At 42.4% G+C, this 949665-nt stretch overlaps 2 protein-coding genes and 2 non-coding genes across 15 annotated transcripts; 1 reads left to right on the top strand and 3 right to left on the bottom strand.

Moving 5' to 3' along the window:
- Positions 1–55012: 55012 nt before the first annotated feature.
- LOC126335548 (uncharacterized) lies at positions 55013–59849 on the bottom strand. The gene is made up of 5 exons (XM_049998936.1): positions 59757–59849; positions 58883–59014; positions 56118–56258; positions 55456–55581; positions 55013–55224 (listed from the first exon to the last, which is right to left on the bottom strand). The coding sequence occupies exons 2-5, from the start codon at positions 59000–59002 to the stop codon at positions 55111–55113; spliced, it is 501 nt and encodes a 166-aa protein (XP_049854893.1). The 5' UTR covers positions 59003–59014; positions 59757–59849; the 3' UTR covers positions 55013–55110.
- A 171683-nt stretch (positions 59850–231532) lies between these two features.
- LOC126335549 (ankyrin repeat and fibronectin type-III domain-containing protein 1) lies at positions 231533–875108 on the top strand. 12 transcript variants are annotated; one of them, XM_049998941.1, is made up of 19 exons: positions 231533–231913; positions 324885–324929; positions 478840–478933; positions 697228–697335; positions 715467–715545; positions 735965–736068; positions 781179–781487; positions 784987–785100; positions 793447–793635; positions 798254–798479; positions 798831–798963; positions 806343–806456; positions 816710–816922; positions 817175–817341; positions 818376–818594; positions 825500–825755; positions 829061–829628; positions 868087–868418; positions 874371–875108. In XM_049998941.1, exons 4-19 carry the CDS (start codon positions 697245–697247, stop codon positions 874704–874706), a joined length of 3450 nt encoding a protein of 1149 aa, XP_049854898.1. In that variant the 5' UTR covers positions 231533–231913; positions 324885–324929; positions 478840–478933; positions 697228–697244; the 3' UTR covers positions 874707–875108. The 12 variants fall into 12 exon arrangements, with proteins under 12 accessions (XP_049854898.1, XP_049854901.1, XP_049854897.1 ...); XM_049998944.1 differs by lacking the exon at positions 478840–478933; XM_049998940.1 differs by lacking the exon at positions 324885–324929.
- Positions 294215–294333, bottom strand: LOC126337495 (U5 spliceosomal RNA). The gene has a single exon (XR_007565072.1). It is a non-coding gene; the product is annotated as a U5 spliceosomal RNA (small nuclear RNA).
- Trnat-ugu (transfer RNA threonine (anticodon UGU)) lies at positions 447084–447157 on the bottom strand. Its single transcript has one exon. It is a non-coding gene; the product is annotated as a tRNA-Thr (tRNA).
- Positions 875109–949665: the final 74557 nt, after the last annotated feature.

The following is a 949665-nucleotide window of genomic DNA, read 5'->3' on the forward strand; positions in this document are numbered from 1 at the left end:
CACAGCTCTGTGTGACAGGACGGCACGTCGGAGATCGGACGAATTTGCGCGACATTGTTGCGATGATAGACGCCTCGCCCAAAGACTCGACGTGCTTTTGTTCACTGTCATGTCTCCGTAGATATTCGACAAGCGTCTTTGAATATCTACTATGCTGTGCTCTTCCACCAAAATAAACTCCAGGACACCTCTCTGCTTGGAAGGCTCCTTCGTTACGGACACCTTTTTAAAGGCTACGTATAGCGCTGCTTCGCTCTATCGGCAGTTCGTGAAACTTCAGGATATAAAGAGAGAATATTCCACGATACCCCACAACAGATTCCGCATTATTTAAACAGAAATTGGACGAGAAAGAAATGTACTCACTTATTTCTTGAACGAGTTCACAAATTATACAGGGTCGTCCATTGATCGTGACCGGGCAAAATATCTCACGAAATAAGCATCAAACGAAAAGCTACAAACGACGAAACTCGTCTAGTTTGAAGGGGGAAACCAGATGGCGCTATAGTTCGCCCGCTAGATGGCAATGCCATAGGTCAAACGGATATCAACTGCGTTTTTTTTTAAATAGGAACGCCCATTTTGTAATTACATATTCGTGTAGTACGTAAAGAAATATGAATGTTTTAGTTGGACCACATTTTTCTTCATTTGATGCTTATTTCGTGAGGTATTTGGCCCGGCCACGTGGAACGTAAGACTTCCTCGTGAAACGGTGTATCTATTAACGAAAGCCGTATCAAAATCCCTGGAAATGTTGACACTAGCTATCATAAAGCGACAGAAAAATCGGGGTTGGACTTCAATTCATCATAGTTCAGCCAATTTACACCTTCCTTGCTTACAGCCAGAAAATGCTTTCTGAGCCAAAAGGAAGCAGAAACCCCGTGTAAAAAGTCGAAACGAGCACCGGGATACTAAGAAGTCTCAAACGAAAAGAAGAAGACACTTTAAAACACGTGTCGACCGGTTGACGACAACACGTTTTCTATGAATTATAACAGTGAATTGTTCATGAACGCGTAGCTTTGGCCCACATGGACCAAAAGTACCTGAGGAACTGAATTAAACTCTTAAAACAAAAATGCAAGTGGATTTTGCATCCGATGTTCGTAGAAAAATAGAATCAGTGATATTGTTATGTGTAGGTGATATTATCAAACACCAAATCCAAGTGTTAATTGAGGTTCGAAGATGATACGTAATACACAGTATCGTAGCCGTTAATGCCCAGTACCTAGAAGAGAAAAAAGACGATCATATAGTTCAGCTAATATAATGGGTTGGCTGGATCATCCGAAAATTTTCTGCTTTCTGTAGACTTCCCCGCCTTTAATGGCCCAGCTAATTGTCGCTCCCCAGCTACCTGCTGGGCTTTTGCTGCCGGCAGGAAGGTATAAAAATTCCGGCACCCCTAATTAACCAACTTTTGCATCTCAAAGTTTTCTTAACTCGCCTTGAGTTGGGCAACCTTTGAATACATGAATACGAAAACAAGATTTTTTTCTGAAGGAACCGCAAAAATATGGTAACTAACTACAAATTTTTTCTGTTACACTGCATTCTGAATTAGTAACTGACGTACGAAAACGGAGTGAAAGTTGACAACCAGCACGGAATCCTACAACTGGAATGGTTTTCAAGCATCAATTTTAATATTTTTGGCTTTGCAACCATCATATTCAGTTACAAGACGCTCCTATTAGAGCATTTGAGAAGGCAACAGTGGAAGATGACGTAATGTGGTGTGAGGTACCGGAGACAGATGATTTATTTTAAGTGTATCGTCAGAATGCCCGCCTAAATTGTAGTCATTCGCCGCGACTGGCTGCTGTGTTCAGAAGTAGCCGACCAAAATGATAAATTTCTGTATATAATATCAAAAAAGATAAGCAGTGGATTTACTTACATTTCATATAAATTTAATAAAATTGTAGCCAAATAGGCATATACAGTTACTTTGCTTAACATTTTACATTTACATTTTACATTTTTCCATATTCATTTATCGATTTCACTCTTTTACTGCCCAGTTCTATGTGATATCGTTCACAGGCTTCGTTACACAGTTCACATACACATGTTGCGGTTGGGGTGCTGTCCATGAGCTGTTCGTCATTGCTTCGTTGCCATAAAACTCCGGCTATATTTTTTCTCGTTTGTCCTCCATGACCTTCAGTTGCTTTCTGGAAGCCCTGGTGTGTGGCATCATATATACACACCTGGAAATTGAAATAAGAACATCGTGAATTCATTGTCCCAGGAAGGGGAAACTTTATTGACACATTCCTGGGGTCAGATACATCACACGATCACACTGACAGAACCACAGGCACATAGACACAGGCAACAGAGCATGCACAATGCCGGCACTAGTACAGTGTATATCCACCTTTCGCAGCAATGCAGGCTGCTATTCTCCCATGGAGACGATCGTAGAGATGCTGGATGTAGTCCTGTGGAACGGTTTGCCATGCCATTTCCACCTGGCGCCTCAGTTGGACCAGCGTTCGTGCTGGACGTGCAGACCGCGTGAGACGACGCTTCATCCAGTCCCAAACATGCTCAATGGGGGACAGATCCGGAGATCTTGCTGGCCAGGGTAGTTGACTTACACCTTCTAGAGCACGTTGGGTGGCACGGGATACATGCGGACGTGCATTGTCCTGTTGGAACAGCAAGTTCCCTTGCCGGTCTAGGAATGGTAGAACGATGGGTTCGATGACGGTTTGGATGTACCGTGCACTATTCAGTGTCCCCTCGACGATCACCAGAGGTGTACGGCCAGTGTAGGAGATCGCTCCCCACACCGTGATGCCGGGTGTTGGCCCTGTGTGCCTCGGTCGTATGCAGTCCTGATTGTGGCGCTCACCTGCACGGCGCCAAACACGCATACGACCATCATTGGCACCAAGGCAGAAGCGACTCTCATCGCTGAAGACGACACGTCTCCATTCGTCCCTCCATTCACGCCTGTCGCGACACCACTGGAGGCGGGCTGCACGATGTTGGGGCGTGAGCGGAAGACGGCCTACGGTGTGCGGGACCGTAGCCCAGCTTCATGGAGACGGTTGCGAATGGTCCTCGCCGATACCCCAGGAGCAACAGTGTCCCTAATTTGCTGGGAAGTGGCGGTGTGGTCCCCTACGGCACTGCGTAGGATCCTACGGTCTTGGCGTGCATCCGTGCGTCGCTGCGGTCCGGTCCCAGGTCGACGGGCACGTGTACCTTCCGCCGACCACTGGCGACAACATCGATGTACTGTGGAGACCTCACGCCCTACGTGTTGAGCAATTCGGCGGTACGTCCACCCGGCCTCCCGCATGCCCACTATACGCCCTCGCTCAAAGTCCGTCACCTGCATATACGGTTCACGTCCACGCTGTGGCGGCATGTTACCAGTGTTAAAGACTGCGATGGAGCTCCGTATGCCACGGCAAACTGGCTGACACTGACGGCGGCGGTGCACAAATGCTGCGCAGCTAGCGCCATTCGACGGCCAACACCGCGGTTGCTGGTGTGTCCGCTGTGCCGTGCGTGTGATCATTACTTGTACAGCCCTCTCGCAGTGTCCGGAGCAAGTATGGTGGGTCTGACACACCGGTGTCAATGTGTTCTTTTTTCCATTTCCAGGAGTGTAGAAGAATGATGTCCTTAATTAGGAATGTCTCTCTCGCTAGCAGGTACACTAGTCTAGATCTTGTTGACTTTGATAGGCCTAGTGCTCTTTTTAGATAGGTCGATTTTACCTTTTCTAGCGTTTCTAGATTGTTTCTGTCAGGTGGACCCATATAACCTCCATCCCATAAGCCAGGATTGGCTAGATTTTTGTGTTGAATAATTTCACTGCCGTTTCTAGACTGAGTAGGCGGATGTTTTTGATGTCCTGTATTGCTATTATTGCTTGGGCTGCACGTTCTGTTGTATGTTTTGTGAAGCATTTGGCTATTGGTTGCAATGTCACTCCTAGGTATTTAAAGTCTGATGAGATTTTTATTTTTTGTCCTCTGATACTGATTTACGCATTCTTGGGCGTTTTGCCTCCTTTTCTGAAAATTACCATTTCTGTCTTTGTTATGTTTATGTGTAATTTGTGTTCACTGCACCATCTGTCTATTTTCTCAATGATTCTCTGGAGCTTCTGTGTATCTGTTGAACCTACGGCTATGTCGTCACCGTATGCATATACATACACATCTTCTTCATTTTCTCCAATTCGGAGTACTTCTTCAGTGGCAAGAATGTACAGCAAAGGGCTCATTGGGTCACCCTGTAAGACTCCGTTCGACTGCAGAATGGGGTTCGAAAAAGCATCCCCCAATCGCAGACTATCATTCCATTATTTCAAAAGTGTTGATTACCAGCAAAACACCAAACATGTGCTAAAGTTAAAGGCGGACGAAGTGCTTTGCCGATCTGCGGGCCGCGCCTCTCCTGGATGGAGGGCAAAGTGGTTCGGCTGTGAGATCAAAGCCCGATAGCCAGTCTCCGAGAACAGACGTCTTGTATTACGCGGTTCAGACTTAGTTAGCAGTCTCTGGTTTTTGGACGTGTAGTTGAGAACTAGTCTGATAGTAGATGGACAGACATACAGTTCATTATTTTGTTAATTCTCTGTAAAAGCGTGAAGAATGAAAATTATTCGTGATTCATAAAGTGGATTATAATTGTGCAGATTCTCATATTCTGCTAATAAGAAGCGAGTGGCAGCGCTTTTAAACAAACCAATTCAAAATTTAATTATTTATACAACACCAGTTCCTCGGTAACAGTTCATTGCAGCCTCAAGATAATGCATTCACGGCCTACGCGCTGTTTTCTGCAAAGGGGACAACAACTACCGTGTGTTCGAAAATTCCAATTACAGACTTCTCGGAGTTGTAGAGGGGAGCAAGTACCTAAGATTTTGAAAAGGAACTCATGGTCGGAGACGTACCTTTTACGCTCTGTGACGGTTTCAGTTCAGATGCTCACGTAATCCACTTCGGATGGAGGAATGGAATTATGTCTGACGCAGTACATTTATTAGGTAACAGTTCGAAAGGAAACATAACGAAACATCCAGTTATCACTTATGCACATTTGTTTCAACAACAAAAAAATGTTCAAATGTGTGTGAAATCTTATGGGACTTAACTGCTAAGGTCATCAGTCCCTAAGCTTACACACTACTTAACCTAAATTATCCTAAGGACAAACACACACACACACACCCATGCGCGAGAGAGGACTCGAACATCCGCCGGGACCGCACATTTGTTTCTATTATCGCTTAAACATTACGTGTTTACATTAATCCAAAACAAAAAAGAATCCAGATTAAACCGAGAAGCCGTGAAACGAAAAATTCCGCACGAAAACTGGGCTCCTGAGGCAACCAAGGAAGCCCTGAATCGAAAAATTCCGCACGAGAAACGGGTTCCTGAGGCAACCAATTAGGCCAAAATAGCACAGAAGAGCAAGAAAAGGAAGATAGAAGATGAGGAACACGCAAACCAAGAATAATATGCAACTGGAGGGCCTTAAGAACAACAGACGAAGTCCTAAATTATCCTAAGGACAAACACACACACCCATGCCCGAGAGAGGACTCGAACCTCCGCCGGGACCGCACATTTGTTTCTATTATCGCTTAAACATTAAGTGTTTACATTAATCCAAAACAAAAAAGAATCCAGCATACTCTACGTACAGAACAGTATTAATGCATTGCAACAGCGACTCGATCTGCCGACCACCAATGTTGTTACATACACTGGACACGACATCTTGTCTATGCTATAGCAAACCACGACAAGCAACTCTGAGATTTTTCTCTTTCCAAGTGGAGACGTGAACGCGCTACACATCCGAATTCAAACCGTCGTATATTCACCCCCTCTACGAGTCCTAGAAGTTCGTAACGGACATTTCCGAACACCCACTCTAGCAGTCTCCAGCTTGGTGAACGTTATTCAGAACTTTTGCATTCTGTTCAGGGGGTGGAAGTAACTAAGCAACTTGCGAGTACTGCAATCTTCGTACAAATCAGATCAGTAACGCCTCATCAGTGATAACACAGAGGACTCATGAAAAAAGGAAATTTTCGAGGGAAGGGATTTCTCAAACACACATAAATCCCTCTGGATATCTCTCTCTTACACTTGCCATACGCTTCGTGCAATAAACATTGCGGAAAAAAGAAAGCAGTTATCTTTATTACCACAGTTCGAAAAGAAGGTAAGCTGTTTCATGTAGCTCTAGAAGAAGCAAGCTATAGTTTTGGGTGCAGATTTATCGATGACTTTTTCAACAAAGAAGTACAGCAAATAAAAGTAGAGGTCCAGAGATCCCAAGGAGTTGGATCCGCCAAGTAGTTCGAAAATGTAGCTTTCTTCACTGTTAAGGCGCATCTTTCCATTTCGAAGTAAGGTATGAGGGTGAGTGCACAATAGTTTCATGAAACCGTTGTTTATGAAGATCAAAGAGAGCCTCGCTTCCCCTATTACAAGGTATACATTTGGAGCTGTAATTTTCTTCCACCGCAATAAACAGGTACCTCAGCTCCGGTGGCGATGGTTCACCCTGGGTTTGGGAACCTTGATGAAGAACTGCTATGCAAAGTAAATCACCTAGGACTACCAACAGAATGAGATAATCTTTAGTTTTGGTTCATTTCTAACATCAGATTTCACTTGAGTTTTCAAAATAAGAGATTAAATAGAAGTAAGAATAAGTATTCACTTAGTACAATTATTATCATGTGCGTTATGTAACAGATTCACGTCCATATTAGCAACGACGATATACAACCATGTCAGCATTCTATACAATACATTGGCAACTCTCTCTTAAACAGAATACTGTACGTCAAAATATATATTATTTTTGATCGTAAGAACTAGAGGTAAATCCGACTTTACAGCATCGAATATCATTTTAAAATTGGTGGCCAATCAACTAGTCAAATCTGATTATTCGCAGAAAATTGCTTTAAACAGCAGTAGAATTTGAAAACGCTTGTACAGCAAAAATTCTATCGTAACAACTCTATGACTCTTCGTCCACAGCTCGTGGTCTTGCAGTAACGTTCTCGCTTCCAGCGCACGGGGTGCCAGGTTCAATTCCCGGCTGGGTCAGGGATTTTCTCTGCCTCGAGATGACTGGGTGTTGTGTGTCTTTCATCATCATTTCATCATCATTGGCTCGCAAGAAGGACTTGCAATACGGCGGCCGAACAACCGCACATGGGGTCTCCCGGACAACAATGCCATACGGTCATTTCATTTATAACTCATCAGTTGATACCTTGTACATAGAAACAATAATAGATTGTGCTCCAACTGTCTGGTGAAAATGTTTAACATGAACGCACTAACTTCCCTAACACGTAATCACTACCTACAGTGTAAGGTGAAATCTGAACCACGTCTTCGTTTCTGGCGAATGTTCACATCGTTTACAAGTGATGCTTAACTTGTTTGATGCGGCCGGTCACGGCTTGGTCTCCGATGCCAGCCTCTTCATCTCAGAGTAGAACTTCCACCCAACATAATTATTTGCTTTTACACTCAACTTTTCCTGTACTATGGAAGTAATTCCCTCATCTCTTAACAGATGTGCTGAAACGTCCCCTTTGAACAATTTATACAAGACTGTGCTTAAACTGACACAATATTTTTAGCGCAACGCAATCTGACTTTCAAAAATTCCTACGAAAGAATGGCCCTGACTAACAATAACCTATACGTTTCACAAATCACTTACCTCACAAAAATCTTCGTTACTCAAGCTACTGCAATACAGCGAGCGCCACTACTGCCAGCTAAATAAAAGATTCAAACTTAATAGTCATAATATATATATCAGTTCATGACATCCATTCTTACAAATTTCAAAACTCCGCCATCTCTCTCCCCAAGTCCACCACTGCTGGCGGCTCACCTCCAACTGCGCGACGCTACGCGCTGTTAGCATCCAGCTGCCGCTGCCCAACACTACAATGGCAGACAACAATGCAAACTAAACACAGACTGCGCACGGCACAGCCAGTGATTTTTATACAGAGCGCTACGTGACGGCGGCGTTACCAATAAAAAAACCTAAACAGCTTATCATAGCGTGTAGGCTTTCACGGCCGGCATCGTCTGTAGTTAAAACTTCCGGGCTGAGAGGCCGTGGTCGAACAGTAGAACTTCTTCTCCCTGACGTTTCGTTGCCAGCTGCGGACAACATCTTCCGAGGCGAGTCTACGACTGGCTACCAAGCCGCGGAGGTCCTGTATATATAGAGCGGGTAGAGGGCACCACCACTCGTCACGTGATGTCAACAGTAAAACTATCTCTGACTGGCGTCATTACTCTCGATCGAAGGTAATCGATTGTCACATCTTTGATGCAAGGTTGATCGCCATATTTTATCTAACTTCAAACCTTCTTCTTTCTTGTTAAAATTATTGTGGTGTTTAAAAATCTCTATCGCCTCTCTATACATACGTGCATGATAATGCGATGTCTTAGCTAGCACGCTTGTCTCGCTAAATTTTATCTCATGGTCTCCGTCTTCGAAAACATGTTCTGCTACAGCTGACCTTTTCCGTGTGTCCCAATCGGCAGTTCCTCTTGTGTTCAGTCAGGCGAGTATTGATACTTCTTTTAGTTGTTCCAATGTAAACTTTCCCACAACTGCACGGAATTTTGTAAACACCCGGAGTAGCTAAAGGGTGTCGTGCATCCTTCGCCGATCTTAAACATTCACTAATCTTCTTAGTTGGTCTGTAGATTGTTTCAATTCTAAACTTGGCTAGCACTTTTCCGATACGGTCCGTAATATTATGGATGTAAGGAAGAAAAACTTTCCCTGCTGAAGGTTGTTGTTTTCGGGCATTTTCTTTCTCGGGTGGAGTGCACGATCTATCTCCTTATCAGTATATCCATTTTTCCGAAAAACTGTCCGCAAATGATTTAGTTCCTCTTGTAAATACGTTGGCTCACAAATTCTATTGGCCCTGTCCACCAGTGTTTTGATGACACCTCTCCTCTGCCTGGGATGATGATTTGAACTCTTATGAAGATAACGGTCGGAATGCGTATCTTTTCTGTATACTTTGTGACCAAGAGTTCAAATCATCATCCCAGGCAGAAGAGAGGTGTCATCAAAACACTGGTGGACAGGGCCAATAGAATTTGTGAGCCAACGTATTTACAAGAGGAACTAAATCATTTGCGGACAGTTTTTCGGAAAAATGGATATACTGATAAGGAGATAGATCGTGCACTCCACCCGAGAAAGAAAATGCCCGAAAACAACAACCTTCAGCAGGGAAAGTTTTTCTTCCTTACATCCATAATATTACGGACCGTATCGGAAAAGTGCTAGCCAAGTTTAGAATTGAAACAATCTACAGACCAACTAAGAAGATTAGTGAATGTTTAAGATCGGCGAAGGATGCACGACACCCTTTAGCTACTCCGGGTGTTTACAAAATTCCGTGCAGTTGTGGGAAAGTTTACATTGGAACAACTAAAAGAAGTATCAATACTCGCCTGACTGAACACAAGAGGAACTGCCGATTGGGACACACGGATAAGTCAGCTGTAGCAGAACATGTTTTCGAAGACGGAGACCATGAGATAAAATTTAGCGAGACAAGCGTGCTAGCTAAGACATCGCATTATCATGCACGTATGTATAGAGAGGCGATAGAGATTTTTAAACACCACAATAATTTTAACAAGAAAGAAGAAGGTTTGAAGTTAGATAAAATATGGCGATCAACCTTGCATCAAAGATGTGACAATCGATTACCTTCGATCGAGAGTAATGACGCCAGTCAGAGATAGTTTTACTGTTGACATCACGTGACGAGTGGTGGTGCGCTCTATATATACAGGACCTCCGCGGCTTGGTAGCCAGTCGTAGACTCGCCTCGGAAGATGTTGTCCGCAGCTGGCAACGAAACGTCAGGGAGAAGAAGTTCTACTGTTCGACCACGGCCTCTCAGCCCGGAAGTTTTAACTACTGACGATGCCGGCCGTGAAAGCCTACACGCTATGATTCGACGCCTCTACGGGGAGGACATGTCGGTTATGGTACGACGATTGGAGAGTCTACGTAAGAAGAAGGCTCAGCAGCTGTGTTCGCTCACTTTCTTGCTACGTTGCCGTGACACCGGTACAGTTCCGAAGTTTCTGAAGGTGAGAAGATTGTTCCACTCAGCGCAAGCTACCCGTATTTATGCACGCATGGAACTGGCATTTCTACGAGAACGGATCCATCAAACACGTCGGGGACTAGCGGTAACCAGCAGTCAATTATTAAATCTACATCTATTTATTAGTAATACGATGCAAGTTTTTGACTGGAATAAGGTGGATGGGCTAACATTTAGATCTATGGAACGTACTGCAGAAGTTTCCTCTAATAGGCAGAAGAAAAAGTTTGATAATCTACAGAGGAATAGACAGGAACCGCTGGTAATAGACAACTCCCGAACGGTTGTAAATTTGTCCGGAAAAGAATTATCGAGGGATGACATTTCTGTTCTCTCGAAAGGGGGAAACTTTGCAATTACTCCAATGAAGGTTCCAACGGAAGATATTGTAGCTAATATAGAGGCGGGGATTCGGTTATTACCATCACACACTGCGGATGAAGTTAGGATGGAGACAGCAAGGATATTACGTAAAGCTAAGCCACCTAGCAGTAATTTGTCCCAAGGAGAAAAGAAGGCATTACGGGAGATTAATGAGGACAGGAGTATTATTGTACTTTCCGCTGAGAAGGGAAACGCTACAGTGTTGATGAAGCGTGAGGATTACCACAGGAAGATCGACGATCTTTTGGATCCTACCATTTACAGGAAGCTGAACAAAGATTCTACAACAAAAGTGTTGACAGCTACTAACCAACTAATAAAAAAGTCTTCTATTCCTGCAGCAGATAAAAAAGATCTTTGTAAAACGGAAGCATTCCCTCCTAGATTATATGGGTTATCTAAGGTACATAAACCAAATGTCCCTCTTAGGCCGATTTTGAGTGCTATAGGATCCCCTACTCAAGAGTTGGCTAGATATCTTGCCTCATTGCTACAACCGCTTATCGGAAAGACTGATCATCATATTAAGAACTCCATGCACTTCATCGAAAAACTGAAGGGGATTACTATAAGCCCCAGTGACATCCTTGTTAGCTTTGATGTTGTATCTTTGTTTACTATGGTTCCGGTGAACGAAACTCTGGCTTACATATCTAACATATTTCCTACTGATATAGTAGCCTTGTTCCGGCACTGCCTATCTACGACTTATTCCCAGTATAATAATGAGTTCTATGAACAAATTGATGGAGTGGCTATGGGTAGCCCCCTAAGTCCAGTCGCTGCTAATATTTTTATGGAATTTTTTGAGCAACAGGCACTTCAGTCAGCCAGAAAAAGTCCTTTGAAGTGGTATCGGTATGTGGACGATACTTTTGTGATATGGAATCACGGAGAAGAGCAACTGAACGAATTTCTGAAGCATTTGAACAGCATTAATTCAAAAATTCAATTTACCATGGAGACAGAGAGTAATGGACAGATTAATTTTCTGGACGTTTCAGTAATTAGACGAGCAGATGGTACTCTTGGTCACAAAGTATACAGAAAAGATACGCATACCGACCGTTATCTTCATAAGAGTTCAAATCATCATCCCAGGCAGAAGAGAGGTGTCATCAAAACACTGGTGGACAGGGCCAATAGAATTTGTGAGCCAACGTATTTACAAGAGGAACTAAATCATTTGCGGACAGTTTTTCGGAAAAATGGATATACTGATAAGGAGATAGATCGTGCACTCCACCCGAGAAAGAAAATGCCCGAAAACATGCAAAAACAACAACCTTCAGCAGGGAAAGTTTTTCTTCCTTACATCCATAATATTACGGACCGTATCGGAAAAGTGCTAGCCAAGTTTAGAATTGAAACAATCTACAGACCAACTAAGAAGATTAGTGAATGTTTAAGATCGGCGAAGGATGCACGACACCCTTTAGCTACTCCGGGTGTTTACAAAATTCCGTGCAGTTGTGGGAAAGTTTACATTGGAACAACTAAAAGAAGTATCAATACTCGCCTGACTGAACACAAGAGGAACTGCCGATTGGGACACACGGATAAGTCAGCTGTAGCAGAACATGTTTTCGAAGACGGAGACCATGAGATAAAATTTAGCGAGACAAGCGTGCTAGCTAAGACATCGCATTATCATGCACGTATGTATAGAGAGGCGATAGAGATTTTTAAACACCACAATAATTTTAACAAGAAAGAAGAAGGTTTGAAGTTAGATAAAATATGGCGATCAACCTTGCATCAAAGATGTGACAATCGATTACCTTCGATCGAGAGTAATGACGCCAGTCAGAGATAGTTTTACTGTTGACATCACGTGACGAGTGGTGGTGCCCTCTACCCGCTCTATATATACAGGACCTCCGCGGCTTGGTAGCCAGTCGTAGACTCGCCTCGGAAGATGTTGTCCGCAGCTGGCAACGAAACGTCAGGGAGAAGAAGTTCTACTGTTCGACCACGGCCTCTCAGCCCGGAAGTTTTAACTTCTAAACAGCTTACTTACATAGCCCCCATGCTCCCCACAAAAAATTTACAAATTGTTTTGGGCAGTGGCCAATACAGATTTGAAAAATTTTTTCGTAATTACAATGACAAAGAAATGAAATGCACACACTTATCGATACAATGTTGGTCAAAAGCTAAAATTTTCTCACAGTCCATAAAGACAGTCCTGATCATTCATCAAAGTAAAATTGCAGTGTTTTTCTCAAAGTCTGAGTAGTACAGGCAGTGCTGACTCTTGACATGCAGACAGTTAATGGGCCACAACAGAGCAAACCCACTGTAGTCCTGGTAGAAATAATGGTATTGGTGGGTCATCAAAGGTGCAGACCCACTGTAGTCCTTGTAGAGACGGCCAGCAGCCATCTGTTGCAACTGTGCAGGTGCACAATCACCATTGAAGAGGCTTGCAGAGAATACAGCAAGTCCATAAACCACCACTTGTCCACTCACAAAAATTGTTTTTGAAATGTCCTTAGAACCAGCAATGCTGTTATCCAGTCGCTTACTGAATTATTAACACACGTGCAAACACTATTAGTCCCTACTTCTCACATATTGTCCATATACTATGACCAACAGAAATGTGTGCAGTGAAATGTAATTTACAAGTTACTTAATTTGATGAACTGGTGTCAATTACAATTTTATAACATGAGAATACAATAACAAAGGTACAAAAAAATATCATTAAAGAACATAATAGTACAGATAACATTTGCTGTAATACAGGCTTTACAAAAGAATCGAAATAACATATACATCAGTGTTAGAGGAATTGTGACATGAGTACATACATCAAAGATCAGAATAACTTTTGAAACATCAACTTCATACATGAGCATTAAAACGAAACACTATAAATAATGTCTGAACATATTTACAAAGAAAATGACATAGTATTTGAAAAATTCTACAACATAAATCTTATTAGCTAAACACATAAAGACAGGAAAAAGTCAAATACACAAGGGTACATAAACACATAGAGGGATAATACGAAAGGAAAGGACAGCGTTTGTTTTACTGCAGTATTTTGCTTAGAGATCTCCCTTAGTTCATCATTATTCCCAAAAAGTCCTATCTAAACCTGCTTTCTGTATTCTGTTCACATCCTCTTTCAAAAATAGTTTTTCTCCACTGTACACTACTTTTTTGGCCAAACCATTTCCTTATAGCTTCTCAATGCTTTTCTTCCAATTAATCATAGTTAGTTTCTTATATAGTCTACCACCTCTTAAGCTAACTTAAATCTACTGAGCTCAGATACTAAACTAAGGGACGAGGCAATGCAGTAGCACAAAACAATTTACACAAACAGCAATGATTAAAAAAATGGAAATTGGCAAAAAAAAGGTAGCAACATTACAACTAATATAAGGCAATGCGCAGCAAACAAGAAAAATAAATCAGTAATAAAATTGGCTTAACCTAGTAATACAAAGTGACATTCAGTAGCACTATGAATGGCAAACAGCCGCAGCAAATGCTATAACTTATACCTAAACATGACAAAGCTCAAGCAGAAAAAATGTTACACTAAAGACAACAATGCAGATAAGGACAATGTCTATTCACATCTTAATGTCTATGCAATTAAAGTGGTGCACCACAAAAATTAATGCTACAACAAATTACCAAGTACTTGAAAAGAAAATTATATTTACAGTTACTGTTATTAGTCGCTTCTTATTGCTCTTTCCATTCCAAGAGCTCCTTTTTCGCACAATGTGGATCATAAAATAATTATTTAATAGATCTGTCGACAGAAAGTGTTCACATTAGCAAATGGATTTAATTTTATAAAACCAATGCTGCAACACAGCTGGAAAACAGATATCAAATGAAATAAGCAACTATGGACAAAGCATAAAAATAAATTCAATAGTCATGTGACATTTCATAAGTTAGTAGAATTCTCTCAACTCTCGTAGAAAGACGTTTGTTATAATCAGGTGTCAGATGTAAGTATCTTTCTCAGTAATGAGCGTGTCGTATTTGCGGTGCTTTCTACAAAGGAATGTCAATAGAGAGGATAATGGCCCTTTTTTTTCTCCACCTGTGCCTCTGAAAGGCACACACTAATGGCTCTCTTTTGTCAGTTGGTTATCGCGCAGCTGGGTGCCCACGACGTATTACGTGCAGGTGGTCACTTAATTGTCTTACCGAAATATTTACGACACCAGTTTCAGCTACAGTGGCAGTCTCATATAAAAATATTTTCACAGGTTGAGAGTTTGCGTTGCAGATGTGTAGAAAATAAAATCCTATAATTATAATAGTGTCCAAAAAATTTTCGCCACCATAGTGATACATTCACGCATATACACACATTTCATAACTCTTAAAGTACGATTCTTGGTTTCCAGCATCCTTTTTCACAAACCAGAGTCCCTAACCACTACTCATTATTCCTTACCTTATTACACATATACATATTCGTCGACACTACTTCAAAATTTCATAACGGATATGTAGCATAACCAAATAACTCATATAGCATCAGCTTAAACATACCTCAGCAGCATAATTCAGATCGTCGTCGTAATAATAACATCATAACACCACAGTCAAATTCTCAAAATCTCCGTAGCTTCCTCCAATAATTTCAAAACCTAAAAAAAAATTCTCTGCTCATGTCAAAAGCTTCATCAACCTCAAACGTACTTTAAAAAGCATGATCCCATACCAAATATGTCATTCAAAGCTCTCATAGTATCACAATGGTTCCGAAAAAATATGAACAGTTCACAAAGTACAGACAAAATACAACTTCGTAAGTGTGAAGTTATCCAATGGTGTAATTACGTAAACATCTGTCACTGATGTAGTAAAGTAAATGTTTGTCTCTCTCAGTTAAATGATCAGATAGCTGTGTAATTTATGTGTTAGAGAAATATGGTACCGATGTGTAAAGTTGTATAAACAAATACCATATTAGCTAGGGCTCCTTGTGCTTGCCGAACACATGGTACACAAAGTAAGTGTGTACCCCCCTGAGGAATAATGCAATTGTATCCTCAGGTGTTGCAGATTACAGCAATGGAATGAAATGTATAACAAAAAACTTTCTTTTTAACTCAACAATATTGATAAATAAATGGTTTAAGTACCAAATTAATCACTCAAATGCGTGCCCTGTAGTGCTAAATGTGCATTTTGCTGTAAGATAATTCTGTGGAACTGTCGTAGTTATCGTCCTCTGTAAGCGAAGTTCTGCTGAAGCCAATGTACTTACCTCATCATAAACGAAGGTGAAATGCTTTCCGTATAGATATGGTAGTTATTACGTACCTTACCGTGATCTAGAAAGTACTATAATGTAACGTATTGTTGTGTTACGATAAAGGCTGTCTCATTGCAGCTATACCACAAAAGTTACTACTAAAACATGTTTTACTTTCCAGAATAATACAGAAAAACTGTGCAGATATAAAACAGATACACCGCAAAAGCAACAATGTAAATCGTGTCACATATTAGTAGCGTCGTGATATAATCGTGTAGCTGTTAGAGAAACCAAATGCTAAGTCATCTTTAATCTGACCGAATGAACTTCAAATAAAGAATGTGTTTTCAAGTAAACCAAAATGTTGCATTAAAATCTCATTAGCAATACTGGTAAATGTTCTAAGTATGTGAGCCTTATAGTCGTTACGTAATCGTGCAACTAACAAGCAAGAATGTACACACGAAATAACACAGTGATGTCTGTTCACTATAACAATGCACTCGCAAATATGTTCCGTAGGTTCTAGACTGAATAGTGAACTTCAAAACATTGTTACATGTTAACAGTTTCTAAGTGTGACAAAGCATACTAGAAATGTGAAGTGAAATGTTTTATGGCAAAGACAAAGTTAAAAAGCAGATTATATTTCATTAAACGGTTTTACACGTGAAATGTGGTGTAAACCTGTACTCTTCCTAGTTTGCAGAGTTTTAACTTCAAAGCAATTATCATGTTGTGTACGTCGGTAAGGAATGCTAAAATTTTTCTCAAGGTTAGCGTCTTATGTTATTTTTCTCTGAGCCAGCCGGCGCACGTGGCTGCCAGCAGTGCGAGTCATTGTCTGTTACCTCTTTGTTGGCGCGCGTCGTTACTGGGATTAGGAGACCTAACTTCTACAAATTCACCTTGCCGAGAGGGCCCTGTCCTGTAGGAATCCCGCCAGTTATGATGCAATTCAAGTCTGTCATTTTGTCGGTAGATTCCATAGTTTCTTTCTTGTCGGCCACGTGATGGAGAATTACTTCCTGAATCGTAATTGCGCGCTGGACCGTTGCGTCTGAAGTTATTCTGTCTCCCGTGATAATAATAATAGTTCTGGCTGTCATATTGTCTGTTTCTATGATTGTCTCTGTCATGTTCATTACTACGCAAATACGATCTTTCTCTGTAACTATTATTCTGCCAGTGGTTGTCATACGGGTGGTGTCTGTTTTGGTCACGATTTGTGTTGTGAGAATAGCCTTGTCGTGTCCAGTTATTATTTCTTTCATCGCGGAATTACGACGGTTGTGACCTGTAATTGTTGTGTTCCTGTTTTCGCGTTCCGCGATTGTCAGTGTCAATTTCTAATTCTTGTAAGAGCCCCTGAAAAGCTTCAATGTTGTCTTTGCAACGTCCTGCCAAAATAATATGTCGTAAATGTTCAGGCAATTTCATTAAGCAAATGTGGATGAGTTCTGTGGGGCTGTATGGGTTTGAAAGATACTGATTCTTATGTAACATGTCTTCAAAATATTTGACAAGACTGGAAAATTCAGATTGTTCGAAATGTTTCATCATTATGATGCTATGTTTTACTCGGTCTTGTGTAGCTTGAGACCAATATGCTGAGAGGAAGGCATGATAAAATTCTCCTTCACTGTGGCAATCGTGAATGACCGATCGCATTCTTATAGCTGGTTCATTCTCTAAATAGCCGCACATAAATTCTAATCTGTGCTCTAGTGACCAGTTGGGAGGAAAACAATGAGAGAATTGATGGAGCCACGCTTGTGGATGAATGTCGTTGCCAGAATTCTTAAATGTTTTGAATTTACGTGTAGTAGTGAACAGCTTATAGTCAAAATCATCGTGTCGGCGGGTCGCATATCGGTCATTGTTACGTCGTTTCGGCGGTTCCATCTCAAAATTCGGTGTACTTTGCCAATTTCTTTCACAATCTCCAAAGTGCCCTGTGTTGTTATTTTGTGGCAGTTCCGTATTTTTATGTCCCTCTTCCCGTATTGGAGTGCGAGTGTCCTCTGAAATACGTAATTCTTGTATTACCTGTGTCAGCTGATCTTGTACTTCCCGGATTTCTCTTTGGTGTTGCGTATTAATTTGATTCTGATTCTGTTTGAATTTCCTAATTTGTTCATACTCTTCAGTGTCAGTGAAGGCTACAGGTTTTGTGTCATTCAGATCATCATCTACCTTCGTAGATAAGTTAGTGAACTGATCTGAAAGTTCGGCTACTTTATCCGACAGTGAAATTATTTCCTCTGTGTGTCTTTCTGAACCAATTTTCAGAGTATCTACTGCGTCCTTTAAGTTCGCTTGAGTTTTAGCAAGTTGCGTAACTGAATCGGTAGATGCAACTGAGTCAATTTTAGCTTGCAAGGTCTCATGATTTTCATGAACAATAGTTTGCAGTTCTTTTATGGCTGCTTCGTGATTCTGTAATGCATTTTCATGCCGCGAAAAAATAGGTTGGAAATGCTCACAAATTTGTGTTTTTACGTCATTACAGACTTTTTGACATTTCGATTCGATGTTATGTAACTCATTAGTTAAATCTTTTGTTCAAGAGTGGTGCCTAACTTTTGAAGCTTTTGCTGTGTTTGTCTCTGATTTTGTTCCATTGCGCCTAACTTTTGAAGATTATGTTCCATTGTGTCTAACTTTTGAACATTCTGTCCCATTTGTTTCTGATTTTGTTCAAGCGTTGCGTCTAACTTTTGAAGATTTTGTTCCATTGTGTCTAACTTTTGAAGCTTTTGTCCCATTTGTTGCATTAATTGTAATAACAATGCACTGGTGTCTGAAATATGTTCCTTAATCCTATTCGGCAATGCATTTGCACCGGCAATATTCGCAGTTTGAAAAACAGAAAATGCGTCTTGACTTATTTGAGAAAACGGTGAGGACGCAAAACCTGAGTGTACAGTATTTGCAATATTGTGTCCTGTCATTTCGGAATCCTGAGGCGAACTGTTGCCGACCGATCGATCGATAACACTTTCCTGTTCACTAATTGTTTCACTGCCTACACCATTATTTGCAAGCCGCTCCATTTCCCTATGCACAATTACCAAATTACTACTTTGGACATTAGTTAATTCATTACATGGTGGCGCTAACACACTGCTTTCGTCTTCACTGTCATTTCTCAGTTTACTTTGGAGCCTAGTATTACGTTTTTCACACGCCATTATTGTAACAATATTTCACACGACAACACAAAAAAAGCACAATTTCAAAAGCAAAAATAAGAGAACACATTAACATATCACTGAAAATAATATCTAGTTAATTGGAAGCGCAGCTGCGAAATACTTTGTGCAAAACTACATGCATGCCACAACTGTTTTACTGTACAACAATGAAAGACTGCAACTACAAAGGAAATTCTATGATTATGCGCTAGCAATAAACAAAAGCTACACTAATTACACAAACTACAAGAAAAAAAATCAGAAGATTCCAGTGAGGTATCCTGGCAGGGTCGCCATATGAAACGTCCCCTTTGAACAATTTATACAAGACTGTGCTTAAACTGACACACAATATTTTTAGCGCAACACAATACGACTTTCAAAAATTCCTACGAAAGAATGGCCCTGACTAACAATAACCTATACGTTTCACAAATCACTTACCTCACAAAAATCTTCGTTACTCAAGCTACTGCAATACAGCGAGCGCCACTACTGCCAGCTAAATAAAAGATTCAAACTTAATAGTCATAATATATATATCAGTTCATGACATCTATTCTTACAAATTTCAAAACTCCGCCATCTCTCTCCCCACGTCCACCACTGCTGGCGGCTCACCTCCAACTGCGTGACGCTACGCGCTGTAGCATCCAGCTGCCGCTGCCCAACACTACAATGGCAGACAACAATGCAAACTAAACACAGACTGCGCACGGCACAGCCAGTGATTTTTATACAGAGCGCTACGTGGCGGCGGCGTTACCAATAAAAAAACCTAAACAGCTTACTTACAGTGCTACCATCATATTCCTTCTTCTTGTTAATCTTTTTCACATATTTGTTTCCTCGACAGATGCCCTCCTCATTTCTTATCAGTCTGAACAATATTTAACATCCTTCCACACACCGCATCTCAGACTCTTCGATGCTCTGCTCTTCCGGTTTTCCCACAGTCTCAAGCAACGTTGTGCTCCAAACGTACATTCTCAGAAATTTCTTGCTCATATTCAGGCAGATGCTTGACTCTAAATAGATTGTTTTTGTCAGTAGTGACCTATTTTCATCTGTTTCTCTGCTTCTCTGTTATATGCTAGTTTCGCGTTTCTCAAACTCTTTTCCTTTGGGGCACAACGAACGTTTCAAACTTTCACGACATCCCTCAATGTGATTTTTTTCCCTAGATACAGCAAACATATAAGGTACAAACGATGTATTGTTTTATTTGAACGCTGCGTTATTTTGCTTCCGAGATAAGGAAATTCCTCCACATCGTCTTCCTCGTTACCTCAAACTTGATGTTAAATTTCTGATTGAACTCATTTCTGATGTTCGTTTCGTCATTATTCGGTTTATTCTCAATCCATATTCTGTACTCAGTAGACTGTTTATTCCATTATTTTGTGCAATACTTACTCAGTTTCACTGAGGACGTCAGCGTCATCAGTGAATCTTATCTTTAAACTGAATTTTAGTCCCACTCCTGAATCCATCTTTTATTTCCTTGTCTTTCAGCCCCTTTTCATTCTAGCACTTAGTCTTTGGTCTTTGTTCTTACTTTTCCTTCTTTGTTCTTACCCATATTATATATTACCCGTCTTTCCCCATAACTTACACGTATTTTTATGATAATTATGTATCATTTTACATCGTCAAACTGTTTTTCCAGGTCGAAAAATCCTATGAATGTGTCGCGATTTGTTAAGACTTGGTTCCATTACCAAGAGCAGCATGTGAACTGCCAGTCTGGTTCTTTTATCTTTCCTGGTCCCTAACTGATAATCTAACACAGGGGTAGTCAAACATTTTTTACCCACCGCCCTCTCTTGTATCTGTGTAAGTAGTAAAATTTTTTAACCGCTACCTATTCCTGAGTAACGGTGTTTTATAAATTACAGAAGTCACTTTACTTTACAAAATTTATATATAAGTTTATAGCATGTGAAAACAGATAACAGTAATTACTTATCAAATATTTTATGTCAAAATTTTATCAGAAGCTAATGAAAATGCTTCTAAAACTCCTACCGCCTACTGCCCACCTCGTAAGATGCAACGCCCAAAAGTGGGCTGTATGGGCCCGGCTCACTGTCGGCCATTGATCTAACAGATCCTCAGTCTTCTTCTGTATATAATTGTTGTCGGCAGCTGGGATACTTCTGCTGTTACGCTAATTGTGCGATAGTTCTCGCACTTATCTGCCTTTGCTACCTTCGGGATCGTGTGGATGGTATTTTTCCGAAAGTTTGATATGTCTCCAGACTTACAGATTCTATACATCAACTGCAAAATTCACTTGGTTGTCAATTTCCACAGTGATTTTAAAAATTCCTTTGCAGTGCTGTATGTAACTTTCCTATGTTTTCGAAATTGACTTCAATTCCTTCTAAAACATCAGGAAAGTGTTTCTCCCCCTCGTAGAGGCCATCAATGTATTCTTATCACATATTAGCTCTCTCCTCTACGTTTAACAACGGAAATCATCCTGCACTCTTAATGTTCACACCTTAGTTTTAATTTCGTCTAAGGTTGTTTTGACTTTTTATACGCTGTTTCATGTTACCGAAGGTTTCTTACCAATTACTTTCGTATTTCTCTATTGAATTTGTATGATTGTCCTTTCCTGTTCAACTGAATTTCCGACTGTGGTATTTACTATCGCAATGTCTATAGCGACAGAAAACTTCAAACGCACATCATCATTCTTTTGGTAAGCAGATCGTGGTCTAGAGGCTAGCGTTGCTACCTTTGCACCAACGGGCCCCGGATTCGATTCCCAGCTGGGTTGGTGATTTTCTCTGCCCGGGAACTGGATGTTTGTGTCATCCTCATCATTCCATCATCATTTCTGAAAGTGGCTAGATTGGACTGTGTACAGATTGGGAATTTGTAGAGGCGCTGATGACCGTGCAGTTGAGCAACAAACTAAACATCTTCATCATCATCATCATCATCATCATTATCTTTCGTCAGTAATTTCATATCCCCCTTTTTTCCTCGATGATTCCTTCTGACGATCTCTTGAACTCCAATGTACTCTACATCATTATTACATTGCGTCATGGTTACGCAAAAATATAATAACAAGCTGTACATGTGGTTGAAGATTCCAAACGATTTTGAAATAATGAACTGAAAGCCAAAAATGAATATTTAGTTTTATATTGACATACTTTGTAGCTACAATACAATTTCATAGCAAGTGTTCAAAGGGACAACCCCCTACCACAATGCATGCATTGTAATTCTGCAGAATATTTTGCCGCGGTCTAGCAAATAGCCTTGTGGTCTGTTATACGAGACGATAAGCAGCTAAGACTCTACCAACCAGTACCTCTTCTGGTTCTTAAGAGCTCCTACAATAAACGTAATCGCTTAGAAATAAATTCCGCAGGAGTTAGATCTGGCGATATGGTGGCCATGCAATAGGAACTCCGCTTCCACTACCATGAAGAGGGTATCTACTGCTAAGGTGCTCAAGGCCATTAATACCGGAACCGGAGTGGAATGGTGCATCGTCGTGTTGAAACTACATCCTCTGGCGGACAACCAAAGGTTACACAACTATTACAGGACATTAGAAATGAAAACAATGTAACTTACTCCAATCAAACTGAACGGCAGCAACTTTACAGGCTGATAGAACCACTGCTAATGCATCGAGACGAGTTTGCCGCATGGATTTTCGTCACTTCAGGCACATTTGCGGCAGTTGAAAACATAATCGTGGTTGAAAGAAAAATGATCCGAAAACAAGAGAAACTGTAAAAAGTATTACTGCGCTGGATAGTCGAATAACATTCATGAACAAAGGATTTGAAATAATTTGTTGTAGGAATATAATTTCTACTCCATCAGTCATTTCCTTATTGTATTGTTTAAAGTGTGTGTTTAACGGTCAATTCGATGGGAGTCCTTTGTGCCATTCATTAATCATGTGCCCGAGGGTGTGCAGTCGAGTTTCCTCCATTTTGTGCACAATATTTCCTCGATCGCCCCTGCCCTCTTCTTCAGATGCTGCGAGTTTTGCCGTTACGTGTACTCACTGCCTGGACTCTGAAACATTCTGCAACGCCACAACTCTGTGGATGATTATACATTTTCTAAGTGTTTTGCGAAGTTTGCTTTATTAATTATGCTGAATATTATTCTTGTAAATATGTTGTCAAGTCACAAATGATATTTGTTATTTAAGAAAGAGAATACGCATGGAATGTCAACATTTTGCATGTAGATTCGCTAGCCCAGTCAGGGAAAAGCTATTGTCAAAGAGTGTAATAAATTGTAAATGCATTATCGCTGGCCGTGCGAACGCGCTAAAAAAGATAGCAGTTGGGTGTCGCGAGGAGACGATTTGTGTCTTTGGTTGTGTGTATGAGCCGGCGTGGGTATGGAAAAGTGTGTAGACAAAAAGTCTGTTTCCGATGTGCGGAGCAGTGAAAATTGAAATGGTTGTGTTGGCGGATGTTTAGTATGAGCAGGCTACTGCATTTATTGGGCACAGTACAAATGCAGCAAGAGTAACTCACATAACATCAAGAGTACTGTGAGCCCTTGTTATTGGCTATGGTATGGCAAGAAGATTAACCTGTGCTCTATTTACCGCTAAATGAAGCCACTCGACAAACCAACGGCATCATGAAGTGAAGTAAGATGTAGACTTCTTATGAAGTGTAATAGACTGATCAGCGCAACTGGAATTTTATTGCTTGAATAACATTGTTTTCGCGCATATTGTCACGTAAATAATTTTTCTAAGTCGTTATCCAAGTAGTATTCATCATATCCCTTTGTATGAACCGAGATAATCAGAAAATGAACTGAAAATTAAGTGAACATTAATTTATTAGATTATCAAAACATAATTTTTCCAACTTTTCGACAATTTCGTAATAATGAAATCTTTGGTTGTATGAATAATGCAAAGGCCAGTAATAATTCATTTGCTAAAAATAGAGTAACTCTTATAATAAAAAATTGGTAGTAAAACCTTACGTAACTTGGACACTGAAATTCATAACTTGGACACTGAAATTCATAGTCAAAGGACAGTTGTGGCATAATTTGTAACTTTAATTACAAAGAAATATCAACGTAACAGCTAAATTCTAACAATCTTTCTGCTTGCTACAATCACGACAGTCAGCATTACGGTGAGTATCGTAACAAAACGTTTCTGTAAACAGCCAGAAAACAATCTTACTTTAATTGATCTTTGAAAATTAATATGATATGTTGTAACTGTTTGCTATTCGATTATTATTTGACAACTGTGACATGTGTGGTGTGAAGAACTTGAAAGTGTGCGTTAGGTACCGTTCCATCGTCATGACGCAAATAACTATTCCTACGTAAGATTGCTAAGGAGTATAAAGTTCAGTTTCAATTTAATTATTCTTGTTCCGGTGAGAAACTGGCGACCGCTGGTTATTTCATTAATGACATGCTTTGAAAACCTTTCGTCCTAATTTTCCACTCACTACAATTAATTAAAAAACTAGTTTACGTAATTAAAAATATATAAAGTCAACAAAACTTTGTTGCTAAGCGTCACTGAACAGTGGCGATTCGGTTATAACTTCATCTGCTTCTCTCGGTTTTGCATTATGCTTCGGAGTAGACGCCTTTTCCCCCTGGATTAGGGACTTTAGGTACACAGTCATGTGGAAAAGCCTAATTAGCCGGAGAGGTAGGAGGGATGTAACTCCCTATTAAACCCACCATTGTTGACTAGTGGATTATAGCCTAACAGTGCAATTAATAAAGGCTGATCGGCTAATATTTGCACGGGAGTTGTTTCATATCAAATCTAACAAAGCTAATTAGGATGTCACACAGCAATAATCGGTACATACTTTCTTGTTAATGTTCATTTATCTTTTGTCTAAACAGTACCAATGAGGCAGCCACTCGCTTCGTCTGACAAAGTAATAACGGTTAACTCATCTCAGATCACCTATTAGTGTCGTCACACGCCAATGTTCTTTATGTGGCACTGAATGCGTAATCCTCACTGCAGTCCAAATCGTGGGTGTTCGGCGCGGTTGTCATGTAATCACGGTGCACTAACGAACACTTAAACACATCAAACAAATCACTCAATGAGCGCCATTTACGTATTTGCTGGTGGTCAGGTGCACGGCTTTGGGTGGCACACACAGCAGTCAAACAACTGTAAAAGCGGTCGGCCGCCGTGCCGAAATCCGCCCTGCCCGCATAGCAGCCAGCAACATACTTGCTCGGAGTCTCGACACTGACTCCTCTCTGGCGCACTCAGCGCACGACTATCGATAGTACCTACCGCGACCTGCGTCACGCGAAGATATATTGTTCTCAATACGTAAGGGGCGATTGACCCCTTACACCTCCAACCAGACTGTGAACCATTTCTCGTCTCGCACCGCTATAGCTGAGTTCGATTCTCGGCGCGTAACACACTCTTTGACGCTCTTTTGTTTTTCAGCCCCCTGGTCTGCTTTCCAGTGATCATTCTCTCTTGTGCATCCTTTATTATGCATTCTCTTTCATCCATTGGCATAGCCGATTTATTTTCCTCGCCTTATTCTAATACTTGTGTTTCACATTAATAATTTGTAACACAACCTCATTCCTTATTTTACCTGACCATTTTATTATCTTCCATTGTTTTCCACATTCACGTCTCAAACGCTCTTATCCATTTCTCTTCTCAATCCATTTCACATCCCACCACTGCAGTAATTTTGGCACCGTACAGAGCAATAACACGTACAAAACAAAGATCTACATCCACATCTATGTACATATTGCACAAGCTATCATACAGTGTACTGCAGAGGGTACCTTGCCCACAGTTAGTCTTCCCGTCCTCTGTTGCAAATGGAGTGAAGAAGAAACTGTCGTAAACAGCTTCTCTGAACTTTCTCAATAGTGTTTCGCGAAAAAAATTCCTTCTCCCAAGGATTCCCATTTACGTTCCCGTAGTAACTCGTGTATCGCGTGTTGATCGCACCTACCAGCAACAAATATAACAACACGTGTCTGAGTTTTTACATGTCTTTCTATGATCGGATCTGGTGGGGTACGACACACTCACGTATTACTCAATAAAGGGTTGCACACGTATTATGTACGCTGTCTCCATTACAGATGCGCTACACTGTTCTAGAGTTGACCAGCACATCACAGTCAAGACACGTCTTCCCTAAAACCGACCTTAGCGCTCGTTCCATTTTTATGTCGCTTTGCAACGGTACGTCTACATATTTAATCGACATGACTTTGTCAAGCAGCAAATTACGCATACTGTTTTCTAACATTACTGGAGTATTTTTTCTACTCGTCTGCAGTAACTTACATACGAGGACTGCAACTTTGATAGTGGCAACTATTTATTTACAGCTCGTACAAAATAGATACGTGTTTAAACGTTTTACGGACCTTCAAAGTAGTCACCAGCATTGTGTACACCCGTTGTCAGCGATGTGGAAGTGTTACGATACTCTTAGCAGTGCCAGTTGTGTTGACAGTTCGAGCGGCGCGGTCTATTGACCGACGAATTTGTAGCAGTTGTAAAGCGAATGCCGTGAAGTGTTTCCTTCAGTTTAGAAATCGAGTTGGACTCGCGAGGGCTTAAGTCAGGGGAGTGCAGTAGGTGGTATAGCACTTAGCAGCCCCATCAGTCAAACAAATCAGTAACAGCTTGCACTGCACGTGCTCGAGCATTGTCCTGCAAAATGATGGTCAGCCCCTGCAGAAAGTGTCATCAATTCGGTCTCTACGCTGCTCATTTTTGGAACACAACCTACCACCAGCTTAGAAGTGATGACACTTTCTGCAGGTCCTGACCATCATTTTTCAGGACAATGCTCAAGCACGTACAGTGCAAGGTGTTACTGATTTGTTTGCCTGATGGGGCTGCTAAGTGCCATACCACCTACTGCACTCCACTGACTTAGGCCCTCTCAAGTTCAACTAGATTTCTACACTGTAGGAAACACTTCACGGCATTCGCTTCAGAACTGCTACAAATTCGTCGGGCAATAGACCGCGCCGCTCGAACTGTCAACACAACTGGCACTGCTAAGTCAAGAGCATCCTACGACTTCCACAACGCTGGCAAAGAGTTATATACAATGCTGGTGACTACGTATCTACGTATCTATTTTGTACGAGCTGTAAATAAATAGTTACCACTATTAAAGTTCCAACCCTTGTACTTTTCTGGGGCGAGTTGGCAAGTAATTATCCATAATGGTTCTCTGTTAATCGAGTGCGTGTTAATTTGCCTAGTGTTTCGTGAATATTTAAGTCACTAGATCTTTTGAATTTCATCCACCCATGTGTTATCGCTTGCTATCATCGGAAATTTGGGGCAGGGGGGGGGGGGGGGAGCGCGATATTGGCGAGTAGTGGCAGCCTTAGAGTTGGTGTGGATTTAACAGTTCCTGTCTAAGAACTGAACGCAGAAATCAGTGAACGAACATTCACAGTCGTAAGAAGATAGACAATAAAGCTGCGACCATCCAACAGCCCGGTGTGAACCCCGATGTGAACCAACACAGAAAAATATGGAGCTTCCTCAACCACATCAGGACTAGCCACGCAGTGACCAAAACAGAGGTACATAAGTGAGGAATTAGCGATGATGACCACTGCGAATGCGGAAGATGAGAACAAACACTGGAGTACATTTTGCATGAGTGCCCAAAAGCGGAATTCATGGGTGCAGCAATAAACTGTTTGGAGTCTTTTGGATATGCAGCTATGACGAAAAATGGATCTAATTTCTTGTTTCTACGGTCGTTTCTCCAGTTTTCTTTATTGCTTAAGGTACATTCATATAGATGGTTGGTTGGTTGGTTGGTTGGTTGGTTTGGGGGAAGAGACCAAACAAGGAGGTCATCGGTCTCATCGGATTAGGAAAGGATGGAGAAGGAAGTCGGCCGTGCCCTTTCAAAGGAACCATCCCGGCATTTGCCTGGAGTGATTTAGGGAAATGACGGAAAACCTAAATCAGGATGGCCGGACTTAGGATTGAACCGTCGTCCTCCCGAATAGGTTCATTGGACAAATATATTATACTGAAACTGACATGTGATTATATTTTCACGCAATTTGGGTGCATTGATACTGACAAATGAGTACCCAGAATAACCACCTCTGGCCGTAATAACGGCCTTGATACGCCTCGGCATTAAGTCAAACAGAGCTTGAATGGCGTGTATAGGTACAGTTGCCCATGCACATTGAACACGATACCACAGCTCATCAGGAGTAGTGACTGGCGTATTGTGATCTGGAGAATGTGCTGGCCAGGGCAGCAGTCGAACATTTTCTGTATCCAGAAAGGCGAGTACAGGACCTGCAACATGCGGTCGTGCATTATCCTGCTGAAATGTAGGTTTGCGCACGAATCGAATGAAGGGTAGAGCAACAGGTCGTAACACATCTGAAATGTAACGTCCACTGTTCAAAGTGCCGTCAATGCTAACAAGAGGTGACCGAGACGTGTAACCAATGGCACCCTATACCATCATGCCGGGTGTAACGTCAGTACGGCGATGACGAATACACGCTTCCAATGAGCGTTCACCGCAATGTCGCCAAACACGGATGCTACCATCATGATGCTGTAAACAGAACACGGATTCATCCGAAAGAATGACGTTTTGCCATTCGTACACCCGGGTTCGTCGTTGAGTACACCATCGCAGGAGCTCCTGTCTGCGGTGTAGCGTCAAGGGTAACCGCAGCCATGGTTTCCGAGCTGATAGTCCATGCTGCTGCAAACGTCGTCCAACTGTTCGTGCAGATGGTTGTTGTCTTGCAAACATCCCCATCCGTTGACTCAGGGATAGAGACGTGGCTGCACTATCTGGCTGCACTATCCGTTACAGCCATGCGGATAAGATGCCTGTCATCTCGACTGCTAGTGATACCAGGGCGTTGCGCTCCAGCACGACGTTCCGTATTACCCTCCTGAACCCACCGATTCCATATTCTGCTAAGAGTCACTGGATCTCGACCAACGCGAGCAGCAATGTCGAGATACAATAAACAGCTATCGCGATATGCTACAATGCGACGTTTATCAAAGTCGGAAACGTGATGGTACGCATTTCTCCTCCTCACACGAGGCATCACAACAACGTTTGTAACACCTCCGTGTTTATCCTGACCTGATCTGATCGAATAGCAGCCCAATATTTATTATTAACATGACCGTGAACCTAATGGGGCTGGTAATGGGAATTGTCTGCTACGGAAGTTGTTACTTTCCAGTTCGTCCTATTCAATACTATAATACTGAATGTATGGTAATAAGGAACACCAACACAGTTTTACTAATTACGAACTTATATTCTTCTCGAAACACAAAAAGGAAACAGCCACTGCCTTCGTCATACATATCTAATTAGGCTAATCTCAGCACATACTTTCTTCATTTGCATTATCTTCACACGCTAATCCATCACTGCATCCAACACTGCAATCCAAGGTTAGGCAGGCGTGGTAGAGGAGAAACTAAATATCGGCACTAGTAACGTCACTGATCACTTTTATAAAGATACTTCATCACTTTCCCGGTATTTATTTATTATTTAGGGGTCTAACCAAGGCGATGGTGACACCCTTCTCGGTTACAAACCCTGTATTCCAATAATGGCCTCCACACACACACACCATTCCCGCCAACCACTCTGGCGTATCTCGACACTCTCTCCACACGTCACAATCAATTGTTCGCCCTATCGACATGTGCTGAGTGCAATGTTATAGTAAGGGCCTGAGGACCACTTACACGTTTCACCAGGCAACGCCGGTCAACTGCTGTTTGTGTATGAGAAATCGGTTGGAAACTTTCCGCATGTCAGGCACGTTGTAGGTGTCGTCACCGGCGCCAACCTTGTGTAAGTGCTCTGAAAAGCTAATCATTTGCACATCAAAGCATCTTCTTCCTGTCGGTTAAATTTCGCGTCTGCATCACGTCATCTTCGTGGTGTAGCAATTTTAATTCAGTGTGACGTTCACTGAATGTACACTATGTAGTCATAGATGCACATGAATACAAACCGAAGTTTCGATCGTCTTTGTAGCTTAGCGTTTTGTCGTCCGAAAGAGGTCTGCAGCAACTACAGTCGTAGGGTGGGTCTTTATAGCTGTTTCTAATTCCAAAATTACATAGTCTAATGCCATAAAATATTTGATTCAAAATAACCCGTCGTGGCGAGCAACAGGACAACACGAAGCTGTCGATACCGAGCGGGCTCTGGGGCGTGTCGCGACAGCTGTCCGCCAGGGCGTTGATATGCAGAGGGACTGCTGATTGGCTGTCCCCACATTGCCGTTGACGTGCGCTTGAGGGGTGGGTCACGGGTCGGAGAACGCCTCGTCGGCGGACACAGGACTGCGGCCGGCTGCGCCCCATCACTGCGGCTTTGAACAGAGGCAATCCAGCGTCCCTGCCCTGCTGCGGACCAACAACCCTCACCCCGGTAGGTGCGCGACCACGAGCACCTGCTGCCCTGTCGACATCTGAAGCGGGCTTCATCAAAGCCTTCTAGATATGCAAGGCCTGCGCACAGCGGCCATATTGGCACGTGACGTCACAAACTGTTGGCCGTCTTATCTTCAGTCGGCAGTCCTGTTGACTTGTTTGTTGAGCTGAAAGTGTGTGCCACGTGAAACTGATATAGATTTCATACAGTACTCGCCTACAGTTCTTCGAAGTATGGGATACAAGTGTTGCGTTCCCTTTTGCCAGGGAAATTATAAATCTCAAAAATTATCATCTTGTGGTGCAGTTCTTCTTGTTGTCCCCGTACTTGCTAAGAAACTGGGATGAGAAGTTCCTCCTTATGCAAGACACCTTTTTTCTTTTCTTTCACACATACATGTTTCAGCACTTTTGTGCTATCGTCAGTGGGTTCTATTTTTATTTTTAACTGTAAATTTATTGTTAACATATTAACATTTGCCTCATTTACAACATTATGTAAAGTGGGTGTAATCATAAGTAACATACCTTACATGATGTTACAGTCCACTTGTTTTGGTAGCTGTTATGCGACACAATATACAACTTGTCATCTGCAAGCAGCAAAACGTAATTTATTTTCTGTTTGTTATGCGTTTACGAACGGAAATAAGACTGTATCACGTTTTCTTTCCGTAACTTACAGTTATTAAAGTTGTGGTATGTTTTCCTGTGTTGTTGGCGAAGTAAATAGGCTTACTTCTTTGCCTGTGTTGGCGTGGCAATGCACTTTTTCCATTACCCAAAACAAAGGCGCAGTTTTCGCTGCCATTACGTGTTGTTGTGGCTGTGTGGCGTTCATTTGCTTCATAGCGTGTTCTGCTGGGTGAGGCGCGCGAGTTTGAATTGTATTTGGTGTTAGTGGTGTGTCGTTTGCGTGGGTTTGCGTGGATTTGATGAGTACTGGGGCAAAGAGAGAGAGAGAGAGAGAGAGAGAGAGAGAGAGAGAGAGAGAGAGAGAGACTGAAAAGAAAGAAAGAAAGAAAAGAGAGAGACAGAGAGAGAGAGGACTTGTGTGCCTTTGTGTGTGTGTGTGTGTGTGTGTGTGTGTGTGTGTGTTACTTGTATAGTTCTTCTCTTTTGGCGAAGAGGGTTTTGTTGCACAGTGATGTGTATTCATTGAGTACTTTCCTTCCTTGGGCTATTGATTTTTGGATGTGGTAGTTTTCTTCTACAGTTAATTTTTGGTATAGGCTGCTGCTAGTTTTTAGGATGTGAAGGTCAGTTTCAATGTTTGTTGGGTGGTGGTTATGTGTTGCCAGGTGGTTATTAAGTTATAAATGCAACTTTTACCTAATGTTGTAAATGAGGCAAATGTTAATATGTTAACAACAAATTTACAGTTAAAAATAAAAATAGAACCCACTGACGATAGCACAAAAGTGCTGAAACATGTACGAGTGAAACAAAAGAAAAAAGGTTTCTTGCATAAGGCGCAATCCCATAATCTCAAAAAGGCATGAAAGTGCACACGTTTCGATTTCCCAAATGTGTGAAGTTGAGAAATCGCTAGATTGCAGCTATTCCCAGACAGGAATTTGTGTCTACGCATCATTCAAGGGTAAGTAAATGACAAAAAAAATTATAACGTGTTATTCGTTTCCATTGCACCACATTTGCCAATTGTTTTTAAAATCAGTTACGTATCATGTACCAGTATTACTTGTTGCTTAACTCTGTACAATTGCTGGCTGTGAAATGTCTCTCATATTTGCAACTATTGTCACAGAGAATAGTTATACACTCCTGGAAATTGAAATAAGAACATCGTGAATTCATTGTCCCAGGAAGGGGAAACTTTATTGACACATTCCTGGGGTCAGATACATCACATGATCACACTGACAGAACCACAGGCACATAGACACAGGCAACAGAGCATGCACAATGTCGGCACTAGTACAGTGTATATCCACCTTTCGCAGCAATGCAGGCTGCTATTCTCCCATGGAGACGATCGTAGAGATGCTGGATGTAGTCCTGTGGAACGGCTTGCCATGCCACTTCCACCTGGCGCCTCAGTTGGACCAGCGTTCGTGCTGGACGTGCAGACCGCGTGAGACGACGCTTCATCCAGTCCCAAACATGCTCAATGGGGGACAGATGCGGAGATCTTGCTGGCCAGGGTAGTTGACTTACACCTTCTAGAGCACGTTGGGTGGCACGGGATACATGCGGACGTGCATTGTCCTTTTGGAACAGCAAGTTCCCTTGCCGGTCTAGGAATGGTAGAACGATGGGTTCGATGACGGTTTGGATGTACCGTGCACTATTCAGTGTCCCCTCGACGATCACCAGAGGTGTACGGCCAGTGTAGGAGATCGCTCCCCACACCATGATGCCGGGCGTTGGCCCTGTGTGCCTCGGTCGTATGCAGTCCTGATTGTGGCGCTCACCTGCACGGCGCCAAACACGCATACGACCATCATTGGCACCAAGGCAGAAGTGACTCTCATCGCTGAGGACGACACGTCTCCATTCGTCCCTCCATTCACGCCTGTCGCGTCACCACTGGAGGCGGGCTGCACGATGTTGGGGCGTGAGCGGAAGACGGCCTAACGGTGTGCGGGACCGTAGCCCAGCTTCATGGAGACGGTTGCGAATGGTCCTCGCCGATACCCCAGGGGCAACAGCGTCCCTAATTTGCTGGGAAGTGGCGGTGCGGTCCCCTACGGAACTGCGTAGGATCCTACGGTCTTGGCGTGCATCCGTGCGTCGCTGCGGTCCGGTCCCAGGTCGACGGGCACGTGCACCTTCCGCCGACCACTGGCGACAACATCGATGTACTGTGGAGACCTCACGCCCCACGTGTTGAGCAATTCGGCGGTGCGTCCACCCAGCCTCCCGCATACCCACTATACGCCCTCGCTCAAAGTACGTCAACTGCACATACGGTTCGCGTTCACGCTGTCGCGGCATGCTACCAGTGTTAAAGACTGCGATGGAGCTCCGTATGCCACGGCAAACTGGCGGACACTGACGGCGGCGGTGCACAAATGCTTCGCAGCTAGCGCCATTCGACGGCCAACACCGCGGTTCGTGGTGTGTCCGCTGTGCCGTGCGTGTGATCATTGCTTGTACAGCCCTCTCGCAGTGTCCGGAGCAAGTAGGGTGGGTCTGACACACCGGTGTCAATGTGTTCTTTTTTCCATTTCCAAGAGTGTATTAATTAGTGTGGCTCGAAAATGTTTAGTATTCCTTATCATTCCTACCAGATTACTGAGTTTCCAGTACTTTTATTTGGAAGAGCTACAGAATGATTTTGTTCAGTTTTAGATATAGAGCTATTGGAAATAATTTCGATTTGAGTAAACCAACTCTTAAAATTGTTTTAATTAATTTAGTGTTCGACAGATTAAGCAGTATATAAAGCAGAATTTTGAGGCAAGTGCATTGTTATTAAATTAACAGCACTCTGTAACACGAATTTCAGTCAAGAATATAGGAGAAACAATCTTTCAAGTTTAAGGTTCTAAAGTTCTGGAGAAACAGGAAAATAAAATATTTTTTCAGGTTTTTTGGTTTATTAAACATTATGTCAGGAGGTGCACCGTTTCGTCGAATGATCTGAGTTTCATGTGACGTCAGCAAATTTTGAAGTGGAGAAGAAAATTTACGAAAATAACCGGGAAAACAAATTCTTAAATTCTGTAGGAACTTCATCTGCTTTATTTAAAACCGAAAACGTCTGCTTGTTGTTGCATATTGCCGATTTTTTACTGCAAAAAAACGTAGCTTCTGAGGTAAAAGACAGAATTTAAAATTACAGTTTGTATTCAAGTCTAGAAACGCGTATTTAAGGCAAATCGTCAAAATAATTTTACATCTTGAAATAACATAGGGCAGTTTTGTTCAGTTACTTTACGCAGTGATAAAAATTTCCATACTTTCATTACAAGGCCACGTAGAAGAGGAAAGCACGAGAATCCCTATGCGGTCTCGGCTCTAAAACTCGCAAAGTTCGTGTAGCTGCAGACTGCTTAACAGGAGCGTTCCGATACAGACCTGGCCATCACTATGTGACGTCACAAGTGTGCTCGCAGACCTGTAGTCTAGGTGGTGTTGGCTTTATACAAGGAGCGGCCAGGTTCGGAACAAATATCAACAAACCGGAACAACCATGAGGGTCATTCTGAAACGAATGGCTCTTTTGTGTTAGTTTGACGGTCAGCTCTACTTCGTGTGATACTATTTTTTCAGTCTTCCCGCTGGCTTCGTTGGTCCACGAGAGACTGCAGCAACAGAGGACCGTTCCAAAACGGCGTTTGACGTAGCAGTATGTATAAAATACAGAGGTTGTAATATTCCTCCTTATGTTGTGTGTGTTATTTACTGTCCTGATATGTAGAAACAGATGTAATACCTGCGTGTATTCTGTATTCTACATCTACATCTACATACATACTCCGTAATCCACCATACGGTGCGTGGCGGAGGGTACCTCGTACCACAACTAGCATCTTCTCTCCCTGTTCCACTCCCAAACAGAACGAGGGAAAAATGACTGCCTATATGCCTCTGTACGAGCCCTAATCTCTCTTATCTTATCTTGGGGGTTTTTCCGCGAAATATAAGTTGGCGGGAGTAAAATTGTACTGCAGTCAGCCTCAAATGCTGATTCTCTAAATTTCTTCAGTAGCGATTCATGATAAGAATGCCTCCTTTTCTCCAGAGACTCCCACCCGAGTTCCTGAAGCATTTTCGTAACACTCGCGTGATGATCAAACCTTAACAAATCTAGCAGCCCGCTTCTGAATTGCTTCTATGTCTTCCCTCAATCCGACCTGATAGGGATCCCAAACGCTCCAGCAGTACTCAAGAATAAGTCGCACCACCGTTCTATAAGCGGTCTCCTTTACAGATGAATCACATCTTCCCAAAATTCTACCAATGAACCGAAGACGACTATCCGCCTTCCACACAACTGCCATTACGTGCTTGTCCAACTTCATATCGCTCTGCAAAGTTACGCCCAAATATTTAATCGACGTGACTGTGTCAAGCGCTAAACTACTAATGGAGTATTCAAACATTACAGGACTTTTTTCCCTATTCATCTGCATTAATTTACATTTATCTATATTTAGAGCTAGGTGCCATTCTTTACACCAATCACAAATCCTGTCCAAGTTATCTTGTATCCTCCTACAGTCACTCAACGGCGACACCTTCCCGTACACCACAGCATCATCAGCAAACAGCCGCACATTAGTATCCACCCTATTCAAAAGATCATTTATGTAGATATAAAACAACAGCAGACCTACCACACTTCCCATGGCACTCCAGATGATATCCTCACCTCCGATGAACACTCACCATCGAGGACAACGTACTGGGTTCTATTACTTAAGAAGTCTTTGAGCCACTCACATACTTGGGAACCAATCCCATATGCTCGTACCTTAGTTAGAAGTCTGCAGTGGGGCACCGAGTCAAACGCTTTCCAGAAGTCAAGGAATATGGCATCCATCTGATACCCTTCATCCGTGGTTCTCAAGATATCTGAATTGGTTTACAAAACATACTGTCATGCAAAGCCAACTGTAATATTCTTATACTATACTGTTAATAATAAGCAATGTAACAGACAGAAATACAGTTACCTATCTGGACAGCAAAACCACAAAGACAAGTGTAATAACCGTGTGTGTTAACCTAAGGAATAAACATCAGACTTTAACTCGTTTCTTCAAATAAGTCATTAGTGCAGAGGTATGGCAAATAACAGTAGCTAGAGTGCTATTCTGCATCGATAACAATACATGTGGTTGGTGATACACTATTATTCGCCAGTCTAATTAGGCACACGTCATGAAGCTGAGTAGGATAGCAGAAAAGACTTCACTTTAGATTTAGCTAAAAGATGGTTCAGCAATACAAGACAAGTTTAGTCGCTCGAAACAAAACTACAGCACTCAATTGCTTAAGCAAACAGACTGATTGCAAGAAAGCAAAAGTAAATTTGGACGGGGGTTTCTACATCAACATATTCGTTAATCAACATTTCATTGATTCACTATAAACTGTTTAACGTTACTATTTATCACCATTAATCACCAACTTAGTATTTCCTTTCATTAAGACGTAATGTGAAAGCAGCAAACAATTTATCCTATGTGGTCTCTGAATCTGGCATAACCTTATGTAATCATTTTAACACAGAAAATAATACCAATGTTAATTATGAAATTCTGAGTTATTCTTTCCATCAATTATTTCACTGATTAATCACTGATTTGCCAACAATATATCAAAGATTTCACAGTCTTGGCTGAATACAGGTCACTCGGAATTTTCATTTACCAGGTTAGAACACTGCTTGGTTATGAGCTGGATAAATTACCAGGTGGACACAATTGTTAATTTGGATGATGGTATTATCCTTAAAGCACATTTCAACTTCCTGGCACACACTATAATACATAGCTAAAATGCCGTACCTTGTCAGCGACGCTGGCGTTGGTGGCAACAACTGCATTAATATCAGAACGCCCAAGAGCGGACTTATTTCCTCTTAATAGCAATGATCTATCTTATAATCAACAGCCCGTTTTTCTCCCCATACCAGGCCGTGATAAACTGCAGTTTCCAGCCGAGGCAAGATGCAACAACACGGCGCACTCCACACTATGCTGGCGCTGTACGTGCTGCCTCGAAGATCACTGGCCACCGACTAACTTCGTTAGCGCTCGCCAAAGCGCGCCAGACGTTTCAGCTCCTACCTTTTCCTGCGCTTACACAGCTTTCCGTTCCTGACGGAACTACTCCATCTTTTATACTACACACATCTCATACAACCCTAAGTGAGCGCCAGTAACTATTACATACACAATTACATTACAGCACCTTTTCACATTTTATAATTAAAACAAATAGATATCTTTACAATATTTAATACTACACTACTAGCCATTAAAATTTCCTACACCAGGAAGAATTGCAGATGATAGACGGGTATTCATTGGACAAATATATTATACTAGAACTGACATGTGATTACATTTTCACGCATTTTGGGTGCATAGATCCTGAGAAATCAGTACCCAGAGCAACCACCTCTGACCGTAATAACGGCCGTGAGACGCCTGGGCATTGAGTCAACCAGAGCTTGGATGGAGTGTACAGGTGCAGCTGCCCATGCAGCTTCAACACGATACCACAGTTTATCACCAGTAGTGACTAGCGTATTGTGACGAGCCACTTGCTCGGCCACCATTGACCAGACGTTTTCAATTGGTGATAGATCTGGAGAATGTGCTGGCGACGGTTGCAGTCGAACATTTTCTGTATCCCGACATGCTAGTACAGGACCTGCAACATGCGGTCGTGCATTGTCCTGCTGAAATGTAGGGTTTCGCAGGGATCAAATTAAGGGTAGAGACACGGGTCGTAACACATCTGAAATGTAATGTACACTGTTCAAAGTGCCGTCAATGCGAACAAGAGGTGACCGAGACGTGTAATCAATGGCATCCCATACCATCGCGCCGGGTGATACGTCATTATGAAGACAAATACACGCTTCCAATGTGCGTTCACTGCGACGTCGCCAAACACGGATGCGACCATCATGATGTTGTAAACAGAACCTGGATTCCTCCGAAAAAAAGACGTTTTGCCATTCGTGCGCCCAGGTTCGTCGTTGAGTATACCACCCCAGGCGCTCCCGCGTGTGATGCAGCGTCAAGGGTAACTGCAGCCACGGTCCCCGAGCTGATAGTCCATGCTGCTGCAAACGTCGTCGAACTGTTGGTGCAGATGGTTGTTGTCTTGCAAACGTCCCCATCTGTTGACTCAGGGATCGAGACGTGGCTGCACGATGCGTTACAGCCATGCGGATAAGATGCCTGTCATCTCGACTGCTAGTGATACGAGGCCGTTGGGATTCAGCACTGCGTTCCGTATTACTCTCCTGAAACCACAGCCATTTTATCACGACCAACGCGAGCAGCAATGTCGCGATATGATAAACCTGCGATCGCGATAGGCTACAATCCGGCCTTTATCAAAGTCGGAAACGTGATGGTACGCATTTCTCCGCCTTACACGAGGCATCACAACAACGTTTCACCAGCCAACGCCAGTCAACTGCTGTTTGTGTATGAGAAATCGGTTGGAAACCTTCCTCATGTCAGCACGTTGTAGGTGTCGCCACCGGCGCCAAACTTGTGTGAATGCTCTGAAAAGCTAATCATTTGCATATCACAGCATCTTCTTCCAATCAGTTAAGTTCCGCGTCTGTCGCACGTGATCGTCGTGGTGTAGCAATTTTAATGGCCAGTAGTGTAAATATTACACCCTTTTTCTTAATAGGTACATTCATTTTAATCTTATCACAGAGTTTCAGTATCGATTTCGCAGTGCGCATGTTGCCGAACCTCAGATCTTTCCAAAATGCGTTGTTTTTGCTGGGTTTCGTTCCCTAATTTGACAGGAAGTTCTACACCGTTGTATACGTTGTACAAAACCTTTACCATTCAAAGAAATGTTAAGTTTTACACCTCCGAAGGAAAGTATGTTGTCTCTTGAAATGAAAAAAATGTACTTTCACCCGGTGTATAGTGTATTTTCATCGCGGAAAAAAAAAGTTTAAATGTGTGTGAATTCCTAAGGGACCAAACTGCTGAGGTCACTGCTTCCTAGACTTATAGACTACTTAAACTAAAGTAAACGAACTTATGCTAAGAACAACCAACACACACACCCATGCCTGAGGGAGGACTCGAACCTCCGTCGGGAGGGGCCGCGCAATCTGAGACATGGTCGCCGTGGACGAAGTGCGTTTTTAATCGAGAAATTCGGGAACAATTCGGGATTTTTTTCCTTGTCCGCGTATACACCCTGAACTAGCATCTCCGTCAACTGGTCCCTGATGTTCAGAGGATTATCACCAAGGAATTGCATGCACAGCTGAATGTCGACTGTGACGCATTAGATTAGCTGATACGCAACCTTGGCCATCGCAAAGTGTGTGGGGATTGTTGCAGTGTATTGTTACACAAGCCCAAAAAGAAATCATGGAATGGAAATCGGTCACAACATGCTAAAGAAATACATTGACTGTAACAATTTCCTCAGCTCCATCATTACCAGAGATGAGACTTTGTATCGCCGTTATGAGCCGGAATCCACGCTATCTGCGTGACTGCTACGGTCGCAGGTTCGAATCCTGCCTCGGGCATGGATGTGTGTGATGTCCTTAGGTTAGTTAGGTTTAAGTAGTTCTAAGTTCTAGGGGACTGATGACCTCAGATGTTTAGTCCAATAGTGCTCAGAGCCATTTGAACCATCCACGCTATGCACACTACATTCGCTCTCTAAGACGACATCAGGACCATAGCGAGAATGTTCGTTTTCCGTTTTGTGTAGCGCAAGTTCCTATTTGCTATCTCAACAATTGGTTAAGAATCCCTCAGTAATGAATGAGACGTTGAGCTCAGAGAAAGGATAAGGTTTTAGTTTTACACACTATACAGCTTTGAGTCAGGTATTCCAGAAGAAAAATAAAAAATAAAAAGAAAGTAAGAAACAGTGTGAAAGTGGTATGTAAAATTATAGATTTATTATTATGATTGCAAATTCACTACAAATATGCTATCTGTTTTCTGGTGTCCTTCACTGTATAGAACATATTGCTTAGCATTTACTTCTTAACTCCATCTTTAAATAACATTGCCTTAGTAATCTCTTTGCGCAATTTATTGCCCAGGTTTATTCCTTGGTACAAAATGCTGTTTTGAGAATTTATTTCTTTTTCCTTGGTGTATGTATGTTCAGTCTACATCTTGCTCCATAGCCATGGACTGACCTGTTTGTGCAGTAATTATCAATGTTCTTTTTGAAGTGCAAAATTGACTGGTAAATATACTCTCATGATGTAATTAAAATACCCAGTTATTTGAACAATCTTTATAATGACCTCGATTATGATTTTTTGTTCTTATTTTTATTGCTCTTTTCTGTAGTTTAAAAGACGTTCATATGGTGGGAGGAAGTGTCTTGAACAATGTACTAAAGATCTTAAGGGGTGAGGTGCTAACATGGGTGAGGGGGACATTTAAAAGCCACGGCTTCTGGCGAAATGTTTACCAGTACGAAAACTAAATTAAATTTCCTACGGAAATTGTGGTATTCATTTTTTCTATACGGCTAATAATTCCCACGTTACAGGGGACGTAAAAATCGTAGTTTATTAACGATCGAGTTTATTGTTAAATGAAATGGGTCGAGAACAAATATTATATGTGTGGTACCACATGTAAGTGCAATAGAACCGCATTAAGGGGTGAACTGTTAACTGTGTTCTTGCAAAGTAACAGGATGGAAATGTGGCGGGGAAGGGGGGAGGGGGTTGAGATTAGATTAAAAAAATGGCTCTGAGCACTTTGAACCGAAGTCTGTAGATAAGGTAGAATTTTCAAAATTTTTAGGTGTGTCCATCGATGAGAGATTAAACTGGAAGCAACACATTGATGGTCTGCTGAAACGTTTGAGTTCACCTACGTATGCTATTAGGGTTATTGCAAATTTTGGTGATAAGAATCTCAGTACTATGCTTACTTTCATTCACTGCTTTCGTATGGCATCATATTCTGGGGTAATTCATCGTTGAGTAGAAAAGTATTCATTGCCCAAAAACGTGTAATCAGAATAATTGATGGAGCCCACCCATGGTCATTCTGCAGACATCTATTTAAGGATCTAGGGATCCTCACAGTAACCTCACAGTATATATATTCACTTATGAAATTTGTTGTTAATAACCCAACCCAGTTCAAAAGTAATAGCAGTATGCATAGCTATAACACTAGGTGAAAGGATGATCTTCACTATGCAGGGTTAAATCTGACTTTGGCACAGAAAGGGGTAAATTATGCTGCCACAAAAGTCTTTGGTCACCTACCAAACAGAATCAAAAGCCTGACAGACAGCCAACCAACATTTAAAAATAAATTAAGAGAATTTCTAGATGACAACTCCTTCTACTCATTGGCTGAATTTTTAGATATAAATTAAGGGAGGGGAAGGAAAGTAAATAAATAAAAAACTTAAACATTAGTGTCATGCAATATTCTGTGTAATGTAATATCTTGTACAGACATCTTTTATTAACCTGACACGTTCCACATCATTACGAAGTGTCGTATTCATGACCTATGGAAGAAGTATTAATCTAATCTAATCTAATCTAATCTAAAAGAAAAACCTCATTTCCTGAGACTCGTGAAAAAAAGTTCTAACCTTTCACGTCATAAAAAGAAACCATGCAATGTCAAAATAAATAAAAGAAGTTGCCTTTAATAATCGGAATTTCCCCGATATTATAGCACTTTTGCTAGTTATGGGAAATTATACAGCAGTTCAAGCAGTATCCAGGTTTGTCTGGGCAGGTTGTACACTCGTATGGTGTATCAGTGCGATTGCCTTGTTCCGCGCACTTCTTACACCTCTTCCTCATAACTTGCTTCTTCCTTGCAGTAGCTTCCCGCTTTTGCACAACGTGTGTGTGTTTATGATATTTCTTGCTCATATTTCGTGGAACGTCGTTTGGTGGAAGGAAGACTTTTATAATGTTCATTCCGTAATCGTACAACGTCATTTTCTTTGCTGAGTATTGTTGTACAGATATAGAGAATTGAATACTAGCATGTCAATGACATGAAAGAATAGTTTTTTCGACCAGCGGATAGTCTTTCATTCACATAAATAATACGATAACATGTGATCTTGTTTATCAGTCCCAGACATACACGCATTGTACCTAATAATAGGCAGAGGTTTCGTGACTATTTGCTGGCGCGCCTTCGTCACTTGCTCCATAACATTTAGATGTTCTGTGGAAATGTGGGAAACCTCTCGTCGATCCATTTTCCAATCATAACTACATTATAATACCGTGCAATTGTCTCTCCTCTCCCAAGTTTCGCCGGTACAACGTCTTCGGGGGTATATTTCCTATTTAGTTTCAGGGTACCTGTAGAATGTGTTTTTAGTTTCATCTGAGTTGTAGCTAAATGAAAACTGTCATAATAACTGTCGAAGTAAATGTGGTGACGAAACTGCAGCTTTTCAGCCATCAAATGCAAAACGACCTATTCCAGCGTTACGTTTTCCCCCATGTCTCCACTACTTCTCGTGTACACAGCGCACTTATTTATTAAACCACCTGGATTTTTGAGCATGTACATATTAATGCTATATTTATCACGTTTGCTTTTCATGGATTGTCTAAATGACAATCTTCCCCTCCAAAGAATCATTGACTCATCTATTGATAAATCTCTTCCCGGGTAATACACTTGAGACATTCTCGTGTTAAAATAATCCAATATATGTCGTATCTTATACAAACGATCGTCCGGCTTCGGGTTTCCTGAAAGTGTTTTTTTTTTTTCAAAAATGCAGAGAGCGTAATATGACCAAATACCGGTCTCTGCTTATACTCTACGCTATTCCTCTATTCTGATACAGCGGATCTTTCTTCCAGTAGTCTTGTAATCGCGGATGTTTAACGTTACCCATATGTAACGAAACACCCAGGAAAACTAGTAATTCGCCCATACTTAGAGGTTTCCATTTACAGATCCTAGATCCCTCCTCTATATTTTAGCTCAGCAATATGTTGACTGCGTTATCGTTCGTTTCGTCAACTACATGTTGCAATATTTCGTCTGTTATCAACAATCTGAAGAAATCCGTGGGAGAATTGCTACCAGGATGAATGTGCAAAAATTCTTCCTTCGTAAATGGGTGATACTTCATATTATTTGGTTCTTTATGAGAAGGACTCCCAGGATTGTCTCCGTGTGACAGGTCGATATCTTATTCGTCGTCGATTTCCACACAATCGTCGTGATCCGTATCGTCAGACTCGGAACTGTCACGAAACAGATTCGAAAGCTGTGCTCCCACGCTATCATCACACCGCAATTCTTCTGCAGCCTCTAAAGGACAATCGCCGTGGTATGCCTCTTCCTCACTGCACAGAAAATCACTGTCGTGTAGTACACTGAGTATCTTTTCCTCTGTTAATTGAACACTTTTCCTGCCCCTTTTCACATTGGAAGGTCCAGGTGTCTGTTCATTAGCCGCCATTACGAACAATATACGTTCGATAATTGACCACACAAAAGTTCACACTCTTTGATGCTAGCTTAGACGCTGCAACTAGACTGAGTAATCCGACAGTGAGCGCGGACGCTTATAAGCGTAAACCGCAGGGAAAGTGTTAAGAAAGGGACACAGATGAAAATTAATCTTGATGGCAAGACTTAACAGAAGTTCTCCCACATAAAAACGTACATTGCACAATAAGAACTCCGTTAATGGGCGATATAAGCACTCCATCTGCCACTCATTCAGTTACGTGAGGCGATCTTCTTGTAAGGGCTACAGCACAATCGTTCTGTCCATAAGCTGTTTATTTTTGAACCAGACATGCGACCAGATTGGACAAAGATGCGTTGCCCCTTACTGCAGGCTCCGCCCATCACTTTGCAGGACAATGCTCGGCCGCAGGTATGCAACTGCTGACTTACCTGTTCTATCGATGGGGCCGAGGAGTTGCGTTTATGACACTTTTACCGAGTGACATTCGTACGGACCCCGGAACACCGTAGGTAATCGACAGGGTATTCCAGAAGCAGTCTACACCGGTCTGTCCGCCGCTATCCGCGAAGTATTGTGCGGAAGGCCAGAGTCCATTTCCTACACAAACGTTCTATCCCTGCACCTGTGCGTAGTGTGCGGTTCTTTCTCCCAGAGTTTAGCTGTGCAGTTGGTCTCTGAGTGGCAAGTAGTGTTCCCTGTTTTAATGCCGAGATAATGTAGGTCACCGAGACTACCAAAGCGAAGCCTTTAGTGATTTACAACGGGCGTCCGTATTTAGTGGACTACACAAACTAACAAAGAAGTGACTTACAGGCGTTGTGGAAACTTTAGAAAGAATAAATGCAAGGGAAGGCTATCCGCTATCCACAAGAAAGTAACAGTTTTAGGGGAAGGAAGCCATGTTTTTATTCCCGATGAGGCGGCAAAAGAAGTACGAAAACCATTTTGCCAGAGCAAAGAAAAGAAAAAAAGCAAAAAAAAGACGCTACAGTTTCATCTGTTTGCGTTGACTAAATAGGCCAGCACTTCGATCAAGGTTACGACTTAGTCACGTCGTTACTATCCCATGTAAGTGAGAAACAATCGTTACGTTGCATTAGGAGAAAATATATGGGAACCACACAAGATCCAAAGAAAATAATTTACTGATTAATGATGGCAGCTATTTTTTGTTTACTTGCAGGTAACAAGAGTCCGAGTGACAATACTGTTGTTTGCCAGTGAAACGAGAAAAAGCCTGTTTAATAAACTGCGAATCATTCTTTCTGAGTGGTACGTTCAAGAGTTCGAACAAATAGTTTCTACTGTTTTTTATACCCTACGCCGACCTTGATAGCTTTTTGGAGGAAACGAACATCAGTCCAGTTGTTTACGGCCTGCTGCGAAATAAGAAACGAAAAACACGTGAACGTCTTTATTTTTTAAAGCTGTTAAATCTAACGTGTCTGGATGTAAACGTGCATTTCTGCCCCAAAAATTTAAGTTTTTTTTTCTACTTTCCGAATACCAACGAAATTTTCAAATCATATCTACTATGCACAGGTGTAGCAATATCCAAGTTTTGAAGTCCGTAACTCCATTGGTTCTGGAGTTTTTAATTTTTGTATGCTTTTAATGGTATTCTTGAAAATCTACTTTCGATACTCCACAATTTTCACATTCCAGAATCTGTAGGTACATTCGCAAGAAAAAGTTCAACAGTTCTGTGCATTCATTTTATGAGACAAACTGCTTTCAGCGTTTATTTCAAATTTCAGACTCAAATTTTCTTTAATTACCGGTACGTTAATGCATGGAAGTATATAAACATCAAGACTACTTGCAAAAATTTCGGAAATTTGGAAATGTGTTGTAAATTCCTATGCCACCAAACTGCTGAGGTCATCTGTCCCTAGACTTACACACTACTTACTCTAGCTTAACTTAGCTAAGGACACACACACACACACACACACACACACACACACACACACACACTGACATGGGCAGCCACACAAACCGTGGCAAGACGCCTTAGACCACGTGGCTACTCCGAGCGCTGCAAAAATTTATATCATATTGGTTAATACTCATGATAAAGTTGGCACTGAGCTTAGAAACACTTAGGGTCAAATTGATTTTACTACAAGACAAAAATAACCATTAAAATTCATAATAAAGTTTTCCCCTCCTGCATATATGAGGCTGCTTCTCGTAATTTGAAGATCGGGCTAGCTCTTTTAATTGAATAGAAATCTACTCAGTATTCTACAGGCCGTGCAGTAGTAGAAATGTTTGTTTGTAAACGAATGCTTATTACTCTGTAGATTGTTGATTCTGTTGAACAGGACTTCAGTGTGTTCCCTAAATTTATATTTTCTCAGTCAACAGACGCAATAATTGACTTCCAACGACAGGCTACCAATTGTTTCCTGGAAATTTTCTGACTTGTTTTTCCCAGTTCCGACTAAAGATAGTTCTTTTTATAGTGATAGAAATCAAAAATTATCTTTTGAAGCTATCGGTGCCGCAACACCTTACATAGTCCGAGTTTCAAACACTTCTTAGACGTACATGTAATTCGAATACTGTCAACTCATTTTGGAATATAACAGTAAACACTAAAAATACGTTAAATAGCCATCTATATTTTTAATGAAATTAAAGTTTTAGGGTGGAGTGGCCCCTTAAAATAGAAAGAAGCTGTTTTTAAGAGATGAAAAGCAGCATGATGTGGTTAGGAACTTCAATGCGGTCACACACATTAACTACACGTGCAGGCTGCCTCCTCTATACTTTTATTATATGCGATGGTGTCTTGATACGCTTAGTGTTCTATTAATGTTTTTAAAACTTTAAACACAAACGGACATTTCAATTTACACCATTACAGTAAGTTCCGTACAAAAGATTATGGACACTTGGAAAGCGAAGAGCGAGAAGCTAATATGCAAAAATCAAAAAAAAGAAAAAATTCCTTTAAATTATATGACAAGAATACCCTTCATATGCTAGTGGAGAATTAAACGTCTCAATACCTTTCCCAACATTTTCACTATGAAACAGTGAACGGATGACCGTATAGTAAGATCAATTTACCATATTGTTTTTCAACTTCCAAAGGGTTGCGCAGTTCCGCTGATTTTTCAGGTTATGTCGACACTGTGGAAACGGCTACAGCTAGAACTTTTACACTTGCATTGTAACGTTTGAGGGATTAGTTTCATAGGGAAATCAGTTTTTTAAGCTTATGTTTCTTGAATGCAACTCTTCGCGGCTTTACAAGTCCACAACTTCTATTGTGTATGTTTTGACTTACATGTACACGCTGCTTCCTCACGCAATAAAGGGAATGAACTCTACGCACAGAAGCTTGTAACATTCCCTAGGCCGATGTACTACTTATTAACATCCCCTCTGCGGAATGGATCAAAAATGGTTCAACTGGCTCTGAGCACTATGGGACTTAACATCTAAGGTCATCAGTCCCCTAGAACTTAGGACTACTTAAGCCTAACTAACCTAAGGACATCACACACATTCGTGCCCGGGGCAGGAATCGAACCTGCGACCGTAGCGGTCGCGCGGTTCCAGACTAAAGCGCCTAGAACCGCTCGGCCACAGCAGCCGGCGAAGCGATATTGTCGAGCAATGGCAGCCTTAGTGTGGTGTGGTGTGGTGTGGTTTTTAGAATTCTAAGAGTTGTTGTTGTTGTTGTTGTTGTCGTCTTCAGTCCTGAGACTGGTTTGATGCAGCTCTCCATGCTCCTCTATCCTGTGCAAGCTGCTTCATCTCCCAGTACCTACTGCAACCTACATCCTTCTGAATCTGCTTAGTGTACTGATCTCTCGGTCTCCCTCTACGATTTTTACCCTCCACACTGCCCTCCAATGCTAAATTTGTGATCACTTGATGACTCAAAACATGTCCTACCAACCGATCCCTTCTTCTAGTCAAGTTGTGCCACAAACTTCTCTTCTCCCCAATCCTATTCAATACCTCCTCATTAGTTACGTGATCTATCCACCTTATCTTCAGTATTCTTCTGTAGCACCACATTTCGAAAGCTTCTATTCTCTTCTTGTCCAAACTATTTATCGTCCATGTTTCACTTCCATACATGGCTACACTCCAAACAAATACTTTCAGAAACGACTTCCTGATACATAAATCTATATTCGATGTTAACAAATTTCTCTTCTTCAGAAACGCTTTCCTTGCCATTGCCAGTCTACATTTTATATCCTCTCTACTTCGACCATCATCAGTTATTTTGCTTCCCAAATAGCAAAACTCCTTTACTAATTTAAGTGTCTCATTTCCTAATCTAATTCCCTCAGCATCATCCGATTTAATTTGACTACATTCCATTATCCTCGTTTTGCTTTTGTTAATGTTCATCTTATATCCTCCTTTCAAGACACTGTCCATTCCGTTCAACTGCTCTTCCAAGTCCTTTGCCGTCTCTGACAGAATTACAATGTCATCGGCGAACCTCAAAGTTTTTACTTCGTCTCCATGAATTTTAATACCTACTCGAAATTTTTCTTTTGTTTCCTTTACTGCTTGCTCAATATACAGATTGAATAACATCGGGGAGAGGCTACAACCCTGTCTCACTCCTTTCCCAACCACTGCTTCCCTTTCATGCCCCTCGACTCTTATGACTGCCATCTGGTTTCTATACAAATTGTAAATAGCCTTTCGCTCCCTGTATTTTACCCCTGCCACTTTCAGAATTTGAAAGAGAGTGTTCCAGTCAACACTGTCAAAAGCTTTCTCTAAGTCTACAAATGCTAGAAACGTAGGTTTGCCTTTTCTTAATCTTTCTTCTAAGATAAGTCGTAAGGTCAGTATTGCCTCACGTGTTCCAACATTTTGACGGAATCCAAACTGATCCTCCCCGAGGTCCGCATCTACCAGTTTTTCCATTCGTCTGTAAAGAATTCGCGTTAGTATTTTGCAGCCGTGGCTTATTAAACTGATAGTTCGGTAATTTTCACATCTGTCAGCACCTGCTTTCTTTGGGATTGGAATTATTATATTCTTCTTGAAGTCTGAGGGTATTTCGCCTGTCTCATACATCTTGCTCACCAGCTGGTAGAGTTTTGTCATGACTGGCTCTCCCAAGGCCGTCAGTAGTTCTAATGGAATGTTGTCTACTCCGGGGGCCTTGTTTCGACTCAGGTCTTTCAGTGCTCTGTCAAACTCTTCACGCAGTATCGTATCTCCCATGTCGTCTTCATCTACATCCTCTTCCATTTCCATAATATTGTCCTCAACTACATCGCCCTTGTATAAATCTTCTATATACTCCTTCCACCTTTCTGCCTTCCCTTCTTTGCTTAGAACTGGGTTGCCATCTGAGCTCTTGATATCCATACACGTGGTTCTCTTCACTCCAAAGGTCTCTTTAATTTTCCTGTAGGCAGTATCTATCTTACCCCTAGTGAGATAATCTTCTACATCCTTACATTTGTCCTCTAGCCATCCCTGTTTAGCCTTTTTGCACTTCCTGTCGATCTCATTTTTGAGACGTTTATATTCCTTTTTGCCTGCTTCATTTACTGCATTTTTATATTTTCTCCTTTCATCAATTAAATTCAATATTTCTTCTGTTACCCAAGGATTTCTAGCAGCCCTCGTCTTTGTACCTACTTTATCCTCTGCTGCCTTCACTACTTCATCCCTCAGAGCTACCCATAATTCTTCTACTGTATTTCTTTCCCTATTCCTGTCAATTGTTCCCTATGCTCTCCCTGAAACTCTGTACAACCTCTGGTTCTTTCAGTTTATCCAGGTCCCATCTCCTTAATTTCCCACATTTCCCAATTCTAAGAGATGAACGGAAAAATCAGTGGACGGCCGGCCTCTGCGGAATGTCAAACCGTAACTTACAACGTACTGGACCCCCTTGTACTGTCTGGTACGGTAAGCGGTAGATTTACAGCGGTGCATGGTAGGTGCTCTTTGTGACTTTCCTGCGCGGTGGCAGTGTAGTGAGCCCTCGTACTTTCTTGACCAGTAATCTCACCTGGCCTCACCTGCAGTTCAGCCGCTCGTACATTATTCGACACCCTGTGGATTCTGGACTCAATACATACGTCGTACTAAGTGTTGAGAGGAATTTCGGTGCTACTAAATAATGAAACGCGCCTCTGATAAAAGCAACTATATTAGCCTGAAAATCCTCTGACAATTTATTACAAACAAGTTGAAAAATCGTAGTCTGCACGCCAAGATCCAGCCAGATAGCGGACAGACGGATATGACCCTCCAAGTGGGTTTCAGATGACTGTCCGATACCGATTGCATTTTGTTGTCTCAATAAAGCTAATCCCAATTGCGATCGTATTACTATAAAGCACGCAGCTTCCACACGGGTATTTTAGTATACAAGGCCAGGATCTCGTTTTACCGGACGCCACGGAACTAAAGTCTTTACTTACACTTGATTCCCCGCATAAAAATAAGCATGATCATAACCAGTTGGCCATAATGATCATGATCAGGAAACAAAAACAGAATTTGCAACAGCAGGAGCGAGAACAGCAGCAGACTCACCGAGTGCAATGACTGTCGTGTTGTGGCATGCACAAAGCTTTGTTCAGTTAACTGTTGGCGTCTATACCTCGGTAACTGTCACATACTAAGCTAAACATTTATTCACCATCAACTTAAGTTCACCACCTACGCTAACGTTACTATGTCACGTTCTTATGCAGATTAAGCCAGCCGGCCGCGGTGGTCTCGCGGTTCTAGGCGCGCAGTCCGGAACCGTGCGACTGCTACGGTCGCAGGTTCGAATCCTGCCTCGGGCATGGATGTGTGTGATGTCCTTAGGTTAGTTAGGTTTAAGTAGTTCTAAGTTCTAGGGGACTTATGACCACAGCAGTTGAGTCCCATAGTGCTCAGAGCCATTTGAACCAAGATTAAGCCACAAACCAAAGCTTAGTTGGTAATCTTGCGGGAATGCAGCCGCTGTTCATCAGTACTGCCCCTCCCCGGTCAATCCGCTAGTACTCAACAGTGGCGAACTGTGCTCTCCTTCTCCCCCACTAAACCGCTTGTGACGTTCGCCACCATCTCTGCCCTTAAAACACACATTATACTTTCCCTGTTGACTTCTGCGCAAATAAACTTTTGATCTTCACTCTTCTGAAAATTTTACTCTGGCCCTCTGCTCTAATTTAAAGTTCTTACCAACGAACTGCTATTTTTACCCTTCAGCAACCTGTGGTAGGACAAGTGCACCTTCTCCATACTGAAGGGCTGCCCGCCCGTGGATTCTGCGTCGTATTCCTAATCTATCCCCGGCTTTTCTGTGTCCTTTCGCCTTCACGTTCTTGAAAGTCACCGTTCTGGCCTACCGCGCCCGACTCGGCTCGGCTCTGCTCTTATCTCTTCGGCTCACTACCTCAGCAAGTCCCATAAGATTTCACACACATTTGAACATTTTTGAACAGTTATAAGAAATGTCATATTCCTTACTTAGCTCGCTCCCGTTCTTCCCATTAAGAAAATATTGAAATATATTGAATTTCATTGTCAGTTTTCATTAAAACAACAGTCTTAAAAATATATTTGCCACGAAACGCCTTAATGAAACAATCTTAAGTGCTACATGGTTGATCCTGTCGCAGTGAGTGTGCAGGCCAGCTCACACGAGCTGGTGGTTGAACTGTTAGACGTCTTGATGTGCCTATACCTATGGAAAGTCAGTAACCCAAGCACTTCATGGTATTAGCTTTCGAACTCATCGGGTTATACACAGTGCTGGTGTGTGAAACATTTATTTTTTGTGTGTATGTTGTGAATAAACAGTTGCCACTTAACCGTTGCAACTCTCGCAATTGCAGTGGACGCAGAGGAGTGGAGATTCATCCCGTGCGTCACATGTGAATGGAATGTATAGAAGCCTTAACTTGTGTAATATAAAAACCCTTTTCCACGTACTTAACAGTGGATTGTAGATTACCCACGTAGACATTCGAGGGAAGAATAAATGTAACTTAACAGTTTATGCTCTGGCTTAGACCACGGGAGGAAGAAAAGCAGAGTTTCTGCAGTTAAGAACTATGAAAAACCAACAATTACAGTTATTCCTTTTTGTATCTGAAATCTAGCATCATTTTGAAAGACTTATTTGGCCAGGCGAAATGTTAAAGGTAAAATTGCACTTAACAGTGTCAGTAGCTCTCGTTATGCGTGCCAATGTTAGTAACAACCCCCGTGTTCAAAGATGAGAAAATAAGACTTGAGTAACTAACCAATTAAAATAGTCTTATTTCCCTCCACATTTATGTTTCCGTCTCCTAAACCAGGGGATCGATTTCAACCAGACCTCGTACGCAACCATCACTTTCCAGGAATAGTTGCTGTGCGAAAAAGAACCACCTACCCGTCAAAAGGCAGGTGGCGGGAAAGACGAGTAGCCCACTACGCGCTAATAGCCATACTTTAATCATGCACTGCTTTTAAAAATTACTTTGTGGCTTTGAACTACCTTCACACACTTTTAATCCTTTACGTAAGTTTTTCTCTTTGACAACCCCCCCACAAAACGCTGTCCGTGCAGTATAACTGCCACATGTATGATTAAGTCTGGTTTACTACTAATGACTCAACACACTTGACAGACAGCCACATACAGCGGTGTATGTACCTGCAAAATTACGTCTTTGTACAGCGCATACAGTTCAGGAGATATGGCTTCATGAACATCAGGCTGCGTTAAGATCAAAATGCAGGGTGAAATTCACCAGAGATAAATGTGAAATGTATACGAGGACGTATTAAAATTATGCGAAATACATTCACAAATTTAGCCAACGTTGTCTTGTGAGTACAGTCATATGTTGCCATGTTTATAATCAAGGGTCGAAATCGCAATACTATTTGTGTATTTAACTGTTTCGGCTTATGTTAAAGCCATCTTCAAGATTTTTCGCCTCCCTATGTCTGGTACTGGCGGCTCCTCAGTTTTCTCGTGATACCACGACGGGGAAAGGGGGGGGGGGGGGTAAAGTTCGGAAGATAGCTTTGAAGTAAGCCGAAACCGGCAAATCAAATATTGCCGTCTCGACTGTGTATTTTTTTCTGAAACTTCTTAAATGCATTTGGCATGTTTGTGCGGTAGCAAAGCCACGTGTTGAAAGCTCATTTCAAGCCCCTGGAACGAGTTCCACCAAATTTGGTGCACATAAGTTACGAATCGGAAAGAAATACTGTGGGGTTATTTCAAGAGTCCTATTATTGTGAGCATCAGAACGAGAGGGAGGGAGGGAGGGAGGGAGGGAAGAGAGAGACAGGACTAGAAGAAACATATCTTGAGAACAACCTGTACTCAGCTTATTTGGAGTCTTCGACAAATTCAGAAATAAGACAGTATCCCAATTACTAACCTATATTTCACGCTACGCTGCGTATCAGGTTAGTATGGCATTCTTACTTCAGTTGTTAGATCCCTTGGCTTCGCGAACGTTTCTAACAGACCACGATCTATGCGACAGCTCAATACCACATCTTTCATCTTTCACGAAATACGAAATACCTGTAACGCACATTCCATAATTATATGTCAGCAGAGGTTACTCTGGCGCTGTCTATAACGGAAAGAAATAATCCATTCGCATCTCCGTCAAAAGAAACCACTTCCAACTATTTTATTGGTTACCCATTACTTCCACCCAATTGGCTACGACGGTGTCAACTATTTGCTGACAAGAACAACACAAGCGCCGACGACATCGTAACTACAATTAGCCATTGAGAACAGCATAGAACAGTGTATATAGTATTTTTTTTTACAAATTTCAGACTAAAGTACTCAGAGTTTTTGCGTTCGACATCCGTTTGTTTTTCCTGCCTCCACAACAGTGAAACGAAATATGCATACTTAAAACATACTGGGTGTTGGGGAACAAGTCTTATTGAATTATTCGAAAACGCAACCAGAGAGGCGGAAAAAAATGTTCAGTTGGCGACCTGCCTTGGGTTAATGCCCTTTTTATTGTACCGAACAAGGCTTGTTCGTTCACGAACTTCAGTGCGTCTTCATTTGACCAGACATTTGTGTGCGCGCACTATTTGTTAATTTCGACACATTTAACTCTGCAAGTCTCGGTTCGTTCGCCACTGGGTGTTAGCCCGAAACCTGCCTACTGAATTAAGATACTTTATTTTCAACTACGGCTGTCTTTCTGCATCATGAGACGAAAAGTCAGCAAGCAACGCTCAGTTGTGATAGTTCCTTAATACGTTAATTTTGTAAGAAGTCAATTTCTAACCGAAATACTTAACACGGACTGCGAGTTTGTTCTGAATATTGCTTACGAAAGTACATACAATCCGAACCTAAGTATGCATTAACCTTTTCCACCCTGAGAGAAAATTCTTAGAAATTTATCTGATAGTTCCTGTACTTTATGGACTCTGGAATTAGGCAAAAATACTGAAAATTCTTATGGTGATAGTTTGTTCACGAAGTCACTAGCACGATCATGTTACTGAAAACACAATAATACCCAAATGGCACTTCATGAACGTGTTTGGCTACCTTACATGAGTTACATGAAATAGTCTACGATAATGCAGGAATTGCCTTAAACTAAGGAAATATAAGAAAACGTATTTAGCTCAATGACACATGGCTTTTCATTCTTGTTAAAGTTTGAAACGATCTGTTACTCGCTGGTGGTTACAATACTGAACAAAAGAACAGCCAAACAGAAGCTGTGAACTTGTAGAATTGTTGCAGTCTGGAGTTACACGGAAAAGCTATGAAGCTGAGCCACTACAAACAAAATAGAATCGGCACAATAATGCAGGCCAGGGTGGAAGGTCTTAAACTCATATCGAGTTCCATATTAAGTTTGTCGTTTCAGAGTCGATCATTCTGTCCCTGTCAACTTTTTGGAATACCGGTATTAGGCTCTTCAAATATGGTTGCTCTTATCGTCATTTGGCTTCAAATTTTTCTTTTTTTTTTTTTTTAGCGGAAGGGTGGAAAGGAAGCATAAACTACTTTGGGTACTCCTAGGAACACGAGGAAGAGAACGAAGTTTAATTTCAATCAATTTCCACAGATATATTTATTATATGTAATGACGGCCATACAGTTCTTAACATTACTCCGTATTTATTGGCAATTCACATATGTTTGGCACGTACATCACTCTTTAGTTTCAGCTTTTGTATGGACTAACGTTCGGAGAAAAATTAAACGTTTGCAGTTTGTTTTTATTTTAGAAAAACCTAGGGAAGAAAATTGTCCATGTTGTCTGCTTCTCTAAAAACTGGTTTCTACGTGTCATGAGAGGGTATACCATTTCATGGAAGATTAAAGGCTGTTAATATCAGTACCTTTATTTGGAGATTATATTTAGAACCGTTATTGAGTAGTTTACAATGCTGGAGAGTAGACTTAATAAGACAACTGACTGGCGAGCGACGTGGTGAGACGTGACAGCGTGCGCTAGATTTGAGGGGGAGGGTGGCACGGCGGCTGCATCGGCGACATCATGCTTCCAGACCGACAGCCTCCCAAGTTCCGGCTCAGCCGCACGCAGTGGCCCCGGTAGGTGTACATCTGCAACACGAAAACCAGCCGCTGCATTGTCGTAAGCTGTCTCGCATTTAAGCCTGCCTCAGGCTCGAGTCTGTACATGGAGATGCGAGGAAATTTATGGGCAGTAAGAAGCGAAGCGCTTAAGCTCTCAGCATATATAAGCCGGAAGTCTAGTTGACATTGGATCAGGCACAGGGGACAGATCTGCAGTCGGTGTTTTATACACTAATGCGACCGTGCAGTTGCACTCACCGTTTGAACTGGAATGGAGCACGTCAGCGGAGGTCTCGTTGACCATAGTGAGCTAGTCGTGGAAGTTTTTGCGGTTGCCTTTGCTTCCAGAGTTTTCGGCACATCCTGGTGTTTGTCCCTTCGAGGCTGCATAAATAACGTAGTTGTCAACATGGAAGTTGTTACGTAATAAAAATTTGGAAATTGTAAGGCCTATGGGACGACACACACACACACACACACACACACACACACACACACACACACACACACACACACACACACACACACACACACACACACATTTAATTGTGTCTAGGTGATGTCTGAAGCTTTCCTCGAATATTGATTGTTTATGGAACAAACACTGGAGAATTGCCGGATATTAACGTCCTGCCACGATATTTCGGCGCAAAGTCTTCTGGTCATCTTCAGGCTAGGGCCACTGTAGTAGTACTGTAGTGGCACTTATCTGAAGATGACCGGAAGACTGCGCCGAAATATCGTGGCAGGACGTTACTGATATACGGCAGTTCTCCAGCGTTTTCATAGTGACTGTAGGTGTTGATAGAGTGGCCATTTAGACCCCTTACTGGAAAGAAGTTTCGTGCATAAGCCTATAAACTTAACACCACTGTGTACCAACAGTTTGGCGTCAGCAGTGGAACAACGTTCGCCCTTACCACTTCGTCTGAAGAGCTCTCGTCATCGCACTTCACCCTTTTCATGCAGATACCTTCTGTAGGGCCTACACGTGAGGTTTCTGAAGCGAACTCTTCCACGGAGATGGGCTGAAGCAAGATCCTTCGCTGCTCTGAGAAGACCTGATAAAACGAAAGATTAGTTAAAACATAGATCTTACGTGCCGAATTGGGGCTCATGTGCAGGTAAGTGAAGTTCCGAGAAGGCAAATGTACGACGTATAACATAAATTAATCAGAGTCTTTCCATGCAACCGGGAGTAGAGTTTTGTTCTCGCGTCAAAACTGTCTCCAGGGCATGAGCTGGATACTACGCGTACAATTTCGTTATGCATACTCCCCATGAATCTGAAGACACCAGATTTATTCCAATATTTCGTGTCTGCAGTGGGATCTATACAGTAAAAAAAAAACTCACTTCAGTATCTGAAATACATCGAGATAAAACTTTTCCCTGGAACGGGAGATGTTCGTGGAGTTACGTAGCTAAGCTAGACTAATGAATTCATAATATCAAACTACAAAAAGATCAAGTTCACAGAATTTTTTTTTGTAGACTGCTTTCATAACAATACCTGCAGACGTAATAGGCAAGTACTTACGATAAATAGAAAGGAGTTAACGAAATTTCTTGCTAGTGGGCACTGATTTACGTTAAGGGGAAATAAATTTGTACTGGGCTGGGATTCTAACCTGGGTCTCTTGCTCATTAGGCAGATTCGCTGACCACCGTACCATAAGGACACTGTAGGTTGTCAAAAATTTGAAGCGATTTCTTTTACTTAAACTCGACATGGGGGTGTTTGGTTAAGATCTCTTAACATGGGTGAGATTTTTTTTTGCAGGAAGACCACTGACCGCATTAACTTGCAAACAACTATACGTCAGTGACCAGGGAATGTAAAATCATTCGGGGCGCGGCGGATTGGGAACTTCATGTACAGAAATACTATTAAATTCTGTCATAGTTTAGACAGTAAATACTAAATTGACACCCGCCTACAAGTTGTTTTGAAGGCAGGAAGGCCTTATTACTCGAAATTTAAACTCTTACAATTACTTTTTAGAAGTTTCATAGTCTACCTCCAAGCTAGAGTCATGCGACCGTTGTTTGGCAGGCATTTGACCTTTCTTTACTGCTGCTTTTCATCGACTGAGTGCCCACCAAAACAGAGTGGAAGGAACTGACGGCAAGAAGATGATTGAGGTAGCTTAACTGAATGACAGAAGTTACAACCTGACCCGCTGCATTTGTTTTAAGATAGACATGCTAATTGTAAACCTACACACTTAAGTATGTAAATCCTTTGTCCAATACGCAAATTATACAGGTACGCACATGTATATGATTCATTGCTAAATCCAAGCGAACCACATTAGAAAATTCTTAATTTAAGCTCGCCTGTTTTCATCGTTGTCCGCAGTTCAGACATCTGTATTGCTAGTACGGACTTTAATTTGACTGTTCTACAAATTTTAAGGATGATGAAAGTAGATACATTGGTCTAAAATGTATGCAGTTTGAACGAAAGGTTCATCACTACTAGGACAGCGTTTTTGAACATTGAAGAGTGTCGATCCATAATTCTGCCTAGCATGAAGTTGAAGCGCTGGTATATTATTAGTGCTGTCCGGGCAGATTTAATTAAGACAGTAGCTTTCGCAATGAAGCTACGGAAGAATTTGAATTAATGTCGAGCGGGACAGGGGGTGGTGGGGATGGAGAAAGGGCGCTGGTGTTTTCGGCATATAAAAAAAAAATCTCTATATACTGTCAGAAAGGGCAAGTCTGAAGGTAAGTGGTGATATCTGCAACATACCTTTCGGAGCTAACAGTATTACAGTAACATCCTACGTTAGAACTTTCAATAATTAATTATATCAACTGGCTCGCAGCAATGTATCATTTTTAATTCATTTTCCAGTGATTGAATCCCCAGACAACTGTCCGCTAGCAATTATTTTTCCAAAAGCTTTAACGCTTTTGTAACAATAGTGCTACGAGGGAACTGCTCTCGCTGTGTCAGATCAAACTGGATTTCGTCATTGCTAATGTTTAACAGTTAATTAATATTACTGAAGTTAAGACAGTTACCTCGAAATAAATCATGGATAAATGTTATGTTCTACCTGCTTCTTTGCGTTGGGAGACTGTTGGTTTGGTAACACTTCGATTATGCGCTACCATACGTGGATTTATGTTTGTAGAAGTTAAACTTCTAAATTTACATTCTCATTACCACGTGAGATCATTGTTTCTATGCAATGTACGTCGTGTTACATTCAATCTCATACGATCAGTCGTTAGCAAGTTTCTCCACTCCCAATGACGACTGCACATGACACCAAAAAGCAACCTGAAGTTGCAGCAAGTAATTGAGCCGTTTTCGGGAAAGTAGCAGCTGACATTAAAAGTTTTTAATGTGCTCCTGTCGTGACTGACTTCCGAGTAATTAGTTTTCTAAAGATTTACGCTCAACTTTTGGACACTTTATGGGATAGAAGTAAGTATACATGACTCTAGCATATATGAAATTCACAAATTCGCGTTAGACTAGAAGCTTTACTGTTTTAAAACGCACGAATTAATGTTTCACAAACGCTCTGCTTTTACTACCAACGATGATTAAAGTTTTAATTGGGTAAATTAACAATGAAGTTGTCAATCTTAACTTCTCTAAGCAGGCGAGGTCGCCCAGTGTGCTTCGCCGTAACGAACCCATGAAAGTCAGCTCTCTCTACCTTACCTCGCGTTCCTGGATGGTGGGTTCCGTGGGAGGTGGCATCGCGTTACTGGATCCGTCGGCGCACTCCAGCTCAGGGAATGCTCCCGATGCGAGCAGCAACCAAAACACCAAAGGACCCATTTTCTTGAATTCCTGCGTGAAGTACAAAACAGTTTATAAGTCTTTCAGCAGGTAAAAGTTCACTGTTACGATATTTGATCGCGTAAAAAATTATCTGAACTTAATCCGCTATGGAACGTCCTCTTTACTTTCTACACATTAATAGCGCCTGTGATTGGTAAGTTTTTAACTATTACAAATAGAAAATTTACAAAATGCGTATTATCTTCACGTATTTCAAATTAACACAAATTCCACCGTGAAAATGGTTAAAGACAATTACAGCGTCAATTTTAACATATTTTCTAAATTAAGACTAGAATTATTAATTTATCGAGAGTCGCCAAGACACAAAACAGGGAGAGAAACCCGCGGAAAAAAAAAAAAAAAAGATACTTCTATAATTTCAATGCGGTTGTGAACATGTAAAACAAAAAGAACCTACTGTGTAGAATCTTATTACTACGAGGATTCTTATACCTGTTTAGGATGAAAGATGTTGAAATAAGCAATGAGTCGAACTTTGAGTTGGAATAGTGTTTGAGGAGATACACTACGGATCTTACCGTTAATTAACTAAACCAACACTGACCCTAAGCATATTTCTTTCATCAATCCCGTGCGCTAATTAACCTTGTATGAGAAGCGTATGAAATTAATACCAACAACAGAGTCTTAGGATTCTGTTTCCTACTTTACACAGACGAGAGCTGGGGTGTTACCAACCATCGCAGAAACCTCTAAAAGCAAGCATAAACACCGACACCACACTTACTGTACACGTCCCTTCCGGTACTGAAGCACAGCAGGAGCGTAACACAGCATGGCCTGGCCACACTTCTTATACCCCACTTCCCTGAGTTAGAAGTTCAGAAGGTGTCGCTACTCATGCAGAGGCGAGAGGCGCCGCCGGACGGCCATCCAAAGAACTAGATCTGATCTAGCCGCAGCAAACTGGCAGTTAGCGGAACACTGCGTTCGTCTCTCGTCCTGAAACGGTATTTGAATACACAATGTTAAATATGCCTACATATTTTATTTATTTTGGTAACTATAATTTATTTTACGCTGTTATAATGCAAATTTTCAACGAAAAATTGTTCTGTTCGTACATATCGTGAATTTGTAACTCCCTGTAATACCCCTTTCTCTTCCGTATGTTTAGATTCATGCTACCTTTTGCGAACTTCCGGACACAACTGATTAGAAGAGTTACTCACATTTATTTTTAAACATATTACTCTATGAATCTAAAGTTCATGGCGTAGTTTTTTATTGTACCATGTATTTACACTCCTTCCCAAATGATTCAAGGTGTGTGTGCGTGTGTGTGAGTGTGGCGCGCGCGCGCGCGCCACTTTGCATGCTGATCTTTGACTAATTTTATCTGAACTGTCCATAGAAACGGTAGGCTTAAAGCTAAAATAAAATCCTAGTTCTGTTCTTGAGATTTTCAACGCGGTTTTTGCGGGATACTCTTCTGCCATCAGGCAAGGAAGCGCTTGTCCTGTAACAACGATGTTTATTGAACCGACCATCATGGACCCCGTACACTTGATTAGTATTGAACGTAGTTTAAGTAATCTTTCGTAGATGACTATAGTTTATCACACTAGCAAAAACTTAAATACAGTGGTCGCTTTTGACTGTAAAATTATTTATGAAAAGCAAGACTGCAGCTGCGGCTGTTAGCAAGTGAAGTACTGCAAAATTGTTTCAGCACGTTGAAACTTATAAAAATTCGTGATATGTCTGTATATTGTCACATCCGTATGCTGTGTATTTAATCTCATCTTTAACATAAAAGATAACGTTAAATACCCAGCATACGGATGTGATAATTGCACACCTCCAATATTTTTTTAACATGCAGTAGTCCATTTAGTAACAGCCTCACAGCTGAAAGTGCGACAGTTAATTCTAAAAATTAATTTGTCAGACCACGGTGTGTTTAAAAGAAAATTACAGAACTTTTAACCCCAGCTACGAGAAGTTAATCAATAAACAGAAGACTGTCATTCGCTTTGCCGGCAACTGTGTGTGTCGTAATTGCACTTCACATTGCTAAATATTTAGGATTAAATGTTTGTGTAACATAACTGACATTTTATTCCGTCGTTTTGTCAACGATTACTTCGGATTTCACCGTATGCCGAAAGACGGCAATAAATGGTACCTAACTCCTCGGACATTAATCTAAATAGGTATGTCGATAATGAGGCACAGACGATACTATTAATTTGCAGATAACTATCCAGAAAATTTCTTACGTTGTATCTCTCAAGGCGGCTTCAATCCGATTGCGAGTCTGACATGAAATGTCATTCGAACGTACCCAGAATGAAACATTCACTTTGCAACGATGTGTACACTGTTCAGACAATTACCTTTAAATAAATGGGATTCACAGTCATGTGAAATTTCTTGTAAGACATGTTTACGCTAGTAACAGTTAAACTTTCTATTTCCACTATTGCAATTTCGGCCTTAGGCTACTATCAAGTGCAGATGTTCGGCTTGTATAAAGTAGACATGGCTTAAAGCCAAAACATCTGTACTTGACAATGGCCTAATGCAGAAATTGCAACCGTGGAAATAAAAAGTTTGTCACTGGCGTAAACATGGTCTTTCAACACTGTTCAGACACATCGAAGTTCTGCCTGATCGCTGTTGCTGTCCATAGACAATGACCTAACCAAGATTGTAAATAGGAAAATAAATCCTAGATCTCATAATAATGGTGGGTTAAACTTGAATTTAGTTCCATAGAGACACTACCCACAACCCGTCCCCGCAGCTCCCAAAAGTATTAATTGGAATAAGGAAGCTGAGGTGCTGGTTTTGGTGGCACAGCTCAGTTGGTAAAAACGTTGGTCGTGAAAAGCAGTCCGGTTCGGCACAGCGCACAACTTTGCTTGGAAGTATGAACACGTGCTTCAATATTCTCTAGTGTGTTTTGTCTTACGCACGTCTAGAAACACCGAATCCCCTGGAGTGTTTAGATTTCCTTGTGATGCCTAACGTATACGTATTTGGAATATCAGTGTTTTTAGAACCTATGCTGATTGTCGAAGTATTCTATACCGTATTCTGAGGCAATGGCACCTCGTCGTCCAAATATTAAAACACATGAGGGGTCATATGCACCAGTCGTCGCAGTTTGAGACCTGAGTGCGAACTGAAAATAGGTATTGCTGCAGCCATCATGTACGACGAACAAAATATAACAAACGCATTGTGCTGTGTTAATAGTAGCAAATACAGTGCTGTGGCAGACACCGTTTCCGAACATAAGCAGCGACTTGTGTACATAAGTCTCGTGATATTCAGACGACATGTCATTCAGACATATCAGATGTTTAATGACTGTTTCACATTTGTCGCTGATAATAGGTATAAACTCGAAAGCGCGATAGTGAGAAATAAGTGAATATTAAAAAACTTAAATGGTGGCAATTTCTTTGAAAGATTCATTACGAGGGAAAAATCTGGTTCAGTTGGGCTTTGTCTTCTGCGTGGGCGCAACTTGTATTGTCTGCGTCTTTATTCCGAAAGCTACATTATGGTGTGGGGAGGAAGGTTCTTAGTGCACAATTACCATTTTACCCCACACCCCTACCCTACGCCTTTCTTGCTTCATCCATGAATGGTGCAGAAGGTGGGCTGTTGTAGTTCTGCTTGTGGCCATAAGTAATGTTGCTGCACTCTTACCACTGTTCTGCTTAAGGGATCTAAAGTCAACTAGTCTTGCGAATGTTACAAAACGTAACTGGATTTGCCAAAGTTGAAATGTTGTGCGAAAAATGAAAAAACCTGAACACATGGTTGCTGGTTCTGATTTTTTGTTATTCAGTACCTAAGTATAAAAAAATCGTGGATTAATAATAATTGTTTTGACCTACATTATTAGAAGCGCAGTAATATCAGCTTTCACGTAACTAAAAATTCCTCAGACCATGAAAACTAATTTAACATATTTTTCTCTTGAGTTACAAAGTTACTTCGTGAGGCCTTGCTATCGTTGAACCAGACTGAGAACGAACTGGCTGAAATTGTGGTCAGTCTTATTTTGGGTCTTACGAGATTAGCATTAGTCGCTCCAACGGAGTATCGGTATGACCGTTCCAGTAAAGCTGTGAAATTCCTTCAGTTATTCTCCAGTGACGTCATTGTGGACAGAACACTGCCCCCTTTGGGTTAAGCATGCTCGTGAGGCATTTTCATGCCAAAGACTTGACTGCATCTTACGGTAAAAGTGCACTTACGGTATCTGCGTCTTACTGTTGGTAACGATTCGTATGATAAATGATTGTAAGTGAACTCGAATTATGAGTCGCTTATGGGTGATCAATCTCTTTGCATTTTCGTAATTTCTTATTCTCCGTAAATGAAGTTAGCTATGTTGAATATTCCGTCCTAAGTGAACTACATCCTTGGAAATAGCAAATGCAGAAGGAAGACACACATATGTGACAGAAATGACGAACGCAGACCTCAAGCTACGCTACAGATTGATCTGTCAGCAGAGTCGTGTTATTGTGTCCACTCTCGTATTAGCCAACTCTCAATCAAAATAAGACGTTCTAACCTAACCTAACCTAGACCTTGGGCTACGCTACAGGACATTCTCTCACCATACCCAAGGTTCCGATGGGAGAAAAGGGGCTAGGGTGCACCATTAAATTCTAGTCTATAAACATGATTTTAAATTTGATTGCTACTCGTTTCGTTCACAGCAATTTAAGCGTTGCAATTAGGTCCTGTCACAGCCACAACGTCGGAAACGGCGAAACATTCGGAAAATAAACCTCTCTCAGTGTGAATAAATACCAAAGTCAGTAACCTACTTTTCAATTGCTCGTGAGGCATTACTAATAGCAATGTAATAGTTTCCAGCTTTCCGTTAGGTTATGTGTTTGTTTCGCACTGTAGTCAGACAAATGTAGCATAATTTGTGAATGTTCATTTAGCCTAGACTAAACATACAACTGCAGTCTATAAGAAGGTATCAGCGTAACTTCATTCACTACAGAAATGTAAAGAATAATTTCGTCTCCGGCTTACAAAGAAAAGCTTAGAATTCCTAATACTACCCCCACATGATTATGGTGATCCTTATCTTAGAGGAGGGCTTACAGTATGAAAACTAACGTTGGATACTCGTGTGCGACAAATCCGTCACGTTCGCTACTTCGACAGTATCACTTCTGCCTGCAAACTATTATCATGGCTAGGTACCGGTAATTGCAGAGGCTATCATATCAAGCATTTTCTCCATCTTGTACTCAGTCGTTACACTCCCGGTTGTTTATCTTCAACTCTTACAGTACTATCTAAACAGCACAACAGAAATAATTGTTCTCAACAAAGTAAAATCCTGTCTATACCATTACAAAATCAAATCATTTTGTGTATCAGAAACCCGACTTTGAAATGATCTACGTCAAAATACCAGAGAAGTTAAATTCCTTTCATATTCAAAAGACAGCTAAGGGTACACTTATCACAACTTCTCTCTCTCTCTCTCTCTCTCTCTCTCTCTCTCTCTCTCTCTCTCTCTCTCTCTCTCTCTCGTCCACACACCCTGCGCTCCACTTTGCCCTTCCCCATCCCCCCGTGCCCCCCCCCCCTCTCTCTCTCTCTCTCTCTCTCTCTCTCTCTCTCTCTCTCTCTCTCTCTCTCTCTCTCTCTCTCTCTCTCTCTCGTCCACACACCCTGCGCTCAACTTTGCCCTTCCCCATCCCCCCCCCCCCGTGCCTCACCTCTTAGCCCACTATTGAAAGACTACTTTAATAGCTACTGTCACTGTTTTCAGTCATTTCCTCCTTCATTATTCCTTTTACTTCTAGTCACAGTTTCAAATGTGCTAAGTTAACACTATTATTACCATCTCTATTATTATTTCTTTTGCTATTAATGCCAATTATTACGGCATATCAAATCGTCTGACTGTCGGCAATACTACGAGGCAATATGAAATGGAGCTAACTCGTGAAATAGGTAGTGGGAAAGAGCAATAAGAGGATTCTGAAAAAATTATTCATGTAAGACAGGACTTGCACACTGAGGGTTCCCCACAAACTTAACTATGTATACAGACTTTTCATCCATTCCGGGAATCGAGAATCTAAACCATTTTTGCCATTGTCGATACTGATACAGGGAAGATATCAGTCGCATGGATTGCAAGATTTTCGAAAGTGTTTTAATTTCAATAACGCAAAGAACATGCAGGACGGAGGCGACCATTGTTATAACAGCTAGCAGTTCTCCATTCAGGCTGGCTAGATCGCAGTGATAAAAGTGCAAAAATCAGGCAAGAAATGACTTCATTGCTCATTTGGAGTGTTTCGGAATTTAGCCATCATCAGATATCCAGGAGCGATTACTGCACTTAGATACGGCGTTTCACATCCAACTTGTTTCCGAGTTTTTTCCTCTACTTCTACAATGAAACCTTGCTTCTTGCCACATTTCACGATTCTAGCCCACTGGGAAGTATCCTGTAGGGCTTGATGAGTGAGTTTGAGAGTTTAAAAATATGTGACCTAAATAACCTTAGCTACTTGTTGCATCGACTTGAAAGCTTCCATTTATTACACTTCCAAGTCCTGTGGATGTTAGTGTATGTATAAATTTCAGCTCGATAAATCTACTCGTTCCTGAGAAAAAGGGTTTTCGACGGACGGACAGACAGAACATACGAACAACAAAGGAAACCTATAAGGGTTCCGTTTTTTTATCTTTTGAGGCACGGAACCCTAAAACGTGCACTGAACCCGTTAAAGAAACCCTATAAAAGACTGGTGCGACCTGTTCCCTATAACTGTTCCAGTATCTCGGGCATTAATCCAGTCGAACTAGCAAAGTGTATCCTGGGTGTTCTTAAACTCTGCTAGGGCCAGCATTAAAACTCGTGATTAACATCACTGTAGAATATTGTCAGTTACATATATAAAACTAGTTATATAGCCAATTATGACATCGCCGATTATAAGATATAAGGGAAATATATGTACTGGAAGTAAAAGAAAAGGAGTCTCGTTAACTGATAGTTCACCATAACTAATTACCTTAAGGGTTGAGGCGACACAGCGAAATTAAACAGAAGCTACTGAATTGCAATCACGGGTAGTCATTTCGGAGAGTCATCAAACAGTAACTGAAAATACACAAGTCTGCACGTACACTGAACATGAAAGTAGGTCAGAGCAGTGGCTCTCGCCTGAAAACCGTTTGTGGGGTTTGTCACATTCCACGTCCGGCATATTTTCTGAGGTTATACACCACTAACGGCTACAAAGTGGTTCGAAGATGTGAACCAATCTATTGAAACAAGGAAGAAGTGACCTAAAAATCGTTATTTGGAAATTTTTTTGAGTGTTGTTCATGAGCCTGGGACTTTTATCACGCTGTATTAACAGAAGGGAAAAAGATCGGACGAAGATTTTCGTGTTTCGTCACAGGTTCGAGTAGTTGGCACGAGAGTGCTGTGGATATCTTCGGCAACTCCAATGGCAGACGCTACAAAAGAGGCGTTGTGCATCACGGCGAGGTCTACTCTTGAAACTGAGACAATGTATGTTCTTCCTCACATTAGGTTAGCGTCTACGCCCTTCTTCTGCCATGTGGCACGTTATTCCACGGGTTTATACCGTGTCGAAATATTCATACCACCTAACTGCGAGGAATGAAACTTACAGTTTCAGCGTTAATTAACAGGAATGGTGGAGCCAATTATAGAGATTGTTTTCACTGTGGATGCAGTCATCTATTCTCCGGCCTAAGTAGCAAGAAAACCGTTCTTGATTACGATATTGCAGTGTCTGTGTAGCTGAGAAGTACGATGCAATGTTCTTTTGGACTCGCAATGTTCCTTCGAACATGTATCCTTGTGCGAACGAACAGGCACTGCGGCGACTACAGCCGCCATCACATACATGAAATGAAATGTAGTCGCGGTTGCAAATGCGGACAATCATCATCTGTACAATTGACAATGAAAATTTGTACTTCACCGGGACGCGAACCCGGAATTCCCGCTTTACGCAATCGCTCGCCTTGAACGCTTTCCCTATCCGTGCTCGTCGCACGGCCAGGTCAAATCTTCCTTACTGCGAGAAAATAAAACGTCCACAGACGTCTTTGCGATTTCATTTTGTTGCAGCCACTTTAGGTGCTTCACTGCGTCATCTTCAGGCTGTAGTTGATGCTGAAGGGGTTGACGCGTCAGTGGCTAGCATTACTGGATACGCAGATAATCTGAAAACTTAGATGCCAGCACTATAACCATTAACTGCACCAACTCAGTTGGCAGTTAATGGTTAGAATGCTGACAGATTGAGTATCCAGCTATGATGGCCACTGATGCGATACATGTAGGGTTCGTATCAACCTCTTCCGCAGCAACTAACAGCCTGAAGATGCGCGTTGAATAGCCGAATCTGGTTGCAACAAAATAAAATCGTAAGGACGGCTTTAGGCGTTTTATTTCCTCGCAATAGTAAACGGCCGTCGTCCCCATGACCAGCTAAAAGGATGGACGTACAAAATCTTCCTTACGTAGCCGTTCATGTGTGACAACTTGCGCTCGTAAACATTACAGAATTCCCGTACAGGTGAAGACATTTTAATTGAAAGCCGCTGCTTGGTATCGGCAAATAAATACGATATTGCATTGTCTGTGTTGTTAAGAAGTACGATGCAATGTTTTTTTTTTTTCTTACGTGCAGTGGGTATTGTATTTATTACAATGTCCTCTCATTGTACGGGAATGACAATGCGTACGAGTGCAAGTCGTGACACATGGACGACATGAGAAAGTTTGAGTAGAGACGAGAGTCGCGTAAGGATAGCTAAAGAGGTTGTGACAGCTCGCGTAAGGCGGGACATTCGGGTTCGAGCCCCGGTCCAGCACAAATTTTCGTTGACAATCCATTACACGGCTGATGGTTGTCCGTATTCACAACTTCGAATACGTTCCATGTACGTTCTCGATTAACTAAAACTCAAGAAAAATTGTTTTTCATAATTATTGAGCAACTCAATTAATTTCATTCAAAATATATCGTTTACTTTGACTTCTCAGTTGCACGTTTACTTTGTCGTATGAATAGTTTCGATCAAAGTTGGTCATCCTCGGATGTATGCTGTTCCCGGAGCAACCCTTTGCGTCCAAATGGAACTACACTTCAAAATACTGCTTATTAGTCGAAACAAGGCCCCGGGAGTAGACAACATTCCATTAGAAATACTGACGGCCTTGGGAGAGCTAGTCCTGACAAAACTCTACCATCTGGCGAGCGAGATGTATTAGGCAGGTCAAATACCCTCAGACTTCAAGAAGAATATAATAATTCCAATCCCAAAGAAAGCAGGTGTTGACAGATGTGCGAATTACCGAACTATCAGTTTAATAAGTCACAGCTGCAAAATACTCACGCGGATTCTTTACAGACGAATGGAAAAACTGGTAGAATCCGACCTCGGGGAAGATCAGTTTGGATTCCGTAGAAATATTGGAACACGTGAGGCAATACTGACCTTACGACTTATCTTAGAAGAAAGATTAAGGAAAGGCAAACCTACGTTTCTAGCATTTATAGACTTAGAGAAAGCTTTTGACAATGTTGACTGGAATACTCTCTTTCAAATTCTAAAGTGTCAGGGTTAAAATACAGGGAGCGAAAGGCTATTAACAATTTGTACAGAAACCAGATGTCAGTTATAAGAGTCGAGGGACATGAAAGGGAAGCACCAGTTGGGAAGGGAGTGAGACAGGTTTGTAGCCTCTCCCCGATGCTATTCAATCTGTATATTGAGCAAGCACTAAAGGAAACAAAAGAAAAATTTGGAGTAGGTATTAAAATCCATGGAGAAGAAATAAAAACTTGGAGGTTCGCCGATGACATTGTGATTCTGTCAGAGACAGCAAAGCACTTGGAAGAGCAGTTTAACGGAATGGACAGTGTCTTGAAAGGAGGATATAAGATGAACATCAACAAACGCAAAACAATGATAATGGAATATAGTCGAATTTAATCGGGTGATGCTGAGGGAATTAGATTAGGAAATGAGACACTTAAAGTGGTAACGAAGTTTTGCTATTCGGGGAGCAAAATAACTGATGATGGTCGAAGTAGAGAGGATATAAAATGGAGACAGGCAATGGCAAGGAAAGCGTTTCTGAAGAAGAGAAATTTGTTAACATCGAGTATAGATTTAAGTGTCAGGAAGTCGTTTCTGAAAGTATTTGTATGGAGTGTAGCCATGTATGGAAGTGAAACATGGACCATAAGTAGTTTGGACAAGAAGAGAATCGAAGCTTTCGAAATGTGGTGCTACAGAATAATGCTGAAGATTAGATGGGTTGATCACATAACGAATGTGGAGGTACTGAATAGAATTGAGGAGAAGAGTTTGTGGCACAACGTGACTAGAAGAAGGGATCGGTTGGTAGGACATGTTCTGAGGCATCAAGGGATCACCAATTTAGAACTGGAAGGCAGAGTGGAGGGTAAAAATCATAGAGGGAGACCAAGAGATGAATACACTAAGCATATTCAGAAGGATGTAGGTTGCAGTAGGTTCTGGTAGGTGGAGCTTGCACAGGATATATTAGCATGGAGAGCTGCATCAAACCAGTCTCAGGACTGAAGACCACAATAATATAATCGTGAGATGCATGTGGATGCGCAAGCAGCCCGTCGTATTCTTAAGAAACTACACTCCCGAATACAGTATTCTGATGTAGTTCTACAAGGACACTGCGGGTTGCTTAAGCAACTACATCTGAGGGTGGTCGGTTTTTATCGAAACTAGTCATACCACAAAATTACTGTGCAACCGAGACGGCAAAATAAGTACCAATTTTTAGATACCAATACGACTGCTAACTCTCTCGCTGCAAGTATGTAGCCAGCAGTGATGATTTTATTAAGTCCCACCTGGCAGCCGACAGCGTTAAAGTGTTTCCTCCCGAGACACGTGGGCGTGCGACTGCCAGAATCGAATCCCTCCGAGGAATTAACGACGATGGCCGCTGTGCCAGCCAGCCTTCATGTTTTTTTAGACGCTTCCGCTCATCCGACTAGATGAGTAAAAAGGGCTGGAACTTGGCTAGCTCTCGCCTCAGTTACACGATTTACAAACATTTAGTAAACATTCTCACACTTACACATGAGAGAGCTGGATGCTAGTAGATGGAGTATACTAATTCCAACACGGTGGGAAGGAAAGGGCACCCGACCATTCACCACCATTAACAAAGCGAAATCTGAAATAACATGACGACCCGGTGGAGAAATGGGAAAAGGATAGTAAGAAATACTGTTGTTTTATTCTCTTTCTCTTATACTGCAGTACGACAACGCGGGAAGTACTTCTTCGCAGGACTGGCAGCAATGCTGACTGTGTTCGTGTCCTGAGCATGAAATTTTCAGTTGGATATTTCGCTGGTTGCCCGAGATACAGGCGACATACTCCAAAAGTGTTTGCTGCTGCAGATACGCACACTTTGTTGACCCTCCACTGCAGACCGCGAGGTCTCGAGGTCGTTATTTCAGCCTCGTCATCTGGAACACAAACCACGATCGCCTGGGCGCCCACGTCTGCGATGCGACCTTTGCAAGTCGCGGAGTAGAGACCCACCCCTACCAACGCACCTGCCTCTTCACTCTGCCTTGCTCTTCACGCACACAATACATGCGCATCGTAAGGAGAGCCAAGGATACTGAGAAAGAAACTAGGGTTCTAGATTTTACTTTTGGAGATTTTTAGGTAGTCTGCAACTCGCCGGAATGCAAGGGCCTCGAACAAGAAACAATTCCGCGTCGTGTCTATGTTCTAGCTATATCACATATTTAGCTGGCTTTAACATCTACATGGATACTCTGCAAATCACATTCAAGTACCTGGCAGAGGGTTCATCGAACCACCTTCACAATTCTCTATTATTGCAACCTCGTATAGCGCGCGGAAAGAATGAACACCTATATCTTTCGGTATGAGCTCTGATTTCCCTTACGGAGGAGAAAGTTGCTGATTGGAATTTTGTGAGAAGATTCCGTCGCAACGAAAAATGCCTTTCTTTTCTGTGACACTCTCTCCCATATTTGGTGATAATACAAAATGTGCTGCCTTTCTTTGAACTTTTTCGATGTACTCCGTCAGTCCTATCTGGTAAGGATCCCACACCGCACAGAAGTATTCTAAAAGAGGACGGACAAACGTAGTGTTGGCAGTCTCCTTAGTAGGTCTGTTACATTTTCTAAGTGTCCTGCCAAAAAAACGCAGTCTTTGGTTAGCCTTCCCCGCAACATTTTCTGTGTGTTCCTTCCAATTTAAGTTGTTCGTAATTGTAACACCTAGGTATTTAGTTGAATTTACGGCTTTTAGATTAGACTGATTTATCGTGTAACCGAAGTTTATCGAGTTCCTTTTAGTACTCATGAGGATGACCTCACACTTTTCGTTTTTAGGGTCAACTGCCAATTTTCGCACCATTCAGATATCTTTAATAGATCGTTTTGCAGGTTGTTTTGATCTTCCGATGACTTTATTAGTCGATAAACGACAGTGTCATCTCCAAACAGTCGAAGACGGCTGCTCAGATTGTCTCCAAATTCGTTTATATAGATAAGGAACAGCAAAGGGTCTATAACACCACCTTGGGGAACGCCAGACATCACTTCTGTTTTACTCGATGACGTTCCGTCAGTTACTACGAACTGTGACCTCTGTGACAGTAAATCACGAATCCAGCCACATAACTGAGACGCTATTCCATAAGCATACATGTGTGGTACAGTGTCAAAAGCCTTAACGTTGTATTGTTGTTTCTATATCTCTGATCTTCTGTCAGTTGTCGTTCTTCGCTAGTCCTGTCCGTGATGTGTTTTTTGCCTTGAAATATTTGTTGGGATTATTTGCTCCGATAATATCGTATCTTGCAACATATTTGTGGAATAGCTACTTACTTTCAATGTTTGACTAATGTGTAGTGATTAGTTTCCTACTCCAACATCTGATACGTTCATTGTATCGTATCTTTAGCTACTGATTGTCATTTCTAGTTAGAAACATTGTTTTTCTCATTGAAGTAAGGACACGCGTGTTATGTGGAATTTCTCTCTCTAGATGTGAATGTACATGGAAAACTGGAGAGCGTTTGACATTTTGCCCCTCTGTATACTGTTAGGAAAGGTACGAGCACGCGGAACAGATTCCGAGATATGTGGCTGCTCGAAGGCTTCGTAAGTAACAGAACCCAGTAGGTTGTCCTCGACGGCAAGTGTTCATCAGAGATAGGGGTACTGGTATCGTCGAAGCGTTCTCTACACACACACGGACAGGGTGAGCAGCAATCTGAGACTGTTCACCGATTACTTTCTTGTATACGGCACAGTATCGTAGTTCGGTGACTGTAGAACGATACAGGATGGCATAGAATTTAGAGCAGCTTGCTCTAAACGCAGAAGAATATAAATTGCAATTGATAAGCAGGAAAAACAATTCTGTAATGTTGTAACTCAGTAGAAGTTGTGCGCAGTTTGACACAGTCATGTCGGTTAAACGTCTAACAGTAAATTTGCAAATGGAACGAAACACTAACGACGGTAGCAGCGAAGGTGCACCATCGACTTCGATTTAGTGGGAGAATTTTAGCAAAGTTTATTTTAACTCCAAAGAGCACTCTTATAGAACGCAAGTGCAGCCCGTTCTTGAGTATTGCTCAGATATTTGGGATCCTCAGCAGGTCAGAATAAAGGAAGGCATCGAAACAATTCAGAGACGTGCGGATAATTTAGTAGCCGGTAATTTCAATCATCAAGAGAATGTTACGTAATTGCTTCAAGAAAAATGGGACTTCTTGGAGAGAGGACGACATTTTTTTTCGTGAAACACTATTGACGATGTTTAGAAAACAGGCATTTGCAGCTGACGACCGAATAATTCCACCACCACCACCACCACACTTAACGTGAAGAGCGCGAATACAAGAAAAGAGAAATGAAGGCTCCTACGGAGGCAGACAGACAACCGTTTTTCCCCTCATTCTATCTGCAAGCGGAACAGGGAAGGAAATGACTAGCGGTGGTACAAGCTGCTATACATCATCCGGTGACTTGCGTGGTGTGGCTGTAGATGTAAATTCCACTTCATATCAAATTATTATAGACAGATATTTATATAAGTTGACTTATTCTACTTATGACTAACAGATATTGTACTTACAGGATACCATATTTTAAATTTTTGTTAAGTGTACAGTATCATATCTCTGGACATTTAAAGTAATTTCTAATCGCTGCACGACATAGAAACTTTCTCAAGATCTGAGTGAATATTCTGCGCAGCTTTTTCAGATGCTACTTTATTACAATTAACAGCGCCATCTGCAAAAAGTCTGTGGCTACTATTGATATGTTCTGCCAAGTTAATTAATATACACCATGAACAGCGTGACTGATGTTACTTCATCTTTCAATGACTCCTTCAAAAGAAAGCCTCATACTGTCATAAATTTCCCTTTATGTGTCCCCTAGGGTCCGGCCGCTTTGGCCAAGCGGTTCTAGGCGCTTCAGTCCCGAACCACGCGGCTGCTACGGTCGCAGGTTCGAATCCTGCCTTGGGCATGGATGTGTGTGCTGTCCTTAGGTTAGTTAGGTTTAAGTAGTTCTAAGTCTAGCGGACTGATGACCTCAGATGTTAAGCCCCATAGTGCTTAGAGCCATTTGAAACCTTTTTGTCCCCTAGGATCACACTTCCGTTAGTCAGCGGTGATGCGTTTCTGAGTCAAATGCTGTTCGAAAGTACAGAAATACTGCTTTTACATAGCCTTGACGCAGGGCTTTCGAATTGTCGCTGGCAAATGTACGACTTGGGCACTGCATAACCATTGCTGGGATGGAGGCGCTGTTACTTACGAGGGGCGTTCAATAACTAACATAACACACTTTTTTCTCGGCCAGTTTCGGCTGAAAAAATGCAGAATTTGTGTGGTCGATGGTGGAATATTCTCGCTTCATGAAGTTCTCTTAGGTGGTGGCGCTATACGTGACCTTCAAACTGGCGTACGTAACAGAGATGCATCCCAGACAGGGTGTTGTCACTGAGTTTGGCGGAAAACCACAGCGTTGCAGATATTCACAGGCGCTTGCAGAATGTCCACAGAGACCTGGCAGTGAACAAAAGTACGGTGACTCGTTTGGCGAGGCGTCTGTCATCAACGGGAAAAGGTCGCGCAAACTTCTCGTATCTCCCGCGTGCCAAACGGCTGCACATAGCTGTGAATTCTGCAATGTTGGACTTCAGCGTGTTCTTCGCCACAAAAATACAAACGAACTCATCTTCCTAGACGACAACGCAAGACCTTACAAGAGTCTGCGCATCCGAGAGGAGCTCACAAAACTTCATTTGACACTTTTTTCCTCATCCACCATACAGCCGGGATCTCGCATCTTGCGAATCCATCTGCTTGCTCCGATGAAGGCTGCACTCTGCGGGAGGCAGAATGTGAATGATGGGGAGGTGACTGGTGCAACTAGATGTTGCCACTTACGTCGACCAGTGGAGTGGTACCATGGGAGCACACAGGATCTCCCTGTGAGGTGGCGTAAGTCCGTCGCATCGAACGGAGATTATGCTGAAAAGTAGGGTTTTGTAGCCCAAAGAGTACTAAATAAAATGGTGTACTGCATACCTGATTGCTGTAATGGTAATAAGATAAACCTGCTCTCAGGAAGAAAAGTGCTGCATTATTTACGGAACGCCCCTCCTACATCATTATGTTTTAATTCAGAATATGTCCTAAGATTTTACGAAAGGTCGCTGATGGTGGGTCTACGGAAATTACGACTAAAAGAGGATTTAACTCAACCGCAAATTCATAGAAACTGAGAGGGTTTCCATCAGGCTCGGGTGCCTAGTCTTATCTATATCAGCGGTTTCTCATCGTCGCTGAAATTAGTGGTAGTATCACTCAATTTCGCAGTGGTGAGAATTAAACGGGTACACTATTCCAGAAGCCTTCTTTCTCAATTATCATTTGTAAACGGAGGTTAGCGTTTCTTACTCAGTTTCGGTTCCTACGTCATTCTTCCATCCTATGATTGGTACCATTTACAGCCCTTACATACGACCACAATTTCTTGGGATTTTGTAAGAGATCTTTCGATTCTCCTACGATCATCGCCGAGGAATTCACGCATTACCCTCTTTGCATTTAGCATATGTGTATCAGTAACGCCGTGCTTTGTTATACCCATGTTGTGCAATAGCCTCCGTTACGTTGTTTCATTACACAGTTCAGCCTGAAGGGTCCCTCCCGCCATTAAACATTCTATCTTTTACACATCACTCGATCGTTTAGTTAACTAATCCTCTAACTTGTACCGCAGTTCGTTTACATGCTCTTGCTTGGTGCCGAAAGTGTCAAGTCCCCCATTGATATATGGTAGTTCTGCCTCTCCATCTAGTTTACACGAAAAAAGCATGCCAAACTTAAACGAACGTAAAATCTCCCAGACTGTCGATCTTTTACAGAAACTCAAAATTTAGCGCGGAGTTCAATGCGACATGCTTATAAAAGTTTCCACAACGAAACTGTCTCGAAAGCTGGCAGAAAGTCCGAAGAGATTCTGGTCGTATGTAACGTATGCTTACAGCAAGACACGATCAGTGCATTCTCTGCGTGATAGCAATGGAAATACTATCGATGACGGTGATGTTAAAGCAGAATTACTAAACTCAGCGTTTCGAAATTCCTTCATCATAGAAGACGAAGTAAATATTCCAGAATTAGAATCAAGATCAGCTGCCAATATGAATAACTTACAAGAAGATATTCTCGGAGTAGTACAGCAACTTAAATCACTTAATACAAGTAAGTATTCCCACCCAGACTGTATACCAATTGGTTTCCTTTCAGAGTATACTGATGCAATAGCACCATACTTAACAATCATATACAATCTTACGCACGACGAAAGATCCGTACCCAAAGACTGGAAAGTTGCACAGATAACACAATATTCACGAAAGGCAGTACGAGTAATCCACCAAATTACAGACCCATATCATTAACGTTGATTTTGGAAAATATTTTCTGTTCGAACATGATGAATTACCTCGAAGAGAACAGTGTATTAACACACACTCAACAAGTATTTGTAAGGCATCGTTCTTGTGAAACACAATTAGCTCTTTACTCACACGAAGTGTTGAATGCTATTGACAAAGGATTTCAAACTGATTCCGTAAGTCCATATTTCCCGAAAAATTTTGACACTGTACCGCACAAGGAGCTTGTAGTGAAATTGCGAGCTTATGGAATATCGTCTCAGTTAAGTTATTAGATTCGTGATTTCCTGTCAGGCGTCACACCCGCAGTACTTGACGGGAAGTCATCAAGTAAAACAGAAGTGATTTCCGGTGTTCCCAAATTGAAAACGATTTAGAAAAGATATCTGTATGGTGCGAAAAGAGGCAGTTGACCCTAAATAATGAAAAGTGTGAGGTCATCCACATGAGTGCTAAAATGAATCCGTTAAATTTCGATTACACGGTAAATAGCCAAATCTGAAGGCTGGAAATTCAACTAAATCCCATTATAATAATAATTACGAACAACTTAAATTGGAAAGAACACACAGAAAATATAGTAGGAAGGCGAACGAAAGACTGCGTTTTATTGTCAGAACACTTAAAGGATGGTGCCGATATACTAAAGAGACTGCCAAAAATTTGCTTGTCCGTCCTCTTTTAGAGTGCTGCTGCAGGGTCTGGGATCCTTAACAGATAGAATCAACGGCGTACGTCGAGAAATTTCGAAGAAGCGCAACATGTTTTGTGTTGTCGAGGAATGTGGGGGGGGGGGGGGGGGGGTGGTGTCACTGACATGATACATGATTTGGGGTGGACATCATTAAAACAAAGACGTCTTTCATTGCGGCGGAATCTTCTCACGAAATTTCAATCAGAACTATTTTGTTGACGCCGTCCTACATAGAGAGAAATGATCATCATAATAAAATAAGGAAAATCAGAGGACGCACGGAAAGATACAGGATGTTACAAAAAGGTACGGCCAAACTTTCAGGAAACATTCCTTATACACAAAGAAAGAAAATATGTTATGTGGACATGCGTCCGGAAACGCTTACGTTCCATGTTAGAGTTCATTTTTATTACTTCTCTTCAGATCACATTAATCATGAAATGGAAACACACTGCAACAGAACGTACCAGCGTGACTTCAAACACTTTGTTACAGGAAATGTTCAAAATGTCCTCCGTTAGTGAAGATACAAGCATCCACCCTCCGTCGCATGGAATCCCTGATGCGCTCATGCAGCCCTGGAGAATGGCGTATTGTATCACAGCCGTCCACAATACGAGCACGAAGAGTCGTTACATTTGGTACCGGGGTTGCGTAGACAAGAGCTTTCAAATGCCCCCATAAATGAAAGTCAAGAGGGTTGAGGTCAGGAGAGCGTGGAGGCCACGGAATTTTTCCGCCTTTACCAATTCATCAGTTACCGAATCTGTTGTTTAGAAGCGTACGAACACTTCGACTGAAATGTACAGGAGCTCCATCGTGCATGAACCACATGTTGTGTCGTACTTGTAAAGGCACATGTTCTCTCAGCACAGCTAGAGTATCCCGTGCGAAATCATGATAACGTGCTCTATTGAGAGTAGTTGGAAGAACGTCGGGCCCAATCAAGACATTACCAAGAATGCCTGCCCAAACGTTCACAGAAAATCTGTGTTGATGACGTGGTTGCACAATTGCGTTCGGATTCTCGTCAGCCCAGACATGTTGATTGTGAAAATTTACAATTTGATCACGTTGGAATAAAGCCTCATCCGTAAAGAGAACATTTGCGCTGAAATGAGGATTGACACACTGTTGGATGAACCATTCGCAGAAGTGTACCCGTGGAGGCCAATCAGCTGCTGATAGTGCCTGCACACGCTCTACATGGTACGGAAACAACTGGTTCACCCGTAGCACTCTCCATACAGTGGCGTGGTCAACGTTACCTTGTACAGCAGCAACTTTTCTGACGCTGACAAAAGGGTTATCGTCAACTGCAAGAAGAATTGCCTCGTCCATTGCAGGTGTCCTCGTCGTTCTAGGTCTTCCCCAGTCGCGAGTCATAGGCTGGAATGTTCCGTGCTCCCTAAGACGCCGATCAATTGCTTCGAACGTCTCCCTGTCGGGACACCTTCGTTCTGGAAATCTGTCTCGATACAAACGTACCGCGCCACGGCTATTGCCCCGTGCTAATCCATACATCAAATGGGTATCTGCCAACCCCGCATTTGTAAACATTGCACTGACTGCAAAACCACGTTCGTGATGAACACCAACCTGTTGATGCTACGTACTGATGTGCTTGATGCTAGTACTGTAGAGCAGAGTGTCGCATGTCAACACAAGCACCGAAGTCAACATTACCTTCCTTCAATTGGGCCAACTGGCGGTGAATCGAGGGAGTACAGTACATACTGATGAAACTAAAATGAGCTCTAACATGGAAATTAAGCGTTTCCGGACACATGTCCACATAACATCTTTTTTTATTTGTGTGTGAGGAATGTTTCCTGAAAGTTTGGCCGTACCTTTTTCTAACACCCTGTATATGTGTTCGTTTTTTCCGCTTGCTGTTAGAGATTGGAATAACAGAGAATTATTTTGAAGGTATCCAGAATGATATTTTCACTCTGCAGCGGAGTGTGCGCTGATACGAAACTTCCTGGCAGATTAAAACTGTGTGCCCGACCGAGACTCGAACTCGGGACCTTTGCCTTTCGCGGGCAAGTGCTCTACCATCTGAGCTACCGAAGCACGACTCACGCCCGGTACTCACAGCTTTACTTCTGCCAGTATCCGTCTCCTACCTTCCAAACTTTTACAGAAGCTCTCCTGCGAACCTTGCAGAACTAGCACTCCTGAAAGAAAGGATATTGCGGAGACATGGCTTAGCCACAGCCTGGGGGATGTTTCCAGAATGAGATTTTCACTCTGCAGCGGAGAGCAAGAGAGCTTCTGTAAAAGTTTGGAAGGTAGGAGACGGATACTGGCAAAAGTAAAGCTGTGAGTACCGGGCGTGAGTCGTGCTTCGGTAGCTCAGATGGTAGAGCACTTGCCCGCGAAAGGCAAAGGTCCCGAGTTCGAGTCTCGGTCGGGCACACAGTTTTAATCTATTTTGAAGGTGTTTCGATGAACCCTCTGTCAGTCGCTTCAGTGGATTTGCGGAGTATCCATGTGGATGTAGATGTCGATACACTAAATGTAGTTCTGTTTTGTACTCCGGCAATCATTCTTAGTACAACTTCCCGTTCATCAGTTTCAATGTGGGCATTATGCTGGCATTAGATAATACGTTTCTGTCGTGATTGGGCTTCCGAACTATTCTCTTTGCTGGCGCGTTATTTGAATGTGTTTAAACAGTGACTGATTTATAATATCCAACATAAGAATCTTGTTCCATTAACGTGTTCACAGCAGCAAAGAATGTCCCATTTATCCTCACGAAGCCAAATAATTTGTATCCAGAAAGAAAAAAAATGTATCGAGCAAATAATGTTTAGCTACCAGAAGGACATTAACCACACTATTGCCTTTGTTGCTATTTTCGTTATGAAGATATGAACACCAGTACTTGTTTGTCAAATGACACCCCATATTTTTTGCTTGGTAATCCGCTTCTTCCACCTCGAGACCAGCTCAGAAAGTTATCAATGAAGCATTAACGTAGATATGGAGATAATAGAAGCATAACGGCAAATTTACTTTGACTCCATGTAGTAGGACTCAGTGCATATTTCTGAGGCAACGTTCACTCGCCCACTTGCTGGAGTTGAGATACCAAACAAATGGAAACACAACGAAAATGCACACCGGTCATTAAGTCAATCGTCTTCGGAGGGTGGAGTGTACACCAGCAGAACATTTCCACCTCGTATTAACTGGTGTAGATTGATGTTACACAAACGTTCACGGAAGAGGGTTGACTGAATGATGGGTATGCAATTTCCTTGTTTCCTCTTTTTTTTAATTTTTTTTTTACCGTCAACTTCACTAAGTGAATGAGTCACGTTACCCAGGTACCTGCACTGTATACTAATACAGAGGGGTCAGCCATTTTCGTGTTAACTTTTTAATAGTCTTGGTTAAGTGAATGGTAAACTGAGATACGTTTCTGGACACATCTTGAGGATAGGAAGTGGATTACCAGATAAGAATGTAGGGTGCTTTTAAGACAAAAATGCTGAGTACTGCTGTTTATCTACACGCAACGAAGACAGTTGTAAGAAAGGCAGGCATTCTGGTTAGTGTCAGCCTGGTAGCTGAACATTTGTTTGGGATATTTTTTTATCTGATGAAACCGACATTCCTGGTTGCGGAACTGATGGTGTAGCAGTCCGGTGAACGAAGAACGGTGCCTCTAGCGCATTTACTACGTGACGGATTGTGTACAGGCCAGATCCTGCTTTGTATCGACTGGTCTATGATACACACACATGCAAGGTTATCGAACTGCTAAGCTTTTAGCTTCTGACATGAGCACACATTTGTTTCAATCTATTTTACTACACAGGATTTCCCTTCTAAGAATCATCAGGCGCATTTTCTCTTGTGTTTCAACAGATATTTGCAATTTGGTTTTTTGCGCTGTGTAGATGGAGTCAGCCCAGATACGTAATGCTCACCACGTCTTTCAAACGACTTTCTGTGGTGCATACTGTTACAGACAAACTGATGTGTAAAGCGGAATTTTACGTGCCACTTCGATAGAACTGCCCTAGAATAGCCTACGGCGAATCCGTTTTATCGATGTGTATTTGAGCGACAGTAAAACACAAACACGGCTTCCAGCAGTGACGGCACTGCGCTGGCCCCCGCTTACTTCTACCGCCACGCGTGCAGCACTACTGAGTCGCTGCTGGATAGTTGTTTGTCATGTTTTCACTGTCCCTGTTAATACGTATCGATAAAACGGACATCGGTCTACATTACTTTGGGTGCGCTCTGTCGAACCAAATGAGCACGTCAAATTCCTGTTTAAAAACAATTCTCCTCGTAATGGGAAACCAATCGAAGCTTTCTGTTGACACTTGGCGTCGTATGAAAAATGTGATGAGCACTGTTTGTTTGGGCTGATTCCAGTTACTCAAAGCAGATACGAAATTGCAAATATGTGCCAAAACAACAGAGGAAATGCGCCTCATCTCTCTTACGAGAGGCACCCGATATATCACGAGGGCAATTTATTTTTGCCGGTACCCTATTCGTGACGTCAAAACCATATAACACTATACTGGTCAATCTGAAAATGCTTTGTAGTAGGCGAAAGGCACGTTTTGAATAGAAAAAGCAATGAAACTAAGACTGTTGTTTTCACCAAATGTTTCATTCTGGTTTTTGTACCAACACGCCATGAAATGGAAATCATTTTTTTTATTTTGTTATTTTGCCTCTGGACAAAACGTTATTTGGGGTGACCAAGATCAACGGAACACTTTTTAAATGTTAGTAGGTGTGTCACTCATTGTCTCCTTTGCCCTTCTCGTTTGTTTAGTGTTGTCGATGTGTGTGTTGTCGCTGACTAGAGGTTGCGCGCCTGTGAATTTCCCTACGCTGTGACTTTCACAGGTGCAATAGATATCCCTCAGCAACCCCCCCCCCCCCCCCCCCACACACACACACACGCGTAAATACATATTTACACACAACAGATGGATCCTGTTATCGGTCCCCTCTTCTTATGAACATCCGTTTATTAACGGATATTCGTGTAAAGTCTTCACTAATCGCGAACAATACGTGTATGAGGAAGTGAATTTATTTCAGTGGCAGCCTCACATCATTACTTGCTGGATGGTGTCCATTCGTAGAAAGTGCGAGTAGCCAGCTGTCACCACCTTGTCAATATCGCTGGTGGAGCATTCCATCAAACACCTGCGAAATTTCTAATGGCGGCATATAACTCACAAATAGCTTGAAATATATTCTGATTAAAACTCCAAAAGGAAGAGGACGATAAAGTTTTTTGTTAGGTTTTGGTACATTCTAATTTTGTCCGCCAACGACAGGCTTAAAAAATAACCAAAATTAGCAATATCGCAGTGTGACTATATCCACGTGAGTAGAAGTTGTGTGAGGCTTCGTGTACAAAAGTCGTCTCCGTAATGTCCTTGAAACCGGAAACGCTGTCCTGTCTAAGGTGTTCAGAAGCCACTGCCTCTCACATATACCTCCGTTCACCGTGCGTTAATGGGTACTGACGTTAGCGTGGGACCACTATTGGACGCTCCAAGAATGGAAAGATCGTGCAAGGACTGATGGGCAGTCCTTCAAGCCGATATAAGCCGAAGACTGTAAGATCACATCAGAAACAAACAAAATTGATCGACCACACACAAACAGCTCGCGGGTTTTTGAGGTATTCTCCTGTGGGACGAAATGAAGGTTCTGGTTCGTCTGCCAACGCCTCTCACATTTTTGCAGATCGTCGTAACTGTACGATCCGATCCTTGACGAATGGAAATACGTTATAACCACATGGAAACAGTTCGGATGTAAGCATACTTACACGAAGGCGTGCTGAAAAAAGTCTTCGAATTTTTATATGAAAACTCAAGCTTTTTAACTAAAGCGTTATTAATAGAATATATCTGTATTCTCCATGTCTACGTATTTGTTTACCAACATAGTCATCCTGGCGACGGACACATTTTCCCCAACGATACGGAGCAACCACCTCAGGTCTACTTGCACCGCTTCATAACCATCAAATTGAGGTCCTTGAAGGTGTGCTTTACTTTAAGGAAACAGATGATAGTGCGATGGGGGCAAGTCGGAACTGTCCGGAGAATAATCGATGACAATGAATTCATGGCATCGGACTGTTGAAAATGTCGCAGAGCCGTGTGTGCTATGATGAATGAGAGGGTGCTTCATGTGTGGACGAAGTCTTCGAAATCGAACATCGATTACACACGCTGTTCCTCAAGCACCTACATAGTTAAGCTACACATCGCCACGTTAGGCACTGCAATTCGGAGGTCTCTTGCGGTATAGGACTGCAAGTGTGCAGATATTAAGTATAAAGATGTAGAACATTTATAACGTTTTATTTAAAAAGCTTCGAATTTTCGTTTAACTTCCGATGCATTAAATATGCCCAAGTGGGAAGGTTCCCTTGAGGAATATTGCTGTTATTTACAGGAGATTTGTTCATCTTCATTTGTATAGGTTTCAACAGGTAATTCTTGGGATTGTCTGAGTGCTCCATGTTCGATCGGTCATACAGAGGAGAATTAGAGCGAGCAAGACTGGCAGGGTACTCTGCAAGCATCTTTTTTCCTTCTGCAGATTTCTTTTCGCTCCTTAATGGTTTTTTTCCTCTCACCTCACCTCGGTACGTCATGTTTTGCAGATTGAATACTTCCCAGAATAATTTAAAAAAGAGGACAGCTTGTTGAAATTCTTTAAACAAAGCAGATTTTTTTTTTCTTGCTGCTTTTAGTTGTACGGGAATTAAGCCACGACACATTTCTGTGCCTATCGTTTCCTCTCCAGATGGTGTAGAATGCTGCAGAAGCTGTAAGCACCTCCTTGTTCAGCATGTGGATGCAGGTCCGCAACTTTAGCATTGATTCTGAATAATACATCAGCACTAGATGCTCTTTCTGTTTTAATAGCCACGACCAGAGAAGACAGAACGACTCCAGACTTTTCTCTCGGCACAGGCGATATACCACTGGATGATATCCTTGGGGGACGAAATCGGTGGTAGTTTTTAAAATCAAAAGTTAAATTGCTGGTGGCATTTTATTCAGTATAAATACTTCGTCAGTTGCTTTTCGAACAAGTTCAACGTGCCGAATTGTTGGTAAGCGCCCGCGAGTCTTACGGCTCACCGACCGCTGCCACAGATCGCGGAGTCGCTCCAGCGTGTGTTACGGAGCTTGTACAGCAGTCGCTCGCCCGGAATGAGGACATTGTTCAGTCATCGCCTTAGTCGAGGTGGGGTGGGGAGGAGAGGGTCGCGTCGCCGCTGCTTCTGCCCGCACTTTGTCGTTCCGGAGGATGGGCGCGGTGCGGCCACCCGTCCAGCCACGAGGCGAGCTTCATTTGTTAGGCGGCAGCCGGGACAAAGTGTCTGCAGCGGCGAGGCCGCGCCATTAATCCAGCCCAGCCGCTGGCAGAATAATAGCCGCCGCAAGGCGTCGCATCGCATCATTTTGTCATCGGCCGCGCCGGCGGCCACGAAGTTAAGCCCCTTTCGCCAGGAAGGGACAGTGCATCTAGGCAAGTTTTTTTTAGCATTGCTATCTCGCCGTTGCATTTTTGTCACAAACAGCGTCTTGGAAACAAATTAACAAGAAAGAACTTACAGTGACAATTCTTGTCCTTTACAGAAAGTCACGAAAGTTTGTTCACAACGTTTCAGAATAGCTGGAGTAGGAAAACAATTAGACACATGACAACAGACACTTCTACATCTACATCCATACTCCGCAAGCCACCTGACGGTGTGTGGCGGAGGGTACCCTGAGTACCTCTATCGGTTCTCCCTTCTATTCCAGTCGCGTATTGTTCCCGGAAAGGAGGATTGTCAGTATACTTCTGTGTGGACTCTAATCTCTCTGATTTTATCCTCATGGTCTCTTTGCGAGATATACGTAGGAGGGAGCAATATACTGCTTGACTCTTCGGTGAAGGTATGTTCTTGAAACTTTAACAAAAGCCCGTGTCGAGCTACTGAGCGTTTCTCCTGCAGAGTCTTCCACTGGAGTTTATCTATCATCTCCGTAACGCTTTCGCGATTAATAAATGATGCTGTAACGAAGCCCGCTGCTTTCCGTTGGATCTTCTCTATCTCTTCTACCAACCCTATGTGGTACGGATCCCACACTGCTGAGCAATATTCAAGCAGTGGGCGAACAAGCGTACTGTAACCTACTTCCTTTGTTTTCGGATTGCATTTCCTTAGGATTCTGTCTGGCATCTGCTTTACCGATGATCAACTTTATATGATGATTCCATTTTAAATCACTCCTAATGCGTCCTCCCAGATAATTTATGGAATTAACTGCTTCCAGTTCCTGACCTGCTATTTTGTAGCTAAATGATAAGGGAACTATTTTTCTATGTATTCGCAGCACATTACACTTGTCTACATTGAGATTCAATTGCCATTCCCTGCTCCATGCGTCAATTCGCTGTAGATACTCTCCTGCATTTCAGTACAATTTTCCATTGTTACAACCTCTCGATACACCACAGCATCATCCGCAAAAAGCCTCAGTGAACTTCCGATGTCATCCACAAGGTCATTTATGTATATTGTGAATAGCAACGGTCCTATGACACTCCCCTGTGGCACATCTGAAGTCACTCTTACGTTGGAAGACTTCTCGCCATTGAGAATGACAAGCTGCGTTCTGTTATCTAGGAACTCTTCAATCCAACCACACAATTGGTCTGATAGTCCATATGCTCTTACGTTGTTCATTAAAAGACTGTGGGGAACTGTATCGAACGCCTTGCGGAAGTCAAGAAACACGGCATCTACCTGCGAACCCGTGTCTATGGCCCTCTGAGTCTCATGGACGAGTAGCGCGAGCTGGGTTTCACACGACCGTCTTTTCCGAAACCCATGCTGATTCCTACAGAGTAGATTTCTAGCCTCCAGAAATGTCCTCTATGGAAGTCCTTGAAAGCAGTTGCCCTGCAAACTGCTACACATTTTAGAGTTTCATCTATTTCCTTGACAGAAATAACACTGTGTAATAAGGCATGGGACAGAAATATGCACATCTACAGATGCCAGTAGTGTCGCGTACACAAAGTATAAAAGGGCAGTGCTCAGGGGGAGCTCTGATTTGTTCTCAGGTTGTGCATGTGAAAAAAAGTTTCCGACGTCCTGGCCGGACCACAGGAATTAAGACACTTTCAACGCTCAATAGTTGTTGGAGGTAGATGCATGGGACATTGATTTCGGAACTCCTTAGGAAAATCAATATTAGAGATGCACACGAACTCTCGAATTAATATTCGAGAGGTGACGAGAATACCAAATTTGAAGCATTATCTCTCACCACGGACATCGCAGTGGCCGGCGGCCTGCAGCTAACGACACGTCAGCGGCGTTTGTGTAAAGTAGTCAAAGATAACAAGCAACACTGAGAGAAACAACTGCATAAATCAAGATGAGACGTACGACGAACGTATCCGTTAAGACAGTGCGGCGTAATTTGGCGTTAATGCGCCACATCAGCAGAAGACCGACGCGAGTGTCTTTGCCAACAGCACGACATCGTCCGTAGCGCCCCTCCTGGGCTCGTCACCACATAGTTTCGACTGTAGACGACTGGAAACCTGGATTTCACTTGGGGAGAGCTGATGGTAGGGTCAGATGAGGCGTAGACCCCACGAAGCCATGGACCCAAGTTCTCAACAAGGCACTGTGCATGATGGCGATGGCTCCATAACAGTATAGACTGTGTGTACGTGAAATGGACTAGGTCCTCTCGTCCAACTGAACCAGTCATAGCCTGGAAACAGTTATGTTCGGGTACTTGGAGATCATTTACAGCCATTCTGTGACTTCGTTCCCAAACAACGATGGAAGTTTCACGGATGACAACGTGCCATGTCACTAGCCACAGTTGCCCGCCAAAGGTTTGAAGAACATTCTGAACAATTCGAGAAAATGATTCGGTCATCCAGGTCACCTAATGTAAGTCCCATCGAACATTAATACGCCATAATCGAGAGGTCAGTTCGTGCACCGGTAATACTTTCGCAGTTATGGACGGCTACAAAGGCAGTGTTTTTTAATGGGACTTCCAACGACTTCTTGAGTCCACGCTGCCGCGCGGGATTAGCCGAGCGGTCTGGCGCTGCAGTGATGTACTGTGCGGCTGATCCCGGCGGAGGTTAGAGTCCTCCCTCGGGCATGGGTGTCTGTATTTGTTCTTAGGATAATTTAGGTTAAGTAGTGTGTAAGCTTAGGGACTGATGACCTTAGCAGTTAAGTCCCAGAAGATTTCACACACACATTTGAACATTTTTTGAGTCCACGCTACGTCGTGCAAGAGGAAGTCCGACACATCAGAAAATACCGCATTACTTTTGTCATCTCAGTATGACCAGTATTGCACACTCGATATTATCAAAAACAAATTGTGCTTTACAAAAAAATATCAAAAATCATTATTACAAGTTTAGAGATAAATTTACAGATCTAACGCGCAAATACATCTTACGGTCTATGGTCACGCATGCAGAATGAACGACTTCACGTGGACAAAATGCACCATCTTCTTGAGTCGAAATAATAAATGAAAATATCTCGGCAGGTGAACACGAGCGAACATGAAGAAAGCTCTAAGAAAATGGGTATGTGAGCAAAAGCAGCACAAATTCAAAACTTCACTGTAGCGTGTTGCCATAACACAATAAGAACCTTAATACAACTCATGTTCCAATTTTCACCGTGAAAGTTGCCGGTTCAGTTGCACATTCATTTCCCCCCCCCCCCCGCAATATTTCCGCTTATCTTAAATCACGAGTTTTTTTCATAACACTTCCTGTGTGTCTGTTTAGCCCTGCTTCGGTTGGTAGAAACAACCTCTTTGATCTATCTCTTTGAATGTCCATTGGAGCTTGTATCTTCGCTGGGCTGTTAAGGCCACCAGCCAATGGTAAACGCTTTTCGAACGTGGAACCATAAGCCATTATAGTTTTCGCCAATCTATTCCTTGTTTTCGTGTGTTGGATGCAGTCTGGGCTGCTTCTTCTTAGCTTATTGTGTGTCGATGTGAGCTGGTTCTGAATTTCTACAATGGTGAAGATTATGGGTGAAATATTTTCAATTAATTCTCGTGGTATCTAATAGGTGACTTAGGGATTATTTCAGTTGTGCATCTTACGCATATGCACAGTCGTTTTGCAGTGATATCCTTGAGCTCGGTGAAACTAAGGTTCTCAGTTCTCAATTCTCGTGAAATTGAAGCTAATTATAGGATTAATTTGTTGCCAGTCTTGTTGTAGATAAAAACTTATTATCCTCTCCTGGCTTATAAATGGTTTGTATTGTTAGAAGTCCTGTATTGAGAATAAGTAATTTCGTTACTCTTCTAGAAAAAATTACTTTGTGCTAACTACAATAAGAGCTCACGTGGGTTTCGTGAATAATTTGCACTGTTTTGAGAACGATATCTATATCTGTATCATTTCATTCAAAGTAGGTCAATTCATTTATAACCTTAAGTATCATAGTTAAATGCTGCTGTGCCACTATCTCGTTCATACGTGTTGCTGCAGGCTTCGTCATAACTTGGCTCAGATAAGGCAAAAACAGTTAATTGAATTATTCGTAGTATTGCGAACCATTAGTAGTATATTAAGGTTACAGGTGGAGAAAGGTAAGTCGCCGATTGATGATGTGGAAGACATGATCTCTGCATTCAATGTGCTGTCGGGACTCGTAGCCTTCCAGCCTAACAGCCCTGCAACACGAGTGGTCTATATCAGAAGTCGCAGGGGCTTCAACGGCGACAACCATCACTGCAGTTCCGAGTGCACGTCTCGCCGGAGAGGGGGGGGGGGGGGCGGAGGGGGAGGCGCATCGTGATTGTTTTGAGAGAGAGTACTCAGCGTGAACCTACTTCGTTCACATTCTCGAAAAAAGGTCCCACCGTATCTTTGCGCTTGAGCAGCTTCTAGGCCGGCGTGTGGCTACAGCTAGTCAGTCCTTCAAAGACGAGCTCTGTCGGCTTTACACCGACCGCTGCCACGGTTTCTCAATCTGAAGTCGACCCTACCCTTCGCCCGCAGTAGTCGACCTCGAGTTACGCCGAGACTTGGCCAACAGTACTAACCTCAGAGACTTCGGTATTTTGGTGCGATGCTAAGTCCGTGTAATTAGATAATCAATCCCACTTGAGGGGGCTAGGACGTCAAACGGGCCGACTTGGAGAAGGAGAGCCACCACAGGACATTATATTTTCTACTGTCTATACTTTTACAAATAAATTCATAAAACTTTGTCAGCATGACTAGGAAGGATGCAGGATTCACACTCATAGTAGTGGAAGTGCAAAAACGTAACAAAATAATTTTTTTTAGATATGAAATTTCACCATTTTTTTTCACTTACTGTTGGCTGCATGTGTTGCTATAGGTACATTTTTCTTTACAAGTAAGAGAGATTCTTTGATGAATTTTGCACAGCATACAAACCATACTTAAAGGTGTATGAAATTCTAGAATTTTCCAAATCTATTAAAAACTGTGGTAACAATTGAGATAAATAACTACAAAATTTGATTTTTTCTAAGCATAAAGTTTAAAACGTAACAGCTCGTTCATTTCTTTCATAAATTAGATTCTAGAGTTTCAGACACCTGTAAGCATGGTTTGTATGCTGTGCAAAATTCATCGAACAGTCTCTCTTACTTACGAAGAAAAGTGTACCTATAGCAACAAATGCAGCCAATAGTAAGTGAAGAAAATGATGAAATTTCACATGTAAATAAAATTATTTTGGTATGTTTTTGAACTTCTGCTGCTACGAGTGTGAATCCTGAATCCTTCCTGCTCATGCTGACAAAGTTTTATGAATTTACTTTTACAAATATAGACAGTGGAAATTAAAATGTCCTGTGGTGCCTCTCCTGCTCCAAGTCGGCCCGTTTGACGTCCTACCCCCCTTAAGCCAGAACTTTGACTCCAGCAATTGTGAATGATTTTGCACAACCGACAGTCCACTGAACTTCAAAGACAGAGACTTCATTATGTAGTAGTTCTAGTGTCGTGTAGTTACACCGTGAAAAGAACTGAAGGTTTATTAATTTCAATAAACCTACATTTCATTGTTTCCCCAGGCTTTAGCTTCTCTTCGTCTAACCGGGCTTTGTTCTGGAATGTTGGTGATAGGTTCCGTGGACAATACAATAGCGAGAGGTTCCCTGTTAGCAATAGTATGTAGAGGTGTGATTCTTAAACCATATCCTGATCTATTTGGCTCAATGAATATTCAGATAAATATTTTCAACCCTAATTCAGTGATTAGAGGAATCATAGCACGTCTCTGGCTACAAGCTCAAAGCACACATATTATATAATTTTTGGATTACCCACTGTCTGATCATTGCTGGACGCAGCCTTTCACAGGGTCTGCAACTCTGTTTGTTTCAATAACATACTCTTGTCTTAGTTGCTAGACTCTTTTTATTATTCTCTTTATTAAATGTTTCGCTTTAACAGCTTTGGTCTGTGGTACATCGGTCTAACACTAGAATCGATGAACAAACTTTTATAAAATAATAACGTTTAGGGTAATTGCAGTGACGCATAAGTTAAACTGCATGTTTTGGCTATATAGTATCTCGTCAGAATTAACACCTAAAGGTCATCAGACACCAAATTGGCTTCCGCTGTGGAGCGCACTACTGTAAGTAGGCTGTTTAGGTTTTCTTATTGGTAACGCCACGTAGCGCTCTGTATGAAAATCGCTGGCTGTGCTGTGTGCAGTCTGTGGCTGGTTGGCATTGTTGTCTGCCATTGTAATGTTGGGCAGCGGCAGCTGGATGCTAACAGCGCGTAGCGTTGCGCAGTTGGAGGTGAGCCGCCAGCAGTGATGGACGTGGGGAGAGAGATGGCGAAGTTTTTAAATTTGTAAGAATTGGTGTCATGAACTGCTATATATATTATGACTAGTGAGGTAAATACATTGTTTGTTCTCTATTAAAATCTTTCATTTGCTAACTATGCTTATCAGTAGTTAGTGCCTTCAGTAGTTTGAATCTTTTATTTAGCTGGCAGCAGTGGCGCTCGCTGTATTGCAGTAGCTTGAGCAACGAAGATTTTTGTGAGGTAAGTGATTTGTGAAACGTATAGGTTAATGATAGTCAGGGCCATTCTTTCGTAGGGATTTTTGGAAGTCAGATTGCGTTGCGCTAAAGATATTGTGTGTCAGTTTAAGCACATTCGTGTATAATTGTTCAAAGAGGACGTTTCAAATAGACCAGTCGTGTACAATTTTTCTAAGGGGACGTTTCACTACAAAGTAAATGTGTTCGGTCACCAGATGGCTGAAGTGCACGGCGTACATTGACTATGATTCCCGCCGCCGCGAGTATTATAATTCGTGTCTACACGATATTACTGTACAATATACGTTATTTTGCGTGAAAAATGTTTGTCCTGACTCGCATTAAACTGCATTTAAAGTACATTTAAAAAAAGCCAAAATTGCAATTAATACATTTGCAGTAGAAACGTACTTTTTTGATATTAACAGCATGCACCATAACTAACGGTATTACATATATAGAGGAGAAGGTTACTTCGAGGTCGGGAGAGGAAAGAAATCCTTTACATGACAACCTTAGTAGTGCGTCGTATAAAAACAGTAATGACAGTAACAACAGAATTACATTGAACACTATTCAATCGATAATATGCATGTGAGAGCTGTAGGTCTAACATTATTTTGAAATTTATGTGCAATAACCTAGTAACTAATACTGTACATAAACACTATATGTAATACTCGCATATGATAGCTTCGGGAAAATATTCGACGAAAACGAAAAAAACATCAATGGTATATGTTACGCAACATGCGAGATGCGTAATGGTGAGAATGGCAGCCCACAAGAAATTCTGCGTGACTTGTACGTTCATTACATATACCGCACTTAAAAATGAAGTAAACACCGAAGAAAGAATTACTGTATAAGAAAATACCAGTATATCATCGATAGTTTAGTCAGTTTTCACATTATGCATGGCTCAGTGTGAAAATTACACAAGAGCAAGAAATCAATACCGCAAGGAGGCTGTACCAATATGCAGAATGAAATTTTCACGCTGCATCGAAGTGTGTGGTGATACGAAACATGCTGGCAGATTTAAACTGTGCGCCGGACCGAGACTCGAACTCGGGGCCTTTGTCTTTCGCAGGAAATTGCCCTACCAACTAAGCTATCCAAGCACGACTCAAGTCTCGTTCTCACAGCATTAGTTCATACAGTATCTCACCTTCTACCTTCCAAACTTCACAGCAGACAATATCTTCAGTTAAAAACCAAATGAAAGATCAAATTGAATTAATGAATAACTCCTAGTATCTATCTCAGGTCATTTTACAGTGTCAGGCAAGGTTGACTGTGTTTTTTAGGGTTAGACATTGTTTTGAAGCCGACCGAGGTGGCCGAGCGGTTCTAGGCGCTACAGTCTGGAACCGCGCGACCGCTACGGTCGCATGTTCGAATCCTGCCTCGGCCATTGATGTGTGTGATGTCCTTAGGTTAGTTAGGTTTAAGTTCTAGGGGACTAATGACCTCAGAAGTTGAGTCCCACAGTGTTCAGACGTATTGTTTTGAAGAGTGCAGCCAAGAGCTCTTCACAATTTAAAAAAATGACATGCACACACATACGATGGTAACCAATCATTCGTAGAACGAAATTTGGATGTATTTGTGGAAACATTGCAATGAGTGTAAAAGAGAAATGAAATGAAATGAAATGAAATGAAGTGCGCGTGTGGGTATGCGCCACCCGCCAAGTACGTCGGTTGCCTACTGCAAGTCTTTCTAGTTGACGCACTCCGGCAACTTGCGTGTCGATGAGTATAAAATAATGAAAACAATACGACAGCGAGTCCCCTAGTGGAGGAAGTCTCCGACCTGGCTGGGAATCGAACCCGGTCCCTTCACATGGCATTCTGCCGCGCTGACCACTCAGCTGTTGATCCGTGCTGATAAAGAGAAATACCATTAATTTTTTCCTTAATGTCATTAACAGGTAAAGGCAGCAAAGAAAACTATCTCAAGAAATGAAACACAAAATATGTTAAAATAAAATTCGCAAGTATTAGTGTCAAATTACATATTGAAACGCCCCTGCTCTCTCAGTAACAGCAGGTAGCTTTTCATGTTATTATTTAGTATCCGTGTGTGTTTTAATTTAAGTCGCATGCCACTCTGGCATGCGGGAGCAGAGAGATACTAACCATGTACCGTAAATGTTTATTTCTCACGCATATTCGGGCTTTCGTGTAGTCAGAAATGCCACGTAATCTTTAACTCACTCAAATGACTGTCGAGTTGAACACAATCTCCGACCACTGTCAAGTTGGGTACCTTAGGCTTACTAACGGACATCTCGGGAACGAGTGAACCAAGAGCCGTCGGTACAGACTCATGGGGACACTCGTGCTTGGGACGCTGCCTATTATAAACATCACCGTCACCACTGCTGCTGATATTAGAGAGCTTTGTGTATAAGATGCTTGCGCAAGGAGAGATAACACATCTCATTTTTGCCGTTACATATCTGCTCCCGGTTTAATTATTCAATTAGACAAATTCATAAAATTTCTATACTCCTCTGCAAAACTTAAGAACAAGACAGATTCCGTGGAAATCAAAGGCCGGTGACACTCAGCCAGATGCCTCTGTAGCGCACAAAAGCTCAACGTCACATGGTGTGAGTGCAGCATGGCCATAGCGCCAAAGGGGATTGGACCCACAACACGAGATAGTTGAAGGAGCAGGAAAACGCAGTGTGTGTCACTTACCGAGCATTTATATTGCACCGTTGTGGTGCTCTACATCTACATGGTTACTGTGCAATTCACAGTGAAGTGGCTGGCAGAGGTTTCATCGAACCATTTTCATACTACTTCTCTACCACTCCACTCATGAGTGGCGCGTGGAAAAAAGGAACACCTGAATCTTTCCGTTCGAGCTCTGATTTCTCTTTTTTTGTTATGATCATTTCTCGCTACGTAGGTTGGTGTCAACAAAATATTTTCGCATTCGGAAGAGAAAGTTGGCGATTGAAATTTCGTAAATAGATCTTGCCGCAAAGAAAACAGCCGTTGTTTCAGTGACTGCCATCCCAACTCGCTTATCATATCAGTGACTCTCACCCCTATTGCACGATAACACGAAACGAGCTGCCTTTCTTTGCATTTTTTCGATGTCCTCCGTCAATCCTACCTGGTAAGGATCCCATACAGCGCAGCAATATTCAGCAGAGGACGGACAAGTGTAATGTTGGCTGTCTCTTAACTGGGTTTGTCGCATTTTCTGAGTGTTCTACGAACGAATCGCAGTCTTTATTTCGGCTTCCCCACAATATTATCTATGTGGTCTTTCTAATTCAAGTTGCTCGTAATTGTAATTCCTAGGTATTTAGTCGAACTGACAGCCCATAGACTTGTGCAATTTATCGTATACCCAAAATTTATCGGATTTCTTTTAGTACCCAGTGCACTTTTCTTTGTTTAGTGCCAATTGCCACTTTTCACACCGTACAGATATTCTCTCTAGATGATTTTGTAATTGGAATTGATCGTCTGATGATTTTACTAGACTGTAAACTACAGCGTCATCTGCAAAGAATCTAAGGGAACTGCTCAGATTACCACCTTGACCATTTATGTAAATCAGAAACAGCAGAGGACCTACTACACTACCTTGCGGAACGCCAGATATCACTTTTGTTCTACTCGATGATTTACTGTCTGTCACTACGAACTGTGACTTCTGTGAGAGGAAATAACGAATCCAGTCACACAGAGACGATACTGCAAGTGCACGCAATTTGATTAACAGTGTCTTGTGAGAAACGGTATCAAAAGCCATCTGGAAATCTAGGAATATGAAATCGATCTGAGATCCCATGTCGACATCACGCATTACTTCATGGGAATAAAGAGATAGCTGTGTTGCACAAGAATGATATTTTCTGTATCCGTGTTGGTTATGTATCAATAAGGCATTTACTTCAAGGTGATTCACAAACTTCGAGTACAGTATATGCTCCAAAATCCTACTGCAAACTGATGTCAGTGATACGGGTCTGTAATTGAATGAGTTATTCCTATTTCCTTTCTTGAATATTGGTGTGACCTGTGCTACTTTCCAGTCTTTAGGAACAGATCTTTCGTCAAGTGAGCGGTTGTATATGATTGCTAAGAAAGGCGCTATTGCGTCTGTGTGCTCTGAAAGGAACCCGATTGGTTCATTACAGTATGGCCCAGACAGACTTTCATGACTTCACATGGTGAATAATCATCGTGAGGACTGTAGGGGAGGCGAAGTCTGACGATGTAGCCCAGGAGTTTTTTTATTGCTCAAGCACTTTTTCACATAGATGGGCAGCGTTCCGAAGGAGAAGATGGTAGACTTCGGTCAACTACAGCAGCACACAGCTACACTGCACAGTAGCCAAGGAAGAACTCCCGTCAAACAGCGAGTGCAATCGCAGCCGCACGTAACACGACTGCAAAGTACGCAGTGACACTCCCCACAGTGCCATCGGGGTCGCCTTGCCGCCCGATTAACAATACGTCGTGTTCCGTTGACAGCCGCACATCGGCGGAGCGCCTTTTCCTAAGGTGCCGAGAGCACAGGGACTCGACAGACGAGGGATGAGGAGTACGATGAGGGCAGGAGTAGTGATTCTGGACGTACCCTCATATGGCGTGGGGTGGGAATACTTAATGCGCCAAGAAATGAAATATGGTCGAACATGATTTTTTTGGTGGACCAGCTATTGCGTCCCTCGGACATCATTCCCACCGATCATGGGCGCGATGCTTTGTAGACGCTAACCGCAGGATGCCCACGTCCACATGCACAAACTGCCATCCACCAATTGTCAACAGCGTGTGTGGAGGAATGGAAAGTCCTACCACGAGAACTCTCCAATCTTGTGGACGGCATAGCAGCAAGTTACAGAAGATGCATTGACTTCGGTGGTTATCTCACAGCCTCTCATGCCTCGCCTTTTGTATTGCCCAGCGGACCAATAACAATCACGGTGACTTAAGTGAATTATTGTCTTTGAGTAAAACTGTCATTTCTTTGTTACTTTCCGCATTATGTCCTTTTTATCTATGGTCCAAGTTCATCGGGATATCTTAATTGGCTGTGACAGAGCACTCGAAAGTTACTTTTCGTCCACAAGTTTTCCATACCAGTTTGGTGGAAATATCTTGAGTTCGGTTTCTTCAAAGCCCACACTGCCTTCAGGTAACTAGTAGTATTAATATTACCTTGCTCTTTTAATATGTGAATACTGGCCTCGTAACGTTTCCTTATGTCGTCTTTCCGTACGTGTAATGCTTTCAAATTAACGTACCAATTTTCTCGCCATGTTCTTTCGTATGAGTTCATAAGCCTATATTGTGGTTGCTTCTTGCCTGCGTATTTCTTATCTATTTGGGAATTTTTTACGCTGAAATTACTGGTGAACCCTTAACGACTTGGAGGGTAAATTCATCGGAAACTCGAGATTTTCCGCACCAGGTAGTGGCTACTGACAGAGTCCTTTCTATTGTCAGACAGTGATTAATGGAGCCAGAACCTGAGCGGGATTTACGAGGTAAGAATTCTCTCTCATTTTCTATCTGAAGTTACGGTTATTGAGTCAATTTCGAAATGATTTATGCTGTAAACTGCGGAAAGTCGAGGCCACCATGGCGAGTGTGTGTAGAAAGCAGTAGAGTTTGATGGGTCATTTACTAGGATTATCTGTACATTAAGTATCGTGTAACTCCTGTTGTTAATTCGATTTTTAAGACCCGACAGCCTAAGTGAAAAGAGACGACGTGAGTTTTGGTTAGGGATTTCCCTTCCTCTGTATTGCTTTGTCCTTGGGCAACAAAGGTGCAATATGAGTTGAACATGGTTGCCTTTCGTTCAGTAACGTACGGTATAAATTCTGCAGCGTGCAAATGATGCACATTTCTCGAGTTGCTTTGCTCTCGTTCATTCTGTGCCGGCAATTTGAATTCCTTTTTACTAAAAGAGAGCCTGTATCTGAACATTAAGCTGTTACGTTCAGAGACGTACCACAAGGTAATCTGCACTAGAAGATAAGACAGGTTTGGTTACCAGATGATCAGGACTAAGTCGGTCAGTTGGACGATGACTACTTACAAGACCTACAACTGCACCGCTCTGTTCCAGCTTTCTGTTACACTGTGAAGTGCACTGCGATCCATATCCCAGTAAGTGCCGACTGTCCGCTATCTTCACAGGGCTGCCAGAATATTCAAAGGTTGCTTAGGTACAGAGCAATATAAAGCAGATAGTACGTTGCTCTTATGCAGTCAGAGGTGTTAACCACGTGCGCATTTTTCTTTAATTAACCGTAAATTCCGTTTAGATATTCGCTACAGTCAGAAACAGTCTTTCATTGTACAGTTCGTTTTGTGTGTGTGTGTGTGTGTGTGTGTGTGTGTGTGTGTGTGTGTGTGTGTGTGTGTGTGTGTGTGTGTGTGTATTCAGTACTAATCAGATCTGCTTAAATAACCAAAGTTAGTCAAATGGACTTTTGTAGACAGTATCAAACGTACTGGTATATTCAACATGAGTCAGGTCTGAGTAAAAATAGCAATGTTAATCAGAGTTAAAATTGTAATTTCTCATACTTACAGTGTCTAATATTTAGTGCCGTTGTGGGCTTGAATAATGAAGTACACACTAATGTGAGGAACAGAAATGGCAGCTAAGTCGCATAACATATTCAGCTCTGACGTTCATTATACGTGATACAGTGAAGTTGTGAATAGTTACTGTCCTCATAGATACTCTGATCAGAAGTATACGGACACACACAAGTAATGTACAATTTAACACTGGAAGCCACGAGATGCGGATTCAACAGTGTAAATGGAGGTGGGGATGATCGTGTTGCAATAGAGAAGCAGTAATGCGAGACAACACTTAGCAGACTACATAAACGAGCATTTTTCAAGTCTTGCATAGAAGTTACAGGAAAAATTCCCCAAAATAAATATAACACCTCTAAATAATGTTGCACTAAATACAATGAAGTTACAAGGGTGGTTTGAAAATTTCTCAGAATCACCACGAGAGTTCAGCGCTAGCGTAACGAGATATTCACGTGATATTCATTGGACGGTTGCCTGTAAACAGGTGCCACGTCAGTGGTATTGGAAGAGAGCTGTGGCGGTGACGTGGCTCTGTTGTTGTTGTTCCCGCGTAGTGATTTGCGAAGAAGGAAAAAAAATCGAGATTCGAGCAGTGATTAAGTACTTCGAAAATAAAGGTATGATAGTGAAGGGTATGATAGCAAAGGACATTCATGTCGATTTCCAGAATACACTGGGGGACTCTGCTCCTTCATATTCGACTGTTACCAAGTGGAGGAATGAATTTAAATTTGGTCGGGAGAGCTTGGATGATGATCAGCGCAGTGGTCGGCCAAGATGTGTGTGTACTCTAGAAATCATTGCAAAAGTGCACAAAGTGGTCATGGAGGACCGCCGATTCAAAGTGCGCGAAGCTGCTCACGCTTGTTAGACGCCGTCTGTAAGGGTATATCGCGACTCTTGACGCGTACCCGCACACATGTACCGTCGCCAAGGGAAAATTACACGAAGTAAGGAATGAATCGTTGCCAAACCTGCCTTATTCACATGATATGGCTCCGTCAAACTTCCATCTCTTTCCAAAACTGAAAATTTGGTGGACGAAGATTCACTTCAAACTAAGAACTGATAGGTGGAGTTGACAACTATTTGGCAGGCCTGGAAGAAACTGTTTCGAGATGGGATCAAAGTACTGGAACACCGTTGGACCAAGTACATTAACCTACAAGAAGACTACATAAAAAAATAAAAAGTTTCAGTGACGTAAGTACTTTTTTTCTATTCCGTTCCGAGAACTTTTCAAACCACCCTCGTACTTTCAACCACAGAGAATGAAGTCAATAAAACTGTTCAAAAACTAAAAAGTAAAATGTCAGTAGGCTTAGATGAAGTACCAATGTGTGTAATGAAACAATGCATAGAGATTATACAAGGCCCCTTAAAAAATACAATAAATGAATCCTTCACATCAGGGACATTTCCAGAGCAGTTAACCCTTTCGGTTACGAATTATTTTTTCGTGAAAAAAAATCTTGGCTTTGTTATCCAGTTCTACGAAATAAATAATGATTTTTCAGATGCATAAAATATTCCGAGGTGCCCCCATACGAGGACATTGTGTTCGAGTGGGTGCAGTATGAGTCGAAAAATTATTTTATTTCACCACCATACATAAATTACACGAAGTTTACTTAATGATTATATACATAAACTATGGTTTTACATTTGTAAAGAATGATAATCAGAGGAACAATTTTTTTCTGTACAGATATAAGTGAAAGTTATATTTTACATAATAAAATTTGGTTTTGCCTTTGCAACCCGGTTTCTTGCACCTGTAAAATGTTTTTTCTCACTGACCACTGGAAGATGCCCAACGTTGTCCAAAGAAACTTCAGTTTCTGGGCGAACTGCAGCATTAGCTCGTTTTGAAGTACTTGGACTTTTCCTGGCAGTTGGCTTATCTGTTTTTGTCATACTTTGACCACACTTGCTCTAAAGTGAATCAAATCAAGGGTCTTATTTTTAGGAGCACCTAATCCTGATGCATTTTTCTTGTTCTTAATCCATGCGCTTACGCATGAGATATCAGTTTCATGAGCAAACATGCGTCAACTTTCAGGTTGAAAAACCGTCGAATGTGACTGCCGAATGTGACTGCCGAATGTGACTGCCGAATGTGACTGCCGAATGTGACTGCCGAATGTGACTGCCGAATGTGACTGCCGAATGTGACTGCCGAAAATCGTGTTCAGTTTCTAAAGCACCTAACTGTATATTGGCTTCGGATGCAAATCCTGCTAATTGCCCAGTAGGCGTAGCTGCCATGTCCGGATACAAAGCACGTGAACAGACACCATACTTACCAATCTGGACATTTAAAGCTACCTTTCAGTCTGTGATGATTAGAATGGATATATATTTTTCTTATCCAGCTTTCGGATGGCTGCGCTGTAATAAATTCTTACACAACAACGACGTTCTTGCTGCCAATGCATTGTCTTTTGGACGGGACGAGTGTTTCATAATTCTCAGTGTCCATTATCATGCAGTTAGCGGGCTTTGCGTCTTGGCTACTCAGATTACAATGTACTGTATGATATGAACCGTCTAACATTACCTTCATCATTGTCCTCTTCAAAATTAACGCCAGGATCATCGGATAAATTGTCAATTTCAGATGAATTAAGGAGCTCTGTAGCTTCTTCTGTAAGTGGCCTTCGTCTATCTTGGACACGGGGCATTGTGAAATCCCCGTAAGATGACTGAATAGACAGCGAAATAATGTCCTAAACTTCTATTCTATTACAACCTTTCAATCACAATATCCTCATTTGGCGACATTAATAAAGTTAAAAATATGTCACTTATCTTTTATTCCGAAAGACGCCTTAAGTTTCACCTTCAAGAGTGCGCCGTTCTACGCACAAATAATCTTTTTAAATCTAAACTCAGATGATGTTTACCGGTCGATGGGAGGTACAAAGACTATTGGCAAGCGACCATGTGGCTATACACATTGTTTTATTTTGTGGTACCAAAGATTTACAGGACAAGTCGACACTGTTCTCAAATAAACTCTCTGCTTGTGACAATATGAGGAAAACAATTACAAACGGTAAAATTTAACGAATTTTAATATACGAAGTATTTATTTAGTATGTTCCTATATGAGGAGGCCATGACCGAAAGGGTTAAAACAGACAACAGTTGTACCTTTGCTTAAGAAACATAATGCAGAAGACATAGAAAATTACCTCCCCATTTCCCTGCTGTCACCATTCTAAAAAATAATAGAAGTAATTATGAAAGAAAGATTAATGAATTACCTGAATAAATACAATCTTTTTTACGAATCACAGTTTGGTTTCTGAAGTGACAAAAATACAGAGTCATCCATAGAAGAATTCACAGAAGTTGTACTTGACGCTCTTGACAAAGAGGCGTGTTTCACAGGCATATTTTTAGATCTTTCTAAGGCCTCTGATACAGTCGACCACAAGATTCTATTAAATAAATTAGAAGCATTACGAATAAGAGGGGTAGCTAATGATGGGTTTCGATCATACGCAGTGGACAGGGTACAAAGAAAAGAGATAACACATACTTCAAATAAATCTAAACATTTAGTACCAAAATACATTAATACGAGGTGCATTCAAGTTCTAAGACCTCCGATTTTTTTTCTAATTAACTACTCACCCGAAATCGATGAAACTGGCGCTACCTCTCGACGTAATCGCCCTGCATACGTACACATTTTTCACAACGCTGACGCCATGATTCCATGGTAGCCGCGAAGGCTTCTTTAGGAGTTTGTTTTGACCACTGGAAAACCGCTGAGGCAATAGCAGCACGGCTGGTGAATGTGCGGCCACGGAGAGTGTCTTTCATTGTTGGAAAAAGCCAAAAGTCACTAGGAGCCAGGTCAGGTGAGTAGGGAGCATGAGAAATCACTTCAAAGTTGTTATCACGAAGAAACTGTTGAGTAACGTTAGCTCGATGTGCGGGTGCGTTGTCTTGGTGAAACAGCACACGCGCAGCCCTTCCCGGACGTTTTTGTTGCAATGCAGGAAGGAATTTGTTCTTCAAAACATTTTCGTAGGATGCACCTGTTACCGTAGTGCCCTTTGGAACGCAATGGGTAAGGATTACGCCCTCGCTGTCCCAGAACATGGACACCATCATTTTTTCAGCACTGGCGGTTACCCGAAATTTTTTGGTGGCGGTGAATCTGCATACTTCCATTGAGCTGACTGGCGCTTTGTTTCTGGATTGAAAAATGGCATCCACGTCTCATCCATTGTCACAACCGACGAAAAGAAAGTCCCATGCTGTCGTTGCGCGTGAACACTGCTTGGCTACATGCCACGGGGGCAGCCATGTGGTCGTCTGTCAGCATTCGTGGCACCCACCTGGATGACACTTTTCGCATTTTCAGGTCGTCATGCAGGATTGTGTGCACAGAACCCAGAGAAATGCCAACTCTGGAGGCGATCTGTTCAACAAACATTCGGCGATACCCCAAAATAATTCTCTCCAGTTTCTCGATCATGTCGTCAGACCGGCTTGTGCGAGCCCGAGGTTGTTTCGGTTTGTTGCCACACGATGTTCTGCCTTCATCAAACTGTCGCACCCACGAACGCACTTTCCACACATCCATAACTCCATCATCACATGTCTCCTTCAACTGTCTATGAATTTCAATTGGTTTCACACCACGCAACTTCAGAAAACGAATGATTGCTCGCTGTTCAAGTAAGGAAAACGTCGCCATTTTAAGTATTTAAAACAGTTCTCATTCTCGCCCCTGGCGGTAAAATTCCATCTGCCGTACGGTGCTGTCATCTCTGGGACGTATTGACAATAACTGCGGACTCATTTTAAAACAATTCGCATGTTTCTATCTCTTTCCAGTCCGGAGAAAAAAAAATCGGAGGCCTTAGAACTTGAATGCACCTCGTATAAGGGTTCCTCCAGGTAGCAACCAATACTATTCCTGATATACATCAATGACTTTCCCAGTAGTGTTACTCATGGAGAAAAAATTCTCTTCGCTGATGACAGCAACGTTACAGTCACTGAGAAAACGAGAGAGCTCCTAGCAGAGAAAGCAAATGAAACTCTCAAGGAAGTGTACGATTGGTCAATAAGCAATAAAGTGATATTGAACATAAAGAAAACTGTCATGAATTTCTGTTTGAAGAGGGAAATTGACAATGTTAAATTAAATGTAGATGGAGTCTCTATAGACGGTGTAACAAATGCAAAATTTCTAGGAATGAATATTGATTCTCAGTTGAAGTGGTGTGAGAACACAAAGGTACCTGCAGACAGAATGCCATCAGCATGTTATGCCCTTAGAATCCTATCAGTAGCGTGTAACATGCAATGTCTTTTTTAGTTACATATTGTTCGTAAGTACACTCACTTCTTAGCTACGGCATTCTTTTTTGGGAACAAATGCACAAAATATGAACACAATTTTCAAACTCCAGAAAAGAGCCATAAGAATAATAACCAAAAATACTAGTCGAGCTCATTGTAAAGATCTGTTCAGAACACTGTGGATTTTAACTGCTCTGTGTGAATACATTTACCGGTCAGTTGTACACATGAAAAATATTAGTAATTACTGCACAAACACCTTTGTCCTTTGGAACAAGAGCTAGACTCAACATACATTTACCAAGAAAAAATAAACATAATAGCTTTTTCTACCAATAAATAAAACTGTACAATAAACTGCCAAACGAGATTAAAGAAATTTCAAAAATACACTTATTTAAGAAGGCAGCTAAAAAGTACCTGTTATATAATACAGTTCATACATTGAAGGATTATTAGTTAAAACAGAGTAGGGTTTTGGGAAAAAGAAAAGTTATACAAATAAATGATGATGATTATAAAACATCCAACATTCCACATTGTAACATTATGTGATAGCCTTATCATTTTAAATCATTCACTAATCGAGCAGTCACTCGGCAACAGCTACAGTTAGCAAATAACGTTGCGAGAATGTAAAAGGTGAACGACGTGTGACGTAACTTGTTTATTGTCGGAGCGCCATCAGAGATTCAGTGAGTTACTGACTTTGAAAACCGCGGCACGAAGAACACTTTCACACATTTATTTTTTTATGTACGAGATATTCTCGATGAACAGTTACTCAGTCTTCTCTTGTAAATTGTGTCGGACGCGCATGTCTTGCCGCCGTATAATTATCGTTAAAATAATAATATTTCAGTGTAAAGTAAAAGTGCAATACTAAAAGTGCAATACTGCATAGCAGTATATTTATTGTGCGACGTTTATGTGAAAACTTCAAAGGAATTAGTGTCATTACGAGAAGAGAAGTGCCAGTCAAAACGGCATCCATGTTCAAATTCTTCATTGTAGTGTAAGTTCTTCTATTAATTGCCATAAATTCAGATTTAAATGGAAATGGTGTATGGACTATTTATTTAGTGTAGAATCTATGTCTCACTCCTTCATGAAGTTATTTAATTTTCTTTATGTTTCTGCCAAATATAGAGTTAAGTCACGAATTCTTTCGTCGAAATCGGACGGAAGTTGTATGTGGCGAAATATTTTTTCCGCGCCTCATTCTACTAGTAAATGCATGATAAACTACGGTCCCTTAGGAAATTCATGTTGAGCTATCCAAAAGTAATTATATTTTGAATAGGCATTTGCTCTCCTCTGCAATGCAACTTCCGACTGATCAGACGATCCAACAAGAGACAGCCGCACACGGTCGGCGTTCGTAAATATATTTCCACCGCTGATTATAGCTATATGTTGCAGCATAAAACAAACATATTGTTAAAATTAGCGACTACGAACGGGGACGTTCATAACGTATATTTATGTATACACATTACGTAACATATCGTTATAACATAACACCTTCACACTATGTTTACATTATTAAATAAGTTATTGTAAAGAAAGTATTGTATACCAGGAGTAAATCTAATGATTGTCTCTAAGTAGAAGTCTGTAAATGTGTGTGTATACGAATTAGCTTATTTTAAATTGTTCTAAACTTGTAAATATGTGCTATATCCTTGTAAAAAGAGATCTACGGATGAATCAAGCTGCTACTACTACTACTACTTCTTAATGCGGAAAGAGATAGTCGAGCACTGAGGAAGGTGATCACAAAAATCGAATGAAATCAGCGGAAGTGATACCATTAGCGCAGTCACCTCAGTAACTGAGTTTAGGGAGTGAAAAAGAATGGGGCACCAGAAACTGCGACATGCTGCTGATTTTGTGTTTATATTTTGGCGATGCCACTATGTCTCCATTACAGTGGGACATGTTTTTAAAACAGATCTGAAGATGGGCACTGCTGGCCGAAACAGGTTGTCTGAGGACCTAGCAAGTTCGTGACCATTCTATTCTAGAACGGGGAACGCTGGTCGAGCAGCTCTACGTAAGCCACACATTCATGCAGTCAGTGCGAAGCGACGTTTGAGGTGGGTGTAATAAGCGACGACACTGGACAGTGGATGGCTGGAAACGAATGTTCTGGAGAGGTGAATCACACATCACACTGCTGCAATACAATGGAAGAGTTTGAATTTGGTGAATGCCTGGAAACGTTACCTACTGTTATGTTTAGTTCCAGCAGTGAAATATGGAAGAAGTGGTGTTTCGCTTTAGGGTGGGGGCGGCAGGAGAGGTTCGTGATTTGTGGTTAGGCTGTGTCCCGTGTTGCGCAAAGAAAATGATAATTGAGGATTGATATGAAGACGTTTTATAGCATTGTATACTGCGTTCAGTAATGACAGTTCGTAGACGATGACGGTGCATCCTCTCGTAAAGCAGCATCTGTGAGGCAATGCATTGTGGAGAATAACATTCCTGAATTGGACTAGCCTGCCAAGAGTCCCGAACTGAAATCATTGGAACACCTTTGGGGTGATGGAGCGCCGACTTAAGTTCAGACTCCAGCGTGAAACATCACTGCCTTCTCTGGTTTCGGTTCTTGAGGAAGACCTAGCAGCCTTTCCTCCACAGACATTGAGACATCTCATTGTGAAGGTGTCCCCCTAGGTGAGTTCAACCAACCATAACGGCGAAGCGATGGACAGTTCTTTGTGACTGGACAATTTCGATGGGACGGTATAAGTCACAAAAGACTGCAAAACCTAGGTAAAACATTCGTCTAATGATGTCTAACACGGCACAGTTTGAGTGCAAGGTCGCAAGTTCCTTGTTCAATAAGGCTTACTTGAAAGTTGTTAATAGCTCGAACAGGAATAGTATTAACTGCTAATGATTCACCCTTTACATTAGGAGGACAACAGAAAGATGAGTGTCTGGGAGTTGCAGAGGTCTATCTCCTATGGACTGTATGTCTTACACTTCACAGATAGGGCATCGTCGATATTCAAGAAAGGTTCAAAACAGGCCATTAACTCGTGTCATGAATACTGAATGAAAAATGGCACTCCACAGTGATCACAAAGATTCGCACCACCAAGATCGAAGGGGAGGGAACTTCTTGGGAGTTTCAAACTGGGCAGGACGTTTAGTTGGGTATCCAACTGATAGGTGATGGTATGCAGCTATCGCAAACTGGCTATCCTTTCAGGCGCACGGAAAAATCAAACATCCAGAATTTGTCCAGTGATTCCAGGTGGCATAAACTGCAGTGTCGCACACTTTTCAGGAGGGGAAATTTGCTCCGAGTGTGATTTGTACACGCAGACCAGGAATCAAGCAAAAGCAAGATATTTTGACGACATGTTTGTGGAGAAACAGCGATTGCTATACATTAACTCAGTATTAAGGAAACAGTCTTAACCGCTTTTTCATTTATGTAGTGCCGACCGGTTTCAGCCCATCGCAGGGGCCATCTTCAGGGCGAACATACCACTGGTCGACTGCTGGTGGTGTCACGTCTACCGAGGTGTGGCACGAGACGGCCCCTGGGATGGGCTGAAACCGATAAATAAAAAACGTGGTTAAGACTGTTTCCTTAATACTAAGCTAAAAGCAAGATATTTTGATCAGCTTTTGGCTAAAAGCAGTACTCATTACATTATTGTAGTTCTCTTACACCCATTTTCCCCACTCTTGCTTACAGTGACGCAAATATTCCCTATTGCCCTTGCAAGGTCACCCACATGTGAAAGAATCGTAGCGGACAGAGCACCTCTAACTTCTCGCAGTAAAATAAATAACTTCTCTGCCAATTTACCATCCAGATTAACAGTCGGCATAAGTTCCACAGTTCTTTTCGCATACACTTCCTCTTCAAATTCCAGTTGGTCGGAGATTAAAAAAATTCCTTACTGAGTCATGGGATAAGACTGCTTATACCGTCTACAAATTTTCGTGCCGATTCCGCAGTTTGTTGTGCATCATCAAATTGACACTTTTTTTTTAATTTCCTTAAGTTTCGGCTTCCAATTCTGCACCAGTGTTTCAAGTTACGCAACCATCCACTGCTTCCCACGAAATAACTGTAATCTACGTCGCGCGCAATTTGATACGCATGTCGTAGGACATCACAATTGTATCGAGTATCCTTGAAAGACCAGTTCTCGTGACAAGTGCGGCTTGTCCACACCTCAACATCAGTAGTTCTTCTTATGCACTATACTGTCATATTGCAGCTGATTTATTCGAATATTTTTCTTACAATGCTGAGGATAATCTTCCATCTACATAATTTAGTACCCGCTCCTTGGACAACGGTTGTTCTTAATTACGTTTCACTGGAGACGAGGCTTCTTTGGCTCGCTATCGGACAAGGACGACAAGCTGCATGGCTCGACACTTGTCCCTGTACCACCTGCACTTGTTAAGCACGTATTGTCATCACTGTTCTCCTCATATGCATTGTCCGCACAGTCCAGCATATACGTCACACTTGGCATTGACTCACCTTGCAGAAACGCTAATATTTCATGTGCCACTTCTTTCTCACTGTGAGATTCCTTGGGTTCGTTTCTGACCAAACGTCAACTTGATGCTGTGTTTATCCTTGCCATTGCCCTGCTTTGTATCAACACAACTAGCTCTATTGAGAGTTAGTCGTCGGCCAAATAGTTCCACTACACTCCACAACCCCTCTCAACGCTCAGCGTTGGATAACTTCAATCGCGCCCCTCTGTTGTCATTATCAGCCCATATTGTGGTTGCAAGATAGATAATACGTGTGGCGTCGAATTGCGTGAACATCATTGGTGTTTTGCGACCTCCTAATCACGGAGTTCCCTGTATGCTTACAAAAGTCACATTATCAAATGGTCAATAATAATAAAAGGATACCACATATTGCTATACACAAAAAATTTGATGATGGCTACTTAACGAAGGCGGGTGTGATAATAAATGATGGATCTGATGAAATGCTTGAGTTTCCTTTGAGACTCAGACCGAGATAGTAAAAGGTGATCTTCGTATCGCAGCGAAAGTTCAACAACAAAAATGTTCGTGAAACTGAGATGGAGAAATTAAAGAATGATGTTTCGGGTTTTTAGTTTTGCCACGTTACACTGGACACTGTTGTTGTGGTCTTCAGTCCTGAGACTGGTTTGATGCAGCTCTACATGCTACTCCATCCTGTGCAAGTCTCTTCATCTCGCAGTACCTACTGCAGCCTACATCCTTCTGAATCTGCTTAGTGTATTCATCTATTGGTCTTCCTCTACGACGTTTACCCTCCATGCTGCCCTATTTATCGTCCGTCTTTCACTTCCATACATGGCTACACTCCATACAAAGACTTTCAGAAACGACTTCCTGACACTCAAATCTATACTCAATTTTAACAAATTTCTCTTCTTCACAAACGCTTTCCTTTCCATTGCCAGGCTACATTTTATATCCTCTCTACTTCGACCATCATCAGTTATTTTGCTTCCCAAATAGCAAAACTCCTTTACTAATTTAAGTGTCCCATTTCCTAATCTAATTCCCGCAGGATCACCCGACTTAATTCGACTACATTCCATTATCCTTGTTTTGCTTTTGTTGATGTTCATCTTATACCCTCCTTTCAAGACACTGTCCATTCCGTTCAACTGCTCTTCGAAGTCCTTTGCTGTCTCTGACAGAATTACAATGCCATCGGCGAACCTCAATATTTTTATTTCTTCTCCATGGATTTCAATACCTACTCCGAATTTTTCTTTTGTTTCCTTTACTGCTTGCTCAATATACAGATTGAATAACATCGGGGAGAGGCTACAGCCATGTCTCAGTCCCTCCCCAACCACTGCTTCTCTTTCATGTCTCTCGACTCTGCTTTCTGTACAAATTGTAAATAGCCTTTCGCTCCCTATGTTGTACCCCTGCCACCTTCAGAATTTGAAAGAGAGTATTCCAGTCAGCATTGTCAAAAGCTTTCTCTAAGTCTACAAATGCTAGAAACGTAGGTTTGTCTATCCTTAATCTTTCTTCTTAGATAAGTCTTAGGGTCAGTTCTGTCTCACGTGTTCCAACATTTCTATGGAATCCAAACTGATCTTCCCCGAGGTCGGCTTCTACCAGTTTTTCTATTCGTCTGTAAAGAATTCGCGTTAGTATTTTGCTGCTGTTACTTACTAAACCGATAGTTCGGTAATTTTCCCATCTGTCAACACCTGCTTCCTGTGGGATTGGAATTATTATATTCTTCTTGAAGTCTGAGGGAATTTCGCCTGTCTCATACATCTTGCTCACCACTGAGAGATGCGTAACTGAGACAGTTTGTGTTTACTTGCGTCACTATCGACATATCAACGCGTGCTACCATCTGACACGTCAAACGCGTGGGCTACTTCGCTGTAGGGGTTTCGCCACCGAAGAAGTAGGACAAGCGTGGCGTTACTCCGTAAACATGTTGGGCGCGCGTTAGGGGTGAGACTGGAGTTAGTGTTCCGCGTTGACCGGCCTCACGTTACAGAACGCCGTCGCCGTGGCACGCAGCACCCCATGCCCCCGCCGTCCAGTTGACGGATGGCGGCCGACGCGAAACCCGACCCCGTCGCTGTCCCCCTCCCCTCCCCTCCCCTCCCCTCTCGACCCTCACCCCCACCCCACCACCAGTCTGCCTGGCTGCCGTCTGGACCGTTGCCATGGCTGCAATCTCCGTCACATTTGGTTCACCCTTAGGCACTGGATAGGAAGCACATGTTGGCTAGCAGCAAGTGTTCACGGAGCAATTTGTCTTGAATTTCGACGGTATTCTCTGCGCAACTGAAAATAACAGGTCTTCTCGTGTAATAGGGAAACCTCGACGTACCAATATCGCCAATAAGGATTTTAGTGGAAGCACTGGACCCCAAGGTTTCTCATCGTCATTCATGATTTATTGCACACAAAATGATTCATTTATAAAACTTTGAGAACTGAACAATGAGCTTTACATGAAAATATGAATTTAAAATATCAATTCGACAGTATAAATCTTTCACACTGAAAAACAATTATTTAATTTGAAGGAGCTTTAAACTTTGTTTAAATGACTTTAACAGCTACCCCTTGGTGGGCAAGAGATCAATAACTAACACTTCATTACTTCAGTTCACATGGCAAGATAATAACAATTTTAACAAACAATAAAAAACGAACGAATAGTGACTTCCCTTTTTAACAACAGATAACAAGCCCCGAAGGGGCTGCAACCATACTGATGATAATGTGCCCCTAGAAAAAAAAAAAAAAAAAAAAAAAAAAAAAAACAAGACGATGGCAAGAAAAGGCAAGAACTCGATCCAGCTAAATCACAACCCTTGCTTATTAAAATAATTCTGAACAATAATCGAAATTAACGGGGACAAGAGACTTCCTTACTCTCAGTGTATACCACGAGCGAAATTTTCCTTTTAGAAATATAAAAATACAGTAACAGTAGACAAATGTGCTAGTCTTGAAAGCTTCCCGTCTCCTCTATACCTCTTTTGTTAATGAGAACCTTCCGTTTTACAATATACTATCACTTGCTTAATAGTAACAAATGAAATCTTCCCTTTGCAATTTATTCTCTTTCTCGATCTTGGCATACAAATTTAATTGCTGCTTGTTAAAAGTGATTTTCTGATTTTTTCGACGAAACATAGAATGTGTCGTCGTCGTGGCCCTCAGTCGTTATCTGCAATAACCCAAAACTGTTCCTTACCTTTTTTACTGTTACTGGATCGCCGTCTGACTGCTACATCGAACTGCGACATGAATATACTTCCTTACTCTGGTTTACTATACTCTATTAACTGCTGCTGGGCTTTCATAATAAGTGGCTGTATTTATTACCAAAGCTGACGTTATTCTTTAATTAATTTGATTGAAATTACGTAATTCATAGTTACACTTTTTCTTAACAACAAAATTTTTGCAAAGTTTTATGTTGATGGTTTTTGGGATGGATTATATTCAGAAAACGCTTCAAACATTTACTGTTGGTAATGAAATGATTTTACAAACGTTCAAATGGGACTTACGTTTTACAATAATCTTACAACTAGCATTGCGCAAACATACCTTCAGTAGTCGTGAGTTTCGCAAAGAAAATAATTCAATAACATTAGTTCCTCTTACGATAATAGTTAGCTGATGTCTCTGTACATCCGTTTATAATCTCTTGTAAATCATAGCTGGTGGCTGGCAGGCACACCACTTCTCTCAACCTCTCGCTTCAGACCTGCTACTGACTTCCTACGAACGCTAAAGTGCCGTCTCTCCTGCCAACAATTCTTTCTGGTGCAGACAATCCCTGCTACGATTACAAAATGTATCAATGCGCGTTCTTTCCCGCTCTTTTCTTAAAATGTATTCATACGCGGTCTCTCCCGCCCTTTAAAAAATTATCAATTTGCGCTCTCTCTTGTTAACAGACATTCCCTGCTACCACAATTATTTCCAACATGACTAATATTAATTATTCCTACTTAATCCTATTAATAAAATATAAACATCTTTCATAAGTTGTGGTTTCACAATAGACTTGTACACGACTTACAGTGTCAATACACAATCAGAAGGTATGGTAATACACAAAACGCTTTTCTTTAACAGAGAATTTAGTAATGCTTGGAGAACATAAGCTATTAAAGTAAACACTCCAAAATTGTGTTAAACACTTCAATAGGAGAACAAAACGAGTAAAACTTACCTTTCGTATGAATACTGACCACGGAATGAGCTCCGATAACACCGCCGCACTTAACGGTAGACAGAGCTAATATTTCGCTAGTGTAACCGCTCGACAGCTGCCGGATCGGCAGACAGAATACAGCTAGACTACGGGGGTGCGAAGCAAGCACAGGCCATCAAACTTAGTGTAGATCCTTGCGGATCAGAGCAAGCATCAGTAAATATTAAATAACGGACACCCCAGACGCTCGTGTCAGAACCACACCAAAACTGCCACAAAACTAGTTCACCAAATATCCAACTATGGCATTGATCAACACAGAGAGCAAGGGTCGTTATCCAAAGGGCCGCCATGGCTCATCTTCGTTCAAAAAGCTTCCTCCAGCGCTATACACAAATTCGTGATTACCTTTCTCGTGTTACCAGCCAATCTCAAAAATTACTACAGCGTAAAATTGTAACATCAAGACGAATAGCTAATAATGAAATTTTATATAGTCCATATATAGTGTATTAGAAAAGTACAAAATTTACTTTTTCAGTGCTTTGGGTGTATACAGGACGCGAAACTTTCGATCAGAGCTGCCAGTTCTGACAGCAACAACGATGTTAAACGGCAGGGAATAGTCAAACTGAGCATGGATGACAGATACAGGTAATGAAGTGGTAGGAATCTTTGATCTGACAGTAACGAGGGACTGAGCCAAAATTTTTTTTAAAAAAAGAAAGAAAAACCTTGTACTCAGCCAATGGTCTTGTCACAGTGGTAGCACCGATCCCCGTATGATAACAGAAATTAAGCTCAGTCGGACTCCACTAGCACTTGCATTTGTTATCATCAGGGCCAGGAGAACGCTGTTGGCAAGCGGGATGCGTTCAGCCCTTGTGAGGCAAATTGAGGAGCTACTTGATTCAGAAGTAGCGGCTCTGGTCACGACAAACTGACAGTCAATGGAAGAGCGATGTGCTGGCCACATGCCCCTTCAGGTCTGCATCTAGTCATCCATGGGCTGAGGATAACACGATGGTCGGTCGGTACCGTTCCGCCCTTAAGTCCTGTTCAGACGGAGTTACGTTTTGTTAATAACAATTATGTCCCAACGGCATTTTAACACTGAGGAAATAAAGAAGTCAAAAGGGGAGCTATAACAGCCGTAATTGATTACAATGACGACGACGTTTGCCAAAACCTTCAATGGTTGTACACGTGACTCTCAGATAAAATAAATAGTAGCAGAATCAATGTTAACCAGCTTACCGGTTTCCAATCAGTAACTCACGAAAGAACTAAACATTTGCTGCATTAACACATGGCTACCAGCTTGAGCTTCCTCAGACATCGCTCCGTCACTTCAAAGCTGAAACAGACACAAAGTAACATTAAAACCAAGTAACCACAAACTGCACCAGTAGATCTTGAATCCTTAAAAGTTTAACTACGCAATTAAAACTTGCATACCTCGGCACACTAACCCTAAATCAAAGAAATTACTGTAGCAATTTGAAGCAGAACAATGCAAAACGGTTGGCGGTATTAATTTTTTTGGGGCCCTTAAAGGAAAGCACATAATTCAAAAATAATATTTTTTTTTTATAAATAGATGAGTACAGGAAGGAGACTTCCACAAAACAAAGTGCTGTTCCTTATCTGTATAAACGATTTAGCAGACAATCTGAGCAGCCATCTCAGGTTATTTGCAGATGATGCTGTTCTTTATCGTCTAGTAAAGTAATCAGGAAATCAAAACACATTGATAAAGATTTAGATAAGATGTCTGTATGGTGCAAAAATTGGAAGTTGACCCAACATAATGAAAAATGACAGTTCGTCCACACGAATGCTAACAGAAATCCATTAAACTTCGGTTATACGATAAATCTAAAGGCTGCAAATTCAACTAAATACCTAGGAATTACAATTACGAACAGCCTGAAATGGAAAGTACACACAGAAAATTTTGTGGGGAAGGCGAACCAAAGACTGCGTTTATTGCCAGAACACGTAGATGATGCGACAGCTCTACTAAACAGACTGCCCACGCTATGCTTGTCCGTCCTCTTCTGGACTGCTGCTGTGCGGTGGAGACCCTTCTGGATAGGATTGACGGGGTACATCCAGAAATTTCTAAGAAGAGCAACAAGTTTTGTATTATTAAGGAATAGGGGGAGAGAATGTCACAGGATACGGGATTTGGGGTGAATATCATTAAAACAGATGCGTTTCTCGTTGCTGCAGGATTTTGTCACGAAATTTCAATCACCAGTTTTGTCCTCCAAATGCGAAAATATTTTGTTGACGCCAACCTGCATTAGGGGAAAAGGTCATGAAAATAAGGGTAATCACATGTCGCACAGGAAGATATAGGTGTTCGTTTTCTTCCGCGCGCTGTTCGACATTGATGTAATGGAGAATTATTGTGAAGGTGCTTCGATCAACCCTCTGGCAGGCACTAAGTGTGATTTGCAGAGGATCCATTTAGACGTAGATGAAAATTAAAATTCTGTTTGGCCTTAACTAGTAGGCTCAAAACAGCTAGGGCTTAAGCTGTTGATTTTTATGCTGATCCACATAAAAACCTAAGGTAAACTTAACCGTGACTGAAGACGCGAGAATGTAAACTGAATTTAGCTTAACGAATGTGCCATTTCGCTAATTCCAACGTCCTTATAGGCCCGTTACCTACACGTAACAGAGTTGTGCCTGTGTTTGGCCGTAAATTACTCGTGACAGCAAGCATACACAACCACCATGGCGGAAGAAACAGGAAACCGTCGACTCCACGTTCATACTAGCCGGCGAAAGCAGTAACTAAACTGCCGTACCCACCCTGTTTTCACAGCCATGGATAACGTGACGAATAGGTGAGAGACGGTAGTTACTTCAACGAACAGCAGACCTCCACAGAGACCTGAAGGAGGGTGCATTCGGTTAAGTGAACTCTGCGAGCGACTTCCCGCCCTCTCGCGAGACGCCTATCGTCCCGTCACTTGGAAACGAACAGAGGAGTTCCATGAGCGGCACCAATCGCTTGTAACACCCGCACGGCTCAGGTAAGACATTCCATGCAGATTCAAATATGTGCCAGCGAGAGTTGCGCTCTAGCAAAACGTTTTGGTGCAGTACATAAACAGTTGGATTACCGGTAGAACTAGTAACACTGGTACGAAATGGAATGTGTGAGAGAGAAAGTGAGAGCCACCGACCTGTGTAAGTTCATTATGCGTTTTACGTCCATACAAACTATAAATTGCATCTTGGAAGTAATAAAAATTAGTTGATAGAAAACTTGTGCGGTTTTATGTAATCATAACAATTGCTTTTGGTGCAGACGTACTTAACATGCACAAACGTAAAAGAAAGTCCACATAATTTTTGTTAATATTTTGTACTCTACAGAACGACCTTATCATGATCAAAGGCTAGAGTGCTTGCTGTTATTATTGTTAAGTGTGAAAGTTGTTGGTGAATAATAGAGGCCGGCCGCGGTGGCCGAGCGGTTCTAGGCGCTTCAGTCCGGAACCACGCGGCTACTACGGTCGCAGGTTCGAATCCTGCCTCGGGGCATGGATGTGTGTGATGTCCTTAGGTTAGTTAGGTTTAAGTAGTTCTAAGTTTGGGGGACTGATTACCTCAGATGTTAAGTCCCATAGTACTTAGAGCCATTTAAACTGTTTTCGAATAATAGAAACATATTTTACATCAGCTCGACGAGTTCTTGAGCCGATGTTTATTTTTTTATTTACGACGGTTGTCCTATCGGTCGCGAAATAGAAACCACAGTAAATACCAGAAATGTTTTATTTGCAACAGTTAGGTACACCTCCCTCCTACTTCTTTACATAGTCACCGCTCCAACTTCGAGTGTTGTAGTGTTGAATCAACTTTCCAATATCCTCGTTGTAGAAAGCAGCCGCCTGTGCTTTCGGCCAGTTATCTGCACTGGTCTGCAGCTCGTTGTCTGTGGAAAATTTTTGCCTTCATAGCCAGCGGTTCTTGTGAGCAGAGATGAGACTCGGGGGGAGCCAATTACGGACTGTATTGTGGGTGATCAAACACTTCTCATCGGAAACGCTGCAGGAGCGTCTTCATTGCCCCTGCAGTGTGCGGACGAGAATTGGCATGAAGAAGGAACTGCTCTACAGTTGTTATGTGGGCTGCATGACACAGGCGAAATCTCTAACCAGGCCCTTATACTTGGCGGGAGACACTATTCCTTATGCATCTTTACGTGCTCACTGTTCACTCAAAAACTGAAAACAGCAACGCGACACATCGATGGGCATGCTACAGACACTACCCAACCCATCTCTGCAAAGCTTTACCGGATTTTCCCAGTGGTTTCCATTTCGCGACCGATCGGAACACTTTCTGGACAACCCTCGTATTTATTGTTTTGCGAGGTTTATTTAAATTTCACCTCTTTGTTTCAGGAAATTGCGCTTTTCCACCGCTTCATGAAAAATACGTTTTTTTTTAGTACTACAACATCGGTATCCATTTGCTGTTGGCAGCTGGCAAAGGCAGTGGACGTGGACGTCCCAACCTCGGCGAGCTGAGAACAGCCGCGCAAATGTTGTCTGCTCTGCATTCGTCTTGATACATTCTGTGCCGTGGATGGCGCTCCCTCCGCGGTACAGCCATCTCAGAGCCTGAGTAATTCGCCTCGTAGGCGGTGGTGGATTAGCGTGTCCTTTCGTGACCATTCATCCGACTCGGTGCGCTAGCCCCCCTAACTTCCGCACCGACCGACTTGGCAAGTTCAGCGGCGTGGCGCTGCTAGTTCGTGAACTCTGTATCCCGTACGCAAAGTACGCCATAAATCGGCCGGCAGTGTCGTTAACCCCCGAACCCTCCGCCTAGCCGCTAGTAATCTGCTTTGCTGCAGCAAGTGCTGGGGAATATGTTTGCAGCAGCCACCGGCACTCGCCGTTAGCGAGCCAAGTTTGCCCAGTAGGAATGAACTACGGAGCCACGAAAACAATAATGAGGGGGCAGATGCGCTGCGCTCTCAGCCCGCTTCGTCCGGAATCTGGATGCTAATGAGAGAGAGAGAGAGAGAGAGAGAGAGAGAGAGACTGCTTACACTTCGCCTAACTGCGGTAATTCCATTTTGTAGCGCAAAGTAAGCACCGACTATGGCAAGGGGAGGCCACGACGTTCGGATCATGGATTACTTCGATCACTGTACACTTTTAGTAGTCCATTAGTACAACCTAGGCCGTTTCGAGATAATCGCAAGAGAAGTTTTACGCGTCGGCGGTGTACAAGTGTGTTGTGACTCTGAGCACGAGCTGGTGGCAGTCATGTGGTTACCGTTCAAGCTCCTTAATCGATGGTTCGCTTCTTCGAGTACCGCTTATGTTTTTTAATTCATATCCATTTCAACGTTAGCCATAATATTTCACAAGTACTACATGTGATGTCGGCCTCTATGACCGAGTGGTTCTAGGCACTTCAGTCCGGAACCGCGCTACTGCTGCAGTCGCAGGTTCGAATCCTACCCTGGGTATCGATGTGTTCGATGTCCTTAGGTTTAAGTAGTTCTAAGTCGAGGGGACTGATGACCACAGATGGTAAGTCCCATAGTGCTTAGAGCCGTAGGTAACATGATGAAAAGACAACTGTATTTGCTTGAACTTTTAATGAATTTTCAATTTTATTTAGTAGCTTGCTGATTTTTACTACCGCAACAAATACTGTAACTATCGACAAGTAAATGACTAAACGCACAAAGTTTTCATGATGATATATACCTGTCGTGATTTCCAAAATCCCTTATACATGCAAGGTACCGAGAACTGCGTTGTACCAGGACGCTTCGGTATGCAGACACTGGTTTCAAGGACGAGGGACAGCCGTCGAAAGTCAAACGTCATAAACAGACGTGTAAATAGCTTTATTCAGTAATACAATGAGTAACCTCACGCCAAAATATGAAGGTAATATAAATTGCAATTGTTTCAAAGAAAATGCCTTTTTTGCATGCTGCACATCGAAATTTTTATTTTTATTTATGCACCCAGACGCGTTTCACCTTTCTCACAAAGCATCTTCTGTGGATGTCAGGGAACTTCTAATTCATTGCGTCTAAGCAAACTGGGTTTTCTCATCTGGCAACCAGGTGAACATCTTACAGTTCACTTTCAGCTCACTGTTTACGTTACACATCAGTGTAACTGCCGTCTTATTAAAAAGATGGCAGTTATAGTGATGTGTAACGTAAACAGTGAACTGTAAGATGTCCACCCGGTTGCCAGTTGAGAAAAAGCAGTTTGCTTAGATGCAATGAATTAGAAGTTACCTGACACCCACTGAAGACGCCTTGTGAAAAAGGCGAAACGCGTCTGGGTGCATAAATAAAAATAAAAATTCGATGTGCAGCAAATAAAAATAAAAATTTTGATGTGCGTTTTCTTTAAACAACTGCAATTTATATACAGCTGCTGCGTAAATGGCCACTACGAGAAACGTTTAATGAAGGTAATGTATGATTCCACAATGAGATTTTCATCTGCAGCGGAGTGTGCGCTGATATGAAACTTCCTGGCAGATTAAATCTGTTTGCCCGACCGAGACTCGAACTCGGGACCTTTGCCTTTCGCGCACTTGCCCGCGAAAGGCAAAGGTCCCGAGTTCGAGTCTCGGTCGGGCACACAGTTTTAATCTGACAGGAAGTTTAATGTACGATTAATAGTTGGATTTGCTTTCGACATTACAAGTTCCAGGACGATTTCTCTCATTTAGACACGGAAACCGTAAATTAAAACGGGAAGTGGTACATTGAATGAACACAATTTTCCGGCATGCACAAGGAATCTTCAGGGTTTCTAAGGAAAAACAAAGCTCGTGAACATTTTGCAAAATTTCTCTATCTTCGATAACTTGACTGCAAACCATGCATAATGCAAGATTTTCCGTAAATATCGGTGCCGAAAACTGGTGATGTACGATTGAATGGATTTTAGTAGTATTTCACTGTAAACAATTCCTCGTTCGTTGCCAATCAACTGTGAAAACGTTTGAAGGCGCTTGCTAAAGTTTTTAACTGGCCTCTAGTAATAAAAGTAACATAATATTTATTGTAATAATAAAGAATATTAAACAGCGAAATAACAGTGGAAATTCAATAAAAGTTCATCCAAATATACGTCTCTTTTTCACTCGTATTACGTTTCAAATGTAATACGTACGAAAGACTGACTAGTGTTGAAAATGCTACAAATTAAAAGAAAAAGATGATGAACCGGACTCGACCCAGCGATCCTCCGATTAAGGAGCTTGAACGCCAATCGCATCAGCATGTGGTCAGGACCGCAATGCACCTGTACTTCTCTGATGCGATTTTCTCGAATTCGCCTAAGCAGTAAGCCTTACTACTTTCACATTGTTTTGTCCTAATGGACTACTAAAAGTGTGCAAAGTTTGAAGGACATTCCTGATACGGACGTCGCCGCCTCCCCTTGTAAGAAGAAAAATAAGTAATGTCCAGAGGCACTGGTCTTCAAATACTGCTGCAGGAATTCATGCCAAATTTTAATCTGATAATTAAACGACACTCAACAGATTTGATCCCGGACAAACTTCTGCTACAAATCATCAAGTCTCCAACTTGCACTGTTCATACAGTATTTCAGTCAACATTTTTACCAGTCCAGAACATAAGGCTTTAAATATCATTAAATTTAACTCTTCGGACTCTTACGTCAATAAAAGAATCATTCAAAACAATACTGCGTGTGCCGTGACAACAAAATTTATTCCTATTCAAGCGAAAAGTTAGGAATCGTAGAATTTGCCTTCACGGTTCCATTGCTTCCTGTAAGTGCCTGTTTTAACTGATAATGGAGGGGTCCAGTGCGACATGTCGAAATTCTCCCAGAAATTATTTATGTAGGGACAATACGACAAAAGAAACACACTTTCAAAATTTTAGCTGCTAAGACGCACTGCATTTTTTGCCATCGTTGCAGTTACTCGTTTTTGTAGCACGAAGAACTGCTAATGACAGCGTTTCGACAGCCCTTCCTATCTAGTTAGTAATTGACTCTGACGAGAGAGCATAGCGCCGTATAGTTCTACTATCCCCAGAGACATAAGCGCATTATTATTATTTTAAATATATAATAAAGTGCAGTTTTTTCGCAGTTCTTTTACCACACGAGCAGACTCAAATTTCCATATTTCGTCAACTCTGTGCCTACCGCCTGTACTCGTACTTCCATTATGTATATTCCCATAAAGACGTTTCACTTGAAAGTAGGTAAATACGATATTGCACTGCTGGCACAATTCTGAATTACTATGAAATGAAATGTTCCTTTGGATCGCATGGCGATTCAGAACACATGCGCAGTCCGCTACAGCTCCGGTAGAGGTGCACAATTCTCCAGCTCCCTGGCGAGCTATGAATTTGGCCGTTTCACCATTTTTTTTAAATATGCTTGTAGTCTGTCTTAGCAGGTAACACTGACAGGGCCTTTATTTAGCTGTATAAAAAATTTCAGGGCGTATATCGAATTGTCAGGTTGGACAATTCCCTTGTGTCAAGGTAGGTACATTTTAGTAACAATATTAGTTACTGACGTCATTAACGATATTAGACTGTCAATCCCTGGTTGCTGGTTACATTGGATCAGTGATTTTCAGGTTACAACTGTCTACATGTAAATGAATAAACGCATTTTCATGTTTTGTCTTCAGCGACTTTAAATAAATACACACTTCCACATAAAAGCTGAACTTTTAATTTACGTACTCGACCGAATACATATTAGTGTAGTGAGTCTGTGTTCATAATTTAATGGTTAAATACATGCAAAAAAAAACCTCATTTCCACACTTACCAAAAGAGACGAAACAGCCTACGAACTGGTCTTCGGTAAAATCAATGACAGTAAATTATGATAGTAGTTTACACAAAGAACATTTCTTTTCTTTTCAGATAATACAGGTAACACGGACATCACAATAAACATCAGTAAATGAATTTTTGAAACAGCACATATTTTGCTTTAGTTCTTTCCATATCATTCTTTTGTATTTTGTTGTGCGGGTATGTACAGATCTGGGAGTGCTTAAAGTGTCTTCTCTGGGCAGTCTCTAATGAAATTATTTGTGCCTCTCGAAGGGTGTCATTTTGATGTCTTCAAATCATTACTTAAATACAAATGGGAAACATCCTTTTGCGCGCTCTCGCGCGCGCGCGCGCGCGCGCCCGCACGCACACACACACACACACACACACACACACCGCGCAAGAACCCTGAAGCAAATCAACGCAATCAATGAAGGCTTATGCTGTCGCCCGTTTTCTATGATGGTCAATAGTTCCCGCTTGGTTACAGAACTTTGGAACAGTAAGAATTTAAGATCAACGGGTCAGTTTCAGCTACTATACATAGTGTTTGTCACGAAGGTACGAAATAAGCACTTTAATCTCTGTGTACAGTAACTCATGAACGATGAGCACATCCTCGGAGCTTGCTCTACAACTGTTTTGATCTGGAGACGATCCGCAATTGAAACCGGTTATCCTTGGGGAAAAAAATTTGACTGTCGAATGCAAAGAGAGGAATTTACCTTTATGGGATCAATGACATTTACTTTGCAGGATACTTCTGAGTCACTGATTGTTACAAACATTGTTCCCTGAACCATTCTGTTAAACGTCATTATACAAGCATATTCTGATTGTTGAACCTACTGCCCAGTAATTACATAGATGCTATATGGATCGCACAGTGGACCAGTATGATTTTATATAAGTCAAAAGTGTACCTCATACTACATCGGAACTAACTTTTATTATGTGTTAATTTATATTAGAATACAAACAGCTTCTAGGTTGATGTAATCCATAAGGTACCTGTCTTACGCTTGAAATCTTTTTTTTTATTTACTGTATATAGAAACCCGTGGGCTCACGAAAATGCCATAGGAAAACGACAACTGAAAATTTTCGTTAGAAAATAATTTTTCAACTTCTAAAAAATGGTTCAAATGGCTCCAAGCACTACGGGACTGAGGTCATGAGTCCCCTAGACTTACAACTACTTCAGCCTAACCAACCTAAGGACATCACACACAACCATGCCCGAGGCACGATTCGAACCTGAGACCGTAGCAGCAGCGCGGTTCCGGAATGAAGCGCCTAGAACCGCTCGGCCACAACGTCCAACTTCCAACAGAGAAAAAATATGCATCCAAGCATAGCACTCTTACAAGTAATAGTTTATAAATTTGAATCCGCTAATGTTTATTGCCTCCCAGTTCACAAGATACGTAAGTGGTCAACAAGATACATTAGTCTGACAGCACCATTACCATAGAAACAAGGAAATTTTAACAAATGAAATTCATTCGTGTGTTCTGTCTAAAATTTTTCTACATTCTATGGGAAACAGCTAACTTTATGCTTGGAGAGATTCTGAGTGAGATGCACGTTTCCCATCTTCATCTGGTGGGTACTGTGGTTCCTCACTAGGGCTTGTAACTTGTGAACTTTCTAGATATCACTCTGTTAGTACTTCTCAGTTACCTTCGCAGGAACCTGGCCCGCTGATCTTTCCGGCAGACCCCTATTGATCAAATCTGTTTGGACGAGGGCTCGGCACTGGGGTACTCTGTTCAATAAAAGAGCTCTTCCAGAAGTTGGCCGTCGAGTATCGCCTTCGCAAAGCTCTTATTTAAACAGACAGAATTCATAGACGCTCTCGGCGATCCCCAGGGGAGGATGTTCCGATAAATTACTCCTGTTTCTTATAATCAGCAAACTTACATTCACAGTGTAATCGCAGCAATACTTCTGATATTTCGTAAGTTTCTTCGTTATACTAAAAGTAAAACCAGTCTTCACAAATATTTGTATCGTTCCCGAGTCTTTTTGAACTATACGGCAGGCAATATCAGATGCAGTTCTGTTCTGCCTAACCATTTTCAAAGTCAGATGAGTATCTTTTCCATCACGGTTGATGTCCTAGTTGTCTATTGCAGAGAAATAATTAAATAAAGCAACAACGGCACCTGCAACAATTACTGCCACTACAAGTATTTCGGATGTCCTTTTTTTTCTTAACACATTGATTTAATCACTGGAAGCAGCTACTTCCATAAAATATTTAGGGGTATGCGTACGGAGCGAGTTAAAGTAGAATGACCATTTAAAAATATTAGCAGGAAAGGCAGACGCTAGACTGAGACTCATTTGGTAAATCCTCACGAAATGTAGTCAACCAATACTTGAATATTTCTCGTAGCATGCGGTCCGTAATAGGTAGGATTGATACAGGAAATACAGAAGACCTAAAGAAGCGCAGCATGTTTCGGTACAGGTTCATTTAGAACGAGACAATATGATACAGATATTCAGTCAACTCCAGTGGCACACGCTGCAGCAGAGGCGTTCTGCATCGCCACCATGTGGAAACATGTGACGAATACGGTCAGTGATTCCCGAAAAGGTTAGTGATTTATAGAAATAATGCCGAGAAAACGCGAAAGAACACCAACAGTCGTAAGTGCATAATGGGTGCAACTAGCTGGATGTAAAAATTAGATCTGAAAAATGTAGCCCTGATGCATATTAACTGACTTTGTACTCGCTTCATCTTGTTGGTTGCAATGATGGCGCATGTTTACCGTTCTTAAGCGGTGCGAGGGTAGAAAGATGTCTGCAATAGTGACCGAAAATTTTAAGATTAGCTCAGCCTATGTACTCTGCTCTAAGATGGAGACCCCCCATCTCTCTCTCTCTTCTCTCTTCTCTCTTCTCTCTCTCTCTCTCTCTCTCTCTCTCTCTCTCTCTCTCTCTCTCTCTCTCTCTCTCTCTCTCTCTCTCTCTCTGCAACAACTTAGGGCAAGTACGTTCTACTGCTGCCTAAAGGGGAGGTGTCCTCGAACCCCTTGATACAAGGGTGCTGCGACCTAAGTTTTAACCAGTCTTGCGAGCGCCGAAATCTTGCCGGCCAGTTTCAGAAGACCATTGGAAAATTAATAAACAAGTTTAACAATTTCCTGTTCTTGCAGATTTTATCGTGTTAACCAATAAGGTCTATTTCTCCCACGGCACAATGAAGAAGGCAAAGCCTCTCTCGTACTGCATGACAAAGTTTCAGTAAAGCCAACAAACATTCCAATAGTCTTCTGAATGTTTTGGTGTAGCCCGCCACCAATTCCTCTTCTGCCGCAACCTCTTCACTTTGTAGTAGCGCTTGCACCCTACGTCCTCAGTTATTTGCTGGATGTATTCTAATCTCTGTCTTCCTCTACAGTTTTTACCCTACAGCTCCATATAGGATTCGTAGAAGTTAATCACTGATGCCATAACACATGTCCTATCATCCTGTCCCTTCTTCTTGTCCGTTTTTTACCTATGGACTTTTCTTCACCAGTTGTGCAGACAACTGCCTCATTCATTGTTAATCTCCAGGTTTTGGCGGCGCAAAGACTGTTCCATTAAGTTTCGGGTTGCAGCCGCAAGATTTCTCCTTCTTCTAATATTTAGGCTGTATAACGTTCAACCATCTTGAGAGTGAGCCGCAAGACTGCCGCTCCAGTTTTTTAAATTATTATTATTATTATTATTATTATTATTATTATTATTATTATTATTATTATTATTATTATTATTGCTAATTTCACACCTGATACAGGTGGGCCAGCAGCGGCATATTACGCCGCTCTAAACTAAAAATACAAAAGAAGACAATCGTAGAACAGACAGGGTGGGTATACAGACATAGACATACAAAAGTAAAACACAAAGTCGTTCACGGGCACAGAGGCCAAGATAAGGACGTGCAGGCACGTGGACACGCACAGAGATGATAGACGACACGCGCGAACGTTGGAGCACAAACGAATAAACACTGGAACACTTGAGCACGAACACGACGCCACACACACACTATTTATTTATTTATTTATTTATTTATTTATTTATTTATTTATTTATTTATTTATTTATTTATTGCCCCGTGGGACCAAATTAAGGAGAAGTCTGCATGGTCATGGAACGAGTCAATACATAAAATTATAACCCGATATTAGAAACAAATAAAATGAAATATAAAAAAACATATTCAGGTGACAAGTCGTAAGTTTAAATAAAGAAAATCAACAATGTAACACTGAAATTTGCTTAATTTTTTAGCTCTTCCAGGAGCTCCTCGACAGAATAGATCTAGGCGATGATCTACGGCGCGCGAATGTCCATGTAATGTGCGCGAGTCCGGGGACCTACCAAGAGGAAAAGAAGGGTGTGTGGGGGAGGGGGAGAGGAGAGCAAAGATGCCAATGGCAGCGGAGATGGTAGGAGAAATGGAGGTAGAGGGGAGGGGAAGCCCAGGGGAGGAGTGGGGAGAAAGGGAGGAGGGAGGGAAGGAGGAGAGAAGGGAGAGAGGGTGCCCTAAGGAAACAAACACAGGAGGAGGGAGGGAGGATCAAAGTTGGTAGGAGGGGTAGATGGAGGGGAGGAGGGCATCATCAGGGATGGGGAGCTGGCGGAAGCCACCTTGGGAGAGGGTATGGAGAGTGGAGAGATGGAGAGCAGGTGGGATGTGGAAATGCAGGCGAGGCAGCGGACAGAGGCGGGAGAGCAAGGGAGAGACCAGTGGGTGAGAAGGATATAATTTATGGGAGGTGAAGAGGATCTGTATCTGTTTCAGGAAAAGGAGGTGGTGGGGGAACGGAATAAGATCGTACGGGATCCACGTAGGGGAGGGGAGACGGATGCGATAGGTGAGGCGAAGAGCATGGTGTTCTAGAATCTAAAGGGATTTGTAAAAGGTAGGGGGAGCAGAGATCCAGGCAGGGTGGGTGTAGCAAGGGATAGGGCGAATTAGGGATTTATAGGTATGGAGGATGGTGGAGGGGTCCAGACCCCATGTATAGCCAGAAAGGAGCTTGAGGAGACAGTCGGGAGTGTGCCTTGGCTTGGATTGTCTGGAGGTGTGGGGTCCAGGAGAGGCGATGGTCGAGGGTGACGGCAAGGTACCTAAGGGTGGAGGTGAGGGTGATACGACAGCCATAGATGCTGATACATAAATCGAGGAGACGGAATGAATGGGTGGTTTTGCCTACAATGATCGCCTGGGTTTTGGAAGGATTGACCTTAAGCAACCACTGGTTGCACCAAGTGGTGAACCGGTCGAGATGGGACTGGAGAAGATGTTGGGAGCTCTGCAGGGTGGGGCCGAGGGCAAGGAAGGCGGAGTCATCGGCGTACTGGAGAAGGTGGACGGGGGTGAAGGCGGCGGCATGTCCGCCGTGTGCAAAACGTACAGAAGAGGGGAAAGGACGGAACCTTGTGGCACACCGGCAGAGGGGGGAAAAGGTGTAGGAATCCGTGTTAAGGATGGTGACGTAAGGAGGACTTTGGGAAAGAAAGGAGCCGATCAGACGGACGTAGTTAATATGAAGGGCGAAGGTTTGGAGCTTGAAGAGGAGACCGGAATGCCACACAGGGTCATAGGCTCGTTCAAGGTCAAGGGAGAGGAAGATAGCGGAGCGACGGGAATTAAGCTGTTGGGAGAGGAGATGAGTGAGATGAAGGAGAAGGTCATCGGAAGAGGAGGACGGCCGAAAGCCACACTGGGTAACGAGGAGGAGGCGGTGCTGGCGGAGATGCTGGTGAATGCGTCGGGTTAGAATGGATTCCAGTGCCGCTCCAGTTCTCGCTTCGTCTCTTTATACTCGTGTACCGGCGGCAGAGACGTGCACAATGCGCAAGTTACATCTATGACTCTGCAGTCGATCTGCGTTGGCTTGTCGATATATCGTTGTGAGCTGCACTGTGACGACGTCTTTGTGAGGTTATCACACAAGTGCCGGATTCCATGATTTATCAAGGTTAAAACCAGGATCTCCATTGATAAATCATGGAATCCGGCACTTGGTGTAATAATCTCACAAAGACGTCGTCACAGTGCAGCTCACAATGACATATCGACTTGCCAACAAGGATCGACTGTGGAGTCATAGATGTAACTCGCGCATTGTGCACGTCTCTGGCGCATTTGCGTCTGTGGCCGCATGCGCAGTTGGCGAGTATGAACGGACGAAGTGAGCACTGAGACGGAAGTCTTGCGGGTCACTCTCAAGATGGCTGAACGTGATACGGCCGAAATATTAGAAGAAGACTTCTTGCGGCTGCACACCCGAAACTTAAGGGAACACCTCATTCATTATCTAATTAGTCCCCCCAATTTGGACATTCTTCTGGAGCACCAGATATAAAATGCTTGCATTCTATTCTGTCCCGGTTTTCCCACACTCCAAGTTAAGTACCATAAGGTTTAGCTCTCCGAACGTATATCATTACAAAATTCTTCTTGAAATTATGGACTATGTTTGATAATAGCAGACATCTTTTGGCCAGGAATCCCTCTTTGCTTGTGCTAGTCTGCTTTTCAAGTCATTGCTTCGTCCATCATAGGTAATTTTACTCCTAAGGTAGCAGAATTCCATAACTTTGTCTACTTCGTGATCACCAAAAAAAATAAAGGTTCAAGAGTAGGATTGAAATTCAAGCCGAAAGAACATCAATAATAAGATTCTCTAATAACGTTGCTATCTTGACTGAAAGTAAAGAAGAATTGCAGGGTCTGTTAAGAGAATTGAAGCATTTGAGATGTGATGCTACAGAAGAATGCTGAAAATCAGGTGGATTGACAAGGTAGGGAATGAGCTGGTCATCTCCAGAATTGGTGAAGAAAGGAACGCACGGATAATACAGACAAGAAGAAGGACCAGGATGATAGGACACGTGTTAAGGCATTGGGAACTAACCTTCATGATACGAGAGGAAGCTTTAGAGTGTCAAAAGTGAAGGGGAAGGCAAAGAATGGAATATATACAACAAATAAGTGAGGACGCAGGTTGCAAGAGGCACTCTGAGGCGCAGAGGTTGGCACACTAGAGGAGTTCGTGGCCGGACTGTATGCAACCGGTCGGAAGGCTGATGGATGAAAAACAAAAAAATGAGCCTTGGAAATATTACGCTCGTTTGTATCCAGTCTCAGTGATACTTTAGCCACTACTGTGGCCACGTCGTTGAAAATATCAGTCGTATTTACCCCTAGGGATCGATCTCTGATAGTTGCAACAACTTGATAATGAAGGTGATAGGCACCCCCTTCTCGTTGTTCAGTAGGTGCCCCTAGAATTTAGTTTTATCGTGTAATTACATAATTCAATTATGAAACTCCCCTGCGTTCTTTTGGAATAGTAGTGAGGCGAGCACGTATGTGATCCATTTGCTTCCCTTCTTCGCTACGTTTTTTATACTGTACATGAAAAAGGGCCTACGTTATCCATCTCTAAACTTCGATTTCATAGCCGGAATCGCTCCTCTGGTGCGTCATAACGACTTGACACACACTCTCCAGCCCCCAGTCAGTGGCGCACCTTTAGCTGCGTCGACGAGACGTCCTGGCACTCTGCAAATGCGAGGACACACGTCACGCCGGCCGTCGCTTCTCGCATTCGAGAGGATGACGGTTCAAAAATCCGCGTCCGACCATGCAGATTTAGGTTATCCGTGATTTCCCTAAATCTCTCCAGGCAAATACTGGGATGGTTCCTTTGAAAGGCTACGGCTGATTTCCTCCCCCATCCTTAACAAATCAATCCTAACTTGTACTCTCTCTGATCACTTCGTTGTCGACGGGACGTTAAGCCTTAATTTTCTTTCCTTCCTTATATTCCAAAACAATTTTAGTCCTCCCTAGAGTCACCTAGATATAACACCATTTTAAACATTTAAAATAAGTATATATTTGCACTCTTCTGGCCGCAGCCATAACTGGGAAGACAAGACGCGCATATCTACATCTACATGACTACTCTGCAATTCACATTTAAGTGCTTGGCAGAGGGTTCATCGAACCACAATCATACTATCTCTCTACTATTCCACTCCCGAACAGCGAGCGGGAAAAACGAACACCTAAACCTTTCTGTTCGAGCTCTGATTTCTCTTATTTTATTTTGATGATCATTCCTACCCATGTAGGTTGGGCTTAACAAAATATTTTCGCATTCGAAAGAGAAAGTTGGTGACTGAAATTTCGTAAAAAGGTCTCGCCGCGACGAAAAACGTCTATGCTGTAATGACTTCCATCCTAACTCGTGTATCATATCTGCCACACTCTCTCCCCTATAACGTGATAACACAAAACGAGCTGCCCTTTTTTGCACCCTTTCGATGTCCTCCGTCAATCCCACCTGGTAAGGATCCTACACCGCGCAGCAATATTCTGACAGAGGACGAACGAGTGTAGTGTAAGCTGTCTCTTTAGTGGACTTGTTGCATCTTCCAAGTGTCCTGCCAATGAAACGCAACCTTTGGCTCGCCTTCCCGACAATATTATCTATGTGGTCCTTCCAACTGAAGTTGTTCGTAATTTTAACACCCAGGTACTTAGTTGAATTGACAGCCTTGAGAATTGTACTATTTATCGAGTAATCGAATTCCAACGGATTTCTTTTGGAACTCATAGTTGCTGTTGAAGCGGCACTTCCTTTATCTCTATAGCTTAGCACACGGTGAGAAATGAGAAGTGTTTGCTGGTAACTGCAGGCTGTTATTAGGATGTAGGTGGATGTCCTGGTAGACTGAAATTTCGAGCCAGCGTGTGAAGTATAACTGCGGGAGGAAAGTATATACCATGCTCCAAGTGGTAACTCATATAAAACGTACGAAATAATGTGCATACACGAATATTTCCTGTTTATTTTTATTTTTGTTTATTTAACTCAATTTTTATCTTTTAAAAGAAAAATCTAATCTTGAAACACCAAAAAATAATTTTCTTCTATAACTGCAGAATACAGAAGAAACATGAATTTCTAGGCAAAAACGTTCTTGATGTATATGTTCACGGTATTTCCTCGGACTATAATACGTCGGATGTAATGCTTTTCCTTGTACGTATCAAATACACAAGGTTTTTATTTCTTCTCACAGGCTCTCAATTCCTTTAGAAATTTCTCTTCGTTTTTCTTTACTGTTTGCTCTATGTGTAGATTGAATAGCGTAAGATACTGCTATATAAGATCTTGTCTGAATGCGTTCTCAATATCTGCCACCTTCTCATTGTCTTCGACTGTCAAAATTGTAGTTTTGTTTCTCTTCTCTATAATCTTTCGCTCCCTGTGTTTTACTCTTGAAATTTCATAATTTTTAAGAGAATATTCCCGTCAACACTGTCAAATGTTTTTCCTAAATCTCCGAATGTCGTATACGTAGATTAATGTTTCTACAGTGGGTCTTCCAACAAAAGTCATAGTGTCAATATAGCTTCACGTGTTCACAGTATTTCCCAGAACTCGAAATGATCTTCCCTACAAGATCAGCTTCTGTCAGTCGTTTCGTATTTCTGTAAATTCATATCGATACTTTGCAACCATGACTTGTCAAGTTATCCAGGAATTTCTGTCAGACTGGTGTTTTACCTCGTTACTTCTTTCCTGCCTTCACTATTTAATGTCTTGTAGCTACCCAATGATCTTTCTCTGTGTTTCTTTCGCTCCCTTCGAAAATCTCAACTAATCTCAACTACTTCTGTTTGGTTCAGTGTGATTCAGAAGCATAATAAAACTTGTCTTTAACATTTGATCAGTCGCTTTGATGCTTCATCAAAATTATCAAAGTCCTTTGGTGTTTCTCCACTAGACTAAAGATTGCCGTCAACGAACAGAAAGTGTGAACGGGGAAGAAATTACAAGCTCAAATTCTAAATATTTTTGCCTACATTAAAGAATAACTGAGTTCCATTACCATATAACTACCTATACACATTTACGTTTGCGGTAGTGTGTTGAATATAAGTGAATAACATTGGGAAATCCATAACACTGTTCGTGAATAACGCTGCTGTATGTATGAGGGAGCTTTACAAGTCTGTGATGAAGCCTGCGATGCTGTATACTACAGAAATTTGGCCTATTGCAAAAGGCCAAGAGTAGAGGCGCATGGGCTCACCACCCCGCTCTCTCGGTTCACGAGGCTTAGTGTGACAAGGTTTACTGACAAGCATTTTTTTCTTGTCCACTTCATTTGATGTCTCTTCACTCACAGAACTATGCGTAGGACTGACGTTTCTAATCACGTAAGACACGCCACTGCTGATCCCACACGAACGCCATCTCTTTAATCTGTCGATCACTTATTGCTGATAATCTGTTGCACAGATCTTCAGAATCTGTATTAGTTCGGGAGATTATTAGTGGGTGTAGTTATTTTCACAAACGCTATTACTGTGTATCGTACAGTGAATAAGCTTCTCATTAAGGCGCGATCAGAAAAATACATGTGTGTCAGCAGAAACAGGTATATTCTTCCGCAGGAAGTGTATGCTGACGTTGATCTTCCTGGTAGATGACCAATGTGCATTGATGCAGAACTTATATCCAAATCTGAAAAAGTAAGGAAAAGGTACTGCTAGATTAAACTTTCAGAACTGTCTGTGAAGCGTGTTCAGTTCGCTCAGATGTTACATTTCTCGTGAAGGCAAAGGCACAGTCTTTTCCTGGAAGAAGTTGGGGGTACGGACTTTCTTGGAGGAAATTCTGCACTATCTGCTTCGGACCCGTCAGCAATATGAACATTTTCGACTATCGGAAAATTTGCAGACATACGTGGAGAATATACCTCTACCAAGCAGGGCTGGAATGAACAGCGTAGAGACGAGTTTCTCAAGGATGGTACATTACGCCACCGAAACTTTTTCTACAGTTATATCTTGGCTGACAAGGTAATTCGTACTTTTCAGTTCAACTGTGGTGGCTAAAGTGTGGAGTCAGGAGTATGTAGACAGGAGAATATGGATTTCTTAAACATAAGATGTAAAGAATAATTGCCAATGATAAACAACTAACAATCCGTTAATTTACAATATGCTACTTCCCAGTTTCAACCAACAATATCTATGAAACCATGAGGGATAGAGCACGCTTTGATATGATTCGTGCTTTAAGCGCGTGAACGATGCCTGTTACAAAAAAGTGACGGTGCACGAACTGTGTCATGCACGATACGACACAACCTTGTAAATAAACGATTACAAATTACTGAATTCAGTTTAATTCAGCTGTGTAAGTACAATCTGTTACGACACTCTACAGAAGTAACCAGAAGGCAGATTTACTCTAAGATGTCAGCAATTGCAGGTAAACCGTTTGATTTCTATTACAGCGACCTTATCTTCCTGCGAAATAACATCAAGAAAATATATGGCTCATTCTGTCATAGGAACAAGCATGCAACTTCTACCCAAATTTTAATGATACGAGACAGATACTGGTGTACTTCATATTGTCTGTAAATACTGGAAACAGTTCGGTGTCGGTTATGCATTCCCTGTTTACGTGAAACTCCTGGAAGAGGCTAATACTAAGCTATACGTATCAGAAGGCATATCAGTATCACTATGTCCGCCCCCGGTAGTTGAGCGGCCAGTGCGACAGTATGTCAATCCTAAGGGCCCGGGTTCGATTCCCGGGTCGGAGATTTTCTCCGCTCAGGCACTGAGTGTTCTCCTAATCATCATTACTTCATCCCCATCGACACGCAGGTCGCCGAAGTGGCGTCAAATCGGAAGACCTGCACCAGGCGCCAGGCGAACGGTCTACCCGACGGGAGGCAGTGGTTGGTTCAAATGGTTCTGAGCACTATGGCACTTAACTTCTGAGGTCATCAGTCCCCTAGAACTTAGAACTACTTAAACCTAACTAACCTAAGGACATCACACACATCCATGCCCGAGGCAGGATTCGAACCTGCGACCGTAGCGATCTACATCTACATCCATACTCCGCAAGCCAGCTGACGGTGTGTGGCGGAGGGTGCCCTGAGTACCTCTATCGGTTCTCCCTTCTATTCCAGTCTCGTATTGTTCGTGGAAAGGAGGATTGTCGGTATGCTTCTGTGTGGGCTCTAATCTCTCTTATTTTATCCTCATGGTCTCTTCGCGAGATATACGTAGGAGGGAGCAATATACTGCTTGACTCCTCGGTGAAGGTATGTTCTCGAAACTTCAACAAAAGCCCGAACCGAGCTACTGAGCGTCTCTCCTGCAGAGTCTTCCACTGGAGTTTATCATCTCCGTAGCGCTTTCGCGATTACTAAACGATCCTGTAACGAAGCGCGCTGCTCTCCGTTGGATCTTCTCTATCTCTTCTGTCAACCCTATCTGGTACGGATCGCACACTGTTGAGCAGTATTCAAGCAGTGGGCGAACAAGCGTACTGTAACCTACTTCCTTTGTTTTCGGATTGCATTTCCTTAGGATTCTTCCAATGAATCTCAGTCTGGCATCTATTTTACCGACGATCAACTTTATATGATCATTCCATTTTAAATCACTCCTAATGCGTACTCCCAGATAATTTATGGAATTAACTGCTTCCAGTTGCTGACCAATTTTGTAGCTAAATGATAAGGGATCTATCTTTCTATGTATTCGCAGCACATTACACATGCCTACATTGAGATTCAATTGCCATTCCCTGCACCATGCGTCAATTCGCTGCAGATCCTCCTGCATTTCAGTACAATTTTTCATTGTTGCAACCTCTCGATAGACCACAGCATCATCTGCAAAAAACCTCAGTGAACTTCCGATGTCATCCACCAGGTCATTTATGTATATTGTGAATCGCGGGGTTCCAGACTGCAGCTCCTAGAACCGCTCGGCTACACTGGCCGGCGAGGCCGTAGTCACACGACATTTATTTATTTAGTAACACTATGATCGCCAGGGTCCGCTCTGAAGACAGTTGTGTGTTGCGCGAGTGGGAAGTGCATGTTGTTCACTGTTCGCTTTTGGAAATCTGTTTTGCTTTAATTAAGCAATTAAATCGTACAGCAACCCCGTGAATATAATTTTAGAAAGTTTCGTTGAAAAATTAAACAGCGTATTTTTTTGTAGTTCTAGCATACTGGGCCTCGTTAATTAGCCGTCATTAAAACACCGCGATTTTTTTCTCTTGCTCCCGCCAGTTCATCTATTGGAAAAATCATATAACATTGTGGCGAATGCTATATCACACGTGTAAAATGCGTTTTTGTTATTCAGTGTTCATATGCGCACATCTGTATGCGAGTGGAATAATATGAAACAACAACAGAAGACAACATAGTTTCCTTCTTTTGTGTAATCCGTTCCTGGTAAATGCATAGGATTCAAGAGAACTCCATCGACAGACTTTCAGAGGTTGTTCTGGGGTGGCTCCTGAGTATTTTGCTATAAGAGACCGACCGTCTCCGGCTGCTCGTTACAAAGTTGCTGCATTTCGTTTAGACGGCAGTGAGTTGGCCACAGTCTTCCTGTTCCTTAGCCAGGTCGGTCCCCACACAACGTCACTACGCTACTTCTGCTGGAATATGAAGAGTTTAGTTTACGAGACTCCGGTCGATACTCGCAAGGACCTTTTTGCTAGGAATATCACAGCCGAGGAAGTAGTACGCCAAATTCCTGGAGTTCTTAGAGCGTGTAAGGAAGCCGCTGGAGCGTCGCTGCGCACTGTGCCGTAAGCGTAGTGGTCCAAATTTTGAACAATACCTGTAAGGGAACAGTTCTGTATTTGTTAAGTTCTTTTCTGTTCACTGGCAGAACAGATGGAACGCAAAGTGAAAAAAGTGTAAAGGTTTTGTCTGAGGTTTTTGCATTACTCTGTGTTGTGTGTTTTAGCTGTGGTACATAACAGGGTTCTCGCTATTGTGAAGGTATTTTCACAAAAAGCTGGTGTGACTGCGGTAACAAACCAAATAAATCATGATTACGAGCCGCCGGAGACTCTGAAAGTATCCCTGAACAATCTTTGAAAGTTTGGTGGTGGAATTCTGGTTCTCCTGCATATCTTAAATACATCTATCAGTCGGTGTAGCAAAAAGGTGGGATAACTTCCGACACGTAATACAAATGCAGGTGTTGTCATGTTTGTACAATTAAGGAAATAAGGAATGTCGACGAGTAACTGACATAAATGTTGCATATGTGATTCATAACATTGTTTCAGGAATTTATAAAATGAAGAACGATGGAGACAGAGAGAGAGAGAGAGAGAGAGAGAGAGAGCGAAACGTGGACAGAAGTGACCTGAAAGTTGCGAATATGAACACTTCACTGTTACCGAATTATGTGAGAAGTTGGTTCAAATGGCTCTAAGCACTATGGGACTTGACTTCGGAGGTCATCAGTCCCCTAGACTTGGAACTACTTAAACCTAACACACATCCATGTCCGAGGCAGGATTCGAACCTGCGACCGTAGCAGCAGCGCGGTTCCGGACTGAAGCGCCTAGAACCGCTCGGCCACATGTGAGAGGACCACAACTGATATGTTCAGTTAACTGTCTTGATGAAGGCAAGTTGGGTGACGTGTGCGTGTACGTGGTAGAACACAGTTCATGTTGCGTATGCAATGAGAAATTCAGTATTGAAGTTGACTGCTGAAGGAGAAAACTTGCTAGTGGCTTCATTCTTCTACAACTATCAAAAGTTCCAACATACAATCTCTCTCAAACCTATTGTGAAAATGTTCTAGGCTTACTGTCTGGAAAAATGAAGGGGTATAGAATTTATAAAGGCTGCTGCATAGGACGTGATAACATTTATGATGGCAATGTTGGAATGATAAAAACGTCAGCCGGTAAAAGAGGGAGGAAGGAAACGAAATGAAAAGGAAGGGAAACTAATTTAGTCACACGCTTTGCTTTACATACAATGGGAATCCTAAACTGGAATCTGTTCCAGCCTCTGAATGGTCACCCTAATTTGAGTTCTCCCTAATTTTATTAGCTGACTATATTGAAGTACCAGTGCGGCCCTATGAGGAAGAGCAACTGAACCAGTTTCCTTCACAACGGGAGAGTAAAAATAAGAGAATATCCTTAGAAACATAACACACAAGTGATTTTCAGTGTAACTGCTAAATGTGTTAATGGAAATAAAGTGTTTGCACGGAAATCTGACACTGGTTCTAGAATGATAATCTGATTAATATAATTCAATAGTGAGTTTCTAAACCAGTGAAAAACTAAATTCCACCTTGACACGATATTCCAGATTTCCAAAGTTTTATTGCTTGATTGTTGTTTTGTTTTAATTGAGCAGCCTGCCACATATAAGTGAATATGTTTCCTCGTAGAACAGAACTGTCTCCCGACATTTAGCTTGATGGGTATATTTCTTTCACTGAATTTTTATTACTAAGTACGAGAATTTACGTTGTATTAAATCCTACAGTCTATCCTGAATCGTGAACCTTCCAAGCTCACGCTACCTGGAAGATTTCCCGGCGAATTTATTCAGGAAACTAGCCTATTTCTACAAAACACAGTTAGTATTGGTATTTTTACTTGAATCTGGTTTACACTTCTTTGTTACCATCAATAGGTATTGTTTATGGCTAATTTCAAAATAATCGCCACTGAAAGCAGAACTATCTTCCGAAATAAATCTAAAAAGCAAATGTTTTTGCAAATGCAGGAAACAACTCCATTACCTCGTATTTCACAGACGACACGCAGAGTGTCAGCTGTTGCTAATGCTGAACCGTGTCGTGCGCTGACAGCGTAAAATGAACCATTGTGAGAGGAGCTGTTCCAATTTCTCTCGCTTATTGGAAAACGCACAGTCCAAATAGTTCGGGAAGTGCTCAGGAAATCGTAACAATGAGAATGTTGTTTGAAAGCAGGAAGCCACAACAGCATAGATTGTTACGGGTCCACAGCCAAGATGAAGTGCTTTGTTACCACTGTCAAAAAATGTTTTACGAATTTCCATGGGTTTTCCAGAAAAACTTGGTTTCTTCGAGCATTCCTTAATAGGCTACTGTGTTCGTTGTGTTTTCAATAACTCAAAGACTGTTTTAACTAAGAATCCGTGACATTTTCATTTAGATATGAATTACGTAAAAATGGTGATAGGTCTGTGTAATCAGGATAGAATTGATCATGTTCTGTGTAAGATGTGTGAGCTAAGCAGTCACCAGTATAAATCCATTTTTGTATTCTTAATGAGTGAATCGTGGCAACAATAGACGTACACTTTAAATGCATGAGGCTTACACAGACGAGACAAGGAGTGAAACAGTGGTTCCTTAGCGGGGGAGAGTCTTTGGTAGATGAAATCTTCGAGACAGAGACAGTCATATGATACTGGAGAGGTGGTTAAAATGTTTATGGGTCTTTTAAAACACAGGTGGGGTGTTGCGCGCCGCTACTTAGGTATTTGTGACGACGATGAAGAAAAAGAAACTGTCGCCAAGAACTTAATTGCTACAAGGACCGAAAACAAAAGTTATATATCACACTGTGCAACAGCAGACGAGATTTTTACATACTCGCCGGATGGCGTGCACAGTTGTGTAAGGGGAATAAATGACACTGTATTTCTATTTCGTGGTGCTGTTCTATTTACGTTGCGTTTGGACGCCTTGGAACGTCCCCTTAGAACAATTTATACAACACTGTGCTTAAACTGACACACAATATCTTTAGCGCAACGCAATCTGACTTCCAAAAATCCCTACGAAAGAATGGCCCTGACTAGCATTAACCTATACGTTTCACAAATCACTTACCTCACAAAAATCTTCGTTACTCAAGCTACTGCAATACAGCGAGCGCCACTACTGCCAGCTAAATAAAAGATTCAAACTACTGAAGGCACTAACTACTGATAGGTATAGTTAGTAAATGAAAGATTTTAATAGAGAACAATGTATTTACCTCACTAGTCATAACATATATATCAGTTCATGACACCAATTCTTACAAATTTCAAAACTCCATCTCTCTCCCCATGTCCACCACTGCTGGCGGCTCACCTCCAACTGCGCAACGCTACGCGCTGTTAGCATCCAGCTGCCGCTGCCCGACACTACAATGGCAGACAACAATCCAAACTAAACACAGACTGCGCACAGCACAGCCAGTGATTTTTCATACCGAGCGCTAAGCGGCGTTACCAATAAGAAAACCTAAACAGCCTACTTACAGCCTATAAAACAGTAAATAGCGTGTCTTTGGGCATTGCCTATCACAGCATTCCCAGTCTGATTTAATTTTACTAGTACCTCAGTAATTTGGTATCCCTGGCATTCGAATGTATAAGTACGTCGTATTGATTCAGATAGTAGCTGCCTTATGATGCTTCGTCGAAGGAGTAAATATTCGAGCCTGACGCAAATCCGGCGTAAAAAATTTCAAGATCTCGGTACTGCTGAAATCTGGGAGTCGTACTTTGACGAGTTACTAACTCAGATCATCTGATGAGGACAAGGTAAGAACTCAAAACCTGCTATACTACGATTTTCGCTATCCGAGACTGAAAAATACAATAAAAGAATTGTGTTTATAAGGCGGTATCTGAAAATGACTCACGCTGTTTCACTCTAACCAGTGAACTTCTTGTCCACACTGTTTCCTTTCGAACTGTTGTCACACGTTTCTATCAGATGTCACTACACACTTTCGACAAAAAAAAAAGTTGAAGTGTATGTGAAATCTTATGGGACTTAACTGCTAAGGTCATCAGTCCCTAAGTTTACACACTACGTAACGTAAATTACTCTGAGAACAAATACACACAGCCGGCTGGAGTGGCCGTGCGGTTCTGGCTCTTCAGTCTCGAACCGCGAGGTCGCAGGTTCGAATCCTGCCTCGGGCATGAATGTCTGTGCTGTCCTTAGGTTAGTTAGGTTTAAGTAGTTCTAAGTTCTAGGGGACTGATGACCTCAGCAGTTGAGTCCCACAGTGCTCAGAGCCATTTCACACACACACACACACACACACACACACACACACACACACACACACACACACACACACACACACACACACACACACACACACACACACACACACACGCCCGACGGAGGACTCAAACCTCCGGCGGGACCAGCCGCACAGTCCATGACTGCAGCGCCATAGACCGCTCGGCTAATCACGCGTGGCGACTTTCGACAAGAATGTAACTAAGTCCAAATGGCTCTGAGCACTATGGGACTTAACAGCTGTGGTCATCAGTCCCCTAGACTTAGAACTACTTAAACCTAACTAACCTAAGGACATCACACACATCCATGCCCGAGGCAGGATTCGAACCTGCCACCTTAGCAGTCGCGCGGTTTGTAACTAAGTCCCTTACTGTGAGTAAGATTAACATCTCTTTAAATTCGATATATCCATTGCTATACAATATCATTATTATTATTATAAAGTCTTTCTCCTAGTCCGTGTCTGCGTGAAAGAGAACTGACACAGTACACAGAACAGAAGTAAAATACGCACACGCTCGATCACTCCCCTATCACACACAGAAATGAGGAACAGAAGTCTTCAGTACTCCCGCTACAGCTTTCAAAACCTTCCCGCGATGGGCGATACATCTCGCGACATCCACGAAAAGCAAGATGGCGTAATGTTTCACTTTATTGCCGAGTTAATACGTTTTTTTCCTGTGATTTAGAGCAATCAGAATCCCACCAACTGACGACCATTATATAAGATTACGTCAAAATCTAATGCCCGCCCAAATTGTACTCACAGAACTACCGCAATTCTCAGTAGTGCGTCACTGATGTATGTAAGTTCACAATTTCATATTTTTTAATAGTAGTTGCTCATACCGCTGTATGCTGTATGTCGACGAAAACGGCAACAGACCCAGAAATTATTCAGTGCCTCAAATGCAGAAAGGTATTATGACTATTCACACAGTACAACACCCGGAACCAAACAGTACATATGTAATAACGTTTTTTTTTTTTTTTTTTGTAAAGTTTTGTAAGGAAGCTAATTTTGCATGTTTTAGAATAAAGGAACCCATTGTGATGGCGATATTTCACTGAAACTACATGAAGAAATAAAACGAAAGTGTTTTGCAACAAGGCGGAGTTACAGTCCCATATTATAATTATCATAATTATCATAATTATTATTACTACTATTATTACTATTACATATTTTTGCCCCCAGGACAGTGATTAACTTGAATGTTATATGATTATTCATTTTTCTTCTTCTTTTTCTGTTCTTGAAACCTCTTCATTCTTTAGCTGGGTTCTTGTTTTGCTTACTTTCTTTTTCTTCAAATTTCGAGTTCATAATTTTATCCCTGAATTTCTCTCTCTTTATCATTTCCCTACTGATCCCTGCTCGTTTTAGGTCTTCTATTTTTTGAAACCAACTGGCTTTTTGATTGAACTGTTAACTACATCAAAAACCCTCGAGTGTCTGTTGTTCATTCTATGTATGTGTCCATAGAATGATAGTCGCCGTCTTGTTATCATGTATGTATGTATGTCTGTCTGTCTGTCTGTCTGTCTGTCTGTCTGTCTGTCTGTCTGTGCGTTCATATAATTCTTTGGCTGGGATCTTCATCCATGAACGTTCTATTTTTTTCTGTCTCTGTGATACCTGCTGCTCCAGTCGTCGTTTCTGAAGCGTAGAGTTCTTCTGGTAGTACATCTCTATTGTAGTTCCTGAGTCTGGCCTGTCTTGAAATGTTTCTTTTAGTGTTTTGTTTCCATGTCGGTTTGAATGATTCCTGAAATTGTTTTGTTCGTTCTTTGTTAGGTGTCTTGTTTGATCCTCTTCTTTGTATATTTTTCCCAATATGTTTAAACTATTCCAGACTGTTAACCTTTCCGTATTCTGAGTACATGGCTTGGTTGTTGTTGTTGGTATTTCTTTCTTACTTTCCATGTTTTCTCATATGACATCTGTAGATGTATTTTGGCAGAGACTTCATGTAAGTATCCTAGTGCTTCTTTACTACCGTTGCAGAGTATTCCTACAAATACGTATTGATCTCAACAATCAAATCTTTAACATTTGTAATCTCTAACAGAGGTTACCACAACCACTTTCAGCTTGAAAAAGGTTGTTGTTGTTGTTACTATTATATGTTTATGTACAAAACAGATTGTAATCATCCACTCTAAGTATATTGTCAGTGATATCAATTCGTGATTTAAGAAGGCTGTATGCCTAGCCTATGTAAATAAAACGCCTCACTGAATTCGAGTATGCTGCATCCGCAACTTCTGCGTGTGACGGGTGATCTATTCGGAAGGGGCCTTGGCAAGACGGAGAGCGCCATTCCGCTGTAGCAATCGCAACTGCGACGCAATTCGGGTCGGAGTAATTGCTTTATCAGCCCGGAGAGAGGCCACAGAGGAGCGACGTGTTACAACGCATTATTACCCGGACAATCTGTATTCATGAACTGTCTGTCACGCTGCGAGTCATCAACTATTAATTTGACCTCCACGACCCAGAATCATTTAACAAAAAGTTTTTGCGTTAATGGCAATGCTTTAGAAATACCTTACACTGGAAACTGTACAGAATTTACATCAGACTTGCAAGCTTTCAAAATAAAATTAATCGTGGCCCTCAACTACGTACCGTCACACTCAGAGTTGAAATATTAAAAGTTTTGGCTGGTTTCGTTGTCTAGAGGTTGACCTACAAAGTTGCCGCATTACATGCCAAATACTGCTCAGTCTACATTATACAATATGAATACACATATGAATCGAATGGTCGAATGTTCCTACCACTTGGCAATTGCGAATTTTGAATGTAACGTAGAAATTTACAAATGAAAGATTGCAATTAAATAAAATCTGCAGGTGCTATTTTTAACTACTTTAAATTATGAGTACGGTGGCAGAAGTACCTTTAAGAATCCGTTTACTATCGCAAAACTCTTACTGGTGTTGATGGTCCAGCAATTAAATATGACTTGAATAACAGGGAAACAATAGATTCCGACTACATAATTAGTTATGAACAACAACATAGCTCGAGAGATATTCACTTCTAAATGCATACTATGTCTTCATTGCAGAAGCCACGGAAATCTCACAAGTGCACAAGTTGTCCCGCGACCACCCGCAAACTGCTCAACACTGTGAAAGTATTTCCCCGCGACAGTATGTCTCGCCTTACCGTCCAGCACTCCACTGTCCTGTGCGACACGATGCTCCTCCCCCACTTCCATGCAGTCCCTCCATTGACTTCGATAGTCGCCTACCGTAGTAACGAGCGTATTAATTGGGTAGAGCGCTCTCGCCATGTCTCCAAGCCAACACACACTCACAAACATACTCAAACACATTTAAATGTAAATCCAGTATTTCGTATAACTTGAGATTAAATAAATATTCCTAGGGCTGGACCATAAACAGGCTCTAACACACATTATTAAATACATAAACAAGTCAAATAAACATATAACAAAGGGATAAAAAAATGTAGGCCAGTAGCCTAATGTCTCTGTGCTTTCTAAAACACAGTAAATGATTGACCAATTTCTTCATGAAAAGTATATATCGGATATAAACAAAGACATAGACGAATAAATATATTTATAAGAATGCTGCTACCGTGTTTCCGTGTAACTGTGGAGTACTTATGGCCAGACACGATCAATAGTAATCGGCCACTTTGACCTCCAGTAACTCGTGTACTATTCAAGTTACATGCCTGTAATTCATACCAATGTATGTTTATCTTTCTAAAGACACGTCGATCGACAAAATCGGATGCACCGTTTAGGTTTTGGAAATTCGTTGCTGAGTGTTACTTGTATAATTTAGTCAGATACTAAACTTTAAACTAATAAAGGTATTGAAAATCTGATTACACCATCAGAATCGTCGTGCAAATAATGGTAATGTACATGTTTCTTTTTAAGGTACCATGATTCTTCTCGCTATTATAAATTTCTACATGAGCTATGAAATGTCTGCCATTAAGGGTTCACAAAGTCCGCCACCTTTGGCACTCCCAGCATACAAATCTCCTTCATCGACACAAAGCACTGTCCTCGACGCAGCACCACATGGAATTGCCAGCCACGCGGTCGGCCTGGACCACACGCTGGGGCCGCCCCCTTTTACTCCGGCTAATGTTCGGCACCACGCGGTTGCTGCCGATCCCCGGCTTGCCGAGCGGCCCGTGCAGCCACGCCAACTCCGAACTTAGGATATTTTCAGGGCGCAGCAACTCGCCCTTTACCTTACAGACTGTTGACGAGACAAAATGGTGCATATGCAACAGTAAATCGCTAAGGATTAATCGTTGGTTATAAGTGATCAGCCCATCTAAATATAAACTGCACTACTACCACTTACACTACTTCCGTGAAATGAGAGATAAACACTGCGAAACCCTAACGTGGCGCACTTAAACCGTTAAAGTGAATATTCGAAACGGTACAAAAAAAAAAACGGTTGAAATGGCTCTGAGCACTATGGGACTTAACATCTGAGGTCATCAGTCCCCTAGAACTTAGAACTTCTTAAACCTAATTAACCTAAGGACAGCACGCACATTCATGCCCGACGCAGGATTCGAACCTGCGACCGTAGCGGAAACAGTACACTCATCTACAAATCGGGAATCACTAAATATTTTGGAAGCAGCCGTCGCAGTTGTTAAGCTTTTACAATAACAAAGAGAAAAGAAAAACTTGATGACAGAGGAAACAAACTAAATTTGCTTGGACGAGACAGAAACAACGCCTTCGAAAAGTGTCTGCTTTAAGTCAAGGGAACACAGATTAAAAAAAAAAAAAAAAAAACAGATTTTTCTAGATACTCTTGTCACTTTTCGTACCCATCAGATTTTTTACATAATCTTCATCCCTGTGTAATCTTCATAATAAGATCAACGCCAATCTGTACCACATTTTCCAGTCTCTGTTGCTCCTTAAAATTAAAAAGCAAATTTTGGAGGAATCGTTAGCTCACTTCCTTTTTCAGAAGTGGCTTCAAATACTTTTGCTCATAGTGGGTAGCTATAATGAATGTGCAGCTACTCACAGAGTTACATTGTGGGCTGTAATCATCGTATGGCAGCGAAACTTGGTGGACATACTTATGCGTTAATGTGAAATCCATTCACGTTGAAAAAACATTAGTTTTAATTTTGGCCACCAGATGCAAAATTTTCGGTGCAAGCTGTTTGTATAACGGTGTGACAGCCATGCTGGCATCTGATAAGCCGTGAAGTGTGTGAACAGAATGGTTAGGTAGAGGAGCGCCAGTGCGCTGTTACAGCAACTGTTCAGTGTAAACAGCAACAGTTACTGTGGTTCGTTGAAACAGTATCGCTGACTGAAAGGTCTCTAGAGGAGCACATTGTCATTGAATGGTTTAAAGAAGTTGCCAGTGAAATTCGACAACACAAATGACATTACCATGGCACCTGGAACAGCATGGAAAGATATGCTGCCTACTTTATAGTGGTGCCTGAACAAGGTCCAGACAGTGCAGCAACTAAAACCTCATGATCCACAACAACGTTCTCAATTTGCTCTTCGATTTCTTACATTGATCGAAGTTGATGACAGGTGGCCGGGAAATGTTTCATGGAGTGAAGAGGCACATTTTACACCAAAGGCTGCAGTGAACACACAGAAAAGCGTAATTTGGTATACTGATAAACGGAGTGTTGTGCACGATGAGCCATTATACTCGCCGAATGTGACTCTGTGGTATGGATTGACAAGCACCTTTCTTCCCGGTGCATCCTTCTTTGAAGAGAACACACTCAAAGGGCCTGTCACCCGTACCGTGAGGTCCGAACATTATCCAGACTTCCTTATTCAGCTTGTGATTCCTGATTCAGAAGAGCGCAACTGTGTGGAAACCACTGCTTTGATACACGATGGGGCAGCAACTCGTGCAGCTCGCCCAGTGAAACATCTGCATAATACAAACTTCCACGAATATGTTACATCCAGAGGTTTTCCAGATGCATGGCCCGGAATTTCACCTTAGCTCCTGGCTCTGGGGATATCTGAAAGAGTTCACCTGGGACATGTTTGGACTCTTCCTGGTCTGAAAGCCACTTTAGAGGAACAGGTTGCTCAGATTCCACCGGAATGCTGAGAGCAACTGTTGATCACGACGCGTTACGGATGAAAAATCTCGTCGAGGTCTCTGGTGCTCATATTGGACAAACTGTGTAAGCGACGGTTAATAATAAAGTCAATACTATGCCTTTTTCACATGTTTCACCTTTCCTGTCTACGTCCCGTTTCTAAGCCATTACATCTGGAAACATTACTATACGTCTTTCTTGCATTCACAGCACCAGATTTGGGCTTGATGGCCGAAATTGGAACTTTTTTCAGTGTAAGTCGGTTCTGCATTAACAAATTAGAATATATATCAAGTTGCGCTGCCGCACGATAATAAAAGCCCACAACAGTCCTCTGTGAGTACGTGCGCTATCATTATAACCACTCGGTATATACACTCATGCTCATAAATTAAGGATAATGCTGATACATGGTGAAACATCGCTCTGGTGGACGGTTTGCGTGTGTTTAAATCACCTCGGGGTATGACCATGCGGTGCATTTGAACTGCGGTCGTCGCACGGTGGCGCTGGCAGCAGTCCACATACGCAGAGCTGTCTTGGTGCCTGTCAGAGTACGGTGCAGCGAGTAAGTGTGCACACGCTTTCAGAAGTGCCAATGGTGGCTGTGTGTTGAAAATGGCTTAAACAACACATATTGATGACGTTACGGGGGGCAGAATACCAGGGTGACTGGAGGCTGGTCAATCACGGCAGGTCGTAGCACGGGCCCTCCGTGTGTCACAAAGTGTGATTTCAAGAATATGGCAACGATTATAGCAAACTGGAAACGGGTCCAGGCGCTACAGTACGGGACGTCCACAGTGTACAACACAACAAGAGGACCGATATCTCACCATCAGTGCCTGTCGACAGGTACGGATTACTGCAGGTAGCCTTGCTCGAGACCTTACCGCAGCCACTGCAACAGTTTTCTCCAGACTGAACAGACACGGTTTATTCGTCCGGAGACCTGCAAGGTGCATTCCACTGACCCCTGATCACAGGAGAGCCCGTAAAGCCTGGTGTCAAGACCACAGTACATGGTCATTGGAACAGTGGTCCCAGGTTATATTCACGAACGAGTCCAGGTATAGTGAGAACAGTGATTCTCGCTGGTTTTTCATCTGGCCTGAACCAGGAACCAAATACCCTTAATGTCTTTGACAGAGACCTATATGATGGTCGCGATTTCATGGTGTGGGACTATGGTTGGTGCACGTACACCCCTGCATGTCTATGACAGATGAACTGTAACAGGTCAGGAGTATCGGTACTTCATTTTGCACCAGTATGTCCGACTTTTCAGGGGTGCTGTGGGTCCCACCTTCCTCCTGATGGAAGGCAACGCACCGAGCTGCCATCGTTGAGGAGTACCTTGAAACAGAAGATATCAGCCGAATAGGGTGGCCTGCCGGTTCTCGAGATCTAAGCCCATCGAGCACGTCTGGGATGCTCTCACTCGACGTATCGCTGCACGTCTTCAAACCCCCATGACACTTCAGGAGCTCCGACAGGCACTGGTGCAAGAATGGGAGGCTATACCCCAGCAGCTGCTCGAACACCTGATCCAGAGTATGGCAACCCGTTGTGCAGCCTGTGTACGTGTGTATGGTGACCATATCCCATATTGATGTCGGGGTACATGCGCAGGAATTGTGGCGTTTTATAGCACGTGTGTTTTGGGACAGTTTTCTCAACTTATCACTAATACCGTGGATTTACAGATCTGGGTCGTGTGTGTTCCCTATGTGCCTATGCTATTAGCGCCAGTTTTGTGTAGTGCCACGTTATGTGGCACCACATCCTGCAATTATCCTTAATTTATGAGCATGAGTGTATTTCATAGTGTATTGGGTAACAATAAGAACTTTCTCAAGCTTAAAATTGTTCCCTACATTTCATCGATTTCATATAGCATAATAAATTACTCAGCGATCTCCATTTGTCTAGTATATTACTTCATTGTAATTCTAAAGTATTGTTGTGGAAGAAAATACAACGTCCGTGTAACGGAGATCATCTTCGAAACAGCACAACGTTTTAAGTCTGCTAACTCACGATACAACCGAGTAATATAGTCGAATATTAATAATTTGATACTATAATACTAATATTGCACTGCTTCTGATTTTATGCTTACGTTTCGCTAGATTCAGCCGTCCTGCAGATGAGCTTGCTGTACTTCAGTAACGTCATTCTTCTGTCTCTGACAAACGTATAAGTGTATACGTCCCTGGAATTGTGTGAGCAGGGCATATCTTCCAGTCTGTAAATAGTAATTCAGAGTATGTCTTTGGAATAAAGGGAATATTGGATAGGCGCAGCATATTGTAGCAAACTGTTTTGCGAATTACTTAATGTGCTATTAATATGATATTGTGGTCATGACATCTACATCCATACTCCGCAAGCCACCTGGCGGTGTGTGGTGGAGGGTACCTTGAGTACCTCTATCGGTTCTCCTTTCTATTCCAGTCTCGTATTGTTCATGGAAAGGAAGATTGTAGGTATGCCTCTGTGTGAGCTCTAATCTCTCTGATTTTATCCTCATGGTCTCTTCGCGAGATAAACGTACGAGGGAGCAATATACTGCTTGACTCCTCGGTGAAGGTATATTCTCAAAACCTCAACAAAAGCCTATACCAAGCTACTGAGCGTCCTCTTGCAGAGTCTTCCACTGAAGTTTATCGATCATCTCCGTAACGCTTTCGCGATTACTAAATGATCCTGTAACGAAGCGCGCTGCTCTCTGTTGGATCTGCTCTCTCTCTCTCTCTCTCTCTCTCTCTCTCTCTCTCTCTCTCTCTCTCTCTCTCTCTCTCTCTCCCCCTCTCCCTCTTTTCTATCAACCCTTCCTGGAATGGATCCGACACCGGTCACCGGTGAGCAGTATTCAAGCAGTGGGCGACCAGTGTGCTGTAACCTACTTCCTTTGTTTTCAGACCACATTCCTAGGGATTCTTCCAATGAATCTGTCTGGCATATGCTTTACCGATGATTAATTTTTTATGGTCATTCCATTTTAAATCACTCCTAATGCCTACTCCCAGATAATTTATGGGATTAACTACTTCCAGTTGCTGACCTGCTATATTGTAGCTAAATGATAAAGGATCTTTCTTTCTATGTATTCGCAGAACGTTACACATGTCTACATTGAGATTCAATTGCCATTCCCTGCACCATGCGTCAATTCGTTGCAGATCCTTCTGCATTTCAGTACAATTTTCCATTGTTACAACCTCTCGATATACTACAGCATCATCCGCAAAAAGCCTCAATGAACTTCCGATGTTATCCACAAGGTCATTTGTATGTATTGTGAATAGCAACGGTCCTACGACGCTCCCCTGCGGCACACCTGAAATCACTCTTACTTCGGAAGACTTCTGTCCATTGAGAATGACATGCTGCGTTCTGTTACCTAGGAACTCTTCAATCCAATCACACAATTGGTCTGATAGTCCATATGTTCTTGCTTTGTACATTAAACGACTGTGGGGAACTGTATCAAACGCCTTGCGGAGGTCAAGAAACACGGCATCTACCTGTGAACCCGTGTCTAAGGCCCTCTGAGTCTCGTGGACGAATAGCGCGAGCTGGGTTTCACACGACCGTCTTTTTCGAAACCCATGCTGATTCCTACAGGGTAGATGTCTCCAGAAAAGTCATTATACTCGAACATAATACGTGTTCCAAAATTCTACAACTGATCGACCTTAGAGATATAGGTCTATAGTTCTGCACATCTGTTCGACGTCCCTTCTTGAAAACTGGTATGACCTGTGCCCTTTTTGTAATCTTTTGGAAAGCTACGCTCTTCTAGAGACCTACGGTACACCGGTGCAAGAAGGGGCGCAAGTTTGCAATACGACAAACGTAATAGACCGTTGTGATGTGTACGCTGTCGTGTTCTTGGCAACGTGACTCCCGAGGGGGATGTTATCAGGAACATTTGGCTGATAGCGGACGATAATGAAGAATACTGCCGAAGTTGACTTGTCTACTCTTGTTATACACTGACAATACGGTGTCACCAACATAAAATTTGTAACTCAGCGGCCGTACTCCTAATTAATAATGCGTTAATGATTAATATTGAAAACATGTCACATGAAGTGTCGGCGTGTCAGCAACTGTTACAATTGGAGCTGTATTAAACAATGCTGCATAGCTGATACACGTATATATCTCTCGAACTTGCTTTTGGTTAAGCCTATTGATGTCAACTGACTGCTTTCAGACATCACGTGTCTAAAATCTACAAAGAGAGAATCAAGGAATATGCTCCACTCACAATGAACATAGACTATCAAAGCCTGCGGAGATTTCTCTATAAAAATTCAGCGCTTGTTGTAGTGTATGGATTTTAGTAATAATACTACACAAACTTGAAAAATATATATGAAAATAAATAGGTAACAGAGACTTTTCGACTCTCACCAGTGGAAGTTTTAGTACCCACCAGGAAGAATGGTAAATTCGATCACGGCGACTTGGTCTTACTCCTGCAGTGGCAAAGTCAGTGCCCATGAGACAACTAGGCGTCATCTCGAAATAATTAAGATTGTGACAAAACGAATCGTTCTGAAGAAGCTAATCACCTTTATCGTTGTTGACGGAATCACTTGAAAACACTGCCACGTTACGCGTCTTTTCAGTTCTAATGGTGGCATTGTCGCTAGAATCATACTCGGAACCATAAAAAACATTCGTTCAAAAAGTTATCCGGATCTCCATTCTCACTAGGAATATGTCAAAGATCATCGTCAGAAACTTCCGAAAGGATTTCAGATTAATCATAGAATTACAGAGCCAACGTCAGATATTCTCATCTGAGCACACGTGGGAAAGGCTAGTAAGTTTTATTTTATTTTTGAATTGAACGTAGTTGCTCCAATTTGCTTTTTATCAATGTAATTTTACGATTTAACAACATTTCATTCTGATGAAGACACTCCTAGTAGGTGTCGAAAGCCAGGTCACTGTACTTGCAGCCGTTGGCTATTTATCCTGTGTCGAAATTACTGTACGGTTGCTGAGTAACGGCCATGCTTAAAACTGTACTTCAGATTCGTTCATTTCCTTCTGTCTCCTGTGTTGGACCAACTCCAAAAGCAGGAGAAACTTGAGAATGAAAATAGTTGCTACCTGTAATATCAAAATACGACCAAAATGCCAAATAAGCAGAAAAGTATACGGAAGCAATCAGATTTGGTACATTGACTATTGGTATAAATATCTATACAAACGAAATAATTACAATATATCACAGCGGTATGCATCTACAGACAGCGTATAGAAAACACAAGTAAACTCTTTAGTCTGTCCGCAGAGTGTTAGCTACAACACAGTGCTAACGACCTGAAACTTAAACCAGAATTTTGACCAGCTACGAAGATAATACTTTCAATCTCATGTTCAAGGTAATACTCTCTCCACTTTTATGTACATTCGAGAAGTATGTTCGAAAAAATGTAGCAGCTCTTGACGCACTTGCGTCAACTCATTACTAGCAGAAGACAGTATTTATCTCCAACATATCATGGCCTCTCAGATACAATTCATCCATTACACTCCTCCAAGTAAGTGATCTATCAGGTTTTCAGTTACTGAAAGTTCAAACAATATGCGATGTGGCGTAGAACGATTGGGCACATTTTAATTTTTTTCTGTTTTGTCTTGCTAACTTAATGTGCATTTTTCGTCCACTTGAGTATTCGCTTGTAATTTGTCACTCCAAGTCACGAAACAAGAGACCCAGGATCACATAAATAACTGAGACTTCGCGACTCTCACGAGTGGAAGTTCAAGTACCCACCAGGAAGAATGGTAAGTGTCGTTATGCATTGTCGATCGTTCACTGGGTGAGACTGCAGATTGAGCACACCATAACAAAGACCTCACGACACTAAATCTAATATCCTGAAGAACAGAGTGCAGGATCAGAGACGCAATAGCAATCGACTACTGAAGGAAAGGCTCAGAAATGCCTGAGAAGACATCATCTGCGTGCTGCTTCGCACGAAGTGTTCTCATTTTCCCATCTAGAGATAGAGCAGCCTGCTATAGACTCATTTTTCAGGCTTTGAGTCGGATTCCTACATTGATTCCGATGTCCGTTACCGATTTGCAACATTCTCATTTCCTATTCCGTCTCATATTTACTACTTCCTTATGGTCCGATGCTTGAGACTAAGTATCCAACTGTGTATCCCTCGTCTGACCTCAACGTTTAACTGTTACGTTGACACTGTCTCTGCGAGATAACTAGATAACTCCGCTGACAACAATCACCGTGCAGGAGTACAACGCCGGCAGCGCATGTGTAGATGGTTGGGTACAGCTGTCAACCAGCGAAAGAACTGAGGGGTCAACCTGGCATAGTTTGTCGCCTCAGAGCCGTGGGACGCGGGGCATGAAGGCTGCCGATTGCCAATCACAAGCACAATCACAGTTATAGAACACGAATTAATCACATCGCATCAGCCGCCCGCATCTGGAAGAGAAGAGAAGAGATGAGATGAAGTACATACCCCCCCCCCCCCCCTTACTTTCCCAATTACTAAGTCGTGTCAGCGTTCAGCCAAATCGCCCCTGAAATCTTATTTGTAATGTTGATTTGTAAATGATGATAATTAAAGTGAATGTTTCCATGTATCATTTTTTAAAATCTAATTTACGATGCTTTTGCCCCCCCCTCTCCCTCCCCATTTGCATATCAATCCGTCAATTTGTAATTCGTTACATTTCTGGCGTCCAGCATAGGACAACCTCATTAGCATTTCAATTACTGGATTTAATTTACCACAATAGGCTAACATTATGGGTCACTATCGTTATTTTTTGAATGCGATTGTCATCCAATACCCCACAAAAATTCGCAGTATGGCCCAATATGCTCCGCAAGTGACGACTACAGCTTTTCAAACTTAAATTCTGGATAGTGTTTCTACTACCGACGTGGATGCGTGGCTTCGTTTTCTATTCTGATTGACAACGTCTCAGCTTCTGTTAAGATAAAATTAATCACATCAGCAGCTCTGTATGCTGACAGAATTTGACACAATTCTTTTCGATAACTACACAGCACTGCGGTACGTAGTACTGCAAATGCGGACATCTTTATCACTGCCTGTTGCTTTCCTATTCTTTCAACAACTGGATAGTCCCCCCCCAGCCTCCCCCTCCTCCCGGTAGCTAAGTGGTCAGCGAGACAGTATGTCAATTATAAGGGCCCGGGTTCGATTCCCCGCTCGGTCGGAGATTTTCTCCGCTCAGGGAATGGGTGTTGTGTTGTCCTAATCATCATCATCATTGCTTCCCCATCGACGCGCAAGTCCCCGAAGTGGCGTCAAATCGAAAGACTTGCACCCGGCGAACGGTCTACCCGACGTGAGGCCCTAGCTACCACCGATAGCCAGCCGAACTACATGGTAATAATAACATGTAGAAGCATTGTGGTCATGGGTACACTGCTCTTCGAATTAGTTACAGTACATTACAAAAATATGTAATAACACAGAAAAACATTTTTGTGGATACATAGCTCTTTTAAATCACTGATGTCATGAAGGTCATTGATCCAGACGTATTGTGGGAACGATGAATCGAATATTTTACTATCCCATCTGAATAATATGAAGACTTCTCCAACGCTTCCTCCCTGCGGTACGCTCTTGAACATACTGACAACCTGTGACACTCGAATTGCAGCTGGGGCTATTTGTCGTGAAATAGCGAAATATTTTGCCGTTCCTTACTGTTCTGACTGCAATCAACGAGCCACTGTTCTGCCTGCAATCAAAGAACCAGATGGCTCTGGGTCCTAAAATCTTCCGGTACCGTTGTACCCTCAATTTGTGATATTTTCTCTTGTGTTGTCAGAAAATTTCAAAAACTACTATACAGAAAGTATTTGTATGTATCGGAGCACTTGTCGTCTTACAGCAAAATACGTGCAAATCTCATACTAGACATATTGTCTCAGTACATTACAGGTAGCAGGTACCTGTTGTAAAGAAGTATTAATATGTTGGGTGATTACTGAACGTGGTTTTGAGCTTTATTTTGTTAGTTCTTTTGCTTCCTCCCCTCCCCCCCTACCCCCTCCTTTCCCCTACCAGGAAACTTATCAGTTCCAGTCCACCTCTGATTCTGGTTAAGTCATTGGTGCTCTGCTATGCATAAACAAAAGTCCTCTTCTTGCATCACTTCTGTGCTACTTTTAGACTCATTTGACATTGGCCTGAACACCACGGTTAAACTTTTAAATAATTATTAGCCTTGTGTAACAACGTGGCTAGTAATTGCTACAGAGCCTCTTCAGTCCATGGCACAAGTTCTCCACAGCGGAGTAAAAGGGGATGCAGGAACCACAGCTGCCGACGCTCCAACCTCGGTGGGTGGACATCTCCACCTGCCTCTTTGCTGCCTAATGCGCAGGCGCTGTACGAGCTGACGGCCGAAAGCCATAAACAACGATGAGCGCTGACGGCTCCACGAGTCGAAACTTTCTGTGGCAGCCCGTCTGAAGATCGCGAGCTGGTGAAACTTGCTCGCTGCCAGACGCTGGAAGAAACGAAAGTATTCGGTCTGATGGGAAATGTCCCAGAACCTCACAACAAGTGCAAACACTATAGCTGAAGTCGAGGCTGTTACTTTATACTGTCTGCCGCGCACCATAGCGCATCTCAGGGGTTAATTCGGCTGCATTCATCACTGCTGAGGACGTTTCTTATGCGCAGAAATAAGTATGACACACAGATTGAACAACGATCAAATATGTCAACTGCACATACATGTGGAATAAGTTGTACGAAAGAGAAAGTAACAACGAACATCATCGAAAGAAGGCAGGATTGTAAAATATATAATGTTGTACAATTATCTGTCCAAATTTTAAAAAGATAACATAAATTACGTATGGAATGACGACTGTAGCGCAAGTGTCGGTACACGCATGTAGAATAGTGAAGCATGTGAAGAGGGAGTGCTTCAGTAGTGAAGGAGCTGGTCACAGAGATGGCCTGTAACGGATAGGGAAATTGTACATGGGGAACAAAATATTAATGACCTAAGTGCGATCCTTTAAAAGTAAAACAAAACACACAAATATATCGCATTTAAAACAGAGACACGTAATAAATATCGTGAAAATAAGGAACACTGAAAAAGTGAAGACAACAGATGACGTTCAGAGAACCTCGACAAAACAAGTGTCTAGACTGGGAAGTGAGCGATGACAAACGAGCAGAAAGAGTAAATGTATCTCTGTTCACAAAATCTGAATTAATAACGGGTTCCTTTTACCGACCTCTCGACTTAGATGATACAGTTGTCGAACACTTGGAAGAAAACTGGAATCTTGTTTCCATCAAAAGGAACGCACTCATGCAACTCTACTTCGCGGTGACTTCAAACTGCCCTCTTTGTTGGCGAAAGCACGTGTTTAAAATCGGAGATAAGCATAAACCATTGTCCGAAATCGTACTAAATGCTTTCTCCGAAAGTTATTTTGAACAATTAGCTCGGGAGCCCTCTAGAAGCGTAAAATGATGTAAAAACATGGTCGACCTCTTAGCAGCAAATAATCCTGAGCAAATACGGAGCGCTGTGATGGAAACAGGCACTAGTGACCATTCGATCGTTGTAGCGAAAATAAATACCCAAACTCAAAAAAATAAAGCCAAAATACTTACAAAAAAGATAAGATTCGTTTGACGCCTTTCTAAAAGAACACTCCATTCCATCCGAACTAAGTACACACAGACGAGGTGTGGCTTAAAAATAGAAACAAATAGTTTCGACACCAATTGAGACATTTATACCAAATAAACTAATAAAAGACGGAACTTACCTTCCACCGTACTAAAAACAGGTCAGTACACTGTTAAGGGAACAGCGAAAAAAGCGTGTCGAATTTAAAAGCACAAAAGCCTCCATACTGGCGATGTTTCACAGAAGCTCGAAATTTCGTGCAGATTTCAGTCGTTTTCACAATGGAACTCATCTCGAAACATCGCAGAAAATCCAAAGATATTCTGGTTGCAAGTAAAGTACACCATCGGCAAGACACAATCAATACCTTCACTACACGATTGCGATGGTAATGTTATCGATGACAGAGCCTCTAAAGAGGGTTTACTAAATACAGTTTTAAGAAATTCTTTCACTACGTAATACGGAGTAAATGTTCCAAGATTCAGAACTGTTGCTAACATGAGAAGTAGATATCTTCGGTGTAGCAAACAATTTAAGAAAGACAAGTCGTCTGCTCCAGATAGTATACCAAATATATTCCTTTCAGAGTATGCTACTATAATACCTCCGTACTAAACAATCATATACAACAGCCCGCTCTACGAAAGATCCGTACTTAAACACTGGAAACTTTCAGATCACATCAATTCGCAAAAAAGGAAATAGGAGTACTCCGCTGAATTATAGATCAATATCACTGACATCGATTTCCAGTAGGAGTTTGGAACATACTGTTTTCGAACATTACGAGTATGAATTACCCCCAATAAAACACAGAGTCAACATTGATTCAGAAAATACCGTTCTTCTGACACACAAATAGCGCTTTATTCTCACGCAGTAATGAATACTATCGAAAAGGATCTCAAATTAATTTCGTATTTCTAAATTTTGTAAAAGTATTTTTATGCCGTTCCTCAGAACAGCTTCCAATCCAATTACGTGCCTCTGGATTATCGTCTCATTTGCGCAAATGGATTGGTGATTTACTGTCATCAAGATTTGTTGTAATTGACGGAAAGTTATCGAGTAAGACAAAAGTGGTATATTTTGTTCCTCAAAGAACAGTTATAGGGCCTTTGCTATTTCTAATCTGTGCAAATGGTCTAATACACAATCTGACAGCCATATGCGATTGTTTTCTGACGCTATCATGTACCGTCTAGTAAACTCGTCAGAAGATCAAAGTCAATGACAACATGTTTTAGACAGTATATCCTTATGGTGCGGAAATCGGGAATTGACCCTAAATAATAATAAGTGTGAGGTCATCCAGGTGAGTAGATTTCCAGAAGGCTTTTCATACCGTTCCTCACAAGCGTCTATTAATCAAATTGCGTGCATATGGAGTATCGTCTCAGTTGTGTTGTAACGTGCGCGTGGGGTACACAATACTCCTTAATGGCTGTACTATGGTAAGTGAACGGGCTTCACCTTATGAGAAAGGATTTTCGTATAGATATCAACAGCGTGTACCGGAATGGTGGCAAATCAGACTTACACCCACTCTGTAAATACAATGATCCGTCAAGTAAGAACAAAATGCAATTACACGTCAAGATGGACCAAAAGTAACACTTAAGATGCTACCAATTTGATAATAATACGGTCGCCAGCCTAATTAGGCATTAACTGAGTTTCTTCCCTGTACAAGTTGGTGTATATTCATGCAAAACAACACGTAGTAACACTGCGTGATATAGTCTAATTTTAGAACCAGAAAATCTATGGAACTGATACTTTCACGTTCTGTAGTGATATGGAAATACCATGAATACATAACACTACACTATAATGTATACTATATAGATTACCCTAGAAATAGCATTTTCGAGCCACACACAAAATGTCAATTTTGATAAAGATAAAACACTGATAAATTTTGACTTATATATTGACTTTAACTTTTGTTGGTCACACCAATGTGGAACACTTCAGAATTCAAATGAATAAAGGGGGGGGGGGTGAGACCCTGAAACTGTTATGATCACTATATTAAAAAAATTGATTACTGAAGTTATCATGCGTTCAAGAGTTCCAGTATATGAGTTACTACCCCATCTATCTTATTTACTTCTCATTTAAATACCTTTAAACATCTGTCTCGAAATAATGAAACTTCATTACTACATAAATTTTAAAGTTATCTTTAATTCTTCTTAGCGTCGCAATACTTTTCCATTTAGTGCCTATGGAATTTTGCCAGGATGGGTGGGCGTTGGAACAGCATACCCGAGGCTCAGTGAAGCTACGTCTTCCAGGAGAGCCTCCGCGCTCCAGAAGGTGTTGCTCAGTCCAGTGCCAGACTCCAACTACTACTGCGAGCCCGTTGTGCCGTGGAGTGCCCGTGTGCATTTTCCCCGCGCTCGCCTGCCATCCACCTTTTACCGCTCCCTTACAGGCCGGGTATGCACCCGAGGTTTTGCATTCTACATATCTTAACACATTGCCTACGTATGGACCAGACTCACAGTTACAATTTTAAACATCTTACAACAGTCCCAAAATTTGTTACATTTCAATTCTATCACAATATTACTTGATACTTGACATAAACATTAATCTTAACATTGAAACATGTTTACAGTTTTCTAAACACAATGGCAAGAAACAAAAAAAAATGTAATTAGAATATCAATTACACTAGTTTATCGAAAAATCAGATGGAAAAAAAATTACTTACGTGTACAATAGTGCAGCGTAGTTGTTGTTACAGTGTGACTGGATTCGTGATTTCCTCTCAGAGGGGTCACGTTTCGTAGTGATAGACGGTAAATCATCGAGTAGAACAGAAGTGATATCTGGCGTTCCGCAAGGTAGTGTCATAGGCCCTCTGCTGTTCCAGATTTACATAAATGATCTAGGTCATAATCTGAGCAGCACCCTTAGATTGTTTGCAGATGACACTGTAATTTACCATCTAGTAAAATCATCAGACGATCATTTCGAATTACAAAATGATCTAGAGAGAATTTCTGTATGGTGCGAAAAGTGGCAGTTAGCACTAAACAAAGAAAAGTGCGAGGTCACCCAGACGGGTACTAAAAGAAATCGGATAAATTTTGGGTATACGATAAATCATACAAATCTAGGGGCTCTCAATTCGACTAAATACCTAGAAATTACAATTGCGAGCAACTTAAAGGTGTGGGGAAGGTGACACAAAGACTGCGCTATGTTGGCAGAACACTTAGAAGATACGACAAACCCACTAAAGAGACGGCCTACATTACACTTGTCCGTGCAAAGAAGGGCAGCTCGTTTCGTGTTATCGCGCAATAGGGGTGAGAGTGTCACTGATATGATATGCGAGTTGAGTGCCAGTCAATTAAAACAACGGTGGTTTTCTCTCCGGCGAGATCTATTTACGAAATTTCAATCACCAACTTCCTCTTCCAAATGCGAAAATATTTTGTTGACACCCACCTACGAAGGTAGAAATGATCATCGTAATAAAATAAGAGAAATCGGAGCTCGAACGGAATGATTTAGGTGTCCCTTTTTCCCATGCACCATTCGAGAGTGGAATGGTAGAGAAGTAGTATGAAAATGATTCGATGAAGACTGGCAGAAACTTAAGTGTGAATTGCAGAGTAACCATGTAAATGTAGATGTTGTATTAAAGGGAACCTGTCAAATTTCGTTTACATGACAAAATATAAAAATTTAAAGGCTGTCAATACGTAGGAATAGCAATTACGAACAACTTTATTTGTAACGATCACGTAGGTAACACGGTGGGGTAATCCAATCAATGATTGCGTTTCATTAGTAGAACTTACAAGACGCAAGAGGTCTACTAATAAGACGGCGTACACAACGCTTGTCCTCTGCTGGAGTATTGCAGTGCGGTATGTGATCCTTACCAGATAGGGCTGATGAAATCGCTGCAGCTTAGCCTTCGTCCGGTTGGCAGACTGGGTGCGTGTGTTATCATGCAACAGGGTGATTCCGTCCGTCAAAGTTCCTGGGCGTTCTGACTATATCGCGCGTCGCAGTTTCTACAAAATATCTTAATACCACTCACTGTGCATCGATTGTGGCTGGAAGTATACGACAAGCTGAGTGGCCCCGTAGTCGAAGAAGATGGTCATCAAAACCTTACCGGAACTTGGGTCAACAGCCTTGGTGGGGGAAATATGGGATGTTCTCACTGTTGGCTTTCCCGTTTGTCTTCCGACTGTCAGAATGCTGTCAGATTGCACACATCTCCTCCCCTACTGCCTTTCTGATGAAGACTACGCTTCAGCGATTTCGTTTCAACATCTTCCGTACAGCTAAGATATTTCACTGTGTGATTTTCACATCTTTGGTGAGCAAAATCAAGGAATACGTGGACGTAGGAAGTAGAAGAGTAGGCGTGGTCGTGGTTCTGTCGGCGGCGGACTACGTTCTACGAAACAGGAATTGATCTCAGAATGAGATATTCACTCTGCAGCGGAGTGTGCGCTGATATGAAATTTCCTGGCAGATCAAAACGGTGTGCCGGACCGAGACTCGAACTCGGGACATTTGCCTTTCGCGGGCAAGTGCTCTGCCAACTGAGCTACCCAAGCACGACTCACGACCCGCTCTCACAGCTTCAATTCTACCAGTACTTCGTATCCTACCTTCCAAACTTCACAGAAGCTCTCCTGCAAACCTCGCAGAAATGGTGCAAATGGCTCTGAGCACTATCGGACTTAACTTCTGAGGTCATCAGTCCCCTAGAACTTAGAACTACTTAAACCTAACTAACCCAAGGACATCACACACATCCATGCCCGAGGCAAGATTCGAACGTGCGACCGTAGCGGTAACGTTTTCGCTTCCCACGCCCGGGTTCCCGGGTCCGATTCCTGGCAGGGTCAGGGATTTTATCTGCCTCGTGATGACTGGGTTTTGTGTGCTGTCCTTAGGTTAGTTAGGTTTAGGTAGTTCTAAGTTCTAGGGGATTGATGACCATAGATGTTAAGTCCCATAGTGCTCAGAGCCATTTGAACCATTTTGACCCAGACTGTAGAGCCTAGAACCGCTCGGCCACACGAGACGGCAACCTTGCAGAACTAGCACTCCTGGAGGAAAGGATATTGCGGAGACATGGCTTAGCCACCCCGCTGCAGAGTGAATATCTCATTCTGGAAACATCCCCCCCAGGATGTGGCTAAACCATGTCTCCGGAATATCCTTTCTTCCAGGAGTGCTGGTTCTGCAAGGTTCGCAGAAGAGCTGCTGTGAAGTTTGGAAGGTAGGAGACGAGGTACTGGTAGAGCTGACGCTGTGAGGGTAGGTCATGAGTGATGCTTGGGTAGCTTAGCGGGTAGAGCACTTGTCCGCCAAAGGAAAAGGTCACGAATTCGAGTCTCGGTCCGGCACACAGCTTTGAACTGCCAGGAAGTTTCAGGAATTAGTCTGATGATGGGTTAAATGTCTCAACGCATGTGGTGATTACTTTCTAACAGAAACAGTCCATGGTCTGTTGTGGCAAGTTTTCTGTTTTTATTTGATTCCAATATCGCCATATAGGATCTCGTCACACAGGTCTGGAAAGAAAAGTGTATCAAAAGCTTCTTTCAAATTATGACAGCCAGACAGCTGCGTGCTGTTAAGAGAGCACCAGGAGACCGCTCTATGCCCAGGGGCTGTTCCGTCACGTGACGCTCTCGGCGGCGCTACGGTAGCATCACGTCGCCAGACACGGCCGCAAGTGTTGACCTGCGGCGTGTTGTTAGCCATAATTGGGGATCGGCTGATAGCCTCGTTAGCCCACCCTACCCCCCCGAAATCCCACGTCCCGCTATCGAGTTCACGGCAACTCCCCCGACGCGCCTCCGTGCTCGCAGAAGAAGCTCAATGCCGCACCGTGTCGCGGAGTCCTGTAGAGCCGCTTACGGTAAGAGCCAATCAGATCACGCCAGATCTCTTTCTAGGTAATTATGAAGACGACCGAGAATCTCTCTCTCTCCCTCTCTCTCTGTGGAGGGGCGCAAAACGCTTATAAATACGTAGATAAATATTCATAAGCTCTTAACAGGAGCGGTAGCACTCTCTGGAGAAATCAAGGCTTTGCCTTTATACTCGAGTACTGCGGCAGAACTTTTTTAAAATGGAAATCTCGAAGAATGACAGAAGAAAAATCGGAGGCAACTGAATCTAGACACGATTTGTGCTTAATTTAAATCTCTTTGAAACTTTATTACGGCTTAAGTAGTCTCTGCAAGTACTTCCACACTGCGTCAGTTATTCCAAAAAATACCCTTTCTAAAATTATTTGCAAATCTCTCTCACTAAATCTGATTCAGTTTCTTTACGCTCCCAGTTTATTATATTTCTAAGGTGCTGTTGGTTTCTGATATTATTAATTCTTAATTTTTTTTTATTTATTCGGCAATAAACTGTTTGCAGTATTTTTCACACGTGATTTCGTTGTACCTGTGGCAGGAGGCTAGCCTTCATTTTCTTTCTTATTTTTACATTTCACTACTTATGTACAAAAGTACTCTCGGGGCTTTTACACAAACACTTTCTCGGTGACTCGGAGAATTCGATTTCTCTTAATTCCGTCCTCAATTTTGAGTGTTCCACTTATCCGTTTGCTGACCTTCCAAAATTTTTCTTTAGAATTTCAACCTACTGTTTTACAGTAATAAGTTATAACGTGTATTTATTCCTTATCTATATGTTCGTTGAAATCCAGCACCTCCTTTCTGTGTCTTTGTCTAAACTTTATCGACTCTACATGATACCTTCAGACATGTTTCCAGGATTTTGAACTGCATCTACTTTTCCTAGGAATTCATAAGAGTTCAAAGTTATTCTACAACTTTAGAAACCTCTCTCCCTCTCGTGCCCTACCTCCGGTTTGTAATCCCTATAAACCATTCCTTTCACTCTCCTGCTGCAGCATTCATCATCCATCACGCTGCTTACCCTTAAATATACCTTTAAATGTCTCAACTTAATCAATTTCGTCATTATCAATTTCCGTCGAGGTCATTTAAACCTCTTCGGTGCTGATTGGCGTAAGCTTCGTTTCTGTTCTGAAGAATTTGGTTCAACCACTCGGTTCCTCGTAGTAGGCACCCCAGTATGTAACAGTGTCAGTACATTTCACACGGTGCACTCATTTACCCTACAGTCAATCAGAGTAAATTGGCACTCAGTTTCAATTAGATGAACCGATTTATCAATTTCCCCCTTCTGGTTTACTTCATCCCATCATCATCACGAAGAATCCCTCTGATGCACGGAACGGTACCTTTGTTCATATTCCTCTCTAAATTCTCAAAAAGATTGTCAGAAGGGGGTATGGATTTGTTAAAGAGAATTACCATCTTAAGATCATTTCAGAACAGCCAGTGCCCTATGGATACACCCTTGAGAATTTAAAACGTTGGTTTTCGTTGTGTGCTACCAAAATACACCTGTAATCGTTACAAACGTGCAATACTTGATGGGTAGTTCCCATTTGTAAAGAAGAAGGGAGCTCTGAACTTCTCGGAGACACTGATCTCTTTTGAAACTGCCGAGAGTAACGATTTTTAAGTTTTCAGTTTTTCGACTGGTTCGATGCTAATCTCTGTAATTTCCCATCTTGTGGTAATCTTTCCATACACGTCAGGTGAAATGTTGATAAATATAATTGTTGGACTAGTATGTAGTCTATCATGCGTTTCATTAAACTTACATATTGACAACCCAGTTACATACAGTCATGAATTAAAATAGGATGTAACATACCATTGAACGCTCTCCTATATGCCGATGACAGATAATTATACAGGAAACAAAAGATAATTTACAAACACCAGTATATCGACTGGGTCAAAACGCAATATACTAAACTTAACTATCACTACGAATAAGACGAAGAAAATGGCTTTAAAAGCGAAGAATGTAGTTAGATCTAAAATAATAATAAATGAGAAAATAAAAAACAAGTCTCCCACTTCAGTTATCTAGTATGTGATATCAGTTTTAAGCGTGACAAAGGCACTGAAAATAAGTTTCATAAGTATCAGGGCATATGCAGAAGAAGTGGAAGAAAAGCAAAGATGGAAACAGAAACGAAATTTTACAAAGTTATGACTGTTTGTACTGGAGACTAGAGAAGCTGTACGGTCATCAATTGTATCTGTTATTTCGAGAACAGTTACTATCTTTATTTATATATATATATATATATATATATATATATATATATATATATATATATATATATATATATATATATACACTCCTGGAAACTGAAATAAGAACACCGTGAATTCATTGTCCCAGGAAGGGGAAACTTTATTGACACATTCCTGGGGTCAGATACATCACATGATCACACTGACAGAACCACAGGCACATAGACACAGGCAACAGAGCATGCACAATGTCGGCACTAGTACAGTGTATATCCACCTTTCGCAGCAATGCAGGCTGCTATTCTCCCATGGAGACAATCGTAGAGATGCTGGATGTAGTCCTATGGAACGGCTTGCCATGCCATTTCCACCTGGCGCCTCAGTTGGACCAGCGTTCGTGCTGGACGTGCAGACCGCGTGAGACGACGCTTCATCCAGTCCCAAACATGCTCAATGGGGGACAGATCCGGAGATCTTGCTGGCCAGGGTAGTTGACTTACACCTTGTAGAGCACGTTGGGTGGTACGGGATACATGCGGACGTGCATTGTCCTGTTGGAACAGCAAGTTCCCTTGCCGGTGTAGGAATGGTAGAACGATGGGTTCTATGACGGTTTAGATGTACCGTGCACTATTCAGTGTCCCCTCGACGATCACCAGAAGTGTACTGCCAGTGTAGGAGATGGCTCCCCACACCATGATGCCGGGTGTTGGCCCTGTGTGCCTCGGTCGTGTGCAGTCCTGATTGTGGCGCTCACCTGCACGGCGCCAAACACGCATACGACCATCATTGGCACCAAGGCAGAAGCGACTCTCATCGCTGAAGACGACACGTCTCCATTCGTCCCTCCATTCACGCCTGTCGCGACACGAATGGAGGCGGGCTGCACGATGTTGGGGCGTGAGCGGAAGACGGCCTAACGATGTGCGGGACCGTAGCCCAGCTTCATGGAGACGGTTGCGAATGGTCCTCGCCGATACCCCAGGAGCAACAGTGTCCCTAATTTGCTGGGAAGTGGCGGTGCGGTCCCCTACGGCACTGCGTAGGATCCTATGGTCTTGGCGTGTATCCGTGTGTCGCTGCAGTCCGGTCCCAGGTCGACGGGCACGTGCACCTTCCGTCGACCACTGGCGACAACATCGATGTACTGTGGAGACCTCACGCCCCACGTGTTGAGCAATTCGGCGGTACGTCCACCCGGCCTCCCGCATGCCCACTATACGCCCTCGCTCAAAGTCCGTCATCTGCACATACGGTTCACGTCCACGCTGTCGCGGCATGCTACCAGTGTTAAAGACTGCGATGGAGCTCCGTATGCCACGGCAAACTGGCTGACACTGACGGCGGCGGTGCACAAATGCTGCGCAGCTAGCGCCATTCGACGGCCAACACCCCGGTTCCTGGTGTGTCCGCTGTGCCGTGCTTGTGATCATTGCTTGTACAGCCCTCTCGCAGTGTCCGGAGCAAGTATGGTGGGTCTGACACACCGGTGTCAATGTGTTCTTTTTTCCATTTCCAGGAGTGTATATACTCCTGGAAATTGAAATAAGAACACCGTGAATTCATTATCCCAGGAAGGGGAAACTTTATTGACACATTCCTGGGGTCAGATACATCACATGATCACACTGACAGAACCACAGGCACATAGACACAGGCAACAGAGCATGCACAATGTCGGCACTAGTACAGTGTATATCCACCTTTCGCAGCAATACAGGCTGCTATTCTCCCATGGAGACGATCGTAGAGATGCTGGATGTAGTCCTGTGGAACGGCTTGCCAAGCCATTTCCACCTGGCGCCTCAGTTGGACCAGCGTTCGTGCTGGACGTGCAGACCGCGTGAGACGACGCTTCATCCAGTCCCAAACATGCTCAATGGGAGACAGATCCGGAGATCTTGCTGGCCAGGGTAGTTGACTTACACCTTCTAGAGCACGTTGGGTGGCACGGGATACATGCGGACGTGCATTGTCCTGTTGGAACAGCAAGTTCCCTTGCCGTTCTAGGAATGGTAGAACGATGGGTTCGATGACGGTTTGGATGTACCGTGCACTATTCAGTGTCCCCTCGAAGATCACCAGAGGTGTACGGCCAGTGTAGGAGATCGCTCCCCACACCATGATGCCGGGTGTTGGCCCTGTCTGCCTCGGTCGTATGCAGTCCTGATTGTGGCGCTCACCTGCAAGGCGCCAAACACGCATACGACCATAATTGGCACCAAGGCAGAAGCGACTCTCATCGCTGAAGACGACACGTCTACATTCGTCCCTCCATTCACGCCTGTCGCGACACCACTGGAGGCGGGCTGCACGATGTTGGGGCGTAAGCGGAAGACGGCCTAACGGTGTGCGGGACCGTAGCCCAGCTTCATGGAGACGGTTGCGAAAGGTCCTCGCCGATACCCCAGGAGCAACAGTGTCCCTAATTTGCTGGGAAGTAGCGGTGCGGTCCCCTACGGCACTGCGTAGGATCCTACGGTCTTGGCGTGCATCCGTGCGTCGCTGCGGTCCGGTCCCAGGTCGACGGGCACGTGCACCTTCCGCCGACCACTGGCGACAACATCGATGTACTGTGGAGACCTCACGCCCCACGTGTTGAGCAATTCGGCGGTACGTCCACCCGGCCTCCCGCATGCCCACTATACGCCCTCGCTCAAAGTCCGTCAACTGCACATACGGTTCACGTCCACGCTGTCGAGGCATGCTACCAGTGTTAAAGACTGCGATGGAGCTCCGTATGCCACGGCAAACTGGCTGACACTGACGGCGGCGGTGCACAAATTCTGCGCAGCTAGCGCCATTCGACGGCCAACACCACGGTTCCTGGTGTGTCCGCTGCGCCGTGCGTGTGATCATTGCTTGTACAGCCCTCTCGCAGTGTCCGGAGCAAGTATGGTGGGTCTGACACACCGGTGTCAATGTGTTCTTTTTTCCATTTCCAGGAGTGATATAGTTATAGCCTACCCAGCCATTGACCTTCGTCTGTGCAAATGAGCAAAGGTTGCCCGAAATCTTACGGGAATCGTCACCTTAGTGTGCGCGAGAAATGAGTAGATGGGCAAATATCTATTAGGAACATTGCGTATGAAGATTGCGGACAGTTGGGAATGTGGGTCTCACGGGAGGCGTGCAAGGGAAAAGTCCCTGCAGTTGCGCTATTCATCTGCGTCCTCAGTGGCTCAGATGGATCGCCGGCACGGTAGCTCAGCGTGTTCGTTCAGAGAGATGGTTGGCCTCTGTAATAAAAAACTGAGTAGAAGGATCAACAAATCGAACTTGAACGAATGTCATGTGACGTCCGCAAGGACCAACCACAACGATCAACAACGAACAAAATTTAAAAAAAGATGGGTAAGCGTCTTCCATGTCAGCGGGAGATCCCGGGTTCGAGTCCCGGTCGGGGCACACATTTTCAGCTGTCCCCATCGAGGTATATCAACAATACCTGTCGGCAGCTGAGGGTTTCAATTAATTATCATTTATTCTAGAGAAGCTGCACTGCCATCAAAGGTATCTGTTCTTTCGAGAACAGTTACTATCTTCATATGTATTAACTTAGATTTCGTGAGCTGCCGAAATGAGCTGAACTAGTTACGCTCTCTTCATATAGTCCTCCACCCTACCTGACACCTCCCCTCAGTGTTTTTATTCATTTTGTAATTTGATTTCAATTTTAGAGACTTTGTTCTCTAATAAATTTTACTGTGATTTTGTCAGTCATTAGAGAAAATGCCGTTCTTGATTTAGATTCTAAGATCCTTTACATTGTTCAACAACTTTTCCATGGTTAAGCGACCCACTAATAATAAATATAACTTGGTGCACACTTAAGCGTATTGCTCTACTGTGACGGCGTTATCGTTGTGCACAGTGCCAAATCCATCACCTATATTAAGAATTTAGACAAAAGAACGCGCATTGCACTCAGTCGTCTTGTTTGGTCAAAGTTTTGTTGTACAACAAGCATTGCACTTATACTACTCGACTCTTATCCAGAACTAGGAAACAATTTGCAGTTGTTGGGGGTTCGCTTTATGTGGCAGCAGAGAGAGGTTTGCCAATGTAAGACCGCCTGCCGCTTGTGCTGTCTTGACTTGTCTCGATACGTAAGTTGTTCGATTGTCTCCAGATATCTCACTGCGCGCGCCACCGACCACCAACTATCACAACTGAAGTTGGGTACTTTGACATCGAAAACCAAACGTTAGTACGCAGTACACATGCCAACAGGACAGGGTTCGGCAACAAACACATGGGGGAACAATCAAGATGAATTTTTTTTAATTGTTACAATATTGTTACCAGCTAATTTACAAGGTTTAGAGGTCAGCTACAGTATGGTTACAATGGGCAATTTGTTCACTATTGATATTACTATACTTATTCTAATGGTGTACTTAGTGACTAAGCTGTACAGCCGGCCGGGGTGGCCGTGCGGTTCTAGGCGCTACAGTCTGGTACCGCAGGACCGCTATGGTCGCAGATTCGAGTCCTGCCTCGGGCATGGATGTGTGTGGTGTCCTTAGGTTGGTTAGGTTTAAGTAGTTCTAAGTTCTAGGGGGCTGATGACCTCAGAAGTTAAGTCCCATAGTACTCAGAGACATTTGAACCGTTTAACCTGCACACTGCCTGCAGCGTCAGAGGTGTGTCAGTAAAGTGCATAAACCTACCGCGTGGCCTCGCCCACCGAGTTCCTGTTTTTTGTTTCCTAGTTCTGAGTCCTACTTACTAAGAATCTAACCCACGTCAATTCCGGTGCTTGTCTTGATTCGGTATTGTTGCCCCCCCCCCCCCGCCCCCCTAGCCCTGCCCGTGGCAGATTCCAACTGTAAAGGTGGTCGACCTATCCACGCACAGGCAGTACGGTATTGGGGTACTGGGACACAATTGATTATTTGTCACTGCTCACGATTCTCTCTCAGATATTCCGATAGAACCTTTCGTGATACCTGATTTGCTAGGTTGTTTAGTGTTCGAAATGTATCCTCTCATCTCAATAATGTATACATGTCGTTGTTTGGTGGTTGAAGTCTTAGCACGGCTGCTACATAATTGTAAAGGGGGTGCACTCGTAAACCACATGTGAGGTCGCCACGTGAGTCCAGTGGGACGCGGCGTATAGCAAGGGGTAGTGACTTCGCGATCGACACGAGAGCAACAGGAGTCAACCCACGACATCAGTCTGGCCGGTGCGAGCTGCGATGCCGTGAGACGGGAGATCGGCGCGCCTTCCTGCGTCCGTTGAAGCGGCTGGCAGCGGACGGTTCGTGATAGCGATTTGAGAGGTGCTGTGCCAGGTCTTCTCAAGAAATCGCAGTTTATTAGAAGTTAAGTGATTAGTGATGTGTGATTTAGTCTTGTTAAATTCTACTTGTTTTCTTGGTGAGTCTCTCATTCCCAGCTTGCTCGTCTGTCACTAGTCCGCGTTTATTAGGCAGTTAGTGTCTGTCTGTCGTTCGGATCTGCCTCTGTCATGTTTGTCGGATTTGGCGTGTTAAAGAATTTATTGCTTGGAGTGAAACAGCCTAATTCCTGAAACATGTTTTTATCTTGCCTATCATCTTGAGAGGCGGTGTGCTGTATAGCATCTTAACTTGTTTGGCCAACCCTGTGGAATTTCATATAAGATTGCATTTCATGGGCTTTTATTTAAATGATCATTTTAGTATATATAGTGTCCACCCTTTCACCGTAAGACTTTCTTAGAAGTTAAAATCAAGTTACCTTCGGTGGCAAAGTTAATATTTCAAATTTTAGTGTTTGGTACCATTTCCATCCCTCATACGGTGTTATAGTTTGTGTGCTTGAGTAAATTGTTAAAACTTCCAGAAATTAATCTGGTGTGTTGCAGATTTGCACCAGTGTAGTCTTTCAGAGGCTGTTGTGAGCGGTCGTAACTGCTGCCGTGTCAAAAGGGAGCAGCAAGGTTCTCTGCCCGAAAGCTCATACAGTCAAAACGTGTTTCTTTCTGTCTCTGAATAAATTGTAACTTGATATTTGAAGGGTGCTTTCTGATTATAATTTTAAATCTGTTTCTTTTAAAAAATGCGTTTAGGCGCTAGTAAAGTGAATAAAATTCCCATTTGTTAAAAGCAATTTGTTTATGATTTCATCAGTTACTCCTTGGCAACTACTTCCACGCTTACATAGTGTGATTAAATGTGTTAAAGTTCTTGATGAATCGCTGGTAAATAAAATAAATTCTTACGAATATTTTTTAAAAATAAATCATGGTTCACCCGTGTTGGCTCAAAGTATCTCATACCTAACCTTTCTTTCACGTCTGGTAGAAGTTGTAATGTTCTGTCACTGGCTTCCCATGACTCCTGCCACAACTCTTCACCTCTTCTCCTAATCGCCCTCTTATCCCCAGCCCGAACGCCCAGAATGTCCACTCTACTCCCGATTTCCCCCTGTTAACTTGATTACAATCTCGTAAGGCACATCTGGGTCGCCAGCGAAGCCAGCTACAACATATCTCCGTGAGCTCTGTATGACGGTTGAGCGGTCATGAATCAGGATGCCTGCCACTTTAAACGCTTCTTGGAGTCCATGGCAGCAAGACGTCAGACTGTGCGTGGCGGAGGGCACTTCTGATACCACTAACTGAGCCAACCTTCCCTGTTCCACAAGCTAATGGCGTGTGGGATCAATGATTACGTCAAATTTCTCTGATTTTCTCGTTGTTGTTATTTCGCGAGACGTGTATGGGAGGAAGTAATCTGTTGGCCGACTCTTCCCGGAAAGTACCCTCTCGAAATTTCAGTAGTAGACCTCTGGTAGCCTCTGCCGCTGGAGTTTGTTGAGCATCTCTGTGACGCTCACGTGAAGTTAAAGCGTTCTGTGGCAAAACGCGCCGCTCTTCGTTGGTTTTTCTCTGTATTTCCATCAGGCTACCTGATAAGAGTCCCAGGTTGATAAACAGTACTCAAGAATCGATCGAACAAGGGTCTTGTAAGCCACTTCCTTCGTGGACGAGATATATTTCATTAAGATTCTTCTGATGAACCTATCTCGCATCTGCTTTTCCTACCAGTTCTTATATGTAGCCATTCCACTGAAATTAGCTTTGAGTATAATCAGTGCTATTCATCATCAATAGTGTCGTTGTACGATTGTCGATTTCGTTTTTGTCTCTATGCGCAACATGTTACATTTATATACTTTCAGGGTCAACTGCTAGAACCGGCACCCTTCATCAATCCTCTTCTGGTCATTCGGCAAATCAATACTGTCTTTTGGAGTTTCTACTACTTTTTATACAACTTAATCATTTGCGAACACTCTCAAAAGAGCATCATGTGTATACATTGTAAACAATAATTGTCCTGTCACAATTCCTTGGGGACTCCGCTGATTACCATTATATATTTCGAATTTGTTCCTTTAAGAGCGACGTGTTGAGTTCTATCTGCTAGGAAGTCCTGAATTCATTCGAAAGTCTAGTTCCGACAATCAGTAACTTTGTATTTTTTTTTTCCACGGGCAGGCACTGCGGGACGGCGTCAAACACCCTCATGAAGTGAAGGAACACGCCAACAATCTGATCACTGTCGTCTGCAGCGCTATGGATCTCATGGAGGAACAGGGCGAACTGGGTTTCGCAAGATCTTTGTTTGCGCAATCGATGTTGATTTTTATAAAGGAGGTTTTCGGTTTCCAGAACCGTAATAAAACATGAGCATGAAACGTCGCGTCTTCCACAACTCTACAGTAGACTGACATCAACTATACAGGCCTGTTATTATGTGCATTGTCCTAAGATCCTTCTTCAAAACGGGAATGACTTGGCCTTTTATCCAGTCGCTAGGTACCCTTCGATAAACCGCTGCTAGAAAGGGAGGAAGTTCTTTCGCATAATCCTTGTAGAATCTTACACGTATCTCATCTGGTCCCAAGGGCCTTTCCACTACAAAGAAATTCTGATTGTTTTTCTGTTCTGCTATTAGTTAGTGTATCTCAGTATCGCTGTTTTGGAGTTCGTAACAGGATTGAAATGAAGGTCAGTGTTGCCATCTTCGGCGGTGAGACGGTTTCAGAACACCGAGTTAAGCATTTTGGCCTTCCTTCTGTATTCAGGGGAAACGATTATGCTACAAAATACAAGGCACATTCTTTCTGAATCAGTTCACTACGATTGTAGTACGTGTCAGTACAATTTGCCTTAGAAGGATCTTTAACATTATTCTGTACTTATACCTGCTGGTTTATGCTGTATAGCTCACATCTCGAATCTACAGTGCCTTTCTATTAGTAAATGTTATGGAATCTACTCCAGCTGTACCGTTCATGAGTGAGTCGTGGGAAGAAAGATTACTTACATTATCCAAGTATGAAGCATCATAAGCCTAATCTTAATCATCTTGTGGTGCAGTTCTTCTTAGTGTCTCCGTGCTTGCTACGAAAATGGGATGAGAAGTTCCGCTTTATGCAAGACACCTTTTTCTGTTTTGTTTCACCCATACATGTTTCAGCACTTTTGTGCTAGCGTCAGTGGGTTCAATTTTTATTTTTAACTGTAAAATTGTTGTTACATATTAACATTTGTGTTGTATACAACATTATGTAAAAGTTCCATTATAGCTTAATTGGAGAAAAGTGGATGTAAACATTAGTTAACACACCTTACACAATGTTATTGTGCTTTTATTTTGGTAGCTATTCTGCTACACAATATACAACTTGTCATCTGCAAACAACAAAACTTAATTTAGTTCCTGTTTGTTATGCATTTGCGAACGGAAATGAGTCTGTATCACGTTTTTTGTGTGTGACTTACAGTTTTGAAGTTGTGGTGCGTTCTCCTGTGTTGTTGGAGAAGGAAATAAGCTTACTTCTTAACCTACGGGCTCTGGGCGCTGCACTGTATTCGATTTCTCAAAACATAGGCGGAGTTTTCGCTGCCATTACGTGTTGTTGTGGCTGTGCGGTGTTCATTTGTTTTGTAGAGTGTTTTGCTTTCACGATCTTTGCCGGTGAGACAGGCAGAGGCTAAAGAATATTCGTAGATCCAGCCGTGTAAATCTCTCCTTGAAAATTTCTCACTACGCTTCCTTGAAATATTCTTCCTACGGGTGTCTGACATTTCAAGACTGCAGAGCGCCAGTATTCAGCTATGGGTCATATATCTGCTTTACAACCAACATCTTTCGTCGTGAAACTGCAGTTTCCCAGTATCCTAGTACTGCAACTTATCGGTATGATTCAGCCATATATCACCACAAAATTTTAATCTCAGAAATCTGTATGATATGATAGACTACAGTTGTAATTACATGAGCGCGGAACCAAAGGTACTAAGTTTTTACTTTTTGCTACGTGCATTTCATTGAACCAATGTGCACTTAAAATATTTTGTGCGAGGTTGATATAATTCCAACTTATATTTACATGTTAGTATTATTTCGTCATCTACAGGAACACGAACAATAGCAGTTCCACGTAACTGTTGTGTGCTTAAAATTATTTCATAAATCTTGGAATGAGAGGTAACGAAGAAGCGGGAAATAAATCTGGGATCTCAGCATATGTTTTAAATTATTCACCTATAACAGACAAGAGTTTATTAGATCTTATTGAGGTTCTGTAACTGGGAAAAGATTGCCTGTCCAGTGATATATACTGAAGAAGAAGTGATGCTTATAGGCCTGTCCCACGTAGTGAGCTATGGTAGCTAGAGTGGTTGTCGCCAGTTTTGTACATCCACTTCTAGTATTTAAGCGTCAGGCCAGCAGTGCGCACAACAACATTAAAATTTCATCATTTTTGCTGCCGACTTGGCTGGAGCGCTTCCCCCGTTACGCTTTGATCATAATTCGTATGCCCGGAGGTAGCGACACGGGGTACACCACAAGGATTGAAGGCTTCGCCAGGTAAACTGTCCGGCGAATTTCTACCGGAGAATGACGACGGCGCTCGTGTGTCGAAAGAGGCAGCTCCTGCGGTGTCAAAAGAAGTGATGCGGCACAGATGAACAAGCTTTCGCACTACAGTATTCGCGGATTATACACTACTGGCCATTAAAATTGCTACACCAAGAAGAAATGCAGATGATAAACGTGTATTTATTGGACAAATATATTATACTAGAAATGACATGTGATTACATTTTCACGCAATTTGGGTGCATAGAGCCTGAGAAATCAGTACACAGAACAACCACCTCTGGCCGTAATAACGGACTTGATACGCCTCGGCATTGAGTCAAACAGAGCTTGGATGGCGTGTACAGGTACATCTGCCCATGCAGCTTCAACACGATACCACAGTTCATCGAGAGTAGTGACTGGCGTATTGTGACGAGCCACTTGCACGGCCACCATTGACCAGACGTTTTCAGTTGGTGAGAGATGTGGAGAATGTACTCACCAGGGCAGTAGTCGAACATTTTCTGTATCCAGAAAGGCCCGTACAGGACCTGCAACATGCGGTCGTGCATTATCCTGCTGAAATGTGGGGTTTCGCAGGGATCGAATGAAGGATAGAGCCACGGGTCGTAACAAATCTGAAATGTAACGTCCACTGTTCAAAGTTCCGTCAATGCGAACAAGAGGTGACCCAGATGTGTAACCAATGGCACCCCATACCATCACGCCGGGTGATACACCAGTATGGCGATGGCGAACACACGCTTCCAATGTGCGTTCACCACGATGTCGCCAAACACGGATGCGACCATCATGATGCTGTAAACAAACCTGGATTCATCCGAAAAAATGACGTTTTGCCATTCGTGCAACCAGGTTCGTCGTTGACTACACCACCGCAGGCGCTCATGTCTGTGATGCAGCGTCAAGGGTAACTGCAGCCATGGTCTCCGAGCTGATAGTCCATGCTGCTGCAAGCCTCGTCGAACTGTTCGTGCAGATGGTTGTTGTCTTGCAAACGTCCCCATCTATTGACTCAGGGATCGAGACGTGGCTGCACGATCCGTTACTGCCATGCGGATAAGATGCCTTTCATCTCGACTGACAGTGATACGAGGCCGTTGGGATCCAGCACGGCATTCCGTATTACCCTCCTGAACACACCGATTCCATATTCTGCTAACAGTCATTGGATCTCGACCAACGCGAGCAGCAATGTCGCGATACGATAAACCGCAATCGCGATAGGCTACAATCCGACCTTTATCAAAGTGGGAAACCTGGTGGTACTCATTTCTCCTCCTTACACGAGGCAGCACAACAATTTCACCAGGCAACGCCGGTCAACTGCTATTTGTGTATGAGAAATCGGTTGGAAACTTTCCTAATGTCAGCATGTTGTACGTGTCGCCACCGGCGCCAACCTTGTGTGAATTCTCTCAAAGGCTAATCGTTTGCATATCATAGCATCTTCTTCCTGTCGGTTAAATTTCGCGTCTGTAGAACGTCATCTTCGTGGTGTAGCAATTTTAATGGCCGGTAGTGTACTTCCGCATGAAGCGGCTGTTCTAATTTATATGGCAGTTGTAACGCCACAGATTTAAACTGGAATGTTCGACTCGAAGGGAATTAAAGGCAAACCCTTAGGGTCAAAATAATCGACATCTGCATCGTCCACGACCCATCTTTCAGTGTGTGGCGGAGAGTAATGCCACGAATTCCTTCCTGTGCTAACCTCTTTATCTCAGAGTAGCACTTGCAACCTACGTCCTCAGTTATTCGTTCGATTTATTCCAATCTCCGTTTCCCTCTACAGTATTAACCTTCTACAGCTCCTTCAAGTACCATTGAAGTTATTCCGTGCTGTGTTCATACGTACTCTACCATCCTGTCCCTTCTTCTTGTCAATGTTTTCCATATCTTCTTTTCCTCATCGATTCTCCGGAGATTCTCCTCATTACTTACCTTACCAGTCTACCTTACTTTCAGTATTCTTCTGTAGCACCACATCTCAAAAGCTTCGATTCTCTTCTTTCCGGTTTTCCCGCAGTACATGTTTCGCTACCATACAATGGTGTGCGCCAAACGTACATTCTCAGAAATTTCTTCCTCAAAATAAGGCCTAGGTTTGCAACTAGTAGACTTCCTTTGGCCAGGAATGACATTTTTGCCATTGATAATCTGCTTCTTATGACCTCCATGCCCCGTCCGTCATGGGTTATTTGGTTGCCTATGTAGCAGATTTCCTTAACTTCATCTACTTCCTGATCACCAATCCTGATGGTAATTTTCTCGCTGTTCTCATTTCTGCTTTTTCTCGTTACTTTCACCTTTTTTCGATTTAATCTCCGTGCAAAGTGTTGTATTCATTAGTCTGTTCATTCCATTCAGCAGGTCCTGTAATTCTTCTTCACTTTCACTGAGGATAGCAATGTCATCAACGAATCTTACCATTGATATCCTTCCATCCTGAATTTTAATTCTACTTTTGAACCTTTCTTTTAGTTGCGTTATTGCTTCTTCGATATACAGATAAAACAATAGGGCTGAAAGGCTACATCTCAGTCTTACAACAGTTTCAATCTGAGCACTTCGCTGTTGGCCTTCCACTCTTCTTGTTTGCTCTTAGCTCTCGTACATATTCTATATTACCCGTCTTTTCCTACAGCTTACCACCAATTTCCAGAGAATTTCAAACATCTTGTACCATTTGTGATTGTCGAGGGCTCTTTCCAGGTCGCCAAACCCTATGAACGTGTGTTGATTTTACTTTAGTCATGTTTCTGGTACCGGCTTTCTTTGTTTCCCTCTATCTCCTGTAAAGTTCGCAAACGCAGCGTGGGAACAGTCGAAGAAACCGGTGCAATTTTGTTTCATTTAAGTGATACATAATATTTTTCGATATTTGTTTGTAGGCTTAAAATTATCTGTTCTGCTCATTTTTTTTTTGGAGGTATACACCCGGCTTATTGTGTACCCTTAGAAATTCGCGAACTTAGTCTAGCCTGCAATGAATAACAAGTGAGCTGTAGTAATTCCTTCGAACTGGTCAGACTTTAATACAAAGGGATTTCATAAACTAAATGCCATTTTTATGGCAGACTCCAAACCCAAAGAAAGCAGGTGTTGACAGATCTGAAAATTACCGAAATATCAGTTTAATATGTCACAGCTGCAAAATACTATTGCGAATTCTTTACAGATGAATGGAAAAACTGGTAGAAGCCGACCTCGGGGAAGATCAGTTTGGATTCCGTAGAAATATTGGAACACGTGAGGCAATACTGACCCTACGACTTATCTTAGAAGCTAGATTAAGGAAGGACAAACCTACATTTCTAGCATTTGTATACTTAGAGAAAGCTTTTGACAATGTTGACCGGAATACGCTCTTTCGAACTCTAAAGGAGGCAGGGGTAAAACACAGGGAGCCAAAGGCTATTTACAATTTGCACAGAAATCAGATGGCAGTTATAAGAGTCGAGGGACATGAAAGGGAAGCAGTGGTTGGGAAGGGAGTGAGACAGAGTTGTAGCCTATACCCAATGTTATTCAATCTGTATATTGAGCAAACAGTAAAGGAAACGCAAGAAAAATTCGGAGTAGGTATTAAAATCCATGAAGGAGAAATAAAAACTTTGAGGTTCGCCGATGACATCGTAATTCTGTCAGAGACAGCAAAGGACTTGGAAGAGCAGTTGAATGGAATGGACAGTGTCTTGAAAGGAAGATATAAGATGAACATCATCAAAAGCAAAACGAGGATAATGGAATGTAGTCGAATTAAGTCGGGTGATGTTGAGGTTATTAGATTAGGAAATGAGACACTTAAAGTGGTAAAGGAGTTTTGCTATTTGGGGAGCAAAATAACTGATGATGGTTGAAGTAGAGAGGATATAAAATGTAGACTGGCAATGGCAAGGAAAGCGTTTCTGAAGAAGAGAAATTTGTTAAAATCGAGTATAGATTTAAGTGTCAGGAAGTCATTTCTAAAATTATTTGTATGGAGTGTAGCTATATTAGAAATGAAACATGGACGATAAATAGTTTGGACAAGAAGAGAATAGTAGCTTTCGAAATGTGGTGCTACAGAAGAATGCTGAAGATTAGATGGGTAGATCAGATAACTAATGAGGAGGTATTGAATATAATCGTGGAGAAGAGGAGTTTGTGCCACAATTTGACTAGAAGGGATCGTTTGGTAGGACATGTTCTGAGGCATCAAAGGAGCACCAATTTAGTACTGGAGGCTATCGTGGAGGGTAAAAATCGTAGAGGGAGACCAAGAGATGAATACACTAAGCAGATTCAGAAGGATGTAGGCTGCAATAGGTACTGGGAGATGAAGAAGCTTGCACAGGACAGAGCAGCATGGAGAGTTGCATGAAACCAGTCTCAGGACTGAAGACCACAACAACAACAACATGTAATGCATATTATTGTTACTTTATTTAGAACCTGAATGTGTGCAAGCTTCCATTATTTAAGTATTGTTAAAATGTAAAATAACGTAGAATAAGCTGTAGCCAATCAGATGGACAGCTTAAGGAAACGGAACCGCACTAGACACTTGGGCGAGGATGTTGGGCGCGCAGGTAATGCCGCCGGGGAGGGGCTGAAGGACAGTGCTGGTGGAGACGCGAAAGCGGACAGTCGGTCTTCAGGCAGCCAGGAAGTGAAACGACTTAGAAAACTTCGCTTTGTGTGGTATCGCGGGACTTGGTCTCTGAGCAGTGAGCAGCCGCGAGCCTGGTGTGAACTCTTTAACTTTGCGTGTAGTTAACGAGGAGAAGTATTGGACTGGTAATACGCAATGAGATTGTGAATGATCGAACTGTGTCAGATGATACGCGATCGCGTGTAGTAGTAATTCTAAATGCGACCACTTACGCTATTAGTTTGCTTTCTGAATGAACATCATTCTAATCAAATCGCAACTGTGTGGCCTGAGGCATTTATGGATCGTTAATTTAGCTCCCGATATTATAATTAGTGTTGTTTTTTGTTATGTTAACGTTGTATGTTTCATACAATTTCACAAACTTGCCATCAGCCAGACAATTTAAACAATGGGTCACAAGTGTCTAATTAGGGCGTATAATGCGACACGTGCACTTCAACCCCTAGACGAGTTTGAGCCAAGACATTTCGATGAAGAGGAAACGCATGTGACCCCGAACTTCTTTGGGATGTTAGCTCGCACTGTGAGTTTCAGCATTCTCGGTAAATAGATGTTGTACTCAGATGTACATTTTCACAATGAGTATTCTGTAGACATTGCGTTCTTCCAAGAACTATGAAACGTCCCCTTAGAAAAATAATACACGACTGTGCTTAAACTGACACACAATAGTTTTTAGCGCAACGCAATCTGACTTTCAATAATCCCTACAAGAGAATGGCCCTGACTAACATTAACCTATATGTTTCAAAAATCACTTACCTCACAAAAATCTTCGTTACTCGAACTACTGCAATACAGCGAGCGCCACTACTGCCAGCTAACTAAAAGATTCAAACTACGGAAGTCACTAAATACTGATAGGCACAGTTAGCAAATGAAAGATTTTAATAGAGAACAAACAATGTATTTACCTTTATAGTCATAATATATATATCAGTTCATGACACCAATTCTTACAAATTTCAAAACTCCGCCATCTCTCTCCCCACGTCCACCATCGCTGGCGGCTCACCTCCAACTGCGCAACGCTACGCGCCGCTAACAGCCAACTGCCGCTGCCCAACACTACAATGGCAGACAACAATGCAAACCAGCCACAGACTGCACACAGCACAACCATTGATTTTCAGAGTGCTACGTGGCGTTACCAGTAAAAAAACCTAAACAGCCTACTTACATAGCCCCCATGCTCCCCACAAAAAAATTTACAAATTGTTTTGGGCAGTGGCCAATACAAATTGGAATTTTTTTTTATAATTACAATAACAAAGATATCAAATGCACACACTTATTGATACAATGTTGGTCAAAAGCTAAAATTTTCTCACAGTCCATATAGACAGTCCTCATCATTCATCACAGTAAAATAGTAGTGTTTTTCTCAAAGACTGAGCAATAAAAGAAAATTGCACTTGGAAGTAGTGGATTTCTAAGCAGTCTTGAAGAAGTAGTGTTGTCCTTCCAACGGAAAGACAGTGCTGACTCTTGACATGCAGACAGGTAATGGTCCACAACAGTGCAAACCCACAGCAGAGTCAGTCGAAGTTTTGAAGAATATTGGTAGGTAGGTCATCACAGAGCAGACTCTTTGTAGTCCTGGTAGAGATTGTGGTATTGGTGGGCCACCAGAGGTGCAAACGCACTGCAGTCCTTGTAGAAATAATGGTATTGGTGGGCCATCAAAGACGAAGGCCCACTGTAGTCCATTTAGAGATGGCCAGCAGCCATCTGTTGCGACTATGCCGGTGCACAATCACCATCTAAGAGTCTTGCAGACAATACTGCAAGTCCTTGAACCACCACTTGTGCACTCACAAAGTTTTTTTTTTTTCTAATTGTCCTTAGAACCAGCAATGCTGTTATCCAGTCCCTTGCTGAATTATTAACACACGTGCAAACACTATCAGTCCCTACTTCTCACATATTGTCCATATACTATGACCAACAGAAATGTGTGCAGTTAAATGTAATTTACAAGTTACTTAATTTGATGAACTGGTGTCAATTATAATTTTATAACATGAGAATACAGTAACAAAGGTACAAAATATATCATTAAAGAACATAATAGTACAGATAACATTTGCAGTAATACAGGCTTTCCAAAAGAATCGAAATAACAAATACATCAGTGTTACAAAAATTATGACATAAGTACATACATAAAAGATCAGAATAACTTTTGAAACATCAACTTCACACATGAGCATTAGAACAAAACAGAATAAATAATGTGTAAACATCTTTACGAAGTAAATAACATGTTATTAATGCAAATTATATATGAGGATAACAGTATTCCTCATCATAGTGAATGTAGCTTAGTATTAGATGAAAAAAAGTTCTATGAAACAGTACACAGAGACAGGAAGAAAACAAATACACAAGGGTACACAAACACAAAGTGGGAAAGGACAGGGTTTGTTTTCAGTGTAACATTTGGTACTGCAGTCCAACCCAAAACTTCATTCCATAGATCTTTCGTCTTATTTCAACATTTGTTTCCGCCAAAAAAATCCTATCCAAGCATGCTTTCTGTATTCTGTTCACATCCTCTTTCGAAAATAGTTTTTCTCCACTGTACACTACTTTTTTTGGCCAAACCATTTTCTTATAGCTTCTCAATGCTTTTCTTCCAATTCATCATAGTTGGTTTCTTATATAGTCTACCCCCTCTTAAGCTAACTTAAACCTACTGAGCTCAGATGCTTAACTAAGGAACGAGGCAATGCAGCAGCACAAAACAATTAATACAAGCAGCAATGACCAAAAAATGCAAGTAAGCAAAGCAAGCAGCTATAAATGTTATAACTTATACCTAAACATGACAAAGCTCAAGCAGAAAAATATTACAGTAAAGACAACAATGCAGATAAGGGAAATATTTATTCACATCTTAATGTCTATATAATTAAAGTGGTGCACCACAAAAACTGATGCTACAACAAATTACCAAGTACTTGAAAAGAAAATTATATATACAGTTACTGTTATTAGTCGCTTCTTATTGCTCTTTCCATTCCAAGAGCTCCTTTTTCGAAGAATGTGGATCATAAAATAATTATTTAATAGATCTGTTGACAGAAAGTGTCCACATTAGCAAATGCATTTAATTTTATTTTATAAAACCAATGCTGCAACACAGATATCAAATGATATAAGCAACTATGTACAAATCATAAAAATATCATTCGATAGTCATGCGACATTTCATAAGTTAGTAGAATTCTCTCAACTGTCGTAGAAAGACACTTGTCATCAGGTGTGCAGATGTAAGAATGTTTCCAAGTAATGAGCGTGTCGTATTTGCGGTGCTTTCCACAAATGAATGTCAATAGCGAGGATAATGCCCTCTTTTTTTTCTCCACCTGTGCCTCTGATAGCTAATAGCCTCTAATAGCTTTTTTCAAGGCGTCTGTCGCCCAGCTGGGTGCCCACAACGCATTTCTTACTGAAATATTTATGACACCAGTTTCAGCTACAATGGCAGTCTCATATAAAAAATTTCACAGGTCAAGAATTTGTGTTATTCATCTGTAGAAACAAAATCCTATTGATATAACAGTGTCCAAAAAATGTTAGTCGGCATTGTAATACATTCACGCATTTAAATACATTTCATAACTCTTAAAGTACGATTCTTGGTTTCCAACAACCTTTTTCACAAACCAGAGTCCCTAACCACTACTCATTATTCCTTACCTTATTCGTCGACACTTCTTCAATATTTCATCATAACAGATGCATAGCACACTCAAATAACTCATATAGCATCAGCTTATTGATCATAAACATACCGCAACACCGTAATACACATCGTCATCATAACATCACAAAACCTCAGCCTAATCTCAAAATCGTCGTAGCTTCCTCCAATAATTTCAAAACCTAAAAAAAATTCCCTGCTCGTGTCAAAAGTGTCATCTACCTCAAATGTACTTTAAAAATCATGATCCCATACCAAATACATCATTCAAAGCTCTCATAGTATCACAATGGTTCCGAAAAATATGAACAGTTCACAAAGTACAGAGAGAATACAATTTCGTAAGTGAGAAGTAATCCAACTGTGTAATTGCGTAAACATGTGTCAACGAAGTAGAAAAAAAAATTTGTTTCTTAGTTAAATAATCAGATATCTGTGTAATTCTGTGTTAGAGAAATATGGTACCGATGTGTAAAATTGTATAAGCAAATACCATATTAGCTAGGGCTCCTTGTGCTTGCCAAACTCATGGTACACAAAGCAAGCGTGTACCCCCCTGAGGATTAATGTAATTATATCCTCCGGTGTTACAGACTACAGCAATGGAATGAAATGTATCACGGAAAACCTTTGTATCATTGTAATCCAAAAATCTTTAAAAATAAATGTTTTAAGTACAAAATTAATCACTCAAATACGTGTACTGTAGCGCTAAACTGTGCGTCTTGTTGTAAGATAATCTCTGTGGAAGTGTCGTAGTTATCGTCCTCCGAAAGCTAAGTTCTGCAGCAGGAGTCAATGTACTTACCTCATGATAAACAAAAGTGAAATGCTTTGCGTATAGATATTGTAGTTACTACGCTTATTGCCGTGATGAAGTAAGTACTGTACTGTAACCTATTGTTGTGCTACAGAAAAGGCTGTCTCATTGTAGCTATACCACAAAGTTACTACTAAAACATGTTTTCCTTTCCAGAAGAATTCAGAAAAACTGTGCAGATATAAAACAGATACACGGCGAAAGCAGCATTGTAAATTGTCACTCATTAGTAACGTCGTGATATAATCGTGTAGCTGTCACTTATACTAACCACTGTGTCATCTGGTATCTCACAGAAAGTACTTTAAATCCAGAATGTATTTTCAAGTAAACCAAAATGTTGCATTAAAATTTCATTAGCAGTACTGGTAAATGTTCTACATATGTGAGCCTTATAGTCGTTAGTAACCGTGCAACTATCAAGCAAGAATGTACACACACAGTAACACTGTGTCCTCTGTTCACTATCACAATGCAGTGGTAATCACTGTATGTTCCGTAGGTTCTAGACTGGATAGTTAACTTCAACACACTGTTGCATGATAACAGTTTCAAAGTGTGACAACGCATACTAGTAACATGAAGTGAAAAGTTTTATGGCAAAGACAAAGTTAAAAAGCAGATTATCTTCAATAAACGGTTTTAAATGTGAAATGTGGTGTAAACTTTTACTCTTCCTAGTACGCAGAGTTTCAACTTCAACGCAATTATCATGTGATATACGTCGGAAAAGAATACTGGGATTTTTCTCAAGGTTAGCGTCTATGTTATTTTTCTCTGAGCCAGCCGGCGCACGTGGCTGCCTGCGGTGCGAGTCTGTCTGTCTCTTTGTTGGCGCGCGCCGTTATTGGGATTAGGAGACCCAACATCTACAAATTCACCTTGACGAGAAGGCCCTGCCCTGTTTGAAGCTCACCAGTTCTGATGGAATTCAGGTCTGTCGTTATGATCATATCGTCTGTCGTCATGTCGGTAATTTCTGTAATTAATTTCTTGTCGGTCACGCGGTGGAGAATTTCTCCCTGAATCGTAACTGCGCACTGGACCGTTGCGTCTGAAGTTATTCCGTCTCCCTTGATAGTAATTATTTTGGTTCCCATATTGTTTGTTTCTCTGATTGTCTCTGTGATAGTCACTACCGCGGAGAGGTGATCTTTCCCTGTAATTATTACTACTCTGGCAACGGTTGTCGTACGGGTGGTGTCTGTTTTAGTCACGATTTGTATTGTGAGAATAGCCTTGTCGTGTCCAGTTATTATTTCTTTCATCGCGGAATTGCGACGGATGTGACCTGTAATTATTGTGTTCCTGTTTTCGCGTTCCGCGATTGTCAGTGTCAATTTCTAATTCTTGTAAGAGCCCCTGAAAAGCTTCAATGTCGTCTTTGCAACGTCCTGCCAAAATAATATGCCGTAAATGTTCCGGTAATTTGATTAAGCAAATGCGGATGAGTTCTGTGGGGCTGTATGGGTTTGACAGGTACTGATTCTTGTGCAACATGTTTTCAAAATTTTTTACAAGACTGGAAAATTCAGATTGTTCGAAATGTTTCATCATTATGATGCCATGTTTTACTCGGTCTTGTGTAGCTTGAGACCAATATGCTGAGAGGAAGGCATGATAAAATTCTCCTTCACTGTGGCAATCGTGAATGACCGATCACATTCTTACAGCTGGTTCATCCTCCAAGTAGCAACACATAAATTCTAATCTGTGTTCTAATGACCAGTTGGGAGGAAAAAAATGAGAAAATTGATGAAGCCACGCTTGTGGATGAATGTTGTTGCCAGAATTCTTAAATGTTTTGAATTTACGTGTAGTAATGAATAGCTTATAGTCAAAATCATCATGTCGGCGAGTCGTATGTCGGTCATTGTTACATCGTTTTGGCGGTTCCATCTCAAAATTCAGTGTACCTTGCCAATTTCTTTCATGATTTCCGAAATGCCCTGTGTTATTATTTTGTGGTTGTTCTGTATTGCTATGTCCCTCTTCCCGTACTGGGGCGCGAATGTCCTCTGAAACATGTAATTCTTGTATTACTTGAGCCAACTGATCTTGTACTTCCCGCATTTCTCTTTTGTACTGTGTGTTGATTTGATTTTGATTGTTTGAATTTTCTAATTTGTTCATACTCTTCAGTGTCAGTGAAGGCTACAGGTTTTGTGTCATTCAGATCATCATCTACCTTTGTAGATAAGTTAGTGAACTGATCTGAAAGTTCGGCTACTTTATCCGATAGTGAAATTATTTCCTCTGTGTGTCTTTCTGAACCAATTTTCAGAGTATCTACTGTGTCCTTTAAGTTCGCTTGAGTTTTTGCAAGTTGCGTAACCGAATCGGTAGATGCAACTGAGTCAATTTTAGCTTGCAAGGTCTCATGATTTTCATGAACAATAATTTGCAGTTCTTTTATGGCTGCTTCGTGATTCTGTAATGCATTTTCATGCCGCGAAAAAATAGGTTGGAAATGCTCACAAATTTGTATTTTTACGTCATTACAGACTTTTTGACATTTCGATTCGAAGTTATGTAACTTATTAGTTAAATCTTCACGTGTTTGTTCAAGTGTGGTGTCTAACTTTTGAAGATTTTGTTCCATTTGGTGTAACTGTTGCTGTGTTTGTCTCTGATTTTGTTTTATTTGCTGTATTAATTGCAATAATAATGTATTAGTGTCTGGAATCTGTTCCTCTATGCTTTTCGGCAGTGCATTTGCACCGGCAACATTCACATTTTGACAAGCAGAAAATGTGTCTTGACGTATTTGAGAAAACGGTGAGGACGCAAAACTTTAATGTACAGATTTCCTAGATTGTGTCCTGTCGTTTCGGATTCCTGACGCGAGCTGTTGCGGACCGATCGATCGATAATGCTTCCCTGTTCACTAATTGTTTCACTGTCTACACCATTATTTGCAGCCCGCTCCATTTCCCTATGCACTATTACCAAATTACTACTTTGAACATTAGTTAATTCATTACATGGTGGCGCCAACATACTGCTTTCGTCTTCACTGTCATTTCTCAGTTTACTTTGGAGCCTAGTATTACGTTTTTCACATGCCATTATTGTCACAATATTTAACACAACAACACAGAAAAACACAATTTGAGAGCAAAAATAAGAGAACACATTAACATAGCACTGAAAATAATATCTACTTAATTGCAAGCGCAGCTGCGAAATACTTGGTGCAAATCTACATGCATGCCACAGCTGTTTTACTGTACAACAATGAAAGACTACAACTACAAAGGAGATTCTCTCTACAATTACGCACTAGCAATAACAAAGTCTACACTTATTACACAAACTACAAGAAAAAAAATCAGAAGATCCCAGTGAGGTATCCTCGGCTAAGGGTCGACATATGAAACGTCCCCTTTGAACAATTTATACACGACTGTGCCTAAACTGACACACAATAGTTTTTAGCGCAACGCAATCTGACTTTCAATAATCCCTACGAAAGAATGGCCCTGACTAGCATTAACCTATACGTTTCACAAATCACTTACCTCACAAAAATCTTCGTTACTCAAGCTACTGCAATACAGCGAGCGCCACCACTGCCAGCTAAATAAAAGATTCAAACTACAGAAGTCACTACCTACTGATAGGCACAGCTAGCAAATGAAAGATTTTAATAGAGAACAAACAATGTATTTACCTTTATAGTCATAATATATATATATCAGTTCATGACACCAATTCTTACAAATTTCAAAACTCCGCCATCTCTCTCCCCACGTCCACCACCGATGGCGGCTCACCTCCAACTGCGCAACGCTACGCGCCGCTAACAGCCAACTGTCGCTGCCCAACACTACAATGGCAGACAACAATGCAAACCAGCCACAGACTGCACACAGCACAACCATTGATTTCAGAGCGCTACGTGGCGTTACCAGTAAAAAAACCTAAACAGCCTACTTACAATCTTTGTTTCTGGCGTAGTGCCTCAGGTGCCCCATATTACCTCGATTGGAGCACTCCCATATGTCCGTCCAGTTTTAGGTTTCCCGTGATCTCCCTAAATTGCTCCAGGCAAAGGACACGTCCGATATCCTTCCATAGTAGGAACCAGGGCTCCTTGCTAATGACCGCCTTGTGGACGGCACGTTAAGTTCTAATGTTCCTTCCTCCTTCGACTAGACCGTTTAATTCCACAGAAACTCGGTGATGATATCTGGAACAGCGGGTTAAATGTAGTAGACAACACTCCGGAAAGTTGGTGGGTTTGCGAGATTTCGGTAGCAATTTGTAGCTTTAGATCACCTAAAGTTCTCTGAGGTTATAGATACAGCGATAACGAATAACTCAGCAGGCAATTCAGTTGAAACGGAATGGACATCTCTAAAATTTGCAGTCATAAAAGTTGGAAGTAAACGTAGGTAAAAAGGAGGTAACTGAGAAGAAACCATGGGCGACTGAAGAAATACTTCGTTTGATTTACGAATGAAGGAACTATAAAAACGTTCCATTACATTAGCAATACAGAAATAGGAGTCACTTACGAATGAAATAGCAATGCAGGGAATTAAGTCACAGTAATTTTAATCTACCATCCTCCATAAATTTTCATGCTGATCCCAATAAAATTTGAATGTTGATCATATCCATATTACTTTAGGATTTACTGTCAAAGAGAAATTAACAAGCTTTGTAACAAAGACCTGAATGCTAAAATCTGAACACTTTGGTCGATCTTAAAGGTCCACATTTCATACAGAAACGCATCACTAAAATGACATCTGTTGTAAATATCAACTGTCTAACCTCATTTGTTTAAAACATACAGTAAATTTAAACTATCAGTATTTTCAGTTAAGCATTAGATCATCATTTCCTCCACACAAAACATTCTTTTGTAGGGATTATTGAAAGTTAGATTGCATTGCGCTGAAAATATTGTTCAGAATAGGTAACGAGCGAAATGTCTGAGCACGTTCAGTTCTGCTCAGCTGTTTGAAAGTCAAATAATGTAAGAGGTTTATCAGCACAGTAATTCACTAATTTATCTAAGGGGATATTTCAAATCATCTGGACTGTTGCCCCTGCAACTACTGAAAAGGCTGCTGCCCCTCTTCAGGAACCACACGTTTGTCTGGCCTCTCAACAGATACCCCTCCGTTGTGGTTGCACCTACGGTACGGCCACATGTATCGCTGAGGCACGCAAGCCTCCCCACCAACGGCAAGGTCCGTGGTTCATGCTGCAGTGGTAAACGTAAATAATTTCACTCCATCCAGTGACGAAGTTTTTTTTTTATCAGACTTCATTATTCGTCTTATAAGAAGTCAATAAAATACATTTCACGCAATCATACGTCCTTCTCGTTTAAGTTATGCTCTCTCCTTGGGAAACTGTAACACACAAGGCAGCTATTTCGAGAGTTGCCAGAAAACATCCGGTTGTTTAAAGAATCGTACGTATAAAACAGCTTCAAAGGTCTGATTACTTGACAAATGAGTTAATGTTGTAAATGTAAGGGGCGAACAAAAAGTATCCGTTCGAAAGCCTTAAAGTTCAGAATCTGCATGCTTATCAGGCAAAACCGCCGTGTGCTCTAAGGCAGTCACCCAGCCGAGCATCAGGTTGAAGATATCCCTCCGATAAAACGCCGTAGCGTGCTGTGTGAAGAAGTCCTTAACAGCCTGCTACACAGGAATCGTTGGCAATTGGGAAAGGCCTTTGTTAAGGAACGGAACGCGTGTGGAGATGGGAATTATAGTGCGGGCGTAACTTCCACGATATGGGTACGCAGCACCCCTTACAGCACAACGGTGGTTTTCGACAGACACGCTGACCTCGCTGGTGGATGTCTACCCGTGTTTGTCCTTCCGCTACCAAGAAAATAATAATAGCTTGTTGTTTCTGTTTGGACGCATTTGGTAGTAACGTCACCGTGGCGTGTGTCTCGTTACTTCCCGAACGCCTTTCCTATCTGTCGGTGCTCATACACCCGCATCGGAGTTGTGCTACGTTCTTATACGCTGCAACAATGCCGTCAAACGGAAAATCTGTGAGGCCACTTGTACAGAGTGAGTCACTAACTACTGCCATCTGGAAAAGCTCCGAAAGTATGATAGTAGCTGAAAAGTTTGTGGGACAAATGTTGCATGGGACAACGGGGGCCATAATATGATGTTGCTTTTTGTTGATAGGTGGGGTCACATCAGAGATATAAAAGTCAACTTTGATTTTTTAAATGGGATGCTATAGTTTCGTACTTATTTTCTGATAGCGGCTATCGAGACGAATCCAATGATGTGTAACAACAGCAAGGTCTTTGAAGGTCAACAAAGGTCAAAACGGTGGCATGAACGTCCATTTACAGATGGTGTTCGAAGTGACGAGCATTGGTATCAATGCTGTGGTGCAATCTTCTTATCATGGATTGGGTGGTATTCCCAATGACTTCGGTACTTATCAAAGCACATGCTATTACAATTCTCTCTCATATATTGTACAAATACTACACATTGGCCGAATACGGAGTATCCAACTAACGTGCCATTGACATGTAAACACTGTTCGGCGGTTTCGCAATACAGCACTAATAGGAACGCTAAGACTAGTATTGCCGAATCAGGCGAGAGTGACTGATGTATTTCTTCGAAGAACAAGTCGTTATGCTTCTCATTTACGCAGAACGCCAACGAAATTCAATGAGAGCTAGAGACTTATACGCTGAAAGATATCCTCAAGGTACTCACCTTACACATCGTACATTCAAATATGTGTATGATAAATTGAGAAGAACTGGATTTTTAGCGCGTCAAAAATATATCCGGCAAAAGAAGGTTACTCTCGAGGAAGCGGAAATCGATACTCTTGCCACTGTGGTTCGAGATCCTTGTCTTAGTTCGTGTCAAATCGCAAGGAAATCTGGCATCAGCCAGAGTAGTGTTGTTAGTGTTCTGCATCGCCATAAATACACTCCTGGAAATTGAAATAAGAACACCGTGAATTCATTGTCCCAGGAAGGGGAAACTTTATTGACACATTCCTGGGGTCAGATACATCACATGATCACACTGACAGAACCACAGGCACATAGACACAGGCAACAGAGCATGCACAATGTCGTCACTAGTATAGTGTATATCCACCTTTCGCAGCAATGCAGGCTGCTATTCTCCCATGGAGACGATCGTAGAGATGCTGGATGTAGTCCTGTGGAACGGCTTGCCATGCCATTTCCACCTGGCGCCTCAGTTGGACCAGCGTTCGTGCTGGACGTGCAGACCGCGTGAGACGACGCTTCATCCAGTCCCAAGCATGCTCAATGGGGGACAGATCCGGAGATCTTGCTGGCCAGGGTAGTTGACTTACACCTTCTAGAGCACGTTGGGTGGCACGGGATACATGCGGAGGTGCATTGTCCTGTTGGAACAGCAAGTTCCCTTGCCGGTCTAGGAATGGTAGAACGATGGGTTCGATGACGGTTTGGATGTACCGTGCACTATTCAGTGTCCCCTCGACGATCACCAGAGGTGTACGGCCAGTGTAGGAGATCGCTCCCCACACCATGATGCCGGGTGTTGACCCTGTGTGCCTCGGTCGTATGCAGTCCTGATTGTGGCGCTCACCTGCACGGCGCCAAACACGCATACGACCATCATTGGCACCAAGGCAGAAGCGACTCTCATCGCTGAAGACGACACGTCTCCATTCGTCCCTCCATTCACGCCTGTCGCGACACCACTGGAGGCGGGCTGCACGATGTTGGGGCGTGAGCGGAAGACGGCCTAACGGTGTGCGGAACCGTAGCCCAGCTTCATGGAGACGGTTGCGAATGGTCCTCGCCGATACCCCAGGAGCAACAGCGTCCCTAATTTGCTGGGAAGTGGCGGTGCGGTCCCTTACGGCACTGCATAGGATCCTACGGTCTTGGCGTGCATCCGTGCGTCGCTGCGGTCCGGTCCCAGGTCGACGGGCACGTGCACCTTCTTCCGACCACTGGCGACAACATCGATGTACTGTGGAGACCTCACGCCCCACGTGTTGAGCAATTCGACGGTACGTCCACCCGGCCTCCCGCATGCCCACTATACGCCCTCGCTCAAAGTCCGACAACTGCACATACGGTTCACGTCCACGCTGTCGCGGCATGCTACCAGTGTTAAAGACTGCTATGGAGCTCCGTATGCCACGGCAAACTGGCTGACACTGACGGCGGCGGTGCACAAATGCTGCAGAGCTAGCGCCATTCGACGGCCAACACCGCGGTTCCTGGTGTGTCCGCTGTGCCGTGGGTGTGATCATTGCTTGTACAGCCCTCTCGCAGTGTCCGGAGCAAGTATGGTGGGTCTGACACACCGGTGTCAATGTGTTCTTTTTTCCCTTTCCAGGAGTGTAGTTCTAAGTTCTAGGGGACTGATGACCTAAGATGTTAAGTCCCATAGTGCACAGAGCCATTTTTGAACCGCACGAGCAGCGAAAACGTTGTAAGTGAAAAAGTTTTTTTTTCCTTTCATCATTTTGTGGGGAGAATCAACGAGAAAAATAACGAAAATGTTTGAAATTATGTGTAAGTTTGTCTGAAAATACTAAGTCCTCTTATTCTCAATTTCTGGATGAACAGAGTCCAGGTACTTGCGCACCGTCAGTTGCACTGTCTCAAGATAAACAGTTTCGAACTATACTCGTTGTTTCATTGCGTTAAACTTTTAACGTAACATCACATTACACGTTTTGAATAGATTAAATTCGACCGACAATTATGTGAAATATCGAAAATCAATTTTTGAGCCACATGGAATCCGGCACATAGGCTGACTGCAACTGTTACTGTATTCAGGGACAGCGGTTTCGTGATATAGATTCTGTCTCGCAAGTACTGAGCGGAGTAACTAAATAGTTGTAAGGGCAGCAGACGGGAACCGGAGGAAGTGCAGCGATGAGGGCAGGATGCCGGTCACTCTTAGGTGGCCTAGGTAGTAGAACATCAGCACGCGCGAGAGGCCAAGGTCGCTAGTCCTAATACCGGTACGGTACACAGTTTTAATCTGCCAGAACGTTACGGCCTTCTTGCAGCATTTACAGCCTCTCACAAACACGTGATTTTGACTCAAAAAGAAGTACTTCACTTTGTAATACGGTTGTCAACCGAAATCTTTTAAAAGTCACAGGACACCACGACCAATGTATTGACAAGTCAGCGCAAAAAAATGTATTACTGTATTTGAACTTTACTATTTTCTCTTCCAGAAGGTTACCTTAACCTAAAGATTCTATGGCCAAACGGATGATGCCTTAATGTCACGTAAGTGTCATGCACCTAAACACAATATCTTAGCATCAGGCGCCATCTACGGGGCCAATGGAAAAATATGAGGAGTATCTGTATGTATATGGCTCACTAGACTCGCACATAAAAGCCGACTGAGCAGTGTGGCTTAAGCTCCGGCATAGTTTTTATTCAAGCCTGCAAGTCACTTAACTGCCCGTATACTGTAATATATTGATTGTTCCTTGCTACTGTAGTGTTATCTTGAAGCTGTCAGAAAGGAGGACAGGGGCTCCAAGGCGCGGAAGCAGAGGCGATGCTGAGGACAGACGAAACTAGGAGAGATGTTGTTACATGAAGTTAGCCGTAAGGGGAGAGCCTTGCGAAAATGCAGACGCCCCCTGACGCGGTCCCAGGGCGTTAGTTACTCTTCAAGGAATTAACATGTAACTTCGTGTGTCGCCTAGGCGCTGTGGTAGGTTGCCAGCGTAGAACTTTGTAACCAACAGGCACGTAATAGCTATAAAGCCAGCTTGATACCAGCCCTGAGAACAGCAACGTCAGTAGGCTCACAAGGGTTAGAAAGAGAGCAAAAACGCCAAAAAACTGTTGACCTAGCAGTCCCTACTCCGGGTAGCCCGAGAGGCACGGCTAAATAAATAACATAACGTTGCAAGCCTTATTTGGCAGAGCAGTTACGTTTAGCTTACAGCTGAACAATGTTGATACCAAATACGGACTTAGTGCAACTGCATTAACATCCCCGCCTTAAGAGCAGTAGACGGGACCTAACGAAACCACGATTGGCAGGCACCTGCGAGAGACCTACGGGATTGGCTGGGTGGCCTTAAGTGGGAAAAAAAGTGCCCCCACTCGACTCTTTAAAACACCTATATCCCGCATTTTAGCGGAGTTCTCAGTTCGGCATCTGGGCGCCGAATCCGCGGCCGTCGACTCCAGCCTCGGTCCAGCTCCGCGTAAGTCTGTTCTCTCACTTGCAGTGCCTCAGTGAACAGTGTGTCACATTCATTATGTTTTGTTTTGCAACTCGCCTTTAGATGCTGCTAGTGTTCGCTACTGTGGTTAGCATCCACTCCTGGGACTTCTGCATTGGCTTCTGTTGTAACAGTGTTATTCATGCTTTTTCTAACCCTAGAACTAGCCTCCAGTGTATTAGTTAGTCCTGTCTGGAGTAAACAACTATTTCAAAACCCTGTTTGCCCAAGAGTCTCCACAATGAGTTCCCTACCAAGTCTCACCAACTGAATTTCTAGTAAAGGCCTGTACCAGTGTTGGCTCACATAGAAAAAAAACAATCAAATGCCTTCACTGTGAATTGTCCTTCTGCCTTCTGCTGTGTACCGCTCGGAAGTGCAGACTGACCAATAACCCCCTTTTCTCCCTCTCCCACCTATGTCAGGACACGACAATACTTTTAAGTATAGAAAATGTATAAAGTGTAGAAAATTGTCTGTTTCTATAGTTATAATCTATGGGAAGTGTCACGCCTATAGTAATGTTATTGGCTTCGTGATTTTGCATACTGGCCAGAACACACAATGTCAGCAACAGCAACAAAATCTGACAGTCCGATATCGACCGTTCTGTATTCATCAACTTCCAATATTGTCAGGTTGTTATGTCGTAATGTGGATGTTAAGGATTAGATACATGAAGTCTCGGAGTGGAGTTCCTGTGGATGGAAGAAGGAGGCGCCTGTAAAGCAGTCGTGCGTGTCGTTAAGAAGTTGCCCTGGGTTCCTGTGAAACACTAAGTGCGTCCTAAGCGGCTTTGTGGACTCTTCAGCCTAAGTACATGTTGCTCCGCCTCTTGGGACTGTAATCCTGTAAACACTTTACCCTATGGCCCCGCTTGGGTGGTCAGAAGAAGTGTCTTGGTAACGCCCCAACACTCCGCCTATAAAAGATTTGTCGAGAAAGACGTGGATTTCAGTAATTACTGCAACGTAAATAAAGAAAACGTGCCGGCCGCTGTGGTCTAGCGGTTCTAGGCGCGCAGTCCGGAACCGCGCGACTGCTACGGTCGCGGGTTCGAATCCTGCCTCGGGCATGGATGTGTGTGATGTCCTTAGGTTAGTTAGGTTTAAGTAGTTCTAAGTTCTAGGGGACTGATGACCACAGATGTTAAGTCCCATAGTGCTTAGAGCCATTTTTGAAGAAAACGTGAGGAAATTCGTGACGAATTTTATTTTAATTAGTAATTTATTATTTAATTAGTAACTTCCATGTGAAGTTATGTCACCAGAAGAGTTGCTTGGTTGGCTGTTTCGGGGAAGGAGACCAGACAGCGAGGTCATTGGTCTTATCGGATTAGGGAAGGACGGGGAAGGAAATCAGCCGTTCGTCTTCAAAGGAACCATCCCGGCATTTGCCAGGAGTGATTTAAGGGAAATCAGGGAAAACCTAAATCACGATGGCCGGACGCGGTATTGAACCGTCGTCCTCCCGAATGCGAGTCCAGTGTCTAACCACTGCGCACTAGAAGAGTAAACTGCTTTGAGCACATAGTTCATTTCCCACTGTCAGGGGATCTACCTGCCCTCTCGATGAGGAATGTGTAATGTATAACGAAGATGAGTGCTTTTGTAGTATAAAACTGCGTTTTTGTTGCTAAGGTTAAGCGTAGAATGAACGAAAATGTGAATGTGAAATTTGGCCCACAGGGCTATAGAATAATAGCAATGGGGTCTCCGAAGTCTCCGAGCATATCGTCCTCGTCGGAACGATTCATCATCCGAATGTGTCGTAAACCCTCATTGGCATACTGCAAAGAGATTTGAAATATGACTCAGTACGATGGTATAGCGTTGTGGACGAGGACTGTACATTAGGCATGAAGATTATCGGTTACTCTGCTCGAGTTCTAAGCTGTGGTTAACTTCTTAACGCAGCTATTGAGATCAATAGGGCTCTCCACAGTGAAAGTAAACAGCAACAGGAATCGGTTTCTCCCATGCAGACTTTCCGAAGAAACTCCATTTTTTAACACAAATTAGGTGATGCTGAGTTGCAGTGGTTTATTTACCGAACTTCTGAATAATGGCAAAGTGCAAGTGGGACTCCCCGCATTCAGGGTTCCGTACAAACTTAATGATGTATACAGACAGTTCACTAACTCCGAAAATCGACCATCTTGACTGTTTTATTCCTGTTATCGACATTGATACTGGCAAAATATCGGTCCCAGGGATTCAGAGATTTTCGAGAATGCTTTAAGTTCAACAATATGAATGTGACAAAGTTTTGCAGGAGCCAGGTAGCCATTATTATAATAGTCAGCAGGCAGACTGGGTCCCTGTGATAAAAGTTAAACACCAGACAAGGAATGATTTTATTGCTAACATGACCTGAGTCGAAACAAGGCCCCGGAGTAGACAACATTCTATTGGAGCTACTGACGGCCTCGGGAGAGCCAGCCCCGACAAAACTCTACCATCTGGTGAGCGAGATGTATGAGACAGGTGAAATACCCTCAGACTTCAAGAAGAATATAATAATTCCAATCCCAAAGAAAGCAGGTGTTGACAGATGTGAAAATTACCGAACTATCAGTTTAATAAGTCACAGCTACAAAATACTAACGCGAATTCTTTACAGACGAATGGAAAAACTAGTAGTAGCCGACCTCGGGGAAGATCAGTTTGGATTCCGTAGAAATGTTGGAACACGTGAAGCAATACTGACCCTACGACTTACCTTAGAAGCTAGATTAAGGAAGGGCAAACCTACGTTTGTAGCATTTGTAGACTTAGAGAAAGCTTTTGACAATGTAGACTGGAATACTCTCTTTCAAATTCTGAAGGTGGTAGGGGTAAAATACAGGGAGCGAAAGGCTATTTACAATTTGTACAGATACCAGACGGCAGTTATAAGAGTCGACGGACATGAAAGGGAGGTAGCGGTTGGAAAGCGAGTGAGAGAGGGTTGTAGCCTCTCCCCGATGTTATTCAATCTGTATATTGAGCAAGCAGTGAAGGAAACAAAAGAAAAATTCGGAGTAGGTATTAAAATCCATGGAGGAGAAATAAAAACTTTGAGGTTCGCCGATGACATTGTAATTCTGTCAGAGACAGCAAAGCACTTGGAAGAGCAGTTGAATGGAATGGATAGTGTCTTGAAAGGACGGTATAAGATGAACATCAACAAAAGCAAAACGAGAATAATGGAATGTAGTCGAATTAAGTCGGGTGATGTTGAGGTTATTAGATTAGGAAATGAGACACTTAAAGTAGTACAGGAGTTTTACTATTTGGGGAGCAAAATAACTGATGATGGTCGAAGTAGAGAGGATATAAAATGTAGACTGGCAATGGCAAGGAAAGCGTTTCTGAAGAAGAGAAATTTGTTAACATCGAGTATAGATTTAAGTGTCAGGAAGACATTTCTGAAAGTATTTGTGTGGAGTGTAGCCATGTATGGAAGTGAAACATGGACGATAAATAGTTTGGACAAGAAGAGAATAGAAGCTTTCGAAATGTGGTGCTACAGAAGAATGCTGAAGATTAGATGGGTAGACCACATAACTAATGAGGAGGTATTGAATAGAATTGGGAAGAAGAAGAGCTTGTGGCACAATTTGACTAGAAGAAGGGATCGGTTAGTAGGACATGTTCTGAGACATCAAGGGATCACCAATTTAGTATTGGAGGGCAGCGTGGAGTGTAAAAATCGTAGAGGGAGACCAAGAGATGACTTCACTACGGAGATTCAGAAGGATTTAGGTTGCAGTAGGTACTTGGAGATGAAGAGGCTTGCACAAGATAGAGTAGCATGGAGAGCTGCATCAAACCAGTCTCAGGACTGAAGACACAACAACAACAACAACATGACGCGTTTCGGAATATATCCATTATCATATATGCAGGATAGGTTACTGCACGTAGATATCACGTTTCAGGTTGTACGTGAAACGAACATTCGCAGAGTAGTTTGTAAACCAAATTCGACACATTTTTCAAAAAAAGGCATCCTCCTGGAGGGCCCTTTCCCCATGACGGGCAGAACTATTCTGTTCTGCAGAAACAGATCACTACCGCTTATTCCTTATCTCGTGCTTCCACCAGCCACCATGAGGTACAGTAGAAAACAGACTGGACTTTTACTCTGGCCCGAGCGAAGTTACATAGTGGCTAGGACATTGGACTCATTTCAGAAGAATGGTTCAATTCCCTATCCGGTCACCAAGATTTAGATTTTCCATGATTTCCCTAAATTCCTGCAGACAAATGCCGGAAACGGTTCTTTTGAAGGAGTAAGGCTGATGTCCTTCCCCATCCTGCCGTACCCCGTGCTTGTGCTCCCTCTCCAATGACCTCGTGGTCGACGAGACGGTCAAAACTAATCTTCCTTTCATTTTCTTTTTTTTAATCGGGAGATGAATGTGTTCCGTGAGTTCTCCGGATGAATTACGGCGGATCGGAGATGGTATCACTGAAGGACACTGATTTCGCTCTCCGTGTTTATCCTATACTGTGTCCGCCCCGATAGCTGAGTGGTCACCGACAGGGTAACTCAGCGTGTTCCTGCCCTCTGTAATAAAAAAAACTGAGTTAATTGATCGACGACGAACTGAAACGGCGACGTTCGCCCCGAGCAGATACAGCGAACAAAAACGAACAAAATGAGATTAATAATAAAAAAAGTGGTCAGCGTAACAGATTGCCGTCCTACGGGCCTGGGTTCGATTCCCGGCTCGGTCGAGGATTTCCTCCGCTCAGTGACTGGGTGTTGTGTTGCCTTCATCATCATTTCATCCCCATCCGGCGCGCAGGTCCTCCAATGTGGCGTCGAATGTAATAAGACCTGCATCAAGACGGCCGGACCTGCCAATGACGCCAATCGCTCATTTTCATTTTTTTTTTCCTATACTGTCTTACGTCCAACCTCTAACGACCTTCTCGTCGACGGAACATAAAAACACACTCGTCCAGCCTCGTTCTCGCGATTGCTATGGGTGCCACTAATTTCAAAAAGTGCATCTTCAAAATAGACGTTCCCCGGGCGGTTCTCACCTCGACTGATGACCTAAAATATAATGACCACTGCCGAGCATGATACTCAATGCCGCCCCTTCCCCACCCACATCGAACACCGCATCTCCTATGCTATCCGCACACTATATTCCAATAATCCCATTGTCTTGCCTCTGATCACCAACCTTGATATGCTGCCGCGCCTTCACAAGCACATCTCTCCATCCTTACACCTACACAATCTCCATGAGATCCGCCCCCATGCCGGCCTTTGTGGCCGAGCGGTTCTAGGCGCTACAGTCTGGAACCGCGCGTCCGCTACGGTCGCAGGTTAGAATCCTACCTCGGGCATGGATGTGTGTGATGTCCTTAGGTTAGTTAGGTTTAAGTAGTTCTAAGTTCTAGGGGACTGATGAACACTGCTGTTAAGTCCCATAGTGCTCAGCGCCATTATTTCTGTCATTCTCCAGATAATCTTTACCGATTCTGCGAACAGGCTCTTCATTCTTTATGTTGTTCGTCCTACTATAGCCCCACATCTCAAACGCATTGATTATCTTCCCCTCCGGTTTTCCCACTGTCAGTAATTCACTTCCACACAATGCTGTACTCCAAACATACATTTACTTCCATACAATGCTGTACTCCAAATGTACATTTTCAGAAATTTCTTCCTTATATTAAGGCCAACATTTGATAGCAGGAGACTCTTTGGGCCAGGAAAGTTGCTTTATATGTCCTCCTTGCTTCGTCAGTCATGTACTACTTGGTTTCCAAGGTAGCACAATTGCCTCACTTAATCTATATAATTCTTGGTCACCAATTTTGATATTGACTTCTTTGCCAATCTCATTTCAGACACTCCTCATTATTTTCGTTTTCCTTCGGTTTACTCTCAATCGATATTCTGTACTCATCAGGCTGCTCATTCCATGCAGCAGATCCAGTAATTCTTCTTCGTTTTCACTGAGGGTAGCAATGTTATCATCGAATCTTATCATTGATATCCTTTCACCTTAAATTTTAACGCCACTCCTGAACATTTCTTTTATTTCCATCATTACTTTTTCAGTCTGCAGATCCAACAGTAGCGGCGAAAGACTACATTCCTGTATTACATCTTTCTTAAAACACACGTTCAAATTTATGTCGCTTACAAGGTCTATGGTCCCTTGCCGTTGTAAAAATGTTAAGCTTCTAAGTCAATGCAGTCAAAACATACAATCATTTATGTCAAACGAAAGGTGTTCAGAAATTCCCGCTACAAACATCTAGGACTTGTACAGGGTGTTTCAAAAATGACCGGTATATTTGAAACGGTAATAAAAACTAAACGAGCAGCGATAGAAATACACCTTTTGTTGCAATATGCTTGGGACAACAGTACATTTTCAGGCGGACAAACTTTCGAAATTACAGTAAATACAATTTTCCACAACAGATGGCGCTGCTGGTGATGTGAAAGATATAGAAGACAACGCAGTCTGTGGGTGCGCCATTCTGTACGTCGTCTTTCTGCTGTAAGCGTGTGCTGTTCACAACGTGCAAGTGTGCTGTGGACAACATGGTTTATTCCTTAGAACAGTGGATTTTTCTGGTGTTTGAATTCCACCGCCTAGAACACAGTGTTGTTGCAACAAGACGAAGTTTTCAACGGAGGTTTAATGTAACCAAAGGACCGAAAAGCGATACAATAAAGGATGTGTTTGAAAAATTTCAACGGACTGGGAACGTGACGGATGAACGTGCTGGAAAGGTAGGGCGACCGCGTACAGCAACCACAGAGGGCAACGCGCAGCTAGTGCAGCAGGTGATCCAACAGCGGCCTCGGGTTTCCGTTCGCCGTGTTGCAGCTGCGATCCAAATGACGCCAACGTCCACGTATCGTCTCATGCGCCAGAGTTTACACCTCTATCCATACAAAATTCAAACGCGGCAACCCCTCAGCGCCGTTACCATTGCTGCACGAGAGACATTCGCTAACGATATAGTTCACAGGATTAATGACGGCGATATGCATGTGGGCAGCATTTGGTTTACTGACGAAGCTTATTTTTACCTGGACGGCTTCGTCAATAAACAGAACTGGCGCATATGGGGAATCGAAAAGCCCCATGTTGCAGTTCCATCGTCCCTGCATCCTCAAAAAGTAGTGGTCTGGACCGCCAATTCTTCCAAAGGAATCATTGGCCCATTTTTCAGATCCGAAACGATTACTGCATCACGCTATCTGGACATTCTTCGTGAATTTGTGGCTTTACAAACTGCCTTAGACGACACTGCGAACACCTCGTGGTCTATGCAAGATGGTGCCTGGCCACATCGCACGGCCGACGTCTTTAATTTCCTGAATGAATATTTCGATGATCGTGTGATTGCTTTGGGCTATCCGAAACATACAGGAGGCGGCTTGGATTGGCCTCCCTATTCGCCAGACATGAACCCCTGTGACTTCTTTCTGTGGGGACACTTGAAAGACCAGGTGTACCGCCATAACCAAGAAACAATTGAACAGCTGAAGCAGTACATCACATCTGCATGTGAAGCCATTCCGCCAGACACGTTGTCAAAGGTTTCGGGTAATTTCATTCAGAGACTACGCCATATTATTGCTACGCATGGTCAATATGTGGAAAATATCGTACTATAGAGTTTCCCAGACCGCAGCGCCATCTGTTGTTGACAATTGTAGCTACTGTAATTTCGAAAGTTTGTCTGCCTGAAAATGTACTGTTGTCCCAAGCATATTGCAACAAACGGTGTATTTCTATCGCTGCTCGTTTAGTTTGTAATGCCGTTTCAAATATACCGGTCATTTTTTAAACACCCTGTAGAAGGGAATGAGTAGATAATGTTTTGAATAAGAACCCATGTCCGGAAACGTACCGTTTCCTTCCTACCACTGTTTCAGTCCAGATGGGTAACGCGCCCACATCTGCTGAGGCAAAGAGAAAAATCTCGATGTTGCTTGTCCTGGTATACAGTAGGGTAGACAAGATAACGTGTAGCACGTCAGACAGTCACATGATGCCACTTACCGTCTGCCTTGATGCGAGACCTATTCAATGCCTGTGCGTCTCCGATGCAGTAAGATCGGTACACGTTTTCGAAATATACAGATATACAGATATGCTCCTTAGTCGGCTGTAACATGAACGTTTTCCGCAACGCAGCATGCCATCACACAATCTTTTCTCCTCATTTACGCACCGGCTCCGCGAAACAGGTACCTTCAACGTGAGGAGGCAGGACTTTGATGCTCCACGGTAACGCCGAACGTCCAAATTTGAAGACGAAGCACTGCATCGCGCGCCTGGCAACGAGTACTCGAACATTACAGCGTGCAATGGGTGTTAATCATAGTATGTGTGATGTTCTGCGTGAGCAACAATTACATCCGTATCGGTCTCAAAGGGTGCACGGTATATGTCCAGCCGACTCTGCACAACGCATTGCCTACGCACGTGATTTCTGCATCGCCGCATCGACACACGTCTACATCCACATGGATACTCTACAAATGACATTTAAGTGCTTGGCAGAGGGTTCATCGAACTACCTTCACAGTTCTGTATTATTGCAATCTCATATAGCGCGCGGAAAGAATGAACACCTATATCCTTCCGTACGAGCTCTGATTTCTCTTATTTTATCGTGGTGATCGTTCCTCCCTATGTAGGCCAGTGACAGCAAAATATTGTCGCATTCGGAGGAGAAAGTTCGTGATTGGAATTTCGAGAGAAGATTCCGTCGCAACGAAAAACGCCTTCCTTTTAATGATCTCAAGGCCAAATCCTGTATCATTTCTGTGACACTCTCTCCCATATTTCGAGATAATACAAAACGTGCTGCATTTCTTTGAACTTTTTCGATGTACTCCGTCAGTCCTATCTGGTGAGGATCCCACACCGCACAGCAGTATTCTAAAACAGGACGAACATGCGTAGTGTAGGCAGTCTCCTTAGTAGGTCTGTTACTTTTTCTAAGTGTCCTGCCAATAAAAGGCAGTCTTTTGTTAGTCTTCCCCACAATATTTTCTATGTGTTCCTTCCAATTTAAGTTGTTCATTGTTGTAATACCTAGGTATTTAGTTGAATTTACGGCTTTTAGATTAGAGTGATTTATCGTGTAACAGAAGTTTAACGAGTTCCTTTTAGCACTCATCTGGATGACCTCACACTTGTTATTTAGGGTCAACTGCCACTTTTCGCTCCATTCAGATATCTTTTCTAAATCGTTTGCAGTTTGTTTTGATCTTCTGATGACTTTATTAGTTGATAAACAACAGCGTCATCTGCAAACAACCAAAGACGGCTGCTCAGATTGTCTCCCAAATCGTTTATGTAGATAAGGAACAGTGAAGAGCCCGTAGCACTATCTTGGGGAACGCCAGAAGTCACTTCTCTTTTACTCGATGACTGTCCGTCGATTACTACGAGCTGTGACCTCTCTGACAGGAAATCACAAATCCAGTCACATAACTGAGACGGTATTCCATAAGCATGCAATTTCACTAGGAGCCGCTTGTGTGGTACCGTGTCAAAAGCCTTCCGGAAATTCATAAATACGGAATCGATCTGAAATTCCTCGCCAATAGCACTCAACATTTCTTGTGAATGAAGAGCTAGTTGTATTTCACAGGAACCATGTTTTCTAAACGCATGTTGACTGTCTGTAGATAGTCCGATTTCTTCGAGGTAATGCATAATGTTCGAACACATTATATGTGCCACGTCGATTTCTGTTCACAGATGAATGTAAGTTCACTAGGGACTCCGCGCTGAATTCGCGAAACAGCCATATCTGGGCAGACGAAAGTCCGCCTGCCGCACATGTTCAAGGATTTCAGTACTGGTTTGGTATTGACTCGTGGGCAGGTATTCCGGGCGGTCATCTGACTGGGCCATACCTGCTACCTAACTGGTCCTGCATGTTTAACCTTCCTACAAAACGTATTGTACCCGTTTTTGGATGCTGTGACACTGGATGTCCCCCAGGAAATGTGGTTTCAGCATGGTAGTGCACCATCGCACTTCTCGCATGCGGTCCGGAGACATCTCAACACACGAAATGGCGAAGTACGAACAGGCTAGGGTGGTCCAAGCGCGTGGCCGCCGCAGTCATTGGATTTAACTCCTATTGTCTGCTTCATGAAGGATCGTACGCAAAGTTTAATTTGCGAGACTCCTGTAGAGATAGACGAAGATCGTGCGTACCGGAACATTTTTCGTACGTACAGTGTGTGTTAAATGTTGCTGGCGACAACATGGAGCCGCTGTTGTAATGCACCAGTACTGTTCTGTACGTACGTTATGCTAGGTTCTTTTTTGTTTTGGAATAATAAACACGAAATGTTTAAGTGATAACAGAAACTAATGTTCTTGAGTGATACATGGATGGTTCGTTATATTGCCCTTCGTATTGTTACACAATAATTGTGCTGTGTTACCCCTAATCGTCATGCCTAATTGAATTCCTGCAGAAGTGGATGAGTTAAACATCTGAACTGAAAGCGTCGTAGAATGGAAACGGTAAATTTCCGAACTTGGGTTACTATTCAGAATACTATGTATCACTATCCTCTTCAAATCCTAGTAGTTTCTAATGGGAATTTCTGAACACCCTGTATTTTGATACTTGCAAAGTCACCCATCATAACCTATGGGGTACTTCTAGTTGATGTAGAAACATGGAGTTTGGCAGCAAGTAAGGTTTCACAGTACAAGAAAAGGATCATCATCATCATTTAAGACTGATTATGCCTTTCAGCGTTCAGTCTGGAGCATAGCCCCCATTATAAAATTCCTCCATGATCCCCTATTCAGTGCTAACATTGGTGCCTCTTCTGATGTTAAACCTATTACTTCAAAATCATTCTTAACCGAATCCAGGTACCTTCTCCTTGGTCTGCCCAGACTCCTCCTACCCTCTACTGCTGAACCCATGAGTCTCTTGGGTAACCTTGCTTCTCCCATGCGTGCAACATGACCCCACCATCTAAGCCTGTTCGCCCTGACTGCTAAGTCTATAGAGTTCATTCCCAGTTTTTCTCTGATTTCCTCATTGTGGACATCCTCCTGCCATTGTTCCCATCTACTAGTACCTGCAATCATCCTAGCTACTTTCATATCCGTAACCTCAACCTTGTTGATAAGGTAACCTGAATCCACCCAGCTTTCGCTCCCATACAACAAAGTTGGTCGAAAGATTGAACGGTGCAGAGATAACTTAGTCTTGGTACTGACTTCCTTCTTGCAGAAAAGTATAGATCGTAGCTGAGCGCTCACTGCATTAGCTTTGCTACACCTCGCTTCCAGTTCTTTCACTATGTTGCCAACCTGTGAGAATATGCATCCTAAGTACTTGAAACCGTCCACCTGTTCTAATTTTGTTCCTCCTATTTGGCACTCAATCCGTTTATATTTCTTTCCCACTGACATTACATTCGTTTTGGAGATGCTAATCTTCATACTTCATACAAGTAAAGGAAAAAGCCGAAAATTGTTAGTTGTAATTATATCATACAAAAAATATTTTTTATCATTTGCTATCCGTCTGTCTATCAGTCATTATGTTAAGACCCCATTTTTCCCAGGAACGAAAAGACCTATCGTTTTCAAATTTGTCACATAGTATGGTCTATAGCCCCTTGGCGATGTAAAAATTTTATGCTTTTGAGTCAATGTAATCAAAAAATACGGCTATTTATGTCATATTTTGACACTCGCAAAGTGCAGTTGACCTAGAATCATGAAATTTGGAAGAAGCAGTACAAGTAAGGGGAAAAAATCCGAAAACTGTTAATCTGTAATTTTATCACATGAAAAAAAGTTTTTCTCATTTATTATCCGACTGTCTGTCTGTCTGTCCGTCTCTTGCGACCTCCTTTTTACCAGGAACAGATAGATTTACATCACATACTTACGTCTATGGTCTCTTGGCGGTGCAATTAACAAATTTCGTAATTCTTCCTTTACTTGTACTGTAAAACTTCCTTGTTGCCAAATTTCATGTTTCTAGACCACCGGGAAGTGCGCTACAGGTTTTAATGAGTTAAGTTTCAAAGAATCAAAATATGACACATAAATGCAGTTGCCAGTCAGAACACCCTGTTAATATAATTAAAAATTAATAAAATAAAACATTACTATAGCAAATGCGAAATTACACAAAATACGCACTTAAAGCATAAAATTAAAACGTTCTCGAAAGGCCTGAAATTGCCGGGACCATATCTTGACAGTGTCGGTATCGATAACAGGCAAATATCGGCAAGATTCTTGATTCCCGGGACGAATGACTTTCTGTACACCATCGCGGTACACGGGTATTTTTGATTTTTTTACTTATCGCGGTACTTAATAAAAAATAAATATCTATTAAATACTGCAATATCATTTCCTTTTTTAAATATTGTGAGTTAGCATGAGACTTTGAAATAACCCAAGACGACGATAACATACGTACGACCCTCGGCTATTCCTAAGTACGTACGGAATAATATTTTAAACACAATGCGCCACTCACCGCCTTCTAATATATAGTTCGCGAGGGCGCAGCTATTTTCAAAAGAAAGTATGCGATCCTTTACGCAACCTGTAAAACTTAATTTGGCTCTCAGGGAGCTACTGGCCATTATGCACCAAACTCCATAAAGGAGCTGAGGTAACGTTATGCTCGTTGAATGGAATATTTTTTATTGTTTATTATCCGTTAATTGCAAGGCAAAACTAGAGAGAATCTCACTTGCCGATAAGCGGCCAAACTTAAAGCATACTGAACTCATTCAGTATTGTAAATATTAATAAATGAAATCTATTTTACTCTGTTACCTCTGAAACTATTCGAGGATCAAAATAAAGAAATTTCTCACATTTACCTTCAATATTAGGACATGAATTTCTAATTATAAAATATCGTCAGCTTAATGGCCGACCAGATGCTGCTAGGGGAGATGAGCTCCCTGCAACACGAAGTTCTGAAAATAAATTTGTTAATTATAGTTAATCATTACTATCATGAGAGGTGCCCACTAAATCACTAATACACACTTTCTCATAACAATTATATTTCGCTAAATTACAGCCAAACTTACTACCAGTAAATACCAATCTGCTATACAATGGCGGCCTTCGGCTAGACGAAACAAAATAGGAAAGTTCAATGAAACAAAAGTCTCTGGTCATGTTCATTTTCATTACACAGTGATTATAGACAAAAATGTTCTTTGCTAATCACATTGCTGTTTGTGAGCTTTAGTGGTAATATTTAAACTTTTTAATATTTATTATACATCGCGCACACGTACGCAGTCTTGAAATAATTTATAGTTCACACATCACACAAGCAAAAACCTTTTTCCTTTTTAAAATGCCAGTTAATGTCACGTACCATCACAACACATAGCTAAGTTTGTACGGAATACATGGTGCGCGTGTCCTACTCACCTACTCACACATATCTTTTCTTTTTACTTTTTTTTTTTCGTTGTTGGACACTTTTCTACGCCAACAGATCCTACAAAGGTCTCTCGATTTTTCTCCAGCCTTGCTCCCATCATTATCAAACGCAACGTCAGGACAGCCTCTCTGGTGGTTTAACCTTTCTTTAGCCCAAACTGGAGATCATCTATGAAGTCTCAATTTCTTTTTCATTCTTCTGTATATTATTCTTGTCGACAACTTGAATGCATGAGCTGTCAAGCTGATTGTGCGATGGTGCCCCCACTAATCAATCTGGACACCTTCGGAATGATGACGACGACATTTTTTCGAAAATCTAATGATGTTTTCTCAGTCTCATAAATTCCACAAATCTGCATGGATAGTCGTTTGATTGACATTTCCCCCAATGATCTCAGAAATTTTGAAGGAGTGTTATCTATGCCTTAAGCCGTATTTTACTGCAAGTCTTCCAAAGCTCTGTTAAATTCTGACCCTAATACTGGATCCACAATGTCTTCCACACAGACTCCTATTTATTCTTCTATTATGCCATCAGACATTTCTTCGCCCCCGTAGAGGCCTTCTATGTAGTCCCTCCATCTATCCGCTCCCTCCTCTAGAGGTGGAATTGCTGTTGCACACTTCGTGCTGATACCTTTGCTTTTAGTTTCATCGAAGTTTATTTTGACATTTGTACATCGTGAATCTATCCAAAGGGTAACCATTTCTTTTTCGATTTCCTCACATTTTTCCTACATCCATTTCTCCTTAGCTTCTTTGCACTTACAATTTTTTTTCGTGCCTAAGCGACTTACTTTATTCCTGTCTTACCCCACACATTTTTATAATTCCATCGTTCGTCTGTCAATTGAAGTATTAATCTTGTTACCCGAACCTTCTTCGCATCTTCCATCTTTGAAACTGTATTTGTCTGTCCACTTTTTAGATATGTCTATTCCTCTTCAGTTGATCTTACTACTGTGCTATTCATTATCGCAGTACCTACCGCCTTAAAGACCTTTAAATGCACCTCATCATTCTTCAGTAGATCTTTTCATATTGATTCTCCTGGACGATTCTGTTAAACTTCAGTCTGTTGTTAATGGTTACTGTATTGTAGTGCGAATCTATATCTGCTCCTAAGCACCCCTCACAATCCACTATCTTATTTCGGAGTTTCTGTCTGGTCATGATTTACTCCGTCTGGAATCTCTTCATGTCGCCAGGCCGTTTCCAAGCATATCACCTACACTTCAGATTTTTTAACCGAGTATTCGTTATTACTAGCTGAAAGTTATTGCAGGACTCAGTCTTGTTCCTATTCTCCTGCAACTCTTTCTTCTACTTCCTTTACAGCGCCCCAATCCTCATGATTATTAGATTTTCGCATCTCTTTACATACTGTGTTACTAGTTCAGTGTTCTCATAAAACTGTCTACCTCTTTCAACTTTTGCTTGTGCCTTCAGCTTGCATACCTGAACTATTTTTGTTGGGGTTGAATTGCTGTAAGTTCCAATGAGAAGAATTCTCCATTCTACCTTACCTTCTTATTCATAACGAATCGTACTCCCGTTACAACATTTTCTGTTGCTGTCAGTACGAACCTCTACCCGTTTGTCCAGAAATCCCTATCTTCATTTTACTTCACGGACCCCCTACTACATATAGGTTGATCCTTTGCATTAGCCTTCTGATCTTCTAGCTATCTACCGTACCACATTTAGAATTCTTACATTCTACGCTGCGACTCTTAGAATATTACGTTGGTCATTCAATCTTTTTCTCATGGCCCTCTCCTGAGGATCCAATGGGGGATTAATCCAGGATAGCATTACTGTCTGCAAACTCTACGCATGACTGATCTATTATTTACTTCAGATACTAGTAGTAACAATAATAAAGTCTTTGAGTGTACACAAGCTTGGAAAAGAATGAAAATACAGCTGAGAAGCATGCAAAGCGTAAAGACGTCCTTATTCCCAAAGCGAGAGGGAACAGCCTGCTATTACACAAGCTTTTAGCCTGTATCTTGTGTCATAGAGATAGACTGGGGTGGGAGGGTTATAACGAGCTCTTCTTCCTCAACTGCCACTCAGACAGAAAGCTCATAACATACCGGCAGGAGAAACTAAATTGCCTACTGAAGAGACCGTAGCGTCACATTCCTTTCCAAAGAGTAAATGTGACATAATGACATATAGACAGACGAGATATCTGTAACGTTATCAGCGAAAACTCTTATTTATCAGTCAGTCATTTCGTATATGTTGTATTTTATCAGTGTAATTCCAACGTTTTCTTCTAAATTACTTGAATGTTTCCAGTTCTTGCTAAGACTTGACGGAAGACATCCGCCACCGTATTTGAGGGCGGTGATTCTCGACTGAGAGATAGCGTGTTTGAAATCTCGTCGCTAGAAATTTCCATGATCAGCATTTGCCCGACAAAGGGAGGAGGGGTGACGGTTTACAGGTTCTCAACATCAGACTTGCAACAACGTCCGGGGTGAAATTCCTAATTTATCCGCAGCGCCACGTCCACACTGTGACACTGTGATACATCCGTCCGTAGGCGATTATTCTAAAAGAGCAAGCTATGTGGAGAGACCCGGTTTTGCCCTCTTCCCTCCCTCGAATAATCATAAAAAAGACATTCATTTACACTCAACATCTCCACTGACTACGCAACTCCCAAAAAAAAAGCGAAAAAAATTGTGTCATCGTGAGCGAAGAAGAAAACCTAACTGTAGGGAGTCTCGCAGCCAACACTACCTTACGATTTTAGTTTTAACAAATTTGAAACAGATTTAGAAATGTTATACGAAGAATCTAATTGGTCGATATAACCCAAACGCCAATTTCATGAAGATGATCAAGGAACTTAAATGGGAATTCACCGCTGGTGCCTTTTACGGAGCCCAAGATAATTCTGATCCTACTTAATATCACTAAGCGAGTCAAAGGTTTCTATCCACCGACTCGTCGAGCAGTCTGGTACAGCAATAAAAGAGAGCAAAGCGAAAGCTGAAGTTTCCAGTTTCACGTTTAGGAAATCGTTCACGTAGCAGTACTGTACTGGCGTATCGTCGTTTGACCACCTCACGGACTCCCGTATGGAGTCAGGCATCCCTGGCGTCGGAAGCAAACGAAAGAGTCGAAAACGAATGACACCAGATGCGGACGGAATCTGAATTCGGTTTTACAGCCCCCTTAAACTTATACTGAAGCTCCAAAGAAACTGGAATAGGCGTACGTATTCTAATAGAGAGATAGCCGGCCGTGGTGGCCATGCGGTTCTTGGCGCTTCAGTCCGGAACCGCGCGACTGCTACGGTCGCAGGTTCGAATCCTGCCTCGGGCATGGATGTGTGTGATGTCCTTAGGTTACTTAGGTTTAAGTAATTCTAAGTTCTAGGGGACTGATGACCTCAGAAGTTAAGTCCCATAGAGCTCAGAGCCATTTGAACCATTTTTAATAGAGAGATATGTAAACAGGCAGAGTACGCCTATGTAAGACAACAAGGTCTGACGCAGTTGTTAGATTGTTTACTGCTGTTACAATGGCAGGTTGTCAAGATTTAAGTGAGTTTGAACGCGGTGTTATAGTCTGCGCTCGAGGGATGGGCACATCTCCGAGGTAGCGGGGAAGTGCGGATGTTCCCGTACGACCATTTCACGAGTGTACCGTGAATATCAGGAATCCGGTAAAACATCGAATCTCTGACATCGCTGCAGCCAGGAGAAGACCTTGCAAGAATGGGATCAACGATGACTGAAGAGAATCGTTCAACGAGACAGAAGTACAATCCTTCCGCAAATTGCTGAACATTTCAATGCTGGGCCATCAACAAGTGTCAGCGTGTGAACCATTAATAAAACATCATCGATGTGGGCTTCGGTAGCCGAAGGCCAACTCGTATAGTCTTGATGACTACACGACACAAAGTTTTACGCCTCGCTTGGACCCGTCAACACCGACATTGGGCTATTGATGATTGGAAATATGTTGCCTGGTCGGACAAGTCTCGTTTCTAATTGTATCGAGCGCATGGACGTGTACAGGTATGAAAACAATCTCGTGAATCCATTGACCCTGCATATCAGCTGGAACTGTCCGAGCTGGTGGAGGCTCGTTAATGTGTGGTGCGTGTGCAGTTGGAGTGATGTGGGACCCCTGATGCACCTAGATACGACAGGGGACACGTACGTAAGCATCGTATCTGATCAGCTCCATCTATTCATGTCCATTGTGCATTCCGACGGACGTGGGCAGAGCCAGCAGGACAATGCGATACCCCTTACGTCCAGAATTGCTACAGAGTGACTCCAAGAACACTCTTCTGAGTTTGAACACTTCCTCTTGTCAAGAAACTCCCCAGATATGAACATTATTGAGCATGTCTGGGATCTCTTGCAACGTGTTGTTCAGAAATCTCCACCCTCTCTTACTCTACAGATTTATGTACAGCCCTGCAGGATTCATGGTGTCAATTCCCTCCAGCACTACTTCAGGCATTAATCGAGTCCATGCCACGCCGCCCTGCGGCACTTCCGCGTGCTCGCGGGGGCCCTACACGATATTAGACTTGTGTACCAGTTTCTTTGGCTCTTCAGTGCAGTTTGCATTTACTGCGAATCTCTCACCTAGCACGAAGTCCTAAGTAACTGGAAAAAGCGCAGGTGACTGATATGTGTAAGAAAGGAAAAAAAACGGACCCTAAAATTACACACCCGTATCCTTAACATCGGAATTTTGCAGACTTCTTGAACGTATTCTAAGTTCGAATAGAACAAATTTCCCATCGGCAGAAAGTTTTCTGTCCGCAAATCAGCACGGGCTTTAGAAAGCATCGCTCCTGCGAAGCTCAGCTTACCCTTTTCTCGCAAGACATCTTGCGAACCATGGGTCAAGGGGAACACGCAGATTTCATATTCCTAGACTTCCGGAAAGCCATTTCACACGGTGTCCCACTGCAGATCACGAAGGTCCGACCACACTGTACAGGTTCTCAAACTCCGAAAAATTCTGAAGTAATAGAGCCCAGCACGTTGCCGTTGGCGACGGTTGTTATTCACAGGCAACAGTATCGTCAGGAAAGCCCCAGGATAGTGTGATAGGACGGCTCCTACTCTCCACATACATAAATGGTCTGAATGATGGGTGAGCAGTAATATGAGACTGTTTGCTGATGATACGGAAAGTATCATCGTTGACTGACTGTAGAAGGATGCGGGACGACTCACACAGAATTTCTATATGTTGAAAACTGTAAGTAGGAAAGACAGTCCTGCAATTTTCGCATACAATATTAGTGGCGTCCTGTTCCACGTAATCACGTCGATTAAATGTCTGTGAGTAAAGTTAAAACGCAATATGAAATGGAAGGAGCGCATAAGGACGGTAGTAGAGGAGACGAATCGTCGACTGTGATTCATTGGGAGAGTTTTAGGAAAGTGTAGATCATCTGCGAAGAAGGCCGCGTATAGAACACTTGTACGACCGATTCTTGAGTACTGCTGGAGTGTTTCATATCCCTACCATATCGGATTAAAGGAAGACATCCAAGCAGTTCAGAAGGGAGCTGCTAGATTTGTTGCGGTAGATTCGATCAGCAGTTGAGTGTTACGGAGATTCTGCTTGCACTCAAATGGGAATCGCTGGAGAGAAGACTAGGTTCTTTACGCGAAATGCTGTTGAGAAAGTGAGATCCGGCATTAGCAGATTACTGCTGAACGATTCTATTGCCGCCAACGCACATTTCATGTAAAGACGACGAAGACAAGATGAGAGAGGCACATAGACATCTGCTCTTCCCTCGCTCCATTTGCGAGTGGAATAGGAAAGGAAATGATTAGTACATCTACATCTACATGATTACTCTGCAATTCTACATCTACATCCATACTCCGCAAGCCACCTGACGGTGTGTGGCGGAGGGTACCCTGAGTACCTCTATCGGTTCTCCCTTCTATTCCAGTCTCGTATTGTACGTGGAAAGAAGGATTGTCGGTATGCTTCTGTGTGGGCTCTAATCTCTCTGATTTTATCCTCATGGTCTCTTCGCGAGATATACGTAGGAGGGAGCAATATACTGCTTGACTCTTCGGTGAAGGTATGTTCTCGAAACTTTAACAAAAGCTCGTACCGAGCTACTGAGCGTCTCTCCTGCAGAGTCTTCCACTGGAGTTTATCTATCATCTCCGTAACGCTTTCGCAATTACTAAATGATCCTGTAACGAAGCGCGCTGCTCTCCGTTGGATCTTCTCTATCTCTTCTATCAACTCTACCTGGTGCGGATCCCACACTGCTGAGCAGTATTCAAGCATTGGGTGAACAAGCGTACTGTAAACTACTTCCTTTGTTGTCGGATTGCATTTCCTTAGGATTCTTACAATGAATCTCAGTCTGGCATCTGCTTTACCGACGATCAACTTTATATGATCATTCCATTTTAAATCACTCCTAATGAGTACTCCCAGATAATTTATGGAATTAACTGCTTCCAGTTGCTGACCTGCTATTTTGTAGCTAAATGATAAGGGACCTATCTTTCTACGTATTCGCATCACATTACACTTGTCTACATTGAGATTCCGTGCACCATGCGTCAATTCGCTGCAGATCCTCCTGCATTTCAGTACAATTTTCCATTGTTGCAACCTCTCGATACACCACAGCATCATCTGCAAAAATCCTCAGTGAACTTCCGATGTCATCCACCAGATCATTTATGTATATTGTGAATAGCAACGGTCCTATGACACTCCCCTGCGGCCACCTGAAATCACTCTTACTTCGGAAGACTTCTCTCCATTGAGAATGACATGCTGCGTTCTGTTATCTAGGAACTCCTCAATCCAATCACACAATTGATCTGATAGTCCGTATGCTCTTACTTTGTTCATTAAACGACTGTGGGGAACTGTGTCAAACGCCTTGCGGAAGTCAAGAAACACGGCATCTACCTGTGAACCCGTGTCTAAGGCCCTCTGAGTCTCGTGGACGAATAGCGCGAGCTGGGTTTCACACGACCGTCTTTTTCGAAACTCATGCTGATTCCTACAGAGTAGATTTCTAGTACTCCAGAAAAGACATTATACTCGAACATAATACGTGTTCCAAAATTCTACAACTGATCGACGTTAGCGATATAGGTCTATAGTTCTGCACATCTGTTCGACGTCCCTTCTTGAAAACGGGGATGACCTGTGCCCTTTTCCAATCCTTTGGAACGCTTCGCTCTTCTAGAGACCTACGGTACACCGCTGCAAGAAGGGGGGCAAGTTCCTTCGCGTACTCTGTGTAAAATCGAACTGGTATCCCATCAGGACCAGCGGCCTTTCCTCTTTTGAGCGATTTTAATTGTTTCTCTATCCCTCTGTCGTCTACTTCGATATCTACCATTTTGTCAACTGTGCGACAATCTAGAGAAGGAAGCACAGTGCAGCCTTCCTCTGTGAAACAGCTTTGGAAGAAGGCATTTAGTAATTCGGTCTTTATTCTGTCATCCTCTGTTTCAGTACCATTTTGGTCACAGAGTGTCTGGACATTTTGTTTTGATCCACCTACCGCTTTGACATAGGATCAAAATTTCTTAGGATTTTCTGCCAAGTCAGTACATAGAACTTTACTTTCGAATTCATTGAAAGCCTCTCGCATAGCCCTCCTCACACTGCATTTCGCTTCGCGTAATTTTTGTTTGTCTGCAAGGCTTTGGCTATGTTTATGTTTGCTGTGAAGTTCCCTTTGCTTCCGCAGCAGTTTTCTAACTCGGTTGTTGTACCACGGTGGCTCTTTCCCATCTCTTACGATCTTGCTTGGCACATACTCATCTAACGCATATTGTACCATGGTTTTGAACTTTGTCCACTGATCCTCAACACTATCTGCACTTGAGACAAAACTTTTGTGTTGAGCCGTCAGGTACTCTGTAATCTGCTTTTTGTCACTTTTGCTAAACAGAAAAATCTTCCTACCTTTTTTAATATTTCTATTTACGGCTGAAATCATCGATGCAGTAACCGCTTTATGATCGCTGATTCCCTGTTCTGCATTAACTGATTCAAATAGTTCGGGTCTGTTTGTCACCAGAAGGTCTAATATGTTATCGCCACGAGTCGGTTTTCTGTTTAACTGCTCAAGGTAGTTTTCAGATAAAGCAAAAATATTTCACTGGATTCTTTTTCCCTGCCACCCGTTATGAACGTTTGAGTCTCCCAGTCTATATCCGGCAAATTAAAATCTCCACCCAGAACTATAACATGGTGGGGAAATCTACTCGAAATATTTTCCAAATTATTCTTCAGGTGCTGAGCCACAACAGCTGCTGAGCCCGGGGGCCTATAGAGACATCCAATTACCATGTCTGAGCCTGCTTTAACCGTGACCTTCACCCAAATCATTTCACAATTCGAATCTCCGTCAATTTCCTTCGATACTATTGCACTTCTTATCTCTATAAACACGCCTCCCCCTTCACTGTCCAGCCTATCTCTGCGGTATACATTCCAATCCGAGTTTAGGATTTCATTACTGTTTACGTCTGGTTTCAGCCAACTTTCTGTTCCTAGTGGGCGTTGTGACCGTTTATTAATGAGAGCAGTTCTGGGACCTTTCTATAGACGCTCCTGCAGTTTACTATTAGCACATTAATATTGTTATTCCTTGTTGCATTTTGCCTACTTCTGCCTTGCCGCGTCTCAGGAGGCGTTTTGTCGGGCCTAGGGAGGGAATTCTCTAACCTAAAAAAACCCCATGTGCACTCCACACGTACTCCGCTACCCTCGTAGCCGCTTCCGGCGTGTAGTGCACGCCTGACCTATTCAGGGGGACCCTACATTTCTCCACCCGATAGCGGAGGTCGAGAAATTTGCACCCCAGCTCTCCGCAGAATCGTCTGAGCCTCTGGTTTAAGCCTTCCACTCGGCTCCAAACCAGAGGACCGCGATCGGTTCTGGGAACGATACTACAAATAGTTAGCTCTGATTCCACCCCGCGAGCGAGGCTTTCCGCCTTCACCAACTCCGCCAACCGCCTGTACGAACTGAGGATGACCTCTGAACCCAGACGGCAGGAGTCATTGGTGCCGACATGAGCAACAATTTGCAGTCGGGTGCACCCAGTGCTCTCTATCGCCGCCGGTAGGGCCTCCTCCACATCTCGGATGAGACCCCCCCGGCAAGCAGACAGAGTGAACACTGGCCTTCTTCCCCGACCTTTCCGCTATTTGCCTAAGGGGCTCCATCACCCGCCTAACGTTGGAGCTCCCAATAACTAATAAACCCCTCCCCCCGTGTGCCTGCTCGGACCTTGCTGAAGGAGCAGCCACATGTCCACTCTCAGGCAGAGCGGGCGATGCCACACGGCCAGCCTCCACATTGACCCTCCGCCTCGTGCGCCGCGAACGCCGCTGAACCTGCCACTCCCCTTGGGGAGAGGGTGGCCCAACCGCGCCCGGTACCCGCGAAGATGTCTCGACAGCAGGGACAGTGGGTGAAGCATGTAACACCTGGGGTGTACCTTGCGACGCACCAGACTCCCCACTGCCGCTACACTCCGAGGCAGCAGCCTGAAGACGGCTGACCGCGGCCATCAACACGCTCAGCTGTTCGCGAAGAGTGGCCAGCTCCTCCTGCGTCCGTACACAGCAGCCACACATCCTATCCATCCTAAGAAATCAATTTACTATAGAGTGTTAATCAACTTTTAACTAGACTGCTAATTCACTAAAGGCGGTTGATTATTGACTAAACTGTGATTGCTAACCACTTCTTGTAGAAAACAAGGAAAAAAGGACTACCTGTCTCTGGACTGTATTCAAAACAAACACTAGCACTGCTAGCACTATGGCTGACTAAAGGGACTCTCTGACTGTATTCAAAACAAACACGAGATCTATGGAACACTTAATAGCACTCGACTATTAAAGCTTCCTAAAAGCAAAAACACGCAGAAGAAGAAGTGACAAGTAAGAAAAATACAGTTAATACTTAAATTAAGGTAGCTCGCTGCACAGCAGACGTGAAGCAGACGGCGGTTAGGGCGACAATTCACATTTAAGTGCTTGGCAGAGGGTTCATCGAACCACAATGATACTATCTCTCTACCATTCCACTCCCGAACAGCGCGCGGGAAAAACGGACACCTAAACCTTTCTGTTCGAGCTCTGATTTCTCTTATTTTATTTTGATGATCATTCCTACCTGTGTAGGTTGGGCTCAAAAAATATTTTCGCATTCGGTAGAGAAAGTTGGTCACTGAAATTTCATAAATAGATCTCGCCGCGACGAAACACATCTTTGCTTTAATGACTTCCATCCCAACTCGCGTATCATATCGACCACACTCTCTCCCCTATTACGTGATAACACAAAACGAGCTGCCCTTTTTTGCACGCTTTCGATGTCCTCCGTCAATCCCACCTGGTAAGGATCCCCCACCGCGCAGCAATATTCTAACAGAGGACGAACGAGTGTAGCGTAAGCTGTCTCTTTAGTGGACTTGTTGCATCTTCTAAGTGTCCTGCCAATGAAACGCAACCTTTGGCTCGCCTTCCCGACAATATTATCTATGTGGTCCTTCCAACTGAAGTTGTTCGTAATTTTAACACCCAGGTACTTAGTTGAATTGACAGCCTTGAGAATTGTACTATTTACGGAGTAATCGAATTCCAACGGATTTCTTTTGGAACTCATGTGGATCACCTCACATTTACGTTATTTAGCGTCACCTGCCACACCATACAGCAATCTTTTCTAAATCGCTTTGCAACTGATACTGGTCTTCGGATGACCTTACTTGACGGTAAATTACAGCATCATCTGCGAACAACGTAAGAGAACTGCTCAGATTGTCACCCAGGTCATTTATATAGATAAGGAACAGCAGAGGTCCCAGGACGCTTCCCTGGGGAACACCTGATATCATTTCAATTTTACTCGATAATTTGCCGTCTATTACTACGAACTGCGACCTTCCTGACAGGAAATCACGAATACAGTCGCACAACAGAGACGATACCCCATAGGCCCGCAGCTTGATTAGAAGTCGCTTGTGAGGAACGGTGTCGAAAGCTTTCCGGAATCTAGAAATACGGAATCAACTTGAGACCCCTGTCGATAGCGGCCATTACTTCGTGCGATTAAAGAGCTAGCTGCGTTGCACAAGAACGATGTTTTCTGAAACCGTGCTGATTACGTATCAATAGATGGTTCCCTTCGAGGTGATTCATAATGTTTGAATACATTATATGCTCCAAAACCCTACTGCAAACCGACGTCAATGATATAGGTCTGTAGTTAAATGGATTACTCCTACTACCCTTCTTGAACACTGGTGCGACCTGCGCAATTTTCCAATCTGTAGGTACAGATCTATCGGTGAGCGAGCGGTTGTATATGATTGCTAAGTCATCTGAAAGGAACCTAATCGGTATACAATCTGGACCTAAAGACTTGCCCGTATCAAGCGATTTGAGTTGCTTCGCAACCCCTAATGTATCTACTTCTAACAAACTCATGCTAGCAGCTGTTCGTGTTTCAAATTCTGGAATATTCCATTCGTCTTCCCTGGTGAAGGAATTTCGGAAAACTGCGTTCAATAAATCCTCTTTAGCGGCTCAGTCGTCGGTAACAGTACCATCGGCACTGCGCAGCGAAGGTATTGACTGCGTCTTGCCGCTTGTGTACTTTACATACGACCAGAATTTCTTCGGATTTTGTACCAATTTCGAGACAATGTTTCGTTGTGGAACCTATTAAAGGCATCTCGCATTGAGGTCCGTGCCAAATTTCGCGCGCCTGTATATTTTAGCCAATCTTCGGGATTTCGCGTTCTTCTGAACTTCGCATGCTTTTGCGGTTGCCTCTGCAACAGCGTTCGGACCTGTTTTGTGTACCATGGGGGATCAGTTCCATCTCTTACCAATTTATGGGGTATGAATCTCTCAATTGCTGTTGCTACTATATCTTTGAATCTGAGTCACATCTCGTCTACATTTGCATTGTCAGTTCGGAAGGAATGGAGATTGTCTCTTAGGAAGGCTTCTAGTGACACTTTATCCGCTTTTTTAAATAAAATTATTTTGCGTTTGTTTCTGGTGGATCTGGAAGAAACGGTATTGAGCCTAGCTACAACGACCTTGTGATCACTAATCTCTGTATCAGTCGTGACGCTATCTATTAGCTCTGAATTGTTTGTGGCTAAGAGGTCAAGTGTGTTTTCGCAACCATTTACAATTCGCGTGGGTTCGTGGACTAACTGCTCGAAATAATTTTCGGAGAAAGCATTTAGGACAATCTCGGAAGATGTGACACACGGTATCCTCTGTCGTGCGTACCCTCCGTCATGCGCCATACGCTGGTCGGTGAATTATACAAGTATTTGTAGATTCGAGGAAGAGAAACATTACCCTGTTTCGTCTGTATATCGCTAAGATAAGAGACAGAAAGCCAGTACGGTGGCATACAAGCACTGCTGGTTCTTTCGGTCCATAAGCGAACGAGTGAAGTAGTACAAAAAATACTAATATTGGCAGTAACTACCCTACATAGCGCCGAGTATAGCAATTTACGAACATTTCCTGTTACAACTGAGTGGCCGTTACTCACAAACTTGTTTTGAACAGTAGTTCTGTTCGTAAGATGACTATTGTATATGCTGTTATTTATATATATTTGACAATGCTGGTGCTAATTTTGTGTTTAACTTTTCATGATGCCACTACGGCTGCATTACATTAGGACATGCTTTTATAGAACAGATATGAAGATGAAACTTCCTGACAGATTAAAACTGTGTGCCCGACCGAGACTCGAACTCAAGACCTTTGCCTTTCGCGGGCAAGTGCTCTACCATCTGAGCTACCGAAGCACGACTCACGCCCGGTACTCACGGCTTTACTTCTGCCAGTATCCGTCTCCTACCTTCCAAACTTTACAGAAGCTCTCCTGCGAACCTTTCAGAACTAGCACTCCTGAAAGAAAGGATATTACGGAGACATGGCTTAGCCACAGCCTGGGGGATGTTTCCGGAATGAGGAGTGCTAGTTCTGCAAGATTCGCAGGAGAGCTTCTGTAAAGTTTGGAAGGTAGGAGACGGATACTGGCAGAAGTAAAGCTGTGAGTACCGGGCTTGAGTCGTGCTTCGGTAGCTCAGATGGTAGAGCACTTGCCCGCGAAAGGCAAAGGTCCCGAGGTTCGAGTCTCGGTCGGGCACACAGTTTTAATCTGCCAGGAAGTTTCATATCAGCGCATACTCCGCTGCAGAGTGAAAATCTCATTCTGGATCTGAAGATGGTCATTATAGACCGAAACCGGTAGTCTGATGACAAAAAATGTGACGTAAAGTAGAGGAAACATATGTTATTTATTATGTTAATTTGGTTGCCAGTGTCGATTGCGAAACGTAAATCTTTTCGAAGTGGATTTTGGTCCTCGTGTAGTTGCATCTGTGTGTGCGTATGTCTGTCGAAGAGAGGAGGAAAATATTGAGAATTTGTTTGTCAGCTCTTATTGTGTTAGCTGTATGTGTGGCTAGTTTCGTATAATCATTCAGACTGGTGTCATTCCTCAGGTTGCTTTACCTGGTACGATAGAGATTTTGGTAAAAAGTTCATAGTTTGCTACTAGTGAAGAACAGATTCAATCGATACATGCACCAAGCGCGGAGACAAAGCTCTGGTATAGAGGTAGCAGACGTGACTCACAGAGTCCGCTCAAGTAAAGGCAGGCCCCAAGGTCAGTCTAAGCGTGAGTCGTCACGAAGTAATTCAGAGCGCTCTTACGTACACTGACAAAACATTGTGTACTTCAGTCGCTCCACTCATGAATGGCAATTAATTATCCGGAGCATTCGTTACGACTGGAACAGTTGCTACTGTTTGTTCTATTGAAACTTAATTTTCACGTAAACGGGTCATATAATTCTCATTCAGTGCAATAACTGCCGAGGCTTACTAATTTCTACTAAATAATATGATACAACACTATCTTCGTAAACAGGAAGATGAACGTCTGGCCTCTAATAAATTCGTCGGTTTTCCATACTTTGACTTTCCCAACAACGGCGGTATCGTTTTTCAAGTAAGCACCTAGCCTATTTGTGAGCTTCAGTCTTAATTTTTGTACAAACGTTCTGAATACAATCTCGCTACCGCTGCAACTGTTACATTGCCTTATAACTGAAAACTGTCACGCAATAGACGCTGGAAATTCAGCAGTCGGGTATCTGTCACATTTGGATAGTCACAGTACGGAACAGTGTTTTAACCCGGAAAGACATGTCATTACATCATGTTGCACCTTTTCCAGTAGGCGAGTTTCAGTCCAGATATCTTCCCATGAAGAGCAACGATTCTCTGTTGTTGTTGTGGTCTTCAGTCCTGAGACTGGTTTGACGCAGCTCTCCATGCTACTCTATCCTGTGCAAGCTTCTTCATCTCCCAGTACCTACTGCAACCTACATCCTTCTGAATCTGCTTTGTGTATTCATCTCTTGGTCTCCCTCTACGATTTTTACCCTCCACGCTGCCCTCCAATGCAAAATTGGTGATGCCTTGATGCCTCAGAACATGTCCTACCAACCGATCCCTTCTTCTGGTCAAGTTGTGCCACAAACTTATCTTCTCCCCAATCCTATTCAATACTTCCTCATTAGTTATGTGATCCACCCATCTAATCTTCAGCATTCTTCTGTAGCACCACATCTCGAAAGCTTCTATTCTCTTTTTGTCCAAACTATTTATCGTCCATGTTTCACTACCATACATGGCTACACTCCATACAAATGCTTTCAGAAACGACTTCCTGACACTTAAATCTATGCTCGATGTTAACAAATTTCTTTTCTTCAGAAACGCTTTCCTTGCCATTGCCAGTCTACATTTTATATCCTCTCTACTTCGACCATCATCAGTTATTTTGCTCCCCAAATAGTAAAACTCATTTACCACTTTAAGTGTCCCATTTCGTAATCTAATTCCCTCAGCATCGCCTGACATAATTCGACTACATTCCATTATCCTCGTTTTGCTTTTGTTGATGTTCATCTTATATCCTCCTTTCAACACACTGTCCATTCCATTCAACTGCTCTTCCAAGTCGTTGGCTGTATCTGACAGAATTACGATGTCATCGGAGAACCTCAAAGTTATTATTTCATCTCCATGGATTTTAATACCTACTTCGAATTTTTATTTTGTTTCCTTTACTGCTTGCTCAATATACAGATTGAATAACATCGGGGAGAGGTTACAACCCTGTCTCACTTCATTCCCAACCACTGCTTCCCTTTCATGTCCCTTGACTCTTATAACTGCCATCTGGATTCTGTACAAATTGTAAATAGCCTTTCGCTCCCTGTATTTTACCCCTGCCACCTTCAGAATTTGAAAGAGAGCATTCCAGTCAACATTGTCAAAAGCTTTCTCTAAGTCTACAAATGCTAGAAACGTAGGTTTGCCTTAATCTTTATTCTAAGATAAGTCATAGGGTCAGTATTGCCTTACGTGTTCCAACATTTCTACGGAATCCAAACCGATCTTCCCCGAGGTCGGCTTCTATCAGTTTTTCCATTCGTCTGTAAATAATTCGCGTTAGTAATTTGCAGCTGTGACTTATTAAACTGATAGTTCGGTAATTTTCACATCTGTCAACACCTGCTTTCTTTGAGATTGGAATTATTATATTCTTCTTGAAGTCTGAGGGTATTTCACCTGTCTCATACATCTTGCTCACCAGATGGTAGAGTTTTGTCAGGACTGGCTCTCCCAAGGCCGTCAGTAGTTCCAATGGAATGTTGTCTACTCCGGGGGCCTTGTTTCGACTCAGGTCTTCCAGTGCTCTGTCAAACTCTTCACGCAGTATCGTATCTCCCATTTCATCTTCATCTACATCCTCTTCAATTTCCATAATATTGTACTCAAGTACATCGCCCTTGTATAGACCCTCTATATTCTCCTTCCACCTTTCTGCTTTCCCTTCTTTGCTTAGAACTGGGTTTCATCTCAGCTCTTGATGTTCATACAAGTGGTTTTCTTATCTCCAAAAGTCTCTTTAATTTTCCTGTAGGCAGTATCTATCTTACCCCTAGTGAGATAAGCCTCTACATCCTTACATTTGTCATCTAGCCATCCCTGCGTAGACATTTTGCACTTCCTGTCGATTTCATTTTTGAGACGTTTGTATTCCTTTTTGTCTGCTTCATTTGCTGCATTTTTATATTTTCTCCTTTCGTCAATTAAATTCAATATTTCTTTTGTTACCCAAGGATTTCTACTAGCCCTCGTCTTTTTACCTACTTGATCCTCTGCTGCTTTCACTACTACATCCCTCAAAGCTACCCATTCTTCTTCTACTGTATTTCTTTCCCCCATTCCTGTCAATTGCTCCCTTATGCTCTCCCTGAAACTCTGTACAACCTCAGGTTCTTTTAGTTTATCCATGTCCCATCTCCTTAAATTCCCACCTTTTTGCAGTTTCTTCAGTTTTAATCTACAGTTCATAACCAATAGATTGTCGTCAGAGTCCACATCTGTCCCTGGAAATGTCTTACAATTTAAAACCTGGCTCATAAATCTCTGTCTTACCATTATATATTCTATCTGAAACCTGTCAGTATCTCCAGGCTCCTTCCATGTATACAGCCTTCTTTTATGATTCTTCAACCAAGTGTTACCTATGATTAAGTTGTGCTCCGTGCTTAATTCTACCAGGCGGCTTCCTCTTTAATTTCTTTGCCCCAGTCCATATTCACCTACTATGTTTCCTTCTCTCCCTTTTCCTAATACCGAATTCCAGTCACCCATGACTATTAAATTTTCATCTCCCTTCACTATCTGAATAATTTCTTTTATTTGATCATACATTTCTTCACTTTCTTCGTAATCTGCAGAGCTAGTTGGCATATAAACTTGTACTACTGTAGTAAGTGTGGGCTTCGTATCTATCTTGGCCACAAAATGCGTTCACTATGCTGTTTGTAGTAGCTTACCCGCATTCCTATTTTCCTACTCATTATTAAACCTACTCCTGCATTACCTCTATTTGATTTTGTGTTTATAACCCTGTAGTCACCTGAGCACCGAACTTCACTAATTCCCACTATATCTAACTTTAACCTATCCATTTCCCTTTTTAAATTTTCTAACCTACCTGCCCGATTAAGGGATCTGACATTCCACGCTCCGATCCGTAGAACGCCAGTTTTCTTTGTCCTGATAACGACATCCTCCTGAGTAGTCCCCGCCCGGAGATCCGAATGGGGGACTATTTTACCTCCGGAATATTTTACCCAAGAGGACGCCATCATCATTTAATCATCCAGTAAAGCTGCATGTCCTCGGGAAAAATTACGGCCGTAGTTTCCCCTTGCTTTGAGCCGTTCGCAGTACTAGCACGGCAAGGCCGTTTTGGTTATTGTTACAAGGCCAGATCAGTCAATCATCCAGACTGTCGCCCCTGCAGCTACTGAAAAGGCTGCTGCCCCTCTTCAGGAACCACACGTTTGTCTGGCCTCTCAACAGACACCCCTCCGTTGTGGTTGAACCTACCGTACGGCTATCTGTATCGCCGAGGCACGCAAGCCTCCCCACCAACGGCACGGTCCATGGTTCATGGAGGATATATATATATCAGTCCATGATATATAGTACTACAAATTTTCTCTTTCTGGTGGACACATGTCCAGATCGTCCGCTCTCAAAATTTTGCCATCTCTTTCCCCAAATCCACCACTGCTGACGGTTCACCTCCAACTGCGCAACGCTATGCGCTGTTAACATCCAACTGCCCAACACAACGCGCTGTTAACATCCAACTGCCCAACACTACAATAGCAAATATTCCAACAATGCCAACCAGCCACAGACTGCACACAGCACAGCCAGTGATTTTCATACAGAGTGCTACGTGGCGTTACCAACATAAAAACCTAAACAGCCTACTTACACCAGAAACCCTACCGCACGTGATGTTTACCGCCTAATTATGACAAATCATACTAGGAATGTTGTGGAAAGCCGACATCCAACTATCGCATGGCCTGTTGTTTGACGTTCTGTGCACCATAACCTTCTCGACACGAGCGCTCGTGCGACCTGGCTTCTGGTCTTTAATCAAAAATACATGACTTCGTCTACATGCCATAAAAATGACATTTTCGCCGCTGTGTCGTCGTTGTCACAAGCCTGATACGGACGAACGTCGACTGATGTGTGGATCTTCTGCACATGTGTGGAAGCTGATTCAGAAGATGCTTGCCTTTCTTCTATGTACGGCTCCCCAAGCCATTACACCGCAATATTTTCTGTTCCCTGATGAGACATACTTACCACCTACGAAGACCAATGCTGTGATCTGGATAAAAGGACTGTCGACCTATTACTTGTTCCATGAAGGTGATAAGAGTGTTCTTGATTTTTGGACGTTCCTGCAAGATCGCTTTACCTTTCTCGTGCACCACCCGCGACACCGTGCCTTCTTCGATCCCCCCTGCAGCTGGGGTGTCCCAGGTATGAGAAGGTGATTTCAGTGAGATTGTGTAACACCAGGACTCGATCCAATATATCGTCAAATGCAATATTCTTAGTGAAGACGTACCTGGAACATGCCTGACTGCCTTGGAACACAGTGTGCGTCTACCCACAAGTTGGCGCGACGCGGATGCCATTTTGTCTGTTCTGCCAGTTGGGCGAGTTATCTTTAAATTCTATAAATCTCTTTTTATTTTGTTTGTTATTGATGGTAATCCCACATAATTGTTTTTCGCCTGGAGGGCGCCCTACGTGATCTCAACAAATATATAAAAATAAATGAATAAATAAATTAGTACAACAAAAAAAGTTGCACAAAACAGCAACGAGACGACAGTCTTCGAACAAGTCGCAGCGAGACTCTAGTGGGGAGCATCCTTATGTCGTAATGGGACGACTTTCTATTATTCTGGTTATGTAGCCGATGAGGAACGGCTTTCCTTTATCCTTTTGTATAAAAAAATTATAATTAAAAAAAGAAAAAACAAACCTTCCAAACCTTTTTTTCTTTTTTTCATTTTTGTAAAAAAAAAAGTGGTGGCACAGCGACTATCGTGGCCAGTCCACACTTTTTCGCCCCGTGTTCGAAACCCAATTATTAGTTTTATTTTGGTTTTTCATTTATCTACCCTGTCCGTACGGAATTACTAGACAAAAAAAACGAAGAAAAGAAAAACCAATAAAAAAAGAAAAAAAAGTGGTGAGGTGGTCACGGTGTTGGACTGCGATGGGGCACATACGGGTTCACTCATTCGGTCCATTTTTTTTTTCTCCGCAAAATTACGACCTTTTCGGCCGGTCATTGACCTGTCTGTTCTCTGTATTCAAATTTGTGTATGTGTCACGGCGTAATATCAGTCTGCAACAGCGACGTGTAACCAAGGGACCTCCAGACGTACGTAAAATAAATAAATAAAATTATGATAAACCACTTGCCCGCGAAAGGCAAAGGTCCCGAGTTCCAATCTCGGTCCGGCACACAGTTTTAATCTACCAGGAAGTTTCAAGACGTCACTAGTTTAAAAAGCCGCATGACAAAAACTATTGAGTGGAACAAGTTGACACACGACTTACATTATGGTACAACTTTGTAAAACAAGTAAAGTTTCATTCATATGAATTCCATCCCTGTTTCAGGCTGAATACTTTCAACCATATCATTTTATATTAAAAAAGAGGGGTTTACTGAACTGCCGTGACATCTACAGCGTATCCAGATCGATGCCATTTACCTCAAGGAAATGGTTCATGGAATGGTTGAAAACCCGCCCTCTCGCCCACTTCATATTGAGCAGGGTTTACTTAGTTTCGCAGATACTGCAGATAACCTTGGACGTTAAGATCAAAACATTGTAGGTTTCCATACGGCAATCTGCCACTTTGAATCAAAGACAGCTTACGAATAGTACCTTCTGAGTGCTTTGGGTCAACATCATAAAAAATAACTACGCGTACTCCGTATTCATTTCGTGTGACACACAGAACGTGATAGCGTGTAATACCAGTTTTTAGGTAGGCTTTGGTCATGAATAGGACCTGAGAGCTTAAAAATAATAATGATGCACAGCAACTTTTCCTATCGAATGTGGGGAAGCCAAAATTATATATCGGCATTAAAATTTCTCAATATTTACAGGTGAAATAGCGTTTTCGTTGATTTTTATACATAATGTCACATAGGTGCTATGTAACGGCTGTGAGTGTTTGAAATGCTGTCATATTTGCAAAATCCGATTACACATTACAGGAAGGCACCACTGAATTCTAGTACCCTTTGTGCGTTATAAAAAGAGACTAAAAAATATGATGTTCATTAAGCTTTAAGGTAGCTCAGTACTTGGCACGATCTAACTCAGTGCTTCTCATAACCGATGCATGGATTCTTTCTCTGGCGAAAGGAAACGTCATTTGTACTGGTGGCTTTATTGTATATGAGGCACATTTTAGATACATTCGCCCAGCTTACACGTAAGAGAACAGCCTCTGGGTATAATTGAGCTGAGAGAATGAGCAGTTATAAACTTATTGCAAGGAATTGGAAAATTTGTGCCACAATGAAATGCAAAAGAAAGGAAGGTTAGGTTCTAGCGTCACATTACCGACTAGATCATTGCATACAGAGCACAACCTTGGACTGGAGAAAGAACTCAGCCGTGCCCTTTCAAAGGAACCACCCCAGCGTTATCCTACAACTATTCAGGAAAACCACGGAAAACTTAAATCCGGGTGCCTAGAGGGGTATTTGACCGCCACCAAGCTCACTGTGCCAGCCCGCTGGCTCTGAGATTCGAACCCGCCTGAGCTTTGTGGGCCATCCGAACTCGCCTCCAATATCGGCCGCAACTTCCAATGTGCTTGTGTTGTCTTGCTGTTCTTTCGGACATCTGAAGATCTCGAGAGGAGGAAGCACCAACCGACAATTTTGTAAATATTAATCTCATCACGCTGACTGTTGTGTTTTCGGATCTACTACGTAATGGTAATGTACCTCAAGAAACCGCTGTCTGCTATATAAATTGTTTTCCGTTACAGTGTTCATGTTCTTGTCATTGAATTTAACCAAATTTATAATATGAGGTAACTAAAAATACGCTCTTATGTACTAGCACTTGCTATTTCTTCGAAAACCGACATTTTGAGACCGTGAACAAAATACAGGTTGTTTCTGACAAAGAAGAAAACAACGAGCATCCACTTTTGATAATGCTATTTGTTTAGATGAAAGGTGGCTACACTGAGTCACAGCACCAGAGATTGCGCCAAAGATTATTATTCCGCCTCCTCCACTGGGCAGTCGTTGTTCTGTTGGGCGAGAGAGTAGACGATCTGAGTGTTGACTGAAATATTGTACCGTTCGGTTGGTGTAATGTATAGATGGAAGAAGATGCAATAGTCAGAATATATTTGAGAAAGGAGATGGGCTTTTGATTTATGATGCTGGTGTAATGGAATATTTTCGTCAATATATAATGAGGTAAAAAGGTGTTACAGTTTTCTTTAATAACAATCCCTCTTGCTCACAGGTACAGTCAACAAAGCATCTTGCTTATGTTCATTTATTACACTTGTAATTCTGGTTTCTATGTGCAATTATAGTATTTCTGATTTTTCAATTAGTTCATTGTAAATGGTGTACAAAATATTTTGTCGTATTGAGAAAGAACCGACCAGATACATGTACGTTGAGTCTCACTACCACACAGAGAATAGTTACACTTGTTGTTTTGTAGCTTTTATAGTTGCAGGGGACTTAATCAATTTTGTTAATGGAAATTCCTTGTCATTCTTTATTTTTATTTTATGCAGTCAGATTGCGTGCTAATACTAGTCAGGGCCAATCGGTTACGAGACTACGTAACCGGTCACACAGCTAGTAAAATTATTGCATTTATTCATTAATATTAGTCTTTTCTTTTTATTTAACCCCCTTGCATAGACAAACAGCGCCGTTACCGCTTTAGAACGCGTAGGTTCATCTTCAAAGGTCTGTTCAATCTGAGCAGCAGTTGCTATCACTGTGACACAACGATCTCTTATAAATCGGTTATTTCAAGGACACTCCGAGCCGAACACCCTGTCACAGGCATTCCACTGACTCCACACCGCCGCTGTTTGCGACTTCTGTGGTGTCAAGCGAGAGCTCGTTAGAGAGCCGGGTGCAGGTCTGTTGTACTGGTTCTGCCTCGGTGCCAGTAATGGCCACCTGTCTGTGCATTAGACACACGGCAAATACACCTGGAATTATGGTCTGTGGTGCGATTTCTTATGACAGCAGAAGCACTCTCATGGTTATTCCACGCACCCTGGGTGCAAATTTATATGTCAGTCTGGTTATTCAACCTATTGTGCAGCCATTCATGAAAGGCATTCCAGGGGGAGTTTTCCAACAGAATAACGCACGCACACATACCACTGTTATAACCCGATATGATCTACAGAGTGTCGACGCGGTATATTTGAAAACATTATTGGAGACATCAGCCATGAAAATATAATTAAATACACTACTGGCCATTAAAACTGCGACAGCAAGAATAAACGCAGATGATAAACGGGTATTCATAGGAGAAATATATTATACTAGAACTGACAAGAGATTCACGCAATTTGGGTGCATAGATTCTGAGAAATCAGTACCCAGAACAACCACCTCTAGCCGTAGTAACGGCCTTGATACGCCTGGGAATTGAGTCAAACAGAGCTTGGATGACGTGTACAGGTACAGCTGCCCGTGCAGCTTCAACACGATACCACAGTTCATCAAGAGTATTGTGACGAGCCAGTTGCTCGGCCACCATTGACCAGACGTTTTCAATTGGTGAGAGAACTGGAGAATGTGGTTGCCAGGGCAGCATTCGAACACTTTCTATATCCAGAACGGCCGTACAGGACCTGCAACATGCGGTCGTGCATTATCCTGCTGAAATGTAGGGTTTCTCAGGGATAGAAGGAAGGGTAGACCCATGGATCATAACACATCTGAAATGTAACGTCCACTGTTCAAGGTGCCGTCAATAAGAACAAGAGGTGAGCGAGATGTGTAACCAATGGCACCCCATACCATCACGCTAGGTGATACGCTAATATGGTGATGACGAATACACGCTTCCAATGTGCGTTCACCGAGATATCGCCGAACACGGATGCGACCATCATGATGCTGTAAACAGAACCTCGATTCATCCGAAAAATGACGTTTTGCCAGTCGTGCATCCAGGTTCGTCGTTGAGTACACCACCGCAGGCGCTCATGTCTGTGATGCAGCGTCAAGGGTAATCGCAGCCATGATCTCCAAGCTGATAGTCCATGTTGCTGCAAACGTCGTCAGACTGTTCGTGCAGATGGTTGCTGTCTTGCAAATGACCCCATCTGTTGACTCAGGGATCGAGACGTGGCTGCACGATCCGTTACAGTCATGCGGATAAGATGCCTCTCATCTCGACTGCTAGCGATACGAGGAAGTTGGGATCCAGCACGGCGTTCCGTATTACCCTCCTGAACACACCGATTCCATATTCTGCTAAGAGTCATTTTATCTCGACCAACGCGAGCAGCAATGTCGTGATACGACTAATCGCAATCGCGATAGGCTACAATCCGACCTTTATGATAGTCGGAAACGTGATGGTACGCATTTTTCCTCCTTACACGAGGCATCACAACAACGTTTCACCAGGTAACGCCGGTCAACTGCTGTTCGTGTATGACAAATCGGTTGTAAAATTTCCTCATGTCAGCACGTTGTAGGTGTCGCCACCAGCGCCAACCTTGTGTGAATGCTCTGAAAAGGGAATCATCTGCACATCACAGCATCTTCTTGTCGGTTACATTTCGCATCTGTAGCACATCATCTTCGTGGTGTAGCAATTTTAATGACCAGTAGCTTATAATTTCTGAAAATAATTACAGCAGTCTAGATCATAAGGCACATTTACTGCAAGGTGACCGGTTTCGATTATCACATGACCATCTTCAGAGCTACAGCCAAACTGACCGACAATGGCTGTGCATGGAGCAGAATGTACTAAATGACGTCTTGTTGCCTTGGCCTGCTCGATCACCAGACCTGCCTGCGATCGAGCACACATGGGACAGCTGTAGCATCGTCCCACAAACAGGTTTAACCATTTTGCATTGACCGACCAAGTAGAACAGACATGGGACTCCATCTGTACAACGCATTGCGTGCGCGTTTCCATGCTTGCATTCAACTTTCCAGCGGTTACAACGGTTATTAATGTACCAACATCCACATTTGCAATAACTTATCTCTCTCTCACATTAACCTGTGATCTTGCAATGTTAATTAAATGGCAGGATGTGGGTGTGGTGAATGTCCGATGAATGTCATCTGCCAGCGTGTGTAGTGCCAACAGTAAAATTCTGAGGCGTTGGAGTGATGGTGTAGTAGTGTTTCTCATTGATGTTATAAGCACCTTCTTGCTTCTCACTGTTGAAGAGCAATTCGGGATTGGCGATTGCAACTTTCAACACGATCGAGCACCTGTTCATAATACACGGCCTGAGGCGGACTTGTTACATGACAATAACATCCCTGTAATGGGCTGGCCTTCACAGAGTCCTGACTTGAATCCTATAGGAGACCTTTGGGATGTTTTGGAACGCCGACTTCGTACCAGGCCTCACCGATCGCCATCGATACCTCTCCTCAGTGCAGCACTCCGTGAGAAATGGGCTGCCATTCCCCATGAAACCTTCCAGCACCTGATTGAACGTAAGCCTGTGAGAGAGGAGGGCGCCACGAACGCCAAGTCATTTTCAGCCGGATACTTTTGATCACATAGTGCAGATAAGATTGCATGATTGCATGATTCCAGTCGATGTGTCTGGCTACAGTCTGAATTATCTGACAAATCATCTCACGCGTGTATCACCTTTTTAATCACCAAAACTTTTGGACTAGTTAGTCCCATAAATAATTTGAATGATTTTATTTATCTAAATGATGTGGAACGAGACAGTCTACAGGACATTTACACATGATTATTTATAACATTAATGAAACAATATACCAGTTTTAAATCAGAATTAGTCTATGTAACAGAAGTTGTCCAGAGTAAACGATTTTAGGTTAGTTTAAAACTTGCTTTGCTGTCAGACATGTTTATGCCACGGAAAAAAATGAATAAATAATTTAATTGATTGATATTACAATCTCTTTTGAGCCACTGACAGGTTTAATAACGGGTAATGAGGATCTCATTTTTTCCGTCGTGTGTTGTGTGGATGGAAATTTGTATTCTTCCCAGATTGTAATTATTATTTATGACGAATTTCACTACCTTTAGTTTAAGTGGAAATATGCAAAACATTATAGGAGTCTGATTGGTTTGTTTGCAGGACTAGCAGTTGCAAGAATTACAAAGTTAGTTGAACTTAATTATATGAGCAGTTGAGTAATATGCGGCCTCCAGTTCGAGTTTTGAATAGTCCGTACACCTAATAAATTGGAGCATTCAGTCCTCTTTATTGATTTATGTTAATGACTACCTTAATAGTTGATATGACCAGTCGATATACACAACCGAATATCTGTATTTTCACAAGTAACTGCAAAAAGAACGAAATCTCCTCGATGAACGTTAAGTGTAAGTTCAACGTTTCTCGAAGGCCATACATTTAATAAGCAGTTATCATATGCAAGCATATACACACAGTCTAGCAGGTTGTCGAGTTGTGTGGTCCTATTCCGGTTACTGACCTCCATCGTGCCTCATTCCGTGACAACGACTTTCGTGAACTGTTACATATTCTGTCTCCAGCTGCCGAAAGGTCTTTAAACTTTGAGGAACCTTGGGCGTTCCTCACGTGGACGTCGGGACACAAGCTGAACCCGGCTCGAGGCTACATTCTTCACAGATAGGCGCTGGCGGCTGCAGCCTCTGCCACCCAAACCGGTATTAGCTCCCTCTCTCTCTCTCTCTCCTTCTCTCTCTTTCTTTCTCCTCGGTCACTCTTCTCACGGGCCAGTCGGGTGGCCGTCTTGTCCGTAAAAATTGTGGCAGATGTTGCTCGCCTCGGCTCCTCGACCTTGCTCAGTTGACGTCGACAGCGATAAGACTTCGACCCAGGAAGTGACTGGTCCACCGTGTGGTGCTTCGGGTTCGAGGTGAAGCACAAGTGTAGTTCACTGTCAAGGTCGGTCGGTCGCGTCGTCTTATAGCGCAGGTAACGGTCTGTATTTTTGCACCGGTATCATACCTGATCCAGACAAAACAGTCTCGCTAAGATCCCATCTACCTGCCAGGTCTGTAATTGGAAGGGTCGGCGGGACCCGTCTGCAGACAGACGAAACAAGCCGCAGAGGCCCCGGCTGACGGTGTAGTGGGGAGACCGGATTCCTCACCAAGGTGGTGGGGGCAGGGGGGGGTGAGGGAGGGGGGGACGCGAGCGCGGGAGGGAGGGAGGGGACAATGAAGGCGAACCGACGCGCGCCAGCCAGTTGACCGCCTCCGGTGGCCACCTCCGTCGAGTTGTATATTGCCTGTGTCTGTGTTTGTGTGTTGTGTGTGTGTACGGGACGGCTCAATTTTTATCCCGACAGTCGCGCGGTCACACAGCTTCGGAGCCCGTTTGACAGCGTCGATCTGCCGAAGACAAACGAGTGATACCGAGCAGTGCAAACATGTGTAACTGCAAAGTGTTCAATGAAATACAAACACAAGTGCGTGTTGATCGTAACCAATGTTGAAGATAGTGTGGTAATTCCACGCATGACTTCCTCCCATCTATACTTCTAGAGTGTTCCCATACAAAGTGCACTGTCAAAAATGTGATTGCATACTGCACGCTGTAAAGAGGCTTCTCTGTGGAACTTCTGCTTCAAGGTAAGTTCACCCATTTGAAGTATTGTGTATGGCTGACAGCGCTCGTCGCGTACCAGATTATCATTTTATTTTAGAAGTTTTAATTCACATACGATCAGTTGTCTTGGCGAAAAGCTAGGACGTTGCATGTTCACCGCTGCAGGCGCAGGTAGTCTATTGTGTGAGCTGTTTTGATGCTGAATATGTGAGTTGGCAGCTCGTATTTGTTTCGCTGGCCTTGTATGTTGTGCTTGTGGACATGTAGAGCTGAGCAGATTTGAAAAGCGGAGTGGAAAACACTGGAGCTGCAGCGCACAGGTGTGACAAACAAAAGTTAAACTGCCGCGCAGGGTTGCCAACACTCGCCGCCAGTATCGCCCCACCGCTCGGTGTCAGTCGGATGCACAGGTGGGAAGCAGCTGGAAAAGGGAGGGAAGCTTAAAGGAAACGGGGCTCCCACTGTGTGGGACCTGCTGACTGCCCAGAAGGGGATACCGGCAAGACAGGTGGTTCCTGCACAGAGGAAAGCAGTGGAGAATGCAGAGTCTTTTGCTTCCAGTATGTTGCAGCGCTCGCTCTCCTTTGTATCAAGATTAAGGGGATCCGCGTCTCAACAACTTTGAAATTACGCGGCATATTCCGATACTACCCACAGGCCAAAATCGTTCTCGTTTCGAATGCGATAACCGCTGGATAATATACTTATGTTTATAAACAATTCGTAATGTAGAAACTGGTTAATGAGAGCAAATGCACAAAGAATAGAAAGGAGTCGTCATTTTTCTGGGCTATAAGCAAGAGCAAATGAGATTAAATATAAAATATTCTTTCCCCAGGAGAAGCAATACCCTCAGCAGATTGGACATACTAAACTATGTATATTTCAACCTGTACCAGTCTCCTCAAAATTATACACACAAAACACAAGCTTCAAATAAAACAACCATCGATGCTCACCTGATCAACAGCCGGATTATTTTGTATCGTTAGTCTTGCATTCACAGCATGCGTATTCGATTATTCCATATTTTTCCAGTCAGACATGAGCTACAGATACTATGTGACGCCTGTGTGCGTCTTGGAAATACGATACTCGCTGTAGATTGTCGTTATTGTAGCCAAAGTGCAGTGACGGATGTACTTTGGTGCGCGGCAGCAACATACATAGTGTACTGTTAACAGCGTCTGTTATTCGCACGTGTCAAATCTCTCATCTCTTCTTGACGTAGGTGACTTCCGGAAAGGCGTCCTACACCCCCCTCAGTAATACAAAAAAAAGTGTGGAAACAACACAAGTGAAAGGGCCTACCCAAAGAGAGGTAGCGTAGGGCAACTGTCACTTCCCCCACCCCTCTCAGAAACGAAAATTGTGATCACAGCGAACCGAACTCACATTCTGCATCGCCACACATGTTTGAGGGATGGATATCGGGTAGTAGTAAGCGTGCCCACAGCTATTTACATGAAATCTCAAAACTATTCTGTCGTTAGCTGCTGCTCTCGTAGCAGCTGAAAATGTCAGATGGCTCTAGGTTTTAAATTATACCTCCCGTTCATAATATGTTCCTTTTTCCTCGTGCCTGACAGCCAGTGAATAAAGGAAGTATTCGCACATGTCTGGATGCTACATACCTAAGTGCAAAATAATATGTACAAGTCTCATACGAAGTACACTATGTCTGTGACGTGCATTATATTAGTAGATACCGATTACAAGGTGATGTAGCAGTAGCATGTTTGGTGGTTGATAACTTATTGTGTTAGAAATTGTACTTTGTTTTCCCTACCTACAAACATATAAATCTTCAACGAAACTACTATTAGTCAACTTCTTCCTCCACTCACCCACCCACATACCCCGTGCACGTTTTTGCATGATAATGATCGAGTGGCAATCGAAAATATTTGTCCACCAGTTATAAATGTAATTGTTGCAGGATATAATTTTATTTGTACATGGTTAATTACATCGAGACTTACACAGTTGTTCATTTTGCGTAAAATAATATTTAGTATGCAAAACAGCTTGATTCATGGACCCCACTATGAAGAGGAGTTACCAGGGAAGTAGACAGACTCTGTAATACATGAAGAATGTCACTGGCAATATCTAACGCACTCGTTATTCAACAGCATTTACATTTTAACAGGCGTTTCGAGCTATTGCATACAGCCAGCACAACATACAGCTAGATAAGATATACAGCGATATGAAGGGCTTATGTCAATAGTGGTAAAAATCCACTTTTGTTCATTCTGAGATGCAGAGTCCTAACGTTAAATGAGCGCTGAAGAATCTCCAGTTGAGATACCATAAATATTCAAGCATATGGCTTCTTGCTAAAGATGAACCTTTCTTTCTGTTTGTTTGGACCATTAATGTCAGAAGCATTATAGACAGAAAAGTGGAGGTAATGGAATTCTACCACCATTGAAATAAGACCTCCATATGTTTTACGTGATTCACGTTTGAAATCACCGCATTATACAATGTGATGCCCTGTTTGACACACACAGAACGTCCGTCATTGACAGCTTTTAAGTAAAGCGATAGTTTTAAGGAGTAACGTTAAACAAGAAGCAGCTCCGTCAGTGTTGACGTTAGCATCACCAGTTTGCTCTATTAAAACACTAACACAAGAGTTCACCACACTACCTCATTTTTTAATACAGTATCCAAGCTAACGTTAATGGTGTGGAAACCTGTCTTGTGTCTGTGGTATATGTAGTCTGTTGAAATAAGCAGCTGACATTTGCCGATGACGCAGTCACATGTGTTCGTGTTATCTGATCGTTTGGCTCTCATATAGAGGTCGTGATTACTGCCATGTCCCTTGATTCAGTTTCGCAAACAGCACTCGCTAGCTTCCCTAGCAATATTTACCCCCGTTTATTAATGTTAAATACCTGTAATCATTTTAGGAATTTGCACACTGTACTGTATTTTTCTGGTCCAAAATAGGGATGAAGTAAATTGACCCTTTACGTGATTCAGTTCCGTGTTATCATTTACGAACTTCTATTTTGTATAAACTAACCAGATAGCCTAATTTTCAGTGTATCGTAATTAATGGTTATACGGCCCTTATTGTTTACAGTATATATAAATGTACCAGTGGTTAACGTCCGAAGCTCAGTGAGGCTTTTCGCAGACTATCTGTTGTCGATAGGAAGACTGGCGAACCCGAAGAATACCAGTACAGGATCGAACATTGGAACAGGAAGTTGAGCCCGAACGTGAATAAATATAACCTATCATAAACAAATAAGCAAAGAGATCGATTACTGTGACATTATGCTATTGGCAATAATTCACTCTCAGCGGTAGCTAATGTAAATTATTTGTGAATTACCTTCTCGAGTGCCCTAAAGAGTAGTTAACCTGCTAGGTTAAGATTTTTCAGGAAATTGAATTCATCGACGAAATAAATGGCTTACACATACCCGTTAGATCTATTCGTGACTCCTGCTTAGTAGTGAGACCACGCCAGATTAATACACTACTGGCCATTAAAATTGCTACACCAAGAAGAAATGGAGATGATAAACGGGTATTCATTGGACAAATATATTGTACTAGAACTGGCATGTGATTACATTTTGACGCAGTTAGATGCATAGATCATGAGAAATCAGCACCCAGAACCATCACCCCAGACCGTAATAACGGCCTTGATACGCCTGGGCATTGAGTCAAACAGATCTTGGATGACGTGTACAGGTACAGCTGCCCATGCAGCTTCAACACGATACCGCAGTTCATCAAGAGTAGTGACTGGTCTATTGTGACGAGCCAGTTGCTCGGCCACCATTGACCAGACGTTTTCAATTGGTGAGAGATCTGGAGAATGTGCTGGCCAGGACAGCAGTCGAACATTTTCTGTTTCCAGAAAGGCCCGTACAGTACCTGCAACATGCGGTCGTGCATTATCCTGTTGAAATGTAGGGTTTCGCAGGGATCGAATGAAGGGTAGCGCCACGAGTTGTATGACATCTGAAATGTAACGTCCACTGCTCAAAGTGCCGTCAATCCGAACAAGACGTGACCGAGACGTGTAACCAATGGCACCCTATACCATCACTCCTGGTGATACGCCAGTATGGCGATGACGAATATACGCTTCCAATGTGCGTTCAACGCGATGTCGCCAAACACGGATGCGAACCTGGATTCATCCGAAAAAAAATGACGTTTTGCCATTCGTACACCCACGTTCGTCGTTGAGTAAACCATCGCAGGCGCTCCTGTCTGTGATGTAGGGTCAAGGGTAACCGCAGCCACGGTCTCCGAGCTGATAGTCCATGCTGCTGCAAACGTCGTCGTACTGTTCGTGCAAATGGTTGTTGTCTTGGAAACGTTCTCATCTGTTGACTCAGGAATCGATACGTGGCTGCTCCATCCGTTACTGCCATGCAGATAAGATGCCTGTCATCTCGACTGCTAGTGATACGAGACCATTGGGATCCAGCAAGGCGTTCCGTATTACCCTCATGAAGCCACCGACTCCATATTCTGCTAACAGTCATTGGATCTCGACCAACGCGAGCAGCAATGTCGCGATACGATAAACCGCAATCGCGATAGGCTACAATCCAACCTTTGTCAAAGTCGGAAACATGATGGTACGCATTTCTCCTGCCTACACGAGGCATCACAACAACGTTTCACCAGGCAACGCCGGTCAACTGCTGTTTGTGTATGAGAAATCGGTTGTAAACTTTCCTCATGTCAGCACGTTGTAGGTGTCGCTACCGGCGCCGACCTTGTGTGAATGCTCTGAAAAGTTTATCGTTTGCATATCACAGCATCTTCTTCCTGTCGGTTAAATTTCGCGTCTGTAGCACGTCATCTTCGTGGTGTAGCAATTTTAATGACCAGTAGTGTAGAAAAGATAGAGAACGTCCAACGAAAAGCGGCACATATCGTCACGAATTCATGTTGTCGACACGAGAGCATTACGGAGAAACTCCGTAATTCCATTGGCGGACGTTACATGAGTCGTGCTGTGGGCCACGGAGAATTATACTACTGAAATTCCGAGAGAAAATCAAAAAATTAAAGTGGCTTACGGACAGTCTTTCTTCCATAAATCTTTCGCGAGTGACACAGGAAAGGGAGGGAATCAAAGTGGTACCGAATGATCTTCCGCGAAGTGGCTTGACAGAGTATAGCTGTAGATGTAGATAACATCAGTACCCCGGCGTCAGTTGAACTGTGATGTGTTTGACGTTTTCAGAGTCTGATCTTAAACTAAGGTTTCAAATCAGGTAGGATGTATACACATTTACCAAAATAAAACGTAAAATCAAAAACACCTCCATCTGCCTATATTTCGAATGTTTCGTCGTTTCACTACGCCATCTTCAGGCCTCCTGACCGACGTTTAGGAAGAATTCAAAGTCATATGGAATCGAAATTGGAGTCAGTCTTCTATAACTGTTGTCCGTAGACCTCTCTTTCAACATGATCCCTTCGTTCATCAACTGTGGTTGGATTCTTCCTACACGTCTGTCAGGGAGAGTGAAGTTAGCTTAGTGAAGCGCGGAAACAAGTCGTAAAACACATTACATTCGAAATTTTTACGCTGAACAGCCTAACTCTCTCACTCATTCTTCACAAAGATGGGTTTACACAGAGTAAATATTTACCTTTCTGCTGCTGAACTGTCTTTTGTTTCGTCACAGTCTTGTTTAAATCGTTTTTGATTGTACGGGGAATACTTTTCCAAACTGGCCATCCCCGGGTGCTTCTTTCGCGAGTTAGCCCACAGTTTCAGCTTGCACTATGAAAGCGTGACCATCTAATCATAGAAGGTGGAAATCTATGTCGTGTTCGTTGTGACTTCGAAATCTGAAAATATTTCCAGCACATAGTGTTCCATTACCCAGTCCCATACTGTTGTTGTTGTTGTTGTCTTCAGTCCAGACACTGGTTTGATGCAGCCCTCCAACTACTCTATCCTGTGCAAGCCTCTTCATATCCGAATAACTACTGCAACCTACATCCTTCTGAATCTGCTTAGTGTATTCATCTCTTGGCCTCCCTCTACGATTTTACTCTCCATGCTGCCTCCAGTACTAAATTCGTGATCCCTTGATGCCTCAGAACATGTCCTACCAGCCTATTCCTTCTTCTAGTCAAGTTGTGCCGCAAATTTCTCTTCTCCCAAATTCTATTCAGTACCTCCTCATTACTTACGTCATCGACCCAACTAATCTTCGGCATTCTTCTGTAGCACCACATTTCGAGAGCTTCTGTTCTCTTCTTCTCTAAACTATTTATAGACCCTGTTTCACTTCCATACATGGCTACAAGTCATACAAATACCTTCAGAAAAGATTTGCTGACACTTAAATCTATACTCGATGTTAACAAATTTCTCTTCGTCAGAAACGCTTTCCTTGCCATACTAAGTTTTCTAATTTCCGCACAGTGATACCTACCCTCAGACTGCCAAAACAATGCTTTAAGCTCGTGAGCTTCGCTTAGTACACTGTCTACCGAGCGAGGTGGCGCAGTGGTTAGACACTGGACTCGCATTCGGGAGGACGACGGTTCAATCCTGCGTCCGGCCATCCTTATTTAGGTTTTCCGTGATTTCCCTAAATCACTCCAGGCAAACGCCGGGATGGTTCCTCTGAAAGGGCACGGCCGACTTGCTTCCCCATCCTTCCCTAATCCGATGAGACCGATGACCACGCTGTCTGGTCTCCTTCCCCAAACAACCAACCAACCTAGTACACTGTCTAGGCTGGGACGCAATAAGCGTAACCAGTACCAGAAAAAGTCATGTTCTTCTCCTTCTCTGTATTTACGCTTGCAGTAAACAGGAGGTCCGCTACTGTCAAGAAATCGATTGATACTTTATTCGTCCCTGAACAAGCTGCTTAACAACTAACATGAGCCAGCCGCGGTGGTCTCGCGGTTAAGGCGCTCAGTCGGGAGCCGCGCGACTGCTACGGTCGCAGGTTCGAATCCTGCCTCGGGCATGGATGTGTGTGATGTCCTTAGGTTAGTTAGGTTTAAGTAGTTCTAAGTTGTAGGGGACTGATGACCACAGATGTTAAGTCCCATAGTGCTCAGAGCCATTTGAACTAACATGATATGCTGAATACGATATTGCAGTGCCTCGTTTGTTCAGAGATAAGACGCCAAGTTCCTTTAAGCATGCATGAATGTCGGAAGAAATAGGAACTGCGACGACTACAGCCATTATGAAATATATGATATGTGTACGCAGCTACGAATATGGACAACCATCACCTGTATAATGGAATGACGACAATGAAAATTTGTTTTTCTTGATGCAATAATTTACCAACAGCCGTATGTATTGTAGAAATTTATTTTATTAACTTCTTATGCTCTACCAGTTTCGGCATTACATTGATGCCATCTTCAGGCCCCACACGTCATATTCGTGAAATCGCTATATACGGAAGGAGCCATATAACTGGATCCGTGAATCAAATCGTCCTGTATCAGCTCTTGGTGGCCAAGAGACACGGATCCAGTTATATGGCTCCTTCCGTATATAGCGATTTCACGACTATGACGTGTGGGGCCTGAAGATGGCATCAATGTAATGCCGAAACTGGTAGCACACAAGAAGTTTATAAAATAAATGTCTACAATACATATAGCTGTTGGTAAATTATTGCATCAAGAAATACATGCCAGTCGTTGTCCCATGGTCCATAATGGATCAACGAAGATGAAAATTTGTCCTGGACCAGTACTCGAACCTGGATTTCTCGCTACTTTATTGCGAGCGGGACCCTACCAATAGGCTATTCGAGCAGACTCACGGCCAGACCCAAACTTCCATATGTCAACAATGAATACAGCATAATGGAAAGACGACAATGGAAACTGGCAGGCCGCGAGTAACCTACTGGTATGGCCCCTGCTCGCGATAAGCGGGGGATCCGGGTTCGAGGTCCGGTCTGGCACAAATTTTGATTTTCGTCATTCCACTATACAGCTGACAGTCGTCCATATTCGCAACTGCGAACATTTCACGTATCTGATGAATAAAGATGCAGGTTGTGACACCTCCGTTTTTATCCCGACCTGATCTGATCGAATAGCAGCCCAATATTTATTATTAACATGACCGTGAACCTAAGCGGGCTGGTAATCGGAATTGATTGCTACGGAAGTTGTTACTTTCCAGTTCGTCCTGTCAATAGTACAATAGTGAGTGTATGGTAATAAGGAACACCAACATATTTTTACTAATTACGAGCTTATATTGTTCTCAAAACACAAAAAGGAGACAGCCACTGCCTTCGTCATACATATCTAATTACGGCTAATCTCAGCACAGGCTTTCTTCATTTGCCATTATCGTCAGACGCTAATCCATCACTTCATCCAACACTGCAATCCAAGGTTAGGCCGGCGCGGTAGACGCGAAACCAAATATCGGCACTACTAACGTCACTGATCACTTTTATAAAGATACTTCATCACTTTCTCGGTACTTATTTATTATTTAGGGGTCTAACCACCCTGTATTCCAATAATGCCCCCCCCCCCCCCCACACACACACACACCATTCCCGCCAACCTCTCTGGCGCATCTCGACACTCGCTCTCGCAACAAGTCATAATCGATTGTTCGCCCTATCGACCTGTGCCGAGTGCAAAGTTATTGTAAGGACCTACGGTAACGGTGCTCGCAAAAAGAAAATTGTATAAGAAATAGAATCTGATTCCATTGCAAAAGTAAAGTGATACGTTATTTTTTAGTGAAAGACCATGCCCATCACTGGTAATTCAGCCGCCTATTTCCCGCGATGCGAACGATGACATTTTTCTTTGTGGGATGTGACTGCTGTATCATATGTTTGTCTGTCCTTTGTAAGTTACTGTAACGCGTGCATGCATAGTTTGATGTCACCTATACATTGTTTGAGAGAGAAGAAACAGGATGAAAGCTAGTGCGAGCAGCACCCCTCTTGGATAGCGCCGTGGGTAGCCAAGTTTGTCTCCACACGGCGCATGAGTCACCATTAACAGCATCACACAATCTCACTCCGTGTGACACTACGGATAAACCGGGTATTTGAACCAGGTCATTTGCACAAAGGTTCCCAGGAAATGCAAGCTACCACATTCTGACCCCTTTCCGACCATATACTGTCAATGAAAGTTCCTTTATTATGAAATAGAGTGTAAGGTTGCTCAAAATTATTCACTGTTTTTTTGTGAATATCTATATTGTTTGTTATAATGACGCGTTTCGGAACTATCCCATCCTCTAATGGCACGAAAAATAAACAAAACTTTTTAAATATTGTAGATATTGCAACTGTCTTATGATGGACATTGTAACCTCCCCCTCACTTATCGACCTTAATGACAGTGAAAAATTTAACCGCGTGCACCTAATGGAAATTTGGGAAAAGCAATCGTCACCGAAGTTAATTTGTCGGTAAAGAGGGAGGAAAGGGTTACATCTAAATTAAAGGAAAAATGCAAATGAAATTGGTGGAAATTAATTTTGAGAAAAGGGTAAAATTAATAAAGAAAGTAAATGTGCGGTCGTTACGTTAACAATTAATTGGCGTTAATTAGATATTTGAGATTTGGGGAAAACTACGGTCTCCAGTCCTTTGGACAACTACTATAATAACTGAAAAATAAAGGTTATTGCACATATAATTAGCACTAAACGCATGGCAACTGAAGGTTGACACGTGTTGTGTGAAAACTGAATGTTTGTCAGAAGTAATAAATTTCGCTACACTCAGACTTAATTTAGCAAAAGAGTTAATAAAACCGGATAATTGAAAGTTAAATTAGTGACTGAAATTAATAGTGAGCTTTGTTTCTGAAGCATTAAGAAATTCAGTAAAATAAAGCTGAGGTCTGTTCTAAAACTATATGTGCTTCCAGTCTTCCATGTTGGTTGATTAAAGGTTTGCAGTCGTCGATCGGGGAGGTGGCGAAGTCACTCATTGTCGGCCGTCGCTGTTGCAGAAGCTGAATGTTGCCGCGCCTTCTTCTCGACACGGTCACCAGGCGAAACGGGCTCTTGATGTGCGCCAGCTAATGCTTCCCGTCCACGACACCGTGTCAGAAACTATCATAGCAAGTCGAGTGCAATTACATGCTGCCAAACCCCAAAAGCGCGGCAACTCGCGGGAGCGTCACACAACACACCTGCTCCACCGCCCTACTCCAGCCAGACTCCCCTCTGCCCGCGCTCCACGCGACAGAGTTAACACTACCAAAGATCCTAAACACTTTGGTTCTCCACACGACCTATCGATGTATTCGTTCGATAGCATAGTTTTCCCTAGGCAAGACCCAGCCTAAAGATACAAATAACATTTACAAAACAAACCAATTATACATCGACATGAATGCATATATATAGTAAACCAGTTACAATATATAAAGACACAGAAATGTCATATCTTCAGGTGACAAAATAAGGAAAAAAATTATAGTACAATAGATGGAAATAGGAGGATATGCATTTCCGGCGTTACAACATTAAATAAAACAATAGCCAAGAGTAATAAAAGGTGAACCTCCAATACAAACCGTTGAGTACATAGGTACAACATGACTTTAACGAACCAGTCGCGTGTCCTCAGTTTAAGCTTAAGCTTCATCAGTTAAGAGCTTAATGTAAACAAGAAACCCGATAGGCATAAGGCTCGAACTGCAGTGCCAAGCCGAACTGTCTGCGCTGCGGAAGACATGGCACCCGCTGGATGGCGTTGGAGCACCGACAAGTGTTCCAAGGGCCACGATAGTGCGTGGCTTACGTGCAAGGCACTAGTCAAGTCAACAACTTAGCTTTTACATACGTAAAATCCCGAAATTACGCAATGCTTCATAACCTGGATTCGAAGTGGCTACCTCCTAGTCGAGCAACGTCGTACAACGGTGCGTTGGCGAGCTCGGCTACGGAAACTGCTATTTATTCCGTTGTATAATAGTGTAAGTCATCCGTTATATTCAACTCCAAATTTCCGAAATTCTTCAGATACTTGTATACATCACAAGCAATGCATCGTCCATGGGGCAGGGTACTTATTACTATTAGCAGTTTGGCCCGATTCTTTGATAAACTGTACAGAATGACGATATTCCGTGGCCTTCTGTAGTCTCTCGTTTTGGTCAATGCTCGAAATGTACCATGGGCACCGTGTAATTGTTTCCAGTCCTTCGTAAAATACTGGAGCTAAAATGAACCGTATTGTGGGGCTAAGAATTTTGTTCAGCGGCTTATTTTAAATCAACATGTTGTTGCAGTTTCCTGCCGTATTTGTATTTCTGTTCTAGTGTTGTACTCGTGGCTAGGGATGGTGGGGTGGTTAGCACAATGGGTACGCATTCGGAATGACCGTGGTTCAAATCCGTCTTTCGCCATCTAGATTTTGTTTACCGTGATTTCGCCTATCTCTCCAGGTAAATGCTGGGGTGGTTCCTTTGAAAGGGCGAGGTCGATTACCTTCGCCGTCCTTAGGCCGTATTACACTACTTAATTTTCTTTGACGAAGTTTGTTTGTCAAATAAAATTTGATAGCGAAATAAGAAATTTGTCAAAGTTAGGCTTTGGACAAATTTTCTTTGATCAAATCAAGCGCCTCGCCTTACATTTGATCAAGGAAAGCGTTCGTCTTCAGTTTAATGGTTCAAATGGCTCTGAGCACTATGAGACGTAACATCTTAGGTCATCAATCCCCTAGAACTTAGAACTACTTAAACCTAACTAACCTAAAGACATCACACACATCCATGCCCCAGGCAGGATTCGAACCTGCGACCGTAGCAGTCCCGCGGTTCCGGACAGCAGCGCCTAGAACCGCACGGCCACCGCGGCCGGCTTTTAGTTTAATGCATGGAGAAATATAAACGCTTGGAGCGCTATCATTACTGATGCTGCCTGACATTTAATGTTTATCGCCTTGGCTTCGAAATTTACATGGTGCTTCTCTTCTCCGACGAAACTGATAGAATTGTACGATGCAGATGAAGCACTGTGTAACTCGCGAGGTTACAGAAATAGAATAAGAAGAAGCGAAAGCTATAAAAAAAATGTAGACGCCATTAGCCATAAAGTACTGCCAGGATGTACCCCAGAGGATATAAAGGAGAAAGTCTACAGCTTTCACAGAAATAAAAGTATTTCTTAATGGCTGCAGCATGTACTAAAGAGTTATTTGCTTCACATATTCCGCCTTCAGTGCTTTATAAATATCTTCACACGTCTCTGGTATTATTTTCATTAATGTGCTCTGCCTTATTCAGGTGGTATACTATAGACTAGAGTAGCTTTCTGCTCTTGCAAGAAATCTCAGTATTGCGGTAAAGCTGTCTTTTGCGGATTTAGCATTTCTGAGGCTTCGTAATAAGAAGAGCCACTTTCGAGAACACATATTGAAATGTAATCTCGTCCATTCGCAAATAACTTTCCATACGACTTTCCGTCCACCTGTTGCAGCTACCGTAACATATTTTGTGGGATGCTTGTAACATCTCGCCGTGAAAAACCGAGAGCTTCACGGAAATATGTTTCCTTTTTCTTTTCCTTTGCTCCTCTTCCAAATGTAAATGTGGTGCAACTCTGCTACATGCAACTTCAGAGCACAGTAATAAGTTTCCGGCGGCCACTCCGAAAAAACCGTGACGTCAAAGATCTTTATCAAAGGAAATTTGATGACAGTATAATATCCCAATTTGTGCCACGTCAAATATCTTTGTGAAAGAAACTATGATGAATATTTGATGAAATTTCTTTGTATAAGAAAATCTGATAGTGTAGTTCCAGCCTTAACAAAACAGTCCGATATTGTGCTCTGTCTCTAATTACCTCGTTATCGACGGTATGTTAAACGGTAATCTTCCTTCCATCTTTATTAATATTGTACTAGTTGCTACACTTTAGACACCAATTTAATTTCCAAAAATACATTTTTTTCTATATTTTGCACCACGGCTGAATATTTCTTGAATTAATCTGCTTCTTTAACTATAGAAAAATGTGCTGTTATTTTCACGAGAGAGGACCGCACGTTTTCGCCGGTTCGGGAAAGTTGCTTCCAACGAACTCTGTGAAATATGAAGTTAATTACAGTGGAGTGCCTCACACAGCCACCATCTGCATCTTCCCCATGAGCGCAACGAGTGTGTGTTGTGAGTGCTTACTGTATTTGCTGAGCAACACAACCTCTCAGGCGCTTGTTATATTCAGGCTGCGTAAGGACGCTAAATTAGCGGCATTATTTTTCCATCTCCACTGTCAAATGGCAACAGCGATTCAGGCCATTATACATTTGTTCCCAAAGTTAATTAAATCCCTAAACAAGAAGGCTATTTGTTACCCAACTAATGGCGCCACCTGTAAAGCACGTTTTAATGCGGCGCATTAATTCAGATTCTCTCTCTCTCAACCCTCTCTTGTTTATGAATTTACCAGGTAAAAAACACAAAACAGAAAAGCGAGGAATTAAAAATACTTTCAGGTGAATTCGACTAACGTTGGGCAACTTGGCTGCCTCATCTATTACCTGAAATATTAACACATCACTACTGCTAATTATTTTGAGACAGTATTTATGCATTCTGTTCGAAAGATTACTGATCTTGAACGTGGTTTCTCCCCCCTTCCCCCACATCTTTCCCCCCTCAAAAAAAGATGGCGAAACGGAATTAAGGATTGAAAAGTATGTCCTGCAAATCAGTGCAAAATACTTTGCGTAGAACACTGATGTTTCCTTTCACTTTGTTCAGAAATGTGTCATGGGGGAATGATTGCTAGTATTCAGTGATTGCTTGTATTCCTTTACGAAAGTCTAGGGTCAGCTCTGCCTTCACAACGGAAAATGTGTAGCTAGTTATGAAAATCCGTTGTTGGACTATATCAAGCAGATGTTCGCTATATGCCTGATATATTCATTAGTGTTCTACATTTCAGGTTTCACAGTATAAAATTTTGCTCTTTGGCTGCCTTGCTTAGGAAAATGGCAGTTATACAACAAAAAATTGCGGGTAAACTCTTTCATCTGTATGCTTATGGAGTAAAATGATGTACAGAGTGAACCATAACTCCACCGACAAAATTTCGGACGTCGTTCACAGCCATTTTCCTTGTGTTTTAGTACAAGGGACCGAGATCTCCGTTGGCTCGTTTCAGACTACTTGCACTTCGTTTGATTTGTGAACCCCATTCATGTTCGTTTCTGCATTCCACTGAAAATAGCCGCGGAAGAGTGTTAATGCCAATAGTATGCACTGTGTGTCTTATTTGTTTCCGAACTTGCTGGTAACTATAATACTCACTCTACTCATCCCTCTCAAGTGCGCTTGCAGTACTCATCAGTTCTGTCTAGGCTTTGTCTTTCCAGTGTTGATGGTTGCATGTTAAGACCGAAACACAGACATGGATATGTTTGCTAACAGGAGTTTGCGAGATGTGCACCTCGCGTACGGGTTCACTGGAGGCAATGAAATAGCGAAACGTCGACGCTGTGATGAGCTGTTTTCGCAGCGAAGCGCCGCGTCACAGTACTTTCAGATCTATCTGAGGCTTAATGCATTACTCTGTGATTTGTGTCGTGCATTTTAGCGATTGCGAATTACAGGCTTTTCACTGTGAAACAAAGGTAACTGCAGATAACAAACAGAAAAAATCATAATTACATTATTACTCTGTATCGAGCCACCAAAGATCAGCCGTCCTTTATACCAAGATACTCCGAAAGTATCCCCAAATAACGTCCGAAATTTTGTCTGCGAATTTCTGGTTCACCCAGTAGATGTTCTGAGCGTGAAGGTGGTACGCCACAGCTCGTAATTTTTATAAATTCAATTCTATTTAACAACATGACCTGGCGATAACAAACCTTTAAGTAGTACTACTTTCAGTCTATCTGATAATCAATCAACACAAAATTCTTTATTTAAGCTTATAACGAATTATTGCTGTGGCGCCAGTAATAAAAATGATTGTATACGAAGCCACCATGAACCAAAAGGGTAAAATACGTTTAGAAGTCACACATGTATAAGAAGCCACCATGAACCAAAATGGTAAAATACGTTTAGAGGTCACACAGTCTTATTGAAATACAAAACGAGATTCAAACCGGTGATATTAGGTCCAAACCGTTTATACTGAGAGTGTAAATCAATTGTTGAAAGTGCATATTTATTCTTTTATTGACATACACAGAGTACACCGCTGAGATGCCCTGCTAAACCCGCAGGACAGGACAGGTAGTTTAAATTGTGGAAAGGGGCCAAAATAAGCGGTTGTCAGTTACATACGAACATACAACATTATTATTTGACCGAACATTACAACAGCCAAGAAAATAAAAAAAAACATACAGCATTAATTTTTGGAACTTAATAAACGGCTGAATACGGGGTACAATCCCATGCCTTAAGGCCAAGACCACTTTAATTTAAAATTGGCTAAAAGCCAATAACTTAAGACTCAAATCAAAATCAGAAATTTAAATGGCAGAAGGCCTTATCTTAAATCAGTTCTTTCAATTAGGCTGAATGCCCAAACGATCTCACACCTTACGAGCAAAAATCGGCTGAAGGCCCATCACTTAAGACTCAACAAAATTAAATTTTTGAAAAGGCCAAAGGCGTTAGTTAAAACAGTTCTTTAAATTAGGCTGAAGGCTCAAACAATCTTACGCCTTAAGGGCAAAACAAGCTTAATTTAAAAATCGGCTACGTGAGCCACGGACCTCGTAGCAATCGGAACACCACCACACACCCCGACCCCGCCTAGACGCCGCCAGCAGCCTCCTGGCCGGAGGTTTCCTCGCTGCTCCACGCCAACCGACCGACTCCTCGTACACAGCACAGCCGGAAACTATAAGCGCCAGACCAAAGTTAGTACAAGAAGCGAATATCGATGCACACCGCTGCTGCCACTCGCGGAGAGAGAGGATAACAGCATAATCGCGAGACTAAACACAGAATAGCAAACAAGGTTTAATCAAACGCGTAACATGAGCCAGCCACGGCTCAACCGCCTAACAACAACGTAGCTCAAAGTAATTGTTCAAACTGACGAACCACAGTCTCAGTGCATGCGTGGCAACAGGTAATGAAGTTCTGCCGCACTCTCTCAAAGATCTCTTGTGTCTGTTGTACCGGGAGAAAGGCAGCTTGGACCCTAGCAAGCGTATTCATCTGTTCGGTCATCGCTCTGAACAATTACTATGAGCTACGTTATTGTTTTACTATGAGCTACGTTATTGTTACGCTGTGTTCGTCGATAACGCAGCAAATATGGATTTTCGACCACTGGTTGGACCTCCGATCACTTTTTCTGTTTGACCCAAAAGGTGTGCGACAACCTGTATTCGCTGCTGTCCTGCGAAGTACGACAACTGCTACGTAACTTCAGAATTATGTCATCCTGCTGTGCATACAGCGGACGACATAATTCTGAAGTTCGGAAAAGTTGTTAGGGACGGTATTCCTACTGGAGAAGCTGAACTTCGCCTTGGCTGTTAAGGGAATAGTGCCGGTATTAGTCTGAAGTACTTTATGTTCAACTAAATTTTGATGATAAGGCTGGGATCTGAACCTCTCTCGTCTGAAATGCGAGTCCGGTAACTCAATAGTCTATACAGCATAAGCCACTTCACGGTATGTATCAGAGTGTACTTCTTCCGCCCTTCTCTGTTTTATTCGGGAAATGTATATGAGGAGAACGATTGTCGGTAAACCTTCGTATGAGCTCCAATTTCCTAGATTTTCTCACTGTGATCATTTTGATCATTTTACGTGAGGTATGTGGCCGGGGGTACGTAGGCTCTAGAAATTTCAGCAGTGAACCTGTTCGTGATTCACAACGGTTCTAACGGTTCTCTTCCAGCATCTGCCGCTGGAGTTTGTGAGCGTCTCCGTCACGCTCCCGCGCTTGCTAAACGATCCCGAGACATGACGTAACACTCTTTGTTGAATTTTCTCTCTCCTTTCTATTAACCTGGCCTGGTAAGGGCTGACGAGCATCACTCAAAAATCGATCGTGCGAGTATTTTTTAAGTCCCTCGTTTCGCGAATGAATTACATTTTCTAGTAAGTCTCCCAGTGAATCTTTGTATGGGATCTGCTTAAGATACAGTTTGTTTTTTGAGGTCATTCGACTTCAGGTAGCTCCTACGTATTTTACGACAGTTACTGCTTCCATTCATTTGTAGTGAACAGTGTAACCGATAAGTTGCGCAATACATTACTTTTATTTACGTTCAGAGACAACTACCAGTCTTCACTGCCTGCCTTATGATTTCAGTCTTAAAAGAGTGAAAATATTATTAGAGATATTTTACTGAATTTGCAGCCTTTCCAGTTTAACATAATTTTTGGCAGGAACTTTAAGTTCTTTTCAGACATGTTGAGACCCTTTTTAGCCCGCTTTTTTGTCACTGTATTAGCACTTCGAGCATATTTGTAAAGTCGTAAAGCGCCCATTATACAGTGACAGGGGGTCAGAGGTTCTGTTGGTGACAAAATGCTTACTGAAAACTTAGTTTGGCTATCTCAGAACCCTTATTATAAGGGTGCATCTACAGGACTCTTGCCATGTGTTAACTACATCAGTTAAAAATACATTTACGTCTCATACCGGATATTGCGCCCATATTTTACGAACACAAGTACGGTAAATTTGAGCCTCTGGATTTCGGTAACGGATAACGATATCGAAAAAAGTCTCGAAGTTCTCCGAAAAGATCATCATAAGAAAATATCATAAAAATTTCGACAATCTGCGATGAAGAGAAATTATAGAAGAGAGCGTCCCCCCCCCCCCCCCCCCCACAGTTGTTACGTTTCGTACCGAAAAATCATGGTTTTTGAGAATTTCTTAGGAACTGCTCATGAACAAATGGTGCTCTATAAGCCGCCTTATGTCCACCCTAATTACACGTATTGCAAAAGAACCAACCGATTTCCTCATTCGGCCTGGGCTGTAGAAAGCGTGTAATGTTTAATGTTTTTTGAATCTCTACTGTACGATCCGTTCTTCCGATAGGTATACAAATCTTCGCTAGTCCAAGGACTATCAAAGATATTTGATCGCTCATCTCTGTGATCAATGGAACCCTAGTATGAACCCCTGAAAAATAGCATTTTTGCGCGTTGCTTTTTGGAACATACTGGCACCGTGGAGGCGCTGGTAATGTTGACTGTGAGGCAGTTCGGTCAGCATTACTAGTGTGATGCGGTGCCACTCAATGTACTTAGAAGAGTCGTAAAACTACTTCCGGTGCTAAAGCTGCCTGCACAGGCAACCTCTTACGAGCCGTCGAGTCCTGCCAAAGCCGCGTGGGTGGTCCTCCAGCTCGCAAGGTCTAGTTACTGCGACATTTGGCGTACTTCGAACTCAACTGCCACGTCAGGCACAGGGACAACAAGCAGAAATTTATAACAACTTGTAACCTCGGAAAATGTCTGTAGCAGAGTTGTTAGAAGCCGTTGGCATGCTCAAAGGACGTAACAGAGAAATGGTTTGGCAACAACCTAGTGGACTGTTTACGCGAATGAATATCCCACTTTCTGGCACAGGTTCCTCTACAAACTTCCTGACTGATTGCCTTTGATATATTGGTCTCACCGTTTGGACTATGCAGACACGATCAACGACCCATCCTCACATTCTGGCAGAACACTCCTATTTTCCAGACAACACAGCTCTCTTGCATACCTTGCGGGGCCAACAGTCCTACACTAAAGGTTATTGAGGAAAATTACTTACAGCGTGGGGTTTGATTCCGGAATTATTCACCCTTCATTGCAGGGTACGTTGTTTTAAAATCTCCTGATGGATGAAAACTGATTGCCCTCCGTCGTCAGTGTTCCTACCGACTGAGGCAGGTAAGTGGCAGTCGCCGACCCGTCCTCACACGTCCATCTCCACCCGTGCTCATCCCGCAAACTATGTAGAAAGACTGTGAAAACTGGAAAGTTGGAAAGCGTTGCTGATAGAATTCAAACTGCGAGGGCGCGTCGTTCAGTCGATAAGAGCATTGCCCACGAAAACCAAGGTTCGTGTTTCGAGTCTCAGATCGACACGCAGATCTTAGCAACATTCTGCACAGATACCCTACTAGCACTGCCCATCACCGGAAGCAAAGGTAATCTGTGGGCTCAGTTACATCTTCAAATTCGCGAGTACATTACCATTAAATTTTTTTTGAAAACCAAGTATTGCAACCTCAAGAAAACAGACAACTTTAAATATAAGAGTGAAAATACAAACTTGAAAAGTGAAAAAGAGTAATTAAAATTAGAACTGAAAAAATTAAAATATGGTAAATGAAAGTGAGAAATATGTACAGTAAAAACTGTTTTTCTAAAAAAAGTCGTTGTAATACGTACAGTTGTAAAACCAGACTTTCTCTACAGGTTGGAAACCTTACTTTCATCCTGACACAAAATTATATTAGAAGATTTAGGAAAGGAACAATCATTTCGCGAAGAATATTGGGTCCAATAAAGTGCAAAGATGTCAATTGTGTTTTGAGGCGAAATGTGGAAATTACTCATTCTGCCCTGAACCAACAGATAGTTTAGAAAAGAGGTGTTGCACTTTATGGCCATCTAGAGAGAATGAATATGGACAGATTAACAACGAAAAGACACGCAGTATTCCAAAACAGGAAAACAGACTAAGAAAATGGGGGAGAAGACAAGAAAGGGCTAAGCAGAAATGCAGATTGCACAGGAGACCTTGCTCGACACAGACAAAATTCAGACTAGAAGTCAAGAAAATCAAAAGTTTTCAGGAAGATAAAAACAATCAGAAAATCAACTGGAATCAAATTGCCAGATGAGACGAAAAGAGCTCCTTCTTAGGAACTGAAAGAATTTTGGACAAGGGCGAAGGAAAAGAGAAATAACTACGAGTAGTTAGCTTGACGTGGCTCTTAGTTGCCCTTAAACGATTTTTTAAAGTGAAATTGGAGAACAAGGAAGGAAGCAGGTAGAAAATTATTCCACTTAGTTTTTTTAGACAGTAAGTAAATATAAAGAAGAAGAAATTAGGACCGCTTCAACCGGCAAAACTAGGTTGCCACGTGGACGTCGAATGTGGGCTGTTGTGGGCAATTGCAGCCTGGAATTAACAATTTCTCGACAGCGTCTGCGTAACGTTCCATTACACCAGTGATTCCCAACCTTTCTGAAACCATTGCACCTGAGTTTTGCCAGATATTAGCGATTCGGCCTCTTCTTTTCCCGTCCTCCCAACATTATCAACATTAGCGATAGCTAAACTTTAGAATGAAAAAGAATTTTCTTTGAACACTTCCATTTTCAAAATAACTAAAGATGATTGAGATTTAGTTTTTAGACATTCTATGAAACCACGAAGAAAAGATACAGTGAGATAATTGGTAACGCTTGTTTCTAAAACTCTTTTTTTTATAGAGTGACGAAGTAATTTTCAGTGCATCGCGGGACCTACCTATAACTCCCTCTCAGAAAGCAAATCGATGTTAACTGTTCAAATTGAGGGTAGGCAGTGGTTTTCAGACGTGTTTCCGTTGCACCGTTCATCTCCCTAGCGGCAGCTGCTTCACCTACACCCTGCTCCCTTATTTAAAATCAACAACTTTAAAATGTGTTCACTATACTTGTGCCTGCTGTGTGTAAATCACTTACCTGCTGGATCTTTACTTCTGAACTACGAGAAAGTACCACTGGCATTAATAATTACGTTGACAGTAACAATGGTAATAATAATAATATTGTGTAGGCGATTTCAAGTTGTAAAGTGAAGAGAGTAGGAAATCTAGGGTGATCCTTGAATTCCCCATATACGACCAGGTTGGACTCTTCAAGCTTTCCCGGCGGATATGTTGTAAATAGTCTTAAGGGGTTTGCCGCCAGATGACGTTGTGCAAATTCCACAGTAGTTGCTCGGAGCAACTGTCCCACATCTTCAGGTGGTTGAACCTTGCTAGTGGCTAGGTACGACTGACGACAATCAGTGGAATTTCCGCACCGTCATCCGGTCGCAAACCCATGAAGACAATTCATAAGATCAAGTTGTTAGCCTGGAATTTTACTAATTCAGCCACCACTAACATGTGGAACCGTCATGCCCTCTGTCCACTTTAGCCTTGGACAAGAGCTCCACCGTACGGAAGTCCATCTCTTCCGTCTACACTGCCGTTGAGGTCTTCACCGTAACCCTGGCCAGGGGGAAGGGGGGGGGGGGGGAGGGGGCAGCTTGTGTCGTACTATCAGCCCGACCAGGTGAACCACGGTTTTTATGTGGTGTTACTCCTCATCACTCCTCTTTTATCCTGGCTTGTGACAGGCAACCTTGGGACCTTCAGGATCAGGGCGGCAGATCTCTACATCCACATCTACATGGATACACAGCGAATCACATTTAAGTGCCTGGCAGAGGGTTCATCGAACCACCTTCACAATTCTCTATTATTCCAATCTCGTATAGCGCTCGGAAAGAGCGAACACCCATATCTTTCCGTACTAGCTCTGATTTCCCTTATTTTATCATGGTGATCGTTTCTCCCTAAGTAAGTCGGTGGCAACAAAATATTTTCATATTCGGAGGAGAAAGTTGTTGATTGGAAATTCGTGAGAAGATTCCGCCGCAGCAGCGAAAAACGCCTTTGTTTTAATGATGTCCACCCCAAATCCTGCATCATTTCAGTGACTCTGTCTCCCCTGTTTCGCCATAATACAAAATGTGCTGCCCTTCTTTGAACTTTTTCGATGTAATACGTCAATCCTATCTGGTGAGGATCCAATACGGCGCATCAGAATTCTAAAAGAGGACGGACAAGCGTAGTGTAGGCAGTCTCCTTGGTAGATCTGTTACATTTTCTAAGTGTCCTGCCAATAAAACGCAGTCTTTGGTTAACCCTCCTCACAACATTTTATATGTGTTACTTCCAATTTAAGTTGTTCGTAATTATACTTCCTAGGTATTTACTTGAGTTTCGGCCCTGAGATTTGACTGATTAATTGGGTAACCGGTGTTTGACGGTGTCCTTTTAGCACTCATGTCGATGCCCTCACACTTTTCGTAATTTAGGTCACTCACCAATTTTCGCATCATACACGTATCTTTTCTAAATCGTTTTGCAATTTGTTTTGATCTTCTGATGAGTTCATTAGTCGATAAACGTCAGAGTCATCTGCAAACAACCGAAGACGGCTCAGATTGTCTCCCAAATCGTTTATACAGATAAGGAACAGCAAAGAGCCTAAACACTACCTTGGGGAACGCCAGAAATCACTTCTGTTTTACTCGATGACTTTCCGTCAATTACCACGAACTGTGACATCTTTGACAGGAAAACTCGTATCCAGTCACGTAACTGAAACGATTTTCCATAAGAACGCAAGTTCACTTTAACCGCTTGTGTGGTACGGTGCCAAAAGCCTTCCGGAAATCCAGAAATACGGAATCAGTCTGAAATCCGTTGTCAGTAGCACCCAACACTTCATGCGAGTAAAGAGCTAGTCGTGTTTCACATGAACGATGTTTTCTAAATCCATGTTGACTATGTGTCGATAAACCGTTTAGCTGGCCGCGGTGGTCTCGCGGTTAAGGCGCTCAGTCCGGAACCGCGCGAGTGCTACGGTCGAAGGTTCGAATCCTGCCTCGGGCATGGATGTGTGTGATGTCCTTAGGTTAGTTAGGTTTAAGTAGTTCTAAGTTATAGGGGACTGATGACCATAGATGTTAAGTCCCATAGTGCTCAGAGCCATTTGCCATTTGATAGACTGTTTTCTTCGAGTTAATTCATAATGTTCGAACACAATATATGTTCCAAAATCCTGCTGTACATCGACGTTAATAGTATGGGCCAGTAATGTATTGGATTACTAGAAGGAAACAATATTAGACAGAAATAATTTCAAGAATAAAATATTAACGTTAGAAGGCTTTCAATGCAGAAAAAATAATAAATCGGGAACAACGTGGACATAAGAAAGGAAAAGACAGCATGAGGAGAAGATGAAGGACTGCGGAAAAAATAGAAAATGAAAGAAGAAGAGGAATTGAGGTTGTTACGTGATCCTAGTTAATCAATACGAAAATTAAAAGAAAAGCGTAGGCCTTACAGCAGTGTAGTAGTCATCACATTGTTATTGTTGTACTGTCGTTTACCGGTGCAAAGTGAATAACGAAGTAGTTGTGGGACCTACAACTCGGAGAAGGCATTTTCATGACATACACTCCTGGAAATGGAAAAAAGAACACATTAACACCGGTATGTCAGACCCACCATACTTGCTCCGGACACTGCGAGAGGGCTGTACAAGCAATGATCACACGCACGGCACAGCGGACACACCAGGAACCGCGGTGTTGGCCGTCGAATGGCGCTAGCTGCGCAGCATTTGTGCACCGCCGCCGTCAGTGTCAGCCAGTTTGCCGTGGCATACGGAGCTCCATCGCAGTCTTTAACACTGGTAGCATGCCGCGACAGCGTGGACGTGAACCGTATGTGCAGTTAACGGACTTTGAGCGAGGGCTATAGTGGGCATGCGGGAGGCCGGGTGGACGTACCGCCGAATTGCTCAACACGTGGGGCGTGAGGTCTCCACAGTACATCGATGTTGTCGCCAGTGGTCGGCGGAAGGTGCACGTGCCCGTCGACCTGGGACCGGACCGCAGCGACGCACGGATGCACGCCAAGACCGTAGGATCCTACGCAGTGCCGTAGGGGACCGCACCGCCACTTCCCAGCAAATTAGGGACACTGTTGCTCCTAGGGTATCGGCGAGGACCATTCGCAACCGTCTCCATGAAGCTGGGCTACGGTCCCGCACACCGTTAGGCCGTCTTCTGCTCACGCCCCAACATCATGCAGCCCGCCTCCAGTGGTGTCGCGACAGGCGTGAATGGAGGGACGAATGGAGACGTGTCGTCTTCAGCGATGAGAGTCGCTACTGCCTTGGTGCCAATGATGGTCGTATGCGTGTTTGGCGCCGTGCAGGTGAGCGCCACAATCAGGACTGCATACGACCGAGGCACACAGGGCCAACACCCGGCATCATGGTGTGGGGAGCGATCTCCTACACTGGCCGTACACCTCTGGTGATCGTCGAGGGGATACTGAATAGTGCACGGTACATCCAAATCGTCATCGAACCCATCGTTCTACCATTCCTAGACCGGCAAGGGAACTTGCTGTTCCAACAGGACAATGCACGTCCGCATGTATCCCGTGCCACGCAACGTGCTCTAGAAGGTGTAAGTCAACTACCCTTTCCAGCAAGATCTCCAGATCTGTCCCCCATTGAGCATGTTTGGGACTGGATGAAGCGTCGTCTGACGCGGTCTGCACGTCCAGCACGAACGCTGGTCCAACTGAGGCGCCAGGTGGAAATGGCATGGCAAGCCGTTCCACAGGACTACATCCAGCATCTCTAGGATCGTCTCCATGGGAGAATAGCAGCCTGCATTGCTGCGAAAGGTGGATATACACTGTACTAGTGCCGACATTGGGCATGCTCTGTTGCCTGTGTCTATGTGCCTGTGGTTCTGTCAGTGTCATCATGTGATGTATCTGACCCCAGGAATGAGTCAATAAAGTTTCCCCTTCCTGGGACAATGAATTCACGGTGTTCTTATTTCAGTTTCCAGGAGTGTATTTAAACATTTGTGATGTATGTGTCTCGCTTTTACTGTCATAGATGCATGGCGTCAAGTGCAAACAATGTGTGTCGTGGGTTGACCACGTGAGAAGGATGTTCATACATTTGTTTTACGAGCTCAGCAACATTCTGTCACGTAGTGGAAAAAATGTTGTTATTGGTAAGTTATGTAGTCAGTATTTCAGTCTTACGAAATAGTGGTAATAGTAAAGATCTTTTAAAAATTTATATTCTTGATCCAAACACAATCAAAAACTTTTGTCTTTCCCCTCAGAAAAATTTATGTTACCCCTCAGGGGGTAATTACGCCCATGTTAGGAAACACTGCACTGTAGACTATATAAAACTTCCTGAGAGATTAATTCGTTTGGTGTCCGGGGAGTCGAGCCCGGTACCTCGCCTTCGTGTGCGGTACTCTCACAGAGCGAACTGCACAGGCAGTAGACGGCCCGCCGTCACAGCTTCTGAAGTTTGCCCTTTTGACTTCACATAAACTCTGCTGCTCTCCTCCTTGGGCAGCATTCCTGCAAGGAAAGATATCGCAGAGAAATGTGTCGAAAACTGCACTTCATCTTGACCTGTTTCTTTAACATTAGTGGCGTCCACAGTACATTAAGACTCTGTGCAATGGAAGAGGCTTACGAAACAGACTAAGATCGCGAAGAATACTTCGGCGTCTAACAATTATGGTTTTCTGAAGTAAACATAAGAGAAGCAATCAACTATACTTATGGCTTCCTGCTGTGTGTTCTCGATAAACAGCGCAGTGTTGGTTGCTTTCGAGCGCTTAACGTAATGTTTGGAATTCATCGGTACTTTTCACAACCTCGGATGCTAACAGTTCGTTAGTCGCACAGCTGCAATTACAATTTTGTGTTGTGAACTGTGATGCTGTGCACGACTGACAAGGGTTTATTAACTGCTATTCCCGTAACAGATATGTAGTTCAAATATTGTTTCTGACGATCAGTTCACGTAAAAACAGAGAATCCATGTTTCACTTGTCAATGCTCATAGATTACGAGCTATGAATTACCTTGTCAATATAATCCCTGTTGAACATGCCCACAAATGATTTGCGCCGTCTGCACGTAAATAATGTTTCGGCAAAACGTTTCATTTACGTCTGTTCAGAGAGAGAGAGCGAAATCATGTTGGAAATTCAGTTATTCGCTAAACATTGTTTATTAGATTCTCGTTTTAATAGATTCAAAATGTAAGTTAGGGACAGTACAAAAAACAGCACTCGCTTCCCTTTTGATATGGGGAAAAGTTGCTCGTGTTGCAATTTTAGAAACATGTTTTTAGATTTATGAATACGCGCAGATTTTTTTCAACCTGAACGAACGCACGATTTGTTAAGCGAAACCGTTTGTAGAAGACAGCTGCCCGTCTGCATATTAGCGGATGAATAACAGACCTTTCTCTTCATAGTTCAATCTTGTAGTGATTTTCCAAACATATTAAAATACAGAAGTTACAGCAATTTCATAGCAAAAACATTGTTCCAGGCTTCACAAGAATTCCAGTGAGCTCATAGTTAAGCAAGAGCGCTCTCTTCCCCATTTAATTCCACAGGCTTTTAATTGGACCGGAGTATATCAGTCGAAGGTTCTGAATCGCATACTAAGCGTCTCTCGGCTTTACTTGTTTTCCAGTACACTTTTTTTCTGTACAGTCCATTAAAAAAGAAGGATTTTATTATTGCATGCTTCGAGGCGCCAACTCGAATAAAAAAGAGTAAGACTGGTGGCGTTTATTTAACATTGAAGGTGGCTGGGGTAAAATACAGGGAGCGATAGGCTATTCAAAATTTGTACAGAAAGCAGATGGCAGTTATAAGAGTCGAGGAGTATGAAAGGGAAGCAGTGGTTGGGAAGGGAGTGAGACAGGGTTGTAGCCTCTCCCCGATGTTATTCAATCTGTATATTGAGCAAGCAGTGAAGGAAACAAAATAAAAATTCGGAGTAGGTATTAAAATCCATGGAGAAGAAATAAAAACTTTGAGGTTCGCTGATGACATTGTAATTCTGTCAGAGACAGCAAAGGATTTGGAAGAGCAGCTGAACGGAATGGATAGTGTCTTGAAAGGAGGATACAAGATGAACAGCAACAAAAGCAAAACGAGGATAATGGAATGTAGTCGAATTAAGTCGGTTGATGCTGAGGGAATTAGATTAGGAAATGAGACACATGAAGTAGTAAAGGAGTTTTGTTATTTGGGGAGCAAAATAACTGATGATGGTCGAAATAGAGAGGATATAAAATGTAGACTGGCAATGGCAAGGAAAGCGTTTCTGAGGAAGAAAAATTTGTTAACATCGAGTACAGATTTAAATCTCAGGAAGTCGTTTCTGAAAGTATTTGTATGGAGTGTGGCCATGTATGGATGGGGAACGTGGACGATAAATAGTTTGGACAAAAAGAAGCTTTCGAAATGTGGTGCTACAGACGAATGCTGAAGATTAGATGGGTAGATCACATAACTAATGAGGAAGTATTGAATAGGATTGGGGAGAAGAGAGGTTTGTGGCACAACTTGACCAGAAGAAGGGATCGGTTGGTAGGACATGTTCTGAGACATCGAGGGATCACCAATTTAGTATTGGAGGGCAGCGTGGAGGGTAAAAATCGTAGAGGGAGACCAAGAGATGAATACGCTAAGCAGATTCAGAAGGATGTAGGCTGCAGTAGGTACTGGGAGATGAAGAAGCTTGCTCAGGATAGAGTAGCATAGAGAGCTGCATCAAACCAGTCTCAGGGCTGAAGACCACCACAACAACAACAACAACAACAACAACGAAGACGACGACGACATGGTCATTACAGGTGGGACACAAATGTGCTCGGGGCAAGAATGGGGCAGGGAACCGGGTTCACCTTTCAACCGGAACAATTCTGGCATTTATGTCAAGTCATTTAGAAAAACAAGTGCACAAACTAAGAGGCCAGTTATGAATTTTGAACCTTGCTCTTCCCAAAAATGAGTCCACTTGACTTAAACATCGCCTCACCTCACTCGGTCCCCGGCCTAAGATTGCGCAAGGATTTAGCCGTGTGCGAAGCCACAGTGACGGTTAAGTTATGTAGGAGAAGAAAGGGGGTGAGTCGTATAAAAATTCTTTTAAACTTCGTTCAGGAATGAATTACCTTGACATACTGTTTGCGAACAGTCTAGCAAAGATTAGAAACAATCGTGTCATTGCGATTTGTCCAAACACTTTCCCTGATCCGGCAAGAAAGACTTAGTTGAAACGCTACATTCGTATTCGGTTGGGAGAGCCATCTTCTGCTAACTAGGTTTCCCTAAATCACTCCCATCGACGATGGGAGGGATGTTTCATCATGGCACACTCTAGCTTAGCCGAGTTGCTGCCTGAAATGATAGCGGTATTAGATTAAACTCCCCTTCCATGTAAACACTTTCCCAATGTTTTTTTATGAACAATTTGTGCTGATCAGGACTCGAAAGTACGTTTACTCTTCTAGACAAGGTTTCAGCACTTATTCAGAGATGACTACCATGTTTCCATTCCTTCAAATGATTCAAATAGCTCTGAGCACTATGGGACTTAGCATCTGAGGTCATCAGTCCCCAAGAACTTAGAACTACTTAAAACTACCTAACCTAAGGACAGCACACACATCCATGTCCAAGGCAGCATTCGAACCTGCGACCGTAGCAGCAGCGCGGTTCCGGACTGAAGCGCCTAGAACCGCTCTGCCACAACGGCCGGCGCTTCATAGAATGAGGAGACGCTGAGTTCGTGCTGAGCGAGTCAATGAGGCGCATTCGAGAAGACCAGCTATCAAAATACTTCTCATGAAAGGAAGCGATACGGGTTCGTATGTAACTTTAGCACAAATACCTATAATTTCACAAAGACGTTTGCGCAAATAACTGCTGAATAGCGCAGGATTTCTTTCGGCCCTTTACACAGGGTGAAGTCCCCCTGCGCAATATATTTGTTCTTAGTGATGGCTGTCTTTCATTCGCGTTAGGAGAGAGTGAAATTCTGGAAAGCAATAGGTTCAGCACAAGGGCGAAACTTTGGACCCGCCAGTGAGTAACTGTCATCAAGGTCAAAGATACCGATTCCATTCGGTAAGCATAGTCTGAAACAAAAAGAGTCATTTTGAAACAATCTATGCGAGAACAGAAGTTCTTAGCGGCAATTTTCGGTGTTCTCCAAAAGGCCGTTGCGAGAGTGACGACGACTCTGTACCACCGCGAATCCGATGTACTCGTATGCTTGCTGCGGAGCGTGCTGCCTTGGGACGCGTCGTCTCTCCGCTGTCTCTGATACTCTTGAGAAGCGATACACTTTTTGTTCTGACACTCAGATGTTTTTCATGGCGACGCCACTTCGACGCCCTGACGTAATGCCAACGTAACGCGAGACGTGAGGTCCCCCGAATAATAGAGAGGAGCGTCGTGAATGCCAAGTCTCTACTGAGAGAAAGGAGCAGCTATGAAAAAATATTCAGCAAGAGGCACCGTGTGTTTGAAAATTCTCGAAACGAATAACAATAGGTGCCATGAGAAGAATGCACATCACGGTGTGCATCTGAAGGAGGCACGTGTGCTCTGTTGTAGGCGTGGCGACTTATTCCAGTATCCGGCGTTTTCTGGGTATATACTCGTATTTATTCCAAACTTCTTCTAGTCTACGTCCTCCTGCCTATTTCCTCCTCACTCCTCTCTATCATTCTCTTCCCCTTCTTCCCTTCGTCCATCCCCTTTTTCGTTTCTGTGCCCAGCCCCTGCTCTCTCGCTAACACCTCCTGTTCCTCCTATCTGTGACCATCTCCTCTTCCGCCCTCTCTGTCTGTCCATCTACTTCTCCCCCCGTGTCTGACCAGGTTACCACTTCTATCCCAACATACGGTTGCTGGTTCTTCCCCCACAGTATGTTTCCAAATAGTACGTCATACGTGTACGAAGCTTGGTTGAAATAGATTCAGATGTTTAGGACAAGCATTTTACCAGTTGGTTTGCAAGCATAGACATATGCCACTTACATTATTACAATTCAACACATTTTTTTACAATTTAACACATTTCACACCCATTTGTACACATAGTTCCCCTGAATATCAAGCGAATGTCTCCGAGCAGTTTGGTTTTCACGCATCTCAATTTTTATAATGTCGTATCTCCTGAACTATGAGTAGTACAATGGTATAATTTGTAAGTACATTTAGCGGCATAAGGATACCGTCTGCGAAATGTGTTGCGAATGTACTTTGTAGAAATGAAGTAACAAACGAAACATCCTGGCAGATTAAAATTTTGTGGCGGACCGAGACTCGACCTCGAACCTTTACCTTTCGCCGGCAAGTGCTCTATAGGGTCTGCAGGAGAGCTTCTGTGAAGTTTGGAAGATGGCAGATGGGATACTGGTGGAATTAAAGCTGTGAGGACGGGTCGTGAGTCGTGCTTGGGTAACTCAGTTGGCAGACCACTTGCCCGCGGAAGGCAAAGGCCCCGAGTTCGAGTCTCGGTCCGGCACACAGTTTTAATCTGCTAGGAAGTTTCATAACAGCGCACACTCCGCTGCAGGGTGAAAATTTCATTCTGGAAACATCTCCCAGGCTGTGGCTAAGCCATGTCTCCGCAATATCCTTTCTTTCAGGAGTGCTAGTTCTGCAAGGTCTGCAGGAGAAGTCTGGAAGGTAGGAGACGAGGGTTCGAGTCTCGGTCCGGCACACAGTTTTAATCTGCCAGGAAGTTTCATACCAGTGCACGCTCCGCCGCAGAGTGAAAATTTCATTCTGACAATGAAGTAACAAATTTAAATATCTTGCACGATGCGGCATTTTTTCACCAATCTCATTGTTTACGAAGTGTCTGCCGTGCAATGATATAATTTTGCAGGTACATTTTGTGGTATATATGAATACTGTCTGCAGAATGTGTCACGAATACGGTCGCAAAGAAATAACAAATTAAAACGCCATGTCTGATGCGGCAGTTTAACTGAATGAACAGCGAAAAATGTAGTAACCGCTAAACTTTTTTCCTGTCACCCTTTCGTGGGGGTTGTCAGTGAGGGAAAGTTTCGTTAATGTTTGATGGTTCAAATGGCTTTAAGCACTTTGGGACTTATATCTGAGGTCATCCGTCGCCTAGACTTAGAACTACTTAAACATAACTAACCTAAGGACATCACACACATCCATGCCTGAGGCAGGAGTCGAACCTGCGACCGTAGCAGCAGCGCGGTTCCGGACTGAAGCGCCTAGAACCACTCGGCCACATCGACCGGCGTAAATGTTTGAAATTATGTACTAAATCTCGAAGTGTTCTCACTCTCAAAAACTGGCTGAATGAAATCTGGTTATTCGATGTCGAGGGCTACATTTCTTTTTCACCCCCACCTTCACCCCTTTGATGGCTCTTAGCACGACAGCGATTCTTGGCAGACAGTCTCAAGTTCGGTTCAAATCGATCTAGTGCTTTAGGAGGAGATGTGGAACATACACACATACCTACATACATACTTAGGCATACGTACATCCACTCTTATAGTATGTATGAATTTTATCAACGGTGGCTGAAGGAATTGCATGAGTATTGTGATGACAGTAAAATATTCATTTTTACTAATTACTTGTCTACGTTTTTATAACCACAGGTATAAGAATGTAGGTTGCTTGCTGCGAAAGGAATTTATGTTCTATCTTCAGACAGTGGATTTCCCTGGCACAGACAGTGCATACAATATTCAGAATGTTTGTCACAAAATATCTTGCTGTATTGGTAATTAAATTAATGCAAAAATCGTCAAAAGTCTCAATCTTAGTTCAGAGATGCCACGTACGAATTTCTGAACAATTGAGTGGTATCTGCTGTGTTTCATTCTAACGGTGCGTCTTGAAAGTTGATAATATTTTATTGAGTCAGGCAGTCGCGAACGTTTCCGAGCAAACGGTAGGGCGGTTTCAGAGTTGTGGTTCCAGTTGTGGTTTCAAGGATAGCAGTTGAGTTTTCAATTGTTTGTTGTTGTGGTCTTCACTCCCGAGACTGGTCTGATGCAGCTCTCCATACTACTCTATCCTGTGCCAGCTTCTTCATCTCCCAGTACCTACTTCAACCTACATCCTTCTGAATCTGCTTACTGTATTCATCTCTTGGTGTTCCTCTACGATTTTTACCCTCCACGCTGCCCTCCAATACTAAATTGGTGATCCCTTGATGCCTCAGAACATGTCCTACCAACCGATTCCTCCTTCTAGTCAAGTTGTGCCACAAACTCCTCCCAATTCTATTCAATACCTACTCATTAGTTATGTGATCTACCCATCTACGACATTATTCCGTAGCACCACATTTCGAAAGGTAGTTTTCAATTAATAGTTTCATAAGTTGCGGCGTATGCCATGACATCTTCAGTTCCAAATTTGGCGACATCTTGTGTCTTGAGCTGTGGCCCAAATACGAGCAGTCTTCCTTTTTACCTGGCCTTATCGCGTGTCTTAATAGGGTCGGCGTGTTATTCTAGTTTTGACTATGTTGGTGGTAGAGGGTGACCGGAAGCCCGTCCTGTCAACACCTCTCTGCTCCCGTCCTTACCCCCTTCTCACCCATCTCCCCCCTCCCCCCCCTCCCCCCCAGGTGGATTTCTGTACCACAACTGCCTGCGTCTGCAATTATCCCATGCGACACAGGGATAACGCTTTCGAAATGCTTGCGAATCACGTAACTGAGGAGAATGTAGCTACCAGCCCGGTATTCATGTATCTGGATGAGGAAAACCGCCTAATACCTACATCCTGGCTGGCTGGCACATTAACCCTCGTCATTTGGATGCCTGGTGGCGAGTTAATGCGCGCGGCAGTTTGGATCACATTTATGGGTCACTGTTTAAAACTGTAGACTTTAGGCATTCACATTTTAAAAGTTCTGCCGGATGGTGCCCTCATGGTTGAAGCTAGTGGGAGAATAATACAAACAAAAACTTCTTAGCAGCTCGTGGTAGTTATTTACAACAAAATATCTTTTATGATAGCGCTGAAACATAATTTTAAGAAGGTTCTTCTACGGCAACCACTATTGAATTCGAAAAAAAAAAGCTCAGAAGAGGGACATACGTGTTTTACATCTCCGCGAGTCACCGTATGGATGCGTGACGGAGGGTACCATTCTAGTCATTTCCTTTCCTGTTCCACTCGCGCAAATAGAGCGAAGGAAAAAACTGCTGTCTTTATAGCTCGGTGTGAGCCCTACATTCTCGTGTCTTATCTTCGTGGTCCTTACGCGCAATGTATGTTGGCGGCAGTAGAATCGTTCGGCAGTCAGCTTGATCTGCCGGTTCTCTAATTTTTCTCAATAGTGTTTCTCGAAAAGAATGTCGTCTTCCCTCCAGGAATTACCATTTGAGTTTCCGAAACATCCCCGTAACATTTACGTGGTGTTCAACCCTACCGTAATAAACCTAGCAGACCGCCTATGAATTGCTTCGATGTCTTCCTTCAATCCGACTTGGCACGGATCCCAAACACTCGAGCAATACTCAAGAATAGATCGCACCAGCGTCCTATATGCGGTCTCCTTTACAGGTGAACCGCTCTTTCCTAAAATTCCCCCAATAAACCGAAGTCGACCATTCACCTTCCCTCACACAGTTCTCGGATGTTCGTTTCATTTCGTATCACTTCGCAACGTTAAACCCAGAAATTTAAACAAATTTACTATTTCAATCGGGACAGTAGTAAGACTGTATACGAACATTACAGATTTGTTCTTCCCACTCATCCGCATTAACTTACTTTACCACATTTAGAGCTACCTGCCTTTCATCACACCAACAGGAAATTTTGTCTAGCTTATCTTGTGCCTTCATACACTCACTCAACTCCGACACCTTAGCGTGCACCACAACTCATCAGCAAACAAGCGCACATTGCTGCCCATCCTGTTCGACAACTTATTTATGTATATAGAAAACAACAGCGGTCCTATCAGACTGCTCTGGCGTACCCCTGACGAAATCTTTGTCTCTGATGATCGCTCGCCGTTGAGGACAACGTACTGGGGTCTATTACTGAAGAAGTCTTCGAGTCACTCACCTATCTGTGAAATTATTACGTATGTTCGTACCTTCGTTAACAGACTGCCGTGGGGCGCTTTGCTGTTATGGTTTGAGAATATTACAACGAGTGAGCTTCAGTTCCTGTTGAGAAGATTGAAAAATCTGTAAAGAAGAAACTGTCTTAAGGACCCGGAGATGATTTTCGCATTGGCCCTCAGATTGAGAAAACGGAGGAGTCACTGTTCGGAAGAGTTTTTAGCTGAGCAGAATACCAACGCGAACTGCAAACGTGAGCCATTCGTAGCAGATGTGTCCCCAGTTGACGGGAATTAGGTTATAATACGGTATTATATCAAATTAATTAATTTATTATATACTTCTTGCAGTAAAGGGAAACAACTACCCAACTGTACTCGTCCTGTATATGGGCTGCAGGTCTCTGTAGCTGAATGCGGCAAGCGAACAGGCCTGTGTACATACCCCACAGAACTTGGTGCCTTAACATAGCAGCCGTATCTACTCCGATGCGTACCAATTACCTGTCAAAACAGAATTTGTGTTGCTAATCGCACCGATAATCGATTTTCTGCACTATGCGGTAATTAGGCGGACAATACGGTCGGGATGACTTACGGCATGACAAGGGCGCGTTCGGAATTAAACTGACCCCATTTCCTTGTCCGATTACATTATTTGCATGAGCAGCGTGCCTCTCAGATAACCAGCTACTGGTGCCCTGTAATGACTGCAGAGCTCGTAACAAGAAGCGGCGGACGGCCACATACAGCCGACTCCGCGTTCAGATGCCTAATGCGTTGCGCCCTCTAAAACAAGCTTTGTACTTTCGAGCCTTCAGTGCCGTATTTTGCTTTGATCGGCTGAAGCTACGGTACGAATTTATAACAATGGCTGCTTCAGCAGTTGTGTTCTTGTTCAGCAGATAGAGCCGTAGTATGCCACGTGCGGCAACTGAACAGGATAATGACACGAATCAATACCGCGTGAATCGAAGTGAGACTGTCTTAACCAAGATATCGAGATGAAATTTTTGAATGTGTTACTCATGAATGAATCAATATCATGAAAATAAAACACTTGCAAGAAAAAAATCGCACCAGGCTATTTTAACGCACCTATTTCTCAGATTCTGTTGTTGCAAGACGCTCTCTACATATTTTTTCTTCCGACTCTTCCATAACGTTTTTGACCGCGTGGCGTGTTACCACTTCACTCCCTTAACTATGATTTTATTTTTTCTATCTATTTTGTTATTATCACAGTCCTGTTCGTTCTCTTGGCTGAAACAGAATTCAGGTCTGGTTCGTTGTACCAGAGCGATTAAGCCACTCTCTTCTGTATGAAGCCGGCCGTTGTGGCCGAGCGGTTCTAGGCGCTAGAGTCTGGAACCGAGCAACCGCTACGGTCGCAGGTTCGAATCCTGCCTCGGGCATGGATGTGTGTGATGTCCTTAGGTATGTTAGGTTTAAGTAGTTCTAAGTTCTAGGGGACTGCTGACCTCAGATGTTAAGTCCCATAGTGCTCTGAGCCATTTGAATAATTTTCTTGAACCCTGACAGCAACGCCATCATGTTGAAATACACTTTTCGTTCAGCCACAGGACGTCGTGTTACGACTCGAACTCTGCGCCATAGGCTGCATGATGTGCAACTTCACTGCCGACGTCCATAGCGAAATCCATCTTTGCAACCATGACACCATGCAGCGCGGAACAGATGGGCCCAACAACATGCCGAATGGATCCCTCGGGATTGACATAACGTTCTCTTCGCCGATGATTGTCGCATATGCCTTCAACCAGACAATTGTCGGAGACGTGTTTGGAGGCAACCCGGTCAGGCTGAACGCCTTAGACACACTGTCCAGCGAGTGCAGAGTGCAGCAAGGTGGAGGTTCCCTGCTGTTATTTGGGTGGCATTATGTGGCGCCGGCGTAAGCCGCTTGTGGTCACGAAACGCGCCGTAACGTCTGTACGATACGTGAATGCCATCCTCCGACCGATAGTGCAACCATATCGGCAGCACATTGAGAAGGCATACGTCTTCATGGACGACAATTCGCGCCCCCCTCGCGCACATCTTGTAAATGACTTCCTTCAGGACAACGACATCGCTCGACTACAGTGGCGAGCATGTTCCCCAGACATGAACACTATCCCCTATGCCTGGGATAGATTGAAAAGGGCTGTTTATGGACGACGTGACCCACCATCCACTCTGAGCAATCTACGCTGAATCGCAGTTGAGGAGTGGGACAATCTGGATCAACAGTGCCTTGATGAACTTGTGGATAGTATGCCACGACGAATACAGGCATGCATCAATGCAAGAGGACGTGATACTGGGTATTAGAGATAGCCGTGTGTACAGCAGTCTGGACCACCACCACTGAAGGTCTCGCTGTATGGTGGTACAACACGCAATGTGTGGTTTTCATGTGGAATACAAATGGCGGAAAAGATGTTTTTCTTGATCTCTATTGCAATGTTCTGTACAGGTTCCGGAACTCTCGGAATCGAGGTGATGCAAAACGTTTTTCGATGTGTGTATAAGGCACAGTACTGAAGTGAAAAACAATTGTACTCATTCTAAGAATGAATCCAAACAGCAAAACTGAGCTAAAGATGTGGGACAGTACAAGAAATAACAGCAATATCAGCTTTCATCTTCTGCAGAACTTGACTAATACATTTGTAACTGTAGGATGGAGCTAGTTTCATTGCTCCAAGAACAGAGGATTTTAATTTTAAATAGAATTTTTGCGAAAACTTTGTAATGATTTATAGCTTAAGAGGCGAGCTATGGACAAAAATAATATCGCATTTGCTAAAGGATGAGGTCTCTTAGTAAGTGTTTGTGTCTGTCATGGATGGCTTGAAGTACTGGCGTCACGAAGTATCACATTACATCTTCTCCAGACGTGAATAAAAAGCGGAGTCTTCTTCATGGTAGCTGTTGGCAGCAGCCGCCGACGTCAATTAACAGACGTAATGGCACTCACTACTCGGTCTCAAAATAGAGGACAGCGAAATCATGAAAAATCATTAACTTATGCGATGTTTTCGTCTCCGTCATGCTGGACATGAATAATGTATTAAAAGTCTTAAATGCTGCTAAGTATCCCAGCGAGTAACATCCCAGAGCTAATCATGGCGTTTAGCATACAGTTTCCTTTTGTTAAAAGTGTATAAAACGAAAGGCCGGAAAACGAAAATCAGTATTCACGCTTCGTGACGAATTAAAACGTTTTGTCATACCGAGATACGAACCCAGACATTTCTCTTTCACTGGACACACCCATGCTTAAAAATGCAGGGAAGTTTTTAAGAAACTTGTAGAACAAGAGAGAGGCAGTGGTAGACTGAAGCTTTATGTCGAAGGATAATCAGATACTCAATTTATATGAGTGTCGTCATCGGAATACGAAAGTCTGGCTTCGTCTCCTTCAACGACGCATATATCAGTATGTTGTGTAGCAGCATTAATCATCCAGACTGAAAGATGCATTACGAAAACGGATCATCGAGTTACGGGCTCGAAATAAGGAACAGTGGAGAACCATTGCCTTAATGCTAGAGGAAGAAGACAATGTGAGAATTCAGCCACTGGCTGTAGGTGGACACTGTGCAGATATTGGCGAGTGTAAAGAGTTGGTTCAAATGGTTCTGAGCACTATGCGACTTAACTTCTGAGGTCATCAGTCGCCTAGAACTTAGAACTAATTAAACCTAACTAAGGACATCACACACATCCATGCCCGAGGCAGGATTCGAACCTGCGACCGTAGCGGTCGCCCGGTTCCAGACTGTAGCGCCTAGAATCGTGTAAAGGGTAATGGCATACGTGTCATATTTGGAATTCTCGTTTCCTTGTCAGAACTCAAATAAAAAGTCGATTGATCCGCGTAAGGTTCACACTGCAATCTATCGTTATCAACACGTCGCAGAAATGGTTGTCTGGATGACGCACGAAATCTTATGACAGGCTGTCTGACTTTTAACGAAGACACGATATATGCGGGTGATGTATTCACGGAGGCGTCGAAGTTATTTTTCCCGTGCTGTATCTCGATATTCTGTCTTTCGCATGATTCCCTATGCATCTGGAAGCATCATCCCCTGTACTTCTCATGAATTATTCATCTCCGACATACTGCCGTTTGTTGGATCCGAAGTGTCCCACCTCAGATGTCCACCAATCAGGCTTAACGTCTGTGACTCTTTTCTTAATCGGTAACATTCTTTATACGGAATGAAAATAAGTTTTTAGAAATCGGTTTCAAAAGTGTGCTGCGCGTCAGAAAAGCAAAGAAGAAAGAAAGATTAAAGCATAACGTCCCGTTGCTAGTAAGGTCGTTAGAGATGGAACCCAAGTTCTGATTTAGGAAAGACAGTGAAGTAATTTTGCTATAATAGGACATTGTCGTGGCACCGGTCTTCATATGGAATATAACAACGTGGGAATTTGACATGCATTTACAGTTACTGGGATTGTGTTATTAAGGACACAATTGAAATTAAATTAGAGTTTAACCTTCTAAATAGAGTTGAAGGCTCTTACTTAAATTTTGTGTTGTCTGCTGCTCTCTCCCGTATCAAAAAACGGAGGGAGAGGGTTAATGCCAACTCTCCTGTCGATTAGTAAATTTCACTATCGATAACTTCTGACGTCGGTCATCTTTGGTTGTGTGAAGGCCCTAGTGTCTACTGTGTGAGTGTGTGTGTGTGTGTGTGTGTGTGTGTGTGTGTGTGTGTGTGTGTGTGTTATCTTTCCAGAATTGCTCTGCAAAACGTTGTTTGCATAACGCTTACTTGCTGCAGTTTTGCATCGAAAATGACAGTGTGTGTCCCTGTCGAAACATCGGCGCTTGTTGACGATGTCACCCGGCTGCATTTCCTTCAGTTACCTGAAAGTTGGATAGCCAGGAAAGACTCAGATTCCAGCAACATCTGTTGTCAATGTAGAATACACAGGACGAGGCATATGTTATTGCTTACCTTGTTTCCATGTTTTCGTATATGCCAGAGAAAAAAATGGCTCTGAGCACTATGGGACTTAACATCTGTGGTCATCAGTACCCTAGAACTTAGAACTACTTAAACCTAAGTAACCTAAGGACATCACACAACACCCAGCCATCACGAGGCATAGAAAATCCCTTACCCCACCGGGAATCGAATCCGGGAACCCGGGCGTGGGAAGCGAGAATGGTACCGCACGACCACGAGATGTGGGTATATATGCCAGAGACTAAGTGTTCTTAGTTAATTGGAGATCTGAAAAAATTTTCTTTGCGATTGTTTCACATCTGTTGTGATGCCTTCAAAGTCACAAGCAGGTCATTACTAAAACATGACGATTACATAGGTACAGGAAAAAAATCTCAACAGGTAATGTCGTTACACAGTTGGGACCCATCGCACACTTGTCACATTGCTGTGATCAATTAAAATCGTTATACTTTTGATATGAAGATGTAACCACTGAATGTTTTGAGATAGCCGGCCGGAGTGGCCGTGCGGTTCTAGGCGCTACAGCCTGCAACCGCGCGATCGCTACGGTCGCAGGTTCGAATCCTGCCTCGGGCATGGATGTGTCTGATCTCCTTAGGTTAGTTAGGTTCAAGTAGTTCTAAGTTCTAGGGGACTGATGACCTCCGATATTAAGTCCCATAGTGCTCAGAGCCATTTGACACATTTTTTGAATAATAAAGTACAACCTGAGGTAGTGTATAACCTTTCGTATAACTGAATGTTAGGTATTGAAACAAGCTCTCGAAGCACGCTTCACGTAATCGGGAGTGGACGCGACTGCCGTAGGGCTACCAGGCGTAGCATTTTGCTACCAACACCCTTTCCGGGGAGCGTACGAGTGCCTCGAATCCAGCCCTATTCAAACGGTGGGGCTGGGAAATGCGCCCTGAAACACGCGGCGCGAGAACCACTAAAAGCAAACAGCGGCGCCCGGCGATCCGTTCGGAATTCCTGCAAATGAGGCCCGACGGTTGGCTGAAAGCGAGCCACGCTGGCGCCCTGTCGTCCCCTCCTCCCCCCTCCCTCCTCCCCCATGGAACCCTGCCCCCCCCCCTTCCCACCCCACCGGCCAGGACCCACCATAATGGCAGACCTGTACACGCGTGGCGGACCCCTTTTTAATTTCTGCATGCCGCGCCGCGCTGTGCCACGCTCCCACTGGCGAGAATAAAAACAGAAAGGCCCACACAGCGGATGAGGGCGCTAGCTAGGTTATTGCGCTTTATAAAGCGCCATCACCGGCGGCCGTGGGGCAATTGCGAGGGTCGCCCCATGCAGACTCCATTCAGCGACCGGTCTGCGCTGTCTGAAACGGATCTTTTGTTTCTGCACGTTCTGATGTCACCCTGTACAGCATGTTGTTGCATGGTGGCGACATCGAAATTTTATGACGACCTGCTGTTTGTTTATATTTTCACCTTATGGTACGAGTTACGATTTAGGCGATTGACCTGCAGATTTTTGAATCTAAAACTTTCTAATGCAACTGGGTAACCGCTTTTGATGCTAGTCAATTGTCAGGACGAGCATTACTGCAAAGGGCATTTGATTCTAAAGCATTATGTCAGGGTGAAAAACACTAAATAAATTACTTTTTCTCTCATAACAACATGTGGGCAGGGTGGGTTCTTCCTTGGCTCGGGTATGAGGTAGAATGAAACAGCATTTTTGCATAACATAACTTTTATTGAAAGAGTTGTACAATGGTTTCCTTACTGGATTGTTCTGGCTGGGAGAGCGGCAGCTGTGTCGTTTGCGAAGCCTTCTGCTGCGTGAGCGCCGACGTCTGATTACGCCTGGCGGTGTAAATCTCGCCTCGCTGTTTCGCCCAGTTGACTGGAGACGTACATCGTGAGGTGGCCCGTTTAATTATTGAGAACTAAGTCGTGAATCGGATGGTGATACCTTGGATGTGACGTCCCAGTGTTTCTCTTATCTATGCGGCCGCGTGTGTCAGTGTTATGCGTCGGCCAGCGGAGCGGCGCGGCGGGGAAGGCCAGTGTCCCGGACTCGAACAACGGACTCCAGGTTGCCAGTCTTCGGCTGTCAGATCTTCATCACCAGCTCACAGGTGACGGCTGATGTGAGGCCTTCTCCTTCCTGTCCTCACGAGTCACGCTGGTACGTAAAAATCAGTCTTCAAATACCTTCTAACTTCTGTCTGCCGCTTGCTATTCCATTACAGCAGCGGACTCGGTGCTCCTGTGTACGATGTAGTCTCTTCCTGCATGACGGTCTTCAGCACCGACTGTAGTGGAACTGAACTGAAAAATACTGTTGGGCCCACTGCGTCTCGCGTATTTATTCGCTTCAGTTCACTGGAGGTGAACGACTTTGTGGTCATTGCCTCTTCTGTCAAGTTGAAAAGCTTCTCGAAGAATCTTCTTAACGTCGGTCATTGGCTCTTGGAATGTAGGCGAGGGTCTTTGATCACATATGACAATTTAGAAACACGTGAGCCGGTCGGGCGATGCCCTGACGGCTGAATCGACAGCTTCCGCTTATGTGGGGAGGGCGATGGCGTCTCCTGAACGTGCTGACTTGCAAGCGCCGGTCGTTGGCACTGCTGCTCTGCCCGCTGTTTGGCAGTGTGTAACTCTTGTAAACTAGACTAAGTTTTTCGTTTATTTTCTAATTTCTGCTTCACTTCACATTGATTTCACTAATTTATTTACCAATCTTAAGTACCACTCAACACTAAACATTCTGATAAGGAGAGCCTCGGTCTGAGAGGGAAATATAATGCGACTCTATTTGAAATATCACTTAATTTTATTAATCTTTCCCCCACGTATTTCGGAGAATTGCACCTCCAAATAGATGTAGTTAAATTATCAGAATGTATGTTAGGAGTGAATGTTTTACCTAGAGGCTAGTGTACCTAGGAGCACAGGTCTCTACTTCAGTCTACTCCAGTGATTTTACATTGTCGAGTCACATTAACGTGAACACCCGTCAAAAGCCCGAATAACCATTTTTTGCAACGCTGGCCGCTGCGACACGTGCAGGAACAGAATCAGTCAGGTTCTGGAAGGCGCCTACGGGGATCTGGAGCCACTCCGACTCCAGTGCTGTGTCTAGCTGCGCTAGGTTTATCGGTTGAGGATCCACGGTGCTAGCAGCCCGAGCTAGGTGACCCCACAGCTTTCCGACTGTGCTTACATTCGGGAAGTTTGGTGGCCGGGAGAGTACGGTAAACCCATCATGGTGCTCTTCGAACCACGCACGTACATCGCAAGCTGTATAACGCGTTGCATTGTTCTGGCGGTAGACGCTATCGTGCTGAGGAAAAATATACAACATGTAAGAGTGGACCTGGTCTCCAAGGGTAGATGCATAATTGTATTGTTCCAATGTGCTTGCCGGAATGACGGTTCAAATGGCTCTGAGCACTATGGGACTTAACATCTGAGGTCATCAGTCCCCTAGAACTTAGAACTACTTGAACCTAACTAACCTAAGGACATCACACACATCCATGCCCGAGGCAGGATTCGACCTGTGACCGTAGCGGTAGCGCGGATCGAGACTGAACGGAATGACGAGATCACCCAGTGAATGCCATGCAAACATTCCCCAGGCCATAACGCTCCCTCCCCCGACCTGAACGCTTCCGACGATTCAACGGCGATCCGTTCGATGGAGCACAAACGCGATTCAACTGAAAAGGTCACCTGCCGCCATTCACTGGAGATCCGGTTGCGGCCTTGCCGTGCAGATTCCAGCTTTCGTCGCCGGCGCCGATGGACAGCAGTCAGTAGGGGTGAATGAGCCAGGCGCCTGCTGCGGAGGCTCGCAGCCAGGAACGTTCCCTGAACGATCTGTGACGTCACTGTTGTTATCCCCTTTGTTCATCTGGGTGATGAACTGCTCAACACTTGCGCAGCCATCGTTCATCCCTGTCATCTATGGTGCGTGGTTAACAGCAGTTGCCTCGACGCTGGTTTTGGGTAGCGCTGTTTTCCTGCAATGTGTACTTTAACCTCTGCGGCACGCGAGTAGTTTACAAAGATAGCCGCTCCGGAAATGCTTGCACCCTTGGCCTGAAAACCAATTATCTGATTTCACGTAGATTAGATTAGATTAATTATTCATTCCATAGACCCATAAAAGAGGCAATCCTCCTGAGTGTGGAACATCTCAGATAAACACATTACAAAAATGTAATTAGAAAAACTTGAGTTTCATTAATTTTAATGATCCTCAGTCAATAAACAGTAACATCATGTACATGAATTAAATTTAAACTTCTAGTATTTACAGGTTTAATACTCATATCTGCTTTCATTAAATCTATCATTCAGACATTTGCTAGTTTCTTGGCTATTACAACCAAGTGTTGTCAAAAATTAAAGGATAATAAATTTTCATTAACATGGTCTACTGCACTTGTTGAGAAGCTCATGGATGGAATAGAAGGAGTTGGCCACCAAAAATTCTTTTAAATTATGTTTAAATTGTGCCTTGTCTGAAACTAAACTCTTAATGTTTGCTGGTAACTTATTGAAAATATGCTTTCGAACGGTCCTAGGCGCTTCAGTCTGGAGCCGCGCGACCGCTACGGTCGCAGGTTCCAATACTGCCTCGGTCATGGATGTGTGTGATGTCCTTTGGTTAGTTAGGTTTAAGTAGTTCTAGGGGACTGATGACCTCAGATGTTAAGTCCCATAGTGCCCAGAGCCATTTGAACCATTTTGTTTTGAAAATATGCGTTGCTGAATAATGGACTCCTTTCTAGGCAAGAGTAAGTGATTTTAAATCTTTATGTATATTGTTCTTATTCCTGGTATTGATACTGTGTACTAAGCAGTTAGTTGGAAAAAGAGATTTAGTATTTACAACAAACTAAATTAAGGAATTAATATACTGAGAAGCTGTGGTTAATATGCCCAATTCTTTGTATAAGTTTCGACATGATGTTCTTGGATTTACGCTACTCATTACTCTTATTATACGCTTCTGTATTCTAAACCTTTTTTCTCTTTTTGTGGAGTTACCCAAAAATATGATACCATATGACTGATTGCCTGCAGTAGAGCAACAATGTAACAGATAGACTTTTAAATACAGTACTGACAAGATTTTCGCGATTGAAACGCTTTTAAATTTCAATCGAATATTTGTTCTTAGATTCATGACCTTGTTGTACCCTGGAAGATGTGAAAACATCGCGTAATTCCCGTAACATTTGAAAAAGACTACAGAAAGTAAAAATTCAATTTCATTATTTTAAAATGGAATAATGAAATATATTAAAACTGCATTTTCAACTTCTCGCGGCGTAATGAATAGTCCATTAAATTTCGGGCATGCAGCAGCGCAAATAAATTTTATTTGCGCGGCTGCATGCCCGAAATTTAGTGGACTATATTAAACAGGGCGAAAATCTGAAAAGTGTACCAACGTACTAAACTCTCCCCTTTGTACCGTTTTCTGGGCAATCTTTGGCTAGGAACATTCCAATACCAGATTTGGTACGATATTTTTCATCGATATCAATGCCTCATTATTAATTACGACAACGTACTGCAATGTGTTATGTACTGATAAAACCCACAAAACGGTTGCAACTTTATTTTCATTTTGAATATGGAGTTCACGTTTGTGAAGTGTCATTCTTTGCTGTGGATGTGAGAAACTCGTATTAGACGCCACATTATGTATGTTTTTTTCTCCAAACACTGCTGCATGGATCACGACATGCTATGACCATAACAATTTTTATTATGTTAACTTGATAATGCACAAGGGAAGAAATTATCTAATTGCTAAATAATTTAATAAAATATATATTTAAAAATAGAAGAACATCTTACGATAGAAAATTACCTCCGTTAAGATACTTCATAATTTTGGCAAAAAAGTATTGATACCGACAGTATTGCGTGATAAGCAATCCTTTCTTCCATATCAACAAGCTTTTGTTTAATGTACAAGTGCTTAGTTATAATACAATGCCAAAAAGAAAAACTTTGCCATGTTCCCAGGAACCATGGCGAGTCTAAAAGCAAACGTCAACGTATGCAGTAGAGGTCAAATATTTCAAGAAAATCGCTTTGGCGTAACTTTCTTGTAACACCCACACAGCAGTATTACAAGCAACAATTAGTGTCTATCACTCTTTTATGGTTGGTTTCCTACAAAACAGTTCCGTTCTACATCTACATCCATACTCCGCAAGTCACCCGACGGTGCGTGACGGAGGGCACTTTGAGTACCTCTATCGGTTCTCCCCTCTACTCCAGTCTCGTATTCTTCGTGAAAAGAAAGATTGTTGGTATGCCTATGTGTGGGATCTAATCTCTCTGATTTTATCCTCATGGTATCTTCGCGAGATATACGTAGGAGGGAGCAATATACTGCTTGACTCCTCGGTGAAGGTATGTTCTCGAAACTTCAACAAAAGCCTGTACCGAGCTACTGAGCGTCTCTCTCGCAGAGTCTTCCACTGAAGTTATCTATTATCTCCGTAATGCTTTCGCCATTACTAAATGATCCTGTAACGAAGCGCGCTGCTCTTCGTTGGATCTTCTCTATCTCTTCTATCAACCCTATCTGGTACGGATCCCACACTGGTGAGCAGTATTCAAGCAGTGGGCGAAAATGCGGGCTGTAACCTACTTCCTTTGTTTCCGGACTGCATTTCCTTACGATTCTTCCAGTGACTCTCAGTATGACATCTGCTTCTGTTTCCCGACAAGGCGAATTCTCTGGTGTGCGGCTGCAGCTTTGAAGAAAAAAACCTGCAAAGGGCACAGAAGGTGAGATGTTGAGAAACTGGATTCTGGTTTGTCAATGTAACTGGATACACACTTACCCAGTCTGTCACAGTTCCGCTAGGGCTGCTATCGTGAAATACCAAACTGAAATGCTATCACTTGGCGAGTTGTGGCTTTACGATCCTCGAAGTTTCAACAACAGCCATCTAGAAGGTCAAAGTATATGTAACAGTATATGTCTGACGCTTGTCGGAAAATGGCGGTGGAGCAGCGGGGCAACATGAAGATTTTTGAGTCCCCCATCGTTCTGAATTTATTGGATTCGACCCGTGAGTGAGGATTGTGTGTGCCTCTTTAGGTCAGCAAATGGATCATCCGCCATATTCTCCGGATTTGTCCCCAAAATTGAAGTTGGCAATGAATGGACAAAATTACGATGCAGTTCAGGACATCCAAAAGGCTGTACTACAGTACTAAATTCAATTCCAAAAAGGACTATAGTGTCTGTTTCGAAACACTTTCAAAACTCTTTTAGTTGTGTGTTGATTCAGGGTGAGACTATTTCGAATCAATGCAGTGATTTTGTGAACATAAGCCACGACTTTTATTCTCGCAGCTACAGTTCCAACGGAACTGGGAGACGCTGTGTACATTATACACAGCCCTTGGCACGTAGTTTTTCCTACCATACTTGTGTTTCCTGTAGACTACAGAGAATGTCTCACATTTTCATTCTCTTTGCACTTGTAATGAAGGGTTCAGACGGTTCAAATGGCTCTGAGTACTATGGGACTTAACATCTGAGGTCATCAGTCTCCTAGAACTTAGAACTACTTAAACCTAACTAACCTAAGGACATCACACAAATCCATGCCCGAGGGAGGATTCGAACCTGCCACCGTAGCGGACCCGCGGTTTCAGACTGTAGCGCCTAGAACTGCTTGGCCACAACGGCCGGCGATAGAAGGGTTATATTTTCTTTCAGTTCATACATTACTTGTCACTTTTGACGTTTGTTTTGTAATGCCGAGAAATTATCGAATACTTGGTCTACATACCTGTACCACAGGCATCTAAAAGAATTATCTATACTTACTCGTACTAGTAATATTCGATCAACCCTACCTGTGGCACTCTCTTTCACTGGGTACAGCGTTACTACCCTACAGTCTTTTACACTGAAAAAAGCATATCTTGCGTATACAGTCACCTTCATCAGTGCGAAAATCTACCGGATGCTACAAACCACAAGTTATCTCTGTATCGCCGCGCGAGATTAGCCGAGCGGTCTGGGGCGCTGCAGTCATGGACTAAGCGGCTGGTCCCTGCGGAGGTTCGAGTCCTCCCTCGGGCATGGGTGTGTGTGTGTTTGTCTTAGGATAATTTAGGTTAAGTTGTGTGTAAGCTTAGGGACTGATGACATTAGCAGTTAAGTCCCATAAGATTTCACACACGTTTGAACATTTTTTATCTCTCTATCAGTCACTCGCTAGAATAATATTGCTACAGCGCCATCCCGGAACCCAGTACTAGTTGCAGGTTGCCTATCTAACAGCATCCGAAGGCAACCAAAACCCCTTCGCGTGATTGTTGACTCAATTTAAAAACTTGAAATGCTGTCATAGTCTGATCGTTAAGAGGTAAAATCTTATGTTAAAACTTAAACACAGGAAGAGAAGTATTACAGTTAGAAAGTGTGAGTGAAACTTCTGGCAGATTTAACTGTGTGCCGAAACGAAACTCGAATTCGGCACCTTTGCCTCTCGCGGGCAAGTGCTCTACCAACTGAGCTACCCAAGCACGACTCACGACCCCTCCACACTGCTTCACCTCCGCCAATGCCCTGTCTCATACCGACCAGATGGTAGAGCACTTGCCCGTGAATGGCAAAAATCCCGAGTTCGAGTCTCGGCCCGACACACAGTTTTAATCTGCCAGGAAGTTTCATATCAGCTTACACTCCGCTGCAGAGTGAAAATTTCATACTGGAAACATCCGCCCAGAGTGGCTAACCCATTTCTCCGTCATATTCTTTCTTCTTGGAGTGCTAGTTCTGCAAGGTTCGCGGGAGAGCTTTTGTGAAGTTCGGAAAGTTAGGAAACGAAGTACTAGCGGAATTAAAGCTGTGGGGACGGGTCGTGATTCGCGCTTGGGTGGCTCAGTCGGTAGAGAACTTACCTGCGAAAGGCTAAGGTCCCGAAATCGAGTCTCGGTCTGGCACGTACACTACTGGCAATTAAATTGCTACACCATGAAGATGACGTGCTACAGACGTGAAATTTAACCGACAGGAAGAAGATGCTGTGATATGCAAATGATTAGCTTTTTAGAGCATTCACACAAGGTTGGCGCCGGTGGCGACACCTACAACGTGCTGACATGACGAAAGTTTCCAACCGATTACTCATACGCAAACAGCAGTTGACCGGCGTTGCCTGATGAACCGTTGTTGTGATGCCTCGTGTAAGGAGGAGAAATGTGTACCATCACGTTTCCAACTATAATAAAGGTCGGATTGTAGCATATCACGATTGCGGTTTATCGTATCGCGACATTGCTGCTCACGTTGGCCGAAATCCAATGACTGTTAGTAGAATATGGAATCGGTGGGTTCAGGAGGGTAATAGGGACCGCCGTGCTGCAGCGCAACCACCTCGTATCACTAGCAGTCGAGATGACAGGCATCTTATCCGCATGGCTGTAACGGATCGTGAAGCCACGTCTCGATCCCTGAGTCAACAGTTGGGATCGTTTGCAAGACAACAACCATCTGCACGAACAGTCAGACGACGTTTTCAGCAGCACGGACTATCAGCTCGGACACCACGGCTGAGGCTACCCATGACGCTGCATCACAAACAGGAGCGCGTGCGATGGTGTACTCAACGATGAACGTGGGTGCATGAATGGCAAAACGTCATTTTTTTCGGATGAATCCAGGTTCTGTGTGCAGCATCACGATGGTCGCATCCGTGTTTGGCGACATCGCGGTGAACGCACATTGGAAGCGTGTATTCGTCATCGCCACAATGGCGTATCACTGGGCGTGATGGTATGGGGTGCCATTGGTTACACGTCTCGGTCACCTCTTGTTCGCACTGATGGCACTTTGAACAGAGGACGTTACATTTCAGATGTGTTACGACCCGTGGCTCTACCCTTCATTCGATCCCTGCGAAACCCTAAATTTCAGCAGGATAATGCACGACCGCATGTTGCAGGTACTGTACGGGCCTTTCTGGATACAGAAAATGTTCGACTGCTGCCCTGGCCAGCTCATTCTCCAGGTCTCTCACCAAATGAAAACGTCTGGTCAATGGTGGCCGAGCAACTGCTTCGTCACAATACGCCAGTCACTACTCTTGATGAACTCAATGCCCAGGCGTATCAAGGCCGTTATTACGGCCAGAGGAGGGTGTTCTGGGTACTGATTTCTCAGGATTTATGCAACCAAATTGCGTGAAAATGTAATGACATGTCAGGACTAGTATAATATATCTGTCCAATGAATACCCGTTTATCATCTGCATTTCTTCTTGGTGTAGCAATTTTAATGGCCAGTAGTGTAGTTTTAATCTGCCAGGAAGTTTCGTATCAGCTCACACTCCGCTGCAGAGTAAGAATCTCATTTTAGAAACTGTGTGTGTTTGTCCTGAGGCAACGTAGCTGATGGGGCGCGAATAGTCGAACTATATATTCTTCAAGTATTTGACAATGAGAGCACTCAGTGACTAAAATAAAATAATTACGAATCTCTCTGCGCTCATACACCCCACAAAATAATGAACGGAGAAAAGCTTATCGCTTACTACATTGTCACTGTTGATGCCGTAAAATTACAGAGTCAGTCATGACGTTCTTTACTGTTGACCGTACACAGTTAGGTGGTATCCACATGCGCCACCCGACGTAGCTGCAAAATTATGTGCTTGTGCAACAGATAGTTCAGGAGATATGACGTATTAACATTTGGAAGCGTGTAACAATAGATTTTGCTTAAAGTGTAACGCAAATTATCCAGACTGTTTTCATCTAATGTTTCAGTATGAAAGCAGTTAGCGACTTTCAACGAACTTTAAACATGATTTCAAATCTTTCCCAGATTTTGTTTTTCGCTTACATGCCTAAATTCACATACTTAGTACAATAATGCTTTTGTAAAATAATCAGACTTTTTAATTTGGGAATTCGATTTCTTAAGGGACCGGAGGTGTACTGGTATACTGCTGTATACCACTGTAATTAGCTGGTGACACGAAGATTTGTACAAATAGTAAAGAAAAAAATGTAAATATAACTAAATCCCTCTTATGGTATAATACACCGAAATGCATAGTACAAAAGTTAATAAAAGTGACTGGTATTGCACAAATTAAAATCTGAAACCGAGCAAGGATGGAAACCCGGTAATTTGTACTGTCAGTTTTTGCTGAGCTCACCAAGCCACAAAACTATCTTTTGCATATTAAAAGTCTTTATGTATTTAAATCTTCTAATCACGTAGTTAATTTCGTGATAACTTTGTTTGTTTAGGCTCTTCCTTTCTCTTCATATCTTTTTGCACACTGAATTATCAGTCTAGGCTGAATTAAACCACTTTCATTTTTACTCCGAAGGAAAAGAAAACATATAAGATTCAATCCCAGATTTTGCAACACGTGTGTCAACATTTAATCGTAGGTTGCAATATCCGCATACATAAATGGTCTGACGGATAGATTGAGTTCCATCTGCGATTTTTTGTTGTAGTGTAATGTATGAAAGATGTCTTCGTTGAGTGGCTGTAACAGGATCCAGGATAATTTATTGGACAGAACTGCTATTTGGTTTTATGAATGGCCGCTTGCTCTAAATGTTTAGAAATATAAGTTAATGCAGTGAGAACGGAAAGCATCCCTGTAATGTTCGAATACGATATGGTGACGTGCTGCTTGACACACCTACGACGATTAAATATTCAAGCGTAGCATTACAAAGCGATGTGAAATTAAATGAGCACGTAATGTCGATGGTAGGCAATTGGGAAAATCTTAGGAAAACTCCACTCGGTCAAATTAAAGCTCGACATTGAAACTACTCAGAGATGGGGGGGGGGGGGGGGGGGGGATGGGGGTCGTTCTATCAACACTCTAGTATTACAGAGATGTTCTGTAAACTCAGGTGGAGATCCCCTAAGGAAAGACGACGTTCGTTTTGTGAAACTATTGAGAAAATTTAGAGAACTGTCATTTGCGGCTGACTGCGGAAGATTCTGCCGACGTACAAATATGAATACAAGAGAAGTGAGGACTCGTGCGCAGGCATGTAGATAGTCGTTTTCTTTCACTCCATTTGCGAGTGGAGCATGAAAGGGAATAACTAGTAGTGATACGAGGTAACCGCCGCTATGCACGATGTTCGCGCAGTCTTATCGTATTCTTATGGTCTCTACGGTCTCTACGTGAGATACACGACAGTAGCAGTACAGTCTTTCTTCGAATGCAATCGTGGCAGCCTCTTATAGTGGTAGCCCAGTGAGATATACGATAGTGGTAACACAAATGGCTCTGAGCACTATGGGACTCAACTGCTGTGGTCATTAGTCCCCTAGAACTTAGAACTACTTAAACCTAACTAACCTAAGGACATCACACACATCCATGCCCGAGGCAGGATTCGAACCTGCGACCGTAGCAGTCGCACGGTTCCGGACTGCGCGCCTAGAACCGCGAGACCACCGCGGCCGGCAGTGGTAACACAGTCTTTCTTCGAATACAATCGTAGCAGCTTCGTGTACACTATTTCCCTTACATGTGCTATGTACTTTTTCAAAATCTTTCCAGTAAATCTAAGTCTCCCACTCGCATTTTTTTTCGCGCTTGTCCCATTCCATATCGCTTCTTGGCATTGCTTCGAGATACGGTGCGTTCAGGACGTCATTTCCTGATCTGCTAATCGATTATTACCGGCCTCTTCCTCTTTCTTATGGGCTTTATCTGCTAGATTTCCACCTAGTGGAATTTTGTTCAAATCGTTGTGTCGTTTTAGTATCGTCCAAAAACAATACTTTCTTACAAGCACATAATGTAGCTACACACGTATCATTGTTAACTGTTGACAAATAATCGCTGGGCTTTGGCCAATATTTTACGGGTTGCTGTCGAAACGAAGCGTGACGAAGTGCTAAGGTGGTAGGTATCATCGGGCGCCGGCCGACCTTGAATGATTGTAAGCGTCTCCCTTCCAGCCACCCGACGTGCCCACAATTCGTGCTAAGCACTTTCTGCATTTGACTTCCATTGCTCCTGCCGCAGTGTATGTCAGTTCATGAGAAATAACTGTGACTGATTGACTGTTGGACTTTCCAATTATGCCTCTCTAGAACGTCGGTGTAGTTGCCTTCTCCTTGAACGAAGCATGAAAACAAAAGCCGGAAGAAGTCGTTGTCAAAGGAAGTACGCGTCCGTGCGCTTTATTTTAACAGCGCCCCAGTGACTCGAAGCCGACCAAGCGTAGCCCAGTGTTCTTGTCTGCGTTTTCTCACGGCACCCTTCCCAACTTCAGCATGGCGGTAACGCCCAACTGCCGTCACTAGCTGTAGTACCGCGGCGGTGCTCGTTCAGTGTGTGGTCGGTTCGAATCCCGCCAGTATAAGAAACGCCTTAATTCTGCATTTCTAACTTCTCGCGGCGTTTTGAGTACTATATTTGCACAGTAAATTTAACGCTAGAATGGATTATTCAGTTAAATGACGATTTTTTTGAGAAAATTGACGTAGTTGCTATGGATTCTGCCTCGCTGCCAGCGACGGCCCTTTGTTGGTTAGAAGGAGCCATCTGAGGGGCTGAACCAGCCTGTCTGTGTAGTAGACACACTGGACCTACACTTGGGAGTTATGATCTGCGGTGCGATTTCTCATACCAGTATGAGCACTCCTGCGGTTATCCAGCGCACCTAGACCGCAAATTTGTACGTCAGTCTGATGATCCGACCTGTTGTGCTAGCATTCATCAACAGCATTCCAAGTGGTGCTTCCCAACAGAATAACGCTCGCCCACCTACTGCTGTCGTAACCCACCGTGCCCCGCGGAGTGTTGACATGTTTCCTTGGCGCGCTCCATCACCAGATCTGTCTCCAGTCGGGCACATATGGGACATCACCAGAAGACAACTTCAGCGTCACCAACAAACAGAGTTAACCGTCTCTGTACTGACCTACCATTTGCAGTAGGCACACAAATTGACATCCGGCACCTGTACAACACAATGCATGCAGATTTGCATGGTTGTATTCAAAATTCTGTCGGCTACACCGGTTATTAAGGTACAGCACTTCACATTTGCAATGGCTTATCTCAAACTTACATTAACGTGTGCTCTTCCAATCATTTAAATATGCTACCTAGACAAATGTACACTATGTGATCAAAAGTATCCGGACACCCACCAAAATATACGTTTTTTCATATTAGGTGCATTGTGCTGCCACCTACTCTATATCAGCGACTTCAGACATGGCGAGAGAGCAGAATCGGGCACTCTGCGGAACTCACGGACTTCGAAAAAGGTCAAGTGATTGGGTGTCACTTGTGTCATTAGTCTGTACGCGAGATATTCACACTCCTAAACCTCCCTAGGCCCACTGTTTCCGATGTGATAGTGAAGTGGAAATGTGAAAGGACACGTACAGAACAAAAGCGTACAAGCCCACCTCGTCTGTTGACTGACAGAGACCGCCGACATTCAAGAGTGTCGTAATGTGTAATAGGCAGACATCTATCCAGGCCATCACACAGTAATTCCAAACTGCATGAGGATCCACTGCTAGTATCATGACAGTCAGGCGGGAAATAAGTAAACTTGGATTTCATGGTCGAGCGGCTGCTCATAAGCCATACGTTACACCGGTAAATGCCAAACGATGCCTCGCTTGGTGTGAGGAGAGTAAACATTGGACGATTGAACAGTGGAAAAACGTTGTGTTGAGTGACGAATCACGATAGACAATGTGGCGATCCGATGGCAGGGTGTGAGTATGGCGAATGCCCGGTGAACATCATCTGCCAGCGTGTGTAGTGCCAACAGTAAAATACGGAGGCGGTGGTGTTGTCGTGTGGTCGTGTTTGTCATGGAGGGGGCCTTGTGCGCCATGTGGTTTTGTATGGCACGATCACAGCGCAGGACTACATTGATGTTTTAAGCACCTTTTTGCTTCCCACTGTTGAAGAGCAAGTCAGGGATGGCGATTGCATCTTTCAACACGATCGAGCACCTGTTCATAATGCACGGCCTGTGGCAGAGTTGTCACACGAGGATAACATCCCTGTAATGGACTGGCCTGCACAGAGTCCTGAATGTTCAAATGTGTGTGAATTCCTATGGGACCAAACTGCTGACGTCATCTGTCCCTAGACTTACACACTACTTAAACTAACTTACGCTAAGAACAACACACGCACACACCCATGCCAGAGGGAGGGTTCGAACGTCCGGCGGGAGGGGCCGCGCCTCTAACCGGGCGGCTGCAGAGTCCTGACCTGAGTCCTATAGAACACGTACGGGATGTTTTGGAACGCCGACTTCGTGCCAGGCCTCACTGACCGACGTCGATATCTCTCCTCAGTGCAGCACTCCGTGAAGAATGGGCTGCCATTCCCAAACAAACCTTCCAGCACCTGATTGAATGTATGCGTGCGAAAGTGGAAGCTCTCATCAAGGTTAACGGTGGGTCTAGACCATATTAAATTGCATCATTGCCGATGGAGGGCGCCAGGAACGTGTAAGTCATTTTCAGCCAGGTGTCCGGACACTTTTGATCATATGGTGTACTTCCAAAATTTCATTATTGTACATTAATTTTTGTGGGTCTGAGATTCTTTCCCGACAGTGTAGTTGACTATATAGCCTCAAAACCGAAAACCATTCAGACAATTTCGATATTGCAAAGATTTATGGGTAAGCAAAGGATAGAGCAAAGGAAGTAACAGAGTGGAAGAAGAAATTAGGAAGTAGGTTTGTGGGTGGACTATCAATTAATATATTAATTCTAGGCATTCGTTCGGATTCTCTTGTAATATTGTCAGCGCTTGAATAAGGGGAAGCCATCAGTCCCGAATGGTATTCACCTGCTGCCTGGACTTGCATTCCTCTGTAAGTTGTGTACGTTGCATGAACTCCAGTCTTGGTAGCACACCAAGCCAGAACCGCTGGTACTCATTAGTTACACAGGAGTCGAGTGTGCTGGTATCTTCTGAGAACTCCACGATCACAGGGGAAAAAAAATGTATGTGATATCTTATGGGACTTAACTGCTAAGGTCATCAGACCGTAAGCTTACACACTACTTTACCCAAATTACCCTAAGGACAAACTCACACACCCATGCCCGAGGGAGGACTCGAACCTCCGCCGGGACCAGCCGAACAGACCATGACTACAGCGCCTCAGCCGGCCGCGGTGGCCGTGCGGTTCTGGCGCTGCAGTCCGGAACCGCGGGGCTGCTACAGTCTTAGGTTCGAATCCTCCCTCGGGCATGGGTGTGTGTGATGTCCTTAGGTTAGTTAGGTTTAAAGAGTTTTCAGTTCTAGGGGACTTATGATCTAAGATATTGAGTCCCATAGTGTTCAGAACCATTTGATTTTTACAGCGCCTTAGACCGCTCGGCTAATCCCGCGCGGCACACGAACACAGAGCCAAGTGCTGACCTCAGCTGGCTAGAGACAGAGCATCCGCTGTACGCAGGCTGAACCAGAACTCCATCGAGAAATTATCAGAGGTTTCTCAGGAATACGTTCTGAGTATTTTCGTATCAGGGTTCATAGCCTTTGTCGGCTGTTTACGGAGTAATAATGTAGTTCTTATTTATTCGTTTTGTTTTCCCGTTTCCGTGAGAAGGCCTACGCAACAGTGAAGAAGCCTGTATTACGCAGTTACGAAAACGAACAAAACACAACAGACAACGCACATTGATGCAACAGCCCTCACATGGAAGACGTACTGTTGGAACCGCAGAAAAGCCAAGTCTAAATGCAGTTGTTCTCAGACGATACACCAGAAATCATACGGGGAGATAGAGTTAACAGGGGACGCCAGGCGTGTCCGAGGGGTCACAAAAGATAACGACGCAGCCAGATAGCCGAGGCGGCGGTCCAAGCGGCCAGGCAGCTGCGCGTGATAAGCAAGGAAGCAGACTCAGCTATTAAGATAAACAGGGCGCTCTGGGCAGGTCCCTTAATAAACAATAACTTGCAGTATCAACACTCTTGGCTAGAGGGAGAAGTCTGGGAGCGGAGAGAGAAAGAAAGAGGGCCCTAGGTGGGGACCGCACTACGTCATGAGGAGCCAATGAAGGGCTCAGGACGCAGTGCGTGACCATATAGGGAGAGGCCCCTCTACCCCTCCACCCAGCTTCTGAAGAAAAGTACTGAAGTTAATACTAAAACAATCCCTAATAAGGAAAAGTTGCACTCGACGCTACGTCACGCCAAGCGCTGGCGGGGTCGAAGGGGAAGAGCTAACAAAACTCGGAGGCACGCCGCTCCGGAGAGATCTCTCTCTCTCGGGTTTAGGCAGCGACGGTAGTCAGCGTGAGTAGCAGCCGACTTGGGCTGAGGGCGGGCTGCAGGCAGACAGTTGGAGATAGTCGCCGATGAGCGTTTAGGCAGCGACCCCGGGACTCTGACGTAGGGTGCTAGTGTGGGCAGCAAAGTGCTGGAAAGTTCTATCAGGCAGTCAGAACGGTGGAAGTCAGTCACCGTCTCTGTAATGGGCTTGGCTATTCTGTAGGTACAATCACTACGCAGTTAGGGTGATCTCTATTCTTTATGAATAAATTAGAACTTTTATAACGTCCATACGAGTTTACTTCTACGAACATCCTAGCCTTGTACCTTCACACCAGGGAATTTAACATCTTAGCCAGATCAAAAGTCTCCCTCTCAATTAGGTCAACCGGCTAATTCCCGTTTACGAACCGTGTCGCTCAATCCCTCGCAAAACCCACGCTTGGGACGCGACAGTACCCTTCTATCGCATTGTGTTCTGCCTGTGTGCAATACAGCACAAGACAAATGCGGAAAATTGTTGCCGCCCTGATTAAGGCAGAGTGTATTAGACGATCCATCGATTGTCTCACAAGCTAAAGAATTCTAGCAGTTTGACATGCTACTTCAGCGGCTGCGGTAATACTAGCAAGCAGGTCCATGTGAATATCGGTTTGAGTCTCGTAAGTAAGCGAATGGAACAAGTTTGCTCCCAAACAAGACACTCTGCACGGACCATCGACATTTGCACTGTTGTATATTTTCAGTGCAATACAGATACAGAGCGGGTAAGAAACCAAATGAAATGCAATAACTGTAACGAGCTGCTGGAGATCGTTGGTCCCTTATACCAAAATACTCAGAAGGTACCCGTCAGCAATCACTGATAGTTTTTCGGTGGAGTGCTGGTTCGCCCCGTATACTTGCACTTCCTCCCCTGTTACTGGATCTTTCTTGCAGCGCTGTTTTTGACCGTTGTCCTGCACAGGGATTCAGATATTCTTTTACATCTTTTCTGCAATACTCTATGCTAACCTATTTAGGACAGCATCTGCTTTTTTCGTCAGGTTTTATTTAGTACAAGGAAGACTGCACTGCGTAACGGATTGATCGTGTTGATGTTAACTACATGGTTACACCAGTTGCACCAGGATATCAGCTGTCACAGAAGTAAGAAATGAATGCAGCTTAAGGAAATGAGGATTATGGTAACAGGGGTAGTCACAAGATTGACTTACAATGTCGCAGTTAGGGTGCGTGGGATAAAAAACGAGAGTGCTGCTGCTGTTATACGAAGTCGCACCCCAGACCGTAATTCCAGGTGTCTAGCACGCTGACAGATTGGTTATAGGTTCTCAGCTGGGCTCCTTCTAATCGACACACGGCCATCGCTGGCACCTAGGCAGAAGCAGCGCTGTGTTGTGATGAAATCCGATAACACGGGCGAACTTGGTGTGGTACCTGGAAGAGAAGGCATTCGCTCCCGGTGGAAGTTAGTGACGAGGTTGCTGCTACTGCAACTCATCACGCAGCACGTTCTCCAGAAAATGCTAGTGCTCGTTCTGTGTCACGGGAATTGTCCAGCCCATGGTCGATGGTACCGAAATTTTGGCACTCTATTTAACTCCAGTACTAGTACAATATTCAGACGGTGCAGGAATGTTGTGAATTTGCAAAGGGGTTCAAATGGCTGTGAGCAGTATAGGACTTAACATCTGAGGTCATCAGCCCCCTAGACTCAGAACTACTTAAACCTAACTAAGGTAAGGACATCACAGACATCCATGCGCGAGGCAGGATTCAAACCTGCGACCGTAGCAGCCGGACGGGATTAGCCGTGCGGTAGGGCGCTGGTCATGGACTGTGCGGCTGGTCCCGGTGGAGGTTCGGGTCCTCCCTCGGGCATGTGTGTGTGTGTGTTTGTCCTTAGGATACTTAAGGCTAAGTAGTGTGCAAGCTTAGGGACTGATGACCCTAGCAGTTAAGTCCCATAAGATTTCATACACTTTTTTTTTTTTTTTTTTGCGACCGTAGCAGCCGCGTGGTTCCGGACTGAAGCGCCTAGAGCCGCTACCACAGCGGCCGGCTGTGAATTTCGTCTTTGGCTTCTGGTACGGATCGAAGTTGGTGACATGTAGCCGGACAATATTCTATGGAGTGACAAGGCATAGAGTAGAGGGTGCCGTTAATACACAGGACTGCCACATTTGGAGTACTTTTAAACGGCTTGTCGTGCACGAAGGGCCACTGCTCTCGCCATATGTGACTTTGTTGTGTGGGATCGCAAGTACCGTTATTCTTGGCCCGTCGGTCTTTGAAAACATTACACCCAGAAGGCCTGTCAGATGTTTCGTGACTTGCGGAAGTTACCGAGACCTCCTTGTACAGCATGTGAATCCTGCTTTGGAAGAGCGCAGCTGTTTTCATACGAGATGGGGTAAAGCCTCACGTCGCTTGGCCAGTGACTGAGCTGTTTAATACAGCATCACACGAACGTGTTACCTCCAGACGTGTCCCGAATGCATGGCCTGGAAGATCATGTGATCTGAATCCATGTAATTTTTAACTCTGGGCCGGCCGCAGTGGCCGAGCGGTTCTAGGCGCTACAGTCTGGAACCGCGTGACAGCTACGGTCGCAGGTTCGAATCCTGCCTCGGGCATGGGTGTGTGTGATGTCCCTAGGTTGGTTAGGTTTGAGTAGTTCTAAGTTCTAGGGGACTGATGTCCTCACCACTTAAGTACCATTGTGCTCAGAGCCCTTTTTTTATATGTTTACCAGGGATATGTTCGGTCTCTCTCTAATCTAAAGGCCAGTATACAGGAACTCGCAGCTGTTCGACCTTTTCTGGCCACGTCCTGTTTCTAATCGACTTATATGGAAACATTTCCATACGTATTTCTTGGATTCACAGCCAATTGCCAAAATTGGAACTAAATTTTTTACATCACAAATCGGTTATCGTATTAACGCATTAGAATTCTGCCTAATTTCGCTGCCATAGGGTAGTTACAGTCTACACTGGACCCCTGTCAGCAGGTACACTTTAATCGTAACCAGCCAGTACTGTTTAGTGTGAACAATACAACCTTCAGAAAAAGTTGTAATGTGAAAAAAGCTAGCGTTTTTTTTAAATTTTTTTATTCATATCATTACATTATACATATTAACCCACTACCTGAGTACGTTAGTGGGCCCTAATTTCATACACAGTATTGCAGCTATTTTTCATCACTACAGGTAAATCTTATATTTTGATCTTACCACTACAGGGTTCCTATTTCTACTTAATCTACAAAATTTATGCTACCTGCAGCGTTACAGGTGTGCCATTGATCTATAAACCTGATGGATGTTGGCCTGGCCCACTGAGCAAATCCCAGTGGGCGTGCCCCTGGCACTGGGGTGGCCGGTAGCTTGGTATCGCTGCAGTCTGTCCTAGAAAACCTTATCCTATCTTTCTTCATACTAACCTATTTTAAGTCTAGTGTCACAACTGATGCCTGTCCTATCCGGTTATTGTACACCCTACCCCCCCCCCCCCCCCCCGCCCCCCCTAGTCCAGAGCGGCTGGCCAAGTCCAGGCCGCGGCTGAACAGGAAAGGTGCACGGAGCCAGAGTTCGTGTGATTTTTACTGGTCGTACCTTAGAAATGTCTTAAGGACTTTTTTTCGAAATCTCGTCTGTCAATTTGTTTAAGGCATTGAAGGTGTTGTCTCGCCTTAGCAGGTGGTACGTGTCGTTATTCGGAAGTTGTTTTCTAAGTTCGTCTGCTACATCATCAAAGATATGCCACTCATACACCACATGTTCTGGCGTGCCTTGCACAGCGCCACAGGCACACGCGGGTGTAGCCTGCTTCCCAAACCGACATAGATGTATCGGGTAGGGTCCATGTCCAGTAAGAAAGTGCAGCATTCCTCTCGTACTCATGAAGTAGGTTAGCTTTACTCGTTCCTCTACGTCACGTAACAGCTCATAAGTTCTGCGCCCCGTATACTCGTTGTTCCACTATTCCTGCCATAGTCCTATCCCTCTCTTTTTAATTGCAGTTTTATCTGCAGAATAAACACCCAGTATCTCCATTGTCCCTTTTCTCCTTCTTCACTCAGTACCAGGCGGCCTGCTCACGGATTTTAATGTCCAGTGGACAGATCCCCATTAGCACAAGAAGCGCCCCTCCAAGTGTTGTCCTGTATGTCCCTGCTGCACGTAGGAGCATGTTACGCTGCTCGAACCTCCGCCGGGACCAGCAGCAGAGTCCATGTCTGTAGCGCCCCAGATCGCTCGGCTAATCCCGCGCTCCCCTGAGGACATCCTTTGGTTACTGTCTCACTGACTTTGCCTCTAAGCGCCGATAGCCAGATCTTTCTGTCTTCACAATACAGTGTGTAAACTTTTATATGGCAGACCTCTCCCTAGTCCTGAATCGGTGGAAGTCGGTAAACGTCGGGAAACTTCGGTAGGCACGCAGTTTCGACTGCTGCCAACATTACGTAGGTGACTGTGTTGTTTGCGAAACGTGTTGCGAAGAAATAATAGAACAAAACGTGATGCCTAACGCGGCACTTTTTCACGCATCTCAATGTTTACCAAGTCATATCTCCTGAATTATATGTCGTAAAGGGACATAAATTTGCCGGCGCATTTACTGATATATGTGGATACTGTATGCGAAATATGTTGCGATTAGAGTTAATAGTAACGAAATAATACGTTGAAACGTCACGCCTACTGCGGCAGCTTTACGGTGTGTACAGAGAAAATGTAGTAAGCGACAACCTTTTTTCCTTTCATTATTTTGTGGTGGGTGTCAGCGAGAAAAATTTTCGTAAATGTTTGAAATTGTATGTAACGTTTGTTGCTAGTCGCTAAGTGCTCTCATTGTCAAATGGTGGATGCATAAATCTGGGTATTTTCCCGCGGTGGCATCTCATTGTTTATGTTGTTTAATGGTTTGTGAGCGCATGGTAGCCAAACATACATACATTCATTTTTATATGTATAGATTTTAATGTACATGACGATTTCAGTTTCGGTTACGAGCAACATTTAAAGCGAGTTTTACTTGCAAGCCTTTCGTCGGCTTCCGTGTAAGCATGACGCGCAATTTGTAGTGCCAGCACTGCAACTGGTAGGCGTACCTTGTCGCCTCCCCCCACCCTCCCCCCCTCCCCCCACCGGCTCCTCACCCCTCGCCAGCCAATCAAGATCCCCTATAAATTTTACTTAAAAGACAAGCAGCATCAACAACTCACAGGAGGCTATGAACATTTTTACCATTATCTGGACCACCTTCCACTGATTTATTGAAGAAGAAACTGCAAAGTCTGGCCAATTTTGTACACCAGTATTCTTGAAAACATTGGAGTGAACAGCAGATACATAGTTTCCAAGACCGTAGCTAGGAACAACCCTTCAATTTCAAGATTTATACCTCACTGAGACACGTCATACCTAAACTACACCTAGCAGACAATTGCTACTCTATTCATTTCTAGCTATCTATGTCATGTTCAACAACTGTCTCTCTGCCACCTAAATCTTCTACAAAACTGAGTACACTGTCATGAACAAACAACCAGTGCTACCTTATGGCGACAAGCCAGTGCCACTATTATCCACTCTCTTGAAAACAACTGAAATACTCATCCTGCCCAACTAACCACCATCTTCAACACAAACCTCACTCACGTCATACCTTCAAATCACGAACTTGTGCAGTAAAAATAATTTTTGGTTCCAAACTCAATCTACTGATCACATACCAGTATTACTTACAACGCCTATCATTCACTTCCAAATATCAGTTTATATGCTCTTGTGCAACTGCAGTGCAAGTAAACACTCAAATCATCTAGCACTGAGGTACGGAAAGCGTTCACCAAGAGTTTCCAGAATTATGCCACTTGTGCCTTACACACACACACACACACACACACACACACACACATGTAACAACTTTTCACAATACAAAACATTCATTTTCACCTCTGCACAATATTGCTTGCCATACATTATCACAGGCACCATTCACATTACAATTCCTTTATGCTATTTCCAGATTAGTCTCCTGCCATTTATACAACTCAGACAATAAATAGCTCTCTCTCTCTCTCTCTCTCTCTCTCTCTCTCTCTCTCTCTCTTTACACCATCGTCTAACACACTGCACTCCATTTCAGGGCAAATGTACTTGTTTCATTATACTACGACATGGACTGTTACAATTTCAAATCAAACAAAAACATCTACCTGATCCAACGTGCTCCGCTACTCCACGCCCTTCATTCTCACAACACAGTCTACCTCTTGCTATTTACACACATTATTGCTTACATTACGTTTTACTTGTGTTTGTGGCTCAGCAATAGCCGAGCACTACGAAAAATACATTACAGACTCATTTAATGTTCCCCTCCACGGAAATCTTTAGTAAAAGGCGTAAGATTTATTCGATTTGAAGGGAAAGCAGAGTGCCGATCAACGCCCTCACTTCGATACTTACGGCTGCTTCTCTAGTACTTCTCCGCGAGAACGCGGAAAATTCGTCCCTCTCCCCGCGCTCCCGTCACACCACTGCCGTCTTACAGTTTACACACTGTAGCTCCTTAGACAGCCGTATACTAGTCCTGGACAGTCCTTCTCCCGCAAGCAGGAGAAGAGTGGGGGCCACCACAGGTTTTCTAGGGCGCCACTGGTTTCCACCATAATGTCTACAATATACTTGTGCGGGGCTGAGTCGCAGACCTCGACGGCCACGACGATTGCGTCAGACGCAGACCGCGCCGACCGAAAGCCGAATTGTCTGTCACTCCAAAAAGCCTGCCTGTCCGAAGCTGCGCTACCTCCCCGTCTGCGCGGTTCTGCCGACGTAGAGGAAGCGCGCGGCCGAGCGCCGTGCCCGTGCAGCACCGCGGAGACGCAAGGGGGCGTGGGGGGGGGGGCGAGGGGGGGGGGGGGGGGCGCCGCAGCCGCAGGTATTGCAATGCCGTGGAGGCCGGCGCGGCTGCGCCAGCGCAGCGGCCGCTGCATGCAGATGAGGAGGTGGGGGCGGCTTCCTGGCCAGCGGCGCGTGCCGCGTGCCGCAACAGCCCGGTACCTCCGGACCACTGCGACGAATAAACAGACTTGTTTCAGAATTGTCGACGTTTCCGTTGCCACTCGTCGAAGTAATTCCCGCGCCCCGGACAGATCCTATCGCCAGTTCAAGAATATATACTGACTTCATATACAAGGGCACCAGTTGTTGTATTAACAGGTACCCTGAATTGGAGCAATGACTTCTTTACAGCAATTCACAGGAACAACACACGTAATGTGATATTTAAATTCCTGAAGATGTTAGGAGCCGACACAATGTGAAACTACTGTCAAGCGTGCAACTGCATCAGCAGCTGTGTCAGTTTGTTATGTTTAACCTCTCGCATTTCTTAACAGTCACCAACATATTCACCTTGACAACTTTATTGCATTAACTCACTGCAATAATAAATAAAGTTATCAGTTTTAAATGAACGCATCATATTTAATGCCATGTTAGAATGCAATCTATTGCAATTTATTCTACATCCATCTTTTCCTCCGTCTGCTCATTCTGGGAATTTGTTTTCGAACTATCACCCTGAGCATCTTTGGTTTCACCCTCTTTATTCAGTTGCGGCGGCGGCTCCACTTTGGGTTTTGGTTTGTTCAGTACCGGACTTACAGCACTGTCAAAAGCCTGCGACTTCACGCAATTGGGACGTTGGCTACAGTGTAACCTGAGTTTCCTTTACGGAGTGAGAGGGACAAAATGTCGTAGGCTGCTTAGCACAGAGGATTACGCAACGCCGCCCGGTGTGGCCGAGCGGTTCCAGGCGCTTCAATCTGGAACCGCGCCACTGCTACGATCGCAGGTTCGAATCCTGCCTCGGGCATGCATTTGTGTGATGCCCTTCGGTTAGTTAGGTTTAAGTAGTTCTTAGTTCTAGGGGACTGATGACCTTAGTCCCACAGTGCTCAGAGCCATCTGAACTTCGGAGAGGAAAAGTTGTTCGCTTCGTAGGAAGTGAATAATGGTGCAAACACTTAAGGATTCAATTTAAGAACAATTTATTCAATTTATTTCCCAATAGTTCAACCTTATTTTGTGTCTTACAGTAGTTCTCCTACACGCTACACTCTGACACTCTACTATACAAGATCTTTCAAACCTTCTGCACTAAATAGCAACAGGTTACAGTGGGTCCACGCAACAATCCAGACTGCTGAGATGCGGAACCAACTGAGGAATGATGTTACGAAGAAATACGCATACAGCTGGTAAAATTTAAGCTGCTAAAGTTTATTAAAACTCGGTTTTGCATTAAAACTCATCAGATGAACCTACGTGCCAAAAAGCAAAGAACAGTGTCACCACGTTTTGCGGATATTAAAATTAGTAAAGGAATGTCTAAAAATACTCATAAAGTTAAAAGATCATACGCATACCCATCGCTCCTAGTCAAAATTTACTACTCAATACTATGGCGAGGGAGAGGTAATGTACAAGTCGCCCATTTTTTAAAATTTGCCTGAATCTAAAAAGAAAAAAGGAAATTTTTTATTGAGCTGTCGATTTTTCTTTATTTTATTTTTTAAATTTTCAATAGAGGCCGGATTGGCGATAAAATATAGTCACTGCTAACATGATTAGTACTATGTGGAAAGTATCAGATGGCAGCGTCTTACCAGTATGACAGCAGAGTAGCTCAGTGCAGGGCAAGGCGAAAGCGGCCCGAACGAACGACAAAGAGAGACTAGCTGGCTGGTGGAACGGAAGCTATCCATGTGTATGTTGTGACGTCATGTACTTACAACTTGGAGCGCTGGGTTGCTACCTTTACAAGCGAGAATAGTACAGAATTTTATTACATACTAGCGTCCAATCATATAAACAATCAAAAGTAGTCAGATTACTATGGTGCTTCAATTCCAACCGGGTATTCAACGTGAACTGTGCGTTTTCTTTTTATGTCTAAAGACTTCCACTTTCTCTAATATGTTCAGAATATGTTTTTTTTCTTTTTTGTGTAGTAGTTATAAACTTTCTGAAGGCTGTGTCTCTGGTCACGTTAAGTGCGCTGTTAATGCAGATCGGGGATTATTTAAGCTAAGCTGTTCCTGAAATCTTATTCTAAATGACCCACCGGTTTGTCCTACATGCTTCTTAGGGCAATCACTGCATGAATGCTGTATACGCTCGATTCGTTACATTTATTCACCACAGCTTTTTCCTAGTGCCTGAGTTTCCTGCCTAGATCTGAAAACGTAAAATAATGTTTTTGGATGTCATGCGGCTGCCAATTTTTTTTGGGTATTGTTCCCATATATGGTATTCTACAAAAATTCCGAAGACTGCAAGAGCCGAAATGTGCGAGAATTATCGTATAGTAAGATTAACAGTTCATGGATCAAAGTTGCCGACAAAGACAATATACAGAAGAATGGAAAACAAAAATGAGGATCTGTTAGATGATCAGTTCGGCTTTACGAAAGGTAAAGGCACCAGAGAGGCAATTCTGACTTTGCGGTTGATAATAGAAGCGAGACTAAAGAAAAATCGACATACGTTCGTAGGATTTGTCATCCTTTAAGAAGCATTCGACAATGTCAAATGGTGCAAGAAGTTCGAAATTGTGAGAAAAATTGGCAACAGCTTTGCGGAAAAACGGATAATATACAATATTTACACTAACCAAGAGAGAACAATAAGACCAAGACCAAGAACGATGTCTTTCGCCCCAACTATTCAGTCAGTACGTCGAAGAAGCAGTGACGGAAATAAAAGAATTATTCCACATTGGAATTAAAATTCAAAGTGAAAGAATATGAACGATATTAGCTTCGCTAATGACTTTGCTATCCTCAGTGAAAGTGAAGGAGAATTATAGGATTTGCTTAATGGAATGGACAGCCTAATAATTACAGAATATGGACTGGGAATGACTCGAAGAAAGACAAAAGTAATGAGAAGGAGCAGAAATGAGAACAGCGAGGAACTTAACATCAGGTTTGATAACCACGAAGTAGTTAAAGTTAGGAAATTATGCTAGCTAGGCGGCCAAATAACCCATGACGATGGGAGCAAGACGGACGAAAATAGCAAAAAGAAGATTCTTGGTCAATAGAAATCAACTAGAATCAGACATAGGCCGTAATTTGAGAAAGAAATTTCTGCGAAAGTACGTTTGGAGCTCAGAACTGCATGGTTGTGAAACATGAAAAGTGGGAAATCGGGCAACGAAGAGAATCGAAGCATTTGAGATGTGGCGCCACAGAAGAATGTTAAAAATTAGGTGGAAGGATAAGGTAACGAATGAGGAGCTTTTCGGCAGAACCGCAGAGGAAAAATTGTTCAAATGGGTCTGAGCACTATGAGACTCAACATCTGAGGTCGCGCGGTTCCAGACTGAAGCGCATAGAGCTGCTCGGCACACCGCCCGGCTGAGAGGAAAGGAATGTACGGAAAACACTAAGAAGGAAGATACGTCTGTTATGAACCAGGGAAAAACTTCCGTAGTACTGAAGGGAGATGTAGAAGGTAAAAGCTGAAGAGGAAAACATAAATTGGAGAACATCTGGAAGTAACTGACAACGTGGGTTGCAAGTACTACACTGAGACGAAGAGGTGGGCGCTTGAGAGGAATTCATGCCGGACCGCATCGAACCAATCAGAAGACTGATCACCCAAACAGAAAGGTTGAATCAGGTTATGATATAGCGAACTGCCGCATACTGCTGCGAGTGATATTGTTCTATATCCGTTTTGTAAACGGTTCAGGTGGGCTAGCCGAACCAAGCACTGATCTCAAGTAGCGCTGCATTACTTCTCGCGGTTTTGTCATAAAACCGGGTAATATACAACAACATGTGTCTTTCAGTTATATTTAGTATAGACTCAGCACGTGATGGTAGATGGGCTCTTCACAAATGGCGTAGCTTGATGTGCCAACGTTAATTGTTGTGTAATTTCTTTCCAGACTGGTGCGTATGGTGGATGCATTTACGCCAAGCTTGTTTCTATACGACCTCAGCGATACGATAGGAATGCACATGAGGAAAAAAATGACGAGATATGTAACTTATCCTAGAAGCAGGAGGCGAATATTACATTGGGGCGTACACTCTAGCAGTCTAGGGAGAAATATCTGAATGGAACCTTTCTTCCTCCTGGAAGCTGCCAGATGTAAGAGGAGGTAGATGTAGTGCGCTCAGGTTGCTGGTGGTGAGAGGAAGGGCATAACTTGCGCTGCTCAACTCTCCGCCGGGAGGCACCGCAGCGTCGCATTTCCTGGCCTGCTCTGCACGGGACTGGGTAATCTAACGCTGCTTACGCCGGCACGAAGTTCTGCAGAGGGTGGTGTCAGGCAGACCATAGAGAAATGAACTATAGCCGCGCGAGTAACTCCACACTGCAGTTCCCACGTTAGTAACGGCCCCGACCATGTCTCGGTTTAGCATTTGGGAACCTCCATAATATATAGTAACTGTCCCACGAGTTGTGTTTCAATTTATTAAATATTATTTTTCAGTTTCCTCATTTTGAGAAGCAAGAGGCGATCTGTGATAATACATAAGGAAGATAAATTTATTTTCCAATTCGCTAATAAAAACCTTTATTATCCACAACCGGTTTTGTAATTTTTAAAGCCGATGTTAGGCAGCCTATTCTCTATAACTTTGCAATAAGTGTGCCAAATATAAATTCAACTTTTACTCAGTTGAGTCTGCCTTAATTGTTAAATGGCAATAATTGTGTAAATATGTTTTTAGACTTAACGCCTAGTGGTAGTTTCAGTGTCCTCAAAGAGCACATAAGAATTCACACACTTCATACCAGCACTTGTATCTCTGTCATTGTATAAAGTAAGTTTGTAGTGCCATAATTCAGAAAATCCCACGTATTTATCGTTTCTGTCTGCATTTCATGCCCTATATTTAATGTGAAACACTATTTCAATCTAAAATAACAGTAATTTACGTTTCTTCCACCCTCCCCCCCCTCCCCCCGCCCCGTGTCATTGTATTGTAGTATCTTTGGCAATCACGTGTCTTGCAAACTGTGTATTTGTTTTCGTGTGATATAAACCAAAGCATATGGCGCACATAGAAAATTTGTTTTGTGACCGAACGAAAGTGGTCTACAATACAGTGCAACGTTTGTGACCATGAGAATACAAACATCCTTGAGAATGTGTTTCATTGCAAGGAAACTGCTAATACAAATGCGCCACATGGACATTTCAAGAAAGTTGCATTTCAACACAAATATGTAGCGCAGCCATTTTGTTACACGTTTGTAAATTTGCAAATTATTGTTGGTACTAGGGCAAATCACAGGATTATCTGTATTGACAAAAGGGTGAAAAACTCGTCCGATGATGAATTGCAAAAAATTCGAAGCCGGTAAGGGTACTTTCTGAATAAAGTAACCTGAAACCAATTTGAGGCTGGTTACTGTACAATATCAACAATTAACTTATACAACAGCCACTGTCTCCAACCATATACATAACAAAATTGCATTAATATAACACGAATGTTTAAAAATCCTTACTGTCTTAACTGATAGACACTCATGGAAATAAACTCCACATTTCACGAGAACATGCGTAAAAAAGTTCAAGGACCGTCTTACAAAGCAAAAAAATTACCCTCCTCCCTCCCACCACCAATACCATCACCACCACCAACTGACAGCTCTCACAAACACATAGAAGCATTCCTGCCATGGTTCCACGCTGATTCGAACAGAGAGAACACTTAATCTATGGTTCCTTTTACAAAAAATCCTTTAGATACGGAGGAATATCATCCAGTAATTATAAGAGGCGGTCAAATGAAAACGGGGCAGACGAAAAAATGTAAGTAAACTGCTTATTATTTCGAAAGTAACTGCCGTAACTTTTAATTCCCTCTGTGAGACAACACGGACACTGCCTTCACAGAAGAATGAGGTTGCTTGCGGAACCATAACTGCAGCCAAGCCACGAATGTCTTTCTTCACGGCTCTAAAAGTATGTAAATTGCATGGGGAGGGATCGGGAATTTAAGGAGGATGTGTAAGGGCTCCACAATGAAAGTGGCAACATATGGGTGATAGTTGTGTCTTTCAAACTTCCTGGCAGATTAAAACTGTGTGCCCGACTGAGACTCCAACTCGAGACCTTTGCCTTTCGCGGGCAAGTGCTCTACCATCTGAGCTACCGAAGCACGACTCACGCCCGGTACTCACAGCTTTACTTCTGCCAGTATCTCGTCTCCTTGTGTCTTTGGGTCAGCTCTAGTGAATACTTACTATACTGAAGATCCTCATGCATAATTAGTATTTTACACAGCCCAGACACATTAATGCGACCACCGCCTACGTCCGACGTCAAAGTGCGACAACCACTCAAACCCGCATTTGGCAACCCTAGCAGTGTAGGTTATACAAACCTTAGCGGTTCCATTGCCTTCGGCATCCTGATGCCTGGCTTTTAGGGGGAGGTTCCCACCCCAAGGGCAAAAGAATGCCCTGAACCTCTATCCGTTCCATCGTCCTCTTTGACAAAGCAATTGACAGAGCCGGAGGTTGTTGACCGCCGTTTCTGATGGTTTTTATTCAAAATCTAAGCAGTGGCGGTGTCCGAACACGAGATTACTAGTCAAAGACGCTACATCTAGACAACGGGTCTAAACAAGTACATAATGACTGCTGGATGTGTAAAGTGTTCGTCTGTTTCCAAGAGGCCGGCTTACCAATGCAGCCTCCTACAGGTGTTTGATCGGATACAAATGTGGCCCACCAAGTGCGACACTTGTCAAACGAAGAGTCAACGAACCCAGACGTATCACGCATACTAGCTCTGTCTTGCACGGCCAGCAACAGCAATAGGCTTGGGCGTCGCCTTCTACGGCGACCATTGAATTCCAATGTTGCTGGCTGCGGTACCTCACGTCTCTCGCATCGGACGGGGATCCGCCTCTGAATTCACCCACATTATTGGTACTCTTTCTTACGCCCTAGTAACCTAAAATCCTTAAACCGAAATCTTACGAAATAGGGCCACCTTTTCTATTAAATTTAATTAGTTAATTGGTATTGAGTGCGATATCAGAGGTACAAATATCCTCTGTCTCAGTTATTCTGATACCTCTGTGCCGTGTATCGTGTGGGAATATACTGCTGAACTTATGGAGGGCATAGAGGTGAGCGAAAGTTTTTCTGTAACTTGTAATTGTAATTGTGTGTGAAATGTTATGGGACTTAACTGCTAAGGTCATCAGTCCCTAAGCTTACGCACTTCTTAACCTAAATCATCCTAAGGACAAACACACACACACACACACACACACACACACACACACACACACAAACACACATGCCCGAGGGAGTACTCGAACCTCCGCTGGGATCAGCCGCACAGTCCATGACTGCAGCGCCTTAGACCGCTCGTTCATCGGAAAAAAGTAATCCAACATTACGTTCATGGAGACACAAATATAAACAAAGAGCCAAATGAAATGTGAAACTTCCTGGCAGATTAAAACTGTGTGCCGGGCCGAGACTCGAACACGGGACCTTTGCCTTTCGCGGGCAAGGACGGGGCGTGAGTCGTGCTTGGGTAGCTCAGTTGGCAAAGCACTTCCCCGCGAAAGGCAAAGGTCCCGAGTTCGAGTCTCGGTCCGGCACACAGTTTTAATCTGCCAGGAAGTTTCATATCAGCGCACACTCCGCTGCAGAGTGAAAATCTCATTCTGCAAATGAAATGTAATCACGCCAAGGCAGCGCTAGCATCAACGCTGCAAGTTGCAAAAGTGTTCTATTCCCAAATGAAGTGCTCATCCAGAGTTCCAGACACGTTCTTCGTCATTTTGTGTTTCACTATTAGGGGACGACCTGTGTGGCCGAGTGGTTCTACGCGCTTCAGTCTGGAACCGCGCGACCGGTACGGTCGCAGGTTCGAATCCTGCCGCGCGCATGGATGTGTGTGATGTTCTTAGGTTAGTTAGCTTTAAGTAGTTCGAAGCGTAGGGGACTGATGACCTCAGATGTTAAGTCCCATAGTGTTCAGAGCCATCTGAGCCACTGTTAAGATATCGCAGAGAAGAAAGGGGGCAATTCACATCTAAATATATGCTGATGGGATACGAAAATAGCTTGGGGCTCGGTCGCTAATTTAAGTAGCAAATTTTTCTCCTGCCTGGAAGAAGATTACAATTAAAAATTAATCTGTACGACAGAAATACTGATACATCCAGGTATGCCAGGTAGTTAAAGCTGTACATCATTGGTATAAAAATTACGTGGTTAATCCCAAAAGTAAGGTATCCTGTTTTTACAAGTACATAGACCTGTTTATTTCTACAATGGTTTACATCAGTTTACAGCTTGAACATTTAGCTATTTTTCGCCATAATCGCAATTTCTGTCGATGCATTTTTGTGGACGCTGTGACAGTTTTCGTACGCCCATGTCATACCAGCTCGTCGCCATGCTGTTCAGAAAGTTATTAACCTCTTCTTTCACCTCGTCATCGGAGATGAATCGCTTTCGGGCCAAATGTTCTTTTAACCTAGGGAACAGGTGATAGTCACTGGGCGCCAAGTCAGGACTATAGGGTGGGTGGGTGGGTGGGTGATTATGTTCCACTGAAACTATTGCAGGGGAGCAACGGTTTTGCCGGGCGATGTGTGGGCGAGCATTGTCATAGAGAACGTGTGCGCCCTTGCTCAACATTCCTCTTCTCCGGTTCCGAATTGTCCGTTTGGGGTTTTTCAGAGTCTCACAGCACATGTCAGCGTTAACTCTGGTGCCAGCGATACAGCTCCGACAACGAGGAGAAAGAAGAGGTTCATAACTTTCTGAACAGCATGGCGGCGAGCTGGTACGACATGGGCGTATGAAAACTGCCACAGCGTCTACAAAAATGCGTCGCCGGAAATGGTGATTATGTCGAAAAATAGCTAAATGTTCAAGCTGTAAACTGGTTTAAACCATTGTAGAAATAAACAGGTCTTTGTACTTATAAAAAAATAGGAGACCTTACTTTTGGGATTACTCTCGTATATTTAGATGACGATGAAACCGATGAAATGCCTTAGAATTGCAAAGAGAACAAAAGTGGGCCCTGGACTGGCCCCTGTGCAACTTCTGAGAGAAATCCATGACGAATTTGCATTCCAAACCTTCTACGCTCTACGCGCTAACTGCTTATTGGTCTGTTGGTATGCACTGCATTATTATTATATCATTATTATTATTATTATTATTATTATTATACTCGTCCGAACAGGCCTCGGAAGGTCCAACGACAGACTGACCACCGCCTCATTCTCACCGGTCGTCACTTCCAATCCGGCAGCTCCAAACTGGCCTCACAAGGGCTGAGTGAACCCCGCTTACCAACAGCTTTCGGCAGACTCGGACCGTTACGCACCTTAGTGGTAGCCAAGCCCGACAGCGGCTAACTTCACTGATCTGACAGCAATCGGTCTTACCGCTGCGGTATGGCCGTTGGTTATTATTTCATCCCCTTACCGTTCCCTTACCGTTCGAAGACGTGGTACAAGACCGATTTTTCGCCATATTTTTTTTTCTCTGTGGTACAGAAGTATTTGACCAAAATCTTCCTGTGGCTGTTTGTTATCACAGTCAGATCTTAAACACTGTAGCACAGTTTTCCTATGCCGCAAAGATGTGCGACATATGCTAAATCTATTCTTAAGGTCTTGCTTTATCTTAGACACACATTACTGGCCATTAAAATTGCTACACCAAGAAGATGACGCGCTACACACGCGAAATTTAACCGACAGGAAGAAGATGCTCTGATGTGCAAATGATTAGCTTTTCATAGATTCACACAAGGCTGGCACCGGTGGCGACACCTACAACGTCCTAACATGAGCAAAGTTTCCAACCGATTTCTCATACACAAACAGCAGTTGACCGGCGTTGCCTGGTGAAACATTGTTGTGATGCCTCGTGTAAGGAGGAGAAACGCGTACCATCACGTTTCCGACTTTGATAAAGGTCGGATTGTAGCCTATCGCGATTGCGGTTTATCGTATCGCGACATTGCTGCTCGCGTTGGTAGAGATCCAATGACTGTTAGCAGAATATGGAATCGGTGGATTCAGGAGGGTAATACGAAACGCTGTGCTCGATCTCAACGGCCTCGTATCACTAGCAGTCGAGATGACAACGCATCTTATCCGCATGGCTGTAACGGATCGTACAGCCATGTCTCGATCACTGAGCCAACAGATGGGGACGTTTGCAAGACAACAAACATCTGCACGAACAGTTCAACGACGTTTGCAGCAGCACTGACTATCAGCTCGGAGACCACGGCTGCGGTTACCCTTGACGCTGCATCACAGACAGGAGAGCTTGCGATGGTGTACTGAACGACGAACCTGGTTGTACGAATGACAAAACCTCATTTTTTCGAATGAATCCAGGTTCTGTTTACAGCATAATGATGGTCGCACCTGTGTTTGGCGACATCACGGTGAACGCACATTGGAAGCGTGTATTCGTGATCGCCATACTGGCGTATCACCTAGCGTGATGGTATGGGGTGCCATTGGTTACACGTCTTGGTCACCTCTTGTTTGCATTGACGGCACTTTGAACAGTGGATGTTACATTTCAGATGTGTTATGACCCGTGGCTGTACCCTTTATTCGATCCCTGCGAAACCCTACATTTCAGCAGGATAATCCACGACCGCTATTGCAGGTCCTGTACGGGCCTTTCTGGATACAGAAAATGTTCGACTGCTGCCCTGGCCAGCAGCACGTTCTCCAGATCTCTCACCAACTGAAAACGTCTGGTCAATGATGGCCGAGCAACTGGCTCGTCACAATACGCCAGTCAGTACTCTTGATGAACTGTGGTATCGTGTTGAAGCTGCATGGGCAGCTGTACCTGCACTTGCCGTCCAAGCTCTGTCTGACTCAATGACCAGGAGTATCAAGGCCGTTATTACGGCCAGAGGTGGTGATTCTGATTACTGATTTCTCAGGATCTATGAACCCAAAGTGCGTGAAAATGTAATCAAATGTCAGTTCTAGTGTAATATATTTGTCCATTGAATACCCGTGTATCATCTGCATTTCTTCTTGGTGTAGCAATGTTAATGGCCAGTAGTGTACTTCCTTGTGCGTTGACTGTCAGCGTAAATTCACAACGGAGAACCGCGAACCACGTCGTGGATGAATGGGCTGAGCCTCGTTCCGTTACGCGATAACAACGGGCAGGGCTGAGAGAGTTCTCGCGGTGAGAAACAAACAGCGCCGGCCGTGCGAAGCGGGCGCGGCCGGAAGTTACGCTCGCGTGGGCGTGCTTCCGGTCTGCAGAGGGCTCCACCTGCAGCACGCGCTGGGCCACGAGGCCAGCGTCGTGTCCATACAGGCACGCACGGACGCATTAGTCTCGTAAACGCTTACAGCAGCATCCTAAATGCAGTTCAGTGCGTAAATACACTACTGGCAGATGATAAATGGGTACCATTGGACAAATATATTATACTAGACCTGACTTGTGATTACATTTTCACGCAGTTTGGGTGCATAGATCCTGAGCAATGAGTACCCAGAACAACCACCTCTGGCCGTAATAACGGCCTTGATACGCCTGGGCATTGAGTCAGAGCTTGGATAACGTGTACAGGTACAGCTGCCCATGCAGCTTCAACACGATACCACGGTTCATCAAGAGTAGTGACTGGCGTATTGTGACGAGCCAGTTGCTCCGCCACCATTGACCATCCGTTTTCAGTTGGTGAGAGATCTGGAGAAAGTGCTGGCCAGGGCAGCAGTCGAACTCTTTCTGTATCCTGAAAGGCTCGTCCAGGACCTGCAACCTGCGGTCGTCCATTATCCTGCTGAAATGTAGGGTTTCGCAGGGATCGAATGAAGGGTAGAGCCACGGGTTGTAACACATCTGAAATGTAACGTCCACTGTTAAAGTGTCGTCAACGCGAAGAAGAGTTGACCGAGACGTGTAACCAATGGCACCCCATACCAACACGCTGGGTGATACGCCAGTATGAGCGTTCACCGCGATATTGCCAAACACGGATGCGACCGTCATGATGCCGTAAACAGAACCTGGATTCATCCGAAAAAATGACTTTTTGCCATTCGTGCACCCAGGTTCGTCGTTGAGTACAGCATCGCAGGCGTTCCCGTCTGTAATACAGCGTCAAGGGTAACTGCAGCCGTGGTCTCCGAGCTGATAGTCAGTGCTGCTGCAAACGTCGTCGAACTGTTCGTGCAGATGGCTGTTGTCTTGCAAACGTCCCCATCTGTTGACTCAGGGATCGAGACGTGGCTGCACGATCAGTTACAGCCATGCGGATAAGATGCCTGTCATCTCGACTGCTAATGATACGAGGCCGTTGGGATACAGCACGGCGTTCCGTATTACCCCCCCTGAACCCACCGATTCCATATTGTGCTAACAGTCATTGGATCTCGACCAATGCGAGCTGCAATGTCGCGACACGATATACCGCAATCGCGATAGGCTACAATCCGACCTTTATCAAAGTCGGAAACGTGATGGTACGCGTTTCTCCTCCTTACACGAGGCATCACAACAACGTTTCACCAGGCAACGCCGGTCGTCTGCTGTTTGTGTATGAGAAATCGGCCTGGAAACTTTCCTCATGTTAGGACGTTGTAGGTGTTGCCATCGGAGCCAGCCTTGTGTGAATACTATAAAAAGCTAATCATTTGCACATCAGAGCATCTTCTTCCTGTCGGTTAAATTTCACGTCTGAAGCACGTCATCTTCTTGGTGTAGCAATTTTAATGGCCACTAGTGTATACACTGATAACCACAATTAAAGGGTCGCTTTTACGAAACCCGGTAACTGTCTGCCATTGCGCCGTAGAACTTCGAAATTTGGGTCAAATCACCTACAACCTTCCTCTGCAGCCGTGCAAAAGCGTGGCGTCTTGTCCGGTCACACAATGTCAATCGCCAAAGTGTCTGCTATAAGGTAGGTTAATAACGTCACATTAGTACCAAATTTCACCATAATTGTGCCCCATGCCACTGTGGACCTGTCACCAAATGGAAAGATTGTCACGCGCCCTCTTATTCACATTTCACCGCTTCTTTTGACGCCTCTGCAACGGGGGTGAGAACCGCGACGGTTTTGTTACGGCCGGCCGAGGAAGACATCTCACATAAATCGCTGCTCAGAATCGACACGAAAAGGACTCACGCGGTGGCGTAAACGGCGTCAATGGAACCAACCCCTTCCATGGGGCGTTGATTTTGCCGCCCATTCCGCGGTCGAGAACGACAGTCTTTGACACCGTTGGCACCCAGTTGAAGATTCGACTCGACTCTAAAGATATCGTTGGCCAGCAACCGCACTGAAGGTGACCGCACCTCTTTGGATCGCAATTTCTGCTCTGTTGTACTGGGTGGTGTCACTAGCGTTCGTTCAAAAAAAATTCAAAGAAATCAGAACGTGATCCGCAGCAGCAGAGGATGCTCGTGCTTGTCCAACCCTCTTGTGACGTAATCACGGGAGGGGGGAGGTTAAGTGTTGGGGAGGGGGGCGGGTGCGTCACTGACACACGAGTGAATAAAACGGCTAGGTCTTCTAAGACTATCCAATTCGACAACACCCTCGGTGCCTTACACTCGACTTTGTTGAGCACTTGAAATAACAAACTGTGACGGAGTTGCCGGCCGCGATGGTCTCGCAGTTCTACGCGCGCAGTCCGGAACCGTGCGACTGTTACGGTCGCAGGTTCGAATCCTGCCTCGGGCATGGATGTATGTGATGTCCTTAGGTTAGTTATGTTTAAGTAGTTCTAAGTTCTAGGGGACTAATGACCACAGCAGTTGAGTCCCATAGTGCTCAGAGCCATTTGAACCTTTTTTTTTTTTTTGTGACGGAGTTGTAGGTGCCTGCAGGCAGGCTACGCGGGAGAAATTTGGAAAGGGAAGTAAAGGTCCGGGAGAAAAATAAAGATTTCGCCGTTTGCAGATGACACCGTAATTCTGTCAGAGACAGCCAAGGACTTGCAAGAACAGTTGAACGGAATTAATAGTGTGATGAGAAGATGTGATATATTCGACATTACATGCTCCGTGACAGTTGATAGCAAACAGTGAATCGGACAATGACACGTTATTCAGATGCTGTTTGTGTGGTCTGTTTAACATATGACAGCGATCCTGTCTAGATGTCTACATCTACATCTACATGGATACTCTGCAAATCACATTTAAGTGCCTGGCAGAGGGTTCATTGAACCACCTTCACAATTCTCTATTATCCCAATCTCGTATAGCGCGCGGAAAGAATGAACACCTATATCTTTCTGTACGAGCTCGTATTTCCCTTATTTTATCGTGGTGCTCGTTCCTCCCTATGTAGGTCAGTGTCAACAAAATATTTTCGCATTCGGAGGAGAAATTTGGTGAGAAGATTCCGTCGCAATGAAAAACGCTTTTCTTTCAATGCTGTCCAGCCCAACGCCTGTATCATTTCTGTGACACTCTCCCTCGTATTTCGCGATAATGCAGATGACGTCACTGGTCTGAAGACGAAGATCGATTCAAAACTAAACTATCACCGATATTATCCGGAAGCTTTGCGTACATAATTTCCTCTGCATGGTTTCACTTTCGTAAATTGCTCTCTTGCTAAGAGCTCAAATATATTTTCGTGCACATATTTGCACGTTTTTAATGCGGCAGTGCTACACGGTAAAAAGGAGTCCCTCATTATTGAAATCATTTCATAAAACATTACTTCCAGAAAAAAAAGTCATTGGGTTTTTCTCCAGAATTCTCAGGGAGCTATTCGGAACTACGGTCATAATTTTTTTTGCCAATTCGCGAATAACTTTTTTCCTGAGATTAAAGTTTCCCTGTCTAATAATTTTTTTTCCCCGCATTATGCTGCAGAACTGTTCACATTTTGTACAATGGATTCTAGAAGTAAAATATACGTATCAAGAACTCTGAAAAAAATGTATATTTCTCGAAAGTAGGGTGCCCACTTCACCGGACTTGGAACATTCTTCAACAACGGTAGAGGCCAAGATCGGTCCACATAGTTGTGATTCACGGATATGCACGAATGGAAGTTGCTCCGTTGCAGATTAGTCAGTTCTCTGAAGATACGCAGGAAACAAGAAGTAAGGATAACCGGAATGTTGGTTTACAATAGCGGTATGTGGGCGAGAGTTATTCTGTTGCCAAACACTCCCTGGAATGCTATGGCAGCACAACAAGTCTGAGCAACAGACTGACGTACAGATTTGCTATCAGGGTGCTTCCACTGTCATACGAAACCGAACCCCAGACATAACTCCAGGCGTAGTCCGAACGTGTCTAGCATGCATTCAGGTTGGTTGTAGGCGGTCACCTGGCATTCTAACCAATACACGGTTATCATTGGCGCCGAGGCAGAACCAGTTTTCATCAGCAAACACAACAGACCTCCACCCTGCCTCCAATGATCGCTTGCTTGACACCACTCACGTCTCAAATGGCAGTGGTTTAGCGCCAGTGGAATGCACGCTACAGTGAGTCTGTCTCGGAGCTGTCCTTGGAGTGACTGATTTGTAACAGTTCGTTACAAGCGCCTACTGCTGGTCAGATTGCTGCTGCAGATGCAGTACGATGTGCCAGAGCCACACGCCGAACACGACGGCCTTCCCCCCCGGCATTTCCAAGCACCCGTCCGGAGCCTGGTGATCTTGCGACCGTTCATTCTCGTGACCACCACTGCCAGCAGTGTTGCACTGTGACTACATTCCTGTCAGGCCTTCCTGCAGTATCGCAGGAGGAACATCCAGCTTCTCGCAGCCCTATTGCATGACCTCGCTCAACTTCAGTAAGGTGTTGATAATGGCGTCTTTATCGCCTCAGAGCCGTTCTTGGCCAACATCTACTCACCACGTCCATTCTCAAAGGCACCTGATGCTCACGACGGTTATGCATCTGTTTACAGCAAACCTGATTTGCGTCCTCGTCGTGGCGCGACTACCACGAATGTTGTGCGTCTCGAGTGAAACATGAATAAACGTTATCTTTCAGATGTAGAAGCACGCCTAATAACTTTCGTTTATTTTTTCACTCTGCCGTCCACCGAGCCACCTCCATACCACTTTCAACAGAAAAGTTTAACGAGGAGATTAATTTACTTAAAACCATAGCAGTCCATAACGAATATACGCCTAACATAGTGGACGATATCCTAAAAGAGAAAACTGCAAGAACTACCACGCCCAACACCTCATGCACTGAAATTAACCCCAAAAAACGTTTTTCTATTTCTTTCATAGGACCCATTTCCTATCAGATTCAGCGCATGCTTCGCAACAGATACAACTGCAATGTTGCCTTCTCTACTAATAATAATCTAAAGAGAAACTTCATTCATAATTTGAAATCCATTCGCTGCCCTATAGAAAGTTCTGGCATTTATAAGATCATCTGCGATACCTGCTCCTCCTATTATATAGTGCAAACCGGACGTGCTTTCACCATCAGATACAAAGAACATCTTTTGAAAAAGAACGGCAGCAGTCCCCTAAATTCATCCTTTGCCGATCATCTTTTAATTACTGGACACGTGCCTAAAGCCATAGGCGACAACAATATTCTGCATACCGAAAAGCAGGGGCGTAGGTTAGATGTCTTTGAGGAATTGGAGATTTTCAAACATCTCACTCGTCATGATGGCCTCATTCTCAACGAACAGCTGCAGCTTCGAAATAAAAACTTTTTTGACTGTATAAAGCCATTGCTTGATCTTTTATTCAGAATTCCTCATGCAGTTTACCGAAATGTTGTTTTCCTGTCACATCTTTGCTGTTTTCTTGTATGTCATAACTAACGTTTTTTACGTTGCAAAATGTATCTCTACTTAAAGCAGATAAATATTTAACTTCATCCTGTTATTATTAATGCTTACGTTATGCCTGAATCAGCTGCATCACAATTTCATGTGTCTAATTTTGAATGTACAGTAGCCTAGTTGTTTCTGCGGCTACTAGATGGCGCTCGTAGCAACACCATGTTTACTTGCCCACACTTTCTAAAGTGGGCACCTCAGTCTTGTTGCAACCCTTGTTCACAGTACGAGCAGCCCTTAGCGGCTAGCCATCTCACAACTGTTCATGACGTCGCCTTTCCGGCTTAGATCTTTTGTTAATATGTGACTTGTAAGTATTGCATCTTTTCGAGTCAGTACAAACTTTAATATTATTAATGTTCTATATACCTAATATGTTTTAGTACAGTTAGTCTAATTCTGAAGACGACGCTCATAGTAGCGTCGAAACCTGGTCAATTTTTACTTAATGTTTGTGACCGACGGCGTATTTGTTCCAATATAACTTTCGTTTGTGTTGCATAACTCCTTCTTGGGTGTTGCGATTTTCTTCTTCTTTCGCGCCAGTGTCCAACTGTGCGTAATCTATACTCTGTAAATCACCGTGAAGTCCATGGCAGAGGGTAACTACATTGGCTCGGCACCCTCTCGAGCTGGCAGTAGACTGAGTTTGCTCACACACACACACACACACACACACACACACACACACCGCGCGCGCGCACACACGCCTGGGTAGTTAGAGCTCACTGGTGGCGCGGTAATAATCGGCGCCGTGCGACGTCACTCGGTAAGGGGATGCTAGCGGCAGGTAGGCGGTAACTACAGTTTCCCGTCCTCAGTAACGCCGTGATGAGATTACCTGCCCCGGGGGTCTTAACGGCCTCCTGCCTCCTCACGCGATACCCGGAGCACCGCGCCACGCTGCCTCAGATCCCACTAGGCTGAGCGGCTAACAACCCGACGCCTAAGAGGCTCCGTCACCATCAAAGAAGGCTGCCAAATTAGGCCATTTAGGTGATCAACTACAGATTTCACGGCTAACGTTAAAGCTGAAGGTTTGTCTCAACTTTCTCTCCGCTTCAACATACGAGGGTGGGGGGGGGGGGGTTCAATAAATAATGCAGCACATTTTTCTAGGCCAGTTTCCATTGGAAAAATTCGGAATTTGCTATGGGACATTGTGGAATAACCCCTATTCAGTTGCTGTAGTTCCATGAAATTCCAACAGGTGGCGGCTCTGTACGTAACCTTCAAAATGGCGTCTGGAGGTGGCGTCAGAGACAGACAGCTGCCATTGAGTTTCTTTTGGCGGAAAACTAAATATCGCGGATACGAGGGTAATCCCAAAAGTAAGGTCTCCTATTTTTAAATAAGTACATACACCTGTTATTTATGCAATGGTTTACATCAGGTTACAGCTTGAACATTTAGCTATTTTTCGACATAATCACCGTTTCTGTAGATCCTTTGCTGTAGACCCTGTGGCAGTATTTGTATGCCCATGTCATACCTGCTCGCCGCCATGTTGTTGGGTAAGTTATGAACCTGTTCTTTCACGGCGTCGTCGGAGCTGAATCGCTTGCCGGCCAAACGTTCTTTTAACCTAGGGAACTGGGCGCCAAGTCAGGACTATAGGGTACGTGGGTGATGACGTTCCACTGAAACTGTTGCAGGAGAGCAACGGTTTGCCGAGCCATGTGTGGGCGAGCGATGTCATGAAGAATGTGTGCGTCCTTGGTCAACATTCCTCTTCTCCAGCTCTGAATTCCCCTTTTGAGTTTTTTCAGTGTCTCATAGTACCTGTCAGCGTTAACTGTGGTCCCAATGGGCATAAAGTCGACCAACAATTCCCCTTTCCGATTCCAGAAACGGTTGTGTTGACTTTACCAGCAGCCTGTGTTTGTTTGAATTTACGCGGCTTTGGCGAAGAAGGATTTTTGACACCCATGCACGACTCACCATACACTACCGTCAATTGGCGATGGCTTTCAATCCGCCCTTTCGTTCAAAAACCGAATAATCGCGCGCAATTCGCACTTGGCGGTAACATCCAACGGGAGCTCCATTCTCAACGGCTGCCAAGCCAAGACTGAGCGCCTCAGTTGTACCGTAGCATTGCAAGATATGATTGTCCTGTTACGGTTTCTTCCTCAAAGAAGTAGGGTCCATAAACACTGCTTTGCGAAACAGCACGCTCCAGGTAAGCGCTCGTAGCGACATCTAGCAGATTTTTTTCTGAAATTCTAGACCATGCCGATTACATCTAGCACTGTTTCAGTTACCTAGTGACATTTGTCTCAATATTATTACAAGTTAAAATCGGGTCATTCTTTCTGGGACACCCTGTATAACCAAGACAGAATGGAGCTGTACTGAATGCAAGCTTGAGGGCAGAGAGTAAAGTTTGCAACACTGTTGGTTAGCAATACTGTTGTCAAAAGCAAGTCCCATGAGACAATGGAACAAGTCTATTTCAAAACAAAACTCACAGCACGGTTGAGTAGGTATATTTGATGCTCTGAAGATTCAGAGACAAATGGAAGTAAGAAATGAATCCAAATGCAGTTAATGTTAAGAATTACATTATGCAATGCGAAGCTGTATCTGTATGCCTTATTACAGACAATTGATTTCGGTCTAGGGTCAGACTACCATCGGGTCCAAAAGCGTCTCAGTTATCCATTTTTGTATTTGGAATAACAGTTATCAGATGTACACTGGACTCGATGACGATCTGATGATCCTACAACGAAATCGATCGCCTGTAATAAAAGATACCGAAACAGCTGAGCACTGCATAATACAGTTCGTAACATTCATTAGCTGCACAACACAACGTCTATTAAATGTTTTTAAATTCAATTACTCTGTAACGAACAACTTTAGACGGTGGATCGATTCACCAAAATACTCCGACAATATACCTAAACAACCTTCTCAGTTGCCGGCCGCTGTGGTCGAGCGGTTCTTGGCGCTTCAGTCTGGAACCGCGCGACCGCTACAGTCGCAGGTTCGAATCCTGCCTCGGGCATGGATGTGTGTGTTGTCCTTAGGTTAGTTAGGTTTAAGTAGTTCTAAGTTATAGAGCACTGATGACCTCAGATATTCAGTCACATAGTGCTCAGAGCCGTTTGTACCGTTTTTTTTTTTTTTTTTTTTTTTTTTTTTTTTTTTTTTTTTAACCTTCTCGGTTCTGTCGGTAAAGTTCGAGTTCATCTCGTAACAGCTCACAATTTATTTACAAATCTTAGTCAAGCCAAAACAAGCGTAATGAGAGCAATCTTAAAGATGTTCGGTGAACTCCAAAGTAAAATTTTGTCTACCGATGCTACGAAAAATTCGAGTTGCTGCGATGAGTTTTATAGATCTGATAATGGCCTATACTCGCTGAAACCGTGCATCTAAAGTAAATAAAGTTGTAATCTAGACTGTGTTATTCAGACATTTAGAGACAAACACGTTTTTAACAGCGAAAGCTATACGTAGTTATTTTTCACACTATCGGATGACATTAGGAGCTGCTTGAGGCAGTCTGTGAATAATGGCGTTGCGTATACGACAGTCGCAAATCGAGAAAACTATAGCTAAAGGCAACAGCACCTGGAGGAGATTGAAGCTTGGCGCAGGGACTGGTAGGTAATCGCGGTAGTTAATCGCAACTTACGCAGGTGTGCGTTTCTGTTTCATTACTCGATCGGCGGACAATGACTGCAAACACTGACAATTGTAGGGAGTGAATTGCAGATCAGAGGCCAGATAGAACTGGTTGTAGGAAAATCAAATGCCACATCAATGGAAGAATCCCAAGAAAATGGAATTCAACCGCTATGGAGCTTTCAAAAAGTTGTAGGCAAGTCACTGGCACAGTAACAAATGTAAAATATCTGGGAGTAACCATCTACAAAAAGCTACCTAAAGTGAAATGAGCACACAAAATGGATTTTAGTGTGATGAGCTGAGATTCACTGGGAGATTCTGAAGGAAATGTAGTTCTTCCACGGAAGAAGAGACTAAAAAGCCCTTTTTCGAGCGATTCTTGAGTGTTGCTCGTAGTCCATAAGTCCCACCAGGTCGGATTAACAGATAAGATGGCATTCAAAGAAGAGCAACACGTTTCGCCACGTTTCCGTTTGCTCAATGTGCAGGCGTCGCGGAGATGCCGATCAAACTGCTTTTAAAATTCGGGATCATCCCTTCCTAAAAGAGACGAACTGTGACGTAAATAAATCTCTGCACCAAGAAGGAGTTGTGCTACACACCAAAGTTAGTAGGCGTGTTCCTCCATCTGAGAGATGATAGCTGTTCAAATTTCGCGCTAGTCTCATAGCTGGCGCTCGTAGCTTTAAATATACGCTCTAACGGTCGTGAGTGTTAGGCACCTTTGTAGTGGACGTGGTGAGTTGGTGTTGGTCAAGAACGCCTTTAAGGGGGGTAGGCCGTCAAACGGGCGGACTTGGAGCAGGAGAGGCACCACAGGACATTTTAATTTCCACTGTCTTTACTTTTACAAGTAAATTCATAAAACTTTGTCAGCATGACCAGGAAGGATCCAGAATTCACTCATAGCAGTGGAAGTTCGAAAACATAACGAAGTAATTTTTCTTTGGTAAAATTTCATCATTTTTTTCACTTACTGATGGCAGCATTTGTTGCTATATGTACACTTTTCTTCATAAGTAAGAGAGATGGTTCGATGAATTCTGCACAGGATACAAACCATACTTAAAGGTGTATGAAACTCTAGAATTTTCCAAATCTATTAAAAACTGTGGTAAAAATTGAGGTAATTAAATACAAAATTTGTGTTTTTTCTAAACGTGAAGTTTAAAATACAAGAGATCATTTGTTTTTTCATGTTGTTGTTGTTGGTGTCTTCAGTCCTGAGACTGGTTTGATGGAGCTTTCCATGCTGCTCTATCCATACAGTAAAGCTGCATGCCCTCGGGAAAAATAACGGCTGTAGTTTCCCTTGCTTTCATCCGTTCGCAGTACCAGCACAGCAAGGCCGTTTTGGTTAGTGTTACAAGGCCAGATCAGTCAATCATCCAGACTGTTGCCCCTGCAACTACTGAAAAGGCTGCTGCCACTCTTCAGGAACCACACGTTTGTCTGGCCTCTCAACAGATACCCCTCCGTTGTGGTTGCACCTACAGTACGGCCATCTGTATCGCTGAGGCACGCAAGCCTCCCCACCAACGGCAAGGTCCATGGTTCATGGGGAAGGCGTTTTTTCATAAATTAAATAAATTCTAGAGTTTCATACACCTGTAAGTATGGTATGTATGCTGTGCAAAATTCATCGAAGAATCTCAGTAACTTATGAAGAAAAGTATACCTATAGCAACAAATGCAGCCATTAGTAAATGTAAAAATGATGAAATTTCACACGTAAAAAAAATTTATTTTGCTATGTTTTCGAACTTCCACTGCAATGAGTGTGAATCATGAATTCTTCCTGGTGATGCTGAAAAAGTTTAATGAATTTATTTGCAATGGTATAGACACTGGAAATTAAAATGTCCTGTGATGCCTCTCCTGCTCCAAGTCGGTCCCTTTGACGTCCTACCCCCCTTAAGGCGACAAAGACGCCATTATCAATACCTCACTGAATTTACATTCCGCCCCTGGTAGCTGAGTGGTCAGCGCGACGGAATGTCATACCTAACGGCCCGGGTTCGATTTCCGGCTGGATCGGAGTTTTCCTCCGCTCAGGTACTGGGTGTTGTGTTGTCCTTATCATCCTGATTTCATCCCCATCCACATGCAAGTCGCCGAAGTGGCGTCAACTTCAAAGACTTTGCACCGGGCGAGCGGTCTACCCGACGGGAGGCCTTAGCCACATGGCATTTCCAGTCAATTTACATGAGGTCGCGTAATAGGGCTACGAGACGCAGTATGTTCCTTCTGCGATATTGCAGAAAGATTTGCCAGGGGTGCAGACACTGTATACGATTGCTGGCAGCGTTGGCCCCTACAATGTACGGTTGGAAAAAGATAGGGCCCCGGTCGGCCACGTGGTATTACCGAGAGGGAAGATCTATCGTGTTGGGCTCTTGGCTTTGCTGCATGTACTTCATCTGCAGCTGCAAAATGAGCAGCGGCTGACACAGCGGTGACACAACGAATTGTTACTTCAAGGACATCTCCGAATCAGGCTCTGTGGCGGCCGTTCCACTGATGCAAAACACCGCCATTTGCGACTTCAGTGGTGCCAAGCAAAAGCTCATCTGAGGGCAGGGGGCCGGGTCTGTTGCGTTCCCTGGTGAAAACGGGTTCTGCCTCTCTGTGTTGATTAGAAGGAGGACACTCGACGGCCTGCAACCAACCCGTCTAAGTAGTGGACACACTGGAGTCACAACTGGAGTTACGGTCTGGGGTGAGACTGCGTGTGACAGCAGGAGCACTGTCGTGGCTATCCCCCGCCCCCTGACTCCAAATATGTAGGTCAGTTTCGTGATTCCACCTGTTTTGCCGCCATTCCAGGCTTTTTTAACTGAATAGCGCTCGGCAAAATACCGCCGTTGTAAATCAACATTCTCTACAGAGGATCGACGTTTTCTCTTGGTCTGATCGTTCACCAATTGAGCACATATGGTCTCCAATTGAGCACACGTGGGACATCATCGGACGACAACTCCAGCGCCATCCTCAACCAGCATTAACCGTCCCTTTATTGACCGACGAAGTGCAACAGGTGTAGAACTCCATCCCACACACTGACATCTGACACCTGTACAACACAATGCATGCACATTTGTATGCTTGCATTCGACATTCTGGCGGCTACACCTGTTATTGATGTCCCAGCAATTCGCATTTGCAATGACCTGTACCCCGCTTACATTAACCTATGATCTTGCAATGTTCCTCTAGCTTAAATACGTTATCTAGACAAATGTTTTTCCGCGAATTTGATTGTTCTACATTATTTTAATGTGGACTGTGCTACTCAGACATTTAGAACCAAACACGTTCTTAACAACAGGAGCACCCTCGTCGTTATCCCACGCTCGCTGACTGCGTATTTGTACGTCAATTTGGTGATTCGACCTCTCGTGCTGCCATTCATGAGCAGCACATATACATAGTGTAAATTTTAAGTTGACAGACCAGAATAACTCGAAAAATAAGCTTCTCACGAAAAAATGTGTAGAACCCCCTGGGGGTGGGACGGGAGGCAACTTTAAAATTTCAAATCGGAACACCCATTTTTTATTGCAGAATCAGATTCTACATAAAAACTACATACATTTTCTCTTATAAGTTTGTTTGGATTCTTGGTAGTTGTCGCTGTAATTCAAGAAAATCCATGTTATCATTTTTGCTGTGGAAAATGGTTACGGATAAATAAAAAATACTTATGTACTACGTAAATTGTAATTCGCTAAAACTATAACTCTCCCTCTCTCCTCATAGGGTAGGATCTGAGAGAGAGAGTTTTACAAATGATAAGTTTTGTTAGTTAATGAGTTCACTCGTTAGTAAGTAGGATGTTTGGTTAGTTAGTTAGCTAGTCAGATGATTCGTTTGATAATTAAAAGTTGTGTGGCCTTATGACCACGAAACAAACAAAACTTATCCGAATCTGCGGAAAAAAATAGTTCAGTATTTGGGTCAACATTCGTAAAGCTCTAATTCCTCTCTCTCAAACCCAACCCTATGGGAGAGAGGGAGAGTTTTAGTTTTAGCGAATCACAATTTACGAAGTAAATAAGTATTTTTTATTTATTCGTAACCATTTTGCACGAAAAAATGATAACATGGATTTTCTTGAATTACAGCAACTACCAAGAATCAAAAGAAACGTTTAAGACAAAATGTATGTAGTTTTCTATGTATAATCTATTCTGCAATAAAAAATGGGGATTCCCATTAGAAATTTTAAAGTTGCCTCCCGCCCCACCCCCAGGGGGCTGGGGTGGAGTGCTAATTTTAGCACCAGCAGATGTCACCCTCGAAAATAATCAACTTTGGATTCTACACATTTTTTCCTGAGAAGCTTATTTTTCGAGTTATTCTGGTTTGTCAACTTAAAATTTACACCCTGTTTATATACAGTGAACATTAATGTAGCAGACAAACAGTAGGGATGAATTACTGCCTGGAATTGGAGGAAAAAGATCCGTATGGACATGTCACAGGAAATGTATCGTTGCCAAGGAAGCTGGCGCTGGCGAAAGAAACTTCCTCTGACCACGTGCCTTGTGTTCCTTGAGTGTTTGCAGGCTGTGTGATTGACGCAGCGTGCTGTAAGCAGCAGAATGGTCCGGTATTCACATCGGGAATAATACGAGATGGTGTCTGTATACGACCAAGCACTTGGAAACGGTCGAGAAGCAGTACGGCTACACCAAAACAAGTACCTTCACAGATACCACCCACAACATCATCACGCAACAGTGCAAGCCCGTTTTGGGCGTTTGTGTGATCGATGGTCCTTCCATACATACGAACGAGCAGGGAGACGGCGGACTGTGTATGCACCAGATTTGGAGGACAGGGTTCTACAGGATACTGAGACGGACCCTAGTGGCAGCTCCAGGCAAGTGGCCCGCCTACGTGGCGCAAGCCAGAGTGCGCTTTGTGGATCCTACGTCTAACCGCTGCTGTCACTTCACCTGAAGTCCCAAGGAGGCCACTCTGAACATCCGTTGTGGCGTGGGTGTGATGCAGCTCTGTAATGTGTTCCCGGGGGACTTGTCGTTGCACCCACACCGCTCATTTCACAGGATCTCTTTTCCTCCACTTCCAGTCAAGAATCTGTTCCTGCAGTTTGTCGGTTTTATTTATGTCCACTCTATACATATAGGATGTAAAGGATGTAAGTGCAAATATTTTTAAATGTGGTACCTTGATATGTACACACACCGGTGTGTTGATTGTTTTTTCTCTGCGTCTAATAATCTTCCCACAAACACGTCACAAACTCCATGACTTGATGTTTTCTGCATGGTCGTACTTCACCACTAACTAGACTACGCCTGTCAGTATAGACTAACCGTCTTGTGTGCACACGTCCACATTTTAACACGTGACCTGCTGCTCAGGGGAAAATAAGCATTAATGGCTTGATACAGGTACATGGAGATACTAACCTAAAATCATTATGTTTGTAATGACTATAATTTTTGCTTTGCAGGCGACGTAAGGGTGAATACTGTGTAACGTTGTTCAGTACACCGTCTTCAATCACCAACAGAAATACGTACGCTTGTACCTGTTACACCCTATATATATGATGCTAAAATCGAGAAAATCGACCGGTACTCGTTCCACCTATGCACCATTCAAGAATGACACCACATACTTCAGTGGCGCTTGCACAGTATAGTTGTAGATGTAAGAGCGAGGCGAGACGGTCTGATGTATTAGAATACTCTTTAACACAGAACTGAAAGGGAAAAGTACTGATGGCGCAAAGATTAGAATAGGAAATTCGTAACGCTGTCTGTTAGCTACAGCCAGGCTTTGCGTTGTCTTCTTTGGCAGTATGTCGCCGTAAATAAAGTCGAGGACTGAGCTCGACCGCAAAAAAGCCCGATTCTCATATAGGCATTGCCCTTTTTTTTAAATTTCGTTTCATCGCAACACGGTCTCATGCTTGCTTCCAAACAGTGTCTTAAAATAGATGTTTGTATAGTGCACGTTATGGAGCGGCAATATTGCATACGTATTTCCAAAATGTCGAAATAAGACGTTTGTATGGTATTGGTTACGGATATCGCTGGATTAGAACGAGAATATTAGGACTATAGTTAAGAAACTTGGTATACGAATTTGCAATAGGTAGGTCGTTCACAGATGTATGCAAGGCATTGTAATAAAAGTGCGGCACATTTCAGCGTGTTTAATTGCCACGTTTTACCACTCCGTTGTGATTAAAAGAAATTGGAAACGAGTATGGGTGCAAGAGTCGAATGTCCAATGGAATATTTCTACAATGCACAGCACCTTCTATGGTCTGCGTGTGTGTGCGTAAGCGCTTTTACGTTGCATTGTACGTGTGGTGATCTGCCCCTCTCCTTTCGATTAATTAAATTAGTTGCGGTCGAAACAGCAGACAGCAGTGTAAATGTGCAACGTAGTTGGAATTTTCCCTCCAACGGATGTCTAAGATGTGGTTACATATGGCTCCATGTATCACTCTTTGGTCAACGTGGTTGTATACATTACCTCCCGAAATGAATGTGGCTTATTTCGAAACCGTTATCTGTCACGTAATTAATGTGATCGTAGAATGTATCAATCAATATATAGGACCAGATATTAATGACATTTACTGTAGTTTATATTATTCTTATAACGTAACTGAAACGTGTCCAAGTATCTGACATTTTCATAGACACGCACCAAGAAATGAGATTCCCTGTGAACGTTACGTCAGAAAGAAGTCTCCGAAAAATGTCATTGTAGCTTATATAACGTATTGTGTGAAGCTATGTCAAAGCTATTTGTCGGCTACCGTACAGTTTCATATCTTGCATTTTCTCTCGTGCACGGCACCTGAGTTAGATGGACATAGCGCTACATGACTGTACAACGGATATTGTTTCTGATGTCTTTGTTCTTCTTGTCTTTTCAGTACGGTAGAAGACAAGAGTTTTCTCCATCAAACAGTGTACCTACACACTATTCATTTACGTTTTAGGGAAACACATCGGAAATTTCGATCAGGCTTTCTGGCCCCATAGGTCTCTTCGCATAACAACCACTTACGCTTGAACAAACAGTTGCCGACAGAGCCAATGTGATCAAAGCAAATAGACCTCGGGCGCCACTAGCGCGCTCGTGTAACGTCAGGGTAACCATGCAGCGGAATTTGTGTTCGTTTACTCTGCGAAACAGTGCTGACTCATTGTACAGAGTAAAACATATCAGGGCCCTTAAACTGTAGGCCAGGAGGCGCACAAACAGGTAGGGCAAGAGCTTACAGTCCTTTATGTCGTTGATGGGTTAGAATGGCGAATTTTCAGTAATCGGTGCTTTAACCTTCTTCGTAAATAAAAAAATAAAGAACCAGTACTCAATCCGAAGGTTAATTTGAACATCAGAGTGCCTCTTCCCTTCCTCTGACCTTTGAACTGACATAACCAGTGAATCATAGAGGGACCTACATTAAATCTGGATTGCGAACGAAGGTGCACCTTGGCATCACGGGGCATGCTCAGAAAGTAAGTGTACTAGATTTTTTACATTATTTTTAGAAAAATTGTATAAAAAAATTACGGGGTATTTTTGATACACTTGTTAGTCAAGTATCTACATAAGCGCCATCCCGTTCAGTTCATATGGTGAGTTACGCCATAAGCTTCTTTATGGCCTCCTCGAAGAACTCTGCTACAAATTCCTTCCCCACTTCACGAACTCTTTCTGCAACAGCTAGTCGGTTGAAAATTTAATCCTACTCATGTGCATCTCCAAGGTGGTGAAAAGATGATAATCGGAAGGCCTCAAGTAAGGGGCGTAGGGGAGAGGGGTGATTCAAAACGACCCAACCAAATAGTCCAAGAGCGCCTTGGTGGGTAGGGATGTTAGAGGACGTGCTCGTATCTTCATTAACAGCCTGCAGCGGAGCACCGTGTCAAATCTAGAAATATGCTCTTTATCCATAATTCGCATTATACTATGTGAGAAAATGGCAAGCTGAGTTGTGCACGAACGATGCTTTCTAAAACCACGCTGACTTGTGGACATAAGCTTCTCATACTCAAGAAAGATTATTATATTTGAAATGAGAATATGTTAAACGCTTCTGCAGCAAATCGAAGTTTTTGTGGGTCGGTTCTTTTATCCCTTTTTATACTGGAGTCGCCTGTGCTTTTTTGCAGTCGCTTGGGACTTTGTGCTGGGCGAAAGATTCACGTTAAATGCAAGCTAGGTAAGGGGCCAGTGCCATAGAGTACTCTTTCAAAAATCAAATTGGGATTCCACCGGGACCTGGTGACTTATTTGCTTTAAAATCCTTCAGTTGTTTCTCCATGCCAGAAATACTAATTACATGTCGACCATACGGGAAGCTGTCCGATGGCCAAAAGACGGTATGTTTGTACTATTCTCCTATGTGAACGAAGCAAGAAATTTAAAACTTGGGCTTCGTTTTGCTATCTTCAACTGTCGCACTAGACTGATCAACGAGGAACTGAATGTAAGCCTTAGACCCGCTTAGTGATTTCACGTAGGACCGGAATTTTCTCTAATTGGCTGCTAGATCTCTTACTAAGCTGTGACGGTGGTAGTTTTGTATGCTTCTCGCACAGATATTTTCATAGACGCATGGATCATTACGAGCCTCTGAATGTCTTCATTTGTGCATTCTCTTCTGAATTGAGAGTGCAACAGTCTGTTTTCTCAGCATCTTCCGAATTTCGTTATCAAACCGTGGTGAGCCTTTTCCATCCTCTATCCACTTACTATATACATAACTCTCCAGGCCACGATTTATGATCGGCTTAAATTTTGCCCGTAATTCCTCTACGTCCATCTTACTGAAACAAAGTGCTGTCAGCTCACTGTCTAAGTAAGATACTGACGACTGCTGATTTCCTTTATCTGGCAGGAACACTCTCCGAGCCTTCTTGACTGGTTTATTAACCTTCGTACCCATTGTTGCTATAATGACAACATGGGTGCTAATCCCTGTTGTTATACTGACATTGTCGATAAGGTCCGACCTGTTTGCAGCTACAAGATCTAAGATATTTGCATTGAGTGTGGCTGCCGAGGTAGCTGCCCCGCGACTGTTTTAAGAAAACATGTTCAAAAGTATTTCGTATGACTGTCTGCAATGAATCCATAGACACGCCAGTCTAAATTCGGTAGGTTAAGGTCGCCTCCAAGTAGTATTTCATGAGCTGGGTATTTCCACACTACTGACCGTAAACTTTTTGAATGGCTTTAGAATTGTCACAGCGGGAAAAAAACACCCACAAATAACTTGGTTTCACCCACTCCTGTTATACGTGACCTAGTTGATGAGAATATAATTTATATAATGCAAATGTCAATGAAAAAAATTGTAATACAATGAGTGTGGTGAAAATAATTTGTTGTATGTAGAGGGAAGTGATATGCTGTATTTGGATGTGTAATATAGTCTAAGTAGCATGTTTGTTGATAATGGTCTATTTCTACCTATTTCAGATGAGAAGGTCCAGGTACAATCTCGAGCTATTCTCATCTGAAATGGTTTGTGCTAATGTATTTTCACACAGATTATACAGATTAAATACTGATTGATCACTTCATATGTGGAATACATGAATTTTAGCTTATGTTCTTTATATTATTTAAAAAAGCATTAACAACTGTATACCAATAAGATGTGTTTGCTGTTAGATTCAGAAGCATCCGACCCGCCTTATATTTCAAGGCGGTGGTTTATTATGTACTGTTAATGAAATAATTAAATATACGTTATACGTGACCAGATGACTTCACTGCCACGCTCCACTTCGACCTCAACAGAGAGAATATTTTTGTCAAGTGCAATGAACACTCCCCCTCCTATGACCTATAATCTGTCTTTCCGGTACATGTTTCACGGCTCGCTAAATTTCTCATAGCTTTCCACTTCGGATTCCAGCCAGCTCTCGGTCCCAAAAATGATTGGTGCGTGAGGAATTTCCTTGAGGGCAGCAAATTCGGAAACTTTATGATGAATACTTTGACAGTTTGCTGATAAAATTCTGACAGTCGAAGACAGAACGCAAGAACCGGTTAAATCAGTCCAGTTCGGCTACTCCAGGGTTCCCTCTCATATTCCTCGCTCGATCGTCCTGCCATTTCTGCCCCACGTGTCCAGCTGGCCTCGCATGTACACACACACACACACACACACACACACACACACACACACACACACGTGTCAGCACTCGCGTCACTGTACCTCTCGCTGACAGCGAATGCGAAAGTATTTTGTTGAGGCCAACCTACATAGGAAGGAATGATTATCAAATTAAAATGAGAGAAATCAGAGCTCGAACAGAAAGGTTTAGGTGTTGGTTTTTCCCGAGCGCTGTTCGGTAGTGGAATGGTAGGGAGATAGTATGATTGTGCTTCGATGAACCCTCTGCCAAGAACTGAAATGTGAATTGCAGAGTAATCATGTAGACGTAGATGTGTTTTTGGAAGGTTACTGTCAACAGCCGTTAAGCAATGTATAAAATGCACATTTGAACCATCAGCTGTTTTTATTTTACACCCAAACACCTACCGATTTCGGTCTTGAACCATCTTCACGAATGACGGGTTAAAACGGTTTAAGCCGCCATATTGCATTGGTCATTACTTAAAATGTGTGGCGCCATGCCATGAATGTAAATATGTGACAGGGGACTTGAAAAGCAAACATACGAATACTAGATGAATACAGAGCGGTGAAGATGGTCCAAGACCGATAGCGGTAGATGTCTGGGTGTAAAATAAAAACAGCTGACGGTTCAAACATGCATTTTATACGGAAGTGCCTTTAGTCTGAACGCACTGTCACATCTGTCGGATTTCTCGGTGACTCCTTTTTGATGTAACGCTAGCGGGAAATTGCAGGTCTTGTGGCAACTCTATTATAAACGCGACGCTGGGCCGTGACGTCACTCAGCCCGCAGCAGTGTAGAAAGCCGCGCGAACAGAGTTGCGGCCGCAGCAGCACGACTGCATGAGGGCGCTGTCAGCGAGAGGTGCAGTGGCGCGAGTGCTGACACGTGTGTATGTGTGTGTGTGCGTGTGTGTGCGTGCGAGGCCAGCCGGACACATCGGGCCGAACTGGCAGGAGGAGCGAGCGAGGAACATGAGAGGGAACCCTGGAGTACCACCGAACAGCCCAACTGGGACTGACGTAACCGGCCCTCGCCTTCTGCCGTGACTGAATTCCTCGTTATTGAGCCACTTGTTGTATTTTAACGCATTGCTGCCATAACTTTTTAACACTCTGTTTGTAATACAAAATCTCTACCGCACTGTTAAATAAAAGTTTTAAAATTATGGTCACTCACCGAGCACCCAGCCCTGTCACTCCCCTGTAAGTCATAAACATAAAATATAAAAAGAAAATCTTCTTAATGGCTGTAACAATATTTATAAGTTGACTACTTGGTCTTCGGCTTCTTACCCAATAAAGACATTAGCTTCGAGCCGGGCTGTTTCTCACGTCATCGCGAGTCTGAAGCGAACACAGTGAGCAAAACGCGTTTCTTGTCTTAATGTGACGACGATCTCCATATCTACACCTGAATCTACATCCATCCTCAGCAAGCCACCTTGCGGTATGTGGCGTAGGGTGCTTTCTATTCCACTGTCACTTGGTCCCTTTCCTGTTCCAGTGGCGAATGGAAGCAATAAATTTGTTCCAACCGCAAAGAATTCTTCCGGATTGTATGGCCGTGGTCCATGGAACTCTTCTATCCTTGACGTTTCGTCCAAAGCTACGTTGGACATCTTCGGAGGTGCTCCTGGTTGTGCTGAGTCTTGCCGTCTGAGTCGTACGTCGAAGAGCGGCCTGAACACCGTGGAAAGTGGGCGGGGTTTGGATTTCACTTCATAGCAGAGATAAATATAACTATCGATCATAGTACGTCAAAGATAAAAGCTTCTCATCGATTCTATAGAGTCACTGTCCATATATCGCTGAGTTTCGTGACTTCTCCTTTTCTGTCAAAATTATCCCCATGTTTATATAGTTCGATGGCTTCTCTATGTAGCCGTGGATAATAGTTCGTCATAGTACATGAAACTTCAGTTTCCGAAAATTTCAGTACGTGATCACCTGACTGGAGAGCACATTCCGCCACGGCTGACTTGTCTGCTTTCCCTAGTCGGCAAACACTTTTATGTTCCTTCACCCGTGTATTCACACGTCTCTTTGTAGTTCCAATGTAGACCTTGTCATACGTATATGTAATCTTGCGTACACCACTTGCAGACAGAACGGGACGTTTAACCTTAACGGACCGAAGTGCTTGGCCTATTTTCTTAGTAGGTATGAAAATCGGTCGAACGTTATGTTTCCTTAGAATCTTGCCGATTTGATCCGTTACTTTTTTTATGAAGGATCCTATCGTTGTTCTTAGGCCTCCTGTTATTCGGTCGCAAAACTCTATTTATGTCCTTACTAGAGCTCCCATTCTTCGCAGAAGCCTGCTTTAGATGTTTTAACTCGGCGTCCAGGTATTCCGCCGCACAAATCCTTTTAGTTCTGTCCACTAGACTTTTATTTACCACCCTTTTCTGGTATGGATGATGATTGGAATGCAAGTATCTGTCGGTATGTGCAACCTTCCGAAAGACATTGTGTTTCAAGCTGCCATCAGTCTGTCTCATAACAAAGACGTCCAAGAAGGATATTGCATGGTCTTTCTCCATTTGCATGGTAAATTGGATTTTGGTATTTATATTATTTAAATAACAAAAGAATTCCTCTAAAGCATTTTTGCCAAGTGACCGAACCATAAATGTATCATCCACATATCGATACCATCGACATGATTTCTTTTTCGCTTTTTCCAGATCTAATTGTTCGAATTTTTCCATGTAAAAATTGGCGATCGTAGGACTCAATGGGTTACCCATGGCCACACCATCAACCTGCTGATAAAACTCCTCTTCCCACTGGAACTGACTTGAGGTAAGACAGTGTCTGAAAAGAGCAGTCAAATCTGCTGGGAAAACATCCGCTATGTAAACCATAGAAGAGTTCCATAACCCACGGCCACACATCCGGTCGTGAAAGCTTTCATTGTATGAATAAATTGGGAGGCTCTTCTAGGAACTTACGCTCTCGTAACTTCAACAGCAAACCGCACAATGGTGCGGAACGTCTCTCAAAGCGTCTTTCACTGGAGTTGACTGACCATATCCATGAGGCCTTCGTGCGTGTTAAATGAACCTGTAACGAGACGCACTGCTCATCTTTGGATCTTCTGTATTCGCTCTATCGATCCTATCTGGTAAAGTTCCCATACTGACGAGTAATATTCAAATACTGGTCGAAATGAGGCTTTTGAAAACTACCTCCTTTGATGACGGACTACATATGCTTTCTTCCAACGAATCTGTCTGGCGTTTGCCTTTCCTGGGATTAGATTTATGTGGTCGCTCCATTTTAAAGCACTCCGTACCACTTATATCACTACCAGCAATGCGTTCATATCCATGTCGCCAACCACACGGCGAGACAGTCACTTAACAATGGCAGACGATTGCCAGTTTGAACCACTTCACTTTATCTTTTTTTTAAATTTGATTTACCAAGTTGCGTGCAACTTTGCGAGCGAAAGCTTACTCACCATGGAACGACGCGCTACATAATTCACAGATAGCTCATAAACAAACACCGTCGCAACAAGCCTTGAAGGTCCAACGGTGACGACCGGCCGCCGTGTCATCCTCAGCCCTTAGGCGTCACCGGATGCGGATACGGAGGGCATGTGGTCATCACACCGCTCTCCGGCTGTTGTCAGTTTTCGTGACCGGATCCGCTAATCCCCAGCCAAGTAGCTCCTCAGTTGGCCTCATAAGGGCTGAGTGCACTCCGCTTGTCAACACCACACGTCATACATGGACGGTGACCCATCCAAGTGCTAGCCAAGCCCGACAGTGCTTCATTTCGTCGATCTGATGGGAACCAGGCAAGGCCGTTAACATAGACGGCTTGTAAGCACACTGAAAATCAAAAAAAGAATGAAAAATATAAAAATCAAATATTTTTAACAGTACATACAATAAATAATACCGCCCCAGCGCAAGGAGTAAGTCGTAAAGGTGTTTTTCAACTTAGAATTCATAATCTGGCGATTACCACTAAGATATTTCAGTTTTGCTGGAAGCCTGTCCAATTAAACTGCGCACCTTAACCCCAGTTGATTAATTGAGTCCACATTATTCATCACAAATTCCCTGAGGGGATCGCACTCAGAATTCTGTGGTGTTTGAATGACGTTCTGCATGAGGTTCGTCAACTGATACCGCGTACCTTTCTGACTATAATTTTTTCGGCTAAGAATATTATCTGTGAACGCACATAATTGCCACAAATTCTGACGCTGTTAAACAAGACAGAGTGAAAGCGTTCAAAGTAAAGAAGCTATCGCTTTTCACGTTAGAGACATTTGAAATTATTCTTATAGTAAACGTAACAGCAGTTTGCTTCTATGCAATATCCTGAATGTAATACTTCCAAGATGACTCCTAATCCGTCTTAAATTCTAAGAATTTTAAACTGTCGGCCTCACTTTCTTGTTCACGTTGTTTCGATAAAACTTATATTTTGCAACAGTTCTCTATTGGGTACTCTATCCACTGGATTTTGTAGAAGCTAAGTGATCTGCTAAATAATTTATATTTCATTTAACGTCTTTCACATTTATACAATATCGCTTTTCTCAATAGAATCTTTTTCGTCCTCTGTCATGTCAGATGCAGAATCTTGATGAACAGCCGCGCGGAGTGGCCGTGCGGTCAGAGGCGCCATGTCACGGATTGCGCGGGCCTTCCCGCCGGAGGTTCGAGTCCTCGCTCGGGCATGGCTGTGTGTGTTGTTCTTAGCTTAAGTTAGTTTAAGTAGTGTGTAAGTCTAGGGACCGATGACCTCAGCAGTTTCGTCCGTTAGGAATTCACACACATTTGAACATTGTTGGTGAACAGAATGAGATAAAGGGGTACCGACAACTGTCGAGGGTTTGTAGAGAGTGGCTTTAGTATAGCAACACACGTCCGGAAACGCGATCAAAGGAAGCTACGGACCTGCTATGTTGTATGGTTGCTGAGAGGACCAGATTTTCTGACGGACGATGGATGGCTAGCCCAAATCCTCGTAATGGCCCTGACGTGGCGTTAGATGGCGTCGCAGCAACACTATAGTCTTATGTCGATGTGACCGGCATTGACTTCTGTAACTTGGATGCTATCTAGCCTCCTCATACAACATTTCAGACATACTCTTAGATTCGTATTCTCAGTCTGTTTCTCAAGAAACCATCGACATCTACTTGAAGTTTCTATGTTTAATTTACTGGACGTCATATATTATGAAAAACAATGGACTTCGAATAATAGCCTGTGGTATACCGTATTTTCCACTCTATATCAGACCTATTCCCCCGTGGATGGAGTCTGTTAAAACTTTACTGAATATTTAGGTCACGGGACTGGTCTTTAATCAAGTAAGCTCCCACGTAATAATTTCTCCATTTTATTTGGACTGTTGAGCTCCGTGGCCGTGGAAATGATATTTTACTATAAAAATAGAGCGACCAGCCACTTTTTTATGCGTTTTATTTATGTCAATATGTATTTCGGGTTTGCACCCATCTTCAGCTGGCAAATTACATGTATCTTCAGTTTCTACAGTGCAACACTGTCGACAGCAGTTTGGATGCTGCAGCTGGCCTGTGCAAAAGCAACGATCCCAATCATTTACTTCAATTTCTCGAGTTTTGAGTTGCGCACTATCAGTTGTTTATTTTACTTACATTCTCCTCTCCTTGTTTTTTTTCTTGGCGTTTCTTCTTTACGAAGAAGAAGGAAAAAAGTGGCTGGTCGCTGTATTTTACAGTAAAAAAAAAAAAAGCTCCCACGTATTCTTCATTTCTAGGACGAACTACACAACTAAAAACTTATCTTTATACCATGAAATTTAAAACAATGAAAGCCTGAGTGATAAAACGTGCGGGTCAGAGTTTGCATTGTCGAGACGCATTATTCTTGGAAGAGAAGAATAATGTGTATGGCTGATACTTTTAACTAAATTAGTTTTTTCACGTGTGAGTCCGCATGCTCGACACAATTTCTGACTATGTTAAATATCAACTATAGGCTGTCAAATTCTGAATACAAAATGACCTTCAACATTTTACGTGTTGTCTTACATTACTGGCCAATTTCAGCCTGCGGCCATTTTCAAATGACACGCTTATCATTAACGCAACGTCATTTGAAAATGGCCACAAGCCGCGACTGGGTAGTAATGTAAAAAATACGTGTCGGAATAAGGGACATCTTATATCAACAATTTTACAGTCTATAATGGAGATTTAAAATGGTTTTGTCATTCAGAAGTTATAATTAAAGTTTTTATGTCGTATGTTCCATAAAAACACGGGAGAACTGCCGGATGTCAGAAACGTCCTGCCACGATATTTCGGCGCAGAGTCTTCTAGCCGTAGTACAGTGGTAGTCTCCTGAAGATGGGCAGAAGACTCTGCGCCGAAATATCGTGGCAGGACATCCGGCTGTTCTCCCATGTTTTAATGGAACAATCAGTACGCTGGGAAAGCTTTAAACATCGATGTGGTCCGTTTAACCACCGAAAATTCACAGTCGAGCCGGCCGGAGTGGCCGAGCGGTTCTAGCCGCTACAGTCTGGAACCGCGCGACCGCTACGGTCGCAGGTTCGAATCCTGCCTCGGGCATGGACGTGTGTGATGTCCTTAGGTTACTTAGGTTTAAGTAGTTCTAAGTTCTAGGGGACTAAACACCTCAGAAGTTAAGTCCCGTAGTGCACAGAGCCATTTTTCACATTCGATGACATGCATAACATTAAAATGTCACGAATCTTTGCATTCGTACCAATTTGTGTACTGTCAGAGAAGGGAATCGGGAGTGGATTCCGCTATCATTTCGGCAGCAGCGTTGCACTGCTTTGAGATCGGTAAAAAAAAAAAAACTGGAAACGGAAGTGCCTGATCATTGACATCCACTGCGTGAAGACCGAGTGCGTTGAAGGGAGGCAGGGCCAGGCGGAGGTGTCCGCTGCGAGCATGTCGCAGACGCCGATGGAGAACAATGAACCCGGCCGGCTGACCTGCGAGTCTGGCCGCCTCTTGTCCTTTGTTTTTGCAGCCCGCGACCGGCCCGGCGGCCTCTGGACGCTGAGCCGAGCCGTGGCCGGCTGGAGGGCAACGCCACCCTGCTGCCCAACTGTGGGGCAGGCGAGAGGCGCGCGGACCGCCTCATGTGGCCACAGGCTGCCGTGTGCGCGCACTCACGGGGGGCACCGCGCCTGCTCCCAGTCGCGCCATTCCGTCCAGATTTACGGTATATGAAGGGCCTGGCCACAAATGACAGAGAAAGAAGAGAGAACTTCAGGCGGCCAAGCAACTAGAAAAAATGGCCAGGTGCAAGTAGGACTCGTCCTCGAAGGGTTCCGTCCAAACTACATTATGTACACTGGTGAGCCAAAATACACTACTGGCCCTTAATATTGCTACACCACGAAGATGACGCGCTACAGACGCGAAATTTAACCGACAGGAAGAAGATGCTGTGATATGCAAATGATTAGCTTTTCAGAGCATCCACACAGGGCCGGTGGCGACACCTACAATGTGCTGATACGAGGAAAGTTTCCAACCGATTTCTCATACACAAACAGCAGGTGACCGGCGTTGCATGGTGAAACGTTCTTGTGATGCCTCGTGTAAGGAGGAGAAGTGCGTACCATCACGTTTCCGACTTTCATAAAGGACGGACTGTAGCCTATGGCGATTGCGGTTTATCGTATCGCGACATTGCTGCTCGCGTTGTTCGAGATCCAATGACTGTTACCAGGAAATGGAATCGGTGGTTTCAGGAGGGTAATACGGAACGCCGTGCTGGATTCCAACGGCCTCGTATCACTAGCAGTCGAGATGACAGGCATCTTATCCGCATGGCTGTCACGGATCGTGCAGCCACGTCTCGATCCCTGAGTCAACAGATGGAGACGTTTGCGAGGCAACAACCATCTGCACGAACATTTCGACGACGTTTGCAGCAGCATGAACTATCAGCTCGGAGACCGCAGTTGCGGTTACCCTTGACGCTGCATCACAGACAGGAGCGCTTGCCATGGTGTACTCAACCATGAACCTTGGCGCACGAATGGCAAAACGTCATTTCTTCGGATGATTCCAGGTTCTGTTTACGGCATCATGATGGTCGCATCCGTATTCGGCGACATCGCGGTGAACGCACATTGGAAGCGTGTATTCGTCATCGCCATTCTAGCGTATCACCCGGCGTGATGGTATGGGGTGCCACTGGTTACACGTCTCGGTCACCTCTTGTTCGCGGTGCGGCGCTTTGAACAGTGGACGTTACATTTCACATATGTTACGATCCGTGGCTCTACCCTTCATTCGATCCCTACGATACCCTACATTTCAGCAGGATAATGCACGACCGCATATTGCAGGTCCTGTACGGGCCTTTCTGGATACAGAAAATGTTCGACTGCTACAATGACCAGCACATTCTCCAGATCTCTCACCAATTGAAAACGTCTGGTCAATGGTGGCCGAGCAACTGGCTCGTCACAATACGCCAGTCGCTACACTTGATGAACTGTGGTATCGTGTTGAAGTTGCATGGGCAGCTGTACCTCTACACGCCATCCAAGCTCTGTTTGACTCAATACCCAAGCGTACCAAGGCTGTTATTACGGCCAGAGGTGGTTGTTCTGGGTACTGATTTCTCAGGATCTATGCACCCAAATTGCGTGAAAATGTAATCACGTGTCAGTTCTAGTGTAATATATTTGCCCATTGAATACCCGTTTATCGTCTCCATTCCTTCTTGGTGTAGCAATTTTAATGGCCAGCAGTGTATTATGACCACGTGCTCGACAGCTTGTTACCCTCCTTTGGAACTAAATACTGCGTATCACACATCTTGATAGGTTTGTTGGAGGTATGTGGCATTAGTTTTCTACGCACAGATCATGTAATTCACGTAAATAACGGGCCACTGATTCTCGTTGTGGTTATAGCGCCCGATATCGGCCCATATGGGTTCGATAGGATTTACGCCTGGCGAATTCGGTCGCAGAGACATCAAAGTGAGTTCACTGTAATACTCCTCAGATCACTGTAGCATGGTTCTGGCTCCGAGACACGAACAGTTATGTTGCTGAAAGACATCATCGCCGTCGGGGAAGGAGGGATGAGGTGGTCCGCAGCAGTTAACTTGCCTTCGATTACTACCGTGGGTCCCAAGCAAGCGCAGCAGAATGCCTCCCGTAGCTGAATCCTCCTCCCGCAAGCCTGCGTCCTTGTCGCGCTGCGCGTTTCGATCCGCCGTTCACCTCGACAACGGCGTTTGTGGAGACGACCAGAGAACTAACGTATAACCGACACGTTTTCATTGACCGACGGTTGAATCCCGATGGTCACGTGCCCTCTGCAATCGTAATTTACGATGTCGTTGGGTCAACATGTGAACGGGTTGGTTTGTTGCGGCACTCCGTGTCCAACAATGTACGATGAACAGTGTGCTCCTAAGCACTTGTGCGTGTGCCCGCATTGTGCTCTTTTGGAAGAGATGCCACAGCTCACCATCTATCCCACTTTATGGAGCAAACAAGTCTCCAAACGCCACATTTTGTAAAGAGGTTTGGATGTCCAACCATTTAGCGGTTGGTGATAGTTTTACTGCTCTTCTACCTCTTTCCGTAGAGGTCATGACAGTAGCACGTGTGCATTCGACCAGGTTTGCCATTTTCGAGATACTCGTTCAAGGTACTGCACAATAATAATCTGCCCTTTGTCAGAGGCGATTATCTCACTGTGTTTCCCCATTTGTAGCCCATATCTTCGCTAAGGTAATCGCCCGTCCGTGTTTGTTCCGTTTACATATTTTTGTGACTGTGTCACGTGCCCGCAAAGCCACCACGCGGCATCCAACGTCACAGTGGGCGGTGGTCATAATGTTTTGGCTTATCAGTGTATATAGATAGTTTATCCATCCTGAGAATCGAGAATCTCGACAATTAACAGACGTTCACACAGGCAGAAAAGATAAAAAAAATGACAAAAATTAACACTTTTCAGAGTTTTTCCTGTACATTTACTGTAAAACCTTGATTCTTCCCAAATTTCATGATTCTGGAACAACGGGAAGTACCATATAGGTTTGTGATGCGTCAGTTTGTGAATATCAAAATATCTTTCCATAAAATGGCCGTTTTTTCTGAGTGCATTAATTTGGAAGCTTAAATTGTTACACCGTCAAGGGAGCGTAAACCTTAGTATGTAACAATGCATCAACCCATTCCGGAGAAAAGGAGGTCTCAGCAGTCGGCCAGACGGACAGAACAACAAAGTAAGGTTCCGCTTCTGCCAATTGAAGTATGAAACCCTAAAAATAGCCATTAGGGCGAGGGTCGGGCTTGCCATGAGCCATAATGTTAGACTCGTTTCCACGCTGCGGTCGACACAGCGATAGGAGCACAGAACGATTATTTGAAGGTCGTGGGGTTGAGTAGTTGTGCGAAAACGGTCTTTTCTTTATTTTTAATTTTTGTGTTACATTACAGATAAACCGAAATTATGCTCATTATATGGTATTTATTAATATTTTCATAAAAATCATGAAGAGAAAAGGCAAAGGAAAATTTTGGTATTGCAAAAAATTTGAAAGACAACTTACTTACAATTCAAAATTTTCCTTTCGGTTCCCTTGTCGTGCCTTTAAAAAAAAATAATATTCGCCTTGTACTGAGCATTATTTCGGTTTAATTGCAATTTAAGTAACGTAAAAATTGAAAACAAAAAGAAACAAAGTGTTTACACGTAATGACCGGACCCCAAGACCCTCTGTTTACCACTCTGAGCTCTTTCCTCTGCACCAACCACTCACTGGAATCTGCGCTAACGCAAATGGCTCATGTCTTGCCCGACCGCACCAAAACCGCCATTTTTTCTAACCGCGTGGCCATCTGGAGCTCCCAGTCCTGTCACTTTGACTTCTGGTCAAGTCCTGTACACACGATAAGCTTGGAGGAAATGGGCGGTGATGAGTAGGCGCAATTGGTAGTTCCACTTCTTAAATAGTTTATCCGCGATTTAGAGCGATACGTCACGTCTTTAAGGTTAGACTGGACAATTTAACAAGATAAGTGCATATTTGTGTTAAGTTTCGAAGTAAGACAAAACTCAAACAGGGTTTGTCCACCAAACTTAATACTTGAGTAAAAGTCTGGTATGGTTCATGTTCTGCACCTGGTGAGTATTTGTAGAAAGACATCTTGCTGTACACTATGAGGAGTATGTAGAAATATTTTGTCGCAGAACTGTATTCCAGCCATCGTAAGAGGTATATGTTGGGCACGTCCATATCAAATGATGGGCTGGTCAGTTATAAAATCTGTATGATGTCAAAATTGATGTTAATCTATGCAGTACGCAGGTCAAACGGCATTTCCTTGCGAAATTGGACACTGTTGTCAAGGAATGAAAACATGGAATACCTGTCAGTCAGTTAAATATTTTATGTGCATTTCATAGTGTGCAGCAAGTCCTCTAACTACTGCCGAGGAGTAACATTATTTTTTTTTAAGGAACGATCACATGATCACATACATGCCATTACAGGTATAGCTGGTGATACGCTTCGGTCAACAAAAGAGATTGCATAAAAAAAGACTCTTGTGACCGGTGCTATAACTTTGCTCAAGTATGTCGAACCAGCGCCTAATGAAACTAGCAGGTGAGTGATGTATGCGAAGAAGGACGGCACAAAAGGTCTCAGGCTTATGTGCCTCATTAGTCTAGTGAACGAAAGAAAGTGTGGGGAAACATCGTATAATCGCACATTTTTGTGCAGTAGTAGCGGCGAGTATCAAGAACAACATACAAGAAACCTCACCGATGGGGTATCCGCCCTTGGTAGCTGAGTGGTCGGCAGCACGGTGGCTCAGCGTGTTCGGTCAGAGGGTTAGCAGCCCTCGGTAATTAAAAAACTGAGTTAATTGATCAACAACGAACTTAAACGGATGTCGTACGACGTCCGCCCCGAGCAGATGCAACGAACGAAAGCGAACAAAATGAGGTTAAAAAAAGTGGTCAGCGCGACGGAATGTCATACCTAACGGCCCGGATTCAATTCCCGGCTGGGTCGGAGATTTTCTCCCCTCAGGGACTGGGTGTTGTGTTGTCCTTATCATCATAGTTTCATTTCCATCGACACGCAAGTCGTCGAAGTGGCGTCAACTGGAAAGACTTGCACCAGGCGAACGGTCTACCCGACGGGAGACCCTAGCCATAAGGCATTCCCATTTACCGATGGGGTGTGATCGTGGCGGTGGAGCGGTGCTTAAAGGTCATATTTTAACATTTTTCTTGTATAACTCGAAAACAGCGGTTTCTGGCAGAAATGTTTCGCGGTCTTATTCTTTTTTTTTTTTTCTGCAGGGCTAATAGTTTCCGCGTTGCAGGCAATGGAAAAAATAGCATGTTATTAAAAACGATTTTTAATGATATTAAATTATTCTTTACTGTTACATGAAGTGGGTTAAGAATAAGTATTAAACAGGTGTACCACGTGTGCAGTAAAGCCGTATTAAGCGATAAACTGCGTTCTGGTGTAAAACGGACGAGGCGGTGCGGGTAAAGGGGAGAGGCATGAGAGAAGGTAGGTCAGCAGAGTCCAAAGGAACGGCTCACCAAGATGAACGGAACGAACGAGGAGCGAATTGTAAGGAACAGTCTTTCATAGTTCACTTCGCTAGCGGCTTTCTACGGTCGGTCTCGTTCCCGAACGGCACGTCGGCCGGTCTCGTTCCAGCCTCGGTCCTGTTCCCGTGTCTCGGTCTCGTTCGGCCGGATTCGTCCTCCTTCCCGTGGCCTCTCGTCGCAGTTCACCCGACGACTGCTCATTGTTCAGTACCGAACTGTTGTTCGTCTCTTTCGCTTCGTAATCCTATTCTAGATCTGTTTCAAATCTTTTTTGAACTTTGAACTTCTGGTTCTTTTCGTATTCCATTCAGCGTCCACGACCGATAATTAAAATGTATTTTACAATTACGTAAATGACATAAAAATTACGTGGTATGTAAAACAAATATATTTTCAGGTAACAAAACGGCTTATCAGCCTACTTCGCTATTTCGATAAGCAGCAGAAGAAATACTTGCAAAAAGGCAAAGGACGTCGGCAAGGCACACACGAGTAGCCATTTTCCGTCTTTTTTTTTATCCAAGATAAAAGAGCATATTCATTGTTATGGAAGCAGACCGACTTACATCCAAATGAAGCTCGTGCTTCGTAATCGAGTCTATGGTGTCACATTTTGTATACGATAACTTATACAATATTATTTCACTGGTACAGGGTAGCGCACGAAAACTCGGCCCCGAGTACCAGACTGCTCATTGGCGCTTATCAATCATCATCTATTGTTTCGAAGTTGTTTGCATTTGCTTATTTGTTATTTCTTCACTGCCTAATTATCACATCTTTATCTATTCTGCTCGTAGCGGTCAACAAATCGCGCATAACTGGCCAGCAGCCTGTACTCGCGGCCAATTTTTCGTGCGCTACCTTATATTATTTCTCTGCGATCAGCCACTTAGCGCTACAGTTGGCTAAGCGAGATGTTTTGCTGAATCGCGAAAATTAGAAGTGTGTAAGAATTCTCTTATGAATACATCCCTTGTACTTCAGGGGGAGGCAAGCGTCCCCTCTAGGCGCCTTCCATCTTCAGTCACCTATGCTACTAATTTTCAGTTTTTCATAAGAACCATATACCAGGCACAATGAACGGTGAACGAGTAAAAATCAATGGTTCCCAAGAAAGGGCGATCACCGGTGAGCTAGTTCCCAAGGATGAACGACTTCGGCCATCTGTAATCAGCAGATTGTGGTCATGCACTCCCCTCCTTCATTACCGATTCTGTATACTCCATCCACGAGAAGCAACTACAGGCTGATACACAAATTTATACCGATCATTCCGCAGCGTGCCTTATGAATTACTGCCGATGCCCTGTGCTGACATCCTTGGGGGTGTTTATTCTCCACAACGTGCCTTAACACTACATGGAGTACAGGTATGAGTTACTACACTCCTGGAAATGGAAAAAAGAACACATTGACACCGGTGTGTCAGACCCACCATACTTGTTCCGGACACTGCGAGAGGGCTGTACAAGCAATGATCACACGCACGGCACAGCGGACACACCAGGAACCGCGGTGTTGGCCGTCGAATGGCGCTAGCTGCGCAGCATTTGTGCACCGCCGCCGTCAGTGTCAGCCAGTTTGCCGTGGCATACGGAGCTCCATCGCAGTCTTTAGAACTGGTAGCATGCCGCGACAGCGTGGACGTGAACCGTATGTGTAGTTAACGGACTTTGAGCGAGGGCGTATAGTGGGCATGCGGGAGGCCGGGTGGACGTACCGCCGAATTGCTCAACACGTGGGGCGTGAAGTCTCCACAGTACATCGATGCTGTCGCCAGTGGTCGGCGGAAGGTGCACGTGCCCGTCAACCTGGGACCGGACCGCAGCGACGCACGGATGCACGCCAAGACCGTAGGATCCTACGCAGCGCCGTAGGGGACCGCACCGCCACTTCCCAGCAAATTAGGGACACTGTTGCTCCTGGGGTATCGGCGAGGACCATTCGCAACCGTCTCCATGAAGCTGGGCTACGGTCCCACACACCGTTAGGCCGTCTTCCGCTCTCGCCCCAACATCGTGCAGCCCGCCTCCAGTGGTGTCGCGACAGGCGTGAATGGAGGGACGAATGGAGACGTGTCGTCTTCAGCGATGAGAGTCGCTTCTGCCTTGGTGCCAATGATGGTCGTATGCGTGTTTGGCGCCGTGCAGGTGAGCGCCACAATCAGGACTGCATACGACCGAGGCACACAGGGCCAACACCCGGCATCTTGGTGTGGGGAGCGATCTCCTACACTGGCCGTACACCTCTGGTGATCGTCGAGGGGACACTGAATAGTGCACGGTACATCCAAACCGTCATCGAACCCATCGTTCTACCATTCCTAGACCGGCAAGGGAACTTGCTGTTCCATCAGGACAATGCACGTCCGCATGTATCCCGTGCCACCCAACGTGCTCTATATGGTGTAAGTCAACTACCCTGGCCAGCAAGATCTCCGGATCTGTCCCCCATTGAGCATGTTTGGGACTGGATGAAGCGTCGTCTCACGCGGTCTGCACGTCCAGCACGAAAGCTGGTCCAACTGAGGCGCCAGGTGGAAATGGCATGGCAAGCCGTTCCACAGGACTACATCCAGCATCTCTACGATCGTCTCCATGGGAGAATAGCAGCCTGCATTGTTGCGAAAGGTGGATATACACTGTACTAGTGCCGACATTGTGCATGCTCTGTTGCCTGTGTCTATGTGCCTGTGGTTCTGTCAGTGTGATCATGTGATGCAACTGACCCCAGGAATGTGTCAATAAAGTTTCCCCTTCCTGGGACATTGAATTCACGGTGTTCTTATTTCAATTTCCAGGAGTGTAATAATACTAACACGAGAGGCGCATATGGACTGAATCATCGCAAATCTCTGAACACTGTTCAACACCGCTAGAAAGGAAAGTGATTTTTAGTCATCCTATACGGCAGCTGTGGCGTTCTTGCTTTTCATTTTTCAGGCAGAGTATAACTCCCCAGAATTTCTCGTCTTGTCTCTTACTTTACCAGACTAAATAACTTCACTGAGCTCGTGTTTGTGTATTGGAGTTATTTTCAGTGTGTTACGTGAGGATTTGTTTGCATTCCTTAAATGAGCTGTAATGTAAAAGCACTCAACATATGGAGCTGTTTACTGTCTACCAAATACGGATATTGACTAAAGCGTTCATTAGAATACAATTTAGGTTGGTCACAGAGTTGTATGGCCCTTAAATAACCGAAATAATGAACACAAATATGGGAAGAGTGACACATCCTTGACAACCGAAGCATTATCATAAGATACAAGAAGTTAGATTTGTCGCCGACTAAAAAAGTTTTTATAAAAAGACAGAGCAAAGTGTACAGTGCGCACTTCACTGGCACCAGCACTTTCCTCGGTTTCACAGGTGAGCACGGTGTCAGCGATGTACTGTAGTTTATTAACGACTTTCATCGCACCACAGCAGCCTCCCGGCACGCCGCAGGACATAGGCGGCAACGCGGAATGGACGAGCAGCGGCTGGTCTGACATTCAGGACGGCTAATAAAAAATTCCGCGAACGTGCGGCAGCGGGAAAAATTTAGCAGCCTGTCTCGCCGGTGCTTTATGCGTGTACATTTATTTCATGGAGCCACGAATACGAGGAAATCTCTCACATATGTTTTTGTCATCTACAGTATCATTACAGCAGGTCTGTTACCTAAGGTCTCTCCGTTTGCGTACATATACATACATACTACGCGAGCTATCTTGTAGTTTGTACCACTGTCATTTATTGCTGTCCTCTATCTCGATATATTCGCTAATGATGCAACTGTCGGGAAGTCTACGCATGAGCTCGATTTTCTCCGCTTTTGCCGTTGTGACCATTACGAGAGATGTGTGTTCAGAGTGAAAAAAGGTTATGCAAGAATGAATAGAAGGGGATTGTTGATTAAAATTTCCTGTTCGGATTCAAGGCTAGGCTACTCTGTGTGGGGTTTCTCTCTCCCCCCCCCCCCCCCACCCCCCACCGGTTAGCGATTGGAGGGAACTTCAGATTTACATTCTCTTGCACATCTAGACAATTTTTTAAACATTGTAAATTTTAAAACATGGTGTGGCTACTGAGTAAAATGATGGACAATAGACGGCTTTATAAACAAGTGCCGGCCGGAGTGGCCGTGAGGTTCTGGGCGCTACAGTCTGGAATCGAGCGACCGCTACGGTCGCAGGTTCGAATCCTGCCTCGGGCATGTATGTGTGTGTGTGTTTGTCCTTAGGATAATTTAATTTCAGTATTGTGTAAGCTTAGAGACTGATGACCTTAATATAAGATTTCACACACTTTTGAACATTTTGTTTTTTTTTTGGTTGTTGTTTTTTTATTTTTTATTTTTTTATTACCCCCTAACCTAGGCGAAACGTAGTTCAATGGCTAATAAACCTTTGTTTGTAACTGGTTGGCTGATTTTTCAACCTCTTCAAATTTACACAATTGCTGTTTCGCAGCCATGTTATTTTAAAAAAGAGATGACCCTGTTCTACGGTTACGTATACAGAGTGGACAACAATCATTTCAGTAAGAGGATATGGAACGTACGTAATACCTCCGAAAGAAAGCACAGCGCAGATAGTGTCAATAATCTACGAAGGAATCTGCGAAAAGCTGCTGTGGCAGAAAACAGGTGAGTTGGGCACAGGGGTGAACTTACGGTGTACAACTACCAGGGATTCAGGGTGGCAGAACTATTTTGGAATGCGGAGCAGATTCTGTAGGAGAGAAAAAAAAAAGAGGTTTATTCCGACAGGCTTAAGAGGTGATGGTATTACGTCAAAACAGACTGGGAAACTAAACCAGAATAAGGAAAACAATTTTGATTCTTAATACATGGTCCGTAGAGGTTTAATTCGAATGTCTAAAATTAAAGAAAAAAGTGTAATTAGATATTTGTGAACTGAAGAAAAGCAACTCTTTGACGAAACATAAAACCGAATGATTTTATCTAAATAACTGTGTAACTAATTCTTATTTCAAAGCCAAAACGTTTCATTCTAGAACGGAACTTCCAGTTTTCAAGGGAGAATAATTTTCTGATAGCTATCATATGAAACAACAAGCTTACGTTGTCAGTCACAATTTATTTTTTCCCGCGGTCTATTTAAGAAGTTTGCACCTCCATCAACAGCTGAATTTATATACATTAGGATGACATGTGTGTGTTGTGTTACGTCTTTGAGGTAACCTGTGGCGCTGTCTGCAGTGGTCACAGGCTCATTTATCTGTTGTGTTACGTCACACACACCATCGCTCTTTGTGCCCTAAGTGAAATTTGATATCTAGATAGACGAAACGGTCAAAGATCTCAAACGCCGCCAGTGGAATTAGATAGCTGTGCGTTGTGCTTCGAAATACAGTTTCAAGGTTGAGGCGCTGACAGATGCAATGTCGGAGATAGAGCTGCAAAGTGTAATAAAGTTTTTGCATTTAAATGAAACGCCCCCGGCTGCAGTTCATCTTGAAATAGTTCATCTTTACGGAGCGAGTGTAATGTTACGTGAACAAGTGCGTTTCGATTCCAGGAATTTAATAAAAGCGGAATAGATGAGCGAGACGAGTCACTTTCACCTCAGATAACAATGTGTGCCGCGTCGTCGAGATGATTCATTCTGAGCGCGAGATTTGTCTTAAGTAGACTGCACACCATCTCCATCGCCAAAGTAATTAGTAACGTGCAAAACATGGAAGACCTGTTTTGAGTACTGCGGGAACCTTTTAAGACGAGAATAAAGTCCAGCAAATGTGAGCATGTCTCCGGCACTTAAGGCGGTGTTAGTCGCAGGGTGGTCCTTGCCTGCACCGTAACGTTACACGGGACGAACCGTTGGCGCTTCATGTGACACTCGAGACGAAGGAAGTGCCAAAGTGGTGGAGACACACGTCGTCTTCCACCCATAAGAAGTTCAGAATATCGGTTTCCGCGAAGACAGCTATAACCGCAGTCCTTTGGGACACACATGGTGCGCTACTGGTAGATTTCCTAACCTGTGGAGGGACTGCTGTTAGTGTAGCACGTTAGATCGGTTTACGAAGGCGATTCGGAGAAAACGACCAGAATTTCTCTCGTAAGGTGTTGTGTTGTTGACGTTCAGAAGACTGTTATTGAGCGGCTCCTTGACGTGGAAACTGATTTCTTTTATACGGATTTCGACAGATTAATTCATCGGTGAAACAAAACCAACCTTGGTGAGTACGGGGAAAAGTAGCAACCTTCTTGGCTGAATTCTTTCTCTCATAGGACTTGTCACTTATTTTTTGAACCATCCTCATACGAAATCTACATACTCTCTCCTGTGTACTATGCTAGGTAGCAAATCTGAGAAAAGGATGTGGCAAAGTGGTTTATCTCAACAGTGGTTCCACAATCAAACTTCAGTTCTGCAGGGAAGATATTCGGACTATATTGTTGCTACTGACTTGCGTACATATAGCAACTGCGGGGTAGGAGACTGTACTTATTTGTTGCATAGGACAGCGTACACAAAATATGGGCTTTGGAAGATACATTATACACGTTGTGTCGTATTTTTCTACACTATAAGTCATAGTTTAGAGATTGAAAGCTGACATACACACATCAAAAAAAGTTTTGCATCACCTCCTTTCCGAGAGTTCCGGACGTTGTACAGAAAATTGGAATAGAGATCAACATAAACCTCATTTCCGCCCTTTTTATTGCCCATGAAAACCACACATTGCATGCTGTACCACCAAACAGCGAGACCTTAAGAGGTTGTGGGCCAGATTGCTGTACACGCCAGTATCTCTAATAACCAGTAGCACCTCCTCTTGCATTGATGCATGCCTGCATTCGTCGTAGCATAATGTCCACAAGTTAATCAAGGCACTGTTGGTCCAGATTGTCCCACTCCTAAACAGCGATTCGGCGTAGATCCCTCAGAGTGGTTGGGTGGTCACGTTGTCGATACACAGCTCTTATCAATCTGTCCCAGGATTGTTCGATAGGGTTCATGTCTGGAGAACATTATGGCCACTCCAGTAGAGCGATGTCGTTACGCTGAAGGAAGTCATTCACAAGATGTGCACGACGGGGACGCGAATTTTCGTCCATGAAGACGAATGCCTCGCCAATATGCTGCCGGTATGGTTCAATTATCGGTCGGAGGATGGCATTCACGTATCGTACAACCGTTACGGTGCCTCTATTGACCGCCACCAGTGGCATACGTCGGCCGCATATAATGCCACCGCAAAACAGCAGGAAACCTCCACCTTGCTGCACTGGCTGGACAGTTTGTCTAAGGCGTTCAGTCTGATCGGGTTGCCTCCAGTCTCCGACGATTGTCTGGTTGAGGGCATATGCGACACTCATCGGTGAAGAGAAAGTGATGCCAATCCTAAACGGTCCATTCGGTATGTTGTTAGGCCCATCTGTACCGCGCTGCAAGGTATCGTGGTCGCAAAGATGGACCTCGCCACGGACGTCGGGAGAGAAGGTGAGCATCATGCAGCCTATTGCACACAGTTTGAGTCGTAACACGACGTTCTGTGGCTGCACGAAAAGCATTATTCAACATGGTAGCTTTGCTGTCAGGATTCCTTCGAGCCATAATCCGTAGGTAGCGGTCATCCACTGCAGTAGTAGCCTTTGGGAGGCCTGAGCGAGGCATGTCATCGACAGTTCCTGTCTCTCTGTATCTCCTCCATGTCCGAACAACGTCGTTTTGGTTTATTCCGAGACGCCTGGACATTTCCTTCGTTGAGAGCCCTTCCTGGCACAAAGTAACAATGCGGACGCGATCGAACCGCGGTATGGACCTTCTAGGCATGGTTGAACGACGTACAACACGAGCCGTGTACATCGTAGAATGACTGGAACTGATCGGCTGTCGGACGCCCTCCGTCTTATAGACGCTGCTTATGCATGGTTGTCTACGTCTTTGGGCGGATTTAGTGGCATCTCTGAACAGTCAAAGGGACTTTGTCTGTGATACAATATCCACAGTCCACGTCTGTCTTCAGGAGCTCTGGGAACCGGAGTGATGCAAAACTTTTTTTATGTGTGTATGTAAGGCTACCAAAGAAATTGACTTTGGGTCTATGTAAAGTACAACCACAAACGCCATGCGAACACGAAGGTGTAAGTCTTCGTGACGTGCAACGCAACAGCATTATTACTGAAATGTACTGATAGCTGTTTTATAGTGATACATAATTTAATTTATCTGCAGTTGTAGGACGTCAGTGCATGAATGCAATACATCAATAATGAAATAAAATCATCATTCGATGAGTCCCTTTCCCGCAGTGACTAGAGCGACATGCTTTTGTCATATACACTTTCTGACTTTTTTTTTCCTATCGTTAGGTCAATGAATGGTTGCTCTCCCTGCGCAGGAACCTTTTTCGCGAGTACGTGGGAAATGACAGGCATTCTTTTCGAAACATCGCTGACAACCTGCAAAGTAGGCAGTTAGGACTCGAGAAGGTTTTATAGTGTCGCGAAAACCTTATTTTCTATGTGTGGTTAATTAATTTCGTCAGTTTATTTGGAGTGGATTCCGTTAAGACGACGAAATATGTGTAGAACTGAATTTCTGAACTCTTCTCAATATCATTTACGTCTTGATAGCTGTCTTTGGTAAATAAAGAGTCAACTTATTGCGATTCCACGTTCTTAGATCAATGGCTGGTCATTCAGTTCTTCATAGATTGATACCGACACAACAGCTTTGCATTCAAGGAAAACTTTCTTGATGAAGAAAGAATTTATATCTTACAGCAGCTGTAGAATGTCAGTTTCGCAACCTCTTGTGGCCTATCTTTGTAAAAAGAATAATGACAGCCTTCAGTGTCTTTTTCCCACACAGTCACAGCCATCCATTGTTTATGTTCACCAGCCGCAACTTACCAGCGAGTTCCCAAAGATCGTTGTGTAACCACTGCTGCCGAGGAATCGAGAGTACGGTGTAAGGTTCACTTCTCTGTTGCACACAGTGCCTGCCAGATGAGCAGATGAGTGAATATGTGGGGTGGCAGACCACGAATCCTCTGTTCCCGTAGCGGTAGATACATCAGTAGCCCTTCGCATGTGTTCTGCACGTGCTCTTGTTCTGGGTTCAGTGAAGCCATTGTGGAGCCTTCCCCTTCCACAGGCAGCCGTTCTCACATTGAGTCTCCAAGGGCCGAGCAGAGATCAGCGCAGTATTGACGTGCTCTCTTGTAACAGAACGATTTTGCTCCTAGACGGACTTCGCTTAAGGAAGGACTCTATCTTTTTTTTTCTTTTTTTTTTTTTTGTAGTCGGACAGAGACTACCACTTGAGAGGTTCATGCATTTTGGACGCGACCAAGAGGATTCCCACAAAAATCTGTTGCAAAACTGTGAGTCAGAAGGCGTGGAGGAGGGGGAGGAGGGTGGTGACTGGAGAAGAAACCGATAGGAGCAGGAGTTTAACGCCACTCAGAAAACTAAAATTAACTTTACGTCTAAGCAGCGCAACGACTTCATAAAGAACATCCTCGCAGGAAAAATGTTGGGAAGAATTCAAGAGACCCTGAACAACCATATCCCTAAGTGTGAATAGAAGAAGCATGAGCAATAGTTAGAAACGAATGGTTGAGATGAAGAGACGGAAAGGGAGACAAAGATGAATGACAGCATCAACAAGGCATTACCTTCAAAGAGTGATTATGGATACAAGGCATTACCTGTAGTGAGTTATTATGAATAAACTACACCTCCAGCAATGCCCCTGTAATAAGTAATGGCCCTATTGTGTCGTTCAAGGGAGTCCGTGGAAATTTAGCATAAGTGCCCCCTTGCTCTTGATGGTTACTCCTAGACGTTTTACCCACTATACACTGTTTCCATCAATTTGTCATCAAAAGTATAGTTTTTGCCTATGTATGCGCAGTGTGTTACATTTATTTATGTTCAGGGCCAACTTCCAGAGTCTGCAACATTCTTCACTCCTCTGCGGGTCATTCTGTACATTAATATAGTCTTTTGGCGTCACTCCTTGTTAGAGACAACCGTATCTTCCGCGAACAGTGTTAAAGCGCTTTCGAGGCTTTCTAGTAGTTCATTTATGTACAGTGTAAAGAGTAACTGAAACTTCCTGCTAAGTTAAAACTGTGTGCCGGACCGAGAATCGAACGCGCTACGTTTGCCTTTCGCGGGAAAGCGCTTCACAGAAGAGCTACTGTAAAATTTGGAAGGTAGGAATCCAGGTACTGGCAGAATGAAGTTGTGAGGACGGGTCGTGAGGTGTGCTTGGGTAGCTCAGATGGTGGAGTATCGAGTCTCGGTCAGGCACACAGTTTTAATCTGCCAGGAAGTTTCATATCAGCGTACACTCCTCTGAAGAGCGAAAATTTCATTCTGTAAACAGTAACTGAGCTTTTACACTTTCTTGGGGTACTCAGGAAATTGCCTTTACATCTGTCGATTTTGTTCCATTAAGACAGTTGACGTTAGCGATCGGCAGACGCGCTGTGTTTAGCATTTGAGAACTAAATTCTGCAATTGATTCAGCATCTAGTGTAACAGTAAGAGATTTAAAGTGCTGCAAAGGTTCCGCGTTTTTAAATGGAATTGCGAATACCCCATGCGTCCGCAACAGCTTTTCATCGAGGAGTGTTAGTCGCGCAAGTTATGCAGAAGAACTAAAAAAGGAGCGGGATGAGGTAGTGGCGGATGTACAAGTATGAGGCCGAGAATTGAGGCGTACGTAGTTGGCTCAGTCGGTGGAGCACTTCCCTAATAAAGGCGAAGGACCCAGGTTCGATTCCGTCAGGCGCTTAAATTTCATCTACTAGGAAGTTTCAGTTCTTCACATGTTTTCTCTATGTTCCCCTTCTGCCCGTTTTTAAGCAGAATCGCCACACTGTTTATCAGTCCACCTTATTTCCAACATCCTTCAGTAGCATTCCGGTTTTCTCAGAGTTAATGAATGGTTCAAAAATGGCTCTGAGCAGTGTGAGTCTTGACATCTTAGGTCATCAGTCCCCTAGAACATAACACTACTTAAACCTAACTAACGTAAGGACATCACACACATCCCTGCCCGAGGCAGGATTCGAACCAGCGACCGTAGCGGTCGCGTGGTTCCAGACTGTAGCGCCTAGAACCGCTTGGCCACACCGGCCGGGCAGTTAATGAATGATTCACTACCGTACTCTGTTGTGCTCCAAACGCACACGCTCAGAAGTTGCTTCCTCGAATTTAGGCTGATGTTTGATATTAGTAGACAACTTTTGACGAGGAATCCCCCCTTTCTCTGAGCTAGTCTGTTTTTTAAGTCCTCTTAGCTTCGTGCGTTATGTGCGATTTTGTTTTCAAGATAGCAGAATTCCTTCACTTTGTTTACTTTGTGATTCCCAGTTTTGATAAATTTCATTATATTCATCTTTCTTTAGTTATCTCATGGAACAGACACCTGAACACTGTATAACTAAATACCTAGTACGAACAGTTAACGGAATGATAGGATATGTCTGTCAGATGGCGGTCAAATTGCTTCTACGAGAGATAAAGGCACCAGAGAGACAGTTATAAAGTTGTACTTTATAATGGAAGCAAGACTTAAGAATAATCAATAGGCTTTCCTGGAATTTGTCGACCTAGAGAAAGCGTTGCACATTGTAAAATTGTGCAAGATATTCGAAAATCTCAGAAAAGTAAGCTACAGGGAAAGACGGGTAATGTACATACAAGAACCAATTTGAGGAAGAAACTTCTAAGAATGTACGTTTGGAGAACAGCGTTGTAGTGACTTGCATCATGGACAGAGGGGAAAATCGGTTCAAAAATGGCTCTGAGCACTATGGGACTTAACTTCTGAGGTCATCAGTCCCCTAGAACTTAGAAGTACTTAAACCTAACTAACCTAAGGACATCACACACATCCATGCCCGAGGCAGGATTCGAACCTGCGACCGTAGCGGTCGCGCGGTTCCAGACTGTAGCGCCTAGAACCGTTCGCAGAACCGCTCGGCCACTCCGGTCGGCTTGGGAAAATCGGAAGGCAGTAGAATCGTCGGAGATGTAGTGCTACAGAATGATGTAGGAAATTAGGCGGACTGGTGAGAAACAAGGATGTTATCTGCAGAATCGACGAGGAAAGAAACCTGTGAAAACCACTGACAAGAACAGGGGACAGGATGACACAAAATTTGTTAAGGCACAGGAAATAGCTCCCATTGTAATAGAGAGAGCTTTAGAAAGTAAAAATTGTAGTTGAAGACACAAAATGGAATATATCCAACAAATAACTTAGAATTTTGGTTGTATGTGATACTCTGAGATAAAGAGAGGGTGTCGTGGCGGGTCGCATCAAACCAGACACAGGGCTGATGATATAATACAAAATAAAGACTTTATAAAGGGCGGTGCAAAGGCCCTTTCGTAACTTCCATGAACTTACAGCACTGATAGCACTGTGGCAATAATCACGTGTTTTATATCTTATTATGCAGTCTTCCGTGTGTCTCATTTTTCTGTAGTTTTGCCGTACTTTAACTAAAATACTATACTAACTCTTTCACGTGAGAAGTGATTTTTAAAAAATCTTCTACTGCACGTGGTTGTTAGAACAGGAGCGACTCCACTGCGTGGCAGCAGCAGACTCTAGCGGACGGTGCGTTGGCGCAGCGCCCGGCTGCGGTGTCTGCAATCGCGTGAGCGCTGATGGCATAATGAAACAATTGCCGCCCACCTAAAGAGCTGGCGAGGCCGCCGCGGTGACCGCGCTGCAGACACGGGTGGCCGCCGAGCAAACACTGGCCAGTAGCACAGACGGTTCGGTCGAAAGTCGCTGGCGACGTCTCTGAGTGCCGTAATGAAAATGTGTGACAGCGTGGCGAGAATGACCAACATTCCTCGATAATCTCTCCGGACTGGTACACACTGGATATCCTAGAATTTCAGGATACAAGCCCTGATACGAGTGACTTCTCTCTGGGAAACGTCAGTATTTCTTCCACGAGCAACATTGAAATACACAATGGAAGGAGCGAATTTCTGAAAATTCTCTTCATCTACATCTACATCTACATACATACTCCGCAATCCACCATACGGTGTATGGTGGAGGGTACCTCGTACCACAACTAGCATCTTCTCTCCCTGTTCCACTCCCAAACAGAACGAGGGAAAAATGACTACCTATATGCCTCTGTACAAGCCCTAATCTCTCTTATCTTATCTTCGTGGTCTTTCAGCGAAATGTTAGTTGGCGGCCGTAAAATTCTACCGCAGTCAGCCTCAAATGCTGGTTCTCTAAATTTCCTCAGTAGCGATTCACGAAAATAACGCCTCATTTCCTCCAGAGACTCCCACCCGAGTTCCTGAAGCATTTCCGTAACACTCGCGTGATGATCAAACCTACCAGTAACAAATCTAGTAGCCCGCCTCTGAATTGCTTCTATGTCCTCCCTCAATCCGACCTGATAGGGATCCCAAACCCTCGAGCAGTACTCAAGAATAGGTCGTATTAGTGTTTTATAAGCGGTCTCCTTTACAGATGAACCACATCTTCCCAAAATTCTACCAATCGACCGAAGACGACTATCCGCCATTCTTTACACCAATCACAAATCCTGTGCAAGTCATCTTGTATCCTCCTACAGTCACTCAACGACGACACCTTCCTGTACACCACAGCATCATCAGCAAACAGCCGCACATTGCTATCCACCCTACCCAAAAGATCATTTATGTAGATAGAAAACAACAGCAGACCTACCACACTTCCCAGGGGCACTCCAGATGATACCCTCACCTCCGATGAACACTTACCATCGAGGACAACGTAATGGGTTCTATTACTTAAGAAGTCTTCGAGCCACTCACATACTTGGGAACCAACCCCTTTTGCTCGTACCTTAGTTAGGAGTCTGCAGTGGGGTACCGAGTCAAACGCTTTCCGGAAGTCAACGAATATGGCATCCTTCTGATACCCTTCATCCATGGTTCGTAAGATATCATGTGACTGCCTGTAATGTGGTGTAACGATCCTGGCAGCGTGCCTCTGAATCCATTCTGTATCCGGCGTCACGTCCATGTTAAGGACGCCAAACGTTGGAACAGTACTGTAGCATTGGTCACGTTGCGTCTTTTATGCCGTTTTCTTTACAAATGCAGTGCACTTCCCAGATCGCGTACAACAAATATACGAGGTTTTCCTTTCGCCTTCCCTATGATGCAATATACATATGTATATCAAAAACTTGTGGGAGGCTCCAAACCTTAATCAATTAATCCTTTCTCTTTGTAATGAGCGCCCTCTTGCATTTAAAAAACTAAACTCCTCCCGAACAGGCCATGAAGGCCGAAAGGTACCGACCGGCCGCCGTGTCATCCTCAACCCACAGGCGTCACTGGATGCGGATATGGAAGGACATGTGGTCAGCACTCTGCTATCCCGGCTGTATGTCAGTTTCCGAGACCGGAGCCGCTACTTCTCAATCAACTAGCTCCTCAATTTGCCTCAGAAGGGCTGAGTGCACCCCACTTGCCAACAGCTCTCGGCAGAGCGGATGGTTACCCATCCAAGTGCTAGCCCAGCCCGACAGCGATTAACTTCGGTGATCTGACGGGAACCGGTGTTACCACTGCGGCAAGCCGTTGGTTCCTCTAGCATTCGCCGACATTTAAAGGAAGTTACCACACACTACGTAGAGTATTTACTTATAAATATAATGACGATACTTTACTATAAACATCAGCATCATCTGTGATCAGTCTTACACTGCTCTTGACCCTCTCTCTGAACATTAGCTGTCCTATTACAGTTTCCTCTGGCGCATTCCATGTTACTTCCCCTTCAGGTAAACATTCGCCGTCCAGTATTGTACAAGGTGCATTACCGTGAGGAATAAATATTCTCTGACACGTCAACACAAGAACAAAACCACAATGACAATGAAGACAATTTTTTTTATTTATTGGTGATACTGGTTTCGAGTTTCCAGTCATTAGCAATAGCCCTATAAGATAAGAAACTGGAAGGGAACACACCCGCCGACATTACACTAACAAACTAAACAGATGTCTTAACTACACTAAATCTAACTAAACCATGTAAATATAAAATTGATATCACAGTTTTTCTTGGCAAATGGTTCCATCATAGTATGGTAAGAATGAACATGCCTTAAGATTCCTACTGAGTGGACCTAGCCAGTGAAAGTCCTGTGGACCAAAACACAACCTGATTTGTATACGATATTGTAAGTAGGCTGTTTAGGTTTTTTTATTGGTAACGCCGCCGCCACGTAGCGCTCTGTATGAAAATCACTGGCTGTGCCGTGTGCAGTCTGTGGCTGGTTTGCATTGTTGTCTGCCATTGTAGTGTTGGGCAGCGGCAGCTGGATGCTTACAGCGCGTAGCGTTGCGCAGTTGGAGGTGAGCCGCCAGCAGTGGTGGACGTGGGGAGAGAGATGGCGGAGTTTTGAGATTTGTAAGAATTGGTGTCATGAACTGATATATATATTATGACTATAAAGGTAAATACATTGTTCTCTTTTAAAATCTTTCATTTGCTAACTGTGCCTATCTGTAGTTAGTGACTTCCGTAGTTTGAATCTTTTAGTTAGCTGGCAGTTGTGGCGCTCGCTGTATTGCAGTAGTTCGAGTAACGAAGATTTTTGTGAGGTAAGTGATTTGTGAAAGGTATAGGTTAATGTTAGTCAGGGCCATTCTTTCGTAGGGATTTTTGGAAGTCAGATTGCGTTGCGCTAAAAATATTGTGTGTCAGTTTAAGCACAGTCGTGTATAATTTTTCTAAGGGGACGTTTCAATATAAATTAAGCTGCAAAATAATACACAAGTGCACTTTACACTAGTAAAAGGCTATCAAGAATTATTTTAAAAAGTGTTGAAATTATTAAATAAATAAGTAGCATCGCTCCGTGTATGGCGATCTGCAGTCAGTGGGTAGTAATCTTTGAGATTAATCTACAAGGGTAATGGTATTAGCTTCCGCAGGCGCATCTACCTGTCTTCATCTACATCTACATAACTGCTCTGCATCCACATTCAAGTGGTTGGCAGAACATTTATAGAACCTCTTTCGTACTATGTCTCGACAGTTCCAATGTCTAATAGCATGGGCGATAAATAAACCCCAAACCTCCAAATTTGTGAAATTCAACGTACTTTTTTTAGTCTCGTATGGAAGGCCTCCCACTTTTCATTTTTACCGTCTTCCACTGGCTAGACCCAATCAGGTAGGAACCTCGAGGATTACTCCCACCGGACTCTGATCCAACAATTGGCCAAGAAACATTTTGGTATAACTTTTAATTTATGTAATGCAGTTTCGTGTTTACTTATTTTTGTAATGCAATGTTGACATGTGTGTTTTTGGGCCCTGTTTCAAATTTTATTCGGCTGTTGATAGCAACTGAGAAGTTTTAACCACTATAGTCAATAAATAAAAAAACCGTGTGAGCGTTGAGCGATATAAACTTTAAGGTCGAAACTAATGAGCTCAGAGGCGCTTTTCGTCAACAAAACGGCAAATATAAGAATTCGCAAACGTCGCGTTTATTATCATGGCTTAATAACAGCACATGGATGGCTTCAGGTTGGAAAGAGGTGTTTAGGCTAAAGACACAATCATTCTTTCCTTCAGAACGACTCCCGTATTTATAAATTATAAGAAAGCTTCTTGAAGTCCAGGCAGTCACAACAGTTATTTCCAGAGGCAAGTAGCTTAACATCCAGCACAATGTATAACATAAAACTGTCCTCGAGTTTGCTCTTTTGACAATTTTATTACCTTAAGAATGTTAAAAATTAAGTGGACAGGCAATAAAGAGGTACGATAGAGATTATACAATAGAAAAAGACAGCGGTAGTTCTTACTGACAGGGAGGAACACAAGGACATACCTGAATATTAAACTGATATTGGAGCATGCGTTAAGAAGGAAAAATTTTAGAGTCGTATTTCTTACAATATTTCGTTAACGGAGATTCATGGTTAAAAATTTTAGCAAAAAATTGGGTACTTCCTTTCCCTCGCGGTTGTAAGACGAATAAAATTTTGGTCAACTCTATAAATGTCACGATATTTATTCTTGGAGAAACAATGTGATTTAAAAAGACGAGTTTCCGATGAAAACCTTTCTCAAACCAACAATCATGAGGTTGCTTCAGTATAAGTGAGCATATGTGTGACTTTTTTTCTATTTCTTGGAAGCAGTAGCCACGTGCAGAAGCAGTTAAAATTCTCTGCTTCACCTCCCAGCCTCAAATTGGCAAAGATTCCACTCCCTCGAAGAGTGATGAATAATGGAACGCACATGAACCTTGTAAGTGATCCACTTCGGACATAATTCTTCCACAGAAGTAGCGTTTGGCACACGCTTTTCTTCCGCAGGCAACATGGACTACATAATTCAAGCGTACAGGTACATTTGGACTTAGATCAAGGAACTCGACTTTGTCATTTAACGCGCAAAAGACGAGAATTTTGTCTCCCTTCCCAGAACTGAATAATAATGAGTTCAGTGCAATGGGAATTTGTGAATTATGAGGAAATAATCCAAAATGTGTAATCTTTTCATTTGATGTTTCTATCCAATATGTAGAAAAAGTGGATCTTCAACTCCTCGCAAAGACAGCTTCTATTGCCATTCCTCATTACTGCACATCAACATTCCGTTGAAGAAAATGTTAGAAGAATTTTACCCATTTAACTATTTTGTAAATTTTTTATGAACGGAAAATTTTTAAAAATGGCATGTTTTGTAAAGTAGACTACAAATCTAGGCAAGAAATAATTGTTAACTTGTGAATTTACTTTATTTTTCACACTGGTGAAATATTTGTCAAACAAGAAAAAAAGGTTAGGAAGAAAAGGCAAATAGCAGTGTACTTCTTCAAACGGATGGGGCAAGATGGTTAAAAGGTTAAAGAACATTCGGAAGCAACGGGTCTAAAATCCCGCAGCCTATTTTCTTTTCCGTTCCTTGCCCAAGATAATTAATGTTCCGTGTTTACTGACTTCATCATTAGCAGAACGACAGATTCGAATCCACGCGCCAAAGAATGAGCAGCAGCGGTCACACCAACGTATTGGAGTCCGGCAGGGGCGAATTTTCTGATCCTCGTCCCCCTCCTTCCGGCCAGTCAAATTCGTCGTTTCTGTAGTTTCCCGAAATCGCAAATTTCCTCCTCTATCCAATACGAGCTAATGATCTCTCCGTAGACGGGTCATTAGAGGCTAATCTTTCTTCCTTCGGAAAAGGGCCTGATCCGCTGGACGATTAACGCACCTGTTGTACGAATGTAAAGGAACAAGAGGTACAAAGTCACCAACTAAATGGCATTCAAGTAACCTCACCCGACAAACTATTAGTCAACCTCTTGAAAGATAGCAGGGATCGCTTTGCAGCAGTATAGATACTGTAGACCTCGTACCGGACGGTCATGTAAGCCTCTCTCTCGCTGATGTAACTCTTGCCAGTGAAGTAATGTGCCAGTCTGTTGCATGGTGTCGCCGCAGAAAGATGTGTCGACGAGGAGACCTGACAGAATAGCAGAAAGGAGCTACAGTGCCCATGAACATTCCGTGAAAGAAGTGTCCGTAGTTGCTAGTGTATCAACGCAGGCTGTCCAATAACAGTACAATGAACGATGTACCACTTGGAGCCATGTCACACGGATTAAGAACAGTGGTCGTGATAAAGACCACACTCGACAGGGATCAATGACAAGTATTACAGATTGTCAATGGACAATCGGTTTCCAACCTAACGGAGATAGTGCTTCTTCAACTGCTCCTGGCATAATTCATAACGAAGTAGTTCATGGGTGAACGCCTGAATGTCAGTGTCCACTGGACGTGATGTCAGATAACCCAGTTCCATCTCGATCAGCTCCCCGAGCGACCATTACCAAGGTGTCTGCAACGAACGGACATTTCGGGTCAAGTAAAAAAAGAACAACAAGAAAAGGAAAGAAAGTGCCACGTAAAGTTCAGTGAGCCAAACAACACATATGTTGATGAGTAGCTGACTGGGTGTGTATAGTGTGGTCCGGCGAGTTGCAAATGATGGAATGCCTCGAGTTCACCATCCAACCAATCAGGCGTTTAATTTGTAGTGTGTGGAGGATGTAGTTAGTTTGCCATACGTTATGTGGATCATTTGAATGATTCTTTTGTCGAAACGATGTGGAACGATTCAGTTTACAAAATATATTTGCATGATTAGTTTTAACATTAATGAACACGTTATATTTAGTCCTACTCATGCAACTACACTTAATTTTTTCTAAATTGGTTAACAGTTTTTAAGCAGAAATTCGCCAGTAAAATAGTAGGAGCTGTCAGAGAAACGACTTAAAATTATATTTAAAATTTGCTTCGCTATGTTAGAAAAACGATCAAAAATTTTTGTTGCTGCTCGTTTAACTCCTTTCTGGGCCAATCAAAGTTTTAACAGTAGGCAATAAAGGTAATTTCTCCATCTAGTCTTGGAGGTATGGACACCACTGTTCTTCCCAAATTGTGGTGGATTATTTATGACGAATTTCCTTAACGAAAATATGCATTGTGATGGTCCAGTTGAAGTGTCTAGCTTCTTGAATACGTACCTAAATGACGTCTGTGGGTGAACACCATATATTATTCTTACTGCTTGGTTTTGTGCAATCATTGCTTTTTTTCTAAAAGATGAGCTACTCCATCAAATTATTCCATAAGGCATTATTGAGTGGTAATATGTAAAATATGCCATGAGGTTGAGTTGTTTGTTTTAAAGATTAGCAGTTGTACAAGGAGCGAAAGTAGCTTAACTTAATTGTTTGAGACGCTCAGTACTATACTGCTGTCATTGGAAGTTTTCGTCAATATATACACAAAGTTTTCGTCAATGTATACACAAAGCTTTCGTCAGTGTATACACAAGTAAAAATATGGAGCGACTTACCTCGTTTACTGACTCCTGCTCAAGTGCTACAGCAATTTCTGGTATGACTATTTGTTGTACAGAAATGAATGTAGTGTTTTTTCCCAAAATTTGTGGCCAGTCTATTTTCAGAGAACCACTAAATAACTTTGTGAAATATCGTTTACCAGCTCTTCTGTTCTTTTCTCTCTAATGGGATTAGTTATAACACTAGTATCATCTGCAAACAATACCAGTTTTGCATGTTGAATGTTGCGTGGAACGTCTTTCACATATATAAGGAACAGCAGTGAACCCAAAGTTGAGCCCTGTGGGACTCCCCTCCATTTGTAATTTTTTTTTTTTAGTCACTAAAATTTTCGATTTTTCCAACGTCGTCTAAATTATTCAACACAACCTTTTGCATTCTGTTTGATAAATATGAATCAAAACAGCTGTGCATAAAGTCATCAATTCCATAAAACTTAAGTTTTTCTAAGAGAGTAACATGACAGCTTGGTAAAAATACCATATGGCGACATAATATTATTTAAGGCTTGTTTCATTTGACGAGTGAATGTATAAATAGCGTTCTCAGTCGAGCAACCCTGCTGGAATCCAACCTGTAAGATGATGAGTAAATTGTTTCCGCAAAAGTATGCGACTTTTGAATATTTTGGAAAAAGATCTCAGTAAGCGAACTGGACGATAAATGCTTAAGTCTGTCTTGTCATCTTTCGTCTTTCAAGTTGTATAACAATTGCATATTTTAACCTGTCTGGGAAAATTCCCTGTGGCAGTGATGCATTTCAGGTAGCACTAAGGACATAGTTTATTAAGTTGTAACAGATTTTCAGAATTCTGTTTATAATTCTATTGACCCCCTTCTCCACCCCCTCCCCCTCCCTCCGAGGTTTTGTTTTCTAGAATTGTATTAATTTCAGTGAAGGATGTTGGTGCTACTTCTATTTGCTTCAAGTTTTGTGGGATGACATCTATAATATAGTCTCTCGCTTCTTCAAGTGAACCATCTAATCCTATATTTGCTGCTACATACTACAGGCTGTAGGTGATGATTGAACAACAATATCGGTGATCATGAACTGTCCAATCTTCTACGTCCTCACGATGAGCACGCTGTGGACATTCCAGTCTTCCAAGAGGACAACAGTTGTGTCCACAGGGCTGAACCCACACGTTCCTGCTTTGGCGAACACTGGAGCACCCTATTGCATATCGACTGGCCTTCTGAATCATCCGATGTCAACCCCTTAGAAAACGTCTGCGACTATTGGGAACAGCGGGTGGAACGTACCATATTCCTCGAAAGTTAGTAGCTCTACATCTAATCACATATGAATAGCTTCCTCTGGATATGGCATACCTGAAGAAGCACTTGGACTCCCCTCTTCACCGAACAAAGGTCATTATCACCTATCTCCTGGGAGAGGAATAATTTTTGGTTTAATGTTTTTACCTATAAACGTTATCGTCCTTAATAAATCAAGACATTTACTAGAAGAGATCGATAGACAGGAAATCCTAAAGCAAACACATTACTAACAAGGCAAAACGCCGCAACGGAAGAATGTTCTGGTGACCCAGAAGGGCTGCACATGCCGTCACGAATTCAGCTGTGACGCACAAGTGACGCTTCTACTTCGTTGCACTTCCGCTGTGCCAATGGAAAGCGACCTGCCTGCAAACCCGGTGCCGCTAAGGCCGTTCCAATACGGGACACGAATGCAAACTTGAACGTTAAACACGACGAGCTTCATGACGTCAACAACGTTTCGAATCATTTTGTGAATTTCAGAATCAGGTACGTCAAATTTTGCAAACATGCCGCGAAAACTGAACCATCGCGATGGAAGAAAGTGTTCTCCGTAACAGACCGAATTGAGCATACGCCACATTGAATTATAATCTTTGCGAAACTGAATTGTGTTACTTGGTGGTTATTGTGTTACAACTTACGTCCTATGGAAATAACTGTCTCGTTTTTAATAGAGTTAGTTGTTAAGATACAGTCCTTGCCTTCTCTGCGCGATAGCAATGTAAATACGATCGACGACTGTGCTGCGAAAGCAGTGTTATTAAATACAGCTCTTAGAAATTCGTTCACTAAAGAAGACGAAGTAAATATTTCAGAATTCGAATCAAGAACAACTGCCAACATGAGTAACTTAGAAGCAGATATCCTCGGAGTAGTGAAGCAACTCAAATCACTTGATACAAGCAAGTCTTGTGGTCCAGACCGTATACCAGATAAGTTGCTTTCAGAGAACGAAGATGCAATAGCTCCATACTTAACAATCATGTACAATCCCTCGTTCGACGAAAGATCCGTACCCAAAGACTGGAAAGGTACACAGATCACACCAATATTCAAGAAATATAGCAGTAATCCACTAAATTACAGGCCCATATCATGAACATCGATACCCAGCAGGGTTTTGGAACATATATTCTGTTCGAACGTTATCAATTACCTCGAAGAAAACAGACTAATAACACACAGTCAACATGGATCTAGGGATCTAGAAAGCATCGTTCTTGTGAAACACAACTAGCTCTTTATACATACGAAGTGTTGAATGCTATTGATAAAGGATTGCAAATTAAATTTCCTTTAATTTACGTCTATGGTCACAATCTTTTTGTTAACAGATTACTGGTTTCGGTCTTTAATGACCATCATCAGATCCGTTACATAAAAACAAATTGATTTTTTGTGGATTTCTGGAAGGCTTTTAACACTGTACCACACAAGCGGCTTAACGTAAAAGTGCGTCTTTATATAGTTCGTAGTAACTGACGGAAAGCCATCGAGCAAAACAAAGTGATTTCTGGCGTTTCCCAAGGTAGTTTTATAAGCCCTCTTCCGTTCCTTATCTATACGGCTTCCCCCGTCGGAGGTTCGACTCCTCCCTCGGGCATGGGTGTGTGTGTCCTCCTTAGCGTATGTTAGTCTAAGTTAGATTATGTAGTGTGTAATCTTTGGGACCGTTGACCTTAGCAGATTGGTCGCATAAGATCTTACCAAAAAATTTCTTTATATGTATAAACAATTTAGGAGACAATCTGAGCGTCCGCTCAGGCCGTTTGCAGATGATGCTGTCATTTATCGCCTGCTAACTCACCAGAAGATCACAACAAATTGCAAAACGATTTAGAAACGATATCTGAAAGGTGCAAAAATTGACAATTGACCCTAAATAATAAAAAGTGTGAAGTCATCTACATGTGTGCTAAAAGGAATCCGTTAAACCTGGTTACACTATAAAACAGTCTAATCAAAAGATGGTAAATTCAACTAAATACATAGGAATTACAGTTACGAACAACTTAAATTGGAAGGAACACATAGAAAATTATAGTTATGAACAAATTAAATTAGGAAAAACACGTAGAAAATGTTGTGGGGAAGGCAAACCAAAGACTGCATTTTATTTGCAGAACACTTCCAAAATGTAACGTATCTATTAAGGAGACTGCGTACACTACGCTTGTCCGTCCTGTTTTGCAGTACTGCTGCGCAGTCTGGGATTCTTACTAAATAGGATTAACGGAGTACGCCGAGAAAGATCAACAAAGAGCACCACGTTTTGTATTATCGCGAAATACGGGAGAGTGTCACGGATGCAGGATTTTGGTTGGACACCATTAAAACAATAGCGTTTTTCGTTAAGGCGGAATCTTCTCACGAAATTTCAATCACCATCTTTCTCCTTCGAATGCGAGAATATTTTGTTGACGCCGACCTACATAGGGAGAAACGATCATCGTAACAAAAAAAATGAAGGAAATCAGATCTCACACCGAAAAATATAGTTGTTCGTTTTTTTCCGGGCGCTGTTAGAGAGTGGAATAATAAAGAATTATTGTGAAGGCACTTAATATGATTTGCCGGGTATGCATGTAGATATAGATGTACAAAGAGTCTGTATAATTCCATTAGCATAGTACCGCAGCGATCCACTATTTTGGGCCATCCCGGTGCCATTGGGATTAGCTCGGCGGGCACGGCCAACAAAGTAGGTTTGTAAAACCCTGGCACACCTGTAACGCTGCAGGTAGAGTAGATTAGCATAAGTAGTAGATAAGTAAAACACCGGTAATCCAAAGACATAGCAAGTAATGCCTATAGTGGAAACAGGCACAACACCACATTCCTAGAACATAGATAAGCTACAGTGATTGTAATTGTAATGTAAGTATAAATTAGGACCCCCTAATGCATTAGGTGGCGGCTTATTATGTATCATATATTTGAAGAATAAAGATTTCTTTAAGTGTCTGTATCATGTCGGTGGTTTAAATTGCTACTATGGCTTGAAATCAGTTCAGGGAGATGATGTTGATTATGTGTTCAAGGAGAGCAGACAGCGAAGGTCATCATTATTCTATTCATCACGTCCCCCCCCCCCCCTCCCTGCCAACCCCGCGCCCCGCCATTATTACGCCAAGACAGAGCAGTGTACCCAGTCTGCCTGCATAGAGAGTAAATTCTCTGTGCATGTGTGAGAAAATGTTCTAAGGGTTTGCGTATTATTTATCTGAGGCGAAACACGGGAACCAGCCCGATCTTCACCTAGCAGGACATGAGAAACCGCCTAAAGACCAGATCCATGCTGGACTGCATATCGACCTCTCGTCGCCCATCCGCTGGGCGAATTCTGTCCGGTGCTGCCACGCCCCCCCCCCCCTTCCCCCTCCCCCCGGAAGCGGTCGGGATAACACTCGCAGCTGTGTGGGCGAGTCAGGGCGAAGAAGTAAAAAATCTGAGTTTTGCCAATGATATTGTAATTCTGGCCAAGATGCCAAAGGCCTTGAAAGGTCATCTGAACGGAATGGATACTGTCTTTGAAAAAAAAAAAAAAAGAAATAAACTGAATATCAACGTAAGCAAAACAAAGGTTGTGAAATATAATCGAATGAAATCGGATGATACTGGCTGAATAAGATTAGGAACTCAGACACGGCAAATAGCGCCGACTTTGGGTTTGACCATCTCCATCTCTATTACGCCATTGTTTCCGTCTACTAAAAAATGCGTTTTATACACGTACGGGCCGAGTAAAACTGTGAGGGACGGGAAAAACCCAGCGTGGTTCAACAACAAAGTTAGGAAACTACTGCAAAAGCAAAGAGAGCTTCACTCCAAGTTTTCAGACAGTCGTTCTTCCCGCGAACCTTACGCGACTGGAACAGAAAAGGGAGGTAATGACAGTGGCACGTAAAGTGCCCTCCGCCACACACCGTTGGGTGGCTTGCCGAGTATAAATGTAGATGTAGATGTACTAAATGGGTCTGAAATGTGATGCTAAGCTCGTCGCTCTACTCTGTTGTTTCTTAACAATCTGTTCAGTTAGATATGAAATGGAAACTGGGGAAAGACAGGGAAGGGAGGGATGGGAATTTGTGACTCCTAGGCGCACATGACGTGGTGGTAACGCAATGGAAAAGCTGAAAATTTGTAAAAAAAAATGGTTGAAATGGCTCTGAGCACTGTGGGACTCAGCTTCTGAGGTCATCTGTCCCCTAGAACTTAGAACTACCTAAACCTAACGAACCTAAGGACATCACACACATACATGCCCGAGGCAGGATTCGAACCTGCGACCGTAGCTGTCACGCGGTTCCAGACTGTAGCGACTAGAACCGCTCGGTCACGACGGCCGGCGAAAATTTGTACCTGACAGGGACTCGAACACCTATTTACCCAGCGTCTATCTATGAAAACGTGACTCAGTTCTTTTTTATTTTTATTTTTTATTATTATTATTTTTTTTATTATTACAGAGGGTGCCAGCCTCCTGACGGAACGTACTGAGCCACTTTGCCGGCACTTCGGCCATCCGGATGCGGTCCCTGACAGACTCTAAATTCCGACTTATGGCACGCTGCATTGCAGCGTCCGCATTAAAACAAACGTCAAGAAGCCGTCATGCTCTTTCAGAAATATATATTTCAGTGGTGTCAGACACCACTCAAATACATATAATTTCCTTGGTCTATTCTCAGACTAGATTCTGTGTTTAGTAGACAGTTCATCATGCTTAACAGTACTGTAATTACCCATTACTTTCGCAGAGGACTGTCATCAGTGGATATTATGGTTGGTTTTCTTTACCGTGAATTTTAATCCTACTTCTGAACCCTTCTCTTATTTCCTTGCTTCTTCGATGTACAAATTTAGCAGCAATGGGAAAAAGACAGCACCCTTCTCTTACGCCCCTTCTAATCCGAGCACTTCGCTCTTGGTCTAACAGTGGTATTGCCCCCACTTTCTTCTTGTAGCTGTTGCATATTACTCGTCTTTCTCTATGGCGTCCATGTATTTTTCTGAACAGTTATTGAACCTGCTCGAGGAAATGGAGATTTACGTACACACAGAAAACGGCAACCGTGATTAACGCTGAATGAAATGAATGTTTTACCTGAATGCTCATTTTGATGTATTCAGAAAACCACTGGTTTGAGCAGCGTCGAGCGTCGGTGCAGCCTGGCGTGCGGTCGTCTGCCCGCTTCCACCCTTGGCGCGAAAGCCAACGATCATGCCTTTTTGGACGTCAGATAAATCGCTCCATTTCTGCATTACGACAACGACAGCGCTGTTTTCCACCCCACCCCACCCCTCCACCATACCCCCTCTTCGAAACTCTTTATATACAGGGTGACACAGAATAACGGGAATGTTTGAAATGAGCAGTGACAGCCATGGGCAGGTGGGAGCTCTGCGGTTTCGTGACAGTTTGCGAGTAAACAGGCCGCCTTTTCAATAATCATGGATGAGTGTAACGGACAACAGCGTGTGTTAGCCATAAAAATGTTTTATGAAAACAACGATGGTTTGGTAGCGGCCGTTTTTATAATTTAGGACGTCGTGACGCCGTTCCGTCGAAACACGCGATAAAATGTTGGATTAATAACTCTGAAGAGTCTGGATCTGCCCTCAAGAAGAAACCAACTGGACGATCAAGAATTGCGCGTTCTCCAGCGAACATTGATGATGTTCGCGAGTCTTTCTTACGGAGCCCACGTCGCTCAGTTCCTAAGCAAGCAGCAGTGGTTGGAATGACCCGGGAGAGTGTTCGCATAATTCATGTTGATTTAAAATTTCATCCGTACTACTACAGATGGTGCAACTGTTGAAGAACAACGATTGCCGGGTACGATTCGGATTCTGTCAACAATTGATGTCAAAAATAAACAATGACGATGAATTTCTAAACAAGTTGTGGATGGCAGATGAGGCTCATTTTCATCTCACAGGTTATGTGAATAAACAGAACTACCGTTACTGGGCAAATACAAGTCTTAGTGAGGTTCATGAGCACGCTTTAGACGCCAGTAAAGTGACAGTATAGTCTGGTGTTCCATAACATAGGATTATCGGACTAACTGTCAATGCCGATCGTTACGTGGAGATGTTACGAACATTCGTTACAACTGCACTGAACAACTTTCCAAACGTTCCAGAAGCCTAATCTCAACAGGATGGAGCGACATCACACACTGCACGGCAGTCAATGGCATGTGTGCGAGAATTGTTTGGCAACCGTGTGAGCTCACGATTCGGTAACATTTCCTGGCCCTAGATCATCAGATTTATACATTTGTTATGCGTATCCATTACGAATATTTTTATAACCGTGACTGAATATTGAATGTAAATACGTTATACAGAACTGCAACCAGTAACTTTTTTTTGCTGTTTTGTATAACTTATTTACATTATACGTTTGTGATTTTTTCTTGTGGAGCTACCTCAAGAGCAAAGTCTGCACGACTCGACCAACAACCCTGGATGAGTTAAAACAGAGAATTCGGGATTCAGCTGCAAGTATCCCAGCTGAGATGTTGCAGCGGTCAACGAGGAATCTCAGCAGCAGATTTCTCGAACGTATTCGTACAGGAGGACGCCATATAAAGGACGTAATTTAAAAAAAAAAATGATAAATGCCATCAATGTTTGGCAAGTGGCAAAGTTGTAAGGTTTCAATAACTATGAATGCAATTTATTTCCTTCATCACTTCTAGTTTTATTGGATTGTGGAAATGTTCCTGTTTTCCTGTATCACTCTGTACCTTATAATGCTAGTCCTGCCAGCCGCCGTCTGTGAGTGCCTATTGAACGTTGACGTCGAACATGGTCGGCGGTCACATTAATGTGACTGCACCATGTATCTACATTCTGTCGCGCAACTGTCGTTCTGCATAGTGTCTGCAAAATTTTTCCTTAGATAAATGAGGAATAGCATCTCCAAAGAAATGGCTCATACCATATCAGAGAAGAAAATTCACGACAGTGTAGAAACATAGGCGCCTCACTATTCTTTACAAAAAGCTTGTGCGACACAGATTCCATTGTGTCACGCGCGACACATCCGCAATCTCTCTAATAGATGTATTGTTGCACTTTAAAATTCTTCATATGAAACACCTAAGGCAAATAAACCTCTCGATTTTTTTGCTCATCGAAAATAGAATCTTATACTGATTATTAGTGGATTTCATCTTACTTTTAGCTGCAAGAGTAGTGTCACGAACGACACATCTGAAATGGGCTGAAAGCAAAAAGAAATCTTTCAACAAATTTGCTGTGGACCCATACTACAAGAAAATTAAGTATACATACGATATTGCAGTGCATGTGTTATTCTGATTACGATGCGAAGTTTCTGTAGACGCGCATACTTGTACAAAGGAAGAGGCACTGCGGCCACCACAGCCGTTACGAAACACATCAAATTAATTCGTAATTGTGAATAAGGACTACAATCAGCTGTAGAATGGAATGAAGTAATACATGCACTGCAATATCGTATTTATGTGCCGATACCGAGCAAGCGACTTTCAAGTACAACGCCTGACCTGTGCAGCGATATGCATAATGGATGTACGAGTATAGGTCGTAGAAGCATGGCTGACGACGTATGGAAGTTTGGGTCCGCCCGTGAGTCGTGTTCGGATAGCCAAATGGTAAGGCAACTGCTCGACATAAGCAGGAAATGCGGGTTCGCGTCCAGGTCTGGCACAAATTTTCATTGTCAACGTTACATTCTACAGCTGGTGGTAGCCCTTATTCGCAATTGCAAATTCATTTGATGTGATTAAATGTATTGTCGTGGCTGAGGAAAACAGTATGCCAGTGACAGAAGAGAGTACCAAGCACTAACCGTTACAAATTGTTAATACAAATAACCTTAAGCCTGCTACAATGTGGTCAGATTGTAAAATAAAATGCACGTTCTGTTCTGAGATTACACGCCTGTCAATATGAGTTCAATCGAATTAATTGATATCGTACCTAATTAAACAAAATATTTATTAAAAGACATCTTATTACTACAATGATCTGAATGGAAAATATTTACCAGATCGATATTCGCCCATAGAGTCCATCTTCATTGGCATATATTTTGCATCTCTGCATCAGATGACGTGTGCGGCAATTACAGATTCTCTGTGACGTCAAAATCAATGTATATCTCAAAGCGCACATGTCGTTAGTAGTAATTACAGCTATCAAATGTGCAGTGGCATGTCCCGGTCACACTGAACAATCCTACGGTGAAATGTGATCAGGAAATGTCATCGTTTCATATTTTACAGGTGTAACACGTACGCACGAGTACCTGTGTACTGAGAGATCAACACTGGTTTTGACATCATAGAGAATGTATAATTGAGATGCAGGTCATTTGACGTAGAGATACATAATATACGCCACTGAGATGGCCTCTGTGGCCGAATGCCATTCTGGCAATGAAATATTTTACATACAGCTCGTAGAGTTAACAAGATATCTTTTAACAAATACAAGGTGCTAAGCACCTATCACATAAGATCTAAAACAAAATGTATTAACAAGAAACATGTACAAATCTTTCGTTAAAAACATTGGAGCGACCGACACAAAGTTTCATGACAGAAGTAAACGTAGAAGGCTGTGTTTAAAGTAAGCACAAACATTCAAGACATTTAAAAGAAATAGTCTTACCGACTTGATCGGAAGGAGGTCCTGACATCGTGTCAACAGAATCTACGCCACAGTTGCTGAAATCGCAATTTTAAGATGAGATTTGTTGCAGTATTTACAACTGCATACAGTACTCCATTAGAAGACTATTCGTAAATAGTGTATTCATTCATACGACTCCCCAACATTAGATGTTACTCTAATATTTCCCTTGACTCAGTGATGCTCTAAACAGTAGTATACATACACATCCTTCCCCCTCCCGCCCCCTCTTCCCGACACGACAGCAGGGAGAGCGAGATGACAATGTCAGGAGATTTACTATCAAAAACAGTCTTGATCACAAATTATTTATTCCGGTGACCGCTTTCGACCGCAACTGTGGCTGTCTTCAGACAAATGAGCAAGAACCTCCTGGTTGTGGTCGAAACCGGTCACCGGAATAAATAATTTGTGATCAAGACTGTTTTTGATAGTAAATATTAGTAATAACATTGATCACTGCTTGCTCCCACAATGTATTCAAAAATAATTTATACCAGGATACAATAGCGACTTATCTCTCCAACAGCATAGTGAATTTACTCAACGTAAACACTCGCAACAGTTGCCTTCTGGCTTCTTGAGCTAGCCGACATTAGAGTTCAACTTACTTCTTTCAAAATACATAATCATTATGGGACAAACTGCTACCAAATGAATTGAATTAAACATTCTGAAATGAAAAGTGGAACCGGTGGATAAGCCACAATTCTGTGTCCTTCCCGGTTCTATGATAGCGGTGTTTGATAATGGAGAACACATCCAATCGTTTGTTCAGAAAAATAAGAAATAGTCTTAAGTGACATTCCTTTGTATGAGTCGGATTTGGAGACGTTTTCGGATGTCTTAGTTGGTTAAGACGACTGCTAGCCCATAGCTATCGGATTTATTCCTATGCTTTTCTGTCACCAACCAAAAACCATTATTTCCTTAAGTTCTTGGCTTTTTAAGATTTACAGCAGTGTCATCAGTTATGATCCAGTCGTCTCTGAATAGATTCAGCGTAAATTAGTTCCTTGATAATTTCCAGAACGGATGTTCCATTCGGCCAGAAATTCATTGCAACTGAAACAGCGTGCATGATCGAGAGTCGAATCCAACACCTTACCTCTCACTCTCAGAGCAGGAGTTTTGCATGGAACGCTTGTAAGTAGGCTGTTTAGGTTTTTATGTTGGTAACGCCACGTAGCGCTCTGTACGAAAATCACTGACTGTGCTGTGTGCAGTCTGTAGCTGGTTTGAATTGTTGGAATATTCGCTATTGTAGTGTCGGGCAGTTGGATGTGAACCGAGCGTGGCGTTGCGCATTTGTAGGTGAGCCGCCAGCAGTGGCGGATGTGGGAGAGAGAAGTCAGATTTTTGAGATGTTAATATGATAGGACGAGCTGGACGTGTGTTCGTCAGAAAAAGGAAATTTGCCAAACTGGATGTCACAAATTATGGTGTATATATTATGTCTTTTGAACACTATTAAGGTAAATACATTGTTCTCTGTCAAAATCTTTCATTTGCTAACTATATGGCTATCAGTAGTTAGTGACTTCAGTAGTTGGAATCTTTTATTTAGCTGGCAGTAGTGGCGCTCGCTGTATTGCAGTAGTTCGAGTAACGAAAATTTTTGTGATGTAAGTGATTCATGAAGGGTATAGGTTAATGTTAGGCAGGGCCATTCTTTTGTAGGGATTGTTGAAAGTCAGATTGCGTTGCGATAAAAATATTGTGTGTCAGTTTAGTGTTGATCAGATTAAGTAAAGAGAGAAATTTCTGAATACGTTCAGTTTTGCTCAGGCGATTGAAAATCAAATGACGTAGAGGTTTTCCAGCACTGTCATTCACAAATTTTTCTAAGGGGACGTTTCAAGCTCTGTACGAGCCCTGCTCGCGAGAAGCAAGCTGCTGGATTCGAATTGAGTTCCGGTACACCGTTTTAATATGCCAGGAAATTTCACTCCAGCGCTCATTCCGTTCCGTGTGAAAGCTTCACTGTGGAGACTATCTAGGCTGTGGTTAAGCCAGCCAGCTCTGTGCAATATCCTTTCCTCCAGGAGTGCTACTTCTGAAAGGTATGCAGGGTTCTGCGAGTTCGGATTTAGAGAGAGAGAGAGAGATGCCACCGGAAATAAAGCTTTGATGCTGCGGTTCGCAACTGATGCAGAGAAATCCTGATGGAAGCCGACCAGACTGTTTTCAACAGTGTTTGCAAAGTGCTGCTGCAAGATGGAGACGCCTTTACATGTTCAGCGATAGTCTTCGACGCGATCGGCATCCGCTCGAGGTCGCTTTCGATTAGTGGAGCTGCGAAACGGTATCCCTCCAGTTGTCCTAGAGTATTTCGCCTGTGATTGGCAAACGCGCAGTAGAAGCGACGATCGCTTGCCTGAGGGTTGCGTCAAATGCAGACGTGTTGATTGGATCGCTAGAAGAGGGAAGTACGACACGTCAAGCCTTCAACGCGTCGCTTGGTAGCCAGATGGATTTGTGTGTGCGTGTGAGTGTGCGGGAGAGAGGGGGGAGGGAGGGAGGGACTATGTGATGGCAGCACGGTCGATACGCTGGCACGGATCGCTTGAAATCTGCGTAAATACGCATCGCCCGCCAACAGCCGCAGTCTTTGACAGCGGACAGGCGATCGCTGTCAGCCGCAGACCAGCGCGGCAGAGGGCTCGGAGCTCATCTGCCGCGGGGCTGTGCCGGCCTATTCTGCCTCGCCACTGCCTGCTCTCCGCGTACGTCTCCTGTGCACACGATGGAACCGCCGGGATGTGTCACCGACAAGAGTAATTAAAGCCTTCCACCAAACAAAATTTCTCTACCCTTTAAGCCAAAAGCCTTTCGATTCTATGGCTGCTGGCTGCCATTATGTCTTCTGTCTTTTGCCCCCAGGGCAGAGGAGTGCTGGTTCCGCTGCCTGCCCCTCATCTCTCCCCTCCAGTCTTCCACAAGCAAAAGAAATTAGTGTTCGGACTCAAACCCTCCCCCGCCACACAGACAGTAGTATTGTGGTGTGCGTACTGTAAGACCTTCCGTACACACACCATCAGATTATTTGACTTGTCTCTCTAGCGAAGAAGGCGAGTGTCAGCAATATGTCTCGTGGTCTTATCGTGGCGTGTTTATCTTCTGCCGTTAGGCCAGACGATAGAAATGCCACTTGCACGCTTAGAGTAGCAGATTGACGGTGACAAACTTTAAACAGAACTTGATTAATTTTCACACACATTTATTAAAATAATAAAAATCATAGATATTATGTAACTTGATTCTGGATGCTGTTTACAATTGACAATCTGAAGTTCCTTTGGTCTTGGTTCGTTAATCTTATTATCACATATCTCTGATACTTGACAAAGTGTCTATACATTTATCTTCATGGCTATGTACAGGAATATGATAATCTTATTAGGCGCAGACTGAAACTTGGTTATAGACTGGTACAGACAAATGCAGACTGACTAATCGGATGTCTGTACACTCATAACACGTCGCGCGTTCAGGTGTTATTGCGCGAGTGTGATCCGCGAGGAGAAAAGGTTCTACGTTAGCAGCAACGTCATTGGCTGCGTTACATATTAATGCGCGGATCGGCGGAAGCAGAATTTGGTCCGCCGTCTCGTAGTGTGGAGTCGGACGAGCGCTGCGCCTGCGCTGTTGTGCTTAGCGGGGCGCGCTCTAGTGGGAAAGTTGTGTAAGCGCTAGCTACGCGGATCTACACAAGAACTATCAATTCAGTTCGAAGAAAGCGAGAGCGTATAACGGATATTGGAGCACCCAGCGTTATTTCTCGTAGAATTCCAAAACTACGAGCGTCACTCCAAAAGAAATGCACAGTAGTTTTTATAAAATCCATCTTTTATTCTACGTATTTGACAATTTTACAGTGTTTAGCTACATCCCTTAGGAACAATATTTTCATTACTCCACATAACTTCCATCCCTCTCAACTGCCTTACGCCATCTCGGAACCATCGCCTGGTTTTTTTTCTTTCTTTCTCTCCCTCTTTTTTTTTTTTTTAATTAGTCTACTGACTGGTTTGCTTGACGTATTCCAATCTCTGTCTTCCTCTACAGTTTTTGCCCTCTACAGCTCCCTCTAGTACCATGGAAGTCATTCCCTCATGTCTTAGCAGATGTCCTATCATCCTGTCCCTTCTCCTTATCAGTGTTTTCCACATATTCCTTTCCTCTCCGATTCTGCGTAGAACCTCCTCATTCCTTACCTTATCAGTCCATCTAATTTTCAACATTCTTCTATAGCACCACATCATCGCAAATGCTTCGATTCTCTTCTGTTCCGGTTTTCCCACAGTCCATGTTTCACTACCATATAATGCTGTACTCCAGATGTACATCCTCAGAAATTTCTTCCTCAAATTAAGGCCGGTATTTGATATTAGTAGACTTCTCTTGGCCAGAAGTACCTTTTTTGCCATAGCGAGTCTGCTTTTGATGTCCTCCTTGCTCCGTCCGTCATTGGTTATTTTACTGCCTAGGTAGCAGAATTCCTTAACTTCGTTGACTTCGTGACCATCAATCCTCTTGTTAAGTTTCTCGCTGTTCTCATTTCTACTACTTCTCATTACCTTCGTCTTTCTCCGATTTACTCTCAAACCATACTGTGTACTCATTAGACTGTTCATTCCGTTCAGCAGATCATTTAAATCTTCTTCACTTTCACTCAGGATAGCAATGTCATCAGCGAATCGTATCATTGATATCCTTTCACCTTGTATTTTAATTCCACTCCTGAACCTTTCTTTTATTTCCATCATTGCTTCCTTGATGTACAGATTGAAGAGGAGGAGCGAAAGGCTACAGCCTTGTCTTACACCCTTCTTAATAAGACCACTTCGTTCTTGATCGTCCACTCTTATTATTCCCTCTTGGTTGTTGTACATATTGTATATGACCCGTCTCTCCCTATAGCTTACCCCCACTTTTTTCAGAATCTTGAACAGCTTGCACCATTTTATATTGTCGAAAGCTTTTTCCAGGTCGACAAATCCTATGAACGTGTCTTGATTTTTCTTTAGCCTTGCTTCCATTATTAGCCGTAACGTCACAATTGCCTCTCTCGTGCCTTTACTTTTCCTAAAGCCAAACTGATCGTCACCTAGCGCATTCTCAATTTTCTTTTCCATTCTTCTGTATATTATTCTTGTAAGCAGCTTCGATGCATGACCTGTTAGGCTGATAATTCTCGCATTTGTCAGCTCTTGCCGTCTTCGGAATTGTGTGGATGATGCTTTTCCGAAAGTCTGATGGTATGTCGCCAGACTCATATATTCTACACACCAACGTGAATAGTCGTTTTGTTGCCACTTCCGCTAATGATTTTAGAAATTCTGATGGAATGTTATCTATCCCGTCTGCCTTATTTGACCGTAAGTCCTCCAAAGCTCTTTTAAATTCCGATTCTAATACTGGATCTCATATCTCTTCTAAATCGACTCCTTTTTCTTCTTCTATGACATCTGACAAATCTTCACCCTCATAGAGACTTTCAGTGTATTCTTTCCACCTATCTGCTCTCTCCTCTGCATTTAACAGTGGAATTCCCGTTGCACTCTTAATGTTACCACCGTTGCTTTTAATGTCACCAAAGGTTGTTTTGACTTTCCTGTATGCTGAGTCTGTCCTTCCAACAATCATATCTTTTTCGATGTCTTCACATTTTTCCTGCAGCCATTTCGTCTTAGCTTCCCTGCACTTCCTATTTATTTCATTCCTCAGCGACTTGTATTTCTGTATTCCTGATTTTCCCGGAACATGTTTGTACTTCCTCCTTTCATCAATCAACTGAAGTATTTCTTCTGTTACCCATGGTTTCTGCGCAGCTACCTTCTTTGTATCTATGTTTTCCGTCCCAACTTCTGTATTGGCACTTTTTAGAGACGTCCATTCCTCTTCAATTGGGTTGCCTACTGCGCTATTCCTTATTGCTGTATCTATAGCCTTAGAGAACTTCAAACGTATCTCGTCATTCCTTAGAACTTCCGTATCCCACTTATTAGCGTATTGATTCTTCCTGACTAATGTCTTGAACTTCAGCCTACTCTTCATCACTACTATATTGTGATCTGAGTCTATATCTGCTCCTGGGTACGCCTTACAATCCAGTATCTGATTTCGGTATCGCCTGTATACCCGCACGGTAAAATTCTGGACCAACCTGTTGGAGCCACTGTTTGGCAGCGTGCAAAAGGGAGTCGTCATTTTCAAACCTTGCTCCACGAAGAGTGTCTTTCAGTTTCGCAAAGAGATTATAGTCACATGGAGCCAGGTCAGGACTGTAAGGCGGGTGTTTCAGTGTTGTCCATCCGAGTTTTGTGATCGCTCCCATGGTTTTTTCACTGACACGTAGCCGTGCATTGTCGTGCAACAGCAAAACATCCTGCTTTTGCCGATGTGGTCGAACACAACTCAGTCGAGCTTGAAGTTTCTTCAGTGTCGTCACATATGGATCAGAATTTATGGTGGTTCCACTTGGCATGATGTCCACAAGCAAGAGTCCTTCGGAATCGAAAAACACAGTAGCCGTAACTTTACCAGCAGAAGGCATGCTTTTGAATTTTTTTCTCTTGAGTGAATTTGCACGATGCCACTCCATTGATTGCCTCTTCGTCTCTGGTGAAAAACGATGGAGCCATGTTTCATCACCTGTCACTATTCTTCCAAGAAATTCATCTCCACCATTTTCGTACTGCTCCAAAAGTTCGTTGCATAGCGTTTTTCTTGTTTCTTTGTGAGCCACTGTCAACATCCTGGGAACCCACCTGGCACAAACCTTTTTTTAACGCCAACGCTTTCAGTATTCTGCAAACACTTCCTTCCCGTATCCCAACGCAGCGTGACAATTCATTCACTGAGATGCGTCTGTCAGCAGTCACCAATTCATTAACTCTGTGCACGTTGTCTGGAGTGTGTGCAGTACGAGGCCTGCCGCTGCGAGGACAATCCTAAATGTTGCCGTGCCCGCTTTCATCACGTAAGCTGCTTGCCCACCGACTAACTGTACTGCAATCGACAGCAGCATCTCCATACACCCTTTCCAACCTCTTGTGAATGTTTCCCACTGTCTCGTTTTCACAGCACAGGAATTCTGTGAGAGCAAGTTGCTTCTGACGAACTTCAACTGTAGCAACCATCTTGAAGACATGCTGTGACGGAGCCACTCACGGGAACTGGTTGAAAACGAGCGGGAAGGATGTATCTTCTGACTGTAAAACTTTCACACATGCAGAATGAAAACTTTATTTTTACAAAAATAGTGTGCATTTCATTTGGAGTGACCCTCGTATTCCACCTTTCGCTGTTATTCTTGTTGCAAATCAGAACGCCAGATAGGTCTGGATTTTAAAAGATTCCAGTAGCTTTATACCTCCAAATCGCAATTATGTTTCTAGAGCTACCAGCCCATGCCAGAAACCACCAAAAGCGTGCACATACACTATCTCATCAAAAGTGTGCTGACACCTGTTAGTGGACATTAAAGATGGCTTGAACTGTGCTGGGGGCAATTTCAGTAAGGGGTGTGAATCTGTTCGGAGGAGCGACAGGCCATTCTGCCTCCATAGTCGGAACAAAGGAAATGATGTTGGGCGTTGAGGACTGAGCCGAGTCGACGTTCTAGCTCATTGCGAAGATGTTCCGATGCGTTCAGGTCAGACTCTGACCAGGCCACTCCATTTCAGGGGTACCCATAGCTTCACAGATGCTCCCGTACGACAAAGCGATTGTCATGCTACCTCAGTCAGCGTCTTTGACTGTCCCTCTACTGCACGCAGTTCACAATGTTGTAAAATATGTTCATTTCCTCCCTCATTTAGTGTTTTCTTAAGCACAATATGGCGAGCACGTCGTAACCACGAAAAATACTCCCATACCGTAACAGCACCTCGTCGGTATTTCACTGCTGGCACTATACACGATGGCAGGCAATGTTCTCCAGTCATTTGTCAAACGCAAACCGTTCAATCAGATTATCACAGCTGTAGTGTAATTAATAACTCCGTATTATTCGTTCCCATTCACCCATTGTTCATTGTCACCGCCCTTAACGACACCTCAAACATAGCTTAGTAGTGACCATAGAAGTGAAACACAACTAGCTCTTTATTCACATGAAGTGCTGAGTGCTATTGACAAGGGATTTCAGATCGATTCCGTATTCCTGGACTCCCGGAAGGCTTTTGACACTGTACCACACAAGCGGCTCGTAGTGAAATTGTGTGCTTATGGAATATCGTCTCAGTTGTGTGACTTGATTTGCGATTTCATGTCAGAGAGGTCACAGTTCGTAGTAATTGACGGAAAGTCATGGAGTAAAACAGAAGTGATTTCAGGCGGTCCCCAAGGTAGTGTAATAGGCCTTTTGCTGTTCCTTATCTATATAAACGATTTGGGAGACAATCTGAGCAGCCGTCTTCGGTTGTTTGCAGATGACGCTATCGTTTATCGACTAATAAAGTCATCAGAAGATCAAAACAAAATGCAAAACGATTTAGAAAAAATATCTGAATTGTGCGAAAAGTGGCAGTTGACTGTAAATAACGAAAAGTGTGAGGTCATCCACGTGAGTGCTAAAAGGAACTCGTTAAACTTCGGTTAAACGATAAATCCGTCTGATCTACAATACCTAGGTATTACAATTACGTACAACTTAAACTGGAAGGAACACCTACTAAATATTGTGGGGAAGGCTAACCAAAGACTGAGACTTAGAAAATGTAACAGACCTACTGAGGAGACTGCCTACACTTACGCTTGTCCGTCCACTTTTAGAATACTGCTGCGCGGTGTGGCATAGGACTGACGGACTACATAGAAAAAGTTCAAAGAAACGCAGCACGTTTTGTAATATCGCGAAATATGGGAGAGAGTGTCACAGAAATGGAAGAGGATTTGGACTGGAAATCGTTAAAAGAAAGGCGTTTTTCGTTGCGTCGGTATCTTCTCACGAAATTCCAATCACCAGCTTTCTCCTCCGAATGCGACAATATTTTGTTGACACCGGCCTACATAGGGAGGAACGATCACCAAGATAAAATAAGGGAAATCAGAGCTCGTACGGAAAGATATAGGTGTTCATCCTTTCCGCATGCTATGCGAGATTGGAATAATAGAGAACTGTGAAGGTGGTTCGATGAACCCTCTGCCAGGCACTTAAATGTGATTTGCAGAGTATCTATGTAGATGTCGATGTAGATGAAGTGCGTGGCTTGTGAGCGGCTGCTCGCCTATGATACCCCAACCTTTTTACCTTCCTACGCACAGTCTTTGCAGTACCTGGACTGCTGCTAGCGCTCTGGAGCTCAAGAGTGATTCCTTCCGCTAATTTCATTCGATTTTTTACTGCCAACTTCCGCAAAAATCGACGGTTTGTGCCCGTCACTAGACGAGGAATGCCTGGTCTTGGTTCAGCTGTCGTTGCTCCTTCGAATTTCCACTTCACAGTCGCATCACCGATTGTCGTCGATTCGGATGGCTGTAGAAGCGTCCAGATCTCCCTGATGGACTTGGTACTAAAGTCACTACAGGAACTGGTCCACATTCGCTGACTCTGAGCTGTCCATTCTGCTTCTTCACCGACAACACAATACTCCGCGCCTCCTTTTATACTGGCGAGTCAGTGCCGTATTACATACGGATGCTTTTGATCAGACAGCGTAGGAGATATTCGTATGTATCTGAAAGGTACCTGCCTGACAGCGAAGTGATTTGTACAAGTATTCTACGAACTTTGCAAACAATCATAGATAGAGCTACATACTAGAAAGTATTAATATTATGTCCACCTCCATAGCGCAGCGGTAGCGTTACCGCCTACCACGCACGGAGGCCGGGGTTCGATTCCCGGCAGGGGACTGGGAGTTGTGTGTCCCTCATCATCAGTGACCCGCAAGTCGCCGAAGTGGCGTCAACATTTAGACTTTCAATACCGATCATTTCAGCAACATTATTTTGGTGACTAATAGATACAATTGCACAGTTTTATTTTGTAAAAAATTGTTCTTAGTGTCCTTCATCCATTTTTCATTTTTCTCCACCCTCCCATGAAACAATGAGACGGATAGTTATCAAAGAACGACAAAGTCACGATTGCAAGCGGCGGCACAAGTTAATAGCTATAGCCGGATAAGACCAACACACACAGCGCAAGAGGCATGAGAACTTTTATTCTTGACTCATGGAACACAAACATATCATTTGACGATAGCACTGTTGTTTAAAATTTTAAAGTTGTTATGTGATTTCATGTAACTTTCACCATTCTGATGAAGATAGTCTTAGAACTATCGAAACCTGGTTAATGTGTTTTTTTTTTCATTTAAATTTGTATTTATTTATAACATTTAACACTAATAGAGCACTTTGGATTAAGAAGGCTTGAAAGCTGTGCAAGTCTGTTTTTAATGTCTGTCTTAGCTCTGCTTGTAAAATTTAATGTATGTATCCTGTGGAAAAGAGCGTATTATCATTATGTTCATTATTATTATCAATTTGTATAGAAACACTCTTTAATAATGAGTGCCAACAGTGCCACATTTTGCGCTCTGAATCTTCCATCTCCTCTTAAGCATCAAGTTCATCTTTCCTCTTAGTGGCTCTCCATTACAACATTCAGAGTCCTTGACCTGCTCGGGTGTCCTTGTATTTTTATTCATGCACTGCGAAACCCGGGTGGTCGTTGAGCAACGGTTACGTAAGCAGCGTTACATGACGGCGTTTTGCCTGCGCTGGCAACCAGGCGATGCCTGTCGTGACGTCACAAACATACCACCTAACGGCGGTGTTCGCTCACCACCTACGACGGCTCACAGCCGCATTCACGTAAGCGAAGTTGCTCTCCTGACCCTTTGTGGTTGACAGTTACAGGTCTCAAACTGCTCGTTCATTGCAAGGAGAGTTTTTTGTATTCATGTGTTAAGAACCTTGAGGAAGTCGTAGCCGACCGTGTCAACCCAGAAGAAAGACTGATTCCCCCCCTCCCGCAACCCTACCCCCAAGCAAGAAAAGATCCTGGTGAACTTACATACAGCGTAAAAATGACTTAATATGATGGTTTAATGTAAGATGTTTGCCACGTAGTGAATAATACGGGTCATATTCATCAATGTTCCACACTGTATACTCCTATTACTTAAGAGATGTTTACACCTCAAGCAAAGAAGTAAACAGAATTTCTTATAAAGTAAATCATTAGCATTAATTTAAAATTAATAATGAAGGAAAAGAATAAGTAGCAATGACATGCTGCATAGAAGAGTAAATTTGCCAAGATTCAACGTGCCAGTAGCGAAAATTATCAATGTACGTGATACACAAATATGTCCAGTCTAGGTAAAATTTGAAAATTTGAAGGTACGTCTGTCTTAAGCTGTCGCTTCATAGCACTGTATTTGTTAACTCCGGAATGTTGATCCCTCTTTCTGTGACGTTTTGGTTTTAATTCAAGAAAATCATAATGTATTCAGAATACCGCGTAATTTTCCTATACTGTGATTTTAATTTCCTATCTTTGGCACTGCAAATGGTTTAGATTAAATCAAATGTAGTTTTAATTTGAATTAATCAAAATAGTGGATGTTATCCATTTGAAGTATAGTAAAACTAAAACACAGCAGTTACGGCACTGCTTAGAGCAAGTCATAAAAGAAACAAATGTTGGCAGTTATCCACGAAGTCGGGAGCCTGCCGGCAACGCAGTGTCCGACGCGATAGGTGAGAATAAAAGGGAAAATGATACAGGTAGCGTAATTTATAGGAAGAGCATGTTTTAAAAGGAAAGAAATTTCTTAAAAATAAGCACAGAATATTCGCCAAAATGAAGATTTTTTCCTTCTTTTTACAGACTCACTTAATAATGGTCATAGAGGCCAAAATCAACAATGTCAGAAGTTAATATTTTGGTCCAATAATTACACAAATAAAGGAAAAATGGCGTCTTATATGTTTTTACAAAACAATATTTTTCTCAACTTTTCAACATAATCCCCTTGAACATTTATGCACTTGTTCCAACGGGCTAGAAGCTTTTTTTACTCCGGCTGAAAAGACCTTTTTATGTTGATGTTTGAACCAATTTCCCACAAACTTTCTCACGTCCTGGCTATCCTGGAACCTTTGCCACGGAATGCCCCCTTCAGTGCACCAAACAAATGTAAATCACTATGTGGTAAATCTTGACTGTAAGGGGGATGTGGCGTTACTTCCCGGCCCTTTTTGTCGATGGTTTCACGGGTTAGTTCAGCAATACGAGGATGTGCGTTGTCTTGCTGGAGAATCACACTTCTCCTCTGAGATTTGCGACCTCTTTCTCAAGGCTGACTTCACCTTGTTCAAAAGCAAATCCTAGTTGTATTGGCTATTCATTGTACGCTGCTCTTTGAGATAACCACAAAAAACTGGAGCTTCAGCATTCCAAAACACCGTCAACATGACTTTTCCTGCTGACGCTTCGGTTTTGAATTTTTTCTTGACAGGTGAGTTGGTGTGCTTCCACTCCATGCTTTGTCTATTTCATTCTGGCTCATAAATAGCGAACCCAAGTTTCATCACAAGTTAAAATTTTGTTAAGGAAGTGCTCACCTGTTTCATAACGTTCCTTTAGCTCTATGCACACTCTCAACCTTGTTTCCTTATGTAGCCGCGTGAACTCCTTTGGGACCCATCTTGCACATGCATTGCGATACTTCAGCTTGTTACAGATAATGTTATGAACTGTACCAGTACTAACTTGAACCTTATCAACTATCGTTTCCACAGTCACTCGGTGGTCGGCACGCATAATGTCATAAATTCGGCTTTCAAGTGAGGGAGTTGAAACTGCAACTGGTCGGCCAGAACGGTGTTCGTCAGTCAGAGTCGAGAACGGTGTTCGTCAGTCACTGAGTCGAGACCATTTTTGAACTGCTCCACCCACTTTTAAAAATTTGCACAGTTCATATAAATTTCACCTTCAACTTCTGACATTCTACGACATATATTCACTGGTTTCTCACCTTCTACAAGTAAAAAACGAATGTTGTTGTTGTGATCTTCAGTTCTGAGACTGGTTTGATGCAGCTCTCCATACTACTCTATCCTGTACAAGCTTCTTTTATCTTTCTGAATCTGCTTAGTGTATTCATCTCTTGGTCTCCCTCTACGATTTTACCCTCCACGATGCCCTCCAATACTAACTTCGTGATCCCTCGATGTCTCAGAACATGTCCTACCAACCGATTCCTTCTTCTAGTCAAGTTGTGCCACAAGCTCCTCTTTTCCCCAATTCTGTTCAGTACCTTCTCATTAGTTATGTGATCTACCCATCTAATCTTCAGCATTCTTCTGTAGCACCACATTTCGAAAGCTTCTATTCTCTTCTTGTCTAAACTATTTATCGTCCACGTTCCCCATCCATACATGGTCACACTCCATACAAATACTTTCAGAAACGACTTCCTGAGATTTAAATCTATACTCGATGTTACCAAATTTTTCTTCTTCAGAAACGCTTTCCTTGCCATTGCCAGTCTACATTTGATATCCTCTCTGTTTCGACCATCATCAGTTATTTTGCTCCCCAAATAGCAAAACTCCTTTACTACTTTAAGTGTCTCATTTCCTAATCTAATTCCCTCAGCATCACCCGACTTAATTCGACTACATTCCATTATCATCGTTTTGCTTTTGTTGATGTTCATCTTATACCCTCCTTTCAAGACACTACTGTCCACTCGATTCAACTAACGTGGAGCAGACTCGCCATCTTGAAATTTATTTTTGAGGTTATAAACAAAACCATCTGGATACATCAACTGGTCAGGGCTCATCCCAGTGATGCCAACTTAAAGCCATGAAAGTACCAAACTTGCCCTACTAACAGTTCTTCCCCACACCAATTTGTCCCTTTAATTATTGAATGACCCTCGTATAAATATTTTAATTGTGGCAAACCTTTTTTAATGTGTTGATTTTTGTCCACACGACTGTTTGGAGTAAGGTTCAACGTAAAATGAACAGAGTTCACAACAAGATTTTTAAGACCTGAATATGACAGCAAAGTCTGTCGAAACTGCCTCAAATAAAGAAATATTTTATGTGATCTAGGCTGCTGAGTGTTTTTTTATTACCTCGGACGCAGTATATGATAGCAGGAAGCAGCCAAAAGCCGTGCCTCCAGCTCAGGTGCGTCGCTTCGGTGGTGAACCGTGGGGTGACCATGGGAGTAGGGCGTGGGTGCGCGGAATGGAATTACGGCAGCGCGCGTGGCCCGGCCTTGTATCACTTCGGCGGTCCCCCGGTAATTAACAGTTCGTAAACACTCGCGACACCGCGTGCGCTGTTCCGCAGGAGTGAACAATTTGTAATAAACATGCGTCGTCGGGAATTAATACCTGTTTGCCTAACCTGCCAGTGGGGCGCCGCGCGGGAAAGCAGATCCAGTTATATAAACGTCATCGACGCAACCGCCACACGAGAGTCCCACAGCCAATGGCTGCCGTTTCTGCTAGGTTTGTAGTATTCAGTTCTACTTTTACATCGAAAGCTACATAGGTACTACGCAAGCCACCGTAAGGTGCGTGGCGGACCGTACCCTGTACCACCATTTATAATTTCTTTTCTGTAGCACTCGCAGTTAGAGTGAGGGAAAAACTAACGTGTATATGCCTCCGTATGAGCCCTAATTTCTCGTATCTTATCTTCATAGTCCTTAGGCGCAATGTATGTTGGCGGCAATAGAATCGTTCGGCAGTGAATTCTCTTCTTCTTCTTGCGTTACGGCCTCTGTAGTACCACGGGTAACCCCTTCGTGGACTGAATTTTCCTCTTCTTCTCCCAGAACCTCTTCATTCTTTCTCTTCTTCTCTCCCGCTCTTCTTCCGAGATCTTCAGTTTCCGTTTCCCCTGTCGGCTCCACTGGTGACATTCTGATCTTTGCCTGTATTCTTCTCTGTCATTGATCTCCGGCATATTGGTCGGTGTATATTTTCCTTTCCTTTGACCTGGATCCCCAATTCCAACCAGTCCTTCCGAAGTTCAACAACCCACTTGGTTCCTGTGTTTCCCCTTGTCCTCCCTGTTGTTTCCCACACTCTCTTTGTCATTCTGACCATACTCGTCCTAACTACATGCCCAGCAAACCTTGCCCTTTTGAGTCTGATTTCCCCGGATATTGTTCTCATGTTCCGGTACAATTCTTCCCTAGGTCTTCGCATCCACCTCTCTCCACCTCTTCTGGGACCTAGTATTTTTCTTAGTATTTTCCTCTCTTATTTCTCTAGTTGCTCTGCCCCATTTCTTCCTAGTGTCATCGTCTCAGCAGCATATAATACTACATTCATGTTGCCTTGTAGCGGCTTATCTTTGCCTCTATGGATATATTCTTTTTATTGTATACCTCTCTTGTCATGCAGAAGGCTGACCTCATCTCCTTTATCCTCTCTGTTATTCCCTCCTTGCTCCTGTTCCTTCCCGTTATAAATTCTCCCAGGTATTTAAATTTGTCCACCATTTGCACAGTGCCTTCCGGTGTTTCCCAGTCTGCAGTGGTATTTAATGTCTTTCTCTTGTTATAGGCGATCTTCAGTCCCACCTTTCTGGCTACCTTACTTAAGTTTTTGAGTTGTGTCTTTGCGTCTTCTTCCGTCTCACTTACTATTGCTATGTCATCTGCAAAGGCTAGACAGTCCACTTGAGCCCTGTTGTCTTTTTTGTCCCCCACATGGGTCTTTGGTATTCCCATTTTCTCGTTTATTGCTCTTTACTGCCTGATCACTTCGTCCATTGCTATATTGAACGACAATGGTGACAATCCATCTCCCTGTTTAACACCAGTCGTGTTCTGACAGTGCTCCTGTGAATCTCACTCTTGCTTTTGTGTCTGTCAGAATTTCTTTTATGGGTTCTTGTGTAGTTCCATCAAGTCCTCTGTTCTTCAGCATCCTAACAAGAATCTGTCTGTCGATGGAGTCATATGCCTTTGTGAAGTCTTTTTGTTTTTTAAGGCCCTATGTTCTCTCAGTTGCTTCAGGATAAATATCTATTCTACACAACCTCTTCCCTTCCTGAATCCCGGTTGGTAGTCGCCAACTGTACTTCCTACCTATCCTTCTACTCTCTTGACTCACTTTTGACAGCACCTTGTATCCGACCTCTAGTAGCGATATGCCTCTGTAGTTGTTTGCATCTCTCTTGTCCCTCTTCTTGTGTATTGGTACTACAATTGCATTCCTCCATCCTTCTGGCAACTTCTTTGTTCTCCAGATCTGGCGAATTATGTTGGTCATGTTGTCTATTGCTTTGTTGCCTCCCCACTTTATCGTCTCGGCTGTTATACCATCTTCTGCAGTTGCCTTATTATTCTTCAGACCGCTTATGTCATGTGCGACTTCATGCCTGGTCGGAGGGCGTGGCTCTCTGTCTTCTGTGTCAGTCCCCAGTTCCAGCTCTTCTTGATGTGGTTCACAGTTCAGCAGGTCGTGAAAGTGCTCTGCAAAAATCCGACAGATCTCCTTCGCACTGACAGCCAGTTCCCCTTTCTTATCTCTTAAAACAGTTCTCTACCCTTGTATTCAATCAGACTCTTTTTGAATTTCCCGAAAAAAGTGTTGCTGTTGTTTTTCCTGAAGTTGGTCTCAATCTCGTCCAGTTCCTGCTTCATCTTCTGTCTTCTGGTCCATCAGCTGCTCTAAATTTTCTCAATAGTGTTTCTCGAAAAGAACGCCACCTTCCCTCCAGGGATTGGCGTTGGAATTCCCGAAGCATCTTCGTAATTCGTGCTGTTCGAACCTAGCGGCAAGAAATCTAACAGCCCACCTCTGAATTGCTTCGATGTCTTCCTTCAATCCGACCTAGTACGGATCCCGAACACTCGAGCAATACTGAAGAATAGGTCGCACCAGCGTCCTATATGCGGTCTCCTTTACAGGTGATTCACTCTTTCCTAAAATTCTCCCAATAAACAAAAGTCGACCATTCATCTTCCCTACCACAGTTCTTACATGCTCGTTCCCCACCTCATATCGCTTTGCAACGTTACGTCCAGGTATTTAAACGACTTGCTGTGTCAGGTAGTAATAATGTAACCGAGCGTTACAGGTTTGATCTTCCTACTCATCTGCATTAACTTACTTTTTTTCACATTTCGGGCTAGCTGCTATTCATTACACCAACTCGAAATTTTGTCTACGTCGTCATGTACCTTCCTACAGGCATTCAACTTCGACACCTTACCGTACACCACGGCATCACCAGCAACCAACCGCAGATTGTTGCCCACCCTATCCGCCAAACTATTTATGTATGTAGAGAACAATAGCGGTCCTATCACATTTCCCTGGGGCACCCTCTTGCGAAACCCTTGTCGCCGATGAATACTCGCTATCGATGGCAGTGTACTGTGTTCTGTTACTTAAGAAGTCTTTGAGCCACTCACGTATTTGTGAACTTATTCCATATGCTCGTACCTGCGTTAACAGCCTACAATGGCGTCTCCTTGTTGCTGTTCATCAACAGTTCGCATTACATCATGTGAGAAAAGAGCAAGCTGAGTTTCACACGGGCGGTGATTCTTAAAACCATGCTGATTCGTGGACATAAGCCTTCCAGGCGCAAGAAAGTTTATGGTATTCGAACTGAGAACATGTTCAAGGCTTCTTCAGTATTGCAGAATTCTTTTAATTTTGCGGGTCCATTCTTCTACCCTTCTTATATACTGGAGGGACCTACGCTTTTTCCCCAGTCGCTTGGGACTTTGTGCCGGGCCAGAGATGCCTGATAAATGCGAACTAGGTAAGGGGCCAAATCTGTATAGTACTCTTTGTAAAATAGAATTGAGATTCCAACCGGACTTGGTGATTTATTTGCTTTCAAATGTTTTACTTGTTTCTCTATCCCAGGAATGCTTTTTAAATTACGGAATCCGTCGTCTATTGGAATGTCAGTTCCCTTGCCTGGCTAGAAGCGATCGATATCGGGATACAAAAAATGTTCATGGGGACATCTCATTACAACAGGAAGCATTTGCTATCAAACAGCACACATTCTGGGGTAGAATTCCAGTTCAGCACCCCCTTTAAATATGTCATTAAGTATCAAATGAGCGCACACTCCACCGCAGAGTGTAAATAGATTCTAAAATTACTACACAGTTTTATTCGTTTCGCCGGCTTCCGTTCGGGTTACAGATCCACTATCAGTTGACAAACGGTTGTCACAGCCAAGCATTACGTTTTGAATAGGAACTGAATCACCTATATGAGAGCGTAGTTTGCTAACTATGTGGCAGAAGAAGTACTTTTAGTCATCCAGTTGGTATTCGCGAGAGGCGTGTTATGCTTTCAGTAACACTTTCTGCTCCGTATTAAACAAATATTACATCTTCAGAAATATTGCACGGAAGGTACCTCACGCCAGTACTAACGAAAAACATATAGCTACTAGCGAACCCGGCAACGTCTCGCAACTGCTAAATATGTATGGAAATTGAGTATATATACTAATCTCTTTCCACCTCCTCTCTCTGAAGATGGTGGGTCGCGTAATTTAGGTTCGGGTGGATTGCATAGACTGCCGTATCGTCCGCAAACAGTGCAATATGGGTGTTGGGACTTTTCGGTATGTCATTTGTGTACAGGCTGTATAGGAATGGGCCTAACACAGATCCTTGGGGGACGCCTGCTTCTATGTCCTTAAGGCTACTTTTATTATTCTCTAACATAACAAAAAATTTTCTACTTTCTAAGAAGGAAGCCAGGATTTTTACTAAGTGTATAGGAAAGTCGCATTGGTGGAGCTTGTAAATTAAGCCGTCGTGCCATACTCGGTCAAAAGCCTTTTCCACATCTAAGAAGACCGCGCCTGTGCTGTACCCTTCGGCCCTTGCCTTACATATCTGCTCGATTACTCGGGTGGCTTGGGAAATGGTGCCATGCCCAGCACGAAAGCCAAACTGTTCTGGGATGGTGATATTATTTTCAGTGAGGAAGGATTTAAGTGCCGCTAGGATCAGGCGTTCTAGGATTTTTCCGAGGGAGCTGAGGAGCGATATAGGGCGGTAATTCCGGGGGAGTAAGGGATTTTTGTTGGATTTTGGAAGGGTAATTACTTTAGCTATTTTCCATGAGGATGGGAAATACATCTTCTGGAGGCAGGAGTTATAGATTGCTGTAAGGTAGAGGAGTGCTGTGGGTGGTAGATTTTTGAGCTGTAGATTGCGTATGCCGTCTGGACCAGGGGACTTGGAGTTGCCAAGCCCTTTAATAATCGAACAGACAGTTTGGCATATGACGGGCACGAAGGAAGTTGGTGACGCGCGTCGCAAGGATTCTGGGAACCTCTCTCTCCACTCGTCCTCTTGGGCGTCTGCTTCTTCATCTTCGATGTTGTGGATCTTGAACTGAAGTTCCAGAGAGTTGGCCATGGCCTCCGCTTTTCCAGGGGGGGGGGGGGGGGGGGTCGTAGACGAGGCCATTCTCTCCATGTAGTGGCTGGATGCTTCGGGGCTTCTCTTTTCGACTTTTGACTATTCTCCAGAATTTCTGGGGATTATTCTCCGTTTCTTGTAGGGTGTCTTCCCAGCGAGCACTCCTGTATTCAGCCAGTCGGACTCTAAGTTCTTGGGCGAGACTGTTCATTATCCGCCTATCGACTGGGTCCCGATAGGTCTGCCAGCGCTTTCGGATCCTCCGCTTAGTACTGAGAAGTACTTGGAGTTCATCTGGCAGGTCCTGTCGGCCCCTCTCGTGACGGGTTTTCGTGGTTGAAAGCCGATGGCATTCTTTCACTATGTTGGTAAATTGTTCGATTGCATTATCAATGCGGCTTCTGCTGGTCATGGGAGGTATCTTATCTGTGTGCAGGCCTACCAAGTTGGTGTATTGTTCCCAGTCGGTCTCGTATGTGTAGTACACGTTGCTGCTTGAGACATGTCCGGCACCGGCCAGCTCTAATGTAACAGGATTATGATCGGAGTCGAGCTGGTTTAGGGCCGTGGGATTTTGCGCCCAGGGGAAATTTTTTATCAAGAAGATGTCAAGTATATCCGGGCGATTCATCTCCCACCTTGGAAAGTGCGTTCGCTCTTCAGGTGCTATTAGAGTTACGTTGTTCTTTCCTTCAAGATAGTTTTTAAGTGCAGTTCCACTGGCATTGTTCGCCCTACAGCCCCACGATCTGCTTTTTGAGTTCAAGTCTCCACCAATGACAACTCTTTGGCTTAACCCTAAAATTAACACCATAAAAAAAATTCAGGTTCTCCAGAACAAGGCACTAAGAATCATTACAGACGCGCCCTGGTTCGTCTCAAATAACACAATCCACAACGATACCAACATGCCAACCATCACTACACTCATCCAACAGAAAACACAATCATTCTACACATCTTCTGAAAACTCGCCGCATCATCTCATCTCCTCACTCGGATCTGATCCATTTCACATCAATTGCAAACACCCGAAAAACACAATAACTTGACACTACAGAGTATAACACATTCACAACACAATACATGCACAAACACAAATAACTCATGCAATTAAACCAACATGTCAAAACCCCCTAGCTCATGACAGAAGGCAAAATGGCGAAGTCCACTGGCCCTTCAAACGCTAACGGGCAAGTCCAACTGGCCCGACATGATACTCCGGCGGCCGCTCCTCTCTCAGTCCATCTCCTCCTACCCACCTCTCTCTATCCAGTTCCTCCTTCCCCCTCCCTATGTCGACGCCACCACCACCCCTACCCATCCATCCGTCCACGTTCACCCCCCCCCCCCCCTGTCCATCACCTTGAACCTTGTTTATTGTTGTTGCAAATTCAGATTCCGTAGTAGTATTTAAATCGTAAGCCGAAATGCTATAAATACAATTTTAGTGTTTCCTATCAAAAACTGACTGCGAGGAAGAAAACAAAACAGCACACTCCAGTGTATACAATTTCTACTTAAACATATATGTAGTGAGAAAGAATATCCATGGGAGAAAAAGTTTGTCTAGTGACTGCCCTGATACGGTGGTTAAACGAATTGTGAGAAAAAATAACGGAACCACTGATTTTCACAATAGAGAAGAGCACAGCATTCTCCTTCTCGCAGTCGCACAGCATTCTCTTTTTCGCAGGCGGCTTCGACAGAAAACCTGTGTTATTGTTTAAAAACCCTATGGCTTTGTCCGTTGCAGTATTTTTCTGGGTATCGAGCAGAAACTTGTTGTAAGTCGATCAGTTTTTCGAGGATTTGACATTTGCTAACAACGTCTTAGAGTCCCGTCTGAATGTTCGTTAAAGTACCGTGTAATAATTTGAAGTAAATGGTCAAGCACTTCTCTTGGTAACAACGTTAAATAACGACTTGTCTTTATTCAGTAGTATAGATAATTATCTAGAAAGCCTATTATTGTTATTACAGGTATTATTATCCGAGAATTCTAGGTAATCAAGATATATATCAGTTACGTGGCTTGATTTACAGACGTCTCGACAATAATATTAATACAGAGAGATGACAGAAGAAGCAGTGGATGGTAGTGATGTGCCTGCTGGGTGCGTGGTCGCTTTAGTGTATTTCGATAGGAACGGGTTACTACGATCTGTGTTCTAATTCAGACCATCCTATGTTTTCATTTCCATGCTCCTAAATATCAACGGTCACCGGCGCCATGAAGTAACACATTTATCGATAAAGACAATAAGTTCTTTAAAACATAACTCATGCTCGACTGGTATGAAATTCAACTTAGTAATAAAAGCAGTCAGTATTAATTATTGGATATAGCATGATATATTTTCACTTACTACTACGTTTCGGCTATTGCTGTCATCAGATGACCTTGAGAAACAAAGTTCAGTGTCATATGCACTAAAAACTATCACTTGCGTCACGCTATAAACAGATCGAAAACGCCCAGTGAAAATTATGTCCACTAGGACGCTCCCGAGGTGACAGGTGGGGGGGGGGGGGGGGGGTATTGCTGGGAACGAATAGTATTTGTTGGATGATTCGAGGGTGCTTTTAATTTTTTATGAGTTACAAACTGCTTTCAAGTTCCATGACTTGATTCGTTCCAGATTTTTCACTCTGTGTTTTCAGTAACTGAATGGACCAAGTCGATGCATTTTCGATGGATAGAGGTGGACGAGTTTGATTTCGACGCAGCTGTCCGTTTGTCGATTGACGTACTTGTGTCTGCTAACTTTCTCATCAAATGCAGCAACAGACCTAGGTACAGTTTGGCGACAACATTTACGATCTCCGGCAAATTCTTTTCAGATCTGTGTACGCTGATGGATCGTCTTTGGAACGCATCCTCGAAGTCTCGAACCAGCGAGCAATACTCAAAATTAATGATAGCAACGTAATGTAAAAGAAAAGTAACAATTTAAACAACCGCATTGATAATGAGAAAGACCGCGCGCACGCAAACGTGCGCGCTTCTAGAGAGGAAGTGCGCCGCTGTTACGAGGACATACTTAGGACCACCTTCTGATTTCGGGTCGCGTGAGTCGCATGGACAATGAGGATGGCGTCACACGCGTTGCGTAACGCATCACTGCTCCTGCCACATCTGTTACGCGCGCCTGTCCCACAGTGCTTCAGCGGCCAACCGATTCATGAGCTTAACATTCCAGGCTGAAGGTGAAGTCGAAATGAGCATGGAGGACATATATGTGTACTACACTCCATGCTGTTTCAAGTCTGACACAAGCCATCAACCATAGTGGCGTACCAGTCTCTCAACTCTCCATGACAGAGGTTTTCATTGGATGAGATATGTGGAGAAAGTGCTGGTCTGGGCAGCAACTTACCCCCTCTGTATAGGACAGCACGACCAGCATGCGATCATGAGTTACCCTACTAAAATGAAATGATCGTGGTATTAGTGATCCGGAGAGACGGTGTCTTGAGGATGTTTGGCTTTCCAAACTTTCTGCCACATCAAGACTGTATGGCAGTCTGGGACTCGAACCCGAACCTCTGCCTTTCGCTGGCACTGCTCTACCGTTATGACCTATGTAGGTCCGAGCTCACGACCGGCCACCACAGCTTTCAGGCTGACGCAACTTAGGCGAGTTGCGCATCGATGAAGAGGAGATGAAGTGATTAGAGCAACACAAACAACCAGTCCCCGAGCGTAGAAAATCTCTGACCCTGCCGAGAACTGAAGCCGGAACCCCGCGATCAATAGCATAAGTCTTATCCTCGACAGCTTTTTTCCCATTATTAGGTGTAATCTTTCGATCATTTTCGTGAGTGCTTACAACTATACGGCATTATACAAATTCTGGTGGAGGTTGTCCAACAACCAGGTTTTCTCAATGGTTGGAGTGAACTGCTGCATCCGCCTTATGATCTGAAGATGGCCAGTGACTGCCGAAACCGTTTTATCGTATGGAAACTGTTTGTAATTGTGCCGGAAAATTTTTGAAAACTATCATTTGAAACGTGCTGCTGCCTTCATTACGTCAGAAATGTCGATATTAATAGAGAGAGAGAGAGAGAGAGAGACGGAACAGAAGTGCACATGGTAGACTCTTGGCACAACAGCCTGTGAAAAACCCAGAGACATTGTGAAACTGAGCTATGGTGTACGTCTGGTCCCAATAATTAGGTCTTCACTTCGAATCCAGTGACTAGCCGTCCATTGCTTGGAATTCAGTTAGCCAGACGATGTGTCTATCTTTATTCACTCTGAAAGTTCGACCGTAGCACGAACGACGGAATTGAGGTAATGGATAGTGTCGTACCGAAGTCATTCTGATGCGTCTCTGGGACCAACGTCTTGATCCGAACAGACAGATTTCACTTGTAGGACAAAAAGACACGTGACACAGTGCCATAAAGAAAGTAAGAATACAACAATTTTTAAATATAATATATAAATACGTGTGACGAGGGCCTCCCGTCGGGGTAGACCGTTAAAATTTACATATGTCATTGTGGCCGAGCGGTTCTAGGCACTTCAGTCTGGGACCGCGCTGCTGTTGCGGTAGCAGGTTCGAATCCTGCCTCGGGATTGGATGTGTGTGATATCCTTAGGTTAGTTAGGTTTAAGTAGTTCTAAGTTCTAGGGGACTGATGACCTCAGATGTCGAGTCCCATAGTGCTTAGAGCCATTTGAACTATTTTTACAACAACAAAAAAGGCTCTAAGCACTATGGGACTTGACATCTGAGGTCATCAGTCCCCTAGACTTAGAACTACTCAAGCCCATCTAACCTAAGGGCATCACACACATCCATCCCTGAGGCAGGATTCGAACCTGCGATCGTAGCAGCAGCGCTATTCCGGACTGAGGCGCCTAGAACCGCTAGGCCACAGCTGGAACCATTTTTACATATGTGCCAAAACATGTCATTATTTTTCCCATAATAGTCATAGAGATCAGTGGTCTTGTGATTCCTGGACATCAGCCTTTGTATACCCTCATGGTGCACCGTCTGTTTCACCTCCTCAAGCCACTTCGTCACAGTCTCCATGATCTCCTCATCTCTCAAAAAGCGCTGTCCACCCAAAAATTCCTTCAGTTTAGTGGAAAGGTAGTAATCCAATATTCCCAGGCCATAGGAATACGGCTGGGGTGATGAGTCGCAATGTCCCGTCCGAAGAACACGATTAGGTCATGAGGAGCCAGGTGGTATGGAGTCGGCGTTGTCATGAAGGAGTGACACATCGGGATTCAGCATTACCCTACTTTTGTCTTTGATTTTTTTCTGTAGGTTCTCACAGTATATAGCAGCCCTGACGGTGGCGCCTTTGGGCATGAAATGAACCAACAAGAGCCCTTTCCGGTCCCAAAACACGGACACAACTATTTTCCTCTCTGAAGATTGAACTTTGAACTTTTTGGAGGAAACGGGTATGACGCCATTGCAGAGACTGTCTTTCTGACTCAGGAGTGTAGTGACACACCCAAGTTATGTCCCCAGTCTCAAAGGACTAGAGGAAAGATTCCGCCTCAGTTTGAAAACGTATACGAAATTCGCGTACAGCCTACACAGAATATTCGCAGTGTTCCGGAGTCAACATTTTTGTCACCCACCTTGCACACTTCCTAAACTGAAGTCTCAAACGGTCTCACACTTCTACTTTCGTTGTGGGAGTCGATCCGTAGGTCTGCACGAACTGGCGATGGATACTAGCCACCGATTGGTTACTTCGTTACGCAAAGCGAGGAAAAGGATGCTAAACGAGTCGCACACCTGCTTTAGGTGGAGTAAACGGAGGACACACTGCGAAGATGTTTCGTAACGGACTGAGGCGTTCGATGTCTTAATTCGACCGTTACGGAGCACTCTGCACGTCAAATGGAAACAACCGAATTCCAGTGGCTTCTTTCGGTTGGCGAAGAGTTAAATTAGTAGAGATAGAGGCTTAAGCTTGTATAAATCATGGGCTCTCGCACTTTCTGCAATAAACTTAAGAAGACGTCGCCACAGTACAGTTCGCAATGGCACATCTATATCCCAGCGTGGATCGACTGCACAGCCACAGATCTAGTACATGCATATGTCGTACCTCTTCGCCACCGATCGATGTCACTGGCGCCTGAGTGTCTGTGGCCGCATGATCAGTGGCGCGGTAGGTAAGTTAAAAAAGACGGAGCGAGTGCTGGAGCGTCAATGAGTCAGCTCACTCTGAAGATGGCTGAACGATGTACAGCCGAAATATCAGAAGAAGTGGAATTCATACAAAGGTCTTGTTCGGGCGATAATTGACTACTGCTCGATTATCTGAGACCCATGCCAGAACGGATTGGTGCATTAAATAAGGAAGGTTCGTTTTGTAAGTGCCAAGGGGCCACGGCGATGCTCGCCCACCTTCATTCGTTGTGCGCCACTAGAGAGACTACAAGAGAGACGTTGTGCATGATTTGTGGCGCAGTGCAAAAGTGAATGTTCGCTCGCAGAAAAGTCAACTATCATATTGCATCCCCCTGCGGATACCTCACAAGACCGTGGAGATTTAAATAATGAAACACTGCCCAAGTTCTGTAACTGGTGCTGTCATTTCTTATTTGATTCGTCAATGACACAGTTGCACGCTTTCTAAAGACGTCGATTGCGCTGAATGAAATTAAGGTTTGAGATATTAGAGCTCACACCGAGGCCAACCAAAAATCGTTCTTCTCGCGCACCATTCGCGACTGGAAGAAGTAGAGGGAACTGACAGTGGTACACGAAGTACCATCTGCCACACACCACGAGTTGCGGAGTGTGGATGCTGATGCAGCTGCATAGATGTTGTTGGCACTGCAACACAATAGCGATGAACAGGTATTCTTCCTCTGTGAGACTACTAGAATACCACTGGGCTGCATCAGCTTCAACCATATCGCCGACCATGCAGCTGTATCTTCGCCTTTTCTTTCGCGACTGAGAGCCGCTGCAGAACTGACAGATTACCCGCTTCCCCTTAAGCAGCATGCTGCGTTCGAGCTATTTTCTGTTCCTCGTGTATTTGCAGAACGAGGCACAAAGGCTTTTAATATCTGCAGCAGACAAAAGCAGGTTATCTGTGCTGCACGGGGCAGCGACCTGTAATTCGTGAATGACGCCGTTCCACCGCTGTGGGTCGGGTGAAAGAGCAGCAAGGGGCAACACCCAGGGACGGCTATGCAGTATCCGCTACCGCAGAGCCTCTGGTGTTTACGTACGGAACTACAGCTCATTCCCACTGGTGCTTCTGCTCAGCACTGGAGGTAAGAAACTTCCATGGTGGAGTGCACCAACCTCCGTCAAAAACCAAGATAACCAAGGTCCCGTGACCCTGGTTAAAAGTAAAACGCATTTAAAATCCCTATGAGGGGCACCAACGTTGTTCGCGAGTCAACAAATCGTCGTCAGTCAACCGCGCATTCGACCGCGGTTGACGCCGTGCATTGCAATAGAAGGCGACCTGCAGATGCAAAGCTGTTAATGGAGATATAAAGTTGGATACAACCGCCTATATCCATAAGTTTTCTAGGCAACCGCTGATGAATAACGTCATTGTCACATGTTCCCACAAACGATGTTATTCTAACCTCCTTGGTTCCCACTTTCGTCAACAAGCAGACGTGTGTTTACACCTCTCTGTTAGTTACAGGTCGTTAATACTTGGCGAAATGGAAAACCATCTATGGAGAAAAACAAATCGCATCCCAAGGAGACTGCATCAGAATACATCCCAATGTACAGCAATAGCTATCCTCGCCAGTATTTGGCGAACGACGCGTTACACGTGGTTTTCTGTCAAACTGTGTAATGAGAGACAACGAATTGTGAACGCAAATAAAGTTTGTTTTTCTATACAAACTTTAAAACAACAGTGTAGTTGCAAAAATGGGGCGTTTATAAACTATGCAAATGCCGAGAAAATTACTGCTTTCCACGTTTTTACGATAAATACTACCCCAGCACGTGTAATAATTAACCGTAAAATTATTGTGACCACGTGAAACTACAGTAGTCTGGCCACAACTGTGGGTTCCTAGACTGCCCTGGAAGAAGGCATATCAAACAAGAACACCCAATATTGGCTCACTTTATTACAAAAATGAATAAAAGATTTACTTAACTTCGACACAGTCCGTAGTCACAGGATTATGTGATAATTTACAATTGTCATTGACCATGAAAGCATCGCTTGATGTGCAAATTAACAAACTGTTCTCTTGCAACACAAAATGAACATTTATGATTTATGAAAGTTCATTTAATCAGAAACTTTAACTGTCACTGTCCTATACGATGACGTTGAACGCTGTAGCTGAGGTCTCGAACTGGCAAAGAGCGCTTTGCATGCTCGACACGTTGTTGACGTCAGTGTCAGGGCGCTGCAGCGCTGGAGAAGAGGCGTGGTCATCAGGAGCGCCTCCCATACGCCGTTGTGGACTGCAGACTAATGCCTGTGGTATCAATCCGCTTTAGCTGTTTTAGTTTGGCACCGCGATCTTTGCACAATACCACAGAAATGATAAAAGTATCTGAGTTTTTACCCAAGGTTTTCGGGTATGCCTTGCAATCCTCTCCTTGAAATTAATTTCGAGTCCGAAATTTTCCTTTCCATTTTATTTTCATAGCTTTAACGAGATTATTAATAAGTATAATACAGGTGAGCATTAATTCTGTTTGCAATGTAAGTATGAATGAATGCAACTGATCAGATAGGATGTTTACGTACGTGTCACCTGTCAGGGTCGTATCTAGACCTAACAAGTGTCCCGTATCACGACAACAGCACACGTCTCATACCATTACAGAGCCTCCACCAGCTTCAACAATGCCCTGCTGACATGCAGGGTCCATGGATTCATGAGGTTGTCTCCATACCCGCACACGTCCATCCGCTCGATACAATTTGAAACTAGACTCGCCCGACCAGGGAACATTTTTCCAGTCATCAACAGTCCAATGTTGATGCAGGCGAGGCGTAAAGCTTTGTGTCGTGCAGTCATCAAGGGTACACGAGTGGGGCTTCAGCTCTGAAAGCCCACATCAATGATGTTTGTTGAATAATTCGCTCGCTGTATTTTGTTAATAGCCCAGCAGTGAAATCTGCAGGAATATACGAGGGGTTGCACTTCTGTCACATTGAATGATTCTCTTCAGTTGTCGTTGGCCCCGTTCTTGCATGATCTTTTTCGGCCGCTGTGATGTCGGAGATAAGGTGTTTTAGCGGATTCCTGATACTCACGGTACACTGGCGAAATGTCGTACGGGAAAATCTCCATTTCATTGCTTCGCGCTCGGTGATGCTTTGTCCCATCGCATTTGCACCGACTATAACACCACATTCAAAATCACTTTCAATCTTGATCAACTGCCACTGTAGCAGCAGTAACCAATCTAACAACTGCGCCAGACTCTTGTTGTCTTATATAGGCGTTGCCGACGGCAGCGCCGTTTCAATACGCATGCCTTTAACAGTCTCTTTGGCGCCTCAGTGTAAATGCTCATGTCTCGCCCGATCCGTGCCGAAACTCTGACTTTATTCTGCACGCTGAACTTCCCCTTCTGTCACATTCATTTTAATCTCAACGTCTCCGGCTACACAACAGCGATGTTTTTAGACGTGTAGAAGACATACGATCGCGTCTGGAAAGACAAACTACTGGCCAAACTAAAGGACATGCGCCCCGGTTTACTGTATCAAACTCCTAGCTAGCTTCCTTCAGAACAGCGAACTGGTGGTGAACGATCTGTCACTAAACAACTCACAGATGGTATCCCGCAGGGGTCGGTGATGTCTCCTACACTGTTCGTCATTTACGTCAATAACTTAATAGTTCTGCTGTTATCCTCGCCCAATTTGCGTATGACACTGCTCTCTTAACTAGCAACTGGCGAGTGACTGCTGTTGTCGAGCTCCTTCAACACCAACTTACGATAATGGAACAATGAGAGAAGGCTAATGCTATCACTCTCAACGCAGACGAAACTCGAGCAATTTTACTTGTCATAGACTGGAGTTGCCAGGTCAACCAAGACTAAACGACGTGGCTATTGCATAGAGCGACCACATCAAACATCTAAGGTCATCTTGAACAACGAATAGTTGTTTAAACATGGCAGTCAGGAAAAGAGGGTGAAGATCCCTCCCCTCATTCACCAGCTGTATCCTCTACTGGCCAGCTCCGACATGCATGTACGTACAAAACCCTTTGCACAGAGCAGCAGTCCTCCCACCGGGTCGACATGGTTGCTATATGCAAAGGACAACCTGTGTATCAAACTTGAGACCTACCGAGACATTGCAAAACAGGAGCCTACGTCCCACCCTCGGTGCCTCAGGTGGGCAAGAATTCTGGATTTACAGCAGGAACCAAGTCAACCAACAATCAAGGAGCCCATCATCCACACCAGGCAGAAGCTCTTGGGCAAAATCGATGCCCTGAGGCCTACATCTAAACATTTCGCGTACACAGGATCATGAACACCCCAACACGTCACAGGGACAAGGTGCCAAGGGCCTTCAGGAGTGAAAAACCAATACAACATAAGGGAAAAGTGACCCAGAGCCCACATTTCTTATTAACTTGTCACATAGGAATTCCAATAGCCAAGTTGGTAGCAATTCAGTACAACTTAAAAAAAAAAAAAACAACCGCCTGCTTGTAGAGATGTTCGACGGTCTGCGATCGTACACCAACAAATTTGGCTAATTCATTCACATTGTGATTATCGGCAGGTCCAGACATTGTAACTCCTGTCTGTCACATTTCCTCGTCCATCCATCTTACTGCACTGCTTCCATACAGTCGACAGGCACATAAACAACACTTCAAAGCCATAATTTCCGTCAGCGCTGGTCTAAACCATCTACACTACTGACAATTAAAACTGCTACACCACGAAGATGACGTGCTACAGACGCGAAATTTAACCGACAGGAAGAAGATGCTGTGATATGCAAATGATAAGCTTTTCAGAGCATTCACACAAGGTTGCCGCCGGTGGCGACACCTACAGCATGCTGACATGAGGAAAGTTTGCAACCGATTTCTCATACACAAACAGCAGTTGGCCGGCGTTGCCTGGTGAAACGTTGTTGTGATGCCTCGTGTAAGAAGGACAAATGCTTACCATCACGGTGCCGACTTTGGTAAAGGTTGGACTGTAGCCTATCGCGATTGCGGTTTATCGTATCGCCGACGTTGCTGCTCGCGTTGGTCGAGATCCAATGACTGTTAACAAAACATGGAATCGGTGCGTTCAGGAGGGTAATACGGAACGCCGTACTGGATCGCAACGGCCTCGTATCACTAGCAGTCGAGATGACAGCCAACTCAACCGAATGGCTGTAATGGATCGTGCAGCTACGTCTCGATCCCTGAGTGAACAGATGCGGACGTCTGCAACACGACAACCATCTGCACGAACAGTTGGACGACGTTTGCAGCAGTACGGACTATCAGCTCGGAGAACATGGCTGCGGTTACCCTTGACACTGCATCATAGACAGCAGCATCTGCGGTGGTGTACTCAACGACGAACCTGGATTCACGAATGGCAAAAGGTCATTTTTTCGGATGAATCCAGGTTCTGTTTACAACATCATGATGGTCACATCCGTGTTTGGCGACATCACGGTGAACGCACATTGGAAGCGTGTATTCGTCATCGCCATACTGGCGTATCACCCGCGTAATGGTATGGGGTGCCATTGCACCTCTTGTTCGCATTGACGGCACTTTGAACAGTGCACGTTACATTTCAGATGTGTTACGACCCGTGGCTCTACCCTTCATTCGAGCCCTGCGAATTCCTACATTTCAGCAGGATAATGCACGACTGCATGTTGCAGGACCTGTACGAGCCTTTCTGGACACAGAAAATGTTCGACTGCTGCCCTGGCCAGCACGTTCTCCAGATTTCTCCCCAATTGAAAACGGCTGGTCAATGGTGGCCGAGCAACTGGCTCGCACAATACCCCAGTCCCTACTCTTGATGAACTGTGGTATCGTGTTGAAGCTGCATAGCCAGCTGTACCTGTACACGCCATCCAAGCTCTATTTGACTCAATGCCCAGGCGTATCAGGGCCGTTATTACGGGCAGAGGTGGTTGTTCTGGGTACTGATTCCTCAGGATCTATGCACCCAAATTGCGTGAAAATGTAATCACATGTCAGTTCTAGTATAATATACTTGTCCAATGAATACTCGTTTATCATCTGCATTTCTTCTTGGTGTAGCAATTTTAATGGCCAGTAGTGTACATCGCGTGTTGTTTGAAGGGAGTGATTAATATGTTGACTGTGAAGTTATTTAGCAGCTGCGATTTTAATGTGAAATTATTCTACCATAGTGTGACGGATGAGTTCATTGGCGTAATTATTGCATTACCCGGTGACAATGTCAGTTACATCTGCAAACTGAGTCACTCTCGTGGGAGCGCGTGTGCCAGCTGCTCCGCGATTCTGCCTGCAGGAGATTACGGGCGGCTTAACTGTAACGACCGTGGCATGCTGTGCGCTCGTATTTCACGCCGGCTACTCCGAATGGGCGGAAGCGTACTTCACGCAGGGCGCTGGCCCGGGTCCTTCCCCTGGCGAGTAAGCGCCCGTACTGCGGTTGCGCAGTGTGCGGCAGGAAACCCTCAGTCAGCGGCATGGACCAAAACACAGCGCTGAGGAACGGCTGTTTATTTGTGCCACAAAGAAAATTGAGTCTGTAACAACGTGACACCACGCTCAAAATTCTGCAGCGTGTGGTTGCCGTATGATATCATCATTGAACATTTTAACAATATATACGTTTCTAGAATGAGTATCCTTTCTTCCGGGAGTGCTGGGTCTGCAAGGTTCGCAGGAGAGCTTATGTGAAGTTTGGAAGATTAGGTTTAACATTCTTTCAATGACGACATTGGAGACACAGCACAAGGTTAGAACTGTGAACGTTGCTCAAGTGAACTATTTGTTAGCCCATGTTGAACAGTAAAATTGTGCACTGGTGCATTTTACTCTGGTATTCTGCTTCGGAAGCTTATGTATGTAATCGCACTTTTTAATTATAAATAGTGCACTTGAGAGCATAAAACTGTACATACAATTGAAGTAATGCAATAAGAGCTTCATTTGTTATCACTAGATTACATAGAAAAATAAGTAAACACCAAGTTATAGAATAGCATCTATCCACTCTTGTAAGTATACCATTTCCGTTTCAATTCAACAGACTCCCCATATGTTCTTACAGGTGTATAGGCAGAAGGACACTGAGGCAGTTGTTTACAGCTAGTACAACAGCCTTAGTTTACGTCATGTAGTACAAGCAAACGTCCTCTTTGTTACGAATTAAGTAACAAAGTTTTGTTTCAACACAGTAGTTTTAAAAGCCCTTATATATAATATCAAAAGTCAAAAAACGTATTTGCATATCACTTTAAAACATTCGAGAAATGCCGAATTACAACGTACTTTCTCATACAAAGGAATAGAAAAGCAAACTGGAATCCCTCAACAGAGTCAAGTCCACTGGACCTGACGGGATACCAATTCGATTCTACACAGAGTACGCGAAAGAACTTGCCCCCCTTCTAATAGCCGTGTACCGCAAGTCTCTAGAGGAACGGTAGTTTCCAAATGATTGGAAAAGAGCACAGGTAGTCCCAGTCTTCAAGTAGGGTCGTCGAGCAGACGAGCAAAACCATAGACCTATATCTCTGACGTCGATCTGTTGTAGAATTTTAGAACATGTTTTTTGCTCGCGTATCACGTCGTTTTTGGAAACCGAGAACCCACTCTGTAGGAATCAACATGGATTCCGGAAACAGCGATCGTGTGACACCCAACTAGCTTTATTTGTTCATGAGACCCAGAAAATATTAGATACAGGCTCCCAGGCAGACGCTATTTTCCTTGACTTCCGGAAGGTGTTAGATACAGTTCCGCACTGTCGCCTGATAAACGAAGTAAGAGCCTACGGAATATCAGACCAATTGTGTGGCTGGATTGAAGAGTTTTTAGCAAACAGAACACAGCATGTTGTTCTCAATGGAGAGACATCTACAGGCGTTAAAGTAACCTCTGGCGTGCCACAGGGGAGTATTATGGGACCATTGCTTTTCACAATATATATAAATGACCTAGTAGATAGTGTCGGAAGTTCCATGCGGCTTTTCGCGGATGATGCTGTAGTATACAGAGAAGTTGCAGCATTAGAAAATTGTAGCGAAATGCAGGAAGATCTGCAGCGGATAGGCACTTGGTGCAGGGAGTGGAAACTGACCCATAACATAGACAATTGTAATGTATTGCGAATACATAGCAATAAGGATCCTTTATTGTATGATTATATGATAGCGGAACAGACACTGGTAGCAGTTACTTCTGTAAAATATCTGGGAGTATGCGTGCGGAACGATTTGAAGTGTAATGATCATATAAAATTAATTGTTGGTAAGGCGGATACCAGGTTGAGATTCATTGGGAGAGTCCTTAGAAAATGTAGCCCTAGCCCATCAACAAAGGAGGTGGCTTACAAAACACTCGTTCGACCTATACTTGAGTATTGCTCATCAGTGTGGGATCAGTACCAGGTCGGGTTGACAGAGAAGACTGAGAAGATCCAAAGAAGAGCGGCGCGTTTCGTCACAGGTTTATTTGGTAACCGTGATAGCGTTACGGAGATGTTTAGCAAACTCAAGTGGCAGACTTTGCAAGAGAGGCGCTCTGCATCGCAGTGTTGCTTGCTCGTCAGGTTTCGAGAGGGTGCGTTTCTGGATGAGGTATCGAATATACTGCTTCCCCCTACTTATACCTCCCGAGGAGATCACGAATGTAAAATTAGAGAGATTCGAGCGCGCACGGAGGCTTTCAGACAGTCGTTTTTCCCGCGAACCATACACGACTGGAACAGAAAAGGGAGGTAATGACAGTGGCACGTAAAGTGCCCTCCGCCACACTCCGTTGGGTGGCTTGCGGAGTATAACTGTAGATGTAAATGTAGATTTTAATGGTGGAGCGATCCAAGAACCTATGCAAAAGGTTATTAATCGGTTCACATAACTATCTTATACAAAATTATTACATCGCTTTGGAAACAAAAATTAACAAGTTAAAAGATTTGTTGACAGTTCTCGTAATAAAATAAAATTATATAGAAACTGAAATTCGTCAGAAGCTAAAAGCTAGCGTAGTTACTCATGTCGTAGTGGTTATGTGATCCACTAAATATTTAATATAAAAGAAATAAAGTCCCTACAAACAATTTTTATGAAGATCTGTGAACATTATAATAAAATAATGAAGATAGAAATGACAAGGTTGATTTAACCAGGCGCAATTAATAAAACATACAGAGGCCCTCTTTTGGCGTATAAGTTCATACATAAAAGTATTCTGTAGTTGCAAGTGCCTTATGCTGTTTGCAGAAAGAAGATGAAACAAATTCCCAATGTACCTATCTTTTCGGCTACAATTGAGTATGAATTTACTTGTTTGGTGGTGTTACGTGGGACAGACACGTAGAAGAATTGGGATCCGGTTTGGTGAGCACGTAGCTTTGGATAGGCGGGATGTAGTTGAGAGATCAAACTTCGCTGCCCACCGGGTTGAGAGTGGACACATCCTACCATCCCTGAAATCGGCTGTCAAGGTGAGAAAGGCAGATTCATGGTCCTCCTAGAGGAGATGGACATACACTACCATCTGAGATCATCTGAGCTCCGCCTGCTTAATGAGCAGCCGATTTTGGAACCTCTTTAATGGTCTCCTGCTTCGTGGCAAGCGACGTCATGATCCAGGAGGGAGCTGATATGGAAATTTCGGCCTATCTTCCAAAAGACACCACTTGGCATGACAGTATGTGAGAATATAATTTGTTAGTATTAGGGGATCATATTGTTCTTCCATTTTGTTGCTGCTAACCAAGCGATATCTATTTTACCACCAAACAAGTAAATTACTATTCAGTTTTAGCCTATCGATAGGTATAATGGCTGTTTGTTTTATCGTCTTACTGCAAACAGTGTAAGGCAGTTGCAACTACGCAATACGTTTCTGTATCAACTTTTACGTCAGTAGAGGGCGTTCGTGTGTTTTATTAAATGTGCCCGGTCAAAACTGCCTTGTCTTTTTTATCTTCATTATTTTACTATGAAGTTAACAGATCTTCATAAAAGCTGTTTATAATGACTTTATTTCTTTTATGTTAAATGTCTAGTGGAGTGACTACGCTATGTTTTAGCTTCTGACGAATTTCCGTTTGTATGCAATTGTATTTTATTAAGACACTGTCAACAAATCTTTTTAATTTTTACTTCTACAGTGATGTAACAGTTTTGTTTTGGATAGTTACGTGAACCGATTGAAGATCCTTTGCATGGGTTTTAATGGATCGCTCCACTCCTAATGCATGAGAAAGTACGTTGTAATTTGTCATTTCATGAATATTTCAAAGTGATACGCAAATATGCATTTTGATTTTAGGTATTATATAAAAAGACTTTTACTACATGACATAAACCAGGGCTGTTGTACTTTGCGCTCAGTCCGGAGCCGCGCGACTGCTACGGTCGCAGGTTCGAATTCTGCCTCGGGCATGGATGTGTGTGATGTCCTCAGGTTAGTTAGGTTTAAGTAGTTCTAAGTTCTAGGGGACTGATGACCATAGATGTTAAGTCCCATAGTGCTCAGAGCAATTTTTTTTGTTGTACTTCGTGTAAACAACTGCCTCAATGTCCTTTTGCCTCTATACCTGTAAGAGCAAATGGTGACATAAAGTGCCGGGAGTCTCCTGAACTGTAACGAAAATAGTATGTTGACAGGAGTGGATGGATACTATTGAATAGCATGTTTGTTTACTTATTGTTCTATGTAAAGTAAATTAATTTTGATCCTGTAATTTTTCTTGTACTTTAGCACTGAAGATGGCTCTTTATAGCCAAAATCTAGATTTTAAAAGATAATGAAAGCTAATGGGACTGCGACTCTTTGCTGTGTGCCTCTCCTTCCTTAGGTTCAAATGGCGTGCTTTCGGAGCAGTCAAAGATGGTTCAAAAAAATTTTCTAATGGCTCTAAGCACTACGGGACTTAACATGTGAGGTCATCAGTCCCCTAGACTTAGAACTACTTAAACCTAACTAACCTAAGGACATCACATACATCCATGCCCGAGGCAGGATTCCAATCTGCGACCGTAACAGTCGCGCGGTTCCGTACTGTACCGCCTAGAACCGCTCGGCCACCGCGGCCGGCAGTCAAAGATGTCTAACCCGAAAAAGTGGACGATGATATTCAGTTTGCTGCTTGTCTGTTCTTTGTTTGTAGCCTTCTCCCAGCTCTTTAGAGCGTCATTCATTTTGGCAACAGAAACACCTGTAGTAGGGTACAATTCCGACATCTTCATGGTCGACAGACAGATCTGTGTGATGTTTCTTTTATCTACCTATTGGGAAGTCGTATCAGTATTCACTCATCCTCTCATACCAGTAATTGTGATACCTCGTTATTTAGTTGAATCTGTGATCTTAAAATTTGTTTTATTTATCGTGAAACAAATTTAACGGATTTCTTTAGTACTCTAATAAAAAACTCACATTTTTTTATTGTGCAGGTTCGCTTGCCACTTTTTCCACCATGCAGATAACATCTTGTCATCACACACTTAGATTTAAAGCAGTATGTCTATTCTGTCTTCAGAATCACTTTCCTCAGTGTTGTTTAGGACTATCAGGCAGATGTAACATTGGCAGTCAGACTTTCCTGAGTTGCGTTTCGTACTGTACACTGAGGGGGCAGTGTGTTTTTGACAAATGAGTCATGGTTTGCACACTTTGCGCCTGCCACAGCACCATATGGGGGGTGCTGTGTGTTTTCATATTACTGCAACTGGGGCCAGCAAGACCGGATGTCTTTCAACAGTGATTCTAAGTGATCACCATTACTTAAATTCCTGATCCAATTCTCGAGCGCCCTTGCAGCAGATGATTCAGTTTCTTATACAAATAGAGTGGTAGTGTTTCCTAGAGCAAGAGCAAGTGATAATCTCCTATCTGCCTTGATGTTCTGCAATATTCCGCCCTATGTGTATTTTCTCATTGTTTTCCGTGAGGAAAAGGTGAAAAAGGAGCCAAGTAGTTGCAGTAATATAAGTGTTATTGAAAACATCAAGAGTTGCATAATGTGCAGTCTACAGTGAAGATCGATATTTAATCTCTTTATTCATTTTCCTGTTATTATTGACTCCCGCAACGACATTTTGGTACATAAAAAATTATTTTATAAAGTTGTGTTAAGTTCCAATGGGACCAAACTGCTGAGATAATCGGTCCCTAGGTTTACACATTACTTAATCTAACTTAAACTAACTTACGCTAAAGACAACACACTCACCCATGCCCGAGGGAGGATTCGAACCTCCGACGGGGGGAGACGCGCGAACCGTGTCAAAACGCCTCAAACAGTGCGCCTATCTCGCGCGCCAAATTTTATACTTTTACCTTTCTTTTGTATGAGATTTATTTCGGCCTTCTCTCTAGACCGCACATTTTATAACTTCTAATGTTTATGGATACATTTTATTGTATTTTATAATAACTTTGGCACATGTTCTGTTAATTTTTTTTTTTTCCTTTTTGATGAAGACGATTACTCTGTAGGCAAATAAATTCTCTGCCTTTCCCTCCCACCGTAATTTCCATCGTTTCCCGTCAAGTCTCCCTTCACCCCTTTCTATTGTACTATAAGTTGTTTTACATTTGACTTAATAACAACTGTCTGGTCGATGTCCAAATAAAACGCCGTATGTTTGTCTTTTATACTGCCAAAATTCCGTCTTTTCTACGCCATTTTAGCGATTTTGTAGCTATTTCAGTGCTATTCTTGCGGGCCGGTGTGGCCTAGCGGTTCTAGGCGCTTCAGTGTGGAACCGGGCGACCGCTACGTTCGCAGGTTCGAATCCTGTCTCGGGCATTGATGTGTGTGATGTCCTTAGGTTAGTTAGGTTTAAGCAGCTCTAAGTTCTAGGGGACTGATAACCTGAGATGTTAAGTCCCATAGTGCTCAGACCATTTTTTAGTGCTATTCTTCCCCGCACCGCTGCGCATTTATTTTCGCGCATATATCTACTGCCGGGATTTTGTCCGCTCGGCGACTGGGTATTTGTGTTGTCCTCATCATTTCATCATCATTCGGGAAAGTGGCGAGACTGGACCGTGTACGGGCGCGGATAATCACACAGTTTTGCGCCCCACAAATCGAATATAATCATCATCATCATCATCATGTGTCGACAACAACAACATCTACTGTCTTCTCGCGCGTTAAAATTTTCTTCAGCTCAAAAGACATCGGCACAACATAAAATGTTTAATTGCTTTTGTGAAGCACTTTTTAAAGAAAATTAGCACGATATTTTGTGGTTTTATTATTATGGAGTTGAAGCTGACCTTCACATGTGCCTTATGTCTACATATTTAATGTACCGTCACAACATCGAGTAAGCAGTAAATGTAATATTCTTTGTAAGTCAGTGATTTGTTTTTAGTTTTGTCTTATACCTATATTTTAACGTGCGTGTAATGTTAATCAGTGTAGGCGTTCATAATGTATCCTTCTGCCTCATTCACTTGCACCGCGACGAAGCCGGGTTCGTTACCAACGCAGAAACATAAAATGAAATGGGGAGCTGTAAGGCCGGGCACAAAGCAGCTACACTGGCGGATGGACTGCAGCGTGACTGCAGTCTGCATGGCATGCTCCACGCCCGTATGTCACGCTGTCGGAGTCCACCAGGTAACTACAGTCGCTTACTGGGAGCAGCAACGGCAGGGAGCAATTTGCGGACCTCGGCTCCCTCAGACTAATGGCAGCCCTCTGTGATGTGAAGGTCAGTGTTCACGCCTCACCTCGGGCATGACTGCACTGCAGCTGAATACATTGCACCGTGACGAAGACAGTCCAGATACTGGCGACATCGAAAGCACTCATCCTGAAGTAGCACCAGTATACTTCAAGAAGATGATGTATTAAACGCCTGCGATTTAATTTCAGATACTGGTTCACCTTAGATGAATGTGAGATATTTTGGCTGATGTAAGTGTGAAGTCCGGATTACCCGTAAATGTTTTCTAAATTTTCATGTACATCTACACCCATACTCCGCAAATCACCTGACGGTGTGTGGCGGATGGTACCTTAAGTAACTCTATCATTTCCCCCGTTCGTGGAAAGAAGGATTGTCGGTATGCCTCTGTGTGAGCTCTAATCTCTCTGATTTTATCCTCATGGTCTCTTCGCGAGATATACTTAGGAGGGAGCAATGTACTACTTGAGTCCTCGGTGAAGGTATGTTCTCGAAACTTCAACAAAAGCCTTTACCGAGCTACTGAGCGTCTCTCCTGCAGAGTCTTCCACTGGAGTTTATCTATCATCTCCGTAACGCTTTCGCGATTACTAAATGATCCTGTAACGAAGTCAATATACTGAACTGAAATCAGTTCAAAACATTATTCGTCACTTTTATTTGTTGCAATGTGGCGAATGAATGATGTTCAAAGGCGGAACGTAAAAGGAATAAAATAAAAATTACAAAAAAACAAGAAGACGTAAGATTTTCTGGAGTAATTCGTTCCAGCGTGTTGTCTTCCAGGACTGCTGGTCTTGCATGTTTCGCAGGAGAATTTCTGTGTAATTCGGAAGGTAGGAAACGAGATACTGGAGGAAGTGAAACTGTGAGAGTGAGTCGTGAGTCGTGCTTGGGTAGCTCAATCGGTAGAGCACTTGCCCGCTAAAGGCAAAGGTCCCGAGTTTGAGTCTCGGACTGGCACACGGTTTTAACCTGACAGGAAGTCTCAAGATCAGTACTGCAGAATGGGGGCTTGATCCCTGTTCCTTCGACATACAAGTCCATTGTTACTCCTGAGCTTCAATGTTGGCGAAAGCGCACTCTTTAGAGGGCGTCGAAATACAAGGGTATATAACAGGCTTGGTCCGATAAATAAGAGTTCCTGTTTGTTCGAACCGATCACAGATTCCAGTTGTAGCGCAAAAAAGTAACAAAAATAGTAACCAACTGCCCCTCGCGACTAAATTTTTCTATAGCTATCAATCACAAAAACATTGTTGATATTGCTGTCTCCCTAACTGCTAGTCTCACTTACATATTAATAACATGATTAATATCTGACAGTATATCCTATTACCGAAATTGGCCGTGTCGTGCAAGCATGTTTTAAAAATTTAAAATGTTGTTATTTGTCTTTTTGTACGTCTTTACGTATTATAAAGTATTCGTTTTAATATTGCTTGCCTCAAATTTTGCGTGCAAAAGTGCTGTGATGAATACTTAGTTACACGTGCATCCTTATTCGCGAGGCACCTTATGGTGTGTGGCAGAGGGTGCTTTCGTACTACTACAGATAACTTACACCACTCATGAATGGTGCATGAAAAGACTGATGTAAGACTGGTGGTTGGTAAGCCTCAGTACGAGCTCTAATTTCTGTGGTTTCCTCCTCGTTGTCCTTCGGTAATACGTACACGGGTCGACAAAAATATGGGAACAGACAGTTTGGGAAATCCATTGGCATTCAGAACTCATTGGCATTCCTGGAACGGGGTAATACAGGTCCTGTGTTGTTTTCAAGGGAATCTTGGACCATTCTTCCTGCAAAATAGTGGAAATTCAGTAAACGATGAAGGAGATAGATAGCGATCACGCACTCTTCCCTCGAAAGCGGAACACAAAGGCAGAATAATATTGAGATCTGAGGACTATGGTGGCCAGGGAGAATGCGACAATTCACTCTCGTGCTCGAAAGGCAGACCTGGACGATGCGATCTGTGTGAACAGGGGCACTGTTCTCTTGAAACACAACATCAGCATCGGAGAACAAACATTGGACCCTGGGACAGTCCTGGTTAGCCAGAATGCTCACATAATCCTTAGCAGTGATGCGATTTTGAGGAGTAAAAATGGGGCCCATGGAATACCACGATATAACTCCCCAAATCAAACGAAAACTCGGCCGGAACTCGGAAACAGTATGAAGGAAGATTCATCAGACCAAAAGCCTTTCTTCCATTGCTTCATAGCGGAGGGTTTATGGCTTTAGCACTATGTTTTCATGTTACCGCAATTTGCTTCACTGATGAGTATTTAACGTCTCCTTAGAAAACTTAATGAATTACTGCGCGGATAAACCTCTTACATTATTTGATTTTCAAACAGCTGAGCAGAACTGAACGTACTCAGACATCTCGCTCTTTACTTATTCTGATCAACACTAAACTGACACACAATATTTGTAGCGTAACGCAATCTGACTTTCAACCATCCCTACAAAAGAATGGCCCTGCGTAACATTAACCTATACATTTCACAAATCACTTACCTCACAAAAATCTTCGTTACTCGAACTACTGCAATACCGCGAGCGCCACTACTGCCAGCTAAATAAAAGATTCAAACTACTGAAGGCAGTAACTACTGATAAGCATAGTTAGAAAATGAAAGATTTTGATAGAGAACAAACAATGTTTTTACCTTAATAATGTTCAAAAGTCATCATATATATGTATCAGTTCATGATATCCAATAATACAAATTTACTCTTTCTAATGGACACACGTGCAGATCATCCGCTCTCAAAACTCGGCCATCTCTCTCCCCACATCCACCACTGCTGGCGGCTCACCTCCAACTACGCGCTATTAACAGCCAACTGCCCAACACTACAATAGCAATATTGCAACAATACAGACCAGCCACAGAATTCACACGGCACATCCAGTGATTTCCATACAGAGCGTTACGTGGCGTTACCAATATAAAAACCTAAACAGCCTACTTACAAGTGGTTTTCGAATTCCGGCTCGCCAAGCAATTCCTTGTTTACGCAGCTCCCTTGTTTATTGTGTATTAAACCGGGGACGTAGAAAAGACTGAGAGGCTTCGTTTCACCGTAGCCCTCACAATCCCACAACAGGGCATAGCAGTCCACCCACCACACCGCCGCCCCACACCGTGTTATTGTGCGCGGTTTGGCCCACAGTGGACCGGACCCCCCCCCCCCCCCCCTTTACCCTCGGGATCGTCTCATACCAGACGAGTGTAACCCCAAATGTTTGCCTGGTAGAGTAATTACGGTGTACGCGTACGTGGAAACAGTGTTTGCGCAACAATCGCCGACATACTGTGACTAAGGTGAAATAAGGGGAACCAGCCCGCATTCGCCGCCGAGGTAGATGGAATACCGCCTTAAAATCCATCCACAGGCTGGCTGACACACCGGAGCTCCGCCAGGCGGATTCGTGCCCGGGACCGACCCTCCTTCCCGCTCGGGAAGCAGCGCGTTAGACCGTGCGGCTATCCGGGCGGGCATGGAGCTCCCTTAGTCGTCTTTCGGTGCGAGTCCGATATTTGGTTCGGCAGTGACTTTGCAGCTGTCCTCTCCTTATTTTTCGTCACAATCCTCTTCAATGACCGTCCGGCGTGATCACTCAGCACACAGTTTCGTGGGCGTTATCTTTTAGCGAATGACGTTTCTCCGTTTTCCCTGTATGCGGTATAAATCTTTGATAAGGCGCCTCCTGAAGCACCGACCACTTGGACTACCTTGATTGCGGCAGCATCCACGAGCACTAGCACTTCGCCAACGTTAGAACTCTCTTAGCTGCGACACATTGCGCTCACAATGTTACGTAGAGCGTTGCTCTCTCCGCGACTGCCACTTTTAACGTATCGAGGACATAGCACAGGTGCCGTTCGTTGTTAAATACAACAGCGCAACCTGCCTGCTCGGCTAGCATCTGCATTTATGTTCAAGCACGTATTTCTCGCGGTGTTTTCGTATTTTTGTCCAGCGCCAGTACAAAGTGCATATGGAAAGAACCAAACTGTGTCCAGCTCTTTTTGGAACGTACGCTCTTGGAATATTACCAGTAAACCCACTCTTGTTGTGGCAATAGTCTTCATGCCATAATTTCTTCAGCAATAAGAAATGCCCAAACAAATGGAAGTGCGTACCGATTAAGTAATGGTTGCTCACGATTTCTCTATGTGACTAGCCGAATTTGAAATGCGGCTAACTCCACATTTTTCGAAGTTAATGTTTTGGTTTGTGGCATAAACGATGCGGTATCTAAAATATGAAATAATTTCTTTCTTTACGCAAACAGCTATAAAAGTGTTAGTTCAGCACTGTAAAATCTGTCTCAGTTACAGAAACCCCCAACCCCAAAACGCCATGATAAGAAAATCAACCAACTCCAAAAGCAACCAATGCTTTGATACAACCATGTTATTAACGCAAGTGGTAGTGGAAGCAAATAGTAAATAGCTGTTGTTGTACTGCGAGAGCTCATTCTGTGCAATATTCGCAATAGTTACCTATATTCCTTTTAAAATACTAAGCTAATTACATTGCCTGGTTGTAGTAAACTTTCTCAAACGTACTGATGTTTTTAATGGGGATTTTGAAACTAGTGGAAGACACATGAAGGAAATGGAAACTGTGAGACATCACAAATGAAAAGTTTGCACTTATGAGGCAGCCTAATATCATCGATGTTAGAGGAGAAAACACAAAGTCTTACATCAGAGGGATATTGTCCAAATAAAGGAAGATAAACGTACAACTCACAATAAGCCCTATTGCACCGGCAAATGACATCAGAGTAAATCCTTTAAAAATCAGGATCAAAGAAATTACTTGAGAAATTTTTTGGAGATAATTGAGTTAAAACTGAAAAAAAGCCGTATACACACAAACTATACGACACCATGTGGATGCCAATAATTGTGATTGTATTCATGGAAACCCTATAACGGACTGAAACTGCTGAAAAGAATCAATAGGTCATTAAATTAAAACTTCTTACATTAAATGTTTATCTAATAAACATAGCTTTATTGACGAATTGTTTCTCGAATGAAACCGAGAATTTACCTTTACTGAGTGCACCTGTTACCAGTAAAATGTGACACACTCCATTAAGCGTTTTGCAGCCTCGGTTACTAACATGACCAACTCCATAATGGAATTTTCTACGATGTTGTTGAAAGTATCAGAATTTTCCTGCACAAGCATGATTTTGAAGATGCTATTCATCCGTAGAAAAAAATTCAACTCTTTAACTGCGTGGAATATGCATGGTTATTATAATTAAAGTTAAACTTTCAAAACGTTGTAGAAATAACACCACCGGTCCGAATGACGTCAAATTGCAATGGAATATTGTCGGAAAAGGGGGAAAACGTACGACAGAAGAAAAAAAATAGCGTGAAAATTGATCAATAGATGGCGCTGTATCTGTCAGAATACGTAAATTAAAACACCTGTCATGCGCACGACCCACTGAAGTTGGTATAAAACGCTGGCTACACGGCTTGTCCTCCTGTCGCATCTGCGACGTTCGCCATGAATGTCTCGAAGCAGGACCGCGCTCGGCTTGTAAAGCTGCATTACAGGAATGGTGACCGTGCACAAGTCGCTGTGCAAATGTTCCGGACACTGAATGGTATGAAAAAAGGCGTTGGTCCAAAGACTGCCGTGGAAAAATGATTCGGAAATTCGAAAAGACGGGTTCTTTTGGTGTGCAATCTAGTAGAGGGAGGAAATGAATTGATTCGACGTCAGTGAAAGCAGTGGCCACGGTGGACAATGATTGGCCGTGGAGGATTTTGTGGACAGGCGAAGCCCAGTTCCATCTGACAAAATGGTTCAAATGGCTCTGAGAACTATGGGACTTAACATCTGCGGTCATCAGTCTCCTAGGCCTTAGAATTACTTAAACCTAACTAACCTAAGGACATCACACACATCCATGCCCGAGGCAGGAGTCGAACATGCGACCGTAGGGGTCCCGCGGTTCCAGACTGAAGCGCCTAGAACCGCTCGGCCACTCCCGCTGGTTCCATCCTACAAGAAATGTCAATACACATAATTGTCGAATATTGGGAACAGAAAATCCACACCCAAATCAACCAGTACAATTTCATCCTGAAAAGGTCACTGTGTGGTGCGGGTTTACGGCATCATTTATCATAGGGCCGTAGTTTTTCGAAGAGACAGGTGCTTCCGGTCCTGATACCTGTACCGTCACTGGTAAGCGCTGTGAGTGTCTTTTGCGCAACCAAATGATTCCGGCTCTCCAGTAGTGTGGATGCTATCATTTTTTACAGCCTGGCCGTCCCAATCACCTGATCTACAAAGCCGTGTGACGTATGTTTTTGGGGCTATCGAAAGATGTGTTCAGTGTTTCAATTGCAGACTAAGCTGCATTGAAGGTACTCATTGCTCAACACATTATCAACGTGACCTCGGAAACACTTCGATCAGTTGTGGAACATGCTGTTTCTCGATCTCAACTTGTTGCAGAAAACGGTGGACAGCATATTGAACGTCTTTTGCGTCAGTCACACGGAAATTAATAATCCTATTTGATTTTGATTGATGCTTTTTATGCAGTTTTGGCCTCAGGATAATATGTCATTCATGCTCTTTACGCGGTTCTTGGCCTCAGGACAGTTAAAAACCGATTTTTCCCATCCGATGTGGTAGGACTTTCCGTGGTGGATGGGCTTACCTAACTAACAGTATCACACCTGTACACCCATGCACACTGAGTAGTACAGTTTGTTTAACGTCAAACCTACACCTTAGGCATTGTTGTAAGATTAATTTGCCATTTTTAGTCGATCACTATTAAATTATGATGCTTCCAGCACCATCTATTGCTACATTTCGCAACTATTTCTTTTTGTTCTGCCATACGTTTTCCCCCTTCCCCGGTAATATTCCATTACAATTTGACGTCATTCTGACCAGTGGTGTTATTCTACAGCGGTTTGAAAGTTTAACTTTAATTATAATCATCCTGTATCTAAGGAAGATTTTCCCCTCTCCTGAACAGCTCTGGAAAACAGAATTGGCTATGTTTGTAAGTAGGCTACACGTATGTTTTCCAGGGAGCTTAGTGTGGAATTCACCCCAAAACACCACAAAAATTTTTATGAGAAGCGATATACAGAAACGGAATAAAGTCGCTCGTACGCTTCCGTCGTGTACCGTATTTTGTTGTTGGCTGCCGTGCTCGCAGACACCACCAGCTGTTGAGTTCCCGGTGGCAGAAGAGCAGAGCGGCGCTAACAGAGGGAACACGGTGTCCTTGATGCTCGTTCAGAATATGGAGTCTTAAAACCGAGACGATGGGAACTCTGATCCCGTTTCATGGTGGCGACCCCTCCAAGTCCTAGAAACCTTTGTACTGGTGACGGAGGCATCAGGCTGGGAATAAGAGACGACAGCAAAGGGGAGGAGAAAATCAGTCCTGTCACACGAGAACTGAAGTGATGAAAAAACGAAACAGTGCTGTGAACAGTTCCAGCAGTTCACTGCAGGAAGTGTTACACATGCCACACTTAACCATGAGACGTGATGTGGTGTGATCATATCTTCGGAAACGTCGAGGTCACTTCAGATTTCATTAATTGCTGAATAATTAAAAGCATGGTCTGGGTAAAGAAATATGCCCTGAATTCAATCCCATTTGCATGGAGAAGTTTGCCATTAGGAAAGGAAGTTATTTAAAAGTATAAAACGAGAAAACACTGTCCGAATAGGCTTGAAGGCCCAACCGTACCGACCGGCCGCCGTGTCATCCTCAGACCTTCGAAAGTAAAGTTCTATGTACTGACTTGGCAGAAAATCCTAAGAAATTTTGGTCTTATGTCAAAGCGGTAGGTGGATCAAAAGAAAATGTCCAGACACTCCTTGACCAAAATGGTACTGAAACAGAGGATGACAGACTAAAGGCCGAAATACTAAATGTCTTTTTCCAAAGGTGTTTCACAGAGGAAGACAGCACTGTAGTTCCTTCTCTAGATTGTCGCACAGATGACAAAATGGTAGATATCGAAATAGATGACAGAGGGCTAGAGAAACAATTAAAATCGCTCAAAAGAGGAGAGGCCGCTGGACCTGATGGGATACTAGTTCGATTTTACACAGAGTACTCGAAGGAACTTGCCCCCCCCCCCCCCCCCTTCTAGCAGCGGTGTACCGTAGGTCTCTAGAAGAGCGTAGCGTTCCAAAGGATTGGTAAAGGGCACAGGTCATCCCTGTTTTCAAGAAGGGACGTCGAACAGATGTGCGGAAGTATAGACCTATATCTCTAACGTCGATCAGTTGTAGAATTTTGGAACACGTATTAAGTTCGAGTGTAATGATTTTTCTGCAGACTATAAATCTGCTCTGTAGGAATCAGCATGGGTTTCGAAAAAGACGGTCGTGTGAAACCCAGCTCGCGCTATTCGTCCACGAGACTCAGTGGGCCATAGACACGGGTTCACAGGTAGCTGCCGTGTTTCTTGACTTCGCAAGGCGTTCGATACAGTCGTTTAATGAATAAAGTAAGAGTATATGGACTATCAGACCAATTGTGTGATTGAATTGAAGAGTTCCTAGATAACAGAACGCAGCATGTCATTCTTAATGGAGAGAAGTCTTCCGAAGTAAGAGTGATTTCTGGTGTGCCGCAGGGGAGTGTCGTTGGACCATTGCTATTCACAATATACATAAATGACCTTGTGGATGAGATCGGAAGTTCACTGAAGCTTTTTGCGGATGATGCTGTGGTACATTGAGAGGTTGTAACAATGGAAAATTGTAGTGAAATGCAGGAGGATCTGCAGCGAATTGAGGCATGGTGCACGGAATGGCAATTGATTCTCAATGTAGGAAAGTGTAATGTGCTGCGAATACATAGAAAGATAGATCCCTTATTATTAAGCTACAAAATACCAAGTCATCAATTGGAAGCAGTTAATTCCATAAATTATCTGGGAGTAGGCATTAGGAGTGATTTAAACTGGATTGATCATATAAAGTTGATCGTCGGTAAAGCAGATGCCAGACTGAGATTCGTTGGGAGAATCCTAAGGAAATGCAGTCCGAAAACAAAGGAAGTAGGTTACAGTACGCTTGTTCGCCCACTGCTTGAATACTGCTCAGCAGTGTAGGATCCGTACCAGATAGGGTTCATAGAAGAGATAGAGAAGATCCAACGGAGACCAACGCGCTTCATTACAGGATCATTTAGTAATCGCGAAAGCGTTACGGAGATGATAGATAAACTCCAGTGGAAGACTCTGCAGGAGAGACGCTCAGTAGCTTGGTACGGGCTTTTGTTAAAGATTCGAGAAGATACCGTCACCGAAGAGTCAAGCAGTATATTGCTCCCTCCTACGTATATCTCGCGAAGAGACCATGAGGATAAAATCAGAGAGATTAGAGCCCACACAGAAGCATACCGACAATCCTTCTTTCCACTAACAATAGGAGACTGGAATAGAAGGGAGAACCGATAGAGGTACTCAGGGTACTCTCCGCCACACACCGTCAGATGGCTTGCGGAGTATGGATGTAGATGTAGATACCGGATGCGCATATGGAATATGGAGAGGCATGTGGTCAGTATACTGTTCTCTTGGCCGTTGCCAGTTTTCGTGACCTGAGCCGCTACGTCTCCATCACGTAGCTCCTCAATTGTCCTCACAAGGGCTGAGTGCGCCCCGCTTACCAACAGCACCCATCCAAGCGCTAGACAAGCCCAGTAGCGCCTAATTTTCCTCTGACGAAACCTCTCACCTCGAGCAGATCCTTCAGATTTTAGGTGAAACTGTCGTGCTTCAGTGTTTTCATTATCAGAACAACTTCAAATTCCTGCGATGTTAAAAGGTATATATTTTCGTTGTTTTAACTGACAGTTCTTGAATTTTTAATTTAAAATAGCAGAACAGCCCTTATTATGTTTCCGATTCTCACTACATTTTTTTTTAATTCGCTTGGCTGAAGAGCCGAATATTATACCGCTGACAACCCATTTCCAATAAAGGAAAAAAACTGAAATATTTGAACGGAGCCGCGCGAATATTATCGGTCGCGTACTGCAGTGGTGACGACAGCAACTACTACCACCTGAAGATGTCGAACAGCTGTGAAACGTCCCCTTAGGAAACTTATGAATTACTGCGCGGATAAACCTCATACATTATTTGATTTTCAAACAGCTGAGCAGAACCGAACGTACTCAGACATTTCGCTCTTTACCTATTCTGATCAACACTAAACTGGCACACAATATTTTTAGCGCAACGCAGTCTGACTTTCAATAATCCGTACAAATATTGGCCCTGACTAACATTAACCTATACCTTTCACAAATCACTTACCTCACAAAAATCTTCGTTACTCGAACTACTGCAATACAGCGAGAGCCAATACTGCCATCTAAATAAAAGATTCTAACTACTGAAGCCACTAACTACTACTGATACATTTTGATAGCGAACAAACAATGTATTTAGCAACGCTACGCGCTGTTAACAGCCAACTGCCCATCTCTACAATGGCGAATATTACTCCAACAATGCAAACCAACTACAGCACAGTCAGTGATTTTCATATAGAGCGCTACATGGCGTTACCAACAAAAAAACCTAAACAGCCTACTTACAGTTGTATCGAGGAGATATTGAGGGAATGCAAGCAGATCGGTCGGGAGAGCTTGAAAAGTCATATCCAGTACTGAGATACTTAATAGTTTTAAGAAGAAAACTGAGGATACGAGACAGGACTTGGAAATGCACAAGTTTTCTTTATACGAAGTGCTTATCAGAAGCATCGAATGTGATGCAATCCATGGTAAGAGTGTAACGATAGCGGTTATTGCCAAAAACAACAAATAGAAAATAATGAGTGACAAAAGAAAAAGTTATTGGTCTACTATTTCGCCGAATCACTTATACAAAATAACTTCCAGAAAAAGATCGAGGCACTCAGGCTGAGCTCACCATCACCTTAACCCTTTAGTGCGCCGCTTTGCACATCGCCAAAGCAGAGTTTGTTTTCAGGAATTTCTCTGCTGCCAAAGTGTAACAGTGCCGATTGCGTTGCTTATTTGGATAGTAGTGACGCTGGTTTGGACATCACATGACATCACGTGTCCTTTTGCAAACCTTCGCTGTTCTGGTTCATTAGGCAATTATTTTATGGTAGTACTTAAAATATTAAACTGAAAATTTTAAACGTTGTTGTTTCTAAGCAACGACATACAAGTTTTAACAAAGGAATTCTACAGCTCACCGGTTGCAAATAACAGTTCGGTACATTGACATAAGGTTCGACACCTCTAAGGATGTCTTCATCAGGATGGAATTTTAGAAATCATAAAATTACATTGCGAGAAAGCAATGGTCAGAGTTAAGGGTGGATACGCTCAAGTCAACACGAAAACACGTTCCAAAGGCTAGAACGTGTCTTACTTGCTTCTTGAGTATATCTGCCCTTAACTCTGGCCATTGCTTTCTCCCTTAACTCAGACCATTGCTTTCTCGCGATGTAATTTTACGATTTCTCAAATTCCATTTTGATGAAGACATCCTTGGAGGTGTTGTAACCTAGGCCCATTTACCGAACAATTACTTGTAACACATGGGCTCTATAATCGTATGTTAAAGAATATGTAATAAACTGAGTTCGTATTCTACTATATTTTGTGAATGCAACCTCGTACTTAGCATATACTTTTTCTGACAAATGAGTGCGTACTGGCTAGTTTGGAACACGAAGAGGACAACATGTCAACTTCTGAGCTGCAAAGTGTATAGAAACGTGACGTATGAAGAATGCAAAGTGAACTTGTGCCTGACTAAAGATAAAAACTTCTTCTGTTCATTCCACGTCCGACTAAAGTACACTCATTTTTACTGTGGGAACATATTGTTGTAAGCTTCTGGCATTTTATTTCTTACACTTCTTTTTGTTTGCTTTCTTGGTAAGTTTTTGTGCTCTATTACAAGGTTTCTATTTGTTGACATTTTTGTTGATTATTGGTAAATGAGACTAAATACACGCAGTTTTACAACATATGCGAAGTAACCAAAAAAATTACTTTTTGAAAAAATTTACTGCAATATTTTTAAAAAAGATTCTTATATTCCATGATCAGTCCTACACATAAAAATAATTATTAATGATCATTTATAAAAAAAAAGTACAAAATGGGTTGTTAAGGGCCACACAGAACAGATATTGCTCACGTGTGTCGCAGTACTTGTTCAAGATAAATACTTGGGAATTTCAGTGATCGAAATTAACAGTTTGAAGGCAACAGATTATTTCAATAACATTTTTCTTGCAGTCAGGTAACGTCATAAGACAAGACTTGAAACTCCATTGGACAAATAAACACTAAAGAATTAACAGTTAAAAGTGGATAAACAGTTCAGCAAAGTAAGTCCTAATTTAACTGCCTTGACAGGCTGGAATTGGAAGACAGAAAAAGTAAACACTACAAAAAAGTTGATTTATACTTGGCTCCAGTTGCCAGATTAAGAAGAATGTTACTTCATAATGGTTTTAGATAGAATTTCGAACTGTATTATGATGGCCACATCTTAGTACCCAGACTAACCAACAATCACAGCATACGTAACTAAAAACCAATTGGAAGAGAGTCTGTAAACTGCGACGTTTCTATATTCATAATAACGTTTGTCCTGTGGTTCGAGCGTCCCCAGTTTTACGTTTTCTCAACGTTACTAAGTTGGCATACCCGAATTTTATAAATATTTGCCTGCCCAGTTTATAAATACTCGATAATTGTCATCTGAATATATTTCCGTGTTTGGAAGTACTTCTCAATGTGAGTAACTGCTTTCAGTCACAAAACCTGATAAAATGCCCGTCAGATCCAAAATTTCAGACGTCCCTCTTGGATCAATTTTAAAATCAAATAATGCGACTAAGTTTTCTCCAAAAAACGGGCAAGACACTGACAGAAAAGAGATGCTAAGTAATAAGAAAATTATCGTTGTTCTTATTCGTTATATCACATTTCTTCAAATAAATTTACGTTTCTCTGAAAACTGAATTCGAAACTTTATTGTTATTATTATTATTATAAATCGTTCTTTTCTCGCGCCATTCGCAAACTGGACAATAAAGCAGAGAGATGGTAGTACCTTCCACAATATTTCGTATGCTTCTTTGCACGGTATAAATTAAAATGTAAATGTGTAAGGGACGATCAAAATGTTACTGTCTGACGGCGTTGCTGCAGCGTGTGTTCAACCCAGCGCGATTCCGACGATAGTATATAAGCATTGACATGTAGGCTGGGGGATAATGTGACTTTCGAAAGTAAACTTTAGATCACCCTTGAAAATAAGAATGTGTTCAGTTCCCGTCGTCTGTCTTCTCGGTCGCCTCCTGTTCCATTATATTATAAAATAAAGAAATTTAGCAGCTGCACTAAATTTCAGTAAATACCACTTCTTCGTTAAACTCACAACGCAAACTAAGGAATAACTCGATAAATTAAAACCAGTCTACTATAGGATTCCAACTTACATGTCCTGTCCGACAATCAGCAATCACACGTCTCATCCTTCTAGCACCAACCAAAGAGATAAGACGCCCAAAATCGTAGGCGAAAGGAACTAGATCGAATCCTAGCCCGTGCAACCCGGCGTTCCCCTTGTAACGTATTTTAATAAATAATGAGAAAACTTTGCGATTAAGTAGAATGAATATCTAAATTGTGGAATGGGTGCTAAACTCGAATTATCGTGTAGTGTGTTGTAACTGCAAGTGGCATACTTGCTCTGTGTAATTGTTGGCAAAACTTAATACGAATTGATTGGGCACTGCAACTCCCAATACCAATAAAGAAATAGTCACTGCAAAATACATTCAGCCTCCTTAGGCACTGAATCATCTGGCCCTGTTCAAAACTGATACCTTTGATCCCTGTGCACATAGCAAATAAATTAAATTGTCTTACCTCTAAAGCAGCAACGGAGTAAAGCTATATATTCTGGTCTCTCATAAGAAAAATATAAATGTGCTGGCTACAGGCTCAGCAGTGTGCAATGCTGGCCATAATACTTGAAATGCACATGAAATTCATTTGCCCGATAAACGAGAACATTTAAGAAAATCCAACTTCTTTAAAAAATATGACCCGGACAGGGTGGCGGTACTGAGTATGGTGAATTACTAACAATCAGTTTTTTTTAGCAAAACTGTATTGCAAGTTAAGTTTCTCTTTTCAAAAAAATCTGACAATTGAAGTTACATTACTCACAACTGATTCACAAACAATGAGATTTAAACAGCACGTATTATCTAACTTCATTAATCCAACATCAATACAGATCATCAAATTAAAAATAGCTCTGTTAACTAATTACATTACAAAGTGAATATCTAACTACCCTTTTTATCAAAACGGCTTACGTACATCCTGGGGTTACTCAACAATTACAAATTATCAGCTAACTCATATACACTAATGCGCTGGCAAAAAAAAAAAAAAAAAAAAAAAAAAAAAAAAATAAATTATTTAACATCTTTACCTTGGTTGCATGAAGACTTCCGCTTCAATGTTCAACAATATTGACATACCTAAACTAATGTAACACTTTGTGGCTTCTCACAGCACATCCCAAAGACTGCCTGTTCCACCGACTTTCCCTCACAGACAGCTAACTACAACTGTGCACCCAGCTCTCTCTTACTCCAACGCTTTAATAATCTAAGAAGAGAGATCTTTGGCTCTGCCGTCGCGCACAATCAGCGATCCGAATTATCGAGCCTCTCAGAGACATTAATCGTTTATAGTATTCTATTTTCATTTTAATTTATTAATATTCTCAATCTGGTGGCACATACAACTGCGCCCCAGCATACTCCTTTCACCATCTACGGACTTCAATGTTGGTTGGATGCTAGCTGTTCTAAATGCCAATCGCCTCAGCTGTCGAGTCGCCCGCTTCCCGGAGCTGCCAAGCAGCGGACAGTACGCGCTTGTAACAGAGACAGCGATGGCCAGGAGCCAACTGGATTGGCGACAGTTCAGCAGCGGAGTAACGCCGCCTGACGTTCCGCAATTTAGAGTCCTCGCTTCTACGAAGACGCTAACGGCTCGTACAGGAGTCGTAGCTACACAAGCGTATGTCACTCAACCCCGCCGCTGTCGCATTGTTTGTAAGACGTGTCCCGCTTCTAAAAACAAACTGTTAAACGGCTGCATCCGGACTGCATGTGTGTATATCACCAGTTACCTCCTACGTAACAAGTCAAGTACAATCACTGCTGGACATATCTCCACAGAGTGCAAAAAAGTTGATGCACATTTCACAACCATAGGATGTTTCACTTTTGTCTGATGTGTTGGTTCGAACAACACGCTAGCATTGCGATGATGCTTCATGAACTCAAATGGGAGTCCTTGGCGGGAACCCGACGGTCTTTTCGAGGAATACTTTGTGAGAAAATTGGCGTTTTGAAGCTGACTGCAGAACGATTCTACTGCCGCCAGTAAACATTTCGCGCAAGGACTACGAAGTTACGAGAAATTAGGGTTCACACCGAGGCATATAGACAGTCGGTTTTCCCTCGGACTATTTTCGAGTGGAACAGGAAATTAAATGACTAGTAGTTGTACAGCGTACCCTCCGCCGCGCACCGTACGGTGGTTTGCAGAATATGTATGCACCGTAGATGTGCAAACATTTGATCGATGTACAACGAAATTGAGGGGCTCGGCGGAAAACAATGGCAAGGGACAGTCTGCGAGAAACAGAGATATTAATTGTAATATGTCAGAGATGGCATGTTTCATTCATATTAGTAAAAAGTTCCATGAAAAACCGATAGATGGCACCACTTTGTCAACTTTAAGATTTTCGCTGTAGGCGCTTTTTCGATTTGTATGCAAGGTAAACAATGGTATGTGCCTGAAACATGGCGACAAGTGAGAGTGAAGAGTCCAATGTTCGTGTGAAAAACAAGCTTTTCAGTAAGTTTTTAAACGAGTGTTGAGATGACCTGCAAACTTATGACGCTGATAAATACCCGGAATACATTCCTGGAGGTGAAGCACCTCCAGAGTCGTTGATGATCAGGTAAATATGAATGTTTATTTCTGGAAGTAATCAGTGTTAAGTTACGTCCCTTAACATTATTTACATGAATTTACTTTGCAATAATGTTAAGGATTATCCTTAACATTAGTTACCCCACCCCAACATTAATGTTTAGTGATATATACAGTGATTGCCTAGAATCTGTTGCCTTATCAAAATGTGGAAGACCCGCAAGAAATTCTTTTATGACAGAGACCGAAATATTCTGGGCCTCTTCCTAAGAAAGAAGACAAGTTAAGAGACATTCTCTCAAGCTTAAAATGGATACCTCCTGTGCACCATGACTGGTACAACACACTCCGAGCAGGAGGTACTGTACTGCAGCAAGAAGAAGGCAAAGAAGAAAGATAGACAACAATGTGCTGAGACAATGTTTTAAGTAAAATAATAATGTTAAATAAATCCATTGAGAGTAAAATGTTTTCATGTAAAAAATGTTAAGTAAGTGTGTGGAGACTACAATGTTTCGAGTAAATAATGTTCAGCACGTGTTTCTGAAAAGTTGAAAAAAAATTTTCGAGGTGACGTTACATACTAAAATTATGTAACTACTGATGCTATGTAATAAAGCAATGTTGCACCCGAAAAAATATGATTTTGTATATATTTCAGATATCTGATTATGGGATTTTATTAAAATATTTTTGTTGCGTTTTCTCTGAACTACTCATTTGTCCCTTACCATTTTTTACTGCCTAGTCTTTCAATTGATACAGACGTAAGTTGTTGAACAGTAGTCACCATTAATTCCCACAGTTACTACACTTGCCTTAAACTACCTCCACACTACCAGATTGTTCTGTTTATGGGAAAATACTGCTTGAGCAATGTTTTTCAATACTTCCACGGGGAAGACTGCATATATAGTCTGTCACTTCATGTTACATACACAGCTGGTAATGCTGTTATCCTTGCGCTGCCTTTGCACTTGGGTTTCTGAAGATAGAAACGGGTCATCCATACTAAATGATCAATAGAGTTGTACTTCAACTGACTTTTTATGCGACCTAGCCAACGTAACTACAGATCTATGCCTACTTACCGAATATGCCGTTCAGTTTTGTATTCAGACACCAACCGTATTGTGAGTTTCCGAGTTGTGGTAATGTTGTCCTGAATCCGAAATCTGGTTTGTAAACCACAATCCTTTATTACGCATCTTCCTATTTAGATGGTAAGAATTTGTCTTCCCCAGCCTTTGAACAGCCTTACCTAGCCAGTTATCTGAGATCCTACAGTTTTAACGTAGCACCCCACACTATGGTTCAAGTTGACATTTTGGACATTTATCAGTGAATGCCGAAAATGCAAGACCCAGTACATGTCATCATTTAAGCTGATAAAAGACAAAACCAAGTACCAGGACGTACGTCAACTGAAAGGATAGTAAGAGGTAACGTAATATTTCTGTTGTTCGTTTCCGCGGCCAGCGTATTTGCCATGCAGGGATCGTAGGTTCGATTCCGAGTACTGTCATGGAGTTTTTCTGAGAAGCTGCTTTAATGAGATGCAGCGGCATGAAGGTAGAGACCTCACAACGGTGGCAGTAATGCCCGTTGTTTCTGGGTGCTGCTTGTACTTTGTCGTCATGTCAGGTCGATTAAAAGGTTTCCGTCTGAGGGCGTCGCTGCGGCGTACATGTAACGTAGCGCCGACTACGATGTGGGTATATAAGTACCGACATGTAGACTTTCGTTTCTCTCCGAAGTGCGTGCGGTAAATGCGGAAACGTGAACCATAGCCATGGTATTACATAACGCTTTCAAACAGGATCAATGTGCTCTCATTTTTCCTTGGCTGCCGGAGGACAAACAACAGTGGACATTCATCGGAGAATGAAGAATATGTATGGGGCAGCATGTCTGTCGAAAACCGCCGTCGTGGGTTGGTGCGCCAAGATCCGGTTGCCGCTGCTGCATCGTAACGCACGTTCCCATATAGCAAGTGTAACGCACAAGTTACGCCAACACCTGCGGGAGATATTCGTGCACGCTCTCTATGGTCGTAATCCCTCCGCATGCCATTAACGCACCTTCGGCCTTTTAAAGCAGGCTTTGAACGGTAGACAGTTTGTATCGGACGAGAATGTGCAGCAAGTAGTTACGGACTTCTTCGCGCAGTGCCTTACCAAATGGGTATCTTCACCTTGGTGCGTCTGTGACATGATTCCCTTAATGACAACGGCGACTAATCCTGATTAGTATACCGATTCTGACTGTCCTGCCTTAGGACTAAAACTTTTTGATCACCCCTTCTATATTGCTTCGTTTTAACGAAGTTAGAAAATTTCACACTTTTTTCAGATTCACAGCTACAGAACAGTTTTTATTTCCCGGTCGATTTCATTGTGTCTGTTGCGTTACACTTCTTTTCGTTAAAAAATGTTCAAATGTGTGTCAAATCTTATGGGACTTAACTGCTGAGGTCATCAGTCCCTAAGCTTACACACTACTTAACCTAAATTATCCTAAGGAAAAGCACACACACCCATGCCCGAGGGAGGACTCGAACCTCCGCCGGGACCAGGCTCACAGTTCATGACTGCAGCGCCTCAGACCGCTCGGCTAATTCTGCGCGGCTCTTTTCGTAAAACTCAGGTGTATTTCTATCTGGTTTCAATTATTACGGCTGTAAATTTTTAGCTCCACTCATAACACTTCCGTCTGCTACAACTATAGCATAACCTCTAAGCTGGATGCAGTTTCTTATAGTGAAATTATTTTTATTAAAGCAATTACAGTATAAAGGAACAGAGCAATGTTAGCCTCTGTGAGGAATTTTGTTATGTTGACCGTGTTGTACCTAACGGAGGTGGCTCATCGGAACTGAAAGTCAGGATTACGTAAATATTTAAACAGTAATAAACAATATTTTACCTAGCTACACTGTTCAAAGAATAAAGAAAACGGGTCGCCAGCCTAATAAGGCATAAGAATAAGTAACATTCTTCTTCAAGAAAATAGATGTGAATAATTTAAATGGACAAACACTGCGTATACTTTTGCCACTCGAGAGTGCAATGAACTCTGACACCTGCATATGTTTGACACCTGCATATGTTCACGGTATGGTAGTAGCTGACAAAGCAGAACTAACTATTTGCATAAATATAACAGATAACAATATACACTATTACTTTCAGGGCTTATTCAACTGAATGGTCTTCGTAACATTACTATTAAAATTCACTGTAGAATCATAAATTGGACATAGGTTCAGTATTACTTTTCAAAAATCTTCCTATTTGACAAAAAATTGTAAATGTTGTTCACTGCAAAATTATGAACTGGTCATAGGTTAAGTCTCTCTCGGCTAAATACTTTTCTATTTAGAATGAAAGTTGAATGGAATTCACTAACGGTTTACTTCTCACTGTCTTTTGAATAAAGAAATTATTGTTTTCATAAATAGTGGTCTTTCTAGTAATCGTTACGTAGCATGAGCACAATAGACAAACTGTTGGTCCTGTTACGCCATTAATATGCACTTTTAATACACAATAGGAACCCAATATTGTACAGAATTTCACTTAAATAGCAAGAGTAATTAATACTTTCTATAATTAAGTAACTTTGTGAATTTGAACTACTTTCAATGAAAGGGGGCCCTTAATATTCACCACTGTAGCAAAGCAAACTAAACACACTTTCAACACACTAGAGAAACAAGTACTTAGGAAGCATGAACATATAAGTCTCAACAGGTGCAGTTCTGAACTTTTACTGCAGTGAAACACAAATTTGAGATATTTGTAAGATCCTTTCAACAAACAATATTAATTTTAGCACACTCTAATGCCATATTAATTTTAATATGCCTTCAATAAAGAACACTCGGTAAACACTTTAGCGTGGGAGGGACCCTAAGAGGATAAGTGACTGAGGATAAATCACGGTAGGTACAAGAATTCAGTCAAATTTTACCTCATATATGAGCACACTAAAACATCCAATGAGCTGATCGTTCAGTGTACATTACTATAGTGTTCCATTACAATGATAGTGCAATGTGGTGGCGATGGCATGGTGGTAGGTGGATTTGCGAGTAGAATTGCTGCATTCTGTCATTTCGTGGTGGCGATGTTGTTGTTGTGGTCTTCAGTCCTGAGACTGGTTTGACGCAGCTCTCCGTGCTACCCTATCCTGTGCAAGCTTCTTCATCTCCCAGTACTTACTGCAACACACATCCTTCTGAATATGCTTAGTGTAGTCATCTCTTGGTCTCCCTCTACGATTTTTACCCTCCACGCTGCCCTCCAATACTAAATTGGTGATCCCTTGATGCCTCAGAACATGTCCTACCAACCGATCCCTTCTTCTAGTCAAGTTGTGCCACATACTTCTCTTTCCCCAATTCTGTTCAATACTTCGTCATTAGTTATGTGATCTACCCATCTAATCTTCAGCATTCTTCTGTAGCACCACATTTCGAAAGCTTCTATTCCCTTCTTGTCCAAACTATTTACCGTCCATGTTTCACTTCCATACATGGTTACACTCCCTACAAATACTTTCAGAAACGACTTTCTAACACTTAAATCTATACTCGATGTTAACAAATTTCTCTTCTTCAGAAACGATTTCCTTGCCATTGCCAGTCTACATTTTATATCTTCTCTACTTCGACCATCATCAGTTATTTTGCTCCCCAAAGAGCAAAATCCCTTTACTACTTTAAGTGTCTCATTTCCTAATCTAATTCCCTCAGCATCACCCGACTTAATTCGACCACATTCCATTATCCTCGTTTTGCTTTTGTTGATGTTCATGCGATGATAAATACCAATTCCAGCTCTTTATCCATCCATCCGAGGCATTTGAAAGCGTCAGGAAAAGCCTCTCTCGGAACCAGTACAATATAAAACATTTACATGGGCAGTTCAGAGTTTGGTAGCTCGTCCCCGACTGACTCAATTCCACCTTTCCTATCTAGGACTACCGCAATTTGCGCGCTCTGCATGCTTCCGTTCCCGACCGGAACCACAACACCTTTCACATACAAAATGACTAAGAACCCTAAGTGAGGATCAGCAGTTTCTTAACAACAGCCAAACACATGAATTAAAACAGAACATTTGCACATATTGATACTTCTGCAAAAAAAGTATTTAAACAAAATTATTTAGTCTCAAAGATAACCAAAGACATTAAGTGAGAAAGACAAATATATCATTTGCTCATATCGTGCATATTACATAGGTCAAACTTCCCACATTCTAAAAGACATCAAAGTTTATAACAGGGAAAAGAATAAACACTCTCATGATTATGGATTCAATGCAACAACATTTACAGAAACTCAACGATATAACATTAAATAAAATAAATCAGTAGAACAGTAGAGTTATGGTGTTACACACTTTTTAATGCCGCTATGAGTCTTTACCTTTACGTCTCTTGGTTGCTTCTTATCCTGAACTAATCGACTAAATACTTTGGTTTCAAGTTTTTTAAAATACTGTTTCCTCTCGTTTTCCAAAGTTTTTGGCTATTTGCTTCCATGTGTTTCTGTGAAGCATATCCTGTGTTTATTATTGTTATCATCATTATTGCAGTTATTATTCCGTACAGTCTTACTGTGTCAAACGCTAGCGTACAGCTGCATACAAAGAAAATTCGTTAGCGTCATGTTTCATTCATATAAGCTAACGTTTCGCTGATGGTAATTTCTGTGTCGGAACCAATGAAGCTGTAATCAACGATCTTTTGTGGAGCTTCATGCATTATGCGATCCCGCTGCCCAAACAACGGTTTGTACAACACTCATCGTCCCGTGAGCCGCGGGCGCGTGCGTTTTGCAGTGTTTGTGTTCCCCGTCCGTCGCTCCCGCCTCTTTTGGTCCCGTTCGTTAGTCTACACATGTGCCTCTTGCTGCACCAAGTATCATCAGCCGGCATTGACGTGTTTAATTAGTAACTTGGAAAGCAAACACGCCCCACAAATCTAGTTGGCTATTGCCGTCCGACAGTGGTTCGTACGCTACAAATGATGCTCACATGGCAAATTAGCGATGCTGGTCTAATATGCGTGCTATTCATTAAGCGTGCAGGCGTTCGTAGACAACAAGAAGCTTCAGTGTTCTCACTGCATGTAGAGTAACAACAGTCCTGCGTACTAACTACGTCATCAACTAACTACTGCACTCATAATCGTGCTTTGGCGTATATATGGAAGCGTTCGAAATCTACGAAATCTACTGCCTTAGAATATATGGACGCAGAGTAAGAAATGAAGGCCTGTAAGAACGGGTAATGAAAATTCATCAGTCTTAAGTATGAAAACTCTCGCAGTCATTTCGAAATCATTTATCATATTTGTACAGACTTTTGTTGGTTACAGCATTACATGTGTATCTGGAGCAACGTCTTCGTCGTGAACTACGCTCCCTATCCCCCTGTTCCAACCAACGATTTTGGTAGGCTTTTCTTGGTTGTGTGGGGGTATGACAGAACTGATGACATTTACATCCATTTGGAATGCCCCAATTGCACCACTATTAATTTGCCTCATATAGAACCACAACTTTCCAATGGGTCGGATGTCGAACAGCTCGCACCATTCCTAGGAGGAAAAAACAAACAATACTCCGTTCAGTAGCACATACACACTCATACAACGTATACACTAGAGATGGGCAAAGTGAAACACGTAACTGTTTCGAAACAATTGAAACAGTACAATGTAATGTTTCGATACGCTGTTTCGAAACAGTGAAACAGTTTGCGTTTTGTAATCTAATATTCCTACACATTTTATCATCTTGAATGTCTACTGTATAAGTATGTCCATATAAACACAAATGAGGTGCGAGAGCGCTAATCATATCGCACAAAAGTATGAAACCATCACTTAGATGTCTTGGCAGTGTGACTTTCATACTTCTCAATTGGCTGAGGACAGCCGTAGCTGAAGACAGAAGAACCACCACGAACGGAACTGGATGTGGGAGTAAACTGCAGAAACAACGGATATGCTACTGGGATTCCCAAATTCTGTTAGTATGGGTAATATACCCCATCCTGCTAATTTCCATGCACACAAAGGGAATCATTATGGATAATAGGCACAGTGACTAAAGACTCACAAATAACGCCAAATAATTCGAATAAATAACAAGATATAACAGAAAAAATTTTGTCTTTCAAGGTGTTTCGAACCGTTACTATAAATTCACCATGCTTCCCAGCCCTTCCCGTTCACCATTACACTATCAGTGATATGTCAAACGGATTGCTTGCAATTATACCTACATCAAATTTATGTATGTGTCTAATAACTGTCACTCTACGCCTTTTTTTTTATTCAAAATGTTGTAGGCTTACTTGCGTTTCTTAATATGATTATTGCACTTGAACAGAGAAGCGTATGTTGTAAAAAAAGTGTAATTTAACTAAATGATTTTCACATATTTATAATTTTGAATGTGAATAGTATGCGTTTCACTGAAAAAATACGGCAACCAGCCACTTTTTAATGCGTTTTTTTATTTACGCCAATATGCATTTCGGGTTTGCACCAATCTTCAGCTAGCAAATTACATGGATCTTCAGTTACTACAGTAGTACAATCTCGACAGCAGTTTGGATGCTGCAGCAGGCCTGTGCAAAAGCAACGACTCCAATCATTTACTTCAATTTCGCGAGTTTAAAGTCACACACTATCAGCTGTTCACTTTACTTACATTCTCCTCTCCTTGTTATTTCCTGGCTTTTCTTCTTTTTTGCAACAACACAAACACTTTTTATCACGTATTTTGCACAGGCGCACTGCGTTGTCCGCCATGTTGTCGACTGACAGTTTTTGTTTACATACAAATGGTTTATCTATGGACAGAGTTATATTTTTACGAAAGTTTTGAGGTTCTAAGATAAGCTATTGTTTTCTAAATATTGACTTGGCTGATAGAAGTATTCTAACATAACACATTTATACAAAGCAGTAATTCATACATTTACAATATAACAAAGATAGAATTAAGATATTAGAATTAAGATTTTTATGTTTTATATCATTACATGCAATTGCTGGGTTTATAATAGATTATGTTATTTTTTGATTGTGCTTAGTAAGTGGTTTGATAAGTAGAGTGTGGAAGTTTTTTAGAAATATTCGGTTTGGCAGCTCTGTTTGGTCGTTAAGTATGTCAGAAGGGCATGAATGTTTATGTGAATAAATTTCGATTTCTTCTAGGAGGTTCATTCTTTTTCCTTTGTTGGCTAAGTGGAGAACTTGTAGGTTATGGGATATGTCTGTTACTTGATGTTCTTTAAACGAAGAGCATCCATGTGTTCTCGAAACCGTATGCTGAAGTTTCTCCCTGTTTGGCCTATGTATGTTTTTGGACATTAGTTGCAGTTAAGTTTGTATATTCCTGATTGTTTGTACGTTTTGGTATTATTTTTAATGTTATGGATAGCTTTGTCCTTTATTTTGTTATTTGTATAGTAGCTTATTTTGATATCTGTTCCTCGGAACAAGTTTGCTATTTTATATGACAGCTTTCCTACAAATGGCAAGCTTACATATTTTTCATTTGGCTGTGCTGTGGTATTCTTTAACGTAGTTTTGTTATTGTGTTTGTTGATGTAGGGATTTATCTTAGAGTTTAGTTCATCTATTAATTTTGGATTGTAACCATTATTGTAAGCAATTGCTTTGATGGTGTTTAGTTCTTCTATTTGGTCAGCTGGTTCTAGTGGTATTTTGTGCATTCTGTTTAGCATTGCTCTGTATGAAGCCGTCTTATGTTTATCCGGGTGACAGGATGACTTATTAATTGTATTATCTGTGTATGTTGGTTTCCTGTATACTTGAAATTTGTGTTTGCTGTTGGGGCTACTTATGCAGAGATCCAGAAAATTTAAACCTACTTCTGTTTGGTGTTCTACAGTGAAGATGATGTTCTGATGCATTTTATTCATTTCTTTTGCAAGGTTATCAATTTCTTCTGCTGTGCCATCAAATAAGACTATTATATCATCAACATACCTTTTGTAATAAAGTATCTTGTTTACCATCTGGGGGTTTTCTTTAAAAAATTTACATTCTAAGTTATTGATGAAAATATCTACAAGCAAACTGGCAAGGCAGCTACCTATAGCCAGGCCCTCTTTCTACTGGTGCATTTTGTTATTAAAAGAAAAATAGTTGTGTGATAGTACTAGTGTTAACAGATCAATGAATTCATATATTTCTGGTAATGCCAAATTTTTTCTCGGAGCAGCCCAACTTATAAAATCAGCAAGAAACTGAATGAGGTCCTTAGCAACACATTCAAATTTGAAGAGACATACTCAGTAAAGAACAGAAATATATGAATTCACTGATCTATTAACACTAGTACTATCACACAAACTGTCAGTCGACAACATGGCGGATAACGCAGTGCGCCTGTGCAAAATACGTGATAAAAAGTGTTTGTGTTGTTGCAAAAAAGAAGAAAAGCCAGGAAAAAACAAGGAGAGGATAATGTAAGTAAAATGAACAGCTGATAGTGTGTGACTTTAAACTCGCGATATTGAAGTAAATGATTGGAGTCGTTGCTTTTGCACAGGCCTGCTGCAGCATCCAAACTGCTGTCGAGATTGTACTACTGTAGTAACTGAAGATCCATGTAATTTGCCAGCTGAAGATGGGTGCAAACCCGAAATGCATATTGGCGTAAATAAAAAAACGCATTAAAAAGTGGCTGGTTGCCGTATTTTTCCAGTGCAATATCATTATCCACGGCCACGGAGCTCAACAGTCCAAATAAAATGGACAAATTGTTATAGTATGCGTTGTTTTATTGTTTTGTTAGTGTTTCTAAAGTAGATGTTACACCATTTCGGATATCTTAAGCTTCATGCTATTTCTTGTCAAAAAGATTTCGACACTCTTGAAAGTGTTTCATGAAGTGGTATGTTGTGTTTCACTACCTGTGCCGAGCTCGAAACTCGTCCAACACAGAGCGGAATGAATCATCCCTGTTTCGATACAATTAGTCCGTGGACTGAAACAGCCTTATTTTGAAACAACGATACAGTTTCTGTGTCTGGCTCGAGATCGAATCTGATCTGGTTATCCGAGACAGGGGCGGGATGAAACATCACTGTTTCGAAACAGTGAACCACAGCCGTTCCGGATCACTGAAACAATTCCACGTATCGATACACTGTATCGAAACATAGAAACAGTGGCCAAGTCTAGTATACACATAACATTTTAAGTTTTGTCGGAGACAACGTTCTAATCGAACGACTCTGCTCCAGAAAGAAATTAGTTTGTCCCATTCCCCCGTTTCCGTCAAAGCTTTCCGATAGGCTTCCCTTGGTTGCAATATGTGTGCCGGAACTGGTAAGCCCCTCCAATCTATTCCTAGTTCGAATTTCCCATTTGCACCACTATCATCTCGTACGATAATTGCCTCAGTAGAGCCGCATGTCGAAAACTCGCTTTCAATCACTGCTGACAGTAACTGATGAGCCGTACCTTGGTTCGGTGTTCTTGTTAAATTGCAGGTCCTCCTCTAAGTGACTTGATGCGTCATTTGAGAGGTTGCCAGGAGGCAATGACATAGCATCTCCATGAGAATTATGTCTACTAAACCGCTGCATTCGTGTGATCAACTTTTCAGCAACCAGTGAAGTGGCACAGGCACAGTCACAAGCTATGAAAAGACGCATCCAGCAGCGCGAGTAGCGTGATCAAAAGTATCCGGACACCCCCAAAAACATACGTTTTTCGTATTAGGTGCGTTATGCTGCCACCTACTGCCAGGTACTCCATGTCAGCGACTCAGTAGTCATTAGAGCAGAATGGTGCGTTCCGCGAAACTGACGGATTTCGAACGTAGTTAGGTGATTGGGTGTCACTTGTGCCACACGTCTGTATGCGAGAGTTCCACACTCTTAAACATACCTAGGTCCACTATTTACGATGTAAAAGTGATGTGGAAACGTGAAGGGCCACGTACAGCACAAAAGCGTACAGGCCGATCTTCTCTGTCGACTGACAGAGATCGCCAACAGTTGAAGAGCGTCGTAAAGTGTAATAGGCAGACATCTATCCAGATTGTCACACAGGAATTCCAAACTGCATCAGGATCCACTGCAAGTACTATGACAGTTAGGCGGGAGGAGAGAAAACATGGATTTCATGGTCGAGCGGCTGCTCATAAGCCACACATCACGCCGGTAAATGCCAAACGACGCCTCACTTATTGTAAGAAGCGTAAACATTGGACGATTAAACAGTGGAAAGCGTTGTGTGGAGTGACGAATCACGGTACACAATGTGGCGATCCGATGGCAGGGTGTGGGTATGGTGAATGTCCGGTGAACGTCTGCTACCAGCGTATGTGGTGCCAACAGTAAAATTCAGAGGCGATGGTGTTATGGTGTGGTCGTGTTTTTCGCGAAGAGGGTATGCACCCCTTGTTTTTTAGCGTGGCACTATCACAGCACAGGCCTACATTGATGTTTTAAGCATCTTCTTGCTTCCCACTGTTGAAGAGCAATTCGGAGATGGCGATTGTATCTTTCAAAACGATCGAGCACTTGCTCATTATGCACGGCCTGTGGCGGAGTGGTTATACAACAATAACATGTCTGTAATGGGCTGGCCTGCACAGAGTCCTGACTGAATCCTATAGAACATCTTAGGGATGTTTTGGAACGCCGTCTTCGTGCTAGGCCTCACCGACCGACATCGATACCTCTCCTCAGTGTATCACTCCGTGAAGAATGGGCTGCCTTTCCCCAAGAAACCTTCCAGCGTCTGATTCAACCTATGCCTGCGAGAGTGGAAGCTGTCATCAAGGCTAAGGGTGCGCCAACACCATATTGAATTCCAGCATTACCGATGGAGGGCGCCACGATTTTGTAAGCCATTTTCCGCCAGGTGCCTGTATACTTTTGATCACATAGAGTGTTTATTCTCTGATCATCACAGTGAAGAAAAATATCTCGACAGTGTTGCGTAGGAACTATCAGCCGCGCGGCATTAGCCTTGCGTTCTCAGGAGCTGCAGTCATGGACTGTGCGGCTGATCCCGGCGGAGGTTCGACTCCTCCCTCAGGAATGGGTGTGTGTGTTTGTCCTTAGGATAATTTAGGTTAAGTAGTGTGTAAGCTTAGGGACTGATGACCTTAGCAATTAAGTCCCATAAGATTTTCACACACATTTGAACAAGGAACTATCATGAACGTGTTCCAGAACTTGAGGTGCATATTGTGAACCATATATTCGGGAACTATGTGTAGCAACCCTTCCCTAAGTGCGACGTTGGAAAGAACAATAATGTTCAGGTAACAATCATTTCATCGTCGTGATATACAGCGTACTGTACGAAGTTCTATCAAAGTAGCTTGTGCACTAGGAGCAGATTTTAAAGTTTCTGAGCTTCTTTTGCAAGGATAAATCGGCGGGAATTCCCTCCTCCTTTTAAACATGTAACAAAATAATTGTGTATAACTCATTTTCAGTACGTTCTTACCAACATACCCAGGATGTGGTGAGGTGTTGAAACAAATATCATTCGCTTTGTCCACAAAATCGACACGAAAGCAGGCACCGAAAATATACTTTTGACTATACTACAAAACAGCTATGCACGCTGATAAAAAATACTTTGTATCAAATTACGATAAAAATCTTATGTACCGTTCCCAAGCTGTTTCCCGACTATTTGGAACATAAGTTTTTGATAAAAACCCCTTCAACTTTTGGAGTACATCTTTCTTTAGTTAAGTTACACATACCTCTAGCCGGCAATCCCTGGACCATACAGCAATCCTTCCAGATACAAAAGGATGCCCCACTCCATCTTCTTTGCGACAAGCCTCTTGGCAATTCAGCCGGCGGCGGTGACCGAGCGGTTCTAGGCGCTTCAGTCTGGAACCGTGTGACCGCTACGGTCGCTGGTTCGAATCCTGCCTCGGGCATGGATGTGTGTGATGTCCTTAGGTCAGTTAGGTTTAAGTAATTCTCAGTCTAGGGGACCGATGACCTCAGATGGTAAGTCCCATAGTGCTTAGAGCCATTTTTTGAACTCCTGTCATCCGCCTTTCCTCTCCTCTGTCGGAGTTCTGGCGGAGAGGTTGTAACAGAATAGTCTGATCTCAATTTGGAGCACGTTTATGATTTCCCTTATGCCTGTTAGGATCGTCGCTTACGTTTCATGTAGACTATTTTGTTTCCACTGTGAATGGTTTTCGGAGACACTTTTTCACATATCTCCCTGCAATTTGATAACGGAGTTTCCGGCGAAGATGAAATGAACACTGCAATAAAATAGACATCCTAGATCGCATTTTAAGCTGAAAAAAAAACAAAGATTGGCTTTTCAAAATATTCGATGAGGACTGTCACTTAAGGATCGATTTTCCTCATTCAGCCTATATTACGTAAATGCGAATTTTACGATTTTTTGTAAATTAATGAAGGAATCAACGAAAATTTTTTGCAGATTGTCTATTGATTCTTGTACAGAAATTTCTGATTTGGTCGTCATTAAGTTCCCTGTCGGAGGAATTAAAGTTTCCGCGCAGAATGAGAGGCGTGTCCATGAGGAAGTCCTGCAGCCTGAAAATCTTACCTGGAATCAAAAAAAGAAACATTTCTCTTTTAAACTATAAGATACTGCGCATGGAGCAATAGCCGGTTTTTTTAAAAAAATTGAGGAAATGTTAAACTGACGGACGTTTTAAACAAAAATGTAGTTCAGTCGTATGTTTTGGTCAGGTAATTTACAAGATTTAATGAATAAGCTAAAATAAAAGACACCCTATTACTCCTTGCGGACAGGCCTATGAGTAATTAAGTCAAATTTCAGAAAGATATCTTTAATACTTTGGCCGTAATCCATTCTGTCAGCTTGAAATACATTTATCTTGGTTGTTATTTCAGATATGATTTTCAGTATGCAGGACTTCCGTTACGTACACTCGTCGTTTTGGACACAGCAACTCTAACTTCTTGGATGGCGGGGAGAGGGGAGGGGGGAGATAATTAATGACAGGTGAATTACTTCTTTAAAAATCAGAAAATGTTGTCCAGGAATCAGTAGATAATGTGCAGATTTAGATTTACATTGATTGCTTCATTACCAGAAAAATTGAAGAAAAAATCGCGTATTTTATACGCTGACTGAGATGAACGGACCTTTAGTAAAGCGAGCATTCACGTTTCTGTATGTCGTGGTATCTTAATTATCACCTCGAAAAAGTAAAGGTGCATAATTTTTATTTTGTGTGTGTTTGGAAGTTCGTGTCTGCAACCTTGCTTTACATTGAAATTCCCACCCTACAATACCGTAGCACGCTCCTAGAAAAGTCAGAACCATATTGCGTTAGCCGGCCGGTGAGGCCGTGCGGTTCTAGGCGCTTCAGTGTGGAACCGCGTGACCACTACGGTCGCAGGTTCGAATCCTGCCTCGGGCATGGATGTGTGTGGTGTCCTTAGGTTAGTTAGGTTTAAGTAGTTCTAAGTTCTAGGGGACTGATGACCACAGATGTCAAGTCCCATAGTGCTCAGAGCCATTTGAACCATTTTGCACCATATTGCGTAGCCCATTGATAAAGCTGAGTATTCTTTTCTGTATTTGAGGGAGAAGGACGTTACAAAAATTCACGCAAATTTTGTGGAAGGTTACTGTAACAATGCGCCATCATCTGGGGCAGTGATCAAGTGGCGCAAATGTTGCCAATGAGGTGAAACTTGCCTGAATGGCGAAGGATTGTGTTTGCAGACTGTCTCTGCGGAGAACCGGGAATTGGAAGAGAATACCAGGGCTGCCGTAATCTACTGACTGTGACACAAAAGGAAATCAGTCATGGATCAGTTTTGAACATCTTGCGCGACATATTGGACGTGGCAAATGTCGCCATCCTCTGGGATATGTGACTCTTGAAGTGGATCCACCAGCTCTTGGGGCTGTCTTGGTATGATGCAGACAGATTGCGCTCGTAAAGAGTAAACTGTCACAGGAGCATCCTTCCAAACTCTCCTGACAAGGTTGCGTGAGACGACCCGTCGTGGGCAGCTATTCGAGGGCATGTTATTGCACCCCGACAACACCGCAGTTCGTTCTGCATGGATGACACTCGTGCTGCTTGACTGGGCATTTAAATTTCGTTCTTCCTCTTAACTGTCTTTCCTCAGATGAAGACGCCATTGCCTGACATTTCTGAAGTAATTTTCCAGGTGGAACCTTTCGTCAACAGCCAGCAACGTATGTCTCGGAAAAGTCATCGATCGTTGGGAAAAACATGAATGTATAGGGAAGATCAGGCACTGTCGCCGAGCCCTATGATCGGACCATGAGTTTTTTTTCATATAATAATTAATACTTCATCATTATCCCTGGAAGGAAGGGAGATTAGGGTCTAACGTAATGTCAACATCGAGGTCGTTAGAGACGGCGCACACGCTCCGAATGGTAAAAGAAAATCGGCTGTCCTCTTTCAAGGGAACCATCCTGGTATTTGTCTGAAACGATTTATGGGCGATTGTGGAAAATATAAATGATCTGGCGGGAAAGGTGGGAAGCAATCTGCGGATGATTGTTGATGATGTTGTGGTGTGCGGCAAGGTAAAAGTGATTTGAAATGGATCGAGCATGTGAGGATTGTGGGGGGAAGGGCGAAAGGCCGATTTTGGTTTACTGCCAGAATTTTAGGAAAATGTGGTTCATCCGTAAAGAAAGCCGTATGTTCGACGCTAGTGCGACGTATTATTGAGTACTGCTCAAGTGTTTTGGATCTGAACGACGTCGCATTAAAGGAAGACATCTACATCTACATCCATACTCCGCAAGCCACCTGACGGTGTGTGGCGGAGGGTACCCTGAGTACCTCTATCGGTTCTCCCTTCTATTCCAGTCTCGTATTGTACGTGGAAAGAAGGATTGTCGGTATGCTTCTGTGTGGGCTCTAATCTCTCTGATTTTATCCTCATGGTCTCTTCGCGAGATATACGTAGGACGGAGCAATATACTGCTTGACTCTTCGGTGAAGGTATGTTCTCGAAACTTTAAGACAAGCCCGTACCGAGCTACTGAGCGTCTCTCCTGCAGAGTCTTCCACTGGAATTTATCTATCATCTCCGTAACGCTTTCGCGATTACTAAATGATCCTGTAACGAAGCGCGCTGCTCTCCGTTGGATCTTCTCTATCTCTTCTATCAACCCTATCTGGTGCGGATCGCACACCGCTGAGCAGTATTCAAGCAGTGGGCGAACAAGCGTACTGTAACCTACTTCCTTTGTTGTCGGATTGCATTTCCTTAGGATTCTTCCAATGAATCTCAGTCTGGCATCTGCTTTCCGACGATCAACTTTATATGATCATCGAAGCAGTTCAGAGGCGCGCTTCTAGATTAGTTACCGGTAGGTTTGAATGAAGAACACGAAAGTATTACGGAGATGCTTCGGGAATGCAAATGGGAATCACTATAGGGAAGGCGACGTTCTTTACGAGAATACTACGGAGAAAAATTTCTACTTCCACCAATATACAGGGTGGTCAAAAAGTCAGTATAGATTTGAAAACTTAATAAACCACGGAATAATGTAGATAGAGATGTAAAAATTGACACACATGCTTGGAATGGCATGGGGTTTTATTAGAGCCAAAAAATACAAAGTTCACAAAATGTCCGACAGATGGCGCTGGACAGCAAAACTGCTACCGTGACGGGTGAGAGGTACGCCGATATGTTACAGAATCTAATCATCCCCAGCCTGGCTGATAAACACCTGTTGGAACGTACGATGTTTGTGCAGGCTGGCGCTCCACCCCATATCGGTAGACGCGTGAAAGATCTCGTGCGCGCGTCGTTTGGTGATGATCGTGTGCTCAGCCGCCACTTTCGTCATGCTTGGCCTCCCAGGTGCCCAGACCTCAGTCCGTGCGATTATTGGGTATGGGGTTACCTGAAGTCGCAAGTGTATCGTGATCGACCGACATCTCTAGGGATGCTGAAAGACAACATCCGACGCGAATGGCTCACCATAACTCCGGACATGCTTTACAGTGCTGTTCACAACATTATTCCTCGACAACAGCTATTGTTGAGGAATGATGGTGGACATATTGAGCATTTCCTGTAAAGAACATCATCTTTGCTTTGTCTTACTCTCTTTTGCTAATTATTGCCATTCTCATCAGATGAAGCGCCATCTGTCGGACATTTTTTGAACGTTTGTATTTTTTTGGTTCTAATAAAACCCCATATCATTCCAGGCATGTGTGTCAATTTGTACCTCTCTATCTACATTATTCCTTGATTTATTCAGTTTTCAAATTTATACTGACTTTTTGATCACCCAGTACGTTACATATAAGGACCAGGAAGGTAAGATACGAGAAATTAGGTATCATATGGAGGCATATAGATAGTCGTTTTTCCCTCGTCAGTGGAAGAGGAAAGGAAATGACTAATAGTAGTACAGAGTACCCTCCGTTACGCACCAAGTGGTGCCTTGCGGCGTTTGTATGTAGATGTAGACAACCTAAATCTGGGTTTGAACCGTTGTCCTCGCGCTTGCGAGACCAGCGTGCTGACCACTGTGCAACCTCGCTTGCTGACTACCCCTGCTCTGTGCAATTGCAGCCGTATTTCAAATTCCAAACATCACCGAATACAAAATGGACACCAGATATGAAGAGGAAAGGACGTCAGAGCAGTCGAAATACTGACGGGTATTGAAAGAAATTGTTATTCGCTGAATACAGATGCAGATTTCTGTCCCCTGTGGGTGAGGGGGAATGTGTACGGCTTCGCCGGAGGCCTTTAGCGGCTGCTGGCGCCACGCGTCGGCGCCCGCTGCAGCCGCCGCCACTGGCGCCAGTGCCCGGCGCGCTGGCCGGATTTATTGCCCGGGGCCAGGGCGCGGCGTGCAGATTGTATCTGGGACCCGGGCCGCAATCAGTGGCGCCAGCGGTCACCGGCAACCCATCCCTCACGCGGGGGCCCGCCGTGCTGCGCTACGCCACGTCATTAATTGCGTCTGCATCCCATCGATCCCCTCACCGTTACGCGCCACAAGGATTCCTATTTTTTTTTTTATGACCAGCCGTCTGTCCCAGATCCGCTAGCGGTATAAAAATTTTATGTCTGCCTTCTCGTAGCCCGAAGGACCGTGAGGGAAAAGGTTCAGCTGTTTGCCGTCGGGCGACAGAGATTGCTCGGAGCCAGTTTTCCCTCTTGTGGCAGTCGCTGGAGTAATAAAATCACTCGAGCTCCATTCTCAAAAGACTGGTCCACAAAATTTGTGTTGTCGCCTCCTGGCACAGATTCCCTATAACTTTATTTATTTATTTATTTTGCTTCGGTGTTATTTGCGTGGCGCAGCCAGGACGTTAGTTATAGTTTGTATTTAAGTAGCTTCTTTGTCAAGTTTGATCCATTATAAATGATTTTTGAAAGCCTGCGACTGTAGAAACAATAGGTTTGTTTATAAATAAATAAATCTTCTGCAACCAACTCACGATTTTTCTTTATTTTACTATTCGCACGACGCGTTTCGAGAAATAATTCCCATTTTCAAGTGAGGTTTTTTTGTGTGTATTAAGCCATTTCTTTTGATGTTGTCAATGTGTGTGAGTCTGCTTCATTATGTTGACTTTTGCTGTAATGCATAAGAAACACGCGATTTTTTAGTTGGGTATCAGTTCTTTTTGTGAGGTTAGTGGCTACATTTACTCTGACCACAATCTATTGGTTATGACCTGCAGATTAAAACTGAAGAAACTGCAAAAAGGTGGGAATTTAAGGAGGTAGGACATAAATAAACTAAAAGAACCAGAGGTTGTACAGAGTTTCAGGGAGAGCATAAGGGAGCAATTGACAGAAATGGGGGAAAGAAATACAGTAGAAGAAGAATGGGTAGCTCTGAGGGATGAAGTAGTGAAGGCAGCAGAGGATCAAGTAGGTAAACAGACGAGGGCTAGTAGAAGTCCTTGGGTAACAGAAGAAATATTGAATTTAATTGATGAAAGGAGAAAATAGAAAAATGCAGTAAATGAAGCAGGCAAAAAGGACTACACCTCTGGTAAGCTCTGTCCACTTTCTGTGTTATTTCGCCCATGGAAGTAATCCTGCATTGTATACCACTGTAATCCAAGCATTCTGCCATAGCCTAACGTTAAATTTGCAAAAAACTTTCAGCGGGAAAAAAATGTAAGCTCTGTTTTACTCAATGCCCAGGCGTATCAAGGCCGTTATTATGGCCAGAGGTGGTTGTTCTGGGTACTGATTTCTGAGGATCTATGCCCCCAAATTGCGTGAAAATGTCATTTCAGTTCTAGTGTAATATATTTGTCCAATGAATACCCGTTTATCATCTGAATTTTTTCTTGGTGTAGCAATTTTAATCGCCAGTAGCGTAAATCACATTTATCGATTTCCATCCCGTTCGGATAAGTCCTTTGTGGTAGTTTTTTTGTCATTGTGTCTATATTTCTTCATTCTACGCACGCCTCACGAAAAGACCATGAAGGTAAAATTAAGAGCTATTCGAGCACACTCGGAAGTTTCCCAACGATCGTTCTTCCCGCGAGCCATTTGTGACCAGAATAGGAGAAAAGTTAAAACGGTAATGAAAGAACCCTCTGCGATACACCATGATGTGGCTTGCGGGGTGTGGACTTAATTTCCTTCATTTCAGCCATGCCAGAATTACTAGTATCATCCTTATCTTTAGAGATGCTGTAGTACTTCTTTTCTTCACTCATCAGTGACATTGTTCCCTCTGCAATTTCTGATTTAATTCAGTCGCTCCGGTTTTCCGGCTTTAATACTGCTGTAATCCACTTGGTAACGGAGCTCCTGTACTACGACATATCCGGCATTGCATCTCTGTACTAGGGTGCTCGTAAAAGCCGTTTTACGACCGGACGGTCAGATAGAAGTATTTTCTGCGTCTGAGTGGTATAGATCGTCTTGAACGGTAGGTAACGGCAGAAATTCTCTTTACATTCTAATACCAATTTGCATAAAACCTATACGGGAGTACATTTAGTCAACCAATGTAAGTTGATAACGCATTTGAACTAGAGCAGAACAAAATGCTATGTCAAAAAAATAAAACCTACTTACTGTTCGATTGTCGTTTGTGACTTCATTTCTACGTACGGTGTTTTAACTTGTGGTTATTTTCTGCCTGGAGTATCCTTTTTGCCTTAATTTTTCTTTCATTATGACAACAATAAATTCAAGAGCGCGCAGTTTAATTCGCACCACGCCAGATGCAAGTGGCCTTACACACGAGATATCCCACACAATTTGGCTGCGTCTGCGGAGAAGCCAGGTCGTAATAAATTGCCATTTTAATGAAGAGCTTATTAAAGGGACTTTTCCACATTTTATTTTAGCCGAGTTGACCTTTCGCTCCGCGGAATAATGTGCGTTACTAACGACTGCGCTCGAGAGAAGTGAATGTTTGGACACAGCTTGCAGAAAGTGCACACTTCCTGTCGCACTTCCTCTTTTGATTTAAAGTTTGTAAGGCAAGAGCGTCTCTTGCTGTTTAGATATGTATACATACGAGAAGATGAAATGAAGTGTATCATTTTGTAGCATTTTTTAACTTTAAATGACTGCCGTCGTAGAGTCTCTAAATGCCTACTCTGTCCTGCAAGCGGCAGATGCTTAATGCAGAAAAACATGGCACCAGTATTTGATTTACTTCGTACCTCCTTGAGTCATGCAAGTCGATTTCATTTTCATGTAAGTATTGACTTTTAAGGAATATTTATTGGACCTCATTTACGACGGCGACGGTGTCGCTCCAAAAGAAATAACAAAAGAAACTGGGTTCTTTCGTTTTCTCCACATAAACCCCTAACTAATCCGTCTGTCTGCGATCTACGACAATCTGAAACATACTTTTAATTCTTCATTTATCATTCATTCCATTTGTGTGACACCGCACACTATTTCTTACTGTCTTGTTTTAATGTTTTCACTTCATTACATATAACACCGACGAAAAAAAAATAGTTCACGTGGAAAGACAACGTCGATTCGGATGCGATGACACCATATGCCACATGGGGTATACTGGGAGTATTGATAATGGGTGCGACTTCGTCCGCCAACCAATAGCTAGCGACAGAGCTGCCAGAGTTAATTTAAAAGGGAATGCTCACAGAAAGAAAAGGCTCACTGTGGTAGAAACGTGTGAGGCAAGCAGACAACCATGCCACAGAGACGCAATCGCGCTGCCTCCACTACTAGCCATTAAAATTGCTACACCAATAAGAAATGCAGATGATAAACGAGTATTCATTGGACAAATATGTTACACTAGAACTGACATGTTATTAAATTTTCACGCAATTTGGGGGCATGGATCCTGAGAAATCAGTACCCAGAACAACCAACTCTGGCCGTAGTAACGGCCTTGATACGCCTGGGCATTGAGTCAAACAGAGCTTGGATGGCGTGTACAGGTACAGCTGCCCGTGCAGCTTTAACACGATACCACAGTTCATCAAGAGTAGCCATCATTGACCAGACGTTTTCAGTTGGTGAGAGATCTGGAGAACGTGCTGACCAGGGCAGCAGTCGAACACTTTCTGTATCCAGAAATGCCCGTACAGGATCTGCAACCCGGGGTCGTCCATTATCCCGCTGAAATTTAGGGTTTCCCAGGGATCGAATGAAGGGTAGAGCCACGGGTCGTAACACATCTGAAATGTAACGTCCACTGCTCAAAGTGCCGTCAATGCAAACAAGAGGTGACCGAGACGTGTAACCGATGGCACCCCATACCATCACGACGGGTGATACGCCAGTATGGCGATCACGAATACTCGCTTACAATGTGCGTTCACCGCGATGTCGCCAAACACGGGTGCGACCATCATGATGCTGTAAACAGAACCTGGATTCATCAGAAAACATGACTTTTGCCACTCGTGAACCCAGGTTCGTCGTTGACTACACCATCGCAAGCACTCCTTTCTGTGATGCAGCGTCAAGGGTAACCGCAGCCATGGTCTCCGAGCTGATAGTCCATGCTGCTGCAAATGTCGTCGAACTGTTCGTGTAGACGGTTGTAGTCTTGCAAACGTCCCCATCTGTTGACTCAAGGATCGAGACGTGGCTGCACGATCCGTTACAGCCATGTGTCATCTCGACTGCTAGTGATACGAGGCCGTTGGGATCCAGCACGGCGTTCCGTATTGCCGTCCTAAACCCACCGATTCCATATTCTGCTAACAGTCATTGGATCTCGACCAATGTGAGCTGTAATGTCGCGATACGATAAACCGCAATCGCGATAGGCTGCAATGCGACCTCTATCAAAGTCGGAAAGGTGATGGTACGTATTTCTCCTCCTTACACGAGGCATCACAACAACGTTTCACCAGGCAAAGTCGGTCAACTGCTGTTTGTGTATGAGAAATAGTTTGGAAACTTTCCTCATGTCAGCACGTTGTCGCCACCGGCGTCAAGCTTGTGTGAATGCTCTGAAAAGCTAATCATTTGCATATCACAGCATCTTATTCCTGTGAGCTATATTGCGCGTCTGTAGCACGTAATTTTCGTGGTGTAGCAATTTTAATGGCCAGTAGTGTACAACCAACTGAGCGGGTGGAAACGGTCAAATTGTGGCCTTCCGAGTGGCGGGATGGTCCTTTGTGAGAGCTGCCACCCAAGTTGCATGTGTTGCGTCACTGAACACTCTCACACCCATAGACGAGGTTCTGAACGTCCAAGCAGCACGGGCGCCCGCCAGGCTGGTCGTATTGTCAGGACAGCAGAGACAGGTCGCACAGCAACCACAAAGCAGCTAAGAGGGCTTGAGAACCACGACGTGTCAGCCAAATGGTTGCGAACGGGTTATTGTCTGTGGGAGCACGCGCACGCACACCTCTAACGCGACCTCCACTCACGCCACAGCATCGACGTGCACGGCTCGACAGGGGCCCCCAGAGGATCAGTTGGAGTGGTGCGCCGAGGGTCTCAGCAGTCAAAGCAGGTTCTGCCTGCACGCCGTTGGTGGCCGTTTGCACGTCTGATGTACACCTGGTGAGCGCTGTATCACAGGGGGCAATCCTCCAACACGCACCGGCTCCAACCCAGGCCTTGTTGTCTAGAGTGCGATAAGCCACAACTGTTGTCCACCTTCAGTGTTTCTGGAGGGTCGATAACCAGTGAAAAAGACCAATAAAAAGGTGTTAGCATGTGGACCTAATGTGCTGTTCCAGTCTCTTCTGTACCTAGGGTCCATCACCGTTCCCTTTGGATCCCTACGTAATTCGGTGCTCTCTGATACACACGATCGAACAGCGGAGGAGTGGTACTCAAGCGCCAACTTTAGGTTACAATATCTCCGGATGTAATTAACATTTCGCAATGCAACAAACGGCACTGATTACGAATTTGTTTATACATTCAGATGTGCTAACAAAACTAACGGGGTTCCATTTAAAAAAAACGTAGGTTTGTGTTAAAAAACATACTTCCGTGCATATTTTTATGGTTTGTATTAACCAATTACACTAGCCCCTCTCTTCACGTTCGGTCTGTGGAATCGGTTCGTCAGTATTTTATGGGGTTTACGAAATATATCCAACGGTAATGTTAGGTGACTGACCCAGTATATCTACGGGGACAGGTGATAATGTGTGCCCCGACCGGGACTCGAACCCGGGTCCTCCTGCTTACATGGCAGAAGCTCTATCCATCTGAGCCACCAAGGAAACAGAGGATAGTGCGGCTGCAGGGACTATCTTGCGCACGCCTCCCGCGAGACCCACAGTCTCACCTCATATATCCACACACAACATTCGCAGTGTCCCTACTCAACACACTCATTACTCGCGGAAGACATTCTTACTAAGTCCCGTAAGATTTCGGGTAAAATGTGTGCATCCGCACGGAAGAGGGAGGCCATGGCCGGTATTGCCCGAGCGGTTCTAGGCGCTACAGTCTGGAACCGCGCGACCACTACGGTCTACATCTACATCTGCATCTACATGACTACTCTGCAATTCACATTTAAGTGCTTGGCAGAGGGTTCATCGAACCACAATCATACTATCTCTCTACTATTCCACTCCCGAACAGCGAGCGGGAAAAACGAACACTTAAACCTTTCTGTTCGAGCTCTGATTTCTCTTACTTTATTTTGATGATCATTCCTACCTATGTAGGTTGGACTCAACAAAATATTTTCGCATTCGGAAGAGAAAGTTGGTGACTGAAACTTCGTAAAAAGGACTCGCCGCGACGAAAAACGTCTATGCTGTAATGACTTCCATCCCAACTCGTGTATCATATCTGCCACACTCTCTCCCCTATAACGCGATAATACAAAACGAGCTGCCCTTGTTTGCACCCTTTCGATGTCCTCCGTCAATCCCACCTGGTAAGGATCCCACACCGCGCAGCAATATTCTAACAGAGGACGAACGAGTGTAGTGTAAGCTGTCTCTTTAGTGGACTTGTTGCATCTTCTAAGTGTCCTGCTAATGAAACGCAACCTTTGGCTCGCCTTCCCCACAATATTATCTACGTGGTCCTTCCAACTGAAGTTGTTCGTAATTTTAACACCCAGGTACTTAGTTGAATTGACAGCCATGAGAATTGTACTATTTATCGAGTAATGGAATTCCAACGGATTTCTTTTGGAACTCATGTGGATCATCTCACGCTTTTCGTTATTTAGCGTCAACTGCCACATGACACACCATACAGCAATCTTCTCTAAATCGCTTTGCAACTGATACTGGTCTTCGGATGACCTTACTAGACGGTAAATTACAGCATCATCTGCGAACAATCTAAGAGAACTGCTCAGATTGTCACCCCGTTCCTGAACGGCAGAGGTCCCAGGACGCTTCCCTGGGGAACACCTGATATCACTTCAGTTTTACTCGATGATTTGCCATCTATTACTACGAACTGCGACCTTCCTGACAGGAAGGTTCAAATCCTGCATGGATGTGTGTGATGTCCTTAGGTTAGTTAGGTTTAAGTAGTTCTAAGTTCTAGGTGACTGATGACCTCAGGAGTTAAGTCCCATAGTGCTCAGAGCCATTTGAACCGGTATGGCCAGAACTGCATACATATGTGGATGTTTCAGCATGGATCGATAACTGGTACTTCAGAAGCGCTTCGGCTGTTGACCTGTAAATGTAATAATTTCATGTACTCCATACGCATGATGCAACAATAAATTTGGAGTGAATTAGAAACCTCTAAAATGCTGTACTAACTTTTTTCCGTCTGTGTATTTCCAGTACCTTTGATAATCTATTCCGTGTATTCTAACCGCGTACGAATATCTTTTCTTTCCGGCTTCTGTCTTCAAGAAGTATACACCTTGGGACAACCGGGAAAATCGGGAAAAACCGGGAACTTTTTCATACAGGAGAAATCTGTGAAACACTCAGGAACTTTTTAGAATTCCGGGAATATTTCATTCTTTTAGTTATCAGTTAAAATTTTGTAGTTTTGACTGATACTGTAGCAAAGAATACTACTTTCGCCCTCTACTGCAGTACTATACTGCAGCAATAAAACATAAACGAGACAATAACAGCGTAATAAAATTACAAAGAATGTAGCAATCAGTCGCGGAAACATAATTTATTTATCTTGTTGCAAATCGATTTCGACTGGTATCAGTCATCATCGGCGCTAAATCAAATAGAAAAGACAGGGCATAAGGAAAAACTACTTTAACAAACGAAAAAATGAAAGTGAAACACAGTCACGTCAATTACAACATATACAGATGTATGAAATTAAAATTCAAAGTCATAATATACCATTTATCTAACCAGGTATCATCATACATGGTATGTTAAGACTTTGAATTTTAATTTCATACATCTCTAAATGTTGTAATTGATGTAACTATGTTTCATTGTCATTTTTTCGTTTGTTAAAGTAGTTTTTCCTTATGACCTGTCTCTTGTATTTGATTTAGCACCGATGATGACATATCAGTCGAAATCGATTTGCAACAAGATAAGTAAATTATGTTTTCGCGACAGGTTACTACATTCTTTATAATTTTATATTCCACGGTCGCTGCACAGGAAGGGAACGTTATAGAGCCCAACATTCAACCGAAATAAAACTTCAGTTGCAAAGAAAATGAGACATTTACAACACCAATACACAGTGCATACACAAGCGTCTGCCGACAGCAAAATGTGTCAGAGACTACGCAACGCTTCAAACTGCTCTCGAGGCATCTTTCTCCTGGGCCTATTTCTTTTAAGGAAGATGAATTATGTTACGTGAGAGAACGTGCAATGAATTTCTTAAATAATGGAGCTTCAGACTCTCATTCAAAACTTAACACTGAGGGCCAGGCATTTAGAAACATTTCGGGCCCAAAAGACCAGCCATTTATGCCATTACTTAAAATTTTACAGGCACATTTGCGTTTGACCAAGCTTGAAGGTTAGTCTGACACGTTTCTTTTAAGTCTTTCATAGATTACAAATTATGCAGTAACGTTGGGGAAAACGTTAAAAAAGTGTGAAATGAGTTCTGGAGCAACTTCACACGTAACTGGCTTTTTATGCAAAAGTAGTGCTTGTCGGAAGATGTATTCAGGCAGGTAACCTACAAAATGTTCGGCGCACTGCAGTGTAATTTAGAACTATACTCGCCAGAAACATTCAGCTGCTGCAATTCAATCTCTGCCCTTAGGATCCTGTCTAACCACGGTCTTGAAGACGAAGAAAAACTTTTTGACTACAAATATTATATGTGAAAGCTTAAGAGTTACCTGTAGCTATATGTATACATATTAATTTGTGCCATTAAATTTTCTTATTTGTGTGGTCGCTCTACTGAACAATGATGTTGCTATTGGCTGATTACATTACATGTCCTATCGCTCTGAACCACTACTGTCATTGACTGGCGAGATCGCTGTAATTGGCTGACAGAAGCGCGTCGCAATCTAGAGTTCAGTGCTCCAAAAGCCATTGTGCTGTATGTGGTGGAATTTGTGTTTATACTTTCGTAATACGAAAATATGCACAGTACATGTTGCCGCGTATCAAAGTAAAAACGTATTGTTTTATGCTTCATTTCGTTTACTAATATGTCGAGAAGTTCTAGGCCGGTGTATAAAACCTTCACTATTCAAACAACTGATACGTTTTACAGCTCCGAAGGATAGTATATTGCCACTTAACGTGGAAAAAAACTACTTTCACCTGGGAAAAAATGAATCTCCGCCCAGGAAAAAATGTATTTTTAACCGTGAAATCCTGAGAAATCCGAGAATTTCTTTTCCTGTCCGCGTTTACAGCCTTTTTAATGAGAGAGCAATACTTGTCTTATTACTATGCATATTCTATTAGTAATATAATACTCCGTTTTTCCCCGAGAAGAAAAGAAACTGAACAGCAAGAAGAAGTCTGCGCAAAGGGGCGTATCGACTAAGGCAGCGGTCTGTTGATGATGCTCTGAATGTGCGCTAATTGTCACTTGATCCCAGCTGCTCCCATCTGACTCATTAAAACTTGCAAGCAAGCATGCGTCACTGGAGAAGCGAAGGCAGGCGGCGATGAAGTATGTTGGTTAGCAGCTTCGTCTTCCGATGGCAACCGGGCTGCAGTTTTAGACTATCCCATCGTATAATGACCGAATAATTTTGTATTCCAATCACAATTTATGAAGGTTTTCGGTGAAGTGCGTTTTAATATGTTTGTACATCTTCGTCCTTCTCTCGTGCGCACCAGTACACACAGCTGACTGTATTACTACTATGCAGTACATTGAGAGAAGCTCGCAGTACTTACACATTCCATAGACTGTCTATGAGCCTCGACCCAGAATATGATCACTGGAAAGAGGGAAACTCGTAAAACATCCAGCAGTTTGCGATCGGAACGTCTTAAAATGGAACGACCTCGTGAATCTTGTTATAGGAAGGACATCTGCCATACAGAGATTCAGTGAAAGAATCTGAAGGGTATATATTATACCCACGATAGCGGCACCATAAAGAATCTTCATGCGACTGAGTCTCTAACATTTCTCACTTGGTACTGTAGGATTAACGGAGAGAAACAGGGACTATCTAAAGAAGAGAAACACATTTCAACATGGGACTGTTTAGTAAGCGCGTGACCGACAGATGGTACAAGAGAGCTGTTGTGTGTCATTGGTTTATTGTTGAAATTCCAAAATGCATGGTCCAAGGAGATTCAGGTAACATACTGCCCATAGATATCTTGAAAAATGGACATGGCTGTAAAATCACAGAGAAACGAAGGCCGACCGACAGTCCTTGTTACTACACACCATTCGCGTATCGTGCAAATAGTGGCAAGTGAGTATGGTACCGGGAGTAGCAGCCACCACTCACCGTGCACTGTGCATTATAGTGTGGATGTAGCTGAAGCTATTAAACGAATAATTTTAACAAGAGTAAAAAATAAATGCCAGTGATAATAGATAAAATAACGTCAATTCACACATCACAAATCACTTGAAGTCCAATTCTGCTTAATGATTAGTGTACTTGCTAGATTCGAACTACTTAACTGTGATTAGTTACTTAATTATATTACAGATACAACAAATTTGTTATCTAGTGGAGCCATTCGTGATATACATGTTCCTCTCTGTTTTATGCTTCCATGTTCTTTTGTCGTATTTTCTATGTTTTATACAGGGTAAAAAGTATTTAAACTGACAAACTCTGGGAAGTTGTAGGGGACATCAAAACAAATATTTTCCCTAATCTCATTTTTTCCTAGGAGGATTATTTGAACCGGTGGAGGACGTATTACGCTCTTCAGTTGTCAGAGATCGTATTACGATCTTCAGTTGTTCGAGGGCGTATCGCGCTCTTCAGTTGTAGGCAAATGCTGTCCACCAGTGTAGTAGTGCATCGTCTCTCTTTACTAATGGAGCGATACACTTGGAGTGCGTGCACTGATATGGTTGGTGCGTACTACGTAGCGCACCACAACAGACGAGCTGCACAGCGGGTTTATCAAAAATATCCTAATCACCGTATCCCGCATCATACGACCTTTGCTGCTGTGTACCAACGTCTGCGTGAGACCCGGACAGGGACGCCGTCGCACGGTAAGAACGTTGCAATTTGAGGAAGCTGTCTTGCAGCATGTGGAGCGGGGTCCTTCAATGAGCTCTCGTGCAATTGCACGTAACATGGGGGACGAATCAGACGAATGCAAGAACAGTCCTTTGAGAGCAATTGTTACCTCAATTTCACTTACGGCGTGTCCACAACCTGTAACCAGTTGATCATCCACCCAGAGCACAATTTTCGCAGTGGTACCTGGAACAGTGTGAAATGCATCCTACATTTCCATCCTCTGTGTTGTTTACCGATGAAGCAACGTTCGGGCGTGATGGAGTCTTCAACATGCACAATTCGCATGTTTGGAGTGAGGATAGCCCCATGCCACAGTTACTAGCACTCATCAAGTGCATGTTCTTCGTTAATGTGTGGGTCGGTGTTGTTGAGGACTGTTTAATTGGGCCGTATCTGCCACCTAGGCCATTAAATGGCAGCCACTATTACAATTTTCTCGCCAGAGCATTGCCAGAATTACTGGAAGACGACCCGCTCCCTACAAGACAACGTACGTGGTTCCAACATGACGGGGCGCCGGCACATTTCAGTCATCGTGTGCGTCAATTTCTGAACCGACGTTACCCAGAAACGTGGATTGGCAGAGATGGTCCTGTACCATGGACTGCTCGATACCCAGATATGTCCTCTCTGGACTTTTTGTGTGGGGAGAGGTGCGCAACCTTGTTTACGCAACTCCTGTTGCATCAGAAGTGGATCTGTTTGCCCGGATAGTAGCAGCAGCAGCAATAATTCAGGATAGCCCTGCGGGTTTTGCCCGTGTCAGACAGAACATGATCCGACGGTGTAATCTTTGTTTACGTGTCAATGGAGGCAGTTTTGAAAATCTACTATAATTAAAATTGTTTGTGTTAATGTGTTGTCTCTTGGTCAAAAAAAAAATGGAAAAGTGTTTGTTGGTTTAACTAATTTGTCACCACAGAAATCTTCCTCTACCGGTGTAAATACTGCTCATAGGAAAAAATGACATTAGGGAAAAATATTTGTTTTGATGTCCCCTATAACCTCCCAGAGTTTGTCGGTTTAAATACTTTTCACCCTGTATACTTTGGAACAAAATTAAAGGGTTACCTTTTTGTTAGGCAACCCTTTCCACACCAGCCGCATGCGATATCTGAGCGGTGTTAAAATGGTTGCCTGTGCTGCCAGTGCCTAGGAATCAAGAAAGGAAGAAAGATTACAGTCTAACGTCTCCTCCATAGTGCAGTCAGTAGGAGCGCACCACAATCCCGTATTATGAAAGAATGGAGAAGAAAACTGGCCATGCCATTTTCAGAGGAGCTATCCTGCCATTTGCCTGGAGCGATTTAGGCAAATCACAGAAAACCTAAATGTGGACAGGCGGATGGGGATTTGAACCGTTGTCTTCCTGAAAGTGAGGTCAGTGTGCTAACCACGGTGGTACCTCACTCTGTGCGTTATCAGTGGGAGGGTGCCTCTGTACAGGACATTTTTAATGCGCCCAATAAAGCTCAAAATCGCTGAATAACGGCGTTGTGACAAGAAGATAGATAAAAATGCTTTAATCTTTCGCCATGAGTAATAGATATACGGCGAAATGTATAAGGCGGAATGTATCTAAAATCGAGTTGGGTTACGTATACGACAGTGTGGGCGGCAGCATATTTGGTATGAATCTGACAGCTTTCACTGTGATTTCCAAATGGCCACAGATAACCCACTTTACATGATGAATGTTAATGTACACCGATTGTCCCGATTAAGCTGGAAACATTAATATTTATATTTTGGGGGGGGGGAAATATTAATATTTATATTTTTTAACTGTTAGTCGTGCCGATACATTACAGTCCTTTTATCTGTCAAATGTGCCGTAGCCAGAGTCGCGCTAAGGATATAAACATGTAACTCCTATGTTCCCATCTGAAGATGAGAACGAAAAGGTTCGAAAAATAATTTATGGAAATAAATGAATGCAGCACCTCAATAAATTACTGGTTGCAGTTTTCTGTATTCTTGCACTGTGTGGTTATAATTAAAGTGCAGGCACTCAAGGAGGTTCAGTGTGAGCTTTAACTATCGTATAGCAGTAAAAGTTGATGATACGCAAATGCGCTAATGTGGAACCGATTTATGCCGGAAAAAAAGTTCCGATTGTGGCCTAGCAGATGCAAATCTGGTGCTGTGAGTGCAAAAAAAAAAAAAAAAAAAAAAAAAAAAAAAAAATGTATCTAAGAGTAGTGGAGCAAAGCCACCATCAGTGCATCATGTCATTAACCTATTGCTCTTCTTTGATTGATATGTCTATGAAAGATGAACAATAGGTTTGCACCTGAGTGCAAATCCGGCCCTGATGTAGGCAACCCACACTAACGAAATGCAGTGATGGCGGCTTTGGTCCACTACTTATTACTATTTCCAATAATGTCGTGAATTAGGAATGGGGCGTGGGTAGAAAAGGTCAAACAAGTGAGAAAGGCATAATGTTAATTATATTATTATCACTCAATTGCACTGTTTGGTGACTATGAGATGTCGACGAGATACTGCATCCATAAAACGATGTGATCAACAGCTGTTCACAGTGCCGATTGAATTTGAGATACATGTTGCTGTATAATAGACTGCAGATCACCTACACTCCGAACGTGTCTCTGGTAAATGTTTTCTTTCACGTACCTGTAGAGCGAAAAGTCACATGGATTCAGATCAGATGATCTTGCAGGCCATGCATCAGGAAAACAACTCGAGATAACACATTCATGGAAGGTTGCATTAAGGAGATCTTTCACAGGGTGAGAGACATGAGCTGTTGCCCCATCTTGCATCAAAGCTGTGGTTTCCACACAGTTACATTCTCCCACAGGAGAATTCGCATGTTCTACAAGGAGGTCTCTATAGTGTGCAGACGTCATGATACACCTGACAGGACCTCTTGGTGTTGTCTCTTCAATGGAGAACGGACTGAGGATAAAGGTATTTGTGTAACCACACCACACAGTCATGTAAGGCGAGTGCAGTGGCTCTCCACCCACAACACGCTGTTTAACAGTACCACAAATTCGGCAGTTCTTCTGTTGAACTGCGCCCTGTACTGTAAAATATGCCTCGTCACTCCATAGAATATTGCCCAGTCACATGCCTTCAACTTCGATCCGCGCCAGAAACCGAAGCGCAAATTAAGAGCGTTGCTGCGCATTGTAAAGTTTCAGTTGCTATGCTGCGTGGATTTGTACGGGTTCCAGTGTAAAATAGCCCACAAAACATTCCGTAATGTTGACCGTGCGATCCTCCATTCTTGTGACTGCATGACCACTAGGATTATCTGGGGGACGTACTGCGTATTCAGTTACATCAACAGCAACCTTGTAAATAACTTCCACCAGGATAGGACACCTACCTCCTCCAGGTGCCAGACCAAGTTTCATTCGTGTTTCCGAATTTCATTATCATCTTCTTTAAACCTTTTGTTGGCGTCACGCCGCTCCTTAGATTTTTCTGTCACCTATTAATAACGGCCGATCACGTAAAATACACTATTGGCTATTAAAATTGCCATACCAAGAAGAAATGCAGATGATTTAAACGGGTATTCATTGGAAAAATATATTATACTAGAACTGACATGTGATTACATTTTCACGCAATTTGGGTGCATAGATTTTGAGAAATCAGAACAACGACCTCTGGCCGTAATAACGGCCTTGATACGCCTGGGCATTGAGCCAAACAGAGTTTGGATGGCTTGTACAGGTACAGCTGCCCATGCAGCTTCAACACGATACCACAGTTCATCAGGAGTAGTGACTGGTGTATTGTGACGAGGCAGTTACTCGGGCACCATTGACCAGACGTTTTCAGTTGGTGAGAGATCTGGAGAAGGTGGTGGACAGAGCACGTCGAACTTTTTCTGTATCCAGAAAGGCCCGCACAGGAGCTGCAACATGCGTTCGTGCATTATCCTGCTGAAATGTAGAGTTTCGCAGGGATGGAATGAAGGGTAGAGCCATGGGTCGTAACACATCTGAAATGTAACGTCCACTTGTTCAAAGTGCCGTCAATGCGAACAAGAGGTGACTGAGACGTGTAGCCAATGGCAACCCATATCATCACGTCAGGTGATACGCTAGTATGGCGATGACGAATACACGCTTCCAATGTGCATTCACCGCGATGTCGCCAAACACGGATGCGACCATCATGATGCTGTAAACAGAACCTAGATTCATCCGAAAAAATGACGTTTTGCCATTCGTACACCCAGGTTTGTCGTTGAGTACACCATCGCAGCCGCTCCTGCCTGTGATACAGCGTCAAGGGTAACCGCAGCCATGGTCTCCGAGCTATAGACCATGCTGCTGCATACGTCGCCGAACTTTTCGTGCAAATGGTTGTTGTCTTGCGAACGTCCCCATCTGTTGACTCAGGGATCGAGACGTGGCTGCACGATCCGTTACAGCCACGCGGATAAGATGCCTGTCATCTCGACTGCTAGTGATACGAGGCCGTTGGGATTCAGCACGGCGTTCCGTATTACCCTCCTGAACCCACCGATTCCATATTCTGCTAACAGTCATTGGATCTCTACCAACGCGAGCAGCAATGTCGCGATATGATAAACCGCAATCGCGATAGGCAACAATCCAACCTTTATCTAAGTCGGAAACGTTATGCTAAGCATTTCTTCTCCTTACACGAGGCATTATAACAACATTTCACCAGGCAACGCCGATCAACTGCTGTTTATGTATGAGAAATTGATTGGAAACCTTCTTCATATCAGCACGTTGTAGGTGTCGCCACCGGCGCCAACCTTATCTGAATGCTCTGAAAAGCTAATCACTTGCATATCACAGCATTTTCTTGTTGTCGGTTAAATTTCGCGTCTGTAGCACGTCATCTTCTTGGTGTAGCAACTTTAATGGTCAGTAGTGTAATTTCCACTGGTATATGACGCCCTCCTCTTTTAGTTGCCACACCAAGCTCTTCGTCTTTTCAGATTTTATTATCATCTTCTTTAAACCTTTTGTTAGCGTAGGCCCTCTCCTCAGACTTTTTCGTCGGCTGTAATTACTGCCGTTGACATGAAACAGTTTCAGTAACAACGCTCGGTCCCTCTTCTTGATAGCCATACAGTTCACTCACGTTCTGGCTCATCAAATGACAGCGTGAATGTCATACCGTCATGCAAACAATGTACAGCGCTAGATTTGTACCTGGTGGTCATAATTGGAATTAATTTTTTTGCCAGTGAAAATCGGCTGTGCTGTAACCCTTTAGCGTATTTACCAAGTATCCTTGTCCATGCTGGATCTCCGTGAACAGCTGCACTTTAATTATAATCACGCGGTACTTCTGTTCCCAATAGGCACCTTAAGTAATAGTTGAGTCGAAAACGTTTGCGTGAATGAAACTACAACGTAATTGGCAACTGGAGTGATACTTTTCAGTTAACATTCAATCAACAGTTCCAGAAGAGCACCACCGCTACAAGAAGTGTCAACTGAACTCATCAGCATACGATGTTAAAAAAGATCTTTTCGCAACACAAAAGATCTACAGGGTGGCGCACGAAATGTGTTACCGTTTTGTTTTTTAATATAAACTTTATTGCCTATACAATCTGAAAGGAATATATACTACAATGAAGAGCACTCCATGGAGATTTGTTCTAACGCAGCACTTGCGCAATATTTCCACCATTTCGTTTCATAACGTCCTTCAAACGAACACTGAAGTTAGTGATTACCCTACTTCACATGTCTTCCGTGATTTCACTGCAAGCTTGAAGAATAAGTCTTCTGAGCTCCATTAAATCACGTGGACGTTTCGGGAAATTTTTTTCCTTTAGGTACCCCCAAAGAAAAAATCAAATGGATTGTGGTCTGAACTATTGCGGGGCCAATTTTGCCCGTCATTGAAGCGACCTGGAAACCTGAGTGAAATGATCCGCATGTCGAAATGCTCCTTTAAAAACTCCAACACAGTGTTTGCAGTATGTGGCCTTGCTCCATCTTGCATGAACCACTGCGTTTTGAAGGGCAAGACAGTAGCAAAAAGCTGTGGAATGAAGCTATTGCGAAGCATGCTCAAATAACGCTCGCTGTTCACAGTTTCTTCAAAGAAAAAGGGTCCAATAAGTCCGTCACTGGAAATAGCTCCCCACACCGTAATCCTTGGAGCATAATGTTGTCGTTCATGAAGCACTTGTGGGTTTTCAGTGGCCCAAAAGCTTACATTTTGTTTGTTAACCACACCGCCTAAATGAAAATGCGTCTCGTCTGAAAACCAAACGTTGTTGAGAGTTTCTTCCCTATCCTCCGCCCACTGAGCAAAGAGTAGTCTCTGCTGCACAGTGAGTTTCTGTGCACAGGTCATCTTGTATGGGTACATATGGAGGTCACTTTTAAGAATGCGTTGAACGGAGCGTCTGGATATTCCCAGTTGCACTGCTGCCTTTCTACACGATTTCCCGGGAAACAGGCTAAGAAGACCGAGGTTGCTTCGATTGCAATACTGTTCCTTCCTGTCCAAATTTATCGTACAGCTTGTGGATGGTCTTCTCGCAAGGGACCCATCGTGTGTTAAACTGTTGTCGAAAACGCCTCTGAGTCACAACAAGGCTTTTCGTTACATGAAAAAGTAACACAATTGCCGATCGTTGCTGTGTCATCAGTCTTCCATTGTCAGCCATTACTGCTTACTAGAGTTGTGCCGATTCGTGAATGAGTCGTTCATTTGAACGACTCTAAATAAAGAATGGTAAGAATCGAATCGTGATACGGACGAATCGTCGTTCAAAAGAATCGTAAGAACGATTGCGTGTTTCCGAGTCGTGACGATTCCAAGTTCCAACGATTCATCGATTCTTAGTACGCTATGCTTCGAAGGCAGCTTCCGAATCATGCCGAGTCGTGCCTAATGATTATGACCGCCAGATGGCAGTCAAGTAGAGGATGCGTGTGAACAAAGGAAGCTCGGAACGAACAAACGAAGTCCGTGGGCCGTAATATTACTCGTGAGAACCAAGCTGACACCTGGCGGTGGCTGACGGGAATGAGCGTAAAGGCATTTCCCATTGACCATCGCTTCCATCAGCCACCGCGCCGACGTCAACTTAGTTTGCGCGAGTAATACACGAACTGGTGATGACAGAAACGATATACAGCGAGTACACAGCTCCCAATACAGACGATTAAAATCAAGAAATCCAAGTATGATGAATAAATACGTACCTCTTATTTGTTGCAGATGCAATGCAAAACACACACTTCTTCTATACACACGATTATGTATTATATTTCGCGTATCTCGAAAACGGCCCTAGCGATTTGGATGAAATGTTGTGTTTACACTGGTTTTTGCTTTTTGAGTTCACCTACATAGCTCCATTCGTAAAAACGCAATTTTATATTATAAAAACACTATTTCACATGTTTTTATAACGCCATGTCATAAAACTTTGTTAGTACGTATTGAATGTAGTTAAGGTTTTGGTTTTTATGTTTATCTGTCTTTATGTGACAGCAAGCGATTTTACACACAAGAGTTTTTTTTTAAATAAAATCGCGAATTTCGTGTTTCTTGGGAACGGCTTTAACAGTTTGGATAAAATTTTATATTTAGATACGGATTTTGATTTTTAAGTTTATCTTTAAACAAAAGCTTTTTAATTAGTAATTTCAAGTTCGAGTTTTCGAATGTCACCGAGTTCAGAGTCATATTAAATTTTAGTGAAATAATGTCGCTGTATACGATTGAATCCTACTGTTTAGAAGTATATCGTCTTCTCACGTAAACAGTAGTGATAGCGGCAAGTTCTCAGACAAATTAAAAGCAAAATACCTATGCTTTGTATTTAGAAGAAATGAAAGTTAAGCTAAATTTGCTGTGTGGGAGGGCTGTCAGCTGCGTTGTGAATTAAAAGGGTGATGTGGACTTGGAAAGACATCTTAGCACAGAAAAACATAGGATGATATGAGCCAAACCACGTCTGCCTCTCTGCTAGATTTTGTTACTATAAAACAGACGTCTGTAGTTAGATACGTTCAAACCACACAACCAAAGTGGCATACCACGTAATTTTGCACCACCTCTCGCACAAATCGACTCCTATTTTCTGGCGTACTGAAATAAAACAATAGATGCGATCAAACCAAACGTGACCTTTCATCAATTAAGGCATTACACGTATAACTCGAGAATCACACTTGTAACGTCATATGCATGTTTACTCATAAATAAACTACTTCTGGCATATCTTATCATGACACAGTTCGATTCTAACTCCATTGACAATTTCAGACACGTCCTGCCATCTATGAGTAAGATGTAGAACTTTTTGCATTCCGTAAGAACCGTGCCATCGCAGACTAGAACGAATCGTGAACGAATCGTAGGAATCGATTCGCAATGTGAGACTGAATCGAGGAATCGAATCGGGAAAAGAATCGCGTTGCCTAACTGTACTGCTTAATAGTCTCCTAGCGGTAGTATCGTGAATTACACGACATGTCGTAACTCATTTGTTTTTCCAAGCTCTGCTGGTACTGCTGTAGAGATCCGAGCGGGAGATCTAATGTGCGGCGTAAATTGTGAAATAAACAATTGGTAACACATTTCGTGCGCCACCCTGTATTCGCAACTCAGTAGGACAAAGATAGGTGTAGTAGTAGTTACAGCAATGCGGGTAGGAGTGCTGCTTTCCAGAGTGCTCTGGTTACAAGTGTTAGAATATGGAGTCATGAACTGCGGCGTTTTGTCCCGATGACGGGGAGCCGCCCAGTGCTTTAGTCGGCGGTCTCGTCGGGTCCCGTTAGCGACCGGCCGTGTCTCACAGCGACTTCTTATCTGCGGGCGCACGGTCGTACCCCGGGCCGACTAATTGCTGCTGCGGCGGTATCTGCAGCGACGCCTGGCGGCGGCCCAGTTTCTGCCTTCCCCCCTCCTCCTCTCTCCCCCCCTCCTCTCTCCCACCCGCCCCCACACCGTCTCTCCACCCCCGCATCAAGAGCCGGGCGGGCCGCTTTCTCGTCTCGCGATTTACGGCCGGTGTCTCGCCGCGCACGTGAGCTGCCGGGGGGAATCCCCCATCTCCAACCTGCACAGCGTGGCGCTCCGGTATAACAGATAAATCAAACCTACCTTTCCTCCCGACAGAGCCACCTGTCGTCTTCCATATATCAAACTAACGAAGAAAATGATTTATTCTCCAGCAGGGTTACTGAATTTTGTCGGATTGCTGTCGTTCCGTAGAAATGATTAAATACTCGTATATAATCTGGCGTGTGGATCAATATCTTCTGCTCTGAGGCGTAGTGTACAACGAGTGCAAATGTACATGGTTTGCGCGTAAAAAGCGATATGAATTTTTGTTTGCAGACACCCTGCTGTCGATTAGGTTACTTTTATGCTGCATGACCTTTCTGTAATCCGCAAGCCAGCTATTAGCTCGAGGTGCAGGGTTGTAGTGTATCAGAGTCACACCATCTGCCGGCCGGAGTGACCGTGCGGTACTAGGAGCTACAATCTGGAACCGAGCGATCGCTACGGTCGCTAGTTCGAATCCTGCCTCAGGCCTGAATGTCTGTGATGTCCTTAGGTTAGTTAGGTATAAGTAGTTCTAAGTTCTAGGGGACTGATGACCTTAGAAGTTAAGTCCCATAGTGCTCAGAGGCATCACACCATCTCCCTATGAGGCTCCACTGGAGGAAATAATGTTTCTTGCTTTGTGTCGTAATATAGGCTGACATGTTTGACGTACCGTATCATAAACCACACGACTGCTGCTTCAAACGTAGTTTTAGACACATCGCGTGAACAGTACAATGAATGCTGGTTCAGAGAGTAGGAAAATTACTGTAATCTACTGGACTCTGTTACTTGGACATCAGTCACGAGAAACAGAGGCGCCTAAAATGTTTAGCGGGCTACTCACTGCTTGGCTACAGCAGAAGACAGGATAAAGGTCTGTTTATACCTGTCCAGTTTCCCGTCCTCAATTGGTGCATGTGGCCGTTGCACGGAGAGGCAAGGGTGCGCATGTAACGGTGTAAAGTCACGCATATCTCTGAATTACTGTGCACAGACGCAGAAGTCTCCCCATCCCAGACATGGAGACACGTGCAATAGTCATGAGCCTACCCACGATTCTGTTCGTTCGCTGATTTGTTTTTTTATCTCTCACTCTTCAAATATTCAATGAGATGAAATGATGGATGAAATGAAATGAGGCTGTTTCTGCCGCCTAGAGCAAGTCTTTATATTTGACGCCTCTTCGGTGACTTATGGATCTATATGGTGAAGACGATATGAAATGATTAGGAGAACACCCAGTCTCTGAGAGAAAAAAAATCTCCGACCCGGGCGGGAATCGAATGCGGACCCCGCGATCTAGAGACACCGACTCTAAACACTAGACCACGAGGTAGGGACTAAGATTTAAACGGTAAACTTGATCCAGTTTTTCGCACCCATGCAAGTTTATCTTTGCATTAGCCCTTTGGCCGAGTTGTCTAAAGAGAAACATATGGTGTTGGACGTGTATTATCGTGTATTTCCTTGTTTTTGAGGCTTTGAATTGCTAAGAGGCACGTATGGATTGTCGTATTCATTCTGCAAACATTTCACAAAGCAAGTGTTGTCATTTTGACGTTCGCTATTAAAATCAGGCACTGACAGTGCAGCCTCAGTAGTACACGCTTCAAAATGAAGCTGTAAGGTTTGAAACTAGTCGCCTAACGTACGTACTGCAGCCTTTGACACAATCGTTAATAAATTTAACACAAGTGCTGGTCCCCTGTGAACAAAATGTTGAAAGTTCAATGGTTCTGAGCACTGTGGGACTTAACACCTGAGGTCATCAGTCCCCTAGAACTTAGAACTAATTAAACCAAACTAACCTAAGGACATCACACACATCCATGCCCGAGGCAGGACTCGAACCCGCGACCGTAGCAGCAGCGCGGTTCCAGACTGAAGCGTCTAGAATCGCTTGGCCACAACGGCCGGCAAATGTTGAAAGTGAAAAGCTTTTGAATACACTCGGTTTCAGCAATATTTCGCATGTCACGATACAGAACTGGTCATTTCACTCTAAAACCTTAAAAGCAATCAGAATGCGACGCGAATAATCAAACTGAAATCAAATTTGCAAGTATGTCCGAAGAATGCCGGCAAGCACATGACCTGAACTTCACTGCTTGTCTAATACCGCAGTCACTGCGTTTAACACAAACGCTGACGCTAAGCGAAAACAAAATCTACGACTGAATGTCACCAAGAAGGCAAATATGTCGACGTGCGAGGATATAGGATCCTCACAGCATACGATCAGTCTTAGAGAGCTAAAAACGTTTATGTATCTCGTATACAACATCAGGTCTGTCACCCTTCTTTGTCGCACGCACGGCGCTGCTTCCGCTTCTGATGTTCCCTCCACAAGAATGAGGACTGGTTTCTGTTAGCACAGTTGTCTTCAGTCCAATCGTACGACGATTATGGTTTTCAATAAGCGCACTTTTTTTTACAAGGTAAAATATCTAAAGCTGGGTACGATATCGAAACCTGAATACTGCCATCTAGACTTCTGGGTTATGTGAACGAATCTATCACGTAATCGGTGCTTCAGATGCAAATTGAGTTCTTTAGAGGAATTGTTCGATATCGGAAAACATTCGTAACATGCACGCACACGCACGCGCGCACACACACACACACACACACACACACACACACAGTATGTTTCATCTCCCAAAGGCCCGCGCGCTACTGCAGGTCTATTTCTATCCGTCGCTGCCATCCACCACCCGTCCAAACATGTCGCTGACTGCTGCAGCTCTCCAAGGAGGCCACCCATCCACCTCTTCCGTGGTCTTGAAGGCGTCTCCTGCCTGTGGCGATGAAATCCAGCAGCTTCTGTGGCCACATGTCGTTTTCCATCGTAGCCAGATGTCCAGCCCGCCGTGTAGTCGCTTGCCTCTTTAAGACTGCTGCTATACTGGCATCTCGGTACAGATGATGCCGAAGGAATGGGATTGTAAACGAGACACTGAAAGTACTAAAAGAGATTTGCCATCTAGACAGCAAACTAGCTGATAATGGATGAATAGGGTGTATACGACCCGGGACAACCGGGAGATCCGGGAAAAATACGGGAATTTTTTTTAATTCCGGGAATTTTTCATTGTTTCAGTTTTCAGTTAAATTTTTGTGATTTTGACTGGTAAGAACCAATACTCTAACAAAAAATATTACCGTATCCCGCTTCTGCAGAGTAATACTGGAGCAACGGAACATGAACGAGAGAAAAAAAAACGAAAATAAAACTTAAGTCGCAAAGGAAATGCGCCATATACAACAAAACACAGTGCTCACACAAGCGTCTGCCGACAGCAAAGTGTGTCAAAGGCTTTAGAAAGACTGTGCAATGCTTCTTGACAACAAATTGCCTCCAATGAGCGTGACGTGACAGCTTTTTACATTAGATTCGTTTTAATGCAAGATCTTTTAATGTTTCACACGTACGAACATGCGGGCTTCCTGCGTCATCCTAGCTGCCCATGTGCAGTGACGCCTGTTATCTGGCGATCTCTGGCAACTGCTGAAACGAACCTGCTTCTAATAGGTCACGGAAAAATATTGCGAATATTGCTTTGAAAAGCGTTACTTTCAAAGTAAACTATGTGAGAGGATGTACGACGAATTTCTTAAATCACAGAGCGTTTGGATCTCATTTAAAAATCAGCTCTTGGGGGACGACCACCTGAAGAATTTCCAGACATTTATGTCGTTATTAAAAATTTTACTGGCACACTTATGTGATGTATGACGCGCAAAAAGATCAACATTATATGTGGAAGTTTAGCTTCTCTTGCAGCTTATTAATCTTCAGTATTATATGTGTAAGCTTTGCTTTTCTTGCAGCAACAATATGCATATTAATTTAAGCTATTAACTTTTCTTATTTGTGTGTCGCGCTACTTAAGAGTGATCTTGCTATTGGCGGACTACATCATGTGTCAAATGCTGTCATCAGCTCTGGCGAGATCACGTAACATGAGCTGTGACAGGCTTTCAAAATCTCGTCGCAATCTCGATTTTAATGCTTCGGAAAGTAACATGCGGTATTTCGTGGAATTCGAATTTATACCTTCGTAACACGAAAATAAGCAGCGAACATCTTGCTGCACATCAAAGATCTTTCCAAAACGTGTTTTTCCCCCCTGAGTTTCATTTTCTAAAGTGCCGGGAAATTCTAAGTCGTTGTATAAAACCATAAACCATCAAAGGATTGATTAGTTTTACAGTGCCGAGGGAAAGTACACTGTCACTTAACACGGAAAAGTGTATTTTCACCTGGGAGAAAGTGTATTTCCCACCGGGAAAAATCCGGGAGGTTTTTTTTTTCTTGTCCGTGTATACACCCTGATGAAGTAGAGAGGATATAAAATGCAGAATAGTTGTAGCACAGAAAGCATTGCCGAAGAGGAGGAATTTCTTTGCATCTAATACAAACTTAGGTGTTAGGAAGTCTCGTCTGAAAGTATTTATCTGGAGTGTAGCTTTGTACGGCAGTGAAACGTGGCGATATTCACATCAGACAAGAAGAGGACAGAAATTTTTCTAATGTTGTGCTGCGGAACAGCACTGAAGGTAAGTTGTGCAGATCGGGTAATGGGGAGGTACCGAATACAGCTGCGGAAAATGGCACCCACTAAAGGTAACTTTACCATGAGCTTTCGTGAGCTCGAATGTATTTTAACGCACAGTCAAGAATGATTAAACTCGTCTGAAATAGTTACTCACTCCCGGCGGAAACGGCTGCAGGCACTCGGAAAGCCTAGTTTACACGACACTAGGTTGAAAGCAACTGCGCTACTGGCCATTGCGCATGCGCGCCGCGCGTTTGCTCAACTCGTCGGTGAAACTAAACACTTTCGACGTGTTCCAACTTTGGCGACACTAGTTGCGTGAGTTTTGGAGGTTGTGTGTGTGCGTAAAGTGTATACAAACTGAAATATGAAGTATGGAACGGAGAATAATGTTCGCGTTTTGGACATCTATGCTTTGAATAGGTGTTTGTGGGGTTTCAGTGATGCTGATTACAAAAATAAGCAACTTATTGCTGCTCGCGAGACCGTCACGTGCATTCAGAACATAGATAGTTTGACAGTATCTGAGCTACAGGGCAAAATTTATTGAATTAGGAGCACATACACAACTGAATTAGGAAAAATACAAGCAAATGTAAGTCTAGCTGTGGAAATACTCTCGTCTATAAGAGTAAAGTCCCGTCTTTCCAATAGAAACGTCCCCTTAGAAAAAATTATTAATTACTGTACTGGTTAACCTCTTACGTTATTTGATTTTCAAACAGCTGAGCAAAACTAAACGTACTCAGACATTTCTCTCTTTACTTATTCTGATCATCACTAAACTGACACACATGTTTTTTTTTTAGCGCAACGCAATCTGACTTTCAATAATCCCTACAAAAGAATGGCCCTGACTAAAAATAACCTATACCTTTCACAAATCACTTACCTCACAAAAATCTTCGTTAGTCAAACTACTGCAATACAGCGAGCGCCAATACTGCCAACTAAATAAAAGATTCTAACTACTGAAGGCACTAACTACTGATAGGCATAGTTAGCAAATGAAAGATTTTGATAGAAAACAAACAATGTATTTACCTTAATAATGTTCAAGTTATCATATATATAAGTTCATGATATCCAATATTACAAATTTATTTTTTCTGATGGACACACGTCCAGATCGTCCGCTCCCAAAATTATGCCATCTCTCTCCCCACATCCACCACTGCTGGCGGCTCACCTCCAACAGCGCAACGCTACGCGCTGTTCACATCCAACTGCCCAACATTACAATAGCGAATATTCCAACAATGCCAACAGGTCACAGACTGCACACTGTCAGTGATTTTCATAAAGAGCGCTTCGTGGCGTTACCAACATAAAAACCTAAACAGCCTACTTACACGCTATTTTTTTAAGGAATATTGTTGACAGGAAAGACCGATACACAAATGAAGAAGCTGCATTCTTTACTCAATATTTATTTACTTAAAACGTCTCATTCCCATACGTTTGAATTTTGAAATATTGCCACTATACAGATCTATCTTGAAGAGAGTAGTTTGCAAACCATTCTCTTCTTAATGCGGCCTGCTTCGAATAATTACTGCTGCTAGTGTTAATAATTATTGTCGTTAATGAAAAAGCGTCATCACCTACTAAAATCGCATCTTATAGCATGCCGAGTGTTCTCGATTGTAATGCACGGAATATGATATGTAATTTCAGCTCTGGCGACAGTGCTTCACGCAATACGGTATCTTTATTCCATATCGCATTATTAACTCTATTTAGAAGAAACGTGGACAGTTCTGGTGACAATCTAAGATAATTAAAAGAACTTCTTTGGGCTTCCATTATAAATTATTTCAGCAAGGATGCTGAGCAGCCGAGCTGACGTCTTTTCTTTATCCAGTCACGAATCTAAATACGTTTCTTATTTTTTTTTTCTTATGCAGCCATTCCATGAACAAGCTTTAACTCTATCACAAGTCCTGCGACGTGCAGCTGCCAAAACTTTCATTTCAGACACGACCCAGGAACCCACAAAACTACGAAACTGAAGTGTATACTGGTTTAGCCGTGTCTACAGTCAAATATGAAATCATTTGCGTGCAACTCATTCCAGGCAACAAGTGGCGCAACCCAATGTCGTCGTGTAAACTAGGCTTAAGACCTACACTCTATACCGAGCGAGGTGGCGCAGTGGTTAGCACACTGGACTCTTATTCGGGAGGACGACGGTTCAATCCCGTCTCCAGCCATCCTGATTTAGGTTTTCCGTGATTTCCCTAAATCGTTTCAGGCAAATGCCGGGATGGTTCCTTTGAAAGGGCACGGCCGATTTCCTTCCCAATCCTTCCCTAACCTGAGCTTGCGCTCCGTCTCTAATGACCTCGTTGTCGACGGGACGTTAAACACTGACCACCACCACCTACACTCTACAGTATCACGTGCTGTGACGTACGCGCCACGGGCTGTCTACCTCGTTGGCCCCGCACCCTCCAGCTGACGTCACCGGCGATAGAAGTTAGAATTCCAAGCGACGGCGCCTGACCAATGACAAACTCGAACGTCACTGTGAAGGATGTAGACTTCCCCTCCCGGCACAGTCGTCTCCTGACAAAGAAGATTGGAAAATCTTCGAAAGCTCGAGTTGTAACTCCGATCTGGCGCGGTCTCGCCACCGAGAAGATTTTGTAAAACGATACCGCCGCGGGAAACTTCGATGCAAAGTTAGTTCAAATGTTGGAGGAAGAGGACATACCACCTTCAATAGGACCATACCTAGTAAAGCAGTGTGGCGTTCAGACCTTCAGATTTACGACAGCCTATGTTTGTGCTATATTAAGAAGCGATATGAAATGGAACGAACGCTCCACAAGCGAATCAGCTTGCAATATCTCAAAGGGTACTCATTTAACTATGCTGCTAATTAAAAGTGAGAAGCACATACAGCAGGCCGGTGTAGCCGAGCGGTTCTAGGCGCTTCAGTCTGGAACCGCGTGACCGCTACGGTCGCAGGTTAGAATCCTGCCTCGGGAATGGATGTATATGATGTCCTTAGGTTACTTGAGTATAAGTAGTTCTAAGTTCTAGGGGATTGATGACCTCAGATGTTAAGTCCCATAGTGCTCAGAGCCATTTGACCCATTTTTGAAGCACATACATATGTGGCATGCTATAGTGCCGCTTTGAAGGTCACCTGACCGTCGCTCCATTACTGTGTCACCCATCTGCTCAAATGGTGCAAACGGCTCTGAGCACTATAGGACTTAACATCTGAGGTCATCAGTCCCCTAGAACTTAGATCTGCTTATACCTAACTAACCTAAGGACATCACACACATCCTTACCCGAGGCAGGATTCGAACCTGCGACCGCAGCGGTCGCGTGGTTCCAGACTGAAACGCCTAGAACCGCTCGGCCACAGCGGCCGGCCCCCACCTGCTCCACTAACAGTGAACGGTTGCCCCATGAGATAGCTTCATTTTAGCATAATACAGTCAAAAGAATTCCACGGAGCAGGCAACGGGTGGCGGTGTCTTGCCCCCTACAATTAATGTAATGCTATATGCAAGAAACGTATTTCACTTTTTCTCACTACAATTGTGTTGTCGTACTCTGCAGGATTTCTCGGTCTGTATTTATTGTTGTGTGATATTATGCAAAACACAAGAGCAAGGAAGCGTCACAGGCAAAACCCCAGAGGGTTGTTCAATCCACATTTTGTTCTCAGTGTGTCTCGGCAGAATTATCGTTCTGCGCAAGACCATTCTGGATCCTGCTATGTCATGGACTTACGTCATCTGAAACCGCCTTGCATTGCGCCTTGTTACAAGAAACGTTGCGTCATTGTTCAGCGGTACTTGTAATGATAAAACGAACAAACAGACTGTAAAAGGACTGACTGGTACACTCCCCTCTCTTTCGTAATAACTGAATTTAACGTTCGCTAAATTTATGAACGTAGGCTAGAGGTGATGGCTTATACTATCGTTATTTGCAAAGGAGCGCTGCACCTTACATAACCACGTTAAAAGCTGGCAGGAAAGGCGAATTTAACATTTTGTGTGTGGGAAATTGGGGTGCATCAGTAAAGAAAGAGCAGCTGCTGCGACCGATCCTAGAGTACTGCTGCAACGTTTGGGCCATCTATCACTTAGGGGTGCTAGCAGGAACTAAGAGTTGCGCTGCCAGGATCGTAACGTATCGCTACAGTGGTAATGAAAGGATACTCAAATCCCCGCTTTAAGGGGAATCTTCGGCAGGAAAGCATCGTCCTTTCGCTAAACACTGAGAGAAATGATGTTCGAGGAACACTGTAACAGTTCTGGTGCCACAGTCGCATACAGTGCATCGCGTAGCACTCATCAGTATAAGAGAAATTAATGGTGCATACTGAGGCATATACATCGTATGCCCTTGCTCCATAAGCGAATGGAATAGTGCAGAAAGTCGCTAATATCAGTACGAAGTACCATTCTGCATGCACTGTACAATGGCTTGACAAATGTGAATGCATATATATATATATATATATATATATATATATATATATATATATATATATATATATATATATATATATATATATTTTCCTTTTTAATAATTCAGGAACCACGCAGGGCTATACCGACCCTACGATTTCTTTTCAAACAATTGGTTAAGGAAGGGCAAACCTACGTTGATACCGTTTGTTGACTTAGAGGAAGCTTATGACAAGTCTGACTGAAATACACTTTTTGAAATACTGAAAGTAGCAGGTGTAAAGTACAGGGCATGAAAGGCTTTTTACATCTGGTACAAAAACTAAATGGCGGTTTTACGAGTCGAGGGACATGAAAGGGAAGAGTAGTTGAAAAAGGATTGAGACAGGGTTGTACCTTATCACCAGTCTTATTTAGTCTGTACATTTAGCAAGCAGTAAAGGAAACCAAAGAAAAATTTGAAATAGAATAATAGTTCACGGAAAAGAAATAAAAGCTCTGCGATTTGTCTGTGACATGGTATTTCTGCCAGAGACAGCAAAGAACTTGAAAGAGAAGATGAAAGGAATGGACAGCGCCTTGAGGATATAATACACTCCTGGAAATGGAAAAAAGAACACATTGACACCGGTGTGTCAGACCCACCATACTTGCTCTGGACACTGCGAGAGGGCTGTACAAGCAATGATCACACGCACGGCACAGCGGACACACCAGGAACCGCGGTGTTGGCCGTCGAATGGCGCTAGCTGCGCAGCATTTGTGCACCGCCGCCGTCAGTGTCAGCCAGTTTGCCGTGGCATACAGAGCTCCATCGCAGTCTTTAACACTGGTAGCATGCCGCGACAGCGTGGACGTGAACCGTATGTGCAGCTGACGGACTTTGAGCGAGGGTGTATAGTGGGCATGCGGGAGACCGGGTGGACGTACCGCCGAATTGCTCAACACGTGGGGCGTGAGGTCTCCACAGTACATCGATGTTGTCGCCAGTGGTCGGCGGAAGGTGCACGTGCCCGTCGACCTGGGACCGGACCGCAGCGACGCACGGATGCACGCCAAGACCGTAGGATCCTACGCAGTTCCGTAGAGGACCGCACCGCCACTTCCCAGCAAATTAGGGACACTGTTGCTCCTGGGGTATCGGCGAGGACCATTCGCAACCGTCTCCATGAAGCTGGGCTACGGTCCCGCACACCGGTAGGCCGTCTTCTGCTCACGCCCCAACATCGTGCAGCCCGCCTCCAGTGGTGTCGCGACAGGCGTGAATGGAGGGACGAATGGAGACGTGTCGTCTTCAGCGATGAGAGTCGCTTCTGCCTTGGTGCCAATGATGGTCGTATACGTGTTTGGGTGCAGGTGAGCTCCACAATCAGGACTGCATACGACCGAGGCACACAGGGCCAACACCCGGCATCATGGTGTGGGGAGCGATCTTCTACACTGGCCGTACTCCTCTGATGATCGTCGAGGGGACACTGAATAGTGCACGGTACAGCCAAACCGTCATCGAACCCATCGTTCTACCATTCCTAGACCGGCAAGGGAACTTGCTGTTCCAACAGGACAATGCACGTCCGCATGTATCCCGTGCCACCCAACGTGCTCTAGAAGGTGTAAGTCAACTACCCTGGCCAGCAAGATCTCCGGATCTGTCCCCCATTGAGCATGTTTGGGACTGGATGAAGCGTCGTCTCACGCGGTCTGCACGTCCAGCACGAACGCTGGTCCAACTGAGGCGCCAGGTGGAAATGGCATGGCAAGCCGTTCCACAGGACTACATCCAGCATCTCTACGATCGTCTCCATGGGAGAATAGCAGCCTGCATTGCTGCGAAAGGTGGATATACACTGTACTAGTGCCGACATTGTGCATGCTCTGTTGCCTGTGTCTATGTGCGTGTGGTTCTGTCAGTGTGATCATGTGATGTATCTGACCCCAGGAATGTGTCAATAAAGTTTTCCCTTCCTGGGACAATGAATTCACGGTGTTCTTATTTCAATTTCCAGGAGTGTATTAACATAAAAAAAAAGGATAATGGAATGTAGTAGAATTAAATCAGGCGATGCTGAGGGGATCACATTAGAAAACTAGACATAAAAAGTAGTAGATGAGTTTTGGTAATTGGCCAGTAAAGTAACTGATGCTGGCTAAAGTAGAGAAGATATAAAATGTATACTGGTAATGGCAAGAAAAGCATTTCTGATTAAGAGAAGTTTGTTAACATCGAATATAGATTTAAGTGTTAGAAAATCTTTTCTGAAGGCACTTGTCTGGAGTCTAGCTTTGTAAGAAAGTCAAACGTGCGTGCCCGCATCTCGTGGTCGTGAGGTAGCGTTCTCGCTTCCCACGCCCGGGTTCCCGGGTTCGATTCCCGGCGGGGTCAGGGATTTTCTCTGCCTCGTGATGGCTGGGTGTTGTGTGATGTCCTTAGGTTAGTTAGGTTTAAGTAGTTCTAAGTTCTAGGGTACTGATGACCATAGATGTTACGTCCCATAGTGCTCAGAGCCATTTGAACCATTTTTTGAAACGTGCATGATAAACAGTTCAGACAAGAAGAGAACAGATGTTTTTGAAATGTAGTAGTGCTACAGAAGGAAGCTGAAGATTGTATGGGTAGATCATGTAACTAATGAGGGCGTATTGAATAGAAGAGGGAAGAAATGAAATTAGTGGCAGAACTTGGCAAAAAGAAGGGATCGGTTGATAAGACACGTTCTGAGACATCAAGGGATCACCAATTTAGAACTGGCGGAAAGTGTGTCGGGCAAAAATTGTCAAGCCAGACTAGGAGATGAATGTAGTAAGCAGATTCAGAAGGATGTAGGTTGCAGTAGTTCTTCGGAAATGAAGAGGCTTCCACAGGATAACATCGAGAGCTCCGTCAAACCAATCTTTGGACTGGAATGATGACCACAACAACAACATGTTTTCTTTTTGTGATTTCCCTCGCAGATGGATGCAAAATCTTTTAGAAACTATATTTTCTTGTTCTATATTTTTGTTTTTAAATCAGTATTGTAATATATTTCACAATATTTTGCGAATGTAGCAGACAAATAATTCAACCAAGCGTTGGCGTCATATGGAGCTGTGGATTTGTTCCTCTATTACCACGCACCGCTAGAGAGGGAAACGCGCTGGTCCCAGGCCGACAGCTGCTCTAAAGATTATCTCTTGATTTACCGTTCACGTATTTGGTTTAAGACCACGTGCAAACTGTTCAGACCGATAATTTCAGCACTTCGCACATACGAAAATTCTTGTGGACTTGGCAAGCGAGCCAGCCGTGCTTTCAGATTATAACGTCAACCGGTCCATAACATCTGTACGTTAATCATCGAGAACATTTCACTATCGTAATTATGTGAAGCTGACTATAAGAGGTGGTTCAAAAATAGTAATCTCATGGTTCTTTAGACGATCGGCGTCTGGACATGTAGTGGCTGAGCACTTGGGAGAAAAGCTGAAGAATGTCGACGGCAAGTTTCCGGATCAGGCTAATGAAATAGGGAGAGACTTCTATTTGCCATCTGCAGAATGGGAGAGTCAAGAAATTGAAGGTCTCATTAGACACAGGGCATCGTACGAGACTGTTGTCTCTGTTCTGAAAATTATTTCGAGCGGGTAGAGAAACTGATTCGTGAGGGAAACTCCTTAAAGCTTCGACAGCTAAACAGACACCAACATTTAAGACCGGCTAACTTACAGGATGGCACCAGTGATCATTAAACTGTGTGACAGCCATGGCTGCGTCTGTTACAAGGAAACTTAAGAAATGTAGGAAGATATTTTTGCTTCGCCAGACTGACAGGATACAAGACGTACAGTACGTCAGTAGCCGACATCAAGTATTCAGTGTTGAGGACGAAGGTGTAGAGCACAAATCGATAAAATTCAAAAGTATTGTACAATACGCTTTATACCAGTATGTGCGGAGTAAGGTTATGAGAGACGAGAAAGAGCTATCGTGGATGTATAGTCATGTCAGGAAGTTGCTCGAAAGCAAGGAAAGATTCGTCACAGGTTTATGCAAAGTCAAAAGCGCGTAAGTGCAATGAGCGTTCAAGGAATTGTAAACAAAAATTTTGACAACCGTTCTCATAAAAATTGCCAATTTTTTTTGAGCAAATTCGGTAAGCAGATTACATTTTGCGACTCTCGTACACTATGACTTAGAAAAAAAAGACTCTGAGCACTATGGGACTTAAATTCTAAGGTCATCAGTCCTCTAGAACTTAGAACTACTTAAATCTAACCAACCTAAAGACATCACACACATCCATGCCCGAGGCAGGATTCGAACCTGCAACCGTAGCGGTCGCGCGGTTCCAGACTGAAGCGCCTAGAACCGCTCGGCCACTTCGGCCGGCTGACTTAGAAAACAAAAGTACAAAAATAATAGTATTCAACTTCCACTTCTCTGAGTAATTTTATTTTACTTCATCGTTTTCTTCTGCATTGCAACCCAGTAAGTTAAAGGGTGTCAGTTTGGCAAGGCAGCCCAATTATTAACATGTTGAATTTCTTGACGGGTAAATGTGTATCGAAGTTTTTCACTAGTGCAGAAGATGATCTTCTGACAGTAACCACAACCATCCTGTACGTATTCGGTAATTTTCTTTGACAAGCTTTTCTTGTAAAACTAACAACTGTGGTCTTCATTCATTGCTAAGTGATAAAATGAAATATGTGGAACATCCAAAAATGTTAATCGTTGAAAACAACGTTCTACCTCCGAAAAACGTGGGACTCGAACAGGAAAATATGTTATTCTGACTAAAGATGTGGTTTGAACAGTAAAGACATCTGTGACTTATAAGCTACAGTCATGCACAGTCCTGGACAAAATTTCCATTCAAAACATAATTCTAAAGATAAATTGAAAACCGGCTTCTCATCTTCGTCAACAGGAAGTCATTTTTCTCGACTTATTTGGTTTCGTAGATAATGAGGACTGTTTGTCTCTGCGCTTTATTTTCACAAGCTGCGACATAGCTGCGAACAGAACAGTGATGCAGAAAGTGTATAATAAAATCTTTTATTTCCGTCTATGATCACAAAGTTAGTTGGTCCTTAGACTAGCTGTTATATAATGTGATCACATACGCAAATAAAAGGATTTTATTCTGAACTTTATCTTTATTCTTCTACAGCGTTTAGAATTATTTTGCACCATACATTAGTGACTGTTTGCTGGAGTCGTTTATTGTTATTCTTTCCTTATTTTATAAGTGTAATTATTTATGTACTAATTCTTTACCTGTAACTCTTTACCTCATTTTACTTTCCTGTACGTTATGTTAATTAGTAGCATACACGCGTAAAATGGACTTACTGTTTTCTGGATATGAATGTAAATGTTGTAACCAAACCCTGTCAATCAGGGTTTTCATTGTCACAAACCATCTACGCAACTGGTAAGCGCGCTGTCCAAATTTCGTTAACAAGTAGGGGCTGTTCGTGGTATTCTTGAAGCATATTGTCGCGCTGTCATCACCTGTTCGTCCACATACATGTATATGCTGTCAAAGAGCATTTTAGAAAGCAGCACTGCGAAAACTGAGCAGCTTCCAAGGTAAGCTGGGCTTCCACGGCCACCGGCATGGCTTGTAGGTAAGAGCGCTGGTACAAAACAAAATTGTCAGCCTCCAGCTGATAATTCGTTACTTCCTGCTGTTTTCTTGTCGGTAATTACAACTCTCACGCCTCTCGGCTTCCTTTCCTCTCGTTTTTCCGACGCATTACAAGCAAGGACATTGCTGTACCTGAAAAACAAGAAAAAAGACGGATAAATGTTTATCACTGCAACAAATCACGAAATGGCTCTTGTACAGTACATCCGAAATATTGCAATAACGATCTAAGTCCTATGGTTTAGAAATTAGCGAATCAATTCCTACCGATACTCGTTATCAGTTTAATTATAAACTATTTTTTTAATTACGTGCATTGATTCTGACACCGCAGTCTTCACTGAAGTTTTCTAGTTGTGTGGTGGTTTAAAACAGGCAATAAAATAGTTGTTCCAGACTTGGAAGGCCGCATCGAGTAATTGGCAAAAATGGCGACAGGACGGGCAATCGGCCACCTCTTAAACTAACAGTACAGAATCAGGAAATAACATTGTCGGCCCTGCGCCGATGCAGAAAAAAAGGAACAAGTAAAGCAAAAAAGGAACAATTTACAAGTGGTGTTTTTTATTCACTTATACTTCTTAATGAACATACTCTCATGAGCAAACTGAATTTGAGACACTCTTCTAGCAACACGTAATAACTCCTTTCTCCCAGGTGGCGTTGTAGTATGGGCTCCACGAGACAACGATCCACTGCACATAACTCTCTGATATTTGTGAAACTGCTCATATCTGTCACGTTGGCACTCCAGGCCAATCGTGAAGCCGGTGTTACAATGAACGTTGTCTTCGTCTGACCCGTGTAGACATCATCTGAGATCCCTGTCAGTGTCTAAGGCCTCCTCTCTCCCTTACTCGGCTGACTTCTGCACTCAATATGAACCAGCCGGTTTTACTCCCGCCGCCCATCCTATCTTACCATCCATAACGCCGATTCCCGCACCTTCTACCCCTCTGCAGGTGTGCCCCAGGGATCTGTCTTCCCCCCTCTCCTCTACCTCCTGTACACGGCACAAGTGCCCCAACTTCTCCTCCAGTACACCACCTGCTGTATACCGATGACACCGCCTTCCTTGCCCTCGCTCCTACCCTTCAACAGTCCTAGCGCCTTCTCCAGAATCACAACCTTTTTGCCGCATGGTGTAACCAGTGGCTCCTGAAAATCAATCCTTCGAAGACCCAGGCAATCTTCGTAGGTCGTACCATTTGCTCCTTCCGGCTTCTTGATTTCTCCCCTAACTGTCTGCGCACGTCCTGTCTGCCTCTCCCCCACCCTCACCTACCGTCGCCTCACCTGGGTCCCTCATCTATGCTCTATCCAGTCCAAAGCCCACAACCACCTCAAACTCCTCTCTGGCTGGACATGGGGGTTGAAACCATCTACCATCCTCCACACCTACTCCTTAATCCATCCCATCCACTGTTATGCCAGTCCCACCTGGATATCTCCCCCCCCCCAAATTCTATAAGTCCCTGCAGATCCTCGAACACGATGAACTCCACCTCACCTACGTATATGCCTCCCATCCCCTACGCAGATCCTCTATGACCTCATTCCTTTCCCCCATCTATTCCTTTCCCTCGAACATATCCGTATACTCTACACCTCCTGCCACCTTGATCCCCCTCATCCCCTGTCGCTCCTCTCCTCTCCAGCCCCTGCCCTCTGCCACGCCTTCACCGTCGTGTCCCCCCTACCCTCCACCACTACACCCTTCATCTCCTTTCCCAAGGTGGCTTTCGTCGAGTCCCCCTCCTGGATGATGCCCTCTCTCCCTCCATTTATCCCTCCTATCCACCCTGATGCTCATTTCCCCCTCCCTCCCTCTGTCCTTTCTCCGGGCTCCCTCTTCCCCCCTCTTCCATCCTGTTTTTTCCCCACCTACCCTCTTGCTGTCTCCCTTCTCTCCCCCAAATTCATTTTGCTCTCCCCTCCCCTGCCTTTCCCATACCTTCTCGCATCCACCCAGCTCCCCTTTACTATGTCCCCTCCCTCCATTGGCTCCCTTTTATTTTCTTTTCTGTCCTGCCCCCTTTTTTCTCCCTCTGAGGTCCAGGTACCCTCCCCCCCCCCATCTGCCGCCATGTCACCTGTATAGTGCTTCTGTAAGTGAGTGTTCAGTGTTGGGTGTCCCTAGTCGGTGTTGCGAACAGCTGCCATACTGTCACTAGTTGTGTTTTTTGGTTCATGGGAACAGAAACCAGACTGTCGCTGTGGTTTTTAATTGTGCCTATCTTGTGTATCTTCATCCGTTTCGTCACCACAGTATTTCCGCCATTTTACAGTTTTTTACAATGTCACCGTTTTATCGCCTGTTCTTGTTTGTTTATATTCTCAATACGTTTTTTAACTTTTCTGTAGGCTGTAGAGCAGCATATTTCGCTGCTGCCAGCCCGCCCCCCCTTCCAATAAAGAAAAAAAAACCAGTTTGATGTTGTTACCCAAGCTTTTTTTATTGTGATTTGCTATTCTGAATATCCATGTTCTAACAGATAACAGCTGCATTTTTTAGATCTGTATCGAAATATTTTTATTGTTTCAATTTTAATTTTTTTTGTTATGTTGAGTTTTATTTATTGTGATGCCTCTTCTTAGGTCCAGCGGGTTCAGTGTGATGGAGACTTACCTTCTCTTCATGTATCTGACGTTAAGGAACTTTCCTTTTGAGCAATCATTATGTTGATATTATGTGAGTACTCATTTCATATTTTTTTAACTGGTGTAACAACTATATGAAAAATGCTTTGATGTTCTTTTCTGTCATGTCTGATCAGTAAAAAATATTATATATGTAGCAGCTTTATATTACACTGCCTGCCACAAACAGTGAAGCACCCAGAAGGCATCATCGAAACCCATTCCAACTCCTTACACGTACACACTGTCGGTGTGTGTGTAAATGACTATAGAGCAGCAAAGCTCTGTGAAAGGTAGCACGGCCACTGGAGTGAATGGATACTGTTCGTGTTAAGTGTTGTTACCGTATCTGGCAGGGTATATGAATGTTGTGAACAAGTCAGATGTTGAGTGATTGCAGTGAAGGACACGGAGATGCCACACACTCCTCCGAGGCAACGTTGCCAGCAACTAACAACAGTCTGAAGCGGGCCGTACTGTGGCTCTCATTTGGCCAGCTGGTTGAATTGTGCACGTATGTAGATTTCTGGGCAGTTCGGAAATGACAGTGGCCCGATGTTGAACTTCATGGGAACGTGAGTACAGGCATATTCGTCCCAAGGTTGCGGTCGACCACATCTGACAACAACAAGGCACATCCCTCCTCCTCCGCAAACCAACAACAAGTGTCACAGCACACCATTGTTCAAAGACTAGCAACAGCCATACTAGGGAATTACTATCCTACAAACAACACAAGCCGCTGCGTGTTTAGTGGAGCCGCGACCGGGAGGCAAGAACTGTTGATGAATAGCGTCGTACTGTGTTCAGTAACGAATCGTAGTTCTGCACTGCCCTGGACGACTATTGTCGGCGAGTATGACGGCGACCTCAGGTCTCTTCTTCCGATGCTCTGGAGACGCACAGAGATAACTACAATTGTGAGTTGAATTTTTCATCAAGTATTGTTTATAGGTAAACATGTAAATAATGGATATTATTGTATTACTCCTGGCGCCTTGGTGAAGTTTTAAATTTCACGTTCCACAAACCGTTCGCACAGGAGAAACGTACAAACATACCGTAATGCGACCATCAGACAGATTACTGTATGGACGAGATGGCAAAAAGCATCCCTGGCGTAGAGAAACTGAAAGATTTGAAAGCAAATAGATCACTCGGTTCGGATGGAATCCCAAATCGGTTTTGTAAAGACTACTCTGCGGCACTGGCCCCTTACCTAGCTTGCATTTATCACAAATCGGTCGCCCAGCACAAAGTGCCAATCGACTGAAAAAAAAGCGCAGGTGACTCCATTATTTAAGAAGGGTAAAAGAACGGACCCGCAAAATTACAGACCAGCATCCCTAACTTCGGTTCGCTCACAAGTCCTTGAACTTATTCTCAGCTCGAAGGTTTCGAACTTTCTCGAGACTGAGAGGGTTACGTTCACGAATCAGCATGGTTTTAGAAAGCAACGCTCGTGCAAAATTCAGCTTGCCCTTTTCTCACGTGGTATACTGCGAACTATGGATGAAGGACAATAAGTAGAAGCCATATTTCTAGATTTCCGAAAGCCATTTGACATGGTGCCCCAGTTGAGGCTGTTAATGAAGTTACGAGCAAGTGGAAAAAGTTCAGAGATATGTGAGTGGCTCTAAAACTTCTTAAGTAATAGAACCCAGTATGTTGTCCTCCACGGCAAAGACTCATCAGAAACAAGGGTATCGTCAGGAATGCCCCAGTGAAGTGTGATAGGATTGCTGTTGTTCTCTATATACATAAATGATTTGGTGAACGGGGTGGGCAGCAATCTGCGGTTGTTTCCTGATAATGCTGTGGTGCATGTTGTTGTGTGACTATAGGTACATACAAAACAACTTAGGCAAAATTTCTATTTGGTGTGATGGATGGCAGTTAGCTCTAAATGTGTAAGAATGTAAGTTAATGTGGATGAGTAGAAACAAACCTGTAATGTTCAGTTACAGTATTACTAGTGCCTTTCTGACGTAGTCACGTCGTTTAAATATCTGGGCGTAACGTTGTAAAGCGATATGAAATGGAACGAGCATGTAAGAACTGTTATTGGCTTCTGTTTATTGGGAGGACGTTTAGGAAAGAGTGGCTCACCTGTAAAAGAGATCGTGTACAGGCCACTGGTGCGACCTGTCCTTGAGTGCTGCTCAAGTGTTTGGGATCCGTACCATGTCGGATTGAAGGAAGACATCGAAGCAGTTCAGAAACGCACCGCTAGATTCGTTACCAGTAGGTCCGGACAAGTTGAGTGCTACGGTGATGCTTCGGGAACTCAAATGGAATCCATGAAGGGATGTTTTCGAGAAACGTTTTTGAGAAAATTTAGGGAACATGCATTTGAAGCTGGCTGCCGAACGATTCTGTTGCCGCCAACACACATTGCGCTTGAGGGCCACGAAGATACGATTCGAGAAATTAGGGCTCATATGGAGGCATGTAGACAGTCGTTTTTCCTTCGCTCTACTTGCGAGTGGAACAGGAAAGGAAGAGACTAGTAGTGAAGTATACCCTCCGACAAGCCCAGTACGTCGGCTTGCGGCGTCTCTGTGTACATGGTGTGCGGTAAGCCATCGGATGTGACTTCAGATCACGGCTGGTGCAAGCGCCGGAAGTCTGACGGTAGAATGATTCATCACGGACATCCCGCGTCCTCATGTGGTACCTCACAAGTGGCAGCATCGTAGTGCTATTTTTCAACAGGTCAATGCTTGTCTACAAATGTAACATATCTCTGTGAGCTGTCTGCGTGATATAAATGACCTAGTAAATAGTGTCGGAAGTTCCATGCGGCTTGTCGCGGATGATGCTGTAGTATACAGAGAAGTTGCAGCATTAGAAAATTGTAACGAAATGCAGGAAGATCTGCAGCGGATAGGCACTTGGTGTAGGGAGTGGCAACTGGCGCTTAACATAAACAAATGTAATGTATTGCGAATACATAGAAAGAAGGATCCTTTATTGTATGATTATATGATAGCGGAACAAACACTGGTTGCAGTTACTTCTGTTAAATATCTGGGAGTATGCGTGCGGAACGATTTGAAATGGAATGATCATATATAATTAATTGTTGGTAAGGCGGGTACCAGGTTGAGATTCATTGGGAGAGTCCTTAGAAAATGTAGTCCATCAACAAGGGAGGTGGCTTACAAAACACTCGTTCGATCTATACTTGAATATTGCTCATCAGTGTGGGACCCGTACCAGATCGGGTTGACGGAGGAGATAGAGATGATCCAAAGAAGAGCGGCGCGTTTTGTCACAGGGTTATTTGCTAACCGTGATAGCGTTACGGAGATGTTTAGCAAACTCAAGTGACAGACTCTGCATCGCGGTGTAGCTTGCTCGCCAGGTTTCGAGAGGGTGCGTTTCTGGATGAGGTATCGAATATACTGCTTCCCCCTACTTATACCTCCCGTGGAGATCACGAATGTAAAATTAGAGAGATTCGAGCGCGCACGGAGGCTTTCAGACAGTCGTTCTTCCCGCGAACCATACGCGACTGGAACAGAAAAGGGAGGTAATGACAGTGGCACGTAAAGTGCCCTCCGCCACACACCGTTGGGTGGCTTGCGGAGTATGACTGTAGATGTAGATCTAGATGTCGAGTAACTTCCGTGGCCAGCAAAAGCCTCAGTAGAGTAGGTATGAGACCAGCTCAGATACCAACTCCGTTCCAGGACCAATATCCAGGCTATCAAGGACCAATTAATCAATACTTGTCAATATTAATGAAATTCTCCAACAGCCGTGTAACTAAGATGTTATTTGATTTTATTTTGACGACATAGAGCTGCGGAATTCCACTATGCCATCGTCAGGCCCCATATGCATCCCTCAAACTAAACGACAATGACATACAGTGTCTCTTATCCCCGGATTTCGTGAATTCAAACCGTTTCACTAGTGCTTCACTCGAAGTCTTGATACCAACTCAAAGGGATAAATGGCACTGTATGGAATTATCGCTTATTTTGAGGGATGCATAGTGGGCTTGAAAATGGCGTAGTCTAATGCCGAAACTGGTTGTCTTAGTTACAAGGCTGTTGGAAAATTGCATTCATGTTGACAATTACCTTACCAGCTGATGTCCCCGACCAAGATGGATCAACAGAGACTGAGCTACAACAGAGGTGGGCCAGTTTGCCTAGATGGTGATACAATGATGTTATGACACCCTAACCAAGCGAATCTTACTGCTAAGTGGGGTTATACTGTCAAGTTCTTTGTAAAACTGACTCGGCCGGTCGCTGTGGCCGAGCGGTTCTAGGCGTTTCAGTCCGGAACCACGCGGCTGCTACGGTCTCAGGTTCGAATCCTGCCTCGTGCATGGATGTGTGTGATGCCCTTAGGTGGTGGTGGTGGTTGTTGGGATGTTTAAGGGGGACTAAACAGCTAAGGTCATCAGTCCCCCATGTCCTTAGGTGTAAGTAGTTCTAAATCTAGGGGACTGATGACCTCAGATGCTAAGTCCCACAGTGTCTAGAGCCAATGAACCATTTGAAAGCTGACTCGATTTTTTAATCACTGAAATAACATTGCATACCCTCTCAACTCGTGAAGTTTCGTTTCCGCCTCTCCTTTTGGTTCCTGTATTCACCTCGTCATTGTGTGGGAATCTATATGCACAAAATCTCTGCATGTCCATCTTTTTACAGATTGTTGCGGGACCTCGGCTGTAAAATAAAAAAAAAACCTTGCAATCGTCTAAATCTCCAAATCGTTATTTTTCTGACCAACCGTATTCAGGCCCCCTGAACGACGTATAGGAAGATTCTCACCTCTGGTCCACTCATAATAAGGGACCAGCATTCAATGACGGGTATCCGTAGATTTTTGAGACAGCGATCACTTTAAACATCACCTGCCAGCGGTGGCGAACATCCCCTATGAATTCGCAACTCTGCAGCGCCGTTAGTGACGTTTCCAGTTTTTGTTTCGTATGGCAATGTATTACGTAAGACATTCTGTACAATCCTACGTGGTTTGCCTGTATCGTTTTGTTACATCCTGTATAATGAAAGTAAAATTCTCCATTTACATCTTAATACTTGCACTTGCACAATCAAAGCGAAAGCAGGTACATAAATACGAGCCGTGCTGCATATGGGAGTTATCTATAGGGCTGTACGGTTTCTGTGTTGGTTTGGCTCTGAGTACTATGAGACTTAACTTCTGAGGTCGTCAGTCCCCTAGAACTTAGAACTACCTCAATCTAACTAACCTAAGGACATCACACACATCCATGCCCGAGGCAGGATTCGAACCTGCGACCGTAGCGGTCGCGCGGTTCCAGAATGTAGCGCCTAGAACCGCTCGGCCACTCCGGCCGGCTCTGTGTTGGTTTATTTTGGGGGAGGGGACCAAACAGCGAGGTCATCGGACCCATCGAATTAGGGAAAGATGGGGAAGGAAGTCGGTCGTGCTCTTTCAAAGGAACCATCCCGGCATTTGCCTAAAGCGATTTAGGGAAACCACGGAGAACTTAAATCAAGATGATTGGACAAGGGTTTGAACATTCGTCCTCCTAAATGCGAGTCCAGCGTGCTAATCACTGCGCTACCACGCTTGGTGTTTCCGTGCTAATTAGTTTCAAACACTAATTAACACTACACGAATTGACATCACTTATGCTTAAGATTCGCTACCTCCAAATTTACTTGATACTTGTGCCTCTCCGAAGATTCTAAGTCAATCGACGTATATTGGAGGCTAGAAGATACGAAGCGTTTCCAACTTTGCCATTAAGCGTACTTAATGGTAGAAATGGAACGACATAGTTTGCCTCTACAGAAACTTAATTTAGGCGTATCATTACGCATCACATGAAGACCGTATTCAGTTAGTCTCTTCACTTTTATCACCATCCCTGTGAGCTCTCTCACAGATGGCGCTCTGCTATTCTCTTGCACAATCTCGGCTTAAACTTCTGCAAACATTTGCCAACGTCTCCATTAACACGGCCGAACGCTCGGGACTACAGGCATCAGGTAGGTTTCACGGGGCGGATGGAGCGAGGAAGCGGACAGAGGGAGCTGGCAACAGTTCTTGCCCCTCCACTGGCGCAGTATCATTACTGGCGCCATCTGGCGCGCCTGCGCTCACCTTGGCGGCGCCGCGCGCTGTGAAATGGGACGGGAAACCTCGAGTTACATCATAGGCGGGCGCAGATACTTCCCGAAGCACTCGGGTTACCGCCAGTTCGGCGGCGCGCTGGCGCCAGTCTGCAGAGGATTTCTGGCGGCAGCGGCGGCTGGCGACAATGGAAACCCGAACCGGCGCGCCGCCTCCGGCGGACACACTCAAGCGCCCACCCACTCCCTCCCCCGCCGCCTTTCGACCCGCACCCCCTACCAGCGTTCGGTTTCGCGTTATCGCTGCAAGCACGACAGCCAAACTCAGCAACCGTTGCGCCTTGTTAAACATAACCACCGGGATACGACTTAGAGCTGTATAGCACACGACCACCTGTCGAGAGACGTATAAAAAGTTCGCATAGAAACAAATGAAACACATGGTAAACTGAGCTTGAATAAAACCGTAAGCGGATGTTAACTGATGATTTATTCATTAATAAACAGTCGTTTGCGACTTTATTGTAGTTCATTTTACCATGAACTTGAATGTCTGTGGCTGCTCATTTTATAAAATTGTATGTGCAAATTAAACACAGCCTTTGCGACAAGCGCGGATCCAGAGTTCGGAGCTAAGGGGGGTAACACTTTGTTAACGTCTCTCCCCCCCCCCCCTCCCTCTTTCACGGCGCCGCCGATGCGTACGATCGTAATAATAATGGCATTAAAATATATAACATACGTTAAAGTAGTAGTAAAATATATAACATACGTTAAAGTAGTAGTAAATTTGGATACAAAATGTACACCTTCCAATCACAAGCATCCGGGCACTTCTGTGTACTTCGGAATTGGCCACTAGATGTCACGAGAGCCGGAAATCGCTATAGAGAGACTATGCACACACACACACACACACACACACACACACACACACACAGAGAGAGAGAGAGAGAGAGAGAGAGAGAGAGAGAGAGAGAGACGGGGGGAGGGGGCATTACTGGCCATTATCGCGGAGCGGTTCTAGGCGCCTCAGTGTGGAACCACGCCGCTGCTACGGTCGCAGGTTCGAATCCTGCCTCGGGCATGGATGTGTTTGATGTCCTTACGTTAGTTAGCTTTAAGTAGTTCTAATTCTAGGAGAGTGATGATCTCAAATATTAAGTCCCATAGTGCACAGAGCCATTTGAACCATTTTAGAGAGGCCAGTGCTTGAAATTGCATGTGACTGACTCACCAGCTGCCTCTACAGAAACCTAAGTTACATGTATCACATGAAAACCGTATTCAGCCAGTTTTGTTGTTGTTGTTGTTGTTACCATGGGTCTCTTTCGATTCGTGTGCTCGTGGTGCTTTCTGTAGCTGGACTACTGTTTTGAAACGTTTTCGAAAAGTGTTTCAGTCTACAGCATCAGACGTTTATAGACTTCTTCTCATGGGAAGAAAAAAAATCGATTTCAAAAATCTTTGGGCGCTGTGCTCTATAAAATATTTCCGCTGTCTCTTGTACTGCCACGTGCAGTTCAATAAATCGTATATAAGATTATAAACCGTGCTGTTAGTAATTCGATTCCCGCTGTCACCAAATTAAATTTTTACTTTTATTTGAATTGTACTTGTCGAACTGAAATGTCGGTTAACAAGTCATGGCTCATAATCTTTTCACCTTAATTACTAATCGCGTAAACTACGAGTTTTCTTAACGATAGGAATATCGATTTCAAGAATCAGTTTTGGTACTGGCAAATCTTTCCGTTCGAGCTCAGACTCCCTTATTCAATCGTGGTGACCGTTCCTCCCTGTGTAGGTCGGTGTCAACAAAATATTTTCGCATTCCGAGGAGGAAGTTGGTGATTGGAATTTTTATTGAGAAGATTCCGTCGCAACGAAAAACACCTTTCTTTTAATGATGTCCAACCCAAATCCTTTATCATATCTGTGACACTCTCTCCCATACTAGGCGACAATACAAGACGTGCTGCCTTTCTTTGAACTTTTTTGATGTACTCCGTCAGTCCTATCTGGTAAGGATCCCACACCGCGCAGCAGCATTCCAAAAGAGGACGGACAAGCGTAGTGTTGGCAGTCTTCTTAGTAGATCTGTTACATTTTCTAAGTGCCCTGCCAATAAAACGCATCCTTTGATTAGCCTTCCCCACAACATTTTGTATGTGTTCCTTCCAATTTAAATTGTTTGTAATTGTAATACCTAGGTATTTAGTTGAATTTACGGCTTTTAGATTTGACTGAAGTTTAACGAGTTCCTTTTAGCACTCATGTGGATGACCCTAAACTTCTCGTTATTTAGGGTCAACTGCCACTTTTCGCATCATTCAGATATCTTTTCTAAATCGTTTTGAAATTTGCTTTGATCTTCTGATGACTTTATTAGTGGATAAACGACAGGGTCATCTGCAAACAACCAAAGACGGCTGCTCAGATTGACTCCCAAATCGTTTACATATATAAGGAACAGCAAAGGGCCTGTAACACTACCTTGGGAAACGCCAGAAATCACTTCTGTTTTACTCGATGACTTTCCGTCAGTTACTACGAACTGAGACCTCTTTGATAGGATATTACAAATCCAGTCACATAACTGAGACGATATTCCATAAACACGCAATTTCACTACGAGCCGCTTGTGTGGTACAGTGTCAAAAGCCTTCCGGAAGTCCAGAAATACGGAATCTATCTGAAATCCTTTGTCAATAGCATTCAACATTTCATGTTAATAAACAGCTAGTTGTGTTTCAGAGGAACGATGTTTTCTAAACCCATGTTAACTGTGTGTCAATAGACCGTTTTCTTCGAAGTAATTCATAATGTTCGAACACAATATCTTGCTGCATATCGACGTTAACGATATGGGCCTGTAATTTAGTGGATTACACCTACTACCTTTCTTGAATATTGGTGTGACCTGTGCAACTTTCCAGTCGTTGGGAATGGATCTTTCGCCGAGCGAACGGTTGTATATGATTGTTAAGTATGGAGCAAATGCATCGGCGTACTCCGATGGGAAACTAATTGTGTACGGTCTTGACCGGAAGACTCGATTTTATTGAGTGATTTAAGTTGCTTCACTACACCGAGGATATTTACTTCTACGTTACTCATGTTGGCAGCTGCTCTCGATTCGAATTCTGTAATATTTACTTCGTCTTCTTTTTCTCCACAGTCATTCAGACACCTCACTGAACGTGTCCTCAATAGAATTCAAGCCTCCATAAGGGGGGTCACACCCCATATTAATGCCACACACAGGCGTCCAGATACATTTGATCAAATGTGTATACAAATTGATTTTTATAATAATTTTTAAAAATCGGTTTTTAGTGCATTACATTAGCATAATGTTAAAAAAACTGCAACTCAGAGAAATGTATCATCTCTAATGCAAAAGTTTGAAAAACTGAGAAATCTCATGCATTTATGGATTTGTTATACTTATGAAATAACTTTTCTGCTACCAGTCACAATTCACTTTTTATGTATGTTTTGTACGACATGTTTCGGGAAATGATTCCCATGTTCAATTGCATTTTACTTGTGCTTTACCCTTTATTCGTGGTGTGTACGATGTGTGAGATGCTCTACTGTTTTGTTTTGTTTTGTTTCTGTAATATACCAAAACACAAGAAATTTGTAAAAAATTATCGATTCATATATAGAGTTAGTGGCGAAAGTTGGAAAGATCTTTTGTTTATGGTATCCTTGTGGCCCACTTGTGAAGAATTTTCAAATATTAAACATTATACACAGTTTCTAGTGCACGGTATTCAATGAAAATATCAAACGTACATCAACAAGCAGTTAGAAAGATGTTTTTACATGTACTCAAAAAAGATATGCTATGAGTCGTCTACAGAATTTCTTTAGCTTACATACAGTTTCATAATGGTACATACTTCTCTGTGTCACAATTTATGTTTAAGTATACTATATGTCATATATTTTTGTAACGTGAATGTATCTCCAATCCTTCCAACAAATCCATTTTATGACCTTTATTTAAACGATCGAGAGCTTTGAAATTTTGCTCTACTTCTCCAGACAGTTATCACGTGTTGCGTTTGAGGGACTAAGTCCAGTATCCATGCCACTTGATGACATGAAAAGCAGTATATAGCTCAGAGCTGCATGGGGCAATTAAAATACCTATGGACCAAAGAAACATGCAACAGGAGATAAACATAAACACATTGTAGTTTCCAAGTACTACACTGTTTCTATGGTTGACTCAGTACCAGAAATGTATAGGAAGATCCAGACACAAATTACACAACAGAAGACACTGATTAACAACAAATTTGTTTGGCATTTCCATACATTGCAAATATATCACAAAAGATTACAAATATTTTCAAAAATCAAAAAGTAAAAATTTGGTTGTCCTTATATAACACACTACAACAAAAACAAAAACATAACAGAAAATGTAATTATCACTCATATTCAGACTTTAGAACAGAGAATGTAACATGTTACGAATGGTTCATGTTCTATAGGACAAATAGGCCTGAATCTCAACACCGGATACGCAGAACACATAAAAGCTTTCACACAGAACAGGCACACATCATTAATAGCCCCCCCCCCCCCACACACACACACACACAATGCAAAACACCGACTGGAAAAAAAATAGAGAAAAAGGTCTAAGTAGTAAACATACGTCATAAAAATGGTCTGATGGAAGAAGTGGATTCACGTTACAAAAAATATGAAGACAAAATATTAAATGAAAAATGGAAAAGTGAATCAACGAATTTCTTCATATGCTTCGACAGTATACTTAAATAAATTTAGTGACACACAGAAATAAGTGCCATTGTAAAAATATATAAAACTAATGATGATGAAGAATATTAAGATAAATACCCTATGTAATCTCTCTTGACTACATGTCATTATTCTAACTGTTGTTAAGATACGTTTGATAGTTGTATGATTTCACCAACCATTTATGATGGATCCACTCAAATCCAGGCAACTACGATTCCAATTTCCTAGTAATTCTTACCCGCCGTTAGTACTTCCTACCCACCAACTTTTACACATTATTATGATAGAAATTCTTCTGCGGAATAGACGGAGTTATCAAGGAGAAAATTTTTCAGTTTGTTTTCAAATTTTACTTTTCTGTCTCACATCGTATATCACTGGGCAAGTGACCAAAAATTTTGGTTGCAGCATAGTGCATACCATTTTGTGGTAAAGACAACCTTGATGTGGAGTAATAAATGTCATTCTTTTCTTCTGGCAGTGTACTTATGTACATAATTGTTCCTTTTGAACTGCAGTGGATTATTTATAACAAACTTCAAAAGGGAATTAGTATACTCTGTAGCAGTAGTCAAAATGCCTAAACCATAACCAGATGTCTACAAAATGAACGTGGGTGAGCACCACGTATGTTTACAACATATTTTTTAGCGATGAAGAGTTTCTTTCTTAAGCATGCGTTACACCAGAACATTATCCCATGTGAAGTCATCGGATGAAAATACGCAAAATTTGTCAGCTCACTGTGTCGTCCCTCTCCAAGATCTGCAATGATTCTAAGCACAAATGTGGCTGTAGTTCCAAAATGTGCTTTCCGAGTTTACATCTTCATTGATGTGGACATTTAAAATCTTTGAACTTATTTATTTTTTTCCCGTGTGTTACACGTATCATTGTTGTAGTACCTCTAGATGTGCAGGACTTAATACCTTGTATCTTGATAGCATTCGAAGAAAACCTGTCAACGATATGTTCAGGAACGTTGTTTATCACTTCTTCTGTTGCTGTAGGTATGCTCAGATTGATTACAGTACTGGTGCCATTCTAAAAAAGAGCTAATTCTGCTTGTTTTCTGTTAGACGGAAGAACGTTTACATTATGAGGAACAATAGATTTCGGGAACCCCATACGTGATTGCTCCCCAGTCAGAAAAGTCTCCACTGATTACGTTGGTTGAATTACTAAGTACAAATTTTTGTATTCCTTTAGCTAGACATAACGTTATCCATTAGTTAGCTATATCATCAATTCTACACAACCTCATTTTTATTGATATTATTTGTTAAATAAAGGAAATGTTTATGAAATAAATTCTGTGAACTTTTCTCTCGTGCCCTCATGTAGTCACAGTGACGTGTTTGCGGCAAGCACTATTAGTAAGTCCGTACAACAATGCTCTAAAAGAATATTCAGAGTGACACCACAGTCTACAAAAAACTGTCACGAAACTCTACATGGGGCAACACAGGCAACCTTTTGATAGCTGAAGGGATACTAATCCTCCAAGCCGCTAGCGTGTAGTAACAGAAGAATGGTATGATATAACGGAGAACTTACTATGTTTAATGTTGTTACATCCGTATGTCCCACTCATTAAACGTGGCGGTGACTTTTCCAATATTAATATGAAAATGTACCCCGTATCCTGTTAAAGAAACATATACTAATAAAATCTTAGTGCAATGTGATTTATACGGTTCACAGTAGCAGAGTCGTAGCCGTATCACGGAAAATCATTTAAGAAGAGAGATGAAGTGGAACCGAATGTGTTTAACTTCAAAAGGAATCGATTATGAGTATAGCCACCTACTGGGAACGCACTTGCGCCGATTATAGTCCGTATTACAAGTTTTTTAGGGGCTTTCAGAGTCATTTTAATATGCTCAAAACATTCTCGGAGATTAGATTCTACTTCTTACAAACGCATCTTTGGCCTTTTTCGTAGTATGCCTTCCGCCTACCTACCATTTTTATTTGTTCTGTTTCCCAGGTACCAAATTGATAATAGGCCAGTGTTTTTTAAATTCACGTACCCACTTGTAACATTTAGTCCTCCAGCGTGTCCAACTGTGACGCTTCTCTTTTATTTATGTGCATACCTAACTACAGCGAACACAAGTTCCGTGACATTCAGCACAAAACGCAGTTCTTGTTCACTTTCGGCTACCACCACTGCGCTATCAGTTAATCGCATTGCGCTGATTTTCTATTCTCAATAATCAAAAAAAGTCTTTTATCTCCCTGATTTCTTTTTCAAAATACAAGACAACCATAAGTGGTGACGAACATTCTCGTCTTACAGCTTACCTGGTTTGATTTGGCTTCTTATACAAATTTGACAGTACGGACCACTCAAACTCACTTTGCAGAGAGAGAGAGAGAGAGAGAAAGAGAAAGAGAAAGAGAATGGGTTATCCCTCTCTCATTGTTATCGATACCATGTTGTTGCTGTCTTCCGTCCTGAGACTGGTTTGATGCAGCTCTCCATGCTACTCTATCCTGTGCAAGCTTCTTCATCTGCAACCTACATCCTTCTGAATCTGCTTAGTGTAGTCATCTCTTGGTCTCCCTCTACGATTTTTACCCTCCACGCTGCCCCCCAATACTAAATTGGTGATCCCTTGATGCCTCAGAACATGCCCTACCAACCGATCCCTTCTTCTGGTCAAGTTGTGCCACAAAATCCTCTTCTCCCCAATTCTATTCAATACCTCCTCATTAGTTATGTGATCTACTCATCTAATCTTCAGCATTCTTCTGTAGCACCACATTTCGAAAGCTTCTATTCTCTTCTTGTCCAAACTATTTATCGTCCATGTTTCACTTCCATACATGGGAACACTCCATACAAATACTTTCAGAAACGACTTCCTGACACTTAAATCTATACTCTATGTTAACAAATCTCTCTTCTTCAGAAACGCTTTCCTTGTCATTGCTAGTCTACATTTTATATCCTCTCTACTTCAACCATCATCAGTTATTTTGCTCCCCAAATAGCAAAACTCCTTTACTACTTTAAGTGTCTCATTTCCTAGGCTAATTCCCTTAGCATCACCCGACTTACTTCGAGTACATTCCATTATCCTCCTTTTGCTTTTGTTAATGTTCATGTTATACGCTCCTTTAAAGACCTTGTCCATTCCGTTCAACTGCTCTTCCAAGTCCTTTACTGTCACTGACAGAATTACATCTACATCTACATCTACATCCATACTCCGCAAGCCACCTGACGGTGTGTGGCGGAGGGTACCTCTATCGGTTTTCCCTTCTATTCCAGTCTCGTATTGTTCGTGGAAAGAAGGATTGTCGGTATGCTTCTGTGTGGGCTCTAATCTCTCTGATTTTATCCTCATGGTCTCTTTGCGAGATATACGTAGGAGGGACCAATATACTGCTTGACTCTTCGGTGAAGGAATGTTCTCGAAACTTTAACAAAAGCCCGTACCGAGCTACCGAGCGTCTCTTCTGCAGAGTCTTCCACTGGAGTTTATCTATCATCTCCGTAACGCTTTCGCGATTACTAAATGATTCTGTAACGAAGCGCGCTGCTCTCCGTTGGATCTTCTCTATCTCTTCTATCAACCCTACCTGGTGCGGATCCCACACTGTTGAGCAGTATTCAAGCAGTCGGCGAACAAGCGTACTGTAACCTACTTCCTTTGTTGTCGGATTGCATTTCCTTAGGATTCTTCCAATGAATCTCAGTCTGCATCTGCTTTACCGACAATCAACTTTATATGATCATTCCATTTTAAATCACTCCTAATGCGTACTCCCAGATAATTTATCGAATTAACTGCTTCCAGTTGCTGACCTGCTATTTTGTAGCTAAATGATAAGGGATCTATCTTTCTATGTATTTGCAGCACATTACACTTCTCTACATTGAGATTGAATTGCCATTCCGTGCACCATGCGTCAATTCGCTGCAGATCCTCCTGCATTTCAGTACAATTTTTCATTGTTGCAACCTCTTGATATACCACAGCATCATCTGCAAAAAGCCTCAGTGAACTTCCGATGTCATCCACAAGGTCATTGCAATGTCATCGGCGAACCTCAACGTTTCTATTTCTTCTCCGTGGACTTTAATACCTAATCCAAATTTTTCTTTTGTTTCCTTTATTGCTTGCTCAATATACAGATTGAATAACATCGTGGAGAGGCTACAACCCTGTCTCACTCGCTTCCCAACCGCTGCTTCCCTTTCATGCGCCTCGAGTCTTATAGCTGCCATCTGGTTTCTGTACAAATTGTAAATAGCCAAACGCTCCATGTATTTTACCCCTGCCACCTTTAGAATATGAAAGAGAGTATTCCAGTCAACATTGTCAAAAGCTTTCTCTAAGTCTACAAATGCTAGAAATGTAGGGTTGCCTTTCCTTAATCTATTTTCTAAGATAAGTCGTAGGGTCAGTATTGCCTCACGTGTTCCAACATATCTGTGGAATCCAAACTGATCTTCGCCGAGGTCGGCTTCTACCAGTTTTTCCACCCGTCTGTAAAGAATTCGCTTTAGTATTTTGCAGCTCTGACTTATTAAACTGATAACTCGGTAATCTTCACATCTGTCAACGCCTGCTTTTCTTTGGGATTGGAATTATTATATTCTTCTTGAAGTCTGAGGGTATTTCGCCTGTCTTATACATCTTGCTCACCAGATGGTAGAGTTTTGTCAGGACTGGTTCTCCCAAGGTCGTCAGTAGTTCCAATGGAATGTTGTCTACTCCGGTGGCCTTGTTTCGACTCAGGTCTTTCAGTGCTGTGTCAAACTCTTCTGCCTAAAAAAGGAAAGATATTTTATTTAAACCTACATTGTAAACTGCCTTCTTAGTTATAAAAATAATGCACATCGTTTTTGTGTATAATTTGGCATTGTGTCAAAACTTTTTCTGAAGTGCGCACCACTCTACCCCCCTCCCCTCCCTCTCTGCCTTCGTCGATGCTGCTTCCAGCGACTTTCTTTTCTTATGGTTGCGTTGCGAGGTACCAATCTTGCTTTGGCAGCTCGCTCTTCGGATGACACCATACGAACACCTTTATTTTATCATCAAATCGAAGCCACATTCTCCCTTAGTAAGTGTACTAATTTGGCTCAAAACGAGATGTAAAGCTGTTTTCGTAAAATACTGACAGACTATGGTCTTAAGTTTCTCCATGTCTGTAGCCGCTTGTTTTTCATTCAAATGTCTGCTCACAGTTGTTGTGTGGTGCATAAACTTTTTAAACTGCATGTATTTTTTACGTAAACTAGCGATCACTTTATATTTCAGTTGCTTCTGCATGTTGTCAGCTGTTTCATTTAATTTAGTTATTGAACTGAGTGTCACATTTTGTTGGAGACTATCTGCTGGAAAACTATTCTGGAGTGTGATTAGCAGTCTTCGAAAAGGAGGTAAGAAGGAAATGACAAGTATTTTGGACAGGTCAGGAAAACTGCTGATGAATCCTGTGGATGCCTTGGGCAGATGGAGGGAATGTTTTGAAGAGTTGCTCAATGTAGGTGAAAATACAATCAGTAATGTTTCAGATTTCAAGGTAGAATGGGATAGGAATGATGACGGAAATAGGATCACATTTGAGGAAGTGGAGAAAATGGTCAATAGATTGCAGTGCAATAAAGCAGTTGGGGTGAATGAAATTAAGTCGGAACATATCAAATACAGTGGAATGTCAGGTATTAAATGGCTACACAGTATAATTGAAATGACCTGGGAGTCGGGACAGGTTCCATCAGACTGGAAAAAAGCAGTAATCACACCAGTCTTTAAACATGGAAACAGAAAAGATTGTAACAACTACAGAGGTATCTCTTTAATCAGCGTTGTGGGTAAAATCTTCTCAGGTATTGTTGAAAGGAAAGTGCGAGTATTAGTTGAGGACCAATTGGATGGAAATCAGTGTGGGTTTAGGCCTCCTAGAGGTTGTCAGGGCCAGATCTTTAGCTTACGGCAAGGAATGGAGAAGTGTTATGAGTGGAACAGGGAATTGTATCTATACTTTATAGATCTAGAAAAGACATATGACCGGCTTCCTAGGAAGAAGTTATTGTCTGTTCTACGAGATTATGGAATAGGAGGCAAACTTTTGCAAGCAATTAAAGGTCTTTACATGGGTAGTCAGGCAGCATTTAGAGTTGACGGTAAACTGAGTTCATGGTTCAGAGTAGTTTCAGGGGTAAGACAAGGCTGCAACCTGTCTCCACTGTTGTTCATATTATTTATGGATCATATGTTGAAAACAATAGACTGACTGGGTGAGATTAAGATATGTGAACACAAAATAAGCAGTCTTGCATTTGCGGATGACTTAGTTGTGATGGCAGATTCGATTGAAACTTTGCAAAGTAATATTTCAGAGCTAATTCAGAAATGTAAGGACTATGGTATGAAGATTAGCATCTCCAAAACGAAAGTAATGTCAGTGGGAAAGAAATATATACGGACTGAGTGCCAAATAGGAGGAACAAAGATAGAACAGGTGGACGGTTTCAAGTACTTAGGATGCATATTCTCACAGGATGGCAACATAGTGAAAGAACTGGAAGCCAGGTGTAGCAAAGCTAACGCAGTGAGCGCTCAGCTGCGATCTACTCTCTTCTGCAAGAAGGAAGTCAGTACCAAGACTAAGTTATGTGTGCACCGTTCAATCTTTCGACCAACTTTGTTGTATGGGAGCGAAAGCTGGGTGGATTCAGGTTACCTTATCAACATGGTTGAGGTTACGGATATGAAAGTAGCTAGGATGATTGCAGGTACTAGTAGATGGGAACAATGGCAGGAGGGTGTCCATAATGAGGAAATCAAAGAAAAACTGGGAATGAACTCTATAGATGTAGCAGTCAGGGCGAACAGGCTTAGATGGTGGGGTCATGTTACACGCACGGGAGAAGCAAGGTTACCCAAGAGACTCATGGGTTCAGCAGTAGAGGGTAGGAGGAGTCGGGGCAGACCAAGGAGAAGGTACCTGGATTCGGTTAAGAATGATTTTGAAGTAAAAGGTTTAACATCAGAAGAGGCACCAATGTTAGCAGTGAATAGGGGATCATGGAGGAATTTTATAAGGGGGGCTATGCTCCAGACTGAACGCTGAAAGGCATAATCAGTCTTAAATGATGATGATGACTGAGTGTCACGTATGAATCAATTAGTACAGCCTCTGTGCTAGAGTCTGCAAGCTAGACACTAACTCATGCACTCAGCTATTTAGCGCCATCCACAGAGCACAATGCCGGTTGCTTCCTCTGTACTGACACAATGCATCTGCTGTGCAATTTGCATTGAGTGAATCAACGGGCGTTGGTTTGGAATGTCAAACGATGTTCGCACTGTACTTCATACTAATTTCTTCTTGTCCGCATTCATGAACTGACTTGCTTCAAAATAGAGAACACATGTCATCATACTCTTGTACAGTTGCTGCGTATCCTACTTCATAAGCTCAGACATTCTCGCCTTTAAGGGGCACTTCTCGAGCCTGGGAAGCGAAAATAAAAGCTTGTGAAAAAGGGGCAGAACGCAAGCATATTGTACCACAAAATGTTAGTAAATAATCCATTAAATATTATAATTGTCTGTCCGTTTATGTCTGCATAATCTAGCCCACGGGTGGCTAAGAATTCGGTTTGCGAGGTGTGCCCTAGCACGAATGCCAGAGCGCTCAACCCGGCTAGCACACTTGTGCCACTGCCATGCCGCCCTGTCAGAGCCTGAGGTGGGGGAAGAGGGGAAACTGCGAACGCGACGCATTTTAATGGGAATGCAATCTCCGTGCGTACAAATTAGTTTTATATTTCACATTTCTCGACAACACGGATCGCAAACAAAATAAATTTTCAGTATTGTTTAATTGTTTTTGTCGTGCTGAAGACGTAATATTTTTTGTTGAATCTGAGTATGCCTGGTTAGGTGTAAGAGAGGGCCTGAAGGTCCTAATCTTACCAAGTAAAATAAATGCATAAATAAAATCAATAAATAATATTTTTATCTGGTACGCACTGCTGGCGTACGGACATACATAGACAGTTTAACAGGTTTTTGCACTAAGGTTGGCCGGCCGCGGTGGTCTCGCGGTTCTAGGCGCGCAGTCCGGAATCTTGCGACTGCTACGGTCGCAGGTTCGAATCCTGTCTCGGCCATGGATGTGTGTGATGTCCTTAGGTTAGTTAGGTTTAAGTAGTTCTAAGTTCTAGGGGACTAATGATCACAGCAGTTGGGTCCCATAGTGCTCAGAGCCATTTGAACCTTTTTTTTTTTTTTTTGCACTAAGGTTGCCATGTAATCGTGACTTAATTAGTTCCATGATAAAAAAAAAAGGTTTTCCAGAGAAGCGTGACGATAGAAATATTGCACCGCTTTTGCAACTTCGTTATGGAGGCGAGGAAATTCGTCCTGCGACAAACAATGCAGGCGTCCTGGCCAGTTTTAATGGAAAAGGATTTGTCTACAAAACGGAAATTACGCTGCCGATGAATGAGTTATATCTCCGAATGCACAGGAGGGCTTTCAACTGAAAGACAAGCGGTCTCAGGCGGCCAGAGTGGCCGAGCGGTTCTAGGCGCTACAGTCTGGAACCGTGCGACCGCAACGGTCGCAGGTTCGAATCCTGCCTCGGTCATGGATGTGTGTGATGTCCTTAGGTTAATTAGGTTTAAGTAGTTCTAAGTTCTAGGGTACTGATGACCTCAGAAGTTAAGACCCATAATGCTCAGAGCCATTTGAACCATTTAAGCCAAGCGGTCTCGAAAATAACTCGAGAACATATGTAAGACTGACAGTTCAGCAAAACTATCCTTGCAGTTCTTTCAGATCCACAATGAATTATTCAAATAACGCGTTTTCTTTAACGCCAATGAGCTTAGGGAACTGAACTGTGTTTTACAGAATTTATCCCTTCTACAATCCAATTTTTATTGAATGCAACCCCATCAAACCAGAAACAAGCTGTTTCTCACTTTGCAAAGTTCTACTGTGGACACTGTGCAGTCACGTCCATTCCGGATGTAGTAATTATATATATATATATATATATATATATATATATATATATATATATATATATATATATATATATATATTTTGCCCTGATTATAAAAATTTATAACAGAACAACCGTTTGACATAATAATTTGCATACTAGTTTTTTTAAGACCACTTACGCCAGTAAACCTTCGGTGTGCTCCTTTGGTAGCTCGGAGAATGTCGAGGCGGTACTGCAGTTCCCGCCAGGTGTTTCGTAACAAGTGTTCTGTCACACACAGTACCCACATCAACTTGTATCCCAGCCTTCAGTTCATCGATGTCAACAACTGGTGTGACGAAGACTCTGTTCTTGATATAGCCCCAGAAAAAAAAGTCAAAGGGCGTAATGTCTGGAGAGCGGGTTGGCCAAGGTGTTGGATCGTTCCTTCCAATACACCGATACGGATATTACTCCGCTCTCGAGACATTACGTCCCTTGACTTTTTTTTCTGGGGCTATATCAAGGACAGAGTCTTCGTCACACCAGTTGCTGACGTCGACGGACTGAAGGCTAGGATAAAAGCTGCTGTGAGTACTGTGACAGAAAACGTGTTACGAAACACCTGGTGGGAATTGGAATACCGCCTCGATTTTCTCCGAGCCACCAAGGGAGCACACCAAAGGTTTACTAACGTAAGTGGCCTTAAAAAAACTAGTAACACTAACCTATGTAACGGCATTAAATGTATATTATTATGTCAAACTGTTATTCTGTAATAGATTGTTATAATTAGGACAAGACTTTGTCCTCATCCTGTATATAAAGTGTTCATACTCTTCTGTGAGTTTCATCGAAAACTGTTCCAACTGGCAGTGGAATAATGTGTGCGCCTAAAGAAATTTTACTATTTATGCGCCGTCCGTGGTGGCCGAACGGTTCTAGCCCCTTCAGTCCGGAACCGCGCGACTGCTCCTGTCGCAGGTTTGAATCCTGCCTCGGGCATGGATGTGTGTGATGTCCTTAGTTAGGTTTAAGTAGTTCTAAGTCTAGGGGACTGATGACCTCAGATGTTAAGTTCCATTGTGCTTACAGCCATGTGAACCATTTCACTATTTATGCCACTAATTTCTTCACGTGCTCCATGCCTACAAATTTAGCACCACAAAGTGCTTCTTAACGTACGGAACAATGAAGCACGTTTGTCGATAGTTGTAACTTTTTTGCTCCTAGGTCGCCAACTGAAAGTTTAAATTGTTTCTATATTGTATTGTAATGTCGTTTCATAGCAAATTTGCAGTCGTCATCGATTATGCGACTCTCTTCTGTCATTCCCATTCAGTTTTAAAGGCTTATGCCGATAGATCGCTACATGGTCTCTTTTTGCCCAAGTAGCCTTTGGACCTGTGAATGTCTTTCATACTAAAAGCAAATAGCGAAGGGTGAACAGGCATGACACTACGATTTTGCCGAGCTAAAGAGAGTTGTACCGAACAAAATACGCCACACCGCAATACTGGATGAAATGTGGCGCCGTACACCGGGTACTTCCAATAAGGACAGAAAAAAGCCGAGACAGACCGAGCCTCGGCCTGCACGCGTTTCGCACGTCCCATTTGCTTTCATAAACCATAAAAGGAGCTACGTATTTCCTTACCCAGTCTAGTTGGTAGCAACTAACATATACTTGTGTTTACACTTTTATGTGAAATACGAAACCAGTTACTTAAAAGGTTGTCGACTGATATGCTTACCTGTTATCAGAAAACGTTCAGACAGTTACACAGTAGCGTCACGAAAAGCTGAGAATGCTGTCGACTGATATGCTTACCTGCAATCGGGAAACGTTCAGATAGTTATACAGTAGTAGAACCACGAAAAGCTCGATAAGATTTCGCGTGTCTCTGTAACAACAGCGTTCTGAAGACATTTTGAGTGTATGGAAACGTTCCACTTTTTTTTCTCATGCATGAAAATGTAACAAACCATCCTAAATTAGTTATTTGCAACGTTTTTTAGTTACCTCTCAGCATCCTTTAGAATTCGAAAAAATGATAATTCCGGATAATATTTTTGATTGCTCTACAATTTATAGCGCCACAAAAACTCCGAAACAGGACCACATTTGCATTTTAACGTGCTTCTGCAGTCTATATATACTATACAGTATCATTTCACTTTATGTTTGTACTTTCCAGCCGCTTGTCAGCGCTGCAGTAGCGAAGTTAAAAAAAAACTGTGGGCGTTTTGCATCTCATTACCTCGGAATCTGTCCACACTATTAAAAACATTAGACAGGTCACGTAAAATACCACCCGGTGGTATTTTGTTACTTAATGCTTGTGAAATTTGGCGAGCGAACGTTTAAATGGCAGTCTCGGTAGAGCAACAGTTCTGAAATGCAAACTATGTTTGACTTAGGATATCCTTGTTGCTCAGGTGGGATACTATTCTAGAATACATTTTGGGAAACGATGTCGGTAGTGAAATAGGCCGTTTTCCTACCACCTTTCTTACAGAGGGGCTTAATAATCACATATCTGAATCTCCCTGGAGAAATATCCTGACTTAGTGGTGAGTTACGTATTTCAGATAAGACAGGACAGTTGCGGATAAATGTTTCTCGGATATCTTGCCGAGTCAGATTTGTTTGCCAACACAAGCTTGCATCACTTCCCCTGCCCGTCATCTTCAGGAGTTAACTGACTCCATGACGTAATTCGCCCAACTACATACGGATGTACAACACGGCCTGCTACAACGACGGTTGACTCCTGTCCATAACGACACAGGAAGTTCTTGGAAACAAGAGTTTACCAACAAAAATGACGCTGCATAAAACCAGAAACACATTTATCCAAGAACATTGCCACGATAAATTTACGTTCGCATAAGGATGATTTTTGTTCGAAGGTGCACACTTCCAGGCAGTCTGGAGAAATCACTGCCTGTTCTTGGGTCACTTTTAAAACGAAGTCATCCAGAAGTACAACGAAATCAGTTTTATCCATTTCTTATAAAAGCCTGAACTCTTGTTCTCGCGATCGCCATAAGCATGTAAACGCGCAACCGTCAATATTCGCAGTATTTTGTCCTTGCTCACACCACCTCCGTGTCACGCTGAGAAATATCTGAACGCCACTGTTCTTAAACGCAAATTCACATAAACCGCAAAATTCCTCTTCCGAGCCAAGTGTGTGCCTGGCACAACAACGGTGTTTCTCGAGCGAAGTATTGCAACAGCAAACCCTTTTGCCAGTAGAGTCTGTTGCATCGAATAGCTGGTATAACAGACGAACTAAGTTGTGCCTTTCTGGCTATACAAGTCGTAGACATCCAGGGCAATTCGCTCTCACTGCACGAAAACGCTAAATTTTTTCAAAGACCTCTGCATATAGCTACCAAAGTTGCTGCAGTAGATTAGATTAGATTAATACTTGTTCCATAGATCATGAATACGACACTTCGTAATGATGTGGAACGTGTCAGGTTAATGAAAGATGTCTGTACAAGATATTACATTACACAAAATATTGAATGACACTAATGCTTAAGTTAGTTTTTTTCCCCTCTCTTAATTTATATCTAAAAATTCAGCCAATGAGTAGAAGGAGTTGTCATCTAGAAATTCTTTTAATTTATTTTTAAATGTTGGTTGACTATCTGTCAGGCTTTTGATGCTGTTTGGTAGGTGACCAAAGACTTTTGTGGCAGCATAATTTACCCCCTTCTGTGCCAAAGTCAGATTTAACCCTGCATAGTGAAGATCATCCTTTCTCCTGGTGTTATAGCTATGCACACTGCTATTACTTTTGAACTGGGCTGGATTATTAACAACAAATTTCATAAGTGAATATATATACTGTGAGGTTACTGTGAGGGTCCCTAGATCCTTAAATAGATGTCTGCAAGATGACCGTGGGTGGGCTCCAGCAATTATTCTGATTACACGTTTTTGAGCAATGAATTCTTTTCTACTCAACGATGAATTACCCCAGAATATGATACCGTGCGAAAGCAGTGAATGAAAGTAGGCATAGTAACCTAATTTACTGAGATTCTTATCACCAAAATTTGCAATAACCCTAATAGCATACGTTGCTCAACTCAGACGTTTCAGCAGACCATCAATGTGTTGCTTCCAGTTTCACCTCTCATCAATGGACACACCTAAAAATTTTGAAAATTCTACCTTAGCTACAGACTTCTGTTCAAAGTCTATATTTATTACTGGAGTTGTGCCATTTACTGTACGGGACTGTATATACTGTGTTTTGTCAAAATTTAAAGAGAGTCCGTTTGCTGAGAACCACTTAATAATTTTGTGAAAAACATCATTTACAATTACATCACTTAGTTCTTGGTTTTTGGATGTTATTACTATACTTGTATCATAAGCAAATGAGTGCTCTGGACTAGATTTCACAATAAGATGCGAGAGTTCAGAAAGTGCGCGACGTTTGCTACTAAACGAAAGTTAGTTACCCCTAACAAAGTGTTTACAATTTAGGCACAGTGTTTAGAGGAACTGACAATTGTGTTGGAAGTATTGCAGTGGAAACCGCCTATATCACTGTTTCTCATGTACGCATAACTGGTTTCCACAGGTGTTAGTCATCATAAAACGTCTTGCGGAACATCATTCTATGCACCGGAGCACTTTGTACCTTCTGTTGCAGTAATATTAGTTGTTAGCACGTGAGCGAGTCTTCGATAACGACAGGTGCTAAGTGCTACAGTAATAGCACGAACAGCGGACATTCTGGACCGGGCTGTATAAGAAACAGTAATGTGGACTGCATACGAATACAGTATTTTAAAATATGTAAAGACACCACAGGCATGTTCATTATGAGGTCTAAAAAACTGTTCTAACAGAAGGGTTTGATTATAGATGACGTGTAGATGACGCAGGATGTCAGTCCGCTACGACGGAATGGTTTACGCGTCTGACATTTGAAGAGATGTTATTGCTTCTATAGGAAAAAATTATTTCTTCATCTTATGAAGCATTTCAACGGCATTTTTGTTCCGCACAGGTTTTTAATCTTTCTGTACAAACAAGACTAACACTGATTGTGAAAGGTTTCAGTTAATACTCCATTTTCCATTCGCTCTGAGTAACCCATTAAGTTGCCCTCTTTCTGACTCCGCAGCAAAACATGGCTCAGCTGTGTCCCCGTCGCGAGACATACGTCGCTTGGACGAGCTGAATACAACCGTGTTTTGTTTCGGCTTCTGTTGTTGTGACGTCCGCTGCCGCGCTGGAGAACATGTCTGTTTGTCGCTGCATCTCACTGGCGCTCGCTCTGCGCCTCGGGTGTGCATAAAACTGTCGCAGTGAGTAAACATCCGGGCAGACATTGTCCAGCACGGTTTATGACTTTCGAAATACTTACAGCTGTAGCCAATAAGAAACAAAAAGAGATGGCCCTCTTATTTACATTACTGGCCATTCAAACTGCTACACTGAGAAGAAATGCAGATGATAAACGGGTATTCATTGGACAAATATATTATACTACAACTGACATGTGATTAATTTTCACGCAATTTGGGTGCATAGATCCTAAGAAAACAGCACCCAGAACAACCACCTCTGGCCGCAATAACGGCCTTGATACACCTGGGCATTGAGTCAAACAGAGCTTGGATGGCGTGTACAGGTGCAGCTGCCCATGCAGCTTCAGCTCGATAACACAGTTCACCAAGAGTAGTTCAAAATGGTTCAAATGGCTCTGAACACTATGGGACTTATCTTCTGATGTCATCAGTCCCCTACAACTAAGAACTACTTAAACCTAACTAACTTAAGGACATCTCACACATCCAAGCCCGAGGCAGGATTCGAACCTGCGACCGTAGAGGTCGCGCGGTTCCAGACTGTAGCGCCTAGAACCGCTCGGCCACTTATGCCGGCATCAAGAGTAGTGCCTGGCGTATTGTGAAGAGCCAGTTGCTCGGCCACCATTGACCAGACGTTTTCAATTGGTGAGAGATCAGGTAAATTTGCTAACCAGGGCAGCAGTCGAACATTTTCTGTATCAAGAAAGGCCCGTACAGGAGCTGCTACATGCGCTCGTACATTATCCTGCAGAAATGTAGGGTTTCGCAGGGATCGAATGAAGGGTAGTGCCACTGGTCGTAACACATCTGAAATGTAACGTCCACTGTTCAAAGAGCCGTCATTGCGAACAAGAGGTGACCGAGACGTATAACCAATGGCACCCCATACCATCACGCCGGGTGATACGACAGTATGGCGATGACGAATACACGCTCCCAATGTGCGTTCACCGCGATCTCACCAATCACGGATGCGACCATCATGATGCTGTAAACAGAACCTCGATTCATCCGAAAAAATGACGTTTTGCCATTCGTGCGCCCAGGTTCGTCGTTGAGTACATCATCGCAGGCGCTCCTGTCTGTGATGCAGCATCAAGGGTAACCGCAGCCATGATCTCCGAGCTGATAGTCCATGCTGCTGCAGACGTCGTCGAACTGTTGGTGCAGATGGTTGTTGTCTTGCAAACGTCCCCATCTGTTGACTCAGGGATCGAGACGTGGCTGCACGATCCGTTACAACCATGCGGATAAGATGCCTGTCATCTCGACTGCTAGTGATACGAGGCCGTTGGGATCCAGCACGGCGTTCCGTATAACCCTCCTGAACCCACCGACTCAATATTCTGCTAACAGTCATTGGATCTCGACCAACGCGAGCGGCAATTTCGCGATACGATAAACCGCAATCTCGATAGGCTACAATCCGACCTTTATCAAAGTCGAAAACGTGATGGTACGCATTTCTCCTCCTTACACGAGGCATCACAACAACGTTTCACCAGGCAACGCCGGTCAACTGCTGGTTGTGTATGAGAAATCGGTTGGAAACTTTCCTCATGTCAGCACGTTGTAGGTGTCGCCACCGGCGCCAATCTAATGTGCTCAGAAAAGGTAATCATTTGCGTATCACAGCATATTTTTCCTGTCGGTTAAATTTAGCGTCTATAGCACGTCATCTTCCTGGTGTATCAATTTTAATGGCCACTAGTGTATATTTATGACCGTTACGATCTTACAGTGAAGAACAATTGTGACAAAAAACATTATCCGGAAAAAACTGAAATTGTTATTTTTAACATGGATACTATTCACATATATTGCTAAAGCAAAGGATGATTTATACTTGTAAGTACCACGCACCCTCAAAGCCTTCGCTGCTATACATCTTTTGCTGCCTAACAGTGCACGTAAGCTATGTCTCCGGCACTATTGCCCTATTTCAAAGATTTGACCCTTAAATGAAGTAGCCATGCGAACTTAATACAGTTAACGAAATATGCGTTAGTGAGAGAACATTCATAGCGCAACGCGTGTTAAAGTAAGACAAAATTGTAACCAACTTTTTCAACCGTCCTAATACAACCTATTAGGGTGAATGCGCCTTTTCCCATAGAAAATACCGGTGTAATGCAGATGGGGCGACCTTTAATGTGACCTAATGCCTGATAACAAAGTCATGAATTGCTGAAAAGTAATGTCTAGAATTCTTCATAACTGCAACACGTTTGTCGAAGTTCTCTGCGACTGGCGACTTACCTCATTGGGCTCAAAAGCGCTTAGAAAACCAGTAAATATTTCCTCTGCTGAAGGCGGGTTATAGTGGCATGGATTCTGCTGAAGGTAATTCGTTTATAGTAAGTTGTGCTCACACCTGCTACTTCTCGGAATTAAGGCTAAGTGACACGTGTGCCACCGACTCCATGGTTTCGTAAACTGAAAGAATTATATCAGGAGAAAGGAATGCATTAGAACTTTCAAAGCAGTTTCAATTATTGTACAAAATAAACTCGGAAATTCCTGCATCTTATGTGCAGATGTCCACAATCGGACCACATGTTTGTACAAAGATAACACATTCACAAAAGCGCAAAACAACCCAAGACGTTTTCCTGCCCCATAATACTGTCAGCAGAGTGGGAAAGTAACGTGAAATTCGGCCTATATCCGCGACTGACTCAATGAACGGCCGGTATTGATCCTTCCACAAATGAACAAATTCTCCACCGGAAAAAAGTAAGCCAACATTACGTTCGTGGAGACACAAGTACACATATAAAACCAAACGAAATGTAATCACGGCAAGGCAGCGCAATCATTAACATTCTCAACAAAAATTCATGGTAAATGTTGTTGAACAATGCCCGTCTCAAATACTTCACAAGACTAGAGTTGTTGTTGTTGTTGTCTTCAGTCCTGAGACTGGTTTGATGCAGCTCTCCATGCTACTCTATCCTGTGCAAGCTGCTTCATCTCCCAGTACCTACTGCAACCTACATCCTTCTGTGAATTTTTATTAAGTCGCTGGCTTACAGCGAGATGTAAATAGCGTCCACAGGAACTATACCCATTAAAGACACGCTTGTTTACTTAGTAGGCATTGCGAAGTAAACACCTTTCATTCCAGTTTCAAGTATTGCGAGGAAGGAAGAAAGAGTAAGTGTGCTCTATCCGCATATACGGGGGACAAGCGAACTGACCACCTAGTACCCCGATTGGTTGACTTCAAATGGCTCTGAGCACAATGAGACTTAACTTCTTTGCTCATCAGTCCCCTAGAACTTAGAACTACTTAAACCTAACTAACCTAAGGACATCACACACATCCACGCCCGACGCAGGATTCGAACCTTCGACCGCAGCGGTCGCGCGGTTCCCGACTTTGGCGCCTAGAACCACTCGGCCACTCCTCCTAGAACCGCTCGGCCACTCCGGCCGGTGACAAGGCTCTGCCTCCAAAGTATCGTTTGCAGATAACGCTGCACAAGCCCCTACCACGCCTTATCAGAGAAATGAGGCAAGTGTTCCCGAATTGAAAACCGCCAATCGCAGGGACAAATTTGAAAGGATATGAGAGACAAGGAAAGGAAACCGAAGGACCAAATAAAAGGTGTTTTCTTCGCAATTGCTACTGAATAATCAAGTGTGTATTTAATGAATATAGTTTCCTAAATTTCTGTAATATGTCGCTATCAAAAGACGGGAAGTAATAGATAGTTGCTCAAGAAAGTAGGGTTCGTATGGCAAGCAGAAGCGAAATTGTGTCAAGTTAACGATTCAAGATACTTGCATGAAACTCGTGAAGTAGCAAATATTGAGAGTATCTTATCATTCACTAAGTTTTTTTCTGTTTCGGTTCCGGTTTAATATTCCTTGCACCTATCTTTTGCTCTTACGTTTCAGCATGTAATTTATTTATTTTAATTTGTCATAATTTTTCTCCCTTCCTTTCCACAATTTTATCGTATTTTTCCTTCAAGTATCTTGGACATGAATGATTGTAATTTCCAATCGAACTTGAACCAGCCACTTTATTATCACGCTTTTATCTAACAACAGGCCTACAGAGTCCTTACGAACTATATATCTGCATCGGTTATTTCATTGTATATGCAATATTTTACCCGATATTTGGCATCATTTACTAAGTCCATACACAGCGTTGCGCTGCAAATGGCGGTTTCAATAAGGGGACGCTACATTGGCGCCACTGAGCGGTCTAGTTATTTTTACTTATTCTGTGGCGCTGCATAACCAAAGATGAGACTGTGTTAGCAGACGGAACATAGACAATGTAGTCTTTGTATTGTACAAGACGGCTTTCAGCTCCAGTTCATGGAGCAATAAACGAATGTTGGCAATCGACAGGGTTCTCTTTGAGTACAATAAAATGGAATGTTTAAATGAACACCGAGCCTTTTGACTATATTGTTGTTTATTTAACTACGACGCAGGTTTCGGCCGTTTATGCCATTTTCAAGCGATTGGGTTTATGTCATTAACATATATTGCAGGACATCAAGCTCAAAATTGGCCAAAACAAAACGAAAGTCCAGACGTAAAATCATCATGTTACCAAAAAGGTCAAAAAATAATAGTTGGAGCACGTCGTATTTAATAAAAACACGTTTACTTTGAAATATGAGAGATGTCCAAGACATGTGTTCAAAATGGTTCAAATGGCTCTGAGCACTATGGGACTCAACTGCTGTGGTCATTAGTCCCCTAGAACTTAGAACTACTTAAACCTAACTAACCTAAGGACATCACACACATCCACGCCCGAGGCAGGATTCGAACCTGCGACCGTAGCAGTCGCACGGCTCCGGACTGGGCGCCTAGAACCGCGAGACCACCGCGGCCGGCAAGACATGTGTTCGTCTTTTATGTCCAAGACTTATGTTCTTCTGCGTTAGTCATTATCGTACATACGTTCATCTTTTATATACCTAAGTAAACCTGTTTTTATTAAATATGACGTGCTCCCACTATTATTAACTGATATTTTTACAAGATGATGATTTTACATCTGGCATTTCATAGGGAGCGACTGTTTTTGTTCATTTACGGCCAATTTTGAGCTTGATGTCCTGCAACATATGTTAACGACGTAAACTCAACCACTTGAAAATGACATAAAAAGCCGAATCGTGGGTCGTAATTAAATAAACAACTATACGGCAAATGGCGGTGTGTTCGTTTAAAGATTATTGTATGACTGTTGCTCAGAAACTTAAAAAAAAAAAAACAGTTCGTCAACGGCTACAGAGTGAGAGAGCTGTGCATTGCTAAGACAATGGGCTCGTAATTGGAAGGCGGCAGTTCAACTCTCTGTCCGACAAAACTGATTGAGGTCTCAATATACAGCATGAGACTATTACTGGCTAATTCGGAAAAGGAACTATCGATTTCCGTTCCTATAATTCCCCAAATACCTCATTCCGAGCCGACTCAAGGGCGACCTTACCCGAGGTAAGGGGGCACATCACTCCGTCGCTCCCCATCCTCACCTTCAGCTCAGGCGAGGGAAAAGTTTTGTGTAGTCGGGAGCTTTTCTCTCAAGAAAAAAATTTGAAGGTCCGTATTACGCAGGCCTTAACTGGGTCGTAACTAGAACTTCTTTATGGCTACTTAAAGTCTCCATTCGTCTTTGAAAATATTAAAAATACTCCGTGCTTCCAGGTCTAATCACCATCCCCCCCCCCCCCCCCCCCTCGTCTTTTGGCCGTCATTTTAATGTAGCTCGTCTCTAGCGATTTCACCGTCGATGGGACAGTAAACCCTAATCTTCTAATCTTGGTTTTCTTCTGACCACCCATAGGTGTTCTTTCCGATGAACTTAGCCACCTACTGGGGATAACCTTAAAGTAATGAGTATCACCTCGAAAAAGCAGCGTATTGTGGTTGATTTTGTGCATAGCTTTAGTTCATAACGATAAAAAGTCAGTCGGTTTTTGCCTGTTTCGACAGCTCATCTTCAGAAGTGAAACTGGCTCAAATCATTGGCAACCCACCGTCAGAATAAGAATCGGATGGTGGTGCTAAAAAATCAGTAAAATAGAGTGACATTGCTAAGAATATGCGATGTCTGAGATGACTAGCGAACAATTAACCGTCAAATGGCAAACAATTAACGGTTAAACCACACATCATACATAGTGTGTCCGGCGACAGTCAACCAACATACATAGTTAACTAGCTGACCTGGCGAACTCTGTTCCGCCTTAAAGCCAATAAGTAATCAGATTTTGGATGTTAAGTTCAATTATCATTAGGAAATACAAATAAAAAGTTAAGTATTTTAATGATTCTTTATTGTTTATGTTTTTTGGTGCATAGCTTCCATTCTTCAATTACGTACCTTGTGATACACGGCATTTTTTGTTTTATTATCAGGCGCAAGAACAACTTAACCATAGACGTTTAGCTGTCATTTGCGTTTTGTTATTCCATGTCAGATGCCTTTTTGTTATACCCCGTTTTATAGTGACTTTTAGCTGACATTTGTATTTTGCTATTCCATGCCAGATGCGTGTTTGTTATACCACGTTTTATAGCGGTCGAACGGGATAAAAAGTATCGTATGTCCGTCTCCTGGTTCTAAGCTACCTCTCCACCAATTTTCAGCCAAATCGGTCCAGCTGTTCTTGAGTTATAAGTAGTGTAACTAACACGACTTTCTTTTATATTTAATGTGGTTGCAAGTAAATACGTACAGTCCTGCTACACATTTAAATCCCCACGTCACAGTAGCGTAGCACCCACTAGAAGAGCAGAAGCAAAACAAAATGGCGCTGCCCATTGGTAAGTAGGAGACTGGCTGCGCTATTCTGTGCCATACAAGAAAACAGAGGCAAAAGTACTGAGGTGCGGTTACCGTTGCCGCTCTTCCACGGCATTCAGTGTCGTGCTCGGTGCTCTAGTGGTAGGGTGTGGGCGTGGAGTGATTTGGTGCGGCAGCGATGGTGGTTATTGCAAAAACCGGTTGTCGCTTATATCGGTTTCTTTCCACGCCAGTTTAATCGGACTGTTAAAACTGTTCAAAATAACAGATTTCTGAAATAACCGATTGTCGGTTTTTTTATTCCGATCATTTACCGTATTAAATGTAGAACTGGAACGAAGACTGAAAAATGTTGACACTTAGTTTCAAGATACAAGAGTCAAAATATTAAATCAAATAGGCAAACAAAAGAAAACTTTGTCCGGTCACCGTTCGCTGCTTTTCTCGAAAAGTGATAAGTGGTTGAATAGTACTAAAAATCACCATTATTCTTCTATTGATTCTAATTTTTTGAAATTCTGCTCAAAAATAGTGTTGTAGTCGGGTATCATACCACTACCGGGATATTACCATGGTCAGTGCTGAGGGGTGAATGAAATTGTAGAATTCTGTTTTTCGTGTTAAAGTGCCTAGTTTCAAGTGCTACAAGCGGATAAAGGCATATTATGCAGGCACATCTAGCATATCAACTACTTTCATTTTTGCTATATACTATGAATTAACTGTTGTTAAGTTTTTAATTTCTTAGTGTTGCCATAAATTCCTTCCTCTTTTATTATTTATTAAAAATGGCAGACAAATTTTTTTATCTTTTAGAGCAAACGGAGCGTTGTACTTCATTGCTACGTCACTTCGTAGAAAACATTTCCAGACCGGGGTTGGTACCATTCCGCAATTCATCGATCTCTGGCGACCAGCGAGAAACTATCCTATAGACCAGGTAGGGGGCAATTTCTACACTACACGTACTCATTAACGCCTATCTTAAGCGTTGTTCGGTACAACTCTCTTTAGCTCGGCAAAATCGTAGTGTCATGCCTGTTCACCCTTCGCTATTTGCTTTTAGTATGAAAGACATTCACAGGTCCAAAGGCTACTTGGGCAAAAAGAGACCATCTAGCGATCTATCGGCATAAGCCTTTAAAACTGAATGGGAATGACAGAAGAGAGTCGCATAATCGATGACGACTGCAAATTTGCTATCAAACAACATTACAATACAATATAGAAACAATTTAAACTTTCAGTTGGCGATCTAGGAGCAAAAAAGTTACAACTATCGACAAACGTGGTTCATTGTTCCGTACGTTAAGAAGCACTTTGTGGTGGTAAATTTGTAGACATGGAGCACGTGAAGAAATTAGTGGCATAAATAGTGAAATGGTTCACATGGCTGTAAGCACTATGGAACTTAACATCTGACGTCATCAGTCCCCTAGAACTTAGAACTACTTAAACCTAACTAACCTAAGGACATCACACACATCCATGCCCGAGGCAGGATTCGAACCTGCGACCGTACCAGTCGCGCGGCTCCAGACTGAAGCGCCTAGAACCGCTCGGCCACCGTGGCCGGCTCCCAGCAGTGTTGTACCAATTCTTGTGCTCTGTGTTTTTCGCTATTTGTTGCTCCTTTCTTTCTGCATTATCATTAAAATAACACTGATGCCTTTCCCCACTTCCTATAATAACGCAATATTTCAAATCAATACAAATTTTACAAATTAAAATTACTCTTCTATTGAAAAACGTTTATTAAAAACGAAAAGTTTTAACATTGCTGCTATGGCTAACTGACATTTCGGTTTTCTTACTCGGTTATTATTGTTGTGGTCCTCAGACCGAAGACTGGTTTGATGCAGCTCTCCATGCTACTCTATCCTGTGCAGGCTTCTTCACCTCCGGATCGCTACTGCAAAATTCACCGTTTTGATTCTGCTTACTGTATTCGCCTCCTGGTCTCCCTCTACGATTTTTACCCCCCTCCCTCCCCCTCCCACACACTTCCTCCAGTACTAAATTGGTGATCCCTTGATGTCTCAGAATGTGTGCCATCAATCGATCCCTTCTTCTAGTCACGTTGTGCCACAAATTTCTTTTCTTCTTAATTCTATTCAGCACTTCTTCATTAGTTACGTGATCTACCCATCTTATCTTCAGTATTCTTTTGTATCACCACATATCAAAAACATGTGTTTTGTTCTTGTCTAAACTGTTTATCATCCATGTCTCACTTCCATACATGGCTACACTCCATACGGAAACTTTCAGAAAAGACTTCCTAACACTTAGAACTATATTCGATGTTAACAAATTTCTTTACTTCAGAAAGTTGCCATTGACAGCCTACACTTTATGTCCTCTCACCTTCGACCATCATCAGTTATTTTGTTACTCAAATAGCAAAATTCATCTAATTCTTTAAGCGTCTCGTTTCCTGAACTAATTCCTTCAGCATCACCGGATTTAATTCAATTACATTCCACTATCCTCGTTTTGTTCTTTTTATGTCTATCTTATACCCCCATTATCCATTCCATTCAACTGATCTTCCACGTCATTTGCTGTCCCTGACAGTTCTCCTTGAACTCTAATTCCTACTGGAAATCTGTTTTTGATTTCCTTGACTGTTTGTTCATTGCACAGATGTAATAACATCGGGGACAGACTGCAACGCCGTCGCAACTTCCTTCTTTCATGCCACTCGACTCGTATAACTGCCGTCAGGTTTCTGTAAAAGTTGTAAATAGCCTTTCGCCCCTGTATTTTACCCCTTTCAGAATTTCAAAGAGACTTTTCCAGTCAACACTGTCAAAAGCGTCTACACGTCTACAAATGCTATAAACGCAGGCTTGCCTTTCCTTAACCTGTTTTCTAGGATAAGTCGTAGGATCAATATTGCTTCGCGAGTGCACACGTTTCTCTGGAATCCAAACTGATCTTCCTCCAGGTCTGCTTCTACTAGTTTTTCCATTCTTCTGTAAAGCATTCGTATTAGTATTTTGCAACCACAACTTATAATAAGTGATAGTTTGATAATATTCACATCTGTCAGCATCTGTTTTCTTTGGAATCGGAATTACTGCATTCTCCATGAAGTCTGATTGTATTTCGCCTGTCTTATATATATTACAGAACAGATGGAAGAGTTTTGTCGTGGCTGGCTCTTCCAAGTTTATTAGGAGGTCAGTGAGAATGTCATGTACTCCTCGGGCCTTGTTTCGACTAAGGTCTTTCAGTGCTCCATCAAATTCTTCTCACAGTAGCATGTCTCCCATCTTCTCTTCATCTCCGACCTCTTCCGTTTCTGTAATATTGCCTGCAATTTCATGTTCCTTGTATATATTTTCTACATACTCCTTCCATCTTTCACCCTTTCCCTTGTTTTTTGCTTAATACTAGTTTTCCATCTGAGATCTTGATATCCATACAAGTGATTCTCGTTTCTCCAAACGCTCCTTTAATTTTCCTGCAGTCACTATCTGTTTCTCCCCTCATGATATATGCTTCTGTATCCTTCTCTTCTAGCCATTCCTACTTAGTGGTTTTGCACTTCCTGTCAATCTCACCTTTCAGACGTTTGTACTCCCTTTAGACTGCTTCATTTTGCTGCAGTTTTATATTTTTTCCTTAAATTCAATATCTCTTGTGTTATCCAAGGATTTATACTAGGCCTTGTTTTTACCAGCAGATCCTCTGCTGCCTTCACAATTTTATCACTTAAAGTTACCCATTCGTTTTCTACTCTATGTGTTTCCCATGCTCTAGTCATTCGTTGCCAAATGCTGCCTCTGAAACTCTCGACAACCTCTCGTTGTTTTAACTTATCCAGGTCCCATCTCCTTAATTCCCCATCTTTTTTGCATCTTTTTAGTTTTAATCTACAGTTCATAACCAATAAATTGTGGCCAGAGTCCACATCTGCCCCTGGAAATGTCTTACAATTTAAAATTATTATTTTAAAACATTATTATTGCAAAATATATCTTTAAAAAACAAGGAATACCTGTTATAACCGACACCAAATAAATACCGAAAAATATCTGTTATTCGGTACTAAAAGACCGGTATTAGTTTTAACGGGTCTGTTTTTCCCATCTCTACGTTGGACGGGCGTTTCATATGACGTGGAGGACGCATAAACTGGCCAGCCCGTTCTCCTGATCTTACACCTCTGGCCTTCTTTCTGTGGGGCACGTTAAAGGATAATGTGTACCATGATGTGCCTACAACCCCAGAGGATATGAAACAACGTATTGTGGCAGCCTGCGACGACATTACACCAGATATACTGCGGCGTGTACGACATTCATTACGCCAGAGATTGCAATTGTGTGCAGCAAATGATGGCCACCACATTGAACATCTATTGGCCTGACATGTCGGGACACACTCTATTCCACTCCGTATTTGAAAACAGAAACCACGTTTATACGTGTACTTCACCCCTCATGGTAATGTACATGTGCGTCAGTGAAAAAGACCAATAAAAAGGTTTTAGCATGTGGACGTAATGCGCTGTTCCAGCCTCTTCTGTACCTAAGGTCCATCACCGTTCCCTTTGGATCCCTACGTAATTCGGTGCTCTCCGATACACACGGTCGAACAGCGGAGGAGTGGTACTCAAGCGTCAACTTTAGGTTACAATATCTCAGGATGTAATTAACATTTTACAATGCAACAAACGGCACTGATTACGTATTTGTTTATATGTTCAGATGTGCTAACGAAACTAACGGGGTTCCATTTAAAAAAAACGTAGGTTTGTGTTAAAAAACATACTTCCGTGCATTTTTTGATGGTTTGTATTAACCAATTACACTAGCCCCTCTCCTCACGTTCGGTCTGTGGAATTGATTCGTCAGTATTTGATGTGGTTTACGAAATATATCCAGCGGTAACGTTAGATGACTCATCCTGTATACTTAGTCACAGTTTCGTATGGAAATGAAGGAAGGAGGAGAATGAAATCTGATGCTCAAGAACAGCTGTCAACACACGACCGCTGAGGTTAATTTACCCACTATACAAATGGATTACTATCGGCAGTGCCTCATACATGCCCTCGTTAGAGTGTTTGAATGTAACTCCAGAGACGGACGCGTTGTTGCCTGATGGTCAGGAGCTTTCCGCGACCAACTGTCCTCCGTTTCTTCCGCACAGGCCCAGGCGAAGAAAATAACTCCATCACGTAGAAGTCAATCTGCCCAACACTGCCGCACTAGCATGCGATTAAAACCTCCACAGCCGATGTGAATGTTGCCTCTCTTAGTCCTTGGTAATATACTGTATGAACTCTGTTCTATCAGAAGGAAAGCATTAAGCATCAAGTCACACAGTGCATAAGATTTTACGCGGAAACTTCATGACACATTCCCAAGGTCGTTGGTCGCACCATTTTCTAAATATTAGGTTTTAGAGTTTATGAAGGGCTCATACAAATCAATCAGACATTTTCAACAGAAACTAATGCGCAAAAAAAAAAAAAAAAATAGGGAATAGGCAGCACTGGCAGAGAGTGAAATCACCATCAGATCAGGGACAAAGCGGACTGAAGGAAGAAAAAGAATGCGTGGGATAAATGAGTACTGCTTCGAAACTCCATAGTTTGAAACATAATACCTTTGCGTAATATGCTACGGTTCAGTCGCTCTTAATAACAATAATAATATGTTAACAGAATCTTCTGCCGGTTCTCGGTAGAACAACATTGTAATAAATGAAAACCACCAGTTTGCGTTTGTTCTACAATATTACTTTTATTGTATTGACTGTTTTTCGGCTTACAAGGCCATCTTCGGACATTGTCGCCAAAGAAGTTTCAATGTTCGCAAACAACATTGGAAGAGAAGTAACACGTATAGACGGAAGCAGAAACGTACTGTAAGTAACATCTTTGACAGTGTAGTGGAAATGCAATGAAGAAGTAAAAAAATTGAACAGTAAATAAATAACAATGGAGTAGGCAGGAAAAACTTTAACACAAAATAGTAACAGCTTGCCTACATAACAATTTCTATTAATAAACAAAAATAATAAAATATAATAAAATTAGTACTCGACAATGCTACATGAGGAGGTATAAAACATGAAGAGTGATACACAAACCAATTAAAAGAAGAAACAGTTATCAATGTAAATACAGAATACATAAGGAACTTAAGCAATATCAATAAGATAAACAGAAATAAATAAATGCAGGAAAATAGATGCGTTTGAGGCAACATACAGTAAATACAATCTTTGAAAGTGTGGTGGTTCAGCATTTTAACATTATATGAAATACATAGACAACTTCGATAAAACAAAAGAACTTAACGAATACAGGAAAATGGAAATATGTAGGAACAGACAGTGTGGGAAGTAGTGAACAACAGAGATGATTATTTAAAGTTTAGGAGAGGGGAAGTGTTGAGCTGTGTCTGGTCATTTAGGATTAGATTTGGACTGAGAGCAAGATGTTAATTTTCAGGGCTTCCAGCAGGTTGACCTTATAGCCTTTGTTTGCTAAGTGAAGTGCATGGGACACTGGCTGGTGGTTGTGACCCTCGTTCAGTGCATGCCCAGCAACTGTCTACCTACTGGGCCTTCTTACCATAAGTTTGAGGAATGTGCGGTAGGGAGTTTCCCTTGAAGTGCCTTCGGCCTGTCTTCTCCAGCGTAGCGGTAATAAATTGTGCACAAAATCTTCGTTGTGAATCAGGCTGTCTATTAAAGTAAGTCGTATCAACACACGTGCAGTAGTTCTTGAGACTGGCCGTCACATGCAGACAGAAAAAGGCGGCAGGGGACTACAATTTATAATATTTGTAGCCATGTTGGGATGTGTATAGATTCTGATCAAACTTTGCTGCTCTCTGGAGCTGCTGTGCTGTATACTTTCCTGCTTTTCCCACCAGATACCGCCTCCGTTGTAGCTGACCAGCTCGTAGTTCCCATCACTGCCACGAGATGTCATTCCAAACGCCAATTAAAAGTGGAATGAATAACAATACAAATATTGTAAACTCTTAATTACTTTGCAGTTATAGTAGCTCAATTAGATTATCCTACATATACGGACCGAAAAATGATGCGAGGAACTTCAATTTATAATATGATTAGATTACTGTTGAATTTTTACTGTTTTACCACTTTTAACGCCACAAGCCTCATAAATGGTTTTAGTACAGGCTCTAACAACCTGGCAGTAAAACATCATAACCACCCCCACCAATCCTATCCTTGCGAGATTATTAGACGAAGAGAGTTTGATCTCTTATGAAAGGAATGGCAAAATAAATCATCAGTGACCACATTGAAGAAACGAAGAATATTAGGACTTCATTCCTTGACGACGACGCGCAGTCCGGAACCGTGCGACAGCTACGGTCGCAGGTTCGAATCCTGCCACGGGCATGGATGTGTGTGATGTTCTTAGGTTAGTTAGGTTTAAGTAGTTCTAAGTTCTAGGGGACTGATGACCACAGCTGTTAAGTCCCATAGTGCTCAGAGCCATTTGAACCATTATAAAAAAAAAAACCCTTGACGACGACGCCCGTTGAAGGAAGAAATTCATCATCCCACTAATTTTCGTAAAATGCTCTCTCTCTCTCTCTCTCTCTCTCTCTCTCTCTCTCTCTCTCTGTGTGTGTGTGTGTGTGTATGTGTGTGTGTGTATGTATGTGTGTGTGTGTCTGTTCCTAAAAAGAGAGAAGCTAGTCACCACTGCGAATGAAACTAGCTCAGAAAATGACGTTACTATGTACAGATATCTATACCATGTTTGTGAACACAACGGCCCATAATACAGGCTCTTTCCTTTCGGTATCACAATATTCGTGCTCAAATTTTTGCGAATAACTTGCAAAATACTCACGTTCAGCGTGTCGCTCAGCATGAATGCCATCAAGTGCTTTCCCGACCCGAGTACTTGATTTTCTCAATATAATTGTTGGTTCTAGCGTTCGGAGTAACATACGTCTCGGTTCGGCAAAGTTTTCACTGGAGAGAGGGACAAAAATCGTGCTTTGATTTCGTGAGTTTGTACTACAAACGAAATTTGATTCCTACAGCTACAAAAAGTGTAAGAAAAACACGTGGAAACACCTTTGAGAGCGGTCATCTGTGTGAGAATATCTTTGGCGGCCTCTCCATGCGTAACTTCAGTGCTGGTCGTGTTTGGTTCCACATTCTACGCCCGAATTCGCTGTGTGGAAACCGCAGCACTGCCTCGCGACTCCATACACCCGGCGAGAGCGAAAGTCTGCGAGTAAATAGAGCGGAAAGCAGCGACACACACCGTCGAATCGGTATCTCACGGAGTGTGAATTTGCCTCTCCCAGAACGAAACTCTGAGGCATTTTTTATCCTTTTTTCCGTTCCACTGCCTTGTATTTTCCCCACTCCGCGGTATTTTTTGTACAAATCGAATACAGCATTAGAAGAGCAAGCAACGACAGTGCGACATCCACACACACCGTTTTTATAACTCAAACATAAAGCTACGTGTTGGATGCGATGAAATTTAACGAAGCATACAAGAATTTACATGACATAAATATAATATGACAAAACATTTCTACATGCGGGAGAAATCGACCAGCATACTCATACGTTGTTGCAATTAAGTTTAGTACTAATTACGACTACGAAGAGGAGCTGTATATCGTAAATGTGAAAGATAATTAATCAGTTTCATTTTGCTTGATAAATTGTAATGCTGTGGAACGAGTCATCTTGCATTCACATCGGTAAATTGGTAAATATGAATTATTGAGTACATCTTTCTGCATTCTTTCGGTTAGATATGCAGTTGATGATGGCATCTGTGAGCCATAAAGCAGATAACGTTATTTTTCTTGCAAAAATTCCTGTAAGAGCTGTGAACCTCTGAGTAGGCGGCCAAATAGTACACCTAATGTTGTATGGCGTCATATTCTGGGGCAACTAGTCATTGAGGAAGCAAGTATTCTTTGCCAGAAGAGTGTAATGTGGATAATATTAAATAGTGTGCGCTGCAGAAGCTCTTAGAGAGAAATTTTCAAGCAATTGGGAATACCTACAACAACTTAACTGTATACTTCCTCTTTCATGAAATATGCAGTCAACAATCGCAATTCAAAAATAACAGTAACGTAAATGAATGGACTGCAACACTAGGAGGAAACTGCCCTTCATTTGGCCATAGTGCAAAACTGAAAAATAGTTACTGTGATACATAAAAAGCATAAGTGATGATCAACTCTGTCTAATTCCTAGACGAATTTCTGAGTGTGTAAGATAGATAGATAGATAGATAGATAGATAGATAGATAGAGAGAGAGAGAGAGAGAGAGAGAGAGAGAGAGAGAGAGAGAGAGAGAGAGAGAGAGGGAGAAAGGGAGAAAGAGGCATTGAATTTAGTTAAAAATAAATCATTGTAAGCCATTCATATAAACTGTCATTATGTTGTCTTTCTTTTCACGGAGAAAGTATACTATAATTCTAAAACAGTCATGGTCTACATCAGAGCGAGACATACCAATTATAGTCCACGTAACATACAAATTAGTAAATCAAACTAAACAAACCCACCTAGAGCATACCAGCATGCAGTAATATATTCAGGTCTGAAATACTGCTGGCCATACCATGCGCTGATTTCTTGCTTCCTTTTTTTACATTTTTTTCCAGTATTCGTCCACAATGAGCGCCTTGCGGGGTCAAGCACAGTAATACTAGAATATGAAAACGTAAATAAATATCTACTGGGCCGACTAAAAGATGTGATTAAATATCTAGCATTTCATATCTGTAAACATGCTCAGCAACAACTTAATATGGAAATAAATGGCTGTCTGGATGTCGATATGAGAGTACACCATGTTTCACACAAACTTGCTTTGTGCTCCAGTACACTGGAAACGTGGCTTCACTCCGTTCCGTACCACCCTACTTTTCCGAGCTGTTTGGGCCTTATACGTTATTGGTTCAAATGGCTCTGAGCATTATGGGACTTAACATCTGTGGTCATCAGTCCCCTAGAACTTGGAACTACTTAAACCTAACTAACCTAAGGACATCACACACATTCATGCCTGAGGCAAGATTCGAACCTGCGACCGTAGCAGTCGCGCGGTTCCGAACTGAGCGCCTGAACCGCTAGACCACCGTGGCCGGCTATACGTTATTCTACGGAGAGAAATGAAACAGGAGTATCTAAGTAGGAAAGAGCGACGAAGGCAGTCTACACCCCAAGAAGTACAGAGTGAGATGTCGCTGTTGTTAGTACACCGGGCTCCTATTCGAAAGAACGGGGCTTCAAATCCCAGTTGTGCCACCGTGATAAACTGCTTATGGTAAAATCCGTGATGGTTCCATTCAAAAGACCACGTTCGACTTCTTTCCCTTTATATCCCCCCTCCGAGTTTATGCGTCGTCTCTAGTGACCTCGTCCTTCACAAAATGCTAAACCATATTCTTCCTACCTTTCTTATTTCCTGGAAAAAATGACGTTAGTTCGTGCAAAGTTGATATATGAAGAATAAACTGGCCGCTGTTGTTGCTTTTATGCCTGAAATCACTCACCCCAGGACGGGATTTCATTGAAATACACACCTGGAAATGGAAAAAAAGAACACATTGACACCGGTGTGTCAGACCCACCATACTTGCTCCGGACACTGCGAGAGGGCTGTACAAGCAATGATCACACGCACGGCACAGCGGACACACCAGGAACCGCGGTGTTGGCCGTCGAATGGCGCTAGCTGCGCAGCATTTGTGCACCGCCGCCGTCAGTGTCAGCCAGTTTGCCGTGGCATACGGAGCTCCATCGCAGTCTTTAACACTGGTAGCATGCCGCGACAGCGTGGACGTGAACCGTATGTGCAGTTGACGGACTTTGAGCGAGGGCGTATAGTGGGCATGCGGGAGGCTGGGTGGACGTACCGCCGAATTGCTCAACACGTGGGGCGTGAGGTCTCCACAGTACATCGATGTTGTCGCCAGTGATCGGCGGAAGGTGCACGTGCCCGTCGACCTGGGACCGGACCGCAGCGACGCACGGATGCACGCCAAGACCGTAGGATCCTACGCAGTGCCGTAGGGGACCGCACCGCCACTTCCCAGCAGATTAGGGACACTGTTGCTCCTGGGGTATCGGCGAGGACCATTCGCAACCGTCTGGGCTACGGTCCCGCACACCGTTAGGCCGTCTTCCGCTCACACCCCAACATCGTGCAGCCCGCCTCCAGTGGTGTCGCGACAGGCGTGAATGGAGGGACGAATGGAGACGTGTCGTCTTCAGCGATGAGAGTCGCTTCTGCCTTGGTGCCAATGATGGTCGTATGCGTGTTTGGCGCCGTGCAGGTGAGCGCCACAATCAGGACTGCATTCGACCGAGGCACACAGGGCCAACACCCGGCATCATGGTGTGGGGAGCGATCTCCTACACTGGCCGTATACCTCTGGTGATCTTCGAGGGGACACTGAATAGTGCACGGTACATCCAAACCGTCATCGAACCCATCGTTCTACCATTCCTAGACCGGCAAGGGAACTAGCTGTTCCAACAGGACAATGCACGTCCGCATGTATCCCGTGCCACCCAACGTGCTCTAGAAGGAGTAAGTCAACTACCCTGGCCAGCAAGATCTCCGGATCTGTCCCCCATTGAGCATGTTTGGGACTGGATGAAGCGTCGTCTCACGCGGTCTGCACGTCCAGCACGAACGCTGGTCCAACTGAGGCGCCAGGTGGAAATGGCATGGCAAGCTGTTCCACAGGACTACATCCAGCATCTCTACGATCGTGTCCATGGGAGAATAGCAGCCTGCATTGCTGCGAAAGGTGGATATACACTGTACTAGTGCCGACATTGTGCATGCTCTGTTGCCTGTGTCTATGTGCCTGTGGTTCTGTCAGTGTGATCATGTGATGTATCTGACCCCAGGAATGTGTCAATAAAGTTTCCCCTTCCTGGGACAATGAATTCACGGTGTTCTTATTTCAATTTCCAGGAGTGTATAATGAACAATTTCAAAGGCTCATAACAAAAAAGGTTTTCACAACGAGAATGTTTTTTGCAAGAAAACAATTTACATATTACATCACAATGACGAGGATAATTTAAATCCGATAGGTATCGTAACACGGTTCCAGTGTTATGTAGACAGCGAACGTATCTTTCCGGGACGTGAATTCACGCCAAGGATATTTATGCGCCTTTCAGTATTATCTAGTGTGCCTTTTATGACATCCTATGATTATGGTAGCATTTGATGAAAAACGTTTAACAGCAATTTTCAAAATAATTTGAAAGGTCTGACATTTATATGGTCTTTCAGTCAGTTTTGTTACTCCCATGCACAGGGTGGTTGAAAGCTTTCCGTTGTCTTTCGAGATCACGTCAGCAGGAACATCTTTTGTTAAGAGACAAAACGTTCTCTGACGTTTCCCGCGACGCTAGGTGTCTGTTTAGTATTAGTTATGCCCCTGAGAGGAGGCAGGACTTAGGCAGTCGACGACCTGCGTATGCAAAGTGTGTTATCTAAAACCCACTCATCTGCTCCGTACGAAAAGGAGTAGGCCCAGCAGAATTGAAGTTTCTGATCCGCTTGTAAAATAACTTCCTCCACTTAGGGACTTTCATTTTTAATATTTTCTTTTGAAAATCGCTCTATCGATTTACTGGGGCCGGTAGTGTGCAGCACACCAGGTTTATAGACCTTGCCAGTTCTGTGCAATCTCGTCTTCCGAGGGCCAGCGAATACTACAGAATAGCCAGAAATGCCGGGAAGCGTCAGTAAAAATTTTGTCTCCAACAAAAGGAGTTTCTCACGACTTGACCTATCTTCTGTAGATGATTAATACAAAGCTTTTAAACACATCCCGTACATCGAAAAATGGTGCTGGTGCGAGCAGGACTCACACACTGTGGGTTTCGTACAAACGTAAAAGTGAACATATAAAGTTCATCCAGCGTCGAAATCGAGAATCTCAATGACTTTTGCCTGTTATCGACGCTGACATTGGCAGGATAATGGTCCTGGGAATTAAAAGACTGTATCAAAATTTCTACAGTACTTCCTCGGAGTACACCAGGCATACAAAAAGAAGCGAGCAGCCTACTTCAGTTTACATATGTAGAGAGAGAACATTTAATAAAAGGTTTTTTTTATTTACTTACCGATACATGGCTACTACTAACATTTTACGTTTCCATGCAGTAATGTTCGTCTATTGAGATTTTGACAGGTGATGAATGCAATGTATGTTCAAACGTCAAACACATATTTTGTATGTGATGTAATTACAATTTAACAAGTTCCATATTGTTTACTTTACTTGTACTGCTAAACATTCCTTCCTACCGAATTCCACGATTCTAGGTCAACGGGAAATATTCTATAGATTTTCATGGATGGGTTTTCGAGTAACAAAATATGTGACGCACTTGGGCGTATCTAGACTTGGAAGTTTCAAATTTTAAACCGACAAGGGAAAATAGACCTTAATATGTAACATAAATTTGAACTTGGTACGCCTACACGTTCCTGAGAAAAAGAGTCGGACCGACGCACAACAAAGAGATCCCAGAAAGATTCATTATTACAGATTGATGGTAGAGCCACGAGGCGTAACACATCTGAAATGTAACGTCATTGCGAACAAGAGGTGACCGAGACGTGTAACCAATGGCACCGAGTACCATCACGCCGTGTGATACGCCAGTATGGCGATGACGAACACACGCTTCCAATGTGCGTTCACCTCGATGTCGCCATCATCGCGGATGCTGTAAACAGCACCTGGATTCATCCGAAAAAATGACGCTTTGCCATTCGTGCAGCCAGGTTCGTCGTTGAGTACACCATCGCAGGCATTCGTGTCTGTGATGCAGCGTCAAGGGTAACCGCAGCCATGGTCTCTGAGCTGATAGTCCATGCTGCTGCAAACGTCGTCGAACTGTTCGTGCAGATGGTTGTTGTCTTGCAAACGTCCCCATCTGTTGACTCAGGGATCGAGGCGTGGCTGCACGATCCGTTACAGACATGCGGGTAAGACGCCTGTCATCTCGACTGCTAGTGATACGAGGCCGTTGGGATCCAGCACGGCGTTGCGTATTACCCTCCTGAACCCACCGATTCCATATTCTGCTAACAGTCATTAGATCTCGACCAACGCGAGCAACAATGTCGCGATACGATAAACCGCAATCGTGGTAGGTGACAATCCGACCTTTATCAAAGTCGCATTTGTCCTCCTTACACGAGGCATCACAACAACGTTTCACCAGGAAACGCCTGTCAACTGCTGTTTGTGTATGAGAAATGCTCTGAAAAGCTGATCATTAGCATATCACAGCATCTTCTTCCTGTCGGTTAAATGTCGCGTCTGTAGGACGTCATCTTCGTGGTGTAGCAATTTTAATGATGAGCAGTGCATTAATAGAGAAGCTACCGACCGAATTACACTGAGCGTTTCCCAAGCAGCATTCCGCTGTGCTATAAAAGCGGTCCGTCGGGCCTGGTGATCCAGTGGTAAAGGTCGTGCCTGGAAATGGATGGAATCCTCACCAGTTTGCTTTCATGCTAGCATTCATCTCTCAATGATGGTGAAGATTCTTCTGAAACGACACGTGGTTTCCCGTCCACGTTAAGCTGTAGGTCCCCTCCCCCCCCCCCCCCAGTGGGATCACAGGGGTGGTTTAGAGACACTCAGGTCGCTGAAGTGGGGTCCAACTGAAACATCTGTAAAAGGACATTGAGTCACACGAATTTATTTTCACTTAAGGCGATGTTCCAGTGTGTAATTTTCTCTGCAAATCTCTAAATGGTTGGCTTGCATAAGCTAGCATGTTTCGCTTCATTACTTTGTACCTGGCGACTTTCATGTCTGAAAATAGTGAGCAGAAGTGTTGTGCCACTGCGCCCGCCATTGGTATGCAGTAAGCCTGGTTCCCATTTTATTTTTCGGTGATCTTCCTCTAAAGGATTCGTGTAATTTCTTTGATGTTCTGCAGTTGTATAATGCAATTGTAGGTATTCCCCTGTACGTAAGTTTTCGACATAATTGAAACGTTGGCAAAAAGAAGTCGCAAAGGGCGACACAACACATTTTTCGTACATAGCAACCAATTTTAGGCAAATATCAGAGTCTAATGAAGAAAGACCCCAAAAACGTGCTAGCAGACGGCATTTCCTGATCTAGTCGACAAACCAAGCATAAATCACCATAAGCAAAAACCAAGAAACTTTTAACGAATGGTTTCTGATCTTAAAAAGAAATTATGTTGTAAATACCATTAATTACAGGCGAAAGATGATGCTTTACCACAGTAAAGCGAAACACGTATGACGTAGTTGTAACGATGGAACGAAAATACACTGAGTAATTTAGTGAATGAGTTGTGAGTAGATGTTTTTCCCAAGTGTTTTCTCTTGCGATAACACGGAGAGGAGCATAACAAGAAGTAGCATTTTTCTATTCAACTTCTTTCACATTTGTTAATTGTACGCTTTCAGCGAGAAATACATCCCATTGTTTTTCAGCTGGTGGCACTATCCTAGCGACAGAAGAGAATGAAACTGCTTGCGTAAGAACAGGAAGAGTGGGAACATTTTTAGGGTGGAAAGTTCGCTGTAGGACGCGGAGGAAAGTCGCTATTAATCTCTTCAGCCATAAGAAAGGAGAGAACTCTCTTTTATTACCACAGAGAATCTCACGTGAGCGCTTAATGGATGCGAAAATTTACAGTTTGGGTGTACAACACGTTACGGGCACTGTTCAAAAGACGCGAAGCTAGAAGTGATGCCTTTCGTTATGGAGACGAAGTAACTCTGAGTTCCTAAAACGGTTAGCTCCATCGTAATTCATCAGTAACATTCTGTTGTACTGATCAGTAAAATCCTATCTTTCCTAAGAGGCAAAAAAATAAAAAAATTACAATTTCCTTGAACGTTATTTGAATTTACTTTTTATCTTTAGCTGCTGCAATGAATCGTATTTTGAAATAGAAACAAGTGGTTTTACTCTTGCAAGAGGAGGTGCAGTATTTACATTCATACTTAAAGTATTCTACCAGCTACGCAGCAGTTGGCAGAATAGCATGTTATTCTGATTTTCTTCTCTCTTACATTCTTGTTTTCATTGAAGTGATATTTCATAGAGCACAAACGCAGAGCACCCCCTGCAAAAATCCCAATTTCTCCAATTTTTTTCTAATCGCAGTTATGGGAGACGTAAGTTTGAAGAAGTAAAACGTTAGTAGCTCTTAACAAAACGTCGAATCTCGAAATTTTGGGGTTAGTTACCGAGGCTTTCTTGAACCGTCTGCTGTTCAAGCCTGTTGAACTCTGTGATGCTGTTCCACTGACTACTGAAACCCGTGAAGAAGAGCGCAGAACTCCCATCTCTTGCGTTATTTCGATATAGTAAGCGTTTCAAACGAACTGTACTCAAGAACTGGTCGAAAAAAGGTTTTGTAAGCGAACTGCTTCTCGTAAGTGTATAAACGATAAGATTTGCGGAAGTTTTGTTTGATAATGTGTGGAAGAATTAAAGGACCTGTTACGTGGGGTGAACAATCCACTGAATACGGAAAATGGACTGAGAGTCAATCAAAGAACGGCGTCTGTACTAAGGAGCTTCTGAAATGGGATCAACGATGAACATAACATCAAAAGTGGCTAACATGTGTTGTATATTGTAAGGCTTCGTCCCGCCATAGCCCTCAGTGGTTCACAACCCCACAATAGGCCACAGCAGTCCACCCACCCCACCGCCTCCCCCACACCGTACCCAGGGTTACCATGCGGTGGGAACGTCTCATACCAGACGAGTGTAGCCCCGAAAGTTTGCGTGGTATAGAGTAATTATGGCGTACGCGTACGTGGAGACAGTGTAACTGAGGCGGAATGAGAGGAACCAGCCCGCATTCGCCGAGGCAGATGGAAAACCGCCTTAAAAACCATCCATAGGCTGGCCGGCACATCGGACCTCGACATTAATCCGCCGGGCGGATTCCTCGGGAAGCAGCGCGTTAGACGGCGCGGCTAACCGAGCGGGCTAACATGTAGCAGATGAGGTCAAGGAATTCCTTTCAGGCATCTATTATTCTTTCTCAGCAAAGGGATGCCGTGGTTACTAGCAGCAGTACACAAGAGTAATTAAGAAAATTTTTGGGTCATCTAACTTCAGTTATCTAGTTTTGTTCGCTAAGAAATACTCTTCTCTATATTACACCTTTTAGAGAAAATCAGTGATTGTCGCATGAAAGTAAACAACGGAAGATAAGTGAGTCATTTTGTATTCTACGTTGTATCGTAAGCAGTATATCTTTTCACTGAGGACTAAATCCGGCAATGAAAATAAATCGTCCCGGCAATTAAGTAGATCGAGTCACGAATGGTGAACCGGCCTCGTGTGGCGGTTTTACCTTAGTGGTTAGGCATCTTTCGTGACGGGAGAGCTGTGCGTGCTGCATACTTGTATGGAAGTAGGGGCTGGCAGCAAGTAATGTGTGTCTCTAGCTGTAGAGTATACGGGGTCTCACATACATTAAGATAACAACACTGTTAGCATCAGTAATGATATTTCCGTTGCTGCAATTTAGTTCAGTTACATCAGCAGGCTAAAGGCGGAAACTGAACGTTTCTGTATCCGACGTCTGGGTCGTATTTCACTGGCTCTAGCCCTTACTGTTCAAAGTTAATAGCTCCATAGAATCATACATCTGAGAGTAATTGAGAATCTTCCTTAAGAATGATGTAGAAGCGATAAAGCATCTTCTACCATTTAGAAAGAAGAAAGCAGCTTTTGCACGCAGCGTTATTTATTAACACCTCACTCTGTAGATAGTGGCCGATTCCATTACTCTGTATAGTTAGCTACACTCAACGAAAGACAAATAGCATCATGACGGTGAGAAGTAGCACCACGAGAAATCCCGTCACATTCGCGAATGTACCGAGTCTCTCTCTCTGTGCTTTCGCTTCTGACATTTGTCTGAGAATTTCGAAAATGGCAGCATGCCTTAACTGCTGGCGAGCAACGTTTCTCGCGTCTTTTGGCAGTTATCCAAATTAACTGGGTACAAGAGCAATCGTCGCATCGATAGTATGAGAACTATGTCCTTTAGACTAGCAAACGTTTTTTATTTGAACGTTTTATAGCCGCTCGAACTTCAGTCACAGTTGCTACAACCGAAATCTGTTACAGCGTAACTGCACATTATTTTATCTCATTCATAATTTAGTCTACAGGCGATTAGATTTAAAGGGAAGCGATATGTTTCTTTTTATTCCTCTGTAGCGTGATGGGTTGCGAAGGCGAAAAAAAACGCTTTTTCAATAAGGAATGTATCCAGTTTTGGCACAATTTCCAGGAAAAATTTTCTGTAGCTGCAATTCTGGAGCAAGGTATATTACGGAAGTGAAAGATAGTGGCAGAAGCATGAACTGGAAACATATGAAGTATGATACAACAGAAGAACATTCAAAATTTTCAGAAATGCTATGAGAAATGAAGATGTACTGGGAAGCTCAAATAAATACACTGGTATTAAAGTTTTAAACATGACTTCGTGGTCAGCGACTGTTTACAAAGTAAAATTAAAGCAATTTTAAATACAGTGTTCTACAAAATAGACTTCTGAAAAGTGTTACATGAGCTACTTTATTCAGGGAGTAATCTTGGGGCTCTAAGAAGATGTAGATAGATATAATTGTATCTTAAATAATTTAGCCAGAAATTTGTAAAGAATGAAGTGAAGCCGAATTAAAAAGGAATACCCTCCTACCCCCCCCCCCCCCCCAAATCTTAGCATAAAGTTTTCTTTCTGTTACAGGAAGCACGTGGGATTATCCACAAAATTCGAGGTATAGACATTTTACAAATGCAAACTCATTAACGCCATTTGTACGAAAACGTGCGGATGTTTACTCTCTAAATGAGCAGCGAAACGTACTCAGTCCATAATGGTTTTCTCAGACTTGACAAGAAACGGTGAAAATTTGTGTATTGAGGAAGACGGTCGTTATTTGAAGTATTGATAATTGCAGACATGATCCTCTTGTGCTCAATGGGCGCTTGTTTGGCGAATCGTTACACAGTTACCGAAATAACAAGTGTCTCACTGTAACTGAAAGTATGTGTTACATTTAATGAAGAGAATGTCTATTAGTAAAGATGAGTTAGGAAATACCCTACATTAATAGCGATATGCAGAAAACTTCACTGTTGCCACGGCAAGTGAAGAACAGGCGGTTACTGTCCTGCCCCTTCTGCAAGGTAAGTAGGGAGGTCAACAAACTACGACAAGAGTGTAAAAAGCACACACAAGTATTCAAATATAAAACACTATAGTTCTTGTACTTCATAATATGCACGATCGAAGATCGATCGATGCTGCCTCACAGCTTCAGCATCAAGTAGACCTATTGATGATGGTGTGAGTTTTAAGTTAGTAGTGTGTATAATTTTACTGCTATAGCTGCTTTTGCTGGTTTGAAGCTGTTAGTTTTGAAACTGTTCTTGTAGCGTGTTCTCTCATGAACACATTTCATACAACATATGGGGACAGCTGATCTACCTCTGCTGTTTCACTAAGGGTGTGTCGCTGATGTGCACTGCACCTCTCTTCGTGATTGTTTATCGTGCTTATGACATGCACTGCCACTATTTATTGAACCCAGGTAGTCTTGAACATTGCGGTGCAGCCCTTTCATCTTTTTTAGTTGGAGTGAAGAGTACCGGCTCCTGCTTCTTCGCATAGATCTATAATTTTTTGTGGGAACTTAAGCACCATAGCACAGACCATCAAACAGAATGGCCCTTTGAATCTTCCTAAGAAGAAAAGTGTCACATTGGGATTCGAAGCAGGAACCTTGCCGTTGACGGACAGTGCTTTAAAAAGGCTGTGGCTAAGCCATTGCTCCACGATATATAATTAATACGTTCAAAAAATGTTTTTCTAAAGTAATCAGTCAGTTGTACAAAAATAGTAGATTATGTGTGCCTTTTTTATTAACATATCAGAATTTAGCGCATGAATATGCTACTTTCTTTTTTATTAAAACGGTTTTTGCATCGCTGTCCAATGCCTACTGGTTGCTACTCCAGACAATAATGAAGAGGACAAAAGAGGAATTGAGCAAACTGAGATGACAATCCAAAGTGACGGCAATACCACAACAAAACCATTATAGGTGCTGTTACTGTAAAATTTCAACTCCAACACAAAACGGGATAAAGAAACCACCATCAATTGCCGCTTGACTGTTGCCGAGAAGTTTTCAATCGATCGTGCGGCTTTCGACCAAAGTCAGTGAAAATTTAAACACTTGTGACCCGCAGCTCAAGAAGGTGTAACTAAATAGAGAGACAGTCTCCATCTGTTATCAGCAAGTGTATTTCATCCTGAAAGTTCCACACTAATCTAAAGAACAAAGTTCAGTTTTCTTCTGCACAGTCCATTCTCTGACTCGGTGGTGTTATCACGACCAGTACAAAGTACCTCCCATACCAGTTCATCCATTAAGCTCGAAGCTCCTCAAGAAAACACATTAATTAATTCATGAGCGTAGAAGGGTATTACGGCGCTTGTGACGCTCGGAACTTCCCAGTGGTTTTACGACTCTGCGGCTTAACTTGGGAAGATGGGCAGAGGGTGGAAAACGTTTCAACGTATCCTTAACGAAGGGCGTGTGTAGAATGCGGTATTGATACACGACTTCGCATCACATCTCCAGCCAAGAAACTAAAAAAGTTCTCCAGCACCCCAACAGAGAAATCTACGGCACCAAAATATATGCGTCAAATGGTCACTAAGTACTGAATCCTTTTAAGCGACGTGACGCTTCTCTGCGTGCTGTATGTTACGTCAAAAAACAGTCGGTATTACACCGTAATCACGAAGGAATCCGCTGACGTTTCTTGTAATACGGATAGTGGCACAGTGAATTTATGCGGCGATGCTGGGGAGCATAAAATTTAAGCGGTTACGGAATTATCAGTAGAGATCAGGTTATATGCAACAGAAAAAGCTAAAAATATGCATGCAAATATGCACGATAAAAGCTTAAAATGTGCATGGAAAGTATCGAAGCTTGAAGCTCAAATATTAAAAAACGTAGTAGTTACTGTGTACGATATATCTCGAATTTGGACTTGTGCATATCGACTCCGAGGAAGAACGCCGGCCGCATGAAAAATGGGGACATTTAGAATGATGATCTCGTTATCTGTATACTAAGTGGTTGAGGTCAGGCAGCGTACGTGTTGTTATTAGTTTTCAAAAAAAAAAATCAAAGAGAAGACGCAAGCCGTGTTTCAAATATTGTGCCTTCTTTGCTGTTGTTGTCAGCAACAAGCGAATGCCATGCGAGATAGTCGCCGGGAGACAATCGATAAACACAGGTTCAATTTTGAAATATGTCGCACGCAGAAGGGGACGCACAAGAACTCCCTAATATTTTATTTTTTAAAAAAAACATACAATCAGAAATTTTTTGAATGACCCAGCGTTTAATATTATCGAACTAAAGCATCGTTTACAAATTATTTTACATTTTGCTACTATTGTAAACATAAACTATCAGGTATTGTTCCAAATGTATGTGTAGTAATATTTTTACAAGCAGAGAAGGACAGTTCTACATCAACTGAGGTGACTGGGCAGTATCCGAATTTGGGTGCTTTCCTGATATAGTTTCTGGAAGATGTTCAAACGTCTCATTAATTTGGGACAAAGATTCTCAAAGCCTGGATAATTGTTCAAAATATTTTCGTACTTTTCTTTAAGTTTTCTTGGGAATATCTCCGGCAATGAGGAGTTCATTAGATTAATTTCATTCATAAAGAATAAATTCATTCAACGCCAAACCTCGAGTTTCAAGATTTTCAATACCCACAGGTATATAGGAAAATGATTGCTAATCTTAGCAGCGTTGTTTTTAACAATGAAATCATTAAATTGTCAAGGTGTCTCCACTAACAAAGTCGTTTACTACGTCTGTGATAATCTCGAAATGCTCGCTGTAAAGCAGCACAGCTTCGACCCACGTGCCCCAACGAGTTACTAGTGGTTGGGGTGGTAAAGGCACATGCAGTAGTTTTTCTTTGTAGGTCTTGATGCAAGCAGGTGCCTAAAGAAACTCTTTATTTACTTTCTCAAACGTGGAGTGTGCTTATTCAGCCAGGCGATCCACTCCGTGAGAAAAGCACGTCACATGAATCAAACTGGGATAAAATACTCGGGAGAACTTGTTCTGCTTTGATCATATAGGAAGCAGCATCTGAGAGTAACACGAGCACTATTTCATCTGCAGAAGGGTCTGGAAATATTTTTCTAATACCCTCATTCACCAATCTGGCGATCTCAGAATCATTTTTCTTTTCAAGTTATTTGCAGACCACTAAATGGGAAGAAGAAGGCCGTTGTTTTGACGAACCAACAATTAAATTTGCAACGTAACGGCCACAAGTGTCGGCAGTTTTCGTCAACTGAAATCCATATAACGTCGTCCTTGAGTTCTTTGTGTATTTCTTCCAGAACATGTAGCCAAATTGTCGGGATAAAGTTTTTACGCATTGTTGATTCAACTGTTTTTTTTATTTAACCAATATTTGCGCATGAAACCTTTGACGATATGGTCTGTAAGTTCGGGAAGGGGAATATTCCTTGCAATAAATGCTCCTTATTGACCCATATAAAAGCGATTTTTTCGGTTCCCTTTGGAGGTTAAATACCTGTTACAGCTACTTGCTGCTGTCAAAAGTTGTTGTCTTCGACCTTTCTTTTCCATTCCTACAATATGAAGACTAGTTGGTCTATTTGAAACATTTTTTTAAACGAAATGTTTTTCTCGCAAACTCGACAATATAAAATATTTCCGTCATATGAAAATGTTCCGAGATGGTCAACAATCCACGAAAAGACATTTCATTTTTCGGGCGGTATGGCGCACAACACGTTACATTTAAACACGTTAAACTACGTACAGATAAAAAGGAAACTACACGGAAACAATGAACGAGCGACTAACAACTTGTGTAATTTAATTGTTGCCGACGCGTGCGGTATTACGGGGGGAGGGGATTAAGTAGGGCCGATACACGATATTGGTGACCACGACGTGATTAATAAGAAACGGAACGCATATGTGGTTAGTGAAGTGTAAAAATGATCGGCGACAGCAACGACGCAAATCCAACGCCCGCTTCAGTAAGGAATGAAGCGGATATTGTTCGTGTTTCAGTGAAGATCCTCCCGTATGGAAAAAACATAAAGGTATGGTTCCTCCACGTTGAAGCACAGTTTACTACGTTGGGTATCACTAACGAAATCACGAAATTCAATCATGTTGTTGCGTCACAGGAGCGGCTGTTCCAGAATTAATTTCCGACTTTTTCACTCGACCATTATGTAGCACTCCGTTCACAGAGCTTAAAACAAGACTAATTCCGGAATTTGAAGAGTCCGAAAATAGAAAAGTAAAGAAATTATTAACAGAAGTGGAATTAGGTGATAAGAAGCCAACTCAGCTCTTACGTGAGATGCGAACTTTAGCTGGTACGCAAGTCAAGGACGATTTTTTTAAAAGCATATTTATTCATCTGCTTCCTGACACCGCACATTCTATAGTAGCTGCAACTAAAGTAATGTTTTGAGTGTTCATTAAACGTGTAAATACATCATTTCCCGTCCTTTATGGTCCTTCTACCAAAAACCATAAACCATAACATGAAATATGCAATAACAGGTGAAAGGGAGCCAAATAGGCAAATACGTAAGCAAACGCATATAATCCGGTCTCTATCAGGGCGCACCAACCAAGGCTTGGCCGGCAAAAATGTTGCAGTTGACCATAGCGGGTATTCTGCAAGTCTTCGATGTATGCCTGAAAACGAGATAGACGATACCATACTACTGCGGAAGCAGTGCTGCTACTGTGGAATATGAAGTTTTCGATGACATTCTAGATGTGTTTGACAATGACGGTATGTGTAAATTTTGGGAGGGGGAAGGCATATAGCAACTGGAATTCCACATATCGCTCGTCAGACCACTGAATGAAAGAAGGAAGGCGGAAGAGAAGAAAGAAAGAGCCGTACGGCATTGCCTGCTCGGAGACCTCTGGCTTCCTTCCTTCCCTCTACAGTTCCGCGAATATGAAGAGTCTTAGAACGGTGGTGCCGCGGTTGGTTTCTATTCGCCGACGAAAACACGTGGGAGTGTATCGCTAGCCGTGATTCAGAACTGAGCGCGATCATGCTCTTGTCGAGTGGCACTGATAGGGCGAATATGACAGATTCTCGGTATCAGATGAACACAACAAAGCTGTGTATTGTGAGACTGTGGAGGGTGGACAACAAAAATTAAGCCATGCGGTGTATACCAGAACAAGAGTGATGGTTGGAAAAATTTCGATGCTGTAGTCAACAGGCAAAACCTTCAAAGTCCGCCCTATGTAATAAAAATGGTTGCGTTCTTGTTTGTTCCACCTCCAACATTAGAATACATTTGCGCTCCATCAAACGAAAACAGTGCACAGAGCAACGCTACTTATATGTCCCTGCGATCAAAAAGTGCACGATTTGTGCAGTTTTTGACCATGGCAAATTTCGTTTATGGGCTAATAGCGAGTTGTGTTGCTTTTCATTTTTGTAACTTTTTCGAAGACTGCTGTATATTTATTTTAATAATTGATCACCATTTACAGCATACATTCATCTTAGTGTCCAGTTTTCTTGCAATGCCGTCACAGACTCGGTAACCTGTCAAGAATGTGTATATGTGAACGTAATCGTTACACGTCCCCTGGATAGTGATTAAGTATTAAAATAAATTAACAGTAGCCATCAAAAGGGTTTTACACATAGGAGTATATATAGGGTGGACCATTTTAATGCATAATGGGAAATAACTCGGGACACCGAATATATACAGCAAAATATTTCAGAGAGAATTTGTAGGTGGCAAAAAGGGTCACGCATTGCTACTAATGGCCGTGACGTTGAACGTGGTTTTTAAGGTAATTTGGAGATTAAAGTGATTATTTTAAAATGGGAACCTTAGTATTTCATTTAAGATTTTAAAAGAACGGCACATCTAACGTATAAAATGATGCTTTCTGAACAAAGAAAACAAGTTCTTGTACATCATGCTCAGTTAGAGAAAATGGACGAGGTTTATATTGTAACACAGTTTATGTACATAAACTAAATTTGAATAACATGAAGTAACTATTACTTACCACTACGTGGTCGTATTGAGTATTCCGTCCTGCAGTTTTGTTTTCTCGCAGCTCGATGTTTATGATCTCATGTACCCTGAATGGTCTGTCGTACAATGAATTACACTCCTGGAAATTGAAATAAGAACACCGTGAATTCATTGTCCCAGGAAGGGGAAACTTTATTGACACATTCCTGGGGTCAGATACATCACATGATCACACTGACAGAACCACAGGCACATAGACACAGGCAACAGAGCATGCACAATGTCGGCACTAGTACAGTGTATATCCACCTTTCGCAGCAATGCAGGCTGCTATTCTCCCATGGAGACGATCGTAGAGATGCTGGATGTAGTCCTGTGGAACGGCTTGCCATGCCATTTCCACCTGGCGCCTCAGTTGGACCAGCGTTCGTGCTGGACGTGCAGACCGCGTGAGACGACGCTTCATCCAGTCCCAAACATGCTCAATGGGGGACAGATCCGGAGATCTTGCTGGCCAGGGTAGTTGACTTACACCTTCTAGAGCACGTTGGGTGGCACGGGATACCTTCGGACGTGCATTGTCCTGTTGGAACAGCAAGTTCCCTTGCCGGTCTAGGAATGGTAGAACGATGGGTTCGATGACCGTTTGGATGTACCGTGCACTATTCAGTGTCCCCTCGACGATCACCAGAGATGTACGGCCAGTGTAGGAGATCGCTCCCCACACCATGATGCCGGGTGTTGGCCCTGTGTGCCTCGGTCGTATGCAGTCCTGATTGTGGCGCTCACCTGCACGGCGCCAAACACGCATACGACCATCATTGGCACCAAGGCAGAAGCGACTCTCATCGCTGAAGACGACACGTCTCCATTCGTCCCTCCATTCACGCCTGTCGCGACACCACTGGAGGCGTGCTGCACGATGTTGGGGCGTGAGCGGAAGACGGCCTAACGGTGTGCGGGACCGTAGCCCAGCTTCATGGAGACGGTTGCGAATGGTCCTCGCCGATACCCCAGGAGCAACAGTGTCCCTAATTTGCTGGGAAGTGGCGGTGCGGTCCCCTACGGCACTGCGCAGGATCCTACGGTCTTGGCGTGCATCCGTGCGTCGCTGCGGTCCGGTCCCAGGTCGACGGGCACGTGCACCTTCCGCCGACCACTGGCGACAACATCGATGTACTGTGGAGACCTCACGCCCCACGTGTTGAGCAATTCGGCGGTACGTCCACCCGGCCTCCCGCATGCCCACTATACGCCCTGGCTCAAAGTCCGTCAACTGCACATACGGTTCACGTCCACGCTGTCGCGGCATGCTACCAGTGTTAAAAACTGCGATGGAGCTCCGTATGCCACGGCAAACTGGCTGACACTGACGGCGGCGGTGCACAAATGCTGCGCAGCTAGCGCCATTCGACGGCCAACACCGCGGTTCCTGGTGTGTCCGCTGTGCCGTGCGTGTGATCATTGCTTGTACAGCCCTCTCGCAGTGTCCGGAGCAAGTATGGTGGGTCTGAGACACCGGTGTCAATGTGTTCTTTTTTCCATTTCCAGGAGTGTATTTTTGTAGATACATTGAATGGTATATGGGAGTACTGTCTGCAAAATGTATTTTAAATTGACTTTCTAGTAAAGAAGTGATAAATTAAAACGACATGCATGATGCGGTAGCTTTACTGCATGAACAGCGAAAATGCAACAAGAGTTTTTTTTTTTAATTTTATTAAATCATTTTGTTGGGGTTTTCATCAAGCAAAGGTCTCATAAATGTTTGAAATTACGTATGAGATATTATTTTTTGTTTTGGAATCATTCACTTTTTTATGATACAGTCATAACTAGTTTCGGCCTTCAAAGGCCATCTTCAAACACTATGCGTGGCAATTGATGAACAAGTGTTCAGAAACGCGTGAACACTTGTTCATAAAATGCCGACCACGGGATGTGAAAATGGCCTTTGAAGGCTGAAACCATAAGAAAGTGAATGAGTCAAAAATTAAAAAAAAAATGATACCATAAATATATCCACTTTCATAATATGTATGGACTACTCAGCAAACTGAAAATTTGGTATTACTCTTAGTATACAGGGAGGTGTTTTTCCTTTGTAGCTTGGAAAATAATAAGTGAAAAGAATAGTGACTCAGGTAGGTAAAAGTAAGAACGTTATTATTTCTCCGGAGTTACAAACATGCTAGTGGTTTATCCAGTCATTTTCCAGAGAGTTACAGCAGCGATTTATAATCTTTTTATTTTTTCTGTCCTGTAGCTCATGTATTTTAAACCAGCTGTGTATAAATCAGTTTAAATCAAGCTTCTATCAATTTCAGACAGGGAGATAGAAATATTCAAAGTGTTAGGGCTGGATGCACCATGCTGTACATAATCGGCTGTGTGCAGATGAATCTTGCGGTGGCGGAATGTTCATTTAAATGAGTGCCCGTTATCCTGAATGCACGACGGATGGAGCCCTTCGTCCAGGATATCTCAGGGTACAAGCTATGGCCGCTTCACTGTCATCGTGTCGGCTTGCCAATGTACTCTCTGGATATGTATGAGTATGGCACATTTATTCCACATTCATGAGTATGCCACGTTTATTTCACGTCCATGAGTATGCCACATTTATTCCACGTCCACGAGTATGCCGCATTTATTCCACGTCCATGTCCATGGCAGAGTGAACCTCTTCTGTTTGTGCATTCTTACCTGCCCTGTATATGGCTGCGTAATCTAAAGACACAGTCCAGCTGGCCATGAGTTCAAACAGCACATCAAGGAAGCTTGTCGCTCCGTGACACTAACTACTTTACATCTTGTCCGTAAAACGTTTAGAAGTCGAACTCAGTTGTGCATTCAGGAAAATGGGAACCTGTTTGAAAACCTCACTTAAATGAACGTTCCGTTATAAAACATCGATCTGAACACAGCCAATTATGTACAGTATGTTGTATCTATACTATGAGATCAAAAGTTCCGAACACCCCCAACAACATACGTTTTTCATATTAGTACATTGTGCTGCCACCTACTACCAGGTACTCCATATTAGCGACCTTAGTAGTCATTAGACATCTTGAGACAGCAGAATGGGGCGCTCTGCGAAACTCACGGGCTTCGAACGTGATCAGGTGATTGGGTGTCACTTGTGACATACGTCTGTACGCGAGATTTCTACACTCATAAACATCCCTAGGTGCACTGTTTCCGATGTGATAGTGAAGTGGAAACGCGAAGGGACACGTATAGCACAAAAGCGTACAGGCCGATCTCGTCTGTTGACTGACAGAGACCCCCGACACTTGAAGGGGGTCGTAATGTGTAACAGGTAGACATCTATCCAGATCATCACACAGGAATTCCAAACTGCATCGGGATCCACTGTAGCTACTATGAAAAGCGGGAGGTGAGAAAAGTTCGATGTCATGGTCAAGCGGCTGCTCATAAACCACAAATCACACCGGTAAATGCCAAACAACACCTCTCTTGGTGTAAGAAGCGTAAACATTGTACAAATGAACAGTGGAAAAACGTTGTGTGGAGTGACGAATCACGGTACACAACGAGGCGAACCGATGGCGGGGTGTGGGTATGGCGAATGGCCGATGAACGCCATCTGCCAGCGTGTGTAGCGCCAATAGTAAAATTCGGAGGTGGTAGTGTTATGGTGTCGTCGTGTTTTTTTCATGGGGGAGGGGGGCTTGCACTCCTTGCAGTTTTGGGTGTCACTACCACAGTGCGGGCCTGCACTTATATTTGAAGCACCTTCTTGCTTCCCACTGTTGAAGAGCAATTCGAGGATGGCGATCGCATCTTTCAACACGCTCGAGCACCTGTTCATAATGTACGGCATGTCGCGGAGCGGTTACAAGACAGTAACGTCCCTGTAATGGACTCGCCTGCACAGAGTCCTGACCTGAATCCTATACAACACCTTTGGGATGTTTTCGAACGCCAACTTCGTGCTAGGCCTCACCGACCCACATCGATACCTCTCCTCAGAACAGCACTCCTTGAACAATGGTCTGCCATCCCCCAAGAAACCTCCCAGCACCTGAGTGAACGTATGCCTGCGAGAGAGGAAGATGTCATCAAGGCTAAGGGTGGGCCAACACCATACTGGACTCCAGCATTACCGATGAAGGGCGCCACGAACTTTAAACTAATTTTCAGCCAGGTGTTCGAATACTATTGATGGCATTGTCTATCTGTAAAACATTGAACGTTTCTAGCTCCTTAACTTAAAGTGACATAAATTTGATTTAAATTGATTTGTACGCTGTTGTTGTTGTGGTCTTCAGTCCTGAGACTGGTTTGATGCAGCTCTCCATGCTACTCTATCCTGTGCAAGTTGCTTCATCTCCCAGTACCTACTGCAACCTACATCCTTCTGAATCTGCTTAGTGTATTCATCTCTTGGTCTCCCTCTACGATTTTTACCCTCCACGCTGCCCTCCAATATTAAATTGGTGATCCCATGATGCCTCAGAACATGTCGTACCAACCGATCCCTTCTTCTTGTCAAGTTGTGCCACAAACTTCTCTTCTCCCCAATCCTATTCAATACTTCCTCATTAGTTACTTGATCTACCCCTCTAATCTTCAGCGTTCTTCTGTAGCACCACATTTCGAAAGCTTCTATTCTCTTCTTGTCCAAACTATTTATCGTCCAGGTTTCACTTCCTTACATGGCTACACTCCATACAAATACTTTCAGAAAAGACTTCCTGACATTTAAATCTATATTCGATATTAACAAATTTCTCTTCTTCAGAAACGCTTTCCTTGCCATTGCCAGTCTACATTTTATATCCTCTCTACTTCGACCATCATCAGTTATTTCACTCCCCAAATAGCAAAACTCCTTTACTACTTTAAGTGTCTCATCTCCTAATCTAATTCCCTCAGCATCACTCGACTTAATTCGACTACATTCCATTATCCTCGTTTTGCTTTTGTTGATGTTCATCTTATATACTCCTCTCAAGACATTGTCCATTCCATTCAACTGTTCTTCCAAGTCCCTTGCTGTCTCTGGCAGAATGACAATGTCATCGGCGAACCTCAAAGTTTTTATTTCTTCTCCAGGGATTTTAATACCTACTCCGAAATTTTCTTTTGTTTCCTTTATTGCTTGCTCAATATACAGATTGAATAACATCGGGGAGAGGCTACAACCCTGTCTTCCTCCCTTCCCAACCACTGCTTCCCTTTCATGCCCCTCGACTCTTATAACTGCCATCTGGTTTCTGTAAAAATTGTAAATAGACTTTCGCTCCCTGTATTTTACCCCTGCCACCTTTAGAATTTGAAAAAGAGTATTCCAGTCAACATTGTCAAAAGCTTTCTCTAAGTCTACAAATGCTAGAAACGTAGGTTTGCCTTTCCATAATCTTTCTTCTAAGATAAGTCGTAAGCTCAGTATTGCCTCACGTGTTCCAGTATTTCTACGAAATCCAAACTGATCTTCCCCGACGTCGGCTTCTACTAGTTTTTCCATTCGTCTGTAAAGAATTCGCGTTAGTATTTTGCAGCTATGGCTTATTAAACTGATAGTTCGGTAATTTTCCCATCTGTCAACACCTGCTTTCTTTGAGATTGGAAGTATTATATTCTTCTTGAAGTCTGACGGTATGTCGCCTGTTTCATACATCTTGCTCACCAGATGGTAGAGTTTATGTCAGGACTGGCTATCCCAAGGTCGTCAGTAGTTCCAATGGAATGTTGTCTACTCCGGGGGCCTTGTTTCGACTCAGGTGTTTCAGTGCTCTGTCAAACTCTTCACGCAGTATCGTATCTCCCATTTCATCTTCATCTACATCCTCTTCCATTTCCATAATATTGTCCTCAAGTACATCGCCCTTGTATAGACCCTCTATATACTCCTTCCACCTTTCTGCTTTCCCTTCTTTGCTTAGAACTGGGTTTCCATCTGAGCTCTTGATGTTCATACATGTGGTTCTCTTATCTCCAAAGGTCTCTTACCCTTAGTGAGATAAGCTTCTACATCCTTACATTTGTCCTCTAGCCATCCCTGTTTAGCCATTTTGCACTTCCTGTCGATCTCATTTTTGAGACGTTTGTATTCCTTTTTGCCTGCTTCATTTACTGCATTTTTATATTTCCTCCTTTCATCAATTAAATTCAGTATTTCTTCTGTTACCCAAGGATTTCTACTAGCCCTCGTCTTTTTACCTACTTGATCCTCTGCTGCCTTCAGTACCTCATCCCTCAAAGCTACCCATTCTTCTTCTACTGTATTTATTTCCCCCATTCCTAACAATTATTCCCTTATGCTCTCCCTGAAACTCTGGTTCTTTCAGTTTATCCCGGTCCACCTCCTTAAATTCCCACCTTTTCTGCAGTTTCTTCAGTTTTAGTCTACAGGTCATAACCAATAGATTGTGGTCAGAGTCCACATCTGCCCCTGGAAATGTCTTAAAATTTAATATCTGGTTCCTAAATCTCTGCCTTACCATTATATAATCTATCTGACACCTCTTAGTATCTCCAGGGTTCTTCCATGTATACAACCATCTTTCGTGGTTTGTACGCAGTTGGTTTAAATACGTCAGTTTCATAATGGAAAAACAGTGCACTGCCTTAAAGACTATGACTCGTTGATGTAACTCTTTGGAAAATAGCTAAATAAACTGCGTTCATAATTGCACAGAAGGAGTAACGTTTCGAACGTTTACGCATTTAATAGAGCAGTCCTTTCACTTAATGAAACATATTATTTGAAACACCCTGAATAAGTGTAACGAACCTACAACAGCGCTTAGCAGCTCGAGAAAAATGTCGAATGCGATCTCTGATTCCAGACGGCGTATCTGTCATGACCTTGCGCTCTGCCTTAGGGGCAAATAGCAGTACCTGTCAGCGTCGGCGCTTTCATCTGCCTCCACGTGACTCGTGCCTCTTCGACGACGGGCGTCTTGGCGTAGCCAGCAGAGGCAGGCGAAATAGGATTCGCTTGCACGGCATGCGGAGAGGCAGATAGGGCGCTTGCAGGGGATTTGCAGAGCCACGAGTGCGGCAGCTGTCGTCAAAACTCGGGGTCCCGCTATCCACATCTTGCTCCCGGGAGGGCTGCGTCACCGCGAACCGCCGGCGGACTCGTAGAATGTACACCTCCACCGACAACACCACCACGCTATCACCTGCCCATTGCTTCCAGCACAGGATACGCACGTTGCCTCCTCAGTTTCGTACGCAAACACAGAACGCGAAAACATGCGTTTCACAGGTGCGAGGGAACATCATTAATAAATTTCCAGAGATTGTGTTTTTTACAATCAGCACACTCTCTGTAGTTCCTCGCAATCGAGTATTATTGCTATTATTATACAATATTATAGAATATATAGATATACATACACAATGGATGGACAACGGACAAAGAATTGGTCTCCTACTGCATACATGACGTTAATACCTGTAACACACCTGTAGCCTAGGTAATGTTGTCAACTCGGCAGTGACGACAGTACACTAGGTTCCTTAGGTATGATACAATCAGTCATTCACAGTTGTAAATTACTATGCACTCCTGTGGGAATGGATGTATCAAGTTACGTAAATCTTTCTATTCATTCACGCAATAAAGTAAACTAATATTTAATATGTTGTAGCTCCAGTGAGCCATCTCCCAGAAGAATAAAAGAACCAATAGTTATGGCCGGACACTTTTCTGTTAGTTACAATAGGGCTAAGGGCAATGTATGGGTGCTGGCAATGCATGGAAACTACACGCTTGTACCAAGAAAGACACCCTGCCCAAAGCCATCCGGAGAGGCGAACGTATACAAGGAACCATGAACAACTCCGAGAAACTGGGAGCTTTGTCCATACTGCAGGAGCGGGCATGCTTGCACACATCATACCTGTGCTTAAAGATATAGTGCTGGAAAGAGTGTTGCACTATCCAGAAATCTCGACCAAAAGACTTGCCAAACAAATCTCTGGAATAAACCACAGTAGTGCTTGGAGGATAATGAATCGCAGTGCAACCCGACGAGTTCAGTATCTTAGTGAGGCTGACCTAGACTACCCTTCAATCAGTGGATGTAACAACAAGCTCTGGGGAACTCTACCTTTGGCAATGCCATTTTATTTACGGATGAAGTAAGGCTCACTTGTGATTGTGTGCTTAATTATCACAATTCTCACATTTGGAGTCATCTAGGGTCCAACGGACATGCTTTGCATGAGACTTCACATCTTTGGCGTTTCTCTACGAATGTGTGGCTAGAGTTACTAGGTGATCGTCTTACTGGCCGGAATTACATTCAGTTCTGCGACGTCACCTTGCAGGTTTGCTTGAGGACGTTCCCTTAGAGCAATACCAGGTCGTGGTATATGCATGATGGAGCACCGAAACATTTTGCTGCTATCATGGGACGACTTCCAACCCACCGATGTCAGCGAAGATGGGTTGGATGAGTATGACCTGTAGAATAGCCTCCAAAATAACCTGAACCGAACCCCATAGATTTCTGTCACATTTTTCAGCACATATGAAACTATACTTTTTGAAACTGTTTAAGACGAGAACGATCGTAAATTTCTATAATCAACTTGTATAGTTTTCTGGTTAACTAGTTCCTTTACATAACGATGCTTAGTTTCGCAACTGTTTTCTTTTGCATGTTGGTATTCCGGTTCCTATGGGTTTATTTCTCTATTGGCATAATTCGTTTGTAGTTCACGATTGCTATTTGAGTTACATATTGTCATTTTGAGATAGTGAGTGGAGCTGTGGGCGTTAGAAAATCGAGTGCTAACTGGAAAAATCCCGACTTTCCTGACTGTTTGAGTTCAAAGAGGGATGACAGCAGCGGTGGTATCCAGAAAAAGTTGCGTCCTGTATGAGGGTAAGTGGGCAGAGGTGGGCAAGAAAATGGTTACCTCGATTTAATGAGATTCCTTACGACATTAGTGACTCTCCACATTCAGGAAGACTTTCGGTATTTGATGAAGATCGTCTAAGCGCTCTGATCCACAATGATTCACATTAGTCTACTCGAGAACTGGCAAATGTGAAGAACTGTGATTATTCCACCGTCGTGCGACATTCTCATGCAACGAGGAAGGTTCAGTAATCGGGTGTATGGGTACCGCATGCTCTAAGCCAAGATCACACAAAACAGCTGGTAGCGGTATGTGCATCTCTGCTTGCTCGTAACCAGTTGGCTCTTAAACAACACCGAGCATTCGTATCCTGTAATATTACTGGTGACGAGAAATGGTATATTTATGATAACATAAGAAAAAGAAAGGAACGGTTGAGCGCAAACAAAGCAGAATTCCCCGCACAAAGGCCTACACGCATCCACGAAAGATAATGTTATGCATCTGGTGGAACAGTGGCGATGTGGTGTTCTACGAATTACTTCCCCGAGGTGTAACCATCACTGCTGACATTTATTGTCAACAACTGAGACGTCTTGCAGACGCAGTCCAAGTGCAACGACCAGGAAGACCGCGTGAGAAGTGATGCTACTCCACGATAACGAGCGCCCACATTCAGCTAGACTGACAAAAAACGCTATACAGGGAAGCCATCTCACATTCACCTGATTGTGCCCTCAGATTTTCACCTTCTTCGCTCTCTATCGAACAACCTTCAATGAACTTCCTTTCCGGATTGTACTCGTAACCTCCCCCTCACTTATCGACCTTAATGACAGTGAAAAATTAAACCGCGTGCAACTAATGGAAACTTGGGAAAAAGCAATCATCACCGAAGTTAATTTGTCGGTAAAGAGGGAGGAAAGGGTTACATCCAAATGAAAGGAAAAATGCAAACGAAATTGGTGGAAATTAATTTTGAAAAAGGGCAAAATTAATAAAGAAAGTAAATGTGCGGTCGTTACCTTAACAATTAATTGGCGTTAATTAGACATTTGAGATTTGGGGAAAATTACGGTCTCCAGTCCTTTGGACAACTACTATAATAACTGAAAATGAAAGATTAATGCTCATATAATTAGCACTAAAAGCGTGGCAACTGAAGGTTAACACGTGTTGTGTGAAAACTGAATGTTTGTCAGAAGTAATAAATTTCGCTACACTCTGACTTAATTTAGCGAAAGAATTAATAAAACCGGAAAACTGAAAGATAATTTAGTGACTGAAATTAATAGTGAACTTTGTTTCTGAAGCACTACGAAATTCAATAAAATAAGGTTAGTCTTGGGCTACCTCGACAATCATTTCAAAAGCTACTTGAATCTGTGCGATTTAGAAATAAGAGATTTAACTTTGAACTTGAATTAAATGATTCTGAACAATTAACAATAGTAACATTTAGTACGTACCAAGCTGAGCTGCAGTCACAGGGAAGCTAAAATATGGTAACACAACTCGCACTCTTAATTTGTGCTTGTGTAATCTAAATATTGTAGCCATCTATTAATGCTTTAACTGAATTTTGAAATTAAAGCAGTGAAATGGAATGATATTACTTTAATGCTGGCGTTTGAATTTCAACGACATTCCGGTTCATTCCGGAAAAGGAAGGGACCCTGCTTGGTAACGCAATTGGGACAATGAGCAAGAAAGGTTCATGCTAAGATGCTGTAATTTGCTAATGGAATAGTGTGAAAAAGCTGAGGTCTGCCATACAGTTCTAAAACTTTACGTTCTTTTAGTCTTCCTTGTTGGTTGATTGAAGGTTTGCAGTCGTCGATCGGGGAGGCCGTCGCTGTTGAAGAAGGTGGATGTTGGCGCGCCTTCTTCTCGACACTGTCACCAGGCGAAACAGGCTCTTGATGTGATCCAGCTAATGCTTCCCGTCCGCGACACCGTGTCAGAAACTATCATAGAAAGTTGAGCGCAATTACATGCTGCCAAACCCCGAAAACGCGGCAACTCGCCGGATCGTCACACAACACACCTGCTCCACTGCCCTACTCCAGCCAGACTCCCTCTGCTCTGCCCATCGCTCCAGGTGGCAGACTTTTGTACTGAACGCAACTTAAAAACTAAATCTTTACATGATTCATATCACTTTACAGAATGAGATGTTCACTCTGCAGCGGAGTGTGCGCTGATATGAAACTTCCTGGCAGATTAAAGCTATGTTGTAGACCGAGACTCGAACTCGGGACCTTTGCCTTCACGGGCAAGTGCTCTACCATTAGAGCAAACGTCGAACTATTCTACACACTTTTACTTGCTGAAAAATACGTGGCGAATCCAGTTACTGCTCTGTAAGTCTTTCTTCTGTCTTTCGTTAGTGAGGATAAGAGTACCATACTCTCAAATAAACCTGTGGACGATACTTTGTAAGGAACTTGCTGAGCAGATAAATTAGACAGGCTTCGTATTCTTCCAGTGAATCTCAACCTCGGATTTCCGTATACCACAACCACATTTAATAGATCAGTCCACGATAAATCGCTCGAGTTTGATCCACTTACATATTTTACTATTGTGACTTGTCCCGCCGGCCGCGGTGGCCGAGCGGTTCTAGGCGCTTCAGTTCGTAACCGCGCGACTGCTACGGCCGCAGTTTCGAATTCTGCATGGGGCATGGATGTGTGTGATGTCCTTAGGTTCGTTAGGTTTAAGTAGTTCTAAGTTCCAGGGGACTGATGACCTCAGATGTTAAGTCCCATAGTGCTCAGAGCCATTTGAACTCTCTCTCTCTCTCTCTCTCTCTCTCTCTTTTTTTTTTTTTGGCTTGTCGCACTGATTGATCACCGCTGATATAGTCAATAACTGAGGGCATTTTTCGCCGTTTATCCGTGTTGCATATGTTTCCTTATATTAAGAATCAGCTGCAGTCTTTACACCAAGAGCGTTGAGCATGTGTTCATCTTGTTGTAATTCAGAGTTTGAATGTTTTTGATTAAAATAACAGAAGTGCAACTATCAAGGTATCTTTAGCATGAAATAAACTATAAACAGGTCTCACAAATCGTTACACTGCATTTCCATATGCTTTCGAAGTGCGAAAACCGTTAGTGGATGGCATTGGAAGATAAATGTGACTGTTGATTATCATTAATTTTTCAGTTTCTGACACAGACCACCAATCTTGTGTTTATTAGTTTTGTGAATACCAGCAGCCCACGTTGCTTCGAATTCCACACGTTTGCGCCGGGCTCATGAAGAGAGGTGGGGAATGGAGGTGGACGGAGGTCGCTGTAATTATTTCACAGCTGCAGTCACATTCCAGCAGATAAGCCACAACAAAAGGGCCTCATATGATTTGCGCAGCGGCCGGTGAATGCGTCAAATCTGTACGTCAGCGGCGTACAGTGGCACACACGTCAATAGCGCGATCTATCAGGGCGTCAGCTTGCTCGCTGATTGAAACGTCCGTGGCAGGCTGGCGGCCGCAGCTCGCCTCGTTTAAATTGTGACTGCAGATAACAGGCTGGACTGCAGCAGGCGGCCAGGGGCGGCGACTCGCCCGTTGCCGCCACGTGCCTCCAGCTGAAGTGTTTTATTCGATTTCAGTGCAGTCATCAATCTGTGCACTGATTCGAAGGTTCCTGATGAAGGAAAATATGGAAGGCTGCATGACAGTTGGCAAAAAATGAACAAAAAACGCCCCATAATACGAGTCTTACTCGGAGACAATGATTTACTTAGTAGCGTTCAAAAATGTTCAAATGTGTGTGAAATCCTATGGGACTTAACTGCTAAGGTCATCAGTCCCTAAGCTTAGACACTACTTAACCTAAATTATCCTAAGGAAGGGGAGGACTCGAATCCTGCGCCGGGACCAGCCGCACAGTCCATGACTGCAGCGCCTCGGACCGCTCGGCTAATCCCGCGCGGCAGTTAGTAGCGTACTTAAAAGTATAATCACATAGGAATTAATGACAAAATGGAAAAGCTTCTCCAATATACACTCCTGGAAATGGAAAAAAGAACACATTGACACCGGTGTGTCAGACCCACCATACTTGCTGCGGACATTGCCAGAGGGCTGTACAAGCAATGATCACACGCACGGCACAGCGGACACACCAGCAACCGCGGTGTTGGCCGTCGAATGGCGCTAGCTGCGCAGCATTTGTGCACCGCCGCCGTCAGTGTCAGCCAGTTTGCCGTGGCATACGGAGCTCCATCGCAGTCTTTAACACTGGTAGCATGCCGCAGCAGCGTGGACGCGAACCGTATGTCCAGTTGACGGACTTTGAGCGAGGGCGTATAGTGGGCATGCGGGAGGCCGGGTGGACGTACCGCCGAATTGCTCAACACGTGGGGCGTGAGGTCTCCACAGTACATCGATGTTGTCGCCAGTGGTCGGCGGAAGGTGCACGTGCCCGTCGACCTGGGACCGGACCGCAGAGACGCACGGATGCACGCCAAGACCGTAGCATCCTACGCAGTGCCGTAGGGGACCGCACCGCCACTTCCCAGCAAATTAGGGACACTGTTGTTCCTGGGGTATCGGCGAGGACCATTTGCAACCGTCTCCATGAAGCTGGGCTACGGTTCCGCACACCGTTAGGCCGTCTTCCGCTCACGCCTCAACATCGTGCAGCCCGCCTCCAGTGGTGTCGCGACAGGCGTGAATGGAGGGACGAATGGAGACGTGTCGTCTTCAGCGATGAGAGTCGCTTCTGCCTTGGTGCCAATGATGGTCGTATGCGTGTTTGGCGCCGTGCAGGTGAGCGCCACAATCAGGACTGCATACGACCGAGGCACACAGGGCCAACACCCGGCATCATGGTGTGGCGAGCGACCTTCTACACTGGCCGTACACCTCTGGTGATCGTCGAGGGGACACTGAATAATGCACGGTACATCCAAACCGTCATCGAACCCATCGTTCTACCATTGCTAGACCGGCAAGGGAACTTGCTGTTCCAACAGGACAATGCACGTCCGCATGTATCCCGTGCCACCCAACGTGCTCTAGAAGGTGTAAGTCAACTACCCTGGCCAGCAAGATCTCCGGATCTGTCCCCCATTGAGCATGTTTGGGACTGGATGAAGCGTCGTCTCACGTGGTCTGCACGTCCAGCACGAACGCTGGTCCAACTGAGGCGCCAGGTGGAAATGGCATGGCAAGCCGTTCCACAGGACTACATCCAGCATCTCTACGATCGTCTCCATGGGAGAATAGCAGCCTGCATTGCCGCGAAAGGTGAATATACACTGTACTAGTGCCGACATTGTGCATGCTCTGTTGCCTGTGTCTATGTGTGTGTGGTTCTGTCAGTGTGATCATGTGATGTATCTGACCCCAGGAATGTGTCAATAAAGTTTCCCCTTCCTGGGACAATGAATTCACGGTGTTCTTATTTCAATTTCCAGGAGTGTACACTACTGGCCATTAAAATTGCTACACCAAGAAGAAATGCAGATGATACACGGGTATTCATTGGACAAATATATTATACTAGAACTGACATGTGATTACAGTTTCACTCAATTTGTGTGCATAGATCCTCAGAAATCGGTACCTCTGGCCGTAATACGCCTGGGCATTGAGTCAAACAGAGCCTGGATGGCGTGTACAGGTACAGCTGCCCATGCAAGCAACATTACATTGATATCAATGCCATTCCAGTGCCAGATCGAGGCGTTTTCATCAGGTATGCATCCTCTTGATTTGAAATTGTATCGGGTGAGTAGACAGTATATTTTTCACTCTTTAAAGTAGTATGTTCAGTGAACACAATATTAGTTTCCGAGGCAGCTTTCTGAATCTCGGTCTACGACTGGCTTGTCTTCCAGACGAGCAACGCAGTATTTATTTTATTCCCTACAGCGAGATTAAGAGATACGCGCAAAGAGCTGACGGCAACGGACAATGCGGTAGAAATCACACGCGCCAAGTTCCTCCCGCCTACCCCGTTCGGGCTTCCCAGGAAGCCAGGCTCAGGATTCTCCAGTAGCCGTTCCTTATCGGGTGGGCAGGAAGGAGCGCCTGCCACGCTGAGTTTCCTGTCCACTTTCTTTCCTTATACCGTTCGCGGAATATTGACGGCGTCACTGCCGTAACAAAAGCGGGCTCAAGCTTTCCAAACATACATCCGTCCCCTAACCGGTGGCAAATGATTTTGGCCGTCCTGTTGACAAGGCTGCGAATCAGTATTCTGTGGAGTCTGCTGGGACTACCGTGAAAGCCGTACGGGCAATCGACAAAGAATAACATAACATCACCTAGATGACTGTGTATGGATAGACGCTGGTGATTGACACAGGAATCAATCACAGAAGCAATGCAGAAAAGTATTTTCACATTTCGCCACATTTTTACACGGCCCAGTCACATTGGTGTTCTATGTCAGTGTGCAATAAAAATTCACGGACGACAGGTGGCAGCACTAGCAATGGAGAATATGTAAAGCGCGTCGGAGGGACGCGGAAAGCAGTGCAGTAGATGTCGTAATGTGGAAACGGAGCGATTTACCTGTCGTCCAAAATGGCATGAGCATTGGTTTTCCGACCAGGGTGCAGACGTTTCCTAAATGGCTTAGTTGTAGTCTCCTTTGATATTCATCAACACCTGTAGGCAGCTAAAGGTCTGGATTTCATTACAGTTGTAAACTGTTCGTGTTCCGCCATGGTTAAAGTATACAGTGGATGGCAAAATGGCGCTATCCAAACCCGACTCTGGAGAAACTGCGGTGCACCAGGGCCATAGATGATAGTGGTGGACGACGGCTGCGGGGATTTGTACACTTTAAATCATTAGGTGACTAATAAAAACACACTGGCAGTAGCACTATTCACTCCTTACCGATAGTCTTTTCAGTGCTCAGCAGTGAAGATAAGTTTTTTTTTTCTTAGGGTCAGTTTTAACGGAGGTTAGCCGGCCGTGGTGGCCGTGCGGGTCTAGGCGCTGCAGTCCGGAACCGCGGGACTGCTACGGTCGCAGGTTCGAATCCTGCCTCCGGCATGGATGTGAGTGATGTCCTTAGGTTAGTTAGGTTTAAGTAGTTCTAATTTCTAGGGGACTGATGACCTAAGATGTTAAGTCCCATAGTCCTCAGATCCATTTGAACCATTTTTTCAACAGAGGTTATTTGACCAACCGTTCCTTTTAAAATTTTAATCCTCTACCTCATGAATTCTTTTCTCTAACTTATAAATTCTTTTAAACTGCAATTGCTCGTAGCAATAAATTTTAAAACAAAATGTGAAGCAGTAATGAAAATAGAAAGTTTCTCAACATTTCTCTAGAAGACAGTCATGAAAAGACATCGCAAGTTGCGCTTAAATTTTCTTTCACAGAGATCAGTTACCTCACAATATAATTTCATAGGCCATTACTGTACGAAAAGTTTTGGTCTCCGATAATAGTAATGACACGAATTCAAAAGTAACCAGTGCTAAAGAAAGGTGGAGTACTGGTTTCCTTATGCAGCTCTAATTATTGAAGACTCAACCTGAGTCATTACATAGTAGCTACGAACTTCAATTAGCATTCTTAGCTCTGCACAACTCAGCGTACACAAATTTTGTGTTATTATCATAACGTAAGACAGACACCCTTTCCAGAAAAGCAGTTAATAACTCTTTTATAGGTCTGCTGCTGTGTTTCAATTACGATTCGTTGCAGAACCTGTGGTCTTGAGTTATTTTCAAAAATTATTTAATTAATTAATCTGTCTCTTATACACTAACGTAAAAAATCGCAACACCAAGGAGAAGTCGTGCGACATAATCGAAAGTTCAAGGCGTGTTTCTACATCTGAAAGACGATGTCTACTCGAATTTCGCGCCAGTCGCTAGTAGCGCCTCTCTGAGGAAGTAAATCATGTTTGCTGTAAATACTCGCTTTACGGTTTTGACAGTCAGTTGCCTTTGAGATTGAACGTGATGAGCCGATGTTAGTCAAGAATGCCAATAACGTGACAAAGACGCTAATATCACCACCTCAAGGTCGTGTAACAGAGCTAAGAGAAACTAGATGTTCCTTCACCGATACTGTAAAAGGACGTGGTAGGAATGTATCCACTGTACATTATTACTGGCAGCCGTGGTCACGAGAAATAGGGCTGCAAGTAGACCAGGTCCTGGACAGCCACTTGGCCGATAAGGGACTGTTCCAGCTGGTAATGGTGTGGGTCGTGTGCAGTTGGAGTGATATGGGACTCCTGAGACTTCTAGATACGACTCTGGCTGGTGACACGTACTAAGCATCCTGTTTGATTACCAGCACCCATTCATGTTCATTGTGCATTCGACGGACATGGGCAATTCCAGCAGGACAATGCAACACCCCATACGTGCAGAATTGCTGCAGAGTGGCTCGAGGAACACTCTTCTGAGTTTAAACACTTCCGCTGGCCACCAGACTCCCCAGATATGAACATTACTGAGCATATCTGTGATGCCTTGCAACGTGCTGTTGAGAAGAGATCTCCGCCCCCTCGTACTCTTACGGATTTATGGACACCCCGGCAGGATTCATGGTGTCAGTTCCCTCCAGCACTACTTCACACATTAGTCGAGTCCATGCCACGTCGTGTTGCGGCACTTCTGCGTGCTCGTTGGGGGCCCTAGACGATATTAGGCAAGTGTACCAGTTTCTTTGGCTCTTCAGTGTACAAGAGGAAATAATTGAGAGACAGCTTCGAAAAGATTAGAGCTGAATTTTTGTGCTGGCGCAAAACAGATGCAGAAATATTTGACCAGTCTGCTGTGAACGTAGATATGATAACATAGATATCATCCGGCACGTCACGCCACCGACGGTAAATTAATAAAAGCACTGACTGGAAGTCGATGGTTCTGCATCGGCGAAGGCGAGTTTTATTTCATTTACGACAAAAGTTACACGTCAGCGTTTTCTACATCTGCGTACGTACTCCGTAGGAGCCATGTAGCTCATGGCGGGATTCCTCTTGGTGATTACCTTGTCTAACTTGAAAAAAATAGCTAGCGAATCCTGCATGAAAAAATAGGCGAGGAGAAGCCAATATTCAAAAAAAGAAAGTGTGATAATGCGTTTCCCCAAACAGCGGATTTTGCAGCTCGAAAATTTGATGTGCTGGTTGTTGGACTGTCCATCCACATTCACAAGATTTAGCAACCTATGTCTTCCAACTACCCCATATTTAAACAAATTCGCTGCTAGAATTTTTTTTCACAGTTCCACTGAAGAGGTCTATAGGAGCAGTAGATAGGTGTTTTAGGGGTTCCCAATCTCGTTTCAGGGATCAAAGCTGCACAGAAGAAACAGTTCAGACAAAGCGGAACAGTTCTAGAGGTGTCTGCGTTGAAACGTAAATGCATTTTGATCCCAACAACCTAAGTTTTTCTGTCGATAAAATTTGATATTGCGCTCGTATAGTACAAAGCGAAAACATACCAAGACGATGTGAGAAAAAAAAATTTGCTGAAAATCTTAAGTAGAAGAAGGGACAGATTATGATTATATAAGGTATCTGGACACAATTAAGCTGGCTATAGAAGTGAATAGTAAATTATACTAACAGACTTTGCATATTAGAGCAGATAAAAAAAAATAACGATGGCGTTGGGTATTGTGTTTATGCAATTTTAGGACAATATAGATGAAATTTGAGCTCAATTAGACAGCGATTAATTTGAAAAGCTTATATTTCTAATACTTTTGTACTAATTAGGATAAAGCTGAAGATAGTGGTGGTTCGTAAGCGCACTGTGGCATTTTTCTCGCAACCGATTCATTTACCACAACACTTTTGCTTCTGTTATTGTACATTTTCACGAGTCAGTCACTACCAATAATTCTGTATGTGGCGAAGGCTAAACATGATAATTTAGTTGGGAACATATTTATTAAAAGTCAAAAATCACAGTATAACTTTCTCATTAACTATATCTTTAATATGACAGTGCTTGCCAAATCCTTAAACCGCTGGCGTTCTTCTGTAACTGTTGATAATTTTATCGAATTAAAACTCTCCAGCTGCCAGTGTTGTAGCTTTTTTTATACACCTGGTTTCCACTCAATTGTTAACCGTTTCCAAGAATACATGTAAAGTGTTTACTCCATGGACAGCAAGGTCACATAATAAAATGTATAATTCCGGATGGTCCGCGTGGTTGTAAGCCAAAGTAAAAAGTGACCAGGTTCAGGAGTACAGTTAACAATTTTCATTTGTTTCAGCAAGATCATACAATTTTTTGGGTCTCCAGCCTCAATCTGTAGAAACGGAACCCTTATAGGATCAGTTTTTTTGTCCGTCTATCTGATTGTCCGTCTGTTATGAGCCCTTTTCTCAGGAGCTGCTGGACGTGTCAAGTTCAAATTGATTTCACATATTAAGGTCTATCTTCCCTTGGCAAAGTAAAATATTTAAGCTTCTGAGTGACTGCAATTCAAAAGATCCAGCCATTTATGTCACATATTTTGAAACTCGAAAACTCACTCATCAAAAGCTGTGGAGCAATTCCTGGTTGACCTAGTATTATGAAATTTAGCAAGAAACAAATTTTCACACTACAAATACAGGGAAAAATTCCAAAAATTGTGAATATGTTATTATATCACACGAATATATATATACACTCCTGGAAATTGAAATAAGAACACAGTGAATTCATTGTCCCAGGAAGGGGAAACTTTATTGACACATTTCTGGAGTCAGATACATCACATGATCACACTGACAGAACCACAGGCACATAGACACAGGCAACAGAGCATGCACAATGTCGGCACTAGTACAGTGTATATCCACCTTTCGCAGCAATGCAGGCTGCTATTCTCCCATGGAGACGATCGTAGAGATGCTGGATGTAGTCCTGTGAAACGGCTTGCCATGCCATTTCCACTTGGCGCCTCAGTTGGACCAGCGTTCGTGCTGGACGTGCAGACCGCGTGAGACGACGCTTCATCCAGTCCCAAACATGCTCAATGGGGGACAGATCAGGAGATCTTGCTGGCCAGGGTAGTTGACTTACACCTTCTAGAGCACGTTGGGTGGCACGGGATACATGCGGACGTGCATTGTCCTGTTGGAATAGCAAGTTCCCTTGCCGGTCTAGGAATGGTAGAACGATGGGTTCGATGACGGTTTGGATGTACCGTGCACTATTCAGTGTCCCCTCGACGATCACCAGAGGTGTACGGTCAGTGTAGGAGATCGCTCCCCACGCCATGATGCCGGGTGTTGGCCCTGTGTGCCTCAGTCGTATGCAGTCCTGCTTGTGGCGCTCACCTGCACGGCGCCAAACACGCATACTACCATCATTGGCACCAAGGCAGAAGCGACTCTCATCGCTGAAGACGACACGTCTCCATTCGTCCCTCCATTCTCGCCTGTCGCGACACCACTGGAGGCGGGCTGCACGATGTTGGGGCGTGAGCGGAAGACGGCCTAACGGTGTGCGAGACCGTAGCCCAGCTTCATGGAGAAGGTTGCGAATGGTCCTCGCCGATACCCCAGGAGCAACAGTGTCCCTAATTTGCTGGGAAGTGGCGGTGCGGTCCCCTACGGCACTGCGTAGGATCCTACGGTCTCTGCGTGCATCCGTGTCGCTGCGGTCCGGTCCCAGGTCGACGGGCACGTGCACCTTCCGCCGACCACTAGCAACAACATCGATAACATCGATGTACTGTGGAGACCTCACGCCCCACGTGTTGAGCAATTCGGCGGTACGTCCACCCGGCCTCCCGCATGCCCACTATACGCCCTCGCTCAAAGTCCGTCAACTGCACATACTGTTCACGTCCACGCTGTCGCGGCATGCTACCAGTGTTAAAGACTGCGATGGAGCTCCGTATGCCACGGCAAACTGGCTGACACTGACGGCGGCGGTGCACAAATGCTGCGCAGCTAGCGCCAATCGACGGCCAACACCGCGGTTCCTGGTGTGTCCGCTGTGCCGTGAGTGTGATCATTGCTTGTACAGCCCTCTCGCAGTGTCCGGAGCAAGTATGGTGGGTCTGACACACCGGTGTCAATGTGTTCTATTTCCAGGAGTGTATTACAATTACATCTGTGTACCAGACCAGGACTCGAATCCGGAACATTGCCTTTCGCTGTCAAAGCTATCCACACACGATCCGCCCTCACGACTCTGCTTTTGCTCCCCCTAGGCTGTGGCGAAGCCATTTCTCTGCACTATCCTTTGTTACAATAGTGACAGTCCCGAAAGGTATGCAGGAGAACACATTAAGTTTTCAAAGTGGGCAGGAGGTACTGTTAGAAGTTGTAATGGTTCTCTATTTACGTGACCATTACGGCACTCCAACCCCAGTTCTCGATACTAGTAATATCGTACTACTTTTCTGCGAAGTAACAGACATATATTTGTGACAATATTCACATTTGGTTTTATTAATGTATAATTACTCCGATGTATCGATCTATTACAAAAAAATCTAATGGCTCTGAGCACTATGGGACTTAACATCTGTGGTCATCAGTCCCCTAGAACTTAGAACTACTTAAACCTAACTAACCTAAGAACATGACACACATCCATGCCCGAGGCAGGATTCGAACCTGCGACCATATCAGTTACGCGGTTCCAGACTGAAGCGCCTAGAACCGCACGGCCACACCGGCCGGCTATATATTACAGTGATATGGTTCTTGTGTGTATTCATTTCTGTGAGACTGTCATAATCTTTGACTTACTTGTAACAGTTTTGGCGCGAATGCGCACAGGGCAGTCTTTGTTTCACTTTGACAGAAGTTAAGTTGTTATTTCGCTTTGTGAAAGAACAGTGAAGTCTTGTGTTTGGTTAAAGTGGAAATTAAATATATGAAGATTGATACAAAACTGTTTTCTTGATAATGTGACAATGAAGAAGAAGTATATGTGAATTTAAAAGAAGTTTAATAAAAATGTGGATCGTGAACACCAAGTCAAAAATTGCTTCTACCATACCATTGTTGGCCGGCCGGCGTGGCCGAGCGGTTCTAGGCGCTTCAGTCTGGAACCGCGCGACCGCTACGGTCGCTGGTTTGAATCCTACCTCGGGCATGGCTGTGTGTGATGTTCTTAGATAGGTTTAAGTAGTTATAAGTTCTAGGGGACTGATGACGTCAGAAGTTAAGTCCCATAGTGCTCAGAATCATTTGAACCAAACCACTGTTCTGATCTGGAATTGTTTGATCATTAAGAATTTCCTGAGAAACGCATTTGTTAGGTCTTCAGATATTGCTAAAATACAGATCTGGACCTTCTAGCAGATAAGCCATAACAACTTCGACGAAGTCTACGTGGGAATCCATTCAAGATAAGTGCCAAATTAATGACTTTTTTACAGTGACGTCTTTATTTCCATTCTGACGATACCATCCACAGTGAAAAACTTTGTAGTTGCCCGATAAAGCTAACATATGCTGCGTGAGCAACATTATTAATCTGATTTTTAACCTACTTTGCAAGTGGTGGTATTGTTAGAAAGTGGAACTGTAGGGTATGTGGTGGATAGCTGTGTCAGTATTGAAATAGAGTTTCCGCTTTGAGCCCCGGTTAGATACACAATTTCAAGTTGACAGAAAATTTCAAATCAGCGCACCCGTCCGCAGCGGAGTGATAGATTCATTGTGGTAATCTTTGAAGATGTTAACTTACAAGGGAACCTCCCCATCGCACCCCCCTCAGATTTAGTTATAAGTTGGCACAGTGGATAGGCCTTGAAAAACTGAAGACAGAGCAATCGAGAACACAGAAGATGTGTGGAACTATGAAAAAAATAAGCAAAATACACAAACTGAGTACCTTATGTGCAAGACAGGCAACATCAGGGAGAGTGTGGTCTAAGGAGGGCCGAGGTCCTGTGGTTAGCGTAAGCAGATGCGGAACGAGTGGTTCTTGGTTCAAGTCTTCCCTCGAGTGAAAAGTTTAATTTTTTTGTTTTCAGACAATTATTATCTGTCCGTCCATCCGTCCGATGCGAGGTAAATGCGCCGTAGTATGGGGACGCTACACCTAAACAAACATCGAAACACACGACGCACATACCGTCACCAGTGTCGTATAGAATATATCAGACGTGTTTTCCTGTGGAGGAATCGGTTGACCTATGACCTGGCGATCAAATGCTTTCGGTTCCCATTGGAGAGGCACGTCCTTTCGCCTACTAATCGCACGGTTTTGCGGTGCGGTCGCAAAACACAGACACTAAACTTATTACAGTGAACAGAGACCTCAATGAACGAACGGACTGATCATAACTTTGCGAAAATAAAGAAAGTAAACTTTTCATTCGAGGGAAGACTTGAACCAAGGACCTCTCGTTCCGCTGCTGCTCACGCTAACCACGGGACCACGGCGCTCCTGAGCCCATATTCTCCTTGGTGTTTCGTATCTTGCGCATGGCCTACTCATTATATTTTGCTTATTTTTTTCATAGTTCCACACAACTTCTTCCTGTTGTCTCGGTTTACCTGTGTTCTGTTTTTCAGGGCCTATCCACTGTGCCAACTTATAACTAAATCTGAGGGGGTGCGATGGGGAGGTTCTCTTGTAAGTATGAAATCACATAGTTGTCTTCTGATCAGAGGGAAGCTGCGCACGTATTGACTTGGGAGAAGTAATTGTCGCAACAAAACGACGGTTCACGACAGTTATCTTTATACGTGTCTGAGTGAAAGGACCTCTGAGGGAGTGCTGTGAGTAACGAACGGTGCACTGCACACGGCAGGAGACGCGAATGTTCACAACGCGGCACACAAGCTGTGGAGATTCCTCCTCATTTTGTGTAGCCTGGAGCGCCCTCTGCGAGCTGCGACGCTCGTGCTTGCGCAGTCAGCTGAGTGCCGCCGGAGTGGGGAGGGGAGAGGAGGGGAAGACTCCAGCGCTGATAACCTCGGACCTCCCCCCCCCCCCCCCCAGGCGCCTCACAGCCTGCATCGCGGCGCACCAGCAAAGTGGCTGTGCGATGCCCTGGGGAGCAACCGCGCTGGAACTGGAGGACGGAGCTCCCTGCTATCAGCAGCACGCCGCGCTTACGGCGCTCAGCTCGTCTGCCCTGCTACGCTGGCCGAGGTCTGCACTGTGCGAGGGAAGCCATACGAGCGGGAGGAGACACTCAGACCCCTCAAACCACTTATGAAGAAAATTTTAGAATCATACAATTTCGTTACCATATGCGAGCACGGAGGAAGGAGCTCAACGACTAGAACGCGAATGTTTTCGGTTGCCAAGAGAGCAATGCGAGAGGTCTTCAGTGATTACCTTACATGGGAACCTCCCCATCGCACCCCTCTCAGATTTAGTGATAAGTTGGCACAGTGGATAGGCCTTGAAAAACTGAACACAGATCAATCGAGAAAACAGGAAGAAGTTGTGTGGAACTATGAAAAAAATTAGCAAAATATACAAACTGAGTAGTCCATGTGCAAGATAGGCAACATTAAGGATAGTGTGAGCTCAGGAGCGCCGTGGTCCCGTGGTTAGCGTGAGCAGCTGCGGAATGAGAGATCCTTGGTTGAAGTCTTCCCTCGAGTGAAAAGTTTACTTTCTTTATTTTCGCAAAGTTATGACCTGTCCGTCCGTTCATTGACGTCTCTGTTCTCTGTAATAAGTTTAGTGTCTGTGTTTTGCGACCGCACCGCAAAACCGTGCGATTAGTAGACGAAATGACGTGCCTCTCCAATGGGAACCGAAAACATTTGGTCGCAAGGTCATAGGTCAACCGATTCCTCCACAAGAAAACACGTCTGAAATATTCTATACGACACTGGTGACGGCATGTACGTCACATGACAGGAATATGTTGTCGACCCATCTAACTTGTACACTTGGCGAATGGGTAAAAAGATTCTTCTACCTTGCCCGATTTAGGTTTTCTTGTGGATGTGATAATCACTCCCAAAAAAGTGATGAAAAAATAAGAGTTTGTCACATAAACTGCAACAAATGAATGCAACAGTTTCACAGTCGCACAGTTTTCCCTGTGCTCTGTCAAAACATATGTTTTTAACGTTTTCAAGCTTTTCCGTGTGTAGACCGTCAAATCCTGTGTATGTCCAAGCAAATCTGAACATGTCCTGGAATTTTGGAGAGCGAAGTTGATTATGTGTGAGTGCTTGAACTTTGATAATTGTCTAAAATAAAAAAAATAAACTTTTCACTTTTTTTTGGTTTTGTTCGTTGCATCTGGTCGGGGCGGACGTCGTAAGACATCCGTTTAAGCTCCTTGTTGATCGAATAGCTCTGTTCTTTTATTACAGAGGGCTGCCAACCCCCTGACCGAACACGCTGAGCTACCGTGCCGGCATCTTGAAGGAAGATTTTAACCAAGGACCTCTCGTTGCGCAGCTTCTCACTATAACCAAGGGACCACGGCGCTCCTGAGCTAACACTATCCTTGATGTTGCCTATCTTGCGCATGGACTACTCAGTTTGTATATTTTGCTTATTTTTTTCGTAGTTCCATACAACTTCTTCCTGTTTTCTCGATTGATCTGTGTTCAGATTTTCAAGGCCTATTCACTGTGCCAACTTATAACTAAATCTGAGGGGGGTGCGATGGGGAGGTTCCCTTGTTAGCAGAATACCAGGGGTACCGGTATGAAATGAGCGTTTTATTTGTGAAAATGAAACACTAATTTTGAACTGAAAAGTGAAAACATTTTATTCAAAGTACTGACCATTGCTTTCTATACATTTTGACCACCCTTGCTTTCTCTACATTTTGACCACCTTTCTGGCAATTTGTGGACACCACGCCAATAGAAATGCTCGTCTTTTGAAGCAAACCAATCAGACACCCAATTTTCGACTTCTTCGTAGGAATCGAAGTGTTCCTCAGCCAATGCGTGTCCCATTCGTGAAAACAAATGGTAGTCGGAAGGGGCCAAGTCTGGTGAATACGGCGGGTGGGGTAGCAGCTCCCAGCCAAGTGGTTTGATTGTATCCTCAACCAGGTTTTCTTTGTGTGCAGGTGCATTGTCGCGTATAAAAATTACTTTGCCATGTCTTCTGGCCCATTCTGGTCTTTTTCCGCTCAATGCGTAGTTCAAATCGATCATTTGTTGTCTGTAGCGATTAGTATTCACTGTTTCACCGGGTTTTAGCTCATGATACACCGCACCTTTCTGATCCCACCAAACACAGAGCATTGTCTTCTTGACGAATTGATCTATTTTCGCAGTCGATGTTGATGGTTGTCCCGGATTAACCCATAATTTTTTCCGTTTAGGATTCCTAAAATAAATCCATTTTCATCGCCAGTAACAATTCGATGCAAAATTGATTTTCTTTCATGTCTTTGAAGCAAAATTTGACAAATGGTTTTTCGGTTTTCCATCTGTCTTTCATTCAATTCATATGGCACTCATTTTCCATACTTTTGGACCTATCCCGTAGCTTTCAAACGGTCAGAAACTGTTTGTTGTGCAACATTTAGCATTGCTGCCATTTGCTTCTAACTCAAAGTATCATCTTCATCCAATATTGCTTGTTTTCGAACTTTTTTGGTGGTCTTCCACGTTCTTCATTTCTTACATCAAAATCATTGTTTCTGAACCGTTGAAACCATCTTTTGCATGTTGCTTCTGATAGAGCATGATCACCATATGCTTCGACAAGCATACGATGCGACACTGCAGCACTTTTTTTGTCAAATGAAAACAAAAAATTAATGCTTTCTGCAAATCATCACTTTCTGGTACAAAATTCGACATTGTTAACATGACGAAAACATATGATGTTGTTTGTTCCATGACTTGATGTATACTAAATATCTTTGACATATGTCATACCAACCAAACAAAAGAAATTAAGGCTCGTTCACAACAAATGTTCCCTATCGACAAATTTGTATCTTAACGCTCATTTCATGCCGGTACACCTCGTATTGTCAAACGATCTTGCACAAAACCAAAAGAAATTCTACATCTATCTAGATCTACATGATTACTCTTCAGTTTTCAGTTAAGTTATACACTATGTGTTCGCTTAGCAGGATATTGTCAAACGATCTTTCACAAAACCAAAAGAAAGTCAGCATCTATCTACATCTACACCTGCATTACTACTCTGCAGCTTACAGTTAAGTTATACAATATGTGTTCGGAAGTATCCGAGCTCCTGGTTGAAAATGACTTACAAGTTCGTGGCGCCCTCCATCGGTAATACTGGAATTCAGTATGGTGTCGGCCCACCCTTACGCTTGATGACAGCTTCCTCTCTCGCAGGCATACGTTCACTCAGGTGCTGGGAGGTTTCTTGGGGAATGGCAGACGATTCTTCAAGGGCTGTTGCACTGAGGAGAGGTATCGATGTGGGTCGGTGAGGCCGGGCACGAAGTCGGCGTTCCAAATTATACCAAAGGTGTTCTGTAGGATTCAGGTCAGGACTCTGTGCAGGCCAGTCCATTACATGGCTGTTATTGTGATTACGCAGGCTTTCCCGGCGTAATAAGTCTCGAAAGTCTCATCTGGTTTGCTGCCGGATCCTGAAATCAACTTGACTCGGTATTTCGGCGATCCAGCTCGTCGCCATCTTCAGGAAATGCTGCTCCTGCTGATGAGTCCCGCTGAGTTCTCAGCGAGTCAAGTTGGCTTTAGGATCCGGCAGCTAACCTGAAGAGACTTTCATGGCCGTTATTGTCGTGCAACCACTCCGCCACAGGCAGTGCGTTATGAAGAGGTGTCGATCGTCTTCAAAGATGTAATCGCCGTTCCCGAAGTGCTCTTCAACAGTGGGAAGCAAGAAGGTGCTTAATACATCAATGTGGGCCTGTGCTGTGATAGTGCCACGCAAAACAACAAGGGGTGCAAGCCCCCTCCATGAAAAACACGACCACATCATAATAGCGCCGCCTCCGAATTTTACTGTTGGCACTACACACGCTGGCATATGACGTTCGCTGGGCATTCGCTTTACCCACACCCTGCATCGGAACGTTTGTGTACCGTGGATCGTTACTCCACGCAACGTTTTTCCACTGTTCAATCGTCCAATGTTTACGCTCCTTAAACCAAGCGAGGCGTCGTTTGGTGTTTACTGGCGTGATGCGTGGCTTATGGGCAGCCACTCGACAGTGAAATTCCAAGTTTTCTCACCTCCCACCTAATTGTCACAGTAATTGCAGTGGATCCTGGTGCAGTTTGGAATTTCTGTGTGATGGTCTGGTAGATGTCTGTATCACACATTACGACCCTCTTCAACTGTCAGCAGTCTCTGTCAGTCAACAGAGGAGGCCGGCCTATACGCTTTTGTGCTGTACGTGTGCCTTCACGTTTCCAGTTCTCTATCACATCGGAAACAGTGGACCTATGGATGTTTAGGTGTGTGGAAATCTCGCGTACAGACGTATGACAGAAATGACACCCTATCACCTGACCACGTTCGAAGTTCGTGAGTTTCGCGGAGCGCTCCATTCTGTTCTCTCACTATGTCTAATGACTACTGAGGTCGCTGATATGGAGTATCTGGCATTAGGTGGCAGCACAATGCACCTAATATAAATGGACATGTCCGAAAGAGCAGACAACCTGCATTCATATTATCATTGTTGCGTGACGGGCAGAACGTTCATCGAACCACCTTTAAGCTACTTTTCTACCGGTTCACTCTCGAACAGGGTGCGGGAAAATCGAACGCTCAAATCTTTTCGTGCAGGCTCTGAACTCTCTTATTTATTATGATAATCATTTCTTCCTGTACGACAAAATATTTTTCACACCCTGAGAAGTACATTGGTGATTGAAATTTCACCAGTAGGTTCTGAGCAGCAAATAATGTCTTTGTTTTATTGACTGCAACGCTAATTCGTGTATCATGTTCGTGGCATTCTGTCTCCTATTCCGAGATAATGCAAAACGAGCTGCCCTTCTTTGAAATTTCTCGATTTCCTTCGTCAGTCCTATCTGATAAGGATTGCATACCGCACAGCAATAATCAAGAAGAGGGTGGACAAGTGTGGCGTAAGCAGTCTCCTTAGTAAACTGGTCACATTTTCTCCGTGTTCTGGCAATAAATCGCAACCTTTGCCTTGATTTTTCCGCAACATCAATTACGTGACCACTCGATTTATGTTATTCGTAATTGCAATCCCTAAGTATTTAGTTGAGCTTACAGCCGTTAGATTTGTGTGGTGTGTGGTGTAACTGAAATTTAGCAGATTTTTCTTAGTGTTCATGTAGAAGACTTTCCACGATTTAGAGGCAATTGTCACTTTTTACACCATACAGATATCTTGTCTAAATCATTTGGGATTTCGTTTTGATCATTTGATCACTTTACATAACGGCAAATGATAGCATCATCTGCAAACAATGTCGGAGGACTACTCAGATTGTCTCCTAAATCGTTCATCTAGCTTAGAAGCAACAAAGTGCCTATGACACTTCCTTATAGAACACCAGATATCACTTCAGTTTTACTCGATCACTTACCGTCAGTTAAGAACTCCAACCTTTCTGATTATACGTAAAGGCTGTTAATGGCACCAAAGTTAGCGTCCTCTCCCCAGCGCATGAGACAAGTTCTGAAACTGATTGTAGCAAAGCAAAAGCTGAAAAACTTAACTCTGTTTTCAAATGTTTCTTTACAAACAAAAATCCAGAACTGCCCCAATTTAACCATCGTGCCGCTGAAAAGATGTGTTAAATAAGTATTAGTGTCAGTGGTCTTGAGGAACAGCTGAAATTGAACAAAGCTCCAGAGCCAGATGGAATACCTGTCATATTCTATACTCAATTTGCGGCTGAATTAGTCCCTCTTCTAACTAAAAACTATCGTAGATCCCTCGAACATAAAACATATACATCTACATATATACTCCGCTAGCCACCAAGCGGTGTGTGACGGAGGGCATTATTCGTGCCAGTCATATCCCCCCCTCTGTTCCACTCGCGGATCGCGCGAGGGTTAAACGACTGTCTGAACGCCTCAGTACAAGCTCTAATTTCCCTTATCTTTGAATGCTGATCATTGCTCGATATTAAAGTTGGTGATAATAATATATGATCTACGTCCTCGGCGAAGATCGGATTTCGGAATTTAGTGAGCAGCCTCTTCCTGTTAGCTCGTCGTCTATCTGCAAGTGTGTCCCACTTCAAACTTTCTATGAGATTTGTAACGCTGTCGCGATGGCTAAATGTACCAATCACAAACCTTGCCGTTCTTCTTTGGACCTTCTCAATCTCTTGAGTCAGACCCAACTGGTAAGTGACCCATACAGACGAATAATACTTTAAGACTGGATGAACTAAAGTATTGTAAGCAATTTCCTTTGTTGAGGGACTGCATCGCTTCAGGATTCTACCGATAAACCGCAATCTAGAGTTTACCTTACCTGTAACTTCTGTAATCTGATCGCTCCATTTGAGATCATTTCGAATAGTCGCACCCACATACTTGACGGATGTTACCGCTTCCAAAGACTGTGCATTTATTTTGTACTGGTACGTTTTCGCTATGTTATACGCAGATGTTACATTTACTAATATTGAGAGATAACTGCCAGTCATTACACCACGCAATTATTTTCTGCAAATCACATTGATTTGTTCACAACTTTCGTGTGATACTATTTTCCTGTAGACTACACTCTCATCGGAAAGCAATGTAATGCCGCTGTCAATACCATCAACCAGATCGTTAATGTAAATCGTAAAAAGCAGCGGACCTATTACGCTCCCCTGGGGCACAGCTGACGTTACGCGTGTTTCTATTGAAGTCTCCCCATTCAGGACGACATAGTGCTCTCTGTCTGTTAGAAAACTTTCTATCCAATCGCGTGTGTCGACGGATAGACGGTAAGCTCGCACTTTTTGGAGCAAGCGACAGTGCGGAACTGAGTCGAACGCCTTTCGAATGTTGGGGAATATCGCATCAACCTGGGAGCCGGTATCTAGAGCCTGTTGTATATCATGCGCAAAGAGGGCCAGTTGTGTCTCGCATGACCGCTGTTTCCTAAAACCGTGCTGGTTTTCGCAGATGAGCTTCTCAGAGTCTAGAAAGGACATTATGTCTGAACACAAAATATCTTCCATGATTCTACAACAAATCGATGTCAGTCCCGTGGAGCTTTCCGCTGTCCTAGTGATCTCTGACGTGATGGATAAGAATGGTGCTATATTTGTAGCAGAGTCAAAATAAACGTTACGGGGATAACGTCTGGGCCAAATGCCTTCCTGGCGTCGAAGGATCTTGACTGTTTTGTAATCCCAGATACACTAAACACTATGTCAGCCATTCTTGCGTTTGTTCGATAATTGAAAGGGGGAATGGTGCTGCAGTCCTGTACCGTAAACGAGTTTTTGAAAGCTAGGTTTAGAATTTCGGCCTTCTGTTTATCAGATATTTGTGGAACAATTTGACCAAAATAAGGGATCAGTTTATAAGATACGTTGTGAGGCTTCAAGCAGTTACCAATCTGATAACGGAAGGAAGAGTGCAGGGTGAACACTAGAGAGTTGGTGAAATGGGTACAGATTACAGCTGTTACGCAGAGGCGAAGAGGCTTGCACAGAGTCCTGTGCAGAGCTGCATCGAAGCAGTTTCAAGGCTGAAAACCACAACAGCAACAAATATGGAACTGAGCGAATGTTTTGGTCTCAAGGACGTCCCCCCCCCCCCCCAAAAAAAAATCATGATTTGTTATGAAAGGTAAAGACACTCTGCTCGTGTACAACATTCCCAACACGAAAAGAGCAGCATTAAAGTGTGGCAAGAGCCGTTTGCTGCTCTTGGCACACATTGCGGTCATGTCTGTTATAGACCAGCGGCGATTGTCGTCGTTATGATCTTCAGTCCTGAGACTGGTCTAGAGCAGCTCTCCATGCTACTGTATTCTGTGCAAGCTTCTTCATCTCCCAGTACCCACCGCAACCCACATCCTTCTGAATATGCTTAGTGTATTCGTCTCTTGGTCTCCCACTCCGATTTTTACCCTACACATTTCCCTCCAATACTAAATTGGTGATCCCTTGATGCCTCAGAACGTGTCCTACCAACCGATACCTCCTTCTAGTCAAGTTTTGCCACAAATTCCTCTTCTCCCCAATTCTATTCAGTACCCCCACATTAATTACATGATCTACTGATCTAATGTTCGGAATTCTTCAGTAGCATAACGCTTAGAAAGCTTCTATTGTCTTCTTGTCTAAACTATTTATCGTCCATGTTCCACGCCATACATAGGTACACTCCATACATACTTTCAGAAAGGACTTCGTGACACTTAAATCTACACTCGATGTTAACAAATTTCTCTTATGTAGAAACGCTTTCGTTGCCGTAGCCAATCTACGTTTTATATCGTCTCTAGTTCGACCATCATCAGTTATCTTGCTTCCCATATAGCAAAACTCCTACATTAAGTGTGACATTTCTTAACTTAATTCCCTCAGGATCACCTGATTTAATTCGGCTACATTCCATTACCCTCGTTTTGCTTTTGTTGATGCTTTCTTTATATCTTCGTTTCAAGACCCTGTCCATTCCGTTCAACTGCTCTTCCAGGTCCATTGCTGTCTCTGACAAGAGTTACAGTGACGACGGCCAAACCTCAAAGTTTTTATTTCTTCTCCTTGGATTCTGATTCCACCTCCAAATTTTTCTTTTGTTTCATTTACTGTTTCCTCAATATACATATTGAGTAACATCTGGGACAGGCTACAACCCTGTCTCACACCCTTCTAAATCACTGCTTCCCTTTCGTGCCATTCGACTCTTATAACTGCCATTTTGTTCCTGTACAAATTTTACCCCTGCCGCATTCAGTATTTGGAAGAGAGTATTCCAGTCAATATTGTCAAAAGCTTTGTCTAAGTCTAAAAATGCTATAAACGTAGGTTTGCCTTTCCTTAAGTTCTCTTCTAAGATGAGTCGTAGGGTCAGTATTGCCTCGCAAGTTCCAACATGTCTACGGAATCCAAACTTATGTTCCCCGAGGTCGGCTTCTACCAGTTTTCAATTCGGCTTTAAGGTATTCGTATTAGTATTTTGCAACCGTGACTTATTAAACTGATAGTTCTGTGATTTCGAAATGGTGATTACTATATAAAAATGACCAGAAAGAATTCTGCTGAAATCCGACAGAACATCATGTTCCTTTTAGGTGAAATACTGATATATTTTTTCTTTTTTTATTCCTTGCTGCGAGGCGACACCACCGTATTTGAGTTCTCCTCCCCACGACTGCACTGATTGGATTAGCCGCGATGTTCAGAGGTGCGGCGGGTATGGAATTCTAGCGCCCGGTCGCCTCGGGGCTACGCGAGGGCGGAATATCCGCTACTGCGGCGGTTTCCAGGCGCTCCCTGCTCGCGGAATTGTATTACGCGCAGCGGCGAACGAACGGCGGAACCGAACGAGCGCAGTTGCGGAGCCACCGTACGACCCGAGAGTACCTCGTTGCAGGCGCTCGCGAGCGCCGGCGCTTTCCCAGAAGTTCTGCGATGGAACTTCGGGCTCGAAATTTCCAACGATTAAATGAACCCGGATCTTATCCGCAGCGGAGGCCCTACGATACTGGCCTCTCTTAATGTTCATGTCTTCCTCCGTGTCTTCATACATCGATTTTGGATTTTTATCTTGCGTCAGGTGGACGGCACACATAACATTTGTGAAAGGTAATCGAAAACTTTGGCCCCAGACGTAATTGTGAAATTACTGCAACGTGTATGCGCACGTAAAACATATATCTATGTAAAATCGTGTGGTTCCCTTGAAAATAAAAGCTTTCTGGTACCTGGTGTAAGTAGTAAGCTACCTCAGGTAGCGTTCTCGCTTCCCGCGTACGGGGTCCCGGGTTGGATTCCCGGCGGGGTCAGGGATTTTCTCTGCCTTGAGATGACTGGGTGTTGTGTGTCCTTCATCATCGGTAACACTAACAAAAACGGCCTTGCTGTGCTGGTACTGCGAACGGCTGAAAGCAAGGGGAATCTATAGCCGTAATTTTTCCCGAGGGAATGCAGCTTTACTGTATGGTTAAATGATGATGGCGTCCTCTTGGGTGAAATATTCCGGAGGTAAAATAGTCCCCCATTCGGATCTCCGGGCGGGGACTACTCAAGAGGACGTCGTTATCAGGAGAAAGAAAACGCGTTCTACGGATCGTAGCGTGGAATGTCAGATCCGTTAATCGGGCAGGTAGGTTCGAAAATTTAAAAAGGGAAATGGATAGGTTAAAGTTAGATATAGTGGGAATTAGTGAAGTTCGGTGGCAAGACAAACAAGACTTTTGGTCAGGTAAATACAGGGCTATAATTACAAAATAAAATAGGGGTAATGCAGGAGTAGGTTTAATAATGAAAGCCGAAACAAGGTCCCAGGAGATAACATTCCATTAGAATTACTGATAGCCTTGGGAGAGCCATCCCTGACAAAACTCTTCCATCTGGTGAGTAAGATGTATAAGACAAGCAAAATACCCTCAGACTTCAAGAAGAATGTAATAATTCCAATCCCTAAGAAAGCAGATGTTGACAGATGTGAAAATTACCGAACTATCAGTATAATAAGCAACGGCTGCAAAATATTAACACCAATTCCTTACAGACGAATGGAAAAACTGGTAGATGCAGACCTCGGGGAAGATCAGTTTGGATTCCGTAGAAATGTAGGAACACGTGAGGCAATACTGACCCTACGACTTATCTTAGAAAATAGACTAAGGAAAGGCAAAATTACGTTTCTAGCATTTGTACTTAGAGAGACTGGAATAATCTCTTTCAAATTCTGAAGGTGGCACGGGTAAAATACAGGGAGCGAGAGGCTATTTACAATTTGCACAGAAACCAGATGGCAGTTATAAGAGTCGAGGAGCATGAAAGGGAAGCAGTGGTTGGGAAGGGAGTAAGACAGGGTTGTAGCCTGTCCCCGATGTTATTCAATATGTATACTGAGCGATCAGCAAAGTAAACAAAAGAAAAATTTGGAGTAGGAATTAAAATTGATGGAGAAGAAATAAAAACTTTGAGGTTCGCCGATGAGATTGTAATTCTGTTAGAGATAGCAAAGGACCTGGAAGGGCAGCTGAACGGAATGGACAGTGTCTTGAAAGGAAGATAAAATGAACATCAACACATGCATAACGAAGATAATGGAATGTAGTCGAAATAAATCGGGTGATGCTGCGGGAATTAGATTAGGAAATGAGACGCTTAAATTACTAATGGAGTTTTGCATTTTGGGGAGCAAAATAACTGATGATGGTCGAAGCAGAGAGGATATAAAATGTAGACTGGCAATGGCAAGGAAATAGTTTCTGAAGAAGAGAAATTTGTTTACATCGAGCGTAGATTTAAGTGTCAGGAAGTCGTTTCTGAAAGTATTTGAATGGAGTGTAGCCATGTATGGAAGTGAAACATGGACGATAAATAGTTTAGACAAGAAGAGAATAGAAGCTTTCGAAATGTGGTGCTACAGAATAATGCTGAAGATTAGATGGGTAGATCACATAACTAATGAGGAGGTACTGAATAGAGTTGGAAAGAAGAGAAATTTGTGGCACAACGTGACTAGAAGAAGGAATCGGTTGGTAGGGCATATTCTGAGGCATAAAGGGATCACCGATTTAGTACTGGAGGGCAGCGTGGAGGGTGAAAATCGTAGAGGAAGAGCAAGAGATGAATACACTAAACATATTCAGAAGGATGTAGGTTGCAGTAGACACCGGGAGATGAAGAAGCTTTGCACTGCATAGAGTACCATGGAGAGCCGCATCAAACCAGTCTCTGAAGACCACAACAACAGCATAGGGTCTGAAGCCAAAATATTCCAGGATGAGCCAAAGCAAATTCTGCATTTTTCCAAGTAAGACTGGCAGAGAGAAAGATGTCCTACATTACTTACTGAACGCTGCTCGTAGTTGCACCGCGTATGTTAAAATTTATCCTAATTTTCTAATTTCATTCGTGCAGAAACATGGTATTGTGAAATCGAATTAATCTTTTTGAAACACGCTGTACTTCAGCAGTCCACACCACGTTACATACTCTACGAGCCACGCGCTGTAAACTTCACTCCTGTTTGGTGGTTATAAAACAGTTGCCTGTGTTTCAACGGACTGGGCTCTCCCGTTGCAGGGCCGGCGCTGCGGTCTGGAAACTGCCAGTCGCATCTCGTCCTTAAGAGGCGGCCAGTGAGCAGCCGCTGGGGCGGAAATCGCTCGTGAAGTGTCGCAGCCGCAAAGTGGCCGTTTGCAGTAATGGCGGCGGTCAGCGGACGCGTGCCGGGCAGGTCGAGAAGCCGGCGAGGTCAGACGCCCGCACGGCCCGCGCTCGGCTGATAACAGAGCATGCGGGCCCGCGCCAGCACCTGGCTTCTCCATCGAGGAGATGGCGCACAACCTAAAGAGCCTCCACTCTCACCCCTCCGTCTTTTCCCGAACAATAAACATTCACTCTGGTCTTACCAGCAGTCCGAAAAGAACACTAGCGTCCTTATACACTGTCGCCATATTATTGTTATCACCAATGAAGAGTCGAGATGGTCCTATAGAATATGCTGGCCAGGGGAGTACAGTAAATTCATCCTGGTGCTCTTCGAGCCACACACGTACACTGCGAATTGCGTGTCACGTTGCATTGTTCTGCTGGCAGATGCGATCGTGCTGAGGAAAAACAAACTTGCATGTATTGTGAGAAAATGAAACGCCTACACCTGTCGTTACGATTTTATTTCTTTTGTAGCTACCAGGGTCGGCACTTCAGTGCGCCCTCTTCAGGCTGTAGTTGATGCTGCAGTATACTGGGTAGTCCATTGATCGTGACCGGGCCAAATATCTCACGAAATAAGCGTCAAACGAAAAAACTACAAAGAACGAAACTTGTCTAGCTTGAAGGGGGAAACCAGATGGCGCTATGATTGGCCCGCTAGATGGCGCTGCCATAGGTCAAACGGATATCAACTGCGTTCTTTTGTTTAATAGAAACCTCAATTTTTATCACATATTCGTGTAGCACGTAAAGAAATATTAAAGTTTTAGTTGAACCATTTTTTCGCTTGTGTCTATATATGATACAGGATGAAACAAAGCAGCACTGTTACAAAGACTTTCAAATACTGGCACAACTATGAGTAAGGTTAATCTAATTTATTAATCTACTCTAATTTTAATCTAATCTACTGTGCAGCGGTTACAGTTGTGCCAGTTGATACATAAACCTACGGTTGGGGCCTGCTCACCGAACTTATCCCAGTGGGCGTGCCACTGGCACTGTGCTGGCCAACTTGGTTTGAGTCGCTGCAGCCCCTACTGGGTTAGTGTTCTAATTCTGCCTGATACTACTACTAATACCTAGTACTTAAAATGAGAGTGCAAATTGTTTGTTGTCTGTGAGATGATGCGCCCGCTGGCCTAATCCAGTAAGAAGAGCGACGGATTCCAGTCGTAGGACAGACTGCCCAGTTCCGCACCCGGCGGCTACATCTCAGTATTTATCGGTTTTGGTGTTAACCATTTTGGTTACTAATGAAATCCCTCAAGATCTTTTGTGATACCTCGTTAGCCAGAATGTTGAGGACGTTGAAGCTGTCGGCTCGTCGTATTAGGGCGTGTCATTGTTCGGTAACTGAGTTCTTAAATCATGCGCCACATCATCATATAACAAGCAGTCGTAGATGATGTGCTCAGGTATACCGTCTTGAGCACCACGGTTTTCCAAATCGACACAGGTATGTCAGGTATGGCCCATGTCCTGTGGGAATACTTGGCTCGAAATAACTCATCCCAAGTCTTTCCTTAATGTCGGACAGCAGTTGCAAGACAATTCTACCTGTATTTTCATGTTCCCAGGATTGTTGCCATAACTCCTCCCCCCCCCCCCCCTTCTTTTAAGAGAAAACTTGCCCCCTACCTGCACCCCCGAGGTGTCTCTAGTCCTGTTTCCTTTAGTAACCCAAAACCATGCTGCCTGCTCTCGTATCTTTAGTGGACATAACCCTACGAATTTGCACGCCAGTACCGCAGCTGGACGTCCATTGTGTGCCGAGTGGTGACGTTATCATATGAATCATGTTTTATGCCACATCGGACTGGCAGCCGTTGGTTTATACGTCGTGAAACGTCTGAAAGCAAACACCCTGCGACAATCGAGAGAGCGTTACGGTCTGGGGAATGTTCTGGTGGCATTCCTTGCGTCATCTCGTCATTCTGGAAGGCTAACGGATGCACTCTCTGTGGAGACCACGTGCGCCCCCGTATCCAGTTTGTTTCCTCCTCGGCACGATGGTATCTATCAGCAGGACAATGCATCCTGCCACACAGTTCGCAGTGTAGGTGTGTGGTTCGAAGAGTGACAGGGTGAGCAGTCCGCTAACCACCAGGCTTCCGGGATTTCAGCCCAGTCGAGAATCTGTTGTACAACCTCTGGCCACACGGCACTGCAGTCTGCACGATTCCACATCGCTGTCGGTGCCTTCCAAACTCTCAGTGACTCTCTTCCTGCAGATCTCGTAGCGGTCCGCCCTGCAAAAGGCAGGCAGTTATTCGGGCTTGTGACTGGACAACCTGATGGCCCTCGATCTTCCACTATGATCGAGTCAATCAACATGAGGTGGCAAATATGAGGTAGCCAAGGAGGTGGAAACGTGGGTTCTACAATGCCAAGACTGCTTCGTAGCTACAACAGGAAAACACAATTAATTAGCAAGCGTACAAAATAACAAAATATTTATTACTTAACTTTGCTGTAGTCCATGATCAGTTGGTTGACAATTATAGAAGACGCGACTAGACTAAGCGTCTGTAGAATGACATAATTTATAAGTCACAAATCTTGCAGTGACGAATTAATCTCTCGTAATCTTGAATGTAGAATTCGGTGAATTTGAATACTAACTTGGAACGGAGCTACAAAGACTTGGTGGCATCAATGACTGAGCCGCAGCCGATGTCTAACATCGGCGCTGGTTGACCACTGAGTTCAACTACGAACTGTAGACTGACGCAACTGCACTACTCTCCTGCTGCACATGAAGTGGCCTAGCGGCGCCTCGCGGAGAGCTAAGTACCGCGACTGGCTGTGTACTCTTTGGCTAACACAGCTGTTCTTCTGAACCGTTTATCGAGAGAATCGCATCCGATGGATCGATCCCTCAGGCGGCGCTGTGGTCGTATGACACAACATCACACAACCAAGAATTAAATGAATTAGAAATCCGCTGCGTAATATACAGAACGCCGCTGACGTTACTCCTATATGCTGTGTGCGTTTGTGCTGAAACGTTGGTCTCTCGCATACCCGAGCGTGTAGTAGGCTACAATACATGCCGATTTGAAGGCTTTTTATATGGTGTTTTTACAGTGCTGCAATTTTAATCGAAAGTAGTGTATGGCCTGACTGTGTGACCTCACTCACTGTGGATAAATATGAACAACATGAATTAATTAAAAAACTGCTTTTATTTGAAGTTATGATGATGTATCACGTCGAACTGTTAGTGTAGCTTCAGGTACAAAATCTCTATACAAGATTATTATAAATCATTGCAGATATTTCATAAATTCATAGTAGCTACATTAACTGATACACTGTGACAAACTCAACCGTTATATCAAAAAATTCAAAGAGTTTTGCATTGTTGCAGTCGCGCTTCAGATTTCTGCCACTGGACTGCAGCAGCGAGCAGTTAGGCAAGATGGTAACAGACACTGACAAAGGGTATATTGTGCTTAAAATGCATTCACATCAATCTGTTGCAACAGTACAAAGATTTTTTTTTCGTTGGAGTTATGTGGAAGATTCAGTGCTTACAATTCCTCTATCGACAAACCCACCAGACCTGCGAGCTCCAGTTAACAGATTGATAGGGACACGCTGCATCTAACACGGGAAGAATTTGATTATCGGCTTGATATCTGCAGAAATAGCAGGCGAGGCACACGCTTAGCACTCATGTAAAAAAAAAAGAGTTTTTTCTACATGTGTGGGCACCATTGGCAGTGTGTCAAATGATTTAGCTACACCAAATCTGTGAAATCGCTTCAGTCATTTGTAATAACCTTGTATTTCTCAACGAAAACTAACAGTTATTAATTCTGCCTGTTCATAACAATGGAATGCACACCTGACAGTTCTCAACCACCCAAAAGGACGATAACTGCAAACCGCTTCTACCATATCGTGTATCAGCACAACAATGCGAGAGTCTTGATGTCTTCCCAAACTGCACTGCCTAAATGTTGATTTCTGAATGAAATAATTAAACGATCCATTGCGGCGCCGCTATTGTGACACAGCAATTAAAATTCTCAAATATTTGAACTCTAACAAGGCCTGAGTTATGCAAGAGGATTTTTGCAGCCGGAGATATGTTACGCATAATTCTTGTGGATTTGAGATAGCGTCACATTCTCTGATAATGAGCTAACACTTTGGCCAGTATAGTAAACGAGCTGCAACAGGATACGTAATACAGTATTATATAGCATAATAAAGGTAGCCGAAACTTTGCTTCAAGGTTCTATAATATGAAGTCGGTCTATAACCCAGAAGCATTTTATCGAAAAGCTTGAAGTGTTAGTAAGACATTATTGAATAACATAGGAACTAAAAGATTATTCGAGTTTCATTAACAGGGCACCGTTACCGGTAAAAAAGCACGAGAAGATAATGTTGTTGTCTTCAGTCCTTCCACTGGTTTGATGCAGCACTCCACGCTCTCCCAGTACTTACTGCAACCTACATCCTTCTGAATCTGCTTAGTGAATTCATCTCTTGGTCTCCCTCTACTATTTTTACCCTCCACGCTGTCCTCCAATGCTAAATTTGTGATCCCTTGATGCCTCAGAACATGTCCTACCAACCGGTCCCACCTTCTTGTCAAGTTGTGCCACAAACTCCTCTTCTCCCCAATTCTGTTCAATACCTCCTCATTAGTTATGTGATCTATCCATCTAATCTTCAGCATTCTTCTGTAGCACCACATATCAAAAGCTTCTATTCTCTTCCTGTCCAAACTATTTATCGATGTTAACAAATTTCTCTTCTTCAGAAACGCTTTCCTTGCCATTGCCAGTCTGCGTTTTATATCATCTGTACTTCGACCATCATCACTTATTTTGCCCCCCAAATAGCAAAACTCCTTTACTACTTTAAGTGTCTCATTTCCTAATCTAATTTCCTCAGCATCAACCGACTTAATTCGACTACATTCCATTATCCTCGTTTTGCTTTTGTTGATATTCATCTTGCATCCTCCTTTGAAGACACTGTCCGTTCCGTTCAACTGCTCTTCCAAGTCCTTTGCTGTCTCTGACAGAATTACAATGTCATTGGCGAAGCTCAAAGTTTTTACTTCTTCTCCATGGACTTTTATACCTACTCTCAATTATTTTTTTTTTTTTTTGTTTCCTTCACTGCTTGGTCAATATACAGATTGAATAACATCGGGGACAGGTTACAACTCTGTCTCACTCCCTTCCCAACCACTGTGTCCCTTTCATGACCCTCGACCCTTATAACTGCCATCTGATTTCTGTACAAATTGTAAATAGCCTTTCGCTCCCTGTATTTTATCCCTGCCACCTTTAGAAATTGAAAGAGAGTATTCCAGTCAACACTGTCAAAAGATTTCTCGAAGTCTACAAATTCTAGAAATGTACGTTTGACTTTCCTTAATCTATTTTCTAAGATAAGTCGTAGGGCCAGTATTGCCTTGCCCCTAGTGAGATAAGCCTCTACATCCTTACATTTGTCCTCTAGCCATCCCCGCTTAGCCATTTTGCACTTCCTGTCGATATCATTTTCGAGACGTTTGTGTTCCCTATTGCCTGCTTCATTTAGTGCGTTTTTATATTTTCTCCATTCGTCAATTAAATTCAATATTTCTTCTGTTACCCAAGGATTTCTACTAGCCCTCGTCTTTTTACGTATTTGATCCTCTGCTGCCTTCACTACTTCATCCCTCAGAGCTGCCCATTCTTCTTCTATTGTATTTCTTTCCCCCATCCCTGTCAATTGTTCCCTTATGCTCTCCCTGAAACTCTCTACAACCTCTGGTTTAGTCAGTTTATCCAGGTCCCATCTCCTAAAATTTCCACCTTCTTGCAGTTTCTTCAGTTTTAATTTACAGTTCATAACCAACAGATTGTGGTCAGAGTCCATATCTGCCCCTGGAAATGTCTTACAATTTAAAACCAGGTTCCTAAATCTCTGTCTTACCACTATATAATCTCTCTGATACCTTCTAGTATCTCCAGGATTCTTTCATGTGTACAACCATCTTTTATGATTCTTGAACCAAGTGTTAGCTATGATTAAGTTATGCTCTGTGCAAAATTCTACCAGACGGCTTCCTCTTTCATTTCTCTCCCCCAATCCATATTCAACCACTATGTTCCTTCTCCCCCTTTTCCTGCTCTCGAATTCCAGTCACCGATGGCGATTAAATTTTCGTCTCCCTTCACTACCTGAATAATTTCTTTTATCTCATTATACATTTCATCAATTTCTTCAACATGTGCAGAGCCAGTTGGCATATAAACTTTTACTACTGTACTAGGCATGGGCTTCGTGTCTATCTTGGCAACAATAATGCGTTCACTATGCTGGTGGTAGTAGCTTACCCGCACTCCTATTTTTTTATTCATTATTAAACCTACCCCTGCATTACCCCTATTTTTGTATTTATAACCTTGTATTCACCTGACCAAAAGTCTTGTTCCTCCTGCCACCGACCTTCACTAATTCCCACTATATCTAACGTCAACCTATCCATTTCCCTTTTTAAATTTTCTAACCTACCTGCCCGATTAAGGGATCTGACATTCCACCCTACGATCCGTAGAACGCCAGTTTTCTTTCTCCTGATAACGACGTCCTCCTGAGTAGTCCCCGCCCGGAGATCCGAATGGGGGGCTATTTTAGCTCCGGAATATTTTATCCAAGAGGACGCCATCATCATTTTACCATACAGTAAAGGAAAAGTATAGCTGTTGTTGTTGTTGTCTTCAGTCCTGAGACTGGTTTGATGCAGCTCTCCATGCTACTCTATCCTGTGCAAGCTGCTTCATCTCCCAGTACCTACTGCAACCAACATCCTTCTGAATCTGCTTAGTGTACTCATCTCTCGGTCTCCCTCTACGATTTTGCTAATGCAATGCAAAATTTGTGATCCCTTGATGCCTCAAAACATGTCCTACCAACCGATCCCTTCTTCTAGTCAAGTTGTGCCACAAACTACTCTTCTCCCCAATCCTATTCAATACCTCCTCATTAGTTACGTGATCTATCCACCTTACCTTCAGTATTCTTCTGTAGCACCACATTTCGAAAGCTTCTATTCTCTTCTTGTCCAAACTAGTTATCGTCCATGTTTCACTTCCATACATGGCTACACTCCAAACAAATACTTTCAGAAACGACTTCCTGATACATAAATCTATATTCGATGTTAACAAATTTCTCTTCTTCAGAAACGCTTTCCTTGCCATTGCCAGTCTACATTTTATATCCTCTCTACTTCGACCATCATCAGTTATTTTACTTCCTAAATAGCAAAACTCCTTTACTACTTTAAGTGTCTCATTTCCTAATCTAATTCCCTCAGCATCACCCGATTTAATTTGACTACATTCCATTATCCTCGTTTCATTTCTAAGCTGCAATAATATACAGAAAAACAACAAAGGAATTGGGCGGATATCATTTCAGCTGCAGAAAGATCAGATTACTGAAAAAGTAAATATGATTTTATTCAGGTTTACGTATGAAAGAATTAACTAAATCAAGCATATATTAGTGGATTAAAAAAAACTGTCTGGCACACAATTTTAGCCTTTCAGTGAGCTTCAAAAAAGCGCACATTCCACTGCAGAGGAAAAGATTCATTCTGGATGTTAATGATGCTTGTAGACTAGAAAAATCCGTCCAAAATGTGAATCTGATAGCTGAAAAACGGTGATGAAGTGAGAGTAACGAAAATGGAAAACGGCACAAAAACTTCCTGTTGGACGCAGAGATGCACGTTCTGTTGGATTTATGCAGTATAAAAAAATAAAAATAAAGTTCCTAAAACTAACAGGAAGTGAGAGCCCGCGCGGTTGGCTGAGCGATCTAACGCACGGCTTTCCGGGGCGGGAAGGAGCGCGTGGCACGAATCCGCCCGGCGGATTTGTGTCGAGGTCCGGTGAACCGGCCAATCTGTAGATGGTTTTTATGCGGTTTTCCATCTGCCTCGGCAAATGCGGGCTGGTTTCCCTTATTCCGCCTCAGTTACACTATGTCGGCGATTGCTGCGCAAACAAGTTCTCCACATACGCGTGCACCACCATTACTCTGCCACGCAAACATAGGGGTTAAACTCGTCTGGTGTGAGACGTTCCCTGGGGGGGAGGGGAGGGGGGCGTCCACTGGAGGCCGAACCGCACAATAACCCTGGGTTCGGTGTGGGGCGGCGGAGGGGTGAAGTGGACTGCGGTTGTCGTGGGGTTGTGGACCACAGCGGCTGCGGCGGGGACGGAGCCTCTCCGTCGTTTTCAGGTCCCCGGTTAACATACGATACAATACAATACAACAGGAAGTGAGTCAGATGCATAGGTTTTACAGCTGTAGATGGTTTCGAAGTTCGAGTGGAAAAGTAATAAAACACCAGGACTGAAAAAAATCCAACAACAGACATGAAAGAATCCTTGTGTCATTGAAGTGAGGTGACAAAAAGAATGGAGCAGGCCAAGAAGGATCCGTCATCATAAGGAATCAATGGGTCTCGGACATTAATCCAGATAGTTGTAACCAATTGTTCAAAATGACAGTCACAATCGCATTATTTATGTTGCCGCCAACCGGTTTCAACCCGCAATGGGGTCATCTTCAGGGTTATTTACACCATTTGGTCGCTCGTTAGATTCGTCACCCTGCCTGTGCACAGTTGGTAACTATGAAAGTAACTTGATAGTTACCAACGGTGCACAGGCAGGGTGACGACTCCAGCGACCGACCAAATAGTGTAAATTGCCCTGAAGATGACCCCATCGCGGGTTGAAACCAGTTGGCGGCAACATAAATAATGCGATTGTGACTGTCATTTTGAATAATTGATTATAAGTAAATTAATCGCTGTTTTTCTCCATACAACTATGTTGTCTAAAAGCAGATGGTTATATTCGTTGGGTTTAACAATGTGGTTCAGTCTAGAGGCTCAACTAAGCTGATATTCGTGGCGCACTTCATTCAAGGTTTGTGGAGCTCAATCTTTAATTTTCGTCGAGTGCCTGTCGGAAGGAATTCCGAAGCCCTGGCGTTCTTGTATCCGTTCCACCACTGTGACGTTCCGATACCAGACACTGAGTCGGAGCGTCGTCTGAGTGAAGTAGGGAGCCAGGATTGTGCAACGGCGCGACTGCAACAGCTCTCGGTTGCCCAGCAGCCGTTGTTATCAGGATGACCCCGCGACACTGCAGGCCGACCTAAATGCCGAGTGGAGAGAGAGTCTGTGCAGTCGAACCTTCGTCCGCCCAGACTTCTGGGAGCCGCCTGATGCTCAGCAGTATGAAGGTCGCAACCATATCGTTAGCTGACAACATACGTGCTTGACATTGTCAAGTTATGGGAGTGTTTAGATTCAGAAACATAAGTACAGCTTCAAATAGCCGAGATCGATGTTGTACAGAATTTATTGTGATGACAGGTTTCAGCAAACTACGTTGCAGAAGATCTGATAATGGCCACGTAGTTTGTTGAAACTGTCATAACAATAAATTGTGTACAGCTGCGATCTTGGCTGTTAGAAGTTGTGCTTCTGTTTCTGCACTTGCTTACACCATTTATTGTATCTCAGTGTCATCAAATTCGCAAGGCGCAACAACTGTCAGATTATGTGGAGACACCGAAAAGCATTTACGTCAGGTACAACGGCGATTAGTCGCTCATTCTACTCCAAACAGTTTTGTGCCACTCTTTGCGCAGTACAATTTCAAATTGTGTCAGCGATGAGGATGAAAGAAAAATTCCACGTGATTCTCTGCCGCTGGCCGTTGTGACCGAGCGGTTCTAGGCCCTTCAGTACGGAACCGCGCTGCTGATACGGTCGCAGGTTCGAATCCTGCCTCGGGCATGGATGTGTGTGATGTCCTTAGGTTAGTTAGGTTTAAGTAGTTCTAAGTAAAGTGAACTGATGACCTCAGATGTTAAGTCGCACAGTGCTTAGAGCCATATGAATTTGAATCCAGGTTCTTGGATAAATAAATACACGGCGCGCTAATGTCACAGACATATTAACAGTAATGTATTTTACTACAAAGGACATTCGTTTCTTGACAGACAAATGTACGATATTTATATACGTATTTAAATATGTGACACAATTCATGATTTCAAATTTTAATTAACGCTGTGACACTGAGTCCGAAACAAACACGGAAGTTGGCAAAGGCACACTCGATGGTAAGGGAGTTGACACGGCAGCCGAGGGCCACGTGACGTCATTGCTCGTGCAGCTGTAATATTAACACGCCACAGAAAGGAAGGAACAAAAAATTAATACAGGTTAATTCCAGTCTGTCCACATGAGCGAGTGTCCCGTGTCTGACCTCCCTTGCGTATTTCTTTTTTACTTTCACATGAGACTTCCTTAAGTATTCTACAGAAACTTGTGCACTATTCAGCAGGTTTAATTTTCAGTACGCTTCAGACAGAACTGAAAAAAAATCTTCAATGATGTGTCGAAGGGCAGACTCCTGTTCTGTACAGGACTTTGTTGCAGTATATGAGAACCCTTCTATGTAATTTGTTTTTATTCGCATACTCTCTCATAATGTTTTTCGTATTTCATTAATTCTTCAGTTTCTTTTGTTTGTGAACTTCCTAATCAGCTTTCTGTAAACTATCTACTGACTTATTGCATGATACGTAGCGCCTCTAAACTCCGTGATAAAATATATCATCGCAAATCAGTATTGATTTGTAAAAAAAAAAAAAAAAAAAGCTTTTCAGAGCATTTTAAGAGTATGAGTACTAAATTTGTTTTGTATTGCTTCAACTTCCGCAAAAGCTCTATCGTACCACATCTCAGAATCTACGGTTTTGATATTTTTTATTTATTTATTTATTTATTTTTTTACTTATCGGTACGACGACCGTCACAGATGGGCCAAGTTCAGTGTCTACCACTTCTACAGGAATAGCTGTAGTAAGCAATTAATAAGAAACTTTTATAATAGATCTTTTACTTATCTTGCAGTGGCGTAAGCGTACAAAGTACTTGTTTCAAGGATAACGTTAACAAAAATTTATCATAGTCCAGCGTTGTTTCTCAGATGAGACTAAAGTGTAACGCTTTATTTTTGGCATATCCACTTTTTTGTTTCCATATCGTCGAATCCAGTAACCACAACACTAACATTTTTTATATGGAATAAAATCATATATTTCGTGATAAAAACTTACTGTGTAATAATTCTTTGTTATACCACACCTAAATCAAAGAGTCTTGACTGACTTTGGTGCCAATTTACTCTATATCTCAAAGCGATAATGTCCTCGAAGCTTCCTGTACTGACTGTGATGCAAAATAAAACTCATTTCTGCCATTGAAGGTTAAGTATTCAAAAATGGTTCTGATGGCTCTGAGCACTATGGGACTTAACTTCTGAGGTCATCAGTCTCCTAGAACTTAGAACAACTTAAACCTAATTAACCTAAGGACATCACACACATCCATGCCCGAGGCAGGATTCGAACCTGCGACCGTAGCGTTCGCGCGGTTCCAGACTGTAGCGCCTAGAACCGCTCGGCGAAGGTTAAGTATAAATCCATGTTATTTATCGTGTTTCACACATTAAAGTATTTTAAAATTATTGTGGAGGTAAAAGATATCTACGAAATTGACAAGATAAATTAGTTGTTTTTGAAAAATACAGATGTTTACGTCATAAAATCACCACAATATACGTAGGTAAATTAACCAACAATTAACAGTTTTCATAAATCACGGTACTCAGACTTTATGAAATACAATTGAAAACAAAGGTGTATTTTAGATTTTGTTATGGCATTTATAAGAAACGTAATTTTCGTAATATAACCTGGTGAAGTATTTAAATATCGATAAATAAACTCATCTATCTTTATAAGTACGAAAGATATTGTGTAAATATCCAAAACATGAATAACATAGATAGCAGAAAACAAGCACATCCATGGCCGAAAATAAAGAGATGTAGTGACTTAATGGAATCTAAAAAAGTTACATAAGATCATGCATTATTATAATGACGAAGTAGGTTTAATCGCATAGCCCCCGCGCCCGCAAAGTAGGTTTGGACCGCATAGCCCCCTCCCCCCCCCCCCCCCCCCAGAATCTCGTAATACAATAGTAAATAAGAGGTTGATAATGAATGATGGCAATTATATTGGTGTTTAACGTCAAATGACGACTGCTTGTAAATGAGAGGTTGGTAAGGAGAATGTTAGCATGTAACGTTACACGACGACTGCGTCCTGGGAAGGATGGACAAGGGAACCAGCCGAGTCATTTTCAAAGCAACCACCCTGTGACTTCTGTGATTTGTCTAAAGAAATTTTAGGAAAATCTACGTTGTCGCACCAAGATTTGAACCTCTGTCTTCGGGAAGTGCCTTTCCACAGCTTCACCTCGCTCTGTGACAAGTTGGAAGTTTGCTTCTGACGTATTCTCTCAATTAAGGGATGAGTCCGTGTAGATACTCTGGTCATATATTGCTTCGAGAGTGCTCAGTTTGTCTAGCTATTGATCTAAAATAAAAGAACATAACTGCACTTTACGCGGAGAGTGACATTTTAATTTTAGTTTGCCGGCCGAAGAGGCCGAACGGTTCTAGGCGGTACAGTCTGGAACCGCGCGATCGCTTCGGTCGCAGGTTCGAATCCTGCTTCGGGCATGGATGTGTGTGATGTCCTTATGTTAGGTTTAAGTACTTCTAAGTTCTAGTGGACTGAAGACCACTGCAGTCATGTCCCATAGTGCTCAGAGCAACTTGAACCATTTAATTTCAGTTTCCGATGGTGACTCCGATTCCCCGCCTAGCCCGAGTATCCGTAGGAAGAACATGTTAGAAGTTCACCGGCTCCACATTACAGCCGCCGGTTGCGCCCGTCAGATGCTCAGCAGTCGCAGCAAGCACGTCAGTTGGCGCCTCCCACTGCCGACTGTTAACCGGGAAATATCGCTGTCCGGTTCCTGTTAGCCAGTCTGTCTCTACTCTCTGAATCGCCATTGAATAGTAGAGTCTTGAACTTGCCTGATCTACGTTTGTCATTTGCTTCCTGGATTACTGTACAAGCTTAGGACGACTACAGTCACGCTCTGGACTTGTTGCCTTCGTGATCTCCGCTGTGATTCAACCCCGGAACCACTCTGTTTCGTTCTGCCAGTCTCTACGTTACCAGCAGTGCAAGTTATTACGCACACAGACTAGAACAGAAAATTAATTATTTCTGCTGAGACACAATTATGTGTTCTAATGAAAAAATAGTCGGAGAAGAAAGTTTCTCCCGGCGTATAAAATGTTGAAATAAGTTATGGGAATGCAACCGGTTGTCCTTCTCTAGAACCGCCGACATTTCGACAAGAGTACACCCTTCCACTTTCAAGGCATAACTCCAACAAGTAAGCGCTGTGCCAGGGAATTAAAACCTCCGTTCACAGAGAAACTCCGGAAAGATAACACACACACACACACACACACACACACATTGTAAACAACAGCACCATCACAAACCAGTACTACGAGCAGACAGGTGGAGCTGTGATGTCAAGCGTGTGGTCACCTGTTATTGCTTGTGGAAGACCTCGACGGTCGTGCCTTGGCGGCTCTCAAACCTGCGTTTCGTTTCAGATATGTAGACGATACGTTTGTCCTTTGGCCTCGTGGCAGTGAGAATTTGAACGATTTTCTACAAGACCTGAATTCAATCCACTCGAGTATTTGTTTCATGGGAAAGGAATTGCTGTCTTCCCTTCCTTGATGTGTCTGTTAGGAGAAAGGCCGACGGAAAGTTGGAACATGCCGTTTCAAGAAGCCTACTCACACTGACTTGTATCAACAGTCTGATAGTTGTCAACACATTCGTCAGTCTGAAGGGATACTTCGTACCCTGATTCTCAGGGCCCACGTCATGTCGGATCCTGAAAGTTTGTCAGCCGAGTGAAGTGGTTCAAATGGCTCTGAGCACTATGGGACTTAACATCTGAGGTCATCACTACTCCAGAAGTTAGAACTACTGAAACCTAACTAACCTAAGCACCTCACACACATCCATGCCCGGGGCAGGATTCCAACCTGCGACCGTAGCGGTCGCGCGGTTTCAGACTGAAGCGCCTAGAACCGCTCGGTCACAGTGGCCAGCTCAGCTGAGTCAGCCCGTTTCGAGATCACCTTTCGTCAGAGTAGTTATATCGAAAGACAGATCATACGTTCTATCGACCAACTGTACGCTGGGTGAGTGATGATAATGCCGAGGTGGCACGGAAGTCTACGGCCTTACGCAGGGAGGAACAGGATTGGTTGTGTTTGGCGGAAATACGATGTGAAATGTGTTGTTCGACCACCATCTAATATCAGTGTCCTTTTAGCTTCCGTAAACGATGACCTTGGTTTGCGCAAGGCGCGGTCCTGCTCCATTCCCTGTCAAAAAAACAGAGGACCCGAGTTAATACTACCTCATCCGTTAATTGTTAATTTCACAAACGATAACTTCTGACGTTAGTCATCTTTGGTTGGTGATGGCGCCATTGTTTACAGTGTTATATATATATATATATAGAGAGAGAGAGAGAGAGAGAGAGAGACAGAGAGAGAGAGGGGGGGGGTGTTTCTGCGCCCGCATGTCGTGGTCGTGCGGTAGCGTTCTCGCTGCCCGCGCCCTTGTTCCCGGGTTCGATTCCCGGCGTGGTCAGGGATTTTCTTTGCCTCGTGATGGCTGGGCGTTGTGTGATGTCCTTAGGTTAGTTAGGTTTAAGCAGTTCTAAGTTCTCGGGGACTGCTGACCATAGATGTTAAGTCCCATAGTGCTCAGAGCCATTTGAACATCTTTCCGCAGTTTCTCTGCAAACAGAGGTTTTAAATTCCCGTGCGCAGCACTTACTTGTTGAAGTAATTCCTTGAAAATGACAGGGTGTGCTCCTGTGGAAATATGGGTGGTTGTCAACGACGTCCCCAGGCTGCATTCCCTGAAGTTATTTGAAGAACAGGTTACTGCTGTCATTTCACTCCATATTTTTCAAATAAAATTGCTTGTCTAAGGAGCAGAAAAGATACCAAGGAACACAACAGACTAACAAAAGATAGTCTAAATTGGATTTCGCTCTCCAGACTCGGGCGGGTCACGTCCCCGGCTCCCGTAATCTGGCAGCCGCCGGCGTTGTGGCGTATTCCGCACAGCACAGTCCGGACGCGGCCTGACGAATCGAGAACGCGCGGGGTTGGGCGCGCGACGTGCTCCGAAAGGATTAGTAATTGAATCTCGGCGGCCGTCGTCCATCTGGCCGGCCCTGTCGCCGCCCTCTGGATACGAGGCGGCTACTCCACGGCCGCCACAAGTAGTTCCGCTGGAGCACAAGCAAAGAAAACACTTTTGCAGTGAAGGCTGTTCAACCTTCAGCTGTGCGTTGCAGTTTTATTTTTCGACTGGTTTCACTTATTACAAGTAACATGACTGGAGGAAAATCTGCTCAGTGAAAAATCAAAACGACATTTAACATCAGATAGGGACTGAGCAAGCAGTAAAGGAAACCAAAGAAAAATTCGGAGTAGGTATTAAAATCCATGGAGAAGAAACAAAAACTTTCAGGTTCGCCGCTGACATTGTAATTCTCTCAGAGACAACAAAGGACTTGAAGAGCAGTTGAACGGAATTGGCAATGTCTTGAAAAGAGGATATAAGATGAACATCAACAAAAGCAAAACGAGGATACTGGAATGAAGCCGAATAAGTTGGGTGATGCTGAGAGAATTAGATTAGGAAACGAGACACTTAAAGTACTAAAGGAGTTTTGCTATTTGGGGACAAAAATAACTGGTGATGGTCGAAGTAGAGAAGATATAAAATGTAGACTGGCAATGGCAAGAAAAGCGTTTCTGAAGAAGAGAAATTTGTTAATATCGAGTATAGATTTAAGTGTCAGGAAGTCGTTTCTGGAAGTATTTGTATGGGTTGTAGCCATGTATGGAAGTGAAACATGGACGATAAAGAGTTTGGACATGAAGAGAATAGAAGGGTTCGAAATGTAGTGCTACAGAAGAATGCTGAAGATTAGATGGGTAGATCACGTAACTAATGAGGAGGTATTGAGTAGAATAGGGGAGAAGAGGAGTTTGTGGCACAACTTGACAAGAAGAAGGGATCGGTTCGTAGGGCATGTTCTGAGGCATCAAGGGATCACAAATTTAGCCTTGGAGGGCAGCGTGGAGGGTAAAAATCGTAGAGGGAGACCAAGAGATGAATACACTCAGCAGATTCAGAAGGATGTAGGTTGCAGTAAGTATTGGGAGATGAAGAAGCTTGCACAGGATAGGGTAGCATGGAGAGCTCCATCAAACCAGTCTCACGACTGAAGACCACAACAACAACAACAGGGAGTGATCATGGGTTCTGCCTACATAAATGTCATGATGAAGAGCATGAAAATTAATTCTGTTGTTTATATGCCCTTCATCACGACATTTACTTATATACAAGGAACGCTTCATAAGTAAAAATGGTTCTGAGCACTATAGGACTTAACATCTGACGTCATCAGTCCCCTAGAACTGAGAACTATTTAAACCTAACTAACTGAAGGACATCACACACATCCATGCCCGAGGCAGGATTCGAACCTGCGACCTTAGCGCCTAGAACCGCTCGGTTACAGCGGCCGGCTCCATAAGTAAAGTAACTATTTTTTTTCTCGGCCAATTTGGGTTAAAAAAATGCGGAATTTGCGGTGGGACATTGTGGAACATTCCCGCTCCAGCAACTATAGTCTCATGAAGTTCCGATAGGTGGTGGCTGTGTACGTAGCCTTTAAAATGGCGTCTGTAACGGATATGTGTTCCAAGTGTTAAACCAGAGCATCGCCGGTATTCATAAGTGCTTGCAGAATGTCTACGGAGACGTAGCAGTGAACAAAATCACGGCGAGTCGTAGAACGAGGCGTCTGTCATGATCGCAACCTAGTCGCCAATCCTATCCGATCTCCTATGTGCCGGTCGGCCGCACACACCCACAGGAAATTGAAGAACAGACTTGTGCGTGTTCGTCGTTACAAAAATGCAAACGAATTTGTTCTACTCCACGACAACGCAAGGCCCCACTCCACACAAGTCTGCGCACCCTAGAGGAGCTCACAAAACCTCATTGTCTGCTCTTCCTCATGCACCCTACAGTCCCGATCTCGCACCTTCCGACTTCCATCTGTCTGGTCCAAAGATGGCTGCACTTCGCGGGAAGCAGTACTTGGGGGATGTTATCGATGCAGCAAGACGTTGGATCCGACGCGGATCAGTAGAATGGTACCATGCGGGCATAAGAGCCTTCCCAGTAACGTGGTACAATTACGTCTCATTAAGCGCAGATTATGTTGGAAAATACGGTTTTGTAGCCAAAAAAAATGGGGAATAAGATGATGTTTTGGAATTCTGAACAAAACCAACCTGCTTTCAGAAAAAAATTACAGCATTACTTATTGAGCGTCCCTCGTAGACCATATATGCTCACGTACTACGAGTATTTGGTGTTAACGTCGTTACGATTTTTCACTGTACAACTTTCCCTCCAGTGCTAACGCTTGTAGCATGTGAAATCGGTTGAGAAATAAAGTTGCACATGTATAGCTGAAGGCTCAAGACGCTTTACTTCAAATATCTGAGGCTGTAAGCAGTTACGTTTATAAAGTTCTTATAGCAAATACTGGCAGCAAGCGGGAGGACGTGGTGACCCTGTATTGTCTGACCTAGACCTTCCAATCCGACAATTCCGGAAAACGGTCTGTAAGTATGTTCTAACATGAACGGTAGAGTGTGGTGGGAGCCCATCAAACTGGAATCATAACCATTACCTGATTGCTAATGGGACATCCCCCAACATTTCCGGCAGTAATTCACAAAGAAAGAGAAGGTAATTTTCTCCACCGAGCGTGTTAGGCAGAAGATATGGCTCAGTCAGGTAGGTGGTCGTAACAATATCAGTTCACACATTTATGGGAAATCTCTGTTGATGATGGAACACACCAGCTGCGTAAGGATTTTTCTACTTCCAGACAAACCTCTATTCATCACATGGCACTTCACAACGTTTGTGAACATCACTAGCGTCAAACCCTTCACACATCGAGCAGAAAAACAATGGACTTCCTACATTTTTGACACAATAAAGGTGCTTCTTTGATAAGGACAGAAGCTGAAGCATTAATTAAAAAATGTACCACACCTGTAACTTGAAGCCAGATCTCCCGCTTATTAAGCAGACATGCTAAGGTCTACACCGTTGTAGCTCTGTGAGCATCATGACTACATGGACTACGCTAGTCCAACGCTCTCCCTAACACCAACTTCACACCTTAAGCCCATTTTCCTCATGTTAAATTGTCAGTATTTTCGAGGCTCTCCTACATTGGAATAGCGCCACAACTTTATACATAATGGAGAAATCCTGATCTATTATCTGATGGAATTACATTTTCCTGGAGACTTACGAGTCTCAGCTTTATCTTATGTAAGCATATAAGCCGAAAGAATGAATTAAAATTTGTGCTACCACTTGGCCTTGAACCCAGATCTCCTGATTGCTAGGGAGGTGTTCTAACCACCACGCCACCACAGTACTGCGAGCAGCAGAGCCTAACAAGCAGGAGATGCGGGTTCAAGTGCCACGTGTGACACAAATTTTAATTCATTTCTTCAGCTTCTGTCCTTATCGAAGATACAGTTCAGACTCATACATCTCCAGGAAAATGTAATTCTATTAGTTCAAAAGTGCTTCTTTTTATTTTTATTAAACACTTCTTAGCACTATAACTGTGCATCCCCCCCCATTTCGTTTTTTCCTCTCCTTCCACCCCTTTCCTTTGCCGTCGTCTGTCCAGTTCCCCCCCCCCCCCCCCCCCACATCTGCCTTCGGCTGTGGTATATCATATTTGTGAAAATATTTTAGTGCAGTGTTCAAGTGAATGTTCAATGTTGTTCGTCTTTCCAAAGTGTTGCGAACAGAAACCATGCTGTCGCTGGGTGTAAATTTTATATCTCTTGCGAACAGAAACGAGACTGTCGCCGTGTTTTTTTAATTGTGCGTCTATTTTTTTGCCTTTCTGCTTCTTATGTATTTTATTAACATCATCAACCCTTTGTTTTATGTTTTAAGTTCCACGTTTTTCCGCCATTTTACCATTCAAGTCGCCGATCTTATCGCCTGTTTTTATTATTTATTATCTTCATCTTTCTAAAACAAATTCTGTACGCTGAAGAGCAACGTACTAAGCTGCTGTCAGCCCGCCCCCTTCGGGGGAATCGAAACTCAATAAAGTAAAAAAAAAAAAAAAAAAAAAAAAATTAACTGTGCATTTGGGCATCTGTCTATCGCTATTTTCCATATGCTACTGTTACAATCCAGATGCCATCATAGTGTTTTATTGTATATAAGTCAAGTTTTACTTGGGTAAGAGCCTTATGTCAATGGGGTACTACACTTGGCATTTAAACTTCACACCTGAAATTGTATGTTGCTACAGTATTAAGCTATGGCTTTGTTCTTAAGAAAAAGATTTCATATGAAGAAGAGCCTCTTGGCTTTATTCATTGTACTTTGTCAGCATGTGATGTAATTCATGAATACACTTATCTTACTATTTCTTATATGCAGTTGTTACTTTTTACATTTTTAAGAATATTTTTGTAACCATTAATGTAATTTTTAGGGACCACTACACCTTCCCAAGAAGTAGCTTTCGTAATTATGGAAACCTGAGTCGAATATTCTAATAAACTTTTACCTGCAACTGGTTGGCTTATTTTTTAACCTCTCCAAGTCTACTTCATAATTTTGTAAAGTAGTTTTTTACACCCTTTATTTAGTGCGATTTCAACTGAACTTGGTAAACACATGACTTAATTTCTGGAAAAAAAGTACTGTGAGATTGGGATACCTGTCTAAATATAAGCCCCAGACAACTAAATAGCCGGTGAACGATGTGACCTCAGCTGGAAATATTTGCTCGGCAAAAGACAAAGAGATGTTTGCACAGTAACTGGCATTTGCATGGGCACAAGTTATTCCTGTGTTACGAAAATGCTAGACCAGATCTAATTACAAACTACCAAAACAATAGTGTTAAATCGCAGCATGTTGCATTTACTCCACACGGTGAAAGGTCAGCAGGAGATGCTCCACCGAAAAAGTAGCAAGAAAACACTGTTAGGACGACGTTGACGACGACTTCTTTGCAGACGTAGTAAAATCTCGGATAGGATACAGATGTGGAAGGAAGCGGGACGTGTCCCTTTCAAAGGAACCATCCCTGCATTTATCTTAATAGGTTGGAAATCCACCCAAAACGATGCACATTGTAGTAACCTCTTTTCTTCCAGAAGCAAGTCCATTGTTCAACGTCATTCTACAGCTTATATTGTTCTATGCAAAGCATTTAATCGTCAACAAGTGGTCACATCCAATTGTACAGCACGTCAAAAAAAAAAATTCTTAATTTTCAAGGTAAAGGAGATGGTTCGAATGGCTCTGAACACTATGGGACTTAACATCTGAGGTCATCAGTCCCCTAGAACTTAGAACTACTTAAACCTAACTAACCTAAGGACATCACACACATCCATGTCTGATGCAGGATTCGAACCTGCGACCGTAGCGGTCGAATTTTGCCTTTGACCTTGTGGATTTTGAAACTGCACATTACATCAGATATAGGGCAAAATATGCAGCATCGTCTATATAAGCAGGAGGCGTATTTTGAGCAGTATGCTGCCGACTGCCAGACCGAGTGCAGTACATGGCCCGACGACGTCATGTGTCACGTGCCTTTAGCAGTGCTGTCCAATGCAACCCATATCGATAATTGAAACTAATCACGGTCTATATACACTCCTGGAAATGGAAAAAAGAACACATTGACACCGGTGTGTCAGACCCACCATACTTGCTCCGGACACTGCGAGAGGGCTGTACAAGCAATGATCACACGCACGGCACAGCGGACACACCAGGAACCGCGGTGTTGGCCGTCGAATGGCGCTAGCTGCGCAGCATTTGTGCACCGCCGCCGTCAGTGTCAGCCAGTTTGCCGTGGCATACGGAGCTCCACCGCAGTCTTTAACACTGGTAGCATGCCGCGACAGCGTGGACGTGAACCGTATGTGCAGTTGACGGACTTTGAGCGAGGGCGTATAGTGGGCATGCGGGAGGCCGGGTGGACATACCGCCGAATTGCTCAACACGTGGGGCGTGAGGTCTCCACAGTACATCGATGTTGTCGCCAGTGGTCGGCGGAAAGTGCACGTGCCCGTCGACCTGGGACCGGACCACAGCGACGCACGGATGCACGCCAAGACCGTAGGATCCTACGCAGTGCCGTAGGGGACCGCACCGCCACTTCCCAGCAAATTAGGGACACTGTTACTCCTAGGGTATCGGCGAGGACCATTCGCAACCGTCTCCATGAAGCTGGGCTACGGTCCCGCACACCGTTAGGCCGTCTTCCGCTCACGCCCCAACATCGTGCAGCCCGCCTCCAGTGGTGTCGCGACAGGCGTGAATGGAGGGACGAATGGAGACGTGTCGTCTTCAGCGATGAGAGTCGCTTCTGCCTTGGTGCCAATGATGGTCGTATGCGTGTTTGGCGCCGTGCAGGTGAGCGCCACAATCAGGACTGCATACGACCGAGGCACACAGGGCCAACACCCGGCATCATGGTGTGGCGAGCGATCTTCTACACTGGCCGTACACCTCTGGTGATCGTCGAGGGGACACTGAATAATGCACGGTACATCCAAACCGTCATCGAACCCATCGTTCTACCATTGCTAGATCGGCAAGGGAACTTGCTGTTCCAACAGGACAATGCACGTCCGCATGTATCCCGTGCCACCCAACGTGCTCTAGAAGGTGTAAGTCAACTACCCTGGCCAGCAAGATCTCCGGATCTGTCCCCCATTGAGCATGTTTGGGACTGGATGAAGCGTCGTCTCACGCGGTCTGCACGTCCAGCACGAACGCTGGTCCAACTGAGGCGCCAGGTGGAAATGGCATGGCAAGCCGTTCCACAGGACTACATCCAGCATCTCTACGATCGTCTCCATGGGAGAATAGCAGCCTGCATTGCTGCGAAAGTTGGATATACACTGTACTAGTGCCGACATTGTGCATGCTCTGTTGCCTGTGTCTATGTGCCTGTGGTTCTGTCAGTGTGATCATGTGATGTATCTGACCCCAGGAATGTGTCAATAAAGTTTCCCCTTCCTGGGACAATGAATTCACGGTGTTCTTATTTCAATTTCCAGGAGTGTATTTTAATCCCAACGCGCACTGACTCTCACAATTCATTCCACGTATTAACAAGACCATAATGCCACGTGTAGAAGAGGCGCTAGTACTGAGCCTACCGATGCCAACCGCCTGATTTAAATCCACGACGTTATCAAAATGGTGGACGTAAACCGCTAATCGAGATGCAATATGAGTACAATTTGCGCTATAACAATAATTAGAGTGAGGTTGATTAAATCACATTAGTTGTTTTCGCCTACTCAGAACGTGTCATCTTTCAACGTAATCTAGACAACCGACCACCGTACTGATCTGTTTGTCACAATAATTAAGAATTCATATTCACGTTCGTCGGCTTCTGCAACCCACAACAAAACTGTCAACTTGCAATCTAAGTTAGGCCTCGAAGTGCGTTGCAGATCAGTCTGTCACCACGACTTACATTTCAAAAATAATATGGAAGCAAAATAAATGTTGTCACTGTGCTCTTCTGTACCTGTTTACCCGTGCATGACGGCCCAGGCCTTACCAACCTGGTCACCGGTCAAAGAAGCCTGGTATCGGAAGGTTCAAACTGACCGAGGAGGCTTTTATTAGCGGGAGGTACAAAATGATGGATGGTAGTGATGAACAGCAATTATCGAAGCTTGATCTCTATGATTCCATCGTTATAAAGAGACAGACTTCTTACCCAGAACTGCAATATGACTCCTCGAACGACAATACTTTTACTGTCTGGCCTGGATCCTTAATAATCATCCGTCTAAAGAATCCCTGTAAGTTATGCCCGCGAGAGTGTCTTGGCGCACATCCAGTGTCACCAGACACCGACTGCTACGCCGCCGCTGCTTTAATTCGGCAGCCCCTCGGCGACAACCTTTGCTCAAGGACCCCGTCGTTACTGGCGCGGCACGGTGCCGACGGTCCGCTCATTATCCCCTACCGGAAGGAAGTGGGTCTGCCCACCTAGACGGGGGGATCCACAAAGACGGAACAGGTTCCCTTGTTTGTTGCCATTCCCTTGCAGGCGCACTGCTGCATAATAAGATTGAGAGGCTACAGTTCTTCTGCACTCGTGTGGATTTTCGATATTGATTTCCTTGCAGATATCAGATTTTTCGGAAGAACGAAAGAAACTTTCACTGCTGTGAATTAAAACCACGTCTTGCTCAACGACATAACTGTTCCGCTCAAAAATTTCCACGAATTATTTCAATTCGTCTGTCTCAATATACTCAATATAAAAAAATGCCTTTCTAAATACCCATAATCGTCAACAGTTTCAGTTTTTTCACCGACGGAGACTTATTTCTTGGTTACTTTTAAATGTTTGTTTGTTTCTTTTTAGTTTTATTCTTTATTCTTCTTAGCTAGTGCCAAAATATCCGTCATATCCAACAGATCTAAATCTTCCGTACTATTAAACCGAAAAACAACGTCGACGGTGTACATTCGCAATGTTATTTGTCCTCCTTGCAGTTTCACTCCAGTCCTGAAATATCTTTCACTTTCTTTATTGCAGTTCCGTCATAAGGGTAAAGGTACATTAGCGACAAGCTGGAGGCCTGCCATACACCATTCTCATCATAAACTTGTCCCTCTTACTGTATCTTCCTGCCGGCCGCGATGGTCTCGCGGTTCTAGGCCCGCAGTCCGGAACCGTGCGACTGCTACGGTCGCAGGTTCGACTCCTGCCTCGGGCATGGATGTGTGTGATGTCCTTAGGTTACTTAGGTTTAAGTAGTTCTAAGTTCTAGGGGACTGATGACCACAGCAGTTGAGTCCCATAGTGCTCAGAGCCATTTGAACCATTTTCTATCTTCCTCTGCTACAGTTACTTTTACAAATTACTCGTCTACCTCTGTAGTTTATCCTCTTTCATTTAAAAACTTAGAATACATCATACACCTCAGATTGCCAAAATCTTGCTCTAGGTCCACAAACACTATTCTTCACCCAGTTACTTCAGCAATATCACAATCGCTTTTCTAGTATTTTTCACGTGTTCTGAAACCAAATCGGTCTACTACTGCTTTTTCAGTTTACACTCTAAACTAAGTGCTGCAGTCGGCTGAACGGACATGGGCCAAATGATAAGTGACTGAAATCCAGAAGGAATTTCCCCAGTTCCATGCTGCCTCTACGAACAGCCGTAAGACGCAGCGTGAGGTACAAGTTGTGTTGACATCGGTGAGCCAAAACGTTATGGTCACCAGTTTAATAGCGTTTTGTTCCACTTTCCAAACTCAGTACAACAGAGATTCTGCTTGGCATGGATTCTACATGTCCTTGACAGGATTCCAGAAGTATGTGGCATCAGATGTCTACGCAGAAGTCAAGCAATTCCGACAAATTACGGGATGGCGGTGTACGGCACGCAGCTGGAGCCCGATATGTATTCCAATGTCTACAGATCAGGCTCATTTGCTGGCCGAGACATTAACGGAAGTCCACTCAAACGGCTGCAGCAGCACGACTCTTAACTTGCAACACGGACAGTTATCTTGCTGGAAGATGTGATGGCCATAGGGCGAGACTTCAAGCATGAAGCGATGCAGGCGGTCCGCAGTAATGTTGACATAGTTCCTGCTGCCGTAATGCCTTCACTTACCATCACAGATCCCATGGAGGCCCAACGCAATGCACCGCACACCATAATTCTGCCCTACCCGCCTGCATACATGGCGCGGTGCATGTATCTTGCAGCCCTTCGCCAAGATGATCGGGTGTAAGGACCCAACCATCGACCTGGCATAACCAGAAATGCGTTCATTCCACAGGCGACAATTCTCTGTTGATCTACGGTGATGCTGTGCTGCAATGATAGCCGACGTTGTTGGTTGGTGAACACAGGGACACGTAGAGTTGGTGTGAGGTGGAGCTCCACGTTCGACGGTGGACCTCGAACGGTGTGCTGCGAAATACCTGCACCAGGACCAGCATTGTACTGTCGTCAGACCTGCCACTGATCGCTTCCTGCCCTGGGTTACACAGAGGGGGATCCTCTGACCTCTGTGTTTTGTGGTGACGCGTGGACGTCCAATATCATTCGGCCAACTCGTTAGTCCACTGTTCTTCAACCACTTTCCATTGGTGATCACAACGGTAGTGCGTCAACCGGCGACCAGTTTCGCCGTTTCAGAGATTCTCGTTTCCAGCCCCAGCGCCACAAAAATGTGCCCTTCGTTACTTATAATCCGTCTTGATTGCAAAAAGGTTTATTCACAAATAAACATTTTTGCAATCAACACGGATTATAAGTAACATTGTATAACAAGTGACTGCGGTATCCCATCAGACCTTTTGCCTGTTTTTGCTTGTGCCCTTTGTCAATGCGGCCGGTATCTCCTCTACATTGACTACCCATTCGACTCTCTTCCGCTTACATTCCTTCCTTGCCGTGTCACGTACCCTCAACACCACAAGGAGTGATTCAATCTTGCGGTGGGCGGTGGTCGTAGTGTTTTGGCTCATCGGTGTATTTCTCCAACGCAAGTTCTACCCCCTGATTCTCCCAAGAGAAGACTGAGGAATTGTACACTGGTTCAATAAGAAGGTGTTTTCCTGTGATTCCTTGGTGATGAGAAAACACTGCCACATTGCTTCCTCTCACCTGCTGCCTTCATTCATAGACAAACATCTACATGCAACACAGGTTATAACACAACGGTATTACAATTTTTCACTTAGTTAATTCTTTGATTTTACAGTAATTTCCTGTATTATGTCTCTATTTTATTAATTTTGTCAGTAATCACTATCTAAAAATTGTAATATAATTATGAAAAAGACATTGTAAAACGTTATTGCAAAAACTTTGTAGTAATAGAAACGTTGGCAAAGTCAGAGAAGTTCGTATTGTATCGTATCTAAAGAATCTGTCTCAGAGGTGGCAATAATATCATTGAGCGCGAGCCCACGGAGTAGAAGTACAGGGGCCCGAGTCTTCCGTGGTGAAGTATGGAAGCGAAGTGGCGGTCATCAGGCGCGTTATGGAGACCGTTCTAGAAATGGTTTTCTAGGCATGGCATGGCAATGTGAATGAGTGAGCGACCATAAACACTGAGGTGGCAGGACTCATGGGACAGCGATATGCTCGAATACAGATGGCGACAGTGTCGCGTACACAAGCTGTAAATGGGCACTGGATTGGCGGAGCTGTCGTTTGTAGTCAAGTGATACAAGTATAAAAGCTTCCGACGTATTTACGGCTGCACGGTGGAAATTAACAGACTCTGAACGCGGAATGGGAGTGGGAGCTACTAGCATGGGACATTCTAAATCGGAAATCGTGATCCATGGTGTCAAGAGTGTGTCGAGAATACCTAATTTATACCTAATTTCAAGCGTTATCACGGACAACGCAATGGCCGACGTCCTTCACTTAACGACCGAGAGAGCGGCGTTTGCGTAGAGTTGTCAGTGCCAACAGACAGGCAACTCTGCTTGAAATAACCGCAGATATCTATGTGGGACATACGGCGAACGTGTCCGCTAAGATAGGGCGCTGAAATTTGGCGTTAATGGACTATGACAGCAGACGACAAATGCGAGTGCCTCTGATAACAGCACGACATCGCCTGCAGCGCCATTCTTGGGCTCGTGACCGTATCCGTTGGACCCTAGAGGAATGGAAAACCGTGGCCTGGGCAGATGAGACACGATTTCAGTTGGTAAGAACTCATGGTACGGTTCAACTGTGGCGCAAAACCCACGAAGCCATCAATTCAAGTTGTCAAGAAGGCCCTGTGCAAGCTGGTGGTGGTTCCATAATGCTGTGGGCTGTTTTTGCGTGACGTGGACTTGGTCCTCTGGTCCAACTGAACCGATAATTGACTAGAGATGGTTACGTTCGACTACTTAGACCATTTGCAGCCATTCATGGACCTCATGTTGCCAAATAACGATGGAACTTTTATGAATTACCGTGCCACAATTGTTGGCGATTGGTTTGAAGAACATTCTGGACATTTCGAGTCAATAAGTTGGCGACCCAAATCGCCTGACATGAATCCCATCGAATAATATTCGGACGTAATCATGTTCGTGCACTAAAGCCTGCACCGGCAACACTTTAGCAAATCTAGACGGCTATAGAGGCATCAGGGCTCAGTATCTCTCCAGGGGACTTCCAACGACTTGTTCAGCCCATGCCACGTGGAGTTGCTGCACTACGCCGAGCAGTAGGAGATACGACACGATGTTAGGAGATATCCACGGCTTTTGTCATCTCATTGTATAGGGTGTTTATAAATGAATATAATATTTATTACATTAAACTTACAGTTATAAATGATATTTCAAATGAGAGAGCAACTCATACAGTTGTACCAAGAACTTTATAAATGTTCGATGTGAGCACCATTTGTCGCACGGCACACATCAAGTCTTTGGCCGAGTTCTTCCTAAACGTTGATAAGTGTGTCTTCAGTGATTGTAGCAACAGCTGCTTCAATCCGGTTTCTTAATTCAGGGAGGTCTGCTGGTAGCGGAGGCACGTACACACGTTCCTTGATGAAGCCCCAAAGGAAAAAATCGGATGGTGTGAGGTCGGGTAAACGTGGAGGCCATGCAAAGCAAGCCCTGTCATTGGGCCCCTTGTGGCCTGTCCAGCGCTTGGGTTATAGACTTAATGTGTGTCGTGTGACAAATAGTGCTCACAATGAACATTTGTAAGGTTCTTGGTACAACTGTTTGAGTTGATTTTTCATTTTACATATCATTTATAACTGTAAGTTTAATGTAATAAATTTTATAAAGCATTAAAACCCCGATATTCATTTATAAACATCCTGTATTTGGACACAGTGTAGAGCATATAAGAACTGGTAACTGAAGAAGAGTACTGGGCGGCCAAAATTATTAAAAGTTTCTCGTTGTGAAAGAACGGTCTATTACCAATAATGACCGCTACAAATGTCACACCATCTGCAATTCTCCACAAAGTAACATCAAGCCATTTAACGTTTTAGTTATGTGCACAGCTCGCAAGTGTTGTAGTTTCAGCACTTTGAATGTTAAAGTGTTTTTTAGTTAAAATATAAATATTGTGTGTGCTGCTGATTATCCCAATCCAGTAACCATCATCAGGATGCTATCCTTTCATCATTACTGCCGAGACAATAATAAGCGAAAAAGATGAGGTTTATTCAGTAAAGAGGCAATTAACTACTTTTGTAGTTAAATTAGGTAGTTCACGAAACTAGATGCAGCAGTAATTAAAGTTCTTTATGCATTGTGGTGCTTCTATTCCAACCAATCAATAAGTAAGTAAAGACAGTACAAAGTAAAAGCAATTTGAAAAAATTGACGTAGTAAAGTGCATATGCTATTTTCACTAAAGTGCCTTTTCTAATTTTTGTTGTGTATCTGCAAATACTTCACATGTTTTTTGACTTTCGTAACATTGGCATTGCAAAAGGGGTGTTGTTAGTTAATGAAGTCAAATTGTTCAAATGGCTCTAAGCACTATGGGACTTAACACCTGAGGTCATCAGTCCCCTACTCTTAGAACTATTTAAACCTAACTAACCTAAGTACATCACACAGATCCATGCCCGAGGCAGGATTCGAAACTGCGACCGTAGCAGCAGCACGGTTCCGGACGGAAGCGCCTAGAAAAAAAAGTTCAAATGTGTGTGAAATCTTATGGGATTTAACTGCTAAGGTCATCAGTCCCTACGCTTACACACTACTTAACCTAAATTATCCTAAGGACAAACACACACACCAATGCCCGAGGGAGGTCTCGAACCTCCGCCGGGACCAGTCGCACAGTCCATTACTGCAGCGCCTTAAACCGCTCGGCTAATCCCGTGCGGCGAAGCGCCTAGAACACCTCGGCCACAGCGGCCGGCTAATGAAGTCATTAAGAGCTTTTCTCAGATAACATTCATTACGAAACAGTGATTACTCTTGGGTATTTACAACAGTTACAAGCATTCAAGCCATTTTGGGTTTACATTTCAGCAAGATAATGCCCGGTCGTACACGGTGAGAGTTCCTAATGCTTTTCTTCGCGCTTGCAGAACCCTAACTTGGCGAGCAAGGCCTGCAGATCTCTCCTCATCTGAGAACGTTTGAGGTGTTATGGACAGAGCCTTCCATCCATCTCGCGCACCAACTGGATAGTATTTGGCATAATATCCCACAGGGAGACATCCATCAGCTCTATCAATCAACGCAAAGCCCAATAACTGCTTGCATAAGGGCTTGAAGTGGATCAACAGGTTATTCACTTACTCAATTCGTGAATCTCCTTCTCTTCAATAAATCGTCAAATTTTTCCGAAATTGTGATCTTTTGTTATTCTGTGTATCTACATCTACATCTACACCAATACTCCGCAAGCCACCTGACGTGGTGTGGCGGAGAGTACCTTGAGTACCTCAATCGGTTCTCCCTTCTATTCCAGTCTCGTATTGTTCGTGGAAAGAAGGATTGTCAGCATGCCTCTGTGTGGGCTCTAATCTCTCTGATTTTATCATCGTGGTGTCTTCGCGACATATACGTAGGAGGGAGCAATATACTGCTTGATTGCTAGGTGAAGGTATGTTCTCGAAACTTCAACAAAAGCCCGTACCGAGCTACTGAGCGTCTCTCCTGCAGAGTCTTCCACTGGAGTTTATCTATCATCTCAGTAACGCTTTCGGAATACTAAATGATCCTGTAAGGAAGCGCGCTGCTCCGTTGGATCTTCTCTATCTCTTCTATCAACCCTATCTGGTACAGATCCCACACTGCTGAGCAGTATTCAAGCAGTGGGCGAACAAGCGTACTGTAACCTAATTCCTTTGTTTCCGGATTGCATTTTCTTAGGATTCTTCGAATGAATCTCAGTCTGGCATCTGCTTTACCGACGATCAACTTTATACGATAATTCCATTTTAAATCACTCCTAATCTCTACTCCCAGATAATTTATGGAATTAATTGCTTCCAGTTGCTGACCTACTATATTGTAGCTAAATGATAAGGGATCCAACTTTCTGTGTATTCGCAGCACATTACACTTGTCTACATTGAGATTCAATTGCCATTCCCTGCACCATGAGTCAATTCGCTGCAGATCCTCCTGCATTTCAGTACAATTTTCCATTGTTACAACCTTTCCATATACCACAGCATCATCCGCAAAAAGCTTCACTGAACTTCCGATGTCATCCACAAGGTCATTTATGTATACTATGAATAGCAACGGTCCTATGACACTCCCCTGCGGCACACCTGAAATCACTCTTACTTCGGAAGACTTCTCTCCATTGAGAATGACATGCTGCGTTCTGTTATCTAGGAACTCTTCAATCTAATCACACAATTGGTCTGATAGTCCATATGCTCTTACTTTGTTCATTAAACGACTGTGGGGAACTGCATCGAACGCCTTGCGGAAGTCAAGAAACATGGCATCTACCTGGGAACCCGAGTGTATGGTCCTCTGAGTCTCGTGGACGAATAGCGTTTTTTCCAAACTCATGCTGATTCCTACAGAGTAGATTTTTAGTCTCCAGAGAAGTCTATACTCGAACATAATACGTGTTCCAAAATTCTACATCACACCGACCGATTTTCGTCCCATTCGTGTAATTTCTTCGTGGAGCGACCCTTTTTTTTGTCTTATAGTGTATTTGCCAACCTCGAGCTTAACCTAGGATCTTGGCAGCACCTGTAGCACAACACCTCCTTGGATTGCGATGCGCACAGCAGAGCCCTGCAGCTCGCTACCCGAAGGCTGTCCTCTGCTCCCCCCAGTAATTACAGGGAGGAAGCGGCCCGTGAGGCAGCCAGGCGGGACCAGGTGTTCCGGTGCGCGCCGAGCGGGTTCCAGCAGCTGCCCGCGCTCTAATGTGGTGTGGTGTGCCCCCCCCCCCCCCCTTCCTGGGGGCCACTGCCTTGCCCCTGCTTCTGTCGTTGCATTACCCCACTCCGCTTACCGCTCTCTCCTACCGTAAGCGCACGGCCATTCGTACGGCAGCGGCAAGCGTCAGCATGCGATGCTAGAGGCGAGCAGCTGATGACCCCCCACCGTCAGTATCTCGGTAGCTCGCTACCGCACAGCGGGCTCGGCACGTGCGGGCGTCGTGGTGTTTTCTGTGCGTGCAGGCGTGTTGGTGGAGTGCGTCGGGGACTCGGCAGCTGTAATCTGGGCGACGCGAAGCTCTCCCTCACCCCGTGTTCATCAGCTGCCGGTTGGACGCGTCTCGGGAATGGAACCCAGGACGCTTTATCGTGCGTCGCTGACAGCGTGTGCTCTGGATGCACCGTTGTCGTCCATTCATTCACTGTTTACGTTTTGGGACTACAGTGAAAAAATCCACTCTCACCAAGTGTCGCAGTAGTGGTTCAATACTTATTTTCATAATGATCAAAATATTAAACTCGCCGTTCAAGTATGTGTGTTTACGGATGACGTGAAGATGTGTGTCTTCCTCCTTGACGTATGTATACTTCTTTTTTGTTAGGATGTTATCTGGTCGAATGGTTCATGCGCACCTACCTCACAGGAACAATCTAAGTTTAATGACGGTTCTCTATACAAGGCCGAAGATCACGTTTTGAAATATCCCGTCTGTATTTATTAGCCTTAGTTCGTTTGCCCTCCTTTCTTTTGAACATAGGTGGTTATATTGTTTTCTGCATCATATTATTCAATATCGGTATCGTCACTTACTACACCAATCTATTTGATGGCGTGAATCCGTGGGTAAAAGTGTTACACTATGAATCTAAAGTTCCTAGAATTTTTAGGGTTTGGGTATCGCATTTGATAAGAACGGAATACTTACAGGATCATTTATTGTCTGTCCGACTGTTAAGAACGTTTTTGATGGGGAATGGGTAGACGCATCAATTTGGACTTAGTATACTACGATTTGTGGTCCTTCTCCGGTGTAAAAAATATGTTTCTACGTCAATGCAATCAAAAGATACGTTTACGTCACATGTTTTGATGCTCGCAAGCTCACGCATTAAAATCTGTGGGGTACTTCCCGTTGTCCTAGAATAATTAAGTTTGGCAAGAAGCAACATTTCACACTAGAAATAAGGAAAAAAGCGAAAAAATTAAGTTGTAGTTATATCACACGAAGACAAAATTGTATTTTTTGTCATGTTATCTGACTGTCTGTCTGTCTGTTATGACCCCTTTTTCTCAGAAACGAGCTGTCATATCAAGCTGAAATTTATGTCACGTATTAAAGTCCACGGTCCCTGTGTAAAAAATTCAAGCTTCTACGTCGATGATATCAATAGAATCGGCCACTTACGTCACATATCTATACATATATAATTAAGTTTGTATGAAATTCTCGGACTTAGTCGCTTTTACCAAGATATTTTATGAATGTTAACGCTTCTTTATCTCTGGTAATTTTATGATAATGTGAAAAATACTTTATGCTGAGAAGCTTTGATGAAGGCTGAGTTTTTGTTAATAATACACAGCTGTAGTGGTTTATTTTTATTAAAGATATTCGATTTCGTTCATGAACAGGACAATCTTCGGGTCCCCCATATGTTATTCAGTTATGCAGTGCGTTACTGCAATGCCCAATGATACTGTTAAAATGCTGCGTTGTTACTACAGCTGCCTTTGTCTAACAATTATGTCGTGTAAACACCAGAGCCGGCTGTACCAACACTCTTTTACTCTGAACTTAAATTGGTTTGATGTCTACAGCACATGATCGTTAAACACAGGCAGCTGTGTTAAGAAAGCAGTTTCATTAGGTATTGTAATGGCGCAGTGCATAGCTGAATAACTTTATGGGATACAAGGATGGTCATTATTCATGGTAGAATTCGATCGTCTTTAATAATAATAAACTGGTGTAGTTGTTTATTATGAATGAAATTTTAACGTGCAAAATGTTGTGATGCACTGTGCTTCGGAGACCATGGTTAAAATGTATGTCCTCCTATATATGGCTACGTAAATTAGTTCTAAGGGCATACTACCTCTAATAGGACCAAGTCCAGTAAACAATCCTTCAAATTAAAGGACAGATTTACCTTCTTAAATGGACATACTTGTATAATACTGCGCCAGAGGCAAATTTGCAGACTGTGCAGGGTATTTCACAATACGTCTCACGCACTTCTAGAGATAGCATGGCGAATCAAGTTTTATTCAGAAACCCATGTCCGGAAACGTCATCCAACGGCCTACAGAACATCGAAGTTATAGGCACCGGCGCCTGTAAATATATGTATATAGAGGGTGATTCCGTGATGATGATACAAACTTTCTAGCCAGAAGCTATGATCATCTGTTCAGTAGAGGAGATGTTTCACAGTAGCGAAGATGAACAAGTGCTCATAGCCCCTCAGGCATGCATTTTAGTGACCTTGTTTACTGGACATTTTTTCCTTGCTTGGTCCATACTACCATCTCTAAAAGTTGCCTACCCTACAATCTTAGCAACAACAGTACCGGTGTCTGTACTCCACTATCAGAACGGTTTTCGCTTATAACTTTAGACTCGTTCGTTTCCGGCACAGGGATCCTTATCTAAAATTAATAAATTTATTCGTCTCCATCGTCCTAGAAAGTTTGTAACCTTATCACGCTCTCACTTTGTATGTTGTTGTTGTGGTCTTCAGTCGTGATACTGGTTTGATGCAGTTCTCCATGCTACTCTATCCTGTGCAAGCTTCTTCATCTCCCAGTACTTACTGCAACCTACATTCTTCTGAATCTGCTGAGTGTATTCATCTCTTGGTCTCCCTCTACGATTTTTACCCTCCACGCTGCCCTCCAATGCTAAATTTGTGATCCCTTGATGCCTCAGAACATGGCCTACGAACCGATCCCTTATTCTTGTCAAGTTGTGCCACAAACTCCTCTTCTCCCCTATTCTATTCAATACCTCTTCATTAGTTACGTGATCCACCCATCTAATCTTCAGCATTTTTCTGTAGCACTACATTTCGAAAGCTTCTATTCTCTTCTTGTCCAAACTATTTATCGTCCATGATTCACTTCCATACATGACTACACTCCATACAAATACTTCCAGAAACGACTTCCTGACACTTAAATCTGTACTCGATGTTAACAAAATTTTTCTTCTTCAGAAACGATTTCCTTGCCATTGCCAGTCTACATTTTATATCCTCTCTACTTCGACCATCATCAGTTATTTCACTCCCTAAATAGCTAAACTCCTTTACTACTTTAAGTGTCTCATTTCCTAATCTAATTCCCTCAGCATCACCCGATTTAATTTGACTACATTCCATTATCCTCGTTTTGATTTTGTTGATGTTCATCTTATATCCTCCTCTCAAGACACTGTCCATTCCGTTCAACTGCTCTTCCAAGTCCTTTGCTGTCTCTGACAGCATTACAATGTCATCGGCGAACCTCAAAGTTTGTATTTCTTCTCCATGGACTTAAATACCTACTCCGAATTTTTCTTTTGTTTCCTTTACTGCGTGATCAGTATACAGACTGAATAACATCGGGGAGAGGATACATATAATTATAGGCGCTGGCGCCTGTAACTTTGACGCTCTGAAGCGTCGTTGGATGACATTTCCGGATATGAGTTCCAATGTAAAGCTTGATCTACTAAGTCGTCTTTACGATCTCCAGAAGAGTGTAACATGAATTGTGAAACACTCTGTACGTTATGAAAGCAGTATGTAGGATAAGAATAATGCTTTTCCCAGTGCAGTTCATTGAGGCCAAGTTTTCAAGTGTGTGTAAGATGGCAGAATAGAAACTTTACATGAACTCTTTCGGTAAGTTACAAAGTTTAGAGCCTGATTATCGTTTACTATCTGGTAAATCAGTCAATAACAGACCCACGTAAAATATTTCGGTTTCGATCCCTATTGAACTTCGAGCTACTCTGCTTCGAATTGCGCGCTAAAATGCTATTTCCTACAAGAGTATGGGCGAGGGAAGAAAGGGCATAGCACTTTGAATAGGACCATTCCTGGTGAAGTACTGTACTGTTCAATCCAACCTTCGGGTGAGTTACTGATTTAGTTACATCAAGCACACATTAGTTACGCGCGGAATTTCGTTGTAAAGAGACGCATCTCTCCCACTGAATTAACCACAATGTTAGACTCGTATGGCCGATCTTAAATATTACTGCTCTGAGATACGACAGTATTGCTTGCATACTGTCATAATTTTTCTTTAAATGGCCGCGCGGGATTAACCGAGCGGTCTACGGCGCTGCAGTCATGGGCTGTGCGGCTGGTCCCGGCGGAGGTTCGAGTCCTCCCTCGGGCATGGGTGTGTATGTGTTTGTCCTTAGGGTAATTTATGTTAAGTAGTGTGTAAGCTTAGGGACTGATGACCTTAGCAGTTAAGTCCCGTAAGATTTCACACACATTTGAACATTTTTTCTTTAAATTTACCATCACATTGAAAATGAACTTGTAGACCAACAGGTTTTTACTAATGCAGCGAAACCCCAATGGCGAAATTTTAATATTCGTTCGCCGCCCATGAAATTGACCGTGTGGCGTCTGGATGATAACCTTCATTCGAGCAAGTAACACAGATCGTCATTGTTTACATGCCATGTATCCGACGTCGAAAGCCAGTCAGTCCACAGTTAAATTACTTGGAGGGTAACATCAAACTGTAGAGTTATAAGGACAGGCTGGCGAAAAATGTTTGTTGACTCTTGATTCTGTTACGGAATCATATTTCGGATTCTCGTATTATATCCGATATAACTACAGAATAAAAGCAAATCCGATATATTATAGCGTTTTGCAGCATTTTTGCAAAACTTCCCCTTAATTACCAACAGAAATTATATTTCCGCGGGTAGTTTATTTGTTTCACTTTTTAAACTGTAAATAATAAACATTCTTTTCCTCGTATAGCACACTCACACCGACATACATGCGCACACACGCAACACGCACTCATCACACATTTTCATCACAGTCTAAGTTGAACAATCGTGAAGCTCTACAGGGCAACAAAATGAAACGTTTTGACAGCTGCAGCGATTTCAGCGCTCCAAGCGACTGGCTTGCATTAACAACAGAATGGCTCGATATCAAATGAGAAATTGCTATTTTTAATGCTGTTACTTCTGTATTTCGCAGTCACTGAACAGGGCGATGATTTTTCCAATACGAATAGGGAAACTGAAGTAAACCAATATCCCACCTCCTGCTAATTTTCACAGTAGCCGAGACATAACCGTACCCTCGAGAACCCTTTATCACAAGAAATGAATTGTGACCTTGTGCGTTTAACTTCAAAAGGAACTGATTATGCGTATATCCGCGTAGTTGCCGTACTTTATGATGTTTTGTGACGTTTGTACTTCGTTTCGCTAGTTTCTCTATGAATTTCAGATTCACTTCAGTACATTCAAAACTAGGCACGACATTAGCCAAAATATATTCTTATAAAAGATGTTTTGGTCTTGTCCTTACTTCTGCCCTTTTCCTGTACCTGTCATGTTTATCTGTTCTGATACCCAGGTATCAAAATGTACTTATATCCCTTTCAAATTCTCTTCCGCTACTGTAATATTCAGTCCTTCAGCGTGTCCATCTGTGACGCTTTCTTCTTATTTATGTGCATATGTTAATCTAAAACTAGCACATGTTCCATTACTTTTAGCACAAAACCCACATCCTGTTCATTTTAGGCTACGACGCTCCATCATCAATGAATCGTACTGTGATAATTTTCAGTCCTTGACAAAGAACATCAGCCCTTTAATTTCCTCATCTCCTTTTCATTGAACAAATAAACATCAGTAGTGACAATGAACGTGCCTTACACTTTTCCTGCATGTGGCTTCTTATACAGACGTGTCATAACAGACTATTATAATTCGCTTTGAAGAAAAAGATACAACACTACCTAGAAAGGAAAAGTATTTTATTTCGCCCACATTAAAAAAAGCCTTTTGATATTTACATCGCCGCACTAAGCTTCGAAATACGACCTCAGCTGCACTCTGAACGTGGTTTTCCATTCCATATATGCTATACACAATTGTTTCGCAGTGTGTTTACACGTGTTAGAAAACCAATAACGATGCAGCGACAAAGATGCGGAAAAACAGTACGAGCTTCGTGACGCATTGTCTTCGTGTCTTCGTAACTCTGCTTACAATAATTTTTTTTTAAATTTTGTTCTGAGACAGTTGAGAACATTGTTGCAGAAAGAAAATAGTCCCCATCTCTCGGTCCTTGAACATAGTTTTCCAGAGGTTTCACTTCATTATCAGTCGGGTGACGAAACTGTACTCATCTTCCAGGTATTGCAAATTCGGTTTGCCTCAGTCTCACTCACAATCTGCTGCAATATTCGGCTAAATGCGCGACTCAAGGACCCCGAATCTCAGACAGGTCCGTTCTGCTTCTTGAACAATGAGAGTGAAAAGTTAAAAAAAAAGTGACTCCCAGTAATTGGTGTAACAAGTCATTACCAAACACGCAAATGTGACATTAACAGCTTAAAAGTTTCGATCGAAGATTGACGATTCTGTGGTTAAGAAGAATAACGATTCTTTACGCGACTGTCAGGGAGAAGCGAAGTGAAGCTATCCCGAGTGTCCGTTTGAGAGGTATCCAAAATGAAAATTTGATAACACGCAAATTAGTTTATACTTATAAACCTTATGACAAAGTTGTACACATGATCTTCGCATTAGAAATACTAGAACGGATTGATAGGTCACATGACTACCTCCAACATGGGTGATTCTCTGAAGAGGAGACGTTTCATGTTCGTGGAGCTGTAGACAGACTCAGAATATGGGGCAATGAAAATCTACATGACACCCCGAAAGTGAATGTGAGGGCCGGCCTAATGCATAACATGGTGATCGGACCGTTCTTCTTCTAAGAATCGACAATGGCTGGATTTCCGTACCTGTATGTGCTGGAACAGAACGCCTCCCACAACTACCACATGAAACAATCTTGCAGTAAAATGACGCTCCGCCAAATTTCCGCCTCATCATCGGGGAATTCCTGAATAAGGAAATTCCCGGGAGGTGGATTGCTAGAGATGGGCCAATTGCTATATTTCTAGACTTAATCTCATTGGATTTTTGTGATGGGGAAACGTGAGAAACATAGACTACCAGATTAATGCTATGCCATGGTAACAGTAACAAAACACATGCTCCAAGCTACACGGAACAAGTTGGAATATTGGTTCAAATGGTTCAAATGGCTCTGAGCACTATGGGAATCAACTGCTGTGGTCATTAGTCCCCTAGAACTTAGAACTACTTAAACCTAACTAACCTAAGGACTTCACACACATCCATGCCCGAGGCAGGATTCGAACCTGCGACCGTAGCAGTCGCACGGTTCTGGAATATTGGCTGGATATCTGTTGTGTTACCAGGGTGTCTGTTACTGGAATCTACTGAGGACATGACATTCAGGAGAAAAAGTTTGGAAGTGTATCTTGTAAGCTATACGTGTATAGAATAAATAGTTGGCGAGTTATTATGTAATTTATTTTCGATACTTTCCATCCAGACACCAAACATGTGCTTAGCTGTGCATCTACAGGGTGAGTAAGGAGGAAAGGTACGTACTTTGAAGGCTGATGATATTAGGGATTCCGAATCAAAAAACTTCACATGAGTATATTCCCTATTCCGAATGGTTTCCGAGATAAAACACGTTTAATATCTCTTTTGTAGTCTATTTTTCTAGAACAACTCGGAAACCCACCTTTCATTAAAACGTGTCGCAGTACAAAATTAAACTACATTATATTTTGGTTTTTTTTCTGTTCGACAAGAGCGCGAGAGTATTGAAAATCTCGCACGACGCTCATGCACTGTAACTTATGGTCTATGAAGTCGGGAAGGTACATCAAATGGGACTACAAAAACTAAGTGTCCAGTAGCAAACTGTTAGTCTCGATTTTCTCTACAGTACTGTGGGTTCATTGTAAACAATGACAATGTTTTAAAAACACAGAAAATAAATAACAATGTATCGTACATTACATGCGTTCTTTCTCGGAAACCATTTGGAATAGATGTACGTCGATATGAAGTTTTTTCGTTCAAAATCACCCCTCAAAGCATGTACCTCTCTCCTGACTTACCACGTGTATAAACTAGAACGTCACGTTTATAGTGAATGAGTACAATGACTCAAACTTCGAAAGAAGGCAGCTGTGAACTGTATCCATGATAGCTTTATCTAGATGATTGTGATGGGTTGCGTAGATGGCTGGATTCGATTGCGGTCTGTGTATCCTAGTTGGTTGGGATGGATTGCGCGGTCGGCAACCAAGTATAAAGTGTTACGCATCTTTAAGGCGGAACTGCGTTCTCACAGGCGACCTCATCTCCATGTGTTTGCTATTGCTTACATCAAGGATAGGCCATCGTAAACTGTTCTGCTCGTCGGCCATACAGAAATACTAGCACACTCTCACAGGGCACTGAAAGACGTATGATCAAGTCTCCTATTAGCGTTTTCTCTTGCACTGAATAATTGTGATGTTCAGTTTTCCGCCGAAAGAGAATATAATGCTGATAAAAAGAGACACTTCCGTTCCTATTTTGCCCAAAGTTTTCATTTATTTGACGTGGACATATCTTTCCATACCAAGTTGGTACTTCTTACAAATAGAGTAGATGCATTGTTGGTCTGCTGATTCGTATTTATTAGTCACCTCTCACCTTCGCATCAGAAACAGTATGAGTCTTGCAAAAGTTACTCTCCTATTTTATTAACTATACAATGGAATCTCCACTAATTTAGCAGTCGCTGGCCGTCCTGTATGTGTATATTCCACAGAGGTGTCCATAAACATATAGCGAGACCTACAGGTAGAAATAAATAAACCGTTTTACACCATTTCACTTGAATCGAGCAACTGATTTATGCAACATGGAATTAACCGTGGGAGAATCTTAAACCACGCTTCTACTGGGGTTGTTTCAAACTTTCCGCATTGCGTAACTCACAGAAGTTTTCTGGGTTAAAATTCAACGTGAATTAGGTCAGCGCACTCGAATTGCCGTAGTCAATACACAATTCAGTCCTTTCGAAGAACACAAGGGGGCTAGTAAAGTTAAGGCCGCTATTACACGCCGAAACACATTCGATTGTGTTATGTGCCCCACACCATGACACACTGCCAGTTGTAGCTAGATCAATCAGTCGCGATTGTAGCTGTGAATAAAGTTCCTATTCAAAGCTGCAGAGCAACATTTGCCCCAAGGCAATGGCGCACATGCTGATGATCATATTATCTCTTCACCTCTTGCTGCTGAAATTCTGGTGGTGATTTTTGTTTCCCACTAGTTGGATCGAACCAGCTTATTCTCCGTGTCCAACGCCACAACACAGAGCAGGAAACTCGTCAAACATGGAGGTGAAGGCTTATTTGAGTAATTCCTCTTCTAAAATAGCCTCAGTGCTATTAGGTTTGTGGGATATTCTCCTCTCAGGAAACTAGAAAAAACCTTAGGACGACTACTTCTCATCCTATGGCAATTGCTGGAACTTTCTTAAATTCAAAAATTTAAAACAAGTAGTTATGTAGCGAAGTAACATGTCCTGCTTCTTTAATATCTATAGAAAAGATATGATAAGATTCTGCACTGGCGCTTTACCATGGAACCATTTGGATGCAACATTTCAGTCACGTTTTTGTACTCCATATGCGAACTGGTATCAGTTTATGTAACAGACGAGGTGTTAACAGGTTTATTGACGAATTACTCGAGCAGAATTTCGCGTCTTTTCAGCTAGGATAGTCGTCATCCTGTAATACAGTATCCTATTTTGTTACAGAAGAAAAACAAATGTCTCAAGATTTGTAACCAATATGGTGGGCACAAGGAGCAGGCAGGGAGATCTCACTCGGAGGTGGAGACTGTTTCACAGGTGAATTTCATTGTATAGTGAGAATTAATTTGTGCAGTATTTTCTCCAACATTATATACGCCTGTAATGCGGAAGAAGAAGCAAAAAAAGTAAATGTCTAATTATATACACTAATGCCTAACGATGGCAAACTGATTTTTATGTCGTCGGAGACGGAAAACAAGGTCCGATGGGACAAGGATCGGGCCGGCCGGAGTGGCCATGCGGTTCTAGGCGCTTCAGTCCGGAATCGCGGGCCTGCTACGGTCGCAGGTTCGAATCCTGCCTCGGGCATGGATGTGTGTGCTGTCCTTAGGTTAGATAGGTTTAAGTAGTTGTAAGTTCTAGGGGACTGATGACCACAGCAGTTAAGTCCTATAGTGCTCAGAACCATTTGACAAGGATCGGGAGGGAAATCGACCATGGCATTTTCATAGGAAACCATCTCGACATTTGCGCTAAGGAATAAAAAAAAAAAAAGCCCACAGGAAACATATCTGGATGATCGAGGTGGGTTTCTGACCTCCGAACCTCCCGAATGTGAGGTCGGAGACTGAAACCACTTCACCAACTCGGTCGGGGTGTTAGATGAAAAAAATAAATTCATGTTGTTTTTACTATTCTTTTTCACAATCACGTCAACTACACAATGATTGTTCCATAATCTTTCGAGTGTGCATACGAGACAGCATTATTTTTCTTCTACCGATATTTCGGATGGTAACTGCCATCTTCAAAGACAATCTTTGGCAGAAATGAATGCTGTGGAGTAACTGCGCAGAGAGGAAGAATATGAAATAATTCATAGGAACGATCCCGACGTTCCTCTTAATCAGTTTACTCCTCAGCATTGTGTCAAGAGTACTTTTTTTCTGTCACCCATTAACCTTCAAGATGGCTATAAGGTTGGCACTCGAAATTTAGAGAACAACAATGATACTATCGCGGGTGCACGGGTCAAAGGCGATGCAACATTCTAGCCCCTGTGAAAACTTCAGTAAATACACAGTGATTATTCCTGTTTGTTTCCATCAGGAACAGCGTCCTCCACGACAGTGTTGAGGTCCCTGGTAAGAGGAAGGGCAACAAATTAAAAATTTGTCCTCCTATCGTGGATAATAGTGATTATTTTTCCACTAATGATATAAAATGTGAAAATAAATAGTACAAGTTTCCAGAGTATTTTTGTTGTGGTATTGTGCTGTCATCCATCCTAAGGTTGGTATGATCACTACTCTCCTTTTTTATTACGCGTGGAGGTGCTATGTCTTTGCCTTGGTGTGGCCTTGTCTTCTTCAAACCTTGAACATGGACTCCAAACTACGGCGTAGTTCGATATTTTTCCAAATACACATTTCGTTAACAGACGCAGGATAAGCGATGTGTGACAGGAACAAATCCTAAGACCGATTGATGACTGAGCGCTGCATTTTTTTTGTATGTGGTAATGACACAATTCAACCGAGCCACACAAGTGCATTAAGGAATTGTAAAGTAAAAAGGATAATTTGAGTGCATTTCCGTTTCAGATAGTAAATGGTTTAATTTTAGACACACACAGTCGTTCTTCAAGCGCCAGTTCGTTACCAGATGTGAAACGTCCTTTCGTCCTTGTCTCGAAGCCTCCGTTGCGTCGCGAGGAGTCACACTCGCAGCCGGTGACTGAATATACGCAATTTAGTCCTTGGCTGAGCGCACATGATGTACTCCTGGCAATGTGCAGCGCGCGAAGGGCTCCAGATTCGTACGGCTCCGCGGATTTAATCGGAAACGTTTTTTAGAGGGTCCGGATCGATTATTTGCAATGCGACACACGTAAAAGCAGTTTAAATAAGGATCGACAGGCTTTCTGTGACACGGAAGACAGTGTTAAACTCATCAGTAGTCCAAAATCATTAATTAACGCTCTATTAACAGAAATATGTCGAGATCCGACCTCCGGACTGCAAATGTATGTCGCTGGCGGTTCCATACATCGCCTCCAACTGGCTACTGCCGATAATCTCCACGAGAGCACAAAAGGAATAAAGTGTAATATCGTGTGGAATGAGTGATCCAACACCACACTCAGATTTACTAAGCAACCAAACTTAAATTATCGGATACGATCAAAACTTAGCCCAGTCACGAAACACCAGCGTCCAGCTAGCTGGTTGCGTCCCCAACCTAGTATGAGGTTTCAGCCTACAGGGCACCCTCACACTCGCTAAACGGCGACAGTCTTCCAGAAAATACGGTTGATCGCGAAGAACCAGCTTCTTCCGACTTCTAGAACACACCAACTACGTGTCAGAGAGCGCACAACTTGTACACTCCACGAGGACTGCGGATCGAGAGGTCATTTTTGCCGTCTCCAGATCGCTTCACGAAATTATTTAATACTACTACCCGGCTTTAACTGGGTATGTAATTATTCCAGCCTTCTACTAATCCATCTCCTCCTCTCCTATCTCTGTCCATCTCCTCCGCCCCTCCCACCCTCTATCTCTCTGCCCATGTCCTCTACACTCTGTCCATTTCCCTCTCTCCCACTCTCTGTCCATCTCCTCCCCTTTGTCTGTGTCGCTGCCCCATTCTCTCTCCACGTTATAACGCTCACCCCAATAGCTCTGACGTTACTTACCCGCCTGCACCCCCCTTCCTCTCTAAGTACTTCTTTCAGGATCGTAACAAATATGTGTACCAAATTGCACCCCCCCTTCCTCTCTAAGTACTTCTTTCAGGATCGTAACAAATATGAGTACCAAATTTGGCTGAAATCGTTCCAGAAGTTTAGAATAAACTTTTTCACCCGTGGCTTTGCCCGTGTAAGCACATGCCAGATATTTGTAACGTATCTCACAAGTATTTGTACATACACATATTTCACCTGTATCTCTAGCAAATTTTGCCCTGTAGTTTCATTTTCACATAGCTCAGTGCTTACGACGTCATATGTCCTGAACTATGTTCCATACAGTGATATAATTTGGCTCGCGCATCCAGTGGTATATGTGGACAATGTCTGCGAAATGCGTTATAAATAGACTTCGTAGTAAAGAAGTAATATAATAAAACGTCGTGCAGGATGCGCCAGTTTCTCACGAATTTCATTGTTGTGACGTGCATTGATATAAATTTGCTGGTACATTCAGTGGTGTATGTAATGTCGTCTGCAAAACGTGTCGCGAAAACGGTTAGTACTAAAGAAGTAATAAATTAAAACGCCACGATTCAGGCAGCTGTTTTATTTTATAAACAGTGAAAATGTAGCAAGCGATAAACCTTTTCCCTTTCATCATTTTGTAAGTGTCAGTGAGAAAAAGTTTCTGTGTGCTCTCATTCTGCATGACTGAAGTATGCGTTTTCTTCCGTCGTGACTACATTGCTTTTCAACCTATCCTCACCCCTTTGATAGACAGACGTTACTTACCCTCACAGCGATACTTTCCAAACAATAAGTGATATGTCCACCAAGTCTGGTTGAAATGGGTCCAGTGGTTTAGGAGGAAATGTGGAACATGCATATATATACGTCCATTCATTTTTATGATTTTATGGACCTAGGCCTGCAAGCCAGAGTAAAGAGCAGACTACAGGCATTTTCATTGCCCATTTCGTCCTCGCGCTTATAGCGCTTTTGTAAGGTGTCACTTCCTGTCAGGAATCCTAGTAGTTTCTCTGAAAAGTGTTTTGGAAGACGCAAACCGTCAATTGGTAATCACTAGACTTTGAGCTGATCTTTATGCCCTGACCAAAAATGGTTCAAATGGCTCTGAACACTACGGGACTTAACATCTGAGGTCATCAGTACCCTAAAACTTAGAACTACTTAAACCTAGCTAACCTAAGGACATCACACACATCCATGCCCGAGGCAGGATTCGAACCTGCGAACTTAGCGGTCGCGCGGTTCCAGACTAAAGCGCCTAGAACCGCTGGCCACACCGGCCGCCTTATGCCCAGACGGCTGGCCATTTGAGGAAAGACCGACTGATCAAGAAGAAAGACTTCTTCTCCCCTGAAGCCGACCCTTTCGTAGACAATAATCACAGGGGCAATACACAAGTGTAGCCCGGGAATGACAAGGTTGAGACTTTGGCGGTCAACGTGGGAGTTTAGCCTTCGACCATTACCTTACGGAATAGGTCATTCGCTGAAGCCTGAAATCTGAAAAATGGAATTCTTTTCCTCCTAATTTCACACAAGCCGGAAGTTTTGCCTTAAAATACTATCTGTATCTCTCATGCTGCTTCAACACCTGGCCGACAAATCCTAGTATCCTTTTGTTGATAGTATTTTATAGTTTCTAACACTTTAAAAAGGACCGCACTTTTTATAATTGGGAAATTCCTCGGTCTAAGAGATTCAGGGAGCGTGACCGTAGGTCTGCACTTCAGAGGCACTGAGTTTTCCCGTTGCGGCCATGTCCAGTGTCCATGCTTCCGCAGCCGGCCGCGGTGGTCTCGCGGTTCTAGGCGCGCAGTCCGGAATGGTGCGACTGCTACGGTCGCAGGTTCGAATCCTGCCTCGGGCAGGTTGGTTAGGTTTAAGTAGTTCTAAGTTGTAGGGGACTGATGACCACAGCAGTTGAGTCCCATAGTGCTCAGAGCCATGCTTCCACTGTGTGCAGAGGACATTCCTCACACTACAGCTTTTGTCCAGCCATAGCTTTTTTCTCACAAGTCAGCAGGTATCCTTTCTTAACAAGAACATGGTTTTCAGCAGACTTTTATTCGCAATGTGTACTCTGCTGAGCTCTACTTCCTACTTTCGAGCGTGTGCTGATTATCGGGTGCACAATAGATGTGTACTCATCATCTTCGTAAGCAGTATAAAGCAGCAGTTAATGCCACGCACGGCTAGGCATTGTCCGCAGTCCTAGAAGAGATATCCACGAAGCACCGCCTCCCCTTCCCCCTAAACACACACACACACACACACACATACACACGTCTATTGTGCACGTAAGAGTGAGCACGCGCTTAAAACTGACTGTTGTTGTTGTTGTCTTCAGTCCCGAGACTGGTTTGATGCAGCTCTCCATGCTACTCTATCCTGTGCAAGCTGCTTCATCTCCCAGTACCTACTGCAACCTACATCCTTCTGAATCTGCTTAGTGTACTCATCTCTCGGTCTCCCTCTACGATTTTTACCCTCCACGCTGCCCTCCAATGCTAAATTTGTGATCCCTTGATGCCTCAAAACATGTCCTACCAACCGATCCCTTCTTCTAGTCAAGTTGTGCCACAAACTTCTCTTCTCCCCAATCCTATTCAATACCTCCTCATTAGTTCCGTGATCTATCCACCTTATCTTCAGTATTCTTCTGTAGCACCACATTTCGGAAGATTCTATTCTCTTCTCGTCCAAACTAGTTATCGTCCATGTTTCACTTCCATACATGGCTACACTCCAAACAAATACTTTCAGAAACGACTTCCTGATACATAAATCTATATTCGATGTTAACAAATTTCTCTTCTTCAGAAACGCTTTCCTTGCCATTGCCAGTCTACATTTTATATCCTCTCTACTTCGACCATCATCAGTTATTTTACTTCCTAAATAGCAAAACTCCTTTACTACTTTAAGTGTCTCATTTCCTAATCTAATTCCCGATTTAATTTGACTACATTCCATAATCCTCGTTTTGCTTTTGTTGATGTTCATCTTATATCCTCCATTCAAGACACTGTCCATTCCGTTCAACTGCTCTTCCAAGTCCTTTGCCGTCTCTGACAGAATTACAATGTCATCGGCGAACCTCAATGTTTTTACTTCTTCTCCATGAATTTTAATACCTACTCCAAATTTTTCTTTTGTTTCCTTTACAGCTTGCTCAATATACAGATTGAATAACATCGGGGAGAGGCTACAACCCTGTCTCACTCCTTTCCCAACCACTGCTTCCCTTTCATGCCCCTCGATTCTTATGACTGCCATCTGGTTTCTGTACAAATTGTAAATAGTCTTTCGCTCCCTGTATTTTACCCCTGCCACCTTTAGAATCTGAAAAAGAGTATTCCAGTCAACATTGTCAAAAGCTTTCTCTAAGTTTACAAATGCTAGAAACGTAGGTTTGCCTTTTCTTAATCTTTCTTCTAAGATAAGTCGTAAGGTCAGTATTGCCTCACGTGTTCCAACATTTCTACGAAATCCAAACTGATCCTCCCCAAGGTCCGCATCTACCAGTTTTTCCATTCGTCTGTAAAGAATTCGCGTTAGTATTTTGCAGCCGTGGCTTATTAAACTGATAGTTCGGTAATTTTCACATCTCTCAGCACCTGCTTTCTTTGGGATTGGAATTATTATATTCTTCTTGAAGTCTGAGGGTATTTCGCCTGTCTCATACATCTTGCTCACCAGCTGGTAGAGTTTTGTCATGACTGGCTCTCCCAAGGCCGTCAGTAGTTCTAATGCAATGTTGTCTACTCCGGGGGCCTTGTTTCGACTCAGGTCTTTCAGTGCTCTGTCAAACTCTTCACGCAGTATCGTATCTCCCATTTCGTCTTTATCTACATCCTCTTCCATTTCCATAATATTGTCCTCAAGTACATCGCCCTTGTATAAACCTTCTATATACTCCTTCCACCTTTTTGCCTTCTCTTCTTTGCTTAGAACTGGGTTGCCATCTGAGCTCTTGATATTCATACACGTGGTTCTCTTCTCTCCAAAGGTCTCTTTAATTTTCCTGTAGGCAGTATCTATCTTACCCCTAGTGAGATAAGCTTCTACATCCTTACATTTGTCCTCGAGCCATCCCTGCCTAGCCATTTTGCACTTCCTGTCGATCTCATTTTTGAGACGTTTGTATTCCTTTTTGCCTGCTTCATTTACTGCATTTTTATATTTTCTCCTTTCATCAATTAAATTCAATACTTCTTCTGTTACCCAAGATTTTCTAGCAGCCCTCGTCTTTTTACCTACTTTATCCTCTGCTGCCTTCACTACTTCATCCCTCAGAGCTACCCATTCTTCTTCCACTGTATTTCTTTCCCCCATTCCTGTCAATTGTTCCCTCATGCTCTCCTTGAAACTCTGTACAATCTCTGGTTCTTTCAGTTTATCCAGGTCCCATCTCCTTAATTTCCCTGACTAGCAACCCTAAATAAATTTTTAAATTAAAGTAAGAGCCTGGCGCAAAATATTCTACTTTTCGAGGATGTGGTGCCCTCCGAGATGATTACAGAAGAGTTTAATTTCGGGGATGCCTGCTGTCGGTGAAACAGTTCCTAACAAAATTTTATCAATTGGCGACTCCATTGAGTGTTGTGTGAGCAACGAGCGTATACGCGACATTAGAAGGAAGGTCAGCGTTGGCAGTGACATTTATGGTTTATTGACAGCAAAATCGATTTTCAATCACATAGTGATCCTCTTCAGTGCTGTAGTGTACAAATTAAATTAAATCATCAGTAACCAAAGCTATGAAACGATAACAGTAACTTAAAAACAGTTTAGTTATTGTGATCGTTTCATAGCTTTGGTTACTGATAGTAACATGACACTTGGAAGGACCACATAGATAATATTGTCGGGAAGGCGAGCCAAAGGTTGCGTGTCATTGGCAGGACACTTAGAAGATGCAACAAGTCCACTAAAGAGACAGCTTACACCACACTCGTTCGTCCTCTGTTAGAATATTGCTGCGCGGTGTGCGATCCTTACCAGGTGGGATTGACGGAGGACATCGAAAGGGTGCAAAAAAGGGCAGCTCGTTTTGTATTATCACGTTACAGGGAAGTGAGTGTGGCACATATGATACACGAGTTGGGATGGAAGTCATTACAGCAAAGACGTTTTTCGTCGCGGCGAGACCTTTTTACGAAATCTCAGTTACCAACTTTCTCTTCCGAATGCGAAAATATTTTGTTGAGCCCAACCTACATAGGTAGGAATGATCATCAAAATAAAATAAGAGAAATCAGAGCTCGAACAGAAAGGTTTAGGTGTTCGTTTTTCCCGCTCGCTGTTCTGGAGTGGAATAGTGGAGAGATAGTATGATTGTGGTTCGATGAACCCTCTGCCAAGCACTTAAATGTGAATTGCAGAGTAGTCATGTAGATGTAGATGTAGATGTAGACACCAGTGCCTATGAGTTTAATTTGTACAGTACAGCACTGAAGATGATCACTATGTGATTGAAAATCGATTTTGCTGTCAAGAAACCATCAATATTACGGCCAACGCTGACCTTCCTTCTGAAATTTTATCATATTTTACATTCGGTTAGCGTGTGATTTACGAGCACATGTAATTAATACATCTTCAGTTTTCAGTCTGAAGTTCGTAGCAAATCGAAGAGCATAACGCCCGAAAATGCGGATTTTATATTATTTACTGAGAAAGTAAGCCTACGTTTCATCGAAACAGACGACCTGCGGACTTGACAGCAAATCCAAGACAAACACGGTCTTTAAGTCGTGTTGACAGAAAGCCCTTCGTCCGAGAAAACACTCTTTCTTTTGGGATTAAAGCGACGATACGTCACCCAACTGCTACAAAAAGGATGCACCTTTCCGCAGCGGCTGAGCCCGCGCGGCTGATTGGCGATTTTATCGCAATAGATTCCATTGTCACCGCATTAGCTCGACCGTCACTATCGGCCCGCCGGTTCTGATAGCCGTGGGATTAATTGGATCCTGGGCGGCTCCCTTTTGTCGCTCGCGTAATGCGGACTGACCGCAATCGATTATCGGGGCCAACGCGCGTTTGCCGTTCCGATTGGCAGGTCGAGAGATCGCTTCTTCCGGCACGTAGCAGGTGCATCCTGGTCGATGACGAGCAATGGCCTGTTCCCTATACTAACTGGGACTACAGGCACACAACACTGTCAGCCTCGGTGTGTCCAATGTGATGTCTTTATTTATTTGCTCGTTTGACGTCACACTTTGTGACACACTTCATTGAAAAAAATCGCGACGAACTACTCTATTCCATAGCCTTTTTCTTGAATCAAGCCGTTTACATGGGGGAACGGTACAAGCCGGTTACATCACTATCCAGTCAGGCATTTGGCAAAGAAGAAGGAAATGTAAAAGGAGCTTCGGTCACGTAGCAGTAAACACCGGTCGCAATATCAGGTGGTGATTTTCTCGCTGACCACGAAAGAAATGATTTTCGTATAGAAACCCATCCTTAACTATACTTACGCCCTGCACATTTCATCATTGGTCCAAAATGTACGTTAAGTTTCTTATAGTATTTAATACCTACCACCTAGTGATCTCTCATATTTTATTGGCGTAACGTCTGAAAGCATACTATTAATCTTCCAGTTTGACGGCAGAATCCGTTTTGGAAGTTTCTCAAATGAAACTGAGTTAAAAACTAGAAGAGGGCCTTGGTGCGTTTTGGTCGTGGCCTTATTGACTGACACGTGAATTGTGAATTCGTATCATTGTGCAGACTGCGTTCTACACTTTTCACTTGTAGGTTGCCGATGAACATACTTTTTTATGTCATGACTATAGCACAACTAGGCAACCTGAAGAATTTCAGCGAACGAAACCGATAGTAATGCGATACGTGGCCGGTCGGAGTGGCCGTGCGGTTCTTGGCGCTACAGCCTGGAGCCGAGCGACCGCTACGGTCGCAGGTTCGAATCCTGCCTCGGGCATGGATGTGGGTGATGTTAGGTTTAATTAGTTCCAAGTTCTAGGCGACTGATGACCTCAGCAGTTAAGTCGCATAGTGCTCAGAGCCATTCGAACCATTTTGCGATACGTGTGTACAACAACACAACTGAGTTATATGTTAATCATTATCAGGATCATTAACTCGAGTCCACGAACTCCACTCTACAAGCTAGTGGCGCCAGTCCGACAACACAGAGATGTATAGTCAAAACAAACACACACACACACACACACACACACACACACACACACACACACGTACACACGCGAAGGGAGAAGAATATATCCAGTGTGAGTGTTGTGTGTGTGTGTGTGTGTGTGTGTGTGTGTGTGTGTGTGTGTGTGTGTGTGTGACAGAGAGAGAGAGAGAGAGAGAGAGAGAGAGAGAGAGAGAGAGAACAAATGGTTGTGATATACGTAGAAAAGTAATCAAACAAAAATTGCCACGAATTACACAACACACAAAGGAAGTTATCGAAACAACTAGACAAAATAATTTTCAGTAAAAGAATTAACTAATAATAAATTGCTGTTGGAAAAGGGAAGGTGGAACTGAAAGTGATACCCGAAGAAACATCCGCAACACTTCACATTGTCGATTGCATAGTTCATGTGGATATGGAAATACAGTACCATTATCTTAGCACGAAGCACTGAGTCAGTTGATCACCTTTCAGACATCGACACATAATCATAAAGTATTAACTTACCAGCAGTATTAAATTTCCTGACTGATTAAAACTGTAAATCTAACTGAGAGTCGAACTCAGAGACCGTTGCCTTTTAGAAGCAATAAACAACTTACGATTTGCTTTGAAAGTGTCAGTTATGTGAAGTATACAGCTTCATTAATATTCATAACTGATGGGGTTCAATGCTATCAAAAAGGATTCTCCTGTTATCTAAATTACCTGTATACCAGGAATGGAAAGTAAAGTTCGTGGCCCAGGTCCCAGTCCGTTGCACACTTTTAAGCTGTAGAGAAGTTTGACAAGACTCCACACTCCGCTTCAGAGTAAGAAATACTGTGTTGTAACTTCATATATCTTTTGCCATCACGTCAATGTAGGCGCGACAGGACTGTTGCCCATGTTGGCTTGTGCGTTGAACTGACTTTTCTCCCTATTGTTATAAACGAAAGCAAACGTAATATGACACCACCGTCTCTTTGTCCTTTCAACCCCTTTTCTTTCAATTTTCAGCATGTGCTTTCCGTAGTACTGGTTCTTTCCAGTCTTGTACCCGTTATTTCCATTTGTTCCCATCTTTTGCAGCTGTCATACATAACTCACTAACCGCTATAGTTCTGTTTTCCCATGTTTGCAGAGTAGTTAACTAATAATTAATGCATGACAATATTCTTAGAAGGCAAACACAAACAAACAAAAACACCGTCCAGCAGCAAGGCGAGAGCTCTTCATTTATTATTTATTTGTTTTTCTGCTTTTAGCTGTTTCTGTTGTCTTCGTTTTAGACGATGAGCAACCAACCACTCCTGTGAAGAACGCTGTCATCTCTGCATTGGTTAGTGTCTAAGAAAAATTCCGCTGTAAATCCGACAAAAGCAGCGATTTATTTTCGCCTGCCTTTTTAACCATCTGTAACATTCAGAGAAGCCTCTTGCGTTGCGAATTTTGAGTGAGACCTACATTTATCTTCTTGCCATGTTAACATTTGGTTCTTTTGGCGAAACACAACGGAGTTTATGCAATGTCACCTCACAAACATGTTGTAGAAACGCAACTGCGAGAGAAATCTACAGAGATTTATTAAGTTTGTAAAGTGAACAACTGAGAAAAAATAAGGTCACTAGCTTATGAAAAAGAACATCCTCGGTACAGAAATAAGCGTGTAATGTCTTCACTTATGTTGTCCCAAAAGCTACAGCATTTCTCTTTTCACTAGCTACCGATGGCCCTTAAAAACTACATTCTTTCATCGAAAATAACTGTAGTTAGTGGAATCTTTGCATAACATCATTTCCCAAAATCTCATTTCGATATCTCAAACAGTTTATGAAATGTGAGGAATGTTGAGGCCATTTCATTCTGGCTCTATCGCTGGCGCGGCGCGATCACAAATGAGTGTACTACAGCAAATCAATTTTCTCGAGTTTGATGGCAGATAGAGACCTTCGCCCAAGTCTAAAGAAAACTTCAGTATGTTAGCTAAATTTCATACGCAACAACATATTATATAACATGCACAAAACGCAATAAGAATGAAAAATAAAAATGATATCCACTCTGACTTTTTTATTTCATGAGCTTTCATCTGCACTATATCAAAGAATCTGATATTTGTTAACTGCAGTGAGTGCAAATTTCCGTCACCTCGCGTAGTGTAAGAAATTCTGTTGGGAAGTATTAATTGTTGTATCTCCAAGGATGCTGTCCATTATCTCGATTGTGTAAAGTCAATGTTGTTTATAAACAAGGCAAAGTCGATGTCTTGGTTTGTTTCTGATTACCTCATTAAGACTAAAGAATATGAGTGGGATAATGTAGAAATGCGTAATGCAAGCAGTCAGATATTTATACAGTGACATTCTTCATTAATATTTGCCTGTGTAATGGGTGAATTTTTACTTGTGAACTCTTATGACTGCTTGCTTATAGCAGACACGAGATTACTTGGAGTTCTTCTTCAGTGTTTGAGAGCTTTAGAGCTGCCTATTGTTAAACATATGTACATAATGTCGTCAGTGTCATTCCAACACATCTTATCGTACTTTAATGTCTGTTAGATATCAGTTTTGACAGTAGTTGGCCACAACAGTCAATATTAGGTACGTTGTGTATGATAACTTTATTGAGAGTGCATATCTATGTTTCATTTTGACAGTATTACACAAACTGCTAAGAAGTACTAAGAGCGCAACACTGCTAGTATGAGCAACCGCGGTGAAACAAAAAACGACGAACAAAAACACGACAAAGACGAGGACTACCAAAGATCATATTGATGCTCTTGGTTGGTGTGGCGGGGGTAGGTGTGGAGGGGGTAAATGGGCGGGGCTTGTGCAAATGTCCGGGGCTGTCGCCAACATTTCCTTCTGTGTTCAGTTTAATCCGTCAACTACTTCTATGTAGTTCCCTAGCGCCGTGAACAAGGCGACAGTTCTCGACTGTGGCACAAGCGCTCCTCCGGCCGAAATCTCTCGAGCAACGTGCTAAATGAGGCGAATTTGTACAGCTTCCGTGCCACCACTGACCAATTACTGGAGGTCGTCTGCAGTCTGTCCCAGACACTCTCCTCCGTTCCAAACACTTGCGAGTCTTCGTTCTGCAATTAGTCGGCTGCGAAACCCGAGCTTCGACCGCTGTCCGCAAAAGCCTGTGCTGATGGGAAAATTCCGGCACGTCGGTGCTGGCCACGTGTGACACCGGAACGGAATCCTGGCGCACCAAATGGAACGTTCCCTCTCAAGTGTCACCGGGCCATCGTGTGATTAACAACGCTACCGGCGGCGCATATAAACTACGGTGAATTCAGGTCGCGTTCATACTTGTTTCATTTAATTAGAGCGGCACGTCAGCTGAATTCGTGTCAATAGCAGGCCCAATTTCGCACGTCATGTAGGTGGCAATGTTTCGGATGACGCCTAGTATTTCATCATATTCTTGCTTACGGTCGCGTTAATTGGTATTCCGACACCAAGCCTGCCTATAAAGCGCGTAAACTTGCATATAACAGAGGTCAGACTCCGTAGGCAAGCCAATGAAATAAAAATGTGTAAAGGGAATAGAATACTGGCTTTGCATTTACTTTCTGTTGGTGGGTTCACTTTCGTCATATGAGGCTTCTAAATAATTCCTATATTTTAAGGTTCTTTTGTACCTTGTCAGGGCCAAAATTGCTGTATCTAACTTGGGTCTAAAATATTGTAAATATTGACATTGTAATAAAATAAACTCATTTCTATGCAAGCTTTTATTAAATGGAACGCTTTCAACTGTTTTGAGGCTGCTGCTATGGAAAGAGACAAGAAACATTTTGTAATATTTGAAATTGCCGCGCAATGGCGGCTGATTGTTGCACACCGGCGATGTTCTGTTTCCTGGCGGCGCGGCAGCTATAAATTGCAAGACACTGTTTAAATGTTCAAATCGTTGACACGAGGGATCGGCAGGTTATTTTAAATAATGACAAGGCTAACATTTCATAAATGTTCAATTATAACAAACAAACCTCATCAATGTAAATGACGCTTTCTTCATGAACAGTAAAAACAAAAGTCAGACAGAAGACGTAGCGTCTATCACGACCGCTTTTTTATAGAACAAGAAAAGATATTATTTTATATAATTGCAGTTGTCAGGGATGATAGCTACATTGTTCAAACTATGTCTCTGATGAAAAATAATTATTGTACACTTCAGACATTTTAGTAATAAGATACAAAAACCGCACAGTTTTAATGTCCAAATTTGGGGACGTTATATTAGGAAGAAGTAAAATGCCGCAGATACGTCACTGATCATCAAAATTGCAGCCCCATGAAGGCGGTTTGCACCAAACATCGAACTAGAATAAGGTTTACAACATGCTTGGATATACAAATGATAAACATTTCACCACGACAAAAAGTACGCAGGATTAATGCCCTCTACTTTCTGTACACAGGGTGTCCCAGCATGAATGGTCAGTATTGAGAGGTATGATGGGAACGATCAAAACGGAGCAAAAGTCTGGTAAACAAGGGCTCTAAAATTCACACCTTAGGAGGTGTGAACCCTACTTCAAGTTCGATACTGTTCAAAAAATGGCTCTGAGCGCTACGGGACTTAACTTCTGAGGTCATCAGTCCCCTAGAACTTAGAAGTACATAAACCTAACTAACCTAAGGACGTCAGACGCATCCATGCCCGAGGCAGGATTCGATACTGTGAAACAGATGTCTTCTAAATGAAATGCAGAAGTAAAAACTTCAAAAGCCAAAATCGCTAATTATAATTTTATTTATGACGACCGTTTTCGGTAGATGTAAGTTGCCATAATCGGATTTTATGAAAATACACATAAATAAATCTTCATCGTATGCACAGTATACAGTGTCAAGTCGTAACACGTCTTCTTTCATCTGCCATCTGACGTTTTGCAACCGCCTTCCTCTTAACTTTCGGCACAATCCTCTTCAATAACCGCATGTCAGCAGATGATGTTTTTCCGATTTCTATGTATGCAGTATAAATCTTCGACACGGTGCCTCATGAAACACCAAACACTTCGGTCACTTTGGTTAAGGAAGTAGCCACCAAACGAGTATTAACAATTTGCCCACGTCCGAATTTAAGTAGCTTCGACATAATGCACTCACAACTACACAGAATGTTGTTTTCACCACGACTGCACTTGCAGCGTATTGAGGCCACTGCGCAGGTGCCGTTCGTGGTCAAATACTGCAGCGCAACCTGCAGGCTTGGCTACCATCTTCATTTATGTTCAAAAACGCCGTGTTTCCATATACTTGTCACACTCCTGCATGTAGATGCGCAGAAATAAATAGTGCGGACAAGATACGGAAATTGCATCTTTCAAACATGTCAAGGACTATTGTCAAAAATAAACTTACTTCTGTAGGATTTTCTCTTCGTCTAACAATATTGTGTCTGACGTCCTGTATACGCTTGCAGCTCACATAATACCGGGGAGCGAGGTCGCAAGACATTGAACCGTTTTATGTTTGTTTTTCTCGTCTTGGGAACGAGATAACAGCAAGAGGCGCCAGTATGGCTACCATATTTGTCGGTGGTACAGGATGACGCTGAAGTCCGCTTCGACTTTTCTGTGCCCAGTTCTCCAAGAACTATCACCAACGAGTATGAAGCAGACAGGCGCTCTACAGCACTACATGAAATGCGTGTACTATGTTGCTAGTAGTCATTAGTGATTTAATTAACAATTCCTAATGTTCACGAAATCAACTGACAGGGGACTTTCGCAAAATTAATCTTCCACTCTGCAACGGACTATACGCTGTTTCCAAACTTTCTGACACATTAAAACCGAGATTCGAAACCGAAACCTTGCCTTCCGTGCCACGAGTGTTAATACATACTCACAGCTTCGGGTTGAAGATAGCTTCATATTATTTCATTTTAGAACGTTACCTTACCTAACATCTAACAGGCTTCATTACACTTAACATTAGCTCAAGATAGATACTCCCTACAAGAAAATTAAAGAGACCTTTGGAGACAATAGAACCACTTGTATGAACATCAAGAGCTCTTTTGGAAACCCAGTTCTCACCAAAGAAGGGAAAGCAGAAAGATGGAAGGAGTATATAGACGGCGATGTACTTGAGGACAATATTATGGAAATGGAACAGGATGTAGATGAAGATGAAACAGGAGATATGATACTGCGTGAAGAGTTTGACAGAGCACTGAAAGACCTGAGTGGAAACAAGGCCCCGGGATTAGACAACATTCCATTAGAAGTACTGACGGCCTTGGGAGAGCAAGTCCTGACAAAAATCTTCCATCTGGTGAGCAAGATGTATGAGACAAGCGAAATACCCTCAGACTCCGAGTAGAATATAATATTCCAATCCCGAAGAAAGCAGGTGTTGACAGATGTGAAAATTACCGAACTATCAGTTTCATGAGTCACAGCCGCAAAATACCAACGCGAATTCCTTGCAGAGGAATGGAAAAACTAGTAGAAGCCGACCTCGGGGGAGATCAATTTGGAAGATGAAGGAAATGAAGACCTACGTTCCTAGCATTTGTAGACTTAGGGAAAGCTTTTGACAATGTTGACTGGAATACTCTCTTTCAAATTCTGAAGGTGGCAGGGGTAAATTACAGGAAGCGAAAGGCTATTTACAATTTGTACAAAAACCAGATGGCAGTTATAATTGTCGAGGGGCATGAAAGGGAAGCAGTGGTTGGGAATGGAGTGAGACAAGGTTGTAGCCTCTTCTCGATGTTATTCAATCTGTATATTGAGCAAGCAGTAAAGGAAACAAATGAAAAATTCGGAGTAGGTATTAAAATCCCTGCAGAAGAAATAAAAACTTTGAGGTTCGCCGATGACACCATAATTCTGTCAGAGACAGCAAAGAACTTGGAAGAGGAGCTAGCGGAATGGACAGTGTTTTGAAAGGAGGATATAAGATGAACATCAACAAAAGCATAACGAGGATAATGGAATGTTGTCAAATTAAGTCGGGGGATGCTGAGGGAATTAGATTAGGAAATGAGACACTTAAAATAGTGAAGGACTTTTGCTATTTGGGGAGCAAAATAACTGATGACGGTCGAATTAGAGAGGATATAAAATGTAGACTGGCAATGGCAAGGAAAGCGTTTCTGAAGAAGAGAAATTTGTTAACATCGAGTATAGATTTAAGTGTCAGATTTAAGTGTCAGAAAGTCGTTTCTGAAAGTATTTGTATGGAATGTAGCCATGTATGGAAGTGAAACATGGACAATAAATAGTTTGGGCAAGAAGAGAATAGAAGCTTTCGAAATGTGGTGCTACGGAAGAAGACCGAAAATTAGATGGGTAGATCAGATAACTATTGAGGAGGTATTGAATAGAATTGGGGAGAAGAGGAGTTTGTGGCACAACTTGACTAGAAGAGGGGATCGGGTGGTAGTACATGTTCTGAGGCATCAAGGCATCACCAATTTAGTATTGGAGGGCAGCGTGGAGGGTAAAAATCGTAGAGGGAGACCAAGAGATGAATACACTAAGCAGATTCAGAAGGATGTAGGTCGTAGTAATTACTGGGAGATGAAGAAGGTTGCACAGGATAGAGTAGCATGGAGAGCTGCATCAAACCAGTGTCAGGACTGAAGACCACAACAACAACAACAGTGGGCCAGAAATCCTACGCACTCGTAGCAACGACAGATTATGGTTCAGGCTGCAAATCTCTTAACTCTTTCGATATCGATAACCTAACGCGTACTTGATAAAATGTGTGTCGTAGGTTCTGCCGTTTGTGTGGGCAATTTAGAATAAAGAAAATAAAGTCTTTTACTTCTGCGTTTTCGGAAAATTATATTTTCGGCTTTAAAACGCTACCTTGGAACTGTGGTCCGCACACTGGTATGTTTGGTCTCCGCTTCTGGATGTTGCAACTCTTCTGTCTGAGAGCAGGACATCCTGAAGTGTACAGGACGCGCGGAGCAGCACTTCCTGCGGTTAGCCGCACGCTTCGTCACGAGTGGCTGCTTTCTTCGTGTGTGCTCTCCGTGTCGAAACGTGTTAGGACACAGCTGCGCAGCTGTGATTCGAGTCGTTAGGGGCCAGGAGTTCTGGGGCAAAGCGAATGTTTACTCTGGCGCAAAGTTGCTTCACCAGCCGGCCGAGATGTTTGGACTGTTCGCTCTGCACGCCGTATAAGGCAGGGCGATGCCAGTGAATCGCTCGGCTGCCGAAATTATCAATATTTTCTTCCTCTCCTGTGGCACTGACCCCTATTTTACGACATGTGCGATGATTATCAGTTACTTATCCTGTATTTGGTCGCCGGCCGGAGTGGCCGAGCGGTTCTAGACGCTACAGTTTTGAACCGCGCAGGTTCCACACTGTAGCAGGTTCGAATCGTGCCTCGGGCAGTGATGTGTGTGATGTCCTTAGGTTAGTTAGGTTTAAGTAGTTCTAAGTTCTAGGGGACTGATGACCTCAGCAGTTAAGTCCCATAGTGCTCAGAGCCATTTGAACCATTCTTTTGTATTTGGTCGTCTTTCATTTCAGTACCTTCCCTCTCTTCCTGATGCAGTTCAGTCTTTTGGGGAATGGGGAGGGGTACAGGGAGGAGGGAGTTAGAGGGCAGCTACGTGATTACTGTACACATCAGTCTAGGAACTGTGTGACATCTATTCTCTTTTTGCTCCTTAGGAAGCAGCCCTTATTGCATACACACCAGGAACGTCTTCGATACTGGCCAAAGCACTGGGCTTCCGACGGTCGTCAATCTCTCCCGCGGGCTCACTCGAGTAGTTACTCCTCACTACCTCTTGCTCGTCAGCGTTCTACAGCGAACTTCCGTAGGAACAGGTCCTCAAATACCACGTCAAACACTAACAGGCCCCATGCTGGCATAGGCAGAGTGATGGGCTTTCAGAGTCCATTGTGAAATTCAGTATATTGTTGACATATTGTCTTATGGGGAAAACAGAACGTGGGTCCGCTATAATAGAAACGTGATGTGGCCCACCATCACTTCTTCTCCTGTGCCAACCTCTTCATCTTAGAGTAGCGCTTTCAAGATACGTCCTCAATTATTAACTGGCTGTATTCCAGTCTGTGTTTTCCTCTATAGTTTTTACCCTCTACAGCTCCATCCAGTACCATGCAAGCCACTCGCTGATGTGTTAACAGATGTCCCATCATACTGTCCCTTCTTCTTCCATATACACTCCTGGAAATTGAAATAAGAACACCGTGAATTCATTGTCCCAGGAAGGGGAAACTTTATTGACACATTCCTGGGGTCAGATACATCACATGATCACACTGACAGAACCACAGGCACATAGACACAGGCAACAGAGCATGCACAATGTCGGCACTAGTACAGTGTATATCCACCTTTCGCAGCAATGCAGGCTGCTATTCTCCCATGGAGACGATCGTAGAGATGCTGGATGTAGTCCTGTGGGACGGCTTGCCATGCCATTTCCACCTGGCGCCTCAGTTGGACCAGCGTTCGTGCTGGACGTGCAGACCGCGTGAGACGACGCTTCATCCAGTCCCAAACATTCTCAATGGGGGACAGATCCGGAGATCTTGCTGGCCAGGGTAGTTGACTTACACCTTCTAGAGCACGTTGGGTGGCACGGGATACATGCGGACGTGCATTGTCCTGTTGGAACAGCAAGTTCCCTTGCCGGTCTAGGAATGGTAGAACGATGGGTTCGATGACGGTTTGGATGTACCGTGCACTATTCAGTGTCCCCTCGACGATCACCAGAGGTGTGTGTTGGCCCTGTGTGCCTCGGTCGTATGCAGTCCTGATTGTGGCGCTCACCTGCACAGCGCCAAACACGCATACGACCATCATTGGCACCAAGGCAGAAGCGACTCTCATCGCTGAAGACGACACGTCTCCATTCGTCCCTCCATTCACGCCTGTCGCGACACCACTGGAGGCGGGCTGCACGATGCTGGGGCGTGAGCGGAAGACGGCCTAACGGTGTGCGGGACCGTAGCCCAGCTTCATGGAGACGGTTGCGAATGGTCCTCGCCGATACCCCAGGAGCAACAGTGTCCCTAATTTGCTGGGAAGTGGCGGTGCGGTCCCCTACGGCACTGCGTAGGATCCTACGGTCTTGGCGTGCATCCGTGCGTCGCTGCGGTCCGGTCCAAGGTCGACGGGCACGTGCACCTTCCGCCGACCACTGGCGACAACATCGATGTACTGTGGAGACCTCATGCCCCACGTGTTGAGAATTCGGCGGTACGTCCACTCGGCCTCCCGCATGCTCACTATACGCCCTCCCTCAAAGTCCGTCGACTGCACATACGGTTCACGTCCACGCTGTCGCGGCATGCTACCAGTGTTAAAGACTGCGATGAAGCTCCGTATGCCACGGCAAACTGGCTGACACTGACGGCGGCGGTGCACAAATGCTGCGTAGCTAGCGCCATTCGACGGCCAACACCGCGGTTCCTGGTGTGTCCGCTGTGCCGTGCGTGTGATCATTGCTTGTACAGCCCTCTCGCAGTGTCCGGAGCAAGTATGGTGGGTCTGACACACCGGTGTCAATGTGTTCTTTTTTCCATTTCCAGGAGTGTACTTTGCTCTCCGCTTCTGTGCAGAATCTCCTCATTACTTACCTTATCAGTTCACCTAATTTTCAATATTCGTCTTTAGCACCACATCTCAAATGCTTCTATTCTATTCTGTTCCGGTTTTTCCCACATCCCGTGTTTCATCGCCACACAATGCCCTTCTCTAGAAGTACATTCTCAGAAATTTCTTCCTCAAATTAAGACCTTCGTTTGATGGTAGTAGACTTCTCTTGGACAGAAATGCACATTTTGCCAGTGCTAGTCTGCTTTTTATGTCCATCAAGCCCTATTTTGCTGCCTAGGTAGCAAAATTCCGTAACTCCGTCTTCTTCGTGATCATCAGTCTTGATGTTTCGCTGTTCCCATTTCTGCTACTTCTCGTTACATCCGTCTGTACCATTAGACTCTTCATTCCACTCAGTAGATCCTTTAAATCGGAAGATAACAGTGTTATCAGCGTATCTTATCACTAATATTCGTTCACCTTGAATTTTAATTCCACTCGTGAATCTTTCTTTTATTTCCTTCATTGCTTCTTCGGTGTACAGTCTTACACTCTTTTTAATCCGAGCACCTCGTTCTTGGTCTACCACTCTTATTAATTCCTTCTTGGCTCTTGTAGATGTTGTATGTTATCAGTTTCTCCCTATAGCTTACACCTACTTTCCTCAGAATTTCGAACAGCTTGTCATTGTCGAACGCTTTTCCAGGTCGACAAATCCTATGAACTTGTTATGCAATTTCTTTAGCCTTCCTTTCATTACCAACCGTAACTTCAGAACTGACTCTGTGGTGCCTTTACCTTCCCTCAAGCCAACTGATCCTCATCTAAGAGAATGGAAAAGAAAACTGAGCATGTGCAAGATGTGTTAGAACATTTTCTTGTCGGCCTATAAATCGCGCGTTTTGCATTCATGTATCGATTAGGAGAAGTGCTTAACTGTTATGTGTGCAATCTGATTACAATAATTTTCATATGTTTATCCGCTCACGGTCACACGATGATGTGTGCATAGTACTGGGCTGTAGTAAATGAATAAACATTTGCAAACAAGGAAATCTGATCTAAGAGATAAACCTAAACTAGTTCTTAATTTAATATGTAGCCGAAATGCCATCTTTTTACAAGGCCATGACGTAGACTCCGCGCCAGTGTGTAATGAACTGTAAAGGATGTATCCCTGAAGATTGCTCCTATAACTTCGCGGACACCTTGGAAAGATTGTGACTGAGAATAAAACGGTTAGATTACCTAATACATTCTAACCTACATAACACACGTAGCGGAATCCTACACAGTTATTGTACGAGAAATATTTTCAGAATATAGATACTTATTCATCTGGAGCAGTTGTTCCCAAACTGGGTGTAGTTATCCCCTGAGCCGTAAAATGAAATTTTCTGAGGCGTAAATACAAAAAGCTTCATTATGTTTCAGTCACTAAACTAATGTTTTCAAAATACGAGTATCTTTAATATTATCACTACTTAATAAGATCGAAATACTGATGATGTAACTACCAATAATTACATTTTTGTCAAACACGAGGGCGTGCCAAGAACTAATGCCTCCGATTTTTTATGTGAAAATTCTCAAAGGTTTTTTTTTAGTATAACAAACTTTATTAACAATCTACATTTATATGCTTCATGCCTACATATTTGCAGCCCAACGCTGTAGAGGGCTCCGATTGTAGCGTGTGACATAACGGTGTGTGAGAAACAGCGCGCTGTAGTCGAGAATCAGATTCGGAGAGTTCACCCACACATGGATAGCCCTCTCCTTCGCCATAACAGTGCCGGACCACACATAAGTGCTGTGACTTCTGCTCAGTCCGGAACCGCGAAACTGCTACGGTCGCAGGTTCGAATCCTGCCTTGGGCATGGATGTGTGTTATGTCCTTAGGTTAGTTAGGTTTAAGTAGTTCTAAGTTCTAGGGGACTGATGACCACAGATGTTAAGTTGCATAGTGCTCAGAGCCATTTGGCCTGTGACTTCTGCAACAATGCGACGCCTTGGCTTCACTCTCGTCGATCATCCTGCGTCCAGTTCCGACTTGATCCACCCGATTTTCATCTGTTTCCAAAACCTAAAGAACTTTGACAGAGATGAAGCACTGTAAGTAGATATGAGGTTGCGACTCCGTCAACAAAGTCAAACATCCTACGGGACGGTATCATCAAACTGGTCTCCTGTCGGAGGAAATGTGTTCGTCGCGAGATTGCCTGTGCTGACAAATAAATATGCAGAAACGACGAATAAATACGTAGTACATTCTTCTTCTTTTTTCGTGTACGCTAGATCAATCATTTCTTTGTGCGTTGTTGCCACGCGGGATTAATCGAGCGGTTTAGGGCGCTGCAGTCGTGGACTGTGCGGCTGGTCCCGGCGGAGGTTCGAGTCCTTCCTCGGGCATGGGGTGTGTGTTTGTCTTAGGATAATTTAGATTAAGTAGTGTGTAAGCTTAGGGACTGATGACTTTAGCATGTAAGTCCCTTAAGATTTCACACACATTTGCACATTTTTTGTGGGTTGTTCTTTTCTTAGGGCCCAGTATTTCTTCATTCTTTCCGATCTTCTTTTCCTCTCTTCTTCCGAGATGAAGGGTTTGCATTTTTGTGTAGATTTGTCTGGGAACCTTATGTTTTCTTCTCTAGTAATTACTTTAGCTGTTCGATCGATAAGTGAATTTTCTGAAATCTTTAATTCTATTAGGACTTTCTCAGTTTCTTTAAACCAGTTGGGTTTCGTTTTGCAGTTAAGGGAAAAATCAAAGATTTTTGAGAAAATGACCATAAAAATTTATCCTCTTTTTCGCAAGGTATCTGAAAGTTTTTCAGTTTGCTTGTAGAGAGTTTCATTTTCGATGTATATAATCTTATTGTCTTGAAACTTTGGTCCTATGATTTTTCTTAAAATTTTTCTTTCGTTTTCCTCAGGTCTCTCCATTTGGCCTTTGAAATTCATGTTTAGTGCTTCTGCTGCAAACAGTGCTTCTGGCTTAATCACTGTCGTGTAGTTTGTAATTTTTTACCTCCATGAAAGGTATTTATTATTGTATGTATTTTTTGTTACTTGGAAGGCCAATTCAAGTTTATTTTTTCCAGATTCCATTTCTTTGCTTTTCCCTGCATTCCAACTAAACCATTCTCCGAGATATCTGAATTCCTTTACTATTTCCGTCTTTTGTTCTTGAACTTTGAGGTATTTACATGAGTGCTTGATGTTTGTCAGTATCTTAGTTTTTTCAAAGGAGATGTAAAGATCTATTTTAGCTGCTTGTTTCTTTAGCTCAAGAATTTGCTCCCGTGCTTCTTCCATTGTTTCAGTGAACAGAGCCATATCATTTGCAAAAGCAATGTAGTATATTAATAATGTTTGTTTTATTTTAAAAGCTTCAAGAGCTTTTGGATAAAAATTCGGGGACATTATCTTTACCACGCCCGTCGTATATTACTCAGTAACGAAACCTGATATAAGAGATACATAATTTAGTTGTGTAATGTGAAACGTAGGCGAAAAAGCAAGGTCATGACGTAGACTCTACGTCTGTCTGTAAAGAACTGTAAAAGATATATCCCTGAAGAAGGCTCCTATAACTTCGCCGAAACGTTGGTCAGATTATCACTTATAATGTAACGGTTGGATTGTCTAAAACATGTTAACCTAGGGATTACATAAGTAGCGGAGTCCCATACACTTAATATATGGGAAATATTTTCAAAATATATATTCGTATTCATTTGGGCCAACGCTGCATTTTGCGCAGTATTCACCAACAGTCATCGATATTACGTTAGAATGTGTAGCGTGTATACCGCTTCATGATGTGTGTGTGAAAAAGGCAGCTCGCAAACACTACCGGTACTGTATGGAACATTCCTTAGGCAGTGTTGGTTTGTGTGAAGTTAACGAAGAACTTACGATCAAAATGATATTAGAAATAACCTTATAGGTCGGGCAACAACGGCTAAAAGAGTTGTACATAATGTGAGGTACAATCAAACAATTTAAAATCAGACATGGTAAAATAGTCTATATTAAAAAGAAGTAAAAGTCCAATCCCGCAATAGCTGTTTATCGAGTTTTCACCGTTGATGACTGGTTTCATACCCTGCAGGTATATCTTAAGGTGGCGAAAAGATAATTCTTAATTTTGCCACGAATAACAAGGAACGAGTGTGTCCAAAAAAAAAAAAAAAAAAAAAAAAACTCAGTCCTCGGTAAAACCTTGGACGAAACGGCAGGTAGGCATCCTCTCCAAACTCCAAACCATGCATGATCACTAATACATCTCCAAAACATAGTCAAAAGAGGAGCCTGAACAGCATATTACAGTCCACGTATGATAGGATAAAACCATCGTCAAAATCCGCGGGAGAAACAATTAAAAGGCAGACAGTGCTTGACGACTCCCAAGGATTATATGCCTCTTAATTATTTGTTTCTCCCGCGGATTTTGACAATGGTTTTATCGGATCGCAAGTGGACTGTCATGTGCTGTTCGGGCACGTCCTTCGGGAATGTTTTGGGAAGTGCTAGTAGATTAGATTAGGGATTAGATCAGATTAGTACTTGTTCCATAGATCATGAATACGACACTTCGTAATGATGTGGAACGTTTCAGGTTAACAAAACGTGTCTATACAAGATATAACATTAGACAAAATATTACATGACACTCAATAATTTTAATTAATTTTTTTGTGGGGGGTTCGGATATTACCCACTTACTATATCCAAAAAATTATCTAATGAGCAGCAGAAGTTGCCATTAAGAAAGTCTTTTAATTTCCTTTTAAATGCTATATGGCTATCTGTCAGACTTTTGATGCTATTAGGTAAGTGACCGAAGACTTTTGTGGCAGCATGATTTTCCCCCTTCTGAGCCAAAGTTAGATTTAACCTTGAGTAGTGAAGATCATCCTTTCTCCTAGCGTTGTAGCCATCTACACTGCTATTACTTTTGAATTCGTTCGGATTGTTAATAACAAATTTCATAAGTGAATATATATATATATATATATATATATATATATATATATATATATATATATATATATATATTGTGAGGCTACAGTGAAGATTTCTAGCTCTCTATATAAGTGTTTGCAGGATGATCTTGGATGAGCTCCAGCAATTATTCTGATTACACGTTTTTGTGCAATGAACACTCTTTCGCTCAATGGTGAGTTACCCCAGAATATGATGTCATACGAAAGCAGAGAATGAAAATAGGCGTGGTAAGCTAATTTACAGTGATCATGCATGGTTGAGACGGGTGCCTATCCGCCGTTTCATCCAAGGTTTTATCGAGGAGTGACACATTTTGCCCCGTTTGTACATTCTTATTCGTGGCACATGAAGATTTAGTTTTTTATGGTCTGAAGATATACCTCCTGAGTATGAAACCGGTCGTCATACAGTGAAAACCCAAGAAACAGTTAAAGCGGAATTGGACTTTCACTCAGTTTTAATACAAACTGTTTTAGATCTCTGATTTTAATTTGTTTTATTGTCCTTCACATTATGTACGTTAAAAATTATTCATAAAATAAACGAGGGGATCACGACATAGGAAACATTTTATTCAGTCGCAACCTTCATCACAAGCAGTAATGATCCTAATTTACACTAAGTAACATGCTATGCTTGCTGCAGGTCTCAGCAGAACCACTAATGGTTTGCACACAAGGAAATAATCAGCTTTGGTGGCGTATCGGATCGCATTTATTAACCATCTAAGTCTACACAATTTCATTACTCAATCTTTGGAATGTCTCCTCACAGTAGAACAGGAGGAGGATTAGGGTTCAGCAATCCGTCGACGCAGAGGCAGTTAAAAGACGGAACACTAGACCGGATCACTCCATGTCAGCGTCTAAATGTAAAGGTATGTCGACACGATGCGTTTTTTCTGTTCAACGTTGCGCATGCTCCGACATTTCCAACAGCGCATCCACGCATGCGCAAATGTGACATTCCCGAATGTGTTGAGTCCGTGGGGCTTAATTGATATATAACGAAATATCTATATATATAATAAAATCGAAATGACGTACTGAAAGCCAAGCACATTCACATAACGTCTAAGATCCTCCGTTATGTATTTCTCAGTTTCAGGAATAATCACTGCAATGCTTTGTTTTGAAATGCGAAATGAATTGTTCAGACTGGTATATAAGTCGTCCGTTACCATCTGAGATCGAGATGTGGCTGCACAGCGATGCAGATAAGATGCCTGTCATCTCGACTGCTAGTGATACGAGGCCTTTGGGATCCAGCACGGCGTTCCGTATTACCCTCCTGAACCCACCGATTCCATATTTTGCTAAAAGACATTTGATGTAGAGCAACGCGAGCAGCTATGTCGCGATACGATAAACCGCAATCGCGGTAGGCTACAATCCGACCTTTATCAAAGTCGGAAACGTGATGGTACGCATTTCTCCCCCTTACACGAGGCATCACAACAACGTTTCACCAGGCAACGCCGGTCAACTGCTTTTCGTGTATGAGAGAAATTGGTTGGAAACTTTCCTCATGTGAGCACGTTGTAGTTGTCGCCACGGGTGCCAATATTGCGTGAATGCTCTGAAAAGCTCATCATTTGCATATCACAACATTTTCTTCCTGTCGGTTAAATTTCGGGTCTGTAGCACGTCATTTTCGTGGTGTAGCAATTTTAATGACCAGTAGTGTAATTCTCCAGGGCCTGCAGGAACCATTGGCGAACTGTAGTAAAAGGCACGAATTTCTTGGAGCAGTCTTATACACAGCTGTTGTTACCATGCAACATTCGAGAATGGAACAGAGAGGGTTCACACACACTCTAAGGTGATGTCTGGCGTATAGGTATAGATGTAGAAGACGACGCTGTGACACGGCTGATTATGCGACAAGAATCCCTCAGTGCAGTTCGCGGAGAAAGCCTTCATTCTTATAAAGAAACCGACCGGCTCGATTCAGATCTACATCTACATCTACACTTATACTCCGCAAGCCACCCAACGGTGTGTGGCGGAGGGCACTTTACGTGCCACTGTTATTACCTCCTTTTCCTGTTCCAGTCGCGTATGGTTCGCGGGAAGAACGACTGCCGGAAAGCCTCCGTGCGCGCTCGAATCTCTCTAATTTTACATTCCTGATCTCCTCGGGAGGTATAAGCAGGGGGAAGCAATATATTCGATACCTCATCCAGAAACGCACCCTCTCGAAACCTGGACAGCAAGCTACACCGCGATGCAGAGCGCCTCTCTTGCAGAGTCTGCCACTTGAGTTTGCTAAACATCTCCGTAACGCTATCACGCTTACCAAATAACCTTGTGACGAAACGCGCCGCTCTTCTTTGGATCTTCTCAGTCTTCTCTGTCAACCCGACCTGGTGCGGATCCCACACTGATGAACAATACTCAGGTATAGGACGAACGAGTGTTTTGTAACCCGCCTCCTTTGTTGATGGACTACATTTTGTAAGAACTGTCCCAATGAATCTCAACCTGGCACCCTCCTTACCAACAATTAATTTTATATAAACATTCCACTTCAAATCATTCCGTACGCATACTCCCATATATTTTACGGAAGTAACTGCTACCAGTGTTTCTTCCGCTATCATATAATCATACGATAAAAGATCCTTCTTTCCATGTATTCGCAATACATTACATTTGTCTATGTTAAAGGTCGGTTGCCACTTCTGCACCAAGTGCCTATCCGCTGCAGATCTTCCTACATTTCGCTGCAATTTTCTAATGCTGCAACTTGTCTGAATCCGCGAAAAGCCGCATGGAACTTCTCGACACTATCTACTAGGTTATTTACCTATATTGTGAAAAGCAGTGGTCCCATAACACTCCCCTGTGGCACACCAGAGCTTACTTTAACGTCTGCAGACGTCTCTCGATTGAGAACGACATGCTGTGTTCTGTTTGCTAAAAACTCTTAAATCCAGCCACACCGCTGGTCTGATATTCAGTAGGCTCTTGCTTTGTTTATCAGGCGACAGTGCGGAACTGTATCGAACGCCTTCCGGATGTCGAGGAAAAGGCATCTACCTTGTATCTAATATTTTCTGGGTCTCATGAACAAATAAAGCGAGTTGGGTCTCACACGATCGCTGTTTCCGGAATCCATGTTGATTCCTACAGAGTAGATTCTGGGTTTCCAGAAATGACATGATACGCGAGCAAAAAACATGTTCTAAAATTCTGCAAAAGATCGATGTCAGAGATATAGGCCTATAGTTTCGCGCATCCCTTCTTGAAGACTGGCACTACCTGTGCTCTTTTCCATTTGGAACCTACCGTTCCTCTAGATACTTGCGGTACACGGCTGTTAGAAGGGGGGCAAGTTCTTCTGCGTAGTTTGTGTAGACTCGAATTGGTATCCCTTCAGGTGAAGTGGACTTTCCTCTGTTGAGTGATTTCAGTTGCTTTTCTATTCCTTGGACAATTATTTCGATGTTAGCCATTTTTCGTTCGTCCGAGGATTTATAGAAGGCGGTCTTCCTCTGTGAAGCAGCTTTGGAAAAAGGTGTTTAGTATTTCAGCTTTACGCGTGTCATCCTCTGTTTCAATGCCATCATCATCCCAGAGTGTCTGGATATGCTGTTTCGAGCCACTTAACTGATTTAACGTAAGACCAGAACTTCCTAGGATTTTCTGTCAAGTCGGTACATAGATTGTTACTTTCGATCGCGAGCGATGGCCTGGACCCTGGAGCTGGACGGCAGTTAACAGATGCTGAGGATGGCGGAAGGCAATCTGCTGCCGGAGGATGGCGGATGTTTGCGTGAGCGGCCGATTTGCGACTCGCAGATAGGCGGACCGCCGGCCGCCGCTCAGGAAGTCCGCTTCGGCGGCTGCACTGTGGGCGCGCACAGTGTTCGCCGCAATGCAGCCCGCGCCGCCGGGTCCGCGCCGCCCACGCCGCCGGAACACGGTCGGCGTAGCCTGGGCCACGCTCGGCCGCCGCCCCAGAGGTACTCACCGCGCTTACTGCCGCTGTTGACGTGCCGCCCTGTAACTGCCGCTGCTAACGGTGGTTCCTGGTCAAAAAGATTTCGGGTTTGCAGCCGGTTGTCGTAAACTTCGTTGCGCGATATTTCGGCTGGACAACTGCCAGTATTCTTCAGGTGAGCCGAACGAGGACTGACGAAGACGTTCTCAGCTCCGGCTTATATAGTACTGGCGCGCACGCGTTGCAATTGCCCTCGCTGTGGAGCTGCAGAAATCAGCTGCCGTCGGTATTGTCGCTGGCCGCAGCTATCGAAGTCTTCTGGCGTCTTCGCAAATTTCGGAGATGATGGGATTCCATGCGTTATTCAATTGGTAACCACTGTCACAATTCATTAGATTTCCCGCAATTCGTATTTCAACTTATTCTTTGATAATGGAGTCCCAAAACGTTTTTGCAGTGGCCAAAATCGAAGTTTTGTCGTACTCCATTGAATGTCCTTTAAAAATACAATGTCCTGCAACTGCAGACTTTCTGGGTTGCAGCAGGCGAATGCAACTTCGATGTTCTGTACAACGCTCTTCCGCTGTACGCGTTGTCTGTCCTGTATAGGCCATACCACACTGACACGGTATTTTGTAAATTCCCGCCTTCCGCAGTAATAAATCATCCTACACCGATCCTAGCAAATCCGAAATCTTAGAAGGCGGACGAAAAACCACTTTCACATTAAAACGATTAAGAATCCTTGCTATCTTGAAGGAGATATTTCCGACAAAGGGAAGAAAAGCTAGGGACTTGGCTGGCGCATCGTCCTCTTTATCCACTTTCAGGTTCCTGGCTCTAGTTGAGAAGGCCCTGAAGATGGCTGGCAGTTGTCCAGCCGAAATATCGTGCTATGAAGTTTACGACAACCGGCTGCAAACCCGAAATCTTTTTGACCTGTTGATTCGCCGGGAAAATTTAAAATTTTGCAATGGTGGTTCTGTTGGTCGGCTTATCCGAGAGAGAGTGAAATGGAAACCACACGCGCATCCCAAGGTGGCATAAATTCACGCCATATGCTCCTTAGCTCTTACAAAGGCCCTGAATTTAGGCAGAAACTAAATCTGAAGTTAAAATCTTCTGGGTTATTAGGCCACGTCATATTTCACCTAAAATGATCGACGTTTCGACCCTTCTATTGGAATCTTCCTCAAGATCTTATGGTGTCTTTTGTGTTAGCAGAAGAGCCAACACCGATTTACGAGTGGGTGCCGAAATGCACGCGTTTTAGCTCAACCAGGCTAGCGTGAGGAGGGGAGAACTATACTGACGTGAGGTCTGGAACACGATAAGGAATGAGAATTCAGAAAGCGGACGTAATTAGTTTGATACTTAACTTTAATCCATTAATAATGAACGTCGCTCTTGACGGTACATGATTCACAATAATATCTGTTCAGAATACATTCTTGAAGATAGTTCTTACAGTAACTGAATATGGCACCTTGCTAGGTCGTAGCAAATGACGTAGCTGAAGGCTATGCTAAACTGTCGTCTCTGCAAATGAGAGCGTCTGTAGACAGTGAACCATCGCTATCGAAGTCGGCTGTACAACTGGGGCGAGTGCTAGGAAGTCTCTCAAGACTTGCCGTGTGGCGGCGCTCGGTCTGCAATCACTGATAGTGGCGATACGCGGGTCCGACGTATACTACCGGACCGCGGCCGATTTAAAGGCTACCACCTAGCAAGTCTGGCGGCGACACCACAGTGTCCACCACTGCTAGAGTGTTCTAACAGTAGTGGACACCATAAGATCCTGAGGAAGATTCCAGCAGAGGGGTCGAAACGTCGATGATTTTAGTAGAAATATGACGCGGTCTAATAACGCGGAAGATTTTAACTTCAGTGACAACGGCCACGAAAGCCCGCAGAATTACAAAAGAAATTAATTCGTTTGAGAGTATTCGCTACCACTCGCGCACTACGTGAAACACCTATTCAGCACCGTACTTTGTGCCATGCATGCGAGGAAAACTCTTTGGACGATGCTTGATGCTTTTTATGGTGATTAACCATTTGATTGATCTGCAGCAACACCGATTATTAATATTTTAACAATACTGCTCTCAAGAAAAACGGATTACCTCCATCCATCGCATGAGATGAGTCGTAGTGGTAGTGCTGCTGTCACTCATCCATTAGGAACGCAGCTGGAATCACCTTCCATTGAAGCACGAGAGCTTTCTTTCATCTTTCTATTTTTCAAGCACGAAACTTGTTAACTACTTTTAATTGCGGGCCGGCCGGTGTGGCCAAGCGGTTCTAGGCGCTACAGTCTGGAACCGTGAGACCGCTACGGTCGCAGGTTCGAATCCTGCCTCGGGCATGGATGTGTGTGACGTTAGTTAGGTTTAAGTAGTTCTAAGTTCTAGGCGACTGATGACCTAGTTAAGTCCCATAGTGCTCAGAGCCATTTGAACCATTTTTTTGTTTCTGCCGGTAAGACAATGATTATTCATGTGCGAAAATACCCTTCCCATAGTAGCATTAATGTCAGGAAGGGAAGGCAGAAGAGTGACTCCACAAACTTAACAAAATTTGAGAATGGAACTTGATTCTCCCTGTCAAGAGAAAGCGTTTCAGCCCATCTTTCAGTTGGGAAAATATTGTTAGCATCCCATTCATTGACTCTCTTACTGGTTACAAAGTGCTTGACACAGAGATACTCATTTCTTTTTCTGCAAACTGCAAACATGACACATTTTTTATAACTAGAAAAGTTCTTTTAGTGTCCTCCTCTGATTTTGGATAAACCAGAGGAGAATCTCTTTTTTTCAAACAGTTTCACTAATTGGAAAAAAACCTAATGATAAAATATACCAATATCATAATTGCCAAGTTTGAGACAAATCGGTGTCGGTTTTTACCTTTGGAAAAAATTCGGCACAGAGCTGCAAAAATCGTGACTGTTCCAAAAAAAGGGGTAACGGGGCAGGTTGTCGCCTTACCTTTTGTTGCTGCGTTGTCGGCATCTCGATGCACACTGGCTAATGAACGAGTGAGCTATCTGCAGCAGGGAGCATATAATATTCAATGACCAAAACGTACGACACGCGATGTACAACAACCACTGTCCGCGGAAACGCTGTGATGTAATTGCCGTCGCTGCTGGCACTCCTCAGCACAACATTGTTCCACTGCATTCGGAAAATCCGTACACGAGGTGTACATCGACCAACTCTTTCTCCATCAGTAAAGCTTTCCACAGTACGGCTGTGAATGCTGTAAATTGGGTTGCGTAACTTAAGGTGTATGAAATACATACAGGAACACTGAAAATAGCGCTTCAAGAGGGGAGCATCGGATCGAAACGAAATATATTAGACATAATGATACAGATGAGAGAGATTCACTTGATCGCAGAATCAGACAACTAGACACAGTGTGTACAAGTAGCCACATACAGTGCAACATCAATAACGCGTTGGTCCACCTTTTGCTGCTATACATTTCGCAACACGGTGCGGCATCGACTTGATTAGACTTTTAATGCTGTCTGAAGGCAGAATGGCACACAAATCTTGAACAACCACCTCCAAATCATGTAGAGCCATACGCCGGCCTCTGGCGTTTCATTTGATCCCGAAAATGCTTTATTGAAGAACAAGTCCTGGGAATAGGACGGGCATGAAGAGTCGGAATATGTCGTAGGAAGTTTTGAGCAACTTGAGCTGTACGTGACGAGCATTATCTTGCTGGAAAAATGCCCTGGTAGAGCATGTAAGAAAGGTCCCACACAGGATCGACGGATGTCGCCAACATAACGCTGGCCCTTTAACGTTCCACGTACCACAATTAGAGGGCACCGGCTACTGTAAGCTATGGCGCCCCGTAGCGTTACACCATGTATGTTGGTAGATTGGCGCTTGACAGCGTGGGTGGAACTTCACCATTCACCACACAGCCTCCACACGCGTATGTTAGTTATCATTCGTCCCCAAAATCGGGAGTCACCACTAAAGACCACGTTTTGCGAAACTGTGGGAGTCCACGTCGTTCTAGCTTGCCAACGCTGCAAACGGAGCCGGCGATGTTTCGGTGTTAACGGAAGCACATGACCAGGACGCCTGGATTGCAAATCCACAACCGCAGGGCATCTGGAAATGATTGGTGGGACAACAGGCACCCTTACATTTACTTGCATCGCGGAGCGATTCACTGTAGAATCCCTGACAGGAGCCGGCCGCTGTGACCGAGCGGTTCTAGGCGCTTCAGTCAGGAACCGCGCTGCTGCTACGGTCGCAGGTTCGAATCCCGCCTCGGGCGTGGATGTGTGTGATATCCTTAGGTTTAAGTAGTTCTAAGTCTAGGTCAGGAGTCTCCAAACTGTTTAGTCCGTGAGCCACATTGACACCTCCACGAAGTCACAAGGGCCAAGATCTACCTAGTGGGATTAAAGCACCGTATTACTCCATGATCACCGTAATGTAAGGCTAAAGGAAATATGAAATCGCAAAAATCTATGGTTGTGGGAATAGCTAACTACGCTTCTTATTTACTTACATAATTTTGATTGGTGGACGTACCTGACCGAAATTCTGGCGTATTTTATTCTGGCGACAAAAAAGTATGTCACTCCACATTCTTCACGAAAGCGTCCTGCAAAGTTAACGAAATCAATCATTGTTAGCAACGCTATTACTGCAAGACGAAGAGGTAGGGAATGTCAGTGCATTTTTATTTCATGCGCCGCAACAATAAGTTTAGTTATGTAGTCTTGTAGCGAGTAGCAGAGCCAGAGCATATATTTGATATTCTGTTGCGTGATTGTGTCACGGCGGTGTATTTGTCGCGATAGGCCTCGAAGCTCAACTGTTGGCAGTATAGGTACCACCTCAAATGTTTGGCGGGCCGGATACCGGGAATGGCCGGCCAGCTAACTCGGGCCAGTTTGCCAGCCCTCGCCGGCCGGTTTTGGCCCGCGGGCCGTAGTTTGGAGACCCGTGGTCTAGGGGAATAATGACCTCAGATGTTAAGTCCCATAGTGCTCGGAGCCATCCCTGACCGCTTGCCGCACGACACTTCCATCTTCTCGCCTTGTCTTCCTGGTCGCTCCAGACCGGGTACGTCGCACGTGGGTGCCATCCCGTGTCCACTGCTCCCAACATCGTTTGACGAAACACACAGAACGACCTGCTGATCCAGAAGGCGTTTAGACCAGCCTGTGGTGATTAGGCCCCTCTCAGCTGGCTTAACTGTGGAAACGGTGTGTGTGTGTGTGTGCGCGCGCGCGCGAGCACAGACTTGCGGGCGGGTATTATCTTGCTGAAATGTAAGGCCAGGATAGCTTATCATGCATGGCAATAAAACGGGGTGTAGAATGTCGTTGACGTACGTTCTGCTGTAAGGATACTGCGGATAGCAATCAAATGGGGCTCGCTATGGAAACAGATCCCACCCCAGACCATCACTCATGGTTGTAGGGCCATCTGATGGGCGACAGTCGGGTGGACGCTCCACCCCTGTTCGGGCGTCTCCAGCCACGTCTTTGTTGGTCGTCGGGGCTGAGTTCGAAGTGGAACTCATACCTCAAGACAATTCTACTCCAGTCAATGAGATTCCTGGCCGCACAAGGCGAGAGATTCTATTGCTTGTCTTCGTACTTGCCAAACCTCCCCATTTTGGCCAGCAAGACCACTGGATCTCACCCAAATTGAGAGCGAATTCTTTACAGACGAATGGAAAAACTGGTAGATGCAGACCTCGGGGAGGATCAGTTTGGATTCCGTCGAAATGTTGGAACACGTGAGGCAATACTGACCTTACGACTTATTTTAGAAGAAAGATTAAGAAAAGGCAAACCTACGTTTCTAGCATTTGTAGACTTAGAGAAAGCTTTTGACAATGTTGACTGGAATACTCTTTTTCAAATTCTAAAGGTGGCAGGGGTAAAATACAGGGAGCGAAAGGCTATTTATAATTTGTACAGAAACCAGATGGCAGTAATAAGAGTCGAGGGGCATGAAAGGGAAGCAGTGGTTGGGAAAGGAGTGAGACAGGGTTGTAGCCTCTCCCCGATGTTATTCAATCTGTATATTGAGCAAGAAGTAAAGGAAACAAAAGAAAAATTTGGAGTAGGTATTAAAATTCATGGAGACGAAGTAAAAACTTTGAGGTTCGCCGATGACATTGTAATTCTGTCAGAGACGGCAAAGGACTTGGAAGAGCAGTTGAACGGAATGGACAGTGTCTTGAAAGGAGGATATAAGATGAACATTAACAAAAGCAAAACGAGGATAATGGAATGTAGTCAAATGAAATCGGGTGATGCTGAGGGAATTAGATTAGGAAATGAGACACTTAAAGTAGTAAAGGAGTTTTGCTATTTAGGAAGTAAAATAACTGATGATGGTCGAAGTAGAGAGGATATAAAATGTAGACTGGCAATGGCAAGGAAAGCGTTTCTGAAGAAGAGAAATTTGTTAACATCGAATATAGATCTATGTATCAGGAAGTCGTTTCTGAACGTATTTGTTTGGAGTGTAGCCATGTATGGAAGTGAAACATGGACGATAACTAGTTTGGACAAGAAGAGAATAGAAGCTTTCGAAATGTGGTGCTACAGAAGAATACTGAAGATAAGGTGGATAGATCACGTAACTAATGAGGAGGTATTGAATAGGATTGGGGAGAAGAGACGTTTGTGGCACAACTTGACTAGAAGAAGGGATCGGTTGGTAGGACATGTTTTGAGGCATCAAGGGATCACAAATTTAGCATTGGAGGGCAGCGTGGAGGGTAAAAATCGTAGAGGGAGACCGAGAGATGAGTACACTAAGCAGATTCAGAAGGATGTAGGTTGCAGTAGGTACTGGGAGATGAAGCAGCTTGCACAGGATAGAGTAGCATGGAGAGCTGCATCAAACCAGTCTCAGGACTGAAGACAACAACAACAACAACATGAGCAGGACCCTCCTTCCAGCTCGGGATTTTGACGATCTAAAGAGCCAACTGGTCATAAATGTCTCTAAGGACTATGGTACTTAACATATCAGGTCATCAGTCCCCTAGAACTTTGAACTACTTAAACATCATGAACGGTTTATAAGTGGACAAACTTTGTATCGTTGACCATTCAGTAATAAGTTATTCAATACACCTTAAAACCATTTTCCGCTGTGGGTCACCAGAGTAGTGAGAGCTTTACCTACCGGAAAAGGAAGATAGCAGAGGAGAGTGGAGAAAGAGAAATGGAGTGGGATAAAAACTGAAGCTTAGTAAGATAGTTACAGAAAACATCAAAAATGGTTCAAATGGCTCTAAGCACCATAGGACTTAACGTTTGAATTCATTATTCCCCTAGACCTAGAACTACTTAAACCCAACTAACCTAAGGACATCACACACATCCATGCCCGAGGCAGGATTCGAACCTGCGACCGTAGCAGCAGGGCGGTTCCAAACTGAAGCGCCTAGAACCGCTCGGTCACAGCGGCCGGCCAACTGGTCATACGTTGGCACGATATCCCTCAGCAGGTTGTCCATCAAATCTCTCAGTCAATGCCAGGACGAGCAAATGCTTGCATAAGAGACAGAGATGGACCAAAGCGTTATTGATTTGCTCTGTGCTGATGGCGAAATGCGGAGACGCCTGCTGCTCGGTAGACAGGCGATGTCAAACCTTGACAAGGTTATAAGGTCCAGAGATATAACAGTAGTAACAAAGATCCGTATTGTGAGGGCTACGGTCTTTCCAGTTGTGATGTATGGATCTGAGAACCGGACCACTAGAAAGGTTCAACTGCGAAGAATTGACTCCTTCGAATTGTGGTGTTGCAGGAAACTTCTTAGAGTTCCGTGGGCTGCAAAGAGAACCAACAGATCAATATTGGAGGAAATAAAACCATATTTCTCCCTAGAAGGTCTAATGTTAAAACAAAAGCTGACCTACTTTGGACACACAATGCGAAGGCATGCCTCGCTAGAAAAAACATTAATGCTGGGGAAGATTGAAGGAACTAGAAGAAGAGGACGTCAGAGGGTGAGATGGATTGGCATCACAGTAGCAATGTGTTCCAACCTGGAAGATCTGCGGGAGAAAGTGCAAGAGAAGAAAAAGTGGCGTGATTTGGTTCATGAGGCCACGAAGAGTCGGAACCGACTAAACGAATAGAGAGAGAGAGAGAGAGAGATTTGTGGAAATCTTTCTCTTGAATGAATCGTCCAATATTTCTAAAATTGCAATCGTTAGTTTGTCTGTACATGGACATCACATCTACCAATTTTCGTGACAATCTGATAATTCCTTCGTGATGATGTTATTTTTTTCAGTGCCTTTCATGGGCCTTAAGACGGGCAATCCAATTTACATTATCTAGACATGGGGAGATGACATAAGTTGGTGTATCTATCTTGAGGTGAAAGAAATATTTTCGATGAGAGTCTTATTTTGCCCACCCTTCAAAGTGAGGTGTTTCACCTTTTATCTTTTATTTGGTTGTAATTATTAGAGAAAAGTTTATGCGTGTCAGTTAGCAGATCTCGGCCTGTACAGGATTTTCAAGTGTTGATTACTTACAGTTTACGAGAAACCAAATGCAGGCAGAGTCCAGTTTCCATTTTCGCCTGTACACAAACGTAGCAGGACTCTTCATACGGTACCAGACCGAGCAGACGGCTTTGCTGCAATCGTACATTTTCAGAACCAAAAATTGTCATTTTTTTTATACACGTACTGCAGGTCAGCTTCAGTCAACTGCAAGTCATCTCCAAGAGTGTGTAGCCAACTTTGACGATATTGGTTCCACTTTCACTCAGTAATTACAACGCATTAGCTCTAATAATTTCAACAGTTGTTTTCATTGGCGTCATGAGCTTATAGCACGCGACATGCACACTGTCGATAATGATTATCTTCCGCAATCTGCGGAACGCGTGACCTGCAATGTTCCCGGAGCATGCAACTTCCGCCGAATCCGGCGGGAAGCTAATTACGCTTGATCGCCGCGAATTGCCACAATTAACAAATTGCCGATATAAATGAAGTGGTCTCGGAAAGAAGCGGCGTGCGGTTAATGAGAGGCGGCGCGGCACTCGTTCAGCGGGGAACCGACGCGCCGCGGTAGAGCGCGCTCTGCTCGGGCCGGGTAGACCAGTCTACGGAACTCTGGCGCCCAGCCAGCCGCCGGCTGCCAATTAAAACTTGCCGCTCTCGCCGGCGCTGTAGCGCCGTAATGAGTACAGGCCCGGCGAGGGCCACTCGCAAAGTGCTCCGCAAGGAACTGCCCAGAATAGCCTCTGTTCTGTTTATACCGCGGCCTTGCCCGTTTTCTGCGAGATCTCCGCGCGGGATTAGAATGCTCCCCGGTGTCGGCTCTGCGTGAATGGATGCGGGGGTGGGGGTACGCGCGCTGACAATCCTTTCTCCTCCTCCCTCTCCTCTAGAGAATGGGGGCCCCTCCCCGTATGCAACGTTTATCTCCCCCCCTCGACCGGCTCTCTTTGTTTACCCTACTTTGTGTTCCTCATTCCTTTCTCCGTGAAACATCGGAAGTCGACGAGTGCGCTGTGTAGGTAGTGCCATCTCCTGAAGCTGTTGTTGTAATGAATTTCTGATGTCTTTTGATGAGCCTCTTTTCACAACGTAGACCACTTGACAATTGTTACAGAGCAATGAGATTTTTTTGCAGCGATGTATCTGCGTTACGTTAGAGGAAGAGGATACCGGTAATGGATCTGTTTTCAGCGGTTCATGCAACAGCGCTACTGGAGTTGCGCTTATCATTCAAAACGAACTGCAGCCATTCTCGGAGTCTACGACTGCGGAAGACTGGCGAAGACGGAAGCAATCGCTCGAAGTGGGATAAGGCAGCGCACAGCCAACACTCTTATCATATGTCATCTAGTGAAAGCAATAGGTCATCTTGAGGCGAGGGAGAATGGTAAGGGCCCAAAACGCCACCATCGATTAAGACAACCCAGCACGTTTGTGCACAATCTGGTGTTAAGGAAATGCACACTGTAAGGTTTCCAGCACTAGCGCTCTAAACTGTGGGAAAATAAATAAATAGAAATAGGGCATGGCAATAAAGCTTCGGGTAAGGCCTCTCCGATCGCTTAACAGCTCTGTTCCTACGTTCACGAAGGTGAAAACAGTATAGCCTCTGTATAACGGACTCTCGCATTAGGAGCGTAGCAGACGAGAAAAGCCAGCGCTTTAACTGGGAACGTTTGGTGAGCAAGGGGAAGACCTCAGAAGAGGCCTACTGATTCTGCTCATATTGTATACAGCTTAAAATGAAAAGTTTTGAAGGTTCAAATGCCTCTGAGCACTATGGGACTTAACATCCGAGGTCATCAGTCCCCTAGAACTTAGAACCACTTAAACCTAACTAACCTAAGGACATCACACACATCCATACCCGAGACAGGATTCGAGCCTGCGATCGTAGCAGCAGCGCTGTTCCGGACTGAAGCGCCTAGAACCGAAATGTAACAGACCTACTAAGGAGACTGCCTACACTACGCTTGTCCGTCCTCTTTTAGAATTCTTACCACATAGGAGTGAAGGAGTACATCGAAAAAGTTCAAAGAAAGGCAGCACGTTTTGTATTATCGCGAAATATGGGATAGAGTGTCACAGATATGATACAGGATTTGGGCTGGACATCATTAAAAGAAAGGCGTTTTTTGTTGCGACGGGATCTTCTCACGAAATTCCAATCACCAACTATCTCCTCCTAATGCGAAAATATTTTGTAGACAGCGACTTACATAGGGCGGAACGATGACCACGATAAAATAAGGGAAATCACAGCTCGTACGGAAAGATATAGGTGTTCATTCTTTCCGCCCGCTATACGAGATTGGAATAATAGAGAATTGTGAAGGTGGTTCGATGAACCCTCTGCCAGGCACTTGAATGTGATTTGCAGACAATCCATACAGTTGTAGATGTAGATGGCAATGTGCAAGCTGGTGAGGGCTCCATAATGATGTGGGCTGCGTTTACGTGGACTGCACTGGCTCTTTTGGTCAAACAGAACCGATCATCGACTGGCAATAGTTATGTTCGGTTACTTGGAGACCATTTTCATCCATTCATGGACTTAATGTTGCCAAACAACGATGCAATTTTTATGGATGACAATGCGCCAGTTGTTCGCGACTGTTTTGAAGAACCATCTGGACAATCCGAGTGAATGATCTGGCCTCTCAGATCACCCGACATGATTTCCATCGAACACAAAATCCTGCACAGGCAACACATTCGCAGCTATTGACGGCTACTGAGGCAGCGTGACTCAATATTTATGCGGGGGGCTTCCAACAACTTGTTGAGCCCATGTGACGTCGAGTTGCAGCATGAAGACGGGCAAAAGGAGGACCGACACCATGTTAGGAGGAACCCCTCGACTTCTTTCACCTTAGTGTACTTGTACCTCAAGTCAGTTTCCCACCGAATCTTCGGAAACAACATTGTAGTGGCACGAAGCCTGTTTTCATTAGATGTCGTTGGTAACACGAGTAAATTTGCTTCGTATGTCTGTACGACAAGTACGATCTATCCGGTTTTTCGAAGGAAGATGAGGATACGTAACAGAGTGAACAAAAGAGCCACTGTAAAGCGACCAGTATATATTTTTTAGCCCTTATGCCAGTTGCGCTTCCGTTAAACAGTGTTTGTGTTACGGGGGCGTAAGCGGCAGCTATAAAACCTTCTATCCTCGATTTATAGGAAAATATTCATTTGCGGAACCCATATGCGATGATGAAAAATACTCATTTTTCAACTATCTATCGACCCGTCAATTTTTAAATGAGCACAGCGCCATTTGACTGTATCGTTGTTTATTTAATTACGACCCAGGTTTCGACCTTTTTGGCATTTTCAAGTGGTTGAGTTTATGTGATTAACATACACAACTGGCCATTAAAATTGCTACAAGAAGAAGAAATGCAGATGATAAACGGGTATTCATTCGGCAAATATATTACACTAGAACTGACATGTGATTACATTTTCACGCAATTTGGATGCATAGATCCTGAGAAATCAGTACCCAGAACAACCACCTCTGTCCGTAATAACGGCCTTGATACGCCAGGGCATTTAGTCAAACAGAGCTTGGATGGCGTGTGCAGGTACAGCTGCCCATGCAGCTACAACACGATACCACAGTTCATCAAGAGTAGTGACTGGCGTATTGTGACGAGCCAATTGCTCGTCCACCATTGACCAGACGTTTTCAATTGGTAAGAGATCTGGAGAATGTGCTGGCCAGGGCAGCAGTCGAACATTTTTTCTATCCAGAAAGGCCCGTACAGGACCTGCAACATGCGATCGTGCATTATCCTGTTGAAATGTAGGGTTTCGCACGGATCGAATGAAGGGTAGAGCCACGGGTCGTAACACATCTGAAATGTAACGTCCACAGTTCAAAGCGCCGTCAATGCGAACAAGAGGTGACCGAGACGTGTAACCAATGGCACCCAATGCCATCACGCAGGGTGATACGCCAGTATGGCGAAGACGACTGTGCTTCCCCGCGATGTCCCCAAACACGGATGCGACCGTCATGATGCTGTAAACAGAACCTGGATTCGTCCGAAAAAGTAACGTTTTGCCATTCGTGCGACCAAGTTCGTCGTTGAGTACACCATCGCAGGCGCTCCTGTCTGTGATGCAGCATCAAGGGTAACCGCAGCCATGGTCTCCGAGCTGATAGTCCATGCTGCTGCAAACGTCGTCGAACTGTTCGTGCAGACGGTTGTAGTAGTAGTAGTAGTAGTAGTAGTAGTAGTAGGTAGTTTTATTCATCCGTAGATCTCTTTTTACAAGGATATAGGACATGTCAAAGTATTTACAAGCTTAGATCACTTTACAATAAGCTAATTCGTATACACATATATTTACAGACTTCTAGTTAGAGACAATCATTAGATTTTACTCCTGGTATACAATAATTTATTTACAGATAACTCATTAAATAATGTAATGCCACACTATTCACTCATATTTCACTATCAGTCACTGCACACACTATACACACATTGCTTCATAACACTTCACTCACTACATACACACACACACACACACACACACACACACACACACACACACACACACACACACACACAGGTGATCCTTGGGCCATTTTCTGTACTGCAAGTTCCCATTTGCTCTCCTGAAAAACTGAGTCAGCATCCCTTCATAATGAGTGAGATGTTGAGCTCAGAAAGAGGAAGAGGTGTTAGTATTGTGCTATGCATAGCTTGAGGGGAGAGCGTCTCTAGAAAGGAAAAAAGAAGAAAAATAATAAAGTGAAGGTGTTATGTGGAATATTGGATGTTTTATAATCATCATTATTATTATTATTTGTTTGTATAACATTTTTTTATCAAACCCCTACTCTGCTTTATCTAAGTAATCCTTCAATGTATAAAATGTATTGCATAACAGGTACTTTTTAGCTGCCTTCTTAAATAAGTGTATTTTTGAAATTTCTTTAATCTCTTTTGGTAATTTATTGTACAGTTTTATTCCTTGGTAGAAAATGCTGTTTTGAGTTTTATGTTTATTTTTTCTTGGTAAATGTAAGTTGAGTCTATCTCTTGTTGCATGGTCATGGACAGAGCTGTTTGTGCAGTAATTGCCAATGTTACTTTTGATGTGTACAACTGAGCAGTTAAAATTCCCAGTGTTTTGAACAGATCTTTACAATGAGCTCGACTACTATTTCTGGTTATTATTCTTATGGCTCTTTTCTGGAGTTTGAAAATTGTGTTCATATTTTGTGGATTTGTTCCCCAAAAAAGAATGCCATAGCTAAGAATTGAGTGTACATATGAATAATATGTAACTAAAAGACACTGCATGTTACACACAGATGATAGAATTCTAAGGGCATAACATGCTGATGACATTCTGTTTGCAAGTACCTTTGTGTGTTCGCACCACTTCAGCTGAGAGTCAATATTCATTCCTAGAAATTTTGCATTTGTTACACAGTCTATAGAGGTGCCATCTACATTTAATGTAACATTGTCATTTTTCCTCTTCAAACTGAAGTTCATGGCATTAGTTTTCTTGATGTTTAATGTCAATTTGTTGCTTATTGACCAATCGTAAACTTCCTTGAGAGTTTCATTTGCTTTCTCGGTAAGGAGTTCTCTTGTTCTCTCAGTGACTATAATATTGCTGTCATCAGCGAAGAGAATTTTCTCACCATGAGTAACACTACTGGGAAAGTCATTGATGTATATCAGGAATAGTATTGGTCCTAATATGCTACCTTGTGGAACCCCTATATTAATATGTTTTGGTTCTGATAAGTATTTTACTAAATGTTTAGATCTATTTGAAGTATGTGTTATCTCTACTCTTTGTACCCTATCTGTTAGGTATGATCGAAACCAGTCATTAGCTACCCCTCTTATTCCTAATGCTTCTAATTTATTTAATAGAATCTTGTGGTCAACTGTATCAAAAGCCTTAGAAAGATCCAAAAATATGCCTGTGACACACTCATCTTTATCAAGAGCATTAAGTACAACTTTTGTGAATTCTACTATGGCTGACTCCGTATTTTTGCCACTTCGAAAACCAAACTGTGATTTGCTTAAAAGATTGTATTTATTCAGATAATTCATTAATCTGTCTTTCATAATTGCTTCTATTATTTTTGAGAATGCTGACAGCAGGGAAATGGGCCGGTAATTTTCTATGTCTTCTGCATTACCTTTCTTAAGCAAAGGTACAACTCTTGCCTGTTTTAGCTGCTCTGGAAATGTCCCTGATGTGAAGGATTCATTTATTATATTTGTTAATGGGCCTTGTATAATCCCTATGCATTGTTTCAGTACACACATTGGTACATCATCTAAGCCTTCTGACTTTTTATTTTTTAGCTTTTGAACAGTTTTATTGACTTCATTCTCTGTGGTTGGAAGTAACATCATTGTATCTAGTGCAACAATTTTTGCAGGTGTTATATTTGTTTTGGGGAATTTTTGCTGTAACTTCTCTGCAATACTTGAAAAATGCTCGTTTACATAGTTTGCTAAGTGTTGTGGATCATTTATTACCTTATCCCCCTCCCTTAGCAGTATGTTATTCTGCGTTTGTTTGCCTCTCCCCGTTTCCTTTTTTATAACATCCCAGACTGCTTTGCTTTTATTGTCTGCATTATATGAGGGTCAGTCAAAAAGTAATGCCTCCTACTTTTTTTCTACGTTTAATTGTCAGGAAATTTAAATGCAATTACATAGGTTGAAAACCACAACATTGAGGATCATTTTGTCATTTTTCAATGTAATCTCCGCCCATCTCTACAGTTTTGGTCCATCTTTGAACAAGGGCATGTATCCCAGCACGGTAAAAATCACAGCTCTGCTTCCTAAGCCATTGACGCACGGATGTTTTGACGGCCTCCTCATCTTCAAAATGAATCCCACGATGAGCTTCTTTTAGTGGCCCGAACAGATGGAAGTCTGATGGTGCCAAGTCAGGGCTGTATTGGGGATGAGGCAAAACTTCCCATCCAATTTTGACAATCTCGTCAGAGGTGTGACGACTGGTGTGTGGTCTTGCATTGTCATGCAAAAGAAGAACATCTGCCATTGATTTTGTTGGGCGAACTCGCTGAAGACGTGCTTTAAGTTTTTTGAGGGTTGTGACGTATTGAACAGAATTTATTGTGCATCCCTGCTCCAAAAAATCAACCAGAATCACACCCTCTGTATCCCAGAAAACTGTTGAAATAACTTTCCCTGCCGATCGCACAGTTTTGAATTTTTTCTTCCTCGGCGAGCTTGTGTGACGCCACTCCATTGACTGCCTCTTTGATTCGGGTTCAAAAAAGTGCACCAATGTTTCGTCCCCGGTCACAATTTTTTTCAGAAACTCATCTCCCTCCAAACGGAAGCGCTGCAAGTGTTGGGAGGCTATTGTTTTCCTTGCCTCTTTATTCTGATCGGTTAACATTCTTGGAACCCACCGTGCACAAACTTTTGAGTACCTCAATTGTTTAATAATCGTGATCACACTGCCTTCACTAAGAGAAATAATGCGACACACTTCATCTGCAGTCACCCGACGGTCACCACGAATGATGTCATCAACTTGCTGAATGTTGTGTGGAGTCACTGCACTCACCGGCCTGTCGCTCCGCTTTTCGTCAGTCAACGGTGCTTGCCCTTCAGCTTCCTTACAACGACGAACCCATCGTCTAACAGTGCTGACATCCACTGTCACAACACCATACACATTCTTCAGTCTTTCATGAATGCGTATGGGCGTTTCACCTTCTGCATTCAAGAATTCAATCACACAACGCTGTCTCAAACGAACATCGATGTCGGCCATCTTACAAACTTCTGCTGTGCTGCCACCTGTTGACACAGAAAGTTACTACTACAGTGGATTGCAGAAGATAGTTTGAGGAATGGTGCCAAATTCAAATTTTTCACTTAACTTAATTTTTTTAAGTAGAAAAAAAATGGGAGGCATTACTTTTTGACCGACCCTCGTATATTATTTTGTCATTAAATGACTTTTTTGCAGCAATCAGCACCTTCCTATAAATCTTTTTGTATCTATGATAGAAATTTAAGAATTCTGGATCATTGTGAATCTTTTTCATGGAACTGAGGTGTTTAAGTGTTTGGGAGGACTTCTTAATACCTGCTGTTATCCATCTGTTTTTGTGAGATGTTGATACAGTCATGCATACTTTTGGAAATGCTGTTTCAAAGTTCAATTTAAACAATGTGGAGAATTTGGAGAATTTCATATTCACATTGGTTTCCTTATACACTTCATCCCAGCTTTGTTTTTCTAGTTCTTTTGAAAAATCTTTTATTTTGATTTCTGATAGATGTCGTTTATAGGCTTGTAGTTTAGGGAATGATTCGATGCCTGATTTTACTGTTGTTATTTGACAGAGATGGTCTGATAGTCCGAGATCTTTTACAGCTACATCACATTTTTCCCTGTCTATATTTGTGGCCACATGGTCAATTACTGATGCAGTCATTGTAGTAACCTTTGTTGCACTATTGACCAATAGGGACATGCCAAAACTTTGAAGGATATTTATGAAGGTGCTGCTGGATTCATTTATGATATTAGTGTTGATGTTTATGTCCCCACACAGAATTATGTTGACCTTTGTACTTGAGACTTTATCTAGAACTTCTGTTAATTTATTGTCTTGCAAACGTCCCCATCTGTTGCTTCAGGGATCGAGACGTGGCTGCACGATCCCTTACAGCCATGCGGATAAGATGCCTGTCATCTCGGCTGCTAGTGATACGAGGCCGTTGGGATCCAGCAAGGCGTTCCGTATTACCCCCCTGAACCCACCGATTCCATATTCTGCTAACAGTCATTGGATCTCGACCAACGCGAGCAGCAATGTCGCGATACGATAAACTGCAATCGCGATAGGCTACAATCCGACCTTTATCGAAGTCAGAAACGTGATGGTACGCCTTTCTCCTCCTTACATGAGGCATCACAAAAACATTTCACCAGGCAACGCCGGTCAACTGCTGTTTGTGTATGAGAATGCGGTTGGAAACTTTCCTCATGTCAGCGCGTTGTAGGTGTCGCCACCGGCGCCAATCTTGTGTGAATGCTTTGAAAAGCTAATCATTTGTATATCACAGCATCTTCTTCCTGTCGGTTAAATTTCACGTCTGTAGCATCTTCATGGTGTAGCAATTTCAATGGCCAGTAGTGTATATTGCCAGACATCAAGATCAAAATAGGCCAATTTTGAGTTTGATGTCCTGCAGTATATGTTAATCATATGAACTCAGTCATTTGAAATTGGCATAAAAGCCGAAGCCTGGGTCGTAATTAAATAAGCAACAATACAGTAAAATGGCGGTGGGTCCGTTTAAAAATAACTTGTATGACTGCTGTGCAGCAACATCAAAAACCATGAATTTTTAGTTGATTGATCGTCATGAATTTTCGGGGGATTTTCTTAATAACGGGAGAGTATTGAACCAAAATATCTTAGCGTCTTACATTTTATGCTGTACGTAAGCGACCTGCCAAAAATGATACGGATCCGTTGGCCATGTTTGAGGCCTTCTCCTGCAAAGAAGCAAAACACAACAGAAAGATCAGGAGATTTTAAGGTGGAAGCCCTATCACCAGACTACCCTAGCAAGCGGTTGGTATCCTCTAATTTTTCTGTCAGTTTGTTGAAGAGTTCAAGGTCACCTACACTAATATTTTCAGTTCTTCATTGCCGACGCCCTCTGTTGCTTGGACTAGAACAGGTGCGACAGTAAGAGTACAATGAAGAAAGAGGTAGTAGGAAGACCGCAGGAAGCAGCTGGGAGTCTTAGTGCGAAGAGATCGCGGAATGATGATTGTGCTGGATTGGAGACAAAGATCTGGTGCGGAGCCTCATGAGTGAGTAGCTGGTAGCACAGCTTACCTGACCACTCCGAATTAAATACGAGTATTTGTTCCCCTCGAAGAGACATCGCGCTAATATCTTGCGACATTGCCTCCGGTCTTGGTGACAGTCTCATTTCGGCGAAAAAGAGCGTCTACAGGTACACCATATCCAGCTGAAACGACTGATTGAGGATTCCATAGAACTATCAGATTGCGCAGATGTCGGCTGCCATTTTTCATCTGGAGTTACAAATACCCAAGCATTTCCTGAAGGACTGAGTTCGGGTGATTTAGTAGGCCAGTCGATGAGCGGTAGTGTGCACCAATGTCAAAACAGGGACATATGACTGTGAATATGTCTGTTGTCATTTTCGAATACAGGGCACAACATAGCCAATTCACCAAGAAGATGTAGCGGGAAGTGCAGCACTGGATCACCGAGAATGTTGAAGTAAACATACTAGTTGACGTTCACTGTAACTTGAATGAGAAGGCCCAAGTTAAGGTAAAAACAAAAGACGTAACAGAACCATGGCAGGCTTGAATCACACCCTCACCGCACTCCAGCTTAAATGCCTCATTGGACTTTCGGTGCACTCGACACCGTGTCAAAATCGCAACTCGGCGGACCACACTACAGTCAGCAACTGTCCTGTTTCTGACTTGTTTGGCCCAGTGAAGACTTTGTGTCGCTGCAAGCAGTGGCTGTTTTAGGTACTCAGCTCAAAATGTCCGGTGCATGCAATTCCTTTCTCAACGTTTACTCGGGAACTGTTTGAGGTGGAACTGCAACTTGATTTGTATTTGAAACCGGTAGTCGTTAACAAGGTGTGACACTTGTCTCTCGTCCCCGTCGGTTTTAACGACTGCTCTTAGGCCCTTTTACGTGTCTGATAGTAGTACACCATTCATTGTAATCAGATTGGACAGTCTGCTTTGATACACCAACAAATCAGATACCTTCATCGATGGAGTGAGCTACTCCCTGGATTTGGTCACGTCTCCATGTTACCCGTTTTACCGTGTGGATTCCATACAACCGACTGGCACATACACAACATTTCACCGCCATGAGTGGTGGAGAGTCATATGACCGCCTCATACCAGGTCCACAACATATACGACGTTCCAATTGGACCAGGTCCTAGGTGCCTGCAGATGGGGAACCACATGACACCTCTCCCTTTCGGTATGCCTATTTCCAGGCGGCAAGGACTCTCTCACCTGTTCTCTCTGTACAGGTACATATTTAGAACGCTCAACAAACGTGGGTGGGTGGCACTGACAGTATTGCCGAAGTGTTATGTCTTAGATGAACCCTTCGCCTACTTATTCACGGATGTGTCAGTGTCGCACCCCTCCGTGATCACGCCACAGGAGGGGCCAAAACCAGGAGGGCTGGAAAAGCATAACCACCATTTGCTGCTTCGGATCACGCTTAAAATTCGTCGAATCGTTTTGAACATTTCCTTGTGGTTCCACACTGTCCAACAGAGCAAAATTTGCAATCGCACTGCACTCCAAGGTGGTGCGCTCACGTGCAATGAGTCCACGACGTCCATACAGAAGGAGTGACGCGTCTGTGGAGTGTCAGCAGTCTCAAAGATTCTCAAGACAGTCGTCTTCGTGCTCAAAGTACTGCCAAACGTCGTTTTCGCCCGCAAAATGTGTGGGAAATACTGTGTCAATGGAAGGGGTGGTTTCGTTGACGCCATTTATGTCACCCCTGAGGCCACTATTGTGTAGATTCTGAGCGGCTGTGTGTCTGAAACATTTTCCTCGGCCACTGTGAGAAAACTGCATTTTTTCAATTCTGGGCGTGGCGGTTCTAACCTCCGTCGCAGTGGCGTCAAAAGTAGAGCTAAAATGTGGGCAAGAGGGGATCCTACGACCTTCTCATGTGTGACTCGTCCACGGTGGCCTTGGACGGAACAGTGGTGAAATTTGGTGCCAGTGTGCCGTCTTCAACCCACACTATACCCCACAGGCATTTCTGAAATGTGACCCCTTTTCGCGTGTGCCGACACCCTGCTGCTTTGAAGTGTCTCCGAGCCTGAGGGTGACGTCACAGGGAACCGCGGTTTTCCATCATTACAGAGCAAGGTTGTAGACACCTTCGAACCAAATTTCAAACTTAAACATCGCAACGGGAAATAATTACGGGGTTTCGAAAAAGTCTATTTTTCGTATCATTCTTCTGAGCCTTCTTCAGCAGAAGACTAGCAGCAACAAATGAATTAGGAATACTGCGAGAGCTATTCAGAAAGTAGGGAACGTTTTGGCATTAAAAAAAACTAAGTACAAGAAATACATTTTATTATATACTTGTGAAAGAGCGAATGGCATAATACTTTTCCTCATAGTTACCAAACACATTGAGGCACTTATCATAGTGGTGGACAAGCGTTGAAAGACCTTCGTCGTAAAATTCTGCCGCCTGAGACTTCAGCCAGTGAGTCACGCCCGCCTGGAGTTCTCCGTCGTCATCAAAGCGCTGCGTTGCAAACCAGTTTTTCATCTTGGGGAACAAGTGGATGTCGCTTGATGCAAGATCGGGACTGTAGGGCGGATCAGGGAGAATTTCCCATTCGAATGAATTAAGGAGTTCTTTAGAGTGGTGTGGCATGTGAGATCGGGCATTGTTGTGCAGAAAACAAAATTTTGGACGTCAGCTTATCTCTGAGTTTATTTTGAACTGCTCTTCTTAGATTGTGCAAAGTTTGACAGTACCGGGCAGAATTTATGGTTGCTCCACGTTCGAGAACATCAATAAGAAGCACACCTTGCCTATCCCATAACACTGTTGCTATCAATTTCCTTACTGACAAGGTTTGCAAACATTTTCTTCGTTTTTGGGGACTGTAATTTTGTATCGCAGTTGACGTGTTTCGCCCAAGTCTCGTCACCGGTTACTATTCGATCCAGTAACGAATCACCATGTTTATGGTAGGCCTCCCGAAATGTCAACGTTGCCACCATTCGCTGTTCCTTATGCTGCTCTGTAAGCATTTTGGGCACCCATCGTGCACAAAATTTGTGGTAGCGTAACTTCTGAGTGACAGTTTCAAACAACAAAGTTCGTGAAACGTGTGGGAAAGAAAGCGAAACCTCCGTTATTGTGAAGCGACGGTTTTCACGAATCGTTTCATCAACTTTAGCAACAAGATCGTCAGCCACAATGCTCTGGCGTCCTCTCTTCTTTTCATCGTGAAAGTTGGTTTGGCCATTTTTAAGCCGAATGCACCATTTCCGGACGGAACATTCACTCATTACGTTGCTTCCGTACATTTCGCACAGTTCACGATAAATTTCTATAGGTTTTAGGTTTTTTGCCAACAAAAACCGTATCACAGACCGCACCTCACAACTGGCGGAATATTCGATTGCAGCATACATTTCAAATTCGAATATCGAAAAGAACCAGACGAGCAGAGACCTTCCCGCTGTCACGGATGGATGCCGACTGAGTTGCCGAGCACGCACTTACCAAAATATACGTTATCGGCGCCACCTAGCGGCGTCAGACGGAAACATTCCCTACTTCCTGAATAGCCTTTGTATGACCACCAACAGGAATTCAACCTTTTAACCTTAACGGTTTATTTTATTGTCAGATGGTAGCTCTTAGCAGAAAGGCGTCTCCGTTTGAGACTAACAAGGGAACCTCCCCATCGCACCGCCCTCAGGTTTACTTATAAGTTGGCACAGTGGATAGGCCTTGAAAAAATGAACACAGATCAATCGAGAAAACAGGAAGAAGTTGTGTGGAAGCATGAAAAAATAAGCAAAATATACAAACTGAGTAGTCCATGCGCAAGATAGGCAACATCAAGAATACTGTCAGTGCAGGAACACCGTGGTCCCGTGGTTAGCGTGAGCAGCTGCGGAATGAGAGGTCCTTGGTTCAAGTCTTCCCTCGAGTGAAATGTTTAATTTTCAGACAATGATCAAAGTTCACGCAATCACACATAATCAACTTCGCTCTCCAAAATTCCAGGATATGTTCAGATTTGCTTGGACATAAACAGGATTTGACAGTCTACACACGGAAAAATTTGAAAACGTTAAAAACATCTGTTTTGACAGAGCTCAGGGAAAACTATGCGACTGTGAAACTGTTGCATTCATTTGTTGCAGTTTATGTGGCAAACTCTCATGTTTTCATCACTTTTTTGGGAGTGATTAACGCATCCACAAGAAAACCTAAATCGGGGAAGGTAGAAGAGTCTTTTTAACCATTCGCCAAGTGTGCAAGTTAGGTGGGTCGACAACATATTCCTGTCATGTGACGCACATGCCGTCACCAGTGTCGTATAGAATATATCAGACGTGTTTTCTTGTGGAGGAATCGGTTGACCTATGACCTTGCGACCAAATGTTTTCGGTTCCCATTGGAGAGGCACGTCATTTCGTCTACTAATCGCACGGTTTTACGGTGCGGTCGCACTTGTTACAGTGGACAGAGATGTCAATGAACGAACGAACAGATCATAACTGTGCAAAAATAAAGAAACTAAACTTTTCACTCGAGGGAAGACTTCAACCAAGCATCTCTCATTCCGGAGCTGCTCACGCTAACCACGGGACCACGGCGCTCCTGAACTCACGTTATCCTCGATGTTGCCCTATCTTGCACATGGACTACTCAGTTTGTATATTTTGCTTATTTTTTTCATAGTTCCACACAACTTCTTCCTGTTTTCTCGATTGATCTGTGTTCTGTTTTTCAAGGTCTATCCACTGTGCTAACTTATAAATAAATCTGAGGGGGGTGCGATGGGGAGGTTCCCTTGTAAGGAATATTCATCGCATTTAAACTTACCGATCGATGGAATACGATTACGAAGCAAGGGAAGACGAAGTGGCTGAAGAAGTGAGTTAGGGACTAGTTGGGTAGACTGCACTGACGTTCATTCAATCAGAAGTACAAATAAGCCGCCGGTGTTAATTGGCTAACAAGCAGCGGCCGCGCCAGCAGTCACCGGCGCGCCACAAAGCATTGATTCTGCACGAGGTCACCACGAAGACCTGCAATGAATATGCATTTATGGTAACCAGAGGCGAACGGGCGGGGCACCCGACGCTGCACCGCGCCGCGGCCAAATCCAGTCAACAACCCGGCGGATTTAATTTGAGGAGCCGCAAACACAATAAGGGCGGGGCGGCGCAGCGCGACGTCGGCGGCCGCGTCATCGGCGCTCGCCGGCGACCGCGAATCTCTCTGAGAGGCCGCCGCCGCCTTTTAAGATACTCGAGTGTCTGAGGGGGCAAAAGGAATGAGATTGCCTCTTGTGTGCCACTCCTCAGTAACTCTACGGGCCTCCTCCTGTCTTTAAATGAACTCGCTAGCGCCTTCTCAGGAAAGTGGGCAGACGTTCTTCTCCATTCGGCCTTTCGGTTTCCTTTCCTCCGCAGCCGTTCATATTTCTGCGTTTCTCGCCTATGACGGCGTCTTTGTCATCACAGTCTCAGCTGAATACTCTGCAACATGTGAACATGACCGCGTACACTGAAACACACGCACACTCTGACATATCCACTCTTACGAGTGGAGTACGAACGAAAAATAGGCAAACATCGAAGTAAGTGTCCAAGGAATAGAAAAGCAACTGAAATCACTCAACAGAGGAAAGTCCACTGGACCTGACGGGATACCAATTCGATTCTACCCAGAGTACTCGAAAGAAGTTGCCCCCCTTCTAACAGCCGTGTACCGCAAGTCTCTAGAGGAACGGAAGATTCCAAATGATGGGATAAGCGCACAGGTAGTCCCAGTTTTCAAGAAGGGTCGTCGAGCAGATGCGCAAAACTATACGACTATATCTCTGACATCGATCTGTTTTAGAATTTTAGAACATGTTTTTTGCTCGCGTATCATGTCGTTTCTGGAAACCCAGAATCTACTCTGTAGGAATCAACATGGGTTCCGGAAACAGCGATCGTGTGAGCGTGTGAGACCCAACTCGCTTTATTTGTTCATGAGACGCAGAAAATAATAAATACAGGCTCCCAGGTAGATGCCATTTTCCTTGACTTCCGGAATGCGTACGATACAGTTCCGCACTGTCGCTTGATAAACAAAGCAAGAGCCTACGGAATATCAGACCAGCTGTGTGGCTGGATTGAAGAGTTTTTAGCAGATAGAACTAAGCATGTTGTTCTCAATGGAGAGACGTCTGCAGACGTTAAAGTAACCTCTGGTGTGCCACAGGGGAGTGTTATGTGACCATTGCTTTTCACAATATAGATAAATAACCTAGTAGATAGCGTCGGAAGTTCCACGCGGCTCTTCGCGGATGCAGAGAAGTTGCAGCATTAGAAAATTGCAGCGAAATGCAGGAAGATCTGCAGCGGATAGGCACTTGGTGCAGGGACTGGCAACTGACCCTTAACATAGACAAATGTAATGTTTTGCGAATACATAGAAAGAAGGATCCTTTATTGTATGATTACATGATAGCGGAAGAAACACTGGTAGCAGTTACGTCTGTAAAATATCTAGGAGTATGCGTACGGAACGATTTGAAGTGGAATGATCATATAAAATTAATTGTTGGTAAGGCGGGTGCCAGGTTGAGATTCATTGGGAGAATCCTTAGAAAATGTAGTCCATCAACAAAGGAGGTGACTTTCAAAACACTCGTTCAGCCTATACCTGAGTATTGCTCATCAGTGTGGGATGCGCACCAGGTCGGGTTGACAGAGGAAATAGAGAAGATCCAAAGAAGAGCGGCGAGTTTCGTAACAGGGTTATTTGGTAAGCGCGATAGCGTTACGGAGATGTTTAGCAAACTCAAGTGGGAGACTCTGCACGAGAGGCGCTCTGCATCGCGGTGTAGTTTGCTGTCCATGTTTCGAGAGGATGCATTTCTGGATGAGGTATCGAATATATTGCTTCCCCCTGCTTATACCTCCCGAGGAGATCACGAATGTAAAATTAGAGAGATTCGAGCGCGCACGGAGGCTTTCCGGCAGTCGTTCTTCCCGCGAACCATACGTGACTGGAACGGGAAAGGGAGGTAATGACAGTGGCACGCAAAGCGCCCTCCACCACACACCGTTGGGTGGCTTGCGGAGTATAAATGTAGATGTAGATACATGGACAGAAGAACACAGAAGTGACAATTTTCAATATATTTCCCTAGAACTTCACAAACCTACCTTCTCATCAAAATAGGATTATGTTTCCAAGAAACTAAGCCCACGGGTTTAGTTAGTTGTCAGCTGACTAATCCGGCATTGCCCGGGTTTTGATTTTGGCAGTTTTCTATTAGAAACGGAAACAAAAAACGAACTGTGTTTGTTGTGTACGGCGGAAAGTAAGATCCGATATACCGCAACATGGCAACCGCTTTGAAAATCAAAAATGTTTCGTTTTCAACAGTTAGCTGCACCTTCCAGACACTTCTCTACGAATTGGCCGCTCTGAAAAAGAAGTAAGATTGGGTTTAACGTCCCGTCAACATCGAGGTCATTAGAGACAGAGCACGAACTCTGTGTCAAGAATGGGGAAGGCACTAGGACGTGCGCTTCCGAAGGATTCATCCTGGCATTTGCCTGGTGCTATTTAGGGAAATCACGGAAAACCTAAATCTCGACGGCCGTACACGGGTTTGAACCGCCGTCCTCCCGAATGCGAGTCCAGTGTGCTAATCACTGCGCCACCTAGATCTGTCGCCGCTCCGATTTAACACATCCGTCGCAGCGTTGTACCAAATTTCCAGTACCCTGGTCATAGAAAGCAGCCGCCTGTGCTTTCCGCCAATCCTCTAGGCTCCTCTACAGCTCGTTGTCTGTGCGAGAATGTTGTCTTCATACACAGCAGTTCATATGAACAGAGTTGAAACCCAGAGAGACTCAACTGCGGGCTGATGCATTGGGGCTGATAAAACACTTGCATCGAAAATACTGAAGGAGAATCTTCATTGCCCCTGCAGAGTGCGGCAGAGAATTATCATGAAGAATGAGATGCATGACAATTATGCTACATGTATGTGGTCTGAAAGACATCAAGTGAAATCTGTCTTCATACTCTCATACTTAGCGAGATACACTATCTAGCGATCATTAAGTGCTCACTGAGCGCTCAGAACTGAAAAGAGGGGACGACAGGCATACTAGAGACATTGTTCAACACATCTGTGCAAAGGTTCCTAGGGTTCTCACTGTGGTTCCCATTTCGAGCCGCATCGGATCTTACTTAGCCTCCTAATATCTAAAACATTAGATTTCCATGTATTTGTGAAAATACCTTTGAAATTATGAAACGGTCGTACAAAGAAGTATGCATCATTTACACATAAATAAATACAGCTGCTTCGCGTGTCTACAGCGAGATTTTGTAAACGTCTCTATGGCAGCGCCTCTTCACAGCACTGTAGACGGCTATTGTTCGCCTACAGCCGTTTATGCGTGGCACTAGAAAGCTCTCAAGAGCGCTGCCTGGTGTCAAAGATTTCCTTTAGCTGACGCGACTGCAGGAATGTATAGTAGCCTAAAGGATAACTGGATTATAACTTAATGCATGACGAGGCATTTTTCGACGCATCTCTGTGTTTATGACGTAATATGTCATGTCCGTTACCATGATATAATTTCGTAGGTCCATTTAGCAGCGTATATGGATACTGTATGCGATATTTGTTGATAATAGACTTATATATATATATATATATATATATATATATATATATATATATATATATATATATATATATATATATATATGTGCATGGATTCTTTCGACGAGAATGAATCCTTCAGATGTATTAAAAAATCTTGCCTTATTTGTTACGGATTTCAACGCTACAAACCACCTTCTTCTGGTCCCTCTCTGATAAACCTGGCATTCATGCGTATCACCACGTAACTGCCATCATACAGAGTTATTCAAAAGTGCGTCCAGCGTTTCAGAAGATGACTGCACCAAAACTCAGAAAGATACAGAGAATAGACACAGACCGGTGGATGGAGCACCTCTGCAAGTTTTTAACTCACAAGGGGCCAATGTGATCACTGTTTGTGAAGCAGCAAACGTCAAAACGTGCGTGTAACTCACTGAAGTCGCTGATGAAAATTGCCCGCGACGTCGTGACTGCGGCCCACTTTGCAAATCTGTTATTTGTGTTGCCTACCTGTAGGCGCGAACTAATTCGAGGCAAAAAATACGGAGCGGATAATTTTTTTATTCGTTGAGGCTCTCCTACCCCCTCCCCGCTCCCCATCCACTATTGCAACTACGACACAGCGCGTTTTACGAGTCGAAAATTAGAGAAAAGGTCTTGTCAATAATATGTGTCTTTTTTCCGCATATTTTGTAGTTTTCGCCCAATCCACTCGAGAAACCGTGAAGTTACGTGTGAATAACCCTGTACAATTCGGCAGAGGATGCAATCAAACCCAAGTCCACGATGATTAATTCCTTGCTCCCTGTTAATGGTACTGACAGCGCCAGCACATCAACTGGTATGTCATATTTCTACAAAAGTTTGGTGTCTGTAATCAGATGCCTAATGATAATTAGCAACAACTGAAACTGGTAGCAATTTTAAAAAAAATAATTGGTCAAGTGCGAGCAAAACTCGCGCAATTAGGGTTCTGTACAAAACGTCTGTACAGTTCATCCATCCTGGGACTCGAGAGTGTCAACGATTTTTGCTTGTTATCGATGTCGATACTGGCAAAGTATTGGGCCCGTAAATTCACAGACCGTATCAGGCTCTCTACATGACTTCCTCAGACTAGCCCCGACATGGAAAAAGAAACGAACATGGGCCATCAGTTTATACATGTAGAGAGAGAAGATTTAATAAAGAAAAATTACTTACTTACTAAAATATGATTGCAACTGACATTATATGTTTGCATGCATAATGTTATCTGTTCAAATGGCAAACGATTTTTTGTGATATAATTACAATTTAAGAAGTTTAAGATTTTTTACTTTACTTGTACTGTGAAACCTTGCTTTTTGCCAAATTTTATGATTTTAAGGGAATGGGAAGCACCCTATAGGTATTGATAAGTGAGTTTTTCAGAGTCAAAATATGCCGCATAAATGACCGTATCTTTTGATTGTGTTGACTCGGAAGATTACAATTTTATGCCGCCAAGGGTCCACATATCTTACTATGTGGCATAAATGTGAACTTGATACGCCAAACTGTTCCAGAGAAAAAAAGTTGTTAACAGACGGACAGACAAATTTATGACGGATAAAAAAAGGACAAAAAATATTTTTTCGTGTTTCGTAATTACAAATTAACAATTATCGTATTTTTCCTTTACTTGTACTGTGAAACATTGCTTCTTGCCAAATTTCATGATTCTAGGTCAACGGACAGCACCCTATAGGTTTTACTGAATAAGTTTTCGAGTATCAAAATGTGTGACGTAAATGGCCGTGCCTTTCGACTGAAGTGAATTAGAAGCTTAATATTTTTACACCGCCATGTGACCTTATACTTTAATATGCGACATAAATTTTAACTTGATACGTCAATCCACTCCAGAGAGAAAGTGTTATTAACAGTCCGACAGATGGACAAACAGGCAGACATGCGGACAACAGAACAATTCTATAAGGGTTCCGTTGTTATAGATTAAGGCACAGAACCCTACAAACATACAGGGTGACAATTATTGAACTACATGAAAAAACGTAAATTAGTTACAAACTATGGCGTGCACATACTTTCTTCAATACGTTATCGTCACTGCAGATATTCGTATTTAGGTCATGACATGTTCGATATGATGTGGCGCAGACGAATACCGAAATTCTACATGTCCCGCTAAAGTGTCGGAACATCGATGCTCTCCTGAATGGCTGTTTCTAGTTCATCAATGGTTTTGTCGTTATGTTGTACACCTTGCCTATAACATAGCCCCACAAAAAGGAGTCGCTTGTGTTCAGATCCGGAGCATATGGCGGCTAATCGAGGCCCATGGCAGTGGCCCCTGGGTACCCCAGAGCCAGAGTGCGGCTCCCAAAGCGCTCCTCCAGGACATCAGACACTCTCGTGCTACGATGAGGTCGAGCACCGTCTTGCATGAACCACATCTCGTCGAAATCAAGGTCACTTTGGATAATGGGGATGAAACCATCTTCTAAATTCTTTATGTACCGTTTGGTACCACTCCGTGATATTAAGGAATATTGCGTCGATTATTCAGTATGAGTGTGTGTGTTGTCCATAATGTAAGTTAGATTAAGTAGTGTGTAGGTTTAGGCACCGATGACCTAAGCAGTTTGTTGGTCCCATAAGACGTTACCACAAATTTTCGGTCGCAAATTTCCTTTGAGCGAAGTCGCGTTGTTGTTGCTCGCATAGTAGGCCTGCACAAGCGCTATACGCTCAGGCATGCTGTACTGTGATATTTCCACGTGAAAATGGCCGACCATGAAGTTTGAACGTCCTAAAGCAAACCGTTCACAAGTTATTACGAATTTATTTCATGTAGTTCAATAATTGTCACCCTGTACTTATAGCAGCTGACAGACTGATAATAATTTCGACTGATGTTCGTTGTTACTTGTTTTGCTGACTGTTGATTACTTCTTTTGCTGACTGAGAGGAAAATTGACATTTTGAGCGGTACTAGGGTGCACGAACCTCTTCTGCATTGTACTTGTTGTGACGCAGTCCTCTCCAGATTGTTTCTCCATCTTTCATGGTTAGAATTCGGAAATACATGAAGCTGCCAGCTGCTGTATTGTGCATATTTCGTGGCACAGACGCCAACACAACCAAAACACTGGGGAAGTGGAAACTGCGTTCAAATGACGACCCGACTGGGAGGGGGGACATGGAGTTGCGTTTCCCGTCACGCGCTGCCAAGAGCAACTCGCTCTTAGGACAGCAGTCGCACTACTTCTGTGGAAAGATTACGCGGTGGGGCCGCGCTTCTTGCATCACCCGAAAACATTACGCAGAAATGAGGAACTAGTCCTCACACGACGACACAGCTTCACCGGATTTTCCACTAAGGATATGACGTTAGAAACGTTCTTTTTTCCCTGTTCTTTGTTACCGGCTTGAGAAACCGAATAATAAATAATAATGAAGTGAAAGTGAGTAACATCCCGTTGTTTGCAGTACTGCTGTGAAGCGTTTAGTCGGAAAGTAAGAAATGATAACAAGTACTGGCTATTGTTGGTTGCTTTAAAATATTCTTTTATTTTGTCATAACCAGTGCGTGGCATTTATGGAGTGTATAGCCCTTTTGAAGGAAACATATTAACATCTAACAAATGTTTATCTAGACGTACTTTGCTAAAATGTAGTGAATTTGGCACATTTTAAAATTAAAAACGACAGTGATGTATCATACCACTTAGAAGTGTAGGAGCATGATGTTGTTACCATTCAAAAAATTTCGTTGGCTGTGTCCGTCGTTGCCCATTCAAAAAATTTGGTTGGCTGTGTCCGTCGTTGACACTAAAGTACTGAATTGAAGGACACCACTGACTGTCTCTAAGATACACAAAAGAACTAGTACAAATATTTTGTCAGTAGATTTATTCCTCGGATATTTCTGGTTCTCGCAGTCAGATTTGAAAGTAAATGATTTTTCTTTTAAGATGGTTCACAGAACAGTTTTTACAGAAAAGGATGTAATTGCAATTATGTAATAAAGTAAATCTAAGAGTACACCATTTTTCAAGAACTTGCAGCGTTCCACTTTGACCCAGTAGTCAGCAAATCTCCCACAGCATAATCATGATAACAAGGCCCAATCAAATTTTGTAGCAGACTGTGTACTTTAGCTTTATGTTAACGCTGTTTCATAGGTACGCAAAGTTAACAGTTTTAAAAGATTGTTGAAAGTCAGCATCATGTTCACGGATAGTAACGACAGATCTTCTGAAATCAGCGCACGTTTCCTGTGAGGTAGGTTTTTGTATTAGCCACGAGGTTGCACCCTAGATGTATAGGGTTGCAGAAAAAACTGTTTTCACATTCTCGCGGCAATCAGATATAAATAAAAAAATAGATCCGAAATTAAGCGTTACATCAGAAAGTAGCGATAAAGTCAGAAATAAACGTAGAAAATTTTGACAAATTCGTAACAATTTTAGCTGTACAATAAAGTATCGTTGTGTCAGAACATTACGAAAAAGATGTGCATCTTCATACTCACTAATTTACTGTTATACATGACTCTGAACTTCTGGACCAGTTTACGCTTTTCAGTTTTACTAGAAGTTTCTGAACGAATTTGTACAGGAAGATCCGATTCGTAGGTTTTTGTTTCTTGAGATGAAACCCCGTTCAGCCTGTATACAGGGTGATTATGGTATTATTAGCTTTTAAAAAACCCCGATGCAACGTACTCGGCGCTAAGGTAAGTAATTTCATGTAAGACATATGTCGCAAACGTCAGGAAGTAGCCTAAAAGCGGATGACAAATGTTGACCGCGTGACGTCATCAGATGATGCACCTGGCCGCACGTGCAGCGCTTGAGCCCACCCGGTCTGTCACCCGTCCTTCAAAACCACGTGCACGACTTCAAAGCGTGGGACTCAGGGATCGAGTCTTGCGTGTAGCAGGTAGTACTTGTTTTGCATTCGTTTAGACAATTATGTGTTTACATAAAAAAAGTAGGGCAAAAGGAAAGAAACACAAAATAGAACAACATTTACAGCCAGGACAATAATTCTGTAACTTCTCCGTTTAGAACAAATCACATTTAAAGGTGTTCGAAATTTGTATTGTCTGCTTGAATGCAAGTACTGAATCTCTCTGTCACCCCTTGACGCACGCGCTCGAAAACACCCTCCGTATTTTGGATCTCTACAACCGTCATTTGGCTACGCGGGCTGTTAGTTCATTTGAGACACTGCTTGCTGCTGTAATCTCCTTCACACCACTCACCAAAAAAAAAAGGGTAGTGGGTTTAAATTCGTGGATCTTGCTGGTATCCTGATTGGCCTGCATTTCCCAATCCACCTATCTGGATACACCTGGTTTGTTTCTTGTTGCGATGGCATAGTGCGGTAGAGCTCTATCCTGATGCAGGCACATGTTTTCTACTACGTCCAGAGAAACATCTTCAAGTAGCTCCGGCAGAACCTACCTTAAAAAGAGTGAATAATTAGGGTTATTTGCTTTATCAGGTAACCTGTACGGTCATATAATTTGGATGCCTAAAATTCCCGCCCATATAATAACCTTAAATTTGACTTTCCGGCCGTGCTCATACATTTTATGCAGGTTAACATCGTACTAATAAATGTTACTTCTGGTATTTAAGATTCCTTCTTCATTGTTGTTGCTGTTGTGGTCTTCAGTCCTGAGACTGGTTTGATGCAGCTCTCCATACTACTCTATCCTGTGCAAGCTGCTTCATCTCCCAGTACGCAATGCAGCCTACATCCTTCTGAATATGCTTAATGTATTCATGTCTTGGTCTCCCTCTACGATTTTTACCCTCCACGCTGCCCTCCAATACTAAATTGGTTATCCCTTGATGCTTCAGAAAATGTCCTACCAACGGATCCCTTCTTCTAGTCAAGTTGTGCCACAAACTCCTCTTCTCCCCATTTCTATTCAACACCTCATTAGTTATGTGATCTACCCAACTAATCTTCAGCATTCTTCTGTAGCACCACATATCGAAAGCTTCTATTCTCTTCTTGTCTAAACTATTTATCGTCCATGTTCCACTTCCATACATGGCTACACTCCACATAAATACGTTCAGAAACGACTTCCTGACGCTTAAATCTATACTCGATATTAACAAATTTCTCTTCTTCAGAAACACTTTCCTTGCCATTGCCAGTCTACATTTTATTTCCTCTCTACTTCGACCATCATCAGTTATTTTGCTCCCCAAATAGCAAAATACCTTTACTACTTTAAGTGTCTCATTCCCTAATCTAATTCCCTCAGCATCAACCGAGTTAACTCTGCATTCCATTATCCTCCTTTTGCTTTTGTTGATGTTCATCTTATATCCTCCTTTCAAGACATTGCCAATTCCGTTCAACTGCTCTTCCAAGTCCTTTGCTGTCTCTGACAGAATTACAATGTCACCAGCGAATCTTAAAGTTTTTATTTCTTCACCATGGATTGTAATTCCTACTCCGAATTTTTCTTTTGTTTCCTTTACTGCTTGCTCAATATACAGATTGAATAACATCGGGGAGAGGCTACAACCCTGTCTCACTCCTTTTCTAACCACTGCTTCTTCATTAAATGTCTCTTTGTCGGTAAAGATAACCACAGAAGTAAAATTAGTGTCCTCTTGCTATCGCGCACGAAACCATTCACAAAATTCAGGACGAGGCGCACAATCCGTTCCGTACAACTTGTTCGTTTTAGCCTTGTTGTAGGCTTTTAAGCCTTCTCCGTTCCACGCACGCCACACCGTTGACAACGAAATACCCAATTGGCGCCAGCGACTTGCCGTGTAGTCGTTTCCGTTTCAGGGTCCTGCTGTATCGCGCCAAAGCAGCTCCCTGCATTTGGTCTCTCATACGGGTACGTCCGATACCCTGGAAGATTGAAATTACTGATAAACATCTTCATGCGATGGGAGCAGTTTCTAATACGGTATGAGAAAGTTGTAGTGACTTTTATGTTTAAACACTCGAAACACGGTTTTAAGCTACTGTACGTATTTGCAAAACATACATTTGATTGTTAACATAAAAACTCATATAACAAATAGCAACAACGTAGAAATCATTTCACACGTTAGATCTTGTCTGATAATTAATCTCGACTTCAGATCACAGCCTGTCTGACCACTATATTACCTTCCCTCAAAGCATCTTTCCGCCTTCAGGATCCCTGTTTCACGCATTCGATGATCCACAGTACGAAACGATACACAAGAAGGTAAAAGACGGTGTGAGAAACGGTATGCGTAAATCCACCTTATTGCAAGCGTATTGAATTAGCAGCACCACAATAGAGCTGCATGTCAGCAAGGTCGTTAAATGTTAACCGATTCGTTGTAGCGCAGTGCACCTGGTGACGTCACACGTTCAACATTTGTCATCCACTTTTGGGGTATTTTCCGACATTTGCGATCCTACGTGTCTGATATTAGACTACCTGTCTCAGCATCACATTAAGTCGCTTCAGGGTTTTTTAAATGTTAATAATAATCAACTTGTAGATACTAGATCTCGGTAAATACGCTTTACTATTCATCAAAAGGTACTCTTCAGATCGTTGAACACCCGTTGTATAAAGTTATACCAACATTCAACGTTCTGAAGAGTACCTTTTGATGCATAATAAAGCGCATTATTTCAGGTCCAGGTTTCGTTGTCGCCCTTTACAACTTTACACATTGCCACATCTTACAATTCAGAGTTGCTGCTTCTGGGAAATCCTACAGAACAGAGCGTATACTTCCTTAGTAATGTCCATCCTTACAATCATCAGTTAGGAACCTGAGTACACAATTCGAGTCAGTATTATGAATATTGGTCGGTTTTAATGTCAGGAGATTCATGAAAACTTTCAGTTTTAAGATTGCCTTTGAATTAATGTACGTTACGTGACTGGTGTGTAATGTTACAACTCACTATACACACCAGCTGACGTGATAGCAACAGTTCTCTATTTTTAGTCCTAAATCTGAAGATGACCTAATTTGACCGAAAGCAGTCGTAGAACATGATCTATACTATTTTATGTATTAAATATTATCCACAGGGTTGCCCAGAAGCCCACCGACAAACTTGCAGAGGTGGTAATATGAACCAAAAAAAAAAAAAAAAAGAAAAAGATGTCCAGTAAACATGGGTTCTAAAACGCATACCTGCACTTGTTCAACTTCGACACTGTGAAGCACACCTCTTCTGATTTCGACACAAAAGTTTTCTGGGTATGGTACCGCGTCTGAATGTATAAAACTACTGCCGCTGGAGAAAAAGCAACGGTTCGGGCACGGCTGCAGCGGCCTTCTTCTGGGTCTTTGCATATTTTGGGAGGAGCTAGTATGGGCCACGAAGAAAAAAGAAGTTCAGTACATTACGTACCTCATGCAAGGACCAAGTGGCTTTTATGGCGTTTTTTCAACAGTTTCTTGAATACTGTTCATTAGTATGGGATTCTCCGGTCGGGGACTGGGTGTTTGTGTTGTCCTCATCATCTCATCATCATTCGGAAAGTGCTGAGACCGGAAATGGAGAGATTTGGAACTTGTACGGGCGCTGAGAACCACAATGTTGAGCGCCCCACAAACCAACATCACCATCATCAGTGTGGGATCGTTACCAGTTGGGATTGATAGAAGAGACAGAAGGTCCAACGAAGAGCAGTGCCTTTCGTCACAGTGTCGTTTAGTCGGCGCGAGAGTGTTACAGAGATTCTCAACAATCTTCAGTGGCAGACGTTGCAAGAGAGGCGTTGTGCACCACGGTGAGGTTTACTATTGAAATATTGAGGGACAACATAGTACTTCCTGCTAGATACATCTCGCGAAATGACCACGACGAGAAATTAGAGCGAGTACAGAGGCTTACCGACAATCATTCTTGCCACGCTCTATTCGCGAGTGGAATAGGGAAGGGGGGAGCAGGAGGAGGGGGGGGGGGGGGGGGGGAATCAGTGTGGTACCAGAAGAGTAATGTACGCCACACACATTATGTGGCGTGTGGCGTATGATGTAGATCCAAACATGCTCTCTTAAATGCTTCCCTTGAGATCTATGAGCACTTATTTAGTGGAGGAGGTGAACAAATGCTTATAACTCTTAACGTACGCATTTTGGACCCCGTGCTTACTAGACATTCTTTTCTCATTTCTCCATATAATCACTTCTGAAAGTTTGTCGGTGGAGTTCTAGTTTGCCGTGTATATCTGAATGGTAGGCTCCATATGGTTCCCAAGTTGTGCAGCGACAGTAAACCATAAAATTACTAAATAAGCAGCAACCAGTCGCAAATTCATGTTTTCTTTATTTACTTTTGCAAATCGATTTCCACTGATTAACAGCCATCATCGGCGCTTTCAACGTATATGGTCCCTGAGTAGTAACACTGTCTAAAGCACAGGTCAAACATAAACTTTATGTGTTACACAGTGTTACTACTCAGGGACCATATACGTTGAAAGCAACGATGATGGCTGTTAATGATTTTGCGACTGGTTGCTGCTTATTTAGTAATTTTACCCTGTATATTGTATCTGCTTCCCTCGTTGAGTTACTTTGAGTTTGTTTGCTCTTCTTTAGGTTTTCGTTAAACTGTTCTCCGCAACTGCTGTCAGATTGTTGTGAGCGACTTTGTGCGTCGAGTGATAACGTTGACATGATAAGAGAGTGCAAGTAAACGGGAATCCGAGTTGGACGTCCTCGCAGAGCGGTTTGGTTCGTGTGTGCGACGAGTGAAGAAGTGGAAACTATGAGCGCGTGCCGGACCTACGACAACGGCTGAAGACATCGGCGGGCGCCTGAGATGGAGCTCTCGCAGCGCAAACGCAACTCGGGGCTGAGCGCGTCGCTGCGGCGCGCGCGGCTGCTGCGCCTCCGCTTCAAGACGGACGCGGCGCCGCCCCCGCCGCCGCCCCCGCAGGCGGTCCGCGTGCCCGTGCTGCGCACGCCGCCCCCGGGCGCGTGTGCCGAGAAGCTGCTGAGCGCGCAGCCGCCGCCGCCGCCCAAGGTCGTGTCCGTGCTGGGCCTGCTCAGCGAGCAGCAGCAGCTGCGCCAGCGGCGCCACGCGGCGGCGGCGCCGGGGGTGGGGGCGGGGGCGGGGGCGGCGCGGGAGGCGGCGCCGCCGCAGCGCGCCGCCGTGCGCCGGTCGTCGTCGCTGTCCGAGCTGGAGGAGCTGGCGCACGAGGCGGTCGTGCTGCGCGGCAACCACAACCACAGCCTCGGTGACGCCGTCCACAGCCGCAGCTTCCGGACGCTGCCGTCGCACATCAGCAAGAGGCTGTCCTCGCCCTACCTCTGGCCCAAGCTGCCGGACGCCGCCCACGTCAAGGGCCGGGCCGCCGACAACAGGAGGAACTCGATGTGGGCGGCGCACCCCAGGCACAGCCACAGTACGGGACATTGCTGATCGCTGTCGCGGCTCGTTGCGCTCTTTATTACTACTGCCATCCAGACCGTCAGCAACCATTTGGAAATCAGCTCGGCTTTTATCTTCTCTCCGCGCAGCAACTAATATAGTGTTCCAAAGAAAATACGTGATGATTCAAAAGTAGCTGTATACAGAATGAGATTTTCACTCTGCAGCGGAGTGTGCGCTCATGTGAAACTTCCTGGCAGGTTAAAACTGTGTGCCGGACCGAGACTCGAACTCGGGACCTTTGTGCTCTACTGATTGAGCTACCCGAGCACGACTCACGACCCGTCCTCACAGCTTTAATTCCGCCAGTACGTCGTCTCCTACCTTCCAAGCTTCACAGAAGCTCTTCTGCGAACCATGCAGAACTAGCACTCCTGGAAGAACGGATATTGCGGGAACATGGCTTAGCTACAGCCTGGGGGACGTTTCCAGAATGAGATCTTCACTCTGAATCTGCCGGGAAGTTTCATATCAGCGCACACTCCGCTGCAGAGTGAAGATCTCATTCTGGAAACATCCCCCATTCTGTGGCTAAGCCATGTCTCCCCAATACCCTTTCTTTCAGGGGTGCTAGTTCAGCAAGGTTCGCAGAAGAGCTTCTGTGAAGTTTGGAAGGTAGGAGACGAGGTACTGGCAGAATTAAAGCTGTGAGGACGGGTCATGAGTCGTGCTTGGGTAGCCCAGTTGGTAGAGCACTTTCCCGCGAAAGGCAAAGGTCCCGAGTTTGAGTCTCGGTCCGGCACACACTTTTAACTAGCTGTCTACACTTCGTGGGTGTAATTATTGCATCCAAACAAGTACAAAATGTTAAAGAAACTTTTTTTTCTGAAATTTCTTTACTTCAGAGTTATGTAGCAGAGTAGGGATCACATGAGAAACACAAACAACACAAAATTAATCTTCTCAGAAAGCAACTACACTAAGGGACCCTAAATTCAACACAGTTACATAGTGTACATTTACCCCAGAACATGTTCAAAACTATGTCCATGTAGACGAAGACAGTGATGTGCTTGACGTCTCCCCGCCCTTTGAGTGTTGCGGGCTCTATTCATCACATTCTGTACAGTTCCACAACCATTTTCAGTTCACTGATGCAGCTGTGCTACATTCTCAATTGCAACACCATATGGGAGCTCCTTGAGACGACGCCAAAAGTGGAAGTCCAGGGTGTTGAGATCTGGCGGGCTAAGCAACTGGTAGTGCACGACCTATCCACTTGTCGGGATAACCAACACTGAGATATTCTCTTGCCTCCCGACTTAAATGTACAGGGACACCGTCGTGAATAAAAGATAAGCTGGTTCGTGTAGCGAGTGGGACATTGTGAAACAGACCACTCAACTGATGTTAAAACTCGACACACGCTGCCAGTCAGGCAGTGTATAATAACATGCGGTCCGAGAAACTGATTGCCCACTATACTACGCCAGATGATCACTGCCAAACGATGTTGATATCCTTGTATTGTAGTTACACGAGGATTCTCAAATGCCCTCACGTGTACCTTATGAGCGTTCACGATATCCGCACGGGGAAAGAGGCTCTCATCCGTAAACAGTACCCGACAACTGAACAGTGAATCAGCAGTAAAATGCTCGAGTAAAGCTTGGGGTAGTCTACGTTTGTCAGCTCCTGCACATTCCGCATGTGAAGTTGGTGGAATTGCTGTTTCCGAAGCAGACGCCATACATTTGGTTGAGGAACCCATACAGTGGCACTTGAAGGGAGGGTACTGGTGGTCGGATCTCCATCTCCCATTTGCAGGATGTTCTCAACACCCCTTCAATCCAGTTGAGGGCGACGTAACCGTGGCGCATTACGAATGCCGTATTCCCTTAAACGCCTGTCCACAGCTGTGAAAGTCTGATGGTTTGGGAACGGTCTGTCTGTAAACTTTACAAACGCCGTCGTCTTGCTGCTCGTGCCTTGCCTTCTGTTGTGCCATAAAGGAGGTGTGTATCCGCGTATTCACGATTTGAGTACACATTCGTACTGTACGCAACGACAGCAGTCTATGAACTACCGACAGAATGAATGTACGTAGTCCGTCTGATGCCGCCACATTACAGCAGCGCCACACTGTACAAGGGACTACACACATGTCAAATAAACAAAGGCATCCCGTGCCACAATCAACCGAGCAGTGTAGAGGAGTGTACAAAGCAACATAATTCGATATGCAGGCGAACACGACACGTCAAAAGCGTCTACTGACTCATGATGTAATACCTATCACAAAGGAAATTATGCACCATTACTCGGAAATAAAGCAGTTTCAGACAAAACTTCATTTACATTTTACTCTTATTTTGATGCATACATTGCACCCACGAAACGTGTACAGTTACTTTTGAATCGCCCTGTATAGAGGGTGTCAATTTACTTCCTCTGCAGATTAATAATTACAGCTATCTGACATATAGTATGTTTTAGGTTGGTCAGTACCTCCAAGCAGACGTGGCGAGAGTAAGCCACTAATGCTGATTTTCACCCGGGCAACAGGTCAGGTGTTGAAGTGCGGGCACGGGGACGCAAAACGGTTAGTCTATACTAACGGATGTAGTCGACTTAGTGGTGCGTTTGAGGCCACGCAGAAAACATCAGGCCGTAAAGTTTGTAGCGCATTTGTGGGAAGACTGTTCGACGCAACCAAAAAGCATCCAACACCCTTACGTGTGTACATATTAAGATGACAATGTAAAAACATCTGCACTTACACACATTCCATCCTATATATACACCTTCCAGAGACGAAAATAAAACTATGTAGCACAGACTAGGTATCCTGCCTCTAGGCAAACACAGTGACTGTCTTGTAAAATGTTCTATATTTCAGCCTCGGATCAGGCCATTATCAGCTTGGACTTGTTACCGAGTCATCATCAGATGAACTGTTTAAAATGAAAAATGCTGATGGTAGTATAAAGCTGTGTTCGGGATCCGGACTCAAACTCAGACGCTGTCTTTTGCGGACGACGCTCTTACCGAATTAGAATCCCGGTATAGCCCCACGTACCTGCCTCACAGTTGTGCAATAACTCCATCCTACTTTCCAAACTCTGGAGAGACTCTCTTGTGTACCTTTTACTGACAACTGCTCCTTAGTTCGGGGTCTAATCGTTAACGTCGCTGCCTCTTATTCGCAAAGTCCCGCGCTCAATTCCCTGCCGGATCGCAGATTTTCTCCACCCGGGGACTTGTGTTCATGTTGTCCTTCGTCGACACGCAAGTCGGCGAAGTGGCGTCAAATGCACCAGCAGCAGGCGACCAACACCCTGGACAGGGCTCGCGGCCAATAATGCCGCACCGTCATTCTATTTTCCATTGACTACTAAGAAGCTAATTTAATAATCAAACTGAATTCTATACGCAACTATACGTACTCGGATACATTACATAGTAGCCTGTCAACTGAACAGACACTGATGGGCACTCACATTTTAAACAAATTTCTGAACCGATTGTGAAGGCTACATTTAGCTGTTAATAGTGTTATTGCGCAGTGCTATTACGTGTCTGCCTTGTAGTCTCCTCTCAGGGTCTTCTCTTTTGACGAGTTACTATGTTCAAATCCATAGAAGTTACCTTGACTTATAATTTACTTTCTTGTTATATACGCTACTGGCCATTAAAATTGCTACGCCAAGATGAAAAGCAGATGATAAACGGGTATTCATTGGGCAAATATATTATACTAGAACTGACATGTGATTACATTTTCACGCAGTTTGAGTGCATAGATCCTGAGAAATCAGTACCCAGAACAACCACCTCTGGCCGTAATAATGGCCTCGACACGCCTGGGCATTGAGTCAAACAGAGCTTGGATGGCGTGTACAGGTACAGTTACCCACGCAGCTTCAACACAATACCACAGTTCATCAAGAGTAGTGACTGGCGTATTGTGACGAACCAACTGCTCGTCCACCATTGACCAGACGTTTTCAATTGGTAAGAGATCTGGAGAATGTGATGGCCAGGGCAGCAGTCGAACATTTTTCTATCCAGAAAGGCCCGTACAGGACCTGCAACATGCGGTCGTGCATTATCCTGCTGAAATGTAGGGTTTCGCACGGATCGAATGAAGGGTAGAGCCACGGGTCGTAACACATCTGAAATGTAACGTCCACTGTTCAAAGCGCCGTCAATGCGAACAAGAGGTGACCGAGACGTGTAACCAATGGCACCCAATGCTATCACGCAGGGTGATACGCCAGTATGGCGAAGACGAATGTGCGTTCACCGCAATGTCGCCAAACACGGATGCGACCGTCATGATGCTGTAAACAGAACCTGGATTCATCCGAAAAAATAACGTTTTGCCATTCGTGCACCCAGGTTCCTCGTTGAGTACACCATCGCAGGAGCTCCTGTCTGTGTTGCAGCGTCAAGGGTAACCGCAGCCATGGTATCCGGGCTGATAGTCCATGCTGCTGCACTGTTCGTGCAGATGGTTGTTGTCTTGCAAACGTCCCCATCTGTTGACTCAGACATCGAGACGAGACTGCACGATCCGTTACAGCCATGCGGTTAAGATGCCTGCCATCTCGACTGCTAGTGATGCGAGGCCGTTGGGATCCAGCACGGCGTTCCTTATTACTCTCCTGAACCCACCAACTTCATATTCTGCTAACAGTCATTGGATCTCGACCAACTCGAGCAGCAATCGCGATAGGCTACAATCCGACTTTTATCAAAGTCGGAAACGTGATGGTACGCATTTCTCCTCCTTACACGAGGTATCACAACAACGTTTCACCAGGCAACGCCGGTCCACTGCTGTTTGTATAGGAGAAATCGGTTGGAAACTTTCCTCGTGTCAGCATGTTGTAGGTGTCGCCAGCGGCGCCAACCTTGTGTGAATGCTCTGAAACGCTAATCATTTGCATATCACAGCATCTTCTTCCTGTCGGTTAAATTTCGCGTCTGTAGCACGTCATCTTCGTGGTGTAGCAGTCTTAATGGCCAGTAGTGTATATGTGAGTGGTTTTTGTCAGTCGTGTCCGACAGAATAGGCACCACTCATACATAAGACTCTATGGGCGCGATTGCTGTTTGATGAAAAAGTTTCGGTGTGGATGCACGACCAATGTTCGAACTCCGATGGGAATCAGAAATCTGCGAGTACAGTGTTAATGGGCGGAGATCATTGCGGTGCGGCGACCGGGAGGTTGAAAATTTGTGTCTGACGGAAGGCACGTCCGGATGTCGAGGCGGTTAACGCAACCGTCCTAGAAAAGCAGAGCATCCTGGTTTGAATCTCGGTCCGGCACTAACTTTCAGCTCTCGCCGCTGGACTGCCGCAGTGCCCTATGCAATTAGGTCATTATTTCCTACCTATCTCCTTCTCATCACGTGTCCTTTCCTTTTCTTTCTCCTCAATTATTCGTATAGTTTCTTGTTATTTCAGAATCCTCCTTTTTCGTTCTTTGTAAGCAGATCTTCTGACGATGACTTGGTCATAATTCGGAGCCGGTAATAATACAGTTTCCGTGACCAGAGACTGAAGTATATAATGAAACACTATGACGGTTGATACCATGTAAATGGAAAAAAATAAGCAGTTATAGACTTACAGCGGCAGCTTTGCGTAAGAAGCGGCGGCACTTTCTGCGCAACCCACCCAACATTTTGCACGACATGCGCGGGCGCATATAACGCAAGCAGTGACTGCTCTGTTCGGTCGATGAGACTGGGAAGTACTGTACCATCTACCATACTCCCCGAACTTAAGTCCTTGTGACTTTTTTATTTGATTCCGAAGATGAATGAACCACTTCATGGCATTCGATTCAGAACTGTTCCAAAGACTCGACAGGCAGTAGACCGCTCCATTCGCACCATCAACATAACAGGCTCTGCTAACGGTATCTACGCCTTCCACATCGCTGGCAACGGGTTCTACACAACGCTGGTGACAACTTTGAGGGACAGTAATTGGTGCAAACATGTAACTCTTTTGTATCGGTTGTGAATAAATAGTTGCCACTATTTAAACTCCAACCCTCGTAGTTGTGACATGCGAACGTACGTGTATCGGAATTCACAGGGACCCCGAACAGGACGAAGAGACGCATTTGACTTTGCCAGATAACGTCCAGATTTAACACATCTGAATATTTTCCAGTGTTGAATGGCAAAGTGTCTTATGTACCAAAGAAATAGCTAAGAAGTCGTAAAAATAGAATGATAAATGAGAAACGATTTAGAATTAGCCCATTATCAAACACGCATCACTGTTCATTTTAGCGTACCCTGCTCGCTGTTGCAAATCGAAAGAAAGTTCACGTCACTTTTTATCAGGTGCGAGCATTGCTTACTGTCATCTTCAGCCAGTACCGCGTATTAAATAAAATTCTGTGTTGTTTCGTACTGTATATCAATATGTGATTAAATCATCTGAAAGGAGTATGAACGAGAATAACTGAATTATAAGTTGTGAAAACTTAATGAAACGCCAAAAATGTTTGCCTCATTAAATATTATCACTGTCATTTAGGTTCCAAAGTTTGTATACGTAGATGGACGTTATGATGCGTCGGCAAGGTCTCTAGGTTCACGATGTTAGCTGATAAATCTCTTTTTTTTTTCGCTAATTTCTCAACACTTTACAGACGGTTTCAATGCTCCTGCAGTTCTCTGCCCCGTTGGAAACATAAATATAAATGTTGCTCAAATGTAACTAAGGCTGTTCGTAGACTTGAGTAAAATTACACGCACCACGTTTTACGTTGGCACATGCCGACCCAAATCACTCCTGGCGAAGAAGGCAGGGCTGAGCAGTGGTGATTCGGAATGAAACGTATGAAACTACTGTACTCCCTTACTCGGGGCTAATAGAAGCTAGGATAATCGATATAATATTTTACAAGTCCTCTTAACAACAGAAATGTAACATCATACGGCAAAAATGTACCCTGGACAAACAGCAATTCGAGTTGTTGCAGAATGTACCGTCGTCCTTTCAGGGTCGCATTGTAACTTGGTCTATTACAGCTATCGTCTATAAGTACGCTGTCTGCTTTTAGAGAACAGGGGCACTCGTGTCTTTGCATTCGCCGGAGCAGACTTATTTTGTTTCATTGTTGCCATATGTTTCCCCATTAGGCCCAGAGACGCGAAATCGAGGACAGTCTCCATAGCCACAAAGCCGTATCCTGTTGTAGCGGGAAGTTATTCCGTGGCACATCGGCGCTCCACTACTGGATGCGAGCAGACTCCGGATTTGCTCTGGCATTTCATCCGAGCGGTCGACCAACAGTCATTGTACAGCCCACACGTACGGCCGTGCCGATAGTGTGTCACATGTCTACTTTAAAAACTCACCCAAGTCTTTCAGATCGAAACCGAAAATGGGCTCTTCTTCATTTAGAATGCGAGTATCTTAAACAAAAAAAAAATGGCCAATCCACTTTTCAGGAGAGGAGGATGTTGTGTTATCTCTCTTCCGAGCGTCTGCAAGGTTAGACGTTACCTCTGAATGACATTTGCGTATTAATTCTGATATTAAGTTTCTCGGTCTATGAGGCTCACTCCAAAAGAAATGCACACTATTTTTGTAAAAATACTATTTTCATTCTGCATGTGTGAAAGTTTTACAGTGTGTAAATACATCCTTCCCGCTTGTTTTCAAACTTAGTTCAACCTGTTCCCGTGAGTGGCGCCGTCACAGCATGTCTTCAAGATGGCTGCTACACTTGACGTTCGTCAGAAGCAACTTGCTGGCATAGAAATCCTGTGCTGTGAAAACGAGGCGGTGGGAAACATCCACAAGAGGTTGAAAGACATATATGGAGATATGGAGATGCTGTTGTCGATCGCAGTACAGTTAGTCGGTGGGCAATCAGGTTACGTCATGAAAGCGGGCACGGCAATATTGAGGATTGTCCTCGCAGCGGCATGCCTCGGACTGCACACACTCCAGACAATGAGCAGAGAGTTAACGAATTGGTGACTGCTGACAGACGCGTCACAGTGAACGAATTGTCACGCTACGTTGGGATTGAGGGAGGAAGTGTTTACAGAATACTGAAAGTGTTGGCGTTAAAAAGGTTTGTGCCAGGTGGGTTCCCAGGACGTTGACAGTGCCTCACAACAAGAAAAACGGTATGCAGCGAACTTTTGGAACAGTACGAGAATGGTGGAGATGAATTACTTGGAAGAACTGTGACAGGTGATGAAACAAGACTCCATCATTTTTTACCAGAAACGAAGAGGCAATCAATGGAGTGGCATCATGCAAATTCACCGAAGACAAAAAATTCATAACCACACCTTCTGCTGGAAAAGTTATGGCTACGGTGTTTTTTGATTCCGCAGGACTCTTGCTTGTGGACATTATGCGAAGTGGAACCACCATAAATTCTGATGACGACACTGAAGAAACTTCAAGCTCGACTGAGTCGTGTTCGACCACATCGGCAAAAGCAGGATGTTCTGCTGTTACACGACAATGCACGGCCACATGTCAGTCAAAAAACCTTGGAAGCGACTACAAAACTGGGATGGACAACGCTGGAACACCCGCCTTACAGTCCTGACCTGGCTCCATGTGACAATCTCTTTGGGAAACTGAAAGACTCTCTTCGTGGAACAAGATTTGAAGATGATGACCTCCTTGTGCACGCTGCCAAACAGTGGCTCCAACAGGTTGGTCCAGAATTTTACCGTGCGGGTATAAAGGCGCTGGTTCCAAGATGGCGTTAGGCAGTTGAGAGGGATGGAAATTATGTGGAGAAATGAAAATATTGTTCCTATAGGATGTATCTACACACTGTAAAACTTTCAAACACGTAGAATAAAAGATGGATTTATAAAAATTAGTGTGCATTTCTTTTGGAGTGACCCTCGTAGTAGAAAACTGCACTGTAAACATATATGTGACGATATTTGTAAAAAATGAAATGTTTTCTTGCTACAATTCCAAATTCTTTCTCAAACCGCGAAGCCACATCACACCTAACTTATAATCAACAATAATTATCCTAAGAGAAACGGTGATGTTTGCTACAAAAATTGCACAACAATCGATATTACCACATAATGTCACAGACGTCTGTTACCAGTTACACAGAACACTGGGGCTTTCACAGCTTCTGAAACTGATTCTAGATTTATTGATATCTTGGTTGGGGAGCTATATGGAACCTATTTTGCAGTGCCAAAGTAACCCTAGTCTGGCCGCATTCGTCGCGGACTAACCTCATATCTAGACGTCGTGTCATCTTTATTGTAAATCTACCTAAACCTCGATTTCGAGAAAGATTTTGTTGGTCAAATTAGTAACTAGATTACAATACACGATATGTTCCATGTGACGTGGACAGATCTAGATATCCAGCCAAGGTCCGCGACAAGTGACATGGCGACTAATATTCATAATTTTATTCACTTGGAGAAATACTGCAGTTTTCTAGATACAAGGTGTTAAGCAGGATTAAAAGTGCAGATATTTTTCATTGGTGACTGATGGCAGTGTACTGAACAACCTTACATCAGTATTTACTTCATTTGCAGTCTAATATTTATAGCTATTAGGATTAGTATATTTGTAGGCTGGTTAGACATTTAAGTATACGTGATAAGACAACTTATTTTTCCCTGGGCAGCAAGTCAGGTGTTGTAAGTGTGGACACGTGGATGCAAAACTGTTAGTCTATACTGAGAGGCGCAATACACTTAGTGCTGCAGTCACGACCATGTAGAAAACATCAGATAACAAATTATGTGCCGTGTTTGCGGGGAGACTGTTAGACGCAGAGAAAAAACAACAAACACAATGGAATGGGTACATATTACGGTACAAATGGTCACAATTTCTACACTTGTACCCTTAAGATCCCTTATATTTTTAATACGGTGATGAATATTTTAACAGTTTTCAAGAACTCTCATAAAAGAGCAGTGCAGCGCTTGCATTGAGATTTTTCACTTATATAAGTAGAAAATGTGAAGACAAAAGGTACTGATTCGATCATTTCACGTCAGTATAAGAGACAGAAACTGCGTTCCGGCAGCGAAGCGACGTAGGTACACTGCACATGTCGAGCAAATTGTCAAGTTTACACTGCAGGCAGTACTGATAAACAAATACACTTTCACATACACTAGGCTATCATTTTTTGTCTGCCATATGCTGTCTCAAAGCTAAAAATAGTTTTCCCTTCCCGATTCTAACCAACTCTAATCAAGGTTTCCAGGAGCTTTATCTTCGCTGTAAGGCAAACGCTGGAACCGGAAATCCCCTTCACAAATTTTCCTAATTCGCGCTCCTTCTGCCCAATATAAGCTCTTCTGATATTTGGCTGACAAGTCCCTGACGGCACCATGGATCAATAAGCAAACAGCACGCTCTACCTAGAGAGAGGAAAAACGAAAAAGGGAGACCTGCTTTGGTCTTCAAATTTTCCGCCTCATTTACGAACGATTCACATCGGGCACTGATAAGCATTATACCAGTGTACACCCCTTTTCATGAGCACTTAAATTTCTTGCAAATGTATGTGATATAATTTTAAAAAATTCCTCAGAAGACAAAAAGTGTTACAGATAGTAATACAGCAACATCCCGGTTAACCGAACTCCGGTTGACTGAAACTCGGATTGTCCGAAATGCCTCCGGATATCGCGAGAACTGCGCATCCCGAGAGTAGCTCGAGGTTGTTAGCGGGAAGAAGTGAAGATCTGATCTTGGGTTGCTTCACCACCAACCGACTTACCAGACCAAACAAAGCTACACTACCGACAATTAAGGATGCGAGTGGTTGAAAAAGGAAGTTTACTGGAAACTATTGCAGCTAATTACCTTGTTGGTGTTTCCCAGAATGAGTGAAACTAAAATCAGAATTTCTAGAGCAAGTTGTGAAAAATACTCGCAGAAGAACTGTGAAAAATCTAACTCTGAAACAGTAAGCGAATCCTTTTATCTTTTTGTTCACTCAACAACGAGAAAAGGGCATGGCTTTGACTGCCCTCGTACTGCAATAAAAGCCTTAAATGTTAGCTGAGTTGTTAGGCGGAGGAGGAAATGATTTTCGATGAAGCTCTGGATGGTGATTAAAATTCTTCTGGGTAATATGCCGCGTCATTTCTAAAAAACTAACACCTGAGGAAGGCCGTTGCAATTCGGCCGAAACGTCGGTTTTAATTTATTATTGTTGTTAGTTTTTTAGAAATGACGGGCATATTACCCAGAAGAATTTTAATCACTATGACACCGGCAGCGGAAGCCTACGTTCTTAAGCTCTGGATGGTTAGACAGGCTTAAAAACATATACGGCATTCGCCAGTTGAATATATGTGGAGGAAAGTTCTCTGCAGCCCCAGACGCGGTTGATGTTTTCAAAGCAAAGTTTGAAGATTACACCCAAGGCTACACCAAGGACCAAATTTATAATGTCGATGAAACGGTAGTTAATTTCAAGATGTTGCCTACATACTCCTTAGCTTCCTCAAAAGGAAAGTCTGCCCCAGGAAACAAAATGAAGAAAGAACAGATAACTGTTCTTTTGCCATCAGCCGCTTCTGCCTCACATAGAATGCACCCGACACGTATTGAGAAGTCGAAAAAACCGCGAGCCTGAAAGGATGTTGCCCAACAACGTAATTGTCGGCAGTGTAGCTTTGTACGAAAAAACGACAAAAAAAGCGCACTGAAAATACCGGGTGATCAAAAAGTCAGTATAAATTTGAAAACTGAATAAATCACGGAATAATATAGATAGGGAGGTACAAATTGACACACATTCTTGGAATGACATGGGGTTTTATTAGAACCGAAAAAAAACGTTCAAAAAATTTCCGACAGATGGCCCTTCATCTGATCAGAATAGCAGTAATCGGCATAACAAAGTAAGACAAATCAAAGATGATGTTCTTTACAGGAAATGCTCAACATGTCCACCATCATTTCTCAACAATAGCTGTAGTCGAGGAATAATGTTGTTAACAGCACTGTAAAGCATGTCCGGAGTTATAGTGAGGCATTGGCGTCGGATGTTGTCTTTCAGCATCCCTAGAGATGTCGGTCGATCACGATACACTTGCGACGTCAGGTAACCCCAAAGCCAATAATCACACGGACTGAGGTCTGGGGACCTGGGAAGCTAAGCATGACGAAAGTGGCGGCTGAGCACACGATCATCTCCAAACGACGCGCGCAAGAGATCTTTTACGTGTCTAGCAATATGGGGTGTTTTTTTTGGTTCTAATAAAACCCCATGTCATTCCAAGCATGTGTGTAAATGTTTACCTCTCTGTCTACATTATTCCGTGGTTTCAAATTTATACTGACTCTTTGATCACTCGGTATGTCGCAAACAGCGACAATAATTCTCAAAAACATGCAGTAACATACAATAAATAGGATTAAAAAACCCACTGATGATGGTGATATTTGTCGCTGAAACGTGTTTGGGAAAACAAAGAAATAAACGAATAACAAGGTAATCAAAATATCCACGGGTGTACTGCCGGTCTATAGTGTCCAACGGGCACAATATTTCGGCGATCAAACATGTCGCCATCATCAGGTGAACTGACGGACTGAGCTCCTGTGAACGTGCCGGCACGGAGATCCGTACGCTATGGCTGCTCAGGGGGAACTGGGTTCGGTCGCGGCGGCGGCCGATTTAAATACCCTCCGCCCGCGGCGCGCTCCCTCTGCCGTCCGCGCCCCGCGCCACGGTAGCGCGGTGGAACAGATTGCGACGGCGTCTGAGATGACGTCGGTGTGATGGCTCTGTCCGCCGTGGTCGTCACAACTATGCGTTTGCTCGATTTACTCTTGATTAACCCAATCGCTGGTTCCCAAGCCTTGCTAAGATTATAGCCACAGTCACGGTTTATGAGGTCGTCATTGGTGCGAATTTCGATGGCCTCTCTAACAACGCTGTCCCAGTATCTCGACGTCTGTACCAGAATTCTCGTGCGGTCATACTCCATAGCGTGATTTTCCGACAAACAATGTTCAGCGACCGCCGACTTGCTCGGATACATTAGTCGAGTGTGCCTCTGGTGTTCACGGCATCGATCCTCGACAGTACGCATCGTCTGACCAATATACGACTTGCCACATTGACACGGAATCTGGTACACGCCAGCTTTCCTCAAACCGAGGTCATCTTTGGCGCTCCCCACCAGTGCACGAGTTTTATTCGGAGGACAAAACACAGTTCTGACACGGTGTTTCTTCGGAATGCGGGCGATTTTCCCCGAGAGTGCGCCTGTGTATGGAATAAATGCAGTGCCTACCTCCTCCCTCGTGTTTTGCATCAAGGCGGACTCGATTTCTGACATTGTTGTTTTTCTATGCAAACACGGACCAAATGGAAGAGTTTATACTGAATCGCCTTTTCTTTACTAATGGTGACAAATATGGCTATGATCCGTCTCACAGTTCAGTTTAGTGCATTAAAGACATTTTGACTTTCCGTTTTTCCGAAAAAAATTTAAATCCACAGCCCAATTCGTTGTTTGTTGGCTGTGACTCTTCGTTGCTTAAACAATACCGCATCTTTTCAGCAGCTAATTTAATCCTAAACAAGGATGAATAAGGAATCTCATTCTGGAAACATTCCCCAGGCTGTGGCAAAGCCATGTCTCCGTAATATCCTTTCTTTCAGGAATGCTAGTTCTGCAAGGTTCGCAGGAGAGCTTCTGTAAAATTTGGGAGGTAGGAGACGAGGTACTGGCAGATGTAAAGCCATGAGGACGGGGCGTGAGTCGTGCTTGGGTAGCTCAGTTGGTAGAGAACTTGCCCGCGAAAGGTAAAGGTCCTGAGTTCGAGTCTCGGTCCGGCACACAGTTTTAATCTGTCAGGAAGTTTCAGGATGAATAAGGTTTATCTTTATCAAAGCTACGTTCGACAACTTATGTAAGGGGGGATGGACAGAATAAAATCACCAAATAGTGTGTTGTTTTACTTTGTACCTCAAACCGATTTTGGATTTTTGTGTCTTTTCTTCAGATGAAAAGCTCTCGACTATTTAACCTAAGAGTACCATTTAATCTTAATATTTTTGTTCATGCCTGTTGTGTTATGAAGCCCGTAAAACCATTTCTGCCAATCGGAAATATTACAGTAATTCAGTTATTGTGTTATGAAACACACAAAACCATTTCTGCCAATCGGAAATATTACAGTATTTCAATTACCATGATATAAAGATGGCATAAAACTTATGATTGTGAACCTGAAACTGTTAATTACAGCAGAAATGTGCGCTCTAAATGCTGCAGTGTGTTGCATCGGATAAATAATTTGCAGTATTACGATATAACACCATGATGAATACTGAAAACCAGTTATGACGTCAAGTAACACAGGCAAATATTTGTAGGTAATCATTTTGCAAACGTAGCATAAAACTAGAGAGCACATAAAGGACCAGTTGATCGTGGAAGAGGTTACAGAAGATGTACATATAAATGTACTACGTGAACTACAAGGTAACAATTGTTGGATTACATGAAATAAAATCATCATAACTTTTGAACGGTTTGTGTTAGGACGTTTAAATTGCACCGTTGGCCGCGGCGCGTGACATGGATTAGTATGCACATGGTTTGGTTTAGTCCGTTTTTCATTTGGATGGGTTGGTCAATAAGCAAAATTCGCGCATTTAGAGGGCTAAGAATACGCATTTCGCGATAGAGATGTCTCTTCGCCCTCAACGGCCGACTGTGTGGTGTGCAGTGTCCAGTCACGGAATAATCTGTGCGATATTTCTCGATGGCACGGTGACTACAGAATGGCACGAGAAAGGTTTTGGAAGAAGATATCATCCCCATTATGCAAAGTGACCCTGATTTCGAGAAGATGTGGTTCATGCAGGACGGAAGCACGAGTGTGTTTGATGTCCTGGAGGAACACTTTGGGGAACCCAGAGGCCACTGGCATTGGCCTCGACTGGCTGCCATATTCTCCGGAACTGAACACACGCGACTGCTTTCTGTGGGGTCGTATTAAAGACAAGGTGTACAACACTAACCCCAAAACCATCGATAGCATCGATGTTCCGAAACTTCAGCAGGCCATGCAGAATTCCGCTATTCATCTGCGCCGTATCATCGCCAATCATGGCGGGCATATCGAACATGTCATAACGAAAATCCGAATATCTGCAGTGACATTTACATGTTGAATAAAGTATGTACAAGCTGTAGTTTGCTACTAATTTACGTTTTTTTTTCATATGGTTCGATAATTGTCGGCCTGCACATACATTGTGGTCGTTTTAATACGCGTCCACCGTTAGTCTCCAGGTACTGTTGATACGAAGGAACAAACATATTTCTTTACTCTGCTTAGAATTCCACCGGCTTAAACTTCTGAAAGTCTACTGGAGTTTTCTAATCCCCATGTTACGAAGTTAACAAATTGTTGCTATATACGGAAGGGCGACAGTCACCAGATGTGCCATCAGGGCTGCAAGAGAAAACTTTCCATGTCTGGGCAATCGAAACAACTATCTGTACAAATCCCTTGTCATGAATCGCCATAGCTAAATATGTCATCTTTCCTTGTAGTCGTTGTGAACACAAGCTGTGACTCTCGAAACTGGCAACGCGAGCTACTCTATTACTGATGTTTCCAGTTACCACGACACCATTGCTTAGATGACTCCTTATTGACTCAGTAAAAGTATTTTTACGTGCAAAAATTTTTGGTTATGCTTCATCGTGAATGTTACTGATATAGAATAGAGCAACAAAATTGCTGTTAGCAGTCATTGTTTACTTCTACAATGCGTTTCGAAGGTTTATAATTGCATTATCTCTACTAGCAAGAGCCACAAGTAGCTCCAAGCCGTAACCGGACACATACATGCTTTATTAATCCAGATAAATACAACTGATGATGAAGCGCGTTGTGGAAATAAATAAATAGTGACTGATAGCAGTAAAACTATTGCTTCATTAGGAAACATATTTTTTACCAATCACGATGTGGAGAGGAGAATTAAAGTCATCTCCGTCGCTTCAGTTTTCTTAATCACTCAGAGTAGAATTGTTCCCATTCACGGCTATTTTCAGCTCGCTTTCTTTCGAATAAAAATAATAACACTTTTTGGAACGTTACACTTGCGTGCATTATTGTGTAAACACAATCTAATCACTGCAGGCTTCCAAATTTTGCCAGCGACCGGTCCGTAGATTTGTGACGTGCCCCGTAAAAATTAACATTAACAAGACACTTAACATTACCGGGAACGAAATTTGATGAACTGTTAAAAGTGTAGATAGTCCTGTTTATACCGGAGATTCCGGTCTACTTTCCTGAGGATTGTTTCCTGATATGCGACCTGGGTACAGCAAAGAGAAATACGCTTTCCTACATGATAGCTAAAATATCTTTTCTATTAACAGCTTACTTCCAGTGTATAACGAAAACAGAAGTGTTACCTTTTACAAAAGACTTCACCATGGACCACATTTACAGTTTATACCTACTGAACGTTAACCATTTGGATTGCTTATCACTGTTAACAATGAACCTAGCCTGACTGCAGTTGCATTTTTATCATATCAGTTCTAAGAACGAAATCGACACTGACTGTAATATTGATTAAATGCTTCCTGCTAACTCGTCGTGATAGCAATTAATAAAATACGAATAGACAAAAAAAGATAGCTACTTCCAGAGCACCGTCAATAAGGGCAGCTCATCATGATGAGACGTTTGAAGGAGAAAGGGGAGTATATTTAATTGCACAGAGGAGCGAAAATTAGCTTCACCTGCATACGCTATAAACGCACGAGAATATGGCGCTAGCGCTTGAATGTGAACCCGCAACAAAAGTTTGCCAAATTGAAAGGCTTGTTTTCAGTTGTCGGCGGTGACGATGTTTTCCATTCCTCACAGCTGAAAAAGAGCCGGTGGCCGAGTAGCACGGCCATCGAATTTCGCTTCGTGCTTTCCCAAACGTAATTGCTTTGTTGTGGCTCAGCGCAAACCGCGTGCTCAGATCCACTAAATGTTTCGGCTTTCTGCTGGCAGCATCGGCCGCCTCATGCTTTGTGTTCCCCTCCTGTTTTGTTTTTAATCCTTTGTGATTTCCTTTGTTTTTAGCAATGCGACTGGCCGTACACAATGAAAGAATGCCATGTGTGTCTTAGTATTAGATGCTATAGCTATAGGATACATGCAGCAAGCGTTACATTCATTTTTGTAGACTTTTCTTATGTCCAAGTAGAATAATTGTTTTCATTTAGAGCTAGCTATAGTACGGCTGCAGCGTATGTGTGTGCTTTTTCAGTTTTGCTTCTTTTATTTCGTTTATTTTACAGAGTTGCAGGAGGAAGGCATGGAGTTTCTGGTCGATGGCTTAAATCTCACTAAAACAGCCAAGAAGAAGTTAGATACCAAAATAAACAAAATCAATATCCATTTACATGGTAAGGATCAAAACACAACACACCGAATTAGTTTCTTCACTACCTCTCTTCCTGTCGATAAGCGCCTTTTTCACTATAGCTAATCACAAAACACATGTGATCTATGACTCCTCTGTAGTTAGAATTTTATCTTCACCTTTTCTGATAGCAGAATCTGTATCTACTTCTATCCTCTGAATCTGATGATGATTAGTCTGGTTTGAAAATTATAGTATTAAGAAAGTTATTTGAAAAATTGTTATGTGTAAAGTTGCTGTAGCTCATGTTTTTTTACATTACAGTTTTGTAGTGTGTATTAATATCGCTGTAGGTGCAAATTCAATTTTTTTAAATCTGTTATTATTATAAATATGCTGTGGCAAGCTTCGAGCTCGTTCTCTTGCATCAGAATTGTGTAATAATTACTAATAATGCCTTTGGTGATTGTTAAGTCTGCACCAGTATGGTGCTCTGTTGTTTGATACTGAGATACGAAAGTGGACGCACTGACTAGCCTAGTTTACACGACACGAGGTTGCAGGCAACTGCGCTACCGCCTACTGCGCATGCGCGCCGTACCTTTGCGCAACTCTGTGAAACTAAAGACTTTCGGCGTGTTCCAACTTTGGCAACAGTAGTTACATGAGTGTTGAGGTTACGTGTGTTCTTAGAGTGTAGACAAACTGAAATATGAAATGGGGAACGGAGAATAATGTTCGATTTTTGGATATCTATGCTTTTGCAAAGGTGTTTGTAGGGTTTCAGGGATGCTGATTACAAAAATAAGCAACATATTGCTGCTCCCGAGACCTTCATGTGCGATCATAACATAGATGGTTTGACAATATCCGAGCTGCAGGGCAAAATTTATTAAGTTAGGAGCACATATACAACAGAATAAAGAAAAATAGAAGCAAGTGAAATTCTATCTGTGGCAATACTCTCGTCTACAAGACTAAAATCCCATTGTTTGAGTTGGCCGACTCTTTTTTAAGGAATATTGTTGACAGGAGGGAAGGCTACACAAATTCAGGAAGCTGCAGTCTTTGTTCAATATTCATCTTCTTAAAACGTCGCAGCAGTGCTCCCCATACACATATGTTAGGGTTTTGAAATATTGCCACTGTAACGATCTATCTTCAAGAGAGTAGTTTGCAAACCATTACATGGTCTCTTGTCCTAAAGGTAGAGGAGCTCTGTATAAAGCAGTGTAGGACAAATTGCTGATGGTGATGAATGACGTATACTGGACAAGCCAAAGCATATAAGAAAAAAAATACTGTGCGCCTCCGTAGCTGAGTGATCGGCGGAGGACCCCGGTTCGGTTCCCGGTACTGCCAGTGAGATTTACTCGGGGGGGGGGGGGGGGGGGGAGACTGGAATGGGACCCAGTCAGCCTGAGGAGCTACTTGAATTAGTAGTAGTGGTTACAATTATTGAAAGCAAACAATTGCCAAGAGAGCGGTGTGTCTCTTCATACCACATCCGAATGACGCCATATAGCAGAGGATTATTTTGTCGAATGGTGCTTTCCTCTGGACATGCTCGTGGTTTTTTTTCTTTAAATAAGAAAAGAACTTAAAATTAACGTATTACGCATTACTTCTAAAAATATGGGCCAAAACCCCCGAGCATTCGATATTACATAAATCCTGCTGATATGATCTACAGTACACATGATTTACTTTTGTTGCTGCTTCACATACCTTTTTTCTGTATCCTCAAATCGAGGAGCAACTGTGATCTTCATTTCAGCAACAACATAATACTCATTGCCAAACATCGCCATATTGTCTTCTTCTCGCAATTTTACCAATGGAATCAATTTAGCTATGGAATCGACTGCAAGTGTCCCTCATTTGCTAGTTGCTAATGATAGTTTTTATTGATTGTTTTTTTTCAGGTGCGTCTTTATTTACTTCCGCCAGACTGATGCGGTAGTTCACGGGTGTCATTTAATTAGCAGTCTATCAGTCACGGCAATAAGTTACCGGTAAGCAGTAATCTGCAAAGATATTTACGCGATGGCGCGTTTCTGCACACCTATCTACATTTTATCGCTCCATCGCTTATACGGGTCCCAGTTCGCTCCCGTCGATACGGCTTCGCAGAATTTCACCCCCCTATACCTGTAATTTGCCACTCGCGGCGATAAATTTCCGATTCAGAATTCAATTTGGGCGGCGAGGGCCAATCGAAGCTTCCGCTGCAGACTGCCGGCTTTAATGCCCTTCTCCCTCACCTCCCACCTCCTGCACCCACCCCACCCCCACCCCTTATTGGTAGGAGGTGGGGGTGGAGAGCAGAGGCAAGAGTCAGAGCGGAAACAGGGGCGGTCTAGCAGTGGGCAAAGTCTTATGACGCTGCCGTGATCACAATTCCTCCCTACGTTACTCAGCGCTTACTGCTGCGGTGAGGCCCTACGCTGCAGTTCCTAAATCATCATCCTGTTCCACATCAGCTACAACATCTGCCACATATTTTGACATATAGAAAAATTTTCGCCTCGTGATGCTATTCAATCGTCCAGTTCGGCTCTACTATCTTCCAAACCCTACAAGAATTATCATTCTTAACCTGCCGCACCGATAACCATGGGATACACAATATGGTACAGAATAGCTTAGTCGAAATGCTCTATCTTGACTGAATCTTTCACTCTGTAAATGAGTGTGTGTTGTAGTTAAATTCCCCATTTTCCGGATGTGGACTAGAATTTACCACTTTGCCTTTCGCATGGAATACTCTTGCCACTTATGAGAGCTGATTTTGTCGCCTTTTATAAACAAACAGTTTTTCTTCGGTTCTGTTTAATACAGGGATATCTGTTTTATCCGGAACATCAAACACGCTGCCGACATGACATAAAAATAACGATACCTGATTTTGCCCACATTATTCTCAGACAACATGAATCTTACGTTGATGAAGAATTCAGCGGTAGACGACGATGCAAACAGTCAATAAAAATTATATTTTTTAAATGTTCACCCTTTCTACGGGTCAGATGTCGTCTATCATTTCTGCAGCGTCAAACATCTAACCTCTGCTGCATATTTCAATTTGATGTATTTCATTACAACTTCTCCTTTCTGCTTTTCCCTTAAAATTAACTAGTTCAGGATGTGTCAGTATACTTCGCACCAATCTAGTCCTTTTAGTACACTGATCACTGGTCTCTACAATAGAACCCTGTTTGTGAGTAGTGGAGCTGTTTCTTTCGTCCGTCCGTGTCCTCATCTGAATTCTGTATGATTTCCCTGAATCACTTTCAAGAAGTGTAGGACATTTCTTCCAAAACAAAACGGCCGAATCTCCCATTCAACAACTGATCCAAGAAACTAATGATCATGACGTGGAAGAGACATTATAATTTTCTTTTTGCTTCCTTCATTGTTATACCACTACTACACATTAAAAAATACAATGAACAAATTTTTCTACTTCGGTTACTGGTGTTTATATATTCAAATGACCGGTTTCAAGAAATTCAATCTCATGTGGAGCATCGTGTCACAGATCGGCAGTTGGTAACACCTCATTATAAGTATCTTTTTGTATGTGGTTGCTTGCACCAAATTTTAACAATAGAAGAGACTTATCAATACAAAAATCAGTTGCTCATGGAAAATACATACCAAATGGAAACACACCACTCTACGAAAAAACAGTGTTTGACACAATAAAACAATTATATAAACAACTATGAGAGTTGGAACATAAATAGTGGCAACTATTTAATCACAACCGATACAAAAGTGTTATATGTTTGCAGCTGTTACTGTCCTTCAAAGTAGTCACCAGCGTTGTGTAGAACCCTTTGCCAGCGATGTGGTTCTGTTCTGTTGATGGTACTACTGTGATAGTGTTATCCTAACGAATTACGTTTCTCCAAGGCAGACCGCCAATGCACAGTATTACTAATCATCTTGGTATTGAAGCTCTTTTTTTCCGTGTTTGCTTTAAAACATATACACAGTATTACTGTTCGTTTTTGGAGCATCACCTGCGACCAGCTTCGCGAAAGAAGCGGCGACACTTTCTGCGCAACCCACCCACCACTGTGCACGACAACGCGCGGGCGCATACAGCGCAAGCTGTGGCTGCTCTGTTCGGTCGATGGGACTGGGAAGTACTGTACCATCCAACATACTCCCCGGACTTAAGTCCTTGTGACTTTGATTTGATTCCGAAGATGAAGGAACCACTTCATATACACTCCTGAAAATTGAAATAAGAACACCATGAATTCATTGTCCCAGGAAGGGGAAACTTTATTGACACATTCCTGGGGTCAGATACATCACATGATCACACTGACAGAACCACAGGCACATAGACACAGGCGACAGAGCATGCACTATGTTGGCACTAGTACAGTGTATATCCACCTTTCGCAGCAATGCAGGCTGCTATTCTCCCATAGAGACGATCGTAGAGATGCTGGATGTAGTCCTGTGGAACGGCTTGCCATGCCATTTCCACCTGGCGCCTCAGTTGGACCAGCGTTCGTGCTAGACGTGCAGACCGCGTGAGACGACGCTTCATCCAGTCCCGAACATGCTCAATGGGGGACAGATCCGGAGATCTTGCTGGCCAGGGTAGTTGACTAACACCTTCTAGAGCACGTTGGGTGGCACGGGATACATGCGGACGTGCATTGTCCTGTTGGAACAGCAAGTTCCCTTGCCGGTCTAGCAATGGTAGAACGATGGGTTCGATGACGGTTTGGATGTACAGTGCACTATTCAGTGTCCCCTCGACGATCACCAGAGGTGTACGGCCAGTGTAGGAGATCGCTCCCCACACCATGATGCCGGGTGATGGCCCTGTGTGCCTCGGTCGTATGCAGTCCTGATTGTGGCGCTCACCTGCACGGCGCCAAACACGCATACGACCATCATTGGCACCAAGGCAGAAGCGACTCTCATCGCTGAAGACGACACGTCTCCATTCGTCCCTCCATTCACGCCTGTCGCGACACCACTGGAGGCGGGCTGCACGATGTTGGGGCGTGAGCGGAAGACGGCCTAACGGTGTGCGGGACCGTAGCCCAGCTTCATGGAGACGGTTGCGAATGGTCCTCGCCGATACCCCAGGAGCAACAGTGTCCCTAATTTGCTGGGAAGTGGCGGTGCGGTCCCCTACGGCACTGCGTAGGATCCTACGGTCTTGGCGTGCATCCGTACGTCGCTGCGGTCCGGTCCCAGGTCGACGGGTACGTGCACCTTCCGCCGACCACTGGCGACAACATCGATGTACTGTGGAGACCTCACGCCCCACGTGTTGAGCAATTCGGCGGTACGTCCACCCGGCCACCCGCATGCCCACTATACGCCCTCGCTCAAAGTCCGTCAACTGCACATTCGGTTCACGTCCACGCTGTCGCGGCATGCTACCAGTGTTAAAGACTGCGAGGAGCTCCGTATGCCACGGCAAACTGGCTGACACTGACGGCGGCGGTGCACAAATGCTGCGCAGCTAGCGACGGCCAACACCGCGATTCCTGGTGTGTCCGCTGTGCCGTGCGTGTGATCATTGCTTGTACCGCCCTCTCGCAGTGTCCGGAGCAAGTATGGTGGGTCTGACACACCGGTGTCAATGTGTTCTTTTTTCCATTTCCAGGAGTGTATATTCTCTGAAACAAAGAAAACGACGCACCAAGAAGGAATTATCCGAATGGGACTGAAATCGAAGGATGTGATGTACTTATACAAAGAAAACAAACGATTACAGTTTCAGAAAAAAATAATTATTTATTGAAGTTAAAGATCTTCACAAAATGAGCAAGTCCATAGCGCGTTGGTCCACCTCTTGCCCTTATGCAAGTAGTTATTCGGCTTGCCATTGATTGATGTAGTTATTGGATGTCTTCCAAGTGATGTCTTCCCAAATTCTGTCCAACTGGTGCGTTAAATCGTCAAAATTCCCTGCTGGTTGGAGGGCCCTTGCTCGTAATGTTTCAAACGTTCTCAGTTGGAAAGAGATCCGGAGACCTTGTTGGTCAAGGTAGGGTATGGCATGCACGGAGACAAGCTGTAGAAACTGTAGCCGGGTGCAGGATAGAGTTCTTGCTGAAATGTAAGCTCAGGATAGCTTCCCATGAAGGGCAACTAAACGGGACGTAGAACATCGTCGACTTACCTCTATGCTGTACGGGCGCTGAGGACGGCAATCCAAGGGTCCTGCCATGAAGAGAAATGGCATTGTTGGTTGTCGAGCCGTATTCCGTCTGAAATGGGTGAGAAACAGGGAAGTGGAAACTGTTTTGTTGGTTTGCACATGACAATTTTTAAAAGCTATCCGCATAAAAATAACTTGGTAGCATCATCTAATATATATATGTAAAACTATATAAACAATTTTTTTCCCAAATTAGTGTTTAGACTTCATTTTCGTTATTGCATAAACTTACAATGTTTTGTCCGTCAGTTAGGTAACACGTGTCGTTAACTATATACCTAAACCAACGCAGAAATTGATGTCGTACTATCACTGCTGTATATGTATATAAATAAATTAAATCTGAAATTCAAGAGTTAGCAACTTAAAAATTTTCAGGCTATACAGCAAAAAAATGTCTTACTGAAGATAGCACGAAAAGAGCTGAACACCGAGCGAGGTGGTGCAGTGGTTAGACACTGGACTAGCATTCGGGAGGACGACGGTTCAATCCCGCGTCCGGCCATCCTGATTTTGGTTTTCCGTGATTTCCCTAAATCACTTCAGGCATATGCCGGGATTGTTCCTCTGAACCGGCACGGCCGACTTCCTTCCCCATCCTTCCCTAATCCGATGAGACCGATGACCTTGCTGTCTGGTCTCTTTCCCCAAACAGCCCAACCCCAGAGCTGAACATGTTTGGGTCGCCGACCGGGGTGGCCGAGCGGTTCTAGGCGCCACAGTCTGGAACCACGTGACTGCTATGGTCGCAGGTTCGAATCCGGCCTCTGGCGTGGATGTGTGTGATGTCGTTAGGTTAGTTAGGTTTAAGTAGTTCTAAGTTCTAGGGGACTTATGGCCTCAGAAGTTAAGTCCCATAGTGCTCAGAGACATTTGAACCATGTTTGGGTCAAGAACAGCGAACACACAGTGTCTTGCACAAGCCGGAATATCTCTCCTGTTTCTGATAATGAGATCAAATGTCTCGACACTAGTCATGTGAATAAAAAAATATCCCTTACAATGCTTGTGGAAAAGTTATTCAATGTACTGAACTACTTCAGCCGATACAGAAAATCTATGTTATTAACATCTAGAAGTTACAACCCGCAAGCCATCTTAGAGAGCGTGACGGTATGGGGTAGGGGGCTTTCTTCGTATTCCATTGTCGCTCCCCCCCCCCCCCCCCCCCCCCCACACACACACACACTCCCTCCCTTTACTGTTTCATGCACAAATGCTGCACGAGAAGAACGATTGGTAAATGTAGGGGGAAGTAATTCATCTAAGAACGTATGCTCTCAGAATTTTAGCTGTAAACCACGCCATGACGCATATCGTCTCTCTTTCAGCATCTGCTACACGAGCCTCTGTGTGCTTCTCTCACGCATACTAAACGAAACCCTACGCTTTTCTTAGTGTGTTCTGTATTTTTTCCAGAAATAATTGTCGGCCGTGGTGGTCTCGCGGTTCTAGGCGCGCAATCCGGAACCGTGCGACTGCTACGGTCGCAGGTTCGAATCCTGTCTCGGGCATGGATGTGTGTGATGTCCTTAGGTTAGTTAGGTTTAAGTAGTTCTAAGTTCTACGGGGCTGATGACCACAGCAGTTGAGTCCCATAGTGCTCAGAGCCATTTGAACCATTTGAACCAGAAATCATTCCTGCTAAGAGTTCTGGCTGAGGAGCGATAGTCAAGTATCGTCAAACTAGTACGTTCGCAAGCTGCCTCTTCCGTGAATGAACTACCCTTTCTGAGGAATCTATGAATTACACTCCGGTAGAAGATTTCCCTACGATTATTTATACGGATAGTTCCACTTTAAATCGCCCCTAATGCACATTCCCAGATGTTTAATGGATGTGACTGTTTCCAGTGGTTTGTTCGGCAATGGTGCAATGAAACAATTAAGTGCCTTTGTCTTTTTCTCGTAACAGCTCTTCATTTTTAATGTTATATTGTTGCCTCCATTTCCTCCTTCCAAGCAACCAGAACTGTTAACTTACCAAAGAAAAACGCAAATAAGTAATTTTGAGAACATTTATCTCGGATAACAGAGGTTTTTTTTACTATTTAAAAAAGCAGTCACAGTTCATGGAGTGGTAGGGCGTGCTCCGTTCACTGCCACCGTCTACCATCATTGTGGAAGGTCTGAAGATGGTCTCAAACAGACCGAAACCGGTGACCTCATTTAAAAAAAAAAGGTAGTTTCTTGCGGTTGTGGCTGTTCATGTTCATTTTTAAGAAACACAAATAGAAATGAGGCGTAACTGCTGCCTCACTTGAGGTCTTCTAGCAACATTCATCAACGCCTTGAATATGGTGAGTAAGAGCTGCCCTCTGCCCATGGCTCGCCTAATTCTCCACATCACAGCAGCCTATTTCATTCTTCCATACTTCTTGTTGTGATTGGCAGGAGAGCCAACCGGGTTACTAAAGGAGGCCGAAATGCACGCGTTTTAGCTCACACAGGCTGGCGTGAGGTCTAGAACATGACAAGGGAATTAGAATTGAGAAAAACGGACGTAACTGGTGGAATACTTAACTTTAATCCATTAATGACGAACGTCGCTCTTGATATTACATGATTTACAATATCAATAGAAACTGATCATGGCGCCTTGCTAGGTCGTAGCAAATAACATAGCTGAAGGCTATGCTAACTATCGTCTCGGCAAATGAGAGCGTATTTAGCCAGTGAACAATCGCTAGCAAAGTCGGCTGTACAACTGGGGCGAGTGCTAGGAAGTCTCTCTAGACCTGCCGTGTGGCGGCGCTCGGTCTGCAATCGCTGATACTGGCGACACGCGGGTCCGACGTATACTAACGGACCGCGGCCGATTTAAAGGCTACCACCTAGCAAGTGTGGTGTCTGGCGGTGACACCACACTTCTGTTATTTTCATTCTTCCTTTCGTGACCGTATTTGGGAAATTAGCTAGCCGTCATATTCTGCAGCTTCTTTTCATCACATACGCCTCCAGGCCTTGTAAGTAATTCTCTTCTTTTTTTTTTTCCTTTTCCTTTTTTCGGTCAAGTATTTCGGCGAAGTGAAAACAAGACTCGCTATAAATTACGCAATAGGTTTTTGCCCGAATTTTCATAGCCAAATGAACAGCGAAAAATGGACGAATGGAGTATCAATGTGACCAGTTTGAGATCTAGTTTTTTTTTTAAAAAAAAAGTTTGAAAGTAATCAGGGAAATTAAGAACAAAATATGAAAACGAAAGTTTTGAAAAAATGGTCGATTTTTGTGAAATGTTTTGTCTAAAGGCAAGAATTAAAGAAGATTGTAGAAACATTTGACAGGCCTTTGAATGATGCTCGAAATCATGCGCAGCAAATGATATTTCGATTGAGAATTTGAAGTTCCACCGGACACATATCCTCTACTACTACTAAACAAAATTCAAAGGTAAACTTTAAATTCTGAATCGGCACCTCATTTATTGTACGTGATTTCGAGTATCATTGAAACACGCATCAAATGTTTCTCGATGTAATTTATTTCTTACTTTTAAACAAATCATTTCACTAACCATTTGACATCTCTTATGTACAGGGTGATCAGAAACTGTCTGGAAAGCTTGAAAAGGGTGTTGCAGGATAGGTTCTCTTGAGATATAACTGGTAAGAGAAAAACTCCATACGTTGTGCTGTTTCTGAGTTAATTAGCATTGAAGTTAGGCAATAACGCCGCTGCGAGCGCAAATTCAAGCAAACCGTCAGATGCAATTAGTGTCTGTTGGTCATACAGCACAGATGATAGCGCAGTAAACTCTTCGGTCTTTGACTTGGCTTCCGTTCTTATTACTGTCCCAACTACATTTTTAGGAAACCAAACGAAGAACACGTTTGGCTACAGCGCCTCTGACTAGACGCTTGAACATGCGCGTTTAGTGACGTGACTGGCTAACTTTAGTACTAATTAACTCAAAAACGCTTAAAAGTAACGAATGTTTTTCTACTAAAAACTATTTTTCAGCGTAACCTACTCTGCATCTCCCTTACAAACGTTTCAGCATTTCTCTGACCACCCTATACCTAAAGTCTCGTATTTCTGAGACCAAGAGAATAATTCCTTCAGCACTTCGGAAATTAGAATTGACAAATTAAAGAACTTGGGTATGGTGTGCTGTATGGAGAAATGAAAACACAGAAGCTGTTTGTCACTAGGCTGTGGCCCAGTGTAATACCGGGTGGTTACAATTAATGTGCAGCTACGCACAAAGGTCCAGTGAGGGGTTTAATTATCGTATGACAGCGATAGTTGCCGGATATTCAAATGCGTTAATGCGGAACCGATTTACGCTTAAAAAAGTTCCAATTTTGGCTACCAGGAGGAAATCTGGCGCTGTACAGCATCATGTCGACATCTCCAGTACTCATATCGAACAAAGTGTGAAAGTGGCAGTTGATAATAGCATCAAGTTTCTCAGTTGTGAGAAATTTCCTGCCCACGATCCGGACCTAATCCATTAAGTATGGAAACATTTTTGTATGTCTTTGTTGCAGTCACAGCGCCAGATTTGCACCTGCTGAACAAAAGTCACTACTGGCCATTAAAATTGCTACACCAAGAAGGAATGCAGATGATAAATGGGTATTCATTGGACAAATATATTATTCTAGAACTGACATGTGATTACATTTTCACGCAATTTGGATGCATAGATCCTGAGAAATCAGTACCCAGAACAACCACCTCTGGCCGTAATAACGGCCTTGATACGCCTGGGCATTGAGTCAAACAGACCTTGGATGGCGTGTACAGGTACAGCTGCCCATGCAGCTTCAACACGATGCCACAGTTTATCAAGAGTAGTGACTGGTGTATTGTGGCGAGCCAGTTGCTCTGCCACCATTGACGAGACGTTTTAAATTGTTGATAGATCTGGAGAATGTGCTGGCCAGGGCAGCAGTCGAACATTTTCTGTATCCAGAAAGGCCCGTAAAGGACCTGCAATATGCGGTCATGCATGACCCTGCTGAAATGTAGGTTTTCGCAGGGATCGAATGAAGGGTAGAGCCATGGGTCGTAACACATCTGAAATGTAACGTCCACTGTTCAAACTGCCGTCAATGCGAACAAGAGGTGACCGAGACGTGTAACCAATGGCACCCCATACCATCACGCCGGGTGATACGCCAGTATGGCGATGATGAATATACGCTTTCAATGTGCGTTCACCGATATGTCGCCAAACACGGATGCGACCATCATGATGCTGTAAACAGAACGTCGATTCATCCGAAGAAATGACGTTTTGCCATTCGTGCACCCAGGTTCGTCGTTGAGTACACCATCGCAGGCGCTCCTGTCTGATGCAGCGTCAAGGGTAACCGCAGCCATGGTCTCCGAGCTGATAGTCCATGCTGCTGCAAACATCGTCGAACTGTTCGTGCAGATGGTTGTTGCATTGCAAACGTCCCCATCTGTTGACTCAGGGATCGAGACGTGGCTGCTAGATCCGTTACAGCCATGCGGATAAGATGCCTGTCATCTCGACTGCTAATGATACGAGGCCATTGGGATCCAGCAAGGCGTTCCGTATCACCCTCCTGAAGTCACCTATTCGATATTCTGCTAACAGTCATTGGATCTCGACTAACGCGAGCAGCAATGTCGCGATACGATAAACCGCAATCGCGATAGGCTACAATCCGACCTTTATCAAAGTCGGAGACGTGATGGTACGCATTTCTCATCCTTACACGAGGCATCACAACAACGTTTCACCAGGCAACGCCGGTCACCTGCTGTTTGTGTATGAGAATTCGGTTGGAAAATTTCCTCATGTCAGCACGTTGTCGGTGTCGCCAACCTTGTGTGAATGCTCAGAAAAGCTAGTCATTTGCATATAAGAGCATCTTTTTCCTGTAGGTTAAATTTCGCGTTTGTAGCACGTCATCTTCGTGGTGTAGCAATTTTAATGGCCAGTAGTGTAGGAACTAATTTTTTCAAGCGTAAATCGGTTGCAAATTAAGGCATTAGGACATCTACCAAGATTCTCGGCCACACGCTAATTACAGTTGAAACTGCGTGTCTGTGAGTAACTGCACTGTAATTACAATTACCTGGCGTATCCCACTGTGAAACCAACAGCCGCAGTGACCGCACCGCGGCCGGGGGGAGCGTGTGCGACAGTCAATATGCGCTCTCTCTGTGCGGATCACCTTTGACGCGGCACAGAATGTTTGCAGTAATGCACAGAGCATTACGGCGTACTGAGGAATGGCTGCTGCTGTGTCTCCCGGAGCTATTGGTTGGGTAGCCGCATTATCAGGGGGAATGCAGTCAGAGGTCAGCTGTATCTGTAGCACCTGCGGCCCGTGAATGACAGCCGTCTTCGCAGTCTGAGACGGAGAGGCAAATGCGGCTAGCTGTCTCTTCTTTACTCTAAACCTCCAAAACTGAGGACTAGTACGCGGTGTTTATCTAGGTCTTCTTTCCTGGATCCTCATCAAAGCCCCTATTGGTATGTTAATGTGCACGATGAACAAAAAGTCATCATCCAGTCTAATACTTACGAGTGATCGAGATAATGTTTTAAAACAGATTGCTTTTCTGGACGAGAATTACTCCACAACATGAAGACATAGTTGAGACAAAAGGTAATTTTTTCCTTCCTCGATGTTTACCCCTAGGACTAAGCCGTATTGGACTTCAACAGGTCTTTGCAGTTCCGGTCAACTGGTCCCAGATTTTTGTCTTCCATTGCTTCGAGTATGCATTTTTCCCTTATTACCTCTGGTCATCCTCGCCTTCTTTTTCCGAGGGCTCCCAGTTTAAAATCATCCTTAGTCACCTACTGTTAGACATTGCGTCCCTCCTACTGAAGCTCTCTTCTCCAGCGTTTTGTATTGGAGAACATTGTCTCCATTTGCCTCTATGCCCCCTAATTTCGTATCGTAACTCTCCTCGTTAATTGCAGACGTCTTCTCATACGGTCCATTTACACTTTTCTAATTTTCTCCCTAACTATTCTCGTTTGAGACCGCATCTCAATTCCACATAGAAATGCAATCTCCACCACACTGCGGAATATCCAATTCTTAGTGTACTGCCGAATATGATTACTACGCATTATCCAATGCAACGCCTTACTAATTCTCTTCCTCATTGTTATTATGGAATTAATATTCGTCTCATATGTATCGAAGTTATTCATCATTGTTCCCAAATATTTTGAATCTTCTGCTGGATTTTATTTCTCCTTCCTCTGTGTCGGTTTTCACCAGATCCTGTCCCATACATATACACTCCGACTTGTTCAGATTTATTCCCAATCATCATTTGCTGTAGTCCTCGTTAAGCTTTCTCAGCATGTATTCCATGACTTCTTCACCTTCTGAGAATATTACTTGGTCGTCCGCAAATAAAAGACGTGAAGAATGTCGTCATCAGTCTTTATGCCCATACCTGAGCATTTCTTGTACCAGCCTCGCAGGAGCTGTTCCACATAAATGTTAAACAGAATAGGTGACGTTCCACACTCTTATTTTACACCTTCGTCAACGACAATACTTCGAGTAACGTTGTTTCCCGTTTTAGTGATTACTTTTGTTTTGTTGTTTAATCTTTTTCTCTCACCTTAACACGTCTCATTGCTTACCTTAATTTTATTCTAGGGACATTGTGATAATGCTTTCTGCAGGTCTACAGAGGCCATGTATACTCTTTTGTTTTGTTTCTTCATTTTTACAATAACTGTCTTACATGTTGTGTACAAATAGCAACTGAAGGCACAAATCATTGTGGTATAAGGAATACACTGAGTAAACTTCCAAACCTTTTGCGACGCAGAGCTATCCCAACAGAGTATACAACAAAGCTTCTGTGGAGTTTACAAAGTACCGTACGAGAGAGGCCTTTGCAGACCTCATTCTGTTAACACAGGCTGTGAGTTGTATCCGGACAGCTCGCTCCGTCAGGAACACAACCCGATAAAGGTGAAGTCCCAGCTGGAAGTTTCTAGGATTGTCCGACTAATGCGAAGAAGCTGCTCAGGACTTACACTCCGAAGGCCGGGGTGGAACGTCTTACACCATTAACGTATAGAACAATAATCCACAGCACAGACCTTTAGGGAATTTCTGTTTCTTGATTTCATGTTGTGGCTGATTTCTTGGACCCTCCACGACTGTTGTCGAGGTACCCAGTTCGCTATGTGCTTTAATCTTCCACCTTCATGCATAAAACATATTTCCAGCTCACTGAAGCGGATAGCTGATGTACGCTATTGTCGACTGAACAATTTTGTCCATCTGCCTTCTGCATCAAATATTCCTCATCAGCTTTCTCACTAGTCGGTGGAGTAGTTTTCTGACCAGACACTGAAAGATGCTAGTGTTTCATAGCTAATTCATTCACCCCTGCATCCATCTGAATCTGCCTGCTGATATGGCCTTGGTCTTTCTTTACAATTTTTACGACCCACACGTCTCCGTTATCAGTTAACTACTCTTTGCTGCCTGAGGGCGGTCCTATCAAACTATCCCCTGTTTTAGTCAACTAGCCTCGTGAATTTCTTCTCCTACCTCTTCATTAGTTAGTCTTCTGGTAATATCTTCACCACTCTTCCATAACACTGCTGTTCGAAAGCTTCTATTCTCCTGTTGTACGCGCTGTTTACTGTCCACGTTGCACTTCCATCTACGACGGTACTCCAAAGAATGAATTTCATAAAAGGCTTGGTTCAATTGGCTCTGAGCACTATGGGACTTAATATCTGTGGTCATCAGTCCCCTAGAACTTAGAACTACTTAAACCTAACTAACCTAAGGACATCACACACATCCATGCCCGAGGCAGGATTGGAACCTGCGACCGTAGCAGTCGCGCGGTTCCGGACTGATTGCCTAGAACCGCGAGACCACCGCGGCCGGCCATAAAAGGCTTCAGCGTGCTTAAATTTATAAGCGATGGTCACATATTTGTCTTCTGCACAAAGGTTTTTCTGCTCCTTTTGGTAGCACCTAGTGTGGTTCATATTAATCGTTCATCTAGTATAAGACTCCCCAGCATTTTACTATTACTTAGACAAACAAATGAAAAAAGATGTTAATAACTCATGAAACTAAAATACACCGCTCTGGAATATGCAGCATTTTGAGCAGTTTGTACAAGTCAAAGACAACCTAGATATCTTCTAGGAAGTGCAACTGGAAATGGTAAATACAATCTTCTGATTGCTGGAAGAAGAAATGCAAAGATAGGAAATACGCTACAACAGACTAGAAAATGAAAGACAATTTGAGGTGTGGAAATTAAAAGCACAATCCTGAAAATGCAAGGTTTGCGTAAACAGTAAAGTCCAGCATTACGGCTATAGAAGGGCTTGGAACTAGCAGGTAGAGTAGAGGTGGTGACTTCCGGGCAAATGTGACACTAGTTGGCGGGACGATGTCGACTTGTCTTGCCTGTACAGTCATCGATGAGCAAGTGCTGCCGGCGGTGTGGAAAATTGCGATATGACCACCCTCGTGGCAGTCGATGTATACTGCCAGTAGAGATACTAGAGGTACAGATACAGCGAGGAGCAGACTAGCACTGCCAAAGAGACCATTAGTGGCCTACTCGGTAAAAAAAAAATCCACTAGTATCAAACCTAGATGTAACGTGAAGAAGAAACGTCAGAGAATTCATGTCTAGGGCACAGGAGAGTATGGAAGTGAACAATGAACAGTCGGAAAACTGGAAAAGATTCGAAGCGTTTGAGACACTACATTACAGGAAAATACTGAAAACGAAGTTGACTGGTGATGTAAGAAATGAACAGCTTCTCCGCAGTATCGGCAGAGAGGCAATGCGTGGGACACTCTTTGTGGGACTAGATGGTAGGGCATAGATACTATAGTGCCGAGGAAAAACATACTGCATGTAGCGATGGACATGGTCCCCAGGGATTGATGCATACTTGTGTTGATCTATTGTGCCTTCCAGAATGACACGATCATACAATGAACGGCAACGAAAACATTCACCAGACCATAACGCTCCCTTCTCCGGCCTGGACCCTTCCGACGATTGTCGCAGGGTGTTTGCTTTCAGATGTTTGAGGCTGATGGAACATAAAACGTGATTAATTTAGGAAGACCACCTGTAACCAATGAGCGGACGTCCCAATCGCGGTACTGGCGTGCTGATTCCAGTCTTCGCCACCGATGAACAGCAGTCAGAATGGGTGCATGAATCAGGTGCCTGCTAAGATCTACACACAGTAGCGTTCGCTGAACGGTTGTTGAAGAGATACTGTTGGCAGCCCTTTGGTTCAACTGGGCGGTCAGTTGCTTAACAGTTGCACGTCTATTCGCCCGTAGACATCTCCGCAGCCGACGCCATCCCTGTCACCTATGGCACATGATGCACCACTGTTTCCTCGGCACCGGTTTTGATACCGCCATTTCGCCATTCACGATTTACTTTAAGCACGGCGGAACGAAAACAGTTTACAGACTTATCCGTTTCGTAACTGCTTCCGCCCCTGTCCCGAAATCCTACGTAATGCCAGCTTGGGCGTCAGATAAATCGTTCCGTTTCCTTATTGTGACACTGCACTTTTTCCGCGTCCGCTCGACACGCTTTATATACCATGCGCTGCTAGTACTGCCATCTGCCATCTGTGAGTGGTTGTTACACGTTGACGTCGAGTATAGCCAGTGGTCACGTTGATGTGAGAGAGATTGGATTCCATTAGGAATGTGAATGGACCGTGTAACTGAACACAGAAGGCAGTGTCAACGATCTTAGCCTGGTTGTTTTAGGTTGGCGATCCACATAAAACTATAACGACAGTTAACCTCGATCGCTTGGTGTGCACTCTTTTCTCGCCTTGTAACACAGTTCTGCAGACATCGTCGCAGCAGGAAAACAACGTCTACAAAACAGAGCAATCGAGCTGGACGTTTGTGTGTGATACTTTTGTATCTGTCCGCGGTTATACTACTGCTTACTGCCATTATACTACTGCTGGCAGACAAGATTTTTGGCTGTAATCACAACAGTAGAATATGCTTCTTATGTACGTTCTAGGATTTCAAGTGATTGTATGTGTTGACGAATGATCGTTCGTATTGACTCAGTGGGAACAAGTATGAAGGGATGGAGGTACCCACACCGGACATAAATCAGAGTTATTGCGCTATTTCCTAATCCTGTTTATCGCTGCGCTCCCTGTGGCGTCTCTGACCTATCTGACTGCTTGTTTGCCAAACACGTGAAGCTTTACTGCTGTTTAGGTGAACGAAATTTTTACAGTTCATGTTCTCCGTCCGGTAGCATTTGAGTTGACTAAGCGAAGGACAGAAACTTGTCGTATGGCTGGAGTAACGTTTCTAAACGTTGCTCCAGAAAGGTATGTAAAGCTATTATCAACTAATCAAATCAAGTTTTGGCGCGCTTCATGATTCCCAAGATGTCCTGGTTGGGTACTTGTTTCCTCTGCATTCTTCCCTTAACCATCGAGCCGGTGACAACCAATTCTTTACAAGGACGATTGAGGTTTGATATCTCGTCGACGACGCGCGTCTTAGAGACGGAGCACGGGAAATTGGCCGTGTCCATTTCTAGGGAAACATCCCAGCATTTGTCTTACACAATTTAGGAAAAACGCGGAAAACCTAAATTCGATGGCTGTCGCACTGACTTTGCTAATTACTGAGGCATAGTCCTCTAGAAAACCCTAATACGTAACCTTTAATGCCGCCTGTTTTTAAAGGAAAGTTTAGGTAACACATTTGAACTGATTGTAAATCTATGTGAATATAGTATTTTTATATCTGAAACTCTTGATCCTCTGTCATAACCCATTTATGCAAAGCCTTAATTTTTCTGTTGCATTGTTTGTTCATTTTGCTTACTTCTGAATAGTGTCTTTTGAACGCATTGTCTGAATACCTTTTGGTATTAATGTATTGCAGGAAAGCTGTAGTCCGTTAAATTATGCTTCCTCGATATGCCAAATATTACAATACCTCCCTATTTTTCAGCCTTGTTTGCTGCCGTGGAGCATGGACACATCGACAGGGCAAGAACCATCCTAGAATCGACGGACGTAGACGTGAACAGGTGAGAATTTGCAACTCTCCGCCATATTTTGGTGTGTTTTCCCTAGTATGTATTTTATCAACGTCACTTTACAAGTTTTAATATTTCTTTATTCACTGTATTGAACAATAACTTTTTATTGCTGCATTACAATGCTGTTCCGTCTTGTCGGATTTCGAGAATTCGAAAAGCTACATAGAAATTTTGGTTAATTTCGAAAGCTCATACATCTTAAAAAATAATACAGATTTTGTGTTTAGCATAGTGACGCTGTGGAATTAATTTTAGAAAAAATTCGTAAGTTGATATAAATTGAAGATGTTCAAAAGTTTCATGAAAGATAGTGACAATTACTGGTATAATTGAAACGATACGTAAATTTGTAAACTTTAGCTGTAAGAGGACGGCAAGAAGAAATTGGTAGTTCCCAAGATAAAAGTTGGTAAAAGTTGTGGAAGTTACAAAGCTACGACGGCAGTGCATCCACTCCTATGAGAAAGGTAGGAGTCATATGTGAACCATAAAACCCGCCGTCTGGATAACATTCACAATTGAATCCCATGTCTGAGAAGCTCACAAGACTGAAGCGGGGCAGAATCGTCAAATACGGTCGATATTTCAGCGAGCATACCGGTAGCTATTGAGAGGACACGAACTTTCCTTTCTTCCACTCCATATTCTTCTTCTGCAAACTGGGGTTCTGGCACTGAACGATTTAAATTTACGATGAGGAAGGCAGCGCTGGCGCAGACCATAGAAAATAGGAAAACAGGAAGTCAGAAGACGCTTTTTAAGTTCCAGCGATCAATGCCAATAAATAATACTTGAGATAACGCTGACCAAATTTCTTTTTTATGGCAACATACAACTTTTACTGCTAACAAGAGGAATGGATGGTGCCCACTCTGCACTTCCCTCGTCTAAAAGAAGATAGAACTAGGTCCTCAACAAACCCTTTATTTGGCACTGCTATAAAATTTTGAGGAAAATGAAGGGGCCTTTCTGAATGTAGCTAACTATATATGTATCTACTTTTTTTAAAATAGATAGGATGGTTTCAATTAGCAATTAGGTTCTTACAGTGGCAAACATATTGCTTTATTTTCAGTAAACGTACCTAGCTATGCTTTATAAAAGTGAATTGACAATAACTGTTTGAATATCTTCCCTCATTCGCAATAAAAGAAGGCCAAGACCTCTCCCGCTATAAAGATACAGGGTGTTTCAAAAATGACCGGTATATTTGAAACGGCAATACAAACTAAACGAGCAGCGATAGAAATACACCGTTTGTTGCAATATGCTTGGGACAACAGTACATTTTCAGGCGGACAAACTTTCGAAATTACAGTAGTTACAATTTTCAACAACAGATGGCGCTGCAAGTGATGTGAAAGATATAGAAGACAACGCAGTCTGTGGGCGCGCCATTCTGTACGTCGTCTTTCTGCTGCAAGCGTGTGCTGTTCACAACGTGCAAGTGTGCTGTGGACAACATGGTTTATTCCTTAGAACAGAGGATTTTTCTGGTGTTGGAATTCCACCGCCTAGAAGACAGTGTTGTTGCAACAAGACGAAGTTTTCAACGGAGGTTTAATGTAACCAAAGGACCGAAAAGCGATACAATAAAGGATCTGTTTGAAAAATTTCAACGGACTGGGAATGTGACGGATGAACGTGCTGGAAAGGTAGGGCGACCGCGTAACGGCAACCACAGAGGACAACGCGCAGCTAGTAAGCAGGTGATCCAACAGCGGCCTCGGGTTTCCGTTCGCCGTGTTGCAGCTGCGGTCCAAATGACGCCAACGTCCACGTATCGTCTCATGCGCCAGAGATTACACCTCTATCCATACAAAATTCAAACGCGGCAACCCCTCAGCGCCGCTACCATTGCTGCACGAGAGACATTCGCTAACGATATAGTGCAAAGGATTGATGACGGCGATATGCATGTGGGCAGCATTTGGTTTACTGACGAAGCTTATTTTTACCTGGACGGCTTCGTCAATAAACAGAACTGGAGCATATGGGAAACCGAAAAGCCCCATGTTGCAGTCCCATCGTCCCTGCATCCTCAAAAAGTACTGGTCTGGGCCGCCATTTCTTCCAAAGGAATCAGATCCGAAACGATTACTGCATCACGCTAGCTATACATTATTCGTGAATTTGTGGCGGTACAAACTGCCTTAGACGACACTGCGAACACCTCGTGGTTTATGCAAGATGGTGCCCGGCCACATCGCACGGCCGACGTCTTTAATTTCCTGAATGAATATTTCGATGATCGTGTGATTGCTTTGGGCTATCCGAAACATACAGGAGGCGGCGTGGATTGGCCTCCCTATTCGCCAGACATGAACCCCTGTGACTTCTTTCTGTGGGGACACTTGAAAGACCAGGTGTACCGCCAGAATCCAGAAACAATTGAACAGCTGAAGCAGTACATCTCATCTGCATGTGAAGCCATTCCGCCAGACACGTTGTCAAAGGTTTCGGGCAATTTCATTCAGAGACTACGCCATATTATTGCTACGCATGGTGGATATGTGGAAAATATCGTACTATAGAGTTTCCCAGACCGCAGCGCCATCTGTTGTTGACAATTGTAACTACTGTAATTTCGGAAGTTTGTCTGCCTGAAAATGTACTTTTGTCCCAAGCATATTGCAACAAACGGTATATTTCTATTGCTGCTCGTTTAGTTTTTATTGCCGTTTCAAATATACCGGTCATTTTTGAAACACCCTGTAGGTACTTCCAAATGCATATCTATCTACCAGTTGAAATGCATTAGGACTCTTGGTGCTCTTACGATGGATACTGGTAATCAATGTTGTTTGAGAGCAACAGTGTCAATCAAAAGGTTAGATGAACCTTCTGCCCAGAAGCCCTTTTATTCCTAAGGCTAAGAGCACTGTCCATATAAAACTCCCAAAAAATATTTCGCAGCACCTGCACTTCAGTGAAAGAATGTGGGTGTAGTTACAAGGTGAACATGACATGAAAGAATAAGCTTTCAGAAACTGAAAAATAATTTAATAGTGAAATAAAAACCAAAATATAACAATAATTATCTGTGAAACAATCTCCTGCTGGGTAACATTCGTTACCGCTGAAATGACGCCATATTCCTTTTACGACTGTAAGGTTTTATTTTCCTATTGCAGTTTGCGGTGGTCTCAAGCTTAAATAATTGGTGGCACTTCAGGCAAAGACATACATACCAATTAACTGTGCTTGATAATGGCGTAACGCGGAGATTGCAATAGCAAAATATAAGAGGCAGTTTAATGAAAATTAGACAGATGGAAAAAAGTAAATGAATTGTTTATTATTTCACAAGGGGCCATAACTGTTAATACATTTATCCCTCTGAGACGGGAAGGTCAATGAATTCATGGAAAAATGTTTGCGGTTGCTTACGAACCGTGATTGTACCACTTCGTCCTAAGCAAATGGACGGCCACGGAGATCTTTCTTCAGGGCTCCAAAAATTTGAAACTCACTCGAGACTGTAAGGAAGATGTCTAAGGACTTCTCAGCGAAACTTGTGCAGCGTACTCGAAACAACCTGGCAACAAAATGCCTGCCCACGTGTTGCCAAGGTTCTTTCGACTACGCTACAGGAGTTTCGCCGGGGAGCCGTTACACATCCTCCGTACGGTTCCGATCTCTCCACATTTTTGGAGCACTGAAGGAATACAGTCGTGGGCGCCGATTTGCTGCGAACGAAGAGGTGAACGCCTGGGCAGAACCGTGTTTTCGTTGGCAACCGCAACCATTTTTCCATGAAGGCGACCATCTCGTTTCACAGTGGGATGAATGTATTAACAATTGTGGCGATTATTTTTGAAATAATAAACAATTTACTAACTTTTTTCATTTTTCTCGTTTTCATTTGACTACCCCTTACACAATATTGACAAGCACAAGTGTCAAGTGATGTCAGTTTAGAAATTTATGCAGGCTATGGATCCAGTTCACAAGAAGTTAATTCAATACCATGTCGTTTCATCCCATACATTGTAACATGCTTGGATTCACCTAGGAATAATGTCCAAAAAGTGATCGAGAGGTTATTACAATCTTCAACAGTGTCCCGCCTGAGATCATCCGTTGTATGAGGAGTGTTCCTCGGATGCCGCTGTGGAACCATGCTCTTGAACGTGGTTGATGTCAGTTGATGCCGTAGGCCTCTCAGTTTGGCTGATTGGTGCCTTCTGGAGGAAGCTGCTCACGAGGTAGTGGGTATGTGCATTACCGTCGTAAAGACGAACCCACCGCCAAAACGTAGACAGCGGAGCTGGGCAATAGGAGATGCTGCTCTGAAATCATGCTGCCAAACATAGTCTGTGTGTAGAATGAAATTTTCACTCTACAGCGGAGTGTGCGCTGATATGAAACTTCCTGACAGATTAAAACCGTGTGCCGGAATGAGACTCGAACTCGGGACCTTTGCCATGCGCGGTCACTTGGTAGAGCACTTGCCTGCGAAAGGCAAAGGTCCCGAGTTCGAGTCTCGGTCCCGGCACACAGTTTTAATCTGCCAGGAAGTTTCATATTGTCTGCGTGCTCCATATGGATTGTGCTACCTTAATTGGGACACATTTCCGCAAAATCAGATTAGGGTGCACCGGTCAGCACCAGCTGGTGGCTGGGAGACGAAAGACGAATAGCCCAGAAACCTTCCTCTCAGCCCTTAACTCCCAACTTTCAAAGAAAGCTCCCCATGCCTTTAATAGGTTCCACAACGAAACATTGTCTCGAAATTTGGTAGAAAATCCGAAGAAATTCTGGTCGTATGTAAAGTACACAAGCGGCAAGACGCAGTCAATACCTTCGCTGCGCAGTGCCGATGGTATTGTTATCGACGACTGTGCCGCTAAAGCGGAGTTATTGAACGCAGTTTTCCGAAATTCCTTCACCAGGGAAGACGAATGGAATATTCCAGAATTTGAAACACGAACATCTGCTAGCATGAGTTTCTTAGAAGTAGATACCTTAGGGGTTGCGAAGCAACTCAAATCGCTTGATACGGGCAAGTCTTCAGGTCCAGATTGTATACCGATTAGGTTCCTTTCAGATTACGCTGATACTATAGCTCCCTACTTAGCACTCATATACAACCGCTCGCTCACCGATAGATCTGTACCTACAGATTGGAAAATTGCGCAGGTCGCACCAGTGTTCAAGAAGGGTAGTAGGAGTAATCCGTTTAACCACAGACCTATATCATTGACGTCGGTTTGCAGTAGGGTTTTGGAGCATATACTGTATTCAAACATTATGAATCACCTCGAAGGGAACGATCTATTGACACGTAATCAGCATGGCTTCAGAAAACATCGCTCTTGTGCAACGCAGCTAGCTCTTTATTCGCACGAAGTAATGGCCGCTATCGACAGGGGATCTCAAGTTGATTCTGTATTTCTAGATTTCCGGAAAGCTTTTGACACCGTTCCTCACAAGCGACTTCTAATCAAGCTGCGGAGCTATGGGGTATCGTCTCAGTTGAGCGACTGGATTCGTGATTTCCTGTCAGGAAGGTCGCAGTTCGTAGTAATAGACGGCAAATCATCGAGTAAAACTGAAGTGATATCAGGTGTTCCCCAGGGAAGCGTCCTGGGACCTCTACTGTTCCTGATCTATATAAATGACCTGGGTGACAATCTGAGCAGTTCTCTTAGACTGTTCGCAGATGATGCTGTAATTTACCGTCTAGTAAGGTCATCCGAAGACCAGTATCAGCTGCAAAGCGATTTAGAAAAGATTGCTGTATGGTGTGTCAGGTGGCAGTTGACGCTAAATAACGAAAAGTGTGAGATGATCCACATGAGTTCCAAAAGAAATCCGTTAGAATTCGATTACTCGATAAATAGTACAATTCTCAAGGCTGTCAATTCAACTAAGAACCTGGGTGTTAAAATTACGAACAACTTCAGTTGGAAGGACCACATAGATAATATTGTCGGGAAGGCGAGCCAAAGGTTGCGTTTCATTGGAAGGACACTTAGAAGATGCAACAAGTCCACTAAAGAGACAGCTTACACTACACTCGTTCGTCCTCTGTTAGAATATTGCTGCGCGGTGTGGGATCCTTACCAGGTGGGATTGACGGAGGACATCGAAAGGGTGCAAAAAAGGGCAGCTCGTTTTGTATTATCGCGTTATAGGGGAGCGAGTGTGGCAGATATGATACACGAGTTGGGATGGAAGTCATTACAGCATAGACGTTTTTCGTCGCGGGGAGACCTTTTTACGAAATTTCAGTCACCAACTTTCTCTTCCGAATGCGAAAATATTTTGTTGAGCCCAATCTACATAGGTAGGAATGATCATCAAAATAAAATAAGAGAAATCAGAGCTCGAACAGAAAGGTTTAGGTGTTCGTTTTTCCCGCTCGCTGTTCGGGAGTGGAATAGTAGAGAGATAGTATGATTGTGGTTCGATGAACCCCCTGCCAAGCACTTAAATGTGAATTGCAGAGTAGTCATGTAGATGTAGATGGGGAGAACGACTCTATGCAGTATCCAGTGCAACGAACGAGAATATTGTTTATTTCACGAAAAAACAGAGAAAAACATCAGATAATTCTCACTATAGGTAAGCAAAACACACCTTAACAAACGAAGGCTGGTACTGGCGTGTATCAATGTCCCACCGATTGGACGCCACCTTCATGACGAACACAATGACGGGGAAAGTCGATTGAATACACCAGGATTTTGGAGAGGAAGCAACCAACGTCCTCGCGTTGCTTGGGCGGCTCCCTTCGTCCCGACTTTTGATGTGGATACATAAAAAGCAAAAATCTCATGCTCGGTTTCTTCCGGGGACGGTAGTGGCAGCATGGCAGCCTCTGTCCTCAGCGAGGATGCGTGTCAGCTCTAGCCAGCAAATGCACGGAGTGGTCCACGGTCCCACTCACGCGAAACAGCTCAACTACCTGAGGATGCTCGCCACTAGTAACAAAACTCACTGGTCGTTTTCTGGCGACAAACAGGAACTGGAAACCACAGCGGGAGGGTACCTTCCCAGCAAGAAAAAAGCAAACATATCCTCTTCGCCAAACACGCCCAGTACTCTCGTGCAATAGAAGCAGAACAACGAAACAGTATCGCATAGTGATACATGAACGTCGTGTCACAAGTGCATGTAGAAGTTCCCTGTGCCAAAAAAGCATTAAAAGAAGTACACTCCTGGAAATGGAAAAAAAACACATTGACACCGGTGTGTCAGACCCACCATACTTGCTCCGGACACTGCGAGAGGGCTGTACAAGCAATGATCACACGCACGGCACAGCGGACACACCAGGAACCGCGGTGTTGACAGTCAAATGGCGCTAGCTGCGCAGCATTTGTGCACCGCCGCCGTCAGTGTCAGCCAGTTTGCCGTGGCATACGGAGCTCCATGGCAGTCTTTAACAGTGGTAGCATGCCGCGACAGCGTGGACGTGAACCGTATTTGCAGTTGACGGACTTTGAGCGAGGACGTATAGTGGGCATGCGGGAGGCCGGGTGGACGTACCGCCGAATTGCTCAACACGTGGAGCGTGAGGTCTCCACAGTACATCGATGTTGTTGCCAGTGGTCGGCGGAAGGTGCACGTGCCCGTCGACGTGGGACCGGACCGCAGCGACGCACGGATGCACGCCAAGACCGTAGGATCCTACGCAGTGCCGTAGGGGACCGCACCGCCACTTCCCAGCAAATTAGGGACACTGTTGCTCCTGGGGTATCGGCGAGGACCACTCGCAACCGTCTCCATGAAGCTGGCCTACGGTCCCGCACACCGTTAGGCCGTCTTCCGCTCACGCCCCAACATCGTGCAGCCCGCCTCCAGTGGTGTCGCGACAGGCGTGAATGGAGGGACGAATGGAGACGTGTCGTCTTCAGCGATGACAGTCGCTTCTGCCTTGGTGCCAATGATGGTCGTAGGCGTGTTTGGCACCGTGCAGGTGAGCGCCACAATCAGGACTGCATACGACCGAGGCACACAGAGCCTACACCCGGCATCATGGTGTGGGGAGCGATCTCCCACACTGGCTGTACACCTCTGGTGATCGTCGAGGGGACACTGAATAGTGCACGGTACATCCAAACCGTCATCGAACGCATCGTTCTACCATTCCTAGACCGGCAAGGGAACGTGCTGTTCCAACAGGACAATGCACGTCCGCATGTATCCCGTGCCACCCAACGTGCTCTAGAAGGTGTAAGTCAACTACCCTGGCCAGCAAGATCTCCGGATCTGTCCCCCATTGAGCATGTTTGGGACTGGATGAAGCGTCGTCTCACGCGGTCTGCACGTCCAGCACGAACGCTGGTCCAACTGAGGCGCCAGGTGGAAATGGCATGGCAAGCCGTTCCACAGGACTACATCCAGCATCTCTACGATCGTCTCCATGGGAGAGTAGCAGCCTGCATTGCTGCGAAAGGTGGATATACACTGTACTAGTGCCGAAATTGTGCATGCCCTGTTGCCTGTATCTATGTGCCTGTGGTTCTGTCAGTGTGATCATATGATGTATCTGACCCCAGGAATGTGTCAATAAAGTTTCCCCTTCCTGGGACAATGAATTCACGGTGTTCTTATTTCAATTTCCAGGAGTTTATTTACAAGGTATGCAAGTCAAGAGGGTAGTGCAAAACATTTTGTGAGCAGTTTGGAAGTAATATTGCAATAAACTATGAGTTAACCAGGTGTTCTCTGCGATCTCTGACTTGTATAGCTTTCCACCGTTGTAAATGTCCGAAACATTGTCCTCATGCTATGATGGCCTGTTTCCCTAAGCACGGTCTTTCATTAAAATACGGTGAAAGATGGAGTACGGAAGTATGTAAGAGGTTAACTTCAATATCATTAGAGACATCGGACTAGCGCAGTCTAACAAGAATGACTGAGGTAAAGGGCGTATACACATGTTGAAGGACGTATCCCGGGCTTAACTGTAAGCGATTCTGTGTAGCAACAGTAAACCTAAATCAACCCGGAGGGGATTCGACGATGATTTCGCCGAACACTACACCATCTCCTTTGGGGTTACTAGGTGTCATTTTGGAATGGATGAGAGCATTAACTTGCGACTCTAGTTTCAAGACTCGAGTGTAAAGAAAGCGGGATATGAACTCACCTAGCCAACACTGCATTCTAAGTAGAGGCAAAATTTGCAGTTAACAGAATAGTGTTCCTGAATACGGAGAAACATCACACTGAATCTCGCTGCGCAACGAAGTAATACAAAAGAGCAATACGTTCAAAGTCCTTGGAGAATGGATAACCCGTGGTGAGCATGAACTACTGCACAGCGATTATCGCACCTGAAAACTCATAATATATACAATCTTAAATCGTACTTGCTTGTTCTTGAAAGTATTCTACAACACCTAGCAAACTTCCCCCATTGTTTATCTCAAAATGCCTAAACATAGCTGGAAAGGGACAATACATAAAATCGAAAATTGAAGTTCCAAAGACAGCGAGGGAAATGTGAGTCCTATTGAAAAGGAGGCTTGTACACAGTTACAAGGAGGACAAAACTGTATGACCTAAGAATTACGTCCAGAGTCTTCATCAGTCCTACAAAAGGGGAAAGCAACGAACGCTGAGAGTTGGGGTACATGATGCGTCTGAAAATTTCCGGAAACGTTAAAAGGTATTAGTGATTTTCATCTCGGAGGTAAGCACAGAACTTTTATCGAAGCATTCGACTCTCTGAAGCCACTAAGAACTGAAAGCGCTAAGAGGAAGGAGTAGGCTCCAGATTAACCTGTAAATTTTAAGAGCAACAAAAATGTAGCAGTGATTAATCCATCAAAAATTAGATTGGCTTACAGGCGCCGGGAATTTATGATGTCAGCTGTGAATGCGGATTAGCTTACATCGGATAGACAAGGCGAACTGCCAGTATACGACTGAAAGAGGACGAACAACACGTATGGCTCAGACAAAGCAGTAAATAGGCTGGAGCAGAATTAGGTGAACTGATTCAGTTCGAGGGGGCTCGCGTGCTAGCTTGGCAGTCCCTCCGCCTTCAAAAAAGGAAGCTAAGAAAGGCAATCGAGTGAGTCGGTGGGTCCTCAAACATGATTAGTACAAGCTATCATGGAGTTGGCTGTTAGCAGACATCACAGAGTTGCCAGATTTTTGTAAATAAAGTGCTGATTTCTTATGAACCTGACACACCTAAACTGAACAAAGGCGGGATTCCCCCTTCCTCTCCTCCATCGAAACTGACCACTGAAATCTAGAATTAACACACTCAGGTCTAAAATTCAAATTTATATCCGACAATTACTGGTATATTATTTTCAATTCGTGAAGTGTTCCAGAGCCACAGCTGTAATATATACAACTTTGAATTGACTCAAAATCCAGATATGCCGGGAAGACCCAACGGTACAGACCGACACTGCCATTCTCAGCCTATGCGCTTCATTGGACAGTCAACACCCGCTCTCCCGGCCTTTATCAGTTTTCGTGACAGTAACCGTTGCTTCTCAATCCTGTAGCTCTTCATGTAGCCTCACAAGGGCTCAGTGCACCGCGCTTGCCAAGAGCGCTCGGCATGCCCGACGGTCACCCATCCAAGCGGTAACCAAACCCGAGAGCGCTGAACAGCGATGATCTGATTGGAGCCGGTGTGACCACTGCGGCAATGCAGTTGTCGAACTATAGCAACGCTCTGCAGTGCACATTACAGGAACGGCGAGCTCATGGTCAACGATGGAGAAGCAGGTGCTTTTCGATCCCGTATAGCTGGACCTTAGAGGTTACGATATACGAGGAGCGTTTGAAAAGTCCGTGCGAAGTCCGAGAGATGGCACCATCGGCGCGTGTCGAGGTCATGTTTGGTTAGTAGCATCTTTGGAAAGAACGCACACCATGTTTCAGCCATATTAGTCTATTTCTTTGTGTTTGGCATTCGTGTGAATCAAGGAAGTCGAGTGATTGTCAAAAAATGGACAAAAAAGAATTTCATATGGTGATTAAACATTACTTTATGAAAGGCAAAACGCCTCAGCAGAGTAAAGAGAACCTTGATAAACATTACGGTGACTCTGCACCTTCGCTTAGAACGGTTTATAAGTGGTTTCAAAATTTTCGGAATGGCCATATGGGCACAAGTGATGCTGAACGTTCTGGACGCCCTGTGGAGGTTACGACTCCACCAATCATTGATAAATTCCATGATATGGTGATGGATGACAGAGGAGTTAAGGTGCGTGAGATTGCTAGTGCTTTGGGCATCTCGAATGAACCGGTACATAATATTTTGCATAAACATTTGGACATGAGAAAGCTATCCGCAAGATCGGTTCCGCGATTGCTCAAGCTTTACCAAAAACGGAATCGTGTGAAGTGTTGCGAGGAGGGTTTGCAGCTGTTCAGGAAGAATCCGCAGTACTTTAAGAGTCATTTCGTCACTGTGGATGAAACATGGATAGATTACTATACTCCTGAGACCAAACAACAATCCAAACAATGGGTTACCAAGGGAGAATATGCACCAAAAAAGGCCAAGACCATTCCTTCGGCCGGAAAGGTTATGGCGACTGTCTTTTTGGATTCGAAAGGGTTAATCCTCATAGACTGTCTGGAAAAAACTATTACAGGTGCATATTATTCATCGTTATTGGACCGTTTGAAAACCGAGCTGTAAGAAAAACGCCGGCGATTGGACCGCAAAAAAAGTCCATCACGACAATGCGCCAGCACACGCCTCAGCAGTTGTGGTCGCAAAATTAATGGAAACAGGATTCCAACTCGTTTCACATCCCTCCTATTCTCCAGACTTGGCTTCCTCGGACTACTGTTTGTTCCCCAATTTGAAGAAATGTCTGGCGCGCAAAGATTTTATTCAAACGAATAGGTGATTGCAGCAACTTATAGCTAATTTGCAGACTTGGACAACTCCTATTATTCGGAAGGGATCAACAAATTCGAACAGCGTTGGATGAAGTGTGTAAGTCCGAAAGGAGACTATGTCGAAAAATAAAAAAAGGTTTACCCCAAACACGTAAGTTTTTTTTTATTTTTCCACGGACTTTTCAAAGGCCCGTCGTATGTGGGGAAGCAATTACATTATAAGTGTTGTGGTTGGCAGGAGAGCCAACCCGTATAACTAAAGGAGGCCGAAATGCACGCGTTTTAGCTCACGCAGGCTGGCGTGAGGTCTGGAACATGACAAGGGAATTAGAATTGAGAAAAACGGACGTAGCTGGTGGAATACTTAACTTTAATTCATTCATGGAGAACGTCGCTCTTTATGGTACATGATTCACAATGTCAATAGTACGGATACTGGCGCCTTGCTAGGTCGTAGCAAATAACGTAGCTGAAGGCTATGCTAACTATCGTCTCGGCAAATGAGAGCGTAGAAGTCAGTGAACCATCGCTAGCAACGTGTGCGCCGTGTGGCGGCGCTCGGTCTGCAATCATTGATAGTGGCGACACGTAGGTCCGACGTATACTATCGGACCGCGGCCGATTTAAAGGCTACCACTTAGCAAGTGTGGTGTCTGGCGGTGACACCACAATAAGCCCGAAGGCTTCCGATTTCTACCGAGTCAGAATCAGAAGCGGTTCATCCATACAGCACATGGTACGGGCGTTGCAGCGGCGCGGTTGTTTGTATCTCGTCCGACACAAAACAGTTCCACTCATGTTTCGGTGATTTCTTCTTTTGCAGTCGGTGTCCACACGTCTTCCGTGTTAGAAAAATGAAGAAACTATAGCCACACTCAGCTCTACAGGTCGCATCAAAATATTTTTCAGTAACGGGTTACGTAAGCGATTAACTGAAAGAGAGTTTGTGAGTAAAAACTTGAGTATATTGTTTGATACAAAACACCGCCAAGCCCGTGCTAATCTTAAGTTACAGTTTCGTCATTCACACGCAGTCACACTCAATCGTAATAGCCAGCTTATGGTATCGAACCAGATCTGACACCAGAAAGGATTGCAAAACGGGTTGTCTGTGACAGAATACTCGCTCAAATATTACACTGTTCGACCACTAATAATGTTCAGTTTGGAGTCACGCCTTATACAATACTCACAACTTACATATTAAAATCGGAATTTCATGTGTTAGTATTTTCACCCGTTAGCGTCCACTTTTCGAAATTTCACGGTCATGTTTTAACTAGTTTTCCGCAAAATTTTCATATCTATTCAGGGCTCCATATATCCACGCCCGGGCATGATCACGTCTGAGATCCGAACTGAACTCTTTAGACTTCACAAAGAAATTCTTAAGCCCAAAAAATACGCGCAGACGTAGCCTACTCTGGTTGCTGATAGACAGCGTAACCAATCCGATATTAATATTAAACTGCGCAGTCCCACGTCTTTTACTTATGAGCAATCACAAGTTTAAAAGCTTTTATAAACAATTTACTAAGTGAAACCCACAATTATAAAAATAACTCCCTCTTTAAGTAACATAGTAATCGTAAAATGTTTCTTGATTCCCCAGTCCGATAAAGTGGCTAGTTGCACTTCACAATTCTCTCTGAGTACGATTCACTCTGAGTGCACAGCTCACACGCTAACGTATGGGCAGTCAGTAGACACAACAATATTCATTAATCATCTTACTTTCCATTCACACCATCATTCACACTAATAAACAAATTAAATCAACAGTGACTTATGAAAGTGGTAATAATTGCAATAAATACAGTTTTGTTTCCCAGATACACAGTTTTCACTGCTTCATAATTTCATAGTCCGTAAGATACTGACAACTTTTGGCCACAACCGAAACTGCGTGCAGATAGTCATTGGATCCGAGCGCATCTGTCATGCGAAACATGACTCATGTATGAAGCTGTTGCTAAACTTACTTAATAGAGGTGCAATATGAAGTGTTACGCCTCAGCGTGTGAATTTCTTATTGCTCCACAGAGCCCGTTCACTGCTCTTGTATATGAAAAATGCTTCAGTTCCCAAAGTTGAACAGCATCGAGAGGTTTTGCAGTGTTCACGCAAGACCGCTGTGCAGTATAATGAAATTGTACCACAATATTGTCTACAGACATAATTAATCTTACATTGCTAATATAGCTTCCCTAAAAATCTACGTTGATACACCATGGACCCTTAACGCCATGGGCTGCTCAGCGAAGCAGTCGATTGACACGAATACAGCCAAAGTTTGGCAGTTATTCTTTTGTGCGAAGATGAGTACTAATGTAGTTCAGTTAGTGCTGGAATAGGCATTCCTGTTTTAAGTTTGTGCCACTGATTCTGAGGTAAGCCGCAGTGCGCCTTCACAGTGTGTGAGTAGCCTACAACATACCGAAACGGATTTCTGTAAAGTTTTTGTGATTGTTATAGTGTTTCACCCATTCGGATACGCCAATTTCCTCATTAGTCCCCGGCAAATGTTATAGTGTTATGTTTTCTGCTTCCACCATTTAGTAAAACGTGCGAGTGTTGACTGAGACGGGTAATTTTGGAGTCGTGATTAATGCTGATTATGTTGCTGAGATACTGACTCAGAAATCAGTATGTCCCGCATCTGCTAATGGGTAAATATGTGAGATAAAATACTTTCAGCCGTTTTCAGATATAATACGAAAGTTTAAAAAAATACACTTCATAAGTTATGAAAACTGAATAGGGTGAGACTGAAGGAAGTTACCAAGCCAGCCGCGGCTGTTGAACCTCCGAAGCATATTTCAGAAACACGCGATGTAGCGATGTAGCCTGAGCGGCAGAACCCACTGCCGAATGAGATGTATGCAAATTTTCATGTTAAGCGACCCAGAATGGCTAACAGAAGCGAAGTTTTGGTGCTTCACAAGAAGGAGATGATCCGAGTGAAAAATAAAACAGCCACAGACTGCAGCGTGATAATCTTTCGCATCCAAGGCGTCGCTAAATTTCCGAGCACTCGGAGATCTTGTTGGAACCCTCGTAAGCTTGGGCCACAATTTAATCAGGGGAAAACTGACCAGGGAAGTTGCTGTTAACGAAGTTCGATTCGAAATGTCGAGCTTGTGAGATAAATTCGAGGTATGTCATAGGTGTGACCCTTGATCGTTCAGTTTCTGTAGCACCGTTGTTATATGGTTGGCTACGAAGTCTGATTGTTAATATGCAGCAGTGCATTGTCGTAACCATTGTGGCAGTATTTTAAGTAAGAGAGTTCCAGGCAGTTTCATTGGAATTCTGAAAACTCGGAGGACACTGACATCTAGAAACTGTTACAAAAATTCCAATTTTCCCCTGGATAAAAAATAACTTAGAGACAAAAAGTATTTGATGCAGCGGATTTCGTGTTCAAGAGGGTAGTTTTTTTTTTTTTTTTTGCCCTTACAAGATTATGCACAGTGGTAAAACATTTTTGACAAGTTAAGACAGTCTGTGGCCCAGGACCTGAACCAGATTTTTGCCTTTGGTGGGCAGTGTATCATTCCTGAGGTTGTGCTTAAGTCGAACTTTCAGCCGCCTTCTTTCTAGTCTAGTGATGGGATGGAGTCCTGAGTCGGTCTGTGAATGGTACATAGATAGCGTACACCGGGTTTTCCCGTATGTATGATAAGCACAACCAACGATTTTGAAGAAAGGAAATTGTATCAATTTGAAGTGAGGGATCCTTATCTCGAAACAGATGAAAGGCGAGCTACGAAAATAAGAGTGTTTTAGAATAGCTCTTGCCTTTACACTGAGATCTGAACTTTTGAGGCTGTTAAGATACGAGGCAATGATTACTGTCTGGTGTCAATATTGGCAGCTGATCCTCTCCATAAATAAATGTAATGTAATCGTATGCTGCGCGACTATGTGATCGACAGCCAGTCGTTCCAGTGAATGGAGTTGCACCGCTGAGCGATGATTGTGGAAAGATTGCAAAATATCTATACGTGATGAGTCACTAACCCAAAACTTGCACTCCGAACACTTCTGAAATGGAACGTGCTACTGACGTACTGTTTTTACAGAAAGGAAATGTAACCACTGGCCCACAATTGCAGCCCGCACTCACATTTTAACAATCGCTATAATGTCTTAGAAAGCAACATTGATTTTAAGTGGGAAAATGTCCACTGACATTAACAAAATTAAACTAGAGTTAAGTAAAATGTCAGTGTATTTGAAAATTGTAAATACCGGCAGTTTGTCACGTTATGTATGCCTCACTGCTTTTTTTAAAACTAATTTGTGCCTGACTTTATTCTGAGAAGCACAGTAATGTATGTAAATACCGTAAACGTAAATGTGATTCAAAAAGTTCTTGAAGTGAAATGAAGCGCAGCTGGACAGCAAGAAACTCTTTAGCGCGCAATCACCGCAACGATAGTATTACAGAATCTTTGAGTATGGACTCTAAAAAAAAGACAATTGATTTATTTATAAAAAGAGGACTGTTAATCTGTACCTTGTGGGAAGAGGGCGTGTTGCTAGGCCGTCGCCCAGGACATATCGTTACATTTAATGAAAATTCATATTTTAGTGATAAAAACGAGTAAAGTATGTGTAAGAGTTTCCAAACATTTATGTATACAAATTTTCTGGAAGTAAAGACTAGAAATATCTTGTTTTTGGAAAAGGAGGTAAACTTCATTGTCGTTTCCGTCTATCAATCGACAGAATTGTAAGTGCACAAAGTTCACTAAAATACAGGAAAAGAAATGCATTCTCTTTGGTTTTATTCAATAAGTAACAACCTCTCATAATTTCTTAATTACAGTAATTGGATTATGTTTTAGTACAATAGTATGGTGCTGAACTCCACTGACCAGTTTTGATGTAGCTGGACATGTAGTTTGAAAGAAGTTTGTCTGCTAAGCAATCTCCTTTTCTTACGAAAATCAGATTGCTGTTTGATCTTATTTACTTACAACAGTGGTCCCTTAGGTATGAAAAGCTACGAAAACTTGGGCTCAAAGCTATCCGCAATACGGCCAAGTAAGTAACAGAGTAGTATTTTAAACCTTAAAGAACAATAACTTCCTCCAAATTGTAATACGTCACCAACTGATGCAGAAGCTAGCTGATCATTCAAGGAGGCAGCAACCAAAATTCATGTACCAGTTACGACTTAAAGTAAAAATCTCGATCAAAAATCAATCTCTCTCTCTCTCTCTCTCCCTCTCTCTCTCTCTCTCTCTCTCCCTCCCTCCCTCCCTCTCTCCAAACACGTATATAAATATTCATATTATTATTATTATTTAAAAAAGTAATTTTATATTGGCGTCCGAACAGTGAAGCATGACAAGTTGTCTGCCCCAAGTGTCAGAACTAATAAAATAAAAGTCAAAAGTTTCGCGTTCTGAAGAAGAAAGAGTATTGGCCATCAAACGTGTTGTTCAAAATGCCTACTACCAACACATGTTCTAACATTTAGCAGAATTTTCAGCGAAGGTAGCAGTGATATGTCGTTCTGTACCATTTAGTGCATTCGGTATGTCCTTGTAAACAGTGTCTTTTACCTTCATTCAGGACAAAAAGGAAGAAAATAGATTCATGGCGGCCGGATCTGGTAAACTGGCCGGCCAAAGTTCGTGGTTCCTTCCTTCAATCTAGTGATTTGGAAACAGTTTGGCGAATATAAAGTGTAATATATCCTACACTGTGCACCATACTTCTTGTACCACAATGCTAAAAAAAGATTACCATTGACGTTCTGTCTCTCTCTATTTTTATTTTGTGAAAGCCAATGGCAACAGTTCTAATGAAAAAAGGATCAAAAACGAAATGAAAATGAGCGTATGGGCGGTAGGCCCAATCCGGGAAAGTTCGGCTGCCGAGTCCACGTCTTATTTCAGTCGACGCCACATTGGGCGACTTGCGTGCCGGTGACGAGGATGGAATGATGATGAGGACAACAGTCCACGAGCGGATAATATCTCCAACCCGGCCGGGAATCGAACCCGAACCCGCCACATTGGAGGCAAACACGTTACCACTCGGGACCTTTGCCTTTCACGGGCAAGTGCTCTACTGGCAGAAGTAAAGCTGTGAGTACCGGGCGTGAGTCGTGCTTCGGTAGCTCAGATGGTAGAGCACTTGCCCGTGAAAGGCAAAGGTCCCGAGTTCGAGTCTCGGTCGGGCACACAGTTTTAATCTGCCAGGAAGTTTCATATCAGCGCACACTCCGCTGCAGAGTGAAAATCTCATTCTGGAGACGTTACCACTCAACTAAACAAGCGGACACTATCTAAAATAAATAGACAGTGGCTGTAAACATCTGTGCATGGGGTGGGCTATATTGTGTGCCTACGGTTACACTACTTCTGCGAAAATAAAACATAACTAGCTCCTTCCATTTCAGAAGTTTCTGGGGTGTAGGTTTTAGATACGTTTAGGTTTCGTATACAGGGTGTTCCATGAGGAGTGGTCAATTTTCAGGGATATAACAGGACAAACATGCTAAACAAAAACGTCTAGCAGACATGAGCTCTAAAACTCTACCTTAAGAGCTATGAACACTTCATCTTCGATACTGTAAAACAAATCTCTCCACTGCAAACTCTTTGCTTTCCATATTTTGATAGATCCGAGCATGGGCGAAAACAAGAAAAAAAGTTCTTTGAACGTAGGGTCTAAAGTGCATGCCTTAAGAGCTATGAGCATTTGTTCGTCTTCGCTACCATGAAACACATCTCTTCTACTGAAAAAATCCTCGTAGCTCTTAAAGTACGAACTTTAGAGCCCTTGTCTGATGGAAATTATTTCCTTGTTTTCCTCCATATTATGTCTTTCCAAAATTTGGAAAGCAAAGAGCTTGCTGCAGAGTTTCACAGTTTTGGAAACGAAGTGCCCGCAGCTCTTAAGTGTGCCTTTTAGAACTCATGTCTACTAGACTTTTTTGCTGTTCCTGTCATATCGCGGAATACCGACCATACCTCCTGGCACAACCTGTATGGCTTTGCATTGGAGTCAAAATGTTTGCTACACTCAGTGCTGTTTAAATCGTATTATACTTACTCTTCTAATTTAACTTGACACGTTTTGGCAAGGGCCCTCACGAGAACCCGGGAAACAGGAAAACAGAGCATAATAAAAAATCAGATCTAAAACCTATGTCCGCAAAACAAACACGTGTATAAAAATAAATACCCAAAGTACCAGAAAAGTTACAAAGTATCCAGTCCGAATTCTAGATCCCAGTAATACCCACAAGTGCTTACAGGAGAACATCTTCCATAAGTTCATATAAGGTGAAAAACAAAACGAACAATTATGCAATAACGCAGTATACACTACAGTAAACGTTACTGCCAGTGTTGCCAACTGTTTGACATCGTGCCACAGATATCATATTTATATTAAATTAACACGAACGTAATAGGCTTTTTGTATGCCTTGTGATATAGAAAATATTTTACTTATTTTATCTATAAAGCTAGAATTATTCTTTTCATTGTGATAGAGTACGTAAGAGATTCTTAACCTTCTATGACATCGAAACACGGTAAAGTGTGGCATCATAATTATTCCTAATTTACGAGGGTCGTTATAATAGTAAAGAACCTATGTTCCTCCAGACATGTTTGTTCAAGACAATGAGGGAAGACTTATTTTACGACATATTTTGATACCTTAGCTGTTAGTTTGCGTAGTCACTGTCCAAATTTAAATGTTTGTGGTAGCGTTTCGCAAGCTGTCCTCTGCCTGCTGCTTATTCGCTTACCACCAAGATCTATAAACAGTCATTAACTGGGAAGAGATTGTAATCGTTCGGAGCTAAATCCACGCTGTAAGGCGCATGTTCAACTGCCAAAGCAAATCCTTCACAGAATGTGGGCGAGCGTTATCGTGAAGAAATACAATGCCACTTGACGATAACCCACGCCGTTTCGTTTGATCGGTGATCAGCCTGGCAGTAGGCCGTTGAAATTGCGGTCTCTCCGCCAGGCATTCAAGTCGATGACTAGAACTTTCTTTCGATTCCAAAACACTTTGGCTATAATCTTTTTCGTGCCCAGAATTTGTTTGGCTTTTTTTGTTTTGTTTTGTGGAAGGTCGTGAATTATCCCGTTCCATTGATTGCTGCTTTGGTCTTGGGCTTATATGCGAAACATAGATTTCCTCAGCAGTAACAATATGGTTCAAAAACTCCTCACCGTCCTTTTCGTATTAAATGAAAACTGCGCAACTGTCAAAAGTCTAGAAATCCACTTGGCCCAAATGACCACAAACAGTTTGATGAAGAAGTGATCGCTAAATTTCGGTAAAGCCTAAGGTTAGCCCATCACTAGTTGTTGAATTTTATCCGCAATCATTCATTCGACTTCGTCAGTCACTTCTGAAAGTCGTCCTGATCGTTCTTCGACATGATCATTGTCAGATCGTTAACGTTATTTACTTTTAGAATGGCCCTCTCTTCCGTCTGATAGCGACGATACCAACCAGAACATTCGAGCCTAATGCGTTGTGAGCTGCGAAGTTTGTATGCGGACATGGTACGTTTCTGTTGCAGTGTCAACAGCGACGGTCTCTCGCCCCTCGACGTGGCGGTGCTCAACAACAACCGACAACTCGCCAAGATGCTGGTGGCTTTCGGGGCACAGGAAGGAAACCAGTGTGAGTCCTCTCAGCTTGTAGCTTCCACCACCTACCAGTTAACGCTTATTCCTATGCTTTCTTTCCAGTACAGGAACGGCCAAATAATTGTTACTATACACGGTAAGGGAGTAGACAACATTCCATTGCAACCACTGATAGCCTTGGGAGAACCAGTCCTGACAAAACTCTACCATCTGGTGAGCAAGATGTATGAGACAGGCGAAATGCCATTAGACTTCAAGAAGGATATAATAATTCCAATCCCAAAGAAAGCAGGTGTTGACAGATGTGAAAATTACCGAAATATCAGTATAATAAGTCACAGCTACAAAATACTAACGCGAATTCTTTACAGACGAATGGAAAAACTGGGGAAGATCGGTTTGGATTCCGTAGAAATGTTGGAACACGTAAGGCAATACTGACCCTACGTCTTATCTTAGAAGAAAGATTAAGGAAAGGCAAACCTACGTTTATAGCATTTGTAGACTAAGAGAAAGCTTTTGACAGTGTTGACTGGAATACTCTCTTTCAAATTCTCAAGGTCACAGGGTTAAAATACAGACAGCGAAAGGCTATTTACAATTTTTACAGAAAGCAGATGGCAGTTATATGAGTCGAGGGGCATGAAAGGGAAGCAGTGGTTGGGAAGGGAGTGAGACAGGGTTGTAGCCTCTCCCCGATGCTATTCAATCTGTATATTGAGCAATCAGTAAAGGAAACAAAAGAAAAGTTCGGAATAGGTATTAAAATCCATGGAGAAGAAATAAAAACTTTGAGGTTCGCCGATGACATTGTAATTCTGTCAGAGACAGCAAAGGACTTGGAAGAGCAGTTGAACGGAATGGACAGTGTCTTGAAAGGAGGGTGTAAGATAAACATCAACAAAAGCAAAACGAGGATAATGGTATGTAGTCGAATGAAGTCGGTTGATGCTAAGGGAATTAGATTAGGAAATGAGACACTTAAAGTAGTAAAGGAGTTTTGCTATTTGGGGAGCAAAATAACTGATGATGGTCGAAGTAGAGAGGATGTAAATGTAGACTGTCAATGGCAAGGAAAGCGTTTCTGAAGAAGAAAAATTTTTAACATCGAGTATGGATTTAAGTGTCAGGAAATGGTTTCTTAAAGTATTTGCATGGAGTGTAGCCATGTATGGAAGTGAAACATGGACGATAAATAGTTTGGACAAGAAGAGAATAGAAGTTTTCGAAATGTGGTGCTACTGAAGATTGGATGGGTAGATCACATAACTAATGAGGAAGTATTGAATAGAATTGGGGAGAAGAGGAGTTTGTGGCACAACTTGACTAGAGGAAGTGATCGGTTGGTAGGACATGTTCTGAGGCACCAAGGGATCACCAATTTAGTACTGGAGGGCAAGGTGTAGGGTAAAAATCGTAGGAGACCAAGAGATGAATAAACTAAGCAGATTTAGTAGGATGTAGGCTGCAGTAGGTACTGGGAGATGAAGAAGCTTGCACAGGATAGAATAGCATGGAGAGCTGCACCAAACCAGTCTCGGGACTGAAGACCACAAAAACAACATACACGGTAATTCAGCTGCCCCTACCGACGGGTTTCGTGTAAACCGCAATGCCTTCAAATACCACATATGAAATTTTCATGTTCTCTCACTCGCTATGCACAGACTAGAAGTTCAACAGAAAAAAATGAAGAGGACCTTTTTGTAAGACGTTTAACGTAGTTAAATTTTATATTGGGATCCGTTTTCTCTGGAGGCCACAGTTTTCGAATGATTCAAAATAAAAACGCGTTTGAAGCTTACTTTCGAACGTTTTTCTTGAGTAACTCGAGAACTAAGGTCTCTAGCAAAAACGTATCCTAGTATAAAATGTAACTACATGAAATTTCCTGTAAAAAGGTCCTGTTCATTTTGCAGTAGGACTAATAGTATGCACTTTGTGTGCGAGAGCATATGAAAATCTTGTGTGTGGTATGTGAAGGCAAACATTTGAAGGCAGGAGAATCATCTTGTGTAGTCTTTTCTAAACGCTAGTTGCATAACGAGGGCCTCGCAGAACACTTTCCTAGCCTACAGATATAAGGTAGTAACGAATAAAATTTGGGAAAAAAATTGCTCTATGGTATCACTACTGTGTCTGATAGCTGTGATAATTTCCATCATGTGTCTCTAGTAATTACGGATCAGTGGGGCTCTGTTTTGAAAGTAATTTGAGAATTCCCGTCCATTAATTTTTTTTTTACTCATAAATCTACGTCTACATCCAAACTCTGAAAACTGCTGTGAAATGTATGGCAGGGGACACTTTCCATTGTACCTGTTATTAGTTCTCATTCCATTCACACATGGAACATGTGAACAATGACTCTTTAATTAGTCTACTCTTCTTTCCTGAGCTCTACAGGAATGATACGCAAGTGTTTGTAGTATTGTCTTAGAGTCATTGCTTAAAATTGGTTCTTAACTCATTAGTACCCAATTTACCTTGTTTGTTGCATTAAGAAATTGGCATGTAAAGTGAAAAGGCATTTATTACCATTCTTTACAGTGTCATCCAAGTAACGCTAAGCACCACTGAGAGCAGAATATAAATTTGTATGGAAAAGTTACACATTTTGTACTGAATGAAATAAACTAAACATGAGTACACATTACAAATCAAAAACAAAAATAACAAGATAAGCAGCATACCACTCAACACACAGCCCCACATTACGTTTCTTGTACTGGGGTACCTGCTGATGTCAAACAGATTGTTCCAACACATTGTCTTCGTCTGAGTTGTATTTTTACATTTTGATGGTTCAGTTCATCAATGTGGGGTTCATCTGCTACAGTTGTTTAGTCCAGTGTTCGTACTCCTCAAGCATACCTGTATAATTCCTCTTTAAAAAAATTTCTCTTTTAAAATTTTCATTTCTGCTATAGAATATCCAGGCACTGTATACAATGATAACGAATCACATGAACAGAATCCAGTACCGATTTCTATTATGGATATTTATTCTGTACTGATTCACATTTTGATCCACTAGATCAGATCCACCCGAGTGCTTGTTGCGTTCTGTCAGTATCGAAGGTCGAGAAAATTCATTGTTTTTTCTTGTCCACTGAGAATATCTTTGAACATTAGTTACTGGGTTCAAGCAAGTTTTATTTGATGCTGCAGAAACAACGGAAGCACCACATCATTTTTGTTTTCTGTGGAAAAATGAATAGTACTTCTTTTACTACCTGAGCCCCCATCTTACTGTTACTCGCTCCTGTGAACGGGAACGCGTTATGCAGATCTTGGTGCCTCTCGCGTCCATCTAGAAAAGATAACCTGAAGATGCCTAAATAGGGCGAAACGCGTCGTTGAAAAATAAAAAAAACTAAAATTGCAACCAAGACTTTTTTTAACCAATGCTGTTAAGCACTGGTTTGCTGTTATGCCACATATGGACTGGAAGAATTTCTTTTATCTTTCTTTATTTCCTTATTCTTTGGGAGGGTGCAATTTCGGGGAACACAATTTTCTCTCAGAGTGCCAGTGCCCCCAAAACCTTGCTCTCTCTCTGAAAACTCCTCCTTTCAATGAATGACATGTGATTAATAAGGAACTATTTACAGTTCTGTAACCGGAATGATTAACATATTTAATTGATATACTTACTGTAAATCCATGGTGTGATCAGATTCAGGCTGAAGAAAAAAATATTTAAATTCAATTACCAATTTTTCCCAGTAGTGGATTGCTTCTCACAACTACTAAGGATGGCCAGCAATCCTTAAATATGTATAAAAAGATTATAGAAGATCGTCGTTGTGCAGAAAATCAATAAAAATCCAGTCGTGTAGCGTGTTCCATTAATGCAACGCTGGGAACTAATGGGCTCTTGCTACCCTTCTTTGTTTTCGCTCAGTTTTACCTGTTAGCCTATTCGGTATGGGTCCCACTCACTTGAGCAGTATTCTAGGATGTGTCGCACAGGTGTTTTGTAAGCAACCTATTTTGTAGACATTTCCAAAGTATTCTAACCAATGAAACGAAGTTTGCCACCTACTTTACATCCAGCTGAGCCTATGTGATCGTTCTATTTCATATCAAGACAAATTGCTTTATTTGTATGAGTTGACGGATTCCATCTGTGACTGAGTGATATTGCGGCCAAAGGATACTACGTTTTTTCGGTTTTGTAAAGTGCAAAATTTTACTTGTCTGAACATTTACAGCAAGTTTCCAGTCTTTGCACCACTTTGAAATCATACTGAGACCTGACGGTATTTCTGAGCAGCTTTTTTCAGAGAGTATTTGATTATAGATAACTGCAACGTATGCGAAAAGTCTAATGTTACTATGAATTTAGCCTGCAAGGCATTTAACATACAACATGAGCAGCAATGGTCCCAGCACGCTTCTCTGGGGCACATCTGAAATTACTTCTACATCGACCACGTTCTTAGAAAAAAAAGTCGTAAAAAAAACGTACGTCAGTAGCGAACTTTTATGTTGAATGATGCAGTAGTTAGACAACTCCGCACATTTCCACAACTCACTGAGTAATGTATTCTGGCCGGCCGCTGTGGCCGAGTGGTTGTAGGCGCTTTAGTCCGGAACAGCGCTGCTGCTACGGTCGTAGGTTCGAATCCTGCCTCGGTCATGGATGTGTGTGATGTCCTTAGGTTAATTGGGTTTAAGTAGTTCTAAGTCTAGGGGAATAATGAATTCAAACGTTAAGTCCCATGGTGGTTAGAGCCATTTGAACCATTTTTGATGTTTTCTGTAGCTATCTTACTAAGCTTCAGTTTTTATCCCACTCCATTTCTCTTTCTCCACTCTCCTCTGCTATCTTCCTTTTCCGGTAGGTAAAGCTCTCACTACTCTGGTGACCCACAGCGGAAAATGGTTTTAAGGTGTATTGAATAACTTATTACTGAATGGTCAACGATACAAAATTCGTCCACTTATAAACCGTTCATGATATTTTAATAATACGATAATGGGGTTACTGAAAAGTAGTTTTAATAATAACATAATGGGGTTACTGAAAAGTAAGGAAGCGGGTTATCAAATTATATTCCTCCACTTGTAAACCGTTCATAAAGTTTTAATAATACGGTGATGGGGTTAATGTAAAAAAAGGAGACGGGTTGTCACATTATATTCCTCTACGCTACAATGTTCTGTAACCGTTTACCAACCGTTATTCACGCCGAAACTTATTTTTTTGTTGGACTGATGACATATGAAATTCTAGTCTACAAATTCGCCGACTATTCACTGTAGACACTGTTGCACAGAGCGCTGACCTTAAGTTCACGTTAGAAGTCATAACAGACGACGAGACAATGTTTTATTGATGCAATTACTGATATGACTCAGAACCCTCATAGTGTTCGCTTCATCACCACGGACTTACGAAGCAATATGGGTCAGGGCGAACGTGAAAGCAATGTTAGTTTGCGTTGCAGACATGACGGGGATTGTCCATCGTGGGTGTGTTTTCTAACCTACCACAGTTAACCAGCACTACAAGTCTTCAGAGGATCTGATGAGGCTGTGTGGAAAATAACGGCCTGCATTGTGACGAGCCAAGGGTAGTATCCTCCACTTCCACACCCTCTCGTGTCACGCTGAATTGAGTATCTGGCAGGTTTGGCTGCTTGTTTTATTCACTGGAATGATAAACCATCTGAAGGATAGTAAAGTCCATAGTATTAGAGACGTGTAAAAAAATCACCGAACACGTTAAATGGCGTTTATGAGTATACACGCTCCCAGCTGACTGAGTGTTCCTTGCAGATAATCGGCAGACTGTGACAGTGTGTAGTAAATGTTTACAAAATGGCGAATTTCAGCATAGTGAACCTGATTTATCGTCATTTCCATCTCCTTTTTTTTTTGTATTTATCCATCTGTCTCATTTAAGATTCCGTAACAGAGCGTATATGAAACCTGTTCTATCAGAAACTAAGATGAATGCTACCTTGAATGAAGATCTGTTATCATCAACAAAGTTGTCTCCTAGCTATTTAATTCCCGCTACCTGTAATTAACACCGTAATCAACGGCCTCACTAAACATATACACTATCAGACTGCAGTTTGGCTCTCTCTGTAGAATTTATATTAAAGTTGCAAGCCTTAATTTATATTCAGAATTTTCTGAAACGAGGCCTATCAACCTCCAAGTCATTCAAAGATCCTCGGACTACTTCACTCTAGAATATTTACAGCTCATTCGTTACCTAAGTGAAATGCAGGGAGATTTATAATGGGACAAGATCGGTCACAACAGAACATGTACAAACACATAAACCAGCCACAAGTACAAACTAAAAGGAAATACATGAGTAGAACAGAACAATAAAATAACCTTTATTCGGTTTCAGTTAAAATGGTTCTGCATCTAATTAGCAAATTATAGTAATTTTTTCGCCATGTTTACCGATGCTACCCGAGCACTATAAACATATTAAAAGTTATTGCGCAATTTAAGAGTACAATAAGTCATCGAAAACTCCTCAGTCTATTTCCGCTGAAGTCTGCTATTCACTTCCTGGGCCTCGGCGCGGAATAGCGTTCGGTTTGGAAGGGGAGGGGTCACAGTTTGTTACTGCAACTCCCGCCAATATGGCGTTCTGTTCCCTCTGACTTCTAACGAGCCAAAAATGTCTAAGATTTTATCAATAATAATTACATAATATTATTGTTGTAGTAAAACATTTTAATGTGTTTCTATTAGATCACTTTCTTGCCCGTCTGTCTGTTGGGTAAAAATTTTGCAATTGATTTTAAATTAACTTCCCGATCAGCTACATATGTGAAACTGAAAACGCAGCGCAGGACTGGATGACAATGCACGAGGGTTGAAGAAAGTAAGGAAAGATCGGTCAGGAAATGGAAACCACAGTGAAAATCAAAACGGTTTTCTTTGCACATTTAGCTACACCTTCCAGGTACTTCTCTACATAGTCGCTGCTCCGACTTAAGACATTTGTCTGAGCATTATACCAAATTTCCAAGACCATCGTCATAGAAGGCAGCCGCCTGTGCTTTCCGATATTTCTCTACACTGCTCTATAGGACGCAGCCGGCGACCAAGTGTTGTCTTCATATTCAGCGTTTCATATGAACAGAGATGATACTCAGGACGAGCCTATTTGGGCTGTGTTTCCATCGAAAAGGCTGCAGGAGCGTCTTCACTGCCCCTGCAGATTGCGGCTGAGAATTGCCATGAAGAAGGAAGTGCGTGGCAGTTGTGTCAGGTGGGCTGCACTCATTAAGGCGAAGCCTCTCAGCGGGCCCTCCTACTTGGCGGGAGACATTGTTGTTCTAGGCACCTTTACTCGCTCACAGTGCGCTCACAACTGAAGAGAGCGTCTGGATGCGATCGATGGGCAAACTCGAGACACTGCCCAAAACGTCTGTGAAAAACCTCGTCGTATTTTTACAGTGGTTTCCATTTCGCGACCGATCGTTCCTCACTTTTCGAACAGCCCTCGTAATAATAAGTTGCTTTCTTGTCTGTCTACTCGGAAGATATGAGGGAGAGCGTGAAAAAGTTTAAGAACGGCTGACATTTCAGCTGCCTGCAAGACCAGTGTGTGGTGCAGCGAGTATTGGAACGTGTGAGTGGAAGGGCATGACTGAGCAGAGAAGGGAGAGGAGATGGGCAGATTAAGAGGGAGGGGAGAAGATGTGTGCAGTATACGTGACGTAAGCGAACATGGGCAAATATGTAAAAAGCTGAACTAACAAGTATAAAGTAATTTCTCCTAGCGCCATACAGATTTCTAACCCCATACCAATAGTCCTGCATACACTAGATAATAGTTAGGAGATGAACTATTCATGCTCAGTTATACATATATTGCATGAACCCACTTTTTTCGTTTCTTACAAGTATTGTCATGGTCATTAAAAATTTGCGAGCACGAATTTTCAGGACTATCTGTATGGCGCTATAAAACTGTATGGCGGCTAGGTCAAATGATTTTATACTTTCTAGTGCGATTTAAAAATGTGTAATATTAAAATTTTATTCTTATTTAAATAAATTGTAGAGCTTCAACATAACTAACAAGAAACTGTCATTCACCCGTATACGAGGCGTGGCTATAAATATAACGCTACTATCACTGTAAAACATTTTATTTCAAAAACATCCATATTTAGTTACTGCCACCATTAATATACTCCTATTCTCTATCCCTACAATGCTCCATGCGAATTTCCTGTTGATGGAAACTGTGCTGGAAGTCTTCCTCTGTGAGTTCCTTGATGATTCTGTCACTGCTGCAACGGACTGAAATCTCGTTCCTTTGAATGTAGATCTGATCTTAGAGAACAGACAAAAATCACGTGGTGCTGGATCAGGCCAATGGTTCAAATGGCTCTGAGCACTATGGGACTTAACTTCTGTGGTCATCAGTCCCCTAGAACTTAGAACTACTTAAACCTAACTAACCTAAGGACATCAAACAACACCCAGCCATCACGAGGCAGAGAAAATCCCTGACCCCGCCGGAAATCGAACCCGGGAACCCAGGCGTGGGAAGCGAGAACGCTACCGCACGACCACGAGATGCGGGCATCAGGCGAATAAAGCGGGTGATCTAACACTGGGTTTGCTGTACGTTCTTAGAAATCTATTAACACAGGAGGAATATTCGGAAAGTAAGATCCGATAGGTCGCGGAATGTAAACCACAGTGAAAATCAAAACTGTTTTATTTTCAACAGATTGCTGCACCTTCCAGCTACTTCTCTACATAGGCGTCGCTCCGACTTTTGTCGTGGTTTTGTTCCAACTTTCTAATACACTCGTCAAAGAAGGACGCCTGGCTTCGCGCCAGTTCTACGCTGGTCTGTGGCAGAATGCTGTCTTCACAGCCAGCGGATCATCTGAACAGAGGGAGCCTACTTCGGGTTGTATGGTGGGTGATGGACTTACCGTCGAAAGCGCTGTAGAACCGTCCTCATTTCCACTGCAGTGTGTGGCCGAGAATTGTCACGAAGAAGGAAATGCATGACAGGTATGCCATGTGGCGTTGCATGAAATCAAGCGAAACCTCCCTGCGTGTTCCATACTTGCCGGGAGCATTATTGTTCTACACACCTTGACGTACTCACTGTATGCACAGAACGAGACGTAATCGACAGGCATACTAGAGACACTGCCCAACACATATGTGCAAAGCTTCACCGGATTTTCAATGTCATTGCCATTTCGCGCCCAATCGGTCCTTACTTTCCGAACAGCCCTCGTACAGTGCGATGTATGAACCAGGGCGTTGTCCTCATGCAGAACCCATAACTTGTTGTTCCAGAATTCGGGTCGGTTTTCCCTTATTTTTTCAGAGTTAAGGAATGACCTCAAGGTAGTAATGTTGATTAATGGTGTGACCTTCAAGAATCCAGTGAAGATACGCAGTTCCAAGAATATCGAAGAACACTATCATCATCGCTTTGAATCTTAATTTTCTCATTCGAACTTTTTTTCGCTCTTGGTGAAGTGGGGCCCTTCCAAATCATGTATTGGCACTTAGGTTCTGGATCTTAAGTGAGAAACCAAGATTCCTCACATGTTACCATTCTTTCCAAGAAATTATAATCATTTTCAGTGGTACTCAGAGTGTCAGTACAAACATTTTCACTGTTTCATCTGTCGGACGGCTACCGTCTGTCCAAGCTTGAACATGTTAAACGCTGCACTCATATTGTCTCCCAGCTACACCTCCAGTGTATCGTCCAAGTCTCTCTCTCTCTCTCTCTCTCTCTCTCTCTCTCTCTCTCTCTCTTTCTCTCTCGTCTCCCAATGCTGTATCTCCTCTACTTCTACGTCTGCATGTACATCTTTATCTGTATCTATGTACACATGACTACCTTGCAATTCGCACTTGTTTACTTGGCAGAGAGTTCACCGAACTACTATTAGACCACTTCTCTACCATTCCACTCTCGAAAAGAACGTGGGAAAAATGGACACCTTAATTTTTCGTGCGAGCTCTGATTTCTCTTATTTTATTACGACAGTCAATTCTGCCTATGTATCTGGGAGTCAACTAAATGTTTTCGCATTAGATGGAGATGGTTGGTGGTGGGACTTTTGTAAAAACTCTCACCGCAACGAAGAAAGCCTTTTTTTCAGTGACTGCCACCCTACCTCGCGTATCATGCCCATGAAACACTATCACCTACTTCACAGTATAAAACTAGCTGCTCATCTTGTAACGTTTTCGATGTCCTCTGTCAACCCTGTCTGATAAAGCATAGCGTAGGCGGTCCCTTTGGACACCACATGTTCCACACGTCATACTGTAAAAACCTCCAATTAGCTGTCTCGGAAATGAAAATAACAATCTTCTATGACTCGTGGAAATGTTTTTCTCCTCCCCATGACATTGAAGGCTACAGCTTTGAGCCTCGATGTGACAAATCCCTTGTTAAGGTCGCCGCGGCTGTGGGTGTTTCTCAGTGACGAGAAAATTCACATGCTACCGTATGCGTGTCACGCAAGCTACCTATTACTGAATTAGAGCTCGTTAAGCCGCAAGGCAGCTGGCTGGCTCGTCAGCAAGTCTTCCACTCCAGTTTATCTGCGGGTTTCTGGGGATGCACTCACAGCGGAAGCTAACTGCAGAAAATAACCGCATCACATCGTTTCCACTTCCCGAAATCCGGAAGGACCAATGAATTCGTCTCCAATATGATATAATGCGGTATCAAAGGACTGTTTGTTTCAACATTGCCATTTCGTGGCGCACGAACAAAGTAAATTTGGAACCGAGCGCAAGCCTAATTTTGGTATCTGGTGTCCCACATATGGGAACAGAAAAACGCTAGCAACAGAAAAGAGTACCTAGGCAAAAGACGTTGGGTGTCAGAGATGGAAGGTCGAGACTCATCTTGCCGGCATTTTAAGTTACTAAGAAAGTCTGATGCAAACCCCGAATTAAAAAAGGGCCATCGATTCTTTTTATCTAGAGCTGTAAAAACTTAGAGATAAAGTAATTGCCAACGAGAAGCTCTAGTATTTTATTTTTTTAGTTTACTCATTTGGAGCCGCAAGAGGCAATCTGTGATTATACGTCAGAGAAGATAAACCTCTTTGACTAGATGGGCAATAGTAACCTTTATTATCGACTGAAACGTCCCCTTAGAAAAATTGTACAAGACTGGTCTATGTGAAACGTCCTCTTTGAACAATTTTACACGACTGTGCTTAAACTGACACACAATAATTTTTTTGGCGCAACGCAATCTGACTTTCAAAAATCCCTACAAAAGAATGGCCCTGACTAACATTAACCTATACATTCCAAAAATCACTTACCTCACAAAAATCTTCCTTACTCAAGCTACTGCAATACAGCGAGCGCCACTACTGCCAGCTAAATAAAAGATTTAAACTACGGAAGGCACTAACTACTGATAGGCACAGTTAGCAAATGAAAGATTTTAATAGAGAACAAACAATGTATTTACCTCACTAGTCATAATATATATAGCAGTTCATGACACCAATTCTTACAAATTTCAAAACTCCGCCATCTCTCTCCCCACGTCCACCACTGCTGGCGGCTCACCTCCAACTGCGCAACGCTACGCGCTGTTAGCATCCAGCTGCCGCTGCCCAACACTACAATGGCAGACAACAATGCAAACTAAAGACAGACTGCGCACGGCACAGCCAGTGATTTTCATACAGAGCGCTACGTGGCGGCGGCGTTACCAATAAAAAACTTAATCAGCCTACTTACACGATAACCGGTTTTGGTAATCAGTGTTACCACCTTCAGATCTCGACAGACATGTTATTGCGTATTTCTTAAAATAGCAGTAAAAATGCTCTTTCTCATGAATTGGCTGGTACGTAACAGAATAGAAGACTGATGCATCTACATGTCAAAATTGAAACAATTATATGCACAGTTATTCACCGCATTCCTCTGTTTAGCGGCATCCGAGTTACAATGATATGCTCTGCTGTGACTGACATTAGTTCTGATAGGCCGATGCACCTGTCTCCTAGTCTGTTACCTACCTGGAAATAACTGAAAAAAGGTATTGTTATTGCTATTTTAAGAAATATGCTATGACCTGGGTGTCGAGATCTAAAAATAGTAGAGTGAGCCGGCCTGAGTGGCCGTGCGGTTCTAGGCGCTACAGTCTGGAACCGAGCGACTGCTACGGTCGCAAGTTCGAATCCTGCCTCGGGCATGGATGTGTGTGATGTTCTTAGGTTAGTTAGGTTTAATTAGTTCTAAGTTCTAGGCGGCTGATGACCTCAGAGGTTAAGTCGCATAGTGCTCAGAGCCATTTTAAAAATAGTAACATTGATTACCAAAACCGGTTCTCGAGAATAAAAGTTATTATCAGCGAACTTGGCATTTTTAACTTCTCTAATCTAGTATTTTAATCTGGATGCTGGACTGTATGAGGGGTACTTTTTTATTGGAGAATACAGGTTCAAATGGCTCTGAGCACTATGCGATTTAACTTCTGAGGTCATCAGTCGCCTAGAACTTAGAACTAATTAAACCTAATTAACCTAAGGACATCACACACATCCATGCCCGAGGCAGGATTCGACCTGCCCCCGTATCGGTCGCTCGGCTCCAGACTGTAGCGCCTAGAACCGCACGGCCACTCCGGCCGGCAGGGACTACGGCACGTCCATGTCTCATAACTGGAAGTTGTGCTGGACGTACGGAAGATAATCTGTAAATAAAGAGTTTATCCTGGTTAAAAGCTAATGTTGGAGAAGAAAGCAGAAAAATGTAAAGTAAATAAAACAGAATAGAGGTCAAAAATAAAGAACTGAGCTTGGTTTCCTTCAAAGTGAAATTAATTTAATCTGAAAGACTTTGCACGCAGTTGTATGAAATTCGCAATATAATTTACTCTGCTTAAATTGTAATCCAACGGAATGCTTTATTAAATACGGTGGAAATTTAACTGCGGCAATTTTAATTTATTTTTCTTTCTTTTGGGTCTCTCGTAGTAAAAGTAATTATTGGCTTTAAAAGCACATCCTGCCACACTGAATGTTTCTACGTAGAAATTTTTATGTCGAGCATTTACAAGTACTTAGTAAGAGAATCTGTACAATATGCAGTATGCGGAATACGTCACTCATTTCTCATTCTTATCATCTCCATCATATTGAGAATATAGATTCCTGCGCTGCGACATGGATCACAGTCTTAATTAATTTAAGATAGTTTTAACATCATTGTATCTAAGAAGGCACGCTGTTTACTCTCCTGCTGCCGTAATTTATAACTGGTAAAGGGAAATTTAACTATGTTGATTGTAAGGAGCAGACCTCCATCGAGTTCATAGTAGGAGATAATCAATAACTGGTGAAACCTGTAAGCTATTTCTTTAGGCATGTTCGGTTAGCTCGGAAGGAAGAACATTTCCTGCCAAAGACACAGACCAGAATTCCAGTGAAGATCCGGATACTGTTCCAGCGCATCACGTTTCTCCTGTAGTTTAATTTCTGTTGCTTCTTTCTAATTTATACAAAATATGGTCTAATTTATCTGGTGGGGCGCGTCTAATCCAGGTTACTTCTGGGAGTATGGGTAATAATCATTTTAGTCGGATATTTTCAAACCATAACGAGCATAAATAAATACTGAGTGATCCTAAGTAATACGACGTCTTGAGCATTTCTGGTTTGCTTACAACCTGCAAGAAAAGTTCATTCAGAATACTTGTAACGTACAGCACCAACCAGTCCCAGTTTTGTATTCCTTCATTGAAAAATCACAGTTATTGGTTTCGAGTTAACAAGTTCGACAGAGGGCTTGCACGCTTTTATCAAAAAACACGAAAGCTGTCTGAAGATGATGTATCATATTGAAACCGATAACTGTGTTTTCTATACAGAGTGAATCAAAACCAAACTGTGGCTGCCGCTCTAGGGACGAGCATTATTAAAATTCTGTATCACACAACAGGCACAACCCTCGAATAACACCAGTAGTTGATAAATTGGCTTAATATGGCTTCATTTCAATAAAATTCCTCTGGGTGTGTGACCACGTCATGGTGCTGTAAAATTATCGATGCTTCGGTTATTATCGTAGGCAGACCTTATCAGAGTGACGTCACATATCCATATGAATTTTAGTGAGACGGATTTTGTGAATTTTGGGCATGTGAATTTTGGGCATGAAGATTTCGCGGTTTACGATATCTTCTAGTGTAATTTCCGCCACTTTCAGGCTAGTTTTGGCCTCACCAATCTACCCCAACGTGTCCGTTTTGGCGTTTTTCCTGTTGTCAAGGATAAGTCTGCCAGGTTTCATTCACTAAATATGTCTACAGAACCGTAACCCGAGTTTTCAAGATCAGTGTGGATATTTGTGTGTAGTTTGATTACCTGTTTGCACGCGAGTCGATATTTCTCGATTACCTCTTCATGTTTTGGGTCTAGAATTTTTTATGCTATTTTAGGTTCCTTTTTCTCATTGTTTCCGAAGTAAACTTTCTTGTACAAAATTAGTATTTCTGATCCATAAAATCATTGGGGTTTAATTGCTACATTGTAATGTTTATAAAATATTCCTTTGGTTCTTCGAGGAACACGTACATATTAAAAAGTTAAATACACAGTACTAATATTACACAGTAATATTTATTTAATAGTTCGTTGTGAACAGCCAAATGATGGCCTAGGAAGTCGAAAGCCGGTTCAAAACGAACTATTAAATAAATATTATTGTGGAACATTAATACTGTGTATTCAAGTTTTGATATTTTGTAACGTTTCAGATTTGTGTGCTTTGAGCTACATTTCTTCTTGTAGGTATCATTATTATAATTCTTACAATTGGCGGTAATATTGTTTTTGTTGTGCTGTTCAAGCGATGCTAATCCATCCGGTTTCACTTTGCACTCTCTTAGTAGAAGGTTTTATCTCAACAGGGTTTGCCGTAAAAAGAAACAGCAGATAATATCCAAGAATGTAAATTTTAAGACTATAGAAATATCCACGAAATGCTGTTTTCGGAGCATATCTTTGTGTGGATGCGAAACGTGGATAATGGGGAAGACTGAAAGGGAACTATTATTAGCATTTGAAATGTATTGTTGAAGGAAACTGCTGAAGCCCAAAAGGACTGATCGGCTATAGAATAAAGACTTCCTGAAACGCGTCAAGGAGAAAAGTTTCGTAAACAGCTTACCGTAATGAAGAGAAGAGGTAGAACGGTTGTGCACATACTATGACACGAGTTCTTGCTGATAATTATTGGAGATGAACAGGTGATGGAAGGAAAGAATCGCATGGCTAGCGTTAGCAGTGAGTGCAGGCAGATCACTACCTCTTCCATTATTTTCAACAGAAGATTTTATTTATGGGTCCGTAGCTGGTGAAGTATTTAGAAACAGCAATTTCACAGCTACAATATATTATATTTGATTTATTTATTTTTGAAAGAATGATATATAGATAAATAAAATAAAAAACAATAGAATATAGTGTGGAACTGTTATTTCCAGAAATAAATAATAAGGAAGCTGGGATTAAACGAATAATATAACATTTCTTTCTCTCTTAGTAACGATGGCGCATATTGACGTAAATGTATTTTACCTGTTCTTAATAGCTTTCTTTCTTTCGTTAAATAGAAGTACTAAACCTGTGTTACAGCATTGAAAATCTGTATCTAATAAAAGTGGTGTGAAATATTAAGTATTGTCAAGAAGTACTGAGGCCAAGTCCGAAAGATTTACGTGATTCCCGCTTTTATGTTCTTCTTCGTAGATAACTGATTAGACATACACAGATTCTTACACAGGCGTAGGGCTTCTTGCCCGTTTCACCTCTGGCCACAAAGAGAGAGATTTAATTTCTTACACAGCTTTCACACGAATTCTTTTTCTTATTTTTCTCCTTCCTCTTTTTGGTGGCAAATGAAACTCAGACAACAGTGGAGCTATACGATATCATCATCATCATTTAAGACTGATTATGCCTTTCAGCGTTCAGTCTGGAGCATAGCCCCCTTATAAAATTCCTCCATGATCCCCTATTCAGAGCTAACATTGGTGCCTCTTCTGATGTTAAACCTGTTACTTCAAAATCATTCTTAACCGAATCCAGGTACCTTCTCCTTAGTCTGCCCCGACTCCTCCTACCCTCTACTGCTAAACCCATGAGTCTCTTGGGTAACCTTGCTTCTCCCATGCGTGTAACAAGACCCAACCATCTAAGCCTGTTCGCCCTGACTGCTACATTATTAGAGTTCATTCCCAATTTTTCTTTGATTTCCTCATTGTGGACACCCTCCTACCATTGTTCCCATCTGCTAGTACCTGCTATCATCCTAGCTACTTTCATATCAGTAACCTCAACCTTGTTGATAAGGTAACCTGAATCCACCCAGCTTTCACTCCCATACAACAAAGTTGGTCGAAAGATTGAACGGTGCACAGATAACTTAGTCTTGGTACTGACTTCCTTCTTGCAGAAGAGAGTAGATCGTAGCTGAGCGCTCACTGCATTAGCTTTGCTACACCTTGCTTCCAGTTCTTTCACTATGTTGTCATCCTGTGAGAATATGCATCCTATGTACTTGGAACCGTCCACCTGTTCTAACTTTGTTCCTCCTATTTGGCACTCAATCTGTTTATATTTCTTTCCCACTGAGATTACTTTCGTTTTGATGATGCTAATCTTCATACGCTGGTCCTTACATTTCTGATCCAGCTCTGAAATATTACTTTGCAAACTTTCAGTCAAATCTGCCATCACAACTAAGTCATCCGCATATGCAAGGCTGCTTATTTTGTGTTCACATATCTTGATCTCACCCAGCCAGTCTATTGTTTTCAACATATGATCCATAAATAATATGAACAACAGTGGTTTTACCCCTGAAACTACTCTGAACCGTGAACTCAGTTTACCGTCAACTCTAACTGCTGCCTGACTATCCATGTAAAGACCTTTAATTGCTTGCAAAAGTTTGCCTCCTATTCCATAATCTCGTAGAACAGACAATAACTTCCTCCTAGGAACCCGGTCATATGCCTTTTCTAGATCTATAAAGCATAGATACAATTCCCTGTTCCACTCATAACTCTTCTCCATTATTTGCCGTAAGCTAAAGATCTGGTCCTGACAACCTCTAAGAGGCCTAAACCCACACTGATTTTCATCTAATTGGTCCTCAACTAATAATCGCACTTTTCTTTCAACAATACCTGAGAAGATTTAGCCCACAACGCTGATTAAAGAGATACCTCTGTAGCTGTTACAATCTTTTCTGTTTCCATGTTTAAAGATTGGTGTGATTACTGCTTTTGTCCAGTCTGATGGAACCTGTCCCGACTCCCAGGCCATTTCAATTATCCTGTGTAGCCATTTAATACCTGATGTTCCACTGTATTTGAGGAGTTCTGACTTAATTTCATCCACCTCAGCTGCTTTATTGCACTGCAATCTATTGACAATTTTCTCCACTTCCTCAAATGTGACACTATTTCCATCATCATTCCTATCCCATTCTACCTCGAAATCTGAAACATTGCTGATCGTATTTTCACCTACATTGAGCAAATCTTCAAAATATTCCCTCCATCTGCCCAGGGCATCCACAGCATTCACCAGCAGTTTTCCTGACCTGTCCAAAATACTTGTCATTTCCTTCTTACCTCCCTTTCGAAGACTGTTCATTACACTCCAGAATGGTTTTCCAGCAGCTTGACCCATAGTCTCCAACCTGTTTCCAAAGTCTTCCCAAGATTTCTTCTTGGATACTGCAATTATCTGTTTGGCTTTGTTTCTTTCTTCAACATAACTTTCTCTGTCTACCTGAGTTCTAGTATGTAGCCATTTTTGATACGCCTTATTTTTCCTTTTACAGGCTGCCTTGACTGTATCATTCCACTAAGCTGTTTGCTTCATCCTACTTTTACACACTACTGTTCCAAGACATTCTTTAGCCATTTCTAGTACTGTGTCCCTGTACCTTGTCCATTCCTTTTCCAATGACTGTAATTGACTACATTCAACTAACTGGTACCTTTCTGAGATCGCTGTTATGTACTTGTGCCTGATTTCCTTATCCTGCAGTTTCTCCACTCTTATCCTCCTACATATGGACCTGACCTCCTGCGCTTTCGGCCTCACAATCCCAATTTCACTGCAGATTAAATAATGATCAGTGTCATCAAAGAATCCCCTGAATACACGTGTGTCCCTCACAGCCTTCCTGTATTCCTGATCTGCTATTATATAGTCAATGACAGATCTGGTTCCCCTGCCTTCCCAAGTATACTGGTGAATGTTCTTATGTTTAAAAAAGGAGTTTGTAATTACTAAGCCCATACTGGCACAGAAATCCAAGAGTTGTTTCCCGTTCCTGTTGGCCTCCATATCCTTTCCAAATTTACCCATAACTTTTTCATACCCTTCTGTTCGATTTCCAATCCTGGCATTAAAATCACCCATGAGCAGAACACTGTCCTTGTCCTTTACTCTAACAACTACATCACTGAGTGCCTCATAAAAACTATCCATCTTATCTTGATCTGTCCCTTCACAATGCGAATATACTGACACAATCCTAATTTTCTTGCTAGACACTGTCAAATCTATCTATCTATCTATCAGATTTGACAGCTATACATCGTCCGTCCAAAAATTTCCGAGAATGATTTTATTTCTGATTTGTAAACGACATCAGCGCAGTAGCCGAGGCGGCAGCTTGAACTGAAAACTGTAAATAACAGATGTGTGTTCGTACAGTCAGTTATGACTGCGACTGTGGTGTGTCAGCGTTGAGGGTGTCAAATCGTAATGGAGCAACTTCACAACTCAAGTATTCAAGATGTTCTCCAGACGATTTGGAAGAAGAGAAAAGTGGGTGCAACGGCATACTCTTACCTTGGCCTCCGAACGAAAACGACGTTTTGTTGACGCCTGCCGCGACTTAATCGAAAATGCAAATGGTCGACAATTCTTTCTTGGATAAATTCGTCACAGGTGGCAGAACTTGGTGTTACTAACATGAACGTACCGCAAAGCAATACAGTGCAGAAGTTCACTTGAAGGGTCAACGCTTTGACGGCATAACCGACATTCAAGCAAATGCGACGCGTGACTTGAACAGTGCCCCAAAGGAGGACTGTTCTGGCAGTTCCACGTGGTTGTATGGACGTTCTTCGTGTCTAGTCAAGTGGGGGAGGGGGGGAGACTATGTAGGGCATCTAAACATTAAAAACACCATCTTAACGTTTCTATTTCTTTTATTAACCCAGTATCGATATTTTTTGGACCGACGACTCACATGCCCAAGTGAGATCCTAACTGACAGCAAGAAACGCCAAGAAAACAAAACATCAACCTCACTTTAAATTATGAAAATAAGTCCAATGTGCGTCGAAGTCAAGGGTTGTATACTGTAACAATACCTGGCATACGACAATAATGGAGAAGTGTATCGAACCATCAGACCACATTAGGGATGGGTCATCGAAAGATAAGTATGGAGATTCGATTTAATTTAATTTTTCATTATATTACATATAAATAGAGAAATTTTAGGAAAAAATAAAAAAAATACTACAGCGTATGAAAACACAGAAAAAATCGCTCAAAATACAGATAATATAAATGTAAAGATTATTAGTTCCAAAACCTGCTTCCTGAAGAACTTAGAATAATTAATTTGTTGGAATGTTCTGCTTTTAACCTACTTTTTTGAGCAGAAATCACTTCACCATTTTTTAAATAGCCTTTCTGCCTGATCTGTAGTCCCTATAATAGGTAAATAGTTCCTAGCTATCTGAGCAGACTGGAACTACGTTGTAATGTTTCCCGCCAGGTTGTGAATGAGTGATCTCCGAATCATCCAGGGGGCTACACTCTTCTTTTTAGCTTCCACATTTCCAATATCCAAACTTACTTTCGAGTGAGAGGAGATTACGAAAATACACAATTGGCAATAGTCCAAATTTCCCCAAGAACTTAAAAAGGAAAAAAAAAACTGTAGGTACCGGTCTTATATAGTAAAGAAATTAAAGTTGAATTTTCTCTATTATGAGTTAGATGAAGATAATAATACTATTATTCGATTACATCGCCACAAAATATCGGTGTTATAAATATATTGTGCTGGACAAATGTCGATTAAAAATATCAAGTAACTCATTCCGATATATCGGTATTTCGATAAATCGTTTTCCAATATCCCAACCATGGACCACATTGATAGCCGAAACGAGCACAACATACAGTAAGCAGCCCTCTAAAATTGTTTGCTGGTGAATTAGGGCAAACTTCCACTACGTGTTGAGGAAGGCAGTTTGCCTGAATACTTGATAGTTGCAGGTTAATGCACATAGGCGATAGAGGGGAAAAAGGTACATTATTTTCGATTACATAAATGAAACTCTTTGGACATTGTCACATCGATTATGTGCTTAAAGGATGGACATCGATTAAGTGACAGAAGGATGGCGTTAAGAACGATGCGAAGCAACCTGTATCTTAAAGTCAGTTGAACAAAGGGCGAGGTGACGACCAGATTTGCTGGTAACTTTTGTGGCAGTCGTGGTACATCTGGAAAACAAAGCGCGTAAATAGACTGCTACTCCAGATTTTGGGATCTTCTTCAAGGAAGAGCTGCTGTCGCGCTTGTAATCGTCCAGTTTAGACCACAGAAAAGTGTTCAGGCAAACTAAAATGATAGGAAGAAAGGCGGCAATCTTCTCTCAAAGCACTCTTGTCTCATTTTAGAAAATCAGTATTTCAGAGTACCTGTAGAATAATTTTATTGTAACTATTGTATAATTTGAATGGATTTGAAAAGGAAGAGGACACTTACAGAAAAATGCGGATTGATTTTTCCCTCTGTCCATTAGGATATGGAACAGCAACCGGAACGGCTATTCCGAAATATTCTCGCCACACATTGTTCAGGTTTGGCGACGGCCTCTTCCTCATGATGAATCTAAATGTAAATACTTATTTCCACTTGACATTAGCCGACCCAGTACATTTCGTCTGAATGATCTCCGTATGAAGTTCTGACAGTTATACATCCTATTAAAGCTGAATGCCTAATACCCTCTAACACCTAATACACCTAAATAACTGGGCTATTTAACACGTCCTGTATTACACAAGCTTAATTACGTCTTAGGTAGTTGTTTGCGGCTAAAGTGCACCGTTCCACATATACAATGTTGCGATGGAAAATAACTTGTTTGACGGGAAAGTAACGAAATTGTTTACGATCCACCAGAGGGATGGAAAGAGGCACAGATTTTTCACAGTATATTGGAAAACGTGTTGCTATAACCAACTGGAGGTTGTACTGTCATAAATGAACAAAAAAAGAAGTGTTGTTCTATTAAACGCCCTAAAAGCCGTTCTGAGTACGTTCAGTGCACTCAAAGTACATAAAAAAATTTGGACAAATACAGGGTGTTTTAAAAAAAGTCACATATTCCTACAGGAGATAGTATTAATCAGAACTGGAGAAAAGGTACCTATATAATTATATGACCGGAAACAAATACTTGTTAAGATGAGTAGTGTTTTACTTGCTATGAGTAATGAGTAGTACTCGGTACTGTAGGTCGTTTTACTGTTGCAGATAAATGGCGGATGCATTACCAGCACTACTGTAGTCGAGACGGAATAACAAAAACCTTGTCAGTTCGCAGTACTATTGACAGTTTTCAATTGCAAAGTGCTAACACCTGTAGGCGGAAACAGTAGCCGTACACAGAGCTCTGACAACACTTAGCCCTTGCGATAGAGACGTTTACAAAAACGCGTTATGTTATCGGTTGAGGTACGCCTGCGAAGCTATCGCACTCAGACCACAATATCTGTCAGGTACGAACTTACGTTGTGTCAACAACAGAGATCGTATCCTTGCAGAAGTACGATTGTGGTTTATGCACAACGGAGCAGCTCCCCATTTTCTACGGATCGTGCGACAGAACGTCACAGCAACGTTTCGTGAGTGACCAGAATCCGTTTGATTTCTGGCAGTGGGGGCATGTAAAGGGGTCGGTGTCTACCCAACCCATCGACAATGTGCAGACGTTACAGGAGCATGTGGCGCAGTCCGAATGAAGCCAGATGTATCTGAAAGAGTGCGTGGTTCACAGCGAAGAAGAGCTGAGGGATGTCAGGATACGTGGTAACCACAAGAAGTACTGCCTATAGTGTCAACTTCTACGTAACAGGTTGATGGAAATGAGAGGACAGACTGACCCATAACTCAACAGGTAATAGTTTCGAGATATTATAGGAACTTTCCATCCAAACTGAAGAGCCAAAGAAACTGGTACATCTGCCTAATATCGTGTAGGGCCTCCCTGTGCACGCAGAAGTGCCGCAACACGACGTGGCATGAACTCGACTAATGTCTGAAGTAGTGCTGGAGGGAACTGACACCATGAATCCTGCACCACTGTCCATAAATCCGTATGAGCACGAGGGGGTAGAGCTCTTCTGAACAGCACGTTGCAAGGCATCCCAGATATGCTCAATAATATTCATGTCTGAGGAGTTTGGTGGCCAGCGGAAGTTTTTAAACTCAGGAGAGTGTTCCTGGAGTCACTCTGTAGCAATTATGGACGTGTGGGGTGTCGCATTGTCCTGCTGGAACTGCCCAAGTCCGTCGGAATGCACAATGGACATGAATGGACGCAGGTGATCAGACAGGATGCTTACATCACCTGTCAGAGTCGTATCTAGACACATCAGGGGTCTCACATCACCCCAACTGCACACGCCGCACACCATTGCAGAGCCGCCACCAGCTTGAACAGTCCCCTGCTGACACGCAGGGTCGATGGATTCATGAGGTTGTTTCCATACCCGTACACGTCCATCCGCTCGATATAATTTGAAAAGAGACTTGTCCGACCAGGCAACATGTTTCCAGGCGTCAACAGTCCAATGTCGGTGTTGACAGGGCCAGGCGAGGCGTAAGGCTTTGTATCGTGCAGTCATCAAGGGTACATGAGTGGGCCTTCGCCTCCTAAAGCCCACATCGATAATGTTTCGATGAATGGTTCGTACACTGACACTTGTCGATGGTCCAGCATTGAAATATGCAGCAGTTTGCTGAAGGGTTGCACTTTTGTCACACTGAATAATTCTCTTCAGAAATGGTTGGTCCCGTTCTTGCAGGATCCTTTTCCAGCTGCAGCGATGTTAGAGAATCGATGTTTTACCGACTTCCTGATATTGACGGAACACTCATCGCTACTTCGGAGATGCTGTGTACCATCGCTCGTGCACCGACTATAACACCACGTTCAAACTCACTTAAATCTTGATAACATGCCATTGTAGCAGCAGTAACCGATATAAAAACTGCGCCAGACACTTGTCTTATACAGGCGTAGCCGACCGCAGCGTCGTATTCTGCCTGTTTACATACCTCTGTATTTGAATACGCACGCCTATACCAGTTTCTTTGGCACTTCACTTCAGTGTAGTTTTGACCAATATAAGGTATGTGACACTTTTTTATAAGCATATTATACGGACAAAATTTATTGCAACGTGGATGCTGTTGTGATCTTCAGCCCGAAGAATGTTTTGATGCATCTCTCGACGATAGTGCACTGTGTGCTATCCCCTTCATCTCTACAAGTGACTGCGACCTACATCCATTCGAACCCGCTTATAGTTTCGAAATCTTTGTCTCGCTCTAAAACATCTACCCCCAACACTTCCTTCCTTTACCAAATTAACAATTGCTTGATGCCTCAGTATGTGTCCGATCAATTGATGTCTTCTTTTAGTCGGATATGCAGTTGTATTACAAATAGAGTTGGTCAGCGGATACGGTTAACTGCTAAGTCGGAGTTCTGAAGCAACGCCCTCCCTGCCGGGCGGAGTGGCCGAGCGGTTCTAGGCGCTTCAGTCTGGAACCGCGCGACCACTACGGTCGCAGGTTCGAATACTGCCTCGGGCATGGATGTGTGTCATGTCCTTAGGTTAGTTAGGTTTAAGTAGTTCTAAGTTCTAGTGGACTGATGACCTCAGAAGTTAAGTCCCATAGTGCTCAGAGCCATCTGAACCAGTGCCCTCTCTCCGGCTGTACCGAAGGAGGCGACTAGAAAGTCGCGGGAAACAGGAGGGGAGGTCATCTGACACAAGTAGAGCTGGTCGGCCGACGCCGATGTTCCGGCTAGTGCGCTCCGAACGGGTTTTACCGACACTGTCGTAGGGCACGACGGGAAGGCGAAGGCGGCATCCGTTTGACGAAAGACACCGGCTGGATGCTCAGTCTGTGCTTCACAGTTGTTCACATGCCGCGTATAAAACCATTTTCTCTGATCATACTGGCCTACTGCAGTATTTGTAATCAGAGAGCGAAACACATGGCAGTTTTTCGTTTTTACAGAAACTGGAGTTCCGAAAACTTTTTTCTCCGTACAAATAAATATTTATCACTCACTTCGATTTTACTGGTGGTTAGACTGTTTTCTAAAATTCCTCTGATGCAATATCAGTTTATGTTATAGACCAAAATGTGAATTTTGTTGTTATTTATGTATTTGCTTTGTTGCCTGTCACTGACATTTTTTTCCTTCTCTGCACGTCAAAACTAACAACATTTCTGCTAGATGCTATTTTGCCAAAAAACTGGCATTTTGAGCACGTACAAAATGTAGGTTGACTTTTACGCAGAGGATTACAGCAATCAGCCAGTTTTGACAATGCTGTTTATTTATTTAAATAGCGCCGTTGCCGGTTTCGATCCAACTGGTACAACAACCGAGTTAGAAAACTGCTGCGGAAGCAAAGGGAACTTCACAGCTAACATAAACATAGCCAAAGCCTTGCAGACAAACAAAAATTACGCGAAGCGAAATGTAGTGTGAGGAGGGCTATGCGAGAGTAAAGTTCTGTGTACTGGCTTGGCAGAAAATCCTAAGAAATTTTGGTCTTATACCAAAGCGGTAGGTGGATCAAAACAAAATGTCCAGACACTCTGTGACCAAAATGGTACTGAAACAGAGGATGACAGACTAAAGACTAAATGTCTTTTTCCCAAGCTGTTTCACAGAGGAAGATTGCACTGTAGTTCCGTCTGTAGATTGTCGCACAGATTACAAAATGGTAGATATCGAAATAGATGACAGAGGCATAGAAAAACAATTAAAATCGCTCAAAAGAGGAAAGGCCGCTGGACCTGATGGGATACCCGTTCGATTTTACACAGAGTATGCGAAGGAACTTGCCCCCCCTTCTTGCAGCGCTGTACCGTAGGTCTCTAGCGTAGCGTTCCAAAGGATTGGAAAAGGGCACAGGTCATCCCCGTTTTCAAGAAGGGACGTCGAACAGATGTGCAGAACTATAGACCTATATCTCTAACGTCGATCAGTTGTAGAATTTTGGAACACGTATTATGTTCGAGTATAATGTCTTTTCTGGAGACTAGAAATCTACTCTGTAGGAATCAGCATGGGTTCGAAAAAGACGGTCGTGTGAAACCCAGCTCGCGCTATTCGTCCACGAGACTCAGAGGGCCTTAGACACGGGTTCACAGGTAGATGCCGTGTTTCTTGACTTCCGCAAGGCGTTTGACACAGTTCCCCACAATCGTTTAATGAACAAAGTAAGAGCATATGGGCTATCAGACCAATTGTGTGATTGGATTGAAGAGTTCCTAGATAACAGAACGCAGCATGTCATTCTCAATGGAGAGAAGTCTTCCGAAGTAAGAGTGATTTCAGGCGTGCCGCAGGGGAGTGTCGTAGGACCGTTGCTATTCACAATACACGTAAATGACCTAGTGGATAACATCAGAAGTTCACTGAGGCTTTTTGCGGATGATGCTGTAGTATATCGAGAGGTTGTAACAATGGAAAATTTTACTGAAATGCAGGAGGATCTGCAGCGAATTGACGCATGGTGCAGAGAATGGCAATTGAATCTCAGTGTAGACAAGTGTAATGTGCTGCGAATACATAGAAAGAAAGTTCCTTTATCATTTAGCTACAATATAGTAGATCATCAACTGGAAGCAGTTAATTCCATAAATTATCTGAGATTAGGCGCCGGCCTTGGTGGCCGAGCGGTTCTAGGCGCCTCAGTCCTGAACCACGCGACTGCTGGGGTCCTAGGTTCGAATCCTGCCTCGGGCATGGATGTGTGTGATGTCCTTAGGTTAGTAAGGTTTAAGTAGTTCTAAGTTCTAGGGGATTGATGACCTCAGATGTTAAGTCCTATAGTGCTCAGAGCCATTTGAACCATTTTTGGGAGTAGGCATTAGGAGTGATTTAAAATGGAATGATCATATAAAGTTTATCGTCGGTAAAACAGATGCCAGACTGAGATTCATTGGAAGAAGCCTAAGGAAATGCAATCCGAAAAGAAAGGAAGTATGTTACAGTACACTTGTTCGCCCACTGCTTGAATATTGCTCACCAGTGTGGGATCCGTACCAGATAGGGCTGATAGAAGAGATAGAGAAGATCCAACGGAGAGCAACGCGCTTCGTTACAGGATCATTTGGTAATCACGAAAGCGCTACGGAGATGATAGATAAACTCCAGTGGAAGACTCTGCAGGAGAGACGCTCAGTAGCTCGGTACGGGCTTTTGTTGAAGTTTCGAGAACATACCTTCACCGAGGAGTCAAGCAGTATATTGCTCCCTCCTACGTATATCTCGCGAAGGGACCATGAGGATAAAAGCAGAGAGATTAGAGGACACAGAGGCATACCGACAATCTTTCTTTCCACGAACAATAGGAGACTGGAATAGAAGGGAGAACCGATAGAGGTATTCAAAATACCCTCCGCCACACACCGTCAGGTGGCTTGCGGAGTATGGATGTAGATGTAGATATAGACTGGTGCTTTACATTATGTGCATAAATATACATGAAGAAAGGTGCTTCCTGCAGTATTCGCTGCTGCAAGATCATAAGCAGTCTGTATCGGAACATAATGGCGCGGATTCTTCATCGTAAGTAATGGGAACAACTTCCCTTTAATAATATTTACATCACTTAAAATCGTTGTGAGGCACAATTACAGTTAAAAAGACATTGTCTCACCACTACGCCAAGGAAATTTCGTCGGTTGGGGAAACCAAAGGCGAAAGCTAATGTAAAACAATAACTACCGTATGAAGGTGAACATGTTGTTTCGAAACCAGTAACGGCGCTGTTTAAATAAATAAACAGCATCGTAAAAAGTGGCTGTCTGTTGCGATCTTCTATGTAAGAGTAAACCTATATTTCTGCTAGAGTAAATTCAGTCGCAGTCATCAGATCTTTCCAAACGCTTCATTAAGATTCATCCCCGGACAATAATATCCACCAATGTCCATGTGAACAGCAAGCCTGTTTTTATACAGTTTCAATAGCTACGACGTTCCATACCCATGCGTTCAAAAGGTAGCTGTAGATTTCAGATACTTTTCCTACATTATGCGTTTCTAATGCCTCTGAGGAACATACAAGCACAAAAATTCGTGAAGCTTTTTGTACACCAATGTATCAGAATTACTGATAGAAGGCAGTTAGGCGTATTCACCCGTTTGGAGATGCCACGCCTCCTGTTCAAACGGAGTAAGTCTGAGACTCGAAATGGTGTGAACTCTCAACCTCTAGAACAACCTGTACTTGACCAATGCTAATTGATAACTCACTTGAACCACAGAAAACCATTTCGGTCACAGAAGTTAAAATGCTAGATTCAACAACACCAAAATTCCGTTTAAAAAATTAGGCATAGCTACAAGACCATCCTTTTAACCCATGATCGTTGAATCATGCTTGCCTGCTAAGTTTTCCAATAACAGTGAAAGAAAAGTTGTTTTTTTTCTGCAAATTGTTTCTCAAAACATTCGCAGTTAAAATTTATACAGTTAGACGAATTCTGAAAACTGTTTTCTCATTCTGATGTTGGTACGGAAAAACATGGTTCTGAAATAATCAAACAGGTTCGTGAATGATGAAAATCTCTGGCCACACGTATTTCATGTCGCATTACAAAACAAAAGAAAATCGTCAGGCAATGAATCATCTGAATAATAAATAATCTACTGTTTCATGAGCTATGATAGGCGCCCTTGCCATAATGAAGAACGTTGCGACTTTTCCTTTTTTTCCTGTTTTCATCGATGACTTGCGGCAAACAAACTGTTGTAAAGCATTTCGCCTTAACTGTTCTTCGATCCTCTGTAGCAAAAGTTGCCTCATACCCAGTGTAACCAATAAAGAAAGTGACATATCCGTGAAAATGTTTCGCGAAGGAGCCATTTTCCTTGGTTCGGTTCATCTTAGATGACTCAAAATAGCAGACAGCTGCTTAGTTACGAATATACCCAATTTGCGTCTCATGTGAAGATGCTGTGTACAGATTTTTATTTCCTCTGCCGAATTTATTGAACATTCTATACATCATTTGACTTGAGTGTGTATTTGAGCTTGGGTTAAATTTTGCAAAGGCCACCCAGAACAGATTTAAATTGCTAAACAAAGGAATGCATTGCCGTTTCCGACATGCCTAACTATGCCTCTGGCTCCGATTAGTCTCATTTTTTATTGGATTATTTATTTTTGGCTTCGGGCAGCAAAGATCGTACAGCCAACAGTAGCTGCAAAAGCGTCATATTAACAATTGCAATTTCAACGGTAAAACAATAAAAAGCGCTCGGTGAACAAACATAAATTGTAAAATAAAAACACTAAAAGACGAATACAGTATTAGTCACTAGTGTAATAAGATAACATTAGTGCAATTTGCACAACATAACACTAGTAAGGGCGTGAAGTATTGAGGTAAGTTCGTTATATAAATTAAAAATCACAAAATTACGACCTAGGGTTCGAACCGGACCAGTTCCAGAGGAGAATGACGTCCACAGCAACTTACAATAGAAAAGCTGTACAACGGCGTCATTTACAGAAATAATTGCTTAATTCAAAGCAAAAAAAAACAGACGTTCCAGTTTTCGAATCGGGCTGGTTCCATGTGAGAGCAAGATCCACACAACTTTGTACAAGGCGCATAGGCCTATAGACCCTCTTCAATCACGTTGCGCACAGTATCGATGTTTTCATGAAGCCACAATCGGTTGTGGTAAAACTTCACGAAATTCATCGCCAGCGAAATCTCGACCACGGCAACATTAAGCAAACCAACCTTAAACAGTCTTTTCTGTGAGCGTTCGGTTATCAAAAATGGACGAGGTGGTTCGAGGCATTTTTGTTGTGTTAGAAGTCTTTACGAAAATAGTACAAAATTTTCGTGTGAAATTTTCCTACTTCCACAACAGTTTCCTTAAACGCTCACTGTAAACAATTTACTCGGACAGTTTCTGTGCTACCATTATTTTGAGAGTAACCAATTGTAAATTATCTGAGTCTACGTTAGACTGTAGGTCCCTCTTCCCCTGTTGGATAACTGCGTTAGGTTAAAAACACGCAAGCCACCGAAGGGCGTCCAGTCGAAGGACTTGCTACTGGCCATTGAGCTACACGAAATTACCATTAAGAGCAGTAATGTCACCTCTCAATGGCCCCCAATAACGCTTACGTGGCTAACGGGAAAATTTCTCGGCCCGCCAGTGTAAAATTGTATTTTTAGTCCAAAAGTACAAGTCTGTCCACTTTTGGATTGACACAGTCTGTCCAACGATTTCATACTGAGTGGGTTCCATCAATGAACCGTGATTCTGGAAGGTCTGCAAAACACTCACCTGCGGCTGCCCCAACCTTTCCAGTGGCCTGAAAACGTCTTTCAGACAGAAATTTCTTGCTTTAAATCAGAAGGCACCAATTTTGTGGGTAATTTCCAAGAATGATTGCCTGTCGAAATCGCGGGGTCCAAATGATACATATTGAACGTGCGATCCTAAATCGATCATGCGATTTTGGTGGCGGGCGCTATGAATATATTTACGCTGGTCGCTACAGTAATGACAAAAGAAGAGCATTACAAAAATACTTGTAATTACAAAGGAGACGACTTACCTTACTCGTCGTCGGTGTTCTCGTCATGTGAAAGTCGATGTGATGTGTATGCTATGGGAACAATACTCTTTTTGCCATAGCCTCGGTAAACACTGTCAATATCACGCAATAGAATAATTACGGTCTGTATGGATAATTTGGAAGGGTCGAACCATATCTTCTTCCTGATACTCCTTCGTTTTCCGCACTGTCCGCAATGAAATTTTAACGGTAGTTCAGCATCGAAACTCTTCTTGCGACGTTCTACACACTTTGCACCACCACAGTCAACACAGTCCCTTCTTTCCTTGTCTGGTAGTACTCTATATTTGCGACAAAAAGTGAAAAATTTTCTATGCTGGATAAGCACGGAATTAGATTTTTCCATGTAAGAGAATCAGCCAAAGTAACTTCAAGAACACCAGACATCCCACTCACTACTGGCAAAAATCGTCTGGGTTTCCCTAGCGACTCACAAATAATTCGCCGAGGTACGTAACTTAAAGCAACTAAGGGAACGATGGAAAACAGATAAAAATGCCGATCACAAATAATTGATCATAACGCCCGCTACCAGAGTCGCATGATCGATTTAGGATCGCACGTTCGATGTGTATCGTTTGGACCCCGCGACTTCGATAGGTAATCATTCTTGGAAATTACCATTTTGCAGAATAGGGTCCACTTCCCAGCTAGCGCTGCGTGCCGTTTCTAAGGTTTCGTAGTGAACAACTAATTCGTCCCGAATACCTCTTCTTGTGTTTGTGCCTCTACCCACGTATTATCCAAAGAACTTCTGTTGTATATGCCAGTTTCCAAGTTTTTGATCTCCAGTCTACTGACCACATATATCAGCTTAACAAGTACTGCCACGTTTGAGTTGAGTCACATACTTCAGTCAGCTGATGTACACAAGGCAAGTGTCAAAGAGCTTACACGCCGTCCGCCAGAGACGCTGTGTTTTCGTTGGTTTAGTGCTCCTGTTCTTAGAGACCGATTCTTCCTAGTTTTGTGAGACAGTTCTCATGCTGCTTTTAACTTTGCAGCTTTTAAGAAATTATAATTTCCATATAAGATTAACTGTGTTCCCCCATGTGCGTTAAATAAAGTTCTTTCCCTCCTGTGACGCCGAAATTCATGTTTTCTGTTGCGGTTAAATTTCAAGAACACGAACGAGTATTTGATGGACGGCTAACCTTCTAGAAGTTCCGAAAAGCTACTTCTGCCAGACATTTCACCTAGGAAACTCTTATTAGAGAGCCCGTTTGGTATTTTAAGAAGCTGTGTACAAAAAAATATTCCTTAGCTTGAGTTGACACTTAACTAGCTCGTAAGATGGATCAACAACATAAGTATCAGACCGAGATATGGTCTTCTTCTCTCGAACGTATCGAGTTTTCTCTCATGGCTAATATCCTTCAATATAGCAAAAATAGTTTTTGCTTGTACTTTAAATCGTAATGGTTCGAACATAAGCACGGAACATTCATGGTTTACTCGACTTTCTCTTCGTCTCCCACTCTGCAGTTCCGAGAGCAGCCATCCACCCTTTGAAGAGGGCGCGCGAGAAATTGCTTCTTGCAACACATCTGAAGGAAAGCGCTACCCACTCTCGGCGGTAATTTGGCGTAACGTTGCTGCAGATTCGGAGGGTGTGAAATCTTGAAGGACTGGCGCGTTTCCAACAATTTGGTGTGAGAGGAAGATCATTCGACAAAGTGAATACTAAAATGTGGAGACTGCTTGTGCTTGACATTTATCATTGGAGACATTTTATAACTATGTAAACAGGGTTTTTATGGATTAATATTGCATTGTGTTACATGTTTCAATTCTGTAAAAAGGAACAGAGTGTGATAACTGTTGAGGAGGAACATGCTTCAGTATTTTTGTAGTTATCAGTTTATACTCGTTACCTGTTAATTGGGTATCGACCTTTAGGTGTATATTCTGGATCCTCCATGATGGTAGTTGTTAATGTAGAATCTGTTGTTATTATTAGCAAATTTTACAGCATTTATGGCGAATGAATAACTTTTTAGTACAATAAATGGGCACTAAGAAAGTGATTTTAAATACTTATCAGTTATGTACCGTATTACATTAAATCTGTGTCTATAGTCCGCGAATTTCTTTTGGCTTTTGCTTTTGTACCATAAACTCAGACTTGTTTCTGTTTCGTCCTCGTACAGAGCGTGGAAAGAGTAGTTTTTGGTGTCTGTGCGTTCTGTTATGAGCCGAACTTTTTCTCAGCAGTCTTTACTGGAGCGACATAGTTGGAGGGGTCTATAGAAGGTCGGCAGGTTTCCGTGAGATATTAGGTATCTTGCGGGGCAAATGAGACTTGGACCTGGTTTGTATACTTTCTAGTACCATAATCTCTTATCACATTGGATCGTACACATCTGAGCTGGGTTTCAAGGTAGATCATATAAGATGTACAATTCTTATTTTGTTTTGTAGCATGCTCTTTCTTAGGCAGGTTGTAGTTTTCGAGTACAGTATTCAACCACAAAGTCGAAATCTTTCATGTTATTTATTTCGCTCATCTTTGTATCTTATTTTCCCACAAAGTTACTTTCTGTAACTTCAGTTTTAAACCATTTATCTTGTAGTCAAAGGTTATGAACGAAAACTAGACGGTGCTATTGTAATGTGACATTGTGCCTCTCCACACTATAACACCTGGACCACCAAAATGACCATTCTTGACGATGCTAGACGTATTCTCATATGGCGAGAGGTGGGAACGCGCAGTGCACCCAGGAACATTATCGCACATGTCTTTTGGTGGTCCAGGTGTTATGGTGTCGGGAGGCATAATGTTGCATGGGCTGCCGACCTCCAAATTTTTGAACACGGTACGCTCACTGGTCAAGGTTATTGTGTCGTGTACTCCTCCCCCAATGAGTGTCTTTTTAGGGGTGCATTGGACTCTGACTACATAATTATGGATATCAATGCACGATCACATCGAACAGCCCAGGTGGAGCGGTTCTTGCAACGAGAGGATATTCAGCGAATAGACTTAGGGAGACGTATGTGCACATACACCAATGACTATTCAGCAGTTTTCAACGAAGCTGGGGGACGAATGGAACGCCCTATCAAAGGAACTCCATACCAACCTTGTGACCAATATGAGGGCACGCCGCGGAGCTTGTACTGCAGTCCGTGATGATCACGCACCGTATTAAGTACCATGTTCCGTCGTAATGCCCAGGGGACCATCATAAATCGCGCTGACTCCAGAGTAATTATTGTCTCTGAATAAAAGTGTCATTTCTTTTTTTCTCAGAGCGTATTTCCTTCAGTTACCTTCTGTTCTACACTGTAGCAGTTCTTTCTACGTACGGTCCAGGTTTCATCGAGCTACTGTACTTGGCAGTGACACTTCATGCGAAAATTAATTTCATCCGTAAGTTCTGCCCACAATTATATTTTAAAGTTATTTAGAATATATTGTTAACTAGTCAATTGCAGAATTTCTATTGTGAGTAAAATGCTCTACATTTTTAGAATACACTGCTCTGCAGAACTTAAGAAGTAATGTACAAGGTGTACAACTTAGCTTCCGCCGTTTGCCGATAGGTAGTGACAACGGTAAGTAGCGGTCGAAGGAAACATATCGCAGACGTCAGGCAGTTAGCTTGGACCTCGGTCAACATAACCTCCTTGAATCATTTGTCGATTTATGTCTGCATCATAAAGTTGATCTTGATTGAAAATGTCAGTTTACGAGCCTAATTCTCGTCATTTGCGGGAGGTGTTGCTGTTTTCTTTCAATATGAAGAAAACAGCGGCTGGGTCTCATCGAATGCTCTCAAGTACGTATGGTAAGGATGCTATTAGTGAAAGAACGTATCGTGAGTGGTTTCAAAGCTTCAAGAACGGTGATTTTAACGTCGTAGAGAGAATGTTTTCGAAGATGCAGAATTAGACATTGCTGAGTGAAGAAACGCGTCAAACTTAAGAACAATTGGTACGATTAGTGGGAGTGATACAGCAAGCCATTTCAAAACGTCTCAAGGCTATGGGCATGATTCAGAAAGAAGGAACTTGGGTCCTGTGTGAGCTGAAACCAAGAGACGCTCAACGGCGTTTGTGTGTTTGTGAACAGCTGCTTCAGAGGCAAAAACGGAAGGGATTTCTGATCTAATTGTGACCGGGGACGAAAAATGGGTTCATTACGATAACCCTAAACGCAAAAAAACCATGGGGATATCCCGGCCATTCTTCCACGTCGACGGCCAGACCGAATATTCATGGCTCCAAGATCATGCTTTGCATTTGGTGGGACCAGCTCGGCATCGTGTACTACGAGGTGTTAAAACCAAGTGAAACAATCACAGGTGCTCGTTATCGAACGCAACTAATACGTCTGAGCAGAGCATTAAACGACAAACGGCCGCAATACAGCGAGAGGCACGATAAAGTGATTTTGCAACATGACAACGCTCGACCCCACTCTGCAAAAGAGGTCTAAACGAATTTGGAAACGCCGGCCGCGGTGGTCTCGCGGTTCTAGGCGCGCAGTCCGGAACCGTGCGGCTGCTACGGTCGCAGGTTCGAATCCTCCCTCGGGCAGTTCTAACTTCTAGGGGACTGATAACCACAGCAGTTGAGTCCCATAGTGCTCAGAGCCATTTTTTGAATTTGGAAACGTTAAAACGGGAGTCCTACCCCACCCGTTGTGTTATACAGACATTACTCCCTCTGACTGTCACCTGTTTAGATCAATGCCGCATGGCCTGGCTGACCAACGTGTCCGATCTCATGAAAAAGTCACAAATTGGATCGATTCGCGGATCGCTTCAAACGATGAACAATTTTTTCGACGCAGGATTCGTACACTGGCCGAAAGATGGGAGAAAGTAGTGGCCAGCTATGTAAAATACTTTGAATGATACATGTGTAACTAATTTGTTTCATTGAAGCCTCAAATGTTGGGGAAAAACGGCGGAAGCAAAGTTGTACAACTTGTAACATACCAACAACTTCGATGGAAATTAATGAAAGTGCGGAAGCATGTTAGCAGAGGACTCGCAGTCGTGCACAAAAAGCTAAGACGTCACATGGCGAGTGGTCAGAGTGACTGTAACGCCAAATGGGGCTCTCCCCGCAACACGAGGCAGTTGTAACTATGGGGAAAGATAGTGCTTATCGATCAGCGAGCAGTTACGGTGCGCTATGGTAGTGTTCTTTATTACAGCATGGCCCCTATGACTTCACACGGGAAAGAATCATCGGGAAACAGGAAGAAGGGCGAAGTGTAACGTACGTAGTCCAGGAGTATGGTATTGCTCATAGCATTGTTTAATATGCATGGGAAGCGTTCCGAACAACAGGTACTACTTCCCAAAGAAGAGGCAACCAACTACGGCGAACTGCAGCAGCAGATGATCGCTAAATACAATGCTGGCCATTATAATTGCTACACCACGAAGATGACGTGCTACAGAAGCGAAATTTAACCGACAGGAAGAAGATGCTGTGATATGCAAATGATTAGCTTTTCTGAGCATTCACACAAGGTTGGCGCCGGTGGCGACACCTACAACGTGCTGACAAGAGGAAAGTTTCCAACCGATTTCTCATACACAAACAGCAGTTGACGAGCGTTGCCTGGTGAAACGTTGTTGTGATGCCTCGTGTAAGGAGGAGAAATGTGTACCATCACGTTTCCGAATTTGATAAAGGTCGGATTGTAGCCTATCGCGAATGCGGTTTATCGTATCGCGACATTGCTGCTCGCTTTGATCGAGATCCAATGACTGTTAGCAGAATATGGAAACCGGGGCTTCAGGAGGGTAAAACGGAATGCCGTGCTACATCCCAACCGCCTCGTATCATTTGCAGTCGAGATGACAGGCGTCTTACCCGCATGACTGTAACGGATCGTGCAGCCACGTCTCGATCCCTGAGGCAACAAATGGGGACGTTTGCAAGACAACAACCGTCTGCACGAACAGTTCGACGACGTTTGCAGCAGCATGGACTATCAGCTCTGAGACCATGGCTCCGATTACCCTTGACGCTGCATCACAGACAGGAGCGGCTGCGATGGTGTACTCAACGACGAAACTGAGTGCACGAATGGCAAAACGTCATTTTTTCGGATGAACCACGTTCTGTTTACAGTATCATGGTGGTCGCATCCGTGTTTGGCGACATCGCGGTGAACGCACATTGGAAGCGTGTATTCGTCATCGCCATACTGTCGTATCACCCGGCGTGATGGTATGGGGTGCCATTGGTTACACGTCTCTGTCACCTCTTGTTCGGATTGACGGCACTTTGAACAGTGGACGTTACATTTCAGATGTGTTACGACCCCTGGCTCTACCCTTCATTCGAACCCTGCGAAACCCTACATTTCAGGAGGATAATGCACGACCGCATGTTGCAGGTCCTGTACGAGCCTTTCTGGATACAGAAAATGTTCGACTGGTGCCCTGGCCAGCACATTCTCCAAATCTCTCACCAATTGAAAACGTCTGGTCAATGATGGCGGAGTAACTGGCTCGTCACAATACGCCAGTAACTACTGTTGATGAACTGTGGTATCGTGTTGAAGCTGCATGGGCAGCTGTACCTGTACACACCATCCAAGCTCTGACTCAATGCCCGTTATTACGGCCAGAGGTGGTTGTTCTGGGTACTGATTACTCAGGATCTATGCACTCAAATTGCGTGAAAATGTAATTACATGTCAGTTCTAGTATAATATATTTGTCCAATGAATACCCGTTTATCATTTGCATTTCTTCTTGGTGTAGCAATTTTAATGGCTAGTAGTGCAGTTGAACAGGCAAGAAGGGACCCAAGTCATATTGCGGGTACAATTGCAACTGATTTAATAGGTCTACAGTCCGCCTCCATGCCTGAGTGGCTAGCGCGGCAGAATGCCATGCGAAGGGCCCGGCTTCGATTCCCGGCCGGGTGTGAGATTTTCTACACTCGGGGACTTGTTGTTATGTTGTCTTCATCATCATCTCGTCGTCATAGACACGCAGCTCACCGAAGAGGCGTCTACTAAAAAGACTTTCGTCAGACGACCAGTCTAAACGACGAGAGTCCGTGCCACACGCACATTTCATTTCAACAGGTCTGCGAGGCACTTAGTGCCACGCTCCACAGTGGCACAGCGACTGCATGGGGGTGGTCTCTCTGCCCGATGACCAGTACGTTGTGTTCCGCTAACACCCGCACGTAGAAGCGGTTCCGGGAGCACAGGGAGTGCACCCACTGACCAACTGAGAGTGGAGTCGCATGCGCTTCTCGGATGAGAGGAGATTCAGTCTGAGTAGTCATTCTGGACGTATCCCCATGCTGCGTGAGCGTACTAACTCCCAAATCTTTGAAGCCGGTACACTCGTTGGTCAACGTTATTGTGGCTGTACTCCTTCTCTATACATCCCTTCCCTATGTGCATCTTTTGATGGGTGTATTCGGCCCTGACTTCATTTTTTTAGATGACAGTGGTGCTCGACCGCATGAAACAGTGCAGATGGGGGAGCTGTTGAAACAAGAGGATATTCGGTGAGTAGAACCCAACTTAAATTTTATCGACCACGTGTGCTATGCGTTAGGGAAACGTACTGCGGCACGTCTGCATGCCCAGCGACTATCCAGCAACTGTCAATTGCGCTGGTGGAGGAATGGAACGCCCTACTTCCAGAAGTCCTTAGAAGTCTGGGACCGGTATGGGAGAACATTGCAGAGCCCCCCCCCCCCCCCCCCCTCCCCGCTCCACCCAATGCGCGCGTCCCGTAGCATTTGCTAACTCCTGCTACACACGTGGCTAATCCGGCACTGATAGGGCTGGGTAGAGGCAAAAGTCTGGAAGCATAGGCCTACCAAGGCAGTTCACTCTCCCCTACTAATCGCACACTCTTACTTGATCCCTTCTATATCTCCCAGCGAGCTGGCGCGATGGGTAGCAGACTGGACTTGCATTCGGGAGGACGACGGTTCAAACTCACGTCCGGTTATCCAGGTTTAGGTTTTCCGCGATGTCACCAAATCGCGCTGTGCACATGCCGGGATGGTTCCTTTGAAAGGGTACGACCGATTTCCTTCCTCATCCTTGACACAATCCGAGCTTGTGCTCCGTCTCCAAAGACCTCGATGTAGATGGTAAGTCAATCCCAATCTTCCTTCCTTCCTGTTTTGTTGGTGAAGTCCGACTTCATGCCGCTCCGAAATGTTTATTTTCGTTGCTAACTGTAGCTACGTAACAGTGTTGTGCACCGTAACAATAAGTAACTATTGCGAAATAATGTTGATTCGTGCTCGGTGTAGTGTGTTCAGAGTGATTCTTAACGTTATTTACAAAAATTCGCAGAGAGACTGTAATACGTGGTCCTTGTGGCGACACACCATAAACTTAAAACCAATTACATTATGCGATTTAGTATAGCGTTTGTTTAAAGTGCGCGTGTAAGGAAATAGTATTGTGAAAAATTTAAAATTTCTCGTGTATTTTTTTTTGGTTGATTTTGTAGGATTTCGACAAAAATGCCTCGAATCGTCTCATCCACTTTTGCTAATCAGTCACCGATAGAAAGGACTGTTCACAATCAGTTTGTTGAATTTCGCCGCGGTCGAGTTTCCGCCAACGATGAATTTCGTAAAGGTTGATCGAAATCGGTTGTGGCCTCATGAAAACATCGATGCTGTGCGCGTCATGGTTGAAGAAGGTCGACATATGAGTTATCGCGAGGCAGAGGCTTCCGCGTATATCGAAGATTGCAATACATTCCATATGAATGTTCAGCTATTAAAAAATTTAATCTTTAATCTACCCGCTTAATCCTACAGCATAAAAGGAACCTGCAATTTAATGTGGAATTCGAACCACTTGCCATTCTGCCAAATCTACACGTCATTGGCAATTAAGGCTGCATTCATAGCAGACCGAAGAAACGGTGGTTTGGCCGGGATTCGATCCCGCGACATTTCGGTTTCCAGGCCCGACGCATGGATCTTCATCGTGACAAAACCACCTGGTCCACCACATCAAGCAGATCGATTAATATCTCATTGTCAGTACTGAGATGATTTATCATCTAACGACTTCTTTTGGTCTGTAATCACAATCAAAATGTATGTTTCATCACCACAAGCTGTTGGATTCTTCTAGAACCAGGTTTTTGCAGTAGGCCTGTCAACATCTGAGTGGAAAAATAGTTTTCAGAATTGGTTCGATCGCAAACTGTATAATTTTAAAGGCCAATATTTTGAGAAACAAATACGGTACTATAAAAATTCTCAAGCATACAACAGAAATTATTTCAGTGTCTGCGCGGTAGACAATCCGCACAGGATTAAATGTCTAATGCCTCAGGGTATTTCTCCTCGAATAATCGTTACCATCTGCATAATCAGAATAGGAAATGTCTTGCTGGCTATACGTGTTTCATGCTTCCGTACTGACAGGTCTATTATGCACTAATTCAAGTAACATTTAATAACGTTCTTCAGCAGAGAAAAATAAAGGCTGCTATTGTCGATAGAAGTGTTCATTTTACCCAATAGCAATTCATTAGTACTGGGAGGAACTAATTATACAGCTGAAGAGAGACATTTGCTACTTCAAACTTAATTGAGCGGCCGTTAGTCCTGTCAACTCGAGACTCATTAGCAGTCAGAATAATCGTTAATGGTGCTTTTCAGTCCGTAAGAGCAGTAACTCCTTTCGTCTTGATAGTGGAGGATTCCTTCCAAAAGGTTAACAAGTTCACTTTAAGGGTCGTCCTGTTTACTACCTCAGTCACCTGGAAAGAAATGTTATGCCTGAACTTCATCAAACAACTGACTTGACACAACTGCATTAAATCCTCAGAAGGCTAAGAAATTCTGTAGTGATTTACTCGGGTTGTCTCATTTACATAAGAACACCCTCATCTCTCACAAACTAACTTTCGAACAAATGTCAGATTAATTGTAGTGACTTAAATTATTCAGATAAGAGAAATTTTCATTATTTCTGCAAGAAAAATTATAATAATTACGAAGTTATATCTGTTTTCTACTAGTAATTTTATTCAGATACACACAGTTTAATTCAATTGTTGTAGAAAGGTGATTTCAGATACATCTTCTTTCACTTACAGGTGCCCATCTTGAATTTCGTAATTGATGAACGTACAGTGAAAGACAGAAACAACTCAGCAGGTGAAATTAGGGAATGGGGAGAGTGAAAACAACCCTGGCTCCTAGTGATGATATCGTATCACCTGAGCTGTCCACATGTGTCATGAATCAGTGCATAGTTTCAGTCAGTTGTTATATTCTTCTAGTCCATTGGTTTCATATTATTTGACATACATATTCTGCCCTAAATGAGATCTTTGGGTGTGGAGAATTAGTGAAGAGCACATTAGTATAGGGAGGAAGTGTTGTAAAAATGCTTCTTTGTCTGAAGAACATTTAACAACTTAAAACCTGTTATGTAGAGTTAATCACAGTTTCACCAAACAGGGATGAGTGTGTCCGTACTGATTTTTAAACTCGTGTTTATGTTCAAGGCAACATATAATCCACAGTTGGATAAATTTGTTGAAAGACATAAGATCTTGTCATAATTTCTTAACATTCTAATTTCTTACTAATCCACTGAACAATGAACCCAAGAGTTTTATGTGCTTTGTACTCCAGAAAACCATTATCAATTTACTGGTTCAGTGAAGTAACGTTCTGTGAGGAACAGTCATTAATGGACAAAATTTGGTTTATACTCCAATATCCTTTGTAAGCAGTAAAGAAATTTATCCCCGAGGCAGAAGGAGGGTGGGGAGGGGGGCAAGTGGAATGCAAAGCTCTACATTCATCAACTGAATGCATATTATACACCAGTTACTAAGGCTACAGTATTGTCTCACTGTGATCAGTGATATAATGCAACAGCTGTCTAAACTTAGCAGAACCACAGCAACTCACTTCTAGAAGTGTATGAGAATTCTGTAATAAATAAAAGCTCTGTGCTCAAGATTCTTGGAGGGGACAGTGCTGTCAGTCAGTGATGAACAGCCCATTATGGACAAAGCTTTTGATTTGTGCTCCTTTCTCCTCTGCCATTAACATTCTTGTTCTCTTCCTTCATGACCAAATACATTTGGTTCCTTCGTGAAAAAACATATTTGTTTTGGAGGCATAATTAGTAGTGCAGATATCTTTTCTGTTGGCTCTTGTTCTATAAGAAGACCAGCAACTTTTTTCAGAGTAGCAGCAATATAATGACATAAGCCACTAATTTTCAGACCTTTTATAAATAACTTGATACATAAGCATCCTAACATTTTTATTTTACTGCAGTTTTTATTATATTTTATATTATTATATTTTACTGCAGCTTGCATGAGCATTTTATTGTAGCTGGATTTCTTTTATAATTATAATCTTGAAATATTCTACATCTCTGGAGTTTCTCTGTGTGAACAACTTTACATAATGTTATTCTTTTGTCAAAGAAGGATAAAAGAAATAAGTACAGTTATCTCTAGTCTCAGTTTCATTCTGACAAGCACAGTGAATGAATACACTGCTTCCCCATTATGAAATGCACTTCCTGTACAGAGTATAATCACAGCAAACTAGAAGTAGTTACACATTAGCAACAAGTCAGATACCTTGGTGGTTATTTATTGACTCTCAAGCTGAAAATTGTGATGATATACACATGAATATTACATTGTAAAGTGCAGTGCCAAACATTCTACCACAGTGTGCTTGTAAGTTCAATTTATTACATAACTGTACAGTGCTCTGTTAATGGGCCTACATCTTTCAAACATAAAATGAAATATATGTTTCCTACAATCTTTCTTTGTGGCAAATATACCTGTGGATTTTATGAGTCAACACAAACCGAGAAGCATCGTGATTCAGTTACACGCATCACGTAATTTGTTATCGGTGTGCAACTGTACAGTTACTTAATTCTTTTTGAATATCAGACCCTGTTATGTGTTTCTGGTAGTCATTTTTTGTATATCAGTCAAGGAAAGGAAAATTCAAACAATTAGTGAAATTGTGGCTGTACAGATTATCATATTTTTTAAATCTAACAAAACCACATCTAGTGCAATGAGTCAACCAGTTCTTATATTTTTGATATTTTCATCAAAAAGGTGAAGCAAATTATTCATAAAAATATTATTCATTATGAAAACCATTTCTGTCAAATGAAGAATAATGGCCATTGTTATCTGTGGTAACTAACGGCATAGGAAATGTGCAAGACTTTCAGTCATCTATTAGGCTCTATATAAAAGAAAGTATTTAGGAAGTTACATCTCTTTTTTGTTAAGAATTTTATTTAGATAGGTACAGGTGAAAAAGGTAAAGTTTTATAAAGGTTATTAAGATGGATTTTCTTTCATATAAAGCTTGAATTTCATTAGTGATAAAGAGGAGAAATTTACAGTGGAAGAGAGAGAGAAAGAAATGAGCAGGTGGAAGTAGGGAGTGGGGGAAGTGAAAACAATACTGCTTGGCTGGAGTGCTCCACTTTCTACTTACAGCTGCACATCAGCTGTAATTGCCAACAAGTGTAGCATCATGTGCAGCACAAAAGAGATTGTTTCAGCAACATGTATAAGTGTTTGTGAAATACAGTTAGCAGTAGGTAATGCACTGCTTATATTTTAGAGATAACCTATATAACTACACATCTGTGTTAGTAAACAACCTGAAGGAAACTGTGCATTTAACAGTGTTGAATATATTAATGATGAATGGGTTCTGAATATAAAATTGTGTTGATTAAATGGCAGGTAGGACATTTAACATTGTTCCTCTTGGATGAATAATTTTTGGGTATACCTTAACTTTTCTGAAAGCAGTAGGCTAAACCTAATCATCAATGAAAGTGAAAAATGAGTATCTTTTTAGACAGTATATGGAGTGAGGGTTTGAATTATAGGTGATAAGCTTGTAGAACTATACAAATTATACACAATAATACTGAGTTAAATTTGTGTATCATTGTCTGAATTTTATATATTGTGATTGTGTTCCTGTTAATAAGAAGACTTACTGAAAGGGAAAGGATATGAACCAACACATACTAGACATGGAGTAATGTAGGTGTAATTCACCATGGAGAGTAATGCACTGCACATTACAATGTAATTAATAAATAACTTTCCATTCCATTTGTGCAAATAACCTGTACTTACTCATGTTTACTGTGGTCAAAATGTGGCCTTCTCTGCAGGAAGAAGAGAATCCACACCACATAAAAGTTGAATTGCTGACAACAAAATCCCACTTACCATCATCATTTCAAATAAATTTTCAGTTATTACCTTTTGTTTATCAAGTACAATTAGTAGCCTATACTTCACACAATATTGTTCACACACACACACACACACACACACACACACACACACACACACACACACACATGCAATGAGCACACAACCTATCAAAAGAGAACTTTCAGGCCTTTGGAAAGAGATATTACGCATAATAACAGAGAAATGTATGTATTAAAACTGCCTTTATATGTTACAGTATCAATTAACAATCACTAGAATTTAAATGCTTTTATTATTAACAAGGAAGATTATATGTATTCTTAGGGTATTACTGAGAAGCCACTACTTTGGGAAGAAATAATCTAGCCATAGACATTTTAAGGACAATGGCATGTTTACTATTTATATTTCCCTGTGCTGTACTAATAGACTTATCAACATAAATTTGTAATGCTGATGCATGATATTCTGCCATCTACATTTTACTGTTCCATTTAAGATAAAAAATTGCAACATATTGTGTTCAATAATGAGTGCTTTTTATTAAAAAATAGGTGCTTGTGGGATGAAACTAAAAATCCAAAAACTGGCTCTCTTCTCAGTTTTACATAAAATAAGGGGAGGGCAAACATACATCTACAGTGTTTTGATGCATGGAACACAGAAACACAGAAACATATAAAAAAAAAAGAAAAACCAGCATTCTCTCTAGCTTTCGAGCAGTAGCTTTGTTTCTGCTAGGAAGAACAGAGACATTCACAACACAACCACACAGGCACCAAAACTGTGGCTATGGGAAGACTCAGGAGTGTGCAGTTGGCTGTGTTTGTGGTTGTGTGTGAGTGAATGTGTGTGCTATTGTTAGAAAAAGAGCTAGTGTAAATGCTATTTTCTGTTATATATTTGTACGCTGTACTTGTGATCTGTTGTAGGTGAGTCATTGCCTTTCCCTTATTTTATACAGTGATCTCTTCTTATTTTTAATTCTAAGAGATGTGTTAGTAACAATGTTAATGTAAATTTTATTTTTTCACTTGAGCCGGAGTTTTGTGTGTCAGCTAATTTCTAATGTTTGTGCATACCATATGACAAGTGTGGCTTGATTTCAGTGCTTCCAACAATCAGACAAAGAAGTGTACTTTAGCAGTATAAAGAAAGACAGCGTTAACATATAGTTCACAATTTGCATAACATAATTGTTATATCATATTCACAATAATCATTGTGATGTGGAACATATCAAATGAACAAAAAAGTGTTTATATGGTTATATGCTGGCCATTCACAGGGTTTTCTCCTATATAAATGGCTGTTTCTATTCAAGAATTCCTCTTAGGTGTAGTTGAGAAATATTTTTAATTTACATTAGAAATTAATTCTGCTGTCTGTAAGACACTTTATTTCCATTGGTAGACTGCTGTCTAGATTGCTAATTTCATTCAATTTCTATGCCAAATTTTGTTTCATTAAAGGATAATGCAGTTTATTTTTCTGTATGATGTTGTGCTAGTGAATATTTGTGTTACTGCTGATAACAAACTCCATTAGTGTGGATGTTATTAATATTCTCAGCTTCTTATTTGATGCATCTGAATACTTACTTGCTTTTGTACAATGAGTACATTTTGCCTAATAAGGAGTCTCCCCATAATATTATCCTGTAAGATATCAGTGAATGAAAATGTGCAAAATATGTTAACGTATTGATTTCTATATCTCCAAAGTTGACAATCATTCTTATAGTTACAATGATATATGTTTTAAGCTAATATGATGTTATCCTTTTCATTTGTATTGCCTGATGAATGACCATTGTGATTCTATGACATATTAACTATTATACAACTGATATTAAATATTTATTACTTTATGTAAAAGCTGTGTTGTCATCTATTGTTGATAACTACTTGCTTTATTTTCAGTCAAAACCCCTGAGTCACTGGGTTCACATTTAAAGCAGCTTTTGGCAGAAGCTGAACGTCGCGTACAAGAACTGGGAGGTGGAGCGATATCACCCATAGATGATCATCTGCTATCCTGTAACAACAACAATAATAACAATATCAACATGCATCGGGCATCTTTCAGTAGTGTTATTCAGCACACAGCAGCAGCTGCTTCAGTGACTAGTTGTGGTGGAGGCGGAGATGCAGCCACAGATAAACAGCTGATGCTATGGGAGCGCAGGGCTAAGGGTCTGAAGAAGATGCTTCTTGGATTTGACCAGGCTCGTGAGTATGACTTTTTAATGTTTTCAATTTACTTATGTAGTGGAGGGTATTTTTACTGAGAGATAACAGTACTTGCTGGCTTCACTTGGTCTTTATTTTCATTTGTTTTCTGAGACAATTCTAGATTATTCAAGAATGAAAATTCAGAAAAATCATTAAAATGTTAGTATTTCACACTCACAAATATTCTTGAATGCTCAAAAAAGACTTAAGTACTCTTTAATCCACTTAAGTATCTAACAGTACCCCAGTTTGCAAAAAAATTACTCTTTGACTCACTGACATTTCTGTATAGAACACTGAGAACATTGTCAAGCTTTCATAAATATTCAAAAACATTTTTAAAAACTCTAGAACATCCCAGAACATTCTAAAAAATTTAAATATGCAATACACATAAAATTCCTTCATAGTAACTTTTCTGTTTGTTTTCTGTGCCTGTATTTCAGTTCCTTTGTTTCAAATTGAAGAGCTAACAATTATTTATTCTTATAAAAATTAACAGATATTTAAATGTTTCATAAGAATGATGTGTTTCTGTGATACATTGTAGTGCTTCTCTTGTTTGATGAATAATTATGTCATGGCTTGTGTACTCACTGCCCACATTTACAACGGTGGTGCATTTATTTGACATTTATGTTCTTCTACTGGTCTTTTGTTGGCTCAAATCACCACTTTATGCTCATTGGATACTATTTTATCTGATGCTGTTCATTATACTTATGTAAATCCTCTACAGTTCTTAACTTATTTCCCATATCAAGCCACTTATATTTGCATGATATTCATCACCTTCCACCTGTTCGTCACCAGTGGAAAATAGTTGGAAAATTTTATTAGATCATGCAGCGATTCCACTCTATGATAGACTTGTCCTTGAATTGAAAACACAGGAGTGAATTGATGGCCTTCACTGTTCATGGATGTACCATCAAATTATGTCATTTGAAAACAGGCATTGTATGCTCTCATATTTCGTAGAAAATGTTTTGGTTCTGGAGTTTGCCCAGTCATCTATTGAAATAATTCTGGTGGAGGCACTTCCATTGGTGCTAATCATCTTTACATTCATGCAGCACAATCCGGTTGTTCCCTTTTTTCTGAATTTCCTGGTACTGCAGAACTAATACACTTGATCCATTTTGTCAGTGACAGCATTTTTGTGTTTGTTGTACTCTTTAGTGGAATCATAACAGAAAGTTTCACTTTTCAAACTGTAATCTCTATTTTTTCTGCTTTGCTCTTCTCGTACACTAATGTTTATTCACTTATGATCTCATTACCTATTCATTTATTTGACTTCATAATCTTGTTTCTTCATCAGATTCTCTATATATAATTTATGAGTTTCTCACTTAGTCCTCTTCTCTGATATCACTCATTGTTCATCAGTCAACTTTGCTTTCAGTCTATTCATTCTCTCCCATTGTGGTGCCCAAAGACTTTTGTGGCAGCATAATTTACCCCTTTCTGTGCCAAAGTCAGATTTAACCCTACATAGTGAAGATCATCCTTTCTCCTGGTGTTATAGGTATGCACACTGCCATTACTTTTGAATTGGTTTGGATTATTATCAACAAATTTCATAAGGGAATATATATACTGTGAGGTTACTGTGAGGATCCCTAGATCCTTAAATAGATGTCTGCAGGATGACCGTGGGTGGGCTCCAGCAATTATTCTGATTACACGTTTTTGTGCAATGAATACTTTTCTACTCAACGATGAATTACCCCAGAATATGATGCCATACAAAAGCAGTGAATGAAAGTAGGCATAGTAAGCTAATTTACTGAGATTCTTATCACCAAAATTTGCAATAACCCTAATAGCATACGTAGCTGAACTCAGACGTTTCAGCAGACCATCAATGTGTTGCTTCCAGTTTAACCTCTCATCAATGGACACACCTAAAAATTTTGAAAATTCTACCTTAGCTACAGACTTCTGTTCAAATTCTATATTTATTACTGGAGTTGTGCCATTTACTGTACGGAACTGTATATACTGTGTTTTATCAAAATTTAAAGAGAGTCCGTTTGCTGAGAACCACTTAATAATTTTGTGAAAAACATCATTTACAATTACATCACTTAGTTCTTGGTTTTTGGATGTTATTACTATACTTGTATCATCAGCAAAAAGAACTAACTTTGCATCTTCATCAATGTGGAATGGTAAGTCATTAATGTATATCAAGAACAGTAAAGGACCTAAGACCGAACTCTGTGGGACCCCGTGCTTGATAGCACCCCAGTTTGAGGAATCAGCTGTTGTTTTAACATTACACGAACCACTTATTTCAACTTTCTGCATTCTTCCAGTTAAGTATGAATTAAACCATTTGTGCACTGCCCCACTCAAACCATAATGATTTAGCTTATCTAAAAGAATTCCATGATTTACACAATAAAAGGCCTTTGAGAGATCACAAAAAATACCAATGGGTGATGTCTGGTTATTCAGAGCATTTAATATTTGATCAGTGAAAGCATATATAGCATTTTCTGTTGAAAAGCCTGTCTGAAAACCAAACTGACATTTTGTTAGTACTTTATTTTTACAAATATGGGAGGCTACTCTTGAATACATTACTTTCTCAAAAATTTTTGATAGAGCTGTCAGAAGAGAGATTGGGCGGTAGTTGTTGACATCCGACATATCCCCCTTTTTATGCAATGGTTTTACAATGGCATATTTCAGTCTATCAGGGAAAACACCCTGCTCCAAAGAGCTATTACATACGTGGCTGAGAATCCTACTTATCTGTGGGGAACAAGCTTTAAGTACTTTGCTGGAAATGCCATCAATTCCGTAAGAGCTTTTACTTTTCAGTGAGTTTATTATTTTACTGATTTCAGAGGGAGAGGTTGGTGGAATTACAGTTGTTTCAAACTGCGCAGGTATGGCCTCTTCTATTAATAGCCTTGCCTCTTCTAGTGAAGATCTAGATCCTATTTTCTCCACAACATTTAAAAAATGATTATTCAAAATATTTTCAATTTCTGATTGTTTGTTAGTGCACTTGTCATTCAGTTTTATTGCACTAAAGTCTTCCTGTGCTCTTGGTTGCCCTGTTTCCCTTTCAATAATATTCCAAATTGCTTTAATTTTATTATCAGAGTTACTGATCTCAGACATGATACACATGCTTCTGGACTTTTTAATAACTTTTCTTAGTACCGCACAATAGTTTTTATAATATTGAACAATTTCGGGGTCAGTACTCCCTCTTGCTGTTAGATACAGTTCTCTTTTGCGGTTGCACACACACACACACACACACACACACACACACACACACACACACACACACACACACACACACCTGTGCACCTACACTGGCTGTTAATGACTTAATGCTTCTGCTATTCGGTGAGTGATTTCCTCTACTTCTAAATTATTGATGAGAAAATAGTATATTAGTCCATAGATAATATATTTCTATGATAGATTTTTTTGTGTGCATGCCCATTTCAATCCGTAATCATTGCAGGTCCGCCTGACATACCATTTTTAGTCGCTGTTGATGTCACAGGAACTAATTCAGTGACAGTTAGATTTCAAGAGCCAGAGCAGCAGGATTCTGCAATATGTACAAAATTTAAAGGTAATTATTATAAAGACTTTATTGTCACATGCTATTAATCTACAAAATCACAAGTGCTAGCAACTAATACAATCTTCTTCTACTTAGCAATATCTTGTTTGATGGCAATAACAGCTTGATGATACACAAAATAATTTCACTAATGTAATACTAGGAATCCAGTTTGCAATACAAACAATGGAAAGGAAGTAAAATCTTGTTGCAACCAGTTGGATGTGTTATACAAATCATGTGCAGTGGAATTGGTAAAGATGTCCACTTACCATATAGATGAAGTGTCAGGCAGTAGGTGTGGTAGATTTTAAGCAAGATTTGACACTTGTAGCTTAGCTTTTAATGTTTTATTCATCATCTGCTTGAGCCACTGAGTGGTACACAGGCACTACACAAAAGTTTGGGACTTGTCACCTAACCTTTAGACAATGTCCCCCTTAAGAGTTAACAGACACACACAGCTACATTTTCAAGTAATGCAGACAGGGTTTTATCTAGACCAGGCGTTTCCAGCAGAATTTTCTCGAGGACCCCCTCTTCGAGCATCACAGTATCAAGTACCTAAAAAAGCCAAATTAAGAGTCTATTTATACGTTTTCTATTTTTGGTACTTAGAAAACACATTAACATATTCATTATTGAAAAAATATTGAGCTTAAAACTTTTCAATTTAGCCATCATTGTTATTGTTAACTTTTTAATTATTGCTCAAAATCTTTGTCTTCAAATCTGCGTGTTTAGTACAACAAACTCCTTAAAAAATAAAAATTGAGTATGAACTGAAAATGACAGGAAAAATTTAAAACTGAGTGTACTGGTCTTTCAAGTGTACGACACTTGAGATTGCGTTGAGTAGACATGTGAGAAGTGTGAAAAATAAGAAAACACTAATTTCATACAAGGCATTATTTATTTGAAAAAAAAAAAAATACAGTTACAACAGAGTATTCCATCAGTATACAGTTAGTTTTAGTTTTCAGTTCTTAACGAGATGAGTTCAGTCTGACCTTTGAGTCCATTATTTCTGAAATATTATGTTCCAAACTTGAAACTTTCACTCTGAAATCCAACCGTATGTCGAGCCGATTCCTATATTTGTTTTTCATGAAACACATGGAAGAAAATGTTTGCTCACACCCGTATGTGGTTGTAAATGGAAGGATCTATTTCATTGCCTTATCTCCAAGTTTCTTGTAGTCCTTGCATGCTGATGCCCAGAATTCTGTAATTTTATCACTGATGAAAATGTTTATCATTGTACCTCAGCTGGACAGATCCACAAGTTGATCTTGCTCTTCTTCAGTGAGGCCTTGGATTTTGTCTATTTCTTCAAAGCTGAAGGGATTTTGAATCCATCTGTCGTCAGATTCAGGGAAATACTCTCTAAAAGTGGTGGCTAGGCTGCGTAGAGTCTCAGCTACATTGATCTTGACCTGGTTAGGCAAACTCTCCTCTGTTGACTCCAAAAATTGTTTTAAAATAGAAAAGTTAGTCAGTGACTTGTTTTCTATCCCTGACGCACAGATCTGACAGTTTTTGACCATAGCACTAATCTTATCCTCAACTTTGAACATGTCTACCTTTTTTCCTTGCAAACTCAAGCTTAACACATTCAAGTGTTCAAACACATCATCTAAGTATGCAACTGAGCAAAGCCAAGAGAAGTTGGTGAGAAAATCCGTGTACTTTGTGTCAAGAAGGAAGACACGAACCTCGTCTCTAGCTTCAAAAAAATCTTGACAAGGGCCTACCTTGATAAAGCCATCTTACTTCCGTATGAATAAGAAGTTGCTCATGCTCACTGCCGATCTCCTTACACTCTAGGAAGAAGCTAGATGCAGAAGTTAGTGTTCGCTAAAGTTCTGCTCATGCAGGAAGTGGCCAAAACAAACAAAAACTGTTATCATACGAAATATATTTAATATATTTTTTATTCTAATAGCATCGTGCGGACCCCTGGGGGTCCGCAAACCACCTGTTGGGAACCACTGATCTAGAGCATTAGAATTACATCACATGCAATGTTCTTTAAAACTATGCATTTCCAGCAGACTACTACATATTTAGTGACTAAATCATTAAGTTTACTAAGCCAATTTCCATATGCAGTGACCATAGGTTAGCATAAAGGTGTGAAAGAAAACAATTTATGTTAAAATTAATGAAATATTTAAATCAAACTATGTAAAGTCCAGGATGGAATAACAACAATATGGAAAGGATAGATTGCTACTCACCATATAGAGAAGGTATTGAGTAGTACATTTTAAGTCTTTTTCATTGTACCTTTCTGCAACTCAGTGCCTCTTCAATATGCCAGGTAGCAATCTATCATTTCTATACACTAATATTTAAAGCCTTAATTATAAGTACCTACTGTGTAGATCTCTACTTTGAAACCCTGGGAACTGAAATAACCACAAATGGTATGTCAGTTATAGTGCTGGCAGTTTACAGGGCTCCAACAGGGAAAATCTTTATTTTTCTGAACCAGATGGGACAACTTTTGAGCCAAATATACTCCAAATCCAAGGATTTAATGATCATGGGTGATTTCATTATCAGCTTTTTAACCGAAAATAACAGTGGGGCAGAACTAGAGCATTTGATGGAATTGTTTACCCTAACTGCAGTAGATAACTTTCTCAGTAGAGTCACAAGTAACCATAAGATCCTAACTGACCGTGTATTTATTAAAAGAGGCTGGGGCAGCTGTGTCACTTTAAGCAAAATCTTTCAGATCTTGGTAGGAAAATGCTTACATTAATTGACCTCAGCCTGTGTGATAAAGCTAAAAATTCCTTTAAATCTTCCAGACCAGTCAATAATGATACCCTAGATACCTTAAACCTTCATTTGTAACAGATCTATAGGAGCCCTATGAATATGGAAAGGAGTATTAATGACAAATTTAACCTGTTTTATAATGAGTTTTTGTCACTGTTTGAAGCTGTATGAGAAAAATCATAGAAAACAATCTTTAGGCTACTAAAAGGAAAGCCTGCATTATTATAGTGATCAGAATTTCTTGTGGAAAACACGAAAGTTCCATGAATCACTTTTTTGATGATACCATAAAAAGAAGTATAACTTGCATTGTAATATTTTAAAATAGAATTATTAAGAAGTCTGAAATAATGTACATCACATCTGAAATTTATAACTCCAACATGAAAGCAACAACCACATGGCAAGTGGTAAAAAGAGAGAATGGAAAAAAGAGGAATGTATACCTGATATGGAAATAAGTCACTATGGAGATATTGTCTTGTCGTAACCATACTTAAGACCAAATTGGAAAGCAAAATCATCAATTAAATACAATACTTAGCACTGGAAGCATGTTTCTCCCGAATGCCAATGAACATTCAGAACAGAACTAACCTCCTGGATGGAGAGTGCAGGTATTTATACAAAAACAGAATATTCTAGAATGTACAGACATTACAAACACTGGAAATTTTAAGAACCTATCAGAAGTTATAAATGCTAAATAACAAATAATTCACGGTGATCAGTTTTGTACTGATGACCTACAGGACATAAGTGATGCTAACCACTAATTATTTGATGAAGAAATAATAACGTGTAAACCTGTGGGAAGCTGCTAGAAAATGATCGGTTTTGTGGGAAAAAACGGGAATGGAAATAAAACGAAAGTTGTTGGAAAAAAAACTGAGATGGTTGTGTAATGGGTGAAAGGAACTGAAGCTGTGAAATAGTATTCACGAGTTTACACGAAATGTTTGTAAACTTGGAACAATGGATTTTATAGCAGCGGTTATGTTGAAAGCGTTGAAAATTTTAGGTTATGGTTTGGAAGTAAATTACGTATTATTGAGTATAATTAGGCAGGATAAAATGTATGGTAGATTACGGAAAAATGGAAGATGAATACAAAGTGGAACTTCTTGTACAAACGAAAAGAGAAAGTAAGACGATAGAGAAGATTTCGAAATGCAACAGAGACAATAACAAACGTAATTGTTGGGTTCAAATTAATGACGATGTAAATAAAACAGAAAGAAACTTCCACATGGGAAAAATATATTAAAAATAAAGATTCCAAGACTTACCAAGCGGGAAAGCGCCGGCAGACAGGCACATGAACAAAACACACAAACACACACACAACAAAATTACGAGCTTTCGCAACTGGCAGTTGCTTCGTCAGGAAGGAAGGAAGGAGAGGGAAAAATGAAAGGGTGTGGGTTTTAAGGGAGAGGGTAAGGAGTCATTCCAATCCCGGGAGCGGAAAGACTTCCCTTAGGGGAAAAAAAAGGACAGGTGTACACTCGCACACACACATATCCATCCGCACATACACAGACACAGTCTGTGTATGTGCGGATGGATATGTGTGTGTGTGTGCGAGTGTACACCTGTCCTTTTTTTTCCCCTAAGGGAAGTCTTTCCGCTCCCGGGATTGGAATGACTCCTTACCCTCTCCCTTAAAACCCACACCCTTTCATTTTTCCCTCTCCTTCCTTCCTTCCTGACAAAGCAACTGCCAGTTGCGAAAGCTCGTAATTTTGTTGTGTGTGTGTTTGTGTGTTTTGTTCATGTGCCTGTCTGCCGGCGCTTTCCCGCTTGGTAAGTCTTGGAATCTTTATTTTTAATATATTTTTCCCATGTGGAAGTTTCTTTCTTTTTTATAACCACTAATTATTGTATCTAAGTTAGGAACATCAACAAAAAAACTTAAAAATGTCATAGAAATAAGACTTTTTGTCATTAGCTCCTAAGAAAATACAAGATAGAAGAATAGCTAGACAAAAATGACAGAAGTCGTAGTGGACAGAACATGTGTAAACTTCTGTATTAGTATTATCATTTTTGCACTAAAACATACTATATGTATTCAATTTATTCAATGCTTCATAACTACATTGAAGCAAATGGTAAGTATTAATTTTAGCTATTGCAGATTATTAAATATTTAGTGGTGAAGAAGATAGCCCGAAGTTAAGCCCATGGTCTGGGGGTAGTGTCTTTCACCAGTGGTCCAAACATCATGGTTCCCATATTTGATCCAAGCTGCCTTTTAAATTTTGAATAAAAATCAGCAGCAGTGAGAACCAAAGACTTCCGGTATAAGGAGTCACCCTCATTCTGCCAAATGCCTTTTCAGAGAGGGCAGATAAGTGGACAGAATTTGATGGCAATCTCTTACTCTAAGAGTAGGAAATGTCCCATTAAAGGGAGAAGAATCAGCAGTGATCAACAACATGAGGCTGTAGAAGGCAATGGAGAGCATCACAGTAAAGACACACTATGTGTACCACACGGCATATGGCCTGTAATTGAAAAAGTGACATGATGATGTCTCCATTGGCAAAATATTCTGGATTAGGCCTTCATTTGGATCTTTGAAAGGGAGCTGCCAAGAGTGAGGTGACCATGAGAAATGACTGAAGTAACATTCTTTGAGTTAGAATATGTAGTGCCAGAAGTCTGAAGATGGTAGGAAAGAGAAACACAAAGGCTGAATCTAGATGTAGAGGAAGTCAGTGAAGTGAAATAGAAAGAGGATAAGAAGTTCTGGTCATATGTATATTGGGTAATGTCAACAGCAGAGAAAATGGTATTACAGGAGTAGGAATAATTACTAATAGGAAGGCAGACAAGAGAGTGAGTTATTGTGAACAGTTGAGTGATATGTATGATCTCATCAGAATCAACAGCAAACCGACACCAAAAACATTAGTTTAGGTAACATACCAACATCACAAGCAGAAGATGAAGAGGTAGAGCAAGTATATGAGGACACTGATTGGGTAATTCAGTGTGTAAAGGATGATTATAATCTAATAACAATGGGGTGTTGGAACATGGTACCAGTGGGGGGAAATAGATGGAAGAATTATAGAAGAATATGTGGTTGGTAATAGTAATGAGAAAGGAGAAAGACTAATTTCTGCAATAAATTTTAGGTAGAAATAGTAAATACAAGAGAAGCAGGTATACTTGGAAAAGGTCTAGAGACATGGGAAGATCCAATCTGGAATACATCATTGTGAGACAGAGATTCCAAAACCAGATATTGGATTGTAAGGTGTACCTAGGAGCAGATTTAGACTTGTGTCACAATTTAGTAATGTTGAAGACTAAAGTTAAGAGAACTGTCTGGAACAATCAGTGTATAAAGAACAAGGATACTATGGTACCGAGGAATGATGAGATGAGTTTGAAGTATTATAAGGCTATAGATACTGCAATAATAAACACCACAGGAGGCAATTAGTTGAAGAGCAATGAACATCTCTAGAAATAGCAGTCACAAAAGTTTAACAGAGAAATATAGGTGCATGGAAAGTATCTACAAAGAAACTGTGGGTAACAGAAAAATTACTGCAACTGATCAACAAAGTAGAAAGTTTAAAAGTGGTCAAGGTAAGACAGGAATGCATCAATGTAAGTCACTTAAGAAATGTGAAGAGTAGAGTACCCAAGGCGAAATGGCTGCAGGAAATATTTGAAGAAATTGCAAAATTAATGGCTGTCAGAGGGACTGAATTACTATGGTCAGCCAGGGCTGGTTTGGTGGTCTCATGTAATTTAGTGTGGCATTTATGTTCTCGGTGCCACTTTTTCTGCTGTGCATAAAGTTTCTCCAATGTATACCCAGCCACAGTTGTAGTATGTTTGGTAGACCTTGGTTTGTGATGGCCTAGATTAGTGGTTGACAAAGTCATTTGTCAGCAGAGCCAAATATCAATGCTACAACAACTGAAATTTTTTTTTCAGAGTCAATTTAAAAAAAAATGAACTGTATAGGAAAGTACATTATCATTAACTTAATTAGAGCACTCCTAAGCTATGCTAAGCAAAAATTTTCTTCAATCTGATACAGGTATGTTCGTTGAGGTTGAACTGCTTCCAACTCTTCCATTCACGATCATCTTGTATTCATGTTTTGTGTCTGCTTTCATTCATCCTCTGTATAGGTCAGAACCATCTCAACATACCTTTCTCAATACTCAATACTACATATTTTTTCACTCAACAACAATCTGTAAAACGAATAAAGTTTACTAAAAATTTTAAGTCTTAGTTAAACTGTAGATGCATTGAATAAGACCTGATGTCATCTTTAATAATGATATTATCTGTTAATAACATTAAAATGTATGGTATCCCTAAAATTAACTATGACAAAGACTGACAAACAATAATGTGAACAATGACCTTGCATTTCCTTCGAAAATAAGTGAAGTGGGTATGTTGTTATTCTTAATTTTGGGTACAATGTCAGGTTCTCATCATGGTTATCAGTTTATTCTTGATAAGATTCATGCTGTAAAACTATTATTTATGTGAATATGTAGACATGACTAAGGAAAGAACGGCAAATGCTAGTTTTCCAGATGATTATGAGAGTCAGGAATACTGTTCCAAGCATTAAAAATCAATGTATCTTCCTTGTCTAGGCCTTTCAAAATAGACAACTTGTGTTTTAAACTAAGTTCACGTGTGTTTTTCTCCAGTGTTTCTATATCAGCATAAAGATATTAAAATTTTCAGGTCCATAATTTTTTTTATCCAGCAATTTTGGAAACCTGTTGAGAAAAGCTTCCCTCAGTTTTAAAAGTGTTGTTTTGAAAAAGCAATGTCAATATCAGAATTATTTTATTAATAAAATTATAAACAGCTGACCAGTTGCAATGGATAAAGAATTCTTTACCTAGGTTTCGACAAATATAAATTTGTCTTCTTCAGAAGGTGGCAATTTTACATTAGTAAGGACTAATGTATCATCGCCGTTTTTACAAATGTTGGCATAGATCCATTTGTCAAAATCTAAATATAGCCCTAGAATTAGGGTTTGTCACGTAAATATAAATTAGTACATGGATCTTGCAGAGCTCATAACCAAGTAAGTGTAATTGGTGAGCGTAGTTAGTCTAACTTAGGTATTTGTCAGCAATTTTATTTGATATTTATGATCTGCTTCTAGGGAATCAGAGATTTGCTGTGAGTCTGTGTATTTCTTTGTCCTTTTGTGGTGAGCTTGTTTTATTTTGCTTTTGTAATTAATGCACTGACATTTTTGTTTTTAATTTTCCTCTGTTAACTGTAAATCTGTGTTGCAGTATACTCATTACGTTGTCTAGGGAATACAGTGAGTTAATGGATGAGTGATTCCAACTTCTTTTCCATGATAATTTAGCCACCCACATTAACAAAATTGAACTTATAATGGAACTATATTGAAAAGTATGGGACTGCAGTTTTTGGGTTTGCCAGTACAAAATTTTAATCAGTGATTCACCTAACTGTTGTGTTTGATCATTGTCTTTGATATTTAATAAATTACTTTAACTTACCGAGTGATACTATCATGGTTAACAGTGCAATGGAGCTGCTCAGAAGACTTTAGCCCGCTGGCGGGTGAAAGAGAGATTCTTGATATGAAGCAATTGGAATGTCATATTGGTGACCTTACGCAGGGGTGCCGATATTACTTTAGAGTTGCCTGTGGGAATCTTAAAGGCTATGGTAACTTCAGGCTGTCAACACCAGCGTCTGTGGTACCATCAAGTAAGTACAGTGTTAGTCAAGAGTTTAAATTTCCTGTTAAAGTGAGGAAATTGTTGCTGATTTGAAGATAATATTCAAAAAATCAATTAGCATGTCTATGAAATTGTTACAAGTTGTCCTTTGCAGTCTGGTTTCAAAGTCAGACACAATATTTCACAGGAAGATGAGTTAGTTAATTTTTTATTTATCCACAGATTATTTTACAATGACATTAGACATGTCAACTTAATACAACAATAACACATAGCTAAAAGTTAATGAATGTACAAATGTATGATTATTTACAAGTCTGGTTTGTTTCAAAATTAATATTAACACTATTTATTCTATCTCATGATGGGTCAGTACACACACTGGACTCACTGCACGCACATCCTTGTACCTCACATCAGATGCTGATGCCCCAAACTAATGGCAGCTTGTGCAGAATTTTACCAATGTGCTGCAATGTGTTGGCCTACAGCCTTTTGAGTTACAAGGTGATCAGTGGACAGTATTGTTAGTGTAATAATTAACAACAGCTTTCTTAATGAGCGTGTGTTGGGTTGTTGGATTAGATTAGATTAATACTTGTTCCGTAGATCATGAATACGACACTTCGTAATGATGTGGAACATGTCAGATTAATAAAAGATGTCTTTACAATATATTACATTACACAAAGTATAGCATGACACTAATGTTTAAGTTGTTTTTTCCCTTAGTTTATATCTAAAAATTCAGCCAATGAGTAGAAGGAGTTGTCATCTAGAAATTCTTTTAATTTATTTTTAAATGATAGTTTGCTATCTGTCAGGCTTTTGATGCTGTTTGGTAGGTGACCAAAGACTTTTGTGGCAGCATAATTTACCCCTTTCTGTGCCAAAGTCAGATTTAACCCTGCTTAGTGAAGATCATCCTTTCTCCTGGTGTTATAGCTATGCACACTGCTATTACTTTTGAACTGGGTTGGATTATTAACAACAAATAGATTGCTATAGATGGTAGTGATGGCTAGTTTTAACAACTGATTGGCCAGTTGTTTGTTTTGTTGTTAAGTCTGTTTTTTCAGTTGAATGAAACAACTCTATAAAACTAGTCTCTGTGGCCACATTAGTTACACAAATGTTTTAATTCACTCTCAATGTTTGAGTGGTTTCACTTATTTATAGCCAACACACTGACATAAGTCTCGGGCGAGTTTCTCTCAGTCTCTGGGTTTGAGTGGTTTCATTTTCACCCCTTTCCAGAACTGAGACTAGAATTGCCAACTTTTCTGGAGGCAAACAAAGTCACTTATTTCAAGGAGGGCAAATGAAAAGTATATTTCTAAAATTGAAGTATTTTCAAATTTTAAGTATTTATTTGCTTATGTATAAATTTTTTCATATTTCTGGGTTTAAGCATGGATTTTTTGTTGGTTTTGAAAGCTCAATAACTGGAGCTGTAGTATAAATTTATGTTTAAATAAAGAAACAGTTGCATTTTTATTTAAATTTGTTGAAGCTCTGTTTCTCGCTTCCTGCACCCGTCACTGATCATTAGCTTTCAGTCAATTGTGAGGTGATGTCAACAGAAAACGTATAAGATACAATTTCTTAGTGTTTGGTGACTTAATCACTTGCTTTTTAAGCATATATTATCACTTGTCAGAAGTATTTTTTCATGATAAATATTTGTCATCACTTGTTAATTTTCTTTGAATTTCTTTAATTAATACAATTTCAGAATATGAAACTCCTATTCATAAATATGGACAAAAACTGCACTAAAAGCTACTTCAAATAATTTAGCTAAAAGCTACTTCAAATAATTTAGATTAAACAGAATCTACAGCTGTGATAAACTTCATGGAAAAAATAAGTTTCCTGCATTGGCAGCTATTTATTTTCATTTTATGTTTATTTTACATAATACGTCATTTCATCTGTTAGTCATTTTCAAGTAAAATGTTTAACCCATTAACTGCATCTGTTTTTGGTGACAGTCATTTTTATGCGCTGTCCATGGTTGGTACAGTTTGTAAGCTATAGTCATGATATTCAGTACAATATAATCAGTAGCACATAACTACGCTGTTTGGTACTGTCTGGTAGCATCACACAATTTAGTAACCCAAAACATATGTAGTTAATAGTTTAAACATATTTGCTTCTTGAAAATAGCTCTACAGCCAAAACAACATAGTATGCAAAATAAAAACAAAATGGAAATAAATAACAGCAGATGTAGAAGATTTATTTGTTTCTAGAAACTATTTATTAACATTCAATAAAAAGCAATTACTGGATCAATAATAAAAATGATAACCTGTAACAACAAAGTGCAGTCAACAATAATGATGTAACAATGCCAAAAGACTCAAAAGTGTCTGCTTGGAACAGAATGTGCCAGGGATTAGGCGACTCCAATTGTCAGTCCCAGCAGTTCTGAGGGATGTGAAAGTAGTTAGGTAGTGTTTACAGATTGGTATTTCAATTTCACAGTTAAGCTAGTACTTGAATGTGAACAGTACTTCTTCATGCCCCTGTAATGCTAAACCTGCTGCTTTTCAGAGGTTGCAGTATGTAAACAGGTTTTTGTGAATGAGTGTGATTTGTATGTATGCAGCTGGTAATGTAATTCTCAGCACGATATACATTGCCTGACAAAAAAGTGAAGCACCCAGAAAGGAAAGAGGAAACAAAATGAAACATCATGGGTTGAGAGGGTATCTGTCTGTTACGATAATGAGTCAAATTTACAAAGAACTTGGCAGTATGACTCACGTATCAGTATGGCATGGTACCTCCTCCAACCTGGATGCACGCACTAACTCATTGGGAAGGACATCGTAGACATATTGTATTCTGAGGCAACCTGGCCCACAACTCTTGTTACAGGTCCTTGATATCCTGAATACTGGCACTAGAATGGAGTTGATGCACAAGCTGGTCCCACACGTGTTCTGTTGGAGGCAAATCTGGGGATCTTGCAGGCCTTGAGAATACCTGAACATCAAGCAAACAGTTCATAGAGACATGTGACACATGTGGATGAATATTGTTCTGGTGAAAATGGTAATGTGATACTGTCGCATGAGAGGTAGCAGGTGAGGATGCTGAATTTCCATGACAGACCATAGTGCCATCAAGAGTTCACTCGGTCACTAAGAATTGTGATCTGATGTTGTACCTGGCACCCCATACCCTAACACTAGCAGTTGTAGTGTTAATGGCAGCCTATGCATGAGATGGTAATTCCCTAGTCTGGCTGCTACTAGTCTATGAGTAATGGTGTGAAATGACATAGACTGTTGCAAGAAGCCCATTGTTTGTTGATGGATGGCAGGCATAGATGTGAAGGCATTATGATTTGCTTGGTGCACAATACATTGATCCTCCCTCGTGGTGGACAGACGTGGTTACCTGGAACCTTGATGCCTGCCCCCACATTCACATGAAGTTCAAGAGCAGGCCATTGCCACATTCAAACACATATCCCACACATTTGGGTAATGTATGATTTGACAAGCCAGGCAAATAAAGACCCACCGTGAGGCACCTTTCAAACTCTTTCAGGAGCTGATAATGCTGTCTAACATGGGTATGCATCATCTCCGTGTCTATCACAGTGATCACTCAACGTCAGACACTGTGGACACCCTTAACATACCCTACCAGGCCTGGTAACAATACTAAATATGAACAATAGTAATGCACTCAGATGGCCATTCTACCTCTCACAGAGAACTTCTGTTCTAATCATTTACCTGCCACCAGTGGTGTGTATATGTATTAAGTTACATTTACAACTGACTACATCTTCTGGGTGCTTCACTGTTTTTTTTCTCTTTTTTTTAGGTAGTATATTTACCTTCCACACAAATAAATGGCTGAATCAAATTATTTTTAAGTAATGGTCATCATCACACCTTTTCAGTAAAATGAAATGCATAGTCTCCAAAATTTTTCAGTGTTCCTCTCTTCTTCACTATGCCTAAGGCAACTTCTGTGTTCAGCTTTACATCACCAATGATATATCAATGAATAACATTTTTATTGCATATGGAACAGCTTCATGCACAGCAATACATAATAAGGAAGAATCAGTCTATTAAGTATGTAATTAAATCAGCATGTATAATGCTTATTGTGTCCACTTTTGTAGCAGAATTGTGAGGGTGGCTGACTGCCATTTGGGCTCCTAGGTTTGATTCCCAACACTGCCAGGGATTTTACCTCATTGGGAGGACTGGTATGGGGTGCACACAGCCTTATAAGGCCAGCTGAGCAGCTACCAAACCATTTAGCAGCAGTTCCAAGGTAATGGAGCTCGACAACGATCAGAGAATGGTGTGCTGATCACACGCCCCTGCATAACACATATGATGATGCCATTGGCAGAGGATGACTTGGTGGTCAGTCAGGCCCAACTGGCCTGCCAGAGTCAGAACATGGCATGGTAGAACTGGCAGACTGTCGACGGGATCGGGCTGCATACCCGGACATTATTAGAAGAACAAATACGCCGGGAAAATTTCAGAAGTCACTTACTGATTTCCCTGTTGTGGACTGAATGGGGTTTATTAGGTTCACTGATGGCCTGAGTTATTATTTTGATATTTAACCTAATTTATTTGCATCTCTTGTGTCATTAGGTTGGCGAGATGTGGAAGGTCGAGAGCCCAGGTTTGCAGGAAGGCTACGGCTCCTGGATGATCTGTTTGCAGAAATGCGTAATACTCGACCTGAACATGCTGCTGAAATAAAGGCTGCTACCCAACCAGGTGAAACACCTGGGTTACAAAGAAGAAACCAGAGAAAGAAAACTACTATTAAACAACTTTTCACAGTTGCTTCAAAATTCCAGAAAAATTTAAGGAGGTATGTAAAGGTTCTCATTAAGTAGAAATTCATTTATGTCTATATCCTGACATGTTGTTTACTTGATTTCTTTATAGAAACTAATAAATCCATTTGTCAATCGTCCCAGAGAATCATAGAAACTTTTTCAGAAGTGCCACTGCAAGCATGTGGCTTCCATTAGTTCATTTGTATAACAATGAGCTGTGATAGCATAGATAAAACCTTGTGTTAGCTTAAATAATTCGAATGCAGTGGTTCTAGATCTGTTCTGTGCAGTTTCAGTTGTAATGCAAACTGAAGCTCACAAGGAAAAAAATTGCTAAAATATATCTAAATTAAGTTTTTGAAATGCTGAATTCCTTTCCATAGGGGTGTATTCCTTGCCTGTCTGCTTTATCATGAAGATAAGGTGCTGGTTACAAATGAAGATTTCTTACCTGTTATTGAAGTAGATGAAACATACCCAAGCTGCATCTACAATGATTTCCATTGGCTTATGAAGGTAAGTGTTCTTTATTTAAAAATGTTTTAACTTGATGTACTTCACAGTACAATATTGGAAAGAACGGAGAATTTTGTGTGTGTAAATAATCCAATATTAATAATTTATATCATCCTTGTGAATACTGTAGCCTTAGTTGAATCTTAGTGTGTGTTTTGTTATCATCTGCAGTCAGTAACTTAAGAAAATTTCACTTTTCCTTTTTAGATTAATAACTATACTTTCTGCCCCTAATGTGATGTGGACATGAACCACAAATTGCAAATAGCACATTCTTTGTTGTCTATGACCCATTAAATGCATTCAGAGAATAATGTGATACATGAGCTGTTTTTCCTACAAATGTGAAATCTTTTGTCTGTTTATCCTGAAATGCCTGAAACCTCCATAACTTTAAGGATCATACATTCATAAGAACTATAGATTTCATACGGTTCTCCACTAACAAGGAAGCAATGGAAATAGTTTGCTATAAGTAGTCTGTGGATCCTTCTCTTCTTACTCTTGAAAGAAAATACTGTAGTGCCACTCCTGAAGTGTGAGTGACACCATCAGCTACTCATTAGCATATTCTAATTTCACATAATATCACTGAATAAAGTTGTAAAGCCATTCAAATATTTTAAATGATCTGTTAATGACATGTGGTGAATGTTGTACAGAAGATATTGAGCTTGATGGAAAGTGTGTGTGTGTGTGTGTGTGTGTGAGAGAGAGAGAGAGAGAGAGAGAGAGAGAGAGAGAGAGAGAGATAGCACTGATCCCAGTTAACACAAAAATTGTTGGACTTTATAACAAATAAATATTTCCTGATTTTCATATGAAATGTATCTTACTTAATGATGTGCCTTTTTTTGTAATTATAATGTTGGACCAAACTGCCTGACACTCAGAAATTAATACATTTGAATTATTTAACGATATTTGGGTTTATACTGTGTGTTTTATGTTCCAGTGTCAGGCATATGATAACCTTTTTCAACGTGGAATATCTTAGTTTGTGTACAAAAGTTTTTGCACAGATGCATACTGGTTGTTTATATGAGAAACTAATATGTATGTAATTAGATGTGGTACACTGATCCTCTTGTTCTATAATACTACACCTTATAACATATTAAACATTGTCTGTGGAAAATTATAATGTGTCTTATGTCATCGCCTACTTAATCAGTGATACATATGCAGTGCATCTGGTCACCACTAATATGAATACAGCACTGAAGGGGTTTGCCTAAACACCTGGTTGGATCCTTGTAACTAGCTGTCAAAGCAGTTATTGTTATACAAGCACTGTCCGAGTCATAAACAAAAGCAATGAGAAATGACATAATGTTAATATAACTATTATGTGCCATGCAACTGGAGGTGCAATAAGAACACAGCCCAAGTAAACAATGCAGAACCTTTGTGGCTGGTGTGTCCCCTTTGGCTTTGCTGTTTAGGCCACCAACTTGATGCTCGTGTAGGAGTGGTTGCTGTATGAGAGGGTGAATGGTCCCAACATAGCATCCCTCTTCCCCTAATGAAAAAGAGGATGTGGCCCACCTTGAAGTCTCAGGGAGTGATTGTCTCCTTACTGGTGACCTGCTGAACTGGTGAACTTGGGAGGGGGGGGGGGGGGGGAGGGGGGCGGGTTTACTATTGATGTCCGTTGGTATGGGTACCTGGGTCTTGGAAGGACTGACTTTGTCAGCATCTGGAGACTGCACGGCCTTTTACAGTGGCAACTGGAGGTTGCTGTTGAGGATCCTGGCTGTCAAGGTGTCTGGCTCTGAAACAAAAAGCTGTGGAAGATTTTCTGTCAGAGGCATTGGTGCACTGTGAGTACATACCAGGTTGATGCGTTTGTATCATCTGGAGCCACAGTAGAGTTGCACTTCGTCCATTATGCAATGTAACAGATATGTTACAACCATTGAGACCCAGTGTTGGCAGCACATGGTGAAGATAAGTGCCTAGCCTCATCCTGTAGGAAGTATTGGTGGCAGTTTGTTTTCCAGGAAGAGGGTGAAGGACAGTCAGATGAACAATTGAGGAACTTTAATGCAATGTCTGAGATTTGCAAAGCTCGATTATGGTTCTGCAACAGTTGTTAATATTCCAGACCAAATGAAAATTTGTGCCAGATCAGGACATGAACTTGGATTTCCCTTGTCACAAGCAGTCACCTGAGCTCGGATAGGTGAAGTGGCTCAAGTGACCACTTGCAGCAAGTGGGAAACTGGGGTATCTGCCTCAGGTGGCTGGTACAAAGGGTGCCAAATTCATGTTCTCAAAGGAAAAAAAAAACCGGTTTCACAGAGTGTCTAGCGTCCATCACATGTTGATCTAGCGATTGTTCATATGATTTTGAAATGCATCCCTGTTGGTTTTTGAACATTTTTGAACACATTCTATGTTGATATCTGAACAAATCATAAGTTGATGTTTGAATGCATGCTTAGTACATGATGTCTCTGCCAGGGGAATCCCCATCACATCTAGAAATAAAAAAGTGTCTCCCACAGACAAAAGGGGATGGGGCTATTCGAGCTGAGCTGAATAAATTCGAATAAGTGAATGCCAATCACTGTTTGTTCATGTAGTTGATTGACTGTGTGAATGCTAAGCATTGTTGTAATTATAAGTGAAATCCATAAATCAGACTTCTTCTTCTTCGTTTCACCCTCTATCCAACTTCTGGTTGGGTTGGGGTATCAACGGTACTTCACTACTTTACTCGGTCATTCCACCATTCTTCTTCCACAATTTGGTTCTATAGCAGGTTTCTCCTCATTAAACTCATCTTTATTGTATCAATCCATCTTGTTCTCGGTCTTCCTATTGGCCTCTTGCCCTCAATCTTGAACTCCATTGTTCGTCTTTATATTCTTCCCTCTCCCATCCTCTTCACATGCCCAAACCATTTTAATCTATTCTTTTCAATTTCCTCAGTCAACTTCTCCACTCCAATTTTCTTCCTAACATCTTCATTTTTCACTCTGTGTCTCCTCGTCTTTGCTAGCATACTTCTCAGAAACGTCATTTCACAGGATTGGATCCTACTCTCCTCTCTTCTACTCATAGTCCAAGTCTCTGAGCTGTAAATTGGTATGCGTGTGAAGTAAGTCTAGTATAGCACCCACCAGCTTGCACCTCATTGGCACTTCCCTTCCCCGCACCAAGCCCCTCACACACCTGTAAAATGTACTACTCTGTTGTATTCTTTTGCTAATTTCTGTCTCCAAACGAGCATTTCCCTTTAATACACTTCCCAAATATTTAAATTTGTCCACTATTTCAATATCCCGTCCGTTAATATGAATTTGTCCTTGCCCTCTCTATCCCCTCTGGTTACCACCATGGTCTTGCTTTTCTCTACACTAAATTTCATTCCATATTTCTCGACCTCATCATTTAGGATGTCTATTTCTTTTTGTACCTGCTTACTGCTTGTTCACCACACCACAATATCATCAGCAAATAGTAACAGCTTCATCTCCCTTCCTCTATGAGTTTCTTTCGTCCCTTTGACTATTTCATCCATCACCATTATAAATAGTTGTGGTGATATCACACTTCCTTGTCTTAGTCCCATAACATTCGTAAACCATTCAGTTCCTCTAATTGGTGTCAGCACACAACTAGAGCTTTTTTCATACATTGCCTGGATGACTTCAAGTGTTTGCTTTCCAACTTCCTTTCTCTTCAAGGTTGCCCATACCTTTTCCATGGTAACACTGTCATATGCATTCACTAGGCTGAGAAATGTCATCACCAGATCTATCCAATACTCCCAGTGTCTTTCCATCAACTGTCTCATACTAAAGATTGAGTCCACTGTTGATCTACCATGCCGAAAGCCATACTGCTTCTCTTCTAATTGCCCTTCCACTTTTTCTCTCACTCTTCTTTCCAGTATCCTCCACTTTATTTTTTCTACTTGGGATACGAGTGTGATCCCTTGATAGTTGTCACATACTTTCCTGTCACCCTTCTTGAAAACTGGGATTATTATTCCTTTTCCCCATTCTTCAGGCACACATTTTTGGGTCCAAATGCATTTTATTAGTCTATATAGCCACTGTAGCCCAACTGGTCCAGCTGCCTTATTTATCTCCACAGTAATTTCATCTATCCCAGGTGGCTTTCCTGTTATCATTTTTCTCAGAGCTAGTTCCACTTCTAACATCATTATATCCTCCACTTCTTCCAGACCCCTGCCGCCCTGCCGTATTCCCTTTGCACTGCCATTCCTCACATTTTGTAATTCATCAAAGTACTCTTTCCATCTTTTCCTTATCTACTCTGATTGCGTTAATAGCTCTCCACTTTCCCCTTTCACTAGCTTTGTGTATGTTTTTTCCTTCTTCATACTCTTTGTAATTCCATAAATTCCATATATCTTCTTCTTACCACTAGTAACATCTTTTTCCAACTCTCAGGTGAATTTTCCCCATCTTTCCCTCTTTTCTTCTGCTACCATTTTCTTACACTTATTTTTACTATCCTGGTATATCCTTTTACTTTCAGCTGTTCGGTCTCTGTTCCTTTCATGTCAGACTTTCTTCTTTCCTTTTACTACCTCCTTCACCCTCTCATTCCACCCTGTTTCTTTTATCCTTCTGGACACTCTGCCACAGGCCTTCTCAGCAGATCTTACAAACGCTTCTTTGAACTTAACCCATTCGTCTTCCACATTGCCTAATTGGTGTTAGGGATTTTACACTTAAGTAACTCCTTAAACCTATCTTGTACCATGCCAGCCTTTAGTTTTTTACCTTTCTACCTTTATGTCCTTCAATTCATTGAATCTCATCTTCACCACCACCACTCAATGGTCTCCATCAAAAATCTCTCCTGGGAGTGCAGTTACATCCATCAACAGTCTCCGATTTTTCTTTTCCACCAGGAAGTAATTGATGACCATCTTTGTTCATCTATCACCCCATCCATATCCCCCCCCCCCCTTTTTTTCACCTCATTTCTCCTCCGATATTCATATGGGCCAATTATCTCCTCCTTCCCCAGCCTTTCTTTGCCTACTTGCACATTTAGGTCACCCTTTATTATTGCTTCCACATCTGTAATTATACTCTCTAATACCTCTAGAAAATCCTCTATATTCTCTTCTTCATTTCCAGTTTGTGGTGCATATACTTGGATGAATCCCTTCACTACATGCCTTGTCCTCAGCCAAATCCTCATCACCCTATGGCTTGTGTATTCTACTGCCTCCACATATTCCTCTAGGTTTGGTTTTAGTATGATACCTACTCCATTTTTGGCTTTTTGTTTACCACTCCAGTAGAGTGTGTAGCCTTTCCTCATTTTCCTCCTTCCTCTTCCCTTCCATCTAACTTCATGAAGTCTCATCAGTTCCATGTTCTCCTTTTCCATGAATATCAACTATTCCACCTTCCTAGTAGATCTCAGGCTAAATGGAGGTGGTCCACTGACTCTTGAGGCCTGGGGTCAATATTCCTTCATCCTGCAGGCATTGGAGCTCACTCTGAAGCTTATCCCTGCATGCAAAAGAACATTTTACACAGTGGAGGGGACATATGTGACATATGCCTCAAATCCAGTGGTGCCAGTAGATGGATGTGAAAAAACAGTTTCATATTTGGAGCAAAAATCCCGTGGGTATAAGCTGGTCATGAATGGTTGGATACTATTAGTAGAACTGTGGACTTCCAACCCCAGGGTGTTAGAAAGCTTTAGCCTCAGAATGCTTGTGATCCCTGTTGTATCAACCATGAGGAGGCATTCTGTTGGTGAAGCTGCTTGGTATTGGACTTGGACATTAAACTGGCTATTGACTGTGTTGATGATGTTGCTGTAGGTCTTTAGCTATTCAGAGAATGCCTGGAGTGGAGGATAGCCTAAGCAGCAATATGTTTCCTGATCATTGATGAGTCTGTGTCAAATTGAAAAACTACTTGAATGGCACTGACAGCCATGGTCAGCAATTGGAGATGGGGAGAATGGTGCGGACATACAGTACTCAGGAGGGAATACACCAGGCACCCCATCTGATCTGGAATCCAGAGGATCCAGGCACCCTCAATCCACATTCACTGACAAACTGCCTCCTTGTGCCCTGTTTTTCCACAGGTGAAGCATTTGGCTCGCTGATAGTAGCCCTGCTGATGCTGAAGCTAACATGACAGGCCTTATCCTCGGCCCAAGGTTGTTGGAGTTCTGGCCTGTTACGGCCTATCCTCCTGTTCCTTGCTGGGTGTCTGATGGTATATCCTCCCTTGATGGTTTGTCCTGGCATGGGTTGTTGATGTCACCTGGCTGCTAGTATGCGAACATGCTAGCGGTGGACTTTGTTCTTCTGCGTCTTCATTGCCTCCCGCGAGGCTTGCTGGATAGCTGTCTCGAGCTCTGCTGTGAGCTGTCGTTTGCTGTCGCGAACCTCCTTCCTCAGCCATTCGACTGCATCTTCCAGGATGAATTCCCAGTCACACAGAGTGAATACGGGGTATGCGTTGATTGTGTTGAGATCCTTTCTCGTGGCGAACTCAAGCATGATTGCTCTCTGTCCGCCACAGAAGTCCACCGGCTTGTGAGGTAGCGAGGGCTTCTGTACGCCTTCTACCTGGGCGAAGAGGTAGGGGTTTTGCTGCGCATTGAAGCGCCCATCCCGCAGCATGGTGGCAATCTTTCTCAGTACCACGGGCATGTTGCTGCTGTTAGGGAAGGGTATGATGTCGGAGCACAGCTTCCCACGCTCTTCGTCGTTCTTCCCCTTTCGTTTCAACTTCCCGTTGGGAGTTCGGGAAGGGGAGGATGGTGCAACATCCATGGGCATCTCTCCGGTCTCCTGTATTGCTACAGGTTCCGGGGTGATGTCTGTTTGTGTTGCTGCGTCCGTCCGCGGCGAAGCACTCGTCTGCATCGCCGCGTCCACCCCTTCTTGTCGAGCCACAAAGGCACCAGGATACAGCCAGGTCTATTTGTTGCCATGTGACCCTGTAGAGGCAAGCAGGTCTGCAGGTCCAGCATTCCAGCAATCATATTGCTGTCTGCTGGTCTATCGGGTGCATGGAACTTTGTAACTACGGTCTACTGGGGTGGCCCCTGTTGCTTTGCTGTGTAGTGCACCTGTTGACACTGATGTTGCTGGTTGCTGTGCGAGAGGGTGAATGGCACAAACATAGCAGTAATGTTACATTTGTTTTTAAAAATGATTGAACCTCATATACATATGTGTGACTAACCGTATCCTATGAGTGAAATTTGATTGTGGATTGAAATTCTTCCCGTGCAGTAATACAGTATGCTTGCAAGTTTAATATGTTCAACTATAGATGTATGAGTTGTCATCGTAGCTAGTGCAGATAATTTTTGTTAGTGTTGTTAATGGAGATACACTTTATTGGCATTAGGTGGCATGTACATGGGATGATGTGAAATCTCTCCGACAAGATATGGAGAAAAGTCTGAGTTCCTCTACTGTACACTTTAGGATAAAGCTGCTACAGGCTGCTGCACAAATGCAGGTAAAGATTTAATATTATCATATTGAAAGCATAATAATTAAAATATTTAACTTAGAAGGTTTGGATTTTTGAATTTTCACCTAAACACTGGAGGTTATCAGTTTCACTGATAAAACATGAAGGGGCACTTGCTTAATTATAATTAGTTTGGAAAGTTTAATAGTTCAGTTTTACCAGCTACCTTTCAGCTAAGGAAAAGTAATAAACAATCATTGAAGCCAGGATAAAATTAAATGAAAAGTGAGTTTTAAGCTTGCAGACCAACAGAAACATTTTTCTGTGGTGGGAGAGATAAGTAGGTAGGGGAAATGTGTGAAGCCGCTGGAAGAAGAGCTTACAGCAGGAGCAAAACTATTGTAAGCAGGAGAGTCTTGTTCATGGCCATTATGTCGTAGTAAAATTTGCCAAAAGCTGCACCACATTATTTTTCTTCCAGATTATTGTTGTAGATTTCAACATATTAGCATCAGTGGGGATGCCATCTTTCTGGCAAAGCAGTAAGCTGTTACAGTGAGCCTTATTGTGTGGCCTTCTCTGAATTATTTCATACTTATAAGTTTTAAAGATCTATGCCCAGACGTCAATTTCATACACAATTCTAAACAAAGCTCAACAAATCACCTTTGAAAAGTGGAAGATTTCCGAGATCTGTTGAGTAAAAAGCATATAAAATTTAATAATTTGTCAGTAGTAGAGTGCATAGTGTATAAGATTTGTAATCATGAAGTTGATATGCAACTACCAATTTTTTACTTTTATTTGAAATCTACATTAATTATCAAATGCAAATGTTACGTAAGAAATAAATTGTGTGCTGAAACAACATTGTAGCTAACAAAAAGCAAATTTTACAAGAGAACAAAAATGTTTAACACTAACCTATTTCGGCTTTATTGGTGCAGACAGTGTATATGAGGTGACACTCCATTCTGCATATTTTTATAACAGTTATTGCACAATTGCATTTGTTATCCTTGAAAACAATGGCATCATTGTAATTTTCTTGGACAAATACCATTGCATCTCAGTAGTTACAGCTGTGTACTGCTAAAAAAACTCTGGTTTTTCTGAGCTATACATTACAGGAATTGAAAGCTTATATTGTTATATTCATAAAATACAATGATACAGATCCAGTCACATAACATTTATTGTAATGCAAATGTGCACGAGCAGCAACAGAAGATACTGGAAAATTTAACACCATCCTGTTGCAGTTGCACTAAATATGTACATTTAGCTTTATATTTTCAGTATTCAGTCAATGGGTTTTGTCAGACCAATGTACTAATTCACTATTCACGTGATAGTTGCTAATAGAAACCCATTTCTTAGCCAGGGTGTACTGGTACATTGCAAGTAAATATTTTCCCTAGGCACCTATAGTCAGCAAAAGTATGCTTTTCTTTGGCAAAAGCTTATCATACAAGATAGGGAAAAGTGAAGCGTTAGTTGGCAACAGCAACTTCTCTGCATTATTTTGATGAACCTCTGGTTGCAAGATCTTCGATGTTTTTCCCTTTAGTGTAATGGCATCACTGGATCAAATTGTAGCCAGACTTGCTCAGTTATATTGACTGAGCCATTATGCAATCCTTGGTCTAGTATCCTAAATGTTTATGTTTATCACGTGTATCAATATTTTTCCTGAGAATCTTGTGGAGAGATGCTGTGGTGTTACAAAGTGACTGAGTATTGTGTTTCTTGATACAGCAGTTTTCTGTATGTTGTTGTGTCTAATACATATTGGACAGTAAGGACTAGATCATGACATAATATTTTAAGAAATTGTATTCATTTGAATTGGCGTTAAAGGGTAATGATGAAACTGAATTATCACCAAACCCTGATGTTTTCACAGGACTGATTAATTTTAATGCTGAATGGAATGTGACACAGATCATTTGGATAAGGCAACTGTTTTCAAAGAAACATCCAAAACAATTCAAAATGAATTTTTGCCAGTTACGTTGGACATATGCCAAGAAGAAATTTTAAAGCAAATAAGGGAACCAGAATTTTTAACTGTTACAGCTAATGAAGGTAGTGATATATCAAAATGTATTTCGAATGGATGTGTATACCACTACATATTGAGAGGTTAACCAATAGAAAGGATCCAGTTCCCTGTCTTCTTCCAAACATGATCCACAAACATTAGCTGCAATTTTGTTAGAGGACTTAGACAACCAAAAAATAAATGAGATTCCCCAAAACTTAAATGCACAAGCCTATGATGGGGCTCTCTTTGTGGCTGGTTGTTCTGGTGGCATACACACTGCTGTGAAAACTTTCTATCCTAACATAGAATATGTGCATTGCTACACCAATCAAGTTAATTTTAAAATGAGAAGAGTAGCATTAGTCAACCACAATGTGAAAATACTTTTTTAAGTTTGTGGGGAGTATATGCCTTCTTCTTAAACAGCCCATGGTGGACCATGATCCTTGATGTGGTGGTGAGAAAATGTTTGCCACGATCTTGCCCTACTAGGTGGAATATTCAGTATCCATCCATAAACACAGTTTATGACTACATGGAAGACATCATTTGGTCTATGAATCACGTATTGGAAGGTGACTCTGTAACAAGAGAAACTATAATTTTCAGGCTCTTTGTCATAAAAAATTATTTCCAGTTGTTGCTTTAATTATTGGTTAGAACTCATCGGTAAAGTTATGCCACTAGCCACAGTTCTCATTGGTAAGCTACAGCATGGAGACACTAATATGTGCTTCGCCCATAAGACCATTTCAGCATTTGAAATGAATGTTATCAATATCCGTGAAGAAATTGGCATCACCAGTGGCAATGATTCTACTGGTTTCCCAATGAAGTTTCTCAGGCCATCTTGTAGCTTCATCATTGTTTCTTCCAGAAAAGTTTCCCTTGTACTGTTCTAAGTCTCCTGAAGGTATCTTAAAGGAAATGTTTTCAGTGGGTATGTTTTTGGATGAACTATCTTCTGTCTACCAAACACAAGAATTTAGATCATTGTTTGGTGCTGTTAAGTGAAGATTAGTTAGTAATAACGAACAACCTAGGGAAGATGTTCATTGAGTGTTCTAAACTGCTGAAGCTATTTCTTACAATATCCATAACTTAGGATGAAGCAGAGAGGTGCTTTTTAAGTATGAAAAGAATAAAATCATTCTTATCCCTCTGTATTAGCCAGGAAACATTGTCAGCCTTGTTTATGCTTTCCAGTGAAAGAAATCTCGTGCTGGCAATCGCAGACTTCAGTCAATGCATCACTGACAAGTTTGCATCAATAAAGAGCAAGAAGACAAATTTTCAATACAAGTGAGGCAAGAATAAGTGTATTCATAATGTATAATTTGCCCCTTATTCCCAGTCTTTTAAACAATGAATGTATTTCATTTTACTAGGAATTTAGCTCATTACATAACAACAATAGTTTTCCTAGGTAGTCCATAACTGTAGCATGCTCTTTGCCACAGATATTTTTTTGTCTTAGATACATATCTTAACTTTCTGTAGGATTGTAAACTGGATTTTAAAAATTGTATATTGTGATCTTCATACACCATGAATTCTAAGGGTGTTTACAATGAAGGTCAGGAAGACAGGGGCTGAGATAAAGAATTACTTTCCTTGTGATCATGTCATATAAAAATACAACTTTGAAACTTTGGTGCAACACTCAACTTTACATACCAGTGGCGGGCACTGGCAGAAATCACAACATTGTTCCACTCAATTGGCAATTTCCAGAAACAGGATCAAATTGCCTCTATATTGCCCCCCCATGAACCATGGACCTTGCCGTTGGTGGGGAGGCTTGCGTGCCTCAGCGATACAGATGGCCATACCGTAGGTGCAACCACAACGGAGGGGTATCTGTTGAGAGGCCAGACAAACGTGTGGTTCCTGAAGAGGGGCAGCAGCCTTTTCAGTAGTTGCAGGGGCAACAGTCTGGATGATTGACTGATCTGGCCTTGCAACATTAACCAAAACGGCCTTGCTGTGCTGGTACTGCGAACGGCTGAAAGCAAGGGGAAACTACAGCCGTACTTTTTCCCGAGGACATGCAGCTTTACTGTATGATTAAATGATGATGGCATCCTCTTGGGTAAAATATTCCGGAGGTAAAATAGTCCCCCATTCGGATCTCCGGGCGGGGACTACTCAGGAGGATGTCGTTATCAGGAGAAAGAAAACTGGCGTTCTACGGATCGGAGCGTGGAATGTCAGATCCCTTAATCGGGCAGGTAGGTTAGAAAATTTAAAAAGGGAAATGGATAGGTTAAAGTTAGATATAGCGGGAATTAGTGAAGTTCGGTGGCAGGAGGAACAAGACTTCTGGTCAGGTGACTACAGGGTTATAAACACAAAATCAAATAGGGGTAATGCAGGAGTAGGTTTAATAATGAATAGGAAAATAGGAATGCGGGTAAGCTACTACAAACAGCATAGTGAACGCATTATTGTGGCCAAGATAGATACGAAGCCCACACCTACTACAGTAGTACAAGTTTATATGGCAACTAGCTCTGCAGATGATGAAGAAATTGAAGAAATGTACGATGAAATAAAAGAAATTATTCAGATAGTGAAGGGAGACGAAAATTTAATAGTAATGGGTGACTGGAATTCGAGTGTAGGAAAAGGGAGAGAAGGAAACATAGTAGGTGAATATGGATTGGGGCTAAGAAATGAAAGAGGAAGCCGCCTAGTAGAATTTTGCACAGAGCACAACTTAATCATAGCTAACACTTGGTTTAAGAATCATGAAAGAAGGTTGTATACGTGGAAGAACCCTGGAGATACTAAAAGGTATCAGATAGATTATATAATGGTAAGACAGAGATTTAGGAACCAGGTTTTAAGTTGTAAGACATTTCCAGGTGCAGATGTGGACTCTGACCACAATCTATTGGTTATGACCTGTAGATTAAAACTGAAGAAACTGCAAAAATGTGGGAAATTAAGGAGATGGGACCTAGATAAACTGAAAGAACCAGAGGTTGTACAGAGTTTCAGGGAGAGCATAAGGGAACAATTGACAGGAATAGGGGAAAGAAATACAGTAGAAGAAGAATGGGTAGCTCTGAGGGATGTAGTAGTGAAGGCAGCAGAGGATAAAGTAGGTACTAAGACGAGGGCTGCTAGAAATCCTTGGGTAACAGAAGAAATATTGAATTTAATTGATAAAAGGAGAAAATATAAAAATGCAGTAAATGAAGCAGGCAAAAAGGAATACAAACGTCTCAAAAATGAGATCGACAGGAAGTGCAAAATGGCTAAACAGGGATGGCTAGAGGACAAATGTAAGGATATAGAAGCTTATCTCACTAGGGGTAAGATAGATACTGCCTACAGGAAAACTAAAGAGACCTTTGGAGAGAAGAGAACCAAGTGTATGAATATCAAGAGCTCAGATGGCAGCCCAGTTCTAAGCAAAGAAGGGAAGGCAGAAAGGTGGAAGGAGTATATAGAAGGTTTATACAAGGGCGATGTACTTGAGGACAATATTATGGAAATGGAAGAGGATGTAGATGAAGACGAAATGGGAGATACGATACTGCGTGAAGAGTTTGACAGAGCACTGAAAGACCTGAGTCGAAACAAGGCCCCCGGAGTAGACAACATTCCATTAGAACTACTGACGGCCTTGGGACAACCAGCCCTGACAAAACTCTACCAGCTGGTGAGCAAGATGTATGAGACAGGTGAAATACCCTCAGACTTCAAGAAGAATATAATAATTCCAATCCCAAAGGAAGCAGGTGCTGACAGATGTGAAAATTACCGAACTATCAGTTTAATAAGCCACGGCTGCAAAATACTAACGCGAATTCTTTACAGACGAATGGAAAAACTGGTAGATGCAGACCTCGGGGAGGATCAGTTTGGATTCCGTCGAAATGTTGGAACACGTGAGGCAATACTGACCTTACGACTTATCTTAGAAGAAAGATTAAGGAAGGGCAAACCTACCTTTCTAGCATTTGTAGACTTAGAGAAAGCTTTTGACAATGTTGACTGGAATACTCTTTTTCAAATTCTAAAGGTGGCAGGGGTAAAATACAGGGAGCGAAAGGCTATTTATAATTTGTACAGAAACCAGATGGCAGTCATAAGAGTCGAGGGGCATGAAAGGGAAGCAGTGGTTGGGAAAGGAGTGAGACAGGGTTGTAGCCTCTCCCCGATGTTATTCAATCTGTATATTGAGCAAGCAGTAAAGGAAACAAAAGAAAAATTCGGGATAGGTATTAAAATTCATGGAGACGAAGTAAAAACTTTGAGGTTCGCCGATGACATTGTAATTCTGTCAGAGACGGCAAAGGACTTGGAAGAGCAGTTGAACGGAATGGACAGTGTCTTGAAAGGAGGATATAAGATGAACATTAACAAAAGCAAAACGAGGATAATGGAATGTAGTCAAATTAAATCGGGTGATGCTGAGGGAATTAGATTAGGAAATGAGACACTTAAAGTAGTAAAGGAGTTTTGCTATTTAGGAAGTAAAATAACTGATGATGGTCGAAGTAGAGAGGATATAAAATGTAGACTGGCAATGGCAAGGAAAGCGTTTCTGAAGAAGAGAAATTTGTTAACATCGAATATAGATTTATGGATCAGGAAGTCGTTTCTGAAAGTATTTGTTTGGAGTGTAGCCATGTATGGAAGTGAAACATGGACGATAACTAGTTTGGACAAGAAGAGAATGGAAGCTTTCGAAATGTGGTGCTACAGAAGAATACTGAAGATAAGGTGGATAGATCACGTAACTAATGAGGAGGTATTGAATAGGATTGGGGAGAAGAGAAGTTTGTGGCACAACTTGACTAGAAGAAGGGATCGGTTGGTAGGAAATGTTTTGAGGCATCAAGGGATCACAAATTTAGCATTGGAGGGCAGCGTGGAGGGTAAAAATCGTAGAGGGAGACCGAGAGATGAGTACACTAAGCAGATTCAGAAGGATGTAGGTTGCAGTAGGTACTGGGAGATGAAGCAGCTTGCACAGGATAGAGTAGCATGGAGAGCTGCATCAAACCAGTCTCAGGACTGAAGACAACAACAACAACATATGAGGCAACCACTGTCCATCAGTGTCTTGTGTTTATTGTGCTTCCGCTCATGGATGTTACATTTACATATCCTTAATTTATTAAATCACCCGTATGGCACTGTCGCCCCACATGTATAAATAGCGAACTTATAAAACATTATTACATGTGTACTGTTTTGCTACAAATATTGTTTTCTGTGAATAATTTCACAATACATTATTTACTATATGTCCAAGCATGGTTTTGTGATTGTTGTCACTGCTTCTGGCTCTTTTTTTTCATACGTCATGTCATCTTCAATTGTGTGAATAGCTGTTAGTAAACAAATGTGAACTTATGTACATCAGTGTTATACAGATGGTATTGTGGTAGTGTTGTGGATACAATTTTGGTGTGTACTCGGTTGTTATATAGTTTGCCATGTATTCACATTTGTTGAATGACTTGCAGCTACTTTTGGACACACATAACAACCTAGTACACACCAAAACTGTGTCAACAACACTACTGCAATCCCAACTGAATAATGCTAACGTCCATAAGTTAATGTTTCGTATTTGTTTACTAACAGCCACTCACACAGTTGCAGATGACATGATGAATGCCAAGAAAAACGGCAACGAAAAATGCAGAAAATATACTGAAAACAGTGGCAACCATTACAAAACCATAGTATGGTATGGTATTACGTAATTATTCACAGAAAACAATATTTGGAAAGAAACAGTACACATGTAATAATGTTTCACAGTGTTTTATAAGGATGCTACTCCTGCATGTTTTAGAATCAAAGAGTCCAATGATGATGGCAATATTAGTCACTGAAACTGGTTTGGCAATAAATAAATAAATAAATAACAAAAGTGTTTTGCATAAAGACAGCCCACAATCCTATATTGTTTTTTTTTTTTTCATATGCAAACACAGACCAATGGAAGAGCTTAAAATTAAATTAGTGTTATTGAATCATTTTTGCGCTCCATTCGTTACCACAACATTTGGTGCATCACCTATGATGCCTTCACGTGCAGTGTTTGTTGCAACAAAAAATTTTGAATTCAGCAATAGGGTCCAAAATAACTCAAGGTTTAACTAGCAGATGCTGGCTGTCGAATACAATTCTATTTCACTTTTGATAAAAATGTTGGTTACAACATTGTTTCAGTGAATGATTCAAAAACAGAATCATAATTTTGTAAACCAAAATAATTTTTTTAAATTTTTACTTGTGAATTGCATAAAGATGCTAGTATTCATAGTAAATTAAAATTATGTGTAAAAATACAAAATAAAACACTTTTTTTATTTCTAGAGGTTGAACAGTATTTTATTTTATTGATGTGGCCTGCTGAGGCCTACATGAAATAACTGATGTCTTCTTTATTTTCTCCTTTCTTTCTTTCCAGTCTTTTTCATTCTTTCCCTACATTTTTCTCTTCATTCTTACATCCATATTTTTCATGGCATTTTCTTTGTTTCCTGATAGAAGTGCTTAAAACTACTTACTTCTGCTCTGAACTTTCTTGTTTTATATTTCTTACTCCATTATTTTCACTTCCTGTGGACCTGGTTTAGCATCTTTTGGTAAAAAAAAGTTAAAATTATTTTTGTTATTATTTTCTCATATAACCTTTTTAGGTTCCACGGAATACAACTCTTCTTTTCGTCATTGTGTTTAATATACATTCTATTCCTCCACAAACTTATTTATTACTTCCTAATTTTTATTCCTCACTGTCACATTTTGTATCAAAGTTTTTTGTGATTATTTTCCTTTCCTTCTTTTCTAATTCACCTAACTGTTTGGCTTTATTTAACAAAAGAAATTCTGAAGAATATAGGAATTCTGGTCTTAAGGCAGTATTGTAGTACCAGACTTTTGATTTATGGATTTTATTCTCCTTGTGCATGCTAAGTTAGCTTCTTTGTCCAATGCATTTAGTCATATTGTTAGATATTTAAATTTTGTTCCTTTTTTTTCTTCCAGAATTAGTTTTGGTGTATTTCAGCACCTCTTTCATGTCTCTCCTCTAGTCAGTTTTACGAAACATATGTATAAGACTTGCTTTTCCAGCTGTCTCTTATGGAAGATTTATCTGCAGTGTTGAATCTTCTACAGATTCACATAAGATATCAAGCCAAACACTCAGTTCTCAAGTCATCCCCTTTTCTCCAAATTATGACTTTTTAAAACTTCCTTGTTCTATTCTCTTCCTCCATTCCCTGGCTGCTTTTTGCCACACACAACTGAACAGCAGTGAGGACACTCCATTGCCTTGTCTTACACTAAGTTTGATCTCAAAAGCTTTGGGTGTTTCAACTAAAAATGTAATTTTGCTTATTTTATTTTGTCCTTTTGTGATTGCAACTGATTTGTTGTCAACTCCAAACTTTTTTAATGTGTTGCATAATGCTTCTTTGTCAACTGAAACATATGGTTTTTTGAAGTTTACGAAGGTTATATGAAGTATTTTGGTTCTCTTTCTTCTGTACCTGATTATAAATATCAAATTTAAAATTTGTGCCACACAGGGTTGTTTTTTTTCTTAATATTCCTTGGTGCTTTCCCAATTGCTCATCTGGTTGGCTTTCCAGCCTGTCTTGTAATGTTTTTTGAAAGAATTTTGTAATCACTGACAGGAGGAAAATTCCTCTGTAGTTGTTGGGACAGTTTTATCTCTTTTTTGTGGAGAGGATGCATTAATACTGTTTTCTAGTCTTCTGGTATAGCTTCTGTTTAGCAGTTTCTTTGAAAGACTTTTAATGATGATTTAACATTCATTATTTTCATTTACATTAAGAGTGATTGACATAGACAGAATATACAAAACAATGCAAAATATACATACTAAGATCTGAATACTGGGAAAAGATGTACACGAAAACTGTATGTTAACTACAAAGAAGGATGAATTCTGTAATATGTTTCATTTTTTCCTATAAACAGTAGAGCCATACAAAAAGACCTATAAATCAGAGAACCATGCTAAGGTACCATGGAACCTATTTCCACAACTTTCCTGTTCGGAAGTGCACAAGCAGGATGCCTAAAAATGTGTCACAGGCAGAGAATAAATAAATAAAAGTGTGCTGCAGCCTCATGGAATGTTAACCTTTAAAACTACTATTGTTCTATCACCATTCTTGCTTTTTATATTAGATGCATGCAATTGATGTATTACAGTCATCATTAATGGATGTTTTGTTTTTTTCAGACAGCACTAAGTATACAAGACCTAGGACAACTGTACCACAAACCCATCCGTGATTCTCAGGGAACTTTGGTGATATCCACTGTCAACTATGTGCGTTCTCCAAAATCTGTATCAGTATTAAACTCAAGATGGTTGCCACTGAGTAAAGTTCAGAAAAAGTTAGCAACTCATGAAGAACCAAATGTAGGTGAACTGCTGATGGCATCTATACAGGTAAAGAAATGACTAGTTTTTAATGGCTTATTAATTCAACACATTGTGCATTACATATTTTACTGTTCTTCTTTTTTCATCATGCCTCACTAGATTACTTTATTATGTGGCTAATCCTTTTAGAGCTCTTTGGCTTAGCCAGATATCTCCAAGACATTCTCTTTGACCATGTTTTGGTAATGAGGTAGTAAAAATGCTTTACCTTTAAATTATTCATATAGTTATTTTAACAAAACTTCTCTCTTTTTTCAGGAGCAGATCACATATCATCAAGTTAGCAGCATAAAGCTTAGTCGTGGATTATACCTTGGTTATTTGAAAATGAGAAGTTCTGTTGACCTGTTACAAGTTGTTGTGCCAACAAAAACACCAAATGTCTTACCACACTGTAAAATCAGGGATAATCCACATGTTTCATCGTAAGTATTTTAATACTTTACCTTTAATATTCTGCCCTTGCAGATGAGTTTAGTTTGGTGTTACACACTCACTTATCCTTTCTGAGATACGTAGATTCTCATATTGGATATATTAAGAGAACTGTTGACATCTCAGTTTGATATTAAACCATAAGTAAAATGCACAGTCCAAAAACAAAAGTAAACAATATGCATCTCTTCATTCAAAATCTAATATCAGGGAATTATTTAAACCGACGTGTAAGTTTCAATGTTTAACCATACAAGAAGTTCAATTTATTAATTTTTTAGTGTAAATGGCAGAAAATAGTTTGAAATTCACATGCAGGACAAAGATGTGAGCAGTTATCAGCTTATACAGTATTATGAAAAAGTCAGCATTTTTTTTCATCTTCTAACCAAGTTCTTCTAGAAAGCAGAATGATTGTCAAGATAGCTCTTCTGCATATTCCAATCAATTTTATTTAAATTTTGAGTAGAATTGATAAACTCAATAGCCAAATGAACTATACCTTCTATTCATATGTGTAATATACAACCTGGGTGGCCTGAGAAATGAAACCTGCAGAGACAACATCTCACCAAATAGTAGATTCATTGAACAGTGCATAGACAGGTACACAATAAGTCTTTGAACATCATAGCACAAGTTTTGAATTTTAATTCTTATGCACAAACAGCTAGAGAGACCAAGAGCTGAATGCAGTAAGCATGCTCAAAAGAATTTATGGAGAGCGGCATCAAATCAGTCTTCCAACTGAAGATGACAACAACAACAGAAGTAAAGTAGGGCTAATGAAATAATTCCAAGTGACAGGTAAACAGAAACAACTTGAAACATCAACATTGCGTCTAAATAATTGCTTTGACTTTTTTTACTAAATGGCATCTTGAGAAAATCAATCAAATGACTGTAAGTGGTGCACTGTCAACTGTTTATAGTATTGTTTGAGTAAATTTAGTAATTAAAGAGTATATCTGTGGATGTTTATGGTTTTAAAGACTTTTAAATTATCAGCCATTGTTGTTTACAGGGAAGAGTGGGAGTGGCTCAAATATCAGAGCACAAGGCATAAAGCTCAAAGCTGTTGCTCAAGTGAGACAATGAGTGCAACATCAGGAGACGAAGGAACTGGAGACGAACAAGAGCAGGGTACTGAACAACAGAGGTATTTCGTTGAGCTTGTTGCTGCCACAGCAAGAAGACTATTTTCTTACATGGAGATTAGTACACAAGATGCTCTGGCACATAGGTGTGTTTTAAGGAACTTTAACATTCCTGTTACATGTTTTTATCAGCCACATAGACTTTCTGATCTTCTACTTTCCTGCAGGCTGTATGCTAAAATTGTGATAGAGACCAACACACAAAGTGGGCTCTGGCACATGTTTCTTAAGTATCAATAATATATGTTGCATGATCTATTTTTATAAGTTATGCAAGTAACTTCTTGTAATAGTCAAATATAAATATTAATAATATAAAAGTAACTGTAATTTATAAATATCTGGGGATATAGTGGTGTAGATATATAATTTTCAATGGTGGAGATTTGTTTATGTGCACATAAAAATGTAAGTAATGACAGTATACAGCTACATAATGAAAATGTTTCTTTTATCTTTTCATATGATGAATCTTCCTAACATGACCAGTCAGTCACTGGTATAGTTAGTTAATGGACCATAATAAATACAGCATTAGTAAAAGCCTCTATATTCTGCATGTTAAGGCAAAGTATCTCACAGTGTGTTGTACAGCATTTAAATGATGCCATTGTTGTAAGTCATCATGTGTCTCGGAAACTGTATCGGGATGCTCAACATCTAAAATGTGATGGGCTGTGACTGCTCTAATGGCAGCCCCGCTGTTAAGGCCACATGACAGCCTGCATCCAAGTTCTGGTCATTCTAAAATTACTCTGAGGTTCATTGAGTTCGAATAACTATTGTACCTGGAGCTCTCTGAGAACTATGGGCTAAATCAGACTTACCTTTGTAAAGCTTATCACAAAATAAATAATATTAATAAAATTATTCTTAAGGCTCTCCTGAGATAATAGTTTTAAATATGGTTCTCGGGCTTAACATCTAATGTTATTATTTTATCTCCACAATATTCCATCATAAAAACTGGACAGCTTCACCAGGTGGTGTAGTAATTTGTTCAAAAATTGTAGAAACTGCATACACGAGTAAACATTGGATTCACACTGTCACAGGGTAACCTATAAACACTCGGAGTCATTGACATCCACACAAGCATTGTCTACATCCCACTCACATAAACCTTATTTAAAAATATCAATAATACTCAGAAAGATGACACAACTTTCTAAAGTAGGCTATGTTGTTTCTCAGGGTTTAATCTCCACACCAAATTTCATCAAAACTGGTTTTAGTTGTCACAATGTAACAGACATAGATACTTTTGCATTTATTATAGTAGTGTGGATTTATGGACCTGCTTCATCAAATGAAGCACATTGGTCACCCAGTTCATGAAAAGTTTTGATAGTGAATCAAGTGAAAGAGGATCATAACTTTGCAAATACTGTATTTCTTCTGGGCTTGGACAGCAGAGCTGCTTGCTAAATGTTATCAAGCAGATGTGACATATATCTCCTAGGATGTATCTGTCACATATTGTCAACATGAACCGGGAAGTCTCCCATGTGGCTGTTTGTTCTGATATCCATACAAAGCTGCCCATTCCAGCAACAAGCAGTTTCCACAGGTCACTTCTACTGTGGTCAGTTATTGACCAAACTGTTGGCCAAACAAAAAAATGGAAGAGGAATTTTTGTCTGCTTATTCTACACATAATATTTCTGAATGGTCTGAAAAGACACACTGTATTTAAACACCAAAAGAAGTACCAGTGCTGCTCATTGATCAGTCAGTTATTTTTATATATATATATATTAAAAATGTTATGAAAAACTACATTTGTATTTAGATATCTGTATTAATTTTAATGATAACAAGACCTGGGGTTGTTCCACAGATCCACAGTGATAAATAATGAACTTGAAAACCTGAAGTAAATAATGAAATGTAAACACTAGTGCAAGGAACACAGTCACTGACCAATAGAAGAACTGTTGGACAATGAGTAGACTATGTAAGAAAGGTTTGATAACTATGACTCAACCATAACACGCAGGCACAAATCAGTGTTGTTAGAGATAGCTGTTGAATGTACATCCCGTACGAGTGTTAATATAATGAACATGAGCTATAGACATCAATATCTTGTCTATGTTTTTCTAACAGTTTCCATTTTTATAAACTTAAACTCCTGTTAGCACTGAACTGATATTAGGTTGTAGGTTTTGTACAGTCCTGCAGATTTTTTTTTTAAAAGTAAAAGAGGTAATGGTGGTTCGGGGATGAGAAAAGGATAAGGGACATTAACACTACTCTTGCTTTGATTGGATCAATGAGACAAACTCACTTACACATAGGAAAGAATATTAATAACTCATATATTATTGCAGTAACTGAACATAATTTTTCACAAAATTAAATAATATATTTTTATTATTAATTACTGTAGTTGACATTGTGGTAGTGGTGGAGACATGATGTAACATGACCAGTTTTCTGGCTGATAGAAATGAAAGAATTTGGCTGATAGATATCCACTGCACAGATGATGTGCAGTTTTCCTGTAATGTGAGTATGCACAAAAAAGAAAGAAATGTCAGCTACAAGACTTCACTGTTGACTCATTTAAATTAGATGTACTTTTTGTTCGAATTGTACCATAGTGAGGAGATCCTCCAGGATGCAGAACATGTCAGAAAATAGGAATACAAATAAATATGTACAAAGAAAACAAATATGTTAATTTACCCTCCTTAGATCACAAGCGAAATGGTCCTCTTGAATGTGGAGGTGGCAGCAAGCTTGTCACAAACCATGTAAATGTTCAGTACACTAAGTTCCATGTGATACAAGGACTGTTGGAACCATGCATCATCAAATAAAAATTTCATTTTACAACTTTTATTTACAATGATCACATCCTTGCAGTGAATTTGTACAGAAGTCAGATTGTGTGTAACACTTGCATTATTACTAACATATATGTATCAGTTGATACTGTTAAGAAACTCTTCAATGGAGTTGAAAGAGTTTGTGGCAAATAAATACCTTAGGCTCCTCTTAATGTGGCCTTTTTATGCGTTTTTATGGCTGCTGGCAAGTTATTGAAAATGTGTTTTTCTGAATAATGAAAACCTATGTGGATTGTAGTAAGTGACTTTAAATCTTTGATAAGATTATTTTTATTTTGATTCAATAAAGTGAGCTATTGGTTTGAAAAAGAGACATATAAATTTTATTAGGGAATAAATATACTGGAGTAGTTTGTATCCATACTACCATAAAGTGGCCTGTACAGGATGTTCTTGAGTTCATATCACAAATAATTCATGTTACATGTTTTTACACTTGCAAACTTGAGCTTAGCTTGGGATTTACCCTGAAAAATAATCCTGAATGACATCATGGAATGAAAGTAACCAATTAAATTTGGACGGATAAAAAATTAATATTCTGTCATCATCTTTGCCTGAGTTACTCTGTTTTTACATCAGGTAAACGAGATTCAGTTACTATAATCACATGTAAGCTTTTGTTTTGCTGGTGCTGCACAATGTGATCTTGGACGTTCTTTATACATGGGGCATTCAATAAGTTATGCAACACATTTTTTTTCTTGGCCAGTTTCAGTTGAAAAAATGCAGACTTTGTCATGGGACATCAAGGAATATCCCCACTTTACCCCCTGTAGTTTCATGAAGTTCCGATAGGTGATGGCGCTACATGTAGCCTTCAAATGGTGCTTATAACAGAGGTGCGTTCCAAGCAGAGGGCTTTCATTAATTTTCTTTTGGCAGAAAACCAGAGCATTGCAGATATTCATAGATACTTTCAGAATGTCTACGGAGATTCAGCAGTGAACATGAGCACAGTGAGTCATCGGGAGAGGTACTTGTAATTGTCGCAACCAGGTCGTGCAAATCTGTCCGATCTCCTGCGTGCTGGCCAACTGCACACAACTGTGACTTCTGCAATCTTGGAACATGTGGGCACTCTCATTTGAGTTGATCAGGGGATCACAGTAAAACACCTTGCCACAATCTGGACATCTCCGTTGGTAGTACTGACACAAAAGCAATGCGGAATCATCTGTGTGGAGTTGCCTGCACATTACTAGGCTGATCATGACAGTTTTATGTTGTACATTGTCACTGATGAAATATGGCTTCATCACTATGAACCAGAAACAAAATGGCTGTCCATATAGGAGCTCACAAAACTTTATTGGACTGTTCTTCCTCATCCACCCTACACTTCTGGTCTCTCACCTTCTGATTTCCATCTGTTGGACCCAATGTAGGATGCACTCTGCAGAAACCAGTACATGGTTGATGGGTAGGTTATTGATACAGCGAGACATTGGCTCTGGCGTCAACAAGTAGAGTGGCACCACGTAAGCATGTGGGCCCTCCCAGTAAGTTGGCTTAAGGCCATCGCATTGAACGGGCCTATGTTGAAAAATAGAGTTTTGTAGTCAAAAGAGTGGGTAATAATACAGTGTATTGGAATTCAGAATAAAACCAACCTGCTTTCAGAAAAAAAAGGGTTGTGCTACTTATTGAATAAAGCTCGTAGTACAATAATATGATGATATGGTCACGTCTTCATTTGAACACACTTTGATGTACAGAATTTCCCACAGGATGCTACTCCTTTTATATCACATCTTTGTGTACTCCACAAGTGACTGCAGAGTATATGATGGAGAGTGCTTCACACCTGTATTAGCTGTCCTTGTCCATTCTCAAATTCAGAAAGAAAAACATTACTGTCTGTTTGTCTTTATATTTGCTATCATCTCTCTTACATTATTCACGTGATTTTTATGACAGAAGCAATAGAATTATTGCACACCTCAAATATCAGTTCTGTAAATGTACTCAACAGGGATGACAAGAGCAATGTTATCTTTCTTTCCAAGTACTCCATTAATTCGACCAAAAATCTGTGCTTCACATTTGTGCAGGCTATAGCGGGCTGTTGTAATCATAACACAACAGCTCTAAATTTGTCCAATATCTGTAATCATTCATAAACAGAAGAAATCCAACACTGGAGCTGCAGTCCACAATTCTACATCTATGTACCATCTTTGCAAACCACTGTGAAGTGCAGGGCAGTGGATATTTAACATTGTACCATATTTTAGGGGTTCTTCCTGTTTTAGATACATATGGAAGTGGGAAAAATCACCTGTTAAACACCTTTGTGAATGCAACTGTTAGTCTAATTATATGTGATTTGTACTACTGTAGTACTGAATTTTAATTGGATGCGCTCAACAAATTAATGTACCTATTTATCTTCCCTTATGAAAACTTCAGGTGTTCATTCATCTCTAGAAATTGAAATGATATGATGGTAGGTCATATCCTGAGGTATCAAAGGATCACCAATTTAGTATTGGAGGGCAGGGTGGAGAGTAAAAATTGTAGAGGGAGACCAAGAAATGAATACACTAAGCAGATTCAGAAGGATGTAGCTTGCAGTAGGTACTGGAAGATGAAGAAGATTGCACAGGATAGAGTAGCATGGAGAGCTGCATCAAACCAGTCTCAGGAGTGAAGACCACAACAACAACAACAACAACAACAACAACATGCTGGACTACAGAAGTTTACAACCAAACTTGCAGTTATTTGTGGGATGTATTCCAGTCTCTGTCTTCCTCTATGGTTTTTACCCTCTACAGTTCTCTCTAGTGCCATGGAAGTTATTCCCTGATGTCTTAACAGATGTCCTACTACTCTGCCCCTTCTTTTGTCAGTGTTTTCCATTCCTTTCCTCTCTGATTCTGCACAAAACCTCGTCATTCCATACCATATCAGTCCACCTAATTTTCAACATTCGTCTGAAGCACACATCTCAAATACTTCAATTCTCTTCCATTCTGGTTTTCTTACAGTTCATGTTTCATTACCATACAATGCTGTGCTCCAAATGCACATTCTCTGAAATTTCTTCCTTAAATTAAGATCTATATTTGATGCTAGTGGACTTCCATTCTTGTGGCTAGGAATGCCCTTTTTGCCTATGCTAGTCTGCTTTTGATGTTCTCCTTGTCTGTCTGACATGGATTATTTTACTCCCTAGGTAGCATAATTCCTGAACTTCATCTACTTCATGACAATTAGTCCTAATGTTAAGTTTCTCACTGTTATCATTTCCACTACTTCTAATTACTTTCATCTTACTTCAGTTTACTCTCAATCCATATTTTGTTCTCAGTAGACTGTTCATTCCATTCAGCAGATATTGTAATTCTTCTTCAGTTTCACTGAGGATAGAAATGTCATCTGTGAATCTTATCGTTGATATCATTTTACCATGAATTTTAATTCTACTCCTGAACCTTTCTTTTATTTCCATCATTGCTTCTTCTGATGACTGTGAAACTGGAAATGACTTTTAATAAAAGTATTTTAACAGCCAGTGCAGAAGATTTTATTCACAATTCTGGGAATATGAACATTGCTCATGACTGGTGCAGCCAGCTAAGTGAACTGTTATTTGACACTATTATAACTGCTAAACTATCATGGCAAACAAAGACAAAAAGGCAATTCAAGAAGACATCATGGGGAAAGTAACTGATCCATATCATCAGTTTAGGCTGAAAATAATTTACATTGTGACTGGATGCAAAACTAATTGTTAGTCAGCACCTATGTGATTTTGCTGCTGCTATGAAGACCTTGGCTTTAAAGAGTAGCATTTTATCAGCTAGTAGAATCACAAAAGGAAAGTCATTCCTAAAATATGTAAACCATGTGTTTTGAAAGATGGCCATTTTTATACTTTTGCTGTAATATTTATTTAGTATTTGAAGGAACATTAATACTACACAAAAAAACCCAAGTGAGCAAAAGGCACTGAAATGATAAGTTTAGGATACTAGCCTCAATAAAATTTTGACTTATTTGAAATTCTGTTGGTAGATACTCACAGAAAGAAAGAAATGATAGTTATTTTGTTCCTTGTAGATACAGTAATGTACCATGCCAGTCATAGCTGTTAATTTTAATGAAAATTGTTTCTTAATTTACAGATTGTATGACACTGAGGTTGTTGACCTGAGTTCAGAAGTATCTTTCCTAATAATAGTACCACCTGCAGAAACAGCATGTGCTGTACCAGGACAGAGAGATACCTTACTGCAGCGAGGTGACTTGATATCTTTACCTGTTCAAGTCTTTGAAATGGTGCATCTTGGCACATATCAGAGAGAGGTTATCTCCCGCTACTCTCGGCTGTCTTGTATACTTGAGCTAGATACGGTATTAGCCCACCACACTCACCGTGAGGTATGTTACATTTTTATTGACAGTTATATTTTTATTTCAAATGTAAGCCATACTGTAGTAAGAACTAATAAAAAAAACTACAGCTGAGTGAAAAACAAACACAGTAAAACCTTGTATTTACATGTATGCATGTTATGTTTTCCCGCTTTTTACATTCTTTTTGTTGGTCCCAATAGAAGACTTATTCTCTCAATTCAGAGTTTTCCCATCATTAACAATTCCATTCTACAACATTTCCAGTATTTTAAGTTTTCTTTGACACTATCATGACCATTAACATTGATTGTTACACAAATTTCTGCAAAGCAGAAAAAGCAGACTATATGCAGAATTATTGATTATCTAACATTGTCAGCTTGTTTGGTTACAGCTGCCTGTATTATAAGTTCACAGCATTCGAAAGGATGGGAAAGCATGTTGAGTCCCTGTCTTAATGATTATCATGAACAGATGATAGTGACTAATAGCAGCAACCTTCCTTCTGCTCATTGTGTTGTATTACAACAGCTTTAATTTAATTTTGCAGTCATTCATACAAACACTGATTTGAAGGTGACTGTCACTATAATGGGTTTTCATGATTTGTTGTTACTTCCACATGATATATGCTAATCTGTACTAGGCACACAGCCTATGATGGTATGACATGATTTGAGATGTAAAAATTCCTCCTCAAGATGCTTCATTTCATGATGACAATTTCCACCCTCTTTCTCACCCAGGATGTCCTTGAGCTGAGTGACCTTCTTGGCAGCAAGTTGTAGTTTCATGCCTGGTATTCTCTGTTTACACAGATTGCCAGCTTTAGTGTTTCAAGTTTTATTTACCATAAGTTTTGTAATGATTATCAATAATAAGTCTCACATCAGAACACAAATATCTTATTAGTGTCATTTCATGAAAGACTTTTGTTTCTGTTTTATTTAGTTTACTGGACACGATCAGCACTTGGCCACTGCCATTGTGATGAATGCTTTGTATACTGTATAGAGACAAGTAGAGCTAATTACTGTTAGAAAAACACAAAAACAATTAATTATTTTAGATTTTTTTAAATAGATAAAATTTAAATTGTTTTAGCTTTATATTTTGAACAATATAAAGAGAATGACAGTAATAGTATTTTATTCATTTTTGCTTGTTGTGTTTTCTGTGCTTTCCTGTACTTACGTTCCTGCATTTTATACTTTTTTGGGTCAGGACACTGAAAAGTGTAAAAAGAGGATTTTACTGTAGATCTCAATCACTGAATTGCATAATCAGGATTCAAAGTCATATGTTACACATTTATATGTTTGTATCATGATCATCTGCAGTTATTCTTTAAAATGCATGTAATTGCTTCATTCTTCTAGTATTAATAGGTTTGTTTTTATTTTGTTATCAGTGACAATACTTACTTAAGATTTTAGACAGTGGCTGGTCTGTACTGGTTTAGTTACCTGTTGAATTTTTGTGATGCATGACATTTATTGCTTCAGTCTGCTTGAATATAGCAGCCTGGAGTGCTCCACCCATTTTTCTTTTGTGTCTGTTGTGGAACATAAACAATTTAAACAGTAAGGGTAATAACTCACTGAACACTTGAGGTGTTGAGTTAAAGACAGGCACATAAACCTAGCTATGTGGTGAGTTTTTAACTTTACTGCTGAAAGTATCTGAATTCTTATTTCTTCTTTTGTAGTGAAATTATATATCTGTTTAAATGTTTGTTAATTGTAATGATGATGATGAACAGACAGCAAACACAGGAATTATCTACATTTCACACAACAACAGATTAACTGGTACAGTTCAGTATTATTTGATGTATTGACGAGTTTCACTCATCTGCTAGCCAACACAAAGTGGTATTGATGCTGGTGCTGAATGGTACTTTCAACCTTTAATGTGTTGCCACCAGGGCAATGGATGTCAGAATTCTTCTATTCGATGAGCAGAACTAGTCAATACATGAAGTAATAAGTGGCCTGTGGTGCTTTATCTGTAAATTAAAGAATAGTTAACTAGTGACGTGTAAGTATATAGTTTACATAACCTCATTACTGAACACACTTTAAAAGACGTGGGTTTAATTCCCTGTCTGGCCATCCAGATGTACGTGTTCCATTATTTTTCTAAATCAATTAAGGCAGAAGACAAAGGTTTAACATCCTGCCAGTTATGAGGTTATAAGGGACAGAGCACAAACTTGTGGGGAAGAACAGAGAAAGCTATCAGCCTTATTATTTTCAAAGGAAATGTCCCAACATTTACATTAGGTGATTTAGGAAAACGACAGGAAATCAGTGTCTGAAATACCAGACGGGGATCTGAATTACTGTCCTGTAGAATGTAAATGCAGTGTCTCACTACAGTACTGCCCCACTTGTTTCTTCCTCTTCCCTGTCCAATATAAGAATGTACTTTGCTCTAATGATGCAATTGTCAGTGTGATGTTAAATCCTAATCTTCCTTCCTCATTCATCAATGAACATAAAAAAAAGAGAATGATGTGTGTTGACTGTTTAAACCAGAGGTCCCTTTTGAGAGTAGCTAGAAACATATTAAGATTTAGTGATACAAACCTGATGACTATACTGCTGATACAACAGAGAAAGGGAAAATGTTAATATAATTTTTTCCTGATGATGTCACAGATATAATACATGAATATAAATATTCCTTTAAAGTGTAACGAGCTTCTGTTGTTCAAGTCAGAGACTGTCATCACAGGCATTATTTCTCACAAATTATGCCATTATTCAAAGGAGAATACAAGCATCACATTTTCAACTATCGTTTAACATAGCAGAATTAAGTAGCATAAAATTACCAGTCAGCTCAAAACAATTATGTAGTGATGATTTTCTGCATGCTGTTAAGTGGATAGTACTGACTCACACAGTGCTTTACAAGCCATTATTGATGAGACATAGTTCTTTCTTATGAACTCATTGGTATTTGTTATCTATTAATATTAACTCTGTATATTTGCAATACAAGGTTACACAATTCAGAAATGAAGTGAGCTGTCTTTTATGTTGAGTGTAAGATCTTATATGTAGGTAGTTCAGTATTTTCTGTACACGTTATGGCTGATATTAGCAGACTTTTCATGGTTTTCTGATAATTAATTTTGCCTCATGTACTGATTGCAGTCTGTATATGGATATATGGTGCTTTTTGTAACCCAATGGAACTAAGAAAATTAATCTGAGCCTATTTATATCAGTTTGTACAGAATAATTGTTTCACAGCCTACAGCAGCATAATATTTAAAATAGTTTAGACCCAGATTGTGACTTTTCCTTATGTTTTCATAGGCATTCTCATCATCAGAGGTAGCAGCAGCTAAAGACAGATTGGCACAACTGCAGGAGTACCAAGGACAGTTGAATCTTGCATGGAAGGGTGCTCGGTGGCTCATGGATGTACTGACTTTTGCTCGGGATCGTGGTGGCGGACCTCATGCTGCGACACCAGGAATCCCCATCAGATCATTACTTGCACGTCGCTCGTCAGGAAGTGCAGAAGACAGCTGTGGTGGAGGTGACAATGAGACAGGGTGTGGCAGTGGTGCCAGTGTTGTTGGTGGTGCTGGTGGAGGGAGCCTGAAACGTAGTTTACTGCAGTTACCACCCCGTGATCCAAAGTTAGTAAAGTCAAGTGCTAGTCGTGGAAGCTGGCCTGGACCAGGGAATGCAGCTGCAGGAACAGCCTGCTTGCTAGCAGGGACAGAGCTTAGCAAAAGTGAACAGCATCTTAGTTCTGGACAGCAGCAGCATTCTCATTGCAGTGTTGTGACTGTAGCAGCTGGTAGTGACATCAGCAACTGCTCTAGTTCCAGTGCAACCAACACATTAGCTAGTGGTGCTAGCTTCACCCTTCCAAGTAAGCATACTTTAATTAAGTGCATCTGTGATATGAAGTGTTCCTTTTACTATATATATCACTCAGTTAATGATAATAAAGGAAATTCAAATTACAAAATCTCAGTATAAACACAAAGTTAACAAAACTAAAATGCAGTACAGAAGCAGCTGTTTGTGTTCCTAAATCATTAAGTATTAGCACAATGTTAGTATGAACACACCACACTTAGGTAGATAAATTGTAAGATTTTTAGTATAAAAAAATCCATTTTTCAGTATATAAAGAAGAGACAGAACAAAGAAAAAATTAGAATAGGTAGAGCGGGGAAAGGGGTAGGAAATAAGAAGGAAGATAAATCACTCAGATTCTTACATATGGAGTGAGGGAGGAGTTGGAAATTGCTATGCCACTTTATAATGTGTAATGGACGGTACTCTTTAGCACCACTGTCATTTCCTCACTTCCCTGATTGTCCAAAAGACTATGTAAGAACTTGAATTTCCCTGGTTGTCTTGTCACAGTGGTTTCATGAGGTACGCTGCCTAACTTTTCTCTAAATGTAATAATGTGTGGAAAGTTCTGGTATTTGGGAATAAAGGAAACAATTCACCAAAAGTGAGCTCCCTGCCGCCGTTGGATAAGCAGCTGCCAGCAGAAAGTCGTATACTCCTAGCTCACTCATTTGTTGCATAGTTTAATTTTTAATTTATTTGCATATTTTTGGTACTTGCATTGTTTAATTCATAAATTTCAGGCATATTATAGTATTTGAGAGTTGTAGCATCGCGTTTTAGTACCTAAATAGTGTAAAATCGCGTAGTCTCCTTCCGCTGCCAAGCAGTGTGTCAGCAGTGCGCAAGTAGCAGCATTACTGCATTTACTAGGCAGCCTTGTATTTTAATAACCGTTTAAATTGTGTGTCGATTTGTTTGTGCTCTCTGTAGATTAATTCAGATGTTCTTTGCACAACAGTTTTTAGCATGGATAGGGACTGCAACTACTGGGTTCAGATGCAGGCTGAGTTGGCATCCCTTCACTCCCAGCTTCAGGCAGTGTTAGCTTTGGTCACACAGCTTGAGGCTGTTGCCAGTGGGCATCACTGTGAGGGAGCCGGATGGGGGTTTGTCGGGGACGGCCAGCCCGTCCCATGCATCCCCCGATCGGACTACGACTGTGGCTGCCCGGGATACTGCCCACATTGAAGCTGATTCCTCACCTGTGGTATGGTGGGGGGTCATCTCGAGGTGTGGCAGGGGGCGAAAGACATTCCGGAGGGCTGAACGGAAGGCCTCTCCAGTTTGTCTGACGAATCGGTTTCAGGCTCTGTCTCCGGTTGATACTGATCTTCGGCGTGACATGGCTGCTTGTCCTATTCCAGAGGTTGCCCCTCAGTCTGCAAGATCCGGGCAGTCGCAGAGGGTGGGCTTACTGGTAATTGGGAACTTCAATGTCAGGCGCATAATGGGTCCCCTTAGGGATATGGCAGCAAGAGAGGGGAAGAAAACCAATGTGCACTCCGTGTGCATACCAGGGGGAGTCATTCCAAATGTGGAAAGGGGGGGGGGAGTCATTTCAGATGTGGAAAGGGTCCTTTCGGATGCCATGAAGGGTACATGGTGCACCCCTCTGTAGGTGGTCACTCATGTCGGCACCAAAGATGTGTGTCGCTATGGATTGGAGGAAATCCTCTCTGGCTTCCGGCGGCTATCTGATTTGGTGAAGGCTGCCAGTCTCGCTAGCAGGATGAAAGCAGAGCTCACCATCTGCAGCATCATCGACAGGACTGACTGCGGACCTTTGGTACAGAGCCAAGTGGAGGGCTGAATCAGAGGCTGAGACGGTTCTGCGAGCGTGTGGGCTGCAGATTCCTCGACTTGCACCATAGGGTGGTGGGGTTTTGGGTTCCGCTGGATATGTCAGGAGTCCACTAAACGCAACAAGCAGCTACACGGGTAGCAGGGGTTGTGTGGCGTGGACTGGGCGTTTTTTTTAGGTTACATGGCCTCGGGCTAGTACAGAAAGGGCAACAGCCTCAAAGGGTGCGGTGCAAAGTCAGGAGATGCGGGGACCAAGCAGCAATCGGTATTGTAATTGTAAACTGTCGAAGCTGCATTGGTAAAGTACCATAACTTCATGTGCTGATAGAAAGCACTGAAGCTGAAATCGTTATAGGTACAGAAAGCTGGCTGAAGCCAAAGATAAATTCAGCCGAAATTTTTACAAAGGTACAGACGTTGTTTAGAATGGATAGATTGCATGCAACCAGTGGTGGCGTGTTTGTCGCTGTTAGTAGTAGTTTATCCTGTAGTGAAGTAGAAATGGATAGTTCCTGTGAAATATTATGGGTGGAGGTTACACTCAACAACAGAGCTATGTTAATAATTGGCTCCTTTTACCGACCTCCCGACTAAGCAGCATTAGTGGCAGAACAACTGAGAGAAAATTTGGAATATATTTCTCATAAATTTTCTCAGCATATTATAGTCTTAGGTGGAGATTACAATTTACCAGATATAGACTGGGATACTCAGATGTTTAGGACGGATGGTAGGGACAGAGCATCGAGTGACATTATACTGAGTGTACTATCCGAAAATTACCTCGAGCAATTAAACAGAGAACCGACTCATGGAGATAACATCTTGGACCTACTGATAACAAACAGACCCGAACTTTTCGACTCTGTAAGTGCAGAACAGGGAATCTGTGATCATAAGGCCGTTGCAGTGAGGGACGGGAAAAACCCACTGTGGTTCAACAACAAAGTTAGGAAACTACTGCGAAAGCAAAGAGAGCTTCACTGCAAGTGTAAATGCAGCCAAAACCTCTCAGACAAACAGAACATAAACGATGTCAAAGTTAGCGTAAGGAGGGCTATGCGTGAAGCATTCAGTGAATTCGAAAGTAAAATTCTATGTACCGACTTGACAGAAAATCCTAGGAAGTTCTGGTCTTACATTAAATCAGTAAGTGGCTCGAAACAGCATATCCAGATACTCCGGGATGATGATGCCATTGAAACAGAGGATGACACGCATAAAGCTGAAATACTAAACATCTTTTTCCAAAGCTGTTTCACAGAGGAAGACCACACTTCAGTTCCTTCTCTAAATTCTCACACAAAAGAAAAAATTGCTGACATCGAAATAAGTGTCCAAGGAATAGAAAAGCAACTGGAATCTCTCAACAGAGGAAAGTCCACTGGACCTGATGGAATATCAATTCGATTCTACACAGAGTACGCGAAAGAACTTGCCCCCCTTCTAACAGACGTGTACCGCAAGTCTCTAGAGGAACGGAAGGTTCCAAATGATTGGAAAAGAGCACAGGTAGTCGCAGTCTTCAAGAAGGGTCGTCGGTCAGATGCGCCAATCCATAGGCCTATATTTCTGACATCGATCTGTTGTAGAATTTTAGAACATGTTTTTCGCTCGAGTATCATGTCGTTTTTGGAAACCCAGAATCTACTCTGTAGGAATCAACATGGCTTCTGGAAAAAGCAATCGTGTGAGACACAACTCATTTTATTTGTTCGAGACCCAGAAAATATTAGATACAGGTTCCCAGGTAGATGCTATTTTCCTTGACTTCCGGAAGGCGTTCGATACAGTTCCGCACTGTTGCCTGATAAAGTAAGAGCCCACGGAATATCAGACCAACTGTGTGGCTGGATTGAAGAGTTTTTAGCAAACAGAACACAGCATGTTGTTATTAATGGAGAGATGTCTACAGACATTAAAGTAACCTCTGGCGTGCCACAGGGGAGTGTTATGGGACCATTGCTTTTCACAGTATATATAAATGACCTAGTAGATAGTGTCGGAAGTTCCATGCGGCTTTTCGCGGATGATGCTGTAGTATACAGAGAAGGTGCAGCATTAGAAAATTGTAGTGAAATGCAGGAAGATCTGCAGTGGATAGGCACTTGGTGCGGGGAGTGGCAACTGACCCTTCACATAGACAAATGTAATGTATTGCGAATACATAGAAAGAAGGATCCTTTATTGTATGATTATATGATAGTGGAACAAACACTGGTAGCAGTTACTTCTGTAAAATATCTGGGAGTATGTGTGCAGAACGATTTGAAGTGGAATGATCAAATAAAATTAATTGTTGGTAAGGCGGGTACCAGGTTGAAATTCATTGGGACAATCCTTAGAAAATGTAGTCCATCATCTAAGGAGGTGGCTTACAAAACACTCGTTTGACCTATACTTGAGTATTGCTCATCAGTGTGGGATCCGTACCAGATCGGGTTGAAGGAGGACATAGAGAAGATCCAAAGAAGAGCGGCGCGTTGTGTCACAGGGTTATTTGGTAACCGTGATAGCATTACGGAGATGTTTAGCAAACTCAAGTGGCAGACTGTGCAAGAGAGGCGCTCTGCATCGTGGTGTAGCCTGCTCACCAGGTTTAGAGAGGGTGTGTTTCTGGATGAGGTATCGAACATATTGCTTCCCCCTACTTATACCTCCCAAGGAGATCACGAATGTGAAATGAGAGAGATTCAAGCGCAAACGGAGGCTTTCAGACGGTCATTCTTCTCGCGAACCATACGCGACTGGAACAGAAAAGGGAGGTAATGACAGTGGCACGTAAGGTGCCCTCTGCCACACCGCCACACACAGTTGGGTGGCTTGCGGAGTATAAATGTAGATGTAGATGTAGATGTAGAAGTGCTGCATCCTTGATAGAGAGGCAAACAAAACTTATGGAGTTTGGCTAGCTTTCAGAAAGTAGTTCTTTTTTCTAGCTATAGGAAAAACATGCACACACACACACACCACACACACACACACACACACACACACACACACACACACACACACACACAAATTTGGGGGGGAGGCGAGTTACCTTACCTTTTGGTCGGTAAGATTACGGGAGTGAAGGATGTGCTGCAAGGCTAGCAACCATCTGCACAGCTCAGGAAAGCTGCTGGTGATGCAGAGGATCCAGATCATGCTGGGTTGTGAAGCATCCATTGCGTTGTACTCTGCTGTATGTTGTGCCACTAGTTGACAGCTGGTTGGTTGTCATTCCAATGTAAAATGCTGTGCAGTGGTTGCAGCAGGGCTTGCATATAACATGGCAGCTTTCACAGGTAGCCCAGTCTCTGATGGGATAGGATAAGCCTTTGTTGGGACTGGAGTAGGTGTTGCTGAGTGGGTGGTTTTGGGAGGTCTTCCACAGGATTATAATCCTTGTGGTAGGAGATTGGGGGTGGGAATGGCATAGGGGTGGACTAGGATATTGCGGAGAATAGGTAGGTAGCAGAACATCACATCGGATAGGGTTGGAAGTATCTTTGGTATGATATCCCGCATTTCAGAGCATGATAATAGATAATCAAAGCCCCAATGAAGGATGTGGTTCAGTCATTCCATTGAGGGTCAAGGGATGCTTCTTTGTGCTTGGTTCTTGGAATGAATGTAAGGATCAGGTGTACGTGAGGCCATGACACAGGATCTGTTTGTGAAGTAGGTCTGGAGAGTACTGTCTGTCTGTGGAAGCCTTTTTGAGGCCTTCAGCATACTGGGCAAGGGAGTTCTCATTGCTGCAGATGCATCTACCACAGGTGGCCAGGCTGTATGGGAAAGATTTTTTGGTGTGAAAGTGATGGGACTGTCAGAGTGTAGATACTATTGGTGATTGGTGAGTTTGATGTGGAACAATGTGCGAACGGAGCCATCTGAAAGGAGGAGATTGACATTTATGAAGGTGGCATGATGGGTGGAGGAGGACCAGGTGAAGTGGATGAGAGAGAGGTGTTGAGATTGGGGGGGGGGGGGGGGGGGAGATAAGGTGTCCTGGCCTTCAGTCCAGATTATAAAGATGTCATCAATAAACTTGGACCATACGAAGGGTTTGGGGTTTTGGGAAGCTAGGAATGTTTCCTTTAGGTGGCTTGTGAAGAGGTTGGCAAGGGAGGGTGCCATTAGGGTGCCCATGGCTGTGCCACGAATTTGTTTGTATACCTTCTCTAAAAAGATGAAGTAGTTATGGGTTTGGATGTACAAGGAACAAGGTGTACAAGGAATGAAATGGTGGGTTTGGAAACAGCAAGACATTGGGAGAGGTAATGTTCACTCATGGTAAGGCCTTGGGCTTGAGGATACTGGTGTACAGGGAGGTCAATTAGGGAACTGGGAGGTAAGGTTGTGGTGATAGTGGAGAGCCAGTGCAGGAAGTGGTTAGTATCTCTATTGTGGCAGGACAGTTGGTTGGATATGTTGATGAACAAGGCTCGATATTCTTTCGGTGGGGGCACTGTAACCAGCCACAATCGGGTGCCCAGGATTGTTAGGCTTGTGGTTTCTGGGGAGCATGTAGAAGGTGGGTGTGTGGGTTGTTGTTGGGATGAGTAGGGCGATGGATTCAGGGGAGAAGTTCTGGGAAGGGCGTAAGGATTTTGGCAGGGTGTGGAGGTTATGTTGGACTTCTGGCAGAGCTGGTAGGTGGAACTGTCAGACAATGGGCAGGGACCCTCTGCCAGGTACTAACTCCAGTTCATCACACAGTGGTGGAATATTTGTGTGCTGGGAAGATGATAAGGTCAGTATGTATTCACCCAGAATTCCACTAGCAAGCCTCTCGATGGTACACACTATCTCTCTTGTAATGCTTGCCACTCAAGGTAGTTAAGTGTCTCCAAGACATTCTTATACTTCCTGAACAAACCCATGGTGAAATGCGGCTTTCTTATTTGTATCTTTTATATTAAGTAAGACCTAGTATGGGTTATAGACTGACAAAAAAGTAATAGAAATTGGTTGAATGAGGGTTTCATAAGGCAACTAGTTTGCGTGATTATTCCAGTTTATCACCACACCCACCCACCCACACACACACACACACACACACACACACACACATTATGCTATGCCTCAATAGATGAGCAATGTATTATACTCATTTGTGTTGAGGATCAAGTGCCAGCCTCTGAGCAAGAGCTAATCCTCTGCAGATCTTTGTACATTTTGATACAATTTTCTGGCATGGTAATTTTTCTATATATAAGATCAATGTCTATAAAAAGCCTGAGAGCTTTAGCATTATCCACCATATTGTGAACATTAACAGTCCTGTAACACTCCTTGATCAGCTGAGGACCATGGTTCAAATGTGGCTGTCATTACCTACTACTAACTGGATGGATGAACAGAGCTGTTTATTGAACTCTTACTGATCACTACAGTGGAGAATTTTGTTAAACAATAAAATTAAAGCATCAAAGCATAAAATGTGTTCCATAATTCTACAACAGATATCTCTCGGACAGTCTTCTTCAAACTGGAAATGCCCTGCACATTTTTATTCCAAAAACTTATGATAAACTGCTGCTAGAAATGGAAGAAGTTCTTTCACACATCTATGAAAATGAACATGAATACAAGCAAAGGAGGGAAAGGAAAAACAACAATTAAAGTATATTAGAAGACAAAAACACTAAGAAAAAGCCAAAGGAATAAAGCAAAGGGGTGGAGAGCTAATGGACAGATAAAAATATGAGAAGATAAGAGGGAAAATGATTACATGAATAAAGGAAGAAAAGAACAGACATAAGAGCAAAGACTCATACAGCTGCATTGATGACAAGGGCTGAGCACTTTTTTTTTTCTGGATAAAATCTAGGTTTGGAAAACATAATATTGAGAGAAGAGAAACTAATGATACAAATGCTATAAATAAGCATGGCTGTTACGGCATCATACTCTAGGGAATTTTCAGCAACATAATATAGGGTTGGGAAGGGAGTGAGACAGGGTTGCAGCCTCTCCCCGATGTTATTCAATCTGTATATTGAGCAAGCAGTGAAGGAAACAAAAGAAAAATTCGGAGTAGGTATTAAAATCCATGGAGAAGAAATAAAAACTTTGAGGTTTGCCGATGACATTGTAATTCTGTCACAGACAGCAAAGGACTTGGAAGAGCAGTTGAACGGAATGGACTGTGTCTTGAAAGGAGGATATAAGATGAACATCAACAAAAGCAAAACGAGGATAATGGAATGTAGTCGAATTAAGTCGGGTGATGCTGAGGGAATTAGATTAGGAAATGAGACACTTAAAGTAGTAAAGGAATTTTGCTATTTGGGGAGCAAAATAACTGATGATGGTCGAAGTAGAGAGGATATAAAATGTAGATGCAATGGCAAGGAAAGCGTTTCTCAAGAAGAGAAATTTGTTAACATCGAGTATAGATTTAAGTGTCAAGAAGTCATTTCTGAAAGTATTTGTATGGAGTGTAGCCATGTATGGAAGTGAAACATGGACGATAAATAGTTTGGACAAGAAGAGAATAGAAGCTTTTGAAATGTGGTGCTACAGAAGAATGCTGAAGATTAGATGGGTAGATCACATAACTAATGATGAAGTATTGAATAGGATTGGGGAGAAGAGAAGTTTGTGGCACAACTTGACCAGAAGAAGGGATCGGTTGGTAGGACATGTTCTGATGCATCAAGGGATTACCAATTTAGTATTGGAGGGCAGCGTGGAGGGTAAAAATCGTAGAAGGAGACCAAGAGATGAATACACTAAGCAGACTCAGAAGGATGTAGGTTGCAGTAGGCACTGGGAGATGAAGAAGCTTGCACAGGATAGAGTAGCATGGAGAGCTGCTTCAAACCAGTCTCAGGACTGAAGACCACAACAACAACAGCAACAATATAGGGTGGCACTAGTGTGCACAGTGTACCTAAAAATCTGACACTCTTACTAAAATCTTTGTGATAATCATGTCAGTTTACAAGAGTGAGCACAATATGATAAGAAATGGACATGTAAAAGTAATAAATAAATGAGGCTGTAATAGACATCACTGGGTTTGGTTTGTGCAAGGGGACAATAATAAGAGGTTAAATCATGAGACAGAAAAAGTTTTATTTATTTAGTGAGAATATTGTAAGTTGCAAGCAGACTGGATAATGGTGGTACTATAATAGGTAGTATATCAAAATTGAGTCATTAAGTTGACCTAATGATTTAACTATCCAACAATCAACTGGGAAAGTTACAGTTTTGTTGGTGTGGGTGTGACAAGACATCCTGTGAAACATTATTAAATGCCTTCTCTGAAAACTACCCAAACAAATAGTTCAGAACCCCACTCATGATGGAAATATATTGGATTGGATAGCAACAAACAGACCTGACCTCTTTGAAGATGTCCACATTGAAACTGGTATCAGTCACCATGATGTGGTTGTGGCAAACAATGATTCTGAAGTACCTAGGACAACTAAAACAAGCAGAAAGATATATATTTTCAGTAAACTAGATCAAAAATCAGTAGTGTTAGAGCTCAGTGCCGAACTTGAAACTTTCAGCATAGGACAGGACCACATAAAAGAACTATGTGTCAGGTTTAAAAGAATAGTTGACCATGCACTGGACAGATATGTACCCAGTAGAATAGTTCATAATGGGAGGGACCCTCCATGGTATACAGTCATTGTAAAGAAACTTCTAAAGAAGCAGAGACTACAAACAATGGAAACTCCAGAATGAGATTTTCACTCTGCAGCGGAGTGTGCGCTGATATGAAACTTCCTGGCAGATTAAAACTGTGTGCCTGACCGAGACTCGAACTCGGGACCTTTGCCTTTCGCGGGCGAGTGCTACCGAAGCACGACTCACGTCTGGTACTCACAGCTTTACTTCTGCCAGTATCCGTCTCCTACCTTCCAAACTTTACAGAAGCTCTTCTGCAAACCTTGCAGAATTAGCACTCCTGAAAGAAAGGATACTGCGGAGACATGGCTTAGCCACAGCCTGGGGAATGTTTCCAGAATGAGATTTTCACTCTGCAGTGGAGTGTGCGCTGATATGAAACTTCCTGGCAGATTAAAACTGTGTGCCCGACCGAGACTCGAACTCGGGACCTTTGCCTCACGCGGGCGAGTGCTACCGAAGCACGACTCACGTCCGGTAGTTCTGCAAGGTTCGCAGAAGAGCTTCTGTGAAGTTTGGAAGGTAGGAGACGGATACTGGCAGAAGTAAAGCTGTGAGTACCGGACGTGAGTCGTGCTTCGGTAGCACTCGCCCGAGAAAGGCAAGGTCCCGAGTTCGAGTCTCGGTCGGGCACACAGTTTTAATCTGACAGGAAGTTTCAATGGAAACTCCGGTTAAGAATATTAACAATGCGAGGAAAAGACAGATTGCTTCTTACCCTAAAGCTGATACATTAAGATGTAGATAAGCACAACTAAAAGACACTTACACATTAGCTTTCGGACTCAGCTGCTGGAGATGGTCGTCATGTGTTCGTAAGGTGTGCTTGCTTGTGTGAATGAGTATGTGTGTGTTTCCTTTTTTTAACAAAGGCTGTGGCCAAAAGATAATGTGCCTATCTGCAACTTCATGTATCATCTTTACATAATTAGCAAACTGTCTTTCCGTTATAATGTTGAAACAGGGGCTACTGCATAATAGGTGGAAAACAAAGCATTATATAAGGATTATAGATAAAGAGATGCTGAATAAATGCTGAAAGACAGCAATGCACAAAACATTCAATGACTACAGCAGCAGAATATTGTCAAATAATCTTTCACAAAACCCAAACAAATTCTGGTCATGTGTAAAGAATGTTAGTGGCACCAAACGTAGTGTCCAGTCCCTAGTGAATGAGAGAGGAATTGAAACTGAGGGCAGGAAAGCAAAAGCTAAAGTGCTAAACTCCTAATTATGTTCCTTTGCTTAGAAAAACCCATTACAATTGCCCAATGTAATCCTCTTACCACTGAAAAGATAGTGAAATCAGCATTAGCATCAGTGGAAGTGAGAAACAGCTGAAATTGTTAAAATTGAACAAAGCTCCATGGCCTGAAGAAATCCCTATCAGATTCTATACTGAATTTGCAGCTGAATTAACTCCTCTTCTAACTATAATCTATCATAGATCCCTCAAGCAAAAAACCATGCCTAGCAGTTACAAGAAGGGAGAGGCCACAAGCATCCGCAAGAAGGGTAGCAGAAGTGATCCACAAGACTAATTTACAATATCCTTGCCACCAACTTGTTGTAGAATCTTAGAAAGTATTCTGAGCTCAAACATAATGAGATATCTTGAACAGAATGATCTCCTCCATGCCATCAAATATAGATTATGGAAACATCAATCATGTGAAACCCAACTCACATAACATACTGAAGGATTTGAATCAAGGAGGTCAGGTAGTTGCAGTATTTCTTGATCTCCAAAAAGCGTTTGACTTAGTACCACACCTATGTTTATTGTAAAAAGTTTTATCATTTGCGATATGAAGCGAAATTTGCGACTGGTTTGAGGAATTTTTGGTAGGGAGGATGTAGCATGTTATCTTGGCAGGTGAGTCATTGTCAGATGTAGTAGTAAATTTGGGCATGTCCCAGAGAAGTGTGTTGGGAGGCTTCTTGTTTATGTTGCATATTATTGACATTGTGGACACCATTAATAGTAACGTCAAACTTTATGCAGGTGATGCAGTTGTTTATAATGAAGTGCTGTCTGAAAGAAGCTGTGTATATATTCAGCCAGATCTTGATAAAATTCCAAAGTGATGCAAAGATTGGCAATTTGCTTTAAATGTTCAAAAATGTAAAACTGTGTGCCTATAAAAGGAAAAAAATGTGTTATACTATGACTTCAATATCAATGATTTGCAGCTGGAATCTGCCAACTCATACAAATACCTAGGGGGGTAACACTTTGTAGGGGTATGAAATGGAATTATCAGGTAGGCTCACTCATGGGTGAAGCAGTTGGTAGACTTTGGTTTATTGGTAGAATAACAGGGAAGTGCAATCAGTCTGCAAAGGAGTTGCTTACGAATGTCCCATGTGACCCACTCTAGAATATTGCTCTAGTATGTGGTATGCATACGAAATAGAACTAATAGGGGATGTTGAACATAAACAAAGAAGAGCAGCACGAATGGTCAAAGCTTTGTTTGACCCATGGGAGTGTGTCACAAATATGCTGAAGAAACTGAACTGGCAGACTTTTGAAGATTAATATAAACTATCTCAAGAAAGTATACTAACAAAGTGTCAAGAACTGGCTTCAAATGAAGACTCTAAGATTATACTACAACCTCTATGTATTACACAAAAAGGGATGTGAGTACAAAATTAGAATAACTGCAGCACACACGGAGGTGTTCAAACAATCATTCTTCCTGAACTCCACACATGACTGAAACAGGAAGAAATCGTAATTACTGATAGAATATGACATTCTCTCTGCCACACACTTTATGGTGGTTTGCAGATTGTATATGTAGATGTACAATCAAGGATGATTTCTGACTCTCAGAAACTCAAACAGCACTAAGGGTTTATAGATAGCTAATAATTCATGAACATGCAAGCCACTATTCTGAAATGTTGATATAGTTTGTTTGATTGATTGACTGATTTTTTATTGGTACAGTTTAAATGAACAGCACAAATTGTACAATCAATATTCGACAGATCAAAATAGGGGTAAAGTTATATTTAATATCAGCAAACAGAAGTGAAATCAACTAGGTAAATGTTCTTATAATTTAAGTTTATCAGTAATTGTTGAAGAACAGACCAAAATAAAATTATAGTAACACACTTTAAGACAGAGAGAAAGAGAGAGAGGGAGAGGGAGACGGAGGAGAGAGAGAGGGAGAGAGAGAGAAACGAATGACACACTGTGAAGGAATTATCCAAATGGTACAGAAATCGGTGGGTGTGATGTACGTGGATGGACATACAAATGATTACAATTTCAGGAAAATTAGATGATTTATTGAAGAGAAAGAGCTTCAGAAATTTAGCTAGTCAATAATAATATGTTCATCCACCACTGGACATTACGCAAGCATTTATTCTGCCTGGCTTTGACTGAGTGAGTTGTTGAGTGTCGACCCGAGGGATATCATGCCAGTTACTGTCCATTTGGCATGTTAGATCATCAAAATCCCAAGCTCGTTGCAGGGCCTTGCCCATAATGCTCTACATGTATCCAATTGAGGAGAGATCTGGCGACCTTCATGGCCAACATAGACTTTAGCAACGAATTTTGCAAACACAGTCACAAGCCATAGAAACTCACACTATGTGTGAGAGTGCATTATTTTGCTGAAATATAAGTCCAGGCTGGGCAGTAAAATGGGGCATAGAATATCCTTGACATACTGCTGTGCTGTAAGGGTGCTGCAGATGACAACCAAAGAGGTTGTGTTATGAAAAGAAATGGCAACCCAGCATCTACAGACATTTCTTTGCTGGTCATCAGGGCTCAGTTACAAGCAGGATAATTAGGCCATTTTTTCTGAAATTGTAATCACTTATTCATCTGTACATGTAGATCACATCTAATCATTTCCATCCCATTTGGATAATTCCTTCATGATGCTTTTTCTCCCCCTTAGAGTGCACATAGTATCAGCAGACTAGCAGTTGCATTGAAATTAGGTATCTATTCTTACAATTAAATTTTTATCAGAAATTCTTTTACATGATAAAAGCAGTGCCTTATTAGAAATGCTTTTAGTTTAATTTAAAACTGGGTATGAAGCAATTTTTATTTCCTTTGGAATTTTATTGTGTAATATGACACAAATATTAATTATATTTCTTTAATAGGATGTTGTTTCAGAATATGCTTGGTGTATGTTTGAGGTAATGAGAACCATAAAGGCCCAAAAACTCAAACACACTAGTTTGAGAAAAATAGATGTTTGGGAAAACCTAACTTTTAGACAAATGATTCGTCTCATAAATCTGACTTGTTTTATAACCATGCGTGACCACTGTCTCTGGCTGCTGGTGCCAGACTGTGAGCAACTGTACATGATGGGAGAAGCCATCTGGGTGGTGAGGGTAAGTAGGAGGCTGGGGTGGGGAGCGGGATGGAGAACAGGGTATGGGGTGGGGGATGGTGAAGTGCCGTTGGTGGGAGCTTACAGGGGTGAGGTGGAGAAAGAGTAGGGCAGCTAGGTGCAGTCTAAGCTCACGACTACACCTAGCTGCCCTACCTTCTCTTCACCTTGTCCCTGTACGCTCCCACAAACAGCACTTCACCATCCACCACCCTATACACTGCTCTCCCTCCCCCTCCCCATCACAGCTTCCACCTTACCTCCATCACCCAGATGGCTTCTCCCATCATGTGCAGATGCTCACAGTCTGGCTCCAACAGCCAGAGACAGTGGTCATGCATATGTGAATTGCAGTTGTGGGAATCTGGGTGTGTATGTTGTCTATTTCAGAAGGAGGCCTTCTGGCCAAAATCTTGCATGTTTAGTAGTCTTTTCATAATGCCTGCCTGCAACTCATCATTTCCACCATATGGTGATTAGCCGTCCATCCTTTTCGTAATATTGTCATTATTCAGTTCTGGATTTTCCATTCACTTATATGTAGGATTCTATTGATTAGTAATATAAATTGACAAAATATCTGTATACAGGCTAATGACATAGGTCTAGTGATAGGAATCAGAATGTAAATAACCAATACTAAATGCATCATACACTCAGTTACCTATTCCAGCACTTCATGGTCCTCATTATCTTCGTTTTCATTAAATACATTCTGTGGCTTGAGGTACAGATAAAAACACCGATTAACCTCTGATTATGAAATACTGGTACTATGTATTTGATGTAGACACTAAATTACATTGTCAGCCCCAGATAACAACTGAGCAATGCAAATCAACCAAATTATGCTCTGCTGTGCTTTAGGCCCCTATGAAACTGAATATACACGAAATCTGTGAGACACTTTTTCATGAATATTCATATATGCAATGTGAGTCCATAGATATGTAAATAAAGCTTGTTTACCACAAAATCAGGAGCATGCACACATGCTACAGTCTCATAGTTGATGACAGTGTGCCTTAGACCCTTGTGGTTCTCAGCATCTCATGTGATTTCCCTCTGACACAGTAGTTGTGTACACTTTCTTTTTGTAGCAGTTTTGTAGAGTTAGTCCATAGTGGACAAGATTCATAGATGAATGAGCATTCAGAACACCAAGCTGAGTAAAGTGAAATATATATGACGGCATCTTTTTAAGGCCACATATTTTCCTTTTGAGCTATTTCTTTGCATTTTAAAAATATTAATGCTATGAGTAGTGTGTTCTCAGAAAATGATCTCATATCAGAGCAGTGATGGAACTGTGCATAGTATGACTGCAGTGCTGTTCCTTTGCTTGTTGTAGACTTTAATATTCTTAGACCATAGCACACTGATGGGAGTTTCTACACATATTATTTTATATCATGTTCCATTTTGACTTAGAGACCCCCCCCCCCCCCACAAAAAAAAAAAAAAAAAAAAAAAAATTGTTGCACTTACATTTTTGAGGGTATCACTTTTTGATCTTACTTGACTAGTGTTGTCTTTGGGTTTCTGAGATTCAACATCCATCATCTATGTAAATTCACAAAAGTTGTAGTTCTAAGAATGAGCTCTAAGGTGCACAATATTTTGTAGGTAATTCACTGGAAAGGAAAGGGTTGTTTCTTGCTTTATTCACAGTTTTGGACTCACATTGAAGTGATACTCTTTGCCCAAGGTTTTTTAGATACGAACACAGCCAACTATGTGCTACACCTCTTACTCCTTGTCTTTAAAATTTTTGAAGCAGAATTTTACAGTCAGAGATATTGAAGGCCATAGAAAGTTCGAGGAAAATAGTTGCAACTAATTTATGGCGAATGAGTGATTTAAAGCAAACTCTAACAATTCAAAAATTGTGGTTTGTATAGATTTGGACTTTCTAAAGCCATGTCAATGGATGGTAAAAGGTGAATATTTATTCATGAAAGTTATAAGTGTCATAAAGTTTTTCTAGAACTTTTGAGAAGGAACTGATCACTAGTTTGTTGTTTTATTTTTTTTTTTTAGCAGCAGTGAAACTTTTGCAGCATGGTAAACGTGTGCTTTCATTATAAAGTCAGACACTTCTTCAAGGCCACTTCACATTTTATTGCTTAATAGTTTAATTTTACATAGAATATCATCTGGATTTGTTCCATAATCATACATAGAGGCAGCCAAGACCAGTGACTTGCTGGCAAATACAGGACCAGTCCTTTCAATGTACTTGAATGAAATTTCCAGCTAGTGATGTGAAGTATTCATTGAACTTTTCACATCTTTATAACTCCCCACCTGGATCTCATTTTATTTGGTGAGTTTCTTATCAGACCATCATTCCATTTAATTTTTGCATCTGGCTACTCTGCCACAGATTCTTCTGCTGGCCTTAGAATAATTTGAAAATTCTTGGGTAACTTTGTACTTTTTACAACAAAACTGCAGAAATCTCTTTCTCTTGATGGGCATTTTAATTCCTTTAGTAATCCACTGCTTGTTGTTATTAGGAATGTATTTATTTCAAGAGGAAATGCTATATTAAGATAGTAAAGAAAGGTGTTCTGAAAAGTCATGTACATGCAAACAACTTTGTTCTTTTCCCAGGTCAGTAAGCAATTGAAAATTATGTTATCTTCTGAAAAAGTTTTTCCAACTAATTTTATGCATGTGCTACTACTTGTTGGCATCTCTATACACAGCAGAGTGCTTCACGATCACTATGACACATGTTCAGTATTCAGATTGTGAATTTGTAGTTTGTGTCAGAAACAAATATTTGTTCAATGATGGAATTTGTCTGTTATGATGGGTAGTGTATTGTGGGGAACATATTGAATGTGCTGATAAAATTTATCAAAGCAACTCTAGCACAAGTTTCTTCGGAAAAATCGACACTGAAGTCACCAAAAAGCACTAGCTTCATATTTAGAACCTTTAGTTTGGTCATGAGGACTGACAATTTCCACTTAGGTGGTCTGTGCATGTTAGTAATTATGAAATGAAGTTCTGATAGTTTGGTAGTAGCAAGTGTGAAATTTTTCCAGTTGTGTCAATATAGAGTTTATAGATATTGTAGAAATTCATTTGATCTTTCACAAAGATAGCAGAACCCCAATTATGTTTGGAGAAATCGGCCAAAATGACTTGTTTGTGTACAATCTGTGAATGAGCTTAATTTTACTGTCATTTTGTAGTCAGTATCAGTAATGCATGGATTAATGTTACCACATGGTAATTTTATTGGGTGTCTTTGTTGTGTGTAGCTCCTGCTTAGACACTGTAAATGCTGTGGTTCATTTTCCTCTGTCCTTTTCACTTTAAACCATTTTGTTATTTGTGTCTATCTGATGACTTCATTGTCCTATTCTGTCTTTCGAATTAAACCACTTGGTAATTTGAGTCTTGCTGATGACTTTACTGTTTGCAATCCTAAACATCTCTAGGCTCACTGCTTCCGATGTTTTAGTGAAGTGGAAACATGAAGGGACATGTACAGCACAAAAGCGTACAGGCCGACCTCATCTGTTGGCTGACAGAGATCGCCAACAGTTGAAGGGGGTTGTAATATGTAATAAGCAGACATCTATCCAGCGTATTACACAGGGATTCCAGACTGCATCAGGATGCAATGCAAGTACTGTGACAGTTAACCGGGAGGTGAGAGAACTTGGATTTCATGGTCAAGCAGCTGCACATGAGCCACACATCTTGCCAGTAAATGCCAAACGAAACCTTGCTTGGTGTAAGGAGCATAAACATTGGACAATTGAACAGTGGAAAAACGTTGTGTGGAGTGACGAATCACGGTGCACAATGTGGCAATCAATGCCAGGGTGTGGGTATGGCAAAAGCCTGGTGAATGTCATCTGCCAGCATGTGTAGTGCCAACAGTAAAATTCGGTGGCAGTGGTGTGATAGTGTTTTTCATGGAGGGGGCTTGCACCCCTTGTTGTTTCGCATGACACTATCACAGCACAGACCTACATTGATGTTTTAAACAATTTCTTGCTTCCCACTGGTGAAGAGCAATTCAAGGATGGCGACTGCATCTTTCAACACGATCGAGCACCTTCTCATACTGCATGATCTGTGGCAGAGTGGTTACACGACAATAACATCCCTGTAATGGACTGGCCTGCGTGGAGTCCTGACCTGAATCCTATACAATACCTTTGGGATGTTTTGGAACACTGACTGACATCAATACTTCTCCTCAGTGCAGCATTCCATGAAGAATGGGCTGCCATTCCCCAAGAAATCTTCCAGCACCTGATTAAACATATGTCTGGAAGAGTGGAAGCTGTCATCAAGGGTAGGGCAACACCATATTGAATTCCAGCTTTACCAATGTGGGTGCCATGAACTTGTAAGCCATTTTCAGCCAGGTGTCCGGATAATTTTAACCACATAGTGTACTTATGTCGGTAATATTGACATTACTGAAGTGATACATATATTTGCAACAATAATTTTGTGGTTAACACATGGCAAGGGTGGTAAATTAGGATGATGCAGGGTAGGTATAGTGACTGCAAGTGGATTACTTTATTTAAAAAATTCCTAATTTCTGTAGTAGCCTTGTATGTCTCATTTCCTCTGACATCATTTCATCCTCCCAGCAACATAACAAAATTGTCCTTCTTCAAACTAGCTACGACAGTTAATTTTGCTAGGTTGGTTAATTTTGCTAGGTCTTTTGTTTCACGTAATAGGGCCTGTGGCTTTATGAAATCATGTGCCTTGAAATTACATTGTCCTATCAACTCTGCAGAGATTTAATGACAATGACTGTCACCTTTACATACAGTTTCTTTTGATACTCACATTTTTCATACCCATAGGATTTTAAGTTCTTCTTCTCCTCTGGCTAATATTGTCTTTGTGTTGCACGTGTTCTAAATATATGTCTTTGGCACTGAAGGTGTGTGCATTTATTTTTGGAATTTTGAACACATGTGTTGGAAAAGTATGAACAAGAAACTGACATTTACAAACAGTTGTAAATTCTGGATCTGCAGTAACTGTGGAAGTCTGGAGGTAGGTTACTCTATGTTTGAGTGCACTGAGCAGTGAAAAACAGTGTGTCCTGTCATAACATCACAATAGTGAAAAACAGTGTGTCCTGCCATAACATGACAATAATATCACTTAACTGAGTGCAAACACAGGTGCAGTAAATCATACATAAAACCAAAGCTATCATAAAATGAGTATTTGTGCCTTGAAATGCATAACACAGTGATATAATATCATTTATGACAGACTACAAATGTTCAATTGTTTTTCATACTCTAATCTGTAATGGAGAGAGGTTTTTATGAAGCAATAAATTGTGTGGCAATGGAGACACCTCTCTCATCCTTGACCGCAAATGTATTTATGGATACCTTTGATTAGAGAGCTCTTTTTGGAGCTCCATAAACCATCAAAATAACTATCTATATGAGTTGTCCTTTTACATGTGGCAAATAAGAGCTGGAGAAATTCGGCACGTTTCAAAATAACTTACACCCAGAATAAAATAAGTTCACAGTTGAGAAGGATACTGAGCATGGTCCAAAATTACTGCACATGAATTTTTTGTATAAATAATTTAGAGAACTAGGGCTTGGTTTTCATCGCCAATTTGTCAATCACACGAGGTTAGGCCTACCACTGCGGTCCTCATCGTTAACAGTGGTACAGCCATTTTGAAAATCAGTTCATCATTGCCTCTTTCAGCTTGACCCATTATTCCTTTTCCACGTGCATCATAAAGTTCACAATAAATTGCAGTTTTTGCTAACAAAAACCTAATCACAGAAAGCACCTCACAAGTGGCAAAATTTTATATTCCAGCGAACATTTTAACACTTCACAGAAAGCAAAGTAGCAGAGACACAGGTCACATGCTATCATTGCTAGATGCATACTGAAATATCACTGCTGGATGCGTACTGAAAGTAGGAATGTTATGGCACCAAAATGTCAGCTGTAGCCCTGCCCACAACTGCAACAGACCAAAACATCTGTTACTTTCTGGATAGTCCTCGTATATTAGTTTTGTCAGCTTTGAAATTGACTACATTAATTTAATTTCAGGTAAAGGGAATGTAGTTTGAGTTTAGTCTGAAAATAATTTCTAAACTGATTTGAAATAAAAACATAAACAGTAATGACGTTTAAGGTGGAAGAGGAACAGTTATCCTCCAGTTTCTAATGTAGACATAGAGGTTGATAATGATTGGTAAGATGTGTTAAGATTCTCTATTATGTAATGTTTTCATGTACACTGCCTGACAAAAAAAGTGAAGTATACAGAAGACATGGCTGGATGACAGCATGACTTTGTAAACCTACAGACCTTCAGCAGATATGTAAATGATTTAAGGTTGCAGTCCTCTGTGACTGGTAGGATGGCCACCAGAATGCATTAGTGTTATTCATCTTTGGTGTTGTTGCCAGGAGTGGTGGAATATATAAAGGGTGTGAACAGTGTCAGATGTTGAGTGATCACTGTGAAGGACACAGAGATGCAGTGTATTGATGTGGCACAGCATTATCAGCACATGACAGAGTTTGATATGGGCTTTATTGTGGGTCTCATGTGGCCAGCTGTGGATTTGTGGGGCTTTCAGATGTTACAATGGTCTGATGGTGGACTGCACAGCAGCATGAGGGCAGGCATGCACATCCTCAAAGTTCTGGTCAACTATATTTATTTATTTATTTACACATTAATTTCCATAGGACCAAACTGAGGAGCAAATCTTCAAGGTCATGGAACATGTCAGTACATGAAATTATAACATAAAAGTAATAACAGATAAAAATAAAATGTTTATGAACCTGAAAAATGTCAATCCATAAGCTTAAGTAAATGCAGTCAATAATACAACAATAATCAGCTTAATTTCCTCAGCAGAATAGAAAGAATGACCCATGAGGAAACTCTTCAGTTTTGATTTGAAAGCGCGTGGAGTACTGCTAAGATTTCTTTAATTCGAGCAGCAACATATTGAAAATGGATGCAGCAGTATACTGCACACCTTTCTGCATGAGAATTAAGGAAGTGATTCATATGCAGGTTTGATTTCTGCTGAGTATTAACTGAGTGAAAGCTGCTTATACTTGGGAATAAGCTGCTATTGTTAACAAGAAATGACAGTAAGGAATATATAAATTGAGAGGCCAATGTCAAAATACCCAGACTCGTGAACATGGGTCGGCAAGAGGTTCATTAACTTACACTTATTGCCCAAACTGTCCATTTCAGAGCCAAAAATTTCCTTTTAGAATGGTAAGAATTACCCCAAAATATAATACCATATGACATAAGCGAATGAAAATAAGGAAAGTAGACTAATCGTCGTGTTGAACAATGATTCACTTCAGATACTGTTCGAATAGTAAAAATGGCAGTATTAAGTCTTTGCACAAGAGCCTGAATGTGGGCTTTCCACGACAGTTTAATATCTATATGAACACCTAGAAATTTGAACTGTTTAGTTTCACCAAACATATGCCCATTCTGTGAAATTAGAACGTCAGGTTTTGTTGAATTGTGTGTTAAAAACTGAGTGTTACTGTGATTTAGCATTTGTTTATTTTCTACAACCCATGAACTTAGGTCATGAACTGCACTATCTTTACTACCAAGCTAATGTCATCAGCAAACATAAATATTTTAGAGTTACCTGTAATACTAGAGGGCATATCATTTATATAAATAAGAAAGAGGAGTGGCCCCAACACAGATATCTGCCCCCCCCCCCCCCCCCCTTGACTGTACCCTACTCAGACCCCATATCACAGCCAGTCTCAATCTCAATATTGTGAATAATGACCTTTTGCTGTTTGTTGTTAAAGTAAGAGGTGAACAAGTTGTGAGCTACTCCCCATGTATGCCTAGCATTCAAAACCTTTTGTTTAACCCATCCAGGACCTCACAGAGAAAAGAGAATACAGCATTATCAGTTGTTAAACAACTTCTAAAGCTCAACTGCACATTTGATAGCAAATTGTGTGATAAAAATGATTAATTATCCTTATATACAAAGCCTTTTCAATAACTTTAGCAAACACTGATGGCATAGAAATTGGTCAAAAATTGTCTAAATTATCCTTTTCTCCCTTTTTATAAAGCGGCTTTATTACTGAGTACTTTAATCGGTCAGGAAACTGACCATTTCTAAAGGAAAAATTACAAATGTGGCTAAATACAGGGCTAATGTGTGCAGTACAGTACATTAATATTCTGCTAGGCACTCCATCATATCCATGAGAGTCCTTAGTTTTTAGTGATTTAATTATTGACTCAATCTCCCCCTTATCTGTATCACAGAGGAGTATTTCAGACATCAATCTTGGGAAGGCATTTGCCAAGAAAGCTATATGATTCATATATCTCATTTATCAGTAACAGAAATATTTTTACTATGAACTGAATTTATATCATCGACCTTGTGCTGCGGACCAGACATTTCCTTCACAACTGACCACATGGTTTTAATTTTATCCTGTGAATTAGCTGTTCTATTTTCGTACCACATACTCTTTGCCTCCCTAATACCATTTTTAAGCACCTTACGGTACTGTTATTAATGGGCTACTGTAGCTTGATTGAGACTACTTCTAACATGTTGATGTAATTCCACTTCGTTCTACATGATATCCTTATCCCACTAGTCAGCCACCAGGGCTGCCTACTACTGCTAGTACCCTGTTTAGAACGTGCCTACTACTGCTAGTACCCTGTTTAGAACCTTCTAATGAAAAGCAAATCTCAAAGAGCATGAGAAATGTGTTAAGGAAAGCATTATATATATCATATATGTTACAGGCACTATAAACATCCTGCCACTCTTGTTCCTCGACAAGGTTTAAAAACACTCTATTGCTATTGGATTAACTTTCCTAGATTGTTTGTAGTAATTATATGTGACATTTGTTTGAGTACAAAAGCCTTTTAGTGTTAAAATTTGTGCATCATAGCCATTCACCCTTTACTAACAGAAAGCCCATCTAGTAATGAAGAATGTATAAAAATATTGTCTATGGCTGTGCTACTGTTCCCCTGTACTCTAGTTGAAGAAAGATAGTCTGCATTAGTTCATATGAATTTAGGAGATATACCAACATCCTTTTTCTTGCATCATCACTTGCAAAATTTATATTGGAGTCACCACATATAACTAATTTCTGGTATTTCCTACAAAGTGAATCAAGAACCCTCTCTAGCTTGAGCAGAAATACTCTGAAGTCAGAGTTAAGGGGCCTATAAACAACAACAATTGTAAGTTTAATTTAACTAAATTCAACTGCCCCTGCACAACATTCAAATACCTGTTCAGTGCAGTGCCGGGATACATCTATGGGCTGAAATGGAATACTGTTTTTTTACGTACATAGCCACTCTCCCACCCTGCAAGAAACTACTTGAAAAAAAGCCAGATAGTCTGTATCCTGGTAAAGGAAGCCTCTGAATTGTCAAATTATTTAAGTGGTGCTCCGATATACCAAAAATTTCAGAGTCAACATCTATAAGCACTTCACAAACTTTATCTCTAATACCTCTTATATTTTGATGAAATATGCTAATTCCTTCTCTACTTAGAAACATGACATCCTCTGAAGGTGAGCCCTTAGTCAGAGGGACTTCCTTTAAGCAGGTATACCTATCACCTGACTTCAATCTAAAAAAGGTGTAACTCTAACACCATTTTTCCGTGAGTAATCCCACAACCACCCACTACACTGACACCTATAAGCTTTGCCAGCCTCCCCTTCCCATACCTATTGAGGTGCAAGCCATGCCTAGTGAAACCCTATCTACTGACAGACCCAACTGCCACCACTGAAATGTGACCCATGCCCTCTGCCCTCAGCACCCTCTCCAGCCCCATGTTAATGCTCTTTACAGCTGCATTAAGATGAGGCCAATTATGACGCTGAACAGTTGCAAAAAATGCACATTAGTGCCACCAGTTGTAGTAGCTGTCTTCACCAGCTCATCGCCTACATCATATTCCCCCACCCCTATCAAGACTGTTCCCTGCTCCACCCTCTATCCCTACCTGATCATCCTTCATAAAATTCCTACATAATTCCCCTATGCTGTCAGTCACCTGAGCCAACCTTGCAGTAGGCTTCATAATGCTGGTGACCTGGTACTCACTCCCCAACACTTCCTGCAATTGCTGGCCCACACCTCTACTGTGCAAACTACCTAGCACCAGAACCTTCTTCTTTCTGTTAGACTTTGCAGCTGATCTAGGCCTCCTAACTGCTGAGGACTGCTGCATGTTCCCTTCGCTACACCTACAGCTACATGAGGCTCCTCTCCACTCAACTCTGACAGTTGGTGAAATCTATTGCATACGAGCAAAGTACAATTGTATGAATACCTACTCCTCCTAGCTGTCTTCTTTCCAACTGTCAGTTTCCATTCCCCACCACCCTTCACCCTCCTTAACCTATCTAGTTCCTACACTCCTGCTCCTCTATCAACTTATTTCTACTACAGATTCTGCTTTACCAGAAGAGGATCCCACTAGAATGCCCACTGGCTTCCCCACTGCATTCCCCCCCCCCCCTCCCCCCCCCCCAATTGAAAATACTTTGAACATATCTCACACCATAACCCACTACTCACAATCCTATGACAAGACCCCACACTTCTCACTCATGGTAAAATTTTACAGTTACTGAAAAAAACTATGCATCTACTTTACCTAAGTTCAGTTACACCACAAGGGAGAATTCCTGTATTTTGCACTAAATACACCATAACCCCTTCATATCTTTGCTTGCCATCCAAGATAGAGTAACAGACTCCCAGCAGCATTCTGTGTCATCCTGAATAATTGGTTGGAGACTAGCATCATCCAGACTAAGGAATTGTCATACCATCAGACTGTCATTAACTGTACATCACAAATGACTCTGGAGTAGTGCTGTGGCCAGAAACTATGGACTACTGGTGAATAGTGTGCCATTGTGTTCTGTACTATCTCAGATGACTATCATCAGCAAGTATGTCAACACCACTCCCATTCCTTCAATGTTTTGGATTTTTATAGCAGTTTTACTCCTATCATCATGGTATAGGAAGCTATCGGGCATGACTTCAGGTCATGGCTAGTAGTGACTGAGGGAACCCTGATGGCACAACAATAAGTTTCCAGACATCCTGTGTACTCATGTGACCTCTCAAGTGACAGTATTGTGATGTCATTTCTCAACAAGACAATGCTTGTCCACACATGGCATGTGTCTGTATGAACTGTTTGCATGATGTTGAGGTACTCTCATGGCCAGCAAGGTCCCCCAGATTTGTCGCCAATAGAACATGTGTTGGACCAGCTTGGATGTCAACTCTATCCCAGTGCCAATATCCTGGATATCAAGGACTGGCCAGAGGGACTGCAACATCGTACTGATAAGTGGGATCATACTGCTTAGTTTTTTGTAAATCTTTAGTATCAAAAACAGTCTTGATCGCAATTGATTTATTACGGTGACCGGTTTCGACCACTGTTGTGGTGATCTTCAGACCAATGAGTAAGAACCTCCTTCTGCTGGAGGATTCTCCAGCAGAAAGAGGTCCTTACTTATTGGTCTGAAGATGACCACAGTAGTGGTCGAAACTGGTCACCGTGACAAATAAATTGGGATCAAGACTGTTTTTGATTGTAAATATTTGTAACACATTGATCACTGTCGCTCCCATAATGTATTCCAAAGCAATTTTTGTAAATCTGAGTCCATTTTGTAATCTTGCTAATAACGTTACACATCTCTCAACCTGTGAAGTTTCATTACCCCTCCTGGGTGCTTTACTTTTTTTGACACACAGCATATTAATATCCCCAAAAAACTAACACTTTTTATCTCATGCAGATGACATATGCTATTTCCTGTAAAACTGATGATTTTCTGATTATGTAGTTTGGATTTATACTGGTTAATATAACCCACACCATGTATTTGCACATATTTTTGCATACTGAAAAAGTGCATAGTAACTAGTGTTTTTATTATTCAGCTTTATTTTGCATGTGGGCTGCCTTTGCCCAGTTGCTAAACTTTTAATTGTTGCCTTATGGGTAGATATGAATATTAATTACTATTTTTTGAGACTCCTGGGCTTATATGTATTTGCTGCTTGGATCGGAGAGTGGAGTATTGTTGGCATTGCTCCTATTCACACCCAAGTTCTTTCATATGAAGTTTTTCTGCACTGTTATTCTGTGAAATACAAATCAGACAGCATTTTTTGCACTGAAGGATGAGGATACTGAAGAGTTTTAATAAACTGAGCATGTGACTCCATTTCTTGCTTAAGTAGTAAACTCTTTCCCTGTTTCTTTATTTTCTAACAATCTTATTTGGACAGATTCTGTAATTACACTCTTCCAGTAACCTGAGCCTGCAGTGTCAGGTCTCACTTCAAGATTATAGTCTAGGCAGTCCTTGGTGACAGCTGACTTGGTTGTCACTTTTTCAGATATGTTGTTGGGTGTTTCTTGCACCTCTCTCTGACTGTCATAATAGTCGGTAGTGTGGCATGCCACAATGGCATGAAATTTGGTGTCAACAATTTTCTAGAGACTTGCGTAACCTTCATCATTATGGAGCAGATCTTGCACTCTTTCATCTTTGTTAACAGTAGTGGTGGGCAGTGTATATAGTATTTTCTTTTTTTTCTGTGACTCCGGATTTTTCTTTTTTGTAATCTCATTATATCCACATACAGTTTTGATTTTTGCTGATACCTACTGCTTTGTCGATCTTCATATCAGTTCTTAGGAAAACTATTTGTAGGTGTTGTGTTGCAGTTCAAGACACTCCTTGTCCAACAATGTATGTAAACTGCCACCCACAACAGCTGGTAAAAATGCCTAGAGCGGTTGCTGAAATATTTTGCATAAAAGTGGAATTATTAAGTTGTCATGGAAAGTGTAAATATAACAACTCACCTTGTGCTTAAGGTGTGTAGTGGAAAACAAACACATAAACAAGATGGAAAATATTTCTGAGCTTTCACACAATCCACTTTTTCACATTCGACTAACAAAAGCTTTGTCTCAAAACTCAATAATATTTTCAATCTTGTTTATGTGCCTACTGACCCCTTGCCAAATCAATTATACTGTGAATGGTTAATTTCATCCCTTACATTATTGGTAGTCCACTTAGGACTTTCCAGTATTACAAGGATTGTTAATATTATTGGACTCCCGAAAGAATACCATCTGTCAATCATACTGAGATAAACTCGAAATTCACAGAGTACTTCAAGCTTCTCAGCATACTTCCTTTAAAGTTTATGAATTTTGTGGCTTCATTTTATTATGAATTTGAATTTGTATAAATTTTACACCAAGAGTATGATGTCTGCAAGTGCCTATTTCATTTTGTAGTAAATTATTTTTTCTTGTAATGATGTATATGAACTCCAGGAGTGTGGTTATAAACGTTGAGCAGTGAATTTATTTTTATATGTGCTTAAACAATATCACTGCTGTATTTGGAAGTGTTGTGATTAGGCCATAAGTGTGTGTGGCAGTCCAGTCCTCAAACAAAACAACTTTTGAAATAAAACAATGGAAAATCCAGGATGGAGTGTAATAGTATTATGAAAAGGATAGCTGATACTCACCATGTAGTGGAAATGCTGAGTTACAGATAGGCACAACCAGAAGATTGTCAGAAAGTTAGCTTTCGGCCAACAAGGCCTTCATCACAAAATAGACAACATATACATACACGCACTCACACAAATGATGCAACTCACTGGCTGTCTGGCTTCAGCTCCCAGAGCCTGTGGTCATGTGTGAGTGAGTTGCATTCGCTTGAATGTGTGTTTTGTCTATTTTTGATGAAGGCCGTGTTGGCCAAAAGCTAGCTTCCAACGGTCTTTTTGTTGTGCCTCTCTGCGACCCAAAATCTCTGCTATATGGTCAATAGCGGCTATGATTTTTCATAACAAACTTTTGAAATAAAATTCTTGTTCTTTGGCAAAGTACTGCTGTACTGAATACTTGTTAGTTGTTATTTATTAAAACTGTACTCTAAACTCAGATTTAAATGCAGACACTGCTTTTTTGGATGAACAGCTCTTTGCATTGAGGCTTTTACAACTAACTCAGATCTTCACCCTGTCACTAATATCCACAGAAAAACTTCCATAGCAGCGTGCGATTGTCACCTATGGTGACAGAATCTGCTCAGATTTTGATGTCATTGAAGGCTTGTCAAATATACAGATAATATATTCTGCAAAGGGGAACCAGAGGGTGCATTTTATTGACAAAACACTTACAACAAACCTACTAAGGAGACTGCTTATAGTACACTTATCAATCCTCTTTTACAGTATTGTTGCATAGTTTGTGATTCTTAGTAGATAGGACTCATGGAGGACATTGAAAAAGTTCGAAGAAGGGAAGCTCATTCTCTAATATTGTGAAACAGGGGAGAGACAGTCACAATCTGATAAGCAAGTAGGGGTGGTAATCATTAAAGCAAAGGCATTTTTTGTTGTGGTGAGACCTTTACATGTGATTTAAAGCACAAGTGATTTACTCTGAATGCCAAAATATTTTGTTGACTCACTCCTACACAGAAACAAATGACAGTTGTGATAAAACAATAAAAATCAGAGCTTGCATGGAATTACACTCCTGGAAATTGAAATAAGAACACCGTGAATTCATTGTCCCAGGAAGGGGAAACTTTATTGACACATTCCTGGGGTCAGATACATCACATGATCACACTGACAGAACCACAGGCACATAGACACAGGTAACAGAGCATGCACAATGTCGGCACTAGTACAGTGTATATCCACCTTTCGCAGCAATGCAGGCTGCTATTCTCCCATGGAGACGATCGTAGAGATGCTGGATGTAGTCCTGTGGAACGGCTTGCCATGCCATTTCAACCTGGCACCTCAGTTGGACCAGCGTTCGTGTTGGACGTGCAGACCGCGTGAGACGACGCTTCATCCAGTCCCAAACATGCTCAATGGGGGACAGATCCGGAGATCTTGCTGGCCAGGGTAGTTGACTTACACCTTCTAGAGCACGTTGGGTGGACGGGATACATGCGGACGTGCATTGTCCTGTTGGAACAGCAAGTTCCCTTTCCGGTCTAGGAATGGTAAAACGATGGGTTCTATGACGGTTTGGATGTACCATGCACTATTCAGTGTCCCCTCGACGATCACCAGAGGTGTACGGCCAGTGTAGGAGATCGCTCCCCACACCATGATGCAGGGTGTTGGCCCTGTGTGCCTCGGTCGGATGCAATCCTGATTGTGGCGCTCACCTGCACGGCGCCAAACACGCATACGACCATCATTGGCACCAAGGCAGAAGCGACTCTCATCGCTGAAGACGACACGTCTCCATTCGTCCCTCCATTCACGCCTGTCGCGACACCACTGGAGGCGGGCTGCACGATGTTGGGGCGTGAGCGGAAGACGGCCTAACGGTGTGCGGGACCGTAGCCCAGCTTCATGGAGACGGTTGCGAATGGTCCTCGCCGATACCCCAGGAGCAACAGTGTCCCTAATTTGCTGGGAAGTGGCGGTGCGGTCCCCTACGGCACTCCGTAGGATCCTACGGTCTTGGCGTGCATCCGTGCGTCGCTGCGGTCCGGTCCCAGGTCGACGGGCACGTGCACCTTCCGCCGACCACTGGCGACAACATCGATGTACTGTGGAGACCTCACGCCCCATGTGTTGAGCAATTCGGCGGTACGTCCACCCGGCCTCCCGCATGCCCACTATACGCCCTCGTTCAAAGTCCGTCAACTGCACATACGGTTCACGTCCACGCTGTCGCGGCATGCTACCAGTGTTAAAGACTGCGATGGAGCTCCGTATGCCACGGCAAACTGGCTGACACTGACGGCGGCGGTGCACAAATGCTGCGCAGCTAGCGCCATTCGACGGCCAACACCGCGGTTCCTGGTGTGTCCGCTGTGCCGTGCGTGTGATCATTGCTTGTACAGCCCTCTCGCAGTGTCCGGAGCAAGTATGGTGGGTCTGACACACCGGTGTCAATGTGTTCTTTTTTCCATTTCCAGGAGTGTATTTATGATTCCATTTTACCCATGTGCTATTCGAACATGGACTGGTAGCCTGAAAGTGGTTCTATGCACCCTCTTACGCTTAAAGAGAGAATTGCAAAGTAATTATGTAGTTGCAGATGTAGAATTCATCTCAGTGATAACACTGAGAGTGTGTTGAAGCCAAACAGTGGCAGACTGAGGTGTTAAGTCAGTGAAATATACTCTGATGGAAGCAAACAGTTACAAAAGATAGAGGCCTGGATGTAAGATGTATTTACTACATTCATTCAAGTGTTCAACCACATACAGAAATTTTGCACAGTCTTAATTATTTTCTTCTTCTTCTTCTCTGTTTTAGTGGGACATAGTAAAAATGACTACTCATATCTGGCTGTAAATGTCTGCACATGTAACATATAAAGAAACTTAATTGTTATGAAATAGTTAAAAATGATGCAACCAGTGAATTTTTCAACTGCTGATACCCTCTTGTGGGAAAGCAGACTACGAAGTATCTTGACATATCATAATTATTAACTTATGTATGGATGAGAACAATGAGCAAATCCAGGTTCTTAATTTTTATTTTTTTGTAATGTGTATTTTGTACTGCTGCATATACAAATTAGTACTTTCTTACATGTGCATATTCTGGTGGCTCTTTATGTGGCAGGATATGCCCAATGATTTAATCCAGGACACAATTTTCAGTTGGGTATTCGAAAACAGAATTACTCTCTTACATTCCTGCTCATCAGCATTACAATACTGAGGTACTCATAAGAGTGACAGAGTGTCCAGAAAAAGACTATCACTAAACCAAAGCAAGCTTTAGAAGTTTATGTGAAAGTGAACTGCCTCTAAAATACAGATTTTTCAGTGATATTATCTTCTCGAAGATAATGAAAATGGTTATATAGTGTTAAAGAAAATGTGTGGCACTACTCACTATTGATACATTTCGACAGACATATAAGTGAGTGGAAATGAATCTGGTGACTGAGCACATATGTAACAAGATTTTTTTATTTTACAATACAGAGTTAAAGATTAATATTTCTATTAATTACTTTATTCCCTTAAAGGGCACAAAATGCGTATACTATATTTATAGATTTATTTCTTCGTATTCAAGATTTATTTCTGAAGCTATTACTGCTGTCTGTCAGACATTTTATTTCATCTGGTAATTTGTCAAAAAATTTTATAGCAGCATATTTTACTCCTTTCTGTGTCAAAGATGGTTGAGTGAAGGATAGTGTAAGTCTTTCTTTTTTCTGGTATTATAATGATGAATGTCGCTGTTGTTTTTAAACTGGTCCATGTTGTTGAGAACAAATTTCATTAGTCAGTAAATGTACTGTGAGGCTATTGTTAAGAATTCCCAATCTTTTAAAAAGATGCCTACAAGATATGTGACTATGAAACTCACACATTATTCTAACCACTTTCTTTTGAGCAGTGAATACTTTTTGTCCACATGTTGAGTTACCCCAAAATATTATTCTGTATGACGTCAGAGAGTGAAGGTATGCAAAGCATGTTAGCTTACTAATTACTATATCCTCAAAATTGGCAATTATTCTGATTGCAAAAGTTGCTGAATCTAATCGCTTTAGAAGATCCAAAATATGAATTTTCCAATTAAGATTCTCATCTATATGTACAACCAAAAACTTAGAATGCTCAACCCCCTCTACTGACTTCTGTTGATGTGTTATATTTATTGAAGGAAGTGTACTTTTTGCAGCAGAAAATTGGATGTACTGTGTTTTTTCAAAGTTTAGAGCAAGCCCATTAGCAGAAAACCAATTAATGACTTTTCCAAATACCTTTTTTTTATTATTTTCAATTGGAGTTTCTTTTACTGGCTTAATAATGATGCCTGTATCATTAGCAGACAGTGTCAGTTCAGCTTCCTGTTTCAGATAGGAAGGGAGTTTGTTCACATATATTAAGAACAGAAGGGTACCCATAATTGATCCCTGTGGAACACGTAATGTAATTTCACCCCAGTTAGATGAAGTGCAGAGAGAGAGAGAGAGAAATAAATAAAAGTATGACATCAGCCCATTTAAACAATACACTTTAGGTCAGTCTACAAGTGGAGATGAAAATTTGAGTGAATTGTTTTAGTCATTTTGCATCATCTTGCAACCAGATACTGGCTCACTATGAAAATACATTTCACCTCAATCCTCAACATCCACGCACTGTTTGCCAGAAATTAAGATAGGGACTGTCACACAGAATTACTCACAGATGGTTAAGATTGCTTATTTAGTACATTTCTGAGTAAAAATTGATCATAAAAATCAATTATTGACAATGTAATGTAAATGGGTAGATAAAAAATCTACTTACCAAGTGGCAGCAGGGGAACACACACAAAAGAATTTAGCTTTTACTAGTTTTGGAGTCAGTGGCTCCTTCTGGCAGAAGAGTTGAAGGGGAATGAAGAGGGGTGAAGGAAATGGACTGGAGAGGTGTAGGGAAAGAGGTACAGTTCAGAAAAGTCACCCAGAATCTAGGGTCAAGGGGGACTTACAGATGGGATGAGAAGGAAACACTGATTGTTGGGGACTGCACCAGATGAGATTTGAAAATCTGAGAGCTTAAAGGTGGAAGACAGGGTAATATGCAAGACAAAGATTACTACTAAAACAATGTGCACAAGTTACTGAGAGTGAAAGCTAAATGCATTGCATGTACTAAAGGGGGGTGGGGAATAGGAAGGTCAGAAAATGAAAGATGTAGAAAACCAAAATGAAGTGGAAAAAGGAGTAGTTACTGCGGAGAAATGCCAAGATGGAAGGAATTAATGTAAATTAAGGCCATGTGGGTGGTGAGAACCAAAGACATGAAGGGCTAGTACCCACCTGTGGAGTTCTGAGCAACTGCTGCCTGGAGGTAGAATCCAAATGGCACTTGTGGTGAAACAGGTACCGGGGTCATGACTGTCATGTTGTACAGCATGCTCTGCAACAGGATATTATGTGTTGCCTGTATACAGCCTCTGCCGATGCCTAAAAATCCTGGGTGATAACTGGGTGGTAGTCATTCTGATGTAAAAGGCTGAACAGTGTTTATATACCAGTTATGTTATGTAATTTTGTTATTTATGTTCTATGTTGTCTGCCAGTAATGTGTTTAATGAAAAGTAATAATTTGTACAATTTAATGCACTTTCTGTTTTCTGTTTTTTTCCTGATTTACAGTGAGGAATTTATGACACAGTTTTCTTATACAGGATATATAGAAAGCCTCACTCTTTTTTCTTTTCTTTTCTTCTTCTTCTTCTTTTTTTTAACTGTAACGAATGTCACTGCTGCAAATGAAATACTAAGTTCACAAACAAATAATTAAATATTATTAAAAAATCTAGTTTTAACATTTTATTTGTGTTTCCTGTGTGTTAATCTATTACAATATCACCAAATTCAATTTTTAAGTATTTGTTTGAGGAAAGTAATAGAATAATCTTCAGGTTGATTAGTACCAGTCAAACACAATATTATTGCACCTGAGAGTGAGGGTGATTCAGTCGGATTATAATCAGTCAGCAAGTAATCAGGATTAATAGTATACGCATAAGTGACCAGAAAGCATTGACCAAGTGATGCATTTTCCTTAGTTGTCAGTGTACTTGTTTACTGCAGCACCACCCCATGTATCCAACAACAGCCAAGTGCAATAATATTGTGGCTGAGTTATAACTCCTATGAATCTGAGTACAGTGCATCTGGGGTGAGTAAGTGGTACCATCTTCCTAGACATTACTTCATAACCTAAGACTTTAAGTACAGTATGCTATGCATGTTCACCTAAGATCTCTACAACTATAAAGGTTTGGTCGCTTTTTGCAACTGATTGTTCAAGATAGCTAGCACTGCTCACGTGACTGATTCCTTATTCAGTTCTTTTGCTGTTATATTTTTATTATGCAAGTTTTCTTCACTTTTTGCACAGAAATGTAGCATAGTTTCTTCACTTCAAATTGCATTTTTGAAAACATTTTCTGCACATTGAACCATATTGCATAGTATGTGCAGGAAATTAAGGACATATAAACACATTTGTTTACGTAGCTGTTATCAGAATAGGCAGTTAAGAAAACAAGGAGAATCTACATCTACATCCTCATCTGCATCTATGCTCTGAAAATGTGAAGAGAGTATCCCACTGTACCAGTTATTAGTGCTTTTTCCTGTTCCACTTACATATGGAGCATGGGAAGAATGAGTGTTTAAATGCCTCTGCATGTGCTGTAATTAATCTAATCCTGTCCTCATGATCCCAATGGGAGTGATATGTAGGGGGTTGTACTAAATTCCTAGAGTTTTTGAAACTTCATTAGTAGACGCTCTCCAGACAGTTTGCATGTATCTTCAAGAGTTCGCCAGTTCAGTTCTTTCAACCTCTCTTGGACACTCTCCTGCGAGTCAAACACGTGTGACCATTTGTGCTGCCCTTCTCTGTATACTTTCAATATATCTCGTTAATCCTACTTGGTACTGGTCCATGAACTTAGGCAATATTTTAGGATGGGTTGCATGAGTTATTGGCAAGCGATATTCTTTTTAGACTAGCTGCATTTCCCTTAGCACTCTATCAATAAACCCAAGTCCGCCACCTGCTTTTTAACTATAACTAAACATATGTTATTATTGGAGATGCTGAGTCGTGATAGGCACAACAAAAAGATTCACACAATTATAGCTTTCAGCCATTAAGGCCTTTGTCAGCAGAAGACACACACACACACACACACACACACACACACACACACACACACACACACACACTCATGCAAACACAACATGCACACACGTCTGCAGTCTCAGAGAGCTGAAACCACACTGCGAGCAGCAGCACCAGTGCATGATGGGAGTGGCAACTGGATGGGGGTAAGGAGGAGGCTGGGGTGGGGAGGGGGAGGGATAGTATGATGGGAGTGGAAGACAATGAAGTGTTACAGTTTAGTTGGAGGGAAGGAGAGAAGCTACAGAGGGGGGAGGGGGTGAGTAGCGGAAAGGAGACAAATAAAAATAAAAATAAATTAAAGGACTGAGTGTGGCAGCGAAATGACGGCTGTGTAGTGCTGGAATGAAACAGGGAGGGGGTGGATGGGTGAGGACAGTGACTAATGAAAGTTGAGGCCAGGAGGGTTACGGAAACGTAGGATGTGTTGCAGGGAAAGTTCCCACCTACTCAGTTCAGAAAAGCAGGTGTTGGTGGGAATTAGCCATATGGCACAGGCTGTGAAGCAGTCATTGAGATGAGGGATATGATGTTTGGCAGCGTGTTCAGCAACAGGATGGTCCACTTGTTTTTGGGCCACAGTTTGTCGGTGGCCATTCATGCGGACAGACAGCTTGTTGGTTGTCATTCCTACATAGAATGCAGCACAGTGGTTGCAGCTTAGCTTGTAAATCACATAACTGGTTTCACAGGTAGCCCAGCCTTTGATGGGATAGGTGATGTTAGTGACCGGACTGGAGTAGGTGGTGGTAGGAGTATGTATGGGACAGGTCTTGCATCTAGGTCTATTACAGGAGTATGAACCATGAGGTAAGGGATTGGGAGCAGGGGTTGTGTAAAGATGGACAAGTATATTGTGTAGGTTCGGTGGACCGCAGAATACCACGGTAGGAGGGGTGGGAAGGATAGTGGGCAAGACATTTCTCATTTCAGGGCATGACGAGAGCTAATAGAAACCTTGGTGGAGAATGTAATTCAGTTGCTCCAGTCCCAGACAGTATTGAGTTACGAGGGGAATGCTCCTCTGTGGCTGGACTGTGGGATTTTGGGAGGTGGTGGGAGACTGGAAAGATAAGGCAGAGGAGATTTGTTTTTGTACGAGGATGGGAGGATAATTACGGTCAGTGAACGCTTCAGTGACACCCTTGGTATATTTTGAGAGGAACTGCTCATCACTGCAGGTGTGATGACCACGGGTGTCTAGGCTGTATAGAAGGGACTTCTTGGTATGGAATGGGTGGCAGCTGTCGTAGTGGAGGTATTGATGGTGGTTAGTAGGTTTGATATGGATGGAGGTACTGATGTAGCCATGTCTGAGGTGAAGGTCAACATCTATGAAGGTGGCTTGTTGGGTTGAGTAGGACCGGGTGAAGCAAACGGGGGAGAAATTGTTGAGGTTCTGGAGGAATGTGAATAAGGTGTCCTCACCTTCAATCCAGATACAAAGATGTCAAGACCTGTCCCATACATCCTCCTACCACCACCTACTCCAGTCTGGTCACTATCACCACCTATCCCATCAAAGGCGCTGGGCTACCTGTGAAACCAGTCATGTGATTTACAAGCTAAGCTGCAACCACTGTGCTGCATTCTATGTAGGAATGACAACTAACAAGCTGCCTGTCCAGATGAATGGCCACCAACAAACTGTGGCCAAAAAACAAGTGGACCACCCTGTTGCTGAACACTCTGCCAAACATGATATCCCTCATCTCAATGACTGATTCACAGCCCGTGCCATATGGATCCTTCCCACCAACACCAGCTTTTCTGAACTGCGCAGGTGGGAACTTTCCCTGCAATACATCCTACGTTTCCGTAACCGTCCTGGCCTAAACCTTTGTTAGTCACTGTCCTCACCCATCCAGCCCCCTCCCTGTTTCTATTCCAGCACTACACAGCCGTCATTTCACTGCCACACCCAGTCTTTTAATTTATTTTTATTTTTATTTCACTCCTTTCCGCTACTTCCACCCCGCACCTTCTCTCGTGCCCTTCGTCTAAACTGCAACACTTCACTGTCCGCCATTCCCGCCATACTATCCCTCCCCCTCCCCACCCAAGCCGCCTCCTTACCCCCATTCAGTCGCCTCTCCCATCATGCACTGGTGTTGGTGCTCGCAGTGTGGTTTCAGCTCTCTGAGACTATGTGAGTGAGTGTGTGTGTGTGTGTGTGTGTGTGTGTGTGTGCTGACAAAGGCCTTAATGGTGGAAAGCTGTAATTGTGTGAATCTTTTTGTTGTGCCTATCGCGACTCAGCATCTCCGCTATACGGTGAGAAGCAACTTTCCTTCTCTGGTATTGTTACATTCCATCCTGGATTTTCCATTGTTTGATCATATGTTATTATTCCATTTCATAAATGTACAAAGTGTTACGCCCAGGTATTTATATGAGTTACCTGATTCCAGTTGTGACTCATTGATACCATAGTCAAAGGATACAGTGTTCCCCATTACCCCCATGCAATACTGTTGGCTTTACAAACCATTAGGATGTGGAAGTTGTGGATAGCAGACAACTAGTTGTTAGAAAACAGTTCTAAAATGCCTAATTAATTATGTCAAACCACGTCAAAGTTAGCTTTCTTTCATAATCTAAAAAAATTACAGATGTTATTGAATTTCTGGCCATGTACGAACAAACATCCTGGCAATATCACCTTTTAAATGGTCAGTAAATCTTACATCTATGAATTGTCTATTATGGAATGTTTCACTCGTAATATTCCTACAATGCTTGGTTCTATTAGAGTATGCTCAATCTTGTTGGAAAGTAATGTTCAACTATGGTTCTTCTTTATGGGGAAACATTGAGTAAGTTATGGGAAGTGTGTTCTCCGTTCACCCTCCCCCTACCCAGCTCCCAAGCCCTTCCTTCCAGTAGGGGCTGGTCCTCTCCAACAGACATGTAATATGTGCAGCTAAAAATGAATCTTATCAGCTTTCAGGGCATGAGCTCACATCATGTATATTTTTTCAATGGCTGACACCTGCATTTCTGAAGAAAACTGTTGAATTAAAACATATTATTTGAATCATTTTTGGAAATAGTCAGTTGTTTCTCCACTGATGAGAGATTATTCATATCTCCTTCTATTTAATGACATTTACACTTGAGGTGGTGAAAGAAAGAATACTTGTAGATACAGAAACTAACGGTTTTACTGTGCAGTAATCAGTGACTGATTTGCATATATCTTCCTTCTGCATTCTTGGCGCCCACGATCATTCAAATTCTGCAAAACAAAAAACAATGAAAACAACATTATTAATAACTATAATTCAAAGTCTATGAAATATAAAAAGAAAAAAGCATTAAGAAAACAGAACAGATTTCGGTCTTGATGGCTATTTGATGCAATCTTTTTGGAAAAACTGATGAGTACAAGAGAGGTAGCTGCAACCTTGAATTTACTATGGATCCTTGACAGATACTTGGACAACATAGTTACTGTGCATCATCAATGGAAAGCAGAGATGAGAATTCAAGTCCAAATCCTGGATACTGTTGAGATTGATCATGAAAATTTATAATGTAAATGCCAGTGAGTGTGCAAATAACTATGATTTTAAATCTTTACTTTCATCTCAGTAAGGATTGGCTTAGGGACCTGATATTCATCATTGCTTCTTGTATCAGTATGTATTTGTTGTTAACATACAAGAGGAACCCCATAACTTGCTAACAATCATAGTACAGACAAATCTTGCTACTAATTAATAATCACTTTGCATAATAACTGAAAAATCTGGAGTAACAGAGCGGTCACTTCATTTAGCAGTTTGTCATATACAGGTGTAGGAAACCGGCTACCTCCGTCCCGCAGTGAGGACACACTCCTGCAGCATGCACAGCCATCACACATGAAGACACACACCCGATCTCGCTCATCAACTATCACTGCATCAGTATCTGCTTCAACGAGCCCTCTTCTGTCTGTTCGACCTGGTGCTTATGGTGGGAGCCTTCTCAGCATGCATTCTGTGTCATCTGGGGATGAATCTTCTTCCTCACCAGCCAAACCACCTTCCACTATTGCTGATCACTGTGAAGGCGAAGATGATGAGGACGAATCAGCTGCTGCTTCCACTGCAGTTGTGCCCACTCCTGCTCCTGGTATTATTCAGGTTTGTATTTCCTGCACTTGCATGATATGCAATGGCTGAATGTAGATTTTCATTACATTTAATAAAAAGTATCATAAATAACATTAAACGAATGTAATTTCAAAGCCTTTACATTAATATATTCATATCAGCACAGGCATACAGAAGAGTTCAAATGACAAGGTAAAACAGCACTGATATCTGTGAACCTAGATTAATCCTTTACAAAAATGGATGTCACCACATTACACTACATCACATAAAAAAATGTTAGCCATAAATGTGTGTAGCCTATATTTTGAACTGATAATGTGTCTCATAAACTGTGTTGTTAATGCCAGATAATTGTACAGATATTTGCTTCTACCAACTACAATGAATGCAGATTGTTTACTTTTATATAAAGTATAACACTGTAATGACATATATTGTATGTTTGTTTTTGCTACACAGAAATTTATTCACATCCCAGAATCTGTGTCATTCAGAATTAAAGATGTCACAAAACAGAGCACAAAAATCATTACTTCAAGTTAGGATGATCAAGAGCCTACGTCCCATTTGACATGTGTTGGTATGTTGGTAGAGTGCCATAGTCTGCGAATTTATGAATTTCTACTACTTTTTATGCACACACACACACACACACACACACACACACACACACACACACACAGAGAGAGAGAGAGAGAGAGAGAGAGAGAGAGAGAGAGAGAGAGAGAGAGAGACTGCTGGTACTCTGCCTCTCACGCTACTGGGTAAATATCTTGGTCAATTCTTATGTTACTGCCACTTAACAATTCATTGCCTATCAGCTTCTCAATATTTTCACTATGCGGTGAGTGAATGTCTTCACTCACTCCATTGATTGTATTTCAGCCAGACTGTAACATTATCATTTCTCAGTTCTATTTATTTTCATAAATTATTCGGATATGTGTCTCTCTTTCTTTCCTAGCTTTTATCCTATTATGTAGGATCCTTTGTTTTCATGATTTAACAACTTTACATTATTTAATTGTGGTTTGATGCTTTACATGTTGCCACAGTCACTGGTTAACCTATGAGAGGATAACCATACACACAGTCTGTCTGTGAATTGTGTGAACTTTGTTCTGCATGTTATTGTATTTTAACTGTTTATCTGTCACATTTTCAAACATATGAGTTTGGGAAGAGCCCAGAATTTTTGTAAACAAGTATGGAAAACTAGCTCCAAAGCTTGTCAGGCTGCTAAGGATACCAGACCAAGGATAGTTAATCCTCCTTGCAGATTCAGTTTTGGTCTGGTTCACCTGCTGCTATCACAAGCTAATGCACCGCACGTTAAGCTATAATAAGCAGGTCCAATTACTTAGATTTATATGCTTGATTTAAAGTATGTTATATTATCAGTGCTTGGGTTTTAATTTTGATAATTCTGTTTGTAAAATGTGAGATAAAGGGATACAGACTGTTTTCACTACATATTTGTATTTTTAAGCAAGAAAAAAGAAAACAGTAATCACAAAATGTGTTTGGTTTAAGCTAAACAAATCTGTTGTGGCTTTACATTATTGCCGTAGATAGAATTGTTGTTGAGGCACCTCAGTTTAGTGACTTCCGACATATGATGTTTCAAAAATTTAGAGATTCAGGACAATTCACTGTCACTGTGTGAATGTATTCAGTATTTCAATAACAGTTTTGAAATATAACTATTCATATTTAACATCTTTTTTGAATAGTCTTTGAGTCTAAACTTCACCTGAGCTATTACTTTTAAGGGTCATTATTAATTTATCTGTCTATTATTACATTCTGATCTGAGAGACAAAAGGAAGTTTCAGGTGTACATAATAACAACAAACTAAACAATTCAAGATGTTCATAATAAGAGTACTCTGTAATAATTTAGTATCAGTTTACTTCCTGGTATAATGTGACAATTACAACGAACTCAAGTACTGATGGGACCACTTACTTTCAGTTAGCATTCATATGTCTTTATTTAATGTGTAGTCATCCATAAATTCTGCTCACCATAATGATGACACATGAAGTTGCATACAGCTACAATGAAAAGACTGTTACATATAAGCTTTTGGCCAAAGCCTTCTTCAAACAATAGAAGTGCACACGCACTCACCTGAGCAACCACACCTCGCACTCACATGACTCCTACCTCCATTCCTTCCAGCCAGCCTGCAACAGAAACAAGTTGAACAGGAGCAACAGTCTGGAGCAGGGTGGAGAAGGGGTAAGGATAGCACGATACAGATGCAGGGAGAGAAATTGGTGGTGCCTGATGGAGCACACAGGGACTAGACATGGCAGGACAGGGCTGACAAGTACAGTATCAGGAGGCTGTGGGGAAGGAAGAGGAGGGAAGCAAAATGGATAGTGGAAAGGAGAGGAGCAGAGAAGGGGAAAAATAGTGGATGCAACAGCAGAGAGCAGCTTTGCTGGAACCATTGTTCAGCTATTGGTAAGACTATCAATCAGCAGTCCAGAAGGGTGAGTGGCCACTGACAGATGTGTTCAAGTGCAAAGTTGACCACACTGTGTCACATCATGCAGCTGTACATAACATAGTCAGTTTCAGTGCCTGATTCACAATCCAGGCCATCTGAATTCTCCCCTCCACCACCAGATTTTTCTGAACTGTGCAGATGGGAGATATCCTTCCAGCACATTTTCCACTCCTGAAGTTATCACGGTCTCAACCTATGGTGATCTATTGCCCTCACACCCTCCATCCAACTGTTTCTGCCCCCACTGCCCTCCTTGTGTGCAGTTCTCTCCAAGCGCTCATTCACTGGTCTTTTCCCTTTCTCTGCTGTTTTACTTTCTGCTCCCTATTTTTTCCACCTCCTCTATCTCACCCACAGCCTCCCAATGCTATGCCTGTCCACCACCTTTAGCCCTGCATGCTATGCTAGGCAGTGCCAATTCTTTATCCCCCACCCATACTCCTTCCTCTGTGCCCCACTCTGGATTGTTGCTCCCATTCAATGCATTTCTGTTGCAGTCTGGCTGGAGGTAGCAGTTGCATGTATGAGGTGTGCTTGTTTGGTGAATGTGTGTGTGTTTCTCTTTTTTTTTAACATGCTTTGTCTGAAATGTTATACGTAGCAGTCTTTTCATTGTGCCTGTCTGCAACTCAACATGTCATCTTTTCAGTGAGTAGCAATCTATTGTTTTCATTACATTGTGGACATTCCAACTTAGACTTTCCATTGTTTAATTCTGACATTGTTGTTGATACAATTAAGGCCACACCAGTGGCCCCAAAAGTGTATTCCTTACTGTCCAACGGGAATACACCAGTCTTCTCTACAACCACATCTGCATTGTACTTGTGTGCTTTCCCATTTTTATCAACATTGTCGAGTTTTCACAGCCCTATAGCAGCACACTCCACCTGAAAGTCTTGATGTGTCTCCTTCGTATAAACACACATTTTGTTGTTAAAATTTTATTTTCCTTGTCTGTACAGAATTGATTGCTTTCTGCTCCTTTCGCACATTCTGTTCCTTGAACGCCAAAATAACTGCATTGACCCACACCATATACTCTACTTCTGTCTTTCAATACCAGGTAAACTTACTTCCTTTTGAGTTAGTGAATATTTTTAGGAGTGTTGGAAATTTCATTATCATATCCCTTACACATTCTTCACTGTCAGTCATGAGGAAAAAGGGTGCTGCAAATTTTCTCTTATTGAGAAGACATGAATTCCAATTACAGTATTCCCACTTATTCATGTCTATCTTACACTTAGACTTACAGTATTCCCACATTTTCATTTTAATCTTACACTTAGACTTTTACTGTCATTATCAATATAATTTTTTTTTCAGACTAAATTAAAAGGAAAATTCATTTTTGAGCAAGCCTAGTGCAATTAGATAATATGTTTCTCATGTCGGCAACAGGGCCTTAGAGCAGTTTAAGAGATGGTCATACATTTCTTGCTCTTTGCCCTCATAGCTGAATTTTAAAATGAAATCATGTAAAAGAGCTCAAAAAATTAATCCCAAAAATGCTGAAAATTTCTGTGAAACTTTGATGAACTGTGACATTGTCATTTAAGTAGCTGCATGACTGATAGAGACAAAATGTGAATGTGTTCTAATTGTGTGGTTGACAGGAAAATGACAGCACTTCTCTTCATCTGAACCAGGATGATAACTGTCAACAGTAAATTACTGTTGTGGTAAGGTTAGCTTTTCTATATTATAATTTGAATTTGCTTTGTGGCGAGTTTGTTATTCATTTATTCAATAGAAGATTTCATTTATTATGGTAATGCTTATTTCAGATTATCTCTCTACTTAAAAAATGGCAAATTCAGCTAATAAAATACTGTGTGTTAGTTATAATATGTAAAAGCTAAATATGAAAGCTGCAACCTGCACTCAAAAGGTTAATGACTAGTACTATAAATGAGCAGTGTAAAAGACACGACAGCCATGCACAACATTTCGGAACTTCACCCTTTTACAGCCAAGGTATTTTTCCTTCAGGGAAAAGAGGAAAAATGAGGCTTTGTGTACAACATGAAGAGGTGATGAGAATAAAATAAGTATGGGAAGAAGAACACAGAGTATCATGTCACAGAAATGAGTAAGGCTAACAATTAAGTAAAATCCAGGCTAAAACAGTAGCTCTTAAAATTAACAACTCACCAAATAGTAGATGTGTTGAATCTGTGACAGGTACATAAACAAGAATGGGGATGATAACTCTTTCAGGCTACAATACACATACAAACACATACTCCCTTTCATCCTAAACATTGCACTGTCCATCCTTTACCTGTTCTATCTTTTGTTTGGTGTCCATTCACATCTTTCCCTGTGTTTTCCTTTTCATTTTCTTGGACACATGCTGTCTATCAATGGCTCATTGCCTCTACTATTCAGTTGGTTGTTATCTCTGCTTCTGAATTATTTACATTCTACGAGGACTTACCATTATCACAAATGCAGAAGATAAAGACAGTCAAGTATCTGGGGAATCATTATAATGGTTGTAACACAGAAAAAATGCAGGCCAGCTAGCTAAAAAATTAGGAAGTAATAAGAGTGTTTTTGTTTGTTTTTATCCATATGTATTTAACTTCCACTTAAGTGCTATGATTACGTCATATCTATTGTAACTTTTTTGCAAGTGTGATATTTTATAATTCCAGTAAACTTCTACTTTCTTTTGCACACACAATAACACAGCACAACTATTCATACATTTTCTTTTCATATGCCACTACTGACTGAGTGTTTGAAGAACAAATGAGGTGTGGAGCTATGATATAATTGCCTTTGTTCATATTTCCTTATAACTTCTGGTACCTAAATTTCTGCATATCACTTTCAGTTGGGCGGAGCTTTATTAAATGTGTGGTAAGAGCATGTTTGATGTTAAAGTTATTACTGTTATTTATTTGAGTACTTGATTTGTATATACTGTTAATGTCAATTTTTCCATTGTCTTGCTCCTTGTCAAACTTGATGTTTTCTTGTGTAGCTCTGTTGTTAATGAACAGCAGCATGTGAGTTTTACTAAATAGCTGTTTTGTAGACTATATTCATATATTCTACACTAGTGGAAATTCTATAATAGAAACAATAAACAAAAATGAGGAAAGGCAACCAACCACTCATGTGTGGAGGACACACACTGATGTGTTTAAATGTCCATTTAGTTGTGTGTGTGTGTGTGTGGGGGGGGGGGGGGGGGGGGGGGGGGTGTAGTCTGAAAGCTGAGTAACATTTCTGTGCTGTTATGTGTGTGCATATATGCGCTATGGGTCAGTCAGCTACAGGTGATGGGTTGCATTTCCTTATTTTTGTTTATATTGATAAACATTTGTTGCTTTACTGAAAAATTTTATATATTGTTATTACTTGCAATTTTTAAATTAAATGTCTGAAAAGTGAATGTAGACAACATACCATCCACAATTATTCACTAAATAACTTATTTTCACAGGTGTATGCGGCATATGAAACCGGTCTTGCTAGTGGAACAAGTCTAAAAATACACATTACACCAAGGACAACAGCACGTGAAGTGGTAGATTTGGTGGTGAAGCAGTTAAATATGGCTGTGGTATTAAAAGGGAAAGATGGGCCTATATACCCTAATGATAAGCTAAAGAATTTTTGTCTTGTTGCCGTTATAGGTGCCAGAGAAAGGTGTTTAAGAGATGATTTCAAACCACTTCAATTGCAAAATCCATGGAAAAAAGGCAGACTATATGTTCGTCAAAAACACGATGTCTTGGCAGCATTGGAGCAAAGTTCAAGGCACACCGCTTATCTTTAGTAGTAATTCGTGATACATAAAGGAGCGACAGTGATATTTCCAATTATAAAATGAAAGAAAATACTTGCAAATGTGGAGAGAATGACTTACATGAATGTTTAATAGCAAAAAATTATTCTGTTGTAAATAGTATATGTTGAAAAATTATTATAAATACAGATATATTATTTTATAAATTTAAATGAATTGCACTCAAAAGCATCTGTTAGTTTCCTACAGGACTGTGCGTCATTAAGAATTGTATATATTGTGCAGATTATTATGAGAATTGGTACACACAACCACACACATATGTATGTAAGAATAAATGTAATATCTCATCAGATCTCTAGAAACTGTGTGTGTCTCTTGAGGAGAAACTTTTAAAAATGAGTAATAAAATCGATTTATTTATTTTTTAAATATTTTTGCAGAATGTGAATGCTTCCTTCATTCAACACTTTCAGTCAGAATGGACAGTCATAAATTTTCATTCTACATGGATACACTGTTTTGTAATTATGGCTAACATTGTTGACCTGTAAATTACTATTTGAATTATAATTTCATGTATGACTGCAGATTCTAGTATTAGTTCACAGCAAGCACCAATTTTCTTCTGTTACCAGTTGAACACTAAAAGTTGCTTACTTCGCTACACTTATAACATACATTACAATGTGTATAGGAACATTTTAATTTTGTGTCCTTGTAGAACTGATGGGCTGCCACTTATCTTAGAACTGAACTCATAAATAATGAACAGAGGAAATCGATGACATTTGTTCATATATTTAAATATGTGTTTTCATGTGTTTGACCACGAGTGAGAATATTCAAGAATGTAGAACTCTTGAGTCATACATTAAACTGATTCTGAAAGCACCACTAGCTACTACCAATCATTAACTGTAGTATGCTTCTGTGATATTAATGAAGGAAATTTGCTTTACTATATTTATATTTAAAATGTCATCACATAATAGGTAACACGTCACACTTAGTCTATCACTATTCATTTACTGAAGTACACTTCACATTTATTTTTTTGTTGTCAAACAAAAATAATTATTTATGTGATGTATGAATGGGTGCTTTACTATGAGCATTATCCCCCCTCCTCACTGCCCCCCCCCCCATTCCCCAAATTTCTAATAGAGTGTGGCTTCCATTTTTGTAATGTCAGAATGTAGGATCCTATAGTGCTGTTTGCAGTATAGTTTTAGTTCTTCATGACAACTGATCCATAAAACTAAATAGTGTTCCTTTTTTCCTAGTTCAAGATATACTTTCCTCCAAATATATCTGACCAGGATATCATCTTTAGGGCAGCATGGTGAAACAGACCGTTTATTATCACATTTATAAATAACTCACTAAACACAGTTTGGATCTAAGATAAGGTTAATTACTGTCATTGTGCTATGTACTTCTGCTCTTGTGTCCATTACTGTTACAAGCTGTACGTAGATATCAGCAGTACTAGATACTCTTAAGCATTGCTGTCAGCAATAAATCAACTTTTAAGATGAGTTGTACAATGTCTTCACAGCTGTTTCTACAAAGTTTCTGTAGTTTCTAAACATTTTAAATATTTTCTGCTAGTAGGTATATACTGCCAGAACTACTAGTCTGTGTTACGCAAAATTAGCTAATACAGCACAGCACTCAAAGACCTGATTAAAATGAAAGGAAGATAAGAGTTTAATGTCCCATCAACAATGTGACAATTAGAAAAACACAAGTTCAGATTAAATAAGGTTGATTAGTTTGGTGGTTGGTTTGTGTTTTGGGGGAGTGGCATCAAATTAGCCAAGACCTTTTTAAAGAAACTCAAGGCATGCTCCTTTAGTTTTTGTGATCTCACATCAGTGTTCTTATAAACATACCAGCTCTGAAGTGAATTTGTGCTTTTACATCCTTCAACTGACAATGAAAACTTCATCTTTATATCTAAAAGATTCATATTTTGATAAATGTTGGTAAGTGTAAGTTGATATATGCCTATAATTCTCTCCGTACCTAAAGCATGTTGTGCAATGTTAAACACCTGTTGGCATGTCTACAACTGCTGTTGTTATTTTGCAACATTTATTTTAAAAAAGTCTTACGGGAAACATTGAAAATCATTGGTACGGCATGTAAACTGCTTCAATCACACAGTACGCTTTTGGGAACTTCGCAGACAGGAAATTCCTTCTCTATTTGCATTCATGCACAGTTGTGGCAAATGGATGGCAACTGAATTAGTAACTGAACATCTGTCACAGTCATTTTCTGTTTTAGTTCTCGTCCTAAATGAGTCACTATCACTACTACCAGACAATGAAACAGTGTGATGCACCAACCACCCTGCTCCAAGTTGTAGCTACTGGTTCTCATTTTTCAAATGTCTACTTGGCAATCCTTGTGATTATGAGTAAACTTCATTCATATTTCCCACAAACAAATATGTATGCTCTACCAACAGTTAACTATAATGAAACTAGTCATACTTGTATTTGAACTTAAACAGAATATCAAAATGAATATATTATAGTTGGCAGAAAAGTTTCCACTGGGAAAATAAATAAGAGAGATAAGAAACTGCTGGTTCTAGACTAATAATAAGCAGTTGCTGTTTGTCTACTACCTTTGTCAATGTTTACTTGACTTATATTGTCGAAGGATAATAGTATCTAGATTGTTTAAGACTAGAGGCCTGTTTACAATGAGTCACATTTCTTGCCATGCTGCTAAGACAAATGTTCAATTATTGAAACTATACTATCACATAATTTGTTTAAGGAATGGCTGGGAAGGCAACCTTTTTATTTTCTTTTTAGATTTATAAGAACTACTGATTCCTTGTTTTTTTTTTGTCTTATGGGAGGTTGTTGAAAGCTTTTACTAAAATAAAGGAACACTCTTGAGCCCAGACAAGAAAACAAAGGCTATGTTAGAAGTATATTGGTACCTTGTATTATGGTTGTGAGAAACAGAGTTCATATGAATGTGACTAATGCTGTTAAAGACTGCATGTACTAAGCAATGAGTGTAAGAATTCCAAAACCTGTATGGAGCCTTCTGATGTGATCTAATTTACACAATTTTATTGATGCTCCCTTCAGCTGAATATCTACTTCATTCACTTCAGCAGTATTATCTCAGTAGATACTTCCACATGACAAAAGTTGGTGAAAGTATGCAAAATAAGCTGGTGTCCTGCCTTCACATCAAATGACAGAGACTCGTGACTACACATGTCTTCTGGTTAGTTTATTTGTCTGCTGATTCCATTTTTGTTGCTGCCCTGCTGACTGCTGAAGAATTTTGCACATGGTTTTTTTATACAGACCATATCATAATCAATAGTGAAAACTGACACTAGTGAAATAAGCCATTTATGAGATAATTGTGGGTGAGTGTTTATAAACTGCCACTGACTTAAGTATGAAATATTGTTCTAGTTAGCACAGTATTAGCCATTCTGTTCATGCATATGGACGGATGAAAAATAATTTTATGTCTTTGTCTGCAACCTTATTTCTTATATTTTATTCTCATATAAGATATTTGATGGAGGCAGTAGCTTTGTTACTCAGTTTATCTGGTTCTCTAAATTTATGCACTGGCACAGTCACTTGATTGTATTAAGATTGTGTTGGGTGCAATTGTTATTATTGCTGTGCATGGGTGGCTGTATCATTTAATCAAGAGTTTTTTGTAAGGCCTCTCTGTATGTCTGTTGAGATACATGTACATATGTTATTGTGTCTCTTCAAATATTTGTTCCTTCTCAAGACTGCTAGCCTGATTTTATGTTTTCAACATTTTATGAGTGGATCCCACAAAGCCAGACTCAATCATTCTAAGTCCTTTTCATAATTACTTTTTCATAGACTTATTTTTAAAACCTTATCTTGTGCAGCTATTAAAGGAGAGTCAGGCACTGTTCTCATTCTTCCTTCAATATCTACAGAAATGTACATACACATATCCATCCGCACATACACAGCTGTGTATGTGCGGATGGATATGTGTGTGTGTGCGCGAGTGTACACCTGTCCTTTTTTCCCCCTTAGGGATGTCTTTCTGCTCCCGGGATTGGAATGACTCCTTACCCTCTCCCTTAAAACCCACATCCTTTCGTCTTTCCTTTTCCTTCTCTGTTTCCTGACGAAGCAGCCGCCGGTTGCGAAAGCTCGTAATTCTGTGTGTGTGTTTGTGTGTTTTGTTCATTGTGCCTGTCTGCCGGCGCTTTCCCGCTTGCTAAGTCTTGGAATCTTTGTTTTTAATATATATTTCCCATGTGGAAGTTTCTTTCTATTCTATTTATAACAATAATTTGAGGTTGAAATATAAATAACATTTTGTTGTTTTAAGAATAACGTAAAATGGTACTAGGATAGAGGAGAGATTTACCAGTGCCATCACTCATTATGGCTCTAGTGAACACCTTGGAATGGTTTCTTCAAGCTCTGGACTGCCAGTCACAACAAGGAAAAAAGTTTAGTTAGTAGTAGAAAAATAGTATTGCTAATCCTGTGCATTAACATTAGGTACTCATCCGTGTACAACATTGGGTGCTTACTTGGCTAGATAGTTGGAACCTTACATTACTTTTTCTCTAGTATTCACTATTCTTATTATTTGACTGATACGTACAGTTTGTCTATGTTGCATATAGGCATGTCAATTATGTCAGGTCTGCAGGTACTCTTCATTTGTTGTTATTGAAATATTGTTTGTTAATCCATTTCAGCTCTACCCATTGTTCTTAATCTCTTATTGCTGTGTATCTATGTATGTCTGGTGTTTTTTTTTTTTTTTTTTTTTTTTTTAAAAAAAAAAAGAGTGGTGTCTATCTACTAATGTTCGCATACTGTCTGCAGAGAAAGACAATGTGTTCTGGGGAACCTTCTTTCCTGCATGTGCATGTATGTGTATGTCTTAGACTCATGCAGTTTAAGTGAGTGGGATAAGGTCTGTGTCTAATCAAGAAATCTACCATACCATGGCTGGATCAATATGTTTCACTCTCAACCACTCCCTATGTGAGGGAAGAAGCTATGCAGCCTATGTCCCCTATCACTTACATCCACTCACCTAGCCAACTTTTAATGTATTGGTACACCAGATATTGTGTGTACCTTATGTAGTCTTCCCCTCTTTAAAAAGTACCTGGCAGCTCTGTATTTAATTGTGATATCTATGGGGCATATTCTGAGCACCACACACAGGCCATCCACTGAGCTGGTGCTGAAGGCTCCCGACAGCATAAGTAGGAAACTTCTCTCCCCTCCTCTGGCTGATGCTTCACTGGTCATCAGGCTCAGTCTGTGAGTCCACATGGTAGCTGTGAAGCTGAATACTAATTCAAAGACTTTGCAGTGGTATGTCCATATGACTGGTTGAGGTAGTCTGTAATGTTTTTAATTTAGTCTTACCAGTTTACATAGTATTTTTTTCTGCTTTGTCTTTTGTTAGCATTATATGTTCAAGGAAGTTTAGTTTCTCATCTATGTGCACCCCACGATAGCATGTAACGTGCTCATTTGATGTTTGACCCCCCCCCCCCCTACCCCTGTTGAAAGATGCCTTTGGAGTGATCCTTTCAAGTATTTGAAGTATTTGCAGTGACTACAATTATTAGGTCATCTGTGTTGGTGACAATTCTGTCTGATCTCTGATCTGCATCTAAAAGTTGTAGGATGGGTTTGATTGTTAGGTCCCACGAGATGGGCCCCTCAGATGGACCCTTGAGGACAGTCTTTGGTAATTCTTTTAATTACTTTTCAGCTGTCCTCCTATCATTCAACTACTCTGTCTTTACAGTAGTCTAGGAAACTGTTGTACACTCATTGTGGTACCTACAGATGTCTTAACCTTGGAAACCAGAGATTATAAAATGCTCCAGCAATGTCAGTCATTATTGTCATGGTGTACTTCTGTGTTGTAGTGTTAACTATGATTAGGACATGGCTGATGACATCATCTATGGATTTGCCGGTTCTGAAACCAGACTGGTTGGCTCATGCTCCTGAAAACCCTGTGGGTTTCGCAAGTGCTTACACAGTAGCTTCTCTTGAATCTTTGCTAGGTTGTTTTTTTTTAGAAATATTCGCTGGCAAGTCTTTGGATCCCTGTCTGCTGATTTCTTAATAATGACTGCTTTGGAGGTTTTCCGTACTGTAGGTACCGTGCGCAGGGCTAAGGAATTGCTCAGTAATGTTGTTGGGAATGGGGTGATCTGTGGTCCTATTTTTTCAGTCTTTCCGAGTGCATACTATCTGGTCCACGTATTTTTCTATTTTTGAGCTCTGAGATTGCTAGTGCAACCTCTTCTAACACAAAAGACCAGATGACAGTTGCAGAGTTGTATGGTGTGTGTAAGTCTTCTCTTAGTGTTGTACGATACTGGGTGTCTGTATCAATGAATCATCAGGGAGCAGTTTATACAGCAGAAACTCCACTGTATTCCTCCATCCCCTCGTCATCATGCCATCATCTTGTCTTTGCATTCCCAGCATTAGTGGGGTCTTTATCTTCTTTGTCAGTATTTTGTATGGTTCCCACATGTGTTCTGTTCTGTTTGTGTTGTTACAAATAATTCCCAGATGCATGCCTATATGCTTCAAGTCTCGATTTAGTACGTCCTTTGATATAATTTTTGTTTGCATCTGGCATCTTCTTTGCGCCTCAAGAGTTAATTGGGCCATGATGCTAGTGAATGTTTTGAGTTCTTTGGCATTGGTATTGATGTGTTTTGTGGACGTTGTATTACCTGTGTTGGTTTGTGTGCTCTATAATCAATACATCCATTGATGTTTTCTAAGTCATGTTGTTGGATAATTCCTGTTACATTTTCCAGTCTGCTTTGTGGGGCAATAAGTGTCTGGTGTATGTTTTGGTAGCTGTGTTCCAAGTGTGTGTTAATGTGTGTTTTATGACACCGTCATCACTACTGGTTATATTATTGTGTACGGCCCAGTTTGTTATGCATGCCATTGTTGCATTGTCTGCTAGAGTAAGGTCGATATGTCTGCTCATACCATTGAACCCTGTGTATGTTGCTATAGACCCCTCTGTGTTCATTACATGTAATTGTGTTTCTTACATTAGGTCGGTAATTATGTAGCCTCTGTCATCTGTTTTGTTTGAGTCCAGAAGGTGTATATGAAATAATGTCAGCACGTATCACTAACTTTTTGACTCTGGCATACACTGATCTACATATAGGTGGATGTAACGGGCGTACACCACCCATGTAATGTTCCCATTGGTTATTTCTAAGGTAATTATATAGTGACTGCATAACTATGTCACCTTATAAGTTCTATTTAAAATTACTATTGCAGCCTTAGAGTCATTGCTGCCTGTTATTATGATAGCATGTTTTAGTAGACACATTAGTTTCCCATTTCTATTATTCTTTGCTTAGAAAGATACCCTTAAGGGCTGGAAAAGAAGCCAATATGCACTGAGTATCTCTGCTGGTGAGGCCTCATCCCAGTTGTAGAGGTGGCCTTGCCTGTCACTATTGAGTTGGCCGGGTGCAATTGTCTACAAGTTGTGGCTCATGTCAGCATCAATGATGGCTATCATTTGGGTTCTGATGCCATCCTTGGTTCATATAGACAGCTGGCAGAGGTGGTGAAAGCTGCTGGCCTTGCACCATGTGGTGCAAGCAGAGCTCGCAACTTTCATGACGTCATTGTTGTATAAAACATTCTCGGACATCTTGCTGCATCAAAAAGTCCAACAATGTTTTAGATGACTCTGTGACAGTTTTGGCTCCGATTTATAGACTGGTGTTATTGGGTGGGCATTTGCGGGACTCTCCTTGATAGATGAGGGGGTGAACTACACAAAGGAAGAGGTAGCAGACTACTTGTGCAGTGCAACTGGGGATTTTCTGACTGGGTGGAAGTTTGAGGTACTCTGATGAACACTCGCCAATCAATATGCAGTAAAGAAAGTCAGACCGCATTCAGATGAAAGACACTTCTACTGTCAACATTCTGTCAGTAAATTGTCAAAGTATTCATAACAAAATTCCCTAATTTACTCCTCCAGGAAAGTTCTCACACTCAAATTATTTTTGGGGCCAAGAGCTGGCTGAAACCTGAAGTAGAAAGCTCCAAGATATTTAGCGAGTCATGGAATGTATATTGGAGAGACAGATTAAATGTCATAGAATGGGGAGTGTTTATTGGACTCTTGCAAAATACTTTTGTACATGTTTTCTGAAAACTGTCTTTAGCACCTAGGTCGGCAGCCCATACACATTGGCAATATCTTAGACTCTGCAGGTACAGACATGGACCTTATTGACAGTGTCAGTGTAGAAATGGAGATTAGTGATCATGATGTCATTATATCAAGTATGAACAGAAAAGTTAATAAATCAGTCACGAAGGCTTGGAGAGAGTATCTACTAGAAAGAGCAGATAAAGCAGTTGCTAACATCTCACCTGACACTAAACTGACTTCAATTAGTTCCAGTAAGATGGACATAGAGGAATTATGAGCAAAATTTAAGCAGTATGTAAATCACGGTCTGATGAACTATGGGTCTAGTAAGTGGATTAAAGATGGAAAAAACCTACCATGGTTTAACAGTGAAATTTGGAAAATGCTGAGGAAGCAAAGGCTTGTTGTACTCTTGGTTCAAAAGAGAATGTGAAGATGATAGCAGAGAAAGGTTAGCAGAGATTCATTCATCTGTGAACTATGCATGAAGCATACAAGAACTAATACAGTCATACCTTAACAGAAGGTTTGGCTGAAAATCCAAGAAAACTATGGTCCTATGTAAAATCAGTAGGTGGGTCTTATGGTTTCCATCCAGTCACTTGTTGACCACTCTGGTATGGCAATTAAAGATAGCAAAATGAAGGCCAAAGTTTTAAATTTCGCATTTAGGAAATGTGAAGGAGAACGGTACAAATATACCATTGCTTGACCACTGAACAGACTCTCATATGGATGACATAGTAATAAGCATCTTTGGCTTAGAGAAACAAATGAAAGAGTTGACGTTAAGTTGCCAGGTCCAAATGGAATCCCATTTTGGTTTTATAAAGAATACTCTGCAGCATTAGTCCCTTACTTATCTTGCATTTATCATGAATCTCTTGCCCAGTGCAAAATCAAGTGACTGAAAAAAAGGAAATTGCAGGTAACTCCTGTATATAAGAAGGGCAAAAAAATGGACCTGCAAAATTACACACCAACATAGATTTGAACATTCAGTTCAAAAATAACAAATTTTCTTGAGAAGTAGGAGCTCATGTGAAATCCTGCTTGCCCTTATTGCTGCTTGTGAATTATTTACGGATGAAGGGCAATAGGCAGATACCATATTTCTATATTTTTTGTAAGAATTTGCTACTGTGCCCCACTTAATAAAAGTATGAGCATATGGAATAGGTTCACAGATGTGGAAATGGCTTGAAGACTTCTTGTTGTTGTTGTGATCTTCAGTCCGGAGACTGGTTTGATGCAGCTCTCCATGCTACTCTATCCTGTGCAAGCTTCTTCATCTCCCAGTACCTACTGCAACCTACATCCTTCTGAATCTGTTTAGTGTATCCATCTCTTGGTATCCCTCTACGATCTTTACCCTCCACGCTGCCCTTCAATACTAAATTGGCGATCCATTGATGTCTCAGAATATGCCCTACCAACCAATCCTTTCTTCTAGTCAAATTGTGCCCACAAATTTCTCATTTCTCCAATACTATTCAATACCTCCTCATTAGTTATGTGATCTACCCAATGGAATATAGTATGTTGTCCTTGATTGTGAGTGTTCATCTGAGAAAAGGGTATTGTTGAGAGTAACCCAGGAAAGTTTGATAGGACTATAGGACTGCTATTATTTTCTATATATATAAATGATCTATTAAAAACAAAGATTCCAAGACTTACCAAGCGGGAAAGCGCCGGCAGACAGGCACATGAACAAAACACACAAACACACACACAGAATTACTAGCTTTCGCAACCGATGGTTGCTTCTTCAGGAAGGAGAGGGAAAGACGAAAGGATGTGGGTTTTAAGGGAGAGGGTAAGGAGTCATTCCAATCCCGGGAGCGGAAAGACTTCCCTTAGGGGAAAAAAAGGACAGGTGTACACTCGCACACACACACGTGTGCGAGTGTACACCTGTCCTTTTTTTCCCCTAAGGGAAGTCTTTCCGCTCCCGGGATTGGAATGACTCCTTACCCTCTCCCTTAAAACCCACATCCTTTCGTCTTTCCCTCTCCTTCCTGAAGAAGCAACCATCGGTTGCGAAAGCTAGTAATTCTGTGTGTGTGTTTGTGTGTTTTGTTCATGTGCCTGTCTGCCGGCGCTTTCCCGCTTGGTAAGTCTTGGAATCTTTGTTTTTAATATATTTTTCCCATGTGGAAGTTTCTTTCTATTTTATTTACATCATCATATATAAATGATCTGTTGGATAGTATGGACATCAATCTTTGTCTATTTGCTGATTATGCTGTGGTGTACAAGAAGATGTTGACATTGAGTGGCCGTAGGAGAATACAGATGACTTAGACAAAATTTCTATTTGGTGTGATGTACTGCAGCTAGCTTTAAATGTAGAAACATGCAAGTTAATGCAGATGAATAGGGAAACCAAACCCAAAATGAAACTTCCTGGCAGGTTAAAACTGCATGCTGGACCAAGACTTGAACTTGGGACCTTTGCCTTTCACAGGCAAGTATGAGATACCTAAGCATGACTCATGCCTCATCCTTGCAGCTTTACTTCTGCCAGTACCTCGTCTCCTACCTTCCAAGCTTCACAGAAGCTCTCCTGTGCAGGAGAGCTGGATGCAAGTTTGAACTTTCGTCCCCCTGAATGTGAATCCAGTGTGATAACCAGTGTGGCACCTAACTTGGTATGAAAATAAAATAGGAGGAATTAGAGATCATACACAGACATACACACAGTTGTTTTTTCCCTTAGTCTGTTTGCAAGTAGAACAGGAGAGGAAATGATTAGTAGTTGTACAGGGTACCCTCTGCCACATAATGTACAGTGGCTTGCGGAGTATGTATGCAGATGTGTATGTAGATGTGACACACTGAACTATCCCATTTGTTGTGGTGACAGAACTGTCTCTTTCCAACATAACAGCTATTATTAATTCAGTTGCTGATAAGTGCATTTTCTTTTTGGTTCACAAATGTGACTGAAAAGAATTTGTTGTATTTGTCTGATTGTCAATGTGATACCAACAGTTTATTTTTTGTAAAATTCTTCCACCGTCCTGAAGATGACTGCAGCAAGTCAGTTTAGTTGCTTTTGTGTTTTACAATGACATGGCCTAATTAACTAACTAAACTCGCCCAAACAGGACATGAAGGCCCAATGGTACCAACTGGCCGTCGTGTCATCCTCAGCCCACAGGCATTGCTGGATGTGGATATGGAGGGGCATGTGGTCAGCAGGTCAGCACACTGCTCTCCTGGCCATATGTCCGTTTATGAGACCGGACCCACTATTTCTCTATCAAGTCACTCCTCAGTTTGCCTCACAAGGGCTGAGTGCACCCCACATGCCAACAGAGCTTGGAAGACCGAATGGTCACCCATCCAAATGCTATCCCAGGCCAACAACACTCAACTTCAGTGATCTGATGGGAACCAGTGTTACCACTGTGGCAAGGCCATTGGTGACATTGCCTAATACCCAAGACAATTTTATTCAAAATAACACTAGTCATGGAAGCCTACAAACTTATAGATATGCTACTATTTGACAGTTGAGCTGCCGCTATGTTCCGACCAGAAGCATTCAGGTAGGAATCACATCAGATGTGATATGACTAACTATGGCATGTTCCATTATTCACATTGTGTGTGATTATTCCACCAAACATATCAATTCTCCAGGCTCTCCATTTACATATTCAAAAGATACAACATACAATGCTTGTCTTACCAATCAAAAGGTTCCACATTATGCTTTCGACAAATAGTTCCCTACGAAGTTTCTGATGTCATGGTAGCCTGTGAGGTAGCCATAGACAAAGATGAGGTTATGCAACAAAGTTCTGGCTGCTTGTCAGATTATAGTTACATGTTGTTGTTGTGGCTTTCAGTCCAGAGACTGGTTTGATGCAGCTCCCCATGCTACTCTATCCTGTACAACAAGCTTCTTCATCTCCGAGTGGTTACTGCAACCTACATCCTTCTGAATCTGCTTAGTGTATTCATCCCCTGGTCTCCCTCTATGATTTTTACCCTCCATGCTTCCCTCCAATACTAAACTGGTGATCCCTTGATGCCTCAGAAAGTGTCCTACCAACCTATATGCCTCTACGTTCTTACATTTGCCCTCTACCCATCCCTGCTTAGCCATTTTGCACTTCCTGTTGATCTCATTTTTGAGATGCTTGTATTCCTTTTCACCTGCTTCATTTATTGCATTTTTATATTTTCTCCTTTTATCAGTTAAATTCAGTATCTCTTCTGTTACCCAAGGATTTCTACCAGCCCTCACCTTTTCACCTACTTGGTCCTCTGCTGCCTTCACTATTTCATCTCTCAAAGCTACCCATTCTTCTTCTACTGTATTTCTTTCCCCATTCTTGTCAATTGTGCCCTAATGGTCTCTCTGAAACTCTCTACAACCTCTGGTTCTTTCAGTTTATCCAGGTCCCATCTCCTTAAATTCCCATCTTTTTGCTTTTTGCAGTTTCAATCTACAGTTCATAACCAATAAACTGTGGTCAGAGTCTACATCTGCCCCTGGAAATGTCTTACAATTTAAAACCTGGCTCCTAAATCTTTGTCTTATCATTATATAATCTGTTTGAAACCTTCCAGTATCTCCAGGCCTCTTCAATGTATACAACCGTCCTTCATGATTCTTAAACCAAGTGTTGGCAATGATAGAGTTATGCTCTGTACAAAATTCTAAAAGACGGCTCCCTCTTTCATTCCTTACTCCCATTCTATATTCACCTACAGCTTTATCTTCTCTTCCTTTTCTTCTATTGAATTCCAGTCTCCCATGACTATTAAATTTTCCTCTCCTTCACTATCTGAATAATTTCTTTTATCTCATCGTACATTTTTTCAATCTCTTTGTCATCTGCAGAGCTGTTGTTGTTGCTGTCGTCTTCAGTCCTGAGGCTGGTTTGATGCAGCTCTCCCTGCTACTCTATCCTGTGGAAGCTTCTTCATCTCCCAGTACTTACTGCAACCTACATCCTTCTGAATCTGCTTAGTGTATTCATCTATTGGTCTCCCTCTACAATTTTTACCCTCCACGCTGCCCTCCAGTACTAAACTGGTGATCCCTTGATGCCTCAGAACAAGTCCTACCAACCGGTCCCTTCTTTTTGTCAAGTTGTGCCACAAACTCCTCTTCTCCCCAATTCTATTCAATACCTCCTCATTAGTTATGCGATCTACCAATCTAATCTTCAGCATTCTTCTGTAACACCAAATTTTGAAAGCTTCTATTCTCTTCTTGTCCAAACTATTTATCGTCCATGTTTCACTTCCATACATGGCTACACTCCATACAAATATTTCAGAAACGACTTCCTGAAACTTAAATCTTTACTTGTTGTTAACAAATTCCTCTTCTTCAGAAACGCTTTCCTTGCCATTGTCAGTCTACATTTATATCCTCTCTACTTCGACCATCATCAGTTATTTTACTCCCCAAACAGCAAAACTCATTTACTACTTTAAGTGTCTCATTTCCTAATCTAATTCCCTCAGCATCACCCGACTTAATTTGACTACATTCCATTATCCTTGTTTTGCTTTTGTTGATGTTCATCTTATATCCTCCTTTCAAGACACTGTCCATTCCGTTCAACTGCTCTTCCAAGTCCTTTGCTGTCTCTGACAGAATTACAATATCATCGGCGAATCTCAACGTTTTTATTTTTTCTCCATGGACTTTAATACCTACTCCGAATTTTTCTTTTGTTTCTGTTGTAACCAAAACCAACTGCGGGAACGCCTTAGGCGGCAGATCGGTGCCGCCAGGTGGGGAAGATGCCGGCGATGGAGCATGCACCACCAGGTAAACACAGGACGAGTCCGACGACAGACCAACGACAACTGACAACAACTGAACATGACCGACTATGACCAACACAACAAGGAAGAGATAAACAACGGAGGCTTGTGAAAACCACAACACCAACCACCAACAGTAAATCCACTCAGAACCAGAGCCAGGCAAATGTCAACAACGAGCAACGACCAGAACACAGTACCGGCGAGATAGAAACGCAATCCAGAGCGAGTACCAGACTGACTGGACTAGGGCAGAGCGGGTCCCTATATACAAAACCAGTTTACCCAGGTCCCATCTCCTTAAATTCCCACCTCTTTGCAGTTTCTTCTGTTTAAATCTACAGTTCATAACCAACAGATTGTGGTCAGAGTCCAAATCTGCCCCTGGAAATGTCTTACAATTTAAAACCTGGTTCCTAAATCTCTGCCTTACCATTATACAATCTATCTGATACTTTCTAGTATCTCCAGGATTCTTCCATGTATACATCCTTCTTTTATGATTCTTGAACCAAGTGTTAGCTATGGTTAAGTTATGCTCTGTGCAAAATTCTACCAGACGGCTTCCTCTTTCATTTCTCTCCCCCAATCCATATTCACCCACTATGTTTCCTTCTCTCACTTTGCCTACTCTCGAATTCTAGTCACCCATGACTATTAAATTTTCGTCTCCCTTCACTACCTGAATAATTTCTTTTATCTCATCATACATTTCATCAATTTCTTCATCATCTGCACAGCTAATTGGCATATAAACTTGTACTACTGTAGTAGGCATGGGCTTCGTGTCTATCTTGGCCACAATACTGTGTTTACTATGCTGTTGGTAGTAGCTTACCCGCACTCCTATTTTTTTATTCATGATTAAACCTACTCCTGCATTACCCCTATTTGATTTTGTATTTATAAACCTGTAATCACCTGACCAAAATTCTTGTTCCTCCTGCCACCGAACTTCACTAATTCCCACTATATCTGATTTCAACCTATCCATTTCCCTTTTTAAATTATCTAACCTACTTGCCCGATTAAGGGATCTGCCATTCCACACTCCAATCCATAGAACGCCAGTTTTCTTTCTCCTGATAACGACGTCCTCCTAAGTAGTCCCCGCTGGAGATCCGAATGGGGGACTATTTTACCTCCGGAATATTTTACCCAAGAGGAGGCCATCATCATTTAACCATACAGTAAAGCTGCATGCCCTCAGGAAAAATTAAGGCTGTAGTTTTCCTTTGCTTTCACCCATTCACAGTACCAGCACAGCAAGGCCGTTTTGGTTAGTGTTACAAGGCCAGATCAGTCAATCATCCAGACTGTTGCCCTTGCAACTACTGAAAAGGCTGCTGCCCCTCTTCAGGAACCACACATTTGTCTGGCCTCTCAACAGATACCCCTCCGTTGTGGTTGCACCTACGATACGGCTATCTCTATTGCTGAGGCACGCAAGCCTACCCATCAATGGCAAGGTCCGTGGTTCCTGAGGGGTGGAGGGTGGGGGGGATAGTTGCATGATCTTTCCTCAAATAAACCAAATCTCATTTCACATTTCCTGACCCCTGCACTGGACTTAAAAATACAAGTAATCTCATTCCTTCACTATAACCTAGCAAGGGCACCTACCTGATGTTTTGAAACCTCTGGCTACCAGCCCTGGCATGTAATTTTTGCCTGTGTTGTCTGCACATCCCTGATCTGTGTTTCATCTCATACTTTTTCCCCAGACTCAAAACCATTTAAACTCTTGGAGATGTGTAGCATAAAACTTCCATATTTTCAGTTCCTCCTATATCAATTGTCTGTTCGTCAAGAATGTTTCCTTCCTCCACACATTTTAAGAAACGAGTTAACTTTCAATGTTGATGTGGTTCAAACAACGTGCTGTGCATACGACTGCATTATATTGCATACATCCAGTGCCATAAATACTTGGAACAAACAGTTCAGAAGACCATATTTGATGAAAATACCATTTATTAGATATAATGGCACCAACAGATATGAACTCTTTCAGTATGTCCATACTGAAACAGGTATCAGTGATCATGAGACAGTTGTAGCAACAATGATTACTAAAATACAAAGGACAATTAAAACAAGTGGAAACATTTACACAATTAGTAAGTTAGATGCAGAGGTAATCATCTCATATATCGCAGAGAAACTCAAGATATTTATTACTTGGCAGGAGCAATTGCAGGAATTGTAGCTCACCCTGTAGTAGCTGACAAAGCACTGGATAGATATGTATCTAGTAGAACAGCTCATGGTGGGAGAGACCTTCCATGATATCCAGTCTCTGTGAAGAAGCATTTAATGTTCCTTTACAAAGGGAGATGCATAAGTACTGCCATAATTTAATCCCCAAATCACTGAGCGATACAGAAATTAGCATCACAGGTGTTGCGAAACAGCTAAAATTAAATCAGTCTCCTGAACTTGATGGAATTTCTGCCACATTCTGTACAGAATTCACGGATGAGTTAGCTCAAAAGGTCTTACATATGCTGAACTCATCCAGCATGTGATACCATGAACAGAACAATCTGCATGCCAACCAGCATGGATTCTGAAAACACCAGTCATTCTTAACCTACCTGGCACGTTCCTCACATGGCACTCTGCAAGCCATGAATAAAGACAGTCTGGTGGATGCAGCATCTCTTGACTCCCAAAAATCTTTTGACTGAGTATTGCATCAATTTTTACTAACATAAGTATGATAAAATGGGCATGAAACAAAATTTTTGATCAAACTGAGGAACTTGTGGTTGGGAGGATGAGCAGGCAGGGACCTAAGGTTTGGGTCTGGGAGGTGGGGTTCACAGTTTGTTACTGCCCTCTCTCTTCTTTCCTAATATAGCTTGCTATCACCCTCCCTTTTAATAAGCCATGGACACCTACAATTGCAAAAATAATAACATATTATTATTATTGTATCAAACATTTTATATAATTTGTTTAAATTGGTGCTCAGTGTGCCTTATTGTGTGAATGTGTCTTTTATTTCTGAATAAGGCTTTGGCTGAAAGTTCATTGTGTAAAATTCTTTTTGTTGTGCCTGTCTGCAACACAGGTGGTGAGTAACACTCAATCCTTTTATAATATTGTAAGTTATACTATACTTAAATCTGCCATGTTCTTGGCATAGAGCATCCATAAGATCATTCCATAAGACTATAAAGCAGGTCAATATTCACAACTTACACACACAACACGGAAAGGTGCCATTGTGCTTCATAATCGATGACCATGTCAGGACTTAGCAAAGTGAATGTATCCTCAAGATTCCTACTACAGGAGCATTATGGACTACTGAAGCCAATAAACAAAATTTGTGTGTGCATTTTGGAAGCAAGTAAAGGCTGTGGTGCTCAACCCTGACTGGGCTTTTGTCCTAACAGCAGATAGAGTGCAGCCTTTTGTTTTCTGCAGAACTAGAAGGGGGAGTGTGGTGAACCCATTCCCCAGCCATCTTTTACCTCCACAAAAAAACTCCCTTACTCACTCTGATAGCAGGCAGAGTGTAGCTGGCTGTAATGGATGAGCATATAGTTTGGTGACGTATTTGTGCAGAATGATGATGAGAGAACAGAAAAGGTGAAACCTGATGCTTAGTACAGCACCAAGATGCCATCCTGGAGGGACTGGAATGAGGAAAATTTGTCACTTGTACCATAGACCTCCAGGGCTGCACTCTACCACTCTAGTCACTAGTTTCACTACGCCAATCAAATTATTTTAATAAGGGATGCAGCTCTCACTTTGATCTGCAAGGTAAGATTAACTGGTCAGGCACTGAGTCCTGTGGCTGTTAGATTGTGCTAACAAAACCCCATATTTGATCACTTCTTGCTGTCTCCACTTAACATCTTAATGATTCCCATTAATGTCCATGAATTCATGGGTTATTAAGTCCCAGGATAATAGTTAAAAGAACAAGAAGCCCCAGTAACATGAATGCAAACACAAAAGTTTGTTCTGAAACAACATGCTTTATTGTCAGTTTAACTAAATGTAGTCAAGTACACCTCTTTGATGAAAGAATTTTTTAGCCTTCTATTAGTTCTAAAAACCTAATACCTCACTACCAATGGAGAGTACCAAAAAAGTATGGCCAAACAAGACTGTCCCTCTCATGGCTTCTTTCACATGCATGATTGAAAAGAATCACAAAGACGTGGTACTTCCATGCATTCTCTTGTTCACTATAGACCATACACTCTAGCTTCTGAAAATCCAGAATTGCCAAAAAGCTATGACAGTGCTCTACCCCAGAAGGATGGCAAAATTTTCAACTTCACTCTACATCTAAACCTACTCTACAAACCACTGGGAAGTGCATGGCAGAGAGTACCTCCCATTGTATCAGTTATTAAGGCTACTTTCTCTTCCACTGACAAATGGAGCATGAGGAGGATGACTGTTTAATGCCTCCATGTGTGCTGTAATTAATCTACTCTTGTCCTCGCAATCCCTATGCGAGTGATATGTAATATATTCCTCAACTGATTATTTCAAGTTGTTTCTTGAAATTTTGCAACTTGGGTTTCTCAGGATAGTTTGCAGCTGTCTTCAAGTGTCTGCCAGATCAATTTCTTCAGCATTCCTGTGACAGTCTTCCATGGGTCAAACAAATCTATGACCATTTGTGCTGCCCTTTTCTGTATACATGCAGTATCCCCTGTTGGTCCTATTTGATATGAGTGCCACACACTTGGGCAATATTCTAGGATGGGTCACATGAGTGATTTGTAGGCTATCTTTTTTACAGACTAATGCATTTCTGTAGTATTCTACAAATAAATTGAAATCTGCCACCTGCTATCCCTCTGAATGAGTCTAACATAATCATTCCATTTCATAGTCCTACGAAGTGTTAAACCCAGCTACTTGTATGAGTTGTCTGATACCAGCTGTGATTCATTGATGTTGTAGACATAGGATAGTATATTTCATAATTTTGTGAAATGCACAATTTTATGTTTCTGAACAATTAAAGCAAATTGCCAATCTGTGCACCACTTTGAAATTTTACCAAGATTCAACTGAATATTTGTGTTGCTTTTTCAGACAGTACCTTGTTGTAGATAAATGGGTCATATCAGGTCAAATGAGCCAGAAAAATGGCAAAATGCTGCCCAATAACTTGGATTTTTATGAAATTTGGTACACATGATTTGTTTACATATATAATGGTTGGTTTAAAATTTCAGACCTCTATCTAAAGCTGACCCAGAACTAGATCCGCCTAATTTTCAATCAAAAAAAAATCATCCACAGCTGTCACAAATTCAATAAGTAGTTTTAAATTTATTTAATTTCTCTTAAAATCGAAGTAGGAAAGATTTGAAAATTTCTGCACCTATGTAAAATTTTCTGCAAATTCAAATATTCTATCATATTTGTTGCAGTCCCATTATAATGGTCACCTGAGCACTGAAAATAGAAATATCACTTTCTTTTAAATGCTCACAACTTAAATTATATATTACTGTGTGCAAACTTTAGTTACAGGGTCCCTATATTCTGGCTGATGTAATTGGAAAGAGAAGAAAATTTTGTTTAAAACAGACTTTAAAATCTTTGGGGAAATGGCAACTACACTAATAGTCATAAAAAACATTATTTAGGGAATGTTAACAAATTATTCCAAGTTTACACACAGAAACAAAAATTTTCTGCAAATAATACTTGTAAAAGTGCAGGAATAGAAATTTATTCAACTGATTATTTAAAAAAAACAGTTAATACTAAACATTATTCTAAAAAATAAATTAGCTACAAACTACTCCATTTCTCATTTATTAATTTTTGCTACTCTACTGAAATTTGATATTGACTGCCTGTCATTGTTGTTGGTTGTTCTATAGAGCAGAATATATTCTGAAACAATTTCCAGCACACATTAAATGACAAGTAGAAAGATACTGTTGGAACTGCTGGATGTATAAATCTAATTCTGGCATCTACCTGATCTAAATTTATAATTTTTATAAGAGCAGTATACCAATTAGAATTGTATTTACAGAAAATAAATGAATTTAGTTTCAAGGAATCTACAATACGTGTTTGAACATCAGAAAAAGTTAAATTGTAAAGCATAGTTACTGTAACTGCAAACTCTTTTTGCATGGTTGATAAAGCTACAAATTGGTGGATACTTCTGATGCGTCACAGTTCTCGATTTTGTAAATCACTGTTGCAGATTACTTCTTTTGGAACTTACTTCTTTTTCTTCTAAATAAAAAAATGGATTTTTAGAAAATTTTCCTCTGCAAAACTTGAACATTTTTTTAGGATCAGTAATTTGCTCCTTATATGGCCTCTGTAAACTGGCCTTTGTCACCATCCATTTCACATTGCTCCCAATGCCACAAGGTGATTATCCAAGGCTTGTTGCGAAGAAAGACCACATGGCAGTATTCCAAAATCAACCTTGTGATGAAAAAATTAAAAAACTTTTTAAATTTTTGTTACTGAGCACTGTGCCCATCTGTAAAATGCTCTACTTTATTAGGGATGTGGTATGTGATTGACTCTACAATTTTAACTGAATGTTACACACAAAAGCAGCATCATGATTTAAATCATCAGAAACACAAAATAATCATAAATAGCATAATTCTTAAGGGTGATGATTTTTGTAGTACATGACAGCAGGATGTGTAGCACAGAATATATGAGTCTAATGGTAACTCTGTGCTGCATCTTGCAGCACAAAACCATAATTCTCAGCAAAATCCATTAATACTTTCACCTCATTTTCATTTATATTATTTTTTCTCTCTTTCAAATGTGCAGCTTGACTTTTTGCTATATAACTGTGTGGAGTTTCTAGTTTAGTTACTAACACGTCAGTAAATTCATTAAATGGTAGGGTCATATCAATAAGCTGAGATTTGCCAACTGATACCCACTACTGGAAATTTATTTCATTGTCTTCCTCAAGTTGAAATTTAGTTTCAGTGTAATCTGCTAAATTTTTTGAAGGAGGACATATATTACAAATTCTTAACATGCAGTCCACCTTTTTTTTCTACAAACAATTTTATCTATGAAAGAGTTTACATCATCCTTAACATTTAAATTTAGGCCACATAAAAGCAAGACAACATTCAGGTGTGTAGTACCTATACAGACAGCATTTTCTGATGAATCAGCAAGTACACAAAAAATTTTGAAAATCCTAGTTTAATGTTAGAGTGAATTTACTTAAATGCTGCATACAACTCCTCAAAACTGGTACGTGTTAAATGTTGCTGAGCATGAACATTATTTTTTACTCTGACATAAGCTTTTGCAACAGGCAACAGTTGATTGTACTCATCATTTTCATAAAAATTCCTTATAAGTAATACAACTTCTTCAGGTAACTTTCTCCCTTCCTTTGGGTCTGGCAGTGAACAGATTTCTTTTATATTACAAATGTTCCTAGCTTCGAATACTGTTCTTTGTGACACACCAAACGTCCTTCGAATTTTTTCTCTTCCGATGATGGAGAAGCTAAAGTAAGAATATTAATCTTTTCCCACCTACTTACAGTTGGTAATTTTTCTTTCATTAATTCAGTCAGTCCATCTAAATCATTAACCCTTTTTTTCCCTCACGTTTAGTTGCTATACTTTCAGACACAGACCTACTGTCTTTATGTATTTATTTCTTCTTCTCGAACACAAAGCAGATAAGCCACTTTCTTTTGCAGGTGTCGCCTAGCTGCCTTTATTATACATTTCATATAACTTTCATCCCCCCCATGAACCATGGACCTTGCCGTTGGTGGGGAGGCTTGCGTGCCTCAGCAATACAGATAGCCGTTCCGTAGGTGCAACCACAACGGAGGGGTATCTGTTGAGAGGCCAGACAAATGTTTGGTTCCCGAAGAGGGGCAGCACCCTTTTCAGTAGTTGCAGGGGCAACAGTCTGGATGATTGACTGATCTGGCCTTGTAACACTAACCAAAACGGCCTTGCTGTGCTGGTACTGTGAATGGGTGAAAGCAATGGAAAACTACAGCCTTAATTTTTCCTGAGGGCATGCAGCTTTATTGTATGGTTAAATGGTGATGGCATCCTCTTGGGTAAAATATTCCAGAGGTAAAATAGTCCCCTATTCGCATCTCTGGCCGGGGACTACTGAGGAGGACGTCGTTATCAGGAGAAAGAAAACTGGCGTTCTATGGATTGGAGTGTGGAATGGCAGATCCCTTAATCGGGCAGGTAGGTTCGAAAATTTAAAAAGGGAAATGGGTAGGTTAAAGTTAGATATAGTGGGAATTAGTGAAGTTCAGTGGCAGGAGGAACAAGACTTTTGGTCAGGTGACTACAGGGTTATAAACACAAAATCAAATAGGGGTAATGCAGGAGTAGATTTAATAATGAATAGGAAAATAGGAATGCGGGTAAGCGACTACAAACAGCATAGTGATCGCATTATTGTGGCCAAGATAGATACGAAGCCCACCCCTACCACAATAGTACAAGTTTATATGCCAACTAGTTCTGCAGATGATGAAGAAATTGAAGAAATGTATGATGAAATAAAAGAAATCATTCAGATAGTGAAGGGAGACGAAAATTTAATAGTCATGGGTGACTGGAATTCGTCAGTAGGAAAAGGGAGAGATGTAAACGTAATAGGTGAATATGGATTGGGCTAAGAAATGAAAGAGGTTATGTTTTATTGACAGAACACTTAGAAGATGCAACAGGTCTACTAAAGAGACTGTCTACACTATGCTTGTTCATTCTCTGCTAGAATGTTGCTGTATTGTACGGGATAATTACCAGACAGAATTGATGGAGGACATTGAAAAAGTTCAGAGAAGGGTGGTTCGATTGGTATTATTGGAAAATGGGAGTGAGAGTGTCAGAGGGATGGAAGGCAAGTTGGGTTGGCAATCATTAAAACAAAGGCGTTTTTCAATGTGGTACGATATTTTCACAAAATTTCAGTCATCAGCTTTCTCCTGTCAATGTGAAAATATATTATTGTCGCCAGCTTACATAGGCAGAATTGATCATCATAATAAAATAAGAGAAATTAGAGCTCCTAGAGAAAGATTTAAAGGTTCATTTTTCCCAGGTGCTGTTATAGAGTGGAACGGCAGAGAAATAGTCTGGTAGTTATCAGGGAAACAATTTAGTATGGATTTGCAGGATGTGTTGTCATGCCCACCACTTACAAAACTGTTAAATTTTTCCAATTGATTGTTGGATAGTTAAAATTTCTTCAATGATGACAATATGATTGCGGAACTTACATACTAGTTAACTTTTCTCTACAATTTTCAGTTGCCTAAACAATTGCACATGCATGCAGTTTCGGTTTCTATCTTGGTGGATTTGAGTTTCTTGTCTACTGCGACAAATACACCATCTTCATTTACCATTGGCCTATGCTTCTGATTTAGGCTTAAATTTTTCCCAAAAATCTCACTGCTTTCAATTTTGGGTGTTAAACAGTTTTCTGTACCTAGTACTTTGTGAGCTCCATTGCATTTTAGGAGTGCTTCAAAGTATGTTGTGAACACTTCAGCCATTAATCACTAGAATTTTAATGCTCTTTCCTGTACCTGGCATTTCTTTGGATTTTAAACTGATACTTCCAGGTCCCCTACAGCTATCATATCTTGACTGGATGAAATTTAAAACAGTCAGCTTCCTGGGTAGTGGTCTCTGATGCATAGTGCATACATGATCCATTCAGGAGGACCCTACAGTTCTCAAACTCATGGCACAAGACTAGGAAGCCACAACCTAGCTCATCACATAATCTCTGAAGTCTCTGGTTCAGTCCTTTTACTCGATTCAGAGTCAGGGGAGCATGATCAATTCCAGGAATAATGCTGCAAATTATGAGTTCACTGAAACTCTGTAAGCAGTGCTTGTCTTCTCACACTTCTCTGTTAGTCAATGGAATGATCAAAGTATGACATCAGTGTCCAGAAAGACAGGCATAGTTTGTTCCAGCATGTGCTATGGCTGCTGCTATAACCTCTTCAACATGTTGAATGAGGCTCTCAGGTACACACACTGAGGAACCTGGTGTTCATTCCGCACCTTTGTTGCCATGTGCCTAAGGGGTGTCATTATTCACCACACACTTGAGCTGCCGGTGATTAATAGGCCCCTACCCTTTGCATTTGCCTCCTCTTGAAACACAACACAGTAAGTTTTATAACAAGTGAAGTGAGTCTCACTGACTCAGTTTTGGTTTCAATGCAAGTCATTACCTTGAACTTGCTGGTCATCGGAATGGCTTTAACACCCTGAGTTGTCCCTGGCTCATGTCTCCCCTATAATGAGGATGTAGCTCTACCATCGACATGCCACTCACAGTAAAGTGTATGCATAGTGACAGATTCAATACTTCCAGTACAGAAGAAAGGAAGCACAAAAGAGGGTAGTAGTAGAGGTAGCTTTGGTATCTCTGTCACACAACTCTTGATAGTTCTTCCAACACACCCATTTGCAGCAGCTTCCGACTATTTGAGAGTAGGTAGTTGTGATTTCCAGCTGCTTATGAACATCAACTAACTCATCCTGCACTTAAGAACACTGTTCACAGTCATGTTGCATTGTGGCTGGTGCAATATTTTGCAGAACAATAAATAAATATCTTTAAGATAAGCTTGCTGATTTGCTATTAATTTTTGGACCTGTTAAGCTAACTGGAGTAATTAGAACACAAAATGAAATTTTTATTAAGGTAATAGAACACTCTGGGATAAAAGTTACTAATTTCATGAAGTTTTTACAGATTACAGGTGCTAATAAATTTGAAAACTGCATTAATTTAGGGTATTGTACATATACACTCCTGATGAAAGAAAAAAAATTATATTGTTGAGAAACTGCTGGAAACAGTATATAACATAAAATATGTAGGAGTAACCATCCATAGCAACTTAAATGGAATGACCAGATGAAACAAATAAAGGAAAAATCAGGTGCCATACTGAGATTCAAAGGAAGAATCTTTGGGAAATATAACTCATCCATGAAAGAATTGGCATATAAGGTACTTGTTCAACCAATTCTTGAATATTGTTCATCGCCATGGGATCCTTACCAGGTAGGACTGATAGAAGAGATAGAGAAGATCTACTAAAGTGTGGCATGTTTTATCACAGGGTTGTTTAGTTGTGCAACAGCATTAGAGAGATTCTCAACAAACTCAATCAGCAGACATTACATGAGAGAGGCATTCCGCATCATGGAGAGGTTTACTATTGAAATTTTGAGAGAGCACTTTCCAGGAAGGGTTGGACAACATATTACTTCCTCCCTTTTGTAATGACCATGAAGAGAAAACTTGAGAAATTAGAGCCAATAGAGGCTTACTGACAATCACTCTTTCCCCATGCCATTTGTGTGTGGAACAGGTTTGGGGGAGAGGGGGGGGATTCAGTTAGTGTTACCACCAGATATGCCCTCTGCCACCACGAAGTGGCTTGTGGGTATGATGAAGATGTGGATGAAATGTAGCACAATATGTTAGTTATGAGGCGTGCTACAGAAACTAAATCAGTAATACCAATTTGTTACAGAATACATAATACACAATACACAGAACTTCTGAATAATCTCAATAATGTACCTTTATACATAGTGAGAAACTCTGGAATACAGGCTGTACTGAGGGTGAGGACACTCTATCTTTCCTCTGCACCCTCAACACCTTCTCTCCCATTCATTTTACCTGGTCCTCCTCAACCTAACAAGCCACCTCTGTTGGTGTTGACCACCACCTCACGGGTGGCTACATCAGTACCTCCAACCACATCAAACAACCACCAACAATACCTCCACTTTGACAACTGACAACCATTTCATACTAAAAAGTCCCTTCCATTCAGCCTAGCCACTGCAACTGTAGTGATGGTAAGCCCTCTCCAAATATGCCAAGGATCTCACTAAGGCCTTTACAGACTGAAATTACCTTCTCAAACATGTTCAGAAACAGATCTCTCATGCCTTGCTTTCCAGTAACCTCCCATATGCCCACTATCTGACCACAAAGTATCACAGCTCTGGTGACTCAGTACAATCCAGGACTGGAGCAACTGAATCACATTCTCCACCAGGGTTGATTACCTCTTGTCATGCCCTGAAATGAGGAATATTATACCCACTGGTATTTCACTGCTCACCGAACCTACGCAGAATTGTTGTCCATCTCTACTCTAGTCCTGCTACCAACCCCTCAACTCATGGCCCATATCTTTGCAACACCCCTAGATGAAAGACCTGTATCATACATCCTCCCATCACCAACACTCCAGTTCTGTCACTGGCATATACAATGCTATCAAAGACAGGTCTACCTGTGAAAACAGCCACGTGATCTACAAACTATGCTACTTTCTACATTGGCATGACAAACAACAATCTGCCTGTTCATATGAATAGCCACTGACACTGCCAAACATCTAGACCACACAGCTGCTGAACATGCTGTCCAATGTGGTGTGCTCCACTTCAATGACTACATCAAAGCCTGTACTAACTAGATTCTTCCTACCACCATCAACTTTTCTCAATTCCACATGCCCTTTGTTCCCATAACCCACTGACCTTAACCTTTGATAGTCCCTGTCCTCCACGTACCTACCCTCTTCCCTGCCTCCAGTCTACCACTACACATGCCTTCGATTTCAACTCACTTACAGTCTTTTCCACTTCTCTACTTTCTCTCCGCTCCCTCTCCACCCCCCTTTGTCTCCCCCAACACAGCCTTCCAACTTGGCACCTAGCAAACCTATACTGTCACCACCACACTGCTACACACTCTCACAAGCAGCTACCCATGCTCCTCTCTGCCCCATGCCTCCTCCCTCCTTAGCCCCACCTTCCATCCCAGATTGCTATTCATGTCAGACACAGTCACAGGTGGGCCACAGTGGCCTCACAGTGGCCGTGTGTGTGTGTGTGTGTGTGTGTGTGTGTGTGTGTGTGAGAGAGAGAGAGAGAGAGAGAGAGAGAATTTGCTTGTGTGAATGTGTATTTTCTATTTCTGAAGAAGGACTTTATTGTCTGAAAGCTTGAATGTTTAGCAGTCTTTTCACTGTGTTTGTTTGTGACTCAACACCTCCTTTACATGCTGAGTAGTGATCTATCCTTTTGTAACATCGCTGTTATTCCATGCTGGACTTTACAGTGTTCAAATGTTACATCTAAAATTTATAAAGCACAAATGCTGATTACAACTAAAGCTATAGCACTAAATACTTTCTCCATGGCACACTATGTATGAAAATGTGTAATATATCATGTCGCACATATATTTTGATACAATAAATACGAAAACTATGTTTAAATGTTATGTCAATCAAGTTTTTAGTTTTCAAGAGGAATTTATCTGACACACATGATTTTACTCAAACACAAAAGAAAAACAGGAAGTTGGCTTGTGTACATAATAAAAGTAAATAAATGTGTGAAATGCAAAAAGTTTACTCAATTTGCACTTGGTTTATTTCTTGTTCCCCTTTACTCTAGCATGCCAAAGGAGAATACAACAGCATCAGTGTATCTCACAAAAATGATGTAAAATGTGAAGCACAACTACGCTCAATCATCCACTTGGAGTGCCTAACAATGAACTTTGCAAATAACCTGCAATTTACTCTACAAAATCAAGCATTTAGAACAGTAACATTGAACAATCAGTATTTCTTGTACTACGTAGTTGTGCATTATACTCAGGCAAACAAAAGTATAATGAAAACACTGGAATCAAACAAGTACAGAGACAAAATCTGCAATGTCAAATCTAATTGCTCCTGAACTTTACTGTTATTTATCTTGTAAGTTAATAATTTCACACAATTTGAACTATGTTACTAAAAAGCTGGAATGCCAGTATTTATAATGAGTGGTGTCACTAATCCCATAAATACGTAAGAGCTCACACAATATTTACGTCACCATATATTAAAAAGTTTAATTATTCATATTTGTAATGAGTGGTGTCACTAAGCTCACAAATGTGTTGGCTCACACAATATTTACTATGTCGCACTGCAGTAAAATGTCTAATTATTCATATCTTTTGATTAATAACTCTTTGATGAAAACTACAAACATTAGAATAAGCAGCACATTAACAATAACAATCTGAACAATGAATCTAAATGAAATTCAGCATGTATAATATTTTGAAACATTTAGATACATACCACATGTAAGCTACATAACTAACTATATAAAAAAGATAGGATAAATATCAGAGGAAAAAATCAGCCATTATCAGGAGTTGAAATCATACCAGATGCAGTTTAGATTAGATTAGATTTACTTTCATTCCAATTGATCCGTAGTGAGGAGGTCCTCCAGGATGTGGAACATGTCAGAAAAACAACAATACATTACAAATATTTACAACTAAAACAAATAAGCTAATGTACCATTCCACAGGTCCCAAGTGGAATGATCGTCATTTTTTAATGAACACTATACGAAAGTCATTCTACAAATACTAATGCACTGAATTTAAAATAAAAAAGTTTTTATTTATTTATAAGGTAATAAACATGTAATACAACTACTATAATACTTACTTACAATGAACACATTACTGCACTGAAATGGTGCAGAAGTTAGATTGTACTTACACACACACACACACACACACACACACACACAGTAATTCCAAGTTGTTGAGTCTCATTGTGGTAAGACATAATTGACCATAACCTTGATGACAAGTATGTCACCACTTAAGTTCCCATGCAGTCAACATCAAGCTACTGTCACATTCAAATGTCCCACAAATTCTGTAGACTGAAAGATATGACCAGCCAGATATAAGGAGACCCAAAACGAGGCTCCTTTCAAACTTCACCAGTTGCTGATAGCACTGTCTCACACGAAAATGTGGCATTTCTATTTCCTTCACAATGATAATTCAATATCTGTTACTGTTTAGGCCACTTGTATGCCCTACCAGGCGGTGTGACAACACTAAGTCTGAACAAAACTAATGTGCTCTGGTGGCCATTCTATGTATCACAGAGAATCAGAACTCTGAATGTTTACATACCTGCTAATATTGCGTCACATGTACGAAATTGCATTGACATTTGACTGTGTCTTATGGGTGTTTCACTTTTTTTTAGCAGGTGGCATATTTATGTCACATGATGCCTGCTAATAAATGAAATATGGAAAAATCCATAAAATTATTTCCAAAATGAATGTCTTACTTTGCAACAGAAGTGAAGCTGTATGGTTGTGTATTGATTGATGTAAGCATAACTCCGCTGGTAAGAGCATTGTCTGTAGAAGGCAAGTTTCAGAGTTCAAGTTCCAGGCCAGTACAAAACAAGTTAGAAAAGTAATGTTTAAATAATGAGTTTCAAATAACAGATGGAGATTATTCTCAAAATAAACAGCAGAATATCTGAGAGCTCTCTCTGTTGACAAGACCATACATATACAATTATAGCTGCCATTAAATAATTTTACACATTCATCACATTCATCACTAGAGTAAAAGCAATGCTGTTGTAAATATGATGCTAAAGATTTTGAAAAAATTATTTGGCATCTTTCTTTTTTACCCATAAGCAGCTTACAATATTTTTTGACCATTATGGACAGACAACCATTCCATCATTACTACTATAGCCTCTAACTCACTAATGATCAATTTTACCTTAAAGTAAGTTGTGAAGTATTCTCACACCACATTTTCCCTGATGGATATACTACATTGACAAATGAAATCAAAACTAAATAGCACTAACTCCATGTAGACCTGCCGTCTGTTAAAAAGCCAACACAAAGTCTTTGGTAATATTATCTATTTTACTAATATTGTCTCCAAAAGCATCACATATACAGTAAGGAAACCAAGATAGTAGATCAAAATACAGACTTATCAGTGGGATATAAACAGAATGTGTACACTGGAGTACTTGTAGTTATGACTAATGCATAAATACAATCTGACTCTTCTCCCAGTAGAAAAATACTGTTATTCTGTTATTCCATTACTCTTCTACATTAATATGGTTGTTTGTCCATTCCACTGATCATAACTGCAACTTCCAGCCGTGATCTGGATGATTCAGCTTAACAATTACAAATCACACATTTTCTCAGTGAAGAGTAAGACAACATAATGAGCATTTACATAATTACCTCATACCTTTTTTTTTTTTTACATATTATGGTTTTACACTTAACTATGTCCAGTCACCATCTCTCTCACACATACAAGTTTGATATTATACTAGACAGGGCCTACACCTCAAAAAGAATGAGAAGGGTAAACTGGCTGGGCTAATAGCAGGAAATGTAAGGGGGGGGGGGGGGGGGGAGGAGGCACTGCCATGACTGGTAATATACCAGGGGTCATAGGTGTTGGAGCAGCACCTTTTTTAGGATAGGTAGGACAGAACAAAGTCAAGTTCTGATAGAAGTAAAGATTGCTAGGTAGCAGCCATGGAACAGGTGTGGGCCAGATAAAGCAGGAAAATATAGGTGACAGGTACCAGGTCACAAACTTTTTCAAGCTAAGTGCATGTCTAAGCCAGGTGGTACAGGATATAGGTTTCTTGTGCAAGGGTTTCTCAAAGCACGATCATGTGATGATAGTGGGTGGAGTGGGAAACAGTATTGATAGGGATCAGGGCTACAGTATTGAGTGTGACCTGGTGAAAATAGCCTCTGCAATGACCCAAACCAATGTTGGACTGGTGTCTGCTGCGGCATGGTCAGCCCCAGTTGAACCGCTCTGTCAGGAGGGTAAATATGGAGTTGGATCAGTTGCATAGAACGGCCACTCTGTCAGACATTGGATTAGTTCCTATCAAGGCTACTGATAGGGGGGATTTCACAAGGCATGGCCTACACCTCAAGAGGAAAGGGAAGGCTAAACTAGCAGGGTTGTTAGCGAAATCCATAAGGGGGGACACTAGTACCCATGGATGTACCTCTTTTTAGACTAATATCAGTGACTAATGAGAAGTTCAGGCAGGCAGGTGCTAAAGAGGTCCTAAACACCCAAGATTCTCACAACAGCAAAGTAAATAATAATGTTACTGTATTTAACCAAAATATTGGTGGATTAAATAAAAAAAGTAGATTCTCACAAAAGTAAAGTAAAAAATAATGTTGCCATTTTTCACCTAAATATTCCAGGATTCAAGAATAAAGTAGATGAGCTCCTGGTTTGGTTAGATGACACTGAATCTGATAATGTAATAGATATACTATGCCTGCCTCAGCATCACATTGTGTCTGATATGGAAAAGGTAAATATCAGTGGTTATAAACTAGCTACACATATGAATAGAGAGAATAAGGTGAGAGGAGGAGTTGCTATATATGTCAAAAGTTATCACTGTGTAAAAAGCTTAGATACAAAAAGGTTTTGTCTAGAGCATGTGCCTGTCAACTTAAACTAAAGGAGAGCTCTTTTATAACAGTATATAGGTCCCCTTCAGGAAACTTTCATTTATTTCTGGAAAACCTGGATTCCTTGTTGTCCTATCTGTCAGATAGGAGAAAGCAAATTATTATGTGTGGGGACTTCAATGTTGATTCACTGAAAGAGTGTAATAGGAAGAATGACCTGGAAGTCTTGCTCGGTTCTTTCAATTTGACATCTGTCATTAATTTTCTTATTCGGGTAGCAAAGGACAGCAGCACATTGATAGATAACACCTTTATAGACCAAGATAAGTTTAAAAACATAATTCTTATCCTGTTGAGATTGGCCTTTCTGATCATGGTGCTCAGCTAGTTACAGTATATGACATAACTCCATTCAGTAATTCAAAACTACCCTCCAAAGTTGTGTGTTCAATTAATGACTCAACAATTAGAAATTTCAGAGAAAATCTTCAGCAGTTAGAGTGGGATGAGGCGTTCGAGGAACTCGATGCTAATTTAAAATATAAATTATTTCAAATTTAAAATATAACTTATTTCATGATACACTTGTAAGAGAATTTTAGAACTATTTCCCCAAGAAAGTAGTTAAACCTAATTATAAGAAATTACGCAAAAAAACCTCGGCCTACTAAAGGAACAAAAATATCTTGTAACCACAAAAGGGAACTGTATCTAACAACAAGAAAAAGTAATGACCCAGAAACAGCCAAATATTACAAAAACTGTTGTGCTACATTAAGAAAGGTTATTAAAAAGTCCAGAAGCATCTGCATCATGTCTGAAATGAATACCTCTGATAGCAAAATCAAAACAATTTGGAATATTATTACAAGGAATATAGGGCAACCAAAGGTACAGGATGACGGCATTACCATCAAAGTGAATGGAAACTTGACAAACAACAAGCGGGAGTCGAAAACATTTTCAATAATCATTTTTTTAAATGTTGTACAGAAAGGAAGATCTAAATTTTCATTAGAAGACACAAGGCACTTAATGAAAGAGGCCTTACCCACACAAATTGATACAACTAAAATTCCACCCACCTCTCCTTCTGAAATTAGGAAGCTAATAAACTCTCTTAAGAAGAAAACCTCACATGGAATTGATGGCATTTCCAGCAGGATAGTAAAAGCTTCTTCCCAAGAGATAACTGGGATTCTTAGCCACATATGTAATAGGTCTCTGAAGCAGGGTATTTTCCCAGATAGACTGAAGTATGCTATTGTTAAACCACTGCATAAAAAAGAGGATATGTCTGATGTCAACAACTACCACCCAGTCTCTCTTCTGGCTACCTTATAGAAAATCCTTCAAAATGTAATGTATTGTAGAGTAGCTTCACATCTTTGAAAAAATAAAGTTTTAACTAAATGTCAGTTTGGTTTCCAGAAAGGTTTTTAACAGAAAATTCTATATATACTTTCACTAATGAAATATTAAATGCTCTGAGTAACTGGAAGTCATCCGTTGCGACTTTTTGTGATCTCTCAAAGGCTTTTGATTGTGTAAATCATGGACTACTTCTAGATAAGCTCAAGTACTGTGGTATGAATGGGACAGCACTCAAATGGTTTAAATCATACCTAACTGAAACAGTGCAGAAAGTTGAAATAAGCAGTTCACATAATATGGAAAAAAACTGGTGATTTCTCAAACTGGGGAACAATCAAGAATGGGGTGTCGCAAGGATCAGTCTTGGGTCCTCTGCTGTTCTTAATATATGTTAATGACTTGCCATTCTATATTCACGAATATGCATAGCTGGTACTTTTTGCTGATGTTACAAGTATAGCTATCACACCCAACAGACAAGAATTAATTGATGAAATTGTAAATGATGTTTTTCAGAAAACCATTAAGTGGTTCTCTGCAAATGGGCTCTCATTAAACTTTGATGTTACAGTATTTTTAAGTGTTAATTTTTGTCCAAAATGAGTACAAGAAAATGTAACTGCAAAAGTTTGTGTTAAAATGAAATTTAATTACAGGTACTGAAAAATGAGTTCGCAATTCATCTTAACCGTAATTTACATTACCGATAGAACTTCCCATAAGAACTAATGTGCTGCTGCCGAGCCCAATATTTTTTTCACTTTAACTGTGAGTTCATCTTAACCATTTACATATCAATCCTGAAGGATTGTGAGGACGAGATTAATTACATTACACACATTCTCCTGTGCTCCCTACATGAATGGAAGGAGGAAGAGGCTTTATAACTGGTACAAGATATACCCTCTGCCATGCACTTCACAGTGGTTTGCAGAATATAGAGGAAGCTGTAGATTTCTCAAAGCTAACCTTTCATTTTATATTGTATTCCTTTCCACTGTTTCAACCAATTATTGCCTAAGACTCACCTTGAAAATTTCAAAAACCTCCGGTTCCTTCAATTTATCATTGTCTGTAATTTTTCAGTTGCATTCAATAACCAACAAATTATGATCAAAGTCTACATTTGATCCAGAAAATGTTTTGCAGTTTAAAATCTGATTTCAAAATCTCTGTTTTACCACCATACAATCTAATCTGAAACTTTCGATAGTCCCCAGGGCACTTCAATGTATACAGCCTTCTTTCGTGATTCTTAAACCAGATGTTTGCATGGGGAAGTTACGCTCTGTTCAAATTTGTACAAAGTAGCTTCCACCTTTTATTCATATCCTCCAGTTAATATTTTAAAACAATATTTCCTTCTCCTCCTTTTACTACTACTGAATTCCTGTCTTACATTACAATTAAATTTTCATTTCCATTAACCATCCGAATAACCTATTTTATTTCACCATACAATCTTTCAATTTCTTCATCATCTGCAGGGCTACTAAGAATATGAATGTGTACTACTGTGGTGGATGTTGACATGTCCATCTTGGGTATGATTATGCATTCACTGTGTTCTTCAGAGTAGTATATCTGCATTTCTATTTTCTTATTAACCGATGTACTCCTGCATGACATCTATTTAATTTTTCATTTATAACCTGTTCCCACCTGGCTCGAAGTTCCATTCTTCCTGCAACTGCACTTCACTAATTACCACCATATCTAACTTCAACCTATCCATTTCCATTTTTAAATTGTTTAAACTATCTACCCTATTATTTGATCTAACTTTCAAACTTTTACATACAGAATATCAGTTTTGTTATTCCTGATGACCACAGCCTCATAAGTAATCCCATCCAGCGATCAAAATGGAGGACTGTTTCATTTCCAGAATATTTTACCCAAGAGGATGTGACCATGTTAGCCATACAGTATAGCTGCTTGCCCTCATAGAAAATAACAGCTGTAGTTTCACCTCGTTTTCAGTTCACAGTAAAAATATGAAAGGCCATTTTGATAAATGTTACAAGACCAGTCAGTCAGTCAGTCACTTGCTGCTACTCCTGAAGGAAAGGGTACTCCCCCTCTTCAGTAACCACAGCTTTGTCTGGCCTCTCCTCAGATAGCTTGTGGTTATACATATGGTATGACTACTGTATCATTGATACATCCTGGCAAGGTTAATTTTTTATGGGGATGGGTGGGGGGTTAAGTATGTGATATACCAAATAATTAAGACAACAGAATTCTGTCTTGGACATAGTATGGTGTACAACTACCATACACCATAATGAAGCTTCTTAGCACCATGACATGGAATTAACTCATTGCCTTAGAATGCTCAATATATCCGTCATTGTACTTATGTGTATTAATGTACAACAACATTTCCATCACCATGTAACTGACTCTTAACAGGCCACTTTCGCAGGGTTCTGCTTTACAGGCCACTCTGACATTAGTTCACATGCACTGCCAACAGATGGCAGAAGCTCTATACGTTGAAACAGGTCAGTGGTTTTCCTGAGCAGGCAATTTTTATGGTGTTAAGCTCGCTGTGATTTCGATGCTTCAGTATCATACATGATGTCTGATCTATACGAAACTGAAGCTGAAAGAATACTCTAACTGCTTGAATTAAGTGAAGAAACAGATTCTGAAAACAGTGATTTTACAACTTTTACCTCTAATGACAATGGCTCTGTAACCGCAAGAGGCTGATCCATCTGTGGCCGACATATGTTCGGGCCTTGTGCACTTCCTGCTGATGTCAGTGTGAATGCAACAGTGGTGGGCCAGACAAGAGTGACTGTGCATTGGTGCACGGCATCTACATCTACATCCATACTCCGCAAGCCACCTGACGGTGTGTGCGAGACTGGCTGGGTGTGTCCTCACATGGCCCACTAGTGAAGCAGTGTCAGGCAGTGCTGTCTGGGAGCTGTCTGTGGCGATGTGTGGCTGGAGATGTTCAATGCACAGATGTAACCTTGGAGAACAATGGCATATGGTTAAATGTGAATAAAAGACACCAAACAAAATGTTCACATAGATGTTCTGTTCATAAGGCACTAAGTTCTTGATACACCTAATGCAGAACTATGGCATGGCACTTGATGCGGCCTCGACACCTGTAGCAGTAGGAGCACAGAGACACGGAGAGTCTAAACTCACGTGAATGAGTGCCATTAGAACTCGAACACTGGTCCCGGAACTGTGACTGACAAGCCTGGCGGTGTGGGAGATGGTGTCCGGAGCTCAAAGTGGAGGCACTTGGGGGAGTCAACCAAGCCTCAATGCTCGACACATTAGAAGCACAGAGGAGTGCCAGTGGATCCAGAAGTTGCAACAGACAAACAGCCACAGAGATGAGAGGTGACATCCATCGAGAGCTTGACTAGAGACAAGACTCCAGCTGGTGAGGCAGTCCACCAGAGATAGTTTCGCAATGACAGATAGCAAGTGGGGTGCGTGCTGGCTGCATCATGTGGTATGACACATTATGATGCAGCACGGGTGTTTGAAATGGACGCGGTAGCCGACTTGTGTGACATTGTCCACTAGCTGCTGTGGTGGGGGTGGCCGATGCATCTGAGCATGTGGCTGTGTGGTGACAACTGGTGGCTTCTGCACATTTCTGGCAGCTACAGGAGTGTGCTCTGCCTGAATGGTTGCATGGGGAGTGTCGTCCATTGACAGATCCTCCACCATGTTGATGAAATAAACGTAAGCCAACTCGAAATCATTCAAAATCGAAACCTTAGTCGGCTTACTTTTACATTCCATCTGCAGAGTTCTCTCATTGCTGGTGACCACGTAGTGCAGTCCCGAGTAGGGCAGCCTAAGTGATGACTCCATTACGTCTATGCACAACATAAAACACTTGCATTGCTGTTAATCAGCATGAATAAATATTCTGCCCATGCCATGTGCTGCAGTGCGTGCATTCAGAGACTAGTTGTGTGACTGTGCAGACAATCTGCCAGTGGTGGGGCTAAGAAGTCATTTGGTGGTGGTATCTCCTCCATGAGTTCACTGGGGATGGTGAGTGACTGACTGTGGACAAGGTCTCAGGTGAAATGTTGATCTTGTCCTTCAGTGACACCTGCAGGTCAAGGAGTACAAGTGGAAGTGCCTCCATCCAGGTGATGTTATGACATATCAGGGATGCTTTCAGCATCCGATGGAGCCAATTGACCATTCCACTGGGTGATAGCTGATTGTTTGATGTAGTCACACGCCACACCATTGGGTGACATGTGTGAACAGTGAGCTGTCAAACTGGTTGCTATGGTCTGTTGTTATACGACTGGGGCAGGTGTCGATGAAGGCAGTGGTGATGGTCTCGGTGATGATGCCTGCTATTGTTGTTGCCTCTAGCCAGTGTGTGAAATGACCCACCATTGCAGTAGATACTGCTTGCCTTGCAACAGAGGAAGTGAGCCCATAACGTATGCATGGATTTGTGCGAAGCACCATGTCACGTCAGGGTAGGTGACAAAGGGTTCAAAGGTATTTTCTCCAACTTTGACATGCAGCACAGGTGTGTGCCCGTTCGCGGCAGTCCTTCCGGTGTCCCAGTCAGACGAAATGCACAGCCATGAGCGTCACAGTGGTGTTTACACCAGGGTGTAACAGCCCATGGACACAGTCAAATGTGATGTGCTGGAATTTGTCTGGGAAATATGGGTGGTGTGCACTTGTCAAAACGATGTCATGGTGGAAGCTGTCCAATTGTGCATCACTCTCCTGCTCTCAAAACTCATGAGGGTGGAGGGATGGGGGCAGGGGAGATAAGAGCAAAATTGCAGGACAAGCAGTCGATGACAAAATTGTCCATCTTGGAAATGTGGTGAATGACCGTGGTTAACTGCCAACACATACTCCAGATTCTGTCGTTGGTGTGGTGTACAGTTGATGTTGTTGCTCTGCAACACTTGATTTACCAGCTTGTGGTCAGTGAAAATAATAGAAGGTTGGGCTTTCACTGATGATCGAAAGTATTTAACTGCATGGTGCACCACAAGCAACTCGCTATCATATGCACTCCATGAGCACTTCGACACCAATAACACGCACAAGAAGAAACCAGTCATACGCACTCCAAGAGCACTGCAACATCCATAACTTGCGCAAAAAGAAAGCGAGTGGCAGCCAGCTGCTGCCAATGCGTTGTTAGAGTGCTGCACCCATAGTGGTCTGGCTGGAGTCCACAACTACAGCTAATTCCATGTCAAGTATCAGGTGGGTGAGCAGCATCATTTCAGTGGGGCTTCTTTGGACTCAGCAGAGATTTGTTCCATTGTGTCTCTCCAGGTAATGAGAAACCGTCCTTTGTCAGTGGGACCACACAGCACTGCAGTCAGAGGTTCAGCACTGTGGCAGCATTATGCAGACAGCACCAATAAAAGCTGGTCATACTGAAGTATCAGCGGAAGCCTTTGTTGGTCTGGACTCATGGCATGTTCAAGCCGTACGTATCTTGTCCAGTAAAGGCTTGGATACAGCAGGGCTGATTAGATGCACTAGACATTCAATTTCCATTACCTTGATACGCATTTCAGTGGGTTTATAATAATGCCAGCAGGTCGTAATTAGGTGTCTGTGGTGGAGCCCAGGCACCGTCAAGAACACAAGGATGTCATCAAGGTATGCAAAACAACCTTATAAGCCTTGCAAAACCCCATCCAGGAAACTATGACAAACATGGGCAGCACTCCGAAGGTCATGGTTTTTTGTATTTCTTCAGGCACCACAGTGATCTGTGTGTATGCTTTCATACAGCTGATCTTACTGAATATTGTTGAGCCCGCCAAGGTATAACTAAAATTCAGCAGGAGGAACACCTGGTGTCTGTGTGGCATCATCCTTGAATCCAGTGTGCAGTAGTCCACAGATGGGTGCAACAAATTCTCCTTTTTCAGGACTAAGTATAAGGCGGAAGACCACAGATTGCTCAATGGCTGCATGATGCCTTGTCACAGCCTGGTCTCAATCTCATCCTTTGCTACTGCAAGCCTATCAGATGTGAAGTGACATGGGCAGCACAAGGTGAGACGGCTGAGTGTTGTGATAATGTGGTGGAGAATCATATGTTTGACTTCCCTCAGTGCCCCAGACGGGTGAGTAAGCTCCACAAATGTCTCCAGGATGTCTCTGCATGGTCCAGAGCATGCCACGAGTTTTATGCTGAAGATCACTGCCTCATGTCACTCCACCACTAACCTAAAACTCATTGTGGAGTTGAACGGTTTGGTTGTTTGCAGTGTCAGCAAGCAGCTTGCAGTGCCAAAGAAATATGCTCCCAGGATCGGTTAGTTAACATCAGACACAGAGAATTTCCAAGAAAATGTGCAGTGCAATCTGAGAGCCACATTCTGGTGATGAGTACTACACGTTTATATGACAGAATTGTTTGCCACCATGAGACACAATGTTTCAGCCTTACTGCTGTTCCCTAACCCTGTCTAAGAGAAAATGGATGAATCTGAACCTGTGCTAACAAGGTATCTCATGCCCCCAACCTGTTCTGCTATGAACAGATGCTTCAATACTGCACTGTAGCTGAGTGCATCTTGGCCTCGTTGCAGCTGACATTTGGGTGTGAGCATGATGGACAACACTTGGTTGCTTTGTTGCCAAAATGGGTACGACTACAAAAGTAACAACTCAATGGCTGTTACACTGCCAGCAGAATACCGTTAGAATGGCTGCTGCCAATTGTGTGAGCCAGGTGGCCTTTAGCCATATCTACAGTTGCTGTGATCTCTGCTGCCCTCTGGCAGTGAGTGCACCAACCAATCGACCTGTGTGTTTAAGTGCTGGCACCTGGGCAGAAAGTTCTACACTGCTGTACGACGAAGCCTTAGTCGCTGGTTGCAGGAGGTGCGTGCTGCCGCAGAGGTGGGGGTACAATGCCATACAATGTTGTGGCTGCAGTACTAGGCACTGTGGTCAGTGCATCAAGTACCTGATAAGCGAAGTTTGCAAAGGCATACAGCTGCATGTACCCGATCAGCCAAGTTTGCAAAGGTGTTCAGCTGTATATCTGTCAGCTCGGCTATTACCACTTGCTGCCCATCCAGATAGTGTGCAACAGTGATTCTGGGACCATGTCAAACTATGCGAGGCTCCGCAGAAACTGAGAAGGTGTCCAGCACTGCATTCCTCTTGGTGCAGCAACAGGTGCACCCGCTGTTCTTTAGATGATGAAATCCATCGAATCAATTCTTCATTCAGTCATTTATACAAGGACTGTGTTGGTGAGGCAGTATGTGCCACACTTCGGCTGCGTGGTTTTGATCCAGCTGACTCATGATGGGACCAAATTTGGAGTGGTCGTAAGTGACATTGTTACTTGGCAAAACTGCCTCCACTTGGCTAATCCACATGAGTGCGTCACAGGGCCAAAGGAGAGGGGGGGGGGGGGGGGGGAGGGGGCAGCCTAACTAACAAGCATCCATCACTAGTTGTTGGCCTAGCGAAAAAATGTGGCATCACTGTGGTGCTATTTTGTGCAAGCAAATTTCCATGAGCTGGCTCCAGGAGACAACACACACTAATGGCAACACGACACAAACAAAGAAAACACATATACAAAAAGACTAAACATTCAAAATCAAACCACATGCATCATGACTACAGGCAAGCACAGAAACATTTGCCCATGAGTCCACTCAAAGTTCTGCATACCTCTGCTGATCAAGTTTGTCACCATGTGTTTTGCCTACAGATCATGTCGGGGTCACCAGTGACGCAGGAAATGAGTGGTTTTTCCTGCTTTCAAGTCCATCATGTAGTGAGTCAGTTCATACTGCTGCCTCAATGCATTAAGTTCAGGGTGTAGACTGAGGCGATGGTAACTGGTCAAACACATGATTACATAATAATACAGTTACTGACAATGGATGGTACACTAAAGAACTTGCAGAAGTACTGTCTGAAATGGTCACATGCTGTGGCTGCATGACTGCAGTATGTAGCTTGAGCAATGATCCCAGAGGGTGCACACTCCTCAGTAATTGAATGTGTAGTATGGTCCCGCAGCTACAGAGGGACAAAGGATGCACATGCAGCCAAACACATAAATTACCTCTTGTCTCTGGGGGCATCATTTAATTTGTAGGCATGACAGGACAAAGTGAATGATTGGCAACTGTTCCAATTCACATACATGATGGTGGGGAGCATGTGTTGTACTCAACTCACATGGTTCGTGGCTGAAAGAATCTGCAATTGGCATATATGTCCACAAGGCGAGGAGGTCTAGCTTCAACTGGTCTTCGTTTCTGTGTCTCCCATGCCCATGAGCACTGCACCAATGCCAGATTTTGGCCCTACAGTAAAATCTACACTAACAGGTGAATACTGGTGAGCAAGCATCCACACAGATCTGTGGTATGGCTGCCACAAGTTCAAGAATGCAGTGCTCAAAGAGGAGAACTGATTTTTGTATCAGCAAATAAAATTTTAGAAGTCAAATGGATTGTCAAAAAATCAGTGCATATGCTGCCAACAACAACCATTTATTATAGACCAGACTATGAAGCACAGAGAAAGAACGGGAAGATTAAGCCAAAAATCTAAGAGTATCACTGATTACAGTAAAGGAATGGGTGGTGTTGATGCACATTATCAATGTTTATCATGTCCATTCATGAGAAGGCATATGAAGGAATATAAAAATTGTATTTTTGTATATTACAAATGGAAATTCTCAATTCAAGTGTAATGTAAATATGGTCAACTCAAAAAGGAAGGCCAACAGCCTTGCCTCAGTGGATACACCAGTTCCTGTCAGATCACCAAAGTTAAGTGCTGTTGGGCATGCCTGGCACTTGAGTGGGTGACCATCCAGGCCACAATGAGCTGTTGCCATTTTTTGGGGTGCACTCAGTCTTGTGATGCCAATTGAGGAGCTACTCGCTCGAATAGTAGTGGCTCCGGTCAAAGAAAACCATCATAACGGCCAGGAGAGCAGTGCGCTGACCACACGCCCCTCCTATCCGCATCCTCAACTGAGGATAACATGGTGGTTGTAAGGTCCTGATGGGCCACGTGTGGCCTGAGGATGGAGTGCTTCAACAAAAAGAACAATTAGGTTCACTGATTTTTGTCTAAACATGGCAGTGCCCTTTAAGAAAAATGTTGCAGTTTCAGATCAGGAGACTCAGTTAATGAGGAAACTATGACTCCATTGAAGAGACTGGGGCTATTTTCTAGAAAAATACCACAGAAGACAAAAGTGCTGGCACCTACCAGAAGATGATGGGTGCATAGTGACAAGAGGACAATGCAGAGAATCCTGCTTTCGAAGCGATCAGTGCAATGTTTGTCTACATATGGACAACTGCTTTAAGACCTATCAGACGCAATTAAACTGTGTGTGAACCTATATCATACTATAATATCCAAATACAACAAAACAGCCACTGTAGAATAGCTTCTGGTACGTCACTGTAGAGGCCATCGAAAGTTGTCAAAAATAAATGTACACCTGTGTGAAAATGTTAAAAAAAATATGACAATAGGTTCAAGAGAGCCAAAATCTCTTTCTTCCCACATTTTATACAAGCCCACAAAGCAACAACAATGGTATCTGGAAGATGATGACAAGTGAGGCATCAACCATCCACGTGCTGACATGATGGCTTAAGTTTAATAACTACTTCCATGATCAAGGGCTAAAAGTCAATATTAGCAAATCCAAGGTATTACCATTTAAATTTGGCAATTCATACCAAACCTGTATTGATAATATAAGTGGCATCAAAACAGTAGACACTGACAAATATTAATTTTTGGGGATATACCTAGATGAAAATCTTAGATGGGTAGACCATATTAATTTTGTATGCAATATAATCAGCAGTTCACTGCACTTAATTAGCAAACCATCAAAATTAGTCTCTGAATAAACATTAAAAGCTGCTTATTATGGGACAATATTTACTTATGTTAATTATGGAATAGTGGTATGGGTATGTGCTGCTGATAGTCACATGAACAGAATCCTAACACTGCAGAAAAGAGCAATTATTACCATGCATCAACTAGGATACAGAGATTCATGTAGTGAAACCTTTGTACAACATAAACATCTAAAGGATATTCCTTGTATCTGTACAAATTAATAACATTCTTTGTGGACCATAAAAATAATGAAACTAAGTGCTCTGATGTGCATACCCATAACACAAGCCAAAAAGATTGCTTCTTCAGAAAGAGAACTAAACTATAGACAACAGATCATAGTCCTTGGATTAATGGCCAGATATGGTTTAACAAACTGCCAAGTGCTATAAGATGCCACAGAGGTACAGTATTCAAAAGGGAATTAAAATCATTCTTAACTCTCTCTGAATGGATACTGATATTAAAATGCAGCTACTCTTAAATGTAGGTCTAACTCTTCTATCTATACGATGTACTATTCTGAGGTGATTGTAATATATATTATTTTTGTAACAACATGCTGTAAATGCAAATACCTATACTATGGAACAACTGTATGTTGCATTATGAAGTTCTGTACCATATATTGACAAGTGCATACAAAAATTGTATAAAAATGCTATGATGTTTGCAAGTCACCAATTGGTGACTATATGAAAAAAAAGATAATAAATAAATGATAAATAAACAAGCATCTATCAGTACAGGAGGATCAGCAGCTTATGGCAATACTAAACAGCAGAATGGAAGCTGGAACCAATTGTTTGAGTTGAGTTACAAATTGCAATAAATGATACATTTACTCGAATAAAAACTTTTACAATGCATCACAAATCACGATTTGAGTCTCAAAATTTAACTTGAGGTTAAATCAGCAACTGCTTAAACTAGATCAAACATGTTAACAGCTGTAAAAACCAGGCTCACAAGGAATTTAAACCCTTTAAGAATCTAAAGGCAACTTAAAAAATGTTTAAACACAACTCTTAACAAGAAGAGCATTTTTAAAAACCTAGTTTAATGGTAGTCAGATTAAAATTCAAAACAGAACTTCAAAACGTAACTGTCAATTATACAACACAGGATTAAAAAAACAAACATTTAAGAAAGATAGCTTCCATTAAATAGTTCCAGGTTTGCATCCCAGACAAACTTAATTAAAACCTGGCTGCTATTAAACATCCAGCTGGTTCTATTATACATACGGATGGGTTACAAGTACAGGGTGACAATTATTGAACTATATCACATAAAATCATCATAACTTCTGACCAGTATGACATTAAAACTGCATGGCTGTCCGCAGGTCATGATGGGAATTATTTGTGCATGGATGGTTTCGTTTAGTGACGAAGTCCACTTTCATTTGGATGGGTTCGTCAATAAGCAAAATTGGCACATTTAGGGGACTGAGAATCTGCATTCTGCAATTGAGGAGTCTCCTCAATCTCGACAAGTGACTGTGTGGTGTGCAATGTCCACTCACAGAGTAAACAGTGCAATATTCTTTGATGGCATGGTGACTACCAAACAGTATGTGAAGGTTTTAGAAGACGATTTCATCCCCACTATCCAAAGTGACCCTGATTTTGACAAGATGTGGTTCATGCAAGATGTAGCTAAACTCCATCGAATCAGGAGAGTGTTTGATGTTCTGGAGGAGCACTTTGGGGACTGCATTCTGTCTCTGGGGTACCCAGAGGCCACTGGCATGGGCCTCAATTGGCCAGCATATTCTCTGGTTCTGAACATGAGCGACTCCTTTTTATGAGGCTATATTAAAAACGAGGTGTACAGCAATAGCACCAAAACCATAGCTGAGCTGAAAACTGCCATTCAGGAGATCATCAACAGTATCAATGTTCCGACACTTCAGCAGGTCATGCAGAATTTTGCTACTCGTCTGTGCCAGACCATTGCCAATGATGGCAGGTTTATCGAACATGTCATAACGTAAATCCAAATATCTATATAGCTCAATAACTGTCATCCTGTAGATTACATCAAACTAAACCACAGTTTAAACATTTAGCTGAAACAGTTCGCTATTAGATACAAGACACAGCATGTTAGCGTTGGATGTGAATACGTGCATCCATTAACATGGTTAATTCATTGCAAGATGTAAGCTGACTACTAACGGCCAGTTCAACTGCCAAACAAGTTGTAACAGTTTTCAGTGACCTAAAACATCTCAGTCACTGTGGCTAAGCAAAGGCAGAATTCACAGTACATCAGCTTAAAATATGTTTCTAGGCACATGCTAATCACATTTACTTGTGGGGTCATGCCATAATGTACTGTCTCCAAAATGTCAGAACTCACACATTCCAAAACGCCAAAATGTACTCTGCCCGACAGGGCATGGGCCTGCCTCCACTGCTGTTGGCCTTACCTTGTACATTCCCCCACCCCCACCCCCAGTCAATAACCCTGAACTCAGATCACAGCAAACTTCCTTGACCCATCTTGGAGCTACACAATATTGCTGTTTCCACCACGGGAAGCATACACCATCTTTGCCCAGTGACTAATAAAACCAGAGTGGTGCCAACCTAGTTGCATAAAAACAAAATAGTGTCACCCTTGACACATACTCCTCCCGCAACTCTGATTTGATGGCATGCTGCTAAACAATCCAATCAGTCTGGAGAACTTCGCTTTATTTGGTAAAGGTGAGCTCTTACTTCTCTTCCGTTATGAAGATCAATCAACAAAATGGTTACTGGGGTTAGAAACTTAGTAATTTGGAAGAACCCTTTGAACTTGGGTAACAGCTTTGTTGTTATTTTTTCAGTGGTTTTATTCATAGCCTAAATGTTCCTAACAAAAACTTATTTATCAGATTGGTAGATATTTTGCTGCTGCCCCACATTGTACCACTTAGCTTCCTTTTGGTGGACTTTTTCAATATTTCTCTTAGCCCTTCTCTACTGAGTAAGTACGAGTTGAGTATTGCTCCTCTCAAGCAAAAGGTCACCAACTGACAATAAGTTACTTGTCAAACATGACCTGAGAAAAATTGACAAGATGGTAGCCTACAATAAAGGAGCTGGTTTGATAATTGCTAAGGGCAGCAATACAAGATTTAGCATGTATCATGATACAGTAACAAAGGGAAGGAGATAGAAGAATTTCTGACTTCCACTAATCTGTACCTACTGAACGGAGGGAATCATGGACCATTTCTGAAAATAGTGAAGGAAATAGCAATATTGATTTAAATATGGCCAGCTCTCATCTACTGTTGATGAAGAAGAAGAGAGTTGCTCCCACCACAAGATTATTACTTTTTGCAAAGGAGTTGCCCAATGGTATATACTGGAAACCTGCGAGACTTTGAAGGATACTTGTTGGAAGACTTCAGCAAAAATATTTACCAAACACGGGTGTACACAACTTAAAACAAACGGACCAGAATTTGGCAGTAAAAGTTCAAGTGGAGACAAATACTGAAAATCTTATCACAGAATTTCAACAACTTCTAGATACACAATGTAATAAAGTGTTTAAGATACAAAACTGGCTGAACTAGAGGACTGCGAGAGAATCTGTCCCCTGGTGGACATCTGAATTAACTGCATGGGGGAGGGACCACAACACATTACAGTGAATTTATCTAATGACAGTGAGCAGCTGAGTGCGTTGTGATGGAAACAATATTGCAAAGAAAAGTGGGAGTACAGGACAGCTCTACTGAAAGCAAAAATGCAATCCTGGAAGGAATACTGCAGCTTGACTCCAACAAATAATGCTTGAAACACAGTCTATCAAATCGCATCATGGAAAACCAGAAATAGTGCTCCATCTTTAAGGCAAAGTAATAACATGGCAACAACTGATTTAACAGTAACTGCCACACACATGCTCAAATATTTTTTGCCTGAGGATGATCAAACTCAAGAAACAGGACACCATAAACTATTATGATCTCAGATGCTACAACCACAGACTGAAATAATAACAGACTTTGCCTGCAAACAAGACTCCTGGTGAAAACTGTATTGCGCCTGGTAAAGAAAACAGCATGGAAGTATCGCAATTTCATCCCATCAACCTTCTGTATATGGAGGGTAAAGCTCTGGAAAAACTATTAATTAAAAGATTAGATTAGTACTTGTTCCATAGATCATGAATACGACACTTTGTAATGATGTGGAACATGTCAGGTTAATAAAAGGTGTCTATACAAGATATAACATTACACAAAATGTTACATGACACTTAATATTTTTTTGTGTGGGTTGGGGAAATTACCCACTTATTATATCCAAAAATTCATTTAATGAGTAGAAGGAGTTGCAATTAAGAAATTCTTTTAATTTCCTTTTAAATGCTATGTGGCTATCTGTCAGACTTTTGATGCTATTAGGTAAGTGACCAAAGGCTTTCGTGACAGCATAATTTACCCCCTTCTGTGCCAAAGTTAGATTTAACCTTCAGTAGTGAAGATCATCATTTCTCCTAGTGTTGTAGCCATGTACACTGTTATTGCTTTTGAAATCGTTCGGATTGTTAATAACAGAATTACGTATCATGTCTTCTTTAAGGATCTCCTAAACAATAATCAGTAAGGTGGATTTACTCCACAGAATGGGATGGTTGATGCATTGTTGGCTATTAATAATTTTGTAGAGGAATGCATCTCATAACTTCAGTATGTAATAACAGCCAGTCTTGATGTTCAGGGAGATTTTGTGGCAGATTGATGACCAGCATCCTTAAAGCACTACTAGAATGTAAATGTCCTAGGAAATTGGCATTAACAGCAAAGAACTGAATTTTATTTGATCCTGTAGGATTACATGGTGTACAGTTTACGTACATGTAATGTAAGAAACGTCAAAAATACAAAAATCTTCCTTATCATATACTTCAAAACTACAGACCAGATTATACGCATCTTAAAAACCTTAAAATATCCATGAAAGATGCTCAAATATCCATGAAAAGTGTCGAAATATGCAAGATCAAATAATGAAAAACCATGGTAGTTACTGCGTGCATTATATCTCGAAGTCAAACCTGTGCATGTTAGTTACGAGGAAGAGAGCCGGCCAAGCGAAAAATCGGTACATTTAGAATGCCGATATCATTTTCTGAATACTTTTTAGTAGTTGTTGTGAAGAGGGCCTTCCTGGGATTATTTTCTAAAAATTTGCAAAATGTGGACGCATACTATGTTTCAAGAATTGTTCCTTCTCAGCTATTGTTGTCAGTAATTTGCGGCTGCGATGCGAGTGAATCGCTGCGAGATACGTCGACGCACAGAATCAAGCTCAAAAACTCAGTAATATTTTATTTAAAAAACAACACAAAATCATTAATTTTTTAAACAGCATTAACTTTTAATGAATGTTATTGTACCAGAGCATCATTTACAATTTATTTTACATTTTTCTTCTATTGTAAACAAAAACGACCAAGTACTGTTCCGAATGTTCGGTAGTAAGATTGTGTCTTCGATCGCTCAACATATTTTTATAAACAGAAAAGGACCGTTCTACATCAACTGAGGTAACAGTGCAATATTTAAATTTGGGTGCTATGTTGGCAGTTGTTGTTTCTGGTAGAAGTTCACCTATCCCATTAATAAAGCTATCAATTTGGCACAAGGGTTCAAAGCCTGGGTTACTGTTTAAAATGTTTTCAAAATTTTCTTTCTAAGTTTTCTTGGGAATGCTTCCAGCAAAGAGGAGTTTACTAGAATAATTATAATCATTAACTGAATTGATTCATTCAAAACCTCGAGTTTCAAGCTTTTTAATACTTGCAGGTATATGGGAAAATGAGGTTTAATCACCGCAATGTCTTTTCTAATACGGAATCATTAAACGCTTTCTTGCACTGGCAAACTGCCAAAGCCTCTGCACTATCGAAGTCGTTTTTCCCCTCTAATGGCCTCCAAATGTTCATTGTAAAACAACACATCTTCGACTCGTGTACCCAACGAATTACCGCGGATCGGGTGGTAAAGGCACATTTGCTAGTTTTTCGTTGTAGGTCTTCATCTGAGCAGGAGCCTTGAGAAACATTTTCATTCTGAATGAAATCAGTTTATTTACATTCATTAACGTGGATCGTTCTTCAGCAAGGTATTGTACTCCATGAGCAAAGCACATCATATGAATCAAACTGGGATAAAATACTCGGTGGACTTTTCCTGCTTTGATCATATAGGGAGCATCATATGAAATAAAGACAAACACCTTTTCAGCTGCAGAAGATTTTGGAAATATTTTTCTAATACTCTCATTCACAAATCTGGCGATCGTATTTTTTCAAGTTCTTTGCAAGTCGCTAAATAGGAAGAAGGCTCTTCTTGTAAACCATCAACAATTAAATTTGCAAATTAACGGCAACAAGTATTTGTAATTTCGTCAACTGAAATCCAGATAATGCTGTCCTTGAGTTCATTGCTTATTTCTTCCAGAACATTTACGTAAATTGTCGGTACGTAATTTTTACGCAGTGTTGATACATATGGTATATTTTGATTTAAGCAATATTTGTGCAGGAAGTTGTCGTGGTCCTTTCTTCTGCATTCCTGCGATATGAAGACTTGTCTTGACACGCTGGCCTATTTGAAACTTTTTTTTTTTTTGCACGAAACGTCGCGAACTTGACAATGTGAAACAATTTCGTGTAAGTTTGTGAAGAGGAATATTGTTTGAAATGGATGCTTCAAATAGATCCATGTTAAACCGACTTTTTTTGTTACCTTTCCAAGAAACTACGTTTCTTTTTTCTGGCGGCATGGCGCACAACACATTACTCACTACACGTCGTAAACATGTTCAACTGTACATGTGAATAGAAAGCTAAACTGAAACATGGACGTGCGACTTAAAAGCTTGCGTAGTTTAATTTAATTGTTGTCGATTCATACGGCATGACAGCGGAGAGGATCAACTGTGAGCGCGGGCGCAGAGACTCTGTCTCCCTGTTTCTCTACCTCTTCGTAATGCTTTCGCTAGGAAGTGGCCTCGGTTAGCGATTGCAGGCATTTCCAATATATATTTACAAATTTAGTGTGAGCAGTACTCATCAAAACTGTAAAATTCCTTTCCACCAGACAGTCTTTTAGATTCCTTGAAAATTTAGTGTCATGTACGTTGTCATGCAGTTTTTTTTAGGTAGGCTTCTCAGTAATTTGATGCGTAAGGACTTTCAGTTTGTGGGGTACGCTTTGCATGTCATTCTTCCTCTGTATGTTGTGGGTGTGTACACTAGCATTTGTAGTTCAACTCTGCACCATCTTTTATGACATATAGTATAGTTTTATTTATGTACAAGGAGGAAAAAGTTAAGATGCCTAGTCTTTAAAAGCAGTTTCTGTGTGTTTCAAATTTTTTTTAATTTCTTGAATGTTTGAGATTCTCCACACTACCACTCCATAATGCAGGTATGGTTTGAAGAGTCCATGGTATATTGTACACAGAAGCTGTTTGTTTGCCTCATTATAAATATGAGAGATCTGAGTTTCTTACAGGCAGAATTAAAATGTTGTTTCCCTTTCGTCTTGTTGTCCACCGTTAATACCTAACAATCTAGTGGATTCTACTTCTTCAGGTCTCGTTACACCCACCTCTAAACCCATGTGCACTGCCTTCTCTCTATTTGTGACCGCTGCATACATACACCAGCTGTGACATAGTCGCGAACATGAGCAGTGATCCAAACTGTCAAATTTTTTATTTTTATTTTTTTATTGCAGTCTTTGATCACAGTATAAGTTCCTTTGAAATGGTGTAGAACAGATCTGAAGATGGTCATTACTGACTGAAAGCGGTCATTGTCAAAGGAATTTATGTTGTGATCAAAGACTGGAATAAAAAAACATTTGACTGCATACACAGTCTTTTTTGGTTTACAACAAACCCATTTTCCAGGAGCCACTGAGCTGTGATGTTTGCAGATATGTGTGCCCTTCTCTTAAGCGGAGCCACAGTTTGGTCATTCTTCATTATTGTCATTTCATCTGCATAAAATATTTTCTTCTGTCTCTCTTTGACTCCTGTATCACTAACCAACAGCTTAAACAGCAATGGCCCCATTAGCAATCCCTGCGGCACTCCGTATTTGACAGTTTTGGTTTCTGACTAACATGCCTCCCCTATGACACCAAGCTAGAAAAGGAGGTGACAAAAGGGTGCCCACAGGACAAAGGTTTTTGGGATATACAATATAATTCTCTGCTGAATTTAGATTACACAGCTAATACAAAAACAGTAGCATTTGCAATTGACTTAATAGTGTTGACCAAAGCAAACAGTGTCATTATTGCTGAGCAGCTCTGCAATAGAGAAAAATCACAGCTTGGGTCCAAAACAAAATCTGTTTTAATGAGCAAAAATCAAAAATAATGCTAATAAAAAGGAGGAGGTATAAAGACAAAAATTAAAATACTGGGTATAATTATTGATTTTAAATTGAATTTCAATTAACATGTACAATATACAGCCGAAAAATGCACGGAAGTTATTCATATTTTATCTAAATCAACAAGGCTCAACTGAGGACCTGATTTAGGAGCAATGAAAATAATTTACAAACGAACTATACAACCAATATAGGTATACACAGCTCCTGTTTCAATCATGCACTAAGAAGAAAATATAACTGTACAAAGATCGGAAGAATCCACCGCCTGATCAACATAAAGATTGCTAATGCTTACAGAATGATATCTACTGAAGCATAGTGCATTCTAAAAGGCCTTAAACCAATATTATTAAACTCCAGGCAATAGCTGAAGGACTTATTCTGAGAATGGAACAGGTTCAGGAGTGGATATAGTCATTAACAGCTCACCTGTTGTATCAGCTGAAAAGTAGACACTAGAAAATGGTTGCACCATTAACCAAGTACAAAATTAGCAATCTTGTGAGCCTTAGAGAAAATAGAGAACTTACAAGAAATAAATGTTAAAATGGCAGCTGTAATATGCACGGACAATCAAATTATGCTGCTCTGATTAAAGAATTAAAGGAGTCATATACATCTGATGGAAGAGATCAGAAACAAAATTAGGGAATTGCATCAAAGGAAATGGCATATTATGGATGAAAGCACACGTAGGAAAACTTGGGAATGAAGAAGCCACAACAGAATCTCTTCGTCTGTGATCAGAAGAAAGTTAAGATGGACGTTGAAAGAAAAATGGGCTGAAACTACAAAAAGGGAGATCACAGAAGTTTTTTTTCTGACTGTTCAACATCATCTTTCCATAAAGTTACCACAGTCATCTGATCTTAGGACAATGTTAACCAGGCATGGAAAATTAATATCTTACTACTACCAGATCAGGCTAGCCCCAAGTGCTGCTTGTAAGTGTGGAGATCAAACAGTAAATCACCTGTTATGGGTGTGTTGTGATTTTAATACAGAGAGAGATGGCCCAAGGAAGAGTTTTATACAAAAGGGAGGCAGCTGGCCCATCAATAAACTATTTTCAATTAAGCTATAAATGAATCAGTTTCAAAAATTTTGTAATTTAATAAAGTTTCCTAGCATATGAATAGATATGTTACTAAAAGATAAAAAAAATGTTCTGTCTGAAAACTTTATATGAATGTACAGAAGCTTCCTATCATAACTATTATTATTAGAACACTTTTTATCATGTTCTACCTGGAAGTCTTTTATTGTTCATTCAGTAGTTTTCTCTTGTGAATAGTTTTCATCTGTACTGTTGCAACTCTTTATAATGAGACTACTTCTTTATGTATCTTGATATCTAAACATGGACTATTACAAATATTGTACTGGAGCATGTTGGGGAGAACAAAAAATCACCATACCTAAAACTTATATATATTGTGCATGACTTACTGTATATGGCTTTTCTCTTAAAACATAAGGCTTCACCTACTCACCTTTCTCTAATTCATCCTTAACTTCCCTCAGTCATTTATCCTGATCTTGAGATTCCCTGATTTAATGGAGTAGCTGAGAAATCTGTGTTAAAATCTGGCGTACCAAAGGAACTTGAACTCAATCTTCTGTGGTCTGATCATTTACTTGATTAACATCACCATGTGTCTCAAACAATCAGTCACCAATTTATCTGACGCCTTTTGTATTTCGCACCTCAAATTCGAAGATTAGAATGTGGGCTGACCACATGGCAATATGGCCTGTTTTATGTGGTCTAGCTAGTCCCAGCTGAGAGCTTGGTTGTCCATCTCATAGTTAAATTTCTGGTGTCCTTAGAGGTGGCAAAATTTTTCCATTCCAAATAACATTGCTAATGCTTCTAACTCATAAATGGAGAACTTTTTTTTCTACATCTTTCAATATACATGAGACATGAGTCTCCTTAATACTCTTCTTGTTTTGAAGTAAAACTGCTCCTTTTCCCAATGCTGATGCATCAGTTTGAAGAATAAATTTGGAATTAAAGTCCAATAGGGCTCACATGGGAGCCAATTTCAAGGTTTGTTTCAATACCAGGAACTTGTTTAACATTTAGCATGGTAGGAAATTAACTAATCACTTCCACTCTTCCTGAATCAATTAGAACCCCCTCCTCAGAAATGTCTTTTAAACTCTTCGTGGATGAACAGGCAAAAACTACCTTCCGAGGGTTAACTGACAGACACACCTTCCCTAACTGCCTAAGAAACTTCCAGAGATTTGTATATGTTCTTGAATGGACCTACTATATATCATCAAGTCATCAATGTAGGGATAGATGTAGTAGAATTTAATGTCAGACTACACACAATACTTTAATTTTAAGAGCACAGCTCCACCTGTAGCAAACTGAAATGGACATGGTTGATTTTAAAAATGATTCAGTCTGTTACAGATGATGTAATAGGCTTCAAACCTTCCCCTACAGTGTCCGGTTATATGCTTGATTGAAGATCAAGGCTGGTAAAGATGGTGTTGGTAGGGGGAAGAGGAAGCATTCCTTAAACCATTAAAAACATGAGTGAAAATCAGACAGTGGACATTAACACCACCTTTTTGTTCACTTTGTGACAGTCCACCACTGGTTGATGCTCGCCATTAACTAGAAAGATTGGTTTAATGCAAGATGATCTGGATGAATAATTTACTCCTTTTTCTAACATATTATCTAGAAGCTCCTTTAATGTCTTCATCCTAGGGGGTGATAATCTATATGGGGTCTTCACAACTGGAACATCAGTCAATTGAATCCAATATTCTAACAGACTGGTGACTTCCATTCTTGTATTTAAACAACCAGGAGTTCAGTGCAAACTGCCCTGACCTGCATTTTAACAAATTCATATAAATGTGGTTAAGGATTTAGGTCATCTGCATTAGTTGTCCCTGTACCATATTTACCATAAGCAACTTATATCATACCCCTCTGCCCATGCTGGAAAAATTGAAACTGAACTTGTGGTCTAAACTTATAACATCATTTTTGCCCAGCCCAATCCAGAATGAGGACAAACATGGTGAAAAATCAGCAGCCAAAATGCAACTGGTGACCAAATTTTTCACCACGTTTATACCCATCTTCCATGCAAAATCGTTAACACACAGGCTTGATTTATCAGAGGTAAAACGCTGTCCAGTATCTAACTGTAGTCCAGTATCTAACTATAACTTTCCCATTTACAAACACCCTATTTAGCAACAAACCACTTCTAATTGACCACAGAAGTAGTACCCCCAAGTAAAGTAACGGGCACTCTGGTTTATTATTTAATGATGCACAAACAAATGGCAAACCTGGTGTTTTGTTATCATTAATAGCACTAGTTAATTTTCTATTCCTGTGCTTTAACTGTCATAATTATTGCCTTCATCCAATTTCGCATGCACGCTCACTCTTTACAAGCCCTGCATCTCCACAGTTCCAACAAGTTAACTTAGGATAATCTTCTCCTTGTATTCTCGTGAACTACTTTTTCATTCCTCATTCCTTTCTTTGTTGACCCCCCTCTCCCCGTTGATTCATCTGCACCTCTTGTTATTAGGACAACCTTCCCTTAAGATATGCACATCCATCTGCGAATCCATGAATTCAATAGCCTGAATTTTGCAGCAGAACCTAGAGTTTTGAGGACATTACGAAATACTATTCTTTGGGTACTGCCAGATGTTAGTCCACATAAAATATAACACATTACCTATACTTCACTACATGAGAATTCAAAGCTACCTATCTTTTTTTTAATGCATTGTACATATCTTGCTCTTGATTCCTGAGTTCCTTGTTCATCGATCATATTGATTAACTCGCAGAACTACAGGAGAAATTATTTGGCAGATTTAGCCTGAAATTGCTTTTATGTGTTATTTTCTTGTATGATCTCTAGTACCTCTTTAAGCAAGCCATCCCTCCTTTGACACATCCAAATCTCTTACCAAAACTTTGATATCTGGTCTACTGAATCCAAAGACTTGTCAAAAGTACCTGTAATGGATTTTGAATTTTTGTGAACGGTCAGTGACTACTGACTTGCCACCAAGATTTTGAGCTTTATGATTGGCTTAATTCCCAGACTCGCTTAATTTCCTATATCTCCTAATGGTTCCTTATGGTTGTATCTTCCTTCTTTGTAACTCATAAATGAGTTCACTTCTATGTAGGAAAGCTGAGTCAGTAGGCATTCTGAAAAACATAAGGTCAGTATAGCAGCTGAAACTTAATTACTTAAAATGTAACAGAATTCAGTCAATCAGTGCTTTCTGCTACCGCTAACAGTAGCAGTACTGGATAGTGGCATAGAAGGCAATAATTGATACATTTATCTCACCTTTACAGTTAATGACAAATCACAAGGTGAATCTCAAAATTTATCTAATGCACAAGGAAGTGATCTATTAAAGCAGACCAGACATATTAGCAGCTGTAAAAAAACAGGTTCACAAGGAATTTAACTCAACCTCTTAAGAATTTAAAGGCCACTTAAAAACTGTATACTGCGGTGCACCGTTGTATCTTCTCTAAAACTTAGAGCCTTGCTCCTTGGACTATCAGTGTAAACTTACTTGATTGCCGGATACAGGCTCAGCTTCCCCGCAGCTCCGGCGTCTTCTGCTTGCATCAACCTCTTCTCTGAAGATTCTATATTTTGAAGAAGGTAAAAATTCATCTGCTATTCCAAAATCCTATTATCTAGTCCAAATAAAGACTCTCTCAAAATTCAGTTGCTGTTAACATATTCTATATTCAAAATTCAGTACACCATTTCACTGCCACATTAAACAGTAAGCCCACACTTTCTTAGGGCATTTGCACATGACTGAATTCAACCAAATAAAATAACATTTTTCCTCAACAATACAATACTAATATACATGTCCGTCTGCTCGAGACCAAGTCACTATTAATAATAATCATTTTTTTTCTTCTGTTATCTCTCCAGTACATACAACAATCACCAATGTTTTTTGTGCATGAAATTCATCCATGGAATTCTGGGCCAGAAGTTTTTTTTTTTCTCTTTGCTGCAACCAAGCGCGTCACTTGTTGGCCTGGTTTGCTCTTCTTTCTCGGTTAGCCTGCACAAATAACGTTCTGTGGTAGTGTGTATATGTTTATGCTACAACCCACTACGAAATAACGTGTGTTCGAAGCGGCTCGAACACAAGTGACTCCAGACTTTCGTAAAATTTTGGGGGCACTACAATACACACCATACTTATCAACCAGAACAGCTTTAGGAATAAAGCTTAATGGTACTCAAACTATGGCCACAAGAGTGTGCATTTGGATGTCTGTATGATTGTGTGTACTTTTGCTAGTAAAAGAGCTAGTGCACATAAGCTAGTGTGGATGCTGTTTTCTGTTATGTATATTAGTGCTCCTTGCACTGATCAGCTGCTGGTGGTTTCCATTATTTTATGTGGTGCAATATTTAAAACAGAACTCCAAAATAATCAAGGAAACTTTTAGTTATATAACAGACCATTAAAAACTAAACATTTGAGAAAAGTAGATTCTGTTTGATAAAGAATTCTGGAGGTTCCGGATCCCAGACAATCTTTCTCAAAACCTGGTTGCTTTTAAACATCCACCTGGTTTTTTTTAAAATATTTAGATGGGTTACACATGGATTACAACAGAATTAATCACTACTGAAAGGTTGCCTGAAACAGTTCAGTATTAGACACAAGGTATAACAACAAGTCGACAATATAAATCTGAATCACTTTAAAACAAGAACTGAATATGAATATTTGCATTCATGAACTTGCTTCATTCACTGTGACATATAAGCTGATTACTAATGGCCAGTCCAATTGACAAACAAGTTACAACAGTTCCTAGAGACCCAAAACAATTCAATGACTGTGGCTAAGCAAAGGCAGAATTTAAAAAAAACATCTGTTTCCTGTACCTGATCAAAGCACTATCTTTCTCAGCACTGATCACTTTTACTTGCGGGTCATGTCATAGTGAAACTTCTCCAAAACATCAGAAATCACAGACACAACTGCACGCTACACTCTAGCGATCCACATGATCCAAAATATGTAATGTGTACAATCACCATGTCTCCATGTGACTGGGAGTGGCATATCAGTGGTAAGTGAAGGGTCCCTGTATAGGAGAGGCAGGTGCAACAGCCTCTACTTGTATTGTCCTTGGGTTCTTGATTCTTGAAGTCAGATAATTCACAGAAATTAGCTGAAAACCGGCTTTCAAGTTATTGGGAATGATGTACACTACACAATTGTTATAGCATGTGCCTTGTATTACTTTTATAATAGTTGCAGTTGATGGGCTGGCCAGTTTCAGTTTCACAATGCACAGGACCTCTGCACACCAGACACACTTATGTACTGATGACATCATAACAACTTGTCACAGATCCCAGAGAATGAAAATACTATTGAAATGTAGCATAACAAAATTAGTGCAATCACTTTGGTCTTTATACAGCCACCAAAACCAATCACAATATACTGATAGGTAGCATTTACAAGTCACTGATACTCAGTTGTTGCGTATTTCTTAACTGGATGTGAACTTTTGTTCTAACTTGTTACACGGTGTTAAGCATGGACTTATTGGACACTGTCTTTTATGAGTAGTTACGATATACAGGGCGACGCGAAATTCATGCAATTGGGCTTTGCGACGCAAATCCTCATATGCTAGCAATAAAAAAATGTCTCTCGCAAAATTTTGTCTGGCGAGTACATCCAGCAGAAAAGGACATTAAAGAGTGGAAGTCTGGCAACACTGTAACCACATGCATGGTAACTACTTCTAGCAGCACACCGTTGCTGTGCTGTACAGTTGGTGCAGTGAATCGAGTTTTGTGTTAGCATGCAGAAGGTCGATGGTTCTAAATTTAAAACGTTTTGTAATGTTGAACGTAACAAATACGTGGTTAGACAAATAAGAAATAGACATTAGAAATAAATGACCTGTCACAGGACAGAATAACTACAAAAATAATATCAATTTCGAGATGCCAAAGATGATAGCACAGTACTTGTCATTTATACTACATGTAATATGAGCACTAAGATGTCGTACAATTATCAACCAATAAAAATGTCCATATTAATGACCTCATGACCTCCACAACACAATACTTTATAATCAGAACAACAGATGCTCAAAGGGACCTCCCTGCACATACAAACCCACCAGATCATACCGCAATGGACCCTTCGCAGCAAAGCTGCGTCCACAGTGACAAGAGTAGCATGAACTCGTGCTACCAATTCATTCACATTCATCGGTGGACTAGAGAAGACATGCTACTTCAGATGTCCCCATTGGAAGAAATCCTGGGATTTATGTCAGGTGAATGCAGTGGACATACAACTGGACCTCCATGTACAAGCCATTTCCCTGGAAATGTTTTGTCCAAATACTGTCGCACATTACTTCCAGAGTGTGGAGATGCACCATCATGTTGGAACCATATCCTCTGCTGAACATGTAGTGGGACATCTTCCAGCACATCAGGCAGATAGTTTGGGAGGAATGCATGGTACCTTCGTGCAGTCAGCTGGTCAGGCAACAAGTAGGGACCCAAATGCCTGTTGCCCAATACTCTGGTGTAGATGTTGAAACCAAAGCGAACTTGATATCCACAGTCGTGGGTGACGTGCGGGTTAACTTCACGCCAATGGTGGGCATTGTGTATTCTGAAGACACCCCACGAGTGAATACTGCTTCATATGTCCATATTACATTGTTCATGAAGTCATCATTGGCTTCCTGTTGTTGTTGAAACCATTCAAAGAATTGCATCTGCTGATGGCGATCTGCAGGATGCAGGGGTTGCGTGAAAGCATAATGACAGGGGTGCAGCCCAAGCTCGTGCAGCACGTTAATGACCATGCCCTGTGAGACACGCAGCTGCCTTGCTACACTACGTGTACTTCGCTGAGGTTTTTGGTGTATGACCTCCAGAATTGCTTCCTGAGTAGCTGGAGTATGGCGAGTCCGTGGATGATCACTGTCACACGATGGTGGAAGGAGAGAACCTGACTTCCAAATATGCAGCTGCAGACAAAGAAACACATTTTTATCTGGATGGTGTTGACGAGGTTATCTAGCAGCATATTCAAGTGCGGTAAAATCAGCTCGGGTATCAGCTGCACCAAGGACCAGAAGTATATCCACATATTCATCGTTTGTGTACACCATACGTCTGCCACACTGGTTTAGAGGTTTACAATGAGAAAATTCGATGCGTGTACACATGTACATTGGAGTCTGTCACGGGTGCGTTACTCCACTCGCAACACGTCCCTGTCTAGTGAGCACTGCATATAGTATCAACACGCCATCAGTCCTGCGGTCCACATAAAGCGCGTTACCCCGCTGACAGATATTGCTCTGCATGATTCATCCCAACACCGCTAATTGTGAAATGTTCGGTTTTGAATTACACTGTTCCTCTCACACCGCAGATCCCCTCGCACCAGGCACCAGTAGAGCGCATGCACTGCAGTTATAATCCCCCACCACCACTGCCAAAGATGTGAAGAAGACAAATAAGCATTGAAGTTGCCTCAACGATGAAAAGACAATTAATGGAAAGTGGCCCCAGCAATGCACCAGCTCAATGTTGTCCATAAAAAGCCCTTTTCAATCTGTCTCAGGAATGTTCAGTAGGGTTCATTGTTGGACAATGTGATGGCCACTGTAGTCGAGCGATGTTGTTATCCTGAAGTAAGTCATTCACAAAATGTTCATGATGGGGGTACGAATAGTCATCCATGAAGATGAATGCCTTGCCAATATGCTGCCGATATGGTTGCACTATCTGTCAGAGGATGGCATTCATGTATCGTACAGCTGTTACAGCGCCTTCCATGACCACCAGCAGGTTACTTCAGCTACACATAATGCCAGCCCAAAACAGCAAGGAACCTCCACCTTGCTGCACTCACTGGACAGTGTGTCTAAGGCATTCAACCTGACTGGATTGCCTCCAAACACATCTCCGACTATTTTGTGGTTGAAGGCATATGCAACACTAATCAGTAAGAGAATGTGATACCAATCCTGAGCGGTCCATTCGGCATGTTGTTGGGCCCATCTGTACCACACTGCACGGTGTCATAGTTGCAAAATGGACCTCATCATTCTGGTACTGAGTGCTGTGGGTTTCGAATCCATGCCAGATGGTATGGAACTCAATGACCACTAGAGGTCTCTGCAGCAGTCACGCTGTAAGTCATGGCTACGTGCGCTCCTGCCCCCGAGGCTAACATGAGGGCGCCACTGTGGATCACGTGGTCCCAGCGGCCAATAACAACATACCCTGTCATCTATTTAGGCGGCTGCCTCTCACTCAGCGAGGCAGTCTGGTATTCACATTGAATTGGTTGATTTTTCGCTGACAGACCTTCTGTTTACATTGTGAGTGCTTATTTTCAGTTTACGGGTGGACGTTGTTTTGATTTCGTGAGGTTCTCTCTTGTGACTCCATTGCTTAATGCTTTGTAGTTGATCTTGGTGTCTTGCTTGGTTGTCTGTCATCTTGCTTGTCCTTCCATTCCCGATCATCCGTCTTGTTTGTTCACTGGCCGCTCTTGTTCGGTCCCACCACATTTTCATTAGCGGCAACCACGTGACCATTTCTGCCGCGGTTACATCATTTTTGGCGATGAGTTTACAGTAATAGTTGTTAGCATGGAGGCTAAGTTGGTCTGTTTTCTGAAACAACAGCAGCACCCCATGCAGCAGCTCCAGTTAGACATCTTACAAAAGTCGTTGCAGTTGCTAATGGACAAAGTTGATGCCCAGGACACATTACCACACTGGTGTCCAATGCTTTCCCACGTCTGCCATTGTTCCCACCATTTAACGATGCTAGACGAGACAGGGAAACTTACTTACATCAGCTGAAACAACATTTCACGGCTTTTCAAGTCACGGATGACTCCCTGCAGCAGTCATTGTTTTGTCTTGGGTCTCCCCAGACACATTCTTTCTTCTCTGCAAGTTGGCACCCTTGTCCGATCCTGAGGTCCACACTGCAGTGTTGAAACTCGATAATTCCTCATTGGACGAGATTCTCCACATTGCCCAGTCATTTGAAATTGCTCAGGCAGCTAACGAGCGTCTCATGGCGGCAATTGACGCGTCTCTGCAGGCTCCGCCCTCGTGACATAGATGTGGCCTGGCCAATAGAGGCCGGCGCCGTCAGGGCTCCTCTTTGTCTGATGTCTCTATGGTATTAGAGCCTCCAGTCGCCCCTCTTCACCAGTCATGTGGCCCTCTTCCATCTTGCCCACAGTGCTTTACTGCATACTGTTGAGCTGTTTGCTCCCACCTCTGGAAAAAGTGCACGCTGTGTGAGAAGGAGGGCCGCATCTGATCTGTTTGTCATAGTCGTTTGACTCACTCCCATCCTGCCCCTACTGGACCTCAGGATACAGTAGCTGCTCAGCAATCAGTCGTCCTGCTAGAGGACCCATCAGATCGGAAGCTATTCCTCACGCTCCGCCTTTTTACTGAGGACGTCAGTTTTCAGGTCGACATTGGGGCCACTGTCTCCCTGATTAATATTGCAACATATACCCAGCTGGGCTCCGCTGCATTGTTACCTCCCTCTCGGCATTTGGTCACCAACAGCAACGGTTCCATTCCCCTTCATGGGCAGTTCGTTGGCCAGGTGACATACAAACATGTTCCCCGGCTTCTTACCCTGTTTGTTGTCGACATCTGTCAGCTTTGAATATTTTTGGCCTGGATGTGTTTCAGTTGTTTGGCTTTTCAATTTCCGATGAAGTTAAGGCCATTTCCACAGCTGTTCCTTTTTAGGACTTGGATGATCTGTGCTCAGCTTTTGCAACTTGGGTGTGCTTCACGTTTTCAGGTGTACATCACACTTTGGCTGGATGTGCAGCCTTGCCTTTTCCAGGCCCGACCCATTCCGGTGGCCAGCGGTCAAGCTGGAACTTGACCGGGTCCAGGCTGCTGGTGCCCTAGAGCCTGTGGGCATACAGTGCTTGGGCGACACCATTGGTGGTCATACGGAAACCCAATGGGTCCCTTCGGCTGTGTGGGGACTTCGGCGCTACTGTCAATGCTCAGTCCTTAGTAGTCACTTACCCTATTCCCCGACAGGAAGACCTTCTCGCCAAGCTTGCAGTGGGTGAGTACTTTTCTAAGATCGACCTGGCTGCAGCATACCACAAGTTACCCTTGGATGCCGATTCCCAGAACGTCATGGTTATCAACAGACCTTTCGGATTATAGAAGTGCCTTTCATTTGGTGTCTCTTCAGCACCAACAATTTTCCAGCGGTTCCTAGAGCAGCTTACACAGCCTATCCCAGCCTGCATGAATTATCTGGATGACATCTTGGTCACCGGGTGTTCCCGTCAGGAACATTTGCACAACCTCAGCGCCCCTTATTTCATGCTCTGCAATCTTCAGGTTTACACTTTCGGCTGGAGAAGTGTTTTTTTTTTCAACTGTAAGTGGAATACTTAGGCCACTGGCTTAGCAAAGATGGCATTCGGCCTTTGGATTGCAATGTTGCGGCCATTGAGGCCCTTCCTCGTCACAAGAACTTATCTGAACTCCTTGTGTTTTTGACAAGGTTACTTATTACTTGAAGTTCTTACCCCAAGCTACCTCCATTGCTCAACCCCTCAATCACTTGCATCACAGAGGGTTGACTTTTGATTGGACTCTTGCCTGTGACCAGGCTTTTCTCCATTTAAAGACGATGCTGAAGTCCGCCCCTTGCCTTACTCCCTTCTCTCCAGACTGCCCCTTGGTTGTGGTGGCTGATGCGTCGGCATACAGCATTGGGGCAGTCCTTGCACATCAGAATGCCAATGGCTGAGAACAGCCCATATACATCGAAGACAACCCCAGCACAACGAAACTACTCCCAGATTGAAAAGGAGGCCCTGGCAATAGTGTTCTCCATCCAAAAATTTCACATCTGTCTCTCTGGGGCAAAGATCACCCTCCTGACACACCATAAACCCTTAGTTACATTTTTTGAACTGCACTCTCACCTTCCAGAGAGAACGGCTCAACATCTTCAGTGCTGGGCATTATTTTTACGTAATTATACTTACACCATCTGGTATACATCCACTGTCCACCATGCTAACGTGGATGCTTTGTCACGTCTCCCAGCAGGCCCCAATCCTGCGTCTGACCACCAGGAGGTCCTCTGCTTTCACATTGATTCTGCCCACCAGGATGCGCTCGACGGTCTGCCTCTTATGGCTACTGACACTGCCATGGCTACACGCCGAGACCCTATCTTGAAGCAAGTTCTCTGCTACATGGTCCACAGTTGGCCCTCCTATATTACTTGTCGGATGCGGACTGACTTCAGCCCCTGGCACCACCTGTCTCACAGGCTCTCCGGAGTTGATGATGTCCTTTTGTTGGCCACAGAGTCAGATGCTCATTGGATGGTCATTCCCCTGGATTTTCGACATCATGTGCTCAGTTTGTTGCACAATGAGCACTGGGGTATGCCCCGCATGAAAGTTTAGGCTCGCCGGCACTTGTATTGGCCCAGCATTGATGGCGATATTGACCACATGGTCCGCAGATGCACTATGTGTGCACGTTACCAGGCCAGCCCCCTCAGTCATTTGCACCCTGGCCTATGCCTTGCTGGCACAGGGATCTCATTCATCTCGATTTTGCAGGCCTGTTTTTGGGGTCCACGTGGTTACTTATCGTTGATGCCTACTCCAAATACCAATATGTCGTCCGCATGGCATTCACCACCACAGGGGCCACACTCACGTCCCTGGCCCAAGTTGTTGCCATTGAGGGCCTGCCTCACCCATTGGTCTCCGATAATGGCCCCCAATTCATGGCATCCTCCTTCCACAACTTGTGTCAGGCCAACAGTATCAAACATATCGGTAGCCCGACTTTCCATCCTTCCTCCAATGGTGCAGCGGAGAGGCTTGTCCGCACATTTAAACAACAGTTGACCAAGGCGGTCAAAACATCTCCAATCACGTTGGCCCTCACCCTGTCCTTGAGCACATATTGTGCAATGCCAATTGATGGACACAGTCCGGCGTAGCTCCTTCATGGTTGACAGCCGCGGACCCTGCTCCATTTGCTGATGCCTTTACCCTCCCACACCCGCTCCTGTCCCTCTCAGCATTACACCCCCGGGGCAGCCGTGTGCGCCCACGTGTATGGGAGCAAGGCAGGTTGGACACCCGCCACGGTCGTCACAGCCCATGGGCAGCGTGTGCCATCAGTGCAGATGTCGAAAGGGTTAGAGCACCAATATCATCACCAGCTCTGCCCGCGTACCCAAGCGGGACTCCCACTGCCGCCTTCTCCTACAGTATACCATAACCTCAAAACTGGAGACAGTTTGTATAATGAAATTATTTTTATTCAAGCAATTATAGTATAAAGAAGCAGAGCAGTGTTACCCCCTGAAAGAATTTTAGTTGTGTTGACCATGAAATACCTAATGGAGGTAGCTCATCAGAAGTGAAAGTCAGAATTATGTAAATATTTAAACAGTAACAAACAATATTTTACCTAGCTACACTGTTTAAAGAATAAAGAAAGCGGTCGCCAGCCTAATTAGAAAAGAAGATGATCGAAATTCTTGTTCAAGAAAATAGGTAGAGTAACTTTAACAGACAAACACAACCTATACTTTGCCATCCACGAGTACAATGAACTCTGGCACCTGAATACAGTATGTCCACATTAAGGTTGGAGTTAACAGATAAACTATTTGTATAAATATAACAGATAAAATACACTATTACCTTGAGGACTTAGTCAAACGGAATGGTCTCAATAATGCTACTATTAATATTCACTGTAGAATAGTAAATTGGACATAGGTTTAGTATTACTTTTCCAACAAATTCCTATCTGGCATGAAATATGGATATGGTTCACAGCAAATTTAGTTACTGCACATAGATTAATTCTCTCACTACCAAACACCTTTCTACTTAGAATGAAAATTAAATGGAGTTCACTAACAAATTGCTTCTCACTGTCTTTTGAATAAAGAAGTTACTGTTTTCATAGATAGTTGTCTTTCTATTAATCGTTATGTAGCATGAGCACAATAGACAAACTGTTGATCCTGTTATGACATTAATATGCACTTTTAATACACAAGAGGAACCCAATATTGTACAGAATTTGACTTGAATGGCAAGAGTAATTTAAACTTTCTATAATTACGTATTTTTATTCAAGCAATTATAGTATAAAGAAGCAGAGCAGTGTTACCCCCTGAAAGAATTTTAGTTGTGTTGACCATGAAATACCTAATGGAGGTAGCTCATCAGAAGTGAAAGTCAGAATTATGTAAATATTTAAACAGTAACAAACAATATTTTACCTAGCTACACTGTTTAAAGAATAAAGAAAGCGGTCGCCAGCCTAATTAGAAAAGAAGATGATCGAAATTCTTGTTCAAGAAAATAGGTAGAGTAACTTTAACAGACAAACACAACCTATACTTTGCCATCCACGAGTACAATGAACTCTGGCACCTGAATACAGTATGTCCACATTAAGGTTGGAGTTAACAGATAAACTATTTGTATAAATATAACAGATAAAATACACTATTACCTTGAGGACTTAGTCAAACGGAATGGTCTCAATAATGCTACTATTAATATTCACTGTAGAATAGTAAATTGGACATAGGTTTAGTATTACTTTTCCAACAAATTCCTATCTGGCATGAAATATGGATATGGTTCACAGCAAATTTAGTTACTGCACATAGATTAATTCTCTCACTACCAAACACCTTTCTACTTAGAATGAAAATTAAATGGAGTTCACTAACAAATTGCTTCTCACTGTCTTTTGAATAAAGAAGTTACTGTTTTCATAGATAGTTGTCTTTCTATTAATCGTTATGTAGCATGAGCAAAATAGACAAACTGTTGATCCTGTTATGACATTAATATGCACTTTTAATACACAAGAGGAACCCAATATTGTACAGAATTTGACTTGAATGGCAAGAGTAATTTAAACTTTCTATAATTACGTATTTTTGTGCATTTGAACTACTTTCAATGGAGGCGGGGGGCCTTAATCTTGACCACTGTAGCAGAGCAAACTAAACACACTTTCAATATACTAGAGAAACAAGTACTTAGCAAGCATGAACATATAACTCTCAACAGTTGCAGTTCTGAACTTTTACTACAGTGAAACGGAACTGTGAGATATCTGTAAGATCCTTTCAACAAACAATATTAAATTTAGCACACTCTATTGCCATATTAATTTTAATGTGCTTTCAATAAAGGACACTCGGTAATCACTTTAGTTCAAATGGAGAGGAACCTGAGAGGTGTTATGATAAGGAAAAAATCAAGGTAGGTACATAAATTTAGTTATGAATTACATTTGAGTACACTATAACATCCTATGAGCTGATCCTTTATTGTACATTATTGTAGTGTTCCATTACAGTGACTGCGCAATGTGGTGGCAATTGCATGTTGGTAGGTGGATTTGCGGGTACAATTGCTGGACTCTGTAATTTCTTGGTGGCGATGATAGATACCAATTCCATAATAGTTCCAGCTATTTATCCATCCATCCGAGGCATTGGAAAGTGTCAGGAAAATTCTCTCTCGGAACCAGCACAATACACAACTTTTACCTGAGCAGTTGATAGTTTAGTAGTTCGTCCCCGACTGACTCTTGGTTCTACCTTTTCTACCTAGGCCAACCACAATTCGTGCACGCTACACATTTCCGTTCCCGAGGGGAACCACAACACCTTTTACATACAAAATAACTAAGAACCATAAGTGATGGTCAGCAGTTTACATAACAGCAAACAAACATTTTAAATAAAACAGAACATTTTCATACATTGGTAGTTCTACACAAAATTATTTAAATAAATTATTTAATTTTAAAGATAACCAAAGAGATTATATGGCATAGTCAAAACATATAATTTGCTCATATTGTACATATTACAGAGATTACATTTCCTACACTCTAAAAGACATTAAAGTTTTTACATAGAAAGGAGTACACAATTTTGTGTTATTGATCCAATCAAATACATTTACAGAAGCTCAACGATGTAACATTAAATAAAACAAAAGGCAAAATAAATCAGTAGAGCATTAGAGCTATGGTGTTACAACCTCCTTCGGGACAGATGTGGTCCTCGAGTCGCCGCCACTGCCTCCCCATGAGGCTGCCGTCAGCCCTCCCCTCTCCCAGGTGGATCGGAGGCGCCGTCTGATGCCCTGGCCTCTGGATCAGCTGTCATGGACACCTCGGATGTCCCTTCCCCCCTGACAGTGGCAGTTGACGAGCCCAGGTCTTCTCCCACCTGCCGACCACCGCAGCACTGTCCAGGGCATTTTCGCCCCTATGTGCAAGTTTCAAGGGGGAGGGATCGGGTACCGAGCGCTGCGGGTTTTTAATCCGTGCCAGACGGCATGGAACTCGATGACCACTAGAGGTCTCTGCAGCAGTTGCGCCGTAAACCATGTCTGTGCACACTTCTGGCCCGAGGCTAATGTGGGGCACTACTGTGGATAACATGGTCCCAGCGGCCAATAGCAACATACCGTGTCATGTATTTAGGCGGCTGCCGCTCACTCAGCGAGGCAGTCTGGTACTTGAGTTGAGTTGGTTGATTTCTCGCTGGCAGACATTGTGTTTATATTGCGTGTGCTTACTTCCTGTTTACAAGTGGACATTGTTTTGCTTTCGTGAGGTTCTCTCTTGTGACCCCGTTGCTTAATGCTTTGTAGTTGATCATGTTGCCTTGTTCGGTTGTCTGTCATCTTGCTTGTCCTTCCAGTCCCGTTAGTCCGTCTTGTTTTGTCACGGGCTGTTCCTGTTCGGTCCTGCTGCATTTTTATCAGCAGCAACTCCATGACCATTCCTGTCGCAGCTACAACAGCCATGGACGTTGGGAGTGAAGTTGAGCATCATGCGGCCTATTGCGCACAGTTTGAGTTGTAACACGACGTCCTTTGGCTGCACGAAAATCATTATTCAACATGGTAGCGTTGCTGTCAGGTTTCCTGTGAGCCATAATCTGTAGGTAGTGGTCATCCACTGCAGTAGTAGCCCATGGGCAGCCTGAGTGAGCCATGCCATCCACAGTTCCTGTCTCCTCCATGTCCTATAAACATTGCTTTGGTTGACTCTTGAAATGCCTGGACACTTCCCTTGTTGAGAGCTCTTCTTGGCACAAAATAACAATGCAGACGGTATTGACCATGTAGGCATGGTTGAACTACAGACAACAACGAGGTGTGTACCTCCTTCGTGATAGGATGACTGGAACTGATCAGCTGTCGTACCTCCTCCGTATAAAAGGCGCTGCTCATGCATAGTTGTTTACATCTTTGGGCATGTTTAATGACATCTCTGAACAGTCAAAGGGACTGAGTCTGTGATACAATATCCAAAGTCATCGACTGTCTTCAGGAGTTCTGGGAACTGGGGTGGTGCAAAACTTTTTTTGATGTGTTGTATTTTTAAGATAATAGCAGCATGGAATAGGATGATTGCCTTGTGCACTCAGTGTGTATGCCTGGTGATTTCACTTTTCATACTGAAGAGGCTGTTGTGGCAGCAATAAGGGAACACAGTGCAACCATCCCTGTTTTCAAGAAGTGACGTTGAACAGATGTACAGAACTATAGACATATATCTCCAACGTCAATCAGTTGTAGAATTTTGGGACACATATTATGTTGGAGTATAATGACTTTTCTGGAGACTAGAAATCTATTCTGTAGGGATCAGCATGGTTTTCGAAAAAGATGATAATGTGAAACCCAGCTCGCACTATTCATCCATGAGACTCAGAGGGCCATAGACCCAGGTTCCCTGGTAGATCCCGTGTTTCTTGACTTCCGTAAGGCGTTTGATACAGTTGCCGACAGTTGTTTAATGAACAAAGTAAGATCATATGGACTATCAGACCAATTGTGTGATTGAATTGAATAGTTCCTAGATAACAGAATTCAACTTCCTGGCAGATTAAAACTGTGTGCCCGACTGAGACTCGAACTCGGGACCTTTGCCTTTCGCGGGCAAGTGCTCTACCATCTGAGCTACCGAAGCAAGACTCACGCCCGGTCCTCACAGCTTTAATTCTGCCAGTATCTCGTCTCCTACCTTCCAAACTTTACAGAAGCTCTTCTGCGAAACTTGCAGAACTAGCACTCCTGAAAGAAAGGATATTGCAGAAACATGGCTTAGCCACAGCCTGGGGGATGTTTCCAGAATGAGATTTTCACTCTGCAGCGGAGTGTGCGCTGATATGAAACTTCCTGGCAGTTTAAAATGCAGCATGTCATTCTCAATGGAGAGAAGTCTTCTGAAGTAAGAGTGAGTTCAGGTGTGCCGGAGGGGGAGTGTCGTAGGACCATTGCTATTCAAAATATATAAATGACCTTGTAGATAACATCAGAAAGTCACTGAGGCTTTTTGCAGATGATGCTGTGGTATATCGAGAGGTTGTAACATTGGAAAATTGTACCGAAATGCAGGAGGATCTGCAACGAATTGATGCATGGTGCAGGGAATGGCAATTGAACCTCAATGTAGACAAGTGTAATGTGCAGCGAATACATAGAAAGAAAGATTCTTTATCATTTAGCTACAATATAGCAGGTCAGCAACTGGAAGCAGTTAATTCCATAAATTATCTGGGAGTAGGCATTAGGAGTGATTTAAAATTGAATGACCATATAAAATTCATCATCGGTAAAGCATATGCCAGACTGAGATTCATTGGAAGAATCCTAAGGAAATGCAGTCTGAAAACAAAGGAAGTAGGTTACAGTACACTTGTTCGCTGCTCACTGGTGTGGGATCGGTACCAGATAGGGTTGATAGAAGAGATAGAGAAGATCCAATGGAGAGCAGCGTGCTTTGTTACAGGATCATTTAGTGATAGCTAAAGTGTTACGAAGATGATAGATAAACTCCAGTGGAAGACTCTGCAAGAGAGACGCTCAGTAGCTCGGTACGGGTTTTTGTTGAAGTTTCGAGAACATACCATAACCGAGGAGTCAAGCAGTATATTGCTTCCTCCTATGTATATCTCGCAGAGAGACCATGAGGATAAAATCAGAGAGGTTAGAGCCCACACAGAGGCATACCGACAATCTTTCTTTCCTCGAACAGTACAAGACTGAAATAGAAGGAGAACTGATAGAGGTACTCAAGGTACCCTCCACCACACACCGTCATGTGGCTTGCGGAGTATGGATGTAGATGTAGAAGAAGGGTGTCATTAGGAAAGAGACATGCATAACTCTATTAGGCATCATACAAGTAGGAATTAATTATGTGTGGTGTCCCACAAGGGTCCACTTAGGACCTTTCCTTTTTCTTGTGTATACCAGTGAGAGAGTTGTGTCAAACCAGTCTTCAGACTGAAGACAACAACATCAGTGATCTTTCACCCTTAACATTACTACATGCCAAGTTTGTTTCATTTACAGATGACACTAACTTAGCAATAAATACCAAATCAAGTAAAGCTTGAAATATCAGTTAATGGACATTTAATAAACATTAATAAATGGTTCCTATCCTAGTCTTTGTCACTATACTTTGAAAATACACACTACATGCAGTTTAGAACATGTAAGATGTTCCCCATCAGTGCATGCTAAAATGGAATAACAGAGAGATAGAAGAAGTTGACAGTGTTGGGATAACAGTTTGATAATAAATGTAACAGGCAGTAGCATACTACAGAACTACAGAAACACCTACACAAATCTCTATTTGCAGTGCAAATGTTGTCAGACATAGGCGATATAAAAATAAAAAAAGTTACCATAATAAATTTACTTTAGTTCTGTAATGTCATTTGGGAATATTTTTTGGGGCAACTCATCAAGCTTCAAAAATCTCTTTATATATAAAAGGAAATGTCCCGACTGGGTGACTGGCTGCTCATTACTGCCCAGCACAAACTGCTAAGAAAAGAAACTTCAAAATTTGGAGAGGGTTTGATCTTATACTGCATGCATCACTTAAGAATGGATTTTAAAAAAAATAAGAGATGAAATGACTTTTGAAAATCTGTCACTATTAAGGCAATTTTGAAGATTGGAAAAATAAATCATTGTTAAACAAGTGCCAAAATGGTTTAAAAGCTACATCTATAAAGAAAGTATATGATTTCTCATTTATAAATTAAAAAATTAGTGTTTCAGTGATTTTGTTTTATGAAAACAGAAGGTCATTCAGGGATGTGGTGAGGAAAGGATAGAGTGGCTGGGTACAGAGTCGAAAGGTTGTGCTGGGAGTGTGGGGAACAGAAAAAGGAGAGGAGAGAAATAGAGAATGGGAAAAGACTGTAGGTGTTCTGACAGAACAGAAGGCATATGCAGTGCTGGCTTGAGAGGAGAGAAGGGGATATGTAGGTGGAGAGAAGGGGATATGTAGGTGGAGGACAGGGACCAGCCAATGTGGGCCACCTTCATCAATGTTGACTTCCATCTCAAAGATGGTTACAGCTGTGCCCCTGTCCACATCAAACCTACACACCACCAACAATACCTCCTCTCCAACAGTTGTCACCCATTCCATACCAAGAAGTCCCTTCCATACAGCCTACTAACGCATGGTCATCACATTTGAAGTGACAAGCAATTCCTATCCAAATATGCCAAGGGTCTCGCTGAGGCCTTCACAGACCAAAATTACCCTCCCTACTTTGTACAGAAAAAGATCTCTAGGGCCTTGTCTCTCAAGTCACCTACCATCTCCAACATACCCACTGCACTGTCCGGCCATAAAGAGGCACTCCTCTTGTGACTCAGTACCACCCAGGACTGGAGCAACTGAATCACATTCTCCGGGACTACCTCCTGTCATGCCCCGAAATGAGGAATATTCTACCAACTATCCTTCCCACCCTCTGCACAGTGGTATACTGCCACCCATAGAATGTATGCAATATCCTTGCTTATGCCAACTCCAACATTACGCCCTACCCCTTGCGACATGACTCTTCTCCCCAGACTAGACGAAGGTGCAAGACCTGTGTCACACATATTCTCACTAACACCCATTCCTGTCCTGTCACAGGCATCTTCTATCCCACAAAGGGAAGACTACTTGTGAAACCAATCATGTGATCTAGAAACAGCTGCAAACACTGTGTTGCTTTCTAAGTGGACATGATAACTAACAAGCTCTCGTCCACATGAATGGCCACAGACAGAATGTGGGCAAGAAGCAGCTGAACCATCCAGCTGGAAAACATGCTTCTAACATGATGTGCTTCACTTCAAAGACTATGCACAGCCTGCACCATCTGGAACCTTCCTAAAAAATACCAGCTTTTCTGAATAATGCAACTCTCCCTGTGACATAAACCCCCTGACCTCAACTTTTGCTAGCTCTGTCCTCCACTTAGCTATCCCTTTTCCCACTCCCACTCCAGTGTTACACATGTCTTCAGTATTTTCCCCTTCTCTACTTCTCTCACCCCTCCCCCCTAAACAGCACCTGATGATTCTGTACCTAGCAGCACTTTCCTGTCCCCACTACATCTCTGCAAACCCTCACAGGCAGTACTACACTTTCCCCCTCCACTACCCTGCTATAACTCCCCCTCCTGATCCCATGCCTCCTCCTTACTTCTACAATCCACCATCGATTGTTGCTCATGTATGACGTAGTCGCAGTCTGCAGTCAGCTACAGGAGCCAGAGACAGTTGCCATTGTGTGTCAGTTGTGCTTGTGTGAATATGAGTGCATTTTCTATACCTGAGGAAGGACCATTTTGTCCAAAAACTTAAATGTTTAGTCATTATGACTGTCTGAAAATCAACACCTCCTCTATGTGGCTGGGAGCAATCTATCCTTTTCATAATATTGTTAGATAGTAATTATAGCTTTGTGTGGGGTTCACTCTTGTGCATCTTGCAGGCACCTCTTTTAAGTTTCTGCGGTATTAAGTACGGGCTCGCAGTACATTTATTCAATTACGAAATTTGGTATCAACAATTCATCTGAGTTTTGAGAATAATAGAAATATTCAAAAGCATAGGATTATAAGGAAAAATGATCTCAATTACCATTTAATGAAACTAGCTTTGACACAGAAAGAGTTGAATTATGCACCTATCTCATTTATGTTATTCCTGATTACAGTTTATTATCTGACAATCTACCTGTGGAAATAAAATTTTTGACAGACAGCAAATGTGATTTCAAATGTAGATTAGAGATTTTTCTCCTTGAAAGCTTCTTCTATATCATAGAGTAATTCTTGATAAGAAAACAGTCATTTTTACAGAAAAACCTGTAAATGGCCAATATGTATCCATATAAAAAGTTTTTCATATTTCTTTTAGATGTACATACACATTCTACATCAGTTCTGGTGGCACAGTCTACATCCTAATGTTTATCATGAACATGGTCTATGTAACAAATAACTAACTAATTCTCCTGCCCATTCTCAGCTCATCAAGCCCATTTCCTCGATGTCGATCTCCACCATTCAGATGGCTCCGTAAATACATCTGATCATATTAAGCTCAGAAACATCCAACACTGTCTCCACTTTGACATTTGTCATCAGGTCCATGTCAAAAAGTCTCCTAACAGCTTGCCATCCTTGGATGCTGCATCTTCAGTGGAAAGCAAGAGTTGTCGAAATATACCGATAACCTTACCGAAGCTTTTACTGACACACAGTAGCATGTGCAGCTCCTCCATAAACATATAACCTACACCATTCCTCCTCTGACATAAGCAACCCATTAACCAGTCACTGACCAGCACTCCTCTGATCACCCTGTATCATTCTGGGCTTAAAAAGCTCGACCACATTCTCCACCAGGAATTCGACTACCTCTCGTCATGCCCTCAGGTGAAAGATACCATCCCCTACCACAGTCCAGTCACATTCTTTTCCTATCCAATAAAAGGCAGGGCCATCTGTGAAAGCAGCCATGTTATATAATAGATGTGCTGCAACTACTGTACAGCAAACTATATGAGCATAATAAGTAACCAACTGTCTACTTGATTGGATGGCCATTGCCTAACAGTAGCAATTCACAAACTTGACCATCCAATTGCCAGACAAACTGCACATCACAATACAAAACAGCAGCTTCATTAAATATTCCATTTGGATACCCCTTCTAGCACAAGTTTTTATGAATTACATTGATGGGAATTGTCTGTCCAACATCATCCTGTGTTCTCACAATCCTCCTGGCCTCAACATCTACTAACTTGTCCCCACTGCTTCACCTTACATTTAGGTTTCTCTCACCTGTCCATGCTGTGTACATCACTCCTCCTCTGCCAGATACCCCCCCCCCCCCCACCCAACATGGGCATTCTCTCTTCCCCCACCTTCCTTTCAACCTGTCTCTCCCCTCCCTTCCTCCCTCTTCATCTTCACCTTTCTCTCCTCCTTTTTTCCATCCCTCTCCCTTTTAATAAATCTCTTTTTGCTGTACCTTGCTTTCTTTTCATCTTGTTGGGCAGCTATTGAGTTACCTGCCCAAAGACCTGCCTATTTCTCACTAACCCCCTCCTCACCTTCATCACCTAAGCCAACTGCTTTCAATAATAAAGTATCAATTAAAAGTGAAATAAATAGACCAACAACTCAACTAGCTATACCCATAGCCCCAGATATCTTAAACTCACACTTTGTTAACTTTAGTTTACAACAAGATTTGTGTCCCCTCAACACCATGCTTGATGCTAAAACTCTTTTAGGTTCAAATAAGTATGTAGTCCATAAATTCTGCTGGGCAACAGTAACTGAAAATTATGTTAGCAAAGCAATAGGCAAACTAAGTAGTTC

The sequence above is a fragment of the Schistocerca gregaria genome, chromosome 2, assembly GCF_023897955.1.
Source record: "Schistocerca gregaria isolate iqSchGreg1 chromosome 2, iqSchGreg1.2, whole genome shotgun sequence".
NCBI lineage: Eukaryota > Metazoa > Arthropoda > Insecta > Orthoptera > Acrididae > Schistocerca > Schistocerca gregaria.

Coding starts and splice junctions, on each gene's coding strand:
- LOC126335548 (XM_049998936.1), bottom strand. CDS start 59,002: ATGGGTCCTTTGGTGTTTTGGTTGCTGCTCGCATCGGGAGCATTCCCT. Junction 55,582..56,117: donor AGAGCTCTTCAGACGAAGTG/GTAAGGGCGAAC, acceptor TTATTTATGCAG/CCTCGAAGGGACAAACACCA. Junction 55,225..55,455: donor GCTCCATTCCAGTTCAAACG/GTGAGTGCAACT, acceptor TTCGTGTTGCAG/ATGTACACCTACCGGGGCCA.
- LOC126335549 (XM_049998938.1), top strand. CDS start 642,436: ATGCAGCCCGCGCCGCCGGGTCCGCGCCGCCCACGCCGCCGGAACACG. Junction 798,480..798,830: donor TTCCAGAAAAATTTAAGGAG/GTATGTAAAGGT, acceptor TCCTTTCCATAG/GGGTGTATTCCTTGCCTGTC. Junction 817,342..818,375: donor GATAATCCACATGTTTCATC/GTAAGTATTTTA, acceptor TGTTGTTTACAG/GGAAGAGTGGGAGTGGCTCA.